At 42.1% G+C, this 1038013-nt stretch overlaps 2 protein-coding genes and 3 long non-coding RNA genes across 8 annotated transcripts; 3 read left to right on the top strand and 2 right to left on the bottom strand.

Moving 5' to 3' along the window:
- Positions 1–53581: 53581 nt before the first annotated feature.
- Positions 53582–284355, top strand: SEMA3E (semaphorin 3E). Its single transcript, XM_044979219.1, has 17 exons — positions 53582–54025; positions 172958–173118; positions 178851–178910; positions 189761–189880; positions 237509–237602; positions 252514–252633; positions 254597–254739; positions 256722–256836; positions 257232–257301; positions 258284–258428; positions 266320–266542; positions 269537–269628; positions 272572–272613; positions 275474–275640; positions 280630–280697; positions 282807–282946; positions 283849–284355. Exons 1-17 carry the CDS (start codon positions 53911–53913, stop codon positions 284299–284301), a joined length of 2328 nt encoding a protein of 775 aa, XP_044835154.1. The 5' UTR covers positions 53582–53910; the 3' UTR covers positions 284302–284355.
- A 5481-nt stretch (positions 284356–289836) lies between these two features.
- On the top strand, positions 289837–299661 carry LOC123370298. Its single transcript, XR_006579363.1, has 3 exons — positions 289837–289912; positions 290581–290866; positions 299404–299661. It is a non-coding gene; the product is annotated as an uncharacterized LOC123370298 (long non-coding RNA).
- A 133171-nt stretch (positions 299662–432832) lies between these two features.
- On the top strand, positions 432833–974400 carry PCLO (piccolo presynaptic cytomatrix protein). 3 transcript variants are annotated; one of them, XM_045030493.1, is made up of 26 exons: positions 432833–433071; positions 439544–440798; positions 457953–459338; positions 680061–680984; positions 690094–695221; positions 695590–697601; positions 764646–766851; positions 774890–775026; positions 788765–788846; positions 810877–811002; positions 860399–860507; positions 861145–861212; positions 861969–862180; positions 870319–870369; positions 872063–872193; positions 874039–874065; positions 878530–878623; positions 890856–890927; positions 894956–895136; positions 896489–896683; positions 897924–898106; positions 920241–920382; positions 924678–924745; positions 970031–970165; positions 970797–970942; positions 973218–974400. In XM_045030493.1, exons 1-26 carry the CDS (start codon positions 432833–432835, stop codon positions 973356–973358), a joined length of 15450 nt encoding a protein of 5149 aa, XP_044886428.1. In that variant the 3' UTR covers positions 973359–974400. The 3 variants fall into 3 exon arrangements, with proteins under 3 accessions (XP_044886428.1, XP_044886438.1, XP_044886449.1); XM_045030503.1 differs by lacking the exons at positions 872063–872193; positions 874039–874065; positions 890856–890927; ... (6 more) ...; positions 970797–970942; positions 973218–974400 and having other exon boundaries at positions 878530–878617; XM_045030514.1 differs by lacking the exons at positions 870319–870369; positions 872063–872193; positions 874039–874065; ... (8 more) ...; positions 970797–970942; positions 973218–974400 and having other exon boundaries at positions 860399–860499; positions 861969–862104.
- LOC123377505 lies at positions 489016–512799 on the bottom strand. 2 transcript variants are annotated; one of them, XR_006582235.1, is made up of 5 exons: positions 512719–512799; positions 511558–511688; positions 497373–497438; positions 493208–493315; positions 489016–490148 (listed from the first exon to the last, which is right to left on the bottom strand). It is a non-coding gene; the product is annotated as an uncharacterized LOC123377505 (long non-coding RNA). The 2 variants fall into 2 exon arrangements; XR_006582236.1 differs by having other exon boundaries at positions 512752–512796.
- On the bottom strand, positions 858584–879619 carry LOC123377513. The gene is made up of 3 exons (XR_006582237.1): positions 879571–879619; positions 861959–862149; positions 858584–858693 (listed from the first exon to the last, which is right to left on the bottom strand). It is a non-coding gene; the product is annotated as an uncharacterized LOC123377513 (long non-coding RNA).
- Positions 974401–1038013: the final 63613 nt, after the last annotated feature.

The raw sequence follows: 1038013 nt of genomic DNA on the forward strand, positions 1-1038013 counted from the left end.
ATGTCCTTTGAGTTAGTTGTACACGAGAACACTAACAACTACAGGCCTCAGTTATGCCATGACTCTGTATGGAGCCTTATTTACTTCAGTGGGGTTCTATGTGAGTGCACAAGTCTGGCCTGCATAGCGCAAACGCCAGGACTGAGGGTATAAGCTGGTGAGAGAAGGTAAAGAAATTTTCTGTTACAGACACCGCATATAACTCCTTCTGATTCCATAAAAGCTAAACTCCAGGCAAACCAATTCTAAAACGTCACCCCTTCCTTTTAATTACAAAGCCAAAGATTGAACTGTGCTTAGCAATATGTAAAAATAGAATGTGCTGTTGACAAGATATCATTATCCGATGCCTTGTTACTAATTCATTTGTTTTAAAAGGAATTGCTTGGAACAAGTCACTGATAATTGTATAGCAGGTTACATTTACTTTGCATGAGAGGATCAGATGGAACTGAGTTCCCCAAATCGTCTTTATGAGTGACTTCCAGACTCTCAGGCACCTATTAGCTGTCCTTATACAGCAAAATCCTTCCAGTTCCATCAATTGAGTCTTATTTTATTGCAATTTTTCTACAGTGCCCTGCTATAAAAAGTAAATTTGTTGGAGCAGTTACAAAGGAAAAACTATTAAGCAGGTCAAAATCTTAAAACATATTAAAGGTATAATAACATCTTACATTTTTAAGTAGCATCCTCCATCTCTGAGGATCAAAGTGCTTTACAAATGTAGACTCCCAATGATTTCATAGAATTTGGCTCTTAAATGGATACACAAAATGGGGGAGAGGCAGTGGGGTGGATTCAATCCTACTATTACGGGTTGGGGGGAGAAAATCCCTGCCAAACCTACCACTTGTAGAACTTCTTCTTGCTCCTACCAGGACAGTATAATTCCCTTCCACACCATGTGTGCCAAAGCTCATCCCCCTTTTCAGGAATGTGTGGACACACTAATCACAGGGTTGAAGCACACTGTTGGCGCTATATGGAAAATATAATAATAATACTAGAAGGAAGAGTGCCACCTACTGAATCCGCATCCCATATAGGCTTGCACATCTGCAATTTTTTCTCATATAGTATGTAATTTCAAATGAACAGTTTCAACATTTTTCTTTTAAATGAATCACTGGGGCGATTTTTGCACTGAATATTTCCTCTGAAAATATATTAGTCCACTTTCTTTATGCAGTCACTGATAATATGAAAACTGTATTTGTCCACCTTTCAGGCTATCTTCTTTAAGTGTGTTATTGAGGAAAATACTTTAGACACATAACTGCTGTTCTGCACACAAAGTCTGTTGTTTGATGGGTTGTAGAGTACTTATGTAGCAAAAGTACCACTATTTTAACTCTTTTAAAACCTAGCTGGCTTTTGACGTTAATGGTCAAATCAATGCTTGTGCAGTTAAAATGATTGGAAGTCAATAATTAGATCAGCTCTCTAAATATCTAGAGACTTGGATGTAATAATAATGATAAATAACACCTAGCTTTAATATAGGACTTTTCATCAGTGGATGTCAAAATGCTGTACAAAGGAATTCAGTATTATCTCCATTTTACAGATGGGGAAACTGAGGCATAGAGAAGTGAAGTGACCTGCCCAAGGTCATCCATCAGGGCAGTAGTAGAGTTGGGAATAGAACCTAGATCCCCTAAGTTCAGTGTTCTATCCACTAGGCCCTACTTCATCTCAAAACAATATCTCCCAGTGAATAAGGCATATAGCCTACTATAAATTATTATTTGTACTACAGCAGTGCCCAAAGGACCCAGTCATGACCAGCATCCAATTGTGCTAAATCAGGGGTCGGCAACCTTTCAGAAGTAGTGTGCTGAGTTTTCATTTATTCACTCTAATTTAAGGTTTTGCATGCCAGTAATACATTTTAACGTTTTTAGAAGGTCTCTTTCTATAAGTCTATAGTATATAACTAAACTATTGTATGTAAACTAAATAAGGTTTTTAAAATGTTTAAGAAGCTTCATTTAAAATTAAATTAAAATGCAGAGTCCCCCGGACCGGTGGCCAGGACCCGGGCAGTGTGAGTGCCACTGAAAATCAGCTCGCGTGCCGTCTTCGGCACACATGCCATAGGTTACCTACCCCTGTTCTAGATACTGTACAAATACAGAACAGACTAACGTGGAACATTGAAACTCATAAATGCCAAAAAATTCAAATAAGGGGGAATACATCTCTTTGTAACAAAGCTTAAACTTACTTGTTTATTGATTAAAATGACATTCCATACATCATTTTCCACCAAGCCGAGCCCAAAGATGTATTCTGTAAAGGGAACCCCACACATTTAATATTTGCAGTGCATATTTCTATATATAATTGTACAAATAAATATTTTGATTATGAATCACAGGCTACAATGTTATTAAAGGCATTTCTAATGTAGCTGTAAACTAGGTATGTACTTGTGCTCCGTTTGTTTAATATGAACCCAGTCCAGCTTCCATTAAAATCAATGGTGTGTCTCTCCAATGTTTAAATGAAAGTTAGATTAGGCCCTGTTTTCCTGCAGTACCAGGAGAATTGTCTCCTGATAGTTTTACCTTCTCTATTTTGATTGTATATTAGCTCAATCTTTTAATGTTTTGATTTTAGCTATGTAATTTTCAAATGATTGCCTGCCATGCTGACCAATATTGGTTCCTTGTACTTCCCCATCTGTTATCTCTTAGGTTGTAAGCTTTTGGGGCTGGAGACTGTTTCTTGTTCACTGTTTGTACAGTGCCTAGCACAATGGGGTCATGATCCATGACTAGGGTTCTTAGGAACTACAGCTCTGATCCTCAAAGGTATTTAGGCACCTAACTCCCATCTAGCCCAGTATTTTGTCTTCATCAAATGATTCATCCCCTGTCACCCATTCCCAGCTTCTGGCAAACGGAGACTAGGGAAGCACAAAGAAGTCCCAATCCCAGTATGGTGTCCCTTGGCACTACCATACTACAGTACCAGTAAAATTGCCTCTAGATGCTACCATACGACCAGTATGGTAACTAATGCTAACAGTTAGCAATTTGAGACTCAGTAAGAGTAACTGAGCAAATGATAATGATAAACCTTGATCATGCTCAATTAAGTCAATTCAGTGCAAGACTTCAATACAGAATTCTATGGAAATTTTGCCTATGCATTTGATCCAATAATAATATCTAGTACTTATAGAGCACCTCCCATTTTCAAAGCACAAAGCGTTACCTAACTTATCCCCATAGCAACCCTTCAAGGTGGGTAATATTATTTCAGACATTTTACAGAAGAAGAAAACTGAGTCAGAGAAGTTGTGATTTTTTCCCAAGGCCACACAGCAAATAAATCCATGGCAAAGCCAGGCTTAGCACTGAGGATTTCCTGGCTTCCAGACCTGTGCTCAGTTTCCCAGGCCACTCTGCCACTTAGTTAACTAATTAAAAATATGAATTGTATGTCCCCATGAGTGTAACTGTTCCTCCATTTAGTGTATTTTCTCTAGGATTAAAAGTCTGTGGTGCTAACGTCACCAATTTTGTTCTCCCTCCCTCCCCCATTTTACTAGCAGATTTACAGTAATGCTTCAGGACAGAAAGAGGCCGTGTGGCTCCATGCAATCTTTCTCTGTAGTACTTACCCCCTGAATTTTTTTTAATTTTTTTTTCTCTGCCTCAGAGTGCTTCTCTAACACTTTTGAATGATCACAGCTGTGGTTTCTGGTGCCATCTCAATTGATCCATTCTACATGTTAATTATCCCCTCCCCTTCTCCTGATTGCCACAGAGCCTGGAATTTTCTTTTTTGACCTCGTTAATTTCTCTTCATGTCTTCTATACTCCTCCGAGTTTTATGTAACCTCCATTCCCTTTTAAATCCCCTTTTCTTCTTCTCGTTACTATTTATATTACCCTAACACCCAGAGGGGTTGTGCTACATTCAGTTTCTACATAGACATAGGTTGTTCTGCCCCCAAAGACTTTACAAGCTAAGAAGGGGTTTATAATCTTAGCAAACATAAATTTGCTTTTTCTGTCTTTCTGTTATTGATGACCCCTTTATACCAATTCTAGTTCTTTGTTGTATTTTCAGCAATTTAGTAATATTTAGTGTGAATTAGTATTATTGCACTGTAATACTACAACAGTGGTCCTTTAGACCTTTGCACAGTATTCTTAACAATCTATTGTAATTGGTGCTCTATTCCTTACTATATACAACTCTATATTTGTTTGCTTCCTATTTCCATATTGTACTTTGAGTTAACATATGGTATATCCTCCTCCCCAGCTTTCATTTGGATACCACTCCCTGGGAGGCTTGCATATGCTGGTTATGTATTTGCTTGCATATACTCCATATATTTGCTTTAAAAGAGCTGTGTAGTAACTTGTAACTTCTGGCAATACACTGTTCATAGCCCTGGGAAGGAAAAGATATGCTCAGGTGCTGGCCTTTAGGCAGACTGGCTTGCTGTCAGTATATCATCAGTATAAGGCTGTTTGCTGTGCAGCCTTACAACCTCGGTTAGGAGGGAGAGAGACGTGGGTCTCCACCCAAGAGAGGCGACAGCTGGGAGCTGGAAAACTTAAGTGGGTGCCCTCGAGAGCCCAGAGAGAGGGAAACAGGTGCAGTTACCCTGAAACGGGGACAATATGGTGACTGTGTGGGTGGGATCTATGACACTTAGGAATTGCCAATAAATTACTAACAGCAGGAAAATCAAGTATTGTAGAAGGAAAAAACACAGAGAAAAGTGTATCATTCTTTTGGGGGAAAGAATAGCAAAAAGAGAGACAGGAGTAGGACCCATGGAAGAAACAGATGTTGAACTTGTATGAGCAGCTAGATTCCCCAGGGGGTGGTACTTCTCTGGAAGCGTTTACAACCTAAGTACTTCACCTTAATCACCCCCGCTGTATTTTAGTTCCTGTAGGAGCTGTGTAACCTTCCCCGTAGAGTAGGATGCAGTCATATCAAAAATATTCATAACTGCAGTACAGTATGGTACCCAAAGATAGTGTATGGGATTGCAATGTCTGTCACAAAGATGCTATCCGATTTACTGTAATTATACTAGAGTTTAGTAAAGTGCACCCATTGAATTAGGAGGATACATCCACCGCTGGATAGGAGAAATCTTGAGTGTTTGCCAAGTAGTCTTGGTGTTTGTACAACGTTTCTATGGTGTCATACAGAAGAGCTGTGACTGAGGACAAGAGATGCAACTTGTCAATGGACATTGATACCATGAAGATCTGTTCAGTTGCACTCTTTTGGATACGGCATAGTCTGGTCAATCCAGACTCTTTTTCCCCCATTAGTGGCTACTTTGATCAATGTCAGACGTTTATATTGTTTGTGGAGAAGGCAGACCATCTCTTGGCTGGTCTCCCTGGACCTTTTGACTGTGTGATTTCAGATGGGTCTCGCTCCTTGATTGAATTCAACTTGGCTTCTGGTAAGGATTTCTGTGGCCTTCAGAATTCTTTGTGCCCAGCTACCTGCTGTTCTGGTCCTTGTCCATCTTGAGTGCTTTAAGTTAACAGTGATGCTGTGATGACATAATCAGGCATTACTAGTTGCTCAGATAACAAAGGTAAGATAATGACCACACTTAAACATGCAGAGATCCCTACCAACCTCAGAAAATCTTCTCTTAATGTTGGTGGTCTTGCACCAAGGCTGAAACTATTTCTTCTTGGAGATTATAGTTAGGAAAATGGTGGCTATTCATTTACACTTATATTTGGACACCAGTAACATCCTGAAAGATTCCAGCCTTCCTCTAAATGTAGATCATGCTTTTAAGGGTCACATGAATAAACCCTGTAGATTTTAGTTTGGAGTCACATGGTGCTTTGGTCGTTTTCTCAGTCTCTGGCAAAAAATCATAGAATGCGTCCAATTAAGTGGGTATTCACCCACAAAAGCTCATGCTCCAATACATCTGTTAGTCTCTAAGGTGCCACAGGACTCTTTGTTGCTTTTTATAGAAATCATAGAATCATAGAACTGGAAGGGACCTGGAGAGGTCATCTTGTCCAATCCCCTGCATTTGTGGCAGGACTAAGTACAGGTCTGTCTCAACTTACGCACATTTAACATGCGTGATTTCAGCTTTACACTGCCCGGAGTCCGGGGGGGCGTGGCCTCAAGTGGAAGAGGCGTGGCCCCACGATTTAAAGGTTCTGGGGCACCAGCTGTGGCTGGGAGTTCCCGGGCCTTTAAATCATCCAGGGGGCTCCCAGCTGCAGAGGTGGCTGGTAGCCCTTGGGGTGAACTAAAGGGCCCGAGGCTCCAGCCACCATGGAGCTCCAGGCCCTTTAAATGCCAGCCCCAGCCCGGCTGCCAAAGCTGTGGGTGGGATTTAAAGGGCTCCTCCGGGCTCCTCACCACGGCGGGAAGCCCGGTGGAGCCCTTTAAATCCCGCCCACAGCTCTTTGGCAGCCGGAGCTGCGGGCGGGATTTAAAGGGCTTGAGGGTATCATTTTCAGTATATGCGGTTTTCGCTTTACGTGATAACCGCAGAACAGAACCCCTGTGTATGATAAGACTTGCCTGTATTATATAGACCTTCCCCTGAAGAGTAGAATGCAGTCATATAGAAAACATTCATAACTTCAATACAGTGTGGTTCCCAAAGCTATTCCTGACAGGGGTTTGTCTAACCTGTTCTTAAAAATCTCCAATGATGGAGATTCCACAGCCTCCCTAGGCAATTTATTCCAGTTCTTAACCCCCTGACAGTTAGGAAGTTTTTCCTGATGTCCAACCTAACCTCCCTTGCTGCAATTTAAGCCCATTGCTTTTTGTCCTATCCTCAGAGATTAAGAAAAACAATTTTTCTTCTTCCTCCTTGTAACAACCTTTTACATTCTTGTAAACTGTTATCATGCCCTCTCTCACTCTTCTCTTTTCCAAATTAAACAACCCCATTTTTTTCAATCTTCCCTCATAGGTCATACTTTCTAGACCTTTAATCATGTTTGTCACCCTTCCCTGGACTTTCTCCAATTTGTCCACATCCTTCCTGAAATGTGGCACCCAGAACTGGACACAATACTCCAGTTGAGGCCCAATCAGCATGGAGTAGAGCAGAAGAATTACTTCTTGTGTCTTGTTTATACATCCCAGAATGATGTTTGCTTTTTTTGCAACAGCATTACACTGTTGACTCATATTTAGCTTATGATCCACTATGACTCCCAGATCCTTTTCTGCATTACTCCTTTCTAGGCAGTCATTTCCCATTTTGTATCTGTGCAACTGATTGTTCCTTCCTAAGTGGAGTACTTTGCATTTGTTATTATAGAATTTCATCCTATTTACTTCAGACCATTTCTCCAGTTTGTCCAGCTCATTTTGAATTTTAATCCTGTCCTCCAAAGCACTTGCAACCTCTCCCAGCTTGGTATTGTCCGCAAACTTTATAAGTGTACTCTGTATGTCATTATCTAAATCATTGATGAAGATATTGAGCAGAACTGGACCCAGAACTGATACCTGCGGGATCCCACTCATTATGCCCTTCCAGCATGACTGTGAACCACTGATAACTACTCTCTAGGAACGGTTTTCCAACCAGTTTTGCACCTTATAGTAGCTCCATCTAGGTTGCATTTCCCTACTTTGTTTATGAGCAGGTCATGTGAGACAGTATCAAAGGCTTCACTAAAATCAAGATATACCACATCTACCGTTTACCCACCATCCAAAGAAAGTGATCAGGTTGGTTTGACAAAATTAGTTTTTGACAAATCCATGCTGACTATTACTTATCACCTTATTATCTTCTGATGAATACAATGGGCCTCTCAGCAGCTTTTGAGATGATAGTGAGTTGTTCTTTGCTGACTAAGGGTTGTTGTAAGTGTGTCTGGAACTGACCTGCCCTGATTCAAGTCATACTCAGAAGACAGCAGTCTGTTAATAGTGATGGTTAATTGTGTGTCACCACTGACAGGGTTGATATTGCATCCCTCTGGCATCTCTTCTGTCTCCCAGGTTGTTCAACATACATACAAGGTCACTTGGTGAGATCATTTCTAAATGTAGGGTAGAGTACCATTAGGAAGCTAGTGACATAGCTGTATGTCCCTTTTCCCTTATGCTCTGAAAGTTCAGTCTATGCCCTCAATCAGTGTTTCCCAAAGCGTGGTACATGTACCCCTGGTGGTACGTGAAAGGGTTTCAAGGGGTATGTGGCCCGTTCACCCCAGCTGGCAAGGGGCAGGCAGCGGGCTGAGCTGGGCCGGAGGCCAGGACCCCAGACCTGCGGCTCAGCCCGATGCCGGCCCGGGGTTCCGTCTGCCGGTCCCACTCAGCTTTCTGCCAGCCGGGGGTCCCGTTCACCCAGGCCGGCAATGGGCTGAGCCGGGCTGGCAGACAGAACCCCAGACCCGCGGCGGGCTGAGCAGCCTGGGGTCCCGTTCACCCAGACCGGTAAGACAAATGTCTCAAAGGGGGTATGCAAGTGTTGCAAGTTTGTGAAACACTGCCCTCAATGATTGCAGGTATCAGTCTGCATGTCTGGAACAGAAAAGTCTATCTGCCTCATAGAGGTCATGTGTGGGGAGGCCCACACTTCCTTCATGTCCCTGGCTGGGATTTGTTTAGAGAGGTAGTGAGTCAGGCTGAGGGTTTCAGTGAGAACATTTTACCTTGCTCTTCCCCAGGAGGCCGGTTTGTGTTGTAATGCAATGTACCAATTTGTGTGTATTGTTTTGTATTTTACAAGAGGAACACAGATCTTTTTCCTGATCTTTGTTGTGCTTATGTTTCCTGAGTATGTGTTTCAGTTTCTGCATTCCATCAGCCTGTAAACCCGCTGTCTGAGAAGTCAGAATTGAGTTAAGCTGAGATGAAGGTTACTGTATGTGATGTAAATATGTGAGACTTGGCAATACAAAATTACCCTTTCATTTTCCATAAATGTGTGGGACTTCGAGCATGGAGTCTGGCAGAAAGTCTGCAGTGTTCATAACTAACAAATCAGCCTTGAATTTAGACTTAATAATTCATGTGGGTACAAGTAGATGCCTGTAAACGAGATGAAATGATTTAGTTTAATGACTCTACAACTCATGAACTAGACGACTTTAAGACTCATGTTTCTAACCACTGAAATTTAAAGTAACAGATGCTTCAGTAATGGGAAGACTTCTAAATTAAACTAAGTCTTATGGTTATATGCTGTCACTATTCAAGAAATATTCCTAGTCTTAGAAATAGTCACTCAGATATTCTCTGTGTTATAATTATTAGTTTTCCTTTAATAAACCAAAAATACTGGTGAAAAAGTAAAATGAGTTCTATGAAGTTTTAAAATAATTTTAAAATATAACTTAGTGAATTGTCTTACTGAATGTTTTACACCTAAGTTATTGGGCTCAATACATGGGTGGCATTGTTTGGCCTGAGTTTTATAGGAGGTCATATTTGGTGATTTAATGGACCCTTTTGGGCTTGAAGTCTATGAATCCACTTCCCCTCTTAGATACACATATAAGAGATCAGATTTTCAAGGTTGGAAATTTTCAGTGAAGAACCGTGTCAACTTTCTAAAAAAAATAAGTGGATAGGATGAGTAAAATACAAAGAGTAAGACAACAACAGGAAACAAACAAACAAAATCACAAACCAGTAGAAGGAGTTTTCTGTCAGTTGCATTTCAATTGAGCACAAAATACCAGCGTGTGGCCTGAGCCATACCTCTGTCTAACCCCAAAATACTTCGATGACCCTAACAGTGTAGCCCAGGGATAAGACGGTTATTCACCTGTAGTAACTGTTGTTCTTCGAGATGTGTTGCTCCTATCCATTCCAGTTAGTTAGGTGTGCGCGCCACGCGTGCACGGCATCTCGGAACTTTTTTTACCCTAGCAACCCCGGCAGGCCGGCTGGCGCCCCCTGGAGTGGCGCCGCTATGGCGCCCATTATATACCTCAGCCGGCCCGTCCGCTCCTCAGTTCCTTCTTGCCGGCTACTCCGACAGTGGGGAAGGAGGGCGGGTCTGGAATGGATAGGAGCAACACATCTCGAAGAACAACAGTTACTACAGGTGAGTAACCGTCTTTTCTTCTTCGAGTGATTGCTCCTATGCATTCCAGTTAGGTGATTCCCAAGCCTTACCTAGGCGGTGGGGTCGGAGTGAGACGTGGCGGAGTATAATACCGCGGAGCCGAAGGCTGCGTCGTCTCGAGACTGTTGCACCAACGCGTAGTGGGAGGCGAAGGTGTGGACCGAAGACCAGGTGGCCGCTCGACAGATGTCCTGGAGTGGAACATTGGCCAGGAAGGCGGCCGACGAGGCGTGCGCCCTTGTCGAGTGAGCGGTGAGGCGGCATGGCGGCACGCGAGCAAGCTCGTAGCAGGTGCGAATACACGCAGTGACCCAGGAGGAAATTCTCTGGGAGGAGACCGGCTCACCCTTCATGCGGTCGGCGACTGCCACAAACAGCTGGGTCGAACGCCGGAAAGGCTTCGTCCGCTCGATGTAAAAGGCAAGCGCCCTGCGGACGTCCAGGGTGTGAAGCTGTTGTTCCCGAGGCGAGGTATGTGGCTTCGGGAAGAAGACCGGGAGGAAGATCTCCTGGTTGAGGTGGAAGGCCGATACCACCTTGGGGAGGAAGGCCGGATGCGGTCGAAGCTGTACCTTGTCTGCATGGAAGACGGTGTAAGGTGGACCCACCATTAGTGCGCGAAGCTCAGAGACTCGTCTCGCGGATGTAATGGCGACGAGGAAAGCCGTCTTCCAGGAGAGGTAGAGCAGGGAGCACGTGGCCAAGGGCTCGAAGGGGGGACCCATCAGCTTGGCCAGGACGAGGTTCAAATCCCAGGTCAGGGCAGGACGCCGCACCGGCGGGTACAAGCGGTCCAGGCCTTTAAGGAAGCGGGAAACCATCTGGTTGGAGAAGATGGACCGACCTTCCAGCGATGGACGAAAGGCGGACACTGCTGCCAGGTGAACCCTCAATGAGGAGACTGCAAGACCTTGCTCCTTAAGGTACCAAAGGTAGTCGAGGATGGTAGGTACCGGAACTACGAATGGATTCAGACTTCGCTGATCGCACCAAAGCGCGAACCTCTTCCATTTCGCGAGGTAAGTGGAGCGAGTGGAAGGCTTTCGACTCTCAAGCAGGACTTGCTGAACTGCCGCGGAACAGTCCCTCTCTGCGTGGGTCAACCACTCAGGTACCAATCTGTAAGATGGAGGCACTGCAGGTTCGGATGGCGGAGTCTGCCGAAGTCCTGGGTGATGAGGTCCGGCCACAACGGGAGGGGGATGGGATCCCGAACGGAGAGCTCGAGCAGCAGGGTGTACCAGTGCTGCCTCGGCCAGGCCGGCGCTATGAATATGACGTGGGCTCTGTCCCTCCGAAGCTTCAGGAGCACTCGGTGCATGAGCGGGAACGGAGGGAAGGCGTAGAGGAGGCGATCCGTCCAGGGGTAGAGGAAGGCGTCGGACAGGGAGCCTGGCGAGCGACCTTGGAATGAACAAAACAGGTGGCACTTCCTGTTCTCCCTGGAGGCGAATAGGTCTATCTGGGGAAACCCCCACCTCCGGAAGATTGTGTGGACGACATCTGGACGGAGGGACCACTCGTGGGACAGGAACGACCTGCTGAGACGGTCGGCCAGCGTGTTCTGCACTCCCGGAAGAAAAGACGCTTGCAGGTGAATGGAGTGGGTCACACAGAAGTCCCACAGGAGCATCGCCTCCCTGCAGAGGGGGGAGGAGCGTGCTCTGCCCTGCTTGTTCACGTAGAACATTGCTGTTGTATTGTCCATGAACACTGTCACACATCGGCCTTGCAGGTGGGGGCAGAAAGTTTGGCAGGCTAGACGGATAGCTCGCAGCTCGCGGACATTGATATGCAGGGCGAGCTCCTGGGTCGACCAGAGGCCTTGGGTGTGGAGATCGCCCAGGTGAGCCCCCCAACCGAGCGCCGAGGCGTCCGTGGTGAGCGTGGCGGACGGGCGCGGAGGGTGGAACGGGACCCCGGCACACACGATCTCTGGGTCGAGCCACCATTGGAGGGACTCGAGGGTCGCTCTGGAGACCGTCACCACCATGTCGATGGGGTCTCGATGAGGCCGGTACACCGACGCGAGCCAGGACTGGAACGGGCGGAGGTGGAGCCGCGCGTACGCGGTCACATACGTGCATGCCGCCATGTGGCTCAGGAGGCGGAGGCAGGAGCGCACCGTTGTGGTCGGGAAGGTGACTAGGTCCATGATGAAGGCGACCATCGTCTGGTGGCGGGCGCGAGGGAGACAGGCCCTGGCTATGGTGGAGTCGAGGACCGCTCCGATGAACTCCACTCGCTGAGAAGGAATCAAAGTGGACTTCTCGGCGTTGATGAGGAGGCCGAGCCGCCGGAAGAGCGACCGGATCTCCGCCATCTGGCCCATCACGAGTTGTCGAGATTGTCCGCGAACCAGCCAGTCGTCTAGATACGGGTATACGTGGATCTGACGACGGCGGAGGGCTGCGGCGACCACCGCCATGCATTTGGTAAAGACCCTCGGTGCGGTGGAGAGACCGAACGGCAACACAGCAAACTGGTAGTGGGTGTTGCCGACCACAAATCGGAGGTAACATCGATGAGGAGGATAGATGGCGACATGGAAGTAAGCGTCCTTCATGTCGAGGGCGGCAAACCAATCTCCCGGATCCAGAGAGGGAATGATGGTCCCCAAGGTGACCATGCGAAACTTGGGCTTGAGCAGGTACTTGTTCAGCTCGCGAAGGTCCAGGATAGGACGTAGCCCGCCTTTCGCTTTGGGGATAAGGAAATAACGGGAGTAGAATCCCCTGCCCCGCCTGTCTTGAGGCACTGCTTCTATGGCACCCACGCTCAACAGAGTCCGGACCTCTTGTAAGAGGACTTGCTCGTGAGAGGGGTCCCTGAAGAGGGACAGGGAGGGTGGGTGGGAAGGCAGGGGCGAAACAAATTGAAGGCGGTATCCCGACTGGACTGTTTGCAGCACCCAGTTGTCCGTTGTTAATTGGGACCACGCCGAAAAGAAATGGGAAAGGCGGTTGTAAAATAAGGGGGTAGGATCCGGTAGGGAGAGAGATGGGCCGTCCTCGAGCGTCCCATCAAAAAGCAGGCTTGGCCCCCTGGGGGGCCTTGGACAAGGCCTGCCCCTGGTTCCGCCGATTGCCTGACGGACGACGGCGGTTCTGGGCCGGTCGCCGGCTAACATACGGCCGATAGCGCTGTTGGTAGCGGGAGGGTTGCGGCCGGAAGGGCCTGCACTGCGTCGCCGGCGTGTGCATCCCGAGCGTACAGATGGTGATGCGACCGTCCTTCAGGGTCTGGATCCGAGAATCCGTCTTTTCGGAAAACAGACCCTGGGTGTCGAAGGGGAGGTCCTGGAGGGTATACTGCACCTCCGGCGGCAGGGTGGAGGACTGCAGCCAGGAGATGCGCCTCATCGTCACGCCGGATGCCAAGGTCCGAGCCCCGGAGTCCGCGGCGTCGAGGGCGGCCGTGATAGAGGACCTGGAGGACTTCTTTCCCTCATCCAACAAGGCCGAGAACTCCTGGCGGGATGTTGATGGCAGGAGCTCCGTGAACTTCGCCAGGGACGTCAGAATATCAAAGACGTACCTGGCGAGAAGGACCATGATGTTTGCAATCCGCATTTGTAAGCCCCCTGCGGAGTAGACCTTACGGCCGAGCAGGTCCATGCGTCGGGCGTCCTTGGACTTGGGTGCAGGGGCAGGTTGGCCGTGCCTCTCGCGGTCGTTGACGGATTGAACGACCAGGGAGTCCGGGGTTGGGTGGGAGTAGAGGTACTCATAGCCCGTTGGGGGGGCTGAGTACTTACGCTCGACCCCACGTGCTGTGGGTTGAATGGAAGCGGGGGTCTGCCAGAGCGTAGTGGCGTTTTTCTGAATTGTCCGTACAAAGGGCAACGCCACTCGGACGGGAGCGTCCGCGCCCACCACGTTGGTGATCGGGTCCTCGTCCTCTTGGACCTCCGCGACGGGGAGACCCATGGCCGTCGCCACTCGGCGAAGCAGGTCCTGGAAGGCCCGAAGGTCAATGGGCGGGGGTTCGTTGGCCGCAGCACCTGCCACCGCCTCGTCTGGCGAGGACGATGAAGATATGCCCTGCACAATTGGCTCAGGCGCCGGGGCTGTTGGTTGAGCCTCCGCTGAGTCGTGCGGTGTGGCTGATTGGCGGTCCGTAGGAGCGGCGGGCTCATGCGGAGGAGAGGGAGGCGGCCGGCTAACTGTCGCCTCGGGGACCCTGGTCCCGGTGGTCACATCCCGCAGAGGAAATGGGATGCCCTGTGCCTCATGATGCGCCCAGGGGGCCCAGTAGCCCCACTGTTCATGATGGAGTCCTTGCGGGGTCGGCAACCGGTGGGCGGTATCATCCGCACCGGAGGCCACCGATGCTGGGCGGGATGGCCAAGGCGGTGCCGAGGCGCCGAGGGATTGAGCCGCTGAAGACGGGAGTCCCTCCGCCGACGGCGCCGAGGGTCGATATGTGTATCGCCGGCGGGACGGCGATCGTGACCGTCGGCTACCGCGGTGCCGGGAGCTCGACCGGTGCCGGGAGCTCGACCGGGACCGGGATCTGCGGTGCCGGGAATGACTACGAGAGTCGCGGTGCCGTGAACGGTGCCGGGATGGAGACCTCCGGCGGTACCGACGGTACGGTGACCGGGACCTGGATCGGTGCCGGGAGTGCGACCGGTACCGAGATTGAGAGCGGTACCGGGACTCAGACCGGCGTCGGGATGGTGCTCGGTGCCGTGATGAGGAGCGGCGTTGAGATCCCGAACGACGGGACGGCGACCTGCGCCGGGACCGGGACCGGGAGTGCGTTCCGTGCCGTTCGCCCAGAGAGGGCGGGCGTGCCATTCTGGCTGGTTTCCCCACTGAGACGACAGCCCGCACCGGCGGTGACGGGGGCCGGAGGCTCGGTGCCTCTATGAGCCGGATCAGCTCACGCGTGGAGGAGAATGTCTCCGGCGTCGATGGCAGCCTTGGCTCAACCACGGTCGGTGCCGGGGAGCGTGGCGGTGCCGGACTCGACGGCGCTTGCGGTGCCGGAGTCGAGGGCCCAGGGCACGCTTTACGCACGGCCGCAGCCACTCGCGCGGCGTCGTCCGTGTGGGCCTTTGCCACTGCTTTCGCCAGCTGTTGCTTGGCGGAAGGCGAAAGCGAGCGGTGCCGGGTCTTCTTAGCCGCCGGCTTAGGTACCGGGGCCGCGGTGCCGGAACGGCTCGGTGCCGCGGGTGCACTCTGCACCGATGAAGCCCTCGGTGCCGGCGCGGACGGTGCCGGGGGTTGGAGGGACGCCTCCATAAGGAGCTGTTTTAAGCGAATGTCTCGCTCCTTACGGGTCCGCGGCTTGAATGCTGAACAAATAGCACACTTGTCCGTGCGGTGTCCTTCGCCCAGGCAACGGAGGCAGGAGCCGTGAGGGTCACCAACCGGCATAGGCCTCTGGCACGCTGCGCAGGGCTTAAAGCCCGGTGCCTTGGGCATGAGCCCGCACCGGGGAAGGGAAGGGAGGAAATACCCCCCTTATCCTTACCTAAAATACTAACTAACTAACTACTGAACTAACTATACTAACACTAAACAAACTATGTACAAGAAGTAGCGAGAGCTAGGGTTGTGGAGGACAGAGAGCACTCCACAGTTCCAACTGGCCGTCACGGGCGGTAAGAAGGAACTGAGGAGCGGACGGGCCGGCTGAGGTATATAATGGGCGCCATAGCGGCGCCACTCCAGGGGGCGCCAGCCGGCCCGCCGGGGTTGCTAGGGTAAAAAGTTCCGAGATGCCATGCACGCGCGGCGCGCACACCTAACTAACTGGAATGCATAGGAGCAATCACTCGAAGAAGAACAGCAACCTTTGGCACGCAGCCTGTCAGGGAAATCCGCTGGTGGGCCGGGACGGTTTGTTTACCTGCCGCATCCGCAGGTTCGGCTGATCACAGCTCCCACTGGCCGCGGTTCGCTGTTCCAGGCCAATGGGGGCTGCGGGAAGCGGCACGGTGCGGGCCGAGGGATATGTTAGCTGCCACTTCCCGCAGTCCCCATTGGCCTGGAACTGTGAACCGCGGCCAGTGAGAGCTGTGATTGGCCAAACCTGCAGACGCTGCAGGTAAACAAACTGTCCCGGCCCGCCAGCGGATTTCCCTGGTGGGCCGTTTGCCAAAGGTTGCTGATCCCTGGTGTAGCCCTTTGCAAACATCCCTCTTTTCCCTAATATACTTCCTCATCAGCTTAACCCCCATGTGATTCTGGTCACTTCAAAGCAAAGAAGTTTTCTAACCAGCAAAAGAAGAGAGAGATTAAAACCATACACACCCATTCAACCTGGTACATCCCCCAGACACACTGACACTGACCTATTTCCTGTCCTATACATCTCCGCCACCTTATCTAGATGGTGATTGCACACCCTCAATCAAGCTTTTAACTCTCATTAAATATTACCTGGCAAACTAACTGTGTGTCACAGGTAAGACAAAGGTAGAAAGGTAGCAGCCTTATGATGCCTCTCCCCCAGCCCTGTACCTGCCATGTCTGGGAGAGAGGCGGCCCTCTCCTGGCCCCAGCATGGCCTGGACCTGCCATGGATGGGGAAGAGGTGTCCCTCCCCCCCAACCCAGGTGCTGCTGCGGGTAAAGAGAGCTTGGGGGAGTTCTCTCTTCCATAGCTCCAGGGCAGCCTGCACCCGAAACCCCTCATCCCTGGTCCTACCCCAGAGCCCGCACCCCTAGCTGGAGCACTCAACCCCTGCATCCCAACCCTCTGCCCCAGTCCTGAGCCCCCTCACACTCCAAACCCCTCAGTCCCACCACATTAATTTTTTTATGTGCACCAGTATGGGAGTGATGTGTCACACATCCCCTCCATATTGGTGCACATAACAAAATTCATTCTGTACAGGTATGGTAAAAATTAGAGAGAACACTAGTAGAGAGACCTGCTATTTAGGAGTAAAAATGGTAAGTGCTATGGGAGAGGTGTTATAATGATGACAGGCACAGCACCTCTTATCTAATGATCCTATAGCTCTCAGCAGACTTGAATTTTCACTAAATATATTACCTGGCAAAGTAACTGTGTGTCACAGGTAAGACAAAGATAGAGAGCTAAGTTCCCTCCAAGCTTCTTGGCCACGCAGCAACCTATTAAGCGCTTTTAAAAGATCACTGAAATATTGCCACCTCTAGGGATGGAGAATGGCAGATTTAAGAGTGTAAATCAAGATTATGCAAGGAATCAGGACAGAAAGTGAGGAATATTTGAATCAATGGATACTACGTGAGAAATGTAGGGGGATCAGAAAGGAATAAACCTATTGAAGTTTAATCAGGATACAGGGAATAAGGTTCTTGTAAGAAATGCCCTTAGGTCAGGACCACAGCTATATATCTTATCTGAAGGATGGCATGCCTGTGAATATGCTGGCTCCTATAATAATACCTTATATTTAACTTCTTTAGTATAAAATGCTTCTGATTCATATAGCACCTTTCCTTGAAGGAAACACTGGGGGTGAATTCCCGCCCATTACTCTCTAGTGACTTGACTAGGATTTTACCCGACCTGTATGGATTTGGGAAGTGGGTTTTTTTGTTTTTGTTTGTTTGTTTTGCAAGGTTGACAGCTTTCTCATTTTTGTTTGTTTTTTCATTTTTGTTTTGGTAACGTGTTCAGAAGCATTGAGGTAGATCTCTTCATTTTCCAAGGTACCTGCGCTGATTCCATTTAGGCTCCTATAATATACAGTATTTAAAAAGAAGATGAATGAGGCTCTTATTCTGTTTAAATGGGATACTTAATTCTGAAATAGCTGTTATAACATCATAAAGTTTCTTGTTGAGTCATTTTCCATAAAACACAAAGTGCGTTTTATACAACTTTTTTTTCCCCTGGAGTGCTTAGGGAAAATTCTTGACACAAAGCCTTCATTGGCAATCACCATCTGTCTTTGTGTGGCAGGCAGGTGCTAATTGGCAAAAGTGAAGGGAATCTGGAATAAACACATAGCTCAGTATAGCCAGCTCTGTTCAGCTGCAAAAAGAAAGTTCTTTGAACTTTTACTGGCTGTTCATCAAATCAAGCTTTTCAGGGCAACAAATGCTTAGCTTTGTAGCAGTGTTAAGAGTACAATATTTGTAGCTGTGGGGTTGTGACAAAGTGTACTGGCTGATAGTTTTTATTGCGAAAGAAATAAATTTAATCAGTGATACAGTTTAAGCTGTTAATGTAGCTTTTGTTTTAACACTTACTGTTTCATGGGAACTGCTTTGGTCTCTAAGATGTAGAAATAGTGTTGTTGATTTAGGACATAGAGACTAAAGTGTACCGTGTACGTTATTACAAAGCTCTAATTTCACTGAGATTTTCTCTCATGTCAAGTATGTGACAAAGAAAGTTTAGTATTTAAAAGCATGAAGCTGAAATCACAATGTGTTGTTGTGTATGTATTTTTTTGTATGTTAACAGCCATATTCAGGTAGCTTTACATATGTTGACTTACTGCCCCCTAATCTGCATGTAGTCCTGTTATGGGCTGTAAAATTAATCATGGAGTAAGGTCCAACTCACAGTTTAATATTGGTAGAATCATACCTACATGTCTTTCAGCCTATAGTAAACTTCTTTAAGATGTTAAGACATTAAGGTGTTAAACTTTTTGTATTTTGTTTTTTTTTTAAACAGCTTCTGATTTTTCAGTTGCACTTAATTGGGGGCGTGACCATAGTATTTAGATGGCATAACTATCCTATTGTCCCTGTAAATCATATATATCAGGGGTAGGCAACCTATGGCATACGTGCCAAAGGCGGCACGCGAGCTGATTTGCAGTGGCACTCACACTGCCCAGGTCCTGGCCACCATTCTGGGGGGCTCTGCATTTTAATTTAATTTTAAATGAAGCTTCTTAAGCAGTTTAAAAACCTTATTTACTTTACATACAACAATAATTTAGTTATATATTATAGACTTATAGAAAGAGACCTTCTAAAAACGTTAAAATGTGTTACTGGCACGCGAAACATTAAATCACAGTGAATAAATGAAGACTCAGCACATCACTTCTGAAAGGTTGCTGATCCCTGATATATATAAATGGCATTGCTTTTGTCCCCAAACTGAAGGTTGAATTGGGCCCCTTCAAAAGTTAGTCCTAAGAAATATCTTTCAAAATGTGTCTCACACATAGCTGTATTTAATAACAATATCAGATTTAGAATGATCATGCAGTATGCTATAAAAATTGTGGTTTACTGGTATTTAAACTGCTAGATAATACCAATACAATTTTCCAGGTCTAACAATATTGATTCTTCAGGAAAAGTCCTTCAGAACTTAATGGAAAAGTATAATAATCTTATAAGTGTTTAGCTATCCTTTTTCAACTTCAGCAATGTGATCCAATGGTTAGAGCAGTGGACTGGGACTCTGGAGACCTGGGATCTGTTCCTAGCTGTGTTACTATGTCCTATGTCTCTGTGCCTCTGTCCTCAGTTCCCAACCTTTGTGTTTCCTTGCCTTGGTCGGGTGGGATTTTCAAAGGAGCCAAAGGGAATTGAATGTGAATTTCACTGGTATTTGGAGGCCTGACTCCAAATGGTTGGATGTTCCTTAGAAAATCCCAGCTTTAGCTTGTTAATTCTTCACAGCAGGGACTGTCTCTCCATAAGTATTTGTAGAGCACAAGGCACAATGAGCCCCACATCTTGGGTGGGGGCTTCTAGGCCCAAGAATAATAATAATAGCATATAGAACTTATACAATATCGAATTATAGATCTCATCCGTAGCCCATAGAACTTTATGGATTGATTTCCTTTCTAGGGTCTCTTTCAACCATTTTCTAAACTTTTATATATATGTACAATAATTTCTTCAGAATCTTATTGCGTTTCTGAGGTTGGAGAATTTCTAAAGAATTTTGCCTCTGTTAAATTCTATGTACATTAGATAATGTTGTAAATCATTAAAAGTCTGGGGAAAAAAATTGTGGCGGGAAACTGACTCTGAATTAACAACAATATAGTGAGCTAAAGAATTCTAGTTCACTTTTGAATGTTCTTATCTTTAGTCATGACTACATATGTGAGGGGTGTCACTGGCCTGCAGAAGAAATTGCCTTCAGTTATGTTGAGTTTCTGCAAAAAAGTTGCATTTTTCGCCACTAAAATTACCATGATTTTACTTAATTTACAGTGAAAATGTATTTTCCTGTACAGAGACCTTGCTAGTATTCATTGAAAATCTGAGGCATGAATTTGTAATAAAATTGTGAGGCCCACTTTTGGAAAATTAGTTAGAGCTTCCCTTCTTGTTTTTGAAAAATTAAGGGTTCAACTGCACCAGGTGGAAAAGGCACAAGGTCTTTCCTGCTTGTGCCCCAGCGTAAGGCCAGGCACACTGCCAGTGGCTTATATGACAGTTACTATCTTGGCTGACACACTGGGAATTGAAGCAGGGATTTCTATAGCTAAAAGCATAAGCAGCTAAAGCTTAAGCTATGAAAATACAGGCTCTGTAGCTGGGTCTGTAACAAATATGAGCATGGAAACCATTACGCTGCGTTTAGACAGGAGACACTTTGCACACCCTCTCATTAAAGTGTATGAAAACTGGTGTTGCATGGCATGCCAAAGATGACAGAATTTAATTTCTGAAATGACTTGCTGCATCGCTCTGAAATGCTTATGAGAAAGAACATCTGTTATTCCTCCTCTAAGCATGTCTCTTCTCATCTTCTTTGAATGAATACACTGAATCAATCCAATTGTTTGATGGCGACTGAGGAAGAAGTTTAATCAAATGGCTTTTAAGGTAGGAACAATCACAGATTAACACTGACAAGCAAGAATTATTGCCTAAAAACATGAAGGGAGTCAAGATTAGGTAGAAACAAAGGGGCACGTTTTATTCTCTGATGTAATGCAGCATTTCCTCCCCAGATCCAAGACTTAATTTTTGTAATAGTTTTAGAGAACATAAATGAACAGGACTTTTTATAGGTCTTGGCTATCTACTCTCATTTCAGATTTCATTCATTGAGGGGATTTTCTCTTTCTGGACCCAATAAATATCTTCACGCACCAAGATCTTTGGCTCACTACTCGTGAAATCTGAGTCCTCTTGGACAAAGATAACTAGTGGACCTGACCCAATCACTAATATACATTTTAAGCACTAAGCTGAATTTAAGGGCCTGAAGACTCTCAATCCCTGCAGATGAGCTGGATGTCCTTGGCTGTCTTCTAACACAGGGAGCTTTGGGTATGAATATCATTTTGAAATATCTACAGCCATTTAATCAGTAGTTTGGCCTTGGTCTATGAGCCGCAGATCAGCATTTTACCAACAGCTGTGAAGAAAAGACAGTTTAGATAGCTAGATAGGTTGGGGGGAGGAATAGCTCAGAGGTTTGAGCATTAGTCTGCTAAATCTAGGGTTATGAGTTCAATCCTTAAGGGGGCCATTTGGGGATTGGTCCTGCTTTGATCAGAGAGTTGGACTAGATGATCTCTTGAGGTCCCTTCCAACCCTAATATTCTATAGATAGATAATCATATATAAATTATTTCAGGAGGGGAACATGGCACCTAAGTAAAAAATAAATAGAACTGTTTCTCTGCTACACCACTGTTCTGCTAGAACCTCTGCTCATGTCTAATGTAATCTAACAATGCTGAACAGAGACATCAGGGACCTTTCTATAGAGATCTGGTTATGTATCAAGTTGATGAGAATTGTGGCAAGTTGAGTGTCACAAGGAATCTTATATTCCTACATATTCCCCCCCCCCCACGATTGTTGTTTTGACTAAAGGAGCAAGCAGCTAAAGAGTTTTTAAAATGTGGGGGAGTGGCAGGGGCTATGAAAAATCTGAAATGTCACATGTCACTGCATTTTAATAGAGAATGACCTACTGGTTCTCAGCAGCAACAGGACTGGTAACTTTGGAATTTGTTTAACACTCAATTTGCATAATCCTAAAAATAAATCAATCTTGAAACATTCGCTGTGCCAATGTGCATCCATGCTCATTTTTTAGGCCCCGAAGGGTCTCATTTTTTTATTTTAACAGTTTGGGGATTATTACGGACATTGTCAACAGATTTAGTGCCAGCAGATTTAGGGCTGACTGAGGATCCTTGTTCTGAAATGATTTGCCTTAGTATATTGGTCCAGAGCAGACATGTGCCTAGAGTGTGTACCAAATCATTGATTTTTCTTTATGACTTAGTCTATTTCACGTTGCTGGTAGCAACCTTGAAGCCAAAGAATGGCTTTGTTGAGTCCCACAATCCCTTTGAAAGCTAAGCTTTTAAGAAGGGTGGCTGTTATGAAAGTCAGATTTTGTTAGTACGTGATGGGCATATTGAAGGGAACTGTTATAATTCCAGTTTTGTTTGAGTTCTGGTGTCGACAACAAATGGCTGTTACCAAAGATTATCATTTTTTTCCTGCTCACCATCTACAAGAAAGTTGGCGTGTTCTTTAGTGCCTTGGCAACTATCTGTGGGTGGGTCACATAACTCAATGTAGGATGCTTGCCAAATGCACCCAGATTTTTTGAGAATTAGCTACAGCAATGCAGGCAGGCATCTACTAAGCCAATGTCCATCCATACAAACACCAGGAACTTTAGAGGCTGTGGATACTGTGCAGCATCTGTGGAAAAGCTGTATGTAATTTGACCTCATCTGGTGAAAATTATGAAAAAATAGCAGCAAGTCTGAATTAACTGGTTGCATCTCCACCTATTATCCTCAGTACACACAGTTTGCATCCTGGAAAAGACCAAGGATAGAGGGCATGTGATCAACTTATATGGGTAATATTTTATTTCCAGTTTGGGCAATATGGAGATGTAGCTGAAAGAAGGAACAAAATTTGTTTACTGTGCTATCCAAATACCTTTTTAAAGTGCCTGTGGTTCATAAATTTTAAAGACCAGAAGGGACCATTAGATCATCTATTCGATTATCTATTTTGACTTCCTGTGTAACACAGAATACAGAATCCATCCAGGTACTCTTGTATTGAGCCCAATAACATGTGTTTGACTAAAGCACATCTTCTAGAACAGCATCCAGTCTTCATTTGAAGATTTCAAGGATTTGAATATCCCTTGGTAGTTTAGTCTGATGGTTAATTACCCTCACTGTTAAAAATCCGAGCTTTGTTTTTTAATTTGAATTTGTCTGGCTTCAGCTTTCAGCTACTGGTTCTTGTGATGCCTTTTGTTGGTAGACTAAAGAGCCCTTTAGTACGTAGTATTTTCTCCCCTTGTTACAAATGGTTACTAGGACTGCTGGGCATTTCATTGGAAACAACCAAGATTCCTTGTTAGAGAAGAGGCAATAGCACTTCCTATCTCCTTTGACATGCTACTTGAGTGACATGATGATTTGGGACAGGCTATAAGAGCCTGATCCAAAGATCATGGAAGCCAATCAAAGTATTTCCACTAACTTCAATGAGCTTTAAATCAGGTGCCTTATCAGGTGCTGATAATTTAAATTGAAAAGAGTCTTCATCTAATAGATGATCTTTCTATTAGCATTGCAGCTGGGCGGAAGGTCTTGAAGGTCATAATGAGATGAGTGAAATGGAATTTGGCTTCCAGATCCAGCTGGAGAGTTACATTTTCTAAACCATTTTCTGACTGCCACCACAGCTTGAAACTTTGATAGCCATCTTATTGAAAATGTGGTCACAACATTTCATCTAATAGAAATCTTCTTAATAAGATATATCTGCTCTGGAATAAGGTGTAGCTGCTCATTGTATGCCTCTCTGAGGCTCTTGTTTTTTTTGATGTGTTAGTAATTTTTTATTTTCCTAGGGCCACATTCTGATACCCTTACTCTCACTGGATAGCACCTTGATCCATGAATAGTCAGAGTGAAATCAGTGTGACTGCTTGTTGAGCGACGTACAGTTTTATGTGAGTGTGGGTGACAGAATCTTAGCCTTACTTTGTCATTTGGAGCAGATAGCATACTTGGAACTGTTTGGAAGGTTTAAAAGCTTCTAGTTCTATCTGCTTTCTAAAAACTGCACAGTCTGATCAACAGTTCTGAGAAGGAATCTGATCTCATGGTGGGGTGGAATCATTGATATATACAAGAAAATAATTTCTTGGCAGTGATTAGTTTAGTTTTTCCTTCCTTCCCAATTTCTCTAACATCTCTTGCCAACTAATAACAGAATAAGGAGATCTGGTATGTTTGGGCTAACGGCTGAATAGTACAGTACTATAAAGCAAGAGAAATACGAACCTTAAAGAAGTAGCCTTGGATTCTGATCTCAGTTATGAAACCTAGATGTGAAGGGCTGGAAGTGTTCTTCAGAGGTCTTCTAGTCCAGTCCCCTGCACTGAGGCAGGACCAAGTAAACCTAGACTGATTCTGACAGGTGTTTGTCCAATCCATTCTTAAAAGACCTCAATTCCACAACCTCCTTTGGAAGCCCATTCCAGAGCTTTACCTTTATAGTGAGAGTTTTTCCTAGTATCTAACCTAAATATCCCTAGTTCTAGATTAAGCCTGTTACTACTCGTCCAACTTTCAGTGGACATGGAGAATAATTGATCACTGTCCCCTTTATAACAGTCATTAACATATTTGAAAACTGTTATCATGTCTCCCATTGGTCCTCTCTTTCAAGACTAAACATGCCCAGTTTTTTTTTTTAATCTTTCCTCATAGGTCAGGTTTTCTAAACCTTTAATCATTTTTTGTTGCTTTCCTCTGGAGTCTTTCCAGTTTGTTCACATTTTCCCTATAGTGTGGCATCCAGAACTGGACATAGTATTACAGGTGAGGCTTTAACAGTGCTGAGTAGACCAGGGAAAATTACCTCCTGTATCATACATACAACACTTTGGGTCATACATTCCAGAATAACATTAGCCTTTTTGTTTGAGATTCACTATAACTAAGGCTACGTTTTAGTCATGGGTATTTTTAGTAAAAGTCATGGACAGTAAACAAAAATTCATGGGCCCGTGACGTGTCCATGACTTTTACTAAAAATACCCACCCTAACTAAAACTTGGGTAGGGGGGTGCAGATGCTCTGGGGGTGATGGTCCGGGGGTGGTGGGGGAGGTGACCCGGTACCCCCATTGGTATTGGGGAAGGAGGGTTGGCGGGGCTGGCAGGGGCTTCCTACTTGGCTCCACGTCCCTGCAGCCCCTAGGTGGCGGAGGCAGGGGCCAGGGCAGGAGCTCCTCTGCTGCTCCTGCTACAAGTGCTGGCTGACGCAGCTCCCATTGGCCAGGAACTGCATCCAAGGGGAGCTGTGGGGGCGGGACCTGCGGGCGCCAGCAGTGCACAATGCAGAGAGACCCTTCCCCACCTAGGAGCTGCAGGGGGCCCCCCTCCCCAGGTAAGTGCCCCCCACACCCGCCAAACCCCTGCCCTTAGCCCTGAGCCCCCTCCAACACACCCAAACTGCTGCTGCTGGCCCAGGGGCTGCCTGGCTCAGGCAGCCCCTGGGCCAGCAGCAGCCACTGCAGACGTCACAGAGGTCATGGAAAATCACGGAATCTGTGACTTCTGTGACCTCCATGACAGACTCGCAGCCTTAACTATAACCCTCCAGGTCCTTTTCTGCACTAGCCAGTTGTGCATTTGATTTTTCCTTCCTAAGTGAAGTACTTCACACTTCTCTTTATTGAATTTCATCTTGTTGATTTCAGACCAATTCTTCAATTTGTCAAGGCCATTTTGAATTCTAATCCTGCACTCCAAAGTACTTGCACCCGCTCCCAGCTTGATGTCATCTGCAAATGTTATAAGCATAGTCTTCACTCCATTATCCAAGTCATTAATGAAAGTATTGAATAGCACCAGAGCCAGGATTGACTGCTGTGGGACCCTACTACATACCCCAGTTTGACAGTGAACTATTGTTAACTATGCTTTGAATATTCTTTCAACCAGTAGTGAACTCACCGTATAGTAACGACATCTAGGCCATATTTCCCTAGTTTGCTTATGAGAATTTCATGTGGGACTGTGTAGACGTGTGGACTCACCCCTGCGGCGCCTCCCGCTGGCGACTTCCGGGAATTAGCTCTTTCTAGCTGCGGAGCGCCCTCTGCAGGCCAGTGATCCGCCTGTCCTCTGGCCCCCCGTGTCCCTCCCTGGACCCGGTGCCCTTTTATATGGGGTGCTGCCCCCTGGCAGTAACCCCTTTCTCTCAGGGTCTCCCCTCCCTGGGAAACCCCCACCCTCTATCCCCATCTTGCCTCAGTATACGGCTACTGCCAGTTATTGTCTAGCCTCTGCACCCTGGGGCACATTGCAGTATCAACTTACTCATCACTGGCAAGGTTGGGTTTGGACCTGCTGCCTTGGCCTACCCCTGGGCTGCCCTCTGCAACCCCTAGTACCTGTTAGCCCAATGCTAGGCCACAGCCTGGGGCTTTCCAGGCTGGAGCTCCCCAGCTCCTCTGCCTTTCCCCCAGCCCTGCTTCACTTAGGTATCCTGTGTCCAGCTCCCTACAGCCAGGCCCATCTTCCTCTATAGCTAGAGAGAGACTGGCTGGGCCTCTGGCTCACAGCCTCTTATAGGGGCCAGCTGGGCCTGATTGAGGCATGGCCACAGCTGAGCCTGCTTTCCACAGTCAGCCCAGGCTTCTTGCCCCAGCCTTCTCCTGGGCTGTTTCAAGCCCTTCAGGGCAGGAGCAGGGGACCACCCTGGTACAGACTGTGTCAACCCTCTGACTGCACTCCTGTCCCTGTTCTTTTATTAGTTGTCCCCCGAACTCAGTTGGGTTTTGAGGTCCTGTAGATCCTCCCCTTAGGCTGGGGTGGAGGGGAATCCGCCCACTTCCTGGAACCCAATAGGTACAGACTGTGTCAAAACCTTTCTAAAATCAGGATATATAATATCTACAGCTCCCCTCATCCTCTAGACCAGTTACCATGTCAAAGAAGGAAATTGGGTTGGTTTGGCATGATTTGTTTTTGACAAATCCATGCTGGCTATACCTTATAACCCTATTATCTTCTAGGTGCTTACAAATTGATTATTTAATAATTTGTTCCAGTATCTTTCCAGGTATTGAAGCTAAGTTGACTGGTCTATAATTCCCTGGGTCCTCTTTGTTCCTCTTTTTTAAAATAGGTACTATGTTTGCCCTTTACTGTCCCCTATGAGTTCTCAAAGATAATTACTAAGACGGGAGAATCCTGTTTATCTGACCCTCCATTATCCGATTCTCCGTATTAGCCAAACAACCAGCACACACAGGTCCAGAGGCGGCCATCTTTCCTGTGGCCATTAGAAGGCACTGCTGACTAGCACATTCCCATTCTCCAGCTTATCCAAATTTTTCATTATCCGATCTGGTCCTGGTCCCAATTAGATTGGATTAATGGTGTTCTGATGTAGTTCCAAGTTTGCTTCAGCTAATTCCTTAAGAATCTTAGGGTGAATTTCAACAGGTCTTGCTGATTTGAATACATGTAATGTATCTAAATATGTATCTGAATATACCTTTACCTGTGTGTTCCCTATTTGGCTTGCATTCCTTTTCCTTTGTTAATATTAATTGTCTGGGGTGTCCAGTCACCATTAACCTTTTTAGGGATGACTGAAGCAAAATTGGTATTAAACAACTCAGTCTTCTTGATGTCATCAGTTGTTAGATCTCCTTCCCCACTAAGTAGAGGACATACACTTTTCCCTTCATCTTTTTCTTCTCTTGTTCCTAATATATTTAAAGAGTATTTTCCTATTGCCTTTTATGTTCCTTTGTCAGTGTAACTCATTTTGTGCCTTAGCCTGTCTGATTTTGTTCTTATGTGCTTGTGCTGGTCTTTTGAATTCCTCTTTAGAAATTCATCTATGTTTCATCTTTTTGTAGGATTCTTTTTTGATTTTCAGGTCATTAAAGAGCTCCTGATAGAGCCATAATGGCCTCTTTTTGTTCTTCCTATCTTCTCTTCACATTGGGATAGTTTAATATTGTCTCCTCAAGAAACTTCCAGCTCTTCTGAACTCCTTTATCTCTTAGATTTTCTTCCTGGAACCTTACCTACAAGTTCTCTGAGTTTGTCAAAGTCTGTTTTTTCTGAAGTCTGCTGTCATTATTCTAATGCTCTCACTCCTTTTTTTCCTTAGAATAATGAAATCTGTCATTTAATGATCACTTTCACTCAAATTGCCTTCTGCCTTCAGATTCAGAACCAATTCCTCTCTGTTAGTCAGAATCAGTTCTAAAACAGCTGTCTCCCTGGTTACTTCCTCCACTTTCGGAAACAAAAAGTTGTCCCCAGTACATTCAAGAGCTTATTGGGAATGTAGTGTTTTGCCATATTACTTTTACTGCAGAAGTCTGGGTAGTTAAAGTCCCCCATTACTACCAGGTCTTGTGTTTTGGATATTTCTGTTATTTGTTTTTCGAAATCCTTCATCCACCTCCTCTTCCTGATTTGGTGGTCTATTGTAGACCCCTAACATTATGTTATCCCTATTTTACCATCTTTTATCTTTAAATATGATAAAATATGTATATATAAAAGACCATGAGTTAGTGGAGTTGACTTTTGCCCTTACGCAAAACGATTTATATCCCTTGTAAGTTTTTGTCCTCTCTAAAATAACTGTGATCAGAATCTGGTGCTAATCCTTCCCACAGGAAGACATTTTTCCTGTGGGAAGGATATTCCATATATATTTTATGGTGTTTGGAAACATGGTAGTCTTTGTGGAAGAATGGGGATTAATTTTTCCCCAGACAGTGGCTTATACTAGGGGGCCACTCTCCCTTTGCAAGTTCTATTCATTCCCAGATAAAATGGTGAGATTATTCCCTCTATCAAGGGGTTATGAGGAACCCTCTGTCATCCTGAAGCACCAACATCACAACATTGAGGCTGTGTATGCAAGGGGCACAGGTGTGTCTGACTAACCATTTCTTCTTTAAGAGTTTCTCCACTTTCTTCTATCTCTGAAGCAAAAGATTATGTTGTCTTGTATCCACAGGCTGTTCAGCAATAGCCTAGTTTAAATGGAGTGTTCACCATATTTTGGCTCATCATAAACCTAATCATATCTAACACCAGTTTTTTGATCCTCAGTCAAAAAGTCAAACAAATGTAATTTGATGCTGTTACTTACCAATTTACTCCACAATCTCCATCTTCACCTCTCTCTCAAGCTTCTGTGCTCTATCTTAATATAACATGACCGTTAAAGCACCTCACCAGGGATACAAGTACAGTTTACTGTTCATATAGTAGTATCGTGCGTTGGACATATTTGGAGGTTTCTCAGGCAGGGCTGGTCTGCAGTCAGCTGGTTCTCTGAGTAGTATCAGATAAGCATGCAAGCATTTGCTACAGAGGCCAAAACACACTCTCTATTAGTGTAGATACACCCACACTTTACCTGAAACTCTGCAGCTCCTGACATGTTTATTTTAAATGCATATGTTTTAGGAATAAGAGGTTGAACTTAAGGTGTGTCAGATGGATTCTCCTCTTACTTACTCCAGTATAACTCATCTGAAGTCAGTGCAGTTTCACCAGTGTTAAACTGAATTATGTGAGTGGAGAATCAGGCAAAAGATGCCCATGCTTCGAGAAGAACATGTGTGAGGTCCCCTTCGTACAGTTACTAACAATCCTTCCGTAATAACATGGTGAAACTTTTAACTCCTGCTTCAGTTGGGAAGCCCCTAAAAGCTGAAGATACTCTTGCAAATGTATTCTCTGCAAGGGAAAGGCCAACCCTGTTCAAACATGGGAGAGAAGTTGAGTCGTAGAAGTGGCCAGCCTTCAGTCAGGTAAAAGCAAGAGCAATGAATACCACTCATTTGTATTGGGCTATGAACTAGTTCTAGGGAAGCTCCACACTTCTTTGTGCATGAGTGCAAAAATGTATTATTCCTCAGTAGATTTGGGAATATTGGTATGTGTTTATGACCTTAATTGATCTGATCCTACATCATGATCTGCTAATGTGTAAGACTGAGGCCTTCCTTTGTGCAAAGCAGAGTTACCCTATTTTTGAGAAACCATGCATCCATGCACAGATTAGAATCTGGACCAAAGATTTAAGATGATGTTCCAGGCTCAGGGGGCCTTAAGTGATGGTAAGGAAGGCCCACAGGAGACAATCAGCTCTCCTGCCTCCCATGAATCGGCCAATAGGTGGCCATAGGAAGCGGAACCAACCCCTGACCTCTTCTGCTTCTCCATGTGGATTCCAGACAGAGTGGGGCAGAAGTTAGGGGGCAACCAGACCTCAGAAGGAAGCCCCTTCCCTCTGACATAATGGATCCCAGGAGGTGACTATCCCTTTTCCTGTCTGATTAAATCTCCACCCCAAGATGAGAGAGGGTAAGGGAATGGGCATTACTGGTTGGGCTTTGTATTCCATGTATAAAATGAGAGATGAATCACAGTAAAATGAAATGCTACTGAACAAACAGGACTAAGTAATCATCAATGTTGGGCCAGAGGAGAATACACAATATTTTAAATTATAATTTGACCTATAGCGAACAGTTTATAATCTTTGAATAAGTAATCCATTGCCAGTTATGTATAGCAAGAATGATTACATATTCCATATTGCTGTAAATTATTATTTGACAATATATTCCAATCACATACTAAAATGTAGGGCTACAGTTTCACATTAATTTAAACATATGTAGAACAGAAACCTGGACTCCAAAGAGACATTGCAGCAAGACTAGAAATGAAGCTGGAGATTCTGGTTTTATGGTGTTCACTGGAGAAGAATGAGAAATTTGATTGACTGTGTGGAAATTTACTGGATGCCTGGAAACTGTTTTTTCAACTTCTTCAGTGTGGAAATTATCCAGAAGTACTACCAACTCACTGGTTTGCTACCATAATGACCACTAGTTCATAAATAAGAATAATCTGTTTTGGAACATCTTTCATAGTTGAGTGTTTGTTCTTAGATTTTTCTATTCAGCTTCACATTTCTACTCTAGTTATTAATGTATCTCCTCTGTGTGTTTCTGTTCTATTCAAGGTTCTGATTTCAAAGATCAGGCTACTGTTAAAGATGTAAGGGCAAAAGGTAATCATTTTTTATATTCTAAAGAAATCCTTGTTTTGGTTATAAACAATAGATTATTAATACTGGTGATCATACACTCGTGTGGGTTTGCTATTGATTTCAGCGGGACTAATTAGCACAGAGATATCTAACCCCAATGTTAAAATTCCAACACTTCACCTGCTGTATATTCATGATAATTTTTTCTCATCCTGATTCACACAGTTTTAAATGTGGGGAAATATACAAGTAAATAACACTTAATATGACATCAGTAAAATCCAAACATTATCGCAGCCTGGAATGTTTTTTTAATGTTAGAATTAAAAGAAATTTAATTTTCTTGTTTTTGAATATGTTGTTTGTTTAAACCATAACATCTGTCTAAAACTCACCAAAGCAAATAGACTGATAGTGAAGGCTGGACTGTGTCCAGCTCTGTTTAGGGAAAGAGAAGAAAGAGTAGAGAAATCTCCACTCCCTTGAGTAGGGATTGCTGGTTCTGCTCTTTTAGCAGTAGGACTCTGCAAGGCTAGTAAGGCCTGGGGTAGCATTATCATAGAAGATCAGGGTTGGAAGAGACCTCAGAAGGTCATCTAGTCCAACCCCCTGCTCAAAGCAGGACCAACCCCAATTAAATCATCCCAGCTAGAGCTTTGTCAAGATGGGCCTTAAAAACCACAAGGATGGAGATTCTACCACCTCCCTAGGTAACCCATTCCAGCTTCACCACCCTCCTAGTCAAATAGTGTTTCTGAATATCCAACCTAGACCTCCCGCACTGCAACTTGAGATCATTGCTCCTTGTTCTGTCATCTGCCACCACTGAGAACAGCCTAGCTCCATATTCTTTGGAACCCTCTTCAGGTAGTTGAAGGCTGCTATCAAATCCCCCCTCACTCTTCTCCTCTGCAGACTAAATAAGCCCAGTTCTCTCAGCCTCTCCTATTAAGTCATGTGCCCCAGCCCCCTAATCATTTTCGTTGCCCTCCACTGGACTCTCTCCAATTTGTCCACATCCTTTCTGTAGTGGGGGGCACAAAACTGGACGCAGTACTCCAGATGTGGCCTCACCAGTGCCGAATAGAGGGGATCTGCTGGTAATGCTCCTACTAATACAGCCCAATATGCCGTTAGCTTTTCCGAAGTAGGACGAGAGGGGCCCTGGTCCTACCTCCCCTTTTTACCAGTCTGTAGAGCTGGCCCCACATGCAGGAAATCTGAGCACCTTTATAAAGAGTAGCACAGAAGTCATGCTCCATGGGGCACTAGCAGGCCTTGAGTCTCCATGCCACCACATAGGGCAATGCCATAAAAGGTCCCCTATGTGCCTCTGGACCCTATTCAATTGTCAGGTCTGGATGACTGTGTGAGTTGCAGCCTCCATATAGATGCCCAGGAGGAGGGCAGGTACTGGGTAATTGGTGCATGGAGCTGAGCCAAAAACCTAGTAGTGTCTACACAGTTCTGTAAGATCTTCAACTTCCTCTACTTTCTCATTATGACCTGTCTGATAACTGGTAGGAACCTCTCTGTGAGGGAAGCCTCTGCAGGGGAATCCTACTGCCACCCCGTATTGGTGAGATTCAGTATCCAGCACCGGTCAGTGTGCTGAGTGCAGAGGGCAAACTCACCTCACCTATTGAATAGGAGGTGGTATGGGTGGGTGGCCCCAAACACCTGCTCTTATGGTAAGGTAGCCTCCCAGAGGTAAAGGTACCTGGTAAAGGTAATCTCCCCTTTAGAACAGTGTATCTTTATAAAAAAAATGAAGTGTTTGTATTTGGAAACACATACTGGATTGGCACTGATCTTATTAAACAATGTCCCCACTAACAGCTTTAACACGCTGGCTGGTGCTGTTAAAGGATTAGGGCAGGAGTTCTCAAACTTCATTGCACCGCGACCCCCTTCTGAGAACAAAAATTACTATATGACCCCAGGAGGGGGGACCAAAGCCCAAGTCCCCCCGAGCCCTGCCTCCCTGAGCGGGGGGCCAAAGCCCAAGGGCTTCAGCCCCAGGTGGGGGGCCTGTAACCTGAACCCTGCCACCCAGGGCTGATGCCCTCGGGCTTCGACTTTGGTCCCTGGCAGTGAGGCTCAAGCTTTGGCCCTGGGCCCTAGCAAGGAGGGATCGCCCAGTGGTTTGAGCATTAGCCTGCTAAACCCAGGGTTGTGAGCTCAGTCCTGGAGGAGGCCATGTAGGGAACTGAGATAAAAATCTGTCTCGGGATTGGCCCTGCTTTGAGCAGCAGTTGGACTAGTCCCTTTCAACCCTGATATTTTATGAAGTCTAACACCAGCCCTGGTGCCCCATTAAAACAGGGTCATGACCCACTTTGGGGTCCTGACTTACAGTTTGAGAACCACTGGATTAGGGGTATTATTGAGAGGCGTGGACTGGTCCACACTGATCTTTCTAGACAGTGGGATCCCCAAGATATTTTATTATTTGAGGAAACAGACCACATGAGAACAGATGGTTCAGTTCAAGTGAAAGATATATCTTTCTTCACAGCTTACCATTTATTTTTATAAATAGAGATTTTTAAGGATATGGAGTAGGGCATTTCTAGAGTCGGGTTTGTTAAGTATCTCAACTAATATTAAAGATACATTTAGGAATTGTTTCTAGTTTAGCCACTTGTATTCGTTTATCTGAGCAGATTGGTTGCTATGAGTAACCAGTAAGGGGTAGGTCTTAAGTCTGTACAGGAATAGAGGAAGATTGGAAAGACCATGTATTAGGTTTGTAAAACCAGACTGGGGTTGACTGAGACCTGAGGCATTTCATCTGAACCCACCAAAGGTTGATGGGTTACATAGTAAGTACAAGCAGCTTAAACCAGAGATGGCCAAAAGCAGCACCTTTTATCTATCAGTGGTATAATTTGAGTTAAGTAATTGAGTTGTTGGAATTTTCATAAGATTAGAATTTTCATACTTCCTTTTTGAATGCAACAAATAGCTCATTTACATTAATGTTTAATTTCTTACCCACCCATAAAACAATTGAAAATACTAAACAGAATTAGCATTTAGCAAAGGATGCAACACAAAGACCTGCATACAGGTGAGTAACCCTAATGAAGTGAGTCTATTCATGTGAATTACTCATGTTAGTAAGGGATTGCAAGTTTGCATCTTTAGTCTGAAATATCAAATCATGAAGATCAACTTAGAAACTGAATGCTCTGGTACAATACAGTGATGGGAGAAGCATTAAGAATAATTAAAACGTATGGTGATATAATATACTCGAAATAAAAATAATAGCTTTGGGCTATAGTACCACGGTCTCCAGTTCTGGGGTGTACGTTTGGTGACACTTCAAAAGCAAGTCCAGTAGCCAAAAACTTAACACCAGCTCAACTCTTTAATATTTTGCTGTTTCCACACTGTACTTTTGTACTTGCAAAGGCCCATACCTTTCTGTACTGAAGTTTGGAAATATAAATAATTATATAACAATGCAATACTATGACTATTACTCTTTACAGGTGAATTTCACACCTATGTAATTTGAGGATTTAAATGGTGTGCAAGCACTGTGCGGCTCATCTGCACAGGTGTTAATTTCACCTTATGCTAAGTGACATGCTTTCTAATTCACCACTCATGCATATGGGTGCAATTCCTTTGACTACAGAGCCACACAGGTGCCTGAAGTTCTCAAATACAAATATTCCAGATTGTTTACTCTACAACTTCTACAATCTGTCCATGGTCAATTTTGAGCAGAAAAAGAGGCAACATTTGTCAAACGATTATTATTTGTATTACAGTAGCCAAGTTTGAGGCCCTTGTGTGCTCAGCTCTGTGCAAATACATAGTAAGAGTGAGTCCTGCCTAGGGTGACCAGATAGCAAGTGTGAAAAATCAGGACGAGGAAGGGGAGTAATAGGAGCCCATATTGAAAAAAGTCCCAAATATCGAGACTGTCCCTATAAAATCGGGACATCTGGTCACCCTAGTCCTGCCCTGACAAGCTTACACTATCTCTCTGTCCTTCTGTCTTGTCTATTTATAAAGTCAGTTTCCATGGGTTACACAGCAGGCCAAGCAGAAGGAACAGGTTTCCTGAACTACAGTCCAGTGCTCTATCAGTGCACCACTCTATTAATTACGATTTATCCAGTTAGCTCTAGGATAGATTGCACACTCTTTGTACCATTGCAAAGTGCAATACAAAACAATGCAAAAGAAAACTCTTGAAGATTAACAATACTGATAGATGTAGAAATATATGCAGAAATATATGCAGATTTCTTCCTGTAACATCTGTTTTAAATTAGATGGAAACATTCCTCATTCTAGAATATCACTGTAGTTTTACCACCTCTTGCAAAAATAACACATTATAATTTTATGGTTCACTTAAAAATGCTACTATTCAACTTCTTTTTATGCTTTCATGTGGTATAAGCAAACTATGTATCTTCCTAATCCATAACATCTGACTCCCTTAAATGGCAAGTGATGTCTTCCACATAAAAGCAGACCATTTCCATAGTTCTTATATTGGACTGTTAAGGTAATGCTACAGAATACCTTGTTTTTTGCAGCACTATGAATGAGATCAAATATCTGGGGATTAAGACTACCTTGCGACTTCTGGATCTACAATGCTGTTGTCTGTCTGAAGCATATCCTGACATCGATGTCATTAACCAATTAGTACTTGGAAAGGAAGAATTAGTTTGATTAAAATAGAAGGGATCCTCAAACTGTCAATGGGATTAGTCAGGTGATTGAAGTTAATCATGCTTGTAAGTGTTTGCAGGATGATTGTCTATCTAATAGGTACTTATGTGCCACTCCCAACACCTCAATACCGGATCACCTCAGAAACATATCCTTGGTATGCCTCTCTGACATAGAAGAGTATTATCCCCATTTTATAGATGAAGAATCTGAGGCACATAATGCAGCAACTTATCCAAGACCACAAAAGTCTGTAGCAGAAGCCAGAACTGAATCCAGATCTTCTGAATCTTAGTCTAGTGTTTCACCTCTAAGACCACCCTTCCTTCCCCAGATGTCTGCATCTTTGTTCTGCATATTTCATTTGATTTTTTTGTTGTCATTTTAGTGGCTCTTCATGGAGCATTCTTGAGGTTTATATGGTCATGAAAAAGACTGCATATTCATCTCAAGGAGATCTTGTTATGAAAAGAATCAGGTGGAATAGCTATTATAAAAGCAAATTACACCTGCTGGTGGTTGAGACTCAGGGCAGGTCTATACTACCGCTAAGTCAATGTAACTTACATCACTTAAGCGCTGTCCACACCATGCTATGTCAATGAGAGATGCTTTCCTGACAACATAACTTCCACATCTTGCTGAAATGGAGTAATTATGCCAGTGGCATAGTGTTTCTTCACCAGACATGCTATAGCAGTGCAGCTGCACTGGTGCAGCTGTGCCTATATAGCATGGTAGTGTAGACTTGTCCTCCGTTATACAGACAGGTGGTGGAGACCAGAGAAGGGAGTTGCTTGATTTAGGATAGTATCCCAAGCATGTTCAGATGCCCTTAAAATTTCTGCCATATATTTCCTCCTCCATCAGATGTAGAATAACTTGCCACAGTGTCTGCCAAATAGACTTGTATTTAGGAGGCACAAGAAAATAATTCTTATAGAAAGAATTACCAATATTTTGTCCATATTTTAGGGAAGGAAGTTCATATTCTTTTGTAGAGCTGAGTAAGATTATTATGTATTTGCACAGAGCTGAGCACACAAGGGCCTCAAACTTGACTACTGTAATACAAATAATAATCATTTGACAAATGTTGCCTCTTTTTCTGCTCAAAATTGTCCATGGACAGATTGTAGAAGTTGTAGGGGGGAGGGATAGCTCAGTGGTTTGAGCATTGGCCTGCTAAACCCAGGGTTGTAAACTCAATCCTTGAGGGGGCCGCTTAGAGATCTGGGGCAAAATCAGTACTTGGCCCTGCCTAGTAAAGGCAGAGGGCTGGACTCAATGACCTTTCAAGGTCCCTTCCAGTTCTAGGAGATAGGTATATCTCCAATTATTTTTTTTTAGGGTAAACAATCTGGAATAACACATTTAGATTTCACCCCAACCCAGTATTTCAGTATCTTTATGCCAGAATATTAATAGCCACTGCAGGTCCGAGGTACTGCATTTCAAAACAGAAACTAACTTGACAAATTAAACAAAAAGTTCATAAACCCTACTGAAATTTTTTGACATGGAGCAGGGCAACAATCCATGTGGGGAATTATACAGAGATGGGGTATAAAACTAAGTGATTGGGCAACAAAATGGCAAATGAAATTTAATGTGGATAAATATAAAGTAATGCACATTGGAAAAAATAACCCCAACTATACATACAATATGATGGGAGCTAATTTAGCTACAACGAGTCAGGAAAAAGATCTTGGAGTCATCGTGGACAGTTCTCTGAAGATATCCACGCAGTGTGCAGAGGCGATCAAAAAAGCAAACAGGATGTGAAGAATCATTAAAAAGGGGATAGAGAATAAGACTGAGAATATATTATTGCCCTTATATAAATCCATGGTATGCCCACATCTCAAATACTGTGTACAGATGTGGTCTTCTCACCTCAAAAAAGATATACTGGCACTAGAAAAGGTTCAGAAAAGGGCAACTAAAATGATTAGGGGTTTGTAGAGGGTCCCATATGAGGAAAGATTAAAGAGGCTAGGACTCTTCAGCTTGGAAAAGAGGAGACTAAGGGGGGATATGATAGAGGTATATACAATCATGAGTGATGTGGAGAAAGTGGATAAGGAAAAGTTATTTACTTATTCCCATAATACAAGAACTAGGGGTCTCCAAATGAAACTAATAGGCAGCAGGTTTAAAACAAATAAAAGGAAGTTCTTCTTCACGCAGTGCACAGTCAACTTGTGGAACTCCTTACCTGAAGAGGTTGTGAAGGCTAGGACTATAACAGCGTTTAAAAGAGAACTGGATAAATTCATGGTGGTTAAGTCCATAAATGGCTATTAGCCAGGATGGGTAAGGAACGGTGTCCCTAGCCTCTGTTTGTCAGAGGATGGGGATGGATGGCAGGAGAGAGATCACTTGATCATTGCCTGTTAGGTTCACTCCCTCTGGGGCACCTGGCATTGCCCACTGTCGGTAGACAGATACTGGTCTAGATGGACCTTTGGTCTGACCCGGTACAGCCGTTCTTATGTTCTTATGGGTAAGGAATTAGGAGAGTGAAGAGAGGAGGACTGGATGAGAGAGGGCTGGATACTTAGAAAATGTTGATTTGCTGTAAAAGGGAAGGAATAATTAATTAAGCTTACATTGCACATTTTAGCTTTTCTGCCTTTTTTTTTTTAAAATAAGGAAATTTAATCTGTAATATCCAGCAAAGTTCTGGAGAGACAGGATCATATTTTAGTGTCTGGTGGTAAAAGAAGTATTATTAGTAACTGAAGATGTTTTGAACCAGGCATTACACATTCTTTATAAGGTGGGAGAGATCAGTGGAGATTCAGTCCTAAAATGTGATAGGGTTAGCATCCTAGAGATACTTCATTTAAAGTAAGACTAATGGTGTCTCGTGATTAATCATTTATTACTCTGAACACTTCTGTACAATAGGATCGAGACAAGGAGACTCAGATGAGATCTCTGCCATCAAGGGGTCTTCTCAGACAATTCAGTGTGACATGGTTGTGTGAACTTTGCAAATGCAAAGGGCAGTCTGTGATAGTGTGCAGATCCAGATTTAAAACTAGGACTCAAATCTGTTTCTGATTTCAGATTTTTTAAAATTCTTTATATTTTGTATATCCTGAGCAATACATGTTAATATTTTATGGAGGATTCACTTCTAAAATTAATAGAATAAATCTTTGAATAATATTTACAACTTTGGGTTACCAGATGGCTCATGGATTGGTTCCAATTCAAATCCAGTCCAGGTCATTAGTGACTGAATGTTGTTACCATCTGATAACCTTTCAATGGCCTGTGAAAACTATGTGATGTCAGTCTATTTGCCACTAGGCATAGGTCATTTAATAACCACAACTGACAGTTCTTGATAGCCTCAGCAGAGTGGCCAAGGACAGAATAGGCCATGTAGAGTGAACTTCTTGTCTCACCACTAGAGGTGTTATCTCTAGGACAGGGTTGAGGCATACTTGAAGATGGAAGGCTGTGCTGTTCATGCTTGTGCTGTAGCTATTCTATGAATAAATAGAGAACTTTGGTCTCAAGGTGTCATTCCAGCACCTTTCATAAGCTGATGTCTCCTGCCTGGAGCCCTGAGCATGGTGTTGTGACTGGCATGATTTACAGACTTCTCTGACACCTGTCCTTTCTGCATGCAGCAAGAGGGAGACCCTGGCACACTGGAGATAGGCAAGAACAAGGCTGCAGCCCTTTTTCTGGCTTGTCCAGACTCTCCTGTTGAGTTTCTGGGTGCACTTTTCCCCACATATACCTTTTAAACACACCCCAATCCATGGACTAGGGTTGCCAGGCATCTGGTTTTTGACTAAAATGCCCGGTTGAAAAGGGACCCTGGTGGCTCCAGGCTGCACCGCTGACAGGGCCAGAAAAAGTCCAGTCGGCGGCACAGCAGGGCTAAGGCAGGCTCTTTGCCTGCCCTGGCTCTGTGCAGCTCCCAGAAGCGACTGGCATGTCTGGCTCCTAAGTGCAGGGACGGACACAGGGGCTCCGCGCACTTCCTCCCCCCCCCTGTGAACACTGGCTCCGCAGCTCCCATTGGCCAGGAACCATGGCCAGTGCGACCTGTGGAGGTGGTGCCTGTGATCACGGGCTGTGCACAGAGCCCCCTGGCTCCTCTGCCTAGGAGCCGGAGGTAAGGGCTGCCTGGCCAGAGCCTGCACCCAGTGATAAGCTGCCAAAATATTAACAACAGGTTCCCTCCTCCTCACCTCACGAGGAGGTCGTCCCCCCCCGGGGGTCGTGCCCCATCCAACCCCCCATGTTCCTTGACACACACCCCTGGAGACCCCTGACCCATCCCCCGCTTCCCTGTCCCCTGGCTGCCCCCTGCTGCCCCCCATCCAACCCCTCCTCTCATTCTTGATGGCCCCCTGGAACCCCTGCCCCATCCAACCACCCCTTCTCTCTGTCTCTGACTGCCCCCCACCACCTCATCCAACCCCTGCTCCTTCCTGACTGCCCCCCGGGACACTTGCCCCCAGTCAAACCCCCTGTTCCCTGCCCTCTGACCACCCCGACCTCTATCCACCTCCACACAACCCACTGAATACCCCCTCCCTGCTCCCTGCCCCGTTACCACACTGCCTGGGGCTGAGACCGGTCTGCTCCGCCGGGACCGGGACCAGCACCGCGGGGCCCGTCTCGCTGAGCTGGGCTGGAGCCGCTCGGCCAGCACCGGTGCTGCGGGGCCCGAGCTGGGCCGGGTCGGAGCCGCTCAGCCGGGACCAGCCCGAGCTGGGGGTGCTTGGCCGGGACCGGGCTGGGGCGCTGGACCGGGGCCGGGGGAGCTGCTCAGTTAGAGCCGTACTGGGCCGTGCGTGCCGTCCGCCCCCCCCACCCGGCCGGCTTACCTGCCTGCTGCTTGTTTCAGGCTTCCCGCGAACATTTGATTTGCGGGAAGCAGGGGAGGGGGAGGAGAAGGAGGGCAGAGCCTTCAGGGGAGAGGGGGAGGTGAGCTGGGGCCGGGGCCGGGTGGACAGCTGCCTGAGCCTTTGTTAAATGTAAAAGCTTTTTTAGAACCCATTGTCCTGGAACGACCGGTTCTAAAAAGGGTTCTAAATTTAACAACTGGTTCCTGCGAACCGGCGCGAAACGGCTGGAGCTCATCACTGCCTGCACCCCAAACACCCTCCCACACCCCAACCCCCTGCCCCAGGTTGGAAACCCCTCCCACACCCTAATTCCCTCTCAAAGCCCACACCCCTGATCCCCTCTCGCACTCACCCTGTGCCCCAGCCCTGACCCCTCTCTCGCACCCAAACTCCTTCCCGGAGTCCTCACCCCCTTCTCCTGCCCCAGTCCTGAGCCTCCTCTTTCATCCCAGGCCCCACCCCAGAGCCTGCACCCACAGCTGGAGCCCTCACCCCCTCCCACACCCCAACCCCCTGCTCCAGCCCAGTTAAAGTGAATGAGGGTAGGGGAAAGCGAGCAACGGAGGGAGGGGGGATGGAGTGAACGGGGCAGAGCCTTAAAGAAGGGGCAGGGAAGGAGTGGGGCGTAGGGAAAGGGGTGTGGAAGGGGGTGAGGCAAGGGTGTTCTGTTGTGTGATTAGAAAATTGGCAACCCTACCATGGACCCACAAAGTCAGCCTCATCCTAGCACTAGCCGAAATGGCCATCTATCAGTCTAGGAGAAGGAGGCTTGACAGAGCCACCGTGGGTCCTATTTCCAATTCCTGATTATCTCACATACGGGAGCAATTACTCTGGGCAGTGTCTACTGACTCCTTGGACTTCTTCACAGAATAATGGGAGCTATCCAGTGGTCTCTGCTCAGTGTTCCCTCCTTTCGCATTGTTGACTCTCACGCCTATTCCTGTTTTACCGTTTGTTGTCTCAAGCAAGTTGTTGACTTGTGAGCTCTGTGCCCCTTCCCTTGTTTGAAGGAGTGGGCTTTTAGTTCTGGTAGGCTCTGCCTACATTTTCAGGATTTCGACTATGCTAGCACCTTTCGTGAGCATTAAATTCACACACAAATAAGAAAAATAATGTCTAATTTCTGGAAACTAGTGAATGAAAACTTCCTCTCTGGCTCCTTCGCCTCCCATGTGAGAGGAATTCACCTGCAAAGTGGTAGATCATCTGCTATGTTGATCTGATATTTATCATCATAAGATCCTGACAGCATTAAAAACCGTGTGTGTGTGTATTGCTTGGCAATATATATATATATATGCTTGGCAGAATTCAATTTTTATTTTTATAATGTTGACAGACGTTTGTTTTTAAGCATTTTTTAATTATCAATCTGAATTTTCGAAGTTGTAGGAAATTATGGAGGGGTCAGACAGTAACTGTTTAAAGACAGTAGACATTGAGATTCAAAAAGTTAAAGCTTTATAACAGTTAAAATACAAACTATTGCATCCCATGTCAAAATGTATAAAGGAAATATCCTTAAATCAAACTCTAATAAGTTCTCAAACAGCATTTTTTTTACTTTTCCTGTCTGTACATTTTGATGATTATTATAGTTAAAAACATTTTTTCACCTGTTTGTGAGCATACAGTGAAATTGATGTTCTCTGATGTTTACTAATAAAAAATGTATCCTTCCACGCCTAAATATATAGAACAGAGAGATCTTCATCAGAAGACTAACCTCTAAGAGTATCTGTGGAAGGAATAAGTTCAGTGAAGTTAACGTAATCGGCAGTTTTTCCAAAAATTAAATGTGAAGTAAAGACAGGTGTGACTATTTAATTTTATCTGTAGGAAAACCTTTTAAAGAAATGTTTTAAACCAACCAAGATATTAATTGTGGAAAATCACTGTCTTTTGAGCTGGAAAAAAATGATCTTCAGTAAGACATAATTGCTCCCAGCCCATAGCTGTTTAACAGCTAAAGGCTATCTAACAGCTAAAGGCTGTTAATACAATAAAGGTTGTTGGTCGGCTGCTGGCTGTTCAGCTCATAATGATAGATGTTATCAACTACTGTTGATCAAGTTTTGTGTGTACATATATATAAATGCTTATGGGAGCATTAGGTTCACTATAAACTATATCCCTTGTCTTGCAAGGACATTCCAAATCTCAATGAGTGTGACAAGAAATATTCATCTTTCACAAATGGCCATCCGCTCTGCTGAGTGCTTTTGTCAAATGGTCTGAGTGCAGTATTGAGCCAGGAACTCCTGAGTTCTAATGAACATTGAAACATAGAAATTGTCATATAGCAACAGACCAGTGGTCCATTAAGTCCAGTCAGGGAACAGAAACAATACTAAGATGTGACACAAATGACTCATTAAACCTTTTGAATATTGAATACTTGATACATTAGCAGCACAGCAAACAGTTTGCGGATAAGCTATGAACCAGAATTTGTTCTCACCAAATAATTAAACAATTTTAATTGTAAATAGAGTAGTAGAAATTTCAGTCTGTTTATGGACAATTTGTGAGAAGGAAAAATGTGATAGATTGGGATAATAAGCTGTTCTCCATGAATTGCGTGGTCAGGAAAGAAAGATTGTGGTTCTTAGTTTTTAGTAATTAGAATTCAGAGTTTATCTTTGATCCAGCAAAACACTTAAGCATGTGCTTAAAGATAAACACTTGAGTCAATGGGATTACTTGGATGCTTAAAGATAAGCGTGTGCTTACGTGCTTTGCTGTTTCAAACTGTTGGTACTAACAAAGGAAATGTACTGTAATGCAGTTGCTGTTTATATGGTATATTATGCTTTTTAATGTTTGTAAAACCACATACAACTCAATTTATGTCTAATTTAGGGATTGTACCTCGCCTAGAAAATAACTTGTATTGAATATATAGATTTAATATATTCAGATTTGTTGTCACTATTTTAATAGAGAATAAAATTCAGTGTAGCTGAAGTGAGCTCTGTGGACCAAATTATCTGCAGGTATAAAATGGAGAGACAAGGTTGGTCAGGTAGTATCTTTATTGGACCAATTTTTGTTGGTGAGAGAGACAAGTGACACTGAGTGTTTCCCAGATCTGAAGACGAGCGCTGTGTAAGCTTGAAAGTTTGTTTCTCCCACCAACAGAAGTTGGTCCAATAAAAGATAGTACCTTACTCATCTTCTCTCTCTAATATCGTGGGACTAACACAGCTACAACAACACTGCATTCCTGGTATAAATTGGCACAGTTCTGCTAACTTCAATGGAGTTGTGTCAGTTTGCATCAGCAGAGAATCTGGCCTTTTGCCTTTTGTTTCTGTACTTATAGTAATTAAGTGTTTTGGGTCTAAAATATTAGAAAAACAAAATCTAAGGAGTGAGAGTTGCACAGACTGCTACTGTGCTATACTGCAACCAAAACATGAGGGTATGGATATTTTCCAACCTGCCGCAATAGATATCCCAAAATGAATTAACATCTAGTGAACATTTTAATTATTACTCTTTTACACTTTTATCATAACAACTGTTCTGGTAATTACACTGAGTATTAAAGTGTAGTTTGAAGCAAAACCACATAACTTATTGTAGTGTAAATCGGGGTTTCCTTAGGCAGCCATAATTTGTGCGTCCCTCTGGTTTTGCGTATTTTAATGTTTCTATTTTAGTGAATACACATGTGCTTTTTGTTAGAGTGGGGAAATCATAGCAGACTAAACTGTAGACTAGGCTGCTTTTTGGGGGGTCATGCCCTCCTTTGGTGTTGGAGGAAGATGGCCACTTATACAAAAACAATTCATGATTCAGAGAATCCTTGCAGAGAAGTATGGTTTTCACTTGCTCCTCACAAAGTACACAAAGCTCCTATATAAAGAGTGTTGTGTTTGTCTAATTGATCAAACTTTTAATTGCTGGCTTCCCCATTGCACACACATTGGTTTTGTTCAATTCAAAATAGACGTGAGTCTGAACCACAAATTTTATAGGATCATAGAAGTTGGGAAAAGACCTAATGTGTCATCCAGTACATGTGTCTTCCAGGGCATGGTTGTCTATTTATAAATAATGAGGCTTCCACCACATCCCTTGAGAGACTATTCCACATCCTAATGCATCTCACTGCCAAGATTTTTTTTCCCAACATTCAGCCTAAATATTCCCTTTCTTAGTTTTATCCTGTTACTTCAGATTTTATATCTTTGTATTACACCAAAATAAGCCCACTCCCTTGTGGGTTCCAGATTTGTGTAGATGGTTAAAGTATCCACCCATAGCCCCAGATTCCACAAGCTACTCTGTGTGGGCATAGGAGTGCAAATGGCGTGGAGTAACTTTCAGGATTTGGCCCATAGTATTAGCACATAATTTTGGATCCCGATTTCAAAAGTCAAAGGTGTTTTCGATCCGGCATTTGATTTTTTTCATAATTGGGAAGACCAGCTGAAAAAATCAGATTTGGATTCAAGGCTGGATTCCAAATACTATATCCAGGGTGTTTGGAATTTATTTCTCATCAAATAGAAACCTATCAGTATAGAAGGGGAACAGTCTTACTGATATTTGGGCTTATTTTTCACACAAACAGACGTTTTCAATCCCATACAGTCCTACAAAAAGTATGTGATGTTACCAGTGACAAAAAGTCCTCTGATTCTTAACAGGACAGAAATTGATCATTGTATTGTTATAATTAAATAAAACACTTATACCTACCACTTACAAGGTTCTTTTCATCCAAAGATTCCAAAAGACTTTACAAAGGAATATAACTTTATTATGCCTGTTGTAGATCTGGGGAAACAGCGGTATGTGTAGGTTTGGGTTAAAATTTTCAAAAGCTGCCACTGATTTAGGATGCTTCAATTCTTGGGTGTCTAATTTAAGACCCCTAAGCCCATACTTTTCAGAGGTACTGAGAACCTCATGTTCTTATTGACTTTAATTGAGCTACAGGTGCTCAGTACCACTGAAAATCAGTTGTCTCAAGCTGCCCACTGAAAAATTAAGGCACCCAACATGAGTCAACACTTTGAGGATAAGTACCACGGCAAGTCAGTCGTAGACAGAAATAGAACCTACATCTCTTGTCTCCCATTTGCACTGCTGTCAGTTAAGCAGTTAATTATTCCCACAGACCTGTGGGCACCTGCATGTATGGAACATCTGCACCAGCCCAAACAGTAGGATTAAATATCTGCAAATAAATTATACCTGAAAATGCTACTGAACTTTGACATTGCAGAGCTGTAAAATTGGATTCTTTAAGTTTAATTACCACAATCACTGATTTTTATTACTGGAATAATGTGAAATGACTGGAGAGATTTGGGTACCTGAGTAGGTGTAGGTATGGGGTAACACAATACCCATCCATCCTTTCTAATGATATGTGTGATCTCAGCAGGGAGGCAACAGATTTCTTTGTGATAAAAGCCATCAAATATCTAGCAGTAAAACAGGACTGACACTCCAATTGCATCTCCACAGGGTCATAATTTAAATGATTACCTTAATGCTTTTTGATGCCTGGTCACCTGTCTTGCTAAAATATGAAGTTGCTGGATCTTCAAAAATGAGAGTGCACTAGAAACATAGAATTTTCAAGTGGTCCAGTTTGATTGCTGATGGCCCAAATAAATATGTGTCTAGACTGATGTCCAACATGTAATCAAATGGTCATAAGTGCATCCATCGTGATTACAGGGCAGATGGTAAAAAAACAATCATTCACTATTCATGGTGTAAGAGAAACCCAGATTCAGAGTGTAAATCTGGAACGTTCTTTGTTTCAAGTTGTGCATGATAAAGAGCAGTGATGAGATGTTCTATTTTTTAAAACAATTGTAATTTTGCCTATGATGTAGCTGACATAGTAGTTTTTAAATCCTGTTCTAATACAGAGAAAAATGTGGATTGGATATTCTGGGTTTTTCCTGAAAGAGTGACGACATGGTTAAGGCTGGGATTTCAGAAGAGTTTATGGGATTTTGGTGCCTAATTCCCCTAAAGTTCTATATCTCCAGGTACTACCTGAAATTGTTTACGGGCTTGGCTACACAGAGGATTTGCCGTGATTGCAGCCAACACTGGCCAGCCACCAGTTTAGCTGCACTAATTCAAAACCTCTAGTACTAACGGGCAAAACTCACCTATGCTTGAAGTCAGGGTTGGTTGCACTGGTGCAAATCGCAGCATATAGCAGCTTACTGTGTCTGCAGTGGGGATTGCTGCAGGTGCAGTTGCACTGGAAGCTGGCCACCAACTACTGTAAATGAGACAAATCCAGCGTGTAGCCAGGGATGCGATGCCATAAGTTTGTTGCAATCAGAATGTGGAATCCATTACGTGGCAATAAAACTGGAATTGATTTTCAAATAATTTATATTAGAATGCATATGCAATTTTAAAGCCTGCAACTGATTTGTGGTTAAATCAGTTTATTATTTATAATTGCTTTTTAATTTCACCTTTAATATGATTATCAAAATAAAACATGGCCTAAAGTTTCAGACAGAAAATTTGTATGTTATGGTTGTTTTGTGTCTAAACAACCAATGTTAACTTTGTTAACAAGTGTCTCTGTTGGCACCCAAACCATTGCATTCATGTGCAGAGAGAGGCTAATAACTGGAATCAAATGACTACAAAGTAACTTTTGAAGCAAATAATATTACCTACATATAACCAAGTATTTCCTAAATACAGTGCCATTGAAGAACCAAGGAACAATCAATTGGCAGTAAGATCATTAGAGAGCTTAAAGGGACAAACACATTAATTTGATTGTTCGTTCAGGCCAAAAAAAGGCATCATTAGCTTTGATTGGGTTTTTTTAATGTATATTCTTCCTGCTGAGTTAATAGGAAATAGCTGGTACACATAAACACTTAGCACTGAACTTTTAACCACCCTGCTATTATTTGCTGCCCTGTGATCAGAAGAAAAATATGACATTTCAGTTTTCCTTGATCTTCAACAAATAAGTGTTGTTTTTTTCCCCATTTAGAGACCATAGAATTTGTTAACAACAACAACAAAAGCCATCAAACCCCACATTCTAGTAGAAAAATCAGTAATTTGATTTTCATCCAAGACTAACCATACAATTCTGTGACCCATGTACTAATCATGAACTGGGTATATACATCTGATTTCAGAAATAAGATATTCTGTTTTGACTTTCTTTTATTGTAAACTGGTAAAATATCTGTGAAAACAACAGTATTTGAAGGACACTCATGTATTTTACCTTGTCCCCCCTAACCCTCCCAAAAAGGTTAACTAGAGTAAGTGATCTACCTCAAGAATACTAGGCAGCTTATTGGCATTCACCTGTCATTAATTTTAGAAATGGCATTACTGCAAACAGCAATGTTCAAAGGACAATAAATTCCAATAGTTACTTCTCAAAACCTAATCTTTTTGGAATTAAAAGGAGCGTAATTTAATTGAGAATTCTTTTTTCTCCATAGCATTGACTTTAAATAAAATGTTGTGATCAGCTTAAAATATAAGTTCCTGATAATCAAATGCTTATGTTTATTGCCTGTTGTCCAAAGTAGATCCTGAATCAAAGCGAGAATGCACCATCTCTAATATAATAGAGAAGTAATGCTCCACAAGAACTTTAAATACATTCATATAACATTAGGGTCTGACTTCAGCAGACAAAAGCAAAGCAAAGACCTCCTGCACCATCCTTTACCTGATGTCGGGATGAAAAGTGTTATATAAGAGCTAGGTATTATTACGCTGTTGTTCCTCTGTATTGACAGTCTCTGGGAATACTGTTTCACCATCAGTTAACACATCATAGCAGGGGTCAATGGGGTCATCCAAGTGGATCTGTGCCTTTCTTTCTGAGACATCCCAGAGGGTAGTATCGGGCAATTGCTTACCTGCTACTACTGCTCTGTCATCTGCATGTTCTATCTTGTCAACCCTCTGGTTTATTGAGCATGTGGGGGGGGGGTGTTATAGGGTCAGTGAGGAATTTGGGGTTGTGGTGCCTCCAGTATATTAATGAAATACAGATTTATATTGCTACCTTTTCTGACCCTACCAATGAAGTGGAGCCATTTACCAGTGCTTAACAGGATATGGGAATGAGGCTAACTGACTGAGATAAGAGAGAGAATGATCATAGACTAGGTAAATTTCGTCTTTATTTTATCTGCCTATTGTAGATATTTCTTCATAGTAGTATCTGAAAGCTGAAATGGCAGAAATAACATCAGCGCCTGATGGATATGAGCTTGCTGATGTACACCAGCTGAGAACCTGATTCAGTCAATATAAAAGTTGTGTGCTTTTTATTCTCTCTTTCTTAAATGATACGGTGAGGAGATTCCCAGGACAGTAAAGTGTATCATGTTCAAAATCGGACTGTGAGACAGAACTCCAGGCTGGTTATTAAAATATGTTAAAGTTATACTTGGACCACCCCCGTTTAAAAGCTGTAAACACTTCATTTTGTTTTATTGTTATAACATTTAGAATTTGTTACTGTTGCTAGTAGCTGAGAGTCTACTTACTTATATCATGCCATGTTTACATATCACTGTACACACTGCACTTAAATCAGTTTGCATAATATGTTAGAAGTGTTTTGTTAAGAATGTTTAGATTTACAGGCTTGGTGATTTCATTGGAGTTGTTCTGGATTTACAATTGTCCAAATGAGAACAGAGCCTGGCTACAGTATTTAAGTATGCAATGCACAATATAATTAATAGTCCAAATGATGCAGTTTTAAATTATACCTACAGAAATATTACTCAAACTTTATGTAACAATTTGTTGTGCTTTCCTTTTCTTACAGACGTACTAAAGAAAATGTGTCGTCTTGTTCTTTAGGAAGCTATAATCACAGAACTGTTCTGCCATCTGGAGTATATACCTTATATATTACACTAGTGTAAATCCAGAGCAAGACAATGGTGGTTATTGGATTTGTACTAGTGTCACTGAATGCAGTGTTTGTCCCTATATTCTTAAAAACTCTGCACTTTCCAGTCATGAAATCACTTATTCCCCTGCCAGGATCTGCTTTGCTGGGATTAAGTTTCTGAGACTGATTCAAAGTTGACCAAGATGAACCATTGCATTTAGTTTATTAACTCAACTATTAGAGTTACACTTGCCTTGGTTATATATAGCAGTCTCTCAGGATCCCAGCCAGGTACTCATACTCATCTGAGATTAAATCCTAATATTTGAAAATTTATATAGTTTTTCTTCTATCCAAAGAGTTCAAAACCGTTTACAAACATGCCTTACAACACCCCTGTGGGGTAGGTATGTTAGTATGCCCAATTAACGGGGGGGACAAAGGGGCACAGAAAGGTTATCTGTCTTGCCTCAGGTGGCCAGACTTGCAGATGTGTAGCTGTCCCTCCATGACTCGCATTGCACATTCTGCACTTCAAGTTTGGGCAATGGCATGTAAGAGAAAAACAGATCCAGTGTAACAAAGACGACCTTCCTACACTGGTGTAGAAAAAAGCCAGAGAAAAGGTCCAGAATAGGAATTCCTCTCCGCAACCCCGCCACCTCAGTCCCTAGCGACTCCCTCCAAATTAATCAATTGCCGCATACAAATATGCGATTGTCCCTTTTCTCGTGGTCCCTTAGTCCCCCTTCCAATCCATTCATCCCGCACACCAGTCCCTCAGTCAGGGTGGATAATAATCAATGATTTAAAAAAAAATCAGATTTTTTTAAAATTCGGATTTTTTTTGATAAAATGCTCAAAGATATCTCATCATGGAAGAGGGATTATAAATTCTAATTCAGTAGTATCAGACAATATATTCATGCAATGTTTAAGAAAAGTTTTGTAAATGAGTTCCAATAGTTCATGGATTAGGGACCCAATCTTATGGTTCCATAGACTTCTGTATAGATTATTTAAATTAATCTTTCTATCTATCCCACTCAGTGCTCAGTCTAGAGGATACCATCAGAGATGCTTAGTTTTGCAGTTCTCAGACTGTGGATTTGTGTCTCCAGAGCTAACATGCTTGTTAACAGCAAAAATGTTTTAAAATAAATAAATAATATATAGAAGTGAGAAATAAAAGACCTCAACCCTATTGTCCCTCTGCAAATTTGTGTACACAGAGTCAATCCCTGATCTCTCTCTAAAAGTGAAGTTTTAAAAAGTTCAACCAATAGAAGAAGATTGTTGGAGGCGGAATAGATCTGGACACGGAGAAGAAGTCTGGAGATTAATATGAGAAGCAAGGGACATATGCTTGTTTTGTTAAAATATTATATGTTTGCTTTTGAAGAGAAAAATCCAGAATATTTAATGTTGTTGTTTTAGTTAAATAAAACAATGTAAATGCCTGTCTGGTGATGTTCTCCTCCTAATACAGCATGGCAAGAAAATCCTCCAAATATTAATGATTAACCTGTTGAATTGGAGATAGTTCACCTCCCAATGACTTCATAAATATCTGCTTCAATTACTTATGGTAAATGAAATAACCAAACATTCAGTCTTTTTCTGGTATAGCTGTAAAACTAATCTGAAACATTTTCAAAATAAATCACTGTTTAAAAACATATAGTGTGTACCTTCTAAAAATGAAACCTACATCTATTTCTGCATTGTGAAGAATATGTGTTAAGGGTATAACAACCTACAAGAATGCACTTTTATGTAGAAATCCATGATTAAATCAAGTCTTCCTGACTAGTGATTTAAATCAGTTTGATTTAAATCAAATCCATCCTGCCCTCAGTTATCCCCTGAGGAGCTTTTTTTCTCAGCAGCAGCCATAGATTCTGGTGCTGAGGAGCCTAATGCTGTGTCTCCTTCCCTGGCTAGGGGCTCAATCTGCTCAAAGCTCTTGTTTCCTGACACCTTCCACAGCTCCCTCAGAGTTTCTCAGGAGAGGCTCTGAGGGCAGTGATGGGAAGGGAAGGGGGGCAGGGCCTCGAGCAATGACCCTGCCCACTCTGTTGAGAGGCTAGAGAGTCTTGTTTCAGATCAAAAAGCCTCATCCTCTGGCCAAAAGTAAAAATTAGGCTAGCTGGGCAGGTCTTGCTGATTCTATTGGAACCAAAACTCTGATAATTGCCATTATATGTTTAAAAACAAATACTACTCTTATACGTCTATATCTACAGTGTACAGTACGAATGGTTTTGGGTGGCAGAGGAATTGCCACTTGCTCAGGTACACATCTTATCTTTGCTCAAATGTGCATCTCCCTCCATTTGGGGCTAATGCAGCATCTGGCCCACAGTTTCTATCAACTAAGGTTTAAAGCAATGGAAGCAAAAAGGGGTGTAGCCATAAAATTTTCAAAAGTGAACCTAATTTGGTGCATTAACTTTTGGCTGTTCTACCTGGGACTCCTGAGGCCTGAGTTTTTCAGAGGTGCTGAGCATTTACAGTAGTGGATGTGGTATAAGAATCTGAAGAACAGAACAGAGTACGGCAAGATAATTTGGAAGTTTTGAGGCTCATAGTATATTGATATGTTTTTCATACTGTACACCTGCACCCAGAACTTTAGATGGGCACTTATCATAAAACATTAAATTAAAGGCTGCTCCATTGTCCATACAGGGATCCTCAAAAGCCTTGGAGTAAAAATGCTGTTTTGATCATCCAAAATTTGCAATGTTTCAGCAATTTTAGGCTTAACCTTATACTTGAGAGAAAAATGAGTCCTCTAGTATTTTAAACTCAGTGAAGGATATTATTTTAATTAGGAAATATGCAAATACAGTTAATACAAATGTACAGAACCTCAGCCAAAGCCCGTTGAAATTAACTGGAGTCTCTCCATTAATCTTGGTCATTGGATCAGGCCATATACAACACCTTGTTAGTTAAAGTACACAGCCCATTGACTGAGCCTCCCAATACTTCGGTGAGGTAGGTATTCTAATACCCATCTTGCAAATGGTAAACTCATGCACATTGAGGTCAGTGTTCTGCTTTAAGGCACACTCTAGGCACACTCCCTCATAAATGTATTCCAGATGTAAACCGACACACGTTAGTTATCAATGCTTTGTTTTTGACACAGGTATATTTTATAATTATAGATTGTGAAAGTTTTCTATGCTTTCTCGATCACAGTTTAAGAGGTGGCTGATGGGCAGTTGAAGACCTAATATTGCTTTATCATACCATCCAAACAGTACATTCCCTTTGTTGATACATGTAATATATGTGTCTGACCCTGCAAACACTTATTTGCATAAGCAGCTTTATTCACGTATGTACGTGTCTTTGGGATCAGAACCATAGATCATATGTAAAGTAAGTATAATGGAGGGATTTTACGGTACAGAAATTATAATCTGAAGGGAAACTGAATTCACCAAGGTATCTTTAAAAGCGAGGTAAAACAATAAATAAATAAATTAAATACATAGGCAGTATGCAAAACAGATATTTATTTGTATTCTGATCTGTGTATTAACATGCTGTTTAATTAGTCTAAATTATGGTACATTTAAACAGTTAATGATAGGGTGAATCCTGCTCTTTAATTGTTCTGGGAACAACAACTAAAATGACTTTCTAAAACATATTTTTCCAAAAGGAGGGGAAGAGGGAATCCTGGACCCCATCCTGATGCCTGGGAATGAGAGATCGTTAAGCAACTGGAAGGATCAGTGCACAGCACATGGATCAGAAACATTCATAGAAGCAGCAAGTAGTGTATATTGCCTCAACCTTACTGAACTTTCCCAGTAAATACAGCATGCTGACAGCCTGGCATCCCTGCTGGGTGGATCCTGCAACTCCAGGAGGGAATGGCACTTCTTGTTTTTAATTAGCAAAGGTGAAAGGTGAATTAAAACTAGCTGTTTGGCAAGTCGGAGCAAGGGACTGAGTTCTGAAGAGCATCAAGGAGGAGGGTTCCTCCCCCCCCACCCCCCGAATGAATTGCTGAGCAGGAGGGACTGTAAATACAGCTTCTTCCTGAATCCACTGGCAGAGTTACTGAAGAGAGCTCAAGACACAACACTGCAGAGTAACGCCTTGGAATGTCCTCTCAGTTTATAAACAATTGTCGCAGGGAGAGAATATTTTTACATGACATTTGCACAGCCTGACAATGTGGAGCTGTGTGCTGTTCTGATGAGAACTGAATTTCCCATAGAGATCCTCACAAACTGAACAGAAAAAGACTTAGCTGCATTGGGAAAGTCAAGAGTGGAACTTGAAGCTTTTAAAAACAAAACAACTAAGTGAAGAAGCACAAGAATTTGATCTTGGGCAGCATGGCATCTACTAAGGACCTTTTAATCCTGGCACTATATGGTTTGTTACTAGAGTTACCGACCGCATGTCATACAACAGATACAAGGCTGCCAAGATTACGTCTGTCACATAAAGGTAGGTCAGTATGTCAGCTAGGTTTTGTGACAAATTCAATCTTGCTGTAACTCCACCACTTCAGTGGAATTACTACACCACGGATGAATTTGGACACTTCACAGAATGAAATATTCCTATTCAGAAATTAATATGAATGATTTTTCCTGTGCTTAATAAAGGGTGCAATTTAGTTTGCTGTAGACAGCAATATTTATTTTAAAGCATTTCTACTGATTCATAGTGGCTGCTACAATAGCCTTTTACACCTTTGAGTGCATTAAACTAGCTAGTCACTCTGTCATTATTCTCCATCTTCTGTGAAGATTGTTCTCTAACAAGGATGAAATGCAATAGATAACACATGTGAATAGTTTATGATATGCTGTCGTCTACCAGGTAAGTCCTAAGCAGTTAAATGCCTGTTTTATACATTTTGCTGTGGATCCAACTTATGTATATAGTGGGTGAATTCCTGTGCAGCCTGATGAATCATCTTCTAAACTAGCAAATGTCATCACACTATAATTAAAATGACTGCCAATATAAGTCTGCTTTCAGTTTGACTGAATTGCCCAAAGATAAATGTCATTTTGCTATGAAATAGGTGGGTGGGTATAAAACTCTTGACTATTTTAGTTGCAGTTTACCTGAAGTTTGAATCCCTCCTCCTTAATTCTAAATAAAATCCTATGAGCCAAACTGTGCCCTCATTTGCACCTGGGTAGTAGGGTTGCATAGGTTTAAATTCATTCCCAGGTTTCTTTATTTCAACTTGAGCTTTTTTTACATAAATACTTGTGCAGTTCCATGCAATTGTAGTTCTCTGCAGCAGCACACACATTAACAGATGACATGACTAGAAAATATGCAGCAGATTGTTGTTGCAGAAGAAGTTAAAAGGACAGAGTGTGCATCATATGCCCATAATCTGTCACTAAGAAATGTTTTTATATTACCTATTGTACAAAGATTAAAAGAGAATGACTCCCTTCTTTGCTGACCTAACAAGGATGGGGAGGCAGGAGGGAAGGAAGAGGGAAACGTACTTGAGAAAAAAGAATAGAAGTACTTGTGGCACCTTAGAGACTAACACATTTATTGTAGCATAAGCTTTTGTGGGCTACCGCTCACTTCATCGGATGGATGATCTTTTTGCGGATACAGACTAACACAGCTACTACTCTGATACTTGAGAAAAAATACTGTCGTTATTAAAACAGACAATTAAGCTTCATCAGTATGAAATATGTTATAATAGCAACTTTTAAAAAATGTATTAGCATCAGACTACAAGTACACATTGTACAGAGTATAAACTAGCATGAGACTAAACAGGATTTAATTGTCTTTTATATAGCAATCGGAATGACCAGTTATGGGAGAAAGAAAGGGAAAGCTGACTAGGATAATTGGTCTGAATGTCTTGTTAGAAGGCTAATAGAAGTGGGTTTTGCTTTTATAGACCATTTGGAACACTTTTTAGTGGAAGAAAGATTTGTCTTAAGGAGCTGTTTTGTAATTGAACCAGTGATTAACATCAATGAATGAAATGAATTGATCCTAGTTTTATACAGGAGACCTTATTTTTTTTGACATATGGTTTTCAAAATACAGTAGCAACTATTGATAAGTGTTGACTTTATCCGGCTTTATGGAATCCCTCCCTTCTGGAAGCAACATATTCGAGTGTCAATTTCTTGTTAGGTGTAGTTAGAAATACTATAAGTATCATAGATATTACTTGGTGGTGATGGGGTGGGGGAGAGGAAAAAGGCACAGTGAATGAAATAAATAGTCCTACTGTTGTGTTAATACAGGGTGCTGGATTAGCTGCCACTTCTGGCAAGCTTCCCATGGTGGTTCTGTAGGTATTAAATGTTTCTACTCTCACTTAGTAGGGTAAATTGTTTTTCCACTGGTTAGAATCAATGTGCATTTCACTGCATGCTGCTTTCATTTTCAGAGCGCTAATAATTTGGTCATAACACATCATAATTCTGTGATGCTTTTAAATAGATTATAAAATACCAGTTTCTCACTCAGGGCCAAATTTTGACCCCATTGAAGCCAGCTGTCACTGATTCCAATGACTTTACTGTATTGACTCTGCTCCCTGATATGAGCACACTTATCACTACCTTATACTTGGTTCATATACGTACTGCAACTGATTTTACAAGTTACACTGTGCTGGGTTCCTGCGTGCATATTCCAAGTCAAAAGTTAGAAGTGGCATACCTGTTTGCATCCTGGGAACACCTATTGTAATTCTCCCAGCTAAAAGAATGTAGCATTCAAGAGCAAGACAATGACTAAATGTCCTTGCTCTGTTCACTAACCAAATATGAATAGCAGGAGGGTCTCCCATCCTAAATGTATAGTTCCAGAGGGCTGTTGCTCTGTGTACCAAACAAGCAATAGAGTAATTATAATGAAATGATAACTTGTCCTCTTTACAAAGCCAACATATGCTTTGGAGTAAGTTGCCATTTTGAGATCGGTGACAAAGTCCATATGGGTAGTTATAGTATGGAATGGCCATAAAATCTGCACAGAGACAAATTTATAACAGACACTGATTAATGGAACTGCGTTTGTTATTCACACGTCTCCCGTTTGTGACTGTGTATGTTCGTGGCTAATCAGGACTTGGAAGATTATATGATAGATGGTTTGGAGGACTGTATGATTGGTAGTACAAGGAGGTATATGCCCATGAATCAAGAGGATTTTTAACTCATCTGTTTAAAAAGATTTGTACTTCAAAATATCTTAAAACATTTTCCATGAGCTAGAAATTAGGGAAGGAGTTTAACTTATTAATATTTAGTTTAATTTCAAAAATGGCTCATTTGAAATAGCTGTGAGGCAGGAGATCCTTTATCTGCAGAGTAGGCAAGGGCTGGCCAATAGCGGTGCACACTTTTCACACCCCTGAGCAGCAATAGTTCCTGATGCACTAGGGTAACCTTTGTGGATGAGAATAGCACAGTCGCCGTGCTAAAGGGACAGATTACTCATGTGTATCAGCACCTACTCACTTAATTAGCTTCCATGGCAGTTCATCAGTAGCAGTACATTCTTGAATTACCAATAAATTTGTCAAGCCTCACATAAACTGTATTGGTGATTTTTAGTAAGGTGGACACCTGTCTGCAAGAAACTGGGGCTACCAGTTCAGTTTACCCAGAATCTGCTTTTTCTCCCACTAAAGTCAATGAGTAGGGTGACCAGATGTCCCGATTTTATAGGGACAGTCCTGATATTTGGGACTTTATTTTATATAGCCGCCTATGACCCCACACCTCCTGTCCCGATTTTTCACACTTGCTGTCTGGTCACTCTATCAGGCCTGGTCTACACTACGCATTGAAACCGATTTTAGGAGCGTTAAACCGATTTAATGCCGCACCCGTCCACACTAAGAGGCCCATTATATCGATATAAAGGGCTCTTTAAACCGGTTTCTGTACTCCTCCCCAACAAGAGGAGTGGCGCTAATATCGGTATTACCATATCGGATTAGGGTTAGTGTGGCTGCAAATCAACGGTATTGGCCTCCGGGCGGTATCCCACAGTGCACCACTGTGACCGCTCTGGACAGCAATCTGAACTCGGATGCAGTGGCCAGGTAGACAGGAAAAGACCCGCGAACTTTTGAATATCATTTCCTGTTTGCCCAGTGTGGAGCTCCGATCAGCATGGGTGGCGACGCAGTCCCAAATCCAAAAAGAGCTCCAGCATGGACCGTACGGATGTGATCACTGTATGGGCAGACAAATCTGTTCTATCAGAGCTCCGTTACAGAAGACGAAATTCCAAAGCATTTTTAAAAAATCTCCAGACAGAGGCCACAGCAGGGACTCAGCACACTGCTGCGTGACAAGCGTAACAGAAAGCCAAAGAATCAAATGGACGCTCATGGAGGGAGAGAGAGGGGACTGAGGACTCAAGCTATCCCACAGTTCCTGCAGTCTCCGAAAAGCATTTGCATTCTTGGCTGAGCTCCCAATGCCTGTAGTGTCAAACACATTGTCTGGGGTGGTTCAGGGCATAGCTCGTCAATTTACCCCCACCCCCACCCCCAGAAGGAAAAGGGAAAAAAATCGTCTCTTGACTCTTTTAAATGTCACCCTATGTGTACTGAATGCTGCTGGTAGACGCGATGCTGTGGCACTGAACTGTAGCATCCTCACCCCCCCCTCCTTGGTGGCTGATGGTACAATATGACTGATATCCATCGTCATCATCAGCCTTGTGGCAGATGGTGCAGTACAGAAGGACTGGTATCCGTCCTCATCATCAGCCCATGAGTGCTACTACTTCCCAGTAGATGGTACAGAACGGCTGGTAACCGTCTTCATCATAGCAACAGGGGGCTGAGCTCCATCAGCCCCCATCCTTCATGTGTAAAGAAAAGATTCTGTTCTGCCTGGACTATCATAGCAGCGGGATGCTGGGCTCCTCTCCCCCACACTGCTTAATGTCCTGTCTGGACTATCATAGCAGCTGGAGGCTGCCTTCCCCTCATTTTATCTCACTAACAAGTCACTGTTTCTTATTCCTGCATTCTTTATTACTTCATCACACAAATGGGGGGACACTGCAACAGTAGCCCAGGAAGGCTGGGGGAGGAGGGAAGCAACAGGTGGGGTTGTTGCAGTGGCACCCCCTGTGAATGGCATGCAGCTCATCATTTCTGCGGGGTCTGACACGGAGCAGCTGTGCTTTCTGGTTCTCTGTTCTGGTTCACTTGCACCATACTCTAGGCAGGACTGATTCTATTTTTAGATACCATAAAGGAGGGATTGACTCGGGGAGTCATTCTCATTTTTGTCTTTTGCGCCCCTGGCTGACCTCAGCCAGGGGCACCCATGATAGCAGCAGAGAGTACAGTACAGAAGGACTGGTAACCATCATCTCATTGTCAATTTACAATGGAAGCAGATGGTACAGAACGGCTGATAACCATCTCTGCTATCATGCAAAAGCAAATGAATGCTGCTGTGTAGCGCTGCTGAATCGCCTCTGTCAGCGGCATCTAGTACACATACGGTGACAGTGACAAAAGGCAAAACAGGCTCCATGGTTGCCATGCTATGGCATCTGCCAGGGCAATCCAGGGGAAAAGGGCGCAAAATGATTGTCTGCCGTTGCTTTCCCAGAGGAAGGAGTGACTGACGACATTTACCCAGAATCACCCGCGACAATGATTTTTGCCTCATCAGGCACTGGGATCTCAACTCAGAATTCCAAGGGGCGGGGGAGACTGCGGGAACTATGGGATAGCTACGGAATAGCTACCCACAGTGCAACGCTCCAGAAATCGATGCTAGCCTCGGACCGTGGACGCACACCACCGAATTAATGTGCTTAGTGTGGCCACCTGCGCTCGATTTTATACAATCTGTTTTACTAAACCGGTTTATGTAAAATCGGAATAATCCCGTAGTGTAGACATACCCTCAATGAGAGTTTCACCACTGACTTAAGTGGGAATAGAATCAGAGTTATAGTTAAATCAACAGCCATTGAATGGTTGCAGCTTTTGGTTACTAATTGTCTGAACTAGTTTGAACCAGTGACAATGTGTTCCCTCTTCCATTATAATTTCCCTGAGTCATCCATTCACCTTTCAGTTATCAGGAGATTTACACCAGGATTTAGAAAAATGTTCTTGGTTTCATGTTCATTTAGTGCTACAGTTTTGTCTAAAGCTCAGCATCTGATGATGAACAATAAACATCTTAGGGTGCATTATTACATCAAACTATTGATTCATGCTGATTTGTAGAGTTGCAGATATATTACTGCTGTGTTCCCTATTATAGAGAAATAAAGTTTCTACATTAGTATGTTACAGGTTGACAGCTACATTTAAAATGATATAAAAATCATTAGCTCATTTTATGTATAATACAGACTCTGCCTAATGAGGTGCTAATGGAAGCCAAGTTTCAGCTAATCGTCTTTATAGGCTGATGGTAAAATTCTTTCCCAATATCCCACAGTTAACATTCTCAGCACTGGGAAACACATAATTAAGGTGGAATCAATAGACACTGTATGTTAAACAGAAACTATTTACATTACATGTTGAAATAGGACTGGTTTTGCAGAGGACAGTAGGTCTATATTTAAAAGTTAGCACAGCCGTGTTAACAGGATCTGGATCGAAAACTTTCATGAAAATGTTTGATACTCGTGTACAAATTCAATTTACAATGCATTTTAAACTATGCTTTGTGGTACTGCATTTTTGTGTTTGGCAAAGAGAAAAAAGTACAGAAATCCACCCAATAAAAATTAGCCAGAGTAAACAAAGGAGGCTAAAAGGAGGCTTTGGTATAATAATAATAAAAAGATTGGTTTTGTATCTGACTGAGTTCAGTGCATGAATCCATTCCATCACTTATTTTCACTAGCTAATTCAAGAAATCTCAGAAATTAGAGATGAGCAGAGAAAAAAGATATGATCTCATTAGTCCATTTCCCTGCAAATGTAGGTTTCCTCTTTACATTATTAACAGATTGTCAGGTTGGGTATTAAATGTGCCAAGTGGTGAACCTTTCATCTCTTCCCTTGGGAAACTGTTTGACAACCTACTGCATCTCTGTCAGGAAACTTTGCTGATATTAAGACAGCTTTTCATCCAAATTTCCTTCTCAGTTTCATCTTATTACACCTACGCATATCACCTAACTCCTCTCAGATATTTGTATTTATGTTGCTCCTTTGCCACTCCTTAGCCAAGCTGTACAAATTTACCCTTTTAATCTTTCCTCATAATCACGTCTGAATTCCTGGATCTTTTTCTTGCTTTTCTCTGAACTCATCCAATATGTGGGTTTTACCCTTCTGATAAATCATATCTGTGGAGGGTATATGTGCATTTGAAGGCATCCTGTGCTTCAGCCCATCTTCTTTTCCTAATTTATATGTCTATTTCCTATTTCTGTTCTTAATTCCTCCTGCAGTTTAGTGAAGTTATAGGCAAGCAGAAGGAGAAAGTTGGACTAAAAAAGAAGTGAGCTCTTCTCTAAGGACAAACAGTGTCAAATAAGGACAGGAAAGAGCTGAAGAGAGGCAGAAAACATGAATGTCATCCATATGTGAATGCGAATTTTAATGTATATGATTAATTTCTGGGTTTTAGATCTGTTTAATCACCATTGAGGACTAATAAATAAAAGGGGATATACCAATCTCCTAGAACTGGAAGGGACCTTGAAAGGTCATTGAGTCCAGCCCCCTGCCTTCATTAGCAGGACCAATTTTTTGCCCCAGATCCCTAAGTGGCCCCCTCAAGGATTGAACTCACAATGCTGGGTGTAAGCAGGCCAATGCTCAAACCACTGAGCTATCCCTCCCTCTGTTGTAATTTGTTAGCAAATTTGGTTTGTTGTCATTGTAATTAAGACTGAGGCAGCATCGCCACTGCAACAATTTTCAGTTATAACTTCCTAGGTGACCTCAGCTTTGAATTTTTTTATTTTACTAAGTGTGATCAAACTGTTAACTTTAACATTGCACTAAGCTAGGACCATTCAAACTGTTCATTTCAAATCTCAAGTATCAGAGGGGTAGCCGTGTTAGTCTGGATCTGTAAAAGCAGCAAAGAGTCTTGTGGCACCTTATAGACTAACAGACGTTTGGGAGCATGAGCTTTCGTGGGTGAAATACATTTCCACTACATGCATCCGACGAAGTGGGTATTCACCAACGAAAGCTCATGCTCCCAAACGTCTGTTAGTCTATAAGGTGCTACAAGACTCTTTGCTGCTATTTCAGGTCTCGTTAGTTGTTGTGGTTCTTCTTTGAATTATCTAGGAATTGTCTAGGAGCTCCAGTCATGGACCCGGACACAAAGACTGCTGCTGCTGCACAGAATGCATTGCCTTCTTTTGTCAGAGATTCACTTGAAAAAACAATCCTGATTTCTGAGAATGGATTTGCAAGCATTCACCAAACAATTCTGATGAATAGGTTGCTCATAAACTTTGCGGTTCACGGTTGACTACTCATGTTGTATGTATGCGACTGAACACCTGAATCACATGGCATTGTTTCTGATTCCTGACTGGATGGATGCAACTTTTTAGCTGAAGAATAATGAATACAGCAAAATGAAGAACACATTTCTGGGAGAGAATTTTTAGATAAATGATCATTAATGATTGTAAGTATGCCAGTTGCTTTATGAATGCACAGTGGTCATCTCAATATTCCAAATAAATGATTGTAGAGCCACATGAATCCTAATTAAGGCTAAGATTTTGTCACAGACATTTTTAGTAAAAGTCAGGGCTAGGTCACAGGCAACAAAGCAAAATTCATGGAAGCCCGTGACCTGTCCCTGACTTTTACTAAAAATATCCCTGACAAAATGGGGAGCCCAGCTGCGGGGTCCCCATTCTGCCTGTGGAGAATGGGCAGCTGCAGGGGCTGCTCAGAGCTCTGGGGGCCCCCACTGCCATGCCTATGCGGACTTGGAGCTCCAGGATCCCCTGGCTCAGAGCTCCGGGGTATCCCACCACCCATGGCGGCTGGGAGCTTTGAAAGACTCCGGGCTCCCGTGGCACCTCGGAACTCTGGGGCCCCGATGCCTTTGGCAGCTCAGAGCTCCGGGGTACCCTCACCACCCGTGGCAGCTGGGAGCTTTTGGGTACCCCTGCCACCTGTGGTGGCTTGGAGCTCCCAGGTCCCCTGCCCCCCGTGGCAGCCAGAAACTGCAGGAGGACCCTGGTGCCTGAGTGGCCAGGAGCTGCAGCCCCACCGCCCGGGGTGGCTCCAGGCACCAGCACGCCAAGTGTGTGCTTGGGGCGGCAAGCCACGGGGGGCGCTCTGCCAGTCGCCGCGAGGGCAGCAGGCAGGTTGCCTTTGGCGGCATGCCTGCGGAGCGTCCGCTGGTTCCACGGCTTCGGCGGACCTCCCGCAGGCAAGCCGCCAAATCCGCGGGACTGGGGACCTCCCGCAGGCAAGCTGCCAAAGGCAGCCTGCCTGCTGTGCTTGGGGCGGCAAAATACCTAGAGCCGCCCCTGCCACTGCCCATGGCAGCTGGGAACCCCGCAGAGCCCCTGGCATCTCTGGCCACAGGGACCCTGCAACTCCCAGCTGACAGGGCTGAACTCACAGTGGTTGCTGGACGTCACAGATTTCGTGACTTCTGCAACTTTCATGAAAAAATTGTAGCCTTAATCCTAACCAACTCAGTTTGCTTACAATCTGCTATGGAGGCCTATTCTCTCATTAATATCACAGTAAATTGAAATTATTCAGAGGGCTCAATGAGAGAGTTACCTATTCAGGCTCTGGGTCAGATTGGAGCTACAACTGGATGAGGATCTGGTTCTTTAGGGATACATGACATGAATTGGTATCCATGACTTTTTTGCACTTGGATTATTCGCCACACATGATGTATGTAGGGCACTGCAATTCTGAGTGTTTGGGAAATTAAGAACTATATTATGGCTGTAGTTCTATGGAATGTGGCTGCGAATAAAGACTAATAACCAGAATTATGAGTGTTTAGAAACAATCTGTGTCTGTGTCTTTCTCTATCTTTCTCTTTTCCCAAATTCTTGAGGCTAGATAGGACTCAGTGTCAGTGCAGAAATGTCCTAGGGGGGAAAAATACAGATAGGAGCTCTTCTGTCTTAGGTTCACTTCTTTTTTTCTCTCCTTTTTTGCTGTCTCCCACTGATGAGACAACTGATTCCTTACACTGAAACCATGGCAGTTTTTAGGTTTTTCCAACTGAGCCTAAAGGGACTTGTTCACCAGAGCTGGAATTTCTGGCAAAGAACTCACCAGCTCCTCTCATAACTACATCTTATTAACAAAGGCTTTTGTGGGTTTTGTTGCAGCAAAATTCTGAAGGGATACACTGTATTGGTGTTTGTCTTGAAGCAGACAGCTTGCAGTATAACTTCAATTGGCTTGTTGATTTTGTTTTAGAGAACTGGGTGTCATCTGAAGTTTCTAATCAGTTATCTCGCTGCTTTCAAAGAGCCAACACCATCTGTTGTTGTAAACTTTTTTAAACACATTGCCTGAGTTATTATTCCTCTGGAAAAGAAAGCTGTATTTTAGTTAAATACATGCAGGATTAATATTATTTATGTGATTTACAGTATGCTGTGCAGGGCCACGCATCTGTTTCAAACCTTTTGAGAAACTTTTGGGTCAATAAATATTGTAAAACTGTGCGGTGGGAATACTAAATATTATTAAATCTGGTGTCCTGGTTTTCTTCATGTAGTCAGTCAAAGATCATGAAACCACAAAGTGCAGCCATCATTAATTACAAAATATTCATTTAAAAAAAAAAACACAGACCCTGCAAGGAAAAAGGTGCAAATCTTTATTTTACAGCTGAAACCCATTTAGCTTGAATACATTATTCTTAATGTTGTGTTTATTAGATAATCTGTTCTGCACTTAAATAGCCAGTTAAGGATCCAAGATGGCAACATGAAAGAAAAAGTTGAGGAAGAAAGCTGGTGAAAATTTTGTCCTACTGCAAAAAAACACTAACTACATTATGAGCTTGGTTTCAGTTCAAAGTTTCTGTAAAATGAAGTAAATGGATCTGTGTTTGTTTTAAAGAAGTGGAAATTTAAGTTACCAGCATAAATATGGAGTTTTGGGAACTGAGCAGATCTTCTATATACACTGACTTATTAAAATATTACTCTCTTTTCTGAAAATTAATAATTCACTTAATGCAGAGTTTCAATAACAGAAACGTTAGCAGCCTATTGTGTCCATGCCTTTGGCATTTAACTCTGGAAAATGCCTTTCTCCACTTGTTTCAATCTGCCTCAGTGTTACACATTCTCACTGTGGAGGAGGAAAGTTGTGAGCAGTTCACCTTGTTAACCAAGTCAGTTGTGGGCTTACATAATTGAATTTTTCCCCCCTCAGGATTTTCTGTAGTTAAAATGAAGCTATAAAGTGATTAGATATCACCATGATGGATCTCTCTGTCCAGCAGCTCTGTAGTACTCACAGTAAATTTTGCCCTTACAGAAAAAAGGAGCACAGAAATATACCACCAGATGATTGCTTTTCAGGAAAATCTTTGATCTTCGTTACCATCATCAAAATCTGAACAAAAATACTTGCTATGAAATTGATCATTTCTTGTCATGGAGTTGGTTAAGAGAGGAGAGAGGAGGTTCTCTCTTTGTGCACTTCAGGAATCCTTCTGCCCTAAAATCCTTTGCCACTAGATCTTTTCAGAAGTCATTTAAATTATGCTATATCCGTGGGGCATCTGGATACAATGCTTAACCTCACCACATGGAGCACGCAAATCACCTCAACATGCTTCGCCCATCCTGTTGTTTCTTTCACAATCTACCAGAGATTTGTGGGTTTTTTACTAATGGGCTATGTGTAGGTCCTCACAAATATGATTAGATGTGAAAGATCTGTTTACAGTTTCTGTACAAGTATATGCAGGTGGTCTGTAACCTCAGACATGACAACATCGAATTCCTGCCAAACCTCTCCTGGTGCTGGCATGATGAACTCACTATGAATAGGAGCCAGTAGCTGTAAAGTTTGCATGGCTCATACAGCTAGAAGAGAAATCTAAATAGACTGAAAACTGTAACTCATCCTTAAATTACTCTTTATTAGGCTCAGGTGAAAATAGATACTTGCTGGAGATCTAGTTCATCCACCTTGCTGCCTGTCTGAACAGATACAACACGCAACATCCTTTGCTACGTATTAAGTCAATTAGGACTCTGATCTAAAGCCCATTTAAAGTTAATAGGAGTCTTTGTGTTGACATTAATGGATTTTGGATTAGGCCTTGAGTGCAGTGGAGCTGTTTTGCAAACTGAAATGTTAATCAATGTGTAGGAATGTCACCTGCTTGTGTTCCATGTTTTAAACCTTTTGTGGAAGGCTGTCAGTGTGAAACAAAACCTTACACCATGGTATATTATCAAAAAACCCTGTTTTGAGATACTAAAGTTGCTGTATTATTTATCTCCAAAGAATTTCATGATTAACACATGTGACCACCATTAGTTACAGGTAAGAAGACATATGAGATAAAGCCTGAATCAGCCTATTAACCATTCAACTTGGAGAGTTTCCTCAGTGCAAAAAACCCTATTTTCCATAGGCACCTTATGGTAGTACAGGTTTTAACTCACATTATAAGTTTATTTTATGTTAACATTCACACCAGAAACCTAACTATGAGTTACACACTTTCAATCAGGGGACTTGAAACAATATCATATGACTTATGTGACCAATTGTAACTCAGCATAGTTTGAATTATTGGATTGAGTATTTCACAGCAAACCATGGAGTAAATAAATGCAAGGTTAGAAAACTGATATAGTCAAGAAAATCCTGATCTGTAGCAGACAACAGGGAAAATGTAGTTAAATAAAATATTTGATGGGACTTATTCACTCATCTGTAATAATAGGTTGATTATATGCCAGTATCCTGAGAAGGGCAATATATGGTTCACTTTGGAGTCTGATCCGGCTGCAGAGAAAAAAAGAATAGAGTATATGATTCTTATGAAATTATTTTGCTGACATTTCAATGTCATCAGCACTGAAATGTTTCAGTTTTCAGGCAGTATACTCCTTCAGTGAAGCTTCTGAGTCTCATTCTTTGCCTCTGTTTCTTTATCCTCAAATAGAATATTTACTAACAGATTTAGGAGGGGCTTAATTGGAACTCTCTGGTATACTAACTATTTTTTTGGCAAGTTGCTAATAAAACAATTCCTTAAGCCAAAGAATTAATGTTTGGAAGAAAGTCATATAAGTGTAGGAAGACTCATGATTCTGTATGTATCTACTCTATACTTACCTCTTTTGTGTTTATTTTTATTTAAAGGGCTGTTGATGTCAAACTGTGAAGGGATTTAGGCTTCCCAAGGAAGTTGAACAATGGGGTTCTTACAGGTGCTAAATTTGTTTTATAAGGGGGGAGGGATATAGCTTGTACTTGTAACATACAAAAGATTTGTTTAATAGGCTTAATAAAAAAGCGAGAGCAACTGTAAACGTATTTTACTTGTTGACGTACAATAAATGCCACAGAAGAACTGACCATTTCTTACTCTGATCTTGCTGACCTTCGCTGAAGAGAATGATTTAAAATGAATGCAGAATATTGTAATCCTCAAAACTTCAGTATCAATAAATTGAGGTTTTTTTCCCCGGCTATTAGTCCTCAATACAATGTTACCAAAATGTAATATCAGTATTCTTTCTGGCCATTCTGTACTTATCTTGAAGATAAATCATCACTTAAGTCACTTTGCAGCTGGAAAGCTAGAGGCTGGTGAGTGTTGCCAAGAACTTCTGCAACTCTTATTTACAACTAAGTCAAGTATTTTACCGTGGGTGGGTGTGTGGCATAAGCAAGAGTAAAAGAAAATAAGCTTGCTCATTTGTGTATTAAATGATTCAGCTCAGCTGATCGAGAATGTTATGATGCAAAGCTTGGAAATATCTGTTCTCTCTGAGCACAGAAAGATGTAAGCTGGTAAGCAATATGCTTGCCTTTTAGGGCTCTCATGCCTATTACAAGTCCTTGGTGCAGAGATGTCCTGTGCCTTTTTGTGTCGTTCAATCTGTCACTGTCTTCTCTTTCTCTGTTCCCTCATTTCAGGCCTTACAAAGTCCTTCTGTGTATTTTCAGGTTACACAGAAGTCTGGAAAAGCATCCAGTTTCAGGAAACACTACAGACGTAAAGAGGGTGTGTAACAGGCTCACTCACGATTGGAGGGATTAGTTGGCATCACCTCCTTCAGTTGTTCCCCTTGGTCTCTATGGACTTTGGATGCTCGTTCTTCTTGGCTTGGTCCCTTTGGCGAGGTCACTATTGTCCTTCCCTTCTGGGGCATCAAAGTCCCACTGGACAAACTGTCTAACTGTGGTGTCTGGCAGTGTTCTGATTCAAGTCAATAGCACTTACCCAGTGGCTGGTAGGAGATCTCACACCCACCTGCTACCCCAGGTTCCAGCCCAGGGATCCTAAAATCAGCAGCCAAAGTCTATTATTTCCATGAGCTTCTTCCTACTTTGCCCTCTACAGGCTTTCTTCTCCACCACCTATCTATGTAAATCCCTTCCTTTGGGCTCAGGGTCCCAGCCCCGGTTTCTTTCTTCTCTCCTCACTATGCCCAGAGAGTGACTGCAGACCTCCACCTCTTCCTACCAGCCCTGCCTACTCCTGTCCTACATAACCCCTGCAGGGGTGGTGTGGGGTGAACATCCCATCACAGGGTGATAGGTTGCAGCAACCTGTTGATTAGTCTATTATTTTGCACAATGACACATTGCAATACAGACAGTGTTTTACTAATTCCAAAGTGCAGTTTTTTAAAAAGTGGTTCCCAGTAAATGAATGTTTGCAGTTTTACTGGAACAATGCTACACCCTGACAACTTGTATTTCTTACAAGCATTTCTTAAATACTTGCATTCTTGGGGTTTAAAATGGTTCATGTTGTTGAGAATAACAGATAAACTATTGCAAAAATGGGTGATTGTTTCTCTAAAAGTGGCTTTGAGTACAGAGCTTACCTTTTTACAATCTAGCCATGTGATATATCAAACATTTAATCTAGAAATAGTTCTGAGCCTCATTCTGCTGCCATTAATAGCAATGGCAAAATTCTTGTGAGTTCCCATGAAAGGAGGAACAGCCAACGCGTTCCCTTGCTTCTATCCTTCCCTGAATATAAACCTGGCTTACTCATTTAGAGTCTGATCCTGCAAGGCCATAAGAGCAACATTTCTCCATGCCCCCTATGCCTCTTTATCATATGAAAGGCAGACCTCACTGGACATGCGTCTCTGATTACTTTATAGAGTGTTCCAAGGTCTGTGGGTGCAAGGAGCTAGACTTGTGATTTATTATTTTGAATCATTTTATTATTGTGCTGTTTAAACATGTGCCCTTTACTTTTCTAACACTGGAAGAGCCCCTCTCAACTACATTGGAATAGCTCTTTTCAATGTTACAAAAATGCAGCAAATAACTTTACAAAAGAAGCACTGGGCTTTTTGCACACTGCTGGAGGGTACATACTGTGGGACAACATGTAAGCTGTCAGATCAAGCCTCTGTGCTCTTAGAAGTATAGCATATGCCTGGTTAATGACAAATACTTACCTGAAAGCACGTCTGAGGCCTAATGAGGATTTGAAAGTAATAACTGATAGTGTGTATGCATGCTTGCAAGACTGTTCATAGAGTGTGCCAAGAATTTTGTAATGATATGGAAATATTGTGTAAATTAGAACTGTTATGGGATAGATGACTGGGTATGTTGCAGGATCCAAAGGGAATGCCGAAGGGTTTGTTTGAAGACATCATGTCTCAGCATATCTTGTGTCTAGGGTGACACAAACACAGCTATAAAGTAACTCGGAGAAAGTAGATCTCAAGCCTATAATGAACGTTTGTTTGGAGTTTGTTTTTCAAGTTAGTCAAATTATATTGATGACTGTAGTCCTACGGCTTGGTCGAGGTATTTTGCTGAGGTGTGTGAGTATTTAGTTTGCAAAAGGATGGCAAGTTTCTGCAGACGTCGGGCAAGTCTACACTACAAAATTAAATCGACCTAAGTTATGTCGACTTACAACCACAGCAGTGATTAAATTGCTTTTGCATGTCCACGCTACACTCCTTGTGTTGGTGGTGCGTGTCCACACCAGGAGCGTTTGCACCAAATTAATTGTCACGGTGGGGCATTTTGGGATGGCTTCTGAAAGGCACCAATAATCGATGTAAGCAATGCAGTGTCTACACTGACACTGTGTCGTCCAAACTACATCGACTTAAGTACTATGCCTCTCACAGAGGTGAAGTTATTAAGTCGGACTTTAGTGCTACGTGTCTCGCAGAGGTGGAGTTATTAAGTCAGTGTAGTGGGTGAGTTACATCGTTCGGAGCTGCATTTTAGTGTAGATGCTTACAGAGTCAATGTAAGCTGCCTGATCTCGACCTAACTCTGTAGTGTAGACCAGAGCTTAGATTCTCATATTCACTTTGTCCCAGAGGTTTGTTTTTAATTAGAATGTTGCTCTTCAGTCTATAAGATCTGGTGTCACCAGGCATTGTGCTTTGGATGACAGAGATTAGTTGTTACCATATTTAGAGGAGGTTCCATACGTGTCGTTGTAACTGCAATACCTCTCTGTTTTGCTTTTGAAGAGCAACACCTTGTAGTGATATATAACTATGTTGAGGATGGGGATGAACACCAGAGAACTGAACTGCCAGTCCCGGAAGTTGGGTTATCACTGTAACACTGCTGAGTGCAATTATAAATACATTACTTACATCAAGATATTACTTGCAAGGGGTGAAATCCTGGCCTTATTGAAATCAGTGGGAGTTTTGCCACTGATTTCAACAGGGCCAGGATTTCACCCATGATGTTTTCCCCGTATATAGAAACTGGACTGGAAATGGGGAAATTGAGGTTTGATTCCTGGTTTTACAATAAACTTCCAGTATGACTTTGAGTTGGGATTTTCGCAAGGGCAGCTTGCTTAATTAATTACTTACTATCAAAACTATATAGTTAAGTGGCACATCAGATATCAGTGTATTTATTGGTAACATTTATGAATATATAGCAGTATAAAGAATTATCAAACATTTGCAGCTTCAGGATGGCTATATCGGCCTCTTACTTACCATGCTTACTAAAGGAATCACTAAGTGCTGGACTTGTAGTATCTCTGGTCTTCATTTTACAACCACTGAAATCCATGAAAATTTTATGTGGACCCTTTGAATCTTAGTCCTACCATCACTGCTTTCAGAGACAAAAACTTCCATTGAACTCCAATCGGAGCGAGAGTGGGCTCTTTTTAGGCCAATATTACTTCATGCTTATCCAACTTCTAACACTCTTCCCAACTCTACCCACAGGAATGTTCATTTGAGTGCTAATCAGTCCTATGGCTTTAGGTAGGATACTAAGCAACAGCAAGCCCCATTCAGTAGCGTACAGCCGGATTTACAGCCTGCTGAGCCACTGCTGGAATTTGACCAAATATACTCAGTACCTCTGCACTACTGTGCACCTTGTTCAATATCTTGCTGGATTGACCCCATCCTGCTTGTACAGATGAAGCAGTGTAGTCTAGAGATTGGAGCAGTGACCTGAGAGTTGGGATGGTCCAGTGGTTAGGGTCCTGGCCTGGGACTTGCAAGACCTGGGTTCATTTCCTTGCTGTGCCTCAGGCTTCCTGTGTGTAATAGTAGGCAAGTTACTCAGGCCAGGTTTACACTGAAAAGTTAAGTCAACCCAGCTACATTGCTCAGCCATGTTAAACATCCACACACCCTGTGCAAGGCAGTTAACCTGACCAAACTCCTGGTGTATGCAGCACTAGGTTGATGGAAGACTTCTTCTGTGGACCTAGCTACTGCCTCTTAGGGTGGATTAACTACACCGATGGAAGAACCCCTCCCATCACTGTAGTGAATGTCTGCACTGAAGTGCTATGGCAGCATAGCTGTAGTGTTTCAAGTGTAGACTAGCTCTCGGAACATCTCTACTTCACGGGGGCATTGTGAAGTTAAATACATTTAAAAATTGTGAGGTGTTCAGATACTATGATAATTGAAGTACCTTAGAGAGATTGTCAGAGACTTCCATAGTTCCATTCTCAGCTCTGCTACAAAGTAGCTGTTAAGACCAACTCAAAATTAGTGCCTTAGGCCAAGTCTACCTAAAAAGTTAGGTTAACCCACCTCCCTGAGCAACGTAGTTAAACCGATCTAATCCCCAATGTAGACTGTGCTAGGTCAGTGGAAGAATTATTTGGTTGACCTAACTACTGCCTCTTGGGGAGGTGAATTAGTGATGGGTGAACATTCTCCCTTCAATTCCCACCCCAGGCCCCAGTTTAAGTGTAGAAACCTAGCATGAGTGGCTTAGTTTATTCATTTGTAAAATAGGTGTAATACCTCACATGAGTCTCCTGAGGCTTAAACTTGTCAATTGCTTTGACATCCTTGGATGAAAGGAGCCATGCTAAGTGTAAAGTGTTGTTATTTACACATCTACCCTCTTATCTGGGATGATAGCGGTTGCAGAAAGGCATGGGAAAATCCTGTAAAACTCTTTCACCACTTCTTTCATCCAAGGATGTCAAAGCTATTTACAAATTAAAACAGAAGTTGCTGCTAAAAGTGACCCTGATTCATTCAGGCACAGCAAATAGAACACATAGGCTTCAAGAGAGATTACCAAGGCACCAACAGGAGACCGTCATTAAAAATTAAATAAATAAGAGCAGAGCTTGCTTTGGCTCACAAAAAAACCAAGCCACCTTTACTTTTGGCAGGTATTCATCGTCTCCATCCTGTCCTCACTTCTCCCCTGTGCACTGCTGGGAAACTTGCTCCGGTGCATAAATTTCATCCAAGGTTTGACTGTTGTGGTAGGAGCCAGATAGATGATCTGTCATCAGTGCTCTAACAGGGCTTTCACCTCTGCCCAAGTTCCCATGTAAATCATAAACTATATAATCTGTTTCACAGGTAGGGCATAGTGCAGCAGACATACTTAGTGAATCCAGTTTATCACTGACTAATATGCATTAGGCTGAAGATATTTTCTTATATATTAGTTTTAAGCATCATGACTATTTTGTGAAAACTAAAAATGAATATCTATGGATTTCTTGTTGTAGCTTTACAATAATGCAATGGTCACGGACAATGTAGTAAATGAATAAAACCCTGCAGAGAGGGATTTTCTCCTGCAAACAGATTTTCCCCAGCAGACACTTGCTGTTTTTAGATGGTGTGGAATTACCTCTCCAGCCTTTTCCACAGCATTTTGGCACTTTCCATTCCAATCCATTTCCATTCTTTAACAGTGCGATTAAAACTGCTATTAATAGCAATTAATTTTTTAATTAATCGCATGGTAACTGTGATTAATCGACAGCCCTAATTATTACCTTAGAATAGCTGTTAAATCATTTTCTTCCTACTCTTTGTGGCTGAAAAGTCTTCAGTGAGGTCACTGAAATACAGCTGGTGAAACAAATCACACTCAATTGACATTGATGTCAAATTATTCGATCTTAGCTGATCCAGACTTGACCTGAATCAATCTTTGATTAGGGCCAATTTTGTAAATGAGCATTCACCTCCAGCATTAGTTACTGGCAGTTACTGGCAGTGTCCAAAAAATTCATAATGTAGTGTCTACATTGGGAAATGCAAACTGCACAATCTTTTGTCATAAAAGGTGAAGCAATTTGGAGATTTTTTGTTCTTATCTCTTACATACAGTCTAAATTGGACTAATTCATCTGCAGAATCCTCCTATAAATTCATGTGATATTTCTCTTGTAGTTTAGCAGCAGAAGCACGTATCTTGAATGCAGATACCCCACTAAAATTAGTAAAAAATCCAAAGTGAGCACACACTCCATTATATGCTTCATAACTATGGGCAAGTCTACACTACCATGCCACATCGATGCAGTTACACCAATGCAGCTGCGCCGCTGTAGTGCGTCTGATGAAGACACGCTAGGTTGACAGGAGAGTGCTCTCCCATTGATATAACCAGGGGCAGCTCCAGGCACCAGCACGCCAAGCGCATGCCTGGGGCGGCAAGTCACAGGGGGCGCTCTGCCTGTCGCCGCAAGGGCAGCAGGCAGGTTGCCTTCAGCGGCATGCCTGCGGAGGGTCCGCTGGTCCCACAGCTTCGGCGGACCTCCTGCAAGTGTACCGCCGAATCCGCGGGACTGGGGACCTCCCACAGGCAAGCCGCCGAAGGCAGCCTGCCTGCTGTGCTTGGGGCGGCAAAATACCTAGAGCCGCCCCTGGATATAACTTCACCTCCACTAGAGGCTGAAGCTATGTCGGCAGGAGAGCATCACCCACGAACAACGTGTGTGAACAACGTTTAAGTTGTTGTGGTAACTTACATCGCACAGGAGGTATCTTATTCACACCCCATAGTGACATAAGTTACATGAACCTAAGTGGTAGTGTAGCTCAGCCCTATGTTGCAGCTTTTTGGCAAATTTTTCAGTCACAATGTTGAAAACCTCAATTCAAAATTTATCTTGCCCTGCCAACATGTATTTTAGCTCCTCGGATTCACTGAGGATTTTTTCCACTTTAGCTCTTTTTACTCTTACATTGAGATACTCAATTTTTTATTATTTTATCTGCTGTTTCATAGCTGTCAAATTGTTCCTGTAGGTCTGCCACAAATTCCTTCAGGAAGCCCACTAATTTTACAGCAGTAATGAGGTCTAGCCCAGCAGCCTGAAGAGCGTTAACTGGTGACTGAAATCTCTATAGAACTGTGTTTCAAGAGCTGTAAAGAAAAGCAGCTTCCAGCTTGTCCATTTTGCTTTGCAGAGATTGAGCGTCCCTATGCGTGCTCGGTTTCTGTTTTAAATCATCAGATAGACTTTTCAGAGAATCCTGGTTATTGCCATCATTAAGACAAAGTGCTTATGTAGCCTGGCCCTGGGCAAACCATCTAGTGCTAGCCAATCCTTCAGTGTTTTAGTTCTTTTATTGTCGCTAGGCTCTAATCCTGATGTAACAACATGCCGGCAATGGGTTGATTCATAGATTCCAGGGCCAGATGTGACCATAGTGATTGACTTCCTATATAACACAGGCCTTAGAACTTCCCCAAAATAATTCTTAGGGCATGTCTTTTAAAAAAAAAAAATCCAATCTTGATTTTAAAATGGTCAGTGATGGAGAATCAGCCGTGACTTTTGGTAAATTGTTCCAATGGAGTAGAAATTAAAAGGAGAATGAAGAAACAAAACAAAAACAAATATTTACCCCCAAGCAGCAGTTTATGCTAGGAACCACAACTAAACTGAGGGAATGAGCTGTGCTCAGAACCCACTACTAGTGGATTCATCTCCTAAATTCATATTTGGAAACCTTTATATGTTCCTGGCATTATCATAACACTGATCTCTGCAACTAGGTATGCCAATGTTCATCTCCTGGAAAACTGGACAAACAGAATGGAAAAGCAGTTCTCCAAGACGACTCATTAGAAGCAGAAATTTCAGGAAATGCTCTTGAATCTGCCTGCCTTGTGGTACATAGTACACAATGAAAGTAAGCTAATCAACATGGAATATGTCTGGAGTGGAGTCTAATAATTGAAAGTATCAGACAGCTAACTGTTAGTCTGGATCTGTAAAAGCAGCAAAGGGTCCTGTGGCACCTTATAGACTACATGCATCCAACGAAGTGGGTATTCACCCACGAAAGCTCATGCTCTAAACCTCTGTTAGTCTATAAGGTGCCACAGGACACTTTGCTGCTTACTAATTGAAATGTACTTTTGCTATCTGCAACTGACGGATTATTTCAAAAGTACTTTTTACTCCTTTAAATACATAAATTCTTTGCAAATAGTCAATAATTCTCAGGTGCCACAGATCTCAAACCCAGGCCTGGGAGGTTGAGCCTTATCTGCTGCACTACTGATGGGGGAGCTGTTGCTCATACCACACCACTAGAAGCTACACCCACTGACTCAGCCGGGTCAGATGACTAACAGAAGACTGTTGTTGTAGGCCTGTTCTTGCATAGACTGATGAGAACAAGTCCCTGCTTCCTTGCCTGGATCCTGCTTCCTTGCATTGTCCCTGTTACTACTACCTAACAGGCATCATCCTTGTTTCTGCTACCATACCTTGTTCCTGCTTCCTCACCCTGACTCTAGTTGCTGATACTGGCTTTGATCCTTGGTGTAACTTCTGCCTCTAACCCTGGCTTTCAGCCTTGGTATGACCATGACCCTGACACTACTCCTGGTTCCAACCACAAGGTCAGACAGCCCGTTACAGACCTTGACAGTGATAGGGATGAAGGCTTTCCTTTACCAGAATTTCCATGTTTTTATATGTTCATAAAGGAGAGAAATGAACTGACTCAACAATGCCAAGATACCCAAATATTTACTGTTATTAGGGGGAGCGCTCACTTTCATTATCGCCTCTACAGTGAAGACCACTCTCAACAAGAAACTTTACATCTGCAACAACCATGTCTAAGCACCTCTCTCCAATACGTTCACTTATTTTCAAGCTCTTTTTTCAGCTCATTGTGTACCTGGCCTTTTACTTGTGTCTGGGAAGTGCAAGTAAGCATTGTCTTTTGATGATAAACTCTTCTCTCATGCCTAAAATGGAAACTGTAGCAGGTTTCCAGTCGTTAAGTCCAGAAGTACTAAGTGCAGGTACACAAGAATCCCTAAATAATCAGCATACAAAACAAAAACTAACCCTGTCAATGGTGAATACGGAGGCCGCTCAAGAGGCACAGATTCTCCATTTTTCAGAAAGTATGTGAAAGGCGTTTTTGATAAGCACTGCTTCTGATTTCTTGTAACTTTTTTAAAATGCTGAAAAAATCTCAATTTTTATTTTGACACAATCGAGATCCTTTCATAATCCAGGAAGATTGCAGAGTCTCAGTTGCTGGAGCCCAGAGTACAGTATCGGTGACAAATGGATTAGTTTTAATATCCACTATATTATTGCTTTCATATGTGGCAATTTTCACTCTCTTCTGAAACTGATTCACTGGAGAATGTAAAGTTAGAACTTGCGAGTAATTCACAGTATGATCTATGCATGTCAGTTGTTTCTTTCTGTTGATTTTTCTCTGATGACTATAGATCTTGGAATTCATTAATATTTTCAAAAAATTCTAATAGATTGGGAAACACAACATCTCTATTCTTATGTCATGTTGGTATTTTATAATTCTCTCTTTGATAAATTAGCTGAAACACTAGCTCGATATTGAAATAAGGCGTATTGTTCTGTAATTCCCAGGATCACCTTTACCATCTCTTTTTAGATGGTACAATATTGTGCTAGTCCAATCCTGATTTTCATGAGAGATTGCTTATTTTTGTCAGCAGCTTAGGCATTTAATTCTAAAGTGTCTTCAGAACTCTTGAAATGCCACTGACTTGTATTTTTATTTAGAACCTAGTGATATTTTGGAGTTTTTTCTTAAAGGCCTAACTCTCAGAGCGAAAGCGAATCTCAGCTTGAGAATCTCAGTTTTAGTTTAAAAAGAAAAAAGTGTGTAGCCCTCACAGTTGCAGAGAAAATCTTGAAAATATAAATAAGGGTCAAAAAACAGAAGGGAAATAAAAAAACCCTGCATCTCATGATTTTTAAAACAGCATTAGATACTTTAAACATGGAAGCCTGAGCCATGTGTGTGGTCAGCAAGACTTAGATGAGTGCCAAGTTCTAGTGAGTTCTTCCTTAATTTATTATTATTAATTAGTTGTAGTACTCCTACTTTTGTCATCCTATTCTCTGACTGGGCCTTGTGTATATTACACCCCTACCCCGCTGTAACGCGTCCCGATATAATACGATATAACACGGGTTTGCATATAGCACATATAGCACAGTATAGCAGGGCTGCGGCAGCAGGGCTCGCTGGCGATTTAAAGGGCCCAGGCTCCCCTCAGCGGCTGGAGCCTGCAGCTCTTTAAATCACCGCTGGAGCCCTGCCACCGCTACCCTGGGGCTGCATCAGCAGGGCTTGCCGATCGATGATTTAAAGGGCCTGGGGCTCTGGCTGCTGCGGGGCGCCCTGGGCCCTTTAAATCACCGCTGGAGCCCTGCCGCCCTTACCCTGAGGCTGTGGCAGCAGGGCTCCACCGGTGATTTAAAGGGCCTGGGGCTCCCCACAGCAGTTGGAGCCCAGAGCTCTTTAAATCACTGCTGGAGCCCTGCCGCCTCTACCCCGATATAACGGGGTTTCAGCTATAAAACAGCAGGGATTTTTGGCTCCCCATGACCGTGTTATAGCGGGGTAGAGGTGTACTTGAAAAATATAGGTCTGGAATAGATGTTTGCCCAATTTTGTTTGAGGAAGAAGAATTCAAAGAAATCATTTACTCCCTTAGAGCCTCCTGGATCCACCAATCCTTTTGTAGGCTCCATAAATAATCTATTTGCTTTTATGTCTATTTGAACTTCATATTCCTTTCTAGCTTTCCTAATCACCGGTTGCAATTTGTGTCATAATTTGTTTCTTTCTGTTGAGTTTTATTGAGCTGGATTTCAATTTTTGGAAGGATACCTGTTTGGTTCCAGTAGCATCTTGAAGCTTGCTATTTAACCATATTGTTTTGTTTTACTTACTTTCCATATTCCTTTTCATTTGGGCCTCTTCTGACTCTGTTCTGCTATTCTTAAGTAGCCTCCATGCTGAGTCTAAGGATTTTAATTTCCTCACTTTTGGCTGTAGGGTCTTTGTTTTTACTAGCTTTTTGGTTGATTTTGTTTTTGTTTTTAAATCCCTCTTTCTAACGTTTCACATCACAGTACTATATTTTTGGTATGATTCCTCCCCCAAGAATGTTAAACTTAATTATATTGTGGCCACTATTAGTTAGTGGCTCAAGTATAGCTACTTCTTGAATCAACTCCAGTGTGTAACTTATGACTAGGTCAAGAGTAATATTCCCTCTTGTGTGTTCCAGAAGCAATCATTTGAGGTGTCAAGAAATTGCTTCCCTCAACACCAGCCCCATTATGACATATGGTCAGTTTATGTATGAGTTGTTAAAGTTACCTATAACAGTTTTTAGATTTGGTGCCTCTTTGATCTCTCACCATTGTGTACTCAGTATCCTTTTCCAGTAGCAGTGGTACAAAGCCTACTTATATATGGCTTGGAATTTGTATCCAGACAATTTTGAATGCATGCTACGTGTCATTACAAAATGTTATGACACAATGACTACTTCCTGTAATGTCCTGGATAAACCTTATTGAACTAAGTTTAAGTATCTTAGGAGTTCATTGTATTTAAAAATGCAAATATGTATGTATTATTGTGGAATTGTATGTAACTTCTTTAAGGGGAAGAGAAGGCTAATGTAAACCCAGAGGAGTGTAATGAGCTTCAAAGGACTCTTTTAAAACAATGGGCCAGACAAGTTTGAACTTCTGAAGCTACGCCTTAAGGAGAAACCCATTGCCTGGCTGATTACCTATTCGCAGTATCTGCAGATCACACACACAACTGGACACAAGAGGGACTCACAGATTCATGGGCATGTTTGTTCTGAGCTAACATCTGTTATGAACTTGTGACCATAGAAAACCTCGTTTGTGGGGTTTGAAGGACTCCTTGCCAGAGCCCTGGTTGGAGTCAGGGGGTGATCTCTAGTAAGCTTATTAACATATGTGTAGGTTCTTCTATTGTTTTAATATGTTTTCTGTATAATGCTTTTACCTTAAGAATAAAAGTGCTTACTTAGAAAGAGGTGAGTGGCAACTTCACTGACAGTAGTTATGTTGTTTATAGCCTCTGAGGAGAAGGCAAACCAGGCCTGATGGGACTGTCTGTCTTGCTGGGTAATTCTCAGTGTAGTGTGGGAACTGTGCAGCCTGGGAAAAGCCCCAGTCAGAAGAAAGAGAGATGTGGGTCTCTGCCCAAGAGACGTGGTGGCTGGGGAGCCAGAAGCCTGAGAGTGGGTTTCTCTGTTGGACCACAACAGGAAAATATAAGTGTAGTTGCCCTGAATTGTGACAGTTATAGCACTACATACTACAAGACACTTGTTTAAACATCACTGGAGACGTTAAAGTGAACAAGAAAAACTTAGCAGCTGTGAGTTTGTGGTACCTCCACAGCTGAAAATATAAATAAATCCCTGAATGGTTTAAAATATCTTTGATTTTAACTACAGGAAATTCTATTTATTAAGCACATATTGTTATCTGTGGGGGATCATGATGCGTTGATTTTTAGCCCACCAATTTGTTGTATCTATCTCATCCCTTTATTTTTTGGTCTGGTTGAAGATGAGATTCCATCTCTCTCTCTTTTCTGTTTCATAAAGAGAACTGCTTAAGAAAGGCCTCTTATTTCTAATGGTCTTAATTGGATCTCTCCTCTATTGTATCTGAATTTGGACTAGAGAATATCCAAATTCAGGCTACACTCTGTCCTGAATCAGTATAGACACTCACTACATCACTGTCATAGAATATCAGGATTGGAAGAGACCTCAGGAGGTCATCTAGTCCAACCCCTTGCTCAAAGCAGGACCAATACCCACGTAGATTTTTGCTCCAGATCCCTAAATGGCCCCCTCAAGGATTGAACTCACAATTATGGGTTTAGTAGGCCAATGTTCAAACCACCGAGCTATCCCTCCCCGCTGGGATTATCTGTAATTAATCCACCTTTCCTAGAGGCAGTAGCTAAGTCAACAGAATTCTTCTGTTGCCCTAGTACTGTCTACCCTGGGGATTAAGTCAGTTCAGCTAAATCACTCAAGTGTGGATTTTTCACACCTCTGAGTGACGGAATTGGATCAACCTAACTTTTTAGTGTAGACCTGGCTTTAGACTTGCTTCTCCACCTTACCTTGTTATATTGGTTTAATGTCAATATAATCATTGCTCTCCATGACAATGTTTTAGATGCTCAGTACGTTAGAAGTCTAGTTTTAGACAGCTAGTTTGGAAAAATGTTGACTTTAGTGTTCATGCAAGATGTTGACCACGCTGCAGACTGAAGTTCTTTATTCAGTGGTTTGAGCATTGGTCTGCTAAACCCAGGGTTGTGAGTTCAATCCTTGAGGGGGCCATTTAGGGAGATGGGGCAAAAATCTGTCTGGGGATTGGTCCTGCTTTGAGCAGGGGTTTGGTCTAGATAACCTCCTAAGGTCCCTTCCAACCCTGATATTCTATGATCTACACTTTCTACAGCATGGAGTAGTGGAAGGTATTACATCACTATACCTTAACGCTGACTTAGAAGGACCTCTAGTGTTGACAAGATTTATCATTCTCTGCACCTAGTAAATTCTTTGTCTACCTGCAGTAAGTGCCATCAAGACTACTGAAGTAGTGTCAATTGTAAAAGTTTGTCCTTAGGCATCTAGACAGAAGCCAACAAACAGCCATCAGATGGTAGCAACTTCTAATCAATACTTAACTGGTCCAGCTTCAAAATAGAAATGACCTAAATGGGAAAAGGCACTCTGGTCCATTACCAGTCTCTTGAACCATCAAATCCAATAAGAAACCATGTTCTGAAAAAGAGGAAAAGTTGATCTTTCAATCGGATCATATTGCTGGTTTCAGTCTTCCTGAGCGTCAGCTTTATTTTCTCTCAACTCCTTTACATTCCAGAAAATTTAGTTAAAGTTAAAGGATTTCCAGCTGCAGCAAGTTGGGTGGTAATTCTGTGATGTCAATAAATGTCTACTGGAGCCTAGGTTAACTCCACTAAACTTATGACCTAAGACAATTAGGGACTTTCAACCAGCAAAAGGTCTGTGGATGAACTTATGTGGGTGAATCTGACACCATAAAAGGTCAGTGGTCTCTGATTTATTGTCTATACCATTCTGCATATTGCAGCAGATAAAACTTTCTTTTCCCTATAAAAACTTAGATTGACATCATAGCAGATAGAACAATAACAAAATCATGCCCACAAAATGATAAGTGATGTCTGAGCTATGTTTCTCTTTTTCCAGAGCAAAGCACTACTTAAAATAATATCCTCCATGTTAGCCACATTACTGTGGGTTCAACAGTTAATAAAAATGATAGCTGGCATATGATTATGTGGAATATGTTCTGAGTTCTTAAATAACGTGCATAATGAATTTGGTAAATATCTGCTGAATAATGCATAATGCTGTCTATATTTTCAGGATTTGCATCAAGAAGATTAACTCATTATTAACCTGCAGACTATGGCCAGATAACTTTAGAAGAACAGATTACACTGAAAATACAGCCATTTCCTTACCAGCAAATACATTATAATAGTTAAGTGTTTTATTAATGAATTTATCCATCACTTTGATTTTTGTCAAAATAAACAAGCTAAATAGGGTTAGGTTAGTACTTGGAATGGAGACCTTGAGAGGAAATTCCAAGTGTTGCAGAATGTGAAAAGGCTGATTTTATGTCTTCACCCCAGGTCCTCTCATTGTCATGCCTGGCACACTGGGCCAGGGTTTTATCCATTTTCTCTCTCCTCGCCTTTTCTCTCTGATCTTCTTGTTCTTTTTGCTTCCAAATTATTTTCTTTATTTCCCTCTTGCTTTGAAGCCACCTTGATATGGAGAGATTCGATTGGAAGAGGAATTATCACAGCTAATTATTATCACAGCTAATTGGGAGAAGGATGTACATAAATTGAAGGAGGTATATAGAAGAGCCAGAAGAGTGATTAAAGGATTGGAAAACAGACCTTATAATGATGGACACAAGGAATTTGATCTAGTTAACTTAACAAAGAGAAGGTTAAGGTGTGACTTGATTACAGTCTGTAAGTATGCACATATTACATACAAATATGTAATAATGGGTCTTCAATGCAGGGCCAAATGGGGAACAAATATTTAATAATGGGTCTTCAATGCAGGGCCGCCCAGAGGATTCCGGGGGCCCGGGGTCTTCGGCGGCGGGGGGCCCCGCTTCGGCGGTAAGTCGGCGGCGGGGGGGTCCTTCCGTTCCGGGACCTGCCGTCAAAGTGCCCCAAAGACCCACAGGGAGGACCCCCCTCCGCCGAATTACCACCGAAGCGGGACCTGCTGCCTAAGTGCAGCCCCCACCGCGGGTCTTTGGGGCACTTAGGCGGCGGGTCCCGGAATGAAAGGACCCCCCCGCCGCCGAATTACCGCCGAAGACCCGGCTGCACTCCGGCGGCGGGTCCCACTTCGGCGGTAATTCCGTGGCGGGGGGTCCTTCTGTCCCGGAGAGGAAGGACCCCTGGCCAGCAAAGACCGGGAGCGAAGAAGCTCTGGGGGCCCGGGCCCCGCGAGAGTTTTCCGGGGCCCCCGGAGCGAGTGAGGGACCCCACTCCAGGGGCCCTGAAAAACTCTCGTGGGGGCCCCTGCTGGGCCCGGGGCCTGGGGTAAATTGCCCCACTTGCCCCCCCCTCTGGGCGGCCCTGCTTCAATGTAGCAGAGAAAGGTATAACAAAATCCCGGGGCTGGAAGTTGAAGCTAGACAAATTCAAAAATTCTTGATACAGGGGTACTCTGAAAACATATGAGCTAATGTAGCACCAAGAGTTACATTTCCAACAGTGATCAACATTAGAGGCCCATTGCTATTTACATATATTCAAAAAAGTGTCTTTTGTTGAATAAGCTTTAGTCTCAGGTCTATAGTTTTAACATTTGATATAATATTATTCATTTGGGTAGGGGATAGTTGAATATCCAACTCACTGTTTCAAATTATCAATCTTTGGCAGAGTCTTTTGGGCCAGAAAATCACAAAAGGATACTCCTGGCCAAGTAAATCCAGAAAGTTTCCTCAAAATAATAAAAGTTCTGGAGGTTCTGGAGCTTTCAATGCATCTAGCACATTCATAAGTAAATGCTTTAACTGGAGATATTTCTGTGCTCCGGATCAGGGCAAACCAAATTGTTGTTGAAGATCTACAATTGATTTAAATGTATCATTGTCTATTGGTGGTGACACAGTCATAATTCCTCTCTCCATCTAATCTCTACACATCTAAGTGTTGCCACCAATTTTAAGGATAGGATTTCTCCATAGGACTGCCTCCACATGGAAGAATGGATGGAAGCAGAATTTTCTAGCCAAATTTGACCAAGCTTGCCCTCCCAGCCGTTATTGTGGACTTTCTGGAGCCACCAAATCTATAACAATTTGATCGTACACTGCGTGAAAAGAGAAGAGGGTATATTAATTATTGTTTGGTTTGAACTCAAGGTGGGATCAATGTAGTCATATCTAACAGCCATGAAGATGCGTGGCTTAACAAAAAGGAAATTTGATAATTTTTCAAGTTGGGAAAACAAAATCCATTCAGAGCCAAAGGGAGCTGTAATTTGTTCAGAGCCAGACTAGTTTTCTTACTTGCACCGCCAAAGGAACATTCTGAAAATATTATTGAATACCTTAAAAGAAGTTTGTGGAATAGAACTAGAGAGACTCCCTCAGAACTTAGAAAATTCTCGGAAGAACATTAATTTTCAGTATATTAATTTTACCCACAAACTGAGATGTTACTAACTCCATCTCCCCAAATCGTTAGCCATTGGTTTTATATTTATCTTAGGGATGTCTTGAATATTATTGAGAATCTGTATTCCTAAATATTTAATGTAAAAGGATTACTATTGGAAAATCCCAATTTGGGAAAAGGCAATTATGGGCATAATTTGTAATGCATAAGATTTCTCATTTACCCCAATTAATTTTATGTCCTGAGAATACGCACGTTTATTAACAGTGATTAGAAGGTTAGGACTGGTAACCTTGGGCTTAGATACATATAAAAGAGAATCATCTGCATAGAGCATAATTTTGTGCTCTGTTTGGCCCACTCAAAACTATGAATATGTTGATTTGCTCGGATGGTAATTGCTACAGGTTCTAGAGCTAAAACAAGCAAAGAGGGGAAAGGGGGCACTCCTGCCTTGTACCTTTCTGTAATGGAAATGGAGCAGAAATAGTAGCACTGGTAACTATCCTGGAAGTATAAAAGCTTAGTCCAAGCAATAAATATTTTTTTTTGCTAACACATCTAAAAGATAGTCCCAGGCAATATGGTCAAAGGATTTTTTGGCATCTAAAGAAATGACAGCTAAGGGTTCTTTACAATCTCTCGAAGCAGCAATAATATCAGTTAATTGACACAAATCATCTGATCCATGTGTGTTATGAAGAAAGCCCACCTGATTTGTGTGTATAACGTGTGTTCAATTATATGGCAAAAGCTTTAGCTAAAATATTAGCCTCACAATTGATTAAAGAAATTGGCCTATAATTACTACATAGGGTTAGAAATAACTGAAATTACAACTTCTCTTAGAGTAGGCGGGAGAGTTTGCTCATTCTTGCTCTCATTGAACATGTTCAATAATATAGGTGTTAAGTTTCAGAGAACTTTTTGTAAAATTCAATAGGGAACCCGTCTGCATTGGAGTCTGTCCAACCTTCATTTCTTTTATAACCCATGTCAGTTCTGTGATTTCTAGAGGGCATCTAAAAGTTCCTCCTGAAAGCCAGAGATCTGCAGTAGAGAGAATCCACTAAAAAAAGTTATATAGGGCATCTTTTACTGATTCCTTCTTCAGCTAAATATAGTTTAGTATAAAACCGTTGGCATTGTTTATTAATATCTTACTGTGTTGTATATAATTTATTCCTACTATTGTGAATAGCAGCAGTCTTATTTCTGTTAGCCTTTTTGCTTAAGTCTGTGTGTCATAAAAACATAAGAGCAGCCATTCTGGGTCAGACCAAAGGTCCATCTAGCCCAGTATCCTGTCTTCCGACAGTGGCCAATGCCAGGTGCCCCAGGGGGAATGAACAGAACAGGTAATCATCAAGTGATCCATCCCCTGTTGCCCATTCCCTGCTTCTGGCAAACAGAGGCTAGGGACACCATCCCTGCCCCATGGCTAATAGCCATTGTTGGACCTATCCTCCATGTGTATCTAGTTCTTTTTTGAACCCAGTTCTGGTCTTGGCCTTCACAACATCCTCTGGAAAGGAGGTCCACAGATTGACTGCGCATTGTGTGAAGAAATACTTCTTTTTGTTTGTTTTAAACTGCTGCCTATTCATTTCATTTGGTGACCCCTAGTTCTTGTGTTATGAGAAGAAGTAAACAACATTTCCTTATTTATTTTCTCCACGCCAGATTCCCAATAATTTTCCTTCAAATAGAATAAAGCAAACTCTGCCTTTTGGGACAGAAGTTTGTTGATTTCATATCTTAGATTGATGAGGAGGCAGAAGGATACTCCACATCCAAGGTCTTAATTTCCTTCATAAGGGTATCAATTCTGTGTTCTTTCTACTTCTTTTTGAAGGAGGCATAAGAGAGAAGAGCTTTGTTGAAGGCTTTAAAGGCTTTCCAATGTGTGGCAGGTGATGAAGCAGCGGGGTCATTTTTAAAAAACAAAATAATAATGATGTATCAAACAGCAGAGAGGTATTTAATCTCCACAATTTATTTGACGGGGGAGGGACATGCCTGGGGGCCTAAAAGATATATGTATCGGAGTGAATATAGTGGATATAACAATAGAACCAATGCCACAATCAGTGATAGAATTTATCAAATCGTATGACACTAAGAAATAGTCCAATCTTGATGACATTGAATGAGTGTAAGAAAAAAACCTAATGTCTCTGGCCATAGTATTTCTCAATTTCTGCACATCTTGTAGGCCTAAATCAGCCATGTATGTATGGGTATTAGTGTTTTTAAACAGGGATGGAAAAGATTTATCAAGGACTGGGTCTAGAGTTGCATTAAAATCTGCAGCTATAACAACAGGATGGTGGCCCATGTTATTTATACTTGTAAAAAAATGGGGAAAAAATTGATGAAAAATTTTTGAGGTTAACAAAGAGTACTATAGAATTGCCAATTTCAGCCCAGAGCACAGAAAATCTGCCCGCATTGTCAGAGCTGGTGCTCAAAATATTTACATTCAACTTAGGAGTTAGTATAGCAGTGCCCCCCACATGAGAATTAAAGCAGCTAGAAATTCAGAGGCCTACCTAATCTATATTCAGTTTATGAGCTTCAAGTTATGTTAGGTGTTTCTCCTGGAGCATGGCAATGTCAACATTCTGGTTTTTTAAGGTGTGTGTGTGTGTGTGTGTGTCTTTTAATAGGGTTATTAAAACCCTTTATATTCCAGGAGAGACATTTAAGTATTGCAGACATCATTGTTAAAATATACAGTATAAAATATAAAGTTGCTTTGTGAATAAATGGGAAATTGCAATTTTTCCTGAGCAGAATACAGTTGTTGCATATTTAAGCAGCAAAAGTTATATAATCCAGGGGTAGGTTGTTGCTTCCCGGTACATATTCTACATGAGTGGGAAGGAAATTCCTGGTGTTGGATGGTATTGGAAGGGAGACAGAAAGAGGAATTAAATACATGAAAAAACAAAACAGAAATGATAGCGGAGAGAGAAATACACATTGATACCATACAAACAATAAGAAGAATCTGTTTAAATAATCCAAACATACACACTTGACACCAAGTGAAACTTAGAGATCTTCACAATCCTCTCTCTGGGGCCTCAAACATTACAACTGTAGCAACCACCTATTACCAGTAAAGCTTTAAAATTCTCAGGGGTTTTCCTGGTCCTGCTTGCAGCCATGGGACTTTGTAGGGAAGCTCATGATCTCGGCCTAGCAGCCATCAGTTTGCACTAAGCCAGCCTACAGTTGGTGGTGTGAGTTGTATCTCTGTTTTCGGGAGCAGCCTGCTTTGCTTTTCTCTGTTATCATTCTGACTTCTACAAAATAAAATGGTTATTTTTCTACCTTTCAGCAAGAGCATTTTATGTTTGGATCTAACTTCTCAGCGTATATGCTATGAACACAACAGTCACAGGGGTGGATGAGGTGATCCCTGTATATAGTTTCTCAAGTGTTCAGTTGTCATCCGGATGAAAGGCACTACATAAACATAAAAACATTATCTCATTTGGGTTTACAAATCCCATACATGATGAAATACAACTCGGATGCATGTGTGACCTACTGGCTTTAATACATTGGAGACAGGTGGTGGTTTTTTTTTTCCTTCCCCCATCACTGTGTCTAATTCAAAAACTCTCTCTTTAAGAAGGTAGGGGTCGGGAGGTATGCCTGTCAACTTTCCATATATACATATCTGGAATCTTTAGGCTCATATCATCTTATAAACATATCTGTCCTTTATCCATGTGTGTATTTGGAACACCCTTACAAAGGGTAGACAGCTGTCACAGAAACTATTTTTTTCCTTGAGTGCTAATACTTTCTGGAACTAGACTATTCTTTTCCCTCTGCTGCTTATATTCATACTGTCAGGTCAAGCCTGGTTGAAGCAAACATTTCACTTGTTTCATTTTAACATGTTGCAGCCACATTCTGATTAAAGCTTTAGTTTAACTAGAACTGACATAAGCCTTACATAGGGCTGTTGGTCAAAGATGCATATTTTGCCTTTTAAATAAAATGTTTCTAGAAATGAACTCAGTCACGGAGAAGGTAAATTAATAAAAAAATCAGATTTCCTCAGAATCTTCGGAGTCATTTAGGTAATATTTAGATGGCAATACTGGAAGCCCTCACAGAGTATACATTAGTTGTTTTTTAATTAACTTTCATTGACTTTTGAAACTCAGATAAGCTTTGATGCCAGGTTAATATTGTGCATAAATTGTGTCTCAATCAGATTTTTTTGTGGAATTTATCAACAAGAAAAAAAAAAGAAATCTTGATGAATGAATGGAAAGCATTTCAGGGCCAGACTGTCATTAGTATCAATAAGCATTGTTTTATTGAAGTCTGTTAAGTGATGCTGATTTATAGAGGATCTGGTCCTTAGTACTTTGAGTTAGGTTTGGATGAGCACTCAAAAGTTCAGATGCTTCTAGAGAATATAGGAGTTGATAACAACTGCATCTGAACGGTCTTGGGTCCAGACATTGTTGGCTTTGGTATCCTTACCAAGATTTTTATATATATATATATATATATATATAAAACAATTTTGCAATTGTTTCTTACCTTTATAATATAGACTCATAGACTTAAAGTCAGAAGGGACCATTATGGTCATCTAGTCTGACCTCCTGCACAATGCAGGCCACAGAATCTCACCCACCCACTCCTGTAACAAACCCTTAACTTATGCCTGAGTTACTGGGAGGAGGGATAGCTCAGTGGTTTGAGCATTGGCCTACTAAACCCAGGGTTTTGAGTTCAATCCTTGAGGGGGCCATTTAGGAAACTGGGGTAAAAATCTGTCTGGGTATTGGTCCTGCTTTGAGCAGGGGGCTGGACTAAATAACCTCCTGAGGTCCCTTCCAACCTTGATACTCTACTGAAGTCCTCAAATCATGGTTTAAAGACCTCAAGGTGCAGAGAATCCTCCAGCAAGTGACCCATGCCCCAAGCTGCAGAGGAAGGTGAAAAATCTCCAGAGCCTCTGCCAATCTTCCCTGGAGGAAAATTCCTTCCTGACCCCAAATATGGCAATCGGCTAAACCCTGAGCATGTGGACAAGACTTACCAGCCAGCACCCAGGAAAGAATGATCTGTAGTAACTCAGATCCCATCCCATCACAGACCATTGGGCATATTTACCTGCTAATAATCAAAGATCAATTAATTGCTAAAATTAGGCTATCCCATCATACCATCCCCTCCATAAACTTATCAAGCTTAGTCTTGAAGTCAGATATGTATTTTGCCCCCACTACTCCCCTTGGAAGGCTGTTCCAGAACTTCACTCCTCTAATGGTTAGAAACCTTCATCTAATTTCAAGTTTAAACTTCCTAGTGTCCAGTTTATATCCATTTGTTCTTGTGTCCACATTGGTACTAAGCTTAAATAATTCCTCTCCCTCCCTGATATTTATCCCTCTGATATATTTATAGAGAGCAATCATATCCCTCCTCAGCCTTCTTTTGGTTAGGCTAAACAAGCCAAGCTCTTTGAGTCTCCTTTCATAAGACAGGTTTTCCATTCCTCGGATCATCCTAGTAGCCCTTCTCTGTACCTGTTCCAGTTTGAATTCATCCTTCTTAAACATAGGAGACCAGAACTGCACAAAGTATTCCAGATGAGGTCTCACCAGTGCCTTGTATAACTGTACTAACACCTTATCTTTACTGGAAATACCTCGCCTGATGCATCCTAAAACCCCATTAGCTTTTTTAACGGCCATATCACATTGGCGGCTCAGGGTCATGCCAAGCCTTCCACCTGAAAATCTCCAAACTTTGAGCTTTTAAAAATCCAAATCCAGAGCTGAATCTAGATCAGAATTTTGCAGCTTGGTCTCATCTCTACTCTCGAGTCTGCAAAATTGTAAAGGGGAATCTAATCAAAACAGCATTTCTAATGAATTTTTTGGTACTTCATATACTTCAGCTGAAGGAGTTCTGGGTTTTTTTTCAGAACCCACAAGGGTAGAACCTCCCAGAAAAGGACAGCAATTGGAAAAAAAAGTTACCCAAGCATTTCATTAGAACTGAACTAATGATTTATTTTAATGGTTCACTGGCCGAACCAAACAGTTGCCACCCCCCATGATTTTTGTTAGTTTTGAAATGAAACTGAATTTTTCTGATGTTTCATGATGAAACAAAAAATGAAAAAAAAATTAATATGAGTCAAGCAGCATTTTAAATGCCAATTCCAATTGACTTTTTCTAAACAAAATGCCAATTTGAATCTATTTTTTAAACAAAATTTGGATTCAAATTGACATTTCTGATTTTTTTTTCAGTTTAACAAGGAGAAGGTTAAGGGCCCAGGAAGGCAAACTGGGATTAGGCAGTTTGCACATAAATTCAAGGGTCAAAATTTTCCAGTTAAATGCCTAAGGATACATCTACTTTGAGCCGGGAGGTCTGATTGCCAGCTCACATAGATATACCCACACTAGCTCTGTTCGAGCTAACACCTAAAAATAGCAGTGTGTCTGTAGCACCACGGGTAACCACTCAGGCTAGCCCAGTGGTTCTCAAACTTTTATATTGGGGACCCCTTTCAAACAGCAAGCCCCTGAGTGCGACCCCCCCTTATAAATTAAAAACACTTTATATTTAATACTATAAATGCTGGAGGTGAAACGGAATTTAGGGTGTAGGCTGACACCCCCAAGTAATAACCTTGTGACTCCCTAAGGGGTCATGACCCCCAGTTTGAGAACCCCTGGGTTAGCTGTCCCAAGAACAATTCTGCCTGACCCCAAGCTACTTACTTGGGAGGTTACAGCAAGCTGCTGCCCATGCCGCTGCAGCATAGTGCCATTTTTAAGTGCTAGGTTGAGCAGAGGTAGCGTAGGTACTTCTGTGTGAGCTGACAGTCACGGACTTGGGCTGCAGGGCTATAAAATTGCAGTACGGATGTTTGCATTTGGACTGGAGCCTGCATTATGGGACTCTTCTCCCTCACGGTGTCCCAGAGCCTGAGTTCCAGCCCCAGCCTGAATGTCTACTCTGCAGTTTTATAGCCCCGCAGCTTGAGACCCATGAGCCTGAGTCAGTTGACACTAGCCAGCCCAGTATATTTTCCATCTACTATTGGCATTAACCTTCATATCAAACCGATTTAAAATCAACATATGTTGCATTATATCAAATCATGCATGTCTTGTTGTCTTGATGCACTGTAATACAACCATGAATGCTGTGGCATAACGTGAAGATCACTCAGGTTTAAGATCAAACTTTATTCCAGGGGACTTACTGGCACCCACTCTAAGTTTTTCTTCCACATGACCCCCGCTGCAGCCCCTCCTCCTGGCTCCACTTCTTAGGTTCTTAAAGGAGCTGGGCCTCATAAACAGCTGTTCCCAAATACTAAATTTCCCCCCTGCAAACACGTTTCTTTTTACAGCTGTACAATAACAAATGACACAATTTAAACCTTCAAAATTCCAGTAATTCCTTTGGATGTTACACCACAAAGTGCTTCAGCCAGTGATAGGCCCCACAGGAGCGTAAAGGTCTATGTGTCACCCTCAGGACAACAGAGCCAGCAGAGGCAGAATTAGAAGCGAAATCAAAGCCACTGCTAGAGCAAGCAAAATCTCTGTTGGGTCAGGCACTACCCCTCCAGCTGCAGAAGGTGCAGTGGAAATTTCCAGACCTGCTTCACCTGTGATGGGCTCCCGTACATGAACTAAATTATTGATATGCCAGTGAGACCCATCGTGCAATTCATATGTTATCGCTCCTCGATGCTGTATAACCTACACTGGAAATGAAAGCTGTGACCCAAACTTGGATCCCCTCCATGATATGCATACGTGTACCCATTGCTCCACCACCAGGGTCTTCACCTAGCCCTCTGTTTGTCATCGGTGTCAGCTTTGGAGTATGCCTGATACTTCTGTACATGGATGTGAACCTCTTGCAGATCTATGTTCCTGGGATCTTTAAGAAAGGGGTGCCATGAGTGTAATGATAAGCACAATTATTGTCCCAGCAGCAGCAAAGCTGGTGAGTGACCTGTACCTCTCTGGGGAACAGCCCAGTAATGATGTAGTACTGAGTGAAGATCTTACAGAACAGGCAAACCCCTGGGACAGGTGAGCCTGAAGCCTGTTCTTCAATGTGAGATTAAATCTCTCTACACTCCCGTTAGCCTGAGGGTGTTATCTCAGAGTACAGACAGGCCAGGTCCCTTTATCTGCTAGGAATTGGGTAAAACAAGTAGCTGCAGTCCATTATCAGTAACTATTGTGTGGGGATAACCCCACGTAGAGAACCACTACTTCATCTGATCATAGATTACTTGTACTATCTGCTGCGACCTCTGGCCATTTGGAAAAAAAGGTCATAGGCTATGAACAGAAACTGCTGATGCTGTAGGGCAGGGGTTATATCTCCACATAAGTGTGGACCCTGCTGCCACACACCAAATGTTACTCCTGTTTCAAAGCAGAATAGATCAAAGTGTGGTACAGAATTTTTATTCTCAGCATCAGGGTCCACACAGACACTGAGTGCATGGCAGGCCAGTGGAGGGTAGATTTACGCCCCAGCTTGCCATGAACTAAGTATTCTTTGAGTCCTTGCTCATGTCGATTCCATTCTAGGTGAGTACGCATTCACGTGCACGGTTGTTGGAGATTTTTGCCTCAGCGGTATCTGTAGAGCCGGCTGTGGTGCCCCCTAGAGTGCCTCGCTCATGTCGCGGTGTATCAGGCGCTGCCGGCCCTACACCCTCTCAGTTCCTTGTTACTGCTCATGGTAGTCAGTCGGAGTGCCTCTGTCCCTTGCTTCCCAAGGGGCCAGCAGTTCCTTTTCTCAGCTTTTTGCTTGTAGTTGTAAATAGTTCCATTGTTTGTTAGTTAGCAGTTAAGTAGCCATTAATGGTTCAGTTAGTTAGGATCCCAGCAGGGACTTTGCCCGAGGCAGGGCATACCCCAGGCTCGGGTTTTAAGCCCTGCTCCATGTGTTACAGGCCTATACCTGTTAGTGACATGCACAATAGTTGTCTGGAGTGCCTCAGGGAGACCCGTGTGATGGAGTGTTGTCGCATCTGTCAGAACTTTCGTCCTCGGATGCAGAGGGACATGACTCAGGGCCTTCCTGATGCAGGCTGCCCTGCACCCAGCTTTGGAGCTGGCTCGACTCGAAACGGCACCCAGCGCTTTGGCTTTGGTGCGTAGCGCACCCCCGGCACTGGGCTCCTCCCAGCACCAATCCCTGCCACTGGTGCCAAAGAAGATGGCACCGAGCAAGCCTGTTAAAGGCACTCTGGGCAAAGGACTCTGTTTGGGCCTTACATCCACTCCAGACCAGCAGAAGGGCTCTGCCTGGGGAGCTCCTTCCCCTGAAAAGACCCGTCACTGACTCCAGGGAGTGATACAGGGTCCAAGTCAAGAGTGCAGCTGATGCCCTTTCAGCTTTCAGCGCCTGCAGACCCAAGAGAACTCTCATCACAGCTGGCACCGCATTCGACAACGGAACTGGCTAAGGCTCCCTGCAAGGGCAAGCCCGCCGGTAAGGTCTTGCAGAAGACGAGCGAGTGCTAGCGGTCTCTGGAGCCAAGACAGAGCCCTAGGTTGCCACACTCTTGGTCTCCGCATCAGCCCAGGTCTCCAGCCCGTCATTACCATGAATCGGTACTGTGCTCCCGGTCCCCGTCTTCGCGCCGAAGCTCTTCCAGGCATAGACGATCTCCCCAGTGCTGGTCCTCGTCACGTCGTCGGTCGCCAATGCCAAGACCTCGAGGCCTCTCCCTGACATGGCACCACTCTCCCTACTCCCAGCACCGGTCGGAACACTCCCAACACCAGTCACCGGTGGCAATGGTTAGCCGCCAGACCCAGGCCTCGACAACTCTGCTGTGGTCACCAGGGGGTGACGACTTCTCCGGATCAGAGGCACAGTTCAGCCCCTTGCCCAAGCAGCAATGGGACTGGGCTCTGGAGGGAGTGTCTGCGGCATCGGTGCCGGCCTGGCAGCTAGGCCAGTGGCCAACTTGTGGGGTTCCTGTCATGCCATTACCCCACTCCCACCAGACCTCAGTCACTGCATCAAACAGGCCAAATTGGACACCTGCAGCACCATTGGCACCATCTGCACCAGATTTGGTGCAGGATGCTCCGATGGCCATCACGGGTGGGGAGCTGGTACCCACAGCAAGGCCACCCTCCCCAGCGGATGAGGATACCATCGGACCCGCCCCTCGGTGGTCCAATCATCCTCCTCCTCTCAAGATGAGGCAGTGGCAGGCCTCTCCAGAGTAATGATTTCAAGGAACATCAGGTGCTGCTCCGTAGGATGGCTTTGAATTTGGGCCTCAAGGCAGAGGAAATGGAGGAGCAGATGGACACATTGTTTAATGTGCTCTTGGCAGCTATCCCAGCCCATGTCACATTCCCGGTGCACGAGGCGGTCCTGAACATTGCCAAGTCCATCTAGCAAACCCTGTCCTCTATTCCACCCAAGTGCAACAGAGCAGAGAAAAAGTACTTTGTCCTCGTGAAAGAGTTTGAGTAATTATACACCCATCCGCCACCGGGATCGTTGGTCGTGTCTGCGGCCAATGAGAGGGTGTCATAGGTTTCACCCCCACGCTGGACTTTAGAGTATAGATGTGGGGACCAGCATGAGAAGCCCTAAGCTTAATTACCAGTTTAGATCTGGTTTTGCTGCCACCACTCCCAAGTACTAATTCCCTTCCCTGGGTAGCCTTGAGAGACTCCTCCACCAATTCCCTGGTGAACACTGATCCAAACCCCTTGGATCTTAAAACAAGGAAGAATTACTCATTCCCCCTCCCTTTTTCCCCCCACCAATCCCTGGTGAGTCCAGATCCAATCCCCTTGGATCTGAAAAACGGAAAAAATCAATCAGCTTCTTAAAAAGAAGGCTTTTATTTAAAGAAAAGAAAGGTAAAAGAAAAAACCTCTGGGAGACAGCATACAAGCTGATCTCACAGACAACAGATTTAAAACACAGGATGTTCCCCTGGGCAAAAACCTTAGTAAACACAAGAATACCCAATTTTGATTATTCCCCTAATGCCAAGACAAGTTACAAAAAGAAAATAAACATAAACCTATTTATTCTTTTCTAAAACTTACTACTCTGATAAGAGGCTGGTTCCTTGATCTTTTTCACTCCGGCTGAAACTGAAACTGACTAAACAAAGGAAACTTCCCTCCTTCCTTTTGAAACATCTTGTTCCCTCATTGGTTCTTCTGGTCAGGTGTCAGCTAGACTAGGTGAACTTCTTAACCCTTTACAGGTAAAAGAGGCACTAACCCTTAACTATCTGTTTATGACAGAGGGATAAGCAGGACCCCAACAGTTTCACCCCTAAAACTAAAGAGGCCAAGAGGCTGGACTTATTTGGTTGCAAAATTTATTCTACGGCAGCCTCGTTTTGGGTGGCGAACCACCAGGCCCTTTTGGACCACTATAATTTTAACTTGTGGGACTCCCTCTTCAGGTTCAAAGACTCCATGTCCCAGGAAGCGGCCCAGGAGTCTGCAATCCTGGAGGAGGAGGGTACTACAGCGCCTTGGTGCTCCCTCCAAATGGCCTGAGATGTGGCCGATTCGGAGTCCGTGTGGTCGCCTCTGCGGTGATTATGAGGCGCAGTTCCTGGCTACAGACTGCAGGCCTGTCCCAGGAGATGCAGGCCTCTATTCAGGACCTCCCTTTTCTCTGACCAGACGGATGCGCAGCCGCACGGCCTTAAGGACACACAGGTGACTCTCCACTCTCTGGGGATGCATATGGGGGGGAGGGATAGCTCAGTGGTTTGAGCATTGGCCTGCTAAACCCAGGGTTGTGAGTTCAATCCTTGAGGGGGCTGCTTAGGGATCTGGGGCAAAAATTGGTCCTGCTAGTGAAGGCAGGGGGCTGGACTCAATGACCTTTCAAGGTCCCTTCCAGTTCTAGGAGATTGGCATGTCTCCAATTATTATTATTTATTATTCCTCAGGCGCTGAGGCAGCCGTTCCTGCCTCCTCCGCCACCTCAACAGTGGCAGCCTTGTCAAGGGCATGCAAGGAAACAGGACACCGGGTTTAGCCGCCACTGCCCATCATCATCCTGCTCTCCTGTGCAGCCTTGCCCGGTGAAGCACCTGCAATTTTTGGCCCTCCCTTTTCCCCATCCCTCTTCAGGGACCCAGGGCCGGAGCAAGGAAGTTTCGTGCCCCCAGTCCTGCGGCATCTCCCCGCCCCCCCCTCCACCCTTTGCCCCCCTGCGGCAGCTCCCCCCCCCGCCCAGAGGCGCCCTCTCTTCCCCTGCGGCAGCTCCCCACCCCAGCTCACCTCTGCTCTGCCTCCCCCCCGAGCACGCCTCCCCCGTTCTAATTCTCCTCCCAGGCTTGCGGCACCAATCAGCTGTTTGGCGCCGCAAGCCTTGGAGGTGGGAGAAGTGGAGCAGTGACCACGCGCTCGGGGAGGAACGCTGTAAAAAAAATTGGGGGCACCGCTTTTTGGCGCTCCCAAATCTTGGTGCCCTAGGCAATCGCCTAGTTCGTCTTAATGGTAGCACCGGCCCTGCAGGGACCTGTGATGTTATCTGATTAAAATACAACCATATAGATCATTGTTGCAACCACCGTAATATATCTGCAACAAATCTTGTACAAAATGTGTCATGTAAGGTGTCTATGAAAAGGTTATGATTTGCTAGTTATGATTATGCTATTTGTATCCATGTATCATTTTTAAATTTTAAGTTATGAATATTGCCTCTATACCTGGATTTCAAATGTTTGTTCCTGAGGTAATGCCCACAAGGTAGTTAGCCAGCACATCTTGGAGGAACTATTCAAATTAAGTGGCCCATCAAAAGAACTGACAATGGGAGAAGCCTATCTACACTTAATGAAATTTCCTGCTGTGACTAGGTGAAATGCATGGACATGTGACTTGTCCATGTGACGGCAACCACAATCTTGCTACTGTACTTTTCCTCAGCAATAACAATGGGATTCTCTCCACATGGCAGATGATATAAAAGGCCTTGGAAACACCTCCATTTTGCCTCTATTATTATTATTATTATTATTATTTATTATTATGGCCTGGAAACTCACTTCAGGAAGGAAGGCCCTGGCCTGCGTGGAGTCGAGAACCGCCTCGATAAACTCTATGCGTTGGACTGGTGTTAGCGTGGACCTTGCTGTGTTTACTAACAGGCCCAGGTCGCTGCAGGTGGAAAGCACTAGATCAAGGCTCCTTTGTATCTGTTCCAGAGACCTGCTCTTGATAAGACAGTCACCAAGATACAGAAATATGTGGACCCACGACATCTGAGGTAAGCCACCCCCGGCACCACACATTTGATGAATACCCTGGGGGCCGAAGACAGACTTAATCTCCCACATAAAAGTCCACCCGCTCACCATGGCCCACATGTGTCTGTGGCTGTTGGGCCACATTGCTGTATGCATGTATGTGGTCAGGCATGCCTGACTTTAACTGAGGCCTCTGCAAATGTGGATGGCCTCAGTTTACATTCCCAGCAGGCACCCCGTAGACTGAGCGGTCAGGGTATCGAGCCATATCCTACTGTTGTTCGACTGGTAGTGGGACCCCAAGTAGGTGTTCCAAGAAGTTCCTTTTGTGTCCCCAACCCCATCGCTCACCTGGTCTTGGACGCTTTGGATCTGTGCTGGGGCGCCCACCTGGGTGAGCTCAACACCCGGGGCCATTGGCTACAACCCGACCTGGCTCTTCACATCAGCATCAGGGAGCTCAGGGCGGTTTGCTTGGCCTGTCAGGCTTTCTTGCCCCACCTGAAGGGCAAGGTGGTGCAGGTCCTGATGGACAATAATGCCGCAATGTATTACATCAACAGGCAGGGTGGTGCCAGGTCTTCGGCCCTTTGTTGGGAAGCACTTAGCCTCTGGGACTTTTGTATGCAGCACAACATTCACCTGGTGGCTGCCCACCTTCCAGGAACCAAGAATGTCCTAGCGGATTGCCTCAGCAGGACCTTCTCGTCTTGCCACAAATGGTCACTCCATACACGGGTGGGTCAGCCTAATCTTCCGCAGGTGGGGGACTCCCCAGGTGGACCTGTTCGCATACCAGCAGAACAGGAAATGCCATGTGTTCTGCTCTCTGCAGGGCGGGGACAAGGGCTCCCTGTGGGATGCCTTCCTGATTTCATGGTTGGGAGCACTAAGGTATGCCTTCCCACCAGTGGCCTTGATCCACAGGTCACTGCTAAAGGTGAGGCAAGACAAAGCCATGGTCATCTTGCTGCATGGTTAAGTGGAGATGAATGGCAGTGTTCCACCAGTATCCAGAAAGTCCTGCTGGGCAGCAGGAAGCCCTCCACCAGAGCTACCTATGTGGCTAAGTGGAAGTGATTTATGTGTTGGGCCTCAGATCATCACATCTGTGCGGAAGAGGCCCCACTACAGCACATCTTGGATTATTTGCTGCACTTTAAGCTCTAGGCCTATCGCTGTCCTCAGTCAAGGTGCACCTAGCGGCCATTTCGACATTCCATCCTCCGTTTCAATGCTGGTCGATCTTCGCCCACCCTATGATGGCATGGTTTCTGAAAGGCCTGGAGTGCCTTTACCCATATGTTCGAGACCCGGTATCCCCTTGGCACCCTAATCTTGTGCTTTCAAGGCTCATGGTTCCCCCCTTCAAGCCCCTAGCCTCCTGCTCTCTCCTGGAAGGTCTCCTTCCTAGTCGCTATAACTTTGGCCGTCAAGTGTCCAAAATCAGAGCGCTAACATCCGAACCACCTTACACGGTCTTCTATAAAGACAAGGTCCAGCTGCATCCGCACCCTTTTCTCCTCAAGGTTGTCTCCCAGTTCAATACTGGTCAAGACATATATTTGCCGACCCTTTGTCCTAAGCCTCACGCGACACATGAGTAACGCAGGTTGCATCCCCTGGACATCAGACAGGCCCTGGCCGTCTACATAGATAGAGCAAGGCCATTCCGTAAGTCGACAGTTGTTTGTTGCAGTCGCAGACAGGATGAAGGGTTGCCCAGTGTCTGCCCAGAGAATATCATCATGAATTGCGGCCTGCATCCGCTACGGTTATGAGCTAGTGAACGTACTCCTGCTGACGATCGTGATGGCTCACTTGTCCGTTCACACATTCGCTTTACACTATGCGCTGACCCAGCAAGCTTAAGATGATGCTGGTTTTGGCAGAGCAGTGCTCCAACCTGCGAGTCTGTGAACTCTGAGCTCACCTCCGAGGATTCTGCTTGTGAGTCACCTAGAATGGAATTGACCTGAGCAAGCACTAGAAGAAAAAAATGGTCACCTACCTTTCGACCTGAGCAAACACTAGAAGAAAAACGATTACCTACCTTTCATAACTGTTGTTCCTCAAGATGTGTTGCTCATGTCCATTCTATTACCCGCCCTCCTACCCTTCTGTCGGGGTTGTCGGCAAGAAGGAACTGAGAGCGCATAGGGCCAGCGGTGCCTGATATATACGGCATGAGCGTGGCACTCTAGGGGGCGACACAACCGGCCCTACAGATACTACTAAGGCAAAAATCTCCGATGACTGTGCAGGTGGGCATGCATGCACCTAGAATGGAATAGACATGAGCAACACATCTCGAAGAACAATTATTAAAGGTAGGTAACCATTTTTTCATGTAGATAACCCATAAGTCTTTGCAAAATGTAATAATGGGGCATATAGGCACAATATGATGTTTTCAGTGGGACTACTGGCATATTTTAAGTTATGTGTTTGAACTTCTGCAGGACTAGAGCCAAAGTTTACCCATCATATAAGCCCCAACTAGAATTATGCAATTATCAACTATTATAATTCAATTATTTATTTTTAATTTTATTAATGTCATGTATTATTTTTGGTTTAATTAGTTGAATCAATTTAATTTTATCATTATTAAATATTTATTATTATTTAACCTACAACATGCAGTAAGATGAGGAGCTAAGAGAATACAGTGTATGTCACAAGTGTTTTGTATAAAATCAGAAAGGACACTAATAGCTTTCCTAACCCCACCAAAAGAATAGATGCATCAAATGTAGATACAGTATATTGAATTCACAAATGTGTTAACGGATACATATCCCTCATATTTTTCCTTTAACGTTGTTATATTGCCTCTTTTGTGCTGTAATCCTAACTTTGGCCAAAACCCTCCAAATTCAATATTTCAACAGCAGACCTTGTTATTTAAAGACGGCTTCTTAATCGTTTTAATAGCACTTGAAGTTCTCAAAGCCTGTTGCTTTAATCCTAGGGGACTGCCCAGAAAATGGATGAACTGCTATAATAGTAAGGCTAACAAATCTTCATTTGAATAGCCTTTGTAGTTTACCATGACAGGAAGAGTCATTAACCACTTTGTTCTTCCCCCTCAGTAAATCTAGACTTTCAAAAGATGGTGTAACCTACACTGCAGCCCAACCAGCAGGTTTCATGTTTTCAATTTTCTCATCAAGACTTTATCTCTGAGTTGCCTGCAGGACACCGAAGGCTTCCACATCGTGTAACAATTGCTGTTCGCTGTGGGGTAATTGAGAAGCCGGGATTCCCAGTGTTTCAGCTTACAAGGGAGTAGTACTGTGCAGTACGCACCAGTTTCCTGCCCTATTAATTAAGTCAAGGATTGTGCTCTTTATTTCATTATAGGCTAGTTAGAGAATTCTCATTTCTTCCATATGTCAAGAGATCATTTGTCTGCATCTCTGGGACAAGTGTAATAATAGATCAACTTGTATGTAACAAAGTGTGTCTGTGACCAATTCATTTGCAGTGATAGGCAGTTTGAATGGGAAAACATGCTCATGTAGAAAATAAGTGAAGACGAGGCGACCTGCTCTCCCTCTTTCCTATTTATTATATTCCCTAAATGACTAAGTATTTAGGAGGAGAGAGAGAGAAAGAGAGAGAGAGAGAGATTCTGTAGGCCAGTGGTTAGGGCACCCACTTGAGAGGTAGGAAACCCAAGGTCCAGTTCCCCTGCTCCAAACACTTTCATTATTTATTGACAGTGAAACAGCTTTACAGGAGAGATACCACATCAGAATACCCCATAACTGAGTAGTTAGAACACTCTCTTGAGAGATAGGAGATCTCTGTTTAAATCCTTTCTCTCCTTCTGGTGGTGTGGGGGGAATTGAACCTGATCTCCCACATCCCAGGTGAATGCTTTACCCAATGGGCTAAAAGTTATAAGGTAGGCAGCACTACCGCCACCTCATCCCTGCAACAAATGCCTAATGTCACTATGCTGCCTGAGTCCTGGAGGCTTGTCCCCATTCATGGATCACTAAGCAGAAATAGGCGCCTCCCTGCAGCCTGGACTTAGGTGCCTGTCTCTGTGAGAGGAGTTGGGTGTAGCACATACCCCTCTTGTCAGCATCTGCCATTGACCAGTTTAGGTGGCCCTCACCTCACATGCGGGCTTTTGTGGGTCACACTCAAAGGGTTTGTCTCTCCCTGTTCATTGCACAGGGAGCCTAGGTGCCTAACTCCGGCTTTGTGGATCACAGTGTTGTCCCTGTGATTTTCTAGGTGCCTAAAAGTTAGGCATTGTGATGCTCAGCATTGCAGGGCCTAAGTCCCTTTGTGGATGTGGGCGAAAGTTCATTTAGCCGCTGTCTAGGGAGGAGTTGAATAACACCTCTCAGCTGTCTACTCAGAATGCTACATAATTAGCTTTGTTATGGGAGCTGTTTCAATAGGAATATATCTGCTCTGATCCTGTAGATCTTGAAGTGATCATCTATCAGGAGAGGGGTGAGCAGGTGAACCTTATAAAGCCTTTAGCAAATTTTGCTTGCACCTGGCTGCTTTTATAACCTACCTACCCAGATAAACCTGAAGAATCTGAGGCAATTTATGGGAGTTGGCTTAACTACTTGTTTTAAGAACTGGTGCATGTGAGTAGACAACGTACAACTCAGAGGGCTTCTATGAGGTAGGAGAATGTAGAGATTATAGCATTTTAGCAGAAACTAATGGAAATAGGAAGTGCAGGCTTTTGTATTTGGAAATGTGTTGTCTTCTTTTATTCTTTCATGCACATTTTAAATAACAGTGTCCAACTTACAGTGGGTATTTCAGTCATCAAACTTCCATCAGCTTTATATGTTGAGTGCCAGCTTACCTGTTGGCAAAGCAAACATTTAAATCGTAGCAGATTTTACCTACTTTTTTTTTAAGGAATCTCTCTCTATTTGCAACGCAAAGTGATCTATTGGATTAAACCCTTGCTATTCCTGCTACATGGGCACAACACTAAAAGAACTGCGACCTCCCCATCAAAGCCAGGCGACGGGGTTTCCCAGATCTCATCACTGATGTAAAACAGACTAAGGGTCAGAGTGAGGGACAGGTCTTCACTCAGCGTGAGTTGGTGTAGCTCCAATGACATCACTGAGGGTATGTCTTTGCCAGAGGTAGAGGGGTAATTTCCAGTTACCCATGCTAGCTTTGATAAAGCCAGCATGATAAAAATAGCAGTGTAGCCCCAGCTTCACAGGTGATGGGAGGGACTAGCTTCCCCCAGTACAGTACCATCTGGAACAGTAGGGTATGTACTGAGAGTGGCTAGCCCTTCCTGCCATCAATGTTGCTGCGGCTATGCAGTTATTTTTAGCATACTAACTTAAGCAAACCTAGTGTGGGTATTTCTACACAAGCTGGAAATTCCAGTTCCAGTGCAGAGATACCCTGATTTACACCAGCTGAGGCTTGGGATCTTTAGAGCTGCTGCTTCCATAGTCTTTTCTATGCAGAGTTTCTTTGCACCAGTGTAGGTAAGCTACCAGGCTAGTCCCATTTTGAACTGGTATTAATTGTAGACTCTAGTGATTTGCATAAGAATGGATACAAAAATATGAATTAGATTGTTCCAAATTTCCCTAATCTAGATAAGTCCCAAATTGTTTAATAATAATAATAATAATAAATAAAAAGTCTTCAATCCATATCCATTTTTAATTAGCATGGCAGATATTTTTCTCTTCCAAAAAAAAATGTAGTGCTCAAGAAAAATGCCTGATAGACATAATTGAAGAGTCTGTTTAACCTCTGAGCAGGAATAAAAAGGCCTGTCTGTAGGAAATCAAGTTCCCCACACTATTCTGCCACTGTCCATCATAAACCTTGCTGTAGAGATTAATTATATCTCCATCCCCATTCAATCTTTTCCCTGTCTGATTAGGTGGACAAGGTACTAACTAGAATTGTCATTATAATCAGGGGCGGCTCTAGACATTTCGCCGCCCCAAGCGCGGTGTCATGCCGCGGGGGGTGCTCTGCCGGTCATCGGTCCCACGGCTCCGGTGGACCTCCGCGCTTGGCGTGCTGGGGCCTGGAGCCACCCCTGATTATAATTACATTGAAGCAGCAGTTTGGGGCAGCAATCAGGGCTCCATTGTGTAAGGTGATGTACACACTTCTAGTCAAAAGAGTTCTTGTCCCAAAGAGCTAACAATTCAGAATAGTGTCATTTTGGGATGCAGATGCTGATCCTTCAGTCTAAGGGCTGATCTACACGATTGGATCAACCCAACTACATCACCCGGGGTGTGAAAAATCCATACCCCTGAGTGATGTAGTTAAGCGGACCCAAGTCCCCATGTTGACAGCGCTTCCATCGACCTAGCTACCCCTCTGGAGTTGGTGGATTACCTTTGCTGTGGGAAGAACTCCTCTGTCAGCCTAGGTAGTGCCTACACTGAAGCTTTACAGCAGTGCAACTGCAGTGCTGCAGGTGTTCTGTTGTAGCATTTCAAGTGTAGACAAGCCCACAGGTGGGACTAATATTGCCAACTTATTTTACATAGGATGGTAACTTGGCCCAGAGATTTTAAAGAGAAGGTATTTTATGATAATGTAATGTTGCATACTATAGGCCAATACCATCACAGATGCAAAAGGATCCTTATTTGTGTCAGAGACAGGCTGAATGGAAATTCTGTGCTAAAGGTATCTCTAGAAACACGGATGTTTAGATGTGCATATATGTAGACAACCTCAATATAATAATAATAATAATAATATTATCTGAATTAGGTCACTGCATGCCACTGATATAGGTACCCTATGGGGACCCTGAGATAGAAAGAACAGAATGATGGCCTAGGTCCATCTTATGGGATTGGCTAATAATGTGATATGGCATAGAAATTGTCTTCTCTACCACAGTAATGCAACAGCCTAATAGGCCTCTGTTTGTAAAGAATACCTATTGGCATGACTGACTTTGAGAGTCTACCTATATGCAGAGTATCAGAGGGGTAGTCGTGTTAGTCTGTATCCACAAAAATAATGAGAAGTCCGGAGGCACCTTAAAGACTAACAGATTTATTTGGGCATAAGCTTTCGTGGGTTAAAAAAAAACACTTCTTCAGATGCATGGAGTGAAAATTACAGATACAGGCATAAATGTATTGGCACATGAAGAGAAGGGAGTTACTTTATAAGTGGAGAACCAGTGTTGACAAGGCCAATTAAGTCACAGTGCATGTGGTCAACTCCCAGTAAATGATGAGGAGGTGTCAATACTAAGAGAGGGAAAACTACTAGTGATGCTCACATAAACACCACCCTATACCGGAAGCCTACTGACCGCTATACTTAACTACATGCCTCCAGCTTCCATCCAGGACACGTCACATGATCCATTGTCCACAGCCAAGCCCTAAGATACAATCACATTTGTTCCATTCCCTCAGACAGAGACAAACACCTACAAGATCTTTATCAAGCATTCTTAAAACTATAATACCCACCTGGGTAAGTGAGGAAACAGATTGACAGAACGAGACGGGTACCCAGAAGTCACCTACTACAGGACAGGCCCAACAAGGAAAATAACAGAACGCCACTGGCCATCATGTACAGCCCCCAGCTAAAACCTCTCCAGCACATCATCAACGATCTACAACCTATTCTGGAAAATGATCCCTCGTTCTCACAGACCTTGGGAAGCAGGCCAGGCCTCGCTTACAGAGAGCCCCCCAACCTGAAGCTAATACTCACCAGCAACTACCGACAACACCACAGAAACACTAACCCAGGAACCAATCCCTGTAACAAACCCCATCGCCTACTCTGTCCTCACATCTATTCTAGCGACACCATCATATGACCCAACCACATCAGTCACACCATCAGGGGCTCATTCACCTACACATCCACTAATGTGATATATGCTAGGATAGCTCAGTGGTTTGAGCGCTGGCTTCCTAAACTCCAGGGTTGTGAGTTCAATCCTTGAGGGGGCCATTTGCGGATTTAGTTGGTTGTGGTACCCCTTTGAGCAGGGGGTTGGACTTCGATGACTTCCTCAGGTCCCTTCCAAGCCTGTTGTTCTGTGTTTCTATATGCCAGCAATGCCCCCTTTGCCATGTACATTGGCCAAACCAGACACTCTCTACATAAAAGAACAACTGGACACAAATCAGACATCAAGAATGATAACATACAAAAGCCAGTAGGAGAACACTTCAATCTCCCTGGATGTTCAATAACAGATTTAAAAGTAGCCATCCTTGAACAACAAAAAAACTTCAAAGAGAACCTGCAGAGCTACAATTCATTTGTAAACTTAACACCATTAATTTGGGCTTGAATAAGTACTGGGAGTGGCTGGCTCACAGCAAGCCACTGAGGGAACTGGGATTGTTTAATCTGCAGAAGAGAAGAATAAGGGGGGATTTGATAGCTGCTTTCAACTACCTGAAAGGGGGTTCCAAAGAGGATGGATCTAGACTGTTCTCAGTGGTAGAAGATGACAGAACAAGGAGTAATGGTCTCAAGTTGCAGAGGGGGAGATTTAGGTTGGACATTAGGAAAAACTTTTTCACTAGTAGGGTGGTGAAGAACTGGAATGGGTTACCTAGGGAGGTAGTGGAATCTCCTTCCTTAGAGGTTTTTAAGGTCAGGCTTGACAAAGCCCTGGCTGGGATGATTTAGTTGGGTTTGGTCCTGCTTTGAGCAGGGGGTTGGACTAGATGACCTCCTGAGGTCCCTTCCAACCCTGAGATTCTATGATTCTATGAAAAGCAATTTTCCCCCTCTTGGTATTGACACCTTCTCCTCAACAGACTCCTTGTTGTACCTATATTCAGACAGCTAGGCAATATATTAAATATTAATATTTATTGGGATAACTGCATGACTCAAGGGTAGGGTGACCAGATGTCCTGATTTTATAGGGACAGTCCTGATTTTTGGATCTTTTTTTTACATAGGTTCCTATTATCCCCCCACCCCCTGTCCCAATTTTTCACATTTGCTGTCTGGTCACCCTACTCAAGGGTCTGTCAGTAGGATATTGAGCTTTTAATTTTCATGCTGATAGTTTGGCTATAGGTAATTGTGAAAGTAATTGAAAGCTGGTGTAAATCGTCAAGTTCAACTGAAGCCTGTGAACCGATAGCAGTGTACACCTTCTTCAAATCGTGACTAAGTAATCGATGCAATTGTGTCAATTTCTGTGTCAGAGGACACCTAAGTTATAAAGGATATTCTGAAAGCCTTTCATGATTAAAGTTCAAGGTACATATCAAAAAAGTTTGGTTTGCTTGAATTTGAGCAAATTCATGAAATACACGACTTTAGTATATTTTTGGTCACTACTGCCTCCCTGAATCAGAAAAAAAAATCTCATAGGAAGTTTTATACTGCTTAACCACAGCATATTTTTCCATCCTTTAGGGAAAATATAATTTTGGTTGAAAGGGATACTGTGTTATGTGTAATCTAAAGTTTTCTCTCATTTTAATGGACTTTTCTAAAATATTAAAGGCTGGTAATGGAAAATTTTAAACACTAATGACTAAAATTACATCATGTTTCTTTCATTAAATGCTACCTTTAACCCTTAGGAAAAGAGAAGCAGTGATCAAAGTAGCAAATAGTTTCAACATCTTCAGTTTTAAAAAAGATAATTTAAAAAGATAAATTCTTTGTAAGAAATGAAATAAATACAGATTCCCAGTGACTGCATATTTTCAGCAATGGGTGATTACTCTACAACTTAAAGGGACAGTTGTCAGTTTAATATTTTGGATGCCTATGAAGATTCTGCATGCATGCAACTTTCATAAAAATACCAGTATGGCTTGATATTGCGTATAACAACTAAACATTTTTTATTGTCCTTTGAAAATATACTCTTAAGTTACACTCTACATATATGGGAACATAAGTGCAGCTGGAGTGTTTAAAATATAGCCAAAATGCTGTTGTGACGTGTCTGGAATCCCACAGACATGTTAGTACATATATTTGCACTGCCTAGAACTAAATGGTTAATGCATTAGGACACTTGGGCCTATTTAAACATTGCTTTGTAATAATTGAATGTATACTAATTAGAGCCGGTTGGGAATTACATGTCAACATTACATTTTGATGGAAAATGCAGTTCTGCAAAATCAAAATTATCCACACATGCAAAAAAAGTCACTTAGTAAGTACACTAAGAGCTCTCTTTGAAAGATCAAGGCAAAAATACTCCATGAGGAAAGAGGACAAAAAACATATATTTAAATAATCACAAGTTGGCAAAGCACACATGATTAGAAGAGTCTATTACAAAAGCCCCATTCATCCAAATGTGCATATCCAAGCACAGAATTTGCATTATGGTGTCTATTCAGATTAAGGTTACTTGCAAGAAGGTTTTACCGAGTTTGTCCTCACATACAGGGGAAAAACTTCAGTCACTCTCACTCCACTATATTATACACCAGTGTACATCCACCTATTTTTCTCCCGGTTTTTGCTGGGCTGTGGTTGGCCTGCCCCACTGAATCTGCTGAGCGTGCTCTGATTGGAGGAGCAGGTTAAAAGGGAGTGCAGGCAAAGGGTGGTGGACAGGCTGCAGGAAAGTGGAATCCAATCTCCAGGGAGCCAGAGGGAAGGTTGAGCTTGAGAAGGGACCATAAAGCTGGTAAGGCCACAGGCAGAGGCTTTACTCCCCCCCCACCCCCATTTGAGAGCCAGCAGTCCCTGCAGCACCCTGCTCCTGTGGACTTTTCTTTTCTTTTCTTAGAAAGAGAAAGACTCGCTGTTTGGACTATAGGGACCACTAAAGGGATCTACTGGTAGGAGATAGCCCAGGGAAGTGATGTTGGTGTTGCTTTCCATAGGGCCTGGGTAGGCAGGAACCCAGTGCAGAGGGATGGCCCAGGTCCACCTTGCACACCCTGTTAAGGGCCAAGGCCCAGATGTGGGTGGAAAGGTGATGATTCCTGGCTTAAGGTTAGGAACAGATATCTCTACCGCCCTGACAAAGGGGCAAGGGGCTGGAAGTTGGGTGTGCTAACCACTGGGCCTCCTGGCCTATCACCACGTGGTTATCATAGCCACATGCAGGTTTTCATAATGACAGCAAATTATCCAGTATTGAAACCACTTTTCAGAGTTAGGATTGTTGAGTCGTTATCAGATGTTTCATTCAAATATTGCAGCATGACAAGCTCACAGACTGTGCACAGGATTTTTATTAACCCATCTGTGCTTAATTCCATGTGTTGTAATGATATTAAAAATATTATTATTATTTATGTGTATTATGGTGGCACCTAAAGGCCCCACATCAAGGTTGTGGCCCCATTGTCCTAGATACTGAGCAAACATATAATAAGTAATTGCAGTATATAAAAATGTTCTGACACATGTCCTTAAACCAAATTCTGATCTCATTTATACCAGCATAAATTCAGCCACTCCACTGAAGTCTCTGGATATATAGTGGCGTCAGTAGTGTTACTTTAAATTTACACAGTGTTACAGTGATCAAAATCTGGGTGTAGCAGGGTGGTCCCCTGCTCCTGTCCTGAAGGGGTAAAAACATCCCAGGAGAAGGCTGGGGCAAGAAGCCTGGGCTGATTGGGGAAAGTAGGCTCAGCTGTGGCCATGCTCCAATCAGGCCACAGCTGGCCTGTATAAAGAGGCTGGGAGTCAGAAGTCTTCCTCTGCCTGTAGAAGGAGAAGGGCCTGGCTGCAGGGAGTGAGACATAAGGTACCTGAGTGGAGCAGGGCTGGGGACGGGCTGAGAAGCTGGGGAGCTCCTGCCTGGAAAGCCCCAGGCTGCGGCCTAGCATTGGACCAACAGGTACTGGGGGTTGCAGAGGGCAGCCCAGGGATAGGCCAAGGCAGCAGATCCAAACCCAACCTTGCCAGTGATGAGTAGGCTGATACTGCAGTGTGCCCCAGGGCGCAGGAGCTAGACAATGACTGGCAGTAGCCATACACTGAGGCAAGGTGGGGATAGAAGGTGGGGGTTCCCTGGGGAGGGGAGACCCTAAGACTGAGAGGTTACTGCCAGGGGCAGCACCCCAGGAAAAAGGGCACCGGGTCCAGGGAGGGACACGGGGGGCCAGAGGACAGGTGGATCACCAGCCTGCAGAGGGTGCTCCAGAGCTGAATCGAGCTAATTCCCAGAAGACACCAGCAGGAGGCGCCGCAGGGGTGAGTCCGCTCTCTACATTGGTCCATTCTTTTAAAATTACAGAATATCAGGTGCAATAGACACGCTGGAGTTACTGGAGGCAGGGCTGCCCAGAGGATTCAGGGGGCCTGGGGCAAAGCAATTTCGGGGGCCCATTCCATAAAAAAAAAGTTGCAATACTATAGAATACTATATTCATGTGGGGGCCCCATCATCATTAGGCAGGCAAACCATTTATTTTTAAACAGGATAGATCATGTTCTTTTCAGTCTCTGGGCCAAAACCTGTGAGGCTCTTATTAAAATAACTTATTTATTTGACTAGAAATTGACTAAGAGCACCAAACTCAACCAAGGGCAAATTTCCCCTTAGACTTCTTTGGCTACCAAGGAACATAATCTATGCCTAAACATGGTTAGGGTTAGTGAGGTTTTGTGATAACAATCTAGGGTCCTTAACAAGATGTTAATAGACTTGGTGCGTTGTTCATACGAATGAAGGAATTAATGTGAACATTTCTAATTTTTTTTTTACACTTTCTATTGGCCTGAGTTGGCTGCTTTTTTTTTCAAGAACAACACTTAACACCGACATCTCAAATTCACTTACCTCGAGGGCCAGCCTTAAGACACGTGCCAAGTGTAGAGCTACTCAAGACCTCACACTTTTAGGTTCCCCTTTTTGTCAGCACTGTTTTCCAGACATACCCAGAACTCCTTATTCACCCAGCTGCCTGCAGTGACTCCCCCTGGGCTCAGCTGGTGCTCAACCATGTGAAAATCAGGCCAGTTATTTATCTGCCTCAATATGGATTTGGGTACCAATTTTTGAAAATCTTAGCCTAAATGATTAGCTGAGAATGAAGTTCTTAAGTATTGATTACTGTGTGGTCTTTGCTAAGGAAAGACCAGTATTAATTTATAACCAGCACACCATATACATGGCAAACCGCAGCTCCTTCTGTAACCTTCCCATACAGAAACATATAATTTCTGGGGTTTTTTTCTTAGAAGATTTGTATACTCTATTTAGGATTGTTGTGAGCTCTGAGCTGGGTGTTTTCTGGCAGTTAATGAACATCAGAGTTTATGGCTCTGCTTAGCTTTGGCATAGGGTTGCCAACTTTCTGATTGCAGAAAACCGAACACCCATGCCCCACCTCCTGCCCCACCCCTAGGCTCCACCCCTGCCCCGCCCCTCTCCAAGGCACCACCCCTGCTCCCTCCATCCCCTCTCCCTCAGTCACTCGCTCTCCTCCACCCTCGCTCACTCGCTCATTTTCAGTGGGCTGGGGCTGGGGTTGGCATGTGTGGGGGGGATGAGGGCTCTGGTTGGGGATGCGGGTTCTGGTGTGGGGCTGGAAATGAGGGATTTGGGGTGCAGGAGGGGGGCTCCATACTGGAGCCGAGGGGGATAGAGTGTGGAAGAGGGTGGTGAAGACTCCGACAGGGGGTGCGGGCTATTGTGTGGGGCCAGGGTTGAGGAGTTTGGTGTGCAAGAGTAGGTTCTGGGTTGTGGCTGAGGGGTTCGGAGGGCGGGAGGGGGATCAGGACTGGGGCAGGGGGTTGGGGCATGGGAGTGGGTGAGGGGCGCAGGATCTGGGTGGTGCTTACCTCAGGCGGTCCCCGGACGCAGTGGCATGTCTCCACTCCGGTTGCTAGGCAGAGGTGGGGCCTGGCAGATCTGAATGCTGCCTCATCCGCAGGTGCCACCCCATCCACAGGTGCTGCCCCCCGCAGCTCCCATTGGCCGGGAAATGTGGCCAATGGGAGCTGCAGAACCGGCACTTGGGGCGAGGCAGTGTGCAGATCCCTTGGTTGCCCCTACACCTAGGAGCTGGAGAGGGGGCATGCTGCTGCTTCAAGCAGCCCCAGGGAGCCACTGCACCGCTGTCCGGCCGCCAGTGAAATAGATATGGTAGCTCACCTGATACAGGATTAGTAGCATAGGCGCTGACTTTTAGTTTTCCCCAGGGGTGCTCCACCCCGAGGCCCCGCCACCACTCAAGGGCCATCAAGGGCCTGCCCTTGCTCCACCTCTTCCCACCCTCACTCCCCCCCAACGCTCTGCCCTCATTCTGCCTCTTCTTGTCCCACTCCACGCCCTCTCCTGAGGCCCCGCCCCTGCTCCAACTCCTCCCCAGATGCCCCGGCCCGCCCATTCCTTGCTGCTTTCAGGTTGGCAGCAATTGGGATTGAATATGAGACCTCTATTCCATGCACTAAAGAACAGGATTCCAGGTAGCAAAGATGTTGCAAATTCATAATTCTCTGTTTCTCCTACTAGATTAGCTGAAGTCTAACATTTTCCCCCAGCCACCAAACAGCTGGCCGCCCAATAGCTGATCGGTGGCATGGCTGGTGCTGGTGGTTGCTGGTGGTTGCTGAGCACCCACTATTTTTTTCTGTGGGTGCTAGAATCACAGAATATCAGGGTTGGAAGGGAACCTTAGGAGGTCATCAACTCCAACCCCCTGCTCAAAGCAGGACCAATTCCCAACTAAATCATCCCAGCCAGGGCTTTGTCAAGCCTGACCTTAAAAACCTCTAAGGAAGGAGATTCCACCACCTCCCTAGGTAACCCATTCCAGTCTTCACCACTCTCAGTTACAATTTTTTTTCCTAATATCCAGCCTAAACCTCCCCCACTGCAACTTGAGACCATCACTCCTTGTTCTGAGCTTGAGCTTGTTGTGCTTGAGCCCCGGAACACCCACGGAGTCGTCGCCTATGATCAGTAATATTAATTATTGGATTATCACGGTGCCTGGGAGCCCCAGTCATGAACTAGGACTCCATTGTGCTAGGCGCTGTACAAATAAAGAACAAGAAGATCATGTATACCCCAAAGAGTTTACAGATAGATAATAGAGAGACAGACAAGAGGTCTGAGTCAAAGATGCTGCCCAAGTTAACTAATATAGCCATCAAACACACAGTCTCTAGCATTTTTACTTTTTAAAGCTTAAAACAGGTTCTGTTTTTCAATCCTTTTTATTTATTTCATAGGAGGTTATGCTGGAACTTAGTTAAGAATATAAAACAATGGTGAAGGAGGTAAAAATTCAGCTCCCAGCTGAGAAGGTTTTCAAGCCTTTTAGCCCATCTCTGGAAGGAAAAGAGCTTATTAAAAAGCAAAATGGGAGTAAAAGATATAAAGGCTGAAGGGATGTAGCGAGCGGTAATGTTTGCTGAGGTGACAAGGTGCTGTTCATAATGGAAATGCAGTTGGTAGGACAAGTGGAGATATAAAAGGGAAGTGTAAGATTATAAATAATGAATAAGTCTTTGAGCAGGAGGAAAAATTTGGGAAGCCACTTTAAAGTTCTCAAGGATGACAAAGACGCTTATGGCTTTAGGTTTATAGTTACACTGGATTTCACAATGTGTTACAGATATAGGATACATCAACTTGTTTATCTTAGGGTATGTCTGCACTACCAGATTAGTTCGATTTAACTTAATTCGAATTTGTGGAATCGACCGTACAAAGTCGAATTTGTGTATCCACACTAAGGACACTAATTCGACTTTGTGAGTCCACACTAACGGGGCAAGCGTCGACATTGGAAGCGGTGCACTGTGGGAAGCTATCCCACAGTTCCCGCAGTCCCTGCTGCCCATTTGAATTCTGGGATTTCCTCACAATGCATGCTGGGGGGAAAAATGTGTCGAGGGTGGTCTTGGGTAACTGTCATCATTCAACGTGCTTTCGGACGTCTCAAGGGGAGATGGAGGAGCTTACTGACTCGCTCGGATCTCAGCGAAACCAATATCCCCATTGTTATTGCAGCTTGCTGTGTGCTCCACAATCTCTGTGAGAGCAAGGGGGGGACCTTTATGGCAGGATGGGAGGTTCAGGCAAATCGCCTGGCTGCTGATTACGCTCAGCCAGACAGCCGTGCAATTAGAAGAGCCCAGCGGGAAGCGCTGTGCATCCGGGAGGCTTTGAAAGCTAGGTTCCTCAGCGAGCAGGGTAACCTGTGACTGTTCAGTTTCTTTACAGAGAAGCTGAACCTGCCCCTGCTTCAGTTACTGTTGACTTTCTTCTGCGGTTACATACCCCGTTCACCATGTTTCCCCCCTTCCAACACACGTTTAAAAATAAAGTTAATGGAACATTGTTAATTAACGTTTTCTTTATTAATGAATTCGCGTTAAAGGGTTGAAACAGGGACGCAGACTGTGGTGGGTAGGGTGTGCAGTGATGTTAACACTGCTTCTACACTCGAGGAATGATAGGCTCCTGCTCCTAGAGCGGTCTGCAGTGCCGGACTGGTTGTTTCAACGGAGCCTGCCATCCCTCCTTTTCGGGACTCTGTGTGCGGGGGCTACGTGACCTTGTGGCGGGGGAGGACGGTTACAGATTCCCCTGCTGCGTGGCTCTGTGGTCCGGGACAAGGACCGCTGCATAAGTTCTGTAACTGCCCTCCCATGCCACAAAGTCACATACCCCCCACCCACACAGAACATGGAAAACACCTCCCAGACCGACCAGGGTGCCTACTGACTGCACTGTGTGTGTGACCTGCTGTTGATCCTGCCCCCGTGTCTGTACCCTGGTAAAGGTGACTGTCCTATGCAATTAACAACCCCTTCCCCCCGCCCCCCTTCACAGACAGTCTTCTGTAGAAAAACTTGACGGAAATAGTAATTAACAGCAAACTACTTTTAATAATCAACTACACAGTTAGGGGATGAATCTGGGATTGGGGCTTCGGTGAGCCAGAAAAGGAAGGACTTCTCAACATTTAGGGAATGAGAGCCTTCTTGTATTTGTGCACTCTGCAGGGGTGCAGTGACCGTTTTCACGGCCCCTGTCGCCCCTCCTTCTTGTTACTTTGGGTGAGGGGGGTTTGGGACTTTGTGGCAGGGGAGGGCGGTTGCAGATACAGTGCAGGGGGGCTCTGTCCTCCTGCCTGCGGTCCTGCAGAACATCCACAAGGCACCGGAGCGTGTCAAATTTTCCTTGGGCATTTCCTGTGTGGCTGGTCAGAACATCCAAGTTCGGACTACTGTCCAGAGCGTCAACAGAGTGGTGCACTGTGGGATAGCTCCCGGAGCTACTAAGGTCGATTTCCATCCATACATAGCCTAATTCGACATAGCCATGTCGAATTTAGCGCTACTCCCCTCGTCGGGGAGGAGTACAGAATTCGAACTAAAGAGCCCTCTAGGTCGAACTAATTAGGTTCCTGGTGTGGACAGGTGCACAGTTAAGTCGAATTAACGCTGCTAAATTCAACATAAACTCCTAGTGTAGACCAGGCCTTAGTTACATGATGCTCCTGGGTGGGTTAGCAGCAATTGGGATTGAATATGAGACCTCTATTGCATGCATAAAGAACAGGATTCCAGGTAGCAAAGATGTAGCAAATTCATAAATCTCTGTTTCTCCTACTAGATTAGCTGAAGTCTAACATTTTGCTAATACCATGCTGGAGAATTTATTATTTGATCTTCTAGTGAAGATTGTCTGATGTTAGGCTGTAACTTCTGAATGATAATTCTTTGCACTTAGACATTTTTTTTCTTCTGAGGATCTCAGAGCACTTTGCATGACTACTACTGTTCATGAGAGATGACACCATTTTACAGATAAAGTAGAATGAGGCACAATAAGGTAAAAAGCCCAAAATTGTCATCTAATTTTGAAAGCTTCAGTTTTTGCGTGCCCAAGTCAGGAACAAAGGGCCTGATTTTTTTCAGAGATGCTTACTGCCCATTGCTCCATCTGGAGTTAATGGGAGGTACCACTGCAAAGCATCTCTGAAAAATCAGGCCCTATGTGTTGCAAGTTTGGCACCCTTAAATGAGAAGGCACTGTTGAAAAACAAGTATTAAGACTTGCCCAAATCAGGGGTAGACCTGTGACTGAAGCCCAGGAGTCTTGCCTCCCAGCCCTTACTAGCTAAAGCACTTTAGCAGAAGCCCAATGCCAGACCTATCCTAAAAGCTCCCGTGCTAGAAGTTGTCTCCCCTATGGAGCTATCTAAGCTCCAGGGACTCTGGAACATCCTTAGCTATGTTCATAAGTTTCTTGTTATAGAATTATTCACCAATAGAGCTTGTACATATATTGAGCCATAGTTTATTTTCAGTTTGCAGAGTTCACAAATTCTGCCAACGAATGCATCCTTAACAAACACATCAAAAATATTGAATAGAAACAGTCTAATGTCCCGGTGCCCTGTGCCAACACTCATAATTTTAAAACTACTCAACTGATGTTCCTCAGATTTATTTTGCTTCTTAAATTTCAATGTAATTTACGAAAACAAATAAAAATCTCTTTTGAAGATTATCACATCAGACGTCTTTTAGTGTGAAATTGCTGGCTGGAACAGATGGAGAAAATGTATTCCTCTACCCCCCACTTCCCACTCCATCAATTTCGTGCAAACTTTCAAAAACAATTCATCGTTGGGGTGAGACCAAATGTAGAAAATGTAATTCAAAGGAACTAATCTAACAAAGCTATTGAGCAACTAGTACAAAGAGATTAGACTAGTAGTTAACAAGGGCAAACAGTACATGTACACACTATAATAAGTAGACAATTAATTTTCACTTTTATAAATCTTTCCTGTGCCTGTTGACTAATCAGATTAGCAATACTGGCTTTTATCTTGCCTCCAGTAACTAGAGGTCATATTCTGAAAGGTATTTAGGTGCCTAAAGATGCACATAGCCACTTAAGTGGGATTTTCAAAAGCATCTAGATGCCTAACTCCCGTTCAGATCAATCAGTCAATGTGCATATGTGAAATCAATGGCAGATAGACACCTAGGCACTTTTGACAATCCCAGTAGGCAACTCTCTGCATCTTTAGGTGCCTAAATACCTTTAAAAGTCTGGCCCAAGGTCATTAACTTCCTACAAATAACTGTAGGGCCAAAGTTTTCCAGAGACGACCAGTGATTTTTGTGCCTCAAATGTTGGGTATTTATTGCTGGGACATCTTAAAGCAGCCTGATTATAAGAAATTGTTGAGCACCCAGCTCCTGAAAATCAAGCCCCTTTTAAAATGTCGAACAATGGTCTCCCGGAAACTGATCCCCTCAAAATCACTAGTCGTTCTTGAAAAATCTCAACATTAATCAGTTCAAATGTAAAGAAGTGTTTTGAGTAGCATTGCCTTTATTGAATGTAACTGCACAGCTAGCAAAAGCTGCACAGAGTAATCTAAGGCCTCGTCTACACTGCAGAGTTTTGCTGGCAAAAGGCAGCTTTTGGTGGCAAAATAGTGGAGGTATAAACACTGCAATGCCACTTTTAGTGACAAAACACTTCAGTTTTGACAACAAAATAAAACCACCTCATTGAGAGACATAGAGCTTTTTGCGGCAAAGTTAAAATGACAACGTGTCAGTGTAGGTGCTGCCGTTCGTTATATCAACAGAACAGGCCTCCCCCAGTATCCCACAATGCCCGCCATGACCGCTTTGCTCACGGTTTTGAACTCAGCTGCCCTGAAGGCATGCACCTCTCCCCTTTCAAAGCTCCTGGAGTTTTGACAGCTGAGCCTGCTGCTCTGCTCTGGGAACAAAGAACAAATCATTAACGTGGAATGCTGTCGTCTCCCATACTACAAACACTGATGTGCAGTGCAGAGCCAGGGAAGGAGGTGGGGCTGATATCCAGGGAGTCCCCCTTCCTCTGCCTGAGGACTGGCTGCTGTTGGTGGCTGTCTGAATGTAGAGACAGCAAGCCGACATACTCACTCACCCCAACATACACTCTCCCCCAACAGACACTCTGACTTTGTTCCTCCCCCCCTACACAGACACTCCCTGTCACCCGCTCTCCCCCCTTCCCACCACACACTTCAGTTGAAAAGCATCTGGCACTCTAGTAGGATGCCGATGGAATGATGGGATTGAGAAACCTGCATCATGGGGGCTGTACCTGCCCCATGAGGCACTGCAAACTGTTCCCAAAGCACCCTGCGGCCACTTACACAGTGGGATAACTACCCACAGTGCATTGTTCTCTGTGTTGATGCAAGACCTGCTAGTGTGGATGCACTCTGCCAACACAAAGAGCATAATGTGGACATGCAACAGCAGGTTAATTAAAGCGGCATAACTTTTGGCGACAAAACTCTGCAGTGTTGACACAACCTCAGGTGCAGCATTTAATTTAACTTACTTTAAGACATCTGTGTTAATTCTTTGCTTTCTGTATAAGCCTTTGTTTAAATTCTGATTAAGAGCCTCATTGCTTAAATGTGTATTAGGAACCTGTCACATAAACAAGAACATTTACAGATTGTGCAGGTCACTCCCATGGGCGTCAATAAATAAATAAATCTACATTAATAATGAAAAGAGGAAATAACAAATCCAGGGGAAGTAATTAATTGCCTGCTAATTGATTCAAATCAGATTCACACTTCGTAAGGTCAGTTTTAATTGCTTTGAAAACATGACAACTCTCAGAGGCCTTTCAGGGAAAAAAAAATATTTGCTTTTGCTGGCAAGAGGGAAAATTCAATACGGTGTAGATAGCAGCATAACAAAAGGTCTGGAGTTTTTATTTTTAAGTTTTTCTTTCGTCCATATTTCCATTGGCTTATAACAGACCCTGGAAGACCTACTGCCAGTAGCTAATTATTCTCATTTATTTATATAATGCCGTAATATTTTTCTTGAATCATTGAAACCGATGTTCATTGAAAACTTAGAGGTTAGCCATGGTTCTTTAGATAGAGTTTCAGCTAAAAAACAAAACCCCAAGGTTCTGGCTTGGGCTACATGCCCACACAAGGGAATAAGAACCCTAACACCACCCTTATACCGTCCCTTACTGGGATTACTCAGATCTTGGGTCCACACATAGGAATAAGCATTGCAGGGTCACTTGCCTGCCCAAAGCAGGTGGCCAGGAAGGGGCATGAAATTAGCAGAATGGGAGCCTTGGCACCACTTCCCTACTTGCTGGCTGGAGTAGCTGAGCTGGCGTGGAGGTGGGTAAGTAATTTCTTTCTGGTGTAGGCTGTTTGGTAAATTATTTCCTCTCTGGGAGCAAGGAGGGAGGAATGGTGACTCAGATAACTCTGAGTCAGTGTTTCTGTGGACTGTTCCTGGGGTGGTGCAGTTGACACATCAGCTCTTGCTGAAGGGTGCATCCAAAGGCACAATCTGTTCTGACCAAAAATAAACAATGGAAAAACTTTTTTTGTTGAAAAATGTATGTTTGCAGAGAGTGACTTGAGGATGGAGTTTGTCCTCAGGTTTTTTCTCTTTCTCAATTGCAGTCCGCTGGCATAAATCAAGAGTAACAGTCACCTGTGTAGCTGAGACCCAGAATTTGGTCCACGTCTTCCATTGCATTTATGATGATGTAAGAATTAAAAATGCTGCGTGTCTCGCAGTACAAAATATACTGTGCATAAGAACAGCCATACTGGGTCAGACCAAAGGTCCATCTAGCCCAGTATCCTGTCTTCTTACAGTGGCCAATGCCAGGTGCCCCAGGGGGAATGAACAGAACAGGTAATCAAGTCATCCATTCCCTGTTGCCCATTCCCAGCTTCTGGCAAACAGAGGTTAGGGACACTATCCCTGTCAATCCTGGCTAACAACCATTGATGGACCTATCCTCCATGAACTTAGCTAGTTCTTTCTTGAACCCTGTTATAGTATTGGCCTTCATAGCATCCTCTGGCAAGGAGTTCCACAGGTTGACTGTGCATTGTGTGAAAAAATACTCCCTCACAGTACAAATAAAGAGACATGGTCCTTTCCCTGAGGAGTTTACAATCTAATTGATATCCCAATATAGAATCATAGAATCATAGAATCTCAGGGTTGGAAGGGACCTCATCTAGTCCAACCCCCTGCTCAAAGCAGGACCAAACCCAACTAAATCATCCCAGCCAGGGCTTTGTCAAGCCTGACCTTAAAAACCTCTAAGGAAGGAGATTCCACTACCTCCCTAGGTAACCCATTCCAGTTCTTCACCACCCTACTAGTGAAAAAGTTTTTCCTAATATCCAGCCTAAACCTCCCCCTCTGCAACTTGAGACCATTACTCCTTGTTCTGTCATCTTCTACCACTGAGAACAGTCTAGATCCAATATAATATACCTGTATTATATGAGCTGAAGCAAACGGGGAACATACATTTACTACAATGTGTAACATGGTATTTTGGGGAAGGGGAGAGGGGTATGAAGAGGATACCTTTCTGTAGGATTTCATTGTACCTTATTAGATCAACCTTTTAAGAAGACCAGTGTATCAAATATGTCAAGATTTATTGTATTCTTTTCCTTTCCCAACTAATCAAATACATTTGGATAATATTTCGCTCTGGAAGTACACTCAGATAGGCACTGTCATTTTCTATATAGACCCTGAATTGGAAAAAAAATAAACACATCATAAAGTCCATCGCTGTTCAGGAGAGCACTTAAGGGTGTGCCCAAATATTGTCCTATATCGAGAGGCATATGAATCAAAGCCTATGCTTTTAAGGAAGATATTCTAACCTTACAGTCTGCCCTTAGTATGGCGTGGAGCAGCCCCACTCCAGGAGCACAGCAGAGAACAAATTATGACATTACGTCAAAATTCCTCCCGTTTCATCCTTGCTCTGGGAGGGGAGTACGTTGCTTCACCCTGCCCCTGCATGCCTGGTCAGCTACTCTGGCCAACGTGATGGGGAAAAGGCATGGTGGGGAAAATAGCCCTGGCTCTCTTCCCCAGGGACAGTCACAATCTGAGCAGGCAGAGTAAGGGCTGTAACTCTCTAGCCATTGAGCATTAAATTGGATAAACATGTGCAAAGTTTCCTCAACCTTCAGTTATCTTACGTCTTTCCACTAAACAAGGAGACTGTGTTAAGGAGTAAACCTTACAATAGCAACTAATTGCTACAGTCCAGCATTAGGTGACAATCCTGTGCCTGTCAAATGGAGCTTTGCTAGTACTGGACTAGCCGTCGGCCCAAGATGTGCTCTGTTACTTAGTGTCAGATAAAGGAGACACATCTAGCTTAATTTTGATCTCATATTTTTATGACAAACTGATGTGCAGATGAAAAGTGTGTGTGTAAATAAAATAAAACAAACCCTGAAACACATCCCCCAAAGCCCTAGATTTAGTATATTTAGCGCTAATAACTTTTAAACATCACTCTTCCATAGCATCGCTTGCAGTAGTTGCTCATGGGAAGAGTGCCCGCTGCGTACTGCATGTGGTGCATCATCATACTCTTATTCACACAGCCTCAGAGATTTTTCCACCAATGGGACAGTACATGACAAGTGTTACACTTTCAGCGGACTCTCTTCTCTTGTGGTTTTTTGGGGGCGGTTGCTTTTTTTAATAATAAAGGTAGTTAATTAGTGGCATGTCTGTACCAAAACAGATACATAATTATTGCAGCAAAGTTTTCATCTAGAAAAAATGATTCAGGAGTCCTGAGTCAAAAATGGAGCTGGGTAAATAATTGATTTTCTTTTTTGGTTCAGTGGCAGTCTGCAAAATAAATAAAAAATTCAGTTCAGGTCAAACCAAATCTCAAATTTTGCAGAATTTTTGGTGACTTGAAAAAGTCTGTTTCAGGTCTATTTCAGAGTGGGGATTCAAACCTGGGTTTCCCACACCCTCACTGCTGAGCAAAAGGGTGGGAGGAGAAAAGGAGCCAGGAATCCCACCACTATCACTGCCACCACCTTCTCTTCCAGCCTTTTTGTGAAGGGACAAAACTATTCATGTCAAATTCGCAAATAGTTTTGGGTCAGCCAAACTTCATTTTTCCTCAAATAAACAATTTGTCTCAAAAATTTTGCCCAACTCTAATCAGGAAGGAAAGCTCTATTGCATGTAACTTTCATTACCTCATACGTATCACCTCTCTGAATACTCTCATAACTATAAGAATGCTTGAACAAGTCAGTCTACAGTCAGATGTGTGTGTTGCTAACTAGAGCTGGTTGGAAATTTCTGTTGACACCACATTTTGACAAAAAACAGGAAAAATATAGTCATGAAAAATATTTTCCAGGTCCTGATCAGCTATATTACTAACAATAAAAAAAAAACACAGAACCGTATATAAAGTAATTTCATTTACTATTTCCAAATATATGGAATCATTAAACAGTTTAAACTTACAAACTTATCATTATCCCTATCTTACATATGGAGGCACAAAAATGAGATGAATTCCTCAAGCCCATACTTGAGGGTAGAGCTGGGACTAGAATATGAGATTTCCTGGATCACAGCTCACTACCTTAACCTCTCTCACTCACACACACACACACAGTTTTATATAGCTAGATAGATATTGTGTGTGTGAAATATTGCAGCTTGAAATACAGATTATCATTTCCTTTACTTTTTTTCAGAGTTCTCTGCATGGGCTATCAGTCCAGTTCAAAATGCAGCTTTCCCAGAACACTAGAAGTCCCTTTGAATCTGTGGTCTAAGTATACAAAAAAGTTCCAGACGAACAGGGCTCTTCATCTTACCTGAAATTGTTTCAAGCATTGCCTCTACCTTTTAGGATTAATTCCTGCAGTCTCATGATTTCTTGTTTACTCAGGCAACATTTCCTGGGCCCAATTCTCAGTTATACTTCGGCGACTGTATATCTTCCTAGTTGGTGTAAAGGGTCTTAAAGTGGAATTGTATTTACATCCCACTTTACTGCCCTTTGCACTGCTTGGTATAAGTCGGCCATATTGTAAATGAGGAGTACGGGCCATAAAAGTAAGGGCAGCGGTTTTTGTCTCTCAGGCTTGGTCTTCACTACAAAGTTAGGTTGATGTAAGATGCCTTGCATCAGCCTACGTGTTCACATGTCTACCTTTAATTTGTCTCTGTCTGACTTAAACATCCCGTTACAGCGACGCAGTAAAACCACATTCCTGAATGGCATAGACTTGATTTGCTGCTTGTCCGAGGTAAGCCCCTGGTGGGCTGCGAGATGCTTTGTTTACCTGAGCATCCGCAGGTACGGCCACTCGCAGCTCCCAGTGGCCACAGTTCGCCATTCCCTGCCAATGGGAGCTGTGGGAACCGGCATGGGCCAGGGCATGATGGAGCTACTGAGGTCAACACAGTTTGAGTGTAGACACTGCATGACCTGTGTCAGCCCTAACTGTCCTCTAGCAGCTGTTCAACAATGTTCCATTCCCTATGACTGTGACCGTTCTGGTCACTATCTTAAACTCTGTTGCCCAGGAGTCACAGAGAGTGGAAGCCACACCTCCCTTTAGACCCACCCCGCCTAGATGTTTTTTAAAATGCCTTTTACTGATTGGCCACTTTGGTGAATACACTTAGCAGCTTACCCTTCTTTGTGTGCAACTGCCCGACTGATCATGCCAGCTCCACACAGTAGACACACTTCTGCCAGAGTAGACTGGAAGTATTGGATCTCCTGGGCCTGTGGAGAGAAGAGGTTATATAAGCACATTTATGAACCAACCATAGAAATGTGCATGTGTATGAGGAGATTGCATCGGGGATGCCAGCAGGGATATCACAAGGCCAGGGAGCACAACAATAGATCCAGTGCTGCACCACAGACCTGCCACTTCTACAAGTTGACGCATGCCATACATGGTGCAGACCCCAACAGCACCCTGCAGCTAAAACCACCATCACCTGTGGAAAATTGTGCCACTATTCAGTGCTATTGCCCTATACTCGTACCCATGGAATAGGGACTGAAATTTTATAGCTTCCTACCACAGAATATCCCTCCTCCTCCTCCCATCCCTGGCGGGCCATACTCACTGTGGCTGGGGCTGTAGCGCTGTTCTATGTAGAAACACTCCAAATCTGACGTGTCAATAAGCATGTTGTATTAAGTGTCTGTAAATCCAGTGGTACAGCTGTTTCACTGTTAGCAGCAGCTTCTGGCGTGGTGGCCCTGAAAGATGCCCCCTCCACACCCACAGCATGCTTGGCCCTGATAAGGATGAGAAAGAAGACAACTAGGGATCTGTGAGATCCTGAAACCCAGTGCTGCAACCCAGATGATGGACAAAGCGCTTGGGGAGCAATATGAATGACAGCATGGAGAAAGGTAGAGGACAGGAAACAGGCCCAGGAATCCCAGAAGGACAAGGATAGGGAGATATAGCAGGACATAATGGTTCTCCTTAGTTTGTGGGTTCAAATAAAAAAGATGCAAAAATTATTGGATACAGGTGGCATTGTGCGATAGAGAAAGTTGCATACAGGGAACTTGATCCCTAGCTCTTAGAGATCCCTGGGTGAGTCGTTTCTATCCCACAACACATTGTGAAAAATTAGGGAAAAGGCATTTCACCAGATGTTGTCATATGGCACACTGGTATACCTACCTATGGTACACCACACTTTACATCAACACAAGCACTCCTAGTAAATGCACACAGCACTGATGCAAGCAGCCAGCTGTGCACTCATCTGAGCAACATACAAACTTCAGTGGCTGTATCCTGATATAACTTGTGTCAACCTGTGTCAAACACAATTTGTAGTGTAGACATGGCCCTACACTACAAGGCTGCACAATCTCTTCATCTGATCCTCATCTTATTATAAGAAAATTTGCATTGTTAAACAGCACGTGCTAGACTTCCTATTCCAATGCTGCAAGCTATTAAATATTTCAAAAACCTTTGTTGCTAGGAATTTTAATTATGACAGCCAGGGTCATTCATGTTGAGAGTTTTAAATCACGGGCATAAACTTCAGATCTTAGTGAATGAGGTAAGAGGTTACAATGTGAAACTTCATCCCCATTGTAAAGTTCATATGCTGCTGATTATAAACCTGTAAACAGAGCCCTAATTGCTTCTTTCTAAAACAGCTTTATAAAGAGCTATTTTGAGCAAAATTAGAATAGATGACAAGGACAAATTGCCATGAAATATGTGTGAGCACAGTTCTAAAAGTCTACTTTATGATTTAAGAAGATATTAGTGAGATGTTATTAGTAACATTCATTAGAAATGTTTGACATCTTTAGCCTATACTGACTATAGGTATAAACTATTTCCCAATTCTGCTGCCATGGAAGTCAATGGCATTACTCCAGTTGAATGAACTGGGAGTAGGATAAGTCCCGTCTTCAACTTCTCTTATGATTTTTCTCCTCTTTTTACAGAGCTTACTTGAGCGGAACATACCACATGTGGGTTCTTTCTTCATTGATTTACACTGTGTGCAACATCATTTGGGGATGTAAATCAGTGAAGAATTTGGTCCACTGTATTTAGAGATGAATTCTGACACCTTTGAAGATAATCCCTAAAATGATATTTTGACTCAGTGTTTAAAGTTTCTGATTATTAATTTATTAATCCTGTTTTTAAGAACACACATTTTCAAACTCAACTTTTATATCTACCCATGATATATTTACGACATCCAAGAACAGAGTCAGCCAAACTCTGCTTGGTAGCTGCAACATGGGCAAATAAATGTATTTGAGGGTCCTCTTTGTTGAAACGTAGCACTCTGAGAACACTCTACATGCACACAAAGAATTAATTTGCTCGAGACTTCTAATATCGTCACTTCATAGAACACCTGTGTGTCAATGAGAATAAATTGTGTTAATCAGTAAAATATCTAATGGCATTATGCCCATCATTTTGCTTGAGTGAACATGCAAAGAAATTTTAAAAAGAATCTAGCAAAGCTAGCTCTCTTGAATTCCTCACATTATCCTTCCAAAATATTAGCATTCAGTAATTCATTTTTTAGCCAGCAATAATCCAGAAAACTAATGCATAGTAAGATTGAATGGATGGAAGGGAAAGATAGAGAAATTCAGATTGGAAATGGGTGCAAATTTTTACCAATGAGGGTAATTAATCTTTGGAACAGCTAACCAAGGGAAATGGAAGACTCTCCAATAAGTCTTTAAATCAAGGTTGGATAGCTTTCTAAGTCATATATACTCTAGCTCAACAGGAATGAGCTTGACACAGGAATTACTGGGTAAAATTCTACAGCCTGTAATGTGCAACAGGTCAGACAAGAGGATCATAATGGTCCCTCTTGGCCTTAATATCTATGGGTTAATTCATGACCACTTTAAGTCAGTTGCAAAACTCCCATTGATTTAAATGGGGACAGGATTCCATTCTATAAGTCTGTGAACAAATTTTCTAGTCGTGTTAGAGGAAAACAATGGAAAACACATTAGGTACATTTATTTTAGGTCTCTTGTAAGTATTTGTTAAAAAATGAATACAAGATCTGAATATATTGGTGTAGAGTTTATCAGCTGTTTTTTTTACTGTGGCAATAATGTCTTACCTTTGTTTTTTCTCCCTTCATCCCAAGGGATTGCAAAGAGCTTTACAAACTGATCATCAAAGTGGATCATTTCATTTACCACTGAAATAAAGCTGCCCCTGGGGTGAAGCTGTTTTGTTTCTACTAGTTTTGTACATTGCTGTTTTTATTGTACGCATGGGCTTGTGCGTGAAGAATAATTGGAAAGTGGATCATTGCCTGGATGTTGGAAAAAAGTAATTTCCACCCATAAAAGTACAGGATGTATTTTATTAACTATTTTAAAAGTGAATGATAAGAATTTGGCAATAGTCTGAGAACGTTTCAGTATAAACAGTGGAGCATGTCAGCAACAACTATGAAACACCTCAAAAAAGTCCAGCATTACATGTAATATTCAAAGTGTGCCTTCTGATGCTCTGTTACCTTTAGCAACAGTTCTGTAGCTGAATTTCTATTGGAAAATGTGTTCTCCAGTTTAAAGGAAAAATTATACTTCAGCCAGAACCCAACTGAGCTGGAATATCTGCAAGCATCTTTCTTGTACTTTCATTTTATAGTCCTGTAAAGTAGGTGTTAAATTCCTAGTATAAGAGCAGTCATGCAACTGAGATGACGTAATATTAGTATGGAAGTTACTAAACTTCTAAGCCTCTGTGTGAACTAGATAATAAAAGTGCTGTGCTGTCATGTTTTCCAGTAAGTATTCTATTTCTAGTTACCTAAAGCACTATTGAATTAAATTTTCAGTCGTAATTATTGAATTTTGGATGCCTTGGTTTTTGGGTGCCCAACGTGAGACATCCCGAGGGCAGCCTGATTTTTAGAGGGCCAGTATTCACAATATCAAGTCTTCTCAAGTTGTGCATTCAAAATTCCTAAACATTTTTGAAAATGTAAGCCATCCTGACTAAGATTTGTCTAGGAAAATTAAAGACTCTACATAAACAAGTTCCATAATTACAATATATTTAGGGGTAATCTGAAGCTGAGTTATTAATTTCACTGATGCTGAATGTGATAGTTGTGTAACAGCAGGTCTTTGACAAAATATGTACTATAACTACCTTCAGAAATAATCCTGCATTTGACTCTGGAGAGAAGGCCTGGATGACCTAAAAAATCTTTTCCATCTCTAGCCTCAATGGGTATGTGTACACAGGAACAAGAAGCCTTGTGTTAGCAAGTCTCAGAGCTTGAGTCTACAGACTAGTAATCACTCTGTGGCCCTAAAAATAGTCATGTAGACGTTCAGGTGCAGGCTGTGAAGCCGAGGGAAGGGGATCAGTTACAAAATCCAAGCTCCAGCTCGAGCCTGAACTTCTACACAGCTATTTTTAGTGCCATAGAGCAAGTCTTGTGAGCCCACGTCTGTAGCCCCAGGTGTTTCTGGATTGGTCTACACTACAGAGTTAGGTGGATGTAAGGTAAGCGTCTACTCTAAAATGTAGTTCCCATCGATGTAACTCACCCACTACACCGATTTAATAACTCCACTTCCGTGAGAGGCATAGCACTTAGGTTGATGTAGTTAGGTCAATGCAGTGTCAGTGTAGACACTGTGTTACTTACATCACCTGTTGCTGCCTTTCAGAAGCCGTCCCACAATGTCCCACACTGACAGTTAAATCGGTGCAAGCGCTCCTGGTGAGGACGTGCGCCGCTGACACAAAGAGCATAGTGTGGACACGCAAAAATGATTTAATTACTTCAGTGGCTGTACGTCGACGTAATTTAGGCCGATTTAATTTTGTAGTGTAGACCTGCCCTCTTTTTCTTTGCTGCATAGACTTACCCTAAGACTCAGGTCACAGAGACAGCAGAAATCTAAATATCCCATTTGTAACATTAATCCACATGGAAGTTTAACTTTTTCCTATCGGTGCTTTTCACGACTCATCAAGGACCCAATCCTACTCCCAAATAAATCTATTTGAGTCTCTCTATTGACTCCAATGAGAATCATATGGGGTTGCAATTCTCATTGTTATCAATAATAGCTACAGTGCACGCTACACTGATACACATTGAGGACCAGATCTTGATCCTCTTAAAGTCAATGGCAAGCTTCCTATTGATTTCAGCGGGACCAAGATCTGGTCCCTGTTGCTTTATTTTGCATGCAAGTATTGTCTACATTTTCAGCTGCTTCCGATAATGAAGTATTGAATATTCTGTAATTAAGACACGAAAGGTCTGCTGTTATGACCCCTAATTGCTCCTGTCTTAAAACATTTCAGTACTTCTAAGATGTGTAATTCTGTTTCTTTTCAAGGCACATGAAAAGGGACAATGTTAGCATTCTGCAGTTAATTCAATTACTTTCCACTTGTGAAAACGTTGACAGGATTTCCTACCACTGCAAAAAGGGCCCTGATTATTAGGTGTGATTGGCAGCCCAAACATAACTGCTGAACTGCAGCTAAAATTGAAGCATTTTATCATCACTTGCTAGATATCCTTTGCGACAAACCATTCAGCAAAACATTTAAACCATTATTCCAGTGAATTGATTTTCAACAGCAATTAATGGCCAATTTGTTAGATAATAGTCTCAGTCAAAGCAGAGACCAATTAGAATCTGCTCTAGTGATGGATAGCGGAAGTTATAGTATTTGTCATCCTAAACCACAGTAGTCGTTAAATATAATCAACCAAATTCAATTTTTTATTTACATCCTTATACAACATCACAGTAGTCAGAGAACTTGGCCCTACACATCTAAAATTGTTCAGAAATAAGGAAAAAAGAGTGACACTTTACTGGAAAAATGGATCTTTGCCTGGATATTGAATACCATAATTTTCCACCCACAAAACACAGGATGTGTTTTATTAATCATATTTAAAGCAAATCGTAACAATTTTGTAATAGCATAATAGGAAAGGCTTTGACTTTGAAAAGTAGAGCATGTCGGTGACAGCTGTGAAACACTCCTAAGAAAAACATCTCAGTTAAAAGCTGACTAAGAGATGATATTAGAGTATAATGATGAGTGTATAGACCTTGTAGGAGAGAGAGGCAGAATCCAGGGAAGCATGGCTATTGGTCCAGCATGCATATGATTAATCCTGGTTAGCGTTTTTTTCAGACAACTAGATGAACCCTAGTTGGAAATCCATAATGCAGAGATGATGAGTGGGTGCTAGAAATGTGGCTAAGACTTACAGAGGGCCAAAAAATGGTGTAGATCAGTATGAAGCCTAATAGGAGTCTGAAGATACTAAACAGGCTGAATACACCTAAAGCTGCTGTCAAGGCTGTGAGCAAAGAGATTTCTTTTAATTCTCTTCTCTTTAATTACACATTTTCATCTCACTAGAGAAATGTCCAGCCTATGGCATCTAGAAGTTTGCAAGCCAATAAAAGGGCTTTCTTACCTAAGGACATGGTTGTGTTTGAATGAGAGACTGATAGAAATGTTCCCACCAGACTTTGGGCTGGTTTTTTACAACAGCACAGGATATAGCCATTTTACATGGGCTAGCAAACAGAGTATGTACCCAAGGTCCATGATGAATGTGTACTACCACACTGTACTGTCTTCTTCACTCTTATTGTTACCCACACCAGCTGGATGCAAGCTAGCTCGGATAGATTAGCTTTTGCACAGGGTGGACATACCCTTTGACTGAAAGCTTATGCTCAAATAAATTTGTTAGTCTCTAAGGTGCCACAAGTACTCCTGTTCTTTTTGCGGATACAGACTAATACGGCTGCTACTCTGAAACCTGTCCCCTGGGATGGGTTGTTTAAAGAAGTTTATAGGCCCATGTATCGCCTACACTGAAACTCTTGGGCTGGGAGATCAGTTGATCACTCCCTAAGGAACAAGAGGGGACAGCTGCCTACCCCCAAAGAAGTAGGAAGTGAGAGATGAGGTTGCAAGTCACCATCCCTTGTGGACATCAGATAAAGTTAATGTGTGGTGAGGATGGGGGAGTGGGGAATCTTTTGGGCTCTGGAAGATGGAGTGGCTTGGGTGGTAAACATTAGAAACTCCCAAATCAGGCTTGTTTTTCACCAATAAACAAGCAAAATACTGTAATTCCAGCTGAATTTGCACCCAAACTTCTGTGCTGGTATGTGATTAGATCAGATATAATATATAGAGCTATTCTCTGCCTACTCCCAAATTAAGCTCTTCTAAGGTTATTTTACTAGAACCTTCATTATTTTCAAATACAAGCAAATACAGAGAATTTAACAGTGGCTAGTAGAAACTAACAAAATGTTCACATACAATTTAAATAATCTTTAGTACAATCTTGTTTTTATTCCATGAACATTTTCAATAAGGTTCTGTCACAATTAGAATTTTCACTCCTGCATATTAAATAAACTATTTTTCTTAATTGTGGTGGCTTCTGTGTGGATAAGTACACTTATAATAGATAACATTTTGCTAAATTATATTAGAAAAGATGGGAAATTGTTAGATTTATTCAGAGAATTCTTTTATATCGTCATAACTCAGTTAGCCACACACAGTTCTGTAGGTGTGCTGAGATTTTAAATATGACACGTGTTGCGTAACTCACAATTTTCCTCACAAATTCAATTTAGAGTAGCAAAGAATTACTGTATATCCAGCGTAACTGCTTCTGTAATTTTAGTACCTGCAAATCTGGAATCCAAAGAAAGCAAATATTTTAATAAACTTGCCTTTGTTATGTCTATATTTAATTAAATTTGGGAATATGATTTCCCCCCCTGTAGCCATCTGCTTTTTATTACCATACCTACATTTGCCTACAAAGCTGAATAGGCATCATCTATTAATAAAGAGAAATTATTTCACTCTGCACTTTGGAACAGATACAGAATAATTGGAACCAATGGGAGAGGCTGTTTATTTATTTATTTATTTATTTATTTATTTCATCAAAAAGTTACTCTTCAAGTTAGGAACGCTGATTCCACCGGTATGTCTTCTGGTTGAATGCACATTTTTATTGAGCTGTTACTTAATCCCTCAAAGATGTTGATTATATCTTTTAATAACTTGAACAGTCAAGAAAAAGATTGATTTAATGTCATGGCAGTTTTAGCACAAAGCAGGCATTTTAAATCTGAGATATATGTCAGGAAGGAAAGAAATTGCCTCAGGGCAAAGAAGAAAGTATTGTAATATTTCAGTGAAATACATCTCTCCCACCAGTTCAGCCACTCCAGGGAGGGATAGTGCTAGATGCTTCTGTTAAAAGCATTCACAATTTGTAAAGTCTTCCAAGAAAGATGGAGAGAACTTGCTCATCTAGACTGTAGTCACTTCATGTAATAATATTTAGATATCGTTTTAACTCTGGGAATTATGTAGTTTATTCAGTGTTGCTCAGAGATGATGCACTTCAGTAAAATGCCATGTTTTTGACACTTTCCTTAAATAAAAGTAAGGAAAAATAATTTAAATATACACTACTGCTTATCATGTCTTCTTCCCTCTCATACAAGGATCTCAAAGCAGTTGGCAATCATTAATTGATTAAGCCTCCCAATAGCTAATGTGAGCTGGGTAAGGGATTCGTGGGGATAACTTCAACACCACCACTGTGGCTTCACTGCAGAAACAGGCGTATTTTTATACTGAGATAACTGACTAAAGATAGCTATCTTAATGTAAAATCCAAGTGGAGACCAGGCATGCATGGGTTTTATCTCAATTTAGCTAGTTGAGAGCAGCACTATATCCCCACCTGGCTTTGATCTAAATGCTCTAAATTGAGCTAAAAAGATGTGTGCCCTATGCCCAATAGGATTTTACATTGTGTTAGCTATCTCAGTGTAAGTACACACCTAATTTTTGCAGTGAAGAAATAGCATGTAACATCTTGTCTACATATAGGATTTGTACCACAATAATTCTATTGGTTTACTGATATAAGCACTTTTATGCTCATATAACTGCATCCACACTAGGGGATTACACCACTTTAACAAAATTGGTGTCTAAATGGATGTAGCTATGGTTGATATAAAAACTGTGTGTAGACCAGCCCTAAGGCAGTCCTCTCAAGAGTGGGATGCAGCCCTTGCTTCAGTAACATTCTGTGCAAACATTTTTAAATGGGACGAACACGAACGTGAAACTTGAAATTGGGAGGGGACGTTTAGGGAGGCGGAATGTACCTACTGGGGTCTATACCAGCTCTTCATGATCTCCCCAAGGAGTACCCTCCATTTCCACATCTTCTCCACGCTTATGCATGGAAGATTGCTGTTCAGCGGGCTCCAGACCCATTCTTCCCACAAACCCTCTGGAGAGCACTCCATGGTTCCAGAACTTAGGGTGGGAGAGGCTGGCAGACTAGACCAACCACAAGAGTAGTTGGCAAGCCAAGGAGATATACATTGTTTCCCCAACCCCTTGAAACTTATGCCACTCTTCCACCGCAAATATGCCCCACTTGCCCTGATAGTTCCAGGCCAGGTGCAGACAGCTGGAGTCCCTAGTAGCATAGCTCTAGTGGTATTGCGTGTGGGTGGATGTGGGGTGGGGAGCATTAGGAGCCAGTGCTGGTGCACAGAGGGAATCTGTTTGCAGAATGAGATTTTTCTGGCCACTAATGCAAGCTGCAGTAGAGTATCAGGTTGCTATGAATACAGGTTTCATTGTAGTTAATACAAAATAAAATCTGTTTTATTGGGACACTGCTGAGAGATCCTGTTTGATAATAGGAATGGCTGCATGCTGCTGTTTTAATGTTCTGTGTACAGTTCAGGTGGGTTTCAAGAAGCTGATATTACAGAGGTCACGGCATTGTTGATCGCAATTAATTTTTTTTAAGATTCTACATGCATTAATTTTCTTCATCCAATCCAGGTCTCATTATTTTAAAATGTACACAGGTGCATACAGTCCAACTGTATGGAACATAAGATAATAATCTGGATACATTTCCTTCTCAGTTTTATAGAGAGTTTATTTATACTACTTGATACTTGTGCTTTGTGAAGCCAGCAGTGTGTGCTGGCTGAAATGGGATGTTTTTTCAAGATAAACTCAACGGTAGTAACTTCCAGACCTTTATAGCCTTCTAGGTGCTCTGTCATAATGCAATCCACACCCAGGGGACCCCAGTCCTGTTAGTCGAGGGTCAAAATTCTAACTATGTTAAGGTGACCAGACAGCAAATGTGAAAAATCGGGACGGGGGTGGGGGGTAATAGGAACCTATATAAGAAAAAGACCCACAAATCAGGACTGTCCCTATAAAATCGGGACATCTGGTCACCCTAAACTATGTACTGCTCTTCAATTAGCTGTGGAACTCCTGTTGATATCAACAGAATCACAGCTTTCAGACTGATGGAACTGCATGGCCATAACTTTTCTGTGGCAAAATTTCTCCTGGTACTTGTTAAACCAACAGAAATTTTTCTTATTTACTATGGTTGTATCTGAGAAGCTAAAGTGAAGCTGAAGAGCCAGTAAAGATTTTAGATTTAAGATTACAATGCAAGGTCACAGGAAAATATGCAAAAACTCTCCTGCTCTCTCTTGCTTCTTTTGGCAGCACCTGAATAACAAGGCTTCCCTGCAAATCCCCTGGTGTTGATGGAAAGCTACCTAACTTCAGGCTAGCGAAAGTTCTGGCAAGCGTTAAATATATCCTTCCAGGCTGCCCTCTGGAAAACAAAAATCCCATCTGAGGATGGTTTGCAGTTGAAATAGGAGCTAGAAGTATTTGAAAGCAGTGCCAGGATGTTTTAGAAGATTTAATTATTAATCTCCGGGCGCTTAGTTAAGAAAGTGAAGTGTTGAAAGAGAAAAGAATTAAGACCGTTAAAGTATACACATTTGCAGTGTTAATAAAGACTGCCTCCATCAGAGACCAAGTCAAGTTTTATTTGGTAACGGTGCATTTCCAAATGGTTACCTGTCATCCAGTGATCCAACGTGAAGTCAGTTTGCAAACTGCATGGCCAGTAAGTAATCCTAGACTGTATGAAGTGACAGATGTGAGAATCCAATTAGTGAATATTCACTATCTGTAAAATTAGTATTCAGACCATGCAGATTCCTAGCTGAAAACAGGACAAATAGGTTTTGGTACAGTAAGAATGTCCTTGCAGCAGCCATTTCTGCCATTTCAATCCTTAGGGGCAGATTGTCAGAGTCTAACATGGCTGCACTGGGGTGTAAAGCAGAGTAAGCGCCTGTTACTGTCCTTCTCAGATTGTGACTCTAACTATGAGGAGAGCAGAGGCTGGCAAATCTGTGAGCAAATGTATGGGAACGGAGCAGAGAGGTGTGGAGAGTGGGAAGAGCTCTGGCTTTGACCCCTGTCTTTGCCAGACAGAGTAGCTGACTGGGTGCACTGGGAATAAAAAATGCTTCACAAAAAGGGGTGAATTAGCCCTCCCCAGAACAAGGGTATGGAAGAGTGGGGGAGGGTGTCTCTCTAAGTCATGGGTTGTTCTGTAGTCTGTTCTAGGACAGAGCAGCTATACACTATCCCTTACTAAGGGAAGATTGTAAAGTTATAATAGTGAATATAGTATTATATAATAATAATATATATATATATATATATATATAGTGAAGAATAATAATATCTAGCTCTTTATAAAACACTTTTCATCAGTAGATCTCGCAGTACTTCACAAAGGAGGTGATTATCATTGCTCCCATTTTACAGACGAGAAAACTGAGGCACAGAGTGGGGACATGACTTGCCCAGCGTCACCCAGCAGGCTAGTGGCAGGGCCAGGAATAGAACTCAGGGAGTCTGAGTCCAGTGCTTTATCCACTAGGCAACACTATGGTATATGCTTGGGCTGCCCACTAATGTAGTCCTGGGTTTGCCTAACAGAGGTAATAGACAGATGAACTTGAGCTTTAATCCATGTGTCCACACACCAGATACTGTGTCTAGGATATTTGGGCTACAAGCTGTATAAAAAAGCCAGGCAGTCAGTTTGGATCATCCTTTTTTTAATACTTTCCTTGTAAGACTACCATGAAGTCTGACCAGGAGCTAAGAAAGTACTGAGCAAGTAATTTCTGTCCCAGCTTCACCATAGGAAACTCCCCCCCCCCAGGGTGTGGGGAATCAAACAGGACAAAAGAGAGAGAGAGAGAATCTAAAATTGCATCCCCCAAAGGCCTGCTTCGTGCACCAACACTTTGTTGAGTAATACTTTCTTTTAATCTCTCCCATGCTTCCAGATCTTTTAAATTTCTATGACCCGATAACCCATTAGACCTAAACTACCTCTCCATGATGGCATGAAAGCAAAAGATGATTCATATATGCAGAGACTGTGCTAAGTATTGTAACAGTCTTGCTGAGAAGAGTCTGGAAACCTGGTTCTCAGTGCATGCCCCGTTGCATCAATAGATAGCACTGCAGAGCACATATACTTTGATTAAGTGAAAATGGAACCTTAAGACTGGAAGGTTATATGTGATGTAACAGTTTTATGTGGCTTTGTTAACCTGAAATGCTTTGAGCTCTTTCTCTCTCTCAAGTTGCTAAGGTATAAGTGAGTCAGAAAGCCTTTTTCTGTTACTTGAGGATGTAAGAAATACAATGGAAATTCAGTTAGAGGATTAGGAAGAGTATGTCCGCACTGGTGATGGCACGTTGTGTACATGTAGCTACATGCCACCGTGATAAGAAGGCTGCATCGACACTGTGGTGTTTCACGTGGCAGTGAAAGGTTCTGGCAGTGGGGAAAGGCTCTGGCAGAGGTCTCTCACTGTGGCGGGGAAAGGCTCTGGCAACTCCCCACCGACAAAGAGAAACCAAAGTGCTCTAACAGCCAGTCAAAATCACAAGATGTCTATTTGTTCTCTTGCATTTAGAGGTGATAAATGATCCATGATCGGGTGGTGAAAGGCTTCTGAAATCCAAATATGTTAGAAGCTGATGGGCTGGCACCCGTAGCAGTTATAAGTGGTCCAGAGGGTACCCTTAATTAGCTAGGAGCTGGAATACAGAGGTAGAGGTCAGGTGGCTTCCTTGAGAGCACTAGTGTATTAGAGAAGTGTTTATTAGGTGTGAGAGCTGAATCCTAATAGCTGGTTTTGATGCTGACTTACTTTGTGACCTTGGGCAAGTCATTTAGAGCCTAAAGATGTACATAGGTGCCTAATAGGACTTTCAAAATCACCTAGCACCTAATTGCCATCGATTTCAGTGGAGATTATTCACCTAGGTTCTATTGAAAATCCCACTGAGCATTCCTCTGCATTTTTAGACATCTAAATGAATACCGTTAAAAATCTGGCCCTTATTGTCTTGAGCTTTCTTTGCCCTAATTCTAAAGTGGGGACAATGACCTTTACATACCCATTAACAGGGTTATGAGGTCCAGTTAAATAATGGTTGGAAAGTGCAACATGCATGCAAAAATATTATGAGGCTGGTCTGTTGCAGAAATGGGAGTAGAATTCAGACCACATAGGTTCCTCTTGCTTTGCTAACACTACTGAACTGCCCACTGCACCACCAATCTCATTTGCAGGAGCATATTTTTCTGCAAGGGTGGCTTTATCAGTTTTTCTTTGTTGAGAATAATTGGAATTACAGGGCTGCAAATTGATGGGAAACAAAATGATGAAATACTTTGCAATATTTGTATTTATGCAAAAAATATTGCTGCTTTTTCTCCCACCTCTAACGCAAGTGATGCCGGAGACTTTCTGTGCCTGCTAGAAGCTCAAAGGTAAACGAAGTATCAGTCTAACAGAGCAAATTCTGCTTGTGATTTCTTTGGCACTCAGTGAAGTTTTGAACTTTTGCTGCAATTAGTAGAAATAATGGGGGTGCTTGTAATCTCCTTTGGCCCATGACCAAACAGTCTTAAATATACTGATTGCATTATGAATTAGAAAGTTAAGTACAAGAGCTTTAATTTTTGTAACTGAATTAAATTGGGTTGCATGGCTCTATTAACACAACCAATGGAGCATCCAATTATTTGGTTAGCTTGTATTTAGCATTTCGCAAACCTTAGGTTTGGAGATTATTGGAGATAAACAATCAGCAGCTCAGATGTTTGGATCCTTCTTGGTGGTTTCAGCATTTGCAGAGACACTTGGATGGCACAGGGGCTCGGCTATTCTTGCAGTTCTATGTGGAGTTTCTCCAGGCCAGTTTTGAGGCAAACTGGCCTGGAAATGTTCATTGCTGCCATCCACACTTGTGCCGGTTTTCTGGTTAAGTAGAAATTTTCTGTCTCCAAGACTTTGGCACCAGCATCTTTCACGCAAATATTGTGAGGTGGTTTCAAACAAAGAATAAAAAAAAAAAGCCAGTGCAATTTTGGGGCTGCATATGAAAAGGTATCATGTAAGATCATAACTACATGTAGGTCATTGCATTAAATTTTGGGTACCACATTAACAGAAAATTATTGATGGGATTTCAAAGGAAAACAACAAAAATAATCAGGGTGTTTAGGATTGAATTAGGGCTTGATCGTACAAGTTACTGAAGAGAGCTGGTCAGAAAAAGGGACTTGCAATTCCCACCCCGCACCTCCTTGCCTTTCAAAAATTTAAATTGTTATGACATCTTGCAATTAAAAAAAATAGCCCCAGTCCAGTAAACTACATAAACCCATGTTTAACTTTAAATGCTTGAGTTGTCCCATTAACTTTGTGGTGGAATACAATGGTTGCTTCCTCATTTCTCAACCAGCCCTCTGTTTTATGGGGCCAGATATGGAATAATGCACATCTTTAATCCCTAGGAATATCCCACTCCCGACCCATCTTCTGCCTGCCTTCCTTCCCTTTTTTCTGATCACAAAAGGATCCAGCTAATCAATGAAAATAGAAGCATCACGAGACAGGGAGGAAGACAGGTGAGTATAGACAGCAGGTTACACTGAAGCCAGAGGGAAAGACGGTAGAGGATAGTGTTGAGTGTAGGTCCTTGAAGGGCAGCCATTCTTGTTCCTCCTCATCTCTTACTCTTCTAATTAAAGGTTAGTTAAAGTGCCTTATTGGAATAAGGGAAAACTGGGGGTGAGTGTAGGTTATATTTTTAGAATTTACTGTGTGATACTTAACCTTAATTTTTAATTAAAATAAAAATCTGGTGAAGGCCACAACTAAGGCTGCCACATCATGTGTGTGGTAGAACATCAGATTGTCCGTCATTATTAAAACCTTTGAAAATTTAAGTTTAGAGCTTTCACTTTTAAAAAGGTGAGTATTTTTCATTTACTTATTTCACATTGAGTTGGACCATTGAAGCCTTGTTTCTAAACCACAATTTTAAATAAAAATACCATATTCCGCAGACCACTGAAATAACTACCCGCGGCAACCCATCTGGAATTCATTTAAACTCATATCATGGGATTTGTGTCACTGCTCTCCAATTTGACATCGAAAAGCACAAAAAAAACCCCCAAAAAACAACAACAAACAAAAACATTGACACAAGGATATAGTTATGTTTATCCTTATAGGAGTGGATTTTTCTTTTCTTTTCTTTTCAAAGTAGCATCCTTTGGACTGGCAAAAGTCATTGGCTTATGGAACAAAAATACCAGAAGTAGGCATGCTGAAATGCGCTCGCACAGGCCTACAAAATGAGAAAGCTGTCAGTTTTGCAATCCTTGTAGCGCTCTGAATGAGTCACTTCCTCTGAGCCCAATGGGAGGTTTCCATGTGAGAGGACTTTGAGATCAGGCATTAGGAGATTTCCCCCAGATATGCCAGGGGACCATAATTCTAATGGCTGCGTCAAGACTTCATTCTCTAAGGGCATAATCCCAATGTCCATTAAAGTCAATGGGTGGCTTTCCATCAACTGTAATGGGCATTGGATCATGCCCAATGTATCTTTTTAAAGAAACATTTCCCAAATTATTTTGGTATCCTGTAGACGAGTGTGATAACCAAATAGTTTTAGTTAGTTTTATGAAGGCCCTTAAGTATCCAATGGCAAACTGGATACTTATAGAATTTGTGCTCTATATTATGGGGTATATTGTGCAAAGGGAATTTACTTTTTTGAGGATAGATTATTTTTTTGGCATTAAGCATCGCAAATTAAACTCAACAGCTGCTGCTCTTCCATTGTCCCTCCTCATTCCCCCTCCCCAAAGTGGTTTGTAAAGGCCCGATCCACAGCCCGTTGAAATTGATGATTGTATTTCCATTGACCTCAGTGGACTCTTTATCTAGTCCTTTATACATAATCCAGCAATGAAAAGCAACCAAAGCCTCTCCCTTCTCTAAGATGGATCCACAGACCTCCATATTTCTGGCATTTTTGTGAATAGGAAGGATGCTCACCTATCTGAAAGCATCCTAATATAGGGAGCAGGTTCTATTCTGCTATTCTATTGATGTCTGTGTCAGCCAGGAGAAAAAAATTAAAAGGGGCCATGTGGTCTGAAATGCAGCTTAGGTTAGCAATAACAAAGGCTCCATAGATTCTTGTTCCAGTGTGGGACAGAATGTTCTCCCAATACTTCCTCTTCCCTCCCAGACAAGTTGTCCCCTCCCTGCCACAGCCCACATTGTGGAGATATGACAGACTGAGCTCTGTTGTATGGAAGCCAGCATGATCACCTCAGCAGTAACCAACGGTGAAGTCATAAGATAAGATTTTGTCATTGAGTTCAAAGTGATCACGGATTCAACCTCAGCTTCAGCCTTATGCCCCAGGGTGATGGGGCCAGAGCTGTCAGCCGCCACTAGCAGTGTGGGCTCTGCAGCTCTCAGCCACCACAGCGCTGTCCCCAGAGCGCTGAGCCGCCAGAGGTAGCGGGAGCCCCGGAACTGTGAGCTGCTGCGTACTGGGGCCTCGAAGCTCTGAGCTCCCCCGGGTGCCCCAGAGCTGTGAGTCAATCCCCCCATCAGCCTCTCGCCTGACAGTCTCCTCCCCCTTGCCATTATTTTTACTAAAAATCACAGACAGGTCACAGGCTTCTGTGAATTTTTGTTTATTGCCCGTGCCCTGTCCCTGAATTTTACTAAAAATAATCCTGACAAAATCTTAACTTTAGTCATAAACAAAGAAATATGACTTCAGCTGAGGAATAAGCAGCAGGAATGGATGAACTGTAAGGAAACAAAATGCCTATTTTCATACAAATGTCTTCAGTCATAAAAACGGAAGAAAAATAAAACAGGACCTATGTGCTATAGCAGCAGAGATTGCTTTACATAGGCCATTTTTGGAAGTCAGGCATGCAGGATCAGGAGGTCTTGAAATTGTAACAGAGTGGGCATACCACTATGGTGTGACCGAAATGAACTAGAGCAGTGTTCATGCTGGTATGTCACATTTTCATGTAAATAATGGTTAGTCATAAACAGTAGGGAGCCCATTCATATGTTTATCTAGGCTGTAAGTTGTGTTTTAATACACGCTATTGAGCAGAGGCGTTAGATCCTATGTTTATTTTTCTTTGTATCTTCATATTTAGTATCCTTAACCCCTAGAGATATTTTCCTAGTGTCTGACTGATGGTAAATGTAACAGGTTCCATAGGAAGTGCTTTTTTGAAATGACTACATTTTTTTCCCTTCTGATTCATGGAATCATATATATATGGTCTCTAGGGGAAGAAATAATATGCTATAGAAGAATATGTGTTACACTGTTAGACATGATGTATTTCATTTTGCCTCATTCTGTAGCACTTGGAACAGGTTTGGAAATTAATACAAAGAAAAGTCTCAGAAGAAGACAAATGGTGGACAGTAGACTGCAACAGAGCCATGTGATTTTCATTTGCAACGTACTATTACTGTATTGAATTTCACTTATAATATTTCCTGAGAAAATAGCATTCAAAGACATGAAAATACATGAGAATAATATCAGTTCAAAGTTTCCAAAATATCCGTAAATTTCACTAAGACGTAAAGCTAAGTTTTACTAAGCAAAGTAACTTCATTGCCAAGATAGAACTCTTGAAAGTGCAGACATTTTAAATTATAAGCCACCAACAAATGTATTTAATTGTATACCGTACTAAAGCAAATACCCAGAGCAACATAGGTTACGTCTACACTGCACACTTCTTTCAGCAGCATGTAAAATATGTACTCGGGTAGCCCCAAAAGCATGGGTTTCAGTAGCAGTGTAGACAGTGAAGCACGGCTTAGGTGACTAGAATACAGACATGTCTGAAAGATGTGGGTACCTACCTGAGTACTTTCTCTACATGTCTCTCTGCTCACCCAACCCCTGCCTTCCTGCCTACACTGCTATTTTTAGCCAAGTTGTGTCCCGCTACCTCCCAGCTGCTGGAGCCATTCCTGACCACAGGAAAAGACTCCGACCGCAGGGAAAGGCTCTGGAAGGAGGAGGCAGCAGGGAAGAGCTCCAGCAGGAGCTGCCTCCCACCGCCAGAGCCGTTCATTGACACACGTAGCTATACACTGCAGTGTGGATGTGGCTTGATACAACTGCAACGGCAGTTTGTAGCTACCCATACGCTACACACTGCCAAAAGGGGTGGGTCCTGTAGACACAGCCTGAGAGGACAAAGCAAAAGAGGAGCAATTCTGAAAATATTTATTTAAAATCCCATCAATAAATGACATTAAAATCTTTAAAAGTCACAAGAAATTCTGCATTCTGATTATGCAAAGGGTGGGAATCCAGTGCAATGCTACTGCAAAGGATGGCGGAAAAGGAGACCTCTCCATTTATTGTGGCAAACGATGCTCTTGGGTGCATGCACTTGGACAGAGAGGATCTCTTTGATTAAAATCCCCAACGTTAATCATGATTTTAAATAGAATTTTAAAAAATCCCACAACATAAATAAAACATCCTTGAATGTACTGGATACGCAAGAAAAAAAGTTTATCAAAACATTTTGCAAAATTAATTGATTTATTAAACAAGCAGTATTATCTGTAGTTAGAGAACTGAGCTAATTGTTTCTGATTTTTCAGGGCTTATGAACTAATAGATGTTCTTCCTCTCACAGCTGGATTACATACATAGGTTGGAAAAAAGAAAGCAAGATTTCTTCTTTTGTTATCTCCAACTGGTTTCCTAAGTTTGAAGGAATTAGTCATTGAACTGAACTACTTGAATAAACTAAAATGAGGAAAATATCCTCTTTGCTTCTGCAAAAGTGGCTACCGCTGTCAAAAATGTTCCAGGTGCTTAGCCAGTGACTTCCACCAGTTCAGTGATTTGACTGTCTTTAAAACTGGGCAGCAAATAGATAGTGCTTAATATTATTATTTTATTTAATTTAAATAAAAGATATAAGTTCAGGCCTTAGCATAGGTTGTCATAATTTCATATTCAATTTTAGTTTTAAATAATCCTATTTATTTATTTAATTTAATTTAAATAATAGATTTTTGTCCACTCTGTGCTTGGGTGTAGCTTCATGAGGGCATAGGGGTCTGTGTGTACTGAGCTAAGTCAGGATTGCGATTTATATCACCAAGGGCTAGCATTTCAAAGGAATGTAGGTGCCTAAAGATGCTAATAGGCTCCCAATGAGATTTCCAAAAGTACCTAAGCAGGTTAGACATCTAAATCTTGTTGAAATCAATGGGAGTTAGGCACTTTTGAAAATGCCCCTAGGTGCCTATCTGCATCATTAGGTGCCTAATTTCCATTGAAAACCTGGCCCCATGTCCTGGGGTTTCCCAAAAGGTCTGTTATTCAGATAACACAGATATAATTCTTTGTTAACTTAAATGGATTTATGAGATCTATCTATTTATCTATCCATCTATCTAAGATATCATTAGTTCCAATTTTTCTGTATAGATTTTAACCTTTGACATTGCAGATGCATTTTTTGATGGAGTTACTCTAGACAAATATATATGCAGGAAATGAGGAAACTTTTCCAGTATGTAAATGGGGAAAAAGAGAGAAGATTCATTCTGCACAGAGCAGTATTTTAACACTGACCATTGGGAGTTTGTGGTGGGAGTGACTGAAACATGTTGACAGTTAAAATATAACAAGGACAATGCTATCCTACTGCCAACAATGGGTAACTGTGATGCTCTGTACCTCGGGGGAACATCCTACCCCCCCCCATGTTCATCCTTATAAAAATGATTGTGTGGTACCCAGTGCAAAGTTTGTCATGTCGAGTGTCTTCGTAAGGCTCATGATGCACTGATCATTCTTGTTCTAGTAATATTATAGTAATTGTTGTTGTAGTAATGTTATGGGTTGTAATTTCATGTATATAGTTATGAGGCTGAAAATGTGTCCTCATGGCTTAAAACAAGCCCAAGCAAAAACTCTCCAAGAGCAGAGGGGCAGTTCACACCTCATCAGGGCATGTATGGGACAAACCCAGCCCAGACTCACAGAAACAAAGGACAGTGGCCTAGGCAACAAGGAGTCCGGTGGCACCTTAAAGACTAACAGATTTATTTGGGCATAAGCATCTGAAGAAGTGGGGTTTTTACCCATGGAAGCTTATGCCCAAATAAATCTGTTAATCTTTAAGGTGCCACTGGACTCTTCCTTGTTTTTGTGGCTACAGACTAACACAGCTCCCCTTCTGATACTTGGCCTAGGCAGCAACAAAGGATCTGTTGGACTCTCAAGTGAGTCACCTCCCCTTTCTTTGATCAGTTTGGGACTACAATGAGGTAATGCTCACCTGACCCTGAAGCAGGAGGGTAGGGGCAAAGAGAGAAGAAAGAACATAATAAAGGGAGAAATGTTTGCCATGATCCTCCTCTCTCATCCACCTCCATCTAAAGACATCACCACCAAGCGACTGAAGCATTGATCAAAGGGGAGAGCCTGGCTGAAGGGCAACCAGCCAGCCTGTGGTGAGAAGCATCTAAGTTTGTAAGGGCACTGAAAGTGTTAAGATCAGTTTAGAATGTGTTTTGCTTTTATTTCATTTGATCAAATCTTGTTGTGCTTTGATTTATAATCACTTAAAATCTATCTTTGCGGTTAATCAATGTGTTTGCTTATTCTACCTGAAGCAGTGTGTTTGGTGTGAAACGTGTCAGAGACTCCCCTTGGGATAACAAGCCTGATACATATCAATTTCTTTGTTAAATTGACGAACTCATTTAAGCTTGCAGTGTCCAGAGGTCATAACTGGACACTGCAAGATGGAGGTTCCTAGGGTTGTGTCTGGGACCAGAGATATTGGCTAGTGTCATTTGGTTGCACAATCCAAGGAGCAGCTTACATGCCAGAGGCTGTACGTGAACAGCCCAAGAGAAGGGGGTTCTCACAGCAGAGCAGGGTAAGGCTGGCTCCCAGAGTCAAGGATTGGAGTGACCTAGCAGATCACTGGTCCAGATAACACCAGAGGGGAACGTCACAGTAACCCATAGGGTAATAATCAAGTGTGAGTCCTGATTAACATTCCTTAAGGTACTGTTGTATATTAAAGAGTTACCTATACTGGATATACTGAGCAAAGAGAACATTTAAAGACAATTCCTAGCAGAAAGTTAGGAAAGACTTCTATGAGCTGAAATATTATAGAGCAGTTTATGTATAGCATTGGTTCCCAAACTTGTTCCGCCACTTGTGCAGGGAAAGTCCCTGGCGGGCCGGGCTGGTTTGTTTACCTGCCGCATCCGCAGGTTTGGCCGATCGCAGCTCCCAGGGGCCACGGTTCACTGCTCCAGGCCAATGGGAGCTGCTGGAAGTGGCAGGCAGTATGTCCCTTGGCCCGCGCCGCTTCCAGCAGCTCCCATTGGCCTGGAGCAGCGAACCGCGGCCACTAGGAGCCGCAATTGGCTGAACCTGCGGATGGGGCAGGTAAACAAACCAGCCCTGCCCGCCAGGGACTTTCCCTGCACAAGCGGCGGAACAAGTTTGGGAACCACTGATGTATAGATATATATAGAGATACATAATATAGATATATCGGTAAGATATACTACCATGATAATGTAAATTTGTTGGCCAGCAAATTATTACAACAGCAAGAAAATTCAATCAGAGTACAGTTGACCTTCAGTCCCTTAACTCACAAGTGCTTAAAATTACGGCAATGTCTACACACCAGGTTGGCCCTACGTTTATAAGGTTAAATAATGTGGCTGCACATTTAAAGGGATTGGTTGAGATTATGACACACTGGAAGGGATATTTTACTGACTAATGGAATTGACTAAGAATAATTAATTTTATGGACCATTGTACTTATTTATGTGAGATAAGAATAGTCCATTCTCATGCTTCAGGGTGTGTACTGATCACCACAAGGTTCACAACGCAATTTTTCACCACGCGTACCACATTGCAGTTTTGTGGGGATTTTTCAACTTCCTCTGAAGCGTCAAGGATGGACCAACATCAGAGGAAGGATACCAGACCAGAAGAGCCAGTGATCTGAGTAGTTAAGGCTAATTTTATGTTCCTGTTCAGTCTGTGCCATAACTCTTAGGAACAATGAACTGAGCAAAGTTGAGGCAGTGTAAACCTTACCTCTGCTTTTCTTGTAAGTAGCTAATTAGCCCCTTAGCATTATTTTAACATGTTTTTGTGGTTTAGTTTCTTTAATTTTGGATTATGCAGCTTGAAACGTGGCCTAAATTTTCAGAGTGAATGCAGCAGTGAGTTAACCTACATTTTGATGGGGTGAGATTGTGCTGGGATGCCATAGCTGATACTGTAGTACAGTCAAGTTTATTCATTTTGAAAACTAAAAAGAGTCTTTGATTTTGACTTGCACACAAGATGCCAACGTAACAGGCAGTGGTATTAATGATACTTTGCAAAAATCTAGCATTAAGTAGATAAATTGAGCAGGAACACATGGAAACTGGATTTCTTCATATTACAGTTTACAGTTGAATAACAACTTGGCAGAGATTGTTATATGATTTTATATATATACTGTTATAATTACTGCATAACATACTTTTAAATAGAATCTCTCATGTGTAATATGATTATGCAAGATGCTCTTTGTGTCCCAGGGCCAGATCCTGATTCATCCATCAGAGTAAATAGTCCCATGACTGCTTATGTATGTGAGTAATAACTTCTCATGTCAAAAGTCAATAACAGATCAGAGACAGTGATACTTCCACTGATCTGTCACTTGCATCTTATAGGAAAATCCGATACATTGATTTAATTGGAAACTAGGGTGGGTCAAAATGTTTTGGAGCAGAGGTTTCCAGAAAATTATTTGTGAAAAAAAGAGTTTTGTTTCATTTGAAACTTTTGTGATTTTTTTCTCTTCCTTTAAAAAAAAAATTATTTCAAACAAAAGGAAAACTTTAAACTTTTTTTCCACTAGATAAAAAAAGGGAGGTGATGGTATTTCCCCCCCACACACTTTTACTCACTGTTTTCATTTTTCTTCTTTTTTCCCATTGAAAAAAGGGGTGGGGAATGAAAAAATGAGGAAAATATTTAAATTATAATGATTTATATTTTCATATATTATTCATTTAAGGTCTGTTGTGATCTTATCGGTCATTTGGAGTGTATTCGTTGAATCATCAAACAGCAAAAGTTTTCCTTTTAAAACAGCTGGACAATCAGTATTGGTACTAATTCCACACTGAACCTGTGTATTCAAAAACCCATAACCCCTTATGGATTCAAGTGCTGTATAGCAGTGTGTAAACAAAGACAGTGAAGTATTTAAGGCACAGAACTATGAGATAGCACACTTAGGCCTGGTCTACACTGAGAGAGGGTCGATCTAAGGTACGCAACTTCAGCTATGTGAATAGCGTAGCTGAAGTCGAAGTACCTTAGCTCGAATTACTTACCCGTCCTCACGGCGCGGGATCGACGTCCGCGGCTCCCCCGTGGACTCCGCTACCGCCACTCGCTCCGGTGGAGTTCCGGAGTTGACGGGAGTGCGTTCGGGGTTCGATATATCGCGTCTAGATGAGACGCGATATATCGAACTCCGAGAAATCGATTGCTACCCGCCGATCCGGCGGGTAGTGAAGACATACCCTTAGATTTCATTCCTGGCTATTCACAGAGTTTCTCTGTGATCTTGGGCATGTCACAATGACCAGATTCTGCACACAATTAATATACTTCTCTTGAAACTCCACTTAAATTAGTAGGGATCCATAGAGTGTGAGTCTGTGCAAAATTTGACCCTTCGTGCATATTAGCTCCCACAAGTGGGACAAACGTGTTTGTGTCAAGGAGAACACATTGATCCCTTTATAGAGGAGACATAGACCAAATTCATCAGTGGTAGGCCACTGATCAATGGGGTTGTACAGAAGCAATTGAAAGAAGAACTTAACCTGATATATTTAAAGTAATCCGAGGCTCTCTATGTAAAGTCCTGGAAGGGACATTACTGTGGATGAAGTCCTGAGGATTGCAAAGTATCTCTTGGGAGTTGGACCTGTAATTGGACTAGGATTTTGGATCAGTCAAAGTAGAAAAAGCTTCTGAAGAATCCATCCCATGTTTCTGCAGCACTTCAGTGCTTGTGGAACTAGGCCTTAATACTACGTAGATCAGTTCCCCATTGGACACATTAAAAAAAACTACATCCAGTTGGGTTTTAATTAACAGACTAAGACCTCCTATCAGGGTAAATATCCTCGAGGAAGGGGTGAGTTTGTGGTTAAGGCACTGGACTGAGACTTAGGAGTTCTTTGTTCAGTTCTCAGCTATGCCATAGTCTTCTTGTGTGGCCTTAGGGAAGCAACTATGCGTCCATACCTCAAATGAAAAATGTGGAAAATAATCCTTTACTTACTTTCTCCCACTCTTTATCTGTCCTTTCTATTTGGACTTTAAGCTCCTCAGGGAAAGGACTGTCTCTAATTATAGATATGCCCAATGCCAAGCACAGTGGGGCCCTGATTTTGGTTGGGGCCGCTAGGTACTGCTGTAATTCAAAAGGTAAATACTAATGTTACCTTCATACTGAGTTTTAGGGCTGGTCTACATGCAGAGTTGCACCCAAATAACAGAAGGTGTGAATTAAAACAGACTCAGTTATTTGGCTGCAAATCTCTGTGCGAATAATCTTATTTTGGAATAAAAGTGGCTTAAATTGATTTAGCTAAAGTTGGTTTATCAACCTTTAATTTACATCAGTTTTGCATCTTTTGTTCCAAAATAATTGTCCACACAGAAACTTGTCCCAGAGTAACTTAAAGTGATTGAAATCACACATTTTGGTGAACGTTATGTGTGCAAACAAGCCCTTAGTTTGTTCCTTTAAAGTTTCATAAATACAATAGAACACAGAACCTTGGAGATAAGAGGTATCATTCAAAGTAACTTTCTTGTCTATGAATACTTATTAAACATCACAGAATCTTTTGCCAAGATGATCAAAGTCATATTTGATTCCTGCCTTTGTAATGGATTAAACTTTTGTTTCCTACATTTGTCAGCATACAGAAAAAATAACACTAGTTGAGTTTTTTGACCAAGTGAGCCCATTTATCAAGCTGACATATTGGCTACCACACAAAAATGTACAGAGTCCATCAACAGTGTAGATGAAGGTATAAATTAAAGCCAAATTTGTATGCCACTCTGAGATATGTGATGAATGGGATGCAACTTAGCTTTATTAATCTTTGCACATTCTTAATATCTCATACTTGACATATGTAGTGAGCTGCTTCTTTTATGGGCATTCTTTTTATTTCACTTATATACAAAAGTTAATCATACTTCAACTTAGTCATCTTTTTGTCACTTACCCACCACAGGGATTTGGCATCCCAGCCATAACACTTGATTACTTCACCACACATTCAATCAGTCTTTATATCTCTCTTTCTCTGTTGGGGAAATGATTTCACATTCCACAACTTCAAGTGGTGCAGTGTTTAGCACATTATTCAAATATAAAAAGGCATTAATAACACATTTTCCACCTCAAAAATAAAACTTCAAGGCCTTTGAGTTGACACACATGTACCTGTAGAAAGAAACAAGATGAGGCAGTAGCTGGAAGCCTGCAGTTTTGCTTGCAAATGCATTCTATGCTCAGTACCAGAATATGTGGCCTCGATTATATTTCTGGAGTAAGTCAGGAAAAAAATCAAATGGTTACACTGGTGAAGGGGGAGCACTATCAGGCCATACGTAATTATGGAGAAACCATCAAGGTGCCCTCCAAAAGGCTGTTAATTTATTCCTTCATAATGATTTGTGGCTAACATACACAGGAGGAACAATTCTTGCAGAGGGGACTAGACTATCCAATACAATCACACAGGAGTGTCAATGGTCATCAGTAAAGCCATTTACCTATCTGTAGGACTCTTCAAAACAACGATTTTTAGGGGAGGGAGCATTACAGCTTTACACATATGTAATCTTCTAGGGGCAGTGTAATTTACAGTGCAGTTACTGCAGTAACTCTCCTGGCTTTGACATAATGTGAAGGGGCAGCCATGTGTGGCCTCCAGTGTGCAATCGAGATCTGCATGGCACAGCAGGCTGCCATATGCTCTCCTTTGTTGTGCTATGAGTAGTCAGAGCTAAGATGCCTAGAAGTCTACTACAGAACTGCACTCCACAGATTAATACATAGCTCTTTCTTTAGTCCGGAGGGGAAGAGGAGATCTGAAACAAAATGTATAGCAAAGGGCACGGCTGCAAGCAGAAACTGAAGAGAACTAAAATGTTTGAACATGTTGCCGGAGGAAAATGTCAAGCACCTCACTGCTGCGTATATGGTATTAGGGGATGACAAGGTGTCTGTAAGTATGGAATGAGTTCATTCAAGCCCCTTGCAGCCTGAGATGAAGCTCATTTGCAGATGGGCCCCTGTATTGCTTAGGAATCCTTGAAGCATATGTCATCCTGTACAGAAGTGTGGATGTCTGCCAATAGTACATAATTGATGCTCAGACTAGTAAAAATTTATGCTACCGCTGTAGTAAGACACATGTCTCATACATTTTAGTCAAGTTCTTCTTCTCTTATTCCGCCTGGATTTCCATAGGCCACCTGCCCCCCCCCCCCCCCCCCGGAGCATATAAATGATCAAGTTCTTATCTTTTGAAGATCTTCTAGGTGAGAAAAAATAGTCTGACAATCTACCAAAAATCGCTCTTGGTTTGTGCTTGTGATTTCACAGCAGATTTTCAGCAAATCGCTCTACTTTTCAACACACCAGATATGGGCCCTGTGTACATAAGTGGTGCAAACTTAAGCAGATATATATAAATTTTGCATTATCCTGTGCATTCACTGTAGCTATCCTCTATTCCCATATAATTCAGTGAACTTCTCTGCAATGCTGCTGCAGGCAACTTTTCAGCCAATTTCATCTAAATACTATTTTAAGAATAAACAACTTTTCTTGCTATCTCTGCTCTCCCCTCAATGAAGCCAGTGGGAATTGTGGGTTTTCAGCACCTCTGAAAATGAGGCATTTAATTTGGTACAAATTATGGGTTGAAGTGCCCAGATGTGAACACTGTAACTTCATTGCCTGGAGCACTAAGATGTTGAACTTTACGTAATTAATCAGAGGATGTTGTTCAAGGGCCACTACCAACAGCGGTAGTAATTAAACCATTGTCTGTACATTTAACAAGTAATGAAGTAGAGCTAATTCAGGGTATGACTGCAATGGAGATAAAAGGTAGAATTTCCAGCTTGAGTACACATACCTGCTCTAGCTCTGATTGAACTAGGCTACTGAAAATAGAAGTGTAGCCACCGCTGTGCAAGCAGCAGGATGGGCTAGCCGCCCTGAGTACATACCTAAGGTATAGGATGGTATCATACTCAGGGCAGCTTGGAGTACACTTTTAAGCAACATTACGGAAGTTACAGTGGTACATTCTTTTAATATCACATTACATTTCCTTAGTGAAACGAGGCTTCCCTTCACACTCAGCCCTACACAACCATTCAAACACACATAACTTATAAGTACTGCAGAGCGTGTGGCTGTTTTGAGATAACTACACATCATACGTATACGGCAAGGCATGAGGCCTAAGGTCGAGTCATCCTGTGCTCCTGAGGAGAGCAATCTTCTCCTAGGAAGGCAAACATACATATTTAAAATGTATCCCAATGAACAAGTGTTTCAACATATATCAGTCTTGAATTATTCACAGGGAGGAGGCAGATTACAGTAGCTCCTCACTTAATGCTGTAGTTATGTTCTTGAAAAATGCGACTTTAAGCAAAACGATGTTAAGCGAATCCAATTTCCCCATAAGAATTAATGTAAATGGGGGGGTTAGGGTCCAGGGAATTTTTTTTCGCTGCCTGCTAGAAGAGTACTTTTTCCGCTACTTGCAGGATTCTCTGGAAGAGCAGCCCGTCAGAGCTAGCGGGTGAGGGCTTGGAACCAGGGTGGTCCGGCAGCCCCCCATCAGCTCCCCAGCACCTCTCAACTGCTGGTGGACATCGAGGATAAGCGCCTTCCCCCACCCTCTCTGTGCCTCCTGAATGCGGCAAAACAGCTCCTTCACCATGTTCAGGATGGGGGAGATGCTGATCCGCGGGGCCTGTGGGTGGGAGGCACTGGGGGGGATGGAGGGGAGCTAATAGGAGGGCTTCCAGCCCACCCTAGTTCCAAGCCCCCACCCGCAAAACAATGTTATAAGTGAACATTGCACAACTTTTAAGGAGTATGTTCCCTAATAGATGAGCAACATAACAACAAAACAACGTTGTGGGACAATGTTAAGTGAGGAGTTACTGTATATTCAATTGTTAATGAATAAATAGCATTCCATTCCTATTGATTAAAGCTTTAAGTCAATAAATAACTAATCATTCTGGTACTACCAGAATGAATTGTTGATATTGTACCAAATAGCATTAAACAGAGATTTATAAATACACCTCTACCCTGATATAACGCGACCTGATATAACACGAATTCGGCTATAACGTGGTAAAGCAGTACTCTGGGGGGGCAGGGCTGCGCGCTCCGACAGATCAAAGCAAGTTCAATATAACGCGGTTTCACCTATAACGCGGTAAGATTTTTTGGCTCCCAAGGACAGCATTATATCGGGGTAGAGGTGTATGTTGGACTTTGCTCTGAAGTTCATATTTGCTGGTTTGGCTGAAAAACTGAGCACTGGGAATATTGTGGTTCTCTATAGCCCAGAATGTAATGAACAGGAATGTAGTTTATTAATTAAAATACATAAAACCAAGACCCAATGTTGACTAGAAACTGTCACATGACAGTAGTAGAAAGAGCCATAGGAAGAGAGATTTTCTTCTAAGACTGAACAAGAAACTTTAGCAGAATGGGAAAACAATATTATTCCTGGAGCTACTTTATCTCTCTCTTCACCCAAGCTTCTGCCTGCAGCCTTTTCCAGCCCCATCCCACCCTGCCTTCCAGCTACAGTTTTAAACAGACTCTAAAAATATCCTCACAGTCATATTTTGATGAATACAGCTTCTCAGATTGAAAGAGGACCAGCACAGGGCAAATACACAATTTACATCCTCAAAATTTGCCAACTCCACATATTAAAAGAAATCACGGATCAGACTCTAAAAATCAAGAGATTTAAATAAAAATAAAATGGGGGGTCTTTTTATTTGTTTTCTGGCATTTAAGCTTTTAGGATTCACTTGGCCAAATTTTTTCAAGCTTTGGTCTGTAGTTATGAGGGATAGAAAGTTACTTTTTTAATTAAAGTACAGAGTCTAACAATCATATAACTCCAGGAACTGCACCGAAAAGTGCTAATTGTAATGGGTAGAACTGGTTGGAAATGAGAAATTTTTATTCCCCAGGAAATTCCAACATCTCAGGGGAAAAAATTATTTTGAATGAGAAAGAGAAGCTGAAATTTTCCATGGAGCAAAAATTCTGAAAAATTTTGATTCAGAACCATCAAAATGTTTCATGTTGACAGTGTCAAATGTTTAATTTTTGCCCTTATAATATATATAATATTAAAATTTATGTAATTAAGGAACCATTTCATTTTTACATGTATATAATATTAATATTATATACAAGTTTAAATGAATCAAAACAATAAAATCAAAATGAAATGTTTTACCTTATTGAAACTAAACATTTTGACATTGTTGAAATGAAATATTTCAACATTATCAAAATAACATAGGCAAGTCAAAACAATTCAGCTTGACTTTTTTCCTGTTGAAACAGTCATCAGAATTGATGCATTCCCACAAAACGTTTAGATTTTGAAAAAGCTACATTTTCAGATGGGAAACTGTTCAGTCAAAAATTTTTCAGCCAGCTCTGATAATAGGCTAGCTTGTGTCATCTTACTTATACCGAATACAGCCTTATTCCTCAAGTAGTCCAATTAGAGCTAATGGAACTACTCAAGGAGAAAAATGCTACTTAATGTGAACAAGGATGAGATATTCTGCAAAACTTTGTTGCCATTGCATTGCATGGTATGTGCTATTTTTAAACAAAGCACTACTTTATTTCCTGCATAAATATTATTTATAGCAAAAAAAGTATCTCAAGTGCAATTTCAAGAATCTCAACGTTCAGATCAATAGCCTATTCAGAATAATAGTAATAGTATTAAATACTGTGTGATAAAAATAGAAGGAAAAAATCGCCACAGTGCCATAAGCTTTTCATTCAGTCCACATTTAAATGTAATGTACATTTGCAAAGTATTGTTCATAATTTATAATAAATAAAGTCTATAAATCTACTGCAAGGGAACTTCCACTTAACAAGAACAGACAAAAGGCAGACCATTTCTTTCTGTATAACATTTCTTAAAAAGATACAGTAATAAAGCCTCATGCAAGAGACTGATCCTTTCTTTACAATCAGAAGACTATGAAGGAAAGAAAATTTTATAAGCCACTTGGCCTGGTTATTTCTCAGTCAAAGGGTATATCAGTTACTCTACACAACTGCAGCATTCCAAGCAATAAATTAAATTATGGACATTAGAAGCAAGCACAGTTTACATCTGGGCAAGATTTAAAACTGAGGCACATTTGATGATTTCTGTAGTCCCAGCAGAAATATTCCTGCAGAAATAATGCTCTTAAAGCATGCTTTCTTAAAAGACTTTATCTTTCAAATGCCCATGTGCCTTGTGCATATTTGATTTTTTTTAACGTGACATGAAAAAAACAACCTTGATTTCCTCAAATATTTTCTCTTTCTGTAATCGTTCTGTGATTTGGGTAGTGCTATTGCTCTAAAGTTCTTACTGTGCTCCAGCATCCATGCGGGCAAACTCCTGTGCTTGCCTGGAGCACATTGACTTCAGTAGCGTTTTGCTCAAGTCCAGGTCTGCCTGTACTGATGTTTTTGTAGGTTTGGGGCCTTAATACGTATGTAATGCAGCAGGGCTTGAACATAGAATCTTTGGTTTAACATATGATCCCCTTCACCATGCTCTGTGATTAAAAAAAAAAAGGCTTTAACACACTCGTAATTCCCATTTTGCTCATGCCAAACTGGGTAAGGCTGGATTATGCATAAACAATATTTTAATTCGTTACAAAATTGTTTGATTAGCTCTAATGGCTGCACAAGAGGCTGGAATGGCTGTTGGCATTGCATATTCTGGTTCTTGACGCTGGAGAACACTTTATGTAATTTATGCTGAGAAGATCATAAAAACAGAACAGAAATAGACAGTGCATCAGGGTCAGAGTCTCAGCTGGTGGAAATCAGTGTAACTGCATTTATGCCAACAGAGGGGAGGGATAGCTCAGTGGTTTGAGCATTGGTCTGCAAAACCCAGGGTTATAAATTCAATCCTTGAGGGGGCCACTGAGGGATCTGGGGCAAAAATCAGTACTTGGTCCTGCTAGTGAAGGCAGGGGGCTGGACTCAATGACCTTTCAAGGTCCCTTCCAGTTCTAGGAGACTGGTATATCTCCAATTAAAAAAAAATTTAAAAAAAGAAGAGCTGTGCCAGTTTACTCCAGCTGAAGATCTGGCCTTTTTTTTTAATTCAGCAGATTATAGTGAGATGCAATTTATGCTATTTATTGCGGCCATACAATTTTCCTGCCACCATCCTCAGCAACTGTAATCACTTCCCTACAGAGGTGGGAGTAGAACTGTATGAAAAGCTCACAATGAACCATAGACAGCACCCTGCCAAGCTCACCTGTTTTCTGGATTTGGTATAGACACTAAAACTTGATCATGCATTTTTTTCTTCCCGTAAAGACCCATTGACTTTCAAGAGAATGCAGGTAAAGATTGAAGTGTACCTGGATTAATGGATTGTTTTGCATCACAAATGCAATCTTTAAAAATGTGTGGCATGATGGTGAAATTCAGTGGTTTCAACTGTGTTTCACTTGGAGTTCTGGGATTCAAACTCAAAGCCAAAATTGGGTGGTGGTGGGAGATAGATGAGAATGAGTCCACAAGGATCACCCTTAAAGAAAATATTCACAGGAACCCTTGTGTGGCAAAGCTTTTGAGTTCTTTACAGCAATAATCTGGAGATAGGATCCTAATATTTTTTGAATGCTACTTAAGGTTTAAAAAATCCCTCTGACATGAGAATGTAAAAAGGGAGATAAAGTAAATATTTAACAAAAAGAGATTCCTTGCATGTCTTTGCTGGAACTCGCTTGACATAGAGGGCGGGTATTTCAAGAGGCATAATTTGCTTTAAAGGGCTGTTGCTTATATTGCAGTATGTGGATGTATAAATGCTTATCATTGGAATGTGGTACGGAAGAGGAGGAGGGGTGGGAAATGGCACAGTGGCAGGTAGAACTACTTGAAACTTTAGCTGCATTGATTATTTCAACACACTATCCAAAACTCTAGGTGCTATAATCCAAGACAATACAACAATGAACCAATCCATAACATTGCTGTCCTGCTGTAAATCCACCTCCAAAATAATATTAATCCCCCAGAAAATAAATACAAAGAAAAATTACGCTATTCTCCCAAAGGACATCCCTCCCCGCACTCCTCCAACCTTTTCACTCTCCCAAAAAGTGCAGGATAGAAGCAATTTTGCAGTTTGTCCAGGACATTGACAGATTATGGCTATTTCAGACCAACTGAGATGTACATTTCAAACTGTTAGATATTGTAAGATAGCTGCATTATTGATGCAGAAGATACTAATATCTGTAATTAAATCACTTAACATAGCCCCACCGGCTGCTAGGGAAGAAAGAGAGCGATGGATATAACTGACTATTTTTAATTCTTGAGAGATGTTCAGATAGTACTGAAGTCCATGTAAGAATCTAGATAGTTGGTAGTTGCCATGGGTGGAGTGAATACGTGACTCTGTCAGGAACAGACGAGGTGGTAACTATATAGCACAATTGATTGTGGCCGTATTTGTGGTAACACCTGCACTGGGGCTGGAGTCACACAGAATATGTGACAACTTTTTAAAAAGATCTTCTTTCTTTTCTGCAACATAGAGCCACTGGGGCTACTTCAAGGGCAGAACTCCACTGTGGTGTGGTTAGACTCAATCGAGCAGCACTCACTTACCCCAGATCGAAATTTGTCTCATGACCCTTTGAAAAACTAGACCCTTACTACAGGGACTATATTTATATTCTCATTGATCATTTGGTTTTGGTTTTTGATAGTGTTGTTTGAGAAGGCAAGTAGCCCTGTTTGTAAAACAGAGCCTTATTTTAAAATAGCTGACATCAGTTATTATAATATACATACACAAATTTTACTACAAACCTACACATTCTGTGGGCTCTAGGGTGTTTTCCTCAGATCTCTGTTTGAACTGCCTGGGGAAATGGAGTGTGTGCTGTGTGTAGGTATCACTCTGGCCTCATCGCTGTTTGTCGTAAAGGTGATAAATCCAGCCAGTAATGCAAGTTCAATACCCTGAACACCACTTCCAGATATCCACATTAGTGTGTAAAGAGTAAATTTTATCACAGAAATTAAAGCTGGAAATGGCCTGCTAGGTCATCTGATCCTTTCCCTGCCAGTGCATGGCTGTCACCTACAGGATATTTTCTTGTGCTTCATCTCATCCAGTTTTCATTCTCTCTCCTAATAAGGCATCTACTACATGCCTTTGGAGACTATATCACAACTAATAGGTCTGACTGTCAGGACGATTATTCCTAGTCTTTATTACTAATTATCCTGCCTTAGACCACTCTAAACACTTCCTCTCATTCCCGGATGCATCATATGCCTTATGCAGATATTTGTAGAGGGCTATCGTGGCCACCCTTAATGTTACATCGGGCCTGATTCTCCATTGACTTCACCAGTACAAAGTAAGTCCAGAACATGCCAAGTCAGAACTGTAGCCACTGTGCACTGCGGTGGAACAGTAAATTTCTTCTACAACTGTAAAAGCTCCCTCATGGGAACAGCACCCTCTTGCCTCTGAGCCCGGATGCCATCTTCTGAGCAGCAGCAATGCAAGTTTTAAGCTGCAACATGAGTCAGGAAAAAATTGGTGGGGATTGTCCAGAAGGATAAGTCCATTGCCAGACTTAAGTATGCACAGTGCGTCTAGGGGAAATAGGCATCTATTCATCCAGGAAACTGTATTGGGAAGCCTAGAATAATCAGCTTAAATCAGTGGTTGCAATGCTTAGGCAGTCCACCCTCAGTGATGTTATTTAAATTAAAGTGGAGCAGGAAAGCTGAGCAGAGGAACTTGTGAAAAAGGCTGGCTGTACCAAAGCAATGCAAAGAGACTCTTACGGTGCTATAAATCACAGCAGGCCAAACTTTCTTCCCTAAATGGGTTCCCCTTATTCAAAAATGATCTCTAGGCTCATGGTATACATTAAGGATGAACTACTATACTTATACTGAATGTCCAGCTGCAGCATCTGTCTTTCAGATCGCTCAACAGCTGGCCATCTAGTAGATGGAGGGGCTTGCTGCCGTGGGTAAAGGGCTCCAGTGGCTTGGAAAGAGGGAAAAATTCATGAAGCACTAACAGGCTGCAGTTATGGTGAGGTTGTGGAGATGGCTGTGGTGTGGGGAAGGTTTGTGGGTTTGGATTTTGCTCAGTCTCACACTGAAAAGCCCCCTCCAGTTGACCCAGCTGAAAAATGAGTACCCTACTAATGGGTTAGGGCCATCAAAGGCAGTCAGATGTGATTCTGGCCATATCACTCCCTTGTGTACTGTTGGTTCTGAAACTGAAGCGTGTCAGCCCGATGAGCCATTGGCTCAGGGGAACTTTGACTTTGTAGAGATAGTGTTTCAACTCTCCCATTAGCTAAAATGATATAGACCCTCACCCTATAGTCCTTATGTGACAAGTAATAGCAGTCACATAGCTGATGACTGCATCTAGGTTGCTAAACCTTGATTTTACCAGAACAGAAGGTAACTCTTTTGCTTTAGAAAGGTCTGATGTACTTCCCCCACTTTATCAGAGGGGTAGCTGTGTTAGTCTGGATCTGTAAAAGCAGCAAAGAATCCTGTGGCACTTTATAGACTAACAGACGTTTTGGAGCATGAGCTTTCATGGGTAAATACCCACTTCGCACTCACTAACATATCAAGTGGGAGGCCATGGACTCACCCTGTCAAGGGGAGATGAAGCACAGATAACAGCATTAACTATTCCACCCCTTATAGTTCTTAGCAGTTAAAACCAAATTCTGCCTGTCTCCTGAGACAAATGATCTTACTGAAGTCAGCAACTGTTCCCGTGAGTACGTACTCACCAGTGTGGATAAGGGTTTCACAAATAGGACCTAATGCACTGGGGGAAATGATTTAAATTCACCCAAATGGACATTAACCTCTGCTTTTGTTGTTTTTTTTTAAATTATCCTCTGTAGTGAAATTATTTCTAGCCCCCTTCACATCATACTTTAGTGTGCAGAATATTACCAGCAACCTCACACCCAAAAACAGAATCATGTTCCTAATTCCTAACTCCTTAAATAAGGGGAAAATCTCCCCTAACAAATGGCAGAACTACTTGAATTTAACATTTTCCTCTAAAATATTAATGGAGTACAATATAAACAATTAAATAGCTTTCAGTTAAATAATGCATGCATATGAACTGTTCATCCCCGAGTTAAGGATTCCTACTTGTGACAGTTTGGATAAATATATTATTCAGTGTCAAGTTATTTCATACAATACATGATGTATATTTTGCATCTGTTTCATAACATAATGGATGAATAATTGCATCTCACAGTATAAATACTGGAGCAATATGCATCATGAATATAAATTTAATAGACCCTCAGATAATCCAGTGGTTATAAATCTGTGCAAAATATGAGTTTCAGTTTACCTCCTGTGTCAAATGTTGCTGGAAGATCAGTGTATAACAGCTTTTGGCAAATCTAAGCCTAATACAATTAACTCTAATTTCACTGTGGAACTGTTTCCTATTCACCCTGAAGCTAGTGGGGACAGACTCAGGCATTTTGTCAGTTTCAGTGAGCATGCTTGGAAGGCGTCATGTAGTCTATCCAGTTTATAATAATGAGAAACAACACCCATTTGTACAAGTTGTTCTTTCATAGTGTGTCCCATTCCCCACCCCCATATTAGCATACTAATACTTTTATCAAACACATATATATTAGCTCAATGTAGTGGTACAAAAACAACGAGGAATCCTTGTGGCACCTTAGAGACTAACAAATGTATTTGGCCATAAGCTTTCATGGGCTATGAACCACTTCATCAGATGCATGGAGTGAAAAAAAAGTAGGCAGGTATAAATATATAGCACATGAAACGATGGGAGTTCCCTTACCAAGTGGGGGTCAGTGCTAATAAGGCCAATTCAATTAGGGTGGATTGGCCCATTCACAACAGTTGACAAGAAGGGGTGAATATCAACAGAGGGAAAATTACACGGCTACCTCTCTTTAACCTGTAGTGGGCACATTTCAAAAGTTGATTCTGGTTTTAGAAATAGTTATGCTTTCAGACATATTCCCTATTTTTAACATGGGAGAATAGCACTACAACCAGTAAGATCTCTAGAACTTTGAAGAATGTTTTGCATGTACTGACTGCATATCAAGCTGTGAGTGTTTGCTTAAAAACAAGTTCTGATAGCAAGTAGTTGGTCTTGTTCTTAAGACACTGAAGAGAAACTTGGGGTGGGTTCCAATTCCCTACTCTTCCATAGATTTCCAGAGTGATCTTGGGCAAGTTACTTTTGACCTGATCCATAGCCCATTGAAGATAATGGAAAGACTCCATTGACTTTAGTGAGTTTTACATCTGACCCTTTTTCTCTCTGTGCCTCAATGCCCCATCTAGGTAATGGAGACAACACTTCTTTTTCCCCACTTTCTTTCCATCTCCTCTATTCAGATAGTAAACTCTCCAAGGGAGGGACTGCCCCGTACTATATTTGTGCAGCACCTAGCACAGTGGAATCTAACCAGACCTTAGTTCATAGAATCATAGAATATCAGGGTTGGAAGGGACCACAGGAGGTCATCTAGTCCAACCCCCTGCTCAAAGCAGAACCAATCCCCAACTAAACCATCCCAGCTGGGGCTTTGTCAAGCCTGACCTTAAAAACCTCTAAGGAAGGAGATTCTACCACCTCCCTAGGTAACCCATTCCAGTGCTTCACCACCCTCCTAGTGAAAAAGTTTTTCCTAATATCTAACCTAAACCTCCCCCACTGCAACTTGAGACCATTGCTCCTTGTTCTGTTATCTGGTACCAATGAGAACAGTCTAGATTCATCCTCTTTGGAACACCTTTTCAGGTAGTTGAAAGCAGCTATCAAATCCGCCTTCATTCTTCTCTTCTGCAGACTAAACAATCCCAGTTCCCTCAGCTTCTCCTCATAAGTCATGTGCTCCAGCCCCCTAATCATTTTTGTTGCCCTCCAGTGGACTCTTTCCAATTTTTCCACATCCTTCTTGTAGTGTGGGGCCCAAAACTGGACACAGTACTCCAGATGAGGCCTCACCAATGTCGAATAGTTGCGGGCCTCTAGGCACTCCTGCAATATAAATGATAATAATGAAGCTGCAATGCTGCTGCTCTTTTTCTGCTGCCACTGTGGGATGTAAAACAAGAGTCCTTATGAGAAATGATTATTTTAAAGGCCACCCAGGTAAATATTTCATGCTCTATCTAGCAGAAAGTCATCTGTAACAACAGAAGGCATAGTGACCCAAGAAAATCATTGCATCTCTGCTGTTAAAATAAAACACAAATATTTTAAAACAAAGATGCCTTTGTATACAGAAACAATAAAGAGGGAAATATTGAAGGAACACTGAAAGTGCACGGTATTTATACACAGACTGCGAAATTAAACAGGACAGGGTAATTCTGAATCTGTGTTTCTCTTTCTTTCCCTATGGTTACTATCAGATGGGATGAGGGTATACAAACATGTACTTGCAGCAAAGAATCCTGTGGCACCTTATAGACTAACAGACGTTTTGCAGCATGAGCTTTCGTCTTGCATCCGACAAAGTGGGTATTCACCCACGAAAGCTCATGCTGCAAAACGTCTGTTAGTCTATAAGGTGCCACAGGATTCTTTGCTGCTTTTACAAATCCAGACTAACACGGCTACCCCTCTGATACTAAACATGTACTTGTAATTTAGATGACATGTTTCTGTGTAGACTAGAAGGCCTTTCATTTTATTGGTTTGGGGCAGGGGTGAGTTCAAAAGCATTTAAGGGATTTAGGAACACAAATTCCATTGAAATGCAACGGACCTGTTTTCTCTTTGATGTTTTAGAAAAATCTTACCCCAAATTTATTATGATGATTACACTGAAGGCAGTAGTGGAAGCCCAGCTTTGGGATGAACCCTTAAATATTGTGTAAGGGAGCCCAAACTGTTTTTAACTGTATTTGACCCTTCAGCAACTAAAGCATGGCTAGGCATTCTTTGAACAAATTGTAGCCTTTGTTCCCTATTTTTCCATGCACACCAGAAACAGAGGAATAGAAAATGTGTGAATAAAAATGTGTGTAATCATCTGTGAAGGCTTAGGGAACCTGTGCAGTGTTTTATATAATTCATAATTGTTATATGACCAGTAATAGCTGCCTAATGTTGACATACCTTCTCCAGTTACTTTAGCTAACATTAACTTTGTCAAGATTTGCAGTGTCAAAGTCAAATGGCAGAAGTATTTTAAATGTCTCAGTTCTCTTGACTGCTAATATTTGCATAGCATTATCGACATTTTGAAAGGCTTCAAAGTTGTCCCTAGTTATTCACATAAAGGGTTTTTTTTTCTCTCTCTCTCCCAAGATATTTAACTTTCCTAATACTTTGCAGAAAATTAGGTATATATGGGGAAAATCTGGGAAAACAAATCAGACAAGAAATGGTTTCTTAAGGAAGGTGTTTGCTATATACTACTTTTCTTATGATGGCTTTAAAAAGAGATTCATGATTACAAACATTTATCCTATATCGGCGTATACCTTTAGTCTGTATTTAAATGTACCTTGATATAGATTCTTCCTTAAAATAGTGCATGATGTAAGCACCTTCATCTGGCTTTATTTAATATGGAAAACTATTTAATTTAATTGGACCTAAGAAACAAGCCTTGATTTATGTATTTCTTGGGCACCCAGATTCCCATTAAAATGCATAGGAGTTCTGGGTGTGTCAGGAAAACAGGATCAAGCCAGAAAGGGCAGCCAAAGAGATGAAAACATGGGGCCAAGCCGCAGTTGGTAAAAATCAGTGTAGCTTCACTGAAGTCAATTATTTGCAGCAGCTGAGGTTCTGGCCTATTTCATGTTACTCTAAACCAGATCATTCGAACACAGTTATTTTGTTGAATTAGGAAGAGCAGATTCCAGGGGCAACAAAATATTGATTGCACATGGTGCCATTTATTTACTTTATATTTACAGATACTGTGCTCAGCCTTATGAACACTTAGGCTTACTTGGGGTCTGTGGTGTAGAAGGATTTTTTTAACTCACCTATGGAATATTATATCGTACTCTGCATCTGCTGTGAATAATTGATTTGGCAGAGAAGCTAAGCTGAACATTTCCTTTCATCTTTTATTTCTTTACTTCTCAGTTTTCCCTCTTTTTTGCTTTCCCTACAATGCCTCTTTTCTCTTTCCTTCTGTTTTTTATCATTTTGATGGTTCCAGATATCCTTGCTTATGCTGTCAATCACATGCCATCCTGTCGAAGATGCCCCATGAAAATCACTTGGGATAGATTATTTTTTTAACTCACCTATGGAATATTATATCGTACTCTGCATCTGCTGTGAATAATTGATTTGGCAGAGAAGCTAAGCTGAACATTTCCTTTCATCTTTTATTTCTTTACTTCTCAGTTTTCCCTCTTTTTTGCTTTCCCTACAATGCCTCTTTTCTCTTTCCTTCTGTTTTTTATCATTTTGATGGTTCCAGATATCCTTGCTTATGCTGTCAATCACATGCCATCCTGTCGAAGATGCCCCATGAAAATCACTTGGGATAGATTATTTTTATCAATCCTTTCAAAGGAAATTCAATTTAACAGTCATTTTGAATAGCATAAAACGCTAACTTATTTGGCATCTTTATTTTAAATGAAAGCACCAGATTCTCTTCCTGTCAAAACACTGGATTTCTCCATAGGAAGAATTCTACTACTGCTTGATTGGTAATAAGCATGTAGTGAGTGGTACACCTTAATAAATCAAGACCTCAAGAGGCCGATCTGTGTTTGATCACAAAAGTGTTGTACTTATTTGAACCATATGTACCTTCTAAAACACGGAGATTTATAAATCTTCTCTTTCAACTGTTAAACTATTAAGAAATTAAATATAATTTAAGACATTTTAACTTATTTTTAGTAGATTCACTCAATAGAAACAGTGCCATATAATATTTATAAATAACAAAATTGGCTTTTCCTTGATAGGACAGTTAGATAAAGTTCTCCAGGACTATTTCAGGTTGTACACCACCAGAGTGTAACAATAAAATACTAATATTTTCACTTTTATATGTGTATTAAAACTCTTTTTCGGAATAACCATGGAGGAACTAATGGTATTTAACTCCCTATTTTGCACTTTTTGCTCAGGGAAAAGTCCTACTACAACTACTACTACTAATACGAATAATAAATACCTACCTAGATGTTATATAATGTTTGTCATCCATACATGTGAAACGGTTTTACAAAAGAGATAAGTATCATTAAATATTGAAGTCAGTGTGAATTTTCCTGAGTAAGGAAAGAGAAAGAAGAGCTTAGGTGAGGGAGGGACAGTTTGCCTTTGGCCAGTCTTTGAGAGGGCACCCAAATCAAGCTATAACCTGGCACGCGGTATCACAGTGCCACTCAGGTTTGGCCCAGTGGCCCCTACTCCTTGACAGAGGGGTGACCAGACCAAACCTGAGTGGCTCTGCGACCCCACACACCAGGTGGCATTGCTCGGAACAGGTAAGTTGCTTAGGCTTCGGCTTCAGCCATAGGTGGTGGGTCTCAGGGCCCTGGGTTTCAGCCCCATTGGTGTGGCTTCAGCTTTCTGCCCTGGGCCCCAGCAAATCTAATGCCGGTCCTGCTTGGCGAACCTCCAGAAACCTTCTCGTGGCCTCCCAGAGGGCCCCCAACCCCGATACAGAATAGGGTAACCAGGTGTCCAGTTTTTGACCAGAACACCTGGTTGAAAAGGTATCCTGGAGGCTCCAGTCAGCACCACTGACCAAGCCATTGACTGTGCGGTTGGCGGCGGTGCGCAGCAGGGCTGGTAGGCTCCCTGCTAGCCTCCACACTGCGCAGCTCCCAGGAAGCAGCTGGCATGTCCCCCCTCTGGCTCCTACATGTAGGGGCAGAAGGGTGCTCCGCATGCTGCCCCTGCCCCAAGCGCGGCCTCCACAGCTTCCATTGGCCAGGAACCGCAGCCAATGGGAGTTGCGGGGGTGGCACTTGCAGACAGGGCAGCACACAGAGCCTCCTGGCCACACCTCCACATAGGAGCTGGACAGGGGACATGCCGCTACTTCCAGGAGCTGCTTGAAGTAAGCACCGCCCAGAGCCTGTACCCTTGACCCCCCCGTGCCCAAATGCCCTGCTCCAGCCCCCCAAGCCACTGCTCCAGCCCTGATCCCCCTCCCACTCTCTGAACCCCTCAGGCCCAGCCCGGAGCCCCATCCTGCACCCCAAATCCCTCATCCCTGGCCCCACCCCAGAGCCCGCAGCCAGAGCCCTCACTCCCTCTCGCATCCCAACCCACTGCCTCAGCCTGGAGCCTCCTCCCGCACTCTGAACGCCTCATTTCAGGCCCCACTCAGGAGCCCACATCCCCAGCCGGAGCCCTCACCCACTTACGCACCCCTGCTCCCTGAGCCAGCCCAGGGAAAATGAGCGAGTGAGGGTGGAGAGAGCGACCGACAAAGGGAGGGGGGATGAAGTGAGCGGGGGCGGGTCCTCAGAGAAGGCGCAGGGCATTGGCGGGGCCTCGTAGGAGGGGCGGGGTAGGGCGGGCAGGGACATGGCAACGGTGATCGGTTTTATGCAAGTAGGAAGTTGGCAAGCCTAGTTGAGAACCACTGCTCTGGACAATGAAATATTAAGCTATAGGGCAAGCTTAAGAGCTGGGGAGCTCAATGGACTTGTACTGATTTACACTAGCTAAGGATCTGGCCCTGTGCCCAACCATTTGCATATATAATGGTGGTTTATCTTGTTACAGTATACACACTTGTCATTTTTCTTTCTTTTAAACTACCAAGATCGGGGGGTAAGGGAAGGGGAAATCCAAGCCCCACTGAAATCATTTGCAAAACTCGCAATTCTGTGGGCCATGATTTCCCCCATGATGACTATATTTTTGTTTTATATTACATCTTTTCACCTGCTGTATCTATCCACCTACTCAGTTAGGTACCCAATTTACAAGTTTTTGCTCTTTCACAAACATTTCACTGACAGTATCAAATTGGAACCATGTGATTTGCATGCTGTACAAATAGTTTGACAAAACATACCTTGGCTTCTGGTTTTCCTTATTTTTTGTTAAGATCATGGTGTGGCTCTAGCCTCACTTACACCAGTTCTGCACCAGTGTAACTCAGTTTACTTCGGAGTAATTACTCCTGATTTGCACCAGAACCAAGGCGAACAGAATCAGACCAATGCCGTCCATTTATTACCTTTATTACCATACTGTTTTATCATTCTAAAACATCAGTATGGTCACTCAAGACAATCTAACTTCAACAACTAATAAAGTGAGGAGGAAAATGGGTGCATGTCAAAAATTTATCCCAAATGTGTTATATTGTCACTTGTTTAACACATGCATTAGTTCCGTGTCATTATAATCCATTGAAAAAACAGATACTGAAAATGTTTTCCACTGGTTTGAAAAGAACCCCTTACCCTCACCCCCTTTTTTAAATTAAAATTTCCATCATTACAGTGAGTTGATGTTAAGTAGCAAAATATCAGTATTGACAAAAAGAACAAGAGAACTTGTGGCACCTTAGAGACTAACAAATTTATTTCCGCATGGTGAGCTGTAGCTCACGAAAGCTCATGCTGAAATAAATTTGTTAGTCTCTAAGGTGCCACAAGTTCTCCTGTTCTTTTTGCGGATACAGACTAACACGGCTGCTACTCTGAAACCTATCAATATTGAATTTCTCCTGAAAAAAGAACGAAATAAAATTGAAGACTAGAGAATATTTATTGAACTGGCATATATTCCTTTGATTAAATTTTAAAATCTCTATGTTTACAGCCTGTTTAATGGTTTTATGTTGTGATTGTTAATGGGAGCTACAGCTTCAGTGTGGAAAGCTATGAAGGGGAACTTTACTCCAGAATTCTACATGAGCATACACTTTGGTTTCTGTAGGAGTGGATGTAGTATTCATACTATATATCTTGGCAGGTTATGTTTCCATTGCATAAGACATGAAAATAGATCAGTTACAGTGCCACCTGCTGAATATGATCTACAATCACTAAGAAACATAAACTAAATACTTAGAAGACAGAAAAAAGTGAAAGATTAATTTTAAGCCAGAACAGCTACTTAATGAGATCAGAGCACAATCTAACAAGCTTAACTATGTAAACGCATCTCATGTTTTGAAAGGTTTGAATTCTATTGAATATTTGCAACTAAACCAAATTAGGAGGGGGAAAAACCCAAAATGTACCCAGCAATCTGTTACATGAATAGGATCGCACCAGTAATAATCTTGTCCAATATTGTAAAAAGATAAGGAGAAAGTTCTGTGCTTCATAAGGCACTTAGACCATCCAAAAGTACAATAATCACCTTTTTTAATTTCAGAGATTTTTATGAAATGTGGTTTGTACAGACAAATAAGGGAAGGTCTGTATTTAGAGTTGTGTTTGTGGGATTTATTTTTCACTTGATGTTTGCTGTACTCAAATCCACAAATTGCAAAGAAGCGTCTAGAAGAAAGTTGATTCCTCCATGGGAAGAATCATCCATGAACATCAGTGATCTATCCTTTTTGACTAGGACAAATACATTCTCCAAATGGAGTTTCTTAGCCAGGATCATCTGCTGTTAAAAAGAAGGGATTGAGTCATGTGCCTCCTTTTAGTCTATAAGGACTGTAGGTTTACAAGTATCTGATGTGACAGCCAATGTAGTGACTGTTTCTGCTAGGATATTTGAATGTTGTAGCACTGTGATAACCAGGAATAGTGACAAATTGTGAATGTCCACAATTGACTCAAAACCTTTAGTTTGTTACTGCCTTTAGCTGTATTGGTCATAACAGATCTAGGGGAAATCTTAGCTCCATTGAAGTCATAGGCAAAACACATATTGACTTCAATGGGGCCAGGATTTCACACACACACATTCACCCCGTGTTTATAAAACGTAGCTGAAAGGTGAAATATCTTCCCCATTTTGCATATTAGCTGACTATTAATTCCTGATTAGCATTCATAAATAGGAAGAGTTAAATCCTTGATGCTATGAAAGTGAGCTTATATTATCCCAGTTACTGAGTGTAACAGAAGAGGATGTTTCTTGCAACTTCTTGCAAATATTGCTTTCTGTTTATTGCTCTATCAAATTTCTGAAGAGTTGGCATGGCTGCCATATTGTGGGTTAAAGGGGCTGCATATTATAGCAGAGTTCCGCACTGCACTCTCTCACAAAGACTTTTACTTCTACTTTTCATATTAACTGAAAATTTAAGTATCGCAGACTAAAAAGTACATGGATTCTTTTTGTGTATGGAAAAACAGAGTGGTAACTTTCAGTGTTATCACTATCTGCGACTTCATAAGTTATCTCTTTTTTTGGTGTGATTCATTCTGCCTTTTTAGTACAATGGGTTGAGGTGAAAGCGTAGGGGTTGGGGAAGAAATGAAGGATCTTTTCCCCCTTTGATATACTATTTAGGCAACAGTATAGCTATTCTGAGCCCAATAAATATCATTGAGATGCAGCTTCAAGTGTTCATCTGCAGTGTTTAAAAGCAGGATTGCTTTGAAGATTATGGGTAGGTCAGGGAGGCAGAATGACATTACTAGTGTACTAGCTCATGTTCAGTGGCAAAGATTCCTTGTTTCCCAGGGAGAAAGAACTGTGCCTCCTGTTATCAATTTTATATGGAATATTGCCAGTTAAGGGTCCCAACCTTGTCAGACTGATCCAAGCACTTGTAAGATGATATTTTTATTTTGGTGATGGATCACTAGTTGTGGTTCCTGTGTATAATCATCTGCTCTAAAGTACTGATGGGTTGAGGATGAAGGCTGGTTTTACTCTTACCATCCAATTGGGAAGAATGACATGTCCAGAGAAACTAAACTGACTTTTATAGGCTTGAGGACAGGCTGAACTTTATTCTTAAAACCACTAGTAGGTGGTTGTCCTCAAATTTGAAGGTTGTCTAATGCGTGTTATCCAGAAGGACTTTTTGATTTATCCTGTAATTATTTGTGTTACAAGTCTCTCAGGATCTTTCTCTATCTCTATGTCTTGGTTTCTCTGCTTTTCATACATCTCTTTTTGGCAAGAGGAGTGAGCAGATTTTGGAATTCACTTGTAGCAAAAATCTGAATTAATTAATACTCCTTTGTGTTTTGCCAGGTTTTTGCCAAAGCTGGCTAGCTCTAATATTTGTAGTCCACAGCTAAACTGATAGTTAAAGAAATAAAATATCATTCAGATTGTCTGCTCACATCACATGGACATCACAGATTAAATTAGAGAATCAATTACATTATTGTTTGAGACACATGGCAAGCCTAAGTGCTACCTCTTGTTATGAAGCAGGCCTGAGAGGTTCACCTTGCATACTCTGCTTGTTCAGCATGTCAGAATCATTTGTCAGTGTCCCACATCTGGAAAGCATCTTCACTAGAAGAATGCGCTGCAGAATTAAGTAATGTGGGAGGTAAGATTGTATTTCTGTAAAAATTTAAAGAGGGAACTGAAGATTTTTTTGAGAGGCAAAAGAGGCGAGCGATAGACTTGTGTGTTTGTGATGTAATGCTACACAAAGCCATGCGCCTGTGTAGCTTTGTCACCCTCCTTAACAAAGTACAAACTGTAACAAGGAACAATCAGTATTTATGGTTAACAACAGAAGCCTATATAGAGGGTCTAAACTGGGGCGGGGAGGTGTTGGCTTTTGAGAATTGGTTATCAGGGTAAATGATTAGTCTAAGCAGCAGCATGTTGTTAGCTATGCACTCAAAAATCACCACCTTTAAAAAGCTTTCTGTATTTAGAACACCAAGCATATCTTGCAGATAGAAAAAAAAAGCGGGGGAGGGGGGTAATTTAAAAACTGGAGATGTCATAATCAAATAATTCCCAAGTTCATTCTTCTATTAGGAGAAATATTTGCTCTAGAACAATCCTCGGAAGTTTGGAAGGATAGACACTATTTGGGAAACGAGCATTAAAACAGGGCAGAAATTATCCATAGTGAATACAGCCTGGTATGGCTCTGCAAATAGCCAACAGTGTCCCGTCCAAGAAAGGAGAGCTGCTGGAGGCCCAGCACATTTCATCATTTTTCATTATCCTCACACAGAAGGGAGAATAATCCGAATCAGTTCATAAAAAGTGTGTTTGTTATAAGAAAGGACTTGGCAAGTGAGATTGCCTTGAATATCTGCCAATGTGTGTCTGGATGGCAGGGGACAGACCTGCAGAACTGGACAGGGCATGGAAAACAGTGAGGAGGGAACTGGCAGGTTTTGTTCAATTTCAGATACTGTAGTTCTTTTATGAAATATATTCTGAGAGCCTATAGTTGCTCTAAGCCTTTGGTTTGTAAGTGAACTGACAGAGTCAATTTAGGAATGTGTAAATATTGAAACAACCATTTCTTTGTGTGCCCAGAGGAAGCAGAGAAATACTGTCCCTGCAGTAATGATGCTTTGCATGTATAAGATAAAATTTTCAAGGAACTAATTACACTGCCTGAAATAGCTAAGTAGCACTCTACTAATCTTACAGATAGTTAAACTGAGATACATTGAGGTTGTGACTTGCCTAAGGATGGGAATGGAAGCTAACTGGACTTTCCAGTCCTCTGTGCTAAACACTAAACAGTGCAGCCTCCTGAAACAGTCCTTCCTCTCCAAATGGGGTATTTTTCAAATTTCTATAGCTCCATGTGAGATGTTCGTTATGGAAAAAAGCCTTTTAGCTCTGGCATCTATACTGGCTTATCAAGGGGGGAGCTCCCCTTTAGCTCACATGGTAGGTAGTAGCTTCTGCATATACAACACAAGGAGCCTGATTGAATTCGCATATAAAGCAGATCCAGCCACCTAATGGGAGGCTCTGCTAATTGTTTAAGTATTACCTAGTGTTGAGCCACCAGTCTGTGGTCCATCTACAATACAAGGTTACGGATGAAATTTTTGCCATCATTTACACTCACGCAGTCTCTATTGACTTCACACCAGTTTCCTCCAGGTTGTTTCACAAAGTTTTTGCACTCTCACCTTTTGCTTTTTGGAGTCCATTATTGCTTTAGGGCTGTTTTAATCAGTGAGAATGGGACCTGGAGGAGCATACGTGTCTTCTGGATGTCCACTATAAACACATTTAGACACTGGGAACAAATTTTCCTAGTACAGTTCAATAAAGTCAATAAAGTTACACCAGGGATGAATTTGGCACAGGGATACTAATTTTAAATATGGATGCCTATATAGGACAAATCTCTCATAATTAGACATCCAGATTAGTATTATAGGAGGTGCATATATTTCCCTTCTCCCCAGCCTGATCTCGAAAGATGCTAAACTCTCTCAACATCTCAATGGGAGATGAGGATGCACCTGGCATGACTGAGTTTTATGTACCAGTCTGTCGATTTAAATGCTCAAATGTAGATTGCTCATCCTATTTCAGCACTCACATTTGAAAACAAGTCCACTCTGATTTCTTGTGCAGACCTAACCAAGAGGCATATCTGTCAAGTGAAATGTTGTCTCCATTATGAGAATTTTGCTCCCAGGACAAGGTGCAGGTAAACCAGGGGAGTGTTACAAAGATATCTCTGGATCTTCTTCTGACCAGTGTATAAACAGAACTTTACAATTCCATTTTTCTCACCCCAAGGCTGAGTCAAAAATAGAATATATAGGGTTTTTACAGTTGAAAGGGAACAGCAGGAAGTGTTGTTTGAGACAAAAATTGTATTTGCAGTTCTGGTTTGATCCCGTTTCTTATATAAATACAAACATATATCTGAATGATTTCATTTGGAGAGAGAAATGTTCTGACCATGCAGAACAGGTACAATGCAGCACAGCTTTTCCGACATTTCACTACCAAAATATCCCACTTCTGATCTTAATATAATACTAGCAGTGATAAAAATGCTCTTCTACACAGGAAAGTTACAGCCAATTAACTAAAGATGTTAAGTTAATACACGTAAGTTAAAGTGTGTTAACCCCCATGTGGATGCTCTCAAGTAATGTGGCATTAGTGCACTGTAGCTTAATTGTCCAGCATCAGGATTTTAGTCCTTTTTTTCAGGCTTGAGTTTTACTTCTTCAAAATAAACCAATTCACCACAATGTTCACCGATAAACAGGTCCCTTTCCCTAATGCTGGGTCCACAGAAAGAGCCTGAGCTGCTCTCTAAAGGTGTCATTTCCAAGGCGTTCTTTCTGGGCATTAAAACAAGTCTCTCTGCTCCCTTTTGCTGAGCCTTTCCTCCAGCAGCCTGGCTTTCAGGCTTTCTGGCCTGATCCTTGCAGGATTACACTCCCCAGGCCATCTGCCTGGGATCTAAGGAGGGCCTCTCTGCTCCCTTCTCTCCCTGAATTCAGGCTGCCCTTTAACCCAGCAGACCTGGTAATGAGGGTACCTCTATACTGAAAAAACAAGCAAACAAAAAACCCTGCAGCAGAGGATCTCAGACCTGAGTCAACTGTCTCAGGTTCATGCTATGGGGCTAAAAATAGCAGTGTAGATGTTCCTGCTTGGGCTGGAACGTGGGATCTGAAACCCTCCCCCATCACTGTGTTTCAGGCCCAAGTGGGAATGTCTACATTGCTATTTTTAACCTCAGAGCGTGAGACCCTTGTGCGTCGAGTCAGTTGACCAGGGATCCGGGACTCACGGCCACGGGTGTTTTTTTGTTTTGTTTTTGTTTTTATTTTTTGCAATGTAGATGTACCATGAGTCACCAAGCTTCTACCATCTGACCCCAGGACATAGTCCCTTCAGTAGGGGAGAGGGAGGATGAGCCTGGGACAGGGTGCAGGTGAGCCCCAGCCCTCCTGAAAGATCAGCTCACCATGTGGCAGCTACCCCAAATCCCTAGCTGCCTTTGAAAATGTGGACATACAGGGTACAGGATGTGTGCTACTCTCATTGATTTCAGTGGCAAAATTTCCATTGCATTCAATGGGAGCTGTGTTGGGCCTTCGATAGAAAAAAACAACATATGGAAGGGATGAAAGGAAGCAATGTTATTGTGAAGTGACTGAGAATAGACTTACTGATCACTGGGGGCTTAACAGACATGTAGCTTGGTGGGGGGAAGCAAAGGCTGGTAGAAGGGCTGGGGGGCTGCCAGAGTCTGAATTTCTGGCAAAGGACTTTCCATAGATTCATCTTCCTTTTCTCATTCGCAGCTAATGTTCTAAAGAGTTGTTTCCCTTTTCTGAAACACTAAAGAGGAAGCATTTTGTTTTTCTGTCACATGATAGATTGAGCACAAAGCTTACAATGTACAAATCCACTTCCAGGTCTCCAGGACATTTGGACAGTTTTGAAAATTGTTCCCAGATGTTCTGTCTCTCTCTCTTACTAGGCATATGTAAGATTAAGAATATCTTAATGTCCCAAAAACCTTTTACTTCGTTCCCTAGAAAAAAACATGAAAACAAAGTTGTGGAACTAAGTTGTTGGGTACTGATCATACACACTGGTTGTATTTCAGAGCTCTGGGACTTAAACAGGACATCAGTCTTTCATAGCCCATCTGGATACCTTGGTCTTCACACAATGCTGCTGGATGAATATCAAGAGCGACTGTTTGTAGGAGGAAGGGATCTTGTGTATTCTCTCAGCTTGGACCGCGTCAGCGAGAACTACAGAGAGGTGCGGTAACATAAAATAGTGCATGGCATGTGATTCTGCATGAGAATAACTTCCTAGGGCTGGGGGACTTGGATGGCTCAGGTGACTGGAAATGGGATAGTGGATGTTTTCACGTTTAAAGTTAAAAATGAAATTTCTCTCTTTTTTTTTAAACTAAATTAATACCCACGATCACTTGACCTGCAAGACATTGGTATAAATAAATATTTCTCACACTATTTCAGCTTGTTTATTTTGTGCATTCGACAGCATTTTGTTTGCAGTTGATTGAACTGTTTCCCTCGTATAGTCTTTCCCACAGCAATGGGGGGAAGGGAATGCATTTAAAAAAACACAGAAGTACACAAATTGGAAGGGGCCTAGATTTCAAGTTGACTATGACCCTTTAAGTCACTGGCTCAAAGCCAAACTACATGAGCAGTGGCTGAAAGTTGGTATCATTTGTAGCCTGTTCAACGGTTTATGGGAGAAGACTTGGTGGTTTCTACTGAAAAGGTTTGCACATTACAAAATCATTGCTTATAGTCTAAGTGGCAGTCTAAGTGGAGAGGCCTCCAATGAATGGGGATGGAGACTGAACTCCTTCCTGACCCCTGAGTTTCAGACTGGAAGCACATTGACAGAGCAGTGTAAGGACGGGTCCACAGTACACACTGTGCTCGCCTGCTCTGTGGATAAAGGATTTTTAAATCTGGCCCTTTTCAACATCATCAAATTCACTTCACAATAAATAAGTAAATAAAACAGTGTTAGAAAAATATCTTGATCTGATTTCCATGGTGTACCAACCCTTCGACAATGCGCAGCTTACGCAAATACTCAGGAGACAAGTGTATTAACGTGGCTATGTAGGAAATAAAATGTTAGGACTCCACAAAGCACAGTGATACACACAGGGCCTTACTCTTCCACTGTAAGATGGGCGTTAACTGCCCTTGCATTTGTTAGAAATTGCTCATATCCTGTGATACATTTAAGAAGTGTCTGTTTCTATAAAGTAACCAATCTTTCAATTAAGAGTAAATCAGCATAAGAAGAGATGACAGCATAGAACATTTAATGCTTCTGTCCAACCATCTTAACCATCTTGTCCCATCTGGACACACTCTTCAGGCTCTCGTTCCAGGGACTTTAGAAGAAAGATTAGCCATTTATTCTGAAACTCCACCCTCTGTCTGGAGGCCTGTGCACAGAGTATATCAAATTAGTGGCAACTTTTTTTTAATGATAGGCGAAAGATCAGAAACTGGAATAAATGTTCAGCCTGACTGAACATATTTGGAAACATGACCTCACTGGGCTTGGTGCCTCAGAATTAAACTTTCATAAGCTCTTTGGCTTTTCCTGTTGGTTATCCTAGAGTGCATTGCAGATATCCAGTCCAAAGTCAAGAGGGCAGAGTAGAGAGACTTTGACTGCCAACGATTTTATCAGCAAAGATGTAGACGGAAGGCACTTCATCAGACGTTTTCACATTATAAATTTAGAGTGAAGTTTGAGTGATCCGGTTCATGCATTTCTACCTAAGGATCTCATCAAGCTGTAATTAATGGTATATTAATTAGCCATTTGAACTTTTCTTTCATGTTGCAAACACTCATTGAATTAATCTAAGACACAGTTATAAACCACAGAGAGTATAATTACCATTCCAAAATGATACTGTGAAGGAGAAAAAAAAAGAGGAAAGGCAAATGTATCTATTTCAGTCCTGTCTCTGGTAAAAGAGACAAGTTTCCAGAAGCAGCAGGGAAATGTAAAGCTAGTGACTCTGGACCATATTTTATAAATCTCCTTTTGTCTTTGGTATCCTTAAAAAATGGTGAAAGAAGTTTGTTGCAGTGTTCCCCATGTCTCCATGCCATGGAATATGAAGAGAGTTTTTATTACCTCTGGCCTTAAATCTGAGACATGGAGATTATCTAGAAAAACAAAACAAAACAAAAACCCTTTTCATCACAGATGTATCCCCTCTGTCAGAAAACAGGCCAAGAATTCCTTAGAATATTCAGCTATGATGGGCTGGCTCTATTGTTTTCGCCGACCCAAGCAGCGCGCCGAATTCCCGCCACGGATGGCGGGGGCAGTCCATGCACCGTTAGGGCAGCACGCGCATTTCCACGGCGGCAGCAATTCAGCATCAGCTTCTGTCTTCAGCCAGAAGACAGAAGCTGGGCTGCCGCAGACAGCTGAACATAGAAGCTGCTGCCGAATCACCGCCGCCACGGAAACGCGTGTTCCATCCTAACGGCACATGGACTGCCCCTGCCGTCCACGGTGGCAATTCGGCGCACTGCTTGGGGGCAAAAACACACTGACTGCCACCCCTTGCAGATTGCCACCCCAAGCACCTGCTTGGAATGCTGATGCCTGAAGTCGGCCCTGGCTATGATGAGTCCATTAGGAGCTCCTCTGAAAAAAGCAATAAAGTACTAGATGGATGTAAAATGATTTTTGTGTTTATTGACTGCCAAAATAATCCAGCAAATCTAAAATAACTTAATTGGTGGAGAATTTGAGGTGTGCACTGTGTGGAGTCTACATGTTAAAGACATCTATTCTGTTTCCCAGAGTTTGATTCCCTAACACCACCAAATTTAGAATATAGAGTACATTTGTACCTGTAGGTGACTAAATATGAATGCATTTCTCTTTCTAAGGCCTGGACTACACTAGCAGGGGGGTTCGAACTAAGATACGCAACTTCAGCTACGCTATTCGCATAGCTGAAGTTGAAGTATCTTAGTTCGACTTACCTGGCCATCCTCATGGTGGCGAGTCGACTGCCGCGGTTCCCCCATCGACTACACTTACTCCTCCTGCCGAGGTGGAGTACGGGTGTCAATTTGCGGATCGATTTATAGCGTCCAGACGAGACATGATAAATCGATCCCCGATACATCGAACACTACCTGCCGATCCAGCGGGTAGTATAGACATACCCTAACAACATTAAAAAATCTTCATTTATTGTCCTGGGAACCTTTTAAATCATTTTAAGAATCAATACAATTAAAACCAACAACAAGCTCTCAGGAAGCAGTCTTGTGGCTAAAGCATTGGATTAGGTATTTAGGAGACGCGTAGAGTTCGACTTCTCGGAGTTCGAACTATCGCGTCTAATCTAGACGCGATAGTTCGAACTCTGAACGTGCTCCCGTCGACTCCGGAACTCCACCACTGCGAACGGTGGTGGCGGAGTCGACGGGGGAGCCGCGGACTTCGATCCCGCGGCGTCTGGACAGGTAGGCAGTTCGAACTAAGGTAGTTCGACTTCAGCTACGCTATTCGCGTAGCTGAAGTCACGTACCTTAGTTCGACACCCCCCCCAGTGTAGACCAGGCCTTAGAGGAGGCCTGTATGGTGTTATATATTATTCGTATCACTGTGGTGGAGTCTCCATCTCTTGAAGTCTTCAAATCAAGGTTTGAAGACTGGTTGCCTTTCTGGACAGTTATTGGGTTCAATACAGAGGTAATTGGATGAAACTTAATTGGCTTGTGATATACAGGAGATCAAACTATGTGATCTTCTGACCTTAAATTGCATGAATCTGTAGCTCATAACACTTCTCCAAACTGACCTAGACTTTGGAAGAAGTGAGGGTGTTATTCAGAGACACTAAGCATGGTTCGAGCTCTGATAAAAACATTTGCTCTGCCTGAATTTCCTCAGAGTGGTTGCTTTATGTGGAGTTAAACCAGGTGTGAGTTTAGCCCAGCTATCAGTGCAATCGTACTATTCCACATGCTTATTCCTTTGAAAAGTATATTTTTAAAGTAGCCTTTTCCTACCTTTTCAGCTCACTGTTAGCAGAAAGGATCATGTGCCATGGGTTCTTTAGAGATTAAAATAATGTTGTACTAGAAGTAAAACATTATTGAAGATGCAATGTACAAATGTGCTTCAGATGGTGACTCAGAGTAATGACAGTTATTGAATAATTCTGTCCAAACAGAAGGTCAAGCATGAAGCCCAATAAAGTGTGTGTTAGTATAATATTATTCCAGCTCAGATGCTCTGGAGAAATCTCCCAACTACAGCTAATGCCAGCATGCCAAGTGATTGCAATCCTGGCATAGCCCCAATTCAGAGTTAAGGCTGTAGTCATCATATATAAAGTTACAAATTTAAACACCCAGAAAAATAACATGCAGAGGGTTAAAGGCTACCATTTACAGCCAGTTAGTATCTGGCTTAGTATGCAGTGCAAATGCAGCCTACATTAGCACTGTTAAAGAAAATTCAACATAGGCATATGGATATACAGTGTTAAAATGTGTACGGATTTGCTATCTCTATGTATAGTCATTCTAACAGTGCCTAGAATCTGTCTGTCCTACATCCCAGATGAGTGCCCTAACCATTGGGCTATAGGCTCATTCTCATTCTTGCCTCACAACTATTTAATATTCTGTAGCTTAGTGGTTAGGACACCGACCTGGGAGGTCAGAGACCCTGCGTTTAAATCACTGCTCTAAATCAAGCAGAGTAGGGATTTGAACTCATCTCATTTACACTCTAGGTGAATGCTCTTACCATAGGGCTATTGGGTGTAAGAGTGCTACCGCCTCTGGCTTTGTTTTGGAATGCCTCCCAGATTGGGCCCTGCAGGCAAGATAGACTGGGGAATGCCTAGTTTGGGGATCCCATTAGGACTTAAGTGTGGGTATCAGAACTTACGCAGCTTTGAGCATGCCCATCAGCAGATATAGGAGGTTTTGCTGGTGGAAATTTAGGTGTCTTAGCAGCACCTGAGAAGGGATTTTGATGGAGGTATTTAATGTGACATTTTACATTTTGGATGGAGGTATTTAATGTGACAGGGCTAGATCCACAAAGGGATTTATGAAGCTCAGATATAAAAAGGTTTCATTTAAAAACATTTTGCAGATAAAATAATAATCTGCGAGTGGAATAGGACAAACCTTAATGTCAAAAGTCACTTCCCACTATTTATCTGTGAATTTCCAAGCAGAAATCTTATTTTCGTTGAGCTGAAAATGGTATCACCCTAAGTGGAGACATTTTTGTTTTCAGTTCTTAAAGTGCTAAGAAGTGAAATTATCAGGCTAGTCCACCCAGGTCGTAGTTTCACATATTTTTCATCCATACAAAGTGGAATGAAACAAAATTCTATAGCATAGGTTAAGTGAAAAGCCACTTGTGACATTTGGCTTTGCTTGCAATAATTGACACTAAGCGGCTGATCCTGCCTTTAGTGAGATTAATAGCTAAATTCTCATTTACTTCAGTGGGAGCTGAATTCTGTCCTAAGTGATGTTTAGAGCAGGAAACAAGTGCTTTTCAAATTGGTGTTCAATGGGAAAGTGTTTAAAGTCTTTGGATATTAAGTGGGCACAGTTGTACTGAATTAGTACAAAATGCTTTGGTGCATGGATTTCCCTTCAATTCAGAGAACCAATATTGAGTTTCCTCCACTATCTGATGGAGACGACCGCCAGGAGAAATTAAATTCCTCCTTATAGACCTATATAGTTAACTTGTATAGTCAGAAACCTTTTGGCAAAAATTGGAATATTTAGTTTAATAACTGTTCTGAAAACTGGAATATTACAAAACATTATAAAATATTTCTGTATAGACTGTAGCAACGAAAACTGTACATTGAAAGTGGTGAATCTTTTAACCCCATCCAAAGAGGAAAAGCTGTATTGGCTGTGAATTATACACATTTATATCCCCACTTAAATGATCTTGTGTTATTTCAGATACATTGGCCCAGTACACCCCGGCAGGCAGAAGAATGCACAATTAAAGGAAGAGATGCTGTAAGTATGATTAATTGCAAATTAATTACCTTTTAATTAGAGATGGGGTTGAACCAGAAACTTGGATCGAAGCATCCTTTAATTTTTGAGTGTTCAAAATCAAGATCCAATTCTGAATGTTGCAGTGTGGATCTATAGCATGACTATTGTTAGCACATTAAGCCACTGGTTTAATTGCTTTCAAGACCAAGCAATAACTGAGCAACAAACACACTGGCTCCTACTACCACAGGTGGGTTTTCTTTGGAGGTTTCACACCTAGTAATGGCCAGGCCCGGCACTGCTTAGTTCATGAGATGTGATAGGACTGGCATCAGAATGAAAGCCATTTGCTAACGGAGGTTGATAGTTCTGTTTCTTCTTTTTCTCATGCAAGATCTCATTTACTCAAGATTGAGGAAATCCGAACTTTCTTATCCTCACAAATCCATTTCAACCAAATCTCGCCATTTTCCCACCACAACAATCCATTCCTTACTTTCTGTCCCACATGCTGAAACTCTCATCCAATTCCATATTAACATCTATTTTGAGTACTACAACCTCTTAATTTTAGGCCTCTCTGATACTAACTTAGCCATCGCCACCCCCTCTACAACATGACTGCTAAAATTATCTCCCTCATCTCATCTGTCATTCTGAACATATCATCTCTAGCCTCCCCTTCAAGTTCTGCAGTAGCTTGAATAATGGCCTTGTCTCCTATCACATCTTCCCTCTTCACCCACTGTTGGTTGCCAGTAATGCCAGTCTAGACACCCTATTGATTTTTCTTTTTACATGCCTATCGCCCTGCCTTTGTCCATATTGTCATGTGCATGGAATATCATCCTATCCTGGTTCTCCAAGCTGCAGCCTCTCTTGATGCTAATCTCTCCTAAAGACTAGACTACTTCTTACAGCATACCCACAAGAAGCAAGTTAAATTAATAGTAATATATAAAATGCACTGTAAGTTACATCCACCCCTGTGGTCTGCTATCCCCATACAAAGGCCTGTGGGACTTTAATAGGGATCAGTGCAAGGTTGCCGGGGCTCACACCCGTACAGAGTTCCCATTTGGCACCATAGACTGAAAATTCTTGGGGCACAAATGATATTTATTTAGTACAGCATCAGGTTCATTGTCAGCACCTAATGAATGCACCTGCCACTGAGCTAGGTAACACTGGACGAGAGGATGTCAAAAGGCCAGAGATACTTTTGATGTGTGAAAATACAGCAAACAGTCAAGCGCAAACACAGCCACAACAAATATTGTCAGTGACGCCTAGGAAGCTGTAAACATCAATAGTCAATAATAGCATGAAAAACATACTACTCATCTGCCTTGAGGGCATGGAAGCACCAGTTTTGAGAAATGAACAACCAAGCTATCTCACTCCTTACACATTTGAAGCTGAAGTGAACCTTGCTGAAGTTTCTAAAATGTTCAATAGACTTTTTTCAGCCCTCATTTCACTGAGGTTACCTGCAATAGCAGGAGACTGGACTCGATGACCCAGGATATCTCCTCCAGTCCTATGTCAATATATATATGAGATTAATAAGAATGGGACCTTTTCAGCTTGGAAAAAAAGACAACTAAGGGGGGATATGATAGAGGTCTATAAAATCATGACTGCTGTGGAGAAAGTAAATAAGGAAGTGTTATTTACTCCTTCTCATAACACAAGAACTAGGGGTCACCAAATGAAATTAATAGGCAGCAGGTTTAAAACAAACAAAAGGAAGTATTTTTTCACACAACACACAGTCAACCTGTGGAAATCTTTGCCAGAGGATGTTGTGAAGGCCAAGACTATAACATGGTTAAAAAAAGAACTGGATAGTTCTTCTTCGAGTGATTGCTCCTATGCATTCCATTGTAGGTGTGCGCGCCGCGCGTGCACGGCTCTCCGGAACATTTTTACCCTAGCAACTCCGGCGGGCCGGCTGGCGCCCCCTGGAGTGGCGCCGCTATGGCGCCCATTATATACCTCAGCCGGCCCGTCCGCTCCTCAGTTCCTTCTTCCCGCCCGTGACGGCAGTTGGAACAGTGGAGTGCTCCCTTACCTCCACAACCCTAGTGTTTTCTCCATAGTTATAGTGTATATAGTGTTAGTAATTAGTTAAGTTCTTGTTATAGTTGTATATATATATAGTGTATAGTGTTAGTAGTTAGGGAATTAGAGGGCTTAACCCTCTTCTTCCGCCCCGGTGCGGGCGTATGCCCGGAGCACCGGGATTCAAGCCCTGCGCGGCTTGCCAGCGGCCCATGCCGGTCAGCGACCCGCACGACTCCTGCCTCCGCTGCCTCGGAGAGTCGCATAGACCAGATAAGTGCCCGATTTGTGTGGCCTTTAAGCCTCGTACGAGGAAGGAGCGGGACTCCCGGCTGAAACAATTACTGATGGAGTCTGCGCTCCAACCTCCGGCGCCGGCTCCATCGGCGCCAAAGCCTACCTCGACGAGCAGCGCACCGGCAGCACCGAGCCGCTCCGGTACCGAGCCGGCACCGAAGACCCGGCGCCGCTCCCTCTCCCCGGGGAGGAAGCACAAGGTGCCGAAGACGGCCACTGCAAAACAGCAGCGGAAGCCGTTAGCCCAGCCGCCTCCGACGTAAACGGTGCAGGCTGAGGCAGTGCACGCAAAGTGCACCGGGACGTTGACTCCGGCGCCGCAAGGCCCGTCGAGTCCGGCACCGCCCAGCTCCCCGGTGCCCACCGAGGAGGAGCTGAGGATCCCGTCGACGCCTGAGGCGTTCGCGACGGCGAGGGAGCTAATCGACCTGACGTCGGCTCCGTCCCATCAGCCGCCGGCACCAACGGTGCGGACACTTAAGTCCCTCGGCAAGCCTGCGATGATTCGTCCTCCATCCCCGGGCGACTGAGGCGACCGCGGCTCCAGGATCCGGACTCGATCCCGGTCCCTCTCGCGGAGACGGTCACCGCCGCACCGCTCCCCATCCCGCCGGCGATCGACATCGCGACGCCTCTCAGCGTCTCGGCACCGGTCGCAGTCCCAGCACCGCTCTCCATCGCGGGGCCGGTCGTACTCCCGGCGGCACTCCAGGTCCCGGTCGAGAAGTCACCGGCACCGCAGCAGGTCCGCGTCCAGGCACCGCGGACATCATCGGGGCTCCCGCAGCCGTTCAAGGCGCCGCAGATCGAGATCAAGATCGGTTTCCCGGCACCGCCGGTCGAGCTCCCGGCGCCGCCGGTCGAGCTCCCGCCGCCGCAGGTCGACCTCCCGGCGCCGTCGATCTCCTTCCCGGCACCGGAGATCTAGCTCCCGTCGCTCCAGCTCCCGGCACCGTGCGGATCGAAGGTCCCGCTCACCAGTTGCCTCCCGAGACAGCCGGCACCGACCTTCGGCACCGGAGGCTCGTCTCACGCCGGCGCCTGATGCCCGCCCAGGCGCCGCCACTGCTCCACCCTGGCCTTCAAGGGAACCCTCCGTGGCCTCCCCTCAGGGCAGTGCGGTGGACTTCAGAGCCGGGTCACTTCCACCGGACCATGGACCCCAGTATTGGGGGCATTGGGTACCCTGGGCGCAGTATGAGCAGGCACCTCCCCTGCCACCCAGACAGCCGGGCTCGGTGCGGTCGGTGCCAGTGGCCACCATCAGTAGACCCCCCCTGTCTCCACCGACTCAAGCCGATGCCCACGACCCGCCTTTAGGGCAGGACTCACTGCCACCAGATCACCAGGCGGTGGAACAGCAACATGAGGAGGTGCTGCCGGGCCACTCCTCATCCTCCTCTCCCGATGAGGCGGTGGCAGGGGCGTCGCCATCAGAGCCCCCGCCTATTGACCTCAGGGCGCACCAGGACCTCCTCCGAAGGGTGGCAAAAGCCATTAATTTGCCCATCGACGAGGTCCAAGAGGTCGAGGACCCTATTACCGATGTGGTGGGAGACGAGACCCCCGTCAGAGTGGCGCTCCCGTTTATCCGCACCATCCAGAAAAACAATACCACCATTTGGCAGTCACCTTCCTCCGTCACCCCCACGGCGCGCGGTGTGGAAAGGAAGTATTCGGTCCCGCCCAAGGGGTACGAATATCTGTACGTACACCCCACCCCAGACTCACTGGTGGTCCAGTCAGTCAATGACCGCGAGCGTCACGGTCAACCTGCCGCTGCGCCGAAGTCCAAGGAGGCCCGGCGCATGGACTTATTGGGGCGTAAGGTTTATTCGGCGGGGGGTCTCCAACTCCGCATCGCTAACCAGATGGCCCTCTTGTCCAGATATGCGTTTAATATCTTGGGGTGCCTCGCGAAATTCAAGGAGCTGACCCCTCAGGACTCCTGCCCCGAGTTCTCGGCGCTGCTGGAAGAGGGCAAGTTAACCTCCAGAACCCTGATTAAAGCGGCCGTGGACGCAGCGGACTCAGGGGCTAGAACGGTGGCATCCGGAGTGACGATGCGCCGCATTGCGTGGTTGCAGTCTTCCACCCTCCCACCGGAGGTCCAGTACACCCTCCAGGACCTCCCGTTTGACATGCAGGGCCTGTTTTCCAAAAAAACGGACGCCAGAATTCAGACCCTAAAAGACGGGAGGGTCGCAATACGGACGCTGGGCATGCACACGCCGGCCACGCAGAGGCGTTCGTTCCGTCAGCAGCCCTACCGGCCCTTCAACCACGCCAGGACTCGGCCGTTTAACAATCGCTGCATGGCCCCCTTCCGCCGTAGACCGTCGGGGGGGTGGCGCAACCAGGCTCAGGGCTCGTCCAAGGCTCCACAGGCGCAGAAGCCGGCCTTTTGATGGGACGCCCGAGGACGGCCCACCACTCTTTCCCCAGGATCCATCCCGTTTGTTTTCGAATCGTCTTTCCCGCTTCCTTCCGGCGTGGTCTGCTATAACATCGGACAGCTGGGTCCTCTGCACCGTCCAGCACGGCTACCGCCTACTGTTTATTTCGCCCCCTCCCTCCCACCCACCTTCCCCGTCCCTCTTCAGGGACCCCTCTCACGAGCAAGTCCTCTTACAGGAGGTCCAGTCTCTGTTGAGCGTGGGTGCCATCGAGGAGGTGCCTCCCTGCAGGCGGGGCAGGGGATTCTACTCCAGATATTTCCTTATTCCCAAGGCGAAAGGAGGCCTTCGTCCCATCTTAGACCTCCGGGAGCTCAACAGGTACCTGTGCAAGCTCAAGTTTCGGATGGTAACCTTGGGAACCATTATCCCTTCCTTGGATCCGGGAGACTGGTTTGCCGCCCTCGACATGAAGGATGCTTACTTTCATGTGGCAATTTACCCCCCCCACAGACGCTACCTGCGCTTCATGGTCAACGAGACCCACTACCAATTTGCGGTGTTACCCTTCGGCCTCTCCACTGCCCCGAGGGTATTCACCAAATGCATGGCGGTCGTGGCCGCAGCTCTCCGCCGGCGCGGAATCCACGTGTACCCATATCTCGACGACTGGCTGATTCGGGGTCGCTCTCAAGAGTTGGTGGCAGCTCAGGTGTCCGAGATACTGCACCTGTTCCGGTCTCTCGGCCTCCTCGTCAACGCCGAGAAGTCCCAATTAGTTCCGGCACAGCGCCTGGAGTTCATAGGAGCGGTCCTCGACTCCAACCTCGCCAGAGCCTGCCTCCCTCGTCCTCGCCACGAGACGATGGTCTCGCTCATCCGGGCCCTGCAGGTCTTCCCTTCCACGACGGTGCGGTCCTGCCTCCGCCTGCTGGGTCACATGGCGGCGTGCACTTTTGTGACCGCGAACGCGAGGCTGAGGCTTCGTCCGTTCCAGATGTGGCTGACGTCAGTGTACCGCCCCCACTGCGACCCTATAGATATGGTGGTCACGGTCTCGGACCCCACTCTCCGGACGCTCACCTGGTGGCTGGATCCGGAGGTAGTCTGCGCAGGGGTTCCGTTCCGCCCCCCTCGCCCGTCGGCCACCCTGACCACAGACGCTTCGGCGCTTGGATGGGGGGCCCACATGGGAGACCTGCACACCCAGGGTCTCTGGTCGGCCCAGGAACTCTCCCTCCACATCAACGTTCGGGAGTTGAGAGCGATCCGCTTAGCTTGTTTCACCTTTCTAGCACACCTCCGGGACCGCTGCGTAGCGGTGTACACGGACAACACAGCGGCCATGTTCTATCTGATCAAGCAGGGCGGGGCCCGATCCTCCCCGCTGTGCAAGGAGGCGATGCTCCTCTGGGACCTGTGCGTGACCCACTCGATTCGCCTCGAAGCCTTCTTTCTACCAGGAGTGCAGAACACGCTGGCCGACCGTCTGAGCAGGTCCTTCGCCTCCCACGAGTGGTCCCTTCGCCCAGATGTGGCTCACACCATCTTCCGGAGGTGGGGATTTCCCCAAATAGACCTGTTTGCCTCCAGGACCAACAGGAAGTGCCACAGGTTCTGTTCGTACCAGGGTCGGGCTCCGGACTCCATCTCCAATGCGTTCCTTATGCCCTGGACGGGCCCCCTCCTATACGCGTTCCCCCCGTTCCCGCTGGTCCACCGAGTGCTACTCAAGCTGCGGAGGGACAAGGCCCGCGTCATACTCGTCGCTCCGGCCTGGCCGAGGCAGCACTGGTATACCCTGCTCCTCGAGCTCTCGATTCGGGATCCCATTCCCCTGCCGTTATGGCCGGACCTCATCTCTCAGGACCTCGGCAGGCTTTGTCACCCGAACCTGCAGTCGCTACATCTTACAGCCTGGTTCCTGAGTGGTTGACCGACGCAGAAAGAGGTTGTTCGGCGGCGGTACAGCAAGTCCTGCTTGAAAGCAGGAAACCCTCGACACGCTCTACCTACCTCGCGAAGTGGAAACGCTTTGCGCTTTGGTGCGATCAGCGAGGTCTTAACCCGTTCTCGACCCCTATCCAGACAGTCCTCGATTACCTCTGGTACCTGAAAGGCCAAGGTCTTGCGATCTCGTCCCTGAAGGTGCACCTGGCGGCTCTGTCAGCCTTTCGGCCCGCTATAGATGGTCGCTCCGTCTTTTCCAACCCAATGGTTGCCCGCTTCCTCAAGGGATTAGACCGTCTCTACCCTCAGGTGCGTCCGCCTGCTCCGACTTGGGATCTGAACCTGGTTCTCACCCAGCTGATGCGGCCACCCTTCGAGCCCCTGGCCACGTGCTCTCTGCTCCATCTCACCTGGAAAACGGCCTTCCTCGTGGCAATCACATCCGCCAGACGAGTCTCCGAACTCCGCGCCCTGACAGCAGGTCCCCCATATACCGTCTTCCACGGGGACAAAGTGCAGCTTCGGCCACATCCGGCCTTCCTTCCCAAGGTGGTGTCGGCCTTCCATCTTAATCAGGAGATCTTCCTCCCGGTTTTCTTTCCAAAGCCGCACGCCTCACCTCGTGAGCAGCAGCTCCACACCCTGGACGTCCGTAGGGCCCTCGCCTTTTACATCGACCGGACAAAGTCCTTCCGGCGTTCCTCCCAGCTCTTTCTGGCAATGGCTGAGCGCATGAAAGGCGAGCCAGTTTCCTCACAACGGATTTCATCCTGGGTAACGTCCTGCATACGGGCGTGCTACGAGCTTGCTCGCGTCCCCCCCTGCCGACTCACTGCGCACTCGACCAGGGCGCACGCCTCATCGGCCGCCTTCCTGGCCCATGTTCCCATCCAGGACATCTGCAGAGCGGCCACATGGTCTTCAGTCCACACCTTCGCCTCCCACTACGCGTTGGTGCAGCAGTCTCGAGACGACGCAGCCTTCGGCTCTGCGGTACTACACTCCGCCACGTCTCATTCCGACCCCACCGCCTAGGTAAGGCTTGGGAATCACCTACAATGGAATGCATAGGAGCAATCACTCGAAGAAGAAAAGACGGTTACTCACCTGTAGTAACTGGTGTTCTTCGAGATGTGTTGCTCCTATCCATTCCAGACCCGCCCTCCTTCCCCACTGTCGGAATAGCCGGCAAGAAGGAACTGAGGAGCGGACGGGCCGGCTGAGGTATATAATGGGCGCCATAGCGGCGCCACTCCAGGGGGCGCCAGCCGGCCCGCCGGAGTTGCTAGGGTAAAAATGTTCCGGAGAGCCGTGCACGCGCGGCGCGCACACCTACAATGGAATGGATAGGAGCAACACATCTCGAAGAACACCAGTTACTACAGGTGAGTAACCGTCTTTTCACGGAGGATAGGTCCATCAAAGACTATTAGCTAGGATGGGCAGGGATGGTGTCCCTAGCCTCTGTTTGCCAGAAGCTGGGAATGGGTGACAGGGGATGGATCGCTTGATGATCACCTATTCTGTTCATTCCCTCTGGGACACCTGGCATTGGCCACTGTTGGAAGATGGGATATTGGGCTGGATGGACCTTTGGTATTGCCCAGTGTGGATATTCTCATTTTCATGTTTTTGTGCTTTTAAAATCAGTCTGGAAGCAGAAGTGGAGGGGGAAAAACATGAGAAGGACCTTCCTTGTGGTGATTTCTTCCCAATAAGAAGCAGGGAGTACCATGAAATCATAGGATAAGGCCTATTTAGTCTTCAGATTTCCAACCTGACTGGACCGAATCAAGCTGTTCCCAATATTACCCAAACTTTTGGAATTTATCTAACTTAGTCTGATTCTTGAAGCACTTGAGGTTTATCTATTACTCCCTCTCAGGAGAGGTTGGTATTACAATCAAAGCCCCATTTCCCTTTGCTCACAGTGCTTTTACAGATTATAGTTTATGATGTTTTGTCCCCAGCAGCAGTCTTACAGGTTTCTAGGGAAGTTAAATATTGATTCTCTTATAAAAATATACATTGTTCTTCTGCTATAATAGTTCAAACCCCCTGAAGTTTACAATAATGTTACTACAATCACTGAGGCCATTACCGTGGAACACTGCGATGTTTTTTCTCACAGGAATCCATGATTGATTATGAAATGCTCTATCATCAGTATAGCCAACCCCAAACAGTCAAAAATCATGAGTCAGGCCCCTCCAAAATCATGGGATTGACTTCAAACTCCATAAGATTTTTTTTAAGTAAGTTATGGGTCTTTTTATTTGATTGTGGTGTTTGAGTCTTTAGTGTTTCTGTTTTCCAGCTCTTCTCTGCAACCATGAGGGCTAGAAATTTACATTTTTTTAAATGAAAGCTTAAGATTCTAACCTAATCACATGACTCAAGGAGCTAGGACACTAAGAGTATGACTACATTGCAGCTTGAAGCATGCCTCCCAGCCCAGATAGACAGACAAGAGCTAGCATGCTAAAAAGAGCAAAGCATATATTTTGGGATGGGCAGCAGCGTGGGCTAGCCACATGAGTACCAGTCCACCCGACCTCTTGGGTTCATACTCAGGTGGCAAGCCCATGCCACTCTGCCTGTGCCACAATGTCCTTATTCTTATTTTTAGCGTGCTAGCTTGAGTATCTGTCTACCTGGACTGGGAAGCACACTCCCAGGGCAGTGTAGACATACCCTAAGAAAGACATCAACTACGATGAGAGTCACAATGTTAGATTTAGCAATATTGTCCCATAGAACACTAATAACACAAAAAATCATTCCTGATCCTATCCTGATCAGATTGAGCCTTGGATCATGAGTATATATAATGCTAGTAATTACAGGGAACTCGTAGAACTAAAATATTGATCTATTCAGTTTTCAACAGCTGAAGATGCTCAACTATCAACTGATGGTGTGGTCCAAGAGCCTCAACTGGGACAGAACAGACTCCAAACACTTTCTCCGTTTTATTCTCATTGTTTTCATAACCAGTTCAAGTGACCACATTATTCTATTGCTTATTTTAAACCTTCCCCTATGTCCTCCTTCTTTGCCATCTTTTTTGTTTTCTAATACCACTTTCTGCAAGATAAACCCTTTTATAAAATGTCCTTAAAAATAAATTCTTAGACCCCTTACCTTTCACTGCCTCAGCTTTTTGTCTTTGCTGCCACCTTTCCTACTTCGCTCTGAACGAAGCATATTATACATGATAAGATGTGTAAAACGTCTTAATAACCATAGAATCATAGAATCTCAGGGTTGGAAGGGACTTCAGGAGGTCATCTAGTCCAACCCCCTGCTCAAAGCAGGACCAATTCCCAACTAAATCATCCCAGCCAGGGCTTTGTCAAGCCTGACCTTAAAAACCTCTAAGGAAGGAAAAAAAACCTCTAAGGAAGGAACCATCTCAGTATCTAACACTTTTCTTCACCACCTCTTACACTGTAACACTACAGGCCCTCTTACAAGCTCTTAAGAGGTTATCAGTTCATCTTGTAGCAGTAAAACTTTAAGTATTGTAGTCATAAACACCATTGAAGAAAGCTTGTAAGAGACTAAATAGGACAATTGAATTGGGAAACCTTATTCTCGACAACATGTGCACAACCTTAAACTTGAGCTATGCTTTACTGATTTGGCTCAAGCCAAAATAAAACTCTGTTGCTTTAAATCCTGTGTGTCAACTGCAGACGTGCCAAATACAGAAACGGGGCTTGTTTATGGCTTAATTGGCTTGTGAATTGCTTGTTGGCTAGTTTTTGGCTGGTAGCTTGTTGCTTGTTGTAGCTTGTTGCTTCTTTTTCTGATCGGTTTCAGAGTCGCAGCCGTGTTAGTCTGTATCCGCAAAAAGAACAGGAGTACTTGTGGCACCTTAAAGACTAACAAATTTATTTGTAGCTTTCATGGGCTACAGCCCACTTAATCGGATGCATAGAATGGAACATATAGTGAGGAGATATGTATATGTATGTATATATATATATATATATCTTGTAATCCATCCCCCGTGAGTGTAGGAAGGATTAAGTATATGTAGACCGGCCACATAAGTACTTAGACAAGGGAAGCAGAGAGATTCCCATCTCTCAGAGGAAGTGGGGTTGTTTTCAAATTATCCTGACTACTAAGTTTCTCCTTTTCTTTTAAAAATAGGACGAATGTGCAAATTACATCCGTGTCCTTCACCGGTACAACAGAACACATCTCCTGGCCTGTGGTACGGGGGCTTTTGATCCCCTCTGCACTTTTATCAGAGTCGGACATCCATCAGAGGTAAGAAATATATTCTAGAGCCAGGACACTGTAGCAAACCCCTCCTATGGTTATATATAAGCACACAAATTTAAGCACAGTGGAGAAGTGATGTTCCCTATATACCATCCCATGTGCAACGACCACTCACAATCGTGGTTATAAGTGCAAAGACTGGTCCCTAATAATGTCTCCATAGGCAGCCACCCCTAAAGGAAGAAGTCCTACAGAATTCTAAGAAGTCCTATAGAATGTAATAAGCGTAATAACCTTGCTATAGGTTTCTTTTTTAAACCATCCTATTGAATTAGAGAATGATCTTTCTATAGGATAGTTCAAAAAACCTGTAGATAGGGCTTGAGAGCAGTTATTATAGAATCATATTGATTTCTATAGAACCCTGTTAAATTCTATAGGACCCTGACATAAAAGTTGGTCGGGGAACTGTGAGACCTAGCAGGCCACAGAGGGGAGCACACATTGATTTCTGTGGGACTGTTCATGTGAGTAAAGTGAGCAGGATTTGGTCACCAGACATCACCATTATTAAGCAGTTACAAAATGACCATTTAATTGCAGCCAAATGCCTCACTGACAAAGTGTCATCCTGATGTCATGAATGAGTGATGAATTGCGGAGTGATTTCCAGCTTTATGTAATTATGTAAATAGCTAATCTAACTGAAAACATATTTTGGAAAATTACACATAAATTGCACATTACTGTCATCTTGGAATTTGTTTTAGATGAATTATATAGCACTTTTTGAGATAAAGGTGTATCAAAGTTTGCATCCTTAGTCTTTCCCCCCTGGGCATTTATAAACTGAATAATAATATGCCTTTTGATGTGCTGGGAGATGCAAGCTCTCATCCCAGGATTGATATAATTTTTTGTTTCTTTTTCAGTGTTTTAGTTTTGATCAAACACAGCTGGTGCACTTAAACATCTTAATGCCTTTTGTAAGATTTCATCTTCCCACAGAATGCTATGGCTCTGCTCTCTGCTGACTTCCAGCCTTTGCTACCACACTGAAGGCAATAGCACTGATTCTGATCTCTCTTACACCAGCAGATCTTCAAGGAGTATATTGGAGTTACTCATGGTTTACACTGGTGTGAGTGAGGGCCATAGTCAGGGCTAATGGGACTGCAGAGGGTGTCAGTCGATGCAGAGTTTGGTTCTGCAGGAATCTAGAACCCTGCAATTTCATGTTTTTTAGCTCAGAGTTAAAATCAGCCCAAGGAATAGACCGGGACTGTTAACTATCCATTTCATGTAGTATTTAACAGCTGAATTCAGATCACGTTGACCTCAATGGGTTTTGGATCTGGTTCTGAGTATCTGTGTGCAACTGACCTGCAGCTCCCTGTGGTCCCAATGAGTTGGGTGGCTTGATTTACTCACAAGAGCACTGATCCTGCATTCATTGCCCACCTAAAATAACCACTGACCTCAAGCACAGTCTTTGAAATCCCCTAAACCTGAACAGCTCTTTGAGGACCTTGGTGCCTTCAACTGGATGCTGAGGGTGTTCGGCATATTGCAGAATCAGGCTCCTGGCCGGCAAGCTCGCTCAAAATCAGCAAGTTCCTCTAAAAAGAACAAGGAGTACTTGTGGCACCTTGGAGACTAACAAATTTATTTGAGCATAAGCTTTCATGGGCTAAAACCCACTTCATCGGATGCATGCAGAGGAAAATAAAGTAGGAAGATATATGTACACAGAAGACATGAAAAAAATGGGTGTTGCCATACTAACTATAAAGAGAGTAATCAGTTAAGGTGGGCTATTATCTAGGTTTTCATGTGAAAATTTGAGTGTGTGTGTGTGTGTGTGTGTGTGTGTGTGTGTGTGTGTGTGTGTGTGTGCGCGTGTGTGTGTGTGTGTAAATCCATAAGTCACTGAGGAGGAGCCATATCTCAAACTTTCCAGAAAAGCTGGGAGGAGTTTTGAGTCGGTGATGAGAAACAAAACCAGTTGAGTTTTATTTTAAGACCCTTCATGAAAGTTCTGCACAGATCTAATCGTTTCCCCACCTGTTGAGAAGAATTGAAAGAGAAGGGCCCACATTATAAAGCTCACATGGAGCCACCACTCCACGGATCAGCAGCAGTGCTGTGAAAGCAGGCCCTGCTCCTAGAGTCCTGGTTAGTGGGATGGCTGGGAATGAGCAGTCAAAGCCAGCCTCTCAGGGTATGTCTACACAGCAATATAACCCCAGGCGTAACCCCCCCACACTTGTGTCCACACACCAATTGTGCTAACTAGGGCTCAGACCTAGGGTCCCAAGGGCTGGAAGGTCCAAGCCCATCTTAAGCTGGACCTAGGGTCCAATCCCTATTGTTTTCCTGTGTGCATGCAGCCCCAGGTTGACTTGTGTCCCAGCAGTCCTCCAGATGTATCCAGAGTTCCTGGCGACAGAGAAGCAGTGTTGCAGGCAGCCAGTGCCGAGGCCAGAAGCGTCATTACTGCTGGCCAAGCATGCTTCCTGTTCCTGCTCTGCTTGCTGCAGCAGCAGATCCAGCTCCTCCTCACTGCTGCGTGGAGCTTGCCTGGAGCAGGGAGCAAAGCTGACAAGCAGGAGGTGGCTTCTGGCCACTGAGATATTGGGAGTCATCCCTCCCCTGGCTGTGCTGAGCTGGGAGCCCTGCTGCTCCCGCTTCCTGCAAGGCAGCCATTTGGTCACACGCCGTTCTCTTTCCCACAGCCTCCTGTGGCAGCGGCTCTGGCTCCTCCTCGCTGCAGGGAAGTTTTACGGCTGGCTCCCACTTGCGGCCCTGACAGCGCATGCCACCCAGGCACCCCAGCACACACTGCCCCAGGGAGGACTGGGGGATGGGGGGCGGAGAGCAGAGCAGGGACCAAGCAACTGCCCTGCAGGGAGGGGGAGTGGCCAGGATGTAGAGGGTCATCCCTTCCCCGGCCCTGCTCAGCCAGGAGCTCTGCTGTTTCCCCACTCCGCTGTCTGGCCCTTGAACCCAGGCCCACCTGCCCCCCCCCCAACTCCGGGGCTGTGTGTGCAGGGACACCTGGGCAATGTGCGTTGTCAGGGCGATGAGAGGGAACCAGCCTTCAGACTTCCCTGCAGCCTCCCACAGCGGCAGCTCCAGCTACTCCTTGCTGTGGTGCAGAGCTTGCCCCAGAGCAGGGAGCAAAGCGGACAGGTGGGAGGCAACTCCCAGCTGTCAGAATGTTGGGGATCATCCCTTTCCCAGCTGTGCTGAACCAGGAGCTCTGCCACTCCCCCTGCCTGCAGGGCAACTACTCTGCTCTCTGTCTCATGCTCCTGGGCCCCCCTTCCCTCCCTAGGGCTGAATATGCAGAGGTGCCTGGGCAGTGTGCATATGCAAAGAGCTCTGATTGGCTAGAGAGCTGGTAGGCAATCCACCCCTACTTCCGGTGGCCAGCTCTGCTGGGATTGGAGCAAGAACTGCATGGGCTGATGGAGAACTACATGTGACTGCTACTAAGACCACAGATGGCTGAGAGTCAGAGCTCCAGGCTCGGGGCAGGAACAACCTGAACACATGTCCCCATTGAGCTGGCCCCATGTAACCCACACACCTCCAGGGCGTGGTGTTCTGTCCCATCTAGTGTCACCGAGACCACTTAGAGAGAGTTAAATGACTCTGCTCTACAGCCTTAGCTAACAGCCAGTTGGCTTTTCGCTCATGCAGTAGAAGCTCATGCACTAAGCTCCAGAAGGCCCAGGTTTGATCCTGCTCACCAATGACTGGGGTCTGTCGGTATTACACCTGCACATGAGAACTGGCCAGAGCCCAAAGGCAAGCAGGGCCCTTATTGGCGACTGATGCCGGGGGGGGGAACTGGGACTTGTTTGTTGCTGATCAAGGTGACTGCTGCTGATCAAGTTGAGCGTTTGTTACTGATAACAGTGTTGGAGGGATTTCTTGGTGAATTCTTTCCTTCCCAAAGGCTGTTATAGGGGTCTTAATCCCAAGGCAAGCAGTGCGAGTTTGGAACTGAGTACCAGTAAGGGAAGCCCACACTCGAAATGGGCAGTTTTAATTTGGCATAGAATCATAGAATCATAGAATCTCAGGGTTGGAAGGGACCTCAGGAGGTCATCTAGTCCAACCCCCTGCTCAAAGCAGGACCAAACCCAACTAAATCATCCCAGCCAGGGCTTTGTCAAGCCTGACCTTAAAAACCTCTAAGGAAGGAGATTCCACTACCTCCCTAGGTAACCCATTCCAGTGCTTCACCACCCTCCTAGTGAAAAAGTTTTTCCTAATGTCCAACCTAAACCTCCCCCTCTGCAACTTGAGACCATTACTCCTTGTTCTGTCATCTTCTACCACTGAGAACAGTCTAGATCCATCCTCTTCGGAACCCCCTTTCAGGTAGTTGAAAGCAGCTATCAAATCCCCCCTCATTCTTCTCTTCTGCAGACTAAACAATCCCAGTTCCCTCAGCCTTTCCGCATAAGTCATGTGCTCCAGCCCCCTAATCATTTTTGTTGCCCTCCGCTGGACTCTCTCCAATTTATCCACATCCTTCTTGTAGTGTGGGGCCCAAAACTGGACACAGTACTCCAGATGAGGCCTCACCAGTGCTGAGTAGAGGGGAATGATCACATCCCTCGATCTGCTGGAAATGCCCCTACTTATACAACCCAAAATGCCATTAGCCTTCTTGGCAACAAGGGCACACTGTTGACTCATATTCAGCTTTTCGTCCACCGTAACCCCTAGGTCCTTTTCTGCAGAAGCATCTTCATTACATATACATTGAACCAATAAAAGCTTAGCTATTAATATCCTTTCACCCATAGGGGAGAAAAAGCTTAGAAATGAAGTTACAAGTGCTTTTCTTTTCATTTCCAAATGCTGTCCAAACACTTCAAACTGGTTGCCAAAGTGACTCAAGCTCTGCTGTAAACAGTCAATCAGTGTGTATATTTAAAGATTGCAACCATAATTCCAAGCAAAAAATACAAAGCATTATTGAATGTTTTCTGGGGTTGGGCTCAAAGAACTGAAGAAGCACGGCTGTTTCCTAGCGTAACTGTTGGTGGGCTAGACTTTACTTCACCGCCTTTCTCCTAGTGCCAAAGAACAGCTCCTGTATAAAAGCACGTGGAGACCCAGAATCAGGGCTGTCCTTAGGATTTCTGGGGCTCTACGCAAGTTACCTGAGGGGGGATATCGAGGGACGGGGAGGGGAAGGCGGGGGCTCCATTGAAGGCAGTCCCCAGCCGGTGCCTCTGATACCAGTGTGTCGAGGGGGCCCAGCCTTCACCCCTGCCCATGGACCCCCAGAACCCACCCCCGCCTGGCGCTGCCCATCCCACTGCTGCCCACCCGACGCAGCTTCTGCCAGGACTTGGGGCTTCCCTCCACTTCCCACCCACCGGCGTGGCTTCTGACGCAGCTCAGGGCTTCCCTCCACCGCCTGCCCACACACATGAGTGGGGGTGATGGAAGCTGTGGCCCAGGGTCTCCCCGACGCACCCGGTTTTGAGCTGAGATTCCACTCTCCAGCGCGCACAGCTCCCTCCTGGCACACACAGCCCCACGCCAGCTCCTACCTGAAGGGAGTGAGCAGTGGGTGAGGGGGAGGGGCCGGGGGCTTCTTCCACTTGCCCCCTTTTTTTTTTAAATTTCCCATCCATGCTGCAGATTGGTTGTCCTGATTCACTCTGCACATGTGCAGCGAGGAAGATGCGGGGTGCAAACTGCACACAACCCCCGGCAGCCTGCCTACAGGTAGGGACAGCGGAGTCAGAGTGCAGCACAAGCTGAACAGGCCGGGGCCCCACAGTCTGGTGGTGCCCCAAATTTCAAGGTTCCCTACGCAGCCCCATATTCTGCATATGCCTAAGGATGGCCCTGCCCAGAATTCAGTCAATGAGGACTTTCAGCAAGGATTGCACAGGGTCAGCCTCCCCACAATCAAGTCCAAAAAGAACAAAAGGAATGAACTTAATTCTTAAATTCCAATTTTATAAAATCTTATGATAAATAACAAATGTCTATAACAACATGATTACTTTATAATCCACATACATTATCGTCACAGTTATAAACAAAGAAAGAAAGAAAATAAATTAAATCTAAACAGGTCAGTCTCCACAGAAACTGTTCTTGGTGAGAAGAACTCAAGAGTTTCAAAAGCTAAGGCTGAGTCTCATTTGTATAGATGTTGGTGATCTGCTTAGTCAAAAGCATTGCAACACCATCTTCCCTTTGCTTGCTTGTAGAAATCTTCAGCTGGAATCCATGCAGACTCTTCCTCCTCCTTGGCTGAAATCACTCAGTTAGCTAGTCAGCTAACTAATTAATTAACCACCACTCCCTTAAGCATATAGATTTAAAAAGTTCTGCTGCAAAATGCTTCAGAGTTAGAGGAAAACAGCCTGCTTTCTGTGTCTCTGGCTCAGCTTCTCCCAGCCCACACAACCACATGGCCTTTTGTAAAGCAGCTGCCCTGACAAGCTGCCCTCATGAAGTTCAGCTTCAGGGAACCTATTGAGCATACCCAAAACTACCACACCCAATTTGAGAAAATTCAGGGTGTGGAGTGCTAATTGTGCGTCTGTGCATCTAGCAACAATGAGTCAGACACAACTCACTCGTGTTCCCTCCCATCCCACCCCCCAGCTTCTCTATACAGTGGAACCTCAGAGTTACAAACACCTCAGGAATGAAAGTTGTTCGTAACTCTGAACAAAACGTTGTGGTTGTTCCTTCAAAAGTTTACAACGTAACATTGACTTACCACAGTTTTCAAACTTTACTATGCAGAAGAAAATTGCTGCTTTCCCCTTATTTTTTTAGTAGTTTACATTTAACACAGTACTGTTTTGTATTTGCTCTTGGTGGTTTGTTTCTGTTGCTTTCTGATTTTGTAATTCTGGATCCAAATGAAGTGTGTTGTAGACTGGTCAGTTTGTAATTCTTAGGTTCTACTGGAGATCTCTTAAAGAGATATCTCTCTAGTAGGCACATGGGTTACACTATAAAATTGAAATTAGCCTTTCTAATTATTTGAAACAAAATTTGAGGGGGTTATTTACATTAGTGTAAGAAACATTGCTCACATTGCATATATTACTTTTGTTTTGAAAGTTTGGTTCTAGTTAGGAATGTGACTACAAAAATAACATCCATATTTATTCTCTCTCAACTACTCAATGTTACTTTTTCTCAGTTTACCAGGCAGAAAAAGATGATTTTTTTTCTAACTCCTTACATTACAGTCTCAATTTAGGAGCTGCAACATCCAGCTATTTTCTTTCTATGTCTTACATCAACACCAATGATTAAGATTTTTCAGTCCAAATTTAGCTGACAGTTTTGTTCGTGATGACTGAGGCTGTGAGAATTCCGCACACATTGACTCCATGGTGGGAACAGTAGCAAAATTGATGGGTATTTTTGTTTAATCTTTAAATTAAGCAATTGGCTCACATAAACATAAACAGCAAACCTAGAGCCAAGTTCTACAAAGTTTCCTCCCAGAAGTTAATGGGACTACTCACCTGCATGAGGTTTTGTGGAATCAGGCCTGTGTTGAGAATGGAGGCATTACTTTGACATAGTCAATGTTCTGACTAGAACCAACATAGCAAGGAACTATTTTCAAGGACCCATTCCTACCCTGAAGACAATGACAGTCAGGGTTCTGAGCACCTAAGAAGTTAAGTCCCTAAGTTAAGGTCATATGAATCACAGAGAGTCACTGTCTTCTAACACTGAATAAGGAACTTCTTTAGAAAGAGGAAAATTGTGTTGTTTCTAAAACTATTCTGTATACCTCTCATTTCCTCATTGCTTCTCTTGCAAACCTTTCCCAGCCTGCTTAGCACTTCCTGCTATAGATGCAAAAAATCAGTGACCATCTCCTCGGAGCCCTGTTTAGGAAAAAATAAACAATCATCTGATAAAAACAGAAAACAAAATGAACAAGAAAATAAGAAAAGAGGTGTTCATGGCAATAAGCATAGTTCATGATCCATCACTGATGCACTGCTGTCACCTTATTTGTCCATCCCTCCTTCTCCTTCCTTTGTTTATTGTTGTCCCTTGCTGTGATATGCCAAATTTTGTTCCTAAAGTTACACCGGTTGAAGCCATGGGAATTTTCCCAATGAACTCAAGTGAGGCAGAATAAAGTCCCAAGGGTGCATAGCCACATTCTGATCCAGCTAGTGTAAATCTGCATAGCTCAGTGGCTCTCAGTCTCAGAAGGTGCTTAGTGCCGTACCTGCGGTGTGGTAGAAATAATACATTATTGTATAGGCTAGATTGTTATCTTACTGTCCAATTTGAGTAAGGAGTAGCTGCACTACCCAAGGAGCAGTGTGGGGACCAAATTGTGGCTCAAAAGTCACAATTTGGACCCAGCATATTGCTTTCCTCTTTGGGGATGCACCAGCCTGGTACCTGGAATAGCTTTCTTTCCTCCTCCAATCCCCTGTCTCTGCTTACCTGTGTGGGAAAAAGAGTACCAGCCCACTGGCAACTGCTCTCCCCATTTCATAGGGTTTGGCAATGAAAATAGCAAGGGAGCATGGTGACTTCTTTTACCCTTCAGATGGCTCAGACCCAGGCTCATCATTAAGCCCAGTGACCGAACTGTGTTTGCTGTGTTTTCCTTCTCTTGTTGTTATTACTAGGGACATTTGTATGAAACAAAGATCTTTGTTTCTTAAAAAAATTCATCTACTCCTGCATATTTCCTACTGTTGTGTCTTACACACACACACCAGAAACCACCCGGCACGTGACCACGAGAGGCTGAGCCATAGAGTCAACTGGACTCCCCAAACTCAACTTCTCAACTCCCCAAATTTCTCAACTTAACTTTGGATAAACCTTAAACTACATGTAGGGATTTGAACTGTCCTTTTATTTGTGAATATCTCTGAGGGCAAAAAGTACACGAACATTCAACAGGAATTTCTGAGCTATAAAAGAATTTAACACCATGATTACAAGCAACTGAAGCGTCCAAGAACAACAAGGCAGTTGGATACGCTTTGGAATGTAACATTTAGCTGAAACCTCTGCACTCAACAATTACAGAGAATGTTAGTCATTTTTCAAAGATCCATGGAAGTTTCATTCACTAAAAGATTCAGAATTTCTTTTATAATAGACAGTTAGGATCAGTGGTTATTATTTTTTTTTCTGTGTAGACCCCCCAATAAGTTCCCCCACTGAGGTGCAGAGGCTATCCCCTGTGGGATGGATATTATAATTAGCACCCAACCAACTTTGCTCCTGGGGAATTAAGGTAATTGCCCTCATAAGCAATACCATGTTGTATTGTGCCACTCCCCACAGCTGAAAAAGAAAAGGAGATGTGACTTGCAATAAATGACAACCAGGACAGAGTTAATAAGTCACTAGACCATGTTTATACAGTGCCGGTTTTTTTTTTTCAAAAAGTGTTTTGGTCCTTGAATTTTTAAATAGGAGACAAAACATGTCTCTTAAAAGCCTCATAAAAATCAAAGTTTTATTGAGAGAGAGCAGGAAATGTAATAAGAGCAGAGGTTCATATGCCTAGTTATAGGTGAAAAGAAGCATTTTTGTGAAGTTGCTGATACTTTGGGTTAAATATGTTGACACTTCAATAAAAAAATAGTAACTGTGGTTTGAAACACAGCAAACTCCACAACTGAGATTAGGGCCCATCTGAACTCATGTACCTCATTTGGTTAGTCGTGTAAAAGTATGATAATGCCTGGTGTTATTTGGTGGATGTGGGATCAGAGAGAATCAAACCAAATAGCGGTGAAGCAGTGCGAATAGCATCTAGATACTGTAGGGACAGGTGGATGATATAAAGCTAAATTAGATCTTTCATCTGACGCTGCGTGGAATTATCGATATATCATGCTCAGATAAATCATGCTCAGAACCAGGACTACTTGCACTACGTACACTACTTTTGAGCCAAAATTAAACTCGCAGTGCTACATCTTCAAGTGATGTAAATTTTAATAGTTTCATGAAAGTCAATGGTGATATGACAGTTTACACCAGCCGAGGGTCTGACCTTCAGAATAAGGACAAAGTAGTGAGTAGACCCTCTGCACAGGAGTGAATTTCACTCATAACAAGTAATTGTTGAGCTCACAAATTAGAATATATATGCTAGCATAAATAAAAACTACCTTTTGGTGTAAAAACTGGGTGGAATGACTTGGCTACATTTTCCTACACTCCATCCCCTTAAGAATTATATATTCCACTGTCAGAAAGAACCATTGCATTCATCTAGTGTGACCTTCTATATAACACGGGCCACAGAACCTCCCCCCGAAAATTCCCAGAGCATATCTTTTAGAGAAACATCCAGTCTTGGTTTTCAAATTGCCAGTGATGAAAATCCAGAATGACCCTTAGTAAATTATTCCAATGATTAATTACTCTCACCGTTAAAAATTTATACCCTATTTCCAACCTGAATTTGTCTAGCTTCAACTTGCAGCCATTAGATCATGTTATACCTTTCTCTGCTAGATTGAAGAGCCATTTATTAAATATTTGTTCCCCATGTAGATGCTTATAGATTGTAATCAAGTCACCCCTTAACTGTTTCTTTGTTAAGCTTCTTTAAGGTTTATAACTGTCCTGAAGAGGTCAAAGGGACGCTGTTCAGGGTGAGCAGGTTCAGATAATGGGGGCTAAGCAGAGTGGGAGGGGACCTGTGGGATGCTGGGAAGGGGGATGTGGAGTTAGTGATAGTTAGTGATAGGGTTTTGACCTCCTCCTCATGGCCCTCCTTGCTTATCTAGAGGGTCTGAGCCCATCTACCCTCCCATTTGAGCTGAGATCTGAGGAGGTCCCCATCCTCTGGGGATGTCCAAGCCCCACTCCCTGTACACCTGTGTCTGTAGCAGTCCCTGTAGGGTCCCTGACCATCTGTCAGGGTGTGGTCCCCTTTCCCTACCCTGCCCTTCATGTGAGCTAGGTTGTGGAGGGGGCTTGCATTTATGGGAATGTCTGAGCCCCACTTGGTCCCTGCCGCCTCCAGGTTTGTGCATGATCTGAGGGTCCTTACTCATCTATGCGGGGGCTGACCCATCCATTCCTGCCCCCTCAAGTGAGCCAGGTTCTGGGGAGGTTTACTTTGCTGGGGTATTTGAACTCCTCACAATACCCCCTCCTGAGGTTTGGGGGTGCCTAGTCCCTTTAAGGGGTTCTAAGTCCATCTCTCTAACCCTCCCCCGCCCCCGTGTGAGCCAGGAACTGGAGAAGCCCTGCCCATCTGGGTGGCAAGTTTAGAACTGGCATGCTCAGCACATGCACCAAGAACACACTGCTGAGACGCCGGTGAGGAGCTAAGAATGTGTATGCCTGACACATAGAAACTTCAACACTGGGCGGGGAGAGGGGAACACCCACTGACATGAATGAAGCCATCCATACATCTCAGAGATACTGTTCAGGCTGTATGCATCTCCACTGAGTATTCACTTTCATCTAGCTAAGAACATCTCATTGAGATGAATGGGCCACTTTTCACTTTTCTGATCCTGCTATTCTGGTGATGGCTGTGTATGCTAGTGTACCAAGCTTGCATGCTCAGCACTCTCATATATGGTGGGGAAACATGGGCAACTTATGCTCATCAGGAGAAAAGGTTAAGCAGTTTCCACCTACGCTGTTTACGCTGCATACGCAACACAAAATGGCAAGATAAAGTCACCAACGCAGAGGTTCTTCAAAGGGCAAATTTACCAGGTGTGACAGCCCTGCTCAAGCAACGACGACTACGCTGGCTGGGCCATCTGAGTAGATTGGAAGATGGACATCTACCCAATGACATGCTGTATGGGGAGCTATCAGAGGGAACAAGAACAACAGGACATCCCAAGCTTCGCTATAAAGACACATATAAGCAAGATATGAAGGAATTTGGAATTGATCCTGCTGGATTTGAAATCTTGGCAAGTGATCGTAACAAGTGGCACCATTGTCTCCATCAGGGCATAAAAGTCCATGGCAGGAGCTGGCTCCTCCAGCTTGAAGAGAAAAGAGCCCATAGGAAGCAAGCAGCTCCCAGCCAAGACACATACATTTGCAATAACTGCCAAAGATCATGCAAATCTCAGATTGGACTATTCAGTCATGTGAGACATTGCAAACCATCTACATCATAGGTTACAATTCCCACCATCTCTCATAGACGAAAGGATACCAACCTATTCTGGTGATGGCTGTGTAGGGCATCTCCCCATGGTTAAGGATAAAAGCTGCTTTCTGTATAAAGGATGACTCTTCTCAGTGCTCTAAAATCTGCAGTCTTACATCGCTTGTCTTGAAATTTGCTATGCCTCATCATGGGAGTTTAGGGTAGGGTTAATGATTCAAATGTGGGATCACATGAGTAGGGGGGAGCCAAGATACAGCCCCCCAAGAAAAAAACAGTATTTTATTAAGTTCACAGATTCTAGCAACTTTGAAGTTTGAATCCCACCCCATGCAGAAATCTGAGAATGAACTGTAAACATTTGGGGAAAATCTGCATCTGTCTACGTTTGTGGATGTTTTTTGTTTGGTTGGTTTAGTTTAATGAAATCTGAGAATATTCAGAATGTGCTGAAACTATTTTTGAAAAGAAAATAAATTACATATGTGAATGCTCACTGGGTGGAGTGACTAGGGGTACAAGAATTGGTGAGAATGTGGGGGAGCGGTTCGAGTCTGTATTTAGGGATGGGTTATTATGAGGAGAGGTAAATGGGAATGCATGGTAGGGGAGGGCAGAGGGGTTAAAATTAGGAGGGGTGGGAGAGGAGAAGATGGAAGAGGTTGGAGAATGTGAAGGTTAGCGGAAGAAATTGGATTTTTTGGAGGGAGGAGGCTGTCAGACCTGAATTTTTGTATTCCATGTGTGTGCTGCAATATAGAGGAACCCTACCTCTCTTCAGGGTCCAAGCCGCTCTCCTTGCCCACTGTGTGTTCTGGGATCTGGGGGAACATGTTCTTCTTGGGGTATCTGAACTCCACTCCCAGCCCCTCTGTGGGATCTGGGGTGAGGGGAAAGAAGGTAACACGCATTTAAACATTTGAAATCCAGGAAAATGAATAGTTGTTCGATATCAGTCCTGTGTGGAGTGGGGGACTGGCCAGAGTGTGTGTTGGGGGGTCAGGTTAGAGAAGAGGCAAATTGGGTGGACCTGGGGCATGGCTGCAGAAACCTGGCTGAAGGAGGAGTCCCAGCTGGAGGTTGCCTGTGGGAGTGAGGGGCCCAGCTCAGGATGGAGCTCAGGCTACGTAACTATAAGGTAGCATTCAGCCCTCCAGTAAACTGCTGCCTGTGATATATTCAGGGCAAGCAATGAGCAACTTTTTATATGTTAATGGTTTCTACAGTGTCAACTAATATCTTAAGGGATGGGGGATCTGGAAATGTTGGTGGATGGGGCTACATGCCGCAGGTAATGTTGGGGCAGGGGGTGGAGAAGGAGAGAGACACACCAGTGTTCTCTCACATGCTTGGAGTTACTATAACAACCATGTAATAAAACTGTCAAGGTCTGGGGTCATAGACCATGGATGAGATTTATCTCACCAGACCTGTTAGCAGCTACACATTGCAAACATTTCAAAGCATGACCATTTCCCCCATTCTACTATAACAAAAGTGTACAGGGTGGGAGGGGAGCAGAATCATAAGCAACCTTGTGGTCTAATGGAAAGACCACTGGACTGGGATCATTCTTAGCACTTCCTCTGATCTGCTGGGTGACCTTGTACAAGTCATTTAACCTCTCTGTGCTTCAGTTTCCTATCTGTAAAGTGTGAATAATGTTGTAAAGTTCATTGAGATCTACAGATGAAAAGGACTGTGTAAAAGCTAGGGCCTTTGATTATTACTTAGCCACAGTCACATGTCATCTGCAAACCTAGGTGAGAACTACAGCTGCCTAAATGACCATTAACTACTACCAACATACATTTCTTTTTCTGTTTAAAAAATTAGGAATTAAATGGAAAAAACGTTGTTAACACAGAGTTAAGGGTGCCCAACAGTAGCTCATGCCCTACCAGAATGATGAGTTCAGCAAAACTCCAACTTCTGATAAATGGGAAATACAGAGTAAAGGTAAACATGCATGCAACTTTAACTCTGCCCTCTTTGAATAGTGCCCCACAATGCCCATAACACACACATGCCCACTCTGTGTGAACTGCTCTTGTTGTATGCTCAAACACTGAGCCAACTCTCCTAACAGAATACCTTACTTGTAAAATTCAACAACCACTTCATACCCTTTTACAATCCCTTTACCCTTGCACACAGGATACCACTATAAGCCTATACTTTCTCCTACACATCTTTGAATACACAGACTGCTCTGATATCCCACTTTATTACTGACAATACCCTTGGCAAGAATAACCCAGTATCCTACTTTTGACACAACTTTCACCATTCTGTATTGAAATGATGCAGAGTGGACAGGGCTGCCCAGAGGGGGGGGGCAAAGGGGGCAATTTGCCCCGGGCCCCAGGCTCCACAGGGGCCCCCAAGAGAACAGCGGAGGCTCCCGCCTCCGCCCCTCTCCTGGAGCCTCAGCGCATCAAGCGCCGAGTCTCCGCCGGGGCCCCTGAGCCCCGCCCTGCTCAGAGCCGCGTGGTCAGGGGGCGGGGCTGGGAGCTCCGGGCTGAGCTCAGCTCCCTCCGCTCGGCGTGGAGCTCCCAGCCCCGCCCCCTCACCACGCGGCTCTGAGCGGGACGGAGCTCAGGCCCCGCCGGCCACACGCTGCTGCTGTTCCGGCGAGGCGCTGAGACTCCGGGTGAGGAGGGAGCCGGGGGTAAGAGGCTGGGGCCGGGGCGGGGGGGAAGCGGGACCCGCCGCCGAAGTGCAGCCCGGTCTTCGGCGGCGGGGGGCCCCTTCCGTTCCGGGACCCGCCGCCGAAGTGCCCCGAAGACCCGCGGCAGGGACCCCCCCCCGCCGAATTACCGCCGAAGACCGGGCTGCACTTCGGCGGCGGGTCCCGCTTCGGCGGTAATTCGGCGGCGGGGGGGCCCCCGCCGCGGGTCTTTGGGGCATTTCGGCAGTGGGTCCTGGAACGGAAGGGCCCCCCGCCGCCGAAGACCCCGGGCCCCCGGAATCCTCTGGGCGGCCCTGAGAGTGGAACCTCAAGTTCCGTATGCACCTCCTTCCTTGATAATACATAGGGGAGAGAGGACTCAGACATAAATCTCCCCATGTCACAATGACAGTTATTCCAAGCTCTCCAATTCATTCATTCACTATTCTATACATCTCCACCTAACACCGTGAACGGAGCTGGAATGCATGCAGATAATTCCCAGTGGTTATTGCCAGCAATGAGAGGGCAGAATTAAAGTTGTGTGGGTGTTTATCTTACATCTGTATTTCCTGGTTTTCAGAAGTTTGAGTTTTGCTGATCTCGACATTCTGGAAGGGCATGAGCAAATAGTGGGCAACCTTAACTCTGCATTAACAAAGATTTTTTGCCATTTAATTAGTATTAATGTGTATTTCAGTAGTCCTCAAAGGTATCATTCAGGATCAATTTCCTATTGTGTTGGGTGTATACCTTACATTATTTGTACCAAAACTCCCTGATTTCATTCAGGGCAAATTTGTGTCTTCCCCGCTCCATCTTATACTGATAAAAATAGCAAAATTCTGCCTCCTGGGAAAAATCCTGAATGTTTACCCAAATATAAATTCATATTTTTCCCATTCAAAAAACAGCTTTTGGCTGCATCTGGTAGATCACTGAGCTCCTCCAATGCCTAGTGAAGTCAGAAGCAAATTTCTATCTACAAAAATATCAGTGATTTAGTTGTCCAACTTGAGACACTGTAAATGGCTTTTCAGAGGATGGCTTTTCAGCACTTCCTGATAATTGAGACCCTTTAAATTGCTCAGTCTGAACACTCAAAACTTTATGCACTTTAGAAAATCTTGGTCATAACGTCTTATGTAATAATTGCAGGATGCTTTGGAATCCTTCAGTAGGAAATCTACAGTGATGTAATACATATGCTCTAGTGTTTCTTTCATCAAAGTTTTGTGAATTTAAAAAAAATAGTATATCATGATACTGCTCTGTTGGTTTTAATATAAAATAATAAACTTTAAACACACTGAAACATGTTAGATAATAGGCAACATTTATTAGAGTCTGCCGCTAGCTTGGGTTATATCATCAAAGTCAAACCAATTGCATTTCTTTCTAAATCAAATTAATTATAAATTCAAGGACAAGCCATATTCCCTATTCAAAGATGAAATACATAACAGATGAATGTAGTGATCTAATTATAATAATGATTTAATTGCCAGTGCTTTATAATTCCAGGCTGCTTAGCAAAGCTGGTACCAGCAATTACCTTTCCAAAAACATAGAATTACATTAATTAATAGGAACATACTGCTTTTTTTCCTTTTTAGAATATCTTTATTACTTTGGCTCTGATGCATGTTGGTTTCCCAAATATAAACGTTTAGACAAATTGCCTTAAAATTAACTGATTTAAAAAAAAACAAATGACTGGATTAGAAAAAGGAAAGCTGGAATACTGATTTAGCTGTCCCTTTCAAGAGATACAATGGATGAGATGATATCTGCAAAGGAAGATCCAACTAGCTGTCTTCCAACAAATATGTTACATAATAAGAAAGCTAATTATTTCTGATTTCGTTAAACGCTTCTGAATGTCAAAAGGGCCAAACAAGTCAAAGAAGATTTATACTTGGCTGCTGGAGAGAAAAGAACAGGAATCCATTGTGCCTAAAATCAATTCTTTCCTTCCAAGGAAAGAGCAATCAGAGGAGGCCCCTGCTCCCCTAGGGTTCTATGAAAAGTTGAACAGGCATACCTCCCAGACACCGCTCTCCAGTAATTAGCCTGGGAGAAGCCCTCAATACCAGGTTCAAAAGGTGAAGAGAAGGAAGGAGAAGAAAATTTATTTGGCTGTCATCTCCCTATACACCAGCATCCCTTATAATGATGTCATAGCTGCCTGCCTCAATTATCTCCAAAACAATGGACAACACTCAGATTTCCAACTCATCCGTTCATCCTGACCCATAACAATTTTACATTCAACAACAAACATTTTATACAAGCCCTGGGTACTAGGATGTCTCTCCAATATTCCAACCTCTTCATGGGCCACCTTGAGGAAGAGTATCAGGACAAATGCACTACAAAACCAATGATATACTTGAGATACATCAATGATATTTTCATCTTTGTGGACAGACGACCTAAACTGCTTCATAGATTTCCACCATAACTTCAACAACCACTGCCCATCCATCAAATTCTTCCTAGAACTCTCCTGTAGGAGTATTAACTTCCTGGACACCATGATCAACTTCAGCAATGGAATTCTACAGAGTACTACCTACACGAAACCCATGGACCACCACACTTACCTTCACAGAGCTAGTAACCAAGAAATCTTTTATCTACAGCCAGGCACCCAGCTACCACAGAATATGCTCTGAGGAGAAAGTCCAGGATACATACCTTAACACACTCTAAACCACCTCAATCAAACAAGGGTATTCCACCAGAGAAGTAGATTGCATCATGGAACAGTGCACCCAAGTACCCTGAGAGACCATGCTTCAATGTGGAACTAAAAAACCTCCAACCGCACACCCTTAGTTGTCACCTACCACCCCACACTGGAACCCATACAGGGTATCATTAAACAATTACAACCCATACTTGATGGGGACCACATTCTAAATAAATCTTTCCCACACACCCTCTTCTGCATTCAAGCCTTCTGCTTTCGGATGCCTCCGGTCTCATCATCCGAAACAAGCTCCCCACAGACCAGGACCCTCCAACTCAAGTGGCACCAGAACCTGCAGAAATATCTTCACTGCTAGGATGGTCAACACCCTCCATAATACACCTTTCATGATCCATAGATCCTATACATGCCTATCACAACATATGGCATGTCTCACCTAGTGCACTAAATGCCCCAATAACAACTCTGTGGGTGAAAGTAGACAGTCACTACACTCTTGAATGAACTTGCTCAGAAAATGATAAAAGACAAAAACACCACTCCATATATATATGCAGAATATTTTAGGTTCATTGGGATGAGCTCATAATTTGACTAGAGGATAACCTATTAATTTGGTTAAGGGAAAGTGAAATAATGATTTTTGATCCTCAGAAGTGGTCTATTCACAGGACCAGCAAATGTGGGGAGGGCGGAAGAGGTTTTGCATTGTTCCACGGCACCTCTACTGGCTTATTGAATAAGTAGCATAGATATGCCCAGATTGGCGCCCCTACCTGCTGTCCTTGTTCAGAATATATGTATTCATTTTTATTTTAAATCTTTCCATTGCCCTATAGGGGTGTAGTAAATTACTAAGGCAACATATGACCACCAGCGTGAGGAGAAATACAGAAGGGAAAACAATCTGGACCATAATCTTTCTCTCAGGCCCTTTACAAATTATATACTGTGACAGATCCAAACCAGTGGGGTACAGGAGTCTGGTAGAGGGCAAATATACTGGTCACTGGGTGAGTAGTTTTCTGTTCCCTGAGTGACCAGAGCAGGGGCTGCACTAGAGTAATCAGGAACCTGCTAGAACCAATTAAGGCAGACAAGCTGATTAGAACACCTGCAGCCAATCAAGGCAGGCTAATCAGGGCACCTGGGTTTAAAAAGGAGCTCACTCCAGTCAGGAGCCGGAGGAGAGGAAGTGCGTGTGAGGAGCTGGGAGCAAGAGGTGCAATGAGCTGAGAGTGAGAGGGTGCTGCTGCTGGAGGACTAAGGAGTACAAGCATTATCAGACACCAGGAGGAAGGTCCTGTGATGAGGCTAAAGAAGGTGTTTGGAGGAGGCCATGATGAAGTAGCCCAGGGAGTTGTAGCTGTCATGCAGCTGTTACAGGAGGCACTATAGACAGCTGCAATCCACAGGGCCCTGGGCTGGAACCCGGAGTAGAGGGTGGGCCTGGGTTGCCCCCAAACTTCCCAACTCCTGATCAGACACAGGAGAAGTTGCCCCAGACTGAGGGGAAGATCACTGAGGTGAGCAAATCTGCCAATAAGCGCAGGACCCACCAAGGTAGAGGAGGAACTTTGTCACAACTGGTGTCAAGAGTGGGATCTGGTGTGCACAGCGTGGCAGAAGAAGGAGGGTGATTTAAAAAAAAAAAAAGGTAGAGGTTTTATTTTTTTTTCACCACAATGGATGACTTAGTGCGGGCATTGATACAAGCTGCGGCGGCCCAGCAGGAGGCTACCCGTGTCCAGGCAGCCGCCCAACAGGAGGCAGTGCGGCTGCAGCAAGAGACTAATCGCCTGCTGATGGACCAGGCTTCTCAAGACCGAGCTATGTTGCAGGAACTGGTAAACCAGGTAAAGACCCTTACAGAGCTGAACCGCGGCCATGATGGGACGTAGATCATACGGGCCAGCCATTGGCTGCAGAAAATGACACAGGAGGATGATGTAGAGGCATACCTCCTGGCCTTTGAGAGGACAGCCCTACGGGAGGCCTGGCCTCGAGATCAGTGATCTGGCATCCTTGCCCCATTCCTGTGTGGGGAGGCCCAGAAGGCCTACTATGATCTGCCTGAAGAGGCTGCAGCAGACTACCTCCAGCTGAAAGCAGAGATCCTGGCCAGATCTGGGGTAACGACCGCAGTGCGGGCCCAGCGGTATCACGAGTGGAGGTACCAGGAATACAAAACCTCGCGGTCCCAACTGTATGACCTCATCCATCTCGCACGAAAGTGGTTGCGAACGGAGTCCCGGAGTCCGGAAGAGATACTAGAGGTTCTGGTCATCGACCGATACATGAGGGGACTTCCGCCAGACCTTCGTGCCTGGGTAAGCCAGAACGAACCCTCCACCTATGATGAGGTTGTTGCACTGGTAGAGAGGCGAAGGACAGCGAGGGAGCTGACCCGACCAGTTAAGGAAGAGACACCCGGGTTAAACTAGCAGCACCAAGCCCTAGAGCTCGGGTGACTGGGCCACCAGGAGGGCCCAGGTGGAAAAAGAGAGGGGCTGAAGGCCCACCAGAAGCCACAAAGAGTCGGAGCACTGAGGGAGAAGAGGATCGTGATGTTAGACTGCCCAAACCAAGAGACCGGGGAATGCCTAGGGCCCCATGCAGATGTTATGCCTGCAGGCAGTGGGGACATATAGCTGCACAGTGTCCCAATGCTGAGGAGCCTATGCAGTGTAACCTGGGGAACTGGGCAGACCCATGCTCCCTAATCCACCTTGTGGGGGTCTCACTAACCCCACATATGTACACCTGACCAGTAAAGCTAAATGAGTTAGAGACCACGGCACTGGTTGATTCGGGGAGTGCTATCACGCTTGTCTCGGGGAAGCTCGTGAAGTGTAGTCAGTTGCTACGGGCTAAGCGTACGGGGATAACATGTGTCCATGGGACAGTTGGTTATTACCCCATCCCAGTAAAAATCGAGATTCAGGGGAACACTACTGAGGTAGCAGCAGGTGTAGTCCCTAAACTCCCATACCCGGTGCTCATAGGGAGGGACTTCCCAGGGTTTGGAGACTTACTCCCAGTAGGAGGATTGGAGAAAGAGGGGAACCCTGAAGTTAGTGAGGCATCCACAGTAGACTGTCAACCCCCAGTCTTCTCTGAAATATCCCCAGATTTATTTTCCATACCCAGACAGGGTAGAAAGTCGAAAAGGGAAAGGAGGGCAGCTAAGGCCTTGGGAACCCGAATACTGACTCAAAGCCAGAGGGTCGCTCTCGTAGGTAGGCAGACCCGAGCAGCTGAAAAGGAGGCCACCCAGGAGGGAGAAGCACCTGAGTCTGACCCCGACCCTAACGCTTCTATAGCCACAGTGAGATGCAGCCAACATCTGGAGCAGAGAGCATCAGCCAGACAAGCAACTGGGTGTCATAGCATGTAGAGAGAATGGAAACTGTGTTCAGGGACAATGGGTTAAACCCTTTGCGGCACTTTCTGTAAGAAAAAACTTTAATGTCTACACTGAGCAGACAGAACCTCACTTTTAAATGCCTCCCATAAAAGAGCCCCAACTCAGTAAACTACATGGAACTGCATGTATCAGCCTCAGAGGACTGAAAGGCTAAGTCCTTCCTTCCGCAGTATGAACTGTGGTTCTAGGGAGTCTACAGTTGGTACTTCATACCTGATGCGTAGGTTACTAAGCTATTGCCTTTACAATTAGCCTTGAGGGACTCTGCATGTCAGAGTTCTAGGGGAGGAAGAACCATTCCAAATTATGACTCTTTGGGGCCTGTTGGAAAGGAACAAGCATTACATAAGCAAGAAATGTGGGCGGGCTCAGGACATGATGGGGGTCAGTGAAGCCAGGTGGGAGTCTCTCTGAATGTGTATTTGCCCACTTTTTGCTCCATATTTCACCTAAATGTTTTCACTGGATTTCTTTCTCTGCCCTCTCGTTTTCCTTTGTTCACATTTTCTTGTAAGTGGAGCATGAACACAGTAACATTCAACCATCTACTGTGCTTTTGAGTCAACATTGTTAGCATGGTTTCAGAATTAGGCAAAACAACTTCACCTCTTCCCACTTGAATGAACTGAATTGATCTGACATGTGAGCCATGAAAGTGTGTTTAAAACTTGTCTCAGTTTTAATGTTAAATTGATTGTCTTTGCCTTCCTGATCAGCATTTCACATTGTTGTCATCATCCTTTCAACTTGATCTATTGGTTTAAAAAAATAAAACTGTATCAATATTTATTTTTATTATTCAGATAGCATTTCTGGCATATCATTTTGCAATCTAAACAAACATAGCTCTGCTCAGTTATTTCTTCTGTATACCTTTTTCCTCTTACCTCATCTCCATTCTCAACATGCAGGGGATTAAGGAGCTGGAACATCTGGTTTCACTGATCAAACAGAAGTGGGTGGTGGTCTGCCCTTCACTAGACAGAATGTGTGACAAATTCTTACCCTGAAAATATTTTCTCAGAAACACAACGTCTCTCTCTCATTGGCTGGATAAGGAGCCAGCCAGTCAGAAAGCCATCAATTAAGGCTCTGAGTATTTATCAAGAAAATTCAGTTATGGACTCAAAACTGCAGCACTAAATACTATGAAATAGTTTATTTTCTCCAGTCTTTCCCATCCATAGTTCATGTAAACCTAGTCATTAAATTCATGGATGTTTTAATCTGATGTCATGAGTTCATGTATGTAAAGTGATGCCAGGTAAGCATCATCGTGCATTGCTTAAATGCAGCCACATTCTAAGTTTAAAGTTAACCAAGCTATTTAGGTGAGGAGTGTGAATTGATCGGCCATAGGTACTGAATTTTCTATCACATTAGGTTTAGCCCTTTGCATGATTAAAGGCAGGTGGTCAGAAGGGGACAAATCAATTCAGAGAAACAATGTTGCTATCAAAAAGAGTAAGGAAGATTCCACCTGTGTTGTAATTTCACAGAAATATGTAAAACACTCTGCAATGTACAGAATTCATCATATGTATGGCTGGATTCTGCCACCATTACCTAAAGTGAATAGTGCCTTTCCCTGAGAGGACTCCAATTGAAGTCAGTGGGACTGGTTGTGGAGTAAAGTTGCTACATAACAGGCATAAGAGTGGCAGAATCCCAGCTGTAATAATTAAAAACAGCAAATATGGAAGCATCATTGATGTTAGGTGATCTTTTTGCAATTTTATAAAGTGACCTCTTTTTCCCCACAGAAGTTATCAATCTTCAAGTGTATAAGTTCCTCATTCTGCTCATATTCATTCAGCAGCCAATGGTTGGAAAGATCGACTAGACCTGTTTTAATCCTGGGTGCTCCTGGAAAATTACTTTTCATTTCACACACATGCACCTTCCCCATACCTCACCCAACCCTACCCCCATGGTTTGTTACCTTTCTCCAGATATAGCACCTGCTTCAGATGCAGCCCTCAGTAACAAGAACAAGAGTGATGGGGCTCTGAGACTGTCATCCTCTGCATCCATCTCACTTACAATGGGATTTTGTTTGGTGGAAATGGTTCATGTTATCGGAGGGCCTCATCTTGGGAACTTTGTCATTGACTTCAGTGGAAACAGGAATGGATCATACCTTGGTCACTTAGATTAACATTCTCTCTTATGTAGAGGACCTGCACAAGGCCTATACCTTAAATCCCACTTAAGCTCTAAAAGCAGGTTCTAAAAGTGGTGCAATAGGGCCATGTGCTGGACCTCTGCACATGGCAAATTTCAACCTTAGAACTTATTTCCAATAATACCTAAGGTAATGATGTTCCTGTTATTGATCTCCTCTGACAGCCCTCTCCCAATTCACCTGATGCCATTGCTCTTTCTATGGACTCAAGTGTTTTTCCTATATTTCTTTTGCTCTTGGTTATTTTCTGTGTGATAGCAGAGCCCTCCAAGGAGGCTACTCCAGCTTAATGAGTGAAGTAGTTTCTGCAGCCCTCACATATCACCTCACAAAGAGGAAATTATTGGAGGATCTACATGGCATTAGGTCCGTCCACATCCTTTCTCCAAACTTCCCCAGTTCCAGGTGCCCCTTGTGTGCTGCTGCAACTGCAAAGGGAGCCCTCAGGTGTCTGGATCCTGCTCCATGGAGCAGAAGAGCACTTCCCCTTCAGATTCTTCCCCTCCTTGCAGGGCCGGCCCACAACATTTTGGCACCTGAGTTGGGGAGCTCAAATGACGCCCCCATGCCCCCTCACTTGGGCCAAAACTTTGAAAGGTCTCAATTCTACCTTTTTCCTATTCTACTCCTCTCATGATACTGCTCTGCTACTTACCGCGATAAAGGAGAACTAACAACTTAAAATGCTTTGTTCAAAAATTTTAAGTAACACTTAACTTTCAAATGCATGAATAGCAAACGTAACTTTTCTTGTCTGCATAGTAAACACTGGCATTTTTATCTGTTTGAATAATCAAAGTGGTGCTTTCCGTGCCTTCTTGGTTGCAAAGATTTGAACTGCTTCCTGAAGGTCCACAGTCTGGGCCAGCTCATGCTCTCCTGAGATGGTTGCAAGGCCGATCAGCCTCTCCTGTGTCATTGTGGAGCGTAGATATTAAATTTTTATTAATTCAGCTTGGAGAAGCTGCGTTCTCCACTGGCAACTGTTACAGGAAGTGTTAGATGTATGCGCAAGCAACAAAAGCATTTGGAAATAGGGTGGTCATCTTATTTGTGCACATATATTCCAGAGCAGCCTTTGGAGTTGATCCTGTTGAAATGTATCTTGAAAGTGCTTTCAGTTCATCACTAAATCACTTGCATCAATATCGCGCATTTCATTATGTGTCAACACTTCTCTAGTGCCCTGCATTGCTGGTGTAGGTCTTCTTCAGGTATAGTGAGGAGGTTTAGACTATCAGCCAATATCCCAAATATACTGCTGTGTTCCTTGAGCTGCATGAAATATTCTTCAACTGACTGTATTGCACAATCTAGCACCTGGTTAAAGAATTCAACTTTTTGTTGTTTGGGGTCTCTTATGGGAGTTACCTGTGCCTCGTAAACAAAATGTCTTTTTCTTTGGTGAATCTTGTATTCTTGAATGGGTGGGTAAATAGCTTCAGTGTGAAGTTCCTCTGCTAACTTTTGTGCACTCTTCAGAACGTTTTGAAATCCTTCATCTGACTGGTAAGACTTTGCTTTGTCCAGTTGTTCCATTGCTCCAGATATATCAAGGTCAACACCTTGGAGTCTCTTGCTTACAACATTTATTTCAAACAGTATGTCATGCCACAACACTAAGCCGCACAGAAATTTGAAGTTATGTATGTTTCTGGTGATTCCATTTCCCTCTGCCACTATTCTCCCACGAATAGTTCCTGTCATAGCATTATCCTCCATAATGACAACTATGGCATCATCTGTCTTCCCAATTTGGTGTTTGATAGGCTTTATCGCCTCCACTCGACTTTCCCATCATGTGGCACTCAATGGTTTCAGTGTCAGAGAGGATGTTCCCAGATGTTGCTTCAAAATTTGCCATCGCTGAGTTGATGCAGAGAAAAATACATAGATGCTTTGAATTACATTAAAAAATTCAGCAGTCTCACTAGAAACTGATGTTGCATCACTGACCACCAAGTTCAATGAATGAGAACTACATGGGACAAAAAAAGCTCCAGGGTTTAACTCTCGGATCCGTGTCTGCACTCCTCTGTTCTTTCCTCTAATTTTGGCACCATTATCGTAGCCCTGACCTCTTATGTCAGCTATTACAATTCCCATATCTTCCAGCTTTTTAAGAAGCACATTTGTCATACCAGCTCCTGTAGTATCATCAATGTCAATAAATTCTAAAAAAATGCTCTCTGACAGTCACCATTGCAGGGACATTTTCACTAGGTTCTGTTGTTGTTACAAAATGCACCATTAAAGTCATTTGTTCCATATGGCTGATGTCAGGTGTGCAGTTCAGAATAACAGAGTAATATCTTGCTGACTTCAGATCTGCCACAATCTTTTGTTTGTTTGACTTTTGTTGCCAGTGACTGTATGCTCTCATTTTGAATTGTTTTTCCAAGGTAGTGGTATGTGTACATTTCTTGGGTGGTGACTCTTCTTAGATGCTTCTGGAGTACAGCATCAAACTCAGCCATCAGTTCTACAATTTTAAGGAAGTTTCCATTGTTTGGCACATACAGCTAATCTGAAGAGCCACACAGTGCTAGGTTTTGGGTAGCAAGCATTCTCACAATGGCAATGAGACTTTTCAGAACATTTTGCCAATAAAGAGACTCTGATGCAATCTTCTCTTGTTGCTGATCATCTATGGTGGCCTTTAACCTTAGTCTCATCTCAGGCTCTCTCCATCTGTGGAATGCTCTCTGGTGATTTGCTGCCTTCTCATGGCATTCCAGATTTCTAGCCAGATTTTTCCAATTCTTTGTTCCTGTAGAACCCAATGTGGCTGGAACATTAGATTGGAAGAGTTTGCAACAAAAACAGTATGCAGCATTCTGGGTTTTTGAGTACATAAGCGATGGCCTCTCCACTTTGTCACCATTGGGGATTTCACACCAGTAATGTGTTGGATGGAAACTTCTATTTTCATTATCTTTGGGGAACATGAAGTTTTTCACTTGCTGTGGCCCATGCAGTACAAGGAAGTCCCTCAGGCTACTGCTCAAGTAGGTCCACAGTCCTGGATCATCTAGACTTAAGCAGCAGCTGTTTCTTGCGCCTCCACCACACTCTTCTCTGATCTACACTTTTCTTCAGGAATGTGCATGGTTATATCCAGGGCTGGCTCCAGGCCCCAGCACGCCAAGCGCGTGCTTGGGGCGGCATGCCCCAGGGGGCGCTCCGCCGGTCGCTGGGAGGGCGGCAGGTGGCTCCGGTGGACCTCCCGCAGGTGTGCCTGCGGAGGGTCCGCTGGTCCCGCAGCTCCGGCGACCGCCAGAGCGCCCCCCGCAGCATGCCGCCGTGCTTGGGGCGGCGAAATTGCTGGTTACATCAATTTGGTTACATCATTACACCCCTGGTTACATCAATTTGAGATGGAGATATGGATGCTGCAGTAGCTGCCAGGTCACCTGCACTCTGACTAACTGGAAGATCAGGCATCTCCTCACCACTCACATCCTCACTGGGGCCGGAAGGCTCACCGTGAACATTTGTGTCTATGTATCTCAGGAGAGCTCCTTCCTGCTTAGATAGAAAAGCTTCCTTTGCTTTCTTTCTTTTTCTGAATGCTTCCTCAGAGGGGCGTTTTCTTCTTTCACTCATGACTGCTGTTCTGTGCCAGCAATAGTGGCTTTCAACACTCAATTGAAGGGGACAAATAAGCAGGCTGGTAGCAGGGCCTGAGTGAGGGAAGATATCAGCGTCTTAAGGGCCTAACTGGCTCCTACTACTTCAGTTGGCTACCTGTTCTCCTCAAGTGGGTTCAGGGAAGCAACAGGAAACAGGAAGCTCCCTGAGAAGCTGGTGTTAATCAGTCCAGGCTCCTGGGGGTGTTAGAGAGGTACATAAGAGGCTCCTCCTCCTCTCTCTCCCTGCAGCTCTGCTGCTTTCTGTTATTCCCTCTCACCTTTTCTCCTGCCTGCCTGTTATGTCTCTTGTGCCCTCCTTCCTCCAGCACAGCACTCCACCATCTCTGTGCATCTAGAGATGAGAGAATACATACGCACCAGCAGCAGACACAATTTTCTACACTCTGGGTCCTAGTGGCGCCCCCACACACACACACTCAGTGTGGCACCTGAGGCGGCCGCCTCAGTTCGCCTCATGGTAAGGCCAGCCCTGCCTCCTTGTGTAACCACTAATTACTGTGTATTTAGTTTCCCCTGTCAAGGCCTGGTCCACAGAAGATATGAGTCTGTTACAGCTAGAGAACCTGGCTCTGTAGCTCAAGCTGTAAAGACCTTTTAGCTCTGGAGGTCTCTGGTATTGGCCAAAATGGCAGCCATCACATTTGTGCCCTTTAAGTGCACAATTTCCATTAGCAGGGCCCCTCCACACCATTGCTCCCTACAGAGGATATGTACAGCTATTGGCCACACCCGTGTCCCTCCTAGAAGTCTAGCCTGGATCCACCATTGCGTAATGAAGGGCTTTGAAATCGTCAGATGATGTCTGTGCTCTCTGTGTAATTGTTACTATTGCCATAGTTTTCCACATGTATTAAATCATAGAGAGCTTTTTCCAGCTGCTTTAGGGCACAAATATTGGCAGAAGTCACACATTTCTAATCCTTTAGCAAAGCCAGCCAGCAGCCTGACTCAGTTCCAGATTTTAAACATGTTTTTACATTGAAGCCCAATATGTCTGCACAATTTAAATATAGAATTAAATGAATGGACCTGAAAATTACACCTGAGTTTTCAGGGAGGATTTAATGTCTGTAATATTTAATGCACTCTCATTGATCTTTTCACTGTCACTGACTAGCAAAGGTGATTGAAAACAGATCTCAGGAACAAATATTACCCCCAAAATAATCATCATCATGCTGGATAGAGGAGGAACAGAAAATTTCAGCTGGCTCTGTGTGGACTTTACTTTTTATTCTAAATCTATCTCTGCTCTGAGAAAATAAAGTTAGATGAACATGGAAGGTAGGATTTTCCAAAGTGCTCAGCATTGGGCCAACTTTGCAGCCAGTGAAGTTCATGGTAAATCTCCCATTGCTTTCAGTGAGAGTAGAGTTTGGCCAGCATTTAGCTTTTTTGAAACATAATATGTTTGGAGCTAATATTCTTGGGGCATTTTCTATAAAAAGCCATGATTTATAAGGAATGCTCAGTTACTGAGAAGTAATTAGCAGCAGTTCAGAGAGTCAGTACAATTAGAACTTAGTTGGTGCACAGACCTTTTCATAGGGATTAACTTCACCAGAAGTGTTTTCCTATTACCCCAGGCCTTCTTTCAATCAGAAGCATTAAAGTGGATACTGGAAAGCAGAAAAATGTGGCCCAAGACCTTAAACAAGAACGAGAGCGAGAGCTTGGCAACACAATGAGGCTAGTAGCAAAGGCAGAGTTCTCAGACCCACACCTGCCTTAACAGAATGATTTCCTTGTATTGTAGAAGGGAAACAAATTTACTATAGAACAAATAAGTCAGGGCTTGGGGAGTTGCGTGGCCTGTGACCTCATCAACTCCAGAGGTTCTTTCTTGCTGGCTGGAGCTCTGCAGAGAGCATTACTGCAGAACAAGTTAAAAATTACTTAGATGAGTTAGATGTCTTCAAGTCACCAGGGCCTGATGAAATGCATCCTAAAATATTCAAGGAGCTGACTGAGAAGATATCTGAGCCATTAGTGATTATCTTTGAAAAGTCATGGAAGATGGGAAAGATTCCAGAAGATTGGAAAAAGGCAAATATAGTGCCAATCTATAAAAAGGGAAATAAGGACAACCTGGGGAATTCAGACCAGTCAGCTTATCTTCTGTACCCGGAAAGATAATGGAGAAAATAATTAAGCAATCAATTTGCAAACATCTAGAAGATAATAAGGTGATAAGTAACAGTCAGCATGGATTTGTCAAGAACAAATTGTGTCAAACCAACCTGGTAGCTTTCTTTGACAGGGTAATAAGACTTGTGGATAGAGGGGGAGCGCTAGACATGGTATATCTTGACTTTAGTAAAGCTTTTGATACTGTCTTGCATGACTTCTCAAACAAACTAGGGAAATGCAGCCTAGATGGAGCTACTATAAGGTGGGTGCAAAACTGGCTGGAAATCCATTCCCAGAGAGTAGTTATCTGTGGTTCACAGTCATGCTGGAAGGGCATAATGAGTGGGGTCCTAGTTCTGAGTCCGGTTCTATTCAATATCTTCATCAATTATTTAGATAATGGAATAGAGAGTACACTTAAAAAGTTTGCAGATGATACCAAACTGGGAGGGGTTGCAACTGCCTTGGAGGATAGGATTAAAATTCAAAATGATCTGGACAAACTGGAGAAATGGTCTGAAGTAAATAGGATGTAATTCAATAAGGACAAATGCAAAGTACTCCACTTAGGAAGGAACAATCAGTTGCACACATACAAAATGGGAAATGACTGCCTAGGAAGGAGTACTGTGGAAAGGGATCTGGGGGTCAGAGTGGACCATAAGCTAAATATGAGTCAACAGTGTAACACTGTTGCAAAAAAAAAGCGAACATTGTTCTGGGATGTATTAGCAGGAGTGTTGTAAGCAAGAGATGAGAAGTAATTCTTCCGCTCTATTCTGTGCTGATTAGGCCTCAACTAGAGTATTGTGTCCAGTTCTGGGAGCCACATTTCAGGAAAGATGTGGACAAATAGGAGAAAGTCCAGAGGAGAGCAACAAAAATGATTAAAGGGAAAAAAAAGTGATCCGGGTAACTACAGGCCTGTTAGTTTGACATCTGTATTATGTAAGGTCTTGGGGAAAAAATTGCAGGAGAAAGTAGTTAAGGACATTGAAGTCAGAGGTCATTGGGACAAAATACAACATGGTTTTACAAAAGGTAGATTGTGCCAAACCAAACTGATCTCTGTCTTTGAGAGGGTAACAGATTTTTTAGACAAAGGAAACGCAGAGGATCTAATTTACCTCGATTTCAGTAAGGCATTTGATACGGTTCCACATGGGGAATTATTAGCTAAATTGGAAAAGATGGGGATCAATATGAAAATTGAAAGGTGGATAAGGAACTGGTTAAAGGGGAGACTACAACGTGTTGTACTGAAAGGTGAACTGCCAGGCTGGAGGGAGGTTACTAGTGGAGTTCCTCGGGGATCGGTTTGGGGACCAATCTTATTTAATCTTTTTATTACTGACCTTGGCACAAAAAGCAGGAATGTGCTAATAAAGTTTGCGGATGACACAAAGCTGGGAGGTATTGCTAACACAGAGAAGGACCGGGATATCATACAGGAAGATCTGGATGACCTTGTAAACTGAAATAATAGTAATACGATGAAATTTAATAGTGAAAAGTGCAAGGTCATGCATTTAAGGATTAATAACAAGAATTTTAAGCTGATCGCATCAGTTGGAAGTAACAGAGGAGGAGAAGGACCTCAAAGTATTGGTTGATCACAGGATGACTATGAGCCACCAATTTGATATGGCCTAATGCAGTCTTGGGATGCATCAGGTGAGGTATTTCCAGTAGAGATAAGGAGCTGTTAGTACCGTTATACAAGGCACTGGTGAGACCTTATCTGGAATACTGACTCCAGTTCTGGTCTCCCATGTTTAAGAAGGATGAATTCAAACTGGAACAGGTACAGAGAAGGGCTGCTAGGATGATCCGAGGAATGGAAAACCTGTCTTATGAAAGGAGACTCAAAGAGCTTAGCTTATTTAGTGTAACCAAAAGAAGGCTGAGGGGAGATATGATTGCTCTCTATAAATATATCAGAAGAATAAATACCAGGGAGGGAGAGGAATTATTTAAGCTCAGTACCAATGTGGATGTGGACACAAGAACAACTTGATATAAACTGGCCATCAGGAAGTTTAAACTTGAAATTATATGAAGGTTTCTAACCATCAGAGGAGTGAAGTTCTGGGCCAGCCTTCCAAGGGGAGCAGTGGGGGCAAAATACATATCTGGCTTCAAGACTAAGCTTGATAAGTTTATGGAGGGGATGGTATATTAATTGATCTTTGACTATTAGTGGTAAATATGCCCAATGGCTTGTGATGGGATGTTAGATGGGGTGGGATCTGAGTTACTACAGAGAATTCTTTTCTGGGTGCTGGCTGGTGAGTCTTGCCCACATGCTCAGGGTTTAGGTGATCGCCATATTTGGGGTCGGGAAGGAATTTTCCTCCAGGGCAGATTGGCAGAGGCCCTGGGGGGTTTTCGCCTTCCTCTGCAGTGTGGGGCGTGGGTCACTTGCTGAAGGATTCTCTGCACTTGAAGTCTTTAAACCATGATTTGAGGACTTCAGTAGCTCAGACATAGGTTAGGGGTTTGATACAAGAGTGGGTGGGTAAGATTCTGTGGCCTGCATTGTGCAGGAGGTCAGACTAGACGATCATAATGGTCCCTTCTGACCTTAAAGTCTATGATTCTATGATAAAACATGGTCTGTGAGGGACGATGGAAAAAAATAGGTTTGTTTAGTCTGGGAAAGAGAAGACTGAGAGGGGACATGATAACAGTTTTCAAGTACATAAAAGGTTGTTACAAGGAGGAGGGAGAAAAATTGTTGTTCTTAACATCTGAAGATAGGACAAGAAGCAATGGACTTAAATTGCAGCAAGGGAGGTTTAGGTTGAACATTAGGAAAAATTTCCTGCGAGGGTGGTTAAGCACTGGAATAAATTGCCTAGGGAGATTGTGGAATCTCCATCATTGGAGATTTTTAAGAGCAGGTTAGACAAATACCTTTCAGGAAAGGTCTAGATAATACTTAGTCCTGCCATGAGTGCAGGGGACTGGAGTGGATGACCTCTCAAGGTCCCTTCCAGTCCTATGACTCTATGGAAGTTTCTTGCCATAAGTTAGATGGTGAATTCACATTGTTATCTGCTTGGGTGGCAGTAAAAATAATTTTGAATTTCAGATCTTGCCATTCCATTGACACCTGGGCAAGGCGGTCAGCCGGGTATTTTGCCCCCTCCATAAGCGGATGATACATTTTGAAACTAGAATAGTTCAGCAACTAAAACTATTGTGGCTTTCCATGTATCTAGGTGTACGTAAGGTTGCTCAACACCAGGCTGTCTGAGCACTTGAATTGCTTACTACATATTAGGTTATCGTTTTGCTCAAGTGAGTAGTAATGCTATAGGCTTCAATGGGAGTGAGTGAAATTATGCACATGCTTAAGTGCATGCAGGATGAGGACCTAAGTGCCCTCTGTACGAGCTTCCTGTATGCCTGGTTTTCTTTTAGCATCAGCTCATTCTCTATTGGTTTCAGCATCTTAAATAGTTTGGTTCTTTGGTTTCCTAATTAAAGGCATTGACAGTGTCTGAAAACTTATTTTACTATTCTAACCCACTGTACAGATTTAGTCATTTGTTTATACAAAAAGGATACTTATCTAATACTCTTGGGTATAATATAATAGTTGTATATATGGAAACTGTTTAATCTTAATTGTTCTGCACATTACTGAAAGCTAAATGATTTGAAGTGTCTTTTCAGGCCTGATCCTATTGTCAGCTTTCAGTTATGCTACCTAAAATATAAACCTCTTTCTCCCTACATCCAGTACAGTATATCTCTTTCCCCACATACTTTCTTGATGAGGTGGAATGTTCAGCTTATGAAAGGTCATAGAGTTGTGGGTTCATTTCAGAGCCTTATATTTGAATTAAAACACTAACTAGGTGCTGTGCTGAATATACAGACATGCTCTGTGATTTTTCAATTTTTTTTTTAGAAAATGTGGGGGTCAAAGTTCATTCAATACACCCGTTCTGAAAGAAGCCTCTGCATAGTGTATTTAACATCTGTATATATTAGGATGTAGGGTTTTAAAAAAGTAGGGGAAAACGTTTTGCCAATATAAAGGATGCATATTTGCAAGAAGGAAGATCAGCATGGCATGTGGGTGCAGGCAATTTGCACTAATAACTCTGTTGTAGTCTCAGAAAGAAAACAAAAAGAAAACACAAAGGAGATGGGTTCCATCAAAAACACTCCAGTTGTCTGTTGTGGAGACTAGTTTTCTTTGGAGCCCTCCAGCTTTTAACTTTTCCTATCACATAAAAATATCTATTTGCAACAAGGAAAAGGTCTTTCCAGTTGCCATGTTTGATGAAGTATAAATAATATATGTCAACAGAAGTTCCTTGGTGCTTTAGGTCACACTGTTTTTGTAACGCAAGGTGCTACTGTCATCTCATATAAATCTGAGTATTATATACCTATGCATCCACTCAGATACAGACACACCTGCTCTCTATATAAACTATTGCAAAGTATAATGGCTCTCTGTCAACACAAAATTATATTCTCTCCATGGAAATTGCTCTAAAATTATTTTAAATATGTTAATTACATTTTAATACATTAAAATATTAATTTAAATATAATATACATTGTAAATATATATAATGAGAATATATAATATTTCATCCATTATATTTATCCTCACTGTTCAGTGAATGAACCCGTCATTCAATGTGCAATCTCCAACCGTTGTGTTAAATGAGAAATGCACAGAGGGCCTGTGGAAATAACAGCATGTGATCATGTAATTAGGACGGTGCGGTAGTGCACACTTACAAGGGGGCATTTGGCATTTCCTGACTTGTAAGTGCTTGTCTTTGTAACCTTTTGTGTTCTTTTAACACACTTGTCTAATATCTTATCTTGGTTTTTGTTTAAAGATAAATTTTAGAGGAAAAGAAATTCAATACGTGGAGCTACTTGCTGAGTCTCCCTAAAATGCTGTGTCCTGCATAGTGGGCCCAATACAACTTCCGTTGCATTGGAAGGATTACTATTGACTTCAATGCAAGTTGTATTGGTGCACACCTTATGCCATGAATCAAGGGGTTTTGCAAGACCCTGCTTCAGTTAATAGAAACCTTAAAGATAAATAAGGCCAAAAAAACCATAAGGGGAATATCTACGCTGCAGCTAGGAGCCTGCTTCCCAGCATGTGCAGGCAGAAATGCACTACCAAGCTAAAAATAGCAGTATGGCCCATAGTAGTGACTTTTATTTTTCCCCAGGAGTGAGCCACCCTCACTTCACCCTGAGGACCCACCCCCCACTCCGCCCCCTCCCCTGAGGCTCCACCCTCTCTCCACCTCTTCCTGCCCCCACTCCACCCTCTCCCTGAGGCTCCTGCCTGCCTGCCAATTGCTGCTCTACGCCCTCCCCCAAGCACCTCCCACCAGCCTCCAAATAGGTGATCGATGGTGCCGCTGAACAGCTGATTGGTTGTGCAGTGCCACTGAACATATGTGTGCCTGGTGCTTGAGCCCTGGAGCACCCACGGTGTCGGTGCCTGTGGTATGGCCACAGCGGCACAGGCATGAGCTAGTCTCCCAAAGATACTAGCCTGGACTGCTGCCAGTGCTGACGTGGCCACATTATTATTTTAAGTGCACAAGCTCAATACTGAAGATAGTTGAGGTTAATGGAGATAAGGCCAAAGGCCTTGTACGTTGTGATCTTGATCCGAAGACTAATGAAGGTCTTCCCATTGACTTCAGTGAGCTTTGGATCAGGCCGTGAATGAATGTCTGAGCACCATGAGAGGAAGAAGCAGCATGTGAGTCGTTTGAGGGGCTAAGCAGAAGACACTTGCTGCTTTCTACATGCCATCATAGAATGTGATTTCCCATGCTTTACCAGGTTACTTGAACAGAAAAAAAGCAAGTCTGCTTGAGCAGTGTGAGTCAGAGCTCACCAGCATCCTATCCATTGCTTGTTCCCTCAAAAAGTTTCTGCATGCTTTTTCACAAGCAAATATATGAATATCTCTCACCTCAACATTCCTGGTTTACAGTTTTGCCCTTTGACTGATTTTGCAGGTGAAAATTATTCAATGTTTTTCACACTACTATTTAAATATCCCCCCAATATGTAAACACGATACAAGAAGGCCAATGGACCAAATCATCTCTTGTATATGATTTAATTTGCTAATTAAAGACAATATAATGTTGTGACCACTCATGCTAGAAGTGAACTTTGCCCACTATGTCAGATTGAACGTGAAATGATTCAGCAAATGCCAAGAACCATAGTTACAGATTCCTACCTACAGTCATGGTGGCCTAAAAGTGTAATTTCCCCCAAGGAGGAATTACTGGTCTGCAATACAAATTACCATGAGTTCTTATTCAAACAGAGGCATAATTCCCCTGCAAGTTACTAACTTGATACGTGACTTCATCTGTACTGTTTGATACATATTTATACATATATTTTTAACTAAAAGTGCTAAAATCGGTATCTTTCCCAGTCCGGCTAATGGCTCAAACGTCTTTTCAGAGGAATGGCAACCCCTTTCCCATTCCTTTTCATGAACATTTTGAAGGTCCTATATTATATGGGTGAATACCCTACCCCAAACTTTGCTGATAATTACCATTAATAGATCAAGCTACTCATTTTAGGCCCATTCCCAGTGGAATCAGTAAGAGTCTCTCCATTGACTTCTGTGAGATATGGTTTGGGTCATTTTACTGTATCTTCAAGGATCACACATATCAATATCTCAGGGGTTTGAGGCATTGCTATTTTCCCCTTACATGGAAAACACTTGAGGAGTCTTAAAACTGAAAAACAAACAAGGAAAATCAAATTATTTTGCCTCATAAATATACTTTCGTAGGGACATCTATACAAAGCCCCTTTATTAAGCCAGTGTTTAAAGCTGACCATGTGTGTAAGTGCTTTGCTGAATGGGAATGGATTTAAGCACATGCTTTGCATTAAGCACAACCTGAAATTCTTTGTTGAATCAGAACCAAAGGCAAGTGAAAAAGCAAATCTCTACTCTGCAATTTAATGTCGCCCTTCAACTGTAATAGTTCAGATTTTCCTTTTCTTACATTATTATTTATAATTTACATTATATTTTTTATTTTCTAATGTTATTAATTTCCATTGAGTTAGTTAAAGGTAAAATGGCTGCAGTTCTTTTTAGCAAAAGATTATTATTTTAGTAATAGCCAAGTGTGCATTGGGTTTCTTTAGTCATAGAAATTATACATAAAACTTTGATCTCTGGTTTTTTTCAAGCTATGCTTAGATATTAGTAACTCCACCCACCCATCTGTGTTGTTGCGTGAATTTTACCCTAGCCACTGGAAAATGCCTGTAAAATAAATGACAAAGTTGAATTGCTATGTACTATCCTGTAGGGTGTGAGTTTTCATCTGACAGTCTCAAAGAATTCCAGTGTCACACACACGCAAGAAGGGCTAGAATGATAATATCAGCCCTTGACATTATTAATGTGTCACCCTTATTTCATTTAAATTGGCATCATGTGGAAACAAACACATAGTCATCTTCAGTGACTAACCTCCACAGTTAGAAATGCTGTATTTGTTGTGCTGTCCCGGAAGGCTAAGGTGGAAAATCTCCCTTGGAAAAAGTTATTGTCTACATGTTGCAGGCCTTTTTTGTGATGAGCTCATGCATCTGCTAGTATTTAATGTGGTACGTGTCCTGCTTTCTATCAAAACTAGTAAGGCCCACTGAAAAACGTCTCCATGTTACACTGAAATCCAACTTTTTGCCTACCTTGATTGATAGTGATGGCTTGTAAATTTAAACCATATTGCTTAGTCAAAAAATTCCAGCTGTTAAAACATAGATAATGACAGGACAGTATAAATACTGCCTACCATTCTCACTACAGTTAAACCTGCACACTGCACAGTGCATGAACCATAAAATAGGTGGTTTTTGGTTTACAGATTGTCATGATGGCTCAATGGGTCAGTTTATCTTTGTGTTGGTTTTTTTTTTATTGGTTGCCTGTGATAATAATAAGAACCCAGTGAGCTAAGTTGTCCTGTGTGCAAAAACAGCTTCACCATATGCAGGTTTCACTGGACTCCCTTAAAACCACTCATTGATTTTAAATTAAACGGCCTAATGTGCACCATACATATTATGGCTTTATTTCTGTAATGAGATCTGTGAAGGCACTGTGGTCTGTCTGCATAGGTCTCATTGCAGGATCCAGGCCTAAATGACTGTAGAAAGTGCTGAGGAGAAATGGATGGTTACAGTTTACAGCATTTTGCATGAACCTGTTTTGTTGGTTTGGGTCACGAGTTTCACATTGAGCTTTGGGTTTAAACGAGTCCAGGGAACTAGCACAATGAAATGTAGAAGAAACCACTGATTTTGTCTCATTTCACCCTGAAACAATAATTTGTCTCAGGTTCACTCGGAATCCCTCCACAATTCCTAGAAGGGTCGTAAACCCAAGGCAAGTTTTTGAAGAATGTGGCTCAAAATTAAGATTTGGAATAGCAGGTGAATTTTCCCTGATGGAAACTGTGAACGTTTAAATAGAATATTTATATCATCCAATGGAATTATATAGCAGATATATAATTTTTTCTTCATTTCCATTGACTGCTTGAAAAATGATATAAAAGGAGATAATTTTCTATTAATTTCTATAGATTTTAATGATAATTTCTATAGAACCCTTTTAAATTTCTATGGGACTCCATTGGGTTTGTCTTTATCAAATTCTATAGGCAGAGGGTGCTTTAGACAATCTGCCACCTTAGACAAAACTTCAATATGCCTCCCCCTCCTCATAGGTCTAGGCTGGCAGATTTGGCCCAGTTGCCCCTGATTTGGCTTGATGGAGGGGCAGCTGGGCCAAATTTGAGTGAGCGACATTATGCTCCGGCCTTCTGGCTTATAACACCACTCAAATTTGGCCCAGTCACCCTTCTGTCAAGCTGCCACTTTAGGCAGCTGCCCCAAAATCTACTGCCCTAGTGAGCTGCATAATTCACCAATAGTTAAGAGTGGCCCCAGTCTATAAGATGTTCCCATAAGACTAGCCTGGTTTGGGTTTACTTACGAAATTTCACATATCCATAACTATAGAGCAGTGGCCTACATTATTTCCTTGCGTGACATAAGATTTTTCTCTGCCAGGTTTCACTGTCCCAAGTTGATCAAAAGCTACTGCTTTTAATGGGCTTTACTAAGTAAAATTTGAGCAAGAATGACAGTTAATGGTTTGTAAATAGGGCCATGTCTTGTCATGAATACACCGCCCCCCTCCAGTTTGTTTAAGTTGCAGTTCTGTGTGCAAAATAATGGCACAAGAGATATAGACCCTACCATATCAATTGCAGAAAACGGTAGTGCTGCATAAATAGCGTAAACAACATTTCTGCAACTGTTGGTGTGAAATGTTTATGTTAATTTGCTTCAACTCTGTGTTCACCCCTGTTTTCTGTTCACCTTATTTACTGAAGAATGTTTCTTTTATCGGTTTTAAATTTGCAGTCATTGATTTCATTAAATATCTCACTTTCTTTTATCATGAGAGGGTAAATGGACAGCACAACTATTAGGAGATCATGTTAAATCTATGAACTCACAAGTTATATTTCTCTAATTACTTTTCACCTTTGTCTTTTAAAATTGTTCACATTCTTTGGTTTTTATTGAACTGATTTACTGACAAATGCTTCAGTGATGAAACTCAAGTGTGGGGGGGGCAATATTTTTCATTAGTACCTTTATTTTTAGTAGCTGGTTAAGAGAGAGATAACAGCAGGTAGGCACATTCTCTTAAGAAGAATTTCCTTTACATCACATTTTTGGACAGTAATAACTCTCTAGTGTATTCTTCATGGTTTTCAGTAGTATATTTTCCCTTTGTTTTATTCTCTTTATTGTTCTTGTCTACTGTCGACCCAAAACATCCTGATTTTTTTTTAACCCAAATTGGTGTTTGATGTTTAAGAAATTTGGAATGAAACTGAGGTTTCCACAAGAATCCTATTCCCTTGTGGCTTGAAAATTGACCAGCAGCAGGATGGAATAACCCAAGCCACAGGATAAGGTGGTAAAGTCTCCCTCTGTCTTTTCCTCACATCTCCTCCTTCCTCTCTTTCCCTCTCTTTTTCTATGTTAACATTGGACTATCGGTATTCTAAATTGATTGGCAGCATTACTGTAGGCTAACAGAGTTCTCACTCCCCACCTTCTGCATGCACATGTCAACCCAAATAGCTTTTCATATACAAGTGTGGAAGGAACAAGATGCACAAGAAAATGGAGGAACTTGCACAGAGCAGCAAAATATAATTAGAGCTTCAAAGAGCCAGTGTCACTGAAGATTTGGGAAAAAACAACACTCTTCAAATCTGGTGACAGAGCAGGCAGCAGGAGATGGGGACTAAAGAGGTGCCAAGTTACCGTTAACTTCAAACCACATCCAGCAGCAAAGGGATGTTTCAAAACAGCACCAGGAAGGAACCAATCAGAGCTCATGTTTCAAAGCAGAAAGGCTAGTCTTTAACTTCCCTCCAAGTATCAGTGGTGTGTGCCTGTGGAGTGGGATAATTAAATTGTGCATAGGTTTTTGTTCAGTCTCTTATCTAACTAAAACATACCGGTAAAGAAAGAAAACACTCATCAATAGTTATATTGAAACAAAGTTGTTTGTTTCAAGGACGCCAGCTTCACTGGTTTCTAGTCGTTAGATGAATCTCAATTTTAAAGTATCCGTAAATGAGCAGTTTTGTAATTTTTTTACCCACACCTAAATAAACATAGGTAGATGGGAGACCCACCATGGCCAGACTCAGTGGCCAGGGGGTAAATGCTCACAGGAGAAACTGAGTCAGTACTGAGTGTGTCTGTGGCAGGGGTAAAACATACCCAGGATCTGCTGGGAGTGGTTAGACTCTGGCACAGCTAGGAAAATTATGGGCCACCACTCCACTGAGATCAGGGAAACTGAAGCACAGCTGAATGGTTCTGAGGCCAAAAACTGCTGGGTGCAGTGAGTCATTGGTACAGCTAGGTAAATAGCAGTGGGCCCGTACTCCACTGAGAGCAGGACAGACTACTGGGAGCAGAGGCGACTCAGGGGGTAAGAGATCTGGTTTCACACCTTCAGGGGGCAAGGGGATGGACAGATCCTTTTACTGACCAGGGTGATCCAGATGGGTGTGAAGCAACCACTTGGTGAAGTATGGATGTTAAAGGGGGAAGTCTATGGGTTCAGGGGGTCTTTGAACTGATGCCTGCAGAGTAGCCAGAGGCTAATCTTAGTGCATTAATGTCAGATACAGAGGCCCATTGATGGTTTACTACTCTGTGTCAGCAACTTTTGTCATGCCTGACATACTCACCAGACCTAACACACTGTTGTCATAATCTGTATCTAAAAGGTATCATATAAGGTATCATATACAAACTGATAACACCCTAATCATTGAGTAGGGAAAGTAACGGCTGTGTTCAAAGAATTATAAATATGTGCTAGAATTATGTTCTTTAAATGTGTTTGGCAAGCAATGCACAAACCCAATCCGCCTAGACAAAAGGAATGTATATTTGCTTGTCTGACCAGGCTAGTCATTAGGGAGAGACAAGAAAGGAACATTTACATGTAAGTTAAACAAAGTTATCAAGCTAGCAAGTAGGAGAGTAGGCAGCATGGTGTCTGCACCCCAGAAGAAGGGAGAAACTTTGGGCTTATTTTTCAAAGAATACATTTCAAAGGTTTACTGGACTAAAAAGAAAGGGGGGGATCTCTAATTTCTCCTGAGGAGTCAAAGAAGCCCCACGCTTTGAACTTTGTGTGTTGGGTCCTGGCTAAATGTCCAGTCAGCCATGCTGAAAAAAAGTCTATGATAAATAAACTTTTCTGAACAAAAGACTCTGCTTTGTTAAGTTTTAGGCTTAGAAGTACATTTTTACTTCTGCTTATTTATAGCCATTTCTGTCCTTATTCCTTATTCTTGTTATCACTTAAACCTAGGTTTCCTGTTAATAAACTTGTTTTGCTTTTAACACAAACCATCTCAGCACTTTGGTTGAAGTGGAGGGTGTGTCAATCCCAGTTACATTAATAAGCTGCTGTGTATTGTCTCTTTAAAGGAGCAGCAAACTTAATGTATTTGAGTTCAATTAGAGGGCTGGACACTGCAGAGAGATGTCTTCGGGGAACTTGGGAATGAGGGTTCACTGATTGTTACCTGCACAGTAAGGTTTGGACTGGCAGATTCCTGAAGAGTTTGCTGACAAAGCAGACAAAATGGTGTGTCAGGGAGCTGACATACAGTTTAGCAGCTGCACACTCACTTGTTGAGGCAGAGTAGGTAACAGTGATTCACAATTCTAGATGTCCTCAGAAGAGGTCACACTGGTGTACTAGTCACTGGGTGAATCTCAACTTTAAAGTATTCTTAGATGGGCAACTTTGTAATTATTTTCCCCTGCATCTAAATGACTGTCAAGAGATTAAAAAAATTAACGGTGATTAATCGTGCTGTTAAACAATAATAAGATACCATTTATTTACATATTTTTGGATGTTTTCTACATTTTCAAATATATTCATTTCAATTACAACACAGAATACAAAGTGTACAGTGCTCACTTTATATTTATTTTTATTACAAATATTTGCACCGTAAAAAACAAAAGAAATAGTATTTTTCAATTCACCTAATACAAGTACTGTAGTGCAATCTCTTTATCATGAAAGTTGCACTTACACATGTAGAATTATGTACAAAAAATAACTGCATTCAAAAATAAAACAATGTATAACTTTAGAGCCTACGGGTCCACTCGGTCCTACTGCAGCCAATCGCTCAGACAAACAAGTTTGGTTAATTTTCAGGAGATAATGCTGCCGCTTCTTGTTTACAATGTCATCTGAAAGTGAGAACAAGTGTTTGCATGGCACTGTCGTAGCCAGCGTCACAAGATATTTGCGTGCCAGATGTGCTGAAGATTCATATGTCCCTTCATGGTTTAACCACCATTCCAGAAGACATGCATCCATGCTGATGACGGGTTCTGCTCAATAATGATCCAAAGCAGAATGGACCGACACATGTTCATTTTCATCATCTGAGTCAGATGCCATCAGCAGAAGGTTGATTTTCTTTTTTGGTGGTTCGAGTTCTGTAGTTTCCGCCTCGATTGTTGCTTTTTTAAGACTTCTGAAAGCATGCTCCACAACTCTTCCCTCTCAGATTTTGGATGGCACTTCAGATTCTTAAACCTTGGGTCGAGTGCTGTAGCTATTTTTAGAAATCTCACATTAATACCTTCTTTGCATTTTGTCAAATCTGCAATGAAAGTATTCTCAAAATGAATAACATTTGCTGCGTCATCATCTGAGACTGCTATAACATAAAATATATGGCAGAATGCAGGAAAAATACAGAGCAGGAGACATACAATTCTCCCTCAAGGAGTTCAGTCACAAATTTAATTAACACATTATTTTTTAACAAGCTTCATCAGCATGGAAGCATGTCCTCTGGAATGGTGACTGAAGCATGAAGGGGCATATAAATGTTTAGCATATCTGGCACGTAAATACCTTGCAATGCAGCTACAAAAGTGCCATGCAAACGCCTGTTCTCACTTTCAGGTGACATTGTAAATAAGGAGCAGGCAGCATTATCTCCCGTAAATATAAACAGACTTGTTTGTGTCTGAGCGATTGGCTGAACAAGAAGTAGGACTTGTGGGCTCTAAAGTTTTACATTGTTTTGTTTTTGAGTGCAGTTATGTAACAAAAAATGTCTACATTTATAAGTTTCAATTTCATGATAAAGAGATAGCACTACAGAACTTGTATGAGGTGAATTGAAAAATGATCGAGTTCAGGATCCTGACACAAGGAAAAAAGGGAAGCAGTAGAACAGAGACCCTGGACTTCAGAAAAGCAGACTTTGACTCCCTCAGGGGACTGATGGGCAAGGTCCCCTGGGAGAATAACATGACGGGGAAAGGAGTCGAGGAAAGCTGGCTGTATTTTAAAGAAACCTTATTGAGGTTGCAGGAACAAACCATCCCGATGTGTAGGAAGAAAAGTAAATATGGCAGGCGACCAGCTTGGCTTAACAGTGAAATCCTTGCTCGTCTTAAACACAAAAAAACAGCTTACAAGAAGTGGAAGATTGGACAAATAACCAGGGAGGAGTATAAAAGTATTGCTCAGGCATGCAGGTGTGAAATTAGGAAGGCCAAATCACACTTGGAGTTGCAGCTAGCCGGAGATGTTAGGAGTAACAAGAAGGGTTTCTTTAGGTATGTTAGCAACAGGAAGAAAGTCAAGGAAAGTGTGGGCCCCTTGCTGAATGAGGGAGGGAACCTAGTGACAGAGGATGTGGAGAAAGCTAGTGTACTCAATGCTTTTTTTGCCTCTGTCTTCACAGACAAGGTCAGCTCCCAGACAGCTGCACTCTGCAGCACGGTATGGGGAGGATGTGACCAGCTCTCTGTGGAGAAAGTAGTAGTTCGGGACTATTTAGGAAAGCTGGACGAGCACAAGTCCATGGGGCCGGATGCACTGCATCCGAGGGTGCTAAAGGAGTTGGCCGATGAGATTGCAGAGCCATTGGCCATTATCTTTGAAAAATCATGGCGATCGGGGGAGGTCCCGGACGACTGGAAAAAAGCTAATGTAGTGCCCATCTTTAAAAAAGGGAAGAAGGAAGATCCAGGGAACTACAGGCCAGTCAGTCTCACCTCAGTCCCTGGAAAAATCATGGAACAGGTCCTCAAGGAATCAATCCTGAACCACTTAAAGGAGGGGAAAGTGATCAGGAACAGTCAGCATGGATTCACCAAGGGCAAGTCATGCCTGACTAACCTAATTGCCTTCTATGATGAGATAACCGGCTCTGTGGATGAGGGGAAAGCAGTGGATGTGCTATTTCTGGACTTTAGCAAAGCTTTTGATACAGTCTCCCACAGTATTCTTGCCAGCAAGTTAAAGAAGTCTGGGCTGGATGAATGGACGGTAAGGTGGATAGAAATCTGGCTAGATGGTCGGGCTCAACGGGTAGTGATCAATGGTTCCATGTCTAGTTGGCAGCCGGTATCAAGTGGAGTGCCCCAAGGGTCGGTGCTGGGGCCGGTTTTATTCAATATCTTCATTAACGATCTGGAGGATGGTGTGGACTGCACCCTTAGCAGGTTTGCAGATGACACTAAACTGGGAGGAATGGTTGATACGCTGGAGGGTAGGGATAGGATACAGAGGGACCTAGACAAATTAGAGGATTGGGCCAAAAGAAATATGATGAGGTTCAACAAGGACAAGGGCAGAGTCCTGCACTTAGGACGGAAGAATCCCATGCACTGTTACAGACTAGGGACCGAATGGCTGGGCAGCAGTTCTGCAGAAAAGGACCTAGGGGTTACGGTGGACGAAAAGCTGAATATGAGTCAACAGTGTGCACTTGTTGCCAAGAAGGCTAATGGCATTTTGGGTTGTATAAGTAGGGGCATTTCCAGCAGATCGAGGGATGTGATCATTCCCCTCTACTCAGCACTGGTGAGGCCTCACTTGGAGTACTGTGTCCAGTTTTGGGCCCCACACTTGCCCAGCGGAGGGCAACAAAAATGATTAGGGGGCTGGAGCACATGACTTATGAGGAGAGGCTGAGGGAACTGGGATTGTTTAGTCTGCAGAAGAGAAGAATGAGGGGGGATTTGATAGCTGCTTTCAACTACCTGAAAGGGGGTTCCAAAGAGGATGGATCTAGACTGTTCTCAGTGGTAGAAGATGACAGAACAAGGAGTAATGGTCTCAAGTTGCAGAGGGGGAGGTTTAGGTTGGACATTAGGAAAAACTTTTTCACTAGTAGGGTGGTGAAGAACTGGAATGGGTTACCTAGGGAGGTAGTGGAATCTCCTTCCTTAGAGGTTTTTAAGGTCAGGCTTGACAAAGCCCTGGCTGGGATGATTTAGTTGGGTTTGGTCCTGCTTTGAGCAGGGGGTTGGACTAGATGACCTCCTGAGGTCCCTTCCTACCCTGAGATTCTATGATTCTATGAGTCTATGTTATTTCTTTTGTTTCTTTTTTGCAGTGCTAATATTTGTAATAAAAATAATAATATAAAGTGAGCACTGTACACTTTATATTCTGTGTTGTAATTGAAATGAATATATTTGAAAATGTAGAAAAACATTCAAAATATTTAATAAATTTCAATTGGTATTCTATTGTTTAACAGTGTGATTAAAACTGTGATTAATCATGATTAATTTTTAAATCACAATTAATTTTTTGAGTTAATCATATGAGTTAACTGCGATTAATCAAGAGCCCTAAAATAAACTTAGCTGGATGGATGATGTTCAATGTAAAAAAATATTTTCTTCGGGGGCAATTAGTTGAAAATGGACAATAAATGATTAATGTGGAGAATATAGCTAGATAAGGGGAAATTTTAGGGGTCTCAATTGACCTCAGAGGATCTGTTTCTTCCATTGTAAACACTTCAACAACCGTATAACCTACCCAGTGCAAATGGTGTTTCCTATAGCTTAAACATCTTTTGCAGGACATATTCTATCCAGAGACAGTGGGACTGCCAGAAATCCAGAGTTTCTGTTGTTGTGAAGAGAGCTCCACAGGTTTACCAGACCAGCTGTAGCCTCTTAAGGTTTCCTGGCCCAAGTGACAGTCCCTAATTTAGATTATCTGTGCTGGGCCTGGAACAAAAAATTGTGTATAAACCTAAGCCCTAGCCAATGGGGAAATGCCTTGCAATACGTTAAAAACTCTATTCTTGATATGTGATTAAGGCTGATCCAGCAGAAAATTATATTTCATTCACACTGGTCTCCGCATAAGTTACAGTGCTTGGGTTTTCCCAACACAGACTGCTTCTGGAGATGTGGGTCTTCTGGAGCCATGCTGGCTCATGTGTCTTGGGACAATCCCAACATCCAGTCTTTTAGGCTAGAAGAAGATAGGAGGATTAATATGATAATGGGTACAGTCTTAGAAATTACTTTCCAAACTGTGTTTTGGGATATATCCCAACATCTTGGAAACTCTCAGCTCATGGAAAGCTTGTTTCTATAGTGCAGTGCTTGTAGCCAAATGGCTTATATTGCTTTGATGGAAGAGCAGATTGCTTCCAGGATAGAAGCTTGGCAGAGAGGCCTGGCTGGCTGGCAACTACAGAGTGAGTAACATTTCAGAGAAGATGGGCCTTAGACAAATTTGAAAAGATTTAGTCTAACTTTGCACAGGCCTAGATTGATCTCTAGCGGATGGGAACCGAAATGTCACTCTCATCCCTCTCCTCCCCCCACTGCTGTTTTCTGCCCTCCTGTTCTTTTATCTTGCTGTCCCTTTTTAAAAACCTTTACTTTTTTAGATCCCTTTTTTTTGTGGTTTTACGTCTACCCAAACATTTGACATACATGTGTACCACCAACCTAAAACTGAGATCAGTTCACCAAGCAGAAAGATTGAATTTATACAGTGTGCTGAAAGAAATAGTATGGTTTCATATATTTGTTTGAGTGAATCTGTGACACAGAACTGGCATTGCTGAAATACATGGTATCATATATTTATAATGCAAATTCTTGATTATTGTACTACGTATATTTTGGCAATCTAATTGTCATAACTGTACTTTCTCCTTCTCTCCCCCCTTATTTTTGAAGGGGAAACATTTAATATATACATTTTTAAAAAAGGTTTCCAATTAATGCACTAATCACATACTTAGATATTTATCTACCATTTATTCAACACTCAGACAAAATACACTCACTCACCAAAAACCAGCACACCCGTCCAATAATTTTGAATATTAACATTTGATAGGCATGCCTCATTTGTTAAACATGTGTAATCAGAGATTTCACTCAATTTATAAAATCACCAGAAACAGCATGTCTTGGGTAATGTAAAGGTGCTCACTTTGTAATAAAGGTAACACCCTGTTAAATGAGCTGGGGGATTATATTACTGTTTAATGTTTCTCTAAGCAAAAGCTCACTGTTGTAATGAACATTGTTTTGGCTCTGATATGTACATGGCAAAGATTTGTTAAAACTTCATAAATAAATAAATACTTTTAAAATATTTTCTTCTGTGCTCTCACCTGATATTTTAGTTAAATAATCGCATTTCTCTGAAGCTCTTTTGGGAACCCAGAAAAATGCAGGCGATAAAAGAGGCAACATTGCAGGAGCAAGAGTTCAGGTTAAGTTTTAAACCGAGAAAGTTAAATTAGATTGCCCATCTTCCTCCAAGAGTAATTTTGGAGTACGTCTGCAGCATAAATCACATCACATGCTCTGAACATTTTAATCAAAGATTCATTCCTAAAACTTTCTAGTACAAAGAAGACACACAGAAGCCCCAGATCTATGCTACATGTATTATGCCATTCTATCTAGAGAGGATGAATACATTTCTTTGCTAGATAGTTATTGAATATTTGTATAATTTTAGAAGAGGTAGGGAAATTTTCCCTCACTATGCCCATATAAATGAATCACTGATTCTAGTATATGCATATTTCAGTAAATGTTGCAGTGTAGTCTGCATGCAAAGGTGTTTTGTGGAAATCAAAGACTCTTTATAACAAATTTATTAGTGAACAATGGTAACCTTATTTTCTCCACTCAGAAAAAGTCAATTCGGTTCAGAGATATCAAATATATTAAAGCTAATAATTTATTCTTTTATTTTAATGTGGTATTTATGCTGTTTTCTGTAACTTTATTTAAAGGATCATCTATTTCAACTGGACTGGCACAAATTTGAGAGAGGACGAGGCAGGTGCCCTTTTGATCCCAGCTCCTCCTTCATCTCAACTTTAATTGGTAATGAACTTTATGTCTCAATCTTCAAGGAGCTGTCAAACTGTCTTTCCGAGTCTCTTTCATCAGCTCTCCGAGGTGTTGTCAGTATTTCTTTACAGCCTTTGGCATGTCAGACTTACTTCTATCAGTGGTGCCCACATTAATATTACATTCCAGACAGTGTTAATTTGAGTAAGCGTATCTCAGACAAGCGAGCAAATGTTATATTACATGCGCTGTTCTACAAAGATAATTGATTGTCACTTAATATTAATGGTAACATCCGTTTTCTTTTCTTTCAAAGCAAAATTATGTATTCAGCTCAAAATATTTACACAAATGAATTGTGTATCCCAAAATGACAGTTTGCACTGTGAGCTTCAAAGACTTAATTTTGACAACAGGAATCTTAGAGAAATGCTATTAGGCCTAATGGTTTTATAACTGAGGGCTTTTGTTGTGTATGCAACCTATACGTTTTCTTAAGATGCCAAATGTAGGGGGGTTGTAATTGTCTCTTCTTGTAAACCAAACAAACAAGGTGCTTATAAGTAGAAAAGTGTGTTTTATACTGACATTGCAGGAACAGAACTTGGCCCCAATCCTACATAACAATTAATGTGGGCACATTACCAGGCCACCACAGAACAAAACTGACTGCTGCCCATGAGACTCTTGTTGCAGGATCGAGACCTTTGAAACTGAAATACAATGCAATCCAGTATGTATTTATTTTATAACGTGGTGTTCTTGGACATAGCGTAGGATATCATAGCTTGCCAATCTTACTGATGTTAGACTAGATGGGGACAGTCGATAAGGAAAGTTGTCGATAAGAATTACAGGTAGAAGAAACAGGCCAACAGCTAGTGGTTGTGGGAAGTGTAAATGAGATGATTTTTGAGCTTTTCTTGAAAGGGATAGTCAGTGAGATAGAGAGGTGGGCAGGCTGAGTCACAAAGCTAACAAGGACCACAAAGAAAGGACCAACTATAAGTAGAGGAGAAGCGCAAATATTATGAGTAAGAATAGGCTTGAATAGAGCGAGTAGAGGGAACACCTGAATCTAGAGGAAAGGTGAGGAGATATGTATCAGGGGGTCGTTATGAAGAGACATGAAGATGAGGAAAGTGATTTGGTTTGATATCTTTCTGGAAAGAAACATTCTGGAGATAGTTTTGTGTTGTCCTGTTTTTCTTGACGTTTGCAGTTTACATTGCAGTGGCACAAAATTTGTGGATTTTAATGCTTTTTTGTTGTTTACCTCAAACACCAAATAGACTGTATCATCTTGAACTAAAATCAGAAAGCCTACCCCTAGTATTTCAAAGGTACGTACCATGAGTGGATTATATTCAGATAATATGTTCACGTATCCTTTCACTTCAACACATTATTTTGGTGAGTTTTCCCTCCAATTCATGTAAAATCCTTGAAGTTACTTTTGTTCAGCAAAATCTAACCTATTGTAGTGCATTCGCAGTATCGTTCATCACAGCTCAGATAACTTCATATTTAGTGGCTATATAGACATGGAAGATCCAGAAAAAAATATTTTGACTGACTTACAGATGTCCTGAAGTACAGTTGATTATGGGTCTTTCACACACTCTTCATCTCTCTGTGTTTCAACCATTTAATAACTAAGACCGTGATCACACAGTGAGCTCTGCATAGGTACAGGGTTCCACCTGCACAGAGCTTAACTGTAGGATTGGAGCTTAGCAGTACGGTCCTGCAGTTCTCAGTCTTTACTCAGGCAAAACTGAGAAAATAAATTAGATTTGATTCTGCTCTAACTGTAAGGTCAATGTGAGTTTTATTATTGTCTGAAATGGGAATCAGATTGTGTCCTAATTGAACACTTCATGCCTGGGCATAAGGTACTTGCACTTCATGCCTGGATCTTGGAAAAAGCAGTTTGGGGTACATCTGCACATCGTTTTAAAACCCATGAGTCTCAGAGCTCAGGTCTACAGACTAGGGCTCCCACTACGGCACTAAAAACAGCTGTGTAGACAGGCTTGAGCTTAGGCTCAGGCTTGAGTTTAGGCTCTGAAACCTGGAGAGAGGGGTGGGTTTCAGAAACTGAGCTCCAGCCCAAGTGACAGCATCTACATGGCTTTTTTTAGCACCGTAGCACAAGTCCCGTAAGCCCTAGTCTGTAGACCTGGGCTCTGAGTCTGGCTGCTGTGGATTTTGAAATGCAGTGTGGACTTATTCTTAGAGGTCCCATTCTAGAAGCATTTCATGTGCAGAATTTTCATTGAAGTCAGTTAATGTTCCACAAATGCATGGTTTATAGGATCTGACTCCTAAGAGCCTATAATGTTTTAGTATCAATAGACAAATGATCTCACTGTTTTCTACTAAGCAGTATGAAAGTTTCCTAAAAACTTTAGGTTCACCAGGAATTTGTTTTATGTTACGAATCAGATTAACTTTTCTAGGAAAAAGTCATCCTTTAAATAGCCAGATTGTCTACATTCAAATTGTTGTGAGGAAATGCTGTATTCCTAAAGGATCATACAGTAGCTCAAGGAACCTATCCTTGATGTTATTTTAAAAAAATACTCATCTGAGGGTATAAAGTTCTTAAAGGTATACATATTTTTATATATTTTTTATATTTAAGGGCTCTCATATTCATAGTGAACAGAAACACTAGAAGAGTATGTTTTAGAGTGATTTTTTTTTACCCCTTTGAGGCCTACAGTGGAGCAATCACAGAAGACATAACACTTGGCAAATGAACAGAATGAATTCTTAGGGCATCTCATGAGACCATGCAGTGTAGCTGTTTGGGTTTGTGGCAGATAGTTTGACAGTTTGGGGTGGATTTGTCTGGAGGACAGTGAGAGCGTAGAAACAAGCATTGTAGCCGTTAATAAATAACCTTTGTGTGGATGACACCAAAGCAGCAAGAGTGAAAGGCTGAACTACTTGCTCGGTCCAAGCAAAACAAATGAAGGCTAATCTCTGGATGAGATAAGGCAACAGGAAGATTAGTATTGTATGAGAAAACAGGCTAAGACTTACTCAGCCTAAGAAGACTTTAGCCATTTAGCTGTACGTGGAGCATGCAGCCATAAAAGGAGATAAGAGATTAAGAAAATAAGAGGATGAGTGAGGGCCTAGCCACAGGTATCCAAGTTCCATATTTGTATGCTGGCACCCAGCTTTGCCCAAACATATGCCAAAGAGGCTTGTGCACCTGAGCACCATGACCAAGGGATTCTGGCTCATTCCACATGAGAGTAGGGACTTTTCTTATCCATTCCTTCTTTCTTGGCCCCTTTATCTAATATTGGATTTGGCACCTTACTAGACAAGCTAGTGTGTGCTTGAAGAACAATCTGCCCAGCAGAAGGGCTGGTCCTCAACACCAACACTAGCTGGCAAGAGTGTAAACCCAGGATTTTTTTTTATTCATCCCAGATGAAGAACGAATATAAGAACATAAGAACGGACGTACTGGGTCAGACCAAAGGTCCATCTAGCCCAGTATCCTGTCTACTGACAGTGGCCAATGCCAGGTGCCCCAGAGGGAGTGAACCTAACAGGCAATGATCAAGTGATCTCTCTCCTGCCATCCATCTCCACCCTCTGACAAACAGGGGCTAGGGACACCCTTCGTTACCCATCCTGGCTAATATCCATTAACGAACTTAACCTCCATGAATTTATCCAGTTCTCTTTTAAACGCTGTTATAGTCCTAGCCTTCACAACCTCCTCAGGCAAGGAGTTCCACAAGTTGACAGTGCACTGTGTGAAGAACTTCCTTTTATTTGTTTTAAACCTGATGCCCATTAATTTCATTTTGTGGCCCTTAGTTCTTATATTATGGGAACAAGTAAATAACGTTTCCTTATTTACTTTCTCTACATCACTCATGATTTTATATACCTCTATCATATCCCCCCTTAGTCTCCTCTTTTCCAAGCTGAAAAGTCCTAGCCTCTTTAATCTCTCCTCATATGGGACCCGTTCCAAATCCCTAATCATTTCAGTTGCCCTTCTCTGAACCTTTTCTAATGCCAGTATATCTTTTTTTGAGATGAGGAGACCACATCTGTACACAGTATTCAAGATGTGGGCGTACCATGGATTTATATAAGGGCAATAAGATACTCTCCGTCTTATTTTCTATCCCCTTTTTAATGATTCCTAACATCCTGTTTGCTTTTTTGACCGCCTCTGTACACTGCATGGACGTCTTCAGAGAACTATCCACAATGACTCCAAGATCTTTTTCCTGATTTGTTGTAGCTAAATTAGCCCCCATCATATTGTATGTATAGTTGGGATTATTTCTTCCAATGTGCATTACTTTACATTTATCCACATTAAATTTCATTTGCCATTTTGTTGCCCAATCACTTAGTTTTCTGAGATCTTTTTGAAGTTCTTCACAGTCTGCTTTGGTCTTAACTATCTTGAGCAGTTTAGTATCATCTGCAAACTTTACCACCTCACTTTTTACCCCTTTCTCCAGATCATTTATGAATAAGTTGAATAGGATTGGTCCTATTGTCAGATAGCTTTGTAACAAGGGAAAGGAAGTTGTAAACAGGGAAATAAGTAAAATTTTCAAAAGCACCTAAATGACTTAGGTGCCTAAGTCTCATTAAAAGTCAATGGGAGTTAGGCTCCTATTTGACTAGGGCCCAGATCCTCAACGATATTTAGGAATCTAACTCCTATTGATTTCAATGGGAGTTAGGCATCTAATACCATGGAGAAGATGGACGTAAGTCACTTTTAAAAGTGGGACTTAGGTGCTTTTGAACATTTACCCAAAGGCCTTTAACAAACCATAAGTTTAACCCAATTCCTTTTTGTTGTTGTTGTTGTTTTAAATCTCTTTTGAAGGATTTGAAATCTGTTTCCATCTTGTAACCTAAGGACTTCCTGACACCACCAAACCCTCCATTCTTTTGAGACCTCCCTCTAAATTTCATATTACTCCCATTTTTGTTTAACTGATTACCATCTTCCCAATTATAATTTGTTTTTAAGCAGGAATCCAGTGTCCTTCCCAATGGGCTGAACAAAATTACTTTAAAGTTTTATCTAACTACCTCTCTAAGTGTGCTTTTTCAATTCTGTCCTATTCAAACCCATCACCGTGATATCTGACCATTTATTTTTGTGCCCATTACAGTGCACTTTACAAATTTAAGTCCATATTATTGTTCTGAAGAAAGACCTGAATTTTATTTTCTCTCCCATAGTCTAAGGTTGAGCTAAATTGTTTAGAACTTCACTTCTTTATTCTATCCTTCGATCGCTGTCTCTTTCACTCAGTTGTTCTCTTTTCCATTCCAAGAACAGGCATGAAAAACCAGAGGAATCATTATCAGAATGGATTTTCCTAGATAGAAAATAGACATTAAAACCTAGTGTAAATTTATCATAGCTTGCTTAAAGTATTAGATATATCAAAAGTTATAGGCCTAAAGTGTTTTATCAGCCACTGTGGTCTTAGTCAATCAGCCTGCGTGATTTATTACAGAGCTGCTTTGACTATTGAAAGCATATGGGTTGATGGGGAGGGTTGTTTTGTTTTTTTACATTTACATTTTATGCAACATCCTGCAGTTAAACATCTATTCTGTTTCCTTATGCTGACAATAAATAATTGTGACAAGTTTAATTGTTCATTATAGAATTTTCATCACAAGCTACTTTACCATCAGGTCAGATGACCTGTCATAAAACTCACTAAAATGTGGGATATTCACTTTTAAAGCCAAGTCAGGAACTCTCTCATTTTATTGAACCAGGATTTGTAATTGAAGTGCTGAAATACACAAACTTTTCTTTTGACCTAAGTAAACCTATTTACATCTGATTTTAGTCATACATATCGCAAATGATCTTCCAGATTTAACTATTTCTAAACTTGTATCACATAGCTAAAAGTAATTCCTCTATTTTGTTGTGAGGGCCTAGTTCTGAGCAGAATATCCCCACTGAAGTCACTGAGCCCCAGATCTCAAAGATATTTAGGCACCTAACTCCAGGGGGAATTAGGTACCTAAATACTTGAAATCAGTGGGAGTTCGGTGTGTAAGTATCACTGAGGACCTGGGCCTGAGCTACACCTGTGTAGAAGAACTGCCCCATACTAGTACTCTTAATTATTATATTTTAAAAATATAGAATACGTGCCATTGGGGTGCTTTGCAAAAGTTATAGCTTAGCGGCTCCATAAAATGGAGTACTACTAATGGTAACTCTTAGTATTTCCATTGTTTTACTACTTTCAGTTCAAATTACTCATACCAAAAACATCACCAACACCTGAAGCACAGCCATTTCTGAGGTAGAAATCTATTCTAAACTTGCAGTAATTTTAAGAGGAGAAGTGGGAAATAATATTTGTTTGATATTACACAAAAGATTCAACTAAAAGGAATGTTGCAACTTTGTGCTAGAATTTGGCACCCTTTTAACCTTGGCTTATACCTGTATTCTTAGGAAAATTGTCATGGGGTACGGCCATGTGTTTTATGTCACATCAAAGAAGAGATTTTCATCACGACACTGCCCCCTATTAATTTGCTGGTATATTGCATTATTGATAACTGTGAGGATACTTGTGTTGTTTCTTTTAAAATGTAGCACAAAGCCAGGCAAGAGGGAGATTGGGGACGTTTCCAGGTAAAATCTATAAGGAATCAGAGAGATTTCTTGTTCTTGTTTCTTGTTCAGTGTTAGAAAAAAAAGGCTTTTGTGCTTCTTTACCATTGTCACCTGAAAAAAAATCGGTTCTGCATTTTCCTCTTCTTTGCACATTTTTGCAACTTTTACACTTTTTTGCTTAGAAGCACAAAATCCTATTGTCCTGAGTTGTCAGACACAATTCCAGTTGCTTTCCAGGATTGCAGAAATTGTCCCTTTATTTGTTATATCTAATTAAAAGCACTCCAAAGCAAAGCCTGACTTGATTTTAATGAGATAAAAAACAGAAGATACCATTAGACACATTAGATAGTGTACAACGCATGTGTCTTCTCCAGAGAGATAAACTATACCCACTCAACTGCGACCACACCAAAATCAGGTTCAAATATTTGTTACACAGTCTACCTAAAGTCTATATGCTGTCAAAGTCTTGTTCTGCTGATTAGAAACAGATTAGTGTGAATATTTTAGAAAGTCAAGCAAGAAAATGCATCATTTCCCTATACACGCTATAACATTATACAGGTAGTTATGTTAATCTTGTGTATTAATTGCTCTGGCACATCCTGAAAAGTTTACAGTAATGGACTGCAATGTATATGTGACCTTAAAACAATGTGAATCTCATTATTGAAGTTTAAAGAATCCTAACGTGGTACCTATTTGTTCCTCATTCAGAAAATATACATTAGAGGAGCAGCCAGTGTTGGCTTTACCCTGCATTCTGTCTGCATCTAAAATTCCTAGGGAATTTTGAGTGTACTAGGAATGCAGAATTCAGCCCTGTTGTTTCAAATAGCAGAATTTCCTTTCCATGTATGAAACTCTTAATAAAAAATCATTGTACCTAATCATTGGAGCAACTTACTAAGGTTTGTGGATTCTCCATAACAGGCAATTTTTAAATCAACATTATTTTTTCCCCTAAAAGATATTCCCTAGTTGTTTTAATATGAAGATATACCTATTGCATAGAACTGGAAGGGACCCTGAAAAGTCATTGATTCCATTCCCCTGCCTTCACTAGCAGGACCAATTACTGATTTTGCCCCAGATCCCTGGGTCACCCCCTCAAGGGTTGAGCTCATAACCCTGGGTTTAGCAGGCCAATGCTTGAACCACTGAGCTATCCCTCCCCCTCTTTTTCTATGCTGCCTGGTAATTAATAGTACCAGGATCAAATAGTAATTAATTCAGGGGGTCCAGGGAAGTGTTATACGGGAGGTAAGACTAGATCAGGGATCGGCAGCCTTTGGAACACAGCCCGTCAGGGAAAACTGCTTGTGGGCCGGGCCGGTTTGTTTACCTGCAGCGTCCACAGGTATGGCTGATCGCTGCTCCCACTGGCCACGATTCGCCGTTCCAGGACAGTGAGGGCTGCGGGAAGTGGCGTGGGCCAAGGGATGTGCTGGCCGCCGCTAAGTGTGCCAAAGGTTGCCGATCCCTGGACTAGATGATCACAGTGGTTCTTCTGGCATTATAATCTATGAATCTGTGAGTTGCATCAGTGTTAACATATTTTGAAATGTTTTCCTTGTGAAGTCAGCTATCGCAGTCCACTAATCCTAGCTCCTATTGCTTTTCCCTGATTTTTCTGATGAATCTTCTTGCTATGGAATCAATAGTTTGAGCCAAGGGTGGCCAAGCTGAGCCTGAGAAGGAGACAGAATTTACCAATGTACATTGCCAAAGAGCCACAGTAATACATCAGCAGCTTCCCCATCAGCTTCCCTCCCACCCCAGCTCCCAGCGCTTCCCCCTCCTTCCCCGCACCTCCTGATCAGCTGTTTCATGGCATGCAGGAGGCTCAGGGGTGGGGAGAGGGGGAGTGAGGGCATGGCAGAGGAGGGGGCAGGAACAGGGCTGCCTTGGGGGGGTCAAATGGGGCAATTTGCTCCGGGACCTGCAGGGGCCCCCACAAGAATATAGTATTCTATAGTATTGCAACTTTTTTTTTATGGAAGGGGCCCCCATAATTGCTTTGCCCCAGGCCCCCTGAATCCTGTGGGCAGCCCTGGGCAGGAAGGGGTGGACTGGGTGCAGGGCCTGTGGCAGATCTGGGGGTTAAGCTGTGAGCACCCCCTGGCACACTGGATAGTTGGCGCCTGCAGCTCCAGCCCTGGAGTCGGTGCCTATACAAGGAGCCACATATTAACTTCTGAAGAGCCGCATGTGACTAGTTTGAGCTATTAGACAAGCAAATAGTCAAGAGAGAAGAGATTTATTTGTTTAATCTGTTCCCTACTTTATATAATCACTGTGCTTACAAAACACTATGTTTGTGCAAATTTACAGAAAGCCAGTGGACGGGGCACTAAGCTGGGAGTCTGAAGTTCTGTTTCGGGTTCTGCCCTGATTTAGTGGCAACTACGAGCAAGTAACTCTTTGTCCTCCAGTTTGAAATGGGATGCCTGATGATACTTACCTTCCTTTGTAAAACGCTTTGAGATCTACAGAAGAAAAACTCTGTATAGACTTATCCAAAGACAATGCAAAATCTGCCATTGACTTCAGTGGCCTTTGCACCAGGTCCTAAAAGAGCTGAATGTTGTTAGTAAGGAAGGAGGAGAACAAAATCAGAAAACCGTAAGAAACTTTTAAGTTAAGGTTACAGAAGGAACAACCATCCTGCATGTCCTGTATTTTTCAGTTATATAAATCCTGTAACATGAACAGGGAATGTATTAATCTACATTCTTAACTGAAAAATAAGAATGGAAACTTCTTATTATTATAAGTGCAAAATGACAGTAGGGATTATTAACTCTGGACATTTATCAGCATTTTCAGACATTTGTGATTCATTCTATATAACCTTAAAGTTGCATTTGGGTAAGCTTTGTTTTGGGGGATTTTTTTGTTTGTTTTTGGAGGGGCAGTTTGCATTTCATTTTCTTGAATTCTTTTTTTCTAGAAAAGAGAAACATGGAATTGTCTTTTGTGTTCTCAATTAAACTTTGATGGTCACCTTTCTTTGAACTTAATGGGATGTGGGAGGAATGCTCTAACCTATCGAGCAAAATCTGCCAAATTGACTTCAGCTAAGTAAAGGCTTCAGGCTTGGATCCATTTTTTGTCTGGAAGGCAGGCAGTGTTAACAGTTCTTTAATTAATACCCCCCCCCACCCTCAAAACACAAATCCTACCCCAAGCAGAGATTTTACCTGGAAAAAGGAAAAGTGACAGACACCGAATAGTTTGACTTGGTACTGCACAACGTTTTGATTAAATAACTAGAACTATATAAAATTAACATGGGAAAATAAAATCGATTAAAAGCTGACCAAATGTAATTGTAAATGGAGAATCATCATCAAGCGGATGTGTTTCTAGTGGGAGACCGCAGGGATTGGTTCTTGGCCCTATGCTATTTAAGATTTATATCTATGACCTAGAAGAAAAAATAAAATCATCACTGATAAAGTTTGCAGATGACATAAAAGTTGGGGGAATGGTAAGTAATGAAGAGGACAAGTCACTGGAACTGAGAGATCTGGATCAGTTGGTAAGCTGGGTGCAAGAAAACAAGAAGTGTTTTAATACAGCTAAATGTAAATGGATACATGTGGGAACAAAGAATGTAGGCCATACTTGCAGGATGGGGGACTCCATCCTGGGAAGCAGTGACTTTGAAAAAAGATGTGGGGTTCATGATGGATAATCAGCTGAACATGAGCTCCCAGTGCAACGCTGTGGCCAAAAGAGCTAATGTGATTTTAGGATACATAAATGGGGAATCTTGAGTAGGACTAGAGAGATTATTTTACCTCCATATTTGGCACTGGTGCGATCACTGCTGTGTCCAGTTCTGGTGTCCACAATTCAAGAAGGATGTTGATAAATTGAAGAGGGCTCAGAGAAGAGCCCCCTGTGTTACAGGGATAGAATCTAGGAGCTCAGTGTATTTAGCATAACAAAGTTAAGGTTAAGGGGTGACTTGATCACAGTCTATAAGTAGCTGCATGAGGAACAAATATTTCATAGTGGGCTCTTCAGGCTAGCAGAGAAAGGTATAACGTGATTCAGTGTCTGGAAGTTGAAACTAGAAAAATTCAGATGGGAAATAGGAAGTAAATCTTTAACAGTGAGGGTAATTAGCTATTGGAATAATTTACCAAAGGTAGTGGTGGATTTTTCATCACTGGCAGTTTTTAAATCAAGATTGGATATTTTTCTAAAATATGTGATCTGGGAATTATTTTGGGGAAGTTCTATGGCCTGTTTTAAACAAATGGTCAGACTAGATTATGACACTGATCCCTTCTGGCTTTGGAATCTATGATTCTGAGTCCAGTAGAGAGTTTGCTATTGATTTTACATGGAAGGTGCTCACATACAATGGAGTTGGGTGGCCTTATAAAACTCTGAGATAGAGATAGGAGAGCACTCCATTAATATGCACTGTGATTGATAGCGGAATCTTCACAACAGGGGGATAAAAAAAGTAGAAATTAGTGCCAGAATTTTCAAACTGGGAGTCCTCAGCTCAGTACCTAAATCTGTTTTCTGAGGGCGCTTTGTACATACGAAAACCTGGCCATTTATTTTGGTGCCATAATATGATTTTAAAGGCTTGATCCAAAGTCTATTGTGGGACAAGAGAGAAAATAGAAAATCCCCGAATACCAAAAAGGTAAAAGTTTGCAGCATCAAGTTAAAGTTCTTATGCTGAGACCACTGCCTGTCATGCTGATCGTAGCATAATCTCGTTGTTTCCTTGTACTTCCATTGATAGCTACTGTCTTATACTTAGATTGTTAGCTTTTTAGGCCAGAGACTGTATATCATTTCTGTGTATGTCTAGCACCTACTATAATGGGGATTTGGTCCATGGGGCTTCTAGGTGCTATTGCAATACAAATAATACAATGGTAAAAAGAAGTACAGCAAATGCTTATTTGCATCCATCTTCCAGCTGATGGTATTTTCCATGTTTTAAGTGTACTGCTAATCAACTTGTTCAAAGCAGAGAAGCATCGTGTTTTGAATTATAAATTTCCACAGTTTTACTGCTATGAAGCAGCCTGTGATTTGTCAGATGGAATTTTTGAAAGGGCGATATATGGGTTGTGTAGTTCATTAACATGTTGCAAAGAATGTTTTGAATATTATTCAGACACTGGCAAGCTCTATTGTCTTAGCACCACTGGGGTGCTGGGTTGTTGGGTTTTTTTAATTTCACTTGCTGATATGTTACATGGTGGTGACTCAGTTTATGTTATAAGGTAATACCCATTCTTGATGAAGAGAAGCCTAGGGGAAAACTTCCCTCAGTTCTGAATCAGCTGTGGTCTCTGAACCAGCCCCAGCTGCCAGGATGCTGTAAACTTTTCAGAATCATTATTTCGACTTATGGTACCATTAAGTTCTCATATAACTCTTAACAGAAACAAAATCCTCACCTATGGGGGATGTGCAAGCAAAATTTGTGCTTTCATTAAAGTCCATAATCACTAGCAAATGTTATTGATCAGTACGTTTATTTTGATTAGGGAGCAAGAAATGGTGTTACTGAAATCTCCACACAGATTAGCTTGGAACTGGAAATAATTTACTTCTGTCTGTTTGTATAGTTTGTGGCAGCTGTTTTATTTTATAATGTAAGTCTGCCATCTCGTGGTCATAACAAGTTACTTTTTAATGAAACCTAAACAAATGCTAATGTAATCTCGGATTCATAAGTGGTATATTATTAAAACACCCTAAAACAGGCACTTGATGTAACTTGAAGATTTTCATATGTGCTGTCTGCATCTCATCTGTAACAGCAAGTGGTTGGGCAGGTTATCAAACATTGAAGTCTGGTCCAGTGCTGCCTAACTAGTGTTGAATCCCTAATCCTTGCAACTTCACTGGACTGGTCACCTCGTACATATGGATGATATGTGACTCCCCAAAGCCATATTTTATGGAAAGTTGAAAATGGAAGTACATATGCTAGGAGGCCAATGAAAACAATAGAAGAACACTCTCAAAGTCCACCTAAAAACTGGCCACGCCGACCCGAACACATGGGAAGCTGCTGCTACTGGTAGTAGATCAGGATTGTGGCAGACCTATTGGTCTGAAGTTAAACCCATTGAGATCAGCTGAACAGAAAAAGCCAAAGAGAAGCATGAGCGAAGAAAGCAGGCTGTGGCAAAAAACATGTGGCCATGTCTGCCAGACATGTGGACACATCTGCGGATCCCTCATTGATTTACATTTGCCCAAGAAAACACACGGAAAGAACTTGACTCTCTTATGTCGACTATGACTATTATTTATTTATTAGGAGGGGGATATTGTCCTCTTATAAAACTTTGAAATCAAGATTATGTTTGCATATGTTTTCTTTTAGAAAAAGACAATGTGCTACATTTTAATATACCAGTGGTTATTAAGTAGAAATCTATGGGCTAAAAACATAAGGGGCAAAGTTTTCAAAACAGCTCAGCTTCCATTTAGGAACCTAGAGAAGGGCTGGATTTTTCAAATCAGCAGAATCTACCTGTTCTCATTAAGTCTCTTATGGACAGATTTTCAAAAGTGATCAGCACTCCCCACACTGGGCACTTCTGAAAAATCTGGCCCCATTTCTGTTCACAGCTGTCTTTCAGAAAATATCCTACCACTGGACTCCCCCACCTCAGTCTTTCCATTGGGTAGTACTGTTCTAAAATAACATTCTGCATGCAAATGAAAAGATTAATGCCATTTTCCTTGGAAATATAGTTGGTATAAATAACCATGAACAAGAAATAGGATTACAATAAGGTAAAGCATTTTATTAGTTTCTGATACTGAAGCCTCAGCTCCCAGTGAAGTCACAGTATCTCACAGAATCAGAGATATTATTATTAATTTATTATTGTAATTATATATTATCTGTGTATTATGTAATGCCTAGCGGCTGCATCTGAAATGAGAGTCCCATTCTTCTAAGCACTATACAACACAGAGTAAGACAGACCCTGCTGTGAAGACCTTTCAGTCTAAATCAGTGGTGGAAAACCTGTGGCCCGCAGGCCGCATGCAGCCCATCACGGTAATCTGATTGCGGGCCACGCGACATTTTGCTGATGTTGACTATCTGCAGGCATGGCCCCCCCGCAGCTGCCAGTGGCTGCAATTTGCCATTCCCAGCCAGTGGGAGCTGTGGCAAGCAGGGTGCCGCAGGGATGCCCACCACTGGTCTAAATTGACAAGACAGACAGTGGCTGGGAGAAAGAAACATTACTATCTCCATTGTACAAATGGGGCGCTGAGGCAGATTAAGTGAATGCCAAAGGTCACACAGGAAGGCTGTAGTAGAATCAGGAATTAAAGGCAGATCTCCTGCTCCTAGTCCAGTGTCATAATCGCAAGAACATCCTTCTTTTCTAAAGGACTGACGTCAATAAGACTCTTTTCATCAACTTCAATAAGACAAGAATGAGATCCTAGAGCCGTTAAGTGTAGGTACCTTTTGAGGAGCACAATTTGGTTTTAGACAGGAAATTTCACCTTATAAAAAAGTACCATCTATAGCATGCTATTCTCTCTTTTTTATCATTTGTATTACAATACTACCTCAGAGCTCCAGTCACAGACCAGGACCCCATTGTGCTAGGTGCTGTACAAACACAGAACAAAAACACAGTTCCTACCCCAAATAGTTTAGCCAGTTTCTCTTCCTTATTTATTGTAGCTTAAGAGTTGTGTGTCATGAGGAAGGGTGAATCTGGTGGAACCTTTGGTTTTGCTAATCTTACTAATGAATATACTTTATCAGACTCTCAGTATAGACACAGACAGCATGGAAACTTTTTCTCCTGTAATTTAAACCCATCAGGTATTTTTAATCCTGAAGTTTTTTCAGTTTTTAACAAAATGTTTTTCTCACAAAAGAGAAGCCTGCACTATGTGGGAGAAAACAGAATTCCTTGCTACCTTCCAAAAGCTAGGCTGGCTTCCAGCAGGCTTCTAACACCACAGTCTTGTCCAAAGTATTAACTACAACTTTCCTATGTCTTAAAATTATGGGCTTTGGGGTAAAATTGTGCCACAGGCCAGCATCCGTTAAACATTCCCATGGGTTGGCTTTTTTCCTAATGTTCTCAGTTCATACACAACCTCACATACTCAGTGGCTGACTCAATCTCTTGGCTAAAGTTGTAGATACAAGTTGTATCTATCGTGTGTTTTTTTCATCACCACTTCCAGAATACCTAGTAAGTATAGTATTGCCCTAACTTGTTTATTAATATGTCTGGTCTGCAGGGGGTGAGCTGTTTGCTGGGCTCTACAATGACTACTGGGGGAGAGATGCTGCTGTCTTACGTACTATGGGTCATATGCCACATATTCGAACTGAACCTGATGATGAGCGTTTATTGAAAGGTACTGGAAGTGAAAGATACAGGGCCCCTCCTCTTTATAAAGTTAGGGAAATCTTCTTTGGAGATCTGTTGTTTATCAGAAATGAAAACTACAATGTCATGAGCCAGATTCACCCTGGATCCAGCACAGAATTTTAGAGAGGGCTCCTTTCTGCACAAGGTTCTCCCAAGGGGTTGAAAGAGTGCACCAACACAGGCTTGCAGCCAGCAGTGGACAATGTGATTCCACAACTGGTAGGTCACCTATGGAGAGTGCATGCTTAGGGAGGCTAGATGTGCTGATTCAGTGCAGCAGCTAAGGAGCCTCCACCTTAAGCCAGAGAGAGGACAGAGGTTTTTCCAGTGGGCCTCAGACCTAGGGAACAAAGAGGAAGGCTGGTGCAAGGAAGTGCAGTTTGTATCTATTTGTGCCAGTGCAAGTGAATTTGGCTCATTGTCTCTAAAATGTGGTTGTAGATTGGAGGCATCTCAAAAGTGCTGATTTTTTCAGATGCTAGGTGAAATCCTGGTCCCACTGAAATCAATGGGAGTTTTGCCATTGACTTAGTGCGTTGGGATTTCAACCTAGATACAAGGCCTCATTTCACCAAACCACTTGAATATGTACTTAACTTTGAGCAAGTGTTTCAATCTCTTGACTCCTATGAGACTAAATACATGCTTGAGTAGTTTGCTGAATCGCGGACTTGAATACTACAATGGCAAGTACTATATAAATCAGTGGTTTTCAAACTTTTTTACTGGTGACCCCTTTCATATAGCAAGCCTCTGAGTGTGACCCTCCCTTATAAATTAAAAACACATTTTGTTATATGTAACACCATTATAAATGCTGGAGGCAAAGTGGGGTTTGGGTGGAGGCTGACAGCTTATGACCCCCCATGTAATAGCCATGTTACCCCTTGAAGGGTCCCGATCCCCAGTTTGAGAACCCCTGATATAAATGATGTTAAAGATAATTTAAAAGTTTGATAATTAAAAAGATACTCAATACATAGGCAAAATTGATCTTATCCCTAAGAGATGTTCTCTGTTTAAAATTAGGTATCATGGTGCTATGGTTACAGTTTTGTTTTTTAATTTCCTCAATTTTTACACTGTGATTATGAAAAGGGGAAATATTTTAAAATATATATTTATATTTTAATCAACCAGCATAAAATCCCCAGCTTAGTCCTCAATGACAGCAACATATGGCTCCAATATCAGAGCAGAAGTGTATGAAATGCTTACATTAAAAAAGCATCCTATAATGATATCATGTCAGGTTCTAAGCTTCTTAAGAGGTCATGTCAATGGAATGAATGCGGTTCCTGCTTTTGAAGAAAGCTGTAAATGCTTTCCCAGAATGACTTGGGATGAAAAGGAATCACTCAGAACTCTGCCCAGGTTTGTGTTAAAGGTTCACAACATGGGTAAACCCAAATTTCAGTTTAGTAATGAAAACCCAAACCAGAAAAGTTCCACGTGGTTACCGTTTCCTAACAAAGGTGCACCCAGCTCCTTCTAGCTGAACAGAGCTGGTCCTTTATCTCAGTGGTAAACAGCACTTTGTCTGAAGCCAAAGTTGGTATTCCTGGGCTTATTTTGTATGTGGCCAGAGATTGCTACATAAACTCAGTGCCAAGTTTCAGCCTAATTTAAGCTAAAATGTAAAAGCCCCAGAGAACAGGGCGGGAAAGATCTTTTCCTTGAACATATACAAAAGCATATTGATATGCGAATTGGAGCTATAAAAATATTTTGGAAGCTAATGTTTTCCACATGTTCAGTAGATACCCACCCAAATAAAATAGGTTTCTACTCTATTTCCTCACCCAAAATGGTAGATCTTTTCCTGGAAAATCTCTGCTTCCTTCATCACATTTTCCTGTTCTCTATTAAAATGGTTAATTGATTTTTTAAATATTTATGATGTTTTAATAAACTTGAGCCAACTCCTTTTTTCCCCTTCTTTTTTAAAGAACCAAAGTTTGTTGGCTCATACATGATTCCCGACAATGAAGACCGGGATGATAACAAAGTCTATTTCTTCTTTACTGAAAAAGCGTTAGAGGCAGAAACAAGCGCTCATGCCATTTATGCCAGAGTTGGACGAGTGTGTGCGGTGAGATTCTTTTGTTCTGATCGTCTATTAGAAAAACTTACTGTGTGCTCACTTTTTCATACATTCTCCCACCATCAGTTAGTATTGGGGGTGGAGGGGAAAGGCGTCAGATGGGTCTGAACAAAAATCCCGCATCTAACCATCCTCCAAATTTTGGGAAATTCAAAATCCTAACCCACATTTGGGCTGGAAGCTGAACCTCCACATCCAAACACTATTGAACTCTTTAGTGAGGATGTTCAACATCCAGACATGGATCCAAGTTTTGTGGTTTAAGCCCATCTCAGGTTCTTTTGCAGTTAAGTGACATTTTGGTAATAATAATGATACTTAGCACTCAATGCTCAAACAGCATTTCCCCAGCCAGATTCTAACCTGCATCAGAGCTCTCCTTGGAACAAGGGGTGGAGGATGAATAACTGACTGTGTGAGGTATTGGCTCCAGCCCCAAAGCCACTTACAGCTGCTGCCAGGCCATTCTAAGTAACACAATGCTTTATGGTCCCTCCATACATGGGAGGATATGGGAGCTCAGCCACATGCGCCCAGCACATACCTTCCTGGCCCCAATGTGCCCCGTACATCAGGGATTGGAGGAACAGTATTCACAGGGCTCCCTGTGGATACCAACAAGGAGCTCTCCTGGGATTGGAATATTCTGCTGCTTGTTTGCAGCTGGTTTCTAGCCTCTTTGCATGAATAGCAAAAATCATAGAAGGGACCTTGGGAGGTCATCTAGTCCAACCCCCTGCTCAAAGCAGGACCAATCCCCAAACAGATTTTTGCCCCTGATGGTCTCCTCATGCATTGAGCTCACAACCCTGGGTTTAGTAGGCCAATGCTCAAACCACTGACCTATCCCCCCCAAGACCCAAAAATGAGCCAGATTGCAATAGATCCAGTCTTACATGTGGCGAGCACCTTTTAAATATGAACTAATTAATCCTTGCAATACCACTGTGAGCTAGTAAGCAGCATAATCCCCATTTTACAGATGAGGATAATGAGGAAAAGAGGTGAAATGATTTGCCAAGGTCACACAGCAAGTCAGTAGCAGAGCCAGGAATAGACTGCAGATTTCCCAGTGTCTAGTCTGCCTTTGAAGGCAGCCACATTCATTCTTCATAATTAAAGGAAGACTGATGGATGTACAGAGATGTACAAGTGGAACAACATGCAAAACTACTTTCTTAGCAGGAGACACAGGATGTTACACTTAGCTTCCAGCAAACGGCTTGTTAAAATTTCTTATGCAGCCCCTAGTTAAAAGAGAGTCAAGTATATGAAACATCCTAAATAGGGATGGTATCAGACTGAAACCCAGATTCTCAACATCACCAGTGCTTGGCATCCAGAGGCCCATGTCCCCTCTCAAGGTTGAGAAATGACACTGCACCTGGGCAGGCCAGGTTGGAAGATGGGGGCTGAGTGTCTGGCACGTGAGGCACTGAGGCCAGCAGCCGCAGTGAGGACAGTTCGACTGGGATTGATGAGAAATTTCTGGGGGCTCCCCGATATAGGTCTTGGGACATATTTGCAGGACACTGTATGGAAGGTTGCAGTGAATTAGCCCTGTCTGTACCTGTTCCATAGACAGATTTGGGGCTTCTGTCTCCAAGTCTGTTGATCCAGCGCTGCACTCAGTTCATATAAAAATATACGGTCAGCTAAAATGTTTGGGCTATTGAGTTAACAGACTGTAGAAATAAATGTGAAGGGTTTACAACAGCTGGACAGGTAAAACTAGTTGCAGCCCTGGTATTTAATTAAAAATTCTTACAAACCCACAGCTTTTAATGAGAAATTGAATAAATCTCTACAGTTTTACTAGAGACTGGCCCCAAAACAATAATAACAAGTGGAATAATAGAAATGTGGTTTGAAATTGTATGCGTCAGACATTGAAATGCATGATGAAAGCGCAAGTCAAAATAGAGTATTCCTCTAAATTACATTTATTATTTGTTTCTCTCTCCACACAGAATGATATGGGAGGACAGCGAATGTTGGTGAATAAATGGAGCACTTTCCTCAAAACCAGACTGATCTGCTCTGTACCAGGAATGAATGGAATCGATACACATTTCGATGAATTAGGTAAACATTGTAACTTTATTTCTGTTCAAACCACACTGTACAGAATGTGAACTTCCCTGCTAATCCCTTTTTACCCTCAATATAGGACATGTATCATTAACAGGAAGTGACTACTAATCTTTGAATTACAACAAATATATATATTCCATATATTTCTATACATATGTTCCTTATGTTTCAAATATATATATTATAATATATAAAATGGATTTACAGAGTAGGCTATCTTCCATTACACTTGTATTTATTTATATCATGTTTTTAAAAGCTGTGTGAAATTAAGTCGTGTGTATTGAGAAATAACTTTACACTGTTAACAAGCAGTCAACTCTATGTCCTTTGGGACTGGGAAAAGTAGGTGAGCTATAAATAACATTGTATTTTCATTTTTACAGAGGATGTGTTTTTGCTACAAACTCGGGATAACAAAAATCCAGTGATATTTGGACTCTTTAACACTACAAGGTAACCAGCTAGGAAATACGACAGTAATAGAGGCATATTTGACCAGTCTATAATTAAGGAAGATGTCAGTTGTGTGATAAATATCATATAACTGATACACATTGTATAACTGATCAATTTAATTCCGCTTCACTTAGAGCCTAATCCAGAGGTCAGAAACCTTCGGCTCGTCAGGATAATCCACTGGTGGGCCATGAGACATTTTGTTTACATTGACCGTCCTCAGGCATGGTCCTCTGCAGCTCCCAGTGGCCGTGGTTTGCACCCGGCTACTGGGAGCTGCGGGGGGGCTGTACCTGCGGATAGTCAACATAAACAAGATGTCTCGTAGCCCGCCAGCAGATTACCCTGATTGGCCGCATGCCAAAGGTTGCCGACCCCAGCCTAATCTATTGTCCACTGAAGTCAATAGAAGGACTCAGATTGACTTTATGTGGCGGTGTATCATTCCCATATATCCTGATTCAGCAAGAAGTTATACAAATGAATAGAGAAAGTCTATGAGTAGAAGGAGGGTCTAGAGTTTAGGGGCCCTAGTCTAGAAGGTGGGAAACTGAGGTTCAGTTCCCTGTTGTTCCATGGACTTCTTGTGTGACTTTGAGCAATTCACTTATCTCTATGACTTAATTTTGCATCTGTAAAATAGAGATAATAGCACTTCTCTACTTCAAAGAGGTGTTGGGAGACTAAATACATTAAAAATTGTGAAGCATCAAGATACTATGGTAGTGATGGAGGCCATGTTAGTACCTGAGATAAGGTAATCTGTCCCATTAAACTCAATGGGACCAATCACATATTTAAACTTAGACATATTTTTAAAATATCTTGCTAAATCTAGATTTCATGAGTACTCATTATTAATGCATTCACAGGGTATTACATTTATGTAATAAGTTCTATTAGTATCATTAATTCAACCACTAAACTGTACACTACAGTTACAATCTTTGCTTTAACATCTTTGATTTTTATTTTACAGCAATATTTTTAGAGGATATGCTATATGTGTCTATCATATAGCTAGCATCCGAGCAGCCTTCAATGGACCTTATGCTCATAAAGAAGGACCTGAATACCATTGGTCTCTGTATGAAGGAAAAGTACCTTACCCCAGGCCTGGTTCGGTAGGTCTAAGAGAAACCCTATTTTCTATTGTGATGTCAGTCTAATTCAAGTTGGGAAGCAAATAAAATAAACAGGTCATGATGGACAAATATCATGTCCAGAATTGTGATAATGAGTATTTGATATCAATATGATGCTATTGAAAATGGATGTAATGACTCTAGCAATACATTATTAAGACAATCAACAATATCTTTTACTCAAAGTAAAACAATGAGAGTTAGATCCCGAGGGACTCAGAGGGCTTTGGATTAGACCCTAGTTATCACCTCATGACTCTGTCTACAACGATTACATGTTTTGGTGGTTTTGGGGCAAAAAATAAATGGAAGTGGTAATTGACTTTTTTGCAATATCTCCAATGTTTTCTGGTTTTATTAGTTTGGAAATAGCATAAAACCAGGCGTTCTCAAGGTATTTCACTACCTCTTTACTGGTCCCCGCCAGGACCAGGATATGCAGTGGAAAAAGGAAAATGTTAGCACAAAAAACGTATAGAAATGTAGGACTGAATCATAGAATATCAGGGTTGGAAGGGACCTCAAGAAGTCATCTAGTCCAACCCCCTGCTCAAAGCAGGACTGAAAGGGACCTTGATAGGTCATCTAGTCCAGTCCCCTGTACTGAGGCAGGACTCAATATTATCTAGACAGTCCCTGAGAGGTGTTTGTCTAACCTGTTCTTAAAAACCTCCAATGATGGATATTCCTCAGCCTCCCAAGTAATTTGTTCCAGTGCTTAACTACTCTAACAATTAATAAATGTTTCCCAATGTTGAACCTAAATCTCTTTTGTTGCAATTTAAGCCCATTAATATCATGTCCCCCTCAGTCTTCACTTCTCCAGATTAAACAAATCCAATTGTTTCAATCTTTCCTCACAGGTCATGTTTTCTAGACCTTTTATCGTTTTTGTTGCTCTCTTCTGGACTCTCTCTAATTTGTCCACATCTTTCCTGAAGTGTGATGCTCAGAACTGGACACAGTACTCCAGCTGAGACCTTATCAGTGCTGAGTAGAATGAAATAATTAATTCTTGTTTCTTGCTTAAAACTGACCTACTAATACATCCCAGAATTATGTCTGCTTTTTTTGCAACAGTTTTACATAGTTGATCACAAACTATATATGAGTAAACAATAACCCTCAAATCCTTTTCTGCAGTACTCTTTCCTAGGCAGTCATTTCCAATTTTTTATTTGTACAATTGATTATTCCTTCCTAAGTGTATTTTGCATTTGTCCTTATTGAATTTCCTCCTATTTAATTCAGACCATTTCTCCACTTTGTCAAGATCATTTTGAATTCTAATCTTGTTTTCCAAACCACTTGCAAACCCTCCTTGGTACCATCTGAAAACTTTATAAGCATATTCTCCAAATAATTTATGAAGATATTTAATAGAAGCAGAGGCTGGTCAGATCCCTGAGTGACCCCACTTGGTACGCCCTTCCATCTTGACTGTGAACCACTGATAACTACTCTGAGTATAGTTTTCCAACCAGTTGTGCACCCACCTTATAGTAGAATTATCTAGGCTATATAAAATGTTAAATCAAGAAAAGTTAATCCACTGTTTTGAACCTTACTTCAAAGTTCTCATTCAATTTGATGCAGGTTTTGCTCAAAGGATCAAATGATTCTTGATTCCAATAATATAGGTCAATGCTCAGACTAGAAAAAAGGTGCAGATTTTTAACAGTAAGGGTAATTAATCATTGGAACTATTTACCTAGGGATGTGTTGGATTCTCCATCAATTTAAGTTTTTAAATCAGGATTGGGTGTCTTTCCAAAAGATATGCTGTAGCTCAACCAGAATTTATTTTTGATGCAGAGATTACTGGGGTGAAATCCCAGAGCTTCTGTCATGCAGGTCAAACCAGACTAGCACAATGGTCCCTTCTGGCCTTAATATGTATGGCTATGTACCATAGTGCCAGGACCCTACAGATGGGATGGATAGATTTGATCTGAACCAGTTCCCACTTTCTATCCCTTCTTCTGAGCATCCTGCTTTCCATTCCATTTGCCAAACAATTCCAACGATTTGCCAATTTTACAAACATGGTGAAAGGAGATAAAGATTTTTTTTACAAATTTGCAAAGAACAGAGCTGCAAGAAGAATATAAATGTGTTTCTTTCTTGACTTTGTTATGACTTTTCCCAGAAATGGATCTTAGTCCCAATGCACACTAAGTGAAAAGGAAACCCTGGGGCATACTCTGCAAATACAATAGAGCTGGCCTTTTTCCCATGGCATATTTTGCCAGTATACAGGAGCTGGTATTTGCACAGTAGTTTGTGCGTGGCATATAAGTTTTTATTTGGTGTATTGCCAGCTTTCTGACGGGGATCACTTACACATTCCTTGCATAGAAAGAGGGGAAGAATATTTATGATGATGCTTCTTCCCAAGCATGAACCAGCATCCCTTTCTCAGGTGCCCTCTGTCTGTCTGTCTCTCATTTTCGATGTCTCTAAGGCTCCCATCACCATGGAATCTAAACACCACTATTCTTGGTGGTGGGCTTCGGAGCTTTTAAAAAGGTTCTCAGCACATTTGCATTCCATGGATTTCAATGGTAGCCAAGGGTACACAGTACCTCCCAAGAGTTTGTCAGCACCTCACAGGATCGGGCCCAGGGTCAAGAAGGCCTGATTCTCCTCTCACTTCCTCTGATGTAAATCAAGAGTAACTGTGTTGAAGTCAATGGAATTGAACCATGTAAAGCTGGTGTGAATGAGAGGAGAATTAGACCCCAAATTTTTTCCTCTCCCCATATGGCTCCTTCCCCACAGTTGTCTTGTGTAACTAATTAGCTATACAAGGTATTATTACCAGCTGCAATTTTTTTTTTGTTAGGCTCAACAAGCCTTTCCTGTAAAATGTCAGACTCATGCAGATTTTTGGCTGTGTGACGCCCATTTACATATGTAACGTGTTTAGCTAAAACACACATGCTTCTTTGAAATGTCACCCTTTTATCTTCTAATTGGCTAAGGGTTTGTTCTCCTGAGTTTACCAGTGGAGTAAACAGTTTGCTGGTTCATTACTTATGGTATTGCTTTTGCTTTGCTATCTGAATCAGTATTAAGCTTTATCCTAAAAGCAATCATATGCAAAAATAAACTGTGTGCAATCCATTTATCATTAAATCACAGAAATGAGAGGTAGACAGGCCGATTAGATTATCTAGTCCATACCAATGCAGCTTCGTTCCCTACAGTATAATCTCAAATTCACCATCCGGTCTCATTGAAAAATGACTGTTGGCTCCTGCAGCTTCTTTTGGGGTAGGAGTCACAAGCCAAAGTACAACAGAATATGTTCCCTGAAAGAGATTATCTGGGAGTTGAACACTGTAAATGAGATTTATACCATCTTGACCATCTTGATGTCACAGGGCTTTTTGTTCCTTTGTTGACATGGGGACAAACTTCAGCTATTGATGATGAGTCAGGATAAAAAGACTGGCAAGTAAAATGCCTAATTTTCAGCCAGGTGGTGGAAGGAAACTGAAGTAATCATCTCCCAATTTAATACTTTCCATGAGACTGCTATGCCAGTTATTGTATCTGACAAAATAAGAGGAAATGAGGATGCACCATAAACAGATTGCAGAATGGTTGATTATTTTACAAAGATTAGATTCTTCTCAACTATTCTGCAAGTCCATATTCATTCCTTTTTCATGGAGCAAAACTCTCATATCCCAGAGCAAGGACTGAGTAAAACTGAACGAGAATTTCCACATTAGTCTCTACATTTCTGTTAGGATATCTTTTTAAACAAATCCGAATGTCTGAGTTTTCTTTTTTTCTGAGCAAATCACTAGCACTGAGCCATTAAATGGAACTTTCTGCTAAGAAGGACAAAATACAGTGCTAAATCCTCAGCTATCGGGAACCAAATTCAGCCTAGTTGATGGGGAGACAGGCGAAGGAGCTGTGTGCCATTCCAACTTGACACCCATATCATGCCCCTATTCTTCCTAGCACCTAGAGGCCCCAACCAAGATCAGGGCCCCATTGTGCTGTCATTATCATCACCAAAGGGACATTGCCAATTTGCAGATTCAGTGCCACCTGAATCAGTCTCTGGCAAGGTGCTTACGGTAGTCTAGCTGTATATTCAGTTTATGTCCATCCCTGGCAATCTTATCGCACCACCCAAGCTTTTGGCACCCATGTGATTGTTGGACATGTAGCAGCATTCCTTGGTATGCATGCTTCGAAATTTGTTGGTCTTCCATTCTAATAATATGTCTACATTAAGAAAGTCATCCAAACCAAATCAATGCTGATGGAAGGGTTTGACTTTGAATATCCTCATTTCTAATCTTCTCTTGCCGCTTGATATGGAGCAGCTGACGAAGATGATGGGAATCAAAAATATCAGTCTGGGGTTCTTCAGCCTTCCTCGGTGCACATGTTTTATTGCCATACAATAAAGTTGGTATAACTGTGGTTCCATATATCCTCAGCTTCTCAGCAAACAAAGCAAGCTGAAGGCCCTGAAACAAGGCAGCAGCTGCTGTTCTATGTATGTCCACATCTTTTGAGCATCCTCCAACCCTGTCTGTGATTCTGCCCATGTATTTGACAGTTTCCAGCTGTTCAGTATCCCATCTGGACCAGTTAATACTGAGCTGGCTATAATCTAGAGCTGGAGGATGCCAGAGACTGTTTTATCTCTTTTGACCAATGTGTGGTGCTTTTTGCTCTACCAGATTGGACATCCGCTGCAGCAATTCACCAAACTGAGAGAACAAGACAATGTCATTGGTGTATTCGAGATCTCAAAATAGAATGATCTTCAGGTGACTGCCACAAATGGCTGCCTCCTCAAGCTTATCCATCAACCAATCAATATTGATGTTGAACAATGGTGACATAATGCAGCCTTGCTGAACTCCCATAGAGATAGGAAACAATGCCATGTATCTGTTATTGACTTAGGCACAGATTTCAATTCCATTAGAACTCTTCTATCAATGACACTATCTTCCCAGGGACTCTGAGTCGCTCCATTGTGTTAGAAACTATGCAAACAGAGAGTAAGGGTCAGTCCCTGGACCTTAAGAGCTAACAATTTAAATAGAGAAGATAGACAAAGGGTGGGAGCAGAAAGAGAGGGACAGAGAGGTCAAGGTCACCCAGCATGTGAGTGGCAGAGCCTGAACCCTGAGTCCCAGTTCACTGAGTCGCGTTGCCTTCCTATGCTGGATCAGCTGGCTATGCTTGCTTTATGCTAGCTGAAGATTCAGCCATTCTTGACTGAGATTTAGGGCAGCGTTAGGGTCATTTAGTGCTGCTCCAGTAGCACAAAGGGACCTTTGCATGGACCAGGCACTGGCTCTCTGAGTTTGAGCTGGGGACCAGACTCTCAGGAGTGGCATGTTGGCGGTGCCACTTCTTGGAAAGATGTTGGTTGCATTGATCCCGGTGCCTTCTCCATGTTAATTCTGAGAGCAACAGTGACCAAAAAAAGCGACAAACCTTGCTCACCTCTGTGAATCAACTTCTATTGATGTTGGCTGTTGGATGAGACTAGGTAGAGTCTATAAATTGGTGGAGAAGAGCAGTTTTAAATCACACAAACCCAGAGCTCACGTATTTGGTAGAACTAGATTGGTTCTGGCAGACTCTACAGTCTGTGTCTGATGGAAGTATTACTTTGGTCATGTGTCTAATCAGGCTACTACTCCGTTGTCACATCTATTGTATTTTTACTATGGTGCTTCTGAAAACAACACCAGCTTCCTCAGAAATGGTGTTGAAGGGAAACTTTAGAGACAGCTGCATCTACCAATTCCTTTCTAGAGTGCCTTATTGCTTTTAATTCAAAAATAAAAGCCTGCAAAGGATGGTTTTTATTAAATCTCTCTTGAGTTGGAACTTTGCAATGGAATTTGGCTGTGCTACTCAATATGCTGTGCAGTCCAGGGAAAGCGGAGGTTCAGCTTCTCTGAAAACCCCAAACCTTTTCCCTTTATTACAAACAGCTGGTGAAACTCCATCCTTAGGCTGATTAGACAATTACTTCAAAGTCAACACTGAGCATTCATGGAGCCAACCCCCAAAAGTGGAAACAAACATCTCCCCCTTTGACAAGTGCAGGAGCTTGTTATTGTCAATTATAGTTGGCTGCAAGTTTAAAATGACCATTTCCAGTAAACATTAAGAGGATTTTATTTCATTTTATTGATTGAAAATCCAATTTAAATAGGGAGAGCCTGCTACTGTGGCTTTGCTCAAAATGCTTCTGAAAACCACACTGTCATGCGGAGATTGGGAGGAAGTGAATGTTACTGAAATATTTCCAGCTTGCTCATAAACGCTTTCAATTAGAGATCATGAGGCAAATTTGAAATGAAGAATCTATGTTAAGTTAGGGGACATTATCCTATTCTTTACATAATATTTAAAAATTAACCTTTATGGATAATGCCACCATTTAGCCCTATAAGTAAATTTAACCCAATCAGTAAATTCTCTCCAATCACTGACTCACCGTGTATTTGCTTTGCAAAATGGTAGATTGATCAATGCAAATGTTGGCATTTCAGGCTAACCTGTGATATATAATGCTGTCATTATGAGGTAGAAATGAGAATTAAATGCAATGCCACTAAGCATCTTGAGATCAAGAATTACTGCTGGTGTAGTGGGATTCATTTTAAAATGTGCTTAATTTCCTATTATGGTATATTCTGCAATCAAAGTAAAATAAACTATAGATTGATACCAAATGTTGCTATTTTGCTCATTTTACATGGCTGGCGGTACTAGGTAGGAAACTTCTTTCTCCCTCCTGTCTTATGATTAATGAAAAAAAGCCAAGAACCATTCTGATAATATTTTCAATTAAAAAATGAGGGGAAAAGAGGCACTACACTTTTTGTGGAAAAACTAAACATTTTGACAATGTAAATTTTTCATCAGAAAATCTTTTTACAAAAAAAAAAGCCACTTTTCCAATGAAATAAAGCTCTCTGGGTATGCCTGAGCATAGGCTAGCCCACCCGAGCTAGTTTGAATCCAGCTAACTCGGTAACAACTGCATTGAAGACAACTCAGCACAGTCAGTAGAAGCCCAGCATGGATCCTGGGTATATATTCGGCTCACTAGCCTGCAGAGTCTGAAGCCTGTGCTGCATTGTTTCTGCTGTTGTTACCCTTGTTAGCTGGAATCAAGCTCGCCCAAGTAGGCTAGCCTGTGCCCAGCTTTTGCTGTGTAGACATATCCTATGTCTGAAAAAAACCTGATCAGCTCTACTGTATTAGAGACCTGGAGCTAATGTATTTCTGTAATACGCTGTGAGAGGCCTTAACACTGGTTGGAAAACTCCCTTTATGTGAGTGTATGTGTGCATGCACACATATTTATATATACACACACCTATGTGTGTGTATATATGTACATGTGTGTGCTATATGTGTGTACACACACATAGATAGATAGATAGATACATACATACTGTGGTCAAATTCAAGCCCCATTGTAATTAAAAGCAGAATCTGGTCCTCTGTGTACAGTTGGGACCAAACCAGAATGCCTTTTCCTGAATAAGAACTAAATAAACTCCTATTGACTTCAGCGAGAATTCTGTTTGAGCAAAGACTCAGCCCACTTGCAGATCTTTGCCCCTGATTACTTCTCATTGCTAGTCACCCACTGCTCTACTGCTCAGACTTTGCCCTCCAGCAGTTCCATCTTCTTTCATGCCCCCTTTATTCCCTAATCCCTGAAACGTCCATGCCGTCTCTTCTCCTGGGAGCTGTGGAGAGTCAGCATCCTTGAGAATGAGGCCTATACCATATATCATCTATGCCAGCATTAAAAAAAAATCCATGCGTATAACCAATCTATCAAATGTTTTTGCAGTGTGCCAGCAAAGTCAATGGCGGTCTGTATGGTACCACCAAAGACTATCCTGACGAAGCTGTCCGTTTTGCAAGGAGCCATCCACTGATGTATCAGCCCATTAAACCTGTCCATAAAAGGCCAATACTTGTGAAAACCGATGGCAAGTACAACCTAAAACAAATAGCGGTGGATAGAGTGGAAGCTGAAGATGGGCAATACGACGTCTTGTTTATTGGCACAGGTAAATAAAAAAGATGGCATCTTATCTTTTTTCCTCCCAATTTCAACAAATCTATGACACCTGTCCAAGATTAAGCTCTTTCTGTTTGATAGGCATCAAGGTGAAACCACAATCCTAATAAATAATCATACTCGACATTTCCATAGCACATTTTATCAGCAGAGCACCAAATGCAAGGAGAGATTACAAGCCCCCCTTTCACCACTGGAGAATCTGAGGCAGCAGTTTATCCAAGGTCATTGAGCAGACCAGTGGCAGAAATAAAAATAAAAAGGGCTGGAAAAGAAGGATTAAAAACTGGGGCCTAGATTTTTAAGAATGGGAGCCTAAAATACAGCTCCTGCAAAGGACCCTGAATTTTCAAAAGAGCAGCTCCCACTAATCACAGTTCAGTGCCATGCCTGAGACCCAGATTCAGGAGAAATTAAAATAAGTGGTGTGATGTTCAAAAAAGTCAGTGCAAGCTGCTGGCTTTATTACTGGGGACCACAAGTCTGGTGGCTGGTGTTAAACAGAAACAGTCCAGTTTTAGACCTACACTATGAGGCAGTACCAGGAACTTGACATTGGAAGAAGGGGTTGCCCCATCCTGCAATTCAAAAATAAGCTGCCAAAAGTTGGAGACATTCCTAATACATTTTGATTTCTCAAAATACCCTTTTTTTAGCACCCATAAAACAACTTTGAAAAAGGTCAAATATGTCACAAGCTTTCATATTTCGAAGTCTGGGTAGGCCCACAGAACAGTAACATCCTTTAATGCCTAACTGTTCTTCGGAACATAAGAAAATGTAAATAAGGCCTGGAAATAGACTTGAATCTTTGCAATATCAAACTTGTCTGGAAATGATTTAAAGACTCATACCTCTAAATTTTGTCATAGCAACAGGGATTAGTTGACACAGGCACTAATGGCCAGTTTGCCCCCCAAAAAAAGCATTTAGTGCAAGCTATCTTTTAACTCACAAAATTTAGATGGAAACCACGTTTCACTGTTCAAAGGATACAAAAGAAGTGTACTTGTAGAATAGCAGGGCGTGCTTTAAATTAATACAGTTTTCTAAACTTTAAAATTTTGATTCCAATATGTGGTGAAATTAATCACATGCCATGTTCCTTGTCATGTATGCGTCTGTGCTGGATTTCATAATGTTGACTGTATATTTTATGCTTTACACTTGTGTATATATAGTAAAACTTGCATGCTCAGAAAAGCAAATAGGTCCCTGATCAAGCAAAAGCAAAGATGTAGCCAGCAGAGCCACTCGCCATAGTTAAGGATATGCTTACGTGCTCTGCAGGACTGGGACCTAACTGCAGCTTATTCTTCTCTTTATAATTTGTTCTTAGGCGACAAGAATTTCCAGTATCAGAGGGGTAGCCGTGTTAGTCTGGTTCTGTAGAAGCAGCAAAGAATCCTGTGGCACCTTATAGACTAACAGATGTTTTGCAGCATGAGCTTTCGTGGGTGAATGCCCACTTCTTCAGATGCAAGCTTGCATCTGAAGAAGTGGGCATTCACCCACGAAACCTCATGCTGCAAAACATCTGTAAGAATTTCCAGCCTAGCAATCTTGGGTTCAGCAACTTTGAGCCCAATCATGCAGTCTTTACTCTGGCAATAATTCAGGTGTGCCCTTGGTATTATTTTGCAGGAAAGGGTCTATCATCCTCTATCTGGATCCAATACCTGTAGTGTTCATGAAGTCTAACTACGAATGGAGTAGTTTGAATGGCTTATCAAAGAATCATAGAATCATAGAATCTCAGGGTTGGAAGGGACCTCAGGAGGTCATCTAGTCCAACCCCCTGCTCAAAGCAGGACCAAACCCAACTAAATCATCCCAGCCAGGGCTTTGTCAAGCCTGACCTTAAAAACCTCTAAGGAAGGAGATTCCACTACCTCCCTAGGTAACCCATTCCAGTTCTTCACCACCCTACTAGTGAAAAAGTTTTTCCTAATGTCCAACCTAAACCTCCCCCTCTGCAACTTGAGACCATTACTCCTTGTTCTGTCATCTTCTACCACTGAGAACAGTCTAGATCCATCCTCTTTGGAACCCCCTTTCAGGTAGTGGAAAGCAGCTATCAAATCCCCCCTCATTCTTCTCTTCTGCAGACTAAACAATCCCAAGAGGAAGTCTAAACTTCAGGGATAATATTCCACAACATATTTGTCAGCAGGATTCACAGAGGGACTTAGTTATGAAAATCTGAGCTCCAGACAGTAATTCCTTTTAACTGTTCCCTCAAAAAAGGGACCTCTTTAATCCATTTTTTCTTTGAGGAGAGGTGTTGGAATCTACTTGAATGGCTCCTTTTTATGTACATCTCTTTTATCTCTCCCTGAATTTTTTTCCCCGGTGCCTTTCTGGTTAATTTTGTTCTCCTGTAAATCAGAGATGAGTGAGAGTAACAGGAGACAGGAAGCAGCAATTGCCGCTGATGATGATAAACTTGCAGCCTCGGGAAAATAAGGGATCTTTAATCACAGGCAGCAAGACGAAAATGAAGCAGAGGGAGATCAACAGTTGTTCCATTGTGTTAATTTATGGTAACACAACTGCAGTGAGAGGCAGTATTGTCTAGTGGATTGACCACGGAACTGAGAGACAGAGCAACCTCAACTGTGTTCCTGACTCTGCTCTTACTTGCTGGGTGGCCTTGATCAAGTGACTTAACCCTTAAAGATCTCAGGCCCAGATCCTCAAAGATATTTAGGCACCTAACTCCCACTTTAGTCAGTGGGAGTTAGGCACCTGAATACCTTTGAAGATTTAGGCCTCCATTTCCTGTTTTGATGTCACATGTATTTTTGTGTTCAAGATGCAAAACCAAAGTGGATAATAAAAGAACTAATAATATGCAATACATTTGCAAGTTTGTTGGTTTTTATTCAATATCAGTTTAAAGAAGTTATTTTGATCTTTGTCAACTGGAAAATTAATATTACTACAAGTTATGACTTCTAGGGTGTTTTCTATTTGCTTCCAGATAATGGGATTGTGTTGAAAGTCATTACAATTTACAACCAGGACACAGAATCAATGGAAGAAGTGATTCTTGAAGAGATGCACGTATTCAAGGTGCGATGCCCTGTGTAAGAAACATATATCCAACTGTCACAAATCTAAATTAAAATGGCTACAGTGTATCAATATGAGTGAAAATACAATATCTCTGTGCAGTGAAACTCTCTGATGAGACTCTAGTTTTTTCATAGGAAATTTTCATTATAAACAGAAGTTTAGTTGAAAGAGCTGAAACAAGTCAGGAATTTCACTCTATGGTTTAAATCACAGAAATGTAGAGCTGCAATGTTCTCAAGAAGTCATCTTGAGGGAACTGAGATTGTTTAGCCTGCAGAAGAGAAGAATGAGGGGGGATTTGATAGCTGCTTTCAACTACCTGAAAGGGGGTTCCAAAGAGGATGGATCTAGACTGTTCTCAGTGGTAGAAGATGATAGAACAAGGAGTAATGGTCTCAAGTTGCAGAGGGGGAGGTTTAGGTTGGACATTAGGAAAAACTTTTTCACTAGTAGGGTGGTGAAGAACTGGAATGGGTTACCTAGGGAGGTGGTGGAATCTCCTTCCTTAGAGGTTTTTAAGGTCAGGCTTGACAAAGCCCTGGCTGGGATGATTTAGTTGGGTTTGGTCCTGATTTGAGCAGGGGGTTGGACTAGATGACCTCCTGAGGTCCCTTCCAACCCTGAGATTCTATGATTCCATTGTCTCATGCGAAGGCAGGCCCAAGTAAAACTAGACCATCCCTAAGAGGTGTTTGTCCAACCTGTTCTTAAAAACCTCTGTTGATTGATTGGATTCCATAGCCTCCCTTGGTACCTATTCCAGCACCTAACTGCCCTTATAGTTAGAGAGTTTTTCCTAACATCTAACCTAAATCTCCCTTGCTGCAGATTAAGCCAATTGATTCTTGTCCTATCTTCAGTGGACATGGAGAACAATTGATTAAGGGTTCTTTATAACAGCCCTTAACATATTTGAAGATAGTTATCAGATCCCCCTTCAGTCTTCTTTTCTCAAGATTAATCATACTCATTTTTTTTAAATATTTCCTCAGATATCAGGTTTTCTAAACCACTTATCATTTTTGTTGGTCTTCTCTGGATTCTCCTATTTGTCCACATCTTTCTTAAAATGTGATGCCTGAAACTGGACTCAGTACTCCAGCTGAGGCATCACCAGAGCAAAGTAGAGAGGGCAATTACCTCCTGGGTCTTACATATGATACTTCTGTTAATACACTGCAGAATTATATTAGCCTTTTTAGCAGCTGCATCACATTGTTGGCTCATATTCAATTTGTGATCCGCTATAACTCTCAGATCTCTTTCTGCAGTACTACTGCCTAGACAGTTATTACTTATTTTGTATTTGTGCTTTTGATTTTTCCTTCCTAAGTCTAGTACCTTGAACTTGTCTTTATTGAATTTCATCAACTCCAAATTGCAAAGGTCATTTAGAATTCTAATCCAGCCCTCCAAAGTGCTTGCAACCCCTCCCAGTTTGGTGCCATCCAAAATTTTATGAGCATACTCCCCACTCCATTATCCAAACCATTCGTGAAAATGTTGAATAGTTCTGGACCCAGGCCAGATCTCTGCGGGGACCCCAATAGATAAGTCCTCCCAGCTTGACAGCAAACTATTTGAGCCTGGTTTTCCAACCAGTTGTGCAGTTTAATCTAGACCCCATTTCCCTAATTTTCTTATGAGAATGTCTTATGTTCAGACAGAGCCTGTAAGATTTTAGGCTAATTTATAGGTAGAAGACTAACTACTTGATTTTATTCCCTCCCCCCAAAATAGTCAGTTACGCATCTAACTGGGTTAAATTGCAAGCATAATATTGCACCCAGGTTACTGGAGATTTAGTGAAGGTCCAGCTAAAAAACAGGGCCCAGAAAGAGAGATTCAGTATATGCTGTGGGCCAAATCTTGAGTTCCCACTTAGAAAATTTTCCTGTTGCACTCAATACGAATATTTCCTGAATAAAAATCACAGTTTTTTGGTGGGTAGCAAACTAGATATAATGAAATCCTATCCACAGAGTCACTACAGTCCTAAGACTACAGGGCTTAGACCAGTAAGTGGGACTAGTTCTCAGTGTAGTCCGTGAGAACTCTGTTCTGCCAGTGTCACAGGAAGTCTGAGAAAAAGACAAAGGGGACAATGCCACGAGATCAGGGGCGGCTCTAGAAAATAGGCTGCCCCAAGCAGCGCGGTGTGCTGCGCCGCCCTTCCTCGGTCCCGCGGCGGGTCCCCTCTTCCCGCGGCTCCGGTTGAGCTCCCGCGGCAGGTCCACCGGAGCCCCGGGACGAGCGGACCTCCCGCGGGCACGGCTGTGGACGGTTCGCGGGTCCGGCGGCTCCGCTTGAGCTGCCGCAGTCATGCCTGCGGGAGGTCCAGCCGAGCCGCGGGACGAGCGCCCCCTCCGCAGTCATGCCTGCGGCAGGTCCGCTCGTCCGCGGCTCCGGTGGACCTCCCGCAGGCATGACTGCGGCAGGTCCACCGGCCCAGCCTGCCGCCCCCTACATTTGGCCGCCCTAGGCAACAGCTTGGTTTGCTGGTGCCTAGAGCCGCCCCTGCACGAGATGCCATGTCGGAAAATTTAATCTTATCTATTGTCAGCCTGACATCTATAAAGAACACTCTGCTTGTCATATTGACGTGGGACAAAAGGGATCAGTGAAACCAGGACCTGACATTATGGTCAGCATGGGAACTGCCATGTTCCCACTGGGTTTGATATTATTCCCTGAATTAAAAATACGTGGTTTTAAAAAATCACTTTTTATAAAACTAATAGTTCTCAATTTCCTTCATTTCCTTCACGCTAACTAAGTGACCTAGAGAAAATGAGGGTACTTCACATGGTATAGAAAGGAGAGCCACATACATTGAATAAATACTAATACTCTTCCTGTTAAATGTGCACTCATCATAAACAAGGCATTTCTTTTGATTTCCATGTAAAGCAAAGGACCAATCTCTCTTTTTTTTTTCAGGTGCCAGTTCCTATTATTTCTATGGAAATATCTTCAAAGAGGGCAAGTATTTTTCTGTGTTTAAAATAACATGACTCAATAACTGAACTGAGGCAAAGATCTAAACTGCATATAGCTGGGTACCATATATAAAATGATTGGGTCAAGTAATATATGGTAATGTTTTAATATAAACTCATAGTTAATCATGCTCTGCTTTTTATGAAACGTTTAGGTTTTTCCTTGCTGTATAAATCTGCGGGGTTCACATTAGCATCCATTTCAAAGCAAGTGAAAATCAATCTAATTCATGAGTTGCTGGCATAGTAATCACACAGGGAATAGCTTGAGAGACAGGGACTTTGTTGCTGATAAATTTGAAGTGATTGAGCAAGGGAGCATGGGGATTTCAGTGTACGGGAGCCTCCTTTGTACTCCCCACCTTCATATTCAGTGGCCCCAGAGAGTGTTGGGCATGATTTAAATCATAGTTTCTGAGTGTCCACCAGAGAGGGTACGACTCAAGCGGTCTCCATGATGCTCCTAGCTCTTTCTCTCATAGGGAGCAAAAGACCCAGCTAGAAATCTCCATATCAGTTCAAGCTAGCCCCAGATCTTCATTTTAACAGAGGATGGCTGAATATTAGTTCAAATGACTGTCAGCCTGGTCGAGGGCAGGAATTCGAAACCGAGTCTATGGCTTTCTGGGCCAGAAAGGGCTGAGCACCGCAAAGGGCTGTTGGGAGAGACCCCTCTCTCACTGATAAACAGAAATCTGGTGGGTTTGAACTAGATCAGGACCAAGCCCTCCTGAATGTGGACGTGGGCAGCACAAAGGAGGCTCTCCTTGCCCGGAAACCTGCATGCTCCTGTGGCCAATCATTTTACATTGATCAGCAACAGATTTTTCCTTAGTCCCTGTTTCCCTCAAGTTATTCCCTGCTGTGATTATTGTGCCAGCAATTCATGAGTCAGATTGATCTTCCACTTGCTTTGATAATATGAACCCCACAGATCATAATGAAACAGAGCATGATTAGGATGAGTTCACATTTAAATATCACACACTATTAGATGATCTCGCCTTTATATGCACTTTATGCATGTCACATTTGTGTCACATTGCATACACTCACGTGTGTATATATTATAGGTGATGCAGGTAGCAATGCCTATAGTTGCCCAGTACTTCCAGTATAAGACCCTGTTCTCAGTTGCTTATAGTTTTGCCAAACTTTAACTGCTTTGGCTGAAATTTTCCATGCCAAGGTGTTTGCCTCGGGCTTTAGAGTTTCCACAAAAATGGTTCAGCCATTTCTGAGTGTGAAATAAGGAGAAAATACGTTGTTTCGCCCATGGTAACAAATTGGTTTGAAATTCTTTTGTAGAAGCTCTAGCATCTCATGTTTTGGAGCAGGGACATAACATTGGGCACAGAGGTCACCCTGGCATCAGGGATGTGCATTTTGCAGATTCCATGAAAAACACCCCAAAATGGCCAAGTTATGAGCCTTTTAAAAAAATCTCAGTTCACATATGCTCCGTAGCGACTTGTTAGAGTTTGGTTGGTAATTCTCTGAAAATTCCACTGCACTGAGCATGCTTCAGCCCCATACAATGTCCCACCCTGCAGAGCAAGAGAACCTGCTCCACCAGAGCTGCAGGAGCCGAGCAGGTCTTTCCCTGCTATTGCTCCTCCCAGCGACTATGGTCCACTGTCATGCCGGGCACCGGAACTTAAAGCAGGAAGATAGTTTGTGAGTGTGTGTGTGCTCATGGTGCCACTTCCTACACACACCTTGCTGGTACCCCTCAGCAAGGAGAAGAAGGAGGAATCAGCCTGTCTTGAGTGCAGAGAGATGAGGTGCAAGGGGGAGAGAAGGAGTAGGGGTTGGGGGAAGGGGAGATAGGAGCAGATGAAGGTAGCTATGGTCTCATCAGGAGAAGAGATCTGGGGAAAGGAATGGGTAGTAACAGGGGAGGGTGAGGAGATAGGAGCATATGTGAGGACAGGTTCAGGAACAGAAGGGAGGAGGGGATAGCCGCATGAGGTAAAAAGGTTAAGAGCTGGCCAGGGGATAGGAGCAGAGGAGTGGGACTGAGGCATGAACTTGGACCAGACATGGGAGAGAGGCAAGAGGAAGTGGGGGCAGGACCCAGGGCTAGGGGGAAGAGAAAATACAGGAACAGAGGTAGGGGGAATGGAGTAGAGTGGGGGGATAGGACCAGGAACTGAAGAGGGAGAGGGTGGGTAGAAACAGAGCTGGACAGGTATAGTGAGGAAAGAGACAAAAGGGTTTATAACCACTAGAACACACTCCCCTACGGAGCCGAGAACTGAACCCAGGAGTCCTGAGTTTCAACATTCCTTTGCTGTCTCTCAAACAGCTGTGAAACACTCTGACAAAGTTTGTTTCATCTCCATTTTGTGCTGGCCCGCAGAGATAATAACAGCGTAAATCTGCTGCCAGTTTTTCAATTGACTCAAGCGCCAGAGCTCTGTGCTGGGACTCTATAGGTCCACATCCTGCTGATAACCCACAAGGGGATTATTATGATTCCACTTGATGGAATTTCTGTTTTTCAGTTTGCTTTTTTAAACACTAGAAAATCACACCCAGAAAAACTACATTAAAAGAATGTTAAGGTTACAAAGTCAAGTTAGGAATTGCCAGAACTGAGCTTGCATGTGCAATCTTAATTCTGCCTTTTTTAGCATATGCATTATGTGCAACTTTTAATTATATGACCACATACAATCACATGACCTGCCTCATACAGTGCACAAGATAGCTCGCCAAGAGGGCAGAAGCTTGCATGGGCAACTGTAAAGCTGGCATTTTCTTAAGTTCAAGTGGCAAATGACCTTGTCTTTTCCTAGTAGATGCTCTGCCCGTAACTATGTGTGCTACATTTTCTACAGCAACAACTGTATGTTGGATCTGAGTCTGCCGTAGCACAAGTGAAGTTCCATCAGTGTGACATGTATGGCACAGCCTGCGCTGACTGCTGCCTAGCAAGAGATCCTTACTGTGCTTGGGATGGGATATCCTGTTCTAGGTACTATCCCACAGGAATGCAGGCAAAGAGGTGAGAACTGTATTTTGCTTCGAAATCCTCTTTGCATAATAATTATCTAAAGAGTTCCTATTGCAACAGAAATGGTTTCCCTTCTCCCCCTCGTATAAATAACTGAACAATGATATACTTTAGCTAATGATTAATTAACCCAGCCTTAGGGAATACTGAAAGATATAAATGAACATGCTGACATGCACAGATGTTAAGTGCACACACTTCTTAGGAGCTACACACACTGAGTGTTAAACAAATGTCTGATGTTCCCGATGCTACAGCTTGAAGACACGACTTCATTCTCTACAATGTGCAATAATTTATTTGGATTGTATTATATGGTGAACTATACAATGCAACAGCCTATAAAAAGAAAGAGAGCAAATATAGTAACAGCCAAATATCATTGCAAGACATATTCAGACAGTGCCTAGCTCTCCATCAATATATTGTAATGATTATTACATGTCAGCAAAAGGGCATATTATTTATGATACAGTCCTTTCCATGATTTACTTTTAATTGCTTCTTCTGCAAAAACATGTTCATATTTATTAGAATTACAACTTGGCCATTTTCAACAGGTTTACTTTGAATTAGTGCAAAGATGTGTTCCTTTTGTACTGAGATGCTGCTGAAAAAACAGTGATGATCATTACTCCAGAGGCAGTTCATGATCTCTCCAAATCCACCATTGCTCTCTTAAAAAACAACACAGGTCTATGCTTTTTGGGTTTTTTTGCTTCACCCACGATACCTCATTCTTGTCCTTCCATGACTCTGGAAGCTTGGTAGTCTCAAACCGTTGCTAACTGTAGCTAGGCAAAATGAATGCTTCTGTGATTTTTGAAAAGGTAATGGGAAGAGAATTGGGTAGCACAGTCTTCTGGATAGAATGCCTCATAGAAACCATACATGAGCAAGACAGCCAAAGATTCAACTAAAGAAAGAACCTATCAGATCATTCTGTCTTTGCAAGATCCAAGTTAAGCTAAGTAGAATTCCATGACATGTCTACACATTGTATCAGATCCTCCTTGCATAACTCATGGAAGCAGTCCCAATGGAGTATATGGAGACCACTCACTTGCCTAAAACGAGAAGAATCTGGCTCAGATTGATACAGTCCTGGAAAGTACTGATGGAACAGATACATCATCCGTTATATTCTGGGCCAATAAGCATTGTTCCCTACAGCATAAGCAGGAATTGGATGATCATAATTATATTGCAAATTAGATACTTGTCTAATCATGTAAATGCCCTGGAGGGTCCTGATTAATCTATTTAACTAGGAACTGTGTGGTGCAGATAGCCTCATGCTGTCTTGCTAATGCACCTCAACAAGATTCTGGAGGGTCTGTTTCTGGAGAGAAGAGAGTAGTTCAATCTCTCTCTTCACTCCTTGGCTTCTCTGCTGTTAAGAGCTAGCTATGGTAATGGGGGATTTGTGATGTCCACTATTAACTTGACTTGAGACCACAAACTTACTTTACATGTGGGAAGTCACTGAACCGATAGTAACAACTTTGCTTTGCTATCCACCTGGTTCAGGGTGGAGAGACTGGGCCTGCTGGAAAAAGTAGGTCTCCATAGAGAGAAGGGAGCCCCTCTTCCTGCATCACCACCACCACCTTTCAGTGCTTCTGGGTAAGATGCAGGTCTGTTGTGGCTGCCTATATTCTGGACTCACACAGAGATGTTGAGCAGCCCAGCACTCAACACCCCAGAAGATGTGTGTTTGAGTTAGGGTTAGCCATGTCTCTGTTCTCCAACTTCCCCCTGCCTTGTGGCTGGCGGGCTAACTTAGGGAGTAACCAAAGGCACAGCAAAAACTACCTGTAAACACTCATGCCCTAACACATCTGTAATCATTGGTTTCTTGCCGGCAGCCCCAATAACATCATGCCACTCGCCACCATTTTCATGCAGCACTCCCCTGCCTTGATTTGGTCCTAATGCTAACCCAGAAGCTTGAATTTAGCCCTAATTGTATGGAAGTGAACACAATATATTTGGGTTGGGTTTGGAATCGTAAAATCAGTCATACTTAATAGTGCAACTCAAGCAGAACCACGTCTGTGTAGTTAATTTCACCCCTCCTTTAGATCAGCTACTATTTCCTTTAAAACTTAATGAGTGTAAGGCATGAAAAGTGTTTAGACAAACATAAAATAGAAAACCTGCAGGCTACTACATGTTGTTAAGTATGTTGCTAAAGAATGTTGTTACTGCTGCCAGGTTGTTTTGGGTGCTCAGTACTTCTGTCCTTGGAGCTCCAGTGCTATCAGCACTAGCAGAGAGTGCAGCCTGCTAATTCAGCAGACCTCAATGTTATCAAGAAATAAAGACCACAGGTATTGTTTGGTGATAAAGGCACTCAGCCAGGTTTATAGAGCTAAATGTCCTGGGTTCTAATCCCACAACCATGATAACTACAGGGTAACTCCAATTCAACATTGTACTAGAGTGCAGAGTTGTTTTTAAGTCCATGCCTGTGGAAAATGCTTAAACATGTGATTAACTGTATGCAAGTGTTTAAGTCCTAAAATGGGATTAAGCGTATGTTTAAAGTTAAATTGATGTTTAAGTGATTTGTAGAATAAGGACCTAAGTGCTATCCCCAAAGTCAACATGGTATTAAATACTAAGAGGATTGAACATGAGTGACTGGTACTAAATAAGGATATTGATATAATAGGCATCACAGAAACCTGGTGGAATGGTGACACTCAAGGGAACAAAATATATAGTAATGATAGAATAGATCATGCTGATGGGGGAGAGGCATTATATGTGAAAGAAAACATGGAATCAAATTTGTAACAATCTTACATGAATCCAACTGTACAATAGAATCTCTCTAGATATAAATTCCATGACCAGGATGGTGATGGTGATTGAGAAATGCTCGGAGAGATTAGACAGCCTATAAAAATAAAAAATCTCAGTAATAATGGGGTATTTCAACTATCCCCATATTCACTGGGTACATGTCACTTCAGGACAGGATGCACAAGTAAAATTTCTAGACACCATTAATTTCTGCTTCTTAGAGCAGCTAGTCCTGGAACCCACTAGGGGAAAAGGCGATTCTTGATTTAATCCTAAATAGAGCAACAGATCTGGTCCAAGAGGTGATCATAGCTGAACTTCTCAATAATAGTGCCCATAATATAACTACATTTAACGTCCTTGTTGTGGTGGGTGAGAAGGACACCAACGAAGCCCACCACAGTAGTATTTAACTTCAGAAAGGGGAAACAACACAAAAATGAAGAAGCTCGTTAAATTAAATTAAAAGGAACAGTCACAAGAGTGGAATGCCTGCAAGCTGCATGGACACTTTTTAAAAACATGATAATAGAGGCTCAAATTAAATGTATACCCAAGGCATCCTTTAAAAATTGGAAGTAAAATCCTACTGAGGAAAATAGAAAGGAGCATAAACTTTGGGATGTCAAGTATAAGAGTATAATTAGGCAGTCCCAAAGGATGCGAGGGAGATTCCTGCACCTGAACCATTCTTTTTAGGTGACAAATCTGAGGAACTGTCCCAGAGGGAGATGTCTGTAGAGGAGGTTTTGGAACAAGTTGATAAATTGAACAGTAGTATGTCACGAGGACTAGATGGTATTCACCCAAGTGTTCTGAAGGAATTCAAATATGAAATTAAAGAACTACTAACCGTGGTACATAATTATGATAGTGTATACCGAGCCTTTTGAGGCCCCCTGCTGGAGGCCTTATGGTCCTACCACATTCCCTTCCAGGAGAAGGAGCATTGAAGGTGGGTCTTCCAGGATAGACTAGAAAGGCTTAAGGGAAGCAGCCAACTGGAGTGCAGCAGGCTTATATAAAAGGAGTTGCAGGGTCTGAACAGGTCAGTTCCTGGCTGGGACCAGAGGGGCAAGAAAGAGTATTTGTTATTGGTCACAGGCAATCAAGAAGAGAATCAGAAGAAGGGCTCGAGTGGTACTTGCATGCAGCCAGGAGGAAGAGGATTTGAAAACTTCAGCCCTGAGGTCAGGGTGAAGCAAAGGGGGCTATGTGGGAAAAGGCCCAGGGAATAGCAGCAGCAAAGTGAAGAAAGCAGTACGTGGCTGCTGTATATACGGTCCCTGGTCTGGGACCCAGAGTAGTGGGCAGGCCCAGGTCCCCCCACCAGCCAATGCTGGAGTGGCCTAAGCCCCGAAAAGGGGACATGACTCATATAAAAGACCAAGAAAAGGGATTTAAAGGGGCCCAGAGACATGGCTGGAGATCCTGGTGAGGATTGACTTAGAGTTCTGGTGGGACTCTAAGAAGGGGATAAGTTTCCTATGGAAGCCCAAGTAGAGGTCTGGACTGAAAGGAGCCCAAGAGGGGCAGAAGAGAGAAGGCATCCTCAGGAAGCAGAGGCTGAGTCCATCTTGAGCCAGGGAATTGAATGACTTCACTTCATATTTGTTTTGGACTTGAATACCCAAGAAGGGGTTTATCCATTTTACAACAGCGTGAATTGGCCAGAGGGCTGAGCCACTGAAGACCCACCTAGTGAGGCCAACAACCTACAGAATAGTTACCATGATGCAATTTTTTAAAAAAGGCCCCAGAGGTGATCCTGGCAATTACAGACCAGATTTTGCCAGGGATCAGAATGGTGAACACAAAGAAAGCTTACAGCTGCTCCAGTCTTTTCCCCTAAACTAGCACCAAATTGGTCCAGAATATCTGATTTCAGTATCTATAGATTGAGTCAAATGTACATATCTGAGACTTTCCTTTAGACACATAAGACTTCTACAGACAGTCTCCTCCTTCAGGCATCTACGCACCTTCAGTTTAAGTGGTGGAAAACAGTACTGATGTATGAACTTAATTCCACACAGTGATAGTGCAGGCCAATGTTTCAGCAGTAAGATCGAGTTATCTGAATTTCTAGTGCGTCCAACTTAAGTGTAAAAGGTCAACAGTCCAAAAGTTAAATATATTTCTTATAACAATTCCATTTTTTCCCCCCAGACGTTTCCGCAGACAAGACGTTCGACATGGAAATGCAGCTCAGCAGTGCTTTGGCCAGCAGTTCATTGGTAATCCACACACAGTACAGCAGAATGCTAGCGAATGCCTAGAGCAAACAGCATGGATTTTACGCAGGGGAAACATCAAGGGCTGAGTCTGACCTCAGTTACAGTTTTTATACTGATGTAACTCTCTTGATTTCAGTGGAATTATTCCTGATTTACATCCTTGACATTAGAAGAACACTGTAAGGACCAAAATCCCAGTGCAGGAAAGCTTCCTTTTCAAGACAGTGCTTAACCATGTACTGTGCGTAAGTCCCATTGGATTCAGTGAGACATAGGAGGCATGCTTAAGTGCTGTCATAAATAGGGATGGACTTGCATTCATGCTTAAATGCTCTCATGAACCACAGCACAAATCCTGCAACTAGCTCAATGGCCTCACATCCCATTAATTTCAACCACTGATACTGTGTGCAGTATAAAAACTTAGGTAGGTAGCAGCTGCCAGGATGTGCTGAGATCCTTGCCAGATCAGGCCCAATAAATCTAAAGAAAAAGAATCAAAGATCAGGGGTTTCTCTGTGACAGATGTTTCTCCAGAGAATTTTTTGCTGAAATTGTATTTTTCTGCAGGAGGGATTAGAATTTGAAAGGGAAATATTTCAAGATGAAATATTTGTTAAATTTGCCCTGGGTCATTTCATACCATCCATTTCCAGCAGCATAGCATAATATATTCCATGGGGATTTCTGCTGGAAAAAAATAGAGGGCATCTATAGCCCGCTGTGACACTTAATTGCAAAACTGCATGCAATGAAGATCATAGATTTGATTGCGATCTACACTAGGAACCTCACAATAGAGCATAGCAAATGAAAATAAAGAGAGAAAGAGAAATCATAATGGTTATTAATTCACAGAAACTGATCATGAGTTTATATCAGGAAAATATTCTCCCTGCACTCCACTCCTCTTATAGTGCTATAAGAAAATGAACTAGAAAGACTGCTGCCATGTTTCACTATAGCACCTCCTTTGTCTGTTCTGCCATGTATTTCACTATATATAGGTGCCTGCAACTGACTCTTGATTAGTCACATTCAAATGAATTTTTTAGTAACATTTGGGTGGCAAAGCTAGACACTTGTACTTTCTGTGCATGTGTTGTAGAGATCTGCAGCAGGGCTGGGCTGGGAATGGTTTTTCCATCCTATGAATATTTTTGAGAGTTCTAAATGTTTTCCTGTCTTGAATTAAGGGAGGAAATGACATCTCAAAAATATTTGCAATCTGAAAAATTGTGGTTTTGTTTTGCATTTTGGATCAATTGAAACAGTTTGTTTTGATAATTTTAGAATGTTTTCTTTTGATTTTGATTCTCCCCTCCCCCCACTTTAAACCCTCTTTCAGTCTAATTAGCCTGTATTTTGAAACACAATGTTGCTTTGAACCAGAATGTTTTATTTGAAAATGTTGAAATGAAACATTTTGACAATTGGAAGCTTTTTCCTTGACAGAACATTAATCAAACCCGACCTTGTTTCGTGAACAGTTTGGTTTTGATGAATCAACATTTTTAGTTAAAAAAGAAAAAAAAAGCCCATCATCAAAAAGTTCCCAACCAGTTCTAAGCTGTACAAATTCTGGACACACCGTACAAAACAGTTTAGATGTTCATGGGTTTTGAGGGTTTGATCATTTAACATCCTAAGAAATCTGGTCTGGATCCTAAGAAATAATTTATCCCATGCTTACTGTCAAGCATGCAAGTAGTCTTATTGGTGTCATTGACTTCAAATTAAACACATTTATATGTGCTTTGCTTAGCACTTTGCAGGGTCAAGCCCTATAGACCCATGCACAATCACAACCACCCATCATGCAGTACTTTGGCAGGCTTAGGGCTGGCTCCTGTGAGATGCTGAAGTGAGCCATGCCTTCCATTCCTCCTGTAGAGAGTGGGAGCAGAGGGTGCTCCACAGTTCACAGGATAAGGCCAATAGCAGATACTTAATTTCAATCACTACCTGGAGGGCTATGGATCAAATTCCATTCTAAAGGTGAACATCAAAGGAGTCCTTAAAAAGCCCAAAGGAAACGTGCTTAATGAAAAGGATAGCATTTATTTTAGTTACACAGCTGGCAAATAAGAATCTTACCTTCCTTCACAGGAGAAGCCCTGGAGAAGACTGAAGAACGGATAGTATATGGAATAGAGTACAACAGCACTCTTCTGGAATGTACCCCTAGGACTTTACAAGCTAAAGTGATCTGGTTTGTGCAGCGAGCCCATGAAGCCAGGAAGGAGGAGGTAATTTCCCATGTAATTCTAGTTATACCATGTTTATAAAAAGGGTCAGTCATATTTGGGATCTTACAGGTAAATGAGCCTTCCCTTAATTCTGGGGAGCTTTGCTTCCAGCACTCCAAAGGTGGTGGGCCAGTGTGCCTCCAAAGGGAGGTGACCCACGCCACATCCACAGCATTTGCCCTCCTGCATGGCCAGCCTTTTTTGGAGAGGCTTAGCCCTAGCTTCTTACACACGCCACCCATAAGTGCATCCAATCTTCCTTTAAAACTTCAAAGTAATGGAGACTCCACCACATCCCTTTGCAAATGATTCCAATGATGAATGTTATCACTGTTAACAATTTGCACCTTATTTCCAGTTTGAATTCTCTAGCTTCAACTTCCAACTATTAGTTCTTGTTATTCTTTTGTATACTAGTTCAAAAATGTATTCCACCATCAGATATCGGCCTTACAGGATGTGATCAGTGCTATCTATCTTAGTTACTTATATGGTCCTTGTTACAATTTTCAATGTATTTATCCTCACAATACCTCTGTAGTGTAGGGAAGTGCCATTTTCCCCATAGGGAATCAAGGCACAGAGAGACTAAGTGACTTGCCAGTTCTCACACTGGAGGCCTATAGCAGGCCAGTAAATTGAACCCAGGTTTCCAATGTCCTATGCTAGCACTCTCACTACATAATCTCTTCCCTCCTGCCATGAATGTAACGCTGTATGTGCTTGAAAAAGCCATGTTACAGCATCTTAGATTTGTGTCTAAATACTCACTGCTGAATTTGTAACCAAGTCCCTACGGTACATTTAAAAATGATTGCACCAATGTTCCTAATGTAGTACTACAATCTTGTACTCACTCTGACTGCATTGATAATACAGTGTATCATTGACTCGTTTCTCAGGTGAAGACAGATGACAGAATCATCAAAATGGACCTTGGCCTCTTATTCTTAAGGCTGCACAGGCTGGACGCAGGGACCTATTTTTGTCAGACTGTGGAACACAGCATTGTTCATACAGTCAGAAAAATCACCCTGGAGGTGGTAGAGGAAGGGCGCGTGGATGAAATGTTCAACAAAGACTATGAGGAGGACATACCTCACAAAATGCCATGCCCAGCGCAAAGCAGCATTCCTCAGGGATCGAAGCCATGGTACAAGGAATTTCTGCAGCTAATAGGGTACAGCAACTTCCAGAGGGTCGAGGAGTATTGCGAAAAGGTGTGGTGCACGGATAAGAGGAGGAAAAAGCTGAAAATGTCCCCGTCCAAGTGGAAATATGCCAACCCACAGGAGAAGAAGGCACGCATCAGGCCAGAGCATTACCGCCTCCCCAGGAACATAGTTGACTCTTGATGGACAAAATCCATCCATTCTTTCTGGGAGAATTTTTATTTGGACCTAAGGAATAGGGAGAAATCAGTCTTGGGTTTGGTAACTGAAACAGGTTTATATATATATTAAATAATGGGACTGAAAACAGAAAAGTGTTCTGTTAAGTTATAGCTTATACTAGCTGTTTCTAAATAGGTCATTGCATTCAATGTTTTCCATTTAAGGAGAACATAATCATTGTACTTTGAGTGCTTTAGTCAATTTCCCATGTGGACCATGCTTCTGCTGAATATTCTTGCATATTAAGGGAATATTAAAGTAAACTCAGATAGCTAAGCATTGACAAGCAGAAGAAAAATGTGATGTATAATTTCCGTTGGTTTCACAAATGTCCTATTGCTTCTAAAAACAGCACATTGTAAGATCTTAGCTTTCACTTGTGGCCTGTTTGTCTGTATTCATAAGAGCCACAAGTTTTGTTAGTGTGGTGTACTCTTATTTCTAAAGACGTTGAAGGGGAATCTTATTTACTTCCCATCATTGCTTGTGTTTACCAGTAATTTATGAAGCACAGTGTACTACTATCACAACTAAATAGTACTGCCTTGTAACCTGATGTAAGTCAAATGCATGCAGAGAACAAAAACAGAATGAAGTTCTTCAGTGTAACTTGCTGTAAGACATTGGAGTAATAGTTTAGTCAGAGTGTAAATCATGGTTATGGTAATGGACAGTTGGCTCAGTAGATACAAGATTTATAAGAATGCCCTCTTGTGGAAAAAGAGAGCATTTCCTTATATTGGTGTTAACATTTTCTCCAGAAATGTGCATACAGTACTTGAGTGTTATCCACATTTTCCTGATTTGCAGCCTATCTGTTAGTTTTACAGCCTTTCTGCTGCATGTGCTGAAATCTCAAATATTTCAAACACAGGGTTAGAAATCACTTGTACTGGGGAATAGAGCTTAAAGAAATGAGCAACATATTAAGGCATTCAATGTAATATGCTTTTGGTGTAGCAAATACTGGTGAAAGAAACGTAGTGAAAACAACTTGTATCTCTATAGTTGCATGGTCTGATTTACCTGATATGGAATCTCTTCTTAGCACAGTTATTTTGCTGAACTTGTGAATACTAGGGATGTGGGATCGAAATAATAAGAAATCATTTACCATCTAGAATTTTCAGAGTATCGCTAAAAATATACAAAGCTTTAATTTTATGTTTAATTTTCATATTTTTCTGAAAAGCATAACACGTTAGCACGAAGTGTCACATGAGAAATTGGATGTGAACAGATGATTTGGAACTAAAAAAATCTGAAAATATAAGGTACAGTTGTGATATAAAAATATGAATCACAAATAGCACAGTTGGAAAACTCTAGCTGAGTGTGAGTTCTGCAGGATCCTTTCCCCTCTGCTGAGATGGGTTCTAGTGTGTGAATGATTACATCCCAATTGTGTTGCACCACTAGATAAATCAACTGCTTCAGTCAGAACATGACCCCAACCATAATGAATAGCCCCAAGTCTATAAAATTGGTCTGTCTCACAATTTTGAGGTAACCAAACATGTATTTCAGGGATGTTCCAGTTAACAGGTTCATATACAACTCTCATTCCACCTTCAACTTCTAATCAAGAAACGGTGTCCGGGATTAATGTTCTGGGGCACACAGATTTGTTATTAACCTAGCAATCCTGTTATTAACCTAATACTGGAGTGAAGGTCATTGCTGTGCACACCAGTGTCTCTAAGATACTCTGTATGTGGAATGAACAAAACACTGTGTCTGAGAGTAAGTAAACAGAAGCAAAAGGAGGAGCAGGATTTCATATTATATCAGTCACACAGATACATAAACCTCTCTAGCTTCTAGTTATTTTAAGTAGGCTACAATTTATCTAAGAGTTTGCATGGCACGTAGCTGGAGGGACTGGCTCAGTGATCCAGTGGCAGAGGCATGAGGAGATCAGAGCTCTCTGCTCCCTTGCAAGGAGAAGCAGAGAACATTATGGAAAGAGCATCTACAGCTGCTTTGGGAGAGGGAACATCTTGTAGCCACACCCTGTTACTGATGCTGTGTATGGCGTGAACACCCAGTGCAGAAAGCCTCAGATTAATTCATTCTGCAATGCCAGTTTGGTGCTGGAGGGGTTTTACTCCAGTTAGTATCATATATATTGCTACAGCTTCACACAAAATTGGAGCACTGAAGTCTACGAAGTAGGGGCGGAGAACATATATACCCATAGGCATCCCTACCTATTACTGACCTCCTCTTAATTAGCTAAGCAAAATCTGACTGGCATATACATACCATCTGACTCCCCCTAGTGGTACTCTATTAAAACCCCACAGAAGTTCTCCAGCAGCAAGCAAATAGGTTGCTAGGGTGACCAGATGTCCCAGTTTTATAGGGACAGTCCCAATATTTGGGGCTTTTTCTTATATAGGCTCCTATGACCCCCAACCTCCTGCCCTGATTTTTCATACTTGCTGTCTGGTCACCCTATAGGTTGCTCGACATTTAAGAGTAGTGGGTAAAGAAATGAAGAATACTAAGAATTCCTAGGCTAAAGGAAATATAAATTCACTCCTCCTCCAGGCATTACTGGACATAAAGGCATTCGGGTTTTCCAAGTGAAAAATAATCTCTAAAGGAATTCAGTGATTGGGGGTTGGGGAAGATGCATGGTGTCTGTCACGGCAGAGATAAATTTGTGTTATAGGAATATAATGGGGATTCTTTATTCAGGCCACTGGACATGGAAAGCCTTTGGAGTTCTCCCAAGCTCTCTAGCACTCAGAAGAACAAAACACAGCCAGTCCAGCGATGCTACATCTCCCCAAGTCTTGTTCTGAACTGAATCTTCATCGAATGTGTTTGCTTCACTACTGGGGTATCATAGAATCCTCAGCTCTTTAAGGGTGATGTTGGCATTTTCATTAATGTGTTGTCAAGCAGCTCAGTGCTAAAGGCTCATGCCAGATGCAGTACCATGTAGTGACAGAAATAACAGATCCTCTGTCAGCTTGAGGGAACTAACTCAATTATGTGTATATGGAATTCTCTGAGATTATAGATGGAAATCAGGTGATCCACAAACCAGAATTTCTGTTTCAACACAATATATTTTTGATAGTTTCCTTTCCCAGTGTTAGTTAAATTTGGAGAATCATCTTAAATTCTTAGCTTGTGCGGGGCCAGTTTGAAGATCTTTAAACCTTCATCGTTAATAGTGACTGTAACAATTCCTAAAACCAAGATCTCCTTTAAAATTATTATGACGACTGCAGAAGAAGAGCAAGTGTGACAATAATGCATTTGAGTCAGATATGCATTTTTCTGCACAGAGGTGCTTTTATAGTAGGCAACGTTATTTAAAATGCTTCTTTGTGTATATAAAGGGTGGCGTTGTGTGTTTCTTTTCATTATGGATATGATGTATTTTGTATGTGCATGAAGTGGCCTAATTATATAATGACGTACAGTACAGTATTTGGGTGATATAATCTGTATGGCTTCCTGTTATTTATTTCAGAGCACGTGGAGCAGTTTTCACTGATCACCCAATGGATATATTATCTCCCATTAATTTCTAGTGCGGATTGCACATTTCTGAGGGCAGAATTTTGTGACAAAAGGCTGGCGGATTATAATCTGTAGCAGTTCACTGAGAGGTAACATGAGTTAGTGGACAAGGAACTACACTAGAATTGCTACAGCTGCGCCGCTGTAGTGATGCTAGTGCAGATGCTCTATGCTGACTGGAGAGAGCTCTCCCATTGGCATAATTACTCCACTTTCCCGAGCGGCCGTAGCTATGTTGGCGGGAGAGCGTCTCCTGCTGACAGCGCTGTCCACACCGGCGCTTAGGTCGGGGTAACTTATGTCGCTTGGAGGTGTGACTTTTCCACCCCCCGTCCAAATTAAGTTACACCGAAGTAAGCGCTAGTATGTTCAAGCCCTGAGGACTCATTAGGCCTGGGCTCTGATGCTGATCTACTGTGTTACCTTGACAGGTCACTTCACAGCTCTGTGTCCCTGTTTCCCCTCCTGATAGTTTTCTGTCTTGTCATCTGAGCCCCTGGTCCTGCAATTTGTTGCAAGAGGCACTTAGAGAGTAATCTCTTTGGGACAGGAGCCATCTCCCATTAGGTGTATGTACAGCTCCTAACATGATGTTGCCCTGATCTTAGGGCTTCTAGGCATCACTCCAATACAAATAATAATTATTATTGCTCTAAAACTTTTTGTTATGGGACGTCTGTCTTGTATACCTCAACATTGGTCTTAAGACTCTGCCTAACTTTTCTGTAGCAAAGAAACGTCTCTTTTATGTAGCTGAAAATTGTGAAAGAAAAAACACACGCACATATGCACAAATGTGTGGACCTTCATTTGGTTGAACAGATGAGTCAGTAGCCACATTTGAAATGACACACAGATTATTTTCCAGCATAATTAATATACTGGTGGAGCTGCATTTTTATTAGTATTATTTTGGAAAAAAAATCAATTTTCTGTCCTTGAAAAAGGAGTGAACCCGTTTCTTTTGGGGGGAAAAATCCACAAATATCCTCAGCCTACCTAGGAGCAGCGAAGTTGGAGTTATTTATGCCACCTCATGTCTCTAGGTCCAGAAGTTACACATTCTCTTGAAAGCTCCACTGTCCAGATAAGAGGCACTGGAAGTGAGTTTTTTACATTTGTGACCTAACAGGATATGTGTTATTCCCATCAGCCCTGTGAATCCATTTCCATTCACCAAACTGCTATTTTCTTTTGAGATTTTAAAGAGCTAGAGGGAGGATTCATGTTCATTTACCTCAGGTAATTGGTGCAAATCAAGCTGTGACTGGCAAGTCTTGTTTTTTAAGTGATTTTTTTCCTTTGATAAAATACTTTGCCTGAATAATACTGTAATCTTGCAAAACTGGAACAGCTGACAGGATCGTGATGCATCAAGTACAAATACTACTAGCTATGATTATTTAAAACAAAGAGTTAATCAGTGTGTCTCAGGCTCCAATCTTTCAACTAGACCCACACACACAAACCCTCGCGTCCACACAGACCACTGTTGCAGTCTGTGCCTGCAAAGACATTATTGCCTCTCCAGACCAATGCAGCGTATAATACTATAGCTGAGATTGAAAAACACTGTTATATAAAGATGTACAGAACATTAACCCTCTGTTTCCTTGTGCTCATAAGTCTCTAAAGTCAATAGGGCTGTTCATGGGTACAGGGGTCAGCCAACGTGAACCCAGCTGCAGGTGTGGGACCTTAAAGCCCGGTGCTTTAAGGCCCCAATAAGCACTAGTATTGCAAGCAGGGCTCCCTTTTACCTACAGGGAGCATATAACAGGGTGCTGGCCAGGAGGTCCTGAGCCAGCCCTCTGTTAGCCCAGCTCCAATTAGGAAGCATTGATTGGACCTGGCTGAGTATGCAATGCCTAATTAGATAGAAGGGAAGCACCTGTGGGCCTCATTAGCCAGGGGGCTATATAGGGCAGGCAAGCAGGCAGCCAGACCCAAGAGCTGTATATCCTTGCTGGCTGGAGAAGCTAGCTGTCCCCCAGGTTGCTATGTGGCAGCAGTCTGTAAATAGAAGGCACTGGTGAGTGCACTCAGAAGAGGTCTCTGGCTGATTTGTTGTGAGGACATGTGAACTCCTTGCTACAGAGCCCCACTGAGTTCAATGGAGCTTTGCATAGTAGCAAAGGCAGCCTATTTGGAGCAACTTTTGGGATTATGGCCATAATGAATAAGCTGTTTAGGCAAATATTCTTATTTACAGCGCTCAGCAAGTTATGGCAAAGCAAAATGTTCCTTTTGCTATGAAGCCTGGCTGCTCCAAATGGAGACTTTTTGCTACTATTGATAGTGCTATTGCATGTTATTGTAAATACTGCAGCTGAAAAAGGGCTATATTTTCTAACTGGTCTATTTAATTTCTTTCTGTTAATGTATACATTAAGAGCCATCTTTCCTAAAACCTCACATCAGTTTTGAGAAATGTTAGCCCATTTTGCTGGATGCATTATGTTTTATCTCAGAGCTATTACTTCTGGCTGTAGACTAAGAGAACATCCCATTGATTCATATTCTGAAGGTTTTCTTCACACCTGAAAGTACTAGAACCCCCCTCCCAATTTAACAATGAGAGCTCAAATCCATCTTCAGTGTAGAAACTGCTGACTGGAATAAATTTGGGAAGGGTTCCAAACCACCTCTTCCAAAAATTGCCATACACTTAAACAATCATTGGATCATAATAACTTTCAGGTCATTTTCTTGGTGCATCCACATGATTTCCACAACCTCCATGGCTTCTGCTAGACTGTTTTACTCGCCTCTGCGGTTCTGGCTGCGAATCCAAGTCCTGGTGTGGAATTTGAACAACCCTTGAACCCCTGAGATATCAGAGGTACTATAAAGCAAAAAGAGTCGGAACATCCTGTGACCAGTCACTTCCTAAAGAGAGAGCAAATTGTGTGTGTTAGAGAGTGTTCTACGTGAAATATGTGACACTGGAAGATCATCTTTTGTAAAAGAGAGCAGCAGCCAAAAGGTAAGCTACTCCCATTGGGCTCATTCTGAGGATATGCTTGGCTTTGCCAGAGAGAGCTTTCTAAAAAAAAATAATTTTATGGTGGTGATTTTCATGGTGGCTAATGGAGTTAGGTGCTGATTTGGGTACCTGACTCTCTCTTCAGCATCTTTGAAAATCCCAGCCTATATGACTTCCAGAAAGCTAAACTGTACCTTCATACTTATCCGAGGAATTATTTTTTCCTTTCTTCTTTTTTTTTTTTAATCCGAAAAAGATCAGGGACTTGCATTGTCTTGCTAGATCTAACAAGCAAAGAAACAGAAACCTTGCTGAAATAATTGTAACACATCGGCTGCAAAGTACCATTTATAATAACTTCCTATAATGCACAGGTCTGGCTGTTTCAGAGAGAGACAGAGAACATTTATTAAGTGGAATACAGTAACTCCTCACTTAGTCATCCCGGTTGTTGTTTCATTGTTACGTTGCTGATCAATTCGGGAACATGCTCCTTTAAACTTGTGCAATGCTCCCTTCTAACATCGTTTGGCAGCCTCCTGCTTTGTCCACTGCTTGCAGGAAGAGCAGCCCATTGCAGCCAGCTGGTGGGGGCTTGGAACCAGAGTGGACCGGCAGCCCCCTGTCAGCTCCTCCTATCAGTCCCCTGCTCCCCTAAGTTCCCTGTGCGGCAGCCGCCCAGCAGGCTATCAATTGTGGGGCAGGTCAGCTGTCCCTCCCCCCACTGCCATGTGCTGCTCCTGCCCTCTGCCTTGGAGCTGCTTCCAGAGACTCCTGCTTGCTGTGCAGGGGTGGAAGAGAGGGGCTAATGTCAGGGTGTCCCTCTGCTCCTGCACCCCACTTACCCCTTCTCCATATAGAGCAGGGAGGGCACGCAGAGGGAGAGAGCACCTGGGGCAGCTGCTGCTGTCTCAACTTCCTGATCTAATTAAAAAGACAATGCACCTAAGAGTGGGGCAGCTTACTAAAAGGGGCAGTGTGCATCTCTCCCACACACAAGGTGTATGTCTGTCTCTGTCTGCTATGCTGTCTCCCCTCCTCCATTCGTGCTGCCTTGTAGAGTGTGAGGCTACATTCACAACAATGTGTTAACCCTTGAGGGCTCAGCCAAGTGCTAGTTCATCATTTAGCAGTAAGGCATTCCCTGGGAAATATCCCTCCCTCTTCCGCCTTCTAACTTCACCACTTCAATCAAGCTTCACACTCATCATAGCTGTGAACAGTATTAAATTGTTTGTTTAAAATGTTTACTGTGTGTATATCTGTATAATATATAGGTTTTTGTCTGTAGAAAAAAATTCCCCTGGATCCTAACCCCTATGTTTACATTAATTCTTATGGGGAAATTGGATTCGCTTAACATCATTTCACTTAAAGTCCCATTTTTCAGGAACATAACTACAATGTTAAGCGAGGAGTTACTATATTCCAAATACAGAAATCTACTAGAGCAGTGGTTCTCAAAGCCAGTCCGCTGCTTGTTCAGGGAAAGCCCCTGGCGGGCCAGGCCGGTTTGTTTACCTGCTGTGTCCATAGGTTCAGCTGATTGCAGCTCCCACTGGCCGTGGTTCGCTGCTCCAGGCCAATGGGGGCTGTGGGAAGTGTCATGGGCCGAGGGATGTGCTGGCCACCCTTTGTGTGCTAAGTAGAACTGAACTCTTATAATCTGGGCAGTGAAGTCTGCTCCGGTTACACAGACAGTAAACTGGCTTCAGGTCTGATTAGTGACAGACTTCATGTCTGGCAGTGAAGTTTGGGGTGCAGGGGATTTTCTTTTAGTGCATGAGGGACTTTCACCTCATCAGGAAAAGTGTGGCAAGTGAACCAGGGCCTGCTCAATTTAAAATCAATAGAGTTTCACCATGGACTTCAAAAGGAGCAGGGTCAGGCCCCATGTCTCTGTTTTCACTGGAGACACAAACTTCTGATGCTTTCAAGCTGAGAGGTGGCTGTCTGCCTACATGACTGTGCTGAGGATACACAGTAACGGGCACTGGGGTGGATTGTAGCATTGTGAAGAATGGGAGGGTTATTTCTGAGCCGTTTGCTCTTTGTGGTGTGTTCTGGTATATTGCCTGAGTGCTGTAAAAACTGAAACAAATCCTCTTTATGCTCATGTTCTTACAATAGGAGGTGAAGGTCTCAGTACCTGTACCAGTCAGCATTTAGAGAGGGGCAGAAGGGGGCAATTCCATTTCCAGCCCAGATAACTGGTGATTCCCAGGAGGAAGGTTGTAAAACTGCTCTACAACCTTCTGTAGTGGGGAGGACCCATGCAACAGAGGATTTTCCAGCCCCTGCCTAGGAGCATGCATGCTGGATGCAGCTATCAGAGTTGAATTCTGCACCATATAGAGGAGCCCCTCCACATTTTGACTCACAGGTCTTCATGTATAAGAACCATATCGATATGAGGGGACCTTGTGTGGCTGTCAAGGCTGGGGCAGGATTTGACCCATCTCGAACACCTTAATATTACAAGCAAAGTTATTGTTTCCTGTGTACTTTGTGATGCGGTACACAGAGTATAGATACAGCCTCCTTTCTTTACATTTGTTCATGCCACACATGGCATTTCTCGCTGACTGAAAACAAGGGTGCAAATATGTGCTATAGATTTTTATCCTGTGGACATCCGCCTACTGAAAATACCAAACTTATTACACATGAGTTGCTAAATAGATGGCAACTGGCATATCCACTTATTGGTCTCTGCTAACCTGGGCTGGGTTTGAACTGATGACCTAAAGAGAGAAGGTGTGTAGCCTACCCATTGTTGAGTCCTTCAGCCATCTGTTCCCCAAAGACGTAGTTTAACTTCTTCTTATAGATGGAACAAAGGTATGTTAAACGGACAGCTAAGGTATACTTAATCCTGCCTCAGAGCAGGGGGATGGATTAGATGATCACTTGAGGTTCCTTTGGTGCTACATTTCTGATTCTGTGGTAGTCTGTGCTCAGTGACATCCAAGTTAAGATACATTGGCAGAAGAACTGAAGTGATATTTCTCCCTTGTGTGACATTGTTTGATCATTTATTTCCACAGTGACTTAATATTGGAATTCGGCATTTTTGACCTTTAAAGTGGTAGGGGGAACAAACGGTATAAAATTTTGCTTGGTGACTTTGAATTATGGTGCTAAGCTTTTATAAATGGAACTAGAAGCAAATTATTTCACAAAGGTTAATGAAAACAATAATGCCCCTGAGGAGTCCACCACAATTAGTCCGTAAAGGCTGAGCCGTGAACTACATGGCTTTGTTTGCCCTTTCATGGGGGCTAATTGGAGAACTGATGCTGGGTTGTTAGCTTCACCAGGGATTCCTATCAGAGCCGCCAAGGGGGGGGGCAAGTGGGGCAATTTGCCCCAGGCCTTGCAGGGGCCCCCATGAAAGTAAAGTATTCTATAGTATTGCAACTTTTTCTTATGGAAGGGGCCCCCGAAATTGCCCCAGGCCCCCTGAATCCTCTAGGCAGCCCTGATTCCTAGAACGCCAAAAGTTACTGTAACTAACCCCATCTGAGGCCTGAGCAGTGCTGCTTGGAAATCTGGTAGCCTTGATCATGCTATCAACCTCTGTGGCAAGCACTATTGACACTCCAATTATCAGAGCCTCTGGGGCATCTAATGCTTGGTGGCTTTACCCAGGAATAACACTTACATGTAAGGATCAAATAATTAGAGGGACAGTTACTCCTGGTCTGGAATACCTGTTGTTTTACAAGTGATGTATTTCATTTTAAATTCACTAAGCATTGGGTATAATTTAAACTGCTAATAAAATTATACTAGTTTGGATCATAACTAAGGCTAAGATTTAGTAACAGTCATGGATAGGTCACAGGCAATAAACAAAAATTCATGGCCTGTGACCTGTCCATGACTAACTATATATATATATATATATATATACACCTCTGACTAAAACTTAGCAGCTCCTAGGGCCCTAAGCGCTGCTGCTCTGGGGGGCCCTGGGACACCACCACTGTGAGGGCCCGGGGGCTGACCGCTAGCCCCTGTACTGTCCGCGGGGGCTGACTGCTGAGATGCTCCCTAGGGCCGTCGCCAGGACCGCTGCTCAGGTGCAGTGGCTGGTGCAGCTGGCAGTGGCTGGTGCAGCTGGCCCCGGGGCAGCCCCCGGGACCACTGCTCAGGCACTCCCTCAGGCTGCCCCCGGGACCACTGCTCAGGTGCTCCTCGGATCCATCTGCCCCGGGACCGCCTGAGCAGCAGGCAGTGCCCACTCCAGCAGTGCCCAGTGCGTTTGGCCCATTGGGTGTCCGAGCAGCTGGCCCCGGGATCACCCACACCAGCCATTGCAGCTGCGAAAGTCACAAAGGTCACGGAAAGTCATGGAATCTGTGACCAGGGCCGCCCGGGGGGGGCAAGAGGGGCAATTTGCCCCAGGCCCCGAACCCCACAGGGGCCCCCACCAGAGTTTTTCGGGGGCCCTGGAGCGGGGTCCTTCACTCGCTCCGGGGGGCCCGGAAAACTCTTGCAGGGCCAGGCGCAGGAGCTTCTTCTGCTCCCGGTCTTCGCCAGCGGCGGGTCCTTCCGCTCCGGGGCGGAAGGACCCCCCGCTGGCGAATTACTGCCAAAGACGGAGCGGGACCCGCCGCCAAGTTCAGCTCGGTCTTCGGCGGTAATTCGGCGGCAGGGGCCCCTTCCCTTCTGGGACCTGCCGCCAAAGTGCCCCGAAGACCCGCGGCGGGGGCCCCCCTCCGCCGAATTACTGCCGAAGACCGGGCTGCGCTTCGGCGGCGGGTCCCGCTTTGGCGGTAATTCGGCAGCGGGGGAGAGGGCCCGCCGTGGGTCTTCGGGGCACTTTGGCGGTGGGTCCCGGAACGGAAGGGCCCCCTGCTGCCGAAGACCCCAGGCCCCCAGAATCCTCTGGGCGGCCCTGTCTGTGACTTCCGTAACCTCCATGATAGAATTACAGCCTTAAAAAGAACTAATTAATAACAGTTGGCCCTTTGATCTAGACTAGCTGACCCCTCTGATATCCTGCAGACTCACTAACTCCCATGGAATGGAACATGCACTCCAGTACTAAAAGCTCTTCTTCGACAATGGAGATTGAAACTTAGCCCTGCTCTGTTTGTGTGTTTGGTTCTTGTGCCAACATTGAGATGGTTAGTCCTTTCAGCCAACGCATTTTATGGCATGTAAATTAACTGTCTGTGTGTTCTATGCCATGGTGTTATCCTCAGTTTCCTCCCATTACTAGAGGCAGATTGGTCATTGTATACAGTACATGTAACCCACTGTCCAGTGTATATTACATGCTACTTTTCTAGTGTCTCATCTACAGAGCTTATAAATCTGCTACAGCTATAAACTCAGATAGTGCTGAGTCATGCTTTTAGTACTAGAGGTCCTGGGGTCAATCTCTGGTGACAACCCATAATGGCGGTCTCTATGGATATACTTTTGAATGGACCAGTTATGTACCAACTACATGGACTCCCAGAAAACAGCATCATGCAATACTTACAATAGGCTCTATGCCCCCTAGTGTCTGCCTTCTGGGATTTGCATTACTGTAGTACCTTTAGGTTCATAGTCTTCTACAATTTCTATCTATATTAACGATTTGTAGCTCTTAATTATACCATCAAAACAAATCTCTATTTTGGACCCTAAGAATGAAATCCTGGCCCCATGGAAGTCAATGACCAAAGTTCCCATTGGCTTCAAAAGGGCCAGGATTTCACCCTAGGTGTTTTTATATTTTTTGGTTTGGTTTTTTTTTGCATGTTCCACCTTTAGAATTTTAGCATCTAAGCCTTGTCCCTTTTTAAAATACACCACATGATAACAGAATATATTAATACACCATTTTGTATTTAATTGGATTTCTGGGCATAGAATGGGTGTCTTTTATGGATCTCTTGAAAATATTTGGAAAAAAAATGCAAAAATCCCCATATGGGGAAGAATTCATTTACTGCCTAACTGCTTTTGAGTTTCCTTTCTGAAATGCAGTTCAATTCTTTTGGATATTTATGATCTAGCACTGCAGAAGCATTCATGCTGCTCAGTGGATGAGCACCATATGTCCTACCTGCTCATAATAACGAATACATGTCTAATTTTGTATGTGTGGTATTGGGTACACATTGCACACATTTAGCCCAGGGTTCTTAACACCTACTGCAGCAAGTCGTGCACACAGCTCTTATGGGCACCTCAGAGTATCAGTAATGAAGTGCTGCGTTAGTCTAGAACTAAATTTCCCCCCCTTTATTACATTTGAAAATGCATCTATTGCAATGATTTTCCTTTTCTGCATCATTTCGTTTTCCTTTCCAAAACTCCCTGAATTGGTTTTTAGCAATCAACATTTTGCACTCATCATATGTACTAGCTACTTTGTGATGCCGGATGATCTGGGCATGATTCTCCACTGCTTTGCAATCATATGTTTCTGTGCATAGGTGTAATATGCTACCAGTACAGAATGGCAATGTGTTATATCCATTTTGCAGAGATCTAAATGACTTCATAGGGCGCAAGACAGTGGGGAATCCATACCCTTTGGACCCTATATGCAGGACCAGCATTGGGTTGTGTGAGGCACTGTACAAAGTAGGCCCTACGACACATTAATATTTATATTACTCTTGCATCCGAAGAAGTGGGTATTCACCCACGAAAGCTCATGCTGCAAAACGTCTGTTAGTCTATAAGGTGCCACAGGATTCTTTGCTGCTTTTACAGATCCAGGCTAACACGGCTACCCCTCTGATACTTAATATTTATAGTTTGTCATGGAGCTGAAATATCTAGCAATTGTTTGGGCTGGACTGGAAGGTCTAACTGGTACATGACCAGGCCTCATTAGGGAAATTCAGCAAGGTTTTGCATCTGGGAAAAGGTGAGTCAAGAAGCTTAGGCAGGCAGGGAATGGAGTTTTGGGGGGTGGGTTCTGGGCGGCATGAGTGACATTATTGGCCTGCTGGGAGGATTTGAGGACTGGTACTGGCCCTATGGTAAATTGAGTTTGAGACCCCTGTTCTAAAGGGAGAAATCCACTGGGAAACAATTTGTGAACCCTGTAAAATAGCAGCAAACAGCTTTCAATATCATTAATAGAACTCCCATGTTTGTATTTTAAACAGCAGTGCCCTGCACATGTTCACTTGAAGCCTAAAGAATTGTGGTCTCTGTGTCTGTCCCTGCTTTATAAAGAAAAAAAAATTACTGAGGTGCTGAAAAAGTGACTTGAAAGCCACAAGTAGTAGTTTGTCCAGAGGCAGCTCTAGGAATTTTGCCGCCGCAAGCACAGCTTGCCTGCGAATGGTCTGCTGGTCCCGTGGCTTCGGCGGACCTCCCGCAGGCACTGTGGGAGGTCCGCCAAAACCGTGTGACCAACGGACCCTCCGCAGGCAAACCGTGGAGGCAGCCTGCCTGCCGCCCTCGCGGCGCCGGCAGAATGCCCCCCCCGCAGCTTGGCGCGTTGTGGCCTGGAGCCACCCCTGAGTTTGTCTCAGTTTGTGACAAACCCATGGGAATGGTTTGGTTCCCCTAGTGATTTTGCTGGAGACTTTTGTCCTTTTTCCTGACTGCTTTCATCTGCACTGAAAAGTTGACCAAAAAAAGGAACTTCACACATCAAACTGCGGATCCTTCATCCTTGCTAATTATATAAAAATAGTTCTAATTCTAATACCACAAAGTATTTTTATATTTATAAGTGGCAGGTGCTAATTTGTGTGTGTGAATTGTTGCATTTTTAGATTTAGCAAATGAGTATGGTGCTATCTTTTAATTTATCATTAATCCTGTTCCGGCCCCTGATCTGTGTGTGTGGTTTAAAAAAAAAAAAAAAAAAAGGCAACTGGAAAGCCAGCTTAACTGCTGCCTGTGAATTCCCATTGCACAGGGAGGATCATGGGTGGCAAGCTGACAAGGTCTAGAAATGAAACTGATTTAGGATTTGTGGGTAGGAAAAAAGGGAGATGTGGGCTATGGTGTATCTGCACTTCAGATCTTTCCAATTTCTGGAGTAGCTCCTCAAGGGCCTGGGGGTGCCCGGCATAATAACAGCAGAGTTTGGGCTGCTGGAATCCAGGCTGGTCCGCAGACTGCTCCAGCATTCGAGGGCCACAACTATTTAAATCTTCCTTTTGTTTTTGATGAGGTCAGCTGAGCTGGTTGTTTTTGAGCTGTTTACCTGCTGTCGTGTAATGGTGTCAGTAACACTAGCTACACCATCCTTTGTAGCCTCAGCATCTTTTGGTTTCAGCAGGCAAAACCTGAGCATTTTTTATCTTGCAAATGTTAAACAGAAATCCTAGAAGCTTCAGTCTATTGCCTTCATTCTCTGTTATACAGCCGTCCATTTCATGATGCCTGAATGAATAAGGGAATTTCAACTTAAGAAGAAAGGAGTTTTACTCTCATTTAACTTGAGAGTGAAATTTTAATTTAAAATTTCTTTGCTTTCCTTTATCGATATTTTTGGTTGTCTCTTCAGTTTATCTTAACAGTTCTCTGATTTACTATTCTTTCCTTCACTCTATTTCCCATAGCAACCAGTCAATCACTGACCCTACCTAGAGAAGCAGCAACAATTTATGAATACACCAAGCATAACCTGGAACTTATTCACATGACTACAAGATGGAATGTCTGGATGCCCTCAATTAGATATGAGAACACGTACAGACATCAGGGAGTCCTGTAAAATGAGCCGTGTTGGTAGAAGAAATGGAAATGGGCATCATTTCAGAAAAGTGAACTATATCAGAAATACATCAGTACTAGAATAAATTATCCTGTATACAGAAGAATGCAAATAATAAAATCCAATGAAAAATCAAAACAGATATTGATATATCTTCTCCTTTATTGTGCCCTCTTTTTAAATGGTTGTCAAATACAATATATTCACCAAAAACAATAAAAACACCTTGTGATGGGCAGGGCCTTGCTGGTCGAGCTGGGGCACCCCCATCAGTCCACTATGGGTGCGTGTGATGGGTTAGTCACAGAGACCCCCTTGGGACTTTCACCTGATGTGTGAAATTACCATTGAATCTGTTTTCCCTGCCAGCTTGGGACTTCCAGAACCCTGTCTTGTTGAGTCAGACACGCTCGCCTGCTGCAACATGGGCCCAGGGTCTGGTCCACGCCCCCAAACTGCATACTTAACTGGAAACAGTTCAGTAGGTTACCTGTCTCCAGCATACAGACACCCTGTTCCCAATGGGATCCAAACCCCAAATAAATCTGTTTTACTCTGTATAAAGCTTATACAGGGTAAATTCAAAAGTGCAGTGCAGATATAGCCTCAGTGTACTACATCTATGCAATTACCTTCATCAATCACAATTGTAATCTCATCAAAGAATGAAATCAGGTTTGTTTGAAAAGATCTGTTTTCCACAAAACCATCTTGACTGCCATTAATTATATTTCTATCCTTTAATTCTTTATCAGTTGCATCTCATGTCAGCTTTTCCATTATTTTGCTGGGGATTATAGTTTAACTGGCATATAGTTACCCGGGTCATACTAATTGCCCTTTGAATATTGGCACACAACATTAGCATTAATCTTCTGGAATTTTCCTGGTATGGCAAGATTTATTAAAAATTCACATCAAGGGCCAGAGATTGCCTCAGCCAACTCTTTTAGGACTCTTGGGTACCATTTGTCTGGTCCTTCTGATTTAAAACTGTTTATCCTAAGTCTATCTTGGGTTCTATTGGTATCTCTTTCTGATTCATCTTCTGAAGTTGAGCAAATCACCTAATTTTTATGCTTCAGTTTTGCATTTGCAAATAGGTATATCTTCCTTATTTAGATTTGAAATCAGATTCTTTTTTCTTGTGTTTATACAGTGCCTAGCACAAGGGCCCAGCTTCATGACTGGGACTCCTACATGCTTTTCAATACCAATATTTAGTAACACCTACCTTCTTCACAGGCTTAATTAATATTTGTAAAGCACTTTAAGGACATAAAGCAGTAGGTATTACAGAATTACAAAATAATATGAATAAATGTAGGACTGAGAAAATGAAGAGAAAATTATTAATGTTCCATTTTTCTAGGTAGCTTGTGAGATTATTAGTGTCATATTTCAGGAAAGCACTTAAACATATTCTTAACTTTGAAGTCAATGAGACTCAAACACTGCTTAGTGCTTTCCTGAATCAGGGCCTAAAAGTGCTGGTGGGAAACCCCATGACTCATTGCTCTGTCATGAACAAAAAGAATCAGCTAAAACTCCCCACTAGTCACTATTAGAGACAAGGCCAACCAAATCCATTGTTCCACATATTCCATACTTTTGGGGTGTTAAAAGCCTGAACCCAAACCCAGATTCAAATTTTTCAAACCTCTATAATGGGGGTGAACCATAACCCTGAATTCAAACCTCTGAAAACTTTAAACTCTGTTTACCTCATAAAATCAATTTTAATGTTGTGGCTTGAATTTATGATTAGTTAGTGTAGCTTGCAAGACCTTGCATGAGTGAGTGCCCACTCTCAAATACTGGTCTCAGCACCTACACATCAAAATAATTAAAAATATGTTCAATATAAACTTTCTCTTTGGGTACATCTACTCTAAAGCTGAAGGTGTAATTTCCAGCTTGAGTAGACATTCCTGTGTAAGTATGTACCTAGGGTCTTGGATGGGATCATATCTAGGGCAACTAGCTCCTCCCCACCACTCAATCTGCCACAGCTACACTTCTATTTTTAGTGTGTTCGCCTAATTAGAGCTAGTGCAGGTATGTCTCCCTAAGGTGGAAACTATCCCTCTGGCTCCAGTGTAGGCATACCCTAAGACTTTGTAAGAGCCCCACCTTCATCATCCCTGGTGGAGAATGTGATGGCATTCAGACTTGTATGGCTGTTGACGTGGTTTTTATTATAGAAGTAAAGAAAAAGTAAATGCAATTAATATTAGTGGGGTGTGATGGGTGGAATGCCACCTGATGTACTGGGATTTCACTGAGCCTCTCCTGCTCGACCAGTTTGGGTTCCCTCTCCCTGCTTTGCTGAATTAGGCTTTCCGGCCTCTTGCAGTTCACACCCACACAAGTAGGGCCACTGCAGTGAGCTCTGTGTGAAAGGATTTCCCCAGCTCTCATGTGCACATCTCTTTTGAGAGAGAAACCCAAAATAATACTGTTTTGCACTGTATAGAAAAATCTGCACAGGACAAGCTTATAAAAATTCCTCAAAGTGAAGAGAGATGTGCACAACTTCTCCCCCTCCATTAGAAATTACATAAACTGGGTTTAATAATAAACTTAATTTGTTTATTAACTACAAAAAGTAGATTTTAAGTGGTTAAAGGGATAGCAAACAGAATAAAGCAGATTACCTTAGTAAATAAACAAAAGCCACAAACTGAGCGTAACACACTAGATAGTTAGGATACAAATTAGCAAATTCTCACCGTGAATGATAAACTGGCTGGCAGATTCTTAAGGCACAAGTTGCCTTGGCTTTCCCAGTTTTTCTTACACAGGCTAAAAATCCTTCCAGCTGGGGACCATCACTTCCCACAGTTCAGTCTTTGTTCCTCAGGTGATTTCAGATGTGTTGTTGTAGGGAGAGTGAGGGCCCCTCATGTTGTCATTGTCCCTCTTTTGTGTCTTCCCCTCACTTGCTGGAAAGCTTTTCTGCTGTGACCTGGGTCAAACAGTTCCCATTGTGTAGAGCTATCTCTGAGAGGTTTCTATTGGACACTTCCTGGGATAATCCTTATGCTTGTGTGCATTTCTTCAGTAATCCACTAACATTGTTTGGCTTCATCCAACGTAGCACATTTGAAATACAGAGACTTGGTCAATATTCCCAGCTTCAGATACCAAAACGATACATGCATACACATTGGATAAACACATTCAGAAAATCATAACCTTTCCAATGATACCTTACATGAGCCATCTTGCCTAAAGTACATCTCAGTTATGTCATATCCATATCATAAACATATTTCCATCAAGAATATGGAGTGTAACGTCACATGTGGATTTTACTGGTAGCTCACACTGGTGCACAATCAGAGGAACAGAAAGTAAGTGCAAATGAGTTTTCAATTGATCCTTCACATCTATATCTTCCTCTCACAAAAATGAGTGTGCTGGCCTTGGAGAGGGGCATAAAGTATAATGTATAATTTTCCATTTCCACTCTACTCCTCAAACTGTCATGAGACATTTCACACTATTTTTAGCCTCATTCTACCCTTCACATTATCGAGACAATTGGAAGGTGTTATATGCTTTTCTGTTCTTGTTCACATGCTTGTAATGCAAAGGGATTAATATTATGCCATTCTCTGCTCCCGTTACAGTCTCTCTTGGAGAAACCGTATAATGGGAAAATATACCAGCCATTTAAACAGTCCGTGACAATTCACTGTAGTGGGGAAAAGTGCTAAAATACAAGAAGAAGAATACAGGCATCCATTTTTGGGGAAAGAATTGGAAGGAATACATATTGAATAATCCTTTCCTGTAACAGCCCTGAGATTCCCCATTCTCAGTGTCGTCTTCTTTCATAGTCAGAAGAAAAGTGATGGGGGAGGGCAGATACTGTACAGATCAACAAAAGATTTGTTCTTTTTGTAACAAAACAACCTATTAGATAGATGGAGTCTTGTTGCCCATGGTAACAGGAAAACTGCATTCCAGCTGTATGACTATGTATTTTAGTTTTACCTATTTATTTCTAAATTATAAATAAAAACAGCAGCAAAAGAGAAGTAATTAGGGTTATGCATTGTTTGGTAATTAAAGGGAGATTTGGTAACAGAAGAGATTTGTTAAGAGAATACTGTAAAACCTATCCGTTATATAAGTAGTATTTGCTTTCAGCATTTAATGCCTCTAACTGTACATACAACAACACTATCCCGGAGGGTAGCCTCTCTCTCTCCACTGCCAGACAGCTTGGAAAAAGGAGCTTGAGTTTCTTTACACTGTTTGTTGGAGGTGGGAGTCCTGTCTGGCTCATATATGCACACTACAAAATGTATTGTGCATGCTTTTGCCTGAGTATGAAAAAGTATGTGCATTTTCACATTATAGAGTATGGGTTAGATCCACAAAGGGGACTTGGGGGTTGTCTACACACCCAGTTAGACAACAGCAAGCTGGGTAGTGACTCTTCCCTGCACTGCACTAACCTCCCATGGTCTAACTGTCTATGTACATGCTGATGATGTGCCTTAACGGTTTGGTACAGCACTTTGCTCTAGAGCAGTTTCCCAAAGTGAGGACACCGCTTGTGCAGGGAAAGCCCCTGACAGGTCAGGCTGGTTTGTTTACCTGCCGCAACCGCAGGTCCAGGTGATTACAGCTCCCACTGGCCACAGTTCGCTGCTCCAGGCCAATGGGAGCTGCTGGAAGCGGCGGCCAGTATGTCGTCGGCCCGCGCCGCTTCCTGCAGCCCCCATTGGCCTGGAGCAGCGAACCGCAGCCAGTGGGAGCCGCGATCGGCCGGCCCTGCGGATGCAGCAGGTAAACAAACCAGCCCGGACTGCCAGAGGCTTTCCCTACACAAGCGGCATCCCAAGTTTGCGAAACACTGCTCTAGAGTCATCTTTGAAACATGACTACTTCAAAGCCCATTAACAAACTGTTAATGTGCATCAGCAGGGTGCACACACAGAGTTAGACCATGGTAGGTTATTGCAGGTTAGAGGCACATCTGTCACAAATGGGTATGGGTGGTCATGCCTAGTGGTCAGAGCTGTGGCAGTCAGGAACCAGGAGATTAGAGCCACAGTCAGGAACCAAAAGTCAGAGCCAGAGTCAAAAACCAGGCCAAGGAGCAGGGCTAGAGCAGACTGGGAATGAGGCAGTCACAGGAGCAAGTGCAGATTCAGGCATATGCATTGAATCTGCTGCTGGGCTTAAGAACATGCCGGCTGGTTCCCCTCAGCCAGTCAGGTGGATTGGCCAGTCAGCCGATTCTGCTGTAGCTCGCCCGTGTTCATTAGTCTGCCTGGAGTTTGAGCTAGCTAGTCCCAGGCTGAGCTGCAGGTCTTGGTTCCTGACAACATGGTCTTTGCCATGGTCCAATTGTTCTTGTACACAAACCCTTAGTCCAGTGGTTCCCAAACTGGGGGTTCGCGAAATGTTACAGGGGGTTCTCGGGAAAAAAATCCCTAATGCCAGACAGCAGGGAGCCCCTGGACTGCCAAGAGCTAAGCAGATCAAAACAAGCATATCTATCACACTGAGGAGATTTAAACTTCAAGACTCCTTATAAGAAATGGAAAAGGAGATGTATATTTTTTGCTGTTTTTTAAATTAAATAGGCAACTGGTATTGTTTTTAAAATTATTATAAAGAACAAGTTTAAGCTTTGTTGTAACGTGTGTTGTTTGCCTGGACTGCTCAAAACCTGAATGCTTGTGTAGGAGGTATGATTTGAGCTGGCTTCTTAAATAACTTCCTGCTGTTTCACATCTGATACTCCTTGGAACAGGCTTACTCAAGGTGATACAAAGTACAAAAGTGAGATTTTTGAAGAGTGTTGCTGTTTTCATAATGTAATAAAAATACTGTAATGATAAATAATAATTAATAATAAATAATGTAATAAGCATGTCATAAAAACAAATTTTATAGTTACAAGATCACTGCTTTTATAATTTATACTCAGGTAAAGGAAAAAATCCCTGGAAACATTCATTTTTAGGAGGGGGTTTGTGAGACTTGACATTTCAGTGAAAGGGGTTCATGGGTTGTTAAAGTTTGGGAACCACTGCCTTAGTCTCATGTTGCAATGCCTAACTTTGGGTGGCGGGCTGCCCAGTGGAATCCACAGCTCTGAGTTAGGTTCCTGCCACCCAGGCTCCCTGTACAATGCATGGGAAGAGTAAGGCACCTAAGAATGGAATTCACAGAAGCCAACAAGCTCAGCAAGGAGATGCCTAAGCTAGCCAATAGGAAACGATGAGATGGTGTGGCCCAAACTGTAGGGAGTTAGGCACCTCCCTCTGCTTGGGATCCCTGCAAAAAAGGAGAAGGAAGAGGATTCCCCACCCCAGGTAGACCAGTGGTTAGATGACCCACTTAGGCTGTGGAAGACCTAGGTTCATATTCCATGGTCGCTCCTCTCAGGCCAGTGCCCTAACCACTGGGTTGTAGGGTATTCTAGGGTGAGACTCTCTCCTGTTGAAGTTGTTCCAGTGTTTATTAAATAAATAAATATTCATCAGAGCAACAACTGGAACCTAACTATCACACACCCCTCATTAACTGTCTATGACCCAGTTAATATTTGTTGATTCAAAGTGGAACAGCATCAACAAGAGAGTGAGAGGAACTGGCTGTTGCCATCTAGTTTAGAAGTTAGGGTATTTAACTCATAGGTGGGAGACCTGGATTCAGGTCCCTGCTCTGAACCAGGCAGAGTGGGGATTAGAACCTGGGTTTCCCACCTTGGGGGGGGTGTAAGGGAGTAGTATTGGTGGCACCACCTCTTCCTCTGCTGTTTGTTTGTTTTTTGAGGTGGGGGTGGGGATCCTGTAAGTATGCGCTGAGGCCATCTAAGAACATGCCTACTGGATTGAACCTCGCAGGCAAGGTAGACATGGAGAATGCTTAGTTTGGGGACTAGGTGCTGAGCAGTTTGGTGGTGTCAGGATTTAGGCAGCTTTTCATTTTCCCGCTACCAGAAATGTTGGTGCCTACAGGATTAGGTGGCAGCTGAGTGCATTTTTAAGGGTCTAAATTTTGGGCTTGGGTACCTAAGGTGGCAGTTAGATTAGATGCCTGAAACCCTTTATGGATCTAGCCCCATGTCTTCTGTGTGCCAGTCCAGAGGCGAGAGATTGCAAATGAAGCCAATACACCAATAAACTGAGGGAAGATAGCGTGTCTGCATTAAAATGTACATTTGATTTGTGTTCTCTAGTGCATGTTAGAACTGTATGAGGGCTGGCTAGGGCTGAGCCAGGGTAAATAAAGAAGGCTCCCTGGAACATTGACGATGGTTGAGCAGCCTGAATAAGAGCTGGCTGCTCTAGTTCTTCCATCTGAACTACGAGGATATAATTATTCAAAATCCTTTACGCCACATTTTACAAACATAAAGGAAGAGGCCATAATCTGAGAGAGACAAGACAAACAGACAAAAGCAAAACAAGGCCTGGAACAATTAATCAGGAATGGAAGAATGTGGAGAGATTGCTGTGAGGAAGGCAAAAGAGTTACTGAGACCTTGTCTACACTAGAATTTACTTTGGTATAATCTATGTCGCTCAGGGGTGTGAATTATCCACACCTCTGAACAACGTACATTATACTGACTGGTGTAGACAGTCCTATGTCAGTGGGAGAGCTTCTCCCGCTGACATAGATACTACCTCTCATGGGAGATGGAGTAATTCAGTGGTTCTCAAAGTAGGGCCACCGTTTGTTCAGGGAAAGCCCCTGGCAGGCTGGGTCACTTTTGTTTACCAGCCGCGTCCGCAGGTTTGGCCGATCGTGGCTCCCACTGGCCGCGGTTCGCCGCTCCAGGCCAATGGGGGCTGCTGGAAGGATGGCCAGCACATCCCTCAGCCCATGCCACTTCCTGCAGCCCCCATTGGCCTGGAGCGGCAAACCACGGCCAGTGGGAGCCGCGATCGGCCAAACCTGCGGATGCAGCAGGTAAATAAACCGGCCTGGTCCGCTGGGGCTTTCCCTGAACAAGTGGCAGCCCTAGTTTGAGAACCACTGGAGTAATTGAACTGATGTGAGAGCTCTCTCCTGTTGGGTTAGAACATCTTCACCAGAAGCACTACAGTGGCACAGGGGTAGTTGGAAGATTGTCCTAGCTGAGGCAGTTGCATACATGAGATTGCAGAACTGCATTTCTACCACTGTGTGGGGCCGTGTGAGGCTATAAATCAGGAGTGCTCCCAGAGCACTCACATGATTCAAAATGGCTTCTCTTAGCGCTGATTAGACCTTGGCTTGCTCTCTAGTGAGAATAAAGATCCTTCATATTGGCAGCAGTTCCCTAATAGAGGAGCTACTTCCCACAGGTAAGAGAGAGTTTTGGATTTTCTCTCCTTATTTAATACAAGGTGCATTATGTCTTTAAGCATATTAGAATGCAGAGAACTGGCATAATAAATCTGGGGCTCCTTTGCACTAACCCTTTATTTCAGTGGCTCTGTTTGGTTCTTCTTTCCCTGAGTGCAGGAGTGATCCATTGTACAAACACAGACTGATTGAAAGGCATTGATAAGTATTGTGTCCTGGCACTACACATTCTAGGTTTTTTTGCCTCTAAAAGGCTTCATACTTTTATTTCTCATAACCCAGAGCACAATCCCAGCTGCTGAAGTAGTGTCTCTTGGGCCAGTTGCCATCTTCAAATCTCTTGTTTGCTAGGATATTTGCAAGCCAGAGGTATCTGGTGCATTTCAGAGCCTCTCTAAATTGGAAGGACTAGACTGAGGAACAATTGAGGTGACATAGCCACGAGTTTGCCATATGGAAGTTTTATTAGATCCTGAGCAATTCCTGGAAGTTTAGGCAGTAGCTGTGGCCAAGCGTGCTATCTTCCCCTGTGCTGGTGAGAAGAGTGAGACCTTTTTTTTCTCAGAGGAATCCTTTGCTATTGTAATGTCCTCTACATGGGACCACACATTGAGTCTCTCTGGAAGCTACTGCTGCATGTGACCAGCTGCCTATTAGAGAGTGTATGACACCATTGCCCTGTGATTTGTATTGGCTATCAGTAGGTCTTGGGGTGGAGTTGGAGGTGGTGGTTTTAATTGGGACTGATTTGTATAAGGGGTCATCTCACTCCCTGGACAACACTGATACAGGTGCAATCAGAGGAGGATGCTCAGAATGGAAACCTCTTGTTTTGGTTTGGTCACTCTGAAGAGTTGTTGCCTGTGAAACTTGGCATTTTGGGTTTATTGCAAGTTCCCTTCTTTTTCTCAGGCGTTTGGGAGGAGGTGGAGCCAAGATTTGAAGAACATGTTTGGTTTAATAATATAATAGTTGTGTCACCAACAGGATATAAGGGAGGAAGATGGGGGTTCTAGGCTTCCCCTTCTTGTTCTTACTGCGTCAGGTAAAGGGAGGAAGGGTGAGGTGGGTGCCCAGGGCACTTAACTCTGTGTCCCTCATTCTCCTTTTTTGTTTCTGTGCCCCTGCCCTTATTTCTTTCTTGAGCTCTCTCTTCTGGGTAGTCATACGTGGTTTCTTATTTTTCCAGCACAAAATACAGACAACATTGGCTGAAAAGTAACTAGAGATAAAATGTTTCATTGAGGCAGGGATAATATGAGATTTCATCTGGAATACTGAATTGGGGGTATTTTGTAATCATCTGCCTTCTCCAGCGTTTGTTCTGCCTGAGGTAGAAGGCCGTACTTCACTGTGTGGAATAAGTGTCATATTTAAAATAAACTATTCTGTAATATATACTTATATGGATGATAGATTATGACTCAGATTAAGATATGCTGATCCTGCTAGTGAGAGAGAGTCTGCAATAATTCTCAAGTCATGAGGGAATTAGATATATTTCTTTACCAGTAGCTCAACAGCATTTTAAAACACAGGCACAGACCTGAAAACTCTTGGCAAGTTTGCACTGTGAATCTATTCACAGCTCTGTGAATAATTTGTAGCAAGAAAATATTTGAAGTTTACCTATTTTCTGTTCCTGAACAGATCACTATTTTGAATTTAGTCATTTTTCTGAATTATTTGGAGACTAATTCCTGTGTGTAGAATTTATTTGTGAGAAGTTCATCATGAGTATTTCACATTCATATTATATACACAGATTCAATGCAGTGCTGCCAACTGTCACAGTATTTAGTTTTTTTTCTTAAAATCCCAGCTCCTGAGGTGATGTGTGATTATGTAAGAGTCTCAACTTTCATTGTTTTAAAAGTTTCTCACTCTTATGGTTTTGGAGAAACTTGAAATGTGAACCTTAAGACTCAGAAAACACAGGGCACATAAAATAACTCTATTTTTAAACATCTCAAGATTTTAAGACAATTCCATGATTTTTGTGGGGGACTTGACTAATGATTTTTCAATGTTTGGGGTTGGCCAGGCCCTAGATTGAAGGAGAGTACCTTGGAGGATCAGGTTTCTGGTCTGAATACTGACAATTATTAATTCAAAATGTGCTTTCTATGAATATTCTGCAGTGTATCTTAAAATGTAATACTTCATTGCAGTGTTTGCAACCCACACATTCCATCAATTTGCATAGTGCAGGGGAAATGGAAATTGAAATTAACTAAAAACTGACTAGACTATTCTCAACTGTGAGAAATGCAAAAAGTAAAATGCAGATCGCAGATGGATGCAGATACAAATTTTGTATTCATGCAGGGCTCTATTTATATGGACAGACCTTTGTGCCCCTGAATGTCCCATTGACTTCATTGAATTTCGGCACCAGAATATGGATCCACTTGCAGAATCAGCCTTTGCCCCAATCCCCGCTCCCTCAAAAAAAACCAAAAAAAACCAATCCTTTGTTTTAACATGTTGAGGAATTGTCAGTAATGTACACAAAGCATTGTACATATCAAAAAGTTAATTGGGGGGTGGGAGAGGGAGAGATCCACAACCTGATACTCTCTTCGCAACTTCATTATTTTTTAATGGTGATGAAACCACTACATATTTCATGTCATTATGGATAATCATCCAAACTTCACAGCATCTCCAGATTTATCCACACTGGTTTGGTCTTGAGTTCAGATAGGCAATCTCATTAAGGCAGACCATTATTTCTAGTACTTCTTGATTTTTATTTGATTGAAAATAATGCAAAAACAGACTCTTTCAGTATTTCCACCTGTCACGCTATCGGGATTGGCTCACGACTGTGAGTGCCTATCTCAGGGTAGACGGTCAGAAAAGAAGGGCCGACACTCCAAACTGGTGGTATGCTCTATAATTAGATTTCACCAAGCCAGTAATAAATTTGAACTCCTGGATCACTATACCAGTCTTACCATGTGCCCTTAGGCTCTCCAGCCTATCTTGCCATCCCGACAAACTGGACTTAGTGATAATGGTCACATAAACCAAAAAAACACACCACATCAGGCTGCTCCCAGTCCCAAAGGACTAGCCCCTTACCCCACATCAACTGGTACTTCAGATCTTACACCAAAGACAATGCTGGAAGCCAGTTCTGTAGTTAACTATAGGTTTATGAGCTAAGAAAAAGAGGATTCGCTGCACCTTGAGGTCTTTAAACCACGATTTGAGGACTCCAGTAACTCAAACATAGGTTAGGGGTTTGTTACAGGAGTGGGTGGGTGAGATTCTGTGGCCTGCGTTGTGCAGGAGATCAGACTAGATGACCATAATGGTCCCTTCTGACCTTAAGTCTATGAATCTATGAAAAAAAATTGTTATTGAGCGATTAAAGAAGATAAAATATATTAACAGATAAATCACAGTTTGTAACTCCAAGTGTTGGCAGTGATATAATAAACTGTCAGTTTCACAAAAGTCTTTGAGGGCTATACAAAATAACTCTGGGGATCTCCATCTACTCCTTCAGTTTTTATGCCCTATTAGAATCCAGACCGTCCAGAGATGAGGGACCTTTCTTTGAATTCGTATTTATATCTTCTCACAGAAGACAAGCAGAGAATCTCTTTATTCATGTGGGTTTTTACTTGATGATGATGGGTGAGGAAGGCACTTAGACTTTTGACCTCCTACCATATACATAATGGTCACTTGCTTTGAAATTAGCATTTTCTGTTAAGTCCTTAAGTCCTTCATTAGCATTTCATAAGATTTCTTTGATGGGTAATTTGGTTATAGGAGAATACACAATGTAAATGTTTGCTTTTGCATTATACAGATAAGTGAGAACAATACAAGTAACCATCCTTTAGTTTTCATGAAGTTTAAACACCCAATACTCTTGTACATTTGACAGCTACTTTGATCTAACCTAATAGCAAGTAAACTGGCCTGTGGCTTTGGACTGAATACATTCTAGTAAATACATTCTAGCATGACCTAGTCAGCCAGCGTCACATCAGCCATTATCTGGGCTGGAATTGTAGAGATACCAAAATAACTTTTTCTTTTAAATTAAATAAACTTTACATTTTTGAAAATCAAGCTCAGTGCAACATTTAGCTGAATATTCAGGCTGGTTTATATTTTATCCAGATCTGTTAGTGAATTGCTACACATCAAATAACCTCTGCATTTATAGAATACTTTATATGTTCAAAGCTCTTTGCAGATTAATTACTAAATAATTAATCTTCACAGTTCTCAATTTACTTTAACTGGTGATATGAATGTTCAGCACTTTTTAATTAGTGGCTATTTTTAAAAGTTGGGATCTAAATAATTTGCCCATTGGGAGTCAGAACCAAGATTGGAATTCAGGAATTTCTGGTTCCTGTGCTCAGGCTTTCAGATTATGCTGGTCTCTATTACTGATCCAAATGCTATGTGGTGCTTTACAATCAATAACTAAGGGCAAATTTTGCTCTCAGACTGCTGTAAATCCAGAGTTATTTCATCAACATCAGTGGAGTTAGTCCATTTACACTGATTTACCGGACAGCAGAAATTAGGCAAATTCTCCCCTCGTATAAATGTGTGTGTACTTAGATAAGAGCAGAATTTAAATTTACTGTGTTAATGTGACAAAAAATCATTTCAAATATTAATCACTATGGCTGATCAAAAACCTCCAAAAACTGCATGAATATTCAGACCAACTGAAAACCGAATTTACTTAGGCTGTGTTTGCACCTCTTTTGTGTTATCTTCCCACATGGAGCCTATCTATCAGCAAGAATTTGTTCTCCATGCAGATAGTGGCAGGACAAAATCCTTACAAATAAACATTCAGGGTCTTTCCTAGGGTTGCAGAAGTAGCAACTGGATTAGAGCCACTCTGGACAAGCAATAAACAAAAAAGCTCTTATCAGTTCTTATCAGACACGGCTACTGGACTGAACTGCTATATTTTAAAATGACAAGCCTTTCCTCTGTGTTCAGTGAAGGTTGAAATGGAACCACATTTTATATAAGTAATAAAAGGTTTTCCAAAAGGTTGAAGAGAACAGATAAGGTGCGGGACACGACAACCAATCACCCTGAACACTGAGCTAACGATTACGGAATACAAAGAACCATCAGGGACAAATAACTTTCTGAGGTCAGTGTTTCTTTCCCTGGCATTTCTCTCAAATCATCATAATCTATGTTGCTACAGTTATCAACATGGCTTTGAGCTAAGAAGTTAATTATTGCTATGAGTGACAGGACATTAGGTGTTGATGGGCAACAATTAGTGCAGATGACGGTCAGAAATGACCAGGCTAGACCTGCAAAATGAAGACCAGATGCAGATCTAATCTTGATTTATTAGAACGCTTGGATGATGCACAGATTCTGTCCTCTGTTTCTAGAGGCAGTCAAGTAGCAGTCTGATGGGGACTGGTGCACTTAGCTTGGATGATGGGTTACAATATATTTCAGTTTTCAAATGGAGTCCTCTGTACTGAGATGAGTGGAGTTAGCTAAAGTTAGCACTGTCTATTCTACTTAAATATCCTTTTATCCAACTTAGGTGTTTGTGTTTTAATATTTCTAAGTGTTCATAATGCACTGGGTATTTTGGTACAAACTGTGCATGCTCCTTTTTAAAGTGAAAGCTATAACTAGGTAAATGTACATTGTTTAGCCTTGCCTACTCAAATTGTATTATATTGTTCTGATGCTGTATCCCCTCACTTACCAAATCCAGTCCAGTGTTTGAATCACCGTAAGTCTGATCCACACCTCATTGGAGTCAGTAGACGTTTTTCTACTGATTTCAGCAGGCTTTGAATCTGACCAGTGTGTCCCCAAGATGAATTTGCTATAATGCACCTAACCCTGGCCTGCTGGTTGAGCCTTCCTAATGTGGGTGAGGTGTTGGCATTACTGTGTGCTGTTTACCTAGTGCACAGGGAGCTGCACTAATGGCTGAAGCTCCTTCAGACCACTGTGCATCAAGCTGGCAGCCCGTTCAGTAAAAACAACTTAAGTGCACACCAGAGAACAAAGCACTCTCTCTATTTTAGTCCAGCCAAGGTTTCTGGTTGTTCTGTGGTTTCTTGGGTTATTTTTCTGACCCACTATGACTGTCCATTAGGTGGTGCCTAAATGTCCTGTGATACCTTTCCAATGCAGAACTATTCAGAACCACTTTGATGCAGAAAATGTTTTCAAGCGTTACAGTACAGTACTAGCTGTACAAAGTATTATACACTGTAAACCAAATGTATAATATTGCACCGCAATAAAATATGATGGGGTGGTGTCCCTTTAAAAGTAAGTTTTGTGCTGTCAATCAGCTAATCTTTATTTCTTTAAAATATAGGCACTCACCCTACTTTACTACTACTTGTCTGTGTTTGGTCTTTTATTTTTGTGTTGGTAGCTGTGTCTGCATATGTTTGTTCATGAAATCCAGTTAAGCAGAAACCATTTTATTTAAAAATGTCCTCAATACTTATAAATAAATGTCGAGGAAAAAGGAAGGAATTCTCCTTGGGTGTGTTGAATTTCCAGAAATATTTGGAATGAGATTTGGAACTGAATGGAGGCAAAATCTTCCTAGCATTTGCACAAAATATTCTTCGACAGTTACACAGCTTCTCTCTCTCTCCAGCAGCTCCTATACATTGTGACTGGAAGCCAGTTTTATTTTAAAGACTAGAAGCCTTTTCTGCTGCTAATCCTTCCGCAGTCCTCATTGGCAGCCACTAGCAAGTAATGTTGTAAAATGTCATCTTCGTACAGGCCCTCAGTTTCCCCTTTCAAGTCTGTGTGTTCCTGGCAAATCCAAGAATCAGAGTTACTCTTTTCCATACAGACAAGCAGTGACTTTCATTCTAGAATAAGGAAAACAAGTGAGAAGGAATACAAAAAAATCTCTAGGAGAAAGCAAAGTGTGTGTCTCCTTAATAACATGCTTCAGCAACTCTACCTGGCAAAATGGCAGCTGGCTTTGCAGACAGCAGGCTTGTAGAGAAAAGTCCACAGTAAACCCAAAACAAAATAATACGTTACATACTGTAATTACGCATGCCCCTGGAGATTTTACCTTTTATCAGTAGATATTCTCAACACCAGCTTTCTATTGTTTGTTTGTTTGTTTTTAAAAAATTCTATACTGTGTTGCTACTGCTCTTAGACTCAGGCTTTGGATTGTGAGAAGGCAAGGGATAGTGTGAATGCAAGACTTGTGTCACTCCAGGGCCAATGCTGTGGGACAGAGGTGACCTCGAAAGTCTTGATGGAATATGCAATTAAGATTGCAGAATTAGGAGGCATAAGCTGCTGAGAAGTTTAGTCTCCGAGTAACTCATGTAAAGTGTTTGAGAGGGCTGCCAACTAGGAGAGCCAAAAACAGTTCCTCAAGAAAATTGAACGTGTATGTGTGTATATAGCTTCCTGATTAGTACACATCAAACTAAAGTTAATGGGTATGGAACTGCAGTTAAGCCAAACTACCCTTTTGGGGGTTTTAGGCTGTAAAGCAAATGCCTAGTTTAGACTCTATTCAGGTAGATAAGGGATATTCATGAGTGACACTCACAGCAGGAACCATCACTGATGCAAATTCATAAGTGCATGAACAGCTTTTGATGTTTTTACAGCCTTTGTGCGTGCTGCCCTGTCAAACGCTTCTTGTGACCTACTCTGAGGCTAGCCTTTTCGGCATCTTTTGTCTCAAAGGTGAATGCAATTAGGCCTTCCACATTAAACCTCATCCCCAGAAAGACCTGGTCCTGGGACACGCAAGTCTTGCCTTTGCACATTGTGCCGCCTCATAGTGCACAGTCCTGAGACTGGGAGCAGGAGCAATGAAGCATATATTTTTCTTTTATTAAATATAAAAATGATGAGGGTAACAGAAGTGAGAATGGATAAGGTTGGCTGTGCTTTTGGGGAAAATGATTGAAGGAATAGGCACCTCTCTAAGCAGTTCTCTCACTCTTCTTATATAATTATGCAAGACCAGTACTGTCTCTAGATTCTAATAAAGCAGTTATAGCATACCAGTTATTACAGACACACTGAGGAAAAAGCAGCCTATAAATGGGAAATACGTCCCTTTAGCATTCATTTTATTCTACTGTACAAAAACCGCATCAACTTGTTTGGTACATTTAAATTCTGCCTGCCTGCTTCTTTAATCCCAGGTAGTCTGAACAAGGCCAATTGCAGAATCTGGGCTGCATTATTACTTGGGCATTATTCTGGTAATCAAAGCAAAACTGTAAATAATTAAGCCGATGAAGTTTATATTCAGAAATATTTGTGTCTCTTTGTTCCTGTCATTCCACCAGTGAAAATTTATTAGTGGGTGGGGGGAATATATAGACAGAGTATATTAGTTTTCACCATTTATACTTTCAATAAATATGATCAGCTTGATTCAAGAAAAATGACATCTTTTGAACTTTACTATGTGCTGTCACAGAAAATCCACTTTACAGGTTAATGTCACCCAGACACACACAGTTTACATGATCATCTTGGAAGAGATCCAATAGGTAAGATGTGCAAAGAAGTCTGAGTATTGTAAAGCTACAGCTGAAGTAGGAATTTTTCTGATGGTTCTGATTTTAACTTCATGTTTGTATTACTATGAAGTAACTTGCACGCTATAATTTTGGGATGTTCCCTAATTAGTTGATGATTTTGCTGCTGTTGATACTTTGAGACAGTCCCTTGAGGGAAGACTGGTTGTGCTTTTTTCTTGTCTGTATAATTTAGCCCTGTGTGCTGCAGTGAAATGTTGTAGACAGTTCTGGATGCTCAGAAATAAAGTCTGATGAGATGAAGCTGAGGTTTGCAGAGTTAATCTTTTACAGTATTGCCAATGCAAACTTTTCAAAAACCTTTAATTTATCTCCCCCCCCCGACCCAAAATCATGAGATTTAAAAACAAAAAATAACCATTTGGGGGTTTTTAATTGGCCTTGTGGTTTTTGAGCCATTAGTTTCAAATGTGCAAGCTTTTCTTCATTATGTGAGTGCTAGAAATATTTTTTAAAAGACAGTTAAGAGTCTCGCATAATCACTTGACTCCGGTTGCTGGGTGTTTAAGAAATATTACAACGCTTGTGATAAAACTGCAAGAGTTGGCAACGCTGATTAAGTGACTTTAAGATATTCCATTGCCCTGTCTGTATAGTGAAGTTGGCAGAGGTGGGAAGAAATCCAGAATGAGTAAAATGTGAATATTTTTTCCCCTGAGAAACTGGCCAGTGAGGACAATTTCTCTCATCTCATTTGCATTGCAAAGTTAATCATGGTAATCAGCTTTTGAGGCTGCAAGAAAAGCTGCCACATTTTACCAGTACAACCCAAATGTATCGTAAATCCATGACTACCTAGGACATCACTGTGGCAGCCATAGGTGCCGACTCTACAGGTGCTTCAGCGCAGGAGCACTCCTGGAAAAAAAATGGTGGGTGCTTAGTACCCACCAGCAGCCTCCCTATCAGGTCCTTCCCCTCCCCCCAGCGCTCCCTGCCTACCAGTCAGCAACTCGCCCTCCCCTCCCAGGGCCTCCCACCCCCCGGGGATCAGCTGTTCTGTGGCACGCAGGAGGCGCTGAGGGGGGGAGGGGAGGAGCGAGGGCCAGGTGCGCTCAGGGGAGGGGGAAGAATGGGTCGGGAAGAGGCAGGGTGGGGTCTTGGGAGGCGGGGCCTGGGACAGAGCCGGGGGGAGCACCCCCCCTTCCCCTGGCACATTAGACACTCGGTGTGTGTGGTGGCAGGAAGGATAGAATTCAGATCCTCCTGCTCAAAAAGCCAAACAAATACGCTCACGCAGAGTCTTATTTAGCTGTTTTGCATTGTAAGGCGCATGACACACAGTTGAACAGTTCAGATTGCATCCATCATGAGTAGTCACTTCATTACAGTATCCTCCATGATGAATTTAAATGACACGATAAAATAGGTGGTCACATTCTGAAGGGCAGTACCCCACCATCTCACTTTCCCCCATCCCCAAAAAATTCTGTATCATATCTCTTCATCCTATGATATTTGTTTAATAAAAATTAGACACAGAAAATGATTGTTAGGTCATTTGGTCTCTCCCCATCAATGACAGATTGTTTTCTGTGGTATACTCTCCTATGCTGTCTAGGTCAGTAGCATCACTTCATCATACTTGTTTATTTTCCTGATCACAATTTTCCTATTGTACATTGCAGAGAGCAGTTGTGCCAGGTGATTTTGATCAGTCTGGAACAAATTTAATTTGAATGCATTTCTGAATTTCCCCTCCCTCACCAAATGAATGCATGGAGGTTTTTCTCTGTGCAGATAGACTATTCTGAAGTAGGTACCTGTGCAGGGATATTTTCACATAAAGAATCTGCTTGGAGAGTCATTATTTCCCTTGCACGTTCTCACACACCTCCACTATCCCCAAAGTACTCTGCTCTCTTGCTTTCATGCTGTGTTCCTGTGACTCATGAAGTACGTAGGCAAGAGTTACACTAACAGTGACTCAGGAGCAGCATGGGGACTTCTTTAAAATCTCCAAAAGATGGGCGTCTGTGTGGGATAACGACAAAGAAAACTGATGTGTTGTTCATGTCACCAGAGCTAAGGGAACTGGAACTCCAGCTGACAGTGGAAGGTTTCTGTATAAATTGTTCACTGTTGCATTTGAGTTTAGCCACTGGCTGTAAGATGGGGGCTGCAGCAGCAGGAGTGTGAGTGTGGTACTGGTGATCTGACACGGACAGATGGATTATTTCAGGTGACATCTGTTCCCAGCAGTGAAAGCACCCAAGTGCCTGTGCCAAGGAGTCAAAACAATTTATTACTGGTTACATTTCACAGTTAATGGGAGGGTTTATTCATGAGGTTTAATGCATAGGCCAGTGACCTTGAAAATCAAGAGCCAGAGATTCTAATCCAGGCTCTGCCCACTCACTTTTACTATGATTTTGGGCAAGACAATTCCACTCCTCCATTCTTTCTCTCGTCATTTTAGTCTATTAGCTCTTCAGGGGAGGAACTGTCCCTCACTTGGTTGTCGGATTTAGTACATGGGTACTGGATGGTGGTGGTGTCCTGTGATATACAGCAGGTCAGACTGGATGATTTGGTGATCCCGTCTGGCCTTTAACTCTGACTATGTGTTTGTGCAGCACCTGCTATAAATGGGGCCTTGACTTCAGTTGCAGCATCTAATCGGTACTCTAATATAAAGAATTGTGGTAATCTATCTAATGATCTGTCAGCTAAGATTCCTACCATGAACTCCACCTTTATGAACTTGTTTCACAATTACCTGCCAATCAAATGTGTTCTTAGGGCTCTTTCAAGGGAATATGGCAAAAAAAAATAGTAAGAGTAAAAATATTTTGCCTGTCTCCGGAACCTTTCTTACACTCTCATTAATAATTTTAGCAGAGATTACTGCTACAGCTGCAATTGCTTTAATATCTAAATTCAGACCACATCTTGGATTGAAATGAGGCTCCTTGGGGGGGAATGAAAAATACAGCCCAACTATAAAATTATCTTGTTTGCTTTGTTTTCTTGCTTGTAATAGGAAGTTTGTTTCTAAAAAACTACATTAAAATAAGAGTAAGGACTAGATCATAACCTCGGCTGTACTGCAGACATCACAACATAACTCAAAATCCTACTAATGCACTCTGGCAGATTATCGATCACTGTTTGTGTCAGACCCTTTTGATGGAGTCCATCCCTAATAGACTCTGTTTTTAAGGCAGCACAGGGAGATTTTTGCCCTTCTCAACCAGCTGCCCTTAAAGGTAGAGGGCCAAATCGTACTTATCTTACTCATCAAGGTCCTGCTTCAGGAAAGCACCTGTATTCCGAAAAAAGCATTTAAGCACAGGCTTGTGACCCATAGACTTTGTCTACACTATAGGGGTAAGTCGACCTAAGTTACGCAACTCCAGCTACGTGAACAACATAGCTGGAGTCGACGTATCTTAGGTCGACTTTCTGCAGTGTCTACACCGCGCTAGGTCGACGAAGACTTACCTTACGCTTCTTGTTCCAGTGGAATACCGGAGTCAACAGGAGAGCGATCTGCAGTTGATTTAGCAGCAGGAGCGGTGCCAGACTTTCTGGTGCCCTAGGCAGAATTCGGGGGGCGGCATTTTGTGTGCTCCCCACAGGGCACGCGGGAGCTTCCGGTTCTGCTCCCATCACGCCACCGAAGAAGGACCCTCCGCCGAAATGCCGCAGGCGACAGCGGCAGTCATTGAGCTGCTCAATTGCCTGCTGCTGTTTTCCGCGGCACGTTGGCAGAAGGTCCTTCTTTGGCGGTGTGACGGGAGCTTGTGGAAGAAAATTACTGGTTAAAATTACTGGTTAAATAATACTAATAGGTAATTACTTTAAATCGGAGAATGTACATTTTAAACTTAACCATTTACACACGGCAAAGTAGGATATTTGGAAGGTTTGCAGACTCAGAGCCATAATACAACAACTCACAGTGCAGTCATTCTGGAGCAGAGGGCCTCAGTGCTAGAGAAGGTTAACTGAACACAAGTGCTGTTAGCTGGACACCTTCCGCTCTGTCCCCCATCCTTAGCAGCAGCTGGAGGAGACAGTGGGTGGGAAGGGGGATGGATGCTGGGTCTGTGCTGCTCCTAAACCCCAGTCAGTTTGCAAACCTAAGCCTGGGCTAGAACATGTACAGCTGCAGCAGGCACATGGCAGGGAGCCGCATGCTGGGGATTAGAAGCGGTCAGGGAGGAAGCAGGGGCCCCATTTCAGATTTTGATAAGGGGGGCAACTTGAACCCTGATTCCACGGGCTACTTAGGCACCTCAAAACTCTAGGGTTTTTTGCAGACAACTTGGAAATCAGCTGACAGGAGCACTGTATTTAATTCCTATACAGGCAGTCCTTGGACTTATGACACAATTGGTTCCTGAAAATTGCATCGTAAATCGAAATATCGTAACCCTTGTGGGCCCAAGTGTTGTAAGGTTGAAAGCAATTGTAAATCGAATTAGGGGGTCAATTCAGAAATGTTGTAAGTGCCGTTCATCGTAAGTCGAAGGATGTAAAGTCGAGGACGGCCTGTATAAAGAGAGAGAAAAATATGCAAATACCAATTAAAGCCATATTTTAAGTTTAGAACAATCAGGAGATAATACAGCAAGATATTCCCAGTCCCAACCCTTGAGGTATCAGTTTTGGAACCTTAACATAGATATCAGAAACACAAGTTTGATACTTTGTACACTATCTTTAGAAGAGAGTAATAAAATCTGCTTACTTACCCTCACAGACATACTCTGTGTTACTTCCATTATCTACTTTATTTTAGTCAATTGTTTTTCACTCCACTAAAACTGTATTTACTTAAATTTAACATACATAATTACGTTTTTTTCCTCTTTGATTTATTTTTCTTATTTTGGCATTTATGTTTACTGATCGCAATCATGTATGTGACCCACTAACACTAACATTTGACTCCATCATTATATTAGTATCAGACTTGGAAGCACATTTATTTTTGTATGAATTTTAAGTTATTTTCCAGATATAATTAAAATACAATTTGAAAATAAACAACCTTTGTCTACACAAGTATCTAAAGTTATGTGTTTAGCTAATGGTTTGTGTTTTTTTTAACTGGCACTGCTAAAATGAGTACAAGCTGAATTTACATTCTAGAAGGATACTACTATTTGATTGTACCACTTTAAATAATGAATGACAAAGCACAGTATGGTAATAAAAGTAATGATGATTACTCCAGCCAGGACAGCTTAGGCATTTTAGAACTCACTACTCAAAGAACTAAATTTAAGCATAAAAAAGAAATAGAAGTATGACATGCACAGACAAAAAAACAGTATAATACTACTTTAATCCTTCTTGAACTTTGAAAGAATAAAAGTATAGAGAATATAGGTGCATTGTGCATTTTGACAGGAAGTAGCAAGATAAAAACAACAATAATAAAAGTGTGTGTGGGGGTGTGTGTGTGGGGGGGGGAGACTGTGTGTTCCTGAGTGTGTTAGGGTACGTCTACACTACGGGACTATTCCGAATTTGCATAAACCGGTTTTGTAAAACAGATTTTATAAAATCGAGTGCGCGTGGCCACACTAAACACATTAAATCGGTGGTGTGCGTCCATGGTCCGAGGCTAGCGTCGATTTCTGGAGCGTTGCACTGTGGGTAGCTATCCCGTAGCTATCCCATAGTTCCCGCAGCCTCCCCCACCCCTTGGCATTTCCGGGTTGAGATCCCAGTGCCTGATGGGGCAAAAATCATTGTCGCGGGTGATTCTGGGTACAGCCTCACCCCTCCCTTCCTGAGCAGCAGACAACCGTTTCGCGCCTTTTTTGCTTGGTGAACTGTGCAGACGCCATAGCACAGCAAGCATGGACCCTGCTCAGCTCAATACCGCAATCGTGAATGTTTTAAACACCTCGCGCACTCCCGTGCAGTCCATGCTGGGGCTCTTTTACGATTCTCAGGAGACTGCATTGTTAACTGTGCTGATGAGCTGTGCGTGGTCACCTGTGCTGATGAGATCTCGACGCTGGGGAAGCAGGAAATGAATTTCAAAACTTCGCGGGGCTTTTCCTGTCTACCTGGCCAGTGCATCCGAGTTCAGAATGCTGTCCAGAGTGGTCACTGGTGCACTGTGGGATACCGCCCGGAGGCCAATACCGTCGATCAGCGGCCACACTAACCCTAATCCGATATGGTAATACCGATACTAGCGTTACTCCTCTCGTTAGGGAGGAGTACAGAAACTGGTTTAAAGAGACATTAAAATCGATATAAGGTGCCTCCTAGTGTGGACGGTTGTGGCGTTAAATCGGTTTTACGCTCCTAAAACCGATTTAAACGCCTAGTGTAGACCAGGCTTTAGTGTGCTGTGTCTTTAAGCCGAGCACTCAGGAACCTGAACACTTGTTCAGTACAGCAGCAGCCGCAGCTCCCACTTCTGAGCAGAGGTACCAGCACAGACAGACTCCATGTCCCCCCAGTCCAGCTCAGCGGAGTCCCACTTGGTCATGGCCACCTCTAGCATTGGGCAAGCTCCTGCAGCATCCTGCCAGGCCTGGATCCCAAAGAAGGGGAGACTGCCATGGTGGCGGGAGTTGGGTGACTGGAGAGTGGTGGTGCTTTGCCGGACACCCAGCACTGGGAGGGGTGGCTATGGGGAGGAGAAGCCAAAGGAAAATTTTGGAGTTACTATAGCCTCTGCACCCCACCCCCTCCCCAGCACCACTCATGTGCTTTCTGACCTTAAAATCTAACTATTAAAAGTGTTTGGAGATATGGGGGGAGTCTTCCCTAAACATCTGGCCACCCTGTAGGGTTGCCAGGTGTCTGTATTTTGACCAGAACACCCAGTCAAAAAGGGACACTGGCAGCTCTGGTCAGCACCGCTGAACAGGCCATTAAAAGTCCAATTGCTGGCGTAGCGGGGCTGGCAGGCTCCCTGCCCGGCTTCATTCAGCTCCTGGGATGCAGCCAGCATGTCTGGCTCCTAGGCAGAGGGGCACCCCTGGGGGTTCCACGTGCTACCCCCACCCTGAGCAACGGCTCTGCAGCACCCATTGGCCCTCACTCCCTCCCACACACCAACCCCTTTCCTCAGCCCTAAACCCCCTAGTGCACCCAAATTACATCCCGGAGCCTGCACCCCAACTTCCTTCCCCAGCCTGGAGCCCCATCTCGCACTCCAAACCTCTTGGCCCAAACCCGGAGCCCTCTCCTGAAGCCCAAACCCTTCATCCCTGGCCCCAGCCGAGAGCCTGTACCCCCTCCCACACACCAACCACCTGTCTCAGCCTGGAGCCCCCTCCCACACTCCAAACCCCTTGGTTCCACCCTCTTGCACCCCAAACCGATCATCCCAGGTCCCACACCTCCAGCCAGAGCCCTCACCCCTTCCTGCACCAGCCCAGTGAAAATGAGCGAGTGTACGAGGGTGGGGGCAGAGCAAGTGATGGAGGGAGAGAGGGTTGGAGGGAAGGGGGCAGAGCTGCAGAGCATAGGTCGGGCCTCAAGGACATGGGGGCCGGGAGCGGGACAAGGGAGTTCGATTTTCTGCAGTTAGAAAGTTGGCAACCCTATCACCCTGAGATTCAAGTGCAAATGTTTTTGTTAAAGGTTCTGAAATCTCTCTCTCTTACTTCTAGGGTGCTAATCACCACAGACTCTGCCTGAAGGTGTTTGGATATGTTGGCCTACAGTTCCAAAATGACTAGTGAGTCTGGGTGCTTCCGTTGTTGGGTGCCTAACTTGAGCCGCCTCAAAGGACTTGATTTTCAGAAAGCTCTGAGCACCCACTTTCTGCAAATCAGGCCCTTTTAAGGTATATCAAATTTGTCATCCAAAAATTGAGGCTTCTAAAATCAGTAAGGGCTTTACTTTAAGCCACCTTTCTTTTCCTCTTCTCCATTTTCACATGCCTTCGGTAAGCGCCTGCAGTTTTGGATGCTTGTATAATCCAAACACAAATTTGCTATTCCCTAGTGTTAGAGCCTGAGGTGTCTCGTCCAGCCCTACTTTCTAATCCACACTTTCACTTTCCTTTGTTCACATTTCATAACTGTCTACAGTAATCACCGTTACCATATCCAACCTTACGTAACATCAATTTACATTTTGTACAAGTGCTACCATACAAAAGATGAAAATGTCCTGAAAGCAGATCAAAGCTCACTCTTCCATTGAAAAATGTTTAAAACTAGTTATAAAAAATTACTTGCGTATTACAGGGTCTGATGCAAACCCACCAACACAAAGAAAAAATTCAGAGTTAACATTTGCCATCTGTTCTTAAATCACTGAGAAGCAATGCCAGGTGACTTAAGGCCGGCGTTTCCAACTGAATATTAACTTTCCTGGCTCTTGTGGGCTTAGAATAATGTCAGTTAAAGCAGGGCATCTATTTACACAGTTTTAGGATATACCTACACTTAAAAAGCTGCAGCTGTGTCAATGTAGCGCTTCAGTGTAGACACTGCCTATGACAACTGGAGGAGTTTCTCCTGTCAGAGTAAGTAATCCACCTCCCTGAGAGGTAGTAGCTAGGTTGACAGAAGAATTCTTCTGTCGACCTAGTGGTATCTACACTGGGAGTTAGGTCGATATAGCTATGGATTTTTCACACCCTTGAAAGATGTAGATATACTGATGTAAATTCCTTGTGTAGACTGTCGTTAGAGTCTCAAGTTAATTGCATTTTTGCCAGACTTTTCTGTTCTGGCCACTCAGCATATGAGTTACACTAGTTTAGAGTATGTCTACACTGGAAACTTCAAAGCGCTGCTGTGGGAACCCTCCGCGGGTTTGAAGCTTTGAAGTGCAAGTGTGGTCACACATGAATGCACTGGCAGAGAGCTCTCTCAGCGCAGCTGATAATCCACCTCCATGAGGGGATTAGCTCCGAGCTCTGGGAGCATGGGTCCTAGTGCTCGGAGCCTGTCTACAATAGTACTTTAACGCGTGCAGACTTGCTGTACTCGAGCGTGATTTTTCACCTCCCTGAGCCAGCAAGTTAGAGTCCTATAAAATGTAAGTGTAGACAAGCCCATAGACACATCAGTTTTATAGTTTTTTAACATGAACAGTATGCTTGGTGCTGTTCAATATACCAAAGAACGAGTCCTTGCCCCAGAGAGCGTGTGATCAGCAAAACAGACACATCCAGAACCAGATGGAGGGCTGACTTAAATGATTTTGTTTTGGAGTTGTTCTTAATTGTGAACTCCTTTCTTGTTGGCAAGGTGGAAGAAGTCGGCATCACTGTAGGGAGTTTTAGACTTCCTTAGGCTTAGTGGGAGAAATTCAGAAAGTGAAGTGTAAGAGGGGCCTATTGGTGTGAGTCTAAAGAAGGCTAATGAGGGGGTCAGGGAAGGTGTAATGGGCATGCTGAGGGGACTGGAAAAGGGGTATGTTACACTAATTTAGACTCTTGTAAGGTTTGCCTTCATTAGACTTTTTTACTCTGGGGCAGTGTTTCCCAAACTTGGGATGCCACTTGTTTAGGGGAAGCCCCTGGCGCAGCTCCCACTGGCCATGGTTTGCTGCTCCAGGCCAATGGGAGCTGCTGGAAGCAGCAGCCAGTACGTCCCTCAGCCCGCGCCGCTTCCAGCAGCTCCCATTGCCCTGGAGCAGTGAACCGCGGCCAGTGGGAGCCGCAATCGGCCGGACCTGCGGACGCGGCAGGTAAACAAACCGGCCCAGCCCGGCCCGCCAGGGGCTTTCCCTAAACAAGCGGCATCCCAAGTTTGGGAAACGCTGCCCTAGAGTAAAAGAACAAGGTAAACAACAAATGTTTGTAGCCTGAATCAAACATCTATGATGGGTTCCACGCTAGCATTTAGTTAAGTACCCTGGAGTTAATTGATTAACTCAGTACAAAAGTCTAGAGTAGATATAACCAGACTCATCTCTGAATTTGGCTTCTTGATATGTCAGTTATACCAGCTTGGAGTCCTGTGCAGTCAGATTTGTTGCTCTTGATTCTGCTCTGTTACACTGATGTGAATTGTGGTGGTTCCGGTTAAATCAAAGGATTTATGGTGGGCTCAGTGAAAAGAGAATTGGGCTCATGGCATAAAATTCAGAAGTCATGTATAAAGTGAAGTTTACATTACACTGTATTAAGTGGGGGTAAGTCTAGAAGGAGTCTAAAAGAAAGTATAAATTGCACCAATTTACCACTGAATTTGTCCTTCCCTTAAGGGGTGAACTGAAGCAGATAATCATTTGTAACACAGTTTACTTTCTGTCATACATGAAGAATGAAATATATACCACTAAGGCCTGGTCTACACTAAGGGGGGGTGTCGAACTAAGGTACGCGCCTGAAGTCGAAGTACCTTAGTTCGGGCTACTCACCCGTCCAGACGCCGCGGGAACAAAGTCCGCGGCTCCCCCCATCGACTCCGCCACCGCCACTCACTCCGGTGGAGTTCCGGAGTCGACAGGAGCGCGTCCGGAGTTCGAACTATCGCGTCTAGATTAGACGCGATAGTTCGAACTCCGAGAAGTTGAACGCCGCCCGTCGACCCAGCAGGTAAGTGTAGACCTACCCTAATTGTGTAACATTCCAAAGGGCAGGCAGACGCTGAAGAATGAATAGATTTTCCCCTTTAACTCACTTCTGGAGCTTCTCCTAATGTGCAAAGGGAAAGGCTATGCTCAATTTAGGAATGTTTTGCCTCATAGGAAGGTGCTGAGGATTTATATGTGGAGATTAGGAAACGACATCAGAGGAAGAAGAGAAATTAAGATAACAGCAAAATAAATTAATGGTATTCTCTCCCTGGTGTATTGGACTTAGTTTTCTGTGTTGTTTCTCTCACTGGCTTCATCCCTGCACTAAAGATAACTTCTGTGCTGCATCTGAGTTTGATTGGATTGGCAGCAAACAATGGAGTAGCAGCTGTTCTCTGTATTTGCCATGGGTTTTCCAGTGTTGTTACAGGAAAGCCTCCTGACCTGAGTTTATAACCGAATATCTTACTGTTTGGTTTCTGATAGAGAAGGGACCAAAGTATCTATTGGGTTTCCGGGAAACGGGGCGGGCAAAGCCCGCCCCATGCTAACGGATCCCCCCCCCCCCAGCCTAAGGGGAGGTTCCACAGGGCCTCAGAAACCCACTAATTGCGGGGGACAACTAATAAAAGAACAGGGACAGGAGTGCGGTCAAAGGGTCATAAGAAGGGAGCCTGACGGGGACACCAAGCAGAGAACCCCGGACAGCGCCCACAGCTCCTCGAAGGCGTCAAGGGAGCCAGCGGACGCCGGCCAGAGGAACTCCGCCCGGAGACGTGAACGGACTAAGGATCGGAAACAAGCCCCACAGTCGCAGGACGCTGTAGATCATCCGTGGACCCTGAGGTTTTGCAAAATCTAGAACTAAATTTTGCAGTTTGGGTTCATCTCCAGTTTTTGGCTATCTCAAAGTATGATTCATGTTGCCTCTAAATCACCAGCTCCTGCACACTTGAAGTCATTTTCTCCTGCTTCTGATACAATTTTTGACTTCCTTACTGATTCTAAGTGGATTGGTATGAAAGTTAGTCATTCTGCCTCACTGGGGAGCATGAAGATACGTTTGTGTCAGCTTTCTGTCCCTTGAATTTTGTATTATACTTTTGGTCTAAACTGTCTATTTTCTTCACTTTTAAAGTATTTATTTTTCTTTCACAAAAAACATGTAAAATTAAATGATGTACTCAGAAGTGGCTGTTTATTAGAGCACAATTAGATAATGAACTTCTTAGGCCTTCTTCTCAAATAATTGCCTAGCATGTTTTGTTAGGTGCTCTAATACCACACTGATGGACTTAGGATACAATCCTAAACAGAAGAGAATTTGTTCATGTGCTGCTAGAAGTAGGTAGGCAAAAACACAATCATTTTGAAAAATACTCACTCCGTTATATTGAAATTATTTGCTTCAGCTAATTTCATGACCCTTTGTATATTTATATTCTGATTTTACTAACAGGCATGTTTGTGTAACCATCCAATTTTTATTGTAGAATGTTTGTGTAAAGTGAATTTCAAATTCCCCAGTTGCAAGTAATCAGACTATCGTCATAAGTAAGGCTAAGATTTTGTCACAGATATTTTTAGTAAAAGTCGTGGACAGGTCACGGGCAATAAACAAAAATTCATGGAAGCCCCTGGCCTGTCCCTTACTTTCACTAAAAATATCCCTAACAAAAGGGGTAGGAGGGTTCAGCACCCACTGCTGCTGGGGCTCACGGGTCCCCCACCACTGCAGTGCATCCCTTCTCCCCCAGGCAGCTGGTAACTGCGGCGGTCCCCCACGTCTCGCTGTAGCTGGGCAGCTGTGGGGCCCCCTGCTGCAGCTGGACAGTTGCAGCCCCTCTCCTCCCTGCCATGGCTGAACTGTTGCATGGGGTCCCCCGCCTGCCCGCTGTGGCGAGAGAGCTGCGGGGTCCGCCAGCCCTCTGCTGCCTGCCACGGCTGGGCAGCTATGGGGTCCCCCCACCAGGGCGGGGGCTGGGAGCCGCAGGACAAAAATGTCACAGAGGTCAATGGATTCCGTGACCCCGTGACATAATCGTAGCCTTAGTCAAAGCCAATCAGAGAAAGATGTACCTTGTGGCCTGTGTGCAATCAACACAGGTTGAGAATTGAAACAGATTATTCACAAGTGGTTAGTTATGAGTATTTCATCTATAGGCCAACAATTATTCTTAGAAGTATTTGGCAAATAATTGAGTGATGAATTAATGTTGCAAAAACTATGATCATTAGACAACCCACAAGCAGAAGAAGATGCTAATCTTGTTTATTAAAAAAAAATTGACTTTTTTGCCCACATCTTGAAATGAATGATTGACATGTTTTGGCTGCTGTCTTACAAACACTAATGTGTGTGCTTAACTTTAAGAGCATGACTTCAGTGGAATTACTCTCATGCCTTAAGTTAAGCATGTACGGGATATTTTCAGGGCCTTAGAATAATACGTGTGTGTATAAAATGTCAGTGATGTAAGATAGCCAACTACTATTCTATCAGAACTCTGTTAGGGGAGCTCTCCTGGACTACTGAATTATTACCAATGAGCACAGGGCTAACAACAAGCTGCATTTGACTCGAGTAGATGCTTCAGTTTTTCAAACAGCTGGGATTTGTCTTCCACCTGACCATGAGGCCCACCATCACCATGATTTTTCAGGCAAATGAACGATTATCCAGAAAGACAACTCATGATGGACATGGCCTCATTGGACCTTCATCCCTTGTCTTTATAATGTGAGTTTTATAGTAATGTTCCTTAAACTCACAGTCACAGTCATAAAGCCCTGGGAAGAGACTTTGAAAATTTTATTAGAAGCTTGGACATAAAAGGTGAAATATTCTTTCATCATAATATTTCATCTTTCTGTTGAGTCAATAGAAAACACCAAACTTGTTTGCAATATTCCTCGAGGTATAGCTATGTAGCAACTGTGGTTGGATCAATTTAGCTGAACAAAAATCCAATTGGTTTGTTCTTGGAAATGAGATGAGTTTGTGATAGGATTAAAACAAACAAATTGTTCTGAAAATGTGTTTTAATTTTAATAACATATTTCCTAAAGGTGTAGGAAGGATGCCTTTTGTATAAATATCATACACAGCCTATTTGTTCCTAGTTCTCCAAATATCAAATATTACTTATAGTAGTATGAATACACTGAATGGGGAATCAATAAATATTGACACGTCTGGCTATCTATACGAGTAGGCAGCATCTAAAAAAAATAAGCACAATTAAAAACATATAACCCAGCATTTGACATTTTATAATAGAAAGTGAATCAATTGTAAGAAGACTTGAGTTACCACTAGGCACTGCTGCACTGTGATGAAAAATTAGTTCTCTCCAAAGGAACAGGGCTCAAATGAATTTTATCCACTAGAGCAGTGGTTCTCAATTTTTTATTTTTCATGGACCATTTGAAAATTGCTGAGGGTCTCGGCGGACCACTTAATGATCTTTCTAAATGTTGTTTGTACCGTTAGCTAACTATTTGTAAAGCACTTTGGATAAAAGCACTATATGAAAGAAACAAGGATTAACAGATTTTTTGTTCTACAAATAAAAGCACACAACTCATATTTTAATATAAGTGCTTACCTTTCTAATGCGATGGATGTGCCCTCTCTCCCCTGCTGTGGCAGCCCCTGAGCTAGAGCTGGGAAGGAGAGGAGGCCCTCTCCCCCACCACAGCAACCACAGAGCTGAGGCTGGGAAGAAAGGTTGTCTCTCCCTGGAAGCCACAGCCCTGGAGCAGGGGAAAGTCTTCTCTTTCTGTGGCCACCGCAGCCCTGCACATCCCAAATTCCCCCCACTCCCTCTTCTCACCCCATTGCCCCCTCCCACCTACCCATATTCCTCCCAAGACCACCACCTCACCTTACATATGCATCTTCTCCAGGGTCCAGGCACCTAATGAATGGAGCCACGCCTGCACAGCTTCACTGATTAGGTGCGTGGCCCTTCATTCTCTTGTGTGAGGCTGCCCAGGCGCGCACCTTAGAGGGAACTATCCGCAGACCACCTGAATGGAGTTTGAGGACCACAGTTTGAGAACCTCTGCACTAGAGGGTACTTCCACTTCCCTGTCTTTGATTGTAAACTGGTCACAAAGCGCTAGATAAAATCTGAATAAGCATTTTCATTTTGCAGAAATTAAACTGTTTTTTTTTAATGAGTCATGCTCAAATGTCACTGGAGATTTTAAAGCAATTAAGTGCACTTGTATAAAGATAATTTACTTTTGAATTTAGGATTTAAGTATCCTATACTGGCACAGAATATTTGTACCCACTACTTTGCAGATGCAGTTTAGTGCACACAATATCCCTTGATTGTGGAACTGGGGAAAATATGGCAGCTATGTTATTTCTTGGCAGCTGGCAAAGAAACAGGTCTAATTTGGCCATCAAGAGGTCAATGCCAAGAACACAGGCCAATTTTTTTAAGTAGGGAGATTGCACTCCCAATGAAATTTCTAATCAAATATGAATATTGTATCCTTACGGTTCAAGAACTAGGATGTGAGTCATACAACTGACAGCATCAAAGTCGCAACATTCAGAAAATTTATTTGCTTAGGAAACAAGTTCCTATGCTTTGGTCTGTGCAGCTCTTCTGGTTTTTCTGCACAGAGCTGGTTGGTCATTGCTGAATGGCTCCTCCTCCTGGTTTCTAGCTGCTAAATTGCATTAAGGAAGTTAACACATTAAATGCCTTGGTAATGTTACTTTTCAGCATAAGCAACTACTGTAATTGCCACAGGGATGTTATGAGAGCAGGGAGGGTCTGCATGAATGTGACTGAGAGGAGAGGCATTTCAACAAGTGGGCCTGGGGTCAAGAAGACTCAGACTTGTGCAGACTTATCCAATACCAACATAGAATCATGGAAATGTAGGGCTGGAAGTGACCTCAAGCGGTCATCCAGTCCATCCCCCTGTGCTGAGGCAGGACCAAGTATATTTGTCCAACCTGTTCTTAAAAACTGCCGGTGACTGGGATTTCACAACCTCCCTAGGTAATCTGTTCCAGTGCTTAACAAGCCTGACAGAAGACTTTTCCTAATAGCTAACCTGAATCTCCCTTGCTTCAATCTAAGCTGATTACTTCTTACCCTACTCTCAGTTGACATGGAGATCAATTGATCACCGACCTCGTTATAACAACTATTTACGTTTTTAAATATTGTTATTTTATGTCCCCTCTTAGCCTTTTCTTCTCTAGACTAAACATGCCCAGTTCTTTCAGCCTTTCCTCATAGGTCATGTTTTCTAAATCTTTGAACGTTTTTGTTGCTCTCTTCTGAACTCTCGCCAATTTGTTCTGATTCTTGAAGTCTAGTGCCTAAACCTGGACATAATGCTGCAGGTGAAGCCTTATGAGTAAAGTGGAACAGTTACTTCCAGTGTCTTACATACAGCACTTCTTGTAATACATCCCAGAATGACTCCTAGAGTTTAAGGCCAGAAGGGACCATCATGGTCATCTAGTCTGTTATTTGCCTTTTGCGCTGCAAGTCACACTGTTGACTCATTCAATTTGCCATCCTCTGTAACCCCAGGATCTTTTTCAGCAGTACTACTGCCTAGCCAGTTTTTCCCCATTTTGTAGTTGTGCATTTGATTTTCCTTTCAAAGTGTAGTACTTTGCACTTGGGTTTATTCAATTTAATCTCGTTGATTTCAGACCAGTTTTCCAGTGTGAGATCATTCTGAATTCTAATCCTATCCATCACAGTTCTTGCAACCCCTCTTGTTTTATTTTGTCTGTGTATTTTAGAAGCAGACTCTCCACTCCATCATCCAAGTTATTAACGAATATTATAAACCCCTCCACTAGATATATCCTCCCAGTTTGACAGTGAACTATTGATAATTACTCTTTAAATATGGTCTTTCAACCAGTTTTGCACTCACCTTATAGTTATTTCATGTATTTTCATATTTCCCCACTTTGTTTATGAGAATGTAATTTGGGAAAGTGTCCCAATTTTAGCTTGTTGTACATGATTAAATAGGTTTCGTTCAAATAATTCACTGTCACATTATCTTTCCCATTGTTCTTTTTTCTGGTTCTTCTTCTCAACAAAAATGATTAAGGGTATGGAATGGCTTCCATATGAGGAAAGATTAATAAGCCTGGGACTTTTCAGCTTGGAAAAGAGACAACTGGGGTGGGGGGGATATGATTGAGGTAATTAAAATCATGACTGGTTTGGAGAAAGTAAATAAGGAAGTGTTATTTACTCCTCATAACAAAAGAACTAGAGGTCACCAAGTGAAATCACTGGACCTTTGGTCTGACCCAGTATGGCCGTTCTTATGTTCCTAAATGGCAGTGGAAATGATGTTCTGTGAAGAAATATTGCTATGTACTGTAAACAACTGCAACACTCAATGAGGGCCTAATTCAAAGCCCAGTGAAGTTGATGTCAGTCTTTTGTTTGACCTCAGAGGACTCTGGATCAGGCCCAACTTGCACGTCTTAATGTGCCAGGCAAATGACTGCCATCTGTTATCATTATACATGTGGATGGCGTATTAACAGAAGAAAAGGAATGCATTTGCTAACATATTAATTTTATATATTTGTTAAATAAAACCCTATATTAGAAGAGTTAATTAGGTTGCAAAGTACACAACATTTAGGAAATGCTTGATTTGTTTTCTTCCCATTGTGAATACGCATTATGATTCATTTTTTAATTCCATGATCACATATCATTTTTCCCCCAGGGCACCTTACTCACATGTGCACTTGCAGTGTCAGGCTCAAAGTTTGCATCTTGAGCTGGATCTTGACCATCTACCAAGTTTGGGTGGTGTTTGCATCCAGGGTTTTGGATGAATCCAATTTGCAGAGGGGAATCCACTGCAACTTCACATCTAGATTTCAGGAGTGTTCTGATCTGAGGTTTTGGTTTGGGTGCATCTCTCTTGCTCATGTCTCATCATTTTATTAAAGGTGGCTTCCTTCCCCCACATTACTGCTGGTATATGAAGAGTCACACATTTTTACTCCATGTAGGCTGTAAGTGGAGCAAGAAATACTTTCTGCTTCCTACATGGCTTGTAGGCAGTAACATACAATACAATATAATACTAGCACCAGCAGATATTTCATCCAGTTAGAAGTAAACAGTGCAAAATCGGTCTTACGCATGGGATTACTTGATTATATTTTTGAAAGAAACTAAAATAGCCTTCTTACCATTATCTGTTCCACTCCTCCAACAACCTAAATGCTTTTATACTCCCAGTGGGAGTGAAGAAAAAGATTGGCACTAGATAGTTAAAAGCATCTAAATGCATGTTGTAAGGAAAGCTTAGGAAATATTTTTAGTTTAAAAATTGTAGGTTATTTATGCAAATTTAACAGCATTTCACTTGACCCTGTTGCCTTTTTTCAAATGCCATTTCTAAGTGCACAGTTTGTGGCTTTGGCACAAGAGCTGGTGCTTTTTAAAGATTTTACATGACGTGTTTGGAACAGTTTTTAAAGTTCACCCTTTTAGGTGAACTGAGACAGTGCCAGGGATGGCAGTGGTTCCAAGGGGCTGGGTGGGGTAGGGGTATGTGATTGAAGAAATTTGCCTTTGAGGTCCAAATTTATTGAGACAAAGTTTGCATTATTAGATCTGGTCACTGAAAAAAAGGAGTCATGGTAGCGGGGGGAGGGAATTGCAAAATTTTGCTTGTTCATTGACATTTAAAATTCAATTACATTTTGATCAATTTTTTGGAATATTTCACCTCACTGTGTCTGGCAACAAAGATTTTATTTAGGTCAAACTTTTCCCATGTGGTTGAGTACTTCTTGAAATGGAGATATTTTCCTGGACTTTCTTCCGATCTGTAACTATTGGTTATGTGAAAACTAGGACAGTGTTCTGAAAATAAACTTCCTTTACTCCAATTGCAGAGGCTGCTTGGTTACATCCCCCTATGTTGTTTGTGCTGTTCATCTCCATGCTGTTCAAACCATGAGAGAACATATAAAATGTATCCTCAACATCCAGCCCCAGAACCTGGACCTGAGATATGGCAGTAGAGCATAGCTTTATTTGTATATATGTGAACTTCAGCTGTGATATGTTGCTATCTGAAGATGTTTATAGCTATCTCATATCTGTTGGATTGGCCTATTAGTCAATTTTCTTGCCCCTAACATATGTAGACAGTGCCTACATCTGTATGTAAAATAGTCCTGCTTAAATTCAACACAAAGAGGAGTGAGGAAATGAATCTGGAGCGTTTGCCCTTTTAGTCAAACCTAAAATGGAAAATAAGGTGGGATGTCTGAGTGGGTTAGCAAAATATACACAGATGGCTTTGCAGTTTGTTGCTTTGATTGCAATATAGCAATTTGACTTCTCTACCCTCTTCACTGACGCTAGATATTCTCCTGCCCATCCTACAAAATGCTAAGCAGTATCTCCATTAACTTCATTCTTGGAGAATCAGGCTTTACCTTTGCAGCTCCTAGTTGTTATGGCGGCTGAGCACTTTGGCCCTAAAAGAATGACTGCTCATGTGCTTTAAGTGTTGTTGTAGCAGTGTTGGGCCCAGGATATTAGAGAGACAGAGTGCGTGAGTTAATACATTTTATTGGACCAACTTCTGTTGGTGCAAAAGACAAGATTTCAAGCTCTTCTTCAGGTCATGGGGGTGGGGGGAGCGAGGAATCACTGATTGTACACCCCTAGTTGTTACCTACCGTCCCACCCTGGAACCCATATGGAGTATCATGAAATAGTCATCATTGATGCGGACCACATCCTGAAAGAAACCTTTCCTGAGACCCTTCTTCTGTCTGTCAAACAACCCCCTCACGTCATCAAGCTCATCATCAGAAGCAAGCTCCAGGACACCAACTCAAAGTGACACAACACCTTGCCAGAACAACAGATGCAAAACCTGCAGCCATATCTCCACTGCTATGATGATCAGTATTACCCACAACACACCTTTCAGAATCCATGAGTCCTATACAGCATGCACATCCCATGCATCAAATGCCCCAACAACAACTATGTGGGTGAAACTAGACAATCCCTACACTCTCGAATGAACTCACAAAGAAAAATGAAAAAAAAACCAGAATGCCCTATCACACCCCTGGGTGAACCCTTTTGGCAAAACAATCACTCCATATCTGACCTCTCAGACCTTGTCCTCAAAGGAAATCTGCACAACACCTTCAAAAGATGAGACTGAGAGTTTAAATTCATAACTCTGCTAAATACTAAAAATCATGGACTCAATAGCGACATGGGTTTTATGTCTCACTACAACAATTTGTAACCCACTAACTTTGTCCCAGGACTGCAGAAGCGTTAATTGCCCACTTCATTTTGAATAGTTTCTTGCAGTGTCTGTGAACTCCTTATGTTTAACAATCTGTTCCCTCTTGTATTTAGCCGTGACACTGATTACCTTACCCAAACCTGAAGAAGAGCTCTTTGAAGCTCCAAAGCTTTTCAGTTTCACCGACAGGAGTTGATCCAATGAATGATATTACCTCACCCACCTTGTCTCTCTCATATGCTTAAAGTTATGCATGTGCTTATGTGTTTTGCTGTATCAAGGCCTGAGTGCTCAGCACCTTCTGGGGTCAAGTCCTCAAGTTACCAAGTGCCTTAGCAAGAAATTGCAAGATAAGGAATTCTTATCTATAGGGTTACCATTCATCTGGGTTTTCCATTGGGCGTTTTCCATGTATGTTGCCTCTTTTTTGAGCTTCCTTTTTCTGCCTGGGCAGATTTTTCAAATAACAGGAAATGTCCAGGGGTTTTGCAGAGCAGACAAGCTGCAGCTCAGAGTCCTGACTGGTCCCCTTCTTGACTGATCCTTCCCCTGCAAGCCACAGCTGTCGGCTTCCACCCACCCAGGCCCCAGCTCTCAGCCCTTGGGAAAGGGTCCTTCTGGGAGGGGCCGATTGATGGCTGTCAATGCGTGTTGGGCTTGTGCCAACCACCCTGCCGCTGTGACAGGCTCCCTCACCTCAGTAAGTGCCTCTGCTGCAGGTACCCCCTCCAGCACTCCCAACTGTACCTCCTCTCGTCCCAGGTCCTTTTGGAAACCTGAAATATGGCCATCCTCCTTATGTAAGAATGCCTCTTCTAAAAAGAACACTATTTGTTATGAATGTGTGCCCAGAGGCTGCTGACCTATTATTGAATAGAGGTTCAGTCATACTGTTAGAGTAGGTCAACACTACAAACTTGCATTGGTGCAGCTGCACTGATGTAGGTGTGCTGCTGGAGTGCTTCTGAAGAAGGTGCTCTAAGCCTCCGTGAGAGGTGGTAGCTATGTTGATGCAGAAGCTTTCCCGCAGAAACAGTGCTGTCTACATGTGGTGGGGTGGGGGGTGGTTAAGGTTGGTATAACTACATTGCTTGGGGTGTGCATTTTTCACACCCTGGAGTGATGTAGTTATACCAAAGTGTAGTATAGACCTGGCCTTAGTCATCTTTAGAACTGATCGAATTATTTGCTGAGAAAAAAATTGTTGTTAGACAGTTTCTGTAAGCGAATTCTGTGAACAAAATACAATTACATAATTATTATTTATTTTTCTGTTACCATAGTGCATTGGAACCCTGGTCTTGATCTTTGTCATAAACAGATAGTTAAGGGCTAATGCCTCTTTTACCTGTAAAGGGTTAAGAAGTTCACCTAGCCTAGATGACACCTGACCAGAGGAACCAATGGGGGAACAAGATGTTTCAAAAGGAAGGAGGGAAGTTTCCTTTGTTTAGAGGCAATTTCAGTTTCAGCTGGAGTGGAAAAGATCAAGGAACCAGACTCTTGTCGGAGTAGTAAATTTTAGAAAAGAATAAATAGGTTTATTTTTATTTTCTTTTTGTAACTTGTCTTGGCATTAGGGGAATAATCAAATTGTGTATTCTTGTGTTTACTAAGGTTTTTGCCCAGGGGAACATCCTGTGTTTTAAATCTGTTGTCTGTGAGATCAGCTTATATGCTATCTCCCAGAGGTTTTTTTCTTTTACCTTTCTTTTCTTTAATTAAAAGCCTTCTTTTTAAGAACCTGATTGATTTTTCCCTGTTGTTAAGATCCAAGGGGATTGGATCTGGACTCACCAGGAATTGGTGGGGGAAAGGAGGGAGGATGGTTAAATTCTCCTTGTAACAAGATCCAAGGGGTTGGATCGGTGTTCACCAGGTAATTGGTGAAGGAGTCTCTCAGGACTACCCAGGGAAGGGAGTTAGTCCTTGGGAGTGGTGGCAGCCTATTGATCTAAGCTGGTAATTAAGCTTAGGAGGTTCACATGCAGGTCCCCACATCTATACTCTAAGGTTCAGAGTGGGGGTAAAACATATGACAATCTTAATTCACAATTATTGGAATAATTTATGTGGGTAAATTTCAGCCTTGGAATTGTTCATGAGCTGTTCGTAGTTAGCATTGCTGCAAATGTTTGCTATTCGAGCTGTGTGATTGGTCATAGAATCATAGAATCTCAGGGTTGGAAGGGACCTCAGGAGGTCATCTAGTCCAACCCCCTGCTCAAAGCAGGACCAAACCCAACTAAATCATCCCAGCCAGGGCTTTGTCAAGCCTGACCTTAAAAACCTCTAAGGAAGGAGATTCCACTACCTCCCTAGGTAACCCATTCCAGTGCTTCACCACCCTACTAGTGAAAAAGTTTTTCCTAATATCCAACCTAAACCTCCCCCTCTGCAACTTGAGACCATTACTCCTTGTTCTGTCATCTTCTACCACTGAGAACAGTCTAGATCCATCCTCTTTGGAACCCCCTTTCAGGTAGTTGAAAGCAGCTATCAAATCCCCCCTCATTCTTCTCTTCTGCAGACTAAACAATCCCAGTTCCCTCAGCCTCTCCTCATAAGTCATGTGCTCCAGCCCCCTAATCATTTTTGTTGCCCTCCGCTGGACTCTTTCCAATTTATCCACATCCTTCTTGTAGTGTGGGGCCCAAAACTGGACACAGTACTCCAAATGAGGCCTCACCAGTGCTGAGTAGAGGGGGATGATCACATCCCTTGATCTGCTGGAAATGCCCCTACTTATACAACCCAAAATGCCATTAGCCTTCTTGGCAACAAGGGCACACTGTTGACTCATATTCAGCTTTTCGTCCACCGTAACCCCTAGGTCCTTTTCTGCAGAACTGCTACCCAGCCATTCGGTCCCTAGTCTGTAGCAGTGCATGGGATTCTTCCGTCCTAAGTGCAGGACTCTGCACTTGTCCTTGTTGAACCTCATCCTATTTCTTTTGGCCCAATCCTCTAATTTGTCTAGGTCCCTCTGTATCCTATCCCTACCCTCCAGCGTATCAACCACTCCTCCCAGTTTAGTGTCATCTGCAAACTTGCTAAGGGTGCAGTCCACACCATCCTCCAGATCGTTAATGAAGATATTGAACAAAACCGGCCCCAGCACCGACCCTTGGGGCACTCCACTTGATACCGGCTGCCATCTAGACATGGAACCATTGATCACTACCCGTTGAGCCCGACCATCTAGCCAGTTTTCTATCCACCTTACCGTCCATTCATCCAGCCCAGACTTCTTTAACTTGCTGGCAAGAATACTGTGGGAGACTGTATCAAAAGCTTTGCTAAAATCCAGAAATAGTACATCCACTGCTTTCCCCTCATCCACAGAGCTGGTTATCTCGTCATAGAAGGCAATTAGGTTAGTCAGGCATGACTTGCCCTTGGTGAATCCATGCTGACTGTTCCTGATCACTTTCCCCTCCTTTAAGTGGTTCAGGATTGATTCCTTGAGGACCTGCTCCATGATTTTTCCAGGGACTGAGGTGAGACTGACTGGCCTGTAGTTCCCTGGATCTTCCTTCTTCCCTTTTTTAAAGATGGGCACTACATTAGCTTTTTTCCAGTCATCCGGGACCTCCCCCGATCGCCATGATTTTTCAAAGATAATGGCCAATGGCTCTGCAATCTCATCGGCCAACTCCTTTAGCACCCTCGGATGCAGTGCATCCGGCCCCATGGACTTGTGCTCGTCCAGCTTTCCTAAATAGCCCCAAACTACTTCTTTCTCCACAGAGAACTGGTCACCTCCTCCCCATACCGTGCTGCAGAGTGCAGCTGTCTGGGAGCTGACCTTGTCTGTGAAGACAGAGGCAAAAAAAGCATTGAGTACACTAGCTTTCTCCACATCCTCTGTCACTAGGTTCCCTCCCTCATTCAGCAAGGGGCCCACACTTTCCTTGACTTTCTTCCTGTTGCTAACATACCTAAAGAAACCCTTCTTGTTACTCCTAACATCTCCGGCTAGCTGCAACTCCAAGTGTGATTTGGCCTTCCTGATTTCACACCTGCATGCCTGAACAATACTTTTATACTCCTCCCTGGTTATTTGTCCAATCTTCCACTTCTTGTAAGCTGTTCTTTTGTGTTTAAGACGAGCAAGGATTTCACTGTTAAGCCAAGCTGGTCGCCTGCCATATTTACTTCTCTTCCTACACATCGGGATGGTTTGTTCCTGCAACCTCAATAAGGTTTCTTTGAAATACAGCCAGCTTCCCTCGACTCCTTTCCCCGTCATGTTATTCTCCCAGGGGACCTTGCCCATCAGTACCCTGAGGGAGTCAAAGTCTGCTTTTCTGAAGTCCAGGGTCTCTGTTCTACTGTTTTCCCTTTTTCCTTGTGTCAGGATCCTGAACTCGACCATCTCATGGTCACTGCCCCCCAGGTTCCCATCCACTATTGCTTCCTCTACTATTTCTTCCCTGTTTGTGAGCAGCAGGTCAAGAAGAGCTTTTCCCCTAGTTGGTTCCTCCAGCACTTGCACCAGGAAATTGTCCCCTACACTTTCCAGAAACTTCCTAGATTGTCTGTGCACTGCTGTATTGCTCTCCCAGCAGATATCGGGGTGATTAAAGTCACCCATGAGAACCAGGGCCTGTGATCTAGCAACTTCTGTTAGTTGCTGGAAGAAAGCCTCGTCCACCTCATCCCCCTGGTCCGGTGGTCTGTAGCAGACTCCCACCACGACATTACCCTTGTTGTTCATACTTCTAAATTTAATCCAGAGACACTCAGGTTTTTCTGCAGTTTCATACTGGAGCTCTGAGCAGTCATACTGCTCTCTTACGTACAACGCAACTCCCCCACCTTTTCTGCCCTGCCTGTCCTTCCTGAACAGTTTATATCCATCCATGACGGTACTCCAATCATGTGAGTTATCCCACCAAGTCTCTGTTATTCCAATTACATCATAATTCCCTGACTGTGCCAGGACTTCTAGTTCTCCCTGCTTGTTCCCCAGGCTTCTTGCATTAGTGTATAGGCATTTAAGATAACCTGCTGATTGTCCCGCTTTCTTGGTCTGAGACAGGAGTCCTCCCCTCATGTAATCTCCTGCTTGTGCTTCCTCCCGGTATCCCACATCCCCACTTACCTCGGGGCTTTGGTCTCCTTCCCCCGGTGAACCTAGTTTAAAGCCCTCCTCACTAGGTTAGCCAGCCTGCTTGCAAAGATGCTCTTCCCTCTCTTCGTGAGGTGGAGCCCGTCTCTGCCTAGCAATCCTTCTTCTTGGAAGACCATCCCATTGTCAAAGAATCCAAACCCTTCTCTCCGACATGTCATCAGTCACATGTTGTTCTGCTTCTCTGATTAGAAGACATAAGCTAAAAACAGTCAGATACCATGGTTATGAGCACAGAACTAAACCTAAATAGAATGAATGTCATTCACCTGAAATTAATGTTTCATCACAAAATGAATTTCTTTTCCTTGGTTAAATGGATGTTTGCTATGTTCTCAATTTGCTTTCAGTTGACATTGCTGTGAACCAGCATTGCTCGTATGAAAGTTCATGAAAAGATAGCACATTAAGTTGTGAACATGGGCAAATATAAATGTGAGTCAGAGTTCCCGAAGACAAGTGCAGATGCTTCCCTCTGCTCCACCACCACCATTCACCCACCTCTAGTCATGATTAATGGGCCACAGGTAAGCAGAACTATGTAAGAGAACTGATGCAGCACTCCTTTTGCATGATGGCTTAGCTAATGTTATAAATCTCTTGATTTTTTCAGTACCAAATTCACTCAGTTAAATTGAAACCCTTCCTTCCCTGCCACACACAACTATACTCCAGCTAGCTTTATTTTATTGTATTGTATTACAAATACCTAATTTTAAGTCAGCCCTGGAACTAATGTTTTAATATGTCACTATTTTGCCACTTTACTTTTCTCTCTGTTGAAAACTCTCTTTTTAAAGCAAATGTGTGAAGTCACTATTTAAATAGGATAAGTAGGATTGGAGATTAAACGTAACCTCTACTACACTTGCCTTAGACACAGCTTACTCTCTCTTTCATGAAAGCCCGGCTCCCACTAAATAGCACTAATATGTGAAAACTATGAAGACTGTATTTAGCCTATGGTCCTTTTTTTTTTTTTAAGTAGTACATAAATCCAGGCAGATTTTTTTCATTTTAAACTGACAATCCTATCTAGAAATTCCTCTTGAATGGCTGAGGAGGCCTGACATAAATCATCTTAAAGAAGTCTTGTTGTTCGTTCTTTAGAGTCTGCTCTGAAGGGGGCTGAGGAATCTATGGATTATCACAGTGGCATGAATGTGTGTGGAATTAGGAACTGAGGTGTTCTGCTGATTATCATGATTTTTTTTTTAGTCTGCACACATTATTCACAAAAAATTCCAGCTTCCTCTGCTCTGTTGCCTCCTGTTGAACATGGCATATTTCAGAAATGTAGTAAACTAGTCACACACAGAGGGCTTGTCTTCACTAAAAGTTGCCAAGTGTCACGAGATAAATATGCGACCCTGCCTTTCAAAAAGAAGTCCAAGCCACCCCAAAACAAGCAGCTCGGTAAGAGGTGACTTGAGCTCCCCGCAGGCTGGCCGGCCACTCCGGGGCTCCTGGTTCCACTTTCCCCATCCCTCTGCCTCTTCTAGTGTCCGCTCTGCCCCGCCCCTCAGGTTCCCCTCCGCTCATGTCTCACCTCTCCAGCTCCTCCATCCAGGCTCCCAACCTCGCTCCTCTCTCTGCTCCCCCCTCCCCACCACTCTAGGAGCGCTAAGTATTTAGAAACCTGCCAAAGGCACTAATCGGAGTTTCCCTCAGATTAGATTCCTTTGAAACAAATGGTTATGAAAGGACTAAATTTCCCTTAGTACAGCAGAAAGTGAACTCCGAGCCTTCCTCTGCACCATGTGCAGTCCTCCCCTCACAGATGCTAAGGCACATGAAAGTTGTCAGTACAGCATCAACAACATGCCAGGCTCTTTAGAATGGTAATAAGAACCGATCCCTGCCCCCAAGCAATAGGTGGGCAACATACCAATGCGGGGAGATGGAAAGAAGGCAATAGAAAGCCACATACCTGAACATCAAAGTAAGGCGCAGTGTCTGGTTAGTTCCCTAATTTTTTTGAAGCATGTGTTGGGAGGGAAGTCAGAGGAATGGTGGGAAGATCAGGGTTTGGAGGAAGACATGCATGTCAAACGAGGGCATGGAGGAGAAAGTGGGTACATGGCAGCTTGGTGTTGAGAGGGGGATCATCCAAAGCTCATGGAGTAAGAGGATTCGGTTCTCCTACTCCCCAGGCTCTTGGTTCCTGAATCCATTTCCTCTTTGGCCTTTAGTGCCCTGTCAATCAGGCTGACCTGGAGTGCTGGCCACTCCCCATTGGTCCTGGGGACTGTCAGTCTCCTCCAGATCCTTTCTTTTGGTTAGAGGGATTTTGCACCCAGGAGCCAATCATGGTTTCCGGCGGGAAATAAAATTTTTTAAAAAGGCAGCAGCCACTCCTTTGGAAGCACAAAACAAGCAATAATAAATAAGCCATTTAAATCAGGAAGCCCAAAACAAGAAGCCACAAGCCACTTAGAGAGCCAGAAAAGCCCCAGAACAAGCAACTCAAAGAACTTACAAGCCAAGTCCGCTTAAAACAAATGGAAATTGGCTTGTTCTAAGCCTCCTTGGCAAGGGTCTAGTGAAGACCAGCTAAATCGATGGCAGAGCGCTCTCTGGTCGACCCTGGTACTCCAGCTCCCCGAGAAGAGTAAGGGAAGTCAACCGGAGAGCATCTCCTGTCAAGGCAGAGCAGTGAAGACACCAGCAATGTCAACTATGTCGACTCCAGCTATGTATAACATAGCTGGAGGAGCGTGATTTAGGTCGATTTACCCGAGTAGTGAAGACCAGCCCGGAGTGTTAGGTGAATCTTTCACTCCTTTCTATGAGAAAATTTGTTCTCCCACCATGCTCACCAGCAGAGGGAAGCAGACCTGGGGGTGCCAGACTGTCAGCACTGAGCTGGGTGAAAATGCTAACAACAATACAGCCTTCCTGCCCCTTTTCTTCTTCCCACCAGCAGGATGCTTGAAGCCAGTCCCACGTTCTGTCTGCAGCAAGCCGCTGATGTTTTTCTGCCTCTCTCCTTTCTGGATGCATTCCCTCTCTGCTCTCAGTCAATGCGGTAGGATGGAGGGATGGCACCAGGGAAAGTAGAGAAGACATAGCTGTCGAGCACAGGGCATGCACTTTGACTAACTCTTCAGAAGTCAGGGGAGTGATTCAGAATGGGAAGAGGAATGCATTATGGGGAGTTAGTGGATGCTAGGTTGAAAGAGAGGCATGAGAAAGAACTGGGGGCCAACGGAGATTGAGTGTAGTGGGGAGCTTACAGTATAACGGTTGGATATGTCAGATTATTTACGGTTTTAAAAATGAGTGATTTGTCTAAGTTAAAGTTAAAAACCATTAATACTGTAATGAACTGGCTGTGTATGTATCTTTCTGCCCTCTACTGGATAGACTAAGAACTGCTGGCCTGTGTGTCATAGGCCCTATTGTGCTAGAACTTGAGTCACTGTTAGTTCAGCCAGCTCCTACCCTTCTGGAGCTGGAGGATCTGAGGTCTGTCTCCTGTCTTGGGTGTGCAGCATAGTAGAAATGTGCAGTCCTAGGTGGCCATGAGTTTGTTACATTGATATCAGAGGTATGTTGAAAGTCATGACTGATGGGAATGTATAAACAAGGTCTGTGAAGAAAGTTGTAGTCATTAAGAACTGCAGTGCAGGCTAATACAGAGAATTGGCCAGTTTATATGGCTGGTACTGTGTTAAAATGACAGGCCAGTTTATCTGAATTTTCTGCCCCAATTTCCATGAAGCCATTGAAATAACCAAATGCAATAACAGTTGAATTTAAGAATTTTTTTTTACTTTGTTAATGAAAAGTTAGATTATCATTTGTATTGCTGTATCACTCAAAATCAGCTGAGGGCCCAGTGTGCTAGGGTGCTGTATAAATGCATAAGGGGGGAGAGAGAGAGAGACCCCTTGCCCCAAAGAGCTTATAATCTAAAAAGACAAAACAGACTGGGGATGTTGACCAATACATGCTGGGCTAATAATGTATATATAATGTATTAATCATATTGCATATATTAATATTCATTAAGCGCACAATACCAACATAACATTATATGGTGTGTATATATTTCTATCAGTTTCAGCAGGTGGACAACAGAATGTTGCCGAAGGTGGCTGCGTTGCTCTGCTTGATAGAATGCCACATGTCCAGATTTGTGGAGCACTCCAGAGTCCATGAAGGTGTTTGGCCCAGCTTTGGGAGTCCCATATGGTTGAAACAGTCATTTTGCACAGTCCTATTTGCAATGTAATTTGTGCAAGGCTTTCTTGAGAGTTGCTTCTCAAGATGTATAGAGAATGAAATATATATTTTAGCGTTTCTGATTAATGTGCTAGGAAGCCTGTCTTGGGTTCTGTTTCCTAGTGTGCTATTGATTTGTTGTGTAGCTTTGCGGCAAATCAATTCACTGCTCAGTAAAATGGGTATCTGCCATTTCGGGATCTATGGGTCAAAAGGAAAATATAAATGTAGTGTATTATTTATTTACAAGTAAACTGTTTTTTTTTTGAGTCTGCCGCTGGCAGTGGCTATCTGGCTGAAAAACAGAATCGTTTATGTCATTCATGGAATAGCAGCCCAGCTTTAAAAGTCTTGTAAGCCAGCCCTCATCTGGGCTGAGAACCAATTTTAGTTATTAAAGAGTAAGAATTTCAGTGTTTTCTTTGGGGCAAGGACTGCCTACTACTCTGTGTTTGGAGACCGCCTAGCACAATGGGCAATTCTTGGTTGCTCTTTAAACACTACCTCAATAAACATGATTCATGCATGTTTAGAAGAAATGTTTCATTATTTATTATTTTACTAATACAAGTGTTATAATAAAATATTACGGTAGTACCATATTAACACAAAGATGACACACATGGTACTAGGACACACACAAACAAGTAAGTAATGTGGCTTTTCCTAAACACAACTACATTAAACAGAAAAATCTTATCATCCATTTTCTGGAATTAAATTGCCTCATCCACACATATAGGTGCAATTAAGCCATAACAATAACAAAAGAGAATCACAGGCAGTCAGAAGTAGCAGTTTGCCCATGTTAGATCAAGATAGAATACTTAGATATATCCTGTAAACACCTTGAGGGCCACATCGCTGTCAGAACACATGTTGTCTTGCTCTTTATCCCAAACAAGAACATATGGCTGACAGGAGGGAAGACCCACATCCTCAGAGAAGTGACTTGGAACAAGAGAACTACACGTAGTAAAGTCATAATCTTTTAAATGCTCTTAAATTCATACTTCAGTAGGACTTGGGTGATCTCCAAAATGTGCTTGTGGGTTGAAGATAGCAAATGTTATTTTTAGCTCACTCATCTTTCCCTTACCTTCTCCTTCCTGAAAAAGAAGAAAAGCGTGGGTTCAGTACAGCATATCTGAATGTGCAGATGCCATTTCTGGGGATACTGACAGCAGTTCCTTCCATACTCACTAGATGGTGCTGTGTACAGGTCTATAATTGGCAGTCTTTCTTAGAGAAAAAAGAACGAGTACTTGTGGCACCTTAGAGACTAACAAATTTATTTGGGCATAAACTTCCGTGGGCTAAAACCACTTCTTCGGATACATGCAGTGGAAAATACAGTAGTAAGATATATATACACAGAGAACATGAAAAAATGGGTGTTGCCATACCAACTCTAACAAGACTAATCAATTAAGTACTCCTCATTCTTTTTGCTGATACAGACTAACACGGCTACCATTCTGAAACCTTTCTTTGAGAAGCATCTACAGCAGAACACTAGAGATACCTTTTCAGTTTCAGCTGTTGAAAGGATGGGTTACGTAGTCCTATTTAATAAATTCTATGTCCCTTCCAGGACAAACAGTCAACATGTGCCTCACTGATCACAGTTTTGAGTAATTAAGATGCGTTAGACCCCAGTAATTGGGCGTCTACCTATTTTGTTATTCTGTCTCTTCCTTTGCAGTCTTATTTTTATATTCTGTCTCATGCTGTTTTAGTCTCTTCTCACTCCATAATTCCTGTTCACTTCCATCATTTCTGTTATTTCCTAACTATTCTTTGGATAAATGATCTCTTTAGTCTCATCAGCATGTCTTCCTTCCTCTTGCAAAAGGAAACCAATGTCCCACCTCCAAAGAGCCTGATGCTGCCAGTATCATCTCTGCATGTCTGTAGAACTGGATTCTCCTGTCAGGACAGGCAGAGCCGGCTCTAGGTTTTATGCTGCCCCAAGCAAAAAAAATTTTGGCTGCCCCCCGTCCCAGTCCTGGACTCCAGCCCGCATCCCCCTGCTGCCCCAGCCCTGGGCTCTCCCCCCCACCCACACCCCCTGCCGCCCCAGCGCTGGGCTTCCCCCTTTTCCCCCCCACCAGTGCCCTCCCCCCGCCGTCCCAGCCCTGGGCTCCCCCCTTCCTCCCCACCAGTGCCCCCACACACACCTCCTTCTGCCCCAGCCGTGGGCTCTCCCCCCACCTGCACCCTCCTTCCGCCTCAGCCCTGGGTCACTGGTAACTCGCTCCCAGGGCAGGTCATTCAGCAGGAATTTTGGATGTGCACAGAACACAGACAGGATTGGTTCCCATATGGTTACAGAGCTGCAGTAAAGTGGAACAATTTTCAGCTTCTGTGATTGGAGGATATCTGGATGCATATTATAAGACTGTCCTACATAAATGAGGAAAAGTAGAGGTGCCTTTATTATTCTTTTGTTCCACTCTTTCTTTCTAAGGGGAATTTGCCAATGCAATATCACTGTCTTCCTTTTAAACAAACAAACAAACAAACAAAAAGGCAATGGCTGTTGAAAATAGCAATTCCAGTCCTAATAACCACTGAGAAGCATTTCTTGCTCAATTTTATCCTACTTTTTCTACAGCAAGTTACAGTGGATCAGTATATTTGATTTGGGAGAAATGAAGTAACAGCTGCCCAAATTGAGCTTGAGCACTCCTGAATTTTGAGGTGTTCAAATTTGGAAGGCAGGTGCTGGGTGTGTGTGTGGGGGGGGGGAGGTGGGCTCCGCGGGGGAGCATAGCAGCATGTATGCAGCAGCGTGTTTGGCGCTGCGCGGAGCCAGACAAGCTGGTCTGAGTGGCACGGTAAGGGGGTTGGGGGGTTGGAGAAGGGGTAGGTTCCAGGGGGGCAGTCAAGGGACAGGGAGCAGGGGGGGTTGGATGGGGCGGAGGTTTGGGGGGGCAGTCAGGGGACAGGCAGCGGTTGGATAGGGATGGGAGTCCCAGAGGTTTGTCAGGGGACAGGTAGGGGGTGGGGTCCTAGGGGGGAAGTTGGGGGCAGGGGTCCCGGGAGGGGGTGATCAGGGGACAAGGACCAGAGGTGCTTAGATAGGGGGTGGGATCCTGGGGTGCAGTTAGGGGCAGGGGTCCCGGGAGGGGGCAATCAGAGGACAAGGACCAGCGGTGCTTAGATAGGGGGTGGGATCCTGGGGTGCAGTTAGGGGCAGGGGTCCCGGGAGGGGGTGATCAGGGAGCGGGGGGGTTGGATGGGTTGGGGTTTCTGTGGGGGGCAGTCGGAGGGAGTGGATGGTGGCAGGGTGGGGCTACCCTCCCTCCCCGTGGAGTGTCTTGTTTTTTTAATGTTAAAATATGGTATCCCCTACCATTCACAGCACTCACAGCCCGCTGCCACATGGGATCCCCCTCCTTTCTTTCCAGTTGGTAGTGGCCAAGGGAATGCTGGGAAATGTAGTTCTTTCCCTGCTCCAGGGCTGGCTCCATAGGCAGGGAGCTAACCAAGGAACTACAGCTCCCAGAGAGCCCTGTTGGTTCTCAGCTTCCCTGCTGCCCCTGCAAATGGGCTGCCCCAAGCAGGTGCTTGCTTTGCTGGTGCCTAGAACCACCCCTGAGGACAGGATTTCTCCTCATGTCCCTGCTTGCAGCCAATCCATTTGGATCACTGAGTCATGGAACCTGCAAAACCACAGGCTGCAGGAGAATCCCTGATGAAGAAGGCAGGGATAGTTCATACAGAGCATGCAAAACACAACAACTTTTTATCGGCACATAGTGACATTATGCAAAAGTGTAGGAATAAAACTGGAGAGAGTACCCAGCTGAATCTGCAGAAGCTGTTTGGGTAGACAGAATGCAAGCATCAGAGCTGGAATTAATTGCGAGTATTGGGGTTAATATAACTATTCTTACAAGAATTATTGTGAGATCTGTAGTGAACACAGGTGGTCAGTATGTTGGTTTGACAAGTCATCTGAAAGATGGTAGCTCCAGCACTGACTAAGGAGGGCCAAGTGCTACTTGCCGAATCATCAGCATTCCTTCCTGAAGCACTCGTGGTGATCTGCTATCCAGATACCCGCACAGCCTGGTTTGTGTAATTTGACAGCATCGCAGCACAAGGTGAAGTGGATCACAGTCTCTAGTGTTGTTTTCCCTCTCACCTGTCTTATTAATAACATGGTTTTCTTTATATGTGTTGCTGGTTAGAATATTAGCCTACTTTAATAACATAAAAACGGGTTAGAAGATAGGAAAACAGAAAAGAGAAAAAATAAAGACAGAAGAGACTAAGAACACAAGGAAGGAAAAAGGAAAAAATAGCCATTAACGTGAATCTTATTTTGAGATTAAGATGATCTTATTTAGCCTGATTGTACTATAATCTGTATGAGACTCTTAATGGCAGCCAGTTTCCATTAGTGATCTGATTTGTTTGCTTTCTGTTAGAACAGCCTCCTCCTTCTGAAATTTGGCATGAACTAAAACTATCTATCTGAATTCCTGCAAACTTTGGTAAAATCCAGCTTTGAGTCTCTGAGCTTTGCAGCTCAAGGCCCAACTCTACTGATTCCAAGGTGTTAGGCTCCCTTCTTTGGACATGATTAAATATCAAGACTTCATCATGGTGTCCCCGCTCACTAGATCCCCTTTGTCTAGTGACAGACTTCAGTGTCAGCTGGCCAGGTCCATAGGCTGTGGTAGCGGTGAGATGCAAGGCTGACCAGCGCTGCGCAGCTTCTGTCCTGCATAGCTTAAAACCCCCATTTCTGCAACAGCATCAGCAGTTTACAAGTCTCTTCATCTCTAGTTCTATTCCTACAGAGTTTAAAGCACCCCAAATTTGCATTCAAATATGTCTGTCCTTCAGATAACTGAAAGCTGTACTTGTTGGGGTTTGGATAATTTAGGTTTGACACCACATGCACATAGCCAACCTGCTAACCACAGCACCCTGATTTTCTGCCCATGGTCCCATCTGACTTTGGGGATAGCAAACCACAGCAGTGCTCTGGGTTTGGTAGCAGTCATTTTGCCCACCTGTTAGTAAACCACCCCCCCAAACCCAAGCTTCTCTCTTACTCTGTATCCTCCCGCATAATGTTGATTCAACTGGCAGATTTGGAGGCATGCTGATTGCCTAGTGTATAATCACTATGCAGCATCTTGCATTGGTGAATTTTCAGTGTGAGCCAATGAGCCCAGAATTGTCTCTGTAGAGATATACAGACACACATAAACACATCACTTTATTCACCACTAAAATGTAGCCATAGCCATCTATTCTGTAATAATACACTTTATATTTATGCTGTCTGCACCAAAGGTAACACCCTTTCTTCCAGTACACATTGGCGTTGTTTCCATTACTGCTGTCTCCTTCACATTGGACAGATAAACTGATGAGCATGAAGTAAAGGGCACACCTAAAAATCTGGAAGGTACTGTAAAAACCTATAGTATGTTTCTGGCTGCTTCCTCAACTGGTGTAAATTGGTGTAGCTCTATTGATTGTGATGGAGCTTTGCACATATACACCGCTGAGGATCATTCCCTTTATCATTATTATTATAATAACTGTTTGACTTATGTAGTGCACTGTATTCTCCGACTATGTTTTAGTTCTCTAGGTTTATACCTTCTGGCAACATACTAGCTCTTCTTCCCCCTCCCCCACAAAGTATTTTAATTAAAAATTGACTAAACTATGTTTTGGGGCAAAATGAAAATAAAGGATTATAAATAGCACAGAAAAACACCCTAGAAAACAATGTGTTATTTCTCAGGATCCAAAATTGTAAATGATAAAACTGCTTAAATAAGGTGATAATTAAATATATAGCGAGGTGGAAAATCCCTGTGGAAACATAAAACCTTCAATACTGTCGTATTTAAAACTACTGTGAAACTAATTTAAAAGGGAAGGGGAATAATGTTTAAATGAATATTGAGCAATATGCTTTCTGCTGAGAATGTAAACCCAAACCTAGGTAGGATTATTCTGTGTTGTATCTGTCTTTGTGTTTTATACTGCTGTCCAGTGATGAGCTGCCAAAATATTAACAACCGGTTCCCTCCTCCTCACCCCACGAGGGGGTCATGCCCCTCCCCGGGGACTCCTGCCCCATCCAACCCCCCCATGTTCCTTGACAGCCCCCCCCCAGGGACCCCTGCCCTATCCACCCCCCCTTCCCTGTCCCCTGACTGCCCCCTGCCACCCCATCCAACCACTTCTCTCATTCCTGATGGCACCCCGGGACCCCTACCCCATCCAACCACCCCTTCTCTCTGTCCCTGGAATCCCTACCCCTAACTGCCCTCCACCGCCCCATCCAACCCCTGCTCCTTCCTGACTGCCCCCTCAGGACCCTTGCCCCTGTTCAATCCCCCTGTTCCCTGCCCTCTGACCACTCCGACACTAATCCACCCCCACAACTCCCCTGCCCTCTATCCAACACCCCCTCCCTGCTCCCTTACCGTGCTGCCTGGAGGTGGGGGCCAGGCTGGGTTGGGGCCGGGACCGGAGCCTCCCAGCTGAGGTCGGGGCCAGACCCGGGGGCTGGGCAGGAGCCGCGCTGCCCGGCCGAGGTTGGGGCCGGACCCGGGGGCCGGGCAGGAGCCGCGCCGCGCCGCCTGGCCGAGTTCGTGGCCGGACCCGGGGGCCGGGCAGGAGCCGCACTGCCCAGCGAGGGCAGGAGCCGCGCCGCGCCACCCAGCCGAGGTCGCCGCGCCGCACCACCCGGCCGAGGTTGGGGCCGGACCCGGGGGCCGGGCAGGAGCCGCGCCGCCCGGCGAGGTCAGGGCCGGACCCGGGGGCCGGGCAGGAGCCGCACCGCCTGGCCCCCGGGTCCGGCCGTGACCTCGCCAGGTGGCGCAGCGCCTGGAGCCCTCCTCCCGCTGGCGCCCCCAGCCCCAGCTCACCTGGTGGAAGCCGCTGCTTCCTTCTCAGCCCTCCCAGGCTTCCCGTACAAACAGCTGATTCGCGGGAAGCTGGGGTGGGGGAGGAGAAGCCGAAGGAGCATTCAGAAGAGGAGGCAGAGGCAGAGTGAGGTGAGCTGGGGCCGGGAGAAGGGCAGGGAGCTGCTAGAGCTTTTGTTAAATTTAAAACCCCTTTTGGAACTAGTCGTCCCTCGCGGGACAACCGATTCTAAACGGGCTTCTAAATTTAACAACCAGTTCCCACGAACCGGTGGGAACCGGCTGCAGCTCACCACTGCTGCTGTCCATCACCATAGTGTCTGAGTGCCTGGCAGACAAATGAAGTAGCAATAATGAAGTCCTTAGTGGACTTCATGGAGTCTCTGGCACATCGACCTTTTCAGGGTCAAAGCACTGCTTGGGATAGAGTTTGAATGTGTCTGACGAAGTGGGTATTCACCCACGAAAGCTTATGTTCCAATTCTTCTGTTAGTCTATAAGGTGCCACAGGACTCTTTGTCACTTTTTACAGATCCAGACTAACACGGCTACCCCTCTGATAATAAAGACAGTCACTGTCTTTAAGAGCTTACAATCTAAGTAATTGCATAGTGATTTTCATGACAAAGCAACTCAGAGGTTCACAAAACATATCATAATATTCTCTCTATCTTTTGCACATAGACACACATCAATTCATCTACCGCTAAATGCATTTACTCCATGGAATGGAAAACAGCATCTATTAATATCATGCAGCAGTTTAGAATGTAAAGTGAATTCTGTATCCTGTTGAAACTGCAGGGCCCTTTAGGCATGAGGAATGCAATAGGCACACAGTGTAACCCTTGCAGGTGAGTGTCCCTGCAATTCCTTCTCCTGAAGCCCACTAACTTCAATAAAAAAACCACTTCAGAATGAAAAATTTGCAGCATTTTCTTCTTAGCAATGTCTTACAAAAGTCTGGTATTTTTGCACTCAGCCACATATCCAAGCATGGCTACCATTCAAAGGCATTACAGAAGCTCTACTTTGTTTAGTGATTAAATCCCTAGTTAATCACAAGTAGAGAATGTACCTAGCAATGACACAGCAACCATTGATGAAACAGGTTACCATCAATTCTCCATTTTGTGCAATCCAAAATGTAACATACATTAACACAAGAAAGCAGTTTTACAATGAAACCAGTGTACCCAGAGTGCAGTGCCATAAAATCAGCACTCAATAGCTGTAAATTATATACAATCTATCAACTTCAAGCACAGTGTGCTACACATAATTAAGGCTAAGATTTTGTCCTGGTTATTTTTAGTAAAAGTCATGGACAGGTCACGGGCAATAAACAAAAATTCACGGAAGCTGTGACCTACCTGGGACTTTTGCCACTGCGGCTCCATGGTGGCTTCCTGAAGAGAAAATGGGACACCCCACCTGCTTGCCCGACATGTCCCCCTCCGCCAGCGCGAGGCTGTCGCCTGTCACTGGAACTCTGAGAAGGGCCCCCTCGGCAGTCTGTCACCTGTGGCTGGAAGTTTGCAGGGGGCCCCCTGTCACTTGTCGCTGCTGTCGCCTGTCCCTGGAACCCTGCCAGGGCCCCACTGGCTGTCAGCTCCAGAGTCCTGCAGCCCCTGGGGCTGAAGCAGAGAATGTCAGGGAGGTCTCTGGAAGTCACAGATTCCATGACTTTTATGACCTCCGTGACATAAATGTAGCGCTACACATAATAAAAAATCAGCTCTGAGTGGGGAGGATTTGGCTAGCTATGTAAGGAAACTTAATCTGACTGCAGTGTGACCCAAAAACCCCTTATGCCAACGGGCAAGGGGGTTACAAGAACATCCTGATTATGATATGTGCATTCTTGTTCACCAAAGAATGTCATTTGAGGTTTTAACTGAAAGCCAGGGTCACACTGGTCATAAATATCATTGTGAAACATGTGTAAGGCTGTGGTTTTCAACTTTTTTCATTTGCGGACCCCCTACAAACTTTGAATGGAGGTGCGGACCTTTTTGGAAATCTGAGATGGTCTGTGTATCCCCAGGGGTCAATGGACCACAGTTGAAAACCACTGTTCTATGGTAACGACAATCTTTCTCAGACCTCTTAGATATGGTCTGCAGACTACAGGTTGAAAACCACCACTGGAAGGAATTGTGTGTGTGTATACACACATATATATATATCTCGAAACTATGTTCTTAGATTCTGTATCAAAGTATGAGTCATTAATAGAGGTGAAGAAACAGGTTTTCTGTCACATAAAAGATGTTGATTCACCTGTCTCTCTGTTGGGATGACAGTTCAGCACTGTAAGCTAACACAATGGCTACAAAGTCAGTGAAGAAACGCAAAGTCAACAGGTCAGCAGCACATAGGAACAATCCATGTGGGGTTATTGTGCCTCTGGGTACAGACAATGAACTTTCAGGATATAAGTAGAAGGCAAAGGAGACACCTCCCCCATGCTCCCCAGGATGTAAATGGGAAGTGTATTTAAATTCATGAAAACAGGATCTCAGCCGACCTTGGTTGAAAAGCTGCAGAGGATTTTAGGAGCAATATAAACTTCTTTAGACAGGAGGTTAACCTGTCAGTTAACTTTAGTCTCTAGACAACACGTTATGAATGTGTTTAATATGTCACTGTTTATTTCCAATATGCTTACTCACTATCACTTGAATATTTGATAATAAATTTATCCATGTTTTCACTCTAAATATATCTAAGTGCTGTGATATTAAACAAAGTGCTGAGCCTGAGCTGAATCATACAAGTTGGTGTGTATTCAGTTCCCTTGGGGACTGCAGACCAGGTTTTCTCTGAGTGTTCCGTGGATAAGGGTCTGTTCTACAGGGGAACGCCACAAAGGGTCTTGGGGACTGGAGTGCACCAATTGTTAAACTGCGAGTCAAAGTGAGGGCTGGCATAGCCCAAGGGAGAGTGCTGGGGTGGCTAACAGGCTGGTGGTGTCAGGGAGCTGACACTCAGGTAAGACAAGGAAGTCTCCCGCATGCTGGAGGCAGAGGGTTAACAAGGTGACTTTCAGTGCTGGGTACTCTGAGAACCCTCACAAACAGCTCCTCCTGTCTGTCTGGGGAATGGCTCTTATTTGCCTTAAGTCGGTGGTTCTCAATCTATGGCCTACTGGGCAGCTTGCAACCCAATCAGCACACAGCTGCTGATATCCTCAGGGCCATACAGGTAGTATATATATTGTGTGGATGTTGGCCACATAACACAGAGAGAGCTGCATATGCAGCATACAGTGGTAAATAGGTTGAGAACCACTGCCTTAAGTACTAGTGTTCCTGCTGCATACAGATCCCAAGGCTCCCAGATTGATTCTTGTTTTCAGTAATGTGCAGATGAGCAAGGATGGTCCAGTGGTCTGAGTGCTACCTTTGGAATTGAACACCCAGTTTCAATTCCCTATTCTGCCACAGACTTCTTGGGGGCCGTGAGCAAGTCACTTAGTCTTTCTGCCTCAGTTTCCCATCTATAAAATGGGGATAAATAGTACTTCCCTACTTATGAGAGTGTTGTGAGGAGAAATGTGAGACTGTGAGGTGTTCAGATACTGAGATAATGGGGCCATATACCTTTCTTAGACACATTTGGCTATGTCAACCCAGAATGGGGAGACTCATGTCATTGCTTAAGGGCATGTTCCTCCCCGATCATCACATTGATTTTGCTTTGACTTCTTTCCCCATTCTTGTTAATAGCACACACAGAGCAACAGTAGCCTTTCATACAAACCAGCTTGACTAATGGATAATCTTGGAGCTAAAATCATGCTGATTGCCCTTTTCTGAATCTTTTCCAATTCCAATACATCTTTCTTGAGATGGGGCGACCACATCTGCATTCAGTATTCAAGATGTGTGTACACCCTGGATTTATATAGAGGCAATATGATATTTTCTATCTTATTATCTATCCCTTTCTTAATGATTCCCAACATTCTATTCACTTTTTTGACTGCTGCTGCACATTGAGTGGATGTTTTCAGAGAACTATCCACAATGACTCCAAGATCTCTTTCTCGAGTGGTAACATCTAATTTACACCCCATCATTTTATAAGTATAGTTGGGATTACATTTTCCAATGTGCATTACTTTGCATTTATCAACATGGGACCTCCCCCTACCCCCAACTACATGAGTTCTGGAAGATAATTGCTAACAGTTCTGAGATTGCTTCAGCTAGTTCCTTAAGTACCCTAGGATGAATTTCATCAACATATCTAAACATTCTTTAACTGGTTCCTTCCCTATTTTGACATGTATTCCCTCTGCCTTGTTAATATTAATTGTTTTGAGTACCTGGTCACCATTAACCTTTTTAGTGATGGCTGAAGAAAATAGGTGTTGAACACCTCAGTCTTCTTGATGTCATCAGTTATTAGCACTCCTTCCCTGATAAATAGAGGACCTAAAGTTTCCTTTATCTTTCTCTTCCTCCCAGTGTGTTTAAAGAACCTGTTTTTACTACCTTTTATGTCCCTTACTAGGTGAAACACATGTTGTGTCTTAGCCATTTCCTAATTAGCCTAATAGTTGAATTGTAAAAATTCTGTGTTGGGTATGAAGCTTAAAGGAGGGCAAAAAGTTGTTCTCTGATGCCATTTAACTTAGCATTAGTATTTACAATTTGTATTACGGTCAGGTTTTTAGCCCTCAACAAAAATTGGAGCTCCATTATACTAGACAAACATACAGTGAGTCGCTGCCCCTATTTATAGTGTAAATCGACAAGACAAAGGTGGCAGGGAGGGGAAATATGTAAAGAAAAATGGGCAGCTGAGAACAGAACTCAGATCTCCAGATTCCCAGACAAGTGTCTACGTGAACAAAGCTGCTTCTCCAAACCTTCCAGCTATGAGTAAGTGATCACTAGTTTAAAAAGCATAACCACAATGCAGTTACATTATAATGGGAGTGTAACCACAATTTAATGACAGACACTGTATTATAAAGCGTAACTGACAATGCGTGTGTCTGAGGACGAATGTTCTTTTTACTATTTTACTTTCCCAGCCAAATGTGTTATTGATGTAATTTAAACTAAAAAGGCCAACTTCTGTTCTCTTATAATTTGTGTAAATTTAGAGTAATTCCAAAGTAAGGATTGAAGAAGATGACGGTTCAGGATTTGACGCATAATGATGTGAGTTGTATACTCGTGTGTATTTTTTAATTTGGAAAATATTTCCATTTTGTCATCTTTATATTTATATAATATGTTTATATAGCGCTGTTGATGTGCATGACCCGTGTCTATTTACCTGCTTTACGGTAATGCACACTCATGCCAATTGCGCTAGCCTTACACTTTAATTTGTGTGGCTCTGATTTACCCTGTCCCCTCTCAGAATAGTTCAGACTATCTGGGGGGGTTCATGGAAATGAGTGTTTTATTACTCGACTTCTTTTGCTCGTGAACTATTATTATCCCGAGGCTTTTTTCTCCTGCATTGATATATAGTTCTATACAAGCTCTTAAGGGCATTAAATCAGTGAAATATACTAATTATAATTAATAAACCTTGGGAGATTTCCTTTTAGATCTAATTATAAAAATTGTGTTTTGACATAAATGAATCTGTTAAAGCAGTATTTCCCAAACTTGGGACACCACTTGTGTAGGGAAAGCCCCTGGTGGGCCGGGCCAGTTTGTTTACCTGCCCTGTCTGCAGGTCCGGCTGATTGCGGCTCCCACTGGCTGCGGTTCGCCGCTCCAGGCCAATGGGAGCTGCTGGAAGCAGCTCAGGCCGAGGGATGTACTGGCTGCCACTTCCAGCAGCTCCCATTGGCCATTTCCTTTTGATAGCTGCCAAGAAGCAGGCAGTACACGTCTCAGGAAACTTAGTAACTAGCCAGTGTAATAACTAACTAAATTTAAAAACATTTTCAGGGTAAATAGTTTGCATTTTAAATATTAATGAATTGGGCTTTAATACAACAGCACAATGATTTGGCTTCTGTCCCCTTACACTTCAGTGTTTACAAAAACTGGCTCTAAGTAGCATGTTAAATTACAGCTTTAGAAACATTCAGATTGAAGCATTTAATCTCCCAGAGAAATCCTCAGCCATCTGTTTGCCCAGGGTTCGTGTTGCCATCTGAGTGGAAGAACAGAATACATCTTGGATTAATTTATACTGCTCTCACGTGTTGCCAGACTCTCTCAAAACTTCTGAGGATTTGTGACAGACGGAGTGGATAACAGCACACAGGCCAGACAATTAAGCTTGGTTTAGAGCAGACTCTGGAAAACAGACTCAACAGGACAGTTATTTAATTCTATTAAATAGAAAAACAAAAGCCACCTAATAGAATTAAATAACGAGATGAGAATGTTAGTGTTCACTCATCACTCAGTCCTTATGCAGTGTAATGCAGTTACATGTCCACTTGCCATTTCTCAAACAATACAATAGACCTTTTTGTCAGAAATTTTTTAAGACACACAAAGTAATATCTTCTCCTGCTGTATCCTACTCTGTGTAAGCGGAAATAAAATCCATTATGGCTATTTTTATACACAAGGAAAGTAAGGGAGGGGCTCCTCTAGAAGAGGAAGCCAGCACCAGTGCTCAAAATCTTTAATGTATCAATTTTCACAATATCCCTGTGAGGTAGGGCAGTGCTATTTATCCCCATTTTACAGATGGGGAACAACAGCATGGTGAAGTGACTTGTCCAAGATCATAGAAGAGCAGAAAATTGAACTTAGGTCTTAAGAATCTTAAGCTAGTACCCTAGCCACTGGACCATCCTCCCTCCCTAACTGCAACTTAATGTTACTGCACATTATAATGAAATATATTTTACATACTGATCTATAGCAGGAGTGTCAAAGTGTTTGGATGTAAATTGGCAAACCCAGCACTGCTGGCCAGGCATGCTTAGCTCTTGAATGATGACTGTAGAATTTGGCCAAATATGACTAGAGGCATGTCAGCTCATTGCACTAAAACTGATCTTCTTTCCTGGAAGAAACAATGCTATTGCTGTTCAAGAAGAATGAGATTTACAAGCTCAACAGGTCCTATTAATGGGATGGATTTAGTTTATATGATATTCCATTGTTTTGAAACCTCCGTGTTTAGTGTATCAGTCTATATTTCTACCACGGTGAATGAAAAGGCTGTCTACATAGAGACTGTTCTGTTTATTCAGCATCTAAATGTCTTATCTTCAGATTTTATTTGGCAGCTGGTTGTGGTGGTTGGTTTTGTAACTAGAGTCTGATTAAAGCAAAAATCAGTGATGCCAAATATTCAAATAATTAGGAGAGCGCATGGTGTAGAGACTACTAATTATAGGACCAGGAGCCACTGAGCTCTAATCTTGCTCCTGAGACTGGTTTTCTCTCATCTTGTGCAAATGGATTAAGCTCTCTGGTAGGATGGCCATCTTTTCAAAAGGCAGAGGTGGGACACATGCAGGAGCCCTGCCCCTCCTTTTCCTTTGAGGCCCCATCCCCTGGCCAGGCTGGAAGTCAGAGCCAAGCCTTGGTAAGAGCCAGCCAGAGAGCCTGGACCACTGTGGGGAGTCCCAGACCCTCCATCTGCCTTGCACAGCTGGCTGGGGTGCCCGAGATCAGCCCCTGGCCTGTGTCCCTGCCTCCCAGAGAGCACCGCCTAAGGCAAGTGGAGGGTCAGGGACTCCAGGGCACCCCACAGTGGCCCGGGCTCCTTGGGTGCTCTTCCACTGCCCGGCTCTGGCTTCCTGCCTGGCTGAGGCACGGGGGGATGGGGGCTCTTGGGAGGGAAGAGAAGGAGCAGGGGCAGGACCTCATGGGAAGGGGAGCTAAGGCCCATCTTGCCCCCCACACACCAGGAAGAGGCTGGCACCACTCCTGAGCTTCGATCAGGCATGGAGAGGAGCCGCAGGGAATCTCGGACAAATGCTGTCCTGGAGTCATTCATTCCGGGACCGGGACTTGAACTCTGCATTTCAGGACTGTCCCACCCAATGTAGGTCTGGTGTCACCCTATTCTCTGGGTCTGTTTATACTAGGAAGAATAATGCTTTTTTAAACTGAGTTTGGGAACCTAGTTTAAAACACCACTTCGTGCCTAGTATAGGCCCACTTTTAAAATTATGTTAACGGGTTGTGTGTGGGAAGCATAGGTTATGTTTCGGTAGCGGTGAAGGAAAATACTTGTTTTGTGGCCTGCTCAGCAATTCTTAAACTGGGTCTGTCCTCCATATTCCTGCTTTGCTCCTGCCTTCCTTTTACTGAAATCCCTATTCCCTCTCTAAGAAATTTACCATGACCCACAACCTCTTTATCTCCTGCTACCTCTGCTTAAGATTCTGACTTTCATTTACATGGAGGCCCCTTTATGCCATCAAAGGTGTATTAAGTGGGCTTGCCAGTGAGAATCACACCCTTGAATGTTCCCAGTGATTCTAACTTCGAAGTCTGCTACATCTGGCTCTTTCTTTCCCTTTCAGTTTATTACCTACTAACTTCCTGGCTTCTGATCCTTCTTTTCCCTAACTTTGATGTTTAGTGCGCTCTCTTCATTTCAACTCAGTTATCTACCGTTCTCCTCAGCAAGTGTGATCTCATAAATAATAGAGAGTGTACCAAGTACTTTGGGACATTGGCATTATTTTTCCTGTAGTCAGAGCATTGCCATTCTATGGACGACCAACAGAAGAGTGCTAATGGCTTTAGCCATTTTTTATATAGTAAAGGCTTTTTGAATGCTAACATTGATCAGTGAGAAAGGCATTGTTGTACTTCTACGGCTCAGGGTCTGTGATAGATGAGTCTTTATTCAAAAAAATTCATATCCTAAGTACTGCTAGATTCCCTTGGAGCGAGAGACATAAAATACTCAATTAAAAAAAATTGTTTTGGAGTCACTAGAACTTTATTCTTTCCCTCCTTCAAAGATGTGCTGCCTTGCCAAAGGGAAAGAAAGAAAGGGACACAATTGAAAGCCTTTAAAGATTAGTGGGTGTATTTGATTTTGTTTTTCCTGGTGGAATGTCTTTTCAGTAATATAAATCTTTTTTTTCCCCTTACAAAATAATGTACTGTGTCAGTTACTGGCATTTTCCTCTTTGGTCACTTTTGCTGCTGTTTTCTTTGTCGGTTTCAATACTGTGAGGAGGGAAAGCTTTGTGATTTTAGTAATTCAGTGTCACTCTGATAACTTGGGTATTTTTAGTCATTTCAATATAATGTATATATTGTTGATTATAATGAAAATCTAGGCAAAATTTTAAAAATACAGATGCTCCCTGACTTACGGCAAGTGTTTCAGAAAGCCTTGTGTAACTCAAATTTTGCGTAAGTCGGAAACATATACCCGACCATTACGTGCAAAACCCCCCCACAACTATTTCTAGTTTACGGAACTTTTTCCGTAAGTGCAGATTTGCGTAAATCGGGTTTGCATAACCCAGGAGGCATCTGTAGAGCACTTAAAATCCTATCCAAAACAGAAATTCTATAATCCAAAACTGGAAAAGCGGCAGAGACTCCATGAAGTGCACTTAGGGACCTCATTATTACTAAGATTGACAGATAAGGTTCAACAGATAAAACGCTATTTAAAGCATGTAAATAAGTGGTTTGATTTTTTGAGAAGTACTGAGCAGCTAGAGCTCCCATTGACTTTAATTGTAATTGATTCTCTGGCGATCAGGCCACTTTATTATTGTGCCTAAATATGGGTGTAGGTACCAAACTTGAGGTACTGAAGTGTAAAAATGATGACTATAGAGATTATTGATGCTAAAGAGAGGAGGTAATGGGCATGATGAAGTTACTCCTGATGTAAATGAGAATCAGGCCCATTGACTTTGGGATTTCTTAACGTAATAGACAATCATTTGTTGCAGTCAACACAGGGGGAATTCTATGTTGGGCATTATTCTAACTTATAAAGAGGAAGTGATCATAAAACTAAACATTAATGGTAGCTTAGGTACAAGTGATCATGACTCGATCACATTTATAATGTGCAAACAATATAAAGTCCAGACCGTAATATATATGCTTGTGCTTTAATGGGGCCAGCTCCACAAAGCTGAAAACAAGTATGGGCCAAATCAGCTGGAAGGAAGAATTCAATCAAAAAATGTGAATGATAATTGGGAATCATTTAAGAACATCATCTACCCCAAAAGCCACAACTGAAAAAGAAGGCTATGCTGGTTAAAATACTGACCCTGGTTAGAGGGGGAGCAAGGGCAGCTGTAAAAAATAACTATAAATAAAAATGGAAGAAAGGGGAAGTTGATAGCAATGAATGTAAATCAGGAGATAAGAATTGTAGAAAATTCATAAGGGAAGCCAAGGGACACAAGGAGAAATCTATGGCCAGCAGAGTTAAGCACAATAAGAAGGAGTTTAAAAAAATATCTTAGAAACAAAAAGAATCCTGACAATGCTATTGGTCCATTACTGGACAGAAATGGCAGAAATATCATAATAATGCAGAAAAGGCAGAAGTATTCAATGCATATTTTTGTTCTGTATTTGTGGGAAAAGCAGATGATTTAGTCTCATCATATGGTGATAATGCTCTTTCCGTTCCACTAGTATCTCTGATGGATGTTGAAGCTACTAAAGTTAGATATTTTTAAGTCAGCAGGTCCAGATAACTTAAAAAAAGCTGGGTGAGGAGCTCAATGGACTGTTAATGTTGATTTTCAATAAATTTTGGAGTGTTAAGAAAGTTCCAGAAGACTGGAAGAAAGCTAATGTGCCAATTTTTTAAAAGGGTGAATGGGATAATCCAGGTAATTATAGGCCTGTCAGCCTGGATAAGATAATGAAGTGACTGATATCGGACTAAATTAATAAAGAACTAAAGGAGAGCAGTGTAATTAATGAAAATCAACATGTGTTTATGGAAAACGAATCCTCACAAACTAACTTGATATCTTTTTGTGATATAAGTTTGGTTGATAAAGATAATATGTTGATGTAATATACTTAGTTTTCTAAGGCATTTGTCTTGGTGTTGCATGATATTTTGATTAAAATACTAGAACAATTTAAAATTAGCATGGCACACATTAAATGAATTAAAAACTGGTGAATTGATGAGGTGTCAAAATGTAACTGTAAACAGGGAATTGTCATCCAGTGGAGTCCTGAAGTCATTGCTGCTTGATCATACACTATTTAATATTTTCATCAATGATCTGGATGAAAACATAAACATAATCAAGTATGAAGCTGGCAAAAAGTGGGGGAGTGGTAAATATGGTAAATATTTAGAGCAATTTGGATTGCTTGCAAACTGCAAGCAAGCAAACAATTTGTTTTAATACACTAAATGTAAATGTATACATCTGGGAGCAAAGAATGTTGGCCATATGGGGGTGCTCTATCCTGGGACACAGTAACTCTGAAAAAGATTCAGAGGTCATGAATCTTTTAATCAACTGAACATGAGCTCCGGTGCTAATGTGACCCTGGGATGCGTAAATGGGAATCTTGAGTAGGAGTAGAGAAGTTATTTTACTTCTGCATTTGGCACTGGTGCAACTGCTGTTGGAATATGATGTCCAGTTCTGGTGTTGACAATTCAGGAAGGATTTTGATTAATTGGAGAGAGTTCAGAGGAGAGCCATAAGAATGATTAAAGGATTAGAAAATATGCCTCATAGGGATAGACTCAAGCAGCTCAATCTATTTAGCTTAAAAAAGAGAAGCTTTAAGGGTGACTTGATTACAGTCTATCAGTACCTACATTGGGAACATATTTAATAATGGGCTTTTCAATCTAGTAGAGAAAGATATAAGAGGATCCAGTGCCTGAAAGTTGAAGTTAGACAATTTCAGACTGGAAATAAGTTGTACATTTTTAATAGGGTAAATAACCATTCAAACAGTTTACCAAAGGTGGTGATGGAATCTCCATCACTGGTAATATTTAAATCAGGATTGGTTTTTTCCCTTAACATATGATGTAGTTCAAAAGGAATTGTTTTGGGGAAGTTTTATGGCCTGCATTATACAGGAGGTCAGACTAGATGATCACAGGGGTTTCTTCCAACCTTGGAATCTGTAAAAGCATGGTATTTTCACATAACAAATAATATCACAACAACATGTGAGGAAAATAGGCATCAGGTATCTCTATGACTTTGTGGGTTTGTTTAGCTTCTTTTCCTGTCATAGACCTTTTCCATATTGACCAATGCATTTTTATTGTGCAAGAAGAGATCCTATCAATGTATGCAGAATTATTTATAACAAATCTTAGTCATGTTTGTTTTTTGCGGGGATTAAGTGGGTTTGGGATGAAAGAAAAATGTCACCTCTAGCAATATTTTTGATTATCATTATTCCTGAGTGCTAATTTAGCTGAATGCTCATGAGACGTTTCATACTGATAATGCTGGGAACTTAATTTCACTGTTTATCCATAGTATATGTACAGTATAGGAAGTGCAGTCTTGTCACACAGACCCTTGCCAATGTGTTTCATTTCCAGGTCCATTCAATCATTTGTCTTTCTGCTGACACTGTCAACTAGGGTATTGTTTCTAATGTGGGCATTATCAGTGGTTCTCAAACTTATTTGATCGCACCCCTCTTCTTTGTATCTGAAGTAGTTGATGCCCTCCCCAGCCCCCAGGTGCCCGACCAACAGTTGCTGCTCTCTGGCCGCCCGGCTCTGAAGGCTGAGTGGAGAATGGCCATCACCAGCAGCAGCTCGCCTCTGCTTTTGAAAGCAGCACTGCCGTCAGAGCTGGGCCATCAGAGAGCAGCACTGTTGAGTTGGTTTCTTTCTTTTGTTTTTAACCATGTGCGAATTGGGATTTTTGACTTTGACATGCCGGGTGTTGTGAATCATAGAAACAACAGAACACTAATCTTACTTAACAGTGGATAGTCTTTGAAAACACTTCTCCAAAATGATGACAAATTTAATAGAATATTAGGGTTGGAAGGGACCTCAGGAGGTCATCTAATCCAACCCCCTGCTCAAAGCAGGACTAATCCCCAGATTTTTACCCCAGTTCCCCAAATGGCCTTCTCAAGGATTGAGCTCACAACCCTGGGTTTAGCAGGCCAATGCTCAAACCACTGAGCTATCCCTCTCCCTCCAATAACTTGTGTTGTGTTTTGAGTGTGCTATCACAGGTGAGTTGCAGCCGTTTTTTCTTCTTCACGCATGAAGTTTAGCTCCATTATTGATTCAGGATTTTCAGAAGCTAAAGGATCTTTCACCCAGCACTTTTCCTTCAAACTTTAAAACCCATTTGCAGGGAAGTAGCGACTAAAATTGTCAGACAGAGCAGCGAGATGTAACTACATGACACTTTCCATTTCATTCACTTTTTCTTCACTGATGCTGTTCTCCTCAGTGTGTTGTAACAGTATTGGGAACATGTAGCTCGGACGATTACTTTTCAGTTGTGCTTGCCACAGTGCTAATGACTTTTGCAATGCTTGTATCTGTTCATGGTGTCGAAACAAATCAGTGTCTCATCCTTGTAATTTCAAATTCATTTTGTTTAAAATTGAGAAAATGTCAGCTAGATACGACAACTTTATTAACCGTCATCTTCAAACAAATTTGCCAAATTAGACTTTCTCTACCAGAAAAATGTGAATCTCATTCCAGAGTTTCTACACCCTTGTAAACACCCTGCTCCGTGACAGCCACCATACTTCATTGTGAAATGAATATGCTCCGCTTCAAAAAGCCTGCTGTTCGGTGAACTTCCTTTAATGAAATTAACAATTTTCATTACCTCCTTCAGTATCGCCATAAGATCAGGGGAAATACCCTTGGGTGCCAAAGCTTCACGGCAAACGAAACAGTGATTCCAAACAACATCATAGTCAGCTGCCTCAGATATTTTTTTTGTCACAACTTTGCTATTGCTACATATCACTTATGCTGCATCATCGCATGTAATTCTTTTGCAATTAGCCCAGTCTAATTTGTATTTTCCAACTACGCAGTCATGCAGTGCTTTGATTATCAACAAAATACGACAGGAGCACAGATAAAGTCGGACAACACAGGAAATCTTGCCATACATACCTTACATAAAGTAACAGGGTTGCACAGTCTGAAATATCAATACTCTGTTGGATAGCAAAATCCCTGGCTGACTATAACTATGTAATAAGCTGGGCTTCCAAATGCTCTGCAAAATCACCTATTGGCCGACACATTGTGTTATCACTGAGAGGTATACTTGTCCATTTTTCAGCAGATTTCTTATTGAAAATTGTATGCACCCTATCCAGAGATGCCGGAAGTAGGGGCGGCTCCAGGCACCAACATGCCAAACGCGTGCCTGGGGCGGCAAGCCACGGGGGGCGCTCTGCCGGTCGCTGCAAGGGCAGCAGGCAGGCTGCCTTCGGCGGCATGCCTGCGGCGGGTCCGCTGGTCCCGCGGCTTCGGCGGACCTCCTGCAGACGTGCCGCCGAATCCGCGGGACCGGGGACCTCCCTCAGGCAAGCCACCGAAGGCAGCCTGCCTGCCGTGCTTGGGGCGGCAAAATACCTAGAGCCACCCCTGGCTGGAAGAATAAGTTTTTCGTCATGGGCCATTGTATGGGCCATTCTCTATTTTACTACATGGTATGCTACGAAATATGTTGCTTGTTGTGCCTTATCATTCAAAGTAATTGGCCAAATAAGAACTCATGCTGGTAACTTTAATTTCCATTGCTTCATTTGAAAATTTTCAAAAAGGCGTATCAACGACATTCCCCATGTTTTGTTTCTAGATGTCTTTTTTTTTAACTTTGATGGTTTTAGCTCTCGTTTACAAGCACCTCACAGCAAATAACACACTGTGGATTTTGATATTGGCTTGCATTAGCACAATTGATGAAATCATATTTTTTTAAAAAGCATCACTACACTGATTTGTCAATAATTTGGTAGCTGGTTGAGATGAGGTTGATATGGCAGAAGTCTGTCTGTAATATTAGAACTTTCTGTTGCAGATGATGTACTTACACTTGTATTTTCATTTTAGATGTAGATGATTTGATTGTTTCTGAACTTCTTTTTCTTATTACGGAACAATCCATTTTTTCAGGATAAAGGTTTGTTGATTAAGCCTTGCAACTCGAATCTTCACAACAATCCCATTCAATGATTACATTCAAAACAGCTATGTTGCATATACATATAGTGTGTAGTGCCAACTCTCTGTAAACTAATACTTACTAGAAATAAATAAAACATCCAATATTTAAATGATATTATGTTATTTTAAAACGCTAATGAAAGACATTCCAAGAGATCATGACATTTTAAATTTGCAAGTGACCCAGTGACTAGTATTCCATGATCCAGTACCGGGTCATGACCCTTACTTTGAAAACCATTGCAGCAGGAGCTGCACTTAATGTAGGCTAATAAACAGCCATAAGATGGCAATAAATTTAGTTACTCACAACTTGGTATAGTTTTGAATTGGTGACATAGAGGTGATAATATCTACCATCTATATAATTCCTTGAGCCATCCAGTCCCTCCAAACATCATCCTTTTTGACAAAATGTGTCATGTCAGCAAATTTGTTCAGATGTTATGTTTTCAATGATAAATGCTGCATTTGCATGCATTATGCCTGATGAATTTCATGTGGTGTTTACATTTTCTGGTAGCTGCATCTCTTCTTCCTCATCATGATCCCTAATGAATGGTATTCAAGTCTTCATCTCCAGAAAGAATGAAGTCTGTGTCAACATTCTCAGTGCATAAAAGGTTCAAAGGTGCTTAAATTCATGCCAGATGCATCAGTGAGTCATTACCAAAGCTGGTGAAATGTTTTAGAGCTTAACAAGATATTATTTCTTCTTGCTGGAAACATCTTTACACAAAGGCATTTTTCAGTTAAGAGTCATCACTGATCACAGTTCCACAGTATACAGAATCAACAATAGCTGAACAGGCATTTTACAAATCGGGGCAATTTGCCTTTACTGTCTGCATCAATATTGTAATTCTGAAAAGTCGGATTTCTTTGGGAACTTGAAAAAGGATGCCTGTAAGAAAAACTTTCTGGAGCAAAAGACTTAAGGAAAAGCCTGTCGTATGAAAGGAGACTTGAGGAGCTCGGTTTGTTTTCCTTAACCAAAAGAAGGTTGAGAGGAGATATGATTGCTCTCTTTAAATATATCAGAGGGATAAATACCAGGGAGGGAGAGGAATTATTTCAGCTCAGTACTAATGTGGACACGAGAACAAATGGATATAAATTGGCAGTCGGGAAGTTTAGGCTTGAAATTAGATGAAGGTTTCTAACCATCAGGGGAGTGAAATTCTGGAACAGCCTTCCAAGGGAAACAGTGGGGGTGAAGGACCTCTCTGGCTTTAAGATTAAGCTTGATAAGTTTATGGAGGGAATGGTTTGATAGGATAACGTGATTTAGTCAATAGGTCAATAACGTGCGACCACTGGTAATTAGTACCGAGGGTCAATGTTGGGATATTGAAAGTCTTTTTCCTGAGTGTCTGGCTGGAGAGTCTTGCCCACATGCTCGGGGTTCAGCTGATCGCCATATTTGGGGTTGGGAAGGAATTTTCCTCCAGGGCAGATTGGCAGTGGCCCTGGAGGATTTTCGCCTTCCTCCGCAGCATGGGGCAGGGGTCGCTTGCTGGAGGATTATCTGCTACTTGAAGTCTTTAAATCAGGATTTGGGGACTTCAACAGCTGAGTCAAGGGAGAGAATTATTTCAGGAGTGGGTGGGTCAGCTTTTGTGGCCTGCATCTTGCGGGAGGTCAGACTAGATGATCATAATGGTCCCTTCTGATCTTAAGTTCTATGATTCTATGATTCTATGACTTAATGTTTTATTAGCTGAAAAGACTATTATTTTGGGACCAGGAGATGTTTAGGAGCTCTGTTTTCTAAAAGCTTGATGACGGGCAAAGTAATTACCACTTGACTAGCTACAGAAATTGGATAATACATAATCAGGACAAAAAGACAATTGGATCCTCCAGTCTACTTTGTTTTGTAGATCTGCTCAGTGCTTCACTGTTGCTGGAATTTTTTTGAGTCTATTTTTACCAATCTAGAGCCCATCAACTTTCATTTGGGGGTTTAAATCCTTTTCCCACAAGGATCTTACTCATTTCCACTAAGGTAATGCAGTTTAATAAAGAATTATGGAAGAAATGTGTATTTTTAATATTAACTGGCATGCATTTCTCAGCCTTGATTGTCTGAATCTCAGTTATCTGAAATTCTCTTATAACCAAAACAAAGTCATGTCTCCAGGCATCTTATTAATCACATTGAAAATTCCTTCTTGTTATCGAAAACATTGATTATCTAAACTTATTCATCGTCCCGCCAGACTCTTGGATAATTGAGGTTGGACTGTAATCAGGCATCATAAGCTCTGATTGCAATTTGTTCAGTATATCTGGATTTAGTTTACTTGTCTACATTTACCACCAGTCTTTAAGCCAGTAGTTACAAACATCTGTGAATGGTGAGAACATTTTGTTTTTCTTTTTTAGAGTTAAATATTATTGAATATTATTGAACTTAAAAAGACGCTATCAGGTTGGAGCTCTCCCTTTAGGAAATAATATTACTTACCTGCATTAATAATACCATTGATTACACAAAATGATTTAAAAATTTCACTGTGGTTTTTGCAACTTGTTTGTTTGTTTTGCTTTCTCTTTGTGCTTCATACTTACTTCCTAAATGCTTCTACACTGAAAATTTGTCATTTTTGTTTCTAGGCTGTTTCACCTTCTGGTTGCCATGCATCAGCGCAATATTGTAATGTTTAGGGTACAGACATTATGGGGGAATGGTAAAAAATCAAATAAATCTTTCCCTTTTATTTATTTATGAAAACTTAATGCTCAGCACGTCAAGCTTAATTTGAATGATCATTCAAATCAATGGAAATACTCCCATTACCTTAGTGTGGCTTTGGATCAGGTCCTTCAACAGTTTTACCAAAATGCACACAGATTCCCGTGCCCCTGAGGTAGGTGAGTGTTATGCTTACTATACAGTTGGTCATATTGAGATATGGAGAGGGTGAGTAACTTGTCTACGGCTATAAAGTGAGTCAGTGGGAAAGCCAAAACTGATATTTTCAGGCTCTTATTCTAGACCATACTGTTTCACTTTATTTTTGTAAAATTTATTTTTTCAGAAAACCCAATTTGTAGCCTAAAGTGGTGTTAGAATAAAAAGTCTTTAAAATGTATTAAAACTATGCCACATGTATAAATAATTCAAAAATCTATATACAGAACATGGCAATGTATCAGTACAAAATATAATGCCTGTAGTGGTCATAATTAAAAATCAATATTTGCCTGCACTTATTACACAGTGACATTTAAAATACCATATCGTTCTCTTGTATCTGAGAGAGAACTCCGTGGTAATAGCTGAATAAATGCTGACATTTTCCGTAGAAGCAACTCTCTGCTAATTAAAGATGGTTTAGGCAGTAATCATCTGTGTATACGTATATATGTGTGTGTAAGGCGTACACATCTGATATTAATCATCTGAAATAATTGCGATACTGTACAAAAAGGAAAATAGCTAGTTACACTAATAGTCACCAAAATTGCAATAAATCTTGTACAAAATGTCATGTAAGGCAGCGTTTTTCAAAGTTCCGGTCTCAATCCAGTACTGGGTCATGGCATGTAAGGCACTAGGTCGCTCTGGTGAGCACCACCGACCGGGACGTTAAAAGTCCCATCAGCGGTGCTGCCCGGCTAAGCCAGGCTAGTGCCTCCCTTTTCCTACACCGTGCTGCACCCCACGAGCGGCCAGCAGTTGGTCCAGCTTCTACGCAGGGGGGCTATGGGGCTCCGTGCGCTGTCCCCACCCTGAGCACCAGCTGCACACTCTGGTGGGAGGTGCCTGCGGGCGCGATCCATGCGGAGCTGCTTGCATGCCTCCGCGTAGGAGCCGTATCTGCTGCTGGCCGCTTCAGGTGCAGCGCAATCCGTGGGGACAGGACAAGCGGGAAGCCTGCCTCTGCACCCAGCTGCACTGCTGACTGGGAGCCGACGGAGGTAAGTCCACGCCCCAATCCTCAGCCCTGAGCCCCCGCAACCCAGAACACCCTCCTGCACCCTAGAGCCTGCACCCCCAGCCCAGAACCATGACCCCCTTCTACACTTCAACCCCCTGCCCCAGCCCTGAGCACCCCTAAACCCAGAGCCCCTCCTGCACCTCCAATCCTTCATCCCTGGTCCCAGCCCAGAGCCCTGACCCCTCCTGCACCCCAACCCCCTGCCGCAGCCAAGAGCCCCCCTCCCACACCCTGAACCCCTCTGCCCCTACCCTGCAGCCCTCACCCCCCACACCACAACTCTATGCCTCAGCCCTGAGCCCCTCCCACACCCCAAATCCCCCACCCCTCATCCCCAGCTCCATTGGGTCATGGGCATCAACAATTTTCTTCAGCTGGGTCCTCAGGAAAAAAGTTTGAAAACCACTGATGTAAGGTATCAGTGGGTAAGCTAAAATATGTTGTGTTTGATGTTTCTGTTTAAATCTATGTATCATCATTGTATCTGAAGTTATGAATATAGTCTGTATCTCAAATATGTTTTGTTCTTGGGTGACACCCACAAGACAAATTTACATCTACATCACCATCCCTGCATTGATGGTCCATCCATGCACTGATGGGCCATTGAAGAGACTCAAATCACTCAGGTTTCAGAGTAGCAGCCATGTTAGTTTGTATCCACAAAAAGAACAGGAGTACTTGTGGCACCTTAGAGACTAACAAATTTATTGTAGCATAAGCTTTTGTGGGCTACAGCGCACTTCATCGGATGCATGTAGTGGAAAATACAGAAGGAAGATATGTATACTCTGTGTGTGTATCTATATCTATATCTATATATAGATATATAATCTTCCTTCTGTATTTTCCACTACATGCATCCGATGAAGTGAGCTGTAGCCCACGAAAGCTTATGCTACAATAAATTTGTTAGTTTCTAAGGTGCCACAAGTACTTCAAATCACCCAGTGAACCCCTCCCAGAGACATTTCAAAGTGTACTGAGACAATGGCTGCCCCATGTTTTAGCAAGGTATGTAAGGACATGTGATCTAAGACTCCATCTTTTACCAGTAACTTTCCATACACTTGGGCTGAAAATATAAAAGGAGTCTGTGACATCATGTCTTTGTCTTCATCTACATCTTGCTCTACATCTCTGCACATGACGAGCTTTGAACAATGGACTGATGACCCCCAATCTAATGAGCGAACCAGAGAGAGACTTTCTACAACCTAGCAGATTTAACATCACTGCTATTATCCTGATCTGCAAACTCTGAAATAAATTGTAATGTATATTATTCCTTTAATCAATTAATAATTATCATATTTTCCTTTTAGATTAATAAACCTTTAGTTTTTAGTTAGTTAGTAAAAGATTTGCTACAAGTGTGATTTTTGGGGTAAAATCTGAATTATATATTGACCTGGGGAGGTGGCTAATCCTTTGGGATTAGAAGAAGGTTATATATGATGAATCTGCTTTTCAGTAACCTTTCATCATAAAGACCAGATGTCTGGGTGTTGTTAGGGGATGGACTGCTTAAGGAGATTGTGTTTTGACTTCTTGATAACCAGTGTGGTGATACAGGAGTCACTTTTGTTACTGACTAGAGGAACTCTGTTAGAATAACCACCAGTTTGGGGGGTAACTGCCCTGGTTTTCTTCAGACTGAATTTGGCATTCTCAGCTCTGACCCACATCCGACATGGTCCACAATGATATGAGAGGAGAGAATAAAGACAATACAGAAGACAAACACATAAAGAACATAGAGAGAGAACTAAGCAAACAAAAATATGGCATAAACAAACCTATGCAAAACTGGTGAAACTTTACACAGAAAGGAGACTAAAAATAGCATATATTATACACTCATAATAATTTAATTTTCTCAACAATCTGATCTTATTTACCTGATACAATAGATATATGGGAGATTTGCATTGACTTTTATGGGAGCTGGATGCCTAACTCGCCCTTGTGCCTTTGAAAATTTTCCACGTGTGTTTATGGCAAGTGATGTTTAGAAGCCCAGCTTCTAAGCACACTCCTGTGTATGTGACTTAGCACATAGATGTCTGTAGATACATATATATGGAAGTTATTTCTCACAGTAAACTCCTGGCTTCAGTCATCTATCTGGAAAATGCAGCCTGTTTATAGTTTGGTTTGGTTTGTTCCTTTAAAACCAATCTTTTTAATTTTGTAATTCTCTTGGACCCCTGAGCAAGTGCAACATTTGATTGTTCCTTGGCATCTAATGCATTCTGTACAGCCGAGCTTTCAAATGCAAGTTCAAAAGGTCCCAAGGATTTCAGACAGAAGCATAAATCAATATGCTTAGTATAATTTAGCTAAACTACTGCCACTGCTTTAAGGTTCAAGTCTCTTTGTCAGTGCCTTGACAAAGCACAGCACATTAGATTCATTGTGGAAGGAATGTCTGGACCAAACTGAGATGGCAAATATACTCTGCTCTGTTTCTTTATGTCCTCCACCCCTTGAAGTGAATGCAAAGTATTGATTTTAGTGTAGTAAGATCTGGGGTGCAATGTTCTAGGTTAAATAGGAAAAAGAAGTAGAGCAGGGGTAGGCAACCTATGGCACGCGTGCCGAAGGTGGCACGTGAGCTGATTTTCAGCAGCACTCACGCTGCCCGGGTCCTGGCCACCAGTTTGGGGGGCTCTGCATTTTAATTTAATTTTAAATTAAGCTTCTTAAACATTTAAAAAACCTTATTTACTTTACATACAACAATAGTTTAGTTATATATTATAGACTTATAGAAAGAGACCTTCTAAAAACATTAAAATGTATTACTGGCACGCGAAACCTTAAATTAGAGTGAATAAATGAAGACTCGGCACACCACTGCTGAAAGGTTGCCGACCCCTGAAATAGAGCAATGATTTAGCCTGCAAGTCCTACTTACATTTGAGATCAGATTCATATATTAAATACTAGGCCAAACCTTGAGGTTGATATTCCATTCCCTTCATCTTTACTCAGACAAAACTCCCATTAAATTTGACCTAAAGTAAGGATTGGAAGGCCGATATGAAATGCAAATGAAGCTTCCAAAATGTACGTAAGATTGTCTGCTACTTACCTGCTATTGTTGGCAGTGGAACTTGGCCTTTTAACCTGGGGATCTGTACCACTGAATCGAAAGGGTACAGTTCCTTCTATACAATCATCATTTGGCTCTTTCGTAAGTGGAAATATGGAGTATCATAAGTGTAAAGTTCCCAGCTTTCACTTTATTATTATATATTTGTATTTTGGAAGCTCCCAAAGCCTGAATCAGTATCCAGACCTCATTGAGCCAGGCCAGGGGTGTCAAAGTCGCTCAGTTTCTAATTATGATCAATGGACTGAGTTTATATATTTTAGGACTCCATCTTCCCTTCAAGCCATCATTGGTTTCTTGATAATAGTAAAGATATGTTTGCACAAAGACCAAGGGTAGGACCTTTACTTACTTGTTTGTAACCAAAGTGTTAGTTATCACTATTGATTACTTGTTCAGTGCCTTATCACACCCAGATTCACTCAGTGTCTTTTGGACCACCTATGTTTGTCTTTCTTGCACATCTTTCTTTCTCTGTTTCTCTGCAACTTCCTTGTCTGTGTCTCTTCTGTTCTTCCCTCTGCATTTCATCCCATGCAACAACTCCTAATTTCCAGCCATTGGTGGGCTACACTGCCATCCCTTTCCCTATTCTATCTGCTGAAATGATCAGTGATGAACTATAACTTGCATAAAAGTGGTGTTAGGCTTTTGAGTTACACTCCAATAAGAGTAATTTTGGAAGGATATTAACATGTCTCTAAGCTCCCTGCAGATTCAGGAAGACATCACTGCATCCATTTACACTTAGTTCAATTTTGGAAGGGTGTCTTTATGGGAGCTAGAAGCACATCCTGAATATCTAAAGCTGGCTACCAAAATAGTTAAGTGGGAGAGATTTGTCATATGAGCCAATGTTTGACATTAAGTTAGGTCCTGTATAAATACATACGAAGCAACAATTCCTAGCCCACTGAAGCTTGGGGTCTGCCTGTATGGATCCTGTTGCAGGCCTGGGGCCTAACTTATTATACAGTAACTCCTCACTTAAAGTCATCCCGATTAATGTTGTTTCATTCTTACATTGCTGATCAATTAGGGAACATGCTCATTTAAAGTTGTGCAATGCTCCCTTATAACGTTGTTTGGCAGCCGCCTGCTTTCTCCACTGCTTGCAGGAAGAGCAGCCCAATGCAGCTAGCTGGTGGGGGCTTGTAACCAGGGTGGACCAGCAGCCCCCTTATCAGCTCCCTGCTCCCCTAGGTTTCCTGTGCGGCAGCCACCCAGCAGGCTATCAATTGCTGGCAGTTCAGCTGTCCCTCCTTCCACTGCCATGTGCTGCTCCTGCCCTCTGCCTTGGAGCTGCTCCCCAGAGCCTCCTCCTTGATCTGCGGGGGAGGAAGAGTGGGGGAGAAGAGGGTGTCTAACGTCAGGGTGTCCTCCCCTTCCCCCTGCTCCTGCCCCCCGCTTACCCCATCTTCCATAGAGCAGGGGGGACACAACAGGGTTCAGGATGGAGGGAGTTTCCTGGCAGCGGCTGCTGGCTCAGCTTGCTGATCTATTTAAATAGGCAGCGTACTTAGAGTGGGGTCAGCGTACTTAAAGGAGTAATGCGCATCTCTCTCTCTCTCTCTCTCTCTCACATGGTGTGTGTCTCTGTCTGCCATGCTGTCTCCCCTTCCTCCATTCGTGCTGCCTTGTGGAGTGTGCGGCTACATTAACAACAATGAGTTAACCCTTGAGGGCTCAGCCAATTGCTAGTTCATCATTTAGCAGTAAGGCATTCCCTGGGAAATATCCCACCCGCTGACTTCACCACTTCAACCAAGCCTCACAATCGTCATCGCTGTACCAATATTAAATTGTTTGTTTAAAACTTATACTGTGTGTGTATATATAGATATATAATATAGTCTTTTGTCTGGTGAAAAAAATGTCCATGGAACCTAACCCCCTTCTCCTCCCCCCGTTTACATTAATTCTTATGGGGAAATTGGATTCACTTAACATCGTTTCGCTTAAAGTCGCATTTTTCAGGAACATAACTACACCATTAAGCATGGAGTTCCTGTACAAACTCTCCAGGCCCATTTCAATTTGTTAGAAAGGGCCAACACCAACAAGAAGAAAAAAGAGAAAGCATCGAAGCAACTGAATAATGGCACAGCCTCACTTCTACGTAGACACCAATGTACATATGCCATTTTGGAAAATAATAAGGTATTAACTAATCATTAAATAGTATTTGACTGTTTCCCTCCTACAAACCATTCATTTGCTGTAGCATAATCTGATTCTGTTAATGGTTTCTTTCCATTGTAAACAATTTCACAGTACTATAATCGTTTCTGTAAAAAAAGAGTGATTAAAAATAGTGGCTAATCCTTGATATGTGAGCAGCTGCCCTAGAAAACTGGCTTTCCCAGAAAGCCAACATTTGATAGTGAAGTGAATGCAAGATATTTTCTGATAAATCCTCAAATGGTGAATGTAGCAATAAATTACACTGATTGGTTTTGTATGGAAGGTTCTGAGCAGCTAAAAGAGGTTCATCACTTTAGCTATACTGCTCATTTCTGTTAGCTTTATTCCTCCTCTTACTCTGCGCAAACAGTTCTTCTCTGTATCTGCTAACTCAGCCAAGCCATTAGTCACAGCCTCAGGAACACTGCTCCTGTGAATGTCAGATTAATCTTGGAGCTATATTGAAAATATTCCCAAACATCATAACGATAATTCCTCAGTTGCAGTCAACATCTCCTCTGTAGCATTTAGTTTGAAAAAACAAGGGTACTTATCTCAGGGTTGCATCCATTGTTCTCTTCTACAATTTAAAGCCGGGGGGCAGCTTATATATATTACGCACAGGCCTATCATAGTGTGCTATGAAGCTGCACTGGCGCACCTTTGGCTGTGAGAAGCATTGTGCTTCAGACCACATCATCCAGAGCTCCTGGGGATGTCAGCCACTGCCCCAGGCCTTAAGTAGGTGCAACATAAAATGCTCTTCATAGTCAGCCAGCTCTCCTGGGCCAGCAGTGTGGGATGCATGTAGGTCACTGAGTGCAAAATTTGGCCACTAATTTGAAAAAAGACTAAATAAAAATGTGCAGCTGCATCATATTGCTCTGAAGAATGCAGTAAAAGCAAAAGCAGATTCTGAAATCCTTAAATAAGAACTCCCATTGACTTCAAAACGTTATGTAGGGACTGTGAGGTAGGCCCAGGATGCTTATCTGAACCTCATCCCAAATATGCAGACATAAATCTGCTGTAAATCTGAATATCATGGCTATTGTATCCAGTCCCATTTGTAAGCAGGAATTTCAGAGATGTGAAAAAGAAAAATAATTCAATAAAAAAGTAAATAAAAATTGAATTTACAAAAAACTGGGGTTCAGGTTTTTTAAATGTATTATGTAAGTAGAATTTTACTTACACATCTGGATTTCTGAGTGAAGATTTTGATTCGTTCTTATTCTGTCAGCTTGTTACTCCTAAAAATGGATTTGGGGATGCTGCTATAATAGTCTGCCTATTCCTCCACCCAACCGTCTATTCTTCCTGAGGTATAAGTTTCTAGGGTTGTTAAGGAAACATTAAAGGACACGGATATAACCTTTCAATAAAGTAATTGACACAGGCAGTAATCTTTTTCAAAGCGAAGTATTTTTTTATTACTGTAATTAATAATCTCTAATACAGTATCCTAAAATCCTAAACAAAACACAATTCCTGACATAAATCCCTTATTGTAAGCTAAAGAGCATTCAAACAAATGATTCTGAGCGAAGCGATGTGTTACAAATGGCCAGTTTGCAGCAAATTGCTGACAGCAGATCTTAAGTTTGCTTTTAAGTTTTACATAAGTAAGATACAATTAAAATGCATATGCATATGCACACTTCAAGCATATACATATTAAATACTTATGCTAAACTATACTAGACTAAAATTATATTAAAATCGGGCAAGCTTTATACATTCATTGGTATCCTTATAAAATGACAGTTGCGGCCCCCAGGAGAATATAGTATTCTATAGTATTGCAACTTTTTTTTATGGAAGGGGACCCTGAAATTGCTTTGCCCCAGGCCCCCTGAATCCTCTGGGCGGCCCTGTGTGTTTGGAGCAGCAAAGCAGGGGGGAGGGGGGAAACGGCACGGCTGGAGCAGCAAAGCCGGGGGTTGGGGGGACGACGGCGCGGCTGGCAAAGCAGGGGGAAAAAAATCAAAAACCCTACAGGGCGGCCGGAGCCAGGGTGCAGGGGGACTCCCTGTGCTGCAGAGTGCGCGCCCGCTCTAATGGGGGGGGCAGGGTGAGGGAGCGGGGGGGAAAGAGGGGCGGCCAGGGCTTCAGCGGGGCACTCACCCTGCGGCCCCGACCGCCGCAACCGCCTGCCGGGTGGGCTCTGCGCCAGTCGGCTGGGAGGGAAGGACGCGGGCTGCCCTGCCGAGTTTGCTGCAGGGCGCTCCCATCCTCCGCCCCCTACAGGGCGGCTGGACTGGGAAACCAAACATAAAAACACCTGCTGTGCCACCCTAGGTTTGGCCGGAATGCCGCCCGGTAGAATCTGCCGCCCCAAGCACGAGTTTGCTCGGCTGGTGCCTGGAGCCGGCCCTGCCCATCCTCCCGGTTCCCTGTGATACCTTACAGTGTTCTGATTAATTGAAGTCTTTCATAGAATCATAGAATATCAGGGTTGGAAGGGACCTCAGGAGGTCATCTAGTCCAACCCCCTGCTCAAAGCAGGACCAATCTCCTGATGGATTTTTGCCCCAGATCCCTAAATGGCCTCCTCAAGGATTGAACTGCACAACCATGGGTTTAGCAGGCCAATGATCAAACCACTTGAGCTATCCCTCCCCCAAAAAAGTTTCTATTAACTTTAGTTAAAACTGAAGTCCTAACTCCCACCCCTACATTGCTTGAACAATGAAAGGTTCTTCTTTAGAAAAAGACTCAATGTACATAGACTGCTGTGTAGAAGTCTTTCTGTTCTGAACTACAGCTGTCTGGCCACTCACGATGTAAACTTCCCCACCCCTCTAATTTGTCTGTAATTGGGGGATCCGGCTCAGCAGATTCTGACATCTGTGTTCAGGTTCTGCCCGTTGGGATAATTGATGTTTCACTGTTGTTTGATATTTCCTAATGGAAAACTCTCAGCAAGAAACTATCTAGGATTAAAGCTTAGGTGCAAAAGAAGAAGATTACTTTACACACAAAAATTCCATGTCTTTGTCAGTGACATAGTACCTAGCCAGTCCATTACAAATACAATATCAAGCTGAAGATTCTATTATTCCATCCTCTTTTCAGGTTTCTTACCAAGTCCAATAAATCAAGGATTTACTTATATGAATAACTGACATCCCCTAGTGAATTCTTATGTCTGTAGCACATAAAAGGTTAGCTATTGCAGCTGTATAATTATTTCCTCAACACAAAAGTGTGTAAAGCTTCTGAAGCAAAATGTCAGATTGCATAGTTTTGAAGAAGTGCTGAGCAACTGCACCCAGACTGATTGTTATGAAGTACTGATACAAGAATTGCTTCTAAAGTACTTTCCAAAGCTGTATGCCTAGAGCTAAAATTCTGTGAGCCAAAAGCAGTTTGCAAAACCGATCTTATCCCTAATTAGAGCTGGTCAAAACTTGCAAATAACATTCATTATGAATTTAGCTCTTTTTCTGGTTCATGAATCATTGTGAACCAATCCCTGTTTGCAAACTGATCTGGAGTCACAATTTCTGCAAATACATTACTAGCACTTGTTGGTAGATAACTTAGTTTAATCTAATAGGGCTAAAGGTAAAAAATCCATTACAATCTACATATCACACAGACTATGCTGACAGATTGTGCCATACACTCTCAAAGAAACTGCGAAACCACCTGATCAACATCCTATACAGCAAACAGGGGAAGATTAAGACTGAACTCTCAAAACTAGATACTCTCATGAAAAACCAACCTTCTACACAATCTTCCTCATGGATAGACTTTACAAAAACTAGACAAGCCATTTACAACACAAACTTTGCTTCTCTACAAAAGAAAAAGGACACTAAACTGTCTAAACTGCTACATGCCACAAGGAGCCACAACAGTAGCTCCCTTAACCCATCCAACAATATTGTTAATCTTTCCAGCTATCCTCTTAGGACAGATTCTTCTGCTGGGCTATCTTGGGGCCTCTCCTTTTGTCCTTCCAGACCCACGAACATGATACAGTTCTGCGGTGACCTAGAATCCTACTTTCACCGTCTCCGACTCAAAGAATACTTCCAACACACCTCTGAACAACATACTAACCCACAGAATCCTTCCTACCAACGCTACAATAAAAAGGATTCTGCATGGACGCCTCCTGAAGGTTGAAAACAACAGACTGGACTTCTACATAGATTGCTTCCGTCAACATGCATGGCCTGAAATTGTGGAAAAGCAGCATCACTTGCCCCATAACCTAAGCCGTGCTGAACACAACGCCATCAACAGCCTCAAGAACAACTCTGACATCATAATAAAAAAGACTGACAAAGGAGGTGCTGTTGTTGTCATGAATAAGTTGGAATATGAACAAGAGGCTGCTAGGCAGCTCTCTAACTCCACATTCTACAGGCCATTACCCTCTGATCCCACTGATGATTACCAAAAGAAACTACACCATCTGCTCAAGAAACTCACTGAGAAAGCACAGGAACAGATCTGTACAGAGACATGCCTAGAACCCCGACCAGGTGTATTCTGTTTGCTACCCAAGATTCATAAACCTGGAAATCCTGGACGCCCCATCATCTCAAGCATTGGCACCTTAACAGCAGGATTGTCTGGCTATGTGGACTCTCTCCTCAGGCCCTATGCTACCAGCACTCCCAGCTATCTTCGAGACACCACTGACTTCCTGAGGAAACTACAATCCATCGGTGATCTTTCAGAAAACACCATCCTGGCCACTATGGATGTGGAAGCCCTCTACACCAACATTCCCACACAAAGATGGACTACAAGCCATCAGGAATAGTATCCCCGATAATATCATGGCTAACCTGGTGGCTGAGCTTTGTGACTTTGTCCTCACCCACAACTATTTCACATTTGGGGACAATATATACCTTCAAGTCAGCTGCACTGCTATGGGTACCCGCATGGCCCCACAGTATGCCAACATCTTTATGGCTGACTTAGAACAACGCTTCCTTAGCTCTCGTTCCCTAATGCCCCTACTCTACTTGCGCTACATTGATCACATCTTCATCATCTGGACCCATGGAAAAGAAGCCCTCGAGGAATTCCACTGTGATTTTAACAATTTCCATCCCACCATCAACCTCAGCCTAGACCAATCCACACAAGCGGTCCATTTCCTAGACACTACTGTGCTAATAAGTGATGGTCACATAAACACCACCCTATACTGGAAACCCACTGACTGCTATACTTACCTACATGCCTCCAGCTTCCATCCAGGACACACCACACGATCCATTGTCTACAGCCAAGCTCTAAGATACAACCGTATTTGCTCCAATCCCTCAGACAGAGATAAACACCTACAAGATCTCTATCAAGCATTCTTAAAACTACAACACCCACCTGCTGAAGTGAAAAAACAGATTGACAGAGCCAGAGGAGTACCCAGAAGCCACTTACTACAGGACAGGCCCAACAAAGAAAATAACAGAATGCCACTAGCCATCACCTAGAGCCCCCAACTAAAACCTCTCCAGCACATCATCAAAGATCTACAACCTATCCTTAAAGATGATCCCTCACACGCTCACAGATCTTGGGAGACGGGCCAGTCCTCACTTACAGACAACCTCCCAACCTGAAGCAAATACTCACCAGCAACTGCACACGATACAACATAAACACTAACCCAGGAACATATCCTTGCAACAAAGCCCGATGCCAGCTCTGTCCACATATCTATTCAAGTGACACCATCATAGGACCTAATCATATCAGCCACACCATCAGGGGCTTGTTCACCTGCACATCTACCAATGTGATATATGCCACCATGTGCCAGCAATGCCCCTCTGCCATGTACATTGGCCAAACCAGACAGTCTCTACGCAAAAGAATAAATGGACACAAATCTGACATCAGGAATCATAACATTCAAAAACCAGTGAGAGAACACTTCAACCTCTCTAACCACTCAGTAACAGATTTGAAGGTGGCAATTTTGCAACAAAAAAAACTTCAAAAACAGACTCCAAAGAGAGACTGCTGAACTCGAATTAATATGCAAATTAGATACAATTAACTTAGGTTTAAACAGAGACTGGGAATGGTTGGGTCATTACACTAATTGAATCTATTTCCCTATGTTAAGTTCTCCTCACACCTTCTATGGGTCATCTCAATTATCACTTCAAAAGTTTTTTTTCTCCAGCTAATGATAGCTCATCTCAATTGATTAGACTCTTCCTGTTGGTATGCATACTTCCACCTTTTCATGTTCTCTGTATGTATAAATATCTCCTGTCTGTGTGTTGCATTCTATGCATCCGAAGAAGTGAGCTGTAGCTCACGAAAGCTTATGCTGAAATAAATTTGTTAGTCTCTAAGGTGCCACAAGTACTCCTGTTCTTTTTAGTTTAATCTGTAGATTAAACTAAATTACATTGGCAAACAGTTCAGTTACATTAGTTGTCTATTTGTTGTTATCTTTATGAGTTCTTTGTCACCTAAATCACATAGGGTGAAATCCTGGTGCCACTGAAGTCAATGGAAAAGCTCGTAAAAAACCCACCTCCACGAGGGGCATATCTACCAGAGCTGGGATCGCAGATTCCAGCACTGGTGCACTGTCTATACTGTCTTGTTACAGTGCTGAAACTTGCAGCGCTTGTGGGGGGTGTTTTTTCACACCCCTGAGTGAGAAAGCTTCAGCACTGTAAAGTGCCAGTGTAGGCAAGTGTAGTCTTAGTTGGGTGATAGAGGTTTGCATCCAATGTGGAGACAACTCCCCTGTTGTTTGTGATCCCATTAGTTCATTGTTGAGGCACATTGGTGGGACAGTGTAGAGACAACTGAAGTGGCAGTGGCCAGACTGGATCATTTCTATCCCAAAGAGAACTTTGTTCTCCACTGCTATCAATATAATACCTTCCAGAAGTGCTAAATGTTGGCAAATGCTGACATTTTAATAATGAAAACTGTACTTGGTTGATACTATGTGCTTATGTATCTAAGAACAGCACTAGGTATGTGTTTTTCCTACCTTCCAGTTTCCTCATCTCTGCAATTTAGCTTTACAATGAAAATTACTAATTCAGGTTGATGCTTCAATGTGATAAGATTCACCCTGAAGATGGAAGGGCTAAGCACTTCCCAGGCATACAAGAATGGACAGTCCCTGCCCTGAGGATGGGCAGACAGCATTCAGGACAGGGGATCCACAAAACAGATTTTTCTGGAGAAATCAACAAGATTCACTATGAGCAGCACAGCAAAAGTGGATTTTTAAGGCAAGTCTAAGAAATGGAAAAGGATAAACTTCTGGATGGACTAAGTAAGGTCAGTCCATGAAGAGAGGGCCTCATGGAACAAGGTGGAAAGATGAGTTGTTCAAGAGACTGACAAAGGAGTGGACAAAGGTGGGAAAGCTGGAGCGGAGTAGGTTTAGGCAGTATGAGTAGTGTTAGTAAAAATAAATCCTCTTCTTTCACCAAACCCACTATTGGGTGCAACTCCACATGTTCTTCATTGCCAGCTGCATTTGGGGACGGGCACTAGCTGGATATTTAATTGGGTGTTGCTTTTACCACTCTGGCTCCTGTCAAAAACCTCAGATTTGCTACTGCAGAAAGTGAGAACATTGTCTTGTTGTATCTATATGGCTAAGATGCCTCCTGTGATAGAAATAGGACCTAAGGGAGATATGCAAATGTAACACAATTCAAGCGAACAGTAGCAGTAATTTCTAAATTAAAGTCCTCACAGAGCCTTGTTGGGTACTATACTTCATTTATCCTACAAAATATATGATGAGCAAAATATTAATTTTGCCAGTAGAAAGTTGAGACGCATTTATTAAATCTTCCTTTTAGCAGATTGCTAAACTGCTTGAAAGAGAGAAGTGAAGTCAGATCAGACGGTTTGATGATTGGTAGCTCTCTGAGGCATTCAGAAATTGCTGTGATGAGCCGTTTCAGAACACCAAGAGATAGAATGCCTTTCTCGTGTGGCATATTTGTACTGGGAAAAGTTGTGTTGTGACTAATATGGTATTCTCGGTAGCCACTGGATGTTGCAGGAATATCTGTCCTGTGAATTAGCTGCAGGTTATGCATATTATGGGGGATTTTATAGAGAAGTTCTTACCCCCTTACAATGAAAATCTTGACTATTATATTTTGGAGCCCGCAGAGGAGACAGACAGACAGAGATGCAGAGAGAGCTAATGGACACACAGCTGTCTGCTGTGCTCATTTTTATTGTTCTGGCTGCAAAACTGAAACTAACACAAAACTGATGCTTTGCAATGGGAAGGGGAAAGAGTACAGAGCCTGCTGAATATTTAAATGGAGAGGACTTCACATTCCTCCATCTTACTTTAAAATATTTTCCAAACACACATACATTATCATTTACACCGTTACCATGAAACACTATATAACCTAACTACAAGTTGTGGGTATACTACTGCAAACTTTTCAGTTGCAATGGATTATTCTGCCCTGGAATAGCAATTCGCTAACTGAACAATTTATAAGTTCAGGTGCATAAGTGGTTTTTGCACTTTCTGGGGATAATGTGGTAATGGTAGTTCAGCAATGTCCTGAACAACAGGAACAGTCAGGGGTAAGGAATCAGTTGGATTTGGTACTAAAGATTCTTCCACCAAATCATCAAAATTAGGTTTAACAAAAGGAGGTTATACTGGAGGAACACAAAGTCCTACTTAAATGTCCCTAACTCGGGTACTAGTCGAGGCTGCAACTGGTTCAACTATTGTTTCCATAAAATACCATGGGATCATTTTATTGCAAACAAAACAAGTCCCATGCATTTTATATGTTCTGAAGCTACCAAGTTCACTCCAGAACTGTTGTTGCAAGTCCAAAGACTACGTCTCTGACTTGAAAAGTATGATGACATTTTTTTCATGACTTGAAAAGTATGATCACATCGTTGATCAGTTTGCATAGGCTTGCGATTTAGCTGCATGTGAGGCAATATCAGGATGTAGCAGGCCCAAACAGAAACGCAAATATCACTTCGAGAAATTAGTTGCAGGTCACTATGGGTAGTAACATGTGGTGTGTTCCTGTAGACAAGCAAGAAATTGTCCAATTTCTGCTGATGACTCCAAATAGACTTGTTATCTTTTAAGGGATGCTTAGGTGTTTGTTTGTACAAAGTGTTCCACTAATATGAAATGACTGGAGGACTCCAGAGGTGATCCTGGTAATTACAGGCCAGTAATCTTGACTTCACTACCAGCCAAACTGGTTGGAATTATAGTAAAGAACAAAATTGTCAGACACATAGGTCAACATCACTTGTTGGGGAAGAGTCAACATGGTTTTTGTAAAGGGAAATCATGTTGATAAACGCAAAGTAATGCACATTGGAAAACATAATCCCAACTATACATATAAAATGATGGGGTGTAAGTTAGCTGTTACCACTCAAAAAAGCGATCTTGGAGTCATTGTGGATAGTTCTCTGAAAACATCCACTCAATGTGCAGCGGCAGTCAAAAAAGCAAACAGAATGTTGGGAATCATTAAGAAAGGGATAGAAGATAAGAGAGAAAATATCATATTGCCTCTATATATATCCATGGTATGCCCACATCTTGAATACTGCATGCAGATGTAGTCACCCCATCTCAAAAAAATATATTGGAATAGGTTCAGAAAAGGGTAACAGAAATTATCAGGGTATGGAACGGCTTCTGTATGAGGAGAGATTAATACGACTGGGACTTTTCAACTTGGAAAAGAGATAACTAAGGGGGATATGATTGAGGTCTATAAAATCACCTCACTTTTGACTGACTGGTAGGGAGAAAGTAAATAAGGAAATGTTATTTACTCCTTCTCATAACAAGAACAAGGTATTTAGCTGAAGGTTTGAAAAATTCACATTTGTCTCTATGTAATCTCAGACCATGATTTTCCAAACTTTGGAAGACTGTGTCCAAATTTCAAAGATGATCCTCTTGATCCTTTTCTGTAAAACAGATGCCATCCAAATAGCTTTGAACGCCAATCAGTCCCTTCAGAATCTCATCCGTGGCTTTTTTGGAACAGAGCAGGTGCTGATGTGATACCAATACGCAATCTCTTGTAACAAAATGAGCCTTTTGTGGTGTTTGAGATATTTACAAGATGACGGATCAACCTCCATTTGTAGGTATGCATTGAGCAAATCCAATTTACTGAAACACTATCCACCACTAAGAGTAGCAAACAAATATTCAGTAAGCAGTAGTGTATACTGATATGCACATGAAACTGGATTCATGTCACTTTGAAATATCCACAAATTCAGACTGAGCCACCCTTCTTGATTACTGGTATGATGGGTATAATGCTCTCACTGTGTGTGAAACTGATGACAAGATTCCAATGTTCACTAAACGATCCAAATCAACTTCTACTAGAGGCTTCTGTGCATAAGGTACAACTCTGGGCTTGCAATATTTCAGCTATCAAACTGTCAGTCTTAACAGTGAGCTTCACTGACATGTTGCTCATCTGTCTAACCTCTTGTCCAGAAGCTTTAGAGTGCCAGTCCAGTATTTGTTGAAGATTTCAAGGTGCTTTTGTGATTGCCTTCATGTCAGTCCAATTCACCTTGAGCTTTTCAAGCCAAGATCTGCCAAATAATCGTAGATACTTCCCTTCAATCACATACAATGGTAAAATAATTGATTGCCCATCTAGTTGAACTTTCACCTAGAGTATCCCTTTTGGGACTAACTTTTCAGTGATGTAAGTCTTTAAAACTATGGAGGTTTCTTCCAGGGGACGTTGTGACATAGTCTGGTGATAAGCAGATACAGAAATCAGTGAAATGGCAGCTCCAGCATCAAGCTCCATTCTTGTAGGAACTATTTCAATAAAGGGTGTATCCCAGATGCCTGCTCTGATAACATGTTTAGTGCTAGATCTTGGTCAATCTCACTAGCGCTCTTGTCTTTTTCCATATTATGTATTCCTGTCTTCTGTCTTTCCTTAGTTCAGTCTGGATAGGAGCCTTCTTGGATGTACAGTTACTCTGTGTTGCTAGTAATTGAACTGTGTGACAGTTCACGGTGATGTGTCCTTTTTTCTGGCACTTTCTGCAAATAATCTGACATGCCCAGCAGTCCTACTGAAAGTGCATAGTTTGCACACAAAAGCCATGTAGAAATCCCTTACCTTCCTGTGGTCCTCTGTCTCGCTGATATAAACTCAGCTCACACTAAATTCCAGAGAATCTCCATTGCAAAACCTGCTTCAACAGCCTTTTTGAATGTAAGTGCTGATACAATCAATAACTTCTTCCAGATCTGGACACTGTGGATTCAGAGACTACACAGGCATCACTTAATAGTTGTCCAAACTGACAGTGCTCTCAGAGCTTCGTTAAAGCAGCAGCAAATTTTGCTACTGATTCTCTACCTCCCTGATATCACTGATGGAACAGATATCATTTTGCTATGATCGCTGGGATAGGAGAAAAATGTTCCTGCACTCCTGCAGTATTTGTGGCTTACATTGCAGTTCCAGGCACATTTGGAGACAGTAGGTCACACAACAGTCCACGTACCTTTGGACCCATCACTGTCAGCAAGGTTGGAATGACTACAAATGACAAAGATTACAGATTACTCAAAACATTTGAGATACACCACCCATGATCCATGGTTTTCATCAAACACACCAATATAACCCACAAAAAGTGTCATTTCTCTCTTTTCCTTTTGGACTTCATGCCTCCTGGACACCTGTTCCACCCGGAATTTTTTTTTCTTTTTCTTTTTTTCTAAACTGTGTGCTATCTACACTCAATCACCCTCTGCTGGCTGTGTGTTTACATACCTCTTTGTCTGTACTTAGGATCATCTCTGCTGGCTGCAGACCCTCAGTGCAGGCTAAGCCTGTTTCCATCTGTTTGTGGTCAGTCAATATGGCTGCCTACTTACACTCACTGCCTCTTTGTTTGCACAAGCTCTGGCTGCAGCCTATTCCTTTGTTCTATCTTTATTTTTCTACTTGACCTTCTCTAGCTGGCTGGTTCATACTGTCCCAGAAGCAAAAACAGCAGTCTGTCACCCAGTGCCTCAAGGAAAGCTTAATATTTTTATAGTATTATTTGCTTGCTTTTTTTCTTCTTGGTCAGGCAAGACTGGACATCCATGGGATGGAAATTCCTCGTCATCAAATGTTATATTTCTGGAGCTAGCAGAAAAGGAGTTAGACAGAAATATGCAGTGGGAACTGATGGACCCACAGCTGTCTGATTTGCTCATTTTATTGTTCTGTCTCCAAAACTGAAACTAACAGGAAAGTGAGACTTTGCACTGGACATGGGGGAGAATACAGAGCCCCCTGAACATTTAAAGGAACAGAACATCACATTGACATACCTTGAAGTAGTGGATGGTGTGATAGTTCAGATCCATTTAAATAAATCAAACATTTATGTATTCTTTTTTCCCCATCAGAACAGAATTTGGACCTTGTTGAGTCAGTAGTCTTCCAGGATGAGAAGTTGAGAAGTGCAGCATGCAAATATTTCATTTTACAAGGATAAGATGTTGTGAGGAATCAGCCTGAGAGAAAGAATACAGCAAGGCAGAAACAGATAACATGTCCAAGTGATTCAAGGATAGATGTATGCAGGTGTGTATAAGTGTACCTAATTTAGCCACATTCGGTATCTATATCCTGCCTTATTGCTTAAACGACTTCACAATAACTGTAAAGTGGATGATATGCCCATATTCTTTTGTACACTAAACTCATAGAAAAAGTGCATCAAATGTGTCAGAATTGACTTCCTAACAAGAAGAAGAAAAAAGAATAGATACTCCAGACAAAAAATAAATGTATGATTGAAATAATCTTTCCCTGGATGATGCTTGATAGACGTATTTTTCTGTACCTTGAAATAGCAGATAAATAGTTTGCTATGGTTGGAATGTAGCTTCAAAAAATCTCCTTTACAGGCCCTCTCAGAGGTCCAGAGAGGCCCGGGCCACTTCACGCTTTTGAGGCCCCTAGCCATAATAAAAATAAAAAATAACGACACATGAAAACAAAATAAGGCATCAAAAAGTGAGACATAATTTGAATATTTTTTATTTAACAAATGCTCTTCTGTGAAAATGCACTAATTATTGAGGAAAAATCTAGCTTTCATGCAATGTCACAGTTGATATTAAGCATGGCAAGCCCATTTAAACGCTCTTGTCCTATAGTTGAATGGTGATAGTTCTTTACCTGCTTTAACACGTTGAAGGTGCATTCACCTGAAGCCACTGATGCAGGCAAACTGACAAAAATATGCAATGCAATTGTGATATTAGGAAACACCCCAGAGAGTCCAAGTTCAAGTATTTCTTGAAGCAATTCCTTTGTCTTGCAATCCAGTTTAAAGTTCATGGAATATATTCGTTTGAGGATGATGACCTCGTCACTGAGATCTTTTGAGATTTCTTTGTTGTACTGTTGCTGAAATTGTTCAGCTGCAGAAAGTAGATCTTCATTATTCAGTCTGTTGAATTGCCAACAAAATCGAAAAAGAGTATACTCAAATTGACATGTAAGACCTGATTGAATAGAGTCAATGAAGACAAGGAAGACATTGACCATATAATGCTGCTCGGCATCGGATTCAGTAGGTAAGTTGCAATTAGTGGAGAACTCAGATGAAATGCCCATATTCCATGCTACTAATTTGGACTCAGTCAGGATCGCATCCCATTGTTCACAAATCTGTTGAATTTTATTGATAAGACTTTCAATGTTATCCCTCTCAACATCAAGTGTAGCATTGCATGCTTCAATTACCAGATTAGTTTGGTGGGTCATTGAAAGTAGCTTCATCCACAAAGAAGACATCAGAATGTATTCAAATTTAGACACGTGCTTCTGAATAGACTGAAGCTCAGTTTGAGCTTGTGCAGTGAGATTGAGAGATTCAAGCTCCTTTAAAGCCTTTGTCACTGAATTAAAATGCTGTGCAACTGCTTGAACACCATCAATCCATGCAGACCATCTAGTTTTGTATATCCCATGCAGTGAAACAGGAAGATAATGTGTCAGAATTTCCCACCTTTGTGGACTGCTACTGAAGAGATTGTACATTTGCTGAAAGGTTCCAAAGTAAGTAATTGCCTCCTTGCATAATTCAGCATAGTCAGCACCTACAAGGTTTAATGTGTGGTTTCCACAGCTGGAGAAAATACAGTTTGGATTATGCTCAAGCAGAACTGCTTGTACACCTTTGTACTTCCCAGCCATATTAGATCCATTGTCATAGGATTGACCAATGCAGACTTGAAAATCTAACTTAAAACCTTCTAGAATTGCTAGTACTTGACCAGCAATTTCTTTTCCAGTTTTTGTCGTGAAATTATCAAACAAAATCTTTCTTCATTTGAAAATTTTGAACTTAACATATCAAATAACCATAGTAGTCTGTTCCTTGTGAGAACAAGCGGGAGTGGCATCAACAATGATTGAACAATACTTGGCATTTCGAATCTCATCAAGAATTGTTGTTTGTACGAATGAGCCACCTAGATCAATAAACTCGTTTTGTATGCGTGTGGAGAATAATGGACTTGCATGCGCTTTTTACTCTCTTGAGATTCTTGAACATGTTTAACATGCTCTGGTAAAAGTGGGTCATATTTGCTGAGGAGCACAATCACTGATACATTGGCTGGAAAAAAAAGAAAGCCAATCCCCGCTCAGAAAGAAAAAGGATGACATTCAGGATGTGCTCAGGAAGTTTTTTCCAGTTATTAATTTCTGTAGAGAGTTCAGTCAACAGTAAATTCTCAACTGATCTTTCAGCTGATGCTGCCCTACTGGCTGATTTACGTAAGAACATAAGAATGGCCATACTGGGTCAGACCAAAGGTCCATCCAGCCCAGTATCCTGTCTGCCGACAGTGGCCAATGCCAGGTGCCCCAGAGGGAGTGAACCTAACAGATAATGATCAAGTGATCTCTCTCCTGCCATCCATCTCCACCCTCTGACAAACAGAGGCTAGGGACACCATTTCTTACCCTCCTGGCTAATAGCGATTAATGGACTTAACCTCCATGAATTTATCTAATTCTCTTTTAAACCCTGTTATAGTCCTAGCCTTCACAACCTCCCTCAGGCAAGGAGTTCCAAGGAGTGCGCTGTATGAAGAAGAACTTCCTTTTATTTGTTTTAAACCTGATGCCCATTAATTTCATTTGGTGGCCCATAGTTCTTATATTATGGGAACAAGTAAATAAAGTTTCTTTATTCACATTCTCCACACCTCTCATGATTTTATATACCTCTATCATATCCACCCTTAGTCTCCTTTTTTCCAAGTTGAAAAGTCCTAACCTCTTTAATCTCTCCTCATATGGGACCCATTCCAAACCTTTAATCATTTTAGTTGCCCTTCTCTGAACCTTTTCTAATGCCACTATGTCTTTTTTTGAGATGAGGAGACCATATCTGTACACAGTATTCAAGATGTGGGCGTACCATCGATTTATATAAGGGCAATAAGATATTCCCCATCTTATTCTCTATCCCCTTTTTTAATGATTCCTAACATCCTGTTCGCTTTTTTGACTGCTGCCGCACACTGCATGGACGTCTTCAGAGAACTATCCATGATGACTCCAAGTTCTCTTTCCTGATTAGTTGTAGCTAAATTAGCCCCCATCATATTGTATGTATAGTTGGGGTTATTTTTTCCAATGTGCATTACTTTACATTTATCCACATTAAATTTCATTTGCCATTTTGTTGCCCAGTCACTTAGTTTTGTGAGATCTTTTTGAAGTTCTTCATAGTCTGCTTTGGTCTTAACTATCTTGAGCAGTTTAGTATCATCTGCAAACTTTGCCACCTCACTGTTTACCCCTTTCTCCAGATCATTTATGAAAAAGTTGAATAGGATTGGTCCTAGGACTGACCCTTGGGGAACCCCTCTCCATTCTGAAAATTTACCATTTATTCCTACCCTGTGTTCCCTGTCTTTTAACCAGTTCTCAATCCATGAAAGGATCTTCCCTCTTATCCCATGACAACTTAATTTATGTAAGAGCCTTTGGTTAGGGACCTTGTCAAAGGCTTTCTGGAAATCTAAATACACTGTCTCCACTGGATCCCCCTTGTCCACATGTTTGACCCCTTCAAAGAACTCTAATAGATTAGTAACACATGATTTCCCTTTACAGAAACCATGTTGACTTTTGCCCAACAATTTATGTTCTTCTATGTGTCTGACAATTTTATTCTTTACTATTGTTTCAACTAATTTGTCTGGTAATGACGTTAGACTTACCGGTCTGTAATGCTGGGATCACCGCTAGAGCCCTTTTAAAATATTGACGTTACATTAGCTGTCTTCCAGTCATTGGGTACAGAAGCCGGTTTAAAGGACAAATTACAAACCATAGCTAATAGTTCTGCAATTTCACATTTGAGTTCTTTCAGAACTCTTGGGTAAATGCCATCTGGTCCCAGTGACATGTTAAGTTTATCAATTAATTCCAAAACCTCCTCTAACAACACTTCAATCTGTGACAATTCCTTAGCTTTGTCACCTACAAAGGACGGCTCAGGTTTGGGAATCTCCCTAACATCCTCAGCTGTGAAGACTGAAGCAAAGAATTCATTTAGTTTCTCTGCAATGACTTTATCATCTTTAAGTGCTCCTTTTGTATCTCGATTGTCCAGGGGCCCCACTGGCTGTTTAGCAGGCTTCCTTCTTCTGATGTACTTAAAAAACATTTTGTTATTACCTTGTGAGTTTTTGGCTAGCTGCTCTTCAAACACATTTTTGGCTTTTCTTATTACATTTTTACACTTACCTTGCCAGTGTTTATGCTCCTTTCTATTTGCCTCACTAGGATTTGACTTCCACTTTTTAAAAGATGCCTTTTTATCTCTCACTGCTTCTTTTACATGGTTGTTAAGCCATGGTGGCTGTTTTTTAGTTTTTACTGGTGTTTTTTAAGTTGGGGTATACGTTTTAATTGGGCCTCTATTATGGTGTCTTTGAAAAGTGTCCATGCAGCTTGCAAGGATTTCACTCTAGTCACTGTACCTTTTAATTTCTGTTTAACTAACCTCCTCATTTTTGCATAGTTCCGCTTTCTGAAATTAAATGCTACAGTGTTGGGCTGCTGAGGTGTTCTTCCTATCACAGGAATGTTAAATGTTGTTATATTATCGTCACTATTTCCAAGCGGTCCTGTTATAGTTACTTCTTGGACCAGATCCTGCCTCCACTCAGGACTAAATGGAGAATTGTCTCTCCTCTTGTGGGTCCCTGTATCAGCTGCTCTAAGAAGCAGTCATTTAAAGTATCAAGAAATTTTGTCTCTGCGTTTTGTCCTGAGGTAACGTACCCAGTCAATATGGAGATAATTGAAATCCCCCCCTGTTACTGAGTTCTTTATTTTGGTAGCCTCTCTAATCTCCCTTAGCATTTCGTAGTCACTATCTCTGTCCTGGTCAGGTGGTTGATAATAGATCCCTACTGTTATATTCTTATGAGAGCATGGAATTACTATCCATAGAGATTCTATGGAACATGTGGATTCATTTAAGATTTTTACTTCAGTTGAGTCTACATTTTCTTTCACATTTTCTCCCCTCCCCCCCGCCTCTGGCAGGACCTGTTCTGTCCTTCCGATACATTTTGCACCCCGGAATGATTGTGTCCCATTGATTGTCCTCACTCTACCAGGTTTCTGTGATGCCTATTATATCAATATCCTCCTTTAACACAATGCACTCTAGTTCACCCATCTTATTATTTAGGCTTCGAGCATTTGTGTACAAGCACTTTAAAAACTTGTCACTGTTTATTTGTCTGCCCTTTTCTGATGTGTCAGATTCTTTTTTACGTAAATGTTTCTCGTCTGGTCTGGCCAATACTTTATCCTCTTGCATCCTCTTCTCCTGACTAAAATGTAGAGAATCTCTATTAATATACTCTTCTCTAAGAGAAGTCTCTGTCCGATCCACGTGCTTCTCTGCAGCAATCGGCTTTCCCCCATCTCTTAGTTTAAAAACTGTTCTGCAACCTTTTTAATGTTAATTTCCATGCAACATAGTTTTCTTTATGTGACCCTGAACTCTCATGTGATGGTATTCGGTGTTTCGACTTCCTCCAACCTCTGCTGATGGGCCATCCTGATTGATCAGAGAGAACTGATGCATTTGCAGAACTTTTGTTCAAAATGAAGCAAAGTGCCCAGTACAGATATTGTATTTCCGTAGTCCAGCATAACCAGTCTCTTGAGCAGGTTTCACCATTTGGAAGAGTTTTTGTCAGCAGATGAGTAGGGAAAGCATGATTATCAGCATCTCATGGAATGTTACTTGGAATTTCAAAACAACTAATTTGAAGAAAAGATTGCATTTGGGCAACATTGCTCTTGTCAATAATTCCAATGTCAGTCATAGTCAAAGCTATAGTACTCATGAATTGCACTTGCTGCGTAAGATCTACATCTTCCTGTTGCTGTTGAGTTTCTTCATCCTACACAGGATCTTTTGCTGCATTTGTTACATCTCCTTTTTGACTACTGTCCTCATGTTCAGGTATTGGCATTGAAATATCACCTGTCGCAGTTGCGAAGTTTCATTATCTGTAGCATTGTTGTTGGGTAAGGTGTGTTTTATTGTGGTTTGAGAAATGAAGTTATTGGCTTTGGGCTCTTAGCTGCTGCTTCACTCAGTTGTTATTGCCATCTCTTGTTTGCACCACTTTCAAATCTCTTCATAGTGATCAATCTGGTCAATATGTAGCCTATCCACACTTGAAATATTCTGCAGTAAATAAGTAAGTTATCTACACTTGAAATCTTCTACTGTAAACATGTACACATATCATGAATGGTACACAAATGCTGAAAAGACTTAAAACAAAGAAAGAACACCAAATGAAACAGACAGGTTATTATCCTTATCACTGAATCAAAACTCAAGCACGCAAGGTATAATATAACAGGCTGAGCTGAAGACAAAGGGATGATATATATATATATATAGTAAACACAGACATAGATACAGACAGAGGGATAACGTACAAAAATTTCAAGCGTGTGTCCTCACGAAACTCACTGTACAAGATTGTCCTCACAAATTTTCACCGTGAATCTGGGCCTATAGACTATGAAAGCCTATGATGATGGCCAAGCTACCAAGCTAAGGGTCAACCAACCAACCAGTCACCTCTTTTAGCGACCATATGAAGATAATAATGAGTAATTCTCACACACAAATAATTCCTTAGTCAACTAGACGTAAAACTGTAATGTAACAATTACTAAAATGTAACAATTCTCTACCTTTCAACACGCAGATGATCCAGCACCAGCCACAAGTAGTGGTTTGTTTATATAATCAGCTGATCTGAGAGGACACGTTCATCACGGTCTAATCTTGTGCCATCAGAACCGATATATTTTTATTAATATTTATGAACATTTTAAAGTCTTTAATATGACAATCTATATCGGTTAACAAAAAAAATTGTCTTTTACCAAATCACATCTCTTATTTGCTTAAATTTACAGCTCTAAGCTGAGAGTTTGTGTCACATTTTGGTCTGATAGGAATGCACATAAAAACAAGTTGTGAAACTTAGCAAATGCCAAAAAATGAACGAGTGTCTAAATTTGAGGCCCCCTTTGAACTTGAGACCCAGGCCAAATGGCCCGCCTGCTCCCCCCGCCCCACTCTGATTGGCCCTGCTCCTTTATAAAGATGGAGTTCATATTTATTAAATTCCTGCTTTTTCTCTATGTTCATTTCATACTTCTGCCTTTAAGACCATAGAGATTAATTTAGCTAAATGGATATGACCTTTAAATGGTGCTATTGTGCCTTGATTCTTGCAGAAGTAAGAGCAAATTAGATGGCTTTTTACAGCATTGCATAACTATCAGCAATCTCGCTGCCAGTATATTGCATCCAGTGATTACAGTTTATAGTATTTTGTTACCTTTCATCAAATTAAAGTACATGCAGAGAATTGAGAACAAAAAAATTCTAGCAATACAGACAAACCTCCAGACAGTGCCTCAGATCCACACTGCTGTTTTCTTCAGAGTATAGATATGTCCGTTTCTCTAGGTTTTCCCTTAATGAAAGTTCCTCTCCTTTGTACTAAGAAACTGAACACAGTGTTCTAGAGAGTGACCCTACTGCCCTAGAAATGAAATTGCTTTTCCTATCATTTGGAACCATAAACCAATTAATTGCTTTGAGTTTGGAAATAGCCATGTCTCTGTATGCAAAGGGAGTAATATATTTTCTGGAGCACTTGCCATCCAGTGCTGGCATTCATTCTTTTTTTCATAACAAGTTAATCTTTCTCTATTTTGGGTGAGCAAACCCTTGGACTCCTTGCAGCCTGATTTTATAGTAAAATGGGGAAAACCATGCAATTAACAGATCTTACCCTGATTTGTATATTAGAGTGATAATTTCCCACTGATCTGCTTAAAATGTTCAGGAAGGATTATTGAATGTGGCAGCCAGTGATAAAAGGATCTGCCCAAAGTAGGGAGAGGAAATGTATTATTTGCCATGACAGGACAGATTTAAATGTTGGAGAAAGTCTTTATTCATGTCTGTATCATAATAAGTTGTATTTATGTCCAGGGAATGGGGAAGCAGGGGAAAGGGAGAAATCCTTTTGTGAAGCTCAGTAGGCACATGGTTGGAGAGAAGGAACAACATTTGTACTAACTGCACGACCATTCGTCTCGGTCTGACTCTGCTCACTTTTCTGGAAACCTCTAGTTTATAGGTGGCATGTGACGAGGCAGTGTGGAAGCTCCATGATTTATCAATCAGTAGATGTAAAAAGTAAAGTCCAAGCTTGAGGGGAACCAATAGTAATGGGTTTGTTACTCATTTCCACCTATGCAACTCCATTGGCTCAGTGGGATTGCATGGCTGTAAGTGAAGGCAGAAGTTGATCCACAGCTCAGTATTGCAAGGTGCTGAGTATCTCCTGCGAGTTGCTGAATTCCCACGGGAGCTGAGGCTATGGAGCAATTAGCAGGCTGTGGGCCTTTATGTCTGTTTGAGGGGATAGTTTTGATTTTTTTCCCCTTACCTGGAATGATTTGACAGTGACACTATATAATTTATTACTATTACTGTGACTTACTGTGTTGCTACACTGGGAACTCCATGGAAACCAAGGTAGTTGTATGTGATAGCTGACTAAATGTTATGATATTAATTTGATAATATATGGCCTGGGAGTCTTGCCATTGATTTCAATGGGCATTGGGTCAGGCCCAAGATGAATGGGCTGTCAGATGCTCCCTACCAATGTAACTTTTTAAAACTATGTCAATCCAGTTAGCAGGTGAGAAGCTCACCACTTTTACTGGGGGTGTGACTATATTTAGTAAAACTTGTTATGTTAGTACAGATCAGCATGGTAAGTATTCCTTTCTCATAGTTAATTGGGAGCCTTCTTAAAGGTAGGGAGTGGTGTGTGTATACATACAAACACTCCACCCATTCAGGAGTGCTGGAAGTGCCCTAGAAGTGTGCGGGGGGGACCATGGCTTTGCCCCCAGTTCTCCCCTCCCCGAGGTCCTGCCCAGACTCCTCCCCTGCTCCACTCTGAGACCCCGCCCTCACTCCACCTCTTCTCGCCCCCTTCTGCCTCTTCCCCCGAGACCTGCCCTTGCTCCACCTCTGCCTGCTCCACATCTTCCGCTGAGGCTCCACCCGCCACTCACTCGGCTCTGCCACCTCTCCCCTGCCATCACTCGCCCTTAAAGCTGGGGAAAAAATTGCCAATAAATGTACACATTGAGATGGTTAATTGTGATATAGGAAGAGCAGATTCCTATAGTGGAGACTGCAGCACTTTGTTTACCTTCAGAGATCAATCATTGAGACCTTGTCTACACTTGTGGCATAAAGGGTACGTCTAGCTGCATGCTGCTGTGAAAGACAGTTTCACTTTTGCATGCCGCACATGTATATGCCTTAAATGTTCTCAAGAGGAAGGGCTGCATTAAGTGCACAGAGTTATTGGATTGAATTCTGGGCCCATGGAAGTAAATGGCAAAATTACACTTAATGTCAGTAAGATCAGGATCTCACCCATTATCTAATCTGTATAATGTCATAAGTTTAAAAGACACTGCACAAAACAACTATGAATGTAGATTCCCTATCCCTTTTAGATACCATATAACTGATGAGTTATGAAGTAGCATAGTATGTGTGACACACAGCTGAGCATTTCTGACTCTATCTGGTAGAATGGAGTGGTGCACATACTCTCTTGCTGATTCATACTAATGTTAATAATTAGATCTTGTTGAACAAAGATTTTTTTTTTAAAAATGGGGAAAAAATTACTTATTGTTTAAATTGACAGATTTCCTTCTAAACTTTTTTGAAATTTCAAATGTTGAGTAACTTGTTTGCAAAATTAAAATGTGGAAAATGTCAGCCCTCTCTATTAACACACAATTTGGCAGGGAGAGGACACACTTTTAAATGGAAGGGCCAAGCTATTGTCAAGGCTGGCATTTTGAAGAGAGATTGTCAATCAGTTTTGACCTGTCATAAAATATTTATGATCTGATGGAGAGAACCTCCCAGATAAGAAATATAGTGGGTGTTAGAAAACCTCTCATTCCATCAATAATGAGCATCTAGAACAAAATAAGGACTTGTGTTCCCTCTTCTTGATCTTTCACAGAAGTGAACTAACAGTATTTCCAGAAGCAATGATGAAGCATAAACCAATGGATAAATTCCTGCTCAGAAGCCTCCCCACACTTTTCCTTTGAAGACTACTCCTCACAGAGCCCTGAAGGCTTCAACTGGGATGGATATTGTATTAGTAATACACAAGAATAGGAAATGGAAGTTTGAGGAAGTCTGAGATGTGGCTAGGGAAGAGGAACTGAGGGAGCAGCTGCTGAGAGATCCTCAGTTTAAAAGGGGAGTCTAGGTAGCCAGTGGCACATGAGGAGCTGAAGCAACAGTTACTTTGAGTGGGGGGTTCTGAAAGCAGGAAGAATTCAGAGGTAGGAATATAGGAATTACCATACTGGATTAGGCCAGTGGCGTGTCTAATCTAGTACTCTGTCTCTGACATTAGCCAGTAAAAGCTGCTTCATAAGGGCACAAGATACCCTTTGATAGGCAGTTATGGGATACCATACACATTGGGGCAGTTTTTTCTTATTCTCTCACAATTAGTGGGTGGCTTATGCCCAGACAGTGGTAGAGTATGTACCCCTTCCAAAATGCTTGCTTATTGTTTGTATCATTGATAGTATAAAAATAGGTAAACTATCCATAAAATGTCCGCAAGCAGTGAGTTCCACAGGCCAGATGTGAGTTGTGTGAAAATATTTTCCTTCTACTAGTATAAATTCACCGTGCATATGAGGAAGCAGCAGCAGTTTTATGTGCATTGAGGTTGTGACAGTCAGTATCTATATATTCACCCATTTTACAAAACTACTCATAGACATTAAGGTCAGAAGGGACGATTATGATCATGTAGTCTGAACTCCTGCACAATGCAGGCCACAGAATCTCACTCACCCACTTCTGTAACAAACCCCTAACCTATGTCTGAGTTATTGAAGTCCTCAAATCGTGGTTTAAAGACCTCAAGGTGCAGAGAATCCTCCAGCAAGTGACCCATGCCCCACGCTGCAGAGGAAGGCGAAAAACCTCCAGGGCCTCTGCCAATCTTCCCTGGAGGAAAATCCTTCCCGACCCCAAATATGGCAATCAGTTAAACCCTGAGCATGTGGGCAAGACTCACTAGCCAGCACCCAGGAAAGAATTCTCTGTAGTAACTCAGATCCACCCCATCTAACATCCCATCACAGACCATTGGGCATATTTACCTGCTAATAATCAAAGATGAATTAATTGCCAAAATTAGGCTATCCCATCATACCATCCCCTCCATAAACTTATCAAGTTAAGTCTTGAAGCCAGATATGTCTTTTGCCCCCACTACTCCCCTTGGAAGGCTGTTCCAGAACTTCACTCCTCTAATGGTTAGAAAACTTTGTCTAATTTCAACTCTAAACTTCCTAGTGTCCAGTTTATATCCATTTGTTCTTGTGTCCACATGGGTACTAAGCTTAAATAATTCCTCTCCCTCCCTGATATTTATCCCTCTGATATATTTATAAAGAGCAATCATATCTCCCCTCAGACTTCTTTCGGTTAGGCTAAACAAGCCAAGCTCTTTCAGTCTCCTTTCATAAGATAGGCTTTCCATTCCTCGGATCATCCTAATAGCCCTTCTCTGTACCTGTTCCAGTTTGAATTCATACTTCTTAAACATAGGAGACCAGAACTGCACACAATATTCCAGATGAGATCTCACTAGTGCCTTGTATAACGGTACTAACACCTCCTTATCTTTACTGGAAATACGTCGCCTGATGCATCCCAAGACCGCATTAGCTTTTTTAGCGGCCATATCACATTGGCGGCTCATAGTCATCCTGTGATCAACCAATACTCCGAGGTCCATCTCCTCCTCTGTTACTTCCAACTGATGTGTCCCCAATTTATAACCAAAATTCTTGTTATTAATCCCTAAATGAATGACCTTGCACTTTTCACTATTAAATTTCATCCTATTACTATTACTCCAGTTTACAAGGTCATCCAAATCTTCTTGTATGATATCCCGGTCCTTCTCTGTGTTAGCAATACCTCCCAGCTTTGTGTCATCCACAGACTTTATTAGCACATTCCCACTTTTTGTGCCAAGGTCAGTAATAAAAAGATTAAATAAGATTGGTCCCAAAACCGATCCCTGAGGAACTCCACTAGTAACCTCCTTCCAGCCTGACATTTCACCTTTCAGTATGACCCGTTGTAGTCTCCCCTTTAACCAGTTCCTTATCCACCTTTCAATGTTCATATTGATCCCCATCTTTTCCAATTTAACTAATAATTCCCCATGTGGAACCATATCAAATGCCTTACTGAAATCGAGGTAAAGTAGATCCATTGCATTTCCTTTGTCTAAAAAAATCTGTTACCTTTTTCAAAGAAGAAGATCAGGTTGGTTTGGCACGATCTACCTTTTGTAAAAGCATGTTGTATTTTGTCCCAATTACCATTGACCTCAATGTCCTTAACTACTTTTTCCTTCAAATTTTTTTCCAAGACCTTGCATACTACAGATGTCAAACTAACAGGCCTCTAGTTTACTCGGATCACTTTTTTTCCCCTTTCTTAAAAATAGGAACTATGTTAGCAATTCTCCAGTCGTACAGTACAACCCCTGAGTTTATTGACTCATTAAAAATTCTTGTTAATGGGCTTGCAATTTCATGTGCCAGTTCCTTTAATATTCTTGGATGAAGATTATCTGGGCCCCCCGATTTAGTCCCATTAAGCTGTTCAAGTTTGGCTTCTACCTCGGATGTGGTAATATCTACCTTCATATCCTCATTCCCATTTGTCATCCTACCATTATCACTAAGCTCCTCATTAAAGACTGAGGCAAGGTATTTGTTTAGATATTGGGCCATGCCTAGATTATCCTTAACCTCCACTCCATCCTCAGTGTTTAGCGGTCCCACTTCTTCTTTCTTTGTTTTCTTCTTATTTATATGGCTATAGAACCTTTTACTATTGGTTTGAATTCCCTTTGCAAGGTCCAACTCTACATGGCTTTTAGCCTTTCTCACTTTATCCCTACATGTTCTGACCTCAATAAGGTAGCTTTCCTTTCTAATCCCTCCCATCTTCAGCCTCCTTGTAAGCTTTCTGCTTTTTCTTAATCACCTCTCTGAGATGCTTGTTCATCCAGCTTGGTTTACAACTCCTGCCTATGAATTTTTTCCCCTTTCTTGGCATGCAGACTTCTGATAGTTTCTGCAACGTTGACTTGAAGTAATTCCAGGCCTCCTCCGCCTTTAGATCCCCACGTTCTTCAGTCCAATCCACTTCCCAACTAATTGCCTTAATTCTTTAAAGTTAGCCCTTTTGAAATCAAAAACCCTAGTCCCAGATCTATTTTTGTTTATTCTTCCATCTAGTTTGAACTGAATTAGCTCATGACCACTCAAACCAAGGTGTCTCCTACCACCATTTCTTCTATAAGGTCTTCACTACTCACCAAAACCAAATCTAAAATGGCATCCCCTCTTGTTGGTTCTTCAACTACTTGGTGAAGGAATCCATCAGCTATTGCATCCAGAAAAATCTGAGCCCTATTATTATAACTAGCACTTGTCCTCCAGTCTATATCTGGGAAGTTAGTCTCCCATGATCACACAATTCCCATTAGTGTTTACTTCATTAAAAACATTAAAGACGTCTTTATCCATATCCAAATTGGATCCCGGAGGTCTGTAGCACACCCCAAGCACTATCTCAGGGGAGGCTCTAGTAGCTTTCTTTCCCAATGTGATTTTTGCCCAGACAGATTTCAGACAAAGTATGCCTTGTGAGGTATCATTTGAAAACTCCTAATGTGCTGATCATTATTGTCCTGGTAAAATACATGTGGCAACACTGTATGTAAAGTTACAGGATTCTACTGTCTAACATTATTGAGATATATTCCAAGTTTAGAAAAGTGGGCATAAACCGGTTCTTCAAAGACAAAAGGCAAACTGACACCTCAACCAGGTGTCAACAAATCAAATGGAATATCACCTGGTTAAGCAGCCAGTCTTTGTCAGGAAAAAAAGGTGTGAGTGTGGAAAAGATATAAAAATGGGGAACAGATGCCCCAAATCATCTCTCCTGTCATCTCTACTCACGGCATCAACAACACTTGAAGGGCAAGAAAATTAATGCTGAACAGAGAAAGGGGTCCTGGCTGAAATGATTCCAGCCAGTAAGACTGCTAGAGCATGTCGTGAGAGAAACCTTTGCTTTGAATTCACTTAGCTTGTTAAGTTAGATATTGGATGCATTTAGCTTGTATTTACTTTGTAACCAATTCTGACTTTTATGCCTCGTTACTTGTAAACACTTAAAATCTATCTTTCTGTAGTTAATAAACTTGCTTTATTGTTTTATCTAAACCAGTGTGTGGTTGGATTAAAGTGTCTGGGAAACTCCATTTGAGATAACAAGGTTTGTGCATATCATTTTCTATTAATGAAATTACGGCCTTTATATGAGCTTGTATCATCCAGGAGGGTGCTGGGCAGTACAAGACACACATTTCTGGGGAAAGTCTGGTACTGGGAATTTATTGGTGTTACCCTGCAATGTAATTCATGAGTGGCTGGCTATAGCACTCATACAATGTAGATGGGAGTGATTTACATGCTCGAGGCTGTATGTGAGCAGACCAGGCATGGTTGCTGTCATAGTGAAGCAGTGTAAGAGGCACCCCAACTTGGTGAATTGAGGGCACATAGCTGTCCATCAATCCAGATTGTACCCTGAGTAATGTCAGAGTGGTCCAATGCACGACCTACCAAAGTGAGAATAAATGAAAGGATTTTAGCTTTCTATGAAACTAAGGACCAAAATGCTGCTGGGGGAGGGGCTGAAATTTTCAAGCTAATTTATTAAAAGAGTTTGAAAGAGTTAAAATGTTGAGGCCAGGCATATGATGGCGTTTGTTTACTCAGGTGTCTAAATTAGACTGATATAACAGATGCCAATCATTCTGTATTTATATACTGTGCTGCATATATCTAGCATGAAATGATACTGCTAAGTATGCAACATTATTTAAAAAAAAACAGCTCTATGCTTTTTTGGACACAGTCGCAGAGTGAGGACTTTCATCTACATTTATTATGAATTCTACCTCAGCTTGAAAAAATGATGGCTGCTATGCCTATTATCTCAATATGATGGCCGGCTGCTTCTATTATGTGAACATGCTGAAAGCACAAACTCAGATCATTCTTGAAACTAAAAATACTGAAGTTAGTAAAGAAGCTTCTTGGTTTGAAAATGGAAAATGCTTCAGTGTGTATTTTTTGTGTGTGTTCTTGCAGTCAAAGAGCCTTAGTCGTGTAAATGTACTGTCACTGCTGTTGCAGTCAGAAGATATAGACCTAAGGGAAACTGCCTATACTCTGCAAATTGTGACAGTAGACACGATAGCTTACCAAAACCAATTTGAACATGCCAAGATGACTGCCATTTCACTTGAGCTACAGTATTGATCCAAAACCTGAAGCCAGAAAATACATAGACAAAGACTCTTCAACACACTGTAAAAATTGCAGAACAGTTCCTGGAAAAACAGTTCCAAGTTGCTATTTCTAACATAAACTTAGATGTAACAAACTGAAAGTGTGGTACAAAGATCCAGCTTTCTAACTCAAATGATGCTGATTACACCAACTGATGCTGACCTATACGCACAGCTAATTAATCACCTATCCAGTATAATGATGACCTTTCCACAACATTTCCCAAACAGTTGCTCTGTTTCTGAAGTGTGTTGAGACATGGTATTGCTAAGAAACCCGGAGTGAAGGATTTGGCAGGGCTGCAGCTTGTAGAGAACAATGCCATTACTCCCAGTGTTTCGGATGTGTGTACAGCTGTATTAATATTCTCGGCCCTCCCTGTGACCATAGCAAGTGCTGAAAGATCATTGTCAAAATTTTAAATGACAAAATGCTCTCTTTATGGCACAATGGGCCAAATAGCCTCCAAGGACTTAGCATATTGACCAGACATTCATCCGAACATGGAAAACAACATAACCTACTAGATTTATTTATAGGCTTCATCATCATGGTATCTAAGTGACTCATTTACATTAGTGAATATTATCTTTGCAACACCTGTGTAAATTCTTATTATTTTCATTTTTACAGATAAAGAACTGAGGCATAGAAAGACTAAGGGTTAGATTTTTAATAGCATTTAGTTACCTGGAGGTGCAGACAGGTGTCTTGGCACTTTTGAAAATCCTAATAGATGCCTAAATATGTTTAAAAATCTGGTGCTAAGTGACTGGCCTATGGTCATATGGGGCAGAGCCAAGATTAGAAACTGCCTCATCTGAATCCTACTCCAGCCTTCTCTGGATATGGTGATTGTCACACTGTCTGGAGTGACTCTCAACCAGGAGTGCCTACCTCAGGGCAGACTGTCAGAAAACCAGGGCAACCACCCCAAACTGGTGGGTATGCTCTATAATTAGATTTCACTAACCCAGTAACAAACGTGAAGTCCTGGATCACTATAACAATCTTACCATGGAGTCCCAGAGCCCTTTTAAAATAAGATATATGCCTATCTCCTAGAACTGGAAGGGACCCTGAAAGGTCATTGAGTCCAGCCCCCTGCCTTCACTAGCAGGACTGAGTACTGATTTTTGCCCCAGATCCCTAAGTGCACCCTTCAAGGATTGAACGCTCAATCCTGGGTTTAGCAGGCCAATGCTCAAACCACTGAGCTATCTCTCCCTTCCTCCCAAAGCCCCCTTAGGCTTTCCAGCCTATCTTGCCACCCAGACAAACTGGACTTAGTGATAAAAGGTCACTTACACCAAAAATCTCACAAAGTATTCAGGTTGCTCCTAGTCTGAGGAGAGCAGTCACTTACTCCAGATCAATTTGTACCTTACATCGCACACCAAAGGCAACACCTGTAGCCAATCCTGTAATAAACGAAAAAGAGCTTTATTAACTAAGAAAAATAAATGAGTTATTTACAGGTTAAAGGGAGTAAACACATACACACAAATGAGTTATAATCTATATCCTAAAAGGCACAGAACTGTAGCATTCTGTCAATTCAAAATATCTTTCTTAGCAGACCCAGGGGAACCCTGGGGATCTCTTCTTTAGCTCAGAATCGCTAATCCTGTGAGAGTACAAACAGCAAAGAGCTGAAAAATCTTCATGCTGGCTATTTTTATTTTCCTTCTCCAGCATTCAAACCAATGGGATGAGGCCTTCTGCACATATTTCTCCATGTGTGGATGGGACAATCAACAAAGCTGTTGTCCCACAGTGGACCACTTTCTGATAGTCCTCCTGGATGGGCCGGGGAGGGGGAGAGGAGTCACGTTCACAAGTTCACTCCCATCTGAGTTCACAAGCATTTTTACAATGACAAAAAAACCCTTATATTTTACCTTGTTGCAATGAATACAGACATTACAGGTAAAGTTAACGTGGGCAGTAACTTACAAGCATTTCATAGAGTCTGAAGACTGAATACAATCTTATAAGAATAATACCTATTTTGAACAATACTAACATACAGATGAACTGATTTGGTTTCCAGCTATGAGTTTGTCAGTTCTTAGCTAACGCCTATGGCCTTGGCTGGAGCTGGTACTTGATTACAGTGTCACAATGATGGCAATTTTTTTTGTTTATCTGCCTCTTTGTTTATCTTATTTTGGTTATGGGTTTGGTACACAGAAGGGGGACTTCAAAGATTTGTAGCAGGAGGTGATAACCCACTCCAAGGTTTTGCTTTGGGCCCCATTCAAAAATGCCCATTATGACTTTGCAGGAGGAGGTTCAACATGAGTCATTAAAATACAAACAGACACACTTAATTCTGCTCTGCTGAAAACACAGGATAACTTCAATATTTGAAAAATGGACAGAGCAAAATAAACATAGAAACAAATTATTAGTAAATAATAATAAAAAGTGTTACAGATAACGGGAAGGAGGAGAAGAGTGGGGGGGGGGAGAAAGAAAATCTGAGATCCTTACTGATTCTTTCAAAATCTGTAAGATGCTTTAGATACCACAATGAAGCCTAGGCATATACACAGGGTACAATCCTCAATGGAAGTAAATAGGCCTGGCTCTGGTGAAGTTAATGGAGTGATGTCAATTTACATCAGTTGAGGATCTGCCCTTAGATTTCATTCCTTTTGTTTCCTTTCCATGGTGTGCAAAAATAACAACAACCCAGGACAATTAATGTCCTAATAAAATGTCTCCCTCCTTAGTGAATTTCAAAACATGCAGAAATCAGCCACCATAACAGGGGGGAATATTATGAACAAATTATTTTGCTCATTGCCAAATAAGATTTGCAAACTCACTTGATAAAGAGTTACTGTCTACGTATGGAGCTGGCAAGACAGGGGACAAAAATTGGGTGTGAATAATTTTTTTAACCAATTGTCAGAAAAACATTCGCTTAAATAAAGCTTGCAGGCCTTCCTTGACGTACCTCTCAGTTCACTTGAGTGATGTGACAGTAAGTGGGGAGCGGAAAGTGTGTGACTCCAACTCAGGTGGTAAGGATGGTAGGCGCTGGCAGCCATCCAGAGATGTGCTTGTGTGTGTGAGGGTAGGTCATGTGCCAAAGTTTTTTGGATCTGGGTCAAATATGGTCTTAATCTCTGTGTATGCCTGTGTGCATATATGTACATTAAGTGTATTACTGATGCTTTTGCAGATTAAACTAAAATGGATTTTGGGAGCTTTAGATAATAAAGCAACCAAGGAAACCATCAAAGTGAATACATCTACAGTGCACGCTTGCACTAAAAATAATTGCTTGCTTTTGTAAAATATAGCTTGAATTTCATGAACCTTACATAAGAGGGTTACATTATAAAGAACTGTGTGGATTCGATATTTTTTTCTTGCTGCCTTGAATTGGGATCACTGATGTCGCAATCCCTGTTCAGTATTAAGGGTTATACAAAGCACTCAGTTGTTCCAAGGAGGATATGAAGAGATTAGAGAGCCCAATATATCTCTGACTAACCTCTCTGCACTGGACTTTCACAGCAAGACAGGCACTTCTTATTCTTCCTACTGCTACTGGGAGCAGCTAGCTACCCTGACAAAAACATAAAGATCGCAAGGATAGCTGAAATCTAAGGTATGCATTTCTGTTTTATTAGTTACAACTTTATATGTTAAATTGGACCTTTCCCATTTGAAATTATGAATGCAGGCATAATGTATTAGAAATATTAAATCTTACTAGCCTAGCAGTTTGTTAGTAAATAATGAATTCTTAATTCGAGGAATTTTTAACAGAGTTCTGCAATAGCAATATTTTTGATCCCGTAAGATTTCCCAGCAATATTAAGAAGAACTATTACAAATGTTTTTTTACCAAATAACGCACTGAAAATAATATGCCATTAGCATGAGCTTATTCCTTGAAAACATAAACTGTGATAGGAGTAGTATCGGACAACTCATATGTGGCAATAAAGATTATAAGTATTTTGGATTCTTTTCTTTTCTGTAACAATATGTAATTCACTAAACCTAAGCATAAATGGATGTACTATATATTCTGTCTTTAGAGATAGTGACTTATAAACTAAGTTAATAATAATAATAATAGGTAATAGTAATTCATAATTAAACATTTCACTTATGCAGCATTTTTCATTAGTTCCTATCCAAAACATTAGTGAATAAATGGATAACCTCATGTGCCTGGTACCCAAAGACAAGTAAGTAGCTAGTATTCGAGGAATTTAACTGCATGATGAGCTTCTGGGATTGTGTCAAGTTCTGTCCTTCCAGCAGCCAATATTGCTCTCCTGAGGGATTCTCCTGCAGAATCCATGCCCTGCCAGAGAGGTCAGCAGCTCTGTGGCGAGTTGGAGAGCAGGAGGCCTACATGAGTACCCACAGTAATGACATGCAGTTTTGCACTATGAAGAGATTAGTTCAGGGTATCTTTGCTATGTGTAGAAACAATGCATTCTGTTTAAGGGAAACCAGAGTGAAAGGGTGATTTTGGGTGCCCAACCTGAGTTCCCTGAAATGGGCCTGATTGTGAGACAGTGCTGAGCACCCACTTTCTGAAAATCTGGCCCCTTAAAGCACCCAAAACTACTAAATACTTTTCAAAATCTCAACACCATTGTCAGGAGAAGTAACAAATCAAATGTGCTGTTGAGCTCGTAAGTGGTGTGTGATGCGCTATGCAAGTGGATCAATGACGCACACCATCTCAGTAGGCAGATCAGCAAACAGCATAATTTTACAGTGCCGGTATGGTGCAGGTGAGAAAGATCATCAAATCTTTTTTTAAAAGATGCTCTTAATAAAAAATAACCAAGTGAGCCGTTGTGTACAGCACTGTGAGGTGTGGGAAGTACAGCATGTGTCATTGCTAGAAGTTATTTATTTAGCTGACGTAAAAACATTGCTTCAAAAATGTCTAGTAAATAAGCACTTCATTTAGCCTCGGGTGTGTCAATTAAGTAGTGAGGTTCTTCTACAAACTAAAAATTGTTCAAAGTTCATAACCCACCCCCACGCTCCAAATCTTAAGCTACTTACAACAGTTTATTTAATTATTTTCTCTGGGGAAGGCAGAAATGGGAGCTAGACACCTAACTCCCATTCACTTTCCATCCGACTAGTGTCTCTGGAAGATGCTAAACAGAAGCTATTAAAGTCAGACATTTTTAAATCAGCATGTCTGGATTTAACCTAGCATCCAAGAGTTTTAAAAAACTGGCTGAGGAGCCCAATGGAATTTTAATGTTAATTTTCAATACATCTTGGGGTGCTAGCAAAATTCCAGAAAACTGTAAGAAAGCTAATGTTGTGCCACTTTTTTTAAAAGGGTAAACAAAATGATCTGGATAAGTGTAGGCCTGTCACTCTGACATTGATCCCTGGCAAGATAATGGAGTGGCTGGTATGGGACTTGATTAATAAAGAATTAAAACAGGGTAAATATAGTTAATGAATCAACATAGTTTGCTAGAAAATAGATCTTGTCAAACTAGCTTCATATTTATTTTTTTTATGATATTCCAAGGTTGGTTGATAATTGTAATAGTGTTAATATACTTTGACTTCCGTAAGGCGTTTGACTTGATACTGCATGATATTTTGATTAAAATAACTAGAACAATGTAAAATTAACATGGCACACATTAAATGGATTAAAATCTGGCTAACTGATAGGTCTCAAGTGTATTTGTAAATGGGGAACTGTCATTGAGCGGGTGTGTTTCCAATGAGGTATTTTGTCCTTGGCCGTACGGTATTTAACATTTTTATTAATGACCTGGAAGAAAACATAAAATCATCGCTGATCAAGTTTGCAGATGATGTAAAACTGGGGGGAGAGGTAAATAATGAATCTAGATTGCTTGGTAAAGTGGGCACCAGCAATTGATATGCATTTTAATATGGCTAAACGTAAAAATGTCAGACTGGAGGGAGGTCTCAAGTGGGGTTCCATAAGGATCTGTTCTGAGTCCAGTGTTGTTTAACATTTTTATTAATGATCTGGATGTAAGTATAGAGAGCATACTGATCAAGTCTGTAGATGACACAAAGCAAGGAGATGTTTCCAGTACTTTGGTGGATAGAGCTAAAATTCAGAGGGATCTTGATAAATTGAAAACTGGGCAATAGAAAACAAAATGAAATTCAGTAAAGAACAAAGTCAGATACTTCACTTAGGAAAGAAAACTCAAATGCACAAATACAGAATGGAGGAAAACTGGCTTGGCAGAAGGATATGGGAGTTGTGGTGGATCACCACCTCAACATGAGTCAGCAATGTGATGCTGTTGCAAAAAAAAAAAAGGTAAATGCAATTTTAGGTTGTGTTAACAGACATGGGAGTGATAGTACCACTCTACTCGGCACTGGTTAGGCCTCAGTGTCCCATTTTGGTCACCAGTATATAGAAAGGATGTAGAGAAACTGTAAAGGATTTAGAGGCAAGCAACAAAGATGATCAAAGGGATGGAATGCAAGCCATATGTGCAAAGGCTGAAGGAACTGGGTATGCTTAGCTTGGAAAAGAGCAGATTAAGGAGGGATATAATAGTCGTCTTCAGATACATAAAAGGCTGCTATAAGAATGATGGAGAAAAGTTGTTCTCATTTTGCCATAGAGGGCAGGACAAGAGGCAATGGGTTCAAACTGCAGCATAGCAGATTTAGATTAACTAACTGTAAGAACAACAGGACAATGGGACTGACTCCTTTGAGAGATTGTAGAAGCTTCTTCACTGGAGTTTTTCAAAAGGAGGCTGGATAGCCATTTGTATTGGATGGTTTAGACACAACATATTCTGAATTTTGGCAGAGTATTAGACTAGATGACCCTTGTGGTCCCTTCAAATCCTATTATTCTATGATTCTGTAATTCTATATGCAATTGCTTATAGTTTAACAAGGCTGACTGGACTGTGGTGAGAGTTTTGTCTTTGTTAGGAATGAACCCATGTCTTAAAACTAAATGTAATGGATATGCACTAAAATGGTCAAAAAAGTTTGATGGATCCCAAGTAGGTGAGTTTTAAGTGGACCTGGAACAGTTTATAGTGTTTGTTGTGGAAACTCTTGGTGGTCTACATGAACCACAATCAGCAAGTTTAGCACAGTTCTTTTCCTGTCCTACTTTTGAAGTGCAATCTGGATATGCGTGTATATGCAGTCACAAAAATGCTACACATGCATAGTAAAGTCTCTGGATTAAATCCTGCCTTGTTTAAGTCAATGTGAGTTTTGCTGAATCTAGAAAATACCAGGATACAGAAGGTGGCACCCAATTAATAGTAATATATTACATTATAGTGAGTACTTACTTAGTGCATGATTTAGTGTACAATAAAAGAGTATTTCATGAAGTTACTTTATGTATATTACACCTCTACCTCGATATAATACTGTCCTCAGGAGCCAAAAAATCTTACTGCATTATAGGCGAAACTATGTTATATTGAACTTGCTTTGATCCGCCGGAGTGCGCAGCCCTGCCCCCCCGCCCGGAGCACTGCTTTACCGTGTTATATCCGAATTTTTGTTATATCAGGTCACATTATATTGAGGTAGAGGTGTATTTATCAGAAATCCCCCTTCTGGGGAGGAGATCATAACATACACAAATATATCACTGCATAAATTTGATAAGACTAAACTGTGCATATAGCCCTTGTGATGAAATATTGTTTATTAGACTCTAACCATATTTGAAGTATATCACTATTAGTTACTGTACATGATGATGATGATAAAAGAGAGAGAGAAAGAGAAATGCATTTCTATTATTTGGAACAGGATATTGAGAGCCAAAGCTCCTGGGTTCTAGTTCTGTTATTATGTTGCTCTGTGCCCTGGACAATAATAATGGTAGCCTCTGATTCGGGAAAGTAATTAAGTACAAGCATGTGCTTAAGGACCCGTCCTAAATAGAGATACTTTTCTGATTAAGGACCATCATTTGTCCCTGTCACAGTATTACATAAGCAGAGAAGTAACTCGCAAGAAGCCAGGATCCACATTATTTAGGGCTTTATAGATCAAAATAAGAACAGGAGTACTAGTGGCACCTTAGAGACTAACAAATTTATTTCAGCATGAGCTTTCGTGAGCTACAGCTCACTTCTTCGGATGCATAGAATGGAACACACAGTCAGGAGATATTTATACATACAGAGAACATGAAAAGGTGGAAGTATGCATAACAACAGGAAGAGTCTAATCAATTGAGATGAGCTATCATGTATGTATGTATGTATAAATATCTCCTGACTGTGTGTTCCATTCTATGCATCTGAAGAAGTGAGCTGTAGCTCACAAAAGCTCATGCTGAAATAAATTTGTTAGTCTCTTAAGGTGCCACTAGTACTCCTGTTCTTTTTGCGGATACAAACTAACACGGCTGCTACTCTGAAAATAGATCAAAATGAACTTCTTAAATTTCACTAGCAAATCAACTTCCAGCCAGTGCAGATAATGTAGTACAGGTATAATTTGCTGTCTTCACAGCGCACCACTTAAGTGGAGTGGACTGCACATAACAGTGGTTTAGCCAATTGAGGAGAAGGGAATATAATATGTTTACTGCAGAAATGGGGGCCTAAGCCAAAATCTTGTATCCAAACAGCCCATAAGTTTGCATCCAGACTTGGAAGTTCAGATCTGTCACTAGCTAAGAGCTTTGCAAAAAAAGTTCCGTTAAAAACTTTCTCAATGATTTGGACTAAGTTTAACTAAGGCAACATCTATACTACACACACAGTTGCTGGCAGCATGTAGGCAGAGGTGAAAGTAAGCTGGTACGGGCCAGTATGGAGAACCGGTAAGAAAAGGAGACTGACTGAGGGAGGGAAAGAGAAGCCTGCTCCCTGCATAAGAATACTTTAAACTCAGCTGTTCCCTGATAGTTCAGCCCCCAGGGCTAGGTTTCTGGCCTCCTTGTTAATTTCACTCACAGTAGCTGCGGGGAGGGGGCCGAGGGGAGGGTGTGTTTGACCATGGCAGGGGCAGTCCCTGTCTGCCCCCGGGGATGAGGTGATCTCTCCTACTAATATACACAACAAATACAAGCATTTGGCTGCACAGCCTAAATCCTGAGCTAATAAAAGCAGGTGGAAGGGGAAAACTCACTGTCACATTGGTTTCTCATCTCCTCCCTCCCTTTCCTCCAGCCAGGCTGCAGACAAGGCTCTGCATTCCTCCCCATTCCCCCCAGCAGGGGTTTTCCTCTAGGCTCTAGCTTGCAGTAGACTGGCTGAGATGCCTGCTATTGCTGCCTGCAAAAGAACAGTTTAAACTCAGCTGTTCCCTGTGCAGTTCAGTGCCCAGAGTTAGGAGCTATTTCTGGCATCCTTGTTAATTTCACTCCCAGTTGTTGTTGGGTGTGTGTGACCATGGCAGGGGCAGTTCTTTTCTGCCCCCGGGATGAGGGGATCTCCTAAACACAATCAAAATCAGGAACCATTTCCAAGTTCAAATCTATCCCATTCCCTCCCCAGCAGAGGATCATGGTTGTGATGTCCAAATTGCTTGCAGATCCTCTTTGAAATGTTACTGTTTAAAAAAAAAACACAAAAAACATGGAGAACATGGTGGAAAGATGTGTCATGATGATTAGGGTTTATTTTGGGCAAAGCAATTTTGCTAAAGCAACTAAAGATTTACAGGGAAAGCAAATAGCTCCCATAGACAAAACCACAAAGGGATTGGAGGGGAAAACTGAATATTCAGCGAAATTATTGTGCCTCCTTTGAAAGAAATAGTAGTTTTCATTCCAATCCACCCTCTTTCTATATTGATTTAAACACCTGAAATGTCCTTAGGACAGCGGGTGCAATCTCAGATCTCTTTTTGTTTTGTCCTGCCTGCAGAGTGCAGAGGCTGAAATTGATAAAACTTTCTTTAAATATCTTGTATATTTCATGAAGGCTATTCCAGTTGTCCTTCATTCACCCCTGACTTTCCCTTCCTCTCCTCCTCCCGCGGCTCCCTCTCTGGCTGGCTGGCTTTGGTTTTTGCCTTGGTTACTTACTCCTTGGCAGACCCAGCCCAGCGGCACCTGCTGGCTCTCTGCAGGCAGCAGCCCACAGGGGCTGGTTGCTGGGGTCGCTGCTGGTCGGTGGCAGGCTGCAGCTGCATTGTTTGTGACACATTCATACACATACACATACATACAGTATGTATGTGTATGTATGAATGTGTGTGTCACAAACAATGCAGCTGCAGCCTGCCACCGATCAGCAGCGACCCCAGCAACTGGCCACTACTATTGTATTTTAGTAGTATTGGCAATCCCCTCATCCAGGGGGGCAGAAAAGAACTGCCCCTGCCATGGTCACACACAGCTTCCTCCCCGCCAACAACTGGGAGTGAAATTAACAAAGATGCCAGAAACCTCTCTTAACCCTGGGGGCTTAACCATCAGGGAACAACTGAGTTTAAACTGTTCTTATGCAGGAGGCAGTCTCCCCGCTGCAAGCTAGAGGGAAGCCTCTGCAGCAGCTGCTGAGTGCCAGGCAGGGAGAAAGCACAGAGCCTAGCATCAGCAGCCTGGCTGGAGGAGGAGGAGGGAAGACACAGAGAAAAATGTGACAGTGAGTTTTCACTTTTTCAGGCTTATTCCAATAGTAAAGTTTTATTACAGACAGTACTGGTAGTAGTAATAGTAGCTTTATTTTCTATATCTATGTCATGCAATGGGAGGGATCCATGAAGTACGTAGGATAGGTGGGTGGGTTGCTTGCGATTGGACCATATGGGTAAGAAATGTAAATTAGTTTTACCCCTGCCCAAACCCCAGTGCTCCCAGCCACCTCTGCAGCTGGTAGCTCTGGGGTTAATTTAAAGGGCCTGGCTCCTAGCTTCAGCCGAATCCCTGAGCCCCTTTAAATCCTGATTTAAAAGCCCCAGGATTTAAAGGCCCCACCTCTTCTGATAGAGGCCACGCCTCTTCCAGTTGAGGCTCCTCCCCCTCCACAGGACTCTGGAGTACCTGTAAGTCCTTTAAGTTACTTTCACCCCTGCATGTAGGGTATATGTAGCTACACGCCAGAGTGAAAAGCAGGTTGCCTCCACACTGCGGTGTGTAGCTGTGTGTGTCAGTGAAAGGCAGCCTGGATCAGCATTCACACTGCACTCCTTGTCAGTACCCAGCCCAAACTGGGGAAGCTAATGCTCCAACCAGCGGCCCAAACTTGATGATGAATCCTGGTCATGTGCCACCGGAGGCACCTTGTGCATATGCTAAGAAGAAGTGAAAGGCTCTGGCAGAGGGGTGGCAGCAGGGAAAGGTTTCATCAGCTCCCTGATGCTGAAGCCTTTCATTCCGATAAGGAAAGCTCTGGAAGGGGGGAGGGAGGCAGCTGAGCCATTCCCTGCTCCTGGAGTTCCCCACTATGGGTGAGAGAGGCACCAGCAGTGGTGAGACAGTGGGGTGTTACGTGGATTAAAAATAGCACCCTACATGGCTTGGTGAGTAGAGAGCTGTGTAGGATACGTACATGAGTATGTACCCACACCCATCTGTGTCTTTACTCATCTAAGACTGCTATTTATACCCGTGCTGAGGGACTACACAAGTATGTGTGCTACACACAACTGAAAGGAGCATGCACTGTAGATGTACCTAAGGCTGACTGATGTTGGTGCTCTTTTCAGGTGAATTGGCCATGTTTCAAGTGAATTTGGCTCAGTACATTGTTTTAATGGGACCCCACGTGAAAACTGTTGGTTTCACATGGCTTCCACTTAAAAACAGGCAACTCTTGGCTGAGCTTTTGTGTTCAAACTCTGAAACTTAAAATAAAAGGTCAGAGAGATGTGAACCTATATAACCCCAACTGCAATAATGGGTTACACCAACCCCAGTGCAGAGAAACCTCTCAATTTTGTACAGTCCTGTTATGTTCCCTACCAGGATCTCCAAATAAGCTTGAAGGCAGCTTTTCTGCAGAAATACTGTCACATTGTCCTACCCATTTTTTTCTGTAATAATGAATAATTAATATAAAATGTCATGTACATAAGAATTGTTACTAAAATAGCACTTAAGGTCCCAACCAAGACTGGGACCCCATTGTGCTATGTGCATTCTGTACACATGGTAACAGTTGATCTGTGCCAAACCTAAGTAGAAAAGACCGACAAAGGGTCGGAGGAAGAAGAATGATCCCCATTGTTCAAATGGGAAAATGGAACACAGACACATCTAGAATCACATTTCCCAGAAGAGCTTAGCATCCGCAATGGAGGTAAGATTTTCAATATCACCATTCGCATTTAGTGACCTAAATGTGTGATCAGATTTCCAAGGGTGCTCAGCAACCCCCGTTTTCTTGCTTATGGCCAGATTTTTAAAAGTGCTCCCCATCACCCCAAGTACTGAACACTTCCCAAATTCTTGTCATTTATTTGAAGGGACCTGGGCACTCTTGAAATTCTAGCCCTGATAGAGGGGACTGAGGTCTTTTGAAAATCCAGCTATAACACTTAGGGTACGTCTACACTACGGGACTATTCCGAATTTGCATAAACCGGTTTTGTAAAACAGATTTTATAAAATCGAGTGCGCGCGGCCACACTAAACACATTAAATCGGTGGTGTGCGTCCATGGTCCGAGGCTAGCGTCGATTTCTGGAGCGTTGCACTGTGGGTAGCTATCCCGTAGCTATCCCATAGTTCCCGCAGCCTCCCCCGCCCCTTGGCATTTCCGGGTTGAGATCCCAGTGCCTGATGGGGCAAAAATCATTGTCGCGGGTGGTTCTGGGTAAATGTCGTCAGTCACTCCTTCCTCTGGGAAAGCAACGGCAGACAAGGATTTCGCGCCTTTTTTCCCTGGATTGCCCTGGCAGATGCCATAGCATGGCAATCATGGAGCCTGTTTTGCCTTTTGTGACTGTCACCGTATGTGTACTAGATGCCGCTGACAGAGGCGATTCAGCAGCGCTACACAGCAGCATGCTTTTGCTTTTGCATGACAGCAGAGATGGTTATCAGCCATACTGTACCATCTACCAATCCATAAATTGGTAATAAGATGATCATGGCTACCAGTCCTTTTGCACTGTTCCATTTGCTGCTGTCATAAGTGCCCCTGGCTGCTCTTAGCCAGGGGCGCAAAAGCCAAAATTGGGAATGACTCCCTGAGTCAATCCCTCCTTTTTGGTATCTAAAAATAGAATCAGTCCTGCCTAGAATATGGGCAAGTGTACTAGAGAACCACTGTATGAGAGAACCAGAGAGCACAGCTGCTCTGTGTCAGATCCTGCAGAAATTATGAGCTGTATGCTATTCACAGGGGGTGCTCCTGCAACAACCCCACCTGTTCATTTCATTCTTCCCCCAGCCTTCATGGGCTACCGTAGCATTGTCCCCCCACTTGTGTGATGAAGTAATAAAGAATGCAGGAATAAGACACAGTGACTTGTTAGTGAAGGCAGCCTCCAGCTGCTATGATAGTCCAGACAGGACAGTAAGGAGTGCATCCCTCTGCTAGTTCAGGGGCACTTGAATCTTTTCTTTACACATGAAGGGTGGGGGCTGATGGAGCTCAGCCCCCTGTTGCTATGACGATGATGGATATCAGCCATACTGCACCATCTACCAGGAAAAATTAGGACCAGGCGCCCTTGATCGACCTGACCGATGCTAGTACGCATGGTTACCAGTCCTTTTGCACTGCCCCATGTGCCAATAGGCTGATGATGACGATGGGTATCAGTCTTATTGTACCATCAGCCACCCATGGCGGGGGGGGAGCAAGGATGTTGGTGTTGAGTGCTGCACCATCCCGTCTATCTGCAGCATTCAGTAAAGATAGGGTGACATGTAAAAGAGTCAAGACAGGATTGTTTTCCCTTTCACTTCTGGGGGTGGGTGGGGGGGTGCGTGAATTGCCTAGCTATGCCCTGACCCACCGCGGACACTGTTTTTGACCCTAGAAGCATTTGGAGCTCAGCCAAGAATGCAAATGCTTTTCAGAGACTGCAGGAACTGTGGGATAGCTTGAGTCCTCCAGTCCATGAGCGTCCATTTGATTCTTTGGCTTTCCGTTACGCTTGCCACGCAGCAGTGCGCTGAGTCCCTGCTATGGCATCTGTCTGGAGATATTTAAAAAATGATTTTGAATTTCGTCTTCTGTAACGAAGCGCTGATAGAACAGTTTTGCCTGCCCTTACAGCGATCACGTCCGCATCGTCCATGCGGGAGCTCTTTCTTTATTTTGATTTTTAACTGCATCACCACACGTGCTGATCGGAGCTCCACGCTGGGCAAACAGGAAATATTCAAAAGTTCGCGGGGCTTTTCCTGTCTACCTGGCCACTGCATCCGAGTTCAGATTGCTGTCCAGAGCGGTCAGTGGTGCACTGTGGGATACCGCCCGGAGGCCAATACCGTCGATCAGCGGCCACACTAACCCTAATCCGATATGGTAATACCGATACTAGCGCTACTCCTCTCATTAGGGAGGAGTACAGAAACCGGTTTAAAGAGCCATTAAAATCGATATAAGGTGCCTCCTAGTGTGGACGGTTGTGGCATTAAATCGGTTTTACGCTCCTAAAACCAGTTTAAACGCGTAGTGTAGATCAGGCTACAGATATCCCGAATGCCAATGCTGTTGCATAGCCACAAGACTCATCTTCCTGTTTCCTCTATTTACATTCTACACTTCTCATCAAGGAGATTTCTTATTTATCTGTAAAGCCTCTAATACATTCTGGACACTGAGGTGGATTTTCAAAAGCATCCAATGGGGAAATAAGATGGTTGAAAATCCTGCCATATAAAGAATAATAATCATCTTTAGAGAGACATCTTAGGTCCTCAATTTTTTTTCTACTGAGGCAAACTCCTATTGATTTAGGTGAAACAAAGGGCATCAGGGTTTGGCCAATTTGTTTTGTTGTGATCTGTTAGATTTGGCACTCCAACCTTCCCCCAGCTTCTTCCTAACTGATTGCAGTTGCTGCTGTTTTGCAGTGATTTCAACTGTGAATGCTTAGCAGAGAAGCAAATCAGCAGAGAGCACTCAGTGATGATGTCAGCAGCAGGCACTGGATAGTACTCAGTTGAGACAATTGGACAAGCTCAAGCAATAGGAGAAAAGCAGGGAGATTACTATGTACAGTATTTCCATTGACAGAGGCTCAGAATGGATGTTGGAAGATGAGGGATTTTGCATCCAGAATGGAAGAATAGGAAATTATCATAATTTGTGTATTAAATCCATTGACCACAAATAAGCATATGACTCATCCACTAAGGGTGTCCATAAGGTGAACAGGTACAATGTTATTGCTATGCTGTAGGCAGCTGATGGGCTAATGTGATTAGATTGTTGAAAATGGGATTTATATAGCTGCTGTGGCTGTGCAAAACGATGATTTAGCTAAAAAAACAGGGTGCAGTGATGTGAATAGGGTTGTGATAGGTTCTCTACTCTCTTAGTTATCTCTATCTGGTCTTCATGTAACTAGATCTGGCCAAAGAAAACTGTCTGTGCTAACTGTTTGTGCCAGTTTTAATATAAATTCAGGTATCTAACTCTCTTACTCTTACTGTGCTAAATTTTCAAGCCATTTTGCCTAATTTTAGGTAGAATAGAACTTTGCAGGAACCTCCATGTTGTGTATTTGGCTGTCATGGTTTTGTTGCTATGGCAACTGAGTTAGATTATTATGGGTTAGCTCAACCGGTTTCAACCGGCTGAGGAGCTCTCTGTATATATGTAAATAAAATGGAGGTTTTGGTTAGCTGCCTGCTCTCTGGCCTCAAGTGATTGCTTCCTACACCGGCTGCCCCAAGGATATAACACTGGCGACGAGGATGGGATTCCGGTGCTGCTCCAGTAACAGAAGGAAGTAGAAGTTAAGGTAAAGAACAAACAAACAAAATAGCTGCTTGTTTGCACTGACTGAAAGTGAAACTAAAAATCATGGCTACTCTGACCAGGCCCCTGGAGTCTTTTGATGAGAATACAGAGCAGTGGCATGTGTATACTGAGCGTTTTGAGCTTTTTGGTATTGCAAATGACATTACAGAAGCGAAGAAGGTGCCAATATTCTTAACTGTTGTAGGGGCTAAAACCTACTCTCTGCTACGCAGCTTACTACACCCTGTTAAGCCTGAGACTAAATCTTACAGTGACATTGTGGAAATCCTGGGGTCTCATTTCTCCCCAAAACCACTGGTAATTGCTGAAAGATATAGGTTCCACAAAAGAGACCAAAAGGAAGATGAAACAGTTGTACAATTTGTAGCCATTTTAAAAAAGCTAGCAGAACACTGTGAATTTAAAGAAATGTTACATGATGCCCTGCGTGACAGGTTAGTGTGTGGCCTGTACAGTGAAGCTATACGGAAGTGCCTACTGACAGAGGCTCAGCTTACCTTACAGAAGGCTGTTGATATTGCTGTCTCCATGGAACTGGCTACAAGGGAGGCACAATACATCGGTGCACCCCCTAGGGTGCAAAAAGTGTCACAAGAACCGACCCACAAAACTGTGCAGAGTCAAGAATGTTACCGCTGTGGTAAGCCGGGTCACCAGGCATCAGAATGCTGGTGTAAGGACCTGGTATGTCGACACTGTGGCAAAAAGGGACACATTGAGTGTGCCTGTAAACAAAAGAAAAAGAGGCCTGTGGTCTGGCTGACAAAAAGAGGAACCCTGCATACCCTAGAGCAGACCCAGGATGATCAAGGGGACACCTCATCGCAAGAGGAAGTGCCACTGCATGTTTTGTCTTTGGCAATGGGCTCACATGAATACTGGGTAACCCCGTTATTGGATGGCAAACGTATACGCATGGAACTGGACACCGGTGCAGCCGTCTCACTGATCTCCGAGACTGTGTATAAAGAAAAGCTACAGCATCTTCCGCTTAAGGCAACAAAAACTGTTCTGAAGACGTATACGGGAGAAGCTGTGCCTATGCTGGGCACTATTGATGTTAAGGTGGAGCTCAATGGACAGGTGGCTAAATTGCCACTGTTTGTGGTGAGAGGTAACTACCCAGCCTTAATGGGTAGGTCTTGGCTTGGGAAGATTCAACTGAACTGGGCAGAAGTGCACCGGATGACTAAAGAAGAAACCAGTCTAACCCCTATACTAAGGAAACATGCTGCTGTTTTTGGAGATGATTTGGGAAGTATGAAGGGAATCACTGTGACATTGAACATTAAACCTGGCAGTCCACCAAAATATCTGAAAGCCCGAACTGTGCCATATGCCATCAGGCCAAAAGTTGAAGCAGACCTGGAGCACCTGGTCACCAATGGAGTCCTAATACCAGTTACCCATAGCTCATGGGCCACTCCTATCGTTCCAATCGTGAAGAAAGATGGCTCTCTCCGGATTTGCGGTGATTTTAAAGTCACTGTCAACCCAGTGTTGTGTGCAGAGCAATACCCGCTTCCCCACATCGATGACCTCTTCGCAGGCCTGGCTGGGGGACAAAAGTTCAGTAAGATTGATCTGAGTCAAGCATATTTACAGATGCACGTCGATGAAAAGTCCCAAGAGCTGTTGACTATTGTGACTCATAAGGGGCTTTATCGATACTGTCGTCTACCCTTCGGAATAACATCTGCTCCCGCCCTGTTCCAGAGGGCTATGGACCAGATCTTGTGTGGCTTGTCAGGAGTTCAGTGCTATCTGGATGATATCCTGGTCACTGGAAGAAATGAAGAGGATCACTTAAAGAATTTAGAGGCTACCCTACAAAGACTGGAAGAGTATGGCCTACGAGTTCGCAAAGACAAGTGTGAATTCTTCAAGCCCTCTGTTGAATATTTGGGACACATCATTGATTCTGCAGGTCTTCATAAGGCCCCGGCAAAAGTTAAAGCTATTGTGGAGGCTCCCCCACCTCGAAATGTAAGCCAGCTGCGCTCGTTTCTAGGACTCCTGAACTATTATGGAAAGTTCATTTCACAGTTAGCCACACTGCTAAAACCACTTCATGAGCTCCTTGGGCAGAACAAGGCCTGGAAGTGGACTGAAGCCTGTGATGTTGCGTTTAACAAAGCTAAGGATGCATTGCTAAATTCTGAAGTTCTAACACACTTTGATCCATCCTTACCACTGCAATTGGCCTGCAATGCCTCCCCTTATGGAGTGGGAGCAGTCGTGTCACATATTATGCCTTCAGGAGAAGAGAGACCTATTGCTTTTGCTTCACGCACTCTAAGCAAAGCAGAAACTAACTACGCCCAAATCGAACGTGAGGCATTAGGAATTGTTTTTGGAATTCGGAAGTTTCATCAGTACCTGTTTGGGCGAAAATTTACTCTTCTCACAGACCATCGACCTCTGACATCAATTTTTGGACCTTACACAGGCATTCCCCCATTAGCTGCTAGTCGTATGCAACGTTGGGCATTGTTACTTTCAGCACACACATATGAAATCAAATATCGGAAATCCACTCTGCACGGCAATGCAGATGGCCTCTCAAGGTTGCCTTTGCCGGTCAAACACCAAGATAGTGCCCACAAGGAAATCTTCTACTTTGAACAGGTAGAGAATACACCCATCACTGCTATTCAGATAAAGAAGGCAACTCGCATTGACCCAGTATTGTCCCATGTTATGGACCTGGTGATGCATGGAACATCTCGACAAACCTCTCCGGTCTCATCCGACCTTGTTCCCTACATGTCCAAGCGGACGGAGTTATCGGTCCAATCTGGTTGTTTGTTGTGGGGGAGACGTGTCATTATTCCACCACCACTGAGATCACAGATGTTAGAACAGCTACATTCCGGTCACTGTGGAATAGTGCGCATGAAGGAAATTGCACGAAGCTATTTTTGGTGGCCTGGACTGGACAGCGCTATTGAAGAGAAGGCAAAAGCTTGTATGTCATGTCAGGGTGTGAGGAATGCACCCCAGTGGGCACCCCTACACCCATGGGACTGGCCTGAAAACCCGTGGCAACGTATTCACGTTGACTTTGCTGGCCCCCTTGAAGGAAGCATGTTCTTGGTGGCAATAGATGCCCATTCTAAATGGCCAGAAGTCTCTATAATGCAGTCCACTTCTGCAGAGAGTACTATCCAAAAACTACGAGGACTCTTTAGTCGTTTTGGTCTGCCAGAACAACTTGTGAGCGACAACGGACCGCAGTTCGTTTCTCAGGAGTTTCAAAATTTTATGAAAGCAAATGGGATACACCACATCACGTCAGCACCATATCATCCGTCCACCAACGGGTTAGCTGAAAGATTTGTGCAGACAATGAAAAACGCTTTGAAATCAGCAAGGGGACAACACTCCATTCAAAAGCGTCTGGATACCTTTTTACTTTCCTACAGAAACACACCTCATGCTACGACCCACGCATCTCCGGCCTTTCTAATGATGGGACGACAGCTGCGCACTTGCTTTGATCTGCTGAAACCTTCTGAACCCCGACAAATTGTGCAACATCAGCAGCAATATCAAGTCATCAGACGGGCACCCAGAGCAAAAGACCGAACCTTTAGCCCGGGACAGCCAGTTTTGGCTCGGAATTATACTTCCAGAGCTAAATGGGTTCCGGCCACAGTCATCACTCAAACAGGACCTGTTTCCTACACAGTCCGGACTGCAGAGAATCTTACCTGGCGGCGACATGTAGATCAGCTGTTGCCAGGTCATGCCAGTCCTCAGGACCCATCTGCAGTTGAGGGGTCTGACTTCACCTCTTCTGGTGAGGGATCGAATCACGAGTCACCTGTTTCTGACTGTTCTCCTCCATTACTGCCAGCGGCTGAGATACCCCTTTGCCCAGCACGAGCTGATACCACCTCCTCACCTGTTCGTGCTGCGGACCCTGAGCCCCTAGTGCTTTCGGGTGCAATAACACCAGTAGTTCGCCGTAATCCACCTAGAGACAGAAGGCCTCCTCATCGGCTGGATCTTTAGCTAGGGCGAACCCCCGGTTATGGGGCAAAATAATCCCCAGGGTTTAGCCGGGAATGGAGGCAGTCTACCCTCCTTCTCTAGTCTAGTGTGTGTTTTATTTAGGGGATGTTCTTATTAGGGGGGGAGGAATATGTTGTGTATTTGGCTGTCATGGTTTTGTTGCTATGGCAACTGAGTTAGATTATTATGGGTTAGCTCAACCGGTTTCAACCGGCTGAGGAGCTCTCTGTATATATGTAAATAAAATGGAGGTTTTGGTTAGCTGCCTGCTCTCTGGCCTCAAGTGATTGCTTCCTACACCGGGTGCCCCAAGGATATAACACTCCAGACAGAGGAACAATGGCTTAGCATCCCTTCAGCTTCTCAACCTGTGCTCACAAAGAGCTAGAACATGTATATTATGCACAGCCCTGAGTAAAGGATGATGTATAGCTGCTTTGCCCCAGAGAGATGTTATTTCCTACTGGGGATGTGTAATTTACTTTGCCCCTCTACAAGTTGCAACTTACTCCCATCACATGGCTAGCCAGTGTGTAGGAGGTAACCACAGCTCACTGTTTGTGGAGGGCACTCTTCATTTAGATCCTATGTTCCCCTTGACACCTGGAGCTGAGATCTAAGTATCCTTAACACAGAACTGGTATTCATGGGAAGAATTCTAACTCCCCCAAACTCCCCTGTGAGCAAGCAATAATTTAGCCCAAAATATGTGGATATATTCATTTATACTGCCAAGCAAGTATGTCCCTGTGGTTTGGGCATTTGTCAAGTACTTTGCCAAGGACTTGGATACATAAGTGACCTCTCTGGGTATGCACATGCAAGCCTCTGGTTTATAAGTGCATGAGGTGCTTCAACATATTTTGTAGCCACCATTTATGTGGCAGGTTTGAAAATGTCTCCTCCTAAGGTGTCACATATAATTTTTCCAGATGATGGAATCAGTGTTATTTTATTTCATCCATTAAAAATTACATCAGTTCATAATATTGAATGACTCTGTTCAGTATGCTTTGGTTAAATAGGTTTTGACATTTTCCCAGTTATATTAAAACTAATATGTCTGATACAGCATGCTCCCTTTTATTTTGTGTGGTCCAGTGAATTGTCCTATTTCCTGGAGTCCCATTGACACACTTGGAATACTTGGGCAATTGACTTAACATCCCTGTTTCTTATTTTCCCAATTTGGAAAAGTTGGGACAATAAAACAAACCCACTTTTGAAAAGCACTTTGATCTGTGTCTGGAAAATATTCCAGTGTGTTAGTCCCAAGAACTATTTTGCAATGTGCTATAAGAAGTAACTCAGATGTACATAGATGTCTTAGCTTCGCCTTTCAGACTCCAGATTCTCTGCATGGGTGGTGACCATCAGCCTTTTGGCTTGTCCTGGATGCAACTGCCAGCTGAAAAAGCACCATCACATGAATAGCTTGATAACTGACTTATTGAGATGTGGAACTAATGTCTGTTTGGATCAATATGAGCAGTTGGATTAGCCCAGGGAAATGAAGAATACTCTGCACAGCAATGACAGATAAGTGTTTTTATTTCACTACTCATGGACTCAGTCTTGCAGAATTGCCTGAGTGACAACTGCTTAATTGTATCCTATGCTGATTAACACAAAATATAGTAATTTTAGTGTAAATGATACTTTAAAGCCTTCCTTTGGTCTTGTTCCTCCAGGTTCAGAAGTTCTAAGCTAACATAGGTAAGTATGCAAGTCATTGTTTCTTTAGAAGCAGTCAAAATGTTGAAGTCTGTAGTCTTTGTTTTTCTAAACTTTTCCATGCCATCTTTCCACATCGCCACACAGATAACTCAAAAAAGTTCTCTTAGTAAGAGGTTACAGCATGCACAAATCAAGGGCTCAGTCCTGAAGCCATTACAAGCCTGTCACTCCGTAGAGATGAATGGGAATTTTGCCTGAATACAAAACTGTAGTATCAGGCCCTAAAACATTCCCTTTTCCTTTTCTGTCTGAATATACTTCCCAGGCTTATAACACAAGCCACAATTCCTTCACTAGTTCTGTATTCGGTAAAGCACTTACCAAATGTACCTTAAATATTTTCATTTTTTATCCCTCGTTTTTTCAATTCTCCTCATTTTTGTGACATTGCTTAATTCATTTTCCCAGCTATGTAGAAGATTAGGCTCATGTGCTATTTTAAAAATATATAAGACATATGATTAACTCAGTTTTCTTTCTTCTTCTGCAGCCTTCCAGTCTGGCGTTCTCACCACCTTAACCTGCTTCTAAAGTGATCTGTCTGGCTTCATTGCTCTGAAGTCTTCACATTCTACTTATCTAGATTCATTCCTCAAAAGTTTTGTTCTCGCAAGTTCATGGTTCTGCACTGTCTTTCCCATGGCACCTTATTGGTTCTCTGGCTCTTCAACTCCCTGGCATTCTTCTGTGACTGCAAGTCTTCTCCTAAAAATGTTGCGTATGGTAGCACATATTGCTGATTTCTATGAAATGTGTCAATGACTTCTTTCAATCGTAGCTTTCTAGGTGACTTCACAGCTTTCATTCAAGTGTGTCTAGTCTTCCATTTACCCTAATAGTTATCTCTTGTATACCTTTTGATTTTATGCTAATGTAGGTTTCTGAAGTAAGTCAAAGGTTTCTTTTGGGAGTAAGATGCCTTGATTCAATTGGTTTTTATCAGGTTCCTGGTCTAAATTGAAAATTCTGTGTTGGTACTTCATCCAGTCATTAATTGCAACCAGTTTGCACATTACATCTTCCTTCCACAATTCTGATTCTTCCTTTGTCACTTTAAGAATAGCATGCAACAGCAACAAAATGGAAGATAACAGTTCTGAGAAACAAAATATATGGAGGCAACATGGCTTAGGACATTGACCAGAAGCCAGAAATTCCTGAGTTTTCATGTAAACGCTCATACTTACTGAGTGGCATTGGGAATGTCACTTAATTTTTTGCCACAGTTTCTGTATCTGCAAAATGGGCATAGAAATACTGATAAGGCTTTTGTGAATTTTAATTATGTATTTGTACAGCATTTTGAAGATACAAATAATATGAGTACTATGTATGAAGTATTATGTGTATGGTTTTTCTTCTACTTCATACTCTTTAACTTAGCCTTCTCTTCTATTGCCTCCAGGAGTCCAACTGATTAATATATCGGCTTTTCTTCTCCTTTGTTTTTTATTTTTACATATAGCCAGGCATACTACCAAGCCTCAGGAGTGTTTTTCTCTTCACCAGATGCCCTGGTTCTGCTGTGCTCTCCTGCTCCTTCCTCTCTTTTTTGTGATAATCTTATTGTTACCCCTTCCCACTCCACCCAGCATTTATGCTATTGTTTTTACTTAAAATTAGTAGGGTACTTTTATATTAATGAGGCCTCTGGAATGTTGCAATGTTACTAGTAAGTGAATTAATTTTGAGTGTCAATTTTAGCACTCAGGGTACAATCTTTATTCATAACTACTCTTTAGATAACACCTTGGAGCTAGCAACTTGTTTTTATATTTCTGCCTGTAAATTGCCATGCTTAGTTATAGAACCATATCAACAAATAAATAATAGTAATAATAAAGTTTTTTAAATCTTAGTTTTTCTGTTGACTGGTAAAGGTGCCAATTAGCATTCAACCATGATGGAGTTTTTCAAGATATGGCTGTGTGTCCAGTAGGGGCTCAATCAAACACTCATTCATGTCAGTGACAAGGCTCCTTTTGCCTTTGACAAGAATGGTATTTAGCCAAGGACCACCCACTTGTTTCATACCAGCCACTGAATAACAATGATGGAAATTATAACTTTTGATAAAATAGCTGATTCATTTAATAGCTGCTATGTATTTGCAGCAACAGAGTGCTGTGCCTCATTATCTTGTGATACTGTCAGTAAGAGCAAAACCAGTGAGTTAGTGTCACTTTCAGATAGTATAAGAAGCTGTTTGAGCAAAAAAAGATGTGTGGAAATTATGGGGCAAAGTGTAGGAGAAAGTAGCCATACCATGAGACTTCTGGGACAGATTTCTGTTGATTTATGGTTCATAAGGAAAGAAAAGTCAGGGCAGGCACATAAGGCCTGCTACTGGTACCACCATTAATGCAGTACAACCTGCCACAGGTTGAGTGCTCAGCAGCTAAACCAGGAACCCCACCACTTATGCCAAATACCCATAAGATGGAAAAAATATCTATAAAGCTACTTCTTAGGTAAACAAAGTCTAAGGGAGAAAACACTGAATTAAACCTGCAGTGGATAAAATGTTATGTCATTGGCATAGCAACTTGGCTTTGCCCTCCAGTATCTCCTGTAGCTTTTCTGGCTTCTGAACTTGTTGGTCTCCAAGCCTTTGGGCTTAGTCAGTACTGCCAAGAGGGTGGGCTTTGGTCCTGAAGCAAGCCTCCTTATTTTTTTCTGCCTAGGGATACACACTGAACATTCAGGTACAATGGTTGCCCTCTTCAAAATTGCTTGTTGGAACAGATGGACAATGAGCACTGGTGTGTCAAAGGATCTAGAGGAGGTCAACCACCCTAGAAAGTCCACCATCATTGTTGACGAGGGAGCTGAGGAAGCTTGACATTGATGTAGCCATTGTCTCTGAAACCAGTCTCACTGGCATGAGCTCTTTCTATGAGGTGCATTACACCTTTCTCTGGAAATGGAAAAAGTAAACAAGACCACCGTGAACATCAGCTAGGTTTCCCAATCAAAAACTCATTAGCACACGTGGTTAAATTTCCCATTGCAACATCAGAACATATTATATTACTAAGAATATCTACCACAGGAGACTTTGCTAACATCATCACTTTATATACCCCAACATTTTGTTCTATCTCTGAAGAGAAGGATTTCTTCAACAACTCAGCTATGTCATTAGTAAGCTACCACTGCTACTGGAAGACTGCAAGCTAAAGTTGGCTCAGATTACAAGACCTGGCCACTATGCATTAGCCACCATGGAGAAGGAAAAATGAATGAAAATGGGCAAAGATTACTGAAGTTCTGCACCCAAGGGCTGTGCATTACCAACACCTACTTCCAAGGCAGTCACTGCCAAAAGGTTTTGTGGAGACACTCATGACCTGGCACCAACCGGATTTAATTGTAACCTGTAGAAAACACATACAGGATGTTCTCCATACTTGCAGTTTTCAGAGTATAGACTGTGACACAGACCTTGTGCTTGGAAATTCCATTGTACCAAACTAAGTTGTTGCCCACACATTAACATTAACCACACAAAAGACCAAGGAAGAAGACATTTTGAAGAAGACAATGATTATGGTACAAGGTGTGTTGGCTACACACAAAGTTTAATAGCTAGCACTAGATTAAAAGTTATGCACAAGTTCTGTTATCTAGGATCAGTTGTATCAGATAACTTCTCTATATGATTAACTTAATTCTTGCACCATATTTGACCAATTGACCAAGTGTGTGTGTGATAACAGGAAACTGACATTGAACACCAAGATATGGGTCTACCAGACATGTGTTTTGAGCATGCTGATGTACAGTGGTGAGACCTGGACTATCTACAGCAGGCATGAAAGAAGGCTAAACATCTTTCACATCCATTGTCTCTGCCATATAGTAAATATCAAGTGGAAGACAAAGACCCTGACACCAAAGTACTTGAGAAAGTGAAATTACCCATTTTAATCTCTATTCTCAGGCACAAATGTCTCCATTGGGTTGGTCATCTGTACCTGATGGAAGATGGACACATTCCAATGGAGCTCCTGTATAGAGAACTTGTGGATGCTCCAAGGCCACTGGGCCAACCTAGGCTCAGGTTTAAGGACATTTGCAAAAAGGACTTGACAACTTTCAACATGAACAAGCTGGAAAGATGTGGCTAGCAATAGGTTGCAATGGAGGGCTGTGCTGCACAAAGGAGTCAAAGACCCTGAAGAGAGGTGGTTGAGACAGAAGAAAGTGAAGAATATGAAGAGAAAAGCACAGCAGGCATCAGGTGCTAGTAATGTGCTGGCTTCATTCTCTGGCCCTGAACTTTACTCCTGCATTATCCATGGCAAGGACTTTTGCTTGAGTATAGACTTTTTTTAGCCACTCGTGATGCTGCATTATGACACATAGTAACTGAGCTGCTTTGGCACTTACACCATCATCTTTTAAGATGGACAGTTGCCATTCAAAAGTGAAGGTAAATGTCACAACATTTTGAAGAAAGCCAGTTTCCACAACTATTCATGTAATTTTTTAGATTAATGAATATTTAGGGTGAAATCAAGGCCCCATTGAAGTCAGCAGCAAAACTCCCATTGGATTCAAGGGGGCAACAAGGATTTCACCCTTTGCTTTCCTATCAGTTATATTTGCTTCTGTATGCAACCAGCACACCTTACACCGATGCACACCCCAGTCCATCACATCGGACAGATAGGTATCCCTTGCACTTATGGCACTCCTTTATTCTTCCCTTTGATGGTTTCTACTCTGCTTCTTCTGGTGTTTTGCACTGAGCTATTTTTAAAGTGCAGCACACAAACTTTTGCTTTGGAGGAAAAAGGTAAAAGCTAAATCCTGCCATTTTGGGGGGGGTCCAGACCCTAAAATGCCATACGGGTGAGAAAGTCTAGCTGCCCCAGTGCATCAAAATAAAGTAAAATAAACTGAGACTCTAACTCATCATGCAAAAGTGCCATCATAATATGGAGTCAACAGCTATATCCAGCCAAGTTTTGGCCCCTCCTTGCTGGGGTGCTATAGGGTCCAGGCGTTGAAGGTACAGTAGGAGCTGCAAAATTTTAACCCTTTCTCAGCAGTGGAATTTGTAAGATGGGGCCAAAATTTGGCAGAACCCCGAAGGGTGGATTTGGGATTTTGAGCTGCTGCACTCAGGGGCGCTGGAACAATTTTTTATAAGGGGGTGCTAGAGCCATTGAACCAAACGGTAACCTCTATATAGGATGGAAACCTCTTCAAGCCCGTGGGTGTGGCAGCACCCCTAGCTCCAGCACCGGTCTATCTCCGGCTCTGGGGCTTGGGATGTATTTGGAGCATCTCATCTACACTTGTCTGTGTATGAATCAGGGGTTTTTTTTTGGAGGGGAGGGAGGCAAACTGGCTGGATCCGGGCTCCAGTTGCAGCTTTTGGGCGGCACTTATGCCTGGTGTGGGGTTGAGGTGGGGTGCGGTGCGTGGGTGGGGTTGAGGTGAGGTGGGGTTGAGGTGGGGTGCGTGGGTGGGGTTGGGGTTGAGTTGGGGTGGGGTGCGGTGCGGGGGTGGGGTGGGGTTGAGGTGGGGTGCGGTGCGTGGGTGGGGTTGAGGTGGGGTGCGTGGGTGGGGTTGGGGTTGAGTTGGGGTGGGGTGCGGTGCGTGGGTGGGGTTGAGGTGAGGTGGGGTGCGTGGGTGGGGTTGGGGTTGAGTTGGGGTGGGGTGCGGTGCGTGGGTGGGGTTGAGGTGGGGTGCGGTGCGTGGGTGGGGTGGGGTTGAGGTGGGGTGGGGTGGGGTGCGTGGGTGCCTCGTGTGTGTGTGTGGGGGGGGGCTGCACGGGGACTCCGCGTCTCCTTTAAATGCCCGCGTGAGGAGGGGGCGCTGATGGGTGCGCGGGGAGGGGAGGAAGCCACCTGCGCTCCGCACGGCGCATGCGCTCGGCTGGCGGGCAGGCGGGGGCAGAGCGAGGCTGGCAGCGCCCGGGTGCCCGCGCTCTCTGTCGCCCCGGCAGCAGCAGCAGCAGCGGCAGCAGCAGCAGCAGCCAGAGCGGCCGGAGCCAGCGCCCCGGAGCCATGCGGGCAGCGGCGCCCGCCGCCGAGGACTAGCCGCCCCGCTCCCCATCGGGGCAGAGCCGAGCCGAGCCGAGCAGGGGCCGGAGCCGCCCAGCCCGCCTTGCCCGGGAGCCCGCCCGCCCGCCCGCCATGGGCAACGAAGCGAGCCTGGAGGGAGGAGAGGCGCTGGCCGGGCTGCCCGAGGCGGTGGCGGCCGCCGCAGCCGGGGATGGCGGAGGGCAAGGGCTGGCAGCCGGCGTGGAGGCGGATCTGAGCCGGCTCAGCGAGGAGGAGCGGAGACAGATCGCCGCTGTCATGTCAAGGGCGCAGGGGCTGCCCAGAGGAAACCTCCCCGGCACGACCGGCGCGGAGCCGCCTCCCATGCCAAGGCACGGCGAGAAACCGCTCTCTTCCGGCCCCCTTCCCGGCGGGGCGCGGGGCTGCTCCCGCTGCCGTAGCCCTGCGAGCCGGGTGCATTGCATCAGGAGCAGGCGGCGCATGGTGCAGGCGGGGTGGAGGTGGGGAGGTAGCGTGAGTAGGGACCCTGGGGGGGAGCGTCCGCTCCCCCCACGGCGAGGATTTCTAATCATCACGAATAATCCTCCTCCCTTCCAGTGGGCTGCCTCCCTCCCCCACCCCCTTTCCTGGACCAGACCCGGGGCTGGCTAGCTTCGGTGGCAAGGGAGCGGGCGGGTTGCAGATAAGAACAATTGGGTGGGTTTTTTTGTTTTTGTTTGTTTTTTGGGTATAAAGGGGCTTGGGATGCTCCCCCCAGCCCCTAGCTAGAATAGGAGCCAGGAGAGCTTTGCCCACACCTCGCAGTTCTGTAGCGGCTGCTACTGAACCGATGGAGTCTCTCTGAATCTTCCCAAACTCTAGGGCATTATTTTATCTGAAAGTCCTTAATCTGCCTCTGCCAGTCACCGTTGATTTATATAGATAATCAAAGACGAAAGGCTCTGTGTTTTCACCTATATAGTCCCCCCTTATGTCTTTTCTCATGGGAGGGGGGAAGGTGAAGACAAATAGGGAGCTTGGGCTGTATTGCCAAATAGCGATTCTGTATCTTGTGTGGGGTTGACTTCACCTATTCATGTATATCTAAAACCTACGACAATTTACTTCCTTATTCTCCCTCCTACCCTCAATCCACTGCTTGCCCCCATAGGGAATATTACTTATCTTTGTGTGCTGGTAATACAGTTGTACTGTTAACTCACATTCTGGTCAGGCGAAGATAGAGGTTTCCCTTTCCCTTGTCCAGGGTCCTGAAGTTGCCCGTTTCTCAGGACCACAATACAGGTATGGCTAGTTTGGAGCCTACAATTTCCAGGGGCTGGGTGTGTTAGTCTCGAAGCAGGCTACAAAAAGGAACGTCCTTTGACTGCCTGTTCCACAGGTTCTTGTGGCATAGTGACCTGATCCCAGATAAATGCCAATTCAGTTTAAATAATGTCAGGCTTGTATAAGTGAATGCTAAGAGAACACAAAAAAGGAGGATTGGACCAAATCCACCCTTAGAGGAACTCCACAGAGGTCAGTGGAATTACACCTGGGATGAATTTGTCTCCATTTTGCTTGAAACTGAGGTTTCATCCTATATCTCTTGCATGTTTGTTAAGAATGTACAAATATTGAAAGTTTGTGTGGAATTTAATTCTATAGCTAATTTGGGGCCTGCCCTGGCTCCCACTGAAACCAAAGGGGATTTCTCTAGGGGTGCATAATCAAGCTCAACATTTCCTTTTGTGTAGCAGTTTGGGATACCACAATGACACACAGGTTTTAAAAGTTTATTGTTTTCAAGTTAACCTGCCAGTACAAAGGAAGATAAACATCCCCATTACATTGTTAGGGGTGTCTAAAAATGATTTTATTTGGCCACATCTTTATATCTGCAGACAGTTATTACCCTAAAATTATGTTCTGGGATAACTGGAATAATTAGATGATTGTTATAGCTGTATAACTTCACTTCACTTTTCATTAAAATAAAGCCTGTCTGTATCTGGTAAATTTGACATTATAATAATGCAGTGTGCTTTGCTATGCTGAGTAAAAAGATGATTTATGTTCTCATCTACACTATCTCAGAGTTTTGCACTGGTGCTCATCACCACAATACCTGCATGCCTATTCGTATTATGAAGTATCCATTCTTGCTCAGTAGCTTTACTTGCTCTTTGCTGCTGCTGGGATTCTCTGGCAAAGGTGGGAAGCCTGATTTTTGAGGGCCTAATCCAAAGTCCATGGATCTCAATGGGAGTCCTTCAGTTGACTACCATGGTCTTTGGATCAGGCACACAATGACTTTGACTTAAGCAAGTGACTAGATTAGTGATCCTGAGATTCCTTAGCTTCAAACTTTTTTGCTTTTCCAGAGTCTGTTGCTTTGAAGAGTAATACTGTGAGCAAAGAAATTAAATATGGGAAAGAGCTTTTAAGTCATCTAGTCCATCTATTTTCCAGTGCAGGATTGTTCCCAACAATACATTCATAGCCGGCTTATTCCAGTTTCATTTTGAAATGATTCAGGTGGTGCCCTTCCTGCACTGGCTTTTAGATTTTTGTTTTATAAAAATGAATTTTGTTTTCAGTGTACAGTGGCTGCCATACAAAGGACAGCATATACCAACTGTTGTACAGCGTATCTGAGATTCTGAGTTAGCACCATTATTTCCTGTTCTAAATATAACAGGAATCTGATATTCCATATACCATTGTGTGACACATCTTGGAAACTACTGACTTTTTAATAGCAAGCAATATAAGAAGTAGGATACAGAGTTGCCCCTTCATCTGTATACAATAAGTGCTGTAGTTATATCTATTTTCAGAGGCTTCGTGCTTTCAAGTAATTGGAAATGCAGCAGCTGGTATAAGAGCAAGTAATGCATATTATGACACTTTAACCATTTTATTATAAGCACTAAGACCATGTTTTTCCAAACCTGGGTACTTCAAATGAGCCACCTAAATAAAATTGACCTGATTTTTCAGAGGTGTTGAACAACTGTAGCACTGGTTAGTTTTAATGGGAGATTCAGGTGCTCAGCACCTCTGAAGAAAATCAGACAACTTTTAGTTAGTAGTCTGCAAACTGTGACTGAATCACAAAGAGCCATATCCTCAGCTAGTGGAAATTAGTTTAGCTCCATAGAATGTTAGTGGCACTATTCCAGTTTATACAAGCAGAGGATCTGTTCCATATCATCAGAAAGGATTAGATGATCAAACCTCTTTCTAGCACAGACACTTCATTTTTAGGTAAACTTAATTTTTATGTATGTGATTAAATAGTTTAGCCACTGCCTGTCACTGGCAAAAAAATGCTGTTGTATTTTGAGAGTATATGCTATAAAAGTAGCCCAGCCTGAGACCCACACTTCCTAAGTATTGCATTTATTCTTCCAGAATAAATACAGTCTTTTGTCAGTACCATGATTATACTGACTCTAAGAAAGTAAACACTGACCAGCAGGAAATATCTGTTTTTGTATACATGTATTTTCTGTAAATATGAAGGATCATTTAATTAGTGTTCATTGTTAATAATTTATTTTTGGCTTTAAAAGAATTAATTTTAATTGATGGTATAAACAGTTTGGTTGAACTAATTTTATCATGAAGGTTTTCAGGTTATTAAAGACCTGAGCCAAAGCCTGCTGATATCAATAGTAAAACTCCAATTGATTTCCATGGGCTTTCGATCAGGCCTTATTAATTACATAATTGAAACTGAGTGCTTTGTTGAATCAGGGCCTAAATGAGGAAGAGAAACAAAAGAATCAGGGCATTGGGGAGTGAAGAAAGGAAGTTTGTTTTTGGCCTAACAACTCAAAAACAGCCTCCCTTTAAAAATGATGGATTTCCTCTCCCCATTTAAAAATGTTTGGTAACAGGAAATTCCCTGCCAGACAAAAATGAAGATTAAGTTCTGAGATTTACAGAAGTATCAACAACTATAAATGCAATATGTGACTACAATAATGGATTGTTCTTAAAACTCAGTTGTCACATGGGTGTAGAAAAGATAAGAAAAACTGTGCTCCCACAATCATCTGCCCAAAAATAAAAAGCCTAAATCCAGGTTTATTATTACAGAGGTAAAAGTCTTCAATAAATTTGTCCTCTGAAGTCATTTTCTTCCACATTTTAGGTACAGTCTGTTTCCTTCATATAGAAACATTCATTTATGGAGAATGGCAAAACAAATCTGGTCTGCACAGTGAACATGCAGTCTGACAGCATCAAGTATTAATTGTTCAATTCATGCTTTTTGTCTTATTTTAAAAATAGTTAACTGTGCAAAACACTAATAATCTAGGTAACAAGATTTTGGTACACTGAAAGTTGGGTAGGGCATTGGAAATCTGGACCAATTTTGTTACAGTATTCCTTGTTCTAAGAGATCCATGTTCCACAGATAAGAGTGGCAGAGGCTGACTGCTTCTCTCATGAGTACACCACCTAAAAAGTTCACAATTAGTTAGCTCTGGAAACATCATCATTAGTTGATTTTTTTTTTAAATCTTAATTTCTTCTGACTTCATAAATGAGGAATTGTAATTAACCTCGTATTTCCTGACCTGACCTTTGAATTCTGTTTCTCAAAGCATTGGTTTTCAATATTATCAGCCATTAGGCAGTATTTATGTCCATACATTGTTAATGGTCATGCCTCCATTTTTTCTCTTAGGGTCTTGCTGTTTTGAACCTAAACTTTCAAACTTCTTGAACAGTTGCAAGCATTTAAACCAGAACCATACTCAGCCTTTTCTAGTACAAAAGCTGATACATTTTCGCTAATCAAGGACTACATCTTTGGATGAATCTGATTTGTACCACAAAGTGGCATGGAACTAAAACCAGATAGGCCTGACTGGCAGCTTTATAGTACATTTGCAAACATTGTATAGACTCAGTTTATGGTTGGGCCATGCTGGATATACTTTTCTTCCTGGTAAGTAAGGGCCCACTCAAGTACTCATTGAAGTCAATGAAACAACTCTTATTGACTTCAGTGGGACATGCATTAATGTAATAAAGCTCCTAGTTATCCATGTGGCTATCCTGGGGGAAAAAAATGAAAAGTGTAGCACTGAAAGCAGCTTGCTAGTCAGAGTTAATGTTAGAGTTGCTAACCTTCCAAGATAGGCCTGGAGTCTCCAGGAATTAAAGATTAATCTTTAATTATTATGTCATGTGATGAAATCTCCAGGAATACATCTAACCAAAACTGGCAACCCTAGTTAATGTGATGACAATAAAAGCAATTAGCTATCCATGGGTATCCTGTTCCCTACACCCTTGTTTTGGATAATTGCAATTAACTTTTTAAAAAGCAAGTCAGGATTGATGTGAAATTGCGAATTGCTAGAATCTTGTGAACCAAAATGGCTACTATAAAGATTTTCTTAGGGTAGTTCATTGTTATCAGGGATTTAATGAAAGCTCAAAATATTCATGAATTAAAGTAGTGTGTTTATAGTAACATTAGCTGTTTTAAATCCAGTGTAGCATGTTACTACTATTTATAACTATGGCAGTGTTCTGATGTAACCCTTAATTAAAAATTATCGTACTGCTAGTTTGTTTTTATTGTAGTCATGGACCTCAGATTCTTTAATAGGCTAATGAATGACTGCCTGATTTTCATGAATGTACATTAATAAATAACATGTTTGGAAATGTGGGACTATATTTAACTTGAGATGTCTGAAAACTGATCACAATGGTGGTGCAGGAGAGAATACCATATCCTTCAGGAAAGACTAAATGATTGCACAAAGCAGAACATCATGTCACACCCTTTAGCTAAAATACAATAGCACTGAATAGGATATCATCCCCTCCAGGTACAAACCAACAGAGCAACAATTAAAACACCATACTACACCTAGAGGTATTCTCTGGATTTGGCTCCCTTCTTTCCCTAGCTTAACCTTCTATATTATAAAACAAAGGAAAATGAGACCTGTCAAAGGAAAACCCCCTGCAGAATAAGACAAATATATTTTTGTTGTCAGATAAATTCTGTTGGGTTTTTTTAGGTGGGGGAAAGAGGGATAGTTTCATTACTATTAATGCAAAAGCTAAAAAGAAGTGATTCTCTTAGCTAGCTTGTGCTTCACCTGAATGAAGAGATACTTTTTCTTTATTATTCATGAATGTCAGTGTAAATACTATAATAAAAGACATCTCTACATTTTGATCTATGGGGATTTTAGGTGCCTGAATCACTGCTGCATATTCAGTTGTAAATACACCATTAAAAGTAGGTACAAATAGCCAGAGCACAATTATATAAACATTTTGTAGTGTGAGTATTTTTTCCTGCATAGCCATGCTTTGATCTGCTGATCATGGAACACCTCTCTCCTTTACTGTTCTTTTTGTCTCCATGTTTGAATTGTACACCCCAAGAGATACTGTGAACCGTTAGTCATCTGGGTTTAGATGAAGTGAAAATCACAGCTTAATTTTGTAGTGCTTCAGATTCCTGAAAGAAAATTCTCTGGGTAAAGATGGTTCTTCTGTTAGATTAGTTTCTAAATACTAAATCAGACATCCACTAAATATTCAGATAAATGTTTCTGGAACAAAAAAAATATGATAATCCTTGTAATAAGCCCTGATCCTGCAAACACTAAAGCACATGAGTAATTTTACTCATATGAATAGGCCCATCGAGGATTATTCACATGCTTGAAGTTAAGCAGTTGAAGATTCAGGGGCCATAATCTTTGACTTTTCCTACCTTATTTTTCTTTACATTTTCTTCCAAAGAGTTCAATAATTGCAACTAATTTATAGTTAGTCTTTCACTATTTTTATTTTACTGTATTTCTCTCCCCACAGACATGCTGAGCTTGATATAAACCACTATGCAAGACAGCCAAGTAAGTCTCCATCCAGTTTAAGCAAAAGCAGAACAGTAGATGTGTTGAAGACAGAGCAACGGTCACCTGGAAGGAGCCCTTCTTCCACTAGTCTGAGAGAATCTAAATCCAGGACTGATTTTAAAGAAGATCAGAAGCCAAGTATGATGCCCAGCTTCCTCTCTGAGGCCAATCCATTAAGTGCAGTCACTTCAGTCGTAAACAAGTTCAATCCTTTTGATTTGATATCGGACTCAGATGCAGCCCAGGAAGAAGCCAACAGGAAACAAAAAGCAGTTCAGAAGGACCAGGGAAAGCCTGAGGAGCAAAAGGGACATGCAAAGCATCCAACTCAGCAACAATCTCCAAAGCCAACAGTTCAGCAAAAAGAGCCTGTCAAATCTGCACCCCAGCAAGCAGGACCTTCCAGACTGCCTCCCCAACAGCAGCAACCAGGGGCATCTAAGCAAGCTCCAAAACCAGGGCCTGGTCAGCCAACAGGGCCTCCATCAGAACAAGCAAAACAACCATCTCAGCAACGAGGGTCACAGAGAACTCAGCCCCAGCAATCAGAACCCACAAAGCAGGTACCTCAACAACAGAGTCCTGCAAAACCTTCACCACAGCAACCAGGCCCAACCAAAACATTACCACAGCTACCAGATGCTGCTAGAGGACCATCCCATGCACCAGCTCCCGCAAAGCCATCAGCACAGCAGCCAGGTCCTACAAAACAACCATCTCAGCAACCAGGACAGCAAGCAGGTCCTGCAAAGCCATCGCCTCAACAAGCAGGGCCTGCTAAACAACCATCTCAGCAGCCTGGACCTGGGAAGCCATCCCCTCAGCAAGCAGGACCTGCTAAACAACCAACTCAGCAGCCTGGGCCCGGGAAGCCATCCCCTCAGCAAGCAGGACCTGCTAAGCAACCATCTCAGCAGCCAGGACTTGCAAAACCATCTCCTCAGCCAGCAGGGCCTGCAAAGCTACCGTCACAACAACCAGGACCTACAAAACTATCAGGCCAGCAACCAGGGCCTGGTAAACCTTCACAGCAACGAGTAACTGCAGCCACACCTGGTGAATCAGCCCCAAAGAAAACTTTCTGTCCTCTTTGCACTAGCACTGAACTGCTGCTGCACACTCCAGAACAGGCCAATTACAATACATGCACACAGTGTCAAACCGTGGTCTGCAGCCTGTGTGGCTTTAATCCCAATCCGCATATAACAGAGGTGAGTAGTGTCCAACATTGATTTTCATTCTAGGTCCCAAAATTGGGCTAAAATTCACTATGACTAAGTCCAGAAGCTATTATGGTTTGTAATACATCATGTAGGCCCATTATAGCAAATTAAGAGGAGAAGGTCAGGTTGTTTAGGCAAACAATTCATGTTTCATTTGGAGGGAAATGACAGTTCCGTGTGCATACAGTGTCTAACACAGTGGGGCCCTGGTCTGTGACTGGGGCTCCTAAGCATGACTGCAATAGAAATAATAAGACAAAATCTAATATGAACATTTTTTTTCCTTTGTTTGGATTTAAACACTCCTCTGCTGTGTTTGCAGCCCAGATACCATAGTCTTGTGCTGATGTCTGTGAACCAGAAACATAAACTGATACAGGAAATGACTAAGCAATAAGTGACTAGCCTGTATTTAGTATATCTGCTGAGGGAGGTGCAAAAGTAAACAAGCAGTCCAGATGGTGAAAAAATAAATTACCGTAGAATTTTAAAAAATTCTTTCTGTTTTAATATCTGGAGCAGGTAGTCACACAAATGTGGAAATTTGTGCTTGAAATGGATATAGGGTCAGCTCCTCAAGTGATCTAGATTGGCACAGTTTTGGAGCTACACAGGTGTATAGACCAGTTAAGAATCTGGTTGATGATTTGTAATTTGATGGTTTTCAATTTTTTTTTTTCAATAAGGTGGACCATTCTTTGGTTCACAGAAGGATCTCTCAGACTTACCTCCACTCCCAACCCTGATCTCCACTCCTTAAATTGTAGTACTGGGTACATAAAAATAATATTAGAACATTATTTTTTTTTAAATGAACTTGTTTTAATTTGATGTGTATGGTGGCTTGATTAACTACTCCTATACTATATTTGTGCTGTTTGCATCCTTTCCATGGGAATTCACATTAATATCTGGATAAGCTTAGCTTTGTATAAAGACTATAATAAACAACAAGAAAGAACATTGATAATTGATACATCTCATTCACATGCACATCTTTTATTAGTGGCATTTTTGGATGGTACCTGGTGACATATGGCACGTTGTTTGCATCTGTCAACCTTGATTATTTATTGATTTGCAGTCTTTTTAATAACGAAATGAAATAAAGGTTTGTTGTAGTTATGCAATGGTAATTCTCTGCACCTCTATGCAGAGGATACAAGCTTGAGTTCAGAGCCCATTTGAGTCCATTCCTGGGATATCAAAGGTTGCGTTGGAGTTGATGCTTGCAGATTCTAAGATTAGTAGAGGTGTGAATTGTGTTTTACAGCCTGTGGGTTCTAGGGCCAGTTGCAGGACACGTTCAAGGGGAGTGACCAGAGAATACTGCTGCTGAAGAATGTTATATGGGACTTTTTAGGCAGGAGTGTTCTTGAATGGGGGTCAAAGGAGAAACACTGGTACCCTGAACCTCTACTGCCACACTCCCACCTCCTTGAGTTTGGCTAGCTGGGTGGGACCTTGTGCTGCATCAAATTACAGGAGAATAATTGGATGATTGTCCAGGTTTGGAATAATTGATCTCAAGAGAAATGATCTCAGAAAGTGTGTTTAGAAATAAAAAAACATTAAGCATCCATGGGAAATATTATAGCAGGGGTAGGCAACCTATGGCACATGTGCCGAAGGCGGCGCGCGAGCTGATTTTCTATGGTACTCACACACCAGGGTCCTGGCCACCGGTCCAGGGCAGGGGCGGCTCTAGGCACCAGCAAAGCAAGTATCTGCTTGGGGCAGCCCATTTGCAGGGGCGGCAGAGAAGCTGAGAACCAACAGGGGTCTCTGGGAGCTGTAGTTCCTTGGTTAGCTCCCTGTCTATGGAGCCAGCCCTGGAGCAGGGAACGAACTACATTTCCCAGCATTCCCTTGGCCACTACCAACTGGAAAGGAAGGAGGGGGACCTCATGCGGCAGCGGGCTGTGAGTGCTGTGAATGGTAGGGGATACCATATTTTAACATTAAAAAAACAGGACACTCCATGGGGAGGGAGGGTAGCCCCACCCTGCCACCATCCACTCCCTCTGACTGCCCCCCACAGAAACCCCAACCCATCCACCCCCCCCGCTCCCTGATCACCCCCTCCCGGGACCCCTGCCCCTAACTGCCCCCCAGGACCCCACCCCCCTATCTAAGCACCGCTGGTCCTTGTCCTCTGATTGCCCCCTCCCGGGACCCCTGCCCCTAACTGCCCCACCCCCTATCTAAGCCTCCCTTCTCCTTGTCCCCAACTGCCCCCTCCTGAGACTCCCCCCAACTTCCCCCCTAGGACCCTACCTCCTACCTGTCCCCTGACAAACCCCTGGGACTCTCATGCCTATCCAACTGCTGCCTGTCCCCTGACTGCCCCCCTGAACCTCTGACCCATCTAACCCCCCCTCCCTGTCCCTTGACTGCCCCCCGGAACCCCCTACCCCTTCTCCAACCCCCCAACCCCCTTACCGTGCCACTCAGACCAGCTTGTCTGGCTCCAGCTTGTCTAGCCAGACATGCTGCTGCATACATGCTGCCGTGCTCCCCCATGGAGCCCACAGCCCTCCCCCCCACACACACACCCAGCACCTGCCTTCCAGATTTGATCACCTCAAAATTCAGGAGTGCTCAAGTTCAATTTGGGCAGGTGTTACTTCATTTTTCCCAAATCAAATATACTGATCCACTGTAACTTGCTGTAGAAAAAGTAGGATAAAATTGAGCAAGAAATGCTTCTCAGTGGTTATTAGGACTGGAATTGCTATTTTCAACAGCCATTGCCTTTTTTTTGTTTGTTTGAAAGGAAGACAGTGATATTGCATTGGCAAATTTCCCATAGAAAGAAAGAGTGGAACAAAAGAATAATAAAGGCACCTCAACTTTTCCTTATTTATGGAGGACAGTCTTATAATATGCATCCAGATATCCTCCAATCACACAAGCTGAAAATTGTTCCACTTTACTGCAGCTCTGTAACCATATGGGAACCAATCCTGTCTGTGTTGTGTGCACATCCAAAATTCCTGCTGAATGACACGCCCTGGGAGCGAGTTACCAGTGGGCAGGAGGGTGCAGGTGGGGGTGGAGGGGAGAGCCCCGGGCTGGGGCAGAAGGAGGTGTGTGTGGGGGGCACTAGTGGGGAGGAAGGGGGAGCCCAGGGCTGGGGCGGCAGGGGGGTGGGGGGAGGGCACTGGTGGGGAGGAAAGGGGGAATCCCAGCGCTGGGGTGGCAGGGGGTGTGGGTGGGGGGGAGAGCCCAGGGCTGGGGCAGCAGGGAGTTGCAGGGGGGAGCCCAGGGCTGGGACGGAGGGCAGCCAAATTTTTTTTTGCTTGGGATGGCAAAAAACCTAGAGCCGGCCCTGGTCCAGGGGGTTCTGCATTTTAATATAATTTTAAATGAAGCTTCTTAAACATTTTAAAAACCTTATTTACTTTACATACAACAATTGTTTAGTTATATATTATAGACTTATAGAAAGAGACCTTCTAAAAACATTAAAATGTATTACTGGCACACAAAACCTTAAATCCGAGTGAATAAATGAAGACTCGGCACACCACATCTGAAAAGTTGCCGACCCCTGTATTATAGTATGACAGTCGTGATGTTATATGCAGTGTTGTTGTAGCCTTGTTGGTCCCAGGATATTAGAAAGATAAGGTGGGTGAGTTAATATCTTTATTGGACCAACTTCACTTTTTAATCGTTCACTTCACCTTGAATGGTCCATTGACGTCCGTGTTAACTACTTATGCTAAACAAACTGTTCCATCTTGTATTTGGCTGTGACACTCTGAGTAAGTTTCTCAGACCTGAAGAAGAGCTCTGTGTAAGGTCAAAAGTTCGTCTCTCTCAGTAATAGGTGTTGGTCCAATAAAAGATATTACCTCACCCACCTTATCTCTGTAGTATTGATGTTAGCTGTATTCAAAGATGAAATTCTTATAAACCTTTGTTTTCAAGCCTTTGCAGCTTTCTTGTACAGAGGGGAAAGAGAAAAACCACTTTAGGTGAAGTTTCTCCTGCTTGTTCGGCACTCCCAATTGATAAAATTTCAGTGGCCCATTTTGTATTCAGTTATTGGAGCATTGGCTTTTCTTTCTTTCTTTCTTTCTTTCTTTCTTTCTTTCTTTCTTTCTTTCTTTCTTTCTTTCTTGTGTGCTCCTTAGTGGGATTCTGATAGCTCAAAAGTTGGCTTATGTTTAAAATATCAGATTTCCATGAAGATAGTCAAGAGCCTTCATTGTATTTGAACCAAACTGGTTTAGAGAGAGCTGTAAGTATTTGAAAAATCTTTGATTTTCCACTAACTTTTAAAGTAGGTACTATGCCTGAGTATGAAATTCAATACATTGAGACAATAAATAAAGCTGCCTTTAAGACCATCTGATTGCATACATATGTAAAAGGAAATTTGAATTTCATATCATACTTTGAAATAAACATGGGTAAGGCATTTATTTCACAGTGCAATCATTTCAATAAATGAAGAAGTGCTTGTAATCTAGTCAGCTACTAGCTCTATGCTGATGACTCCCATATCTACCTCTCCTCTTCTGTTCAGCCTCTCATCTCCAATCTTACTGAAATCTCATTCTGGATGTTCTGTGTCCATCTGAAATGGAATATAACAAAACCTGAAGTGCTGATCTTTTCTCTCTGAGCCCTTCTCCCCTCCATTTTATAGCTCAAAATCATCATCTTTTCCCCCTTTTCATCTAGTACCCAAGCTGTTGCCAAATCTTGCTGCTTCTTCCTATACCACATCTCAGACATTCTTTTCACCATACTGCTTGAAAACAATACTTTGTTCCTTGGTTGTCTGTTGCTGTGACTACTGTGAAAACTTTCTTTTCCTGGTTTATCCTTGTTCCTCTCCAGTCCATCCAGAATGCTGCTAAAATAATCTTCCCTCTCACCACTCAGATCACACCATTTACCTAATTAAATCCTTTTTTTGACTTCTCCTCTGCTGCGTAACAGTTAAGCTTCTCATGCTCCTCTTCAGGACTCTAGTTTTCCTTGCATAAACTCTCATTTCCTCCTACTCACTCTTACAAGTCAACGTTCCTACTACATTGCCCTACTGTGCATTTTGTATATCCCTTCATGTCTGTGTCTTCCATTCATACCTCTTTCATTTGGAACTCTCTCTTATTCAGGCACAGTCCCTGTCCCCCAAAATGACAATTCTAAATGAAAAAGAGACAGATGAACAAAAGGTAGGGGGAAGAGCTACAGCATGTAACAGAGGATATTCATTGTTTAGTTGCACGACTATTCCTTTGTAAACTACTATAACTGCCTTCTGCAGGGGTTCTTGCACCTTCCTCTGGAGTATCAGGTTCTGGGCACTGTCAGTGATGGGAGATTGAACCACTAGTCTGATCCAGTATGGCAGTCTGTAAATTTCTATATTACTAGTTGGCAAATTTCTTCTGGGCATCACAACAGAAGTGGCTCCTGAAGAGGAGGGTGGAATAAGGACAGGGTAATGGCCATGCAGAGTAGCTCCAGAAGAGCATTGCATGAATCAGGACAGCATGGAAGAAAGTACAAAAGTTCACCCTCTCTTCATTTAAATTGCTACTTAAAATTCACATCCTATATGAAGCCTGTCCACCTCAATTCAATATAGAGAACTTTGTAACCAAGACTCAAAAGTGATACTGTACTGCTAGGAGATCAGGTCATCATTTGCACCATGTGACTGAACTAACTTACATTGCAAATGTCTTTGGACAAGGTATTGTCTGTCTTCTGTTTTATGCAGCACATTCGAGACTGAAAACACACCATAAATAGCGTGTGTCTGGCAACGTATGTCTCTCTAATCTGTCTAGGTATTTATATTCAGTTCATCACTGTATTATATGAGTGCCTAGAAACAATTACATAAGGTAAAAAAAATTTAAACACAGTTGGTGTTTAGTCCTCTATGTACTTCTCATATATACACTTTCGAATCGCACATCAAAGAGAATGAGAATGTATCTCAAATAACCAGCCTCCTAACTATGTGTTTTATTGTGTGATCATTTGGAATTTTTTCCCCTTCATTTTATTTTCATTCTTACATTCCCTATTGTAAAAACCAACAACACAGGTCCTCAGTGAGGACTGAAGCAGCACTTCCAGATCGTTTAAGCACTACTAATATGTTTAAACACTTGCTTTGCTAGAACCAGGGGCAAAACGCATGAACTTCTATACTTTGTTTCCTTTGGCCGGTAGTTGTAGCAGACTGTCATCCTCTGTGAACCAGCTACTAAAGAAGATGCATAGCACATACTCAGCCAGGGATTGTGCTGAGATAATGCACCTGTATGCTTATTAAACTGGATGCCTATAAAGGGGCAGATTGACTCAAGTTCTAGAGCTCTTAATGTTGGAGACCCTAGTTATATATTTCAGATCTCCTCCATGGGCTTCTCTTTGATACCACATGCCTGTACAGATCCCACTACTTTCAAACAATTCATTCCACCTTTAATCTATCTCAGTCCATCTCTTCTGACCTTCAGTAACCCATTACACATGTTTTCAGTGGTGTAATATGGATGCTCTTCCCTTCTACTTCCATTTTGTTACTGAATTGCAATGTTCTTCATGATAAATAATAGTTATATACCAATATTTGTCATTATTTATATATCTGATATGTCTTTGAGGGGATGGTTTGGTAAAGTGCATGTTAAATACATATTATTAAGAATTTAAACAGAGAAATTGAGGAAACTCATTGATGGTATCCACTGCAATTATAACTCAACGGCTTTGCACATGTATATTAAGAAACTCATTTAAAAGTACATACATAGTTCAAAATACTGTTCTTATACAAGGGTGTATCTTGTTATTCAGAGGAACATAGGACTGGAAGGAACCTCTTGGGTCATCTAATCCAGTCCCCTGCTATCTTAGAGAACCTCATTATATAGTCCCATTCATTAATTTATCAAGCCCCACCCTGATAAGTACATTCCATTCCTGAGGGAACCCTCATTATGACTTTTGTGAATTTGAATTCACAAACATAGTGTTGCATTAAAGGCACACCATTTTGTATAAACCTAATACAGTATTGATGTGTTTTCAATATTTTCTTTATTGATAAATGCTAATAAAGACAGCCTTTTATTAGATCTAAACATTCTCTGCAATGCTTACAATTCAAAAACTGCAGCATTGTGCTAGTGCATGAGAACCAGAAAGTGACATGGACTAGAAACTTACTGTCAAGTATCAGAGGGGTAGCCGTGTTGGTCTGGATCTGTAAAAAGCAACAGAGTCCTGTTAGTCTTAAAGGTGCCACAGGACTCTCTGATGCTAGAAACTTACTGTAAACAAAAATAAGTCTACAATCCTAGACTCCAAGTCTAGGCTTTATTATAGCAGTAGAAATAGCTGTGACACAGCACGCCTTCTGTAAAATACTCTGAGTCCTGAAGAGTATTTATTACTGATGGCAACACGAAGAAGGTAATGCAAAATAGAAAAGTAGTAAGTGTTTGAATCCTTCCATAAACTATTGTAAGTATGAAGACAAAATGAAAGTTTTTAAAAAGAAATCAGATCAAGATTATGTATTTATTAGTATCTAAATATATCATATCAGATTCAACTCTTAGATTCACTGGTGTAAAGCCAGAGCTACTCCATTAAAATGGGTGGAGTTACTCTGAAGTTACACCAGGGTAGTAGAGATCAGGATCTGACCCAAAAATATTCAGTCAGTTATCTAAAAAGTTTCTTATCTCCTGGTGTTAAAATGAAATATCTGCAGTAAAATCCTCCAATAATAAAATGCTTTTTTCCCTCCATAGAATGATTGGAGTTTCACTGTTACTAAATTGCAGTTTAAATATTGTTGTGCACTGAAATAATTTGGGACTTTGGATCAAATTAATCTCTAATGTAGCTCCTTTAATTCTACTTTTTATAAGAAAGATTTACTTCAAGTAGAATGTAGTGTATATTTTTACACAAAGTGGAATTTGTTGGAAGAATTGATGAGCTCCTCAAATGAAAAGTGCTGAGTACATACACAATGGTATTATTCCATTCTGAAGTATTCCTATTTAAGAACCCAATACACTTTCCATTATTCTTTATCAGAAGAAGATTGCATATCTACATTAGTACTCTTTAATTCAGGGCAGAGTCGTATTAAAAGCATTGTTGTCCTGTAGCTTCTAGTTTCTTTAATGCAAAAAAAAAAAAAAAAAAGCTAAGAGAAGCTGAACGATCCTCAGTGTATGGCAAGAAATGTCTGGCCTTCCAACATATAGGCTGATCATTTTAAATAGAAAATACTCTAAAAGGCTTTTAAGCAAATTACCACTAGCCCAGGAAACTCTTCCGTCCAGTTTTTAACACAAGTAAATTATAAATTAATCTGCATAGCTAAAGATGTCAACTGCAGTGAGCCATCTGCACTGGTATTACTGTTGCCCAGCAACTGTAATTTACTACTGCATCAGGTCATGTGATTTGGGATGCTGTTTTCTGGGTAATCACTGGGCAGGAAGTGTGGCTGATTCCTTCTTTGAACAGAAGGGATAATCTGTCAAATCCCAATGATATTCACTTGGTTGGATGCTTTTTATGCAGAACAGATGAACTTTTATTTGTTAACCATTTGTGTTCTATACTGTTGGTGGTAACAGCTAATTTGGAGCCTGGCGTTTCGTACGTAGAGTTGTCATTATTTTGCATTTGTCAACATTACATTTCATCTGCCTTTTTTGTTTGCCCAATCATCCAGTTTAGTGAGATTCCTTTGTAACTTTGTGGTCAGCTCTGAACTTAACTGTCTTGAGTAATTTTGTGTCATCTGCCAATTTTGCCACCTCACTATTCACCACTTTGTTTCCAGATAATTAATGAATATGTTGTCACCGTACATAGCCTTGGGAGACCATGCTATTTACCTCTCTCCATTGTGAAAACTGACCATTTATTCCTACCTTTTGTTTCCTATCTTTTAACCAGTTACCGATCCATTAGAGGATGTTCCCTCTTTTCTCATGACTTAGTTTGATTAAGAGCCTATGGTGAGGGATCTTGTCGAGGGCTTTCTGAAAGTCCAAGTACACAATATCCACTGGATCACCCTCGTCCACGTGCTTGTTGAATGAACCCTTCAAAGAATTCTAATAGATTTGTAAAGGCATGATTTCCCTTTACAAAAGCTGTGCTGACTCTACCCCCAATGTATCGTGTTTAACTGGGTTTCTGATAATTCTGTTTTTTACCATGATGTAAGCCAACTTGCCTGTACTGAAGTTAAGCTTACTGGCCTGTAATTGCCAGGATGGCCTCTAGAACATTTTTTTTAGAAAAATTGGCATTACATTTAGCTACCCTCCAGTCATCTGATGCACAGGCTGATTTAATTGATACGTTACATACCTGAGTTTAGAATGGCCATATCATCCCTGTTGTATTTGGGCTGGAGCTGAACCTACTCCTGCTTTGCCCACTCCAGGATTCTGAGACTTAGATTCTTACCTGTTATGATGTTTTATCAGCCTACATGATACTGCATAGAATTATTGCTGACTTGCATTTTTAAGGGCCTAATATTATGTAAGTAGAAATTTGTTCTATAAAACAAATTCAGATTCCTGTCTCTGACTGCTGTTGGAGGCTTTGGGAGCCATAAACCCGTGTTTGTTCCTGTGCTGGGAATTGACTTCTAGGTCACACTTTGGTGCAGAGTTGGGCCTTTTAAATACATTGGACCTGATTCTCATTTACACTGAGGGTACGTCTATACTACCCGCTGGATCGGCGGGTAGTGTTCGATGTATCGGGGATCGATTTATCCCATCTCATCTGGATGCGATAAATCGATCCGCTAATCGATGCCCATATTCCACCTCAGCCGGAGGAGTAAGCAGAGTCGACGAGGGAGCCGCGTCAGTCAACTCTGCTTACTTGGGGGAGGGATAGCTCAGTGGTTTGAGCATTGGCCTGCTAAACCCAGGGTTGTGAGTTCTATCCTTGAGGAGGCCACTTAGGGATCTGAGGCAAAAATTGGTCCTGCTAGTGAAAGCAGGGGGCTGGACTCAATGACCTTTCAAGGTCCCTTCCAGTTCTCAGAGATTGGTATATCTCCAATTATTACCTTTAACTCGCTGCCGTGAGGACGGCCAGGTAAATCGAACTAAGATACTTTGACTTCAGCTACGCGAATAGCATAGCTGAAGTTGCATATCTTAGTTCGAACCCCCCCACCAGTGTAGCCCAGGCCTGAGGCTCCTTTACAATCCCCTGAAGTGTAAAGGGTTCATAAATCTTTACACTGCACTGGGAATATACAGGGTCCTTATGTTTTATACGCACTTTAAGGCTCCTTTATACTGCCAGGAGACTTAGTGTAAATGATAATTAGTTTCATTATCTTAAAATGTAGCTTTGTTCTGAGAAATAGCTGTTAGAATAGCTCCATTTTTATTGTGTCTCAGTGAATGTTGTTTCAAATGTGCTCAATTTGAAATTTAAAGAAGATGTGGGTTTTTTCTCTTACAGCCATACTGGAAGCTTAAAATCATGCAGGGTCATCCACAGTAATAAAAACCCTGCAGGTCAGCTAAAGCATTCTGTGACACCCATGCTAGTCCATTGCCTTCAATGGGTTTGCACAGGTGTAACAGTTCTATAGATAATGCACAAGAAGGAGTAGAATCCAGCTCGTCCTGAGCAGTCTTGTCTCTGTAGGGCTAAGGAAAGTTAAACATGAAAGCAATAAATATGTATTTTATCACAGGAGTCAGCAGTTCTGACTCTGAATGGACAGAGAAAGAAGAGCAGTTGAATAAGTTGGTACAGGTTTTTCGTCCATGGTCACTCTTCATAGATGGTATTGCTAGAAAATAGAGAATAAACTTACTTTGGAGCTCCCATTTTTAACTAGCACAGTCATTAAAAAGCTGTTGTTATTTCTCTGAACATATGGCTAGTCTTCTTGTGAAATATATTTTAGTGTTTGCTTGTTATTTTGAAATTACATAATTTCACATCAGAGAGCTAGGACATAAGGATAGTGGTTTCCATATTACAGTGCTGAAATCTGAACAAAAGTGTTACTAGGGATATGTGCAACAGAAATCTGTTAAATTTTAACAGGGCTGAAGGGAAGAAACCTGTGGCAGATGACATACTTTTCATTCTGTATCTCTGGCAAAAAATTTTCATTGAAATTATTAAGGAAAGTATGTTTGGAAGCACATTAATATGATGTGAGTCCTTAAGGATACTGAATTGTTAAAGTGTAAAAGAACAATCTTATTCTACTATGCTTGTGTACATGAGATTTCAGTACAGGTTGTGCCAATGTTCCTTTCTTTATCAAAATCTATTTTCATTGATTTTTAGAAAAACTCCCTTTGGAATGAACTTGGAGTGAAAGGCTTTGGATTGAAAGTTTTTTAATTTGAAATGATTGTGAAGCAGAGAAAGGATAAAAAAAAATTGGTGGAGGGAGGAGGCGCAGGTGACTGTAGTTACTATTAGGGCAGTGTTCACTTCCTTCACAGATATGTGCAGCTATCTTGGAATTCTGTGCAAATCTCTCCTGAAGTTATTGGGTGCTTATTCTCAATATTTTGTCAGTCCTTTAAATAAAATGCCCATCTCAAACACATTTCTATCACCATGTATGACACACACACAATCCTTATTTATTAAGCATTCTGGACTGTATCGTGGAGCCTGGCTGATGCTCCCTGAATGCAGGTTAGGGGGAGTATGAAAGGCTGTGCAAAGCTTATCTTTTCACTCCTCTGGTCTTTGCATACTCCGTGCATTGCTGGTCCTGCCTTCCAGGTTAAAGCCATCTCAGGGAGTTGCAGATGGCCCCAAATGGCCAAAAACTCAGCCAGGAGATCAATATGGATGGAGATGATCTGGCAGTGTCCCATTTTCCTTGTTATACTGGCAGAAGAGATGAAGAGGTGTAGCATAGGAGTTTCTACTCCGCTAAAAAATCCACTGGGGCGATTGTTCCTTGGCCAATTACACTAGCTTTAGTGCCCATTTACTTCAGATCAGTGGTGAGGCCACACTGAACTAGAGGTTTGGCCCTTTTGGCTCTGGGAGGAAATAAATATAACATAGAAAGAGTTTGGGATTTGGGCCAGGGCATTGCTCTGACTGCTCACTCTTTCTCCTTTTATGATGGTCGTCATTGAATAGAGGGGAAATGGAGAGTGAGGTGCTCACCCTCCCACAACACAGATTTTACCTTGTCTGTAAAAATATGGAAGAGCAGCCTTGGATACAGCCCAAGCCTACTCCCGCTGAACTCAAAAGCAAACTCTTTGATGGCAGCAGACACGTGATCAGGCCCACACTTCAATATGTTTTAGTTGATAAAATACAGCTCTTAACATAATTTATTTTACAACTCTTCCAGTTAAAACACATGCAAACTACAGTTCTTTGAGTTTAAGATTAAATGTATTGGTTATAATGGCTTTGGGGTTTTGACACTTAAAACAGAGGGATTAAAAAAAAAAGAAGTAAAATCCCTATTTTTTTCCTTAATTTCAGTTGTAGGAGTTACTCATTAACTTTTATTTTAAAAGCTTTATTTTGATTCAGAAAGTAAAAAATAAAAAATGAAAACCTAGGATATAGAGGCAGTTAACATTGTTGGCGCTCAAGTTATAATATATTGCAAACTTCAGAACAGAGTGGACTCATATTTATTTATTTAGACTCTAAATTGGACACTATAATCAGTCTGGACTTAATCAGGTGCTGTGTTTACCATTCATTATATCACATGATGAAGAAAGCATTTGATAAAATTAAAAGGCCATCATTATTTTTTAAAATGTCTTTATTGGTGATAAGAGAGACAAGGTGGGTGAGGGAATATCTTTTATTGGATCAACTTGTGTTGGTGAGAGAGACAAGCTTTCGAATTTACACAGCACTCTTCTTCAGGTCTTGGAAAAGAACTCTGTGTCACTGCTAAATACAAGGTGGAACAGATTGTTTAACAAAAGTAATTAATACATATTTCAAGGGACCATATAAGGGGAAGTGACCCATTAAACACCCCTCCAGTCATAGGAAGGAAATGAAAGGGGGCAGGGGAAGAAACAGCTGGATGGGGTTATTAGTGGGTTACAGACTGTTGTAATAAGTCATAAATCCATCTGTTTTAGTCCCTGATTTTTAGTGTCTAGCAAATTTATCAATTTAAGCTCCCAGGCTTGTCTTTTGAAAGCGCTGTGCAAGTTTCCTTTGATGATGAGGACTGATAGGTCAGATATTGAGTGATGACTTTGTGAAAAGTGTTCACCCACAGGTGCAAGGGTGTCTTTGTCTTTTATTATTTTCCTCTGTGAGTTCATGCGAGAGTATAGTGATTGTCTAATTTCACCCGTATAGTTGCTATTGAGGCATTTAGTGCACTGGATGAGGTACACCTCATGTTGTGATTGGTATGGATCCTGAAAGGTATGTTGTGTGGGGTGTTGATCATTGTAGCAGTGGAGATATGTTTGCAGGTTTTGTATCTGTTGTTCTGTCAGGGTCTGATGCCGCTTTGAGTTGATGTGTCCTGATCTGTTGGGAACTAGCTGCTGAAGATGAGCTTGGAGGGACTGGGGGGTTGTTTGAAGGCCGGAAGAGGGGGTTCAGGAAAGCTTTCTTTCAGGATGGGGTCCCCATCAAGTATGGGTGGTGGTTGTTTGATGCTACCATATGAGAGTTCCGTGTGGGATGGTAGGTGATAACTAAGGGTGCAGTCCAAGGGAATTTTATTTCTGTATTGAAACAGGTTCTCTCGGGGTACACAAGAACAAACGGATATAAATTGTCAGTCAGGAAATTTAGGCTTGAAATTAGACGAAGGTTTCTAACCATCAGAGGAGTGCAATTCTGGAACAGCCTACCGAGGGAAACAGTGGGGGCGAAGGACCTCCATGACTTTAAGATTAAGCTGGATAAGTTTATGGAGGGGATGATATGATAGGATAACGGGTTTAGTCAATAGGTCAATAACGTGCCACACTGGTAATTAGTACAAAGGGTCAATGTTGGGATATTGTTAGCCTTTTCCAGAGGGTCTGGCTGGAGAGTCTTGCCCGCATGCTCGGGGTTCAGCTGATCGCCATATTTGGGGTCGGGAAGGAATTTTCCTCCAGGGTAGATTGGCAGTGGCCCTGGAGGTTTTTCGCCTTCCTCCGAAGCATGGGGCAGGGGTCGCTTGCTGGTGGATTATCTGCTACTTGAAGTCTTTAAATCATGATTTGGAGCATTCAACAGCAGAGTCAAGGGAGAGAATTAGTTCAGGAGTGGGTGGATCGGCTTATGTGGCCTGCATCTTGCAGGAGGTCAGACTAGATGATCATAATGGTCCCTTCTGATCTTGAATTCTATGATTCTATGATTCTATTTGGGTGACCTGTTCCATGAGGTAATCTACTTCTCTGGTGGAGTGTCCTAGTTTAGTGAAGGTGTTTTTGAGCATCTTAAGATGTATATCCTGGACTTTCTCCTCAGAGCATATTCTGTGGTATCTGAGTGCCTGGCTGTAGATAACAGATTTCTTGGTGTGTTTGGGGTAGCTACTGGATCTATGAAGATGGGTGCGATGATCTGTGGGTTTTTTTGTATATAGTTATCTGTAGGGTTCCATTTGTGGAGCTGATCTTGGTGTCCAGGAAGTTGATGCTGGCATCGGAGTGTGCCATAGAGAGTTTTATAGATGGGTGGTGGTTGTTGAAGTTGTGGTGGAAGTCTATGAGGGAGTTTGTCATCTGTCCAGAGGATGAAAATATCATTGATGTATCTCAGGTATATTGTTGGCCTGGAGGTGCATTTGTTCAGAAATTCTTTTTTCAAGGTGGCCCATGAAGAGGTTGGCGTATTGGGGAGCCATCCTAGTGCCCAGGTCTATGGTACTATTGCTCCTAAAATCAGAGGTTAGGAGGAAAATAGTAACACATTTTATTCATTGAGGTTACTTTGATTATGCATCATTTAAGCCTTCAAAATATGACTTCATAGCCTTTGCACCTCCCTATGTACAGCAGTAAATTTCATTCTTTTTTAAGTCAGTCAGCTGAAATTAAACTGGCCTGTTTCAGTTTTGTTTTTAGTCAGTTTCACTTTTTGGTTGCTATGCACTAATCAGATATTTGAGTTGCAAACACTGCAGAGGAGTGTGTAAACACAAACCAAAAACAGTCTTAGTTGAAAATGGAAGACAAAAGACAGTGTCAATACGACAACATTCATACTAATACAGTTTTGGTATTGCTAAACCTACATCTGGGGCCTAACTAGTGTTCCTATAAGGGAAGCAGTTATTGTTGTTGAGATCGTCTTCCATAACATATGTATATTGTACATGTCTGAATAGTTAGGGACAATCTAGGTGGTGTTTTTAAGATACTGTGTCTAAATGTTAAAATCTCTTTTATGGTCATTATTGAAAATGTATTGCTGGATAAGTACAGAGGAAAACGTAATAATTAAAAAGCAGTCTGGGCCAGTTCAGTTTTCATTTCCATGGGTGCAAGTTGCAGTGAATTCAATGGGAGTTGCACACACTTGAAGTGGTAGCTGAAGTCTCTTAATTATTTTGTCCCGTAAGCTTGGCTCATGCCCTTGAATACCAAAACCTTCACCACATAAAATGGCCTAGTTTTCATCTTGGTTGGTGGTAGGGAGGCGGTTTTGCAAGTCTGTGGAGGGAGCAGGATGCATGAATCTCCCCTCACCTGGGGCAGCCAAGAGCCTATAAGGAATTCTGTACTACCCCTGTGATCTGCCCCTGTGTGCAGCTCCCTTTGTCCCTTGGCAGTGTGGCTCGTGCAGCAGATGTAATATCACTGGCTTTGTGAGTGAACCTGTGCCCTACTTTCCCCTCCAAAGGGAATAGAGAGTGTGGAGGAGTAGGAGATAATGCTGTAATGAGCAGAACTAACTCTCCTGCTGGAAATGGTTGCCATGCAGGATATCATGCCAAACTGAGTAGCAATGAAAAGCATGGGGAATGCCATGTGGAGCAGATGTTTTCCTGGCTTCATCTCCCTCTTCCTATGACCTGACATGTCCTTTCTGAAATCCTATGGTGCCCCAACCGCAATTGTGCAGACAGCCTTCAGGGGAAAACAATGCTGTATTTGTGCTGCTCTTCTCTCTTAAAACAGTTATGGGGGCATAAAAAGAGAGCAAGAATGGTCCAGAGATTAGGGTCATAGCCTGGGACTCAGAAGAGCTCAGTTTAATTCTTTGCTCTGCCATACTTCCTTTGGGCAAGTCATGTAGTCTGTTCCCCATCTGTAAAATAGCATTTATTGCCCTCACAGGGCTGTTGTGAGGTGAATATATTACAAATTGTGAGGTTCTTGGATACTACAGTAATAGAGGTCTAGAGGTACAGAAAATAGATGAATTATTTACCTTATTCCTTCCCTTTGTGCTGAATAATGAAGAGTACAATGGGGTTTATGGTAATTACTTTTGGATCTAGTAAGCCTAATAATGATATGATTGCAGGAACACATAATTATGGTTCATGTAGGGCCATCATGTTTTAAGCAGAGCTCCTCATTCATTTCAGATGAAGACTTGTGCTCAGAAGTTGATGATATAAAATGGGTCTTCATAAATATATGGAATTCATTAGCACACCTCTATTGTTAGTTCAATATGTGCATATAGAGTACCACTATAACTTTTTTGCTGCTATTATATAAAACATAACCAAAACTATAAACTAGATCAGGAACTTGATAATTGCACTTTTGTCTGCTCATTATTATTATGGCTTTCAATTGGCAGCATTAATTTACCAAACTATTTTTTGAGTATTATTATTATTTATTAATTATTACTGCTTTCTTTTTTTAAACTTTTTTTGGCAAATCAGTATTGCTGATGAATCAATGCTGGCAAATCAATGCTGCCCCCATCAGTTTCCATAGTGCCTGAAGTGTGGACTTGTTCTGATGGCCTGGACTGCAGGAATCAGAAGTGAAATGAAAGATTCAAGTTGTATTTTTTTAACCATAAAGCAATATTTAGTGGTGATATTTCCCTCTCTTTTGCTGAACTTTTACCTGATTTACTAATTCTAGCCAAAAGTTGATTTACTAATATTAGCATTGCATGACCCTAATTGTAAATCTTTTTCTGCAGGTTAAAGAATGGCTCTGTTTAAACTGCCAGATGCAAAGAGCACTAGGTGGTGATTTAGCTTCAGTTCATGGTCCTGTGCCACAGCCTCTTCCACCCAAACAGAAGACAACCTTTCCACCTTTAACAACCAAACCACCCTCCCAGCCCCAGCAGCCTTCTCAAAAGAAAGAGATTTCTCAAACACCTACTCCTTCCCAGCCCCCAGAACCTAAAAAGCCCCCACCATTGACAAAGCAACCATCCATGCCTGGCTCTCCCCCTGTGAAATCAAAGCAGCCACCCACTGAGCCTGTTACCCCGCACATCTCTCAGCAAATTGAACCCACTCCAAAATTTGGCCAGATCAAGCCAACATTGGTTGAAGAAAAGCAAAAGAAGCCTACAACTGACAGTGTGCCTACCTCTTCGGCATCTGGTCTGAAACAGGATTCACAAGGTCCCAAAGCTCCGTCAACTCAACAGAAAGCAGTGGAACCTCCGAGATCAGAACATGCCAAGCTATTGCAGGACACCCATCTGGCTGGGGATAAAGCTGTCCTGCCAGATTCCAAAACTTTACCACAAGTGTCACAGCAAAAGTCGGATCCTAAATTTGTTTCTCACGCGGGATCAGACACTAAAGGTCAAAAAGCTGTTGAGCCAGCACAAAAGAAAGAAGACCCTAAGAAGACACAAATAAAAGTAACCCCAAAACCTGATGCCAAGCAGGTTCCAAAAGGACAACAACCAGCTGTAGGCCCAAAGCCTACCCCAGTGCAGCCAGCACCTCAGCCTCAAAAGCCTCAGAAAGCTCAAGAGCAACCAAGGCGTTTCAGTCTAAATCTGGGAGGTATTACTGATGCCCCTAAACCACAGCCTACAACTCCACAAGAAACAGTTACAGGGAAACTCTTTGGATTTGGCGCTTCAATCTTTAGCCAGGCTTCAAATTTAATCTCCACATCAGGCCAACCAGGACCTCAATCCTCGGGCCCTCTACTGGGGCCTGCTACTAAGCAACCCCCTCCGCCATCTCAGGTACCGCCCAAAGAGGCCAGTCAGACTCAACCATCTCCAAAAGCAGCACCTGTGAAAAAAGAAGCCAAGCCTCCTGTGGCAGAAAAATCACAGCCACCCAAGGCAGATAACATTGTAACCGTTAAAGGGTCTGAATTTGAAAAGAAACCTATTGCTGCTAAAGACAGCAAGCCTCAAATTGCTGAATCTAAAAAAACTGCTGGGCCACCGGGACTGGAAAAAACTACCCTACCTATATCAACTTGTACTCTTTGTAAAACTGGACTAAACATTGGTTCTAAGGATCCTCCCAACTTCAATACATGTACAGAATGCAAGACTATTGTGTGCAATCTCTGTGGATTTAACCCGATGCCACACATAGTTGAGGTAGGCAGTGGCATTTATATTTACTCTATATACGTTAGTAACTGGTTTTCTAGATTGTGAATGGCAAAGCATATTTTTAATTAACAAGTGGTGCTGAACAACTCTAATGCTTCATTTGAGAGCTTGTATTTTTTTAATTAAATATTTCTGAAACTTGGAGGGTAGTCAAAAGCTATTTTAGATGAATTTCCTGTATTTTAAAGGAAGCTACTGCAGTAGATCTCCTAGGTTTTGCGGCAAAGGCAGGCTAATAATAGTGATGATTACTGAACCCTTTGAAATTAGTGGTATTATAGCATGGCAGATTATTGTACTCATTCTTTGGAGCTCACCCTGGGGTAAAAGTTCTCTTTCATGTCTGTCTGTATAGCAACATTAATATGGTTTATTTCCCTCTCCTCCTCCTTTGATCAGTGAGTACTATTGAATGAAAGGATTTATTAATTGTTAGTCACTTTTCCCCAGCACAGTCTTTTAACTTCTCCCTAAATCTGTTAGGCAGGGTTGTACCTATGCCTTCAGGTTCCATTAACTACATTCTGACTCTGCACTGTGTGTGGGAGGCAGACTCATTTTTATGTGCCCAAACCCCTGAAGTTTGAGAGATACGTGTGTGCAAAGTGGGGCAGGATTTAAGAAGGCAACAATCAGAAAGCCATTTAACTGATAAAAGGGCTGGAGTTTGAATGGGGCTGTTCATTGTTAAAATACGACAATATGGGTAGTTCCTTTCCCATGTAGCTATGCAGCAAAATGTTTCCACAAAAGACAATTATTGGAACAGGTTTAACTTTTGTAACCACCATTCTTTCCAGAAAAGCAACATTTATCATTTATTTATTGTTCTTTCTTACAAGGGGTTTTTGAAAAAGAGGGAAGGGATGAGGAACTTTGTCAACTTATAAGCAGGGCAGAAAAATGCCATACTTTCCTTATTGCGTTAGCAAGACCTTACTTGGTAAAAATAGACCACCAGCAAAATACTTGCAGGTAATTCAAGTGTGTAACTCAATTGACTTAGTACCTGAGAAAAGAAACTGTTAGTTAAGGGTATTTGGTATCTTAGTAAATAAACTAGAAATGGCTATCCGGGTTAGATCATTGTGACATCACTGCCATAGCATGAGTAGAATAAATAGGAAGAATACTGAAAAGAAAAGAACATTCAATGTGTGTGGACTTTATCTCCTGGATTCTCTTCCACCACAGTATTATCAACCCTTGAGAGTGTGGAAAACCTGAGTCAGAGCTTCTTCCCCTTCAAAAAACCCCAAACTAAACCAAACAACAAACGCTCACGTTTTTGTATCTGTCTTCTGAATTTTTCAGTTTTTAAGGCAGCAATCCTGCACCTCCAGAATGTGAGGTCATTTGGGTTTAAAATTCAGGTAGAGATTTTTCAAAAGTGACAAAGGGATTCAGGTGCAAAAGTCCCATTACTTTTAATGCGGCTTATACTCCTAAATTCCATCATCACTTTTGAAAGTCCCACACTTGGCTGTTAAATAAATGCATTCACAAAAATGTGAGGCTTCCACCTGACTTCCCTGCTGGTTCCATGTACCTTCTCCTAATACTTCAGGTGGGAAACTGGCATGCTATTTCCTGTTTTCCTCCCTTATCACTGTCCAACCTTCCCGCCTGGACTCCTCCTGTCAGCCTCCTAGTATTCCTCTCACCTATATCTCCCTTTCTGCTCCCCTTAATATTCACCCCCACATTCTCTTCCCTTCAAAGTCTCCTTCCATTTCTGCTCAGTTTCCTGCCCATTATTATCTCTCTCCCTCCCTCTCACAATATCCAGCACCTCACATTCTAATTTTCTTCCCCTGTAGTCTGTTTTCCCCCATGTCTCTCCTTCCCACCCAGTTGTCTTCCTCTTTCCCACATTCCTTTATCTATTTTCCTTCCTGAACTGCAAATTTCCTTAGCTGCGGTCCCATTTCTATGTTACCCCCCAAGCCCTTTTCTGTTACTCATACCCCATGGTTTCCATCTTATTTGCTTCTTTCCTCTACTTCCCTCCCTCATTTAGCAAGCCACTCTAGCTAAATGTCTCTGTCTCCTCCCTGGCCACACATTTTGAAGAGGATGCAGGGTTCTGTCCCCTTGAGAAGAATGGGAGGTGGTAATCCTTTTCCAATGGGCAAAAAATCATGAGGAAGCTCAAGTAATCCAGACATAAAAACCACCTGAAATCGTGAAAATTGCAAGTAATATAATGAGAGTTAGCATTGTATTCATTCTGTAACTGTAGTGCTCAATACAGCTGGAGTGTGATGTGCTCTGTCAAGGGACAAACAGCTAATCAGATTGTGTTTATTACCAAATTCACACACTCCAGCAACTATTTTGGAAGTGGGGACGGGACTGTTTTACATGGGGATCAGAGGAAGGAATGCTTATTGTTGTTAGAATGAGATCAAGAGGGAAATTTCACTCCCTCTGTTTAACACACACACACTCTTTTTATCCTTACTCTCAGGGCCGGCCAGAACATTTTGGCACCTGAGGTGGGGAGCTCAAATGATGCCCCCATGCCCCCTCACTTGGGGCAAAACTTTGAAAGGTCTCAATTCTGCTTTCTTCCTGTTCTGCTCCTCTCATGGTAGTGCTCTGCTACCTACCTCAATAAAGGAGAACTAACAACTTAAAATGCCTTGTTCAAAAGTAACACTTAACTTTCAAATGCCTGAACAGCAAATGTAACTTTTCTTGTCTGCCTAGTAAACACTGGCATTTTTATTTGTTTGCATAATCAAAGTGGTGCTTTCTGTGCTTTCTTGGTTGCAAAGATTTGAACTGCTCCTGAAGGTCCACAGTCGGCCAGCTCATGCTCAGTTGAGATGGTTGCAAGGCCGACCAGCCTCTCCTGTGTCATTGTGGAGTGTAGATGTGTTTTTATTAACTTCATCTTGGAGAAGCTGTGTTTTCCACTAGCAACTGTTACAGGAAGTGTTAGAAGTATGCACAGAGCATTTGTAAAGAGGATGGTCATCTTATTTGTGCACATATTTCAGAATATATAAATATATTGGAGTTGATCCTGCTGAAATATATCTTGAAAGGGCTTTCAGTTCATCACCTAAATCACTCGCATCAATATTGCCCATGTCATCATGTGTCAACACTGTCTCTAGTGCCCTGCATTGCTGGTGTAGGTCTTCTTCAGGTATAGTGAGGAGTTTTAGAATATCATACAACATCCTAAATATACTGCTATGTTCCTTGAGCTGCATGAAACGTTCTTCAACTGACTATATTGCACAATCTAGCACCTGGTTAAAGAATTCAACTTTGAATTGTTGTTTGGGGTCTCTTATGGGATTATCCCGTGCCTCGTAATCAAAATGTCATCTTCAGTGACTCTTGTATTTTCTTGAATGGGTGGGAAAATAGCTTCAGTGTGAAGTTCCTCTGCCAACGTCTGTGCACTCTTCAGAACGTTTTGAAATCCCTCATCTGACTGATAAGACTGTAGGTCTGGCTTTGCTTTGTCCAGTTGTTCCATTGCTCCAGATATATCAAGGTCAACACCTTGGAGTCTCTTGCTTACAACATTTATTTCAAACAGTATGTCATGCCACAACACTAAGCCACACAGAACTTTGAAGTTATGTGTGTTTCTGGTGATTCCATTTCCCTCTGCCACTGTTCTCCCACGAACAGTTCCTGTCATAGCATTATCCTCCATAATGGCAACTATGGCATCATCTGTCTTCCCAGTTTGGTGTTTGATAGGCTTTATCGCCTCCGCTCGACTTTCCCATCATGTGGCACACAGTGGCTTCAGTGTCAGAGAGGATGTTCCCTGATGTTGCTTCAAAATTTGCCATTGATGAGTTGATGCAGAGAAAAATACATAGATGCTTTGAATTACATTTAAAAATTCAGCAGCCTCACTAGAAGCTGATGCTGCATCACTGAATGAGAACTGTGTGGGACAAAAAAAGCTCCAGGGTTTAACTCTCGGATCCGTGTCTGCACTCCTCTGTTCTTTCCTCTCATGTTGGCACCATTATTGTAGCCCTGACCTCTCATGTCAGCTATCGCAATTCCTGTATCTTCCAGCTTTTTAAGAAGCACATTGGTCAAACCAGCTCCTGTAGTATCATCAATGTCAATAAATTGTAGAGACAGTCACCATTGCAGGGACATTTTCACTAGGTTCTGTTGTTGTTACAAAACTCACCATTAAAGTCATTTGTTCCGTATGGCTCATGTCAGGTGTGCAGTCCAGAATAACAGAGTAATATCTTGCTGACTTCAGATCTTCCACAATCTTCTGTTTGACTTTTGTTACCGGTAACTGCATGATCTCATTTTGAATTGTTTTTCCAAGGTAGTGGTGTGTGTACATTTCTTGGGTGGCGACTCTTCTTAGATGCTCCTGGAATACAGCATCAAACTCAGCCATCAGCTCCACAATTTTAAGGAAGTTTCCATTGTTTGGCACATACAGCTGATATGAAGTGCCACGCAGTGCTAGGTTTTGGGTAACAAGCATTCTCACAATGGCAATGAGCCTTTTCAGAACATTTTGCCAGTAAAGAGACTCTGATGCAATCTTCTCTTGATGCTGATCATCTATGGTGGCCTTTAACCTTAGTCTCATCTCAAGCTCTTTCCACCCGTGGAATGCTCTCTGGTGATATATTGCCTTCTTATGGCATGCCAGATTTCTAGCCAGATTTTTCCTGTCTTTGGAACATTAGACTAGAAGAGTTTGCAAGAAAAACAGTATGCAGCATTCTGGGTTTATGAGTACATAAGCCATGGCCTCTCCACTTTGTCACCATTGGGGATTTCACGCCAGTAATGTGTTGGATGGAAACTGCTCAAGTGGGTCCACAGTCCTGGATCATCTAGACTTAAGGAACTAAACTCAGCAGCAGCTGTTTCTTGCGCCTCCACCACACTCTTCTCTGATCTACACTTTTCTTCAGGAATGTGCATGGTTACATCCATTTGAGATGGAGATATGGATGCTGCAGTAGCTGCCAGGTCACCTGTACTCTAACTGGAAGATCACCACTCACATCCTCACTGAGGCCAGAAGGCTCACCGTGAACATTTGTGTCTACGTATCTCAGGAGAGCTCCTTCCTGCTTAGATAGAAAAGCTTCCTTTGCTTTCTTTCTTTTTCTGAATGCTGCCCCAGAGGGGCATTTTCTTCTTTCACTCATGACTGCTGTTCTGTGCCAGCTATAGTGGCTCTCAACACTCAGTTGAAGGGGACAAATAAACAGGTTAGTTGCAGGGCCTGAGTGAGAGAAGATATCCGTGTCTTAAGGGCCTAACTGGCTCCTACTACTTTAGCTGACTGCCTGTTCTCCTCATGTGGGTTCAGGGAAGCAAGAGGAAGCTCCCTGAGAAGCTGGTGTTAATCAGTCCAGGCTTCTGGGGGTGCTAGAGAGGTACAGAATAGGCTCTCTCCCTGCAGCTCCTGCTGCTTTCTGTTATTCCCTCTCACCTTTTCTCCTGCCTGTTCTTATGTCTCCTCCTTCCTCCAGCACAGCACTCCACCATCTCTGTGCATCTAGAGCAGAGAGAATACATATGCACCAGCAGCAGACACAATTTTCTACCCTCTGGGTCCTAGTGGCACCTTCCTCCCCTTCCCCCTCCCTCCCCCCACCCCAGTCTGGCACCTGAGGCGGCCGCCTCAGTTCACCTCATGGTAAGGCCAGCCTGCTTATTCTCTGAGTTCTAATCTGGAAAGACCAAATTCTGCTGTTTTAAAGTCTGTATCTTTCCTTTTTAAAAAAATCCTTCTGCCTCTTTATACTGAAGTCAGGATGGGTTTTGGGTCAGAAAACAATGCAGCATCAGTCCTAAAATGAGCTTTATTTTGCAGTTGCTAATGCACCAGGGCGGTTCTTACTGGTGGTTGTGCATCAGTCTATGAATTGTTACCTGGTACCTGTCAAAACATGAGATGTGTCCTTTCATCACTTGGGAAACTAGAGGAAAAGCTTTGGGAATGGGTAATAGAGAAGGGCCTGGAAGGTGACGCAGGAATGAAGGCAGCATCTATGCAAACGTGTTTGAGTGATTCTGATCCTGCCCCATTTAAGGGGTGCACAGTGGGGCTCAAAGAGCAAGAAAACACATATTGAGTTGACAAATACTCAGGAAAATCTAACCAACCAGTGTATTTCAATCGCTGAGTACTTTTAACATGGAATATCCAACAAGCAGCCTGGTATCATGCTGTGGACAAGGGTGGCTGATACTTAAGAGGGAACGAGATGCCTGTTTATAATAAAGGATATTTGTTCCTGTCGTTATGTGACAGCACCTCACCTTTTAAAGAGTATTTCCTTCTCTGAATCCATTGAAAACAATCCCTGTGCTGATGAGCTCCGGTTAAACCTACAGGGCCAGTCTCTCAGCAGGTGTAAATCAGCAAAGTTTCATTGATATCAATGTAGCTGCACTGATGTTCACAAACTGAGGGTACAGATTGCCTTTTTTTAAAAAAAGGCAGTGATTGCTCTTTTTTTCTCATTTGTTGATCTAGCAGTCAAATATTTATTTATCTAAATGGTAATTTATCTGTGAAGTAAACAACAAAGAATAATTAAATGACACTTCATAGATTTCAAAGACTTGTAGGGGCACATGAATCTGGTGCATTAACACACATCTGAGCCACTGTTCTTATCCTACCATTTACACAATGGGGAGGAGCATTGTTTACTGACTGTTTAATTAGCTTTCCTGTGGGTTTCCAGCTCAGGTAGTTGGAAGTAGTTCTATTTTTAGTAACAGAATACAAGAAAATTGCAACTGTCGAAGCTCGGAAATGAAGACAGTGGCAACGACCATTTTGTGCATTTAAAGCTCAGTGTAGCTTTTGAGAAAATACTGAACAGGATCAGAACTGGGTGGCTAATGTAATTGTTTGACATGCTGCGGGGGTGTGGGTGGGGGGGTGGCAGGAGGGAGGCATCGTGCCATTAAATAGTGTGGCAATAAACTACAAGGAGGATTTTCAAAAAAGAAAGGTGAGTTAGAAATGTCCAGAGGGAAAAGCTAGGACATTAAAATCATAGAATCAGGATGGGTCCTCTATAAATATAACATCTTAATATAATCACATAGCCTATGAACAAAAAAGGAAGCAACATGATATATGTGGTGTGTATATAATGTTCGCATATGCAGTATGTCTAATCTAATAGAAATGCCAAGGGAACAAGAGACCTGGAGTTCTTTAGTCTTTTGATAGCTGTAAAATTATCCATAGATATTGGAAGGAAAAAATGATTCCATCTGTGAAAGAATTTATTATGAAAGTAGTAAGAAGAATATTTTTGGAATTGAAAATAAGTTTGGGAGAACTTTTGGGGAAAATGGATGTAATTTCTAAAACCTGTAAAGGAACTATAATTCTAAGAACGGGATATGTGCATGAAGACATAGCTTGCATATGACAATCTTAAATAGGGGAAAGGAATATTTATTATTAGGCTTATTTGATGGGATTGTCTTCTGTGTAAAATTCTACAATTTGACTAATAAATGGAATGTTAATGTTTTTGCTGTCTTGGGCCCCCACTTGTATTTACTAGACTTTATTAACATTAATACATAAATAATGATCTTCCCCAAAATAAAACAATGGTGAAGGGAATGGGGAAAGTGGCTACATTGTGAAGTCCTTCCCCAGCAAACTTGGTGGTATCATAAAAGCGAAGAGCTTAGCAGAATTCAAAGATCAGCCATTTATGTGGGCAATGAGAGCACCCAGAGTTATAATACAAAATATGAAAAAAATAAATTTTTGCAATGAATATAAACCTTCATGCTTCAAGATGTAAACAAACTTCTAACTTTTGGAGCTAGCAGGACATTTTCCATGATCCCATAACTGCCTACTGCAGGGTTTCTTATATTATTCTCTGAAGCAGTTGGCACTGGCCACTCTCAGAGAAAGGATACTGGTGTAGATGGCTCCTGATCTAACCCAGGATGGTGATTCCTATTTTCCAAATTCCCACTGAAGTCTGAGGGGGAAAATGGAGCATCGACATCAGCAGGTGACCCATTTTGTTTAAATGGTTCAGGAGTTTATTCAGGCCCAAACACTAGCCTTTAAAAATAATCGAAATCCAGCCCAATTGAAATGAGTTGTGTAATTAAATATCCAAATGTGGCAGGGGCTCTTTAAAGCAAGTCTTTTAAACACTTTAAAGTAATGAGCCATCCAAGATTGTAATGAAAATGTCCCGAAAGATGTACTGTATCATCTGCAATATCCATTACTTCTCTTTTTAATTTAGTAACAGTTGTGCACTACACTGTCTTCCCTTTAGAGAAAACCTGGACATTCTGCTAGTTTGTCTCCTATTAGAGTTTTATAAACTTCTTTGTTGTGTTGTGTTGGGGATTTGTTTATAGAATAGAGGGTATCTAGAAAACCTAGAACACAGCAGAAAATTCTACTGGTTGGAATACATAAAGAGGAATCCCTACCATCAGTGGTTTCCCCAGGAATTGAAATTAGAGGGGGTGTTCGAATTTACAGGGGGGGGGGTGTCAGGACCAATGAGATATATAAAAGAGATATGAATAAAGTAAATGTTTTGTTAGGATTATGCAAATTTAACATAAGAATAAAGCAAGTTAAACCAAAACACATAACAGGTCTAGATTTCTAAAAAAATATACATTTAAAAAAAAAAGTATTTAATTTAAATTGATTTTTGAAAAGTAAGCCATCATGGGGTAAGAGGAAAGTCCTCTCATGGATCAGTAACTGGTTAAAAGATGGGAAACAAAGGGTAGGAATAAATTATCAGTTTTCAGAATGGAGAGAGATAAATAGTGGTATCACTGAGGGGTCGGTACTGGGACCAGTGCTGTTCAACATATTCATAAATGATCTGGAAAAATGGGTAAACAGTGAGGTGGCAAAATTTGCAGATGATACAAAACTATTCAAGATAGGTAAGTCCCAGGCAGACTGCGAAGAATTACAAAGGGATCTCATAAAACTGGGTGACTGGGCAACAAAAATGGCAGATGAAATTTAATGTTGATAAATGCAAAGTAATGTACATTGGAAAACAATCTCAACTATACATACAAAATGAAGGAGTCTGAATTAGCTGTTAACACTCAAGAAAGATCTTGGAGTCATTGTGGATAGTTCTCTGAAAACATCCACTCAGTGTGCAGCGGCAGTCAGTGATTCCCAACATTGTTTGCTTTTTTAAAAAGAACAGGAGCACTTGAGGCACCTTAGAGACTAACAAATTTATTTGAGCATAAGCTTTCGTGGGCTACAGTCCACTTCATCAGACGTAGCCCACGAAAGCTCATGTTCTTTTTGCAATACAGACTAACACGGCTGCTACTCTGAAACCTTTGCTTTTTTAAGAAAGGGATAGATAATAAGACAGAAAATATCATATTGCCTTTATATAAATCCATGGCACATGTACACCTTGAATACTGTGTGCAGATCTGGTTACCCCATCTCAAAAAAGACATACTGGACATGCAAAAAGTACAGAGATGGGCAACTAAAATGATTAGGGGTATGAAACAGGTGAAGAAATTAAAATGGGAATTTTCAGCTTAGAAAAGAGACGACTAAGGGGGGATATACTAAAGGTCTATAAAATCTTGACTGATGTGAATAAAGTGAATAAAGTAAATGTTTTGTTAGGATAATGCAAATTTAACATAAGGAAAATGCAAGTTACACCAAAACACATAACAGATCTAGATTTCTAAAAAAAATATATAATTTAAAAAAAATGTATTTAATTTAAATTGACTTTTGAAAAGTAAGCCATCATGGGGTAAGAGGGAAGATCCTCTCATGGATCAGTACCTGGTTAAAAGATGGGAAACAAAGGGTAGGAATAAATTATCAGTTTTCAGAATGGAGAGAGATAAATAGTGGTATCCTTGAGAGGTCAGTAGTGGGACCAGTCCTATTCAACATATTCATCTGGAAAAATGGGTAAACAGTGAGGTGGCAAAATTTGCAGATGATACAAAACTATTCAAGCTAGTTAAGTCCCAGGCAGACTGCGAAGAGCTACAAAGGGATCTTTGAACTGGGTGACTGGGCAACAAAATGGCAAATTAAATTCAATGTTGATAAATGCAAAGTAATGCACATTGGAAAGCAATCTTAACTATACATACAGAATGATGGCATCTGAATTAGCTGTTAACACTCAAGGAAGAGATCTTGGAGTCATTGTGGATAGATCTCTGAAAACATCCACTCCATGTGCACCAACAGTCACAAAAGCAAACAATGTTGGGAATCATTAAGAAAGGGATAGATAAGACAGAAAATATCATATTGCCTCTATATAAATCCATGGTACATGCACACCTTGAATAGTGTGTACACATCTGGTCACCCATCCTAAAAAATATATATTGGAATTGGAAAAGGTACAGAGATGGGCAACTAAAATGATGAGGGGTATGAAACAGGAGGAGAGATTAAAGTGACTGGGAATTTTCAGCTTAGAAAAGAGATGACTAATGGGGATATGATAGAGATCTACAAAATCTTGACTGGTGCGAAGAAAGTGAATAAGGAAATTTTATTTAATCCTTCACATAACACAAGAACTAGCAGTCACCCAATGAAATTAATAGGCAGCAGATTTTAAAAAAACAAAAGGAAGTATTTCTTCACACAATATAAAGTCAACCCAGGAAACTCTTTGCCAGGGGATGCTGTGAAGACCAAAACTATAACAGGATTTTAAAAAGAACTAGATACATTCCTGGAGAACAGGTCCATCTGTGGCTATTAGCCAGGATGAGAGGGATGCAACGCCATGCTCTGAGTGTCCCTAGCCTGTTTGCCAGAAGCTGGGAATGGGCAACAGGGGATGGATCACTTGATGATTCCCTGTTCTATTCATTCCCTCTGAAGCACCTGGCCTTGACCACTGTTGTAAGACAGGGTACGGGGCTATATGGACCATGGGTCTGACCCAGTCTGACCATTCTTATGTAAAAATTAATTATAATAAAAATGTTTAGTACAGAAACTCCCCAACATAATGACCTCCCAAGATAGCAACAATGTGAGATAACAACCTTGGCAAATACTGCATTTTAAAAATCTTGGCCTACTGGGAAACATTTATATAAGTTTCCATTCCCAGTCACAAATCTAGCATTCTGGAGCAAAGTGACTAAAATATAGTCCAACAAACAAATGTTTATTTAACATGCCCCACACTTTTCCCTCCACCGCACTCCACTCACCGGTGTTGTCCTTGGTCAGTGGAGACTCAGAGTTCAGAGGTGCTTTCACGTGAGTACACCTTCCAGGTGGGGGACAAAAAGGCACAGTTTGCTCTGGCCACGGCTGTTCGTTGTGCCACCGTTCACTCCACCACTCTGTTGCCAATGGGCCTGCACAGTCACCTTCTGCTGTCACCTACCACTGTGACCTCTGTGAGTTGGTCTCTTGAGGTTCCACCAGCTCTCAGTGATTTCAGCTGAGCCCTCAGTGCAGGAACCTCACTGCTAGTGCAGTCTGGGCTGTCTCTTATACAAAAACACTGTACCCACAGGAATACTGTCCCCACAACAGGACTAAGCACTTAGACCTGATTTTCAGTGATTTCAGCTGCAGTGGTCACTTAACAGAACAAAAGACTATCTATGGAGCCTAATCAGCTCTGCCTTTAAACAGTGGAGAGGGACAGGTCCCCACCCTCTCTCTTGATGCCTTCAAATCATCACAGACTAAGTTCAGTTCTACTGCCCTTTACTCATACAATAAGAACAACATTTCATCCCCCCTTCCCCCCACATTCAAGTGGTTTGTAACCCAACCCCAGCCAAAATCTATCACTTGGACAACACAGCTCTGTTTGCTGGATACCTAGGTAGATTAGGTGTGAATGTAAATATAATCTGGCCCTGAAGCCTTAGCCCCCAGCTCATCACTAGCTGTCAGGGAGAACTCATTTAGACTTTGCTTACAAATCATCATTTGAAATTATTAGGTTGGCCAACATCACCAAAATGAATGCACTGACATCATAAAAAACAGCTGTATAAGGAAGCTAGTCTATGTTCATACTTTTCAAACCTATTATACTTTTTCAGATACACATATTTTATCATACACAAATATATTCAGATTTCCAAACAGTCACTAAATGGGTATGTAACTAGCTCACAAAACTGGGGGGGGTGTTGGGAAAATTCAGGGGGGGTGTAGGGAAATCACTGCCTCCCATCCTTCACAGCTAAGAGGTTTATCTATTTTCAGCAGCAATATTTTTTACTTCTGACATTTAAAGCCTTTCTCTAAATTCTAATTATAAAAAGGTGCATGCTAGGAATGCTTTGTTTCATAACAGTGCCTTTATTATGCAAAAATGGACAGGAAAATGCAATGTACAGGAATTCACCATGGTTCATACAAGTTGTATCCATTAATTGATAGCAACCACTTATAATCAAGAGAATTTTAAAATTCCTTTTACAAAAGACTGTATCTTGCATTTGAGCCATACAAAAAATAACCAATCACATAATATGCAGAATTAATAAAAAAAACAACAAAAAACCTTTCTTCATTATCAGCACAAAATGAAATTATTTTTACACCATATCAAGTATTCCACATTTCGTAATGAACTTTGACTGTGTAGTTTGTGTTAAAATACCTTCATAACTGAGCAATTGATGTTTGTCCACATTGTTATAAAATATATCAATTGAAAGAACTAATTCATAGATTCCAAGGTCAGAAAGGATCATTGTGAACATCTTATCTGACTTCCTGTATAACACAGGTCATAGAACTTCCTTAAAATAATTCATGGAACATATTTATTAGGCAAAACATCCAATCTTGATTTAAAAATTGCCAGTGATGGAGAATCCACCATGTCCTATGTTAAGTTGTTCCAATGGTTAATTACTTCCATTGTTAAAAATGTATATCTTATTTCCAGTCTGAATTTGTCTAGCTTCAGACTCCAGCTAATGGATAGGGTGACCAGATCACCACACTAAAATATCGGGACACATTGGGGTGCCATCATCCCCGCCCACAATCCACCCCTCCTCCTCCCAGGCTCCTCCCCCACTCTGCCCCAGGTCCCGCCCCCTCTCCTCTCGCCCCCCCCCCACTGTGCCCTACCGCATCCCCTGGCCTGCCACTGGCTTGCTGCATCCCTCCTCAGTCCCCCACCCCACTGCTCACCCACCACTCACCCCTACGGCACCGACTTCCCCTCTGCTGGGTAGGTGCTCGCCCACGCCCTGCCTTTTCCCACCCCTTCACTGCCCTCGCCCAGCCACCATTCCACCCCCTTCCCCCAAGTCCCCACCTGTGCCCTGCCTCTTCTCCGCCTCCTCCCCTGAGTACACCATGTACCTGCTCCTCCCACCTCTCTCCTGGAGGGAGGGAGAAGGAGGGGGGAGCCTGGCTGCAATTTTTCCCTGTGGGTTCAATTCCTCCCTCTTCCTCTCAGGTGAGTGCCCAAACCACTGGACTCTAAAGTAATTATCTCTTTCTCTGGCCCAATGCACACTTAATTATTTATACACCATGGAACAGCTTCAACAGGAGGGACTGAGAAACCCACACCAGAATACCTCATAGCTCAGTGGTTAGGGCATTGACATGAGAGGTGGGAGACCCATGTTCAACTGCTTTCTCCTCATCAGGCAGAGGGAGGAATTGAACAGGGTATTCCCATATCCTGGGTGAGTGAACTCAATGATATAGGGGATGCCTCCCCAGTTTTGTGTGGAGTTACGCAGGCAAGATAGACGGAGCAGTGCCTAGTTTAAGAATCCTGAGGCAGCAGTGCTCATGCCCAGTGGCAGAATCTTACGTGCTATGGGAACTTTGGCACCTCTAGAGCTAGGTGGCATCTCAGTGGGTGGTTTTGTGAATGCCAGTGACATTTAAATATTGGGTCCCTACAGCGGGAGTTAGGTATGTACATTCCTTTGTGAATCTGGCCCTTAGAAGTCTGTCCCATTGCCTTTCACTGAGACTTAGACTCCTAAGGGTTAGATTTGCAAAGCTATTTGGGAGTTTAAAGATGCACATAGAGAGTAGGATTTTCAAAAGCACCTCAGAGTGTTAGGTGTCTAGGTCCTATTGAAATCAATGGGAGTTAGATGCCTAAGCTGCTTAGGCATCTTGAGAATACCACTAGACACCTATCTTTAAGTGCTCAAATACCTTTGTAAATCTGGCCTAACCAACATTACTACACTGGCAAAACTTTTAAGTGTAGACCGGGCGCGAGTTTTCTAAGTCACTTCCGTGCTTTTGAAAATTTTCAGTCATGTAAAAATTGTTACTGTGTCTTTCTTAAAATTAAATTTATTATTGATGACTCTGCTTTTGCATTTGGATCTTTCATGGACAGACCACTGAGCCCAGGTAAAACCCCATCATTGGGGCTCAGAAAACCCTGTTTCCATGGATTCAGTTTTCTAGGTTGTGGCCTAAATCTTCACTTACTCAGGTTTTGGTTTAGGTTACTGCAAGACTTTACTGCTCTAGGGGGAGACTAAAGGCACAAATGTTATTTTGACTTTCAGTGGGAGTTGGGCACTAGAACTGGATATGAATTTTTTGATTAAATGTATTTTCTGCAAAAATGCTGATTAATCAAAACTAAAACTGTCTTGGGACGGGATCAGTTTCAAAGAATTTCCCAATGGAAAAAATGTTGGAGAAAAAAGTTTTGAAATTGTCTGTCCTGCTTCGTCACTTTCAAAATGAAAAGGTTCATTTTTTCAGAACCACTTTCTGTTTTCAAATTTAGCTCACTGTATACTAAAACAAGTTTAAAAAGTCAAAATGAAAAAGAAACATGTAGAAATTATCAAGATGAAATGTATTGATTGACTCAAAGCAAATATTTTTTTCAGCTTGGTGGATAGTGAGAATTTCCAGGATTTAGTCTTTTTGTCCCAGTTCAGAACATGAAAAAAAATTGAAATCTCGAAAATTCTGACAAGATACTGTTTCCCATAAAAAACGAGGAGTCCATGTGGCACCTTATAGACTAACAAATTTATTTGGGCATAAGCTTTCGTGGGCTAGAACCCACTTCATCAGACGCATGGAGTGGAAAATACAGGAGCAGGTATAAATATATGAAAGGATGGGGGTTGCTTTACCAAGTGTGAGGTCAGTCTAACGAGATAAATCAATTGGAAAAAAAAAGTGTCTGGACTACCCCCAACCTCCATTAGGGCGATTCTGCCTGTATCATTATTGTCTGTATCATTATCTTACAGCATATCACAGCCTAACTCCTGCTAAATTAGCTAACATACATTAAGATCCCTTCAAACCTTTATTAATTAATTCTTGGCCTTCACATTATTGTGTGTTGATGTTCACTCCAGGATTCACAAGGGGGGGATGAATGTAGGTAGGGGAAACTAAATTAAAATTTAAAAAGGGCATAATTTAAAATAAAAACCAAGAAAACAGTCAATGTAAAAGATTTGAAAAATATTTCAGGACAAACAATAAAAAAAAGCAATTGAAGACTTGATTGGATTTCACCCTTTGGTGTGAAGGAGGAACAGCTTCCCTTCCCCACAGACTTTGCCAAGGGTCTTTTGCAAGGTTTGGGTAGCTGGGATGGTGGTGGTGGTGGGCTGGAGCGAGGGACCCATAGGTTGTGTATATCTCCTTCCTAGCACTACTGGGAATCCACTCAGAAATTAATGCAGCCTAAGTGTGGATAAACTTCTGAGCAGAATCCTCTCTTTTAATGGTGATTCTAAGGGCTACTGCCTATGGGTACTTGTAAGCAGTGCCCTATGGGCAACTCACTGGAAGAGACAGTGTGGAGTCACCAAAATCCACTAAGATCAGTGTAGGTTTGGGGAACCCTGTGCTGGGAGAGGACACAGCAAGCCTCAATGGAAAAAAATAAGAATGATTGCTATCTCAGTACTTTTATGGCCTCCTGTAGTATCTGGTACCATGCAGTCACCAACCTTTGACCACCCTCAGAAACCTCTTTGCAAGTAGGGAAACATTATCCTCATTTAACAGAAGGTAAACTGAAGCAGAGACCGATTGTGGCTTGTGACACAATTTGGAATTGAACCCAGATATTCTGATTTCTAGTTCAGTGCCTTCTCCACAAGGACTTCTGCCCTCCTCTTGCAAAAAAATTCCTTCTCCGTGGCACCTCCTTTGGATTTTACCGATAAGGAGGAAATCTGGGACTAAATCTAGACTCTAAAAAAGAAAGACTGACAGTGCCTCTCGAAGTAGGTATTTGATCTTTTGCTAGTGTTAGCCTCTTAATTCTTTTGCTTCTGTTTCCTCTGCTTCTAAAAGTTTCCATTTTGCCTTCCAGAACCCAAAACTGCAGGAGTGACTAAACATTGTAGATATAGACAGCAGGGTGGAGATGTAAAGCTACACAAGGCCAGATGGCTTTTATTAGTGTAGTAAGGTTTGTTGTTAGTATGAACTCCGAAGAGATGACTGCTGCAGCAATACATTTCATATATAAACCGCTCCTGTCTAGCTGGCAATTCTCCATATCCAGAAGGAATTCATATACACTGAATTCTTCACCTGTAGATTTTGTCTATTTCTTAGCACCTTTCAGGATGAAGAACACTTGATTGGCATAAGGCTTTAAATGCTGATCTTGCAGTCTAGTTTTTTCCCTGCTATTAGAACATCAGACAGACTATAGACTAGAGCATTAGTGAGGGACAAGATGAGGTCTGAAACCTAAAGGTAGATAATCTGAAGAATTACTGATTTGGCCTTAAACCAGGTGATTTTCTTCTGTTTTATTTCATCAGGAATTTGCATCATGCTGCCATTATTAAAGAAATTTTCTACAGTCTTAGCTTAGCTTGTTGTATCTAAGCTTGACAGCACCCAATGAACTTTTTATATTTATATTAACATTTTAAGGTATTTTTTCCCTACAGCTTTTCTTTTGTTACAGGACCTTTCTTGTCTTTCACCTCAAGTGAATGCATAATTTTAGTTCATATTGTCTTGAGAAAGAAACAAAAATGCTGATTTTAGGCATTTTAAAAACTGGTCTAGGCTTCATGCACTTTGATGATCAAAACAGAGGAGACTCTGTAAGATGCCATGACCTATTTTTTTAAAAAATGACTTGTGATTTTTGGATGCCCCAATTTTTGGGTGTCTGAATTGAGATACTTTTAAGAGGTTTTATTTTTCAAAGGTTCTGAGCACCTTTAAACATCCAACTGCGTTAGTAATATACACATGCACAGTCCCAGGTTATCTTTCTAATATGACCAGAAAAATAAATAGCACAAAATCTTTTTTAAGTATCACAGGACTGAGAGAAGATTTGGTTACTGCTGGTCTTGCCATAGACGCATCATGGAGTGTCTTATTGATGTTGTAACCTCCCCATAAGCAAAATGAACAGCCTGCACTCTTCCTGGGAAGAAATACAAAGGACATGATTGGGGCATGATATCTGTGGTGAGACTTTGATGTGTCTGAAACCTACAGCCAGACTTCTTGACAATTGCTAGCTCTCATGGACTCACATAGTCACCTCTTTATGCATTGTAAGCATACATGCTCTTTTCTATCCAACTTGTAAAGGACTGGTATCCATCTTTTATAGTCAAATTACTGGGACTGATAAGATGGCTTTGTATATCTAGTAAAACTCTGACAAGAAGTTCTACTGTAACATGTATGTACATTCACTGGGGTCATATCTCATTTCCCACAAGACAGTCTGTGTTGTCAAAGTAGTTAATAAGTCCCAGTTAGCACACACAGTTAACATTTCATATTACACTGTGCCAACCAAGAGGCTAGTGCTCATCAAAATACTACAGTAAATTAATAAAGAAAAGAAATAATTGGAGATATACCAATCTCCTAGAGCTGGAAGGGACCTTGAAAGGTCATTGAGTCCAGCCCCCTGCCTTCATTAGTAGGACCAATTTTTGCCCCAGATCCCTAAGTGGCCCCCTCAAGGATTGAACTCACAACTTTGGGTTTAGCAGGCCAGTACTCAAATCACTGAGCTATCCCTCCCCCCTAAAAAATAATTTTAATGGTGTGTACAATATAAATCCAGAAAAGCACTTGGCAACCAGTATTCCACCCTATAACACTCAGTAAGGTTGTGCGCTTGTAATCAAGAGCAGTATTTCAATACATTATAACCATCTGCATGATGAATAATAACAATAAAAATATGAGGGGAATCTTAGGATGTAAAGAGAGAGGCCCACACATGAATACAGAGGAGATATTCTGACACTATATTGTGTAAAGAATAAGAAACTTATTTGAAATTGCCTGTGTAACTGTGACCACTATTTTTGGAAGGATTTTGTGGAGATTGAAAAGGTTCTGTGGACCAAAACCAAAATGATTCAGGATTTTGGGAGAATGTTAATTATGAAGAAGATTGATTTGGCCAATATAATTGGGGACAGGGAATTCTTATGTCATTAAAGTGACGTGGAAAAGAGAGGATTAGATTCATGCCAGTAAGCTGTTTGAGATGCTGTTTTAACAGTATTTGAAAACAAGAGGTCATGGATGCGGAAGAAAGGATTAGCAACATCTAGGCGTTCAGGCAGAATTTCTTTACACAAAGGGTGGTTGGAGTAGAATGAAATTGTTATATTTTGTTACCATCATCAACAAAAGGAAATAAGGTAGTGTGTATCCATTTTTTAGGGTCCCAGGGCATGTTTTTGGGTGGAACAATAAAAATATACTAGTGACTAATTGCATTCTGGGGGTTAAGCCAGATGCTGAGACAGTGAGGTAGCCTAGGCTTCTGAGGACAGGGCTCAATACACCATATGGTGGTCTTCTGTTTTTAGAGCTCTCCTAGGTTAACGTCTTGGGTTTTTATCAGACTGACTTACTATTGTAAATGGTTCAGTTGTTATGTAAGGAAATATTAAACTGAGCATAATAAACTTGTCTTCTAATTTAGATCCTCAACCAGTGCAATGATTTTGGGAGAGTTGTGTCCTAGCAGATGGACAGAATTACTAAACAATTCCAGCTAGTCAGAAAACTGTAAATATTTTTTTCAGTTCTTATAGAGTACATTTTCAGGCTGATTTTCTGCTTTGGAACTCCACTTCTATCTATAAGGTGACTGAGTTAAACAAATTGATCTTTTATTGTAGAAATCAGTATACATTTCCACCAATACAATTTCATCAAAGTTAGTGGCAAAGCCATATAGTCAACTTTCTGATTTAACTTAAACTGTCTGAGCCTCTACAAAACTCTGAACAGTTAAGAAAAATGCATGTTACTTTTTGTAGGTAGCCTTGAGATTAATCTTTTTAATGCAGTGCAATATTTTTGTTTATATGAAATGAGTTACAATGTTGGGGCATGTATTCTTCTCTAAAATGCTGATAAATATTCTGCAGTGACTGGCATTTTCAGTCTATTTGATGGGAATTATCACTTAGCATATTTGGGGCACAATCAAAAGCTCATTGGAATCAACTGAAAGGCTCCCAGGTAGAGTTATTAGAAAATGTCTGTTCTCCCCTCTCCCCACCCAAGGAAAATTTCAACAAAAACTAAACAAGTTTTGTCAGTTTTCCATGGAAAATTTGAGGTTTTAGTGAAAAATCAAAATCAGAAATATTTCAGCCCAAAATGGGCAAGATAACATTTTGCGTGCTGCATCACCGTCTCCCCTCTTTGTGGTGGGAGGCGATGCATCATGGAAAATGAAATCTGGCTGTGGAGGCTGTTCAATGGAGGAAAACAGGAGCATGATGCATCCAAACAACAATTCACCTACAGAGGCATTTCATAATCAAAATATTTTGGTGTTCAGACAACTACCATTTCCCCCTGCCAGTTTTTAGGTATTCATTTTTTTTTAATAAATAGAATATTTCTGCAGAAATGAGACACTTTTTGAGATTTTTTTGTAGACAAAAATTGCATTGAATTTTGAAAATCAGTTTAGAGGGAGAAATTTTGATCTGCCCTTCTCCTTGTTATTGCCCAACTTCTGTTGGCCCCATTGATTTCAATGAGCTTTGGTTCAGGACTTCAGAGTTTACAATTGAGTCCGAGTGTTTTTCCTTATATTATGGAAGAAATAGGTTAAGAGTGGAAGGAGAAATGTTAAAGAGAAGTAGAGTCTAAAGGACATTCCATATATCTAGCAAGTATAAATAGAGGGTAAAAAATTAACAGATTCTTTAGGTGGGTAGGAACACACACACATACAAAAAGTTAGTATTTGTAATGATCTCATCATACTTATTATAGATTTGATACCTGTACGAAGTTATTGCTTTATTCCTATTACAAGATCTTGTGATTATACTTATATGTCATTATATTAATTTCAGGGTGTCTAATTTGGATACTGGTCCTCTAAGCAAGAACACAATGTAGATTAAGTTAAGCTAGTATTCTCTGGCATTTCTGTTTTTTTTTTTTTAAATATTTTTTCAGGAGTTTTTGTTTTATTTTGATCATAACTGAACGGTGTTAAAGATTTTGGCCTAAATTTCCATGGAAAAAGTGACTGGTAATTTTTCATGCATCAGTTTTTAGTTGTACAACTTGACAGACTTTAAATTCCCACCTCTGAAAAGCAGTCCTTTTTCAGGCGCTGTTGTAACTGTGTTGGTCCCAACAAGGTGGGTGAGGTAATATCTTTTATTGGACCAACTTCTGTTGGTCTTTTTCCCAGACCTGAAGAAGAGCTCTGTGTAAACTCTAGAGCTTATCTCTCCCACGGTCCAATAAAAGATATTATCTCACCCATCTTGTCTTTCTAATAAGCCTGGTTACGATTGTCAAGTCTGGGCATCCAAAATCACTACTCATTTTGAAAATTTGGGACTTTTTGTGCATTACAGAAAGGGTTGAACAGCACTATTGAGTCCCAGCAATTACTTTACAAGCTTCTGGTAATGCTCTTTGGTGCTGACCTACAGCATATTGTAGTTCCGGTCCTGGACCACATTTGAGCAGAGCATATTTATTGTATTCTGTGTAGTGGATTTTAAGATTGCTATGAGGCCAGCATACTTGTGACTCAACTGAGATTTAATCCAGCTATCTAAAGAGGTGGAGCCCTGGCATTTATCTTCTATATCATCCAGTCTCCTAATCAAAATGTAATTTCTCATATGATTGGGAATCCTTTTTAATGTTTTGCTCTAGAGTGAAATTCTAATTAATACTGTTTTCCCAAACTTGTCTGAAAGGTACCAGTCCTCCGAAGTCCACAAAATGCCAGGCCTTTGCAGCACTTTTTACTCACGGTAATTTCTGTTGAAATCAAAGGGAGCTATTTATTTTGTAATCTCTATTATATTAGTCTCTAGAGGTCTCAATCAAGGCCTCATCATTTTATGTGTAAGGCTCCCCAGGTCTAGAACCCAGTGCTGCAGAGCTACCAGGCAAAAGACATCACCAGACTGCCACCAGCTTGCACTCCATGACCTGCTATGGGCACAGACTAGGGGAAGTTCTACCTCAAGGGTCTGACTACCCAGTATAAACCCAAGGAGTGTTCCAGGAAGTGTTCAGGCAACAGCGTGGATTTCCTGTACCTGTCACTACTGTTCCTGCTTTTGAATTCCTGGCTTGACCTTGGCTTGATTTGGACTGCACCCTGAAACCTGACTTGGATCCTTGGTATCGACCCTGGCCTGGAACCTAACTCCCAGCCTCACATTTGTGCCTGGTCTGACCTTTGGCCCTGACTGCCCTAGTTGGGATCCCAACACTATGTGTTGTCAAGGGCCTGCCATAGGTAATCAGTAAAGTTGAGTGGGGCTCACCTTTGACTTGGTTACAGAGTGCAGATTCCTATTGCAAATATATTGCAAGATTTTTGCTACAAAATATAAGATCTGGCAGACCCCATAAAGAGCAGCCTCTTATACTGATTTCTCCAAGGTCCATTAGTAGGTTTAACCACCAAAGCCACAGATTTTTCTTCAGTCAGGACAGGAATCAAAACTTTGACTTACAGTACCTATGAGCTTTGAGGAAGTTGTGGACTGGATTTGAATTTTGCATCTGATCCACTTTGTCCGAACTAGTCAGATCCAAATCTTTAGCTGTAAACATCCCCAAACTTTGGGATACTTGAACTTTGCAACTTAAGCCTCTGATTTTCTATATGGGTTTGCGTCCTCATATGGCTTTGTATTGAGTAATTTAAAATTTTAATCAGATTTTTTTTCTACTACAAGGGTAGTGGGGAAGAAAGGAGGTCAGGTTTACATCAAACCCCAAATCTGGATATTTTAATAAAGTGGTTAATCGTCTTCCCATTATAGAATTTCTCACGGCTTTAGCACCGTGCACAATATATACTTACTGTAGAATGTGAGGTCTTGACGACCTTCCAGTTATTCGTGAGACACTATAAGTATACTAAAATGTAAATCTACTCCACAGTGATCCATTCCCCAAACACTCCAGTTAAATCCCCAGTTAATAAGATTTACAAGGAGTTTCACTCTCTTAAATAATAAGTTTTGCTTGGATGACTTTGTTGTGAATAATTAAGTCATTTTTCCTGTGTACATATTCTGCATTTTTGGATCTAAATTTCAAACCTCCCAGTGTTTCAACTGGTTAAAGCAGAAGCAGTGACACTCAGGTTTTGCCCCATTGTCCTTCCCTAAATGGAGATGGAAGGGTGGATAAGGCCAAACTTCTGGGCAGACCTGAATGCAGGAAATTTCCTGCTTCAACTAGATAGGAGATTTTAGGGCTCAAAATGGGACAGTCCTGCGAAACCCAGGACTGTTTGGAGGTATGAAGTCTGTTATTCATGGAAAAGAGATCCCTTGCTTTTTCTTATCCAGAAATATATAGGGAGAGCTGACACATTCTGACTCAAGTGAAATCCTACTAGAGCTGATACAGCACTTTACTTCATACTCAGTAGAAAATAATTATTAATTATCATTTTAATAAGAGGAATCAGGATGAATTGTTGGGGCCTTTCACCAGTATGTAAGATATATATTTTATAGCAGATCTGGGAAAACTTTGGTTTTTTTCTTTCTAACCTATTGAAACAACTCAGCTGACTGCAGAATCTTTCTGCTTGTGTGGATCTCTGTGTGTAATTGTAATACTTAGATTATTCCTGTGTGTATGGTTAGTTTGCTATTGTGTGTAGTGCCTCATTTAGCTTTTCAGTAGGCAGAGTGGCTTTATCATCTAGAACAGTGGTTCTCAAAGCCAGTCCGCCGCTTGTTCAGGGAAAGCCCCTGGTGGGCCGGGCAGGTTTGTTTACCTGCCACATCCGCAGGTTCGGCCGATTGTGGCTCCAGGCCAATGGGGGCTGTGGGAAGTGGTGCGGGCCGAGGGATGTGCTGGCTGCCCTTCCCGCAGCCCCCATTGGCCTGGAGCGGCGAACCATGGCCAGTGGGAGCCGCAATTGGCCGAACGTGCAGACGCGGCAGGTAAACAAACTGGCCCAGCCCGCCAGGGGCTTTTCCTGAACAAGTGGCGGACCGGTTTTGAGAACCACTGATCTAGAAGGAGTCATTGTGAAATTGTTTGTTTGGGTTTAGGTTTTTATCTATATAGACTGGTGCTCAAAATGTATACCGAGAGCAATAGAGTCTCAAAATAATTTTGGTTGGAAGTTTCTGGCTTGCTGTGCCTGTAATGATCTTGAGGTTCATTAAATAAATCAGTGAATGAGAAAGGAAAAAACTTTAATAAAACGAACTGGAGAACAGCTCTGTGAACTGCTGCTCGCAGCCATGTGGTATTTCCACCCCACACCTCCAGGGCACCTCTCCAAATTCCTGTGTTCATAATACTTTTTCTTATGAGGGAACGTCTTTAAATTATAATCTTCTACAAAATATATCTCTACATCTTCCCTCTTAAAGAAAAACGTGTGTGTGTGTGTGTGTGCAGCTAACAACTATCTAATAAAACATGGAATAAATTCTCAACTCATATACTACATTTCCGTAAACCCAATGTATAAACTACCTAGGGAGGAGAGGTTACCAGCACATCATTCTCAAGTGAGTCTTTACCACTCACTTTCCTCAAATACACCTTCTCCAGATAGATTAGCAAATCTCTGAGTCTTTCAGGATGTTTAATCTCCTGCTCTGATCTTCTCTGTATCAGCCTTTAATTAGAGACTGAATTATCATCTTGTTCCTTGACAGTTTCTCCTTTATGTGTTGATGATAAAGGATCGGTCAGATAGGAAATGCCAGAATCCACATCTACTGTCAGTGTGTTGGAGCTTTCTGGGATTACTTATAGATCCCTTTGATTACGTCGAAATGTGTCCCTCTGGTCTGTCTGGACTACATAAGACCTGTTCTTTAATGGTACCCCTTTAGAGGTGTGATTCCTCAGGCACACTCTATCACCTGAGAGATCACGGCCCATTTGTCAAAATAATATTTCTGCATCCACTTCTGATTTTCTTTCATCTTCCATATGGTTTCACTGTTATGAGAATCAAGTAATTGGTAAATTAGATCTGATCCTTCTTCCCACGAACAGCTGAGGTGGAAAAAAGCCATTCTTCTGGAGTATACTTTGGTAAAGTAACCCTTTATACAAATCACTGTCAAAAGTCTTTCTCATAAGGTTCTTTACTGTCTGTATAGCCCTTTCCACAAGTGCATTTGATTGGGGGTAATTTGGACTTGATGTTTTGTGATGAAAATCCCAATCTATTGCAAATTGCCTAAAATCTGCACTGGACAATTGCAACCCATTTTTGCTAAAGACTTCATCTGGAATTCCATGCCTGGAGAAGATTCCCTTCATGCCAGCTATCACTGACTTACTATTAGTATTGTGCAGTTTGCAAATTTCTGGATACAGAGAATAATAATCTGTGACTATTAAATAATCCTTTGATTGCCAGGTAAATAAGTCAGTGTCTACCTTCTCATAAGGCTTTTGTAGAACTGGATGAGGTCTCAGTGGCTCTGACTGTTGCATGGCTTGTATTTCAAGCTTGAAAAGCAGTTAATAATGCTGTGATTGATCTGTGGCCAAAACAGCACCTCTTCTGCTCATTGTTTGCACTTCTCAATTCCTAAATGACCCCTGTGGATCTACTGGGCGTTCTGGTTGAAAACCAGACACCTGGCAACTCTCTACAATGCCATTTGCAATGAGACTGGAATATTGCTGAGATGTATTTACTAGAGACTTAGACTTCTGCTGTAGCCTCACTATGTAATCTACCATGTCAGTAATCCATATGATGAAAATATAATATATTTGCACATACATGAATATTCAGATGGTCATTTATTAATTAAGATCTGGTTCTCTACTGTTATCTTTGTGAAATCTTGCAGATATGTTGTGTTTTGAATGAACAATGTTTATTTCTGTATGATATGCAGACCCATTTGGGTTCTTCCTGGCACACTTTTTTTTTTCATCTGGGGGGAAGTGAGTTATTACAAGAGCTTTATCTCACGGACAGTGACTATTTACAGAGTTGGCTATCCAATGTGGTATCCTAAATTCCTAAGTTCGTCACCTACTCCTTAATTCTGTGCTGCTTATCCTCCATGTATACCTACATCGTGTAGTTTAATAATTGCTGGTATCCACTTTGGTCTCAAGAAGGAGCGTTCAGAGTGATTTCCCTTCAAAACCTGAGAATTCAACCTGTATAATGCTTCTACTTATGTGGCATGCAGAGTTCCTTTACCTAGCCCCCTCTCTCCATGCAGCAGAATTATGGTATTTAGGAAATTCCCTGTATACAGAGGAAGCGGAACAGGAAGATTTGCTCTAATTTCAGAAATTTGGATTTTAAATATATCATGTTCCTGGTGGTTAAGCATAGTGGGATACTGATAGTTAAAAACAATCTTTCCACTAGTGCATTTTTCCAGTTTTATCACATCTTTAAATGTATTTTTCATGTACTGTTTACATTCAGATAAAAACTCTTACTTGCTGTTGACAGATCTATTCTGCTGTTGCCTTTGTTGCTTCTTTCTCTCTGTTTGACCTTTTTATGAAGTCTTTCACACTAAGACACTCTGGAATGAGTTGCATCTCTGCATTTTGTACAAAAGCAAAACTGACATAAAAACCTATTTCCTGTTACTGTGCATCATTTTCTCTTCTTATTTTCAGTCATACCATAGCAGTTATTCTTATTGCCTATTTTCCACCTCATAGAAAAGTTAAATGTGTGAACATCTCACTTTATTTAATTATTTAAAACTAAGTCCTATTTTTTAAACATTACTAGAAATTAAATTAGACATGTGGAAAAGAGAAGGTGCTGATGTGAAGCTGATTATTTTCAGGTTACTGAAACAAAAAAGTAATAAGACCAAGTGTTAACATAAGTGTGTTTCTATTCAATTATATTCTGTTCACATATTGAACTAAAAGAGAATATACCAAACTTGAAGCCAGCGTTTCAGCCCAGCCCAGTACATGGAGTAATTTCTAGACAATAATTGGAGTTTGAGGACTATGTTATCTATGTAGTCATCTATTTATGTGGCTTCCATCACTGTAGTATTAAAGTACCTACAGGGTCAGAGTAAATACCGCTTGGGTTTCAAGTTTGCAGGTCTTCATTCTACAACAGCATCTTGAATGGCTAGACATGGTGCCAAGCTACATTGTACAGATATGAACTTTCCCAAAGTTAATCAGTGTTCAGATTGGGCAGCATGAAATTTTAGGCATCTGTACTTGGTATGAATCAGGCCGGCTGCTGCTGCTACTTAGGATTTTGTGTAAATTTTGTAGTCCTAATATTTTATTTTTATTACAGACCATGAGTTGTTTGATTGTTTATTGCTGATTCTTTTTATTTTTTGTTTAGTTGTTCTCTCCTTTTGCTGTCCTTCCCTGGTTTGTTCAATCAAAAGTTCCATGGGCTTGATCACTTAGGCACTCAGATACTGTAGTCTTGAGGGCCATATATTTACCTGGATAAATAGATCCATAACCCAGTAAAGTCAGTGGATGTATCTCCATTGACTTCATTGGGCTTTGGCTCAGGCCCTATATCTGGAGATACAGTGTCATTTAATATAATTTTTAAGTATGTGGTGGAGAATTAATTTTGTTTGTTTAAAACAATTTGTGTATATATTCTACAAAATATAATGTATGAACTTTGAGTAAGGACAGCATATCAATTGGGGGATGGTTTTTAAAAATATGACAAACTGGATTACAATTCTTAGTGGCAAAAATAATGTGGGGTGGATATTTTGGTACTAAAAATGGAAGAATTTTCTTGATTGCAGAGGTTCCGCCCATGCTTAGTTGTTGAGTAGTATCTTAGTAAACAAACACTCTCACTGAAATTGAATAGTAAGGTGCCACTGAAAGAAAACATGGCTTCAAAAGAAAAAAAATAGGAACACATTTCTATCGCTTCAGTTCTTACTTTTAGTTCTGATTTGTAATAAGCTCCTGCTGATGACTTTTAGGCATTTTAATCCTTTTTGTGATTAAAACTATAAATAATATTGCATGTGGTTTTTTAAGAAAAAGAGGTACTCAAAAACATTCAAGTCAGTTGAACTGGGCCAGTCAGTACAGTTATTCATGTCCATATGTGTTTGAAGGATCAGACCCTACCTACATTAAACTCCTCAGAACACTTTAAAAACTTCTCTCTCTTAGCAGATTCCATTATGGAGGAAGTTTTAAATGATACTTTTAAAGTATCCACTATGTGCTTCAGAAGGAAGGATTTTCAGACAAAATTCAGCAAGTGATGCATAAATCCATTTACTCAATTAACTTGCCAAGACTTGTTGGAAAGACCATTGATTTCAGTGAGACTATTTGTGTAGTAAAGTACTTCTCAAGGAGCCTAGCTTAGCTTTGTGGTGTTAATTGTGAATGTTTAGAGCCATTATTCAAAGTGGCCAAGAGGGGGCATATAGCAAGGGTGTAATGATCTGTGTAAACAGGAAATAAAGATGGTCTTGCATTCTCCTTTAAAGTTCCTATTCAGGTCAATGAAAAGATTCCTACTGACTTTAGTGAAATCTGAATGTTAGTAAAAGTGGTCAAAACTTTGAAACTCTTTGAAACTTAGATCAAAGTATTTGCCATCTGCCTACTAGGATACACTTTTACAGTGAAGATTTGGAGCTTTAGGGTCTGAACTTCCAAAAGGATTATATATGTGAGTAACTTGACTAACATTACTCGCCTACTTGAAATTGCTAGCTGTATATCTGTGTACAAAGATATATTGCTGGAATCTTTAAGGGAAAACTTGTAATATGTGAGAATTTTCAAATAGATTGCAAAAATTCATATGAGCAGTCTTCACTCCTGTGAGTAGTCAATGGGGCCGCTTGTGGGCTAGATTCCACTGTCCTAAATTCTGCCACACCAAGTAGCACCTTTTTTCTGCAAGTGGCCCAATGGGTGTGAATGGGGCCAGTCACTAAGTAAGGTGATATTCATTATAAGTATGACAAAATGTGGTCCTATTTGAGTAAAGAGTACCAGCATGAGTAAGGGTTTGTACGATGGTGAGTAATGCTAGACAATTACTCTAAATAATGTTTTTTAATGCATTTCTGTATTTCTACATACAACTATTTGGTGCATACACGGCAAACTCTTGAAAATATATCAAGTTAAAATATAGATATTTTATTCACACAGGCATAATTAGGAAAAATATACAATGCCAAAGGATCTTTTGGATGACTGCTTAATATTGTTTTGATTGGCTCTCAAACCTGAACTGCAGTTTAATGTATTTTTGGCTCTTGTTAGAAAGATGTCACAGCATGTTTCATATAAGCAAATGCATTTATTATTAGAAAATGTTAAATTTTTAATGTATCTGCCAATATTATTGGCAAGGAGAAGAATTTAGACTTTTGAGAAATGATTTGGAAGGTTGGCAGCAGGAACGTGCAGTGCTAATGAATACTGTGCTGAGGACACAAAATTGGAGGCAGCCCCAGAACTGTTAAAGTTCAGGAGGTCACCCAGATTGCAAGGCATTTTGTTGGAGAGGTGATGGCTGTTTGTTTGTTCTTCCCTTTTTTTTTTTTTAATGTTCCTGCAAAGTGTTGAAAACTGTTACCTCCCATTGGCTTCAGTGATAGTTGAAGGTGCAAAGAACCAAGAGGATAGTTAATAGGATTAGTAGCCATTGATCCTAATTGGAGGTTATGAGCATGCTTAGGGTAGTTATCTATGAGGAATGGGAAGAGTCAACAAGGTAAATGGGAAAGAAGTTTGTTCCAAAGAAATTGAATGGCGAAATCGTCTCTTAGAACAGTGGTGGCAACCTGCGGCCCGTGGGCCGCATGCATCCCGTCAGAGTAATCCACTGGTGAGGCTGCGAGACAGTTTGTTTACGTTGACACAGTTGTCCAAAGCTCCCATGGGCTGCGGTTCACCGTTCCCAGCCAATGGGAGCTGTGGGAAGCGGCAACCAGCATGTCCCTGTGGCCCGTGCCGCTTCCTACAGCTCCCATTGTCCAGGAACGGTGAACTGCAGTCACTGGGAGCTGTGGACGGCCGTGCCAATGTAAACAAACTGTCTCGCGGCCTGCCAGCGGACTATCCCGATGGGCTGCATGCGGCCCATGGGCCGCAGGTTTCCCACCACTGTCTTAGATCCACAACTAGTGAATACTTCTGTAATGCCTTTGGGTCAGGGTCAAGAATGTGAAGTAAGAATCTATTTGCAGATGCATAAGGACCAAAAGGGAAAAAAAGCACTGTAAAAAACTTTGATAGCATAAGACAGACAAGTGTTGCAAGGTTGGGTAAATAAGTTGGAATCTTTTTTTTTCCCTTTTGTGGAAAGAAGCTGTTATGGTTACAGAGCTAGCAGCACCTCTGGTCCTGGTCTGTCTGAGTGCACCCCCTCAGGTGTCAGACCTCATGTTTTTACTTTTCCTGCAGTAGAATTCCACAATTCTCTAACTCTTACAGTATGTCTACGGGTGGAGCTGGGGTGTAATTCCCAGTTCGAGGAGACATACTTACACTAGCTCTAAACAAGGTAGCATGTTAAAAATAGAATGTATGAATATAAAAAATAGTGTGACAGGCTGCATCCAAGACTATAGACACATGCTTGGGGTGGCTTGTGCTGCTTTCTCTACACTCTATTTTTAGCAAGCTAGCTCAATTAGAGATTGTGCAGGTATGTTTCCTCATGCTAGAATCACACACACCCCAGCTCCAACTGTACACATACTTATAGACTGGGCCAGGGCTCAAGTACACAGTGTATCAACTATGATTACTTGGCTGGTCCGAATGGGGTTTGGCACCTGCAGTTCTTCTCTTTGGAGTCTGTGACCAGTAGCACTCGGTGTCAAAACATCTTTCTTAAGACCAAAATATTGCTTGTTTTGCAGCAGGAATGAAGCATAAGAGAGAGAGAGAGAAGGGGGTTTAAGACAACAAGCAGTTTACAAGTATGTGTCTCTGACCTAAAAGCTTATTATCCCTAATGTTGACCTAGGCAGGCCTAACTTCTTCAGACACCCCGGTAAGTGCATGTCTCAGTCTATATTCCCCCAAACAGCTCCACTGAAGAATTACCTCCATCTCTTGAGAGAAAAGCCTGTTTTAAACGGCCAGAGTTACTTTTTTCTTCTCTGTTCCCAGGTTTTGGACCTTCTGGACAGAACTAGTTTTGCAGGTTGGCTGGGAAGGAGGTAAAAATCTTCAAAGCTAATAGTCCGGGCATTGTCCCATAACAATTCTCAATTGTTTCCTGAGGGGTAGCTTATCTTGAGCCATTCTTTTGCTTTCTGCTTGCTTTACCTTAAGGTCTTCTGTTAACATAAAAATACGGACATACAGTAAACATCCCAATAAAACAGGCAAACATACAGTATTCGTAAATTATTACATAGCAACTCCAATTCTGTCACAGGAGCAAACCCAGATATATGAGGAGAAACACAGGAATTGTCTCCTCTAACCAGTTGTCCATGTGGTTTGGTATCCCACCTCCAACAGTGATCAGTGCCAGATGCTTCCAAGGAAAGTGTTTCATTACTCATCACAGACAATTAATAAGAACAGGAGTATTTGTGTATTTGTGGCACCGTAGAGACTAACAAATTTATTTCAGCATGAGCTTTCATGAGCTACAGCTCACTTCTTCGGATGCATAGAGTGGAACACACAGACAGGAGATATTTATACATACAGAGAACATGAAAAGGTGGAAGTATGCATACCAACAGGAAGAGTCTAATCAATTGAGATGAGCTATCATCAGCAGGAGAAAAAAAACTTTTGAAGTGATAATTAAGATGACCCATAGAAGGTGTGAGGAGAACTTAACATAGGGAAATAGATTCAATTAGTGTAATGACCCAACCATTCCCAGTCCCTGTTTAGGCCTGTGTCTCCATAGAGGAAGTTTCTTACTATGGTTGGCTTATAACAGGATGGTTTATATCATTTATACATTTTATCCTGTCAAATACAACTATGAATCCTTCAGTTTTTTTGGCTGTAACTTAGTCCAAGCCAACTTGAACACTTATAGGTAAAGGCTGGGTGGGAAGCTGAGAGGAAGGTATTATCTTTGGTGATGCAAGATCATGAACGTAAAACAAAATCCAAGTTCACCTCTATGCTGCTTGAGGTGAGGGCCACACAGAACAATAAATTGTGAATACAGAACTGGTTGAGATCTTATTCAAAGATTTCACAATTAATGAGGTTCCTAAGTAAGAAGCATCATCTTTCAAGATCAGATAATTTCTGCAGTTTACAGTAGCAGGGCTTAGTGAAATATTGCAGTTTCTTAGCCATCCTGGATATGAGTCAACAGTGTGCCCTTGTGGCCAAGAAGACTAATGGCATTTTGGAATGTATAAGTAGGGGCATTGCCTGCAGATTAAGGGATGTGATTATTCCCCTCTATTCGGCATTGGCGAGGACTCATCTGGAGTACTGTCTCCAGTTTTGGGCCCCGCACTACAAGAAGGATGTGGAGAAATTGGAAAGGGTCCAGCGGAGGGCAACAAAAATGATTAGGGGGATGGAGCACAAGACTTGTGAGGAAAGGCTGAGGGAACTGGGATTGTTTAGTCTGCAAGAAGAAGAATGAGGGGGGATTTAATAGCTGCTTTCAACTACTTGAAAGGGGGTTCCAAAGAGGATGGATCTAGACTGTTCTCAGTGGTACCAGATGACAGAACAAGCAGTAATGGTCTCAAGTTGAAGTGGGGGAGGTTTAGGTTGACTATTAGGAAAAACTTTTTCACGAAGAGGGTGGTGAAGCACTGGAATAGGTTACTTAGGGAGGTGGTGGAATCTCTTTTCCTAGAAGTTTTTAAGGTCAGGCTTGAGAAAGCCCTGTCTGGGATGACTTAGTTGGGGATTAATCCTGCTTTGAGCAGGGGGTTGGACTAGATGACCTCCTGAGGTCCCTTCCAACCCTGATATTCTGTGATTCTTGTAAATCTAACACTTTTTTCTGATACCTTTCTCCTAACTTAAAGCAAATCAGGTTACATGAAGATGCTGTTAGGTGACTTTGGCATTTAGTTCATCTTCCCAGTCAAGAGGCAAATATCCATTTTAATGTGACAACTTTAAATAAGACCTTCACAGTAGACCACAGGTGCTGGAACGAGGAGTGCTGACCTCTGACTTGAAGTGATTTCCATCATATACAGGGTTTATAGTTAGGTTCAGTGGCTCTCACCATCTCTGCTATACAAATTGTTCCAGCACCCCTTTAATAACCAGTTTTTGTTAAGGACAAAATAAGGCACATGAATATGCAGCTGAAGCAGAGTGAAGAGTTTTGAAGACCATATTAACTCAAAATTCTCTCAAGCTCTCATTTTTCTTTAAATGCACAATCAACTGGACATTTATTAGATGGCAAAAAAAATCATTTAGAGAAGAAATGAAAATAAATTCAGAAAATTCTAGAACACTTCTTTTCTGAATGTGTTTAATGAAATACATGGAATCGTAGAAATGTAGTTCAAAATGACCTCAAGCTGTTATCTAATCCATCTCACTATGCAAAGTATACCTAGACTATCCCTGATAGGTCTCTGTAGAATCTGTTCTTAAAAACCTCCAGAAACAGGGATTCCACAACCTCCCTAGGTAACCTGTTTCAGTGCTTAACTATTCTTATAGTTAGAAAGTTTTTCTTGATATCTAACCTAAATCTCCCTTGATGCAAACTAAGCCAATTACTACTTGTTCTACCTTCTGTGGATGTACAGAACAACCTTTTACATATTCAAAGTCTGTTATGTCTCCCCTCAGCCTTCTCTTCTCTAGATTAAACATTTCTAGATCTTTCAACCTTTCCTCATAGCTCATGTCTTATACATTTTTTTTGTTGCTCTCCACTGGACTCCCTTCAATTTGCTCACAGCTGTCTTAATGTATGCTGCCCAAAACTGGACACAACAGAGGCCTCACCAGGGCTGAGTAGAGAAGAACAGTTACCTTCCTGTCTTAAATATGACACTCCTGTTAATACATAAAAGTCTACAACTGACTAAATTTTTAGCTTTAGTAATCTCAGCAAACTTTACTTTTGAGATTACATTGATCTCATTCAGTGGCTCTAAAATAAGGGCGGGGGTTGGGTGTCTTTTTTTGCCTGTCTAGCCTATCATGAAAATGATTCATTAGTGGTGGAAATATGCATTTTCATTTGCTGGTTGCAGAAAATATAGATTGTGAAATGAGTCCCATCTACAGTGTCAAACTGTGTATAGCAAAAAAGCCAGTGTTCTGTTTGTGAATCAAAGAGAATTTGCTCAGACAGGTCGTTGAATTGATAAGTGTATGAAGATGTTTCTTTGCTGCTTACTCTGTCCCAGATCAAGAAAAGTGAAATTACCTGATACTTTGCAATCACAGTTGTCTATTGAATTGGCGATTGGCAAACCTCCATTTATTTCATCTATAAAAGTCCTTTGAACATTTGTAGCACATTCTGTTCCACTATCTAGCATAAATGAAGCAATAAAAACATAGACAAAAACAACGCAAGATGGTGAAGGAGTAGAGAAACTGATTGTGTTAATTGAAGAACATAGCAGGGGCTATTTCAGTACATTTCATTTAGCTTCCTTGCCTAACAGATGTATTAAAGGCAATAAGGTTTTTTTTTTTTGCTTGTATTACATCCTGAATGGGTTCATAACAGCACAATATGAAATACATGATATTGTTAATGTAAACCATGTTAGAAACCATGCACTAAATGATAATACAAAGTTCCTCAAATTCCATGTATTTCTCTATCAGTGAGTCTTTCTGGGCCCATTATTAAAAGGGCAGGAGAGTATTGTGCTCATTGTAATGGGCTGAACCAGGCGATCTGGTTACAATTTGTGGCTCTGCCAGACTTTTTGTGTGACTTTGAGCCTAAATCACTTCATTTCTCTGCCTCAGTTTCTCATCTTTACAGTGGGGGTAATAACATTTTTTCTCACATCCTTTGTCTGTCTTGTCCAATTAGATTGCTATTAGATAATGAGAACCTCTTGGAAGTACATTAATACATATGTAAAGATATACAAATATGATTTTTCTTATATATCATTTGGTTTTCACAGCTGTACCTATTAATTTAAACCTTTTTTATAATCTTCTAGGTTGTACAGGTGATGGCGCTTTATATTTTAGATAGCCATAAGAATCCATTTCAGTTCCCTAGAGCTCAGCAAGCTATTACCACGCTGAGTCAAACTTCCTTGAACATTAATGCAGTCGTCCCTGTAAGCATTATGATGATGATTTGTTTTTCTGCATGGAACTACTTGACACTATTATATCTGTCAGATTCGATAAAAATACACTCCTCCTCAGCTTTATTGATATGTAGAAATGGTCAAATTTAGCATATCTTCACATCAAGTAGCATCATTGTTTATTTGAGACCATGTTGGTTTACCAAGCAAGGAGTTTGTCCTTCAAGCTGTAAAAATCTAGTCAACGTGTTTATCATTACTCCTGGCAATACATATTATAGTGTTAATAATATCTAATTGAAATTTCCGTCAAATTTTCTGGGGTTGCCTGAGAAATGTATTACTATGCCCTACAGTCGCAAGTGACTATTTATTTGTATCTGTTCTTTCATTATCTTTAACCAAAGCTGACACTGTATAATGGGGAAAATTTCAGGTTTAACTGGACTGGCAAAAAGACTGAGATGTATTCTCTTCTAGTGCTCTAAATGCAAAATGATCCCAATAATTAAGACAGGCAGAGGAGAGACATGATTTTGAATTGTGAATAGATTTTATTGGTCAATGATGACAAATTTGTGAATTAAATATTTCTTACCTACAATCTATACTTAGGAAATCAGTGAGGATTTAATCACCACTAAGAGAATAAGGATAATTTAATTTAATGTACCTAGTTATTAATAATATATAATTACAGCTATGGTGAGGAGGTGCTGTTCCCATCTGGATCAAGTTTAGGCAACGATTCAGTTTCAAGACTTGAATCGGGAGTTAGAAATCAGATTTGAGATGTGAATTGGAGATAAGGGTTAGAAGTATTACATCTTGTATACTACTTTCAGTGCTGACTCCAGATGGTGGAAGTCTAAAACAGATCAGCTATTCTCATGACATTTCAGCTGCATCTAGTGGTATTGCAGCTTCCTTATAAAGACCTATATTTTGCTTAGTGCTTAAAAGAGAGCAACTGTAGGGATTCAGAGAGACCACTTCTCTTCTGGAGAGGTCACCATTAAGAATGACAGGGTAGCTCAGAATCCATGTCCACTCAATCATTTTATCTGCCTGCTGAGACTTCCATTAACCATACTGCCAGTTAGTGTAAATTGTGATAGTCCTTTACACACATCAGCTAGCAACTAGATCGAGACACCAGCTGATTTTTTTGCATAGGCAACCAATTGGCTACCTGATGGTGATGTAGAGATGGAAAGCTATATTCCCAATTACAACCCTCTGAGACATTAATAGAACAAAACAGAATAAGACCCAAATTCTGCTCTCATTTAAATCAGTATAGATCTGGAGTAGCTTCACTGACTTTAGTGGAGTGATACTTGCTGTATGCAGGCATTGAGAATTTAGCCTTATAGAATTTGATTTGATTCTTATCTAAATGATTTGATTCTTATCTCATCTAATTCCTCAGAGTTAATAAGAATTCATAACATTTAGCATAAGACAATGGAATGGGACTCAGGAGATCTTGGTTCTATCCCCAGCTCTGACCTTGACCCACTGTGTGACCTTGAACAAGTAATTTCATCTGTTGTTCCCTTGTGTGCCCTCCTACCCTTTGTCTTGCTTGTTTGCTTTTCAAGGCGCGGGCTGTCTCTTATTTCTGTTTGGACAGTGTCCAACTGTCAGGGCCAGGGCATGGGCGATACAGCCGAAGGGTTAGCATCAGGCACAGGCTGAGGCGCTGGGACCCAGGAGCCAATTACCAGGAATCAAGGTGGGTTGGAATACCAGGAGATCAGAATAGAGAGAGAAACCAGAGGGCAGAAACCAGGAGGCAGTTACTAAGAGTCAGGATACCAGAAGGCAGGAACAGGTAAAACCAGGCAAGCAGTCCATGAAAGGGTGAAGCCCAGTTGTACAGACAACTTCCTGTTTCTTCCTCCGGCTTAAATAGGAGCTGTGGCCGAATCAGAATCCTTGGGGTATAGGGGAAGGGCTTATGCCCCAAGGGGCTTCATGGACCCCAGCCCCTGGTGTTGTCTGTGAGCTAGTGGGTGGAGGATTGGCATGTGATGACTCCCAGGTGCTCCACAGACCTGGGTTCAAGTGCTTGGGGTCTGCCACCAGCACAATCTCAGGTGGGGCCTCAAGGGGTACATCTACACAGCCCACAGCAGCAAGCCTCCCATGCCTAGTCCAGATGGGCTAGCAGGGTTTGCATTAGTGCTCTAAAATCAGCAGTGTATACAGTGCTTTGAAGCTGTAGCTTGCGCTGGATCCTTGGGCTCTGAAGCTCTGTTGACTTGGACTGTGAGACTCATTGTGGTTGGCCATGTAGATACAGACTCAGTGTCACTGAAATATAAATGAGAACATTTGACCTTAAGATGGGAATTATTTTTCTCTGGAAAAAAAAATCTATCGGCGTGATGAATGTTTATTTTCAAGTAATGGGTATACTTTTTTACGTAATGGGGAGTACTTTTTTGTCCCTCTCCTTTTACTTGACCATAACATTTCTCTCCCTTTTGGCATTGTCCTGCATATGGAAATACAGAGGAGTTTTAATGCCTTAAGAGATTCTGCTCTCTGGCCCAACTAAAAATACAAAACCCCAGAACTCTTGCAAGGAAGCCTTGTGAGATTATGCCAAATTTTGCAGGCAAAAGAGATCTGTAGAGTTTGGATAGGGTTCAGATAAGTGTTTCAACTGTCATGCGCTTATCCAAATTGAACCTACAAAGCTGTATGTTTGACTGTAGGATGTTTCATTAACACATTCTACGGAGACAGATGCTGCTCAGTGGGCACTTGATAAAGAGGAGACCTAGATTCTATTCCTGGCTCAGCCACAGGCTTTCTGTGTGACATTGGGCAACTTTTCTGTGCCTCAGTTTCCCATTCTTTAAAATGAAGATAATTATGCTAACTATCTCAGGGAGGTTTTGTGGGCTTAATTAAAGCCTGTAAAACACTTTGTGTTTCTCAGATGGAAGATGCTACTCAAGTGCCAATTATTAATTTATTTATAATACACTTATTCTGGTGTCCATAGTTCAAAAAAAGATATTGAAATATTGGAAAGGATTCAGAAAAACCATAATAATTTGACATCTGGAAAACATGCCTTTTATTGAGAGACTTAGAAAGTTCCATGTATTTAGTTTTGTCAAGGTTTACAAGTACCTTCTTGGGGAAGAGATTTCTGATTATAGACAGCTCTTTAATCTAGTAGGAAAGGCCATAATGATTCCAGTGGTTGGAAGATGAATCTAGACATATTCAGACAAGAAATAAGGTGCAAATTTTTAACAATGGGGATAATTAACAATTGGAACAACTTACCCCAGGTTGAGGTGGATTCTCAGTCACTTGAAGGTGAGCTGAGAAGCAGATAAAACAGTATTAACTCTGCAAAACAAAAAGCAGAATTTCTGCAGTTAGTCAAAGAACATTTTCAACAGCATGCCCACCACTCAATCGAGCACTGAACAAACTATAAAGTAGTAAAACAACATAGGAAACAGAACTGGAGTATTTTTCAACCAGGCAAGGGAGAGAATTTTTCTAAAACTTATTTTCCACGTACTCCTTTTGTAGATTTCACTGGGATTCAAGGGTGTCTCTTGCTCACAATATCACTGGACTGAGTGATAAGTGTGGTACTCATAACTGCCAGTACTTCAGATCAGATCAGATGAGTCACTACTAGAAGTGGGCTTGAAGTCGTTGGACCTGGCCACCTGGGAATCCTGGAAAAGTTCAGCTACAGATCTGGATCTAAACTTTGTGGCTTAGTATCATTTCTATTCTTTAGTGGGGGGTATTTAGGATATTAGACTGAAAAATGTGTTCTTTTCTATGGTTCTCTTGTTACAGAGCTTTCTGTTTTCAGAGATGGTCTATAAATTGTTACATATTGTGTATCCTATGGAAAGAGGTTGTATTTAGGTTTCGCACTTTTTCTTTTAGTTCAATAAATGAAGTATAACTGAATGAAAATATGCCTATGCCAGGAACTTATCTTTATTGTGCTTTTATTGCATTAGCCAGCGATAATCAGCTAAAAGTAGAAATCTTCTCTTTTCCACTTGTCTAGTTTCATTTATATTAATAAATGAGGTGGATTGAGGTTTTTGATAATTACATACCCACTTTAAACCTTCTTGCTCTTAGTTCTAATTGCTTTTGGTTGCCAATTTACTTCTCTGAATAGTGAGATTATGCTTTGGGACCAGAAGTCAAAGAAGAGACTTTTCACTGTCAGAAGAAGGCTTTGATGATAACCTCTTCTTTTAAACAGTATATTGTATAGTTGTAAAATCTATACAATATCTTTTAATATAAGTAAGGAAAGTAGTGCAACATTGCTATCCGGGGTTTGCTCTTTGTGTCAAATCTCTTTGTATAATGTTGCAAATGTTATACATCCTATTTACTGTAAATATAACTTGAGCATTGTTCCGAGGATGTGGCATAGAGATTTTTTTTCTCCCATTAACAATCAGTTTGCTCTTCTCCTTCATGGCTTTCTCAAACGGTGTTTTACAAGGACTATTCTTCCATAAAAAATAACAGTTGCATGGACTTTCAATACTTATGAAGAATGCTAGATTAAGCACACTGTAAATTGAACAGGTACAATGGTAATTTCCACTCCACGTACTGCCCTGCTAGTATGCCTTGGCTCCTACCTTGTAGAGAACACCACAAGGAATGAGCAAATACTTCAGCATACCTTCCTATTTATTCCTTGGCTTTTCTGCACTCTCCAAACTACTGTCAGTTGTGATTTTTTCACGGGTGAGGTAACTATGCACTGAGACTGAGAACACTATACACATTTCACACAGTTCCCAAAGAGCTACTAGTTCAGTGTTTCTCAAACTGGGGTCGCTGCTTGTTCAGGGAAAGCCCCTGGCGGGCCAGGACGGTGTGTTTACCTGCCCCATCTGCAGGTCCAGCCGATCGCGGCTCCCACTGGCCATGGTTCGCCACTGCAGGCCAATGGGAGCCGCTGAAAGCGGCAGCCAACACATCCCTTGGCCCATGCCACTTCCAGCAGCCTCCATTGGCCTGGAGCAGTGAACTGCGGCCAGTGGGAGCCACGATCGGCTGGACCTGCAGACGGGGCAGGTAAACACACTGGCCTGACCCACCAGGGACTTTCCCTGCACAGGTGGTGATCCCTGTTTGAGAAATACTGAAATAGTTGGCAGTGTCTTTTCAGCTCTACAAATGTGGGCTGGATTTGAACCAGCAATGGAGAAAGGCTTTTTACCCATTGCCTTCCCTCTAAACCAGCCCACCCCCCATAAAGAATATTCTGAGGCATGCACATTACTGTGAACTAGTTGATGAAGACAAGAGAGACCTTCCTCCTAATATCCATCTTGTCTCTTGGCAGTGCACATTGCTTGTGCTTGGGTGGAGCATTGAGGATTTTTACCTTTTGTGATTTAAAAAAAATAATTAAAATTTTATCCTGAGGTTTAAAACCTGGCCCCAACCTTGCAGGTGCTGAACTTTCAAAATTGACCAGCTTTCTAGACCTGTGGTGCCAATGCAACATAGGTCAGGGAAAAATCCTAAGTGTAAACTCCCCTGAACTCCATGTTACAGACTAAAGGCCTGATTCTCACCTTACTTAACCCAGTGTTACACCAGGGTAACTCCATTATAGATCTTACATCATGTGAGGTCACATTCAAAGGCTGTCAATTCCCCATTTTCAATATGTATTATCTTCTTTTACCATAATTTCTAGTGTACTGTTAGTAAAACCACAATTGCATTCAGGAAAACAGAAGGGATCAGAGGAATTTCACAGATGTTAGAGGCTTCAATTATTTTTTGGTATGTAATATGCTCCCTAATGGTTTAAATATCTGAAGGAATTTGACCCCTGTATTGCTCCCTGTAAGTAACTGATGATAAAAACTTGAATGAATTATTGTGCTTAAGCTTTTATTTTGGCAAGCTTTAGTTTTTTGCCATCTTCTCAAACCATGTGTAGTTGTTAACACTAACACCTTATAAATAGAGCTTCCCATATTTTTCCCTAGTTTCTTTGCAGCTATTTTAGTCTCTTGTAGAATATTTTCACATCTTTCACATCTCAAAATTTGATAATACATCAATTCCTTTTCTCACTGAATTTGTCATGCTGTCAATCTCTGTATCCCTGTGAACCCGTGCCAAGTTGGGCTTTTCTTTTTGGGGGCTTTATTATTTCATACAGCATTTAATGTACTTAGAGCCGAAAAGCAGCAAAAGACTTAGGAAACATAATTGCTCTTGTACCATCTGATTTATGGTCATTAATAAGTAGCAGATGGGCTAATTCTCTACCTGTTCATTGTAGCATCCAGCTGTTTCAAATAATAATCAACAGGAGAACAGTCCAGACACATTCAGAAGCGTAAAGTCCATTAAGGTTTGGACCAAAGAAATAGTCAAGCAAAACCAAAAAGTTTGTTCCAGTCATCGCAGGAAGGAAGAGAAGACATCAGAATTATGGTTTAACTATGCTAGCCTGCAACTTTATTAAGTAACACATCTGGGAACTATCTAGCAGTGGCTTTGTCCAGTGAAGGCCATCCTTCCTAGAGTAATCTGTTCTACCTGGTGGAGGGCTGCCATCCTCCTCCCACTCTGTTAACCTGGTCCCAGCTCTGCTCCTGAGACCCCAGCTCTGCTCCTGAGAATAGGAAAAGGGGGTTTTCTCCTTGCTGTATCAATCATTGGGAACCCCAATCTCATTTCCTACCTTATTTAGGGGTTGCTTTCTTATGATCTGTTTCTAAATTCTCATATGTCAGGGAACCAGACCCCCCTGTACTTGGCATCTGCCACTAGGAGGCACCCGTAATTTGCTTGGCTGCCTCCCGCCACTCCTGTTTGATTCCCAGATTGAGTCCTTTGCTAATAGCAACCAGAATCATATCTAATCCCCGGTCAGAGATGTGTACCACCTCTTCCTTGAATAACTGAGATATTGGATATGTAATACCATAATAGGCAATCACCAGCCTTTCCCACTCACTTAATTTAACCTATGAGTCAATATACCCCTCTCCTGGTCATGACCACCTGCAAAGGTCTTGCGGCTCCCCTGCCAAATCCTCTGTTGTGGCACCTCAAGTCTCATTAGAAAGTTAGGACCAAGGAAACAATCAGGCAAAGCCAAAATGCTCTTACGTTCCTCATCAACACTTTGTTTTCCTGTTGCAGTATATTATTGTGAAAGGAAGAGTGATTGTGTGGTTGTCTTCTTTTGAATAACAAGAGAGGTGATTTGCAGTGTTTAAATGATCAAGTCCAGATTTATGATCCAGTGAGTAGCTTTGGAAGTGGCTTGATGTAAGTCTGAGATGCCATCAGCAAAGGATGAAAGCAGGCATTGATTTAATAAGTGGTCCATAGTTGGCAACTGGTGTCCAGTCATATTGTGCATTGTCTCACATCTTCTAGGGACATAAGAGATGACAGCATCTGCCATGTGATATTCTGAAATGGTTCAATGTAGACCATTGTTTCAGGGTAGGGTAAAGCCTGGATATTCTTTTGTGGGATGGGTAGGCAAGTGTGTGTTTGGAACATTAGTATTATCACAGAATTCTTTTCTGTATGCCTCAAGATTGAATGAGGATGTTTTAAGAGCTTTAGCCTGATCTCAGAAAGGCTTGTGAGATTTCAGGAGTGTCTTTGGAAGGTTCTGGATGTCCTCATAAATTGGTAAATTCAGGTTGGCCATGGTTTGATTGTACTCACTAGCAATATGTCTCTCTCTGTCTGTCTGTCTGTCTGTCTCTCTCTCTCTCTCTCTCTCTCTCTCAATTTTGGGTCCAGGTATATGTACGAGAGTGGGCAACCATTGAAGGGATGTTAATTTTAATGTTCCAGTTATGATTCTCATGACAGCATTAAGCTGAACATCCAGATATTTGGTAAGTGAGCTTCCCGCTCAGACTGGTGCACAATATTCAGCATTGAATATACCAGTACTAGCCTTGGTGTTTGAAACATATGTGCATCGGCACCCCATGTTGTGCCTGCAAGTTTTCCGATGGGGCTAGTTTTTGCTTGTATCTTTTCATGTGTTTCCCAGATGAGCCTTAAAAGTTAAGTTTTTGTTCAAGGTTACACCCAAGTACTTCAGATAGGCCTTATTTTGGACCTGTTGCCTACAGAAGATGACACTGGGTGGTTTCTTTGTGGCTTTGTTGTTTACTTGAAATACTATTACCAAGGGTTTTAAGGCATTATAGCAGAGCTTCTAGTATTGAAAGTATTCTGCCATTATCTGGAGGTTGAGGTGGAGAGGTTGTCATTGATAGTGGTGAGGTCTTTGCCTGGTACCTCGAGTGATGTCAGCACAAATGAACGTACATGAACTTATGTATCAGGTAAGTCACTAATGTAAGCGTTAAATAGTGAAAGCGCTAGCACAAGTCCTTGAGGATGCGTGCTTTGCTGATCTGCCCATTCAAAAGGAAATGGTCTCTACAGTTACTCAATATTGTTGCCAGGAATTGCATAGTGCTACGGAATTTGATGATCCCAGATGCCCATATCACCATAGCATGCTGTAGGTGGTGGATAAATCTATCAACACTGTTCCAGTTTTTAGATTCCACTGGAAGCCAGCCTCAGTGTGACTAGTAATGGCAAGATCCCGGTTGTAGCAACTCCATCCTGATCTGAAACCAGCCTGTTCCTTTGGCAGGATGGGATGAGAGGGACCAGTAAGACCCTCTCCATTAACTTGCAAATTGTGGACAGGAGTACTATTGGGTCATGGCCGGTGGCATCATTTGTTGGTTTCCCATGTTTGAGTAGGGTAATGTCTACAGCCTTAAACCAGCTTTTTGGAATCTTTCCCTTGAATGTAAGGCAGGGAATCGGTCTGTGAACCATGCTTGTCTGTTTGGTCCCAAATCCTTAAGGAATTTGGGGTAAATGGGTCCTTGCCATGTCTAATGGCCATGATGGACTTGTTTAGTTCTTCTTTAATATATGGGAATGATAGCGGTGAGGTGGCAGGGCTTTGTGGGACATTTAAAAAGAGCTCTTTCTGAACCTTCTATCTAGCCAACTTTTCAATTTTCATCTTCAAATTATGGCGAAGGTATGAGACAGCAGCACTGGCCATCACTTTTGGTTAGTGGCATTTTACTAGGTCAGCAGCTCCAAGCTTATGTAGTGCCAGGCTTTATGACTGGAATGAGTGAACTCAAGACTGTCCACTGTCTAGTTCCATCTCTTAGGTGGGACTTATTCAGTGACTCTAGTTTTTTTTTTCTGTGTCTGGATCATTGCTCTGTCATACTATTTGAAGAGCGCTTCTCTCTCTGACTGCCAGCAAGGGGTATAGACCTTGCAGTAGCAGTGCAGAATGTGTTTTGTGACGTCTTTGAGAAGGTGAATGGTTGTAGTTTTGTTGGATCAAACTAGTAGTTTTGTTGGATCAAACTAGTAGTTTTGTTGAAGTTGCCTTCAACTTCTGCAGTATATGCAACCAAGTTTACTTAGAGGAAATTCCAGTGTAGGTGGTTATGGCATTGGAATCGAAACTCAGAGATCTGGGTTCTACCACAGACTTCGGAGTGACATTGACAACTTTCTACATGCTCCTATGTCTGTTTTCCCATCTGTAAATTTGGGATAATAATCTCACTATTGTGAGATTGATACCTATGTGGTGCTTGGAGATATATAGTTGGAAGGCAATATATAAGCTAAACTTATCTTCCAAAAGAAGATGTTCACATAGCTGAAGTTTTATATATTGCACTTTTTGAAGTGTATGGGGCCTCATTTTCAGATGTTTTAGCCACTTGTGGCTTCCATTGACTTAATTGGAATTGTGGGGATTCTATAGCTCTGCAGATCAAATTAATAAAATGTGCTTAAGTGGTCCCTAATTAAAATAGGGTGGCCAGATGTCCTGATTTTATAGGAACAGTCCCGATTTTTTGATCTTTTTCTTATATAGGCTTCTATTATGCCCCCCACCCCTGTCCTGATTTTTCACATTTGCTGTCTGGTCACCCTACTATTAAAATGTCATATTCACCAATTTATTCCATGACATGACAGTAGAAAATAATTTCAATGTCTCAGATACCATTGTGCTGTAACTCTTGGTAAAGACTGACTTTAACATTGGGCTTTAGGATGAGGATTTGTTCTTTACATGCATTAATGAATTATAGTTCACAACACTTTGTGAGGTAGGGAAGTGATATTATATCAATTTTATATTCATACTTTGTGATTATAATCTCATGCTAGGGACATGAGGGGAGGTTCTCCATTTAAAATTGTTAAAAGATTTATTTTTAGAATGGGCTAAAAAGACTGTGGGGAAAAAAGTCTGGAGGCATCATATTCTGCTGCATCTATGGAGTGTTTGAGATGGACAATGCTGTGGCTGATAAAATGCAAAGAAAAGACCTTGTCAGTTTAATACAAATGAGACCAATAGGGACAAAATAGGGAACTAAACAGGAAAACAAATATAAAACTTCTCAGCTAGCATGTTTCAGTAACACAGACGATATCATCGGGGGTTTTATTTATTGATTTTTGTGGTATCAGAGTGTAACGCTGACAGACCCTGGTTGTCGGTGGGCGGGATCGAACCTGGGGCCTCATGCATGAGCTAAAAGCCACCTGGCTGTTAGCTAAGGCTGTAGAGCAGACTCGTTTTCTCTCTCTCTCTAAGTGGTCTCGGTGCCACTAGATGGGACAGAGCACCACACCCAGAAGGTGCATAGGTTACAAGAGCACATCTCCAATATAGTGTAAATCAGTTATCTGAAAGTATTGGGACAGATCTGGCAAAGCGACTTCAATTTTTATCAGACAATGGGAATTCATAGTGTCCAGCATCTCAAAAGTGAGGTTAAAGAACTGTTAGGGCTTGCTCCTGTAATGTGAGGAGAATCTCCTGTAAATTTCTGAATATCTTACCTTGGAGTTTAGGGGGCCCATCACTTTACTGCACCAAGAGTACTCTTTTCACTCTACACTCCTGACCCAAAAACCACTCTCCAACTTTCTTCCAGCATCAGCAACCATGTTTTCGGTTGCTCCTTCTCTCTCTTTCTCTCTCTCCCTCACCCCAAACCCTGTCTTTCTTGTCTCCTCTCAGTTTCTAAGTTCTGCCTCCACCCCCTATTCTCCCCCAAACACATACGTATACCCAAAACAATACTCAGCAAAAGTTCCTAGGTGGGTTCACACACTCCATTTGACTTAGGTGGGACTTATGCTTAGTTATGTTAATTGAAGCATCCGTTATACCTGTCAGTCTCAATCACATAACAAGATTTCACCCAGCTCATAACAGTACTATGGTCATTATTGGTGGGGGCCTGGATCTAATAGCACTTAATAACTAGCTGCCTCTACTTTTTGCACCACAACCAAAAAATGTATCTTTGTAATGTAATTGCAATGAAATTAACATGCCAGCCGCTCAAAGCTGTCTGCTGTAGCATGTTATCTTACTCCCTGGGAGACAGCACTAGACAGTCAACCATTAATTCAAAAAAATGATGTTTGATGGTTGTACTCTAGTTTTCTTGTTTCTTTGACTGTCCCTTGGGTCTCTTTTAAATGAATCTTGGGTGAAATAATGTCATTATCTATATGTCTCTTTGAAGTTTGTGATAGACTGCCTAATGGGTAAATTGCCCTATGTTAATTTGTGTAACTAGTTACTGATGGTGCTTAGAAAGCAGAAGGTTACATCAAAAGCCTATTGTTAACCAAGGACTTTGTGGTCAAGTGGCTGCTAGAACACTATATATAAGAACCTTGGGTCCGATCTGCTTAAGCTTCATCAGGGGAAGTTTGAGTCACAAGACTGAGATCCCAGTTAAGCTGGAACACCCTGAATTTGATATTGGACATTGGAATATAACCTATGGACTAAATTCTAAAAGAGCTCTTTGCAACTAGAAAGCTCACTGTTTCTGCTATGAATCTGAGCCTCAAGAATTGAACTCATGTCTATATGTATATTAAACTTCTAACCATACTCACTCTTTCCTTTTTTTAACAGATTTTAGTTTAGTTAATAAGAATTGGCTGTAAGCAGGTATTTGGGTAAGATCTGGAATATTCATTAACTGGGAGGTAATGTGTCCAGTCCTCTGGGATTGGTAGAACCTTTTTAATATGATGAAATAAGATTTTCAGAAATCCTCATCATACCTGACTTGGGTGCCTAGGCGAAGGCCTGCGGCTGGGTTACTTTAAGGGATCTGTGTTGTTGTTTTCTGAGTAACCAGTGAGGTCTAACAGAAGCTGTTTTGTGTTGGCTTGGTAAATCTAAGTATTGGAATATCCACCAGCTTTGAGGATTGCCTGCCTCATTCTTTGCAGTTCACCCTAATTGAGTGACGTCAGCTGGCTCCCCTGTGACCCCGGTCACAGCAGGCATAATAGGAGAGAGTTTGGAGAAAAACAGAAGAATATAGAAATTAAAATACTGCCTCAGCCCAGTGGTGAATCTAGTCCCATATTCCTTCTCCGACAGTGGCCAATCCCAGATGCTTCAGAGGAAGGTTGAGAAATTCTGCAGTGGGCAAGTATGGAATCACCTGGACAAGGGAGATGATTCTTCCTAATCCCTGTAATTAGTAGAGGGTGTGTGCCTGATACATAAGGATTTATATCCCCATATTTTATTTTACTTTCTTCCATTCCATCCAGTCCAACTTAAATGTTTTCATATCCGTGCAGGTTCTGAGCCTTTTTGCAAATTTCATTGTACCATTTTCTACACCATTTTTTCTACACGCTAACTTTTGTTTTAATTGATTCATTCTGCACATGGATGAGAGGGGGTTCATTGGTCTACAGTGACACTGAGGTCCCTTTCCTGAGTGCCTAAAATTATTTTAGAACCCAGCAGTATGTATTCCTTCTATGCTGTATTATCTTGTTATCTATGGAAGAGGGGAAGAGTCAGTGGAGACAACACCACCAAATATGAGCCCCAGGAGGATACGGGATGGGTTGCGGAGGATTTCAAGGGACAATAGAAATTGAGAGGACCTTCAGCCAGAGGGAACATATGATAGACCGGAGAATCGCACCATCACCAGGAAAAGGCAAGTCTATTTGATTGAGGACTCCTTACTGAGAAGAATAGACAGGCCTGTAACTAGAGCTGATCCGGAGAACAGAAGGGTGTGCTGTCTGCCAGGATACGGGATGTGGACCTGAGGCTGAAAAAGATCCTAACAGGAGCGGGAAAGAATCCGCTGACTGTCTTTCATGTGGGTACAAATGATACAGCTAGATTCTCGCTGGAACGTATCAAGGGAGACTATACCAGGCTGGGGAAGACGCTTAAGGAAATTGAGGCTTAGGTGATCTTCAGTGGGATTCTGCCTGTTCCTAGAGAAGGGCAACAAAGGTGTGACAAGATTATGGCGATCAACAGATGGCTCAGGCAGTGGTGCTATAAGGAGGGCTTTGGGATGTATGGCCACTGGGAAGCAGTGAGTAAGCACCTGAGTAAGGAGGGAAATAGACTTCTAGGATGGAGGCTGGCACAACTGATTAAGAGAGCTTTAAACTAGGAATTTGGGGGAGATGTCCAGGTAATCTCCACGCTGGAAATTAACATTGAGAGGGAAGAAAACAAAGTAAGAAAGGATACAGCCGTGGGTAGGAGAATGGACATAAGGAGGAAGGGTAGCGTACATACCAGTCTAATAGGTGATACTGGTGGTAGAATGTCTGTGCCAAATCAGGTAAAGAATGACAGTGAAGCCAAATGGCAAAAATTAAGATGTCTGTACACTAATGCGAGGAGCCTAGGTAATAAAATGGAGGAACTAGAGCTACTGGTGCAGGAAGTGAAACCGGATATTATAGGGATAACAGAAACATGGTGGAATAGTAGTCATGACTGGAGTACAGGTATTGAAGGGTATGTGCTGTTTAGGAAAGACAGAAATAAATGCAAAGGTGGTGGAGTAGCATTGTATATCAATGATGAGGTAGACTGTAAAGAAATAAGAAGTGATGGAATGGATAAGACAGAGTCTGTCTGGGCAAAAATCACATTAGGAAAGAAAGCTACTAGAGCCTCCCCTGAGATAATGCTTGGGGTGTGCTACAGACTGCCGGGATCTGATTTGGATATGGATAATGTTTTTAATGAAGTAAACACTAATGGGAATTATGTGATCATGGGAGACTTTAACTTCCCAGATATAGACTGGAGGACAAGTGCTAGTAATAATAATAGGGCTTAGATTTTCCTGGATGCGATAGCTGATGGATTCCTTTACCAAGTAGTTGAAGAACCAACAAGAGGGAATGCCATTTTAGATTTGTTTTTGGTGAGTAGTGAGGACCTCATAGAAGAAATGTTTGTAGGGGACAACCTCGGTTCCAGTGATCATGAGCTAATTCAGTTCAAACTAGATGGAAGGATAAACAAAAATAGATCTGGGACCAGAGGCGGCCCCAAGCATGGCAGTCAGGCAGCTTTTGGCAGCGCGCCTGTGGGAGGTCCGCCGGTAATGCGGATTCAGCGGTGCGCCTGCGGGAGGTCTGCTGGTCCCGCCGCCAAATTGCCGCTGAAGCTGCAGGACTGGCAGACCTCCCGCAGGCATGCCGCTGAAGGCAGCCTGACTTTCGCCCTCACGGGGACCAGCAGGCTGCCCCCTGTGGCTTGCCACCCCAGACACGCGCTTGCTGCGCTGGTGCCTGGAGCCGCCCCTGTCTGGGACTAGGGTTTTTTATTTCAAAAGGGCTAACTTTAAAGAATTAAGGAAATTAGTTGGGTAAGTGGATTGGACTGAAGAACTTGTGGATTTAAAGGCAGAGGAGGCCTGGAATTTCTTCAAGTCAAAGTTGCAGAAACTATCAGAAGCCTGCATCCCAAGAAAGGGGAAAAAAATCATAGGCAGGAGTTGTAGACCAAGCTGGATGAGCAAGCATCTCAGAGAGGTGATTAAGAAAAAGCAGACAGCCTACAAGGAGTGGAAAATGGGAGGGATTAGCAAGGAAAGCTACCTTATTGAGGTCAGAACATGTAGGGATAAAGTGAGAAAGGCCAAAAGCCATGTAGAGTTGGACCTTGCAAAGAGAATTAAAACCAATAGTAAAAGGTTCTATAGCCATATAAATAAGAAGAAAACAAAGAAAGAAGTGGGACCGCTAAACACTGAGGATGGAGTGGAGGTTAAAGATAATCTAGGCATGGCCCAATATCTAAACAAATACTTTGCCTCAGTCTTTAGTAAGGAGCTTAAGGATAATGGTAGGATGATAAATGGGAATGAGGATATGGAGGTAGATATTACCACATCCGAGGAAGAAGCCAAACTCGAACAGCTTAATGGTACTAAATCGGGGGGCCCAGATAATCGTCATCCAAGAATATTAAAGGAACTGGCACATGAAATTGCAAGCCCATTAGCAAGAATTTTTAATGACTCAGTAAATGCAGGGGTTGTACCGTATGACTGGAGAATTGCTAACATAGTTCCTATTTTTAAGAAAGGAAAAAAATTTGATAGGAGTAACTATAGGTCTGTTAGTTTGACATCTGTAGTATGCAAGGTCTTGGGAAAAAACGTGAAGGAGAAAGTAATTAAGGACATTGAGGTCAACGGTAATTGGGACAAAATACAACATGGTTTTACAAAAGGTAGATCATGCCAAGCCAACGTGATCTCCTTCTTTGAAAAAGGTAACAGATTTTTTAGACAAAGGAAATGCAGTGGATCTAATTTACCTCGATTTCAGTAAGGCATTTGATACAGTTCCACATGGGGAATTATTAGTTAAATTGGAAAAGATGGGGATCAATATGAAAATTGAAAGGTGGATAAGGAACTGGTTAAAGGGGAGACTACAACGGGTCATACTGAAAGGTGAACTGTCAGTCTGGAAGGAGGTTACTAGTGAAGTTCCTCAGGGATCGGTTTTGGGACCAATCTTATTTAATCTTTTTATTACTGACCTTGGCACAAAAGGTGGGAATGTGCTAATAAAGTTTGTGGATGACACAAAGCTGGGAGGTATTGCTAACACAGAAGGACCGGGATATCATACAGGAAGATCTGGATGTCCTTGTAAACTGGAGTAATAGTAAAGTAAATAGTAAAATGGGGGGAGGGATAGTTCAGTGGTTTGAGCTATTGGCCTGCTAAACCCAGGGTTGTGAGTTCAATCCTTGAAGGGGCCACTTAGGAATCTGGGGCAAAAATTGGTCCTGCTAGTGAAGGTAGGGGGCTGAACTCAATGACCTTTCAAAGTCCCTTCCAGTTCTAGGAGATTGGTATATCTCCAATTATTACCTTTTTTAGTAATAGGATGAAATTTAATAGTGAAAAGTGCAAGGTCATGCATTTAGGGAGTAATAACAAGAATTTTGATTATAAATTGGGGACACATCAGTTGGAAATAACAGAGGAGGAGAAGGACCTCAGAGTATTGGTCGATCACAGGATGACTATGAGCCGCCAATGTGATATGGCCATTAAAAAAAGCTAATGTGGCCTTGGGATGCATCAGGCGAGGTATTTCCTGTAGAGATAAGGAGGTGTTAATACCGTTATACAAAGCACTGGTGAGACCTCATCTGGAATATTGTGTGCAGTTCTGGTCTCCCATGTTTAAGAAGTATGAATTCAAACTGGAACAGATACAGAGAAGGGCTACTAGAATGATCCGAGGAATGGAAAGCCTGTCTTATGAAAGGAGACTCAAAGAGCTTGGCTTGTTTAGCCTAACCAAAAGAAGTCTGAGGGGAGATATGATTGCTCTTTATAAATATATCAGAGGGATAAATATCAGGGAGGGAGAAAAATTATTTAAGCTTAGTACTAATGTGGACACGAGAACAAATGGATATGAACTGGACATTAGGAAGTTTGGACTTGAAATTAGACAAAGGTTTCTAACCATTAGAGGAGTGAAGTTCTGGAACAGCCTTCCAAGGGTAGTAGTGGGGGCAAAAGACATATCTGGCTTCAAGACTAAGCTTGATAAGTTTATGGAGGGGATGGTATGATGGAATAGCCTAATTTTGACAATTAATTGATCTTTGATTATTAGCAGGTAAATATGCCTAATGGTCTGTGATGGGATGTTAGATGAGGTGGGATCTGAGTTACACTACAGAGAATTCTTTCCTGGGTGCTGGCTGGTGAGTTTTGCCCATGTGCTCAGGGTTTAACTGATTGCCATATTTGAGGTCGGGAAGGAATTTTCCTCCAGGGAAGATTGGCAGAGGCTCTGGAGGTTTTTTCGCCTTCCCATGGGGCACAAGTCACTTGCTGGAGGATTCTCTGCACCTTGAGGTCTTTAAACCATGATTTGAGGACTTCAGTAACTCAGACATAGGTTAGGGGTTTGTTACAGGACTGGGTGGGTGAGATTCTGTGGCCTGCATTGTGCAGGAGGTCAGACTAGATGATTGTGATGGTCCCTTCTGACCTTAAAGTCTGAGTCTATGATTTTCATCTATTTGTGTTCTCCAGTCACTTACTTTTGATCAGCCCCTCTGAGGTTCCTTGCAGTCTTTTCTTGACTTGACTTCAAAAGTAGAAGTTAGAGGTGTTTTAATGTCGTATACAGAAGCACCTGAACCCCTATGAACCTCTATTTTCTGTAGATGATCTTGAATAAAATGAAGGCATTAGCGGGCAAACACATTACCATAGAATATTAGTCTTTGAAAACTAGCAGGTGTTTTCTATTAAACTCCTTGGCAATGGAGCGGTGAATTTTTTAAAAAATAATTACAATGCAGAAAACACATTCTCTGGCAGATTATAGCAATTTTAAACAGATAAATTTTGGGACTGGCTGCTACGTGTTTAATATTTATGACTTGACATTTAGTTACATAATTTTGGCATTTTGAAATTGAGCGATATATTCACCTATCAACTGCGGATGATTGATTATTGAGCAGTGTAACATCTATTAGTTAAAAGAGGGACACAATACTTGTGAATATACTGTAGGGAACAATTTTTATTGTCAGGAAGATAGCCAAGATGACATAATGGCATTTTTCCCCCTTTCCTGATTTCTAGGAGTCTGTGACCATACAATGGAATTCAGAGGTTTTCCCATGAACTACCTAAATGGAAACATATTTTGCAACCACTCATTTGAAGGATTCTTCAGATATATCAGTAGTTGTGCTAAAGCAATATATTATGGAAGGGAAATGACATACACTGAGCCAAGATTTAGGTAGCAGTGCCTAAAGTTTTATACACTTAAGGAATGTAATAGTTCAGCAAAGCACAGAAATCACGACTATATAGTAAGCATAGACTTGGATATAATATGCCATTGGGGCTCCTTTTAAAAGCTTTTTGACTTTCCAGTACTTTATTATGCCATGACTGGCTTTTTTAAAATGCGTAAATCTCCTATTGGAACTTCTTCTTAATCTTTGATCTTTTTATAATATTTCACTTTAGAGATACAAGCTTTACATTTGATACTGAATAGAGTTATTTTCATCACTGTCTACTGACATATGTGGTATTAGATAACAAGTGGTATTCCATTTGAGAGCAGTATAACATTTCAAAACTTTAAAAATCTGGCATTTTCCCGTATGGTGTTGACAGAGGAGACCATGGTTCTATTGGCTATCACTGTATATTGATACTATTGTTGTTCAACCTACGTAGTGTAACTTATTCAATTCTGTTATATTTACGTGTGAAATGTGGTAGAGATTATTTAACATGTCGATGTGAACTGATTTCAAATGCATGGAATGCAGCTCTGTCCAAGTTCCAGTTCCACAGAGGACCAACTGAAGTCTGTTATACATGTTTGGATTTGTAATTTCAGAATTTTAGTGGCTTATACTGCTTGCAATTAAGCTCTAATGACAGTTACCACACAGTGCTGTCTCAGATACTGCAGTTAATTTTCTAAACTTACTTCTTATGCTGCATGTTAATGATGGGTCTGATGACTTTTTAATGGCCACTGCAGTATTTTAACAATGAAAATAAATGTACATTCCCTACCAAATATACATACATACATACATGTACACACGCACTTTGGAAAAAAATTAGTTGCTATTTTTTGTACAAAATAAAAAAGGTAGTAGTGTTAGTAAAGATTAATGGGGACAAATCGTTGGATGTAGGTTGAAGAGCTAATAGAAAGCATAGAAAGCATTAACTAACTAGGTTAACAGGACACTCAAAATTAGGATGCAACTGTTAATTGCTCCTTGCTGCCCTACCCCCATGTCTTACTCTGGTGCTTTGATTTGTGACAATACTTAATTGAAATTTGTAAAATTTGCTGTGACCCCCATCAGATGATAGCAGCTTAGCACAAATCTTAAAACTGTGTTGTTGGCAGCTCTGCAGGGCAGGCCATCATGTGGTCCATTCAGACAAACACTGGTACTTAGTTATTTTTATCAGTTTATATTACACCTAGCCTCTCTAAACAAGGTTGGGTCTCTGTTGCACTACACCATTAGTTCTCAACCTGTGGGCCACTTGCGGCCCAATCAGCACACAGCTGCGGCCCATGTGACATTCCCAGGGCCATACAGGTAGTGTGTATATATATATCATATGTTGCAGCCCACATAACACAGAGATCTGCATATGCAGCCCACAGAGGTAAATAGGTTGAGAACCACTGCATTAAACAATGTACAAACTTATAATAGCTATTCGCTCCCTTGAAGATCTTACAATCTAAGATTACAGTGCATCAAAGCTGCATACCTTTTAGTACTTACTTATTTCCCCAGAGATTTCAATTGGATTTATACTTGTGCCTAAACACTTTGCTGAATATTCATCTAAATACATAGAAAGGATGGCAGAAGCAGCAAGAGACAGAGTTGAAGTGACTTGCCCAACACCACAGAGGTCAGTGGCAGAGGCAGGAGTAGGACCAAGTCCCTAATGTCCAGTCCAGACTTTCACTTCATGAGCCAGAAATGAAGCCAAAGGGCAAAAATCTCAGCAGAAAATGGAGAAGGCACCTAGAAAATTAAATGTCTGCCGCAATAGAGTGGAGCACAAGTTGGAAAGGATTGGTGGTGGGCTTGGTAGCAGTGTGATGTGGGGAACAGTTTCTGTCCTGGGATTGGCTACAGCAATCGATGTAGCAAACTACTTCGATTGTATAGGCCATCAGTAGATTTTATTCAGTGGTAATTGATTTATTACAGTGCCCCCTGCCTCAGTAGCTTGACAGACTTTGTGTTGACTGAAAAAAAATAGATCAGAAGTCATGTCGGCAAAGTTTGCTCAGTTTGTCATTAGTGGTGTGCAATGACCATGTGTTGGGTGAGATTACATCGGGAAAACTCAGTGAAACACACAGCTTGATTAGGGAGAGTTAACATGGTCTGGTAGGGAAGGTTGTAGCAGAGAATATTACTGCTTTTACTTGCGCCTGCTAGAAAATAGGTTGGACTTCGGCATCACATCAAAGACTATTGGAATTTTCAGTGGTACCTCCAGTTGTATAATCCCTGTCTTTCTCTGTCTCTCTTGCCTCTCTTACCTCAAATGACAGTGGTTCCAATGCTGCAAGGAATTGAATGGGTTGTGCTGCCCAGTCTCCTGTAAAGGCAGCAGCTTTGTAGTGACAGTGGCTCTGGCTCTTAGGAATACGTGACTTGAGGGAGGAGAAAATATCTAGCAAGAATGCTGATCAGAATCTTTTCCCTCCCTTTCAACGTTCACGGTGCTCACGAAGTTACAATGTCATATCTAAAGTGAGGCTGATAAAATTCAGAACATTTTAGGGTTTTAATTAAGAAAGAGCATTCCTCTGCATATTTAAAAATGAGGATCCAGTCAGTTTTTCCATCCGAGTTCATGTACTTCTCTAGTTTATGCAGTTTTTAAAATTGTTCATTCGGCTGCTGATTTACCCAAGAAGCAGCACAGGAATACCTGCAACTTGTACAACCTGAATTGAGCTGGCATTTGTCTGGTACTATGAAGCTGTCATGGTGGGTGCTTGGCTTTCTTCACGGGAACCAGAGATATTATTTTGATCATATTGTGTCACTGCAGACAGTTTACTAGTCTAGACTCATTTCCCCCAAAGCATTTGTATTCACGTGAGTTCATAGAATGGACGGAAACCTGTTTAGTTGATTTGTGATTTTAAGACAGAAGGATCTATTAGATCATACAAATCTAACCTCCTCACAATTTCAGCCGGTTATCCCTATAATGAGAGCAATTACTTGTGTTTGACTAAAGCATATCTTCCAGAAAAGTTTCCAGTTTTGTTCTGAAGACTTCAAGAGATGGAGAATATACCACTTTCCTTGGTAGTTTGTTTCAGTCATTAATCACCCTCACTGTTAAAAGTTTGGGCCTTATTTCTAAGGGCTAGTCTACACTGGCAACGTTAAAGGGCTGCAGTGGCAGCGCTCTAATGTGGCTTGTGTAGTTGCGGCAGAGCGCTGGGAGAGCGCTCTAAAAAAACCACCTCCATGAGAGGCGTATCTCCCAGCGCTGGTGCACTGTCTACATTGGTACTTTACAGTGCTGAAACTTGCTGCGCTCAGGGGAGTGTTTTATCACACCCCTGAACAAGAAGGTTGCAGCGCTGTAAAGTGCCAATGTAGACAAGTCCGAAATGGAATTTGTTTGTCTTAAACTTCTAGCCATTGGTCCTTTTAATGCCTTTCTCTGATAGATTAAAAAGCCTGTTAATACCCATGAAGATACCTTTAGTCTCCTTGTGAAAGGTGCTGATACACCATAATGAGCCCTGTTTCAGTCTTCTTTTTGATTACTAAACAGATTTGTCTGCGTTAGTCTCTCGCTTTAAGGCTACATTGCTCATTTGGAAAACAAAATCACTGCCAGTAAAGTATTAGATGCTCTACTATAGTGGCATTGGCATCCAGTAGATGGATATAGATAGATTTATGAAAAGACTGGATAGTTTTATGATCAATAATTTATAGTTATGCAGTATACTGTAAGGATAATGATATGATGAGATAACTGGCTCTTATGATGAGATAACTGGCTCTGTGGATATGGGGAAAGCAGTGGATGTGATATATCTTGACCTTAGCAAAGCCTTTGATACAATCTCCCACAGTATTCTTGCCAGCAAGTTAAAGTAGTATGGATTGGATGAATGGACTATAAGGTGGATAGAAAGCTGGATATATTGTTGGGCTCAACGGGTAGTGATCAATGGCTCGATGTCTAGTTGGCAGCCGGTATCAAGCGGAATGCCCCAGGGGTTGGTACTGGGGCCGGTTTTGTTCAACATCTTTATTAATTATTTGGATGATGGGATGAATTGCACCCTCAGCAAGTTCGCAGATGACACTAAGATGTGGGGAGAGGTAGATACACTGGAGGGTAGGGATAGGATCCAGAGTGACGTAGACAAACTGGAGGATTGGGCCAAAAGAAATCTGATGAGGTTCAACAAGGACAAGTGCAGAGTCCTGCATTTAAGAAGGAAGACTCCCATGCACCGCTATAGGCTGGGGACCGACTGGCTAAGCAGCAGTTCTGCAGAAAAGGACCTGGGGATTACAGTGAATGAGAAGCTGGATATGAGTCATCAGTCTGCCCTTGTTGCCAAGAAGGCCAATAGCATATTAGACTGCATTAGTAGGAGCATTGCCAACAGATTGAGTGAAGTGATTATTCCCCTCTATTCGGCACTGGTGAGGCCACACCTGGAGTACTGCGTCCAGTTTGGTCCCCCCAATGTGAACAAAGTGGAGAGAGTCCAGCTGAGGGCAACGAAAATGATTAGGGGGCTGGGGCACATGACTTATGAGGAGAGGCTGAAGGAACTGGGGTTATTTAGTCTGAAGAAGAGAAGAATGAGGGGGGATTTGATAGCAGCCTTCAACTACCTGAAAGGGGATTCCAAAGAGGATGGATCTAGACTGTTCTCAGTGGTAGCAGATGACAGAACAAGGAGTAATGGTCTCAAGTTGCGGTGTGGGAGGTCTAGGTTGGATATTAGGAAACACTATTTCACTAGGAGGGTGGTGAAGCACTGGAATGGGTTATCTAGGGAGGCAGTGGAATCTCCATCCTTAGAAGTTTTTAAGGCCCGGCTTGACAAAGCCCTGGCTGGGATGATTTAGTTGGGAATTGGTCCTGCTTTGAGCAGGGGATTGGACTAGATGACCTCCTGAGGTCTCTTCCAACCCTAATCTTCTATGATAATCAAATTCCATGCGTCAGGGCTTAATTTGATTGAGTTCAGGAAAGGAGTTTTCTCCTATGTAAAGCATTGTACCATTGGCTAGACCAGTGGTCCCCAAACTGGGGGGGAGGGGAACACGGCAGGACCTGGGCCAGCACCCATGGGGAGGAGAGGAAGGAGTGCTACTCAGGCCTGCTCTGCTCCCAGTTCCGTTTTGGCAGTGCCCCGGCTTTGGCTCCTAATTGTGGGCCTGTCTCCTGACTGCAGCCGCACTCTGGCTTCGGCTCCTGAATGCAGCCTTGGGGTGAGGTGGGGGGCATGCACAGTTTCCATTACGGGTAAGGGGGGCTGTGATGGAAAAGTTTAGGGACCACTGGGCTAGAAGTATTGTGGAAAGTACTTTCTTACTAAGTATTACATATTGACTCAGCTGGCCACAAGATACTGGTATTCTCCAAGTGTGAAATATCTTTTAAGCTGGTAAAAACTTTAAAACTGGTTAGAAACACTTTAAGTGCAGCTACTGTATAATAATGCTAATGCAGTGAAATAGGAATACAAATACAGTACACAATTGTGAGTGCTATCAATGGAGCTTAGGGTAGGCACCCATTTACCAGGGTCATGCTTGGGAGATATGTAAATAGGTATAAGGAGAAGTATGAGATGGAAGAGCTATTACTTGCTGTGAGTTTGTTTGAATAAAGAATTAAGTTTAATTTTGCTTATTTAAGTCAAAATAAAACAGTGGTGTGAGCAAGTTTATTGCTCAAATACTCAAGTCTCCTCTGTCACATACTGTAAAGTAACACTTCAATAAGTGTTGGATGATACAAGTTGCTGAGAGTTGCAGAGCCATCTTCAGCACCTCTTGTCCCCCAATGTAAATGCAAGATCAGGCATTATAGGGAATAATGAGCTTTTATGTATGTAACCCCTCTGCCAGGCTGAAACGATAGCAGCAAGGGCCGGGTTCAATACACAGGGGTCCCTTCCCCACAACGTAATGCAAACCAGCTCGAGCCCCCACCCAGTGACCTGGGAAAATCTTACACACACCCCTGGGCGCCTCAAGGACGCAATACTTCCCCTCTCGCAAGCACAGACTCTTGGTGTAACAGAAAAGGTTTAATTACATGAGATAAACAACAAGCATTAAATTGGGAAAATACCTCAACTAGAGTTCATAGGTCAAACCGTGAGCAAAGACCCACCCCAGCAAATTGGGCTGTGTCCTTCTCTCTGGGCCCTTGAGTCCAGCAACCCCCAAATCACCCACAGTCCCAAAAGTCCCACAATCCAAAAGTCTCTGTCCCGGGTCAGTGCAGCCCCAGAGTTCAAGAGTCTCTCTGCAGATGTCCCCCTCCCCAGCCTGGGTAGAAAAGGGCACCTTACGTGGTTCGGGGCCAACTGCCCTGCCTCTTCGTGGGGTTCTGCTTCCACCAGCCGTCCCCGCAAACAGCTCAGCTCCGCTGGCTCTGTGGGCTGCTCCGCTCTGCCAGCTGCTCTGGTCCACCAGCTGTCCTGTGATCTGCTCCGGCCGTCCTCGCGAGCTGCTCGGCTCCACTCACCCAGTGGCTGCACAAACTGCTCCACTCCGCTCTGCCAGCAGCTCTGCTACACGGTATTGCTTCAGGCTCCCCCACTCATTAGCACAGTACTCAGTGCTCTCAGCTCAGCAAGTCCAGCTCTTCTGTGATTTCAGCTCTTAGGGTACGTCTACACTATGGGACTATTCCGAATTTGCATAAACCGGTTTTGTAAAACAGATTGTATAAAATCAAGTGCGCACGGCCACACTAAACACATTAAATCGGTGGTGTGCGTCCACAGTCTGAGGCTAGCATCGACTTCTGGAGCGTTGCACTGTGGGTAGCTATTCCGTAGCTATCCCATAGTTCCCGCAGCCTTCCCCGCCCCTTGGAATTTCCGGGTTGAGATCCCAGTGCCTGATGGGGCAAAAATCATTGTCGCGGGTGGTTCTGGGTAAATGTCGTCAGTCACTCCTTCCTCTGGGAAAGCAACGACAGACAAGCATTTCACGGCTTTTTTCCCTGGATTGCCTGGCAGATGCCATAGCATGGCAATCATGGAGCCTGTTTTGCCTTTTGTGACTGTCACCGTATGTGTACTAGATGCCGCTGACAGAAGCGATTCAGCAGCGCTACACAGCAGCATGCTTTTGCTTTTGCATGACAGCAGAGATGGTTACCAGCCATACTGTAACATCTACCAATCCATAAATTGGTAAAAAGATGATCATGGTTACCAGTCCTTTTGCACTGCACCATCTGTTGCTGTCATAAGTGCCCCTGGCTGCTCTTAGCCAGGGGAGCAAAAGCCAAAATTGGGAATGACTCCCTGAGTCAATCCCTCATTTATGGTATCTAAAATTAGAATCAGTCCTGTCTAGAATATGGGCAAGTATACTAGAGAACCACTGTATCATAGAATCAGAGAGCACAGCTGCTCTGTGTCAGATCCAGCAGAAATTATGAGCTGTATGCTATTCACAGGGGGTGCTCCTGCAACAACCCCACCTGTTGATTCCATTCTTCCCCCAGCCTTCCTGGGCTACCGTAGCATTGTCCCCCCACTTGTGTGATGAAGTAATAAAGAATGCAGGAATAAGACACAGTGACTTGTTAGTGAGAAATGAGTGGAAGGCAGCCTCCAGCTGCTATGATAGTCCAGATAGGACATTAAGGAGTGTGGAGGAGAGGAGCCCAGCATCGCGCTGCTAGTCCAGGGGCAATTGAATCTTTTCTTTACACATGAAGGGTGGGGGCTGATGGAGCTCAGCCCCCTGTTGCTATGATGAGGACGGTTACCAGCCATACTGCACCATCTACCAGGAAAAATTAGGGCCAGGCACCCTTGATAGACCTAACGGATGCTAGTATGCATGGTTACCAGTCCTTTTGCACTGCCCCATGTGCCAATAGGCTGATGAAGACGATGGATATCAGTCTTACTGCACCATCAGCCACCCATGGCGGGGGCGGGGAGCAAGGATGTTGGTGTTGAGTGCTGCAGCATCGCGTCTATCTGCAGCATTCAGTAAAGATAGGGTGACATGTAAAAGAGTCAAGAGAGGATTGTTTTCCCTTTCACTTCTGGGGGTGGGTGGGGGGGTGCGTAAATTGCCGAGCTATGCCCTGACCCACCGCGGACACTGTTTTTGACCCTAGAAGCATTTGGAGCTCAGCCAAGAATGCAAATGCTTTTCGGATACTGCAGGAACTGTGGGGTAGCTTGAGTCCTCCAGTCCATGAGCGTCCATTTGATTCTTCGGCTTTCCGTTACGCTTGTCACGCAGCAGTGCGCTGAGTCCCTGCTATGGCGTCTGTCTGGAGATTTTTTAAAAATGATTTTGAATTTCGTCTTCTGTAACGGAGCGCTGATAGAACAGATTTGCCTGCCCTTACTGCGATCACATCCCCATGGTCCATGCTGGAGCTCTTTTTTTATTTTGATTTCGGACTGCATCGCCACCCGTGCTGATCGGAGCTCCACGCTGGGCAAACAGGAAATATTCAAAAGTTCGCGGGGCTTTTCCTGTCTACCTGGCCACTGCATCCGAGTTCAGATTGCTGTCCAGAGCGGTCAGTGGTGCACTGTGGGATACCGCCCGGAGGCCAATACTGTCGATTTGCGGCCACACTAAACCGAATCCGATATGGTAATACCGATACTAGCGCTACTCCTCTCGTTAGGGAGGAGTACAGAAACCGGTTTAAAGAGCCCTTTATATCGATATAAAGGGCCTCTCAGTGTGGACGGGTGTGGCGTTAAATCGGTTTTACGCTCCTAAAACCGGTTTAAACGCCTAGTGTAGACCAGGCTTTAGTGATTCCAGCTCATAGTAGGGGAGCCCCAGTGCCAGTGAATTCAGCTCAGTAACCTGTAACTAGATTCTTAAGGGAATCAAAAATTAACTCTGACATTCCACAGTGGAGAGAGGCATAGTTGGAACTGGTGCTTCTGGCTCACACAAGGAGCTTATACCACCAAGTACAGATATCTGTCCCCAGCCTCTCTCCTCTCAATGGGTTTTGGAACCCATGTCCCTTGTCTAGCAAGTGCTATTTAGTTGATAATGAAACCCTCTATCATAAGACAGTTTTGTAGTTCCTCATTTACTTAATCAGGGTGACAACATTTCGTTCCTCCTGCCCCAATAACAACGAAATTGGGGATCCCACAGCTGTGAAAATAACCATCCCAGGCTGCTGTGCGGTATGCTAAGTGGGGTGGGAGTGCCAATGCACATAACTGAAATGCCAATGCAAACACTTGAAACTTCTTTCTGCACTCCCCATAATTTACCACCAGATGTCAGTGTGAGGCTCATCCTGACTCTGCTTACATGTACAAGTCCAATGACAAAAAATCAGGTGCAAGAGGGATCAAGACTGATTTCAAATCTACAATATCCAAATTCAAGTATAAGAAACAAAAAAAACTGTACAAAATGTCTAGTGATTATTGGCAAGGCTGCTTTGAGGGATTTTGTGCATTCAATAGAATTGAGAGGAATGCTTTTCAGATGCTGGTCACATCAAAAGTATTTTATCTACATTTTGTGGTAGCCCCTTTCCTATTTTAGTTCAAAGTTATTCCATGTAGGCTTTATATTACCCTAAACAGTTCCTTGAACAATATGTTTAAGTGGTGAAATTGGCTGAGGTACTGCAAGAGAATGTCTCAGACTGCTTTTTGCTTCTTCTCCAGAATAAGCATTTCTTCTTCTTTCTGTTTCAATAACTACTTTTCACCAGCTGGATTTTAAATTGGTGATCTACACAATGAGACCATCTGTTTTCTCTTCATTTGCTAGTGTGTCTTAGAGAGAATTTCAAGACAAAGATAGGCAATGTTTTATTGACCTACAATGCATCCTGATTATTAGAAGGTTAATTTAGAAGAGTAGGTGTCCATATAAAAGGAAAAAGCAGTAACTGTTTTATACTACTTGACAGTTCTGGGCTAGAGTAAGTCTGGTCCTAGACTTTCATGTAGGTATTTGGATACTCTCTTTATTAGGTTACTGTCCAAGGCATTTTCCTCTCATTAAAGTTTAGCTTGTTTTATGAATATATGTATCTTGCTGATACTTACTTTTTTTTGCATATCCCCCTAGGTTCAATAATAGCAATGACAGTATTTAAAGTAAGCGTGCAGACTGTCAGCTTGAAGTTGTCCTAGGCACACGGTTTAAAAAGGTGAAGGCTTGTTTGTTGACAAAATGTCTAGTGAACTGCTTTGTAGAGTTGTCGCTGTGTCAGTCTCTGGATATTAACAAGACAAGGTGAATGAGCTTACAACAGAACTCTTCTTCAGGTCTGGAAAACTTACTGTGAATATCTGCACTGTAGTTGGACAGTGCCTTCCCCCAAACCCCACAAGTCTGAGTCATCTGGCATGGGCCAGTTGCAGGTTTTTGCTTATAGAGTAGATATACCCTGAGTAAGTTTCCCAGACCTGAAAAAGATCTCTGTGTAAACTCGAAAGTTGGTCCAATAAAAGATATTACCTCACCTATGTTGTGTCTCTAGAGAGCTGGTAGGTAGTTAGATAAAAAGTGATAAAATCTTTTAGGATGTTTGTCCAGTGTAACATATAGCTTGTGTGATATTCATATCAGCAGAGGGTAAGAAGCCCAAGCTTTAACGAAGAGATCATGCTTCAGAATTCTGTCTAAAGATTTGTTTTTACATAATTTACAAATTTATTTGAAGCAAAAGATCTGCTCAGAGAGTCACCTTCTATTCCTTATGACAAATAATGATAAAATGCATTATAGAAAACAAAATTCAGACTATTTGGAGCTAGGCTTGGTTTCTGAAACCCCAAACCCATGAATGTATTTTAGGATGGTTGGTCAAAATATCCCTATTAGTACAGCAGTTTCATAGTTGTACATACTGATTCAGAGTGATACTTCACTGCCTTGCATTTTGTGTAGTTATTTACACCCACGGAAGAAGCGTGGAAAATACTACTAAATCAGAACCGTATCATTTTATACCCACTTTTCATAGCTATTCTAATCATTGAGTCTGAAATAAAACCTACTTCCTTACCTGGAACATGAACCCTGGACCCTCACATTAAAAATCAGATGCTTTACCGACTGAAGCCCTCCCTGTGTGAAGGTGTAACACATGGTGCATGACCCTGGAAAATCCAGGCCCACAGTAATTAATTTGTACCACATCTGTTGTACTTGGTACTATTTCATACATTTTTTGTGGTATGCATGTTTAAAAGATTAGCATCCTATCAATGTGTTCAGTGCCCTTCCCCTTCATCTTTTCACTTGTATAATACTTTTAGCACTTGTAAAAAGCTCCTTATTGACTGTCCGAGATATGAAAGGTCTTTCATTACCCAAAGAATAAGTATAGCATAATCAGCAAAAGTGCATGCATCCTTACAACACCTTAACAGTATGCCTCAACCTCAAACTGTAGGGATAAGAGGCATGTTCACTTTCCATGCCTATTTAATTCCTGGCCTCTCTGCTACTGTCTTGGTTGCCAGTTTGTGGCTATTATAATGGTGATTTTTCAGCTTGGACACTTGTTCATAAAGAACCGGATTGCAACTGCTAACTTATTTCTTATTTGCCACCAACAGCTATCAGCATGTAAAAACTCAGTATCAGAGTCAGTGGTGAATCTACAGGGAGTTTTAGTTGATGTACCTTCTTGTCCAGGGGTTCTCAAACTGGGCGTCAGGACCCCTCAGGGGTCATGAGGTTATTACATGGGGGGTCACGAGTGGTCAGCTTCCACCCCAAACCCCACTTTGCCTCCAGCATTTATAATGGTGTTAAATATATAAAAAAGTGTTTTTAGTTGATAAGGCGGGTCGCGTTCAGAGGCTTGCTATGTGAATGGGGTCACCGGTACAGAAGTTTCAGAACCACTTTTCTTGTCCCTTCATCATGCCCATTTCCATAATTTCCCTTGGGGACTGTATTACTTAAACTTAGGGTAACTCACATCTTTACTCATCACCTCTGATTTTGTCTCACTTGAGGCTAATTGGGTCTAAGATGGTAAAATGCACATATCAAACATCTGGAAGAGAGAAGTGTAGTAGAAAAAGCAAAATGTAAGGATTAATATCAGTCACTCCTTATTCTAATCTGCACTATTTTACAGCTTTTTCCCATCTCCTTGGCATGCACTGAAAATAGACCAATTTAGACTCACTTAGACCTAATTACACTCACTTACCAATCTGTGACTTAGAAATCACCTCTGCAGTTGTTCATGAGACACTACTTATCATAGAATGTGTTTAAAAGTAGCTTACCAATCATTATGGTAAATGAAGATCGCCTGCTGAAGGCTAGTGTGATTGCTAGGAGACAGAGTTAGAAATTGGATTGGATATTACTAATATGGCTGAGTGGTATTTAGGTCCTAGCTAACTGGCCATCAGAAAAGGTCGCTTGCCAAATAGATAATAGACAAGACATTTCAGGAAAATATATGACTCAGTCATTGACCCTTTAGTGCATAGGTAGCAGGAAGTGGCTGAAAAGCTACCCTAAAGGAACAGCTGAAGAGTCCTCATTGTAGGGGAATCTATGGGTGGCATGAAACCAGTGCATCGAGGCATATGCCACCCACTCGGTCCCTTTGTGTTGGGGCCAGAGAGAGGTGGGCTGGGCCAAAGAGTAAGGTGTTCAGCCAGTAACTCAGGTCATGTAGCAGTCCCTATCTATTTTTTATTCTCAGTTGTTCCTTTTCTGCAATACAGAGTACCTGTTTCTAGAGCACCTATTAAGCTAAAATGTATGTGCTAGTTTGCAAGCCTCATCAATAATGTCATCACAGTTTGAGAATTAATATTTATTCCTGAAATGTTGCTGCAGAATTAGAAGAACAAGCACAAAGTATTGTTTTGTTAATCCTGTGAATCATATCTACGGTTGATATTATAACCAAAGATGAATTAAAAAAGGCTATCATGAGACTATTACAAGTTAACTATCCTGTAGGTTATGTTTATGATGCTACAATAAGAATAACTACTTGATGCTGTGTCTGAATTTTTTCTTTCAAAAATTCAAGGCATAGGTCTTGATTTTCCTCTCATTTGCACAAATATAAATTAGTGGTAACTGCCACTGACATCAAAGGATTCGCATGCAACAGTTTTAACACCAGTGTAAGAAAAGGAAGGCTGTCTAGTGGTTAGGGCACTAGCCTAGAACACAAAGAGACCTTAATTTACATCTCTTTTCCACCACCTCCTTCCTGTGTGACCCTAAGCGAGTCACTTAGCCTCCCTGTGTCTCAGTTCTTCATCTGAATAAACTGTGCTTCCCTCTTTATTTAACAAAGGGGGTTGTGACACACGCAGATAATGTGATAATAGGCATCAGAGAAAATAGATGGGAGAATCTGGTGAATAGCTTTATATCTACATAGAACAATATTTTTTCTTGAGACATTTTCTCTGCTTTTCATGCAAGACATTTCCATTCTCCCTAAAGCTGAAGAGATTTTCCAAGATGATACTTTGTCCTTTTCCATCATCTGAAGAAAGGTCTCAGTATGGCATAGTCTGCCCTGAGTATCTCTGAATCGTAGTGTTACAACAATATGTAGTGTTGTTGTAGCCAATATTAGAGAGACCAGGTGGGTGAGGTAATATCTTTTATTGGACCAGCTTCTGTTAGCAAGAGAGACACGCTTTTGAGCTTACACAGAGCTCTTCTTCAGGTCTGGGAAAGATACTCAGAGTGTCTCTCTCACCAACAGAAAGAAGTTGGTCCAATAAACGATATTCCCTCACTCACCTTGTCTCTCTAAATTGTTAGACTAGGAAAATATTTCTCACCATGAAATGAAAATTGGCTGAAGGGCAGTAATCAGAATGGAAGTGTAAAATGAGACCTTTCTCATGCTGCTTGTATTACAGGGTTGCCACTTGCAAGTGCGCATCCTTGCATCTAGTTCTTGGATCGTAGGTCTCACTGCATCAGGTGCTCCCTGCTACTGGGCTACTTGGTCTGTGATAGTTTCTTTTCTGGTAACTTGGCCCTCTGGCCATGTCATCATTTAGTCCAACCCTTCCACTGTCCAAATGTTGTCTCCAGACTGTGTTCAACCCCATTTTGGGCTCTCTGACAGTGGCTGGCGGGAAACCCAGGCCCATCCTCTACACCAGGTTCCAGCCAGGTACCTACAACCAGCAATGTAGGTCTGCTTAGTTCCAATTCCTGGTGCTGTTTCTCCTTCCTACACAGCTTCTCTATCTACTTGTCTGTTTCTAGGTTTACCACTGGACCTTAATCTACTCCCTATGGCTACTTCACCCCTCCTAGCCTCTTGCCCGACTCCTTATTCCAGGGCAGAATCCCATTACTCTGCCCCTGGACTTCCTTCATGTCCCTGATAGTCTCCCTCCTCTCAGGGAGTGACTGCAGACTCCTTCTACTTTTTGCTCTCAGTTTCTTAGCAATATAGTATTGTCCTAGCCCTTCCCCAGTTGGGATTCACTGTCAATTAATCCTACCCCACATTTTGTTAGGTGACACCAGGTGACACCTAACTGGCCTCTCAGACCATTGTTAAACTCTATCAGGGCTGGAGTGCAGTACACACCCCATTACAATGCAAAAATATCAGTGTTCAAACTTTAGCTCACCCTTTATCCATGTGGACGATGGTGCTGACAGACCAATTGCCAAATATATACAAGATGATAAATTGGATGTGTCACAGGGTAGGTCCACCCCATCAGAGGGGTGTCAGGTTGTGGTGGGATAGCCCATGTGGCCTAATCTCTGCTCCCTTCAGTAGTCAGCCCAGACTAAGCTGAGCTGCTTCCTTTTATATCCTGGTTCCAGCTGGAGCATGCCCAGCAGAGATGAGGGAGTGCAGCCTCCTCGTGTGATTAACCACTGCTGAACTAGTGTGGGGTAGGTGTATCCTGTCACAGGGTGGCACAACAAATAATGAGGTAGAATTACTTGACATTTTCTTGTTTACTGGAAGTAAATGGACTATGGATCTGATCCTGCAACCACTGAGGTAAATGGTGACTTTCCTATTTATTTCAAAGAAAGTAGAATCAGGATTGTGCCCTAGGAATACAAAGAAAATAGAAATTATTACTTTTAATTATTTCTGTCTTTCCAAATGGCCATATTCTGCCTGATTTTCTAATAAAATATTTAAATCTAGCTTTTTTAGCAAGCAAGCTGAGATTCAGCAGCTTCATTTCCTAGAATCATAGATTTTAAGGTCAGAAGGGACCATAATGATCATCTAGTCTGACCTCCTGCACAATGCAGGCCACAGAATCTCACCCACCCACTCCTGTATCAGACCTATGTCTGAGCCATTCAAGTCCTCAAATCATGGTTTAAAGACTTCAAGGTGCAGAGAATCTTCCAGCAAGTGACCCATGCCCTACATTGCAGAGGAAGGCGAAAACCCCCCAGGGCCTCTGCCAATCTGCCCCGGAGGAAAATTCCTTCCCGACCTCAAATATGGCGATCAGCTAAACCCTGAGCATGTGGGCAAGACTCACCAGCCAGACACCGCAGGAAAGAATTCTCTGTAGTAACTCAGATCCCACCCCATCACAAGCCATTGGGCATATTTACTGCTAATAGTCAAAGACCAATTAATTGCCAAAATTAGACTATCCCATTATACCATCCCCTTCATAAACCTATCAAGCTTAGTCTTGAAGCCAGATATGTCTTTTGCCCCCACTGCTCCCCTTGGAAGGCTGTTCCAGAACGTCACTCTTCTGGAAGTTAGAAACCTTCGTCTAATTTCAAGTTTAAACTTCCTGATGGCCAGTTTATATCCATTTGTTCTTGTGTCCACATTGGTACTGAACTTAAATAATTCCTCTCCCTCCCTGATATTTATCCCTCTGATATATTTATAGAGAGCAATCATATCTCCCCTCAGCCTTCTTTTGGTTAGGCTAAACAAGCCAAGCTCTTTGAGTCTCCTTTCATAAGACAGGTTTTCCATTCCTTGGATCATCCTTGTAGCCCTTCTCTGTACCTGTTCCAGTTTGAATTCATCCTTCTTAAACATGGGAGACCAGAACTGCACACAGTACTCCAGATGAGGACTCACCAGTGCCTTGTATAACGGTACTAATACCTCCTTATCTCTACTGGAAATACTTCGCCTGATGCATCCCAAGACCACATTAGCTTTTTTAATGGCCACATCACATTGGCGGATCATAGTCATCCTGTGATCAACCAATACTCCAAGGTCCTCCTCCTCCTCTGTTACTTCCAACTTATGCGTCCCCAGCTTATAACAATAATTCTTGTTAGTAATCCCTAAATGCATGACCTTGCACTTCCTAGAGATGAGATTCATACAAGGCCCTATGTATGACTGAAGTTCCCCTAAGCATTAAGTGGCTTACTTGGTACAGAGACCCATTTGTGACCTCCCAGAACAGAGCTGAAATTCATCCTGTGTGAGTGATAATATTAACTGAAGTGCCTTGATGAGACTAATAAGTTGCCTGTATGGGGGTTTCCTAGAAACTACATTCTAGCAGAAATGAACCTTATCATATGGCTGTTGGCTTGGAATTATTAATCTGATTTTATATAAAATATATGGCCTATAGAAAATGAAGAAAAGATCTAAAGAAAAATGTGTACCACTTGGAAATAATCATGACCTTTTTCAATTAACTACTGAAATAGTTTATGTAAGCAAACTAATTTCCTGAAACACACAAGTGTTTTTGAAGTCATGAAAAACTGAGATACCAAACAACTGGAAAGAGCAAATGTGGTAGTGATTTAATCAAAACAACAGAGTTATCCTGACAACAGCTGCCTTCTAAGTTTAAATCCTAATGAAACCAAAATTAAGAGTGAAAAACAAAATGTAAAAATCTAGAGGATTGGTTGTGTGGTTATAAAGAACTTATCTTGCCAGACCTCGGTGGGTAGGTGGGTGGGAGTAGGAGGTGGATGGGGACTAAGTGGAAATACAAAATTAGTGGAGATGGTTTTAAAACCAACCAAAAAAAAAAAACCCACTACTGAAAATTTTAATAGAACAATTTCCGATTTTTTACTGTTATGTTATTACTTTTTTAATTGAAAAATCCTGACCACCTTTGCAACTGGTCAAAAACCAAAACCAATGTGTTCAATCTTTTGGGGGCGATTTTTCATTGATTTAAATTTTGGATTAAATATTTAATCAAAAATGCAAAATTTGAATTTTTTGAACAGCTCCAGAAATTTGTGCATTCATATATAATGTATATTGATTTTAACAGACAAAGGCACATGATTTCACAAAATGTTACCAAAGGCATTCAAGTAGGTTTGAGTATAGCACTTTCTGTATATGGGTTGAGACCGCAAAGAAAGGAACGTTACATTGCTTTCAACATATGTCATTTAAAAAGTAAAAAATTATCAACAGAAACCTTAATTACATTTCATGATAAAACTATGCTATCTCTCATGTCATTGTGTGGCAACTGTTGACAAATGTTGATTTTTTGTTTGTTTTTGTTAATAGAATCCTTTATGTCAAGTTTTGGGTTGTGTCTAGTGGAGTTATATTGAATGGGTTTGTTATTATGACTGGTCTTCATATAGTCATTAGTAAGCCAGAGAGACAGTAAATAGTACACTAAACATTCACAGATTATACCAAATTGGAAGCTATTGTATAGACACTGAGGAAGGAGAACTTATTGAAGCGGACCTGAGAAATTAACATAATGAGACTGGAAAAATGGAAGTGAATGCATCTGGGGAAAAAAGAGAAGGGGAAGAAACTGTTATCATAAAGTCAAACAAAACCTGGGATGATGATGAATGGCAAACGACAAATGAGTTTGATTTGTTATATGTATCAGAGGGGTAGCCATGTTAGTCTGTATTCACAAACGCAACAAGTCGTCCGGTGGCACCTTAAAGACGAACAGATTTATTTGGGCATAAGCTTTCATGGGTAAAAATCCCACTTCTTCAGATGCAGTGAGTTTTTTACCCACAAAAGCTTATGCCCAAATAAATCTGTTAGTTTTTAAGGTACCACCAGACTCCTCCTTGTTATATGGCAGCAGGAAAAGGGAAATACATGTACAGAGAAACACCATGGTGCAGGAAGGTGAGTCCCTTTGTATACAATCCTGGTGGGACAACAACTGGAGTACTGAGAACAGTTACAGAAATCTCATTGCCCCAAAAATTTAGATAATCTTCTCTAAACTTTCTGCAAATTAACAAAAACTGAGGCAGCTAAAAGGACCAATGTTCTATTTACATATATTATAGAGTTGTGAGCATCAGAAGTGGAGAAAAAATATATAAGGATGATATAAACAGGAGTAAGAGGATGGAGTAAAGACCTGGAAAATTCATGATGAATATCAGGAATGAGAGCTATATGATTTTGGAAGAGTCTCCCAAAGGAAATCACATTGATGGACATATTTAAGATTGGACTTGACAAAACATTGTAGGGGAAAAAAGACCACACTGTCTAGGTGACTTATCTGGTCTTTTCCAACACCTATTTCTATGACTCTTAAATTCAGTCTCCTGCACTGTCAATTTGCACAGTGCTAAATTTTTTTAAATAACAAAGCGTAAAATGTTTTCCCCTTAAAGTATCCTTTTCTGTTCAGGAAACAATATTGATTTTGATGTGTGTTTTCAACAGAGAAGAGATTAATATGTCTTTTTTCAGGCTTGCAACAAAAGTTGCAACCTCAATTTTAAATTGCAACTTTTAATGGTGAAACATATTTGGAACTGACCTTGCTCCCAAAGAATTGTACAGGAATTTTCGATGGATTTCTTTGGGAGCTGGATTTTCTTTGGATGCCATCCTCATTCAGCAATGTTGGAATAAATATTGAGCCTCATCCTGCAAAGTACTAAGTGCCCTCAACTCCCATGAAGTCATTAGATGGGAGGACTCAGCTTCTCTCCTACGGCAGTCAGCAATTTAGAAAGTCAGGATTTACTGTCCAAAGACATCATAGGAAGCGTAAATCACTGGATCTCCTGAAGAGCATTACCAGTAGACTAGCTGGTCCCAGTTATCAGTGAAAAAGACGGGTTACATCCATTGTAATGAGAATTTGTGTTTGCCATTTTTTCCCCGTCTAGATATCTGTTTGAGATTCTGGAGACATTAACGCTGTTTTTCAAGCACCAGGGTGGTTTGAGTAATCTACTTCCCATTTAGGGCAGCTCCTAAGGAAAACTAGTATTCATCTCCTATCTGTCTCAGATGTCGGCACTGTATCTGTCTGAATGGAGACAGCTGGAAATGATTAGAATAGACTGAGATTTGAAGTCACATTGGAAAGAATTTTAAATCAAAAAGAAGAGCTGACGCTCAGTGCTGTATTAACAGGAGAGGAGTTCAAGTAGTAAACTGGGCAGATTTTCAAATGGCATATGGGAATTTAGCTGTTTGACTCCACTGATATCAGTTGCTGTTGCACATCAGAATTTACCCTCAATAGCTTATATTTAAAAACCCATTCTGATCATGGATACTAGTTTCATAAGAACACTAGAATTTCCAAGCAGGAACAAACCAGTTGTCCTTCTAGTCTGATCATCTATTTCCAGCACTGGTCAATGCCAATCAGAAGAAGATGGAACCCCCACACCTTAATGCAGGGATTCTCACCCTTTTTCTTTCTGATCCCTCCCCTTCTCCCCCAACATGCTATAAAAACTCCAAGGCCCACCTGTGCTACAGCAACAGTTTTTCTGCAAATAAAAGCTAGGACCAGCGTTAGGAGGTAGCAAGTAGAGCAGTTGCCCTGGGCCCCACGTCATAGGGGGCCCTGCAAAGCTAAGTTGCTCAGGCTTCGGCTTCAGTCCTGGGTGGCGGGTCTCAGGGCCCCGGACTTCAGCCTTATGAGGTTGGGTTTTGGTTTTCTGCCCCGGACCCCAGCAGTCTAATGCTGGCCCTACTTGGCGGACCCCCTGAAACCTGCTCACGGGCCCCCCAGGGGACCCCAGACCCTGGTTGAGAACCACTGACTTAATGTACATAAATGTAAATTGAAGACCATATAGGGAAATGTCATTTTCAGCCCTGAACTATGAGGTTTGATGACTTTTTTAAATGCCAATTACCAATGTATTAGAATAAATCTATCACACCTTTTCAAAGGTGAATAATCTTTTTTATTGTAAGTATTGACTTTTAAAAAGAATGTACTTTAGGCTCCTCTTCTCCATTGATCAAATTGCTGTATGGCTTTTAAGTGCTGGTGCTTTTCACATTTGGGCTGTATTCCCTCATTCAGGTTACTAAAATCAATAGATATTTAAAAAAAAAAATCCCGACTCTCTCTCTCTCTCTCTCAAACACAGCTCTGCTGAAATACTTTGTCCAGCATACATACTTTTGGTTCTTCCTCAACACAAATGACAATGTAAATGTCAAATAAACACATCTTCTCTTAGAGATAGCTAAGTGCCAGTCTGTACAAACCTGCATCCATTCAGAAAAAACCCAGCTGTTTTTTTGGCATGGTCTTCTACTGACCCAGACGTGTACTTTAAATGGAATCTATCTATTCAGTACTCTAGGGAAAACATCATAACATATGATGATGATGATGATGCTTAGTGCTTATGTAAATGATGAGATATAATAGTACATGTATTTAATTTCACTGTCCATGTGGATTAAGTGTTTTTCCTCATTGATTTGAGCTTACTGGACCAGTCTTGGGAGGGTGGTTTCAAGTTCAGCATATTTGGAGCAACTTTGGTTTTTTGTTTTTTTTTTAAATTAGGCCATGATCTGGCCATTACCTTTTCCATGTTGTTGTTTTTTTGTGGGGTTTTTTTTTTAGAGACTGATGGACCTAATTTGGTCTCAGCTATCTCTATGGATAACTTTCCATAGAAGATGAGTCATCCTGTTGATGGCCTAATGAGTCACAACTGTCTGCTGTCCAGGAGTATTGATAGCTCCTAAAAGTTCTCTGTTTGTATGTCTTCCTGGAAAATCATTTCCATGTATAAGTGTCCTGTGTCACTAGGTTGATTAACTGCAGCATGCAGAGTGTTTGAAATCTTGTGCTGTGGTCTTTATGGAGGGAAATAAGTCCTTTCTTCCTCAATCACATATGCAAAATCTTATCCAGCATAACTGTTCTGAGTAGTGGTGCTAGCCCAAAAACCAGATTTAGGGTACCCCCAGAATAGCTCACTTACTAACCAATCTGTTTTCCTAAGGTCTGGGTCGCCAGGGTGGCTAAGGAAATACCTGGAGGTCACAGATACAGCCTTCCGATCAATGATTGAGAAAAAGAGAGAGTTCTTTCCAAAACAAGACATCTCTTTATTGGTGCAAATAATAATTCCTAACACCATAATAATCTAAAACACATCCCTTCAAGTTGTACCCCAACTACAATATTATACAACTCAGATGATTTTAAGCAGTTGCACCCTGTCACAGATGGTCATCCGTCACAGGCTGCTTACAGCAATTCTTAAACACTTTAAATCTTATACATTTCTTTAATTATCAACACATATGCATGCATCCTTATTAGTCCACATACACATACTAACAGTATACTATGCTATGCTATACGATAACAGGAACTGACAAGCTTACTCTATCTGCTGACACAGGACTCTTTCTAGTACTGCTGCTGTATTCTTGCCTGCTTCTTTAGGTCTCCACATTTCTCCACTCCGCTCTCCTCAGCTCCTACTTCTTAGGCTGCTCTGCATCTAACCTCTCAGCTGCCCACTGACTGTCTACCTTTTATAGTGTCCTGTCAGAACCTTCTAGACACTTATCTCTACTGCACATGCTCACTACCAAACATTCCATTGGAACCTGTCCGTTCTATTTTTAGCCTTCAGTCATAATTGTTGAGTTATCTGTCAATCATTGTTTACCATCTCCGTAACCTTTCCCCTACTTTTGAAGGATTTTGTGACCTGGAGTTTCCAATCGTTGTTTACCTCACAGTATTATGACCTATATACCACTGTGACCTTTAGTCTACATTCAGTGGCTATGTGACCTTTAGCCTACTTTTGTACTGCAGAGGCTGAGTAATATGTGACCTGCAGCTTCCAATGGTGGAGTGATTTCTTGCTTATTCAAAATGGGGGTCAGGAATGCAAAATGGAGTCTGGGGAATTTCTCTGGTATCAGTGGATTGTTATAGAAATATTGTGCACTAGGTAGATGTATTAGAAATAAGAGTGGCTGAAAAAATATTCTTTCCTGAGAGAACTTTCTCTGTCCTCATCAAGCATTCTCTGCATTAGCTCTTGACTCAGTCAGGGCTCCCTCCACCCTCGTTCATCTTTAAGTTACTGTATTACAAGTTATAGATTTATTTTCAGGCCAGAATGTACCACTATGATCAGCAAGAGTGCTTCTACAGCTGGGAGCTTGCTTTCCAGTGTGTGTAAATAGACACCTATTATCTTCTGCTTGAGCTAGCGAGCTAAAACTAAATATAGCCTGGGGAGCACGAATGCAGCTCAGGGCTCACCACCAGAGTGCAAATCCTCCCAGATCCTCTGGGTCTACAGCTGACTTTGTGGCTATTTTTAGTGTGCTAGCTTGAGCAGAATTAGCAAGGTGTCTGTTTACTCATGCTGGGAAGCATGCTCCCACCTGCAGTATAGATGAACCCTTTGTCAGGCCTCCGGTATAACACAGGCCAAAAACCTGAGTCATTAATTCCTGCAGTAGATGGAATTATTCTTCCTCAGTGTATAAGTGAACACTGTAAAGTCCAATAATGTACAAAGAGAAGCCAAGAAGTAAGTAATCAACAACAAAAAATTCTCAAAACATAAAAATGATTTTTGTGCACGAAGGTAATAGAATAGCAGAACCTTTTCACTTGGATAACCGGGGAGCAGCTGCAGCACACAACTGAAGAGAGAGACACAGGAACCCAGCTCTACCCCTCATGGTACCCTAGACCAGGGGTGGGCACATTTTTTGGTCCGAGGGCCACATCTGGGTATGGAAATTGTATGGCGGGCTATGAATGGTCACAAAATTGGGGGTTGGGGTGCAGGAGGAGGTGAGGACTCTGGCTGGGGGTACAGGCTCTGGGTTGGGGCCAGAAATTAGGAGTTCAGGGTATGGGAGGGGGCTCCAGGCTGGGGCAACAGGTTGGGGTGTATGTGGGGGGAGGAGTCCAGCTGGGGGTGCAGGCTCTGGGGTGGGGCTGGGGATGAGGCGTTGGGGAGTGCAGGAGGTTGCTCTGGGCTGGGAGGGAGGGGTTTGGAGGGCAGGAGGGGGATCAAGGGGGGTGCGGCGTGGGAGGAGGTCAGGGGTGCAGGGTCTGGGCAGTGCTTACCTCAGGCAGCTCCCACAAGCAGCAGCATGTTCCCCCTCTGGCTCCAGAGTGGAGGGATGGCCAGGCAGCTTTGCACGCTGCCCTGTCTGCAGGCGCCGCCCCTGCAGCTCCCATTGGCTGTGGTTGCTGGCCAATGAGAGTGGCGGGGGCAGCGCTTAGGGTGGGGGCAGTGTGCAGAGCCCCCGGCTGCCCCTATGTGTAGGAGCCGGAGTGGGCACATGCCACTGCTTCCGGGAGCTGCGCGGAGCAGGGCAAGCCCTGAACCCTACCACCTGGTGGGAGCTCGAGGGCCAGATTAAAATGTCTGGAGGGCCAGATGCGGCCTCTGGGTGGTAGTTTTCCCACCCCTGCCCTCAACCCACCCACTAACTCATGACAACAATTCAAACCAGAGGAGTCCAATCCAAAGGTTAATCAAAACAGCACAGAAAATACTGTTAAAGGTGTTCTAAAACGTCACTGAACAGGCCCTTTAAAAAAAATCTGGATTAAAAACAAATTAAATAAACAAAAAAAACACTCCACAATGCTATGCAGTGTGCCTACAAACTGGTATAATTTATTGTCGGGAAGAAATGGACAGGAATGGGGGGAAAACGCCTTTCCAACAACTTATCATTTAGTAATGGAACAACGGAATAAACTGTCATTCAGAACAGTAACCCTGCACCCGCTAATTAATACAAACAGCTAAAACCACATAAGTGCCACCTACCAGTCAACCAGCAAACTTTAACAACACCCACTTTACTGCTGTTGGGAGTGTCTGGTTCCACCAACAGCGAGCACTAGTTGACACAGAAATGTAACCCCACCCACATATGTTTTAAGCTGTTTTTCTAACTTTTGAAAAGAATCAAATTTATTTAAAATTAAAGAAAAAAAATCCAATGAGTTATGTTAAATGGACTCTTAGAAGGTAGGTGCAGTGCTATGAGAAATACTTTAATACTTTTAAGGAAGATCTGTATTCTAAACGGTAACTCAACTTGAAAACACTTAGCTCACTTTCTACTCATATAATATGTGTTTATGTGAGTGTGTGTCTGCATACTGCATATTTATCATCTAGATAAATTTCACAGAGCTACAATAATTGAGATAGAACAACATGCAAGGGAAACCTTAGATTGGAGAGATTACAATTTCAGAGGCAAAACATAAGCTCATTCCATCTTCTATTCGTCTATATAAAATGCTGCCACCACAATGGTCTCCTTTATTTTTTCAATCTGACTGCATTCCTCCCCCACTTACTGGATCCTGCATTTCCATGATACTGAGTTTAAAGTTCTCATCCTCATCTTTGAAGCCCTGCACCCCCAGTAAACATTTTCACCGTAGTGTCAGATTGAATTTTGCACCTGGCTATCTGCCAATGATGCCAGTCTTGATGCTACATTTGTTTCCTTTATCGTCTCCTGTTCCTATTTCCAGGCTGTTCCTTTTGCATGGACCATCTTTTCAATCCCAATATGCTAAGCCCTCTATCCTTTCCGCATTCAAAACCTACCAAGACTCTTACTTTGTCTATTTGATGGGTATTTTTCCAGTTAAAAGAACCTTGTCCACTCAAAATTACTGTTTTTGAAAATAATGTATATCTAGAATCCCTGTCTCTTCAGCAGCCTTTTTGTCATTACATTAAAAAACAAAACAAACAAAACAACATTAAAAGAATGTTAAGGTTACAAAGTTGAGCACTTAAAAAGTTAGGAAATGTCAAATTAAGGTTGCTGAATTTGGCCCCCTTGTGTGTATAGATTGTAAAAGTTTTTAATTACATACTGTGTTCTGTTTTTCCCTGCTATATTTAGTGCACAGTATTAATGGAGCTCAGTAAATGGATAGTTATTCAATTCTAGATATTGAGAGGCATCCTGTGTGATGAGAGTATTCATTTAAAGCAGTTACAACAGCAAATGAACACTTAACTAAGCACCCTGTATGGAGACAAGTATAGTAACTACACTGGAAGCATGTGAGAGAAAGCCACATCCAATTTTTAGAATGCCTATTAGAGTTGCATTCCAGGTATGTTTCTTATGAATTTTTCATGATGATGTGTGACCTTTCTTTGCCTTGGAGGTGTCTTGTAACTCTAATACAATGACCTGTGATGGATTGCTTCAACAGAATAGCCCCAGAGCACGGCTACAGATGAGAAGAGGATGCACTTTACTTACAATGAAGCATGTCAAACAAGAGGACAAAAGGGATTTTTAAAATAAATACAATACATGACTAATAACAGGCAGCCAATAAAACCAGAGAAAAGTCAGGAACCCTTTTAGGACAGAAGCATTCCCAGCTTTTTCTGGCATGGCTAATTCTGATCTCATACACATGCTTACATAGGGATAGATTACATCCCAGCAAGGGGTAGTACATGGCTGGCAGTGACAGTTTGGTTGCTGCTTTCCTCTTGCTTAATGGGGGAAGTAAAACACACCAGCCTTTTCGTGGTACAGATTAGTTCCTTCTCCATGCTAATTCAGCTCCGCTTAGGGTGACCAGCTGTCCTGATTTTATAGGGACAGTCCAGATATTTGGGGCTTTTTCTTACATAGGTGCCTATTACCTTCCACTCTCTGTCCCAATTTTTCACACTCGCTTTCTGGACACAATGGCTCTGCTACCTGGCGCATTGAGGGGGCAGAGCCTCACTACTTACCTACATGCCTCCAGCTTCCATCCAGGACACATCACACGATCCATTGTCTACAACCAAGCTCTAAGATACAACTGTATTTGCTCCAATCCCTCAGACAGAGATAAACACCTACAAGATCTCTATCAAGCATTCTTAAAACTACAGTACCCACCTGCTGAAGTGAAAAAACAGATTGACAGAGCCAGAAGAGTACCCAGAAGCCACCTACTACAGGACAGGCCCAACAAAGAAAATAACAGAATGCCACTAGCCATCACCTACAGCCCCCAACTGAAACCTCTCCAGTGCATCATCAAAGATCTACAACCTATCCTTAAAGATGATCCCTCACTCTCACAGATTTTGAGAGACAGGCCAGTCCTCGCTTATAGACAGCCTCCCAACCTGAAGCAAATACTCACCAGCAACCTCACACCATACAACATAAACACTGACCCAGGAACCTATCCTTGCAACAAAGCCTGATGCCAGCTCTGTCCACATATCTATTCAAGTGACATCATCATAGGACCTAATCACATCAGCCACGCCATCAGGGGCTCGTTCACCTGCACATCTACCAACGTGATATATGCCATCATGTGCCAGCAATGCCCCTCTGCCATGTACATTGGCCAAACCAGACAGTCTCTATGCAAAAGAATAAATGGACACAAATCTGACATCAGGAATCATAACATTCAAAAACCAGTGGGAGAACACTTCAGCCTCTCTAACCACTCAGTGACAGACTTGAAGGTGGCAATTTTGCAACAAAAAAACTTCAAAAACAGACTCCAAAGAGAGACTGCTGAACTTGAATTAATATGCAAATTAGATATAATTAACTCAGGCTTAAACAGAGACTGGGAATGGTTGGGTCATTACACTAATTGAATCTATTTCCCTATGTTAAGTTCTCCTCACACCTTCTATGGGTCATCTTAATTATCACTTCAAAAGTTTTTTTTCTCCTGCTGATGATAGCTCATCTCAATTGATTAGACTCTTCCTGTTGGCATGGCTACTTCCACCTTTTCATGTTCTCTGTATGTATAAATATCTCCTGTCTGTGTGTTCCATTCTATGAATCTGAAGAAGTGAGCTGTAGCTCACGAAAGCTCATGCTGAAATAAATTTGTTAGTCTCTAAGGTGCCACAAGGACTCCTGTTCTTTTTGCGGATACATACTAACACGGCTGCTACTCTGAAACTCCTAGTGTGAAGTGGCAGGAGGAGGAGCAGCCTTGGGGAATGGTCTGACCCTTGCATTGTGAGCTGTGATGTGGGTAGCTCATGCAGGGGAGCACTGTACAGCTCCTTACTCCTTTGTGTGGCTGGGCAGGCTGGCTCACAGCTGAGCATATCGTATTTTGTGAAATTAGGCACTGAACATGCCCTTGGAGTTCATATTGTTCTTTGCTCTGCTCAGTTATTTTCCTCCAAGTACTTCTCACCACTAAGACCAAAAATACTTTGCAAGTATAATTGGACCAGGGCATGATACGTGCAACTCCTGCAGAAGGGGATGAGATATCTTGAATTCATGCTCCATCAATGGTAAGGCAAACCTCTTCTGATCCCTAAAGGAAAGTAAAAAGGAACTGATTTATAGAAATTAAACACTTTACTTAGATACTGTACTAATAGGGTTGCCAACCTTCCAGAATTGTCCAGGAGTCTCCAGGAATTAAACATTAATCTTTAATTAAACACTGTCATGTGATGAAACCTCCAGGAATATGTCCAACCAAAATTGGCAACTCTAGAAGGACAGAACAGGTCATGCAGGGGGAGGAGTGGCACTATATGTGAAAGAAAGTGTAGATTCAAATGAAGTAAAAATCTTAAGCGAATCCACATGTTCCATAGAGTCTCTATGGATAGAAATTTCATGCTCTAGTAAAAATATAACATTAGGGATCTATTATCGACCACCTGACCAGGACAGTAATAGTGATGATGAAATGCTAAGAGAAATTAGAGAGGCTATCAAAATTAAGAACCCAATAATAGTGGGGGATTTCAATTATCCCCATATTGACTGGGAACATTTCACTTCAGGACGAAATGCAGAGATAAAATTTCTCGATACTTTAAATGACTGCTTCATGGAGCAGCTGGTACGGGAAGCCACAAGGGGAGAGGCAACTCTAGATTTAATCCTGAGTGGAGCGCAGGAGCTGGTCCAAGAGGTAACTATAGCAGAACCGCTTGGAAATAGTGACCATAATACAATAGCATTCAACATCCCTGTGGTGGGAAGAACACAACTGCCCAACACTGTGGCATTTAATTTCAAAAGGGGGAACTATACAAAAATGAGGGGGTTAGTTAGACAAAAGTTAAAAGGTACAGTGACTAAAGTGAAATCCCTGCAAGTTGCATGGGCCCTTTTTAAAGACACCATAATAGAGGCCCAACTTCAATGTATACCCCAAATTAAGAAAAACAGTAAAAGAACTAAAAAAGAGCCACCGTGGCTTAACAACCATGTAAAAGAAGCAGTGAGAGATAAAAAGACTTCCTTTAAAAAGTGGAAGTCAAATCCTAGTGAGGCAAATAGAAAGGAGCACAAACACTGCCAACTTAAATGCAAGAGTGTAATAAGAAAAGCCAAAGAGGAGTTTGAAGAACGGCTAGCCAAAAACTCCAAAGGTAATAACAAAATGTTTTTTAAGTACATCAGAAGCAGGAAGCCTGCTAAACAACCAGTGGGGCCCCTTGATGATCAAAATACAAAAGGAGCGCTTAAAGACGATAAAGTCATTGCGGAGAAACTAAATGGATTCTTTGCTTCAGTCTTCACGGCTGAGGATGTTAGGGAGATTCCCAAACCTGAGCTGGCTTTTGTAGGTGACAAATCTGAGGAACTGTCACAGATTGAAGTGTCACTAGAGGAGGTTTTGGAATTAATTGATAAACTCAACATTAACAAGTCACCGGGACCAGATGGCATTCACCCAAGAGTTCTGAAAGAACTCAAATGTGAAGTTGCGGAACTATTAACTAAGGTTTGTAACCTGTCCTTTAAATCGGCTTCGGTACCCAATGACTGGAAGTTAGCTAATGTAACGCCAATATTTAAAAAGGGCTCTAGGGGTGATCCCGGCAATTACAGACCGGTAAGTCTAACGTCGGTACCGGGCAAATTAGTTGAAACAATAGTAAAGAATAAAATTGTCAGACACATAGATAAACATAAACTCTTGAGCAATAGTCAACATGGTTTCTGTAAAGGGAAATCGTGTCTTACTAATCTATTAGAATTCTTTGAAGGGGTCAACAAACATGTGGATAAGGGAGATCCGGTGGACATAGTGTACTTGGATCCAATTTTTCTTACGTAAATTAAGCTGTCATGGGATAAAAGGGAAGGTCCTTTCATGGATTGAGAACTGGTTAAAGGACAGGGAGCAAAGGGTAGGAATTAATGGTAAATTCTCAGAATGGAGAGGTGTAACTAGTGGTGTTCCCCAAGGGTCAGTCCTCGGACCAATCCTATTCAATTTATTCATAAATGATCTGGAGAAAGGGGTAAACAGTGAGGTGGCCAAATTTGCAGATGATACTAAACTTCTCAAGATAGTTAAGACCAAAGCAGATTGTGAAGAACTTCAAAAAGATCTCACAAAACTAAGTGATTGGGCAACAAAATGGCAAATGAAATTTAATGTGGATAAATGTAAAGTAATGCACATTGGAAAAAATAACCCCAACTATACATACAACATGATGGGGGCTAACTTAGCTACAACGAGTCAGGAAAAAGATCTTGGCGTCATCGTGGATAGTTCTCTGAAGATGTCCACGCAGTGTGCAGAGGCGGTCAAAAAAGCAAATAGGATGTTAGGAATCATTAAAAAGGGGATAGAGAATAAGACTGAGAATATATTATTGCCCTTATATAAATCCATGGTACGCCCACATCTCGAATACTGTGTACAGATGTGGTCTCCTCACCTCAAAAAAGATATTCTAGCACTAGAAAAGGTTCAGAGAAGGGCAACTAAAATGATTAGGGGTTTAGAGAGGGTCCCATACGAGGAAAGATTAAAGAGGCTAGGACTCTTCAGCTTGGAAAAGAGAAGACTAAGGGGGGACATGATAGAGGTATATAAAATCATGAGTAATGTTGAGAAAGTGGATAAGGAAAAGTTATTTACTTATTCCCATAATACAAGAACTAGGGGTCACCAAATGAAATTAATAGGCAGCAGGTTTAAAACAAATAAAAAGAAGTTCTTCTTCACACAGCGCACAGTCAACTTGTGAAGGCTAGGACTATAACAATGTTTAAAAGGGGACTGGATACATTCATGGTGGCTAAGTCCATAAATGGCTATTAGCCAGAATGGGTAAGAATGGTGTCCCTAGCCTCTGTTCGTCAGAGGATGGAGATGGATGGCAGGAGAGAGATCACTTGATCATTGCCTGTTAGATTCACTCCCTCTGGGGCACCTGGCATTGGCCACTGTCGGTAGACAGATACTGGGCTAGATGGACCTTTGGTCTGACCCGGTACGGCCTCTCTTATGTTCTTATGTTAACCCCAGAGGCACATGAGTTGAGGTGTGGGAGTCACTGTTGCCAAGGGAATGGGAGGAGATACGGAAGGCACTATTGTTGAGGCAGTGGGGGGTGGGAAATAGAGGGGACACTCCTGATGAGGAGAGAAGGGCATGATGCTGGGGGGGCACCACAGCTGCCAAGGGGAGAGGTCATTACTGCTATTTGGGAAAAAGGATGCAGACACTGAGGGGCAGATTCTGCCCAGTGAGAGATAGTGGCAGCCTTCAGGGAGCTGGTTATGGCTCCCTGAGTCACTGGCACAGGTTAGAGCATTGAGGGGATCCTAAGGGATCACATGCCAGCTGGAGATTGTCAGGGTTAATCATGATTTAATCACTCCTCCTCCCCACTCCAACCTCGTCAACATGTCCTCTGTGTTGGAAGCTACAAGGTGGGAGGCATAGGAGCTCACTGTGCTGGTTGTAAGCCTGCTGGGAGCGCTCCCATGCTAGGAGTATCCCCATCTTAGGGCTTTAGAATTAGTCTCTGCTTTTTTGCATTGTATATTGAATACCCACTATTACTAGTCACTCTTGAAAATTTTAAGGCCAGGGTTTTTGAGAGCTTTTTTCCTATTATTGCATTTTATATTTCAAATAAAATATAAAACAGTGAATTCCTCTTCACAAGGAGAGAAGTATATGGAATTCGCTCTTTCCTGATGCAGCAGGGAGTCAGGATACAGCACTTTCAAATATGGATTAGGTCAAGAGGTGACATTTAGTGTATTAGTCTCAAAGGAACTGCTAAGCGACACACCTCACAAAACTATCACTCAGACTGGTAGAGAGCCCCAGGTACTAAAATTTACAAGTGTGTGGATAGAGACTCAGCAGACCTGCCTGAAGAATCCTACATAGGGAGTGCTTAGTTAACCTTCCATTTCCTTTCATGATATTAAAATGCACCTGACCATTTTAAAAGATAATCCCCAAAACAAATATACACACAAAGACATAACCAAGGAATCAAAATGAAGTTCTCTAACTCAATACTTTATGCCAGGGTGCAATGGTATCTATTAAAAAGTCAACTTTTGATAACAAATACTGCACAGAATTACCTGAGATACCAAAACTTCTCCGTCTACTCTAGGAAATAGCTGTGCTAAGTGTAAGTGGGGGAATGGTCTGGCTATTGTGGGGAACTTTCCTGGCTTCTGCACTACCCCGGTGAAGTGGGCTAGTGAAAGGATCTGAGTCCTCGCTCCCACTTCCTTTACCCAGAGGCCTCCCTGCCCTTGAGGACTCCCCTTCCACTCTCCTGTCTGGCAGAGTCTTTGTATCCCCAACAAGGCTGGGCCCAGGATTCCTGGGGGGCTTGACCCCCAACCCTGTGGTCACCCAGGACAGGGGCTAGGGTGTCCCCACTCCTGGGTACTCCCTCTGCACTGGGCACCTCCCTGACCCACTGATTATTTCATACAATTTAAAGCAAATACAAGTTGTTTAATTAACAATTAATTTAAAAAAGAATAAGGAAAAACGGGAAAGGTTAAAGGAAAACACATCACCCTGCTCTGTGGCAGGGAACATTACAAACAGTGTCTCTGTACGTCAGGGCACTTCACAGATTGTTCCTTGTAGGTCCCAGGTCTCCTTCTCAGGCCCTGGCTGTGCTGCAGGGATGCTGCGGTTTGGACAGTCACGATGGTGGTGGTCACACACCTCTGGGCTTTGGGTGGTGGGACCCTTCTTCCCAGCATCAGCCCCCCATTGGGTTAAGATTCCCATCCCAGTCTGGCCTGCAAGGACCCTTGGCTGGGGTGTCTTTCTGCGCTGGGCCTTTTTGCCCAAGGTCTCCCCATGGCTGGCCCCAGTTGCTCACCACACCTGGCTCTGTGGCTGCAGCTCTGCTCCCAGCACAGGATCTGCTCTCTCCCTGGGCTGTGTCTCTGGCTCTGTGGCTGCTTTTCTGGCTCCTCTGGATCTGGCACGGCTCTGCTCCCCAGCTCAGCTTGGGCCCATGTTTTCTCCTTAGCTCAGCCCCACTCTGTCTGAACCAGGCAATTCCAGCTCACCTGGAGGACAGGACCCTCCTGACTCCCTGATTAGCCTGCCCGCCCTGTAATTCAGGCTGACCTGGAGCATTGGCCTCTCCCCATTGTTCCTGAGGACTGTGAGTCTCAGGGTCCTGATTTCCCATCAACCCTTCCCCTTGGTACTGGGAGCTACTCAACCAAAACACCCCCACTGAATGTTAGTAAGGGGGCAACAGTCCCCTTACATAAGCTGGATACTTCTGTGTGGTACCCATTGACCAGTATTGATATTTTATGAAGATAATTGTATTGTATTAGCAGCTTTTCTGTAAAATCATTGAAGGTATATCTACACTAGAAAAAAATAGTACCCATATTACAGCAACCATTGAGGGGGGATTTGCAATCCATCCTCCAAGATATTTTCAGAACAGATCCTTACAGTAGTGAGGAAAGGGGGTTACATTTTTGCTGCTTTGTTTGCTGCTTCGGAAGGTCCAAAATCCAGCTTAAGGCAAGAAATAGATTATACTTATTGGCTGCAAAGAATGGAATGACTTAGGTCCTGATTTGTGCATCCTTTGCACTTCTTTGGAGCTTAGTCGAGGTTGAGTTGAGGTTGAGTTCTGTGCAGACATAGCAGTGTATTATATGGTGAGAATCCCAGCAAATGCACTATGGATCCTATGCCCAGGAAGTTCTGCTCTAAAGATAGCTTAGCAGAGATGGGGAAAAGGGCCTTCTTGAAGCAGAGAGAATCTGAGGATGACTGCAACACCAGAGTGCTCATGGGCAAGGTGGAGAAGTTAAGGAGATTCCAGCCTCATCACTCTCTGTCACTTGCCATCCTGGATTGGATATAAATTGAAGACAGCATACACCTATTGCTTCCTACCCCAGAAAAGGTCTAAGGTCTTCAGAGTTCCAATGTGATATGAATTTCCTCTTCAAACGGGCAGCAGAAAGATTGCACTACCTTTTACTTTACTGCCCAAGCTGAAAAGCTTGACTCTCGGAGCCTGATTCTGATTATGTTGGTGTAAACCTGGAGTAATTCCACTGTTGTCCACGGGGTTACACTGGTGTAAAATAGTTAAGTGAGAGAGGAGAATCAGATCCTTAGATCCTTGGTGATTTCCAGAGCTGTCCACTAGGGGGAAAACCCTATTTGCTTGAAAACTGAACAGTGTTTGTCTGGAGTCACTGAACCCCACAATGCTGTTTTCACAAAGGAATTTTTTCATAGTATAACAAGCTTTTGAGTCTGCATAATATCTTCCTTAGGCCTGGTCTACACTAGGGGCGGGGGTCGAACTAAGGTACGCGACTTCAGCTACGCGAATAGCGTAGCTGAAGTCGAACTACCTTAGTTCGAACTGCCTACCTGTCCAGACGCCGCAGGATTGAAGTCCGCGGCTCCCCCGTCGACTCCGCCACCGCCGTTCGCAGTGGTGGAGTTCCGGAGTCGACGGGAGCACGTTCAGAGTTCGAACTATCGCATCTAGATTAGACGCGATAGTTCGAACTCCGAGAAGTCGAACTCTATGCGTCGACCCGGCGGGTAAGTATAGACCTACCCTTAGTGAACAGAGGGTTCATTTTGTTTTTTTGACACTGCTGTATTTTTCACCCAGGTGGCAAGTACTGTTTTTAACACACACACACACACGGTAATGGTTCTTTGGCAAGCATAACTGAAAGAGATTGTCATGTTTAAGGCAGAGATAACAAAATCAAAATTTTGTTTTTACGGTAAAATTAATTTCAGTAAATAGCTCGCTGGCCTACTCAGCAGGAATGAACACAACATTTTTCTAAAAGAGACAAAAACAACCTCTTAGATCGTTTTCAAAGCAGACATATTAGAACTGCAGTGAATAATAGAACCATAAGTCTGCCAGGGACCTCAAGAGGTCATCTAGTCCAGTCCCCTGCATTCATGGCAGGACTCAGTATTATCTAGACCATCCCTGACAGGTATTTGTCTAACATGCTCTTAAAAATCTCCAATGACAGAGATTCCACAACCTCCCTAGGCAATTTATGCTGGTGCTTAATCTACCCGGATAGTTAGGAAGTTTTTCTTAATGTCCAACCTAAATCTCCCTTCCTGCAATTTAAACCCATTGCTTCATGTCCTATCCTCAGAGGTTAACGAGAACAATTTTTCTCCTTCCTCCTTGTAACAATCTTTTCAGTACTTGAAAACTGTTATCAAGTCCCCTCTCAGTCTTTTCTTCTCCAGAGTAAACAAACCCATTTTTTTCAATCTTTTCTCACAGGTCATGTTTTCTAGACCTTTAATTATTTTTGTTGCTCTCCTTTGGACTTTCTCCAATTTGTCCATGTCTTTCCTGAAATGTGACGCCCAGAACTGGACACAGTACTCCAGTTCAGGCCTAATCAGTGCAGAGTAGAGCACTACTCATGTCTTGCTTACAACACTCCTGCTAATACATCCCAGAATGATGTCTGCTTTTTTTGCAACAGTATTACACTGCTTACTCATATTTAGCTTGTGAGCCACTGTGACCCCCAGATCCCTTTTTGCAGTACTCCTTCCTAGGCAGTCATTTCCCATTTTGTACGTGTGCAACTGATGGTTCCTTCCTAAGTGGAATACTTTGCATTTGTCCTTATTGAATTTCATCCTATTTACTTCAGACCATTTCTCCAGTTTGTCCAGCACATTTTGAATTTTAATCCTATCCTCCAAAGCACTTGCAACCCCTCCCAGCTTGGTATCATCCGCAAACTTTAAAAATGTACTCTGTATGCCATTATCTAAATCATCGATGAAGATATTGAGCAGAACCAGACCCAGAACTGATCCCCATGGGACCCCTCTCGTTATGTCCTTCCAGCATGACTGTGAACCACTGATAACTACTCTCTGGGAATGGTTTTCCAACCAGTTTTGCACCCACCTTATAGTAGCTCCATCTAGTTTGTTTATGAGAAGGTCATGCGAGACAGTGTCAAAAGCTTTACTAAAGTCAAGATATACCACGTCTACCGTTTCCTCCTCATCCACAAGTCTTGTTACCCTGTGAAAGAAAGGGTATCAGGTTGATTTGACATGATTTGTTCTTGACAAATCCATACTGACTGCTACTCAGGGGTTCTCAAACTGGGGGTCGGGACCCCTCAGGGGATCACGAGCTGTCAGCCTCCACCCCAAACCCCGCTTTTCCCCTGACATTTATAATGGTGTTAAATATATAAAAATGTGTTTTTAATTTATAAGGGAGAGTCGCACTCAGAGGCTTGCTATGTGAAAGGGGTCACCAGGACGAATCACTGCTGTTACTTATCACCTTATTATCTTCTAGGTTTTGCAAATTGATTGCTTGATTATTTGCGCCATTATCTTTCTGGGTACTGAAGTTAAGATGTAATTCCCCAGTTGTCTTTATTCCCCTTTTTATAGATTGACACTATATTTGCCCTTTCCAATCCTCTGGAATCACTCCCATCTTCCATGACTTTTCTAAGAGAATTGCTAATGGCTGAAATATTTCCTGAGTCAGCTCCTTGAGTATTCTAAGATATATTTCATCGGGCCCTGGTGACCCGAAGACCTCTAACTTGTCTAAGTAATTTTTAACTTGTTTTTTCTCTATCTTAGTCTCAGATCCTACAGTAAAAACTGAAACAAAAAAAGTTGGTTAGTGCAGTGGTTCTCAACCAGGGGTACGTGTACCCCTGGGGGGATATGCAAAGGGCTTCCAGGGGATAAGTCAACTCATCTAGATTATTGCCTACTTTTAGAACAGTCTGCATAAAAAGCAACAGTGAAGTCGATACAAACTAAAATTTCCATACACACAATGACTTGTTTATACTGCTCTATATACTATATCAGTGTTTTTCAACCTGCCGGTCTTGATTTATTTTATAATAATATGGTATAAATGAAAAAGTGAGCAATTTTTCAGTAATAGTGTGCAGTGACACATGTATTTTATGTCTATACTATATCAGTGTTTCTCAACCTGCAGGTTGTGATTTATTTTATAATTATATGGTATAAATGAAAAAGTGAGCAATTTTTCAGTAATAGTGTGCTGTGACACTATTTTTATGTCTGATTTTGTGAGCAAGTAGTTTTTAAGTGAGGTGAAACTTGGGGTACACAAGACCAATCAGCCTCCTGAAGAGGGAACAGTAGTCTGGAAATGTTGAGAAGCACTGGTTTAGCACTTTGCCATTTTCACATTCCCTCTTCCCCCCACACCGAGTAATGGCTCTCCCCTTTCCTTGGTCTTCCCCATCTGATGTATTTGTAGAATGTTTTCTTGTTATCCTTTATGTCTCTAGCTAGTTTAATTTCATTTTGTGCCTTGGCCTTTCTAATTTTATTCCTACATGCTTGTGTTGTTTGTTTATACTCATCCTTTGTAATATGAACTAGTTTACACTTTTTGTAGGACTCTTTTTTGTGTTTCAGGTCACTGAAGTTCTCCCAGTTAAGCCAGGGTGGTCGGTCTCTTGCCTATCTTTCCTATGCAGTGGGATAATTTTCTCTTGTGTTCTTAATGTCTCCTAGAAAAATTGTCAACTCTCTTGAACTGTTTTTCCCCTTAGACTTTCTTCCCATGGGATCTTATCTACCAGCTCCCTGAGTTTGCTAAAGTCTGCCTTCTTTAAATCCATTGTCTTTATTGTGTCATTTTCCCTCCAACCATTTCTTAGAATCATGTACTCATCATTTCATGATCACTTTCAAATTCTCATCCAGTTCCTCCACGTTTGTCAAAATCAAATCTCCCCTAGGAACTTTCTCCACCTTTTGAAATAAAAAAAATGTGTCTCCAATTTGTTGGATAATCATTGCCATGCTTTGTTATTTTTCCAGTAGATGTCTGGGTAGTTGAAGTCCCCTATCACCACCAAGTCCTGTGCTTTGGATGCTTTTGTTACTTGTTTAAAAAATGCCTCAGACACCTCTTCTTCCTTTTTAGGTGGTCTGTAGTAGACTCCCACCATGACATCACCCTTGTTTTTTACGCCTTTTATACTTACCCAGATACTTTCAAAAGGCTGACTCCTATTTCCATCTCAACATCAGTCCAAGTGTATACATCTTTAATATGTAAGACAATACCTCACCCGTTTTTTCCTGTCTGTCTTTCCTGAGCAAGCTGTACCCTTCTATACCAATATTCTAGTCGTGTATTATCCCATCAAGTCAAGCATTCCACCACCAAGATGCCTCTGTCTCTGCCTGGGCTTGTACAGTGGGTGTAGGATGGAGAGATTTAGGTTTATTAGGAACTGGGGAACCTTTTGCAAAAGGAGGAACCTATACAGGAAGGATGGGCTCCACCTAAACCAAAGTGAAACCAGATTGCTGGCATGTAAAATTAAGGTGGCCACAGAGGAGTTTTTAAACTATGGGCTGAAGGAAGGCTGACAGGTGCGGAAAAGCACCCAATTTGGTGTACCCATCTCTTAGAGGAGGATCTATTCATGTGGAGTCTCTATATGCTAGTACAGGGGGGGAGATAGAATTTGATAAAGTACAGGTAGGAGCTGAAGAGAAACAGTCAAATGGAAGAGTCCCAATTCAGTTACATCACATGAAGGCAGACAGATATTCACAAATGTTATAAATGCTTGTACACAAATGCAAGAAGTCTAAATACTAAGGTGAGTGAACTTGAGTGCCTTGTATTAAATTTGGATATTGATATAATAGGCATCACAGAAACTTGTTAGAATGATGATAATCAATGGGACACAGTATAAAATATGTAGAAATGATAGAGTAGATTGTGCTGATGGGGGACTGGCACTATATTTGAAAGAAAATATATAGTGAAATACAGTAAAAATCTTAAATAAATCAAACTACCATAGAATATCTTTGAATAGATATTCCATGCTTAAATAATGAGTATAGCAGTAAGAATATACTACTGTCCACCTGACCAGGATGGTGATGGTGACTGTGAAATGCTCAGGGAGATTAGAGAGACTATAAAGATAGAAAACTCAGTAATTAATGGGGGATTTGAAATATCCCCATATTGACTGGGTACATGTCACCTCAGGATGAGATGCAGAGATAAAATTTCTAGATGCCATTAATGACTTCTTTTTGGAGCAGCTAATCCCGGAACCCATAAGGGGAGAGGCAATTCTAGATTTAGTCCTAAGTGGAGCATAGTATCTGGTCCAAGAGGTGAATATAGTTGAACCACTCGGCAATAGTGACCATAATATAATTAAATTTAACATCCTTGTGATGTGGGGGGGAATACCAAAGAAGCCCACCACTGTAGCATTTAACTTCAAAAAGGGGAACCACACAAAAATAAGGAAGCTAGTTAAACGGAAATTAAAAAGAACAGTCAAAAGAGTGAAATGCCTGCCAGTTGCATGGAAACTTTCTGAAAACACCATAATAGAATGTATACCCCAAATAATAAAATAGTAAGAACTTAGAGTAAAAGAGGGGAGTAGAGGCAAAAAAGCATCCTTTAAAAATAGAAGTGAAATCCTACTGAGGAAAATAGAAAGGCGCATAAACTCAGGCAAGTCAAATGTAAAAGTATAATTAGACAGGTCAAAACAGAATGTGAAGAGCAACTAGCAACATTTTGCTGTTAATTTTTTAAGTACTTTGTTTATCAGACATCCTGCTTCCAATCAGTGGGGCCACAGGACGATCGAGATGCTAAAGGAGCACTAAAGGATGATAATGCATTGCGGAGAAACTAAATGAATTATTTGCATTGGTTTTCATGGCTGAGGATGTGAGGGAAATTCTCAAATATTCTTTTTAGGTGACAAACCTGAGGAACTGTCCCAGATTGAGGTGTCATCAGAGGAGATTTTGGAACAAATTGGTAAAGTAAACAGTAATAAGTCACCAGGACCAAATGGTATTCACCCAAGGGTTCTGAAGGAACTCAGATGTGAAATTACAGAACTACTAACTGTGATATGTAACTTGTCACTTAAATCAGCCTCTGTATCAGATGACTAGAGGATAGCTCGCGCGCGCGTGTGTGTGTGTGTGTATAAAAACATGATTTGTTGAGGAAAGGGTCTACATGACTTTTTTAAAGGGAAATAACACCTCAGCAGTCCATTAGAATTCTTTGAGGGGGTCAACAAATGTGGACAAGGGTGAACCAGTGGATATGGTGTACTTGGACTTTCAGAAAGCCTGTGTCAGGGTTCCTGACCAAAGGCTCTTAAGCAAACTAAGCAGTCATGGGATAAGAGGGTAGGTCCTTTTGTGGATCAGTAGCTGGTTAAAAGACAGGAAACAAAGGGTAGGAATAAATTGTCAGTTTTCACAGTAGAGAGAGGTAAAGAGCAGGATTCCCAAAAAATCTGTACTGGAACCAGTGCTGTTCTACATATTTATAAATGATCTTGAAAAGGGGTAAACAGTAAGGTGGCAAAGCGTGCGGATGATACAAAATTACTCAAGGTCGTTAAGTCCAAAGCAGAGCTACAAAGGGATCTCACAAAATTATAGTGATTGGGCAACAAAATGGCAGATGAAATTCAGGGTTGTTAAATGCAAAGTAATGCACATTGTGAAAAAAAATCCTAACTATACATACAAAATGATGGGATCTAAATTAACTGTTACCACTCAAGAAAGAGATCCTGGAGTCATTTTGGATAGTTTTCTGAAAACACCCACTCAGTGTGCAGCAACAATCAAAAAAAGATAACAGAATATTAGGAACCATTGGAAAAGGGAGATATCATAAGTCAGATAATATCGTTATACCACTGTAAAAAGCTGTGGTATGCCACACCTTAAATATTGTGTGCAATTCTCAAAAAAAGATATATTAGAATTGGAAAAAGTACAGAGGAGAACAAAAATGATTAGGGGTATGGAACAGCTTCCATATGAGGAGGGATTAAATAGACTGGGACTGTTCGTCTTAAAAAAAGAAATGACTAAGGAAGGTATGAAAAAGGTCTATAAAACCATGAATGGTGTGGAGAAAGTAAATAAGGAAGTGTTATTTACCCTTTCACATAACATGAGAACCACGTGTTACTCAATGAAATTAATAGGCAGCAGGTTTAAAATGAACTGAAGGAAGTATTTCTTCACACATTGCACAGTCAACCTGTGAAACTCGTCGCCAAGGGATATTGTGAAGGCCAAAAGTATAACTGTGTTAAAAAAAGAATTAGATAAATTCCTGGGGTATAGGTCCATCAGTGGCTATTAGACAAGATGGTCAGGGATGCAACCTCATGCTCTGAGTTTCCCTAAGCCGCTGGGCTGCCAGATGCTGGCACTGGACAGACATGGAGTGTCTGGTAATTAAGAACTTGGGTAGACTGATCTGGGGAGACTCTGGATTGGAAGGGTAATTGGGGTCACCGTGCAAGGAGTAACTAGGCTGGTGGAAGCTAGTTGGAAGTCAGGGTCAGACCTTGAGGGCTGGCTACTGATGTCAGGTCTCTGAGCCATGGCAGCAGAGTTACAAGCCGCAGTTACAAGGCAGAACCCCTTACTGGTTGTAATATTAACGGTTGTGATGCACTCAGATATTATGATAATAGGAGCCATACAAGTCCTCAAGATGGAAGCTATGGATTAGTTTTCCTTTTCTCTTGCACAACATCACTTCTATGTATTCCAGCTCCACAGGCTGGCTTTCAGTTTCTGGGTAACATGGAAGGATTTAACATTCCTATTTGCAGAGGAAGAGTTGCCCCCTGTTGAGTGGAAGGAAAGTGCAATCTTTGATCACCATTGAAAATATACAGGTTGCCCAACTGAGCTTTGTTTAGTCTGTTGTGGGGAGACAGAGAGCTGCTTATTTCTTTGCTGTGATTAAGGCCAAAAATCACTGTAGTTCAGTTATGTGGTTGTGGAGGATGGTATCAATGTGACTACCTAGAAAAAACAGCCTGCTTCATAAAACTTGAATGGCAATAGGCAATCAAAGACTGTTTTTTTAAGAGAACGTCAGGGTCATGCATTTGATAAGCTCTGTTTATCTGTAAGAGTTTTCATTACCTGGGGTTAGCCCAGTTGATTAATGACTTGAGGGAAAAGTGCTGGCCCATTACAGGGACTCCTGGATCGTCTTCTGTCACCAAACAGCTTCTTGTATCTCACTGTTTTTTGCAGTATAGCCATATCGTGGTGCTTTGGATGTCTGGCAGCAAAACATTGCATTGGAGATAAATGCTTTAAACTCTTCAAGCAACATTGATTTTGCTTTTGATTTGCTGCTCTTTTTAAAATGTAGCATACAAAGTCTAGGGCACAAAGGATGAATGCTTCCACTGATGATGACAGCCTTAAGCTGACACTGAGAATTTGAGCCACTTGGCTGATAACTCTTCATACCATTTGATGGACCAGCAAACAGGTTCCTTAGACATCCCCTACATTTTCCATTAGTCTCTAAAAAATGTGGATGGGCTGTACTGGCCTTCACAGGGTCATTGACATTACCTCTTTTGGGCAGCAGGGAGATTGGGGATTGACTAAGCCACTAATACTGCTCAGCTCATAAACTCTAACTAGATGTTATCATTATAAATTTGCTTTGGACATTGTAAGAAAACTTAAAAAAAAAAGCACTGAATATTATAATCAAGCTAGGAGAGAAAAATATAAGTAAGTCATTAAAATAGAATATGTAACAAAATGGGCCTGATTTTCTACTGCCTTGTGCCTTTTGTAGTCATTCACATGTCCAGTGTGGGTGAGTCTAAACATCACTCCTCTGACTTGCACAGGTAAATGACTATGCAATGTGAAAGGCATTGGAGAATCAAGCCCATTACTTTTTCTTAGAGGGATAGAATCATAGAAGATTAGGGTTGGAAGGAACCTCAGAAGATCATTTAGTCCAACCCCCTGCTCAAAGCAGGACTAATCCCCAAATGGCCCTCTCAAGGATTGAATTCACAACCCTGGGTTTAAGAGGCCAATGCTCAAACCATTGAGCTATTCCTCCCCCCAGAGGCCAGGTCTACACTCAGTTATGAAGTTGGCCCAGCTAGGTCGCTGAGGGGTGTGAATAATCCACTCCTTTGAGTGATGTAGTTAAGCAACCTAACTCCCAATATAGACAGCGCTAGGTTGACGGAAGAATTCTTCCAGCAGCCTAGCTACAGCTTCTCAGGGAGGTCGATAATCTATGCTGATGGGAGTACCTTTCCCATTGGTGTAGTGAGTGTCTCCGCTGAAGCACCATAGCTGTGCCACTGTAGCATTTCAGGTTTAGATAAACCCAAAGAAGGAAATGACTTATGCCGTAATGCAGCAAGGCCCTTAAACATGTGCTTGCCTTTAAGCACATGAATAATCCCATTGGCTTCAGAAGGGCTAATTACATGCTTAAAGTTAAGCATATGCTTAAATATCCTGCTAGATCAGGTCCCTGATTTGGTAGTTCATCTTTCTTCCTATCTTTGTTTGGGGGTGGTTGTGAGAGACCAGCTGAATTAACCAAGACAATGTGCCCTGGCATCCCTGGTAATGACAACACAATGTTAAGAAGATGGAGAGAAGCATGTTTGACAATGGAAATTTGAATGCATCAGTTCAAAAAGCCAGATAGCAGAAAAAAAAAAGGCTGATGAAGGGCAGGGACTTTTTGAAGGAGGGGAAAATCGATGATCTTTAAATCTTAAATTTAGCCTGTCTTGGAAATTGGCTTCTCTTTTTACCCATATTAGACCTTCTCACCCATAGGTTCTGGATCTAGAGGTGCTGCACCCCCTGGCTTGAAGTGCTTTCCATCATATACAGAGTTTATTTATGGTTCAGTTCAATGGTTCTCTCCACCCCCACTATAGAAATTGCTCCAGAACCCCTTTTCCCACCCTATCCTTACCTTTTACACTACTGCCCGTGTAAGCAGTCAGCTTGGTATTGGGCAAAAGCTGCATCTAGCTAACTTCCTGAATAAAATGCATCTGCCTTTACACAGATCACTTAACTATAACCAAATTTGTCTGCAGATCTCTCAACATGTAATTTTACCACTTTTTTTCCCCTGAGCGATTAAGCGATTTAAAAACAGCTGGCACCATAGGTAACTTGTAGCATCCTAGGTTCAGAGCTAATTAGATCAAGGCCACACTATTGTAAACATAATCTGTTAAATGTGGTTGAAGGAAAATAATAGGGTAAACTTGTATGTTTAATTATTTCATTGTGTTTGGTTCTAAAGAAGCAAATGCTGCATCTTCCTGTAAGTTTGGCTTGGAGTTGACTTTCACACTGCAGAAAACCTGCTATCAACATGGGCCAGATTTCCAAACAGGCCTCAACAAGGCCTCCATTTGAGCTCATGTGACAATGTATGCCTAAATCACTTACACACACACACAAAAAAATAGCATGCTGCCATGTGGGTCAAAGCCATTTGTATTCTGTTTATGTTTGCAAGTGATTGTGCTGTTCGCATGCCTATAAGTTATTGCCACATCGACAAATGGAGTACAAGTTTAGTCTGGTTTATAAATTTGGCCAACTGCCCTTAAAAATATTCTGTGCAAATGGACCCCACAGTTCCCACATATTATGGAAATTGAAGGGTGTAAAAAGCTAGATAGAATCAACATATTGAAACTTTTACCTTTTAAATTCTTTTTACTGCAAGATATTTTTAAAATAGTTTTCCTGGTGACAGATGACTGTCAAGCAGGGTTTCCCTTTCCCCTTTATTCTCCTTTTATTGCTCCTGAAGTAAAATCACAATTTTAAACAGTTGCTATCACAGGAATTTTCATGGCAACAGACTGCGTTTTGTGACCCTTGAATTATGATTACCACCACCTTTCCCTGATTGACCCTTTGGTGAAGGCTACTCAAACATAAAATATCTGCAGTGAAAAGAATGAGGAATAAAATTACAAGCCAAGGATCTGATTCCTCTTATCATGTTGGCATTATTATATTAGTGGTGATGGGGGACTTCAACTACTCAGACATCTGTTGGGAAAACAACACAGCAGGACACAGAATATCCAAGTTCTTGGAATGTATTGGAGAGAATTTTTTATTTCAGAAGGTAGAGAAAGCTACTAGGGGAAAGGCTGTTCTAGATTTTATTTTGACACATAGGGAAGAACTGGTTGAGAATTTGAAAGTGGAAGGCAACTTGGGTGAAAGTGATCATGAAATGATAGAGTTCATGATTCTAAGGAATGGTAGGAGGGAGAACAGCAAAATAAAGATAATGGATTTCAAGAAGGCAGACTTAAGCAAACTCAGAATAGATAGGTAAGATCCCATGGGAAGAAGTCTAAGGAGAAAAGCAATTGAAGACAGTTGGCAGTTTTCCAAAGAGACGTTAAGTGCACAAAAGCAAACTATCCCGCTGCATAGGAAAGATAGGAAGTATGGCAAAAGACCACCGTGGCTTAACCAGGAGATCTTCAATGATCTAAAAATCAAAAAAGAATCCTACAAAAAGTAAAAACTAGGTCAAATTACAAAGGATGAATATAAACAAATAACACAAATATATAGGGACAAAATTAGAAAGACCAAGGCACAAAACAAGATCAAACTAGCTAGAGACATAAAGGATAACAAGAAAACATTCTACAAATACATTAGAAGCAAGGGTAGGACCGTTACTCAATGAAGGAGGAAAAACAATAACAGAAAATGTGGAAATGGCTGAGATGCTTAATGACTTCTTTGTTTAAGTTTTCACCAAGATGGTTGGTGGTGATTGAATGTCTAACATAGGGTACGTCTACACTACGGGATTATTCCGATTTTACATAAACCGGTTTAGTAAAACAGATTGTATAAAATCGAGTGCACGCGGCCACACTAAGCACATTAATTCGGTGGTGTGCGTCCACGGTCCGAGGCTAGCATCGATTTCTGGAGTGTTGCACTGTGGGTAGCTATTCCGTAGCTATCCCATAGTTCCTGCAGTCTCCCCCACCCCTTGGAATTCTGGATTGAGATCCCAGTGCCTGATGGGGCAAAAATCATTGTCGCGGGTGATTCTGGGTAAATGTCGTCAGTCATTCCTTCCTCCGGGAAAGCAATGGCAGACAAGCATTTCGCGCCCTTTTTCCCTGGATTGCCCTGGCAGACGCCATAGCATGGCAACCATGGAGCCTGTTTTGCCTCTTGTCACTGTCACCGTATGTGTACTAGATGCCGCTGACAGAGGCGATTCAGCAGCGCTACACAGCAGCATTCATTTGCTTTTGCATGATAGCAGAGATGGTTATCAGGCGTTCTGTACCATCTACCATGCCATTGTAAATTGGCAATGAGATGACGGTTACCAGTCCTTTTGTGCTGTACCACCTGCTGCTGTCATAGGTGCCCCTGGCTGAGATCAGCTGGGGGCGGAAAAGACAAAAATGGGAATGACTCCCTGAGTCAATCCCTCCTTTATGGTATCTAAAAATAGAATCAGTCCTGCCTAGAATATGGGGCAAGTGTACTAGAGAACCAGTGTATCAGAGAACCAGAGAGCACAGCCGCTCCGTGTCAGATCCTGCAGAAATGATGAGCTGTATGCCATTCACAGCAGGTGCCCCTGCAACAACCCCACCTGTTGATTCCCTCCTCCCCCAGCCTTCCTGGGCTACCGTTGCAGTGTCCCCCATTTGTGTGATGAAGTAATAAAGAATGCAGGAATAAGAAACAGTGACTTGTTAGTGAGATATGAGGGGAAGGCAGCCTCCAGCTGCTATGATAGTCCAGACAGGACATTAAGCAGTGTGCGGGAGAGGAGCCCAGCATCCCGCTGCTATGATAGTCCAGGCAGAACAGAATCTTTTCTTTACACATGAAGGGTGGGGGCTGATGGAGCTCAGCCCCCTGTTGCTATGATGAAGATGGTTACCAGCCCGTTGACTGCTGCAGCATCGCTGAACCACCACGGACAATGTGTTTGACACTACAGGCATTGGGAGCTCAGCCAAGAATGCAAATGCTTTTCGGAGACTGCAGGAACTGTGGGATAGCTTGAGTCCTCAGTCCCCCCTCCCTCCCTCCATTAGCGTCCATTTGATTCTTTGGCTTTCTGTGACGTTTGTCACGCAGCAGGATTTTGATTTCGGACTGCATCGCCACCCGTGCTGATCGGAGCTCCACGCTGGGCAAACAGGAAATGATATTCAAAAGTTCGCGGGGCTTTTCCTGTTTACCTGGCCACTGCATCCGAGTTCAGATTGCTGTCCAGAGCGGTCAGTGGTGCACTGTGGGATACCGCCCGGAGGCCAATACCGTCGATTTGCGGCCACACTAACCCTAATCCGATATGGTAATACCGATATTAGTGCTACTCCTCTCGTTAGGGAAGAGTACAGAAACCGGTTTAAAGAGCCCTTTATATCGATATAAAGGGCCTTTTAATGTGGATGGGTGTGGCGTTAAATCAGTTTAACGCTCCTAAAATCGGTTTAAACGCATAGTGTAGACCAGGCCATAGTGAATACCAGTGAAAATGAGGTAGGATCAGAAGAGGTTAAAATAGGGCAAGAAGAAGTTAAAAATTACTTAGACAAATTAGATGTCTTCAAGTCACCAGGGCCTGATGAACTGCATCCGAGAATACTCAAGGAGCTGACTGAGGAGATATCTGAGCCATTAGCAATTATATTTCAAAAGTCATGGAAGACGGGAGAGATTCCAGAAGACTGGAAAAGGGCAAATATAGTGCCCATCTATAAAAAGGGAAATAAGGACAACCTGGGGAATTACAGACCAGTCAGCTTAATTTCTGTACCCAGAAAGATAATGGAGCAAATAATTAAGCAATCAATTTGGAAACATCTAGAAGATAATAAGGTGATAAGTAACAGTCATTCTGGATTTGTCAAGAACAAATCGTGTCAAACCAACCTGATAGCTTTCTTTGACAGGGTAATAAGCCTTGTGGATGGGGAGGAAACGGTAGACATGATATATTTTGACTTTAGTAAAGCTTTTGACACTGTCTTGCATGACCTTCTCATAAACAAACTAGGGAAATGCAACCTAGATGGAGCTTCTGTAAGGTGGGTGCAAAACTAGTGGAAAACATGCTGGTGAATGCCCTAACTACTGGGTTAGACGTTGGGGTCTGATTGTCATCCACTGGTTTTGCTGAGGATTCTAGCCCAAAATTTAAATGAGATGTTTTGTTAATATCAAAACAGTTCACTTTGACATTTCCAACATTAATTCTTTTCTTTATTTGGCTGAAACAGGTTTCCGAATGTGATGCAAATTTGCAAAAGCTGCATTTTTTTGCAAAAAACATTTTTTGCCCAGCTCTACTCACGTGTAGTCCCATTGAAATCAGTGAGACTACTTGTGAGCACAACTTCTCACTAATGGAAGTAAGACATTCAGAGTCTTACCCAAAATAAAAAATCACTTTCCACAGGGATTCACCTGTGAAATGTGCTTATGGTTTTAACTGCAGTTAGTGCATTTGAGCCCACAGGAGCTCTGGGGGCAGATTTTTGGGAAATTGTGTCATTTATGATACTACCAGTATGCGAGCCCTATGAAAGAGCAAACAATACTAGCAGCCATCTAAGTTTGCATCCTGTTTAAGAATCTAAACAGAACTCAAATATTTAAACTCTTTAAGTGTTACAAACAGTTACATGGTTCTTCGACCATTAAACCGTTATTATAGCAATTTGGAAATTTTACACAGAGCTATTGGTGTCACAGCTAACATTTGTTTTCAGAAAGCTGGATGCCTCTTGCAGTGTTCATAAACACCGGTTGGAATTAAAAATTAAACACCAGTGGGCCTGGCTTTCTGCTCCCTTACAATGTGTGTGTCTGTAATCAACTATGCCTGTAAAGTGTGAGTGCAAAGGAAGTACAAACTGCTACCAAAATCAGAATTTTGTAGTGGTTTACTCTCCTTTTGCTCAGGTGTCGACAATTATAAGAGGTGCAAGGCAGTAGTGAAGCAGGCTCAGCACAGTTTCAGTTTTATTCACTGTTTTTATTTTATCCCCTTTTTTCTTCCACCTGACGTATTTTAAATACTGCTCTTCTTTGAAAACTGGCTATCACTGCCTATTAGTGGGAATCCTACTTTACTGCATATGTGCTAAAAAAAAGAGGAGGTGCAGGCCCCAATCCTGCAAACACTTAAGCGTAGCAATAATTTAATCATCGCAGTATTTTCAAAGTGCTCACATGTTTAAAGTTAAGCAGGTACATAAGGGTTTTACAGACTGCCTTGTTTTTAAGATTGCGGTCTCTGGGTTAAACTCTGGCCTCTGCACCAAGACCAAGGGAATGAGCTTGGCACAAGGGGTTCCACAACATGTGATGAAATCCACTGGGCAGGTTCAGGGCTACAGTAGCCCTTTATGGTTGCTATGATCCACCTCTCTTTTGCAGAAATTTTGGCAGGAGAATTACCTGCTCAAGCTCTCCTTGGCCTTCCCTATCTTTGCTCAAGGAAAAGGTATCTGTTCCACTCAGTATGGGGCCTCTTGCACCCATGGGAGTGAAAGACTCTGCCCCAATGGAAGACTCCGCTAAAATAAATGGGCTAGCAGCAGCACTATTACATAAGCTTTCAACCTCTGGAGGACCATTCTGTGTAACTGATTCAGCAGTGTTAAGCGACCTTTCTGTCCACATTGGTGAATTGAAGTCTTGAAAATTAAATTTCAAGTTAAGGAATTGCACCTTTATTGACAGGACACTGGCATTTGCACTCAAGTTCTTCATATGCAAAATGTTAGAACACCTGTGATAGCATTCTGCTAAATGCTTGATGCCAAATGGCTTTTTGAATTTTGTACTAGACATATTGCTATGTAAGTTCTGACTTTGAAAAGCCACATTATGGTAAATGGGGTAATTTTTGCTGGATTTTTGTACGTACCTAAATACTTGCTTAAACTATGCCTGCATGCGTCTGCAAATTCTACATAATATATTTGACATTTTTGTCTTGCTTTGCATAAGGATCAGAGACCTGATTCTGGGCTGTTTTTTTTTTCTCCACAGTTGTTTCCTTATCTTTTAAATCAACAGGTTAAGCCTAGAAACTTGTCATTGTAAACCAAAGAGATTTGGATCACTTGGTAAACCTGGCACAAGCAAACAATATATGTTTTAATATGGCTAAATATAAATGTATATATCTAGGATGACAGAATGTAGGCCCTACTTACAGGATGGGGGAGTCTAGTTTGGGAAGAAGTGTCTCTAAAAAAGATGTGGGGGTCATGGTGGATAATCAGATGAACATGAGCTCCCAGTGTGACACTGTAACCAAAAGAGCTAATGCAGGGATCTCAAACTGGGGTCGGGACCCCTCAGGGGGTCGTGAGGTGTCAGCCTCCACCCCAAATCCGCTTTGCCTCCAGCATTGATAATGGTGTTAAATATGTAAACAACTGTTTTTAATTTATAAGGGGGGGTGTCACACTCAGAGGCTTGCTATGTGAAAGGGGTCACCCTGACAATAGTTTGAGAACCACTGAGCTAATCCTGGGATGCATAAACAGGAGAATCTCGAGTATGAGGAGAGAGGTTATTCTGTATTTGGCACTGGTGGAATTGCTGTAGGAATACTGTGTCCAGTTCTGCTGCCCACTGTTCAAGAAGGATGTTGATAAATTGGAGATAGTTCCAAGAAGAGCCATGAGAATGATTAAAGAATCAGGAAATGTGCCTTTTAGAGATCAATTTATTTATCTTAACAAAGAGAGGGTTAAGGAGTGGCTTAATTACAGTCTATAAATGTCTACATGGTGAACAAATATTTAATAATGAGCTCTTTATTCTAACCAAGAAAGGTATATACCATTGCTGGAAGTTGAAGCTAGACATTTTTAACAGTAAGAATAATTAACCATTGGAACAATTTATCAAGGGGTATGGTGGATTCTTCATCACTGACAATTTTTAATTCAAAATTGGATTTTTTCCTAAAAAATCTGGTCTGGGAATTATTTTTGGGGAAGTTCTATGGCCTGTGTTATATAGGAGGTCAGACTAGATAATCATAATGGTCCCTTCCGGCCTTGGAATTCATGCATATATGAAATATAGCAAATGAGTAAGTAAAATAGGTGTTGTGTTACTGAGCAAAAAGTGGTGGTTGATTGAAATATAGACATGTTTTTTTCCCATGTATTTTTTAAAATCTAGTACAAACTTGAAAAATTGTCCTGAAAATTTCCCAACCTAGTCACAAAGATTTACTTCCTATTACTGCCATGATCATATTGCTCAATGGAACCCCCTACAGACCTCCCTCAATATATTTATTCATGTCACAGAATTTTGCATGGCTGAGCTAATAGTTTGCATGTGCCAATTGAGTTTGAAAGGCTCAATATGCACTTGTCAGTTCATTTGGACATGCAGGCTTTTTCCATCCCCATTTTCAGTTGTTGTTCACATTACAGTTGTGAAAATATTTCCATTTGTTTGGTTTTGCTGTTGTACCTAATTGCATGCTCTTCACGCACATCCTTACAAATTACCTCCTGGTATTTCCATGCAACCAAAAAAAAAAATCTCAGTTTTTGAGGCTCCACAGAAGATCTTTTTTTCTTTGGAATAATGATTTCCTTTAAAAGGAGACTGGCAATGCACTTCAAAAAGTAAATGTTTTCAGCCAAAGATAGTAGTCTAAACAACATCTCGGTGAACTTCATCTTGCTTTACACTGGTAATTCAATGCGACACTTTTGCATTATATTATCATCAGACTCTGAAAACTTATTAAATCATGTTCCAAGTGATCAATGGATTTACCCTTCACAAACTAATGCCTTCATCACTCATTGCTTTCCTTCTTTGTTCCAGCAGAATGCAGATAGTTATAAAGCATCTTGTCAGGTCCTCATTTTCTTTGTTTCTTCGAACATGGGCTTGACTATTCCATAAGAAATTAGAAAAGTGGGCACTAGGCAGCAGCAGCTAAATTTGCTTGACAGAAATACAAATAACCACATCATTTTCATTTGGAAGAACAGTCAACCATGGCCATTCCATGTGTTCAAAGTATTTCTGCAGAAAGGTTTATCATTTTACAAATTGTGCAAAATTGACTCGACGGTGGAAGTGTATTTCATAGAAGTATAACCCAAACACATGTTTTCAAAGTCATCATAGGGGATGGAGAAAGCAATGAGATATTTGACTCAGTCCAATCTGTAAATGGTCCAGATAAATGATTGAGAGTGTGTGTGTGTGTGTGTGTGTGTGCGCGTGCACGCTTAGCATACAGAACAAAGCATCAAGCTTTTGCCAAGGCACTCTACATGTACAGAAATCCACTTTGCAGTTTCTTGCAGGCAGATTTTCAGGACTGATTTTAGAGGAAAGGAGTAGCATTTTGATTACTGACATAGAACGAAGCTATTCTTCAATCCTCCTAATTTTAGGAAATTAAATTAGAGAGCTGCTAGGGTGAAGGAAATTTGGATAGGTGAATGACCTCCACCTGCCCACATCATGTGATTTACCAGCCAGCTGTTAATTTTGTAAAAGGTGACTGTTCAGAGCCAGAAATTATAGAGTGTGAATGTTAACACTGTTCAAAAGCTGGAAATGATACTTACTGGGGTTTTTAATAATCAGTCGGCTAGCCAGCTGCATTCTCCTTTGTTCTATATTGCAACTATATTGTATGAGATTTCTCTAATTGCAGTAAAAATCCTGCTATTAGTATGAAGAGAAGAAGAAGATCTAGTTTGTGTCTTGGGAAACAAAATTTTATATTATGAGGGGAAAGAGAAAACAATAGGCAGGGCTGCTGCTTCTTAATTATGAAGCGAAGTATAGACTCCCAAAGGGCAATTGCATCCGGAAGCCATGTTTTAGCTCACTTGCAACATAGGCAGGTGTGACTAGGAGAGCTGGCTAGAGATCCACAATTCCATTTTGTGACCACTTTTGAGGTTTAAAAATGTTTTAGTTCCTCATTGGAATGAAAACAAATTCTTTTGAATATTTTCATGAAACAGAATAGCATCAAAATGTCAGTTTTCCACTCAAAAAGAGCAAGTTTTCAAATTCTCTTTTTCTTTCTCTCTGGAATTCATCAGTGTCCACCCAGAACCTCAGAAAGCTTCCTAGTGAAGACTTCATCTAAATGGATTTGTCTCTCCAAAATGTTTCGGGCTTTAATGAAACAACTGGCTTTTTTTTCTGATTCAAAAAAATAAGTTCTGTCAAATGTTCCATCCTGCTCTTGTAAGTAGATGGAGAAGATAGCAAAGAAAATATTCCCCTCTATTCGACATTGGTGAGGCCTCATCTGGAGTACTGCATCCAGTTTTGGGCCCCACACTACAATAGGGGAGGGATAGCTCAGTGGTTTGAGCATTGGCCTGCTAAACCCAGAGTTAGGAGTTCAGTCCTTGAGGGGGCCACTTAGGGATGTGGGGCAAAATCAGTACTTGGTCTTGCTAGTGAAGGCAGGGGGCTGGACTCGATGACCTTTCAGGGTCCTTTCCAGTTCTATGAGATAGGTATATCTCCATATATAAGAAGGATGTGGAAAGAGTCCAGCAGAGAGCAACAAAAATGATTGGGGTGCTGGGGCACATGACTTATAAAGAGACGCTGAGGAAACTGGGATTGTTTAGTCTGCAGAAGAGAAGAATGAGGGTGGATTTGATAGCTGCTTTCAACTTCCTGAAAGGGGGTTCCAAAGAGGATGGATCTAGACTGTTGTCAGTGGTAGCAGATGACAGAACAAGGAGTAATGGTCTCTAGTTGCAGTGGGGGAGGTTTAGGTTGGATATTAGGAAAAAACTTTTTCACTAGGAGGGTGGTGAAGCACTGGAATGGGTTACCTAGGGAGGTGGTGGAATCTCCTTCCTTAGAGGTTTTTAAGGTCAGGCTTGACAAAGCCCTGGCTGGGAGGATTTAGTTGGGAATTGGTCCTGCTTTGAGCAGGGGGTTGGACTAGATGACCTCCTGAGGTCCCTTCCATCCCTGATATTCTATGATTATATGAAAATACTGTGGATTCAAAATTTACTAGCACATGTTTGCATATTTTAATGGCTATTGCATAGTACAATATACAGTCGGTTAGTGTCTATTCCAGACAGTAGTGTCATTAAGGTGAACAGGTAGTTTCTGTTACTGTTGTTCATCATAGGAATAACAGATCACAGCAGAAATGTACTGGATTACCTTTTGCAGCATGTTTCTTAAATCTGAGAACAACACATCAGAATTGTGTTACATGATTTGCCTTGTTAAAAGGAGAAAGTGAGAATAATATCAAAATTGCAGTAGTTTTCCCAAATAGTTTATATTAGGGGTCCCTTACGTTTCAAGGAAAACATCTTGTTAAGGGGTTTTATTTGTGTTACCAAATTATATACAGAAAACAATCATATATTTGTTGCAAATTTTATTATCCTTTGCATGATTATTGTTGAGATATGGGATTAAGTATAATTTATATTAACCTGATTTCAGGGTGGAGGAGAGCAAAAAAGGGGCTGTCCCTTTTAAAATAACTGCAAGATTTTACTTTTTTTTAAATATATCTCTGTGTGTGACTCCCATTACCATAGTTTCTAAGCAGATTCCAGTTATTTTAAAAAAGAGCAAACTAACGATAACCATCTCTCTCTCTTCCCACTGTGATGAGTCCCCCATGGGGTGTTTTAGGTAAAATATAAAATAGATTTATTAGCTACAGAAATATAGCTTTTTAGTAATTATAAGGCAGTGGTGGGTGAATCGCGGCCACTGGGAGCTGCAGGGGGCCGTGCCTGTGGACGGTCAACATGCACAAAATGTCTTCTGGCCCACAGTCAGCTTACCCTGATGAGCTGCAGGTTTCCACCACTGTTAGAAGGGATAGCAAACAGATCAAAGTAGATTATCATAAGAAATAAAACAAAACCACAATCTAAGCCTAATGTACTAGTTAGTATTTGAATCAAGCAGTATCTCGCCCAGTTAGTACAGGGAGGTTAGCTTTTGCATACACAGGCAGGCTTCCTTCTTTCCTGCCTGGGACCTGCACTTTCCCACCCCCCCCCAGTTCAGACCTTTTTCCTCTGATACTTCAAGTGTGGTGTTGTAGGGAGAGTGACCGTCATGATGTCATTTCGCCCTTCTATAGCTTCTTCCAACTTGCTGGAAAGATCTTTTGCTGTGACCTGGGTCAAACAGTTCCCATTTTATTGTGCTATCTCTGAGAGGTTTCTATTGTACACAGTTCCTGGGATAATCCTTGTGCTTGTGTGCATTTCCTCAATAAACTATTAACATTGTTTGGCCTTTTTATTGTTGTACCTGAAAGGCTGCTTGTGGGTATTTTCAACCTCACATGTTTCAGCAGCACATACATAGCCAAACTTCACATACAATGATAACCTATACAATCCAACAAGATATTAATGTCTAGCAGATTAAGCCTTTTAGAATGTTACCTCACAAGGCATACTTTATACAAAATATATTCTAATTATATGACAATGGTGAATATGGAGGTGCCAGGTTGCCACACCCTCCCTGTAGCAGAATGAGTTTTATTAATTTATAGTTTGAGAGAGGTTGGTTTTTTGGTTGCCTGATACTCTGACTTGAGAGAAATAATCTGATACAGTTTGCCTGTGAGTTTCACTGATTTCTTTCTTTATTTTCTGATAAACATGGTTTTCTTTAAGATATATTTAAGGTGGATCAACCATTGCAGGCCATGGGAAAAGGAGAGGGAATAGGAGGAAGAGGTAGTAGGGGGAGAGAAATTACCTGGACTGGAGCATTTTACTTGGTCTTGTCTACATGGGGAGTTCCACGAACATTAATCCAAATTATTTAAAAGGTGTGAATTTGAAGTGGATTAGTTAAATTGTATTAAATCCCTGTGTGAACTCTGCTATTCTTAATTGTGTTTAATTTAATTTACCCATAGTTCTTTGAGTAGATGAAACTGTGTATTCCATGTAGATGGGAGAGTGCCCAGCACACTGAATCCGGAGAACTTTGCATAGCAGTACCCATAAGGGCAATGCTTGCACTTGCATCTGAAGAAGTGGGTATTCACCCACGAAAGCTCATGCTGCAAAACGTTTGTTAGTCTATAAGGTGCCACAGGATTCTTTGTTGCTTTTACAGATCCAGACTAACACGGCTACCCCTCTGATACCTGTGGCCCTATTCTCCCCTAGCCATATAAGGGTGGCACCTCCCCAACCTTCCTCAGTTCCTTTTCACTGCCCAGCAGCTAGAGTCAGAGCTCTGTGTGGTGTTTTTACTTCACGTTTTCAGTCTCAGTGTTCTGAGTTTTTTCTCTAGATGGCAATAGTACCTGAGGTTTAGTATAGTGTTAAAGTAGTTGTTTGTGATGCCCTCTCCAGCTTCAAGCATTGTCTGTCATGTGAGTGGGGCATCCCTATTAGTGATCCCGACACTAGGTGCTTGTTGGGAATCAGCACTCCTCTGTGCTTTTCCTCCAATTCCAATCATCCCGCAAGTCATTCTCAAGCTGAAACTGGATTTGTGCCAAGCTCATTCTCATTGCTCCAGCATGACCAAGACAATGTTGGTTTTCTGATCTCCTCACCTTATCAGTTTGGCCTCCCATATCTCTTCCTCTTCCTAACCTCCTGATTCAGCATCACAGTCAGACTTTGCATCCAGCTTGCAGCTCCCTGCATCTCACGGCGTGGATGCTGTGTTGTTATATGAGGAATGATGTTTGGAGCTGGTCTGCCAAATCTTGCTTAATAGTGGAAATCTCTCCACCAGAGCAGTCTATTTGGCCAAGTGGAAATGGTTCTCAATGGGGTCATTTGCTCAGGGAGTGCAACTAAAGATGCTGGTATCCAGTCCATCTTGGATTACCTGTTATACCTTCAGTCTTCTGGTCCTGGGCTTAGTTGGTTGCACCTGGAGCAATTTCAACATTTCATCCCCTCATCTATGGGAAGTCAATGTTTTTTAACTCCATGGTAGTGAGGTTCTTGAAAGCAGTCACTCGTCTCTCCCCCTCCAGTTAAAGACCCGATTCCTTGTGAGACCTTAATACTGTCTTACTGGCTCTTAAAGAGCCTCTGTTTGAACCTCTGGCAACATTTTTTTTCCTTCTGTGTCCGAAAACTGCTTTCCTTGTGGCAAAGAGTGTGTGATTTGCAACCTTAGGCAGCAGAGCCTTGTTACATGCAGTTTTCCAAAGACAAAGTTACCTTGGGCCACACCCTATGTTTTTTTAATTTAAACTGGTTCCTCAGTTTCCCTTGAACCAAATTATAGATCTACCAATGTTTTTCCCTAGCCACATTCAACTCCAGATGAGCAGCACCTTCACACGTTGGATGTCAGGTGATGTTTAGTTTTTTACCTGGACAGGACTAAACCTTTCTGTTCTTCATCTAGTCTATTTCAAATGCAAACCAAATGAAGGAGCAAGCAGTCTTTTCCCAGACAGTCTCCAGGTGGGTATCTCTTGTATCATGACAGCATATGAGTTAGCTTAGTCTGCACCTCCTCAAAGGGTGCGAGATCATTCCACGAGGGTCCAGGCAGTGTCAATGGCATTTCTAAGTGACGTTCGTGTATTGGACATTTGCATATATACGACCTCTGTATGTATGTTTATAAACCACTGTTGCATTACTACTGCATCCAGATCCAGGTCCCTGGGGGGAGGGATAGTTCAGTGGTTTGAGCATTGGCCTGCTAAACCCAGGGTTATGAGTTCAATCCTTGAGGGGGCCACCTAGGGATCTGGGGCAAAATCAGTACTTGGTCCTGCTAGTGAAGCTAGGGGGCTGGACTTGATGACCTTTCAGGGTCCCTTCCAGTTCTAGGAGATTGGTATATCTCCAATTATTACTTTTTTTTTTTTAATCAGATGTAAACTTTGGGAAAGCAATCCTGCACTCCTTGTTTGAGTGGACTCAGAGCCCCACTTCCTGCACCTACTACTTATAGACTCATAGACTTAAGGTCAGAAGGGACCATTATGGTCATCTAGTCTGACCTCCTGCACAATGCAGACCACAGAATCTCACTCACCCACTTCTATAACAAATCCCTAAGCTATGTCTGAGTATTGAAGTCCTCAAATCGTGGTTTAAAGACCTCAAGGTGCAGAGAATCCTCCAGCAAGTGACCCGTGCCCCAGGCTGCAGAGGAAGGCGAAAAACCTCCAGGGCCTCTGCCAATCTTCCTTGGAGGAAAATTCTTTCCCGACCCCAAATATGGCGATCAGTTAAACCCTGAGCATGTGGGCAAGACTCACCAGCCAGCACCCAGGAAAGAATACTCTGTAGTAACTCAGAGTCACCTACATGGAATACACGACTGCATCTGCCCAAAGAAGAAAAAATGGTTACTTGCCTGAACTGTAACTGTTGTTCTTTGAGATGTGATGCAGGTGAGTATTCCACAACCCTTCTGCATTGGAATCTGTACTTTTGATGTTCAATGCGAAGGAACAGAGGCGGGGGTCAGGGCAGTGCTGTCCTTGTTCATTTGTGTGATAAATATAAAGATATGTTATCCTGAAAGCTTATGAGCACTTATACAGAAATGGGGCACAAAGGCTGTCAGTCCAGATTTCAGGGTGTCTTCTTGGCTGAACCACTCATGTGCAACACACAGATGTGTTCATAAATCAGTGTCAGTATCTGCATGCTCAGTGTTGCTTGTTTTTTGATTTGCAAACATCTGTGGAACCATATGGGGTTCCTGTTTATATGCTGTCTCCAGATTTTGACTGTTTTATTCAAACTCTATAGTGATTTAAATAACAGCCCACTTTATAGCAATCAGGAGGCCCTGTGATAACAATTCTTACTAAATTCGAGCACAGAAGAGTGGCAACAGCTGACAAACTTCAAAACAAGGAAGACTGGAATTTTGCAGATTTTCTCCGGTGACTTCAATTTAAGAATTTTGTCTTTCTTCACAGGTTGTAAATAGTTTCTGAAAAGCATCTCTTTTTTACAAAAAAAAAAAAAAAGCAAGAATATAAGAAATTTTAGCAATGTTGTCTCTTTCAGCTGTTTTATGTGTTCCGTGGAAAACTCCCACAGAGGATACTCTGCTTTCGACAACAGGGAATCATTATTTTATTAGCCTTCTAGAACTGTGAATGTAACGTCTTGCATACTGTACAATGCTGTTAGTATTTCACTGCACTCTTATTTTTGCAAGTCCTGATGTAAAAATGACAAAAAGCATTAGAACAAACTAATTTTATTTGAAGTTTTAAAAATAACTTATTTGTAATAAAATATTCTCATTAACAGTAGAATTAACAGAACCACTGAACCTATATTTTAACATTTTTGTTTTTGTTTCAGGCAGAACTGCTTTTAATGACTAACTATTAATTATAGACATTTTTAGTAGTCACTGTGTGCCTATATTTATAATATTAAAGTCTGAAAGAGTACAACAAAATGCATCCTTTAAAATGAATACAAGTGGGAAAGGAATGATGTTCACAGTTAATTCTGAATACCAAAATCTATTTGATTCACGTTATCCAGCACTTCTCCACAATATTATTAGAAAGGTTTATATGCGGTGGTTACAGTCTGCTCGAAGGTATAAATCGTGTCTTATGCCCATAAAGCTGGAGAAGTCTGGTGATGCATCTTAAAAAGCAGATGTTATGTAATACAGTAGGTTTGCTATGCCTTCTGCCTCATCATTGTTTCTAAACAGGAAAAATATTGCAGTGTCACATCATAAAATAGAAGGGAATATTGTGATAATCTAATCTGATTTCCTGCATAGTACTGGCCATGGAACTTCACCCGGTAATTCCTGTATCAAGCCCAAAGTATCAAATAGCACAATAACATTTTCACTATAGCTGCTATATGAATCTGGTTGTGTTATTTTATAATTCATAGTGGCTGTTTAATCTCTGTCCTCCGCTTCCCTCTCCCTGCGCCCTTAGATGAATGAAGAGAACCAAGTCCGGTTCAAGCCAATCTGGTTCTCTCTTGTGCAATCATTCAGTTTGGGCCCTGGACTGGAAGACCCAAGCTTCAGTGTTTGACTTGCTCCCCACCACGTTCCCCAAATTCCTACGCCTTGCAAACTGCAGGGGGTTCAGCTATTCAGGAGGAACAGGTCTTATATGAACTAGTACATGTGTGTTTGGAGGAAATTCAGAGAGTAATAGATGGAGGTTTCCTCTGAAGTAAAGAGGGGAACCTTTACTATGTCCCTGCCAGAACAATGATAAAGGGGGTGACATCTGATTCCTCCATGGGGCTCAGGTTGTCATTTCCCTGCCCTCATGACTGAGAGCCCTGGAGTACTCGGGCATAAGCAGTAAACAGCACAGCACCATTTTAACTTATTCCTGGATGGATGGAATCCAGATGACTTCTGGGCCCCCTATGGCATCATTGCCTGAATAAACCCTGAAAAGAAACTTTGACTTACCCTAACCAGGGTAAAGGATATATCTCTACAGTGCCCATGGCAGGAATGGCTATAGTAGCATATATTCCATTTTACAAAGATTTCCATAATAATAAGGATTTCCTTTGAAGAAAATACTCTGTTACTAGAAAAAAACCTCATGTTAAATGCTCATAGTTCAAAACTCTTGAAATGTTTACCCCATCTGATTAATGTATTAATTTCTGATTTAGATCCTCTAGATTCAATAGAGGCACCTGATATGGGAACACATTATAAAGAGTAGTTACTATGCATGTTGATTAGACCATATGCAGGCTTAAAAGACTCATATGCATCCCTGAAAACAGTGGAGTTATCCCAGGGTGAATTTAACCCCCAAATCTTCAAATTTGTGTTTGATAAGCACTCACTCAGCTTTCGTTCAATTTTACTTACTTCAGTATAAATTTTCACAGAGAATTAATTTTGCCCGCGTGATAGCGAAGGTCACTTCATACTGACGAAGAACACAGCATTACTTTTTCATCACTGTAATATATGTGTAAGCAGTAGAAATGGTGTTGTTTTTTCATGGGGGGTGGGTGTGCTTAAAAAGAACAGAAACATCAGCCAACAGTCTTCATAAATTTGGGGACGAGCATTAAGTTCAGAACGATCATTGTGTTTTCTTTACCCATAAAACATCCTCAATTAAATGACACTTTAATGGGGACATAAATAGTTCAGTGGTGCCCTTTAAAATGAGTTTCAATGAGGAATGGTAGGTTGTACTATATAAAGCAGAGTTCACTCAGCTTTAAAAATAAATATTTTCTATTGTTACAGCTATTAGTGGGCAATTACTGTATAATTATTGAAGCATTGCAGCAGTATATAATCAGAAGTATAAATGGAAGGCACATTCAATCCATAGGACCAGGTTTCAGTTGTGCTGAATAATCAGGCTGCTTGATGCACAGTTCTATCCATGACTTGGTAGGAGAAAACACTGATTTTCTATCCTCTACTATCGATTTCATGGGCAGGATGTATTTCCGTGGACGTCAGTGGAGATCTGCCAGTTTACATGAGATGAGGTTCTGGCCATGGGGTTGTAAGTGCTCTCTCATCCTCACATAACACTGGTAAAAAGATGACCTGTGATTGCTAATTCAATGAGAGACAGCTAGAGCACTGTGCTGAGTCTGTCCAATTATGTCACAAGGAATTTTTGAAGTCTTACATTATGAATACGTAGAATGCAGAAGGGAGTTCTCCATCATTGCACTTCACCTGTGTTCCCCTCTAGGATCCACTCCAGGAATTCCCAGTCAGGTCTCTGATCTGTCACCTGTCTCTGGTCAGGGATCCATGTCTCAATCCCCTCCGACTGTAAGGATTTAGGAGGCACAACTCCCTGCATTATACTGTAATATCCCCAGGAAGCCAGTCTGCCTAAAGGCCAGCACCCGTGCTTTGCTTTCTATGAACAGTGTATTGCCAGCAGTTACAAGCTATTACTCCGCCCTTTCTAAGTAAGACATTTATTCTTAAGATAAAAGCATTATGGAGCAAACATATACAAACAATAAACAGATTTAAACACACATTAAACATACATACCCATCAGGCTTATGGGTCCGTAATAGGCCAAAGCCTTTCCAACCATTCTTCAAAGGTTGGGTCCCTCATTGGACAGAAGATTCTGCCCATTTGTTGGATCAGAAAGAAGGCCTTGAGTTATTTTAAACCCAGCCTTTTTATATCAAAAGCCTTTTCTTTGTCTGATGGTTTCTGGAGAAACCAGTTTGAACTAGTATATGTGGGTGGTGCTTCTCTGGAGTTGTTTACAACCTAAGTGATTTACCTTAATTTCCTCCCCCTTGCCCTCCTCCCCGACACACACACAGTTTTTAGTTCCTGGAAGAGCTGTGGCAAAATTTGTTCCTGGAGTTATATACACTCCCTGGCCCATAGTGTTACAGAAATCATTCATACATTTCATACAATTATGGTTCCCAAAGATATTGCATGTGGTTGCAATATCTGTCATACACTTCATCACACCCATTCAGGTAGTTTGGATTAACAGAACTCTTCTGACAGAATAGCCTGGTTAATATGATCTCTGTCCACTTGGCAAAAGAACTGAGTATTTCAGGCATGAAGATAGTTTGTTACTTTTTCTATAAGATTGCTTGGCACTATCCTTCTTGCTTGCTTGATGGCCAAACTCAGAGTCTGGATGGAGAGAATATATATTCACTGAGAATGGTGCATCAAGCTTCAGGCAGAAAACTGTCAAAGGGACCCAGGTTCTTCTTGACTGACAAGGTCCAGTGAGGGATAAGAAGGGTACTAGGGTTCATTAATGAAGAAATAAATGCTTCTCTCCTGCTCTTTTCCCCTCTCCTTTTGGACTAGATGACCTCCTGAGGTCTCTTCCAACCCTAATCTTCCATGATTCTGTGATATCCCATAATGGAGGGAGTTTGCTCACTGATTTGTACCCATGGTTGCAATGTAGACTTCACCACTGTGATTCATGCCTTAATAACTTCAGAGCTGATTGCTGCAGTGTGCTCTACTTGGGGCTTCACTTTGCATCCGGTTTGCAGCATGTCAGTTAGGTACTGTGTCTTTCAGCTGGTGCTCTATGGTCTGCGTAGGTTTCCAGCTTATCCTCAGGTGCTCTGTAAAGTGTTGGCTTTGATCTTTTTAAGCTCTAAATGGGTTAAGTCCTGTTTACCTTAAAATTTCCTCCCACCTCACTTGAGACCCCAGAAGTTGCAATTATATGGGCAAATAACACATGTTTTCTGTTCACCATCTATTCTGAAAAATTGGAAAAAAAATATTTTGGGTCAAATTCAGAATGCATTTTTCCAACATTTTCAGTGAATCAAAAAGTTTAAACAAATCTTTTCATTCAACCCTAAATAAACATTTCATTTAGATTTTGAGCTTTTTTATAATTTTAAAAACTAAAAGGACATTTTTAAAAGAAAATTTGTTTTGAATAAAAAAATTGAAGTGATTCCATATTTTTTAGAATTCTTTAAAATGTTTTTTTGACCAAAACAGTTCATAGAATCATAGAAAATTAGGGTTGAAAGAGACTCAGGAGGTCATGTAGTCCAAGCCCCTGCTCAACGCAGGACCAAACCAACTAAATCATCCCAGCTAGGGCTTTGTCAAGCCGGTCCTTAAAAACTCTAAGGAAGGAGATTCCACCACCTCCCTACGTAACCCATTCCAGTGTTTCACTACCCTCCTAGTGAAATAGTGTTTCCTAATATCCAACCTAGACCTCCCCCACTGCAACTTGAGACCATTGCTCCTTGTTCCGTCATCCGCCACACTGAGAACAGCCTAGCTCCATCCTCTTTGGAACCCTCTTCAGGTAGTTGAAGGCTGCTATCAAACCCCCCCTCACTCTTCTCTTCTGCAGACTAAACAAGCCCAGTTCCCTCAGCCTATTATGGCATGTGCCCCCAGCCCCCTAATCATTTTCTTTGCCCTCTGCTGGACTCTCTCCAATTTGTCCACATCATTTCTGTAGTGGGGGGCCCAAAACTGGACGCAATACTCCAGATGTGGCCACACCAGTGCCCAATAGAGGGGAATAATCACTTCCCTCGATCTGCTGGCAGTGCTTCTACTAATGCAGCCCGATATACCATTAGCCTTCTTGGCAACAAGGGCAGACTGCTGACTCATATCCAGCTTCTCATCCATTGTAATCCCCAGGTCCTTTTCTGCAGAACTGCTGCTTAGCCAGTCGGTCCCCAGACTGTAGCGGTGCATGGGATTCTTCCTTCCTAAGTGCAGGACTCTGCACTTGTCCTTGTTGAACCTCATCAGATTTCTTTTGGCTCAATCCTCCAGTTTGTCTAGGTCACTCTGGATCCTATCCCTACCCTCCAGTGTATCTACCTCTCCCCCCAGTTTAGTGCCATCTGCGAACTTCCTGAGGGTGCAATTCATCATCCAGATCATCAATAAAGATGTTGAACAAAACCGGCCCCAGGACCAACCCCTGGGGTACTCTGCTTGATATGGGCTGCCAACTAGTTCAGCAGAATCAACATGAATTTATGGAATGGTTTCTGTGTTGACAAATCTGTATTTTTCACTGAGAAATAATTTTTGTTAAAAAAAAAATCAGTCCAATGCTAGTTCACATCCCACTTTTCTTCCTATGTTTTTCAGTATGTTGGCTCTTCGGGCATGTTGCAAATCCTCTCTGCTGTCCCAGGCATTCCCTGAGTTGATTGGTTAGACCAGGGGTCGGCAACCTGCGGCTCCCGGCTCGCCAGGGTAAGCACCCTGGCGGGCCGATCCGGTTTATCTGCCGCGTCGGCAACTTCGGTCGATCGCGGCTCCCACTGGCCGCGGTTCGCGGTCCCAGGCCAATGCGGGAGGCAGGAAGCGGCGCGAGCCGAGGGATGTTCAGGCCGCGGCTTCCTGCCTCCCGCATTGGCCTGGGACCGCGAACCGCGGCCAGTGGGAGCCGCGATCGGCCGAAGTTGCCGACGCGGTGGATAAACAAACCGGGCCGGCCCGCCTGGGTGCTTCCCCGGGCGAGCCGGGAGCCGCAGGTTGCCGACCCCTGGGTTAGACTAATTTGTGGAATGGATTGAGAGAGAGAATTCTATTTTAATGTGGATTGGAAGATTTATTGAGGTAATATTCTTTTAAGGCACTTAGGACCAGATTCTCCTCCATCACCAGAATTAATAGAATTACTTGTGATTTACACACTTAGCCAATCTAAAAATGTACAGAGAGAATAAATTTCTGTTTAATTTACAGATGCATGTTGTACTGCTTCAGTATCTTCCTGTCAGAAAAGGCTAATGATACATGTATCATCTAAGAAACTAATGGTTTGGGGAAGTGGGTGTCCTCCAGTTCAAGACTAGGAATGAGGAGAGCAGGCAAATGGGTTGCCTTCTGCAGATCTGGGAAACAGCCTGCTGGCTACCCTGTGCAGGCTAGACATGGGGGACTGAAGACCCTTTCCTCCTAGAAGACTCCACTAGATAACAGAGTAGTTGAAGCCTGCTGGTGAGGTTTTGGCTGCTTTGTAACAAAACCATAAGAATGAAACTGTGTTTGTTTTTAATTAACATTTTGCTCAGATCTAGATTACAGGCCCTTTAATATAAGGCCTCTGGCTCAGAATCATCAGTTAGGTCTTCCAGAGAAGAAAATTATCTAGGCACTCTCTTTGACTTTAAAATACTAACTTCTTGAACAGTAACAGCCAAGTGGGCGCCAGGCCCAGTATAGAGTGCCTAATTGTCTGTCATACCTATTTGAAAATCAAGTCTCTGTCAATATTTGTGCATTAGTAGTACGGCAGCCTAGCAACCTGTTTTAGTCTGATCAGTGAGCACGTTTGTTTAACAAATATTAAGGACAAGATTATGTCCCACCTTGCTTGGTGGTCAAAGGGCCTTTCTCTGCCTGTGCCTAGCACAAGTACCAGGCTTTATGTGATATGTACTTTCCTCTGAATGCAAGGACTATAGGGGAGTGCCTCTTTAAGTACTACTGGCAGATGTGGCAATCTCTTTAAGAGTTGCACAGTGACAGCACTCCCTGGATCTCCAGGTGACATTGTGCTTGCCTCAGATAAAAGCCTTAATGAGCAGGATCCTATTGAGGTTGTGTGCCTCTGAAGAACTCTCCATATGGGACTGTGCCTTAACAGCACAATAGAGCCCACAGTGAAGAAGAGTATTTTGCTGCAAGCTGTTGATGATGGTCATCAAGTGGGTGTTTGGCCTATAGACAATCACAGACCTGATTAAAGCTAAAGGGTGTGCTAAGCACGCTTTATGAGGTAAATGGAAGAAGCAGTTAAATGCCTTTTTGTTATGATAGTTGAGAGCAATAAAAGCCACTGCCCAAGGCAGTGGGACATACGGCAAGGCCAACCAGAAGCTAAACTATGTGGGTGAAGGGGTTTTCTTGGGACTGATTGTAAACACAACGTCTCTGATGTTGATTGTTGCAGCAGTGTTTATCATATATGTGAGAGGCAGAAAGCAATAAAAAGGCAGCAGGAAGTGAGAGAAGAAGCAATGCGTGTGGCCCTCAGAGGAAACCAAGAAACAGATTATTTTGGTCACAGTACTTGTTGAAAGGCAGACTTGGATTTCTGAGCAAGGAAACGGCCTACTAATTATTTGCGGCTTCTGTATTCAGGGGAACAGGACTTGCAGTACTTTCTGTCTGAATAATCAGGACTACACCAAAGAAATCCCTGCTTGTATCATCAGTTTCTTCCCCAAATGGAAATTACCTGGCAAAGCCCTGAATACTGGCTAACCACTAAGACCAAAGGGACAACATTGTGTATATACCTTAATATTTTTTTTTCTGATTTCTGCCCCACTCTTTTCTGTTTTCTTCTGGCAGCATTGGGAGAATTTTCAGCATGATGCTGGAAGATTTATTTAGTTATGCATCTTTTCCCCCCACTCTCCTTAGATGGCATTACAGATCAAATTCTTCCTGTATTGACATCCTGTGTAATAGGCTTACTGCAGGGCTGTCCCGTGAACCGCAGCACTGAAAGGAGCAGAATGTGGGACTGCCGGCAGCCCCACACCGGCACCTCTTCCGGCGCAGCTGTACTGCCCCCAGCCCTGTCCTCTGGTGGGGCAGCTGTTCAGACCCCAGACAGGAGACGCAGGCATGCAGCTGTGTGGAAGGGTGTTGTATCAACCAGGCAAGTTACTAACAACTTCAACAGGACTTTATTTTTACAGTGGAAACCTCTGCACCCTCTGTAACTCTCACTCAGCCTCCTCAACTCCTCCCCGCTCTTTCCTGTTTCCTGTCCTTTCAAACACCCAACAGCCAGTGCTCCCAGTTCTAATAATTACAAGCAACATCTAAACACCACAAAGGGCTGGGGGCGGCACCAGCTGCGCTGGAGGAGCTGCCGGCCTGGGGCCGCCCAGCGGCCCCACATTCTGCTCCTCCTGTGTCTTTCCTGTACACCCTACCGGCTATAAATAGCTTTCTGGTACGGCATACTGGACTGGACTGTCCTACTTGCACCACTGTTCATGAGACACGTTCCGTATTGGACTAGGTATTGGTGCTGATGCAAGCACTTTCAAGATCACACAATAAGATTAGCTTAGTGAAATTTATTCCACAGAAGTTCAATTGCTGAGAGAAGAAAGAAGCTAATCCACTAAATAATGGCTCACGGCATCTGTACAGTCATTTTTGTGCATTGAATAGTGTCTAAGCGTGGGGTTGTTTGGCTCCGGGAAAAGACTGGTTTTCCTTAATTCTGAAGAAAGGGTTTTTTCCCTACTAGTAGATAGAGCTGTGTGAAATCCTGTTACTTTGCTTCAGAGGGTTGATACAGACCTTTTCCCTTAAGGTTTGAACATGAAGGTTCATGAGCCTTGTGGCTGATCCCACAAGCCACCTTCTATAGGCAGAATTCCCACTGATTGTATGGGAGTTCTGCAGGCAAAGACCTTGCAGAATCAGTCCCTTTGAGTTTGAATGAACTCTAAGTGCCAAACTGCTTGGCTGCACAGTATTTTGCATTGAATCCTCCAAGGTTGCATGATTTTGACTTGAAACCATAAATCAACCCGAGATTGCTCGAAAATGGGCCCAAGATAGCTCAGCAATTTTCATAAGCCATTTGTCAAAACTGGAACTGAGTTTAAAGTTTTCAGTGAAACCCAAAACAGGGCAAGTTTCCTGTGGGCTTGGCTTGCATGAGGAAAACTTTGAGCATCTCTGCTGGTTATTCTTGCCTTATATCTAGTGCTGAAAAAGAACGTGCTAAGAAAATGGTAAGCACTACTTAGGGTTGCCAGCTCTGACTGAAGCTATTCTGGGAGATTTTTTTCCCCAACATGATGTAATGTCATTTTCTTAAAATATCCTATTAAAATCTCCCAGATTGCTTTCAGCAGTCACCGGGAGATCAGTGCCGGTTCCGGGAGACTCCAGGCCAATCCCGGAGGGTTAGGAACCCTAGCAATACTAGAAGCTGCAGCAGGGTTCCTTTCCTTTCCTTGTCCCTTAGGTTAGAGATGCCTCAAAGTTGGTTTCTGTCAAAGAAAGAAATGTTTCACTCCTTGAGACAAAGACCTGAACTTCCAGCTTGTCAGCACATTTTAGCAAACACATACAAGGGTGAGTAGGCTGAACTCCTCTGGAATAAAATGGACTTAGAGTAGGCGACTTAAGATGCTATAAAGCAGCTACTTTAAATTAAGGAAGTGCAGAGAAAACCTGCAAAGCAGGACAGCAGAGGGAGCTTTGATAGAGAAGGATACAACATCTTTGTTAAAAGAACAGGAGTTCTTGTGGCACCTTAAAGACATACAAATTTATTTGGGCATAAGCTTTTGTGGGCTAAACCCCACTTCATCGGATGCATGCAGTGGAAAATACAGTAGGAAAATATATATACACAGAGAGCATGAAAAAATGGGTGTTGCCATACCAACTATAATGAGACTAATCAGTTAAGGTGGGCTATATACGTCTTTGTTGTTATAGCACAAGGGGATGCAATTGCAAGTGAACATGGAAATTGCTGGAGAAGTCTCACTCCAGGAGAAAATTGAAAGCCTCTTGCTAAGCTTCTGTTCTGTCTTGTGCATAACCATTGAGTTTAGTACTTTGGTTTAACTTTACAGCTGAACTGCAGCTGATTTTTTTCTCACTGTGTTAATGAGAATATTAATATAAAGATTTTCCATGTGTGTAAATATTCAGTTATTTACTTCTGCATGTGTAGTTATTCAGTTAATTATATAACACTCTTTCTTGGCCTGCCCAACAGAATTGGCCCCATCACACCTTGGGAGGTTGGCCTTCTGAGAGAACACTAACAGTATGTTTGTTGGTAAAGTGTCTTTCCCCAGTTGGGCTCTATATGTTGTTAGATCAGCAAGATTAACAATTTGCTCTGATATGCTTTATGGCTCTCCCCCTTTATGAAGGTGGTGTTATGGATTTGAGAAATGTGCAGGGGAAAGATGGAACAGAAAAAGCTGTTTGTTTTTTAATATTACCACAGTGTCTTTAGCATTTTCAGCAAAGATTTTAAATAAATAATTTTAAAAGTTTAAAACTATTTGTTTCACTTCAGTATCTCTTGTTTTATGTAGCTACATGCATGGTAGTCCTGTTGCTATTAGTATAGCAGCTGAACACTCAAATTGATATGCTACTGATAGGTGTCCATCTGTGGATGAATGGGAGTGTTGTACTTTGTATTCTAGGTCTTCACTTAATAATGGTATAGGCAGGTGAATCGAGAGGGAATTTGGAAAATGTAAATACTCCTGCTAGTCCAAATTGGAATACCCCATGCACTTTTTGGATTGCAGGCTTTGATATCCCACCATGACTTTCTGTGAATGCAGAGTTTTCAGATATCCAGTCCTATATGATGAAAACTACTTGTTCAATTCCCGGAATTTAGATTGCTTGGAAAGCAAACTTTTATTCTTAATTAGGTTAGATGCTAAATTAAGGTATAATATAAATAATTTGCAATTCATTCCTCCCAGTCTGCCAATCTAGGCAATTACATATTTGCTATACAGGTACATAAATCAAGGCAAATACAGTCTAATTTGCAGATGTGATTAACCTATCCCAAAAAGTAACAATGACATTACTACTAACTAATTATAACTAATGCCTGCTACTGTATGGGAAAAGTAAGCGAATGAACATTCTGAAATTCCTGTGCTAAGTGTCTAAGGAAACAAGAGAAAAGTAGATACAGTTTGGAGCAAGACACTGATGTTTGTGTCCATCACATAGTTCCTTACACCTTCTCCCAAATGATTAATGGAGCTGCACTGATTGTTGGTTCAGAGAACTCTGGGTCTTGGGTTCCCCAGGCTAGAGAAAAAGTGAATACATGGTAGTTGCCACTGTGCGCAAGGAGAAACTGTATGAAATATATTAGTGTGAGGGGCTTGGTTGTCTGAGGACCCATATCTTCAGGAAGTTCTTCCAGGATCTGAGCCTAATATAGTATGAAGTGGAAAACTTGCACTAGAATGATATAAAGGTCTGACTTAAACTGAAAAAGCCAGACAATTCAAAGGTAAAACTCAACATATTGTACCTGGGTAAATGCCTGGGACTCTCAGAAGGGTGATGTTTAGTCTGCAGTAAATGTCACAGCAGGAATGAATGGAAGTATGGAGTGGGATCTTGCAGACTTTACTCAGTTTACAGATGGATAAATTGAGGCAAAGCAAGATTACATGACTTTTTCAACGTCAGTTGCAAAGATGTTAGACAATGAATCAGTTACAGGAATAGAACCCTTTAATCCACACTCTCAGTTTCCTGTGCTATTCAACTGTAGGACCCTCCATGATACAGTAGAGAGAGTAGCTGCATATATTCAAATTGCAGGATTGTAAATTGCATTGTGGGGATTGCCATTGTATTTTTGAGATTTGTGTTATATGTAACACTCTTCCCTTACAAAAGCCTCTACTGTGCTACTTTTCCACTACTGTACAGGAATCTTTGCCTGTTGCTTAGATGTGTAGATCAAGAAAACATTTTAGCTGCAGATCCTTGTTGCTAAGTTGTGGAATATTACATGCCCTGGAAAGAATTATGGAGCATTTCTCTTACTTATACAAGAGTCATACAATAGCTCCCAGGTGCCTCCAGCATAAATTACTCATTTGAGGGCTCTATAATATGTGAGATAAACCCATAATTCACTTCTGTCCACAGAAGTTTTTTATATAACATGAAGGATGAAGAATTTGCTTTTGAAGATACTGATTTTTCTCAGTAGTCTGGGTTTGTGCAATGGCATAGACCAATTGTGTATAATTTGCTGCATAATGAACGCTGACTTTTATAAAACAGATGCAGGATGAAACTACATGCACGTGGTGTTTCTGCATTTAACCAGCTTGTTGAAGCTGATTTGCATTCATCCAAGAGCTCATCAATATTACATGTGCAGACAGTTTGGGACAGGACCAAATCCTACTTTTTTGCCTAAGTCATCAGTTCTGAGTAGATGTTCACAAACTGTAAAATTTCATTAACCCAGATTTGCAAATTAGTGGGATAGTCTTATCTCAGTGCAAAGAGATTTATTTATATGTGTAGCTTACCATGCACCAAGATATCAATATAAGAAAGAGAGATGAGGTATATATTAGGTAACCTGCTAGGTTCTTTCCATCTCTAATTTATTGAATCCTTTGATTTACTCTTGTCCACATTATTTCTTAAATAAATTGCATATGCGTTTTGGGATTTCATATAGTTTTTCTGTGGAATCCATTAATGGAAAGAAAGTTTGGATAGACTATCTAAAATAGTAGATGAAAGAAGCGCAGCAGACACCAACTAATTGGATTTTTGTAAAGTAGTTGGATAGTATCTCACCAACTCTTACTCTCAACGTCAATTGAAATTGATTTGGATATTTTCATGGGCTAAGTGACTGAGATAGGTTTGTGAAAAAACACATAGCAGATAAAATTTGATGTTGACAAATGAGAGGGTAATGCACATTGGTGGGAGTAATAAGAAATACTCATATATATTGCTGGATTCTAAATTAACTGTAACTCAAGCAAAAGACCTAGCTGTCATTGTGGAAAGCTCATGAAAATATCCGCTCACTGTGCAAACAGAAGGAGGGATGTATAAGGAATGGAACTGAAATTAATACTGTGACTATTGTAATCCCATTATATAAATCAACAACATGCCGTCACCTGGAGGGCTGTGGTGGGTTCTGGTTACCCTATCTCAACAGAGTTATTAATAAAATAGAAGGCTCTTCTGAGATGGTGATGAAAATAATTAGAGGCATAAAAAGACTTCCATTAGAAGAGTTGGGATGGCTTAGCCTAGAGAAGAGAGAAAATTGGATGCACCGATATTTATCCTTTCCCATCATACAAGAATAAGGGGAAATTAAATGAAATTGAAAGACAAAAATTAAAATTGGTACTCGGCAATATGTTTTACAGAACATATTCGCCTGTGAATCTCATTGCAACAATATGTCATTGAGGGCAAAATCTTAGTGTGATTGAACATTTATATATTGTTATTGATAATGAAAACATCTACAATTTGCTTATACATACACACACAAGAAGGGTTATAAACCTACAAGGTTCAGTGTAATTAGTACTGTACTGATAGCATTAGGAAGAAACTTCTCATAGGGGTGGTTGTTCCATAATCCCCACTACTGCTTTTCTTGCACCTTCCTCTAAAGTATTTGATACTGAGCATTGTCATTGATAGGATACCAGAGTGACCATTGATCTGATCTGCTGTGGCAATTCTTGTGTTCCTAAGGATCTTAAGTTTGGCACTCAAAATGGAGACACCCAAAATCAATGGCCACTTTGGAAAATATTAGCATATAAGTACAGGTGGCAAAGTTATAGGACTTTACTTTATTAATGAAGTTAATAGAATGTTTGGTCAATGGAGTGCAGAATTATGCCCAATGATACGGAAATATTAAAAAGGCCCGTGAGATAAATAGATGTTTATTATGCAACTAATTTCAGTTTAGCCATTTATAAAGTCTTTTCTTGAAATATCAAACACTCTAATGGGTTTTCTTTCTTATATCTTGAGTTACTACAGCTTTGATGGACTTCTTTTAAATCACAGCTGTTATCAATTAGTGTCGATAACTAACATTTGTCTGCAGTAAAGGATAATATATTTTAGTATCTATAAAACCCAAATGATAGAATGATTGAATTAAAATTCCTTCTGTTTCCTCATAATAGTGTCCTTCCAGTGGTAATTATGAGTTTGCTATTCAGTACACATAAAAAAAAATGTTGGCTTCTCCTGTATTGCTGTTCCATCAGCTAGTGAAATGATATTTATCAAGATAAGCACAACCTGAGTTAATTTTACATTGAATGATTTCTCTATAATGGATCATGTGAAGCAGTAGAATCTTAAAAAGAAAAAAAAGTAGCAACTTCCTATTTTTTCAATATTGATAAAAGAAAATGAATGCCTGACAAAGGCGTTTAGGTCATTTACTTCATTTGATGAGCTGTAAGAATAAAAAACTAAATACATTGACTTTTCCTGCTACTTCTAGAGCTAGAGCCCAACTTAGAGACTTGTGTTCTAGTGAAAGTCTTTGATATCTCTGTAGGAGGCTTTGTTGAGCTACTCAAAATAAACCCAGCTAGGAAGGACTATAGGGACCAGAACACTAGACAGAGTGAAATAGTTCTTTCTTCTTTTCCTCACAAAGTCTTCAGTTTGATTTCAAAGCATAAATATAAAATAATAAAAATGCTTCAGGGAGAGGGCATAAAAAACAGTATAACTTTTACAGCTACTAGCTAAAGCATTACTGCTTTATACTGTGAGCTCTCCAGGGCAGGGACTTTGTTTTTAGCTGTTTGTTTTACTGCTTGTAAAGAGCTACCTACAGTTTGAGCTCTCTACATTTCCAGGCAAAAAAACTAAGTTAAAATGGAATTAAGGGTGAGAGTACATATCAGTAATTTAAATACAGTACATTACAGGTAGGTTGTAATATCCCCAAAAGCAAGGAAATTCAGAGATAACATTAAACTTAAAAGAAAATCAAACATACTAAGATACAGACATCCAAACAATGTAACTCTGCCCTGTAGTGATGCCATTCATGGTAGTACTTGTGATCGTAGTGATCGTACTTGTGATTTTTATACGTGTCTTAAAAAATCGGTTTAGATCTGACCACAAGCACTAGCATGTATGTATTCCTCAGTGTCATGCAATAGAGGGTGGAGTTAAAGTTCTTCCGTGTGCCCTGTAGATTCGGTTGCCAACTTTCTAGTTGCACAAAACCGAACACCCTTTTCCCACCACTTGCCCCACTCCTTCTGCGAGGCCCCATCCCCTGCTCACTCCATCCTTTCTCCCTCTGTCGCTCACTATCCCCCACCCTCACTCGCTCATTTTTATTGGGCTGAGGCAGGGGTTTGGGGTGCGGAAGGGGGATGAGGGCTCAAGCTGGGGGCACAGGCTCTGAGGTGGGGCTGGGGATGAAGAGTTTGGGGTGCAGGAGGGGGATCTGGGCTGGGGGTTGAGCCCGAGGGTTTTGGCATGTGGGAGAGGGCTCCAGGCTGAGGCAGGATGTTGGAGCATGGGAGGGGGTACAGGCTCTGGGCTGGGGGCATAGGCTCTGGAGTGGGGCCAGAAATGAGTGGTTCTGGATGTGGGAGAGGGCTCTGGGCTGGGGCCGAGGGGTTTGGAGTATATGTGGGGGTGAGGACTCTGGCTTGGGGGTGTGAGCTCTGGGGTGTGGCTGGGGATGAGGGATTTGGGGAGGCAGCCACAAGCTAGGGCAGAGGGGTTCAGAGTGTGGGAAGGGGTTCCAAGATGGGGCAAGGAGTATGGGGTGTGGGCTCCAGGAGGGAGTTTGGCTGCAGGAGGGGGTTCGGGGCTGGGGGTTGGGGCACAGGAGTGGGTGAGGTGTATGGGCTCTGGGAAGAAGTTTGGGTGAGGGATGGGGCTCAGGGCTGGGGGTTTGGGCGTAGAAGGGAGTGTGGGCTATGGGAGACGCTGACCTCAGGCAGCTCCCAGGAAGCGGCGACATATTCCTCAGCTCCTAGGTAGAGGTACAGCCAGGCGGCTCTGTGTGCTGCCTCAACTTCTAGGCATCACCTCTCTAGCTTCCATTGACCATGGTTCCTGGCCAATGGGAGCTGCGGAGCCAGCACTCAGTGTGGGGGCAGCGATCTGAGCCCCCCGGCTTCCCCTGCACCTAGGAGCTGGAGGGAGATACCAGATGCTTCAGGGAGCCATGCAGAGCTGAGCAGGGAGCATGCCAGCCCCATGCCAAGTGGACTTTTCATGGCCCGTCAGCAGTGCTGATCGGAGCTGGCAGAGTCTCTTTTTGACCAGGTGTTCATGTTGAAAACTGGACACCTGGCAACCCTACCTGTAGAGTATAGAGAGCCTCAAAACTTGGAGGGAAGAGACAATGCGGTGCCCCTACTGCTCCCACTATAAAGGGCTTTCCTAACAATATCTAGTTTATTTAATAGTGTACTCTACTTACACTTTAAAGTGTGTGCATCATTGGCTCTGCAGATCCCAGTGGTCACAAGAAACCTGGAATGATACATTTGTTAAGTGAAGAATCGTCATATTTGCAATTATTGTGCTGAGACTCCATAGGAAAAATATCATAAAGCACGCAAGTGATACAATAATTTGTTCTTGAAGTAAAATATCATTGGGTTTGATCCCAAGAGATGGTGAACACATGTATCTCTAGTTGTATGTAGTGAGAGTTAGTTGTTTGTAGTGAGAGTTCTAGGACTAAGTACCTCTTAGGATCAGGTTCATAGTCGTTTTGTTTTACCTGCCAAAATAATGACTCGATATAAGAGGTAAAGTAGGCTGTGACTGTTTGTTTTAAATGAGGTGTTTTGAGTTTGTTGGAGGGTAAAACAACATCTACAAATTGTATCTACTTATCCTCTCATAGTTGAGAAACAGCCAAGCATATTTTAAAATATTTTATTAGGGAGATCGAGAAAGTGAGGAAAAATGTAAGGATAAACTAGATGCAATACTGTACACTTCTATACACATACCACACCAACCAGTGACCTCCATCTTGCGAAGAAATCCACATGGGAAGATCTTTAGGTGTGTTTCTTGTCCCATTGAAACCCTTTTCTTATGCACATTTTAATCCCTGAAATAAATGTGTGAATCCCTGATAATAAGTATTTATAATGGAAAATCTGGCAAATACTCAACTATATAGGCAGGAGTGTTATACTGTACCATGAGGTTGTGCTGGCTTTTCACAGAAAATTCTATTTTAAAAGGAAATTGCAGTAGTATTGATTATTTTCCTCTTTCAAAGTGATATACTGCTTTTGCTATTCCACATTAAGTGTCTGAAAGCTCTGCCTGGCCTAATGCTAGTAAGAATCAGGTTGCTAAGAATCAGGACTTCTTGCTTGGATGTGTTACCTATTCTTAGTGTCTTAAATGTTGAGGGTTCATGAAAAACTCCCTAGCATCTATACAGCTTTTACTCTGAAATAAAGTGTCTAGCTGTACCGGACTGTATTGTGGCTAATTGTATTAATATTTGGCTCAGTTTTATCAACATTTCTTTCATGTTGTTACATGCAAGTCTCGTAGGTTAATTTTTTGTCATCATCATCTTTATTTTTCACATTTTTTTCCCCGATCCATTATGAAGCCAAGGCCTCCCTAGGATTATTGTAGGGCCCTACCAAAGTCATGGTCCATTTTGGTCAATTTCACAACCATAGGATTTTAAAAGTCATAAATTTCATGATTTCAGGTATTTAAATCTGAAATTTCACGGTGTTGTAATTGTAGAGGTCCTGACCCAAAAAGGAGTTGCGTGTGTGTGTGTGTGTGTGTGTGCGCGTGTGTGTGTCTCAAGGTTATTGCAGAGGGGGTTGCGGTACTGATACCCTTACTTCTGCACTGCTGCTGGTGGTGCTGCTGCTTTCAAAGCTGGGCAGCTGGAGAGTGGCCGCTGCTGGCTGGGAGCTCAGATTTGAAGGCAGAGTCGCCGCCGCCGCCATCAGCAGCAGCGCAGAAGGAAGTCAGGGTATGGTATTGCCACCCTTACTTCTGCACTGCTGCCTGCAGAGCTGGGCAGCCAGAGAATGGCAGCCACTGATTGAGGGCCCAGCTCTGCAGGCAGCAGTGCAGAAGTAAAGCGGGAATGGTCTGGTATCACCACCGTTACTTCTGTGCTGCTGCTGATGGGGCGCTGCCTTTAGAGCTGGGTGCCCAGCCAACAGCTGCCACTCTCCAGCCGCCCAACTCTGAAGGCAGCATAGAGGTAAGGGTGGCAATACCCCAATCCCCCTAAAATAACCCTGTGATATCCCCCCTTTCTGGGTCAGGATCAAGAACAAACAAGAACAAAACAACGGAACTAATGCCCCCTCCTCCTTGGTGTGTATTACTCTTGTTTATCTTATTGGAATGCCTTATCACTTGTACAGAGAGGGAGAATAGCTTCCCCTACCATATTATCTGATGGTTCATGAGTTAGGTACTCATCCAGTGCTTTGAGTTACAGGAAACATGCCTTGTACATAAGATACAAGATCACACACGGTTTTAATAAGAACTGAAACTGCTAAGAAGCAAAATCTGTGTCATAGTTGTGTTTCACTTTGGCTCTTGGCCATTCTGAAAAGCTCGTTGCAGCAGATACCTGCCTGTAGCATATGAAATGGCTATGATCCAGAAAGAACACTTATTAAGAAAGAAATCAGTATTGAAGCAATAACAGCCTAATGTCGGAATGGGGAAGCTGCTGCTGTTTAATGCTGCACAGGGCAAGAGCTGCTCCTTTGTGCCAGTAATAATGAATGGCATGTGGTTAGCACCTTACCCACAGCAGCTTAAAAGGACTTGAGAGCAATATAGTGTAACAAACCCTATGTCCTGTCGTTTCAATTTGTCTTGATATTATTCATATAAATCAGGTTTTAATGCACGTGAAAATAAAAATTTGTTTCAGGTCACTTGGTGAGTTATAATTGTATAGAGAATACATGGAGAGCTCTTTTCACCCTCGGTGCATGCATTAAGTTAACATTTACTTGGTATGAGGCATTGGGTTGAAGCTCATAAGTTTTGCAAAACTCTCAAACTGTTCATGCAGTTAAACATCTGGTTTGAGTTCTGGCATTTTTTCTTGCAATTCCTTTCCACCAACGGTTAGTTAATTGAGACCAAATAAATATTCATTCTAAAGGAAATATATGCTATGGAATAGTAATTTAACAACCTTTTACCCAACCACTGCCTTGCAGTCCTCATCCTGCAAAGGGATTCTGATTCCTGGTGGAGACCCAGGTACTTCAGTGGGACAAGGCTAAGACCTAAAGTTCTGCTTATGTGGACCCCTTCTGCAAGAGGCCTTAGGTTGTGTATATTGGTGGCCTGTGTACAGTAGATGTACAGTACTGTATTATCATTGCATTTTTCCTCACTTTCCCTCTCTGCTCCTTTTTTCTTTCTAGTTGTTTTTGAGCTGTTCCATTTCCTCCTCTTCCCCCACCCCCACATTTTTCCTAAGTGCAATATAAAAGCAATAATATTAGCATTCAAGGTGCACTTCCAAACTCAACAAGTTTGGTTGTTTTCAAAATCTATAAAAATTAGATGAATTTGCCTATCTGTGATTAGTGATTGTTTTTTTAGAGGGAGGAGGAAAGGATATAATGTACCACTTTTCTTAAATATTTAGGGTTTGATCCAGCAATGTGCCTTTTATTTTGTTTTTATTTATTTATTGTTACTTTTGCGACCAAGTTTTGATACAAACACAAAATTAGCACCTACCTTGGAGAATCAAATCTTGCTCATCTTACCTAAAGACTACTATTGACTTCAGTGGGACTCTTCATGTGATGGAGAGCAAGATTAGGCCTGGAAAAGCCCCATGATCATTTTGGAAGGCTCTTCCTGATTTTGTTTTAGATGGCAGAACGGTTATAAAGTACATTTCACTGATCGCTTGAGACAATTTGCTGACTGATAGCTGAGAAATGAACTGCTGCTATTTCTAATCTTTCCAGTGTGCTTTCCTGTGTAGTACTGGATATAGTTATACAAGTTTGTCGGGATGAGATTTTATTTATTGTTTTCCTCTTTAGTGTAGAATGGAAATAAGGAAGTATTTACTGCTCTGTATGTAAAGCAGGAGAGCTATACTAACAAATTATTTTCATTTCACCTCAAAGGTTTTCATCTCAATCTGGGGCCTGATTCTACTCTCACTAATGCTGTTGTGAATGAAGAGTATCTCCACTGAAGTTAGAGGAGTTAAACCTGTATAAAAGGTGTAAAGAGGAAGAGAACCAGGTTTCAGCATCCTATGTTCAACAGAAATAGCTGCACAGGGAGGAAGATAGACAGGAAATAGCTCCATGGTGCTAAAATAGAAAAACAAATGTTATGCAGACCAAAGAGAAAATGCACAGTCATTTTAAAAAGGGCCAAAAGGTTGATAAGAATGGGGAAGGGTGCAGGAACAGACTTACCATAGAGAAAGAGAATGAGAAAAATGAGCGAGATCACAGTCAGAGGGAGAAGTGTAGCAGATGGAGATCACAGGGAATGAGAAGGGAAGACCAATGGGGGAACCAACAATAGAAAGATCAAAGATATGTGAAAAAAGAAGCTGAGAGAATACTTAGCTGGAAAGCTTAAAGAGACAGAAGGATGGCTCTGTTTTTTCTCCTGTCCATTCAATGGGCACCTGCAGCTCTTTGGTGGCAGTGAGAGTTGTAGGTTCTCAGCACCTCTCAGAATCACACCATGAAAGCTTAATATTTTTAATAGCAAACTGGAATGGTGAGAGAGGGGGAAGAAGCCACCTGAAAATGGCCTAAATACACACAATACATAACACACATTACATGACACTAAGCCATTTTGTAAAGTTTCATATTTGAATTTAGGTTGTTTTTTCAGGTCAGGTCAGCAAGTTCATATTGAGCCCTGTTAGATGTCTTGCCTCCTCCGAGTGACGACACTGCTGAATCATTCAGAAAATGAATGTGCCAAGTTGACACATCATTTTGTGGGTAAATTCTAGTTTTCCTTTTTGAGATGTTTTACAATTCTCTGCCACAACTACTGATCCCCGGGAAGAAATTGCCAGGCAAACCTGTCAAATCCAGACAGTTGTCATAGATAATTTGTTGTGTTTGCTCACATTTCTCAGGTCAGATGTAGGGTTTCACAGGCAGTTTGTAGCAAACATAATGACAACTTCCAAAGGGAGCTGAACGCTTTCCAAAGAAGAGTTGAAGAAAGCTTCCGTGCCTCACCAAATCAGGCACACTGTCACTCATTACTTATATAGGCCTCAGTCATCCACTCGTTGAAGTCAGTGAGAGTTTTACTATTGATTTAAGGCCGGATCCATAGCCTGTTAAAATCAGTGAGAGTCTTTCTATTAACTTCAATGTGCTTTGGATCAGGGCCTTAAACATCTATAGGTCTGGGCCCCAAACAACCAAGAATGTGTTGTAAGCACTTTACAGATGTAAACCATGATGAGGCATCTGCCTCGCCAAAAAAATTAAAATATAAGACCTGATCCTGCATTTATATACCGTGTATTAACTTTACTCACATAACTAGTCTCATTGAAGTAAATGGGACTACTTAACGCGGGTAAAGGCAGAGGTTCCCAAACTGGGGGGGGGGTGCCTCCCCCAGAGGGATGTGGAATGTATTCTCGGAATGTGAGACGCCTTAGCAGAAAAAAAAACTTACTGCATACGTTTTACTCACAGCAATGAATAACTAGCAAAGCCGATTCCTCCAGACATATCAGGTCATCAGATGGCGCTGTGCATTTGATTCTAGATGGCGCTGTGGATTTTGACAGTTTTCTGTTAAGCTTGCATAGCATTCTACAAAGTTGTTGCCATCTGTATGTTAATCTGTTTGCTAACATGCGGTGTGCACATTTAAATGTAATTATCAACCACAATCACATTTTTGCTTTTGCTCTGATTACAGTGGATCATTGGCTCCATTTGAAACAATGCCTTACTGTTTTAATATTTAGTGAGAGTTGCATGTTGATTATTTTTATTGGGATATGTACTTGCGTGCCAAAGAGGTGTAAACTACTACAGACACAAAGAAGGGGCACACAATCAGATATGTTTGAGAACCACTGGGTTAAGGTACACATGTGCATGTTTGCAAGATTGGGACAAAACAAAGACAAAGGGAGGAGAAAGTCAGTCTCAACAGGTTACAAGATATGCTTACTCAAATGGCATGCTCTGTCAGTTTTTGGTGGTTTTTAGTGAATTTAACTTGTGTGTTTATCAGGTCTTACAGTTATTATAATTAGCAGGAAGAAATTTCTAAAGACCTCCAAACATGGACATCTTTAAGGGAGTCAAAGAAAGACAATAGTAATTATTTTAAAATATAATGATTTTTTCAGTATATGATGTGTTATATTAAATGAAGTGCTCGCCAGTGGATTTTGCAACCATTATTTATTTATTTTAAAAAAATCTAATATGGGGGTGGGTCCAAAATTGGTTTCATGGCTTGACTTTAGTTGTGTAATTTTCCATGTTAAGTTGAAGAGGGTTTATTATTTTGACTTCAGGGCTGACAAGAAAATCTGTTCCCCCTTAGAGCAATGGAAATAAAACTTCAATTAACAATAACATCAAGTTCAATCCTTACACTACAGCATAAGGACGTGTTTATTTCTCTGTGGAGATTGTGAGCCAATTTCTCTGCTAGTGTTAATGGAGCTGTGCCAGTTTATATTAGCAGAGACCCTGTTGTTGTGCTTACTCAGACTTCTTCAGCACCAGTTATATAATTACATAGCACATAAGAAATTATGAAGACCCATATTGTAGGTGCCATTTGGACCATTCACATCCCCATTGCGGGCAGTAAAATATTAGAGAAAACAAAACAAACAGCTCTGTGAAAACTATACTAAATCCTAACTATCCAGGGGGTTGGACTAGATGACCTCCTGAGTTCCCTTCCAACCCTGATAGTCCATGATTCTATGACTATCATTGTTAGGGCCTCTTTCCTGTGTTCTAGCCATTTCTGGACATGCTGATACAGTACAGTAAGATGAAGTGTACAAGATACTGGGCCTGATCAGCTCATTTTCTGACTCCTGCCTGCATATCTTTTTCATTGCCTTCCCTTATTCAGAGGGTACCCTCCATCTTCCCTCTGACCAGGTTATTATCCTTCCTCCGTTCCGTTCTCTCCGAAAGATTCACTTGTTTGGCCACGTCTACACTAGAAGTTTTTTTCCGGTTGGTATTTGTGCCACCATACATCTGCCCATGTGGCAAGTTTTTGAAGGTACAGCACATTCTTGCAGAGGGGGGTTGTTATCAGCAAAAGATGTGCTGCAATGTGGGTAGGTATCCCCCTGTCTTTGTGCCAATGTTTGGTGTGCTACCAGGTGAGAAAAGTTTCCCATAGATATACATACCAGCACTCCTCTGAGGGAACTGTGGGAGCTTTGGATCAAGTTCCCACACAATTCTTTGTGCCCCATCCCATAATTTTATTTTTGTGCTGTTTCTGTAAATTTCCACAGTTCTTTCAATACAGCCCATAATCCTTCCTCAGTCTGGCTTTCAATCTCTCTGCTGATAATAGCTCACCTTAACTGATCACTCTCCTTATAGTGTATATGGTAACACCCATTGTTTCATGTTGTCTGTGTATATATATCTTCCTACTGTATTTTCCACTACATGCATCCAATGAAGTGGGCTGTAGCCCACAAAAGCTTATGCTCAAATAAATTTGTTAGTCTCTAAGGTGCCACAAGTACTCCTGTTCTTTTTAAGGCCTTAGACTGTAATCTTTTCAGAGCAAGAGTTGTCTTAACTTTGTGTCTTGTGCAATACCAAGTACATCATTTGGCATTTAAAGGGAGACCGTCCGACTTAGAAATCAAACCTTTCTCGCAACACTTTCCGTTGGATATGTTTAACTGGAGACATTAATGTTACTGTAACTGAAAGATTGCAGAGGGGAAAATAATCTTTATTCAGTTTGTTTACTCTGTGCATTCCGATAGCACTTTGTGTCAAATTACTTTTACCGTTTCCCCTGTTTGTGTGCATCTTCCACTCTTCCACTAGGAAGATAAAACACCTTTTTTTAATATAGGAAAATGTCATTTTAAAGCTACAAAAATTGAAATGGGGACTCAGGTGAAATACCAGAAATTAATTGTGACTCATATTCTGAAAATGACTAGGTTTCAAGTTGACAGTGTCCCTTTAGCTAATAAATAACAATAATACTGATGCTAATGATTTTTCACATCAGAAAATCTGTAGACCACTGTAGGATTTCTGAGACCACAGCATGGGATGCAGCTCTTTGTAGCCAATGGCACCATGTAAATTGCCTTTTGGAATTGTATTAAAATTAGTGCCTGTAATTCCTATGCATGATGCTGGAGGTTAAGCATAAAATGAAAGTTGTACCTTTTGATTTTTCTTGGCTATTTATGGTTCATCACCCTAGGGTGCACTAGCTACGATCCTTGGGAACCCTATTTGGCATAGACTAGAATTATTGATGACGATAGTAACCTCAAGATTGTGAGTGAAAAGAGTTAGTTGCCTTCTAGGTGAAACTTCAGGCAAAGTATATAACCAACATCAAAGAGAACATGCAGATTGATTTTATTGTAATAAAGCCATAGACTAAAAGCTTCACAGGGTTGCTCTGAAATGCTATGCAACACATAAGAAGAAGTTAGAAAATACCGAATATAATGAGAAAAGCCAAAGAGGAGTTTGAAGAACGGCTAGCCAAAAACTCAAAAGGTAATAACAAAATGTTTTTTAAGTACATCAGAAGCAGGAATCCTGCTAAACAACCCCTGGACAATCGAGATATAAAAGGAGCACTTAAAGATGATAAAGTCATTGCAGTGAAACTAAACGAATTATTTGCTTCAGTCTTTACGGCTGAGGATGTTAGGGAGATTCCCAAACCTGAGCCGGCTTTTGTAGGTGACAAATCTGAGGAACTGTCACAGATTGATGTGTCAGTAGAGGAGGTTTTGGAATTAATTGATAAACTTAACATTAAGAAGTCACTGGGACCAGATGGCATTCACCCAAGAGTTCTGAAAGAACTCAAATGTGAAGTTGCAGAACTATTTACTAGGGTTTGTAACCTGTCCTTCAAATCAGCTTCTGTACCCAATGACTGGAAGATAGGTAATGTAACGCCAATATTTAAAAAGGGCTCTAGAGGTGATCCCGGCAATTACAGACCGGTACCCCATGACTGGAAGTTAGCTAATGTAACGCCAATATTTAAAAAGGGCTCTAGGGGTGATCCCGGCAATTACAGACCGGTAAGTCTAACTTCGGTACCGGGCAAATTAGTTGAAACAATAGTAAAGAATAAAATTGTCAGACACATAGAAAAACATAAACTCTTGAGCAATAGTCAACATGGTTTCTGTAAAGGGAAATCGTGTCTTACTAATCTATTAGAGTTCTTTGAAGGGGTCAACAAACATGTGGACAAGGGGGATCCGGTGGACATAGTGTACTTAGATTTCCAGAAAGCCTTTGACAAGGTCCCTCACCAAAGGCTCTTACGTAAATTAAGCTGTCATGGGATAAAAGGAAAGGTCCTTTCATGGATTGAGAACTGGTTAAAGGGCAGGGAACAAAGGGTAGGAATTAATGTTAAAATCTCCGAATGGTGAGGGGTAACTAGTGGTGTTCCCCAAGGGTCAGTCCTAGGACCAATCCTATTCAATTTATTCATAAATGATCTGGAGAAAGGGGTAAACAGTGAGGTGGCAAAGTTTGCAAATGATACTAAACTACTCAAGATAGTTAAGACCAAAGCAGATTGTGAAGAACTTCAAAAAGATCTCACAAAACTAAGTGATTGGGCAACAAAATGACAAATGAAATTTAATGTGGATAAATGTAAAGTAATACACGTTGGGAAAAATAACCCCAACTATACATACAACATGATGGGGGCTAATTTAGCTACAACGAGTCAGGAAAAAGATCTTGGAGTTATCGTGGATAGTTCTCTGAAGATGTCCACGCAGTGTGCAGAGGCGGTCAAAAAAGCAAACAGGATGTTAGGAATCATTAAAAAGGGGATAGAGAATAAGATTGAGAGTATATTATTGCCCTTATATAAATCCATGGTACGCCCACATCTCAAATACTGTGTACGGATGTGGTCTCCTCACCTCAAAAAAGATATTCTAGCACTAGAAAAGGTTCAGAAAAGAGCAACTAAAATGATTAGGGGTTTAGAGAGGGTCCGATATGAGGAAAGATTAAAGAGGCTAGGACTCTTCAGTTTGGAAAAGAGAAGACTAAGGGGGGACATGATAGAGGTATATAAAATCATGAGTGATGTTGAGAAAGTGGATAAGGAAAAGTTATTTACTTATTCCCATAATACAAGAACTAGGGGTCACCAAATGAAATTAATAGGCAGCAGGTTTAAAACAAATAAAAGGAAGTTCTTCACGCAGCGCACAGTCAACTTGTGGAACTCCTTACCTGAGGAGGTTGTGAAGGCTAGGACTATAACAATGTTTAAAAGGGGACTGGATAAATTCATGGTGGCTAAGTCCATAAATGGCTATTAGCCAGGATGGGTAAGAATGGTGTCCCTAGCCTCTGTTCGTCAGAGGATGGAGATGGATGGCAGGAGAGAGATCACTTGATCATTGCCTGTTAGGTTCACTCCCTCAGGGGCACCTGGCATTGGCCACTGTCGGTAGACAGATACTGGGCTAGATGGACCTTTGGTCTGACCCGGTACGGCCTTTCTTATGTTCTTATGTTAAGTCTAATGTCAGTACCAGGCAAATTAATTGAAACAATAGTAAAGAATAAAATTGTCAGACACCTAGAAGAACATAAATTGTTGGGCAAAAGTCAACATGGTTTCTGTAAAGGGAAATCGTGTCTTACTAATTAGAGTTCTTTGAAGGGGTCAACAAACATGTGGACAAGGGGGATCCAGTGGACATAGTGTACTTAGATTTCCAGAAAGCTTTTGACAAGGTCCCTCACCAAAGGCTCTTATGTAAATTAAGTTATCATGGAATAAAAGGGAAGGTCCTTTCATGGATTGAGAACTGGTTAAAAGACAGGGAACAAAGGGTAGGAATAAATGGTAAATTCTCAGAATGGAGAGGGGTAACTAGTGGTGTTCCCCAAGAGTCAGGCCTAGGACCAATCCTATTCAACATATTCATAAATGATCTGGAGAAAGGGGTAAAAAGTGAGGTGGCAAAGTTTGCAGATGATCCTAAACTGCTCAGGATAGTTAGGACCAAAGCAGACTGTGAAGAAATGCAAAAAGATCTCACAAAACTAAGTGATTGGGCCAAAAAAATGGCAAATGAAATTTAATGTGGATAAATGTAAAGTAATGCACATTGGAAAAAATAACCCCAACTATACATACAATATGATGGGGGCTAATTTAGCTACAACAAATCAGGAAAAAGATCTTGGAGTCAACGTGGACGTCTTCAGAGAACCATCCACACAGTGTGCAGAGGCGGTCAAAAAAGCAAACAGGATGTTATGAATAATTAAAAAGGGGATAGAGAATAAGATGGAGAATATATTATTGCCCTTATATAAATCTATGGTATGTCCACATCTTGAATACTGTGTACAGATGTGGTCTCCTCATCTCAAAAAAGATATACTGGCACTAGAAAAGGTTCAGAGAAGGGCGCCGGGGATATCAGTTGGCAGCTCCTTCATGGGGCCATGAGCACGGGCGTGTATTTGGCGCAGTTTACCCCTGTCCCAGACATCTGCCCCTTCTGCTGCGCAAGGGAGACCCTGGCGCACGTTTACTTAGAGTGCGCCAGGTTGCAGCCCCTATACCGGCTCCTCACCAATATAATGTTGCATTTCTGGCTGCACTTTTCCCCTCACCTCCTTCTCTATGCACTCCCTATCCGTGGCCCCACGAAGTCACGGGACCTCCTGGTCAACCTCCTCCTCGCCCTGGCTATAATGGCCATATATGCAACCAGGGAGAGGAGGTTGGCCAATGGAGACTCCTGTGACTGTGGGGCTTGTTTCCGATCCTCTGTCCGTTCACGTATCCAGGCAGAGTTCCTCTGGGCGGCGTCCACTGGCTCCCTAGACGCCTTCAAGGAGCAGTGGGCGCTGTCCGGGGTTCTTTGCTCGGTGTCCCAGTCAGGCTCCCTTCTTATGTCCCTCTGACCGCACTCCTGTCCCTGTTCTTTTATTAGTTGTCCCCCAGAATCAGTTGGGTTTTTGAGATCCTGTAGATCCTCCCCTTAGGCTGGGGGGGGGAATCCGTTAGCAGTGGGCGGGCTTCTGCCCGCCCAGTTCCCAGAAACCCAATAGGTACAAGGTGGAAGAATTTTGTGCCCAGATCTTCTCACTCCAGTTTATTGGCAATTTTAGGGTATTCATTCCTATTTCTGTATATTATTATTGCACATATGGTAGGTTGTTATAAATTGTTTTAAAATAGTAATAAGACTTGTTGTTTAAACATAGTATGGCACTTACATATACTCTGATATTTCCCCTCATATTTGTTGTATGAACATATTGTACACAGTACAGTTATTTAAGAAATATGACTGTAATTTTTTTATGCATTCTAGTATAACTATTTCTGTCAAAAAAAACCCTAAAATGATTAGCAGTTTGGAACGGGTCCCATATGACGAGAGATTGAAGAGGCTAGGTCTTTTCAACTTGGAAAAGAGGAGACTAAAGGGGGATATGATAGAGGTATATAAAATCATGAGTGATATGGAGAAAGTAAATAAGGAAACATTATTTACTTATTCCCATAATACAAGAACTAGGGGCCACCAAATGAAATTAATGGGCAGCAGGCTTAAAACAAATAAAAGGAAGTTCTTCACACAGCACACAGTCAACTTGTGGAAATCCTTGCCTGAGGAGGTTGTGAAGGCTAGGACTATAACAGCGTTTAATAGAGAACTGGATAAATTCATGGCGGTTAAGTCCGTTAATGGCTATTAGCCAGGATGGGTAAGGAATGGTGTCCCTAGCCTCTGCTGGTCAGAGAGTGGGGATGGATGGCAGGAGAGAGATCACTTGATCATTGCCTGTTAGGTTCACTCCCTCTGGGGTACCTGGCATTGGCCACTGTCGGTAGACAGGATACTGGGCTAGATGGACCATTGGTCTGACTCAGTAGGGCCATTCTTATGTTCTTATCGCCACCTAGAAATATTGTTGTTTCATTATTCAAAGATTGTTGTGCCTGTGAGAGAACAGGTATATTTTTTTTTCTGGGTGCTAAATATGAGAGTTGTTCATTGCCCATTTGCTGATAAAAAGGGTGACTTCATCGCTAAAGTTGTAATGCAAAATCTTCATACTTAAAGAGAGGGGGGCTTCACTTGAAGGGAGAGAGCCTTGACTTTTGCATGGTCAATTCACAGTCTCCAAAAGAGGGTGTAATTTTTTCAGAGCTGCGTTCTGAAGATTAAGAAACTCTTTTTATTGCACAATGATTCCCTGGCTGTTTAAACATAATGGATCTTAGAGAGAGAATTCTTCTATAAAAACAGGGGAAAAGTTCAATTTGTAATGAAGCCACCTCTAAATACAAATTAATTTAGGTCCTTATCTTTCAAAGATTTATGCACATGCTTAACTCTGCAATGTTAGTAGTCCCATTTATTTTAACAAAACTATGTAATGTTAAACATGTGCATAAGTCTTCGTGGGATCAGGGCATTTATCATGTTTCTAGACTAAGAGGGAGAGGTTGACTTTCATTATTTTTCTTCCAAAAAAACAAAACAAAACAAATGAACTCAAATTCTGGAATATAATCCTGGTTACATCTGCCCCATGCCTGTGTTAAAATCCCATTGACTTCATTAAGACCAAGTCTACACTACAGGCATATATTGGTATAACTACATCACTCATGAGTGTGAAAAATCCACACCTGTGAGTGATGTAGTTATACTGCCCTAACCCCCCATGTAGACAGAGCTATGTTGATGGGACAGCTCTGCCCGTCAACAAAGCTACTGCCCTTCAGGGAGTTGGGTTAACTACACTTAGGGTACGTCCACACTATCTGCCAGATTGGTGGGTAGCGATCGATCTATCGGGGATCAATTTATTGCGTCTCGTCTAGAGGTGATAAATCAATCCCCGAATGCGCTCCCCATTGACTCCGGAACTCCACCAGGGTGAGAGGCGGAAGCGGAGTCGACAGGGGAGCTGCGGCCGTCGATCCCACACCGCAAGGACAGGAGGTAAGTTGAACTAAGATATGTCGACTTCAGCTACGCTATTCTTGTAGCTGAAGTTGCGTATCTTACATCAACCCCTCCCCCCCAGTGTAAACCAGGTCTAAGCTTCTCGCATAGTAGCGTCTTCCCTGAAGCGTTATAGCGATGTAGCTGCACTGCTGTAGCGCTCTAGAGAAGACAAGCCCTGATACCTTGCAGGACTAAGGCTCTATCCATGTGGATCAGATTGTGGGATTAGGATTTTAAACACTATCCAGAACCTGTATTTTCTCTTCTGCAGATGAAAAGCTCATCACTCCTCTTTAAGGCTTTGTGAAAATTATTTTGCAGGGGGTTTTCCCAAGAGTTTCATGCCTGGAGTATTTCACCTTTGCACAATGTTTTGTAAATTTATTTTGCAGTGAAAATGTGCAGAGATCGGCATAATAGAAGTTTTGAAATCACAACAAAATGTGAAAGGACTCAGTTTATTAGGGTTTTCTGTTTTGTTGTGAAAATGTTCAGCTCTAGTGCTTGATTCTTGTAACCCTTACTCATTTGAGTAAGCACAATGGGAATGAGTCCCTACTTTGGAACTTTCTAATTAGTATTAGACTAGAACAGGGGTCGGCAACCTTTCACAAGTGGTGTGCCGAGTCTTCATTTATTCACTCTAATTTAAGGTTTTGTGTGCCGGTAATACATTTTAATATTTTTAGAAGGTCTCTCTCTATAAGTCTATATATTATATAACTAAACTATTGTTGTATTGTAAAATAAACAAGGTTTTCAAAATGTTTAAGAAGCTTCATTTAAAATTAAATTAAAATGTTGATCTTACGCCGCCAGCCTGCTCAGCCCACTGCTGGTCTGGGGTTCTATTCACCTAGGCCGGCAGTGGGCTGAGCGGGGCCTGCAGCCGGGACCCTGGCTGGCAAGGGTCCAGCAGCCAGAACCCCAGACCAGCAGCGGGCTGTGTGGGGCCGGCTGCTGGGACCCCAGACCGGCAACGGGCTGAGTGGCTCAGGCCACTGCCGCTCAGGGATTCCATCCGCCAGCTCCTGCCAGCTGGGATCCCAGTATCCGGACCTGCTCACTCCGCTGCCAGTCTGGGGTCCTGGCCCTGCCCACATACAGTGGGTACCTACCTTCTCCCTGGTTCTGGCCCATTCTCTTCCTCTCTATGCACTGAGCTGAGGGTGGGAGTGCACTGAGCACAGCTCTGGGGGTGAAGGGTCTGGCCAGGAGCTAGAATGAGGGAGGGGGCTCAGAGTTGGGGCAGGAGGTTGCGTGTGGGGCACTTACCTGGGCAGCTTCCATATGATGCAAGGGGTGCAGGTTGGAATGTGGTGGTGGGGGGGTGCAGGAGCTCCCATTTGGTGGTGAGGGTGGGGATGTGGGGGGTGCATCGGGTGTGGGGGGCTGGGGATGTGGGGGGTGCAGGTGTCAGGGCAGAGGGGGGGCTGGGGATGTGTGGGGGTGCCAGAGTCAGGGCTGGGGTTGTGGGGGGAAATGAAGGAGTCAAGCAGAGGTCTGGGTGTTTATGAGGGAGGTACAGGGCCAAGGGCAGGGGCCTGGGGTGGGGGTAGGGGTGGGGGGTGCGGGGCTCAGGGCAGAGGGCTGGGTGACTGCCCCCCTCAGAACCTCCAATCTCCTTGCTCCTTGTCCCCTGACTACCCCCTCCTGGGACCCCTGCCCCTAACTGCCCCCCAGGACCCCACCCCCTATCTAAGCCGCCCTGCTCCTTGTCCCCTGACTGCCCCCCAGGACCCTACCCCCTACCTGTCCCCTGACTGCCCCAACCCTTATCCACACCCCCAACCCCAGGCAGACTCCTGGGACTCCCATGCCCCATCCAACCGCTCCCCGCCCCCGACAGGACCCCAGAACTCCCGACCCATACAATCCCCCCCTGCTCCCTGCCTGCCCCAACCCCTCTCCACACCCCTGCCTCCTGACAGCCCCCCATCCCGAACTTCCGATTCATCCAACCTCCCCAGGTCCTTGCCCCCTGACCACCCCCTCCAGAGACCCCCCACCCTAACTGCCCCCCCAGGACCCTCCTTGTTCCCTGTCCCCTGACTGCCCTGACCCCTATCCACGCCCTGTCCCCTAACAGACCCCGGAACTCCCATGCCTCATCCACACACCCCTGTTCCCTTACTTCCCCTCTCCAGAGACTCCTGCCCCTAGCCACCCCACCCCATAATCCCACCCCCTATCCAACCCACCCTGATCCCTGTCCCCTAACTGCCCCCACCTTACCCCCCCCCAGACCCCTTACCTTGAGGCTCCAAGCAGAGCCAGATACACTACCCTGCGGGAGCGCACAGCCCCGCCTCTCAGAGCGCTGCGTGCGCAGCAGCAGGGCTCCGGGTGAGCGGGGAGCATCTTTCCCTCCCCGCGGAGCCAATGCTGCCCCACGGGAGCGCGCAGCCCCGGCCCCCAGAGCTCTGCACGCATGGCGGCAGGGCTCCAGGGGAGGGGAGAAGGCTGGAGAGGGGCTGGTGGCTTGCTGCACTCAGCCCGGTGCCCCAGCCTGGGACCGCGGACCCCGTGGCTTGCCACGCCGGGCAGGATTTTTAATGGCATGCAGAGTCCCAGCAGGCAGCCGCGTGCCATTAAAAATTGGCTCGTGTGCCGTCTTTGGCACGCATGCCATAGGTTGCCGACCCCTGGACTAGAATATCAGTATTTGTCTACCCTTTTTCTGCTAACAAAGCCAACAATGTCTGTAGTGTTAAACCAGGGGTCGGCAACCTTTCAGAAGTGGTGTACCAAGTCTTCATTTATTAAGATTTTGTGTGCCAGTAATACATTTTAACGTTTTTAGAAGGTCTCTTTCTATAAGTCTATAATATATAACTAAACTATTGTTGTATGTAAAGTAAATAATGTTTTTAAAATGTTTAAGAAGCTTCATTTAAAATTAAAATAAAATGCAGAGCGCCCTGGACCGGTGGCCACGACCCGGGCAGTGTGAGTGCCACTGAAAATCAGCTTGCGTGCCGCCTTTGGCACGCATACCATAGGTTGCCTACCCCTGTGTTAAATGCTAAGATTCTATGGATGAATCTATTGTAAAATCATTATAAAATCCAATAGGTGTAATATTTTCTCATATCCATCTGTTAAAAAGAAGAGAGAACCTGGGCTAGTTGCTTTGACTTTGTTGAACACTGAAGTTAACTGATATGCTGGAATATTAACAAAGTATGAGCCATTTATTGGCGATCTCTGAGATCATGGGATTCTCTTCTTGTAACCTTTGAGAAAGTCCTTTCCCAAATGTCTCTGCTGAGCAAGGAGAGATTTCTTAGCCTCTCTAATGTATGTTAATGCCAGTTGACGGAGTATGGCAGTAATCAGCCACCTAGCTAGCTGTCAGTGGGGAGAATTTGTCATTTCCCTCATTTGCCATCATCTTTGCAAACAGCTGAAAATCCTCCAGCACTTATGTTAACTCCTAGAAGTTAATGGCTTTAATAATTAAGATTTAGTGTGACAACATTTGAAAATTAAGATAATTTTCCAAATACTTCCTGGGTTTTCATTATTGTGGTGAGAACTGCATTCTGGAGCCTGTGGCTTATAGACAGAAATTATCTGGATTTTTCCCAAGATGAAGAAAATGGAAAAAATAGATTGTGCTTCCTTTTACTGATGGTGGCAGCCAACATGGGGGATGTATTTTTGAGTGTATTTCTCTGTTAGAAAGAGGGGGGTGATGAGGATTGGTGTAGGGTGTTTTGTTTTGTTTTTTAATATATTACATTACATTATCTCAGCATTTAAGCACAGAGAGCCAAATTCTGTTCTGTTATGCTGCTGCCAACCCCCAGTCTCATCTCATGTTCTCCATCACACCACTGTCAATCTGATGTCTGTGCATTTTCTCCAGATTTACAACCATATGTCTGAAAACAGAACTTGACCCACCATGTGTTGAGACCTTGGGTTTGCGGCAGAGTAACTGAGAGCAAAATTTGGCCTCTAATGACATCAGTAACTTTAAATTAGAGTGCCTAGAAAAACAGTAGATATTTCACTTCTCAGTTCTAATAGTTATAAGTTACTGGTAACTTAAAAATTGTTATAAATCAAAAGTCAATAGCTTGCTAACAAAAAAATAGATTGTAAGAGCCTTGGGACATAGTCTTTTTATTCGGTGTTTGTACAATACCTAGCACAGGGGTGTCCTCTCTATGACTGAGGCCGCTAGGCACTACTAATGTAAATAATAATAAAATGCAAATGGTTTGAAATGCAATATGTGGGGCAGTAGTTTCCTTTTAAGTAGTCTCCAGTCAATTATAAGCCCAAATGCAGAGGAACTACTTTAAACAATATATTTTGACTATTAATAAAATGAATTGAACATATGGAAAAAGCCACACAGGTCTGTATGTCTGAGTTGACTTACAACCCAATGTAAAATGCCAGTAAAGTGGAAATGATTTCCCTGAATCAGTGCTGGTACAAGTCAGGGTGCATTATTTTGAAGTTGTGACACACCGAACCTCTGTATGCTCTGTTCCTCTTGTCAAAAACACTACTAACATCATGCTGGAAAATCCTTAGAAACCCTGTAAATCAGACTCCTAGGGGTTTCATAGAACATGGGTCACCAGTCCTATATCTAGTAGAAATTTTGTGGTGCTGGTTTTTGTTTGTTTGTTTGTTTGTTTTTTAAAGAGCTTATTTTACATTTGATTCTGGAAATTGTCTAAAGACCCTTAGGTTGACAACTTTGCTCTTCTGGCACAATGGGACTTTCTACAAAAAGGGTAAAGCCCATCTGTGCAGGAGACACCTTTCTTTAGGAGTAGCCCAAGACTGGGGAACAGACTTCCAGAGGAATTAAGAATCATCGCAAACCTCACCACTTCCTGCTACAAGTGCAAGATGCATTTCTCTGACTTTGCCTTTTCTAACATAAACATAGTATCTGTGTGTGAATTCCAAAATAAAGCACTTCGCTGCACACGCTTCTCCTAATAGGGAGAGGATGAGAGACCACACGTGTCAGAAATGCAGATATGCTTAATGCACTATTGGGAAGTTCTCGGATACTATGGTGATGAGAGCAGTATAAGCTCTATGTAGAATAAAATAGAATAACATCAGGTGAGATAAGCCTGCTGCAGTCTGGCCCAGGACTGATCTCCATCATTAGCATTGAGCAATAGTGTCACAGCTCCAAGCAGCTTTTAGGCCAGAAGGTAAATAAATGAAATAAAAAATGAGGATCTCTCAAGTTATGGGAAATTCCTGTGTTTGGATTTTCATCTTTATTATGGATCCAATTAACTATAAGGGAGTGAATTATGTTTATGTGTGGGAATTATGTTTCTAAAAACAAAGAAAAATCACTCACTCAGAAAACTATTAAAATTGCTATTTCAATCCTTCTTGTTCTAAAAATAGTTGAACACCTGGGGAATTCACCTCTGTATGGTGGTTGATCTGTAGTGGCTACCCTGGAGCCAAGAGGCTTCACAGCAGCTGTAATCTTTCTCTGGGGATTACTCTCAGTGTAGAGGGCCTTCTTGACACACACAATGCAGACCTAGCTGGTTCAATGGCACCCTTGGTGCGGGGCACGTTCCCTGGATGGACCAAGTAAAAGAGGAGTATGGTTTGATCCAGGGGCAGCAAAACCACATGGGGATGATGGAGGGGACTAGCCATACACACAGTGGAAATATTGGTGTGGGGGGGCTCCATCCCTGCATGAATGTGTATATGGTCAGGGAGCACAGATTGGGACCTGGAGCAGCCACCACAGTGCCCAGGATCGGGCTAGGGAGCAGGAAGTGGGACCTAGAGGGGCTAGAATGGGCTCAGGAGCAGGTATAAAACCCTTCTTCGTAGCCTGGAGCCAACTTCTCACCCCTTTTCCTGCTCCCCCACCAAGTCTCAGTACCTCCCTTCATTCCCCCTCTTATCTCTCTGCTCCCCCATTTGGAGGGAGCTTCTGCCCCCGATTACGTCCCGGCTGCCAGAATGGCCCTTAGGAGCCTATGTGGCCAGGACACAAGTTAAGACAGCACATGAGGCTGCTCTAACCTGTGTCTGGGGCAGGGCCGCCCAGAGGATTCCGGGGGCCCGGGGTCTTCGGCGGCAGGGGGCCCTTCCGTTCCAGGACCCGCCGCCGAAGTGCCCCGAAGACCCGCGCCGGGAGCCCCCCGCCGCCGAATTGCCGCCGAAGCGGGACCCGCCGCCGAAGTGCAGCCCGGTCTTCCGCGGTAATTCGGCGGGGGGGGGGGGTCCCCGCCGTGGGTCTTCGGGGCATTTCGGCGGCGGTCCCGGAACAGAAGGGCCCCCCGCCGCCGAAGACCGGGCTGCGCTTCGGCGGCGGGTCCCGCTTCCCCCCCGCCCCGGCCCCAGCCCCAGCCTCTTACCCCCGGCTCCCTCCTCACCCGGCGTCTCAGCGCCTCGCCGGAACAGCCGCAGCGTGTGGCCGGCGGGGCCTGAGCCCCGTCCCGCTCAGAGCCGCGTGGGGAGGGGGCGGGACTGTGAGCTCCACGCCGAGCGGAGGGAGCTGAGCTCAGCCTGGAGCTCCCAGCCCCGCCCCCTGACCACGCGGCTCTGAGCGGGGCGGGGCTCAGGGGCCCCGGCGGAGACACGGCGCTTGATGCGCTGAGGCTCCAGGAGAGGGGCGGAGGCGGGAGCCTCCGCTGTTCTCTTGGGGGCCCCTGCGGAGCCCGGGGCCCGGGGCAAATTGCCCCCTTTGCCCCCCCCTCTGGGCGGCCCTGGTCTGGGGCCACTTTCACACCCAGTAGCCAAAGAGAAGTGTATTGCCTCCCCTCTCATTCCCTGAACTGGGCTCAGCACCATCACAAGATTTAGTTCTCCCCTTGGGGCCTGATTCTTTATCAGTCCACACTATCAGTACCCACAGGAGTGACTGCACCGACCTCACTGGATTTATCCCTGATTTACAACTGACTCAGGGCCATAGTGTGTGTTAGCCACTTTGATATTTTAACACCAATGCTATGGCTTTATAGTTTACTAATCTGATGCACTCCAATGCTACACTGATGAGTTTAGCTTATTGAAGGAAGAGAAGATTTATGGACAGCATGCATTGTGATTATTGGAAGCATCCTATGTTCCAGTTTGGCTTGTTTACAAGGAATTCAAAAATAAGTGTCTTTGACATGTTTCTCTATTTTCTGCCTTGCTCTGGAACAGCATGCGCCTTTGGCAGTTTGCTGTTATGCTCTAAGTGTTTTCATTGTTTTAGCAGCTTTAATCCTTTAAGAAAAGTTCATTTCAGTTGACTTTTGTGCTGTTCAGTAAAACATCTTTAATTAATCTGACCCTGAACTGGACTTCGCTGTGTCTTCCCTGTGCAACTGATTGATTTATAATTAGCATGCTCATTTTCAGCTTTACAAAAAATATCCTCTATCTCTTTCAATTTAGTTTTGTCTGCTACAGTGCTCTCTGCTTCTTTTTCCTTTTTGTTCTAAATTATCCAGGAGTGTGTGTTGCTGAAAGAATACTGTAATTATACCCGTATGAATCATAACCTCTCCTTTTAATTGCAATTAAGGGAATCCATATATTATTATATTTAGGTTTCTGTGTAAATCAAGGAAAGAGCATGGAACAAAGTGGGTTTTGAAAGCTGAAAAAATGATGACAAAATTAGTTTGTATGTATAAAAATGCTGACTTTTTTTTTTAACTGCTTATGCTTTCAAAATTCAGGGATACAGATAGAGCTCTGAATCCTTCCAGCTTATAGCCCACAGTATTTTATTGATATTATTAAGGGAGGAGAGTCGTGTTCAAAATTTTTCCTCATCCTTCCCTCTCTACCTTCCCTTTGTACAATGGTCTCTGTGAAGTATTCTGCTTATTCTAGATGTGCTGACCTTTCGTTTTATGTGGCTTGAAATAGAACTTCTCCACCCATTATTAGCAGAACAGTTAAAGATTTTACATGGTGAGAACTACATCTGAACATACATAATCTCTGAAATACATGTGAAAATAGTTTCTCTGTGCATATGCAAAACTTGCCACGCCTCAACAGCTGATGGAGGTCTTCTGCGGAAGAATTGCTTCATGTGGGACACTGGTGTCATAAGATATCTATTTAATTAGTGACTGTCATATACGCCTTTTACATGTTCGGCTGCAGGGCTGCTACTAGCAGGTCAGGCTTCTGTACCAGATACCTACTGGCTACAGAGCTTCCTTCCCAGAGAGATACACCAGGTGTGTTCACTATAAGATCCTTTAATGAACTGCCAGGAATATGTTACACATGGCTCCACCTAGTGGCTGAAAAGTATAATATGGTTTACCATTCCATTACCTCTCCCTTTAATTTTTACATTTCTACTATTTACAAAATTTATACAATCATGCTATCTTTAAAGTTAAGTATGGATCAGTCTGTTAAATGTCTCTGAACAATACTGGTTTTCTAATTTCATGGCCCGAACTTCTAATAACTTGGCCATCTGGCTGTCCATTAGTTGCAATGAGTGGCTGTGGTTGGTTTGGAATCTTTGAGTTGTCTTCATTTTGTTTTGCATCTGCCATATGTGGAATTTATTTTGTTGATTGTCCTTTCTGAGGAATAAACTGTAGATGTCAATGGTGTCTTCACTGTAGGTCTGGAGCACATATGATCAAGGAGATGAGTTCTTTTTCTTTGCAACAGCTGGAGTTGCCCATCTTTTTTCTCCCACTAGTTTGACACAAACATGTGAGCTGGTAGTTCTATGAGTAACATATGTTGCAAAAATGTTTGCTAGCTCTCTTTGCCTTTTTATCCAATTAGGTTACTCTTTTCAAGTCTGGCTTCTTTGGAGATAGGTTCTTTTCCATAGTTGGAACAGTAGTTCTGAGTTGTCCTCCCATCAGGCGTTGTGCTGGACTATATCCAGTAGCTGATATTGGTGTCAGTCTGTAACTCAGAAGAGCCAGGAATGGATGTTCCTGTTGTAGGATTTTCTTGGCTGTCTGTATAGCTCTCATAGCCTCTCCATTCACTGGTGTGTAATATGGGTGGCTAATAATATAATCAAAATCATATTTAGTTTGGAGTGACTTAAATTCCACTGTAGTGAATTGTGGTCCATCGTCTGTCACTAGTTGTTCAGGAAAACTGAAATGAGCAAAAGTACACTTCAGTTTCTTGATAACACTGCAACATGTTATATCTTTTAAGTACATTTTATATATCTGAAAAACATAGTCCACTATGAAAAGGTAACGATGTCCTCTGAATTCACATAAATCTACAACTTGTCTCTTCCACCTCTTCTGGTAGAGGTGTTTGCACACTGTATTGGTCATCATTGTCTCTTCAGTTGATTTGTACTGGATCTCCTTTCAAAATTCCAATATCATCAAATCCTAAATTGAGTTCTTGCACCTTTCCCACTAGGCCCATCATGGCACCACACTGCAACAGAGAAGGTTTTTGGCCTTTGATCCTTTGATTGCATGCACTCTGAATTCATAGTGTTTGTCTTTGTTAGTTGTTTCCATGGAAACTGGCCCATGCAGTTCAGAATGCCTCCAGGGATAGTCAAGGCTGTGTCAGGTGATTTCAGCTCCTGAGTCAATTTTAAAGTCACTAGCCGTTCTATGAATATTCAGTTTCACTTTCCAGGTAGGCTCTGTCATCATATGTGACAGATCCCAGAAACAATGACTCTTGATAGTCTGGAATTGTAGTCAGTACCCTGGCTGCCTTATTACTGCAAACAGCAAAATGTCCATATTTTATGCATTTATTACATATTTCACCTTTAGCTGGACACACATCTCTTGAGCTATGACATTTTCCACATCTTATACATTTAGTCCGAATTTTCAGCCAGGATCTTCAGAGGTGAATTAATCATGTGTAAATATTGTGTCACACTCTTGTTCAGCAGAACTGTGATAATCTGCACTTCATTAAACCACATACTTTATAATCTGCCAACAAAAAAAGGGGAGGACCAAAATTTCTCTGTCCACAGACTTCAGTGGAAATTTAATAGTAGATGCTATAGTGAATTTTCATATTATTAAGACTTGATTTCTTTCAAAAATGATATTATAACATGTCTACTAGATTAAGCAGCTACTACTGACAAAATTAATGAATAAAATACATTTTGTGATAGAGTCCTTTTTTAGTGGGTTTATTACTCTCTAATTTGCAAAATTTAGTCATTCACAACAGGTTTCACAGATTTTAGTCCTAAGTAGCTGAATTCTACCATATTAGAGAGCTGTTTGTTTATTACTCTTATTATGGCTAGACTTTTCTCTGGTATGGTATCTGAGAGTCTTGCAAATATTTTGAATTTGGCATCACAGTTCATCTACAAAGTTCAGAAGCAATATCATCTTTTTTATAGATTGGGAAACTGGAGTACAGAGAAGTTAAGATCCTGATACAGCAGAGGCTTAAATGTGGCTGAGTGTGGGGGAGGGTGGCAATACCATTGGCCCTATTGAAGTCAATGACTCAAGCTCCCATTGACTTCACTGGGGACAGGATTTCATCCTAATAGGCCCATTGAGACCTTGGTCACTTGCATGATGTTACACAGGAAATCTGTGCCAAAACTGTAGAATCCAGATCTCTTGGTTTCAGGTCCAGTGTCTTTAACCAGAAGATCACATTTCTTGTTTGATTTTAAAAAAAGGTCTGTATATATGAATTCACTGTTCCATTAATAACATTACATTTGTATTTGATTATTATGTATTTGATTTGCAGTCATGCCTAGGAGCACAGTCATGAACCATGACCACACTGTGCTAGGAGCTGTACAAATATTGAACAAAAAGACAGGTCTGCCCCCAAAGAGTTTATTATCCAAATAATAAACTTCTTTTGTAGTCAGTCTTGCTGATAGATTTGGAGTGAAGAGGTTTGTTTAGCTTTGCAGCAGTAAAAGAAAGAACTGTCTCTTGAAATTTATGGATGTTCATAGCGTACATGCGGATCCCACTGATGTAAATTTTGAATCTCAATTGGAGCGTGTCACAAAGTTAACAAGTCAGTGTTACTGTTGTAAACTAGGCCATTTGCTTCAATCAAAAGTGATTTTTCTTTACTCACTACTGTTGTGATTTAGATAGATGCTTGCAAATGCTTCGTGCTCTCCTCTTGATGTTCTCAAGAAAAAGAAAATGTCTAGTTGAAGAGAAAAACGTGCTTGGCAGAGAGATTTGTTGGTTATCTGAAAAATGTGTTTAGATTACAGTACTGTATTCCCCTTTGAGCATTAATTACAGGGAAATGGAAGTTATTTTATTAAATTACAGATTCTTGGCATGGAACCAGTCAGTGTTCTCTCTCTCTCTCTCTTTTTTTTTTTTTTTTTTTTTTGCAGTAGAAGGCTATTCAGCGTGCTCCTGTGTCTTACCTGCATGTAGAGTGCTAGGAACAAGTAAGATGTTTTACATGTGACCTGTACACTTTAGGGTACAATCCTGCATCCACTGATGTCAGCAAGACCCTTGAAAATCAAACTATAGTGCTTGTTGTTCCAAATTGCTGTATTTGCTAAAGCTAATTGATAGAATGGCTTTGGGTGAATCACATAATCTAAAACAGAAACTGAATTGGCACAGATTTGTGACAGGTTCTTCTTGAAGGTTTGGGTTTGTTTATTGTAAGAGAGAAAAAGAGACAATTTACCTGTTGGTATATGCATTCTCTCATTTATGGGTACCCAATGTGATATTCTCTTGCTAATGTTCCACAGTCTGATTCTGTGGTTCATTCACAAGAAAAGTACACTCTGTATAATTCAGATCTCTCTTACTTCCTAGAGCTGATAGAGAATCCAGATGTTTGGCGATCTCAAATGGTAGCCACACAGAAAAAAATACCATAGGGACAGCAAGCACTGCTAACTTATGTTATATCCAATTCTAATCCAACATAGCACCAAACTTTCTACTGTCCCTCAGCCATCACTAACCTTTATATATTAGACTTCTCTATGTTAAAGCAACTGTGGACTGAACTGAAATCTGTACAGAAACAGTTAATACCTGATATAGGCTTTACAGCTAAATTATCTGTTTTTCTCAGTCAGGTGTTTTACAAAATCTGATTTTTTGTTGCTTTAATCTTGGCCAAATCATGCCCCCTAGCAAACTGGTGGAGGAGGAGGCCTTATTGAACAAAGTGTCCATCATTATTATTCATGTCATGAGGCTGTCTGAATCCTGTCATGACTTACTATTAGACAGATGAATAACTTGTGGTGTGTGTGCAAATTTCTTGCAAGATTAGAGAAGTAATTGGAGGAAATTGTCTTCATGGAATTGATTTTGTATTTTTTGTTTTGAGATTGTAAACACAATAAGCGCCCTTTCAACTCTTAATCCATAGATAGAGGAGGACAATCATTTTTTTTAATTTTTATTTTTCCCACCAGGAAATCAAATCTAATGCTATTGCCTCAATGGAAACCTTGAGTTGGTCTTAGATAATGGGAATGAATGAAGGTTAGTGGTGTTATTGTATCCAGTGCATTTATCTGCAAAGTTTACAATAAGAATTTCAGCTAGTGTGTTTTGCAAACCCATGGTTGTTTGGGGAGGGTGATATTTTATCTACCTGGGTCTTACCAGGCTGCTGATTTTTGAGACATGGGCCAGAGCATCACAGAGTACAATAAAGAGGTTTTCACACTGTCATATTCCTAACTCACAATGTGAGGAGGGGAGATTGTCAAAGAGGAACAAGAATCATTTTCTCTTCCCATATTTTCTTAAAATTATCCTCATTTCTTTTAATGTTTGGACTTTTGACCTTCCCATGACTTGTTTGTATCAGAGAGGGGGTTCTGATCTATTATACTAGTAGTATTTCTCTATGTTCAGTGGCCTAACACATTTAGCATCAGCTTCCATTTTCAAAATGCATCACTTCTGTATACAGTATGTTCCATTCTGACCCCACTGACTCAGGTATAAACACTAGAAGCTGAATTATTATATATTACATTTGAACACCCAAAAATGTGCTATGCTCTTGATGTACACTAAAATTTAGGTACATGCGGATCATACCCTCTAATCTGATAAAGATGGACAAAGAGTAGAAAGGGGAGTTACAGATAAGCAGAGTGACCATTCTGCCAGAGTTTATGTTAATAGGAGTTAGCAGGATCAACTAGCAGTTGGTAGTTCTGGGGAGAGGTTGGCACCTCTGTTTATCAGACTGGGAAACCAGGTAGTCAGTTTTCTCATTGCAGAAAAACACTCAGAGCTAAACTGATTTTACAGTGGTGTAACTTGTTGACTTTAGTGGAGTTAGTCCCAATTAATACTGTTGCAAACCACAGGAGAATATCATGTGTAGTAATAGTTATTTTATGAGTTTGTTCAACTTTTGGAACCTTAATGTCATGTTAAGAGAAATTCGTAGTTTTAAGCCTTATTGATGTAGTCAATAAACTTTTGCTATCCCATGCATCCTTACAAGTGCTAGGTGCAGGCCGTGAGCCTTCAAACACTAATGAATAAGTTTACAATTATGAGTGCTCTCTTTGAACTCAGTGCAGCTACTCACATATGAAAAATGACACAAGTGTGTAAAAATTTGCCAGAATAGGTCCTTATTTTGTAGCCTGGACACCATTCTCACATTGGGTAAGAGAGGACTCCCTTTGTTTTTAATATTCTAACATCACTTTTGATGCATTATTAAAGCCATTTGTTGTATAAACAAGTTTTCTGTCATGCTGCCCATCAGCTCTTCTCTGGTGGAGATTAAATTGTGATGTGAAATCCCTTTGTTGACAGAAGTCTGTGAAGTCATAAATGTTGGATTATATAGGAGATAACTTGAAGGTGCTTCTTGTTTACAACGTAATAACCGTATACTGGCTGTATAAAATCTGAGGCTGAACCACAGTGTTTATTAACCTAGGATTGCTTTTACTAACTTACCAGGAACCGCCAAGAGGGTGGTGTTATTTATTTGCTAGTAATTTGATTCCCCCACATTACATTATTTTAAAGCTCCCAAGGCCATAACTTTTGCATAAAGTTGTATTTAATATTACCTATGATTTAACAATTCTGCTGAAAAGAAAGAAGAGGGCGGTGAGCCAGGGTGCATGTGAAGCACTGCTCAGAGGCTCATTCCAGCTGAAATGTTAAAAGCATGGCGCTTTTTCCTCTCTAAGCCAGTTGGCAGTGCCTTGGAGCTGTATATTTCAGCTGAAACTAAATTATTGTTTTTGAAGGTTTAAGGGGGTGATTAGAGGGAAACAGCAAGAGCTTTACATTTAAATGAGATAGGGGCCAAGGAGGCAGTGTTGGGATCTGGAATAGTTTAGGGCTAAGGTCTGGGTTCTGTGATAGATGGACGTTTGATTCTATCAGCCTGTAGTCTCATAAGTGGTTCTCACAGGTTCAGGTAGCTGATCTGGTGGGACTGTCGCCATTTTGGCTGGTGGGAGTTTCACAGGGTGACAGTTCTCAGGAAATTTCACTGTTGTGAGCCACGGTCATTGAAGAATGGCTGTTGTCTCTAGGGAATTCAGCCATGTCCAAACCAGAAAACAAGTTTAGGAAACAAAACTGGAGCCAGAACAACAGAATCCAGTTGGGATTTGGGCTTCAAATGCACACGCACAAACACACCCAAACAAAATTGGCAGTGGCAGGAAGTTTTTGATTAGGAGTTCCAGTTTTGCCTGGTCTCCCCACCTCACTGTCCCCCAATAAATAAACAATTGAACTTTTTTTTTCTTGTGAAAAGTTTGCTTTCCATGGAAAATTTTGATTTATTTCAATCAAAAAATGGAGTTCACCCCTCTTATGCACCATCTCCCCAAACCAAGAGCAGAGTCTGTGGTGCATTATGAGAATGTAGTCCCCCGCTCCCTGCTGTGGCTGGGTAGCTGCAGGGAGTCCCCACCCACACCTCCGTCTGCAGCGGCTGGACAGCTGCAGGGTCCGCCAGCCCCATGCTGCATCTGGGCAGCTGTGAGGTCCCCCCACCAGAGCGGGGGCTGGGATCTGCGGGGGCAGGGCTGGCTGGGAGCTCCAGCCCTGGGGCAGAAAATGTCACAGAGGTCAATGGAAGTCATGGATTCCATGACCTCCATGACATAATCGTAGCCTTAATTATTATTATTTATTTCTATTTCTATTACTGCAGTGCCTAGGAACCCTAGTCATGGACCAGGTTCCACTAACAGAAAATGTCTACATTTTTAATAACTATTTACAAGTCATAATAAATAGTTCTACAAATATCCAGACAGCTCTGAGTTAGTAATTGTACATATGCACTAAATGGCTGCAACACTTTCACTGCAATTTAATTTGACGCTGCTGTAGAATAAAGCAAATGCAGACGCATGGTAGTGAAGGGAGAATGCTTTTATTGAAACTAAGAGCTTGGAACAACACAACAGTTAGCAGTCAAGTAAATTTAGGTGTAAATCTTTTCTACTTTTGAGTTTCCTCCAGTGTTATAACCCCTGCCTCAGTTATGTGCTCTCATTGAGCCTTCTTATTTTTAAAGGCTAAAACAACATTATTTGCAATTTCAATGGTTAATCAACATTGAGGGCCTCCATAGTACAACGTAGTATTATGCAAAGCTATATAAGCAGAATATTACACTTGTACAATAAAGGAAAGTGTACTTTGGAAACATCACTAACCCCTCACTTCCTACAAGAAAGCACAGATTGTTACTGACTGGATGATATCGGTTAGATAAAGTATGAACAATGTCTTACTATTTCCGTACAGTGACCAGGTGTGTCTTTCACTAGACATATGGTGACTATTATTTCTACCATGGCATCAAATAATCTAATAACTGCAGTTTGATATAACATGTTATCAATGATCATGAAGTAGAGAAGTTTAGAAAGTGAAACAATGGGCCCTTAGGGCATATAGTTGCTGTGCTGATGATTAGAACAATCACAACACAGAATTCACAGTGAAGAGATTATCTAACATAAGATTCCTTAAAATGCTACAGAGGCATGTTGTCTCCTAAGAACACCAAATTGTATAATACAGAATCAGTGTTAATGAAAGTGTTACTAGATTCCCATAGCATCTGTTGCATCTGTCTCTCATTCTGAACTGGAAAATTAATATATGATGACATTTGAGATATCTAGAGTGCTTTACATTTGAGTACCTGAAATTGCTTACAAACATTAGTTAGGCCTGTGCTGAGGTAGGAGCAAGGGTGCTGGAACAATTTCTATAGTGGGGATGCTGAGAGCAAACTGTAAACCCTGTATATGATGGAAACCGCTTCAAGCCAGGGGTACGGCAGCACCCCCAGTTCCAGCATCTATGGGTAATAAATGTCAGTATTATTATCTCCATTTTACAGATGGGGAAACTAAGACACTGGAAGGTCATGTGACTTGCTCAAGGTAACACTGTGAGGGATTCAGATTCCCAGAACCTTTCTTAAAGCACATGACTGCCCTACCTCCCCAACAGTACTTAGAAAGGAAATGGCAAAGATAGCAATGAGAGATAAGCTCAAGAGTTTGATGGCATCATCAGAAACCACAGGGTGAAATCCTGGACCCATTGAAGTCAAAGCTCTCACTGATTAAAATGGGTCCAGGTTGCATCCACAATGGTATCATCAGAACCACAGGGACTATATAGCCTTTCCGGTGTTTTCCAAATTGCTGTATTTTCCTGTATTTCCTTATAGCAGAATATTCTTGAATGTTCTTTACAATTAGCAGATAAGCTGAATGGTAGCACATGTTACATTTGTTATATACAAATAATGTTTTATTGAAATACCCAAATAATTGTATTTTCACTCTATGTGGCCCTTAGTGAACAAAAAGAAAATTTCAGATTTTTCTCCCTATATTAAAGGATCATTATATGTATTTTTATTATTTTAACTAAAATGTATCTATGATTCTATGTAAGATCATCCAGAAAAAAAGCCCAAATGAGCAAGATTTGGCATTTCTTTCTTGCTTAGAATCATGCATGCACGACAGTAATATAGTTAATTATGTTTGGCTGTAACATTATGTACAGACGAGGAGAAGAAATAGGTATAGAATACTGTATTTTATGTTTATCTAGAATAGCTAGTATCATATTTTAACAAGATAACAAAGAATTCTTTCGGGAGGTGAAGCTGCCTGTTGCCAGCTTTAGGGGTGGTAGGTGTTGCTGTCTGAGTGCTCTAGCTGAACGAAAATTGGCTGGATTTTTTTTTCACACTGTGGTCTCTCCTCTTTTCTTCGAATAATGTTATTGTTACAATAATTTCACTGCATTGTCCTGATAGCCGTATTGTATGCCTTTCATATTGATTATTTTAGAGCTGTTAAAAATGCAGGGAAATTATAAAATGAAGGCACTGGCCCCCTTTTCTTAATAAAAGTACTGGTGAAGTGCACGTGTGTTCTGTTTCCGCTTGCCGGTGTAGACTCTTGTTACATGAGCTGTGCAGAAATTCTGCTTTAAATAGGTATTGAGCAGAATCCTGGGCTGAGTCTGGCTTCTGTGGCTTCAATCCAGTATTTTTGTGGTTTCCTTCTGAAAACTAGAAGACTGTAGGTTTGAGGTTTCTGTGGCAGCTACTTTTAGTTTTGCAGTTTGTATTTTAAAGGAGTAATCCTGCCAGCTGATGACAATGACAAGCAGTTATGTAATGGGAATTATATGGAGCAAGTAATATCAAACTAATATATTCTGTGTTTTGAGACTGACTCAGTATTGGCATTGCTTTTTTCCCTATAACTTATGTGGTGAAACAAATACCGGTAATCAACTGTAATATATTCCATTGTTTTCTTGATCTTATCACTGTTTGGCTTCTAATGTGACTTCACAAGAACAAAATACACTTCCAAGTTTTTCATTATTGTGTCTGATTCTACAAATTTGGTACAATCATGCATCTAGTACAACCCCGGGGTCTGATTCCACAAGAGTAACAAATACATTATTAGAAATTGAGAATGGGCAGAACCGTCTGGGATTGGGCCATGTGGAACTATGCAGTAGAGCGTGATCCTGCACCACTAAAGTCACTGGAAGGTTTGCCATGGATTTTGATGGGAGCAGGATCAGTCAAGTTGTTAATATATAGCTGCTATAATTTCTCATTCAGATGCTGCACAGCTGCCATAAACTATACCAAAGTGTGTTGTAGCTGTGCTATACCTGTGCTAAAGTAATTGATAATATATCAACTCTGTGTGCTGCTTTCCTCTTTTGACCCTACAGTAATGTACTGAAGTTAAGTGCCATACATTTCATGATCTCTGTTATCCTACATCCCCCCCAGAGGATTCTAGCTTGCAGGCTGCTGTCTGAAGGGAAATCAGTTGTAGCGTATGATTTTTTTTCCTTCAGCAAACTGATTTAAAAATTATGATAGATTTTGTGTCATTTTAGAATTTAAGATTTTATTTTACTTACTGAGGTCACAAAGTTTGAAAGTGAGGACAAGAAGTTTGTGATGAAAAGGGGGAACCAATGGAAGAACTTAAAGATGGCGGGAGACATAGCCAGAGTGACAAACTAGGAAAATTATCTTACTTATGAGTAGAGGTGGAGCATAACTGATTTTTGGTTCACTAGCAGCTCTGAATTTTTTTTTTAAATTGGTTCAACCTGAAATGAATCTGAAATTTATTGGAATGTTTAGCAAATCAAAAAAGTCTGTTTATGTCTAACAAAACTGTTTGTTCAATCCACAATATTTGGTTTATTGGCATTTTAAAGGGTTAGATTCATAAAACAGGGAGGGGGTAAGCACCCCAGTAACTTTTAGCCCAGAGGTTAGGGCACTTGCCCAGGATGTGGGAGACCCATGTTCTGTTTCTTCCTCTGTTTCATGTGGAACAGGGATCAGAATTTGGATCTCCTGCCTCTCATGAGGAGTGGTCTAGCCACTGGGCTATAGGTCTCTCAATCTCTGTTGTTGAAGCTCTTCCATATTGTATAAATACATAATCAGGATCCAGGACTTGCACTTGGATCTCCCACCTGCTGGGTGAGTGCACTCATCACCAGATATAGGGTTATTCACTCTCTCTTTCTGGCCTGTGACTATTCAAGTATTTTACACAAAGTGGAACAGCTTCAACAGGACAGACTGAGAAAGATCTTCTTCAGAATACCCTAAAGGCCAATGGTTAGGGCACGCTCTTGAGAGATAGAAGACTGAATGTTCAAATGACTGCTTCACATCGACAGAGAGGGGAATTGAACCCAGATTTCCTGTATCATGGGTGAATGCTCTAACAGTGGGCTAAAGGTTATAAGGGGGGACTACTCCTCCAGCCATTCTGTGAATGGCACCAGAGTTCCCTTGTGACTCTAGCCCGAAAACATAATAGTTTTCAGTCAACAGAAATTGCATTTTTCACTGAATAAAGTATTTGTTGAATTTTTTTTTTTGCCCAGCTCTTCTTGTGGGAAACGAACATTTTTGGATCTAGACTCAGCACAGTACAGCTGGAGATAGGCCTGAGTCATGAAGCTCTCTCCCAAATCTGGGTCATGGGTTCCACCACCCTTATAAGTAAAGTTGGTTTGTGGTCTAAAGTTGGTATCTAAACTGAGAGAACAATATGCTCAGGCAGAAGTCAGCAGGCCTGCAGGGAATTCAGAAGTGTCTTATATGAAGTGGAGCAGAAGGTGATGTAGAAATACACCCTTTATGGATGCCTTGAAGGATGGGGCTTCCAAACTCAAGCCAGCAGTACCAACTTCAAAATTATTTAGACAGCTCCCGTTCAATATCTTTGCATTCTTTGTCAATGCTAGATGGAGGACTAGGTTTCAATAACCAGTCCTTGTTTCCCACAGAGCTGACAGAGACTGTGACAATTCTTTGTTGTACCTCAGTAACTATCCTTTCAGCTAATCAAGGAAGTATGGTGACTGAAGGTGGCTAATGTGGGATCCAGAGCTTGGTAAAAAGGTTTGACCTAAGAAAAGTAAGTTGATCACTCAGGGTTTTGACAGAGACATGGTAGGAAAAATAAATTGGTCCAATAACATTTTAAAAGATTACTACAATATTTCATTTAAAAATCAGTTTCGAATATATTTGTTAGTCTCTCCCATAGCACAACCTATCATTCAGGACTGTATCTGTGAACAACAGTTTCCATTAGCTACCCATTGGCAGAGAGGAGAGATATAAGATATATACCCATAAACCATAGCTTTCCATTTGTTGGACACATGCTGCATGTCTTAAGGCCAAGATACACTGGAGTATAATCTTCCTTTAGATATGTTTCCACCTCACCATTTTTGGAAGCTCCCAGGTTTGATCTGTGCTATCTCTAAATACCTTTGATTTTATATAATTTGAAATGCCCCTACAGCCATCTGCAAAAGAGCTGCTGCCTCCCAGAAACTGAAAATCAATAACAACCTGATTACATGATCATTCCAAACTGTGACTAATTGTTGCTAAAGAAGTGGGAAAGGAACAAATGAAAATTTAAGAGGGAAAGGGTGTGCTGTGTCTGAAATGCCGGCCCTCCGCCCCATCCCAAATAATTGAAATTACTCCATTTTTTCTCTTGAGAAAGATGCCTGCTCAGTGGAACACTGTGAGTTAGAGCCACAGGGCAGCATTGGTAGGTAAAATCATCTATTCACTGTTTATATGTTATGACTGCCGAGGATGATGATTAATTTCCTTTTGTCTTATTTTCATCTCATTTCCTGACAGCCAAGTAAAATGATGTTCTCTGTCTTTGATTAATTAGTTACTATTTGTAAAGCACTTTGAGGATGAGCAGTGCTGCTTAAGTGCTTCTGAGTATAATTGTTATACATGTATTGTGCAAAATCTTACTCTTTTATTCCCACTGTAGAAGACTTTTTGTTACAATTATAGATCATTTTCTAATTTTAGCACTGTTAACATGCTATTTTTATGGACAGATGGAAATGTCATTTGGGTTCAAGTAAAAATATTGTGAATTCTCCTGGCTCCTGTAGCTTTCCTAATAGCTTTGAACATATTTTGGATTTCTTAGTGGGACAGAGTTGATGGCAGGAGAAGGAAATCTGTTGAGAAGCTTCTGAAAGGTTGCCAACCCCTGTCCTAGGATGACCCCATGCACACATTTCTTTCCCCTATTATGCCCTTTAATCTTTATAGGAATGGGATTCTTGTAATTTTCATTACTCTTTCTACTCAGGAAATGGAACAGACAGGCACAGAGGGGAAAAATAGAGTGCTCATATAAACTTCTGTGATTCATAACACAGGTCATTTGTGATATCGCCACTGTCCATTTTACAAAAAGGCAGCAAGCAAAATTATTAGGGAATGGAAGATGAACAAGCAGACTGTATAGGCCAAACCCTAAGGTCTACTCTCAGGATTCTACCTGGGCCTTATATTGGTGTGCAGTGGGGTAACATGGTGGAAACAGCTTCCCCCTACCTCTCCTGTGGCTCACAGAGGGGCAAAGCAGAATCACAGCTCCTCTGTGCTCTGGAGAATGCAGGGTGACTTCATCCCTTCATCCTTGAGCGTGAGCATGTTCCAAAGAGGGCTGGCAGGAGGCTAGGACCTGCCTTTGCTATCTCTGTGCATCAGCTATCAAAATAGGCTGGCGGGAGTGAACAACTACTCAGATTCAGAGAAAAACTAAATCCCATTGGTGACTTCAGTTAACACACAACATAAAAACAAAACATCAAACAGCTGGAATTGTCTTTTTTCCCCCTTCTTCTGTCTTGTAATTTTTGCATTTGTCTTGAAGTATCTATTTCAGTAACTCACAGAATAGTAGCTAAAAAAGGCACAGGGACAACTGTGTCTTACAGCATCCTGTTTCAGAGGCGTATTATCGCCTAGGCCGACAAGGCTTAGGTCTAGGGCGGCGAATTTGCAGGGGCAGCAAATTTATAATAGCAGCATTTTTGTAATCGTGGCATTTTTGCACAAGCCCACTGTCTGTCGGATCCCTGTACACAGGCGTCAACTTTTGTCAGCGCCAGCGGGTGCTCACGCCCGCCCCCCACCGACTCCACCCCTGCCCCAGAATCCCCGCCCCAACTCCACCCCTCCCTGCCCCTATTGGATACCTCCCCAAATTCCCGCCCCAGCCCCGCCTCCTCCCCCAAGCGCGCTGCATTCCCCCTCCTCCCCTCTCCCTCTCAGGCTTGCCACACGAATCAGCTGTTTTGCAACGCAAGCACTGGGAGGGAGGAAGGGAGGGGGGAGAAGCAGGACCCAGCGGCATGCTCAGGGGAGGAGGCCGAGGTGAGCTGGGGGGGAAGCTGCCAGTGGACGAAATTAAGTTCATATGGGGGTGGCAATTATTTCAGGACCTAGGTGTGGCAAAATCATTAATCCGCCTCTGTCCTGTTTATCAAATGCTGTTTTAAACTTTTGTTGACTTTATGAATTTGATCTTTCATATCCTTTCAATCATGTACGTGTGATTTTTCTTCTGTCTTTGCATTAGTGTTAGTTAATGCATTTGTAACCATTTTTCTACGATAAATATTTGGGAAATTATATATTCTTCAGAGAAGACCCCATATTATTTACTGTTTTGCCTATTATCTTGTTCAAGCAATTAGTTCCCTTTTCTCCTAGGGCTGGGGTTTGCCACCGGAGCATGCAGCTGTCTGTCTTCTCAGCTATGAGCAATTGTTCATTAGAGAGTGTTTAAATATTTCTAAGAAATCTACTGCATTCTTGTGTTTTGGGGAATTCATGCCCCATCTCTGAAAAGCCAAATTCCTCAGCTGGCTCACTCATGGGAATAGGAGTCTTGACCTTTGAGTCTCACTCCAAGAGCTCCATCAAATGTCAGCAACCAGGAAATCTTTTCTTAGGGTAAATCCTAAAGATAGGTGGGTGGCAGTAACTTTGCTTCCGTACAAATGCCGTTTGCACCAACTGCAGTTTACAAAAGAGGATTACACTGTATTTGACTGTGATGTACTGCCTGACAGTTGTTGCTGTTCTCATAAAAAAAGCAAACACAAAGTGTAAATAGATTAATTAAGCATTTTTGTCCATTCCGGCTTGGTTTCCTCAATCATTTTCTTTGTGAAGACATGTGAAGTTATTGTTCTCAAGTAGTGTACATACTTAAAAAAAATGGTTAGATAGATTGGTCCACATTGTTGTTGTCACATTTTTCTAGTGGTTCTTCCATGAAATACCTGTTTTCTGTCCCCAGTTTGACTGTTTTTAGGATCAAATCTAGATACCTCTTGAGGTCATTAGCTAATTCCCATTGAGCTCAATGAGCTCAAGATTTGGGGTAAAATTTTCAAAGATACCTAAGACCCATTTTCAAAAGTTACTCAGGTCCTTCAGAGCCTAAGTTTCATTGAGGCATAGGTTTTTAAGGCCCAGATCTCAAGGTATTGAGGTGCCTAATTCCCATTGAGGGCAATGGCAATTAGGTGCCTAAACACTTTTGAGGATCTAGGCCGAGCTGCCTAAATGACTTTGAAAATGGGATTGGCTCCTAAGTCACTTAGGTGCTCTTGAAAGTTTTATCCTTGGCCCTCATGTTTGCCTCATGAGCCAGATATAGAGTAGTAAGTCAGCTAGACATTGTTTATAACATTTGGTATTTTCATATTGACATTTGAGCAATTCATTATCTGTTTTTTTTCTAGCTAATAAATATTTACCACTTTAATGTGTCCTCACAGATCACATCTCTTAGCCTTGTGAGCATTTCAACCAATCTCTTTACTTTCACTGTATCATTTTGAATGAGAGGGAGAGATTTGTTTTTTGATAAAGTAACTAATATTCTCAATGGTGTCTTGCCAGGGAATTGCAAAATTACCTGTGTATCTTTTGTTAGGATATTTATTTATAATAGTTAATGATTTTTTTATGTTATGACACTCATTTTCCTTGTATTTATACATTGCATTGTCATATTTTCTCACCTAGCATGTACAGAGAGCAGCATGCTGTTACTGCAAACAAGTCAAATGCTGAGAGGTGCTAAAACGTAGGCTTTGTAGTATGTAGAGAAGCAGGAGATCAACTGGATTGTGGTAATTGTGAGCGCATCGATTCAATTCAGTTTCAGTTACGGGAACTGCATCTCTGAGATTTTTGTCCCATTTGTCCCGCTTGGTTTTGACTTGGTTAAATATATAGACTGAATCTGGTTTTGCAATTCTTATGCCATTCACAATACTGAATAACTATCTGCTGTGAAAATGGGTTTTTACTTTCCAGCTTGTAAGTACTGTACATTATCCAGTTGTCTATTCATTTAATACTTCCCAGTATTTCTGCTTCTTCAATCTGTGGTTCAGTTTCCTGTCTGATGCCACAGTTACAAAGCTTCCTTCTTTTTCTGCTTTCTTCTTGGTTTAATAGCACTAGAGAAAAAAAATAATGTTCCATATTTATATTGGATATTTGTAAAGCCTCTCCTCTGTGGCTCAGTACTCTTCATTTGTTTGAGGAGAGAGATTTAAATTTGATACATGTAAAACATTCTTAACATTATCCTGTGATTAAAAGGGGGGAGGAACTCATTCTTTCAACAGCTGATTTTTCTATCTTAGCATAGTTAGAAAACCATTAAGCTCTTCTGTTGACTTGAAAGCAGACGGCACTGCTTAGCATTGCTTAAAATTGCACCTTGTTATGGCAGCATGTTAACAGTTGCTGAGGTTGCAGATGATTAAATTGTGTTGGCATTTAAACAGCCTGGAATTCCACTGGCTTTCATAGTTTTGAAAAATATGGGGTATCCAAAAAGTGACACGAGTGAATGTGTCTAGTTGCTGTATGACAATGATTCCCAACCATTTTGGCCATCGGTGTCTTTTTACCAGATTGTTTTCTCAACTGAACCACCCAGTGTCCACTGCCTCCTATGAAATCTGTGCACTAATCTAGTGCTTGAAACCCTAGTCTCTCAATTGCACTACTAGGGCTTGGGAGTAGCCTTCACTCTACTGTAGAGTACAATGTAACGGAATGTGAGTCGTCATTGTCTCACAGGGACTTGTTGTGAAGGATGTGTTTTGCCGGGCTGCTCCATGTGTGTATGGGGGTGGGGCCTAGGGACAAGGAGACACATTGTAGTCCCTGCTCTCCCTGAAGCACCTTCATGCACCTTCTAGACCTCAAAGTGGGTGATAAGAGGAGGTGGAGCCATTGCCTGAGCATTCAAGGCACTTGCCAGTACAGTAGCTCACTACACAGTGGGAAAACTCCCCCTGGCCTGATGTAGCTCTGCACCAACCCTAATGTGGTGCTGTCTGTAAAGGCATGACTGGGTTATGGGTAGCCTCAGATTGCTGCCCCATGCAAATGGTTGGGAATTACTGCTATACAGTCTATGTAATGAAGTAGTCAACACTCTTTTTTTTTTTAAACTGAGGATGAATACCAGGATGGCAGTAGAAAGAAGCAAACGTTGTCTAGGTTGCTCCTGCCCCAGATACTTAGTGATGCCTGATAATTACTTAACAATGTCACACAGCATTAAAATGTCATTTTTAAATCCAGTTATGACTGTTTCATCTTGGTATCCAAGGTGCTGGCTACATAAAAGTTGACTGATAGATGAAAAAGAACAGACACAACCAAACCTTTTTGTTTATCGTTTTTGGAAGCTTCTTTTTATTGCAGTGGGAGCCACTCAGTTGCTTGCCAAGTAGAAAACTTTACACGGTCAGAGGGAACATTAAGGATTTGTCATATTCTCAGTGATGGGAGACAGAAAGCTACAAGGAAACATGGAGTGAAGAATGTTAGTGTTCATAGTCCACAGTTTGAAACATGTTGCAGCCAATAACAACCTTATATTTAATTAGCAGATGGTTACTAGCAGCAAAATTAGTTCTGTTTAAGGTGCTCAGTCAGCTCAGTTCATGAAGTGATTAGCAGGTTAAAACTGAAAAACTGATCTCACAAAATAAGCCTTCTGGTCTCAGTAAAATAAGTCTCTGGTCTCACAAAATAATCTGGGACACACTGATGAAAGTGTCAGCATTAAATACCAAGAAGAAAGGTCTGGTTTACATTATTCTCCAAACTCCCAATTTGTTTGCAAATGAGTGGAGATAAACATGAAAAGGTAGCTAATATAACCATCATCACTTACATTTAAACCTTTATCACTGATTCAAAAGTTCCGAACAGCCAGACTTTTCTCATCAAATTAAAGGGCTAGTGCTTATTCCTCGGCTGACTTTTCTGTATCCCATGGTTAGGTTGTTTGCTTTTGTGCACAATACTTATTCCTAAGAAGGCAGCCAAGCCTGTTCTAACCTTTTACAGTCTAAATACTGTTCAATAAAACATTAGGATCTTATTGAACCTTTTTACCAAGAATAATGGAGCAAATCATTTGAAATGGGAAATAATCACCATTGACTCCACCTCATTAATACTGCGCCAAATTCAGCCCATTAGTTTGAACATCACCCAAATAATGAGAGTGGTGTTATTCATGCACAGTTTTCTCCTCAGCCCGTACAACTGGTAAAAGGTATGCAAATATTATATTTATTATAGTATTATTGGATGGGTTAAACGTCATTGAAGCTGATGGGTATCACTGTCACCCTTCATTTAAGAGTAGAAACGGTTGAGCTTGTATATGAAAAAATAGCAGTTTCCAAACCAAAATAAAAGTACATGCCACAACCCAAAAGTACATGTCACCACCCAAGGCCACTCAGGAATTAGAAAGATGGGGGCGAAGAGGCGTAGCTGGATATTGTTTTTAGGCAAGGGTGTTGTGGCGGGGAGCGGGAGGGAAGAGCAGAGAGGCACATACAGAAATACCAGAGAAACTGAGAGAAAAGGCAATAAGGAAGCACCAGCAACAGCCTGAACAAGCACTGAGTGCGTGGTCCTGAACAAGCTGAAGGAGAGAGCTTTTGGGGCAGATGATGGCTAAAAGAGGTTTGAGGCTCTGAGCAAGAAAATTGTCTCCTATGGTTTGGTTCCTGCTGTGCTCAGGGAAGCAGAGCTTTACACGTTCTTTGTAAATAGACAAGATTGCATCAAAGGTGCCTGACTTCAATATCAGTGTCTCCTTTTAAGTAGAAAAACCTACAAACCCCCAAATTTCTGGCTAGTCACTTGGGCCAAAAGGGGTAAAAATATACATACCAGGTCAGTAAAGGTAAAGCAACAATCTAGGTACTGATCCCTAGTGGTGGTTTTATAAAGAGATTTCTGAGTGCAAGAGCTGAGGAGCCTTTTTGCTAATTCCAAGCAGGGCATTTATAATATGTGACACAACTAGAATATTTGGCATTCAGTCATATCTTTCTTGTACCAAGAAACAGGGGGCTTGTTATGCTCCATATTAGAGTGTCTCCAGAGTGGCAGCTTGTTTAGTAAATGGCCCTGTGTGCTTCTTGGGAACGCTACCCTCAGAGACACATTAATAGCACTTCTAACGTTTTATTCATTGCAGCAATGCATTCCAATGCACTGATTCTGGTAGGCTGCCACCTTATTTCTTACTGCTTTGTACCATTAGCGTCACATCTACAGAGTTTACCTGCTGCAAGCCCAGTCTTCCAGAGCAGAGTTCATCACTGCCTCTAGTCAGACAGCTGAGAGCAGGATTGATAATTGAAATTGGATTTTTGTTGATTTTGTTATTTAAATTACTGTATGTTTTTTTCTTTTTTAAAAATAAACCTGTTTAAAATGAAATCTACATTTAGTACAAAATATGTTAAGGCCTAAACTTATTATAATCTCTTAAAACATTGAAATACAAAATCAATATGCTTATTCATGACTGAGCCTTTATCAAAAACTTTGTGTTAAAGGCTACTTTTCTATATATGCATTACTTTCTCAACTGCCTCCCTCTCTGTTTCTAAACATAAAATACTGCAGTCGAACAGGCATGTGTATGAGCAGAAGTCTTGGATTGTTGTTAACTCTTTTGTTTTTCTGGGGGTAGGGGTGGGGAGTTACATAACAAGAGAGAAAGAGCAGTGTGCGCAACCGGAAAGGAGCAACACTGGGATCAAAGCAGGACACTGTGGGAAGACGGGACAACATTCTTCGGAGTACAGCTTCTAATGTTGATTTCAACACCTAGCACTGGGAGAAAAAAGACCTGCAGATCATAAAAAAAAAAGACTATTTGGGATTTTTTTCAAGAATGTCCTGTACCTTTGGGTAAAAAAGGAACACATGCCACATGTAAACATTGCAAGAGAGATGCAAGAATAAAACATTGTCAGAATGAAACATCATGAAAAATTCTCTTTGGAGGGAGTGGGTTTGAAGACAGTGATGTGGACATGTGTCAACAATCGGGATCAACGGGTTCATAAACTTATTTTTTGCACCATTCTTGTGAACTACCTACAATGTTTTGCTATGCTAGTAAGTGATAATTTAGATTATTGTCATAAATTTGTGCTTTGGGTACTTTTGAATTTCAAAATGTTTGAGATCAAAATGTAATCGGTATGTTTGTTTGTTTTTGGTGCTTTTATCAATTATATTTTACTGTTCCTGCTGGACATCCAAAATTATGGGGTTTTTTGCTCAATATAACCAAAAATCTTAGGTGAAAATTTCCTGTCTACAAGTCAAGTTTTATTATGAATTTATGAATTTTTAACATTTAATACATTTTTTCATGTTATTTGGCATGTTACTAGACATAAACACTTAAAGAGATTTAGATAATCCTTATGATTTATTTATTATTTCCCCTATAAAACTGGATTTAGATTAAATTGTATCATTTAACCAGGGGTACAAACAGCTGCAGTAGGAGGAATCTTTCATTAACAATATCAATTTTTAAAGCATTGGATTAATACTCAGTGACTGTGAGTGACTTTTTCATCCTTTTGTTTCACATTCCAACGTAAACACATAAGGGAAATGAACATCCATCCTCTGCAATGTCTACAACTTCTGAGTCATCTTGACACCTTGGATGCAAGAACCAGGGAGTCCTTTTCTATCATTTTAATATCAGGTTATGGAAAGCCCAATTCAAAATCCTTTAGCACATTGATGCCCCATCCAGCCATGGTTCACCAGAGCTGTCACAGGCTATCAGGGATCAGCAAACTTTGGCCCGCGGCCTGCTGGGGTAAACACCCTGGCGGGCCGGGCCGGTTTGTTTACCTGTAGTGTCCGGCGGTTCAGCCGATTGTGGCTCCCACTGGCCGTGGTTCGCTGCTCCAGGCCAATGAGGGCTGCGGGAAGCAGCGCGGGCTGAGGGATGTGTGGACGCGGCAGGTAAACAAAGCGGCCTGGCCCACCAGGGTGCTTGCTTGAATTTGGAGAGCCACATGCCAAAGGTTGCCGATCCCTGGGCTACATCCTGCTAGGCTGCAGAATCTTTATACGAAGCATAAAGCAACACTGGGCTGCTGAAAATAGTAACCTGTCTTCCTATCCTGTAGCCCTATGGGTGCACAGTCTGCAATTGTTTTGATCACTGAGTCCTGATTGAACAACACAGTTTCCCAGAAGGAGTATTTAAAACAAAGACCCACAAGCCTGTTGCAGTTTCATATGCATATATCCATAGAAATAGTTCCAGATCCTGCTGGCCCAGTCAGCAGAAAGTTGGCAGTGCCTGTGCACTTGTAAGCTGAGAATCTAAAGTGAGTAGAGACTCCATATTGATTTCCTCCACTTCTTACACAGCATGATTCCAACCCATACATTCCTTACCTAGTAGCTGCAGAAGCTATATTTTAATATGTACTTCCAAATGCTATTTGATGCAACAGCTGAATTAACATTGGCATATTGTTTTGGCCATGGGCTTGTACGTTCAGGATAGGCAGCCACTTGGATCGTCCCTGGCGAGGTTTCTCAATTCATAGCAAATACTCTGGATGCTAGTACATGCTTCCTTTGTTGCCTACACTTTTACCCATCTGGTCCAATGGCGTTGTTCCCACTTACAAGTTGGTCAGACCATCTCACACATTGGTGCCAAGTGAATGTGGATTTAGGTGGACAGCTCCAAAAGCCAAATGCAATCTCTTCTGCAGGAAGTCTCTGCTCTGAAACAGCAGGACCACATTGGTGCCACGTGTTTCTTACTTGATGACATCTGTTAATGCAAATGCGCCAACAAAAATTCGTGTGTATGTTAAAAATGGAGTCAGCGATTGCTTGTGCATGCTGACAAGACAAGCAGCACTGTCTTATCTCTACACTGAAATTGCATAAGAACATATTATTTTCACATTATTTTTGTTACTGTTTTAAACCAGTTTTATTGCAGAGAATGGCACCAGGAAACAACATCAGTGTCAAATCAATCACTCACAGCCCAGTTCAAAAGCTGTGTCCTTACTTCCGGTGAATTTTGCTATTTCTTGATAAGTGAAGAACAGAATATGACGCAGTTTCATAGATTATGGGGTAACAGCTGAGTGAAATCAATCCTGAGTGGATTGATGTAAATCATCAAATGGAAAGGCTTGAATTTAAATCAGTTTTAATCAACTTTTCCATTTGTACTTCAGTTATTATCTATAGAAAGGCACATTCTTATGGGTTGATATAACAATTAAAATGTTGATTTACAACTAAATACAGCCTTTACATTAGATTCGGTACGTGTTTTTTACTATATAGGAGGGTAACTATAACATTTGTATTAATTATACATTTCAGTATGTTAGACAATGGTGAATGATTGATTGCTTATTTACTAGATAATTAACTTTTTGCTCATGATTTGTGTCCAGCTGCATAAGGATGGAAACTGGAATTTAATTAAACACACAAAACAGCATATAAAATATATTTTTATTAAAAACAACATTAGTGTTTTGGATACATAAAATTCTCTTAGCAAAATATGGTTCACATTTCAACTAAATTTATTAAAGGAGCAGAGGGATTAACTATTGTCAGTGAATTGAACTGACTATTTCAGGTCAGCCTTGGAAAATTTTCAAATCTGCCTAAGTGAAAGTGACTGGAACTTAAATTCCTACCATCTAAGTCTCCTGAAAATTAGACAGCATTCTCCTTAGTTAGTTAGGCTCTCTTTCAAACTTTTAAATCTAATAGATCTCATTTCCTTCCTCCTTGTTTTTTATTCATAGACAAAAAGACAAAATGTTCATGCTTTTTCAACTCCCAATTCATTTCCGAACTTTGAGTGAATTAGTCCAAGTGAAGAAAATATTCTTTCTGTGCCTGCAGAAGAGGCTACTGCTGTCAAAAGCTGATTTAGCATAAGAACATAAGAATGGCCATACTGGGTGAGACCAAAGGTCCATCCAGCCCAGTATACTGCCAACAGTGACCAATCCCAGGTGTCCCAGAGGGAGTGAATCTAACAGGTAATGATCAAGTGACCTCTGTCCTGCCATCCATCTCCACACTCTGACAAACAGGGTCTAGGGACACCATTCCTTACCCATTCTGTCTAGTTGCCATTAATGGACTTCAACAAACACTGGTTTCATGTGCTTAGCTAGTGACTTCCACCAGTTCAGTGGTGTGACTTTCTTTAAAACATCCTGCCTGAATGGTTCGCCTGCAGCCCATGTCATAACAGCATCTTCTTCAGCAGTTAGGCATCTACCCAGGTACTTTGGATTGAGAATATTGGCAAGAAAATGAGATGGAGTAAATGTTTGATCCATCTGTTTCTTTATTGCCTGCAATTTAACTTTGTTGTTAGGGATTTCTTTCTTCAACCTCTCATCCGAGTTCTTTGGAAGTTCTTTCCAAATTTCAAAAGCATCAGCAATACAGCAGCAATCTTTCAGAATTTTGTCCAAAGCTCTGGAAATAGGTTTTAATGTATTCAGCATATCTTTTACATTTCTCTTTAGTCCCATGTTGACTACTTTGGCTGTGATAGTTCCTTATGTTTTGTCATGTTTTTCTTCAAAAAATTTCATCAGAATAGGCCAGTTCTTAATAAATAGCTCAAAACAGTCAGTGATTGAATTCCATCGTAGATGTTGGGGAAGAATTAGTTTGGATCCTACTGCTGTCTTTGGTGAAGTTGGAACAAAGTGGTTGTTTTGGAATTATTTTGCAATTTCACCAACATTTTCCTTTATTTCTCGGGTTGTACTAAGCCTTTGGCGAAAAGATTCATCAAATGAGCACTGCACCCATACGTTATAAATTACAGTTTCCATATCTGCTTCTAGATTTCTTTTCATCTTTGCTACATTTGCAGAACTGTCTATAACCAAGCTACACATTGACACTTGAATTTTTGTTCTCTTTGTTATAGCTTACCCTGCTACTTTTTAAAAGTATTCTGTGGTATGGTTCTGTGTTTCTGCGACAACCAACCCCATCTTCAGTTGTTGCAGAAACACAACTGAAACAGAAACTGTGTGTACATTGCTTCACCCATCAAGACTCAGATTAATGGATTTCTCATCAATGTTTATTGCACACCATTCAATTTCTTTCTCATAAACTGTATCCAGCAACCTTACAGCAACTTCTGCTCTGTCAGGTGGACCATGTGAATGCAATATTTGTTGTGAAGGAGACGGCAGAGAGAATTTGTTGCATAAATGAACCAAGCAATCTTTTCATCTATGGAATCTTGCAGGAATCTGCTGTCCTGACTACAAACTTATCTGCCATTTTACTGGATGATGAAGAAAAGTCATATATACATATGTATAATATAAGGTAATTTGCTGTCTGACATATGTTTAGTTGCAGCACTGCTGCTGGTAGCCATTGCAGATGATGGATGTTCATAACCCGACATGTCTAAACTGGACCATGAAACAAAATGGCAAAAAAAAAGTCATTTTCATTCACTGGGTATTACTCAGTGCACTGCTTTTAAAACTGACATTGTTAATGAAAGATTCCTCCTACTGCAACTGTTTGTACCACTGGTTAAATGATATAATTTACTCTAAATGCAGTTTTATTGGGGAAATAATAAATAAATTGTACTGATTATCTAAATCTATTTTTATGTCTAGCAACATACCAAATAACATGAAAAATAGATTTAGATGTTAAAACTCATAAATGTCTAATAAAACTTGACTGGACAGGACATTTTTTCCTAAGATATGAGGTTATATTGAGCAAAACCCATCATTCTGGATGTCCAGCTAGAACAGTAATTGATAAAACATTCCCACAACAAACTAACATACCAATTATATTGTGATCTCAAACATTTTGAAATTCATAAAGTAAGTAACCCATCCAAAACACAAATTTATAATCACAATAAAAGTTATTTACTAGCACAATAAGCCATACTCGGTAGTGCACAAAAATGGTGCAAAAATAAGTTTACAAACCATTTGATCCCAATTGTTCAGCTATGTCCACATCAACTTGAAAGCCATTGCCTTCTGAGGAGCATTTTTCGTAATGCTTCATTCTGACAACCAGCCTTGCACCTCTGGTTGTCTTAGCTCTTTGTTGCACTGTTTTCCATTTGGCATGTCTTCCTTTTTTATCCATAGCTAGAAATGTCTTCAAAATATTCCCAAATAGAGTCTTTTTTATGATCTGCAGCCATGGCAGTTTTAATTTTCTCCCATTCCTAGGTGTTGAAATCAACATTAGAGGCGGTACTCTGAAGAATGTTGTCCTCTCTTCCCACAGTGTCCTGCTTTGTTCCCAGTGTTGCTCCTTTCTGGTTGTACAGTCTGTTCCTTCTCCCTCATTATGTAACTCCCTGCCCCACTCCTTCCCACAGGAAAACAAAAGAGCTAACAACAATCCAAGACTTCTGCCCATGTAACCCACATGCCTGTTGCACTGCAGCATTTTATTTCTTTAGACAGAGAGGGAGGCAGTTGAGAAATTAATGGATTTCTGCTTATCTCTCTGTCTATGTGCACATGCCAGGAGACAGAGCAAGACCATTTAATTGACATGTCCAGAACCATCCAGAAGCAAGGGCTCGTAGTTACTGAGCAGATTAGTGGTTTTCCATGAGCTGGAGAGTAAGTTTCCACAGTAGGTAGAATTATAAATATTCATAATTTGAGAACTGAGCTAATTGGAGCTCAGGCAGGGAAAAGTTATAAAATAGTAACATGAGACCACCCAGGTGGGCTCAGTGGGTGTTCCTGATGAGCTCCATGATGGTGACTCCTGGAGTCAGATCCTAGTTCCAGCTAGGGTTGCCAACTCTCCAGGCTTGTCCTAAAGATCTATATTCAATTAAATATTATGTCATGTGATGAAACCTCCAGGAATACATCCAACCAGAACTGGCAACCCTAGTTCCAACCTGTGTTGACTTTCCCAGTCTCTAGTACCCAGGAGATCAAGCCCTTAATACAGTACACGACCTGATATGCCATATTTCTAAAGCTTGATCAAAAAAATTAAATGTTTCCCTCAAGATTCTTTCTTTGCATAGAAAAGCAGCCTTTTACTCAAAGTTTTTGATAGAATTTTGATAGAATTCAGCATATTTATTTTTTTAACTGTTTTAAAAGATTATAAGACGTTTAGGCCTTAAGATATTTTGTATTGAATTCAGATTTCATTTTAAACAGGTTTATGTATTAAAAAGAGAAACTTCTTATAATTTAAATAACAAAATAAAAAACCCTATTTAAATTTTTAAAAAATCCATTTTTTTTCATTCCTGAATCATTCCAGTATCTACATGGTATAAGTGCGGATTAAAGCACAAAAGATAGGTAATCTCACTCCTCATCACCATCAGCACTTGGCTAGAACTATTAGAGCTTGATGTACCACAATAATTTAGCACTCTGCATGTAGTTCTTGGCAAAATACAGTGTAAATATGTGTATCTGAATATACTCTGTGCTTTAAAAAACACTTATTTTGGAAAGCAACTAGTCTTGAGCAATGTTCATGCAGTGATTGCTACAATGCAACTTCCATGTACATGCATATTTGTATATATATATGCAATATACATGTATGCAGTCCTATAATAGGGAATGCATTGCAGGAATGCTGGCATTCATCATTAGGGAACCTTCTCCCGTATGGTGACAGGATTTCAGGCATGACGCTGGTTCTAATAGACATTACCAATATCTGTAATTCAAACTCCACTGGTGCAAAAATATCTGTTGCTACTCAATCACTTTGACTCCATTACATTTGAGCTACAGATGCCTTTGGGGCTTTATAGTTAAATCTATGAAGGAATCTTCTGTTGATTACAAATCTTGACATATGTGCCAACAGTTGCTTATAAGTTTATCACAAAATAATGCTGTTTACATAATTTCATCTGTTGGTGCACTTAGTGTTTTGTTTAAAAAACCTAAATCAGTCTTCTTTCTTTAAAATGATTAATTTTAAAAATATTCATTTATTTTAGAATATATATATATATATATATATATATATGTGGGAGTTTTTATTTCCTCCTACCATTTGTGATATTTCTAGCAGATTTTTTCTACTGTTCATATTTCTCATCTTAAGTTAGTAGAAATGAAGGAGGAATTGCATCTAATGGTTAGAGCAGAGAGTGGGATGTGATCTTCTGTGTTTTTAGATCTGCCACTTCTTTTTTGTGTCACCATTTGTAAGCCCCTTCTAGTCGCCATGTTTCTGTTCACCCTTTTGTAAAATGACTAGATTAACACCTGTCTAATATTTGGAGCATTATGTGGTTCACTTAATGTTTTTTAAAAGCTGCTGGATGAAATAAGCTAGAAATGCAAAGTATCATTTAAAATATTACGCTTATGGTGTTATGCCCAGTCTTGACACTCAAAAATGTATTAATATTATTATTTACTACAGAGGAATTTTCCCTCAGACAGAAGGATACACATAGATGGAGCTGAATTATTATATATGATCAGACAAATTTTCCATCCACACTGCAGCATTTTGCCTGCTAATCTTTCCAAATGCCACAAATGGGTTACTCTGCCTATCCAGTTGGGTGACAGTTTCAATCAGTGTAATGCAGTCATGCCTTTGCACATTGACTGTCACTGCAGACACGTGAGATTAATGTGTGTCCTTTCATAACCATCATCTAGAACTCAAAATTCCTAGTATACTTATCTCTTGCTCTCACGTCTCTCTCTTTCGCTTTCTGCGTGTATGAGTGAGGGAGTGAGGAAATGTCTCAGGACTTTATCTTTAATGGAAATGTTACTGAATTAAATTAGCTGCTTAAATAAACATCAAATAAGTTCGCTTAGTGGAAGTGAGTTAATTTTTTCTGAATACTGGCTGAACAGAAAAGTGAGATTGTCTTGGTAATATTTATAATAACTATTCCATAGGAACAAATCATTTCTGACTAAAGAGGTGACTAAAAATTTTAGAGAAAGTCTGATACCTCCCAACACTGAGATATATGAAAGCCACAGCTGGTGAGATCCTCTCTTCTTGTCAATCACCTTTGAACATGGGGGGGTCCTAACTTTTCAGCGAGGGTCATGCATCAAAATACTGTCTTGGAAGTTGGATTGTGAACTCTTTGGGGGGGGGGACAATCTTTTTTCCCCTGTGCTTGTACAGCACCTAGCGGAATGGAGTTCTGGTCTATGACTGAAACCCCAAAGTGTACCACAATACAGAGAAATAATAATCATAACACATCTTCATAACACACTGACATGATTTCAATGCATAGTTTCCCTCTCCAGGTTGCAGTGAGCAGTGCTATTTAGAACTTGTGGGTGGAAATTGTATTACTCATTCGAGTATCTCTCCTTTGAACCCTAAAAATTAAGCCTGGATAAATATATGCTAGGTCAATGCAGCCTCTCTCCTTTGCCCAGTTAGCATTCAGTGTATATTCTCAGTTGGTTTATGATGTCGTTTTTAAACAACTCCAAGTGATAGTGCACCCATAAAATGACTCAGGGCTTGTCTACATGAGGACAGTCTAGAAAGTGAAGATGAATCAACTCAGAGTGTAAAGTTAATGTGCAGACACTAAAGAAAATCAAGCTCCCGTGTGGATATTCTCATTAAGGAATAAAGTGTCCTTGGTGCACTGTAGCTTAATCCTCCTCCAACATAAACTAATCCAAGTAGGATTAAACTACAATGAACTAAGGCCATGTTAGTCCTGAATGAATGTTTCCTCAGGGGGATTTAACTTGTTTAATTTATGGATATTGACTTCACAACTGTATTTGATTTGTCTTAACTTTCCTCAGTGTCCCTGTGTAGACAAGCCCTCAGTGAGCATCCATTTAGAAATGGCAGTGGTTCCGATTTTTACCTATCATAAAGAAAAGTTAGCAATGTCCAGGGTAGATCATGGGAGATTGAGTAGGGAAAATGTTCTCCATTCAATCAAAAGTTGTCTTCTCTGACCTTAGCTCAGTAGGAAGAAAAAAGTGTGAATTACTCTTTCAGCCTTCATTAAAAACACAGGCATAATTTGACTTCTGTATTTGATGGGGCAGCTCTAGTCAGGCCAATGGAGCTGCATTGGGGGGGGGAGGGGCAAATTCTACATCTGCCCGAGGCTTACAGTTTATGGGGGGCAATGCCCTCTCCCCCCCGCCCACACACAAACCATGCCGTGATTAAAAACATAATGCATGTGGCTGAAATAGACACTGAAACAGTTTGTCAGTTACATCCCATAAGGCTAAGAAAAGGCAAGGACTTTGCACTTGTCTGAAAGATTACAAGGAAGGTGATAAGCATTAATATCTCCAGTGAACTCATTTGATTCCTTGGAGCATTGCTTATTGAAGCTAAGTGTTCTGTTCCCATTAATTACTTGTAAATTGTGTTTTGCAACCTTTTTTTTTTGCAGAAAGCCGTGGTTTTCAAACTGGGGTATGCGTACCCCTAAGGGTACTCGAGCTCTCATCGGGGTACACATGAAAAATCCTGTAATGGCAGACAACGCATCATGTTATCCCTTACAGACTTTTTTTTTTCTGTTTTCATAGATATATTATGATTATTTGAAAAGGGGTACACAGCTAAAAGAGTGTGAAAACCACTGGCATAGAGCAATCCATCAGAGAGATGCTTTGCAGTTTGGACACCAACAACCATATTTTCAAAGGTGCCTCAGTCCAGTCTCAATTGGTTCCTGTGCAGGCTTGCTTATATAGGTTACCTGTGTGTACAGTTTTTGTGTTATAAAAATACACATGTGCATGACTAATTTAGGCCTGGTTGTAAATGTGGTTTGCATATGCACATTGTCGTTTGCACATGCACAAGAAACGAAAAAAAAATTATGGGTCCGATTGTTTTTGTGTGCGTTATTTAATATAGGAAAAAATAAAAACTTGCCACATTTGAAATTTTGATATAAATAGAAGGGAGCTGGCTACTATAGAAAAGTAGATTCTATTTTGCATAGTTTAACATATTTCTGAGCTAAGTTCTGGAGGTTTACATTTGGTTGTGGTTGCGGATCATGTAGTAAGTAGATAGAATGCAATTTAGTATTGAGATATTTGATTATACCTGCAGTGCCAACCGTTAGACAAATCCTGATTTGATTCTCATCCTAAATCAGAGGTAATTTTGATACTGGAAGATTTTCATCAAGATGTTCTGAATATAATCACACTTCTGTGAGCCTACATTCATTTGACAAACTTTCATGATCTAATTGACTGAGCATAAAACTGGGAGCAAAAACCTATTGTTCTGACTCTGGCTATGCCACTGATTGGTGTTGGGCTTGCGCAAAACATTTAGGCTAAGATCTTCAAATATGTCTAGGGGCATTAGGCACCCACATCTCATTGAAGCTCATGGGATTTTTGCATTGAGGCTCCTTTGAAAATCCCAGTCTTAAAACCTGGGCCTCAATTTTCCCCACTTGTTAAATGATGATACCCACATCTTTCTAAAGCCAATCAAATCCTTGGGTGAAAGGTGCTATATAACTTCCAGCTGGTATTAGCAATTCAAAGTTTTATATGAAAAAGGTCCACAATTATGCCCTCACTTGTGTGAAATCTATTATTTCTTTACATTTAAGCCGCTGTTGCCTGTGTGATTATTGGGGCTGCTCAGTGCTACAGTATACCTAAAGTGCCAGTACTGTGCCAGATGTACCATGAGTCAGAGGCAAGGACTGAAGTGCTTCAGCAGCTTGGCCTGCTAGGTGCTAGCCCTAGTGGGCCCCATTAGCCACTCAGACACAGGGCTAAGTGAAAAGGGAATTTTACTAGGGCTGGCAGGAGAGGAAAAGGTTGCAAACACCCTTGGGGCAGAGGCTTAAACAGTTACAGTTCAAAGTGAGCAATAGCGTTTCCTGTTTGGTCCCCTGCAGCAGTCAAATTGAGAGTCAGGGTCCTCAGGCCTAGCGCCTCGGTAGCTCTCTTCAGTTCAGTCTCTATTCAAGCAAATAGGAGCAGGTTTCCAGGCCATGCTCAGTTAGTGTGTCTCCTTGGGGCTCCTCTGCACTGGTCCCCTGCCCAGCTGCTGCAGCTCTACCATCCAGACCTGCGTTCAGCTGAAACGTCCAGCAGTAACAGCCTGTTCCACACACGGTTTTGCAAGCAGTTCCTGGGATTTTTCCTCTCTGCATACAGCTTTGCCGCAGCTCCTGGCTAGCTGTGGTCAGCCACTGATTCCCTAAAGGAGCCAAGCACTTCCTAGTTCAGAACCCTTCACCTTCCCTGGCCAGTGGGGAGGGCTGATGGGAAACATAGCCCTTGTTTAGCAGAACCATCACACTTGCATTGGGATTGGAGTTCAGTGGAAAGACAGTCATCCACAGTAGGTGGATGGTGGTGGGTCCCATTAGGAGTCCAATGCAGAGATTTTACCCCTCTTATCAACAGAGGCAAATTAGAGAAGTCACTGGGCATATGATCCAGGGAAAAGATATTTTGCTGTCATCACCAACAGAGGCATTTCCGAGCCCTGACCCCCGGTGATGGAGCGCCTGTGATTTTAGCCCCACGGTGGTAATGTGGGCTGTGGGCTAAGTGCATAGGTCTCTTTTGAAAATGGAACATAGGAACTTTAAAAAAAATACCCTTAATCTTTATAAAGTAATTTGAGATCATAATATCTGTTCAATAGGAATCCATGATTTAAGATTTTGCACAATATCCAGATATTTTTCTCTTGTATCTACCAGTTCAGGTCTTAATTCTTTTTCAGTTTAGGACTTTTTCAAATCTGATAGACGGTGTTTGTCACTGTAAAGTTACAAAAAATTCTGTTCTAGTTCAGTGCAGTTAATTATTCAAAGTATGGGACGCCTTAATCAAGATTCCCACATCAACATTCCAGGTGCAACAATAAATGCAGAGAGTTTTGAAAAACTACAGTATGTTAAAAGGGGCAAATTCAAAATCAATCAAAGGAAATGCTTTTTCACACAACATATGATTAGACTATGGAACTCATTGCCACAGGATGTTAATGAGGCCAAAGTTGTAGCAAGAATAAAAAAATGGACATTTAGATGGATAAATAGAATATTCAGAGTTGTTTTAGTTAATGATTAAAATATTGGAAGAGATACTAAACCTCATGCTTAGGGGTTAAACCAATCTCTAACTAGTAGGGATGAGGAGGTTTATTGCACCTTCCTCTGAAGCCTATGGTGCTGGCTACTGTTGGAGACGAGATATTGGAGTATGGTATGGTAATCCCTGTTTCTAAATGCTATACAAGCATTTGAAAACACTGGAATAATGCCAACTTCTGCCCTGGCCTGTGCATGCAGAATTCCTGTTCGATAGTAATCGTATTTAAAAAACTGTTTAGAATTCTAGAGAGAATTAAGGATTCTGAGATGCTGAGACTCACTTTAAAGTTTGGGAAAAGTTCAAGGAGGGACAAGAGATTTTTCTTTTAGACAAATTGGTTTATGTATTGATTACCTGAGTGCTTATTCTGTTAACATCTGTTGCTAAGATACAAAATAAAAAGGACAGATCTACAGCACTGTGAAAAGTGACTGTAAAAAAGGCTTTGTGAGTTCCATATTTGTTTCTCAATAACTTCCTTGTCAAATGGGCTTTTGTATGAATGTGCATCAGTTCACATGTAAAAGGTTGTTTTTTCTAACTGTCAGATCAACCTGGTGTGATAGATGTGGAGCTGCTCTGTAATAACGTATGGATACTCTTTGTTGGCCTGGTTATTGGGATATTTACTCTCTGAATGTATGCATGTATGTCTGGAGAAGCTAGTCCTGGTTAGGTTCCATCACAGGATAGTAGCGCTTTAGGTAAGATAGACATGAGTGAAGAGTATTGTTTAAAAATCCTTTTTTCTTTAATGCTTTGTTCCTACTGCTAAAATAAACAATATTTTAAACAGATTATCTGATCACTACATTCACCACTGATCACAGACTCTGGAAGGGAAGAACCACCGGGGTTCAAACACAGGGTAACAACGGTGGATACACATGGTGTTGTAGCTAAAGGACCCCTGTGTAAGAGTGGGAGAATTGTGGAATTCCATCCAAGAATAGGCAAAGGCATGAGGCCTGACACCTGAGGGGGGTGCACGCTGAGAGACCACAAAGGGAGCAGAGGTACACCAACACATTACTGTTTTCAGAAGTTCTTATGTGTATTTCTATTTGATGCTTGTCCAATGGCTTTTGCCAAGAGATTGAAAAAAACAATGCATGAATACAGCTCCAGTATACAATAGGCCTTGATTCAGTCCGATGCCGAGAACATCTGGAGGGTGGCCTTTTCATCAGTTATTTTCAGAGGAAGTGGATGGTAGTCAGGGCACCTCTGAAGAAGCTCGGCATGGGTCTGGATCAGATCCTAATCGATATCCTAAAAATCTGAATCACTTTTACTTGGGGGGAAAAAAAGTAGGTGCACATGCAAAGTAAACTTACGATTTTAAGTGAGGTAGTTCACTGATGGAATTGCAGACTGTTGGTGAAGTTATTCTTTGAAAGCATTACAGAGTCTTGACGTAAACCGTTCTTCACAAATCCAGAATATATTGATAGCAGCTGGAACCTGGGTATAATGAAATAAGAGCCTGTAAAAGACTGGCTGGCATGAATTAGTAATGTGAAAATGTAAGACTTGGGAAAGGATACTGTTGGTTATTTGGTATCCTAATAGGCAGACATTGTCTTCCACAGAGGAATTAAAACTTTCTGCTTAAACACTGAGTTCCGTCGAACGCATACAATGATACTTTGAAACTTGTTCACTGAAGTTGTCTAGAACTGTTGAAATTCATTACTATTTCTGTCCTCTTTTTAAATGGCATAAAATATCTTTTTACAGAAAAGCCTTCCTCATGCTACTTTGTACCACAACTGTGGGATCATTGGTGGAACAATTCCAAAAAAAGCTAAAGACAGTACATCTGTCTGCTATCTGTCAATCAATCAATCAATACATTCACATATTCTTCCCAATGTAGCTGTGAGCCTATAGCATTTGCTTCTTTTCTTTTTTCTTTGTATCCATATATCTTTTTTAAAAATTCTGTGAAATGGACTATAATGCTCCTGAACTTTGCCGAATTGAACCCCCGTGGAAAAAAGTGTTCTTTATAGCCAGAAAACTGGTACAGCATGGGCATCAGAGTGCAGTCTTCACTATTCTTCCTCACCAATGTCCCTCCACACTGTTCTTGAGGAGCTGTGTTTAGAGATAAAAGGGTAGTTCACTGTCTGGCTCGATTCTCTGCTGGTGTAAATCTGTGTAACTCCCTTGAATTCAGAGGAGTCACGTCTGTTCATGCCAATTGGAGCTCTGCATCAGCAAAGATTGCCATTTTATATTTGTATATAAACTTTTCCACAGGGACTCATTAGTTGGTTTACTTAGTAAAGTGTTAAAAGATTTTGTGTCATTAATTAGGAACTACTTTTTCAAAGCAAATCCAGGTAGAGCGGTGAGGAAAGCTTCTTTAATTCTATGCTTATATAGACCCTATAACTTTTCACCATTATTAGATTTCTATTCTGTGCAATTTGCAAACTGTGTTTAATGAGCAAGCTACAGTTCTAGCTTACCAGCCACCAGAAACTCCATATGCAGTAGTGCAGAGCATCCCAGACTAGTCTGAGAACTTGAATCAGCTGTTTATCTCACTCTTTCTCTACCAAGCATTGTTCGGCGGTGCAGCAGTAAATTGAAATGTAAATGTTTTGAAATTTGCTTTTGTCCTCATACAGGACAAAAAGTCAAAATACTGAGATTTTCCATGGAACAGAATAATTTGGATTCAGAAATATCAATATCTTTGTTTTGGTTATTAAAATGAATTGAAACATTTTTGTTTTGGGTCAGTTTGACATAAAACTATGCTTGCTTGAGCTGCTGTGGTTGCTAAAGGAATCTGATCCTATGGGCAGGGCTTCCTGGCCAGACTGCATCTTCTTTGATACAGTGTGATCATTTGACACCCAGGATGCACCGTGATGGTTCAACCAGAAGGCAAACCATGGTGCATCATGGGAGATATAGTGCATCCAGGGAAGTCCAGCGATAGAGGAAAATGGGAGCACGAGGCACCTGAATTACAACCCCTGGTGGTTTTGGGTGAAACAGATTTCACGTGTAAGTGACCCAAAATGAAACATTTCAGTTCAGTTGAAAAACTGATGTATTTTGACTCGGGTTGACTCCACCCAAATCAAAATATTTCTTTTTGAATTTCCCAACAGAGAATGAAAGAAAAATTCAGCAAAATCAAAATTATACAGTGGGAAATTTTGATTTTGCCAAAACTGCATTGTATGTAAAAATAACTAAATAAATATGTAACATGTAAACAAAAAATTCCTAACCAGCTCTAATATTAACTAATATACAGGGGAGGAGGTTTCTCCAGAGTATAACAGAATCTGTAAATCTGTTAGCAAATTATATATTAGATACAACTCTATATTAGACATTAAGGTTGGGATCATTGACTCCTTCAGTTATTTTATGCCTTGAAGCATGAAATATAATTACCTTTAATTTGTATTTACAGGTTTTATTGGTTATGAAATTATACAGACCCTTTAAAATCCATACACTTTTTAAATTTGATTATGGCTCTTTTGATTTGATGATGGCCTAAAGGGGAAAATTCTATAGATTTATTATAATCTGTGAGCCATATTCTCATTGTAATTTGGAGAAACTTCAGCTACAGTTAATGGATATACTCTGGATCAGGGGTCAGCAACCTTTCAGATCTGGTGTGCCGAGTCTTCATTTATTCACTCTGATTTAAGGTTTCGCATGCCGGTAATACATTTTAACGTTTTTAGAAGGTCTCTTTCTATACATCTATAATAGCTAAACTGTTGTATGTAAATTAAATAAGGTTTTTAAAATACTTAAGAAGCTTCATTTAAAATTAGATTAAAATGCAGAGCCCCCCAGACCGGTGGCCAGGATCCAGGCAGTGTGAGTGCCACTGAAAATTGGCTTGTGTGCCGCCTTTGGTCATAGGTTGCCTACCCCTGCTCTGGATTTACACTGGTGTAACTGTGGTCAGAATGTGGCTCTGTGTGTATGGATTTTTTGTTTATGGGATGCATAAAGCAGTATCCCATTGATCATGGTTTGTCTTAGAGTTTCTAGCAAAGACAATGAGGAACAGCAGAATATGGCTGGTGTCCATTTTGCTAATAAACACATTTAATTGTTTGATATTTTTATGGCAGCAGTTCACAAATATCCCCAATCAGGATTATAGCCCTGTCATGCTACATAGTATGTAAAAAAAGTAGACAGTGGAGCTGGGAGTGAATTTTTCATGAAACATTCCGATCTGTTAAAACTGAAACTGTTCCAAAAACAGGTTCATGTTTGAGTTTCCTGACTCAAAAAAAAAAAAAAAGTTCACAAAACAGTTCTGAAATGGTTGAAATATTTAATTTAAACATTTCTGTAAAGAAAATGTCCAGTTTCTGGTTTGAATTGACTTTCTGTTTTGAAATTTTAGCTAATTAGACAGGGGGGAAAAAAGATTGAAACATCTTAGAAATATTGAAATGAAATATTTTGATTGACCTAAAATGAAAATAAAAACTTTTGGTTTGCAACTATTTTTAAGATTTTGACTTGTCCTGTTTTGAGAAAAATTTCCCAGGACCGGAAAACCATTTCCTGCCTAGCTTTAATAGACAGAGACGCTGCCCCAATGAGCCTATTGTCTGTGAAGATAAGAAATATAAAAAGGTAGGGAGTGGAAGTCAATGCATCACATACTATGTGTATATACCTTTGTTATGTTTTATTTGTTTCGTAATCTGCAGAAAAATTATCCTGCCTGCCCCACCTCTGTGAAAGACATCATTTAATAGTAGTTTAGTCTAGTGAAGTCTCATAGAACTAAAGCTTCGCTATTTTCAATTACTAGAATGCCATGCATTAAGTAATACATCCTGAATTACACTATATCTAATAAAATTGAACTACAGTTTTCAAAATACACGAATGAAGTATTTATCATGTATTATACTTTGTTCTTGTTGCCATTCATTTGGCTGAACCCTGCAACTACTTGCTAATATATATAGTGTTTGCTATATTTCAGGGGTCAGCAACCTTTTAGAAGTGGTGTGCTGAGTCTTCATTTATTCACTCTGATTTAAGATTTCACGTGCCAGTAATACATTTTAATGTTTTTAGAAGATCTCTTTCTATAGGTCTATAATATATAACTAAACTATTGTTGTATGTAAAGTAAACAAGGTTTTTAAAATATTAAAGAAGTTTCATTTAAAATTAAATTAAAATGCAGAGCTCCCCGGACTGGTGGCCAGGACCCGGGCAGTATGAGTGCCACTGAAAATCAGCTCGCGTGCCGCCTTTGGCACACGTGCAATAGTTTGCCTGTCCCTGCTACAGTTAGTAAGTTCCACTGACACTTTTGCAGGATCTGGCCCTTGTGCAAGTAATTTTGTTATCCCAGTTAATGGGGGAGAAGTGAGAAATAAAGATGAGAAGTTTTATTTTTTTCCAAACTTTCTTGAGTTGCTTTTTTCCCCAGATTGTTCATAGTCTTCATATTGAAGGTCTGAATATTTCTCACACCAAGCTAGTAACCATTGCAAGTGTTCTGTTATTGAGTATCACCCTTAGAGGACTCAACAAATCAAATTGATTTTCATTGTTAACTCCTCTAGCCAAGTCGCAGTTATTGACCTTCCTGCAATTTAAATAATCTAAGAGATCATAAATTCTGCATAGGGATCAGCTTCATTACTTTATAGTATCATCAGTTAATCTTAATTTTATGTGGCCTTTTAAGAATGGTCTTGAACAGACAAATTTCAGATCACAATTCACTGAATAACAAGTCAGGTGCTTTTTATGGGAGACAGACAATCTCATGATGCCTATCATTACAAATTGGCACTCTTTCCGCCAATGTGATTGCTGATATGAAGAGAAACAAGTTAATAATAGTTGATCCAGCAACTACATCCACTACTGTGTTGTCTGTGTTTGAGATGAACTGTGTAAGTATTCAGTAGGGTAAAGGGTGGTGATTTTCCCTAAGTAAAAGTTCCTCATTCAAGATTCAAGATATGTTTACATCTAGAGATTTGTTTGCAAGCATAATGTTGCCTTAAATTATTCTTCCAAAAATAACTGGATAGGGTTGCCAACTTCGTAAACTTTAAAAACCAGACACTACAGCAGGAGTTCTGGAGCCTCCCCTGCCCCATCTCTTTCGCCCCAGGGTGGGATATGATAGAGGTCTATAAAATCATGACTGGGGTGGAGAAAGTAAATAAGAAAGTGTTATTTACTCCTCATAACACAAGAACTAGGGGTCACCAAATGAAATTAATAGTAGCAGGTTTAAAACAAACAAAAGGAAGTATTTCTTCACTTCACAGAACACATAGTCAACCTGTGGAACTCTTTGCCAGAGGACGTGGTTAAGGCCAAGACTATAACAGGTTTCAAAAAAGAAGTAGATTCATGGAGGATAAGGCCATCAATGGCTATTAGCCAAGATGGGCAAGGATGGTGTTCCAAGCCTCTGTTTGCCAGAGTCTGGGAGTAGGAGGCAGGGGATGGATCACTTGGTGATTGCCTGTTCTGTTCATTTTCTCTGGGGCACCTGACATTGGCTGCTGTTGGAAAACAGGATACTGGGCTCAATGGATGTTTGGTATGACTCAGTATGACCATTTTTATGTTTTTATGACCTTTACCCATAAAGGACTCATTTCTACCTATGCCATTTGAAAGCTTGACTAGTCGCCTGTTAAAAAAGTTAAAGTCAGCTACTAAACCAGTTACTGCATATCTATCTATCTATCTATCTATCTGGTGTGCATGGAATGATAATCAATCAGGTAAGAAATGCTGGGGTAATTCATTCTTAGGGCAATGATTGTCATAGGAATGAAAATGGCAAAATTATAATGCATTCTTGTCACAGATTGTAATGAGAATAGAAAATGGCACAAATTTTATTCACTACAGTGACAATTGTAAGACCGTTACGAGAACAGAAGAGAGCATAAATTCTGTGAGCTTTCTAAAATGCAATCTCACTGTTATCCTCAGATGCCGTTTTCCAGGTTCTCTAGATTGGCATCATTTAACACAATACAGTGAATTTCCTGCAACTCCACTCAACCATCCCCTAGTGCCTCATTACACATATGCCCACTTTTTAATAATATAATTTGACTTTTTTTTTTACAAGAAGGCATATTTTTGAAAAATATTTTATACAATCCATTGTAGAAAAATGCAGTGTAGTATGACAAGGCACCCAAACTAATTATAGAGACTATATACCAGGGGGTAGTCGATAGGCAGTCCACGGGCCAAATCCAGACCACCAGATGCTTTTGAACATACCTGGAAATCTTTTTATTTACTTATTATGATCGTTATTAATTTTTTAAATTATTTTCTCTGGAGTCTTGACCTTGACTATACCTTCACCAAGAAATTTGGACCTCGACAAAAAAAAATCTGCAATATACTGCATTAGCTTGGGGACAGGGTTCTGGATGACTGTAGCTGACATACTGAACTCTCTGCACACTTCTGTGTAGCATTTAAAGATGACAAAGTAAGTCTCGATCTGTAATAAATGTCTGATATTTAGTAGTGCTGGGAGTACTTTAAAGACTATCCATCAAGTCTCTGATACAATTTTAAAGTACCTAGGCCACAATATGAGTGTTTTTGGGGGGATTTTCCAGTAATTCTGAATATAAATTTGAGTTTATTTGCTGATGGATTAGAAGAAAGAAAACTGTACTAAATGCACATACTTTGGGTGAAGTGGACTCACTGTTCGAACATAGTGATTAATACTGATTCATTTTCAGAGGAAGATCTTAAATATTTATTTTAAAACATCAATTCTCAGCCTCTTGTTTTGTCAGACATTCAGGTTTTGTAATATGTTCACAATGGCATGCTTATCAAATCTGTCAAGCAAACATGCAACTTCTTACGGCTTTCATCAGGTTTCAAAGAGGAAGCTCTCAAAGCAGATTAGCTAGTTCTACTGATGTAGGATTTCTTAAGCTGTATTATTGCCATAGTTACTGCTGACATGTTATATAAAATAAATTGCTTATTGATGCATAAAGGCCTGGCAGAGCAGCAGTATCGTTAAAAAAAATCTCTGCATTTCTCTCAGCATGCTCACCACTGGTAGGGTAATTTTAAAAGGCTGCATTTTTTAGACTGGAGATCTGTCAGTTGAGTATTTTAGTGATATGTTAGCTTTTGCCATGATCAATTTTTGGGCAATTTTATTTACTGTTATGCCCATTAGTGTTTGTCTTTGAGCACTGGAGGATTACCCTCATTCTGGCAGGTCTTGGATTAATTATTTCACCCTGGATCTTACACACTAAGACATTTCTACCCAAGATGTGGTACATTTGATATGTTGATTCTTCTACTAAGAATGTTGATATCCTGAATCAGCAATTCCTGCTATACTTTGTCTGTTAGAGCATTTCACTGGATTCAGTTGGCAAATCTGTTACCTAAAAGGGAAGTTCAGAACCAGTAGCAGCCAACAGTTCATGTATGTATTTAGTAAAGCTTTAGCCACCATTACTTATGTCACAAAATATTTAGTTTGTTTGGATTTGCTATCTTGATTGTCAGTGTCTTTAATGAAATTGTCATCTTTAAACGGTTATTAAAACTGATAGCAATAGTGTACTGTTAAGATAACTGCTGAGCAATGATTTGTTAAAATTACACTTCATAGTTATTTATAAACCTAAACAAAAGTACATTGACAGTACAAGATGCAGTGCATGATGCAGACTGATCAGGAAAATACTCCGTGTCACAGATACATTCAGCTGTAATACCAAGTATTGCAGATGTGCATTTTTTAAAAAATATGACTCAAACATTGTTAATAAGAGATACATACTGGAGTAGTGGATATCTTCTACATTGTCTAGTTCATCTCATTAAGGAACCTTTACAGATTTACTTTAAAAGATTTATAATAACAAAATGCTGAGTTCCTAAATCCGCATAAAGTTTGAAACTTTCTGGGCTGCAGATCTCAGACCTGGAGTCAGTTACTCTCTCTCACTCATGCTCACACTCAAACATGCACAGTTTATGGTATATGATCATATAATGTTAGGTGTACAGGTGCATTTAGCATGAAGTCTTAATGATGATGAACCCACTGTTCCTGTAACACTATTTCACTTCAAATCAGTATTTCTGCAATGCGTTACCTAACAAGATTTGACAAAACTTTCCTTTTTCCCCCTATCTTCTTTTACATAATTTAACTTATTTAAATGCCCTGGCCATGAATTAGCTTCTTTTGCTCTGTATTTATTATTGTTTTCCATGCCTTGAAATGTGCACTGAAAAAATGTAGTAAAATGGGTTGCAGGTAGTCTAGGTGCACTTTAATTTGATAAATTACAGTTGTGCATTCTCCTAAAATTCTATTTGAGTTTATAGCTCTTTATTCATTGTTAAGCTACAGCATTTTAGTCAGGGATATACAAGGCTCACCGTACAAACAGTGTGTTCCCAGAAGAGTGTACTATCTAACAAGAGAGATGTAACGTAGACAGGATGCACTGGGAATACCAAGAGAGAGGCAATTACCATGATTTTTATTTCATGTTAACATTTTTTTATTCTTATGATTTTACTTAGGTGTCCTCGCCCGAACAACACATTTCTAAAGAGACTAGTGAATGTAACAGTGCCTTTTGTGAATCCAGTTACTATTTTGGGCTACATTTTGACTTCAGCTATAGCTTTGAACAATGGGTGGTGCATAGACTGCACCATCCTAGGGTACCCCCAAAAAGCATTATGAATGAGAGAGACAGCCCTCTGAATTACAATTCCCTCTCTGCTCCCCCATGTAGCAATCTGCATGGTACTTGGAGGAAGGAGCACAGGTTGAAGGAGGGAAGAGTTTAGAGGAAGCCCCAGGAGGTTAGTCTAACTGCATGTGGCATGAATGCTAAGTGCAGTTGCAGCACCTCAGTAAATAGATCTCTTAATAAAGAGCCAGATTTACAAGCATGGAGTCTTCTCATGATAGTACCCAACATGCAATATATGAAACACCCCATTATTCTGAAGGGAAAGGAAGATCATAGTAATTTGCTGTCGGCCCATAACAGCACCAAAGTGTGACACACCCTGCACTGGCTCAGCTGTGCTGGCCAATGAATAGGGAAGGCAGATCCAGTGATTCCATGCTCCTTCCTGCCAAATGCTCACTCTTCCTTGCCCACATGCTCTTGGGAGAAAGTAAGAGGGTGTGTAGGCCCACTTATTTGTGTGCACCCCGCCCACATACGGGCAACGGGATGGATGGAATTACCTGTCTCTATACGTAAGCATGATTTGGGTACCTGAGTACTGGAAATATTGCTCTAAGTCCTCAATTTTGAGAGGTACGAAGCACTGATAACTTCCTATATGGAGGATTGTAGGCTCAGCCCTTTGAGTGATTATTTCCGATGTATTTCAATTGCATTTGAAGCAGAGGTGGTAAATTCATCCTGCAGATAATCTGAAAACAGTGCAGTAAAAATCCAGCCTCTTCAGTTGTCATTTTAGATATTGTTAGGGAATGACTGCAGCAGAGCACTGTCCTTCAGTACAAGCTACTGTAACAGCAGTTGTGCATCCAGATTCTTTCAAATACAGATTCTTCCGGGGCATAATGCAAACTGCTTTAATGTACAAACATTTACTTGTCTACCATGGAAGCTGCTTCCAATTCTGCCCTTGAACACAGATGTGAACTTTCCACTCCATTGCCTAGAGATGTGTTTTCCAAGACAGCCACATAAATGGTTCATTTATAGGCATGTGTATATTATCTTAGTGTTGAAAGTTTGGGGATTGATTATACAGACGTTAGTGTGGATATGATGATTCTTGTTATGTTTTGGAATTAATTTTTAATCCTCCTTTCCTCCTATCTGCAATTATGATCTTCATAGTATTCTGTTTTGAAGTATCTATGTCTGCTACTCTACAAAAAAAAGTCATTTACCAAGGCATCTGCAGTCTGTGGTATTGATTTAGCATTTTTAGCAGCTGTTGGTTGATATATTTATTGAATTCTTACCCAAGTCGATGCTTATTTCAGACTCAAATAATTATCATAAAGACAAAAATATTTTATTTTTATTTTAAATGGCCTATGGAGCTGAATTTGAACATGTTTACTATTTGTATTATGATAGCACCTAGAGACCCCAGCTGGTATCATTCCGGGAATGTACCTACCATTAAGACTTTCCAATCTAAATAAAGTATTCTTATCCCTATTTCACAGATGGAGATCTGAGACAGAGAATACTCAAGGTGACACAGGAAATCTGAGGCAGAAATAGGAATTGAACCCATTTTCTGATGTCTCATTCAGTGCTTTAGCTACAAAGCCAGCCTTCTTTTGATTTACTTGTAGTAACTCTCCTGTGTATCTTTTTAATCATTTCCCCTTGATTCTCAAAATGGGCAGGGGGAAGGAGAGATAGCTCAGTGGTTTGAGCTTTGGGCTGCTAAACCCAGGGCTGAGTTCAATCCTTGATGGGGCCATTTAGGGATCTGGGGCAAAAATCTGTCTGGGGATTGGTCCTGCTTTGAGCAGGGGGTTGGACTAGATGACCTCCAGAGGTCCTTTCCAATCCTGATATTCTATGATTCCATGAAGAGTTGGAGAAGTCCTGCTAGGTTATCTAGTCCATTCTGCAGCTTTGTAGAAAAGTTCACCATTGTATTATTTTCTAGTGTTCTGTCCAGTTCAATTGTAAATAACCTAAGAAGAAATTAACACAGCTTGAATTGAGAAAATGATGATGTGGGCCTTTAAAATCGAAGACCAGAAGACATACCATAAAAATAAAGTTACAGAGGATTTCATTTTGGAAGGATGATGGGGTGTGTGGGCATAGTCCAATATATGTGGCAAGAGATAAGGGAGCAGAACCTCAGCTAATGTTAATCAGTTTAGCTCCATTGACTTCACTAGAGTTAAGCTGATTTATATCAGCTGAGGATCTACCCCAAAAATACAGTCTGGTTCCCACAATTAAAAAGGGTGTTGGCAATTGGAAAAGGTTCAGATAAGAGCTACAAGAATGATTTGTGATTTGGAACTTGTCTTACAGTCAGAGACTAAAGGAGTTCAATCTACATGGTTTAGAAGAGAAAGTTAAGTGGTAACTTAATAAAAGTCTCTAAGTAGCTACATAGAAGGAAGATTTCTGATAGTTGGCAGCTCTTTACCCTAGCAGAGAAAGGCATAACAAGATCTACTGGATTGGAACTAAAGCTAGACAAATTCAGACTAGAAATATGGTGCAGTAGTTTTACAGTGGCAATAATTAACAATTGGAGCAACTGACCTCAGGATATGGTGGATTCCTCTTCACTTGCGATGTTTATATAAAATTGTATGTCTCTTGAAAAGATCTGGGCTAACTCAGCCACAAGGTATGGGTTGGATGCAGGAACCTGTTGGTGAAATTCTATGGCCTGTGTTATGCAGGACGTCAAACTAAATTATCATAATTGTCCTTTCTGGCCTTAAACATTATTAAACCATGAAGGGTTTTTGTTTTTGATTTACTGCTAAATTCTTCATGAGAAAATATTATATATGAGTAATTGGTTGAAGATGTGGGGAGAGTAAATCTGTCTGGTGATGATTAACAAGAAATTTGGAACTATAAGAAAATTTCAAAATAATTTTGCAATAACCAATGAGGGTGAGCTAACATAGCATTTGACTGGTAAGGCTCTTCTGTTGATTGAGGTCAAGGGGGATTAGAACCACTGGGACCACTGAGCCCTCTGTCCCACCAATCTGGGTTGCGTCTTGCACTGTGATGCTATGTCAAGCTACAGACCTCTGAAAAATACTATTTACAGAGACATCCACAGGCAGGGACACACCCAACTACATGAATTACCTCCCAGCCACTCATGAACCAACGATAGAGAGACTTCAGCCAATTCCCCCCAGCTGCCCAGTCTTGCACCCTAGGACTGTACCATCTTACACTGCTCAAGGCTCCATTGGGCAATGCAAGTTCATTAAGTAGTTTGCCACTCCCTCAGCATGGAGTGGACACAAACTAGTCTTTGGAAACTGAGCTGTGATTTCCCAAAAACTTCAACCAAAACACACTGTTTTAGATAAAATATAAAACCGATTTATTAACTACAGAAAGACAGATGTTAAGTGATTATAAGTGGTAGGCATAAAAGTCACAGATATTTACCTTAAGAAAATACAATGTAAACACACTTTCTAAATTCAAAACTTTGGGTCTAAGCAAGAGTTAAAACATACAGCTTTTCTCACCCTGACAGATGGTACAAGCAGATTACAGTTTCTCAATACACAAGCTGGGACTACCTTCCAGCCTGGGATCACCCTTCCTCAGTTCAAAGTCTTTGTCTGCCAGACGTTCCTCTAGGTGTTGGGATGGAGGAGAGGGAGAGAGAGGCTAAGTGATGATGTCACTGCCTCCTTTTATACTTTTTTCCAGTTTGCTAGAAAGATCCTTTCTGTGTTGTGGGGATCAGGCAGTCCCTATTGGTCAAGCAGTCTCCATTGCATATGTGTGCTCTCTGAGGAGTCTCCGGAATGGCCATTGGGAGAGTGGATTCCATTTAATGGACCATCAGCACATGTCTGGCTCATCCTTCATTGTAATTCAAAGGTTGGCTGTGGGCATCTCCCAACCTCACAACATATTTCAGTAACACACATACATAGCAACGCTTCATAGCTTCAAATCTAATGAAAACACATACAATCCAACAGGTTATTGTACAGCAGATCAAGACTTTTAAAATACCTGACAAGGTATAGCTTGTATAAAACATATCATAATAATATCACAGTGGTGAATGTAGGGCAGGGATCAGCAACCTTTGGCACATGGCCCTCCAGGGTAAGCACCCTCGTGGGCTGGGCCGGTTTGTTTACCTGCTGCATCCGTAGGTTCAGCCGATCGCAGCTCCCACTGGCCGCGGTTCACTGTTCCAGGCCAATGGGGGCTGCAGGAAGTGGCGGCCAGCACATCCCTCAGCCCACGCTGCTTCCCGCAGCCCCCATTGTCCTTGGACGACAAACCACGGCCAGTGGGAGCTGCAATCAGCCGAACCCGCGGACTTACCCGGGCGGGCCGTGGGCCAAAGGTTGCCGATCCCTGATGTAGGGATTCCAAGGTGCTTACTTTGAGGTACAGAGTGTCACAGAAGTGTTGTAGGAAAATGAGAAGAGACTGATTATTTCTGGGGGATTATCATTTTCTACCTTTGAAAATAGGAAGATGATATTTGGTAAAGTCCACATTGTATAGGTGCTCTGAGTCATGTAGGAGGGTGATTTTTATAAAAACTAAAAATACTTAAAAAAAATTAATATGATCTAAAAGTAAGATTTGGCCAGAATATTAGACATGCACAAATTCCAAAAAGTTGGGAGTGATTTGGCTGAGAAGGAAGTATTTAAAAGGGCTTTTTGTTAAAAGATGAAACATAGGTCATACAGAATGCTCAGAAATAAATATTTGAGCATAGATCACAGCTTGTATTATTTAATACTCTTTTAAATGGCTGCACTCAAAAGAAGTGTGATCAGCATCTTGGATTCTTTGTGTGGTAGGATTTTATGGGTTGTTCCTGACTATGCAAAGTCTGACACATATCTGCATGGAGTAGACTCATAGACTGTAAGGCCAGAAGGGACCATCATCTAGTCTAACCTCCTGCACATTGCAGGCCACAGAACCTCACCCACCCACTCCTGTAATAGACCCATAACCTCTGGCTGAACTACTGAAATCCTCAAATCATTATTTAAAGACTTCAAGTTACAGTTAATCCACAATTTACATTAGTTAAACCTGCAAGTGACCCATGCCCCATGCTGCAGAGGAAGGCAAAAAAACCCAAACAAACCCAGGGTCTCTGTCAATCTGACGTCGGGGAAAATTCCTTCCAAATATGGCGATCAGTTAGACCCTGAGCATGTGGGCAAGAACCACCAGACCAACACCTAGGAAAGAATTCTGTGTAGTAACTTAGAAACCCCCCATCTATTGTCCCATCTCCAGCTGTTGGGCATTTTTGCTACTGGCAGTCGCCGATGGGCCACATGCCACTGTATTCAGTCCCATCGTACCATTGTACTAAGTGGAATCTCCTTCCTTAGAGGTTTTAAAGGTCAGGCTTGACGGGGATTTTTGCTACTGGCAGTTGCTGATGGGCCATATGCCACTGTATTCAGTCCCATTGTATCATTGTCCTAAGTGGAATCTCCTTCCTTAGAGGTTTTAAAGGTCAGGCTTGAAAAAGCCCTGGATGGGATGATTTAGTTGGGGATTGGTCCTGCTTTGAGCAGGGGGTTGGACTAGATGACCTCCTGAGGTCCCTTCCAACCCTGATATTCTATGATTCTGTGATTCCCTCCATACACTTATCAAGTGCCGTCTTGAAGGCAGTTAGGTTTTTGCCCCCACTGATCCATTTGGAAGGCTGTTCCAGAACTTCATTCCTCTGATGGTTAGAAACCTTTACCTAATTATGAGCCTACACTTGTTGATGGTCACTTGATATCCGTTTGTTCTTGTGTTAACATTGGCACTTAGCTTAAATAAATCCTCTCCCTACCTGTTATTTATTCCTCTGATGTATTTATAGAGAGAAATCGTATCTCCCTCAGCCTTCATTTGCTTAAGCTAAACAAGCTTTTTTGAGTCTTTCCATTCCTTTGATCATCCTTGTAACCCTTCTCTGCAACTATTCCAGTTTGAGTTCATCTTTCTTAAACATGGAAGAACAGAATTGCACACAGTATTCCAGATGAGGTCTTACCAGTGACTTGTATAATGGTATTAACACTTCCCTATCTCTACCGAAGATATCTCATCTGATGCATCCTAGGATTGCATTAGCCTGTTTCACAGCCACATCACATTGGCATCTCAGTCATCCTGTGATCAACCAGTACACCTGTGTCTTTCTCTTCATGTGTCATTTCCAACTGATAAGTCCCCAGCTTATAGCAAAAATTCTTGTTGTTAGTCCCTAAGTGCATAACTTTGCAGTATTAAATTTCATCCCATTTGCATGACTTCAGTTTTCAAGGTTGTCCAGATCTTCCTGTATGATATTCCGGTCCTCCTCCGTATTGGCAATACCTCCTAACTTTGTATCACCCACAAATTTTATTAGCACACTCCCACTTTTTTTGGTAAGGTTATTAATAAAAATGTTAAATAAGATTGGTCCCAAGACTGATCCCTGAGGAACTCCACTAGTAACCTCCCTCCACCCTGACAGTTCATCTTTCAGTATGACCCATTTAACCAGTCTCCCCTTTAACCAGTTCCTTCAGTCTCCCCTTTAACCAGTTCCTTATCCACCTTCCAGTTCTCATATTAATCCTCATCTCCAATTTTACTAACAACTTCCCATGTGGAATTGTATCAAATGCCTTACTGAAATCCAGGTGTAGTAGATCTACTGCATTTCCTTTGTCTAAAATATTCAGTTATCTTCTCAGAGTAGTAGATCAGATTGGTATGGCACAGTCAGGAGCACTGCCAGCTTTTTGGTGCCCTAGGCGGTGGAAGGTCTCGCCCCCGAAATACCGCCGACGACTGGGGCGGCCGAAGATCCAGCCTCCGCGGTCGCCGCCCCCCAAATGTTAGCACCCTAGGCAACCACCTAGGTCGCCTAATGGGTTGCACCAGCCCTGGGCACGATCTCGCTTTTGTAAAACCATGTTGTATTATGTCCCAATTACCATTTACCTCTATATCTTTAACTACTTTCTCTTTCAAAATTTGTTCTAAAATGCTACATACAACTGAGATCAAACTAATGGGCCTGTAGTTTCCCAGATCACACATATTCCCTTTTTTAAAAATAGATACAGCAATTCTCCAGTCATAGGGTATGACCCCAAAGTTTACAGATTCATTAATAATCCTTGCTAGTGGGCTTGCAATTATATGTGCCAGTTTCTTTAATATATTCTTGGACGGAGATTATCTGGGACTCCTGATTTAGTCCCATTAAGCTGTTTAAGTTTGATTTCCACCTCAGATGCGGTAATTCCTACTTCCATATCCTCATTTCCATTAACCACCCTGTCACTACCCCCAAGCTCCTCATTACCCTTATGAAAAACTGAGGCAAAATAACACTTTACTTATTTACTTTATTAATTTTATATAGCAGCAGCCAGAACATCAGGAAATTTGGTCCTTTTATTATAGTTCTAAGTTCTAGTTAATATTTTTGGACCTGATTCTTCTTTACTACAACTGTTTCACACTGGTGTAATGTTGCTGATTTCCGTGGAACTCCTGCTGACTTATAGTGAGAGGAGGCTCAAGTACACTGACTTCAGTAGAATTAGTCCTAATTTACACTACTATAAGTGAGGTCTGAATCAGGCCCTTCATTTATAGATTTGACCTTAATATTCCTATTTAAAGGTATATTTGTTTCTTGTGCATCTCCGTGAGTCTAGGCAATTACTTCAGCGTGTGCATGGTTATACTCATGATACCTGCTGAAAATCAACTCAGAGTTTATTGCATATGATTGTCAGACTCTATAAGATTTATTTTCACATTAGAGATCAAGAAAACATCTGCTTTTAGCCACGCTGTAGCATTACAGTATGGTCTGCCCTTAAACAGATTACAAGCACATTTCAACAAGAGAAATTGGAAAGGCATTTAAATGATTGCTGGCTTGAAGTTTTCACAAGGAAAAGTTTCATTTTCATCTATTCATGTAAATGGTTCAGTCATATAAATTGCTAAATTATAGCAGCATCCAGTAATGTCATCTTAGTTTGTTCCTGTCACAGGAACACTGAGATAAAAATGCAGCTGTAGGGCCAGATTCTGCTTCTGGATTCATATTAGCAGCTCCCATTGATTTAATTTGAGAAAGAGGTGGACATTCCCATATAAAGCACATGTATTCGTTATAAATGTGTGTCCAACAATTAACTAAACACATTTATGTTGACCCACTAAATCTTTGCACAATGTGCAGCAAGGTGCCTAGTGCTTAGCTCTGACTCTGGGCCCGCATTTCTCAAAACCAGCCATTGTTTGGGTGAGGCTAGCCCTGAGGTGAGAGAGTGGATGGCAGCCATTATTCTACCCCTGTCAACTCAACCATTGCCTCCCTCCCTCACCCCCTTCAAGGCCCAAAAGCTGTAGCCTAAAGAAGTGAACACACCTCTATCTCACTGCAGCAGCTGAAGGAAGAAAGGCGTCATCCAGAAGTACTAGAGGGGAGGCAGGAAAGTGTATTGTGTGCAAAGTCTGGCTTACTCCAGCCTGGAGTAACAGCACTGTATTTATTTACTTTATTAATTTTATAACCTGTCTATTGCCAAGGCAGTTGCAAGCACATCAGGAAGTGGCAACTCTTATTATAGTTCTAGTTAATGAGTAACATTTTCCAGAGCTCATAAGTGACTTTCCTACATTTTCACCTGGTATGTCTGCTGGGGATAAAACTATCCTTTACACTACTAATCACTGCTCCTATCTCTTTCCATATAAAAATATATCTCCTGGGAAAGTATTCGGATACCAATCATATGAAACAAAGAATAAAAATGAAATACAAAATAATACTAAGTGGCTGACATTTAGTTGGTAACCCAAGTGACAAAATGAGATCATCTACAGTGACCCTGATTAGCATGAGTCCCAAATTAAAGAACTTGAATTGGGAAACTGAAATCAGTGGATGAGCTCCGTGCTTTTGAAAATTAGATCACTTATTTAAGTGTCAAACTGTGGGCTTAAGACTTAACTTCAGACCCTCATTTTTAAAAATCTTGTCTTTGATCTTCAGGTCATGCTACCCGTAGACACCCTGAACAAGATGCACAACTCTCATCTAGCACTATTTTGGGGTGAAAAGATCTCCCTCCCTTCTGCCAAGAACAGATACAGAGTTTCAAAGTGAATGGGAAAAAGTGGGGGTGGGGGAGTGAAATGTCTTCTGGTTCTCCCCCGGTAAGGTGGGACTCTACATCATTCCCAATGCAGGGTCATGCTTTAAACACTCAGTTGGGCCTTAAACAAGTTGCTTGTGCTGCAGAACAAATACATTATTTAATAAATATTTCAATTCTCCACTATAGCAACTCATTTTGGGTCTGGGTTTGGCACCCTCACTCACATGAAGTATTATCTTAGTGCCCAAGTAAGGCCCAGTGACTTCAGAAGGATTACTCATGCAGTAAGGTACCACTCAGCATGAGTAAGTGCCCCAAAAATGGGCCCTTAAGCAGTTTTAGCATTGGTTCTAATTTATGCAAAACATATCATTGAAATTTACTATATAGGCCAATTTGAAGATAATCATCCTAGTTGGAATGTTTCATTGGTACAAAAACAGTGACTTTCTGGAATAGTGATATGTAGTAGTGATCTCTGTAATTTGAGTAAGGATTTCCCAAGGAAACCAGGTTTGGGTTTTGTAAAGATGGTTCAGATCCAGCTTCCCATTAATCTGATCTACCAAGTTTCAGATAAAAAGTTCTAGTTGTGATCGGTCCTTAAATTTCAGATTCCGAGATGTGACAAGAATCCATTAATTGTTGAGGTCCCTGGATTATTAAAAGCAGACTTCTTGTTGAGCTATACAAATTTCACTCCAGTTTGAGAACTTTATTAATTATTATTATTATCTATTAATGTACTTGTATTACTATAATGCCAAGAAGCCCTGCTTATGAATCAGGATGTCATTGTGCTAGGTGCTGTACAAACACAGAACAAAAAATGGCCCTTGCCCCAAAGAGCTTACAAGAGATAGCAGATGGATACAGATAAATGATGATAGAGTACATGTAAATAATGGTCATCATAATAGGCAGTGGTCTCAGCACACAAGTAGCCCAACTGTGGTCAAGAAGAAATTAGAGAGACAGGCTGAGGTTTTAATTTGGACAGAAGGAGGCAGGTGTGGAGTACAGAGGTATCTCTGTGAGTCATCAGCATAGATATGGTAATTTGTGAATTTGTGTTTGCAGATGAGATTATCAGAGATAAGATGTAGAGATAGAAGAGAAGGTGGACCAAGACCTGTAGAAAGTTAGAGGATGTAATGAGGAGGATCCTCCAGAGGAGATGCTGAAGGACTGATTATAGAGGTAGGAAGAAAACCAAGAGAGGAAAGAATCACAGAAACCAATAGAGGACAAGATTTCAAGAAAAGAAGCATGGTCAGTGTGTCAAAGGTGGCTGACAGGTCAAAGAGGAGGCTAAGGATAGAGACCTGATTCTAAGCTTTTTCTAGGAAGAGGACTTTGATGAGCGTGCTTTCAGCAGAGTGTAAGAGTGTAAGGGGTGGAAGCCAGATTGCAGAGGGCCGAGTATGGAATTGGAGGGGAGGAACTCTAGATACCAATTGTAGCTAGAAAATTCAATGAGCTTAGAGATGAAAAGGAAATGGGGTGGTAGATAAGAGGCAAGTAGGGTGCATTTTTTTAGGATGGAAGAGAATCATAGAATATCAGGGTGGGAAGGGACCTCAGGAGGTCATCTAGTCCAACCCCCTGCTCAAAGCAGGACCAAACCCAACTAAATCATCCCAGTCAGGGCTTTGTCAAGCCTGACCTTAAAAACCTCTATGGAAGAAGATTTCACCACCTCCCTAGGTAACTCATTCCAGTACTTCACCACCCTCCTAGTGAAAACGTTTTTCCTAATATCCAACCTAAACCTCCCCCACTGCAACTTGAAACCATTACTCCTTGTTCTGTCATCTGCTACCACTGAGAACAGTCTAGATCCATCCTCTTTGGAACCCCCATTTCAGGTAGTTGAAAGCAGCTATCAAATCCCCCCTCATTCTTCTCTTCTGCAGACTAAATAATCCCAGTTCCCTCAACCTCTCCTCATAAGTCATGTGCTCCAGCCCCCCATCTGCAAGCTTGCTGAGGGTGCAGTCCACACCATCCTTCAAAATTGTTAATGAAGATATTGCACAAAACCGGCCCCCAGGACCGACCCTTGGAGCACTCCTCCTGATACCAGCTGCCAACTAGACATGGAGCCATTGATCACTACCCGTTGCGCCTGATGATCTAGGCAGCTTTCTAGACACCTTATAGTCCAACTAAAGCATGATTGTATTTTGAGGGGAAAGAGCTATCAGCCAGTGAGAAGTTAAGGAGAAGAGTGAGGGAAAGGGTGAGAATGGTCTCAGGGGACATGAGGAGATGGTATAGGATGGGGTCAATGGGGCAAGTGGAGAGCTTAGAGGAGATGAGTGAATAAAGAATGTTCCTTTAGACTTCCCATAAGTGGTCAAGCACTGAACCAAAACGTTATGCAGATTGTGAGGTCTTCAGAGCAGGGCAACTCTTTGGTATTTTTGTGTCATGCATGGCACTGGACTCTGTCAACTCAGAACAAATAATAAATAATAATGATGCCTAGGACTGTTACTATCAAAGCACTGCCCTGGCCAGTTGGGTACTGGGGTTTCCACTATCACTGCCACAAAAACAACCATTCTTTTAAATCTTTTTGTTGTAATAAAGAGTAAACATGGAAGGTTTGTGGCTATGAAACATATACAAAATAGCACGTGACTAGTTGAAAAAAGATTAAGGCAAGACTTTTCTTGGACTTAGTGTAGTTTTTCCAGTTGGAATAATTCACTATACAATTATGACCTAGGAAATGAACACAACCTATGATATACTTATCCTATATGATCTAAATGATACAATTAACCAGAACAATCCTACCCAAGCAAGTAAAAAATAATGCAAATGGAGGTCATATACTGCCATTTAATTAACCTAGTGTGGCATGTTCATTTATCACAGACGCAAGTACTGCAAATGCTAATTGTTTCAGTCAGCTAATTGGGAAACTGTTTGAAAGAACCTGGGCAGGGTAATACCATAGCAACAACTGGTCATGTGACCATGTGGCTGTCAGATATGTGCATAAATATGATTTTTACCAGGTTAATATCTGCTTAGTCTGGAAGTAAATACTGAATGATGACCTTTTTTACTAAGCCAGGCAAGTGATGTAACAAGACAATTTGACAGAATGTACCGGGAAAGACTTTATGGGCTGAAAGACATAGCTTGGTATTCAGAATACCTGTCTGATGAAATGCAAGAACATTAAAACCTGAACATCTGATTTTCAGGCATATTCTACTGTATAATCTTTTTGGTGTATTATGTGGCAAAGTCTGCCCCCTGCATCTTCACATTCAGGGAGAAGAGTGTTGCCAACTTTTCAATGTTATCACGTATTTCCTGATATTTTTTGTTTAAAGATCCAGCTCCTCCTGTCATGTAATTAAGTGATTATCTCAGCTTTCGTTTTAAAAAAAACGTGTCTAGCCCTCCTCGATGCAAAGAAAAGATTGAAAGACTCAAAAAACCCCACAGGCAAATAAAAAATAGCACGAATAGTTTAATTTTTAAATGTTCATGATTTTTAATGTCAATTTCATGAATTTTGTCTGAGGTTGGCAATACTGGTTGTGTTAATAGTGGCAGAGTGGGAGACACTGGGATGGGTGGGGATAGATCCATTATCCCTGTGGTTCCCTTGGCCATTGTGTTTTGTGTAGTAGGTCACAGGAAAGGCAGGGTCTGCTGTAGCTTCCGGGCTGAAGGAGTGACTGCAGATTCTCAGGTACTGGAGAAGGATTCCTTACTGATGGTTGGCTTGGGACAGGATTAGCTGCGGAGAGCAGTTTGACAACAACCAAGAGGAATACACTTGGTCCAAAGCTCAAATACTCTCTCACTCAAACCCTCATAATTAGAAACACTAAAAAAAACATTAAAAGGACAGTGGAATCATTAAATAAACAGCTAGACAAATACTGTAACCATTGTCAATAATACATCATCATACAGGAGCTGCAACATTTGTATGTAAAGGTAAATGTGTATATTTATTTACACTTGGTACTTGTAAAAGTAGGGTCCCAAAATCCTCTCCTGCTGCCATGATTTTCATGAAATGAGTGGGCCATCAAATAAAACATGTACTTATTCCATTAACCCTTGCAGTGGTTGGGAAATTAGAGAGATTTGTTTAAATATGTGAATACATGGTTTTAACCATATCACCACTAGAAAGTTGTCTGTTGAAAGGCTCCTCTCTAATATGCCACAAAATGATTTATTTTTATTTCACTCATTAGAACTTACAGCCCGCAATATTTACCGTCTTCCATGTAATGTGAATGCAGATGTTTGAGTTCAGTACTATTAATAATAATAATAATTTTGAACTGCAATATCAACCAGAGGCCAAAGTCAAGACCTGGAACCACAAATACATGTTCCCTGCCTTAAAGAGTTTGTAGTCTAAGAATCCTCACACTGATAGCAAAGATGTGCTTCTTTCTGTGTGTTTCTTAAAATTCCAGCTGCTGGAGTCATGTGATTAAGTGATCATTTCATTGACATATCTCAGTTACATTTTAGACATTTTTACATTCAGAATTTCCAGGACTGCATATAGGGTTTGATCCAAAGCCCATTGAAATCAGTTGGAGCCTTCTCACTGACTTCACTGGGCTTTGGATCAGGCCCTTAACACATTATACCCAGCTGTGCTGAGTCTGTCCCTTCCCTATGGGCAGCTCTTCCACCGTAGCAAATAGGTAGTCACGTGAGGCAGCAAAACATTCAATAATCATTTGTGTGAGTGAATGTGAGCTGATGGGGGAAGCAATCTGCAGCTTTATCTAAGACAGCAGGACCCCTAAAGCCAGCCCTGCCCATATCAGACCGGACCAGTGTTCATCTGTTAAAACAATGGATGCTAAAGTACTGAACCTATCATTTCCAGTTGAAATAATTGAAAATGAAAAGCCTGTATTTCAGGATGGACCATTTAAACAAAGAACACTGCACTTAGGGCAGGGATAAAGGCAAGTTTCTTATAATGTTCCATACTGAAAAAAAAATAAACTTATTAAGAATGGCCATACTGGGCCAGACCAAAGGTCCATATAGCTCAGTATCCTGTCTATCGACAGCGGCCAATGCCAGGTTCCCCGGAGGGAATGAACAGAACAGGTAATCATCAAGTCATCCATGCCCTGTCGCCCATTCCCAGTTTCTGGGCAAACAGAGGCTAGGGACAGCAACCCTGCCCATCCTGGCTAATAGCCATTGATGGACCTATCCTCCTGGAATTGATTGACTTTTTTTTTAAACCCTATTATAGTCTTGGCCTTCACAAGATCCTCTGGCAAGGAGTTCCACAGGTTGAGTGTGCATTGTGTGAAAAAATACATATTTTTGTTTATTCATGATGTGGTTGATAACATTAATAATATATTTTAGTGTATAACCTCCACATCTGAAGGCATCTGGGATCCTTAACTGAAATAACTACAAAACAAATTACAGTATCTGCAGACATGATGCCTGTAAAAATGTCCAAGAGCCAGAAAACTAAATTATAACATCATAAACCCCACAAACCACAGAACTACTCCAGCCAAGAAACAAGATTTAAGCTTTGCTCTGAAGGTGCCACAGATGTACCTTTGGAATAACCCTGGAGGGAAATGACATTCCAGAGTTGAGGTCCCTCAGTGGAGTAGGTCTGCCTTGCTGTCCCCTTGCTTTATTCTGTAACCCACTCATTTCATGATCATGTGGGATGGTCAACAATTCCAACCTGGTCAATCTTAAAACCGCTGTGATGGGTTAAAGTGGCAGACAATCCTTCATACAGGGGCAGATTCTTTTTGCCCCAGTCTGCTCCCTCTGCCCTTCTTAGGCATGTCGTGTGGTGGGGGTGTCACCTGTATGCACCTATACCTCTTTATCTGCAACCCCAGGCTCGGGTGGAGAAGAGAGACTTTCCAAGGGGACTGTAAACAGTGCGGCGACTCACCGCTGCGGCGCCTCCTGCTGGTCGTCTCAGGGAATTAGCTCTTTTCCAGCCTGGGCACCCTGCGCAGGCCGGTATCCCGCTGCCGCTTGGCCCCCCGTGTCCCTCCCAGGACCCGGTGCCCTTTGTCTTTGGGCACTGCTCCCTGGCAATACTCCCACAATCTCAGTGTTTCCCCACCCAGGGGAACCCCCAACCCTCTATCCTTGCCTTGCCTCAGTTATAGGCTACTGCCAGTCACCAACTAGCCCCCGTTCCTGGGGCAGACTGCAGTATAAGCCACTCATCACTGGCAAGGAGGGTTTGGCCATGCTGCCCCCTGCAACCCCCAGTACCCATTGGCCTTCTGCTAGGCCGCAGCCTGAGGCTCTCCAGGCTGGAGCCTTCCCAGCTCCTCTGCCTTTCCCCAGCCCTGCTCCACTTCAGGCACTCTGTTCAGGGTCCTGCAGCCAGGTCCATCTCCCTCTACAGCTATAGAGAACCTGCCTCTGCTCCTGGCTTCCCTGGCCTTTATAGGGCCAGCTGGGTCTGTTTGGGGCGTGGCCACAGCTGAGCCTACTTTTCCTCATCAGCCCAGGCTTCTTGCCCCAGCCACAGCCCTCTCCTGGGCCGTTTCAAGCCCTGCAAGGCAGGAGCAGGTGTCTACCCCACTACAGGGACTATAAGCAGCTGGCACTGATTAGAGCAGCCCCCAGACTGCTCTAACCTGTTCGGAGCCAGAGCTGGGTAAAGATTCAGGAAACTATAATCAACTTCTTGGCTGCCCTGGCACGCTATATAATGATGGCATACTACTTAAGCGTTTATATCTTAATAAAAACAATGAGAAGTCCTTGTGGCACCTTAGACACCAACAAATGTATTTGGGCATAAGCTTTCGTGGGCTACTTCACACATGGGGTTAATGCACTACTGTATTTTTCACTCCATGCATCTGATGAAGTAGCCCACGAAAGCTTATGCCCAAATAAATGTGTTAGTCTCTAAGGTGCCACAATGACTCCTTGCTGTTTTTGCTGATACAGACTAACATGGCTACCCCTCTAAATCTTAATAGTAAGTCCTTGGAGTGTTCTCACTGGATAAAAGGCTTTTGTTCATGGAGCCATGGCATTACCCTTTAGCAAGGGCCTTTTAAGGCAGTACTAAGTAGTAGAACAGTGTCTTACTGGGCCATTTCGTATCTTTGTAAACATAATGGTATTGTTCATCTGTCCAGGTTCTTATACTATGTCCATTACTGTGGTATCCAAGAAGCAAGTACAAAAGCTGAAAAAATGTGTTATGTACAAATTTGGATAAAAACTTTACAATAACCATTAAGAATTTAGAAAAAAAAAGTGGGTCCTTGTCAGGAGGCTTGTACATAGTAATTAGATTGGGTGTGGGGGAAGATCTCTGTACTAAATTTCAAGCTGACCTTTATACTTGGAACTAATCCCTGAATTAATCTGTAAGGCTGCTAATTTCCATTTCAGATTCCTCCTCAAGTTGCATTCCTCCTGTCACACCTACAACGTATTGATCAACTAATGTTGGCTAGATTGATCTGCAGTCAAATTAGCTGATATTGTTTATATTTAAAAAAATAATAATTATCTTAAATGATCTGGAACAATCAAGTTGTGTGCCCTATGTAACTGCAATCTTACGGTCATTACTTTCATTCCTTCTGTTTTTTGTTACACACTTGTTTTATCTTCATTCAAATTAGATAGTACATTTTTGGGGGACAGAGACCATTTTTCCCTACCTGTTTGTGTAATGCCTTGTCCAATGGAGTCTTGACTGGGCCAGTGTGCAACACCCAGTTATAAATAATACAAAGCCGTCCAAACAGATTTGTTCAATTTGATCCTATCGAGTAACAGTAAAGTAATTCTACCTACTCTGCATTTAACCTACAGGATTATAGATGCACTTTATTAATGAAAATTATTTTTTCTTAATGAGAGAAAGAGTAATCCAAAATACCTAGAGGAACTGAAGGCAAATAAAGTAAATCAAGAAAAAGTGTCTCTAAAAATGTCAAGCTAAACAAAGCCTTAATAAATGAATGAAAATGGGTTTTTTTTGGAAGACTGCCTTTCCTTCAGCAAAACACCAATTGAATAGCATTCCCATAATCTAAGACGGGGAGTCTGGACTTGAGCCATATAGTACAATAGCTTCTACTTTTATTACTGCTTATTGGATGGTAAGAAATCAAAAAGGTAAATCCCATTACGGCACCCTGCAGAAAGTTCATACACTGAATAGCAAAATCAAGCAGACTGCATGTTATGGTAACATCACATTTCTGTTCAAATAACATCATTGTCAGGGACAGTAGACTTAACTAGGCAAAAGGTTTTGTATTACTCAGGTAACACTGAAACTTTTCATTGCTGTTTACTTCTGTTTAAAACCACTGTAGAGCCAACATAGCCAAAAGAGAGTGAGCTGGATTCTGTTTTTTCCTGGGCTTCAGCAGATATGTTTACTGCATTGACTGAAGCCAGCGAGACTTAAGTGTATTGATAAGCCCTTAGCCGAACCGGAGGCTTAATGACAACTATGCAAACCCATTGTCCTCAGTGAGTGTGCATCTGATCAGGATATAGCAAACCATTCCGCTGATACTCAAGAAAAAAGAGAATCCACCTCACTCTATTTTAGCTGTTTGCAATGGTAACAGGAGTAAAAAGTATGAAAAGATATTTTTATCACTAAAGGCAGCAAATAGGACTCTGAATATTCATAGGGAACAGATCTGTAAAGGAAGAAGATGGAATTTTTCATAGTCCTTTTTCAGAGTAAAACCACAGCTTAACTGCAACTTTAAATAGAAAAAAAAAGTTTCATTTTAAAACTAAGGGCTTATTTACACATGGTGTTGTTCCTGATTAACCCCATGTGTGAACACTTTTATTCTGGAATAAGAATACCTTGTTTGAAAGCTATTGCACTTCAAACTCCTCCAACCCTATTTTAGTCCAAACTTTCAAGTGTAGTCAAACCAGTAAGTCTGTTTATTTGGAAGCTGAAACAAGGGGGCTTGGTAGTCAGTACAGTTAAACGATGTGAATTTCTTCAGTGTTATTAACATGCTTGAGAATATTGTTAATCATGTTAAAACAGTGGGAAAACTACTTCCAAAAAAGTACACTGGTTAAAATTGCTTCTGAGTTGTATGACTGCGCAATATTAATGTTAATACCAACGTTATATTTTTAAATGCAATTGACTCGTTACCTGTACTTTCTTAAAAAAACAATCTCCAGAACCTGTATAGGCAAAAGAAAAGCAAGCAGATTTTAATAGCAATGAAAGTATTTTACAGAGCATTTGAGAGCTCATTCTTTTTTTTTTTAACTAAAATAAAGGGCTAATTTTTTTCTCACTTTTCATGTATTATGGATATTTTTGTCTTCTTGCAATGAATGTGTGTTGCTTGATTATATAAGTAGCTTGTCTTTGCAAACGTGTTCATTGTATCGTATGTTTTAAAGTCAGTGATTTGGAGCAGTGATTTTTCAGTGATGCTGCCATGATTTCTCTATGTTGCTCCTCTTCATGGTAATCCTTTTTTTTTCTGGCAGAAGAATAAACGTATGTTCCAGACATTCCAAGGAAACTTGCTAGGCTGATCTCTACATTAAACTACAGACATTTGTGGTCCAGAACAAACTGACAATCAGTTAACTCCATGTAAAAACGCTAGTATAGTTGTACCCTAGGCATTTAAAACTAGACTGGATAAAGGGTCACTATAGACTCTAATAAAAATCCTACACTGGCAGGGAGATGGATGAGTTGACCTGATCAACATTTTCAACTTTAACTTTTCTGACACTGTGATATATGAATACATGAGCCTAGGAACTGCAGTGCCTAAGCTCTTGCGTGACTTGAAAAACAGACAATACATTAGTATTAAATGGCTAGATGTGTGCCCTTTCCATGGTGGTATTTGTATATAAGAAAGCTGAATAGGTATAACAGCTGCTTTTACTATGTTCAGCAGGACGGGATCATCAGGATTCCCGATAAAACAGGAAAGAGCTGTGGAGTCGGAACACTGAGGCACATTAGTATTGTTTATAATACTGATAACAACTACACCCAACTCAGTGATAAAAGGGTGTAAAGTCTTTTCCCAGATGACTGGAAAAAAGCTAATGTAGTGCCCATCTTTAAAAAAGGGAAGAAGGAAGATCCAGGGAACTACAGGCCAGTCAGTCTCACCTCAGTCCCTGGAAAAATCATGGAACAGGTCCTCAAGGAATCAATTCTGAACCACTTAAAGGAGGGGAAAGTGATCAGGGACAATCAGCATGGATTCACCAAGGGCAAGTCATGCCTGACTAACCTAATTGCCTTCTATGATGAGATAACCGGCTCTGTGGATGAGGGGAAAGCAGTGGATGTGCTATTTCTGGACTTTAGCAAAGCTTTTGATACAGTCTCCCACAGTATTCTTGCCAGCAAGTTAAAGAAGTATGGGCTGGATGAATGGACGGTAAGGTGGATAGAAAACAGGCTAGATGGTCAGGCTCAACGGGTAGTGATCAATGGTTCCATGTCTAGTTGGCAGCCGGTATCAAGTGGAGTGCCCCAAGGATCGGTGCTGGGGCCGGTTTTGTTCAATATCTTCATTAACGATCTGGAGGATGGTGTGGACTGCACCCTTAGCAGGTTTGCAGATGACACTAAACTGGGAGGAGTGGTTGATACGCTGGAGGGTAGGGATAGGATACAGAGGGACCTAGACAAATTAGAGGATTGGGCCAAAAGAAATATGATGAGGTTCAACAAGGACAAGTGCAGAGTCCTGCACTTAGGACGGAAGAATCCCATGCACTGCTACAGACTAGGGACCGAATGGCTGGGCAGCAGTTCTGCAGAAAAGGACCTAGGGGTTACGGTGGACGAAAAGCTGAATATGAGTCAACAGTGTGCCCTTGATGCCAAGAAGGCTAATGGCATTTTGGGTTGTATAAGTAGGGGCATTTCCAGCAGATTGAGGGATGTAATCATTCCCCTCTATTCAGCACTGGTGAGGCCTCATTTGGAGTACTGTGTCCAGTTTTGGGCCCCACACTACAAGAAGGATGTGGATAAATTGGAAAGAGTCCAGCGGAGGGCAACAAAAATGGTTAGGGGGCTGGAGCACATGACTTATGAGGAGAGGCTGAGGGAACTGGGATTGTTTAGTCTGCAGAAGAGAAGAATGAGGGGGGATTTGATAGCTGCTTTCAACTACCTGAAAGGGGGTTCCAAAGAGGATGGATCTAGACTGTTCTCAGTGGTAGAAGATGACAGAACAAGGAGTAATGGTCTCAAGTTGCAGAGGGGGAGGTTTAGGTTGGACATTAGGAAAAATGTTTTCACTAGTAGGATGGTTAAGAACTGGAATGGGTTACCTAGGGAGGTGGTGGAATCTCCTTCCTTAGAAGTTTTTTAAGGTCAGGCTTGACAAAGCCCTGGCTGGGATGATTTAGTTGGGTTTGGTCCTGCTTTGATGACCTCCTGAGGTCCCTTCCAACCCTGAGATTCTATGATTCTATGATTCTTTAAGGAGTCGAAAGGAAGAAAGAGGAATTACCCAGTGAAGAGTGCTGAAGGAAGATGATGTCCATTTACCAAGTCATAATAAATGTGGGTTGACAGGCAAACTGAAAATATAGCCCTGGGGAAAAGCGTGTATTCAGGGCATCAGGTTAACCGAGGAAAAGACAAGGCTAAAACTCAGGCATATGACTTTATGGTACAGAATCTGATTTTACAGATTCTGACAGGGAATCAAGATCTGACATAAAAAGGATTTATAAACTTTATTGTGATGAGATACACACCTGGTTCTGAAAATGCGGTTTGCATTTCAGAGGCTATTTAAAATTATGCAGTTTAGAAAAGGAATGTTCCCCCTGCTTGTTCATTAGAGAATCCCAAGATCTGAGAACTGATCACTCGTTGAAAACATAACCAGAGACTGCGAGGAGAAAGATGAGGAGTCTTTAACCCATACTCACACGAGCAGTTCAGTTTGTTGTAGTGGAATAACTCACAGGTGTAACGAATTCAGGTCTAGGTCCTTTACCTTTATGTCCTGAAGACAGACAGTTTAAAAAAAGCAGTAGTTTATCTCATCAGCATATTTTATTTTTTTCTTCTTATGGGCTTGACAAATTGAGGCACAAAATGCAGACAGTCCCTGCCTTGGAGAGATTATAATATAAGCAAAACAGACACAGAATAGACAGCATGCACAGGGAAGACCAGAGGAGGGAGTGACTGGGTTGTTTTGTATTCTCATTTTGAATATATCAGTAACATTATTGAAATGCCTGATTCATTTCATGTGGGAAGGGCACAAGAAGTGAGTCTTGATGAAGGATTGAAGTGGAGAGCGGATAGTGGGTTGATGAGTCAGAATTGGAAAGACGTAGGGGCAGCATATTGATGGTTGCAGGGGAAGCAGATAAGAGGGACTGGCATAATTGGCAAAGCAAGGAGTGGAAGTGACATGACAAGATATTAACACAGAGACGTAGACTGGATTGGAATTATGCAGGGATGAGGAGATAGGGATATGTTTTGTAAATAAGAGGGAAAACATGAGAAGCAATTAGGGGGTATGGAGAGCACCTGGTCATGTGTTTTGTGTTTACATTAAGTCTCTTCAGTTTAATTCAAAATATAAGTGTGTGATCATTGACTTACGAGGAGAGGCTGAGGGAACTGGGGTTGTTTAGTCTGCAGAAGAGAAGGGTGAGGGAGGATTTGATAGCAGCCTTCAACTACCTGAAGGGGGGTTCCATAGAGGATGGAGCTAGGCTGTTCTCAGTGGTGGCAGATGACAGAAGAAGAAGCAATGGTTTCAAGTTGCAATGGGGGGGAGGTCTAGGTTGGATATTAGGAAACACTATTTCACTAGGAGGGTGGTGAAGCACTGGAATGAGTTACCTAGGGAGGTAGTGGAATCTCCATCCTTAGAGGTTTCTAAGGCCCAGCTTGACAAAGCCCTGGCTGGGATTATTTAGTTGGTGTTGGTCATGCTTTGAGCAGGGGATTGGACTAGATGACCTCCTGAGGACTCTTCCAACCCTAATATTCTATGATTCTATGATTGTTCATATTTTCAGATAGACATTTGCAACTCCCAGTATTTTCTACTAGGTCACCCTGCAAAAATAGGCCAAGTAGATTCTTAGTATTAAAAAACCTGCTACTTTTGATTAAAATTCATGAATGTTTTCAGTTGCACTTCAATAACATTACCGTAAAAGAGATTGCCTCCGTTTAATATACTGGGCAATGTGCTCAGAAAGGAATCAGTCTAAGCTGTGCATAGAACTCAATGAACTCTTGGATGAAATATCACAGAATCATGGTGTATTTTTACTTCATGGGTTTTTAATGAACATTTTTACGAGTTTTATGCCAAATCAATACAGTTAAGGTTAGATTCTGATAGCTTTATTCATGTTTAAGTCGTACCATACATCATGACCAGTCCCAGTGAAACAATTGAATTACTTGTGGAATAAAGTGCTACTCATTGTGACTAAAGATATCAAAATCTGAGCTGTATTTCTCCAGTGTTGCCATTTAGCAGTTTAAATTAAAATCTATGGCATTTGATCAAGTTATTTTGGAAGATAGAACCTTTACAAAACTCATGAGAAAGAGCAAGCATCAGTGATATTGTGGGAGACTGTTCTCCATTTGCTATATATGAGTCATACTTTATCAGTATATGTTATGTTTAGTTACTTGTAAAACTGTAATGGTATTAATGGTCAAATGATTATTTTTGCATTGGTTTTATGACCAAATTTGTTTCTGGCTGTGCTACTTTCATCTGGGATAATAAAAATCAATGCACGGTTTTTAGTGGTTCTAATATTACTCAGATCATTTTTGCAACATGAAATGACTAGACTGGACAGAGACTTTGTGAAACAAAGAGTGAAAATATTTTCAGAAAAACTTGGTTGTCTCTTATTTGTGTTCTTCATGAATAAAGAAGCGTCTTCATTCTTTGTACCTAATGCCTCCCAAAGAGAGAACCAGGACCAGACTATTCAATCTAGCGGGGAAAGCTATAACATTATCCAATGGCTGGATGTTGAAGCTAGACAAACTCAGACTGGAAATAAGGTATAAACTTTTAAGAGCAAGACTATTGGAACAGTTTACCAAGGGTTGTAGTGTATTCTTCATCACTGACTACTTTTCAAAATCGAGTGGATGTTTTTTCTAAAAGCAATGCTCTAGGAATTATTTTTGGGGAAGTTCTCTGGCCTGTGTTATACAGGAGATCTGACTATATGATCATACATAAAGGTCCCTTCTGATCTGGGAATCTAGGAATCTGCTTTTTCCCAGTTGTAAATCTAGGATCATTGATTAAGGTTTAAAACTGCCAGCACGCATCCAAGATAAAAAGAAAATTGTGATATAATTTGGCTATTTATTGAAAGATCAAATTTCTTTCAGAACTAATTATCAGGGGCGAAAGGAGGACAGTTAATGTGCTTTGAGTGCTGAACAGCAATAGCCTTGGAGCAGAAAAATAATTGATTAAAAAAAAAGCTTATGAGCATGGTTCAGTGCCCAGTGTAGTCTGTAAGATTCTTTCCATAGTTTTGAATGGACTTTGGATCAGGCTCTTTATTATCTTTGATCAGGACTGTACTTACAAGTATCATAAGCCAGCTTCCTCATGACTTGGCTGTTCCCAGGGCTTCTAAGTATTCGACCTACCTCAGAGAGATGCTCAGGACCAGATTCTGCTGTCACTTACACCATTGCTAACCTAGAGTAATCCCACTGAGCTGGTTTCTTGTGTGAGTCAGTAGAATAGCTCTGCATCTCCACACAGAATGAAAAAACTTGACAGTTCCAAGGCTCAGTCCTGCAAGGCCCTCCGCACATGGCACAACGCCTGAAGTCAATGGGTGTTCAACGAGCATAGATCTTTCAGGATCATACCCAACATTATGGTGGGAGATGCTGAAGATATAAATTCTGTAGAAACTAGGATTGTACTAAGCTCAGGAATATGCAACAAAAAGTGCCAATTGATTATTAATAGAGCCTTAGAATTTGCCGATTGACTGAAATCAAAATGTTGACAAAGTTCCACCAGAAACCACATAAGGGTCTGATAGTTTCTTGCCAGCTAGCCTGCCTGTCTCTAGGGCAGCCTGCCAGGCAGACTATCCCAGAGTCAAGGACCTTAGGCCTTCCAGGGTCCATGCTCCAGATGAGCTGGCAGGAAACCAGGTAGGTTTCAAAACCAAATTGGAATGAAAGCGAATTTCAGCAAATGGAATTATCTCCACAGAGCAGTAAGCATTAAGAACTTTTGTACCACATCAGTAACATATTGGATTATACTTCATACATAAATACAACTCATATGTTAATACTTTGGGATATTAGCAACAACAGCTTACTACCTTGAGGTGGAATACAGTAAACTTATTCATATGGAGTCTGAGTATAAAATAAATGTAGTACACATCAAGCATAATGTGAGGCCAGATCCTTAGCTGATATAAATCACATAGGTCTATTGACTTCAGTGGAACAACACTATTTTACACAAGCAGAGGATATAGCTGATGGAGGACTGCCAACCCCAAACGTTCCAAACTCGTGAGTCTGGCAGTGTAGTCGGGTGGCGGTCAGTCCTCCCCCTCTGGCTCGGAGGGAGGCCACCCTGCTCACTACGTCATTGGGATCTCAGCCTAGTATTGGGGAACTAGCAGTTTGGTGATAGTGTCCCAACTGGCCCTAATCTCCTCCTGCAGAGAAGGGCACACCCAGTAATCACTCAGCTCTGGGCTCTTGCAGCAAAGTCAGAGAAAAACCCAGTAGTCAATTAGCCCTGGTCTCTTGATTCAGAGACATGGCAAGCCCAGGGGTCAGATGTCCTACTTTCGGCAGAAAACCAACAAACCCAAGCCCTGGTGGTGGCGGGTGTGGCCTGGGCCTATTCCACCCAACCCCCAACCCAGGGCCCTAACAGTGTCAGAGTGATCTGCCTCTGGGTCAGCAGGGCTCCCAACCGCAACACACTGGCTGTACTTGAGGCAGAGCTGCAGCCAGACGAAGGTTAGCTGCCCCTGCGCCACTTCCTCCCCTCCCCTTGGGGTGTATCTGGATTAGCGGGGCATCACCTGCCTTTTCTGGATAGGTGTCCGTGGCATCACTGGGCTCAGCAGCGGGGAATGTCTGTCTCCCTCTGTGTCTCAGCCCCAACTGAGCGGGAGGCCCTGCCCTTTATATTTCCTGTTTTGGTGTCGTACTTCCGGTGGGAGGAGTGAGGCAGTCTTGGCTCCCCCCACGTGGGCAGGGAGGGTGGTTCTTCCCCCTCTGGCTCAGAAGGAGGCCACTCAGCCTCACTACAAGCCCCAAAAATCATTAGATTGGCTTATTAATCATGAGACCAATTACAAAAATACATTTTGGTTCCTTTTATTTGTATTCTGGTTTTGAGCCCTGTTACACTACACTGGGGTCACATTTTTATGCTTTTCTCCCCAACCATTCAGGCTAAAAATTTACCTTAAACATAAAAATACATCTGAGATTCTCACATATTCACATGCCTGTAGAATTTGAGTCTTTAAGAAAAACATGAATTATTGCAAAATCTCAGAATTAAAATCCTGAAAGATGGCAACAGAGCCTAAGGTTTGTTCAACTAAACTGATAGATCATTTGCCAGGATCATCTCGGTATATCTCATCTAATCAATCCCCTGCTGTTTGGGGGCCTTGGGGATTGGTGCACCGCAGTCCCTCCTATTTTCTGCCTGTGATGTAGAATAGTTTATTTTTCTGAGGGCTCTAGTACTTTAGACTAATTTCAGTTGTTGGGTTTGTTGCGGGCGCTGGGTGGCATTGGTAACCTGTGATGTACAGGAGGTCAGACTAAATGATCTTCTGGTCTCTTCTTACCTTAAACTCTATGGCTTTATGACTCTAGGTTGTCCGCATTACTTTGGAGATGATTTTTCTTATTGTGTAAGACCACGGCAAGTGTTGGGCTTGGGTTAGCATCCCCTTGATTTAAAATGGAGGAGACTGTAATGGTGGGGGCCATTGACCCAAGTTCACTCAGGCAAAATAACCTCTTTATTCATACAGCTTGTTGCCTGAGGGGTTAGTGGAGAGCATTCTTTGGTTGCTTTTTGTTTAAGGAGAAAGTGTTGGAGTCTGCATTGGCACTGGGACAAATTTTTATTTATAGTGAGGGCAGGTCTACACTTAAAATGTTGCTGAAGCTCTTTAGTGAAGATGCTCCTATGCTAACAGGAGAGCATAGCTAATCCACCTCCCTGAGAGGCAATAGCTGTGTCGATGGGAGAAGCTCTCCCGCCGACAGAGTCCCGTTTACACAGGGGGTTAGGTTAGGTTGCTATAATGACCGTACACACTCCAGAGCAATGTAGTTACACCGATATAAGTCTGTACCGGAGACCTGACCATAAACTCACACAGGCATTTGTACACACATTCTCTAATTTTGAGCTAAGAGCCTGATTCAGTGTCCGCTGAAGTCAATGGGAGCTTTTCTTTTACTTTAATTGGGTGTTGGATCAGGCTTCTATGTGACTGTCCTGATTAGCTCCTTATAGAAATAAATATAAGAAGCTACAGATGACTCAGTAAAGAGTTAGATCTTGCAGTCTTTATTGGGGAAAAATTACCAGTTATTTCAAATGCTTTATGTGCTTCTGGGTCAGTAACAATTACTAATACTCATGCGTATGGGGCATTGTAATGAAAAGTAAAATAATAGGTAGGTAAATGCAATTTTTAGACAAAATATGTGAACCATGCTAAAGTGCAGATATATTATTCCTTCCTTTTGAATGCTAGGAACATAATGGTCTATTTGCTGACAAAGAAGGCTACTTCTATTTTAAATATTGAACAGTCCTTTCTTCATACTTTGTCATTGTGTTCGCAGTTTAGTTTTTATGAGTGTTTGATTCACACATAACGCTCTTTTCATACGCAATTCTAATAAATAATTTACAATACTTATTATTTGACATATTTTCTAAATCTGTTTTGGCCTAGAGCCAGCAAGGTATTGGTGGAATGCTTAACAGAATTCCGGTTATTATTCTTGGCCTTGTAAGACTTCATAAGCGGCCTGTAAGGACAGAAACAAAATGACAGGGCAATTGCTAGTTTTAATCTGTTTGACTTTCAGTTGCGACCATTCTCGAGTATGACAGAGCAAAATATAAACTGTACTGTGGGAAGAGAAGAAAAATACAAGGGCTGAGTACCTCATGTGAGGTGCTTGGTAGCTGAGACCCAGCTTTACAAAGGCATTTAGGTGCCAAAACATGTAGATAGGCACTTAGTGGTATTTACAAAAGTGCCGCAGTGAAATAGGCACCTATGTTTCATTGACTTTCAATGGCAGTTAGATGCCTAGCCATTTGGCACCCATCTCTATCTTTGTGTGCCTCAATACCTTTGTAAATCTGACCCTGGGCACCTTGCAGAACTGGATGCACATTTTTCTTTTTTCTTCCCAGGTCAGTAACATAATCCCTTCCAGCTCTACCTGTGTGAGTGTATGATTAGCCTTTAAAGACCTTTTTTTCCCCCCCAAGAATACTTCCATTCTAAAATTATCTGAAGCATATCTTTGATGTAGAAATTAAAGGGGTCTCTGTTCTTCAGCCACTGTTTTCTAACATATTATTACTATCACTGTTATTTCTCTGTTTATTATATTCTGTGTTTCCAGATAATATCCTCCGAGTGATAGGTGTTTCAACAGACACTAAGCCACTGGGTTGGCACTATGAAGAAAATAGGAGCTCCAGTCCAAATGTGGTAAAAGAAATTGAATCTATTAGGCCTTCCCTCATCTTGCTGAAAAGAACAAAAAGAAACACACAACAAAGGTTTCTGTAATTTACAGCAGAAGGATCTTAGTCCAATAATGGGGCTCATTAGCTGGCTCTGAATTAAAATTTCCAGGCTAACCCCTTCTCCAGAGGTTTCTTTCTTTTTTTTTTCATACTGTTTACTATGTCTCAGGTTCCCATTTGAAACCTGCTGCAATGATAGCCAAGTTCTGCTGAAAGCAATCTGACTCTTCTGTAGCCAGGCAACCACAACCATGAGTTTATACACAGGTGCCCATTTGCCATTTGTCCTTTTCCTCGTTTTCTGGGAAAGGTAGAAAGAGAGACAGACTGCAGCAATGATTTACCAAAGGAAGAAGAAAACAAAAGAAGGATGACCTATCTTTCATTCATATCCCATTGTCTCTCACACACACTTTTATCACACAAAACTAGAAAATCCAGAATAGGGAAAAAGAACTAATCTCTATGGGAAAAACAGATAAACAAAAGTCCAAAGCAGTCCATTAAATAGACAGACCATCCTATTACAATGATGAAGAAACATAGAGGAAGGTATTGTCTCAATGTGTGTAAGATGTTGGGCATATGTGGGCAAGCTTTCTAGAAAAGAACAGCAGTATTTTGGATGAATGATAAAATTTTCAAGGGTATTTATGCCCTCCTGTTACTTTGGATACATTAAATTGTGCATGAAAAGTGGCATTCTGTGTGGTTTAGATAAATGGTGTGAGTCTTCCAGCAAAAGCTATCTATGGGAACCAGGAAAATAATTGTGTACAATGTGCATAGGATTGGTTTACAAGTACTGTAGTGACAACAATAACAGCCAAAAGCACAATATGATTTTACTTTCAAAAATATTTATTTTATTTAATGTTGTTTGTTATGTTATAGGTACAAGAATGGCTGTGCTTAAACTGCCAGAGACAAAGAGCAATATCAGGACAACTTGGGGATATGGGCAAAATGCCACCTCCAATGGCAGCCCCTTCACAGTCAGTATCCAAACCATCTGTTGTTCCTCAGAGCCAGCCTATGCCAGCCGAGTCAGATCGCCCTCAGAAAACTGCAGCACTGCCTGCCCAAATAGTGGAAAAATCAAAAGAAGAACCAGGAATTCAGAAGAAAGTTCCAAAGCTTCCACAGGGGAAATTGGCAAAGACTCTTTCAGCTGATAAAATCCAGCAGGGGATTCAGAAGGAAGATCCAAAACTTCAACAGGGAAAATTGGCAAAGACGCTTTCCGCTGATAAAATCCACCAGACGATTCCGAAGGAAGATCCAAAATTCCAGCTGGGGAAACTGGTTAAGATACCATCAGCTGATAAAATCCAGCAAGGAATTCAGAAGGAAGCTCCAAAACTTCAGCAGGGGAAACTGGCAAGGAAACCCTCAGCTGATAAAATTCACCAGGGAATACATAAGGACGATCCAAAACATCAACAGGGGAAACTGGCAAAGACGTCGTCAGTGGATAAAATTCCTCCGGAGATAAGTTCAGATGTAAAGCAACTTATAAGCAAATTGGAAGAAGACCAAAAATGCGTACTCCCAGAAGAGAAACCATTCCTCCCAGAGGACAAAAAAGAGGACATCAAAGTTGAGACTAAAGGACAAGGTATCAAAGAGAAGTTAGAAGCCAAAGTACATCCTGAGGAATTGCAGTTTAAGAAACAAGAGGAGATTAAGAAGGAAGATTTGACCACTGGGATTCCACAAATGCTATCCAAACATGAAAACATTCAGAAAGAAGAAACCCTAGCTCAAGTAGCACCTTTGCCAAGACCTGATCATGTGGAAACAGTGAAAGAAAAAACAGTAAGATTTTTTTTTCTTTTCCTTTTGCTACAGTAGGCAATAAAGGACCTGCTTCTGCAAACCCATACTTATGTGAGTGGTCCTTACTCTGAGAGCTGTTGCAATGACATGGGATGACTCTCACTGGTAAGGGTGATAACTCCTGTCAGTAAGGATTTGCACAACAGGGCTCATAGTGTCCTTGTGCGGGTTTTCATTTGAGGTTGCATAATTTTCAGTCTCTACAGCTCAGAACTGAGACTAAACCAAAATTGCTTTTTTGAAGTCAGATTCAAACCTTTCTCTTTTTTTAATGGCTGTTGTAGATTACTTTAGGCTTTTGTTCAGTTTTAATCATTGAAGCTTATACACATTTTTCATAGATCTCAATCCTTGGGAGAACCAAGCTGCAACAATGTTTCACTCTGTTAATGACTGTTTTCACTGGTCTCTCCTGAATATTTTTTGCTGTAGAGATTTTGATTTGGAGGAAGTGACCAGTATAAATTATAAAATAGCTATATTTCTTAGTCTGGAAATGGTGGGCAAACATGCTGATTTCATGGGCCTTCATCCTTCTTTGGGATCTGCTAATACACATTTTTATGTCCATGAGGGGTCACATTGGCCCACTGAAGGCAAATGGGATTTGCATGATACAGGGGTCTGCAATACTAAATCCCAGTACAGGATTAATGCTATGGTTTGTAGTAAATTTACATACATAATATATAACTCATCCATATTGTATAACTTATTTCCTTCTCTTGTGGAAAATTGCATGTTTTCAAGTCAAAGTTATATATGGACTTTCCATTCACATAAATCAATGGATGTTAGCATGTACTAACTGATATACCTGGCTGCACTGTACAGACACATTTGCTGTATGTACTGTAATTGTTAAGCCATTCATCAACTAAATGTGGCTAAAGAAATGATTTATACATATTTTGTGGGAGATGAAAAATTCTGCTCCTTCTAATTAACCTTGAACTAGTGATTGATCATTCATTAGAAAAGTATTGGGGTGGGTGAAGGGAAATTCTTTCATGTCTGCCAGGTGTGATATAAAGCTTTCAAATAGAGCTATTTTTCAACAACAAAACCCACCAAAAATATTTTGGCTGAAAATTGAGAGAGCTTGATTTGGAAAAACAGTTGTAGTGTCTTGTGGGAGTGTAGTTCCTCATACTCTCATTCTCTTCTGTAAAACAGACTCCCTGGCTGGACTACATCCAGAGGTGAAAGTAAGCTGGCTTCTCCGGCGGTGATTTAAAGGGCCCAGGGCTCCGGCCCCTGTGAGGAACCCCGGGCCCTTTAAATTGCTGCCGGAGCCCTGGGGCTCCGGCAGCTGGGCTCGGGCAGGAATTTAAAGGGCCTGGGGCTCCCCTGAGCCCCGGGGCTCCCAGCTGCCTCTGCAGCTGGTAGCTCTGGGGTGATTTAAAGGCCCTGGGGTGATTTAAAGCTGCAGCCGGAGCCCCAGGGCCTTTAAATCTTGAAAGGTCCCGCCTCTTCCGGTTGAGACCACACCTCTTCCGGTTGAGGTCACGGCCCCGCTCCAGACTCCGGTGTACCAGTAAGTCCTTTAAGCTACTTTCACCCCTGACTACATCTAACATAATACACCATGGTTTCCCCTTATGGTGAGGGGACGTAATTGCACCATGGGAGTCCTAGCCATGATGCATCATGGGAGATGAGAAGGTGCATTTTAAAAATGGGAGCCCAGTCTATAGAGAAGGATAGGGCTGTAAGGAAATAGAACTACAACTCTCATGTGGCACCGTGGCAGGATATCCAAAACAACATATTTTAATTTTTTCAACAAAAAATCAGAATTTTTCATGGACAAGAGATACTTTTTCACAAAATATTTTGTTTTATGAAAAACCCAATTTTCTGTCTAACAACATTTTTGATGGACTATTTTCAACCAGCCCAATTCTTCAATTTCTATAATTTCATTTTGTATTATGCAAAGACTACAAAATGTTGCCTAGAGTTTAGGGCATAGGTCTGAGATTCCAGGGTTCTGTTGCTAGTTCTCACACTCATACACTAATCATGGTATTTCACCTAATTTCTGTATAGAAAACTCGCTCACTTTATTCTTTTGATAGTACCACTAAATACTTATTATAATCAAGGAGACTACTGGAATAAGGTGAATGGGATTTCGCCTTCTGTACTTCACTTTACTGATCTGTAAAATGAATATAATGATAAATACATACTCCACATTACCAGAGTGAAGCTTTGGTGTTTACTTAGTTAATATTTGTAAAGCAATTGGAGTTGCACACATGAAAGGAGCTACTTATGTATAGAATTTTATTGTTATTATTATTATTATTATTATTAATAAAACCAGAACTCTTTGAAACATAACACACATTTTGATAAAGAATACTAATTTTTAAATGCAAGGGTTACATTATTTTTTTCCTTTCCTTCTTTTTTTGGTCACTGGGGAAATCCTTCTTAGTTTCTACCAATATGAAAATAATTTGTACATCAGTTAGTTTGTTTCTTAAAAACAATTATGATAATTTATTGTTATTTATTGAACACCATTAATGTTTTCTCTGAAGTACCACAAACCGCAGGAGATACAGTCTTGCCCCAGGGCTCTTGTAATCTAAGTAAAACAGAATATAACAATTTGAGTAGATTGCACATTTATACCTCTTGATTTGGTGCAGGTCAATCTCCAGGCAGTGCAGAATATTTTTTCAATGAATTTTGGAGAGGAATCGTTTAAAGGATTTCTATAAGAAGTATTTTTAAAGTAGGGATTTGAGTGAAAAGGTAATACATTTTAGCACTTACAGCTGCTATATGCAGTTTGCTATCTCTGTGCAAACATTAATTAATTCTCACAGTATTCCCATGAGATAGATCAATATTAGTATTCCCATTTAACAGAGAGCGAAATTAAAACACACATTGCAGCTGATGTGCGTGGTTTCAGCACGTGATCCAAGCTAGCTTTAACCTAGCTAGCGTGAGTACCATTAGTGAAGTCACAACAGCAGGCTTCAGCGCGGTCTGTACAAGCCCATCTGGAACCCTGAGTACTTACACGGGTGGCTAGCTGCTATTGGTACTTGCACGAGCTAGATTAAAGCTATATTGGGTATGTTTACACGTGCTGTCATCGCACCTCCAACTGCAACATATACATACCCATACAAAGGTTAAGGTCCTCATCCACAGCCCAGTTACATCAATGGAAACTCTTCACTGGGCTTTGGCTCAGATTACCAACCCAAAACCACTTCTTTTAAAAAAATTCTTTCTCAGAGAATTTCAAAATTATTGGGTTTAATTCCTAATCAGAATGAAAACAGATTTTTTAAATCTCCATCTCCTTAAGAAAACAGAGTTTCCATTCTCTGCACAGGTCTGTTCTTAGTCCTTGTAAGAATGACTCAGTCTTAGAAAATCTGCATAGCATACCTTTTAAACATTCATTTCCTTTTGAACAATATTCTAATTTAATCTAAATCATTTGAAATCTGTAAGCAATTTAAGCCACAAAACATTTAAATATTACCTTCTCTACTTAGTAATGTCATTCCTGCCATGCCAGGAAATATTATAAAGAGATACCTTGAACAACATTGTCAGAATCTGAGTGATGGATAAATATGTAAGAATAACGGGAATTTTGAAAATGAAAAACTCTTACTGGAAATAGTTAATAATACCTAGCTCTTATACAGTGCTTGTCAAAGGAGGGTAGTATCACCATCCCCTTTAACAGATTGGGTAACAGACACGTAAAGTGATTTCCCCCAGACTGTCTAGCAGGTGAGTGGCAGAACCAAGGAGAGAACCCAGGTCTCCTAGGTCCCAGTCAGCTGCTAGGCCACACCTGCCTCTAAGGCTGTAGTGATTTAGAGCTTTAAACAGAGGGTTTCATTGCTGTAATATAGTACCTCCAACATTTTTAATGTTCATAGGAATGAAAATGAAAACTGCAAATGTAGCCTCTCTAGCAGGCCAGTCCAACTCCATTGAAAAATAATCTTGTACTGTGCCAACAGAAAGACATTACCATTGAGTTAGGTGGGAATTGGAGCAGTGTTTAAATTGGCAAGCTTACGGAAAGAAGGCCCTGTAGGTTTGTACACTATTCCAGAAGGCCTGCTGAACTTGACTGTATGAACCTGAGTCCCTCTTAGTTTTGACAGTGAAGCAGTTATATGTTTGCCACCAACTTCAGGCACCTAATGTTGTTCTCTGACAGTGGTAACAATAATTTCACCATCCCACCTACATAGCCCTCAGATGCACTGTATGTTCCTTCAACTATCATCATTCATCTAAATAAGTTGTTCTACGATTATAATTGCCTTGAATGTAAGAAGTGATATGAGGCATGCAATGATACATCACAGGTAAATTAGATGTATGTTGCCTCAAAACACTATGATGTGTCATTATATTTGCATGATGTGTATCACCAGACAAGCAACTATACATGTGGGTGAAAGGCGTAAAATAAATTCTTGTAAATTGTGCTCCTCCCATAGTGGATTTTAAAAAAGCTCATTACATATATTCTTATATCTCAGGGGTAGGCAACCTAGGGCACGCGTGCCAAAGGCAGCACATGAGCTGATTTTCAGTGGCACTTACGCTGCCCAGGTCCTTGCCACCAGTCCGGGAGGCTCTGCATTTTAATATAATTTTAAATGAAGCTTCTTAAATATTTTAAAAACCTTATTTACTCTACATACAACAGTAGTTTAGTTATATGTTATAGACTGATAGAAAGAGACCTTCTAAAAACGTTAAAATGTATTACTGGCACACAAAGCCTTAAATTAGAGTGAATAAATGAAGACTCAGCACATCACTTCTGAAAGGTTGCTGACCCCTGTTATAGCTAATAGAAGCACGTTAATATTTTAGAGCAAATTCTGCTCCCCAGTTGTGCAATGTGGAACTCCTCTGCACAGTGCAGGACACTATTACAGACAGCACAATTCCATGAGCAGAGCTCCCACTGGTAGCAAGGGGAGGTCTGTGCAGAGAATGCAGTAAGAACGCTCATTGCGGATTAGAGACTAAATGTTTATAAGCTTTCATCTCATTTGTTTTTCAGTGATTACAAGAGAGGCTGTTTCTAGGCAAGGGACCAAAGGGCACAGAAGAGCTTGGGCTGGCGGTGTTCAGCCCTGGGACGACAGGCAGTAGAACTACCTCTAGCTCTCTTAGCTTGTTCTGTCAGGAGATAGCAGGGGATAAATTACAGTTTGGACTCCTTAGATAGCCCTGTCAGCAGCAGCTAGAGGGGGATGTGCTTGAATCGGTCCATCTCCTGGCTGCCCTGACCCAGGGCTGTTCCTACCCATATGCAAAGTACGCCGCTGCATAAGGCACCAAGAAATTTGGGGCTCCAAATTTCCTGGTGCCCTACGCAGCTGCATGCTGCTCCAGCCCCTGCTCTGCCTCTTCCCTATGGACCCCACCCCAGCCCCGCCTCTTCCCACCCCTGCTCCACCCCATCCCCGTCCCTACTTCAGCCCTTCCCCTGAGGACTGCCACAGGGCAGGCCTGACCCTGCACTCACCAACCTGGCCCCAGCCCACTCCGCTCTGCTGGCTCCCAGCTGCGCTGCCGGTGAGTGCTGGGGAGCGGTTCCTCCCTGCCCCACAAGTCCCAAGGCTGGGAGCCGGGGGAGCAGAGCAGAGTCAGGCCTGCCCTGCACACACCGGGTGGCAGGAAGTGGAGCGACCTGGCCTCAACCCGCTCCTCCAGCTCATGCTGGGGGGCAGTTCCCCCTGCCCCCCAAGCCTGCTCCTCCCCCCCCCGCAGAGGCCTGGGGCCAGATTTCCCCCCTCCACACACACACACGGAGGCCTGCCGTGGGGCGGGGGGGGCTGCGTATGGCACCAAAATGGCTAGGGATGGCCATGCCCCGACTACTCATCCTGTCTGGTCTTTGCCTGCTGGCTCCAGACCACAGCAAAACAGAGGTGACTGTCCCTTCTGGGAGGACTTTCCACAGCCAGGAACCTACAGCCCAGGTTCCATTGGCTTTCACCAGTGGGACCCAGTGAGGCAGTCAAGCCCTAGGAGTCTGTTTGATGGTGGTTTTAATTTGATCGATGTTTTAATTTAGTAGCTCATCAAATTTATCCATGAAAGGCTCCATCTTATAAAAGCTAAAATAAATAAATAATTACAGATAGATTTTGAATGAGTATAAAGTTTTAGGGTTATGTCTACACTTTGAGCTGGGGGTGTCAAGGAGACATACTCATGCTAGTTCTCATCTCATTAGAGAGCTAACAACAGAATCTAACCGCAGTAGTGTGAGTTGCAGGAGGCATAGACGCCCCAAATACAAGCCCATGAGAGACCCTAAGCGTGTATGGAGGGTGACTGGCCCATCCTGCAGCTCATACTGCTGCAGATACACTATTTTTAGCATGGTAGCTCAATCAGTGCCCTGGCGAGTATGTCTCCTTGAAATGGGACTCACACCTCCAGCTCCAAGTCCAGATATACCTTATATATGAAAACCTCATGGAAAAGTTCAAGTGGCTAAAATAGGACATAGACATGCTCTGAAAAATTTCCCTTAAATGCTTGCTTTGTTGGAAAAAGGAAAGAAAACAGGCAAACCTGTTTTTTTTTCTTTTTTAAAAAAGGTTATACTTTAGTGTGGACCTTATATGAAGATTAGATGCGATGCTGTCATTAAGGACCTGTTGATTTCCAGGGTAGTTTTCCCTGAGTAAGGAGAGAGAAATGATATCCTGGGTCATACTGATTTCCCAATTGTTATTGAACAAAAAATGTTTGGAGTCCAATAGATTAACTCTCAATAGCATTTTAGTGTCGGGTTACCACCAGAAGTGAGTACTGCTCGTGGCACATGCCTTAGAAAATACAGTGGCATTGGTCCTGATAGCAGATATTTGGGCACACGGTATTGGTAAAAAGAGCTCTCGTCTATTCAAAGGTTAATACCTAACTTTGCAAAGTGTACGGTAAAGCATTCCAATGTAGCTGAGACTGATACCAATGTATTAATATAACATTAATTAATATACAGTATGAAGAGTGTAGTTGTTTTAGCACAGTGTGTCTATACACACACAACAAATTCAGCACAATGGTAAGGTGCTTTGAATATAAATCATAATTATTTTTAAAATCTCACCCTGATTAATCATCAAAACGCTAATAATTGGCAATAAGAAGTATTTTTCTACAAGGGTTTTTTTAAATGGAATTGCAAATAAACTCTGTATAATTAAAAAGACCTGAAGGTGAATGTAAGTGTAATAGTAAAAGTAACTCATCACCCCATTTCAATAACAGATTTGCTTCACAATAAGTTTCCATTAAAAACAACTTTTTTTCTGATAAAATAGGTAGACAAAACAAAGCTTCAAATCAGTCATTTGCTATAGTCCAGGGATGGCCAATATTGGTCAGCACAGGTGACAAATATTGCTTAGTTATTTACTGAAGGCATAAACCTGCATAGTGAACTTGCAGGGGGGCAGGAGGCTTTTGGACAGTGGCTTTCAAGATGCCAGTGGAGGCAGGGACACTTGTCAGTGAAATCGGGATATGTTGTCAGCTAGAAGGCAGTATGGGTGCCTGTCATTTAGGGGACAATAAGGGTTTTTTTTAGCTGGATGGGGGGCCCTTGTCGCTAGGAGGTGTAGGAATGTTTGGCAGCTGGGAGAGAATTTGGGGGATAAGTCTCATTCAAAAACAGGGGTATCCTTGGGGTGAAGGTATTGGCACAAGAGATGGATGGGTGGTTTTGTTACCTTGAAAGGAGGCTAGAAGCACTTGGTCATGTTCTGGAAGTTAGGAGGGTAGTCAGGGACTTTTAACTAGTGATAAGGAAGGCTAGTACAGCTGGCAAGATTGGGTTGTTTTGGTTTTCAGTTAGGTGTGTCTGCCTTGTAGGCTTTTGTCTCTTCTCTTCAGATCACTGGCTGACCTTCCTGTTTTTCTCCTTATGACTCCACTTTTCTAGCAGCAGCACCTACCTACATTACCAAGGAACTTACAGCCCATCTGCTTCTATACCTAGGCACTGGGAAAATTCCTCCCAGTTGAATTTTTGTGCACTCTGCCAGGCAGTAGATTCTGTGGTGTTCCAGATCCCATTCACTCACTTTAGTATTTCATGCATTCTACTTCATACTAGAGAGTTCAGCACTGGGAGGCAGAAACCAAAGGCCCATCATCCTGGCAGGTGAGGTTATTCTTGGGGGTGGGAGATTACATCGGGAAAGGCGGCAGTAGATGCCAGAAATGCTGCAGACTGAGATATAGCAATCCCTGTTCTATTATATCTACAACTACTTAGTCAGCTTTGTATCCTAGGTGATAAAAAAACATTTAAACTAAACCAGGGTTTCTCAAATAGGGGTTACCGCTTGTGTAGGGAAAGCCCCTGGTGGGCTGGGCCGGTGTGTTTACCTGCCCCATCCACAGGTCCAGCAGATTGGAGCTCCCACTGGCTGCAGATCGCTGCTCCGGGCCAATGGGAGCCGCTGCGGCCAGTAAGACCCTCAGCCCTCGCTGCTTCCAGCAGCTCCCATTGGCCCGGAGCAGCGATCCGCGGCCAGTGGGAGCCACGATCAGCCGGACCTGCAGACGGGGCAGGTAAACACACCAGCCCAGGCTGCCAGGGGCTTTCCCTACACAAGCGGCGACCTGTGTTTGAGAAACCCTGAACTAAACCCTTCAAAACCTTGCACTGATCATCTACTACTATGCAACAGACTATAATTAGAAAGTGTTCTGAAAGACAGAGGACTACAGTATTTATTTATGTTTAAAAATAAAATCATTAAGCACCTCCTAACATGATTAAATCAGTTGCCTATGTGAACTGTCATGCAAAGCATAATTAGATTAAATTGAAAAAAAACTCATCATTTGAGGATCTTTTTTTAGATGTTTTAAGAGCTTTGCATACCAAAATTAGTGTTTCATTAATTTATGGTTTGATCTTCTTCTGGTTTAAAATACTTCTTATAATATTTCATTGGGGACATTAACTCTTCTTTGAGAAAAAGCCTTGTATGTAATTGCCTGGCGACATTAAGAATTGATATATATATACATATTTATTTTCTAGGAGCAGGAGGTTGACAAATCAGACACATCAATCTCTCAGCAACAGAGAAGTCCACAAGGTCTGAGTGACACTGGGTATTCTTCTGATGGGATATCAAGTTCACTTGGTGAAATTCCAGGTCTTATCCCCAGTGATGAAAAAGAGTTACTCAAGGAACTTTCTAAAAAAGATACTTTTTCGCAAGAAGGCAGTCCTTCAAGCCCCTCAGATCTTGCCAAGTTGGAAAGTACAGTTCTATCAATTTTGGAAGCTCAGGCAAGTACACTTGCTGAGGAAGAGTCTGGGAAGACCAAAGATCTTTATGGTATATATGGCGAACAGACAAAAGATCCACATAGAACAAAGCCTTTGCCAATGTCTCCAGAACCTTACAGTTCAGATGAGGAGGATCTGGAAGACATTCAAGAAGAAGATGAAGAAGGTCTTGAAGAAGATGTAAAACAAAGTGTTCCAACTCAGAAAGACTATAAGGAAAAGACAGATGCAGTAGATGATATATCAACAAGAAGGCAACGCTATGATTCTGTAGAAGACAGCAGTGAGAGTGAAAATTCACCTGTCCCAAGAAGAAAAAGACGAACTAGTGTTGGCTCTTCAAGTAGCGATGAGTACAAACGAGAAGACAGTCTAGGATCAGGTGATGATGAAGACTTCATTCGAAAACAGATTATAGAAATGAGTGCTGATGAAGATGCCTCAGGTTCTGAAGATGATGAATTCATTAGGAATCAGCTTAAAGAAATCAGTGTAATTGAAAGCCAAAAGAAGGAAGAAGTGAAAGTCAAAGCTAAAGCGACAGCTGGAAAACATAGAAGGATGATGCGGAAAAGTAGCACAAGCTATGATGAGGATGCTGGAAGACGTCACTCATGGCATGATGATGATGATGATGATGATGATGAAACTTTTGATGAAAGCCCAGAACCAAAATATAGGGAAACCAAAAGTCAAGACAGTGAAGAACTCACTGTAACTGGAGGAGGTGGAGGCCTTAGACGTTTCAAAACAATAGAACTCAACAGCACAATAACAAATACATATTCTGAGGAATCTGAACCACAGAAGAGTAGCTTATATTTTGATGAAGAGCCAGAGCTAGAGATGGAGAGTCTTACAGATTCACCAGAAGACAGATCCAGGGGAGAAGGATCTTCTAGTTTGCATGCCTCCAGTTTTACTCCAGGTACATCTCCTACATCTGTGTCATCTCTAGATGAAGATAGTGACAGCAGTCCTAGTCACAAAAAAATGGGAGGAGAAAGCAAACAGCAGCGCAAAGCCAGACACCGGTCACATGGTCCTCTTCTTCCCACCATTGAAGACTCTTCAGAAGAAGAGGAGCTAAGGGAGGAAGAAGAGCTGCTAAAGGAACAAGAGAAACAACGTGAATTAGAACAGCAGCAAAGAAAGAGTTCTAGCAAAAAATCTAAGAAAGACAAAGATGAACTAAGAGCACAGAGAAGACGGGAACGTCCAAAGACCCCACCAAGTAATCTTTCTCCTATTGAAGATGCATCTCCAACAGAAGAGTTACGACAGGCAGCAGAAATGGAGGAGCTGCACCGATCTTCCTGTTCTGAATATTCACCAAGTATTGAGTCAGATCCTGAAGGATTTGAAATCAGCCCAGAAAAAATAATAGAAGTGCAAAAGGTTTATAAGTTGCCTACAGCTGTCTCTTTATATTCTCCAACAGATGAACAACCTGTTGGAGTCCTAAAAGAAGAAAGTAGCCAAAAAACATTAAAAAGTGCTGAAGAGGTATATGAGGAAATGATGCACAAATCCCATAAACCCAAACTATTTCAAAGTGCAAATGGAAAAGAAGTGTTTGAAAAAGACTCTTTATATGGTGGCATGTTAATAGAGGATTATATTTATGAATCTTTAGTAGAGGACACATATAATGGAACTATTGATGCTAATCTTGTAACGAGACAAGATGAAAGTAGTGAATTTATTCAGCAGAGAGGGAGAGAGAAAAAAATAAAACCTCCAGATCAGATTTATGAAGAAACTATGCAGAAAATTGTAGATCGACAGAGAGACTATTACAGTGTAGAGCCTTTGCATTCAATTGTGCCTCAAGAAGACATTGTGTCTAGTTCTTACATTATACCAGAAAGTCATGAGATAATTGTACTTGACAGTGTTGTAACTTCCACCACTGAGGAAAAGCAGTTGTTAGATGCAGATGCTGCTTATGAGGAGCTTATGAAACGACAAAGAATGCAGCTAACGCCAGGCTCCAGTCCAACTCAGCCTACATCTGATTTAATTCCTGCACCAGATACAAACGTATTTATAGTTGGAGATATAGTGGATGGTGAATCTTTAGTGTCAAGTGCTCCTCTGACGGTTTCAGATACAGCTTCAGTCAGCAGCACAGTGCTTTCTATTCCAGATGTTAAAATAACTCAGCACTTTACTACAGAAGAAATAGAAGATGAATACCTAACAGATTATGCCAGAGAAATTCAGGAAATCATTTCTCACGAAACGTCAATGTTGACCTACTCTGAGGCATCAGAAAGTGCGACATCAGTTTTACCTTATGATACACCTTCTCTTACATCATCTACCTCTTCAATTTGTACCACTGATAGCTCATCATCTATTACTGGAATAGATAGCACAACTGCAGGTTATGTAGACATAGCAGATGTTGTAGGTAAATTAGTACATCCTGAAGATATTGGCACAATAGTTCAAGTTCCCTTAAGTTTCACAAAAGAATATTCTGAAATAAGCACACCTTATGAACCTGTTACTGTTCTCCCTAAAAAGACAGTTGTATTCACAGATATGGCATGTGTGGATCATGGTGTAATGTCTTTGCCTGAAGATGCACCTTCTGTTGTCACAACTATGGCTATAAAACCCAAGCAATATACTTCTGACTCCACTACCTTTGATTCACCCAAACCAGAAAAAGACACAGCCAAAAAAATTAAAAGTACTGCTGATGCTGGTATTGCTAAAGTACTTTCTGAGGATGTACACAAAGGAGTTGAGTTTGACATGACAAGGATTAACTTGGCTGAGGCAGCATCTGACCTACCTCCTGTGTGTATAACATCAGAGCCAGTCCCAGTCATATCCTCTGTATCTACTACCCATGTTACAACTAAGACCAGCACTGTATCTGCATTACCATCTATTGCTTCTTCAGTTCCTACTGTAACATCCAAAGTATTCTCATTTTTTAGAAGCTCTCCTTTGGATTCTTCAACCCAACCATCTCCACCACCTCCACCCCCTCCTCCTCCACCTCCACCACCTCCGCCTCCCCTACCATTACCCCCACCTACTCCACCAAAGCCAGCTATTTATCCCAAAAAGAAGCCACAGGTTCAGGCTCCAGTGACAACAGCTCCTGCAGTGGCACCTTCACTTACTAGTGTTGTAGCCATAGAGGCCACAGAGATGTTAAAAAACAACGTGGCATCTGCCCAAAAAATATACATCCCGACACCACCTCCTGTGCCACCCAAGCCATCCTTAATTCCAGCAGGGCTTGTGTTCAGTCACAGGCCCGTTGAGGTAACTAAGCCTCCAATTGCTCCTAAGCCAGCAGTTCCTCAGCTCCCAACAGCTGCTCATCAGCCAGCAGAGAAACAGCCAAAACCAACAGGTTTGTCATTGAAAAGTATGACTTTGAATTTGGTCTCTTCAGCAGAGTGCAAGTTGACATCCCCTACGTCCCCTTTGTCTCCACACTCTAACAAATCTTCACCAAGGCTGACCAAACCCTCGCAGGAAACCTATGTTGTTATCACATTGCCATCTGAACCTGGAACTCCCACAGAGTCTGTAACTAGTCAAGCTATTACCAGTTGGCCTTTTGGGTCATCCTCTAAGGAACAGCTTCCCCAAAATGTGCAGCCTCTGTTTACTCCATCTATGAAAGCCATGGAAATTCAAAGTATGGGAGATCACAGCATGTATGTTTCAGGTGCTTTGCAAACGCTTGCCACTGTTCCTGTCACAGCACAATCAACTTTTGAAACAGTCCCTAGTTCGGTAACACAGTTAATAACAACAGAGGTGACCAAGACCACAGTGTCTGTGGTGAAAAGCTCAGTTCCCACCATTGGTTTAGGTAGTGTCTCCATTACTATACCTCCAGAGCCCACACAAATAGGTGAGCAACCCAGGTGTAGAGAGAATGGAAGATTCCATCTGTTTGGTGATATTATTGACCTTCGTACTTTAACTAAAATGGATAAAATGGATATTGAAATGACAGACAGCTGTATGGATCTGTCTGTTTTTCCCATGGATGCGAGAAGACAAACTATGGCAAGTGATATATGTGGGCGGCCAGTAAGTGCAGTCCAACCAGCTATCATAAATCTTAGCACTGTGTCAGCTGCAGAACCCTCTCTAGCACTAGTCTCAGAAACAGTAACAATAATGACCTGCACAGCTACTGTAAGTTACACATCAAGTACAGAGAGCCTTGTAGATCTGGGGCATGCAATGACAACACCACTGCAGCTGACAACGTCAAAACATTTTGAGCCTGCATACAGAGTAACAGGCAGCCAGGCATTCTCTGCAGGTAGAGATGAAGTGCCAATAAACTTATCCCTGGGTACTTCAACACATGCAGTGTCATGGGCTACTGCAATGCCTGTTACTGTACCTCCTGTTGGTATGACAAATGGTTGGACTGATGTCTCCACATCCCAGGAGCTGATAGAGAGTGGAGCAGTTGACCTTAGCACCACAAAATCCCACAGAACAGTGGTGACAGTGGATGAAGTTACTTCAGGAGTTGTCACCAGTGTCATAGAAGAAGATGAAAAGCCTGTTGATCTGACTGCAGGAAGAAGAGCTGTTTGTTGTGATGTGGTTTATAAATTACCATTTGGCAGTAGCTGTACAGCACAGCAGCCTCCCACCACACTGCCTGAAGATCGGTTTGGTTACAGAGATGACCATTATCAGTATGATCGCTCAGGGCCATATGGGTACAGAGGATTTGGAGGTATGAAACCATCCATGTCTGACACTAATTTATCAGAAGCTGGTCTTTTTGTGTACAAAAGCAAGAATAGCTTTGATTATCGAGTTGGGGCAACAGATGCAGCAGTAGATCTAACTTCTGGAAGAGTCACTACAGGTCAGTATGAAACAGCAGCAGATCTTTCTTTGAAATATAATTGTGGTGTTCCTCATCTCATATCAGGATAATTTTTTTTAAATTTTTCCTCCTGTTATTGTGTTTTCTGTTGGACAGTGTGACAAATTATTATGGATTACACATGTATTTTATTTCATCATTTTACATATGTGTTTTGCACAGAGGTCCTGCATGTGCCTGCATGTTCAGCAATGCTTTTTTCTTCACGTCTAAAGTAGATCATTATCCTGAAGATTTGCATGCAGTTCCCCACCCCTGTTTAATTCATCAAGATGGGATGGCTTTCAGAATCCACAAAGCAGCATTCTTTTTGGGGACTGGACTATAACTCTGCCCTATAATTTCAGGTGTGGTAATGGATTACTCAAGCAAGACCACTGGTCCTTATCCAGAGACTCGGCAGGTGATTTCAGGCATCGGGATTAGTGCACCACAGTATTCCCAAGCAAGAATAGTACCGTCTCTGGGATCCCAGTATGGTGTTGGAAGTGTGTTAAGATCCTCTAATGGTGTCGTTTATTCCTCGGTTGCAACTCCGATCCCAGCCACATTTGCCATAACCACGCAGCCTGGTTCTATTTTCAGTACAACTGTCAGAGATTTATCTGCTGTCCAAACAATTGACTCAGTGTCCTCATTGTCAACCTTGCAACAGAATCAGCCACTTCCAAGATCATACAGTTTCTTGACAACAGTGGCAGCTGAAAAAGACAATGCAATTACTGGCATTGATATTGACACGGGGTTGCAACCTGGCACTATAGAAACTATTACCACTGAGCCAGCTAACCTGATGCCTGCTTTAACTATAGCTTCTGAAGCTTTTACAGATGTACTTGAAGATGAAGTTGCACTTCTCATTGCCCCTGAAGAAGACAAACAGCAGCAGCTTGACTTGCAGCGTGAACTGCTTGAGCTTGAGAAACTTAAGCAGCAGCGCTTTGCAGAGGAACTAGAGTGGGAACGTCAGGAAATCCAAAGGTTTAGAGAACAAGAAAAGTTAATGGTCCAAAAAAAACTTGAGGAATTACAATCCATGAAGCACCATCTCTTATTTCAGCAAGAAGAGGAGCGACAAGCTCAGTTCATGATGAGGCAGGAAACCTTAGCCCAGCAGCAATTACAGCTTGAACAATTTCAACAACTTCAACAGCAGCTTCATCAGCAGCTGGAAGAGCAAAAAATTCGCCAGATATATCAGTATAATTATGACCCTTCTGGAACTGTCTCTCCACAAACAAGCACAGACCAAGCCCTTCTGGAAGGGCAGTATGCTGCTACAGAAAATGGCCAGTTTTGGACTAGCAATGACCCAACCACCACAGCTTCCACTGTGCTGGGCATTGAAATTCCACAAAGCCAAACATGGTACACAGTTCAGTCAGATGGCATTACGCAATATATATCTAGGCCTGGTATGCTAAGCTCTGTTTCAGAAATGTCTCTTAAGGACATGGATATGAGAGAGGAGAAACAACTGAAAAAGAGGAGCTCCATGCCAAAATTGCGTGGTCAGTATGACAAGCTTGATGAGACTCTGGAAAAAGAGCCCAGTTGTTTTAAAAAAATAGTGGACAGTGGAGTACAAACTGATGATGAAGATGGTGCAGACAGAAGTTATACAAACAGGAGAAGGAGAACTAAGAAGAGCGTTGACACAAGTGTTCAGACAGATGATGAAGATCAAGATGAATGGGATCTTTCTAACAGATCAAGAAGAAAGTCTCGTGTTGGGAAATATGAGGGTACCACTGAGGTAGACAAGGCTAAGCCATTTTCCAAAGTGTCTAGCATTGCAGTTCAGACAGTGGCAGAGATCTCTGTACAGACAGAACCTGTAGGGACGATAAGAACACCTTCAATAAGGGCCAGGCTGGATGCTAAGGTTGAAATCATTAAACATATTTCAGCTACAGAGAAGACATTCAAAGGAGAAAGTTTGGGATGTCAAACAGAAACAGACTCAGATACACAGAGTCCCCAGTACTTGACAGCCACGTCTCCACAGAAAGATAAAAAGCGTCCAACACCATTAGAAATAGGCTATTCATCCCATCTTCGTGCAGATTCCACACTACAGGTAGTCCCTTCCCCTCCTAAATCTCCCAAAGTTCTATATTCACCCATTTCACCTGTTTCACCAAGCAAAGTTATAGAGTCTGCCTTTGTACCCTATGAAAAATCCATCACTGATGACATCAGCCCTCAGAAGGTGCTACATGCTGATACTGCCAAGGGTCCTCCACCGAGCCCCAAATCTGCAAAGATGATGCAGCGCTCTATGTCGGATCCTAAGCCCTTGAGTCCAACGGCAGAAGACACTTCCAGATCTCAGTTTCAGTACACTGAGGGATTTGTGGTAAGAATTGTTTGCTTTTTCTTTCTTTAACATCAAAACTGTGAGGTTCACTTTTTATGCAACATGGGGGATGTTTTACTCATTAACAGGATCTGTTCACAAAAATTGTTTATACACCATGCTGAAAAAGTACCATGATGTGTCAGAAGCTTGTTGCAGTGATTATTTGTTTTGGAAAATGAAGAGAGAGACACATTATTTTCTCAACGAGGTATTAAAAGACACACTATGCAGATACACTACGGTGCTGAATGCATGTGCCTTTCAAGTTACCAATAACCCCAGACTTACTTCTGGCTGGTTGAACTATCCTTTTTGTCCCCATTGGAAAAGGAGAGGAGAATTTCTCCCTGGAGTTCTCAATTAAGTAAGGATTCTCCTTGATCTCTCAATTTGTACTTGTTTGACCGCTCCCTGTTCCTAGAAGTGTCATATCACAGCTACCATCTTTCTGGATAAGGAGAAGTAGATGGGTGTCACTTATGTGTTCAGTGCTGCTTGTTATTGGCAATGGGGGTCAATTTGAAATAAAAAGAGACATTCCCACCCCAGGAAATCAGTGTATAATTTGTGGAACATTCCCTGGGAAATGAAACATGCCACTGGCTGAGAATCAAGCCTGTATTGTTTTTATTATTTGAGAAGGAGGAGAGATTCATCATTTAGTATATTCCCAGTTGTTCCATTTGTGCGTGTGTGTTCCCTTTGTTCATTTGAATGTGCTGTTGTTTAGTTGTAAAAGGCCAGTGGGAGACCTCACTCTGGTTTCTCTGTTAATATTCTGTGTTTTTCTTCTGTGTTTAGCTGTGTTTGGACGTGTGAGTGGTTCCAGGATATGGCATGGGGTGGAATAATGAGTGTTTCTCTCCTGCCTCTATGTTTGCATGTGTGTCATGTTTTCCAATTTCAGGCTATCTACTCCCACCCTCCAGGGTCCAGATTGTGCGCAACTCCTGCACCAACATACAATTATAGAAATGTAGGACTGGAAGTGACTTTGACCGGGCATTTAGTACAGTCCCCTGCACTGAGGCAGGACTGAGTATAATCTAGATCTTCCCTGACAGGTGTTCGTCTAACCTATTCTTAAAAATCTCCAATGACAGCAAATCCAAACCTCCCTAAGTAATTTGTTCCGTGCATAACTACCCTTACAGTTAGGAAGTTTTGCCTCATGTCTAATCTAACTCTCTGTTGCTGCAATTTAAGACCATTACTTCTTGTCCTGTCCTCAGTGATTAAGAAGGACAATTTATCACCCTTTTACATATTTGAAGACTGTTATCATGTCCCTCCTTCTCCATACTAAACAAATCCATTTGTTTTTCAATCTTTCCTCATAGGTCATATTTTCTAGACCTTTAAACATTTTTATTGCTTTCCTCTGGACTATCTCCAATTTGTCAACTTCTTTCCCGAAGTGTGGCACCCAGAACTGGACAACGTAATCCAGTTGAGGCTTTATCAGTGCTGAGTAGAGTGGAAGAATTACTTTTTGTGAATTGCTTACAACACTTCTGCTAATTCATCCCAGAAAGAAGTTTGCCTTTTTTTGCAACAGTATTACATTGTTGACTCATATTTAGTTTATGATTCATGATAATCCCCAGATTTCTTCTGCAGTACTGCTTCCTAGGCAGTTATTTCCCATTTTGTATTTGTGCAGTTGATTATTCCTTTCTAAGTGTAGTACTTTGCATTTATCCTGGTTGAATTGCATCCTGTTTATTTCAGACCATTTCTCTAGTTTGTCCAGATCATTTTGAATTATAATCCTATCCTCCAAAGCACTTGCAACCCCTCCCAGCTTGGTATCATCCGCAAACTTTATAAGTGTACTCTGTATGCCGTTATCCAAATCATTCATGAAGATATTCAATAGAACCATAGCCAGGATAAATCCCATGGGATCCAGCGCCAATATACCTTTCCGTCTTGACTGTGAATCATTGATAACTGTCTAAGCTCGGTTTTCTAACCAGTTGTGCACCCACCTTATAGTAGGCTCCTCTAGGCTATATTTCTCTGGTTTGTTTATGAGAAGGTCGTGAGACAGTATCAAAAGCCTTACTGAAGTTGAGATATATCACATCTACTTAAACCACATCCACGTTGACTTTTATTTACCACCTTATTTTCTTCTAGATGCTTACAAATTGATTTGTTCTGTTATCTTTCCGGGTGCCAAGGTTAAGCTGACTGGTCTATAATTCCCTGGGTTGTCCTCATTTCCCTTTTTTATGGCTAGGTACTATATTAGCATTTTTCCAGTCCTCTTGGATCTTTCTTGTCCTCCATGAATTCTCAGAGATAATCACTAATGTCTCAGAGAACTCTTCAACCAGTTCTTTAAGTCTTCTAGGATGTATTTCATCACATCCTACCCACTTGAAGAATCTAACTTGTGGAAGTAATTCTTAACTTGTTCTTTTCCTATTTAAGCCTCGGAACCTACCCCATTTACACTGATGTTCACTATGTTAGTAATCCAATCACTGCTAACTTTTTTGGTGAAATCTGAAACAAAGAAGGCATTTAAGACTTCAGCCATTGCTATGTTTTCTGTTATTGTCTTGCCCTCCTCATTGAGTAATGGGCCTACCATGTCCTTGGTCTTCTCTTGCTTCTGTGTTTGTAAAATGTGTTTCGTGTTACCCTTTATGTCCCTAGCCAGTTTAATCTCTTTTTTTTTGCCTTGGCCTTCCTAATTTTGTCCCTATGTGCTTGTGTTGTTGTTGTTGTTTTTATATATTCATCCTTCACAATTTGACATAATTTCCACTTTTGCATGGCTGTTGTTTTTTTTTAATTTCAGGTCATTGAAGGTCTCCTGGTTAAGCCAGGATCGTCACTTACTATGTTTCCATGCAGGTGTAACAATAACACAATAACAAGTGTTCCCTGTGCACTCCTGAAGGATTCTGAAAAGGGGGAAGAAAAGTGGTGTGCTCATGGCACTGCCTCCCCTTTTATCCACCTACACAACCCTCCTTCCCCCACATTATCTCCTGAAGTGGGACCAGCACACTGTGGGGAGCAAAGGAAGAAGCAGATTGCACTTCCCCTATAGGCTTGGAGCAGGTCCTGGAAGGACAGTGCATTTCTGGAGCTCATGGGACAGGACACCCCCAACTCACAGCTGCAGTTTAATTAAGCCATAATCTAGCTCTGAATTGTCAGAGGATTATTCTTTCGTTATTATGGGTGCTGTGCTGCCTGCTGTCCTGTGCTGGGGAGTGTAGCTCTTGTCCTTCCCTTCACATCTGTCCTCAATCTGTCTTGTATCACATTCAAACATCACCTTTAAGCTCCTCCCTCCTCCAACATGATCTTGAATAAGCACTGTTGGCCCCTTATACACGTGCTTTCCATCTCCCCTTTTGTCTTGTTAGATTCCCCTAGTTATATGAGGGTATTTTATTACATTTTGTTTTTATTGCGTGAATGTTGCTGTTGTGCTCCTCTCCAAGCACCTCCACAAACTAGGAAGCTGTAGAAATTGCATTGTATTATTAACAGAGGCTTCACAGCAGAATGTTGCATATTCTAATCACAGCAGGTTTTGGATAGTGTCCTTAATAGGAATGATTAGATTAAGCTCATAGGGAATACAGACAACTATTATTGAGTATGCAGAACTAGGCACACATTTCTATAAATAGATACAATTGGCATTGATTTATCAATTTGTATAAAGAGGAATGTGGATCTTATGCACTTCGTAAAAACTTGTGTGTAACCTGAATAATGAAGTTTGTCTCTAAAAGAGTCTTAAATATTAGAGTTTGAAAATATACAGTGTGAATTAATGGATATGGAGTATGTTATTTTTAATTAATATTTATCATGTCTATTACTTTAGTGCCTAGATGCCAATTGAGAATGGGGCCCCATTGTGCTAGGCAATATATATAAGCAGCCATATGGAAGTAGACAGTCCCTGCCCCAAAGAACTTACAGTCTAAATAGACCCGGCATACACAGGGTGGGACAAGGGTAGAATACACCAGCAGAGTGAACAATGTGATGATGCCAAACATCATGTTAGTTCCATGTTATTTTATTTTATTTTGTTACTTAAATCCCTTTGGTGGGGTTATGTTAGGTGGAGATTAGCAAGATGGAAGGGGTAGCAGAATTGGAGCAGCAGCCAATCAGCACAGGGGAGCGAATGTCCAGTGTGAAAACTACAGAAAGCGACCTGATGACATCATCAGCATCTGAACATCCCTCTTCAGCTACTGCAGCAACTCTTTCAGCTTCAGTCTTTGGCTGGCTCCTGCCTGCAGTTCGTTTCCCCAAGCCCATGTGGCTGGAAGTAGGGGGTTAGATGCTGATACCCCCAGAGAGGGCATCTTCCTTGCACAGTTTTGGATCCAGGGGGTGCCGGGGAGGAGAAGCGGACCTGGCTGTTTGTGATATAAATGATACACTAGGCAGAGTTTGGTTCAAGAAGGCCTAGACAAATAAAAACTCCAGTGGAGCTAAGCTGATTGATACCAGCTGAGGATCTAGCCCCAGGGCTCTAACATCTCAGAAGCACAGGGAGGAACTATTGTTTTCCCAATCCTTCTTTCATTGGTGTAAAAACTGTGGTTATCTTTCATACTCAAAGAGCCCTCCTGCAAGTTAGCATACACACATTGCCACAATTCCTTAGCTGCCAGTTTGTGTTATAAAAGCTTTTACAGATCCAGACTAACACGGTGTGTACGTTAATGCCACCACATTAACTACCCCTCTGATACTTGACACCATGCAAGTTTTTGTTATGTTATGCTAACATATCATGGATCCCACTGCACTTGGATTTAAGTACTGCACCACTTCAAGTTTAACCTAATTTAAACATGCAACCTGACATGCAAGCTGCTTGTACCAGAAGCTTTTTGGGAACCTGGGCAATGTTTTTGTTCTGTGTTTGTACAGCATCTAGCACAGTGGGGTTCTTGTCCATGACTGTGCCCTGGTCTACACTAAGCTCGGGGGTTGAACTAGGGTACGCGAATTCAGCTACGTGAATAACGTAGCTGAATTCGAACTACCCTAGTTCGACTTACTTACCGTCCAGACGCCGCGGAAGCGAACTCCGCGGCTCCAGGGTCGACTCCGGCAACTCCTCCTGCCGCGGTGGAGTACCGGAGTTCGAACTAGCGCTTCCGGGGTTCGAACTATTGCGTCTAGATCAGACGCGATAGTTCGAACACCGAGCAGTCGAACTCGCCGCGTCGACCGTCCCGGTAAGTGTAAACGTACCCTAAGGCTCTTAGGTGCTGCGATAATGCAAAAATAATAACTAATAATAAATACACAAAGCAGTGTTATGGAAGGGGTACTCAGAGAATGGCCATATTTAAAACAGGGTACAGGAGAAGGGAGTCAGAGTTGTCTCTCAAAACACCTTAGTTCAGAGAATTTATATGCACAACAAAACTTGGTCTGAGTCCTGATGTGCAGCAGGGAAAACGGCAGAGCTAAAAGCAAAATCAGGAGATGGTAAATTAGAAGTTACCTTTCATTGCATTCTGCAAGCTTCATGTGTGTATGTCTGTGGGTGTGTCTACACTGCAAAAAAAAACCCCCATGGCAGTGAGTCTCACAGTCTGGGTTGACTGACTCGAGCTTATGTTACATGGCTCAAAACAGCAGTGTAGACATTCCGCTTGGACTGGAGCTCAAGTTCTGAGACCTGGTGAGGGGAATGGGTCTCAGAGCTCCAGCTTCAGCCTGATTGGGAACATTCATACTGCTATTTTTAGCCCCATAGCCTGAGCCCAAGTCAGAGACTCACTGACACAGGGTTTTTTTCTAGCGTAGACATACCCTGTGGCTAGTCATTGAGCAGGTTTATATGGGTGCTCTCTTTAAAGTCTGTTTTGCCAAAGCTGTCTCTCTGTAGGCCACACGATACGTGTTTCAGACTGAGATGTCAGTAGTAGTGGGAACAGACTATACCTATGCAAAAGGCTTTTACACCCAAACTGAAACAGGCAAAAATTAGTTTCTCCATCATTTAGGTTTTGCAGCAGTTTATTTCCTGACATTTAGCTTTAGCAGAACACATGTGTTCTGCTAAAGCTAATAGAACATTATCTCGTTTTTGCAAATATCTTTTTCACCTGCTGGAAAAAAATATGTTAAAGTAACTACATGACTAAGGCAGGGCTGTAATCCAAGAGTCATGTGTGGCCCGTGAGGCTTTAAAATATGGAAACAGGGCTGAATAAGTTAATCTGGATTTCATTATAAATAAAACGTGATTCCTGAGCAACTTTTAAACTGGAGTGTTTGAATCATACAGCATCTCTGACTGCCTCCTAGTTTCCCCAGGAGTCCCAGATGTAAAATGGAGACGTGCTGGGCATCTGTTGTCCTTTCCCTGCTGCATAGGCTCAGCAGCACCCATGCTGACCACCTCCCTGATCACCTGAGAGGGAGGAGAGTAGCTCTGATTGCTCGCTTCACTGCTGGCTGTGAGAGCCTAAATGAGCATTCTGCTAAGAATGGCTCCACTCCTCTGCATAGCCAGCTACAAAGAGAAGAAGTTGAGAACCAGCAACCAGTTACAGCTCTCCCTGAATCTCACCTCAGCCCTATCATCCACCCAGGCCCTGGTCCCAGGACAGGCTAAACCAGCCTCCCCATGGATCACACATCAGTTGGGAATATCTGGAGCACAGTGCAGTCTGCCTACTTCCACTTTCCAACCCTTACATGCTCCCTGTAGGGAGTGAGACACTTCCAGTTCTCATGGATGCATAGACTTTAAGACCAGAAGGGACCATCATGATCATCTAGTCTGACCTTCTCCACAATGTAGGCTACAGAACCTCACCCATCCACTCCTGTAAGAGACCCATAACCTCTGGCTGAGTTACTGAGGTCCTCAAATCATGATTTAAAGACTTAAAGTTACAGAGAATCCACCATTTACAGTCATTTAAACCTGCAAGTGACCTGTGTTGCAGAGAAAGACAAACATGCCCCCCTCACCCTGCCCCCAGGGTCTCTGCCAATCTGAGCTGGGGGCAAGACCCACCAGCCAGACACCCAGGAAAGAATTCTCAGTAATAACTCAGAGACCTCCACATCTAGTGTCCCATCACCAACTGTTAGAGATATTTGCTGCTAGCAGTTGCATCTCTCATCATAACTTGATAAACTTATCAAGCTCAGTCTTGAAACCAGTTAGGTTTATTGACACCAGTGCTCCACTTGGAAGGCTGTTCCAGAACTTCACTCCTCTGCTGGTTAAAAACTTTCATCTAATTTGTTGATGACCAGTTTATATCCATTTGTTCTTATGTCTTGTAACGAGGCCCTTCTCTCGCCCTCACACAAATCAGCCAGAGACTTTCTTTAACTGCAATCACCAGTGCTTTTTTATTAACAAAATCAGCTCCCACCACCTTCTATTTACAGACAGCTAGCTTCTCTACCCAGCAGGGAGGCACAGGCTGTAGCTCCTCCCTTTCCTTGCTCTTCCTTCCTTCCTGCCAGCTTTATATAGCCCCTGGCTAATAAGGCCTGCAGGTGCTTCTGTTCCACCAATTAGGCATGGCATACCCAGCCAGCCCCAATTAATACTTCTTAATTGGAGCTGGGCTAAGAGGGGCCTGCCTCAAGACCTCCTGGCTAGCACCCTGTTACATGTCTACATTGCTTAACTATAGATTTTAAGGTCAGAAGGGACCGTTATTGTCATTAATTTGACCTCTTGCATAACAGAAGCCACAGAAATTAGCAAGTGATTCCTACATCATTTCCATAACTGTTCCCTTTGCAATGCAGAATGGAACAGAGTATCTGCCCCCAAAGAATTGATTGTGGCTCCTTAACTCCTTTGAAATAATAGATTTTGTCCTAAGAAGAAGTGACTATGTTATCTTGAAATGCTGTGATATGAGTTGTAAGTGCGTTTAGTGAAATTGTATGATAGGGTATAATGTTGGCTGAACCCCAAAAGAACACATGCTGCAGGGTGCACAGAGACACAGAGGCTTGGACTGCTGGATGGTATCTCCACCTGGACTACTAATTTGGAAGGTAGGGGGTGTTGAATTTGATGGGTCATCAGCTGGCTCCTGAGGGGAGAGTGAGCAGGGTCAGAGGGAATCAGAGAACTACACTGTGATCAGGAAGGGATGCACTGATGGGCACTTACAAGACTAGGCTTTCCCTAGCAGAGTAAGAAGTAGAAGAGATACTGAAAGCTACTCTTGTGTAGACCCCATGAGGGTCTGTCTGTCAGTCTTGGGCAGGGGTCTCTCTTCCTCTGTGGAGAGCTTTCTCCTGCTTCCTGTTAGAGGCAGGAAGCCTGACAATCTCAGTTACACTCAACCACCCACTCACCCCTGGCATATTCTGCAGCTTCCTGCAGTTGCCAGCTACCTTTCACTCTGGGATCACCTCAGGTGGGACTCATCATGCAATCAGAGTTGGCTTAGTCCCCAGCTGTCCAGCCCACAGGGAAGTCACCGTTTTACATGCTATAACCATTTAAGAACCTGGAATTTAACCCATTATTTCTGGGTCTTCAAAGTCCTTTGTTTTCTAGAAAACAGCTGAGAAACTCACTTGCAAAATTTGTGTCTCCATCCCCCTCATCCACATTCAAGTGGAAGAGCTTGTATGGTGGATGATCCCAATCCTGCTGGTGACCCATGTAGGTGGTCAGTATGGTTCCACCTGTTGAGATGTTTGAGGGTTTGGTTTTTTTTTTTCCAAATGTAAAGGGTTTGTTGTTGTTGTTTGTTTTTAAATAGGAAATTGCACTAAAAATCTCTACCTTAATTCAACACCTTGCACATATGCATTAGGATATAGTGTTAAATGGTCACACACTAGTTTTACATAGGACTTCTGCCTCAGTGCACAGGATGGACTGTGCTCTGGGGATGAATTATGGTTGTGTAGTGAATGAGGCTGGAATCTTCAGGACCCTTGCTTCATTTGTGGCAGAAGTTGGAAGGTATGTGCTGAATGAGGCTGGGCACTACTGGAAGAAACAGGATAGTCTCACACTCGAGGAAGCTGAAGGCTGCCCTGGATAATTGGATTTTATCCCTTCCACTGCCACAAAGTTCCTGTGTGATGCTGGGTAACTCACATAAGTTAAAAATGTCACTGGTGGCCACTAATTGCATGTACCTCTTTTTTCTGGATACCCAACCTGAGACATTAGGGGCTGATTTGCCAATGTGCTGAGCCCTCACAACTACAAATGAGGCCAATGGGAGTTGTGCGTTGAACAAATAAAGTGCTACCAAATGCTAGACTCTCTGGGAAATCAGGGCCTCGGTTTCTCAGATTGGACACCCAAAATTAGTTGACATTTTTTTAACAATTTTGTCTTTAAATGCTGTGCCTGCATTCCCTGTGAGTAAAATGAATAATAATACCATCTCAACTCTCAGGGGTATTATGAAGATAAATACATTCATGTTCATAAAGAATTATGCTAGTTTGAGGTGAGTGCAATAGAAAAGCCCAGGAGGACATTAATAATTCTGTGTGCAGTACAATGATTGGGTGGTGTGGAATAAATAATGCATGGGACCACACACTGAATGATGAGGATAAAAAGAAATATTGAATAGCTGTGACCACCATTCTCTGACCACCATTCATCCTGTGTACTGAACGAAGTAGAGGTGCTATGGAAAATACAGTATGGGATCATGTAATTAAAGACAGTACAAGAATGCATACTGTGATGGGGCAAGGCTAGATGGCTATAGTAAAGTAGTGGGAGACAGATATATTAGCCACAGGCTAAACAAATCCCTGTTACCAGGATAAGCAAATGGCAGCTGCTCCAGGTCAATTAAGACACCTAGGGCCAATTAAGATCTTTCCAGAAGGCTAGGTTGATTGGGACACCTGAAGCCAATCCGGGGCTGGCTGAAACTAGTTAAAAGCCTCCCAGTCACTCAGGTGAGTGTGCATGTCAGGAGCTGTAGGAGGAAGCCATGCTATTGGAGAAACTGAGCAGTATAAACCATAACAGGCACAAGGAAGGAGGCCCTGAGGTAAGGATGAAGTAAATATTGAGGAAGTGGGGACTGCTGTGGGACAATGGCCCACGGAATTGTATGCATCCTGTTTCCAAAAAGTCAGCTACCATAGCTGATACTATTAGGGTCCCTGGGCTGGAGCCCAGAGTAGAGGGTGGGCCTGGGCTCCCCCTCTGCACCCTTCCCCCCATTAATCACTGAGCCTGGGAACAACAGAGACTGTGCAAGGGAGGGTAGCTTCTCCTCACCTCCCTTGCTGGCTTATGATGAAAATGGCTCAGTAGGCTGTGACTCTTGCCTCTAGAGAGAGAGAATGGCTACGTGGAAGGTCACAGTGAGCCTCTGAGGCTAGCAAAATCCGCCAGGAAGCACGGGACCCATGGAGACAAGATCAGAGCTTTGTCACAATATGCACAAGGGGGCAAACTAACGCTGTACAGGCCACCTTACCTTGGGTATTTTCTAACTTCTGACTGCTTGACTTTTCCACCTTAATGTACTTCTAACATAGGTTTTTAGGATTTTTTGTATATGTGTCTAAATAAGGCTCTGAAATCTGAATTGGTTGCAAATGATAAAATTGGAAATATTTTTCTGGAAATCAACTAATTACCAGAAAAAATAAATAGAAGCCAAAGTTTAGATTTAGTGTAACCTTGAGGCAACCATCTTTCCTAAGTAACCCCAAAATATCCATAGGATTTTTATGATTTAAAAATCTGCATTATCAGTATTAAGTGACCACCTATACAACATTACATAGATCTATATATTATTTATATTTCTAATTTGACTATTCAAAACCTGTGCTAAATTACTGGGAAAATGGGGGGCCTTTTTGTGGATTTTTGTAGATACATTTTTACCAGTTTCAACTGCGACCTAAACTTTTGTTATTTCCAGCTATATAAATGTCTATATTCCTAGGGATATATAAAGGCTTAACAGCGGATGCTGAGATGACATTCCCAGAAATATAGCTTTCCTATTGTATTAAACAATAATATCTATATGTGATGACCACTCCCTTTATATGAGCATGGCTTTTGTATGTGCGTGGTTTCTGTAGACAGAATCTGGGCCAAATTTCTGTACACGTAACAGGCACAAATCCATTGAGTTCAGTGGAGTTTCTCCTATTTACATAAACATAATCTGACCTGCTGACTCCAATAGAATTATACCAGGGATAAATTTAGTTCATGGTGTGTTTCCATTTCACCACATATTTATGGTATACAGTACCTCATTTAACATAGATTAAGTATAGTTTTTGTTTATCAATTACACTGCTGAATTCAATCCATTAACAGTTTGCATGACTATCTTTTCTTTGAATATCAAATGTTACTGTCTTCTGTAACTGCCTGACATATTAAATGTCATAATTTACATATTATCCTTGGTATATAACAAATCACTCCAAGTCTGTGTTTTCCGATAAGGAGGTTTCCAATTAATGAAAGGGCAAGAGTACAACGAAGACCGACACATTCTCCTGCAGTGTTGTAAAAGAAACTGCAACACCCAGCTGATTGTGGAGTATTCTCCCAAAGGAAATGGTGGAAGCCTCTTTAGTTGGAACTTGGCTGGACAAAGCAGTAGGGTTAATGAAGACTCCTAAACTAGTAGAGCAAAGGTTAGCTGGTTATACAGGTCTTTTCTGTACTTAATTTTTAATTTGTTTTGATACTCTGCAATCATGATTAAAGCTTAATGGAGACTGGGTAGTATTTCTACTCATAAAAGTGACTTTGTGAAAGTGTATTTGTGGGATTCACTCTTTTATTGCTTCTTTTATGGTTTCTAGGTAAGATAACAGTTTACAAGTAAAAAGTATGTGTGCCCTTACGCCCCCCCTTCCCCCCCAACTACCAGCCCATCAAACTCAACCTCAGATCTGAGAGTCAAGCTTGGTTCTTTATTTTTGATACATCACTATCAATAATAAAAGTACTGTAGGTTAAATTATAATTTCAGTTATACATGTATAAGCACATTGTCTTCACATGTGTAACTGATTGCATTTTAATAAACAATTCTACTGATGCATGCACGAGAAGGAATAGAATCCACATCATTCTCTCTTTGCTATGTTAACTCTGCAGCATGGCCAGGAGTAAAAAATCAGTATAATTTTGTCACTAAAGTAGGCACATATCATTTTTGAGTGTGCACAAAAGGACAGATCTGTTGAGGGAGGAGATGCTGTTTTAATACAGTCACTTATCAAAGTACAACCACATTTTGAGCCTGATTTTGAAACACGTTCACTGCCTCCTAAGAAGTGCTAAGCCCCCTCAATTCCTATATGTAAGCGGGGGAATGGTCCTGCTATTGTGGGGAGCTTTCCTGGCTTCTGCACTACGCTGGTGAAGTGGGCTAGTGAAAGGATCTGAGTCCTCGCTCCCACTTCCTTTACCCAGAGGCCTCCCTGCCCTTGAGGACTCCCCTTTTACTCTCCTGTCTGGCAGAGTCCTCGTAGCCCTGACAAGGCTGGGCCCAGGATTTCTGGGGGGCTTGACCCCCAACCTGTGGTCACCCAGGACAGGGGCTAAGTTGTCCCCACTCTGGGGTACTCTCTCTGCACTGGGTACCTTCCTGACCCACTGATCATTCATACAATTTAAAGCAAATAAAAGTTGTTTAATTAACAATTTTAAAAAAGAATAAGGAAAAATGGGAAAGGTTACAGGAAAACACATCACCCCACTCTGTGGCAGGGAACATCACAAACAGTGTCTCCGTACATCAGGGCACTTCAGACTGTTCCTTGTAGGTCCCAGGCCTTCTTCTCAGGCCCTGGCTGTGCCGCAGAGACGCCGTGAGTTGGACACTTGCTCTGGCAGTGGCCACATGCTCTCATGCTCTAGGTGGTTTGTCCCTTCTCCCCAGCATTGCCCCCACCCTGTCAGGGTTACGATCCCCCTCTAAGTCAGGGCCTCTCGGCTGAGGCGTCTCCCTGTGCTGGGCCCACTGCCCAGGGTCCCTCTCGCTCTCCCCAGCTGCTCTCCACACCCAGCTCCATACTGCTCCAGCCCCAGCTCCACACTGCCTCAGCATGGCGGCGGCTGCTGCTGGTCTGCTTTCAGTGCCCTGGGCTGCTTGTCTGGCCCCTCTGGCTCTGGTTGCTACAGCTCTGCTCCCAGGGCAGGGCTGCTCTCTCTGGGCTGTGCTTTGGCTTTGAGGCTGCAGCTCTGCTCCCAGCAGCTCAGCTTGGGCCCCTGCCCTCTCCTTAGCTCGGCCCCACTCTGTCTGACTCAGGCAATTACAGCTCACACTGCGGACGGATCCCCCCTGGCCTTCTGACTCCCTGATTAGCCTGCCTGTCCTGTCAATAAGGCTAACCTGGAGGATTGGCCTCTCCCCATTGTTCCTGGGGACTGTCAGTCTCAGGGTCCTGATTTCCCATCAACTGTTCCCCTTGGTACTGGGAGCCACCCAACCAAAACACCCCCACTGAATGTTAGTAAGGGGGCAACAGTCCACTTACATATAGAAGACAATGGAAATTTTTGGCACTTATCAAGAGTCATATAGCACTCTGTAAGACTGGGCCCTGCATGCTGAAATCTGAGTATTGGTGAAGTGATGTCCCAGGCAGGGTTAGCACAAAGTGAGCGCTCTCACAGGAAAGTGAGAGCTTTTACAAGAGTTAAGTTTATCTGAGTGCTTTCAAACAGAGATGCCTGACTAGTAAGAATGAGCTGATATTTGGGGGTTGGGGGAAGTATTTCTTTAGATTGGAAAAGAACAGCTAGCACAATTTCTAAAATTTCTGATGAATCAGAGGTTTATGGAAATGCTTGGAAAAATTTTAATTGGACCAAATACTGCAGTTCTTTCTTTGGAACCAGCCCTTCAAAATGTGAGCAGAGGACCCTCAATTCTCAATAAAGTCAATATGGGTTGAGGGCACACAGTAGTTCAGGACTCTAATCCTCCCTTAGGCAAAAAGCCCAGTAAAATCAGTGGGAACTATTGAGACTACAGGGTCTGGCACTTGTATTTTTCAGGAAACCATTCTACTATATCTATATCTATCTATCTATATATAAAATATGTACGAAAACTTGGCCAACTCAAGCGTAGGTCCATCTGCAGCCCCCTAGTTCTGAATCTTTGGTTCAGATTTATCCCAGGTCAGTAGTAATCAAAAGAGTAAGGCTATTTGGTGTCCTTTGTAAATTCAGTTGGGGCTCTCTGTCCAGTTCTAAATGGACTAGTCCAGACAACAGTATGGTACATAGTGTTGTCAGGAGCTACCGGTGTGGTGCTCTGCTCTTGTTCGATGATAAGTCGACTGTGTGCGTGTTCCCTCTGCGTGCTGCCCCGGCTCTGCATAGATAGCTGACACAGCAAACCCCAAGAGAACCCCCAAAGACCACAGACTCTAGTAAGGTACGAAGGAACCCGAGCCAGGTTTATTGTCAAACGAAGCACAGTAATAGTTTCCTATAGACTCTACAAGACATACTTTGAATTTGGCGATGGACTGGCTCAGTCAGTGGCGGGACTTTCCACTGCCCCCTAGGCCAGACAAAGATGCGAACTCCGGGACCTACTTTTATACAGTTACAGGGCAGATTACTCATCCCTACTTACATATTGAAGTACAGCCCCATGGCTCATTAGGGTTCTGTCTCCTCCTTTGATCATGTTGTTCCAGGCAAACAGATCTATCCATCATGCAGTCCTGTCTTTAAGATGCACCTGCCTGTTCCTTGTTATGTCTACGGAGTGTCCTTGTATCGGGCTGTCCAGGTGCCATCTTGGCACAAGTTCCTCTTGTTAGCACTTATATGGGTGAATGCACCTGCTTCTAACAACTCTCTTCTCGCCAACTTCTGTGAGCAGGGCCTGCCTCTGGCTCACAGCCCAGCTTTTGCTTAGCAATGCCTGGAAGTACTTTGGTTCAGGCTTCAGGCCTCAGACTGGGCCTCTGACACAAGAGTTTGTTTCAAGGTCTCAACTTACTACATTCCCCCATTTTTTGTCTTTTTTTTAAGGGAAGGATGTTTACCCATCGTCCCAGAAAAGCATAATTTGTGGACTGAGGACAACCTAGTGGGTTAAACACTGTCATGTGGTTATCCCATTTCACCATCCATACACTCATGCCCCATCTGTCAGTCAGTCTGCACATTCCCTCGTACGACTGATAGACAGATTTTATTATCCAATTAATTTTAGTTCCTTATCGTGGGCCTGGGAGTGTTAGGCCTGGGACCATGACTGAGGAATGTAGTATTATTATTGAGCCTTAGAGGCACTCCCAAATAATTAATATATATGAATAATATGGATATGGCATATATATTTGTAGTGTATACGGGCATATATGCATCATATGTATGTATCAGCACTTTATATGCAAGCATACCAGTTCTTTTCCAATCTAGTGGTGTAATTTGGCCCCTGTGGAACTGCAAATAGCAGCCCACTTTTATTAGGGCAATTACAGTTACCATCTGTATTATTATTAGTAGTAGTAGGCTGAGTGTTTTGAAATACTGGGATAGGGATTGTGATAATGTGCCCCACAGTGCTATATATATGAGAAGTAAAACAGAAATTTGGAGTAGTGACACTACCACTGAGGCCTTTTATATATAAATATATTGTGATTAGTTGCTATACAGTACTGCCCATCCATGTTATAAATTACCCATACTGCTGGTTGTCACTCTTTGGTAAGCTTCACTGGGCAGGAAACAGAAGTGTCTAGCTTCTCTGTTCCATTGGTTCAACTGCTCTGTGATACGCCAGTACTTGATGTAGATCCAGTTAACCTACTGAATGGACAGTAACCACTTTATCAAATATTGCTGTTAGGATTTAATATTGGTACCCAGACACTTTTTGAATAACATGTGCCTCAGTTAAGATGCAGTGTCACTGAATCAAACTATGACTGGTACTAACAGGCAATTTGTTTACCCAATTTGTACTTGCTATGTAACTTTGTTTGTTTACCGCTTTTTTTTTTCTTGCCTTCACATTGTTTGCTGCCATTTGTTTGTTAATTTTTACCTGTGTTGGTTAAACAGTTTAGCAAGGTTATGCACATTGTAAATGTTGTACAGCAATAAAACAACAGTACAATGATCATTGTTTTTACACCGTAACCAAGTTGAAATTAAATGATGGTTTATCCTGGTCCAGCTAGTGGTTTTTAGCTGATTGTTAACTTAATTGTCCATATATGGTAGATAGAGGTGTATTTGACCAGTATCTTATTTATAAAGCACTTCATTTTTCTTTTCGTGATGCTTGGGGGTTTCTTCACTGTATACTGATATCAACTGGTGTCTTCAAAGACACCAGAAAATATCACATGCTGGTCGGTGGGATGCAACTTAAACAACTTTTGTTAGTTAACACAGTAAAGTTTTTGTTTGTTGTTTTCCTTTTTTGTTTTTGTTTTCAATAACCCAAACTTAATACACAGTTTTAACTCAGTTTGTTTACAATGTAATAAGAACAATGTAATAGGGACCGAGTCTTTTATACCACAAACTATAGTTTTGCAATTGTTGTATAGACATTCATTTTCATTTCAGGTGCATTACTAATATTTCATAGTAAATGTAATGCTTAACAGCTAAAATAAATGCTCACAATCTTCCATGAGAAGGTGTATTGCTTTCCCTTGCTGAACACTCTTCTGCAAAAGAGCTAGTAACATAATTTTAACAAGATTTTTAGAGTTAATTTGCTTGTGATATCAACTACACTCTGTTAACTGTTTAGAAGCACAAACTTTAACAACTATTGCTTCCCATTAACATAACAAAAGAAAAGCGTTTAAGATTAAACCAACTATAAAATTAACCCAAAATACATTTTTAAATACAGGTTCATGCAGATACTTTGAGGGTATTAAACTTTGATGCTTTGTTGTGTTTGGGAGACAAAAGTGGAGACCTGTTGACGTTGTTTGGTTAGCTTTATGAATAAATTGTTAGCAAAAAATTCATTCATAAAGCTATCACATTCTTATAGCTATATTTAAAAGTACAAACAAGTTTATAAAAAGCCCAAACAATAAATTGATGTTTTGTTAATATTATCTTTACCTTAATGTTGAGGTTTCCCCTTACCTTTTTTCTTTGAATAACAATAAAAAATACTTAAAACTGTTTTCAAAAAGATTGCATTATTTTTGTTTGTGATTGCATTATTTGTTGAGACATAAATATATGTACATATATTTGTAACTGAAACCTTTTCGAACTTTGCACAAAAAATTGGTGTTAATACTGATTATACCCCAACCATGATCTTAAAATTGTGTGGTACCACATATACATATTTTTTTAAAAGGGTATAAAATTTACTTTTGTTGCAACAAAATAAAAATAGTCACGTGACACACATGACATACAGGATAAACATACAGTTAAAAACAAATGGTGCCAGAATTCTATTCATAACTATACAAAATAAGACACACACACACACACACACACACACACACACACACACACACACACATTTGAATAAACATATTATTACCTTATTTAAAACTTGTAACATAAATTGATAAATATAATATTTGCCAAATGTATTAATTTGGTAACAAGGAATTTTGCATTACTTTATATTTAACATTATTTTTAAACTCTGCTATATGAAATTAGAAAAGTCCATGTTTCAAATATAAGTGCATGGATAGGATTAGAAGCAGAGCCTGCATTTCTGTTGCTTGGCAACCATATCTTCAAGAAAGTTAGGAATAATTCCAGCTGTTGCATTCCTGAAGGGTTAAAATAATTCACTGGATTTATTTAAAGTAAAGTTTTTACCTTGTTTTTCTTTTTGTTTCTTGTTTTGTTCTGTTTTCAGTTGCTTTATCCTTTGGAGATTTCTGTAAAAACTACAACTTTTAACTCTTAAAACCAAGAGAGAGAGCCAAAGTGAGGAGAGGCGGGGGAAGGGGGAAGGTGCAGAGCAACCTAGGAAGGTAGGGAGACCTGAGCCAAGAGAGATTAACTCTATCAATGTATTTGAAAGTACAGGCAGCAGCAGCAAGTTTAGCAAACTGAGAAAGCATATAAAGGACGAAACTTAACTGGTATGTAAAAAATATTTGAGAAAGAAGGTTATATTTTCAGATATGAGTGTGGAGTGTGGTTCCGTGGGTCAAAGCATTTGGGAACCTGCACAGTTGGGAACCATGCCTCTGTTTTTTATCCTGGCTCTGAGAGGAGAGTGGGGGTAGTTACCTGCTCTTGTAAAACCTGAATTTGTTCCCCCAATGTTTGTTGCTTTTGTGTTCATGTCAAATGGATTGCATGGTTGCACTTTTTTGCTGCAGTTAACTATTTTTGGGCAGCTCCATGTGTTAATGTATTAATTATAGGTGTTAACCCGCTTAATTTCGGTTTTTTATTTTGAAATTCTTTTTTATTCACTCCCCTGCGATCAAGTCGCAGCTCCTGTCTCCTAATGTGCTCTGTGAACTGTTCCATATTTTCCTTCATCTGATTTACCAATTCTGTGAAAGTATTGTTTGCTACTCTTTCCTTCTGTGCACTTACTTCTCCCATTCTGACAGGCACTGATCTAGGTCCCAGTTTAGGTTTTACCAGAACCTTGCTTTTATCATAAGGTGGTGGTTGCACTGCAGTGGACCCTGTTTCATCTTTTAATTTTACTAGGGCCACCTTTTTCCATTTCTGTCCCCATTCTTCAGGCACAGGGTAGCTACCTGAAGTCTGCTGTTTACCACCAATATTTATAACAGGGGACGGCACATGTATTTTTTTTGTAGGTTTCCAGTGTTTTATTCTGTTCCTGTGCTGGTTGTCTCTGGGCTGCTCCACACCCCGCAAGGGGGGTGGGGTGGAAGCATTCCAGGGCTGTGTAACTTCTTTTGATTCTTTTAACACTTTCTTTGGGCTAGTCTACACTTACCAGCCAGGTCGACGCGGTGCGTTCGACTTCTCGGAGTTCGAACTATTGCGTCTAATCTGGACGCGATAGTTCGAACTCCGGAAGCACCGCGGTCGACTCCGGTACTCCACCACTGCAAACGGCGGTGGCGGAGTTGACCTTGGAGCCGCGGACTTCGATTCCGCAAGTAGTATCCGAACTAGGGTACTTCGAATTCAGCTACGCTATTCACGTAGCTGAATTTGCGTACCCTAGTTTGACCCCGCTTCTTAGTGTGGACCAGCCCTTTGTTACTGTTACTTGCCCCACCAATTTTGTGGGGTGCTGTTTTAACCATTCAACAGCCATGGTTATAGTTTGCAATATTTTACATTTTAAAGCTACAGTCTCTGCCCTAGCCTTACAAATTACATTACATGTTTCTTTCCCATTTTTTAAACTCTGTGGGGATTTGCAGGGAGGGGTTAAGGGAGTTCCCTAGCTCGTGGTTCTCTGCCATGTTAGATCGCGATTCCTACAGCGGACAGCTCACTTACTCACCTGATCAGCGGTCGGGGTCACCAATGTTGTCAGTATTACCAATGTGGTGCTCTGCTCTTGTTCGATGATAACAGTCAGCTGCGTGCGTGTTCCCTCTGTGTGCTGCCCCGGCTCTACGCAGATAGCTGACCCAGCAAACCCCGAGAGAACCCCCACAGACTCTAATAAGGTACGAAGGAACGTCAGACGAAGCACAGTAATAGTTTCCTAGAGACTCTACAAGACATACTACGAATTTGTGCCCCCTGGCTATGGACACATTGTTCCAGGCAAACAGATCTATCCATCATGCAGTCCTGTCTTTAAGATGCACCTGCCTGTTCCTTGTTATGTCTATGGAGTGTCCTTGTATCGGGCTGTTCAGGTGCCATCTTGGCACAAGTTCCTCTTGTTAGCACTTATATGGGTGAATGCACCTGCTTCTAACAACTCTCTTCTCGCCAACTTCTGTGAGCAGGGCCTGCCTCTGGCTCACAGCCCAGCTTTTGCTTAGCAGTGCCTGGAAGTACTTTGGTCAGGCTTCAGGCCTCAGACTGGGCCTCTGACAAAAGAGTTTGTTTCAGGGTGTCATAACTATAAAGGGAAGAGTAACAACCCTCCTGTATACAATTCTATAAAATCCCTCCTGGCCAGAGGCACCAAAATCCTTTTACCTCTAAAGGGTTAAGAAGCTCAGGAAACCTGGCTGACACCTGACCCAAAGGACCAATAAGGGAACAAGATACTTTCAAATCTTGGGCAGGGGATGGGGAGAAGGTTTTTGTTTGTGCTCTTTGTTTTGGTGGTGGTCACTCTTGGGACTAAGAGGGACCGGACATCAATCCATGTTCCCCAAATCTTTCTGCACAAGTCTCTCATATTTCAAACTTGTAAGTAAGAGCCAGGCAAGGCGTGTTAGGTTTATCTTTGTTTTCTCAACTTGTAAATGTTCCTTTGCTAGAGGGAGGTTTATCCCTGTTTTGCTGTAACTTTGAAACTAAGGCTAGAGGGGGTTCCTCTGGGCTCTTTGAATCTGAGTACCCTGTAAAGTTATTTCCATCCTGATTTTACAGAGATAAACTTTACCTTTTGTTTTAATAAAATCCTTCTTTTAAGAACTTGATTGATTTTTGTTCATTGTTTTAAGATCCAAGGGTTTTGGATCTGTGTTCACCAGGATTAATTGGTGAAGGTATACTCTCAAGCCTACCCAGAAAAAGGGGTGTAAGGAATTGGGGCGGAGGAATTACTCTCAAATCTGCCCAGGAAAGGGGGGGTTAGGGACTTGGGAAATATTTGGGGAAAGGCAGAGTTCCAAGTGACTCTCCCCTAAGATTTGGAACCTGCTTGGTAGTGGCAGCTTACTGTTAACTTAAGCTGGTAAATAAGATTGGGCGTCTTTCATGTGGATCCCCACATCTGTACCCTAAAGTTCAGAGTGGGGAAGGAACCCTGACACAGGGTCTCATCTGACTACATGTAGTTGAAGTGAAGATACTATTCTGTGTAAGTCACCTTTAAGCATAGACAAAAGGGCCTACTTGCTGCAGAGGCAGCTGCCATTTTAAGTTTCACTTTAGATGCAAAATGATTCTAAGTGGGATTCTATATTTGTTCGTTCTTTGTTATTTTCTTTAATCTGAAATAAAAGTAATCTAAATTGAAACAGCAAGTTTTGCTCTTTGCATCTGGGGAATTTTAACGACGACCTCAATTGGATTTTAGACTGTATGCTATAAGCTGTATGCTGTTAAGCCATTTGTTTTACCCAAGGCAGGTGGCTGAGCTTCAGTGGTGAACAAAGTGATACTCCTGTGTACTTCGCAATTAGTAAATTGCTACAGTCAAGTTTTAGGCACAATCCTGATCAGTGGATGGTGTGTAAGCTGCAACAGAAGTAACCCCTGGTGACATACCTTACAATATCCTGCAAAGCACCATTTTCCCCCTCTTCCTCCTTGTTCAAGATGGGAGAGAGATTAGTAATTTGCTGCTAGTCTATACCCCTTGCATTGGCTCACCTGTGTAGGCGAGAGAGTAGGGAGATAGATCAAAGGTTCTGCCTGCACCACGCATCTTCCCTACCTGCTCTAGTTGGATTAAACAGGCATGCAAGTTCCAGCCAAGATTCAAGTAACCCTACAGGGGCATAAGGGGAGTTTTTATTCTCCCTCAATTCTTTGCATGAACATTTAGTCTAAGGGTAAAAATTTCAAAAGTGTATAAATCCCTTAGGAGCCAAGGTACCATTTTCAAATGTGACTTAGTCGCTTAGGAACCTAAGTCTCATTGCCTTTCAATGGGAGTTGAGGTTCTAAGTGCATAAGTCCCTTTTCAAAATGGAACAAAGGGGTTGTCCACACAAACATTTAATGTGTGGCAAGCTGGAGTGTAAATGGACAGTATGATGCACGCTGCCTGTGTGGACCCTACTACCATGCACTGTTTTCCTAGTGCACATTGACCTACTTTTGTTTCAAAGCATAGTAGACGAAGCACTCTAGGGAAATTTTAGTGTGTGATAGTAGGGTGCACATAGTGTACGCACACAAGTGTACTGTAGATTTACACCCCAGTTTGCTGCGCACTGTCTAGACAAGCCCTTGGGTGCCATTTCAGGTGTGGGGGCAACTTTAACCGTGATTCCAGGGGCTACTTAGGACTTGAAAACTAGTTTTTTGACAGATAACTTAGCAATTAGCTGACAGGAGCACTGTATCTATTTTTATATAAAAGAAAGAAAATTAAATAAATTAGACCAACTCAGCTCTAATACTAACATGTTCTGACATCTTGTGGTAGGTCACTTAAGGGCCACTGGTTAGGTTCAAAATGTTAATGTATATTCTTACTTTGTTACTGACTCTGGGGAGAGAGAGACCATCAGGGCTCCTGGGTTCTAGCTCCACTCTGGGAGGGGAATGGGTTCTACTGGGTTACAGTACGGGGAAATACATCTGGGTTCTAGATAAGAACATCAGAATGGCCATCCTGGGTAAGACCAATGGTCCATCTAGCTCAGTATCCTGTCTTCCAACAGTGGCCAATACCAGGTGCTTCAAAGGGAATGAACAGACAGAACAATCATCAAGTGATTCATCCCCCATCACCCACTCCCAGCTTCTGGCCAACAGAGGCTAGGGACACGCAGAACATGGTGTTGGATCTCTACTCACTCTGGCTAATAGCCAGTGATGGACCTAGCCTCCATGAACTTATCTAGTTTTTATTGGAACCCTGTTATAGTTTTGGCCTTCACAACATCCCCTAGCAAAGAGTTCCACAGGTTGACTGACTGACTGAAGAAATACTTCCTTTTGTTTGTTTTTTAAATCTGCTGCCTCTTAATTTAATTTGGGTGACCTGTAGTTCTTGTGTTATGTGAAGGAGTAAATAACATTTCCTTATTCAATTTTTCCACACCATTCATGATTTTATAGACCTCTGTAATATTCCACCTTAGTTATCTCTTTTCCAGGCTGAAAAGTTCCAGTCCTTTTAATCACTTCTCATATGGAACCTGTTCCATACCCCTAATCATTGTGTTGCCTTTTCTGTAGCTTTTTCAATTCCAATATATCTTTTTTTGAGATGGGGTGACCACATCTGTAGACAGTATTCAAGATGTGGGCGTACCATGGATTTATATAAAGGCATTATGATATTTTCTGTCTTATTATCTATCCCTTTCCTAATGATTCCCAATATTCTTTTTTCACTGTCGCTGCACATTGAGTGGATGTTTTCAGAAAACTATCCACAGTGACTCCAAGATCTCATTGTTGAGTGGTAACAGCTAATTTAGACCTCATCATTTTATTTGTATAGTTGGGATTATGTTTTCCAGTGTGCATTACTTTGCATTTATCAGTATTGAATTTCATCTGCCATTTTGGAACTCATCACAGTCAGCTTTAGACTTAAGTATCTTGAGTAATTTTGTAATGTCTGCAAATTTTGCCACCTCACTGTTCACCTCTTTTTTTCCAGATCATTTATGAATATGTTGAACAGTACTGGTCCTAGTACAGATCCCTGGGGGATACCACTATTCATCTTCCATTCTGAAACCAACCATTTATTTCTACCCTTTACTAGTCTTTACTATCAGAGGGGTAGCCATGTTAGTCTTGATCTGTAAAAGCAGCAAAGAGTAATGTGGCACCTTATAGACTAACAGACGTATTGGAGCATGAGCTTTCGTGGGTGAATACCCACTTCGTCAGTCTTTACTAGTTACTGATCCGTGAGAGGACCTTCCCTCTTATCCTTAGAGCAAAGGATCAAGATCCAAAAATTACTGACTTCTTGGGAGACCTTGAGCAAATTCCTTGATCTGTTTTTGTTTCAGTCAAACCCAGCTATAAAACTGGCTTGAAAACCCACTGAAAACTAGAGACCGGCTCTGAGCTGAGCTTTCCTAGGAAAATAAGTTATAAAACCAACACAGAGCCATCTCATATATAAATTATATATATTTTAGAGAGTGTAAAGATTTTTCAAATAAAAGGGAGAAGCTGGTTAACATTTAGTTATTAACATTTAGAACCCTTTCTTCCTCTGATGCATTTGAAACCCTGCATTATCGACCTCCTGGAATAATCTCTTTGTGACTCAAATCAGGCATCCTATTTCCATCTGTCAGATCTTCCAAAGAGAAGGGGGTATCCAACATTTGATAAGCATGTCACATAAATGGGATTTTATAAAGGGGATTTAACTGGGTCAGTGTGCAATGCCTATTACTTCTACATTTCTTTATTTCACACCTACTCCCTGTTCAATGAACAGGCACTTCACCATTAGGGGAAATTAGCCTAATGATGTCTTTTGCTTTTCAAAGTGGGACCTTCACAGTCTTTCAAAAAGCATGGTCATGTGGCATGGGTCTAACAAAAGGCCTTTCCTCCCTCCCTCTTTCCTGTTTCCTTTCCTGCTCACATAATTCTACATCTTCCTCTCTGCAAATGGCCATTTCACATTGAGGCCAAAATTCCACACTCTGTTCTACATGTGGGATACAGACGGAAGAAGGTATAAGGAGTCCCTCCCTACTCAGATCCAACACACGTGTAACAACACACATTTCCGTCCAAGCATTATTTGAGCGCTAACTTGGGGACTGGCTAATCCATGGACTGAGAAACAAAGAAATGCAGTATGCGGGAGCCAGGGAGCATAAGAGGAGTGTTATGGTTGACAGTGTGGATTTAAACTAGGACCTCTAGAAACTTGCGCTAAAGAGCCAGGCTCTAAGCTAAGAGAGACTCACATCCTGTGTAGATCAGGCACAGAAGAGGACACAACACACGTTGACTAGAGGATGACAGCAGCTCACCCCCCACACTCCTTTTTACTGCTAATCCACCTCTGCTCCGCCCCCCCCATATCATTCCATCTCCATCCTACCTGCACTGCAGCACAGCCTGACTCCACTCATTAAAACATTCTTTAGTGGAAGAGCCCCTTCAAGATTCCAAGGTGGCAACTATCACAGTATCTTAAAGTGGCACCTTCAAGCATCAAACTTAGCTTGATGTGTGTGCAGGAAAGGGTGGAAGCAGTGAGTACCCACCAACCTGCAGGTAGTAATATCTGTTACTTCAACACTTGTGTTATGTTTGCTGCTTTACTGGAAGCCTTTAAATCATTCTTGTGTAGGGAAATGGGAGAGGAGGGTCAGAAAAAATGATGATCCTTAAACCATCTTTACGACTGGTACTGTGTGAATCCTCAGCACCCATAGTATCTGGGCCAACTGAAGTCCAGAGCGATTCTTTTGGTTACACTAATAGTGAATTTGGCCCGTTGCACTCTACTGGCTAAGCTCGTTTATGAGTATCTATGGGGAAAAAAATGTAGGAAAACAAAACTGCATTAGCACATTTTTCAGCGGACAATGCAGCAGAAGGCTGTCACTTGCAAAATCCTCTTTACTGTTATCTCTGGGTAAAATCTATTTAGCTGACTTGGGGAAAACACTGATTTGGTAGACTTTGCTATTTTTTCCACTAATAATCAAAGAAAAAGTGACACAATCCTGACATGGCATTGCATAGCTATTGCATTTATATATAAATTAGACACCTATGTATTTTTGTCAGCGCACTTCTGTATATGTTGCATAAACATACATTTGTTTCAGTGACATCTCTTTACGCTTCCCTCCCACACAGTCATTTTGGAACCATTTTGTTCACAAGACCAACATATTCATGTTCCTAGACCCACAATATCTATATGCATTGCATTGTAGATTCATATATTTCCATCAATACATGCGCCTTCAAAAGTATATCAAGACATATTTTATCATATACCAGATATTTGGAGGACACAGCGGGGCATGGATTGCACACTGAGACAGCTGGCCTGAAGGGAGATGAAGCAGCAGTACTGTTGGATTGAGGCAGTGCCCACACCCAATATGGAGAAGTCTAAAAAGGAGAGAGACAAAGGTCAAAAACCATTATAATGTCCCAAATCTTCCTTTTCTGTGACCCAGTTTGCGACTTCACTCACTTTGCTCCATGTTTCATTTGTTTAATTACAGTCCCTGTACACAGGTACCTGTCGCTTAAAATTCTCATTGCAGCTATTAGGAGTACTCTGCATGGAATTTTATCGGTCCAAACCCACAATACAGAATGCAAAATAAAACATTCCAGACTAAGTCCACCAAAACCGCTTATGGCCTTTTTATGCTCCCAGCTCCATTATTCCTTCTCACCTATTCTAGCCAAAAAGGTCATCTCAGGTCTTTCTAAAAAACATGAAAAAATCAAAGACAAATAACATTTGGCACAAGAACCCTTATCAACACACACTAAGCTGCTTTTCAACCAATGATTATGGGTTTGCGTGTGTGTGTGTGTGTCATAGACACACACACGCAAACCCATAATCATTGGTTGAAAAGCAGCTTAGTGTGTGTTGATATAAGGGTTCTTGTCTATATAGACACACACAGAGGGAGAGAGAGGCTATATGTATATATTAAAGCTGGTCAACATTTTTCAGTTGAAACTAGCTTTTGATGGAAAATGGGGTGTACCTTTGCACATACAGTGATTCAATAAGCACTTCCACCATCAATACATTCTTTGACACCCAAGTAGCTATATGAATAAAAGCTTATTCCTTTGGTCAAAACGAGTAACAAGGTGGATTTAGTGAACATATTAACCCTTTTCACCACCATTTGATCAGCTATTGGGCCTCAAACTCTTTATGCAAACTCTATTCTTGACTCGAGATGGCCAGAGAATAAAAATTCTATTTTGCAGAAAGTTTTGAGGTTTCAAAATCTGCAATGGTACAAAACAAATTGTGTTCAAATAGCTGTTTTCCATTCAAAAAGGTCATGTTTTTGATTCAGGTCTCTCTCTGGTCAGAAAGTCCACACTGTACCTCAAAGATTTTCCTATCAAAAACTTTATAGAAAAGAAAGTCTGTGACATGTTTCGACCTTCACAAAATAACATTTTGATGACACATTTTGTCAAAAATGTTCCATCCAGCTGTATTCTTGACTAAGTATTTCTAACACCAGTTCCACACTTCATGTTATAGCAAAGTGTTATCTTTAATCTTAAGTGGTTCCTTTCAGTTGGTTGAAAACTAGGGTGACCATGTTTCCTAAAGGGGAAAAGGGACACTACAAGGGGTTAGCCCCTGTCGTCCCCCACTTCCCACATGGGGCTGGCCTGAGCTGTTTGCCCAACCCCCAATCCCCATGTGGGGCTGGTGTCACTGCTTGCCCGAGCCCCATCCCTGAACGGGACTGGCCCAAGTCCAGACCCCTCCTCCCCGCACAGGGGGCTGGCTTTGCTGCTGCCCGAGCCATGCCTCTCCACCCTCCCTTCCCCTGGTGTGAGGCTACAGCTGGCGTTGCTGCTCGCTCAAGCCCTACCAGCCCCCTCCCCGAGCGCTGCCTCCCCCCATGTGCAGGGTTGGCATCGCTGCTTGCCCCCCTGCACGTTTCCCCACACCCCACTTGTTTGACAAAGGTAAGCATTTGTCCCATTTGCGCTTGCTAACTTGATCAGTTGGCAACAGCAAACAGGACAAACGCCCACTTGCCAAACAAGTTGTGACAGCTGGGACAGGGCTTAAAAAAGGGGCTGTCCCTCCAAAATGGGACCCATGGTCCGTGTATTGAAAACTCAGACATTTATCAGCGTTTCTCATACATTTGCTTGATGATCAAAATGTAATAAACTATTACTTGAAAATAATTAAAGATTGGAAAAAAAATCGGATGCTTTATTATTCCTTTATGGAGGTCACAAGAAAAATCATAGAATATCAGGGTTGGAAGGGACCTCAGGAGATCTAGTCCAACCCCTTGCTCAAAGCAGGGCCAATCCCCAGACAGATTTTTGCCCCAGATCCCTAAATGGCCCCCTCAAAGATTGAACTCACAATCCTGGGTTTAGCAGGCCAATGCTCAAACCACTGAGCTATCCCTCCCCTTAAGTGTCACCATACTTTATATTCCTACATGACTAAAATATGAAAGAAATACAGTGACAAGATCTTCTGTGTAAACCTTCCCTCCCCATAATAAGACTGATAGATTCCCATAGGGTGCCTTTAAAGCAGATCAGTCTTCATCCTTTTTTTAAATTGCTTGGAGTGTGTTATTGATGAGACCTTTATTTTCAGGCCACATTTACCATAAGCCGAAGTGCGTACAACTATATTGAAGTCAACATGTGCACACTTATAACCCAGGTCCATTTGATAATGCGACACATTCCCATCTTCTTGCTTCCTACTGTATTTCTCAGCAGCATTGGCCAGTTGAGTAGAGGCTTCGTGTATGAGAGAGTGGAAATTTTCATCCACTGTAGCTTTTCTAAGGGTATCTGAAAAGCCAGAGAAACCACCACCACCACCCCAAAAAAAGAGAGAATAAGTGAGAAGGGCAATTAATCCCAAATCCTTGGGTTGGGTCTGTGTTGTTAATAACCTTCATTCAGTTATTAGCTTTGTAAATCAACCTCTGAGGCTCTGAAAGTTCTACTTCCTGTCCAAAGGGTGCGCTTTGTGCCAGATTGTCTTTGCACAGCTGTTTCAGTTAATGCTGTAGGGAAGCAGTACCTCATAGTGTCCTCTGAAATAAGAGTTACTTTTTATGAGGCATGGAAATGCCCAATAGCCTACCGCAATCTGGACTCCTACCACATTCCTCCATTTAGTCCTTGGATTCTCTGCCACTTTTTGCTGAACTATATCTTGGCTTTTATGATTTGGTCTGGCGTGTTAAATTGATTTTGTTGAGACAAACACACATTTTCATTTGTGAACCAAGCTGGGATTTGAAGTATACATGTGTATGTTTATACCTTATAATGTGTATCCCAGTATAACTGTTACATAACATTGACAAAAAATTCTGTTATAGTGCAGCTTTTCTCTTTAAAAGTGTTGGATAAGCCTACTGAACATCTTTTTTTGCTAAACCAATATTTTTCTTAGTTATCTTTTTATGTCTTACTTGACATTGATCTTTTTCTTTTTCTTTTTAAAACATCAATAGGACTTCCATCTCCCAATAGGAAAGAGCAAAAGTAAATATGTGTAACTTTTTGCACATGTGTAATAGGTTCTGCTTAGAAAGTCAAAAGTCTACAATTAAGAAACAATATCATGCTTCTAGCTGTGTTTTGCTTGTTTATTTGTTTTTGTTGTTTAAAGCAGAACGATTGCTATTTTGTTCACAAATATTCATAGATTTTCATGCCAGACACTTATGATCATCTAATTTGAACTCACTATTATCATCCCCATTTTACAGATTTGGAACTGAGGCACACCTAAATTTAAGGGTATGTCTACGCGGCAATTGGAGATGTGATTGCAGTATGTGTAGACATACCCGAGCTAGTTTTTTATCCAGATAGGGAGAAGACCAGTAGCAGTAAAGTCATGGCATTATGGGCTTCAATGCACACTGTACAAGCCCACCCATGCCTCTGGGTATTTACGTAGATGGCTGGTATATGCACTTGCTAGATTAAAGCCTCCAGCATATCTCCTATTTCAGTGTAGACATACCCTAACTGACCTGCCCAAGGTCACACAGGAAGTTTGTGATGGAGCAGGAAATTGATGGTCCAGTCACTAATTCCTTAATGAGTGGACAATGATTCTTTTCATCTATTTGATTCTGTATAACAGATTCACTGCAGACACATTTTTATGCTTTAATAAACTTAACACAACAAAAGTGGATGCCAAAAATTAGGTCTTTAAGTTCCAAGTTGGTGCCTAAGCAAATGGCTTGATTTTTCACTAATTTTATTGAAAGGACACAAGAAAAAAATCGTGCAAAAAGCTTAGACATGTGGGACTCCAGTGTCTCCAGGGCCTTTTTTTTTTTTCTAAAGTGAATAGACTACTGGTAGATGGATAGCACGGTGCAGACAAACCTTCTATTTACAGAACATGAAAAGCACAAGTAACACTAATGCAAACTTTTCCAGACTGACCTGTCAATGTAGCCGGACATGGAGAGATCACTATTAAGTCCAAGCCCATTTAATCTTTGTCATCTCTGCCCAAGTTGTCAAAATCATTTCAAATAGTGCCAATTTTGGTGGCACAGGAAGTCACTTGACAACTTGAACAGAATACATATAACATTTTCAAAAATGCTTAAGTGACTTGGAAGCCTAAGTCCCATTTTCAAAAAGGATTTAAGGCACTTAGGAGCTGAAGTGTGAATGAAAGTCACTCTGGTATCTTGACATTTAGGTGGCTGATGTCTTAGAAAAAATTAAGATATGTAGGTAGGTAAAACTTGGCTCACTATCTTCCTTAATCACATTTTCCATCACCGGTTTTATAATTCAGCATTTCTGACGTATTTAAATGAAGTAGTAACAGTGTAAGATGTGGAAATTGTCTTGTAATAGGCAGAGTTAAATTTGAGTCTGAAATGATGAGGGGCACCCTTCATAAGAGAGACTGGTATTTTCTGAGTTTATCAGTTATACCCCTCTGATATTATTGCAAGCAGAGTTAAAACATCATGGATTTCTAGAAAGGGAGATGCATGTGTTTGTTGCTTGTTTCTTGGTATATTTGTGCAAAGAGAAGTTTTTGGATGCGGGAAAGAGTCAGTAATGCCGGAAGATACGTGTTTAGGCAGTGAAAATACTTGATTTGTAAGTGATTGTAGAGGTTGTGCTGTGTCATTGATTCCTTCTGTTCCTGCAGCCTCTTCGAACATAGTTTAGATGAGAGAAATGTAGCCCAGGTGGAAGTCTCCTGTTATTTCCATCTCCCTGCTCTTAGTGCAAAGAAATAGACTGCTACCTTGCCGAAGAAAAAAGTGTTACCAGATCCTCACCCAGTAGCCACAATAGCTCCACCTCTTTTCTATTCTAAACAAAATCCAAATGAATAACCCACGTGTCCTTCAGAGCCATGACCGATGGGATTTCTCCCCACTCTCTGCATAGCACCATCTATAAAACCGTTGCTTCGATGAAATCTATATGATATGAAAATAAACACTGTAATCCCTTCCCACAGTATCGTACATCCCAGTTCCAGCACACCTGCCACTGTGGTGGGGGGAAGGGGAGAAGCTGTGTATGATCTGGTGAATTTTAGCACTTGTGTTGTGTTTTCAAACATTCATTAATTGATCTTCTCAGCCTGCAGTGAGATTGATTAGTAGCAGTATGGCCACTATTACAAATGGGGAAACCCTGACAGAAAGGTTCAGTAACTTGACCAACCCGACAGTGCCAAAACCGGATTAGGACATAGTCTGTTCTTGGTCTCATGCTGTATCCTCTAGACCATGCCACTTTTTATGCTGTAGAACTGCTCCCTGCATTCCGAAGTCTTCACTGGCTGTTGTACAGAGGAGCTGACTCAGCCATCTGGGGGAAACCTTGAAGCAACCGTGACAGCTTCGGTGGCACTGCTTCCTACAGTTCAGGAAATAATCGGGGTTATTCCCAAAATTAAGAGCTCTTTGCATATGGGTGGATGGAGATGACGAGTGAGATGTAGCCAATAAAAATGATAAAACTCTCAGTTCTAGTGAACAGTTTATATTGGTTTAGTTTGGGAAAAGGGGAGCTGCGTGTTTAATGACAACTTCTCCTTCCTATTGTAGATCTCCAAAATAGACAGCCTCTGTTTATACCACTGGAGTGCTGTGAACCCATCTTTCCAACAGGACACAGTGCTTCTTTATAGGCCTGCTTAGAATATGAAATACTGAATCTTAAAATTGTGATGAGAATATGGACAGAAAAGCTATTTTAAATCCATTCTAGAGATTATAACTGATACATGAAAGAATGTCTGTCTTTCCCAGTATGTGGATAGTTATATATGACTTTACTGGCAGAGGGATACAAAAAACAGTTGCAATAACATTTTTTTAAAACTCTCTAGGACATCTCTAAAATAGTTTTCCTTAAAATGTGACATAAATAGCATTGTTATTCCCTTGGACTGATAACAAGTAAAAAAAGTGACTCAGATTCAAAGATGATGGGTGTAAGAATAATATTTTACTGGCATAACCTACATTAATCACTGTCTACCACTTCAGAACTACTGTAACAGTTTCAGGGTAACTGCACTTATATCCTCTTCCCCACGCCCGTCTCCGGAATGTCAGGAATACACAAATGCACATCACCTGTGTTGATACAAAGGGCTATGGATATTCTACATCTGGCCAATCTCAATGTAATGGCTTTTTGAGGTTTTCATGTTTTCAGTGTAAAATACAATATGGTCCCCAACATTACCGCATTTGTTTGCAATATCTGTGACACCTATTATCCCAAACTCATCCCAATTAGGAATGGCCAGAGAAGAAGAATTCTATTTTACAAAATATTTTGCAGTTTTGAAATTTGTTCGCATTCAAATCCCTGCTCTGAATCAGGAAGTACAAGGACTTAGAATCATAGAATATCAGGGTTGGAAGGGACCTCAGGAGGTCATCTAGTCTAGTCCAACCCCCTGCTCAAAGCAGGACCAATTCCCAACTAAATCATCCCAGCCAGGGCTTTGTCAAGCCTGACCTTAAAAACCTCTAAGGAAGGAGATTCCACCACTTCCCTAGATAACCCATTCCAGTGCTTCACCACCCTCTTAGTGAAAAAGTTTTTCCTAATATCCAACCTAAACCTCCCCCACTGTAACTTGACACCATTACTCCTTGTTCTGTCATCTGTTACTACTGAGAACAGTCTAGATCCATCCTCTTTGGAACCCCCTTTCAGGTAGTTGAAAGCAGGTATCAAATCCGCCTTCATTCTTCTCTTCTGCAGACTAAATAATCCCAGTTCCCTCAACCTCTCCTCATAAGTCATGTGCTCCAGCCCCCTAATCATTTTTGTTGCCCTCCGCTGGACTCTTTCCAATTTCTCCACATCCTTCTTGTAGTGTGGGGCCCAAAACTGGACACAGTGCTCCAGATGAGGCCTCACCAATGTCGAATAGAGGGGAATGATCACGTCCCTCGATCTGCTGGCAATGCTCCTACTTATACAGCCCAAAATGCCATTAGCCTTCTTGGCAACAAGGGCACACTGTTGACTCATATCCAGCTTCTCATCCACTGTAACCCTTAGGTCCTTTTCTGCAGAACTGCTGCCTAGCCATTCGGTCCCTGGTCTGTAACAGTGAATGGGATTCTTCCGTCCTAAGTGCAGGACTCTGCACTTGTCCTTGTTGAACCTCATCAGGTTTCTTTTGGCCCAATCCTCTAATTTGTCTAGGTCCCTCTGTATCCTATCCCTACCCTCCAGCATATCTACCACTCCTCCCAGTTTAGTGTTATCTGCAAACTTGCTGAGAGTGCAGTCCACGCCATCCTCCAGATCATTAATGAAGATATTGAACAAAACCAGCCCCAGACGACCCTTGGCACTCCGCTTGAAACCAGCTGCCAACTAGACATGTAGCCATTGATCACTACCCATTGAGCCTGATGATCTAGCCAGCTTTCTATCCACCTTATAGTCCATTCATCCAGCCCATAATTCTTTAACTTGCCAGCAACAATACTGTGGGAGACCGTATCAAAAGCTTTGCTAAAGTCAAGGAATAGCACATCCACTGCTTTCCCCTCATCCACAGACCCAGTTATCTCCTCATAGAAGGCAATTAGGTTAGTCAGGCATGACTTGCCCTTGGTGAATCCATGCTGACTGTTCCTGATCACTTTCCTCTCCTCTAAGTGCTTAAGAATTGATTCCTTGAGGACCTGCTCCATAATTTTTCCAGGGACTGAAGTGAGGCTGACTGGCCTGTAGTTCCCCGGATCCTCATCCTTCCCTTTTTTAAAGAGGGGCACCACATTAGCCTTTTTCCAGTCATCCAGGACCTCCCCCAATCGCCATGAGTTTTCAAAGATAATGGCCAGTGGCTCTGCAATCACATCCGTAAGCTCCTTTAGCACCCTCAGGTGCAGTGCATCCGGCCCCATGGACTTGTGCTCGTCCAGTTTTTCTAAATAGTCCCGAGCCACTTCTTTCTTGGGGTATCCCACATCCCAAGTGAGTACCCTACCCACTGGGCTGTTCTGGGGTGGGTCTCTCTCACTCTCTGGTTCTGACCAGAAATTCCATCCAGTGGAGCGAGCAGCCAACGAGCAGCGAGCAAGTGAGCGGCCGACGAGTGAGTGGGAGAGCAGCCGACAAGCTTATTTAATACCATGTGCAGTGACACAGTATTACAACTTACATCTCCATGGAGAGCAAAGATATAGCTAAGAAGGGATACATAGGTAAAGCATTAAGATCCCAATTCAGCAAAGCACTTAAATGTGCTTACATTCCATTGACTTCAAGCATGTGCTTCAGTCCTGATTAATTTAATCACCTGATTGTACATTCATATCTTTGATTTGAATATTTTCATGTATGGGATTGTGACTTGATTTTTAGAGGTACAGATGCCGCTGTAAATTTTCAGGTGGTTTTCATGATCAGTTATTTAATCCCCCAACTGAGCAAATTAACCCCACACTTAGGTAGATCCATTACTGTGGGTAACCTTGTTTGAGTAATTAATAAGCAGTGCAAAAATTGTCTTCTTCCTCTGACCCTTTGTAAAATAGTGAAATTAAGAGGTTGACACCTCTATTGAAATGGTAGTAGGAAGGTGTCCCATTTGAGAAGTCTTGATGTTGACTTAGAAGCAGATGGTAAGTGATGATGGAGGTGAAAAAGGAGCAAATACAGGAGAACAGATGATAGGTTGCAAGGTAAATAGAAAAGAAGAAAATTAACACTTCTCTTCTGTTTCCATTTCATTACAGCTCTTATTACTTCCACAGTTTTCAGTAGATTCCTATTAGATGTTCTGCCCTTCACGTCCTTTCCCTATTTAACATTCCCCACCAACCTTTGCCTCTTTTCTTTGTGCTCTCTCTCTCTCTTTGTCCCTCTCATGCCATATATTTTCTCATTATCTTTTTCTCTCCCAATTTTCTTTTATCTGTGCTCATCCAGTCTCTCCTCTTCCTCCCTCTTCTCACCTGTCCCTATCGCCTTTAAATATTTTCACTAGTTTTAAATCACTGTTATTTCATTAGCACTCATGCTGGTGTTTTTCAGGACTCTTACACCACCTGTGCCAAGCTGCAGCCTTTCCAGTCGGGGCTAGACAGGAGAGGGGGGCCATGTCAGCAGTTCAGGGGGAGTATTAAATTAACCTCAGCAGCTCCAGAAAGATAATGTTAAACTCCTTGAAAACTTAATATTGAAAGAGATGAGCCTTGAACCTTTTGGCATAACAAGAGCTAGAGAAGCAGCATGCTGCTTGTGGATGGCCTGCATGAGTTAGGATGGTTGCCAGCACTGGCTGCTAAGTATTTTAAAATGTATAGATCTGTGAAACTTCTTATCTAATTTATTCCAAGGAACTGGTGGAATAACCATCAACATGATGCACTTCAAGCTAACTAGCAAATATTCTGTAGGGAATGATGCTTAAAGCCATAACTAACCTCTAGGCACCTCATCCAAAACTCATTGATGTCTTTTCCATTGATTTCAATGGGTTTTGGATTAGGCCCTAACGGAGGAAGTTAGAAAGAAATGTCCCCTCTGAGCTGGTTATTCCACAATTTTCCACCACAGAGGTTTTTTGCCCTTTCTCTGAAGCACTGTGTTCTGACCACTATAAAAGACTATATGGCCCGCCAGTCTGGTCCGGTAGGGAAGTTCTTGTGTAATAAAGTTTATTCTGAGCTCAGCCATAAGAACTGTTTCCATTATTGAATCATTTTTAAAATAAGGGAAATATTTTTGTTGAAAGGGAAAGTGTTCAGAGATCATAATCCCTTGGTAACAATTAGAGCTTTAGTTGCAAATGACTATCTGGTTAACATTCATGATGGAGCTTTTTAATTGTTAACCATTTAACAATAAGTAGAATTGACACACACAAAGTACAATGCATGTGCCAGAATATGATTTGTCTATTTAAAAGGACAATTTTTGCACACAATTTTTTGCACACAGGTAATGTCAGTAAAAGCAGTAACACAAATAATGGATCAACTGACAGTCAGGTGTTGTCGGTGCCATTAACTCCAATGGCATTTAGCCCATTTACCTCAGAAGGGAATTTGGCCCAGTATGTGGAATGCATCTGAATGTTCCATACCAAAGTGTAGCGATGGTAATAGAATAGCTTCAGTTCATAGTGCATGAGGCTCCATCTGCTTTTAGGCGTATCCTCATGCTTCTGTTTCTATTGGTCTCCACGGACTTATTTTGAACAACTATCTTATCCATACTGATGTGTAATGTTACTCAGAGAACAATAAATTATTAGGAACAGAATGGAACAAAAAGGATCTCTTGTTCACAAAGTATAGCATGTTGAAATAAAGCATGCACTGAATTCACTATGCTTGACAACTGGTAATTATTTAATGGGGTGAAAATGTGTTTGGACACTTTAAAATACAAGGGCATGTCTGATTCTCCACCCAAGAGCTTTAGGCACCACTTGGGACGTTTCCACTGAAATGTACAATATCAGGGGTGACAAGCTACTTAAATAATTACTGTTAAATACTACACAGTACTTTGAAGGGAATATAATGGAACTAGTTTTGTATGACATTCAAATGTTCAGGGGTTGAGGTTGCTTTGGAAATCAGGTGGAGAACTGAGCAAGAACTGACTTTCTTGGGAGATTTTCAGTTCTTCCTAGTTACCTTGATTATGAAATACAGCAAGAATAGCCTGAAGATCAATTCATTTTTATTTTCAGACTTGGACAGGAAAGCCCTGAAGTTCAGCTACATGAATATAGGAATTGCCATATTAGAGGTCTATCTAGTCCAGTATTCTATCTCCAACAGTGGCTTCAGAAGAAGGTGTAAGAACCACACTCTAGGCAGATGTGAGATCTTCTTTCACACACACATACACACACATACATACATACATATTAGGTGTCATCCTGTCATTAATAGGCTTAAGACCTGAAGCTTTTGGTGTACTGTTCATTCCACAATTTTTGTTACTAACTGCTCAAACTCTGGATATTTTTGTTATAAATATATATGTCCAATTTCTTTTTGAGACACACGAAAAATGTAAAAGATGTTTGGTTTTTTGTTTGAATCTCAGAAATGATCTGGTTTCGGTTTGCATTTTAGGCAAAGGTTTGGAACAGGTTCTTCTTTTATCTGAACAAGTTCACTCACTCCTAATGGGGAGTCCACTGGAAATTGATTCTTATGCATTAGTTCCAGACCTCTGAACTACAGCTGGTTGAAAAACAGGTTAAAATACCAATATTTCCCACAAAGTTCAAAATCTTGATGAAAAATGTAATCAAAATTTCAAATTCAGCAAATTTTCAACCAGCTCTACTCTAAGTGGTCCCTCATTACATGAGACTTCCTTGTTATATTTGATGATGATTTATTTGTATTATCGCAACACCTCAAATCCCTAGCCAGGGACCAGGACCCCATTATAGTAAGTTCTATATAAACACAGAACAAAAAGAGGCTCCCTTCCCCAGTGGGCTTACAATCTAAGCATAAGAATGGTCATACTCTGTCAGAAACAATGGTCCATCTAGCCCAGTATTCTGTCTTCTTACTGCATTACTTATATCCACTGTTGGCTGTCTTCTCAATTTCATGGCAGGAGCTGTGAAATTGACAAGAAAACTGGGCAGCTAGAGCCGAGAGAGCTGGGCAGCTGGACCCTACTCCCAGCTGGGAGTCATGGTGAGAAGCCCGGGTGGCTTCCTTCCCCCTTGCTCCCAGCTTCTAACATTGGCTCTCTTCTCAATTTCACAGCTTGGGGCAGGGGGGAGTGGGCGTGAGACGCTGGGGAAGCTGGACCCCTCTCCCTGCAGGGAATGGCGAGCAGAGTGGGGGATCCCAGCAGGAAGCTGCCAGCAGAGCTGAGAGACCGTACTCTCAGCTCCCCACACTGCCACTCTTAGGTTGGGATCGCTCCTGGTGACGGCACCGCAGACCACCGACCCAAGAAGGGTAGCATGGACATGCATGCGGTGGCTGTAAGTCAACTTAATATAAGTCGATTTAAGTTTCTAATATAGACATTCCCTTTCTATCATCTGCAGACTTTGCTATTTCACTGTTTACTCCCTTTATCAGATCATTTCTGAATACGTTGAACAGTCCTGGTCCCAACAGATGCCTGGGGGTCAGCCTATTTACCATTTTGAAAACTGACCGTTTATTCCTACCCTTTGTTCCTGTCTTTTAACCAGTTACTGATCCATGAGAGGACCTTCCCTCATGGACCGTTTAGTTTGCTTAAGAGCCTTTTATGAGGGACCTTGTCAAAGGCTTTCTGAAAGTCCAAGTATGTTATATCCACTGGAACACCGTTGCCCACATGTTTGTTGATCCCCTCAAATAATTGTAGTAGATTGGTGAGTCATGATTTCCCTGTACAAAAATAATGTTGACTAGTTCTGCAGTTTCACATTTGAGTTCCTTTCAAACTCTTGGGTGAATACCATCTGGTCCTGGTGACTTATTACTGTTTAATTTATCAATTTGTTCTAAAACCACCTCCACTGACACCTCAGTCTGGGACAATTCTTCAGATCTGTCATGTAGAAAGAAGGTCTTAAGTGTGGGATCCTCCCTCACATCTTGTGCAAGTGAAGACCAATGCAAATAATTCATTTAGCTTCTCCGCAATGGCCTTGTCTTCCTTGAGTGCCCCTTTAGCACCTGAATCGTCCAGTCGCCCTAGTGACCATTTGGCAGGCTTCCTGCTGCTGATGAACTTGTTTTGGTGTTAGTTTTTGTCTTTTGCTATATTGCTCTTCAAATGTTTTTGGCATGCCTAATTATACTGTTACACTTGACTTGCCAGAGTGTATGCTCCTTTCTATTTCCTCAGTAGGATATGATTTTCAATTTTTAAAGGATGCATTTTGCCTCTAACAATCTCTTTTACTGTGCTGGCTAACCATGATGGTATTTATTGGTCCTCTTACTGTTTTGTTTTGTTTTTTTTAAATTTGGAATATTTAACTTGAGTCTCTGTTATAGTGCTTTTTTAAAAGTCCCCATGCAGCTTGCAGGCATTTCACTCTTGTGACTGTTTCTTTAATTTCCATTTACCTAGCTTCCTCATTTTTGTGTAGTTCCCCTTCTTAAAGTTAAGCTACTGTGGTGGTTTCTTTGAAATTCCCCATCCCAAGAATGTTAAATTTAATTACATTAGGGTCATTATTACTGAGCAGTTCTTCTATACTCACCTCTTGGACCAGATTCTGTGTGCCCCACCTCCTTGTGGTTTCCAGGACTAGGTGCTCCAAGAAGCAGTCATTAATGGTGTCTAGAAACTTTATCTCTGCATCCCATCCTGAGATGACATGTACTCAGTCAATATGGGGATAGTTAAAATCCTCCATTATTACTGAGTTTTCTATTTTTATATAGCCTCTCTAATCTCCCTGAGCATTTCAGTCACCATCATCATCCTGCTTAGATGGTCCGTAGTATATGCCTACTGCTATACTCTTTTTATTCAAGCATGGATTTCTGTCTATAGATAGTCAAGACAAGAGACAGATGTAGTCGAGAGAGAAGCAGAGGAGGGAGTACACGTAGACAATGAGACAATATTGTTCAGCATGATGGGCTGTGGTCTCAACACATCAGCAGCCTAACTATTGTCAAGTTTTTTGTGGGTATCAAGGCAAAAGAGCATTTTGAGGAGGTATCTGAAGGTGGATTATAAGGTAGCTTTGCAGATAGCAAATGAAATCCCCATCATTTGAGGTTTTAAAGAACAGGTTGGACAAACCCCTGTCAGAGAGGATCGAGGTTTACTAGGGCCTGCCTCCATGCAGGGGGATGGACTTGATGACTTCTTGACGACCCTTCCAGCCATACATTTTATTATTCTTTTTTTTACGGGGAGCAGCATGAGAGAAAGCACAAAGTTGTTTGTTTGAAAATTGAACAAGTGGGCAGTGGAGGCTGGCAACATAGGCTGACAGGAGGCAAACATCAACAGCTCGATATTGAGTGAGAGATGGTAGGGAGGATGCAGATTGATTGTGAACTTGCCTCTGTCCCAAACAAGCATAAAGTCAAATGTGGCTGAGAAGTGTAATTTAGCATAAAATATGTCCTATTTCATGATTAAAGCCCTGGAAAGTGTTACATGTGTTCAATTGATCAATCGTACATCATTTAAAGGTAACCCTACTATTTTATCTTTTCTCCCTCATTCTGTGTCTGTATCTCATGGTGTGCCCTACATTTTGGTCTTGGCAGAATGACAATGACAGCTAAGCTGTGATCCGTACTATGTACTTTAAATAGCATTCTTCATCTGTAGTTTGAAAATGCACTTTAGTGTGTATAAAGCCATCTCCTTAAAGAAAACCTGAAAGCCAGTGTCATGTCCCATGCCATTTTGTTTGAAAATATAGATAGATAGATGGTTTGAGAAGCCAAATGTCATTATTAATAAATCCTACTGAATTTACTCAAGCAGAATTTTTGCTGCACATTATTAACTTTATTCTTAACTTCCCTATCAACGGCATTTAATTAATTGTTGAACAATTGGTGGTTGAAAGATTAATAGGTTGGCCCAATCACTTAGTGTCCTGTTTTGCATGTATCTGCACTGTAGGGAACATGGTTTTCATACCCTGTGTCTCTTTGCTTAGGCTGATAGCAGCTCCGAATTTGGTGGCTGAGGCATGATGACTTGCAAGAAAGTGTATCTCATGTTGCTTGTCAATGAATGCTCCAGTTCATTAACTTATCAGTAGTAATTATCTTGGAGGTGGGGGAATTAAATTAGAAACATGGCAGGAGTCATCTTAAAAGCACAATCTGGGCTGCATAACCTTCCTGTAACCTGGAAGAACTGTTGCAAAAAGTACTGAAGAAGAAAAAACAGAAGCTACATATTTTGGATTAATCTGCTGAAGGGAAACAAAAAAACCCTAACTCCCGTGTCCCAGTGAGTTAAAGTAAAAATCTTTCTTTTGCCTATCTGTATGCCACGTGTTTAGATTTGAGTGAAAGGCATTACTTGTCTCCCTCTTGAAGCTATATGTGTTACACAGATAATTTTTAATAATAATCTGTAGCCTGGCCTAGTGTCAACAACCAAAATGGTGAACGAGAAAGCTATGAGAACCTTTGAAGAGTTTTGGAGTTTTGTAAATGTCAAGGAAGGAGGACATTTTGTATAGGATAGGACATGAGGGTATAGCTAGGAATTAATAGGAGGAATTTAAATAAAAGGAAAAACACAATATCAAGGAAACGTCCTCAATCATTGACCTTAGGGTATGGGTACGCAGCAGGTGGGAGGTGTGATTCCCCAGCCAGGTAAACAGACTCTTGCTAACTTAGCTCTAGCTAGCATGTTAAGAATAGCCGTGTGGAGACTGCAGCACAGCACAGACCCAGGGATTCGCGCAGGCTTGGACTCGAGTGGCTTGTTCAAGCTGTCGCCCATGCCGTAATGTCCACATTATTATCTTCAGCACACTAGCTGCAGCAGTGCTAGCTCAAGTCTGACAATGCACACTGGGACTCATACCTCCCAGATGCAGTACAGACATCCCTTTATAGAGGGAAAAGACCTTGTCAACAATTTGATCCCCCTGGTGAAAGCAACATTATTTGTTCTACACTTATTAGTGTTTTGTCTAGTCTAGTTTTAAAAATGCACCTATGGAAGCTATTGTACAGCCTTAGTTGATCTTGCTAACAGGTAATTTTACCAATACTGAGCCTTATTTTTGTTTTTCTTAATTTGTACTATTCTAATTATCCCCCTCCTTTTTCTGAACAGTTCTGCTCTGTTTCCATGGTGTTTTCTCAGGACATAGGCCTAAACCAAAAACCTGAATCCAAACTCCCTCAAATTGAAGGCAAGTTTTGATCCAGGCCCAAACTTGCTGTTTCACTTTGTTGCTTATAGCCATAAATAGTTGTAGGATGTTGTTCTGTCCAGTACTTAGTTGTTGTTAAGTCAAACAATACATTTTGGACTCATAAAATCATGCTCCTAAGTCAATCCTTCCAGTTCTCTGATTTCTTTCTCCCCCATTCCCTTCAGTTTGTCAGCATTTTTTTTGGAATTGAAAGCTGTTAGATTGTGAAACAGTCTTGTCCAATTATTATTATTACATTGACATGGATTAGAGAGAGCCTCATGATTGGGATTAACTGAGTCTTGCTTTTCATTAATTAGTGTTATTATTATCATCCCTGTTATTTGTTATTGCTATAAAGCCCAAAGGCCCCAACCAGGATTGGGCCCTGCTGCGCCAAGTGCTGTATTACAAACACACAATACGGTCTCGGCACTGAGGAATTTATGTGACAGGATGTCATTTTTGCCATATTGGCTGCACATTTTTGTTTGGTTGGTTCATTGGGTCCCCTGTTCGGGTTAGGGCTTGAGGAGCAGACAGGACCTGGCTTGGCCCATTTCTCTCTCCCTCCTGCCATCTCACCATTGCTGTTGCCCTAGCTTTTGCCAGGAAACTCTCTGCTCCCAATTGCTGGCTGAGCCCCAGCTGCTTCAGCTGTTACTTCTCTGAGCCCTTATGGCTTCAGCTGGGGGTAGGGGGTGGAGGAGGAAAGAGGGTGGTTCTCAGGGCCTCGTGCCATAGAAGGTAGCTTGTCTTCAGAGGCCAGCTCTTCAGGTCTAAGAATAGGAAGGCAAGGGGACCCTTGTATGGCCTCATTCCTGCCCCACTGCTGCCTCACCTCCTTCGCTCTGCCACCTGCAAGGTGGTAAAACCCCTTCACCTGAGTAATTTAAAGCTGTACCATCAAAGTAGGGAACAGTTTTTTGCACTGTTCTCTCAGGACACCTACCAGGCATCAATGTGAGGCAGAAGAGCTGTACAAGTTCTAGAGGGAGGAAACAATACAGAGAACAATTTACTGACCCATGAAAATAAATTCTGTCACTAGATCACTTTCCTCACACGAACATATTCTCTTCCAACATACTTTTAAATTTTGTAAAAACTAGGTCCACAAGGTAATGCGGCTCCAGGACAGTTTTAACTTGCATAACCAACAACTGTTTAGCAGAACAGCAAAGGTCCCGCTGACCTTGTCAGCAAATGTAGAAGTCATATTTTCACTTGGATGAACTCTACTTGAACAAATGATTTAATATATTCAGCGCAAGCATGTTTTACCTCTGCATCTCACATGCACGTTTCCCCTTTCTATACATTACTGAATTTATTATGACCTCTACCAAGAAAACCCAATCTGTGTGAAATCTTTTTTATTATTTGTATTACAGTGTAGCACCTAGGAACCCTAGTCAATGATCAAGGCCCCATTGTGCTAGACCCTGCACAGACATGTTACAAAGAAGACAGTCCCTGCCCCAATGTGATCAGACAGGGTGCAACAGGTGCAAGTTGCAGGCAGACTGGGTGGGGATAACGTGGGAGGATATGATACTTGTAAAGCAAAAGCAGTTTAACACACTACTTGCCTAACCCATTCCAGCTAGGAGCCATTTGTAGGTATCATGAGCTAGGTTTTAAGGAGAGATTTAATAGAGGATAAGGCTTCATTAAGTTTGCCAGGGAGATTTTCCCCTGCATGGGGAAAGCAGCATGGGGTACAGTGCAGAAATTATAGAGGGAAGATCTTTGTCAATTCTGTGTCCATATCTCTAAAACCACAGTCATAATTGATAATAGATGCCAATCATTTGGCAGTTTCAGCTGAGTCAAAGTAATGAACAATTATTGAGATTGAACCCCTGGCAGCTTTCTCTCCAGGTTAGGGTCAAACCACTTTGGCAAGGCAATGTTAGAGAATCTTGTACTATGCATGCATGCAAAACTATCATTCTAGAACCTTGCATGAGTACAAAGCACACATGGTTTTTGTTTAAAAACACTTTTACAATAGTTAAAGTAATAATATAGAGATCGTCACTTAGATCTTGCTGATGCTAATTAGCTGCTTTAAAAAGTTGAGTCTGACCCAGTTTTAGTTATGTGCGAGGAAATGTACAATAATGCCATACATTGGGCTACTGTGGGGTACACCCTGTTTAGAAACTATTTAAAGCTCTGTACTGATCTTTTGGATTTGTATGAATGCTTCTGGACATACGCAGTTCTGTCCAGTATGAATGAAAATCACTGCAGTATGTGAAGCCGTAACTCCAATATTTTCATTAGTTCTCTTCAAAATGGAGTTAATTCTGCAGTCTTTACTCTGGCAATATGCTCATTAAGCCAAGCAGCGGGGATTTGTTTAGTATTTTTAACAGTTAATCTGGATTTACTCTGTTGTTTAATTAAAAGAGATTCTGGCCCATTGGCTGCAGAGGAAGTGTTGTCAGGGTAAGGACTGCCCCTTGTCTTTAAGCCATGAAACTTAAGCAGTAATGCCCTCATGAATCGGACCCCCCCAAAGTAATGAGATTAGCCCCAAAATCATAACATTTAAAAAATATATTGTGTTTTTTAGGTCAGTCTCTTGATTTTTGAACTCCCTCTCCAATCCCCAGGATGTGTGCATGTGACAATTAGTGCTGCCCACTCTCCCCTGGATAAGGGGATTTTTTTGGCCCCTTTTGCAGGAGCTCTCACACCCACATCTGTCCATCTCCTGCCCAGCAATTAATCTTGTCCTCTTGTTCAGGTTCAGCCTCCAGGCGCTGAGCCTCAGCGGTCCAGCCCTGAGTGAAACTTTCACCCTTCCCTTCACAAATATTATGGAGCGTACAGCATGCGGCGATAAGCATAGGAATATTGTCACTGGCCAGGTCCAGCCTCCCATATAGGCAGCGCCAGCGGGCCTTTAAATGGCAAAAGCACACTCAAAAGCCATTCTGCACTTGCTCATCCTGTTGTTGAACTGCTCTTTGCTGCTGTCAAGGTGCAAAGGTGTAAGTGGCATTAAGGTGTAAGTGGGGTGTCCCAGGATCACAGTGGGCATTTTGACTTCACCTACGGCGATCTTCTGGTCCGGGAAGAAAGTCCCTGCTTACAGCTTCCTGAACAGGCCAGTGTTCCGAAAGATCCATGCGTCATGCACCTTTCTGGACTAGCCTGAGTTAATGTCCATGAAATGTCCACGGTGATCCACGAGCACCTGGAGAACCATTGAGAAATATCCCTTCCAATTAATGTACTTGGTGGCTAGGTGTCTTGTGCCGGAATTGGAATATACATGCCATCCATCACCCCTCTGCAGTTAAGGAAGCCCCAAAAAAAGCCAGCTGTAAAACTAAATAGCTTCCTGTCTCTCTCCCCCCGCCCCCCGGTTAAAGGAAGTGTAACTTTATGACAGAAGGGACATGCTTTGCTGTTAATTTCATATGGTGATGGAATAAACTCCATTTTGTGCCACATATTTTATGCTGAATGGGGCAATCAACATAGACTTGGCCAATTACACAGATTTCTCACTTAGCTCTCTGTAAATACATAGCGGGCAGTTTACCTGATATTGTCTTCGATTGCCTAACCTAATCTCTCCACAGAGTGACAATGTGCACAAAGTGGAATAATGGCCAGGCTCAGTTTCCAAAGACAGTCTTGTCCAGTCCTCCTTTGAGTGACAGGATGTGGCCATTTGACTGGACCTTGGAGATTGTGGGTGAAGAGAGTGGCTAAAAGGGGGGAGGAAAAGGGCCACAACAGTGAGATGGAAGGTTCCTGTCCTTCTCCCTCACCAATGAAACTGCACCCTGGATGCAAGGTCAGCACTCTCTTGATGCTGCTCTCATATGAGCCACAATTGTTTTTAAGTGCTGGAACTAGTTATCACTGTTGTAAAAGTAGGTATGGAGATTGCAAATGGCACTTCTTCCACATTACTCTCTCTTTTTCCACTGCCTTTTCTATACTTTTCTGTTTCACTGATGTTTACAAATGAGTTTGCTGAACTTCTACCTTCATGTTATGCTTCTTACCGTAAGTAGCAGTAGAAAATCCTGGCTCTAACATAGTATAATTGGTATTAAAATTGGAGATGATCTTGCTGTTAAAAGTTACTGATTTCTCCTTCTCCACCCCTACACAGTTTGACTAAATATTACGTTGATAGGGTATAATCAGCTGGAATATGGGAATAGATTAATTTTGATTTTGTCAGTCATGTAATTCAGGAGCTAATTCAAAAATGGTGAAAATTATCAGGTATAGGCATTTAAGGTAAACTGAAAAATTCCACTCTTCTAGAGAATGAGTGTCCCCTTATATATTGATATAACTTATCCATATAGACAAGCGTAATGGAAAGTATGTACACACTAAATTTTCAGTACACGTCAGTTTGGGCCTGTCTCCATTGACTTCAGATGTGCTGTCAATTTATCAAACTGTTCTTTCTGAGCTAGTTATCATTTATATTCATTTATTTTACTACGTATTAAGAAAGTTAAACTTAGAATCATGGGACCTGCTCCTGTTTTCACTTACACTGAGGTAAAACACAATTAACTTCAATAACTTCACTGGAGTTATTCTGACAAATAAGTGGGGTCAGTGAGAGGCAAATGATGCCCATAATATCATGATAATGAGTTATGCCCTCTTAAGACATCCAGGTCTGATTTCCTGCCACTGTGGCCCTGCCTCAAAGGGCTCTTGGTTTAGATACAGTTGGAGAGCACTATGGGACAGTATAATAGGGTATGGAGCAGGAGGTGATTGTGTTCAGTGGAATGTATTGCACATCAGGCAGATTTTTAAGGTGCTTTTGGAAGGGAAGTGAGGGAACTTTTATGCAGGCTAATTAGGAGGCTGTTCCACATGTTTGGAGTGATGTGGACAAACTTGGGGACAAGTGAAGATAACAATGGGAGCAGTTAGATGTGTCGCTTACATGCATCCCAGGAGTGCAGCCAGGAATTTGCCAGGTGAGATTGTCCAATCTGTGCTCTACTGATCAGCTGGCCACACTCCTCTAGATACAGGGCCGGCTCTAGGCTTTTTACTGCCCCGAGCAAAAGAAATTTTGGCTGCCCCCACCCCAGCCCTGGGCACTTCCCCCACCTGCACCCTCTGCCATCCCAGTTCTGGGCCTCCCCCAACCCGCACCCCGCCCTGCTGCCCCAGCCCTGGGCTCTTCCGCCCTCCACCCCCCCACCTGCACCGCCCCAGCCCTGGGTCACTGGTAACTTGCTCCCAGGGCAGGTCATTCAGCAGGAATTTTGGATGTGCACAGAACACAGACAGGATTGGTTCCCATATGGTTACAGAACTGCAGTAAAGTGGAACAATTTTCAGTGATTGGAGGCTATCTGGATGCATGTTATAAGACTGTCCTCCATAAATGAGGAAAAGTTGAGGTGCCTTTATTATTCTTTTGTTCCACTCTTTGTTTCTATGAGGAATTTGCCGATGCAATATCACTGTCTTCCTTTTAAACAAATCAAACTAAAAAAACAAAAAAAGGCAATGGCTGTTGAAAATAGCAATTCCAGTCCTAAAAACCATTGGGAAGCATTTCTTGCTCAATTTTATCCTACTTTTTCTACAGCAAATTACAGTGGATCAGTATATTTGATTTGGGAGAAATGAAGTAACAGCTGCCCAAATTGAGCTTGAGCACTCCTGAATTTTGAGGTGTTCAAATCTGGAAGGCAGGTGCTAGATTCCCTTTCTGAATATTAGCTAAATCTGGAAAGGAAAAGTCCAATTTCTGCTTCCATGAGTCAGAAGTGGAAATCCTCCTAAGTGCCTGGTACTGTATCTAAAGCTGCCCAGGTCCAGTAGAGCCTCCCCTCCCTTTCTTTTCATTTTAAATTCTAGTGGGATCCACATAGCTCCCGTGCTAGGCTTCAGATAGAGAGGGGCACTGTCCATTTAGTCCACCCAATTCCTTCTTTAGGGGCTGCAAGGTGAGGTCACACCAGTATCCCTAATCCAGTCTGGGGATGTCTTCTGAAGGGGATATCTGGGCCAAAGCCTTCTACGCCTTGGGCACACTTGTTCCCCATTCACAGTGCCACCCTGCTCTAGCAGTGAGCTCTCCATTCACAGCAAGCTGCAGCATGAGGTTTCAGCTACCATACTCCCTCCCCCTCCCTTTCCTGTTTGATTGCGGCCAAGGGAATGCTGGGAAATGTAGTTCTTTCCCTGCTCTCCAGGGCTGGCTCTATAGGCAGGGAGCTAACCAAGGAACTACAGCTCCCAGGGCCCCCCGTCGGTTCTCAGCTCCCAGGCTGGATCCCTGCCGGCTGCTGCCCCTGCAAATGGGCTGCCCCAATTAGCTGCTTGCTTTGCTGGTGCCTAGAGCCGCCTCTGCCTAGATTCCCAGCCCTGATCTAGGGAAAGTATCTACTCTGTGCTCAGCTCACTCTGCCTGCCTGCTTTAATCTTATATAAGGGAGGCAGGCTGCAGATGTTACCTCGCCTGGTCATGACCCAGCAGCCTGAGCTGCCAGGTTGAGCTGACTCCAGAGAAATTCTCTCCTTAGTTGTGGGAAAGAGACAGATGTTCCCTCCCTGTCCCCCTTGCATCCTGGGAATGGAGAGATGGGAGAATTTGTGGCCCTGCATGGAACTGGGGGGGGTGAGGGGGACGACATACTCTGCTGCCATCACCTCAGAAAGGACCCTGGAAGAATTGCTGCATGAGGAGCCAGGAGCAGGAATAGAAATGGCTGCAGTTACTGGCACACAAAGCAAGGCTGTTGTTGGAGCACCACATGACGCCAGGGGAAGAAGTCAGAGCTAGGCAATTTTGTGGCAAGTGGCCAAGGAGAGGGGGGAAGAGAAGCGAAGGCAATAAGGATATTTTTGTACCTGTTTGGTTTTTTTCTTCTGTAAAATAGAGTCAAGAACTTACTTTATCTTCCACACAGGGTTGTTTTGCAATTTAGTTGAAGTCTGCAAAGTGCTTTGATACGCAGTCCTCTTTACTGATGGATAAATTCTGGGTCATTCCGTCTGTAGATAGAGGCTTTTCTGACCTGGCTTCAGTGGTGCTAGTCTGGATTTTGGAAGTTGCTTGCAAAAGAGTGAGCGCTCAGTGTGCTCTCACCTGTTAAAAATGTCTATACATCCAGCAAAATGTACCATTGCTGAGAGCTCGACTGTAATTAATGTTCATTATTCTAATCCAGAGGAATGTCACATGATGAAGTTTGGATTAGCCGATAAAAAGTGCAGTGTAAGTGTTAGTTATTATGACAGCACAAGAATCAATCCTGAAACTCTTGTGTCATTTGCAAAAGGAAGGACTGTTCTCCAGGAATGATGGTGCGGAACAAGGCTGATGTCCTTGTCTAATGTTGCAAGTAGCTACGTGCCCCCCTTAGCCACAGCTTAACAGTTAATTCTTTAAGTGCTACATAATATGTGAGGGAAACTGAGGGAAATGTTAGTGTTTCTGGAATGTCTGCTGTTGAACCTTCCAGTGTCAGCACCACATAGAGTCTGCATCAGCATTACCTAATATAAAATCTGCTACAGAAGTGTGAGTCACAGTCATTGTTAATTAAACAGAAGAGATACTGTCCTGAAGACAAAGATGGCCATAGCTCCCAGGGCACAGACACCCTGACCAGGCACAGACACCAATTGCCCCAGCTGCTTCTCAAAACTTCCTGGCACCACCTCTGAGGTAGACTCTTCCCCACTTACATGCCTCTTTGGCTTTGAATGAATAACAGTAGAAAATGTGAACTATTTAAAGAACACTAATTAAATTAATATATTCTAGTACAAAGTCCATGTAATTTTGGAGTCTGTGTCTCTGCATTGTCAAGTAGCTAAGGCAGCTAGATCTAATTGTGCCGTTAGTCTCTTTCTAGGGGTTGGATTGTCCAGATCATTTCTGGTCTCTGATTCGCTCGTAGATAGTTCAGAGTTCACGCTGCATTCCACCTGCGTTGTCCTCAATGGCCTCTTGTATCTCAATCTGTTGTGCTGCTTGGGTAGAATATTCTTTCTCCACCTTCATGAACAAGGTCGTTAGTGTCACGAATCCATTCATGTGAATCCTCACACTGAACTGTTGTGAGCAATCCATTGGCCAAATGTTATCCACACAAAAATTCAAGTAGTCACAAAGAGCCTTTGTAAATTTCACAACCCATTCATCAATAATTTGCAAGTGGGAAAAGGAGCTAAGTCCTTACACAAACGTATTTATTTAGTGAATTGTTTTCCCACCTTCATGATCTGGAGGGAGTAGTAGTCTTTCTGTGGCCTTACATGAAGGTTTCTCGGTAGTTAATAAATATCTAGCTGTTGATAAATAAAATGCTTCGGGATATTTAACTTCAAAAAAATCACTGAAGAAGGTCAGGAGGCCAGTTCTGTAAGACGTGGAGCACCTTGTGAAAGATGGTCAGCCCCTTCAGCCCTGCTGCTACCTGCAGACCTCTTCTAGGTCTTTATTATGAAGTTTAGGTGTAAGGCTACGATTTAGTCAGGGGTATTTTAAGTACAAGTCATGGACAGGTCACGGGCAATAAACAAAAAATCATGGCCTGTGACCTGTCCATGACTTGTACTAAAAATACTCATGATTAAATCTTAGGTGCTTTGGGGGGCCCGGGGCATTCTGCTGCTACTCTGGGGGGAGCCTTCTGAGCTGCCGCGGGTGCTCTGCAGAGAGCCTTCCAGGGTGCCACGGCTGCTCCGTGGGGCAGCCTGAAGTGCCGCTGTTGCTCTGGAACCACTGCTCTGGAGCTGTGCCCGGGACTGCTGCTACTCCTGCAGCCCCTGGGACCAGCTGCCCAGAGCCGCCTGAGCAGCGGCTCATTCAGCTGGCCCCAGGGCCAACTGAGCAGTGGCTGATGTGGCTGGCCCCAGGCTGGCCCAGCTGTTCAGGCTGCCCTGGGGTCAGTCACACCAGCTGCTGGAGAAGTCCTGGAAGTCCTGGAAAGTCATGTGCCAGACTCGCAGCCTTAGGGCTGGTCTATACTGGGGGGGGCATCGATCTAAGATACTTCGACTTCAGCTACGCTATTCACATAGCTGAAGTTGCCTATCTTAGATCGATTTACCTCTCATCCTCACGGCATGGGATCGACGTCCGCGGCTCCCCCTGTCGACTCCGCTACCGCCGTTCGCGCTGCTGGAGTTCCGGTGTCAGTGGGTTTTTTGCTTGCTTGCTCACATCCTCATGGTATTTCCTGTCTTTCATCAGACAATAATGCCTTCTTCCCAGTAAATTAAAACATAAAATGCATTTGAGTGCATGCTGAACCCCATTGTCCACATCTAATATTCTAACACGGCTACTCCTCTGATATCTAATATTCTGTGTGTGCTTGTGTTTTGTAGGAGCAGTGAAAAGCATTGAGGCTATTTGTATAGAATTTGGGATGTGTCTTTGCCATACCAGGCGTGCCATACAGTATAGCAGAAGTCAAAGCCCTTTTACATCAAGTTTTCAAATCCATCACTCAGCTATTAGGAGCAGAGATTCTGATCATGATTTCCTCTATTCTGAGGACTTGAGATTTTTCCAGCTGGACTATGCTTTTTTGCAATGGTTGAATATAATGAAAAGATTACCTTACTCTTTTGGTACATAGGTTCTGATGCTGACACAGTCCTCACCTCTGACTTTCTTTTGGCTTGGCAGATGTTTATTGTGCTGTCTGAATCAGTCTGCAGGAGGATTCTTTCCCCATTATACAGTAAACGTGGTACATGTACAATACAACATGATGGAATAGAGCATCTCTCATTCAAACTGTATCTCAGATCATGTCAAAGTGCTAAATAATGTAATTGCCAAGTTAAATAATAAATAATAGTAGAGGAAGAGAGAAATGAAGAATAAGGGAGAAAATACATGTTTTCAAATCAGAGCTGGAGAGAGTTGGACAGTGGATGAGAGAAAGAAAGGAAAGCTGCCCACGTAGGAATTGAGACTAAAGCTTCAGATGAGAAAGCTTTCACAAAACAGTGCACAGAGATAGTGGGAATGGATAGAGAGGAGGCTAATGCTGGATGTACAGAGGGAGCAGAGGAAATGAATAAATATAGATATGGATCTCTGGGAAGAAAGAGCTTGATAGCTCTTTGGACTGAGGAATATTTTAGTAAACTTTCCATTGTAAATATTTCCTATACCGATGTCTAACTCCAGTTTAATGTATGTGCATTGGGCTTTTTCCAAGGCAAAATATTAGGGGTCAATGTTTCAGAACATTGGGCCTGATTTTTCTCTCGTCCTGGTTTTACACCAGTGTAACTACTAACTTAAGGGAGAGGAAAATCAAGCCCCTGACTTCTATTTGTGCACATGCACTGCGTTGCAAAGCCCATTTGCAATAGATCCTCAAATGGGTTTGCTTCACATGAAGATCCGCCGGTTTCATGCACAAGGGATAGTGCACAAAAACTACCTGTAAATGATTACACACACCAAGTTGTGCATGCATAAAAGAAAGGCAGGTGGAGGCCTCCATTGAAACACCACATGCACCTCTCCCCTGATATAACGCTGTCCTCGGGAGCCAAAAAATCTTACCGTGTTATAGGTGAAACCGCGTTTTATCGAACTTGCTTTGATCCGCTGGAGTGTGCAGCCCCGCCCCCCAGAGTGCTGCTTTACTGCGTTATATCCAAATTCATGTTATATTGGGTCGTGTTATATGGGGGTAGAGGTGTATGAGGGCCACATACTTCTCTAGATCACATTTTGAATGTCTACAGCATTTGCCTCTCCCCCTTCCCTTCCCCCCCCATCCCCGGCCCCCCGAAAGATCAAAGGAAGTCTGTGGACCTTAAGGTATTTAACTCAGAAGGAAGTCAATGCCTTGTGTCACTTCAACAGTTAGGAAGTGCACTGTACTGTCCCCTTTGCATTTGAAGTGAAACTGGCAATTTTGAGCAATTTCACAGAGGAAATGAAAAGATTAATGGAATGGAAAGTACAGAACTGTTCAATTGAAGTACTAACCATCTGATTGACATGAATGAAAGCAAAAAATAAAATAAAAACAGCCATGGAAAATGCTTATTGTTTTTCAGGTTCTAGGGGACTATTTAATAAAAACAAACAAAAAACTTCACACAGGTTCGAGCACCAAAGAGAAATTAATCTCTGCAGGGCTTCCCGGAGAATGAAGAACTGTGGGAGGAATCAGAGTGACTGGCATTTCAATGCTGCTGTCTAGTGATGTAGAAACTAGTTTTTTGCCTGACTGCTCAGACCCTAGAGCAAACTACTCGCAGAGAAGAAACAGACAAGACATGCATTAAAGAAAAGCTCTGAGATACCACTAGTGAAATAAAAAGAACGAAGAGTACTTGTGGCACCTTAGGGACTAACAAATTTATTTGGGCATAAGCTTTTGTGGGCTAAAACCCACTTCATTGGATGTATGCAGTGGAAAATACGGTAGGAAGGTATATATACACAGAGAACATGAAAAAATGGGTGTTGCCATACTGACTATAACAAGAGTTATCAATTAAGGTGGGCTATTATCAGCGGGAGAAAAAAAACTTGTAGTGATATTCAGGATGGCCCATTTCAAACAGTTGACAAAAAGGTGTGAGTAACAGTAAGGGAAAAATTAGCATGGGGAAATAGAAACACCCATTTTTTTTCATGTTCTCTGTGTATTTTCCACTGCATGCATCCAATGAAGTGGGTTTTAGCCCACGAAAGCTTATGCCCAGATAAATTTGTTAGTCTGTAAGGTGCCACAAGTACTCATCGTTCTTTTTGCTGATACAGACTAACACGGCTACCACTCTGAAACCTGTCACTAGTGAAATAGCGAGTTTCCTTCAACATCAAAGGCGAAATTCAGCTCATCCGACTCGTGTGGGTATTCCCATTGATGCCAGTGGAACATGAGTAAAGGGAGCAGAATTTGGCCCATAGTTAGCATGTGTGTGCAGTGTTTAGTTATTCTGCTCTCAGTACTGACTGCAAGGTTGGCTTTTTTCAAAATCCCAGTTTTAATATCTGTTCCTCCCTGGTACATTTCATCTTCTTCCCCTCCCTCTATTGGCTTCAGAGCAGGAAACCCAAACTTCTGTGGTGGCTGTATTATTATTATTAACCCTGTTTATTACAGTAATGTCCAAGGATCAACCAAGAATGGGGGCCCCATTGTGCAAGGCACTGTATAACACAGAGTGGTTGATGGCCCCTGCCTCAAAGGGTTAACAGTCTAACTAGATTGATAGACAGGATGGGAGAAAGGGGTAGAACACACAAGCAGAGTGACCAATGTGGTGGCAGCAAACGTGATGTTCCACAATTTTTTGAGAGTGGGTTTAGTTAGGAGAGGGTCTGCTAAATGGCAAGACCGGGAAAGTGGGGGGTGAGATGGGACAGGGAAGAAGAGGGTAGGGTAAGAGGGCAGGTGCGAGGTGAAGCTCAGATGAAGAGACTGTGAGGGCGGGGGAAGGAGAGGATTGGAGCAAACAGCCAATCAGCACAGAGCAAAGAAAGTCCAGTCCAACCTGCAGCAAGTTCTCTGAATCTCCCTGCTTTGGCTGCTTCTGCAGCTGCTCCTACTGGCTCGAGTCTCCGGCTGGTTTCTTTCTGCAGTTTTCCCCCAAGGCATGTAGTGGAGGGAAGGTGAGGCACATACATAATTTTCCCAGAGAGCTGGGGTCTCCCCTGCACATTTCTGGGTCCAGGGAGGAACTGCTGAAGGAACAAGTGACCATGGCTGTACCTCATTTTACTCCCTTCCCCCCAGTGTAGCAGTCCCTACTTTGGCTACTCCTACCCACTGCAAGCTCTGGCTGGTATCTCTCTGCAGTTTTTCGCCAAGACCACATGATGGGTGGGTAAGGAGGCACCACCTGGGTCCTGTTGCCCCAGCGTGTGTGGAGGGGAGGGTCTCTCATGCACTGTTTTGGGTCCAGGGAGGAGGGGTGGCCCTGGCTTGGCCCTATTTTACACCCTTCCCCTGCCCATCACCACCTGCATCAGCACCCATTACATAGGAAAAGCTCTACAATTGCACATGCAGTACAACATTTGCATGCACAAATAAGGCAGATGAAACTGCAGTTGTGCTTGATACGCATGCATAGATCCTGGCTTGTACATGCTAATTCCAAGATTTGTCCCTGATTAAAGCAAAGTGTGGGTGGTAGGGAGGATGTTAGTTTTGTCAGCTGTAAAGGAGAAAAGAGGGGGAATTTTGGGTGGAAAGATTGAGCTGGCTTTTGTTGATCTTGAGATAACAGTGAGCTCTCAAAACTGGAAGGTGTCAAAGGCAGTGAGGGACTGGAAATTGAAGTTAAAAGAGAGAAGTCAGAATATGAAATGTACATCTCAGAGTCATAAACATAAAGATGATAGCTGAGCTCTTGTGAACAAATGAGGTCACCCAATGATGGGGAAAAGTACAGAGAGCAGAGGTGGGGACCAAGAGCCACAATCTTAGAGGGGAAGGAAAAGGAGGTAGAGCATCAAGAAGAGATGGTGAAAGAATGGTCTCGAATCCAGCAAAAAACCATAGAGGTTAAATCCCATTAGCAATTACTCTAAACCAGTCAGTCCCGCAAAATAAAGTGTTGCTTTTACACAAATGAGAAGCAATGGAAGTGTGAGCATTTCCTAGTGCATGGCTGGTTCCCGTAATGGGGCAGATTTCTGCTGTCCTGATCAACAATGCTTTCAAATTGGAGAAGACAAAAATCAGTAGAAAATATTCTACTTTTAAAGATTCTCTCTGAGAGAGAGAAGGATGCTAATCTTAAATGAAAAATCCATATACTAAAGCCAGCACAAAATTTAATAGGACTGACAACCTTTACACAGTTGTAAGCAGTGTAGTTGTAGCCTTGTCAGTCACCGGATATTAGAGAGACAAGGTGGGTGAGGTAATATTAGAGAGACAAGGTGGCCCAACTTCTATTGGTGAGAGAGAGAAGCTTTCCAGCCACATAGAGCTCTTCTTCAGGTCTGGGAAAGGTACTCTGAGGCTTTGGCTACACTTACACTTCAAAGCGCTGCCGCGGCAGCGCTTTGAAGCGCTAAGTGTAGTCAAAGCGCCAGCGCTGGGAGAAAGCTCTCCCAGCACTGTCCGTACTCCACCTCCCTGTGGGGAATAACGGACAGCGCTGGGAGCCGCGCTCCCAGCGCTGGGGCTTTGTCTACACTGGCGCTTTGCAGCGCCGCAATTTGCAGCGCTGGAGAGGGTGTGTTTTCACACCCTGCTGCAGCGCTGCAAATTTGTAAGTGTAGCCAAGCCCTGCGCCTGGCAGCTAAATGCAAGGTGGAACAGATTGTTTAGCATTAGTACTTCACACATATTCTAACAGACTATTCCAGGTAGAGTGGCCCATTAACACCTCTGCAATCAGGGGTTAGTGGACTACAGATTGTTCTAATAACCCATTGTTGTCTGTAACCCACTAAAACAAGAAATTTATTTAACAAAGAACAGAGATTGGAGAAGAAGTGAATAGAATGAATGGAAAAATGGTTACATATAAAGTAAAATCATAACACACTTTCTAGAGCCTAAAATAAAAACTATCAAGACATTCCCCTGCCTCACAAAGGTTAGCTCAGCCAATGGTTCTTTCAAACAGCCAGACCGGCTGTAATCCCCCATTCATAAAACAAACCAACTGGCAGCTTGTTCCCTCAGTGAAGGGTGAACTTTTTGTGATGGGGTGGACTAGGCTGAGAGGCCTCCTGCTGGAGGCCTCAGAGTCCTGCCACACTTGTCCCAAGTAAGGAGCAGTGGAGAGGTCTTCCAAGCAGGCTAGAGTGGTTGCAGGAGAAGCAGCTAATCAGGGCCCAGGAGGGCCCTATAAAAGAGCTACAGAGCCAGAGCCAGAGCAGTTCCTTATTAGAGCTGGAGGAGCATGGATGTTGATGCTGGTTGAGGGTATGGCAGAACAATGGGAAGCCCAGTGCTAGTAGGCACCAGGGGAGCAAGGAGCTACTGGCCCTGAGCTTAGAAGAGCCCTGCGCTAAGAGTAAGGCATTGGTGAAGGCTGGGGCCCAAAGTAGTGGGTGGGCCCAGGTCCTCTCCACTCCTCCTAGGCCACAGGGGAAGGGCCTACAATTGGACATCAGTAAACTCCCCAGAAAGGGACTGAACTGTCAGAAGGCTCAGCTGAATACTGGGGCCAAAACAGACTAAGAGGGCAAAAACATTGCCTCCAGGGAGGAAGACCTGGGAGTACAACCCGATGGCAGGCCTGGGACTGGTTTAAAGACCACAGACATACCCAACCAGAGGGGGCGCTCGCGAGAGGTGGGTGCCGACCCGTTACACCTCTGTATCCCACTTAGAATTCCAGTGACCCATTGTCTTCACTTGTAAACAGGGAAACTCCCCCACTGCTTGTTTTTTTTTTTGCTTTTTTTTTTTTTCCGTTCTAGAATCTCCCCTGGAGGCTTTGCAATCACTTGATTAGTATTGTGCTTAGACTGTAAATAGGTGTTCATTGTGAAGTATGCAGTGCTCAATCTACATATAACCAGACAGATGTTGACAAGTGTCTCTTGCCTGGAAGAAACCTGTTTTTCATCTTCAGGTGACCAGCCCCAACTCACAGACCTTAAGAGCATAATTTTCAGTATCTATACATAACTCCTTTCATATTATCTGTACATAACCCCTTACATGTTATCCATCCATACATTTTTCAGTGATTGATGATCAGTGTGACACAAGCTTTCAGTAAAGACTTTGCATGATACCCTTTGGCAAACTAGTATGTAGATACCAGAGCTAAGGGATCCCTTTGTAACCTGTCCACTAGTTTGCACTATGTCCCTGTGTCACACCATAGAATTGTATTCACTGATTCTTGCACCTAGAGTATATCGTTCAGGTAGAGTTCCAGTCTTAAAGTATCCAATCTTATAGTAACTCACAGGGCTGTTATGAGGCATAATTAATATTTATAAATTAGCTGTTTGAGTAAATGTTGTATAGATTCGTAGATTCTAAGGTCAGAAGGGACCACTTGTAAGCATCTCTTCACAGGCCATAGAACTTCCCTGAAACAATTCTTCTTTGAAATAGAGCAGATCTTTCAGAAAAATGTCCAGGCTAAGTTTTAAAAACTGCTAATAAATTGTTCCAATGGTCAAATCATCCTTACTGTCAAAAAGTGTGCCTCATTTCCATTTGGAACTTGTCTAGCTGCAAGTTCCAGCCTGTGGACAATAGATTCCCTACTTGACTGAAGAGCAAATATTTGTTCCCCATATAGATACTTATAGACTGTGATCAAGTCATCCGCTAATCTTCTCTTTGTTAAGATAAATGAATTGAACTCCTTGAGTCTTTCACTATAAGGCATGTTTTCCTATCCTTTAATCATTCTTGTGGCTCTTCTCTGAACCGTCTGCAATTGAGCAACATCCTTCTTAAATTGTGGACACCAGAAATGATCACAGTATTCCAGCAGTGGCTGTACCAGTGCCAAATACAGAGGTAATATGACTTCCCTATTCCTACTCGAGATTCCCCTGTTTATGCATCCAAAGATCACGTTAACCCGTATGACCACAGCATTGCATTGGGAGCTCATGTTCATCCAATTATCCACCATAATCCCCAAGTCTCTTTTCAGAGTCACTGCTTCCTAGGATTGTTTATCATTATTTGTTTGTTTATTATTTGGAAGTTCAAGGAAGTTCAACTTGAAGGTTTGTTTGGGTTTTCAGTTTTTGTGTAATTGCTTGATTAATTTCTCTTACGGTGGACTGAAAAATATGAGCTTTTGGTGGAAACTTGAAAAAGAAGATTGGTGATCTGGCAAATCAAGATGGAGGGAGCTTTCCATGCAAGGAGTTGGGCAGGGGGAGGGGAGTGGAAGAATGAGATGAAGGGAACATCAAGGGTAGAACAGAAGGGACCAATAAAATAAGAAATGAGAGCAAAAATGCAGGGTTGTACATACATTTATTGTCCTCCCTTTTTAGTGTAATGGTGATACAGTGATATAGAGGGAATAAATGGACAATTGTTGTTAATTATGACACTGATAAAAGTAGTAATAAAAATGCTAATGGCAATAATGTATTTGTATGACAGGGTTGGTTGTGATGGCAAGGGGCAGGGCTCAACAGCCATGGGGCTCATTTCTGGTTTATGTCTTATGGTCCTAAAGCTGATGCCTAAGTATTTTAGCTGGCAACATGCAGGGGTCAGAAAGGTATTTTCCCCCAATGTATTCTGCAAGGGTTTTTTCTTTAATCTTCTTCTTCCTCTGAAGCATCAGGGATGGCCACAGCTGGGGATGGGACATCGGGCAGGGTGGGCCAGGGCTCTGAGTCGGTGCTGAACATTCTCTTTTTTGGGTGTTTGGCTGGTTCTTGCTCACATGCTCAGGGTTTAACTGATGGTCATCGGTGGGGTCGGGAAGGAATTTTTTCCTGGATCATATTTGCAATGACCTTGGGGATTTTTTTTTTTTTTGCCTTCCTCTGCAGCATGTGGGTTCAATGACTTGCAAGGATTATCTGCATATATCTCACCTAATCATTTCTCTTCTATTGCAGGGGCCTCAAACAGAGGCACATTGGTCTCTCTTGTTCTGTGCCTACGACACATAATAGTCTAGTCTCCTGTGGGTCTCATTTACTTTGGTCTAAGATTGGTTATTGGGTTTTAGTGTGTGAGTGCTAGGTGATGTTGGTGGCCCATGATGTACAGGAGATCAGACTAGATGATTTGGTGGTCCTACTGGCCTTAAATTCTATTACTCTATTTGCTAACCAATATGATCTATTCTATTCTGTTCTGTTCAGGTTCTTATACTGCTCTCATCACTGTAGTATCTGAGCACTTTCCAGTAGAATATTAAGCAACAACATGACTAACATCTGTCACATTTGTTCTCTCATCCTCTTCCCCAGGGGAAGAATTGTGTGTTCAGTGCAGTGTTTGATTTTGGTAGGTTTGTTTTTGTTTGTTTGTTTTTGGGGGGTTATGTACATATTGCTCTGTATTTATGTTAGAGAAGGGAAATCAAAGAAATGCACTCTGCAGTTAGCAGTGGGGTTAGTTTCTCCCACACAGACAGGCTTTATCCTTATTGTAGAAAGTTCCATTGTGCCACAGTTGTCCATCTTGTTCTTCATCCCCGAGCTTTAGGTTCTTTTAGATATCCTGGGCCCAGGCCAGTGAATTAATCATTATTTTCAAGGCAGACCTTGAACTTGACTCCAATCCACAAGGGCCTATAACAAAAATGTTGAATTCCTCAGGTTATGATGCTGAAACAAGAAACAGCGCAAACTATTACTACTCCTTGAGTCGCAGTCCCTTCCTGGGGTCTTCTGTAGGTCTAAACTATCCTCTACTTGTACCGGTGTTGAAATACTACAGTTTGGATCTTAGGTCAAAAGGCATTATTTAGGGTGGAACAAAGGAGTGAGAGGATGAAATTAAGAACATGGAAAATTAGACGAAATATAAAGAACAACTTTAAGGCCAGAAGAGACCATTATTGATTATCTAGCTTGTCTCCAACATAACCTTTAGCCATAGAAATCCCTGCACCCCAGTGATTCCTGGCTGTGGAACAGACTTCCCAGAGAGGTAGTGAAAGCGCCTTCCCCTGGGACATATTAAAACAAGACTGGACACAGCTCTAGATCAGGTACTATAGGGAACAATACTGCCTTGGCAGTGAGGTGCACTATAGATGCTCTAATAGGTCCTTTCCGTTTCTAATTACTATGGTTCTATGATACCAAGATTGCAGTTTGGTGAGGAACAGCTTCTGGGTTGTGTATATCTGTTTCCTTGGTTGTGCACAAATAAAAAAAAATAGAAAAAAATTATTTGTCACCCTTTTGTGTTATACAACCACTCACTCTGTTTGAATTTCTCTTGACCATAGTTAGAAGCTACCAGTACCATTACCAGAACTCCGTATAATGTTACTAACATCATTGATCATTGATATCCAAAATAAAGAACTAGAAAAATCAGCAGATGTTTTGAATATTGCAGCATTACACTGCAGCAAAACATCTCTCTTCCCCGCCACATCCATCCACCCTGCCCCATCCAAATGTAAACTGAACAGGAAAATAACCAAGCTCACTGTGCCTGCCCTGTACATCTAGGAAATAATATGTAAAGCTAAAAATAAAAAGATTAACTCACACATACTGGGACATGAGACTGAATAGTACTTTGTAGTTGGGGTCCCATCCCATGAGGTGCTGAGAACATCAAATAGAATCATAGAATATCAGGGTTGGAAGGGCCCTCAGGATGTCATCTAGTCCAACCCCCTGCTCAAAGCAGGACCAAACCCCAACTAAATCATCCCAGCCAGGGCTTTGTCAAGCCTGACCTTAAAAACCTCTAAGGAAGGAGATTCCACTACCTCCCTAGGTAACCCATTCCAGTGCTTCACCACCCTCCTAGTGAAAAAGTTTTTCCTAATATGCAACCTAAAGCTCCCCCACTGCAACTTGAGATCATTACTCCTTGTTCTGTCACCTGGTACCAGTCAAGATCCATCCTCTTTGGAACCCCCTTTCAGGTAGTTGAAAGCAGCTATCAAATCCCCACTCATTTTTCTCTTCTGCAGACTAAACAATCCCAGTTCCCTCAGCCTCTCCTCATAAGTCATGTGCTCCAGCCCCCTAATCATTTTTGTTGCCCTCTGCTGGACTCTTTCCAATTTTTCCACATCCTTCTTGTAGTGTGGGGCCCAAAACTGGACACAGTACTCCAGATGAGGCCTCACCAATGCTGAATAGAGGGGAATGATCACATCCCTCGATCTGCTGGCAATGCTCCTACTTATAAGCCCAATATGCTGTTAGCCTTCTTGGCAACAAGCAGGGCTGGCTCCAGGCACCAGCATTCCAAGCTGGTGCTTGGGGCGGCAATCTGCAAGGGGCGGCAGTCCCTGTTATTTTGCCCCCAAGCAGCGTGCCGAATTGCTGCCGCAGGCGGTGGGGGCAGTCCGTGTACCCTTAGGGTGGCACGCACGTTTCCGCTGCGGCGGCAGTTCGGCAGCAGCAGCTTCTATATTTAGCTGTCTGGGGCGGCTTCAACTAAACATAGAAGCTGCTGCTGCCAAATTGCCATTGCTGTGGAAATGTGCGTGCCACCCTAAGGGCACACGGACTACCTGCGGTGGCAATTCGGTGCGCTGCTTGGGGTGGCGAAAACTGTAGAGCCGGTTCTGGCAACAAGGGCACACTGTTGACTCATATCCAGCTTCTCGTCCACTGGAAGCCCTAGGTCCTTTTCTGCAGAACTGCTGCCTAACCACTCGTTCCCTAGTCTGTAGCAGTGCATGGGATTCTTCCATCTTAAGTGCGGGACTCTGCACTTGTCCTTGTTGAACCTCATCAGATTTCTTTTGGCCCAATCCTCTAATTTGTTTAGGTCCCTCTGTATTCTATCCCTACCCTCTAGCATATCTACCACTCCTCCCAGTTTAGTGTTATCTGCAAACTTGCTGAGAGTGCAGTCCATGCCATCCTCCAGATCAATAATGAAGATATTGAACAAAACTGGCCCCAGGACTGATCCTTGGAGCGCTCCGCTTGATACCGGCTGCCAACTAGACATGGAGCCATTGATCACTACCCGTTGAGCCTGACGATCTAGCCAGCTTTCTATCCACCTTATAGTCCATTCATCCAGCCCATACTTCTTTAACTTGCTGGCAAGAATACTGTGGGAGACCATATCAAATGCTTTGCTAAAGTCATGGAATAACACGTCCACTGCTGACTGTTCCTGTCACTTTCCCCTCCTCTAAGTGCTTCAGAATTGATTCCTTGAGGACCTGCTCCATGATTTTTCCAGGGACTGAGGTAAGGCTGACTGGCCTGTAGTTCCCCAGATCCTCCTCCTTCCCCTTTTTAAAGATGGGCACTACATGAGCCTTTTTCCAGTCATCTGGGACCTCCCCCAATCACCATGTGTTTTCAAACATAATGGCCAATGGCTCTGCAGTCACATCCGCCAACTCCTTTAGCACCCTCAGATGCAGTGTATCCAGCCCCATGGACTTGTGCTCATCCAGCTTTTCTAAATAGTCCCGAACCACTTTTTTCTCCACAGAGGGCTGGTTGCCTCCTCCCCATGCTGTGCTACCCAGTGCAGCAGTCTGGGAGCTGACCTTGCTTGTGAAGACAGAGGCAAAAAAAGTATTAAGGACATTAGCTTTTTCCACATCCTCTGTCACTAGGTTGCCTCCTTTATTCAGTAAGGGGCCCACACTTTCCTTGACTACCTTCTTGTTGCTACCATACCTGAAGAAACCCTTCTTGTTACTCTTAACATCTCTTGCTAGCTGCAACTCCAAGTGTGATTTGGCCTTCTTGATTTCACTCCTGCATGCCTGAGCAATATTTTTATATGCCTGTACTACACAAATAGGAATTGAAGGTGCTCAGTTCTTCTAAGCATACATCTTTACTGTACATTAGTGACAGTGGCATGTAGCTACGTGCTGCAGAGAAAAGGAAGCTGTTTTCATACTGCAGCGTGTAGCTACATGTGTCAGTGAAAGGCTCTGGAGGAGGGCAACAGGGAAAGGCATCTCCCAGCTGCTGAAGCCTTTTCCCTCTGCCTCCCCGCACCATAGTCTTTCCCCACTTCCAGAGTCTCTCTCTGTGGCAGCAGAAGCCTCTATAGTGGGGGGCTGACAGAACCTTTCCCTGCTGACTCCCCACAGCCAGTCTTTCCCCACTGTCTCTCCCTGCCAGAGCCTGTCCCCACTGCCCGAGTCTTTTCTTTTTGTGGGGAAAGGGTTCAGCAGTGGGGAGGCAGGAGGATATTACACTGACAGGGAGACACTGCTGGTGCAAGTCGAGAACATTGTGGATACATACGTGGGTTCATGCTATAGTTTCAGGGATGTCTTTACTGGTCTAAGCCATGCCTTACCATCTAGACTCATGGTTTTGGGGCTATACACCTTCATAAGATGTGTGCATTATAGATGTTTCTTTCGAAGTTGTGATGAATAAAGTGGGGGATCGCTCCCTTTGATGGACACCCGGCCAGCCAGCTAGCTGTAAAATCCCTCTTGGTAGATGTTCTTTACTTGCTTTACCTGTAAAGGGTTAAAAAGTCCCCCAGGTCAGTGGTTCTCAAAGCCTGTCTGCCACTTGTTCAGGGAAAGCCCCTGGTGGGCCGGGCCGGTTTGTTTACCTGCTGCGTTCGCAGGTTCAGCCAATCGCAGCTTCCACTGTCCGTGCTTCGCCGCTCCAGGCCAATGGGGCTGCGGGAAGCGGCACGGGCCAAGGGATGTGCTGGCCATCCTTCCCACAGCCCCCGTTGGCCTGGAGCGGCCAACCGCAGCCAGTGGGAGCTGCGATCGGCCGGACCTGCGGACGCGGCAGGTAAACAAACCAGCCCAGCCCACCAGGGGCTTTCCCTATACAAGCGGCGGACCAGCTTTGAGAACCACTGCCCCAGGTAAAGAAAAAAACGTGGGCACCTGACCAAAAGAGCCAATGGGAAGCTAGAACTTCTTAAAATTGGGAAAGAAACTTTCCCTCTGTCTGTTCTCTGGGCTGGAGATAGAGCAGCCATGCTATAAGCATCTTATTCCAGGTACGGTCATAAATCATCAGATCATGCGTAGAACTACTTATCTGACCTCCAAATGTGTAACTAGATCAGAATATTTAGCTAAATGCGATTAGGGTTATTTCTTGTATTTCTTTTTGGCTAGTGGACTCCTCTGTGCTAATCCCTGATGCATTTGTTTGCTTGTAACCTTTAAGCTAACCCCCAAGAAAGCTATTTTGGGTTCTTGATTTTTGGAATTGCTCTTTTAAAAACTAGCAAAAGTCTAAGTTCCAGATGTATTTTCTTCTTTTTGTTTTTAATAAAATTTACCTTTTTTAAGAACAGGATTGAATTTTTGGTGTCCTACGAGGTTTGTGCATGTTGTTTGATTAGCTGGTAGCCCCAGCTAATTTCCTTTGTTTTCATTCTCAGCTCTTCCCTTGGAGGGGGTGGGGGGTGAAAGGGCTTGAGGGTACCCCACAGGGAGGAATTCTCAAGTGCTTCTTCCTGGGTTCAAAGTTTTTTATTTATTTATTTATTTTGCATTTGAGTGGTGGCAGTGTTTACCAAGCCAAGGACAGAGAAAAGCTGTAACCTTGGGAGTTTAATACAAGCCTGGTGTGGCAAATATTATTTTTTAAAATCCTTGTGGGCCCCACTTCTGCACTTGGAGTGACAGAGTTGGGATTCAGCCTTGACAGAAGTACTCTGTACCTCACAGGATCAAGCCCTTAATTTGCTCTTTTTCTTCATGAGCAATCTATCAATTTTGACTTTTTGGTGTTTTAAATGAAAACAAGACACATTTTGTTAATAAAATGTGGTATAAACTGATGTACAGGTTTACCCACTAGCATTGCCATCATCACAGCATAATCATTCTTCAAAGTATTATATACCTTTAATGAGTTTGCAGTTAATGGCTCTTCCCTGATATCAATCACCTTCTGTGATAGCTATTTCAGATTGGGAGGGGGTGGGGGAAGCATCGCTAGAGGCTGAATTTACAATATAAATTAACAGCCAACTAGACCTACTGTAGATGATTAATTTCTCTTTGATTATAACTGCACACTGAGTGAGAAAAAATTAGCTCCTTTGATTTGTTGGCACAATATGGGTTTGGGAAATGGCCACAGGAAGTTGAAACTAAAATGAAATTACATTTATTGAAATGCAAAGCATGCAGAAGTTGATGGAATTTAGATTATGAGGAAGAAAAGAGCTTTAAATGGCCCTTCAGAACGTGGTGAAAGTTTGTTTAAAGACCCATGACAAATGACATTGAGTTGATTATTTTGACTTGATAAGGTTACGGTTAACAGGGGGCTGGCAAAGAAGGTTATTAGTACTTCTCTTTTTTTTCCAATTTTTTTCAACTATTAGTTGACAACACATTGTAGCTTGGAAATAAATATCTCCTATGGTAATTAAAATTAATCTTGTTGACTTCTTATCTGATTGCAGTAACATTTACTTCAGCAAAAAGTACATTTTAAATTGACAATTGTCAGAGTGCTACACTTTTGTTGCACATACAGAGGTAGAAGCAGGTATCTAGCTGGCATATAAAATTCTTCAGTTCTTGTCTTAATCTGCTTTTTAGTGTTTACATAGGCTGTTAAATAGCTTCCATGTTCTAACATCACGGTGACTCCATTTCTATGGGGACTGAAGTAATTGTTCTACATGTATACTTAAGGCCATGAGCTCTGGTCTTTACTGAGGCAAAGCTTACGCAGAGCAGAGGGAGACAGAACAAAATTTCCAGTGCATCTATGTAACTTAGTAGACCTATTTGCAAAACTGTCTGCTTCACTTGAATGTGACTTGGGAGCTTTTGAAAAAATTAACTAGAAGTTCACCACTTGTATTTATATAGGTCCGTCTGTGACCTCGCTTGGTATCACGTCCTGCCACTGCCGCTAATGCCATGAAGAGTTCCCCAGTTTTGGAACTAACCTCCTTCTGCAAGGACAGTCACATTTGAGGGGAGCCAAGCAGGGGTTGCTGACCTCTTGTGCAGAACAGAGCTCTGGCAGTGGGGATAAGGCAGTCAATAGTGATGGGGACAGAGTATCAACCACTCTCCAGAGGGTTAGTCACAGCTTCTCCAGTTCTCCACCTGACAATGGGTTGTGTTGGCACCATAAAGAGCTGCTTCAGCCACTGACTTTCAGTATGAGTTGTGGATGCTTAGCATGTGCTCAGGACCTGGCCCAGAGTTGTCATGAGAATATTGTATGGAGGGAGTGTGTTTATATGTATGTGTGTATACAGGTACTCACCGTGTGTCAGAGTATAAGAATAAAATGGCAAATCAAAAACTCGGTGGGACTGCAGTAGAGCTGATAGAACAATTCTGAACCTTAAACTAATAAAGAATAAGTCCTAGGCCGGTATGCCATGTAAAGCATCAGTGGCAATTCTTTGGTGCCTGCCCTGTTTTGAATTAGATGACTTATCTAAACAGGCTCTGAATACACCCTTGTATGTCTTTTTCTGTTGCCTATTTTCAGATGTCTCAAACTCCTCTACAGCAGGTACAGCATATGTTTAAGATCTGAAGCAATGCTAAAAAGTGTTCTTACCAGCCTGCAGTGTATTAGAATTTAAGTTTCCAGAATAGTGACTCAGTTTTGTTTCTTTTATTATAGGCTAAAGGTTCTTCAGGTATAACTTCGGGCACCCAGAAGAAAGTAAAGAGGACTCTACCCAACCCACCTCCAGAAGATGCTACCACAGGGACCCAGTCAGCATTCACTACTGTGGGGTCAGTTTCACGCAGAAGGATCTGTAGAACCAACACCATGGCCAGAGCTAAAATTCTCCAGGATATAGACAGGGAATTGGATCTGGTAGAACGAGAGTCAGCCAAGCTTAGGAAGAAGCAAGCAGAGCTAGATGAGGAAGAAAAAGAAATAGATGCCAAACTGCGGTACTTGGAAATGGGCATCAATAGGCGGAAAGAAGCCTTGTTAAAGGAAAGAGAAAAGAGAGAGCGTGCCTATCTCCAAGGAGTAGCAGAAGAACGTGATTACATGTCAGACAGTGAAGTTAATAATACCAGGCCTACTAGAATGGAAGCCCAGCATGGCTTGGAAAGACCACGAACTGCGCCACAGACAGAATTTAATCAATTCATGCCACCGCAGACCCAGCCAGAAACTCAGTTTGCTCCCCCTACAAGCCCATATACACAATATCAATATTCTTCTCCTGCTCTCCCTACTCAAGCACCAACTCAGTATACACAACAGTCACATTACCAACCACAGCAGACTTTATATCATCAACAGGTTTCACCCTATCAAACCCAGTCAGCCTTCCAGCCTGTGGCAACCATGTCCTTTACTCCCCAAGCTCAGCCTCCACCAACCCAACAGTCATCATATCAACTCCCGTCACAAATGATGGTGATACAGCAAAAGCCAAGGCAAACTACATTATATTTGGAGCCTAAAATAACATCAAACTATGATGTGATTCGTAATCAGCCTCTCATGATAGCACCTGTTTCCACTGATACTACTTATGCAGTTTCCCATCTTGGCAGCAAATACAATACCTTGGATTTAAGGATAGGGCTGGATGAGAGAAGCAGCATGGCGAGCAGCCCCATATCAAGCATATCTGCAGATTCATTCTATGCAGACATAGACCATCATCACACACCACGAAACTATGTGCTGCTGGATGATATAGGAGAGCTTACAAAGGGAACGGCAACACTGAGCTCTGCTTTTAGCCTCCATGAGAAGGATCTGACAAAAACTGATCGGCTTCTTCGAACCACTGAAGCCCGGAGAGCACAGGAAGTGACGGACTTCCTAGCACCACTGCAAACTTCTTCTAGATTGCATACTTACGTGAAAGCAGATGAAGATCCAATGGAAGATCCTTATGAGCTAAAGCTTCTGAAACATCAGATCAAGCAGGAGTTCCGAAGGGGTGCGGAAAGTCTCGATCACCTTGCTGGCCTTTCTCAGTATTACCATGCAGATACCAGCTACAGGCATTTTCCCAAATCTGAGAAATATAGCATCAGCAGGCTCACACTTGAGAAACAAGCGGCCAAGCAGCTCCCAGCAGCCCTCCTCTACCAAAAGCAGTCAAAGCACAAGAAGGCTTTGATGGACCCCAAACTGTCAAAGTTTTCACCTATCCAGGAAAGTCGAGACCTTGAGCTTGATTATTCAAGCTATATGACTTCTAGTACTTCATCACTTGGGGGCATCACCTCCAGGGCAAGGCTTCTTCAGGATGATATCACTTTTGGCCTCCGAAAAAATATCACGGACCAACAGAAATTTATGGGGCCAACACTGACATCATCCCTTGGAGCCAGCCTTGGGACCACACTAGGTCCAACAATGAGATCCACATTACAAGATGAAGCTGACAAGTCCTATAGTAGTGGCAGTAGATCAAGGCCCTCATCTAGACCCTCTTCAGTCTATGGACTTGATTTATCATTAAAAAGAGATTCCTCTAGCTCTTCTTTAAGACTGAAAGCCCAGGAGTCTGAACCATTAGATATTTCTTTTAGTCATGCAGCTCCCTCTGGAAGAACTAAACCTACAAGTCTACCTATTAGCCAAAGCAGGGGAAGAATCCCAATAGTAGCACAGAACTCGGAGGAAGAGAGCCCTTTAAGTCCTGTTGGTCAGCCAATGGGAATGGCAAGAGCTGCAGCTGGACCCTTGCCACCAATATCTGCAGATACCCGGGAGCAGTTTGGATCAAGCCATTCGTTACCTGAGGTCCAGCAACATATGAGGGAAGAATCACGGACTCGCGGGTATGACCGGGATATAGCCTTCATCATGGATGACTTCCAGCATGCCATGTCAGACAGTGAAGGTAAACTAGGCCTCAGACTGCTATGTTACTCTCACAACACAAATCCTCATTTCTATGCATGCGTCTGATTTTTATCATCCTACAAGGACTTATTCTTTTTTGTTCCTTTGTGCATCTTTTGTGAATTTCTCTTTTCTAATTTTGTTTTTGTTTTACTCTAAAAGCAGATTCTGGATGGTGCTTCAATACAATAGTATGCTCAAGTCATTTGTTGTTGTTTTGGTTTCCTTTTGGTTTGCTTGTGCATTTTTCTTTTTATTTGTCGGTGTCTACTTTTCTAACTGCATTATATAAATAGAATAATATGTATATAAAGTGTGCCCCATTTACTCTTCTCTTCAGTCCTTACATGGGGCTTCATCCTTTGAAATTTGATTGTTGGGTTGTTTTTTTTTACACAGTTTCTCTTGAAAAATTGCTGACCTGGCCCCTAAAGTTTTAAAACCAGTTGCATCTTGTAAGAAAAACTGGATGCATAAAGTTACATTATGGGTCTCAAGAATCAGTAACGCAACTTCCTGAGGCACACAGAATTATAATTACACCCTATGAGCAATAGTATTATGTGCTAAAAGTCAGTACTGTATATTAGAACTGTAGAGAGTTTAATGTGATAGCAAATGAATATTCTGGTCTGTTAAAATATATCTTGTCATGTGGACTTCTGTGCATTCAGAATTGTGATGATGTAAGAAAATTTATTGCTTAGATGGCATAAGGTAACCTCATTCATCAATAAACTTGCTTAAAATATTTCACTTCCATTGATGGATTAACCAGCTTAGCTGGTCTTATGTGGACCTTATACAGTACTTCTGCCAGATAAGCACAAGAGCTTATCTCACTTAGGTTCATGAGAAGGAACCTCTCTGATGTATTATAAATGGTGTAATTAAAAAGTGTTTAATATAAATAAATACAGCAGAATGTTAAGCTGGTGTTAAGTACTAAATAACTGCAAGTTATGCATCCACTTGGTTTGACTCTAGTCAAATTTAATACATTTTAAAACTGTTTAAATATCATAGTCACTCTGAAAGAGAATGAAACACACATGTTTAAGTTATCATCTGCTTTTCATTGTATGTGCTCCATTAACTTTTCTTGTGTGTATTTACTGCACAATAAAAAAAACCCAAAATTTTGCATGCACTATATTGTTTGTAAGTGACAATAATTACCACAAAAGAATAATTTGCATGATTGTGAAGTAGGGGTGGTTGCTTCCTGTACTTATACATAACCCAAATTTATTATTTTGAAAAAGCATTGCTTCCCTTTGTTCATAAGCTATATCATTTTGAATTTAAAGGGGAAATCTTGGTTTAGAAGATGAATAACATTTGCTTTCCCTGTATTTGATCTCACACTATTGTAAACTGAGAAGCCGCAAGTCATTTTTCTGTAAGTTTCTGTGCATTTTGGGGTCTGACCCTGAAGTTTTTATTTCAGGGAAGGTAGGCTTTTCATAATTAAGGGCCCGAGTCTGCACAGTGCTGAGTATCTCTCTACTGTGCTGAGTGCCCTCAATTCCCAGTGAAGGAAGATGGGAACTGAACGCACGCAGCCCATCACAGGATGAGCTCTGCATAATGGAGGATAAGGCTATATAGGACCTCAGCACCTTCCAGTGAAGTTAATTGAAGTTGCTTTGGAGCTAAAGAGAGTGGGATTGGACCCCCAATCCATATTAAAAGTTGGCCTTCTCTCTATTATTATGTAGTACATAAAGAGATCCTGGATAAAACCACAGTTGTTTATAATACTATTCTACAGTTACATTATTTATTTGTGACAAATACCTAGAATGTAAGGGCCGGTTTTGATCTGGTTCTGAATCTGATATACTTTTTAGATCTATTCTAACTCAGTTCACAACTTATTCATTATTAGGCTGACCACATGTCCCTGGGAACAATTGCTGCCTCTTTTTTCTGAGCTTATCCCAATGGCCATTTCATTTTTACAAATAATTTTGCTTTGTCCCATTTCTCATAAAGCCTTGCAGATTGGCCAGCACTAGGAGCTGTCAGTCAATGGAACTGGAGAAATTATTATTAAATAGAAAGCCGGCTGGCTCAAGTGCATGTGCACCAGCAGGACCACCCCTCAACCAGCCTGCCACATGATGACACCCAGCTTCTCCTCTTCTCCTGTTCCTAAAGCTGTCCAGTGAGCCCTGTCACTCAAGTCCTTGACCCAGCCTTCTTGGTCCAGAGAGTCAAAACCATAAGGTGGCTAGGAAGGAACAGGAGCAATGTCCTGGCAGAGGAAAGGAAGTAGTGGGCTTCTATTTAATTCTCATCCTCCCGTGGCTCACCAAACCCATTCCCTGTACAACCATATTCTCCCCCATGACAGGTGCCCTGGCTTTTCACATCCAAGATCTGGTTCCCCCACTCTGGAGGCAATCAAAAAATAAATCTTGTTAAACAGGTGGCTCTCTACCATTCCTTTTATTGAAGACACTTTCTAGCTTACTGGTGCTTGACACTCTTGGATCTGTTGCCCTCTGGAATCATATGTAGCCACAAGACTTCCTGTGCAGCTTATGTATTATTCCTGCACAGTAAGGGAGCACATTCACAGGCAGGAGTATTAATGATGATTTTATTTTTGAGTGCTTGGTGTTGCACCTGGCTTGAAGGAGTTCCAAAGCAGATGGACCAACCCAATCCCACACCCCTCAAAGTCAGTAGCAAAGCTCCTCTCTTTGGTGGTTTGTCATCTCTGTGGAAGAAATGTGTGAAGCTTATGTGTTCTGAGTTGTAAGGGACACGGTTGTAAGATGGGAGTTCTGAGTGTAAGGGACACAGAAGAGAGAATGCATAAAGAAGAGACTGGGAGAAGGACACAGAGGGCATTGAGGAGGGCAGCATGGGTATGGCCTGGGCACCACAAAGAGTAATATGAGGAGGTGAGGACAAAGATGCTGGTAATGACAGAGTTGGTTGAGGGCCACAATGGTGGTGAAGCACAAACTTTATATGGGACTTGAGAGGAAGCTAGTGAAGGAATGGGCAGATGCTTTGATTGGATGCAGAAACTATAGGTGTAAGTCTGGGTGTGATATTAGGTGCAAATATGAATGGGACGTATGGGGTACCAACCAGAACCAAATAACTTGGTGGCCGTGGGGAAATCCATACAACTTGGACATAAAGTAAAGAGGGAAAGGAGACTCTTTCCTTTGAACAGTGATGCAATGTTGTATAGGAATGGCTAAAACCCCATACAAGCACCCTCTATGGTGCAATCAGAAGGGATGTCAGAGAAGAGTTATTGCGTAGCAAGTTCTGCTGTAAATTAACAATGCAACAAGAGTGCCGCACACTAACTGTCCATGTGGACCCTTCTGTCACTCACTAAAAGTTTGCTAGTGTGCTTTGATCTACTCCACTTTGAAATAAAAGCAGGTCACTGTGTAAGTGGGAACTTTTAGTGTGCGGTAGCAGAGTCCACACTGCCAACTAATGTGTAACAAGTTAATCCACTGTAGATTTAAACCCAGGTTGATGCGCACCTAACCCTTGTCTACACCTAAAATAAAAGTCTACCTACCTATTTTGCTCAGGATTGTGTAGTGTGGACATACCAAACTCTTCATCTAAGCAAGCCCAGAGTGTGGTGTTTTGGACAGTTACTTTGGAGTATTACAACATATCTTCTGAAGGAAACCAGTTCCAATATAAAAGAGCTCACTTTGTATTTTTTTTAAATCTGTCTCTTTGCATGGATGTGATTTCAATTAGTCCAGTCAGTCCTAAGCAGAGTTGTAAAAGTGACTTTTTTTTTCTTTTTTTAGCCAAAGACAGCTGCCATTTCTTGTGTTAGAGGCAATTTTTCAGTACAAGTAATATGGAATACTGATTTTAAAATATCTTTGCTCCCTAAAAAGAGAGAGGTCTGTATGCGTTTCTGTTAGTCTTAGGGAATGCCTATGCAATAGCAAGTAGCAGACAGGAGTAGAAATGCAATTTCTGAGCCCAGACCATTTGTATGAGTAATATATGCAAATATATTTTAAAGTCGTGCTTTTTTTACACACTGTAGCAAATCATAAACCACAAAGTCAATATTTTTTTAAAAATTGGGTACATAAAGTGGGACTCCAAACTTCATACTTAGACACCTAAATAAGTATAATTTTCAAAAGTGCTAAGCACCCAACAGTGGGCATTGAAATCAGTGGGTGTTAGCACTTTTAAAAATCAGGTTACTTCTTTAGGTGCCTAGCTATGAATTTAGAAGTCTAATTTTAAACTTATTTTTTTCAAATCTTGGCCCTAAATTAGCTAAAATTATCAAATTATTTCCTTTCATATACACCATAATATTGAAAACTCCCTTCTTTATAACTTTTTTTAATTTTGAATAATTCCTACACTGCTTTGTCGGCCATGAACTATGTTACATCTGTACAGACCATCTATATATACTTGTGTCATGGAGCAATTGTGTTCTTGTTAAAGAGCTCATGGAAGTTTCCTAATTTTAGTACAATTGCAAATGTTTTGATCAGGTAAAGTTAATTTACAATGAGTAGCCAAGAAATGTTATGTCCTGACCTCCATAAAACATAAAATCATTGCCCTTAGATTTTATCTTTTTTGGCCCAAAGCTGCCAGACATTGATTATATCCCATAGATTATTAAATATGTATGAAAATATTAAGGCTCCAATCCTGCAAACATTGTTTAATTTGATTAACATGAGTAGTTCCTATTGGTTACCTCTGAGAATTTAAATCCTAATGGTTCCCTTCTCAGAGGGATTTCGCCCCTTTAAATATGAGGCTATTAGTGTTAATCCTATGGTAAATTTGGAAAACCTACCACTCAGATATGAGGAAATTCCAAAAGTCTGAGATGAACACTGATGTTTACCATGCCTCACTGGTTTAGCGCGTATGATCTTGTCTCCCGCTAATGATTTTTCCCCATTGAGGATAAAGGACTTCTGCTTAGTGGCTGCAAATACAGGAGGCTTGTGGTCCTGAAGGTTCTGGGTTTGCTTAGGTGGACACATGCTGACATGCTTTGTTACACATAGGCCATAAAATGCCTTGACTCTGTGGACACCTCCATGCTGCCATTGCTGTTCTTTATAAGCCCACCATGAATCTCAATTTTATTTTTTCAAGCCACTAACAAAAAATATCCTGGGAGAGGAAGAAACTGGAGAAATTAAAGCAGTTACTAACTGTTGAGTGATCTAATTTTTTTGATGCCATGTTGGTTTTACTGAGGTAACTCTTACATAAGGCCTGATCATGCAATTAACAGTATGAGAGGGGGACTGCTTTACTGGCATAGGACCCCGTTGACTTCAATGGGACTCTGTACAGGTGCAGTAGTCAGTCTGTGTGCTCTCTGATGCAGGATCAGGGCCATAACTTCTTATGCAGCCTAGGGTTTAAAATGGCTGCTCTCAAGATTCTCAGTGAAATTCCCAACTCCACTCAACCCACCCAACCGCATGCAAAATACCCAAATAATCAAACAAAAAGTTCACAATAGTTTCCTTTAAACTTGAAAAAAATCATAGAATTCATGACAGCTTTGACTGAAACACAGCTTGATCCGTAAGCCTTCATATGGAATTCCAGAAGCACGCTGGCTTTCTGAAGGTAGAAGGCCAGCAAAGATTATTTTAACTGTGTGAGAGAGACTCCGTTTCAGGGTTTCTCCTGATTAGATGATGGAACAGATTGTGGTATTAAGAATTAGTATCTTGGATCAGAACAGGACCTTTGGTTTTTAAGCAGAAAATTTGATCAGGAGTTTCATTATGAGCTGAGTTATAGAGCAGGCTGATAAATGCAGTCAATCAGTCATTTGCAGCAAATCTGTGAGCTATGAATATTTACATAATAGATTATAATGGCTCATTAGAAGCAATTAATCACTATCTGGACAAACATCAACATTTGATATCTCATTTTATTGTATCCATGCTGGTCTACTGGATAAATAATGTTGTCAAACAGTTTAACAATAGGGATCTGTGCACATACAGAATAAAAATTGACCTCCTAATATTTGTCCCAAAATACATTTGTCCTAAAGATCTTGATGGCAAAAGTATTTAAACATGTGTTTATATTGTTTTTAACCTCATATATAATGTGCCTTAAAAGCAGGGGCGGCTCCAGGCCCCAGGACGCCAAGCGTGTGCTTGGGGCGGCATGCCGCGGGGGGCGCTCTGCCAGTCGCCGGGAGGGCGTCAGGCGACTCCGGTCGACCTCCCGCAGGCGTGCCTGCAGAGGGTCCGCTGGTCCCGCGGCTTCGGTGGAGCGTCCACAGGCACGCCTGCAGGAGGTCCACCGGAGCCACGGGACCAGCAGACCCTCCGCAGGCACGCCTGCGGGAAGTCCACCGGAGCCGCGGGACCAGCAGACCCTCCGCAGGCACGTCTGCGAGAGGTCCACCGGAGCCGCAGGACCAGCGACCGGCAGAGCGCCCCCCGTGGCGTGCCGCCGTGCTTGGGGCGGCGAAATGGCTAGAGCCGCCCCTGCTTAAAAGATCCATTTATAGCCTTTCCCTTTTGTGTTTGGGAAATAACACACATTTAAAACTTTGTTATACTAAAATGTTGCAATGATTTTTTTTTCAAAATTCTGTAAGCCATTCAAGTCATATTTACTAAAGAATTAGAAATAGAAAAAAATACACTAATGTTTTGCATTTTTAATTTCCTTTTGTGGCATTGAACAACTGCATTTACTCTTGTTACTATAGAAACAGCTGACCTTATTTTAGTTTTGTAATTTCCTGGTGATTTTTTCTAATATAATAATGTATTTTTCCAATGATTATTCTAACATGAAATTCAGATGTTCCATGGGATTCTAATTAGCTACAGTTTATCCTGTTTTATATTGATATGTGTGCATGCAGAAGAAAATCTGCATGTTGTATAATAAAAATAGTATTTAACTTATAGCTTAGGGGGGAGGGATCGCTCAGTGGTTTGAGCACTGGCCTGCTAAACCCAGGGTTGTGAGTTCAATCCTTGAGGGGGCCACTTAGGGATCTGGGGCAAAAATTGGTCCTGCTAGTGAAGGCAGGGGGCTGGACTCAATGACCTTTCAAGGTCCCTTCCAGTTCTAGGAGATTGGTATATCTCCAATTATTACCTTTACTACCTATAGCTCCTGATCTCTCACTGGTGCAAATCGGAAGGAACTGACCAAATTGATCATCATAGTTCATTTGATTTCAGTGAAGCAATGCTCATTTACACTGGCTGAGATTCTTGCCTAATGGGTTTACAGCAGTGTAAAACTGGTTTAAATGGGAGGAGAATCAGGCCCATACGGTTCCATCCTGCTTTCCTTGCACACTATAAAGCCTGATTGGCATTCTGTGTACAAGAAACTTGAACATATCGATGTCCTTTGACGCAGAGTCTTTTAAGGAGTCACTGCTATAACTTTTAATTCATAAAAGTTCAGCTACATCTCAGGCCTGGTATACATTAGAAAATTAGATTGATTTAACTATGTTGGTCAGGGGTGTGAAAAATTTAGTGTGTAGCCAGCACTAAAATAGAACAATTCTTCTTTCGACCTAGCTACTGCAGGGAGGTGGATTATCTATGGGAGAGCCCCTCCCGTTGGCGTAGGTAGTGTCTACACTGAAGCACTACGGTGGAGCAGCTGCAACAGCGCAGTTGTGCCACTGTAGCATTTTAAGTGTTGACAAACCCTCAGAAATATGTGAAATCTGCAGTGTATTTCTAAGCACCCAGACCGAGGAAAGTGGTTATGGCACTCAATACTTGTTTGTTTGTTTTTTCTTGATATTAAATATCCATGGTCAGTTCTAACACTGATAGAATCTCATTCTTATCTCCTCTGCCACTTACTACTTAATTTTACTTGAGTTAGTCTGGTCTGTCTTCAGCTTTGCCTGTAAGTTTGCTTGAGCTGCATGGCCAATTAATCATCACTGTGCATGTTTGCTATGTGCACCAAACTGTTGCCCTTCTCTCCGCTCTGAGTCAGAACATTTGACATGTCCTTGGTTTTCAAAGCCTATCACCTCCGCCGTGAAGAGACAGATTGGTTTGACAAGCCCAGGGAGTCTCGTCTGGAGAATGGACATGGCTTTGACAGAAAACTGCAAGAGAAGTTATCCCACTCCAGACCACCAAGTCAACATCAAGATCAAGTAAGATGTGTCTATAGTTTTGTGGATGTTCTGTAGAAAGCTTGGTAAATCATACTATCCTGTAACATGTGGACCACCAGATTTATCAAAATCCCGCTACATTTTAAGCAGCTTAGGAGACCATCAGTATTATTTATGATCCCTATTCTTTAGGATTAGTTTTATCCTTAAACAGTTTTTGGGTAGAATTAACCTGCTCACATGGAATTACATGGGCAGCGGATACACCCACACAGAATGATTCATTCTAGTCCAATTTTACATTATTGACTTTAACCCAACCAGATTTAAGACTCTGCTTTTTAATGTTCTTAGGAACAGGGCTGGATTTACTTTGAGGTGTTGTTATGAATGGAACTGAATTCTGTTATGTTACATGGGTGTAATCCCTGTAGCTCAATGATGAAACACTGAACACATCAGTGGGTTTGCACCCAGGTAACAGGTAAGAATTTGGGCTGTTCATTAGACTGAGATACAAGAAAAACACATTGATCAAAGTGTTTTAAACTTGCTCACTTTGGGGTCTAGTTCACCATCATATATCCCATTAGCATCACTGAGGTTTTAACGTCATCAGTAGATCCTTATATCTTTCACTTGCTACTTTGACTATCATACACACGTATTCAGATTCTATCCTGGCTCCAGTGGCATGACATGGGTGCAAATGAAGGCAGAATTACAAACAAACTAACTATACTCAAACTAACACATTAGTTAATATGCCACTGTTAATTCCTTAGCTAAAGGGCATGTTCTGCTATCCTCCCACCTACAGAACTCCTGTCTAGGTCAGGGAGAGTTTTAGGTGCAGTTTGATGGCAGAACGGCTCTTCATGAGTAAATTTAGGTATTAATTCAATCACTTCATATAAATAAAGGACACTATATATGTTTTTCTCTTTTGCCTATTCTCCAGCCTAGAGTTTGCCCAGTCCAGACTACATTTTGCTGAAGCATTGAAATTTCACCTGTCCTGCTGGAAGAAAGGGTCTTTTTTATAGGACATCAGTGTTATTCAGTAGAATTCACCCTGCAGGCCAGATCTGCTGCAGGACAATTGGGATTTTAGAGGTTCCAGATCTGTAAATAGTATTGACCAATATATAAATATACCTACCTCCTATAATCCCATTGAGAAACATGGGTTATTTTGGAATATATATGACTGTGTTTGGCCATTGCAACATCCCAGTGTCAACTTAGATTCCCTTTGTCACACACACACATTTGTAGAATTGTTTCTGTCTAGGACAAGGGTCTCTGCCAATCTGACTTGGGTGAAAATTCTGACCCAATCCCAAATATGGTGATCAGTTAGACCCTGAGCAGGTGGGTGAGAACCACCAGCCAGACACCTGGGAAAGAATTATCTGAAATAACTCCAAGTCTTCCCATCTAGTGTCCCACCTCCAGTCGTTGACGATATTAGCTAATAGGAGTTGTGGATAGGCCATATCCCATTGTAAGCAATCTCATCATACCACTCCCTCCATAATCTTATCCTTGGTTTTTCATCTCATATAAGATACAGGATACTAGAGCTGGTCCAAAAATTGTCAAAACTTTGTTTTGGAATTTTTTGGTGGAAAATGCCTTTTTAAAAAAAAGTGAAAAAAAAATTGGCCAAAAATATTTGTGTTCAGTTTTTAATGGAAAATTTAAATTTTCTGCTAAAAATTTAGATGAAAATGAGATTTTGGTTTCTGTCAAAATTTTCTGTAGAGCTATGTACCTCTTCCCCACAAAATTCCAACCAGCTCTACAAGGCACCTCCATCAGAATGCTGTTCCTTAACCAGAGATTAAAGGAAGGATAATTATCAAGTCAGATTCTGCAGTGATCGGTCCTGGATCCAGTTCTGTTCAATATCTTCATCAATGATTTAGATAATGGCATAGAAAGTACACTTTTAAAGTTTGCGAGCGATAGTATTCTGGGAAGGGTTGGAGGATAGGATTAAAATTCAAAATGATCTGGACAACCTGGAGAAATGGTCTGAAGTAAATAGGATGAAATTCAATAAGGACAAATGCAAAGTAGCCCACTTAGAAAGGAACAATCACTTTCATACATACAAAAAAGAAAATGACTGCCTAGGAAGGAGGACTGCAGAAAGGGATCTTAGAGTTATAGTGGATCACAAGCTAAATATGAGTCAACAGTGTGACACTGTTCACACACACACACACACACACACACACACACACACACACACAGAGCTATCATTCTGGGATGTATTAGCAGGAGTGTTGTAGGCAAGACATGAGAAGTAATTCTTCCACTCTACTCTGCGTTGATGAGGCCTCAGCTTGAGTACTGGATCCAGTTCTGGGTGCCACATTTTAGGAAACATGTGGATAAATGTGGAGACAGTCCAGAGAAAAGCCACAGAAATGATTAAAGGTCTAGAACACATGATCTGTGAGGGAAGATTGAAAAAAATGGGTTGGTTTAGTCTGAAGAAGAGAAGACTGAGGGGGGACATAAGTTTTCAAGTCCATAAAAGGTTGTTACAAGGGGAGGGTGAAACCTTTGTCCTCCTTAATCTCTGAGGATAGGACAAGAAGCAATGGTCTTAAATTAGAGCAATGGTCTTAAATAAAGGGTGGTTTAGGTTGGACATTAGGAAACACTTCCTGTCAGGCTAGTAAAGAACATAACAAATTGCCTAGGGAGGTTGTGGAATCTCCATCATTGGAGGTTTTTAAGAACAGATTAGACCAGGGGTGGGCAAACTTTTTGGGGCGAGGGCCACATCTGGGTGAGGAAATTGTATGCAGGGCCGGGGCAGGGGGGGTGGAGTGCGGGATGTGGAGGAAGGGGCTCAGGACAAGGGATTGGGGCAGAGAAGGGGTGCAGAGTGTAAGAGGGGGCTCAGGGAAGGGGGTTGGGGTACAGGAGGGGTACGGAGTGCAGGATGGGGCTCAGGGCAGGGAGTTGGGGTGCAGGGTGCAGCAGGGAGCTCAGGGCAGGTGGTTGGAATGCACAGGAGTGCAGAAAGGGGCTCAGGGCAGGGAGTTGGGTGCAGGAGGGGTGTGAGGTACAGGCAGAGGGCTTAGGGCAGGAAGTTGGGGGGCAGGGGGGCAGGAGGGGTTTGAGCTCCAGCCCGGTTCCGCTTACCTAAAGTGGCTCCGAGGTGGCAGTGGCGCACACCAGGGCCAGGGCAGGCTCCCTGCATGCCTGCCCTGTCCCCACGCCACTCCAGGAAGTGCTGCGGCCCCTGGGGGGGGCAGAGGGCTCTGCGTGCGCACATGGAGCCCTTTGCCTCCCGGCCCGGGGGCTGCTTCTGAGAGCAGCGCCGGGCCCGCAGCACCACCAGGGGTAATCCCGTGGGCCGGATCCAAAGCCCTGAAGGGCCGGATCCGGCCCGCGGGCCATAGTTTGCCCATCCCTGGATTAGACAAACACCTGACATGACTGGTCTAGATCAGGGGTAGGCAACCTATGGCACAGGTGCCAAAGGTGGCACGCAAGCTGATTTTCAGTGGCACTCACACTGCCTGGGTCCTGGCCACTGGTCCTGGGGCTCTGCATTTTAATTTAATTTTAAATGAAGCTGCTTAAACATTTTAAAAACCTTATTTACTTTACATATAACAATAGTTTAGTTATATATTATAGACTTATAGAAAGAGACCTTCTAAAAACGTTAAAATTATTACTGGCACGCGAAACCTTAAATTAGAGTGAATAAATGAAGAGTCGGCACATCACTTCTGAAAGGCTGCCGACCCCTGGTCTAGATATTACATAGTCCTGCCTTAAATGCACAGGACTGGACTAGGTGCCCAATTAAGGTCCCTTCCAGTGCTACACTTCTATGATTCTGTGACACAATAGGGAGCTAAAGCACAAGGAGATTTCCCCCTCCTCTCACTGATTTAGAGGAGGAAAGCTCTCCCACAGCTCTCTACAGAGGGAGTGGAAGCTCCTGCAAATGTGGGGAGTGAGTGAAGGCAGTGAGACTTGGCTGGTGGGGAAGCCGCTCGCTCCAGTCTGGGAAAAACGGGGCCAGGGGTTCCTATTACTCCTCCCCAGTCTATTCCAGCCACTCGGGGTCCTGCTTCCCAGCCACATCCCTCTCTCCACAGTGCACTCCAGCTCCTCTGGGTCTCACTCTCACCTCTGCCCACCCCACTGCCCACGCTTGGCATGTGCAAGTTTACGTGGGTGCTCTGCCCCCAAGTAATAGTTGTATTGCATGGACACTCCCTTCTGGGTTCCGTCACCCTTGGATCTCTCTATATCTAGGCTGGTGTGTGGGGAGAGCTCCTCCTTCTGTTTCAAACTCCTTTACCCATTATCCCCTGCTGGGACACTGTTTCAATACTGATGCAGAAGGGGATCGCCTCTACACCAGCATCCTGTAGCACATGAAGTGTTTCTCAGAGGTCTTCCATCCCAGATGCCTTCTGCAAGCATTCACACAAATAAAATCTCATTGGACAAATATTCATGGGAACAGAAAAGGAAGAAAAGTGCAACCACAGCTGAAGAGAATTCAGTTTTAAATCGGTGTGAATGTTTGTGGAACTCTCTTTTTTATAATAAGTGCTTTGCTTTGTTTACATTTGGTTGCAATTTCTTTCTTTTTATCAATTTAAATTCAGGCCAAGATTTTCAAAAAATGGCTAGTGACTTCAGCTTCCTAACTTGTGACATTTTTAAGAGTCTGATTTTCATAAATAGCTGAACAACCACCCTCTGAAAATCAGGCCCTTTAAAGATTTCTCGCTGATCTCAAACTGGCAGTATGGATGTTTGCAGAAGCTGTGGTAGCCTGCTTGTACCCAAGTTGATGAGAGAGAAACGTCTGGCTTCACTCATCCAGTACAAATTCTCACTCTTCTCTCTGTCTTAAAAAAATGCAAATATTTTATGATCCCACCTACCATACTAAAATACTGTAAGTGTCCTGCTTCGTGTCTATGAGTGACCTTTAGCACAGCCCAGATGCTTTTGGAGCAGGAATTTTGTGCAGCCCAGTGTCAACCTAAAAGTCCTCAGTTGCCATGGATTTGTTATGATACGGCACAGTGAATTAATCGGATACTATTCTAGTAATATTACAGTACATCAGTTTCCACAGCAACATTCCTGGTGTTACTTAACATTCTTAAATATAATGAAATCACAGTGAAGCTTAGGATCATAACAGCTAGTGTCTTCCAGTACAGAAATCTGGGCTGCTTACCCGACGATGGCAAACATACTTTTTAAATCCACTGAGTATTTGACCGGCAGCATCACCTTGGTTTCTCTCATTGATCCCACCCACTCCCTAGTCCCACTCTCTGCAGCAGCAGCCTGCTGAGTCTCTACCAGTGGATTAGAAACTTCAGCCATACACCAGGTCCAAGCTCCTATTACTATTGTTTATCATGCATTATTTATATAGCTCTAGAAAGTGTGCTAAGTATAAGAAGACAGAACCCTAGCAGGCAGCTATTCTTTAAGTGATGATAGCAGGTTAATTCCTGATCCAAAGCCTGTTGAAGTCAAAAGAAATCCTCCCCTTGACTTCAATGGGCTTTGGATACATCTTGGACTTTAGTACATAGGTAATTTAGAAAAGCACATAGGCAAGAGAACAGATCATGAAGGCTGAGAAGATAGGAAAAGGAGGGAATAGAAACAATAGGAAAATATGGGAAGGGAATACAGCCACAGCAATTGAAAGAACTGTTGTCCTGGAGAAAGGCCTATTTACTCCTGTATTTGTTGTTAGTTCTCTCTCTGTCTCTGTTTTAAGTATTAGGTTGCCGAAGCTAGCACTGATAGCACCAGTGTTGCTTATGGGGGCATAGCAAGGCAAATGCAATCAGTTTGGAGAAGCAATTTGAAGGGGGAGGTTACTTTGTGCTCTGGAAGAGGGAGGACCAGCTAAGGAGTGTGGGGGCAGGGAGGATAGAGAGGAGAATATAGGAGTAGGCAGCCTGTAAAAAGCCACAGAACAATGACTCGGAGAAGGAGAAAAAGGATGGGTTAAGGCGAGAAAAGTAGGTAAAGGGTGGAGTGTTTGAGAATAGAACTTTCTCGTTCCAGAACTGGCCTTTGTAAACCCAAATGAAGCCCAAAACAACAACGAAAGTTAGTGCCATCCTGGTTTCTGTCAGCAAGTCTTTCCTCAGGTACGAAGGCTAATATAGAAAAAGAATGATGCAGTCAGATTTTCATTTTGGACACACATGCAAACATAAACATGTGCAAACACATTCCCCCCAACCCTTACCCCTAAAATATCAGTGATAGTCTAATGGTAATAAAAAGTTCTAGAGTATCCAAAATTGCAGTGATAATCACTTAGGGATAGGCTTTTCTCCTTATATACTTTCTGATCAGGTCAGAAAGATGAGGATGGTTTTCCTTGCTGCATTTTGGCATTTCACTCATGCTGGAATGAGAACATAAGAATAGCCATACTGTATCAGACCAATGGTCTTTTTAGCCCAGTATCCTGTCTTCCAACAGTGGCCAGTACCAGATGCTTCAGAGGGAAGGAACAGAACAGAGCAAGTATCAAGTGATCCATCCCCTTTCATCCAGTCCCACCTTCTGGCAGTCAGAAGTTTAGTACACACAGAGCATAGGATTGCATCCCTGACTCTCTTGATTAATAGCCATTGTTGGACCTATCTTCCATGAACTTTTTTTTTTTTTTTTTAGCACAGTTATAGTTTGGGCCTTTAGCATCCCCAGCAATAAGTTCCACAGGTGCATTGTGTGAAGAAGTACTTCCTTATGTTTATTTTTAAGCTGCTGTCTCTTAATTTCATTGTGTGAACCCTAATTCTTGTGTTACATAAAGGGTAAATAACATTTCCTTATTCATGTACTCCACATCATTCATGATTTTATAGACCTCCACCATATCTTAGTCATCTCTTCTCTAAAATGACCAGTCCCAGTCTTTTTAATCTCTCCTTATGTGGAAGCTGGTCCATATCCCTAATTATTTTTGTTGCCTTTCTCTGTACCTTTTCCAATTCTAATATAGTTTTTTGAGATGGGGCCACCTGAACTGCATGCAGTATTCAAAGTATGGCATGCCATGGATTTATACAGTGGCATTATGATATTTTTTGTCTATCCCTTTTCCAATGATTCCTAATAGTGGTGCCCATTGAGCAGATGTTTCCAGACAGCCATCCATGATTACTCCAAGATTCTTTGATTGGTAACAGATAATTTAGACCCCATCATTTTGTGTTTAGTTGTATGTAAAATGCAGAACGGCTGAGGTGTTGAAGTTCAGTTAATGGTTAGAGTGATGTTTCAGGTAAATTATTTTGTCTGAGCTGATCCCCCCCCTTTCTGGTACATATATTTACTGAAACCCCTTAAGATGATAAATATGTTAAATGTATCAGAGAAAGTAATGAGAAATCAGTTATCTAAGCACTCAAAGTCACAGAAGAAGAGGGCCAGTGCTCTGTAGTACCAGGCAAGAGACATTTCAAATGTTGACCTCTCACTTCCCATGTGATACCAGCACTTCAAAGGTCATTAGTTCAGCTGCCTGGGGAATATCTGTTGTATGTTGCTCCATGGGCTAATCCAGCTCCCTTAGAAGACAATGAAATACACATATTGATTTAAATGACAGTTGGATCAAATGCTTTTGGAGCAGCATTGCTGGGCTGAAATGTCCAGCCCTCTTCACCTGAAAGAATGGTGGCTCTGACATGGGCCCTCAAGGGTGAAGGGATTATGATATTGGTGATAGCAGGCTCCATGAAACACACAAAATAGTCAATGCTTGTTCCATAGTGATAGAACAAGCTTACTGTTCTACTGCTTAATTTAGACTCAAGACATTTCACTTTTTTTGGTAAATTGCCCTTGAATTTCTTTCTTTTAAAATTCCCTGGAAATCTGATGACAAATTTGCCATGATTCATTTTAAAATCTCATCATCAACCCACCCATAAGATGAATCATCAGCAACCACTGCATTATAGGTCAAGATATTTCCTTTACATTATTTGGCAAACAATTACTGATCTTCTCCATCGCCCAGCTATACTGAACATGCTGAAAGAATACATAATGTGTTGACATTTCCTCTCTGACTACTTAGTGATATTTTTTACCCTTACCTGGCCTGCTCTCATGAACGGGACAGGAGACTTTGTGAGCTTGTATTCTTGGAGTTCTTCACAATTCTGCCTTTGTAAAACTTTCACATCAAGGGGCTCCTCTGAAATTGACAATAGCAGCTTAAGGCCTTTTCCGAGATCTATTGAAGTCAAAGGAGGCACATAGCTGTTTGCATGGAGAACCTATGGCTGGTCTTCTGTAGTCTGTTGATACCGTCACTTCTGCCATATACAGCCTCTGAATCCCCACTCAGAGGTTTCACATCACAGAGGGGAAAAGAGAAACATAATGTAGATAGGGCCAGAGTTAACTTACCTGTTAAAGTCCCAGACAGATGCTTTTTCAGGGTTAGACAAAACCCTAAGGTACAGTAAAACCTCAGGGTTACAACACCAGAATTACAAACAAGCGGTCAACCACACACCTCAGTTGGAACTGGAAGTACGCAATCAGGCAGTAGCAGAGACCAACCGTCCCCTCCCCAAAAAAAATACAGAACTGTGTTAAACATAAACTAAAAAAAATAAGGAGAAAGTTTAAAAAAAAAAAAGATTTGACTAGGTAAGGAAACTCTTTCAGTGCTTGTTTCATTTAAATTAAGATGGTTAAAAGCCTCATTTTTCTTCTGCCTAGAAAAGCTTAAAGGCTATATTAAGTCAATGTTCAAGTGTAAACTTTTGAAAAAACAACCTGAATGTTTTGTTCAGAGATACGAACACTTCAGAGTTACAAACAACCGCTATTCCCGAATGTTCTAGTATTTTACTTAGTAGTAAGAGGTGTTATAGAAATGGCATGCTGCCTGTGCTGCTTCTCCCACATCTGATTGGTGAGATGAACGGGCTGATGTGACCTTTAGTTTGCCAATGGCTTGATTATACATACATGACTCAGACAGAACTTCTGTTGAAGGCAATAGTTCTTAATGGAAGAGGGGGTCGCCAGAGCTAATCACAATTCCAGGCTTACCATTGTTGAGCACAAAGACTATGCAAGCTTAGAGCCACTGGCCTTTCTGAAGTGAATGGTGCAAAATTAGAGGCCATGATCCCGGTCCAATCCTGCATTATCCAGTGGAGATGGCTCTGCACAGAATGGCACATGTGCCCTTTCAAAGAGTGTTGCAATGGCAGCATTCCCACTGTGAGCTCTTACCTCTGCACTGCATCAAAGAAGACCATTGGCGTATGTGTCACAGTCAGGCTTTGGGATTCAGGGCACAGGATCTGGCCCAAACTTTCAAGGTAGGGAAGACGTGTGACATCATTAAAAAGTGAGCTCACCGAAGCTTCACAGGACTGATCCAAAGCCCATTGATTTCAATGGAAAGACTCTCAAAGACTTTAGATGAGGCCTCCAGAGCAGAATTACTGGATATACAGCACCAAGGAGAGAAACTCCTGTTGCCTGTCCTGTCCTCTGCACTATAGAATCTCCTGATTCTTGTGTCTCCCAGTAAACCTAATCTTCATACAGAGAAGTGCCTGGGCATGATATGTCACTGGCAGGGGGAAAAAGAGATGTCATAACTAAAATGATTCCCATGTCACAATTCGAAAGAGCCCCAGCAAATTTACCCACCGTTCCCCGCTGTTTAACAGCATAAAGATGATTCACTCTTCAGAGAGACTTCAGCTGACTAATAACATGAAACGTGTGACCAGTGCTGGAGGAAACACTTCAGTCTCATTTAGTTTTTCATTTAACTCACTGGTTTAGAAACCGCAGGGGCCTGCTGAGTAATGTGCTGAAAAATGTGACCTGAGTCCAATGTCTGCTTAACATCTGAGGGTTGTGCATTGGAGTGCAGACTGTAAGGGTGAAATTAAACTGTGGAGGTCACTGCAGTGTCAGCTGTGAACTGGGAGGATTTTGAGTGGAGTGGGCTACACCTCCTTGAATGCTGTGAAAAGGATCTTTGTAGCTGTTGTGTTGATCCATTGGCCCCAATACCGCATCTGACTGGCACGGTGGGACTGCAGGTTCAGCCCTGCGACCTAGTTCTAGGTTTGGAGGGTGCAGATTTGCTCCACACATGCACTCTGTTCGTATAAACAACCGGCTTTTTCTCTCATGTTGGCCAGATTTACACTGGCATGTGGAGTCACACCTCATTTATGCCAGCGTAACTCAGAGGCAAATCAGATCTGAAGCCCCAACATTCAGGCTTTATGCAGGTGGAATGGAGTTCACCCTAAATGAATTACCAGAACAGAATGTGTGAACAAATGACAGTCTTACCATGCTTGTGTTCTACATTGTTTGTAATAGATCAGGGGTAGGCAACCTATGGCACGCGTGCTGATTTTCAGTGGCACTCACACTGCCCGGGTCCTAGCCACCGGTCCAGGAGGCTCTGCATTTTAATTTAAATTTAAATGAAGCTTCTTAAACATTTTAAAAAAACGTATTTACTTTGCATACAACAATAGTTTAGTTATATATTATAGACTTATAGAAAGAGACCGTCTAAAAATGTTAAAATGTATTTACTGGCATGCAAAACCTTAAATTAGGGTGAATTAATGAAGACTCGGCACACCGCTTCTGAAAGGTTGCCGACCCCTGTAATAGATTAATATACTTTATATAAATGCATCTGAGTGGCTGGTTGATGTAAAAACACCCCTAATGATCAGAGATGACACAACCATTCCCACTAGCATTACCTATTTTCAGCAACATTTTTTGCCATTCATTTTTCTGCCTCTTTCCTCTCAGCTCTGACACATACTGTTCTGCAGCTAACACTCTAATATGATCTTCAGTTTAAGCACTATTCCCCACCAACTGTAAAGGAGAATATGAAGACCTGGATGCCAATAAGCTCTGATACTTTTATTCATGAGCATATTTATTACCAAGATTTACACTGATCATAAAAGTCTGGAAGTGTAAGTCATGAGAGCAACAGACTAAGCGAGTGCTGGTCTATTTTCTCTGATGTGCCTGCCACTGAGACATGCAGTACGGTGGTGTACATTTTGGGGATTATTATATATTCAGAAAATAAAGATAAAATAAAATATATTGGAATTTGCAGTTTATAGGCCAGAACCTCACCTGTGATAAATTGACATAACTCTGTTGATAAAAATGGAGCTATGTTGATTTATCCTAATGATTTATCCCAGAGCTAAAAATCTGCCCCAATGTGCTTATAGCACTTCTTTGACTATTACTTTACCTTATTTTTTTTAATACTCCAGTGGATATATACCTATAAAAATGATTCAGTGTAGCTTTCAGACAATATAATTACAGTTAACCAACTTCTGTAAGATTTCAAATAGATTATTTTAATAATAATTATACTTGCTATATTTTGCTAATAATATTAATTAAAACCAAGATTCTGATCACTTCTGTTCATTAAAATCCCATAGTACTTTGAGCAACAGTAGACATGGTAGATCCTGGTGTCTTGGCAAAATTCCAGTTTCAGTAAGTAGATTCTGCATACAGTACCAGCAGTCAGTTTTGACTTGTTCTGTAGTGCTCATGTGCACTGTTAAACTCATGGGCTACCCCTTAATTAGCTTTTATTTAAAAATCTGATTTCACAGCTCATTTTACGAGGTAAACCAGGATAAAGTAACTTGTACAAGACTGTTCCCGCTGAAATCAAAGGTAATTTGGTTACTAACTTCAATGGGGACAGTAGTTCAATTCTGTAGAGGTAAGACAGTCTAAACTAGGATAGGAGGTAAGGTCTAGTTTTCCTTCTTACCTCTGCTACTGACCTTCTGGGTGAATTTGGGCATGTCACATCACCTCTCTGTTTCGCCTCCCACCTTGTGTGTGGTGTGTATTTAGATTATAAACTCTTTGGGGCAGGAGCTGTGCTGGTAAAGTATCTAGTACAATGGCTGTTGAAGTCTCTACATACATGCTACTTTAATCGAGGACCTTTCTATTACTCAGTTGTCTAGGCTATACCAAACTTTCCCTTTTCGATTTGTACGAACAAGGGTCACATTTAAAATGTCTTCTAGTTCAAATGAGTCTACTAATTTGAGAGAGATTTTTCATACTTAATATGAGGAATACTAGTAGAACTAATAATATCCTCCAAGCAATAGACGCTTCTGAAGGGTGACCACCGTAGATGGATATAATAACTGAGTAAATATGAAACTAGAATAGCAGTTTATCTCAGAAATCTTCAAAAGAAATCAAGATGAAATCTCATTGCACGCCTCACATAATTTGAATATGATCATAATCACTTACTGAAGAAAGACAAAAGAGGGTTGTTGTGACTCAATCATCAAATTAAATCAGAGGCAGTGAGGTCCAAGGGAGAAGGTACCAATAGTTTATTATTATTAAATAAACTACTGAAACTGCATTACTGCTTGTATGCTGACCCACTCTGATATGATCATCTGCTTTTAGAAGTCTTGTCTAACCCAAGAATATGTGAGCCCGACAGGAAATCCATTGCAAACAGATTTGTCATTCTGAGATACAGCTGCAAAACAGTTTCCTAACTCCATCTTTTATACTTCAGCTCACAAGGAAGTGAGCTGAACTCCACATGTGCAATTGGAGACCATAGAAAATAAAAGGCAGGGAGATTGTGCATTCTGCTCTCACATTGAAAGATGAAAGTGGGGGATAAGTTGGGCTGAAAGTGTCATAGACATAGTCGTGCATCAGTCTTTCCACATGGACCCTTTCAGCAGGCACAGACAGAAAGCATCTGTAACCCTCTGGTCAGTGTATGTTTCGTGTCCCTCTCAGTGCCCGGTCCACAGGGGCGATGGATCTGTAACAGCTGGTAGCTTGAGAACATAGCACTGTAGCACAAGCTGTAGAGACTCATGCTTTCAGCTCTGGAGATCCGTGCTGTCAGCCAAAATGGCAATTGTCATACATCTTCATATAAACGATATTCCTAAAAGTTTTAGGCCGGGATTTTCAAAGGAACTTTAAATCTTGACAGTCATTGGAGGTTAGGCATCTTTCTTTGAAAACACCGGCCTTAAAGAATTAACTAATGCGATTAAAGAAGGAGTCTGAGGTTCAGGCAAGAGAGGAAATAAAATACATGCTTATAGATGAGACAGAAAAAGAGTAAGAGCCCCTATCTGACTATATAACTATGGTGAGGGGTATGTTAGCAATGCCTAAGATGGGGAGAGATTCATTCAGAATGTATATTTTTGGTGAGACCAAAGCAATACCTCATGGACCTTTTATAAATCTATCCACACCTTCATCCTAGGCCCCTGTTTGCATTCCAGCCCTCTCCTTATGCATTACACAAATCCCATAGTCAAAGGATCAACAGTCACGCTGCTTTATGGCTCCCGTTAGGGGATGCAATAGAACAAAGCAGACAATTTCAAGTCTCAAGGAAAATAAACGAAAACTAAAGCCAGCCTTAAAATGACTCCAGTAATATGGAAGTAATGCCCAAACACTCACATGCCTGTTAACAAATGTCCCAATTTGTGGGTTAAAACTCTGGGGAATGATTGAACAAGGATGAGATATGATTGTCAAATATCCCAAAACCAGATATGTGATTCATAGGAGCGTTGGTTGTATGACTGGCTTTTTTAAGTTGTTATTAAAATGGATATGCTTTACATTTTTTATGACATGCATGTTTTATGTTCCGCAGATAAATGGGAAGCCTCTTCAGTACATTTTCCCTCATGCAAGACTCAAACTACTGAGAGACCCAAAGGATCACACTGTATCAGGTAAAAATAATAAAATCCAAACAAAATTTACACCTGGTTTTATTAGAATGCTTATTAAGTAGCATGCACATGGTTTGCAGTGCTAACGATGGTTGCTCAGTCCTGTGCGGCAGGAAATGTACTGCTCATCGTACATGTTTTTAGTGATAACAGAAAACAGTGACCTACAAAAAGGGCCATGGGACTTTGTTAAAAATAGATAAATTACTGTAAACAGTTGGATACTGAAAACACATAAGCAACTTGGCTATATTAGTGAGACATATCCAGAGGCTGTATGTCTGTCACTCTCTATATGTCTGTCCTCTTCATATGAGTCCGGTGGCACCTTATATACTAATAGATGTATTCGAGCATAAGCTTTCATGGGTGAATATCCACTTCATCAGACGCATGCTGCAGGACTCTTTGTTGCTTTTTACAGATCCAGACTAACACGGCTACCCCTCTGATACTCTACCCCATATGACAATCTCCTATAGAATTTAATAGGGATGAAGCCATTAAGAATCTAAAGAAATTGAATAGGCTTGTGTAAAAATTCAGAACTTTCAGAATTTTATGAAGTATTCTGGCCTTTCTATAGAGTTTCTGGAACTACCCTAGAGAAGCAGTATAATTATTTTTAAAATTATGTCAGATAGTTTAAAAACCTATAGAAAAGTTATTGCTTTCTGTTATAGTCTATAGAAACTTTTCTCCCTCATCATCCCTTCACGTGTGTGTGTGTGTGTGTGTGTGTGTGTGTGTGTAGTGAGAGTGAAAGAGATCAGCTGAGAGCTGATATGTGTTATTTTGTATCCTATTACATGTTCTACAGCTGGTGAATCAGGACCAGTGCTGCAGTACAATTCTTCTATGTCAGAGTGTAAAACACCGTATATATCAAGATCTAATAGGTGCTAGGTCTGTTTGTTGTTTTTTCAGAATTGCACATTTTTTAATAAGAGAGTGTATTGATTAGGAATTAAGTGTTTTTCCGTGGAGATACACGCGATTTATATTCTGCCAGTGGTGTGTAATTTAGGCTTTTGTGGTTTTGTTGCAGAAAAATCAGACTTTCTTTTAACTACTATTGAAAATTCTAATAGCATATGTCAAAATCCACTTCTGTCTAGAAGTAATTGCTTGTTGCCGACCACTGGTTTCCCTCCAGCATTTAATTGGAAGTAGCATTGCTATATATTGCTTTCCCAGCATTTAATTTCGTTGCATTGCTATATATTGCTTTCCCAGCATTTTTGGCCGAAAATCTCAATTATTTTTTCACATCCTCCTCCTGTCTTTCAGGCATGTAAACAAGTGGGGCACTCCCATGTGCCCCCTTGTGTCTGGGGTGCCTCTGTACTGCTGTGATTTGTAGCTTCCCTCTTCCAGGCCCTTTTAAACAGACTCGACACATTTGCTCATCCAATCACCACCCTTATTGGGCCTGGCTTCATTCAGACAAATGAATTAAAAAAGCAAAACTCGAAGTCCCCAAAGTCCATCCCAGGGCACAACTTTTACCTCAGAGCCTGGTGTTCACAGGGTCCTTTTATCAGTTCTTAGGTAGGGTGACCAGACAGCAAGTGTGAAAAATCGGGACAGGGGGTGGGGGGTAATAGGAGTCTATATAAGAAAAATACCTAAAAATTGGGACTGCCCCTATAAAATCGGGACATCTGGTCAGCCTATTAGGAGGTGCCCCATTCTAGGGTTTGGTTTGCCTCTGCCTTCTCAGAGCTGACTCTCTTACAGACATCCCAGGGTTAGCTCCCGCATCGAGAACTGCCTCAGGCTCCTATAAGGAATCAGCTGCTCGAAGTTCCCTCCCTGGTCCAGGTATTTCTGGTTGGCTCCTTTAGCAAGTCTGCTCCAAGGTTCAAGTCTCCTGCCAGCAGCTCTTTCGCTCCCTTTGCTCTTTCACAAGGCGTTACAGCAGTTTTCTCTCTGTGTACTCCCTTGGCATTAATTCTACAAAATAGATATTGCACCCACTAATTAATTTCAAATATGTAGCTCTCCCGCTATCCCAGACTACAGAGTTTAAAAAGACAGTTCATACCCTTTGTATAGCCCTGGGCTCCTGAAGTCAATTGGAGTTACTTGTAATCCTCCTGGGGATTTCTTGCCCTGCAGGGAAATGAATAATGCTGAGATCCAAGCTGTTCTCTTCCTGCAGACCAGGTGGAATTATAGCTGCATGAAACTAGTTACCTCGTGGTTTTATTTTGCAGTGGGCCTGATTCTCTCACCGCTGTTGTGTGCTGTTATTTACACTTCTGCACACGGAGTGTAAACTGCTGCTGCCTAACCTGAATCCTCCATTGGCTCACACCCACTGTGAGCAGCATTTCACACCCACTGTGCACAAATGTAAATCACCATGCAGGATGAGAAAGGATGGAAAATCATGCCTTGTATATTTAATTCCCCTTCACCTTCTGATACTCTCACTGTAAATGGTTATTTTTCTCAGGCTCCTCTTCAACCACTGTGTGCACTTGTCATTCACAAGAGAAATCACCACTGAGAATGGTACAACTTGCCTATGGGAATCAGTAGCCTCCAATCTAAAAATATTTGTGTGTATTGTACATGGGCTCATGGGCTTCTTATTGGTGTGTTAGCACAAGCAGGTGGAGTTCCTGGAATGGTGGTACAGGTATAAACAACAGAGCAACGTGAATGTATTACTGGAAGAGAATTCAGAGGTATCTCTCCTGGTGCTGCCAGTGCCTTCTGGTACACAATAGCTTCACTTTCTCCCTCGGGCTGGAAGAATACACCCTAAAGTTCCTCCCAGTTACTTCCTGACACTCTGGGAGAAGCTATAGTCTGTACATGTGGCACAGAGACCTAGCCACCATAACTGGGGCTAGATTTTCAGAACAGTTCAGCATGTTAGGTGAACACTTCATGCCTTTTGAAAATCTATTCATCAGTGTCACGCTGGGAGCGGCTGGCTTCTGAGACTCCTTGAGAATGCAGCCTGATGAAGGATTGCTGTCCCTGAGTTACATCTACTGGGAAATGGAGCATAATGTGGTAGAAAGGCTAAGATCCCAAACAGAGAAAAGGGGAGAGCAGTGACTATTGTATATAGTCCCTCCTATCCCCAGAGATGTCTGGGGCACTGCCACTCCACAGGGTTTAGGATAGGATGGCATGGAGCTATGGAGCCTGCAGACTTGTTAAATGTTGGGTTTCAAGTGGAAATTTACTTATTGCTGCTTGGAGCAGAAGATATTCTCTTCTCTCTCCCCTCCTTCCCCCCAGTGATTTCTGTCTCCCTTGCACATCAGGTAGGTTGCAAATGCAGGAGGATGGTAGTTAGCCAAAGGCAGGACAGCTGCTGTCAGGGAGGAGGTAGGCAGGAAAACATTTGAAGGCTTGGGATTTGCATATTTCATTCCTCACATATCTTTGAGGTAAATGGAATTTTGGGCCCCCTTTGCATGCCAGCCTTCCCTCACCCTGCTCTTCTGAAGAGAAAAGCTGGTAGAAATGCTGCAAATGTAAATATGCAGAGTTTTCTGCTGGGTTTTTTTTATCTTGGGTGGTCTCTCCCAGGAGCCACATTCCCCAGCTCCTATTTGCTATTATAAAAATGAGTTGTTTGACCAACCAATACCAATGAACTGCAGGTGACTAGTTCTAGTTATCATCCAAACAGTGAATGAAGCTGTTTATATAAAACCAGAGGCAGAGGAGATCTTAGAAAGATTTATACGGTGCCAGATCATGTAAAATTGTAATAATTAACTAATACATATCTTAGAAATCCCACGAGCCCCACCACAGCAGAGGTGGCACAGCAGCAAGATAATTGGATGATCCCCATATATAATATGGCATCTCCTCATTTAAAAAACAACAAAAACAAAGCAGAGATGTCAGAATATTCAGCCACTCAGATGATGTGATCAGCTAAATTTGTAAGCTATTTGGGGCAGAGATGTTCAGTTATTATATGTTTGTACAGTGCCTAGCACAACGGAGCGGTAACTCAGTTGAAGCTAATAGAGGCTATAAATGTTAAATATTAACAGTATCAGATCTGTTTAAATCCTTTTCAAACAGTCTAGAGTGACTCTGCATACCTAGCACACAGTCTTTTTTTAAAGTGAAAGCAGACAATACAACAGTCACATTACTTCCAGAGTTGAGGGCCTGTCAGGCCTATGCCTTAGGCTGTCTTGGTGCACACCCAAAAGTTTCCCTCAGATTTTGTCAGGAGAGTGAGGTGCTGAAGGCAGGGGCATGCCATCTCTGTCTGCAAGGCATGCACTCCATGGCCTTTCTATGCCTGACTGGTTATATGTTGTCCAACTGGAGGGCTGTGGACTGGATCCAGCTCCCAGAATGGTTCCGTCTGGCCTTCATGAAGGATGCCATTTTGTAGAACAAAATGGCATCTTCCACAGAGCGTGACCTTGTACACACCACATATGCACAGAGAATGCCATTTTGGACTGCCTAAGGCCTACAAGGGAGTTGTTGCATGCCTTACTAAAACTGGCACAGCATGCCGTTGGCTGATGGAATGAAGGACTGGACCCCTAACGATCAATTAGTTTTCAGTCCTGTGAGAGGCTACTAAGATCGGCGTGTGACTGATCTGTGGAAAAACTGAATGGATCTTACCAAACTGCCCCTTTTTTTCTGTATCATGCACCATCCCCTAGAGCTCTCAGCTCTTCTCTGTAGTTCAGGAAGATTTATAATATAAAATGTCCTCAATGCATTTGCCAAAGCCCAGCAAGTGGCCTTTTACTGTTAGGCCTGACTAAATTGCCGAAGGGCTTTGTCTCTAAAGTTTCGTTAATAGTTTTCAATACATTTGGAAGGAATTGGCATCGTTGTGCAGCTCAGATGCCAAAGCAATGATGGCCGTGATCAGGGAATGATAATGTAGCAGCGTTTAATGATCCAGAAACACACTGCTTGTTTTCACTCAAAGTCTACTTGTCTCTTATGGGTCCTTGGCCACAGCCAGCAAGAGAGTTCTTTTTAGCATGCCAGCATCTTCCCCTCTGGTGTTTGAAACGGAGTGGTTACAGCTGGAATAAAAGATGGCAGGGGTGGCTGCCTGAGATCATAAGGGTGCTGACAGTAGCTGCTGCAAATGTTGCAAGAGGGACACACACACCTTGTCTTCCTCCTCCTGATCGTAAGACCCTTTCTCATGCAGGATGAAGGCTCAGCATGGCAGGAAATCTCAATAGCTCTCCATGTCTGGCTGCATCCAAGTATGGTTAGCCCATGGCTGCAGCATATTATCATGTGGGACTGAATTACAGTGCTACAGGCAATGCTCCTTTCCCAAATGTACGGTGTCAAGATGTCATCTTTCCAGTTCTGTCCCTGCTGGGCAAAAAGCACCTGTTAGCTGCAAGGCTGTCTGTGCTGCAGAACACCCTCCCTGCTGCCCCTTCGTGTGCAGGCAGAGCAGCGGTACCGGGAGGAGTCTGCACTGAATATGCTAGTTAGGTTCTGGGCAGAGGCTAGGCCTCTGGACTGTCACTTCTGCTGATCTAGTATTCAAGAAACCATACACAGGAGGGGCTGGGCTGACATGTCTGCAAAGAGGCTTCAGAGGTGCTTCAAACCCTACCCATAGTTTGATGGGTTAATTTCTCTCTCCTCCCCCACCCCCGCCATCAAAATCAGACGTAATACCCAGGCCGAGCAAATTTACTGGGCATTTGTTCAGAGGGATGGGGGTGGATTTAAAACAATTTTCATGTATCAAGCCTACATTGCTAGACTTTCGTCCTAGTGCATATATTTTGAGTTATTTCAGCTTCAAGTCAGTTCTGACAACAAAACCATAGATTAAAGTGCAGACATGCAGTGAACATAAGGAACTATTACCAGTCAGATAACAAGTGCATAGAACACAGGTACAGTCCAGGTTTAGCCTGGGGTGGCGGCCATGAAGATAAGGGAATGGGATATAACTTGTTCCCGATGCTTCACCCAGAGCTGGTGCTAGCCCACTGGGGGCCCTAAGCAGGAATATTTCTCTCCCTCCCCATACTAAAAAAGCAAATAGGGGGCCCCCTTGAGCTGCTCGAAGCTCTAAGCAATTGCTTAGTCTGCTTATGCCTAATGCTGGTTTTGAGTTCACCCTTCACGTAGGGGCAGCTGTCTCAATCCTGGAGTGTATGTGGGGTGCCCCTGCTTCCATGGGCCCAATACCCTGGAGACCGGAGATGATCCTTCCTACAAGAAGTGCCCTGCCCTTCCCCAGAGACCAGCACACAAGCTCTCCCTGATCACGCACACGGACACACCCAAGTGCGGCGAGGGGTTTACCCCTAAACATTGATGATTCCAGCTCATGGACCTCTTCCCCTTCTGAGGGAACTGAAAAGCAAGTAAACCTGAGGGGAACAGAAGGGTATACAGATTATGTGGCCAGGATCATCCTGTGGGATTTGCCATTACAAGCAGTGAGGGAAGGTGGGGCTGGGTCACTTAATGAACGTAGGTAGAGGATGAAGATGTTTGTTATGTTACTTAATGCACTGCTAGAAAGTGCTCAGATACTACAGTGATAGCGCAGCATGAGAACTATATAGAATAGAATAGAAAACAAATCTGGTTTCACATCTGTGCAGCTAAGTCTTCAAATTGTGTTGTCCATCAAGAAGATATGACTATCCTGCATCATAGATTCGAAGCCATAAGGGATGATTGGGACCATTCTGATCACCTTTATAATACAGGCCATTGATCTTTTCTGACCACTGTGGCAGTCAGTCTGAGTTGTGCTCACTGCTCGGCACTTATGAAAATCAGGCCAGTCTGGAATAAGTGGTTGTTGGTTTTTTTGTTTTTTTTTCCCCCAAGATTCCCTAACAGCTAGTGGGGAGAACCCCTAATGTTGCTGTTTCTAACACTGAGTTAGCATGACACTGTATTTTTAGCATGGATGAATAGCAGTTGAGGAATGGCCACTGAGTGAGGTTCTTGTGCAACAGCTCACAGATCAATACTTACTGTGAAATCCTTAGGCAGAATTAAAAGAAAAATAGATTCTCAGTCCTAAATCTAGTCCTGAATTGTTAAGGACACTAGGACAAAGACAGCCCTCATTTATGCCCATGCAGCCTCAGTGAGTTAAATTAAGTTGCACGGGAGTAACTGAGGGCTCAATTGGAGAGGCAGGGGGATAATATATCTATATCTTAATAGTCATTATACAGTGTAAATTAGTTAGATGTCACCTTTCTGGGTAAACAAGCAACATGTTTATGCATGTTTGTGTTTACCTAGAAATATTTTATAGGCTTTTATTCCATGTCTGTGATTACCTCTCTAAATAGCTCTTTATTCTGAATTCCCTAAAAAGTGTTTTAAAAAGTAAGTTCCACTGACATCATTCAGCAGCTTAATAGCCTGTGTACTTTCCTCTTTTAGAACATGATCATCTCTTGAGTGTGTGCCATAGTGTGTGGGGATTTTTTGAGAAGAGAATATACCCTTTACCCTTGAAGGTTCATGCCTGGTATCTTACAAACTGGACTGGAGAAGACATTGGAAAAATAAAGCAGGAGGGTGGAAGGCAGATTCCCACAGAGAAGAAAGTGAAGTTAAAATTTTAGGCACATATGAATGATATGCGTACACAAAGCTTGTCGAGAATATTAGGGAAAATTAGAAACCCAGGACATGCTGAGGTAAGTTTGCACTTCTCAGATAAGCTCTTAAACTATCATAACTACCACAAGAGAAGGCAGCATGCCATCTTCCCTTACTTATACAGAGACTATCAAAAAAGTACAGTGTGCAGCTTTGGTTTAATAATTTGTCTCATCCATTCATGTCTCCAGTTACTAAGTATGATTCATGGAAGTGCTCTAAGAGCATGTTCTGGGGGTATGAAGTTTATATATGCAGGCATACTAGCACAGTCAAATGATATTTAAAGAACTGGCTGTCACATGAGATCACAGAGCTCTTGACTATGAGGTGCTGAAAACCTATTACAACTGGGTGCACCTTCCTGGACTGAGCCCTTTATAATGATCTAAGAACAATTGCCTTCAGTGTTTGTCTGTGGATGGATAAGGTAGTAGTAGTAGCCTGGGTGCCTTATTTGACAAGTACAATGCTAATTCTGCCTTTCCTGAGCTTCTATGGTTTTAAACTCTATTATTCTTGACAAGTAATATGCACTTAACTCACCCATGCACTCTTGCCACCTTAATGCCACTTCAGCTAAGGTTTTTATGTGGAAATTTCCTGAGTCTTCAAAAAATACAGTCGTATGATCTGCTGTAGAAAATTTGTTTTTCTGCAAACTTTAAGAGATCCACAAGAAGGGAGGTCAAGCTGACCTTAGGAAGTTTTTCTTTTTATGTGGCATCTCCATTACTGGAGATTTGCAACCATGGTAGCCCATTCTGTATGATCCTCTGCTAAATTCTTTGTGAAGGAATAGTCCTCTTCATCCACTCAGGATACCACATCCTCCATCCAAGATTTTCTTTTTTTGCCTCATGTTCTTCTACCATCGACTGTCCTTGGAACATGGATCACCCACTGAACTGCTTCAAATGAAGTTCAAGGTGGGGAAAATCAAGCCTGAGGGCTCAAGCTGGACATGCAAAAACTGAGAGGCCCTAAATCAGGGGTAGGCAACCTATGGCACGGGTGCCGAAGGTGGCACGCGAGCTGATTTTCAGTGGCACTCACACTGCCAGGGTCCTGGCCACTGGTCCAGGGGGCTCTGCATTTTAATGTAATTTTTTAAATGAAGCTTCTTAAACATTTTAAAAACCGTATTTACTTTACATACAACAATAGTTTAGTTATATATTATAGACTTACAGAAAGAGACCTTCTAAAAACATTTAAATGTATTACTGGCACGCGAAACCTTAAATAAATGAAGACTCAGCACACCACTCCTGAAAGGTTGCCGGCCCCTGCCCTAAATCAATGGCTGCTTCTGAAAAGAACATTTATTTGTATTGTAGTGGCACCTAGCAGCCCCATTCATGGACCAGGACTCCATTGTGCTAGGGCAGGGATCAGCAACCTTTGGCACAGGTAAACAAATCGGCTGCAGGTAAACAAATCGGCCCATCAGGTAAACAAATCTGCTGGCGGGCTGGGCTGATTTGTTTACCTGCAGCGTCCGCAGGTTTGTCCGATCGCAGCTCCCACTAGCCACGGTTCAGCGTTCCAGGCCAATGGGGGCTGCGGGAAGTGGCGGCCAGCACATCCCTCGGCTCATGCGATCGGCCGAAACTGCAGATGCTGCAGGTAAACAAATCCTCCCGGCCCGCCAGCGGATTTCCCTGACAGGCCGCGTGCCAAAGGTTGCCGATCCCTGTGCTCGTGTGGCTGTACAGGCACAGAACGAAAGGACTGTCCCTGTTCCAAAGAACTTGTCTTGTTCTCCTCTAAAGCTGCATAGGCTAACATGGGGTCTAGTAGATAGAGCCTGGACTGGAACTGGGCTCTGTTCATAGCTCTGCTGATGGCCAGTTGTGTGACCTTTGGCAAATCATTTTAATCCCGCTCTGTGCCTCAGTTTCCCCATCTGTAAAATTGGGATAATGATACTGATTGCCTTTGTAAGGTGCTTTGAAATGTACTGTTGAAAAGCCACATACAATAGCTAGATATTATTATTCAAAGTTTGGAAGATGCATAAATAGGTGGTATGGACTGAGAAGTCTAATGAAAAAGCCAGGAGGTTAAGATAAGCAAAACAGAACAATGACTGGCATGTTGGGCTCTTTTGCTCTTCCTAAAAGTTCTTATTTGGCTACTTACTAGAAGTCCAGCTGGGTGATGGCTGGGGAGGCAATTACAAGTGGGTTTAATATAGGTCATCTTTCCAGAAAGGACTGGCATTTTTGTCAATTTCTTTTTTGCTCTCTGTAGAAAAATAATACTATGACACAGTTATTTGGCTAGCAAAGGGTACAGTGTTTAAATGAACCAAACTGTGTGGGGAAAATAATTGACTTTCTTCCTTGTCAGAAGAAATTGTACATTAGGGGCTCATTTTGCCAAACAGCAAACTGAATAGCAAATTAGCATGCATGTAACTCATTTTATGTTTTTCTTCCGCAGGAGTCAGGTTATTACAATAGCTGTTCATTTTGTGCACGAGAGAAATCAAGTGAATACATTACAAATGAATATCCAGTCCCATGAGATGTTGTTCTGACTCAGTTAAAAAAAAGCCTTTGTCAACACTCTCTTTACAATATGGAAAAATTCTTAATAATCTTAAAACCTTTTCTTTTAGGGCAGACGTAGTGGGTGGAACAGACAACTCAGGAGGAAGGGAACTGGTTACTTACAGTCACCAGTTCAAAACCAGCTTAGGTTAATAATGACTGAAAGGGTTTACCAGCCTCGATCAATAATGGCTGGATGCTGGCATATGTGAAACGAATGGAAGGTCTCAGTCCAGTTCTGTGGACAGATTTCCATTTCACAGAATTGCTGCAACACCACAAACCTAACCAGCATCCCAGAATTGAATATGTATGGGAAACAAACTGTCAAATCACCTCGTCATCCTTCCAGTGGGATGGCCTGAGGGTAGCTTGAAGTAGTGCTGCCCGCTGTTCTGCAAGTGAACAACACACTTCTGTCAGTTCAGCAACTTCCCCAAGCAATTACCAATAAATTATTAAAAGATGAATAACTGGAATTACAGGGTTTCTCCACCCTAGCTCCTGTCTAAAATTCAGGTTCATTTTCTAATGCTTTTCAGAGACCTATGAGTCATAATGTAGTTCCTCAGAATATGAACCACTCCCACTGAACAGCCTATGGGAAGGAAAGGAAGCGCATGGAATTTCCTACAGATTCCTCCATGGAGAGGAATGCTTCTCACTATGGAAGAAGCAGGGGTTTTAACTTCCAAGCCTAATAGAGTCTCAAGATTTTCCTTGGTCTTGAGAAATTCACCCATGGCACAGGGACATCCATGCCAAATCTTTATGCCTCTACACTGCACTGTGTGTAGGGGATCCACAGCAAAGTTAGTACAGCCTCAGGCAGGATCAGCTTTCCTGCACATTCTTCGCAGTGTTAGTTTGGAACGATGCACATCCCCCATGAGTGAATCCCCTGGTCCCATAAAGGTGGCTGGCAGGTGACATACATTCTGCATCATCCAAGGTGGCAGGGTGGTCCATTCACAAAAGCCATCCTCTGCATGCTGATCAGAAGCATGTGCTCTGATTCAGTTTATTAGACAATGTTGATTAGCTGAACAGAAAAAATAGTTATGAATGACCTTCTTCTACAGAACATTAACCACAATTATATAAATTTGTGACACAAGAACATGATATGCTACTAAGCCAAGGTGCACAGTGTCTTAGGCCATATCTACACTAGCAAGCTTACAGTGGCACAGCTGTATTGATCCAGCTGTGCTGCTGTAAGAGCGCTTGTGGAGCTGTGTTATGCCGATGGGAGAGAACTCTCCTGTTGACATAATAAAACCAGCTCAACGAGTGGCAGTAGCTATGTCGGCGGGAGAGAGTCTGTGCACACGAACACTTATGCCAGCAAAACTTACGTTGCTCAGGAGGTGGGATGTTTATACCCCTGAGCGACAAATGATTTGCCAATATAAGTGCTATTGTAGGCATGGCCTTAGTTAAGAGGGCTCTATTGCACTCAGGGGCAAAATTTCGAGTCTATACTCAGTATTTTCTCAGGCAAGACTTCCACTGAGTTCACAGGTCAACGTTCTGCCTGAATAAAAACCAAGGGAAGATCTCAGGATTTGGCCCAATATGCAGCAAGATTTTGTAAATTATATGGTGGTTCTTTCCCATTCAGCAGAGCTTGGAGTAAGATGCACTGTACTGGAGCATCACAAAATATGCCTGATATAAACATGCAGGTATTGACAGAATACACTGGACATGCCTTGATGTACAAAAAGGCTGTGAGTTATAGAAATCTTTCTTGTAATCATGATTTTCATGCATAAGTCACAGAAAACACCAATACAAAAATATTCTACCTTTTCCCCTCTATGGGAAGGACATTTGTAAAAAAGCTTGACTTAAAGTAACTACTGTAACATTCTGCATGATCCAAGGTGGCGGGGTGGTCCATTCACAAAAGCCGCCCTCTGCATGCTGATCAGAAGCATGCATCCGACAAAGTGGGTATTCACCCACGAAAGCTCATGCTCCAATACGTCTGTTAGTCTATAAGGTGCCACAGGACTCTTTGCTGCTTTTACAGATCCAGACTAACACGGCTACCCCTCTGGTACTGTAACATTAAATGTGTAATAAAGAATGATTTTTATAGTGAAGCCATGAATGTTTGGCTAACATGTTCGCTGAGCAGACTAATGTCTGTCTTTAATAGTAGATGTGTCTTACCTAAGAATCCTAAAAGATCTATGGTGCTTGATTACTATTTTGGTCTTGGAGTGAGCTGAGAGGGTCTCTGGTACTTTCCCATATTAGCTTGGAAAGTAGTTTTCCAAAATAGATAGAGGGCGTTGAACAAATGGAGATGTGATTTTATTACCTCATTTGATGGAACCTAAACTCCACTTTGTTGAAAAGTGTAAATCTAAAGCTATGTTTGTGACTTCTGACTAAACTGCTTTAGAAGCTAGAGACAGAGTATATTTTAAATGTGGTTGGATATTGGGCTGTAAGATATTAGGGTTAGATATTCCCCTTAACAAAGAAAGGGAAGGGGAAGAGGAGAGACCAGAACAAGCAAAGAAAAGTGAAAATGAATGGAGAAAGATAAGGATTAGTTGTTGCAGGTTGCACTAATGGCAACACAGCAGACCAAATATTCTTGATTGCTGTTGCTTGGAGCAGGGGCTAAGAGTGCTTTATATAGATATGAATTTAAGAGCCTACCTTTAGGCATCAAGGCCTGATAGTGTTGTCTATAGATATTTATTGAACCTATTAACAATCTCTAGGTGCTAACAAAAGGCTAGTTTGGGTTGCATCATACAGACAATAGTGAGGGGTGGAGCAAAGGTGCACTGCCAAAATGGGAACACAGGAGGCACTGTGTGTCCAGGGCTCCCTGCTTGCACTGAGATAGTAGAGTAATTCATGGCATGTCTTCTTCCAATGCAGCCACACCCTACTCCATACAGCCAGCCAGCACTGGCATGTGGTTGGACTGAGCCATGGATCCATCTACCCTCTATCTCTCCCCATCCATGCTCTGTCCAGTTTCACCAAGGGGGAGGCATCTTCGACACTGCCCTTGCACTCCCCCAAACATCATGGTTGTGACTCAGGATCCTGTATGAAATGAAGAGAGGCATGTTTCTAACTCCCTTCTCCTCAGTATGGCTGTGTTAAACAAAGGAATAATATAACCCCCAATGTGTGGGGGTTTTAAAAGTCGCATGGGCTATTTCAATGTCTTTTAAATAGACAGAATCCAAACCTTTTAGCGATTCACAGGTCAAAAGCAAACCATTACATTTTACTTGATAATTGGTTATCAGTCAATGAAATTCTTTAAGCCAGGTGTAATGTGCTTCCTGAAAGAAACACTGCTTAATAAGCAGGCTGCTGAATTCTGAACTGTGACAGTTTTTTAATAGTTTCTAATGTGTAGCCCCATGTAGAAGTACTCTGTGATCCTTCCAAGTATTTGTCAAATCAGCATGCGCCATAGCCGCAGCTGGTGTAAATCAGTGTTGCTCCACTGAAGTCAATGGACCAGCTGAGGATCTGACCCTATGAATATCATATGGTTTAATGGTCTATGGCCAGAAAAATGGGAGAACTGAACAGATTGAATCTGATTTCGAGGAAACATCTTCATGTAGCTAATTTAGTTTATAAAAAATTTCAAACTAATTCTCCAGAGCACAAGCTTGAAAACATTTGGCAATCCAGCACTGGTTTTAAAAGTCACATTAGCTAGAGTATACCACAGACTGTAAATTAAAAAAAAATACAAATTGCTTGTTTTTATTACACTTGCAGCACCGGAACTGATTTTTTTTCCTTGTGCGATCTGTCTGCACTTTATCCTGACCTGTTATCCAAAGATACTCATCATGTCACTGTTATGTTGTTTTATTGCTGTTTATGATATCAAATGCAGAAAGCTAGAAAGATTCTTTGCAAGGAAAACTAGTCTGAACACTTTGTAGCAGAGAAGTTTTAATGTTTTCTGTGGCTGATCACTTTAATTCACAAATGTGTCCTGTGTCATGATGTAAAATTCCTTCAGCATGTAAAGGGTTACCGGGATCCTGCCTAACCTGCTGAGCAGTGCACCCACCTTATGAAAATCAGGTCCTTTCTCAAGCAGTGTGCCCAAGATCACTAATTGCATTTGAAAATCTTGACCTAAGGATCAAAAATCCTGAAGTGAGGGAAGATTGATCCCATATAGATACTTATCTACTACTGACACAGTGTAGATTACTATTCTCCATATATATATATACCCCTTTCCTACAATATTTTGCCTACACCCACTGTGTGTTCACTGAGAATCTATTGTCCATATTAATTGCTTCTTGCCTGATTTTGCACACCTAATTAGACAAACAAATGATTTTATTTTTGTAAAATTTAGCCCAGAGAAAAGATTTGCTTGGTTTAGCAGTTGACAAATATTTGCACACAGCTTCTGCATCAAGAACCTGCCATTCATGAATTGGTAAACAAGTCTTAGCTAAAATATAGGGCTTTCCTTTTCCCCACCCACTCATCAGATAGTGTTCACACCAGTCACACAAGGATGTCTGCAGCCCTGTAATGTTATTTCTGAGAAAAATCCCTGCAAACTTTATCCTCAGCCGTATCTAGATGTAAGAAAACTCTCTCTCTCTCTCTCTCTCTCACACACACACACACACACACACACACACACACACACACACACACACACACACACACACACACACACACACAGAGAGTATTTCTCTGCTGTAATGCATCCAGCTTTAATTTATGTAATGGGTTATTGATATTTATTTGGAAGAGCAAGTATCATCACCATTTAGTCATTGAAATACTTCCCGTAACTCTGGATTGCTTACTTTCTAATGGATATACTGGAGCTGTGTGTTTTTCTACTAAGTGCTAAAGAGATTTCATGAACCTCCCTACAGAGAGTGCAACGTTGATTGGCAAAGATCTTATTTTTATTTCTGATACGCACAAGGAGACCCATAAAATGATATTATAAGCTTTTTCTGTTCCTTGAAATGAGACTTCTAGAGTCAAACAAAGCTGATGTTAGGTTGCTGAAGAGAGAAAAAACATCTATAAATCTATAAATTGCCCATTGCACAGGATTTTTGTAAAGGAAAAAAGAAAAGTAATCTCTTGGTTGATTTTAGCAGCAGTACAACTGCTTCAGCTTCTGCTGATCAGTACTGGGCCTGGACTGCAAATATCATTGGTACAGAGCAAGAATAAACCATTGCAAGATTCTTCAGTAATTGGTACAAACATTGAACTATTGCTGCACGCCCTGCTGCTTTGGATCCTTACTGTAAAATATAGCAGATTTAATAAAGTGTGTGTACACGGGTTACCAGACATGGCAGACTCCAATTTTTCTTCTAGGTTTGATGTAATCACACACAAGTGATTAAAGCTCTAGAAGTAAATCTCCGCTCTTGGGGTCTGGTTTGATAAAATCACATTAACACAGTCATTATAAGCATGCAGGAAACCGCTTCCACCCAGGCTTGATTCATCCATCTTTTCCAAATTCTATAAAGCAGCTCCTTAGGCCTCCACAGCCTTCTCACTAGGACTGTGGCAAGTTTCTCTCCTTGTATCATCATTCACAAGTCTTTTTCCTAGATTACAGGGGTTCATCTCTTGGTATAGGTATTCCATGAAGTCTTTACCTTTGAGCCCTTGCCTGGAGAGACCTAACATCCTCTACTCTTTCCCCTCAAGTCTCCCAATAGAGACACTCCTTGCTCTCTCACTTCACACTGGGTGACTGGACCTGCCTTTTATATCCTGCTTCTCCTTCCCCAGCTGGCCTTGCTGTAGCCTACAGTCTCATGATGGGCCTGGACCTCTCTTTAAGGTCCAGCCACCTGTGGCAAGGTGTAAAGGTTCTGATCACGCCATGAAGTCAAAGGGAAAGTAAGAGAGAGCTTCAACAACTCAGAGCATATGGCCAACATGAAAACAACTCCTTGAGTTGTATCTTCTCGGTGTGTCTGAATGTGGCAGAATCTGGTCCTTGATGAGGATAAATCCATAAATTTTAAGCCAGAAGGGGCCATTATGACCATCTCATCTGACCTACATAACACACTTTATACAATGTCACCCAATGATCCTACATCTAGCCCAATAATTTGTGGTTGAACTAAAGTGTATGTTTTAGAAAGTAATACAAGACTCCAAGCACTGGAAAATAGGAAAATATCAGCAGCATGAAAATGCCATTGATTTTACCTTTTTGCCGTCTTTTTAGTGTTCTTGTTTTGGGACTGTCAGGGCTGCTGCAGTCTAGTGTGTCAAACCCTGTTTCAAGAGAGAGGTTGTCTCTCTTCTCACTGAAATCAGAGATTCTGTGGAGTCTTCAAAGAAGTGGACAGTCACTTACTACAGCCTTTGAGGCAAAAATGCTTGAAATTTGCTACATATCGCCAACTACAGGCAATCTTCAAAATGGAGAGTGAGCCAAATTCTGGTCTCATTTACACTGTTGTAAATCTATTGACTGAAAATGGAATTACTCCAAGAGTATAATGTAACTGAGAGCAGCATTTGGCAGATAGGCCCAGATCCTCAAAAAAGTATTTAGGCTCCGAACTTCCACTGAAATCTTTGAAATCAGTGGAGGTTAGGATCCTAAATACATTTGAAGATCTGATCTGTAGTCTGTTTCACCAATGGTGTAAATGAGGAAAAAAGAGAGTGGCAATTTATTTTCACAGTGGGGTGCTGGTGCTCATTAGGACACCAGACATGAGTTCATTGGTGTCATACCTAAATTGTGGGCATCTGTTTACTTTACAGAACCAATTATGCAGTTTGACCTAGTTTGGTGCGATTGGGAATATATGTGATCAGGGCTAGTATAATATTTTATGAGTCACAACAGAGTTACAATGGCAGAGCGTATAACGTCCATAACAGTATACTTTAAGCAGTCTATTCTCAACTTCAAACATGCATGTGAAAAAAAAAATCATAGATCCTAACTACCAGTGACTCAATCCAACATTTTTTGTATTTTTTCCATAGCTTTGAATTCATGCTAAAATAAGTCCTTTCATTTATTAGACTTTTGTCATTTTTTCTCAGACTTTTGTGAGTATCTGTTTTCAGAAATAAGTAGCTGCTTATAAGCCAAACCAGTAGCTGTCTGTGTATTGAAAGATACTACAAATTCATTTTCCTGTGATACATTTCTTTAGAGTTGAGCATCAATTTCTGTCCTTCTGTGAATGTTTTGCTGAGGGTGATAAATCTTAAAGCTTGAGTTAAGATTAGCTAGCAAGAGAGTTTCACAGCCTTGAGAGATCAGTGAAAAAACAGTTGCAATTAATTAGCAGTGCTTCCAGCTTTGAAACATCTTAAAAGGATTGTATCTAAATGTATAACATTCCCTTTGAAGAGATGTTTTCTCAAAGACAGTTGAAAATCCATAGCCAAAGGTAAACAAGGTGCCATCTCTTATTCAAAGCACAATGATTCAATTTTTGATGGCTAACTGGACCTCTCTTTTGAAAAAAGAAACTTGGAATTCATAAATCAGAAAACCAGAAATTGAAAGATGAATATCAAAATGGTTTGAAAGATGGAAATTAAGACTTAAAGATTTAAAAGAAGAAATAAAAGATCAAGGGGGAAAAAGAGATCTGAGAAACTACATTATGGATGGTATTTTTTAAGCTACCCACATTCAAAGTGATAACTTGGGCAATGTCATTACAGACAGAAGTAATGAGGGCAGGATTTTTAATAGGCACAGTATACAAAACAGGTTTGAAAGTCTGTTTTCACAAAACCCAAAGAGTGAAAATGTAATTCCTGTTATGATGATTTAAACCCAGCAAATCAGAATTTTCCAAGCTAGTTCAGTTAGTTTAAACCACATGCTGATCTGTTCTCAAATATTTCTTTTAGAAACTTACATGGCCAGCCAAGCATTTTTTAAAAATTTCCTTCCCGCAGAAAATTTCACATTTCCAATTTTTGTTCCAATTCGGAATGAAAATATTTTCAGAATTCCAAAATTTTCCACAGCAAGGGAAATTCCAGTTTCCTCACAGCTCTGGTTAAGTGCTGGTGTCCCACCCCTAGCACCTTACAACAGCGCTTAGGGTTCTTTACTGGCTGCATGTTCTGGGTGAAATGTTAAGTGTTCATTTTGACGCATAAAGCTCTATGGTCCTGATCCAGTGCTGATAGACATCAATGGAATGACCCCTCATTAATTCATTGGGCAATAAATAACATCCTTAAATGGCTTGAGGTCTGTTTATTTGAGATAGTACCTCTCTTCCTGTGCTATGCTGCCACAGCTTTGATTTAAGAGAGGGAGCTGCCGGCATGATGTTCTCTGTAAGGGCTCTCAGCTTTCGAAGTTACTCCCCAACATGGTCTAAAAGAGATCATCTCTGTTGACCCTTCAGGGCACATTGCGAAGCTCATCTGTTTGTTTCTGTGGACTTTAAGGGTGGTGTATTTTCACTTGATTAAGTTACAGATGGTTCCCATAACCTGCATGATGTGAAGTATTCATCTGTTTTAAGGACTGAATCTTTAATTTCTATAAAAATCACAGAAGAGCACAGGATTGATGCATTTTATTTTACTATAATATAAAGAAAGAAAATAATAATATAGTACCCAATCCAGAATGGTGATAAATTCCCCCAACTCCCATTGAAATAACAAATAGAGAAATAATCAAGTTGATTTTTTTTCATTACAATGAATAACGATTTCCCCTGAATGTAGAACCTTAGAATAATCCAAGATTTGATAATAGCACAATCAGAGAGCCACACCCAACCATTGTTTTATGCACAGCATGAGACAACTCACTATATGCCAAATCATCACCTTTAGAGCATTAGCAGTCCTGCAGCTATATGATTATCCATGTGAAGTTTTATACTTAAAGAAATATCCACTCCCATAATTGTTATGCTTTGGTAGGAAGCTGATTACAATCCCCTATGCTTGTAATTATATTGAATGTCTAGGTGACTTCTATGACATTGATTTTCTTGGATCCTTTTTGTACTTATTTTAGAGGGTCCCCTCCAAGTCAGCCTATTTTTCCTCAGTTCTTAAATTAATGTTATTTATACACACAAGAGAAAGATAAAAATTTTGTTTTCTCTCAGTGAGTGTCAGGAAAAATGAAGTGGCTGAACAGAAAAACTGTGTATGTACAGAACATTGTATTCAGTAAAGTTTTAGCTGAGTGTCAAGCCAAATAATAAAGGCAAACAGGATATGGGGTTAAAATGGCCTCAATTTTTATTAAAGATACAAGTATTGGATCCAGCCATACTCCGAGCCCTCTCAACTCCCACTGAAGATATTCAGAAGCGGAAAATGCTCAGCACTTTGCAGGAGTACTCAGCAGCGGGCACAGCTGAGCCACATTTCAACCAAATCAACTTAACTTGGGAGGAGATCCTTTCCAAACCAAACCCAGACCAATGTTCATTTGTAACCCACATCATGCAGGACCTACATGCACTGACCTGCTGTTGGCAACCGCTCTTGAGGGCCCAAGGCTCAGTTGTATGTTTTGAGGATTCATGTAGGGGCATGCTTTCCCCATAACTAGTGTGAATGGAAGGGACTTGTGCTCCTGATGCCAGTGGATCTAATCCCGCTTCACGGACACATACTGCATGTGCACACTGAGTGAGCTGCTTTGCTGAATCATGGTTTATTGGCAAGGACAACGTATCTGGGTACAACCAGCTAAAAACTGAAACACCCAAGATGCCCGACTAATACATGGTTGTACAGTATCTCAGAGGAAGGTATAGACCCAACCAATAGATAGCCAAATTGGGATGGAAAAACCTAGTAGGAATCTCTTTCCTGGCCCTAAGGGCAGTCAGACCAGGAGACCAATCCAGAATAAGCAATGAGATAGCAAGAAGTGGAAAAGTATCTTCATGCCAGGCATGACACAGCCTATACATAAATATACCTTTAAGGTAGTTGGTTATAGGATATACCACATAGGTAGGATTGTGGGGAGGAACCTGGATGCTTCAGGACAGACCCACTGTGAAGAGGGTTGGAGCCAGTAGCTCCAATTGTCTCTCTGGCTACTTAGCAGCCTTTATGACAAAACCTGACTGCTTGGAGCACTAATAGCAGTCTCAGGGAACACATGAATATGAAAGGATATGGCGTGGCAATGATTTTGAGCTATGGGTTTTACATAGCTGATGGCTCTAATCGCCCAGTAGGGGCTGAGTTATTAATTCATAAATTGAAAGCTAATGACTTTAGCAGTTATAACAAGGATGGAAAAATTAGTCTTGATGCTCTTAGATAAAAGTCTGAAACATCTCATTTATGATTTTTTTCTTCAAAGGCAAATTTTATGTTATACTCTAAATATTTTTAAATATAAAGAATGCAGGAAGAGTTAGATATGCATGATTTAATTTTATGGCTTAAATTAAAAAAAAAATTTACAGAGTATTATCAACTTTCTGAAAATGATGATTTGGTGATTTGTTTCTTCTATTCCACTATGTTCAGCTTAATAACTTTTAAGAATTGAGCAAGTATTATTTTAACATCAGATGCAGAGATTCATCAATCTACTTGACAATATCTATTTTTATCTGAATTAATTACCAAGGATTGAAATGCTTGCTTAGTCAGAAAATGTAGATTCATCAAAACTGAAACTGTTTGGGGGAAAAGGTCAGAACATCCTGATTTGGAAAAAAAAGACGAAGAAGAAAAAATAGTCAAAATATCAGGTTTTGATATTTTTGAAACAAAAAGTTTCATGTTCCAGGTTGAAAAGCCTTTTTTTTCAAAATTCAAATGAATTTAATTTTTTTTAAAAAGGTCAAAATTGAAATGAAACATTTTGAAGTAATCAGAATGTTTTGATTGACCCAATCTGATTATTTTTTCTTTCAGGCAATCAGTTATCCAAAAATTTTGAGAATTTGATTTCCATCCTGATTCAGGACTAGAAAAATATTTGAAATCTTAAAAACTATCACTTGACAGGAAAACCACTTCCCACCCAACTCTACTTAACACCACCATCAAAGTCAACACCATATGATTGTAGATTTCTTATATTCTGATAATATCCTTTGATGTAAAAGCAAACATGTAAGAAAAGTAAGAGTACCTTCCAAAGACTGTGTATATTTGCAGTTCCTGGTTCTCCGCTATCATTTGTTCATCTAAATTATATGTATTTTTTAGATATGTAATAAAACTAAGTGCAGCCAGATTATACCTGCATTTGCTGTATCAAATTAAGGATCGTTGTACATATATCTGCTATCCCAATTAGCACTTTTGCAGTACGTTGTGGTTATTAGAAGTACACAGGGTAGATTTTAGGGTATATTTTTAGTGTTATGGGGGAGGTTTGATGGGTGGCTTCAATGATACAGCAATTACATCTGGAGAACTTTTCCATAATACCCTTACATTTTCCATAAGTTACAAGGTGACTGAACCATACTGTTATGGGGCGGGTATTCACCAGTGAGGCAGGAGACATCCATGCAGATAGCTTCCATTTCGGCAGAGCTAGAGTTTCCCTTCTCTGTGTATCTCCAACACCCAGGGAGTTGGGAGGCCTCTCCTTTTCTGAATTCAGCAGGTCCATGTTCCCTTTCCACTAGAGAAATTCTCTATTAGCAAAGGCAGTGTGGTTTTGATAGTAAAATTAATCTCCATGCTCAAGTTCAGAAGCTGCTGTAGGTGTTTGTTTTCCTTTATGTAGCCTGTGATGTGTCTTCTGTCCTCATTTCTCTTCAGACAAATTTCCAATATTTGTGTCTCTGCCCATACCTGTTGTTTCTTTCTTTTGATTGCAGGCAATGGACTGGGAATCCGAGTTGTAGGTGGGAAAGAAATTCCAGGGAACAATGGAGAAATTGGAGCCTACATTGCCAAGATCCTCCCCGGAGGCAGTGCAGAACAGACAGGGAAGCTGATGGAAGGTAAGATAAAGGCATCATCAAAAACTGGCAACCAAGGAACGTTCTATTGCATGGTTTGTGGGCTACATTCATTCTTTCTCCAGGGCAGCACGCAGTGCAAAGGTGGGGCAGAAGGCATCAGGGAGATAGTTACAGTTCCCCAATTCTAAGCCCAGACCCCTCTCCAATGAGACTTAAAGCAGCATTTGGACTGTTCAAAGATCAGATCCTCGTGAAAGGTCCTTTAATGACTCCTACAACAATGGAGAATGTATATGACAGAATGGAGCTGTGACAAACCCCTGTCAGTCCCAGTACACTCTGTACACAATATATTAGTATAGTTTCAGGAGTTCAAAACAGTACTTGCAAATATTTGTTTTAATTCTATGTTTAGCTTGACAATGTTTTTATATCCTTTATTACGCCCACTGAACATGCCCATAAATGGGCTTTTCTTCTTACAAACAATTGAGGAATGTCTGTTCTTCATATGAGTACCTGAATTCATCTGCAAACAATGTTCATGTGTGGACAAGAGTTCCCTTCTCTTAATTCATCATCATTTGTTGTTCCTCTGTTTAAAATAAAATCAGTCATCCAGAGCAGAAACGGACCAGAAATAAAGAAGATTGAATAGTCAAAGTGAGTCCTTCTCAATACCCTCCTTTCCCAATAGGTTGACATTTGTTCACATAAACTTTTTGATACATGATCAACAAATATATTTGCAGGAATCAGGACTGATTCACAACCATTTCCAAACATGATAAACTGAGCAGAGAACGTCTTTACAAAAAGAATAATCTCAATACACTCTAGGAATAACCAGGAATAGAATTTAACCCAAATTTGTTGTTGTACCTTTTGGTTTTAAAATGCTTGTTATTTTCTTTGTCAATAATATTTTTTAGGCTGTAAATAAGGAAAAAGTTCTATTTTTTAAAGTAAATGTAAAGATTAATGAGGAAATTGCTCAGTGACAAAAATGTTCTCTTTGTTTTTGCTAATGGCCTGATTCTGCCATTGATATATTGAATTAGTGCCTGATTCTGCATTTGGTTCCATTGCATTCAATGGTTTAGTTATGGAATAAGGTGCATGTCTTCAGATCAGACTACTGGTTCAAGAGTCATTAATATGAACTAGGAAACTGTTAGTTCATGTCTGCAGCATCCACACAGGGGAGTTACAGTGCAACATTTTGGTGTGTGCTGCTATTCAGACCCCTGTAGTCTAAACTGTGCAGCTGTGTAGACAAGACCCGAGTCTGAATAAATGTTAAAGTATCTGGCCCTACCTCTGTTCATGTTTCCCCACAAATATTTACACCTTCCACCCATAAAAATTGGTGTTGTTATGACTGGAATGTCCATTTCCTTAACTAAATGGCTTATGTGGAAATCCAGAGGATGATTAGGAAGCAACAGTGTAATATTGCCCACAATATGGAGTGTTTTGGGAATTAGGAGAGGCAGTTAGCGACTGAAAATCCACTGACTGTGCTGAGGAAAAATCTAGCCTTTTGGGCTCTTTTGTTGTGAACACCTTTTGGAATAAAGTTCTAAAATAGCTCCCAATATACCATTAGTGATATCAGCTGTGTTAGGGAGAAGTTTGAATGTTCTAGGTCCAGCAGACAGTGTCAAACCAAGTGACTGGTCATCTGAATTCTCCTGTCATTACCACTGTGTGTCATTGCCATGGTTAGATGAACAGGCTAATGAAATATTTATCTCCTCTTTTCCCTTTCCCTCTGCATCATCTGAACAGCCATATTTTAAATTGACCTTAATAGCTCAGTTCGGGACTCAGTTATATCAGCATAACTCGGAAGTAACTCCCTCAGAATCAATGGAGTTACACTGCAGTTGTGTCCCTCTTACTGAGAACAGAATGCAGCCCTTGGAATAGCACTGAAATATAGTCTCATTGCTGCTGTGTAATCTGTTCCCTATCAGGATCAAAATTAGCATTCTAGTGGGGTATGCCCACCCACTCGATACACTTCCCATTAATCATAACTTGCTGAAAATATATCTTGCTCAATCTTACCATTACTGCCAAGTGACTTTTTATATTGTTTTAAAAGGTTAGTGTTCATCTGCAGAGAATATTTGGCTCTGTTGCGATTGCATTTCTTGATCAGGTGGACATGTGGCTAATGCTGATTTTGTTTTCTGAACTTCTAAATATGCTAAAATGTATTTGATTTGTAATAAGGTCTGGTAGAACAGTGTGGATCTAGCGTTAGTCCAACAAAGTTACTAGTACTGGTGCCTGAGAGTAGAATTTAGCCTTCTATGTTTTTCAGTCTCTCTGTCTCATCTCATATGAGAAGGCAGGTTTATATCTTACACATATGGTTATTTGCAAATGTTAATGCTCTTTGATCAGCAATCTATTTGTATAGCAATCATGATTCACTTTGGTGCTGTAATGATTCGTGGCTGCCTATTATGGTACATACTCTGTAGTTATCAATTAAGCATATACAAATGTCATCAGGAACAGAAATCATGACTCACCAGCCTTTCCACGAACGTGGCCTCCACTCATTACAAAAGAGCAATATTTCCATTAGCTCTTGTGGGGCAGGAAACTGAAAGCACTGGAACAGGTCTGAAATTCCTTCCAGTGGAAAAAAGTGATGAATATATGCACAAGTCAGTATATTACAATGCATCTTGCTTGTATGTTCTTTTTGGATCAGTTAATGTTATTAGGTGTATCAGCAGTAGTGATTAGGAAACACCAGTCTTTCTGGGTTCTCTCATCTTGAATTGCTCTAGGAGTTCAAAAATAGCTCTGATTCATCATTCATTGGTGTCACAGAAACTGGAAGTGGAAAGCTGATTCCACTGAGCCATCAACTGCAGATACTGTCACAGTTTGATAGATGCGTGTCTTTCATATTGATAGAGACAGTTCAGTAATCTTCCACCTGTTATTGTTTTGAGGGGTGCATATAATATTTAATTATAAAAAGAGAGAGAAAAGTGATCAGTCACAAGATTTACAAAAAGAATTATGATTTGTGTGTTGTAAAATTATTTTTTACACAAAATTATTAAATTTGCAAAGTCAAGCATTCAAATATTAGGGAATGCCAGAACAAAGATTGCCTGTGCAGCTTTCATGCATATGTATTTTGATACAGTCTTTAATTAAATGATCCCATACTATTTTTTCCCATACTATAATTTCACTCTGTTCACATAATAGACAGTGCTCAGTTAATGAATTCAATATTTTCTTTTATCCTTATTGTGCAAGGTGTAAAGTTAGGCTTTGTTTACAGTGAACTATTCAAACCCTGCTATGGAGATAAAATTGTTAATGTCTTCCTGGTCTTTTCTGTGGTGCTTATCACTCTAGTGTCTGAGTGCTTCACAAACATTAATTAATTTATATTGAGAACACCCTGTTCGTGGTAGGGTGGTATTGTCCCCATTTTACAGACGGGGAACTGAGGCAAACAGATTTACATCAATAGTGTTTCCTAATTTGGGGTGTCCAATTGAGACACTTAGGAATTTTTCAGAGTCCTTAGCATTTTATATCACTTCATATTTTCAAAGAATAGTTCTCATTGACTTCAATGGCAGCTATGAGTGCTCAGCACTTCTGCAAATCACACCCCATGGTCTCAGGTCAGGCATCCAGAAAACGAGGAACACACAATTAGTTACTACCTCTGAAAAGCCTTATTTAAGTGAATTTCCCAGCATCAACATCATAATCTGAGGAAGAGTCATAGTCCGGGGATAGAATCCCATTCTGCAGGGCAGCATTCAACTGCCTTAACCATGACACCGTCCTTTTTCATCCTGCATCCCCTGTCTCATTCATTGCCCCCCTTCCCACTTCTGCATCAGATGAGGTAGGAGTCCTATGGGCAACAGCCCCCTTCACCTCACAACCTTGATTCATCCCCAGAGCCGGTCCATTCTGTGCACTCAATGAGGCAGGGTACCTACGGAAAACATAATATATGGTCATGTAATTAAGGACTGTAGCATAATGGATCAGCAAAAGGCTGCACAAGTAACTTTAATTCTGGCATTTCCTAACTATTGAGCTCTTAATAATGTTTTTTTAATGCAGTTTTACTGCGGTGTTGAATTTCCTAGGGTTTTGAAAAAGCAAACTAAAAAAACTCCAGAAATTCCATCATATATTATTATATTTACCTCAACTGGGTCATGAGCTAGGTTCCAACCTTTAGATCCACTGCACAGATCTCTACCACTTGAGCTAACTAAGTAACTGATAGCTGTAGCAGGTAGTCATCCTCTATATGGACCAGCACTGGAGGGGGCTGGGACATTTTGCCAGTGGTTTTCACAGATAGTTGCTGAGCACAGAGGAATGGTGAGATTTAGGAATGAAGGGCTCCATTCTTGGCTTTGGAGCGGCCTTTGTACTCTAGTGGGCACGAGCTTGTCCCATTCTGCCCCATCACCTCCAAACTGTCTCAGATTGGTCTCTTCCCAACCATTATCTTCTTCTCCAAGCCCATTATCTCCACTTAGCCAGTCTCAGTTTTCTTCCCCAAGCTTCTCATCACAGACCCAGTATAGGAGAGACAGTGTCTCTGTTTTCTGTTTCAGTGCCCGCTGCAGCCCAGAGCTGGAAATGCAGGGAAACTCCTGCTCAGCCCCTGACTGGAGCATACCCAGTGAAGACTGAATCTTCTGGGAATTTAGCTGCAAAGCTCTAGGAAGTCTTTACTGAGCATGTGCAAACTAATTTTTCAAAGGTTTATAACTTCATCAGATTTGGGTATATTTTCAGAGGGATGGAAAAAGACATATCCGGGGTACAGTGCCCTCATCCCCCCACCTCTTGCCAAATGTCAAGTCCTTCCTTCAAATCATGATTGTGCTAGAGATGCTCAGAGTAAAAGTCCATGGAATTTTTTAACATGGGCAAATCAGCATTTCCCTTGTCTAGTCCTTGGAAATGGCTGAACCATTTTGCATGAAATTTTTCAAAAGAATTCAACACAAAGCGGACGCTCCGCATGGAAATTTTCTGCTGAAATGGTTACAGTGCGGCAAAGTTATAATCAACTGAAAACAAGGTGTCATCATGTAAAATAGTCAGGTAACTTTAGTAATAGGTGGTACCACCAGCCCCACCTAACAGATGTGTAGTCATCTTTGCTCTCGCAACCTCTAAATCCATGCCACACTTTAAACTAAAAAAGGGGAATTAATAAAACCTAAAATAAAAATCAAACATAAAATCACCTACTCCAAGTAGAGTTTTGACCCTGAAAAAAGGACAAGTGCCAGATAATCCATGATGTCTGTTAGGGACTTCTTTATTGCTGCTTATTTTACATGGAAAGTGATCAGATACTGTGGTGATGGGCAGCAGTGTAAAACCCTAAAATAGATTTATATACATATACACACACATAATTCATACATTATATATAAATATATTCTCACACACAAACATAGTAAATATATAGTATACATATATAAGCATGTTTTGGATGTGTGAGCATATAATGTCTGCAGCCTTTCAAGCACCATTTCCTCTAACTGGAAAAATAAGAAAACAAAATGTAATAAGAAAAAAAAACACATTAACAATGTGAGGGAAGAACAAATCCAAACTTCCATTGTACATTGAACATGTAAATATGTCACCCTATTAGTAAGCATAACATGGATGGATGCCAACTACCTTATTAGTAATTAATATTTGCTGTGGCATTTTTAATATATTAACCATATTCTATGAGATAACAAACAGTCATACTGCCCAGTTCAGTTTTGGTGCAACTCCATTGAAATCATGAGTGTTGTACCTTATTATCATGTAATAATAGTGAGTAGGCCAGGAATCATTATCCCCCTTTACACTGGAGTTGAATTTGGCCCAATGACAGTATAGCAAAGAGAATATGAGATGTGTATAAAAAAATAATGCTACTCCGTAAAACATTTCTGGGAAGAAAGATGGCACACTGTCTGCTGTAATAGGAAACAGGCTATTTACAGTACATTCTGTTAGAACAATGGTGAAGTGCAGCTGTATTGCTGACTAAATTCAGGACAATGAAGTAACATGAATTACATCTTTGTACATAGCCTATGGGAGACAGAGTTTTATTGTCCCAGCCAGGGGCGGTTCTAGCTTTTTTGCCGCCCCAAGCATGGTAGGCAGGCTGCCTTCAGCGGCGCGCCTGTGGGAGGTCCCCAGTCCCGCGGACTCAGCGTACCCGCCGCCGAATTGCTGCCAAATCCGCGGGACCAGCAGACCTCCCATAGGCACACCGCCAAGGGCAGTCTGACTGCTGCCCTCGCAGGGACCGGCAGGGCGCCCCCAGCGGCTTGCCGCCCCAGGCACACGCTTGAAGCGCCAGTGCCTGGAGCTGCCGCTGGTCCCAATAAACTAAATAATTTGTACCTTGCCTTGCACATCTCTGCTTAAATGCATTGAAGGTTTATAGCATACCGTTGGTGAGAATCAGTTTTCATCTACTCTTCATTAGCTATGGGTAGGTGTGAAAAATCGGACAGGGGGTGGGGTGGTAATAGGAGCCTATATAAGAAAAAGACCCAAAAATTGGGACAGTCCCTATAAAATCGGGACATCTGGTCACCCTAGCTATGGGCCTCCCATGAGTCTGAGGTGACTTAGGAAGGAGAGCAGGCAATGGTATCAGTGTTAGGAGCTGTTGTGACTCCAGAAGGCAAAACGGACCCAAATCTGTACTGTTCTGTAGCCGCTTTGTGCTCGTTCTACTGGAGTAAAGTAGTGTAAAACCCCACACCCACTTAAAGGGGATTCCCAGCTACTGTACAGCCAGTACTCTGGCTTTCCATCTCACCAATAGCAGCTCTTGTCATAGAGGGACGGTTGGAGGTGTTCCTGGTGAAATGGGGTATAGGTATAGGCAGTCAGGCACCCCAGAACCAGAGCATAAAGCCACTCTTCTTCCCCTCCCCCATCCCTGAATCATGTGATAAGCTCAACTAATTAATCTGGTGCAATGTTTCCTGAGCACTGGTGTGGAACACACTGTAGAGACGATCCTGCAGCATATTTGAAAAGCTGTAGAAAACTGCAGATGAAGGACACAGGTGGCTACATCACAATAAAATGAGAAGAGATTTCCTGGTTCCCATCAAGCCAGAATCCTGAATAAACAGGTCTCTCATGCCACTTTGATTATTACGCTCCTGGCAGAAACCTGGAGGTATAAGTGAGCTCTAAGATGCTCAAAAGAGACGCATGCTTCCTCAGACAAGTTTGAATTCAGGTTCAAGGCAAAAGTTGATCTGAACCAGTTCTCCTGTTTTGTTGTTCGAGTGGTTTAATATATGGCTGCACAAGAGGAAAATAATTAACTTTACCGTGGTCTCTGAGCATTAGTCCTAGTGATTTATAATGCTGTCTGTGCTCATTCTCTGGTTGTGTAAACGGGGGGACTGGCTCTCAAAATGTCCCTGGGCTGCAGGCACAGGTTTATCGGTCCCAGGAGAAACTGATTTTATTAAAGAAAGTTCATACCAACTAGCAGACAGTTCTATGGTCGTTTTGAAAGCTTTGCTGTAAAGCCCTTTGGAAAGAACTTAATCCAAAGGTGCCAAAAGCTGCCTCTACATGTCAGCTGTAAATTGTAACTTAGGGAGTTGTGCTACTGTCTTAGATATTGGAGTCTCCTCTCAAACGATTACTCTCACTTGTTCCTCTTCCAAATGAAGGATGATTATTAGTGGCAAATGTGACATGCGGCTTTTCGTGAGTATGGCTGTTGATACTAGACAAATAAGATAATATTTTTTTAATTAATTGCTTCAGTGAACTTCTGAAAGTGAAGTTGTGCCCTAAAAAGTGACTTGGTAAAAAAGGGCACTCCCTTACTCAGCAAGTCTTTTCTGCATGTGTATGAGTCTTACCTGCTGACTTCAGAAGAGAATCTATTTTTACTGCTTCACACCTGTTACCAGTTCACAGTCAACATAACTAGCTGTGAGTGAGCTGGATTCTGTTCTTTCTTGTGCATGAATTGTTCACACAGTTTCAATCAAACAAACCTGTCCAACCTATCTGAAGGCCTGGGGGGAGTACACCTGTACATAAGGGTCTAATTTGGCCTGCAGAACCTGTTACTCAGGATGGTGCATGAGAAGGAAAGAACTCAGCTTGACTTTCAGATCCCATGCTGAGCTTACAGAGAGAGTAGTTAGAAAAAGAAATCTTTTGATTTACAAACTGCACACCTTTGATGTGGAAATCATTGAGAAGCAATATCTGTCTGAGCACCCACAATCCTTTTTAGAGTCTCTGTTTAGGATAGTTAAAAATTCTTTCCCTGCTTCACAAAATGGCATAGAGTTTATGCAGAGGTAGTTTGAACACATGACAAATTGATCTAGCTGGGCTTTTTAAGGAGCACTTCATTAGAAAACTGTGTTCTTAAAATATATTTATTAGTGATCTGTTTGTCTTGGGCAGCATTAACTCCTAACTGCAGTTCCCCAACACTCCGAAACAGCCATCGCTGTGGGAGAATAATCAGGAGCTAGGAGGCAGTGTGGAATAATATGGATCTGCTGGTTCACGGAGGCAGCAGGAGCTGAACCTTCTTTTACTACTTCTGTGAAGCCTAAAGAATGAATTCAGATGATACTCCTTGAGTAGAGACTTGTGGCATTTCCTGGCCCCCTTGAGGATTTTTCCCACATTTGATCCCAAAGTGTTTTATAGCTGTGAGAATGAGGTCAGGGGAGACAAATGGACTGAGGAGTTCAGTATAATAAAGTTTCATAGATTTTAGGGCAAGAATGGATCATTAAGACCTTGTAATCTGACCTCCTGCATAACACAAGAGAGAATTTCACTCAGCATGTCTTCCTGCATATAACCCAATAATTTGTTATTGGACTGGAGCATATTTTTAAGTCGTCATATAAAAATAATTTAAATCATATCTTCATTGAGATCAGTAATTCTCAAAGAGTCTTGTACAGATATATTCCCTGTTCCCATACAGTTGTCATTGGGAAAGCCGTGTCAGCCAAACTATGAATGTTGTGGAAAAAAAACTAATAAAGAAGTGTCATTTACCCTTTCACACAATACAAAAGCGAGGGATCACCCAATAAAAATAATAGGCAGAGGTGGAAGACAAACACAAGGTATTGTTATTCCAGTGCACAACTAACCTGTGGAACTCATTGTAGTGGCCAAAAGTGTAACTGGGTTCAAAACGGAACTGGATATGTTCATGAAGGGTAGGTCCAAGACAGGAGTGGCTCATCCATAATTGCCCTGTTCTGTACAGTCCTCCTGAAGCGTTGGGACTGGCCACTGTCTGAGACAGGACACTGGGCAAAATGGATCATGATTTGACCCACTATGGCAGGTCTTATGTTCTTATGTACTTGGGGAAATTTGGGCTCTTTTTAGCAAGTGAATAATTTTGGCAAGATTTTTACTTATTTGCCTATTTATATTTACATTTTGTCTACAATCAGTAATGCCCTCTAAAAAAAATCTTATTGGCACAGACCATATTGTTAGCAAGTTTCAGAAAGGGATTAAACACCAGTGCAAATATATGAATAGAATTTGCAGTTATAGTAATGATGGTGAAAATAGCAAAGGCTATTGATTCTCATGATCACCAGATGGATCATATAACACTTTGCGGCGGGGCAGGGGGGAGGGGCAAGGTGTATTGTTGCCAAATTTCATGTTATTGTAAATAGTTTGCAGTAAAACTGTATGAGGCATATACTTCATAATTCTTACCCACTATTATGAAGCACTTTGAGATCCCAGGATAGAAAAGCACTATGCAAGTGGCACAATTACAGGGTCGGCACTCTGGGTGGTTGTTTTTTTTTTTTGCTTCGGCAGTTGCGCTCTCGGAGGGTTTGGTTTTTTTTGCTTGGGGTGGCAAAAATCCTAGAGCCGGCCCTGGCTTTGAGGGCTATGTGGCAGCATGATAAAGGCAAGATACACTCAGGCAAGACCTGGCAAAATTAAGCCTGAAGAACAGGAATTCAGCCACACCGATTTCATTAACTTTAATGGCAATTATTCATTCAAATACCTCCACACAGCAAATTTACCCTACTGTATCTATCTGTTTCATGTTGCTTGATGATAGTAGTTTCCATATTGATATGCACATGTAAGAAAAAGAGAGCAGGATAATTCCAGACACACTGTACAACAAAGATTTTTTTTAAAAGAGGAAAATCTACATTGAAATCACCTTGGTGTATTTTTAATTATAAAATGCAGGGCGAAAAAGCATCTTTTTTTATAACTTTTGGGATACAGGCACAGTCATTTTTTCCAAAAGGTTTTATAGAATGAATTTAACTATGAAACTGAAGTACCATCATTTTGCTTTCTGTAGCACTCCCTGTTATAGAATGTAATACAAACTGCTCATATTAATAGGCTGAGAAGCAGCAAGCCACATATTTGTGTGATTTATAGAACAATTTTGCTGAGATCCATCTTTCCCAAAGACTAATTTGGAGTCCAGGTCAAATATGTTTCCTATGTGTGTCAAGATCAGAGAGATAGGAAATGGAAAAAAACAGAGACATTATAAAATGGCTCAAGTTAAGGCAATCACTAACTGAGAGGATTTAGGAAGAAACTTCTTCCATGAGCTAGTTATTCCATAATTGCCCATTTCAGGGTTTCTTGCACCTTCTTCTGAAACTTCTGCTGCAGGCTCCTCTCCAAGAGAAGATGCTGAAATAGATGAACCAGTGGTCTGATTTGGCGTGACAATTCCTCTTTTTTCTTAAATTTATTGTATAAATTGTAATTATAAAATTACTTTTTCATATTTCCAGTTCCATATCAGTTGTTACAGTATATTATAAAATGAGAAGATTACGTAAATTAATATATAAAATAAATGTTTTAAAAGATTAAAGGGGAAAAGTCATATAAGTACTTTCAGAAAACTGCATTGGGAATTTCCTTTAAATTACTTCAGACATATTCTATGATAAGCCCTACATCTATCACCTTTGCAATTTTGGCTAAGAAGGTTGGTTTTGGCTTGAAAATCATCAGGTTTATTTTAAGGCAAAAGAGAATATTTCTACACAGTTAGATGAAAAAATGTTTTTGAGTTAAGTCACCCCATTACCCTGACTCGTCATTCTGATTAGTGTCTAACTTTAAGGCCTGTTATCTCAAAAATGGATAGATACTGCCACTTCAAACTTTCTGCATAGTTAGTTCATTTTGACTATTGGTGTAGTGTATTGGCTATACTTAAGGAAGAAATGTTGTCAATTAGTAATGTGTTAGAGATGGTTGCATCTCACTTATAATTGATCATTATTAGGGCTGGCCAGAAAACAAGAATTCCATTTCATGAACAAAATTCAAGGTTTTTATTATTGTTTTCGTTCTGCATCAAGACGAAAATGAAACCTTTAGAATTTTTCACAAAAAATTCTAGAGTGAGAGAGACCACGGAGTACCCAATAGTCTGATGGGGAGGACACTCACCTGTCCTGGGGGAGAGACAGGTTCAAGTCCCTGCTATAGAGTCAGCAATAGCCACCAGGCTATAGAATCAGTCTGAGCTGTTCCACTTTGAGAAATAATACATAATTTAATATTCATCAGGTCAGAGAGAGACCGATTTTATAGCTTGGTGGTTAGGGCACTCAGCTAGGATATGGAACACTCAGATTCAAATCCCTGCTCTTCCTGATTCTGAGCAGGGAGTTGAACCCATCCCAGTTCAGTGCCTTCCCTACTTGGCTATTCTGGGGTCTCTATCTCTCTCTGGCTTTCAATAAAAATTCCTTTGACGCTGATACATCGCCTCAAAACATTTTGATTTTGATGAACCAGCATTTTTTTATGAAAAAAGTTGTCAAAAAACTTCCCAACCAGCAAAAGTCATTATCATGTGTGTGACCATTTTGTCCTCAACAGGCTGATTACAGCCTCAGTCCAGATTAACACCTTGCAACCTGCCCTGAATTAGGGGCAGCACATAGCTTCTCTGCCCTAGATGCAGAGCAGAGCCCAAACTGTGATTCTTTGAGTCCCATTTCACACCCTGCCTCCCCTTCCCACAGGGGGACATATAATCGGTGTCAGCCTTTCCACATCTGCTCTGGATCAGCTGCCGTTCTTTAATAGCAAAATATTTTGTTGCAAAATGGTGCCCAAATGTGTTTGCTTGAAAACTAGGAAGAATATTGGTCATACTGGTTTTGAGATACACGTCATAAAAGGTTTGGGCAAAAACCTGTTGCAATCTATGAGAGTTTTTCCACTGATTTCCATGGGCTATTGGATAAGGTCCTAAATGATTATAGCACTGTCTGGCAGCTCTGACACTATAGTTGTGATCAGAATTCCATTAGGAGTCCCATTTTTCATGACTCGGCTATAATCAAATTAGATTACTTTCAGGATATGTGAAAACTTTGTAGGTAACTTGTCAAACTGCTTCAACTTATCAATGCTTATAACTGATACTTTTTTGAAATTATGCTCATTGCCTGGTTTTCGATGGGAGGCTAAAAACGGTGTGATTGTAAAATCTAATTCTTTACTGACAGATAAATAAAGAATAGAGTATAAGATACATTAACAAACTCATTTGAAAGAATTCGCCTTATCAATTGGTATTGGGGTGCACAATTTATAATGGATACATGATGTTATGCATGCTTTAAGTCTGCCTGTGATATATCCTTTATAACGTCTACATGGGGTGTGGTTGGAGGGGAAGAGACAGGAACTCTATAGACCACTGGTATAGGTTACTTTAATTGTATTTAAATTAAAAGAAGAGAATACATAGTGTAAAAAAGTCTAAGGGCTAAATCCTGGTAGGTGCTGAGAACTTCCATTTCCCTTTGAGCCCAGTTCTTATTTTCATTGCATTTCAGAGACTTATTAAACTATAGTTTGCAATAATCACTAGGCATATCTTACTTTATCTTACTGCAATTAACTCCATGTGTATATCCCTACAGAGGCCCATTCACTTGTATGTACATAGGTGACTTTAATATGAATCTGGACGGATGGTGCAACCATCCATGCATAGTTGGTTGCAGGCCTTCCGGGCAAGAGCTCCATCTTTTGTTTATGAAGCACCATCCATAGTGAATGTTAAATAAAGTAGGGAGAAAATAAAGGTCTCAAAAAATTGTATAAATTGATGTATTAAGACATCAAGCTGTGTTAGCGCTTATCTACATAGAGAGCTAGTGTGCAGCAAGGTGGGATGTAAACCTATGGTGCTAACCTGCCTCGCACTAACTGACTGCTGCTCACTAAAAGTTTCAAAGTGTGCTTTGATCTACTGCCGCTTGAAACAGCTTGTAGAAACAGCAGTAGATCAAAGCGCACTACATAACTTTTAGTGAGCGGTCGCAGGGTCCACAAATCAGCTGGTGCGTAGCAGGCAAGAGCGCTGTAGATTTTACAACCCAACCTGCCAAGCACCAACTCTACAGACAGAGAAGCCTTTAGACTGATTTTCTTCATGAACACTTTATAATAATATGAAAAAGAGAACTCTAGTACTCAGTCTGATCTGATTAACACAAAAGTAATGTATGGTGAACTTTTACTATCTGAGCTGTTATCGTGCAATCAGACAATATATTCCAGTTTTAGTAAAAATCTCTGTTATACTAGATTGAATGATATATGGATATGATGCCAAATTCTGATCCCATAGGCTCTTGGGTAGATCCCATCATAGTCCATGGGAGCCACATGTATGTATGCAAGAGCAGAATTTAGCATCCAACTATATTAAATCCTGATACAATATTAGCTTCAACATTTCCTAACACCCAAACACTTTTTTAAATAATTTCTAGCCTATTGGGGCAGCCAGGATAATTTGAAATGTTAGAAGCATTTTTACTGCTTCAAAATTTATTAAAAAGTTGATCATCCCAGGAAATGATTGAGATAAAAAACTAGTAATCTTGTTCATACACAAACTCTTGCCCAGAAAGTTTATATGAACATATGTACAGCTACAACAATGAAGTACATTCCTTTCAATTATCATGACACATAACAAGGGAAGATAGAAAACAACTGAAGTGCTCAACTAGGGGTTAAAGACCAGAGCAGCAATGTGTGTGCCAAGGAATGCCCACATCATCTTTACCTTTACTAAACAAACAACTGCTTTGGATTAAAAAAAATGCCAGGATAAGTATGCCAAATGCCACCTCATAGCTGGATTATTATATTATATTTTATCTCAAACTAATTGTAATATGTATGAAACCCCAGGCAGTTTCTGGGTGAGATTAATAATTGATCTGAGATAGCATATCATACATGGTAAAAGATGTTTAAACTTTAAAAATGGCAGTGGCGGGGGGGAGGGGAATAGTCCATTAAAGTGCTGATTGAAAGGGTGGCCTAGAGTGAATAGTTGTTCGTTTCATTTTAGTTATTATTCTAGACTTCTTAGAGGCACAGTATCCCTCAGATTTATATCTGTAGAAAATTTTACGGTTTTCTGCCCAACAAACAGCATGTAGCCATTTTATTCAATAGCTCTTGAAAGATCCACGGAGAAGTCTGGAGTTATGGTGCTCCAGTGTAAAATATCACCTCTGTTTCCTATGGAGATATTTATTATTTCGTCATTCCTATAGTTTTCTTTTTTGCCAACTTGTTCCACACTGCCAGTTACTAGGATGTAGGTTTCTTTTGCTTACTCCTCCTATGAGAGTTATCGATGCAGCACATTGCTGCAAGACATGTACTCCACCTACTATAACAGGGATCGGCAACCTTTGGCTCATGGCCTGTCAGGGAAATCCGCTGGGGGACCGGGATGGTTTGTTTACCTGCAGTGTCTGCAGGTTTGGCCAATCGCAGCTCCCAGGGGCTGTGGTTTGCTGTTCCAGGTCAATGGGGTCTGTGGGAAGTGGCGGCCAGCACATCCCTCGGCCTGTGCCACTTCTGCAGCCCCCATTGGCCTAGAACCGTGGCCAGTGGGAGCTGCAATTGGCCGAACCTGTGGACACTGCAGGTAAACAAACCATCCTGGCCCGCCAGCAGATTTCCCCGATGGGCCGTGTGCCAAAGGTTGCCGATCCCTGGACTATAAAAACTCCATAGTTTGTATAATGACCAGTTTTTAATGTCAATTATATGAGCTTAAATCCAGAGTAACTCCACGAAAGTAAATGGAGTCACCCTGGATTTACAGCAGTCTAACTGAGATCAGAATCTTGCCCATGATGGGCAAAGGCAACTTGCTACCCGCATTTATTTATCTGGAGAAACAATTTGCCAAATGCATAACATGGTGTGAAATTTAAAAATTTCTATTCCTAAAGCGCAATACAGAGGACATTAGATCTGGAGTATTTAATTTGCTCAAGGTAAATAAAGAACTTGGCTCATATGTACTCTGACAATTTGTTTTATTAACCTAATTTTGTTCTTAATAATAATTTTGTCATTGACTAATAAAAATATAGCTAAGCCCCCCACGCCCAGTGTTTGTATAATAGAAGACCTATTTCCATGGTTGATACCATCTTTTTTATTAAACCAATTTTCAAAAAAAATTGGTTATGAAAAAGAAGCCCTAGCAGTTGAAATATACCGGTATTTGGTTTTTCTTTTACAGGTTTAACAAAAATCTAAGGAGGCAAAAATCATAGAATCATAGACTATCAGGGTTGGAAGGGACCTCAGGAGGTCATCTAGTCCAACCCCCTGCTCAAAGCAGGACCAATTCCCAACTAAATCATCCTAGCCAGAGCTTTGTCAAGCCTGACCTTAAAAACCTCTAAGGAAGGAGATTCCACCACCTTCCTAGGTAACCCATTCCAGTGCTTCACCACTCTCTGAGTGAAAAAGTTTTTCCTAATATCCAACCTAAAACTCCCCCTCTGCAACTTGAGACCATTACTCCTTGTTCTGTCATCAGGTACCACTGAGAACAGTCTAGATCCATCCTCTTTGGAACTCCCTTTCAGGTAGTTGAAAGCAGCTAGCAAATCCCCCCTCATTCTTCTCTTCTGCGGACTAAACAATCCCAGTTCCCTCAGCCTCTCCTCATAAGTCATGTGCTCCAGCCCCCTAATCATTTTTGTTGCCCTCCGCTGGACTCAAAGACTGGGATGGTTCAGCTTAGAAAACGGATGAGTAAGGGGGTCAGATAGATGTCTATACAATCATGACTGGTTTGGATCTCATTACCAGGGAATGCTGTGAAGGCCAAAAGTATAACAGGATTAAAAAAAGAATTAGATAAGTTCATAAAGGATAGGTCCATCAAGGGCTATTAGTCAAGATGGTCAGGGATGCAACACCATGCTCTGAGTACCAGAAGCTGGGACTGGGTGAGAAGGGATGGATCGCTTGATAATTGCCCTCTTCTGTTCATTCCCTCTGAAACATGTGGCACTGGCCACTGTCGGCAAACAGGAGACAGTAGAACCTCAGAGTTATGAACACCTCAGGAATGGAGTTTGTTCATAACTCTGAAATGTTCGTAATTCTGAACAAAACATCATGGTGGTTCTTGCAAAAGTTTACAACTCAACATTGACTTAATACAGCTTTGAAATTTTACTATGCAGAAGAAAAATGCTGCTTTTAACCATCTTAATGTAACAAGCACAGAAACAATTTTTTTACCTTGTCAATTTAAAAAAAAAACCTTGTTTTTTCAGTAGTTTACATTTAACACAGTACTGTACTGTATTTGCTTTGTGTGTGTGTGTTTGTGTCTGCTGCTGCCTGATTGGATACTTCCAGTTCCAAATGAGATGTGTAGCCATTCTTATGTTCTTATTTTCAATATGTTAATAACAATAAAGGCAAGGGGGAAATTCTGGTGTCATTTATGCTTCACTGTAAAGTTGCGTGGGTGTAATTGATAGCAGAACTTGTCCCAGTAAATATAAAAGAGAAGTGTGAAAAGTATTTCTTGGGTTCTAAAAGTACCATTGCTTACGAGCAGATATTTTATTTTTTTACCAGTACCTAAATTGCCCCTCCCCTTTTAATGTAATGATTATGATTATGAATTTTGAAACATAACATTTCCTGACTAGGTCAGAGCAGAGGTCCATCTAGTATCGTATCCTGTCTCTGGCAGTGATAGGTAAGGTGACCAGATGTCCTGATTTTATGGGGACAGATCCAATATTCAGGGCTTTGTTATATAGGCACCTATTACCCTCCACCCCATCCCAATTTTTCATTCTTGCTATCTGGTCACCCTAGTTATAGGTACCAGTGGCTTCAAAGCAGCTGCAAGAAACCATCCAATGGGCACAGTTCCCTGCCAACAGGAATTGCGGGAGTGGCGCTTGGAGCAGGGGCAGCATGCAGCGCCCCCTGGCTGCTCCTAAACATAGGAACTAGCCGGGGGACATTCTGCTGCTTCTGGGAGCTCTGGCACGTGTGTGCGGAGTGCACCCCGACCCTGCTCCCCGGCTGGAGCGGGGCACGTCCCAGCCCCTACTCCCCAGCAGAAGCTCGAGGGCCAGATTAAATCGGCTGGAGGGCTGGATGTGGCCCGCGGGCCGTAGTTTGACCACTCCTCATTTAGGGGTTGGCCTAACCCCCAAAGCTTGCGGGTTTGTATCCCTTCCAAAATTCTTGTTTTCCCTGCCTAATCCCTTTTTGATTCCTGCTACATTCTTGGTCTCCATGACTTCTTGTGGGAGTATGTTCCATAGGCTAATTGGTCATTGTGTTGAAAAAATATTTTATGTTATTAAATTTCCAAATCATTTGGTAATCCTGGTCTGTTGGTCTGGCAGATACAGTGAGAATAGTTTGGGACAAGGCATCCAACTGCCAAGACAAGCGATGGCCAAAATCCCTAACTGTGAGGTCACATGGAAGTGTTGGGAAAGCAAATTCCTGTTGACCAGACAACAAGATCTGCTCGAGGTTTACAAGAGCCAAGAGTGCTGGGCAAAAGGGAGTTGGCATTTGGAGGACAATGTGTAGATGATCCTGTTTGTTAGCTCAGAGAAACATTCCTTGCTTTTCATGATATATTATTTCCCTAGAAAGCACTGGGGCCTGAATAGCATTGCCCTGATTACCAATTGCCCAGACAAAAGCAAGACTGAGGGCTGTCATTTCAAGATCTTTATCCTTGGCTGAGCTGTCATACCTGAACGATAGCAGTACAAGCATGAAACTAAAATAATGCTGCTTCTGCAGTACAAGGACAGTCTCTGTAGGCCTGTTTGTTAGCAACATGTTGAAGAAATGCACAACTACAACTGAAAAAAATAGAGCATTTTACTACAAAGATAACTCCACGATCCATTGCTCGGTATAGAGATAGGCTTTGTAACAGTGCATCCTGCTGGCTGTCCTGGGGATTAGCTCCGCAGGTCGGTACGCCCACTCCCGATGGTGTCTCACCTCTGCTGTCACTTCTGCTCCTGGAGCCACATCACTCCAAAGACCATGGCATCCTTTTCAGGACACAACCCTCTGGCCATGTCATGCTCTGTCCTCCCCCCTTCTGGGGGCAATAGCTGCAGTCCAGCTGTCCCACCAGTGACAACTGCAGCCAATGGTCCAGACACTTATCCAGCACCATCTTCGCCCTTGCTTCAGGGCCTCAGCCTGCAAATCCCAGCAGCTGGCTGGATACTCTCTCTAGCTCCCTCTGCTAGCATCACTGCTCTGTCCAGTGTGCTAGGTTTGTTCTTCCTGCCAGGCACCCAGTCCTCTCTCCTTCAGCTCCAGGGAGTAACTGACCCTGCTCTGCCCTGCAGCTCTTCTTATATGGGCCTGCCGGGTCCTGATTGGCTCTTCCTCACAGCCCCTCTCCTATTGGCTGCCTCTTGCACAGCCTTCCTAGGGCTCTATTAACCCCTTAGAGGTCAGTGAGTGGCCAACGTCCCATCACAGCTTGAACTAGGAACCATACATCTGAACTTTACAGAAATTCTGAGCCATATTGGAATTTGGCCCCTGGTCCTTATCTCTGTAACAAGCCAAACCAACATTAAAGAGAACTTTGAGAAAGGCCAGAGATAATCATTATACCTTAGTTCCATCTCTGTTTTGGTATTAGATCCTGCCACAGGGTTACAGAATCTAGATCATCTATGCAGTCTTCCATCCACCTTTTCTCTGCATCCCTTTATGTTTTTGCACAGTGTCCCTCTTGCTGTGCAGTACCTGAAGCCCAGACTGTTCTTAAAACACAGTTGTCCCAACAAGCACTTCACTCTTAGGGGTTGATCCTGCAATATGCTGCATAACACCTGAAGGTGCTGAGTGTGATGGGTTCTGTCCCTACTTCCCTGCCCAAAATAAGCAAACAGAAAATAACAAACTAGTAACCACTTTGACTGTTCTCTAGCCAACACATTTAAAACCCACTTAAAATCACCACCAGTGTCTCAGCGCAACAAGCTGTGCACACAACCCTGCTCGCTGCACCATTGTGATGGATTTCTCCCCTTCTTCGGGGTGCCACCTGGGACTGGGGGTACCACTCGGACAGCCTAACCCACCAGCCTGGGCTCCCTTTACATGGTATTGCAGTGGCAAGCCAGCCAAGCCCTCCTTCAGACTGCACTTCACCAGAACACATACAGGGACACACCCAGCTGCAACTTTCTGCAGTTTGTTTTCTTGAAATAAAAGTTGTGTGACAAATATAGCACTGGATAAATTACAATGTGGCCATTCAAATGCTACTGAAGATGTAATGTGAACAAAGCTCCTGTAATCTGTGAGGCTGCACTAAAGATTGAGCAATTTTAGAATCTGGAAAAAATCATCCAGCGTAGTCAGTTGTTGTGCTAGGTGAGGTGCAAGAGTTTGTAGATGTGCATTTTGGCCAAAATATATGGCTATTTATTTAAGTGTCTAAATATGGAATTAGGTGGCTAACTTTAGGAACCCAATTTTGAACATTTGTCCTTAGATCTTTTCAATTTGGACCACCTAACTTCAATTGTGCATTTTCTATGTTGATTAATACAGCATATTAATCTATATTGACCATTTTCTGTATTTTATGCTAGCGTCAATTCTTAAATTGCTGCTGTATGGCAGATATTTGAAATGTAAGGAGTCTGACTATTCACATTTGATTATGATATATTTTAGTCAGTGGGGATCAGCTATGGATGGGGGTGATATCAGCATAGATCCAAGAACGCAAAATGAGTGTAACATTTGATTTCTGATTATTCTAGTTTAAATAACAGTAAGATAAGAGATGAGTGGGTGTGGAGAAAAAACAAGTTTCTAACCTTACACACCAAAAATAATAATAATTTAAAAAAATCCTGCTTTTTGTTGGTAACATAGTGTGTGCTAATCAAACACACATATTATTGTGCTGTGAATCTGCAATTCGGTAATCTAATATATAGTTTGTATCTAATACCAAGAAAACTCCTATTGAAATACATATTATTAATTATTATTAATAATTTATCTCATTCCAGATACAAATCTTATCTATCTATCTATCTATTTTCAGTCCCTGGTGGACTGGTATCCATCTCACAGAAACCACCCTGGTGGACATGCATCCATCTTACGGAAACCACCCTTGCAGTTTGCAACAGAGAGCATTCTTGTTTGCAATACGAATGGAGATACCAATATCTGACTAAGTATGGAGTCTTAAAATAGCACATATTTACTGCCTCTGTGTCCCTAACCTCTGTTTTCCAGAAGCTGGGAATGGGCAACAGAGGATGGATCATTTGATGATTGCCTGTTCTGTTCATTCCCTCTGGGGCACCTGGCATTGGCCACTGATGAAAGACAGGATACTGGGCTAGATGGATCTTTGGTCTGACCCAATATGGCTGTTCTTATGCAGTCTTCAAGGTGATTCTGCTAGAGCTGGATGACCAATAGAGGGGAGAGTTGGGTGATCTTCCAGAACTACTACTCTCTAGTGTGTGAATACACAAAGGACATTCCTCTCCAGGGGAGTCAATCTGGGAGCTTTCATGAGCATTATATTTATTGTTGTTTGCAGTGTTGTAGCTGTGTTGATCCCAGGACATCAGAAAAACGAGGTAGGTGAGGTAATATCTTTTATTGAACCAGCTTCCGTTGGTGGAAGGTACAAACTTTAAAACTACTCAGAGTTCTTCTTCGGGTCTAGGGACCAATAAGTTGGTCCAATAAAAGATATTACTGTATGTACCTTGTCTCTCTCATTATATTTTTGTTATTTTTATTTTCAAAGGAGTGTGAGGGGACATGAAAAAGGCATGTTCAGCAAGAAATAAAGTAGTGAGTGTTCTAGGAGGCATAGAAAACAATAGTCCCTTTGTACATGGATAGCTCGAGGGTTGTAATCTCTTGAATCTCTTCCAAATTCCTGTAACATCATGATATAAAATGGCAGTAAGTATGAATGTATCACCATTGCTTGGGAAACATTCTGAGAATCCTCCTCATTAAAAGGACACAAGAGTACTGAAAGCGGCTGTAGATTCACCAAAGGCCGGCCATGTCTAACAATGCTTTATTGAAGAAATGATATAAAGATTGGATGGAAGAATCCTGTATATATAATTTACCAAAACTTAAAGCAGCTTTTCCTACATTTCCCTAATAAAAAAAGTCTTATCTAACTTCAAAAGGTCAGCAAGAGTAGTGTGTGGGGTGAGATACCTGCATAATAAAGACTGGCTTGATGATAAAAACCAAAGGGTGAGCTCCTTGACCTCGCTGCTTTGTGTGCCAGATTTATCTTACTTGCTCTGTTCTTGCTCTCCCTGGTATTCCTAGGGCATATCCAGGGCAGGAAGGAGTGTGACTGGAACTCGCTCCACTCTCCTGAACTTGGGCTGGTATTGTCCACAGCAGGCAAAAATTGGAACAGCTGGGACACTGATGAGAGACTAGTGGTGTGAACAAATTGGCCCCAGAAAGGTAGTGGAAAGCAATAATATCCACATATAGAGAGTGTCTCTGCTGCTTGTTGGAATCTACTTGCACTGGAGAATTAGATTTGTAGTATTTATCATCCCAAGTGCAGTGACAGTTATATTTAGCAACATTGACCAATCATCTAAGTGTGTAGCAAGTTTGTTTATTTCTTCATTACTACATAATATGCTGAACAGAACGGCATGAAATTAACCTTTAAAATGATACAGTAAAAGGAAATGAGTCATTGAAGGTGATATTAATCAGTACATCAGCATCTAGCTTGCTAAATTAGTCATGTCATAGAGTGAGTGAAATGAGTCAGTCCAATGGCTTCATATCCTTTATATATTTGCTGATCGTATTGTTAAGTGGAAATAAGGATTGTTTGGGGTCTAACTATAGGAAAAGTCCATGTCATGCTTACTGGTGATATTGCCTGAATCTGGGGCTGTAGGGACTGATTGGGACTAGGAGCTAGACTGGGATGGCTGTGAAAAGACAGATTGCAAGAATGAAAAGGCTCTATGGACTCAGAAAACCTCTCAGGGAGGCACTTTAATGATTGATGCTAATAGGACAGTTGTTCAGGTGGATCTGTTTTGTTCTCAGACAATATAAAAGGAAGAAAAGAGGATTTTTCTCCCATTTCATTTAATCTCTGATTCTTGCAAGCAGCCTGCTAGCTCTATTGAAGTGGTGGCTCTAGCTTTGATATTGTAGAGGCTGTGTGATCAGTTACAAAGCAGGGGACCCTCTAATTATAATAGAAATAGCTGCAAAGACTTAGCTTCATTGGGACTGCCAAATCCCACCCCAATGAGCTATCCAGGGAGGTAAATTGCTTCTCTAATCCTGAGTGCTTATAACCTGCCTTAGAGCTGAACACCAAGTGATGTGAAGAACTCTCATCCTACTTCACCGAAAAGATCATGCTCGTTCGGGAAACCTTCTCAAACAGCATGGGTCAACTCTGCTCCACCTGCACCCAGCAACCGACCAATCAATAGCCCACCTGCATTCTCAGAAGTCAATACTTAGTAAGAAGTTCTGGACACTTTGACTCAAGACTTGTGAATTGACACGTGCCTTTCCTGGCTTGTGAAAGAGAATCATGAACTGGTGCCACTCCTGACCAAAGTAACCAACATCTCATTCAGAGAGACTCTTCCTTTCTTCCTTCAAACATGCAATAGTCTGATCTACACTGAAGAAAACCCCCTGGATACTTCAGCCTTAGTCAACTTCACCAGGTGTCAAACCTGTCATTCCTAAGCAAGCTCATAGAGAAGCTAGCCAAAGGCCAACCACAAGCTCATCTAACTGAAGCCAACATTCTAGAACCAGCACAATCTGGATTTAGAATAGGTCATGGAATGGAAACAGCTTTGGTGGCACTGATGGATGATCTCCACCTGTCAGTGGGTAGAGGACAGACATTCATTCTCATCTTCCTGGACCTCTCCTTAGCATTTGACACTGTTGACCATGAGATATGGCTCTCTCACCTAAGAGAAGTAGCAGGAGTCCAGGGTAATGCACTAAAATGGTTTGAGCCTTTCTGAAGGGACACACCAAAAGCGTAGTGATGAGAAACTGCATCTCTTTTGTAATATTACAAATATTAAAATCACACCTAAGGTTACTCCTCCACCATTAGACCCCTTGCATGTGAGGATCCCCAAGGCTCAATTGTCTCTCGGATCCTTTTCCACATCTACCCGCAACCACTAGGTGAACTGATCAGATGACATGAACTCAAGTGCCAATGATGTGCAGATGAGACCCAGCTCTAGCTGTCCTTCACCACATTCAACCACAGCAGTACCACCAAGATGGCCCTCAGCTTGGGTGAGATTACCTCATGGATGAAGAACAGCTGTCTGAAGCTACATCACAGCAACACAGAGGTGATGCTGGTGGGCAGAGGGAAGAATGTTGAGAAGTTTGTAGCCACAATGCTGTCTCCTTTAACTGAAGACACAATTGGTCAATTCTGTCTGTAGTCTTGGCGTGTTCTTGAATTCCTCACTGATGCTGAGTTCTCCTGTCAGTGGCCGTACATAATGCTTTCTGCCATCTCCAGCTGGCTAGGAGACTCCATCCCATCCTGGTGGACAAAGACCTAGCCTCAGTTATTCATGCCTTCTTCACCTCTTGGCTGGTCTACCGCAATGAGCTATACCTGGGGATGAAACCTTCAGCACCTAGGAAACTCCAACTAGTACAAAACAGGGCACCGTGTCTCCTCAGCAATACAGACTACCATGAGCACTGCACAGGTGTACTCTGCTCTCTATACTGGCTTCCCCTGAATTTCTAATCAAGTTTATGATTTTGGTCCTTATCTTCAAAGCACTCCATGGCCTGGGCCCAGGATACCTAAAACACCATTTAAAGCTCCAGAATGAAGACTGTGGTCAACAACGTTGGTCCTTTAGCACAATTGAACTCTGAACAGTAAGAGTAAAAGCTCGGGAGACAGAACTTTCTCTGGGGTGGTCAAGGACTATAACAAACCTCACTACTTTCTGCTCCATGTGCAAGGCACATTTCTTTGACCTTAAGAACATAAGAAAGGCCGTACCGGGTCAGACCAAAGGTCCATCTAGCCCAGTATCTGTCTACCGACAGTGGCCAATGCCAGGTGCCCCAGAGGGAGTGAACCTAACAGGCAATGATCAAGTGATCTCTCTCCTGCCATCCATCTCCATCCTCTGACGAACAGAGGCTAGGGACACCATTCTTTACCCATCCTGGCTAATAGCCATTTATGGACTTAGCCACCATGAATTTATCCAGTCCCCTTTTAAACATTGTTATAGTCCTAGCCTTCACAACCTCCTCAGGTAAGGAGTTCCACAAGTTGACTGTGCACTGCGTGAAGAAGAACTTCCTTTTATTTGTTTTAAACCTGCTGCCTATTAATTTCATTTGGTGATCCCTAGTTCTTGTATTATGGGAATAAGTAAATAACTTTTCCTTATCCACTTTCTCAACATCACTCATGATTTTATATACCTCTATCATGTCCCCCCTTTGTCTTCTCTTTTCCAAGCTGAAGAGTCCTAGCCTCTTTAATCTTTCCTCATATGGGACCCTCTCTAAACCCCTAATCATTTTAGTTGCCCTTTTCTGAACCTTTTCTAGTGCTAGAATATCTTTTTTGAGGTGAGGAGACCACATCTGTACACAGTATTCGAGATGTGGGCGTACCATGGATTTATATAAGGGCAATAATATATTCTCAGTCTTATTTTCTATCCCCTTTTTAATGATTCCTAACATCCTGCTTGCTTTTTTGACCGCCTCTGCACACTGCGTGGACATCTTTAGAGAACTATCCACGATGACGCCAAGATCTTTTTCCTGACTCGTTGTAGCTAAATTAGCCCCCATCATGTTGTATGTATAGTTGGGGTTATTTTTTCCAATGTGCATTACTTTACATTTATCCACATTAAATTTCATTTGCCATTTTGTTGCCCAATCACTTAGTTTTGTGAGATCTTTTTGAAGTTCTTCACAATCTGCTTTGGTCTTAACTATCTTGAGTAGTTTAGTATCATCTGCAAACTTTGCCACCTCACTGTTTACCCCTTTCTCCAGATCATTTATGAATAAATTGAATAGGATTGGTCCGAGGACTGACCCTTGGGGAACACCACTAGTTACCCCTTTCCATTCTGAGAATTTACCATTAATTCCTACCCTTTGTTCCCTGTCCTTTAACCAGTTCTGAATCCATGAAAGGACCTTCCCTTTTATCCCATGTCAGCTTAATTTACGTAAGAGCCTTTGGCGAGGGACCTTGTCAAAGGCTTTCTGGAAATCTAAGTACACTATGTCCACCGGATCCCCCTTGTCCACATGTTTGTTGACCCCTTCAAAGAACTCTAATAGATTAGTAAGACACGATTTCCCTTTACAGAAACCATGTTGACTATTGCTCAACAGTTTATGTTTTTCTATGTGTCTGACAATTTTATTCTTTACTATTGTTTCAACTAATTTGCCCGGTACAGACGTTAGACTTACCGGTCTGTAATTGCTGGGATCACCCCTAGAGCCCTTTTTAAATATTGGCGTTACATTAGCTAACTTCCAGTCATTGGGTACCAAAGCCGATTTAAAGGACAGGTTACAAACCTTAGTTAATAGTTCCGCAACTTCACATTCATCTAATATAAACATGCAGCAACAGGTATATTTAACAACAAGAAACAAAACCAAAAATAACCCAACACCACCCTACTAAAACAAAACCCTCCACTCCACGTACTTTTCTCTCTGGGAAGAGGATGAGAGAACAAATAACACATTACGGATGTGTAATTATGTTCCTTAATGCACTGTTAGAAGGTGCTCAGATACTATGATGATGAATGTTGTATAAATGCCTATATAGAATAGAATAGGAAATCAAAGAAAATACTTCACAGTAATCTTAGGGGGAGACAAGGCTCTACAGGAAGAACCATGCAAACACTCAGATACCACATCAATGGGTGCTGTGTAAAAATGCAGACAAATGAACAGATACAATAGATGGACAGATATGATGAAAAGAGGCAATGGATACAACAAACAGATGTTCAGGCACTGAAATATAGCTACCCATATGAATGCATGGCAATGATGTCTCTTGATCTGGTGCCATTCACTACCATTTCTAGAAGTGCTGTCTCTGAATGGAGATAATTTTAGAAAACCTTACAGCACTAGCAGATCACGATATACAATTCCCTCAGCTGTTTGTATTTTAGCATATGTAGAAAAATTTGGTGCCACCTAGTGGAGTAAAATAATAGACAAAGCGCATATTAAATTCAATATGTATATACAGCAGAATCCCGTTTATCTGATCTAATTGGACTGGGGCCAGATCGGATAATTGAAAATTCGGATAATCTGAATAATGGGAAAGTGCGGGGCTGCAGCACCATCTAGTGGCCACAGAAGAGATTGCCTGCTTCTTAATCTGTGTGCGCTGGTTACTCGGTTAATATGGAGATCTGGATAATGGAGGATCGGATAAACAGGGTTTTACTGTACTTGTTTAAAAAAGCTAAAGGGCATGTTGTCCATGTTTGTTTCAAGTAATGTAATTAAGCATTTCTAAATGGTTATGCTTAAGGTTAAGGATAATAATTATTAGTTATATTTCAGGAATATTTACTACTGACTAAAGTAGTCCCCTCCACCATTAAGAAAGAATGGAGGTCATATGTTAGCAAAACTAGGAGAGGATAGAATCGTCTCTGAACATGCTGGTTTAAATTTAACTGTTCCAATCATATGTAACTGACAGAATAATTGGGCCTCACTACTCTGAAGTGTTTGTAAATTATGCTTAACCAGACACTGTTTCAAGTGAGACAGATCCAGTCTACTCAAGAAAGGGCTTAGTGTTGAAGCGATCCTGGTATAACTGTATCGATTCCTACTGGAGACACAGCTTTTATGAGCGAAAGAGTTCTTTTGCCAGCTAAAATAGAGTAAGCACATACTCCCTATTTGTAAAACTGGGGCTGAATTCAATGTGAGCTTGATGATGACTGTTAGTCTGTAAAGAAACGTGCAAACTACTGGCTTTTGTGAAATAGTATGTGTGTAAATGAAGACAGAATCCATTACAACCGGAGTTTATAATTTTTCAGGATGCACTGTAGACCCAGCTTTCTTCCTTTGCCCATGAGGAGATGAGTTTTGGGTAGAACTCCAGAGACTGTGTGGCAGGGTTGGTTAATTTCTGTTCTTTTTATGTTGTCACTGAGTTATTTGAATTAACAGGGAGAATTGACTGGTCCGTTCAATTAGTGTGTTTTTTAAAATATTGTCAAGGGCACCCAGTGCATCTATTATTATAGTTAGTAAAAATCCAAATAAATCTGGCTCTTTATTTTTAGAGATAATTATTTGGGTGATAGATGATAGATAATTTAGCAATTTCTAGGAATTACCAAAACTCATTTTCTCTTTAGAGAGTGTAATGTCATTTACAATATTATTCTTTTATTATCTTCAGTATATTTTTGGAAGTTTATAGTCTCTGCTGTTCTATATCCTGCACACCACTGTTGCCATGTACATCTTCTGTCACTATTTTATTAATGATTCACAGCACTGCTGAAATTCTGTTCAATCCTGTGTTATTAATGTTTTTGTTGCTTAAAATTTCTCTAGAGGATAGAAAATGTAACATTTTCATTTTAGTTAAATACAATTTGATACCTCAGCTGCTTTTGAATGAAAAAGGATTAGGTTAGTGGTTTTATGTAAGGAGCGATTTAGGCCTGATTATTTCACTTTCTTACAGACCCTGCCTTTCATCTCTCCTGAGTAGAGACTCTGAACTGTGCTAAATCATGCAGTAACTGAGAGATGTGGTCAAATGCCCCTGGTGATTCGTTTTAGAGAGAATCAGTCTGGTTTCCCCTTGTGACCTAAAAGTCACGTTTGAGCTTGAATCTACAAAGCTGAAATATTGGTCCAATGCTTTCAAATTTGGGAGCTTAAACGTTAACCACCAAAATCCATAATGAGGCACATAAGCAAATGGACTGATTTTCAGAGGTGCTAAGTATGTGTAACACCCAGTGAAAGCAATGGGAGCGGCAGATCCTCTGAAACTCAGGCCACAGTTTAGGTGACTATCTGTGGATTTAGTGTCTAATGATAAGCACCCACGTGTGAAAATGTAGGAGTTGTCTTTGGACCTGATCTGTTGTCCATTACGTCAAGGGCAAGGCTTCAGTTGAATTCAGCAGGCACTGGCGCAGGCCATTAAATCAGGCTTGTTCCTCCTTTTCCAGGGCTGCATTTACAAAAGAACTGGGGCACTCTTGTAGGGTCTTCTCGTTCTCAGTGTAACTGCAGGCTTTTGCTCTAGAGCTTAGGATGCTATGAATTATACTTCCCGAGCTACAAGTATCAGACAGACAGTGTGCCGATGCCACTAGACACTTGTTTTATGTCTGCCTCCTTCCTGGTGTACATACAGTCAATACAATATGTTGTTGTAAGGCATCATATAGAAACACGGGGACTTGCTGATAAGAGATAATTTGTTTTGGTGAAGATAAGAAGAAATAGAAGTTGCTGGTAATTAATATGCATGCCAACGCTAACATGAATTCACCCTTATCTTTATGCATTAAGAAAAATAAAATAACATGGCTTGCCAAAGACAGTAAGTAAACAGAATAAATTAAGTGTGATTGATCATTCTGGCATGTTTATCCGCAGTTCCAATGTACTGTCTAATGTTTCTTATTCTATTTTAAAAAAAGCAAAATAACATTACATTTATCTTGTATATCCCCTGAGTACCAGCAGCTTCAAGTGATTTACTGTTAAAATGATTATTACAGTGCCCTGAGGACATTCATGCTTATGCCAAAAAGGTGACTCTCTGGTATCTTGGGAATACTGGGACGCAAACATTTAAATTGAAATTTGACACAAAGAGATAAAAAAGGGTGACCAGCGTAGGATAGTCAGAGGTGAAAACACTGAAGTTACCATTTTGATAGTTGAACCTTTCACCTATCCCCACCCATTTGTCTGTTTTGTCCACCTGTCACATTGTGTCTGACATGAAGATCATAAACCCTCTGAGGCAAGGCTAGTCTTCTTGGTTAGTTGTCTGTACAGTGCCTAGCACAATGGGGCCCTGAATCCTAGGTGCTATCATAATATAAATAAAAATAGAGCATGATTTTTAAATTGCAGTTATTGAGAGTACACATCCAAATCAGGTAGGTGCACACACCCTGGATAGTTACAGTCACTTATATATGCCTGATTTGTAGGTACAGATGCAGTAATTGCACATCCAAATTAGGATAGGGAGGGATAGCTCAGTGGTTTGAGCCTTAGCCTCCTAAACCTAGGGTTGTGAGTTCAATCCTTGAGTGGGCCATTTAGGAGTCTGGGGATCTAATGTCTTTGAGCAGGGGGTTGGACTAGATGACCTCCTGAGGTCCCTTCCAATCCTGATATTCTATGATTTTGGCAGAGAATGAACAAACCATGGACCTAATCCTGCAGTATTTACTCATGTGATTATTTCTTACCCATGCAGATAGCTACATAATGTTAAACTGAATTGTTTGCAAGAAAATGTACTCCTTGCTTGAGCAAGGATTGCAGCATCAGATTCATATAAATCTTGCTTGATAAAATTTTGACTAAAGTAGCATGTGATGTGTACAAAAGTATATATGAGAAGGGTAAATATTAGAGCAGAGGGTTACATTTTTAAGGTGGTACATACAAGCAGAACACCAAGTAAAGGAATGCAATTTTGAAAAAGAAAACTTAGGCTGAATATCACAAAAAAATCCATATGGTAAAATCTGTTAGATGGTTAGATCAATTAGCCATACGCATTACAGACTATCACTCAGACCAGATACCCTCTTTTTTTTGTTTTTACTCATGTTGAAATATACTCTGCAATATGTATGACAACTAATGATCCCAAGCACCTGTTAGCCCTCAAATTAAACTCAACATATCGTTAGTAGAAAGCTACCAGATTCACGTGGGCATTAGTTCATGAAGTACAATTACTATGGAGGTACTTCCTGTGCCCCACACAAGGGTTTGGTTCTGGAATGGGGCATTCCTAACAGTTTTGTTCACTGATCCTGCTCAATTCCACACTAGGCTCCTAGAAACTTAGACCCACACATCCCTCCAGAAGACATTTAACCAGCACCAGGCACCTCTGCAGGTTTAGCGCTTGTCTACGTTACAAAATTAAGTCATCTTAAGTTAAGTTAATATACGGCCACCACAATACTTAAAATGGTGGTTCACGTCCACACTTGCTGCTGCTATTGCGGTGCACGTCCTCATCAGGAGCATTTCCACCCATTGAAGTGGGGCATTGTGGGACACCGACGGCTGAAGCCCAGGAGCCCTGGGGCTGCTAGCCTGAGCTGTCAACCCCACATGGGGCTCACAGCTTGCCCATCCCTCCTCTCCGCTGACAGCCACCCTGGCACTAACAGCCCAATCAGTCAGCTGGGCTTGGGCTCAGAGCTGGGTGCCCTTCCCATCCCGGTGCTGACAGCCTGAGCTGTCAGTGCAGTGGTGGAGGGGGACCCCCAACTGTGAGCCCGCACCCAGCTGACCACTTGGGCTGTCAATACTGGGATGTGGGGGAGAGCTCCAGTTGACAGCCCTGCACGAGGCTGACAGCCAACAGATGATGTAGGTAATGCAGGTCTACATGGACACTGTGTCGTCCCAACTACATCGACATAAGCACTATGCCTCTCATGGAGGTGGAGTTATTATGTCGGTGTAGTGGGGGAGTTATATTGGCAGAAGCAACATTTTAGTGTAGACAGTGACATAATTAGGTCGATGTAAGCCGCCTTGCAGTGACCTAACTCTGTAGTGTAGGCCGGGCCTTAGTGACCCGAGCCTCTCTCACTTACAGCCTTTAGTGATGGAGTGCCTCTCTCTCCAACTCACAGAGGGCCATGGGGCTAAAATGCTAACACTCAGCTGCCACGTGAGATACTTTACGACCCTGACCAATGCACCTCTCCTCACTGAAGTTAGGGAAGTGTTCTTAGTCCCCTATCTCTATTGTAGACAAGGCACTGTTGTTAGTGCATTACCAGTTACAGGAAATTTCTGCTTTCCCATTCATAGACACTAAAATGGGGGTAAAAATCTCATGGGATTCACTCTCTTTTAACTTGAGCCATTACAGCTGGTTGAAAAATGGGAGCAATTTTTTCACATAAGTTCCCCCCTCCCCGCATACACCCCTCTCTTTTTTCTGGGATCAAAATTTCAAATTGCGGTGAGAAAAATCTTCAAAATGTCAACAAACCTGGGATGTAGGTTAATATTTTTTATCAGGGGGACTAGACTGTTAACCAAATTGATCTGCCCTGGCCACCCCACACTCCTCCAGACTAATCCAGGGCATTTTGTGCATCAGCACGGAGTAAACTCAGCAGGTTCAACCTCTACAGCCAAACCCATTAGAGCTATGTGAGAAAATGTTCGTTGAAATCGAATAACTCTAAGATGCTGCTCTTACTAACATCTCTTGGGTTCTCAAATATTGGAAATCCATGGGAACGTGTGCATCTCTCCACAAGTAACATTATTCCCAAACGTTAAGGTTAGATATTTTGTCATGGTTATTTTTAGTAAAAGTTATGGACAGGTTGCAGGCAATAAACAAAAATTCATGGAAGTCCGTGACCTATCTGTGACTTTTACTAAAAATAACTGGGGGGGAGGAAGTTCAGAGGAGGGAGGAATGCCAGCTGGAGCCCCATGCGGGGGACTGACAGCCTGAGCCCTACCGCCACGAGGTGGGGAACCACCATGGGAGCGGGGAGAAGGCTCAGCCCAAACTCCAGCCTTGGCTGCAGCCCTGGGTGGGAGCACAGCCACAGGGCAGGGTTGCACAGCCCCAGCTCCAGCCCTGGCTGCAGCCACTGACTGCTGAAGCCAAAGAAGTCACGGAGGTCCAGTAAAGTCATGGTAAACAGTATAGTGACCTCTGTGACTAAATTGTTACCAGTTGTTAGTCATTGCACGTTTGTTAGAAGCAATACTAGAAAACCCAGTTGTCTCTGAGTTTGCTGAGTAAAAGGCTGATAATCTCCCAGGGCGACGCTGTGGACAGAAGGACACTGTGGATGCAATCCTTGGATGCATTAACCGGGGAATCTCGAGTAGGAACAGATTATTTTCCCTCTGTATTTGGCATTGGTGTGACTGCTGCTGTGTCCAGTTCTGGTGCCCACAATTCAAGAAGGAGGTTGATAAATTGGAAGGGATTCAGAGAAGAATCAGGAGTAGAAAACAAGCTCACCGTTTAGTTTTATAAAGAGAAGGGTAAGCGGTGACTTGGTTACAGTCTACAAGTACCTACATTGGGAACAAATATTTGATGTTGGGCTTTTCGATCAAGCACCGAAAAGCAGAACATGATCCAATGGCTAGAAGCTGAAGCTAGACAAATTCAGACAGGAGAGGGTCTATATTTGTAGTTGTGAGGGTAATTAAGGGAACCATTTACCAAGACCGTGGTAGTTTCTTTCTCTCCGGCAATTTTTAAATCAAGCTTAGATGTTTTTCTAAAAGATATGCTCAAAGAGTTATTTTAGGGAAATGCTATGGCTTGTATTATACACAAGGTCAGACTCAATGATCACAACAGTCGCTTCTGGCCTTGGCATCTATGAGACACAGTATATACACATTTTCAGTTGGCATGTGGGCTGTTAGGGGCCTTAACCAGGGAGCAGAGCTGCTGTGGCTTGAGAATCAGGGAGCTTTGTGTTGGAGCTCTCTGTCTCCTGCGGTGAGTGAATCTTGGCACAAGAGAGAATGAGGCCTTCAGTGTCTCAACCACCAGACTAGTCAAGTATGACTAGTAGGCCTCTGTGCCTGTCTGCAAATGATCTGTATGTAATTCTAATGGTTTTTGTATAGAAGTGTATAGCAGACTAGTAAATCTGTGATTTGTAGGTATAGCATAACAGAGACATTTTGTTCATAGCTTTCTCTTTAAGCCAGTTCATTTTAGTTTGAATGCAGAGAGATCTGCTTATTGTCCTATTTATATTAACAGTAACATGATGTTTTACACAGGCCTTGTATTGCATATTTTATTTAATAATTTATATTCTCAGGTAGGATACCAGCTAAATAGCTTAGTGCCAGATCCTTCTATAAGCAACATACATAAACTTTCTCAAAAGCTGTATGCCTCTGTTAGCGTGTCCCCTCTGGTGCTTAAAACACCTTTTACAGATGTCATGGGAGCAAATTCTGCTCTCAGTTGCAATTAATAGAAGTTGAAATCAATGAGAATTGCATCTATGTAAATGAAACCAGATTTTGGCCTTAAGAATGGAAATGGAAAACAAAATTAAAACTTGAACTCTGAAAGCATTGATATTGATAGCCGCAGAGTGTAAAAATTGATATAACCAACTCAGATTCATCTTTTCAGTACCATCTGCCCCTGAAGCCAATGGGTCTATGCCAGAGATAAGTTGAGTATTATGTGTCTGTATCTATTATGGGGACACAGTATAAAGGAGGCAAATTGCCACTCTTTTGATTTTTTTTTTGCACATCTCTGGAGATGGTGACCTTGAGCTCAGAAAATTCTGATAGTCCACCACGCACATACTAGTAAATGAGAAATCTTCTACTGCTGCCACAAAGATGATGTACTAGTGTCCAATGCGGATTTTGTCTATGAGCACATTCTAATTTTATAATGTTTGGATTTTAAATTAAATTAGAGTACTCAACAGGGAGCTTATTCCTCCAGAGGTTTGTGAAACGTATATCCGATTTTTCAAATGGCATTCCAAGAAACCGAGCAAATACTCTCCAAACTACTCTTTGTGTGAACAGTATGCTATTTTTTTTTGTTTTTTAACGCACCAAAATGGGAGCACCGAGATACTGAATGGCGTTAATTACAGTGTGTCACAGCCATTTGGTCAACATGGCATAAATGATCATTCTTTGTGCAGTATTTTCTTATCCAATATATTATTTGTTGAGGAGGGGTGGTGAGGAAAGAAATACAAACTACTTATCTTGATATGATCATTTTCACAAGAAGAAATTTTAATCGTCATCCAGATAACTAAGATGACCCCAAAATTTAAGATCAGCTTCTATTACACTGCAGAATAGTCAGAAAGAAGCATAGGCCCAGCCTACCCTCAGCTGTGGCCAGTCAACCCCATGAGGGAGGGTGTACGGTTGGCCTTTACAATCCACCAATCCTGGGCCAGCTTTATACCACACCGCACCTAATTTAGAAAAGCCTAATGGTCTTAAGTTTGGTCCGAGTCACAACAGCTGCCCAAAGCCCCAAGTGACCAGAGCTTAAGGAAGACCCAGACATACCCCCTTTCTTCAGCTGTGCTCACTATGCTGGTAACTATCAGTGCTGCAGGAGCTGCTACAATTCTGAACCATCAGAGGATTCCCCTTACATTAGGTTGACCCTCCCTTGACTAACTTATGCCTCTCTAGGGCTGCTTCACATTGGTGAAGCAGTGCAAAGTGGTCATTTTGCAGGGTTGGATCCAGTGCAGTCATTCTACCATGTAGAACAGATTGTTCATTTTTACCAACCGTGAGCGCTGTCGTTATATTAATTATGATAATAATGGAAAATGTTCAACCTAGGCACGAGTGATGAATGGGTGCGGAAGTGAAGGTGTCTACTGCAAATAATGAGTTTTTGTGTGATTCATGCCCAGTAGTAGAGGGAAGCGCATTAACACATTGACTTTTGTCAGCCTATTTTTAACCATGGAACTTTTCCACCAGGAACTTTTAGAATTAAAGAAAAATAACTAGAAAAAATAGACCATAAAATAATCTAGTGGTGAATGTCAAACTCCGGCAGCTAGTGCTATTTTTCATCATTCAGAGTGCATGCCATGATATAAGATTACCTTTAACTTATAGAGCACTTTCTGAACATCTCAAAGTACCTTTTACAAAGGTTAATCCTTATTGCATCCCCATGAGGTAGGTAAATATTACTGTCCCCATTTTATTGATCAGCAACCTCTGTCAGAGAGAGTCTGATTATCCACTGGCTTAATACACATGCACGTGTCAAAGATGGCACAAGATAAATAAAGTCCAGAAGGTTGATGGAGCTTGGGTCAGGGGCCAGTAGCAGCCTATAGCAGGACCAAGACTAGAAGTTCCAATCTTGTCTCTCAAGTGCCAGCCCATCTTTTCTCTTCTTTCCTTATAAAAGCAATTAATCAAAACAGTGACAGCTCATTCTTTTTAAAGGAAATTCATAACTCTGTATATTCTGATTTTAAAAAATATTTCTAATGCTCAATGACACGACAGACACCAAAATCTTAACATTTTCCTACTTGGACACATATGATAATTCTAGCACTTTGAATAGGAGAGTCCACTGTATTGTAATGGGTGAAGAGTGGCAGTGGTTGACTTAATAATAGTGCCCACTGTGTTGTATATAGGTGTTAAATCCAAGGGGCGATCAGCCACCATCAAACTTGTCTTTTCAGCTTGTTTTTTCTGTTGTTAATGCAATTTTGTTTATGACTGATACTCAGGAAAATAAAATCCTTTCATGACACACAAATTATAGCTCCTGATCGATTTTCACATCTAATGAGGCAGCAAGCTCATGTCTTAAAAAGCAATATAAAGGGGGCACAGAATGAGAAAAATAACTAAAGATGGAGGGATATTATGATACACGTATCTTCCAATTGCTGGCCAGAGACTCAAACTAGGGTCCTGTTGTCTTTGAACCCAAATGGAACTTCTGTATGAGCAGAGCCGGCATTAAGGGCTAGCAAGCAGGGCAATTGTCCAGGACCTCATGCCACAGGGGACCCTGTGAAGCTAAGTTAAAGATGGTGGGGCTCGGTCTTCAGCTGCAGCCCCAGGTAGTGGGGACTCAGGCTTCAGCCCTGGGCAGCAGGGCTTGGGCTTGGACTTCAGCCCCAGGCAGTTTGGGCTTCAGCGGGGTTGGGCCCATTCCTTAGTTTTTGCCCTGGGCCCGAGCGAATCTAATGTCAGGCCAGCATCTGAACAAGACAGTAAGAGCTGTTCTAATGCACTCTGGATTAGAAGGTGTTCTTTCATATCTTATCAAACCTGACCTGCCTGTTTATGAATAGGCAATACCTATGCAGATGTAGTATCTGAGTGCCTCACAAACATGAATGGATTTATCTTTGTGAGGCAGGGAACCCTTATTCCCCATCTGCAGATAAGAAAACAGAACTACAAAGAGAGATCCCACAGAAATTACTGTGGTAGAGCCAGGTAGGGAACGTAGAATCCCAGCCTAGTGTCTGACCAACAAGGCCAGCCTTCTTCCTGATGACTGTCTGGTATTGCTCCAAGGTGTTTTTTTCCCCTGTCTCTATTGAGCCTCACCAACATTGTGGTTTGTTGTTTTGCTCCTTCTCTTCCTTTCACTCACTCTTTCACTCCTTACTGTTGTATCCTTGGGGCAGCTGGTGTAGGAAGCAATCACTTGAGGCCAGAGAGCAGGCAGCTAACCAAAACCTCCATTTTATTTACATATATACAGAGAGCACCTCAGCCGGTTGAAACCGGTTGAGCTAACCCATAATAAGCTAACTCAGTTGCCATAGCAACAAAACCATGACAACCAAATACACAACATATTCCTCCCCCCCTAATAAGAACATCCCCTAAATAAAACACACACTAGACTAGAGAAGGAGGGTAGACTGCCTCCATTCCCGGCTAAACCCTGGGGATTATTTTGCCCCATAACCGTGGGTTCGCCCTAGCTAAAGATCCAGCCGATGAGGAGGCCTTCTGTCTCTAGGTGGATTACGGCGAACTACTGGTGTTATTGCACCCGAAAGCACTAGGGGCTCAGGGTCCGCAGCACGAACAGGTGAGGAGGTGGTATCAGCTCGTGCTGGGCAAAGGGGTATCTCAGCCGCCGGAAGTAATGGAGGAGAACAGTCAGAAACAGGTGACTCGTGATTCGATCCCTCACCAGAAGAGGTGAAGTCAGACCCCTCAACTGCAGATGGGTCCTGAGGACTGGCATGACCTGGCAACAGCTGATCTACATGTCGCTGCCAGGTAAGATTCTCTGCAGTCTGGACTGTGTAGGAAACAGGTCCTGTTTGAGTGATGACTGTGGCCGGAACCCATTTAGCTCTGGAAGTATAATTCCGAGCCAAAACTGGCTGTCCCGGGCTAAAGGTTCGGTCTTTTGCTCTGGGTGCCCGTCTGATGACTTGATATTGCTGCTGATGTTTGCACAATTTGTCGGGGTTCAGAAGGTTTCAGCAGATCAAAGCAAGTGCGCAGCTGTCGTCCCATCATTAGAAAGGCCGGGAGATGGGCGTGGGTCGTAGCATGAGGTGTGTTTCTGTAGGAAAGTAAAAAGGTATCCAGACGCTTTTGATGGAGTGTTGTCCCCTTGCTGATTTCAAAGCATTTTTCATTGTCTGCACAAATCTTTCAGCTAATCCGTTGGTGTGAACGGATGATATGGTGCTGACGTGATGTGGTGTATCCATTTGCTTTCATAAAGTTTTGAAACTCCTGAGAAACGAACTGCGGTCCGTTGTCGCTCACAAGTTGTTCTGGCAGACCAAAAACGACTAAAGAGTCCTCGTAGTTTTTGGATAGTACTCTCTGCAGAAGTGGACTGCATTATAGAGACTTCTGGCCATTTAGAATGGGCATCTATTGCCACCAAGAACATGCTTCCTTCAAGGGGGCCAGCAAAGTCAACGTGAATACGTTGCCACGGGTTTTCAGGCCAGTCCCATGGGTGTAGGGGGTGCCCACTGGGGTGCATTCCTCACACCCTGACATGACATACAAGCTTTTGCCTTCTCTTCAATAGCGCTGTCCAGTCCAGGCCACCAAAAATAGCTTCGTGCAATTTCCTTCATGCGCACTATTCCACAGTGACCAGAATGTAGCTGTTCTAACATCTGTGATCTCAGTGGTGGTGGAATAATGACACATCTCCCCCACAACAAACAACCAGATTGGACCGATAACTCCGTCCGCTTGGACATGTAGGGAACAAGGTCGGATGAGACTGGAGAGGTTTGTCGAGATGTTCCATGCATCACCAGGTCCATAACGTGGGACAATACTGGGTCAACGCGAGTTGCCTTCTTTATCTGAGTAGCAGTGATGGGTGTATTCTCTACCTGTTCAAAGTAGAAGATTTCCCTTGTGGGCACTATCTTGGTGTTTGACCGGCAAAGGCAACCTTGAGAGGCCATCTGCATTGCCGTTTGTAGAGTGGATTTCCGATATATGATTTCATATGTGTGTGCTGAAAGTAACAATGCCCAACGTTTGCATACGACTAGCAGCTAATGGGGGAATGCCTGTGTAAGGTCCAAAAATTGATGTCAGAGGTCGATGGTCTGTGAGAAGAGTAAATTTTCGCCCCAAACAGGTACTGATGAAACTTCCGAATTCCAAAAACAATTCCCTAATGCCTCACGTTCGATTTGGGCGTAGTTTAGTTTCTGCTTTGCTTAGAGTGCGTGAAGCAAAAGCAATAGGTCTCTCTCTTCTCCTGAAGGCATAATATGTGACACGACTGCTCCCACTCCATAAGGGGAGGCATCGCAGGCCAATTGCAGTGGTAAGGATGGATCAAAGTGCGTTAGAACTTCAGAATTTAGCAATGCATCCTTAGCTTTGTTAAACGCAACATCACAGGCTTCAGTCCACTTCCAGGCCTTGTTCTGCCCAAGGAGCTCATGAAGTGGTTTTAGCAGTGTGGCTAACTGTGAGATGAACTTTCCATAATAGTTCAGGAGTCCTAGAAACGAGCGCAGCTGGCTTACATTTCGAGGTGGGGGAGCTTTAACTTTTGCAGGGGCCTTATGAAGACCTGCAGAATCAATGATATGTCCCAAATATTCAACAGAGGGCTTGAAGAATTCACACTTGTCTTTGCGAACTCGTAGGCCATACTCTTCCAGTCTTTGTAGGGTAGCCTCTAAATTCTTTAAGTGATCCTCTTCATTTCTTCCAGTGACCAGGATATCATCCAGATAGCACTGAACTCCTGACAAGCCACACAAGATCTGGTCCATAGCCCTCTGGAACAGGGCGGGAGCAGATGTTATTCCGAAGGGTAGACGACAGTATCGATAAAGCCCCTTATGAGTCACAATAGTCAACAGCTCTTGGGACTTTTCATCGACGTGCATCTGTAAATATGCTTGACTCAGATCAATCTTACTGAACTTTGTCCCCCAGCCAGGCTCTGCGAAGAGGACAACGATGCGGGGAAGCGGGTATTGCTCTGCACACAACACTGGGTTGACAGTGACTTTAAAATCACCGCAAATCCGGAGAGAGCCATCTTTCTTCACGATTGGAACGATAGGAGTGGCCCATGAGCTATGGGTAACTGGTATTAGGACTCCATTGGTGACCAGGCGCTCCAGGTCTGCTTCAAACTTTTGGCCTGATGGCATATGGCACAGTTCGGGCTTTCAGATATTTTGGTGGACTGCCAGGTTTAATGTTCAATGTCACAGTGATTCCCTTCATACTTCCCAAATCATCTCCAAAAACAGCAGCATGTTTCCTTAGTATAGGGGTTAGACTGGTTTCTTCTTTAGTCATCATCCGGTGCACTTTCTGCCCAGTTCAGTTGAATCTTCCCAAGCCAAGACCTACCCATTAAGGCTGGGGTAGTTACCTCTCACCACAAACAGTGGCAATTTAGCCACCTGTCCATTGAGCTCCACCTTAACATCATATAGTGCCCCAGCATAGGCACAGCTTCTCCCGTATACGTCTTCAGAACAGTTTTTGTTGCCTTAAGCGGAAGATGCTGTAGCTTTTCTTTATACACAGTCTCGGAGATCAGTGAGACGGCTGCACCGGTGTCCAGTTCCATGCGTATACGTTTGCCATCCAATAACGGGGTTACCCAGTATTCAAGTGAGCACATTGCCAAAGACAAAACATGCAGTGGCACTTCCTCTTGCGATGATTGGTGTCACCTTGATCATTCTGGGTCTGCTCTTAGGGTATGCAGGGTTCCTCTTTTTGTCGGCCAGACCACAGGCCTCTTTTTCTTTTGTTTACAGGCACACTCAATGTGTCCCTTTTTGCCACAGTGTCGACACACCAGGTCCTTACACCAGCATTCTGATGCCTGGTGACCCGGCTTACCACTGCTGTAACATTCTTGACTCTGCACAGTTTTGTGGGTCGGTTCTTGTGACACTTTTTGCACCCTAGGGGGTGCACCGATGTATTGTGCCTCCCTTGTAGCCAGTTCCATGGAGACAGCAATATCAACAGCCTTCTGTAAGGTAAGCTGAGCCTCTGTCAGTAGGCGCTTCCGTATAGCTTCACTGTACAGGCCACACACTAACCTGTCACGCAGGGCATCATGTAACATTTCTTTAAATTCACAGTGTTCTGCTAGCTTTTTTTAAAATGGCTACAAATTGTACAACTGTTTCATCTTCCTTTTGGTCTCTTTTGTGGAACCTATATCTTTCAGCAATTACCAGTGGTTTTGGGGAGAAATGAGACCCCAGGATTTCCACAATGGTCACTGTTAAGATTTAGTCTCAGGCTTAACAGGGTGTAGTAAGCTGCGTAGCAGAGAGTAGGTTTTAGCCCCTACAACAGTTAAGAATATTGGCACCTTCTTCGCTTCTGTAATGTCATTTGCAATACCAAAAAGCTCAAAACGCTCAGTATACACATGCCACTGCTCTGTATTCTCATCAAAAGGCTCCAGGGGCCTGGTCAGAGTAGCCATGATTTTTAGTTTCACTTTCACAGTCAGTGCAACAAGCAGCTTTTTTGTTTGTTTGTTCTTTACCTTAACTTCTACTTCCTTCTGTTACTGGAGCAGCACCGGAGTCTCACCCTCGTCGCCAGTGTTGTATCCTTGGGGCAGCCGGTGTAGGAAGCAATCACTTGAGGCCAGAGAGCAGGCAGCTAACCAAAACCTCCATTTTATTTACATATATACAGAGAGCACCTCAGCCGGTTGAAACCGGTTGAGCTAACCCATAATAAGCTAACTCAGTTGCCATAGCAACAAAACCATGACAACCAAATACACAACACTTACCTTCCATAGTCAGTCATCTATAAGAAGCTTCTTGGGGGAAATAGCAAACGTAGCCCTCTTCTAAGTGCTTCTGTGTGAAGCAAAGGGATCGAAATAACTGATATCCACATCTGTGGGTGGGGAACAGAATAACCATGTTCTACCAGCATTTACTGTCTCAGCACAGGACTGGCCGAGAACTGACTAGTCATGGAGATCAAATTGCACAGGTGCTGGGATTAGGGGTGCTGGGGAGTGCTGCTGCACCTCCTGGCTTGAAGTGGTTACCAGCATATACAGGGTTTACAGTTTGGTTCAATGGCTCTCAGCAACCCCACAATACAAATTGTTCCAGAGCCCCTGTGAAACTGTGTTAGCCCTAGAAGAGGAGGCTCTTGTATGTCTAGGGTGTGGCATACTAAAGGGTCAATGCAAGGATGTATGTGCTAGTGAAGATTTTGCTGTAACGGTTCTGTAGATAAACAGACTACATCAGTTTTCAGGAGCTGAAGTCCAGCAGTCTCACTGGCACTAAGTTCACTTCAAAGAAAAAAAGTGGTCATGTGTTTGATGATCCGTCGCAGGGTGTCTTCCCTGAAAAGTTTCTGAGAATGATAGCAAAGAACATGCCCCCCTAAGTAAATAGAACTACATATGTAGGCAGGAAAATACCCACATAATCAGGCTAAGAGTAGCAAACCTTGTGGGAGATCTTTACATCTAGAAACTGATCTTACTTACTAATTAAATCAGATCTAAAACTCTTTGCTTCTAATCTTATTCGTGAGCTCTTTTAAAAAGTGACAGATTTTAGTTAAAGCCTCACTCCCGAAAGAAATTAACTACAATTCTACCATAAATATTAAGGGTGGGGTTTTTTAATAAAAAATATTTCAGGCAATTCCAGGAAGAATAAGGCTAATGACTATGTTTCTCAAAGCCCATTTCCTCCAACAGGCCCTAGAGCCATTATACAGTCATCAAATAAATAAGTTTTAACAACATTGTGGGCCACATTCTGTTCTCTTGATGCTGGGATAAATCGAGAGTAACTTCACTGAAGTCCATGGAGTGTAAAACTTGGGTTAGTGAAAAGAGCACCAGGATCGATGGGGTGGTTTGTAGCATTTACCCACTGGCCCATGTTGGGGGTAGTGCATAGCTGCACTGCCTCCTGAGGAACGTTCCCTCCCTACCACTAATGGAATGGTGCGGTCAGTTGCTGTAATCCTTTTAGCCAACTGTCCTGACCAGTGTGAAGGAGGTGTGATACCTCTCAGATATCCTTCCTTTTGAGGGACATCACTCATTTTAGCTCGAAAGGCATCTACAAATGTGACATCCCCTAACTTTCATTATTGACCACCTGTATCAGGGTGGCTTTCCCCTGTAAGTGTCATGGTGTCCGGGGCCAACCAGCCCATTTCACAGTCAGCTGGAAAGGGAAAAAGTGATTATAAAAGCCGACAAGTGGCTAGGTTGAGACGGAGCTGCAGGATGAAAATAGACTCCTGCAGTAGGCCCTGAAGCAGGGGGACTGAAGAAAGGGAAGGGTCTGTCCTCGTTTCAGCACTGAGAGAGGCAAGGGGGAAAAGCCTGGAAATGTAGCTGATGGTGGGAAGAGGAACTACTTTGTTTTGATTTGAAGAATAAAAGTGGCCTGAAAGAGACTTGAGCGTGGCAGTGAGTCCTTCCTGGGCCAGGCAAACAGGACAGCAGCTCACAGTTGATGGTGAATGTGGGCAGGCAATTGACCGAGAAACTGAGGCAGCCCAAAGCCAGACTGGGTAGGTGGTCCAGTTATACCCCACAGCTCAGTAATTCTTTCATTGTGCAAGTTGTCAAGCACTCTGACGCCACCCAGCAAAACATTTAAGCATGTGTTTAAGTGCTTTGCTGTATCAAGGCCAAAATGTTCAGCATTCTGCAGGATCAAGCCCTAAAATCACTGTTTAAAAATGGGCTATGGGGCTTTAAGTGCAATCATTCTTTCCCGTAACTCCAGTCTGCCTATGGTACTGCCGCTCATTATGTAGTATTTCATAATGGCATTCAGACCAGTGTTGCAATTTTATGTTACGCATTTTGTTAGTTGTTGACATGCTAAGGGTTATCCATTGGGATGTCTACTCACAGTTAGCTATAGCCACAGTTACAGATGATTCCTTTATCGAAGAGTATGAGTCTAAAGTTATAGTTAGCCATCTTAAGCCTGTTGGGCTGAGTAGAAATTTTCTGTTAAATTTTAGTCCATTGTGTGTGTCCTGATTCAGGACACAACAAATGTTCGGTTAACCCTATGTTTTTAAGGTGGGTGGAAGATAAAAAGCTAGACAGAAATTTTCAAAGCTGGCTAAGGGATTTAGACACTCAAGTTCCATTAAAAACAGTATTGGCTAACTTTAGATAGCTTTGGAAAACGCAACCCCTAGAAGATTAAAAAAAATTTTATCAGTATTTTTCCTCTTACTTCTAGAAACACAAAAACAAGTTGAGGTCATACACGCACATGAGCTCAAATGAATCAGTCACTAGTACATATTCATGTCAAAATAGACCAATTTAAATGATTCATTGAGTTGCACCTCCAAGCTCTTCAAGAATATTGCAATACTATTCAGACACTTTTACGATAGCCTTGCTCCAGGCTCTTTGAGAACTAGAGCTACAGTGGAGCTATAAAATATCAACCCAGAATAGGAAATTTCATATGTTACAGTACACACAGTTTTACAGCATTTTTGTGGATTAATTCAAAAGAAACATATAACAAATGTAACCATTTCCGATTAGTGTCTGTCCATGTATACACGTTGAACATCGGTGGTGAGTCACAGTTTGACCTTTTTGGCAGTATTGAAGCAGAGAAAATATTGGCTTGTAGGAGATGGCACATGACTGAACAGGCTGGCAGTGCCAGTGTACTCCATGCTGTTACAACGTGGGTCCTTTCACCTGATGTCTGGTCTGCATAGAAGGCTTCTGAGTTTTCAATAGGTAATGGTTCTTGGGCTTAGTCCTTTTGCTCGGGAAGTAGCAGATCATGTTCTTAGTGTTGAAGATGCCAGGTTCCAAGCAGGATTGGTTACACCATCACCCCATATTTGAACTATGATTCAGTCTAGTGTCTGCACAGGCACTGTAGTGGAGCCTTTGCCTGATGGGGAAGTTGTGGTGATGGAAAAGAAAGTGTAACCTCCTCAGCGGTGGAGGATCCACCAACACCAACCAAAAAGTGAGTGATGCTAGCAGGGAAGGAGGTATGGCCTGGATGACCAGGGTATTTGCCAGTTCAACCTCCATCAGTAGAGCTACCCTTAAACCCTGGCCATAACTTAAAGCTGCTCACTCTTTGTAGTAAATCTCAAGGGGGGATGCAGAGGTATCACCTCCTGCCTTCTATCAAATTAGATTTCACCTGGGGTGCAGCAGTCCAGGAAGACATACAGAGGTATAATTTGCCCCTCTGAATAACTGGCTTCCTCATGGTGATGAACATAAGGGCAAATCTTTTTCTAAACTCTACTGGTCTGGAGGGAACCCCAGCATTGGAATCATTGTATTTCCAGGATACCAGGCTGGAGACAAGATCTGGGAAGCCATGTAGGGGACATGCACCCCAGTGTGATGTGGAGTGTAGTCCCATAGGGGTTCCTTATGCATCAGCATACCAGAGGTGCATGGTGGCAGGGGTGAGTCAGGCCAATGCACTGGCCAGCACAGCTGAGTCAGCATGCCAGGGGTATCTTCACTAGATATCGGGCTGGCACAGATTACCTCCCCTGAAAGGATGAGGAAATCAGGACACACATGACACTGAGTACCACAATCTGGTTCCTTGTCTACTCCTTGGGCAGCACCACTACACATTGCCCCTTGCTTAGGGTTTGTGGCAAAGTCACAATTTAGTGATGGAGGGAAGGTATATGGAGGTAGCGCAGCCTAATGGATAGACCCACTGGGACCAATGTACTTAGACTTTTGTAAGGTACTTGACTTAGTACTGCACAAAATTTTGAAGCTGGACAAATTCAGACCGGAAAAAAGATGTAAATTTTTAACAGTGAGCGCAATTAACCATTGGAACAAATTACCAAGGGTTGTGGTGGATTCTCCATCATTGACAATTTTTAAATCAAGATTGGATGTTTTTCTAAAATATCTGCTCTAGAAATTATTTTGGGGATGCTGTATGGCCTGTGTTGAACAGGAGGTCAGATTAGATGATCATAATGGTCCCTTCTGATCTGGGAATCTAGGAATCTGCTTTTTCCCAGTTGTAAATCTAGGATCATTGATTAAGGAATTTATGAATCTATGAAATCTCTATTGCTGGATTGCTGGGTGAACTTGGGCACGTCACGTCACCTTGCTGTGCCTCGGTTTTCCCATCTATGTAATGGGGATGGTAGTGCTGACCTCCTTTGAAAAGTGCTTTGAGATCTATGGATGAAATGTGGTACATAAGAGCTAGGTATATATATCCCAGTGCCCATCTGAGGCACACTGTGGAGTGGGTTGGCTTCATAATGTTCACCCTGGGGCCCAAAGATTTTAACTCTTCTGTTGTCCTTTGAATGGAAGAAAAGGATGCACTTTGTTCTCACATAATAGTACTGAAAATATGAACTTCTGAGAGGAAAGTCCTTCCTGAGCTTGCTTCTGAGGGTTTGAAATGCACAGAATTAAATGATATTTTCACATGTAATATCTGTGCATTTTAAAATATAATTAAGTTTGTTGCATAATGATTGTACCTGAAGCATATTAGAGATTTGATATCAAAACCTCATTTAAATAAAAAAAAGAGATATCTGGCAGCAGTTAATGTTTCAAACACCTTTGTAGATAAAAGGAGAAGTAGTTGTTTAGCTTCGCTCTAGATCAAAGCTGTTTGAGGTGGTCTGCTGAGGTTTGATATTTTAAAAAAATAAGTGGTCAAAGCCAGGTCTTTGTTGGCGTGAATTTAGTATTGGAGTCATAGCCCTGAAGAGAGAAACCTGTGGTTGTTAAGAAAATAGATATATGTCTTGATCTGACAGATTTCAGCAGGCTTTGGATCGAGGCTATAGTGTGGGAGACACTGGCAGTGCAAGCTACCACATGATGTATTTTCTTGTATCCGGAGCCTGTGAACCGTGTTTGATGTTCACACTTTTTAAGGGTTTTGGGAAACAAAGTTGACATGGGCAGAAATTGCTGCTGGATACTGACTATGGCTGACGAGTCATTTAATCCTCATCAATCTCATTATTATTATTATTATTATTTGCATTTAGGAAGCTACATTAGCTCAAAGGATATTCGATAGTACCAGTTTCTTAAGGGAAAGGGGTAATAGTTCGAAAATAATTAAGAGCGTAGAAACCAGTCAGATAAACATTTTCCTAGCCAAAAACATTCTTCTAAGTCACTGTGCCATATCTTGGTCTCCTTAAAATCAATGGCAGAATTCTCATTGACTAAAATTAGACCGGCTTTGCCACACCTAAAGGCAGAAGGTGGCCCAGTTGGGATACTGATATGCTGACAGACACGTGCCAAGCACAAGATACATCTGCCATAATAAGGTAGAATTGATCATGGTGGGCTGCAGGGCTCCTCTTGCCAACCCTCTAAGCTGGAACAACTTGCTGTCTCATTTTCTGGTGAGTAGCACTTGGTGCCGAATCACATACATGGTGTTTTCTCCAGGATGCTAGGCGGACGTCGTTTGTTAGTAAATGTTGTGTATCATAACAGGATGCCACCCATCTTCCAAAACATCCAAAACCTTCCTTTTCCCTTTTCTCTCTTTGCTGCTATATGAAAGTGCTGGTTTTAGCTCTTTGCACTGTATTTAATTAATCAATGTACTATCACAGCAAGGCACCCAATTTTCCTCTGTGTTCTTCCTTTCAAAAATATCGTATAGCCAGAGGTTGGCTTGTAAATAGAAATAACTCTAGCCCTCTCCCCTCCAGAAACCCCAATACACCAGTGTGTATGCTACTGTCCACTTACACTGCAGTAAATCAGGAGTTGCTACAATCACTCCAATCAGAATTACTCCTGATATACTTCAGGGTAAGTGAGATTAGAATTAGACTCCATAAATCTTACATCCTAAATAGCAAAACAATTATTTGTGATTCTTCAAAAGCCAGATCGTCCTCTTGAACAATGATCTGTAAATGAAAAGGGGTTTAATTTTAAAGAAAGGTGAATCTATTTTGGTAAGTCTATTAAAAATGTGCTTCACTGCCTTCTGAGCATCACTTCATATTCATTCCTCACATTGTTTGTATTTTCATTGCGATGACACTAAATGACACTAAAATTTCTTGCTGACAAATGCATGAGGAAATATGGTATTTCATATTCTAGTGGTATCCTGGGGAAATGTGGCACAATGGAGTATGATAGCCTATATCTTTTCTCACTCTTTCAGCACTGTATAAATGCATTCCATCTCCTTCAAAAGCAATTAACATTATATTTTACTTCATCTTTTCCTTTGGTTATGAGTTTGTCACTATGTTTTACTTTATTATTTTTCCCCATTTGTTGTATACAACAGCACAGGATTCTCAAAATAGCCATGAGACCCATGTGATGACACAATTTTATCTGTGTAAGTGGCAACAAGCCAAATGATTGTGGTTTTCTTGCTGTGAAAATGATGTGGTTTTAAGATTTTTACCCATTGATTTTAGTGTGCCATTAAGTATTCTGGAACTTGATCTGTTAAGAACCTTTTCCTTCCATAGTTCAAGGGCTGGATTTTGAAACCCATACACTGGTGAGAAGTTGACCTAATTGGGGTTACTCATGTGAGTGACTACTCACCAGTGTAAATGCGGAGTTCACAATCTGGCCCTAATTGGAGAGCTGGCTACTGCTCTATGCTCTGAGCTCCCCTGTTTAACTCAATGGTATGTTCAGTGTAAACATTCTGACCTAAAAAGCTCATTGTAACCAAATAAGATTTCTCATTTGATTAGGTTATGGGCTTGATCCTGCATAGTGCTTACTACTGTAAATTGAATGGCCCAGCTCATCCTGCAAAGACTCCATAGTAAGTCTTGGCAGGATCAGGCCTTAGGACAATTAGAGCAGACACATATAATAATGCATACATTTAGGACAGAATATTGTTCACCACAGACTCAGATTTCCTCCATCCCAGATAGTGAGTTACTTATCTTCCCCCCCCATGCACATGCATCATCCCCCTCCTTCTGCTGAAAGGTGAGTAAGCAGAATTCATGCCTGAACTTGTAAATTTCCAAGGCAATTTATCAAGGCTGGTTTCAGACATTTTGAGTTAGACCTTCACTTGGTGTAAATCGGCCTAACTTCATTGATATGGTCCTCTCTTATTTTATATTTTTAATGACAGAATACAAACAGTGGCCCAGCATTTACACATCTCGCCCACAAAGTTAGGCCATTTCTTACTATATTTCTTACCACAGACACTCAGTAGCTGTTTGCCAGCAAGCTGGGAATGTCATCTTAGCCTAATTCACAGATGTTAGTTAACCAGGAAATGTCTGATGCATAGAATGGTGATTTCTTTAATACATTGGCCAGTGTGCATGTATTTTGGTGTTCTAAAAATCTTTCACTATCATGCAACCCAAACAAAGCATTTTATGCAGTGTGCATGAGCAGCCAGAAGGGCATTCAGCTGCCAACTTAGTCATATAGGTAAGCTGATGGCATCCCAACATTTATTAATCTTATCAGTGTGCAGTGAAAGATGTTTGGTAATGTAATGTACCAAAGACCATGTAAAACAGATTTTCTGAATGTCACATCAAATCATGCACTTTAAAGGCTGGGTCACATAGCAACAGTATTTCACCCTATGCTGTTTTGCTATCCTAGGAATGCAGGTGTTGGAATGGAATGGCATCCCCTTGACTGCAAGAACTTATGAAGAAGTCCAGAGTATCATTTGTCAACAGAGTGGGGAAGCAGAAATATGTGTAAGACTGTGAGTTTTTCCCCATCTTTCTGTTTCCATTTTTTTTGGCTTTTCATGGCTTTTTTTGATTTACAATTGTTAAGGTGGAACCTTTGCTAGCCTTGAGGATTTGTACCTGTATAAACTAGAAAAAGGGTTCAGTGTTACTTTTGGAGGTTTATTTGTTCCATAATAAATCATTAAAAATAAAACAAAGGGATCAGTTAAAAGAGATTTTAGCTAATTATGTTTTTATCCATAATGATGTCTCCCTTTCTAGGACAAATTCTCCTCTCATTACACAGGTACAATCCCATTGAATTCAATGGGGTTGGCCAGTGTAAGGAGATAGGAATTTAGTCTTCTCATGACTTCTGTTGAAACGTGTTATACTAGGATGGACGCTGTAACTCATCTAAACACCATGAGAAATGTATGTATTTTAATATAATCTTACATTCAATTCATTAAAGATTTCACCTTAAAAGAATCATTTTTCTCAACACATTTGACTTTAACAGCATTGCAAAGTTGTATCAGCTAAGAAGGGGCCATGCTTGGGAGCTGCTTTCTGTCATTAATCACGTCTCATTTATTGACTTAATAAAATAACGAGGGTATAAGGAAAGAGTTTCTTTTGTCTCAGGCTTCTCATTGCTTTCTTTAGGGACCTCAACATGCTGTCAGATTCTGAGAATCCCCAGCATTTGGAACTGCATGACCCAGTAAAGGCTGGTAGGTGAAAGCAGATTGCTTTCAAATGTATGGACTGGATGGCCATAAGCACCACAGCTGAAAATTATGAATGATATAGGCAAAGCTTTGTTTGCATTTTAAGCACATAGCAGAAACTCATGAAATGTCTGGTATGTGACTTTATTTTCTAAATTGCTTAAAAAGAAAAGTTCTCTGCTCTGATTAGCTCATGAAGTCTTCCATTCCAGACTTTGGAGTCTCTTTCGTGCTCACATCCTTTCTTAGTCCTTTTTCTTTTTGCATGAATTTGCTCAGCAGTGACTTGAATTTATTACTCAGTCGTTGAAACAAAAGATTTTGGATGAACTCTCATCATACAGGTTCTTAACAAAACTAGAAGAGTTCTAGAAGCTATAGACATGGGGCCAGGACATCAGCTGGTGATTTACACCAGCTGAGGACCTGGCTAATTATCAGCCAAGGATCTGGCCAATCATCTCTAATCTTACTATAATAAAAGCGAACTTCCCTTGCTGGCTAAAGAAGATTCATCCTAAAGGGTTATGCGGTAGCTGGGGTTTGATGACTTGGTGTTGAGTGGGTGGAGAAGGGGACCTGTTGTTTTCAAGGTTTTTTTGCACTGAAATTTGGAGTCAGATCTTCAATTAGTGGAAATAAAAGCAGGCAATCTGACAACTTTGTTTATTTATTTAGTATGTCGACTCACTGCTGGAATAGCCAGAGGACTGAATGGTTTAGCAATTATCAATGTAAAGCTCTTTTACCTTAATCCAGTAGACAAGGCGAAGTCCCCAGGGGTCGATCCTAAGCAGCTGGCTGCGGAGCTCCAAAAGGTTTCCCTACAGCAGTCCCCTTTGGTTGCTTCCTCAGCGGTGGAGAAGGGATCTCATGTCCATTCTGGCACTCCCTCTGCCAGCTCCAGTGCTGTTCCCAGTCCCGGCCAGCCTGGTTCACCCTCAGTGAGCAAAAAACGACACAGCAGCAAGGTAAGATGCTTCCACTTGTGATACACTTCTCAGTGTCCAGTGAGTAAAATGTGGACACAAGAAGTGAGTAATTATCTACCTACATGACCTCTCTACTGTAGCAACAGAGGGACTCACACGTGTAAATAAATTTACCCTCACCACACCCTCATGACAGAGAAGAATGTTATTGTTCCTATTTTATAGGTTTGGAACTGAGGTACAAAGATGATGAGACTTACCCAAGATCACAAAGGAAGTCTATGGCAAAGCCAGGAATTGAACCAAGATATCTTTAGTCCAATTTGAGTGCTTTAGCCAAAAGATTGTCCTGGTCATCCTTCCTCTGGTCTTTCATGTGCATCCTGTCTACTCTGTGGTGAAATACCAGCTTTAGTGAAGCCAGAACTCCCATTGACTCATTTGGTATGTCTACAATGTAATCAATAACCCGTGGTTGGCCCACGCAAGCTGACTTGGGCTCACAGGGCTTGGGCTAAAGGCTGTTTAACTTCAGTGTAGATGTTCAGGCTTGGGCTGGGACCTGGGCTCGAAGATCCTGAAAGATGGGTGAGGTGCAGCCTGAGTCTGAATGTCTACACTGCAGTTGAACTGCCCCATGGCCTGAGCCCTGCAAGCCTGAGTCATCTTGCAGGGGCCAACTACTGGTATCTAACTACAGTGTAGACGTACCCATTGGAGCCAGGACTTCACCCAGAAAAACACAGAGGGAGACTATCTATGCCATGCACAGTGCTGAGGCAAATACTGATATTATAAAGAATAAATAATCATAGTGGCAGCACTGATAAGAATTGCTTTGAGTGCCAGGAAGAGAGTAAACGACTACCTTAACATCAAGCTCTGCCTTTCTCACTAAACAACAGTATGAGTTAGTTATTAACTGTACCCTCTGATCTTCTTTGTCAAATATTGTCCATTTCTCAGCTGAACTGCTTTATGCCTGTGGTATCAGACACATATTCAAAAGGCATTAGCAATATTTTTCATATGGGAAGTTGGGGGGAAAAGGGCTATAAAGTTATGCATCACTTCTCTACATTTTCATCAAAAGATTTGTTGCCTGCAATAGAAATCAATGTTGCAAAGATCACACTCCTTGTGCAATTTGTAAGGAAGAGCGCTCAAATCTTTTCTAAAGGAAGCTAATAGGATAGTGAAAAGCTGAACATTAAGGAGAGTTGGAAATGTGAAAGTAATGCACTGCCTATCTACTTAATTATCTATATTTAGAGCCCTGTATAGGATTTTATAAGGTCTCCCATTATTTTTATCATTATTAATTTATTTACTTGTACCGTGGTAGCACCTAGGAACACCAGGCATGAGGCAGGACCCCATTGTGCTAGGTGCTGTACAAACATAGAAAAAGATGGTTCCTTCCCCAAAGAGCTTACAATCTAAGTAAATCATTGTGGATCTAAGTACCTTCCGTGAGAGGTAAACACACGAATCCCAGACTTACAATCAGGATTTTTTTAGAGAGTTGCTGTGGGAAAGCTGCATCAGTGAAATAGGTTATGCTTTTAATGACGCCCCTTTATGTTTTATGTGAGATCCACAGTCGTGGTCCAGATCCTGAGAAAAGTGTGCGTCTTTTAGTTAAGCGCTTTCCTCTATTTGTTAGCCACTTTAGTTCGGGTGTAAATTATTGTCCTTAAGGGAAAAGGAATAAATATAGTAGGAGGTCAAATTTTTACTGAGGGGGCCTGGCCAGAAATCCCATAGATGGGTTAAACATAAGCTAGTTCATGCCAATAAGGTACATATTAAACACACAAAGTTTCACAGAGGAAAAGCAATCCAATATGCATTATTGCTTTATAAATGTACTTAAAAATTAAGTAAAATGGATCTTGGCATTCAAATTAAGAAGATTAAGTAATTAAAAACCTCTTTTTTTCTGTAAATCATATCAGAAGTATATATTCCCTATATAATAATCATTCCTATCACTGGCATATCATGGCTTCTGTTTCTTGATATACAGAACATGTTCATAACTGTACTGAGATGTTAAATCACAGTATTATAACTTAGTCAATTTGGAGCTCCCTTCTGCTTTTGATTTACAACATTGGCAGTCAGACTACAATCTTGATCCATCACATTTGCAAAAGTTTCATGATGGCCTAAATGTTTCAAAGTGCCTAGGTCTTCCTTTTGGTGGTAGATAAAATCTTCTGCTTAAAGGTTTTTGTATAGCACATTTGATGTACTTCAAAAATGATGTAGGAGTCTCTTTGATATCCTGTAATGCAGATTCCCTCACATTTAATACTTTGTCCCATTACCATAGAGAGTGATAGAGCATAACATCAGAGCCTGGCATTACAAGAGCTCCCCATCACAATAATGACAATCTTCCCTAGGAAGTGTGACAGCATTACAAAGCACCAGTTCTTCTATGGAAAAAGAATCTGAATGATGATGCAGAGAAGGGAGTTAGCATTTTGAGCCATGAATGTGTTATGTCCTGTACAAGTCTATTTTTTTCAAAACGGATGCATGATCATGTTGCAGTTCAGATTACATGCTGGATACTAGGCATCTGGCTATGAAATGTCCTTCAGGAACAATTTTCTTTGCCTCTTAAAGAAGAATAGGCTGCCTTTCTAAGTCCTTAGGGTTCCTAACTCCCTCTGAAGTAGCAGTGAGTTGCTTTTCCTTCTGCCAAATTAATCTTTAATAATGCCCTGATTCAGCAAGATACTTAATCATGTGCCTCACTTTAAGCATGCGGTCAGTCCCACAGAGTGACATTTCAATCAACCGACTTAAAAAAACTCTACTTGAATATTTAAATTGAAGTGTGTGCTTAAGTGTTTTGCTGAATTGGAACATAAAGAATGAATAAGGATCATTTTAAAAGGCTCTAAAATTGTTAAAGCTTAACAGAGGAATTTACAATTTTCCATTCAGTGTATGTGTATTTTTGCAGATACAGATTATGGAGCCCCAGTGACTTCTTAGTTAAAAGGTGTAAATAGCTTTGCATTATAAGTTCAGTTTAGAAAACCGCACAGCCCCTGCTTTCAGCCTAAAGTTTATCTGATGGTGTTTCCTGACAGAAGATACATTTTCTTTTTACCCAATATTTGTGATAAATCAGCTGTGGCATTTTTGAGTTTCTAAGTTTTGAAAAAAATAAGTCTGCATCCACCCTAGAATCTTGTATCTTGTATCTGTTATCCAGCAGCAGTATAGTCCAGTTAACCAATTATACCAGTCTTGTCAGCTTTAGTGTAGACAGACTTCAGCCTTTTTAATCACCATCTCATGAAAACCTGCCCTGCGCTATCAACAAGTAACATTCATCCCTTTACTAAGGGCCAGGAAAAGCCTGTGAACTGACAGAAGCTGGGATTGAATGACAGGGGATGCATCTCTCAATAATTGCCTCTTTCTGCTCATTCCCTCTGAAACATCTAGCACTGGACACTGTTGAAGACAGGATACTGGGCTAGATGGACCATTGGTCTGCCCAGTATAGCTGTTCTTATGTTCTTACGAACCATTTAAACCCTGTTGTGAGGGCTTAAATGGGATTTAAATGATGCATAGGCCATGAATTAAGAAGTGATTTTTAGTCAATAGAGTCTTTGAGTATTTTTTTCAGAGGTTGACTGGCTAATTTTAGGAGTTGTTTGCTCTCAATATTTGCAACTTGGACAATTCAGTTTGGACTTGAAACAGTTTACAAACTCACATGTCTAGTATAGTTTAGCAGCTGTCAGCTGAATCGCTCAGATTAAAGGAGTTTGTAAGGTCTTGATAGCAATGGTCAGAAATTTTTTACTGAAATGATTTTTTGTCAGAAAGTGCAATTTTGAAGAAAATCAAAGTTTTTCTATGGAATTTTTTTCCTGGATTTTTTTCTTTATTTTCCATTGGGAAAAATCTAAATTAAATATTTCAGGTAAGTTTGACCTGAATCAAAATACTTCAGTTTGTTGAGCTGACCTGAAACATTTTGTTTTCAGTCAGTTCAACATTAAACTGCATCTGCCAATGCTGCCGTGGTGCCTCCTGGGAATTGTAGTGCAGGTGCTTCATGTCCTGTTCTCTCCTGTGGGCTAAGCTCCTTGGCTGGACTACATTTCCCTTGATGCACTCCTCCCTCCCTCTGACTGAGCTGTGTGGGGCATTGTGGGAGTTCTGTCACTGCAGTGCATCATGGGAGCTGTAGTGGCCACAGGGGGGATGTTAGGAGGAGTCTGGTAAGAAAAGCAGATTTTTGACAGTTGGGCCAGGACTCTGGTAAGGACAGCCTGTACATATCTCTGTTGAGGAGTACAGATAGGTAGGAGAATGGTAACTTACAAATTCTCCTGGTTGGGGAGGAGGGATTTGTGGCCTTGTGGAGGGGACAGAGCACATTATCATAGATGTGACATGGTCCATTTAAAAATAGATTCATCCCTATGTATCTTGGGTGTATCCACACAGCGAGCTAGTCCTCCAAGTCTGCTTAGTAGGTCAATCTCTATCAGGTATTAATCTTACTCAGAAGCAATGATGCCTTTAGCTCTTCCATTGCCCTTTAATCACTTCTCTGAGAGAAGGAAGTTAGTGCAACAAGGAGCATCAGTAACTCCCATGCACATTTCTGCTAGGAATCTACTGGGTTTTTTTGTGGGGATCATGCCTCAAAGAGCATAAGCTCCCCATTCTCTGCCATCCATATGGATTTTGACACATGTGCATTACTCTCCCACTTCTTCATGTCATGTCTACTTCCTACCCGTCTTCCAGCCCCTTTGTTCCCATCTTCACCGTGCAGCACAGGGAAGCAGAGTTCTGCATAATGAGGCACTATGACCGTGGATTAAGCAAATTCAAGGCCGATGCATATTGCAAGGAAAACTTCATAATAGTTTGTACTCACTCATGGATTCTGAAACAGCTGCAACATTTAAAGATAAAGACCTAGGAGTCAAGATAGACAGTGTATGCACTGGCAGTCCAAAGATCAAGTAAGAGATTAGGCTGCATTAAGAACTCAGAAAACAATATCGAAAATATGATTATGTCTTTATATAAATTGATGGTTTGTCCTTAGCCTGAATATTTAATTGACTTTTGGTAACCTCATTTCAAAAAGAGCACTGCAGAAATAACTAAGGCCAAACAGGGCACTGAAAGCAACTAGAGACAAGGAGATTCTTTGAAAAAGATCAGGATTCATTTCACTGTTAGTGTAAGCATGTGTAACCCTACAGAAGTCTGTGGAGTTAGACCCACTTATGGCATCCGCAAATTTGGCCTCAGGCTGTTTAGCGTGTAAAGAAGACGAGTAAGAGGAGACATATTAGGAGACAGCATAGGAGTATAACATTAAAAAATGTTGAGAAGCCTATTTATTATCATAAAAAATACCTAGCCAGGTCTCAGAACCCTTTACAAAGGAGGCATCATTACCCACATTTTACATATGGGGAAACTGAGTCACAGGCCTGTGTAACCAGTTGCCCGTGGTCATCCAGTAATCCAGTGAGCGAGCTGAGGCTAGAACTCAGGTCTCTAGAGTCATATTTAACAGTCTTATTTAACCAGTCTCCTAATAAAATAACAAGGAGAAACTGGATGAAATGTGTAGACAATAAACTTACAAATTCCTGTTAAAGAATGTTTTATGTAACGTAGAATTAATTTTATAATTGTCCCCCAGAGCAATGAGTCCAATCGCTTTGTAAGATTCTAAAAAGGATTAGACACAGACCAGATGCGTGACAGTAGTCTCTGCTGATGCACTAGCCATAGGAGAAAAATTACCAGGGTCACCAATTCTCAATACTCTCCTAACGCACAACCATTTGGGGGCCGGAAGATGTGTTTCCCCATGGCACTTATTCATGTGACATTAATGTGGCAGGAGAGGGTGGGGTATTCCTCCAAACACTGGGTACAAGCCAGCGTCAAAAAAGAATTCCTATGTTCATATTAGAGATTGCCCTGAAGTACAACATTTGGATATAGGGGTTAGGTTCATCTCCAGCTTCTGCAGAATTTTATGATATTTATTGGTAGAATACATTGGGCCAGTTTGTGCCTATCCTTTGTGCAGAGGTGGGGGAAGAGCACAAAGAGTTTTTTCCTTCACCTCCTCCCTATGTGAGTCACCCTGAGCGAGGTCCAGCAGCAATTGCAGTCCTTACTAGAGCTGGGTGGGGAAATGTAGTTCTAGTTTTTTTGGAGGATTTTGATATTTCAAAATTTGGTTTCATTCCGATTCAAGATTTTCTGCAAAAGGGAGCAAAGCCCTGGCTCCAGGGCAGTCTGCCTGGTGCGCTGACTGGGTACCAGGGATCTTAGGAGCTCAGGCTACCAAGGAGCCATGAGCTTGGGAGCTGGGGCTTCCAGGATCTTGGCTCCCTGCTGGATGTGCTGCTGAGGATCTGGGTGTGACTCATGAGAGCTGGCAGGAAACAAGGCAGTGTTTAATCCTGTCTGGTTTCCAGTGGAGTTTCCACTGAAATTGAACTGATTCTGCAGAACCTTTTGATTTCAACAAATTGCAAATTCCAGCAAAATAGTATTGCATCTGAATTTTTCCAGCCAGCGCTAATTCCTACACACAAGGAGACTAGGGAACTTCTCCCATTTAGTGCACCCAAGGAGGAAAGGACACTGGATTACCCTTAGGCATGGTTCAACATATGCACAACCCAGAGCTCCAACCCCTGCTCTTGGTCTCATCTTGAACTGTTGCTTTTAAATGCATTGACAAATTCTCTTTGATCCTTTGAGGACTGCAGTAGCCATGAAACATATTTTACAGCATGACCTTAGCACAGCAAGAGGTGTTGTATTGACCTAGAATCCTGGCAGGTTGAAATTCACATCTACAAGTTAGAAGGAGGTCAATCTTCTGAGCATTTGGTTACTGGCTGTAAGAATAGTGAGTTTGTCTTTGTTTGGAACTTTCATTGTAAGCTGCATCAACCAAAGAATCAGGTATGGAGAGAATATAAAAGTATTGAAAACTTTGCTGTAGAACCTGATAGACCCTTGTTGCAGGACCAGCCATTGGAAGAATGGACGCAGCTCCAGGCTGGCTCAAGGACACCATCATATAATGAAACAGGATATCAAACAAATGGTGAAATTGTTCTTAAACTGAAGAAACATAATTATCTAAGGACACTTTTGTCCTTGTCAGCAATTCATGGACCTCAAAAAAGGAGAATAAATAGGAAGAGGCAGGGATATACGGAGATTTGAAGAAAGGGACCAGAAGCTTAAATTTGATGTGATAATAGATGGGGAGCCAGTGGAAGGATTCAAAGAGGGGAGTGACATGAACAAGTTGATGGGCAAGGATGATGATACTTAAGAATCAATGAATGAACTATCAACAGAAACTGATTTGGAATTGTAACATCCACTTGAAAATTCACTCACTTTCATCCTCTCCTCTGTGATCATCCATGAAATTATAAGAAAATAATTGACCTTGACCTAAAGTAGTTTAATCCATGCATTTCTACAGAAATACAGCTGTCTCATCTCTGCAAAGTCAATTAGGCATGGTCTACACCTAAAAATTAAATTGACACAGCTACCTCACTCAGAGCTGTGAAAAATTTCACACCCTGTGTGACGTAGTTAGGTCAACCTATCCCCTACTGTAGACACATCTAGGTCGATGGAAGAATTTTTCCATAGACCTAGCTTCCACCTTTTGGAGAGGCGGATTAACTACCTCTGCCTCTTCTTTTGATGTCATCTACAGTCCAGAGGCACCGCTGCAGCTCCATAGCATTGTTGCTGTAGTGTAGATTTACCCTTAATCTCTGTGCTCCAGTTCCCTCTCTATAAAATGAGAATGATACTACATTCTTTCCCTTCTGAATGTTGTCTGTCTTATCTGTTTAGACTGTAAACAGTTTGGGGCTGAGACTGTTTCTTGCTCAGTGTTTGTACGATACCTAGCATAAAGATCTCAGGTGAGGTCACTAGGTGCCAATAATAATAAGTAATAATAAATAATAAATTAATAGCTGGAGTCAGAAGAAAAGTGGCTTTCTACGGTAAATGGTAGGTAGAGCAGTGTGAACAGAGATTTGTAAAAATGTTACTAGTGAAAGACTATTATGTTTAATCTATGTGTCTCTCTATATTTTTTCATATGGCAGCCCACTGAAGCCACAAAGTCCACATCCCATCCAATCACTGGAGAAATTCAGGTAAATACATACAGAATTTATTGCAGCTGAACGTGTTTAGGTTTAGAATAAATTTTCAGAAGGGAACCTGTGCTGTGTGATTTGGGCTGATTCTGAGGTAATTTGGACCCCTTGAAATGTCACTAAAGGCAATGGGATGACATGGGGTTTAATCAGTGCCAGATTTGGACCTCTGACGTTATTATCAGTCTGTGCAATACAAGATCAATTCAACAGTAGCATGGGAATTCCTACTGATCTCAAAAGGGCTACAAAATAAATTGAATGTAATTCCAATCTGTAATCCTTAGACACTCACTGTGATTCACTTCAGAAGATCTGACACTGAATATATATGCAAGCAAAGTTGTGGATTTTCCAAGATGCAGTTCAATTTTTTCCATAGAGTGCTGAGTAGCTGAATATATCTGATATGAACTGACCTCAGTGATGGTTTAAAAATAAAAAAGTTCACTAAACTCTGGAAATGAAAGTTTGGGGGGCATAGAAAATGCTGCTCTTGGGATTGCCTCCCAGTTCCATGTGAGCTCTTATTTCAGGGTCACCTTACTCAAATGCGAGTCCCACTGACTTCAAAGTGCAGGCAGGCCCCCACGGAGTGGGTAAGCTCCCAACCTCATGGCTGGAAGCCCTTTCTGCTGCTGCTAGGGAGCTGGGGAAAGCAGGTGGTAGCACCTTTCCTTCTCTGTCTACATCTGTCCCCTTAGTCCACTTCCTACAGTGGCTCGGAGAGACAAGTGTCTGTGGTTTAAAGCAAGACAGCCTAGAGGAATAGCTGGCTCTGGCAGACTCTTTTGTTAACTCTTAGCAGATAGGTATAAGGAGCAGAGACACTGATAGTTTGTGGATACGGGCCAGCTCTACCATAGGCGCAGAGTGAAGAAAATGACAGCACCACCAGAGACATGGGGGAATGAAGAATGGAGCCAAGAGAGTCTTGTAGAGTCAAGAGAAGATGACACAAGTTAGGATGAACATTTAGAGTGTGTGGGGGGAAAAGCCCATTTCAAATTATGGGGAGGGTCCACTTTGAACCTGTGTGAGTGAATATTGGCTACTCCCCTGACTGATTGGGAACAATCCTGTACTGTCAACGGGATAGACTGAGATGGCTTCTGGTTGTGAGTGCATAAGACTGACTGATGGAGCCCACACCACCATGCTGGTTTTAGACTCTGTAACAGAGGTCTCTAGTGTAAGAGCTAAGGCTGTTGGCCAGGTCATTCTCTTTTTTTGTGGAGGCGCAAACAATCATTTTAGCAGGAAGCGGAATCTGTTTCTGTGCTCCCAGGTCACTGGAAGGTTAAATCATCTGCTGAAATGAGCCACTTGTCAGGTAGATGTGAATAGGTGTTGTTGCATTAAATAGCAGCAAAGAATCCTGTGGCACCTTATAGACTAACAGACGTTTTGCAGCATGAGCTTTCGTGGGTGAATACCCACTTCTTCAGATGCAAGTCTTGCATCTGAAGAAGTGGGTATTCACCCACGAAAGCTCATGCTGCAAAATGTCTGTTAGTCTATAAGGGGTGCCACAGGATTCTTTGCTGCTTTTACAGATCCAGACTAACACGGCTACCCCTCTGATACTTGCATTAAATAGACATTTATGCAAAGGAGTTCAGGGGAAAATTGAATTCTTTAGTAAGCAAAGGAAAAAAATAATCCTCAAGTATTTTAATGCCCTCTCTAGCTTCAAATCAATTATGACAAGCACCTTGGCAATCTTATCATCCACATTCTTCAAGCAAGAAACCTTGCTCCACGAGACAACAATGGCTATTCTGACCCTTTCGTTAAAGTCTATCTACTTCCAGGGAGAGGGTAAGTGGAGGGGAAATTTCAGCTTGAACTCTGTTGCTTTTCATTTGTCTTTGATGCCAGTCCTGAATAACAGAACTTAGATTAAAGCTTCAGAAAATCTGTTTAGTATCAAGCAGCACTGAACATCTCTTTATTTTTTTAACAAGACACTGCAACTAAAGCGCCCAATCCTATTTCATGTGAAATCCATGTGAGTTTTGTCATTGATTTCAGTGGGATCCGAAGCAGGCCTGTAGATTTAATCTTTGTTTTGAATTTTTACAGAATAAAAGTCACACACATGCACAAATTATGTTAAAATAACATTGTGGTCTGGTGAAACCTGCCAGATCCATGGAGTTCAGAGTTCTCCTTAGGAATCTGTCTTTAACTCAGTAGCTCTGCCTGTTTTTTCTGGTTTTTATGTGTTTGGGAGACTGTAATGAAGGACACTGCAAGGTGAGACTAGGGTGAAATTTCATCTATAACTCACATTTTTTTTCTAGTTTTTGTGAATTTAAACCAAGATTTGCCATGTTAATTCCATATACAATAATCCACATACAATACTATATATATATCCACATACAATACTATATATATATATATAATGTGATCATGGAACGAGATCTTTATGGTCAAGTTTTCAAATTGCCTCTCTAATTGCAACCATATAATTTATGGACACACATGCACTAAACTCCATAATGGCATTATGTGAGCAAACTATGTAAATACGTGCAGATATATTTGTGTGCACAATTCAGCATTTGTTTTGCACCTACAAATGGATTTGCCTGCAATTTTGGTAAGTGTAGCTGATGAGGCTGTTTTTTAAATTTTACACTTATTACCCAAATGTTCAGTTTAGGATGGAATTTCTGAACTATGGTTCCAATTCAGCAAAGTACTTAACCACATGTATAGTAAACGCACATGAATTGTTCCATTGAAATCATGGCTGATTCAGGCTATAAAGGGCTCAATCCAGGGCCGGCTCCAGGCACCAGTGGAGGAAGCACGTGCCTGGGGCGGCACATGCTAAGGGGCAGCATTCCGTCCATGCTTGGGGCGGCACAGTCCAGGTGGATTTTTTTTTTTGTTGCTTTGGGCGGCAAAAATGGCTCAGTCTTGCTCCCAGAGAAATTGGTCATGAAACTCTCATTGAAATCAGAAGGTTCAAAATGGCTAGAAAAGACAATTTATGATGGCTACATAGTAAATCCTTACATATTGCGACATCTGCAGTTCCATTTTATGTAAAAACTGAGTTTTAATTACTTGTGCCTATTATCATATGGGAAGGGGTGTGTGTGTGTGTGTGTGTGTGTGTGTGTGTGTGTGTGTGTGTGTGTGTGTGTGGAGGGGGGGAATGGCTCTGATTTTGTAGAAATAAGACTTTAAATTAGACATAGGTCCAAGCTACAAAGTTCTGACCTGAATTCAAATCCAGATCCAAATGGTGACAAAGTTCTGGGGCATTTACATTTCTCTTGTGGTTTGGGCCCATTTCTAGTTCAAACTATGATTAATGTTATCATTCACAGTGGGACATATTGCTTTGGGGATTCTTTGTACATACCGCTGACAATTAAAGTGGAGAGATGCTCAGCAAATTTATTACTTTTATGTAAATACAAATGCATTCACTGATTGCGGATCCGTGTCTTTCCTTTGATCTAGTTCAATCCACATCAAAATTTGTATTGTTAATGTCTGTTTCCTGCGATTCTGAAACTAGGAACTGCTCATTTATTATTCACATGTTCTCTCTTTCGTTTCTGTCTATTCTCATTTTCTCTCATGCTGCTTCCTCTACTTTCCCATCTCTTTTGATTACACTGTCTCCTCACTGGGTCCATGCAGACAAGTCATGGTTGTCCAGAATGCAAGGTAGAGTGACTTATCTTTCAATTTTATTCTTTGAAGCATGCGTGCATCAATTATCTTATGCATGTACCTGTAGATTTTCCTTGAGTTCTGATGACCTATCAATCCCGGCACCAAGACTGGTGTTGCTGTTCACTATCTAATGAATCTGATTTCCAGGAGAGAAAGAAATTTAGGGAAAAAATTGTTGTGGTTCCTGATGCAGTAACGTTTTAGGATCAAACTCTGTAGTCCTTAATTATTTAAAACTTCCAGTGAAGTGAATGGGAATTTTGTTCAATCAAGTACTGTGTAAATTGGTCCTTACTCTTTGATGCTTGTGATTAACTGTGAACTTGTCACGTAACATTCAGCAGAGGTTCCTGCTGAGAAACAATCAGAGATGCTGACGTTATTTGGGAGTGACCTGTCAATTCAAAGGAAAATGGCATATTTGTCAAAAAAAAAACCCAAAAAAACTTGTTTTGACTAAAATTTTCTGACCAGCTCCAACCCATAGTAACGCCAGATACAATTCAATCCTCTAGCCTCACATTTACTTAAAGAGGAAAATTTAAGCAGGCCAATAGATGGCTTTTTAATGAACAAATTCTGCTCTGCCTAAGATCACTGTTATTTCATAATTAATATAATTATATAATTCACATATTCAAATGTTAATTTTTACATGTAAGAGTTGTATAATACTTCCTTTATTCTATAAGTAATGTATTGTTTTACTGCATATAGCAGCAGAGTATAAAAGGGGAAATCCAGAGACATGATAAAGAAAAGGAAGAGCCTGAGTTTGTGTTCTTTCCACATATGGCATGTCCTATGAGTTTGAAGTATGAATTCCGTTGGGAGTAGACTAGTTTTAATGAAGGTGTTATATCAAAGCATCACCATCTGTTAATCACAGGCAAAGGGAAAAGTGGTAATCTAGTGGGACAGATCCAATGTATTTGCCAGGTCTTTCTTTTTAAAATTGTACAGTCCTTCAAGTGGCATTTTGCTTTGTGTGGGCTTTTCTAGATATAGTCAATTTTAAAAAAAAAATTTATTTCTGTGCAACAGACTCAGTCCCTTTTTGCAATAGCACTTCAGGCCAAATTCTGCTCTCACGGATATAAAATTGGAGTAACTCAGGGTCAGCCTTAGGGAAAATGATGCCCTGGATTAATTTATATTTTGGCGCCCCTGAAACAGGCAGCTGACCAGGCCCCCTGGCCCCCACCGGCTCCCCCATAATATCTCTGTGCCACCATGGGGTCTCCAGGCTCCCCACTTTCATTCCGCCCAGGCCCCACTGCCTCCCGCCAGTGCTTAATTTATAATGAGCGAGGTACCGGGGCTCACCCCAGTAAGCCTTGACACAAATTAAGCACTGGTTGGGCAGCTCAGAAATTCCCTCTCTGTGCAGCCTGGCCTGGATGGCCGGAGAGCAGCAGCTGGTGGCCAGGTGCCCAGCTCTGAGGGCAGAGCAGCTGCCATGGGTGCCTGGCCAACAGCCGCCGCACTCTAGCCGTCCAGGCCGGGCTGCACAGAGAGGGAATTTCTGAGTCTGGAGCCTTCCCCGGCCATATATGTCCTGACCACTGAGCCCGCGGGAAGGGGAGAGCAGGGGCTGGCCCACTGGCTCTGCAGGGGAAAGCCCTGTTGCCTGTGCCTCCCCGCCAGGCTGGCAGCTCCAGGTGGCATCACCTGCCCCCCTGCCTGGCTCGCCAGTGGCTCCAGCCCCAGGCTTGCCCACCCTCCCCACCCCGCTCCGCAGTCCAGGCCCACCAGATTGCAGCACCAGATGGTGCCCCCCCCACCCCGCTCACTGACCACGGCGCCCTGGGCAGTCACCCACGTTGCCCACCCCTAAGACTGACACTGGAGTAACTTCACAGGAATTACTCCTGATTTACAGTGGTATCAAGGAGACAAGCAAGGGGCAGGGAGTCTAATCCCCTACCCACTTTCAAAAACCAAGAAATCCTTCCCCTGAAACCAGTAGATCCCCTGAGTACTAGAGTCATCCAGACCAAGTTCCAGTGCCTCTGAACTGTCTTCAGGCTCCTATGTTCCCCCTTCACCCTCCCCCGCCCGCCAGATAGGAGGGAAATGGATTCCATAAGAATGGCCCTACTGGGTCAGACCAAAGGTCCAACTAGTGCAGTATCCTGTCTTCCGACAGTGGGCAGTACCAGGTGCCCCAGAGGTAATGAACAGAACAGGTGATCATCAAGTGATCCATCCCCTGTCGCTCATTCCCAGCTTCTGGCAAACAGAGGCTAGTGAAAGGGGAGTCTGGGCAAATTAATTTTTACAAGTCGGCGTTAGCTGATCAGCAAAAGATACTCAACTGAGGAGTAGTGGGAGGACAGAGAGACGCTTGCCCCAGTCCTTCCCCTTCTCAACTTACCCCATCTCCAGATGTGCAGAGACAGCTTCAGAAAGGGCAAGGGAGGGGCTTGCGAGCAAGGGAACGGGGGGAACATGCCACTGAGTTTGTCTGGTTTTCTTAACAGGCATAAATATTTAAGTGGACCATGAAATAGGATTAGTCATCATAGCCCTTCTGCTTCCCGGAGAGGCTTACGGTTTGGTGGTGGTAGTGGAGGTGGTTGTTTTTGCCTTCTTTGTAAGGAATGCAGAGTAATAAGACTGTAGGGTTAATATCTTTTTAATGTACACTCATTCCCCCTGAAATCCCATCCATATCTTTCTTACTGATACATGAAAAAAATAAAAAGAGAAAGAGCTCCTTTTTTAACAGATATCATTACACTCTGAGGTTGTCAGGCCCAATCGCATTATGGACACATTCTGCTTTCCTCTTAAGTGGAAGTGGGAAGATACTCTGCTTTACAAACCACAATGCCCTACACGTTTTGTAGGAAATTGGAGGACAGCAGTACATCATGTTTTGAAAGAAAATGAATGGGGCTGTGTGGAATGGGCTAGGTGTGGGATGCAGAATCACTGCAAGTCACTGACTTTATAAAGTGTCGCTCAGAACTGAGTGTATGAGGAAAAGAGGCAGGAGAGGGATTTCATATCCCTGTCACTGTGATCACAAATGCCTCGTTATTATGGAGCAGACCTCAGATATGCTGTATGTTCCCCAGTGACTGTGATATAATACAGTGTCTGAGAGAGGAGAATGTGGGCCTTTGGGCCTTTCTGAAAAATATGTCTGTAGAAAAACAGATATGAGAAAATAGAGTAGAGCCTGTCAGACAATGGTAAGTATTTTCTGTGGAAATTTTTAGAAAGAACTTTTTGCACAATTGATTTCAGTGGGGCCACTTGTATAGTATAATGCATCGTTTGATATGAGTAAGAGTATCAGACTATGACCGCTGTGTCCAAAGCTGTAATAATGCAAGTACTCAAAATGAGGCAATCTGTACTGGTTTTTTCTCCATTAGGCAGAGGTGGGAAATTGTATTTGCCAAAAGCACAGGGACAAATCAAGCTGGGAAATATTACTTTTGCACTTTCAGAGTGGTCTTACAAACAAAGAAGAATAATCAAAATAAACCAATCTTCAAGTCTTTGATTGTTCCTTTACATTAGGGCCATGTTTAAATGTAGATAAAAGAGCAGTTACCTTTCATTTTAGCAAAAAGTTTCTGCACTTTAAATCTATTTGGGTTCTCAGAATCTTAGAAGTTCTTGGTATTCTCTTAGGTAACCTATGACATCTTTTCCATTAACATTTTATATTAAATTAAAATCGGTATGCAAGTGGATCTAGCACCAGGGCTTGTAGTGCCCAAGGAATCCATAATGTATGAAAGGTGAGTGCATTACTTGCTCTGCATCCAGGAAATGCAGAGTATAATTGAGTATATTTCAGCTCCTTTTTAATGCAGGTAATTCAGCCAAACCTCTTATACTTGCCTATTGATAAAAACAAGGTTGATGCACTTCTATGCTTGGCCTCACTACAGTTAGAGGCGAAGCCAGAGAACAGAATCAATATGAAATTAGTGTTTCTATCATTAGCAGTATATCAGTGTACCATGGCTTTCATTTAATGTTCCTATAAGATGAGATTCCTATGATTAAAGAATACAAAATAAAAATAAAATGGATTAAGCCTACCTAAATGCGAACAGAAAGATGTTCTTTGGGAAAGAAACACATTATCATTTACAGTTGTAATTAAAGCCCTGCTCTAAAGAGGCAGGAGGTATTTATAACTACAGTTTAAAAAAAAAAAAGCTTGTGTTTCCTGATGCTGGAGGTTGAACAGTTTTCTTGTAGGCAGGCTGAGCTTTCAGAAGGCTCAGAAGGTCAGGTTTTTAAAGACAGCATCATGAAAGCATGGTACAGCAACTTGGGCAATGCAGTTAAAGAAGGTAGGCTCTCATTGTATTCTTATAGCCCTGAGTTGTTTTAGTTTTTTCTATTTCCATGAACTATATTCTGCACAAGAATGGAAGGAAACAAAAGAGGACTAATGTAATGTTCCCTTCCTTTGTTCAAATTCAGTGCTGAGTACAAGCGGAGGACTAAATACGTGCAGAAAAGCTTGAATCCCGAATGGAATCAGACGGTCATTTATAAAAATATCTCCATGGAGCAGGTGCGTGACTATTAGCACTATCCACTGTGATTTTCTGTTCTGTCTGTTATTTGTATGGCCAATGACTGTCATTGTGGAATCAGGGGTGATGTTGGAGGGAGTTCATCCCCCTGAGAAATCCTGCTACCAAATTGAAGGGAAGCTTAAATGATTTCCTTGCCTCTGATAGAGTTCAGACCTTCTACAGATACAGTTTGAACATCCCTGACAGAGATTTAGTTGTCCCTTCAACACATAAAAATACTTCCCAGTAGTATTTTTTTTAAACTTTGGAATTCACCAGATTGCACCTACTACCAGCTATTTAAAAAGGGGTTTGGAGGCAAATACCCTTGATCCCTCTATTAGTTCTATACGCACATACACATCATTTAAAATCACACTAGGTCAACACTACTATGCTGCAGAATCAATATACTTAGTGTATTTTCCAGGGATAAAGTATAAGTAAGTTCAGCAAGCACATTTAAGTAATAGTAGGAGATATACCTATCTCCTAGAACTGGAAGGGACCTTGAAGGACCAAGTACTGATTTTTTCCCCAGATCCCTATGTGGCCCCCTCAAACCCAGGGTTGTGAGTTCAATCCTTAACAGGCTAATGCTCAAACCACTGAGCTATCCCTCCTCCCCCTTAACATAAGCTTGTTTACCAAGTGGTGTCTTTGTCTCACTGTCTGGAGCGGCTCACTACCTTGAGTGCCAACTTCAGGGCAGACTGTCAAGAAGCAGGGGAAAATCTCCAGCCTGGTTGTATGTTCTATAATTAGATTTCACCAATCTACTAACAAGTGTGATCTCCTAAACCACTATACCAGTCTTACCCTGGAGTCACAGAGAGTCCAATTGCCACCCGGGAAAGCTGGACTTTATAATACGTGGTTGCTTTACACCAAAAATCACAACAATATTCAGGTTAGTCCCCGTCCCAAAGGTCCAGTCACTTACCTCCGGCCAGTTGTACTCAGACCTCAACCCAAAGACAGTGCTTGTAGCCAATCCTGTAACAAACCAGCCAAAGGTTTAGGAACTAGGAAAAAGAAATGAGAGTTCTTTACAAAAGTAAAGCAGGCAAGCATACACCCACAAATGAGTTACAGTCAGCTTTCAAAATGTAATAGAAACGTCTGTAGTAGGCAGACTCTGTATATCCCTTAGGGCTAACCCAGGCAAAACATGCTTAGAAAGCCTCACCCCTCAGAGTTCAAGCAGCAGAAGAATAATAAGTTCTCCTCAACAGGCATTTTTATTCCCTTCCCCCAGCATCCCAGTCAGGGCCGGCTCCAGGCACCAGCAAGCAGCTGCTTGCGGTGGCCAAGGGTGAGGAACGGCACGTCCGGGTCTTCGGTGGCAATTCGGCGGCGGGTCCCTCACTCCCTCCCGGAGCGAAAGACCAGCCGCCGAAGACTGAAGCGGCGGCGGTAGAGCTGCAGATCGCGATCGCGGCTTTTATTTATTTATTGCTGCTTGGGGTGGCAAAAACCCTGGAACTGGTCCTGATCCCAGTGATAAAATGAGGAGTTGGGCACGTAATCTCTTCAGGGCTGTGGGAGAAGCAATCAACAAAGTCCTTGTTCCACAATGGCCCATTTGGATTCAATAGTCTTTCCTTATGGGCAGAAGATAACGCCTTCTGTAGGAATCCAGCATTTTGCATTAGGTGAAGTCTTTTTTTATCGTTTAGTGAGCTACATAGTTTCAAAACAAACATTTTACTGTTATAGAACAAACACTTCAGTACTAGCTTATAGCATGGTTTTAAGTGAGATGATGCATGCAGCAATTTACAGGCATTTCATAAAGTCTAGACACATAGGTATAAATCCAGTACCTATCTTAACAATACTACACAGGTCAGACTGACTGGTTTACTGTTATGCATTTGTCAGTGTTCAGTGAGGCTTAAGGGCTTGGCATTAGTTGGCACCTGGTCTGGTGGCATCACAGTCTTCTTTTGAGACAGCCTCGTTAGTTGACGACCATCAACGTATCTTCCTTCCTGACTGCCTGGCGTTTGGTAGGTCTAAGATGCACTTGCTCAGTCTCGGGATTGTAACTTGAGACTCAGGCTTTAGGCGTGTTTCCAGGCCTGTGAGGCTGCATCCAAGATCCCAGCACTTTCAGCAATGCTACAGCTGCAGGCGTGGCAACTCTGAAAGTGATGTTGAATTGACTAGAGGGGGTGAGTCAAGACATAGGGCATGTCTAAGATGTAGAAGCGAGAAGTCTTGCTCCCTACAGTCGTCCAGATTCACTTGTACTAGGGGTTCTATCGTTTTCCATATTCAAGTAAAATACATATGGAATGCTGCTGTTTTCAAACATAATAGTGAGGGGCTTAAGGATGGGCTTAGTCAGCTGAGAGGAACATTTTAGGGTTTTTATTTTCCAAGGTGCCACAAGTACTCCTGTTCTTTTTGCGGATACAGACTAACACGGCTGCTACTCTGAAACCTATTTTCCAAGGGTAGACAGGCTTCAGTCACAGCTGTGGGAGGGGACTTACTATTTTTCTTCTGCTTACTGTTGTTAGTTTTCTAAATTTAATCTTGAGTTCCGAAATCAGTTGTAGCAGCCTTTAGCATGGCAGTGCTCTGAGTGTGAGAAAGAAATGTTTTGTCCTTTGTAAAAAATTCTGACAAAACGAGGATCTCCCTCCTGATTTAAATCCAAGAATTGTGGAGTAATGGACCTAGACAGATTATTTGTTTCCAGCACCTGGATCCATTTTCCCTAATGTTCCTATATTTCTTAGCATTTAGTTCTTGACACTTTCAGATTTAATTTTTCACAGCCATCCAATCTTTCAGTATTTTATAAATGCCTTCAGCATGCCAAGCTTGCTACATCAGAATGTCCAGATTTTTTCAGCTGCCTTGATGTGGTCCTTCATTCTGACACACAGCCCTTAAAATTAGCCTCCCAATTTCAAATTTGATTATTCATACTTCTCTTTCAGTGATGATAGTGTGGATTAGTTTTTGAATGAAGCAAAACTGAGACGGCTGGAGAAGGGACTAACATGGCTCACCGGATTAAAAATGGGTAGGGCTCCATGTCTGTCACGGAGGTCACAGAAGTCACAGATTCCGTGTCTTTCCGCAACCTCCGTGACTTCTGCAGGTGCCAGTGTGGCTGCCCAAGCAGCTGGCTCCAGGAACAGCTGCTCAGGTGGCCCTGGGGACAGCCACACCAGCCACTGCTCAGGCAGACCCGGCAGCAGTCCCAGGGCGGCTGGAACAGCCCCGGTCTGCGGCCCCCTGCAGCAGGTGTTGCTGGCCCCGGGTGACTCCGCCCGCAGGCGCCACTCCCCTCCCCAGCAGCGCCTCCCCCAAAATCCCTCCCCACACTCCCCCACAAGTTTTAGTCTCAGATATTTTTAGTATAAGTCAGGGATAGACAACCTTTGGCACATAGCCCATCAGGGAAATCCCTGGCAGGCCGAGACAGTTTGTTTACCTGAAGCATCCGCAGATTCGGCTGATTGCAGCTCCAGTTGACCACGGTTCACCGGTCCAGGCCAATGGGGGCTGCGGGAAGCAGTGGCCAGCACATCCCTCGGCCCACGCCACTTCCCGCAGCCCCCATTGGCCTGGAACGGCAAACCGCAGCCAGTGGGAGCTGTGATCGGCACAACCTGCAGACGCTGCAGGTAAACAAACCGGCCCAGCCCACCAGTGGATTTCCCTGATGGGCCGCATGCCAAAAGTTGCCGATCCCTGGTACAAGTCATGGACAGATCAAGGCCGTGATTTTTGGGACCTGCCTATGACTTTTACTAAAAATACCCATGACCAAATGGTAGTATTAATAATGGGATATGGAGTCTTTTACTGCTAAAGTCATGGGCTCAAATCCAGCTCAGCTATGGCTTCCAGGGTCTGTGTAAATGCTGTGTTTTGGTGTCATATCTTGAGGGTTTGCACACATAGCATTTCAAACTAATCCAAAAGTTCAAAGTGAAATTCAGCCAAATCCAGTGCCTGTTTTCACAGTGAAGGTATGGGAAATGAAAAGGTGAGCTTGGTATGGCTGCAACACAGCCCCTAAACCTCCCAGGTTCACTAAAGAGGTTTGTAAATCTTAGCAAACTTTCCAAATAATGCAGGGTGATTTTCAAGTTTAAAATTGTTTGGTTTCAGGTTCTGCTGTGAACATATCACAGGTCTAGTTAGCAGTGACTGAACATCAAAAATGTATTTGGTGATCTTAAATGAGCTGATGATCTCAGCCAGAGCCTAGCAGGCAGTTGCCTGTATCTCGGACACTCTTACCACAATCCCTAATTGGCAATGTAATAGTCAAACGTTTGCCATTCAGGATGTTAGCTAGGGCCTGTGCTAAGAGTGGCTGAAATACAGACACCTGCCCACTGGGCTAAGATCAAAGAATTTAAAATGTGACAAAAAAGGATTTTAAATGTTTTGACCCTTTGCTTCTACTGTAACTACTAATCCTATTCTGTTCTGTTCCATGGAGGTTCTGGGCAAAATTTTCAGGCTGAATAGTTTATTCAAGGAAAAATGCAGTTTAATTCAAACTTTTAGCAAATTTGACAAATAGTTTTGGCCATTCATAAAATGGTTGGAGGAAGAAATGGTGTTGGTGCTGCTATCCTTCCCATTTACAACCGTTAGCCCAGTGATTCGGGCACTCACCTGGAATACAAGTGACCCAGGTTTAAATCCCCAGTCTAGAACAGACCTGAAATGGACTTTTTTCATTCAACAAAAATACCAAAAAAATCAGATTCTGTTTGATCCAAAATGCTTTTTATTTTTTTATTTTTCAGAAATACCACCCAACCAAAAAATCAGTTATTCACCCAGCTCTATTTTAATACAACACTCATCACCTTGGTATCTGAGTGCCTTCCAGTAATACATTAAGAGAAGTACATTATGTGACTAACATCTGTCACATGTTGTTTGTTCTTTCATCATCTCTGCCAGGGGAGAAATGTGTGCCACAGAGTGCCTTTTTTTGGTATGGACTTTTCTTTTCATACCTCTCCTGGCATATATCTGTTGGCTAGAGAGAATGAGATGGTTGTGTAGGTGGATGATTCTTCTCTTAGGAAAATCCGGTGCCATTCAATGAATTAGCAAGAGTTCCACAGAGCAGCAAGGTTAAATAGCTTGCCAAGATAGCAAATAGCACCATACTCTCTCCCAGCATTGGATCTTTCCTGATTTTTGTGATTCCAGTTGTTCCTAGAATATATAATGGCTGCAAATGCACATATAAATAAACATATACTATAGCTTGGGGAATTGTCCCCATGCCACACTGTTCATAGTGTCTGGACGCATAGACAGCATGGATTGATATTTCACAACAGTTTGATAATGACTATAAATAGGAGTTTAAGAGAATAACTATGCTGGTTGCAGAACAGATGTTCTGATCAGCAGACTACTCAAGCTACATCAGACTCTGAATAAGCCATATACTGTCAGCAATCATTTCCTTGCTAGTGTTGGTTCAGAAGCTTGGTAAGGATTATTCTTTCAGAGAAGCATTTTCCTCTCCTCCATCAGTTTGGAGAGTTGGTCTGAAATCCATAAGATGAAATTAATTAAAGATGAGATCAAAGTACTGCACTTAGGAAGGAAAAATCAAATGCACAACTTACAAAATGGGGAATAATTGGCAAGGTTACTGCTGAAAAGTTTCAGAGGGTCATACTGGATCACAGATTGAATTGAGTCAATAATGTGATGCAATTGCAAACAAGTCTAATATCATTCTGGGGTGTATTAACAGGAGGTAATTGTCCTGATCTACCCGGCACTGATGGGGCCTCAGCTGGAGTAATGTGTCCAGTTCTGGGCACCACACATTAGGAAAGATAAATTGGAGAGAGTCCAGAGGAGAGCAACAAAAATGATAAAAATTTAGAAACCTGAACTCTGATGCAAGATTAACAAAAAACTGGGCAGGTTTAGTCTTGAGAAAAAAAGACTGAGGGGGAGCTGATAACAGTCTTCAAATATTTTGAGGGCTGTTATAAAAAGGACAGTAATCAATTGTTCTCCATATCCACTGAAGGTAGGACGAAAAGTCATGGGCTTAATCTGTGGCAAGGGAGACTTAGATATTAGGAAAAGTTTTCTAACTATAAGGGTAGTTAGATTCTGCAATAGGCGTCACTGGAGGGTTTTAAGAACAAGTTGTACAAACACCTGTGATGGATGGTCTAGTTTACTTGGTCCTTCCTCAGCACAGGGCATTGGACTTTATGACCTTTCAAGGCCGTTTGATTCTACGATCAAAAGCATGCTCGCCTGTTGACAGCAAATAAGTATTATTAAATATTTGCTAATACAGTCCTTTTAACGTCACTGTCTAGACATTGGCTGGTTATACAATTTTTCATTTTCTTTCATAACATAGCAGAAATTAAACTGAAAATAATTATGAGAAAGACTTTTGAATGAAACAGACTTTTTCAAGACTGTGATGATTAATTTTGGAATGTAGCAAGTTCCAATTAGACAGTTAAATGCAAAAAAATAAGTAAAGCTGAGTATTTATTTCATAATTTAAGTTTTTTGAAGGGGAGAATGGTGGAGATATTTTCAGTTTAGGGAGGGGTTCTAAACATATATTACAAACACTGCTATGTATTTTCAGTGCAAGCCACCTTTCTTTGGATAGGTGGAAGATGGAGTGATGAAAGCAGAGGATTTGGCATGAAAAGTTCTGAGTTTTATTCCTGCCTTTGCCACTGACACATTACACGGCATTGGACAAATCAAAAAAACAATGGCTGCCACAGTTTTCTGATTAGTATGAAGTGGGTAGCAATATTTTCTTACATTGTGGGAGTATTGTGAGGCTCGGTGTTACGCTAATAAATAAAACCAACAGGATCTTATAAGAGGGACAAGGCAAAACACCACATTTATTGCAAATACAACAAAATAGTTTTGACAGCTGTTATAATCATTCACTCAGACAAACATTCACACAGGTTCTGCAATGGTTGTTATAGTTACCAGCCTGAGAGTTGCTCGTGCCAAGTCACTAGCCAGGTGGCTTGGACACGAGAGTGGAGTTGAGTCGTGTCAGATGCGCATCCGATGCTCCTGGAGGGTGGTCGCAGAACCAGACTCAAAGAGCTCAGTCCCCTGGTCCTGTTCTTATAGGTCTTTGCCTCAATGTATGTCTATGGAAATTGCTTCATCATGCTGAATTCATGATTGGGATAACCATTAATCAGCTTGATCAGCCGATGGTACATCCATGACGGGTATACATTATCTTCGAGTCTTCTATCTTTCCTTGATGCGCTTGGGTGGGTTCCGGCATGCCCTCCAAGGATCATCCAGTTGCCTCCGCCCTGCCTTATCTTCAGCCCATTGATGGTTGTGAGTCTTAGGTTTCGGCTGGTACTAGTTTCTGATCAATTATCTACCTGTCACAAACACTCGCTCCCATGCACTCAGCATTCTTACATCCAGATTTAACAGGTTTGATTTAATTCTTCTCTCCCTCTTTTTATTGCTAAAAGATTTACATAGGCCTAATCAAGTTTCTCAAGGGATGAGAGGATCAGTGGGTATGGCTTAAGAAAACATCATTGTTTTTCCCAAAGTTCTTATCATCCCTTGGTACAGACTTTCTGTCCCGTAACAGCATTCTTATCGGTTACTTGCATATTCAGGCCTTAGATAATTGGTATTTTGGCCTTGGGCTTGTTACAAAGATTCATTCAACAAATTTCAGCAGAGAACAGAGAGAAATTCACTTAACACGGATCAAGTATCTAAAACAGAGATTTCTTTTAACAACTATGTTCTACTCTTATTCTTTTATATTACTATACTTTAACTAGATCCAGCATCGGTTCTTTAATGTTTGTAAAGCACTTATGCTTCCTTGAATGAAATTAATATATAATAGATTTATTTAGAAAGGATATAGATTTCAAAGACATGTAAGTGACTTAGGAGCCTAAGATAATTTTCAAAAGTGACTTAGGCACCTTTGAGCTTCAGTCTCATTGAAAGCCACTTAGGTTCCTGAATGCCTTAGTCACTTTTGAAAATGCAATTTAAGTGCCTAATCATTTAGGCTCTTTTGAAAATTGTATCCACATTCCCTTCCTACCCCTGTGTACCGAGTCCTTTATAACAATGTAAAAGGCAATGCATTAAAAAACCTCTTAAAATATTAATATAAAACTAAATAACTACAAATAATTATAAAATTATTTAGTATTAATTATTCTGCACCAGGCCTCCTGGCATAAATTAGTACTATGCTCTTCCAAAACTGCTTTGAAGAAATGTAATAAGAGAAGGCTCTACATCTGGGGTAGGACTCAGGGACTGCATAAAAATGTTCTGCTTGCTCTATGGAATATTAGGATTGGAAGGGACCTAAGGAGGTCATCTAGTCCAACCCCCTGCTCAAAGCAGGACAAATCCCCAGACAGATTTTTACCCCACTTCCTTAAATGGCCCCCTCAAGGATTGAATTTACAACCCTGGGTTTAGCAGGCCAATGCTCAAACCACTGAGCTATCCCTCCACCCTACTGAGCTATCCCTCCCCCATTCAGTGAGTTGTGTGAATTTTCCCAGGGGAGAATATAGAAAATATTCCCAGTGGTATGATCCATAGCTACACATACACAAATACCACAGTCATCAGCAATATCACACAGGCAGTGATCTCCGGACCTTCAGATGGAGATCTCTGCCATGTGAATTATTAATATAGTAGTTAGCTGTTAGTTGTGTCTGAGCCAGTTACTAGAGGAGACATTAGTCACATGCGCAGGGGGGAGGGTCTGACATTCTAGGCAGTATATGGGGAAATGGCAGACATTAGCTGTTTATGCAGAGACTGTTGTTTCTAAGGACAGTAAGGATGAAATCCTGTTCAAACTGAAGTCAATGGTAAAACTGCCATTAGTAGCTTGAGTGGGCCCAGGATTTCATCCAAATTGTCACATGATCTGTCACAATGCTCACTTCTATCTAGTAACTTCCCACACAAGAAACACCCACTAATTGATTCAGGCTCAGCAATGCCTTTGTCTCACCATGACTGGCACCTAGCCAAAGTTGCTTCCTGATCAAAGGCCTGGTCTACACTGGGGGAGGGGGGGGTTCGAACTAAGGTACTCAAGTTCAGCTACGCGAATAGCGTAGCTGAACTCGAAGTACCTTAGTTCGAACTACTCACCCATCCAGACGCTGCGGGATCAAAGTCCGCGGCTCCCCCGTCGACTCCGCCACCGCCGTTCGCGGTGGTGGAGTTCCGGAGTCGACGGGAGTGCGTTCGGAGTTCAATATATCGCGTCTAGATGAGACGCGATATATCGAACTCCGAGAAGTCGATCGCTACCCACCAACCCGGGCGGCTAGTATGGACGTACCCAAACTGTATTCATGGCCATCTAGCTGTCTCTTCGCCTGGGAACACTTGTTCTTTTCCTGAGGAGTGCACTCCCCACCTACACAAACACACCAACTCAGGTTTAGAAAAATTACTTGCAATCACTTCATCCGTTAACTTCCTGAGGGGACCTTGAATCACTGGCTTCAGCTGCTCAAATTGCTTCACTTTGCTCAGATAGTGAGGTACACACAAGCGCTACTTGTATAATCTCTAACCACAAAATGCTCTTGGCTCTTTAATTGTGGTACATATGTCTTCAGACAAATACTTCCCCTCAACTCATATTTGAAACTTATCTCATGCACCCTGCTTAGCAGAGTTCCTCCGATGTTTTTCCATTATCCTGGTATTTTATAAAAGCTTTATTAAGTTAAGAGGATTAAAATAGACACTACAAAGAAATGTGGAGTACTATACATTTCTAGCTCTGTTTTATTATCTTGCTAATAGAAAAATGCGGTTCCAGCATAGGACCAGTGGCTTGAAATCCTGGTCTGCGCTGGATAAGATAGCTCCATCTGAAGCGGGGGTGGGGGGGAGGGTGATTCTTGTTCAGTGGCACAAACATAAATTATGCAGGTTAAATACACAATGAAACCTTTTTTTTTCAAATTTAGACTTAAGAGAAATGATAAGAGAGTAAGGAAGAGAAAGACTAATGTGCTGCCAACATTTTAATAAAGGCTCCCTCAAAAACATTCTGCCTCACTCAGCAGTGCTCTCCATGTCAAATACTCTTCCCACACAATAAAATATGTATCAGTTCCACACAAAAATTCAATCAGATCCATACTTTCTCCCCTCCTAGATCCATCTAGCCTTCCTTGTGTCCTAGTAAAGCACATTCATAACCTGTAATGAAGAGGCACTCTTTAGAACATATCTCTAAATGATTAAATATCTTTGCCTGTATTTTGTAAAGGGCATTCACAAATGATGTGCTAAGCTTTCCGTGCTATCTTGCCACTTTATACAGTTTCTTTTTCGAACTTCTGTTTAATTTTTCACAGGATATTTCCAATAAAAATGTGTTCTATATTGCCCGAGTGGATAGGATATAAAAAAAGAGAGAGAATTCACAGAATTTCACTTAGTTAAGAACACTTTTTAAATCTTTGCTTTCAAATCATATTTTTATTGTTGCCCTATTTAATAAGTGTATTATGTATTCCCCCCAAAAATATTTTAATCTCCTTTTCCGGGTGGGGAGGTGGATATAAACTGATTTTAACATAATTTTCAAAGAAACTGGCACTGCATAATTGTTCAATTTACTAAGACTAAGTGAGACCAGAAGATATTTTGTAGCAACAATAATAATAAATCCACTGTTTAATGTGAAGGTCTTCTACATCAGTAAGAATATCTGCATCAAACTGAGCAGCACTGGGAAATTTTGATGAGGTAGATGCTGCCTCATTTGAGAGGATACTGTTTAACATATACATGAAGTGGTGTGGCTTGTGCTGCTGATAAAGACTTCCATTCCATTATTAGTCCTTTGGCCCAAGGAATGTTATCCAGTATTTAAGACCTTGCTGGGTTGCTTCTGTTAAGAGGAGAAATTGATAATATGTGTCAGGTATTTCTTTGGTGCAATCCTGTTTGCTGACAAAGTATGTTCACAAAGTCCTGTTTCCTTGAACATAGTAGAAACAAACAGGAGTCTGTTCCTTGCTCCCAATTTTCATGCTTGACTTTCCTGTGTGTCCTGTGCTCCAAGGAGCCCTGTCCCCGTCAAGGCCACCCTCAGGACTGTTTCTCTCACTGTCTGCAGCTTCCGCCCTCTAACACACACAGCGGCTGCAATCCGCCAATCAACCCCCGTGCCTGTGTATTTCCAACCAGTCCTGGGAAACTTCTCAGACCATGCAGATTAAACAGGCCATGCGGCCTATTGCCTTGGGAAGTAGTTTCTATTATCTCCAGCTATCTCACTTCGTGAATAAGGCTTATTTGCTCTAGCCATTTAGCCTGAAAGGAGGGTGGTTAGCACAACCATTAGCTTTAAAGTGGCCTGTGACAGTCTGTTTGCTAGCAGCCATTTACATCTTCTTACACAGTAACAGTAGAATTGGTTCTGCATGGGTGGACCCTACCCAATTGACTTCACTGAGGCCAGGTTTACACTACCACTTCCTTTGGTATAACTTATGTCGTTCAGGGATCTGAATAAACCACCCACCTGAGCGACATAAGGTACACCGACCTAAGTGCTGATGTGAACAGCACTATGTCAGCATTGGAGCTTCTCATGCCGACGTGGCTGCCGCCCCTTGCGGACATAGATTTATTATGGCAACAAGAGAGCTCTTTCCCATCAGCATAGAGCATCTTCACCAGACGTAGCGCTTCTAGCGTAGACTAGCCCTGAGGTCCTGGCTTCACAGATCAGATTGTAGGAGTGAGACATTGTAAAGTAATATTTAAAATCCACATTCCAACTCACCTCAGCTGCAGGCAAGTCAATTCTCCCAACCTGAGTAACAGAAGAGCGAGAGGAGTAGAGATCTGTAGTCACTATCAACATTTAAAAAGTCGCAGTAGGGGCCTCGTGGTGGACACACTGTCAGGCTTTCAAAAGCAACTTTTGAGAGTCCCAGCAGCACTTTTTACAAGCCCATCCGTCTTGACAGCAAACTCCAGCTTTGCCCAGAATTAATTTTCTGAGATCAAGGTTGATGTGAGGATAAAAAATTGCCTGGCTGTCACATTGAAAAAGAATGCCAGCAAGTAATAACAAATAGAAGCTATTGTATGAATGCGACATGAGGTTTATGATGGCAATTGGGATTAATCATCTTTTGATTTAAACTGTAGCTGAAGAAGAAAACACTGGAAGTGACTGTCTGGGATTATGATAGATTCTCCTCCAATGACTTTCTGGGTGAAGTGAGTATCTAATTTCCTCTCTTCCAGCAACCTCCCTCCCCACCTCTTGGGAGACACCTGATTAAATGCACATTGATAATCAGAGATTGTTTGTTTAGTGGGTGTGGGACTCGCGGAAACATTTTTCTTTAGGCTTAGCTTCTGGGCCATAACTATACTACTGTCCAACTTCATAATAAATGTGTGAGATTTCCTTCTTTCACCCAAAAAGGACACTGAACTTTTCTGTCTCTTGGTATATCATAGTAGGGCTAATTTTGTGCACTTAGGTTTAAGTGATTGTGGTGAATAGTTCCACTAATTTAGCTCAATGATTCAAAAGTAACTTGATGAGAGATCTCAACTCTGACAAATAGAGTCTGTCCTTATCTCAGCATGGGAGGCGAGGACTGAGGAGTTTTCTATAGTGTGGGGAGAAGAGTGGCAGTGCCAATGAATCAAGGACCAATTTCTGCCTGCAGGCCATGATTTCGCAAGGCACTTAAGCACCTTGAATTGCAACGAAGTCAGTAGCGTTGCACAGGTGTAACTGAAAGCACAGTCTTGTATAGTTTATTCATAATGTCTCAATTACTAATACTGCACCAGGTCAGCCATGATGAAAAGCTTGGAGACAGCCTGCTTTCCCTTTTTGTTTTAAAGCATATGTAATATGGAATTACCAGCAATAACCATGTCAAATCAGTAATTAAAATTGTTATTACCATAGAGGATAACAATTAGAAACAATTACCCAGAAAAATCAATTACTAAAATTACCATTCGGATCAAGTGATACGAATGTAAAAAAAATTGCTTACCCTGCATTTAAGGTATATTATACAGCATATGCAATGAAATGTTATTCAGTTTAGCACCAGATATGCTTTATTGTGACTGTAGTACCAGGCAAGCTATGTCACCACTTAAAAAATCTCTAGAACAAATGTATGGATGAGTTTAAAAAATGATTACATCCTACCTACCACATCACATTGTTGCTGTCTTCAGCATATTTATCATACCCCAAAATGCATGACTTTAGAGAGTATCTACATCATTAGTATTTATGACCTTAAGATTAAATTGGTGTTCTAATGACTGCTTCTCTGGCATGATTAACACTTTTGACTTGAAATATGAGCACCATCTACAAGTATTTAATTTAATTTATAACTTAATTTCTATTTAAATTTGAATGCAGTTTCTAGTGGGGAAAGTGAGAGAGTGCAAACAACTATATTTCAGGCCCACTAGTTGGGGGCTGTCAAGGGTTAAATCAGAAGGAAGCCTAACCAGTGACAGTGGATGTGGGGTGCATCCAAAAAATAAAACTTGTCAATGATTGATGGCCCTAAGAGCACCACTGATGAAGCAACTAAAAGGCCCCCAAAGAGAACAAGCCAGAGCCTGGGTCATGCCCTGGCATATGAGAGCTAAGGACAGATGTTTGTTCTGCCCTGCTAGTGAGAGACAGACTTGAGGAGACTTCCCAGGTAGAGCTGAGGAGGCTTTCACCAATTCATTGGACTGCTGAATCAGTCTGTATTTTTTTCTCTAATCAGATGACAAAGGCTTAGCTCCTAAAGTATTTGCACCCTTTTCTTCTGCCAGCACTAGAGAAGATTCCCTTACTGTTAAATGTATGAGTTTATTGGGAGCCTGCAACGGTTACAACCTGCAGGGGCTTCAGTTTTAGTTACCTATAGCTTCTGGCTGTTGTCCAACTGGCTTGCTGCTAAGTATCCAAATGTTTGGTCTACAGGACAGTCACACAGTGACCTCATCCTGGGGTCAGATACCAGGAGCTGTTCCACACAGAATATTTGTCTGTACGTAGATCAGTCTAATTCTAACAATTTTGTGCTTTGGTGTTCCCACCACTTCCAAAGGAGAACTAGCCAAGAACTTACCATCAGAACTATTTCCTACCATTATTCAGCCTAATTTCCATGGCACTACTCTTTGCTAAATTCCTTTTTAACCACCCTAAACTATTCATCTCTACTTACTGCTCCATCTGTGAGTGGTCTCTTTGGGTTTGTCTCAGGCTGACCAACCTCTTTGCTGAGTCTGTGGTACCCTGCTAAGGGGACAGCGATCAATGACAGCTCCACAAGCTGTGTTCTACATGCACCACATTCAGTGTCCCTTGGATAGAGTTCCTCCAGTCCTTACTTAATCTTTAGTAGCTTCAGGCAGTGGGCCTAGGGTGACCAGACAGCAAGTGTGAAAAATCGGGACAGGGGGTGGGGGGTAATAGGAGCCTACATAAGACAAAGCCCCAAATATCAGGACTGTCCCTATAAAATCGGGTCATCTGGTCACCCTAAGTGGGCCTGATGTATACTTGTTTGCTGTCTAGGCTGGGAACTGTTCTCCTTTAATCTCTGCAATAATTAGAGACCTTCTCTGGAGTACCGGGGAAGTTCTAGAAAACTGGAAGAAAGCTAATGTGCCAATTTTTAAAAAGGGTAAACAGGATGACCGCAGGTCATTATAGTCCTGTCAGCCTGACACTGATCCTGGGAAAGATAGTGAAGCAGCATATAAGACTAAATTAATAGAGAATTAAAAGAGGGTAGTGTGATTAATGCCAATCAGCATGGGTTTTATGGAAACTAGATCTGTCAAACTAACTTGGTAATATTTTTTTTGTTTGGTGACATTACTAGTTTGGTTGATAAAGGTAATAGCGTTCAGGTAATATACTTAGACTTCTATAAGGCCTTTGACTTGATACCACACAACATTTTGATTAAAAAACTGGAATGATATAAAATTAACATGGCACACATTAAATACATTTAAAACTGGCTAACTGATACGTCTCCAAATGTAACTGTAAATGGGGTATCATCATTGAGCAGGTGTGTTTCCAGTGGGATCCTGCATTCTATCTATTTAGTATTTTTATCAGTGACATGAAAGAAAACATACAATTCTGTAAGTACCTACATGGGAAACAAATATTCTCCATCACTGACAATTTTAAAGTTGAAAGGTTTTCCAATGTAATGCTCTAGGAATTATTCTGGGGGAGTTCTATGGCCTGTGCTACACAGAAAGTCAGACTTGATGATCACAGTGGTCCTGTCTGGCCTTGGAATCTCTGAATCCTTAAGTAGCTGCTCCTTTAAGATGTCTGACTACAATATGGCCCAAAGTTTTACCCTCACAGCCTCTTTTCTGTTTCCAAATATTTAAGGTGAGTGGGGTTTTTGTTTTGTTTTGTTTTTATGGTGGAGCATTCAGCAGTTCTTTGATGCGTTAAAGAGAGGGTCTAGAGGATTGTTCATCCCCCTGGGCAACTCTTGCTTTGCAGCTCGTAGGTCGCTGGAAGTTGTCTCCAACTTATTCTGTGCTCCCTGCTCCCCTTCATGAACTCGATCTCTCCCCAAAAAGCTCTGCTTCCTAAGGACAGAAGATGTTTGTAATCAGCTGCCTATTCTACCTCCTTTGCACTGGCTGAATCCTGAAGAGAACGTCCCCTTTCTGGGCAGATCTTTCTAAAGGCTTCCAAGACTCCTGCCTGCAGTGCTAGTTGCCAAGAGTAGTGGATCCCAGCAGAGTAAATTCAGAGGAGCACAGGCTACATCATTTAAAGGTCTGCACAGTTGTTCCCCTCATGGCAATGCGCTCAGGGCATCTTCTTCCCCTCCCCGATGCAGCTCTGATTCCTAAAAGGCATTATTGAGTACTGGTTTTTTAAGCAATGGAAAATAATTGTTCCCTCAATACTTAAAGTTATAGCTATCTCTTTCCTTTGTGGGGTAAAAAATAATAGATATTAACATTTGAATATAATCATCAAGCACATATAAATACTTAAAGAACCTTTCAGAATCATTCTTACATCATACAAGATCTCTTTAGTAATAAATATCCATTAACATCTCATCTTCTCCTTATAGGATTTATATTGGTATGATTCTATTAATTTTTGTGTGTGATACGATTGACTTACACCAGCATCAGTGAGATCAGATTCAGTCCTCTTTGTGTCTCATGTTATATCTTAATCAGATATATCATATGTCATTGTGCAGATATTGATTGAGCTATCCAGCACCTCTCAGCTTGACAACACCCCAAGGTGGTATCCTCTGAAGGAGCAGACTGAAAGTATTGACCATGGGAAATCTCATTCTGGGCAGAGCAACCAGCAATCACCAAAGCCATCTGTCATCAAGAGCAGAAGTCACGGAATCTTCCCTGACCCATCCAAGGGTAAGAGCTATGGAAAATTTCCCTAACGAGTCCTCAGAAATCTGTGATGTAACAGAACCTTTTGTGATTTTCAGGGTCCCATGGAAAAACAGTGTGACTTGCATATATTTTTTACATATTTACTTTTATTAAAGGCTAAATTCAGCCTCAGAGTGATTTCAGTGGAGTTACGACTGCTTACACCAAAGCTGAATTTGGCCTTTTCAGTACCATGAAGTTTACTAAGTAATTGTATCTTTCAAACAGTATATTATAACATGAGATCCTGTGTGTTCTGCACAGGTATTAGAGATCTCATGGTACTTTTCATTTGCCTTTGGATTAGGCTTTTCATTTGCCTTTGGATTAGGCTTTCTTTTTTATTTCATTTTATTTTATGGCGCTGTGTTTTGAGCATGTATGCTAATATTTACACTGTTGTCCTCTGACATTGTCAAACTGACATTTTTTTAAAGAATCATAATGAGTGTAAGTTCATTTCACCTTCATGATGGGCCTGCGCAGAATGTGGGTTACACTGTTGTAAATCAGGAGTAACTCCATTGAAATCAGTGGCAGTAGTGGAGTTACACTACTGTGAGTGAGTGAAGAATCAGGCTCAGTGTCTCCAAAACCAACAGTCAATGTGTATCATTCTTCAGAATATTTTTTTTCAGACTAAATATAGCAGTTTCCCCAATATCTCAGCTGGCAAACATTGTATATATGCAGCACATGTAGTACCAGAGCAATGTCCATGTGATAAAGCGGTACAAATGGAGGTCAGATGACAGCAGCAAACTAACAGGATAGTGTTCTGGTAATAACACACAGTCTGTCCTATTTCTTTTTGGTGTAATGTTGTTTTGATGATGATTCTGTAAAGCACTGTGTACTTGCAAGGACAATAAATCTTGTCTAAATCAGAGATGGCTGTGGATATATTGTGACTTGAACTACACACCACGACAGGGGGATCCTAAACTTGCTCGGCCTAGCTTGGACTTGAGTCTGGACACTCAGGGGTAAATGGTGCTGCTTGCCTGCTTCCTTCGTGCAGCACAGGTGGGTAAGGAGGAACAGGAAATGTGCTAAGCCTTGGCTCCACCCACCAGTTCACCAGCGAGCAAAGCTGGGTCAGCATGGGAGGTGTCAGAATTTGCTGCTGGTATAGGCCAGCAGCAAACTATACCTTGGACCACAGAACAACAGGAAAGCAGGGAGGGAATTGTGATTCATTGTGCCAGACACAGTGCCTGCTGGGGCTACTGCTGGAGTGAGGCATTTCAGGACTGTGCCTGGAAACACAATTTTGTGAGAGAGATTATTTATTTAATAGAAATAACACTCATGTTTATCCTTTTCCCCATCAGACATGCAGATGCCCACCATTGAGAAATCTCACAGCAGTCCAGGGAGCTCTAAATCTTCTTCTGAAGGACATCTGCGCTCTCATGGACCATCCCGCAGCCAAAGCAAAACCAGCGTCACTCAAACCCACCTTGAAGACGCTGGGGCAGCCATCGCTGCTGCTGAAGCAGCTGTCCAACAGCTTCGCCTTCAACCAAGTAAAAGACGCAAATAAATTCCTCAGCATGGCAGCTTAATGTTCATCTGTTGCCTTTTTCCCCTGCTGTCCTTCCCAGTTTGCTTTTTGTTTGTTTCCGTTCTTGGCACATTGTGCTCACTCTGTTCAATGTCTTTCTTTGTGTGTGTGTGTGTGTGAACACATATAAGTACAATATACTCCTCCTATTTATAAGTCTTTTGTTTTTTAATTTATATAGACTACAGTAAAACTGGCTGTTTCTCCATCACTCCCACCATTTGTGGCCCATGACGTTCCAGAACTGTGCATGGCTCATGGAATCTTCCACTGTGTGTTGTTGTTTTGGTGTTGCTAAATTTCTCAACCACAAAAATAATCAAACTGTCAGATAGGTGGCTGCCAGCTTTCAAAGAATCACATCCAACATGCATTGAGAGCACATTAACAGCATGATATTAACATCAGAAAACAAGCAGGACATCTACACTGGAGGACAATGGTGGAGAGGACTTCAGGTTGAAAAAACAGTTGTTACTTAACAGCATGACTCAATTTCCTATATTTGAAGCATGGTTGCTTATAAGTCTCTAACATTCCACTCTTTTGAAAGATTTATTAAAGGCAACCTACTCTGTACAACGTTTCAGATAAATGCGTATTAGTGAACAGTAGGCTGACAATAAATACACCAGACTATTAACAAGGAACTTAGGTACTGAATAGTATTAATAATCTTATCATTCCACTCTCCTTGGGCTTTTCTAAGCCAATTGCTGTAGTAGTGGATTCAATTTCATTAGCTGCTTTATGCCACAGATTTATTTAGGGCTAGAATAGGATTTGTCTGGCAGCTGGAAATAGATTCACAAATGACAAACTTTCCATTCAGAATTCTAGCACTACAGAATACAATTCAGACCTGCATCTTATTACTGGTTGAGGATTTAGTTTCTGCAAATTAAAACTGTCCAACTGTGGACTCACTGTGTTTGTCTTCAGGGTTTGTTGGTGTGCCATAAACTCATCGTGGTATAAAACACAAAGGGGGGGAAAACTATTTTCCTTGTCCCACCGTCATTAATAAAGAAACAGCCAGTTTTAACACCCTTTAATGCTGTGCATGTGGTGTCTCTTTGGTGTTTGAAAACCCTACTTATTTAAGTGCAGAACAAAACACTTCTGTTTGCATGAATAACATTTAAGCTGGTTCCATCTGAGGATACATACTCTGGGTTTCCATTTCACCCACACTGCCACAGCAGCACATAAAAGCGGTCAGTCTAATCATGCCAGGAAGCAGCACAGACACAGCATAGCAGGAGTCCTCCCAATTCAAAGAACTCAGTCTGACAATCTGCCTCCACCAGCCAATGACAACAAAGACCAAAGCCAACTAGCCCTCAGAAAAGTGATGTCTGATGGACCGGTCAAGCCCGAAGGAGGTGAGCAGAAAGACATGGCCAAGAAACTAACCAAAGCCAAAATCCTTCTTGCCATGTCTACTGATTCATTGCAGAGTTTAATTATTTATTTACCCTCTGTAAAGTGCTGTAAATGTCAGTGCGAATCAAGACCTTTACTTGATCTTACCATAATTGTATAAGTCCCTAACAAAACAATGTGCTAAATAACATGATAGAACAGTGATTTGTGCACTTCCATTCTGCTGGGGGACCTGCTCTTCTGTTGAAAAATGGATCAACTGTGTTCACATTGCCTAATAAAATGCATGCCTTTAATCAGGTCTGCTTAAGCATGCTTTAACTGTTCTTGTGTTATGAGAAAATACTAACTGCACACTTCTGCTGCTGGAATTCCAGCTAGGACATAGAGCCATTCTCTTCCCTCTGCCCCATGTTGTTGTAACTGCCAATGTATTACTTTCAGTGCAGATTTCAGAGTGGTAGCCCTGTTAGTCTGCATCAGCAAAAACAACAAGGAGTCCTTGTGGCACCTTAGAGACTAAAAAATGTATTTGGGCATAAGCTTTCGTGGGCTAGAACCCACTTCATCAGATGCATGGAGTGAAAAATACAGGAGCAGGTATAAATATGTCAAAGGATGGGGGTTGCTTTACCAAGTGTAAGGTCAGTCTGATGAGATAAATCAATTAACAGCAGGATCCCAAGGGAGGAAAAATAACTTTTGAAGTGGTAAGAGAGTGGCCCATTACAGACAGTTGACAAGAAGGTATGAATAACAGTAGGGAGAAATTAATATTGGGGAAATTAAGTTTAGGTTTTGTAATGACCCAAAGAGTGACCAGAGAGATTGAAGTGTTCTCAAAACACCAACTCAGGAACCAAACCCTGCTACAAACCCCGGTGCCAACTCTGTCCACATATCTAGTCTACACCATCCAGGGCTCATTCACCTGCACATCTACCAATGTGATATATGCCATCATGTGCCAGCAATGCCCCTCTGCCATGTACATTGGCCAAACCGAACAGTCTCTACGCAAAAGAATAAATGGACACAAATCTGACATCAGGAATCATAACATTCAAAAATCAGTAGGAGAACATTTCAATCTCTCTGGTCACTCAATAACAGACCTAAAAATGACAATTATTCAATAAAAAAACTTCAAAAACAGACTCCAACGTGAAGCTGCAGAACTGGAATTAATTTGCAAACTGGATACCATCAGATTATGCATGAATAAAGACTGGAAGTGGTTGGGTAATTACAAAACCCGAACTTAATTTCCTCAATACTAATTTCTCCCTACTGTTACTCACACCTTCTTGTCAACTGTCTGTAATGGGCCACTCTCTTTCCACTTCAAAAGTTATTTTCCCTCCCTTGGTATCCTGCTGTTAATTGATTTATCTCGTTAGACTGACCTCAGACTTGGTAAAGCAACCCTCATCCTTTCATGTATTTATATCTGCTCCCGTATTTTTCACTTCATGCATCTGATGAAGTGGGTTCTAGCCCACGAAAGCTTATGCCCAAATAAATATGTTAGTCTTTAAGGTGCCACAAGGATTCTTCATTGTTTTTTCAATGCAGAGTTTTGCAAATACCAGTGAAAAGGAAAGGAATAAATCAATGGTATCCTAGCAGTATCTAAAGTAGAAATATGTTCCTCTCTGTTGTGGCCAATTGTGCTATCAAACCTAAATGTTGGATGTGCCATCATCCACCTACCTATCATTGCCTCCTAACCAGAACGTCATCTGATGTAAATCAGTTAGGTTCGTTGTCTTTTGGAGCACTTCACCGATTTACATCTGCTGTGGAATTGGCCCAGATTATTCTGCTTGAGTCCTAAACCACGTGGTGTCTGAACTAAAGTAGATACGTAGGACAGCTTTATTATTTTACTCCCATTGCAGAAGATAAAAAGAAAACCTCTTATTTTGTTTCTAGTCCCCCATTTATTACCCTTCTGTTTTTATCTTAAACTTTCCATGTCTCCCTAGAATGGAAGGAGATTATTGAACAATCATTGTTATTAATACTAATAGCGAGGAAAACCCAAAACATATGAAGGTTCTTCCAACCAACAGAATGTTTATACAGGACATAAGAACATATTTAGTAGCACTGTGCAGAGAATGGAGATTCCATTTTGTGGAGGCTTTTGGGATTTAGAAATTTGTTTTCATTCCAATTTGGAATAAAACCTGAAAATTTCAAAATTCTCTGCAAAGGAAAAGTCCCAAAAACATTTTGTTTCAGGTTGTTTGGACTTTTTAAATTTTTATATTATATTATATAGTCTACTGAAAAAAATTGAAATGAAAAGTCATTTTGATATGAAAAATCAAAACCTTTTGTTCCAAAAATGTTGAAACAGGACAGTACAGCATTGTCTTAACTTTTCCCCCTTTTTTCCCTCTAAAACACAATTTTGGCAAAATCAACTTAATTTTATTAAGTCTTTTGGTTTTTGATGGAACTACAATTTCTGATGGAAAATGGCCCCATTGAAGATTTTCTGAACAGCTCCATTATTTAGCCAACCTTTTTTGATCTGGAAATCTCATCAGAATATATTCTCTCTTGATAGGTCTAGCACTTTCTAAGAGATGTGTGAACTGAGAATTGAGCTAGGATGCAGGAACTCATGAGTTCTAACTGTTTTTTATTCAGAATTAGCATTAACTGTATACTTTATTCAACACATTTTGCATCATTTTCCTGTTCTGCAGATCATTCCCCATCCTCAAATTTGTTTGATCAAAATTATTTGCCAATAACTGTTCTGTAACTCATTCATGGCAAATCATTTTGAATATTTGATTTTCAAGCTGTTTTGACTGATCTTTCACCAGGCTCTGGAATGTGAATGATTTATATAACAAAACCAAAATTAAGTACAGAGATATGCACAAAATAAATTACTTTTTTGACTTTATATAAATACCTTTTCAAAGTACAGAATATGCTTTTCTTGGTCCAAAGAGCAACCCATGCACTTTCAGTCTCAATGACTTTTACTTTCGATTAACAGAAACAACAAAGTAAGGAAGAACAATAGCAAAGTCTGCATGACAAGACAGAAGAACACAGTATGAGCTCTGCCACACAAAAATGGCAGCAGCTCATACAGACAGCAAACTCTTAAGAAGTTAGAAGTACAGAACCCAGAAAATAAACTCACAGTGGTTACCTGACTTCATACAAGATAGTTGGTCACTTCTCAGTGCACATGCTGTTGTACAGGGAACTCAAGCAGAACAAAGTGCTGTGCAGTGCCCTGCAATGGCCTCTCTGTAGCTCACTTCTTTACACAACAGTTCTGCTGCCAGTGGTCTTGCGCAACTACAAAGAAGGTGATTGGCTTTGCCCTGAAATGCAACAGGCTTCACCTTGATTCTGTCATTGCATAAAATTGTTGTACAGTTAGTTGACTGATCGGTGTTAAAGAAGCAGAGGAGGAAGTTTTGTAGACTCGGGAAGACTGTTTTATATTTTTCAAAGGTGCCTGCATTGCATGAAAGTAAAATTTGCAGAAGCTGAGTAGAGGATTCGAACCATAAACTTTATAATAGCCAGCTGTGTATTGTCTATGTGCTTCCAAGCAGACACTACTGTATATCCCATGGGAGAATGGTACATTAGTGTACTTGTTTTTATGAGAGAATGGCATGCTAGTGGCGTTTAATCTCAAAAGTGCGATATGGACCTGAAGTGAGATAAGAACTGGTTTTAATTGAGTTTGCCTTCTTATGCTCAATTTCTTTTACTTGACACAAATAAGAAATGGCTGCAAAAAAAACATAAGTAGTTTAGGGATATAAAATGGGGTAGAAGTGTTGTGTACTAAGCAGATATATATGCTACTGCATTGTAAACGTGGTTAGATATAAGTTAGTGAGCACCATGTAATTGTGAGCCATTTACCAGAAGAAATGCAATATTCTGCAGTTCCTCTCGGTAGCTTTTATTTTACTGGCTTTGGCCAATTTGGAATGGAAAATGCAACTGATTTCCTGGGTACTTCATATTGCTTGGACTGGATAGGATCATGTAGAGATTTAAATACCAGCGTAAGCTCCCTTCATGTACAGAAGCACTGAATGCTTCTAACAGGCAATACGAGGTTTTCATTTCTTGCCATAGTTTGGGATGACTCCTTCATACTGTAAATAATTTACTGCCCAATAAAGCTGCTTTATGCCAAGCTTCTCTGGGCTCCTAATTTTGGGGTAAATTAAACAAGCTTTCTTATTCTGACAAACAACTAATTTTCCAGAATCCTTCTGTCATTATCAAAACAAGAACAGTTTATCCCCGTTTTGTGCAGACAGTAATAATCTTATGCTATCTTTGGTTCCGGCCTGAGTACTGGCACCTTTTGCTAGTCTTACTATTTTTTCTTCCACCATTTTAAAATGACATGTAATTTCAGGAAATTGTTCAGAGTCTCTGTCCGATAACTCCTATTTCAAAAGTCTGTTAGCCAGTGGCCTGAGCCCCAGGGAGCATATGTGCTAGAACTAGATTGTTAAGATTGCTTTGCTGAGTAACGAAACAACATTGCAGCACTTTTAGTAGGACATTATCCTGCCACCATTACTCACATTGTGTGGTATTGCACGTTGTGAGAAGTCCCACTGAAATTTCACAAAATTATAGATATAAAACATATGGTCAAATCAACACATAATGTAAAAATCAATATAAAATGTCAGATATGTGGGTGTATTCATGGAGTAAAGTGCTATCCAGAGTGAGGAAGGATGGCAGAATGGGACTCTTAGGGATAAATTGTGGTATTTCCCACTGATCTGTGTTTGTTGCGTGCCCCCACCCCCCATACTCAGTTCACGAAGAATGTGAGTGTTACAGATACAGAGCTGGTAGTAATTCATGTTTTAGCTCTGGCAGGCCCTGATTCTGTCTTTGGTGTTGGCCAAGATGATGTCATTTTGCCACAGCTCTGGGTTGAGGCAGGGGCGGCACTATGTATTTTGCCGCCCCAAGCACCGCAGTCAGGCCTGCCAGAGTGCTTACCTGGTGAGCTGCGTGCCAGAGGTTGCCGACCCCTGGTTTAGAGAGTTGTCAGGGTTCCCTCCCCACTCTGAACTCTGGGATACAGGTGTGGGGACCTGCATGAGGGACATCGTCAAAGGCTTTCTGAAAGTCCAAGTACACTATATCCACTGGATCTCCCTTGTCCACATGTTTGTTGATCCCCCTCAAAGAATTCTAGCAGATTGGTGAGGCATAATTTCCCATTACAAATGCCATGTTGATTCTTCTCCAACAAATCATGTTAATCTCTCCATAGGAACTCTTGGGTGAATACCATCTCGTCCTGGAGACTTATTACTGTTTAATTTATCAATTTGTTCAAAAACCTCCTCTAACTGACATCTCAATCTGGGACAGTTCCTCAGATTGATCACCTAAAAAGAATGGCTTAGGTGTGGGAACTTCCCTCAGATCCTCTAAAATGAAGAGCAATGCAAAGAATTCATGTAGCTTCTCCACAATGAACTCATCTTTCTTGAGTGCTCCTTTAGCACCTCGATCGTCCAGTGGCCCCACCGGTTGTTTAGCAGGCTTCCTGCTTCTGATGTACTTAAAAAAAGTTGTTAGTTTTTGAGGTTTTGGCTAGTTACTCTTCCAATTCTTTTTTGGCCTGCCTAATTATACTTTTATACTTGATATGCCAGAGTTTATGCGTCTTTCTATTTTCCTCAGTAGGATTTAGCTTCCAATTTTTAAAGGATCCCTTTTTGCCTCTAATTACTTCTTTTAGTTTCTTGTTTAGCCATGGTGGCACTTTTTTGGTCCTCTTACTTTTTTTTTTTAATTTGGGGTATACATTTAATTGGTGTTGTGATGTTTTTAAAATGTTTCCATGCAGCTTGCAGGCATTTCACTTTTTGACTATATCTTTTAATTTCTGTTTAACTAGCTTCCTCATTTTTGTGTAGTTCCCATCTCTGAAGTTAAATGCTACTGTGGTGGCTTCTTTGGTGTCCCGTCTCCCCATGCACACACCCCCTGAAAAGCCTAAATTATACAAGCTGCCCATACTTCTGTCTTTATTCTGCCAAACTGGGCAGAAAATCTAGCAAGAACGGGTTCTCTTATGAGATTTCTGGTGCTTACTGCTTGGGTTGCAACTAGTACAGGCTTTCTGGTGGCATTTTGACACTTCAGCTTCTGGTCCTGGCCAGTCATGTGAAAAGGAATAACAGTTGGGATGGAGGAAAAGATATTCCCTGCAATTTAGAACTCAGAAGAAGGTTCTCTTTGATATAGTTATTATTTTATCCGAATCAGTTGGCCCCACATTTAATCTCAAGTTCCCCTCTTTAAACAAACTGCTCATTCAGTCTAGATGAATGGCTGGGAAGTCTGGCAGTGCTTAGTAGTTTCCATTTCACTATTGATTGATTTGACAGCACATGGCTGTAGGTCCTGTGTGAATTATCTCCCTTATGCTTAGCTTTAAAAAAAAAACAAGACATGCACATTTCTTTTCTGTAGTCTCAAGCCCCCTTCACTGGGAGATTTAGTAGTAGAATTTGGCTTCTTTTTTCCCCTTCCCATTGATTTTAAAATGACATTATCCTTTAGTATGTTTGAGACCTGGAACTCATGTTTCTCCAGTTATGGACTCTGGGGGGAGGGATAGCTCAGTGATTTGAGCACTTGGCCTGCTAAACCCAGGGTTGTGAGCTCAATCCTTAAGAGGGCCATTTGGGGATTGGTCCTGCTTTGAGCAGGGGGTTGGACTAGATGATCTCCTGAGATTTCTTCCAACCGTAATAATCTATGATTCTCTAACTGGCTCCATAAATACAAGTTTAACCCCCACCCCCCAAAGTCCTACCTATGTGGAGACAACTAGTATTGTGTTAAAAAAAATGTTTTTTTTAATTTGGAGAAATGAGGAATCTTCAATTTTCTTTATCCTGCAGTTGTTTTCTAAGGTAGGTATATATAGATAGCTGCATGAATAGCTTGCTGTTGGCGGCAAAGTCTTCACTGGGATCCATTAATGGCACTGAATGCAGAAGACCTATTGGTGGCACCTGTATATGTCTAACTAATCCTTTTTCATGGAGGAATAGGAAGAGTATTTAGGCATTTGAACCTTCACCTCCCTCACGGGCTTCTTTTTTAATCTATTATTTTCCACTTTCTTAATCTTAGGTTTTTTTGGGTACAGCATGGACATCAGCAGATTCAGAGGAAAGAAAAACATTTCAGCCTAGAAGGCAATTAATAGCTCTTCCAATCCCAAAATAAACAAACTCAACTTTATACTACAAACTTTATACAAACTCAAATGAAAAAGAGCAAAGTGATAGCCCTTCTGGTGCCATTAATCTCATGACCAATATCAGTCACGGGTGCCATTAGACCCATGATGCTAGTGTTAACAAATCATCTTATTGCTGGCAATTAAATATATACTGAGACACCATTATCAACCACTGCAGCTGAAAATTAGATAGAGAACAAGATGATAAGTTAACAGTAGGAGTTTGTTGTCAACCACCTGATCGGAATGGACACCAAAACGAATGTCCAATAGCAGAAATCCAAACCACTGCCAAGGAGGAGCCTAATATTACATCCTTTAACCCTCAGCTCCTACTTTGATCACTCCATGCAGTCAGATGATTTTTCCAGTGTCCCTTAAGGCTGTTGGCAGTGTCTTGGTTGCACTTCTTAGACTACTGTTTCCACCCAGCACTCCAGCCTAAGTACCATTTTCTCACCCATTGCCTTACAGGAGTTTAGAATGTCCTAGGACACAGAACTGGAAGGGATCTTTTGGGTCATGCAGTCCACTATCCTGCTATTGCTGGAAACCCTATCATATAATCATGACATTGTTATCACCAGGAGTCGAACCCAAGATCTCTAGAACTAACACATGAGCATAGCCAGTAGAGCAGGTTGAAAGTTTTCCATCAAAACTGTTTTTTAATGGACAATTGGGTTTTTGATCAAAGGAAAATGTTCACAAAAAGTGTCTGCTTTCTGTGGAAAGATTCAACGTTTTGTTGAATTACTAAATGTTTTCGGCCAAAAACTGAAAACATTATGGCTGAAAACGTTGTGGGTTTTGGTTTTTCAATTAAATGTCAACACTTTTTGTGGGGGAAAAAGAAGTCCAAACAGATCTACTCTACAGGAATAGGTCACCATGCTGGCAGCAGTGGCAGACTCATTCCCTTTGTGGCTCAGACACAAATGAGTAACACACATTGAACTTTGGGGTCTTCAAAATCCAGATATAAACCTAAACTTGGGCTCACCATGTCTAATATTCAGTTCCAGTAACAGAGTTGATGGGAAAGGAAATCAGTGTGGAAAAATGTAAAGTAGGGTAGAGTAAAGAATACGAAAAATACTGAATGCAAAGTAGTCTTATGACAGCATTTAAGTACTTCATAAAGGAAAAATCAAAGCACAACTCCAAAACGGGGAATAACTGGCTAGGTGATAATACTGTTGAAAAGGTTCTGGAGAGTTATAATGGATTATAAATTGAATGTGAGCCAACCAGGTGATGCAGTTGCAAAAAAGTCTAATATCATTCTGGGATGTATTAACAGGAATGTTGTATATAAGACAGAGGAGTTAATTGGCCCACTCTACTTGGCATTAGCAAGGCCTCAGCTGGAGTATTATGTCCTGTTTTGGGTGCCAGCCTTTAGGAAAGATGTGAACAAGTTGGAGAGAGATTAGAAGAGCACTACAAAAATTACAAAAGAAAATCTGATCTATGAAGAAAGGTTAAAAAAACAGGGCATATTCAGACTTGAGAAAAGAAGATTGAGGAGGGAGGGAACTGATAGTATTCATGTACATTAAGACTGTTTTAAAGAGGATGGTGAGCAATTGTTCTTCATGTCCACTGAAGGTAGGATGAAAAGTAATGGGTATAATCTGCAGCAAGGGAGATTTAGGCTAGACATAAGGAAAAACTTTCTAACTATAAGGATAGTTAAGCACTGGAATAGGCTTCCAAGGGAGGTTGTGAAATCTCCGTCACTGGAAGAAGAACAGATTGGAAAACACCTATCAGAATGGTCTATGTGTTATTGGTCCTGCCTCAGCACAAGGGGGTAGACTAGATGATGTCCTAAGGTCTCTTCCAGCCCTACATTTCTATGATTCTAAGGTTAGGTGGGGTCTTGTTTGGAATGCTGTGCTGAATTCGGTATTCCCACTACTACCCATAGGATATAGAGGAAGAGGAGGTTCACTGGAGGACAAATTTAGTGACTTGGGGACTCCAGGAACTAGTCTTTATAGAATAAACAAGGAAACTGGGAGACATAGCATTCCCCTCTGTTTTAACCATGGACAAGCTGAGATGTGCACTAATGACCCTAACTGGCAGGTAACTCCATAATGAAGGAGCAGCAACACCATCCTTCTGCACAGTCACCACTTTGGGCTTTTATGGGTTTTGTGGGGGCATGGCTGCTCAGATGTGATGGCGTGAGGAGGGAGGCAGTCTGGGAAACAAGCAGGAAGAATTGGAAGTCCTGGCACAATCAAGGAACTATGATGTGATTGGAATAACAGAAACTTGGTGGGGCAGTTCACATGACTGGAGCATTGTCATGGATGGATATAAACTGTTCAGAAAGGACAAGTATGGGAGGAAAGATGGAGGAGTTGCATTGTATGTAAGACAGCGGTATGATTGCTCAGAAACTGCAAAAAAGCCTGTTGAGAGTCTTTGTGTTAAATTTAGAGGCGAGAGCAACAAGGGAGATGTCGTGGTGGGCATGTGCTATACATCACCGGATCAGAATGATGAGGTAGACGAGGCTTTCTTTGGACAACTAACTGAAGTTTCCAGATCACAGGCCCTGGTTCTAATGAGGGACTTCAATCACCCTGACATCTACTGGGAGAGCAATACAGCAATGCACAGATAATCCAGGAAGTTTTTGGAGAGCGTTGGGAACAACTTCCTGGTACACGTGCTGGAGGAACTGACTAGGGGCCATGCTCCTCTTGACCTGCTGCTTACAAACAGGGAAGAATTGGTAGGGGAAGTAGAAGTCGGTGGCAACCTAGGCGGCAGTGACCATGAGATGGTTGAGTTCAGGATCCTCACAAAAGGAAGAAAGGAGAATAGCAAAATACAGAAGTTTTGCAGCATGAGCTTTCGTGGGTGAATACCCACTTCTTCGGATGCAAGCAGTGGAAATTTCCAGGGACAGGTGTGTATATATAAGCAAGCAAGAAGCAAGCTAGAGATAACGAGGTTAGATCAATCAGGGAGGATGGGGCCCTGTTCCAGCAGCTGAGGTGTGAAAACCAAGGGAGGAGAAACTGGTTCTGTAATTGGCAAGCCATTCACAGTCTTTGTTTAGTCCTAAACTGATGGTGTTAAATTTGCAGATGAACTGGAGCTCAGCAGTTTCTCTTTGAAGTCTGGTCCTAAAGTTTTTTTGTAGGATGGCCACCTTAAAATCTGCTATTGTGTGGCCAGGGAGGTTGAAGTGTTCTCCTACAGGTTTTTGTATATTGCCATTCCTAATGTCTGATTTGTGTCCATTTATCCTTTTCCTTAGAGACTGTCCAGTTTGGCCGATGTACATAGCAGAGGGGCATTGCTGGCATATGATGGCATATATTACATTGGTGGACGTGCAGGTGAATGAACCGGTGATGGTGTGGCTGATCTGGTTAGGTCCTGTGATGGTGTTGCTGGTGTAGATATGTGGGCAGAGTTGGCATCGAGGTTTGTTGCATGGGTTGGTTCCTGAACTAGAGTTACTATGGTGCGGTGTGCAGTTGTTGGTGAGAATATGCTTCAGGTTGGCAGGTTGTCTGTGGGCGAGGACTGGCCTGCCACCCAAGGCCTGTGAAAGTGTGGGATCATTGTCCAGGATGGGTTGTAGATCCCTGATGATGCGTTGGAGGGGTTTGAGCTGGGGACTGTATGTGATGGCCAGTGGAGTCCTGTTGGTTTCTTTCTTGGGTTTGTCTTGCAGAAGGAGGTTTCTGGGTACACATCTGGCTCTGTTGATCTGTTTCCTTATTTCCTCGTGTGGGTACTGTAGTCTTGAGAATGCTTGGTGGAGATTTTCTAGGTGTTGGTCTCTGTCTGCGGGGTTAGAGCAGATACGGTTGTACCTCAGTGCTTGGCTGTAGACAATGGATCTTGTGGTGTGCCGGGATGGAAGCTGGAGGCATGAAGGTAGGCATAGCGGTCGGTAGGTTTTCGGTATAGGGTGGTGTTAATGTGACCACCACTTATTTGCACCGTGGTGTCTAGGAAGTGGACCTCCCGTGTAGATAGGTCCAGGCTGAGGTTGATGGAGGGGTGGAAGCTGTTGAAATCATGGTGGAATTTTTCCAGAGTCTCCTTCCCATGGGTCCAGATGATGAAGATGTCATCAATGTAGCGTAGGTAGAGAAGGGGCGTGAGTGGACAGGAGCTGAGGAAGCGTTGTTCCAGGTCGGCCATAAAAATATTGGCATATTGTGGGGCCATGCGGGTGCCCATAGCGGTGCCACTGATCTGGAGATATATATTGTCATTAAATTTGAAATAGTTGTGTGTGAGGATAAAGGCACAGAGCTCAGCAACCAGTTGTGCTGTGGCATCATCAGGGATACTGTTCCTGATAGCTTGTATTCCATCATTGTGTGGGATGTTTGTGTAGAGAGCCTCTACATCCATGGTGGCTAGGATGGTGTTTTCTGGAAGGTCACCAATGCATTGTAGTTTCCTTAGGAAATCAGTGGTGTCACGGAGATAGCTGGGAGTGCTGGTAACATAGGGTCTGAGTAGAGAGTCCACATATCCAGACAGTCCTTCAGTGAGAGTTCCAATGCCAGAGATGATGGGGCGTCCAGGATTTCCGGGTTTGTGGATCTTGGGTAGTAGATAGAATAACCCTGGTCGGGGTTCTAAGGGTACGTTGATTTGTTCGGTGCTAGTGTAGGGAGTGTCCTGAGTAGATGGTGCAGTTTCTTAGTGTATTCCTCAGTGGGATCTGAGGGGAGTAGCCTGTAAAATTTGGTATTGGAGAGTTGTCTGGCGGCCTCCTTTTGGTAGTCAGACCTGTTCATGATGACAACAGCACCTCCTTTATCAGCCTCTTTGATTATAATGTCAGGATGGTTTCTGAGGCTGTGGATGGCATTGCGTTCTGCACGACTTAGGTTGTGAGGCAAGCGATGTTGTTTTTCCACAATTTCTGCCTGTGCACGTCGGCGGAAGCATTCAATGTATAGGTCCAGACTGTCATTTCGACCCTCAGGAGGAGTCCATGTGGAGTTCTTCTTCCTGTGCTGTTGGTGGGAGGGTAACTGTGTATCAGTGCGCTGTTCAGTGTTGTCCTGGAAGTATTCTTTGAGTCGGAGACGGCGAAAGTAGGCTTCCAGATCGCCGCAGAACTGTATCATGTTGGTGGGGGTGGCAGGGCAGAAAGAGAGTCCCCGAGATAGGACAGACTGTTCTTCTGGGCTGAGTGTGTGGCTGGATAGATTGACGATATTGCTGGGTGGGTTAGGGGTATCACGGTTGTGGCCCCATGTGGCAGGTAGGAGTTTAGACAGCTTACAGTCCTTTTTCCTTTTTAGAGAGGTGAAGTGGGTAATGTAGATCTCCTGTCTTATTTTAGTGAAGTCCGTTTGTATGGAAGTTTGGTTATTGATGAGAGTCTCTAGGTTGGAGAGCTCTTTTTTGATGTTTTCCTGTTTGCTGTATAGGATGCTGATCAGGTGGTTCCTCAGTTTCTTAGATAGAGTACGGCATAAACTCTCACTGTGGTCTGTGTAGTATGTAGATAGCAGTGGGTTTTTTACCTTTAGTCCATTAGGTATGATGTCCATCCGTTTACATTTGGAAAGGAAGATGATATCCGTCTGTATTTGTGCAAGTTTCTTCATGAGATTGATGGATTTCCACTCCATACGGCTAAATGCAGTGCCTTGCATGGTGTCAAGTATCAGAGGGGTAGCCGTGTTAGTCTGGTTCTGTAGAAGCAGCAAAGAATCCTGTGGCACCTTATAGACTAACAGAAGTTTTGCAGCATGAGCTTTCGTGGGTGAATACCCACTTCTTCGGATGCAAGCAGTGGAAATTTCCAGGGACAGGTGTGTATATATAAGCAAGCAAGAAGCAAGCTAGAGATAACGAGGTTAGATCAATCAGGGAGGATGGGCCCTGTTCCAGCAGCTGAGGTGTGAAAACCAAGGGAGGAGAAACTGGTTCTGTAATTGGCAAGCCATTCACAGTCTTTGTTTAGTCCTAAACTGATGGTGTTAAATTTGCAGATGAACTGGAGCTCAGCAGTTTCTCTTTGAAGTCTGGTCCTAAAGTTTTTTTGTTGTAGGATGGCCACCTTAAAATCTGCTATTGTGTGGCCAGGGAGGTTGAAGTGTTCTCCTACAGGTTTTTGTATATTGCCATTCCTAATGTCTGATTTGTGTCCATTTATCCTTTTCCTTAGAGACTGTCCAGTTTGGCCGATGTACATAGCAGAGGGGCATTGCTGGCATATGATGGCATATATTACATTGGTGGACGTGCAGGTGAATGAACCGGTGATGGTGTGGCTGATCTGGTTAGGTCCTGTGATGGTGTTGCTGGTGTAGATATGTGGGCAGAGTTGGCATCGAGGTTTGTTGCATGGGTTGGTTCCTGAACTAGAGTTACTATGGTGCGGTGTGCAGTTGTTGGTGAGAATATGCTTCAGGTTGGCAGGTTGTCTGTGGGCGAGGACTGGCCTGCCACCCAAGGCCTGTGAAAGTGTGGGATCATTGTCCAGGATGGGTTGTAGATCCCTGATGATGCGTTGGAGGGGTTTGAGCTGGGGACTGTATGTGATGGCCAGTGGAGTCCTGTTGGTTTCTTTCTTGGGTTTGTCTTGCAGAAGGAGGTTTCTGGGTACACATCTGGCTCTGTTGATCTGTTTCCTTATTTCCTCGTGTGGGTACTGTAGTCTTGAGAATGCTTGGTGGAGATTTTCTAGGTGTTGGTCTCTGTCTGCGGGGTTAGAGCAGATACGGTTGTACCTCAGTGCTTGGCTGTAGACAATGGATCTTGTGGTGTGCCCGGGATGGAAGCTGGAGGCATGAAGGTAGGCATAGCGGTCGGTAGGTTTTCGGTATAGGGTGGTGTTAATGTGACCACCACTTATTTGCACCGTGGTGTCTAGGAAGTGGACCTCCCGTGTAGATAGGTCCAGGCTGAGGTTGATGGAGGGGTGGAAGCTGTTGAAATCATGGTGGAATTTTTCCAGAGTCTCCTTCCCATGGGTCCAGATGATGAAGATGTCATCAATGTAGCGTAGGTAGAGAAGGGGCGTGAGTGGACAGGAGCTGAGGAAGCGTTGTTCCAGGTCGGCCATAAAAATATTGGCATATTGTGGGGCCATGCGGGTGCCCATAGCGGTGCCACTGATCTGGAGATATATATTGTCATTAAATTTGAAATAGTTGTGTGTGAGGATAAAGGCACAGAGCTCAGCAACCAGTTGTGCTGTGGCATCATCAGGGATACTGTTCCTGATAGCTTGTATTCCATCATTGTGTGGGATGTTTGTGTAGAGAGCCTCTACATCCATGGTGGCTAGGATGGTGTTTTCTGGAAGGTCACCAATGCATTGTAGTTTCCTTAGGAAATCAGTGGTGTCACGGAGATAGCTGGGAGTGCTGGTAACATAGGGTCTGAGTAGAGAGTCCACATATCCAGACAGTCCTTCAGTGAGAGTTCCAATGCCAGAGATGATGGGGCGTCCAGGATTTCCGGGTTTGTGGATCTTGGGTAGTAGATAGAATAACCCTGGTCGGGGTTCTAAGGGTACGTTGATTTGTTCCGGTGCTAGTGTAGGGAGTGTCCTGAGTAGATGGTGCAGTTTCTTAGTGTATTCCTCAGTGGGATCTGAGGGAAGTAGCCTGTAAAATTTGGTATTGGAGAGTTGTCTGGCGGCCTCCTTTTGGTAGTCAGACCTGTTCATGATGACAACAGCACCTCCTTTATCAGCCTCTTTGATTATAATGTCAGGATGGTTTCTGAGGCTGTGGATGGCATTGCGTTCTGCACGACTTAGGTTGTGAGGCAAGCGATGTTGTTTTTCCACAATTTCTGCCTGTGCACGTCGGCGGAAGCATTCAATGTATAGGTCCAGACTGTCATTTCGACCCTCAGGAGGAGTCCATGTGGAGTTCTTCTTCCTGTGCTGTTGGTGGGAGGGTAACTGTGTATCAGTGCGCTGTTCAGTGTTGTCCTGGAAGTATTCTTTGAGTCGGAGACGGCGAAAGTAGGCTTCCAGATCGCCGCAGAACTGTATCATGTTGGTGGGGGTGGCAGGGCAGAAAGAGAGTCCCCGAGATAGGACAGACTGTTCTTCTGGGCTGAGTGTGTGGCTGGATAGATTGACGATATTGCTGGGTGGGTTAGGGGTATCACGGTTGTGGCCCCATGTGGCAGGTAGGAGTTTAGACAGCTTACAGTCCTTTTTCCTTTTTAGAGAGGTGAAGTGGGTAATGTAGATCTCCTGTCTTATTTTAGTGAAGTCCGTTTGTATGGACAAATGTATCCTGGACAATGATCCCACACTTTCACAGGCCTTGGGTGGCAGGCCAGTCCTCGCCCACAGACAACCTGCCAACCTGAAGCATATTCTCACCAACAACTGCACACCGCACCATAGTAACTCTAGTTCAGGAACCAACCCATGCAACAAACCTCGATGCCAACTCTGCCCACATATCTACACCAGCAACACCATCACAGGACCTAACCAGATCAGCCACACCATCACCGGTTCATTCACCTGCACGTCCACCAATGTAATATATGCCATCATATGCCAGCAATGCCCCTCTGCTATGTACATCGGCCAAACTGGACAGTCTCTAAGGAAAAGGATAAATGGACACAAATCAGACATTAGGAATGGCAATATACAAAAACCTGTAGGAGAACACTTCAACCTCCCTGGCCACACAATAGCAGATTTTAAGGTGGCCATCCTACAACAAAAAAACTTTAGGACCAGACTTCAAAGAGAAACTGCTGAGCTCCAGTTCATCTGCAAATTTAACACCATCAGTTTAGGACTAAACAAAGACTGTGAATGGCTTGCCAATTACAGAACCAGTTTCTCCTCCCTTGGTTTTCACACCTCAGCTGCTGGAACAGGGCCCCATCCTCCCTGATTGATCTAACCTCGTTATCTCTAGCTTGCTTCTTGCTTGCTTATATATACACACCTGTCCCTGGAAATTTCCACTGCTTGCATCCGAAGAAGTGGGTATTCACCCACGAAAGCTCATGCTGCAAAACTTCTGTTAGTCTATAAGGTGCCACAGGATTCTTTGCTGCTTCTACAGAACCAGACTAACACGGCTACCCCTCTGATACTTGACACCATGCAAGGCACTGCATTTAGCCGTATGGAGTGGAAATCCATCAATCTCATGAAGAAACTTGCACAAATACAGACGGATATCATCTTCCTTTCCAAATGTAAACGGATGGACATCATACCTAATGGACTAAAGGTAAAAAACCCACTGCTATCTACATACTACACAGACCACAGTGAGAGTTTATGCCGTACTCTATCTAAGAAACTGAGGAACCACCTGATCAGCATCCTATACAGCAAACAGGAAAACATCAAAAAAGAGCTCTCCAACCTAGAGACTCTCATCAATAACCAAACTTCCATACAAACGGACTTCACTAAAATAAGACAGGAGATCTACATTACCCACTTCACCTCTCTAAAAAGGAAAAAGGACTGTAAGCTGTCTAAACTCCTACCTGCCACATGGGGCCACAACCGTGATACCCCTAACCCACCCAGCAATATCGTCAATCTATCCAGCCACACACTCAGCCCAGAAGAACAGTCTGTCCTATCTCGGGGACTCTCTTTCTGCCCTGCCACCCCCACCAACATGATACAGTTCTGCGGCGATCTGGAAGCCTACTTTCGCCGTCTCCGACTCAAAGAATACTTCCAGGACAACACTGAACAGCGCACTGATACACAGTTACCCTCCCACCAACAGCACAGGAAGAAGAACTCCACATGGACTCCTCCTGAGGGTCGAAATGACAGTCTGGACCTATACATTGAATGCTTCCGCCGACGTGCACAGGCAGAAATTGTGGAAAAACAACATCGCTTGCCTCACAACCTAAGTCGTGCAGAACGCAATGCCATCCACAGCCTCAGAAACCATCCTGACATTATAATCAAAGAGGCTGATAAAGGAGGTGCTGTTGTCATCATGAACAGGTCTGACTACCAAAAGGAGGCCGCCAGACAACTCTCCAATACCAAATTTTACAGGCTACTTCCCTCAGATCCCACTGAGGAATACACTAAGAAACTGCACCATCTACTCAGGACACTCCCTACACTAGCACCGGAACAAATCAACGTACCCTTAGAACCCCGACCAGGGTTATTCTATCTACTACCCAAGATCCACAAACCCGGAAATCCTGGACGCCCCATCATCTCTGGCATTGGAACTCTCACTGAAGGACTGTCTGGATATGTGGACTCTCTACTCAGACCCTATGTTACCAGCACTCCCAGCTATCTCCGTGACACCACTGATTTCCTAAGGAAACTACAATGCATTGGTGACCTTCCAGAAAACACCATCCTAGCCACCATGGATGTAGAGGCTCTCTACACAAACATCCCACACAATGATGGAATACAAGCTATCAGAACAGTATCCCTGATGATGCCACAGCACAACTGGTTGCTGAGCTCTGTGCCTTTATCCTCACACACAACTATTTCAAATTTAATGACAATATATATCTCCAGATCAGTGGCACCGCTATGGGCACCCGCATGGCCCCACAATATGCCAATATTTTTATGGCCGACCTGGAACAACGCTTCCTCAGCTCCTGTCCACTCACGCCCCTTCTCTACCTACGCTACATTGATGACATCTTCATCATCTGGACCCATGGGAAGGAGACTCTGGAAAAATTCCACCATGATTTCAACAGCTTCCACCCCTCCATCAACCTCAGCCTGGACCTATCTACACGGGAGGTCCACTTCCTAGACACCACGGTGCAAATAAGTGGTGGTCACATTAACACCACCCTATACCGAAAACCTACCGACCGCTATGCCTACCTTCATGCCTCCAGCTTCCATCCCGGGCACACCACAAGATCCATTGTCTACAGCCAAGCACTGAGGTACAACCGTATCTGCTCTAACCCCGCAGACAGAGACCAACACCTAGAAAATCTCCACCAAGCATTCTCAAGACTACAGTACCCACACGAGGAAATAAGGAAACAGATCAACAGAGCCAGATGTGTACCCAGAAACCTCCTTCTGCAAGACAAACCCAAGAAAGAAACCAACAGGACTCCACTGGCCATCACATACAGTCCCCAGCTCAAACCCCTCCAACGCATCATCAGGGATCTACAACCCATCCTGGACAATGATCCCACACTTTCACAGGCCTTGGGTGGCAGGCCAGTCCTCGCCCACAGACAACCTGCCAACCTGAAGCATATTCTCACCAACAACTGCACACCGCACCATAGTAACTCTAGTTCAGGAACCAACCCATGCAACAAACCTCGATGCCAACTCTGCCCACATATCTACACCAGCAACACCATCACAGGACCTAACCAGATCAGCCACACCATCACCGGTTCATTCACCTGCACGTCCACCAATGTAATATATGCCATCATATGCCAGCAATGCCCCTCTGCTATGTACATCGGCCAAACTGGACAGTCTCTAAGGAAAAGGATAAATGGACACAAATCAGACATTAGGAATGGCAATATACAAAAACCTGTAGGAGAACACTTCAACCTCCCTGGCCACACAATAGCAGATTTTAAGGTGGCCATCCTACAACAAAAAACTTTAGGACCAGACTTCAAAGAGAAACTGCTGAGCTCCAGTTCATCTGCAAATTTAACACCATCAGTTTAGGACTAAACAAAGACTGTGAATGGCTTGCCAATTACAGAACCAGTTTCTCCTCCCTTGGTTTTCACACCTCAGCTGCTGGAACAGGGCCCCATCCTCCCTGATTGATCTAACCTCGTTATCTCTAGCTTGCTTCTTGCTTGCTTATATATACACACCTGTCCCTGGAAATTTCCACTGCTTGCATCCGAAGAAGTGGGTATTCACCCACGAAAGCTCATGCTGCAAAACTTCTGTTAGTCTATAAGGTGCCACAGGATTCTTTGCTGCTTCTACAGAACCAGACTAACACGGCTACCCCTCTGATACTTAGCAAAATACAGACTCTGGACTTCAGAAAAGCAGACTTTGACTCCCTTAGGGAACTGATAGGCAGGATCCCCTCGGAGGCTAATAAGAGGGGGAAAGGAGTCCAGGAGAGCTGGCTGTATTTTAAAGAAGCCTTATTGAGGGCGCAGGAAAAAACACCCCGATGTGCAGAAAGAATAGCAAATATGGCAGACGACCAGCTTGGCTTAATAGTGATATCTTTGGTGAGCTTAAACTCAAAAAGGAAGCTTACAAGAAGTGGAAATTTGGACAGATGACTAGGGAGGAGTATAAAAATATTGCTCGAGCATGCAGGAGTGTAATCAGGAAGGCCAAGGCACAATTGGAGTTGCAGCTAGCAAGGGATGTGAAGGGTAAGAAAAAGGGTTTTTTACAGGTATGTTAGCAACAAGAAGAAGGTTAGGGAAAGTGTGGGACCCTTACTGAATGGAGAAGGCAACCTAGTGGCACATGATGTGGAAAAAGCTGAAGTACTCAATCCTTTTTTTGCCTCGATCTTCACAGACAAGGTCAGTTCCCAGACTGCTGCACTGTATGAGGAGGAGGTGAGCAGCCCTCAGTGGTGAAAGAACAGATTAAGAACTATTTGGAAAAGTTGGACATGCACAAGTCCTTGGGTCCAGATCTAATGCATCCAAGGGTGCTGAGGAAGTTGGCTGATGTGATAGCAGAGCCACTGGCCATTATCTTTGAAAATTCGGGGTGATCGGGGGAGGTCCCAGACAATTGGAAAAAGGCAAATATAGTGCCCATATTTAAAAAAGGGAAGAAAGAGAACCCGGGAACTACAGACCTGTCAGCCTCACTTCAGTCCCCAGCTAAATCATGGAGCAGGTCCTCAAGGAATCCATTTTGAAGCACTTGGAGCAGAGGATGGTGATCAGAAACAGTTGCAGTGCGGGAGGTCTAGGTTGGATATTAGGAAACACTATTTCACTAGGAGGGTGGTGAAGCATCCTGAGAGGTTTTTAAGGCCAGTTTTGACAAAGCCCTGGCTGGGATGATTTAATTGGGGTTGGTCCTGCTTTGAGCAGGGGATTGGACTAGATGACCTCCTGAGGTCTCTTCCAACCCTAATATTCTATGATTTTATGAGACATCATCCTATGACACACTTATGTGGAAACAACCACTGGGACTAGTGCTGATCCAGCAAACAGTCTCAAAGATTAGATTAAGGGTGGCTCTGGTTCACGCGTGAGCAAGGAGGAATCCAGATTGCCAGAAATAGGAGGCCATGGTGCACAGTGGGAGGCTTGGCCTGAGATTTCTTCAATTGCCCCATGGATCTCTGGACATATATGCTTTTGGCAGGCCTTCTACTCCCTACACGATCCAGCTCCCTGCTCACATGAATTGTCAGGAGTACCACAAGTGGCAGAGTTCCTAGTGTAATTTCGCCTATCGGATGGGCTCTTCTTTGGCAGAGTATGTTATAGTGCTGTGTCTGTCTTCTCTGGAAAAACAGAGGCTTTGGTGGGTATCTCACTGAGGCAGGCATGATTTGGAAGATTACCTGCTAATTGTCTCTTAAGAGTGACTATAATTTAAGTGCAAAGTGTCATGAAATACATCTCAAAACCAAGGGGGTCTTAAAGGAACCTAGGTAGTATTCAAATAGATGTACTGAGTGACTGAAAGCAGCCAATGGTAATAGAGGTTAAAGAGTTACTTGGTGGCTGAATTTACAAAGGAAGAATCATTGTGGGAATATGAGCTCATGGTTAGGACAGAAATGATTAATGGTGCACTGTTTCCTTTTATCCCTATTTTCCAGTGTCAATTATTAATCCATTTTCAAAGTAAATTTAGGGTGTCTTTTTTAACTTTGAGTCACATTGCAAGGCAGTTTGCAGAAGCCTGCACCAGAAATAACACAAACCAAGTCAAACATAAATATCATTAACTTGGATGGGATATTATCTGGGTTCTGGGCTGTATTTGAAATTATTTGCTTTTAGATTTTTGGCACATTTCATGTATAAATGCAATCCCTTTGTATTCTTTGTCTTCAAGCTTTAAGGCTGACCAAGATGACAGCAAAACTTTACTAAGTGAGAGCTTTTAGCACAAACGTTTCTATCCTCAGCACTATATCCATTCTACTAAAATAAATGAAAAGTGCCATCCATAGCAATCTTTTCAAGAAAAAAAACCCTATATTTATTTTTCCTGGGAAATTGTGTTATTCAACGTGTGAACAGATATTGTTAATTGTTCTTTATTAAGTGTAATGTCACAGTGTGTTATCTGTGTATATTTCTCAACTTGCCGAGGGCCAAATGCAGGAGAATTAATTAATTTGGAATATCAAAAACAGTAAACCAAAAGAAACCATCTAAAGCAAAAATAATTTCTTTAGAGTTGACATACAGTCACCACATGAAATTAGCCTAAAAAATAGAGGTTTAGCACCAGTTTACTAAATTGTTAAGGGCTGGGCTTAAAAACTCAAGGCATACTGTAAGGTTACCAGAGATATTAATGAGCAGTTGAGAAATGTAATGGTATGATGTCCAAAGAGGAGGATGTTTCCATACACAATTTGTGTGGGACTAGATGGTGTGTCGATGATACTTCCTTTGGATTCCCTGTACTGTATCAAAAGTCATCAAAAGCAATGAAAGAATGTTTCATAAAGAATAACAGGAAGGTCCATTGGGATTCTCATTGTAGGACTGTCCTACTCACTTTGTCAAATGAATATGAAGTAAAGTAGAGCATAAAGGTGTTTGCAGCATGTAATTGTGATGAATAGCACATTCTTAACATTGATTACATTTATATCTTACAAGCTTTTCTGTAACCCATTTTTCCTGCTCTGTACAGCAAGGCCTACCAACCACCGACCTACAGAAAGTTCTGTCTCCACTGGCTCGTCAGCCAGTAGTTTTGGCAGCGGATATAGCATAGATAGTGAAGGAAGCAGCAGCACCACAGGGGAGAACAATCTGTTTCCTATTCCAAGAATGTAAGGCTTTTTTTTAATACACTGTATTGTCCTGACAGTACTATGTACAGCACTTTGAGGCCTCAGGCTTCCTCATATGTCATTTCTTCCCAAGACTTGTGTTACACAATATAACAGCTAATAGCATTTAACCAGATAAGACTCTTGTCAGAGTCCGTAACTGCATTTCCCACTGTTGCACAATTATAAATGTTCAAGCCCGCTGTACCCATGATTCTACAGAACAAACTAATTGCTGCAATCCAGGAGCAACCTCATCCTCGTCCCTTTTTGTGCACATTTGTAGAGATGGGCTTGAGATACAAAGTGCTGATGGAGAGCTGAACTCCTGTCAAATTTGGGGATGTTCAATTTGGGTTTTTAGTTTGGCCCCATTCTTGACACAGCAAAATTCAGATCCAGATTTGGGTCCAAACCTCCCCAAAATTTAGAAATTTGAATTTGGATTTTTGGTCTGCATTATCATAGCAGTTTGAGGAAGACTTCTTCATCAAACCCCTTCTCTTGCCAATATAGGGGTATTCGCCACAGTCTGACAAGTTTCACCGTCAGGAAGTTTATCCTTATTTTACAAGACTAAGTTTTATTATTGTTAACCTTATCCATTACTTCTAGTTATACCCCTTGTATCATGCGAGATAATTTCTCTCCCATTCTGATCTTAACATTTTTCAGGCGGAAATAGGTCAATAGTTTTCAAACTCTCTCTGGTCCATGAAACATTTGCTGATGGTCTTTGAAGAGCAAGCTGGTCACACCAGGCTGGCGATGCATGTTGGCCCTGTTCCCTGCAGCATCCAATCCCACCACTGTGGGGTACTAAGAGTCAGTTAATGCTGGTAGGAAGAGTATTGGCTGTAGCTTGGCACCGTTTGGCCCTCCTCAAAGGGGAGTACAAAACATGTGGCTGTCTGAGACCTAACAGCAACGTGACTACCATTGCCAAAGAGGTGTGTGATGCTGAGCACCTCACTTCAGTAGAGAAATTCTGATTTCCTCAAGCTGTGACTCTGACCCCATGTTTCTAAATTAGACCCACACTTTGGCCAGTGCCAGCGCTATCAGCCCAACACCAGGCTGGAACCACACTAATGTGTAAGGAACCTTTATCAGGGAAATCTTCCTTTCCTTTGCCTTTTCCCAGCACACTGTGGTCAGTTCTTGCTACGCAATCCTGAAAGCTGATGCACAAGAGATGAAAGCAACTTTTTTAAAGGTTCTTGACTTTATAAACGAAACAAAAGCAATTTGTTCTTTAGAATTTGTGACATTCCAAAGTGCTTATCCCTTGTTGAAATGTAGTGGAATGGCAAATGACTGTAACTTATTAGATGCTAAAAAGGAAAAGAGCTCTCAATCTTACTTTTAAGTTTCCCCTTCAGCAGTTTAGGGGAGAGGGGAAATGAGCCCGGGCTGTAAAGTTCCAGATGATTAATTTTTTATTGAATCTTTCACTCACCCTTGCTGTAGATTAAAACAAATTGTACTTAAGGGGAACAAAAATTATTTTTAATTGTATTTTACAACCCAGATGCATAATTAGTTTATAATGATTCCTAAAGATAAAATACAAGTTAGGGAAGCCTGAGTTTTAAACCACTCTGATTTTGGGCCTAGTGCTGCTGGCCATTTGAATATCTAGCTAAGAAAAAAAAATTAAACAGTGATACTATGGGGATTATTTGATGAGGTAGCTAATTAGAAGCATGTCATTGCAGAAGTTAGATATTGTTACAAATATCAAGGGAAATTAATAATGATATAACAATAGAATAAAGCATTTTATAAAATCAGCGCATGTGGTGGGTCATTTTTTTGCATCTCTCATTATCAAAATGCCAGAGCTTGTATGAAACTTCTGAAAATTACCAATGTCACTCAGACCAAACCCTGCTGGAGAATAGGAGCCAGATTCTTCATTGCCCAGACCATTGTGTAGACTTTTACACCAGTGCAAAGAGGCGGGTGTGAAATGCTACTAAATTAGAATGGTAAATGACTACACAATTTGCAGGGAATCTGACCCTGGGTACTAATAATTCTCTACAGCATATTTGCCATACTTTGTAATAAAGTTCATCCCCAAAAGAGAAATACTTGTCTAGACAATTAAACTGAATTCAAAATTCTGTTTAGTATTTACTTTTTTCCATCAGATTTTTTTTATTTTATCACAGAGAAGGACAACTTCCTACTGCAATGTGAAACTTAAGAGCCTGATCCTCGGCTGGTGTAGCTCAACACTGCTCCATTTGACTACAATGGAACAATTCCGATTTACACCAGTTGAGGATCTGGCACTACATCTCGATCACAGTATATTGTAAGGTCATCCATTGTAAATGGGAAGAGTCAATTCAAAATTGCAAAGTTTATTTTCTGGAGGATTGTAATCATGCCTCAAAGCATGTTGCGACATGCTGGAATAGTTAAGGAGTAAGTTGAAATAAACAACACAGGACCAGATATTGATTTCTGTTACACCTATGTAAAACCTGCCCATATTAACCAAGTGAATAGAAGAAATAACTCTTCTTCTAAATCAAAGGAATTTTATCACACTGGGTAGCTGTCAAGATCAGACATAATAGATGAGATCAGTGTTGCAGTGTCTCAGTGATGAGTTGTTTATCATGCTCAGTGAGTATGAAAGAGCCTTCCCATCCCAACCTGAACTGTAGTGTCACAACAATTATTAAAGAAATACTGTGATTGAGCAAAAACTTGTCTTACTGTACAAATCCTAGTAATCTAATTCAAATATCTTGCTGAGGATACCTCTTATGGTATAAGAGCACTGACTCATGAATGATGTAATAAAGGTAAGGTAATAATTGAAGATATATTAATCTCCTAGAACTGGAAGGGACCTTGAAAGGTCATCAAGTCCAGCCCCCTGCCTTCACTAGCAAGACCAATTTTTGCCCCAGATCCCTAAGTGGCTGCCTCAAGGATTGAACTCACAACCCTGGGTTTAAGCAGGCCAATGCTCAAACCACTGAGCTATCCCTCCCCCAAATGTGACCAAAACCATTAAGAGACAAGGTGGATGAGGTAATATTTTTTACTGGACCCACTTCTGTTAGTGAGACAAGGTTTTGAGCTTACATAGAGCTCTTCTGCAGGTCTGGGAAATATAGCTAAATACCAAACAAACTAGATTGTTCAGCATAAGTAGTTAATACATATCTTAAAGGCCTATGCAAGGTGAAGAGGCCAGTTAACACCTCACCAGTCATAGTGGGGGAAAGAGGGGCAGGGGGAAGCTGGGGAAGAGGGGGGTTGTGTGTTATAGATTATTGTAATAGACCATAAATCCAGTGTTTTTATTAAGTCCATGATTTTTTGTGTCTAACAACATTATGAATTTAAGCTCCCAGGCTCATCTTTTGAAGGTGTTGTGCAGGTTTCCTTTCAGGATGAGGACTGAGAGGTCGATATGAAGTGATCATTTTGTGAAAAGTGTGCACTCCTGGGTGATATTTCTCTGTGTGAGTTCATTGGAGAACGTAGTGATAGTCTGGTTTCACCTACATAGTTGTTATTGGGCATTTTTCCCCTCCTTTCTTCCCTATGACTGGAGAGCTGTTAATGGGCTACTTCACCTTGAATGGTCCCTTGAAATATGTGTGAACTACTTATGCTAAACAATCTGTTCCACCCTGTATTTAGCTGTGACACGCAGTACATTTCCCGGACCCGAAGATGAGCTCTGTGTAAACTTGAAAGCTTCTTTCGCTCTCCAACAAAAGTTGGTCCAATAAAAGATATTACCTCACCCACCTTGTCTCCCTAACATCCTGCCCTGCTAGTAACGTGGCTGCAACAACACTGCATCCGGCCAAGAGCTGTGCTATATTAGAATATTACATGGGATAATGCTTGTGTAACTAAGATCAGTTTCTGGATCTGTATTATTTATTTCACCTTTCCCCTTAACCATAACAGAACAATAGGGAGAGTAGAATTTGACCAAGTAAAAAGCTTTCCAGAGATGTGATTACAAGCTTCTGCAAAAAGAATTTAGCATCACTGAAGTCTCTTCCAGTTGACAATGGGAGACTTGCTGTTTACAGAAACAAGAAATTCTGCATGTCCAATCACATTCTCTGCAAAGTTATTGCTGTTCCTGTTGTTTATGAAAAATATTTGGCACCCTTGAGGGATGTCAGGAAGTGATTGTTTCTTCTCTTTTTGGACTGTACCAATGCCCTTTCTGTTTGAGGATTTCTTTTGTCTTTGGTATCTTCTGTTCAAGGCTTCATTGACAGTTACAAAACTGCTTTTTTCAACAGAGGGAAGATGAGCCAGAACGGACAAGAATCAGTAAAGCAGTCAGGAGTGGGATTAACCGATGCAGAAGGTAAAATGAAATACAAACAACATTACAAAGAGGTGCCTGATAGTTTATACAGAAGAATAATTATTCTTTCAACTTTTCACGTTATGAAGTATTAGCTGAATCTGTGTTTGTAATACAGTCTTAAGGCCTGACTCTGAGGGCTTGGCTACACTGGAGAGTTGCAGCGCTGGTGGAGGCTTTACAGCGCTGCAACTTAGTAACTGTCCACACCTGCAAGGCACATCCAGCGCTGCAACTCCCTGGCTGCAGCGCTGGCTGTACACCTGGTCTGCTTGGGGTATAACGAATGCAGCGCTGGTGATGCAGCGCTGCTCATCAAGTGTGGCCACACACCAGCGCTGTTATTGGCCTCCAGGGTATTAAGAGATATCCCAGAATGCTTTTAACTAAATTACTCTCTTTGTTTTGTTATGATGCCTCTCTTTGTTTTGTTGTGAACTCGGGGCTCTGGGAGCTGCTTATCTAAAAAACAAACACAGCTCTTGTTTGCTGTGAATGTGGCAGGCAGGGGGATGAATGTCTACAGCTAGTATTTGCTTGAGGAGAGAAACAGCAGGGCGGGGCAGGGGAGAAAGGGAGTCCGTCGGAGCAGCTGCTTATCTGGTCTGCAGGCTATTTGCAGTTAAGAGTGAATGAGGGGTCGAGGAAATGGTCAGATTTTGCAAGGCAGGGAGCTGACACAGAATTTGCAAGGCAGGCTTTGCAAGGCAGGGAGCTGACACACAGTGTCGGCTCCAAAAATCCACTCTCTCTCTCTCCCCCGCTCCCTGTCACACTCCACCCCAACCCCTCTTTTGAAAAGCACGTTGCTGCCACTTGAACGCTGGGATAGCTGCCCATAATGCACCACTCCCAACAGCACTGCAAATGCTGCAAATGTGGCCACACTGTAGCGCTGGTAGCTGTGAGTGTGGCCACACACCTGCACTTTCCCTACACAGCTGTACGAACACAGCTGTAAATCCCAGCGCTGCACATCTGCAAGTGTAGCCATGGCCTGAGGGTCCTTGCTACACCCTAGCAATCTCAAAGGGCTTTAGTGTAAATGAGAATCAGATCTTAGCTGTTTATTTAAGGTCATTAAATAGCCACATTGCAATGAATACGAATTCTCACGCAGCAGTTCTCATAGCATTTCATGCTCCTGGAGTAAAAACAAATGCTTAATGTAATCTATGGAACTGATTCCATTCCACCACTGAATTCAATAGAAAGACTTCACTGGACACTGGACCAGGCTCTTCTTAGTACATTTCTGGCTACCCACTTAATATGGGAAACATATTATGAGGTGGCTCCATCCAACATTAAGTTAAATATTGGTTGGATGGGGAAGATCGTGTATCTTTTTATTTAAATCTATGAGGAAAGTTAGTGTCCATGACAGTGAGGACAATATGCCTATTAGTGGCCTGTGAGGTTCCCCACACAGCTGTCCCAAAGTTGCTCAGGCCACAAATATAACACCCCCGCTATTCCTGCATGGGCATCTCTTCCCCAAATACTGACAGTAATCTCTAAAATGGGTCATGCTTTTGTGATGTACACCAATAGAATGAACTATCAAAGAACAGTGTTGGTGGGAATTACATGATATGGACAATGTCCTTAAAATGGGGCAGGGGGAAATTAGAATTAGAGCTGGTTGGAAAATGAGGTGTTTTTCTGTAGAGAAATCATATTTTTGGTGAAAAATCAAAATCCCAAATATGTCATCCAAAAACATCTATTGCAGTTTTGAAATGCCGCTGCAGTGCTTTATAGGAATTGTAGTTTGGATGTATCATGTTCCCATTCTCCTCTCTAGGCCAGGCTCCTTGGTCAGACTACATGATACATCAACATCTCCCTTCTGGGTGAGAAGAGAAGTTGCAACCATCATGGCAGTCAGAGTGCATCATGGGACATGACAGCTAGCTGGGGAGCTTGTCCTGTGTAGGAGAATGGGAGCAGAAAGTTTTTGTGGACCAAAATTTAAGTCAAAGCCCAATTTTTCATTGTTAGGCAGTTTCAATGGAAAATTTTTGACCAGCCCTAGCTAGAGTGAGTCCATGAAACTCATTTTCACTTGTGAGTATTAAGTCCCTACTTCAATCTGGGCCTGAAAGATTAGTACCCTGATCCCAGGTGCCATCTCTAGGATAAACACCAAAATCTCGAATGTTCATGGAAACAGCTTGTGTTTCAGTGTGTTATGCATATTTTTTTATTCTCTAAACAATATTTTTAGAAGTGATTATATTAATATGATTGTAACTGGTGCTGCACAGCCTGCTAGGCTATTCTGTCAAGAGATTCCCACGCAAAAGATGTTTGCCCTTAAGACATTGACGCTTTCCATTTTTTAATTCCTGCATTGTTGGTTTTTAGTCATCCTGTGCACTGTTTCCACTCTATGTGGTGACTAAAACTCAGAATCTGACTCTCCTCTCACTTACACTAAACTAAGGCTGTGTCAGCTGCACCGTCATAAGGTTTCCTATGTAGCCCTTCTATCCTTGGAAGAGAGCTCTCCCGCCGGCATCATTAAACTACCCCCAATGAGTGGCAATAGCTCTTGATGGGAGAGCATCTCCAGCCAACAAAGCACTGTCTACACCGGCGCTTTTGTTTGTGAAACTTATGTCTTCCTTGGCCAACAAAAGTTTTGCTGACAAAAGTGCTAGTGTAGATAAAGCCTCAGTATAGCCAATAGAGTTACACTAAGTGTGAGAGAAGAATCAGGTCCTTAGATGGCGCTGGAACCAATCTGGTGAGTTCCTTACTCTTCTCGTTGGAGTACAGGGGTCGAACCTAGAGGGTGGGGAGGTGGGAAGAGGGTCGACTGGAGAGCGATCTGCAGTTAGGTTCAAGTCACCGGTGGGATGCAGAGTATTAAAAAAAATACAGAGATGGGAGGAATAGGGTTTGCAAGGCTCCTCTCCAATTTTGCACAATCTTTGTAGGTCATTAAGATGTGCAAGTAAGTGATTATTTACAAATCGGTACTTAGATGTCTAAATGACCAAAATGAAAGGTGTGTATGTCACTTTACAAGAAAATTTGGGCAGTTATCCACACCTCTAATTTAGCAGACAAAAAGAAAAAGAAGAGAAGAAACATTAAGATTAAAATGTAATCCTTAACATCCATTGCAGTAGTAGAGTTGTAAATATAATTCTAATAAATATGATTCCCTGAATTATACTTAAGGTGAGTTTGATTTATTTTACCTTCATGGAATTAATGATGCCTTTGAGTGAGCTCAGTGAGCCAAAGTACAATATAGGACAGGAATCAGATAAATAGTAAAGCTATGTACATTTGGGCTCACCTGAGATATTCCCTCCTTCATATTGAATTCACATTCTATGTTTATATTCAGTAACAGATGCCTTGAAACAAACCCCCGGGTCTTTACATCCTTTACCTTTAGAATGTTTGAAATCTAGATCCAGATTTTGATCCAGATTTTGTGACTTAGATCTGTTTCTAATATCCAATAATACCAATGCTCTGAAGCAGTGCGTAATTAGTGCCAGGGTTTGCCTGGGCTGAGCCACACTACCTCTAGGCTTGGCTGTTCATAGCCCCAGCAGTTTGGGGCTTCCCATGACATTTATGAAAGTAAAAATAACTGCTTGAGCCCTGGCACCTCTTTCATTACAAATTAAACATGGCTCAGAAGGAAACAACCATTTAAAATAGACTAAGTTGTCATTCATAAATGTCTATGTTCATCTTGCTCTCTCTCTATTTAAATTTCATCCAATAAAAATATTAGGAAGGAAACAACAGGACTTTAATAGAAAATTATCTATAGATGTCTTACATAACCGGTGATGTGTATTTTAATACATGTGCATATAAACAGTACTAGATGATAGTACACTTGCTTAAATTTTTACTAGTGTCTGCATAGAATACAGTTTGATATTTGAAACAGGAGATCTAGACTTTAAAGAGGAACAACTGTAGCTTAGGGATCAGGATATAAAAAAGCTGGTGGAGCAACACATTGAATAGTTTTTTTTTCTCTGACACATTTGTGAATTCCCCTATAGTAAACAGGCAGCAAGAATACACTGATGGCACTGTAGCAGTCTCAGGGGACTAGATTCTGTGCTACACCTCCTGAGAGACACAACCGGAAGATAACAGGAGGAGCCAAAGGTAGCGTTAGCCACCTTTGCACCACTTGATTTCCAGGCTGCCATAGAGAACAAAACAGTCCCCGGCATAAGTCAGGGCAGGCCTGTGAGCTGCTGCAGTAACTCATGGCAGTCTGTCCTGAGTTGTCTATGGGGTCTGCGGCATTTCAGAATCCTTGTAGCACTGAGTACTATGACCACACCCCTTATGGCCGGACTTGTGAGAAGAGGCAGTGTACAGGTGTTTAAGTTGACACTAAGCTGATCCTGCACCGGGAGCATTCTCTGTTGGCCCTTTGCCACTCATTTATAATGAACTAAGCAGCTGCTTTTATTTGTCAGGGTAAATTGAAACGAATGTGTATATTCTCTCCTCAAAAGAGACCACTAATTCTTTGGAGAGGAGTTGAGGAAGCAGACTTGGGACATCAACTGATAGTGTGAAAAGGAGGGAACTTATGTTAGAGCTAATGGTGTTTTGTTACCATTAATCAAAGATTTGATAATGATTAAACTGTCGGGTTCAATTGGGCAGCTACAGACACTTTACCCATGTGTGACTGGCATGTCTGGAGCCAGCGAGCCATGCAGGCAAAGATCTTGGTAGCCCTTTATGTGGTAATATTTCACAAACATATTTTTGGCCCACATTTTCTTCAGGGTCTTACACTTTTCTTCAGCATTAGCCGTGCATATGGTCTTGCTCCACCTCATTTTTTTGTCTTGAGCAAACCTATTTATTATGTCTGAGGCTGGAAAATTCCACTCTCCTTTCAGCTTTTCTTTTGCTTGGTGTTCATCTATGGAGGCAACACAAGAGTTTCATCTCCATGCCAATGGGTTATTGTGATTCTGAAAAGTGTTATCTCCCCTGGTAATTTGGAAATAGCCAGATTCATTGTGTAAATACTGAATTTTTTGGTATATTTGAGGAGCTGAGAGAGGGAGAGGGAGAATGCATAGCCCTCCTTACTAACAAGAATAATTCCCAATTATCCCATGTGTCCTGAATTAAGGTTGTGTTTATTTTAGTTTAACAGAATTTTATATATTGTTTGCTACAACCAAATCCCAGCTCCATATCTCTCTAGTAGCACTTTGACTGGCAACACACTCAGCCGGTGAAACACCAAAAGAGAAGTATTAGTTCATCAGAAAGCTCACTGGCTAATTATGCTGTGACAGCTGATTCCAGCAGTTTCTAAAATTTACTTCTTATAAATTGACTCTGAAAAGCCCAGCCTGTATGGAACTCCTTTTGATGGTAATGTGAGTTCAATAAATAAATCACTTTCAGAAGAAGGTCCAGTGGCAAAGAGATTAAGCTACAGCTTGAATAGTTTTGTACATAAGCACTGAAGTTCTGTCTAACTTCTCCATGGCAATTTTAGACTAGAATTCACAACTATCTAGGCTATTAGCAGCAGCTCTCATGAGCTTGTCTGGTGGTGATATAATACCTGCACTATTTGCTGCCTTCCAAAATGTCTCAAGCATCACAGGTATGTCAAACCATTGCTAATGCAGGTTATATAAAATGATCTGGTCTTGCAAGTATTTTTCTTTAATCAATAGAATCTTATAGTTACTATCCATATAACAATTGATTTGACCATAATGGATATTGATCCAAGACTTTAAAGAGAAAAGGAGCCAACCTGAAGTGTTACCAATGCTGCTACCTAGGTGTGATTGAATAGATATTTTTAGTTTTTAAATTCATCTCCAGGAGTGCAGTGCAAGAGAAAATTGGCAAACCCTCTTAAGATCTTGCTTCAAGAGCCCTATGAGTCAAGAGACAGTGCTCTTTTTAATAGTAGCAGGCTATGTGTTTATGGGCTTATTGTGCCATCCTTACTTACATTGAGTCAATGGGACTATTTGTGGAATAAAACACTACTCAAAGTGAGTGAAGATGGCAGAATTTGGTGCTTCATCAGCAAGAGATCTATATGAAATGAGGCACTGCCTGTTTTTTCCAGTAAAAGCTTTTTTTTTTTTAAAGCTGCTATGCCTAGAATTTTTCAGCCTTCCGTGTTTTTTTTAAACTGCCTTTTGATATAAAATCCCTATCATGCTTTGTTTCATCAAGTTCTAACTCACATCTACCATCTAGGGCTCCCAACAGCATAAGATTAATCAATGCCAGAAATATTTAAAGGAGAAAATAGCAGCCAGGATGATCTCTGGCACTGAAAAATTGCTTTAGTGCTGGGAGAAAGTGGCATAGAGGAACAGAAAATAAACAGGGAAAGTGCTGCAGTTTGTCCACCTTGTGTTGACTGATGTAGTGCTCCTCCTTTGCTTTCTGAAATTCTGCTTTTCATTACACAAGTTAAAGAGATCAGATATATTTTTAAATAATGGGTGATTTAGAGGAAATGTTATGAGAGTATAGGACTAGGATCTAGGAAGTCTAAGCTGCACTGCTGAATGTCATTTTACGGCTATGTGGACTTGAGCCAGTTCCTTATCCACTAAGGTAACTAAAGGGGAGGAGGGATAGCTCAGTGGTTTGAGTATTGGCCTGCTAAACCCAGGGTTGTGAGGTGAATCCTTGAGGGGGCCACTTAGGGATCTGGGGCAAAATCAGTACTTGGTCCTGCTAGTGAGGGCAGGGGGGCTGGACTAGGTGACCTTCCAGTTCTATGAGAGAGGTATGTCTCCATATATTAAATAATTTCAATAAAAATTATCAGCAAAAACTTCAGCTTTCAACTAAATGAAAATTTTCATTTCTGCTTTCTGTGGGAAAATGTTTTTTTTAATCTAAAAAGAATGTCTCAAATATTCAGTCAAAAACCAAAATACTTTGATTTGGATATGCTGCCAGAGTGCCTCCTGGGAGTTGTAGTTCAGTTGCCTCATGTTCCAATTCTGCTCTATTGGCCTGGTTCCCCACCTGGACTACATCTCCCATGATGCACCATGGCATGGGATATCCATGATGCATGACTCCAAGAGAGGAGACCATGGTGAATTGTGGGAGAAAAAGTTGTACTGGGCTACTACTAATGCATTCTATGGATGTTTTTCTCCATTCACAAATGGCTTGCTATACATTTCTTCTTTGTTTTCTGCAGCCTTTTTTAATAGAGTCTTAGCAATTTTAACTGATGTTGCCTTTGCCATTTGATTGGCTATGGTATGATGTGGTATGACTAATTTGATTGGCTACGGTACAGTAATGATGTAATATTCAAATTCTGAGATAAATTCCTAAACTCACAGCAAGTAAACTGGAGTTCATTGTCTGAAACTACAGATTCTGGGATACCATTCATGCTGAAATGTTTAATTGCCTTCTTTGTGATGATCACTGAAGTAGTGTCTGACAGTTTGTGTAGTTACTAGAAGTCTGAATACTTGTCTACCACAATGAGGTAGTTTGTGGGGTTTGCAATGAACAAATCCATTCCTACTTTGCTCCAAGGTCTCTTGAGAACACTGTATATTTTAATTGTCTTTTTGCTGCTTGACCTGCATTGCCCCACATGCTCATCAGGTTTCTGATACCCTTGGTCATGTTTGGCCAGTATACAGTGTTTGTTGTTTACAGGGTCACTCTGGTGTAGTCCTGAGTTTCTATTCTCAATGATCCAGTTATTATGATTCTGCTGCTTTTATATAGGATGCTATATTGGACTCTCAGCTCATCTTGATAGTTTCAGTATTCTTGGGAGGCAGATGGGGCTTCTCCCTTGGTGTCTGGCCATCCTGACAGAATGACAGATGCCAGCACTTGTAAATCTTGTCCTATATAGTTTGTTGTTTTTTTCTTTCTTATGCAATAGTTTTAGTTTCTGATTTCATGTACCTGCAGCCGCCGCCTCACTTCTGACACCATGTTTAATAGTCAAGCATTAAAAGGGAGAGAGAGAGTGTAACATTCAACCTTTATTCCATCCTCCATATACACTCTGCTCCCTCATCAAGAACTTCCTGAATGTAGAGTTCTCTAAGAGTCTAGACTTCATCATACTACATTTCCGTCTATTGGGAAGCTATTTATCATAACAAATGGAATTTATACTAAGGGTGAATTTGGACTAGAGGGCTGAGACTATAAGGAGAGGGGAATCTGAACTATGTTGGAAAGAGATATAGCAGACAGGCCAAAGTACCTGGAGAAATAAGTCCTTGTAGCTACTTTCTGTGGGCCCCAATTGTGCAACTCTTCTTCATAATGGTTGGTACTTACTCACAGTAAGTCAACTGAGCTACTTGTGTTAGTAAGTGCTCATCAACATGAATAAATGTTACCCAGTGCAACTTGGAGAATAAAATGCTCAACTCATTCCTAAAGCCCATTTTGCTCAAAGTCTATTTGAAGGAGTTACACATTTTGAGTAAAAGGTATATTAGTTTAACTCTGGGATTATGCTCCTCACTGATACCAAACTGAGTGTAGTTTAAAGGATGGGGAAGCAGGAAATGACATGATAAAGGGAAATTTGCCTATTGGACATTCACACTGGTAAATGTGGATCTGAGTTTACAGACTATTGCCAAAGCTGCTGTGAGGGAGTGTTTTATTTATCATTCATATAAATATGTTGTTGTGTTTTCCCAAGTTGATCACGTGTTCCCTTTTCCCCTAATAAAGTTTTCCTTATTTCATACACAAACTGAATATCTGCAAGTGGGGAAATAGTGCCTATTAAGGGTGCCCATGGAAGGTATTTAGTGATCCCAGAAATTCTGGGAGAGGGCTCGAGCTGGGGGTGTTTGTTAGTTTTGGCACCCTAGCTGTTTGAACCCAGCCCTTGTTATTGCCAATAGCACCTGGCCAGAAGGGTTACATTACTAATCCTATATATTCTAATAGCTCACTTTCTTTCCTATAAAAAATTACCATGATCAGAGTAGGCTAACTGCTTAGTATCATGAGAAGGCATTAATTTAGATTATCAATGTGCTGTAGAGTATCATAAAGTTTAATAAGCAATAAAGTAGTTAGAAATGGCAACGTTAATATGAAGTGTTGCCAGTTAATGTTTGCCCATTATTCCAAAATAAATTCAGTTAAGATTAAACTATAAAGTAAAATCATATGCTGAGGTTGCATGATTTCCATGCAAAAAACATGCATTCCATGTGTGGACCAAAAAGCCCAAAATATGAAACAATTGTTAGTGGGCCAGATCCTTTGTCTATTTGGGGCCAGCTGGTGTAAATTCAACTCAATGGAGGTATGATGATATTACAGCAGCTTGTGCTATCTTTTCTTTGGTTAAAGTTTTATTACATTTGGTGAGTTATGCTAAATGATTAATTAAATAAAATACAGCTCTTTAAATCAACTCTAGGTCTTTTTATTTGGGAAACTGCTGTCTCTAGCAGAAAATGGAAAAAGTATCTGTATAAAGAGAACCCGTATTCCTTTTTCCTTTTTTAAAGATAAGATATCAGTAAATATATTTAAGTTACCAACAGACTACTTTTTGCAAGACCTTTTTCCCTTTCATTTGCAATACCAGATATTCAGATTCTTTCTTTCTTTCTTTTTCTTTCTTTCTTCTATGTTGATCAAATATATACATTTTTTATTAACAAACTTAAATAACTTTAGGCCAACTTTGATTTCAGTAGATGCTATGGTATGTCAATGTGTCAGTTTACCCCTTTATGTAACTAAAATTAAACCTACTACTTCAAACAATTGTCTAAACATAACTATTGTTTTTGAAGGGTGAAATCTTGACCTCACTGAAATCAAGGGGATTTTTCACAGTTTCAGTAGAGTCACAAATTTCACCCAAAGGGCTTTGGGAATTCTCAATAACCCATGAATATGTTATGTATTATCATGTGCTTATTTGCATTTTGTTAGGGCAGTATCACCTTTCCACAATATGGACAGTAAAAGAGAAATGGACAGTGGGCTAGCTTCTCCCCTCATGCCAGTGTAAACCAAAATTAACTCCATCTCAGTCAGTGCAGTTGCATCTGCCTAAAACTGGCATGAAAGGAAAATCAGGCCTGGAATGATTACCAAAGCGATGCTCTCAGATATTGTGACCAATACAGAACTATACACATAAAGTAACATTGGAGAAACCAGGAAAATTAAGTTAAAAAAGGTTGCTCAATTGACCAACCAAGTGGCTATAGATAATGCTGCAAGGTGGGAGATTTGGGTTATTGAGCAACCAGGAGATGAGACTTCATAGCATTTACAGTAACTGTTTTATTTCATAACTAGCATTTTTGTCTTGCCCTCGCTGTGATCTCACTCCCCACATTCTCATTGATTTGTGGGTTTTAGAGCTTCCGTGTACTGCACTTAAATAAGCAAGGTTCCTTTAGCTCCTGACAGTTGTGTATACAAATGCAAGAAATCCTCTGCAGCACATTCCCTTTGGAATTCTGATCACCCATCTTGTCCGACAGAGTTCTCTGAGATATACCATGTACTGTGTAATTTCTCGCCCCTGGGCTGATTTCAATTCTGTCATCACTAGTTCTCTTAGAATTCCAGTGAGAGCAAAATAAAGGGCAAGATTTATTAACAATTTGAGCTGACAATTTGTATGGTGCAGCGTGTTAGCAGCAGAAGCAAAGCCAACAATTCAAATTTAATTTAGATAGCTGTAACCTCATACATTTAGATTTGAGTTACGGACTCAACCTTGATTAACTGCCTTCACAGGCCAATCCTTTGGGCTGAGTTATGTCATGTTTGGAATGTTCAGGTTCCTGGAATTAGATTGGCTCCAGGAGATCTATTTAGATCTGGTGTTTCCTGTGCTATAAACAGTTCCCTGGTGTCGTGGGTTACAGTTAAAAAAAAAATAAAAACTTGTTTTAAACAAGGAGAAGAGCAGGGTTAAGCTGAACTAGCCCAAGCCATGCATGTGGGATTCTCCATTCATCAAGAGCATATTTTCGTTCCATGAGCTTTTGTAGTCTGCAGAGTAAATTTCAGTCTTGTGACTGCTGGGCAGTGGATTCCAGAGCTCTTCAGCCAAATTAGGTTCCACCCCTGGAACTTGTGTATCACTGCTGGTCTCACATGGAGGAGGGAACAAATCCCTTAGTTCTCCATCAAAACTCCCAGTCGCTTTTCATTTGTGCTAATCCACAATAGCTGCTCCAGAGTATCTGTATATGTACGATGGGGAAGAGTTGTAAGGGGGTAGGTTGTAGTGGTTAGTGATTTCACTGGGAGTTTTGCCTGTGTAGGAAGTGAAGGATTTGGCCATTCATTCTTTCAGAGTTTGTAAATCTAATTTGCTCAGCCACTCTAATAATCCCTCTGCATAATAAGGACCTGATTTGGATCTTACACTGGTTTTATGCCAGTGTCAATCCATTAATTTTAAAGCATAAAGAATGCTATACCAGATCAAACACATGGTCCATCTAGTCCAGTATCCTGTCTCCAATGGTAGCCTGTACAGGAGGAAGCAGCAAGAAAAACTGCAGTCGTCAGTTATGGGATAATCTGCCACTGGGAAGTCTCCTTCTACCCCATAGCAGAATGATAGAATCATTGAAATGTAGGAAGGGACCTCAGTAGGTCACCTAGTCCAGTCCCATGCATTGAGGCAGGACTTAAGTATTATCTTGAACGTCCCTGACAGGTTTTTATCTAATCTGTTCTTAAAAGCCTCCATGACAGAGAATCCACAACCTCCCTGGGTAATTTGTTATAGTGCTTAACTACCCTTACAGTTAGGAAGATTTTCTTAATGTCTAACCTAAATCTCTCTTGCTGCAATTTAAGCCTATTACTCCTTCTCTTGTCCTCAGTGGTTAAGGAGAACAATGTATCCCCCTTCTCTCTAACAGCCTTTTATATACTAGAAGACTGTTATCATGTCCCCCTTCAGTCCTCTCTTATCCAGAGTAAACATACCAGGTGTTTTTTTTTCAATCTTTCTTCACAGGTAAAGTTTTCTAGACCGTTCATCATTTTTGTTCCTCTCCTCTGGATTTTCTGCACTTTGTCCACATATTTCCTGAAGTGCGGTGCCGAGAACTGGACACAATATTTAGAGATCAGTTTAAATCCTGAAGCATGAGCATTTATATTTCCTCCAAAAAACCTTTTTTTGAGTATTTCTAGTTATAATTCTTATTGTGTGCATAATTTTCAACTAGCCCTTTGAATCCTTCAAAGCTCTTGGACACTGTGGCAATGAGTTCCATTGTTGAATTATGTGAATTTCAGTGGAGCTAATCCTGATTAATCACAGCCTGAGATCAGAATCAGGCCTTATGTATTCACAGAGTCACGTGGAAAAGCATTTAGCAAGCCAACAGCTGTTCCATGCTCTGTCTCAACCTCACTATATTATTAATTAATATTTGTATGTGTTATTTTGATTAGCTGTGACAATATACACAGCGCTGCACAAGACACTGAAATAAAGACAGTTTCTGTCTCAAAAAGCTTTGTTTACATGATAGACATTATAGAGGGTTAATATAAATTTGGCAGAAAGTAACTTTTAAGCACATTTCCTTTAGTTGACAAAAATGCTAATCTGATTCAGAGTGCAGTTCTAAAACAACTGCTGTGCTCAACAGCAAGGGTAATTACCATTTGAGGTGTTAAATTCTGTAATTATTTTGTACTAATAAGAACCACAAGATAGTTTCAATCTATTTTTGTTAGGAAAAGCTCGAATTGGACAGGCCAAAACAAATGTTTTGTGAAAAATGTACGTTGGAGTCAACACTTTACTCTCCATTACATACAGTTCAACTCTATTGAAGTCAATGTGGATGAAAATGTGTAGCAGAGAGCGGGTTTTATCTCATCGGTGATGAAAATTATAGTTGGTCACAAACCCAGTTGAAGGATCAAAACTCAATTTAAGGATCAATTTCATATTAGGAGCTTGAGAATATGGTGCCAATACTAGTCCAAATTCTGCTTTCATTACATTTGTATAGCCCAGTTGCCTTACATGATATAACTCAAGACCTTGCCTTTAATTTCCAATAGCTGAAGTTAAAATTACAGTTACATGGGGTGTAATGGCAAATCCAGCAGGAGTTTATCTAAACCTCCAGAGTTTTTGAGTGGAACCTGCTTGACTATGGATGTGGTAGAGCATAGAAACCCCACACTGGCCAGGATAGAGTCAATGAAGTGCTCTGGGCTCTATCACATGGACAGGCTCTGACTTTCCATTGTGCTGGGGGGGTGCTTGACCCGCAGCTCTGCACCAGGTCCCACCCCCCACTTCACCCCTTCCTCCAAGGCCCCGCCCCTTTCCTCCCCCGCTCCATCCTCGTTCCACTTCTTCCCACCCCATTCTGCCCCCCCGGTGTACCACGCCCTCGCGCTTCCCCCTCCCTCCCAAAGCCTCCTGCACGCCGCGAAACAGCTCATCACGGCAGGCAGGAGGTGTGGGGAGGGAGGGAGAGGTGCTAATCAGTGGGGCTGCCAGTGGGTGGCAAACACTGGGGGGCAATGGAGGAGCTCATGGGGGGGTGCCGGTGTCCTGTGACTCTGCGCCTATGATCACATGTGCAGTAGGTGTCAGGCTTAGAGAAAGGAGTTAAAAGGGGAGAGGAGAGCCCAGCTCATGTGGGAGCTGGCTGGGAGGGAGTGCAGACTTCCAGCTCTCATGCTGTGAGAGAAGCCTGGCTGGGCCAGGAATTGACTAGAGACTGTTGCCTGCCAGAGCCTCCCTCGGGGAAGCTAGGTCTGACACGGGACAGTTGTTCCGATTTGCTTACCAGTGACTTTCCTGCTGTTGCTGGGCAGGACTGGCAGGCGGGCCTGGGTGGGGAATGAGAGGGAGCCACTTCTCACACCACCCGGGCCTGGCTGCCAGTGCCAGGGACAGGTGCTAAATGAGCCAGAAACATGCTGTGGGGAGAGGGGACAGCCGGGCTCTCTCTCAAGCAGCTGCTGCGCTGCACAGAACAGCAACCCGGAGTAGAATTGGCTGCTCTGGCCCCTTCCGCTCCCCGACTGGGCCCAGCTGCCAGGGACAAAGGCCGAGCGTGCTGGGGGGCAAGCGCAGTGGGAGAAAGACAGAGCCTCCTCCCCACCGCAGGTAACTCTGGTGGGGTGGGGACAGTGCGACAGGCCAAGCAGAAATCAGGTGGGGCATTTAACCCTGCATGTCCCCCTTGTGTCGCCTCTGTCAGTTAGGATTAGTCTGAACACTTACGTATAGATTTATGAACTCAAGGAGATGGGCTAAATTAGCCCTAATTGTGTCTTGCTTAGCACCAATGCAGCTCCCCTTGGAGAAGGGCATAAACCAAACACTAAACACCCACAACAAGAAGCTATTCTATGGTTGCCCAATAAAGGGCTTCTTGAACCTCCATATGCAGCATCCATACACGATTTGTTTCTATTATTGGCCACTTGTCAGTATACTAGACAAAATGGATGATTGGTCTGATTTGCAATGGCAAAGTCCTATGTTTCATAGGATATTTTTATAATCATACATAACATAATCATACACTGTTCTGGTGAGATATTGGTCTCAAATTGCAGAAATTTTAAGGGAATCGATGAACTCACAAGAATTATGATATGTAGGGTGAAGTTTATATTAATCTTAGAAGATCAACTGTTCTTCTTGGATTCCCACTATGTTGTGCTCAACTCTCATGAAAACAGATGTTTTTTCAAGACATATAAAAGCATTTTTCATTAAGGCTGATCAAATGAGATGCTCTGCTATAGTTACCATGGCACAGTGGAGTGAAATCTGCATTACAGTGCAAGTTTACTGTGGAAAAGGCAGTTTGGGTTATTACAGGATATACAATATTGCATCAAAAGGCATTATCTGTCTATGGTACTTATATGGCTCCCAATACTGTAGTATCTCAGTTTTCAATGTATTTATCCTTACAACACCTCTGTGAGACAGAGAAGTGGTGTTAAACCAATTTTACAGATGGGGAACTGATACATAAAGATGCTTGGCCAAAGTCACAAAAGACTTCTGTGAAGAACCCAAGTCCTAGATTAGTGGCCTGACCACAGGACCATCTTTCCTTCTCTGGTAGTCTGCCACAGCGTAATGGCTTGCTGAAAAGGAGTGTAGATTTGCTAGTGCCAGGAGTATGAATTAATACCAGATTTGATCCCTTCTTTAATTTTGAGGAAAATCTAAACTTCCCTACTTAACCATATCTGTCAGATATGTCACACTCCTTCTCCAACCTGGGAACCGCTGCCTTACTGTAGGATAGACCCAAAGTGGAACACTGAATACAAATACCTCTGAATTTGTGCCCAAAGTCTATGGTACAGGCTGACTTCTAGTCACTAGTTGCCATGGCCCATAGTCCATGAGAAGAGGCAAGAGAGGAAGAAGCTTATGTTGCTTTTCTGTTACAAGGCTAAAAACAGTGAAGCAGAACATGTGGTTATCGTAGCTGTGTGGCACAGCATTGCCATTATCATTTTTGCATAAGCTCATCAGGGTTAACATCTCATCCCATCCTACTCACCCTAACACACACACACACACACACACACACACACACAATATTAGAAGCCCTCTGGGAATCACAACCAAAGCTAGTGGTTATCTAAGAAATAAACAAACATGACTAACCATTTTCTATAAAGATATATTCATCTGCTTTTCTCTGCCCCCTGCAGCAAAAGTCACCAGTGAACAAACAGGGCTTGCTTTCCAGCGGTAGTGCTAACTTGTTGATTGCACCACTGTTGTATTTCCTTAAGGCAGCCTTTCTCTATTGTTGACAATAAAATGGATGGTCTCTGAAAGGAGCCTTTTGTGCCACTGTTTGGCTGCAAACAATTGGGGGATGATGCAAGGACTGCAAAGGAGATTTAATATCCTTTCAACCCCTCTAGAAGATTGGAGCTAAAAATGTACAATCAAAGCCTAAAGCAGTAGCAGAAAAATATTCTGAAAGTGCTGGTTCTGTCTGTTGGAGACAATGCACTTTCCCCACCACGTAATCACATTTCATAGGAGTTCATCTCAGACTATGTGGTGCTTATTCAATCATTCGACACAGAGTTTGTTTAGGACTTTAGAACTAACTAATAAGGCCTGTTTTGTGTCCCCCACTCCCACTCCCCCACTCTGCTTTCTCCCAGATGGACACCTCTGTAATGACTTCAATATAGTGTCTTTAGACAGCATCATCTTGGGCTATGATCTTGGGAGATATCACTAGTTAAGCAAGATCAGACCTAGGAGCATCACAAGCACCACCATACACCAAGAGTTGGTGAGGGTGGTGATTTAATAGGTCATAGATATCCCTCATAGTCAGACTGATGCCCAGGTTGGTGTTGGGGGAGGTTTCAGAGTAGCTGCTGTGTTAGTCTGTATCAGCAAAAAGAACAGGAGTACTTGTGGCACCTTACAGACTAACAAATTTATTTGAGCATAAGCTTTCGTGGGCTACAGCCCACTTCATCGGATGCGTAGAATGGAACATACAGTAAGAAGATATTTATACATAGAGAGAACATGAAAAGGTGGAAGTACCCATACCGACTATCAGAGGCTAATTAATTAAGAGGAGCTATTATCAGCAGGGGAGAAAAACTTTTGACGTGATAATCAAGATGGCCCATTTCGGACAGTTGACACGAAGGTGTGAGGATACTTTAACATGGGGAAATAGATTCAATTAGTGTAATGACCAAGCCATGTTAGGGGGGGCATGCTGTTTTGCTGGAGGTCTTACCATCTTGAAGGTAAGATTTAAAGCAAGGTCCTGCCCATTGCTGGTTATTAAACATCTCATAGAACTTTTCATAACTATTGTGTCTTGGCCAGATTCCCACTCAAGTAATTACATTCTGCTACATAAAATGCCCCATAGCAGTTTCAAATAGAGACAGTATTTTTTCTTCTCTTTTTGCTGTGTCTATCTACAGCACACAGCACGTATACAGATATGGCCAGTCTCATCACAGGCTTTATAAATAAGGTATTGTAGAAAATGTCTGTGTGCTATAAAAGCAGAGACAATCTACTAGCTCCTGCTCTTTGCTAGAATAGAAGGAGGATGGTCTTGTGGGCAAAACAGCCACCAGAGGCTCAGGAGAGGTGGGTTCAATTCCAACTCTGCTGCTAGTTTTCTCCGTGACTGTAGGGGAGTATTCAATAAGCTCTACTGTTAGTATTCCCAGCTCTTGTATCCCAATACATGGCATTTACATCTAATAGTACACACATGCCCAGCAATTTAAGATACTTGCTTAATATGTCTTGCAGCATTATCCAGAAGAGAGAGAGAATTTTGCAGCATGTGAACTATCCTTTAGTGAAATGAAAGGTATTTCACACCCAGCTGAGAAGCCTCATATGGTATGTCTGCACTGCAATTAAAAACCTGTAGTTGGCCCATGCCAGATACTCAGGCTGTCAGGACTTGGGCTGCGAGGCTGTTTAATTGCCATGTAAACGTCCAGGCTCTAGAATGGAGCCCTGATTCTAGGACCCTACCTGGTGGGAAGTTCTCAGAGCTCGGGCTGCAGCCTGAGCCAGAACATCAACACTGCAATTGAATAGCCCATTAACCCACGCCCTGCAAGCCCTAGTCAGTGTCTAATTACCGTGTAGACATACCCTTAATTGCAGTGTAGACATTCAGGCTTGAGTTGCAGCCCAAGCTCTGGGACCGTCTCACGTCACAGGGTGCTAGAGCCCAGGCTCCAGCCCAAGCCCGAACGTCTACACTGCAATTAAGCCCAAGTCAACCCACGAGCCCAAGTCAGCTGGCATGGGCCAGCCACAGGTTTTTAATTGCAGATTAGACCTACCCATAGTGTGTTCTGTCTGTCTGAAATAGTTAAGAAAAATGGAATCTGTTGCCATAGATGGAGCTGGTAGCCCTGTCTATCGTTGAGATTGCCTGACACTTTCTTTTATAAGACCCCGTTTTCAGCTGCTTATAGCTGTGTGGAAAAAATAGGATGTGATCATGTAATTAATTATAATGAATATCCCCAAGGGAGGCGAATTAAGGTTGCACAGGCAATCTTAATTTTGGCATTTCCTAATTTAGGGCAGAGGGTTTTTTTAGCATAATTAATATTAATTATCACAGAAGAACTCAAGTTATGGATTACCAGTGAAATCCTTCAATTGACTTCTAGATTCCTAGATCAGGTGTGTTGGGCAGTACTGGGAGGACAGGTGTACATGATCCTGCATTAAATCTTGATCCTGCAAGGCACTGAGCACTCTGACCCCAGTCCAGCAAAGCACTTGACCATGTGACTAACCCTAAGCATGAGTCATCCCATTGATTTCACATCCTTACAGTTAAGTGCCTTCACTAGATCAGGCCCAGAACACTCAGCACCTTGTAGGATCCAGCCAGTAATGAGAGCTGTTGGAGATTTACCCAGTTGCTCCTGCTCACTAGGTGGAATTAAGCCTAAGAGTATATGATGCTGATCATTAGCTACCTAGACACAGAATTCTTATTCCACATCCCACTTCTATTTGATCCTATCCTCTTGAAGATTAGGGCATCAGCATGCAGGGCACTTGAGACTTATCGCTGCTCAATGCAGAGGATTGCGCCATCGCTTAATCTTACTCCCCCTAAGACTTACAGTGGCAAATAAGTTGCACAATATTTCACTGCAACTCTGCAAGCAGTTTCAAGATCAAGGCCATAGTCTCGCAGATCTAAGTGATGTCCTTGACTGCCACCTTCTGTATTTGGATTCTTCCTTACCTGACAGATGTGTAAAAGATTATCTAGCTACAGAACATCCTACTGGCTTCACACAGTGAAGATACACAATGTTACAACTAGAGATGGGAAAAAATATTTGGACAAATAGTTTATTTGCCAAAGAAAAACGCAATTTTGGTCAATATGAAACCATTCACGAGTTTAACCTGAATTCACAACATAGTTTCATCCATCTCTAGCTGTAACGTTGTTTATCTGTTGCAGGCAGCTGGGGAAATTCCAGCTCATGTGCTGCATCTTGAAACAGGTTGGAGCCCTTTGCTAGTAAAAATTTAATGATGTAAATACAAAAACCCAAATGGTCTCTTTATTCATCTACCCTTCTTAGCTCTCCGTCTCCATGCAAGTTCGTATAAAAAGCAAAATGATCAGGGGGCAGATTCTCATTTGTACTATGCACCTCTTTAAGAAGCCTTAAAGTGAAACTTTTACTTGTCAGTGTGGGGCAAAGGGGTTGTTGTGTACATGAAAATTCAGGCACAGAAGTTCATTGGTAGCTTATCCAAATAATTTTGAGTCTGCAAAACTGCGCTGGAAATCTCACAAGAATGGATTTCTTGGAAGATTTCAGACATGCCCAACACTGGAAATAGCTTTAAAATAGCTTTTGCTGTAGAATGTTAACAAAAAAAGTTCAGTTTCAGTTTTTTTCTAGATAAAGATGGAAGTGGACTTGGGGGAGCAGCCACCTTTTCCCAAACCACTTTGCTCATCCTTACGTTTAAAGCAAGATATAGCCATTCCTAGATAACCTGGGTCCCAGCAAGGATCCCACCACTATTACAAAGACTTTCAAGTGAACTGCTGACTAAGCTAGAAATATTTTCTTTAAGTCCACTGTGAAATGAATTAAATGTTCAGTGTAGCTATTAGAGCATTAATGGGGGCACTGTATTCCACAGATGAAAAATAATGACCTTGCTAAGTGGCAAATGGGTGACAGAGTGTAAATGATGCATTCTCAGTCAAAAGCACAGATTAAAAAGTGAAGGCAGAAGGTTAACAACTTTTGAATAATTTTTACAAAGGGCAGTATATGAAATGAAGAATTAACCAGGGATGCTGGAGAAGGAGCTGAAATGCATACTGATGCCTCTACTATAATGTTATATGAAGGATAAATGCCAGCACTACTTTCTAAGGTCAAGTGTGTGTTTGCCAGTTAGAAACCAATTTTATAATGATCAGAAGTGTCACTGACACTTTCATTCAATATTAACTGACAATTGTGATTGCTGGTTATGTGTGGCCATGATGAAAATTAAGAGGACTAATTCAAAGACTTTGGTCCTCTCAGGCACTCTTGTTTCAATCTGCTCTTTGATTTAAGCAGATAAATGCTCTGATAGGTCATGGGGTTCAAGTACTGTGCCTTTACTTTGGTATGTTGCTAACAGGGCCGGCTCCAGCTTTTTTGCCACCCCAAGTGGCAAAGCGGGGAAAAAAAAAGATAAAGCCGATCAGCTCAATCGTGCCACTTCATTCTGCAGTGGCAATTCAGCGGCGGGTCCTTCGCTCCCTCTCTTCCTCTTCGGCAGCACTTCGGTGGCAGCTCTAAGAGGAAGAGACGGACTGAGGGACCCGCGGCCAAATTGCCGCCAAAGTCCCAGATGTGCCGCCCCTTTCCATTGGCTGCTCCAAGCTCCTGCTTCCTTCGCTGGTGCCTGGAACCGGCCCTGGTTGCTAAGCATCTTCTGTACAAGATGCTCTATATATTTCACTACTAGTGACTAAAAAGGGCAAGTTAAATGTTCAGCATCTTGCAGCAGGCAGACACCAGCTCACAGGATTGGGCCCATAGGCTGGAGATGAAGGTCACAGGTTTAAAGCATTTGCTGAGCTGCCGCAGCAACATAAATTATTGCCCAGATGGTTCATGTCTACTTCTAGCAGTAATGAGTCTCCTAAACTGAGCCAGGCTTGAAGTGGCATTTCTATGTGGAGTCTTGGATTGCACACAAGTTAAACAACTTATTTTCCAGCTTTCTTCAGCACCTATGACCATAGTGTCTAAGGACCAGATTATTAAAGGTATTTAGTTGCCTAAAGGTGCAGATAGGCACCTATCTGTGCATCTTTAGGCATCTATATACTTTAAAAATGGACCTAAGTGCTTCCAGGTGTGGGAATTTTCTGCTCTTGTCTCCCATCTTTGGATGAAAAATTTCTGCTTGGATATGATTCTATTTTCATTGTGCCAGTTACAGTGGAAAATTATTTGTCAAAGAGGATGGTCTTGCGACATGTCCTGAAAGAGGTCAGACTCTAATTTACACTTTTCTCCTGGCTAGTCACTCCACAATCGAATCTCCTCATTACGAATTATTAGAAACTTATCAGATTCAGATGAGATTAGAGGTGGATAAATGAGAATACTTAGCGCAGGTATCTTTTGAAGAAGTCATGCCATTGGAAAGGCCACCTTCAGTTATGTTTTAAACCAAAATATTACAGAAAAGATCTAAGGACTGGTCATGTTAGATGTTTCTGTCTATGCATTTTTAACTTGGTATACCACTGACTACCATACATATTATGATACTGTCACAGGCAGTCAGCACTGATAGAAAAGAGTTCTGTTTTACCTGAAGTCATAATTGCATAGAGACAATTGAAGGTTTTCATTGTGCATGTGATGTGATAGACATAAGACAATACTGAAAATTTATGTTAGAAATACATTTTGAAAGTCATCGTAAGAGTAATTATCTAACAAAAAAAATTGAAATGGTTGAGGCCATTGTAAAGTACAGAGATTGTGAAATACATATGGAATAAAATATTCATCATTTCATCGCATCGAATATAGCATTTTTCTTTCTTTAGGCATTTATTCTTATCTGAGTGGTTTTTGTGCACTTCCTGTGTGTGGATAGGGTGGAAAAGTCTAAATTTAGGTCAAACTATAACTGATTGATCTAAATTTGATATTGTTATTTGATGTTCTTCAGATAGTTTTCATCTGTTTTATTTTCATAGTTAGCCATAAAGGTGGCCCTGTGAAGCAAGGAACTGATGGGCAGGATCCCCTCGGAGGCTAATATGAGGGGGAAAGGATTCCAGGAGAGCTGGCTGTATTTTAAAGAAGCCTTATTGAGGGCGCAGGAACAAACCATCCTGATGTGCAGAAAGAATAGCAAATATGGCAGGCAACCAGCTTGGCTTAACAATGAAATCTTCGGTGAGCTTAAACACAAAAAGGAAGCTTTCAAGAAGTGGAAACTTGAACAGATGACTAGGGAAGAATATACAAATATTTCTCAATAATGCAAGGGTGTAATCAAGAAGGCCAACCCACAACTGTAGTTGCAGCTAGCAAGGGATGTGAAGGGTAACAAGAAGGGTTTCTACAGATATTTTAGCAACAAGAAGAAGGTCAGGGAAAGTGTTGTACCCTTACTGAATGGGGGAGGCAGCCTAGTGACAGATGATGTGGAAAAAGCTGAAGTACTCAATGCTTTTTTTGCCTCAGTCTTCACAGACAAGGTCAGCTCTCAGAGTGCTGCACTGGTCAGCACAGTATGGGCAGGGCCGGCGCAACCCATTAGGCAACCTAGGCGGTTGCCTATGGTGCTAACATTTGGGGGGCGGTGGCCAGATCTTCGGCTGCCCCAGTCGTCGTCGGTATTTTGGGGGCGGGAACTTCCGCCGCCTCTGTCGCGGGCGGTATTTCGGGGGTGGGACCTTCTGCCAGCTATGGCACCAAAAAAGCTGGCAGCGCTCCTGAGTATGGGGAGGGGGTGAGCAACCCTCAGTGGTAAAAGAACAGATTAAGGACTATTCAGAAAAGCTATACACGGCTGTTACTCTAACAGCATAATCTGTTTTTCACTTGAAGGATCCATGCAGCAGCAACTGCTCCGGTGCCCTACACTGTGTCGTACGTATCCCAAATGAGAGCTCCAGAGCTGCGTCGGCACGACTTCAAGAGAGCACCTCCATTTTATTGAATAGGCTGGCAACTAATATAGAGATCTGAGGGCCACTTTATGCCCTTAGATGTTGAGCCTCTTGGAGTTGAGAGTAAGGTGGGAAGTTACGGTCTCCTTCTTAAAACTTTAACTTATGGCCCCCAGTGGCTAACAAGAAATGAAACTGTGCCTAGTGTGTGTCATTTAATAATACTAAAGTACTGCATTAGCTTGTGTATGCCTATAGATACATTCATGCGTCCTTTTCTCTTCCCCTTACCCTCCCACAACAAAAAGCTGTAAGCAACTACATATGTAAAGTGCATTTGTATGGGTTTTTTAAATGACTGTAGCAATTCGAGCTGTGAATAACGTGTGAAATAAAACAACCTGTTCCACTGCATACAAAATACAACCAATGCTGTGTTCTCTGTGCAGCACGTGCACAGTCAGGCATTATTCAGTTTAACTGAAATGAAAGCGTATCACAGATAGTACAGATACAAATATGCGTACACTTTAGGCAAATCCCTGAAATGCACAGGCACAGTATGAGGAGTTTTAGGACAGAGGGCAAGCATAAAAAATGCTGACTTCCTTTGCCTTTAAACGGCTAAGTTAGAAAACCTCAGTGGTGTTGTAACAGTTTTATTTGTGAAGATTTTCAAAAGTGGATGCTTAAAGTTGGACACTTAAGTCCATATTTAGGAGTCTAAATAAGTGACCTGACTATCGAAAGTGTTGCACTCCCAGCAGCTTCCACTGAAGTCACCACTTTTGAAAATCAAGCCATCTATCTAATTACCGAAATAAGGATTGAGATGTCTCGCTTTAAGTATTCACTTTTTAAGATCTTGGCCTCAGTATTTTCTTCAGTTCATACCTAAACATGATTGGAGACAAATGAAATTTGACCACACAATGCTGATGTCACTTTAAAATCATCTCTATGATGAAGCAAGGGGGTGGGAGGATTTCAGTGTTGAGTAGCACAGAGCTCTTTGCGAATGTCCGTATGATACACCTCGTTTTGTTTTTGTGGACAGGCAGGGCTGGCTGTGGTTATGTAAGTACATTTTGTCTTTTTCTCACTGTGATCCCCCAAGTGGATAAAGTATGAAATTTCCTAAACTGGAATTTCTCTCTAATGGCAGTAGTGCTCACAGGGATTGGGTTGTCAATCTAATGTTAAGGCAATTTGCTTGGTATCTTTCGTCCCCCCCTTTGTGTTTTACACTTTAGCACTTATGTTGCTCTCATCATATAACAGTGCATTCCACATTACATGAATGTAGGTGTCCAGGCTTCCAACTGTGTGGTTTTTTGTTTGTTTTTTTATATGTATTTCCAGCTACAGAATATTCTATCCAATTAATTCTCTTCTCTTCGGCTCCACAGAGTTGGGGGGATGGATAAACCCAATTTGCCAAATCTCTTTCCTACAATTTATTATCTAGTGCTTTTTCTACTCTAGTTTTAAGCATCTGAAGCAATGGGCTTTCTACTAATTTCCTTGGCAGACTATCCCAATATCTACTATCTATTTTCTACCTTAGACTAAAGTGGTAATATTGGACCTGATCCAAAGCTCACTGAATTTAATAAGTCTTTGCATTGACTTCAGTCATCTTAGGTTCAGGTCCATTGTGCTCTCATTGTACTATAATATAATCCAGTTTGATATTAAATTCATATGTTCAGGTTTCCAGTAGTTAAACCAGAATGTGTAAATTCCTGGGAGTTCAGTAGTTGCTATGAGCAAAGAGGGTAACCAAATTCGCTATAGGCTGCTCAAGAAATTCAAATCTTTGTTCATGCCTTTCCTTCACCACTGAGGTCAGGATCCTGTATTATTTTGGCCAAGACAGCAAAATCTGACTCAGGAACGGGTTTGACAGTCAGAATTGCAGTTACACTTATGGATAAACTTGCAATCAAGGTGAAAAGGAATGAGATTTGCTTGGTTGGAGAAGGAAGGAAAACAGATTTTCAAATGATCATAAACTGAGCAAGTTTCTAAGCAGTTTCTCTATAGCTGTCGTCTCCCTATTGTATAAGTAAGAAACACTTTGTGTACTCTTCTTTATGTAAGAGAATGGAAAAAGAGCTTGCAGACTCGCTTGTCCTACTTTCAGATTCTATATTAGACCGAGATGATTGTCTTCTTGTAGTGAAGTTATAGCAACTGCAAGCTCCCATTAAAAACCTGCATATTTGCCCTTTCTCTAGCAAAACAGTGTTTTCTTAGGCTACAGCTACACTGCAGAGCTGACGGCGGTGCAGCTACACCGATGCTGAATAAGCCACACCCCTGAGTGACATAAGTTACACCAACCTGAGTGCCAGTATAGACAGTGTTATGTCGGCAGGAGAGTTTCTCCCACTGACAGAGCTACCACCACTCATGGGGGCTGGAGTATTTAAGCTGAGGGGAGAGCTCTCTCCCATCATCTTAGAGTGTCTGCACTAGCAGCTATAAGCTATGAATTGTAGCCATAGCCTTAGTCACACCCCTGAGAGACATAACTTACACTGACGTAAGCTGTAGTGTGTGCATAGCTTTAGTAAAACTGTAATAGAATGGGACCATCCTAAGGCTTAATGTGCATTATATTAATCAGGGTTTGGGTAGCACTGTATATATGACATGAAATGGTTTCCTTCTTATTTGAGCTACTGCCCATAGAAAAGCCAGGGTAATGTGTGCCTTCCATCATCAGAATTCATTTTAGCTGAGCTGATGCAGACAATCATTTATGGGGCTGTATCTGGAGACTCTGATATATCCCTTTATATAAGGTGATGTGAAAGTAATGAGAAGATTGAACCAAGCTTAATCAGAATATCACAGTGCAATATTCATCAGCATTTAGCTTGCTGTGATTAAAGATATCAAAAGTTATAAAGCTATTTTAAGAAATTCATTGAGACTCTAAATCTAAGCTTGTGTGTCTTGAAATTTGACTGAGGTATACAGTAGGTGTTACCAGAATAGTTCATATTAGAGCATGAGGGGACAGATCTTCAAAGTATTTAGGTGCCTAAAGAAGTTAAAACCTAAATGGGATTTTCAAAAGCACCAAAGTGAATTAGGCACCTAACTCACATAGGTTGACTCATTTTGGTGCTTTTGAAAATCCCACGTGGTGCTTATCTCCATCTTCAGGTGCCTGAATACATTTCAGAACATGGGCCTTTCTCCCTCTTCAGAGCAAAGGGGAAACTGGGGAGGATCGTGACTGTGAGGTACAATTTGTTCTCTGGTTAGCTGCTAAGGTGGTGCAGTTATGTGTTGCCCTGAACTCCGGGCAGCTTGTTAGTCTACAGCCGAGCTGTATGGTCAGCAACAAATCCATAAACCCGCATGTCTTAGCTATGTTCTGTAGAGCTGTTAAATATCTGAGTGAGACATTTCAATGCCAAACAAAACCGGCAACAACTATTTAAAATATTCTGAGACTGCAGGGAAGCTTGGATTTGACTCCAACCAAGGTATGAAATGAGATTATCATTGTAGCTCTTTGTGATAAATGGAGTTTGAGATTCACCTTCCTTTAGATAATGTAGTTGGCTGAAATTCTGCGTGCCTGGCATTGTAGCAGGAGACTTACCCAGTACTTTTTGTTTCAGAGAAGGTTTCCTTATTGTGGAGTACACATGGCCACTCTGAATCAATTACACAGGTCAATCAGATGCCAGAATTGAGATCGAGTCATAGGAAATACATTTATCATACATACTCACTGGTGCAGGGAGATGGAAATGTTATTTTTCCCCACCAGGAGGAGCAGCTCTACTCTGAGAGGAGGATGGGAGAATTCAAACCCAGAGGAAGACAAATAGATTTTCCATCCCCAACCTCATCCTGGGGCTTGCCACATGGAAAGCTCATCCAGGATTTGCATTTCCCAGACATCCCAGCCACCATCCGTGGTGACCACTTGGGGGCTGCTCTGGCTGGCTTTGGGCCAGAAGATGGACATTTGCCACTTGGGGGGCCTACATGCTGGGATACATTGGCAGCCAGCATTATGTGCTCTGCAGGTTTTATACTGTTGTCACAGGTATGGGACTGCCCCCTTTCTGTTTAATAGTCTCATTAACTTTCCTACTTATCAAATGCATGCACTGATTCCTACAAAATCTATACAGTTGCCAATCTCCCATCAAATTAGATCTTCTGGCTTTATTCCCTTACTACCCTTTATTTTAATTGGTTTAACACGTCCATGCAATCTACAGGGTCAGAATACTTTCCCTTTTCATTGGGACCATGTCTGGCAGAGAAACCTATTTGCTCTCCAAACAGAAATTTCAACACTGATTTAGCCAACATCAAAGCCAATCTCTACCAGTCTTTGATGACAAAAATCAAATAAACATGCCTTCTTATATCTGAAGTTGAAGGAGAATGACTTTAAAAATCATGGTATGAACCTGTTTAAGGTTTTTAATCATTTTGCTTTAGACTTAGCACCTAATGGTACTCCCTTGGTTAAGTCAATGAAAGTTTCACTAGTCTCTAGAGAATAGAAGCAAGACTATATTCTTAAGATTGACAAATACATTTCCAAACAGAATACTCTTTAAAAGCAGCTCTTATTTTATCACAAGATGTTTTCTAAGCAAATCTGGTCTCCCTGAGTCACCCACCTCAGTGTTCCTACTCTTGCTCTGACCTGTCTCTTCACTTTCAGATGCCTAACCTCCTTAGGATCTTTTGTAAACCCCACCAGGCACCAATTTTCATGTCTAGGTGCCTAAAACCCTTTGTAACTCTGACCACAGGTCCTATAGTTCAAGCTGTAGAAAGACTCAGGCTTTTAGCTGTGGAGATTCTCCATGCTGGACAAGATGACAGTTGTCATGCCTTAATGTCGAAGTTTGAACATTTTGCAAGTTCATATTGTTTACATGATTTTTTGTTTTCAGAAATTTACTACTATCTCATGCAGGAATTTTCTGCTAATCTACTGCTAGTATTAATATTCCTGTGATAATCCTGCTGCAAATTCTTCAGCTCAGTGCTCTGGGGAAGAAATAGCAACTAATGGAATGGCTATTAGTACAAGGATGGACGTATGTTGATTGCTTTGGGGAAGGTGTTTCTAAATTACTGCAGAATAAGAACATAAAGTATATTTCATGGAGATAGGTCACGGATGAATTGTTATTTCCCAGTAGCTCTGCAGTATGAATTTTGGTAATAATACTAAAGCTAATAATTGTATTTCTAAACCACCTTCCCCAACACTTTGGACACAGCTCCATGACTCCTGATAAATGGGGCCCTACCAAATTCACAGCCATGAAAAACGCATCATGAACTGTGAAATCTGGTCTCCTCTGTGAAACTTGGCTATTGCAGGGGGATTGCAGTGCATTTAGAGCTGGGTGGCTGAAGAGTGGCAGCTGCTGACACCATTTCTGAAGGTAGTGCCACCACCACCAGCAATGCAGAAGTGAGGGTGGCATGGTATGGGAGGAGTGGCCACCTGGGGGAGCGGGGGGCATGTCCGGCCTTATGGGCATTTACGTGGGTGACTGCCCAGTGTGCCGTGGTCAGGGGGGTGCAGTTGTCGCTCACACACACACACACACACACACACACACACACACACAGAGCCAGTACCAAGGCCCCTTTAAGCTCTGGGCCTGGAGCTGGGATGGGGCAGGGCTAGGAGCACCCCAGTCAGGGGCTCCTACCATCCACTGGGCTCCAGCTGCTAGTCCTGATTGGGCTGGGGAGGGACGGGACTTCCTCTTCCCCTGCATGGGCCACTCCTGGGGCCAGGTCAGACCCACCTCTGGGAACTGCCCCTGGCTGCAGGAAGCTGTATGGCTGCTGGCTGGGAGCCCAGCTCTGAAGGCAGCACTGCCACCAGCAGCTGTGCAGAAGTAAGGGTGGCATTGTATGGTATTGTCACCCTTACTTCTGTGCAGTTGCTGGCTGGGAGCCAAGCTCTGAAGGCAGTGAAGCACAGAAATAGGGAGGTCGCAGTATTGCCAACACTTACAATAGCCTTGTGACACCACCATCCCCCAATCCCCTAGAACCTCCTTTTGGGTCGGGACCCCCGTGGTTAGAACACCGTGAAAGTTCAGATTTAAATATCTGAAACTGTGAAATTTAAGATTTTTTAAAATCCTATGACCATGAAGTTTACCAAAATGGACCGTGAATTTGGTAGGGCCCTACTGATAAATACAATAAAGGAATACAAAGACCACTGCCTACCATGCTGACCAGTATTATCTTACTATGTCCTTGTGCTCCCTCTCTGTGTCTGTATTTACCTGATGGCTCTTTTCTTACACTTATATTGTGAACTTTTTGGTACTGTCATTATGTTCTGTGTTGTACAGCACCTAGCGCCATAGGGTCCTGGTCCATAGAATCATAGAGTATCAGGGTTGGACGGGACCTCAGGAGGTCATCTAGTCCAATTCCCTGCTCAAAGCAGGACCAATTCCCAACTAAATCATCCCAGCCAGGGCTTTGTCAAGCCTGACCTTAAAAACCTCTAAGGAAGGAGATTCCACCACCTCCCTAGGTAACCCATTCAAGTGCTTCACCACTCTCTGAGTTAAAAAGTTTTTCCTAATATCCGACCTAAACCTCCTCCACTGCAACTTGAGACCATTACTCCTTGTTCTGTCATCAGGTACCACTGAGAGCAGTCTAGATCCATCCTCTTTGGAACCCCCTTTCAGGTAGTTGAAAGCAGCTATCAAATCCCCCCTCATTCTTCTTTTCTGCAGACTAAACAATCCCAGTTCCCTCAACCTCTCCTCATAAGTCATGTGCTCCAGCCCCCTAATCATTTTTGTTGCCCTCCACTGGACTCTTTCCAATTTTTCCACATCCTTCTTGTAGTGTGGGGCCCAAAACTGGACACAGTACTCCAGATGAGGCCTCACCAATATCGAATAGAGGGGAATGATCACATCCCTTGATCTGCTGGCAATGCCCCTACTTATACAGCCCAAAATGCCATTAGCCTTCTTGGAAACAAGGGCATACTGTTGACTCATATCCAGCTTCTCATCCACTGTAACCCCTAGGTCCTTTTCTGCAGAACTGCTTCCTAGCCATTCGGTCCCTAGTCTTTAACAGTGAATGGATTCTTCCGTCCTAAGTGCAGGACTCTGCACTTGTCCTTGTTGAACCTCATCAGGTTTCTTTTGGCCCAGTCCTCTAATTTGTCTAGGTCCCTCTGTATCCTATCCCTACCCTCCAGCGTATCTACCACTCCTCCCAGTTTAGTGTCATCTGCAAACTTGCTGAGAGTGCAGTCCACACCATCCTCCAGATCATTAATGAAGATATTGAATAAAACCGGTCCCATGACAGGGGCTCCTAGGTACTACCAAAGTACAAATAAATAATAACAATATTAATGAAGGTGCAATACCAGTAAGCGTTTTTTAATGAAAACCTTCTACTGTAATCTATGAAAACAATAAGATATTACGTGGCTGGGGTGGGGGAGGAGCCAAAGTGTCTGCATATGAGAGAGCAGGAGTTTTGATCTCCTATAAAATTTTAAAGCAGAATTTTTTTAAGTATTGCTTAAAAGTGGCAAAGGATAAATTGAGATGGATGTAAAAAAGGCAACAAATTTCACACTAGAGAGGCCAGCAGGGCAAAGTTGCAATCCAAAGTATGGTGGTCGAATTCCGAAGGGGCTAGAGTTGTCAGAATACAGATGTCAGGAATGAAGTATTGGATGAATCTGCATTGACGAGACCAGGGGTGGGCAAACTACGGCCCGCAGGCCAGATCCGGAGCCTCGGGGCTTTGGATCCAGCCCGCAGGATTGCCTCCCATGGTGCCGCAGGCGCCATGCTGCTCTCAGATGTGGCCGGCACAACTTCCCTGTGGCCCATGCCTCCAGGCACCGCCCCCCGCAGCTCCCATTGGCCAGGAACGGGGAACCGCGGCCAATGGGAGCTTTGGGGGAGGTACCTGGAGGCACAGCAAGGGCAACGCATGTGGAGGCCTTCCCTCCAGTGGCCAGTCAAGGTCTGATCCAATCATAAGGCGTGGGGAGCCCCATGCTGCACACCTCTTCTTTATCAGGGCTCTGGATTGATGTCTATCTTCAAATTTCAGATATGTCAGGCAACTATTTATAGACCAGTCTGTCATGTCATCAGCTCTTTGTCTGTTTACTAAGTCTTTCACCCATAACTCCAGGAAAACATCTTCGGCCAGGCCACCATTATTCAAGACATTCCATTTCCTCTTATGAACATGACAAAGTTGTTTTGCACAGACCGTCCTTGACCGCTCATAACCTTAAATCCTCGCATCAGTTACCAACACACAACTCACGTACTCATGTCAAGCACACAGCATGTACATTGGGTCTTAATGGCCTATAGCGTATTACAACATCTACTACTATGTATCCCAACTGATAAAGGTGACAGTGTTATAATATACTTAGGCTTCTGTAAGGCACTTGACTTAGTACCACAAGAGATGTTGATTAAAAAGCTAGAAAGATATAAAATTAACACGATACACATGAAATGTGTTAAAAACTGCATAACTGATAATCTCAAAATGTAATTGTAAATGGGGAATCCTAACTGAGCATGCATGTTTCTAGTAGGGTCCTGCAGGGATTGGTTCTTGGCCCTAATTTAAGATTTTTATCAACAATCTGGAAGAAAACAAAAAATCATCACTGATAATGTTTGCACAAAAATTGGGGGAGTGGTAAATAATGAAGAGGACAGGTCACGCATAGAGCAAGGATTGCTTGGTAAACTGGATACAAACAAACAAACAAAATGCATTGTACTATAGCTAGATGTAAATGTATACATCTAGGAAAAAAGAATGTAGGCCATATGTACACGATGGGGGATTATATCTTGGGAAGCAGTGACTCTGACAAGGAGTTGTGCATCATGGTGGATAATCAGTTGAACATGAACTCCCAGTATGATGCTATGGCCAAAAAGGCTAATGTAATCCTCAGCTGCATAAGCAGGGGCTTCTCAAGTAGGAGCAGAAAGGTTACCTTATGTCCGTATTTGGCACTGGTGCGACTGCTATTGGAATACTGTGTCCAATTCTGCTGTCCGTAATTCAAGAAGGATGTTGATAAACTGGAGCAAATTCAGAGAAGAGCCATGAAAAAGGACCAGAAAACATAGGCCTTGCACTAATTTGGATTTGGAGAGTGGTGGTGGAAAATGTTAGTGACATCAAGGATGTGGTAGGTGGGTTGATCAAACTACTGGTTACTTTCACAAAGGAAGAGGGAAGGGATGGAACCAGGCTGCAAACTGATTGTAGGAGTTTTCAGGGAAGGTACTAAAGGAGAAAGATAGTATCAGAGGGGTAGCCGTGTTAGTCTGGATCTGTAAAAGCAGCAAAGAGTCCTGTGGCAGACGTCTGTTAGTCTATAAGGTGCCACAAGACTCTTTGCTGCTTTTAAGGAGAAAGATGTGACTCATTTGGGAGATGGCTAGGACCCAAAGAACAGAGGGGAAGATCTCAAAGCAGTGAGAATAGAATAGAAAATCTCTGGCATATGAAGGGTTTGAGACATTCCTTATAATGTTCATCCATCATTACTTCATAATAGCTCTGCAACTGGCTCATGTCACCATGACAGGATGAAATGCATTATGAACATGAACTGAGACCATTGCAAATAACTGGATTTTTTTTAATAGAAAGAGTAAATTATTGAGCCAACTTCTGCCATCTGTATAAAGGGAACACTTACCATTGACTGGTAGTTTTGCCTGAGTAAGGGCTGTGAGGTTTTTCTTATATGATTTAAATTATAGGCTAATATGGTTTTCAAAATGCCAGTTAATACCATGATGGGTGAGGTAATATCAGTCAGCTGAACGTTAAATAATAAAGAGTTAGCATTTACCGCACTATTCATCTTCAGGCGGATTTACCATGGTGGGCCATTATGATACAGCTGTCTTTTGGGGCAAGAAGGAGGGATGAAGCCACAGTGCTCCAGAGACACAGAAGGCAGTCAGCAGAGGCTTCGCAGCTACTGCTGCATCCTTTGGTGGAAAGAAGCTTATAGCCCTATGTGTGACCAGCTAGCTCCACTGGTCAGTGGATGGTGGAGGAGGACACAGGCATGGCACTAGCTCCTCTCTGCACCCTCTTTGGGGTATTATGCATTCCCAAGAGGGCACAAAGGCTGTAACTCTGCTGCTCCTCATATGGAATACACAAGGGGGAGAGAAGCACCTTTCTTTGCTGTGTATCTGGTGCTACATAATGAATCCAAACAAGTAGGATTCCTAGTTAGATAGGTAAGTATTATCCCCGTATTCGAGGTGAGGTAAAGCGCTAAACTGGCTTTTCCAAAGCCACAGAGAATCAATTTTGGGCCGGGATCTGGGGACAGACCTCGGGAGTTCTGGGTACTCATTCATGCATCCAGACTTTAATACCCTTTTGCAATGTTAATGCTGTAATGCCATAATGCTACCAATTCTAGCATTTTTCTAAGTACCATGGAGGGAGACAGTTGGATTTTCTTATTCTAATTTAGCTGAACCAAAGAGCATGCTAGGTTAAGCGATACAAATGCCTAACTGCATGCACAATGCTTAGTCCCAGAATACATTCTGTCTCATTATACTATGCTAGAAATGATTATAACTGTTCCATGTCCACATCACTAGGTATCTGTGTGACAAAAGTAAAGGAAATATCAGAAAAGAAATGCCAATATTCCATCAATGAACATTGTGCAGTTCCCACAGCTCATTAATTCAATCCCTTAGGGTATCAAAACAGATAAAGAACTAAATAAATGGAATTAGATGCCAACAAAGGAAGCCTTTATTTCAGTTCTTATGCCTGTAATGACACTATGATAATTACCACACATCTCTTCATCTTATGCTGTACATTGCAAGATTATGGAAATTGTATGGAGTGTCATTTATTATTTCAGGATGAGTGATGTAACATTTACAGTCAAAAATAGCAAGTCTTCAGAGCATACTTAAAAATAGTTTTAGGACCAATTAGAAGACAAGGAATTAACTTGATTAATCTTAATGCAGAACATTCATCCAAAACAGAACATGTATACCAGAAGCCTGGCACACCATCTAAATTAAAATCTATAAGGTTTTTCTTGTTATTTACCCAGCTGTCTCTTCCCTTATGTATATATACTTCCATGTAGGCTAATCTGGTCTTGAGTTTGGCATTCTGAATGTTCATTAAGGAGATAAACCATGCCCATTCCTCCGTGAGTTTGGAAGGCTTCATTATATTGGAACAATGCCATCTGTTGGCAGGATTCAAGGTGTGTGTATTCTTTGTGCAGTGCAGGCACCATCTCCCTGAACATGCTCAGTGGGAGAAACGGGGAGGGGGGTAAATAATCCACTGCTACATGGCTTCTCCCCACCAACACATACAGTGGGGTAGGGAGCACTGCAGTCAGCAGGCTGCAGTCACAGAGAAACTCTGTTGCCACCATGTGCCTGGCGGGGTCCCCTCGTTCCTCCTGCCTAATTTTCCAGCACCCAGATGAGATACTTGGTTTGGATGCCAGGGAGAGGATTTGGGATGTAAAGAATAAAGTGGAATGTGGCAAGAAAGCACCAATTCAAGAGGCCAGTTCATTTGGGAGGGGGAGGGAGGAGGTATTCTGTGGTTCTACCTCTCTCATGTTGAGGAACATAGTCCCCGTGAGCTGTGTATTTCCTGGGTACGTTGGAAGCGGTGTCGGCCTTACAAGCTAATCTAGGAACACTGAGAAACAGTGGGGAGGGGTTGTCATTTTGCTTCTTTTCCAGCAGGAGTCTTCAGTCTGTTATTTTATTTTTATTTATTTATTATTTGCATTGTGGTAGCACCTAGGAGCCCCAGTCATGGACAATTGTGCTAGGTGCTGTACAAACACAGAACAAAAAGTGGTCTCTGCCCTAACGAGATTAAAATTCTGTGCATCCTCACCAGTTTCCCTGAACTGGGCTGTAAAAAAAAGAAGAAGAAGAATGACACGAGCTGAGCTAATAACTGATTGTTTGGTTCAGTGGTAGTTACAAAAACATATAAAAAATGATTCTGGTCAAAAGCTGTTAGAATTTTCCGTGAATTGAAAAAAGTCCATTTCAGGTCTGTTCCAGAGTGGGAATTCAGACCTGGGTCTCCCACATCCCAGAGGAGTGCCCTAACTATTGGGAGATAGGTCAGGGGGTGGGGCCAGCAGCATCACCCCCATCATCTCCTCCTCCTCTGGGCATTCTGTGGATGGCCAAAAACATTTGTGTCAAATTCGCAAATATTTGTGGGTCGACTGAAACATCATTTTCAGCAAATAAACTATTCATCTGAATAGTTTTGCCTCAAAGACTTTGTCACTGATCCCACAGTCAATGGTTTCACTACTCAAATGGTGCTTCAACCAAAGGGTCATTCCTTTCTAGGACAAGCTCTGACTGATAGCAGGTATCTGATTAAAAATAAGTTAAGATAAAGGGTGAAATCCATGCCTTATGAATACAGACATAACCCTCGAAAGAGGGTAGCTGAGGGTTCTGGTGCTATTAATAATTAACTTAAAAAACACTGCAAAATGCCATTACAAATACTTCCCACTTCGCAGAGCTGAGACAAAGCCCCATGATTTATAAATGCAGTAAATTGGTTCAATAACTGCAGATAAATTAATTAATAAATAAACTCTCTAGTTATCCAATTTTCCAGCAATATGGAGGCTCATAGTTATATATGAATAAGGGTTTATATCACTGGCACTAGAAAAAATTAAGTTTATATCACATCTCAACTTCTTAAGGTTACCATTTAAGAAAATAGTTTTTAGCAAATTATTTAATCAATTAGTTCTTAATTGCTAACGGATGCTTAATAAGTCTGATGGCCTAATAATAAGCAATAATTATCCTGTCTTGTAGAAACTCATTAAATACTTAATCATAGCTATATTTTTTAAAGAATCTAATTACATTGTTCTTGCTAACACAGTTCTAAGGTAGTTTTAATCAACTAGACATGCCCGTTACCCTATTCTTGCACCTGAGTAAATATGTTTTCAGCAACTAGGTAAGATTTAAATAACGTACAAAAGCAGTCCTATTTCAGGAGAGGACGAGTGCACAAGGTTTGGATTTATTCTGGATAAACCATCAATGTATGATCAACTGTGCAATGAAGGTCCAATCCTATAAGGTATTGAGCACCTTGAACTCCAAGATCAGCCATAAAGACCCAGGAGAATGAATTTTAAACCATCTCAAAATAGGTAAAGCCAAGCCCATTTTTAAAGAGGTGCTCAATCTTCACCAACTATGAACTCTCCTGAACAGTTCTAGGCAGTTATATAGTGACTACCCCGTCAGTATGGCCCTGCTTTAAATGTGTTTGTATTTTGAGAACCAAACCCCCCAAACCAATGAGGAGGTGGGATACGTCTGTATACCATTCAGAGTGATTATGCTAGGCTGGGTAAGGGAGAGAATGGACAGAGGAAGCCAAAGAGGTGGAAGACAGTGAGAGAAATTCTGAGTCTTTAAAACAGTTTTGGTTCTTTAAAGCAACAATGTGTTTCAGTCCCGTGTTTCATGAGGCTGGTGCAAGGGCCCAGAGAGCCCCTCAAAGAGTCAGGTTAAACATCTTCAATCTCGCACAGTGGGAGAAGTGAAAATGAATTTGGAGATACATTAGGGCTATCAGGTTTCAAGTATCCTCCCTAAGGAAATATGTTTTCCCCGTGTAGCTGTTATAGCAGAAAAGTATCAGTGGGGAATACACACTGATCTCCAGTAAAATGCTAGATATTGAGACACTGAAGTCCTGCATCATAAAACGGGACTGGCATTTTAAACACACTGTAAGATATTGTAAGCATCTCTCTCTCTCTCTCTAGTCCACTGAATCCCATGTAACATTTCTCCATGCTGGATGATTTTGTGTTATATTGAAAAGACATGTAAGTGAAAAAAACAAGGAAGCAGACTCAGCCAGGAAAGATGTTGCCTCAACAAACGTTGCAAATGAATGTAAAAGGGACAGGGATGGAGGGGGCAATACAATAAAAAGCTTGGCAGATGTTCTAGGAAAGGCTGGTGGTTAAATAAAGATTGCCTGAAACTAATCATAGGTTTCTGCTACAACTGTTTATACTGGCTTCACGTAGTTAATTATTATGGGATTCAATGCAAAAACAGCATTGACCAAAGCACTGGCAAAGCATGTGGTAGATTTGCCACTGTAGCTTTGAAATGTGTGCTGCCTTCATAAACACCTTTGCTAGTCTGTCTACAGAACAAGACACAGCTCTACCCCCCATCTCTGTTTCCGAGTCTTTCAGTACTCGGGGTCCAAGCCTGCAGTGTGCTGAATACTGGCAGCTCCTATTGGTTGCTCAGCACTTTGCAGGATAATACCCTTGCCATCTTTAACAACCTCGCTGAGGTTGAGTGGCACATCAGATGGAACGGACTTATGGGTAATGGTAATAACGTATCTGACCCTCCTCTTTGCCTGTTTTGGCTCTTGGTAAACCATTTCTGCCACAGTCACAGATCCTAACACCAAGGGCATCACTGATCTTTCACACACATGTGCTTTACGTTGGTGTAATTACACTGAGAGGGTTTGAGTGAGAAAAGAGTCAAGGTCTATATGTTGTGTTAGTGGGTCTGGCAAAAAAAATGGTTGCTCTGATTGATGGAATGTAAGTCAAAGCAAAACTCTCATTAGTGGATTAGAGCAGGAGCAGACCCTCAGTGGAAGGTTTTCTGATTGTCAGGCTTGATAGCAATTTCACCTGCCCACGTACAAGTCCCTTCTGTCCCTCCAGGGGTGAAATCCTGACTCCACTGAAGTCAACGGGAAGCCTTCAGCTGAGTGAGGATTTCATCCTCTGATGCTACCAGGTCCAGTTTGTGGTGATGGCATTCTGTAATTAGCTGACGACTTTCCATGACCTCAGTACAAATTTATTTAAATGGGGAAAACAATACGGTATGTGAGGATTTTCTCATGGAAATCTGTGCTCCAGCAGCTGGTGCTGTGTAATGGGAATTATTCAAGTGCTGTTATATATTCATGGGACATGGAAGTAGCATCTAAAAGTCACTTTGGGAATTTTGATGCTTTACGAAAAGCGAGATTTTGTAGCAATTTGAAAGGCACATGGTTGTTTCCATTCATCAAGATCACTATTTATGATAACTCCTTGGCAAGACCTGCTAGGATTTCCTGGTAATGCATTAAACCCCAGGCAGCTGGCACCAAAGAGTTAGACATAAAAGACTTCCCTGGACTTCACTGAGCTTTGGATCAGGCCCCAAGTGAAGAGGAAGGTGAAACATTACGTTCTTCTTCGAGTGATTGCTCCTATGCATTCCATGTAGGTGTGCGCGCCGCGCGTGCACGGTATCTCGGAACTTTTTTACCCTAGCAACTCCGGCGGGCCGGCTGGGCACCCCCTGGAGTGGCGCCGCTATGGCGCTGGATATATACCCCAGCCGGCCCGTCCGCTCCTCAGTTCCTTCTTCCCGCCCGTGACGGTTAGCTGGAACTGTGGAGTGCTCTGTTAGTCCTCCACACCCCTAGCAGTTTTCTCCGTTTTATTGTATATAGTTAGTTAGTATAGTTCATAGTTTAGTTAGTTAAGGAAGTTAAGGAATTAGGGGGGTTTCCCTCCTTTTTCCCCCACCCGGTGTGGGCTCATGCCCCAGACACCGGGATTCAAGCCGTGCTCGGCTTGTCAGCGGTTGATGCCCGTTGGGGACGCTCACGATTCCTGCCTTCGTTGCCTGGGGGAATCTCATCGTATCGACAAGTGCCCCATTTGTGCTGCCTTTAAACCGCGGACCAGGAAAGAGCGGGACTCCAGGCTCAAGCAGCTCCTGATGGAGTCGGCGCTGCGTCCACCGGCACCGGTCCCGGCGGCGCCTAAATCGGCTTCGGTACGTAGTGCACTGGCGGCACCGACCCGGCACAGCTCGGAGGCATCCCGTCTGCCGAAACCGGCACCGGTGCGCAAAAAGAAGGCACCAGCGGCGGCTAACGCCTCAGCTTCAGGACCGATTGCCCAGCCACTACCAACATCTGTGGCTCCGGCGGTGAGGGTGCACTCGCAGTGCACGGGCCCGGCAGCTCCGGCACCAGAAGGGCCGTTGAGCCCGGCCACCCCCTGCTCCCCGGCACCGCCCGAGGTCGAGCTTGGACTCCCGAACACGCCGGAGACATACTCACAGGCGAGGGAGCTTATTGCCTTGACAGAGGCGCCGAGCCTCCGGCCCCCGGCACCGCCGGTGCGGGCTGTACCCTCTGCTGGGAAGCCAGCCATGATGAAACACCCCGGCGCCGAGGAACTCCGCGCAAGGGTCTTCAGTCGGTCCCGCTCTCGTAGCCGGTCACCTTCTCGCCGGCCTCGATCCAGGCGCCGGTCAACACCTCGGGACCGTTCCTCGTCTCGGCGCCGATCCCGTTCACGGTACCGCTCAGCGTCGAGGTACCGATCTCGGAGCCCCAGTCGCCGGTACCGGCGAAGGTCTGCCTCTAGAGACCGATCACGGCACCGCGGTGACCGCAGTCTTTCCCGGCACCGTGACCGCAGCTGCTCTCGGCACCGTGACCGAAGCCGCTCCAGGCGCCGGGACCGCAGCCACTCCAGACGCCGCGACCGCAGCGCTTCCCGGCACCGAAGCCGCAGCAGGTCGCCATCCCGGCACCGATGCGACCGTTGGTCCCGGTCGTGCTCCCGGTACCGCGATGACAGGCATCGACCGACGGCACCGCCAGCGGACGCGCACCGGCCGTCCACGGGACACTCGTTGAGTGCATCGGCCCCCCAGTGGTCACGCCAGGCATCTGTCGTATCCCAGGGCGGCAGCGGAGCGGGCCTCAGAACGGATACCCCAGGTCAAGCCTATGGCCCACAGCAATGGGGTTTCTGGGTTCCTTGGGCACAACATGAGTCACAAGGCCCACCCTTGCCCACACGGCCTCCGGGTTCTGAGCGTCGCGTGCCAGAAGCAACTGTCAGTAAGGCCCCGCCATCGCCTACACCGGGAACTTCGCTGCCACTCCCGGCGGCGCAGCCAGACTCAGATGTTCCTGCTCCACTGGTGGACGAGCCGCCACCAGAACCTGCGGGCCCGGGGCTGTCGTCGTCCTCATCACCGGACGAGGCTGTCGCAGGTTCGTCGACGGCAGACCCACCACCAATAGACTTAAGGGCGCATCAAGACCTGCTCCGCAGGGTCGCGCAGTCCATTGACCTTCCAGTTGCAGAGGTTGTAGAAAATGACGACCCGGTTACTAATGTCATTGGGTCTGAGGCCCCCGTGCGAGTGGCCCTCCCTTTTATTCGGACAATTCAGCGTAACGCCAACACCATCTGGCAAACGCCGGCATCCATCCCACCTACTGCCCGAGGCGTGGAACGCAAATACTCGGTTCCCCCCACAGGGTATGAGTATTTGTATACTCATCCGACTCCGGACTCCCTCGTTGTCCAGTCGGTGAACGACCGGGAGCGTAACGGTCAACCGGCTGCAACCCCCAAATCCAAGGACGCTAAACGTATGGACCTCTTGAGCCGTAAGATCTATTCGGCGGGGGGCCTGCAGCTTCGCATTGCCAACCAGTCGGCATTGCTGGCCCGGTATACCTACGAGATGTTGCTCTCGCTCTCAAAATTCACCGAACTTGTCCCGGCGACCTCCCGCCAGGAGTTCAGCGCTCTCCTCGAGGACGGTAAAAAGTCCGCGCACTCCTCCATCCAAGCTGCGCTAGACTCGGCGGACTCGGGAGCCCGCACCCTTGCCTCTGGGGTCACTATGCGGCGAATCTCCTGGCTGCAATCCTCCACCTTGGCCCCGGAGGTGCAGTACTCCCTCCAGGACCTGCCATTTGAAACGCACGGGTTGTTCTCTGAGAAGACGGACGCCCGTATACAGACCCTTAAGGACGGTCGCGTGGCTATCCGAACACTGGGAATGCATACGCCAGCGACCCAGAGACAACCGTTTCGTAGACAACCATCCCGGCCATTTACCCAGGCCAGATCCCGACCATATAATAGCCGCCGGAGCAACCTGACGCGCCGCCGACCATCAGGCAGCAGGCGCAACCAGTCCCAAACGTCCTCTAAGGCCCCTCAAGGGCCTAAGCAGGCGTTTTGATGGGACGCCCGAGGGCGGCTCTTCAGTCTCTCCATTGGATCCTCCCCCTTTGTTTTCCAACCGCCTCTCCCATTTCCTCCCAGCATGGGCCCGCTTAACATCGGACAGTTGGATCCTGCATACGGTCCAATCCGGGTACCGCCTCCAGTTTGTTTCGCCCCCTCCTTCCCACCCTCCCTCCCTGTCCCTCTTCAGGGACCCCTCTCACGAGCAAGTCCTCCTACAAGAGGTCGAGACTCTGCTGAGTTTGGGTGCCATAGAGGAGGTACCGCCCGACCGGCGGGGCAGGGGTTTCTATTCACGATATTTCCTTATCCCCAAAGCAAAAGGAGGTCTCCGTCCAATCCTAGACCTCCGGAAGCTCAACCGGTACCTGCTAAAACTCAAGTTCCGCATGGTAACCCTGGGGACCATCATTCCCTCCTTGGATCCAGGAGACTGGTTTGCCGCCCTCGACATGAGAGACGCATACTTCCATGTCGCGATCTATCCCCCTCATCGTCGATAGCTCCGATTCATGGTGAACGGCAGGCACTACCAGTTTGCGGTGCTTCCCTTCGGCCTCTCCACCGCCCCGAGGGTATTCACCAAATGTATGGCGGTGGTTGCCGCGGCCCTCCGTCATCGTCGGGTGCACGTGTATCCGTACCTCGACGATTGCTTGATTCGCGGCCCATCACGTCAGCTGGTAGCAGACCAAGTGACCGATATTCTGTCTCTTTTTCGAGAGCTGGGCCTGCTTGTCAACTTCGAGAAGTCCATTTTAACTCCAGCTCAAAGGGTGGAGTTCATCGGAGCGGTCCTGGACTCGCAGTTGGCCAGGGCCTGCCTTCCGCTCACTCGGTACCAGACTCTGGTGGCTTGCATCAGGGAACTCCAAGCCTTTCCCACGACGACGGCGCGATCCTGTCTTCGCCTCCTAGGCCACATGGCGTCGTGCACTTTTGTGACAGCTTATGCCAGGTTGCACCTTCGTCCGTTCCAGACTTGGCTGGCCTCTGTGTACCGACCACATCGTGACCCCATGGACTCCATCGTCACAGTCCCGAGGACCACCCTCGACACGCTCAATTGGTGGCTAGCCCCTCAGGTCGTCTTTGCAGGGGTACCATTCCGCCCGCCGTGTCCCTCCGTCACCTTGACCACAGATGCCTCGGACATGGGTTGGGGGGCACACCTGGGCGACATTCACACGCAAGGCCTCTGGTCCCCTCTGGAGCTCTCCTTACACATCAACGTCCGGGAGCTCAGGGCGATACGGTTGGCGTGCCAGGCCTTCCAGGCCCGTCTCCGCGGCCGCTGTGTCACCGTGCTGACGGACAACACGACGGCGATGTTTTATGTCAACAAGCAGGGCGGAGCACGCTCCTCCCTGCTTTGCACGGAAGCGCTTCACCTGTGGGACTTTTGCGTAGCCCGCTCAATTCACCTGACAGCGTCGTTTCTTCCGGGCATTCAGAACACGCTAGCCGACCGCCTCAGCCGATCCTTCCTTACACACGAGTGGTCCCTCCGCCCAGACGTGGTGTATACGATCTTCCGAAGGTGGGGATTTCCCCAACTAGACCTCTTTGCCTCAGAGACCAACAGGAAGTGCAACCGGTTCTGCTCCTTCCAGGGACGCTCCCGCGGCTCCCTGTCGGACGCGTTCCTTTGCTCGTGGAAGGATCACCTCCTATACGCCTTCCCCCCGTTCCCTCTCGTTCATCGGGTGCTCCTAAAGCTTCGGAGGGACAAGGCTCGTCTCATACTGATTGCTCCGGCCTGGCCGAGACAGCATTGGTACACCCTGCTGCTCGAGCTTTCCGTCCGAGATCCCATTCCTCTCCCACTGTGGCCGGACCTTATCACACAAGACTTCGGCCGGCTTCGCCACCCGGACCTCCGCTCCCTGCATCTTACAGCCTGGTACCTGATTGGTTGACTCACGCGGAGCGTGACTGTTCGCAGGCGGTTCAGCGAGTCCTAACTGAAAGCAGGAAGCCTTCAACGAGATCCACCTATCTCGCTAAATGGAAGCGGTTCGCTATCTGGTGCGACCAGAAAGGCCAGAATCCCTTTCTCGTCCCTATTCCGATTGTCCTGGACTACTTTTGGTCCCTTAAGGAACAAGGCCTCGCGGTCTCCTCCTTGAGGGTACACCTGGCAGCTATATCTGCATTTCGTCCTCCGGTTGAGGGACGCTCCATCTTTTCCACCCATATGGTCTCCCGCTTCCTCAAAGGCCTAGACCGTTTGTACCCACCCTTACGACGTCCTACGCCGGTCTGGGACCTGAACCTGGTGCTGGCCAAGCTTATGGGTCCGCCGTTTGAGCCTCTGGCGACTTGCTCCCTGCTTCACCTCTCGTGGAAGACGGCCTTCCTCGTCGCTATAACATCGGCGAGACGGGTATCCGAGCTTAGTGCCTTGACTGTTGGGCCCCCGTATACTGTCTTCCACGCAGACAAAGTTCAGCTCCGGCCGCATCCTGCCTTCCTCCCGAAGGTCGTGTCGGCCTTCCATATTAACCAGGACATCTTCCTCCCGGTGTTCTACCCGAGACCGCACGCCTCGTCTCGGGAGCAGCGGCTTCACTCCCTGGACGTCCGTAGGGCCCTCGCCTTTTATATTGAGCGCACAAAGCCTTTCAGGCGTTCGGCCCAGCTCTTCGTCGCGCTTGCGGAGCGTATGAGAGGCGAACCGGTCTCCTCACAGAGAATTTCCTCGTGGGTGACGGCTTGTATTCGAGCGTGTTATGATCTCGCTCGGGTACCACCTACTCGACTGACGGCCCACTCTACTAGGGCACAGGCCTCTTCGGCTGCCTTTCTGGCCCATGTTCCAATCCAGGACATCTGCAGAGCAGCCACCTGGTCCTCCGTCCACACCTTCGCGGCGCACTATGCGTTGGTGCAACAATCAAGAGACGATGCAGCCTTCGGCTCAGCAGTCTTGCACTCTGCCACGTCTCACTCCGACCCCACCGCCTAGGTAAGGCTTGGGAATCACCTACATGGAATGCATAGGAGCAATCACTCGAAGAAGAAAGAACGGTTACTCACCTGTAGTAACTGTTGTTCTTCGAGATGTGTTGCTCCAATCCATTCCAGACCCGCCCTCCTTCCCCACTGTCGGAGTAGCCGGCAAGAAGGAACTGAGGAGCGGACGGGCCGGCTGGGGTATATATCCAGCGCCATAGCGGCGCCACTCCAGGGGGCGCCCAGCCGGCCCGCCGGAGTTGCTAGGGTAAAAAAGTTCCGAGATACCGTGCACGCGTGGCGCGCACACCTACATGGAATGGATAGGAGCAACACATCTCGAAGAACACCAGTTACTACGGTGAGTAACCGTCTTTTACACCAGCAAAGTGGCAGATAGAGGTAATCTAGGCCCATCCCCACTTTGGGTTGTTGCAGAGCCAGGATATGTTCTGCCAGGAGCACAGGGGAGCACTCATACATCTCTGCCCATTTAAGCAATGCAGCATATCCCCCCTCCACTCTGGGTACCTAGCCGGGAGAAATGCCTGTACTGTGGGCCTGCCATTCTGCCTAGTCCATGTGCAGGCTGCACACAGGTGGAGGAAGGCTCTTTTCTTCTGCCTCTCCCCGCCTCCACTGTACACGCACATACTACCTGGGGAAAATATGGCCCATATCACGTATCGTCTAAAGGGAATATAATTGCATCGCTCCACGTACATACGTAATGGTTTGACATAAAGTAGTCCTGTCCAGAGAGCTCTTAGGGAATTTATGACAGTTCAAAATAATTGCACATGCATGCTTATTGGATTAATTTGATGTTTATAAATCTTTATTGTACACTGAATAATATCCCTTATTCTTTTTGAATGGGGTAATTTCAGAGTCCTGACCTAAAACTTTCAATAGCATTTCAGTGACTTAGGAACTTAAACCCATTTACTTTCAACGATACTTAACCAGATCGGGCCGGATTTTCAAAAATATTTAGGTGTCTAAAATGCAGATAGGCACCTAGCATAATGTTAAAACTCCGAGGAGCATAATTCCCATGTGAGTTAGGTACCTATGTGCTTTTGGAAGTCCCATTAGGCACCTATTAGTTACCTCAACACCTTTGAAAATCTGGCCCCAAATGACTATCGCTTTTGAAAATGGGATTTAGGGTCCTAAATCACTTTAGAAAATATTCCCTTATTTGCTTCTTAAATCTAATAAGTTCTGATATCTATGTATGTGCTATTGTTGACTGCATATGTCTGCCCCATTTGCTCATATAGTCGTGTTATACTTTTCTCATTTGTTACAATGAGAGATACTGTATAAAAACAATCTCCTTCCTAAGTATGGTACCAAGAGCCCCCCTCAGTTTCCTTTCATTATAATGGGTTTTGTTTTTCTGCTTTCCAGGTAAAACCCAGGTGATGGGTGAAATCAAGATTGCATTGAAGAAGGAAATGAAGACTGATGGAGAACAGCTAATAGTTGAAATCCTTCAATGCAGAAATATCACCTACAAGTTTAAATCTCCAGATCACTTACCAGGTACCAGTCAGAAACAGCATTATGATACAATAATGAGCATCAAGAAGGACACTGACTCAGACATTTAATGATATTATTACCATAGGGAAATCATTTTGTTTGTTAAGCAAAATGACGTATTCTGTAGCACTGTCAGGGAAATGTTTTTTTTGTTCCTGTGAACATTTTTGATGGAAATGTGTTTGTTGAAATTTTTCTTCAAATGTTTTCTGCATTTATGTTGAATTCAAAATGTTTCCATTTATTGTTTCATGAAAAATGAACATTTCTCAGTTTTGTGTTTTCACAAAAAACAGACATTTCTGGTGGAAATTTCTGTTTTGACAAAAAAAAGGTACTTTTCATTGAAAAAATATTTCAGATGAAAAATTCCTACCAGCAATAATATTTTGACAGAGCCATAAAGACATCAAGACTGGTTTTGCAGTCAGTGATACCAGTGTAAATCCAGAGCAACTCCCTTGGCTTTAGTGGAGTGACTCCAGTTTCACTCTGGTGTAAATGACAGCAGGATATGGCTCCATGGTATAGAGAGGTGTATTTTGTCTCTGTGCATCTCATCCATTGAAGTCATTAGTGACAATGACACCTTAAGAGTGTCTGTATCATAGGTTGAATTATTCTTCCACAGATCTGTATGTGAAGCTGTATGTTGTCAATATCGCTACCCAAAAGAGAGTAATTAAGAAGAAAACCAGAGTGTGCAGACATGACCGAGAGCCTTCATTTAACGAGACATTTCGATTTAGTCTGAGTCCTGCTGGGCATTCTCTTCAGGTAATTCTGCATCTTATTACAACATAATTTTATATGTCTTCCGGGCTGTGCTGTGGGAATTAGAGATCAAACTCCCATTCCCAGTGACTCGCCTAACAGGTTACTGAGAAAATAAGATTGCAAAGGAAATAGTACAGTTATCTCCACTCTCTTGCTGTCTTTTAGCAGGTTGAATTCAGTGTACCTAATGTCATGTCTTTAGGGGAAGGATGGTCCTGAAAGTGAATGAATCACAAGACTGCGAGTCAGAAGATTTGGGTACTATTCACAGCTATGCTTCTGACTCATGGACACAGATTCTGCAAGTTGCATAGTCTCTATTTCCCCAATTGCTAAAAGGGGATAATGATATTTACTCAGCTCTGCAGAGAACTTTGAGATCTTCAGATGCAAAATGCTACTTAACAGCCAGGTGTTGTTATCATTTATTAGAAGTAATATACCGAAGCTCAAAGCGATAGATGTGAAGCATAACGCACTGGAGTCGGCTTGTTTAATTTACAATCTGGCACACACCAAAGCTTGTGTGGAGCTGCGCCAGGAGGCACAGTCCCTCTCCCTGCTGCTCAGCATGTCAGAGGGACTGTGCACTCTGCTTTCCCCGGTGTGTCCAGCTAGCTCCTTGGGTTGGTGCAAGAGTAGGCAACAGAATACGGTATGTCTCATCTTAATTTTCATTACCTGTTAACCCTAATGTTCTTCTGGAAACACCTCGTCTAAAAATAATGTCTCTTTAATAGAGGCAGGACTGATGGCACCACCTACTATTATTATGGCTGCCCAACCTGTAGTTACTTATAACTGCCAGACTTTAACCATTTTGGGTTGCAATATTCCATGCAGGGTGTCTGCTTCAGCCTGAATTGGTTTGAAAAATGTCAGCCCACACAGCTGAGCTCTTTCCAAGAAAGAGGCTTCAGAAAATATATTGTTTTGCCCATGTTAAAAAATTACAATGACCTTTCCTTTGAAAAGATCTAGTGCCCCTGTGCTTTGCAGCAGGGACTTGAAATTTGGTAGTGGGGGTGGCTTTTGTTTCAGGATGTATCTTCTGCCACCCCAACTGTTCTGTTTGGACCCAGCAGAGAAGTAAACAGACACAGAGGGAGCTAATAGAAACACATCTCCCTGCTGTGTGGTGGCCTTTTTGTCCTGGCTGCAAATCAGAAACCAACATGAAAGTGAGGCTTTGCACTGGCGTGGGGGGGGAGTGCTCAAACATTTAAAGGGACAGGCTATCACACCTATGAAAATCTGCTCAAATCTTGCCTTTGAAAAATTGCATGCTCAGAAGATTGGGTTTTTTTTCAGTTTTGAGCAGCTAAAATCTCCAAATATTCTGTTTACTCTGGGCATGCTCCAGCTAAAGGCTGAGCAGCACTTCCCTTGCAATTGCAGCTCAGGGCTGGGGTCTGGGACTGGGTTTGAGACCGAGCGCACTGGAAATGAGAACAGAGGGACTGTCATTCCTGTGCTCTAAATGCCTTTCCTGCTGGACCCAGGCAATGTGGAGGCAGAAGCTGCCTGATCTGAAGCTGCAGAGGGGGTAAGAGTTGAATCTTCAGGGATGGGGCAGTAGACAGAGACAAGGAGCTTGCAGGGATAGACTGGGACCAGAGGCTAGGAGGTGGGGAGAAGGAGCCTGGGAGTTGAGGTGGGGAGGTGACTGGGACAGGCAACCTTAATTATGGCATTTCTTAACTTTTGAGTGCTTGAATTTGCAACTTCTATCATGTTGTTCTGACATAGTTTTCCTGTATAATATTTATATAGTGCCTTTCATCTGAGACTTTAAAAATGCATGACTGACACTCATGAAGATAGCGTCTCAACACCTCTACAGAAGTATTATTTTACACATGAGGAAAATGAGATACATAGAGATTAAGTCCCAAACGAACACACTTAGATGTCTAAAACTGGGCTCCCAAAATTATAGGCCATTGTCAAAAATTTGGGCCTTTGTGACTTCACCAAAGCCACATTTTGTGTTTGAACTGAGGATAGAATCCAGAACTGCTGAATTACATTAATCTGTTCTAGCCAGTAGATCACAGAACAAGGAAGTGGAATTGGGGAGAAGCTCTGCATTCACTGCATTCCCTCTCAAATGGGGAAAGATCCTTGTGGAGCAGGCTGTGGGCTGATGTTTCCTTACTGTTCTGCAGGTGCAAATGTAGATGTCAACATTTCTGAATCTTTATTGTACACCAGCAAGTGGCATGTGTAATTCAGTTAATAAGACAATTTTAACCATATTTCTTTTTCTTCCCAGATTCTGCTTGTCTCCAATGGAGGGAAGTTTATGAAAAAGACACTGATTGGTGAAGCTTATATCTGGCTTGACAAAGTGGATCTAAGGAAAAGAATAGTAAACTGGCACAAACTGATGGTCAGCTCCACACAAACACATTGAGCAGACATGTCTGCTTAGGGCACTAAACCTTGCAGCGTCTGCTGTAAATGGCATTACTCCAAGACTATAGTTTGATATTGTGTTTAGCTAGGCTTTCAGAATACAAAGTAGGGAAGAGTGGGCTCTGGGCTACACAGCACACTTAAATGAGGGCTAGTCAACTTGTTTTGCTGTAAAAGACAGCAAAGAAAAAACTGAGCCCAGAACTAAAAGCAAGGAAGTTTGAAAAGAAGATTGATATGAGGGCTCCTTGATGTTGGACTCTTTGTGGCTGTCAGGAGAGTAACTCAGAAAGAAATAATGAAGGCTTGAAGGCAGCTCTTAATGCAGAGTTTGGCTGTGGCTGGAAGCAGTGTGTCTGAGAGAGCAATCTGGGTTTCTGTGCAACCAGAAGGAGATCATTTTATGCAAAAGCACCTAGGATGACTGGTTTTTCAAATCTCACTTATCAGAAGTGTAAAACTTGTTCCTCTGCACCTTAGAATCTCTGATAATTTGTTGTTGTGAGATTATGCCACAGGACACAAACTGCAGGCTGTTTGTAGTGGTGGGAACATTATTTTACATGATTTTTTTTCTTTATGTAAAGAGGATACACTATAGGGAATCAGATCAAAACTATTCCATTTGTTTCCATTCGTTAACAGTGGGTGTAGGTCTCTGTCCTGGAATGTAAAGAATAAAAGCACATCCATGGCTATTTTTTTGTTTTTGGAGGGTGGTTGGAAAGAGAAAGGATCAAATGGAAACTGCACTAAATAAGGATGGGGGTGGGAGAGAAAGTTTTCTGTGCTAATGAAACTGCAATTCATCCTTCCCTTTGGATCAGCGGTTTACAAAAGTGGGTTTGTCTCTTTACAGTTTAAGCACTGAGATCGATACTATCATTTCAACTATTCCTTTTTTGTCTCCAGTGATCAGCCTTACCCTTAGACTGTTTAAAGGCAGTAAAAGTTTAAAATATATAGCATATACTCTGAAACATTCAACCCACTGTGCTAATGCTACCCTGCTGTTTGTGGGGTTCTGGATCAACAACAACATGAGCGACACACGCTCCTTCTTGACAGCTAACAAGAAGGAATAACAAAATGTTTACCATCTGGGGATTGAAAAGTTAATGCGTGTCGAGGATTTCCTTTGAGAAACTCAGGTGAATGACTGGAAATAGTCCATTCAAAAGTGGCTTGTCAGGTATGAAGTATGTAATTAAATGAAGGTCACTGGCAACACTATAACTTAAGGTTGTGTCAGAGCTTCCAAAATAAAAGTTCTATTTTCAGGCGTTTATAACTCAGCGGTAACAATTTCCTTTGGTCTGAAACTTTGCGTAGGGGATCTTAAACTGGGTGTGATATTTTTCTTCTTACTCAGATTAAAAGAAAAAGGAAAGTGCTTTCATCATTCTTAAAATTGTAGAAATATTTAAAATAAATTGACATGGGATTAATTCCCTTACCGTTCAAAAATGGCTTCATATTTTATACCTTCATATTTTTAAGTGATTTGGCAGGGGATTACCCTGAAATATCATTGCTTTTTTGTATTTAAAAAGAAAGTGACCAAATTTAAAACGTTGGCAAGTATTTACTGTGTTTGCCCAACAGGAACTTTTCATACACCATTTTAAGTACCCACGTTGGTTTTTTTACTAGGGATAGCACACCTCAAGATGACTTGCATGGTAAATTCAAATTATTCCTCGGAATAAGAATTATATGCTTTAAATAAAATAGGGATAAGATGAGAAACCAGACTGACTCTGAAAGAGCTATTGTAGTTGTTTAACTTGATGACACTTTTCTACATATTTGTTTTCCATTTATTTATTCAAAATTAAAAATAACACCATGGGAAATGAGTGAAATATAGAGCAACTGGAAAATGTTAGGGATGCACAAACCAAAGAAAGACAAGTAAGTCCAAGTTAAGACTTTGGTGTACCACATTTTACTTGCAACACAATGCATTCCTACCATAAGGCCATAAGTTATCATAAAGACACAACAGCACTGTCAGTGGGAGCATGGTGTGTGCTTTGAATTTTAATGTCGTGCTTTCATCAGTGTATAACCCAACTCCGATCTTATGTAATCACAGTCTGTTGGTGATGATATAAAATATCCTGAATAGTGTGATTTATATGGAGAATAAGATTCTTCAAAACCAAAATCCCCAACCAAACCAAAAATCCCTAAGTGGGATTTAAAAAAGAAAAATCTTTCATGTAAGTATTGCTCCTTTGTTGGGTTATTTTAAATGCCTGATGTCTACAGTAAGTCCTTTCTTTTCTAAAATGTCCAGTTTCAATTACGGCATGAAGTAAAAGCAGTGAGATGTGCAATTTTGTGCAAACTGCTGGTAATTTTGTTCTTGCTCAGATTTATTATGAAGACAGCGAGTCATGCTGATGGTTGCTATGGAGATTTCTAGCAGGCACTAGCACTAAATGGATGGCTTACTAGGACGCCTATAATCATTATTCTTAATTGACGAAAGTGGGCTGGCATACTTTGCTCTTACATGCATTCACAAATGTTTCTGGTATTTTTATGAAATGGGATTGTTTGTCTGGTGTGACTGGGGTTGTCCAGGAAAGCCACAGTTATTTTGGAATTAGCCCTCTGAAATGGGTTTAATTCATGCATCTTTATATATTGAAATTCAAGTGTAACTTGTCTGCTGGAATCCCACCCTGAAATACAAAGGGTAGTGGCTGTCAGGAAAACTGGTCACTATTAGCAATGGCTTGACCAACAGCAGCAGAGACAGGACTCTTTTGATTTCATGGTTGTTATCCATTCCAAAGAGCTAGTGACAGAGCTGGGTCCACGCACTTTCCCTTTTGTGAGATACCATCAATTCAGAGTTCCCAAGATGCTTCCAAAGTGTGCCAAGTTCCGTTTTTGATCAGATTTCTAGGTTGTACTGGAATCATTCTATGCAACACTGTTTCATGTTCGAATGCATTTTTCTTTTTTGAGTGAATGAAGTCAGGAAAAAACCCTTCTTGTGACATTTAAAAACAAAACAAAACACCAAACAAGGACTATTAGTATTTTTTACTTTTTTTTGTATATATTGCAACATATTATTTCACCCCTCCCCCCATTTTAGGTTTCTTCAAGTGGCTGAAAGTGCTTATATGTGGCAGCAGATCTTATCTCTGAATAATTGATTATTAGTGAATTCACACATTTCTTTGAAGATGCATGTTGTGGCTAGGCAATGCCAGAGGCAGTTTAATTTGTTTTATTCATACGTCTGCTGGGTCAACAGAGATTGAAGCTGCTTCTTTGTTCAAGGCCTTGTACAGTGGAAACAAGCTGAATTATGAGAAAAAGCACAGTGTATGTGTTTACAAATAACAGGGATTTCTAATGTGGTCATTACTATTATGCATACAATGAGCAGCAAACCATTTTCTTTTTTCCTAGTTCACACTAGACATGAGAATTTCTATGATGAATGTTGAGCTAGTACTTTATCATTACGCTTTAAAGGGATAGTATCCAGGGGAAATATGATATCTTTATTATTACCCACGTTTTTTACATCATATCTCGGTGGCAGTAATAAGGGCCTGATCCAACGCCTATCGAAGTCAATGGTAACTTTCCATTCATTTCAGTGTGGTTTTGGATCCAGACCTCAGAATTGGTAGAGTTAATTTGCTGGATACATAGGTGTTCCAATGGTTAGATTGTGGGAGATATTGTAGCTGGTAACCAGCTGATATTGATTCTGACTCTAGGAATGATGATGAGGAGGACTGCTGGAGAAGAAGCAGCTAGTGTGCCCAATAGAGATTATTTAATTAGCATTTAGTTTCATGGAAATATCATAAAGATGTTAATAGTATTTTTTTAATCTTATTATTTGAATCATAACTGACAATATTTTTAAGTACTTTATTTTCATTGCTACAGTGTCTGTATCCCAGATTCCACTAAGTATCGATCTAGATATGTACATACATATATGTATAAGAGAAAAATTGCATCTGTGTGACTGAAACTTGAAGTAGTAATAGAACAGAGAGGTAGTTCACTGTAAGTATCCACCTACATCACATTTGGGGCCCAATCCTGCATTCCGGTCACACCAGGGCTGAAGGATTGGGCCTTCTTTTTGAATTACTAGTTGCCTTTAGTAAGAAAGTAGAAAGAATAAGCAAAATCCGGATACTCTCTCTTTAAATCATAAGATGCATTTTGATGTTTTCCGTACGTTCTGCTTTATTCTTTTTTAAAAGATTAATAAATAAATAAATATACTGATGAGCTCAAAAATTATATTATATTATATATATTTATCCATAACTCAGAGTAGGTGATTTGAGAGAAAGCAGTTTTCTTAATTTGTTACCCTGTAAATAAGTATACATTTTTGTATAACAAATCAAGTTTGAATTATGAATTCCATCTGGCGTCCAAGCATGTGAATGTGAGCATTATTTGACTGTATCTTGTATAGCTGTTCGGTGACGTGCTCAGGTGCTCAGCAATAGCTGACTAGCGTGTGTGCTGTCATGCTAGCCGACTATGTGTACAGCATACCCAATGTTTAAAAAAAATCTGCAAAAATACCTTAAAAAAACAAACAACAACAAGAGTAGTCCTTGGAGAAATGTCATGTTTCTGCAATGAATGTTGCATGCATTGATGGTGGTTTGTTAATTTTTTTTTGTTTTGTTTTATTTATTTTGCTTCCGAATTCTCTCAGCAAAACAAAACAAACTTGTTCTAAAAGGTTGTATAAATTGAGACAAAAGCAGTATGAGAACTGTATAAAGAAAATGCTTGTAAATCTGTCTCGGTTTCCACTTTATGTATAAATCCATGTTATGGTTTTGTGGTTGTATACAGGATGTATCTTGAGAACTTATGCAAATTGTGCTGTATAAAGGCTGTTACCTCAGTCTGACTAATAAATATTTAAAATATCCACTTTGGTTTCTTTTCCCCATTGAATGCATAAATCTGTACAGATAAGAATTTTGCTGGTCCAAATTCATCCCCCTCAATGACTTCAGTGGTTTTACAGTAGGGTTGTATTTAGCCCACCTGTGATACTGTCTATCTAGTCAAGCTGCCATTCCGAACCCTACATGGGCACCACTTCCCAAGGTGTTTGCAATTCCATCATTATCCCACATTTTCAGTTTTAAATAGGGCTTGCTTTGCTCTAGGGTCCCTTGGGCAGATTAGCACCTGCATTCCCTAAGAGGAATGTCTATGTCTTGACCTGCGTTCCTCTTGGCATCTCCCAGACAGCACACATCAGAGTGATTGCAGCAGCACCATGGAAACATGTGCAGCATATCACTTCCTCCACACCTGGCCAACTCTGGTATAAAGATGAGACGGAGACGTGTCCCAACGCTGTACTGTCCACTGTTAGGAACCTATCACCCAGGATAGCACTAGGAACACACAGACAATATTCCCACCCCACCTTCCAATGGGATTCTGGCCAGCTCCCATAGAAAGGGGAGAATGGGCTCCCCTTCTGGTACCCTGTTCACTGGACCATTCTGCCACCCCCATAGCAAGCCTCTATTAACTTAATTCTTAAAATTTTTAAAACTATTATAATAAATAATTAAAACTATTTCAGATTTTTCAGCTCTCGAGTCTGTTTGGAAATAAAGAAGTAGTGGCAACATGATTTAATAATTCCCATGATCAAATTCATTATGAGAACATGAAAACATTCATTAAACTGAGGATTTCCTGGATTCACAGAGGATTTTAAAAAAACATTGGCTGCTAATCCTACAAGTAAAATCTGTAATAACACCCACAATTCCCACTCCGCATCCGAAAGTGACAAAGTACATTGCTAATACACGAAGATTTTAAGTCCTGCTCGAAATGATAATTGAACAGAAATTATTTGCTACAAAGGAGAATCAAGATGATATGAATTAGGAAATACAAAAAGAATAAATCAGTAAGAAGTGTGTGGAATACAGAATTCCTTTCCCAAGCCACATGAATTGTTCAGATGATTTTTACATAAATTTTTTGCAAACTGCTGTTTCCAGACCTGCTTTGAGATAAATGCTTCCAGGCATTTCAAAATATAAGGGAACTGAAAACCTTATGGCTTTAATCTGTCATGTTTATAAGATGCTGTGTTGTAGTAGCCATACTGGCCCCAGGATATGTAAGAGACCTGATATGAGAGGTACTATCTTTTATTGGACCAAATTCTGTTGGTGGAAGGGACTGAGGAGGAGATAATAAAGCAGATAATTTGGAGGCCTGGTAAGGAATAGAATGTCTGCATCCTAGCAATATTCCAGGAGAATTACTGACAGTTCAGCCTGTTAAATTTTCAAGAGCTACCAAAGCACAAGAAAGCTTAGCATAGTATTTAGCAAGCATTTTTCATCCATAGACATGCATGTGGGAACAAGATGGGTAAGCAGATCAGGTGACTTCCCCCAGTGTCATCGTGTGTTAAACAGAGCCAAAGGCAGAGCTTGGGTCTCCTGCTTTCCAGTCCATACCCAATCAATCAGACCATGCCAAGCAGAAGAAATGTAGGCATGTAGGTCACTTTACCAAAACACACTTAGGTGCCTAGGAAATTAGGTGCTCACAGGGGTAAGTGGCAACTGAATGGGGGCTTTGAGCATCTCTATTTTGAATTTAGGCACCAAAAGTGGCAATTAGCCAACTAATTCTCCAGTGTAACTGTAGCAGGGCCAGGAATCCCATAAAACGTTCCGAACTGATGCATCGACTTTCTATTTTTGCCAAACTGTTACATTATGACAGCACTGACTTTGAGCCCCTTTTCTTTTCTGTGCATGCTGTTTTTATTCTGTAGTCTTCCCACCCCCCCTGACACATTGTAATATGCACACACTTTGGAATCTGTTTTCCTTCATAATTAACTACCCTTGAAGTAAGCAGGTACCTGCTATGCTTTAGAATGTCTGGTGAAGAAGTCATTTGTGGATTCTCCTTCCCCATGCAACAGTGGATGGACGCCTGGAAGTTCCTATCTCTATGCCTCCTCCTCTGCTTCCTTCTCTTCAACCTTCTCCTCCTCCTTGCCCCTTCCAGCTATGTCTAGCCCATCAGGTAAAGTGGTTATTTCATGCAGGATACAGCGTACTAGGAGTATTCTAATGACCTTCATGGGGCTGTACTATAGTGTTCCCACAGCGGACAGAGGGAAATCCCTCCACTCCATCTTCAAGATGCCAAAGGCTGTCTCTATCACTAACTGAGTGTGTTTGTGGGCACAGTGGTATCACTCTTCTGCCTCAGTTGGGTTTCCTATGGGTGAGGAGCCAGGGCTGGAAGGGGTATCCTCTATCACCTATAAGAGTCTGTGACAGGGCCCACTCACCCTGCATTGGATGGGGAAGGGTTAACCCGACATTGTGGGCTGAAGAAGCCATGACCCCTCAACGCTACTGGGAATGCTCCAAATGCACTAGTATAAAAGGGAGCAGCTCAGCTTAGTGGGGGCTGACTACTGGAGAGGAAGGATGCATGCCACAGGCTCCAGCCAAGGATCAGTTGAAGCCCAAGGCCATGGGAGCCAGAGACCGCGCAACCCAGGCAGATGCCAGGTTACCCACAGAGGCCCTGCAGAGTCCAGAGTCACTGGAGACAGTGCAGACCAGGGAACCCAGAGACAGAGAAGATACCCAGATTGCAGCAGCGGGAACCACAGTGGGAAGCAGCCCAAGGAAATTAGTTAGGGAACCAGAGCTTTGAGTCAGCGTGTTTTGGTCGGACCCCCTCCACCCCACCCCACTGACTCAGTGGCATGCGTTCTTGCCACTATCAGGGTCCTGGGCTGGGGCCCGATGGAGAAGGATGGCCTGGGCCTTCCTGTGTGGGATACCACCACCCCTCTTTTGTGCATGGCGCCCCCCTTACGGCCTTGCTAAGAGATGCAGATGTATTGACTTTGGCCACTAGGCCTTACTGCCCCACTAACAGAGGTGAATCTATGAACTTTGGCCTCTAGGTTGCTAAGAGGAGTGAACCTATTGACTCTGGCTCCTGGGCCTTACTGTCTTGCTGAATCACGTAAAGCTAGTGACTCTGGCTTTTAGGCCTTACTGCTCTGCTAATTGGGGCTAATCTATTGCCTCTGGCCATTGGGCCACACTTCCCTCCAAACAGGGGCACATATACATTAGGATTAAGACATCTGTCCCCATAGTAGGGTGGCAGTGTCCAGTGTTGACGCAGCCAGAACATGCTGTGGATTGGGCTTGTGTGGTTGATGCATGTGGTGTGATTGGTGATGTGTGGGGGAGGTGAGTTCCCCATGTCTTACCTTACCGGTGTGGCTTCTTCTAGGGAAGGTCTACCATAGACAGGGTCTTCTCTGTAAGACAATTTCAGGAAAAGTGCAGCGAGAAGCATATTCCACTGTACATGGCTTTTATAGATTTAACAAAAGCCTTTGATAAGTTAGTGCATCGGGGCTTTACATTGTTTTGAAGAAGCTTGGTTGTCCACCTATGTTGCTAAACCTTGTGAAATCCTTACACAATGGCGTAAAGGCAACTGTAATATAGTAAAACCAAGGGTCTGACTCATTTAACATCAACCATGGAGTGAAGCAGGGTTGGATACTGGCTCCTACATTGTTTAAAATTTACTTCTCATTCCTGCTTCAACATGTGTTCCACAATGTTCAAGAGGATGTATCTTAGCACTAGACATGATGGAGGTTTGTTTAATATTGAAAAGTTCAGAGCTAAGATGAAGGTGAAGGAGATCATCACATGGATCTGTTGTTTGCAGATGATGCAGCCCTTGTGGCTCACGGTGTTAATTCCTGACACCATCTTATTACCAAGTTACCTGGCATGCCATGAGACGGCAGCAAACCACCAGTGAGCATTCCATAGGTGGAGAGAGCTTGAGATGAGACTAAGGTTTAAGGCCACCAGAGATGATCAGTATGAAGAGAAGATTGCATCAGAGTCTCTTTACTGGCAAAATGTTCTGAAAAGGCTCATTGCCATTGTGAGAATACTTGTTACCCAAAACCTAGCACTGTGTGGCACATCAGATCAGCTGTATGTGCCAAACAATGGAAACTTCCTTAAAATTGTGGAGCTGATAGCTGAGTTTGATGCTGAACTCCAGGAGCATCTAAGAGTCACCACCCAAGAAATGTACACACACCACTACCTTGGAAAAACAATTCAAAATGAGATCATACAGTTACAGGCAACAAAAGTCAAACAGAAGATTGTGGCAGATCTGAAGTCAGCAAGATATTATTCTGCATAGCACACCTGACATCAGCCATATGGAACAAATGACTTTAATGGTGCATTTTGTAACAACAGAACCTAGTGAAAATGTCCCTGCAGTGGTGATTGTCAGAGAGCAGTTTCTAGAATTTATTGACATTGATGATGATACTGGTGTGATGAATATGCTACTTAAAAAGTTGGAAGATATGGGAATTGCAATAGCTGACAGAGGTGAGAGCTACGATAATGATGCCAACATGAGAGGAAAGAACAGAGGAGTGCAGACACGGATTCAAGAGTTAAACCCTTGAGCTTTTTTTGTCCCATGCTGTTCTCATACATTGAACTTGGTGGTCAGTGATGCAGCATCAGTTTCTAGTGAGGCTGCTGAATTTTTTAATGTAATTCAAAGCATCTATGTATTTTTCTCTGCATCAACTCATCAATGGCAAATTTTGAAGCAACATCTGGAAACATTCTCTCTGACACTGAAACCACTGAGTGCCACATGATGGGAAAGTCAAGTGGAGGCGATAAAGCCTATCAAACACCAAATTGGGAAGGTAGATGATGCCATAGTTGCCATTATGGAGGATAATGCTGTGACAGGAACTGTTTGTGGGAGAACAGTGGCAGAGGGAAATGGAATCACCAGAAACACACATAACTTCAAAGTTCTGTGTGGCTTAGTGTTGTAGCATGACATACTGTTTGAAATAAATGTTGTAAGCAAGAGACTCCAAGGTATTGACCTTGATATATCTGGAGCAATGGAACAACTGGACAAAGCAAAGTCATATCTGCAGTCTTACCGGTCAGATGAGGGATTTCAAAACATTCTGAAGAGTGCACAGAAGTTGGCAGAGGAACTTCACACTGAAGCTATTTTCCCACCCATTCAAGAATACAAGAGTCCCCGAAGAAGAAGACATTTTGATTACGATGCACGGGATAATCCCATAAGAGACCCCAAACAACAATTCAAAGTTGAATTCTTTAACCAGGTGCTAGATTGTTCAATACAGTCAGTTGAAGAACGTTTCATGCAGCTCAAAGAACACAGCAGTATATTTGGGATGTTGTATGATATTCCAAAATTCCTCACTATACCAGAAGAAGACCTTCACCAGCAATGCAGGGCACTAGAGACAGTGTTGACACATGATGACATGCACAATATTGATGCGATTTAGGTGATGAATTGGAAGCCCTTTCAAGATACATTTCAGCAGGATCAACTACAAAGGCTGTTCTGAAATATATGTGTACAAATAAGATGACCACCCTCTTTCCAAATGCTCTGTGCATACATCTAACACTTCCTGTAACAGTTGCCAGTGGAAAACGCAGCTTCTCCAAGCTGAAGTTAATAAAAACAGATCTATGCTCCACAATGACACACGAGAGGCTGGTTGGCCTTGCAACCATTTCAATAGAGCATGAGCTGTCCCAGACTGGACCTTCAGGAAGCAGTTCAAATCTTTGCAACCAAGAAGGCATGGAAAGCACCACTTTGATTATTCAAACAGATACAAATGCCAGTGTTTACTATGCAGACAAGAAAAGTTACATTTGCTGTTCAGGCATTTAAAAGTTAAGTGTTACTTAAAATTTTTTGAACAAGGCATTTTAAGTTGTTAGTTCTCCTTTATTGGGGTAAGTAGCAGAGCAGTACCATGAGAGGAGTAGAACAGGAAGAAGGCAGCATTGAGACCTTTCAAAGTTTTGGCCCAAGCAAGGGGGCATGGAGGCGTCATTTGAGCTCCCTGCCTCAGGTGCCAAAATGTTGTGGGCCGGCCCTGCCAAGGTCAGCTTGTAGATGGAGTGAGGCATTGTGAGGCGGACTGGCTCAAGCTTTCCAATTACCAGCATCAGAGGAGGAAAGAATCTGCGGCTTGGATTCAGAGCATTGCTAGTGCATGGGTGTGCCCTACCTGTGGATGTGACTGTCATTCGTACATCAGACTCCACAGCCATCAAATAACTCAAAGACAGATACACCATGCTCTGTAAAGAGCGACGGTGTCATTAACCTAACAGACACCTAGAGGGAAACTCTCCTTGGTGCCTGAGACCAAATGGACAGGATGCAAGGTATTTGGCTATGAGGTCTAGAAACTCCATTCTGGCATTGCATGCTGCAGTCATGTTCATTGCATAATTCCTGTGTCTATTCATACACACAGGCGCACCCTGTTGAGGCTTTCTGGGGTTCACGTATGTGTCATCAACTGCTCTGAACTGAAAGGAAGTATGTGTTTCAGTAGAATTCTGTCATAGTTCTCCTCCAGGCTGGTGGCTCGAAAGGAAATTGAGTGAATTATATTAACCTGCATGGTTGACTGTAGTGACCAGAAAGTGATCCAGTATGTATCCAGAAAGTGATCCAGTGTCCCTCCCTTTGGGGCGGGATAGCTCAGTGGTTTGAGCATTGGTCTGCTAAACCCAGGATTGTGAGTTTAATCTTTGAGGGGCCACTTAGGGATCTGGGGCAAAAATCAGTACTTGGTCCTGCTTGTGAAGGCAGTGGGCTGGACTCAATGACATTTCAAGGTCCCTTCCAGTTCTAGGAGATAGGTATATCTCCAATTATTATTACAGTATCCTTGAAGTGCTTGACTGACTGATGCCAGTGGTCTGGGCAGTGATCTGGTCCCCACTAAGGCCACAGCAATGTTTACCTGTATGTGACTGGGACTGCATGACACCTGTGGGTAGCAGTGGCTAGGTTCTCCTGAAAGATGTCTCACAGGTGGTACGTAGTGTTTGGGTTGAACCTGTAGTGCCATATGCAGGCCCAGTCTGAGACCCCTATAAAACTGTAGTGAGGTCAGAGGAGGCAGATGGCAAGATTTGGCCTCTGCTGCCACAGGAGGTGCTGCAGCACTATAATGCTGTTGATCTTTATTAGTACATCCAACTCTCCAGCCTTCCCAGCACATGATCCCTCTCTCCCCGCCCCCAATTCTGCCCCCCAGCATCCCAGCCCACTCCCTAGCCCTGTCCCAGCTCTCTCTCTCCAGAACGACCTCCCACACTGTGGTTCCCATTCCCTGCTCCATCTGGCTACCCCAGATATTCCTTCACCCTTCATATATTCACCTTCACCCCTGAATTTGACCTACTACTTAATCCCCTGCATGGCTAACCCAGACCTCATCCCTGATCAGCTACCTGTAAGGATTGATGGGAATTCAGCCCAGGCCTGGAGGGCTCACAGGCAACCAACATCCCCACGCTGCCACCCGGCAGCAGCAATATCCTGGCTGCTCCCTGTGACTCAATCTGCAGAGACTGAGCACCACAGAAAGTTCCACCTTGAGTGCTCTGACTGACAGTGGTCTTAGTTATCCTTGATCCTATATAAGCTCACAGGGCATACCTAGAAGTGTCCAGGCAACAATGTGGATTCCTGGCTAGCTGCCATGACTGTCCTGTTTCTGAACTCTTGGTATTGATCTTGGTTATGTCTTGGGTTCTTTCTGCCAGTCGGCCCCCAGAACCGCCACACGGACCCTGATATCTGGTATTAACCTTCGGCCTGATTCCTGACTCTGTCTCTCTCTAACCCTCATCTTGACTCCTGATTCTGAGCCCCGCTTGACCCTCAACTAGACTCTTTTGGCTCTTGATCCTGACACTGGCTCTGACCCCTGGCCTCATTTCCTGGCTCCTCAGCTCCTGCCACTAGTTCTGACTTTCTCCACACCGAATCCTGGTTCCCAACAGTTTTTTTCTTTCTTTCTCTCTCTCACATGCTCTTCTTATGCTGCCCTGTGGCCCTGGCTGCTTTTTCTTGAGGTTACTCAAATGCCCCTCTACCCAGCTGTGGCCTGCATCCAGCCCTCCCACAGTGGAGGAGGACCTTTATTGGGTGTTAGACATTCTCTGAGCACATATACCAGGTTGGGCCTCACAGGCAAGATAGATGCTTCTCCATCTGTTTTACCCTGCTTTGTGACTTGCTCTGGGGTTTAGAAGGGAGATAGATGTTCAGAGGGCTAGTATGCGGCAGCAGTACGTGTGCCCAAAGGTAGAAATGTAAGGGCCAAAGGGCAGTTAGGCACATAAGTCCCTTTGTGAATCTAGCACAGAGTCTTATTCTTATTGCAGCTTGTTTTATTTACATCATATGTGCTGGTCTTTGAACAGAGGTGGTCAAATATCACATGGGTATTCAGGAATCTCCCAGACAGCAATACTGCCTCAAGAATTGCAGTGTTGTCAGCCCCTGTGATTTTTATGGTGAGTCTATGATGATATTTGGTGATTTCATTAAAGTTCCTAGAGGCAAGTGATTATGTAAGAATTTCAGCTTTTACTTTTTAAAAGTAAACTTCTAGCCATCTTGGTATGGAGAAGAGCCTGAAAACCTGAATTGACTGTACTCTAAAGGCTCCAAAGCTAGACGACAAATGAAAAGAACCCCAAATATTTTATTTTTAAATCCCCTGATTTTGTGGGGGTTGACTCATGATTTTTAAACAGTTGGGGTTGACAATACTGGAGTAAACTCTAGATAGAAAGATTAAGGAGCAAATTCTCCTGCTGACTACAACAGCTCCCCCAAAAGAAGCTTCTTTCCAAACTTAACAACAATGCAATACTTCAAACACTGAATAGTGCTGGCATGCCAAGAAAAATACAGGAACTTAAAACTATGCCACACTGCCATCTGCTGGCTCTGACTATAACAATAACATCTGCCCATTCAACATTGACCTCTGCTGGAACAGAACGGAACCTGATCCAAAGTCAATTACAGGGGCCGGCAACCTTTCAGAAATGGTGTGCCGAGTCTTCATTTATTCACTCTAATTTAAGGTTTCGCGTGCCAGTAATACATTTTAACGTTTTTAGAAGGTCTCTTTCTATAAGTCTATAATATATAACTAAACTATTGTTGTATATAAAGTAAATAAGGTATTTAAAATGTTTAAGAAGCTTCATTTAAAATTAAATTAAAATGCAGAGCCCCCCCAGACCGGTGGCCAGGACCCGGGCAGCGTGAGTGCCACTGAAAATCAGTTCGTGTGCCGCCTTCAGCACCCGTGCCATAGGTTGCCTACCCTTGGTCTATTAAGTCAATGGAAAGACTCCCATTAACTTCAGTAGGGTTTGGATACGCTCATATAGTAAGGGTCTGTCTACACAGAAATGCTCCAGGGAGGTATTGTTTATTGAAATAAATCCATAAACTCATAAAGCAATAAAATAAAGCTTTCCCAGATAAGGTTTAATCACTACAATCTCTTTAGTTGACTCGCAAAGCAGCTGTCAGTAGGTAACTTGACAACAGAGCTGAGAGAAATGTAAAAAAAATCCCATAAGAAGTGTTAATGAGGGAGATCTCTGATGATGTTCTGAAGTTTGGCACTGGAGAAAACAAAATGCATCTGAAAAGAGAGTTCTTGGCATTGAGTTACCTTGAACAATTTTAAAGGGCAAGCCTGCTCTCATGCGTCCCGAATGTACAGAAGGAAGAGGCACTCAGAAGGATCTTTCCATCTTGCTGGAAAAATGTAATCAGCACTTGGGAATTAAAAACAAGAAAAAACATCAAGGAGTGAAAAAGGTTAATTGATACTTTCAATTAGAAGCGTTAAATAACACCTCCAGGATGCTAGCGCTAAGTGTGAAAACAATGTGTCAGTACTTCTTGTTGGAGTGGAATTTTTAAAAACACTCCTGCAGTCATGAATTTGCACATTTCAGCAACATTAAGCAGCATCATTTTTTCCCAGTGGCTCTTGACCTCATTTTCAGTAGAGAAAAGACAACGTTAGCATCAAAATTCAATCTAAGCAGTAATTACAAATCCCCAAGTGATTTTAAACATCTTTTCAATTATAAAATATTCCAATTGTTATTTTATTGGCTGTTATATGATGTACCCCTAAAAATATAAATATAGCATCCTAGAGACAAATCTGGCACTAAATAGAACTAAACATAGTATTACCAAATAAAACCTGCTTAGTTACTGTAAAAATAAATTGCATTTAAAACTGTGTTATTATTTTTCTTTCAATCGTTCTTACATAAGACTTAATATAGCACAAAAATAAGTCGATGCACTTTTTAAAAAAAATAATTTATAAAGGTTGGTATATTTTCAAATGGAGGAGAAACAAGGAGGAAAAATCAAATGCCCAGCCTGGCCCACATTATTTAAAAATTGGAGGGGAGAGGGTTATCCATAGTATAGGAGATTATGGCAACATATTCAATACTACCCAGTTTATCATGGCTATACGCATTCAAGCAAAAAATAGAAAAAAAAGAGTTCTGTACCACATATAGGGTGACCAGACAGCAAGTGTGAAAAATTGGGACAGGGGGTGGGGAGTAACAGGAGCCTATATAAGAAAAAGCCCCAAATATCGGGACAGTCCCTATAAAATCAGGACATCTGGTCACCCTAACCACATACATTAATGACTAATGCATATGTATGTGCCTTGCAGTGTTCTATATTATGACATGGATTGCCTTACTGACCACACTGAAGTGTGATCTGTGTACCTCAACAGCAATAATACAAACAAGTGGGCAGTGGAGCTATTGGACAGCATAACAGAACTAAGGACAAATTGTGTCCTCAGTTACCTCTTTGATTGTGTTTCAATAGCGCAACTGAGGACAGACTGTTTCATTCTGCTTCTCTAAATTTTCAGGGCGAGGGTGGGAGTTTAAGCTATTGCTCATGTTGAGCATGTCAGTGAGGCATTGTGCCTAAGACAAACACAATGGGCTAGATTCCCTGGCTATTTCTGGCCCCTTTGTGCACTCTGGCTGGAAAGCCATCAGATCTCCCTAGCTAAGGATTCTCCTGGTGTGTGGGAATCACCAGCTGGCACAGAGCCAGGGTGGTCTGCCACAGGTGGCATGACTGGAGCATTACTGGAGCATGATGCTTGTTGTAGGTCATAGCCAACTGATCAGAACAGCTTTGAGGCTGCTCTATTCCATGCCAGGGTCAGACCAGCTTATATTGGGCTTAATATCAGGGAAATGCAACTGGCTGTTTTATGGCTTCCACTTCAGCTGCACCCAAGAGGAACTGGGTGAAATTACGAATCTACATGATGGTCTCCAGATGTTCACATAAGATGCAGATCTGAGTAGTTCCTCTTACACTTTTCTGGAGTGTGACATACAGGCCCCAAACCCACATCAGCCTAGCTACCTCTCGTGCCCACCTGCTTTGGGAAGTCTAGTACCACTGTTCACCCTAGAATCACAGTCCTACAAGGTTCTGGAGCGGGATCTCAGATTAGGAGAAAGGCTCCTTGGCCATCCACACAGAGCTAGATACATTAGTTACATTAACTGTTTACACCACTCCATGTGGTAAATTTGCTATGCCATTTGATAACATTGTGGCAAACAGTACAAAGTCATTAGGAACAATCATCTTAATAGGATGGTTCTGCATCTTCCATTAATCATTTGAGGCATATAGGACCAAAAATGTACTTCTGCCATAACCCCAACGACTTTAACAGAGTTATTCCAGCACAGGAATTTGGTCAATAATGCTTAACAAATATTCCATTAGGAATCAGGTTTGTGAAGAGAGAAGATAAAAGACTTTATTAAAGGCACAAGCATTCACCTCAAATCAAGTCTGCTCAGGCATCTGGAGCTTCTAGTGCCCAGGACACATGCTCAGAGTCTTTAACACATGTATTAGCATACTCACTCCCACTTGGTCCTTTTTTAATTATATTTGCACAGATATCCCATACTGGTATTCAGATAGCCTTACCGGGCACAAAAATCACTTTCATTCCAAGGATGGGATTTGCAAAGGTGCCTAAGTGACTCAGAAGCACAAGCTTTTGAAAATCCTTCTCTAAGTCATGTTTTTGTTGATGTTGAAATTGAGTTAACAGAAAATGAGAAGTTGAGTTTTTCAGTTGTCATGAACTTAGTGAAAATGCAGAAGTTGCTGATTTCACTCTGTGCTAAGCAGAAAGCCAATATTAATAACCTTTAATAGGGAAATTTTATTTGTAGAAAAGTCATGAATTATTACAGAGAGACCCTGGGGTTCTGAATTTTTAATATTACATTTTAATGATCATGTTGGATCTACAGTACATGTTCAATAAAATTTGGAAGCCCTCCTTCATTCAAACTTCAAAAGAATATAAAGAGAAGCTGACTAGGCAATGGTCTACAGATATGACAACAAGGAATGAAAAAAAAAAGTGTGCAACCTCCTTGAGGAAAAACAAACACAGAGCCTGTATAAATATAGAGCATTTAGAAGAGAACTGTTGCAGATGAAGACAATAATAATAAATTATATGGTTACAACTAGGATGGGAGATACCAGAAAAATAAATTTGAAGCGTTTGCAAAATTAACATAGTAAAAGAAAGCATTAATGTGCATTATATGGAAATGCCATTTTGCACAAACACCATTGTTACCTATTGTTTATTTAGAGAGCGCAGTCAAAGCTGAAATAATATTGTAATTACCTGAAAAAACCCACAGCACTATTTATGTTTGTCACTTAAAATGAACATCTTCCATAAACTGGAATCATGACATATTTGATCAAGATTCTTGGAACCCAGCTGCTCTACCCAAAAGTTTAAGTTTCACAAAGTTATGGTACCTGTTCCCACCATATACAGGATTATTCTCTACAGCATTAATTTCCACTGTCTAGGAATTTAGTTTTTAAATCAAAGAATAATAAAGTATTAGAATAGTTTAAATAAATCTAATCTGAATACTAGAGCTGCTTGAAATTTTTCTGTTTAAAAAAACTGAGATGAAAAATGGCCCTTTTCTATAAAGAAAATTGTTCTATGAAAATGTTTTTTTTTCAAACTTTTTCAGTTTTACAGTTTCAAAAAACTGCCCTCAATATTTTCATTTTTTTTTCAGTTGAAAAATATGGGGGCAATTTTTCAAATGAAAAATTCAGTTTCTGAAAACTAAACACAAAAACTTTTAATTTTTGGTGTCATGTTAAAAAAAATTGAAAAGTTCTATGAAAATTTTCCTAAAACATATAAAATCTTATCATTTCTTTTGAAATTTTCGGCAGAAATACTGACCAATACTTTCCCAATCAGTTCTAATGAAAACAACAACAAGAACAGCAGTGTAACCTAGCTGAAGAGAGTTGGAACTCCTGCTTTCAATAGGCAATCACGAAGAGTCAACCCAAAAGTTGTAATTTATTCATAATTACTACAGAGTGATATCTGAGCCATTACGGGAATACCTCTACTTAGACCCGGTATGATCTCAGATACTACTAAGAGACTTCTTAATGACAACCATTGTTCTTGTAGAATAGCTACTGTTATTATTTAGACCAGTGTTTCCCAAACTTGGGACGCCGCTTGTGTAGGGAAAGCCCCAGGCAGATCCTACTGGCCAATGGGGGCTACTGGAAGTGGCGGCCAGTACGTCCCCCAGCCCACACTGCTTCCAGAAGCTCCCATTGGCCTGGAGCAGCAAACCCTGGCAAGTGGGAGCTGCAATCAGCCGGACCTGCGGACAGGGCAGGTAAACAAACCGGCCTGGCCCGCCAGGGGCCTTCCCTACACAAGCTGCGTAGCAAGTTTGGGAAACACTGATTTAGACAGAGGTAGTGTTTAGCGGCCCCACTCAGTAATCATGACCCCATTGTGGTTGGTCACAATAGCAACCTTCCTGAGATGTTACCCCGAAAAATGAGTTTTGGGGTGCTGCTACACTAACCTTCCTATTGCCCCCTTAATATGTTCTTCCCGAGGTAAAAGTTCTCAGGGTTGCTAAGGAAACGCTCAAAGGACAGGGATATAACCTTCCAATAAAGTAATTGACACAGGCAGTAATCTTTCCAAACAGGGGCGGCTCTAGACATTTCGCCGCCCCAAGCAGGGCGGCATGCCGCGGGAGGCGCTCTGCCGGTCGCTGGTCCCGCGGCTCCGGTGGACCTCCCGCAGGCATGCCTGCAGAGGGTGCGCTGGTCCCGCGCGGCCACTGAAGCCGCGTGGGACCAGCGGACCCTCCGCAGGCACACCTGCGGGAGGTCCACCGGAGCCGCCTGCCGCCCTCCCGGCGACCGGCAGAGCGCCCCCCGTGGCATGCTGCCCCAAGCACGCGCTTGGCGTGCTGGGGTCTGGAGCCACCCCTGTTTCCAAAACAAAGCATCCTTTTATTAAAATAACTAATAGACCCTCATACCGTGTATTCTAAAAATCCTAAATAAGCACAAAAAAATCGCTGAGACGCAAATCCCTTATTGCATGTTAAAGAGCACTTGAACTACAATAGCATATAGTGCAAATGATACTAAGCGAAGCAATTTGTTGCAAGTGGCTATTTTGCACCAAACTGCTGACAGCCGATCTTAAATTGCTTTAAAGTTCACATAGATAAAATACAATTAAAACACACACATCTCAAACATACACATCTTAAGTACTATAAAAACTACCCTAAACTAATTCTAAAACTCTAGTTAAAGAATATTAAGCTTACTCTATAAATCCGTTGCTGCTGTCTCTTTAAAAATCAAATCACTACTGCTGTGGTTCAACTCCTGGTCAGTTAGTTCTGTTCTGCTCCAGCTTTCTTTTCTCTCCCTCTGCAGTTTGTCTTTTCTTTCTGGCACTTCGGCTTCTCCTGCACTGGTCTTGCCTTCTCAGACACAGCCTTCAGACTCTCCAAAACGCTGTTGGCAGCTGGTCTTTGATGCTACATAGTATCCCTGTACTTATATAGCTTCCTATTCTTGGCTAGTTACCTCACTCACACATGCTCAGTCTTGACCATTACTTCCGACTTCTGATTGACAGGTCTGACCTTTAAAACAAGTTGTAACCAGTATGAGGGGGTTCTGGCCAGCTAGAGGCTTAGCTAACTGACCTCTCTGTCACCCTTCCCTTTCTTGCACATGCTCACTGTTATTGTTTACCTCAAGTTAGGACTGTGCCCAACCCTACACACACCTTTTGTCAAGGCACCATCTTGGAAATTCTGGGCTTTCTGCAGGGCACCTTTTAAAAAAAATTAATTGTCAAGAAATCCTAGGTTCTTACCAAGCATGCTCACGGTCCGCAGCATCTGTCTCAGAGTGGAGTGGTTTTTGCTTATTCAGGATAGCGATCAGAAATACAAAGCAGAGACAGGAGAATTTTCTCTTGCAATAGGGACTTGGAAGGAGGATAGGGTTGCCAACCCTTCAGGATTGACCTGGAGTCTCCCAGAATCGGCATTGATCTCCTGGTGGCTATTGAAAGCAATCCAGATTTTAATAGGATATTTTAAGAAAATGGTATTATGTCATGTTGGGGAAAAAATCTCCTGGAATAGCTTCAGTCAGAGCTGGCAACCCTACAGGAGGAGCATGGGTTGCCAAAAGAAAGAGTTTGGAGAAGGCACTAAGCAATTCGTCTGCAGGCACATGCTACAAGGCTAAGCTGCAGTGGCAGCATCTCTGTAAGTAGTTACTTTAATAAAAAACAGTTTAGTTTAGTGTTGTGAACCTATCAATTTATGAAAGAGCCAGTGTAGCTTAATAAGAATGGAGGCCTCTATGTTATTACCCAGCACGTGTTACATGAACTACTGTACAGACATGACACACACAGGAAAAAAAAAATCCTTGTCCCAAGAGCTCTCAAGCTATATTTCAATCTATTCACTTTTTTCTATGGCTATAAATTGGTTTGTCAATAATTATCAGTTTTCAGACAAAACTGAAGTCTCAATTATTACCTTTCTACTGATCATTAACAGACAAATCTTGAGATCAGGCATTTTGAGACAAGAATTTAGCATAAATAAAATGCAGTCACTAAACAAAGAAGTCATGTCTTACTCTGTCTTTTTTGTCCTGTATTGGTGTTTAATAGTCAAATCAATAGTCTCAAGGTGTCCTACAGAGCTGCAGCAAGCTGTTCACTACAGATTCACATGTTGGTGTCCCAGTCCCTGGGAGCATGTGAGAAATGCACAGGTGCTCCCTGCTTGCCTCAGCCAAAAATAATAAACTAAACGTAACCAAGAAGCTTGCTGAGCTGCTACTGGCAAACTCCTGAATTCAATATTTGCAAGCAAGAGACTCTGAAAAATTCAGAAGAAAAATTACTGTCATGAGGACATTAATTTCCTATTAATGTTCTCAGTGTCTTTTGCCTTCTGCAAGGCATGCTAAATGCACTTTTGCAATTCTCAGTCCTGGCTCATGCAGCCATGCTGCCATACAGGGGCTAGTCACGAACACTCCTGCCACTCAGTATTCCCATCTCTCTTCATATAGGGGATGTCCAGCCAGGTGGGCAGAGAGCATTTATCTAAATGTGTCCTCCCCTGTCTGGCCCAGGATTAGAGGAGCAAAAATCTAAAACAGAGCCCCATTTCTCACCCTTCCCCACTCATCTGCAGTAAGTGTAATCACAGCAGAGGTGAGGATCCAGCCCCGTATTTTTAAGCAAACATGGACTGTATTAAAACAGAATGTGCTAAGACACTGTAAAAGATCACGTTACCTACACACAACCACTTGGGCCTTAGCAAATTCAAAGAGATAACTGGCTAAAAATCCTTTCACTGAATGTGGATAATATAGCTCAAAGATTTATTTTTCACCAGAGCTGCAATTTCACCTCCCCTCCTGAGTAAACATGAAATGATTGGAATGCATCCGCACCATCTACTGGATGCTGAAGGGAATGCAGCGCAGAAACAAAAGACTTGAGAAACCAAGTGCCAGGAGAAATGACTGCTAAAAGCCAGTCGGAAGGGGGAGAGCCACTCCCCTCGTTCCCACTTCTTCAGCACATTTTTGAGCGTAATATTTTAGTCTCTAGAGGTACTTTGTGAATTTTACTTCTCTTGGCACATCAGTTGCTGACTGAAACAGCAGCTTGAATGTCAATCATACTTTCTGTCAGCACTGACCTCAGTGCAGCTCTTGGGTGCTGAGAACTTTTGGAAACCAATTAGATCGCTAACTAGCGGGAGGGGGAGGGGTCCCACACTTCAGAGCTTCTGTAGGCAGAGCTCATTTCTCACACCAGGGCTCCTTGAATTCCTTCATGCCACTCCATAAGCCCTCCTCCAATGCCCCTCTATTTTAGGGATTCCTTGCAACTCCCTGCACTGTCTTCCTCTTTCCTGGGACTTTATGTGGACCTTCCAATTCCCCCTCCATCCATACCAAGGTCCTATATTCTCTCCCCCCAGTGCCAGCAGCTCTGTGTGCACCCCCATGCCTCTCTTCCTGCCCAAACCTTCCCATCCTGGGTGACTAGATACCAAGTGTGAAAAATTGGGACTGGGGGAGGGGGTAATAGGAGCCTATATAAGACAAAGCCCCAAAACTCAGGACATCTGGTCACCCTATCTGCCCCCCCAATACCACAGGTGCCAAAATATATAGATTTTGAAACCTAAATTAAAGCTTCTATTATTAAAAATCTTTACCATTGGCATTATTTATTAATACCATTGGCATTATTTATTTATTTACAGTAGCACCCAGACATTTCAGTCCTGGGCCAGTCCCTGCGATGCTAAGTACTGTACAAACACAGAACAAAGAGATGCCATATTCCCCCAAAAGCTCACAAACCATGATGCATGCTATGGAAGAAGATTTAAATGAACACAAGAACATAAGAACGGCCATACTGGGTCAGACCAAAGGTCCATCCAGCCCAGTATCCTGTCTACTGACAGTGGCCAATGCCAGGTGTCCCAGAGGGAGTGAACCTAACAGGTAATGATCAAGTGATCTCTCTCCTGCCATCCATCTTCACCCTCTGACAAACAGAGGCTAGGGACACCATTCTTTACCCATCCTGGCTAATAGCCATTAATAGACTTAAGCGCCATGAATTTATCTCTTAAACGCTGTTATAGTCCTAGCCTTCACAACCTCCTCAGGCAAGGAGTTCCACAGGTTGACTGTGCGCTGTGTGAAGACGAACTTCCTTTTATTTGTTTTAAACCTGCTGACCATTAATTTCATTTGGTGGCCCATAGTTCTTATATTATGGGAACAAGTATATAACTTTTCCTTATTCACTTTCTCCACACCACTCATGATTTTATATACCTCTATCATATTGCCCCTTAGTCTCCTCTTTTCCAAGTTGAAAAGTCCTAGCCTCTTTAATCTCTCCTCATACGGAACCCGTTCCAAACCCTTAATCATTTTAGTTGCCCTTTTCTGAACTTTCTCTAATGCCAGTATGTCTTTTTTTGAGATGAGGAGGCCACATCTGTATGCAGTATTCAAGATGTGGGTGTACCATGGATTTATATAAGGGCAATAAGATATTCTCTGTCTCATTCTCGATCCCTTTTTTAATGATTCCTAACATCCTGTTTGAGTTGTTTGACTGCCGCTGCACACTGCGTGGTCATCTTCAGAGAACTATCCACGATAACTCCAAGGTCTCTTTCCTGCTTAGTTGTAGCTAAATTAGCCCCCATCATAGTGTATATATAGTTGGGGTTATTTTTTCCAATGTGCATTACTTTACATTTATCCACGTTAAATTTCATTTGCCATTTTGTTGCCCAATCACTTAGTTTTGTGAGATCTTTTTGAAGTTCTTCATAGTCTGCTTTGGTCCTAACTATCTTGATCAGTTTAGTATCATCTGCAGACTTTGCCACCTCACGGTTTACCCCTTTCTTCAGATCATTTATGAATAAGCCTCTCCATTCTGAAAATTTACCATTTATTCCTACCCTTTGTTCCCTGTCTTTTAACCAGTTCTCAATCCATGAAAGGATCTTCCCTCTTATCCCATGACAACTTAATTTACGTAAGAGCCTTTGGTGAGGGACCTTGTCAAAGGCTTTCTGGAAATCTAAGTACACTATGTCCACTGAATCCCCCTTATCCACATGTTTGTTGACCCCTTCAAAGAACTCTAATAGATTAGTAAGACATGATTTCCCTTTACAGAAACCATATTGACTTTTGCCCAACAATTTATGTTCTAGGTATCTGACAATTTTATTCTTATTGTTTCAACTAATTTGTCCGGTATTGACATTAGATTTACCGGTCTGTAATTGCTGGGATCACCCCTAGAGCCCTTTTTAAATATTGCCATTACATTAGCTATCTTTCAGTCATTGGGTACAGAAGCTGATTTAAAGGACAGGCTACAAACCATAGTTAATAGTTGTGCAATTTCACATTTGAGTTCTTTCTAAACTCTTGGGTGAATGCCATCTGGTCCCGGTTACTTGTTACTGTTACGTTTATCAATTACTTCCAAAACCTCCTCTAGTGACACCTCAACTTGTGACCATTCCTCCGATTTATCACCAACAAAGGATGGCTCAGGTTTGGGAATCTCCCTAACATCCTCAGCCCTGAAGACTGAAGCAAAGAATTCATTTAGTTTCTCCGCAATGACTTTATTGTCTTTAAGTGCTCCTTTTGTATCTCGATTGTCCAGGGGCCCCACTGGCTGTTTAGCAGGCTTCCTGCTTCTGATGTACTTAAAAAACATTTCGTTATTACCTTGTGAGTTTTTGTCTAGCTGTCCTTCAAACTCGTTTTTGGCTTTTCTTATTACATTTTTACACTTAATTTGGCAGTTTTTATGCTCCTTACTAGGATTTGACTTCCACTTTTTAAAAGATGCCATTTTATCTCTCACTCCTCCTTTTACATGGTTGTTAAGCCACGGTGGGTCTTTTTTAGTTCTTTTACTGTGTTTTTTAAATGCTTGAGCTGGAATTGGAGGGCAGCGGCAGCAAGTGAACAAATTGACTATTTGCCCCTAATACCTAAGGCCACCCACTGCAGCCACAAGAAGCTCTGCAACAGCCATGCTGCTGAATATGCCTTTGTTTTGGATGCCTCAATCGGGGGACTGATCAAAATCATCTACTCACTTATAAACATACCAGTAACATCCTAGAATCTTCTGTACAGAGGCAGTATTAATATACTAAATTATTCATGAAGGCCTAATTCAGGAAGAGGCTTTTAGCATTTTGAAAAGAAGAGAATTTTCCCATTACATCATGTAACAAACAATACCATGAAGTAGGAGGACAGCAAATACAGGACTAGTTAACTACACTGCTTTATCAGCAGACTCACACATCTCAAGTTAATGATACCACATTTGCATTTAGACGCAATCCCAATCCTGTCTCTAGCCATAAATAACTACCTCTTCCAGGAACTGTGTTTTAATATAGAGTTCACGCATTACCTCAGCTCCCATTTGACTTCACACATAGCTGTATTTATTAGTATGACTAGGATATATTACAGAATCCCAGAAATGAGAGCTGCAATGGACCTAATACAAGTCGGTCACTTAGTTGTTCCCTGGGCCATTGAAGGGTTATTTGCAACAGAATCTTGTACAGTTCTAAATGACCACTTACCTTGGGAGAATACAATTTAATAGGTTTCACCGTCTGGCCATTTAGTCTAACATTCAGTTATTTTAATATGCTTAATTGTCTCATATAGCCAATAAAAAAAAAAGAAAAGAACATTACGATCACAAAGCCAAGCACTCAAAACCTGGGAAATGCTTGCCTGTGCAACCTTAATTTGGTCCCTTTGTGCATTTTGATACAGTGTTTAATTACATGCTTACACAGTATTTTCCATAGTTTGACAACATTATAAGCAACTGAAAACAATGTCTTATAATGGAAAGTGTTGGGTAACTTTAACAACAGGTGTTGCTGCCTCCACCGCCTATAATATACACGTATACACAGGCAGTATTCAGGGGCCATAGTGAAGGCTGTGGCCCCTTTTTGCTAGGTGCTGTAAAATCCTGTATGAAGACAAGATCCTTTCTGTGAAGAGGTTTCAGAGTGGTAGCCGTGCCTGAATAAAGACTGGGAGTGGTTGGGCCATTATAAAACCTAAATTTAATTTCTCCCTACTGTTACTCACACCTTCTTGTCAACTGTCTGTAATGGGCCACACTCTTACCACTTCAAAAGTTATTTTTCCTCCCTTGGTATCCTGCTGTTAATTGATTTATCTCATTAGACTGACCTCACACTTGGTAAATCAACCCCCATCCTTTCATGTATTTATACCTGCTCCTGTATTTTTCACTCCATGCATCTGATGAAGTGGGTTCTAGCCCACAAAAGCTTATGCCCAAATAAATGTGTTAGTTTCTAAGCTGCCACAAGGACTCCTTGTTGTCTTTTCTGTGAAGAGTTTACAATATAAGACGAATAACATATGCAGGGTCAAAGGAGAGCTGGAAACCTATACAGTCATAGCTGCACATTAATTTGTGCAAGCATATATGGAAGTTTGCATATACATTGGAACTGCAACTGCATGTCTATGAATGGGCACCTGCTTTATGGTTAAAAAACATCACTCGATTAACATTGCTGTCTCAGTTTCCCGTTCATTAAAGGTCAATAATATTTACCTGCTCCCCCACTGCTATGAATTAATTTAGAAGTGCAATTAGTCCCACAGGAGTAAGGGTCTTCAAGACCAGTCCTAGCTAGTTATTATTTATAAAGCCTTTTGAAGTTAAGTGTGAGGGAGCACAGCTTTCAAACCCATACATACAGGTCCCCAGGCAGTACTCAGGCCACAACCACTGTCACCCCCGAATCATTAGGAAAGGGCTAGCTTGCTAAGGAGCTCCTGCACCCCCAAGATCCCAACTGGGGGAAATACCCCCCATAATTGACTAAATAGTGTTGTATAAGCCGGGAAGTTGTCTGAGCAACTAGAAGCAGCCTTGGTTGTCTGTTACTATGGATCTTGTCTGCTTACCTGAGCCCTGCATTCTTTCCTGCTGCTGGTTCCTGTCCTCACATCCCAGATCTCTGTCTACTTCCAGGCCCCTGTGCCTCAGTCTTACCCCTAATGCTGTCTCTGGCTCTGATCCCTGGCCTGGCATCTGACTCCATCTCCAGCGCTGACCTTTGGCTTGTTACCTGATATGTCTTTGGTTTTGACCCTCTGCTTAAACCATTTTATCTGACTCCTGCTCTGACCATTAGCCATGACCACCCATTCCCCATGTGATGCAATAAGTGTTCAAGTTATTATAACCTTCTTTGAGGTACTTGTAGACACAGATCACTTTTGAAAAACTTCGTGTGTCTTTGCTGTATAAATTCTGGCTCCTTCACAACTACTGTATATGTACAGTGTTTGATATTTCCTAGATGTGCATCTATTTTTAATCACTCACCACTTGGGGAATCTGTTGATGCTAGCAAATTCACCCCTAACTTTGTAGTTTTAATGAGGAAATGCTACATGCTACCAGCAGATGGTGAAAGAGCACCAGGAAAAGAGATTATACTTTAGTTACTAGCTGTTAAAAAAATGGAAAAGCAGACACAAACAAAGGATGTTTTTCTCTTTTTAGAAGTCTATAAAGAGTTCCACAAAAGTGATCACAGTTCAATTTCATAATCTAATCCAGGTGTTTGAAGTAGAATCTTGATCTGAGGATACTGTGATGGACTTTGAGTTCTTTCATATTTATGTATTGGTTTTAATTTTTAAGGGTCTTATCTGCCCAGAAAGTTAATCCAAACAACCAATGGCCCCTACTACTTTAGATTAATGTGTTCATAAAATACACAAGCCAAAAATTTTTAAACATGGGTGTCTAAATATAGGTACCTAAATGCATATTTATGCACCAGAATAAGTAACCAGATATCTAGAGGCGCTGGGCACCTGTATGTCTCATTTTCTCTGAGTGGGAATTGTGGGTGTTTCAGTATGAAGCCAATTTTATGCTAACATGAACATTTTAAAGTTGGGGTTTTTTTTAACAGCTTGATTATATTTTGCAGACCTTGAACAGACACAAAGGGGATTAGAAGCTGACACAGGAGCAAAAGTTTAATAGCTATCAGTTCCATATATTAGCAGAACAGTGATTTACAACCAAATAAAATCGCTGTATGTCCAAGGCCTCTGCTGCTTTTGTCTTATCTTTTCCATAGGCTAGACATGATGGGAAACTACTCTCCCTCTTTCTCAGATCATCCATAAGCTTTTCTGTTATGAGAATATCTCATGTTTAATTACATTATTTAGCCATAGCAAATTAATGACTTTTTAAGTAATTATACAATCCTCCTCATTACAGTATCTGAGGGCTAGATCCACAAAGGGACTCCAGCACCTAATTGCCACTTCAGGCCCAACATTTAGGCACTACTGAGATCCTCACAACCCCCACTCAGCCACCACATAACTCTGGAGCTGCCTGAAGGCCCTAGGTTTCCCCCAATAAAGACACCATTTTATTCACAGGCAAGTCCCAGCAGGCTTCACAGACAAAATAATTCCCTGCCCCTTTCTCCTGCTGAGCCTTATAATAAAAGGATAACATATGGAGATAGACCTATCTCATGGAACTAGAGGGAGCCTTGGAAGGTCATCAAATCCAGCCCCCGCCTTCACTAGCAGGACCAAATACTATCCCTGACAGAGTTTTGTCCCAGATCTCTAAATGGCCCCCTTAAAGACTGAACTCGCAACCCTAGGTTTAGTAGGCCAATGCTCAAACCACTGAGCTACCCATCCCACCAATACACTCACCCCCTGCAAATAATATATGGAGATATACCTATCTCATAGACCTGGAAAGGACCCCAAAGGTCATTCGGTCCAGCCCACTGCCTTCACTCACAGGACCAAGTACTGATTTTGCCCCAGATCCCTAAGGGGCCCCCTCAAGATTGAACTCACAACCCTAGGTCTGGGGGGCGGTGGTCAATACTCAAACCACTGAGCTATAAGAGCATGTCTGATCTCTACAAAGAACAGCTGGGAGGAGACTGGGTACCCCCATATTCAACAGCACAGTGATTCGAGCGCTCACCTGCAATGCAAGAAAACCAAGTTACAGGCCCCACTTCCTTATTTGGAGGAGGTCTCCCATGTCCCAGACAAGTGCTCTAACCCTGGGACTATAGACTCATTCTCTTTTTCTGGCCCAATAAACACTTATGTATTTTATTCAAGGTGGAATGGCTTCAGAAGCAGAGATTGAGAGAGTCCAAACCCAGAATTCCCTCTAGCCTGGTGATTAGGCTAGTCAAGTGATGGTGAGAGGCCTGGGATCAAATCACTGCTCTAAAACAAGCAGACTGGGGATCTGAACTTGGCTGTCACACCTCCTAGGTAAGTGTTCTAACCATAGGGTTACTGGGTATAAGGGAACCAACCACCTTGATTTTTTTTCCCCATGAGAATGGGCTGACCTAGCTTAGGCACCTAACTTGAAGAAAAGGGTCCATGGAGGTGAATCCTGAGGGGAGGGAGGTGCCTCCCTCCAGCCCAGAGTTAGTTGCCTAACTCCCTGAAAGGGGTGAGGTCTAAGCTCTTTGGCATTTCCTAGTGCCTAGCTTGTTCATCTTACTGGATTCTTTTTGAGGATCCTTTTTAGGTGCCCAATTCTCCCCATGCATTACATAGGGAGACTAACTCATGGCATCATATGCCATTTGGCAGCAGGACAAAGAAAAGCCCACAGCTGGCCCGTGCCAGCTGACACAGGCTGCAGGGCTGTTTCATTGCTGTGTAGACTTCCAGGCTCGGGCAGGGTCCTAGAGCCCAAGCTCCAGCCACGCCCAGAGGCCCCATGAGCCCTAGTCAGCTGGCATGGGCCAGCCACAGGTGTCTAATTGCTCTGTAGACATACCCCTCAAAGTTAGGCACTGCAGCACTGAGTGTTGTGATGCCTAAGCCCCTTTGTGAGTCTTCCCTGAGTGCCTCCCAATTAAACAGGTGTTACAGCTGCCCAGTTCCTAGATCAAACTCAGGATCCCCTTTCAGAGACACCTGATTCAGAGTAAACAGTTAAGTTAACATGAAAACTAGTGACTGTTTTATGAACAACACATTCAACATAAACCTGCACAGAAAACAATGCAGAATGTGAACTACTCCCGTTTCATGGTGCAAATCTTAGGGAAGTAAATTGGTTAAGATTGGATTGGAAAAATTAAGCAAAGCACTCAAGTACATATTTAAGTCCCACTTTAAAGTTAACCACGTGTTTGACTGAGTCAGGCAGACTTAGCCATGTGCTTAAATGCTTTGCTAGATCAGATCCAAAGAGAATGCATTTCTACATAGTACCCGGCCCAGAAAGGCAGTTTTCTGAAAGGCAGAAAAGACATTTACAATAAAATCTTGCTAGATTACACTTATAACTGTCTAGCAATCCCACTATAAACTACTGAACTGCACTAATTCACAAATGGGCACACATAGTAAGATTTATTGATTATGAAGCTAGAATGGACTATTGTTATAATCTAGTCTAATCTCTTGTATAACATAGGCCATAGGAGTCTCTGAATTAATTCCTGTTTGAACAAGAGCATACACTGCCCAGTTCTCTTGGCGGCGTACACTATGTATGCATGTGTAGCCCCCTTGCATGGGTACAAATAGCAGTGTAGCCAGTGAGGCATGGCTTAGGAGAGCAAAGACAAACCAGAAAGGTGTGGGTGTGAACCTGAGTACACACCCTACATGACTTTCTACTTGCCCAAGCCATGCATCCCTATCTATTTTTAGCCTTTAGAGTCCTGTTGCTGGAGCTTTGCCCTGCTGCAGTGAAAGTCTCCAGCAACTCAAAAGGCAACGGCAGTGTGGAAAGCTAAGTCAGCTCCCCACTGCTGGAGCCTTTCACCCATCACACAGAAAGACTCCAGCATCAGGGAAAGGCTCTGCTAAGTCCTTTCTACCAACTGCGGTGTATAGCTACTAACACATGTAGCTATACACCGCAGGGGGGACACAGTCTGCGTTTTGCTATGGAGTGTAGCTACACATACAGTAAATGCCGTCACTAGTGGTGTGTAGCGTAGATGTAGTCTTAGAAAAACATCCACTCTTGATTTAAAAATTAACAGTTATAAACAATCCACCTCAACCCTTGGTAAATTTTTCCAATCATTAATTACCCATCCTGTTAAAAGTTTGCACCTTATTTTTACTCTGAATTTGGCTAGCTTCAATTTCCAGCCATTTGCTCATAAGAACATAAGAACAGCCATACTAGGTCAGATCAAAGGAGCATCTAGCCCAGTGTCCTGTCTTCTGACAGTGTCCATTTCCAGGTGCCCCAGAGGGAATGAACAGAACAGGTAATCATCAATCCCATGTCACCCATTCCCAGCTTCTGGCAAACAGAGGTTAGGGACACCATCCCTGCCCATCCTGGCTAATAGCCATTGATGGACCTATCCTCCATGAATTTATCTAGTTCTTTTTTAACCCTATAATAGTCTTAGCCTTCACAACATCCTCTGGCAAAGAGTTCCACAGGTTAACTGTGCGCTGTGTGGAAAAAAATATTTCCTTTTGTTTGTTTTAAACCTGCTGACTCTTGTTATACCTTTGTCTGCTCAATTGAAGGGCACTTATAGACTGTGATCAAATCACCCCTTAACTTTCTCTTTGTTCAGCTAAATAGATTGAACTCCTTGAGTCTATCACTGTAAGGCCTGTTTTCTAATCATTTAATCATTCTCGTGGCTCTTCTCTGAACCCTCTCCAATTTGAATTGTAGACACCAGAACTGGACACATTATTTCAGCAGCGGTCATACCAGTGCCCAATACAGAGGTAATATAACCTTTTTATTCTTATTCAGTGTTCCCCTGTTTTTACATCCAAGGATCTCATTAGCTTTTTGGCTGTAGCATCTCATTGGAAGCTCATGTTCAGCAGATTACCCACCATAACCCTCTAGTCCTTTTAAACAGTCACTGGTTACTAGATAGAGCCCCCCATCCTGTAAGTTTGGCCTACATTCTTTGTTCCTATGTGTATGACCTTCCATTTGGCTCTATGAATCTTCTTTGCTTGCACCCAGCTTACCAAAAGATCCAGATCACACTACGTCAATCAACTGTCTTTTTCATTATTCATTATTTCCCTATAAGGAGGATAATGCCTCACAAAATGCACTTCACTTATTTGATGATACTTCATAGTATATTAATGAATACTCTATGGTATATTTTTGAAAGTAACAAATCTTCAGCAGTATGAGACCCACTACAGCCTCCTGCTATTAAAGCTTTGCTGGGAAGTGTGGTGAGACCACCCTTTAAGGCATGCAAATATTGGGGTATGCAAATTAGCAAGGTTCCAATGTAAAATGTATTAATATTTTAAAATCCATGGGAAGCACCAGCAGTTAAGCTCTCATGTGAATAAACTAATGGCAATCAATATTGCAGCTACATGAGCGATTGTGTATTGTACATGTGAACAAATTAGCTCTTTGGTTTTTTTTTTAATATAGATCCTACATGCTTGATTTTGGTGAAAATCAGGAAAACAGAAGGAGGAAATGGGGAACGCATAGAGCCCCTGACATCTGGTAAAGCATATCCATCAGCTGCAACCAGGTCTGTAATTGTCTGTAGATCAAAGAATCAGTCCAGCATAACAGTGACCACCATTGAGTTCTGCCCATCATCCAGATGGATTTTAAAATGCTGACACCCTGAATGACGTCTCTCCCAGGCAGAAAGAAAATAAATAATTAAAATTATAAATGATACAAGCTTATCTAGTTATATGTGTGCCTGAAGTAGTGAGGAATAAGAGAGGGAGCCCACAGGGAGTTTGTGGGGGAGAATGGAGGAATGCAAGAAGCCTCTGGTATGTGCAAAAAGCTCAGCCTACAGAAGCAATGAAGTGTGCAAGCTGTGCATGGCTAGCCTACCCAAACTAACTTGAATCCAGATTGCTGCTATTGTTACCTGCACTAACAGCTCAGTGCGGGCTTCAGCGGGGGTAATCCAAGCCTGGCACAGACTTTGGGTACTTTCCTGGCTTGCCAGTTTGCGCTGAAGCCTGTGCTGCAGGCTTCTCTGCTACCGTTACCTGCGCTAGCTGGATTCACACTAGCTCATAGGCTAGCCTACACACAGATTTTGTTGTGTAGACATACGCACTGTGTGCATAAACATCCCCCTCTTGCCTGCAATCTGTTCTTATTTAATTTATTAGTGAGTCAATCTAATTTCATTACTTCCACTTCAGAATCATAGTAGCCTTTTCTTGTGATTTATTTGCTAGGAATCATAATCATTAGGGCTTTCCTCAGAGAGACTTTTGTTAGTCATCTTTGTTTATGCACTGCCACCTTTCACCATTAGATGGCACTGTATGACTACTGTTTACTAAACCTATCTTGCCTCACCAAAAGAATAACAGTGGTCCATGAAATAATTTCATATCCTGGCTTCTCATTACCTTGAGGGCTTCAATTGTAGAACTTGCTAAAAGCATTATGGAAACAGATAACCCTGGAATTGTGCCTAGAACAGAATGAATTGGAGAAAAGACCTTGTTCATATCCAATTAACAAGCGATAGCTTTTCTACAGCTAAACATCCAGCCAGGGAGTGAATATCCAATGCAGTCAGGGTCCCCTTTTGACATACAGACAGCAAGACTGAGCTAAGCTAAGCCCTATAAACCATTCTTCTCAGGAACTCCTCCTCAGTGAAAGGGGAACATAGGAGTAAGAATATCTACCAGCTGGAAGAGAGGGACATATACCATTGCCAAATGGCCATTTTACAGTTGTGCCTACTTGGCTCTATAAAATTTAAGGGACAGGGTCAGGAAAGCAGGTTGGGGGAAATAAAAGTTCCTGTTGGAGGGCAACCTTGGAGTGGGGACTGTTAGCAGAGACAAGGGTCCTACAGTAAGACAAGATCCTACTGACATTTATGCATGCTTAACTTTATACATGTGAGTAGTTCCATTTATTTCAATCAATGGGACTACTTGTGAATAAACGTAAGCATGTGGATAAGTGTTTGCAGGACTGAGGCCAGAGATATGGTTATGCTGGAGGGCATTGGTGGCTACAACCAAGTTGTCTTTTGGTCTATGTAAACTGAAGGAGCAATTAAATGCATCTTTGTTCACGATAGTTCAAACAATAGAAGCCACTGCCCAAGACTTGAGCCAGCCTGGCAAAGCCTGAGCAGATGCTGAGTCATGTAGCCCAATGTGTTTCCTTGGAGACTGATTGCACATGCAGGAGCTGCAGCATTGCTTGGTTGGCATCTGTGTATCCATCTGTGTGTGTGAGAATAGAAAGCCAATAGAGACGTAGTGTGAGTGTAGCCATGGGAGGAAGCCAAGAGAGATATTTCTTTGAGGCAAAGAACTTGCTGAGAAGGCAGAACAAAGAACAAAGAAATTGCCTTGTTCCAACTGTATCCAGGAAAACAGGACTTTGTATGAATCCTTTGCAAATATACAGGATTGCAATAAACAAAAACCAGCTCATCTAATCAATTTCTCCTACTAATGGAAACAACCTGGCAAGGCCCTGGATATTGACTAACTGCTCAGGCCAAGTAGCAACAACACTAAAGTAATGAGAATTCTGAAAATTAGATAGATAGGTAGGTAAGAACTGGTTTGAATTGTGGAAAGTTTATCACTTTTTTTGTTCCAGATACTTCCTGCTAACTAAAATTAAATATGACTGGGTGATTGCATACACAGCACTCAAGAGCATTTCCTGCCTTCTCCCCTTTTAGCCATGCCCCTGGTCAGTGGCAGTGGGGACTGAATCTGTGACCTCTGTCTCCTAAAATGGGAACTAAAAAGCCTAAGTTAAAAACACCCTCTTGTCTTAGCCACAGCTGGCAAGTCACTGAAGCAGAGAAATGGCTAATCTAATTTTGGGGTGTATTAACAACAGTGTCATATGCAAAACACATAAGGCAATTATCCCACTCTACCTGGCGCTGGTGAAGCCTCAGCTGGAGTACTGTCTCCCGTTCTAGGCACTACACTCTAAGAATGTTGTGGACAAATTATCTTTATTCAATTTCATATTGTTGATTTCAGATCAATTCTCCAATTCGTCAAGGTCATTTTGAAGTGTAATTCTGTCCTCCAAAGTGCTTGACACTTTGGTGTCAACTGCAAATTTTATAAGCACATTCTCTACTCAATTATCATGTAATGAGTGAAAATATTGAATGGTTCCAGACCTAGGACTGATGCCTGTGGGGGCCTCACTAGATACATGTTCCCAGTTTGACAGCTAATGATTGATAACTACTCTTTGAATATACTCTTCCAACCAGTTGTGCAGCCATCTTATAGTAATTTCATCTAGACCACATGTCCCTCATTTACTTATGAGACTATCATGTGGAACTGTGTCAAAAGCCTTATCAAAATTAAGATATATCATGTCTACAGTTTCCCCCCATCCAAAAGGAAATTAGGTTAGTTTGGCATGCTCTGTTCTTGATAAATCCATGTTGGCTATTACTTGTACCTTTGTTATCCACAAGTTACTTACAAATTGATTGTTTAATCATTTGTTTCAGTATCTTTCCAGTTATCAAAGATAGGTTGACTGGTCTATAATTCCATGGGTCCTCTTCATTTCCCTCTTTAAACACAGGTACTATATTTGCCTTTCTTCAGTCCTCTGGGACCCGACTGTCTTCGAAGTGTTCGCAAAGATAATCACTAAAAATTCTGGGATTGCATCAGCCAGTTTCTTAAGTACGTTAGGGTGAATTTCATCGTGCTCTGCCATCTTGAATACCTCTAAGTCATCTAAATATTCTTTAACTTGTTCTTTCCCCATTTTGGCTTGCAGTCTTTGCCCCTTGTTGTTAATATTCATTTTAAGTATATGGTCACAATTTACTTTTTTAGTGAAGAATGAAGCAAAATATGCATTAAACACCTCAGCTTTCTTGCTGTCATTTTATTTGTTCTCCTTCCTCCCCTAAATAGAGGGCCTACACTTTCCTTCATCTTTGTCTTGCTCCTTCAGTATTTATAGAACCTCTTCTTATTGCTTTTTATGTCTCTTGCTAGATATAACACATTTTTGTGCCTTAGCCTTTCTGATTTTGTCCCTACATGCCTATGCTATTCTTTTGTAGTCATCCATAGCAATTCATCCCTTTTTCCATGTTTTGTAGGATTCCTTTTTGATTTTCAGCTTATTAAAGAGCTTCTGACAGAGCCATATTGGCCTCTTCCTAGCTTTCCTTTGCAGTGGGATAGTTTACAGTTGTTCCTTTGAATGTTGTCTCTTTGAGAAACTGTCAGTAGTCCTGAACTCCTTTTTCCCCTCAGATTTTCTTCCAATGTGACTTTTCCTACCCGTTCTCTGGTTTGTTAAATCTGCTTTTTTAAAGTGCAGTGTCCTTATTCTGCTGCTCTCACTCCTTCCTTCCTTAGAATCATGAAATCTATCTTTTCATGATCACTTTTACCGAAATTGCCTTCCACCTTTAAATTCTTAGTCAATTCCGCCCCCTCCCGTTAGTCAGAATCAAGTCTAAAATGGTCGTCTCCTTTGTGGCATCCTCCAATTTTTAAAAGACAAAGTTGTCCCTAGCACATTCCAAGAGCTTACTGGACATTTTGTGTTTTGCCGTATCACTTTTCCAACAGATATCTGGGTGGAATGCCAGACTGAGTAGGTGTGGGTTACCATTCCATTATATGGATGATATGGGTGGGATGCAGGGTTTTGTTACACTAGGCAGGATATGTGCTCCTTGTATATGCCATGGAACCGAACTCCCTGGAGGCCCCCTGGAGGTGGGGATGGTAAATTTTCCACTGCACAGCTCCTTTAGATATTGACCCTTGTGAAGCAGGGTTGGAAGTCATGAAGATGCTACTCTGGTCCTGAACCTGGTATAGTGGCTGAGGAATGTATCTATTGATGTTCTAGGACTGCTGAGGTATTTTTCCTCCCACCATCCCAGTGGAGATTCCTAGGACCAGGCCTATTTCTTGGGCTGAACTCTAGGAAGAGGATCTGTGCTTAGTGCTAACATCCTTTTTGTAATACTTCTCCTCAGCACCTCCAGAACTGATTATGTACCAAGAGCTCTCTTACAGTCCATATGCTGCATTACAACTTTTTGTGGAAGACTTTGTGTTGGGATGGAGAATGAATATCCACTCCTGTTTGGTGTCCTTCATACTGGAGGGTACAAGTGCAGGCTGAGGACCAAGTGGCACACTTCTGCAAAGTCTAAAGAGAAGTTGCATCACCTGGTGACATAAAGACAAGATGCAGGGGGACATCAGGATGAAGCTGACACTGAAGATACCTTCATACAAACAGTACTGTTCATAATGATGACCTGATGCAATTGCTAGCAGCAAGTCCCTGTGATAGTCATAACAACATCATATTTTGGTGTCTTAGCCAGAGAAACTGAACAGGCCTCGCAGGAAGAGGAGCAATAGATACAGTTTCCATCCCATGACACAATTATTCCAGGAAGAGAGCAAATCAATGTGTTTTTTTACAAGCAAATCCTGTGTGGTTTCATTGTTAATTAATAGGTCTAAGTGCAAAGTTTTCTGTCCTTGTGTGGAATGCATTTGGGCAGCAGTATTAATATTAGTTCTGGCCTCATAATATTTTATTACTATTGGGGCCTTAAACCAATTTTGTTCACTCCATCTTATGGGTTGACAATCTCCCTTGCTCTGTTATTACAGTTTGTTGCTAGGCTGCTGGCAGTTTAATTTTTTATTACTTTGTTAACATATAGCTACATAAATATGGGAACAGTATATCAGCTATATAGAACAATGACATATCACAGTGGGAACAAACAATATGTATACATAATGACATTGCACAGTAATGGTAACACACTGATTTTGTTCCACCAAATGAAACGGCACTATTGCAGTCCATTGTCATAAATCTTTCATAATCTCACAAGAATCTTGCACTACATACAGTATAAAAACATGACTCCAGACTCCACCCACAGACACACACTATTCGTAATGTCATGGATTCTAAGACCATAAGGAACTAATGTGATCATTTAGTCTGACCTGCTGTATATCATAGGCCATAGAACTTCCCCAAAATAATTCCTAGAACATAGCTTTTAGAAAAACATCCAATCTTTATTTAAAATTAGTCAGTGATAGAGGATGCAACACAACCATTGGTAAATTGTTCCAATGGTTAATTACTTTCAGTGTTAAAAATATACACCTTATTGCCAGTCTGAATTTGTGTAGCTTCAACTTCCAGCCATTGGATTGAGTTATACCTTTCTCTTGTAGACTGAAGAGTCCATTATTAGATATTTGTCCCATCTAGGTACTTACAGACTGTAATCAAGTCAACCACTTAGCCTTCACTTTATTAAGCTAAATAGATTGAGCTTCTTGAGTCTATCACTGTAAGGCATGTTTGTAGAAATGCATTTCAGTGATTGCATATTTGGACTTTAGCATATTATAAAAAGTGATAGAGATTTCACACTGCTTCTATTGCAACAAAGAAACCATTATTTAATACTTGCTCCTACTGTGGAGTCCAAGAACATCCACTCCAGTTACTAGAGATCATCTTTAGGGGATTTTAAACAATCCAAAGTCATACTTTTGATTGTCAGTTTGATTAGGCAGTCCTTTCTTAAAGGCACACTATTAATCTCTTACCTAAAATAGTTAAAGACACGTTATTAATTAACATCTGTAATTCTATGATACCACAATTGAATATATTATACTTACAGTTCCTACAGATACAACATAACACCCCTTTCCCTAACCAGGCAGGAAGAAAATTCATAGATTTTAAGGCTACAATGGCCAATATGATTATCTAGTCTGCCTTCCAGTATAACCCAGCTTATAAAACCTCACCCAATAATTCCTGCATCAAGCTTATCACTTCTGTTTGAGCTATATCATATTTTAGACATAATCCAGTCTTGATTTAAAGACTGCAAGTTATAGAGAATCCACCACATTTCGAAGTAGGTTATTCCACTGGCTAGTTACCTTCCCTGTTTAAAAATTGCATCTTATTTCTAGTCTGAATTTGTCTTGCTTCAGCTTCCAGTCACTGGATCACCTTTATGCCTTACTTAATATTTACTTAACATCAAAAACATTTATAAATAACAAATGAAACCATTGAAGTTATTGATCCAGTAGATTCAGGAGTTGGGGAAAGAATCTACACTAAGCATGAAAACGGGGAGGAACTACAGTAAGATTAATTTATAAGGGAAGAAGAATGTTTTGCTAAACTGAATATCTGGCTGGAATTCAGACAGAAACAATAAGCATAATAAATGAGATGCGACTGATTACACTAGATGAGTGAGCACTTTCACTTAAGTCTTTATAAATGTTATCATCAGAAAATGAATATATGGAGATATACCTATTGCATAGAACTGGAAGGGACCCTGAAAGGTCATTGAGTCCTGCCCCCTGCCTTCACTAGCAGGACCAATTTTTGCCCCAGATCCCTAAGTGGCCCCCTCAAGGATTGAACTCACAACCCTAAGTTTAGCAGGCCAATGCTCAAACCACTGAGCTATCCCTCCCCCCAAATAGCTGTGGTACTGTTAGAACAAGCAAAATGAACTCGCATCCGACACAGAATCTCTCCATCCCACAACATGACTATGAAAATCTGACCCACAAGCCAGGTAGAAGGCTGCAAACCTTCTGGGCTCTTCAATGGATAGAGATGGTTAAAAAATTCCCTCTATATATTTTCAGTGGAAAAATAGGTTTTTGATTAAATGAAAAATGGTGCAGAAAATGTCTCAATTTTTGTTTGTTTTCTGCAGTTTTGAGCCAAAAATTTTCAGTTTTTCACCATTTGGTTTTTCAGCAAAAGGTGTAAGTTTTCCAATGAAAGTTTCAAAAGAAAATAATTTTGGTTTTGGTCAGATTTTTCTGCAGATTCCCCTTCCCTTACCCCTTTAATTTACCAATCACCTTTAGCAATAATATTGTGTATAGTAGGGGGATCAAGGAAGGCAAGAAGGAGGCTGTGTGGATGCTTTATGCTGGTCACAGAGATGAAAGGGTTTATGTATGTGAACTTCCAATGCACCGTAACCATTGAAGTTTGGAACAAAATGAGGGCTAATTTTTATTAGCACCATGAAAGGAATTTTCCTCCTTCAGACTTGACACAGAAATAAGGTATGTGTGCATATGTGCATAAAGGGGTGTGTGTGTGTGTGTGTGTGTGTGAGAGAGAGAGAGAGAGATTGTTTTATTTAGAAACATTACAAAAACAAATTCCAGACACAACAGGAATGTCACAAGGTTCCTTATCCTTATCACTCCTGTTCCTTTGTAGGAATAAGTTATACTGGTATAAATACCTTAGACGAGTATTACTTTGTCTACACTAGAGGTTTAACAAAGTGATACCATTATAACTATACCAGTGTAACTGGTAAAATTTTTATGCATACACAAGCTCTTAGACACCTGCCTGATTTTCAAGAGTCCTGAGGACCCGAAGCAAATGACAGCTGCTGGGCAGAGCTGGGCACAATTTTTTGGCTGAAATTTTTTCAGCCAAAAGCATACATTCGGCAACCCTGAAACATTTACAAATTCCCATTGATTTTGCTGAATTGTTCATTTGGACAAATACAAAAACCAAGACAACTGTGGAAAAAAATCAAACTGTTTTGTTTTCATATTTTTAAATGAAATATTTCAATTTTTCAGTTTGAAATGACTTTTTGCTTCAAAATGTATTTTAATTGGATTTTGAATATTCAAAAATATTTGGAAATGGTCAACATTGAAGTGGCACATTTCAGTTTTGTTGAAACAAAACAGTTCATTTGACCTGAAACTTTGTGTGTGTGTGTTTGTGTGTGTGTGTGTGTGTGTCTTTCAATTAACCAAAATTTTCCAATATTTTTTTATTTGGTCCAACACAAATCCCAATATTTGGAAATTGCCAATGAACTGAAAAAAAACTATTTGGTCAGCTCTACTGCCAGATGTTTAGTATAGCTTGTTGGAAATTTTTTAACAGAACCAAATCTTATCATGGAAAATATCTGTTTTGACAGAAAAAGAGGAAGCAGCACTCTAGAGTAGCTAAGATCCCTGTGGTTAGGGGCTGCACATGGGATGTGAGAGAAGCTAATTCAACTCCCTGCACTGCCCTATTAAGAACAATGGTCTTCTATACCTCACATAAATGCCCTAACCTATCAGCTATGGTATATGCTTTCTGCTCACTCACTGTTGAATTTCGGTTTTTGTTTCGTTGTAAGAAAAATTCCCCAGGTCTTGTTTCCACACCTCACTCGAACAAAAAGAAAAGTCAAAAATCAATTTTTTTTCACAAAGTGGAATTTTTGTTATTTTCTGGCCAGTGCTAGCGCTTAGCACTTTTGAAAATCAGGCGCACATTTGCCTAAATTTACACTTCTATTTTTTTTTAAAAAACTTGGCCTATATGGTTACAATTATATTTTAAATTTAAATTAGATTTTTGTATATTAGAGTTTTGTACTTCTGCCCATCACCACAGTACCTGAGCATCTAGTCCATTAAATTCCCCATATTTCAGATTAAATTCTTACAGGAATAAAAAAAACAAAACAAGAACAATCTTTAATTGTACAAATTTCTACATTCAGCCTAAGTCCAACATTAATGGCAAACCACTGAAACTGTGAGCACATGGTAAGGAATAAAGCAATGAGATGCTGCAGTTGTAAATGGTTATTATTGTATTAAATCATATTTATGAAGACATGACAAAGTTATAAAGTACAATGCAAACAAGCAGGCAGTTAACAACAAAGCAAAATGGCTCATTACATACTTAGCATGACAATTTTATTACTGCAATACACCAATATTACAATTGCAATAAGAAATATAATAAGCTTAAGTTATTTTGAGACAAAAGAGCACAACAGACCACATTCTATGGGGTGGTATCATTTTATAACAATATCTTTTCTGAAAAATTTTCAGAACGGCAGTGTCATTAGCTAACAGAATTCAACTATCAGCCAATACAGCATAAAGCCTTTTTCCAAGTTATTTTTATTATTGCTATTACAGTATTGCCAACCCTAGATGTTCAAAAATCAAAGTCTAGGTGAGGTGTGGTGAGCCAATAGCTCCCCAAAATACATTCTGTACCCACACATGGCCCATGCAGGGTAGAGGGTAAAGGGGTGGGAGGATTTGGGGTTCTGGGGATAAAAGGCGAGGCTGGAAGAAGGAATTAGGGGTGCAGAAGGGGCTGCAGTGCAGTGGGGGAAGATCTGGGGCACTGGGGGCAAAGATGGATGGTATGACAGAGAGGCCATCGAGTCACCTCACCATGGAAGAAAGTACATTGGTGGACCTGGGCTAGGGGGCAGTATAGGTGAAAATGAAGAAAGGATGTCACTCAGCTGGGGGTTGGGAGAGACATCGGGGTCCAGTACTTACCAGAGAATGTGACATCAACCACTTCTTCCTGGCTTCTGGCCCATGGGGCTGGCTGGGCTCAGTTCCCCGCACTGAGTGTTATGATCCCTGGTGTCACAAGTGCTTAGGTTTGCCCTGGCCTCTCTGAGATTGGGGAAGCTGGGCCAGATTTGTGGGAGTGGCGTTCCTACCCAGTACATGAGGTCGCAGTCACTCAAATTTGACTGGGCCAAACCTGAGTGGCTCTGAGACCCAGTGCACCAAGTCACAATGCCCAGAGCGAGGAGCTGAGCACAGCCAGCTCTGTGACCCTTTGATGCATTCTGGTGACTCTGTTTTGGGTCATAACCCACAGGCTGAGAAACCCTTATCTAGGTGATAGTGTACTGGACTAGGACTCAGCAGAACTAGGTTCAATTTCTTGCTCTGCCACAGATTTCCTATATGACCATGGGCAAGACAAGAAACATGGTCTTGATGAACTTAGTGTAAGCAGAGTCAGGATGAGCCCCACCCTGACATCTGGTGGTAAATTATGGGGAGTGCGGAAAGTGTTGCATTGGTATTTCGGTTATTTGCATGGGCACTCCCACCCCACTTAGCATACCGCAAAGCAGCATGGGATGGTTATTTTCGCAGCTGTGGGAGCCCCAATTTCATTGTTATTGGGGCAGGAGGAATGAAATGTTGTCATCCTGATTGGGTAAATGGGGAACTACAAAATTGTCTTGTGATGGGGGGTTTCATTGTCAGCTGGATAGCGCTTGCTAGATGGGGCACATGGGTTCCAAAACCCATTGAGAAGAGAGAGGCTGGGGACAGAGGTCTGTACTTGGTGGTGCAGGCTCTTTGTGTGAGCCAGAAGCACCAGTTCTACCTGTGCCGCTCTCCACTGTGGAATGTCAGAGTTAATTTTTGATTCCCTTAAGAATCTAAATGCAGGTTACTGAGCCGCATTCACTGGTACTGGGGCTCCCATACTAAGAGCTGGAATCACTAAGAGCTGAAATCACTGAAGAGCTGGACTTGCTGAGCGGAGAGCACTAAGTACTGTGCTTATGAGTGGGGGAGCCTGAAGCAATACTGTGGAGCAGAGCAGCTGGCAGAGCGGAGTGGAGCAGTTTGTGCAGCCACTGGGTGAGTGGAGCCAAGCAGCTCGTGAGGATGGCTGGAGTGGCTCACAGGACAGCTGGTGGACCAGAGCAGCTGGCAGAGCGGAGCAGCCCACAGAGCAAGCGGAGCTGAGCTGTTTGCGGGGACGACTAGTGGAAGCAGAACCCCACGAAGAGGCAGGGCAGTTGGCCCCAAAACCACGTAAGGTGCCCCTTTCTACCCAGGCTGGGGAGGGGGACCTCTGCAGAGAGACTCTTGAGCTCTGGGGCTGCACTGACCCGGGACAGAGACTTTTGGATTGTGGGACTTTTGGGACTGTGGGTGATTTGGGGGTTGCTGGACTCAAGGGCCCCGAGAGAAGAACACGGCCCAATTTGCTGGAGTGGGTCTTTGCTCACGGTTTGACCTATGAACTCTAGCTGAGGTATTTTCCCAGTTTAATGCTTGTTGTTTGTCATGTAATTAAACCTTTTCTGCTACACCAAGACTCTGTGCTTGCGAGAGGGGAAGTATTGCCTCTTCGAGGCGCCCAGGAGTGAGTGTAAGATTTTCCCAGGTCACTGGGTGGGGGCTCGAGCTGGTTTTGCATTATGTTGTGGGGAAGGGACCCCTATGTATTGAACCCGGCCCTTGCTGCTATCGTTTCGGCCCAGCAGAAGGGTTACATTAGTAAAAGGTGGGTACACAACTGGGTAAAAAAACGATACTCAGAATGTAGTTATCAATGGTTCATTGTCAAACTGGGAGGGCGTATCTAGTGGGGTCTTGCAAGGCTCTGCCTGGATCTAGTACTGTTCAATATTTTCATTAATGACCTAGATGATGGAATAGAGAGTACATTTATCAAATTTGCAGATGACACCAAAGTAGGAGGGATTGCAAGCACTTTGGGGGATAGGATTGGAATTAAAAATGATTTTGAGGAATTGGAGAATTCTTCTGAAATCATTAAAATGAAAGTCAATAAAGACAAGTGCAATGGTCTACACTTAGGGAGGCAAAATCAAAATGGGGAATAAACTGGCTAAGCAGTAGTACTGCAGAACGGAAACTGGGGGTTAAAGTGGATCATAAACTCAATATCAGCCAATAATGTGACGCTGCTGCAAAAAATTCAAATAGCATTCTGGGATATATTAACAGAAATGTCTTTGGTAAGACCCAGGAGGTAATTGTTCTGCTCTATTTGGCAGTGGTCAGACCTTATCTGGAGTACTCTGTTCAGCTGTGGGCACCACATTTTAAGAAAGATGCGGACAAAGTGGAGAGAGTCCAGAGGAGAGCAACAAAAGTCATAAGAGGTTTAGAAAACATGACCTGTGAGGAAAGGTTGAAAGAACTGGGCATGTTGAGTCTACAGAAGAGAAGACTGAGGTAGGGACATAATAGAAGTCTTCAGATATGTAAAAGTTCTTATAAAGAGTAGGGTGATAAAGGTAAAAAAAACCTCAGGGGATTAAATTAATCACTTCTTTGAGCTCATGCTTTGAGCTGTCAGATGCACTTGAATTACAAACTTCAGTATTACAACACCCCCGCCTCCCAAGAAGTGAAGGCAAAGAAAAGTTTTGCACAAACACCAGAACCGTAACCATTGTGTTTTGCTCAGCAATATTAATTAATTATCCTTGGATACTTTGGGGACTCACAGTACAAAGGTTGGTTGCTTATTAAAATCCCAGCCATCTCTAAACAGGAAATATAACTAACTATCCCATTTGCCCATGACATTGAATATCCATTCAGGTGTATTCATCATTTTTCACTTTATTGTATTTTCCTTTAAGCCTGAATTACAATGCTGTGCTTTAGGGACCTGAGGGGCAGACTTCCTTTAGCAGCTCAGGATAAACTACAGTGCAATGGTTATATGCAGAATACCACTGCAAATGTTCATAGCTCCCTCTGAATAACTATGGGCCAAACACACCTGCAGCATAACTTCATTGCAGCAGAAAGTCAGTTTATACTGGGGATGAATTTGGCCCTATATATTTAAAGCTTGAAGGAAAAAGCTAAAGGAATCGAGGGAAATCAAGAATATTCAATGAATTTCTGATGCATGTGTATCCTTTTATTGGATTTTTTCCTCAAGGGCTTATTACGGGTGCACATTTTTTTGTTCAAATCTGAAAAGTGTTCAGGACTTTTTTTTCTTGGAAAAAAGACAAGGAATGAGCCATACCATGAAAGATTATAAAATTATCATATATATTAATCTTCTGTTGTTACAGAGACTTCTGCCAAGTTTATAAGAAAGTTAGGTAATAATTCTCTCTTTCCATAGTGAATGTGAAATATTTTAGGCTTCAGTGATTATGAGCATCTGAGCTGCAAGATGTACTGCCACATTCATATACATCTCACATTTCTGCTTTCAGGCTGGTGTTCTTGAGAGACTTACTGGGATAACAGCTACCCACCAATAAGCCGTACTGGTGGCAGCCAAAAATCTGCTTTTAACAGTTGCTATGACCAGCTAATCTATCTCAAATTTAACTCAGGCATTTCCTTCCCAACTACACTGGCAAATAGAAAACAAAAACATTATGCAAAAGACCGAACAGAGAAATCACAAAGGAATCGGCAAATCTTACAAGTATATTTAAAACAACTGCTTTTAAGTTTGTCTAGATCTCCTATTCCACAGAGAGTTTAAGTTCTGTCATGGAGAAAAACAAAAGTTTTCAAGAGTAATACGAGAAAATCCAAGAAGAAAGGAAAGAAAAAAATAATCAACTGACAAGCTTGGCTTACTGCACACATTGTAAGGTACAGGTATGCAGTTGAAGATGCCTTGAGATGAATCATCATAAGTTGCTATAATTTTTTCAGTATGCCATTCCCCATAACAGCAACAAACCTTTCCCATCAACAAAATAGTATCTAGTTTACAGCCAATGTCCAGCCTGTCAGTCTAATCCCACTACCTCTACTAACACAAAGGAGGTTTTATGGTTAAAGCCCTCGATGGAACTCAGAAAACCTGGATCCCAATCACTGACTCTGCCATAGAGTGCCTGTGTGGCCTTTGGTCATGTCACAATCCGATATGAAGTTATGGCTTTGAATGGCCAATTGTCGGTCCACGGCCATCTTGTCCTGTTAAAAGGACAGGACTGCCTCCATCTTGGACTAGGTTCTTGTATATAGGAGAGGGCAGAGACTCAATCCTGCCCAGCAACACTGGCTGTGTATGTTCTCCTGTTGTTGTTTTTTCTCCTCCTGCTGGGCCATCTAAAGGTCAGGCTAGTTCTGTGTGTGAAGGCCTGATTCTGCCTGGCAACCTGTTTTTTGGGGCCAGTCGTCTGGAGGTCAGGTTAATCCTGCCCAGAGACTGATTTTCCCGCTCTTTTTGGACCCAGTCATCTAAGGGTCAAGCTTGTTTACTTGTCAACTCCAGTGTGCCGTGTGCAAATCCTGCCGACGTGGGGTGGCAACGGCTCGGAGCCTGGAGGGAGGAGGGACCAGGGAGCCAATCAGATACCGACACGAGGGAGTGAGACCTCTCAATAAAACTAGGTTTCCCCCCAAAATTTGTGTGGAGCATCCGCGTGTTAGCTGAAGGACCTGATCAACCTTTCGGCCAGGGTCTCCTCCCGGTAAAGCACGCTCGTATCGTATGGTTTGGATTCATTGTCGTTTGGACCCGATCCCTGTCAGCTCGTCATGCTTCCGGTGTCTGGTCTGCTGGTCAGCTGCGCCTGGTGTGCGGTATTTGCTTTTTGATATCTGACAGTTAGCTCATCTAGCCTCTTATTTTTCCCCTCCCTAACTCTGTACCAAGTATCTATTCAGGATATCAGGATTGTATTAATGAGCTCAGAATTGCACAATTGCTTAGCTAGCTTGTATAGTTGTTCTAGTTGTTAGTGAATTGTTAATTGCAAACTGTTTCATGTGTGTGAATCACTGCTCTGTCTTTGTCCGGAGTGCATGAATCTGGGAGCTGTCTCCACCTGGAGATTAGCAGACCAAGGGGTTCCCGTCCCCGCAGTCTGAGTGAGTGGAATCTGCCCAGCTGCAGCCGCACCACACTCTGGGTTACCCTTAGTGTGAAAGCAAGGGTGGCTGAGGCAGTGGCCCGTGGGTCTCTGTTCTGTGTTGCACCGGGCACCGCCCTGACGAACCCGATTCCCATCTTGTGTGATTGGTGTGTCTGCCTATTTGGTGTGGTGTGGCGAGCAGTATAAAGTGTATTATTACTGTGTTTTGGGGTGTGTTTGTACTTTTGATACCATCCCAGCCAAAGTTGCCTACTCCCCCGGCCCAAGTTGTAATAATCCCCCAAATAAACGCAGCCACTTGGCTTTTCACTGTTATTCTGGTCCTGCCTGTTTTTCCTCACTCAATACCAAGCTTAATGGACCGCAATCTATTTTGGACAGGTCAATCACTTAATCTCTCCCTAATTGCAGTGCCCTAGAACAATAGGGCTTGATCTCAGACATGGTCTCTAGATGCTACTAGAATATAAATTAAAATACTACTACTACTACTAATAATAATAATTATAATAATAAATAAGTTTCATTAATTCAATGTAACTGTGCATCTGAAAGAGGGTTTCATGAATTGAGTTTTATATGGATTTAAAGAGGCATATGTTTGATTTGGAGCACAACCTACAAATGAAAACCCCATGTCTGCTGCAGAATATGCAAGGAATAAGTAACTGAATATTTGTGTATTACATACCTATAATTCCATGGTATTATATGATTGAGCTTTAAAGATTATACTATTTTAGACAGATTTTCAAAGCCACCTCAATAAATATGTAAATAAAGTTGGATGTATCCAGTTCCTGCTTTTTTGTTCTGTATCTCTGTGTTTACAAAGAAACAGAGCAATTAATGTATAGAAAATACAACACAGATGTACGAAATGAAAATGGGTATAAAGTAGCTATCACGGAATTCTCTTCTGGATGCCATAACCTTTTCAGTTTAATCAGTGTAACGCTTCCCTGTATAAGAACCCTAATACCTGAATAGATGCCTATGTACAGAATCCTTCGCTTGTCATAAACATAAACCAAGATGGCCCCTTTAGGTATGGATGTGGGTGTGCAATTTATATACGCCTCTGTTTGTTCCAGCTAATGAAGGCTAAAACTACTGAATTGTAATTGGTGTACATGGTTAATGTGCCTGTTACAGACATGTTGATAGCATCTGACCAGCTTCATATAGGAAGATATTTATATATATTTCTATCATAATGATACCGATTTGCTTTGCAAAGCGCTTTTTGATCTACCAATGACAATAGCTGTTTAAGAGCCAGGTTTATTTTTATTTACAGAGGAAACCACATTATCATCCAAACCACAAAAGAAAAAGAGTTATAAGTAAGCTGGTATCATCAGGTTATTTGTTCTGTGCCTTTGTAAGTGTTTATACACAGAAAGAACAAATAAGCTTTTATAGTGAGTAAGGCCTATTTAGTGGAGCTAAAGTAAAGGGTGAGCCAGATTCTGTAGGTAGAGCTCCTGTAGGAAACAGGAACTAAAATAATTCTAAATTTAAAACCTGGACAAATTACTTCTGTATTTGTGTGATTTCTTGCACAGGTTTTGGTAGTCAAGGATTAAATATCTGCAGCTTTTTATTCAGGTATTCAATCCATATTTTCCTTTGCTTAATTTCATCCAGCATGTAGCACGTATCTTTGTGTTTACACTCTTCAAATATTTGTACATGGATAACATATCCTCCTTAATAAGTGTTTGGCCAAGGTATTCATACTTAGGTGCTGATCCCGTGCCTAACTTTATACTTAAGGCTTTGCAGCATCCGGGCCTGAGGTACCACGATAATGATAGATAGAGGGACAGAGCAGAGGGATAGATCATAACAGATAGAGTGATAGATGGATTTTTTGCAGGATCAGTGCCATAGATTTTGCTCTTTTTACTCGTAAATCAATCCCTCTAGTCCCTTGACAACAGAAGTAGCCTGAGTCTGATACAGGAAAAAAAAAGGAATAGAAGGGCCCCTGAGTAATATAGAGTACTGAAAAATGTAGTGTAATAATTACTATGCCATTACACCATGAATCCACATGTTCCTCCATTATATCTGTGCCCTGAAACTTAAAGCTTTGCCTCCTTCTCATAATAACTTTCAGTCCTCTCTAGGAAGAATATGAATTCTAATGAAATACTTTGAAAAAACAATGAATAAATCATTGACTTAATCCCCCTTGATAACGGATGTACCAAAAAAGTTAATTCTTAATTTCCATTCACACACATCACAAATGAAATTTTCTCATCATTAAATCTAAAATAGCAGATGTGGGTTTTTTTTAATTAAAATGATGGCAAATGATGGATTTTTAAATGCTTTTAATGCTGTATATGTTACCCAAAGCTACAAGCAAAATATCCCCCTAGGAGGGTGATGCTAGGTTGCTAGTGATTGTTAGTGACTGAGGTTTTTCTCATGATATTAAAAAGTAGAAAAGAAATAACAGCACTAACACAACAGTTCAGAACTCATTAAAATGTTCTTTGTTCATGAAAAGCACTCAATATCCTTGACAGTTATAAATATCCGGTGGCAAGTGTAATACGTCAGAAAGGGAAAAGTCTGAGATTAACACTTAAATGATAAGTTTTATCTCATAGACAGAAGGGCCAGAAGTAAGTTTGTGTTAATTGTCCAAGGAACACTTTCTCAGATGATAGACACTGAGTTTGTTTAAATTTAAGCATGTGCATAAAGCCTATTGAAGTTAATAGGATTAAGTGTATGTCAAAAAACAAACAAACCCACAGCAGCAAGTCTTAAAGCCTGGGTCCACTGACTCAGACTTGTGTTGCAGGGCTAAAAATAGCAACATAGATGTTCAGGCTGGGGCTGGAGCCTGGGCCCTGAGACCTGGAGAATAGGGAGCATCTACACAGCTATTTTTAGCCCCACAGCATGAGCCCTGCAAGCCCAATTCAGTTGACCCAGCTCTAACACTCCCTGTCTGTGTCTTTTTTTGCTGTCTAGACATACCCTAAGAAACCTCAGGGCCTGACACAAGGCTACTGAAATCAATAAGAGTCTTTCCATTGACTTCATTAGGCTTGGAACAAGGCCCTAAATCTGACCTAACCTTTTCTCTTTTATCTGTTATACAAGCAGAGTCCACATCGTTATTAATATGTTCTTTCCCCCAAACAAATGCTGGCTTGAGCACATAACAAAAACAATGCCGCCAAGTGCTCAACATTCATGAGCCAAAAAAAAAAAACAGAACAATGTGTGTGCAGAATGGAGAAGCTGGGAGAGCTAATAGACTGTGGTATAGTCTCCAGTAGGAAATAATGGAAGTGTCCATACCAGACCTGTGGACCACATGCTTCCCTATGGATCAGCACTGCATTGGCCGAGTTGTGAAATAAATTACTTGAAAGTATTTTCTCTCTCTGGTTTGCCATCACCATCAAAGCTCAGTAGTAACTCTTGATGGCTCACCATAACAATTGCACGGATTTTTACAAGTACTCACTATTTAAGGAGCAAGAGCAAAGATGTGAAAAAATAGAGCTTGAAAATGAATTGTGCCCATAAGGTAAGGCTTGTGATGTGGGTAGTGCAGAGGCAGAAACTCCTGGAGTTACTGTGTCTCACACAGGAAAGTAGCCTCTGATACTACAGGAAGAACACAATCATTGCTGCCAGGGGTGCTGAACAATTTGTATAGTAGGGGAGCTGAGAGCCACTGAACCAAACTGTTTCCATCATATAGAGGGTTTACTACTTCAAGCCAGGGAGTCCAGCACCCTTAGTTCCAGCACCTATGATTGCTGCACCCTGTGAAAGGATAGAGAGGGCTCTCTGCCATCCCATTTAAGGCCATGGTCCTGCCCCTTTGGGCAGCCTCACCTAGCCATGTAAGTGGCATGGCATCTGATCCTGCTTCTGTTGAAGTACAGTAGTGTCTACCTCCAGCACAGATGCCCATGGGGATCATCCTCTCCCCTCCTTATCCAACAGCACGGGCAGGGCACAAGGGAGTGCTTGCTGCTTACCACTATGTCCAAGGACCTCCTATTGCTTCTACAGCTGCCAGGCTTTCATGTTATGCCCAAAGGAAGTGCTTCTCTAAGACAATACTTTTGGGCCTGGTGCCGGTGGGGATGTGATTTTTCTGAGCATGCTTGTCAGCATCTTGAGGCAATAGTTTTGGGGATGGAAGGTATATAAAGCCATATTTAAAGAAATGCATGTCCCTGTCAGTTTAACAAACTCCCCACAATAATTCATCCTGAATTTGAGAAGAATTGTGGCAAAAACAATCATAATAAATAACACACACAACAGATGTAAGTAAGTCAATAGAGCGCCACAATTTCAAAAGCATTAAAGCGATCTATTTTTATTACTCTTATGGTAGTGCCTAGAGGCCCCAGCTCAGACTGGGGCACTGTTGTGCTACGTGTTGTCCATACACATGGTAAGAGACACAAAGCTTCTAGTCTGAACAGACAATACAGACAAAGAATGGGAAGGGAACCAGAAGGACAGAGCAGTGCAGGGACCAGCCTAAGATGACACAGCATATCAGTGGCAGAGCAGGGAAAGAACACAGGTCTCCTAATGCCCACTCCATTGTCCTGTCCACTAGACCACACCGCCTCTTATTGAGAAGCTTAAGGACTTTCGAAGGAATCAGTTCAAATAAGGATTCTAGAGTCAGAAGTTTCAGACATGGGCACTGTCATAGGATGTCTTTTGTCTCATACTTGAAGACCTGGATCAAAATATAGACACTTACATTAGATATTTACTTACCGTGTACCAGTTTGAACATCCAAATCTAGGATGGAGATGTCCTGTTAAAAATCGTTCATATTTGAAAGGAGAATTTGTCTACATGCAGAATAAACTACAAAGGCATGTGGTTTGTCAGGATCCCCATGTTTATAGGGAGCTGAATCTTTAAGACTTTATCAGAGACATTGGAGATGTTATCCAATGAAAGTACTTTACAGAAGTTTTAAAAGCATATTTCCCACCAGCCCCTAAGATCTACTTATATATGTTCTACTGGTATATGAGGAAATTTAACTTGACATTCAAAGAATCAGGAAAAAAATATATGAGGATGTGCAAATTGAAGTGTGATGGGGGGGCTTCTTTAACTTACACCATCTTCCAGTTTCTCTGTGTTCCACATTGTGCAAATTGGTCACAATTTGACTCACTTATGCATCTGCAGAGCAGGTGTAATTAGGTCTGTGGGAGTCCCACTGAGTGAAATTTACACCACCTTATGTTTCACTTCTGAATTTGGTCTTCTCTTTTAAAAAAAGGCTTAATGAATGACCCAAACTGGTTTATCACATAAACAGTATTTCTAAAAACAGACCAAACCAGGGGTCAGAGCCGTCCCTTGGGTAGGGTGAATCAGGGCGACCGCTCTGGGCCCCGCACTTTAGGGCCCCCCCTCCCCGCACTGGTGCAGTTGGCCAGTGCAGTTGATCCTGGAAGAGACAAATCCGTCACTTCCACCCCAGGTCCCGCACCCCTCTAGGGACGGCCGTGCCAGGGATGGTTTTCTAAAGCTTCATTGACTGGGTTATGGTTTTGCAAGTTTGTGTGATTCAGGTCTGGCCCCATTTTATCTAAACACCCAACATTTGCATGGCTCTGTAAAATGATTCCAGAATTAAGACAATTTAGTAAAAAAACATTTTCATCTAGGCTGAATACTGGTATCCACAGACTGACTCCACAGTAGCGTGAAATAGGATGTATATAAATCTCTTCAAATCACAGTCCTTACGGAGGACAAAGATTAAACTTTTAAATCCTGCATCATACTATTGACCCTCAGTTAGTGTAAATTTGTGTAGCTCCATTGATTTCAAAGCAGTGACACCGATTACAGTAGCTGAGAATCTGGCCTACTATAATTTGTGAAAAAGATCAGGAATTTTGAAAGCACCTTCCAAAGACTAATAGGGTGTATTGCATGCATGTAAGGATCCAGCATGACATTAAACAGCATGACATCTCAAGGACATTATATTTGTCAGTTTGGAACCCAACGTCTTTGACTGCAGTCCAACAGGGATCTCAAGCAGGATTTGTCATGTCTTTGAGCACTAATTACCATCACCAGGCCTCTGTATTAATAGGTTATAAATATTCATAAATATCTATGTGTATTTTTCGGTTCCTTTAAACAGTAACTGGAGCATTCTTCCTGTTTGCAAGACGATAACTGTGTCCTTTGCTAAAGGAACTCAAAGGTTGAAGGTTAAAAAGTTTCTATGGTTAATACTGAGATAAAAGGGAATACCCTCAGGTTATCACTCTACTGACATATGCCTTCCATCCACTGACTGTTAGGCTCTCACTAGCTACTCTGCCCCCACCCCTCCCCCCAGCTAGCTACTACCCTCAGGACTTCCCATCCATTTGCTCACATCAAGCAATGTCCATCTCACCGTCTCTCCACTCTAACCTCAACCTTCCCCCTTTGCTCCTCCTTGCTTCTGGAACAATGTTTAGGCATTCCTTCCCCTAGTGAGCGGCCGTGTGGTCCAGTGGCTAGGATTCTGGACTGAGAATCAGGATACCTAGAGATTAATTCTCTACTGCCTTGCCATTTGTGAAGTTATTTCCACCTGTGCAAACCAAATCTGAACACTAGTCCTTTCCTTTACATCCACTTTGCACTCATTGCGCATGATGTAAATGACTATGCAGGGCTGAAGGAATTGGCGAACCAGCCCTTAGTTTCTATCCTGGCTGGGCTACTGAGTTGCCGTGTATCTTTGAACAAGTCACTGCAACTCTTTGAATCTTGTTTCTTCTGCAGAAGGAAAACCCTGAAAGGGGATCTGGAGGAAACTATGTATGGGAAACGACTGCAATTGTAGTAGTTGACATTCTAAGAACAGTTAAGACAATGGAACAAGCTGATAAGGGGAAGTTGTCCATTCACTTTTCCTGGGGTTATTTCCAGCTAGAGCTGACATTATTCTACAACGGTAAATGATTCAGTGGGTGGGTAACCCAGTAGAAATCCCTTCCAAACCAAACAATCCTACAATAACAAAGACAATCCTTAGCTAACAAATATTTTTTTTTGGTAATTATCCCCAGATATTATAAAGAATGGCTCACTCCTTTTGTTGCTGTATATGTAGATCTCAGTTACACCAGTTCCTGTCCTGTTGTTGAGTAGAAGTTATTTAAACCCCTTCAAATTCCTGGTGGAGCATTATTGATAAACGTGTATTTATTAACTGCTGGTGCACAGAATGTGGTGACTGGGACTGACTTCCATCGCACAGTAAATGCTGAGGGATGAAAGATGCCTTGTTCGCCTGCAGCAGCATTTAAATTACATGCCTAATGGAAGGCTCAGATTTTCACTTTAAAATTACACAAGTATGTCAGGTCAGGTGGGATGACTCCAGCGAATCAATATTTAAAACTGTGCAGGCTGAATATGCGGGGCAGCTGTGGGAGTTATGATCAGCTAGTCATAATGTCAGAAAACACACAGGGGCAGAGTGATATTGTTTTACTCATGCTGAAGAGTACTTTACTCCATGAGTAGACTCTCTGGAGCCAATGGCACTGCAGGTGCAGTGAGGCACTGCCTCACCTAGGTAAGGCTATCTCTCTGGCCCACACATGGTGGAGCAACGGCATATTGCTATTTGTGGTCCACACTTCAAATGGCCAAATTCCAGTCTCCAGAGGACACCTGCACCCAGCTACAGCAATATGAACTGAAAGTTGGCCAATTCAGTTTTGTCTCCCTCAAAGCCTGGGAAAGGTTCATGCCTCTGACCCTCTCTAAGAAAAAAATCAGACCTTACACAGGTCAACATTTTCAAAAGTGACTTGTGGTTTTTGGTGGCTTAATTTTGGGATGTCCAATTTGTGACATCTGAAAGGAAGTGAATCTGCTCCTGTGAAAATGGGGCCCTTTAATAGTGCCTAAAATTAAGCAACCAAAAACTGAGGCACTGAAAAAATCACTAGTCGCTTTTGAAAACCTATACAAACACTTGCAAATCTGAGACTTATATGTTTGTCTTCCAGAGGATTTAAGATTCTTTGTCTGTGTGCACATTTTTGTTTCCTTTAGGTATTTACTTCACCTATAAGACTCTGGGTGAAATTGCAATAGTTAAAAACAAAGGGAAAGACATGATGCTCATTTCGTCTGAAGCCCAGTACACTATGCATAAAGGGGCTTTGGAATGATGTTAATGTATCCATCAACTTCATGGCCCCTTTACATTGCCAGAGTGGTGTAAAAGGACCTTGGGTGTCAATGAAAATGAGACCCATAATTTAAATCAGTACATTAAGACAGCGTTAACAACTGCCAACAGTAAAATAGCCTCCTAGTTACATTATGTGTGGCTATAAAGGGAAAAGTTCTGCCATTACTTCACTCCTGCGTGTAGCAGGGTTGAAGAGTGCAAATGAGGACACAGTTTGGTGAATTAAAGCTTCCAGAATTGTCAGTCTGTTTTTAGGGTCCGTAGAAGAGAGAGAGGCTAAGGATCTTATTTTTGGTGGTGTATTTGGTGGAAGAGTAGACTGGAAGCATGGCAGCATTACCATGTGGAGACACGTGCCTCTTTTGACAGTTTACCTCAAAGAAAGAGAGACTCTTTTATGCCTCCTTTGTTTGCTGGACTCCCTGAGAAGCAACAAATTTGCATGAAGAAATCACATTGCTCTGATCATTTTAATTAAAGCTTGTAATGCATCACTGGCTACATAAAAACAAACATCACACTCTTCAGCTGTACCACACACATAAACACGCACATGCACAGCATGTGGAATGAATGGAACTCAGGGCCTTCTGTTCTAAAAGCATATGCCTCTACCACTGATAGGATTATCTTTAGCAGTTTTTGAACGGACCTGTGAAATCTTCATAACCTCTCTGCTAGGGGCCAATGGCAGTAACAAAGGGTTCAATCTGTCTAGGGGTCCTTTTCTAAAATATGGCTCAAATCCGCACCCAGAGACATATGACTACTTTCCTGTTTCTGGATTTGGGAAATTAAAATAAAAACATCTTGGTGAACATTGGGAGCAGTTTTCCCTACTTACAGGCACTCAGTCCATGGGAACACAGAACCCCATGTGTCTGTTTTATTTGTCTGGGAAAGGAGAAAAGAGTCAATAGCAACATGATAGCCCAGTATATATACAAAATATAGAGAGAATATATCAAGAATACATACGGTCACCATTTTTCTAATTGAATGTTTTTCTATTATCAGATTTATCAAAAAATTTATTTCATTTCCATAAACCCTAACTGGGAAAAAAAACATTTTGATAAGGTCATAATGAAATATATTGATTTTTCCTGCTGGAAATTTCTGCAAGAAATTTTGATTTTTCCTTATGATTCAAAACAAACACAATTTGAAATTTCAGAATGTCCCATCAACAAGGAATTCTGGGTACTGCCCAGCTCTAACCAGGAGTTTGGGCAACCCCACCCCAGTCCCAAATGTTAAATATCCAGCTCATGGGCTTTACATGCCATCTCATCACAAACCCCACCCACCTAAAACCCCACTCATGGTTGAGTTAATCCCGGAAATAGCAAAGGGACATCTGGGGGTGGCTCTCTTCATTGCTCTGCTCCAGTTCAGAGAGAACTGCTCTGCCATGTCGCACTACAATGTGCCGCTACCCAGTCCAATCCTAGGACTACAGATCTGTTTCTACTGGCCAGGGCACTATGACATCAGTACAGCACTACTGCTGCTGTTGCCGCCAAGTCAGTCTGGTCCAGTCCAGCTTTGGAGTTAACCCTGCTCTGCTTGTGGTCCAGGTGGATCTCACTGTGGAATCACCTCTTTACTGTTGGTCCACGCAATCCTTCCTGTAGATTCTGCTCTGCTACCACTCTCACAAATCCACCTGATCTGGTCTGGCAAATTCTTCCACACATAACAGAGAATTTTCAAGTGGGGAACCCTGATCAAAACAGGACCCTTGGACAAAATCCCTACGACAGAGCTCAGCTCCAAGGGAGAGCCCTTTCCTCCTCCTCTTCGCTGAGCCTGAGCTTCATTTCCCAGCCAAAGTCCATGAACCGTAATATCCTGCCCAACTGTTATGTTCTTTCATGAGTAGCGTGGGGATGATAATCTATCATCACATTTACACCACAAAACAAACAAATTCCAACCAAAACAACACTGAGTAGGTGGAATTATACAGAAACCACATTATAATTAATGTAAATGAAGCTGGTCAAAACTGCCTTTTCTCCAGTGGAAGGAGCCGAGAGCGCCATTCCTTTATGCCTTCTAATCCTGGAATTATTGCTGCTCATCACTAGCATAACTATCTACAGTGTCCACACCACCGGACAGGATAGGCCAGATCCAAAGCCAATGGGGGTTTTTCCAAACTTTCAATGGATCCAGCCGTATATACGAGGCTGGGGCACAGAGGAAAGGAACAGGAATCTAGGGCATTCAAGTGAACATCCTCCATTCCCACTGTAGACTTTCTCTAGTCCCCTGAGCTTTCCCTGGTATAGTTCCCACAAGTTCTGACTACCCTTAATATAAGTGGCACAGGTAGCAACCTAGTTAAGCTCGCCTGACACTTCCAATTATAAGAGGCTGTTTTCAGTTGCTTATAACTTTGCTACGTGTTAACCATTTGGGCAGATATTTTCCATGCCAGTAGTCTGTCTCAGGTGTGAACAATGGTGGGCGGGAGAGGTGAGGAGGAAGACAAATTGTCTAGAAGAGATGCGGCTGGGTGAAAAGCCAGAATGGGATGGGAGAGCAAGCAGCTGGGATGAGGAGCCGGAGAGGGGAGACTGGGACTAGGAAGAGGCACACACTTGAGGCACCCCCTGAGTGCCACGGCTCACAGCTCCACAGGGGATTCCTTCCTTAAGAGTTTTTAGGGACAAGGCAGGAGAGAGCTGCAGGATCTCTGATTACACAGACCCAGAGGCCATGCTCCCTTCCAGGGTGGGGGAATCACAACACCACACTAGCTGCTAGGGATACTACAGATCACAGTCTGGAAGACACAGAACACAACAGATGTCAAGTGTACTGCAGTCTGCAGTCTGGGGCCTGAAAATAGGTATCTGGCTCAGTGACTTCCACAACCCCAATCCCATTTACTCGAGCTGTGTCTTTGAATCCCCTAAACAACTTTTACGCTGACCACCTTACTAATTCCGGGGATTCAGCTTTGACTAAGAGCTCCTGTGTTTTGCAAAGCTTTTATTTAGTTATTTTCCAAAAGGAAAATGCCTTCCAGATTTCCAAAGTGTTTTTTTTTCCCTTCAGGGCAATGTTTAACAAAACACCACGAGATGTATCTGATTAAAAACCCAGCCAACAATAAAGTGATTATCTTTCTGCACAGTGTGCAGTGCCATATGGTGACTGAGCAAGTGGGAAGAATTGATGCTTAATATGCAGCTCCACTGATTTACGGTTCCCGACTTCCTGTGGAAAATGACTATTTCTTTCATAAAAACCTAATTTGTTTTAAAAGTATGTGTTTGCAGAGGAAAATTTATGTTGATCAAGTTGCTAGTGCAGTTTCAAAAATATATTAATGATCTGTAAACAGCTACATTGGCAAATTCATTCTGAGCCAGCTGTCTCGTTCTGTCCCGCTGACCCATACGATCAGAAGTACTGCTTGAAATAACCACAAGCAGCTGTTTTTACTGTTGCTTATTATTTATGGTATTTATAAACTTCTTACAATTACATCAAATCAGGGTATAAATCCACTAGCAGATTAAACAGCAATTATATTCTTGTTAGGAGTTCTGCTGACAAAACTGAAGGCTTTCAAAAGGGAACAGTGTTTTAATCTCTAGTTTCATTTTTTTTGCCTGTAGCAATAGAGATGGTACTGGGGGACAGAGGACATGAAAGGAAAGGGGACCCAACACAGCAATTGAATTCAGACTGAGAAGGCTTAATGTAGAAAAGCACTTCAATAACATCCCAGAAACATAACAGGTTCCTCCTTACTAAATCCACATACATTCTGCTCTTGTTCAATTGTAACTCAGAAGACGGTTTGATTGGGTTTGATTCTTCAAGACAATGAGTGCCCTACACGACCAATCCAAAGCCTGCTGAAATCATTGCAAGTATTTCCATTCAGTCCAGTTGTTAATTCCATCTATTAGAGATTGAGGTATACCCTGAATGATGAAATTTTATATGATTTCTAATATATAGCTATTTAACCCTATCTAATGACACTGTGGAAGTTTTCATTATCCATATAACTCTCTAATTCATTTTCAATCCTACCAAAATCTTGGACTCAATCTTGTGGCAATGAGCTTCACAGGATTATTATGTATGGTGTAAATAGGTTGAATCCCACAAGGACTTTCACCACCACAAAGTATGCAGATTATACCTATGTGTGAGTTTTCTATTGTTTTGACTATTACTAACTGTATCTATTGGGTTTCTGGGAAACATGCTAACGGATCCCCCCCAGCCTAAGGGGAGGTTCCACAGGGCCTCAGAAACCCACTAATTGTGGGGGACAACTAATAAAAGAACAGGGACAGGAGTGCGGTCAAAGGGTCATCAAACCCATCTCTGCTCTGACTCCTGGCCTCCCGTCTCTATGCATCTCACCACCAGCTCAAACTCAATCTTTTCAAAACTGAACTTCTCTTATTTCCTTCCAATCTTTCTCCCCTTCCTCTCTTTTTTTGTCTCTGTTAAGAACTCCATTATCCATACCAATTCAGAGGCTGTGCCATATCCATTCTTCACTCTGCTTCTACTCCCCAACCCATTCCTGTCAGGCTCTCCCTAAATCCTGTTTTTATTCCCTATACAATCTGTGAAAAAAATAATCTTTTCTCTCCATGGATGCAGCTGAAACCATTGTCCATTCCTTGCTCATCTTTCATGTTGATGGTTCTAACATTCATCTCTCTCTGGCCTCCCGACTTGTCAATGCATACATCTTGCAGACTATCCAAAAATGACTGTAGCAAAGGGTTATAGTGACTCATGCTGGATCTAGCACCTCCTAATTCAAAGAAAAGACAGAAATTGTTGGCCTGTGTTTTCCATTGTCTGTGTTTACTTGTAAACTCTTTGTTGCAGGGATCATGTGTTCCTGTCTTGTAAAATATTACATATGTTTGTAGATCTGCATAACACTATTGGCAGTGGGCTCATTTCTGATCTCACACTAGTATTAATTGGAAATAAATAACCCTACTGAAGTGACAGTTACACCAGTTTAAAACCAGCATGATATCAGAATCAGGCCCATTGTAGTCCAAGCCACACATTATAGTGCAATAACTAGCATCACTTCCAGAATGGGGAACTGTAACTTCTGCAAAAAACAGAAAAAGAGATTGGGAAATTATTCTCTCTTCTCTGAATGTATGTAAATCCTTAAAGCCAATGGGAATGACACATACATTGATAGAGTAGCATATTTATTTGTGGACCCATTTCTTTAGCAATTTGCAGTTAAAATTTAGGCATAAAACCAGAAAGTGTTCCTAATGTATTAAATTAGACATGTGGACAGTAGAGTTGATATGGTATTTGGCATTAGTCAAGTAATCTGAATTTGATCTTATTTCTAGCAAGAAACTACATGAAGGGGAAAGATTCTCTGTTAATTCTGTAGTTCAAAGGTATTGCAGTAACATAAGCAGAATTGAGTTAAAGAAGCCACTGAGAAGACCAACATACAGAACCCTAAAAACTGAGAAGACAAAGGGTCAGAGATTTTAAGAGTTAATTAGAGGAAAACAGCAAGAAATAAAAGTATCAAATAACTGCAAGGAAAAAGGAACCAGAGAAGGGAATTGTCTCTGCTGGTGAGGAACAGAGTGTTAGGTGACAGCTAGAGAAGGGATATTAAACAAGATTAAACACCCAGCTTGCTAGTTTAGAATCTAAACGAAGGACCTTTCCTTTGCTGGAAATTTCTTCCCTTCCTTCCCCCCAAAAATACAGTTCTGTGGCATGAGCAAGGTGGGCAGGGAAACAAGCAGGAGGGACAGCCGTGTCCCATATCAGCATCCATTCACAATAGGCAAATAGAGAGGTGTTTCTTAAAATGTGGGGCACTTCCCCCTGGCAAGGCAGGGGAAAAAGAGCTGGGCACCGGGGGAGGGAAATAGACTTCTCAAGTGTTTTTTTCCCCAGAGTCTCTGGGTGTTTTCTTTTTTTTAAGCAAGTATCTAGTTGTTATGCCTGCACAGGAAACCTCCAAAATGCAACCTGAGTGTAACTCATGCAGCGACATTTGCCTGAGTTTGTAGCATACCAGCAACAATGGCTCAGCGGTGTGAACTGTCCCAGTCACTTCAAGTCATTTCTAACTCAGATGCTGATGATGACATGTTGTGTGTCATCACTGTGAACTATTTCATTTAGCTTTGGGAGACACTGAATGACAGGAAAGAAAACCGTATAAACAAAAATTGAATCAATCTTTTGAAGAAGAGAAGTGCTACTAAACTGTTATACATCCTTATTAATTAATCGTGATTAATCACACTGTTAAACAACAGAATACCAATTGAAATGTATTAAATATTTTGGATGTTTTTCTACATTTTCAAATATATCAATTTCAGTTACAACACAGAATACAAAGTGCACAATGCTCACTTGATATTATTTTTATTACAAATATTTGCACTCTAAAAATTATAAACAAGAGAAATGGTATTTTTCAATTCACCTCATACAAGTACTATAGTGCAGTCTCTTTATAATGAACTCTTTATAATGTAACTTACAAATGTAGGCTTTTTTGGTTACATAACTGCACTCAAAAACAAAACAATGTAAAACTTTAGAGCCTACAAGTCCTGTCAGTCCTACTTCTTGTTTAGCCAGTCGCTTGGACAAACACATTTCTTTACATTTGCAGAAGATAATGCTGCCCACTTCTTGTTTACAATGTCACCTGAAAGTCAGAACAGATGTTCACATGGCACTGTTGTAGTCAGCGTCGCAAGATATTTACATGCCAGATGTGCTAAATATTCATATGACCCTTCATGCTTCAACAACCATTCCAGAGGAGTTAAGTATGGGCTTAAGTGCTTTGCTGAATGAAGGTGAGTGGGAAGGACTGAAATATATTATATCTATTGTACATCTGTCAAAATAATTGTATATAGGCAGAATGAAATTACCCAAGTTGTACTTTAGCTAGGACACAAGTACTAAAACCATTACTTTTGCAAAAGTATGATCGGATCTTTTGATGATCACAAGTAGTGTGGGCCTAAATTTACCTCTCATCTCTCAGTTGGTTTGTTGTTGTTAAGAAAATGTAACAATGAGATTTGGTTTATTTTTTTTGAGAACAGTATGTGATAACTTGTATACATTTATGCAAGTTTTGCTAAGAATTTTAGAATAATTGTGGCCTGTAGATAAGTAAAATGAGAAACTCTATATTAGAGTAGATGGTTACTTGTCATTCACAAAGATGAAAATGCAAAATAGAGAGGCTTATTTCAGGACTGATCAATAATAAATCAACAGACCAGAGATGATTCAGAGTCTGCTCATGAATTAGTAGTTTGACATAGACCAAAGAACCATCAAGGAAGGCAAAGGAAAATGAGAAATCAGAGGAGGAGGAGGAAGAGGAGGAGAAGGAGGAAGAATTGGTTTCAAAAAGGCTTCTTCTATATGCAGAATAAAGTACCTAATATAAAATTGTTGGCAAAAAGATGGAGTAGCAGATCATTCTGACAAAATGGGTCAGACTCTTGAAGTCAAAAGGACTATTCAGGGTGTAAGTCAGGGCAGAATTTACTCCACTGAACAAAGAACATCCTTGATGTAATTGTCTTGATGTTACTGGAGTTACATCAGGGATACATTTGGCTTTAGGATCATATTCCCCTCCCACACCAACTTCACCATTGACTAACTCCATTGAATACAACTGGGTTATTATTAGGGCTGTGAATTAATCATAGTTAATGCATGCAATTAACGCAAAACAAATTAACTAGATTTAAAAAATAGTCACAATTAATCGCAGTTTTAATCTCACTGTTAAACAATAATAGACTATACATTTCAATGTATTATAAATATTTGTGGATGTTTTATTACATTTTCAAATATATTGATTTCAATTACAACACAGAATATAAAGTGTACAATACTCACTTGATATTATTTTTGATTAAAAATATTTGCACTGTAAAAAGATAAACAAAAGAAATAGTATTTTTCAATTCACCTCAGATGTCCACTCAGTCCTACTTTTTGTTCAGCCAATCACTAAGACAAAGAAGTTTGTTTATATTTATGGGAGATAATGCTGCCCCACTTCTTATTTACACTGTCAGCTGAAAGTGAGAACAGGCATTTGCATGGCTTTATTGTAGCCGCCATTGCAAGGGATTTACTTGCCAGATATGCTAAATATTCATATGTCCCTTCATGCTTCGACTTGTAGGCTCTAAAGTTTTCCATTGTTTTGTTTTTCAGTGCAGTTATGTAACAAAAAAATAGTAATAATTCTACTTTTGTAAGTTGCACTTTCATGAAAAAGAGATCGCACTACAGTACTTGTATGAGGTGAACTGGGAAATACTATTTCTTTTGTTTATCTTTATTACCGTGCAAATATTTGTAATCAAAAATGTAAAGTGAGCACTGTACACTTTGTATTCTGTGTTGTAATTGAAATCAATATATTTGAAAATTTAGAAAATCATTCAAAAATACTTACAAGTTTAAACTGGTATTCTATTATTGTTTAATAGTGTGTGATTAAAACTATGATTAATCGTGACTTTCTTTTTTAATCTGGTGATTAATTGTGATTATTTTTAATCGTTTGACAGCCCTGGTTATTATTCTTAATTTATATCATCATGTAACTGAGAAGAGAATCAGGCTCAATATGTTCAAATGACTGCTGACATGGTGCTGAAGGAATGAACTGGGAAGGGTGTATGGAATGATACATCTTTCAGTATCACATCATAACAGAATATGCTTATAGATCAGTAGAGGTC

This window comes from Mauremys mutica, chromosome 1 (assembly GCF_020497125.1).
Source record: "Mauremys mutica isolate MM-2020 ecotype Southern chromosome 1, ASM2049712v1, whole genome shotgun sequence".
NCBI classification, from domain to species: Eukaryota; Metazoa; Chordata; order Testudines; family Geoemydidae; genus Mauremys; species Mauremys mutica.

Coding starts and splice junctions, on each gene's coding strand:
- SEMA3E (XM_044979219.1), top strand. CDS start 53,911: ATGGCATCTACTAAGGACCTTTTAATCCTGGCACTATATGGTTTGTTA. Junction 266,543..269,536: donor CGTCTTGTTTATTGGCACAG/GTAAATAAAAAA, acceptor ATTTGCTTCCAG/ATAATGGGATTGTGTTGAAA. Junction 282,947..283,848: donor ATGAAGCCAGGAAGGAGGAG/GTAATTTCCCAT, acceptor CTCGTTTCTCAG/GTGAAGACAGATGACAGAAT.
- PCLO (XM_045030493.1), top strand. CDS start 432,833: ATGGGCAACGAAGCGAGCCTGGAGGGAGGAGAGGCGCTGGCCGGGCTG. Junction 433,072..439,543: donor GAGCCGCCTCCCATGCCAAG/GCACGGCGAGAA, acceptor CTCTCCCCACAG/ACATGCTGAGCTTGATATAA. Junction 872,194..874,038: donor TATCTACTTCCAGGGAGAGG/GTAAGTGGAGGG, acceptor GGGTCCATGCAG/ACAAGTCATGGTTGTCCAGA.